This window comes from Carcharhinus amblyrhynchos, chromosome 1, assembly GCF_965287045.1.
Source record: "Carcharhinus amblyrhynchos chromosome 1, sCarAmb.v2.hapA, whole genome shotgun sequence".
NCBI lineage: Eukaryota > Metazoa > Chordata > Chondrichthyes > Carcharhiniformes > Carcharhinidae > Carcharhinus > Carcharhinus amblyrhynchos.
In genome coordinates this window covers 109,921,878-111,027,195 of record NC_137324.1, presented here as the reverse complement: position 1 = coordinate 111,027,195, position 1,105,318 = coordinate 109,921,878, and the positions used below count along the sequence as shown (strand labels likewise).

At 42.2% G+C, this 1,105,318-nt stretch overlaps 2 protein-coding genes across 12 annotated transcripts; one reads left to right on the top strand and one right to left on the bottom strand.

The window, feature by feature from the left end:
• Positions 1–178,242: 178,242 nt before the first annotated feature.
• Positions 178,243–797,740, top strand: arhgap24 (Rho GTPase activating protein 24). 5 transcript variants are annotated; one of them, XM_080191101.1, is made up of 10 exons: positions 178,243–178,290; positions 466,501–466,700; positions 570,306–570,393; positions 723,535–723,657; positions 742,916–743,123; positions 763,589–763,721; positions 765,755–765,828; positions 769,004–769,125; positions 779,134–780,226; positions 796,880–797,740. In XM_080191101.1, the coding sequence occupies exons 2-10, from the start codon at positions 466,521–466,523 to the stop codon at positions 797,121–797,123; spliced, it is 2,265 nt and encodes a 754-aa protein (XP_080047227.1). In that variant the 5' UTR covers positions 178,243–178,290; positions 466,501–466,520; the 3' UTR covers positions 797,124–797,740. The 5 variants fall into 5 exon arrangements, with proteins under 5 accessions (XP_080047227.1, XP_080047218.1, XP_080047209.1 ...); XM_080191092.1 differs by lacking the exon at positions 178,243–178,290 and adding an exon at positions 312,581–312,597; XM_080191083.1 differs by lacking the exon at positions 178,243–178,290 and adding an exon at positions 421,885–421,948.
• An 11,121-nt stretch (positions 797,741–808,861) lies between these two features.
• mapk10 (mitogen-activated protein kinase 10) lies at positions 808,862–1,067,753 on the bottom strand. Of its 7 annotated transcripts, XM_080191025.1 has the most exons (14): positions 1,067,691–1,067,753; positions 1,058,274–1,058,394; positions 948,382–948,453; positions 916,859–917,028; positions 909,284–909,413; positions 887,525–887,583; positions 882,543–882,681; positions 879,437–879,602; positions 876,481–876,552; positions 836,161–836,343; positions 834,519–834,643; positions 829,191–829,254; positions 827,049–827,126; positions 808,862–814,202 (listed from the first exon to the last, which is right to left on the bottom strand). In XM_080191025.1, exons 3-14 carry the CDS (start codon positions 948,445–948,447, stop codon positions 814,063–814,065), a joined length of 1,392 nt encoding a protein of 463 aa, XP_080047151.1. In that variant the 5' UTR covers positions 948,448–948,453; positions 1,058,274–1,058,394; positions 1,067,691–1,067,753; the 3' UTR covers positions 808,862–814,062. The 7 variants fall into 7 exon arrangements, with proteins under 7 accessions (XP_080047151.1, XP_080047158.1, XP_080047168.1 ...); XM_080191032.1 differs by lacking the exon at positions 1,067,691–1,067,753 and having other exon boundaries at positions 1,058,274–1,058,482; XM_080191042.1 differs by lacking the exons at positions 1,058,274–1,058,394; positions 1,067,691–1,067,753 and adding an exon at positions 1,028,639–1,028,711.
• Positions 1,067,754–1,105,318: the final 37,565 nt, after the last annotated feature.

Here is a 1,105,318-nt window from a genome sequence, read left to right as displayed (position 1 = left end):
CGCCACGTAAGTAATAGTCCTTCCTACCATTCTTCCTACCAAAGTGGACCACCTCACACTTGCCAACATTAAATTCCATTTGCCATTTCCTGGCCCATTCGCCCAGCCTATCTAGATCCTTCTGCAGACTCTCCACACCCTCCGCACAATTTGCCTTTCCCCCAATCTTGGTGTCATCAGCAAATTTCGACACCCTACACTCGGTTCCCTCCTCCAGATCATCTATATAAATGGTAAATAGCTGAGGCCCCAGCACCGACCCCTGGGGCACCCCACTAGTCACCAACCGCCAATCCGAATAGCACCCATTGACCCCCACTCTCTGCCTCCTATTTGACAACCAATCCTCTATCCACGCTAACACCCTACCCCCAACTCCATGTCCTCTGACCTTCTGCAGTAACCTCTTGTGAGGTACCTTATCAAACGCCTTCTGAAAATCCAGAAAGACCACATCCACCGGCTCTCCTCTATCCACCGCCCTAGACACATCCTCATAGAACTCCAGTAAATTTGTCAGACACGACTTCCCTTTAATGAAACCGTGTTGCGTCTGCCCTATCAAGCAAGGCAATTTTTTCAAGCAGAGATTGGTGAGTGTCTGGAAGGAGTTGCCAAAGGTAGTGGTAGAGGTGGGTGCAATTTTATCTTTTAAAAAGCATTTAGACAGTTATATGGATACGATTGGTATAGAGAGATATGGGCCAAACGCAGGCAATTGGGACTAGCTTAATGGTAAAAAACTGGGCGGCATGGACAAGTTGGGCTGAAGGGCCTGTTTCATGTTGTAAACCTTTATGATTCTATTATGATGGTGTGTTTGCCATCAGCATTTTGAAATTTGGCACATTGCCTTAATAAAATTCTTGACGTGCAGATAAACTTCAGCTAGTTTTTATTCTGCCAGTTGGCATACTGACCTTTAAATCAAATTAAAATTGATTTATTTCAGCATTTTTTGCTAACTTTTACAAACCTACAATACCTGTGCCCTGCTCAGTTGAAATTTTGCAGACATTCCAATTATATTGGCTCCAGATACATCCATCTCATTTCTAAGCGGTTTCCTGTACACTCTTGAAATCAGCTGCTGTACTCATGTCAGCTTATATTTTACACATTGTTATAGCTGTAAAACATTTTGATTAATATCATCAAGGAAAAGGATGAAACCTCTATTCTTTGGTGCCAGCTTTGCTGCAGAGATTGCCATTAGATTACGAACTGTGGCACTGCACTGAAGATATTCTGAGGGTGATCTTGAGCCTACACACTCTGTTTGTTGGAATGGTGGCATGTGCTCAAAATCTGGAGAGTGCAGTTTGCATCGGCGAGTTTCTGAGTTCCATTCTTGCTGGTGGAGTGGAATTAAACACTCTGCGGGATTGCAGAAAGCTCATTTTAATATATTAACATGTCATTAGTGAGCACTCTCTCCAGGACTTCGCCCTCACTGGGTATTCAGTGAGCACCAGGGTGATGTTATGTCAGAAATTGAACTGAGTAGAAGCCTGGCAAAGCTGTGTCCTCCACTAGTGACCTGTCCTTCAACCAAAATGTTGCACCTATGGACTAATGTCATCTTTGACCATGCCCTGGGCTTGCTCTAAGTAACCCTAGACCTCCATTCAGTATGCCTTGACCTTCCTTCTATCTTGCCTCAGTTACTCTCAGACCTTTCCTCAGTCATCCTTGGGAGGTACAGAGGCACAGTGGTTAGCCAGGGACCCAGGTTCAGTTCCTGGCTTGGGTCACTGTCTGTGTGGAGTCTGCATGTTCTCCCCTTCTCTGTGCAGATTTTCTCTTGGTGCTCTGGTTTCCTCCCACAATCCAAAAGACTTGCTGGTTAGATACATTGACTATGCTAAATTCTCCCTCAGTGTACCTGAACAGACGCCAGATTGTGGCGACTAGGGGATTTTCTCAGTAGTGTTAATGTAAGCCTACTTGTGACTAATAAATAAACTTTATCTCTCCTTGATCACCCTCGATCTTCCTTTAATATCCTTAACTTATCTTGCGATTCTTCGCAGCCTCCTCTCCCCCTTCCAGCAAATTCTCCTAGTAATGACAGACAGCTCCAACAAGCTCATCTTCCACCTTGAAGACTGCTTCACCTGTTCCACACCAGTTTTAAACAATTGTGAAAGTGGAAATCCATGTTTCCTATACACACCTACTTTCAGAATTAAATGTCATCCCTGCCACACTCCAGCATCAATGCACCTAACCAGCACGTCTTTCAGACTGTGGGAGGAAACCAGAGCACCCGGAGGAAACCCATGCAGACACAGGGAGAACGTGCAAACTTCTCACAGACGGTGACCCAAGCCAGGAATCAAACCCGGATCCCCAGTGCTGTGAGGCAACAGTGCTAACCACTGTGCTACCGTGCTGCCCTTCACATTGCATGCCAATGCTACAGTTGCCCCAACTTCCAACCACCATAGAGAGAATTTGATGCCTCTATCCTGACTTTGGGAACTTGAACTTTGTTTCCTGCCCTGTTCAACACCCCAGTCCACCTCTTTCCTCGTTCCCTTGGCCAGTGTTAAATTCCACCCAATGTTTCACAAAATTCCTTTTTCAAAAGCCTTTACATTCATTATCAAAAGGAATGTATTTTTATTGTGAATTTTTATTGGAAGAATGAAGAAATAGAAAACCGAAAAGATAATCTTACATCTTTCGTTTTTACCGCATATCCCTATCTTCATACCAGTATAATCAATCATGTAACATGCAGGGATTCTTTTCCAAACCTTTCTCCAAACTGAAATAACATTGCAATTCTTCCAAATTGTCATTTTTTGCACTTTCTGTTCTCTCAGCAATGAATAATAATGCAGCTGTTTCAAACCATTCCAAAAGATTGAAATGTCTGCACTGTTTAATTTTTATAGATTTTGAAAGGTACAAATTTTCCCATGCAGCATTTTTGAAAATCAAGCAACCACTTGGATATAAAAACTTCCTGTGAAAGTTAAAGAGTATGAATCAATAAATGCTGCTAATGGACTTCCTTGCAAATGTCACCAGACCTTGCAGGTATTTTCAAATTATTGCAGCAGACTATTGAAGTCAATGGAAAAATCCTAAGGGTGCCACTTCATGCATATAATCCTTTCTGCCTGACTTTTGTGATGTGCTGCATTCAGGTATTCCTTTAAGCATTAGAAGAAAACAATCTACTCCATTGTCTGTGCTTTTCAATTTCATGATATTAAAAAAAAGTGGATGGATAGCATGCCGGTAATATTCCTGAACTTAGAATCCATTGACCTGGGCTAATGCTGCAGATACATGAGTTCAAATCCCTCCATAGTAACTGGGAGAATTTAAATTGAATTAATTACTCAGGAATAAAAAAGTTAATCTCATTGATAATGATCATGAAACTAGTGAATTGTTATAATTTCAATTCTCACTTCTATTCTGTATGAAGGTATATGCATGTGTTTTACCATTTTTTTCCATGCCCTTTAATAGCTAATAAACTCACTCCACCTTTAACTCAAGAAAGCCTGGTTAAATTGGCTCCTTTTAAGACATAAATATTGGGTCTGGGAAAAGGTATCCACTAAAAGTGATCCTTTTTGCATTAAATCCTGTTGCTACCAACAGGTTGAATAATGACAGGGAGACAGTTCATCCTTCTCACCCATATTTGTAATAATTTGGGTATATCCCAGCTAGATGGGTGACAACTCAAGAGTTCTTGTCTGAATCAGTAACTTGGGGGGACCTCACCTGGGGCTAGTCATGACATTTAATTCTGAAAGTCTTCCTAAAGGATGCAGCAAACTATCAACAGCTATAGAAAATAGCACTGGAGTGCAGCTGCACCACATAGGCTGCAGCGGCTCAAGAAGAAGGCTCACCATCACCTTTTCAAGGGCAATCAGAGATGGGCAATAAATGTTGGCCTGGACAGTGATGCTCATATCCCAAGAAAGAATTTTTAAAAATCTGATGTCCATTTTACAGTGAACCCAAATGGTTCCAAATGGATTTTGCACACATTCAGATTTACAGAGGCCAGCTAGTTATCACAATTCTACATATTTTCATGTGAAGATCTAAATAGATAAAGGGAGCATTATGGAAAAGTTCCCTTAAGAGAAATTTCAAGTGTTGCAGACAATTAAATGAAGGCTATATATTGTGATACCACATGTCCTTACCAAATTGGAGATGATTGGGTAACTTCCTCTGGAGTAACTAACCTGTATTATACAACTGTCCTCCAATCCCTGCATTTCGATGAAGTAATAATTCTATAATGTGGGGAGGTACTTTGTTGTAATTTTGGTTATGAGTTCAGAAACTGTAAATTAAAACCAACAGTGCTAGCCCAACCCCAATTTATTGGTTGACACAGTTGCAATACTCACATTAGAATAAAGTGTCAAAGTAGGGTGTCTAAAACTGTGAAAACGTTTCGAAAGGTTTAAAAAACACAAGCAGTCTTTACAAAGGCTGAAGGAGATTAGGACTGGAATTCTCCGACCTTGCCTGTGGCTGGGATTCTCTGGTCCCGTTGTAGTGAATGGAGATTTGGCTGAGCATCAAATTCTCCATTCTTACTGGCACTGGTGGTGGGGAGTAAGAGTTGGAGAATTCTGGCCCAGGTCAGAATAGAATATGAACGGGAAGGAAATCCATTGGTACAGTCACAAGTCTGTCACTGTGAATTGAGCAATCCAGATTGTGAAATCTCTGGTATTTGAGGAAAGGCTGAAAAAAACAAACTTCCTGTCAGTGAAGGGAAGCTAAAAAAAAATTAATTTGAACGTTAAAAGACTGATCTCTGACTCACAATTTCATATAATATGGACAAGAGTGCCTGAAACTAGTTTCCTATCACTCAAGTCTGCAGAAGAGCAATTTATGATAAACATAGTGAAATACCAAAAGAAAAGACAAAATGTAAGCCTGCAATTCAAAAAGGGAGGTAGAAAGAAAACAGGGAACTATAGAGCAGTGAGCCTGCCATTGGTGCTGGGGAACTTGCTAGAGTCCATTATCAAGGATTTCATAACTCAGCATTTGGAAGGCAATGGTATAATCAGACAAAGTCAGCATGGATTTACAAAGGGGAAATCATGTATGATGTATCTATTGGAATTCTTTGAGGATGTAACTAGTGAAATTGACTGAGGAGGATCAATGGATGTGGTTTATTTAGACTTTCAGGAGGCTTTCAATAAGGTTCCACATAACAGACAACTATGTCAAGTTAAAGTACACGGGATTGAAGGTAATGTCTTGAGATGGATAAAAGCAGGTTCGCAGATAGGAAGCAAAGAGTTGGCATTAATGGATCTTTTCCTGACTGGCAGTCAGTGACTAGTGGGATTCCTCAGGGACCTGTGCTAGGAGCCCAGTTGTTCATGTTATATATTAATGGTTTGAAAGAGGGAGCTGAATGTATTATCTCCAGATTTTCAGATGATACAAAGTTGGGTGGGAGGCGAGCTGTGAGGAGGATGCACAGATGCTTCAGCGTGATTTGGATAGGCTGAATGTTTGGGCATATGCATGTCAAATGTGGATAACTGTGAAGTTATCCACTTTGGTGGCAATAATAGAAAGACAGTTTATTATTTGAATAGGTATAAATTGAGAAAAGTGGATACTCAGCGAGACCTTGATGCCCTTGTGCATCAGTTGCTGAAAGTAAGTATGCAGGTACAGCAAGCAGTAAAGAAGGCAAATGATATGTTGGCCTTCATAGCGAGGGGATTTGAGTATAGCGGTAAGGATGTTTTGCTGCAATTGTGTAGGGCATTGATGAGACCACTCATTTTGCCTTTTTTTTTGGCATTTCACTGTGTTTATCATAAATTGCCCTTCTGCAGCCTTGAGTGATAGGAAATTAGTTCCAGGCACTCTTGTCCATATTATATGAAATATCATATTGTGTGCTGTTTTGGTGGCCTTATCTGAGGAAGGATGTCTTCAGAGGGAGTACAGCGAAGATTTACTAGGCTGATTCCTCGATGCAGATCTGTATTATGAGGAGAGGCTAAGTCGGTTAGGATTATATTCACTGGAGTTTAGAAGAGTGAGAGGGGATCTCATGGAAACTTACAAAATTCTAATAGGATTAAGCAGGATAAATTCAGAAAGAATGTTCCTGATGGTGGGAGAGTCCAGAACTAGTGCTTATAGCTTGAGGATAAGGGGTAAACCTTTAGAACTGAAGTGAGGAGAAATTTCTTCACCCAGAGTGGTGAATACATGGAATCCACTACCACAGAAAGTGGTTGAGGCCAAAATGTTGACTGATTTCAAGAAGAAATTAGATATAGCTCTTGGGCTATAGGATCTAGGGATATTGAGGTGGAAGAGGGAATCAAGATGTTGAATTTGATGATCAGCCTTGATCAAAATGAATGATGGAGCATGTTCAAAGGGCCAAATGGTTTACTCCTACTTCTAATTTCTATGTTTCTAAGGCAAAATACTGCAGATGCTGGAATCTGAAACAAAAACAGAAGATGTTGAAGAAATGCGGCAGGTCTGACAGCATCTGTGGAGAGAGAATAGAGCCAATGTTCAGAAGCATTGGCTCTGTTCTCTCTCCATAGATGCTGTTAGACCTGCTGAATTTCTTCAACATTTTCTGTTTTTGTTATGTTAGTGAAATACCAGGCATCTGTAGTCATGGAATTCAAAATCACCAAACCTGTTCAAAAGCAAGCAAATTGCCTTTGTCAGAGCTGCTCTGATGACAGGTCATCTAGACTCGAAATGTTGACTTTATTCTCTCTCCACAGATGCTGTCAGACCTGCCGAAATTTTTCAGCATTTTTTGTTTTTGTTTCAGATTCCAGCATCCACAGAATGTTGTTTTTATCCAAATAAATTTGCCATTGTTTTGGAACAATGGAGAGGTCAATTTAAAATGAATGACAGAGAGAAAAAAATTAAATTTGTGCTTTTTACATCCAATTACACTTTAAATAGAGATCTATTTCAGATATGACCTTCCAAAAAGATGCACCTTGACAGAGATAATGGCCAAAAACCTACCACTTTGCCTGCCCCGAAATCAGGGCAGACAAAGTTCCCAGAATGGAAATCTTCATTGGCTTTGAGTGGGATTTTATGATCTTGGCTGAGTGAGGCTGTAAGACCCCACCAAATGACCACAATATTAGTTTGAAGCCTAGAACTGAGCAGGGTTAGGAGTGGGAAATAATGGTTGTAAAACTCGGAAGATTGTGGGATTTGTAGGGAAAAGTCCAGTCTTAAGCAGTTCCCTCATTATAATTTTAGTTTTGGTTTTTGCGTTTCACATAAGTGAACCCGTATGGCGTAATTTCACCACCACACAAACACAGTTTGGAGAAGTTTGCTTCATTTTCTGAAGTAGGAATTAAATCAGGGAAGCAGAAAAGCTGTACCCAAGTTTAATGAGCATCTCTTAAAATAATGTTGGTGCAGGAAAGGCTAGAAAGGAGGAACCGTACCCTTAATATTGGTAAAAAGGTGGGCAACAGAAGGAGGTGGTGTTAACATGAATCTAGTGCAGAAAGCATTTTAGTGACCAAACCAGATCAGTAAGTATGAGCAAAGTTGCAAATTCACCTATTCCCTGTAGTGCACCACCTCATCCCCTGCTCCTTACGCTGCCTTTTCTAGTGTGCTCCATAATGTCATTCTTCACACACCCGCTTAACATATTGAGAGCACCCCATGTTCCGCTTATCCCTTCAGCAACCCTTGCCACTCACCTCAATTCTAATGTAATATGACCCCAATACTCAGCACACATCCCCAAATGGCACTCTGCGACACATATTCCAAATGTAGGCCTTTGCCCCTCATGATGCATCTGCCTGATTTTCACCCTCACTGAAACACTACATCCAGATGCAGCCAAACATTGGTGTATTGTGCCTCCTTTCAGGAGAAGAGAGCTGAAGATAAGAGGAAGAGGACTGGAACTGGATCACTGAGACTGTGGAGCATCTGTCCTGGCACATTCAATACTTCCTTTGTCAGGTACAGATGGTTGTATTTGCCCTTTTCTGGGAAGTGTGAGCAACGTGCCAGAAATATTTTCACACAGGCAGGATCAAGCAGTTGAGGGCCTGTCAGGAAAAGACGATTGTAAGTGATATGCTGATATGTGATGAAAATTTGAAAAAGAAAATAGCATTCACGATGACAACAGAAAACTTTGCATAAAGATAAAGGTCAGTGACTGTCGGTCTTTAAAGGAATGGATATTAAATATACCAAATGGAATTGGTCCTCCATCCACCACCAATTGAACCAACTCCAGCAGCTGGCACCACCATAGCACAACAATGTGGTGAGAATAGTTAACTGTAGATGTTAGCACTGTAGGTCACTTGGAGACACATTGAAGAAACAACTGGACCTGACATCTAGACCTCAGAGTTTCTATCCTGATAGATCAGTGACTATCTTTGTGTCATCAGTAAATTTATCAACCATCTCTTTCTTTATTCTTTCATGGGATGTGAGCTTTGCTCCTTGGGCAGTATTTGTTGCTGATGGGCTGGCAAGGCCATTTCAGAAGGTAGTTAAAAGTCAACCACATTTTTGTGGGTCTGGTTAGCAGATTTTCTTTCCTCAACCAGGTGGGTTGTTGCAACAATCGATGATAATTTTATAGTCATTGAATTCCAGATTTTTATTAACTGAATTTAGATTTCACTAGCTGTCATGGTGAGATTTGAACCCTTCTCCCCAAAGCATTAGCCTGGGCCTCTGAATTACTAGTCAAGTGACATTACCACTATGCCACTATCTTCCCAGTTCTTTCATCCAAGTCATTTATGTAAATAGTAAATAGTTGAGGCCCCAGCACAGATTCCAGTAGCCTTCCACTAGTCACATCTTGCCAACTCAAAAATGACCTATTTATCCCTATTCTCAGCTTCCTGTTAGCTAACTAATCCTCTATCCATGCTACTATCTTATGCCCTACACCATTAGGCCTTATCTTTTGTAATAATTCTTAATGTGGCACTTTTTCAAATGCCTTTTGAAAACGCAAGTATATCACATCTATAAGTTTCCCCTTACCAAAGTCACTTGTTGCTTCCTCAAAGAACCCTAATAAATTAGTCAAGCATCATTTTTTTGACAGACAAGGGAATTAAGGGTTATGGGGAGAGAGCGGGAAAGTGGAACTGATCCACTTCAGATCAGCCATGATCTTATTGAATGGCGGGGCAGGCTCGAAGGGCTAGATGGCCTACTCCTGCTCCTATTCCTTATGTTCTTATCATTTCCGTTTCGAAAATCTCATTGATTCTGCTTGGTTGCATTAACCTCTTCAATAATAAATTCTAACACTTTCACTATCATAGATGTTAGGATCACTGGCCTGTAGTCTCCTAATGTTTGTCGTCTCATTTTTGGAATAGAGGAGTTAGATTTATTATTTTCCAATCAGATGATACCTTTTTTGAATCGAGGGAATTTTATAAAATTAAAACCATGCGTCAACCATATTAGCAGCCATTCCTTTAAAGATCTTATGATGATATCCATCAGGATCTTGGGACTTGTCAGGCTTTAGTTCTGATCATTTTCTCAGTACCACAGGACAGCCAATGTGACAAGTCTGCAGTATGTAGGAGCTCCTAGATGCCAGTGTGATCCAGGGGAAACATGTTTGCAGGAAGCGCTTGCGGCTCAGTGAATTTTAGGTCAGAGTCATTGGGTGGAATTTTACTGGCACGTTGGCCAGAGGTTCGTACAATCCCGCCCGAGGCCAACAGAGAATGCTGTTCTCCAAGCCTTGCCCGCTCCCAGAATTGGGGCAGGAATGCCAGTAAAATTCCAGCCATTGAGCCAGAGACTGAACTGCAGACACTGTGACACATCAGAAAAGAGGAAAATTACCAGGAGGCAGTTACACCACTTAGGATAGGGTCTTCTGATTTAGTCAGTGGTCAGGGATAGGAGGGTGTGATTGAGGCAGAGGGCAAGAGTGTCAGCCTCTATATGAGGAAGGGCATCTCAGGGCCAACTGGGTGAACAGGGTGGCACAGAAATATCCATGTCATCCACAATTTGCCCACAGCTTGACCCCTCCCACCTCTGAAGTGCATCTTGGGGGAGCACCTATTTGAAACAGTAGGCCGCACAAGATTAGAAAGTTGTAGGTTCACTAAGAGCGAAGAAAATCTCAAAATATCTATTTAATGTATCTGCCATTTATTCTTTCTCTTTATGAATTTTCCAATCTAACTCTCTAGAGAACCAATGTTCACTCATTATTCTTTTCCTTTTTTAAAACTGTATTCTTCCTGTCTTTTTTATATTTCTTGCTAGTTTTCTCTCAAACTCTAATTTCTCTTTTTTTTTCAGTAATTCTTTGCTGCTTTCATATTCTATCCAATTTTCTGACCTGCACCAATCTTTCTGGAATTGTGCACATTTTCTTTTCTCTCTCTCAAACTGAATGTGGCTGCATGTGTCATCATCTCTGTGCGAATGTCTGGACATGGATCTTTTTAATGTTCTTATGTGATTATATGTGCTCTTTAGCTTAACAATCATATTGCTGAGTAACATTGCCCATATGCAACACTTGCATTGATTAGAACTGTATTGTTGACGTGCCAATGGCTCTGATGATATTGAGTTGGAGAAACTTAGCTGTTGATCAGCACTTCCTATGTCGCATGGGCATTCAGACCTTCCCTTGGACTACCCGTTGTGGTTCACCCTCCTCTTCCTATGACTCCTCATCAGAGGACTGGCCTGTCCCCTTCAATTTTTTTCTCTGACAAGATTTCTCTGGACAACCATGTTGTGCACAGCAGATGGCTACCATGAGAGGGACCCTGGTTGGTGGCTACGGTCTGCCCAGTGGTGGACCTTGTTGTTGAGGGGCTTTTGTTGTAACGAGAAACTTTGCTTTTTTTTGTAGAGTGAGTTTACTACTACATGTTTTTAATTAGCAAGGCATATTGCTATTTAATACAGGCTCAATTCTTCAAATTGGAATCATCAGCCATTTCTGCAGGGTTCCAATCAGCCAACCATCCAAAACATCCAGGGTCATAATCATGGATATATGAGTCATGGCTGCTTCCTGGGTACTTTGCACAAACCTGCATGATTCTTGGGTTCTCTTTGCACACAATCTGCACGTTTATGGAGTAGTATTCTTTGCGGTTGATGACAGCCCTGCCAGTGCTTTATTGCTAAACGTGTACAATCAGTAACCTCTTCTATCTGTGGGAAAACAGCCAAATCTGCAAAGCTTTTGATCCGTTCCTCTTGACTGTTGTTTTTTTGTAGTAAAGGAAATACATTGCTGTGCAAGCTAAGATATATTTTCAGTGAAGATCTTTATGTGCTGCAGGCTGGGCGATACCACAGATCTCTGAGGTAGTCTGGTATGAACTGAAGACAAACAAGTTCAAGGTCACTGTGATTTTTAAATGTCGAGTGGCCACCCACACAATTGGAGGTGATGACAATTGCCAGCATTTTAAGAATATGGAAGGCTCCCCTGAAGGTCAAGTCACTGGAGACACTTCACTGTGTCATCTGTAGGTAAGACATTTGGATCTTGTAAACTTGATTGGCAGGATATGACCTCTGGCTATATCTTTGGGTCTGCTGCTGCCTCCCCTCTGCTCTCTATTGCTCTTCAGCAGCTTGTCGGTCTTCCTGCAATGCATGTCGCACTTGGCGCTGGCTAGCTGGCCTCTTCCTTCTCCTTCCTATCCTCCCACAAAACATATACTGCCTCTAGGGGACATAGGTTCATACCACATACGGTGCAGTGCGTTTAGATTTAGATGGCCAGAAGAAACATTTCAAAAGTACCGTGAAAGCCTACTGAGGAAGATTGGCTTTGACTTCAATAGCAGGAAAAAGAGTACACACTGGCCCACACACAATAGCAAGTCCAGTTTCTTCAAGATGTGGCTGGCTTTGAAGCAAGTCAGATAAGAAGACTGTAGATGTGAGAATGATAAGAAGACTCAAGAAGGCATGCAGCCTCTCAGCGACTATGGACTGACTAACTAATAACTGACAGCTGATAGAGAATATTTTTTTCCCTCTAAAAGCTGTTTCTATCTTAACCTTTCACCTTCCCTTTTCTATTTCTTTAACCATACATTGATCTCAGTCCAATGTCTTACAGTCTCTCTCTCTTTTTATCCCTCTTTTTCTTTTTCTATCTAGGACTCTGCAGCAAACACCCTCCTCAATTCAAGGGATAGCTTTAAGTTAGTAAGCAAATTAATTAATTTACAAGTACGATTTATTCTTTAGTGTGATTGAGAAGACCTATTTAGTTGCTCATGAAAAATGTAAGTAAAATATATTCTGATTGCTCCTTCATTTTCCTAATTTTGATCATGTTCCTTGTGTTGTGATTGGAGTTTCATGTGATTATTGATTACAAATTGATGTTGTTAAAAAATATGTTTTAGTCGTTGTGGTTCTCTGTTCTATCAGAGTTTTTATTTATTATTCACTCATGGGATGTGGGTGTCACTGGCTGGGCCAATATTTACTGCCCTTTCCATTGCCCTCGAACCAAGTCACACATTTAAGAGTCAACCAAATCGCTGTTATCTAGAGTAGTGATGGGCAACCTATGCTAGTTTGTGGGCCACACTTGTGGCCCTCCTTCATCTCAGTGGGCCACAAAATTAAAGTCGGTTTGTTCACTAACCATGACCCTAGCAATAAGGTTGAATATATTTAATACACACTGAATATTTCATAATGAAATATAGAGGATGTTTAATCATTCATATATTACTAGAACTGTCATCAATTTCAGATGGTAAAAACAAAATAAATATTTACACGTTGGACACAGAGGAAATGCACAGCTCTCAAAGTCAATGTTGTGTGCAAACAGCACGCACCTCACTTCACTGGCCCTTAATGTGTGCATCACTTCAGTCATACCTGTGGGAAAGAAACTGTGGATGGAAATCAGCAGAATGTGGCAACTCTGTGCTTGGACAACGGTCAACAAAATGTATCATGGGCTGCACTCAGATCCTTAATGGGCTACATGTGGCCCCCACTTGCCTTGATTAGAGTCACATGTAGGTTTTCTCGCCTAAAGGGCATTCGTGAACCCGGTGGATTTTTACAATTGACAATGGTTTCATGGATATCAGTAGACTTTTAATTTCAAGTTTTTATTGAGCACAGATTTCACCAACTGCCACGATGGGATTCAAACCCAAGAACCCAGAGCTGGTCCTGTGACAATACCACAATGCCTGCCATCCTGTGCCCTTGGAGACACAAAACTCTGGGGTCTACTTTTAAATCAGGATGATATGTGAGTTGAAAGGACACTTGCAGTTTGTGATGTTCCCCTTGACTTTGTCCTTCTAGGTAATAGAGATCTCAGTTATGGAAGGAGATTGGACAAGTTGCTGCAGTGCATTTTGTGGATGTTACAAACAGCTGCCAGCATATGTTGGTGGTTGATGGACTGAATGTTTAAAGGGGTGCTAATCAAGGGGGCTGCTTTGTCCTGGATAGTGTGGAGCTTCTTGAATATTGTTGGAGCTGCATTTACCTAGGGAAGAGGAGAGTATACCATCACACTCCTGATTTGTGTTTGTAAATGGTGGCTAGGATTTGAGCAGTGAGGAGGTGAATTCTGAGACTAAACATGACTGTTTGTACCCTTGACCTGAGAATTTTTGACCAAATATTCATGGAAGCACGAAGACCGTTTGAAATGCTCTTCTATACTTCTCATTGAACCAGGATTGACCCCTGGCTTAATGATAATGATACAGATAGATATCCTGAGCCTTGAGGTTACAGAGTGTGGTGGAACCCAGTTCTCTACTGCTGATGGTCCACAGAACCTTATGGATGTCCAATTTTGAGCTGCTAAGTTGTAAGTTTATTTATTGACGTTACAAGTAGGCTTTTGTTAGCATTGCAATGAAGTTACTGTGGGAGTCCCCACACTCTGGCATCTGTTCAGGTACACTCAGGGAGAATTTAGCACGGCCAATGCACCTAACCAGCATGTCTTTCAGATTGTGTGAGGAAACTGGAGCATCCGGAAGAAACCTATGGAGACATGGGGAGAATATGCAGATGAAGACTCTGCACAGAAAGTGACCCAAGCGGGAATCAAATCCAAGTTCCTGGGCTCTGAGGCAGCAGTGCTAACCACTGTGACACTCATAAGACATCTTCTGAACATATCCCATTCAATGCAGTGGTAGTGCCAAGCAATATAATAGAACGTATCCTCAGTGTGAAGATGGGACTTGGTCCCCTGAAGGACTGCATGATGATCACTCTCACCAGTAGACATAGTTACATCTATGAGAGCTAGCTTGGTGAAGATGAGGTCAAGTTGATTTTATGCCCCTGTTGGTTCTCTCACCATCTGCCACAGACCTAGTCTTGTAGATAAGATCTTAAGAACTCCACCAGCTTGGTGAGCAGTGGTGTTACCAAACCAGTCTTGATAAAGGGCATTGAAGTGCTCACCCAGAGTACATTTTGTGACCTAGTAGCTCTCAGTGCATCTTCCAAGTGATGTCCAACATGGAGAAATACTGAGTCATCAGTCAAGGGAGGGTGGTTGATGGTAATCAGCAGTTTTCCTTGCCCAGCTTTGATCAGATGCCATGAGACTTCGTGGGATCCAGAGTCAATGTGAGGACTCCCAGAGTCACTTTTTCTTGACAGTCCATAACAATACATCATCACGTCTGGTGACTCTATTTTGTTGGTGGGACAGGACAATTCTCAGGGATGGCAAGGGAGGTGTCTGGGACCATATCTGTAAGGTATGATGGAGCGACTATGATAAATCAGACTGTTACTTCACTAGTCTGTGAGACAGCTCTCCCAATTTTGGTACAATTCCCCAGATATAAAGAGAATAATTTGTGGGATTGATTGGGTGAGGTATACCTTTGGTTTGTGCAGATCCAGTGCCTAGATCGAAGCCGGTTGGTCCATCCGATTTTATTCTTACTTTAGTTTTCATAGCTATCTGGTGCAATTGAGTGGCTTGCTAAGCCATTTCAGAGAGCACTTAAGAGTCAATTACATTACGATGCATCTGGGGTCACATGTAGGCCGGGCCGGGTAAGGATAGCATATGTCTGTCCTGAAAGAACAATTGTGAACCAGATGGGTTTTAAAGTCAACCCACCGATTTTATGGACATCATTAATGAGACTGATTTTGTATTCCAGATGCATTTAATTACTGATCCAAGTTCCCTAGTTTCCATAATAATAATGGTACAATTATTTTGTTTAAAAATTATTTTAAACTTTAGGCCAAAGAGCATAAGACTGTACTTGCAAAATCTGTGCAGTAGGGGGCTTCATAGGATCACATTTTACAAGCACTGTAACATTAATGTTTAACATTAGAGGCACGTTTCCATTGCAGAATGTTCAGTATATATAATGGAAAAGATGTTGTAGACTATTGAAGTAACAACATTTCAAATGTCAGCTGACTATTAATAAAAGACCTGCCAAGATCCAACAATCAGTTTGTAATGTTGCACCTTGATTGTAAGATGTTTCTCTCCTTTTACAGTAGCAGTCATTGATCAGTGCTTGGGAATATGTGGTTTTCGCTGTTCCAGCAGAGCATGTGGTCACTTGTGTAAAATCAATGAGAGGTCTCAAATTATTATTGGCTTTTAGTGTTGGTAATGTTACACTAAACCCCATTATTGGTGGATCTTTTTAATACTGCAGCTTACTGGAATAATTGCAGAATTCCGTTAAATCCCTACAGTGCAGAGGAAGGCTATTCAGCCCATCAAGTCTGCACCTAGTGTCCGAATAAACATCTTACCCATGGCCGATCCCCTCCACACCACCCCCCCTCCATGCCCAACCCTAACCCCATCCCTGTAATCCACCTCACCTACACATTTTTGGACACTAAAGGGAATTTAGCATGGCCAATCCACCTAACCTGCACTTCTATTGACTGTGGGGTAGAAATCAGAGAATCCAGAGGAATCCCATATAGACATGGGGAAAGTGTGCAAACTCCACACAGACAGTAACCCAAACCAGGAATTGAACCCGGGTCTTTGGCACTGTGAGGCAGCAGTGCTAACCCACTGTGCCACCGTGCTGCCCAAAGTGGAAAATCTGCCGTGTAGCTGAACTAATTCGATGGGATGCAAAATTTTGCTTTCCCAACAGCAGTTTGAGATGCAGCAATAAAATTGACGATGTGTTTACGGCGTGTCTGAAATTACGCCGGCCTGTGGCAGGTTCATATTTGTAATGCCATGAATACTCATTAATGTGCAACAGTTTGCAATGATATCCTATCTTTGGGATAAAAAACAAGCATCTCATGGTTCATGACCATTTAAAGATGATGTGCACCAGTTGGCTTTGTGCAGTTGTGACTAAGGTAATCAGGTTTTCACATTGGAAACTGTGGGACAATGTGGTAGGATTTAAAAGTTTGATGTTTGGGTGCAAGGAGGTGCAGTGGAGGGAAGGGAAAGTAGAGTGAGCATGGTGTTCATGTAAAGGGTGTTTCAGTGGAGGAAAAGGTCCTGTGTTCTGTGTGTGATGGTCATGTAAGGATATAGAGATGGATGGGTCAAGCAGTGATTGAAAGATGGATGAAAAGCCTAAAGGGTGGAATTAGTGCTATAAATGGTAAGGTCCTGAGTGTCGAATTGAGAGTGCTGGGTAACAGAAGGAATAGTCACATTTAAAGTGGGAAATTGTATTCAGTATGGGCAAGTACAGAGGTAGATTCAGGTAATGGAAGGTTCCATGGAATGTCAATGAACAAGAACACAGAGAAGGAAGAAGGGTAACAAGAGGGTGCAAGGGCAGCAGAGGCATTGGATGGTCGCAGGTGTAGAGAAAGAGGGAACTGGGAACGATGGCACATGCAGAGAAGTGCTAATGGGGTCCAGAGTAATGGGAGGGGGAGATTGAGAAGGGGAGAGGAAACATATGTTGGGTCAAGGGTGACGGGGGCAAGTGTGAGGGTGACATGGAGAGGGTGGAAGGTACAGGAGGAGGTTTCAAAGTCGTGCACTATTGTCTGTGGCTTATTGATAAAGCATGATCAGTTGCAAGAATTGCAGATCGAAGTGGGAGATGGGCCTTTTTGGGTGGGTTAAATTCATGTCACAATTGGCCATTAAAAGGACTCTAATAATTAGTTAAATAGATGAGAACCATGGATGAACATGCTGTCACATGTATGTCTGCCCTTTTTACATAGTTTAATGACTGTCAGAATCATGGCTCTAATTCACCTGCGTTATGAGGATGAAAAAAGTTATTAGGGCAATTTTCCGGCCTCGCTGCGTCTGGTGCGGATCGCACTGATCCTGGAAAATAGAGCACAGGCCTAAAAATTGGTTCTGTGCCCAGCGCCAAATGGTTTGCAATTGTCCCAGTCCCTTTCTATCGCCGCAAACTAGTTCATGTCCAGAAAGGGTGTGAGGCTGATTAGCATGAAATTGACTGGACTTCAATCTCATTAGTGAGTTCAGCATGCAATCATCCCCTCTCCCGGAATGTTCCCATCTCTCTGGCAGGATGTCACACGAGCGCGAATCACTACTGGTCCCTTGAAGTGTGCTTCAGGCGCCACCATTGCAAGGGAGAGTGAGGAAAGAGTACCACTTAGCACCAGCCTCCAGGATGCAAGAGGGCAGGTCATCCGCTGCTATGGTGCAGGATGGGGTGGGGGGGCCTTCAAGGATGCAGGGACTTTGGGGGAGGAAGAGCATGGGCTGGGCTGGAGTTCCTCAGGTTGAGAGTTGCCGCTGGGTTGGGGCTCATGTGGCGAGCAATTTCCCTTCCCACTGATTATTATTTGAGATTGAGTTCAATTCCTACTATCTTGTACTGGTTACATTGCCATCCATCTGCTGAACAGGCTGTGTGGTTTATTGGTGACATTCTATCCAGGCCCCACTAACAGTCACAAACACCAGGTCTGGCAGCTGTTGCCTCACTCAGGGGAGCTTGGCAGATATCAACACAGCTCTTCACATTGCGCGCTTCCTACAATGGGCACCATTCACATGAAAGTCACGTGGGCTTTTCCCTATGTCTGCCTGAATTGCACACCATGTATTGAAGCTAGTTTACACCATACATTCAGGTGAGTGCACAAAGATTTATACTACACAGGTTCCTCAATGAGGACCTTCCCACAGCCACCCTCATGATCTCCGTGAGTTCCAGGTCGCTGAGCCCAGTCTGCCACATGCTGCCGCCAATGTGGTATTAAGGGTCCATATCCAGTGGGAGGGACTTGTCATCCAGAAAGGCAATTTTGAGCCACTCACCAGTGACCACACCATTTCACTGTCACCACAGAAGAAGAATAATGTTGGCTGCGCATGTTTCCCAGGGATTTTGTCATGATGCATACACCTTGAGAAACTCATGGTTCCCAGAGCTTTATGAAGCCCCAGTCCAAGTTAATGGATAGCTCTTCAGTGACACAGGCTATCCCCAGTGCACATGGCTGTTGATGCCAGTGAAGCATCTCCAGAGCAATGCAGAGGAGCACTATAATTAAGCTCATTCCTACACTGGAACCATAATAGATCAGGACATTGGACTTTGCTGCCTTGACCAATCTGGAGGAATTGTGAGTATCTGCAATACACACTCCAGAAGGTGTCACAAATAGCAGTGCTCTGGTGTGTGATGCACAACCTGGTGCTGCAGTGCTGACAGCTGTAATGAAGGGAAGAGTTCAAGGAAGATTGTTGTTCCCTTTGAGATTTGGTATTCTGGTGAAGAGGTTCTGACGAACGCAAGATGAAAAGCTTTGACAACACGGGTGGGATTTTCCAGCTGCACTCACCCCAAAACCGGAAAATCCCGCCTGAGGTCAATAGACCTTTGTATGGTCTGCCGCCCCCACCCACTATGATTCCCATGGCAAGTGAACAGGAAAATTCCCCCCCCCCGCCCCCCCCCACCCCCCCCCCACCACCACCACCACCACCACCACCACCACATATCTCTTGTTGCAGCAATACTCAAGTTCAGAATTACCATATAACGCTTTATTTTCCTCAGGAATTCCCTCTTTAGATTGGCAGGTGGCTGCAATCCATTGGTCCTCTTCAACATTAGGAAAGCAGGAGCAAAGCCCAACTTTTTTAATTGACCCAGAAATACACAGTGGCTCAAATTGATCTCTGCTTAAACCCAACACTGTTCAGAATTATGTATATTATGTATATAAACCTTATTAAATTAAGATAATTAATTGTTAATAAATTCCAGTGCTTTCTTATCCAACCTTTGAATATAAATGAAAACTACCTAAGACTTACAGCATTCAGCTGGTTTGTCTCTCAAGTTCTTGTAAATAGCTTTGCTGATTATGGATCAATTTAACATTTTTCCAGATTAATCCAAAATGCACTGTATCCTCAGTAATGTATTCTCCACAATGACCATCTCTGTTCATCTGTTGAGGGGCAGCACTGTGGCACAGTGGTTAGGACTGCTGTCTCACAGCATCAGGGACATGGATTCAATTCCAGCCTTGGGTGACTGTGTGGAGTTTGCATTATCGCCTCATGTCTGCATGGGTTTTCTCCAGGTAAGATGCTCTTTTGGAGAGCCCCCTTCTGCACTGTAAGGATTCTATAGATTTCCTCCCATCGTCTGTGAATTTTCTTTCTCCTATGTTGTAAACATTGGCTACATACTCACAAGCTAAATCAAATCAGTAACTACACCCTCAAAATGTGGTATGTTCAATTTGCAAACCAATAAGACTAACAGTAACTTGCATAATTTTACTTTTGCACAAATATAACTTAATAAAACATGTCATCTGACTTCATCATCAAGAAGGGTCAGGAAACTTTAGGACAGATAACCAGAAGATGGAAGAGGAAAGTTTTAAGGGGTATCTTGAGGGAGAAAAGAGAAGGAGAGTGGTTTAGACAAGGAATTTGGGGATACTCAAGAGGCTTGGAATTGGAGAAGCGCAGATATCTTGAAGGATTGTAGGTATAAGAACGTAAGAAATAGGAGCAGGAGTAGGCCATCCAGCCCTTCGAGCCTGCCCCGCCATTCAATAAGATCATGGCTGATCTATCGTATCTCAGTTCCACATTCCCGCCCTCCCCCCATAACCCTTAATCCCCTCGCTCATCAAAAACCCATCAACCTGCGTCTTAAAAATATTTAGTGAGGCAGCCTCCACCACTTCAACGGGCAGAGAATTCCAGAGATTCACCACCCTTTGAGTGAAGAAGTTCCTCCTCAACTCCGTTCTAAACCGCCCCCCCCCTTTATCTTGAGGCTGTGCCTCCTAGTCCTACTGTCCTTTCTGAGCGGGAAGAGCCTCTCCACCTCTATCCTATCCATCCCATTCATCATCTTATACGTCTCAATGAGATCTCCCCTCATTGTTCTAAACTCTAACGAGTACAAGCCTAGTTTATTCAGCCTCTCCTCATAGCTCAACCCCCTCAACTCCGGTATGAGCCTAGTAAACCTCCTCTGCACTCCCTCCAAGGCCAAAATATCCTTGCGTAAGTGCGGCGACCAAAACTGCACACAGTACTCCAGCTGCAGCCTCACCAATGCCCTATACAGCTGCAGCAAGACCTCCCTACTTTTATATTCAATCCCCCTCGCTATGAAGGCCAGCATCCCATTAGCCTTCCTGACCACCTGCTGCACCAGCAGGCTGGGTTTTTGCGACTCATGCACAAGGACTCCGAGGTCCCTCTGCACCGTCGCCTGCGGCAGTTTTTCGCCCCGTAAGTAATAGTCCTTCCTACCATTATTCCTACCAAAGTGGACCACCTCGCACTTGCCAACATTAAATTCCATTTGCCATTTCCTGGCCCATTCGCCCAGCCTATCTAGATCCTTCTGCAGACTCTCCACACCCTCCGTGCAATTTGCCGTTCCACCAATCTTGGTGTCATCAGCAAATTTCGACACCATACACTCGGTTAAGATAGGGAGGGGCAATGCCTTGGATGGATTTGAATACAAGAATGAGTTGTATGGGATTGGCAGAGAGTGTGGGTTAGTGAGCACAGTGCGGACAATGTCATGGAATTTATGATATAGACAGAAGAGATATTGCCAATGCTGCATTGGAATAGTCAATTCTTGAAGTAATAAAGTCATGGATCAGGGTTTTGGCAGTAGATGAGCTGAGGCAGGGGCAGAATTGCGTGACATTATGAGGTGGAAATAGATGCTGTTAGTTGCCCCAAATATGTGGTTGGAGGTTCAGGTTGGAATAATGTGTCAATATGGATGGAGGGTTGCCTAAATGGCAGGAAACAAAGAGTCAGGATAAGTGGGCCATTTTTGGTTGGCAAAGTATAACTGTGGAGTGCCACAGGGATCAATGCTGGGGCCTCAGCTATTTACAATCTATGGGGGTGATTCTCCCATCCCGACCCGTTTTCTGACATGTCGGATGGGAGAATCGCATGTAGGCCATTTCACGGGATTCGCACGTGTTCCTGATGCACGTGTGTCTCTCACAGCCGGGGAACAGATGCAGTCAGAACCACACTGGAAAGTGGCGGGTTTAGAGTAGCTCCTCACTTGTGGGGAATTAGCGTGAGACCCTGCTGGAGTGATGGGGGGGCAATTGGGCCCCCCAGGGGGTCGAAGGCAGGGGGATGGTGCCCCCTGGGGATGGGCACCATGCCAGTGCCACCCTGTGCGCCCGACACTATCCAAGGGACAAAGTGCCCATGCCCAGAGGACACGTTGGCAATGCCCCACTGGGCATCGGGCAGTGCCAAGAGGGCAGGACCAAAGGCGTGGGGCTTGGGGAGAGGTGGAGCCTATTCTGAATGGGGCAAAGGGGTGGAGCCTGTTGTGGGCAGACCTAAAGGGCAATCGGTGGGGGTGGGTGTCCTGCTGCCACTCTCCATTGGGCTCGGTCGGGGCTGGAGGGAGACCAACGATCAGGTCTGCCGGAGGTCTGCCTCCCATGATGGGCTGGGTTGTGGGGATCGCTGCTGCTATGGAACATAGAACATTACAGCGCAGTATAGGCCCTTCGGCCCTCGATGTTGCGCCGACCAGTGGAACGAATCTAATGACCCTCTAACCTAAACTATTCCAATGTTATCCATATGCCTATCCAATGACCATTTGAACGCCCTTAAAGTTGGCAAGTCCACAACTGCTGCAGGCAGGGCATTCCACACCCTTACTACCCTCTGAGTAAAGAACCTAACTCTGACATCCATCCTATAATTATCACCCCTCAATTTAAAGCTATATCCCCTTGTGTTAGCCATCACCATCCGAGGAAAAAGGCTGTCACTGTCCACCATATCTAATCCTCTGATCATCTTGTATGCCTCAATTAGATCACCTCTTAACCTTCTTCCCTCTAACAAAAACAACTTCAAGTCCCTCAGCCTTTCCTCTTAAGACCTTCCCACCATACCAGGCAACATCCTGGTAAACCTCCTCTGCACCCTTTCTAATGCTTCCACATCTTTCTTATAATGCAGCGACCAGAACTGCACGCAGTACTCCAAGTGTGGCCGCATCAGAGTTTTGTACATTTGCAACATGATCTCACGGCTCCGAAATTCAATCCCTCTACCAATAAAAGCTAACACACCGTACGCCTTCTTAATAACCTTATCAACCTGGGTGCCAACTTTCAGGGATCTACGCACATGTACACCAAGATCTCTCTGCTTGTCGACACTACCAAGAGTCCTTTCATTAGCCCTATATTCTGTACTCCTGTTACTCTTTCCAAAGTGAATCACCTCACACTTTTCCGCTATGGGGAGGTTGGAGGTCGGGGAGCAGCTTCAGGAATTGGGAGTCGGGGCTAGCTTGTGAATGAATAGGGGAACATGATTGAGCCATGATCGAGCTGGCCAGCAAAATGTAGGCTAACAGTTTGGGGCCACTGCGCATTCACAGCGTTCCAGAGCTATCAGACCCTGGAATGAATAACCCCACCCCCACCCCGAACTTTTAATGATATTCACCTTGTGACCTCTGCATTGCACAGAGCGTGGGAGATTTGAGTCTGACGTTGAACTGAAAAAAGTCAAGATTTATACCAGTTTTCTCGCCAATTCAGCACTTTTGGGAAAATAACCCCCTACATCAGTGATTTGGATGAAGCAATGGTGCGTATTGTAGTGAGATACATTGATGATACAAAATAGGTGGGAAAGCAAGTTGTGTGAATGATACAGAGTTACGAAGGAATCTAAATAGGCATAAATTTGGGAGATGGCGTACAATCTGGGAAAATGTGAGGTTTTCCATTTTGGTATGAAGAATAGAAAAGCAGAATACCTTTAAGTGGAGAGAAACTACGGAATGTATGAAGGGATCTGGATGTCCTTGTATGTGAATCACAAAAGGTTAATATGCAAGTAATTTGTAAAGCAAATTGAATGTGCGTCTTTATTGCAAGAGGGATGGTATACAAAAGCAGGGAAGGTTTGCTCCAAATGTATAGGGTATTGATGAGACCACACCTAAATACAAAGAACAAAGAACAATCCAGCACGGGAAACAGGCCCTTCGGCCCAACGAGCCCGCGCCGCCGCATCACCCTACACCTATTCTACCCTGCATGTCTACGAATGGAACCCTACTCAGTCAGATTCAGGGAAGAAATAGTGTCAATTTGGTAAAAACCGATTAGCCTAAGAGCACATCTTTGGGGTGTGGGAGGAAACCGGAGCGCCCGGAGGAAACCCACGCAACCACAGGGAGAATGCGCAAACTCCCACAGACACAGGCCCAAATCCATGTGTCTGCACAGCCAGCAGTGCTAGTCACTGAGCTGTTGCGGCGCCCGTCTACCGGTCCAGGATCAAGCACACACACCGACATGAAGTACTAGGCCACTCCTGGACTTCCAAGAGCAGCCCACGCACGACCCGCCGTGTGCATGCCCCTCGCTTGACACGAGGTGGACCTCCACCTGTGGAATAAAGACAAAAAATATTAATCATACAGCCTGCTTTTCCGGTGTCTCCCAAGGTTCTAACCCTATTTAGTAGCCCCTACCATATCCCTCCATTCTCGTTTCACTCATGTGCCTATCTAACTGCATCTTAAACGAGTCCAACGTTCCTGCCTCCACCACCCTACTCGGTAGCGCGTTCCAGACCCCCACAACTCTCTGTGTAAAGAACCTTCTTCTCACCTCCAAATTATACCTCCCCCCCCTCACCCTTAAATGATGACCTCTCGTGTTCGTACCCAGTCTAGGGAGCAGTCTCTCACTATTAACTCTATCTATTCCCTTCAGTATCTTATATACTTCTATCATGTCCCCTCTCAATCTCCGTCTTTCCAAGGAGAATAGCCCCAGTTTCTTCAATCTCTCCTCGTAACCCAGTCCCCCCATGCCAGGCAACATCCTGGTAAACCTCCTCTGCACCCTTTCCAGAGACTCCACGTCCTTCCGGTAGTAAGGTGACCAGAACTGGACGCAGTACTCCAAATGCGGTCTAACCAACGTTCTGTACAACTGAAGCATTAGACGGCAGCTTTTATACTCTATGCCCCTTCCTATAAAGGCTAACATCCCATAAGCCTTCCTAACAACCTTCTCCACTTGTGACGCAACCTTCATGGATTTGTGAACCTGCACTCCCAGGTCCCTCTGTATGTCTATACTCCTAATCGGCCTACCTTTTATCACATAGCTCCTCTCTGCATTATTCCGTCCAAAATGCATCGCCTCGCATTTGTCAGGATTAAATGCCATCTGCCACCTATCTGCCCACTGCACCAACCTATCTATATCCTGTTGTATCACCTGACAATCCAGTTCCGTACCCGCCAACCCTGCCATCTTGGTGTCATCAGCAAACTTGCTGATCACACCACCTACGCCCTCTTCCAAGTCATTTATGTAGACTACAAAGAGGAGAGGTCCCAGTACCGAGCCCTGCGGCACACCACTGGTCACTGGCCTCCAGCCCGACAAGGTCCCCTCCACAACTACCCTCTGTCTCCTATTTCCCAGCCAGTTCTCAATCCACCTAGCTACCTGGCCTCGTATCCCATGCGCCTTAACCTTTTCTACCAGCCTACCGTGAGGGACTTTGTCAAACGCCTTACTGAAATCCATATAGATGACATCAACGGCTCTCCCATCGTCAACCGTTTTTGTCACCTCCTCAAAGAATTCCACCAGATTCGTAAGGCAAGACCTCCCTCTAACAAAGCCATGTTGCGTATCCCTAATCAGATCGCAACGCTCCAAATGCTCATACATCCTACCCCTAAGTATTTTTTCCATTAACTTCCCTACCACCGACGTCAAACTCACCGGCCTATAATTCCCAGGGTTATCCCTACTACCTTTTTTGAACAGCGGTACCACATTTGCTACCCTCCAGTCTTCTGGGACCTCACCTGTGTCCAAAGAAGAGACAAAGATGTGCGCCAGAGGCCCAGCAATTTCATCCTTCGCCTCCCTAAGCAGCCTGGGATAAATACCATCAGGCCCCGGAGCTTTATCCGTCCTTACGCTACCTAAAAGCCCTAGCACTTCCTCTCTCGTAATAACTATATCCTGCAACTGAACCTCCGCTCCCTCCAAGAGACCGCACGATTCCGAACCCCTCTCCTTCGTGAATACCGACGCAAAGTATTCATTCAGGAGCTCCCCCATTCCCTCCGACTCAATACACAACTCTCCAATCTTGTCCCTAAGAGGACCAATTTTCCCTCTAACTACTCTCTTGCCTCTAATATAGGAATAAAATGCCTTTGGATTTTCCTTAATCCTACCAGCCAAAGCCATCTCATGCCCTCTCTTCGCCCTTCTAATTCCCCTTTTTAGCTCCCTCCTACTCTCTCTATATTCCTCCAGCGCACTCTCCGTACCCATTTGTTTTGACCTAACATACGCCTCCCTCTTCTTCCTGACCAAGTCTTCAATATCCCCCGTAATCCACGGCTCTCTAATCCTACCTTTCCCATCCTTTCGCTTAACCGGAACATACCTCCCCTGCAACCATTTCATTTTGTCCCTAAAAGCCTCCCACTTGCCAACCGTGGACTTGCCAGCTAACAGTCCCTCCCAATCAGTTTGCTGCAGCTCCCTCCTAATCCTGCCATAGCTCGCCTTTCCCCAGTTCAGCACACTCCCGTTCGGATGGCACTCGTCCCTTTCCATTTTTATCCTAAAGTAGACGGACTTGTGGTCACTGTTCGCCACATGTTCGCCTACCTCTACCTCACCCACCTGCCCCGGCTCGTTTCCCAACACTAAATCCAGTATAGCCCCTCCCCTAGTCGGGCTAGTTACATACTGTTCTAGCGACCCTTCCATAACACATTTCACAAACTCCTCTCCCTCCGTACCCCCAGCTCTAGGCCCCCTCCAATTCACTCCGGGAAAATTAAAATCACTCACTACAACCACTCTATTCTTCCTGCACCTGTCCAAAATGCCCCTGCAAATGCCTTCCTCCACTGACTTTGGGCTGTTGGGTGGCCTATAGTACACCCCTAGCAATGTGATCTCTCCCTTTTTATTCCTCAACTCCACCCACACTGACTCAATCCCTATCTCTTCCATATCGTCCTCCCTCTGCACAGCTGTGATGTTCTCCTTTACTAACAGTGCCACGCCTCCACCTCTCTTCAACCCTCCTCTGTCACACCTAAAACACTTGTACCCAGGAACATTCAGCTGCCAGTCCTGCCCTTCCCGTAACCACGTCTCCGTTACAGCCACCACATCTAACTGCCTCACAAACATCAAGGCCCTAAGCTCATCCGTTTTCCCTGCCACACTCCTAGCATTGAAACAGACACAGTTCAACCCACAAGTGTCCCTCGGAACCACTTTCTCCCTTATAATTTTCCTTTCACCCGACTCTCTCCCAGCCACCTCCCCACCCCCCCTCCCTATTAGTTTAAATCATTCCTGAACACCCCAGCTAACCTCCCCGCTAAGACACTAGTCCCCCTCCCGTTCAAATCCTCCCCATCCCTCCTGTACAATTGCCTTTCTCTCCTAAACACCTCCCAGTGATCCACAAAAGTAAACCCCTCTACCCTACACCAGTCCGTCAACCATGCATTCAACTGCATGATCTCGTCATTCTTAGCCCTGCTCGTACTGGGCAACAACCCAGACAGTGCCACCCTGGAGGTCCTGCTCTTTAGTTTGGCCCCCAACTCCCTAAATTGCCTACGGACCTCTCCCCTACTCCTCCTTCCTATGTCCCCCTCCCCTACGTGTACTATGACCTCTGCCTGTGTCCCCTCCCCTTTCAAAATTCCCTCTACCCTTTCCATTATATCCTTTACCCCTGCTCCAGGGAGGCAGACCACCATCCTGGTGTCGCGCCCCTGCCCACAGAACCTCCTATCAATCCCTCGGACCCTCCCATCCCCTACCACTATCACCTTACCAGCCCCCTTCCGTCCCTCTAAGTCAGTCTCCCCTTCCTTCCTATTTTTCTGTGCCCCTGCCGACGAACCTTGGGGGGCCTCCGGGGAGGCCGGGGGACCCTGACTACTCTCCTTCTTCCTCTTTCCCCTCCTAACAGTCGTCCATCCTCCCTTCTCTTCAGCCCTTGAGACCTCCTCCTGCTCATGGTTCCCAGCCATTATCTCCTCGTTCTCCCTGACTAGAAACGCATCTTCCAGCCGCCCCTCGAGTTGCCTGACCCGGGCCCTCAATCGCTGCAGTTCTAAACATTTACTGCAGATGTGTACCTTGGGGACACGTGACACCACCAGGAACTCCCACATGTGGCACCGGACGCAGCTTACATTCCTCCCTATATTCCCTACCATGTCCCAACCTCCTGTAAGTGCCCAAAGGTAAAAATCTGTCACTCACCTTCTCTAAGCCTACTCTCTCCTAAGCCCAGCGAGCCAAAGCCCTTCTCACTCAGTTCCCACTCACTCCGCTGCCCGCTCTATGCTGCTACCCCTTTTTTATACCCCCCGCTCCCCCTTAACGACTATCCCCTGGCCTAACTTCCGGTACGGAAGTAAACTACACTCTAACAAGCCCCGAGAACCGGAAGTAGAGGAAAAAAGCGGTTTTTAATTCAAATCAGTCACTCACCACAGCCACAGCCACCAGGTTCAATGCTCCGGAGAACAATGAGGTGGGTCCCCGGGTGAGTATAATGAGCCATTCGCCGTTTCACTGTACCAGCCCGTGTGTACTTAGACATGCATGGCTTAGTCTTTGAGTCAAGCATATGCTACTGGCAGGATCAACCAGTTGGATACAGCTTTGGTCTCCTAATACAAGTATATATACTTGCATTGGAAATAGCTCAGAGAAGATTTGAAAGATTAATTTCTGGGATGGAGGGGCTAGGTAATGAGGAAATGTTGAGCAGGTTGAGCTTATACTCATTAGAGTTTAGAAGAATGGCAGGTGATCTTTTTAAAACAAAGAAGATTCTGAGTGAGTTTGATAGGATAGGCGTTGTGAAAATGATCCCCCTCCTGGGTTAATCTAACACTTGTTAGATTATTAGAATCCCAATAATGCAGAAGGAGGCCGTTGGTCCCAAGGAGTCTGCAGTCCCACCCAGGCCCTATTCCTGGAACCTCATGTATTTACCCTGCTAGTCCCCCTGACACTGGGGTCAATTTAGCATGGCCAATCCACTTAACCCACACATCTTTGGACTGTGGGAGGAAACTGGAGTACCCAGAGGAAATCCACACTGACAGACACGGAATAATGTGCAAACTCTATGTAGACAGTGACTCAAGGCCGGAATTGAAGCCGTGCCCTGGCACGGTGAGGCAGCAGTGCTAACCACTCTGCCACCTTGTCGCCCAATAGGGGGCACCGTTTCAAACTAAAGCATTTCCCATTTGAGATGGAGATCAGGAAGAAATACTTCTCTCAGAGGGTCATTAATCTTGGAATTCTCTTTCACAGCAGTTTGGTTATTGAATATATTCAAGGCTGAGTTAGACAGATTCCAGATTTACACTATACTCAAGGATTATGTGGGGGGGTGAGGTCATGCAGGAAAGAGGAATTGAGGCCAGAACCATGACTTTAATTAAATGGCAGAGCAAGTTTTACAGTACTATTCTTGCTTCTATTTCTTATATTTTTAAGTACAATGCCAAAATTGCGAAGTGAGACTTTGCTGAGATAGTGGCCGAGGAAAGGGATGGTGATGGTATCTTGGGAAGAAGGTCTCTGGTAGAAACTGAAGACAATGGCTATGGTCTTTTTTGGGAAAATTTCTGAACTTTATTTTTAAAAATGTTTAAAAAGTTATGTTTTTTTTCTGCTACTTTTAAGTTGTGGATGATCAAGTATTAATGTCAAAGTGCCTGTCAAGTAATAAGGAAAATGGATCACTTTTGACAAACTACTTAACTTTCTGCTACTACTTAACTGGATGTCAGACAAAGAGTCTGACAATTTGGAGAGAGTGGAGGTTTCATAAGCGGTGGTCATGAGACAGAACTGAGTGTTGTTAACCTATTTACGAACCTGACGTGTTCAAGATGGTGCTGCTGCAGGGCAGTGTGTAGATGAAATTTTGGAGGAAGCCAAGGATAGATCCTTGTGGGACACCAGATGTAGTAGCGCAAGAGCAGAGAGAGAAATAATTGCAGGTGATTTTCTGGATAGATAAAAATGGAATGAGGTGAGAGCAGTCCTATCCAGCTGAAAGGCGTTGCAGGAAGATGATGTGATCACACTGAATCAAAGGGGGCAAACAGATTAAGAAGGATGAAGGCTAATTGGTTCCCATGGTTACAGTCACATAGATTGTAATTCATGTCTTTAAGAGCTGTTTTGGTATAATGGCAGAATTGAATTGGAAGAGTTCAAAGTGGAGTTCTGGGAAAGTTAGGCATGAAATTGAGAGTAAAACTATGTTCAATGGTTTTGGAGATGAAAAGGAGATTTGAGACAAGCCAGTAGTTTGCAAATATAGAAACGTTAAAGGGTGTTTTTGAGGAGTAGGATTAATACAGTTGGTTTGAAGGAGATGAAGTAGCACCTGAGGAGAGAGAACCATTAACAACATAGCTAACCTGGGGGCCAAGAAGGGACGTTAGGTGGTGTGCAGTTCAACAAGAATAGGTTTGATATAACTGGTTGTTAGTCACATAGACAAGATGAATTAGGAGAGAATCTATGGAGAGATATCTAGAATCCACTCCAAATAGGTCAAAACAGGTCTGTACTACTGTTTCTGAGAACACCAAGCCCATTCATCTTGTCAAACTTCCTTGATGCATTTCATAATATCCTCCATCAAGCCTAAATGACTACAGGGTCTTCAAATCTTATTGAAAGCTTTTGAGGTGTGACGGTGGGGGATTTTTACAGTGGATTCATTGCAGTGTTGATGTAAGCCTATTTGTGACACTAATAAATAAACTTGAAATCTTTCAGTGTGACAGTTCAATGAAAAATTGCCCATTAAATGCTTATATTAAACCATTTTCTCTCATAGGGATTTTCCTATTTTTGTATTGACAGATATATTGTCCTGCATACATGAAAACCAAAAGAATCCTGTAAGTATATTCAACCAGGAAAACATTATTGGGCTATGAATAAAGTGTAGGGGAAATGTATTAGGTGAAATATCATTGCAGAGAACTGACACATACACAATGGGCTGAATGACTTCCTTCTATGCTGTAATCCTTTTATGACTCTAGGACTGTACAATTGTCCCTAATGTCTACATAATTATTGTTAAATTATCGATTAATGAAAATAATTCTTTGCATAATGATCTGGGAAACTTCACCTGCACCTAACTAGACATGGAAAGATTTTTATAACCGAAGCTTTCTTATTATTGAGCACACTTTGCACTAACTGTGAATGAATTTTACTGGTTTAAAAAGGGAAATGAAAGGTCAATCTACAACCTACGTTGAGGTCCCAGGGGAGCTGATGTTCTGGCAGTACCAGAATGAACAAGTTCTCATGTTTAAAATATCATGATTACCATTATGAAGGCCTCATTCAGGTACACATCCCTGTTTCATTACGCTCAGAAATCAGTACGGTTCCATTCTCTCTTCTCCCAGCCTACATACCCGCTGTGGGATTAATATTATTTACTCCTTTCTTGCCCCCTCAGTCCACTCACCAAAAGCTCTAGGTCTCTGCTAGGTAAACATTCACAGTCCATCTTTGAAATCATCTCCAAGATACCAATTAATATGTGAAAAGGCATTTGTCATTCATGTTTTATGATGAATATCCCTGATTAACATCCTGGCTTTGGATGGAATATAAAATACAGGCTGTGAGTGACTAGTTGTCCCTTACTGGAGCCTTCCCATCTGGCTGTGCTTTCCATAACATCCCTTACCCAAAAAGTGATGATGATACTATAGTTCTTATCATCAGTCACATTTTGGCTTTCTCTTTGTCACCTTCTTCCCTCACCTCACCATATTCCATTCTTCTTTGTATCTGTTGCCCCTCCAGCCCCCTACCCCTACCCCTACCCCTACCTGAAGTTTCCTCCCTCGGTCTCTCTACTAACTAACTCCTCATTCTCAGTGGTTTCAACTTCATTCTCAGCCACCTTATCTCCTCTCCTCTATTCACTGCTCCTTCTTGCTTCCCCTAAACCTCTCTGTCTCCTTTCCATCTTCATAGCCACTTCGCCAGATTTGCATCTCTCTTGGCTTCTCTACTCCGTGATCTTAACAGCTGACAAGACTGTCTCCAACCACTTCCTTATAACTATCACCACCTATGCATCCTATTCCCTTTCAATCCCACTTCCTCTGTGTCTTCCCTCGGAAAAAAGCTCTCTTTCAAGTCCTTTACAGCTCTGTATTCATACATATATCCATAGCGTTCCTACAGTGCAGAAGGAGGCCATTCAGTTCATCTCATCTGCAAATCATCGTACCCAGACCCTTCCCTCCACCCTATCTCCGTAACCCCACACATTTACTTTGGCCAACCCACCTAATTTGCACAACTTTGGACTATGGGAGGAAACCAGAGCACCCAGAAGAAACCTACGCAGTCATGGAGAGAATGTGCAAATTCCACACAGACAGTGACCCAAGAATGGAGTTGAACACAGGTCCTTGGTGCTTTGAGACAAAGAATGTGAGATGTTTATAGATTTATTTTTCCTTAAGATATAGATAGTATCCATTTAATTGGCTCTGCTGCTTCCTCGCATTCCTGTTGCTTGCCAAGAGTAACCCAAGTTCAGGTTTCCCCACCCGAGTTCTCAATCCCTGTCACTCTCCAATTTGATATTTTTGATTATGCTAATTTTATTTTAAATCAGTGTTATTTATTTCAAAACAACAGTACAAAAATAATGAATACCTTGTTTACAATAGTCTGTCATCTTGCTTAATTTAAAATAGCTCCTAAATGCTCTCATGCACTTTTCTCCTGACCCCTGGATGACACAGTGACACAATGGTTAGCACTTCTGCCTCACAGCGCCCGGGACCAGGGTTCAATTCCAGCTTAGGTCATTGTTGGTGCAGAGTCTGCAAGTTCTCCCTGTGTCTATGTGGGTTTTCTCACACAGTCCAAAGATGTGCAGGTTAGGTTGGTGGCCATGCTATATTGCGCCTTAATGTCGGAGGATTAGCAGGGTAATTACATGGAATTTTGGGGATTGGGCCTGGGTGGGTTTGTTGTCGGTGCAGGCTTGATGGGACAAATGACCTCCTGCTGCCCTGTGGGAATCCTATGATTCTGATTCTATAATTCTGAACCCAGCAAAAGCTAATCTTTATGAGTTTATGATTATAGAAATCATTGCCAAGTATTAGGGTTCCCTGTCATTTTTTAATCTCCCTGTGCTCACAAGCAGAGTAGGAGACCTGTTAGACTATCCTTGGCTGCTCAGTGATCAAGGCACTGCCAACGTATTGGGTGTGAGATGACTATTAACTACTGAGATAGGCTGGAATACTTTGGAGAGAACAACTTCAGTCTGTGGGCCAGGTATCAATAACCCTTTTAATCTGAAGAGCTTTTACAAAAATATTGCCCAAAATATAAAAAACTATCGAGAGCCACAAGACAAAAATTCAACATTTTGAAATCAAATATATCTCCAATTGCCCTGAATCTCTGGTTGAATGTATAATTTCCATATAATAAATAAAATATAAGTAGTGAACTAATGTATTAATAAAAAAAGAAATCAAGATAAAAGCAAAATATTTCGGATGCTGGAATCCAAAACAAAAACAGAAAATGTTGGAAAATTTCAGCAGGTCTGACAGCATCTGTAGGAAGAGAATAGAGCCAACGCAGAGCTTTGACTAAGGGTTATCTAGACTCTAGGGCCTGATTTTACCATCAAGTTGCACCCGTTTTCAGGGGCGGAAACTTGGTAAAGTCAAGCATGAGGCGAGTAGTGCGATCAGCGACCGCTGCGTGGCTGTTCCCCCCTTTACCAATGGCTGAAAATGGTGGCGATCGGGATTGCGCCCAAAATGGACACAGCAGCAATTTAAATGCATTTAAATTGAATTAATGGAGTGGATGCCCAACTTTACTGGCATTTCCTGCTTTACCACTGCATTCGCCAATCCAGATTTAGTGTGAAACAGACATGTCCACGTAGGTCCAATTTGGGCACTCCAGCTTCTGAGGAGGTAAGTTCAGAGTTCCCTGTGGCTCTCTGACTCAGATCAGTGGCATGGGGAGGGAGGCAGGTCAGATGGCTCTCTGGTGAGGGGGAGGGAGGTGGGTCAGATTGCTCTCTGGTGAAGGGGAGGGAAGTGGGTCAGATTGTTCTTGGTGGAGGGAGGTAGGGAGAACATAAGAACATAAGAAATAGGAGCAGGAGTAGGCCATCTGGCCCTTCGAGCCTGCCCCGCCATTCAATAAGATCATGGCTGATCTGTCGCTGCTCAGTTCCACTTTCCCGCTTTCTCCCCATAACCCTTAATCCCCTCTCTTATCAAAAACCCATCAACCCGCGTCTTAAAAATATTTAGCGAGGCAGCCTCCATCACTTCAACGGGCAGAGAATTCCAGAGATTCACCACCCTTTGAGTGAAGAAGTTCCTCCTCAACTCCGTTCTAAACCGCCCCCCTTTTATCTTGAGGCTGTGCCCCCTAGTCCTACTGTCTTTTTTGAGCAGGAAGAGTCTCTCCACCTCTATCCTATCCATCCCATTCATCATCTTATACGTCTCAATGAGATCTCCCCTCATTGTTCTAAACTCCAACGAGTACAAGCCTAGTTTATTCAGCCTCTCCTCATAGCTCAACCCCCTCAACTCCGGTATCAGCCTAGTAAACCTCCTCTGCACTCCCTCCATGGCCAAAATATCTTTGCGCAGGTGCGGTGCCCAAAACTGCACACAGTACTCCAGCTGCGGCCTCACCAATGCCCTATACAGCTACAGCAAGACCTCCCTACTTTTATATTCAATCCCCCTCGCTATGAAGGCCAGCATCCCATTTGCCTTCCTGAAGGGGGGGTCCGCTGCCATTCTGCATGCGATCGGTGGGGTGGGGAAGGGGGGCACTGCCACTCTGTGTGTGATCGGTGGGAGGAAGGGAGCAGGTGGCAGCAATGGGTCTGGGTAGTAGGTGGTGAGGGGTTAAAGGGGACAGTAATGTTATAGGGTGAGGCAATGTCTTTGGGGGCTGGGAGGAGGCATTATCTTGCCTGGGAGGGATGTGGCAGAGGAATGTTTTTTTTTCCTGCACTCGCGCAGTTAAAAGCTCTGATTGGACTGCAGGATTTCAGGTGTGTTAAGCCCTGCCCACAGACTTGTGCAGCGCAATTCAGAATCCACTGATTTTTTTTTCAGACAGAGTGTTTATGGGGGCACTGGAGAACGGGTCTACAAGTTGAATCTGAAACACTCCCAGATTCAAGTCCACCCAGAACTGAGAACCAAAATGGTAAAATTGGGCCCTAAATGTTAGCTGTCTTCTCTGCCCACAGATGCTGTCAGATCCGCTGAGATTTTCCAGCATTTTCTGCTTGTGTGAGAAAGGCATCAACTAGACTTTACTCTGAATTATTGTGGCTGTTGAGTATTTTTTATATTTTCCTTTGTATTGCCACTTTATCCATGCTCAGGTGTTCAGATTAGCCTTTTAACTCACAATAAAAAAGACAGTTCTCTTGATTTAATTTTTTTTGGATGTTTTTTGATGAACAACCACACTTCATCTTCCCCCAATTGATAGATTTAGCTGATTTATTTTGGGCTTTTCACAGGCCAAGAGAAAGCCATGGGAAATGGAGAAGAAGCAAAGGATTCCTTTTAAAGCCTATCAACAATTCCCGAAAAATTTAATAAAGGAAATGCTCTCACCAAATATCTAGATATCTCAGCGCCCAGACTTTCCAGGCCTTCTGGAAAACTTAAGAATGGATGGATGAAAGGCTAACTTGGGATCAGGAGGAGAAGGTAAAGATTATGAACAAGTTTTGAGAAAAACATAATCGGATCAGTCTGTGAATTTTCTTACTTGCTCCCAAATTAATATTGGATTGAACAGCAGGAGATTTAGATAGAAATAAACACCAGCTGTCTTGGTTACAGAAGATTGAGCATCGCCTTAATGTAACTTGAATAGAATGATGGAAAATAGCTTGCAATGTGATAAAATAATTTTTAGCCCAGCACAAACATTATTCCATTATGTTCTATCTTGATAAGCAGAATAATCTGTAGACCCAGCAAGCTTTCCTTACAATGAAATGCCTGATGATTGCACAACTTTTGTTTCCACCAGAAGGTCCCTTTGTATTTTCAAAACTGATATTTTATCTACTTACGGAGCAAGTTTAATGTCTAGAGCATTGCCATTTCCACTTGTTACAATTTGTGTTGCTAATGCTATTTTGCAGCTTGCAAATTAAATTCCTCCCATTAGGAGTAATTAAGGATGTGCACTCTAGAAGTAGATGAGTTTAGGCATTATCTTATTTCTACTATTTTCAGGGAATCCGTAGTTATCAAGACAACATTTGGCAAGGAACTGCATGGTTCGTTGTTGCATAAGGTTCAATCTTATGGGATCCAGGGTGAGGTAGTCAATTGGATACAAAATTGGCTTGTTGACAAAAGACAGAGGATGATTGTGGAGAATTGTTTTTCAAACTGGTAGGCCTTATGGATCAGTGCTGGGTCCACTGTAATTTGTCATTTATATTAATGATTTGGATAAGAATTTAGGAGGCATGGTTAGTAAGTGTGCAAATCACACCAAGTTAGATGGCATAGTGAACAGTGAAGAAGGTTTTCTGGGATTGCAATGGGATCTTGATCAATTGGGCCAGTGAGCTGATGAATGACAGATGGAGTTTAATTTAAATAACTACAAAGTGGTACATTTTGCTAGATTGAACCAGGGCAGGATTTTCTCAGCTAATGGTAGGGCATTGGGGAGAGTTATAGAACAAAGAGATCTAGGGGTACAGGTTTATAACTCCATGAAAGTGGAGTCACAGGTGGACAGGGTAGTGGGGAAAACATTTGGCATGCTTGATTTCATTGGTTAGAACATTGAATAAGGAGTTGGGACATCTTGTTGAAGTTGTACAAGACATTGATAAGGCCACACTTGGAATACTGTGTACAGTAAAATACCCTTTTAATAAAGGGTATTATTAAACTAGAAAGATTGCAGAAAAGATTTATTAAGATGCTACTGGGACTTGATGCTTTCAGTTATAAGGAGAGGCTGGAGAGATTGAGACATTTTCCTCTGGAGCGTAGAAGGTTGAGGGGTGATCTTATAGAGGTCTATAAAATAATGAGGGGCATAGATAAGCTCAACATTTTTTCCCAAAGGTAGGGGAGTCTAAAACTAGAGGGCATAGGTTTAAAGTAAGAGGGGAGAGATACAAAAGTCTTCAGAGGGGCAATTTTTTCACACAGAGTGTGGTAAATGCCTGGAATGCGCTGCCAGATGCGATAGTAGAGGTGGGTATAATTTTGTCTTTTAAAATCATTTAGACGGTTACAGGGGTAAGATTAGTATAGAGAAATATAGGCCAAACACGAGCAATTGGGACGAGTTTAATGTTAAAAAATTGGGCGGCATGAACAAGTTGGGCCGTAAGACCTGTTGGCAAGACATAAACATCTGACTCAATGGTTGGAATTTTACTGCTGCTTTACACTTTTGCAGTGGAAAAATGCCATAAAATCGGGCATTAAGTAGCTAGTGTGAATGGTGCTGGTTTTCACAACCGGCATGATTTTTACAACAGCTGGATTTCTGGTGCTGGTCTGGAAATGGGTGAGAGGCTGATTAATTTATTGAAGTTTATGTAGATGTTAATTTCAATGTGTTTAACGAGCCCAATGCTCAATCGACCGGGCTCACTTGCCCTCATAGCCTCACCGGGAGATGTTTTCTCTAGCAAAGAAAACACATGCTTTCCATGAAAAGGGAACAGTCATATTGGGCTCACCAATGGAACTGGAGATCATTAAGCAGCATCCCCCCATCCCCAGTAAGGCTGACTGCAAGGCAGGGGTGTTCCTTGGGCAATACCAAACTGGCAGTGCCATGCTGGTATCTTAGCAATGCCAGCCTGGCACCTGGGCAATGCCCACCAACCACAGGTGGTGAGACCAATGGGGGTGGGCCTTTGGGGGCAAAAGATTGAGTATGTGGATCAAAAGATTGAGTATGTGGATATTAAGAGAGAGGATGTGTTGGAACTTTTAAATTCTATCAAGATAGATAAGTCGCCGGGACCACTTGGGATGTACCCCAGGTTATTGTGGGAGGTGAGGGAAGTGATTGCAGAGCCCCTGGTGATGATCTTTGCGTCGTCGATGGAGACGGGAGAGGTTCCGGAGGATTGGAGGATTGCAGATGTGGTTCCTATTTTCAAGAAAGGGAACAGGGATAGCCCGGGAAATTACCGACCCATGAGTCTGACCTCAGTGGTTGGTAAGTTGATGGAGAGGATTCTGAGGGACAAGATTTATGAGCATTTAGAGAAGTTTAGAATGATCAGGAATAGTCAGCACGGCTTTGTCAAGGGCAGGTCATGCCTTACGAGCCTAGTTGAGTTCTTTGAAAATGTGACTGAACACATTGACGAAGGAAGAGCGGTGGACGTGGTTTACATGGACTTCAGCAAGGCGTTTGATAAGGTCCCCCATGCAAGACTTCTTGAGAAGGTGAGAGGGCATGGGATCCAAGGGCCTTTGGCCTTGTGGATCCAGAACTGGCTTGCCTGCAGAAGGCAGAGAGTGGTTGTAGATGGGTCTTTTTCTGCATGGAGGTCGGTCACCAGTGGAGTGCCCCAGGGATCTGTTCTTGGACGCTTGCTGTTTGTCATTTTCATAAATGACCTAAATGAGGAAGTGGAGGGATGGGTTATTAAGTTTGCCGACAATACGAAGGTTGGTGGTGTTGTGGATAGTCTGGAGGGATGTCAGAAGTTGCAGCATGACATAGATAGGATGCAAGACTGGGCGGAGAAGTGGCAGATGGACTTCAATGCGGATAAATGTGTAGTGGTCCATTTTGGCAGGACCAACGAGATGCAGGAGTACAATACCAAGGGTAGGAGTCTTAGCTGGGTTGAAGAGCAGAAGGATCTTGGGGTCCGGGTCCATAGGACTCTTAAATCAGCCTTGCAGGTGGAGGATGTGATCAAGAAGGCGTATGGTGTACTGGCCTTCATTAATCGAGGGATTGAGTTTAGGAGTCGGGAGGTAATGCTGCAACTTGTCAGACCCCACTTGGAGTACTGTGCGCAGTACTGGTCGCCTCACTACAGGAAGGACGTGGAAGCGATTGAAAGGGTGCAGAGGAGATTTACAAGGATGTTGCCTGGATTGGGAGGCATACCTTATGAAGATAGGTTGAGGGAGCTAGGTCTCTTCTCCCTGGAGAGACGAAGGTTGAGAGGTGACCTGATAGAGGTTTATAAAATGTTGAGAGGAATAGATAGGGTGGATTCTCGGAGGCTATTTCCCAGGGCTGAAATGGTCGCTGTGAGAGGACACAGGTTTAAGGTGCTGGGAAGCAAGTACAGAGGAGATGTTAGGGGTAAGTTTTTCACTCAGAGGGTGGTGAGTGAATGGAATCAGCTGCTGTCAGTGGTGGTAGAGGCAAACTCGCTGGGGTCTTTTAAAAGACTTCTGGATGAGTATATGGGATCTAAGGGCATTGGAAGTTACAGATAGTTCTATGGCTTGGTAGGTATAGATGTGATCGGCACAACTTGTGGGCCGAAGGGCCTGTTTGTGCTGTAGTGTTCTATGTTCTATTGCTGGGGGTGGGGCAGGACCTTTGGGGGAAGGGGAGCCTGCTGCCACTCTGCATGTAAAGGGCAGCAGGGCTGCGATCGGTGGGGGAGGTAGGGAATCCACGATCAGTGGGGAAGGGAGGGAGTTCGCAATCGGTGGGGGAAAGAGAGGGTCCACGATCAGTCTGGGCAGCAGCAGGGCCAGTGGGGGCTGCATCTCAGGCCGCGGGCCCCCACAATTGTGGATGGGAGTGCTACTTGAGGTTGCCTGCAGTAGCAGGGGCCTGACAGTTCTCTGTTTGTGTGTTTGTCTCCTGCTACTGTTAATGCGCATGTGCAGTATCAGAAGTCTGCACGTATGTACTACCTCCCTCTGCAGGCTGCCCTGCTCATAGTTTCCCTGGCCAGAAACAGACTAGTCCAAAATTGCTGATACAGAGATTGCATAAGATTGGACCTGAAAACGTACCCAAAAATGGATCTGGAACTCTCCCATTTTCAGACTAGCTGGACACTGAAAAAAATCTCAAAATTCTGCCATATGACATGATAAGGGCACAGTGGGGTCAGATCTCCACAGACAGACAAGTTCTTAGATGCTTTTCTTTTCATTTCTAATTCATAAACCTTCTGACCCAAAAAAGGTGAGTTTCCAAACATAACTGTACATTTCTGGAATAAATAACAGAAGTTCCATATCCAGTCAATGCTGCTGGCTTGAGTTATCACTCAAAGGGTGGTGAATCTCTGGAATTCTCTGCCCGTTGAAGTGGTGGAGGCTACCTCTCTAAATATTTTTAAGAAGCGGGTTGATGGGTTTTTGATGAGAGAGGGGATTAAGGGTTATGGGGAGAGGGCGGGAATGTGGAACTGAGCCACGACAGATCAGCCATGATCTTATTGAATGGCGGGGCAGGCTCGAAGGGCTAGTTGGCCTACTCCTGCCCCTATTTCTTATGTTCTTATGTTCTTATGACATCTTCCCTTAAATGTTGTTGGCAAAGAGGAGGTATTTTTACAAATAAACTGTGTGAGATACAATAAATAAAAATAGGAAGCATTCTGTCCTAAAAGTGGAATCCTTCCCCTTTAACACTATGAGCCCAGTCTCATTTGCACAGAGCATCACGTGTGATGTTACCATAGCAAACTTCTTAACACAGGAGAATACAGTTCAAATTTATATTACATCTCTTCCTTTGAAATATCTTTGTCTGAAAGGTGCAACATTTTATTCTTTCTGGACTAGTTGGCCAAGCATAATCCACTATGGAATTTTCTTACAAGTGGTTACCAACAGTCTCAACAAAGTATGTCCTTTTTTTAAAAACACATATTCTTCCATAAAAGTTCAATATGTCCATTAGTAATTTGGGGCTATGACCCATTGTCATGACACAAGAATGATCAGTGATTGCTTTGTGATTGTGACCAAAGGAGCAGCAATGAGAGTTGATTGAGAGAATGGCCATAAATATGGAAAGGAGACATTTGCTGGGAATTTACAGCCCCACTCATCCTGAAACTGTAAAATCCCACCCAAAGTCAACGAACCTCCCCATTGTCCACCCCTCACCTGCCCTGATCCCTGTGGGGGTGGAGCAGTCGAATCCCAGCAATTATGTGGAGCAGATGTTTTATAGTAAAGTAGGAATGGCAAATTTTAGAAGAGACAGGGCAAGGTGAGCTGAGATGGAAAAGAAAATCACTGATGATGAGTCACTTTGTGAAATGCTTAAGGGACATTATCTCAGGTAAAACATGAGGTGTGGCTTGGGGCTTTCGACAATTATTTAGAGGTCAAACGTGAGAAACAAGGATAACACTTCAAAAGAATAGGGCGAAAAACAAGATAGGATTTTGTGATAAGGGCCACTCTACCGTGGCAGTTTGAAGGAGACAGATGGTGAATAATAAAACCAAGGAGGGAGGTTTTGGGAAAGGGACAGTGCTACCATCCACAAGCCAAGGCTTAGTCAAAATCATGGCTTCAATACAAACATCCGCAGTAAGGTATGTTGAGAGCCTTGTTTGCATGATATTCTGGGGAGAAATGCAGTGAGGGATGTTAATTCTTAATCTACAGTCAGAGTCTAGGAGAGTGATGATGAGGTAAAGATGAGTGGGGCAGGGAGTAAATTAATGCGAATAGCCCCCTAAGGCTTATTGTAATTGAATGAAAGATCAGGAAAGAATTACTTGGAATTCTGCTTGTAAGGAGATAGTGAAGGATGCCTCAGTTGGCTCATTGAAGAATGTCAAGAGAACCACAGATGCTAACTGGAGGTTTATTCAAACATAATTTAGATCAGGGATGTAGGCAGGAGAAAACCATGCCTGAGAAACATTGATTGTTGGGGTACGGCTGAGATGAGTGGTACAGTCCCAAAGAGGAGTGAAATGGCATGTGGTATAACCAAAGGAAGGAGAGGAGAACAAAAGGAGGGAGATTAAAAGTTCTTGAATAAAATAGACATGGAGAGAACTCTGGGTTACATAGGAGAGATTATATGGGGAGGCGATGGCCTAGTGGTGTTATTGCTCGACCATTAATCCAGAAAGGGAGATAATGCTTTGGGGACCTGGGTTCGAATTCCACCACAGCAGATGGTGGAATTCTTTACCCAGAGGGTGGTGAGGGAATGGAATGCCCTGCCTGCTGCAGTTGTAGATGCGCCTAGTTTGGAGGCGTTTAAGAGGTCCATGGATAGGTTTATGGATGGAAAGGGATTGGTTTAGGCTAGAGGGTCATTGCTGTTTTCTTAATTGGTCGGCGCAACATCATGGGCCGAAGGGCCTGTTCTGCGCTGTAATGTTCTATGTTCTAATTTGAATTCAATAAAAAATATCTGGAATTAGGAGTCTACTGATGAAACCATTGTCGATTGCCAGAAAAACCCACCTGGTTCACTCATGTCCTTTAAGGAAGGAAATCTACTATCCTGACCTGGTCTGGCTTACGTGTGATTGACTTTCAACTGCCCTCTAAAATGGCCTAGCAAGCCACTCAGTTGTAACAATCACTACAAAGTCTCAACAAAGAAATGAAGCCAGACGGACCACCCGGCGTTGACCTAGGCTCCGGAAAAGACAATGGCAGAACAATCAGACCTGTTGACCCTGCAAAGTCCTCCTCACTAATACCTGGGGGCTAGTGCCAAAATTGGGAGAGCTGTTTCACAGACTAGCCAAACAATTGACAGTCATCCTCACGGAATCATACCTTATAGATAACACCCCTGACACCACCATTACCATCCTTGGACAGACCTGGCAGAGATGCAGCACAATGGTGTACAGTCGAGAGGAAGTTGCCCTGGTAGTCCTTGACATTGACTCCGGACCCCATGAAGTCTCATAGTTTCAGGTTAAACATGGGCAAGGAAACCTCTTTCTGGTTACCACGTACCGTCCTCCTTTGGCTGATGAATCAGTACTCCTCCATGTTGAACAACACTTGGAAGAAGCACTGAGGGTGGCATGGGCATGAAATGTACTCTGGGTGGATGATTTCAATGACAACCACCAAGAGTGACTTGGTAGCAGCACTACTGATCGAGCTGGTGGGGTCCTAAAGGATATAACTGCTAGACTGGGTCTGCAGCAGGTGGTGAAGGAACCAACAAGAGGAAATAACATCCTTCCCCTCATCCTTACCAATCTGCCAGCTGCAGATGCATCTGTGCATGACAGTATCGATAAGAGTAATCACCGCATAGTCCTTGTGGAAGCAGAATCCCACCTTCACATTGAGAATAACCTCCACTGTGTTGTGTGGCACTATCACTGTGCTAAATGGGACAGACTTCGAACCAATCCAGCAACTTAAGACTGGGCATCCATGAGGCACTGTGGGCCATCAACAGCAGCGGGATTGTACTCCAGCACAATCTGCAATCTCATGGTCCATCATATCTCAAACTCAACCATTACCGTCAAGCAGAGCATCAACCCTGGTTCAATAGAGAGTTCAGGATGGCATGCCAGGAGCAGCACCAGGCATGCCTAAAAATGAAATGTCAACCTGGTGAAGCTACAAAACAGGACTACTTGCTTTTTGTTAAGGGGAAGTCGTGTCTGACAAATTTATTGAAGTTCTACGAGGATGTGTCTAGGGCGGTGGATAGAGGAGAGCCGGTGGATGTGGTCTTTCTTGATTTTCAGAAGGTGTTTGACAAGGTACCTCACAAGAGGTTATTGCGGAAGGTAAGGGGGCATGGAGTTGGGGGTAGGGTGTTAGCGTGGATAGAGGATTGGTTGTCAAATAGGAGGCAGAGAGTGGGGGTTAATGGGTGCTATTCGGATTGGCGGTTGGTGACTAGTGGAGTGCCCCAGGGGTCGGTGCTGGGGCCTCAGCTATTTACCATTTATATAGATGATCTGGAGGAGGGAACTATATAGATGATCTGGAGGAGGGAACCAAGTGTATGGTGTCGAAATTTGCTGATGACACCAAGATTGGTGGAACGGCAAATTGCGCGGAGGGTGTGGAGAGTCTGCAGAAGGATCTGGATAGGCTGGGCGAATGGGCCAGGAACTGGCAAATGGAATTTAATGTTGGCAAGTGCGAGGTGGTCCACTTTGGTAGGAATAATGGTAGGAAGGACTATTACTTACGTGGCGAAAAACTGCAGCAGGCGACGGTGCAGAGGGACCTCGGGGTCCTTGTGCATGAGTCGCAAAAACCCAGCCTGCAGGTGCAGCAGGTGGTCAGGAAGGCGAATGGGATGCTGGCCTTCATAGCGAGGGGGATTGAATATAAAAGTAGGGAGGTCTTGCTGCGGCTGTATAGGGCATTGGTGAGGCCGCAGCTGGAGTACTGTGTGCAGTTTTGGTCGCCGTACTTACGCCAGGATATTTTGGCCTTGGAGGGAGTGCAGAGGAGGTTTACTAGGTTGATACTGGAGTTGAGGGGGTTGAGCTATGAGGAGAGGCTGAATAAACTAGGCTTGTACTCGTTAGAGTTTAGAAGAATGAGGGGAGATCTCATTGAGACGTATAAGATGATGAATGGGATGGATAGGATAGAGGTGGAGAGACTCTTCCCGCTCAGAAAGAACAGTAGGACTAGGGGGCACAGCCTCAAGATAAAGGGGGGGCGGTTTAGAACGGAGTTGAGGAGGAACTTCTTCACTCAAAGGGTGGTGAATCTCTGTAATTCTCTGCCCGTTGAGGTGGTGGAGGCTGCCTCGCTAAATATTTTTAAGACGCGGGTTGATGGGTTTTTGATAAGAGAGGGGATTAAGGGTTATGGGGAGAGGGCGGGAATGTGGAACTGAGCCACGACAGATCAGCCATGATCTTATTGAATGGTGGGGCAGGCTCGAAGGGCTAGATGGCCTACTCCTGCTCCTATTTCTTATGTTCTTACGTTATGTAAAAGCAACAAGTGATAGACAGCTAAGTGATCCCACAACGAACAGATCAGATCTAAGGTCTGCAGTACTTCCACATCCAGTCATGAATAGTGGTGGACAATTAAACAACTGACTGGAGGAGGCAGCTCCACAAATATCCCACATCCTCAATGATGGAGGAACCCAGCACATCAGTGCAAAAGATAAGGCTGAAGTATTCCCAACAGTCCTTCGGCCAGAAGTGCCAAGTGGATGATCCATCTCGGCCTCTTACAGTCGTCCCCAGTATTTCAGATGCCAGCCTCCAGCCAATTCGATTCACTCCATGATATCAAGAAATGGTTGGAGGCACTGGATACTGCAAAGGGAATGGGCCCTGACAACATTCCAGCAATAGTACTGAAGACTTGTGCTCCAGAACTTGCCGTTCCCTTAGTCAAACTCTTCCAGTACAGTTACAACGCTGACACCTACCCAACAAAGTGGAAAATTGCCCAGATATGTCTTGCACACAAAAAACAGGATAAATCCAACCCAGCCAATTACCGCCTAATCAGTCTACTCTCGATTATTAGTAAAATGATCGAAGAGGTCATCAACAGTGCTATCAAGCAGCACCTGCTCAGCAATATCCTGCTCAGTGAGTTTGAGTTTTGCCAGGGTCACTCAGCCCCTGACCCCATTACAGCTTTGGTTCAAACATGGACGAAAGAGTTGAATTCCAGAGGTGAGGTGAGAGTGACAGCCCTTGACATCAAGGCTGCATTCGACCGTGTGTGGCATCAAGGAGCACTAGCGAAACTGGAATCAATGGGTATCGGGGGCAAACTCTCTGCTGGTTGGTGTCATACCTGGTACATAGGAAGGTGGTTGTGGTGTGGAGGGTTAGTCATCACAGCTCCAAGACATCTCTGCAGGAATCCCTCAGGATAGTGTCCTAGGCCCAACAATCTCCAGCTGCTTCATCAATGACCTTCCCTCCGTTATAAGGTCAGAAGTGGGGAAGTTCACCAATGATTGCACAATATTGAGCACCATTCACTATTCCTTGGATGCTGAAGCCGACCATGTTCAAATGCAACAAGATCTGGACAATATCCAGGCTTGGGCTGACAAGTGGCAAGTAAATTCATGCCACACAATGCCAGGCAATGATCATCACCCATAAGAGACACTCTAACCACCGCCCCTTGACATTCAATGGTATAACCATCCCTGAATCCCCCAATGTCAACATCCTTGGGGCTACCATTGACCAGAAACTCAACTGCACCCACCACATAAACACAGTGGCTACAAGAGCAGGCCAGGGACTAGGAATATTGCGTCAAGTAACTCGCCTCCTGACTCTCCAAAGCCTATCCACCATCAAAAGGCACGAGTCAGTAGTGTGATGGAATACTCCCCGCTTGCCTGGATGGGTGCAGTTCCAAAAGCACTCAAGAAGCTTGACACCATCCAGGACAAAGCAGCCTGCTTGATTGGCACCACATCTACAAATATTCAATCCCACCACCACCGGTGCTCAGTAACAGCAGTGTGTACTATGTACAGGATGCACTCAGCAATTCACCAAAGATCCTTACACAGCACCTTCCAAATCCACGACCACTTCCATCTAGAAGGACAAGGGCAGTAGATACATGGGAAGACCACTGCCTGTAAGTTCCCCTCCAAGCCACTCACCATTCTGACTTGGAAATACATCACTGTTCCTTTGCAGTTGCTGGGTCAAAATCCTGGAATTCCCTCCCTAACGGCATTGTGAGTCAACCACAATGGACTACAGCAATTCAACAAGGCAGCTCACCACCATCTTCTCAAGGGCAACTAAGAATGGGCAATAAATGCTGGCCAGCCACTAACACCCATGCCCCACAAATGAATTATAAAAATTAAGTGACAGTTTTGTGATTATAGGTGAAGTATAGGAAGAAGTTGACCTGAAACAAGGCAGTGTTAAAATCTGGTGGCCAAGAAGTTATAGTGGGTGAGCACAAGTCAGCTTGGAGTACTCGATGTTTCAGTTGGCATCACCAGTGGAAAGAGGATGATCCAGGAGACATTAATGGACCAGAGTATCAACTGAGGTGTGAGTGAAGATTGTCCAGTGCGTTTAGAGAGTAGAGGAGCAGCAGACAATTAACCACAAGTCAGCAAAGATGATCATTTGATTGTGATTCATTAGGTCCATGATTTAATAGAATGGTGGAATAGGATTGAAGGGCTGAGTGGTCTACTCCTGTTCCTATGTTTCTATTTTGGTGTCCAACAGAGGTGTCTCAGATATTGTAAGTGCAATCAATAGAAGAGCAAGAAGCAGTGAAAGTGAAACTCAGGGACCAAGATTAGTGAAGATTGGGATCCAGAACAGTGAAGTTATAAATCCAAAGTGTTAGTGTCGATGGGAAAGGTGGCCGAAAGGAATGACTAAAGGATCATGAGGAACAAGCATGACAGAAGGCTGGAGGAACTGGTCCAATTCATTAATGTTACCCTCGTGTCTTTTAAAAATGTAACTTACTTATATATTGTCATCTGATCAGTGAAGTCTTGCATAATTTCTACTACAAATCCCTATAATCATAGCAACAACAAAGTGCCATAAATGGAAAGACAAAACCATAATCCACTTCGATAATCTCAGTGACTCCAATGAATTTACAATGGATGTTAAACTTCTGATAGGCCTATTTTGGAAATAGGCAGTTTATTATGAATATATGCAAACTAATTTACTTGAAATGTAATGGAGAATCACCAGTGGAAATAGAATATTAATATTCTGAACATGCGAAGTTTCTTCAAAAGCCCAAAGGATTTTTAACTAATCAGACAAAACGCTCACAGGAGGTTCTGCCTTTTAGGAAAGACAGTGCCTGCAGTCATTTAAATGCTTTGCATTCTGATAGCATAGCAAACAATGACACAACTAAAAGATGATAAGCATAGAAAGAAGTAAAGTATCTATGGATTTGGGCCAAGCCTCAAAGGTATGATATATGAGCTATAAATATGGAAAACTGAAGTTCTTACAATCAGAAATAGATTCAAGCCTGCTTAATGTAAATCATTTTCAGTTTGAACAAATAATGCTACACATAGATTTGAGGATGAGAGAAATTGTTAAGTATATAGATTCAAAATAAGTGGGGGAAGGGAGGTGAGAGGAGATTTGATAGAGCTTCGCAAAATCATGAGAGGCTGAGACAGAGAAGATAGGAAGAAACTGGTCACGTTGGCAGAAGGGTCAAGAACCAGAAGAAACCAATTTAAGATAATTGGCAAAAGCACCAGAGGTACCGTGAAGAAAAGCTTTTGAATGTGTGAGTGGTTAGGACCTGGAATGCATTGCATGGGAGCATGACAGATGCAGATAAAATTTCAGAAGAGAATTGGATGAATAATTGCAGAGAAAAATTTGCAAGACCACAGGGAAAACATGGGGGAGTTGGTCTCTCTGAGTTGTTCTTACACAAAGCCAGCATGGACACAATGGACAGAGTGTCCTTCTTTTGTGCCATAACCATTGTATGATTCCATGATTCTACCAAGCTTCGCCCATTCAAAATATCTTCCTGACTTTTGATTGCATTTTTATTGTATAACTATTTCCTGTAAGTATTTGCATTGTTCCAGCAATTGCACCAAAAGGCAAAGAAGGAAAATCATGCTTCTTTCGCTTGTTTACTTCTAAGTTCATCTCAGCCAGCTAGCCAAGTGAAGATCCACTGCCACCACATGAATGCCACTCATCTATGCTGTTAGTCCAGACCCCTTTGGCCATTAGCACTTGGTGCTAGTGCAAATAATGAACCCATACATTGTTTTTCCTATGCCAGCCTTTGGGTAGACACATGCCACAGTTACACTGCTGGAGGGCCACCAAAAATGGATGAGCACTTTCATAAACCAAATCAGACATTTATAACATTAATCATTGCACACAACCAGAGAAGAATTGACAGTCTAATCATCTGTGAGACCCAAGTGCAACTAATATGTTTTCTTCATTCTTTTACAAATGGTCCTGCACGCTGCCAGCTGCGGTGTAAGATTAAGGTTTGTGAGTTATAGAGTATAAAAAGTAGGTCAAGCTCGTAAATAGTTTTTGAATAGTTTATTTAATAGATTATTAAGAAGGAACAGTTTAAAATGGTACATAAGCTAATTAGACAGGTGTATGATCTGTGACAGGTGAAGCCAATTTACTGGGCCTGGAGGGCAAATGGACAGAGGAAGCCGATTTATTAAGTCTTGTCTGTTCTGTTTGCAGCCTTCTCCTGTTTTGTTCTATTCCTTCCCAAGCTGTTCCCAGCATTAGGAAGCGCTGTCTCCCATCTTCCTTGGCCTGAGGAAGATTAACCAGCATGGATCACTTTGAAAAGCTTTTTCTTGTCCAAAGTGATATTTCCTGTTTTTAACCTCTTTCTCAAACGATTGGTTGGTTTGCATATGGATCATCATGTTCAACCACATCAGGAATGTGTCCTTGGCAGAGATTGTAGGCCTTTCCTATGTTTTTCAGCCTGCAGGCTGTTTTCATCATAAAATTTCTATTATATACAACAAATTTCTTAAGATATAACAAGGTTATCCCGTGGCCTGGGATAATCTAGTCTGCTGTCCTCTGGCTGCCCAAGATTTAGAGGGTCCCATCAAATAACTGTAGATGATAAGTGCCTTCTCTTCAAAGTGGTCAATTTGTGAATATGATCTCTCCTCATGGATTTTGTGATGACTTATTTGCTTTAGGGAAAGACTGCAGTTTCTTCTTGTGCAATCTCTCCCTCAAGACCAAAGTGAAGTTGGGGAGTATTCTGAGAAGGCAGTAATTGGTTTCCTGCTTATGACAGCACTTGGTCCCAAGAAATATTCATATGACCAAAGTAAACTGAAAACAAATTGCAGTGGTGACAGGTTCCAGCCTGTTTTGATGGGAGGCAGTTCAGATCACAGGGTATGAGTGAGAGGTTAGAAGAAAAGCCTTCTATTAATTGATTTTCTGTTTGGCAATTCAGAATGGATCCTGATGGTGAAGCAGGGCTTTGAGAATGGAGCAGGGATGATGTTATTAAGTGTGCCATACAGTTGCAAAGGATAGAGAGCTGATGAAAGGGAGAGCAGAGGATTGTGGATTGGAGAAGACTCACTACTGCTGTTTCTGTGTTTCCAGAGTCAATCAGACAGTTTCAAGGTATCAGAAAAGGGGATCTCTGGGAATTCTGTGCCAGCAAGACTGAGACAGGATTAGGAGATGTTTGCCTTGGGTAGAGGGTGCTGCTGGAGAAGGGCATTAAGTGGTGGGTAGGGTTCAGAGGGAAGTGGAAGGGCTTGATGAATCCTGGGGGACAAAGTGAGGGAATTGGTTTTATGATTGAGTAGTGACTGTTATAGGGGACAAAGGTATGTGGTAGAGTGGGAGAGTGAGGGCCCTGCGATGACTGGTGGTTAGAGTTGTTGGAAGAAACACAAAATGAAATGCGGATCTTTGGGGTGTGAATGACAAGGGTGGACATTTTCATGGTGGCTGGGTGGGCTCTCCACGAAGGGAGGATATATGGATCGTGATTATGATGGGCCAAAGGGTTATGCATAGGGTTGAAGGATGACAGTGGCAAGTTGAATCTGACAGTGGGTCGGGTGGCTGGTACGGTGGGAAGGTAGAAGATATTGGAGCAAGTTTCAAAGGACATTACTGTTACTAGAAAGGCGGTGCTCGACAGACTGGAGGGGGCTGATTGTGGACAAGTCCCCAGGACCGGATGGAATACATCCGAGGGTTCTGAAAGAAATGGCGGAGGTGATAGTGGATGCCTTGGTGGTTATTTTCCAGACGTCGCTGGATTCCGGGGAAGTGCCGGAAGATTGGAAAACGGCTAATGTTACGCCGTTGTTTAAGAAGGGTGCCAGGCAAAATGCGAGGAATTATAGGCCGGTTAGTTTAACGTCTGTTGTAGGTAAAATGTTAGAATCCGTCATCAAGGAGGAAATAGCGAGGCATCTTGAGGGGAATTGCTTGATAGAGCAGACGCAGCACGGTTTCATTAAGGGGAAGTCATGTCTGACAAATTTACTGGAGTTCTATGAGGATGTGTCTAGGGCGGTGGATAGAGGAGAGCCGGTGGATGTGGTCTTTCTTGATTTTCAGAAGGCGTTTGACAAGGTACCTCACAAGAGGTTATTGCAGAAGGTCAGGGGACATGGAGTTGGGGGTAGGGTGTTAGCGTGGATAGAGGACTGGTTGTCAAATAGGAGGCAGAGAGTGGGGGTCAATGGGTGCTATTCGGATTGGTGGTTGGTGACTAGTGGAGTGCCTCAGGGGTCGGTGCTGGGGCCTCAGCTATTTACCATTTATATAGATGATCTGGAGGAGGGAACCGAGTGTATGGTGTCGAAATTTGCTGATGACACCAAGATTGGTGGAACGGCAAATTGCGCGGAGGGTGTGGAGAGTCTGCAGAAGGATCTAGATAGGCTGGGCGAATGGGCCAGGAACTGGCAAATGGAATTTAATGTTGGCAAGTGCGAGGTGGTCCACTTTGGTCGGAATAATGGTAGGAAGGATTATTACTTACGTGGAGAAAAACTGCAGCAGGCGACGGTGCAGAGGGACCTCGGGGTCCTTGTGCATGAGTCGCAAAAACCCAGCCTGCAGGTGCAGCAGGTGGTCAGGAAGGCGAATGGGATGCTGGCCTTCATAGCGAGGGGGATTGAATATAAAAGTAGGGAGGTCTTGCTGTGGCTGTATAGGGCATTGGTGAGGCCGCAGCTGGAGTACTGCGTGCAGTTTTGGGCGCCGTACTTATGCAAGGATATTTTGGCCTTGGAGGGAGTGCGGAGGAGGTTTACTAGGCTGATGCCGGAATTGAGGGGGATGAGCTATGAGGAGAGGCTGAATAAACTAGGCTTGTACTCGTTAGAGTTTAGAAGAATGAGGGGAGATCTCATTGAGACGTATAAGATGATGAATGGGATGGATAGGATAGAGGTGGAGAGACTCTTCCCGCTCAGAAAGGACAGTAGGACTAGGGGGCACAGCCTCAAGATAAAGGGGGCGCAGTTTAGAACGGAGTTGAGGAAGAACTTCTTCACTCAAAGGGTGGTGAATCTCTGGAATTCTCTGCCCGTTGAAGTGGTGGAGGCTACCTCGCTAAATATTTTTAAGACGCGGGTTGATGGGTTTTTGATAAGAGAGGGGATTAAGGGTTATGGGGAGAGGGCGGGAATGTGGAACTGAGCCACGACAGATCAGCCATGATCTTATTGAATGGCGGGGCAGGCTCGAAGGGCCAGATGGCCTACTCCTGCTCCTATTTCTTATGTTCTTATGTTCTTATGACATGTGGACAGTGACTGCTGTGAACCAGATACTGAAATGCTGGAAAGGAGTTGGATCATCAGGTGGATGGAGCTGCAGGTCAGCTCAACTGAACAACTAAAGAGGAACCCCAGCATGTAGCTCTGACTATGCTGAGGCATTTGACTCAAAGAAGATGAGAAGGGCAAAGGAGCAGCATGTTTAGAAGGTTACTCGCACATGGCTCACCAGGACTCTGACAAAAATTGATAGTCTTCCTATGTATACATCATTCCAAGGGGACATAGACCCAGCCTGGGTTGATCCCTTGAATATAGGTTTGCACAGGTTTAAAACTAGGTGCAATAAAAACTTAATTCCTCCTTGTAGTGCAAGTGTACGTATATTGACAACTGTGCATCAACAATGAACAATGAGAATGTACCCACGTTACTATCATGAAATCAGAACATTTTGTTGTCTGTCACTGTGTCGGTTCTTCCCCAACATCCAGCAGTGGTGGAGGCAAACTGTTGACTACTGTGCCTTGTTATCTTTGATGACTTTGTCCGACGTCTACTAGATCTTCGAGGCTTGGAGGGCCCCGTTTACTCTGGGTCTCCTGATTTGGTGCATGTGGATGTTCTGTGATTACAAAGGCTGGAGCTAATGGGATCACAGAAAAAGGGGATTTGGAACATAAGAACATAAGAACATAAGAAATAGGAGCAGGAGTAGGCCATCTAGCCCTTCGAGCCTGCCCCGCCATTCAATAAGATCATGGCTGATCTGTCGTGGCTCAGTTCCACTTTCCCGCCCTCTTCCCATAACCCTTAATCCCCTCTCTTATCAAAAACCCATCAACCCGCGTCTTAAAAATATTTAGCGAGGCAGCCTCCACCACTTCAACGGGCAGAGAATTCCAGAGATTCACCACCCTTTGAGTGAAGAAGTTCCTCCTCAACTCCGTTCTAAACCGCCTCCCCTTTATCTTGAGGCTGTGCCCCCTAGTCCTACTGTCTTTTTTGAGCGGGAAGAGTCTCTCCACCTCTATCCTATCCATCCCATTCATCATCTTATACGTCTCAATGAGATCTCCCCTCATTCTTCTAAACTCTAACGAGTACAAGCCTAGTTTATTCAGCCTCTCCTCATAGCTCAATCCCCTTAACTCCGGTATCAGCCTAGTAAACCTCCTCTGCACTCCCTCCAAGGCCAAAATATCCTTGCGTAAGTGCGGCGCCCAAAACTGCACACAGTACTCCAGCTGCGGCCTCACCAATGCCCTATACAGCTGCAGCAAGACCTCCCTACTTTTATATTCAATCCCCTTCGCTATGAAGGCCAGCATCCCATTCGCCTTCCTGACCACCTGCTGCACCTGCAAGCTGGGTTTTTGCGACTCATGCACAAGGACCCCGAGGTCCCTCTGCACCGTCGCCTGCTGCAGTTTTTTGCCACGTAAGTAATAGTCCTTCCTACCATTATTCCTACCAAAATGGACCACCTCGCACTTGCCAACATTAAATTCCATTTGCCATTTCCTGGCCCATTCGCCCAGCCTATCTAGATCCTTCTGCAGACTCTCCACACCCTCCGCACAATTTGCCGTTCCCCCAATCTTGGTGTCATCAGCAAATTTCGACACCCTGCACTCGGTTCCCTCCTCCAGATCATCTATATAAATGGTAAATAGCTGAGGCCCCAGCACCGACCCCTGGGGCACTCCACTAGTCACCAACCACCAATCCGAATAGCACCCATTGACCCCTACTCTCTGCCTCCTATTTGACAACCAATCCTCTATCCACGCTAACACCCTACCCCCAACTCCATGTCCCCTGACCTTCTGCAATAACCTCTTGTGAGGTACCTTGTCAAACGCCTTCTGAAAATCCAGAAAGACCACATCCACCGGCTCTCCTCTATCCACTGCCCTAGACACATCCTCATAGAACTCCAGTAAATTTGTCAGACACGACTTCCCTTTCATGAAACCGTGTTGCGTCTGCCCTATCAAGCAATTCCCTGCCAGAAGAGCCAGACATTCTGAGTGGAACTGGCTCTGGAGGAGAAGGGAAGTTGAAGGGAAGTTGAGCTGCCCCATACCCCTCTTAAGTAGCCACTGCCAAAGCTTGGCTGTGGCCAAGGCAATGGAGTGCAGGCCTGCGCACATCTCCTGCAGAAACTGGGCATTCTGCTGGACCAGATTCTCCATGACGTCTACCACCCTTCCCACGGAAACCTCGATGTGCACATGTCAGCACCACTTTGTCAGCCAGTAGGTGGACCACCTCACTTTCTCATCCTATGAGGGCCTCTGCCTGATGTTCCCCCAACTCTCACTTTATCTTGAGTATCTTTTCTCGGGCTGCTTTCTGAAGCTTGTCATTTGACTCAGACGTCACAGAGGAGTCTTCCCCAACAATCCTCTGAGTACCAGTGATCTTAGCTGTCCCTGCCTCCTCCTGCTGCACACACGAGTCCATGTGGTGACCTGAATTAACTCTAGCACCCACCAAGCTGTGTGGTTCTGGGCAGGTGGAGGGTGCAGGTGACTGCTATGATGGCTCAACAGGGACAGTATTATTGTTTTCATCATCCTTCCCACTCCTCTGCAGGCTGGAGCTGGAGCTAAACAGGGGTTTGGGGCCTGGCTTAACCCTGTGCTTATTGGCATTTATAATGGAAAAAGGATAAAATTAATTCCTGCAAGGCCTGCCTCCAGCATGGCATCCAGCATGATCCTTAGGTGTCCATGTGGGACACCCTCAGTGGCCTCCCTAACTGAAGACTACATGGACTGCAGTGGGGCAATAAAGCATTGCTTTTATGCATGGGCAATGCAGATAGTGACCTTGCTACTGAGGCCTATGTCCGTTCCTATTCAGTGAGGTGAGCATGGGTAGCAGAGCGTTCTCTTACCTTGGTGGCATGGGTGAAGCTGTTCATCCTTTTCCTGCACTGAAAGGCGGTCCTCCTTTGAGTGGTGTTGGCACTCATCACCCTGCCCACTGCCTCCTATGCAGGGATGGTGAGACTATTTCTTAGAAAAAGGAAATCTTCTTTTCCTACACTGCATTCAGCGGTGTTTCCAGTGATGTGTCGCTGAATTTGGGGGCAGGTGCTCCTTGACCTCTGTGTGCCATGCCCTGGTTGTAAATAGTGAGATAACAGTGGCAGTCTGGTTGCCTCTTAAATATGGTGGCTGGATATGAAGGCAGGACACAAGACACTCTGCTTGTTCTGTGATGAGAAACATCAGGAAAACCCAAGCTGCATACTTAATGAGCCTAGTGTTGCACAATTCAACGTAATTTCCCTCAGGCCCCTGTGGCAGAAAGCACTCTCACTTCTTGCCCCCACCATAGAACTTGGGCCTGGAGCAGAAAATTCTGCCTATTAATTTTGTCACAAAGTGATGTCAGTGAGAACATCAGGGCATTAAGCAGCGCATTTACATTTCCTAAATCTGGTCAAATTATTTAATTTTTCCTTGCATCGCATTTCTGATCTGCACTTTATGCATGTGTTTCAGGTCTTCTTCCATTGTGTCCGCATTGTGACATGAAACAGTCTCTTCTGGCTATCAGATTAAGCCACTTGCTTTGTATGAAAAGTTTACTACTTTTTCCTTCTGGGAGCCATTGTTTCAAGTCTGTCCAAGGAGCAGGTTCTTCCTTTTTTAGTTAATTCTTTAGCAGCTTTAGTCTTGCAGATGTGAATGAAGCCAATCCCTAGTAGGAGTCCAGCAGCACCTGTCAGCAAATATGCATCCTACTGACCCTGGGAAAAAGTCCAGGATGAGCAGCACAGCCAAGGAGCAGGTGGAGATGCATAGCTTCTGAACTTCTGCCAATGCAACAGAACGACGGTTGGTGTAAACCTAGGCCTTTCTCAGGTTGCAATCATTAATACATTGTGTTCTATTGTACAATACAGTTCTTGTGATCAACCAGCATATTGCCTCAATTGCCACCATCAACAATCTATTAGTTGTGACCAGAATCCGGTTTTAAATAATTTAAATTGACTCAAAGCAAAAATATCCCTTAAAATTACATTTTAAAATCAAACACCTCTAAAATGATAAATGAAAACAAAAAAATGTGAAAATGCAGGCAGTATATGTGGTGAGAGAAACCAGGTTAATGGGAGCAATTCACTGGCTCCGCTAACAGACACAAATCCTGTTACAGTTGAAGACTCTCACAGGAGGGGCCAAAACATAATTTGTGCCGAGAGAACTAATTTTAAGATTCTCCCTGTCCCCGACCAGTGATGTAATCTGGTTCACTCCCAGCAAATGCATAAACCAGATTATTTAAATCTTCATTTTACTGTGCAGGATCTGTTTTAAGCCAGATTCACCTGGCTCTTGGAATTCACCCACCTGCTGGACGCATCATGAGGTCAGTGGGAATCACTACTGGTTTCTACAAATGGTGATCAAACGTGATAACCTTGCCGACGGCTTGGAGGCCATTGAAGCCAATGAGTGGTCAGGGACATGGCTGAGTAGTGCCCTGGCACTGCCAATCTGACACAGCCAAGGTGCCAGGTTGGCATTGTCAAAGGAAGGGGCCTGAAGAAGCCGGGCCCAAAGGGGGCAGGATCTGAGTCAGCCTTTGGCAACCCCATAGTGGAGTATCACTCACTAGGGTGGGCGAAGCAGGAAGTGGGGAGGAGGGGGCATGTTGATGCCATCAATTGGGGAAGGCCTGACGCGAGGATTGGGGGGGGACAGTCTGTAGCAGTGAGTGTGGGGGGAGGGGTCTATAGTGTTATTTTGAGATTGGGGTGCCAAGGAGCCGGTGTCATTAGGTCCTGCAAATCACTCCGACCTCAAAGAATTGTTTAAGTGTAGGTGGATTGCAATCGGAATTGCGTGAGCCCACGCGATGGAAATCATACTACCTTTCTCACTGGAGAGCTCATTAAGAAATTTTTTGGGGGAATTGCATCTGTTATTTTAGGTTATTGGATTGAGGAAATGTTATAAGTATAAATATAATCTGAGCAAGAAGTGGGTGCACCAAAGACTGAAGGAAGGTCTGTGATAATGTGGAATATGGGAGAGGCTGATTGACAGAAGAAATGGTCTTACAGCACCAACAGGATGGGGTAGGAGTGGGGAATAAAACAAAGAAACAAACAAAAGATGTGCCTAAAGCAAGTGCGCAACCACCTGAAAGAAAATTTAAGGGGAAAAAAACCACAACACGGAAAGAACAGGAAATACAATGGTGACGGAGTTTACAGGCTGAAATGGTTCAAATTGAGTTAGGTCCGGAAGACTTTAAAATACCCAATTAAAAAACGCAATATTTTTCCTAGAGCTTAAATTGGGCTTCACTGGAATGGTACAGCAGGCCAAGGACAGAGATGTCAATGTGAGAGGTAAATGGAGAATTAAAATGATAGGTCACCCAAGGTTGTGTATCATACTTGGACCGAAAGGAGATATTCTGCAAAGTGGTCATTCAATCTGTGTTTGGTCTCCACAGTGTAGAGAAGATCATATTGTGAGAAGCAAAATTGAAATAAAGTACTTGCTGCCACACCAGGAGGGAGTATTTAGAGCGTTAAACAATGAGGAGAGAGAAGGTAAAAGGGCGGGTGTTACTTCTCCTAAGTTTGCATGGAAATGGGTCTTGGAAGGGGCAGAGCATTTGGGGGGGGGGGGGGGGGGGGCGGTGATTGAGGACTGTACCAAGTTGTCATCAAGGGAATGATCCCTTTCCAATGCTGAAAGAGGAGGGAGGGGAAGATGTGTTTGGCGATGGCATCACGCTGGAGGTGGCGGAAACTATAGATATGGAAGCGGGAAGATGCAAGGGATAGACAGTCTGGGAAGGAGGGAAAGGGGTGAGAAATGTATGAGAAATGCGGCAGACACAGTCAAGGGTCCTGTCGACCTCCATGGCTATGGGATTGAGGATAAAAGAAGATATTTCAGAAGTGCGATTGAGGAAGCTTACATCATTGGGACAGATATGAGGAGACGGAGGATCTGAGAGAATTAATTGGAATTGTGAAAAAGTCTAATGCAGGTAGTCATGGGAGTCAGTGTGCTTTTAAGGAATATTAGTTGATAGTTGACTGTCAACAATGGAGACAGAGAAAACAAGGAAGAGATGAACCTAATCAACCAATAATCATTATGAGAGACTTGCAAAAATAACTACAGGTGGGAACACCCTTCCTTGTTTGATTGTCAGGGTGAGCATGGTACAAACATTAAAGCGAGTGAAAAGGAATAGAACTTGTGGGTATTGATTGAAAGTAAAGGAAACAGGGTACAGATAGCTATATGTTATCAGTGTTACAATAGACAGTTGAAAGAAGATTGAGTTGTGTGCTGTGACACTTCACCCCCACCTTTTCAGATTTAGGCTGGACATGAGAATTAGAGTGCATGAGGGAAGGCATCTACCTACAAATTTAGTGGCACCCACCATGGGATTGAAAAGGGGGAAGAAAGAGAGGATGGAATAATGTTGGGATAAGAAATTAGTTTTGAAAGAGAGATGAGTATGAGTGATCACGATTGCATCTGACCATCTAAAAGAAGCTAAGGAATGGGACGAAACTTGCATGACCAAGAGAAAAGCAAAATGTTGGTTTATGTGTGAAAAACACAAATTAGCTCAGGACATTGACGATTTGAAGGAAAATTGCAGAAAAAGGATGAAAGGATGTGGTAATAGCGAGATTGATGAAAGAATTGTTAAAGGCTAAACAGAAGAAAAAAGAAGAAAGGAAAGAAATGGGCACAAGGAACAGTTATTTTAAAGTACATGCAGTTGATCAACTGAAGGAAATTGATAGTCAACAGCAAGAAAATAGTATGATGTCTCAGGAGACTAATGACTTAAAAGTGATATTTTTGCTGTTGGACAAGCATATACTGTAGTAATTACGTAACTCCTGCTACTCCACATCTTCCTTCAAAGCAGTCAGACCTTTCTCTGGTGCATTTGCTCCTCCACTTCCATTTCATTAAGGAAGGCCACACACAGAATTGTGGCAATAAAGTCAGCTTCATTATGAAGTGCTTTTGAATTCAAAACTTTGAACTGACTGACAATAAATGCTCTTCTGATATAAATGTTCTTCTGACAAGAAATTAAAATCTCACCTTTCTGAAACAAAGTTTAATTTTAGCATTTTTCAACAATCTTCACTAAAATGTAAATGCTGACACCGGGGTCCACATATTCTAGACTGCCAGACCTTACCGGATAAGAAATTTCTGTCATCCCACTCTTATTTTTAAACAAGTACTGAGTTTGTGGCAAGCCTCAGCAACATAGTCAATGGATAGAGAACGTGATAGGCACGGGTGTAATTTGGGTGCAATCAGTTTGCACCCATGCTCACAGCTTGTGCACTGCTGTTTGGTAAAAATCCAGAATTTCATCTTGGGCTCCAGTTTATCTTTTGAAAATTGAAAACAAGGAAAAAGGACTTTTTTTGTTTTTAAGATGTGTAAAATTGGTCAATGGTTCTAAAATCTTAGTTTGCTGACCAAGCTGATTTACAGAGTGTTGGATGGGAGAAGAGTATAATTCTGGGTTGCACAGTGGTTAGCACTGTTGCCTCACAGTGCCAGGGATCCAGGTTTGATTCTGGCCTTGCGTGACTGCCAGTGTGGAGTTTGCATGTTCTTTTCGTGCCTGTGTGGGTTTCCTCTGGGTGCTCCGGTTTTCTTCCACAGTCCAAAAGATGTGCTGGTTAGGTGGATTGACAAATACTTCAATATGTAACGAAGTGGATTTGAATTGTCTGCAATAATTTTCAGCTAAAGTTCATTTGGATTTTGCTACCTATTTTAAGCAGAGTTGTGTACCCCAATTTTAAGATTCTTCTGATGCAGTATTAATTCTTAGAAACCTCTTAGGATATAGGTTGAAATAAGTTTTACATCTACTGTGGGAAATATGCAGTTTGGTTATTTCTAATGCTTTATGCAAGTCTCCTGGAAGCTGATGTGAGCTATCTCTCTGTAAGGTATAGCAGAATCGAGTGCAGATTGAAAATTTGGAGTCATGTTCCACCACCACTGGTACATCACACTGTTAGCTTGGCTTTTTAAAATCACTGAAGATCTTTTGAGGCTTCGATGTAGGCACAGAGACTATGAGAGAAGAGTCAGGCTACATGTAAAATGTACAATTAATATGTCCAAACCGTCCCATTCCCCATTCCCCTCCCCTCCTCTCCTGACATCCCTCCCTCCCTTCCTTCCTTATTTACAAAAAGAGACAGCAGAATTGTTGTGTTAAAGTAAAAAGATTTTTAATTGATTATTGTGTTAAAGTGAAAAAAATATATTTTATTGCAAGGAATTTGGAAAAGGTGAGGTCATTAAACAAAATGTCACACTGCAGTTGCTAAATATAATTGTTCAGTTAAATGTTAACCTGGTCACAACATTTTATAACATTATTTTTGTTCATAAATGTTTTCCATTAAGCTTTACAAAATTCTGCAACTGCTTTGTTTAAACATCAAAACACCAGATTTAAATATGAAATAACACAAATTCTTTTGTTTAAGGATCTAGGTGCACAGACCCATGGATCCCTGAAAGCGGCAAGACAGGTGGATAAGGTGTTCAGAAAAACATACAGCATGCTTGCCTTCATTGGCTGGGGCATCGAGAATTAAAGTTGGCAAGTTATATTACAGCTGTATAAAACTTCGGTTAGGCCGCATTTGGAATATTGAGTGCAGTTCTGGTTGCCACATTACCAGAAGGACGTGGATGTTTTGCAAAAGGTGCAAAGAAGGTTCACCAGGATGTTCCCTAATCTGGAGCATTTTAGGTATAAGGAGAGATTGGTTAAACTTGGATCGTTTTCACTGGTAAGACGGTGGCTGAGGGGCATGGTGGCACAGTCGTTAGCACTGCTGTCTCATAGCACCAGGGACCCAGGTTCGATTTGCAGCTTGGGTCACTGTTTGTGCAGAGTGTGCACATTCTCCCTGTGTCTGCATGGGTTTTCTCCAGGTGCTCTGGTCTCCTCCCACAGTTCAAAAGACATGCTGGTTAGGTGCATTGGCTATGCTAAATTCTCCCTCAGTGTACCTGAACGGGCGCCTGAGTATAACTTCATTGTGGAGTTAATGTAAGCCTACTTGTGACACTAAGCAATAAACTTAAAACTTAGCCTATCACAAAGTTTGGAGAAAACTGTAGAACTTTAACAATAACCCAGGAGGGCACTGGGAGTGCGTAGATACCACCTGACTGTTTTTATTCCCAGTATCAGGAGTTTCAATATTTTGTCACAAAATTTAAGCAATAAGAAAGTAACTAGACATCTCACTTCAAAGAGCTGGCACAGGCAGGGTGGATCAAAAGGCCACCTTTTGTGTTATGAGCCTTAAAGCCTGTTCTATCCAGAGAATATGATTCAAATTCATTCAGGGACTTGGTATTGCCAGGGAAATGAGCTAATCTGTCCCTCACTCTGTCATCTCATCCAGTCATAGAAGATTCATAGTATCACTACAGTGTAGAAGGAGACCCTTCGGCCCATCGAGTCTACACCAATCACAATCCCACCCTAGCCCTATTCCCATAACCACACGTTTAGCCTGTTAAGCCGCTGACACTAAGGTCAATTTAGCATGGTCAATCCACCTAATCCGCACACCTTTGGACTACGGGAGGAAACCAGAGCATCTGAAGGAAACCCACACAGACACAGGGAGAAAATGTAAACAGACCAGAATGATAGGGAGTGGGATATCTTGATCTTGGGTTTAGACATAGCTTGGCAGAACATCGAAGGTCAAAGAGCCTGTACTGTGCTGTACTGTTCTATGTTCTATGTGCTAGACAGTGACCCGAGGCCGGAATTGAACCCAAGTCCTTGGTGCTGTGAGGGAGCAGCACTAACCACTGTGCCACTGTGCTGCCCCTATATCTCTCGGAGATATGTGTTCTTCTAATTCCAGCCTCTTTCCCATACCTGTTTTTAGTTGCTCCAGCATTAGCTGCCATTCCTTTCATTCATAAGTCACTGAGCTCTGGAATTCCCATATAATCATCTCTGCCTCACCATTCCCCCTCATTGTAACATCATACAGTGTCAACAACCATTGCCTGCTTCATCAGTTCCTCTGTACCCTATGACGCCCCCATCTCTTTTACCCACTCCACCCTATCCAACTCTCTCTATATTTGTTACCAACTTGAGCCACCACAATCCTCCTCACAATCCTCAGCATCCTGCATACAACCGATATCTTTCAGCACGTACAAACCTTCCTATCTCTGTTACATCCTCCAATCAGCACAACTGTCCCTCTTTCTGCAACCTCAATCCTGAGCCCACAACACTCTCTATCTTTGTAATACTCTACAGCTCTGATAAACCCTGCAATCCTCCCAACCTCAGTAACATTCATTAGAACACCACCCAGGCTTTTCTTAGATCGTCTGATGTCCAAGAGTATTCTCTTCTATCTGTGCCCTGGGAGAAGACATCCTATCTCAGCAATCCTCTCCAGTTCCTACAAACCTACACGCCCTATAACCTGCCCAATCTCGCTAACCTCCTCCAGCCAATACGCCTCTCTATCTGCTGTAAAATCCTCCATCTCTTATAGTGCACTCAATGCTATAATCTTGCCCAGCCTCTGAGATCCCTCTGAGATTGGAGCGATCACAGAGACTGAGTCTGTGAGCAATGCCATCAGAGAGTGAGACTGAGTGGAACGGACACTGTGACTGAGATCATAAGTAAAGTGTTCCGTTCACAGAGGCTGAGGCTGTACGTGGAGTAGCATCTGTCTCCCAATTGCTCTTTCTTGTTTATTCACTCTATCTCTCTTGCTCGCTCTGTCTCTTTTTGTCACTTTCTTTCTCATCCTTCATTCTCGCTCTTGCACTCTCTCTTTCATGCTCTCTCTCTCTTCCACTTTTTCATTTCTCTGTGAGTCTGTAAATGGAGCTGGTATGAATCTTCACATCCCATCATCATTACACAAGAAGACATGTAGGGCTGCGTCTGCAGCTAAACATTTAATCGAACATAATTTAATGTACTATAAACTTCGATCAACAAATTAATTAAAATCTAACAATTAAGATAACTTGATTAAATACTTAACCATATAAAATCTTATCTTATGCATATGGTGAAAGTGAAAGTTTTAAGTTAGTTTACATTAAACTTCATCTAAATGCAGACTTTATTTTAAAACACTCTGAAAGAAGCTATGTTGAATTAGAGAGTTCAAGCTTTAGGGAGGGAGGTGAATAAAAACATTGGATGGGATTTTTTCACCTACTGCGATAATTGAGTGGTGTTGCGGGGCAGGAAAGATGAGGGAGAGATGAGAATTTGGGCTTGCACCTGATTTCTCACCTCTCCCGATATTGTTGGCCCTGTTCTGCTGGCAAAATCAGCCTCACGCCTGAGCAGGACATGAGGCTGGTTTCAATATTAATAAGAACATTTTAATATCATTATTGAGCCCAGGACACAAGAGTGCAGGCTGACATAGTCTTCTGACCTTGTTGATGGAGGTCCACACTGAAGAGGATCACAGACTGTCCCCACCAGCGAGGCCAGATCTGATGGCCTAGCCGATGGGTCTGGAGTCTATTGAAGCTCCCCAGGTGGTTGGGGGTAGGGCTGGGCAGTGCCCCTTGAGTCTGGCACTGCCAGCATGGGATCCTAGGCAGTGCCAAAGGGGCAGGTCCTGAATGGAGGTGGGGCCTGAGGAGAGCAGAGAATGATGGTGGTGATGCCTGACAAGGGCAGAGCCACACAGAAGGTGGGGGGATGGTCAGTAGGAGAGAAGCAAAGAGGGGGAATTTCAGCATTGGGATTGAGGGTTGGTTGCGGGGATTACCGAAAAGGGATTGGGGCCGGCGATCAGGGGTTGGTGCTGACATTCAGGAGACCAGCGATTGAGTTGCTGGTGGTCATGGGGAGCCAGCAACTGGGTGCAGATCTTCTGTAGGATGGAGGGGATGGGGGATCAGGTTGGTGGCGTTAGAGGATTCTGTGGGATGATTAAGTGGGTGATCTCCCAGTATACTGTATATATTTATGCACAGTACACTGGGAGATCAGGGCACTTGAGCAATAGCACCCCTAGCAGTCTGCTGCTGGCTTCCTGACCTGAATAGTCATTACCCCCCAATTGGCAAGAATCGGTTTACGGCTTCTGTATTGCACAGAGCACCATAAACTTATGATACTTACCTCGCTGGAGAAACGGGCAAGAAAATCCCCCGTTTTCTCACCCATTTGATACTGAGACCATTCTGCCACTTATGGTGACACAACCAGTATGGAAGGAGCTGATTGATGGAAGCTGGTGAACATTTTGTTTCAGCTCTTAAGATTGTTTCTATTCAGTTAGTTTAATAATGTCAGTCTGGGAAAATTTTTGTTGGCTTTCTTCGGTCTACAGGAGACGATGGACACACAACAAACAATCCATTTAGCTGCAGCTTCTTCATTCGGTGGCTGCAAAGCCAATTCTTCAGAAACCGCTTCCTCCACGAGTGCTAAAGGTGAAGCTACCGAGTGCATTCTCTGGCTTGTTACTCGCAGCACATGATGGTGGCTGCTCTTCCATCTGATGAAGAGCTGCTGTCGCCACTCTTTTATTCCTTGCTGTTACTGTCCACTTCACTTAGCGAACAATAAAAATAACATATCCAAGTTAGAACAGGAAAAGAAGAAGAAACAATTCAAAATGAAAACATTTAATGGGAACACGGCCAGTTTTGTGGGGTTGAGAACAAATCTATCCTGGATGAATTGGAACAAAGGATTGGCAGCAAAACTGTAACAGAACAGTGAATCCCCTTTAAGAATTTTGGGTAGTGTTTGTGTTCATTCACACAAGAAGGAAAAGCAGGACAACTAGTTGAACTCCCTGAATTACAAAAGGGCAAGGGCAGCACGGTGGCACAGTGGTTAGCACTGCTGCCTCACAACGCCAGACATCTGGGTTTGATTCCTGGCTTGGGTCACTATCTGTGTGCAGTTTACATGTTCTTCCTGTGTCTGTGGGGGATTTCTCCAGCTGCTCCAGTTCCCTCTCACAGTCCAAAGATGTGCGGGCTATGTGGATTGGCCATACTGAGTTGCCCCTTAATGTCAGGTGGACTAGCTAGGATAAATGCATGGGGTTATGGGGAGAGGGTCTGGGTGAGATTGTGTTCAGTGCAGCCTCAATAGGCTGAATGGTCCCTTCTGCACTGTCGGATTCTATGATTCTATGAAGGGTGCAAGATGAAGCAGGAATAGAGTCAGCTTAATAATCAGGTGTGAAGCAATCTGAATATAGAAATTTCAGAGGAGAATTGATAAAGGAAATAGGAATGAAAAAAAGAGAGTATGAGAAGAAACTGGCAGCTAAATTTCCAGGGAATCCACAGGACTTGTATTGTCATCTGAATAGAAAAAGATAGAGTGGAGTTGATTCACATCAAAAAGGAGATTTATGCATGAAGAAGGACATGACTGAGGTACTAAGTGGATGTTTTGCATTAGTCTTTAACAAGCAAGAAGATACTGTCGAAGTTGTAGTGAAAGAGGAGGCTTTTAAAACACCAGATGTGTTTAAAATTGTTGGAGGAGATATACGATTGGCTGCCTGTATGTAATATTGATAAATTACCTGCATGTATGAGTTATAATTTTTGAAAATTGCTGAGATTCAGAAACAGACTTATCAGATTGGAAGTTGGTAAATGGCAAAGTCTTACTGAAGAAAGAAGGGAGAGGAAACAGTGCACAGGACATCAGGCAGCTGAAAATCATACAAACATATGAACATGTGAATTAGGAGCAGCATGAGGCAATTCAGCTCCTCCAGCTTGCAGTTTGCGGTGCTCTCCTCAACTTGCCGCTGCAAAGGGCAGATCACCTGAACTTGGAGGTGATGGAGGAGTGCCACATCACCTCGGATGTTGAGGAGGCGGTGAGGCTGACAACGCAGAGGAGAAGGCGGAAGAGCCTTGGAAATGGACAGGGGATGGAATCATGGTGCCTCATTTCGAGATCAAGCAGAGCTAGGGAGTGAAGAGCACTCCCAACATGGGAACTAACATCTCACCGGTAATGTGGTGCCAGCAGTATGCTCCCATACTGTTGGGTGGTCTCAATGACCTCTTAGCTCTGACAGGCCCCATGCATGCCAAGCGTCCTTTTAGTTCACATCCATCTTATAGCCCAGGTGGGCAGCCTGGCAGCATACTAAATTAACTGAACACTTATGTGTTACATTCTCTGGCAGCACAATGTGTGTTTAATAGTGAAACCACTATGATAATTAGACAAACAGAATAGACAGTTAAGAATAAAGGAAAAGCATTAAAATAAAAAATTAATGTTTACTTCTCTCTGTTGGGATTTTAGCATTTCCAGTCTGGATCAGTGTCTGCTTAATCTGGTGGGGATTTTCCCAGCCGTCTATGTAGCTTGGATTGTATCCCTGACTTCCAGTTCTTGAAACGCACAGCGGAGCGCTCGAGGAAGTGAATGTGGCCGCAGGGACCTGTCTGTTCCACTGTCCCCGTTCTCTGTGCTGAGATTATCTAGTGTCCATCCAAGATTGGAGTTGCTGCATTGATTGCTTCAGAAATGGTCTCTTTGCTGATGGAGTAACGGTGAATGTCTGCTCATTCTCACTGTGACACATGTCAGGCCTCAGTGAATCACTGCTGTCTGTGTCCGAGTCAGTTTTGAGATTGATGCTGTTCCAATCTGTGTTGTCGCGGAAACGTCCATATGTACTCTTTGTGATGTCACTCTCCATTGTGAGTGCCTCCATTTCAAATCTTTGCTCATTCTCACAGTTACTCGAGTCCCTCATCCATGCAGGTCTGATGCATTGAAGCTCTCTGTGTCCAAGTTGGTTTTGAGATTGATGATGTCCGTCTCATTGTCATTGGGGAAATATTCATTATCGCTATTTGGGAACTCGCTATGCACTGAGACTGCTTCAAAGAGAGTAATCAGTGCATTGCTTTCTTCCATTACATCTGGTTTCAGTGAACGGACTGGACTTCCCCAGTGGATGTTTCTATCCCATCGGCACTACCATCCTGACTGATCTTATCCATTTCTAATCGGCCTTCAACATCAGAAGGACTCAGAATTGCAGCAGGAGACTTCAGCACTGGTTGAGCTGCCATTGTCAACCAATCCCACACCCTGTCGTGCCTCACACCTTCAGTGTTTTCCAGTCATGGTGATGTTCCAGGCTCTTCTTGGCAACACTGAACGATCTGTTCCAAGTTCTCCATCCTCCAAGGCAGTTGAGTTTTAAAGGCTGTCAACAAGTTGTGGCGACTCGGGCCTCTTTGTTTCAAGTTCAGATTCTTCGGTGGGATCTTCCATGTTCCCACTCTTTAGGGCTGGTTGAGGTGGCGCAGCGATATCTGAGGATTCTGTGTTGTTCAATTGCAGCAAATTTCCTCCTTGGTCATTTTCTTTAAACGTCAGCATTTCTGCTTCATTCACTGTTGTTGAGCTGACAATGGAAGGCATTGGTCCACTTATCCTTTCACATCCCCAACAATAACTTATCCACGTTGTGATGATCCTTGCTGACATTGGGGTGTCCAATGCTCACTGACAATATCAGTTTGGTGTATCGACAGTTGGCAGATGGAACACCAGATCAGTGGTAAACATTCTGTTAGCAGCATTTAAACTTGGTAACTATGGAAGTGGGTAAGCAGGATGATGTCACAAACATGGTGGGTACTGTGACAACACAGGACTATGTAACAATAGCTTCACACCCAAGAGTGTGATGTCACCAGCTTCCAGAATTCCCCAATTTACAGACACAAATCAGGAAGCAAAGACCAAAGTGTTAAGACAAGGGGGACTCTGTGTTAAAACAGCACAGAAGAGAAAAGACAAAGGATTTTTGTTTCTATAGGACCCATCACCATCTCATTATGTTGTAAATTGCAGCCAATGAATTACTTCTTTCGGAATCTTTTGTGATGCAGGGTTATGAGTAAAGAAGGATGGAAACAGTGAGATGAAAAATGAGATAATCTCTCAGTTCTGACATCAGGAATTATGATGATGAGGAAAGACTGAACAAGCCGATGGGAGCTCTTTTCTCAAGGAAAGAGGAAAACAAGTGAGGAGAATTCGTATCTCATTAAAGACTTTCCATCATTTGTTCCCCCACATTGGGAAATGATGTCACCTAAGTTTACAATAGGTTTGTTGGTTGGGTGTCCATATATGTAGGGATGGGGGTGGAGGGTGTTTTTTGTTTGGTATCGTAGTTTAACTAACCTTTTAAAATGCCGGCAGCATCTCCTAGGTTAGAAGTTTATTAAAGACTTCCCCACTAAGTGTTGTCTCCACATTGGGTCATCACATCATTTGGAGATACTCTCTTTGGGATCCCATCTCCAATCTCTGAGGAAGAGGATGGCCCTCCTCTCCTCCACATGGTCAAATAGCCATCCCAGCTTCCCCCTCTGTAAACTGTGGAGTAGCTTTATGAGGTGCCATCTTCCTGGTGTGACTGACTATGTGTGCATCGTTAGTGTTTAAATGGAGCTGCCGCTGTGTAACGGCGCACAGCTGTAGCCACTTCGGGCCAGTCTCGCACCTTGAGCCTCCATTCAGCATGAATTACATGGAGGCTCTTTCATTGCATTAAGTATTGGGAGATTGCAATGTGGGGTGCAACAAAAAGACCGGCGTGGTGGAAATCTGTTTTCTCACTGTGATGACACATTTTTTTGGGGAATTTTCTGTCCATAATTTTTTGTTCGTTTACAAATTTGTTTAGATATATTGTTAATTCCTTCTATAAAATACTTTGATATGTAACAAAGTGGATTTGAATTGTCTGTAAGCATTTTCAGCTAAAGTTCATTTGAATTTTGCTACCTATTTTAAGCAGTGTTTTATATCCCAATTTTAAGAGTCACTTGAAGCAGTGTTGGTCCTTAGAAACCTCTTAAGATATAGGTTGAAATGAGTTCTCCATTTAGAGTGGGAAATATGCAGCTTGGTTATGCAAGTCTTTATGCTTTATGCAAGTCTCCTGTAAGATGATGTGAACTATCTATCTGATAGGTTTTGCAGAATCCAGTGCAGATTGAAAATCTGGAGTTATGTTCCACCACCGCTGGTACATCACACTTTTAGCTTGGCTTCTTAAAATGACTGAATTTCTTTTGAGGCCATGATGTGGAGATGTCAGTGTTGGACTGGGTGGACAAGATGAGAGGTCACATGACACCAGGTTATAATCCAACAAGTTTATTTTAAATCATAAGCTTTCAGAGTGCTCAGGACTTCGCCTGATGAAGGAACAGCATTCTGAAAGTTTGTGATTTCAAATAAACCTGCTGGACTTATACCTGGTGATATGTGACCACTCATCTTATTCTTTTGAGGCTTTGAAATAGGCACAGAGATCATGACAGAAGAGTCAGGTTACATGTAAAATGTACAATTAATATGTCCAAACCCTCCCCTTCTTCTGCTCCCCTCCTGTCCTTTCTCCTCACTCCTTACATCCCTCCCTCCCTTACCTCCTTTTTACAGAAAGACAACTGAACAATTTAAGTTTTTAAGTTTTGTTAAAAGTTTATTTACTCGTGTCACAAGTAGGCTTCCATTAACATTGCAATGAAGTTACTGTGAAAATCCCCTGGTCACCACACTCCAGTGCCTGTTCGGGTACACTGAGGAGGAATTTAGCATGACCAATGCAGCTAACCAGCACATCTTTCACACTCTGGAAGAAAACCAGAGCACCCAGAGGAAACCCACATAGACATGGAGAGAATGTGTAAACTCCACACAGTCACCCAAGGCCAGAATTGAACCTGTGTCCTTGGCGCTGTGAGGCAGCAGTGCTAACCACTGTGTCATTGTGTTAAAGTAAAAAATAATTTCATTGATTGTTTGTAAAATCACCTGTCACCTGATTCCCCCCCAAGCAAACTAGACCACACACCAGGCCCCAAAGTACACACCCTTCAAATTGTTATTTTCTGGAAGTAGTCTGTGTTTTGAACAAAAATCCAAAGGTCACCATCATTTCCCAGAGAGCATCTTTTCCCTAAAGCACCCTTTCTCAAAATCTTTAGTCTATTCGGAAAGTTTGGAGGAAGCGGAAGGACCTTGGAAATAACCTGGGAAGGGAATGGGAGTATGTAAATACAACCTTACTGTTTTTATTCCCAGTAGCGGGAGTTTCAATATTTTGAAACACAACTTAAGCAATAAGAAAGTAATTGGACATCTCATTTCAAAGAGTTGGCATAGACTGGGTGGGCTGAAAGGTCACCTTTTGTGATGTGAACCTTAAACCCTGTTCTATCCACGGAATTTGATTCAGATTCATTCAGGGACTTGGGATTATCAGGGAAATGAGCTAATCTCTCCCTCATTATGTCATCGCTTGCTGTCCTGTAGCTCTTGGAAATATCTGTGTTCCTCTAATTCCATTCTGTTTCCTAGATCTGATTTCAGTTGCTCCATCATTGGCTGTCATTCCTTTAGCTCCAAAGTCTCTGAGTTCTGGAATTCCTACCTAGACATCTCTGCCTCATCCCTCCCCATCTTTATAATATCATACAGAGCCAACAACCCTCACTAACTCTGTCAGTTCCTCCGAACCCTCTTACTCTCCTTATCTCAATTACCACCTGCAGACTATCTTCCAGTTAGCATACAGAGGCTACAACCTTTATCTGCCAACTGCTACAGCCTTTCCTTTCTCTGTAACATCCTCCAGTCTCTACAATTTCTGTAACCTCATTCAGAGCCCACAATACTCTCTATCTTTGGAATATTCCTCAGCTCCTACAACACCTACAATTCTGCCAACCTCAGTAACCACGTTAGAATACCCTCAGTGAACTGTAGCTCCTCTGGCCTCATCTGAGAACCCTGTTGTCGCTCTCCCTGTGAGAGAAGACATCTAGGCCGGTATATTACCATCCCACACACCACGGGAATCAGAGCAGGTGACGGACGGACCATGGAAAGGTACGTTGACCTCGGGCAGGATTTCATGGTTTCCACACGAGTGAGCTGTAAAAGTCCACTCCCTATCTCAGTAAACTTCTCCAGATCCTTCAAACCTACAGATTCAATAACCGTCCCAATCTCTCTAACCACCTCCAGCTACTACACCCTTTCTATCTCCTGTAAAGTGCTCCATCCCCCACAATGCGCTCAATGCTGCAATCTTACCCAGCCTCTGAGTTCCCTCTGAGAGTGCAGCAATCATAGAGACTGAGTCTGTGAACGATTCCATCAAAGAAAATGAGACTGAGTAGAACAGGCACTGAGACCGAGGCCATGAGTGGAGTGTTCTGTTTACACAGGCTGAGGCCATGCATATGGAGTAGCATCTCTTTTCCTATCACTGTTTCTTGTTCATTCATTCTTCCTCTCTCTCTGGCTTTCTCTCTCTTTCTCACTTTCTTTCTCACTCTTTCATTCTCACTCTTTCATTCTCACCCTTGCACTCTCTCTTTCATGCTCTCTGTCTCGCACAGCCTTCTGACCTCGTCGATGGAAGTCCTCACTGGAGAGGATCACAGCTGGTCCCCACTAAAGAGGGCCAGATCTGAAGGCCTCACCGGTGGGACTGGAGTCCATTGAAGCCCCCCTAGGGGCTCGACGTCTGGGCCGTGCCCCTTGGGCAGTGCCAGCTTGGTACTCCAAGCCCAGGAACCTGGGTAGAGCCAAGGGAGTGTGGCCTGTTTAGGGGTGGGACCTGATCAGTGCAGGGAATGACAGGGGAGAAGCCAAAATGTTGGAGGCAGTGGGGGAGGTCTGCAGGGGGGAGCAAAGTGGGGATTTCAGCATCGGGGCTAGGGGCTGGTCAGGGGGCATCACCAATCAGGGGTTCGGGTCAGAGATCAGGGGTTGGGACTGACAATCGGGGTTGGAGCTGATGTTCAGGAGGCCAGGATTGGGAGACTGGCAATCGGATGAGGTGTCCACGTAGGGGTGGGTGGCGATCGGGACGATGACGATCAGTGGGGGTCCATGGGAGGAGTTTCGGTAGATGATATTCTTCAGGGGATTGTGACAGATTTCCCATTATACTGCGCACACTTGTACACAGTATACTGGCAGATGAAGGCACGTACGCAATAGTGCTCCTGGCATTCAGCAGCTGGCTTCCTAGCCTGAAGAGGCTCCAGCCTGCTACTGCCAGGAATCTGTTTACAGCCTCTGTATTGCACAGAGTGCCATAAGCTTATGATCCTTATTTTGCTGGAGAAAAGGGCAAGAAAACCTCCCGTTTTCTCACCCGTTTGACACTGTGGACTTTTCTGTGAAAATTCTACCCACTTACGGTGACACAGCCACTATGGAAGGAGTTGATTGGTGGACAGCTGCTAAACATTTTGTTTCAGCTCTTAAGATTGTTTCTGTTCAGTTAGTTTAATAATGTCAGTCCGGGCACATTTGTGTTGGCTTTCTTCTATCTATGGGAGACGATGGACACACAATTCATTTAGCTGCAGCTTCTTCATTCAGTGGTTGCGAAGCCAATTCTTCAGAAGCATCTTCCTCCACGAGTGCTGAAGGTGAAGCAGCCGAGTGCATTCTCTGGCTTATTACTTGCAGCAAATGATGGTGGCTCCTCTTCTATCCAATGAAGAGCTGCTGTCGCCGCTCTTTTATTTGTTGCTGCTACTCTCCGCATTACTTACGGAACACTCAAAATAAGAACATATCCGAGTTAGATAATCAATGGAAAAGAAGAAGAAACAATCCAAAATGAAAACATTTAATGGGAACAGGGCCAGTTTTGTGGGGTTGAGAACAAATCTATCCTGGATGAATTGAAACAAAGGATTGGCAGCAAAAGTGGGTGTTTTACCAAATGGTGCTTTGCATCACAAGGAAGAAGATGCTGACAAAGCCATAGTGAAAGAGGAGGCTGTTAAGAAACTAGATCAGCTTTACAATTATAAGAGGAGATATTCGATTGGCTGCCTGTATGTGATATGATAAGTTACCCGCATGTACGAGTTATAATTTTCCAAAATTGCTGAGATTCAGGAACAGTCCTATTAGATTGGAAGTTGGTAAATGGTAGACTCTTACTGAAGAAAGGAGGGAGAGGAAACAGTGCACAGGATACCAGGCAGCTGAAAATCATACAAACATATGAACACATGAATCAGGATCAGCAGGTCACCATTGGGCCCCTCCAGCCTCTTCTGCCATGCACCAAGATCATGGCTAGTCTGATTGTAACCTCAACTCCAAATTTCATTTACACTCCTTGTTCTTCCTTAAGTATATTGAATGGCTCTGCTTCCACTGCCTTCTGAAGGCAAGAGTTCCACATAGACACCACTCTCTGAAAGAAAATTATTCTCCTTATTATTCTGCCTTAAATGGACAACTCCTTATGGTTTAACAGTGACGTGTATTTCTAGATTCTCCCACAAGAGAAAACATACTTTCCACATCACCCATGCGAAGACACCTTTTTGAAACTTCAGCAGATGCAAATCTGGCCTGTTTTAACTTTCCTCATCAGACAATCCACATAAGCCAAGTATTAGTTGAATGAACTTTCTCTGAACTACTTCCAATAATACATTGACATCATAAGGGAGACAATACTGAGCCTGCACTCTCCATCTGGAGAAATGGTGGTGTGTTCAAAATCCAGACAGACTTCAAAAGTGCGATTTACGCCAGTGAGCTTCTGAGCTCCGATCTTCCAGCCACCTCACTGGTAGAGGTGCACAAAATATGGCAGCCCCACGGAAGCACATTTTAATACATGAGCATATCTATCATCATGCACCCCATCCAATGTTATGATGGGGTGCGTTGGCAAGATCCCCCTTCAGAATGCAAACTCTGGTCACATGCAGCCACTTGTCTGCCGTCTTACATGACACCAGTTTTCTTTGCGGGGGTTTATGAACTGGGGGAATGTGGGCATCTGGTGCCACTGAAAACCTGGAGGGCCCAATTGCTGCATCCTGCTGGAATTGACAGGCAGCAAACTGGAACTGTGTCTGTAGTGTCTGAGTGGAGGGCATGAGCGATCGCACTGAGGCATCTACTGAGTGTGTTGCCATTGGATGGTAGTCCCAGACTAATTGAGGGAGGAGGGTCAGGTCTCTCTCACGAAACGTTATAGCTCACTGTGGTTTTTCTCTTCTTTACTTACAGTGCACGGCCTGGACAATCATGGAGCCTGTAAAGTTGACTATCCTCCCTGTTGTCATATTGCAGAGGCAGCAACACTGCCCTGCCCCGGCACCAGGCCAGGACCAGTGCCCTACGGAGCAGGGAGAAACTGGGTATGTTGCTGGGAGGGAGAAGAGGGAGAGATTGGGTCTGACCGAGAGGATTCTGACGTCAGTCTTTGTACCTGCCGATGTCAGAGATGCCCTAGAAGGCTTGACTGTCTCAAGGGATGGTGGATCACTTCTGCCAGACACATTCAATGAGAGGACATTAACTGCCCCTAAACTGCCCTTTAACTTACAGTGGCTCTACAAGGGCAACCTGTGTGGCATCTCCCAGTTAGCCACACACAAATGCATCCAGGAGGTCAGAGGTGCCCTTCATGTTGGGGTTCACATGAATGTAAACTTGGACCAGAACCAGATGAGACAAAGCATCCGGGCAATGGACTTTGCTACCTGAGCAGACTTGCCCCAGGTGCAAAGTTGACTGACTGAACCCATGTGGCCCTGAACGATACAGAGGGACACATGGCTCCATTCAATGTGCAGCTCACCTGTAACCACACGATGTGCTTCATGTTAATGTGTGCCCATTTCCTGGAGAATATCCATGATAGCTACATCTTGGGGCACTCTCAGATCCGAACTGTCTTTGAGGGAGACCAGCGGCTGAAGGGATTGCTCCTTGGTGACAGGAGGTACCCACTCAGGAGGTGGCTGATGACACCAGTGTGGAGATCACAAACAGCAGCAGAAACTTGTTCCAGTGAAGCTTACACTCCAATGGGCATGCTGGTTGAGCAGGCGATTGGCCTGCTGGAATTGCAGGTCAGGTGCCTTGATCAGTCAGGAGATGCCTGACAATTTACCCCCAAAGTAGCTCCTGCATCATTGCAGTTTGCTGTGCTCTCCACAACTTGGTGCTGCAGAGGAGAGACCACCCGGATCTGGAGGAGATGGAGGAGCGCCACATTACCTCGCATATGGAGGATGTTGTGGAAGGTAGTGAAACTAACCATGTAGAGGAAGAGGTGAAGAAACCCCAGACAATGGACAGGGTCCAGCAGGGGCGATGTGCTAGGGATGAGCTCATAGGCCGGAATTTTTCTATCCTGCCCACCACTGGAATCAGAGTGGGCGAGGTGTGGATAAAGGGAAGGCCCATTCACCTCGGGCGTACTTTTACGGTTTTGGTCTCTTTTAGGTCAAACCAAATAAACAAACTCAAGTTAAATCAGGACAAAGTAAAAGGGGCAGCTCCCCAAAAGGAGAGGGAACAGCCCAAACAAAACCAAAGTACAAAGGAAACTTGAAAACATCAAATGATAATGTGATTATTGGGGTCGATAATGTACCCCAACCCCTGTGGTGTCCAAGGGGCATGGAAAGCATCAACTGCGCCCATGGACACCACATGCCCACTCTCCAGGGATACCTGGCTGCGAACATAGCTGCGGTAGAGGGGCAGACAGTCGGATGGACAGCCCCCTTGATCGCCCACTACCTGGACCGGTATATAGCGTGTTTCACCAGGCCCAGGAGCAGGTACGTGAGGAGGTCGCCATCCCAACCCACCCATCTCTGCACCAGATGTCCATAGATCAGGAACATGGGACTGAAGTGCAAACAAAACATTAATAAAAGGTTCTTCAGGAAAACAAAAAGGGAGTGTAACCTAAGACATGAAACATAGACATGGTCCATGGACTCCACAAGGCCCTGGTAGGGGCAATCTTTGGAGCCTGTGAACCAGTGAATCCTATGATTCTGCAGAACTGCTGCATGCATCACTCTCCACCACAGGTCCCCGATGTAATTGGGGGAGATCCCTCCATAGAAGGACCTCCACTGGGGACCTCCACCGCCTGACGGCAACAAGGCCTGCCAAGGTGTATCTGGGCGACAGGCGAGGACGCAGTAGTGGAAGCCCATACGAGAAATGCCTCTGCGCAGTGGAAAAAGGCACAGAGGACATTTCCGTGAGGCGGCACATGCTGTGGGGCACATGACCCGAGGAGAAAGGCTGAGGCTTTTGGCCAATGTGGAATTCTGTCTGAGCAAGGGAACGCTCGGGCGGGATCCCACCGCACGCCTGCGCTGCCTCAGGACTGCGTGCACTTTTGGGGCCGAGCACAACCGTCCTAAGGTTTTGAATGGCTTTAGCTGCACACCAGATGGACACCCCCGTGCGCTCAGCCAGCACACAGGGACTCATCCAGCCCGCCCCTCTGCCATCCAGCACGTCCCCGATCCTGGTCACCCCGGCATCCACAGCTCCCCTCTCCGCCAGCCACCTGAAGTCATACGGCTGGAGGAGCGGATTCTTGAGCAGCAGTTCTCACATGAGAGCCGCTACACCTGACGGTGTAGAGCTGCATTGCGAGGCAACCATGTTCCAGACAGTGGAGAGGCCCTGGTAAAAGATGGGCAACTCCTGCAAGGAGGTCGAAATGCGCCCCAGATTGATATGCAGGAGTTGCACGGTTTTGGGACAAGCAAGACCATAACATTCCACCCATAGTGTCTTACTTTGGGATCGACCAGGACTAGGGAGTGAAGAGCACTCCCAACATGGAAACTAACATCTCATCAGTAACATGGTGCCAGCAGTCTGCTCCCATGCTGTTAGATTGAAGCGTTATAGAGGTTTACTGCATGGAAATTGGTCTCTGTGGGAGAACGATAATGACTTGCATTGAGGGCAAAGCAGGACTCAGGAGTGAAGAGCTCTTCCAACAAGGAAACTAACATCTCATCAGTAACATGGTGCCAGCAGTATGCTTCCATGCTGTTAGAGTCATAGCGGTTTACTGCATGGAAATTGGTCTCTGCGAGAGAATGATAATGACTCGCATTGAGGGCAGAGCGAAGATCCTCAGTGATGTGTCTGACTCCAGCCTGAAATGATCTCGAGATGCTGGCGTTGGACTGGGGTAAACACAGTAAGAAGTCTTACAAGATCAGGTTAAAGTCCAACAGGTTTATTTGGTAGCAAAAGCCACTAGCCGCTGCCCCTTTGCCAGGTAAGTGGGAGTTCTGTTCTCAAACAGGACATATAAAGACACAAACTCAGTTTACAAAATAATGGTTGGAATGCAAGTCTTTACAAGTAATCAAGTCTTAAAGGTATAGACCATGTGAATGGAGAGAGCGTTAAGCACAGTTTAAAGAGGTGTGTATTGTCTCCAGATAGGACAGTTAGTGAGATTTTGCAAGCCCAGGCAAGAAGTAGGGGTTACAGATAGTGTGACGTGAACCCAAGATTCCAGTTGAGGCCATCCTCATGTGTGTGAAACTTTGCTATCAGTCCCTGCTCAGCGACTCTGCATTGTTATGTGTCGTGAAGACAGGCTTGGAGAATGCTTACCCGAAGATCAGAGACCAAATCCCCATGACTGCTGAAGTGTTCCCCAACAGGAAGAGAACACTCTTACCTGGTGATTGTCAAGTGGTATTTGTTCATCCGTTGTTGTAGCGTCTGCATGGTTTCCATAGTGTACCATGCCTTGGGACATCCTTTCCTGCAGCAATTCAGGTAGACAACGTTGGTTGAGTTGCAAGAATATGTACCGTGTACCTAATAGATGGTGTTCTCATGTGAGATGATGGCATCTGTGTCGATGATCCGGCACATCTTGCATAGGTTGCTGTGGCAGGGTCGTGTGGTGCTGTGGTCACTGTTCTCCTAAAGGCTGGGTAGTTTGCTGAGAACAGTGGTCTGTTTGAGGTTGTGTGGTTGTTTGAAGGCAAGAAGTGGGGGTGTGGGGTGGCCTTGGTGAGATGTTTGTCTTCATCAATGGCATGTTGAAGGCTCCGAGGAAGATGTCGTAGTTTCTCTGCTCTGGGGAAGTACTGGACGACGAAGGGCACTCTGTCCAACGTGTCCTGTGCTTGTCTTCTGGGGAGATGAGTGCAATTTTTCACTGTGGTGCGTCAGAACTGTCAATCGTTGAGTTGAGCACCATATCCTGTTCTTATGAGTTCATCTTTCAGCGTCTGGAGGTGTCTTTTATGATCCTCTTCATCTGAGCAGACTCTGTGTATACGGAAGGCTTGTCCGTAGGTGATGGCTTCTTTAATGTGTTTAGGGTGGAAGCTGAAGAAGTGGAGCATCGTGAGGATAGGCATGGGCTTGCGGTGAAGTGCTGAGGTAACTGTCTATAGCCTGAAAGACAGTATGTGACCTTTTTTTGAATGAGCTTATCAGAGGGTTCATAAATGCAGGATGCACAGCATCAGCTATAACAGACTCCGCTCAAGTCAGGGGTCCTGGTGTTCACATGCATCTTAAAGCCCAGGTGGGCAGCCTGGCAATACATAAATTAACTGGGCACTGTTCTGTGTTACATTCTATGGCAGCGCAAAGTATTTGTATATTTCACAGGGAAATCTCTATGATAATTACACAAACAGAATAGACTTCTAAGAATAAAAGAAAAACATTAAAAGAAAAGTTTAATGTTAACTTCCCTCTGTTGGGTTTTTAGCCTTTCGGGTCTGGGCCAGTATCTGCTTAATCTGGTGGAGATTTTCTCAGCAGTCTGTGTAGCTTGGCTTGTATCCCTGACTGCCAGTTCTTGAACCACACAGCAGAGTACTTGAGGTGGCTGCAAGGACCTGTCTGTTCCACTGTCCCCGTTCTCTGTGCTGAGATTATCTAGTGTCCATCCAAGATTGGAGTTGCTGCATTGATTGCTTCAGAAATGGTCTCTTTGCTGATGGAGTAACGGTGAATGTCTGCTCATTCTCACTGTGACACATGTCAGGCCTCAGTGAAATCCAGATGGAATCACTGCTGTCTGTGTCCGAGTCAGTTTTGAGATTGATGCTGTTCCAATCTGTGTCGTCGCAGAAACGTCCATATGTACTCTTTGTGATGTCACTCTCCATTGTGAGTGCCTCCATTTCAAATCTTTGCTCATTCTCACAGTTACTCGAGTCCCTCATCCATGCAGGTCTGATGCATTGAAGCTCTCTGTGTCCAAGTTGGTTTTGAGATTGATGATGTCCGTCTCATTGTCATTGGGGAAATATTCATTATTGCTATTTGGGATCTCGCTATGCACTGAGACTGCTTCAAAGAGAGTAATCAGCGAATTGCTTTCCTCCATTACATCTGATTTCTGTGAACAGACTGGACTTCCCCAGTGGATGTTTCTATCCCATCGGCACTACCATCCTGACTGATCTTATCCATTTCTAATCGGCCTTCAACATCAGAAGGACTCAGAATTGCAGCAGGAGACTTCAGCACTGGTTGAGCTGCCATTGTCAACCAATCCCACACCCTGTCGTGCCTCACACCTTCAGTGTTTTCCAGTCATGGTGATGTTCCAGGCTCTTCTTGGCCACCCTGAATGATCTGTTCCAGATTCTCCATCCTCCAAGGCAGTTGAGTTTTAAAGGCTGTCAACAAGTTGTGGCGACTCGGGCCTCTTTGTTTCAAGTTCACATTCTTCGGTGGGATCTTCCATGTTCCCACTCTTTAGGGCTGGTTGAGGTGGCGCAGCGATATCTGAGGATTCTGTGTTGTTCAATTGCAGCAAATTTCCTCCTTGGTCATTTTCTTTAAACGTCAGCATTTCTGCTTCATTCACTGTTGTTGAGCTGACAATGGAAGGCATTGGTCCATTTATCCTTTCGTACCCCCAACAATAGCTTATCCACGTTGTGATGATCCTTGCTGACATTGGGGTGTTCAATGCTCACTGACAATATCTGTTTGGTGTATCGACAGTTGGCAGATGGAACACCAGATCAGTGGTAAACATTCTGTTAGCAGCATTTAAACTTGATAACTATGGAAATGGGTAAGCAGGATGATGTTACAAACATGGTGGGTACCGTGACAATGCAGGACTATGTAACAATAGCTTCATACCCAAGAGTGTGATGTCACCAGTTTCCAGAATTCCCCAATTTACAGACACAAATCAGGAAGCAAAGAACCCATCACCATGTCAGTACGTTGCAGATTGCAGCCAATGAAATACATCATTCAGAGTCTGTTGTGATGCAGGGTTGTGAGTGAAGGAGGATGGAAACAATGAGATGGAGAGTGAGATAATCCCCCAGTTCTGACATCAGGAGTTGTGATGATGAGGAAAGACTGAACAAGCTATGATGGGAGCTCTTTTCTCAAGGAAAGAGGAAAGCAAAGAAGAATTAGAATTTCATTGAAGAGCATTCCCGTCGTATGTTCCTCCTACATTGGGACATGTTGGCACCAAAGCATGATTCGCGCCAGCGAATTACCAAATTCCGATCTTCCAGCCACCTCGCCAGTGGAGGTGTGGGAAACACAGTGGGCCCTGGGAGGCTCATTTTAATACATTAGCAGGTCTATCATCACACACAGCTGCAAAAGGCGTGCTGGTCGAGCAGGGGATTGACCTGCCGGAAATTTGGGTCAGGTGCCTTGACCAGTTAGGGGATGCCCTACAATATACCCCAGAAGGTTTCCTGCATCACTGCAGCCTGCTATGCTCTCCACAACTTAGGACAACAAGGGGTGATCACATGGTCCTGGAGGAGATGGAGGAGCAACACATCACCATGGATTTGAAGGATGTTGTGCAGGGTGGTGAGGGTGACTACACAGAGGAGGAAGCGGAAGAGCCTCAGAAATGGACAGGGGCCAGCTGAGCCAATGTGCTTAGGATGGACTCATAGTGCCTGGCTTCGGGACCGAGCGGGACTAGGGAATGAAGAACTCTCCCAGCATGGGAACTAACATCTCATCAAAAACGTGATGCCAGCAGTATGCTCCCATGCTGTTGAGTAGTCTCTGTGGGAGAATGATAATGTCTTGCATTGACTGTGGAGTGATGCTTGTCTCGTTCTCAGTAATGTGTCTTACTCCAGCATGGCAGAGAGGCTAACGTGTCCTACCTTCGAATGGGCTTATCATAGGGCTCAGAAACGCGGGATGCACAGCATCAGCTACAACTAGCCCCACCTATGCCAGGCACTGGTGTTCACATCCATCTTATAACCGAGGTGGGCAGCCTAGCAGTGCCTTAAGTTAACTGGACACTGTTCTGTGTTACATTCCCTGGCATCACAAAATATTTGTACGTTTTAAATCAAAACCTCATGACAATTACACAAAAACAAGAGACTTAAGAATAAAGGAAAAACAGTCAAAGAAAAATTTATTGTTAACTTCCTTCTGTTGCATTTTTTGTCTTTCCCATTAGGCCCATGTCTGCTTGGTCTGGTGGGGATTTTCCCAGCCATCTGTGTAGTTGGGCTTCTATCCCTGACTTCCAGTTCTTGAACCGCACAGCAGAGCACTCGAGGAAGTGACGGTGGCTGCAGGGACCTGTCTGTTCCACTGTCCTCATTCCCTCTGCTGAGATGATCTAGTATCCATCTAGTATCCATTGGAGTTGCTGCATTGATTGCTTCAGAAATGGTCTCTTTGCTGATGGAGTAACGGTGAATGTCTGCTCATTCTCACTGTGACACATGTCAGGCCTCAGTGAAATCCAGATGGAATCACTGCTGTCTGTGTCCGAGTCAGTTTTGAGATTGATGCTGTTCCAATCTGTGTCGTCGCAGAAACGTCCATATGTACTCTTTGTGATGTCACTCTCCATTGTGAGTGCCTCCATTTCAAATCTCTGCTCATTCTCACAGTTACTCGAGTCCCTCATCCATGCAGGTCTGATGGATTTGAAGCTCTCTGTGTCCAAGTTGGTTTTGAGATCGATGATGTCCGTCTCATTGTCGTTCGGGAAATAATCATTATCGCTATTTGGGATCTCGCTATGCACTGAGACTACTTCAAAGAGAGTAATCAGCGAATTGCTTTCCTCCATTACATCTGGTTTCTGTGAATGGACTGGATTTCCCCAGTGGATGTTTCTATCCCATCGGCACTGTCATCCAGATTGATCTTATCCTTTTCTAATTGGCCTTCAACATCAGAAGGACTCAGAATTGCAGCAGGAGACTCCACTACTGGATGAGCTGCCATCGTCAACCAATCCCACACCCTGTCGTGCCTCACACCTTCAGTGTTTTCCAATCGTGGTGATGTTCCAGGCTCTTCTTGGCAACCCTGAATGATCTGTTCCAGATTCTCCATCCTCCAAGGCAGTTGAGTTTTAAAGGCTGTCAACAAGTTGTGGCGACTTGGGCCTCTTTGTTTCAAGTTCACATTCTTCGGTGGGATCTTCCATGTTCCCACTCTTTAGGGCTGGTTGAGGTGGCGCAGCGATATCTGAGGATTCTGTGTTGTTCAATTGCAGCAAATTTCCTCCTTGGTCATTTTCTTTAAACGTCGGCATTTCTGCTTCATTCACTGTTGTTGAGCTGACAATGGAAGGCATTGGTCCATTTATCCTTTCGTACCCCCAACAATAGCTTATCCACGTTGTGATGATCCTTGCTGACATTGGGGTGTCCAATGCTCACTGACAATATCTGTTTGGTGTATCGACAGTTGGCAGATGGAACACCAGATCAGTGGTAAACATTCTGTTAGCAGCATTTAAACTTGGTAACTATGGAAATGGGTAAGCAGGATGATGTTACAAACATGGTGGGTACCGTGACAATGCAGGACTATGTAACAATAGCTTCATACCCAAGAGTGTGATGTCACCAGCTTCCAGAATTTCCCAATTTACAGACACAAATCAGGAAGCAAAGAACCCATTACCATGTCAGTACGTTGCAGATTGCAGCCAATGAAATACATCATTCAGAGTCTGTTGTGATGCAGGGTTGTGAGTGAAGGAGGATGGAAACAATGAGATGGAATGTGAGATAATCTCTCAGTACTGATATCAGGAGTTATGATGGTGAGGAGCTTTTTTCTCAATGAATAAGGAAAACTAAGAAGGAGATTTTGAATCTCATTGAAGGGCTTTCCCTACGTATGTTCCCCCAACATTGGAATGTGATGCCACCAAAGCACAATTTGTGCTAGCAAATTTCCAAATTCCGATTTTCCATCCACCTCACCTGTGGAGGTGTGGGAAACTCAGCAAGCCCTAGGAAGCTAATTTTATTACATTAGCATGTCTATTATCACACTTAGCTGCAATGGGCATGCTGGTCGAGCACGTGATTGTCCTGCTAGAATTTGGGTCAGGTGCCTTGAGCCCCAGTCGGGATGCCCTACAATATACCCCCAGAGGGTTTCCCATATCTTTGCAGTCTGCTGTGCTCTCCGTAACTTGGCACTGTGAAGGGAGATCACATGGACTGGAGGAGATGGAGGAGTACCACTTCACCTCGGATGTGGAAGATGTTGTGCAGGGTGGTGAGGGTAACCATGCAGCCTTGGAAATGGACAGGGATTGGCCAAGCTAATGTGCCTCGGATGGACTCATAGTGCCTTGCTTCGGGATCGAGCATGGCTGGGGAGCGAAGAGCTCTCCCAACATGGGAACTAATATCTCACCAGTAACATGGTGCCTGCAGTATGCTCCCATACCGTTGAGCGGTCTTTGAGGGAGGATGACAAAGACTTATTGATGGCAGAGTGATGCTCATCTCATTCTCAGTGATGTGTCTTATTCCAACCTGGCAGAGAGGTTAACGTGTCCAGCCTTCGAATGGGCTTATCATAGGGCTCAGAAATGCGGGATGCGCAGCATCAACTACAACTAGCCCCACCAATGTGGGATACTGGTGTTTACATCCATCTTATAACTGAGGTGGACAGCATAGCAGCGCCTTAAATTAACTGGACACTTCTATGTTACATTCTCTGGCATCACAAAATATTTGTATGTTTTACAGTGAAACCTCAATGGTAATTAGACAAAAACAACAGACTTAAGAATAAAGGAAAAACAGTCAAAGAAAAATTTATTGTTAACTTCCTTCTGTTGCATTTTTAGCCTTTCCAATCTGGGCCTGTGTCTGCTTAATCTGGTGGAGATTTTCCCAGCCGTTTGTGTGGTTTGGCATATATCCCTGACTTCCAGTTCTTGAACCGCATAGCAGAGCGCTGGAGGAAGCGCATGGTGGCTGCAGGGACCTGTCTGTTCCACTGTCCTCCTTTCCTCTGCTGAGATGATCCAGTATCCATCCAAGAATGGAGTTGCTGCATTGATTGCTTCAGAAATGGTCTCTTTGCTGATGGAGTAACGGTGAATGTCTGCTCATCCTTACTGTGACACGAATCAGGCCTCAGTGAAATCCAGATGGAATCACTGCTGCCTGTGTCCGAATCAGTTTTGAGATTGATGCTGTTCCAATCTGTGTCGTTGCGGAAACGTCCATGTGTACTCTTTGTGACGTCACTCTCCATTGTGAGTGTCTGCATTTCAAATCTCTGCTCATTCTCACAGTTACTTGAGTCCCTCATCCATGCAGGTCTGATGAATTGAAGCTCTCTATGTCCAAGTTGGTTTTAAGGTCAATGATATCCAAATCATTGTCGTTGGGGAAATATTCCTGGTCACTATTTGGGATCTTAGTGTGCACTACGACTGACTCAGAGAAAGTCATCAATGAACCATGTTCCTCCATTACATCTGATTTCAGTGAACAGACTGGACTTCCCCAGTGGATGTTTCTATCCCATCGGCACTGCCATCCAGACTGATCTCATCCATTTCTAATCAGCCTTCAACATCAGAAGGACTCCGAATTGCAGCAGGAGACTCCAGCACTGGTTGAGCTGCCATTGTCAACCAATTCTGTACCTTGTTGTGCCTCACACTTTCACTGTTTTCCACTTGTGGTGATATTCCAGGCTCTTCATGGCAACACTGAATGATCTGTTCCAGATTCTCCACCCTCCAAGACAGTTGAGTTTTAAAGGCTGTCAACAAGTTTTGGAGACTCAGCTCTTCTTTGTTTCAAGTTCAGATTCTTTGGTGAGATCTTCCATCTGCCTAGTCATTAGGGCTGGTTGAGGCGGCGCAGTGATATCTGAGGATTCTGTGTTGTTCAATTGCAGCAAATTTCCTCCTTACATTTTCTTTAAACGTCAGCATTCCTGCTTCATTCACTGTTGTTGAGATGAGAATGGAAGGCATTGGTCCATTTGTCTTTCACATCTCCAACAATAAATGAAGAATGATAATGACTTGCGTTGAGGGCAAAGCGATGCTCCTTGCATCCTCAGCGATACGCCTGACTCCAGCCTGGCAGAAAGGTTAAAATGTCCCGCCATTGAACGGGTTCAATCATAGGGCTCAGAAATGCGGGATGCATAGCATGACTGCAACCAGCCCCACCCATGTCTGAGGTTCACATGCATCCTACAGCCCTGGTGGGCAGCCTGGGAGCACCTTAAATCAACTGGACACTACTCTGTTACATTCTCTGGCAGTGCAAAGTATTTTATGTTTTATAGTGAAACCTTTACGATAATTATGCAACACAGTAAACTGTTAAGAATAAAGGAAAAACATTTAAAATGAAAATTTGCATTAACTTCCCTCTGTTGCGTTTTTAGTCTTTCCGGTGTGTGCTCTTGTCTGCTTAAGTTGGTGGAGATCTTCCCAACCATCTGTATAGCTTGGCTCGTATCCCTAACTTCCAGTTCTTGAACCACACAGCAGAGTGCTCGAGGAAGCACACGGTGGCTACAGGGACCTGTCTGTTCCACTGTCCTCTTTCTCTCTGCTGAGATTATCTAGTGTCCATCCAAGATTGGAGTTGCTGCATTGATTGCTTCAGAAATGGTCTCTTTGCTGATGGAGTAACGGTGAATGTCTGCTCATTCTCACTGTGACACATGTCAGGTCTCAGTGAAATCCAGATGGAATCACTGCTGTCTGTGTCCGAGTCAGTTTCGAGATTGATGTTGTTCCAATCTGTCTCGTGGGATGTGCACTCATTGTGATGTCACTCTCCATTGTGAGTGCCTCTATTTCAAGTCTCTGCTCATTATGTGATGTTAGTGTACCTTTAAGAAAGGATTTTTTTCTTTCTTCGAATCAGCTTCAGTGGCTTCTTAGCTCATAACTGTTCTGTCAGCTTGTCTGGAAATGTCCTTTTATTGCTATTTAAGTGGCTTAAATGGTGTTGTTTGTGTTTAGCCTGGGATAAGTTTTATGATCCTGCAAATTTAGGACAGTCATGTGTTTTTGGACAGTTTTCTTTTCATTTTCAGTTTGTAGCTGCAGGTTTGAGTTTTAGTCTTAGAAGGGACAGAAAACTAATAGTAAGTGTATTCCCTCTCTCCCTGTCATTTTGAAAATTCAGTTGGTTAGCTGAAAACAAGATCTTGTTTTCCTGAAGCAGCATGGCGGCACAGTGGTTAGCACTGTTGCTTCAAAGCGTCAGTGGCCCAGGTTCGATTCCTGGCTTGGGTCACTGTCTGTATGAAGTCTGCACATTCTCCCTGTGTCTGTGTGGGTTTCCTCGGGTGCTTAGGTCTCCTCCCACAATCCAAAGATGTGCGGGTTAGGTGGATTGGCCATGCTAAATTGCCCCTTGTCAGGGGACTACTAGGTTAAATGCATGGGGTTACAGGGATAGAGTCTGGATGAGATTGTGGTTGGTGCAGATTCAATAGGCTGAATGGCCTCCTTCTGTGTTGTAGGATTCTATGGTTCTATGATGGGTGAAAATCTGCTGTTGTTCAGGGCTGGACCAGAGTCTCTCTGGTGTTTTAGGGTAGCTGTTTTTTCTTCAAACAGTTTGGAGTGAATCCAGAGAGCTACAAACTTCATGGACTCAATTTCCATTATTACATGAGCAGTAGACTTTGCTATATTGAACCTGTCAAAGGGTTTTGTCGATGGCAGGGCTTTTATTTTGATTGGAACATATTAGATATCTTTAGTCATTATAGTCATTGTTTTGCTTTCATTTGTAATTGTTAGAAGTTATTCCTGATATTCTTGTTGTGTATAGATGTTGATTATATCCTTAAATAAACTTTATTTGATAAAAGCTCCCTAGTGTGGCCTTTGAATCAGACTTAATTTGACTTTAACCAAATTAGGTCTGACATTTGTGGGTGTCTGTTCAGCAGGAGTCGAGTAAAACACTATTCAACTTCACTTGAAACTGAAGACCTGATCTCAAATCTTTGAATGAAATCATTTATGTGGCTATCATCCTAGCATTGTGCCTTTAAGGGTGCTTCAGTTGTTATATCTGCTGGAAGATGATGGAGTAGCCTTGGGACCTTTGGGCTGCAGAAAAATCTAGCCAAAAAAATTTTCACTGCCAATGATGCCTTTGTCTTTTCAGGCCATAGTGTATCAAAAATTGTGTGGTGAATTTTGTCCACTTAAGGCCACCATAAACATACAGCAGCAGGGAGAGTCTAGAAGGGGAATAAAGGAATCCATGCTTTTACAGCATAGGTAGTGATGATTCTGAACGCTCCTTGTTGAATCTTCCTGTTTCATCTCAAGAAGTTCACAATAGTAACAAAGTGGGTGAGAGGTCATTGTCTACTTCCTACAGATAGCATTTTGAGCTGTAGGTTTAGGGAACATGTTGAGGTCGTAATCAAAAAGCTGAATACATGCTTGAAATCTGAAATAAAAACAGAAAGTGCTGGGAGAAACCTCTGCAGGTTAAGCAGCATCTATGTAGCGAGAGAAACAGAATTAACATTTCAGATCTGTGACCTTTGATCAGAAATGTGAGAAGTTAGAGATGTAATAGGTTTTGAGCAAAGGGGGCAGGTAGGACAGGACAAAAAGTAGGTCTGTGCTAGGGTGGTAGACAGGAGAGATTATATGAAAGAAGATTTTGTTTTACAGGGCCAAAGGAAATGTGATGGGGCTGACAGAAAGAAGAAAGCTGAAACATGCAAAGGAAAGAAAGCACTATCAGTATCATGTTTGCAGACAGAATGGAGGTGTTCCACATAATGGTCACCCAAACTGTGTTTGGTCTTCTCAGTATAGAGGAGACCGCATTGTGAGTAGCAAATATAGTTGACTAGATTGAAAGAAGAACACATGAATTGCTGCTTCATCAGGGCAGAGTTTTTGGGATGTTGGACAGTGAGAAGAGATAAAAAGGGATTGTTATATCTCCTGTATTTGTATGTGTAGAATAAAGGTTTAATGGCGATGTTATTTAAATAATGATGAAGCGAGCATGACATCGAGAGTCAGTTGACCAAGTGGTTCCAAGAGGGCAAGAACAGTCTGTGTCCGGAGAACAATGTACTCACTGTGAGACATTCTTAAATAGCGTAAATATATAATAAAAAAATACTGACTATCTCCCAGTTACTAACATAGGAAGTGAAACCTCATCAAAATTGTACCAAAAGATGTTGGGTGAAAGGGACAGAATGTTAGAGTGACTGAGGAGTAGATCAGGCTATCAAGGAGAGAATGCTACCTTTGGAATGCTAATAGGGTAGGGGAAGATGTGTTTGGTAGTGGAAGCACACTGCAGGTGGTGGAAATGATGGAAAATGATTTGTTGAACACTGAGGCTATTTGGGTTATTGGGGCTGTTAGGTTATTGGGGAGGACAAGGGGAACCAAATTGTGGAGGGGAAGGAGTAAGAGCAGAAGTGCAGGAAATGTGACAGACATAGTTGAGAACAAACAATCAATCAGTGTTTACCATGTGTGATGAAAATGTGCAAATGATAGATGTGTATATATTGTATGTTTTTTTATGTTTCAGGAAAATGTTTTAAAGTTCACCTTTTTTATAGGGAGTCGGTATGTCTGGAGGGAATACAGCTCAGATACTGGGAGTGAAGGATAATTACACATTTCAACCTTGCAAGTGGTTGTTAGGTAGAGTTAATTGGCTTTTGTTTACTTAAGTTTCCCTGGGATATCAGATTAGAGTGATTGACAGGATTATGTGGTGTTGTGGTTTATGCATAGTCTTAGATCTGCAGCAGAAAGAAACAACCTTTTGCAGAAAGGTGTAGGAGTTTTGTTGTTCTGGTTGAACTTAGAAAAAGATCGCAGGCTTCTGAAAGCTCTGTATCTCTCTGAAAACTTCAAGGCTGCCTATACTTATTATAGGAAGTATGTTTGTGATTGCTAACAATATTTAAAGTGGGTTTTAAGTCTGTGAGAAGAATGTTGCTTATTTGGAAATTAAACAGTCATAAGTTATAAATTAAAGTTGCTTCTTTTCTTGCATAAAGATTGTTCAACTGTTAAGAGGTAAAGTGTTTCATTTTCTTAGAGTTAAACTGTGTTTAAGAATAAAGCTTATTTTGATAAAAGATCCTTAATTTATCAATGGAATTACTCCTGGAGAGTCTGGCTTCTTAATATACCAAGGACTTCTGGTCCTGGACCCTAACACATGTCAAACCTTTGTGATCCTCTCAAGATGTTTGAACTATTTTCAGGACCATGGATTGAGGTCAGTATTTATTTTTCCGACTGACCACTAGTGAACTTGTCACTGACTACAACAGATTTCCAGTGCTAGAAATAGTTACATCTACTTCTAAATTTGATCAGAATTTCACTTTGTTAGGAATCCTTCAAATGGTAAGAAGTGACAACTGAACCCCCATTCAATAGCCATGATTGAGTACATTTGGGAACTGCTTTATTGGAACATCACATCTCGTTGGCCAAAGACTGATTTATACATAATTTTAAAGGAGTGAAATGTACTGTCTTGTCAGTCAGAGATGTTATCACCTTCTCCACAATTTCAGGGTGACTCCTCACTCAACTATTGGAAGACCTCCAGTTACATTCAGTTTTGCATATCATATGTGCACACATTTTCCTGAGCTACCCAGTAGAGTTAATGAGCAACGTACACATAAATGTAATTAAGAACAGAAGGTCTGAATGAAAGTAAGTGAATGCAGAGTGAAAGATGAAATTTAGAGCTACACCACTAAAGCCAGGAAATAATGTGTTTGTGAAATGTGATGGTTAAGCTGGAAAACAACCAATCCCCTTTTGACCTCCAACTATTTGTTGTGACCTACATAAAAGGATCAATGATTATTGCTAAGTATGGTTCACAAATCATCCCACAAAATAGGTTGCTCTTGAAAGAACTGAAATAACCATTTGTAAGCATCAAATCCAATCCAGAATGTCAAATGAAGAACTTGAGTTAAATGAGATCACATCCGATATCAAATGATAATCCACTCACGTGAGAGAATGTCTTCCAGATTTAGGTGATTAGATTACAAAGTTGTTTGACTAATCTTTTGTCTTATTGTAAATGACTGCGTGCACTGTTAAATTCATTTAAAATGTTAGAATATAATGTATGTTACTAGTTATGCTTAACTTTATTGTTCATATTTTTGGAAACAATGCGCTGAGACATGCTATGCCTGTTAAAGATGCAGAGTATTGAAATTGCATTGTGCATTTTGTCCACTTAAGGCTATCATACACTAGCAGGAGGAGTCTAGAAGGAGATTAAATAAATCCATGTTTTAACAGCATGTGCAGTTCTGAATCTGAATCTTCTTTGCTGAATCTTTCGGATTCTTCCCAAGAAATTCATACGGTCTGGCCCTATATATCTCGACCTCCCTGACAAAGCTGAAGTTGGACAATAGATTTTCAAAGAAGTGATATCTGAACAAGACAAAAAATAAACATTAGAATACTGATTTTAATGCTTTATCAGAACTAACTGAACCAAAAATTTCATTGATCCCTTCTTGCCTAACAGCTATGCCACATTAGTGCATCAGAAAGGTTATTAGTTTTTTTTGTCACAAGGTGACTGAAAAGCATATGATTAGCTTATCACAGTGAGCATGTGGAGGGCCCAGTAATCCTGGAACAGTCTCCCCCTGTACACAGCAACACTGAAAAGGTCATTTCATCTTGAAAGAAAGAGAATAATATTACACTTGTCAAAACATACGTAAGTCTCACCTATTCCAATACTTTTACAAGCATGCAAAACTTAGAATTTTCAAGAAATCTATATACAGTTGTTTTTCAGAATAAAGTAGATCATAAGGTCAAAATATTAACCAGTGACCTTTTCTATATTGTGTTTATTATTGATGTTTCAACTACACTTCCCAGGAAAGGTTAGGTTTTGAGATATGTATATATGAATTTTAAAACAATTTTATATGTGGCAGAAATTGTGATGCTATATCTTCATGATGGAAATGTTGTACCATGGAAAGCACTGATAATAATGTAAATGGATGGTATTTTTGGGATAGTCTATACGTTATTTAGTTCATCAGAGAAAATGTTTTTGGGAGGCCTTCAATGGCTTTTAAAAATATCTGGATAGAATTTAATGTTCCCCTGAGGCAGGTTTGGAGATGTTTGATCAGGCTGGCGGGTATGGGGTGGGGATCCTGCTGCCAAGACCCCCCCATAATAAAGCTCAGAGTGGGAAAGGTTGAGAGTGGCCTTCCTGTCTAGAGCCAATTGAAGCCCTTATGTACACTTTTAGGAGCCACTTAAGGATCCCATTTCATTGCCACTAGTTTTCATTTAGCCACAGCTGGGACTTTACCATGAAGGGATGGCAGTGGCTTATTGCTGTGGGTAAGGGGGGAGGGGGCGGCAGATCCCTTCTTCACATGCACTGTATGCCCAATCGATGAATCTGGAAGAGAAAGAGGAGATCTACTGAAACGGCATTCCTCTGCTTTTGCTTCCTACCCTTTTCCTGCTGCCCCTCACCTGCAACTCTCTTGCCATAACCTACATCCCTCCCATGCTCACCTCCATCTGAAGATCCAAGGCAGTTCACTCCTCCAGGCCTGAATGCAGCACCAGCAGGAGTCATTTCTCATGGTGGCACTGCCAGTACTGGAGAGGTGCTGGCCTTTAATTGGTCAGCAGCTCTCAGGGGTGAGATGTCCACTCTCCTCGGATCTTAATTCTACGGGAGGTCCAAGTGAGTGCCTGATTACCTCATAATTGCATTAGACTTCCTGGAGAGAATTCTCCAACCAATAAACAAGACATCCATCACACTCGTTAACCATATTTCATAACATTCACAAAGTATGTGTTTTATTTTTATAACATTTTTGGAATCAAAAAATATAATCTGGAACATAATTAACTTCCATTTTGGAATTAATTGTCTCCATTGAAATTTGCAGGTATTTTTGTGTATTGATTGTTGGATATAAAAAACATTTTACAAATCATTAATACTTTCTAAATTCTTCTTCTATTCTGGCTTAACTGGTCATCGTATACACCATTTATTACATTAACAAATTGGGTTGTGTGTTAGCTTAGAGACAGAAACAGGACATTAGCTGTGTTGTGGTTGGGTGGGTGAGGGGCAGTGGTTTTGTGGTGGATGAAGCAGGGGGAATCGTTTTAAAATTACCCCCATTACTCCAGCTGTTACACATACTTAAGATCAATCTAATATTCTGGAAGAAAAATAAAAGTTTGACATTTTCAGATTGGCAATTTTCTATATGTATTTTAGCTCATGAAAGCAAGCAGTAAATACTGAGATGGACTCAAACTAAAAGTTGCTTTAATAGCAAGAAGTTATGGCAGTTCTTTCAGCCATGGGACTGGTGGTGCAGATGTCAGGCCCACCCAGATTTGCCAGCCTGAGGCCAGCTCCATTTTAACACATTAATTAAATATTTCAGGCTTTATCTTGATTGAATCCAGTGAGTTGGGCAAGTGAAGCAGAAAGCCACATTTAATATGCAAATACTTGTGTGGAATGGTTCTTCAGATGTCTACTGATCAAAGAATGTCATGTTTAAGTAACAGTGTGTGAAAGAAAGCATGCCAGGGCACCATTAGCCAGCAAAGTCTGATTTGCTTCAGTCACCTTATTTGCAGGCATTGGTATTTCTCTCTTGTATAGAAGCTGTGGACATTGTCTTCATAGGGTCAGTAGAACCTCAATTTAAGGCCTACTTATTGGAGACAGGGCCTCAGGTTGTCAGGCAGCACACTTTGAGGAACTCCTTTTTGTTTTTTTTTGCTCAATAGCGAACCAGAATCAAAGCTTTACCTTCTGCTGCAAGGACATTTGCAATTAATGAGTACTGGTTTACTTGTGAACTTAAGCCCAAGCTTATCAAGAATACTCATTCTATGGCCATGCAGGTTGTGTTTTCAAGTATCTCTTCTGCCTTGAGCATGCTGGGAAACCAAATTGATAGTGAAATCATTAAGATCAGAGATGTTTTATTGTTTTCTTACCAAACAATTAGTGGGTGTGCTAAGCCTGGCCTGATGGCAGGGCAATTGTGCACTGAGTATGAAACATAACAGTACAGCTCTATCCTTACAATATCAGAACAAGCACCCTGACCTGGTGCCAGAAAACGAGCTGGACAAGGGCAGAATGTCCCCAACACCTCTGAGTTGCAGCAGTGTGTATCTGTTTCTTCTTGGGCCTGAGTTCAAGATCTTTTAGCAGACTTACAGCAACCTTCTAGATTGGAGGAATACCTTGTAGGAGCACCAGATTAGATAAGAGGGAACTTAAGACAGGCAACTTATCAGGATGATAATTGACATAAAGGTATTGGTTGATAAGTAAAATTATAAACCTTTTTGAAATATTGTGTGTAAATTGTTCCAGCAGTAGTGGTAACTTGGCAGTTACTGTTGTTGCCAGTGTCATGAATATTATAGCCAATTTATTTACAATGGAATGACATGGCTGTTAATATAGGGGAGCAGGGATAATTGTAATGAGCTGGGAGACTAGCGTTAAACTTTCTGCTTCTACAGCATAGCTTGTCATTTTTGTCGTGTCCCTTGTTATGCTGAAAGTTTTTGTCCATTGGCAGCTTCACACATTGTCCTTGTTGTCAAGCAAAGTTATGCACTGTACAGGAAATCACTATAATACCTATTGGATATTTGTTGTGGGCTGTGTTGTAAGAAGTCATCAGTCGTGTCCAGGGTTTGGAGTGTTTTATGAGGATTCCAGTAGTCTTATTAGTGGGAGCTTGGGTTGAGTCATGGATCTGATTTTAATGCAGTCTGGCTACATTAATGTGTATGGGAATGGAAAATTGGCAGAATATAGCGAGGCAGCTGCTGGGAAAGTGGATATGGACCTGCATGATGCACTGCTGGTGATCAGTTACACTGTAATGGAGATTGAAGCTCTTACAATTTATGAAGTGAGTGCGATCATCTGAGGGAGGCTGTGAAGCAATGTGGCTACAATGAATGAAGTCATGTGGACTTGGTGGAAGCCTGAAATCAAATCAAACCTCAGAGGCCCAGCCTACTGCTTCTGGATTTCCAAGGGGAAAGTGATGAAGAAGTTTGCTTGGCATCAGTCACCTGCTTAATGCTGATCTGCTGACTGACTGATGAAACTGATACCTCCTATGGCAACCTAAATGAAAGCAGAGGCAAATGTTTGAGCAGTGCAGCGATATTGACTGCAACAGGCACATTTGTGCAGGTCTTTTCCAGGAGATGACAAGTCTATGTGGCCACCTCCCCAGAGAAACGCAGTCTCCTTGTGCACTGTTCTGCAGGGTAGGGCAGATATGTTACCCTGGGCCTAAACACTCTGTTAGTGATTTCCATGGACACACTTTCTATCAGCTTCATAATGTGCCTGCCACCTTTTTACTCTTTCCCCTTGTTGTCATTCCAACTTCATGTCCAACCTGAATGGAATTGCCAGCAGATCCTCCATGAAGAATGAAGCTCCCAGAAACTCCTAAAGAAATCTGTTCCAGGTCCAGCCATCGAAGCATTTGGAAATAATTTTAACAGCAAAATCCATAAAATGTCTCCCCAACTTTTGCAGCTTTTCAGCTGATGGAAAAAGAGTATCGCAAACTGGCAATAAAAATGTGCACAAAGAAATGGCATACGGGCCTTGACATTATAGTTTTAATCTGATTTGCACAGGTGAATGAACCTCGCCTATTTCCAGTGTGAGTTGAATCATTTAAATTGAGGTCCACAGAAAGATCTAAATAACCAGAACTTTAAGAATATGTCGGTGAGTTAACGGTCCACTTAATCTTTGTCCCATGATGCCCTATTTTTAGCTGATGTGATCACCCCATGATGCCATCCATCAAATTTTGCCATGGAGACAGTATCTAAGATAAGGGAGCTGGGAAATAAGGGGGCGTCATGTCGGAATGGCTCCCTGATTCCAGGGAACTTTGTCTGCGTCAGGCAGGCAGTTGGTCCTGCTTTCTGCTCTCCAGAGGCAGGCAGTCAATTAAAGTGTTTAAGGCCCCAAGTCAGGTCAATTTGAAGCATTGCCAGAACTTTCCCACTGGCCACCATAGAACCATGGAATCCCTGCAGTGCAGAAAGCGGCCATTCGGCCTATCAAGTCTGCAACGACTCTCTGAAAGCTCTCCCCTTCTCATAACCCCATGCATTTGCTGTGGCTAATCCATCTAACCTACACATTTTGGACTGTGGGAGGAAACCAGAGCACCTGGAGGAAACGCACTCAGACACGGAGAGAATGTGCAAACTCCACAAAGACAGTCACTTAAGGCTGGAATTGAACTACGTCTCTGGTGCTGTGAGGCAGCAATGCTAACCACTGTGCCACTGTGCTGGCCTGTCAGTTCCCCTGCTGCCCACCTGCTCATTGAAACTGTGGCCCACTTTGCACCCCAGTTAAGGGGACAAAGCATAAAATGCCACAATTGAGGCCTTATCAGATCTTGTGGCGAGGTTAGTTTGGGGTTTTCAGTGGAGTCATTCTATTTTTGCCAGCAAAGATGTCTCCATGTTGAGGTACTCCTGTGGTCCTCCACCTGCCTGAAAAGTGCCCGCCTCTCTTGGCAGGACTGCCAAGGCTTCAGTGCTGCCCATCCTCTGATTTGGCCTTGAGTCTCGGGGTCCACTTGCTGTCCTTAAAAAGGTGGCAAGCGCGGAGGTGGCTAGTTAGAAGACCACCTCTTGGAAGTTTGCGCTGCCAATCTTGCTGCCAGTAAGTGCAGCCTCAGAAGCCACATTTGATCCTGATGTCAAGATCTTGAAGTCCATTAGGAAAATGCGGCTAATTATTACGGCCTCATATTGCCAAAGCTAACAATAAAAATGGTACATGAAAAAGTGGATGGTGATATGATATCCCTGATGCCCACCATGTTTCCTACTTCTGTCAACATCAGCATCATCTGAGTAGAACAGAAAATGCAAGCACAGTGGTTAGCACTGCTGTTTCACAGCACCAGAGACCTGGCTCAAAATTCCTGGCTTGGGTCACTGTCTTTGTGGAGTCTGCACATTTTCCCCGAATCTGCATGAGTTTCCTCTGGGTGCTCTGGATTCCTCTCACCAGAGGAAACTGGCTATTGGGTGGTTAGATCCTAAGGTTCAGCCAAAGAGTGAAGAGAAGATAGAGAGCAATCAGAAAGACTGGGGATGGTTAGTGGTATGGGGAATAATTGGAGGTCAGAGGATAGGTTGTGGTTAGGGTGTGGGCATTGTTTGGGAGAGGAAGGGTGCAGTTGGAGGGAAGAGGTTGGCAGCCAGAAGGAAAATCGGAAGTCAGGAGGATGATCATAAGCCAGAAGAAAGAATGGGGTCTGAAGATCAATGTATGTCAGAGGCATTGTCGGGGAAATCAGGGGCATCAGGGAAAGGTTAAAAGAGATGGCTGAGATTGGAAGGGTCAGGACGGTATCCAATTGTTGTACAGGGAAAGGGAGGTTGGTGTTGCAGGTAAACTGGATCCAGCAAGTATATGAAAAGGCACATCTCCAAGAAATAGCTCGGCTTTCCTGGAGCTCAGAGAAATTGGGAAGTCAGGATTAAGTTTAAAATAGTAGTTCAAGATGAACTCATTATAATATTTAAATTGTCAATTGCCTCCTGGGAACAAGTTGGTTGACCTCTCCCGTTCTGTCTCCGTTAACTGTGTGTGTACTTACACCACATGGGATGCAACAGACCAAGGAGGTGATTCACCGGCAGCTTCTCAAATGCAATCATGAATGGGCAATAAATGCTGACCTTGCCAGCAACACCTACATGGTATGAATGAGTACTAAGCCAAAGAAAGCAGTCATGTTTCATGAATTTGATTATTAACATTTTTAATATCCTATATGATCTAAACCCCTGTGCTTGGGGTTAAGATTCTCCCCAGAACTTCAATATTTATGTGGTACTATTTATAAGTATCAGATACTCTAAGACCTGTGTGCACAGATCCTCTTAGTGTGCTTGCCCTAGCTCTTAGCCTTTGGTTATGTCAAAATGTTCTTTGTTTTGGAAGAGCAACTGTATTTTGAATTCTATAGATCTAGTGTGGGTCAGTGAGGATGTGAATGGCCAGAGAGCCTAAAATCATACCCAACTCTCATGCCTGGCATCCAACATTGGCTGTCGGTTGCATTTAGCATGACAACTGGGGGAAGTGTGAACTTTCTGTTCCCCCCGATTGCTCATGTTTCTGTGCTCTGAACATATCCCCAGTCTTTCACATTCCCAATATTAATTTTCTTGCCCCATTCCTCACTCCAATCACAACTACCCATTTCTTCCTCTTTGAATGACCCACTTCACCCCTGTGAGAGTCCCACTATCATTCACCCCACCCTTAAATCTCTAATCACCCTCCCAGCTCATTGTGCTCTCTACAAGTGCAGTTGCTGACAGGCCGGTTTCCCTCTCTTTATCTATTTCCAATGAAGAGGGAGCATTTACTTTGAAAATTCAACCCACTTTGAAAATAAATTTCTCTGAGGAACCCGGGGCTGAGGAGAACTCCTTTCAATGTGCTGTGAGGGGAGCGGGGAGTAACCCTCCAGCGGGAGCTCCTTTAACCATTGAGCAATGTTCAATATAGAGGTGTCTGCCCCCCTCCCCCGAGGTAACTGTTCGGAGGTTGTCTCCAGCTTGCAGACACCCCATGCACCAGGGTTTGAGTCAGCTCCAGGAGAATGCAAGCGGAAGCATAGCATCGTCCTTAATAGTTCAATTAATCACTTTAATTGTTGGTTGGCACCCGCCTCTGAAAATGTGCTATGGTGGCTTCCCTTCCGATGTCTTCTGTCACCGTTTTATCTGCCCTCCCAGCTTCCTGTCCAGAGGACTGGCAAAATTCCAACCAATGGAATACATTGCCCAACGACTATGGAACCTGGCAATATCTCAACCTCTATGGATATTTACATCGCATGGTTGGGTAAATCCCCCCCATCGACATCCATTTCCATATGTTTATATGTAATTCTATATATGTATATACGTACGCATATAGAAATATCAGCATCCTCGATGGGTACCCATACTCCACAACTGAAGTGCGGTTATTGACCGCTAGTAACTCACACAATTGTTATATCGGTACTACCACCACCCGTCGGGTTTTCTCTATTCGGGGTCAAGTATATATTTTGCTGGTTGTAAAATAATTTCTAGGAATATTGCGTTTAAACATTTCTGAAGAATTAAACGATGTTCGCGGTCTATTGTACAGTTTTGCAATCCAAACGTTTCCTTTATTAAAATTTATCACGGATTTCTGCAAACCATTCCTCCAAGGAAATGAAACCAAAATGAGAAAAACGATGTTGATTTTGCTCTGTGCAATTGGTGGGAGGAGAGAAACTGGTTTTATTGATAGGACAGCACAAGGAGCGAGGGAGAAGGCACTTTAACCCGTTGATAGCTGGAGGTAGATTGGATCTCTCAGGGTGACAACTTAAAACTCTTACTCAGTTCCAGGTTTGTGGGGAAGGGGTTGTAGTGGGAGGCACCATTCGCTGTAAAGCATGATGTTCTTTTACAAATGTCCCTGATTTGGTCTGGGGAAAACGGATCAGTTAATTAAAACCTGAATACCGGGTCGCGCTGAGGGGATGTGACATAGCGGAGCTGCTGCGGTCTAAACGACAGATCAGATCAAACCTCAGCATCAGCAGCACCCAGGGGACTGCACGCTGGTCCGTCTCCGTAACCGCAGCTTATTTGCAAAGGTTATTATGGCAAAGGTTATTATCATTTCTTTTTAAGCGCGGGTTCTCAGCAATGCACACTCTCCCATCAGCACTGAGAGAAACTCTTCTGCCGGGGTTACTAGCAACAGCTGTCTCGCAAGCAAACCCCGATGTCAGTGAGTATGGAATTTTCTCTTTTGGAAGTGCAAACTCGAAGGGATTGCTTTGTTCTCCAACGAATTCCGTTGAATGTAGTTTGGACTGAAAATGAACGTCTCTAATAACTCCACATTCAATGGATAAATGTGCTTCACTTATATGTTTCAAGTCTTACCAAATCAAAAGTGACAAGTGAAACATTATTATTACTCCACAGGGCACTGAAGCAATGTCTTACTGAATAACGATGAATGTGTTGCTGCACATATTACTGCATTCAGTGTGCACATTGCTAATTACATGTTGGTCGGTAGAGTTCTTAGAAGCTTAACACACCGTTTGCTTTGGAGGACAGTGGGGTTGGTGGACAGGAAAGAGTTACACTATTATTTCTACCACTATAGTGACAGTCACTGGCAGCAGCTCCCCCAGGAACACGTGCACTTGGACACAAAAGTCAAGAATTGATGTGCTGGAATGGAAGCATTCACTCCAAAAAAAACACGCCGAAATAATCTTTGTAAACACCTCCTGCATCTTGCCCTGGATGTGTATATGGATTGATTGGATCTATATGGCGTATTGTGGTATGGAGATGGATTGCTAGCCATGCCACGCCATACTACATTCAATATGCATTAGCAAAAATGCGAGACTAACTCCAGATAATCTCTCATCGCTAAAAGTAACAGGATATGATCCTGATTTTAGTAAGGATACATTGAACTGATGCAACATATTTAGTTTTTGTGGAATGCTTTGTACAAGTTGCTGAAGTTAACATGCCATTTTGAACAGCACTATTTCAGAATAAACCAGTAACCTTTAGAAACTAATCTTAAACATGCATTAGACTTTGTTCAGACAGGTTTGATTACTTTGTTCAATATTTATGTACCTAGTCTTAATTGTTTGATTCTTTCATCTAGGTAATGTCTTTCAACATGTCCAAAGCACTAAATACTTTTGCAATTTTTATGAAAGTAAAAAGAAACAGGAGTGAGGCATTGTACCTTCTGTATGGATCTATTATTTTGATGGACTGAGATCAAGTTACAGTAAACCTTTATTGCAAATATGGAAACACAGCACCTGGCTATCAAAAAAGGAATATTCTGGAACCATTAGTAATCTGAGTTTTTGCCAGAGTAACTTGGTTTATTAGTCATACTGGGGTGTTGTGTGAAGCAGTAGAATTACATACTGCTCTTTCATTTCTGGAACATGGGTTCAAACCCTATCCAAAATGATTGAGTTTTTTGCTTCCTCTAAGAATCTAAAAAATAAATAAGGACAGGTTCAACCCTGTTTCTATTTGGCATGGCTATTTACTACAAGACTTCTTACTTGGTACAAGTTAACCCAAGCGTTCAATCTCAGGGTAGCTAATCTGGGAAGCAGAAAGTTACTGTCTATTTTTCAATTCTGACAAATTTCACGAGCCAATTCTTCAAGTATGCTACAGGAAGTCATCTGCACCTGGTGTTTTCATAGAATCATAGAACCCTACAGTGCAGAAAGAGGTCCTTTGGCCCATTGAGTCTGCACCAACCACAATCCCACCCAGGCCATACCCCCATATCCCTAAATATTTTACCCACTAATCCAAGCATCTCAGGACACTAAGAGGCAATTTTAGTATGGCCAATCAACCTAACCCACACATTTTTGGACTGTGGGAGGAAACCAGAGCACCCAGAGGAAACCCACGCAGGCATGAGGAGAATGTGCAAACTCCACACAGACAGTGACCCGAGCCAGGGATCGAACCCAAGTCCCTGGAGCTGTGAAGCAGCAGTGCTAACCACTGTGCTACCATGCCACCCCTATTTGCCTTCCTTAAACTTCAGTTTCTCGGTAGCTGATTTGATGGTAATTCCTTCTATTTCGTGAAATCCCCTATCAGAAATGCAACTTCCGTGCAACACAGCTGGTCCTTGATTTCCTCCCTGAATACAGACAAGAAAAATAAAATGATGCAATTTGCTGCCCCTTGGTCATTTGTCATCAGTCATCGATGAAGTAATTGTATGCACCGCTGACCTTGAAGAAAGGCGCTGTGACATGGATTTTCCTTTCCCAATATTTGTTTGAATCTGCTACCATCTCAAGGAGATCTGCAAACATCCAGCAACAATAATGTCATCAGGCATGGTAAGCAGCCAGTCATGTTGAACTATTCTCACAGACCGAAATCCAGGAAATAAAATGCCTAAATTATTCTTCAGTTTTAAATACATTTTATAGAGAGTGAAATACATGGTTGGGGCATACACATGGGATTGACGTAGAAGCTGAAGAAGGAAGCATAAACAAACTTTTAAAAATCTAAAAATGTGGATTTTTTCTATCAGAATAAAAAAATTTGGCATCGTACGAAAGTTTGACATTTTCTTTACTATTACCTGATTACGCTAATTCATTTTTAAATATTTAGCTCTACTGGGTTGTTGCTAATTTCCTTTACTCACATAAATACAATTATCTTGACTTCTCTGCTGCCCCTAAAATTATACTATTGACAATTTTACTTTTTGTTCTTTTGTCTCATGTTACTTCCACTGTTGTCCAAATCAGTCTTTGTCCTCTGCGTAAGTTGTTATTGTTCTGCCCGTGTATATAGTATTTCTAAACATGATTCATTGCTCTTCTATGCATTTGTCCTGCAACAGTGTTCAGTTTATTTTCTTGAGCTTACTCCTCAGTCTCTCAAAATCTGCCTTTCTGAGGTCCACCATTTCTCTTATTCTTATTCCCTTTTGCGCAGAAAATGATTTTGTGAGAATGGAATCCATTAACACCTGTGTACTTAAAAATGTATTTTTCATTATACCATAGCACCATTTGTGTTGGTGACAGAAAGTCATAAGAACATAAGAAATAGGAGCAGGAGTAGGCCATCTAGCCCTTCGAGCCTGCCCCGCCATTCAATAAGATCATGGCTGATCTGTCGTGGCTCAGTTCCACTTTCCCGCCCTCTCCCCATAACCCTTAATCCCCTCGCTTATCAAAAACCCATCAACCCGCGTCTTAAAAATATTTAGCGAGGCAGCCTCCACCACTTCAACGGGCAGAGAATTCCAGAGATTCACCACCCTTTGAGTGAAGAAGTTCCTCCTCAACTCCGTTCTGAACCGCCCCCCCTTTATCTTGAGGCTGTGCCCCCTAGTCCTACTGTCCTTTCTGAGCGGGAAGAGTCTTTCCACCTCTATCCTATCCATCCCATTCATCATCTTATATGTCTCAATGAGATCTCCCCTCATTCTTGTAAACTCTAACAAGTACAAGCCTAGTTTATTCAGCCTCTCCTCATAGCTCAACCCCCTCAACTCCGGCATCAGCCTAGTAAATCTCCTCTGCACTCCCTCCAAGGCCAAAAAATATTTTATTCCTTTTGTGACATTAGTGTACCTTTAAGAAATATATTTTTTAAAAAAGCCATGATCTCTACAGCCCTCACAGCTTCAGTATTTCTCACCTTACAGCCTTAGCTGATATCATTATGGGACTGGTTTGACTGGAAGAATCTTTTTATTGCTGCTTAAGCAGGGTTTTTAAAATTTTTACTGGGATGTTATAACTCTGCATTGTTACAAGAAAAACTGGTTGGCAGGTCAGGTGGCAGGGATTCGTTCGTTTTTAGTTTGAGTTTTAGTTTTAGAAGGGAGTGGACATTGGACTGAAAGCAGTGTCTCTCTCTCTCTCCCTCTCCATGGGTTTTTGGAAGTTCTGCTGGTTAGCTGAAAGCAAGGCATCTGGCCTTCCTACAGTAGAAAATCTGCTGTTGGTTGTTTCACTGAAGTCTCTCCCTGTTCTGGGAAGTTGTTCTGACTTCAAACTGTTCTGGGTGTGTCAAGAGGACAACAGAACTTACAAGACTGAGAGTTTTCAAAGGACTAATCAAAGGACTGAATTCCAGTATCACGTGAGCATTAGTCTTTGCTGTGTTAAACCTGTGAAAAGTATCTTTTGTCTACGGGATTGGTTTGATTGGAACATATTAGATATATTTGTTAAGGTTCATGCATTATAGTGGTTGTTTTGTTACTTGTTTGTATTGATAAGAGTTCTTGCTAATTTTCTTATTAGACATGTTAATTATATTCTTAAATAAACTATGTTTCATAAGAGCTCCCTAGTGGGTCATTTGACTCATACACGAGATGAAACATATCATGCTTATCCTAGCCAAATTAAAAATGCAAAAGTTATGACTCCATAAAACACTTTGGAATTTTTGACCTGAACCTTAACAGTTTGGCTCCCAATCTCACCTAAGTGTAATGAATTTTGTGCTTATTTGATTATTGTTTGGAGAGCTGGTACAGACACAATGGGCCAAATGATGTCCTTCTGTACTATAACAATTCTGTGTTACTTCACCAAAGTAGTCATTTTTCATGCAAACATGAGAACCTTAAGCATGTTGTTCAATGTCTCTTCACCAACACCGCTTCTTTCTCAGAAGACTAAGGAAATTTGGCATGTCAGCTATGACTCTCACCATCTTTTACAGATGCACCAGAGAAAGCATTCTTTCTGGTTGTTTCACAGCTTGGTATGCCTCCTCAATGTAGCCCAATCCATCACGCAAACCAGCCTCCCATCCATTGACTGTGTCTACACATCCCACTTCGACAAAGCAGCCAGCATAATTAAGGATCTCACGCATCCCGGACATTCTCTCTTCCAAGTTCTTCCACTGAAAAAAAGATACAAAAATCTGAGGTCATATACCAACTGACTCAAGAACAGCTTCTTCCCCGCTGCTGTCAGACTTTTGAATGGACTTATCTTGCATTAAGTTGATATTTCTCTACACTCTAGCTATGACTGTAACACTACATTCTGCACTCTCTTGTTTCCTTCTCTATGAATGGTATGTTTTGTCTGTATAGTGCGCAAGAAACAATACTTTTCATTGTATGTTAATAGATGTGATAATAATAAATCAACACAATACAAAGTACTTCACTGAGGTGTGACTATGGTGACAGTGTTTTAGTCAGATGTGCTACTTTTAGTAGAAAGCATCTTACACACACTTGCATAATACAGGTGCATAAATTTCACATGCATATTTATTAAAAAAAAGTCTTCCACCGGTCAGTAACAAAGGAAACAGCACTCACAGTAATCAAAAAAACCCCACACATTGTATTTTACCAATAAATGCATAAAAAGATTAAAATACTAAAAGATTAAAGATTGCACAAGCTGTGTGAATATGAATGTCTAGAACATATGCCCAAGGAAGTTAACTTAATTTGTGAATCAGAGCTTTACTTACCACACCTGGATTCCCAAATAGCCACACGTGACTCATGTATTAGACAACACGGATTTAGACAGTGAGTCTAAAATCAGTGTTGTATAATACATTAGGCACATAAAGTTGGAGGAGGATTATCACAATCGAGACTTTTATCCCTTCCTTACCAACATTTTATGTACAAGCGGTGTTTTCAGCCAAGGGTACTTTGCCTGTTCCCCATTCTGAGGAGATGAAGTTAATTATGGTCTAATGGTTGAGATTATCAGGACCCGGATGTCTGGCTCAATTCCATGCCAGAAATCCAGAAGTAGCAGTGACTGATTGCAATCCCCCTGAAGGTGGCCAATTAAAAAAAAACACTTCTGAGAGCTACACCTAATTGAGGATGGCAGGAAGACTTGGGAACCCTTAAGGCTTGCGGTAGTTTTTGGCCTGCAGCCCTACTAGAGGATGTGGGCACTGCTGATGTAGGTAGGTGAACATGAGGGCATCTCATGTTTGGGGTGTCCTCTGAAGAATTCTACAAGCGTAAACAAAATATGTGAGGCCATAGCTTTTGGATCTTTATCTTAGAGGGGGAGCCCTTCCACAGGATAGGCTGTAGGCCTCTTGAAACTGCAGCTTCATGTTGGGGGTAATTTAAGAAAATTATGTCGACCTCCCTGAATGCTAGCTAGGAAACTGCCTCCAGTCACTTCTGACAAGGCTGAGTGGACCTGTCCCGTTGGCATCACACGTTTGCACAGAAATAGGCTCTTAATTGGCAATTAGCTATCTGGTGCTGCCTGGTGGGTAGCTGGATGCTGGTCAGATCCTGTTTTCAGCAAGATCACTCAGAATCAATTCTGTATTTTAGTTCTTTATCTGAATACTTCTCTGTGGGACAGGGAACGCTCGGAGCACCACTTCTTATTGAAATAGCCAATTAAACTAAATCACAGTGCATCACTTCCATGACTCAGATCAATTAACCATGTACAGCCCAGTCTATGTATAGTCAAACCAACTGAATCATCAGAACATGTAATTTTCCTCAAAAAAAGCAAACTTGTCAACTCAGGATGCAAAGTAAATAATGCACATTAATGATGCAAGGCAAGAGAATTCTTGTGGAATTTTGGGGCATGAGTACAGATCTGAAACACATAAGTATAAAAATTAGCAAGCTTTAAATGAAACTTAGGATTAGCAAGGACTATTTTTCTCTTACAGATTTACGGACATATGGAATTGATGCTCAACCAAAAGTTGTGTTGAGTAAAGCCTTTAAAAATACATCTGATGAAAAATGAGAAAATCAAACTGTCTAGAATGTGAAAATTTGTAAACAACTTGGGGCATAAAACTTATGCTGAGAAAGAGCAGGTGCGAGATGTCTCACATAGAATATAAGATCAATGAGTTTTTAGAGATTTGCTTTATCTGTTTTTGGGCAGTAGGAAGAAAATGTTCAAATCCTTTCTCAGCAGGTAAAAGGGGTAGGTAATTTTTTTAGAGAACTCCTACAATACAGAAGGAGGTCATTCAGCCCATCGAGCCTGTACCAACAACAATCCCACCCTCTCCAAATAGGCCCAAATATTTACCCTGCTAATCCCTCCCCAAAACTAGGGTCAATTTAGCACGGTCAATGAACCTAATCCACACATCTTTGGACTGTGGGAGGAAACCAGAGCACCCGGAGGAAACCAATACAGACATGGGGAGAATGTGCAAACTCCACACAGGCAGTGACCCAAGCCAGGAATTGAACCTGGGTCTCTGACACTGTGAGGCAGCAGTGCTAACCACTGTGCCACGATGCTGCCAAATAAAATTTCACAATAGATTTTCATTTTAATAAAATGAGCAGCTACAGCATTTTGAATTCGAGCAATGTGGGCATTTAAACACCAAGGAATTTAAGATCTTTCACCTGCTACGAATATGTGCCTTCCTATTGAGTGATTTATTCTCGCGATAGTTTATGATACTTTGATGTCCCTTGTTTTGCTCTCAAATAAATCACATGTCAGGCATATAGAACAGACTAAGATTACAAAATCATATTTTACAATAGGAATTTCACTTCAAGTTTCATGTTTAATCCTGTAACGTGTCCTACAGTTAAACATGTTCTGTTCATGCGCCAGTTATCCTTTCATGCATTCAAACATCAAAGATAACTTGTTCCTGCCAAATGTTCATCTGCTTGTCCTCAAAATTTACTGGATTTGTTGAACTTGGGAGTTGTATCTTTATCACAACTTTCATATAAACTGAGTGCAAAGGATTGCTTTTACTTACCAGCAGTTTGTTAATACCAGCAAAATAAATCAACATCTTTCTAGCTAATTATCAATATTTAGTGAGATGGCATTCCTTAAATGATATTAATTCAAAGAAATCCACAATATAATGGGAATAGATTAATAGTAGTGTCTGGTAGGATTTCTACTGGCTGTAAAGCATTTCAAAGTCTGACACCAGTTATTTTTGCCAGTAGCAGCTTCTCCTAGTTACATAACTTGGAGTCTTAATTAAGTCTGCCAATCATACTGAAGTCAGCCAAGGATAACCAAAATGAACGTGAAAAGAGACAAAAGGGAATAGAAAGTCAAATTATGGATAACAACTTGAGGAATCAAATAATGGTTTTTCAGCTAATTAGTGATAGACATCTTTTGATGGAAGAGATATGCAGAGCCAGGAAATGAAAAATATATTTAAAAATATATATAGTTTTCAAAACTTTCTTCACCAATCAAGCTTGGGGCCGAATTCTGGATTTAGTCATATTTTGGATGAAGAATTGATGACACTGACAGACATCAGGAAAGCCTCTTTGTGAAGTGGAGTGAAGAATCAGAGGGCTGAAATTTCGCTACTGCCACATAGGGTGACATGGTGGCACAGTGGTCAGCACTGCTGTTTCACATTTACCTGTACTGAGTCTGCAGAGATTCATCTTAATTGACTGTCTGGCAGAGGCTACACGGTATATTACAACCTGTCTTAGACAGCTTTTTAATGATACAAATCTATGAGGTCAAGTGGAATATATAAAGGAGAAGAATGATGTTCGAAGTGATCTGGCCATAATTAGCAGTTGGGATACAAAATGAAAGACCTTAATTTGGACAAATCTAAATTAATGCATGGTCGAACAGAAAAGAAAACAAATGAGTAAACGTGATAAAAGATGATCATTTACATGGACAAAGGTTCGAATTTGAGAGGTGAGAATGCTTGCCTTTAATATCAAGACAGCATTTTTATTGAAGTCAATGGGAATCAAGGGAAAAGTCTCCGCTAGTTGAAGTCAGATGAAGGAGGGTGGTTAAGTTTTTTGGAAACCAATCATCAGAGTCCTTGGATGTCAATGTCGAGGCTCCTTCAGGTAACGTACTAGATCTAATCATCTTCAGCTGTTCCATCAATGACCATGCCGCCTGCATAAGCTCAGAATGTGAGAATGCACATTGCTCATTATCATTAACACCTCCTCAGATACTGAAACAGTACATGCTCAAATGCAGCTGAACTTGGACAACATTCAGGTTTGGGCTGACAAGTGGCAAGTAACATTCGTGCCACACAACTGCCAGACAATGGCAGTCTTCAAGAGAGAAGCCAGCCACCTGCCTTTGACATTCAATGCTATTACCATCACTGAATCCCCCACTATCGATATCCTGGGGATTACCATGGACCAGAAGATTACTGGATCAGCCATACACGTACTGTGGCTACAAGAATAGGTCAGAGACTATGGGTGAGATTTTCTGGCCATGCTCAGCCCAAGATTGGAAAATGCTGCCTGAGGTCAGCTGACTTTTGCATGGTCTGTGTCCTGCTCGCTACAATTATCATGGTGGACAGGAAAATTTCACCTATGGGTTCTGTAGCAAGTAACTCGAAACCTGCCCACCATCTGTAAGGTATGTCAGGTGTTTGATGGAATACTCTCCCGTTGCCTGGATGTATGTAGCACCAACAACACTCTAGAAGCTTGACATTATCCAGCCAAAGCAGCCTGTTTGACTGACACCTTAGACATTCAGTCTCTCCATCATCAGCACAAAATGACAGCCGTGTGTACCATTTACAATATGCCTTGCAGCAAATTGCCAGGATCTTCCAAATTCTACCATCCAGAAGAATAAGGACAATAGACATGTCACCACTTGTACGTTCCCCTGCAAGTCACACTATCCTGACTTGCAACTACATTGGTCGGTGCTGGGGCCTCAGCTTTTTACCATTTATATAGATGATCTGGAGGAGGGAACCGAGTGTAGGGTGTCGAAATTTGCGGATGACACCAAGATTGGGGGAACGGCAAATTGTGCGGAGGGTGTGGAGAGTCTGCAGAAGGATCTAGATAGGCTGGGCGAATGGGCCAGGAAATGGCAAATGGAATTTAATGTTGGCAAGTGTGAGGTGGTCCACTTTGGTAGGAAGAATGGTAGGAAGGACTATTACTTACGGGGCGAAAAACTGCAGCAGGCGACGGTGCAGAGGGACCTCGGGGTCCTTGTGCATGAGTCGCAAAAACCCAGCCTGCAGGTGCAGCAGGTGGTCAGGAAGGCGAATGGGATGCTGGCCTTCATAGCGAAGGGGATTGAATATAAAAGTAGGGAGGTCTTGCTGCAGCTGTATAGGGCATTGGTGAGGCCGCAGCTGGAGTACTGTGTGCAGTTTTGGGCGCCGCACCTGCGCAAAGATATTTTGGCCTTGGAGGGAGTGCAGAGGAGGTTTACTAGGCTGATACCGGAGTTGAGGGGGTTGAGCTATGAGGAAAGGCTGAATAAACTAGGCTTGTACTCGTTGGAGTTTAGAAGAATGAGGGGAGATCTCATTGAGACGTATAAGATGATGAATGGGATGGATAGGATAGAGGTGGAGAGACTCTTCCTGCTCAAAAAAGACAGTAGGACTAGGGGGCACAGCCTCAAGATAAAGGGGGGGCGTTTTAGAACGGAGTTGAGGAGGAACTTCTTCACTCAAAGGGTGGTGAATCTCTGGAATTCTCTACCCGTTGAAGTGGTGGAGGCTGCCTCGCTAAATATTTTCAAGAAGCGGGTTGATGGGTTTTTGATAAGAGAGGGGATTAAGGGTTATGGGGAGAGGGCTGGAATGTGGAACTGAGCCACGACAGATCAGCCATGATCTTATTGAATGGTGGGGCAGGCTCGAAGGGCCAGATGGCCTACTCCTGCTCCTATTTCTTATGTTCTTATGAAATCCTTCACTCTTGTTGGATCAAAATCCTGGATTCCCTCACTAATAGCATCGAGGGTGTACCTACAACACACGGACTGCTGCACCTCAAACAAGTGGCTCACCACCAACTACTTAAGTGCAATTAGTGATGGCTAATAAATCTGATCTTGCCAGTGCTGCAAACAAAATAGCAGTGTTTAAAGATAAATATATTTTGGATATGCTTAATCATCATTTACTGAATATTTAAAATCATAAGGAGCTGCCATTAACAAAACTCATTAAATATTTGGGTACAATTTAAGCAAACCTGCCAAAACCTTATATCACATTAAAACCATTCAACCTTGTTTGTGAAATATAATTGAAATATTTTGGATTCAGTTGTTGCCTTCGGTTTTAACAAACAAACTTGTTTGGTGACAAATGTGATACTAGGTTAAAGTCCCGAGACATAAGTAATGGGAATATCCATAAATTATTCAGAATCTTACCCTTTGACTCTTGGAAGCTGATACTTTTATGTGTCATTAATTCAACACTAGAATCTAGTCAGTCTAAATTAATAAATGCACAATCAGCAAGTTAACCTTATAGGGTTGATTACATTCTTATATATTTAGGACTGTTGTGTTGTTATGATGTCAATTTAAGAATCCAGTCACATGTATAATTTGTGATGTTATTGGCTGCTTTATGGGCTTCTGTCTAGCCTGGAACAAGTCTCTTTGAAGTCAACAGTTTATCAGTAAACTTGCATTGTTGTTTTCTCTCAAGCCCACATAGTATCACTTTACCTTATTGTATCCAACAAGTGCAGTATATAACAGTATAAAAAGAATTCTGGCATCGAGAATGGGATAAAATTGTTTTTGAGTAAAAGAAGAAAAAGAAAATTGGATATAAGCTAAATATTGCGGATGCTGGAATCTGAAACAGAAAATGTCAGAAAATCTCAGCTAGTCTGACAGCATCTGTTGAGAGAGAATAGAGTCATGTTTCAAGTCAGGATGGCCCTTCTTCAGAGCTGTCAGAGCAAAATATTGGAGCTGCACTTACCAACCAAAAACTTTGATACTTTTGACACTGGGGTAGAAGTGACTGATTGCACTGGGCATTGGACCAGTAAGACTGTTGGGCAGAAAAAAGAAGACCCATACCAAAAATTAAAACTGGCATCCTGAAGTATTCAGGTTTCAGAGCTTGCCATGGGCATAGTTAGATAGCGTGTGAAGGTAGAGCGAAACAGAGAGCGATTTTGTGTATTGCATTAAATCTAAGAAAAGCTGATATAGTTGGCTCATATTATGATTTGAAAAATGAGCTAGACCATTGAGATTAAGGGAAGCTGCTGAAGGAATGTTACGGACCAAGTGTTGGTACCTATGTAAAATTGCAGGAAAATATGGTACCATTGGCCATTCAAGCAAGAATCTGAGAATTGGAAGTCCCATGCAGACGATTTCTGTATTATGTTCGAGCAAACAAGATTCCTGAGGATATAGCAGTCCCTGTCTTTCTCAGCACCATCGGCTGTAAAGTTTTTAACTTACAAAAGAACAAAGAACAAAACAGCCTGGGAAACAGGCCCTTCGGCCCAACGAGCCCGCGCCGCCATTTTAACATTACGAGTCCCCCCTCCACCCATGACCCTTATCTATGCTTAAGACATTCCACATTGAGGGAGAACTAATTTAGGGACAATTTATTACACCAATCAGCCGAATAGCACATCTTTGGGGTGTGGGAGGAAACCGGAGCACCCAGAGAAAACCCACGCAAGCACAGGGAGAATGCGCAAACTCCCACAGACACCGGCCCAAATCCATGTGTCTGCACAGCAAACAGTGATAGTCACTGAGCTGTCGTGTTGCCCAACATCTGGTCCAGTTTAAGCGTTCACTAACGACATGAAGTACAAGGCTATTCTCAAAACAACCAAGAGCAGGCCTTGTACAACCCATTGCGTGTATGCCCCTCATTGGACAACAAGGCAGACTGAAGCACTTGTGAATTAAAAGAGAAAAACATTAGTATCATCCACATCCTTATACATTCCCAGGGACTTTCCAAGGCTACTGAACCTTATTTAAAACAATCTCATATATCCCTCCATCTCCAACCCACTCATGTGCCTGTCTAAGTAACTCTTAAACAACTCCAGCGTGCCTGCCTCCACCACCTTGCTTGGCAGAGCATTCCATACCCCCACTACCCTCTGTGTGAAAAACCTCCCTCTAACATCTGTGTTTTCTCCCTTGCCCCCCTTGCCCCCCTCACACTAAGCTCATGGCCCCTCGTAATGTGCGTTTCTAACATAGGAAAAAGCTTACCACTGGTTACTCTATCTATACCCTTCATAATCTTATACACCTCTATTAGATCTCCCCTCAGTCGCCTTCTTTCAAGGGAAAACAGCCCCAATTTGCTCAATCTTTCCTCATAACCCAGTCCTTCCATACCAGACAGCATCCTGGTAAACCTCCTCTGCACTCTCTCTAGGGTCTCCACATCTTTCTGGTAGTAAGGCGACCAGAACTGGATGCAGTACTCCAAATGTGGCCTAACCAACGTTCTATACAACTGCAACATTAGACTCCAGCTCTTATACTCTATACCCCTTCCTGTAAAGGCTAACATACCATAAGCTTTCTTCATAACCTTCTCCACTTGTACTGCCACCTTCAAAGACTTGTGCACTTGTACCCCCAGGTCCCGCTGCGTTTCTATACTTTTTATAGGTCTACCATTTATCATATAACTCTCCTCTACATTATTCCGGCCAAAATGCATCACCTCACATTTATCAGGGTTAAACTCCATTTGCGATGTATCTGCCCAATATACCAGCCTATCTATATCCCATTGTATTGCCAGACACTGCTCCTCACTGCCCGCCAATCCAGCCATCTTAGTGTCATCTGCAAATTTGCTGATCACACCACTTACTCCCTCTTCCAAGTCATTTATATATACTACAAAGAGAAGAGGTCCCAGTACTGAGCCCTGCGGCACACCACTAGTGACAGACCTCCAGCTAGAAAAGGACCCTTCCACTACTACTCTCTGTCTCCTCTGACCAAGCCAGTTATCAATCCATCTAGATACCTGGCCTTGTATTCCAAGAGCCTTAATCTTTTCAACCAACCTACAAGAGGGACATTGTCAAACGCCTTACTGAAATCCATATAGACGACATCAACGGTTCGTCCTTCGTCGACCGTTTTTGTCACCTCCTCAAAAAATTCTACCAGATTCGTAAGGCAAAACTTCCCCTTAACAAAGCCATGCTGCGTATCCTTAATCAGATCGCAACGCTCTAAGTGCTCATACATCCTATCCCTAAGAATCCTCTCCATCACCACTGATGTTAAATTAAATTCACTGGCCTATAGTTATCCGAGTTAACATAGAACATAGAACATTACAGCGCAGAACAGGCCCTTCGGCCCACGATGTTGCGCCGACCAGTTAAAAAACAATGACCCTCTAACCTAAACCAATCCCTTTTCATCCATAAACCTATCCACGGATCTCTTAAACGCCCCCAAACTAGGCGCATTTACAACTGCAGCAGGCAGGGCATTCCAATCCCTCACCACCCTCTGGGTAAAGTACCTACCCCTGACATCCGTCCTATAACTACCCCCCCTTAATTTAAAGCCATATCCCCTCGTGCTAGCTTTCTCCATCTGAGGAAAAAGGCTATCACTATCCACCCCATCTAAACCTCTAATCATCTTATATGTTTCAATAAGGTCCCCTCTTAGCCGCCTTCTTTCTAGCGAAAACAACCCCAAATCCCTCAGTCTCTCCTCATAGGACCTCCCCTCCATACCTGGCAACATCCTGGTAAACCTCCTCTGCACCCTCTCCAAAGCCTCCACATCCTTCCTATAATGTGGGGACCAGAACAGCACACAATACTCCAAGTGCGGCCGCACCAGAGTTGTGTTCAGTTGCAACATGACGCTGCGACTCCTAAATTCAATCCCCCTACCAATAAACGCCAAGACACCGTATGCCTTCTTAACAACCTTATCTACTTGATTCCCAACTTTCAGGGATCTATGTACACATACACCTAGATCCCTCTGTTCATCCACACTATTCAGAGTCCTCCCGTTAGCCCTATACTCGACACATCTGTTATTCCTACCAAAGTGAATTACCTCACACTTCTCCGCATTAAACTCCATCCGCCACCTCTCGGCCCAGCTCTGCAACCTGTCTAAGTCTCCCTGCAAACTATGACACCCTTCCTCACAATCTACCACACCTCCGACTTTGGTGTCATCAGCAAATTTACTAATCCACCCAACTATACCCTCATCCAGATCATTAATAAAAATTACAAACAGCAGTGGCCCCAAAACAGATCCCTGAGGCACACCACTCGTAACTGAACTCCACGATGAATATTTACCATCAACCACCACCCTCTGTCTCCTATCTGCTAGCCAATTCCTGATCCAATTTCCTAGATTACCCTCAATCCCATACATCTGCATTTTCTGCAGAAGCCTACCATGGCGAACCTTATCAAACGCCTTACTAAAATCCATATATACCACGTCAACTGCCTTACCCCCATCCACCTCTTTGGTCACTTTCTCAAAAAACTCAATAAGGTTAGTAAGGCACGACCTACCCGCTACAAAACCATGCTGACTATCTCCAATCAATTCATTACTCTCCAAATAACTATAAATCCTATCCCTAATAATTTTTTCTAAAACCTTGCCCACAACAGAAGTAAGACTCACCGGTCTATAATTCCCGGGGAAGTCTCTGTTCCCCTTCTTAAACAATAGGAGGGTTATCCCTCCTACCCTTTTTAAACAACGGTACCACGTTCGCTATCCTCCAGGCCTCTGGGACCTCACCTGTGTCCAAAGAAGAGACAAAGATTTGCGTCAGAGGCCCAGCAATTTCATCTCTTGCCTCCCTAAGCAGCCTAGGATAAATGCCATCAGGCCCCGGAGATTTATCAGTTTTAATGCTACCTAAAAGCCCTAATACGTCTTCCCTCGTAATGGATAGTTCCTTCAATTGGTCTACAGCTCCCTTGAAGACAGTACCTGACATCAAGCCCCTCTCCTTCGTGAATACCGACGCAAAGTATTCATTCAGGATCCCCCCCTTTCCCTTGGACTCTAAGCACAGTTCCCCTCCTCTGTCCCTGAGAGGACCGATTTTTCCTCTAACCACCCTTTTGTTCCTGACATAGGAGTAAAATGCCTTTGGATTTTCCTTAATCCTGTCTGCCAAAGCCATTTCATGCCCCCTTTTTGCCCTTCTAACTCCCCTTTTGAGATCCCTCCTACTCTCTCTGTATTCCTCCAATGATCTCTCTCTTCCCAGTTGCTTAGACCTAACGTACGCTTCTCGTTTCTTCCTGACCAAGTCCTCAATATCTCCAGTAATCCACGGCTCTGTAATCCTACCTTTCCCATCCTTCCTCTTAACCGGCACATGTCTTTCCTGCAACCATTTTAGTTTTACCTTGAAAGACTCCCACATGCCGAACGTGGACTTGCCCTCAAACAGCCTATCCCAGTCTGTATCCCTAAGTTCCTGCCTAATCTGGCTGTATCTAGCCTTCCCCCAGTTTAGCACCCTCCCCTTAGGACAGCACTCATCTTTTTCCATTAATATCCTAAAGTGGACAGAGTTGTGGTCACTGTTAGCCACGTGCTCACCTACTGCTACCTCAACCACCTGACCTGGCTCATTACCCAGAACTAAATCCAGTATAGCCCCCTCTCTAGTCGAGCTAGCTACATACTGCTCCAAGGACCCTTCCAGTACACATCTTACAAATTCCTCCCCGTCCGAACCCCCAGCTCGAGGCATCTTCCAATCCACCCCAGGGAGATTAAAATCTCCTACTACAACAACTCTATTCTTCCTACACATCCAAAATGTCTCTACATATACCCTCTTCCACTGCCCACGGGCTGTCGGGTGGTCTGTAGTACAGCCCTAGCATAGTAATGGCTCCCTTCCTATTCCTCAACTCCACCCACAGCAACTCAATTCCTAGCTCCTTTATATTATCCTCCCTCTGCACTGCTGTGATGTGCTCCCTAACTAACAACGCCACTCCCCCTCCTTTTTTCGACCCTCCTCTGTCATGCCTAAAACACTTATACCCAGGAATATTTAGCTGCCAGTGCTGGCCTTCCTTTAACCACGTCTCTGTCACTGCCATCACATCTAAATTCCTCGCGAACATTAAGGCCTTAAGCTCATCCGTTTTACCCGTCACACTCCTTGCATTAAAACAGATGCACTGCAGACCTACAGGCCCACTCAGATCCTCCTTCTCCCGGGGAATTTCCCTCTCATCCAGCCTTACCCTGTCACCCAACTCACTCCCAATCCCAGTGCCTACTGAGCTATCTGTCTCCTTCCCACCCCCCCTCCATATTAGTTTAAACCCTGCCGAAACACTCCAGCTAACCTCCCAGCTAAAATATTTGAGCCCTTCCCATTTAAATGTTCCCCATCCCACTTGTATAGGTGCCCTTCCCTCACAAAGACTTCCCAATGGTCTACAAAAGTAAAACCCTCTGTCCTGCACCAATCCTTCAGCCACGCATTCAGCTGTAGGATCTCATTATTCCTAGCCCCGCTATTACTGGGCACTGGCAGCAGCCCAGAGATTGCCACCCTGGAGGCCCTACTCTTCAGCCTGGCCCCCAACTCCCTGAACTGCCTACGTATATCCTCCCTGCTCTTCCTTCCTACATCCTTCTCTCCTATGTGTACAATTACATCAGCCTGGGTCCCTTCGCCCTTCAAAATTCCCTCTACCCACTTCAAAACATCCTGTACCCCTGCTCCAGGGAGGCAGACTACCATCTTGGAGTCCCGCTTTTGCCCACAGAACTGCCTATCAATTCCTTTAACCCTCCCATCCCCCCCCACTATCTCACATCCAGCCCCCTTCCTTCCCTCTGAGGCATTCTGGTCCTCCTCTCTTGCCCTTTCTACCCCAGTTGTTGGCTTACCCTTGATATTTTGGGAGACTACCTCTGGGGTGGTCTTAGTACCATGACTCCTCTTCTTTTTCCCCTTCCTAACAGTAACCCACCCATGCCCCAACCCCCCAGGCTCTGGGATCTCCACTTGACCGTGATTCCTATTCATTATTGCCTCTTTCTCCCTGACTAAAAATAAATCTTCCAGACGCAGCTCTAATTGCCTGACCCGGGCCCTCAGAAACTGCAACTCCAGACACTTGGTGCAGATGTGGACTTTCGGGAGACGCGTTGTCTCCAGGAACTCCCACATATTACACCTAACGCAGCTGACGCGTCTCCCCATAGACCCCGCCATTTACCTGAACAGCCTTAGAGTTATGGACACAGAAATGGAAAACAGGAAAAAATGGAACCAGTAATTCACCTTGTCTAAGCCTGCTCTCGCCTAAGCCCTATGAACCAATGCCCTTACAGCACTCACTCTGCACCCACCTCACTCCGCTGCCTGCTCCCAACGCTGCCCGCTGTCTACTGCGGCCTTTTTATACTCCCGCGCTTCCTTCCCAACTGCCACCACGCCTAGCTCCCGCTACGGAAAGCAAAAACAAACAAAACCCCGCGAGCTGGCAATAGACAGAAAAATCTCAGATGGACTGGAGTCTCATCCAGTCCAAGGAAACCCAGTAACAAAACATTCCAACAATTATCTATGATACTAGGGGACCATTATCCACTTCAAAGGATTAATTTATTGCAGAGCATTTTAGGTTCCATCAGAGAAATTAGCTGGAGGGAGAAACTATTGCAACATTTGTTGTGACGCAAAAGCACCTTGTGAAATATTGTGAATTTGGTGAATCTCTGGATGCTACAATCAGAGACCATCTGGTTTGTGGCTCAGGAATCAGGCCATACAGCAGAGATTGCTAACTGAATGAAATGTGGGTCTGAAAACAGCTTTGGAGATAACCATTTCAATGGATCTTGCTGCTAAAGAGGCTTCTCAGCTTGGAGCAAGCCTGAGGATTCAGACAAAGTCTACCTGCATGTCATCGCTCTGCAGAAAAGGGCCATTCACAGGTTGGTGCTGTAGTAAAGGCAACCAATGCAAAAATTAGGGCTAGATTGGTTATATAATGCAAGCTTGCTGGAGAAACCAGCTTTTCCAGAAAAGAATGCCCAAAGAAGGAAACAAGACACACTTAAAAGTAAGAATAAAAGAAATATTGGGCCTGATTTTACCAATGCATCAGGCACGAAAATTTGGTAAAGTTGGGTGTGAGGCGATTAGTGCAATCCGCACTGGCTTCCACGCAGGTGCCCATGTTATCAAGGCCTGAAAATGGCTGCGATCCGAACCGCGCCCAAAACAGGCATGATGTCAATTTAAATGCATTTGTATGCATTCGTATTGACTTAATGAGCTGGACACCCAATCTTACCTGCATTTCCCCCTTCACCATCATGTTCGCCTGCCCAGATCCGGCGTGAAACAGATACGCTCGGCAAAGGTCTGTTTCGGGTGCTCCAGCTTCTGAAGAGGTAAGTTTGAAGCTTCCATCAGCTCTCTGACTCAGATTGGTGGTGGTGGTGGTGGTGGTGGTGAGGGAGGCAGGCCAGATCATTCTCTGGTTGTGGGGAGGAGCGTGCAGAGGAGATGGGACAGATGCATCTCTGGTTGGGGGGTAGGAGGAGGAAGGCTCAATTAATCTCTGGTTGGGGGTGGGGCGGGAGGCCTGATCATTCTTTGGTCGGGAGGACTGAGACCAGATGGTTCTCTAGTGGGGTGGGGGCGTGAGGGGAGGGAAGCTTGATCATTCTCTGGTGGGGGGGGTGTGGTGGTGGGGGAAGAGGATCTCTGGTGAGTGGGAGGCGAAGGGAGGGAGGCCAGATTGCTCTTTGGCTATGGGGGGAGAGGAGGCGGGCCAGATGTAGCTCTGGTGGGGAGTGGGGAAGCCAGATGGTTCTCTGGTGGGGGAGGGGAGGGAGGACCGATCACTCTCTGGGGTTGGTGGGTGAGGGGAGAGGAGGAATGAGGCATGATCATTCTCTGGTGGGGCGGGGGGGGAGCGGTGGTGGTAGGTCCAGATCATTCTCTGCTAGAAGGGGTCGGGGAGGGGGGAAGGAGAGAGGCTAGGTGGTTCTCTGGTTGAGGGGGGGAAAGGGGGGGTCTGCTGCTACTCTGCAGACGATCAATGGGGGGAAAGGGGGCAGGGGGTCGCAATCGATCTGGGGAGCGGGGGGTGGGTGGATAAGGGGACACTTATGTATTGGGGGTGGGGCCCCGCTTTTTGCTGCCGGGCCGCTTTACCTGCTTTTTGCAGCCTGGGAGTGATGTGACAATTTTTTTCCAATTTTATTTTACTGCGCATGCGCAGTTGAAGGCTGCAATTGGAGCTGCAGCGTTTCAGATGTGATAAGCCCCCACCCACAGCATGATTTCTTTTCAGGCTGAGTGAGCATGGGGGCACCTGAGAACAGTTTTACAAGTCGGATCTGAATCACACCCAGATTCAGCACTTAGAATCAAAATGGTAAAATCAGGCCCATTACAAAGAAATTTACAATTAGAAGAAAGAAATAATAAGAACCATGATGACAAGTGCTTAAATCCGATGAGAAATTGAAATTAAATGTATTTTCAGTTCAAGATGAATCACATTGGTTCTGGGTAGTTCCAAAATTAAATGGACAATGTATCCGAATGAAAGTTGACATGAGGGCTGCTGTCTTCCCAATTCTGAGACCATTTAATAAGCAAAAATAGAATCACCCAACATTAAAACCAGCAGATGTCACCTTAAGAACCTACACTGAAGAAGTAGTGCCTCTAAGAGGACACAGCACAGTCTGCGGAGCTATCACACCATATTGTCTGAGGAGGCTTTTCCAACTCTTTTTGGCAGTCATTACAAAGAAAATAAAGTTGAACTAGAATGCTGTGAACAGGTTGGTTGATTCTAAAATAAATCTAAAGAACATCCTAGAGAAATACTATAGTGTATTTGAAGAGAGCCTAGGATCCATGAAAGGAGTATAAGATCAAACAAAACAATAAGCCTTAGTACCTCAAGGCTGGACCAGGATCCAAGCCATTCATCCAAAGGTCGAATCTGAATTAGTAAGACTTTTGATACAGGAGTCTTAGAACCTGTCCCTGTTAGTGACAGGGCAACCCCTATTGTGCCTGCAATGAAGCAGGACCATACTATACATATTTGCGGAGATTACAAAACAACAATCAATCCAGTTCTGTATGCAGATCAATACTCACTACCATTGATTGAGGATTTGTTTGCTGGCTTAGCAAGAGGTCAGAAGCTCAGCAAAATTGACTTATCGTAGGCCTACCTGCAACTGAATGTTGCAGTTGAATCTCAACACCTGCTCATCAGCATAACGCACACAGGCCTATTCTGCAATTGGAGATTACATTTTGTGGTAACTTCAGTACCTGCTTTATTTCAACCACCCATGGACCTTGAGCAGCCTACAGGGGATACAATGCTACCTTGATGACATATTAATGACTATTACCAATGAACAGTAATACTTATGTAACCGAGAAGTCACATCAAAAAGCCTTCAGTTGCATGGGTGGGATCTTGTGGCCTCGCGCAACCTGAGACCGGATAATTCTGCCTGAGGTCAATGGATATTTTCATTGTCTGCTGCGATCCTGCGGCGGGTGGGCCAGTAGAATTCCGGCAATGGTCTTAGTGTCAGGAAAGGTAAGTGTGACTAGGTTCAAACATCAACACAATTCCTGTGCTGGGGAAGGTACTGGAAGTGGTGTCAAAAGGGAGGAAAGTGGGAACGCATTCTGAATTAAAACCATGTTTCCAGTAAACTGGAGTTGACAGTAGAGGGTGGGTGCTTGCTAGGAGGATGAGGGCAATAATACCTCCAAATCTGCAATAAAGAGTATTAGAACAATTACACGAAGGACATCCAAGTGTGGTATGAATGAAAGAATTTGCAAGGAGTTACTTCTGGTGGCCTGGATTAGATGCCTAGATTGAGTAAAAAGCAGGACTGTGCCAATCATACACAGGGGTAAAGAATGTCTCCATTGCATCCATAGGAATGGCTTTAAACACCTTGGCAATGTCTATACAGGTTTTTCAAGTCCACACAAGGGACACATGTTCATCGTCGCCATTGGTGCACATTCCAAATGGTTAGAAATAGCGTGAATGAAGTCAATAACTGCAAAGCAAAACATAAAGCTCAAAGTGATTTTCACCAGATTTGGGAAACCAGAACAAATTGTGAGTGATAATCGACCACAATTTACCGCTTAAGAATATCTAACGATGAGTGTTATGCAACACATAAAATCAGCACCTTACCACCCATCAATAAGGGGATTAGCTGAAAAATTAGTCCAGTCTTGAAGCATTCAGTGAAAGCCATTAAGGACCAAGGTTCATTAAATAGCTATCTAAGCAGTTCCTTTGTGGTGTATTGCAACATCACATATAGGACCACTCAGAGTTTCTCAGCTTTGCTATGAGTGAAGAGAAAGTTGAGAACTACATTTGATCTGCTTCTACTGCAGGAGCTATTAAATAGCTTAGATGACTATTTAATGAACCTTAGTCCTTAATGGCTTTCACTGAATAGTTCAAGGACTGGAATGCTTTCTAGGACACAAATAGCAGTTGCTTTCTTAAGAAGAGAAGGCAATCCCATAAGACACATGTTTTGATAAGGAGAGCAAATTTTGGCATGAAGCATGGGTTCCTGCAAATGTGTTGGTACAAACTGACCCTATTTCCCAACAGTACAAACTGAAGATGAGCTAGTGTGGAAATGACATGCAAATCAGTTGTTACCTACGTGCATCAATGTACCTGTACCATGTATGACTTGAAGGGCCAAATGGCCTGCTCCTGTATCTAGTTTCTATGTTTCTATGCCTGAACTACCTATGGATGAACTGCCATCAGATACTAGTGCAACTTCGAATCAATCAGCAGAATCCATGATGGCTACTAATCTTCCTTCTGCAAAAGAGACTGTTATGCTTTCCAGTGTGACCATCCTCTGAAGAATTGCAGTTCAAGAACAACCAAATCTCTGAAGTGCGTGCGGAATAAACACTCACTTGATTGTCTTTCCGATTAACTGTCGTTACTGTTAATGGTGCATTGCCTGCCCTTTTGTCTATGTTTTGATGACAATGTAAAATACTATGATTCATTTATTGATATGGGACATTAGAAGTAAAGAGGGAGAGATGTTATACATTTGGAGCTGTTGTTGTGTTGTTGCGCTGTCACTTTAAGAGTCTAGTCATGTGTATAGTTTATGGCATCATGGGCTGTTTTGTGGTCTTTTTTCTAGTCTGGATTGAACCTCTGTAGAGTCAACAGTTGATCAATAAACCTATGTTGTTGTTTTCACCCAACCCCATGTGCTATTATTGCTTTACTTTATTTTCGAACATATGCAGCATGTAACACATTCTCCTGCAGTCCCAACAGGAAGCTGGATTATAAATAACATAAAATGAAGTCAGCCCTATGATTTCCATTCAGTAATTTTAGTCTTTGATAAACTATGGCTGCACCCCACAATATTACCATGCACAATCTCTGCAAGCATCATTTCCAATTGGTAAGATTGAGTTATGGAATTCCATTCTTATTCCTTTGATTTTGATAACACCTCCACCTGCACATCATAACACAGAACAGTCATGGTTTGTCTGCTAATCTGCTTTTTTTAATAATAATTTTGTATTAGACGACTTGTCTTGTGATATTGTTTTGAAGAAGTGATAGCTTGAGAGGTGATTCAAATTATCAAAGATAAAAGTAAATAAATACAAATTAGTCTTTGGCTTGTCCGTGAGGAATAGATGGTGAAGTGTTGTGGCTGTTAATTTGGATGATTCTGTAGTGCTGACTTTGGCAGTTGAACAGTTGGTTTGGAGATTCGTGGTTCTATAGAGTGACTGTAAGGAGTTGTCCTGTTTCCTTTTTGACAATGGCTTTGCTGACTTGTGACTTGTTTCCAGCAATCAGAGAGAGAGAGAGACTTTTTTTAAAACCTGTAAACTTAGATGCCTAGTGGTTATCTTTTACCTGTGACATTCATGGCACACACTAGCACAGTCAAATTAGAACACTCAACTAAAACACACTGATCAGGTTTGCAGTTGGTTTTTAACCCCTCTTGTGTGCTCCTGGAAGGCGAAAAACACAAACATGTCTTTCACCCAGAACTGCATTCTTTCAATTCACGCTGTGTCCACAGTCTGGGATTTAATTCACAGGAGATGGCTTCCGCTGAGATGGTCAATCGCCTCCATTATCTTTGCACCATTGGAGATTACAGTTCAACTTTTGCATTGCATTTTCCTATGAAGTGTTTCCATCTGATGTTCATTGACACAATGTTCCAATGGGTGGCATGGTGGTTCACACTGCTGCCTCACAGTGCCAGGGGCCTGGGTTCAATTCCTGGCTTGGGGTCACTGGCTGTGGGGAGTCTGCATATTCTCCTTGTGTCTTTGTGGGTTTCCTCTGGGTGCTCCAGTTTCCTCCCACATTCTGAAAGGCATGCTGGCTACGTGCATTAATCATGCTAAATTCTCTGCCAGTATACCCGAACAAGCACCGGAGTGTGGCAACTAGGGGATTTTCACAGTAACTTCATTCTACTTGTAACACTAATAAATAAACTTTAAATACCCTCCAGGTGCAACATTCCATGGTCTCTCTCAGGGCTGAGTGCAATCCACACAGGAACTTTCCAGACAGTCACTGAATTGCATCCTCAGAATTTACAGTTTCAACCATCTTTGGCTGGTATGTTTTTTTCATAAACACATGTCTTACGTCAAAGTTTGATATGTCGGTCAGTACCTTGGGGCTATGATCTGTCCATTGTTGGATGAGAAATTGAGTTATTGTATATGTATGTTGCTCACACTGGATAAAGATTGCTGTGCTGTCCCTGGTTGAAGGTCTGGTATTCTCCTGTATTTAAATAGATGATTAAACTTGAACATGGGGAGCATAATCTTGAAGTTTGCTGATGAGCCAAAGGTAGTGGTTTAGAAAACAATGATAGTGGTTTGGAAAACAACTGGCATGCTTAGTGAATGGGCAGATAGTTAGCAAATGCAATTTAATACATAGGAATGCATGGGCATGGATTTTTAAAGGAAAGAGTAAATAAACAGTTGAAGCAATAAAGATACATGGTTAGAGGGGGAGTGGGATTAGTTTAAAATTGCTCGAAGAAAAGCCATTGCAACCACAATGGGCTGGATAGCCTCCTTCTGTGATGTAAACATCTATCATTCTACAATTATATAGAAATAAGCTGTTCCAACCTAATACATAGAACTGGTGAGGCTATATTTGGAATATTTTATAAATATGGGCTCTTTTAAAATTTACTTATTAGTCACAAGTAAGGCTTACATTAATGCTGTAATGAAGTCACTGTGAAATTCACCTAACACTCCGGGGCCTGTTTAGGTCAATGCACCTAACCAGCACACCTTTCAGAATGTGGGAGGAAACTGGAGCACCCAGAGGAAAGCTATGCAGGCACAGGGGGAATGTGCAACCTCCACACAGACAGTGACCCAAGCAGGAATGAAACCTGGGTCCCTGGTGCTGTGAAGCAGCAGTGCAAACCACTGTGCCACCATGCCATCCCCATTATCTCTTAATATCTGAGGCTTTGTTGAAAAAGTTTCAGTGAAGGGGACAAGGATGATTCTCAACTCAAATGTAAGGGGAAACAGGTTCCCTCTGGTTCATGACTCCTCAGAGGTTCAGTGAACCACATCTAACAAAATGATCCTGACTTCATCAGGCGGGAAGGGTGGGGTGGGGGTAGGAGGAGAAAGCAGTTGAAATGCTCATACCTGCAATGGAAATGGCAAGGAGGAATGCTATACTCAGATTTGCTGCCTGTACACTTACCCTTCACTGGCAAAAGGTTCTGAAGATGAGAATGTGGATGAGAATGGTGGGATCAGGCCCTTTATGCTATTTTCAAGACCGTCCTGACTCAGTCCGTCTCCATGAAAACACAAATCAAAGTTTCGAGTATATAATCTTCCTTGGAAGTGTCTTTACCCAGGAACCTACAGCTTTATTAATTGCTGGGTTGCATTGGTTAGACGTGTTGAACATTGAGTTTACTGAAACTCTTAAGTCTTATTCGACTTCCACTATGACCATTTCAACACCGATGTGTGTTACCCATTTTTCAGCCCAGAAACAGTGTTTAAAAATGTTTGCATTAAATTTTATCTCTGCCCACTTGGATATTTTGTCCAAGCCTGAGTGCCAAAATGAGATGCAAATCTGAGCATTTTCCACTGTTTCTCAATGTATTTCAAGTTATTTATGTAAATTAGAAGCAGTGCTGGGTCCCCACTTAATGTCTTTTTCACTTTGATATAATTGTGCCAGAAATGGTCTGTTACTCCTTGTCCTTCAGATAATTCCTTTCCCATTTCCAAGATTTCCCTGAATCTCATAGTGTACTGTGTGAATCAATCACATTGATACCCATTCTTTGAAAATGGAAAATAAAATCATTGATATCTGCCCAGTGGTGAATATAATGATGCTGCAACACAGTGATAAGAATTGAAGTAGTTAAATCATTATTTCCTATTAATTATAATAATAATCTCTATTTATTTCAATTGGTTTTCAACATCAAGGAGATTGCATGCTTAATCACATCAGCTACATTTATAATTGTTAACTCGAATAAATCTGTTTAATTAAAGTGGATGCTTTTAGCCACTTTCATCTTTGTTATAAACTTTAAACCACCTTTGATTATTTCTGTATTACAGTCTGCACAAGGTCAGAAATCTTAGAGTCTCTCTTTGTCCCAAGCCTGCTTATAAAAAAAAAATTAACTCTTAAAGTCGCGACATGATGTTACCAAACAGTTTCAGTTACAGATTTCATACAGGTGTGTTGCATTGTTATATATCACCTTCATAAGTATTAAAAAGAGGATTACAATGAATTACAGGAGGTCAGCTTTAAACACTCCTGGAGCCTGGTGACCCATCAATGTGTTGACACTGACAAGAGACCATTCAGGTGTTCTCAGTGTAGGACTGGGTTCAGGCAGTCATGTCATCTTACCGTACACCAGTGAGTTCACACTGGGGAGAGGCTGTTCACCTGTTCTAAGTGTGGTAAGGGATTCACTCAGTTTTTCATCCTGCTGAGACACCAGCAGGTTAATGCTGGGGAGAAGACATTCACCTGCTCCAAGCGTGGAAAGGGAGTCACTCAGGCATCTTATCTGCTGACCCACCAGTGAGTTTATGCTCAGTGTTGGAAAGGACTAAATCACCCATCACACCTGCTAAAACACCAATGAGTTCACAAGTAACAACAGTGATTGGGATTTACTGTTAATATCATCCTTTAATTAACGATGTTCATTGGCATCTGTTTCTGCTGATGTTAATAAAATCCAGCTCAAAATAGATTTTAATGTTCTGGATGAAAGTCAAATAAATCAGCTTTGAGCTGAAAAACAACTTGATGGTTGGGCAAGTAATCAGCAAATGAAGTTAAACACAGATACACTTTTTTAGTTCATTTATGGGGTATGGGCACACTGGTTAGGCCAGCATTTATTGCCCATCCATAGCTGCCCTTCAGAAAGTGGTGGTGAGCTGCTTTCTTGAACTGTTGCAGTCCCTGAGGTGTAGGTACACCCACAGTGCAGCAGGGGGGAAATTCCAGGATCTTAATCTAGCAACAAAGAAGGAATGGTGACATATTTTCAAATCAGAATGGTGAGTGACTTGGAGGGGAACCTTCAGTTGGCAGTGTTCTCAGGTTCTCCTCCTCTTGTCATTCTAGACGTTAGCGGCTGTGGGTTTGGAAGATGATGCCGAAGGAACCTTGGTGAGTTCCTACAATGTATCTTGTAAATGGTAAACATAGCTGCCACTGTCCGTCAGTGGTGGAGGGATTGAATGTTTGTGGAAGAGGTAGCAGTCAAGTGGGCTGCTTTGTCCTGGATGGCATTGAGCTTCTTGAGTGTTGTTGGAGCTCTGGGGTATAACAGGGCTGGACAGACTGGATAAAGTGATAATGCTTCTCATGGCTGGGCTGTCTGGAACAAGTGGTCACAGTATGGAGTCAGCATTTAGAACTGAGATAAGGAGAGTTTTTTTCATTCAGAGAGTGGTGAACCTATGGAATTCTCTATCGCAGAAGGCTGTGGAAGTCAACTCACTGAATGTATTTAAGAAGGAAATGGATAAATTTCCAGATTCTAGAGGTGTCGACGGGCGTGGGTTGCAATGATCGAGGATCAGCCATGATCGCACTGAATCGTGGAACAGTTTTGATCATCAAATGGCCTATTATTGCTCTTACTTCCTATGTTCCCATATTTTAGTAGGAAGAATATAGACATTATTTATTACTTGGAAGATGCAAATCTAGGTAAGGTACAGGAACAAAGGAATTTTGGTGTACAAATATATCAATCGATAACAATTGTGCCAGAGTTTAGTAAAGCATAAAAAAAACCCAAACATGAGAAATCATTGCTAGAAGGATAGAATTGAACAATGGGGAAGTTATGCTAAACCTGTATCGAACCTTATTTGAACCATACTGAGAATATAGTGGGCTGTGCTGGTTGCCATGTTAAAATAAAGAATATAAAGGCATTGAAGAGGGTGCAGAGAAGCTTTATAAAGACAATATTAGAAATGTCTGGGTTTGGATATCAGGAAAAGATTGATAGGGTGCATTTCTTCTTCCTTGAATGAAGATGACCTTTAGAGTCGATACTGGGAGAATGTTTCCTCTTCTGGAGAAGAGCATAACTAGAGACCATCAGTCTCAGGGAAATCCAATCAGGAATTCAGAAAAACACTTCTTCACCCAAAGCATAGTAAGAATTTGGAGGAAGTGGATGGAGTGAACAGTATAAATCTATTTTAGGAGAAATTAAGCATATGGGGGAAAAGGAAATAGATGTTTATGATTAAATATTTAGATGAGAAAAGGTGGGAGAATGCCCAAGTGGTTCAAAAACACTGGCATGGATAGGTGGGTCAAAGGACCTGTTCTGTGCAATATCCCCTATGTAATCCTGTGTAAAGCTGAAAAATAGGTGGGAAAGTAAGTTGTGAAGAGGACATAAGGAATCTGCAAAGGGACATAGCTAGATTAACTGAGTGGGCAAACATTTGGCAGATGGAGTATAATGTGGAACTTGTCCACTTTGGCAGAAAGAATAGAAAACTAGCATACTATTTAAATGAGAGAGCTCTGACATAGAGGGATCTGGGTGTCCTGGTACATAATCACAAAAAGTTAGTATGCAGGTACAGCAAATGAGAAGGAAGGCAAATATCTCATATCTCATTGAGACATATAAGATGATGAATGGGATGGATAGGATAGAGGTGGAGAGACTCTTCCCACTCAGAAAGGACAGTAGGACTAGGGGGCACAGCCTCAAGATAAAGGGGGGGCGGTTTAGAATGGAGTTGAGGAGGAACTTCTTCACTCAAAGGGTGGTGAATCTCTGGAATTCTCTGCCCGTTGAAGTGGTGGAGGCTGCCTCGCTAAATATTTTTAAGACGCGGGTTGATGGGTTTTTGATAAGCGAGGGGATTAAGGGTTATGGGGAGAGGGCGGGAATGTGGAACTGAGCCACGACAGATCAGCCATGATCTTATTGAATGGCAGGGCAGTCTCGAAGGGCTAGATGGCCTACTCCTGCTCCTATTTCTTATGTTCTTATGTTCTTAAATGGAATGTTGTTGTTTGTTCAAAGGGATAGGCGTGTCTTGCTTCAGTTATACAGGGTGTTGGCGAGGCCACATCTGGAGTACTGTGTACAGTTAAATATTTCACAAGTGATTTCTTAGACTCTTTATGAATGCCTCATTTTGCTGCTCCCCTGTTGCTCGCAGCTGCTGCATTGGAGGCAGGCTGCTAACTCAGATGCCCCGTAGGCCTGGATGACCTTGGTAGTCATCCACTGGTTGCTGGAGGTTGAGAGGATGTTTACTGGACGATAGAGTCATGCAGACTGGTGAGACACTCCTCAGTCATCATGGTATCTTCGGACAATACTGTTACTGGTTAGTGGCATAGTGGTATTGTCACTAGACTAGTAATACAGAGATCCACTGTAATAATCTGGGGACCTGGGTTCAAATCGCACCATGACAGACAAAGGAATTAATTTAAAAATACAATCTGGAAATAAAAATCTAAAGATGACCGTGAAACCATTGTCAATTTTCATGAATGTTCCTTACCTGGTCTGGTCTACATGTGACTCCAGACCCACAGAAATGCGTTTGACTCTTAATTGTCCTATGAATTGGCCTAACCATTCAGTTGAAGGGCAATTAGGGATGGGCAATAAATACTGGCCTTGCCATAAAATAAAATGAGGGCAGAGGAGCTGTTGTCACCATCAGGAGTACAATGAGAAGAGCCCAGATGCAGATAGCTGCTGCTGTTCTGCCAACATGACGTTTGCTTGGATTGCCCTGCTCATGAGCAGCTAGCAGAGACACCAGGTACCTCATCCATCTCTCACAATGAGCTGCTGAAGTTTCTGCCAGTGTGTGGGTTTGCAGGTGTAAACACAACCCCAGGAATCCTTGAATAGGCTCCTGGAGTTGGCACTCCATAAGAGTCGCTAATCTCGCAATGGAGGATGTTGCCTGTTTAGAGCTTAGGGTGACCGCAGTGCTCTTGCCCCACATGGATTCTGCCATTATATTAACTGTGACACACAAACCCTCTGAAAACTCTGCCAGATCTCCTGGTACATCCCATTGGACATCCAGCATTTCCCGCCTGATGGACAATTCCAAAAGCTTGGAGCTCAGCATTTTCCTGGTCTCCAACATTCCTCTGACTGTCAGAGGCCTGGGAACTCTCAGTCTGTGACAGCCACCCAGGCGAATGTGACATGAATTCCCCGATGTGAACAGCCATCTGTACCAAAGTGCTCATCCTGATAAAGTGCCAGTCTCTGAGGTGGTGTGAAGTGAGAGGGAGGATGTGACACTGCTGTACGTGAGAGTCCCTCCTTCTCCGATGTTATTGGTGGACCTCCTGGATCCTTGTTTGGTCTGGATGATGATCCATCTGATGGATGAGAAACAGCAGTGAGTAACAGCCTTAAAGAAGCAGCATAGGTAACTGCTGCTGCATTCTGCACTGGGGCATGGCACAATTCAAACATATACTGATGCAGGATCATGGAGAAACAGTGAACATAACCTTGCATTTCTTGCCCCTAAATCCTTTATTTCTGATGCCCCCCACCCACTGCATTGAATGTGTGCCCCCTTCATTCTCCTCAAAATCCCTTGCCTCTCCTCAGCCAGAAGATTTCATCTCTGAATTGCCAATTCTGAAATGTTCTCCTCCACTGGTGTTAGTGCTGCCTAATTTGGAACTGCTCCATCTGTACAGTTGTGTTCCAGAACATCATGCTTCCTCTTCTTCTGTGAAGACAAGAGCACATTCCTGAGTCTGTGTTCTACATGACTGAAGTTAACATGCTCCTCCCCAACATCCATGTGCCCAACACATTGCAGGATTTCTCCCTCCTAGGCATGTCTGCCATCCTATCTAGTCCAAAACAGTCTTGTTGGCCATAAGGTTTAGGGATGATCCTGAATGAAACAGAGTCAAAATTGAGATCTCGTACAGGTTTTAAGACTTGGTGAAGAGACACTGATTGCATTCATTAGTATCAGAAGCAGAATCTAGTATTAAAACAATAGGGCTGATACTGGTCACTGTATTTCAGACATTACTATATTAATTGTGCCTTGCTTGAAGAAACAAATTTAACTAATTAATTTGGATCATGCAAGAGCAATGGATTGATTACACTGCCTTTCAGAGAAGCTTGGGAAGAAATGAAGCAGAATAACACTGGAAGCCACATATTGTGAGTCCTAAACGACATACATAGCCAGTTTACACTGCATTGTGAGCGCAGCAGCCACTTCAGAATATTTGGGGAGACCATTACAAGACAGAGTCACTTATTAACATGCGCTAAAATTACATCACTCTTTTGGCAGCAATTTGTGAGAGACACCTGCTCCCTCCAGATTGCCATGAACTGTTTGAACTCTCTGCAGGTTTTTATGAAATAAGAATGGGATGATATTAAGAATCCCAAGTAAGATGGATATTGCCTTTTAAGAATTGTCACTGTAAGTCATGCTCTACTGCTGCCATTCCCTTGCGCAAATGAGTAAGTCCACGAAAGGTATCAATTGCTAATGTTCCCTGTCATCAGTCTGTTCAAACATCATCCTTCAGATATAATAGATTGGGCTGTACGGATCCAGCCAGTACTGCCTCTCTTATATCTATGTTGACGTTACTTCCGAAGGGATGAGTTTCACCTTAGACCTTCTTGTATGCTTGGTTGGCTTTTGTGCAATGAGCAGGTTGAAGAGGCTCTGGCCCTTTATTAGATTCCTTTCTCATTGTTTGAATTGCTCGATGTGCAGGGACTTTTTTTTATTGCCAACTCTATCCTTTCTCAGGGCGTTCCCATTTTGGACAAGGCCAATCTTGATCAGTTCACACTCACTCCACCCCTATTTTTTAAGTTATTTCCAAACATTTGAAATTTTTATATGTACTATGGCAATCATGTCAGCAAATGTCCGACTTTTCTAAGAAAAGCAACTGCAACTACTACTGAGGACAATTAAGTCTTACTTGAAATATCAATTTCCCATTTAAGGGCCTCAATTGGCCTACTGGTAACCAGGCCAAGTAATGCCCACCCTGCCACTGATAAAATTAAGATGGGGGCAGTGGTGGGTAGTGAAGTGGCAGGCAGTTCACCCACCAGGTTTTACATTTCCCGCCCAACCCACCTTATCTGCCTTCAGGCCTGCTGGCGGGAGATCATATAGTCCAGCCCAATGATTTCAAAAGGGAAACCCATAAGATCTCGCTGTCCAAGCTAAAATTAGGAAATGCTGGAAAGACATGCTCAGTTCATCAGCTACTGAAAGAGAAAGGAAGCTTATTGTTTTGAATAGGAGCACTCATCATAACTCAGATTTTATGAGGTCCCATCCACAAATATACTTTTCTTTTTTTGATACTTATTCCCTACTCCCTTGATGAGATGTAAAGCCATTTATAGTCTTGCTGCATCATACCAAATGATAATGAACCCAGCTTATATCTCCCTATATCCTGCTACGCTGCTGTAAGGAATAGAAGGGATAACAAGAAAGGTGTTCCTTCTGCCCGAAACATTGCAGTCACCCTATTTCAGCCCTCAAATAGCATTTTCTAGGCTTAATCCTTAAAATGTTATACCTTTGAGCTGAAAACTTCCAGCCATTTGTTCAAAGTGTGCTTCATGCTATTTGAACATTTAGCTGAATGGATAATTTTACTGGCACAAGAGTTTTAATTCCTTTCATTTTCCCAGAAATCAATTCATTTCATGTTAAATTGTTTCTCTTCCAAAGGAACCAAGTCAAACTGTTACCCTGCATGATTTCTAAGTGTCAGACTCATCTTTGTTAACTGACCTCTGTATCCTCGCAACAGCAGTAATATCCTTTTACAATTCTAACATGAGATTCAAGCACATGAGCTGCAAGAAGATTATAAAATCGGGATTCTTCGTTCCGCTGGCATCAGACCTTTATAAACATTAATGGAAGAGCTTTAGCTCAGAGAAACAAACAAAAGATGTTCACACCAAAGCTCCAAATCCAAAATGACAACGTTGAGAGCTTAACCCCTGATCTTTAATCAGCCAGGCAGCAGAGTTCAGTTGTTGGAGTTTCAACTGCTCATCTCTCCCGCTACACAATGTTTTATTTTACTAGAATTGCAAACTGTACCCCTGATTGAATCTTCTACAACAACATAACCTCTTTAGACTTGTACCTGATCCACTTGTTGGTACAACCAGGTGATGTTTCACTCTTTGTTTATTGAAGTTAAGCACTGTGCTAAGTTTTGTAGTTTTATCCCCTTGTCCCATCATTTGACAAACCAGGAAATAGGAGGAAGTGATCTGGGCTCATTGTGACTTGTGCCATTATAAAAGACCGAACCAATTCAATCCAATCCATATAATATCAACTCATGGCCGAATGCATTGGGCACAGCAAAGGCTATTGGCCCAGTTAACATCCTGACTGCACAACTGAAGTAATCCTGCAGAACTAACTGCATCCCTCACCAAGCTGTTCCAGTACAACTACAACACTGGCATCAATCTGACAATGTGGAAAATTGCCCAGATACATTCTTCTACACAAAAAGCAGGACAAATCCAGTTTGATCAATTATCAGCCCATCAGCCTACCCTCAATCATCAGCAAAGTGATGACAGTGATATTTATTGCTACTTACTCAGCTCAACATTGTTCAGTTTGCATTCCACCAGGACTCCATGGCTCCAGACATCATGGGTTCATCCAACCATTATTGTGTTGCAGTTTATAGGAAATTGCTGTGCAAAACTTGGCTGCTGCGTTAGTGACATTATAACAGTAAGTACTTCATGGGCTGTTAAAGTGCTTTGGGATGTCCTGAAGTAAAGAAGATCGATAGCGACACAAGACTTTTCTTCCTTTAATTTGAAGAAAGAGGAAATGGGGCAAAGAGATATAACAGACAGGGCTGTGCCTCATGCAGGATGCTACTTTTTATACTTGTAATAATTCAGGAAGCCAAAGGAACATAGTTGATGCAAAGTAAAACCACTATCGTGGTGTACATGTACTATTCTTTGCTTGGGACTACCGTTCAACAGGTCCAATTTTGGGCCTGTCTTATAAAAGGCTTAGGTAATGAATCCCAGCTGGGCAGACCACTGCCTGTTACCAGGGGAACTCATAGACAACAAGCCCCATGGGGAGATCAATCAGTAATTCCTTTTTCACCTCGTGGCGGCTATCACAGTTCTGTAGAGCCCAGAAATACAGCGAGGGGTGCATTTAACTGGATTTGTCAGAGAAACTTCATCATCATGGACAATTATTTACTGTAGGCTGCAATGTGATCAACCAAATTCCAGCATTGGCATGGAGTTTATCAAGGTCACCACAAAATTCATCTTCTACCTTCAGGCCATGGCCCCCTTTTCCAATGTGTGGAGGGGATAGGATGTAGATGCTGGTATGTTTCTGTCATGCCAATTTCTGCCATGGCTGCTGGTGGGCACTGCACTATTACTGAGCAGACATTAATTCTCTAATCTGCCAGATGGCACACATTGAATTTGAAATTCTCATCTCATTTTAAAACATCTCTATGTGTTCTCTCTTTTCCAACTCTGCAATCTTCCTTAACTCTACAGCCCTCATATATTTATATCCATCCAGTTCTGGACCCCTGAGGATCTCATTAATAGTCATTCCTTCAGTTGCTCAGACCTTGAGTTTGGAAGTTTCTTTCCTACCTTTTCGACTCAGTTTTTGGTCAATTTGCCCTAATATGGTAAATTGCTCATTTTGCTGTAATATTGTTTACTCTTAGGGGCATTTTTTGATTTAATGTTGGCTGCGTTATGGTGCTGCTCCTCTGCTGAGCTCTGGGCTAGCTGCCTCCATGTTCTGATGCTGGATCGGCATAGTCACCAAATGCCCAGGCTGTGGGGAACCTGTGAAGTCTGAGATTCTGGGTGCAGGAGTGCAAGGCAGGGACTTGAAGCATACAGTCACTGAACCGTAAGTAACTTGTGAGGGAGCTTATAAAGGAAGCAGAAAGAGAAAGGAGAGAGACAGTCAGGGAAAGAAGAGGGAGAGAGAAAGACAGGGAAAGGAGAAAGAGAGGCAGAGTGTGAAAGGAGAGCAAGAGGCACAGACAGTTTGGGAAAGAAAAACAAGTAAAAAGTTCAGTTGAGTTTCCGAAGTATTGAAGATGAGACACAGAAGCTATGTTGATCCTAGTTTGTTTGGGTAATTTAGTGCTATTGAATTTCAATGCATATAGTATTTATGTTATATTCAATTACTTATTTTGTTTTGCAAGTTATTCCAGCTGGCAATCCATAGTGCTGCACCTGTACAGTGCACTATTTCAACTTGTATGTTGGCTTTTTGGGGCAGGAAATGTCTGAAGTACCTAATTCTGGATTTAATATTGACTCCTATGAGAACATAAAGCTGCTTCACTTAAATTTCAAAGAACAGAACTACAACTTATAGTGACGGCTTTCAGTATCTCTTTACTTGATTCTCTGTCTACTTTTGTTTGGTAATGCTCTTGTGAAGTGACTACACAAAAAGGTACCATAGAAATACAACTTTTTTTTGTGGATGCTTTAAACACGTGCTTCCATTGCTCTTCCAAATGCCTGTCAGAAATCAAGCAAAGTGAATGGAAATCACAGCAAACTATTTTCCATCTATTTCATTGCAGCTCACACATTTGATTTTCCTTCCATTTAAATTAATGGAAGGATGTCCGTCAGGTTCTGCCAGGGGTGGACAAATCTCTCTACTAAAGTTTCCTTTCTGTGTTTGACCCACCTTGATGGAAAGACATTGAAACTCAGCTTCAATATAACTGAAAGCACAAAGTTTTAGCTATGAATTATAAACCATGTCAATACATCATCGGCACATTTAGAAAGGTGTTAGTGGGCCTTTCTTTGGGAGCTCAAAAGTTATTGCAATTCAAAATTTAAATTCTAAGCACGTCAATTGGTAATTTATATTGCTATTATCTGAAGAAATAATTAGAGATTTAATTCATATTACCTCACTCGCTTCAATTTTAAATGTTAATGGCTTCCTAATGTTTTATCAAGAATGAGTCATTGTTTGTGACATCTGCCTTCTGATGATTACTGTGAGTTGATAAACTGTGACTTAGTTTGATGTGACATATCTGATCTGACATTTGTTGAATTCACAATTAAAAGTCAAGGAAATAAATTTGATTTAAGAATGCCATTTAAGACCAAGAAAACAGTAGACACCAGACAGCAAACCAGTACTTTAATTCTAGGGAACATATACGCCCACAGACACAGCTTCATCCAAGGCAGTAAATACAGCTAGATATAAATCTCTTAACTTATTATTCCTTTGCACGCTAATATTGATCAGAAGGTCCCTGGTTTTTGCAGAGCTATGAAACCTATTAAATTATTTATTTTTGTTCTTTTTTTTTCTCTGCACATTGAAATGAAGAAGTCAATCAATGAGGCAAGCATCTCAATGTGCGTGCTCATCAGTATTCTCCTGTATGCCACCCTCTGAAGTCCTTATTTGATACCCCTCAGCAGAACTTGTCTCCCTCCAGTGAACCAGCATATGAACCATCCTTTCTGGCTGCAGCAGTTGTACATGTTGTACAACTGCTGATCCCAATTCCATACTACCTTCTAAAGTATGTGTATTGCCGGTATCTGAGCTGGTGTCTACAAATGAAGTGACAGTACTTCTACGTTAGTAACATTCATTGTTCTTGCCCTTCCTCCTGAGGCTGCAGGAGCTCCCCAGGCAATAGTTCTTGGGCATCTGAAAGCAGAACATCAGGCAAAAATGATAAGGGTGAGGGAAGAGGAATTGGGATGGAAAGTATGAGGTCCATGGTCACACCATCAGTACTTCATGATGATGATATGACAAGGACATGGTGAGATTTGAATGGGGGCATAAGATATGGACATAACATCATTGGGAATGTTCTTGGTAACTCAAATTGCAACTGCTTCTGCCTCAGCAGGTCACCATCTCCTCCAGTGGGTTTAGGTGATGCAAATGTGCCTGACCCCCTCCATCAATCCTGTTTCTCTCCCTGTTGCAAGAGAATGGTCAACAGACGGACTGTTGCAGTTCAAGAAGGTCTACTAGGACTACATTCCCATGGTAATTAATGATGGGTAATTAACGTGGCCTTGTCAACATCACACAAATCCTAAGAACAAATATAAAAATAATAGCTCCAAAATTCTATTCTCTGTAGCTGGGTCAAAACTAGTGGGTATTGCATGCATGTATTTGGTTACCAACAAGCCACTTAAAAAATACACACCTGACATTATCATTGGCAATTCAGGATGAGTGGAAAAAATGTCAGATTCCAGTATTGATTTGAATAAGACTAAAAGAAATGGATGCTACGGCTTTGAAGATCTAAACTGTAAAACATAATTCAATGTGTATTGGTGCAAAACAAGGTTATTTAGTTGTTTTTTCTTCATAATCTGCACTGCAAGCACCATACAAAGTCAGGTCCCATAAAATGCTCTAGTATCGTGTGAAAAATGTTATTGTACAGTTCAGCAGCGATGTATGCGTGCAACATCATGTTACTTACTATTTATCTAAACACTCGGGATCTATAACAGGAGTGGGATAACTCAGGAGTGGGATAGTTTGTAATAATATCTATGTGTGGCTTAAAATAAAACTACTTGATTTTGGTAGGAACCTCACCAATTGTGCTAGAGAGAGCTAATTGCATTCCATTTAAGTGAACCAATGCGCCAATAAGAACAGTCTCTTGAAAATTAAAATGGAACCTGGGGTCATAATTGAAACAAGTTACTAATAATAGTAACCTCTGTTGCAACCTAAAACGATTCTAATCCACCAATTTTTCTGCTAAAGCAATATAATTGTTACTGAAGAATATTTCTTTTCTCCAGGTTAGCTAATATCAAAGGGGCTATGGGTTATTGACCTGGAATTTCCTTTGTATTTGCACCAAATGAGACAACTGGGTAGAAACCAATGACATGGCTTAAAAGATTGCAGAGTTTTTGGTATAAGTGGGTTATGCATGTAGCTTTTATGCATCCAATCCATTGGCTATCCATCAGACCCTTCATCCAAATAAATCTCCACTCACAGAGTTGGCGACACTCCCAACTCCCAAATGCAACTCCCCTCTCTTAACAATGCCATTAGGTTTCCAAGCCCACCAGGGAAGAAAGCCATTGATGTGGTGTTTTATTAATGTGTTTGACTGTGTTTATGTAATTTATTCTCACTGAAAAGTACTTTGTATTTCCATTTCTTTTGATGCATATTTATGGCATTAGTTCAAATCTCAATAAAGATTGAGATGCTTTCCTGAATGCAGTTTCCAAAACATGCTGTGCCTCGGAATGTACATGAATAATCACAGAATCCCTACAGTGCAAATAGTGGCCATTCAGCCCATTGAGCTTGCACTGACAACAATCCCATCCAGGCCTTATCTCTATAACCCCCCACATATGTACCCTACTAATCCCCCGTCGCTAAGTGGCAATTTAACATGGCCAATCCACCTAACCTGCACATCTATGGAGTGTGGGAGGAAACCAGAATACCTGGAGGAAATCTGTGCAGACTCCACACAGACAGTGATCCAAGGCTGGAATCAAACCCGGGTCCGTGGCGTTGTGAGACAACAGTGTTAACCATTGTGCCACCATGCATATGGTTAAACAACATTAAAATTTAAGAACATAAGAACATAAGAACATAAGAAATAGGAGCAGGAGTAGGCCATCTGGCCCTTCGAGCCTGCCCCGCCATTCAATAAGATCATGGCTGATCTGTCGTGGCTCAGTTCCACTTTCCCGCCCTCTCCCCATAACCCTTAATCCCCTCTCTTATCAAAAACCCATCAACCCGCTTCTTAAAAATATTTAGCGAGGCAGCCTCCACCACTTCAACGGGCAGAGAATTCCAGAGATTCACCACCCTTTGAGTGAAGAAGTTCCTCCTCAACTCCGTTCTGAACCGCCCCCCCTTTATCTTGAGGCTGTGCCCCCTAGTCCTACTGTCTTTTTTGAGCGGGAAGAGTCTTTCCACCTCTATCCTATCCATCCCATTCATCATCTTATACGTCTCAATGAGATCTCCCCTCATTCTTCTAAACTCTAACGAGTACAAGCCTAGTTTATTCAGCCTCTCCTCATAGCTCAACCCCCTCAACTCCGGTATCAGCCTAGTAAACCTCCTCTGCACTCCCTCCAGGGCCAAAATATCCTTGCGCAGGTGCGGCGCCCAAAACTGCACACAGTACTCCAGCTGCGGCCTCACCAATGCCCTATACAGCTGCAGCAAGACCTCCCTACTTTTATATTCAATCCCCCTCGCTATGAAGGCCAGCATCCCATTCGCCTTCCTGACCACCTGCTGCACCTGCAGGCTGGGTTTTTGCGACTCATGCACAAGGACCCCGAGGTCCCTCTGCACCGTCGCCTGCTGCAGTTTTTCGCCACGTAAGTAATAGTCCTTCCTACCATTCTTCCTACCAAAGTGGACCACCTCACACTTGCCAACATTAAATTCCATTTGCCATTTCCTGGCCCATTCGCCCAGCCTATCTAGATCCTTCTGCAGACTCTCCACACCCTCCGCACAATTTGCCTTTCCCCCAATCTTGGTGTCATCAGCAAATTTCGACACCCTACACTCGGTTCCCTCCTCCAGATCATCTATATAAATGGTAAATAGCTGAGGCCCCAGCACCGACCCCTGGGGCACCCCACTAGTCACCAACCGCCAATCCGAATAGCACCCATTGACCCCCACTCTCTGCCTCCTATTTGACAACCAATCCTCTATCCACGCTAACACCCTACCCCCAACTCCATGTCCTCTGACCTTCTGCAGTAACCTCTTGTGAGGTACCTTATCAAACGCCTTCTGAAAATCCAGAAAGACCACATCCACCGGCTCTCCTCTATCCACCGCCCTAGACACATCCTCATAGAACTCCAGTAAATTTGTCAGACACGACTTCCCTTTAATGAAACCGTGTTGCGTCTGCCCTATCAAGCAATTCCCTTCAAGATGCCTCGCAATTTCCTCCTTAATGACGGATTCTAACATTTTACCTACCACAGACGTTAAACTAACCGGCCTGTAATTCCCCGCCTTTTGCCTGGCACCCTTCTTAAACAACGGCGTAACATTAGCCGTTTTCCAATCCTCCGGCACTTCCCCGGAATCCAGCGACGTCTGGAAAATAACCACCAAGGCATCCACTATCACCTCCGCCATTTCTTTCAGAACCCTCGGATGCATTCCATCCGGTCCTGGGGACTTGTCCACAATCAGCCCCTCCAGTCTGTCGCGCACCACCTCTCTAGTAACAGTAATGTCATTAAGACCCTCCAGTCCTACCACCTTTCCATCGCTAACACCCGGCAAATTATTCACGTCCTCCTCCGTGAAGACAGAAACAAAAAAGTTATTCAAGACCTTAGCCATATCCCCATCCCCTACCACTAGGTCCCCTTTCTCATCCGCTAAGGGACCAACGTTCACCCTAGCCAGCCTCTTCCTTTTTATATATTTATAAAAACTCTTGCTATCCTTTTTTATATTAAGCGCTAGCCCAGCTTCATAGCTTCTCCTACCCTCCTTTATCAACTTTTTTGTCAATCTTTGTTGACATTTAAACCTTTCCCAATCCTCTTCTCGCCCACTGCTCTTAGCTACTCTAAATTCCTCCGCTTTTAATTTAACACTTTCCTTCACCTCCTTCGTTATCCACGGCTTATTACCTCTCTTCCTACTGTCCTTTTTAACCATCGGAATAAATTTCTGCTGAGCACCAAGAAAGATCTCCTTAAAGATCCTCCACTGCTCCTCAGCAGACCTACCTTCCAACGCGCTCCCCCAGTCCACATTCGCCAATTCTTCTCTCATCCTACCATACTCCCCTCTATTCAAACAAAGGACACGTGTCCGGGAACCCACTTTCTCCTCCTCCATCTGCAACAGAAACTCCACCATACAATGATCACTCTCTCCAAGAGGATCCTTCACCTCAAGGTCCCTAATTCTACCCGCCTCATTACATAGCACCAGATCCAAGATAGCTCGCTCCCTCGTCGGCTCCAACACACACTGTTCCAGGAAACTATCCCGGCAGCATTCCAAGAACTCCTCCTCGAGCCCACCTCGTCCAACATGGGTCGACCAATCAATATGCAGATTGAAATCCCCCATAACTACTGCCGTCCCATTCCTGCACGCCGCACTTATTTGCGCGTTAACAGCCCGCCCCACCTCCAGATCATTATTCGGGGGCCTATAGACGACACCCACCAGTGTCTTCCTCCCTTTGCTGTTCCTAATCTCCACCCACAACGATTCCACTTTCTGCTCTTTGGCTCCGATATCATCCCTTGCTACCACCTTGATGCTGTCCTTAATCAGCAGAGCTACGCCACCCCCTCTTTCCTCCTGCCTATCCTTCCTAAACACTTGATAGCCCTGTACATTCATCTCCCAGTCCCTGTCACCTTGCAGCCACGTCTCTGTAATGGCCACCAGATCGTATCCATTTGTGTCGATCTGCGCCACCAGCTCATCCACTTTATTCCGAATGCTTCGTGCATTCAGATAAAGCGCTTTCATCCCAGCCTTCTTCTGGACCCTAAAATTTAGCAGTTGATACATACAAAAAAGTATCATTTTGGCCTCACTACTTCCTTGGACATGACTTATGCTGATTCATTCCTCTGCCCATCCAAAAGGACAACCTTGTAACTTACCACCTTATGGTGGCACGGTGGCACAGTGGTTAGCACTGCTGCCTCACAGCTCCAGGCTCCTGAGTTTGATTCCAGGCTTGGGTCACTGTGTCTGTGTGGAGTCTGCACTTTTTCTCTGTGCCAGTGTGGGTTTCCTCTGGGTGGCCCAGTTTCCTCTCTCACTCCAAAGATGTGCAGGTTAGATTGATTGGCTATGTTAAGTTGACCCTTGGTGTCATCACGGGGATAGGGTCTGGGTGGGATTATTTTCGGTGCAGTCTCGATGGGGTGAATGGTCTCCTTTTGACTGTAGGATTTTGTGATTTCTGTGACTGAGTTGGGCTCACCCTTGTGTCAGAAGATCATAGGTTTTAAGAGCAGATTGAGGGCTTGAGTGCAAAAAAAAGGCTAACACTTCAGCACACAACTAGATGTTACATATTGGAGGTGTCATTTTCAGGTGAGATACTGAACCCAGCCTTCTCTGTGCTTTTATGTAGATGCAAAAGATTCCATGGCACTGTTTTTAAAAAAGAGTAGGACTGTTTCAAATGTTTTACTCCATTCTTAAAGTTACAGCACCAATGCTCAGAGTGGACCGGGCAAACCCAAATCCAGTCATTGCTGGCTCCAAAAACCACATTCAAATTTCAGCTGAATCCAATTCATGGTCCCGACAAGAGAGACAACTTCAATCCAAGCTGACAAGCTATGACATTACGCCCCATCTTGGGCTTGACACCAGTGTCCTCCTCAATAGTTATCCCTCAATTAGCATCATTAAAACAGATTACCTGCTCATTATTGAAGAATTAAAGGCCAGTGTAATAGAAGGGAGGCACCAAAGATGGTTAAAAGCTTTTGTTGAGATGAAAAGAGCAAGAGATTATTGAACAAATCACAGAATTAGCATCTTGAATATGAATGACAGGATCTAGTGCAGGTATTTATCTGTGAACAAATGATGGAGCAGCCCAACATCCAGTCCCGTGTGTGTGTGTGCACGCTTGCGTGCGTGTACAATAACGTGGACAAACGTTAAGCACTGTCCATATTGTAGGAGCCTTCTCTCTTCAAAAGGATTGTGTTGTTTGTCACATTAACACAGCACAACAGGGGAGAGTCCCTTGGCTTGCAGAGCCAATGAGAACTGAGAGCAAGTGATCACCACAGTTAGAATACATCTTACAGCCATGTAGTAGACATGTAAAGGCTGGAATGCTATTCCAGGCAGTCTTAGCTGCAACTTTCTCTATATAGCTTCTTATTAGTTAGCAATAAATACCTCTGAAGCCTCTTGATGATGTCTGAAGTGTGCCACACTATTACATTTTGGTGGCAAAGTGGATAAATCTTGACAACACAGCTGACTTGTGAGTATCTGGTTTGGTTGAAGTTTGGGAAACAGGGGTACTGCAGTTATTTAATTTCAGAGGCTATAAAGGGGAAAAGTGCCCCAGGGAGCTGCAATGTCTGCCTCAGAAGTGTGAGGAAGTGAACTGGCTGAGAGTTGCAGGTATGCCGATCTGAGCAGAGTGAAGGGAATGTGGACAGTGATCCCTGCACTGAGGGACTGCATGCAGTGAAGATTTTAAGTTTTTAGATGAAGAGAAGTCCTGTACCTGCCTAAAAGAAAATAAACTGCTAATACCCCATCACTAAGTGGCAATCTAACATGGCCAATCTACCTAACTCTTTTTTATAAAGAGGATAATGGTCCCAATCAGACAGTTTCAGAGCCACTACTGAATTGAACAAAAGAACAACATCAGGAAAAGGAGAGAGAAACGATCTCCAGCCAGCCAGAAGAAATAAGAAAACTATAGAAATCATTGTGAAAATCTTCTAATAAGAAAAATGATCAGTCTGAAAAAAAAACAAGGCAAATGGTATGTTGGCCTTCATACTGAGAGGATTCAAGTACAAGAACAGGACACTTTGCTGCAATTATACAAAGTTTAGGTAAGGCCACACCTGGAGTATTGGCTACAGTTTTGGCCTCCTTATCTGAGGAGGTATGTCTTTGCTATAAAGGGAGTGCAGAGAAGATTTAGCAGACTGATTCCTGGGATGGCCGGACTGATATATGAGGAGAGATTGGGTGAGTTAGGATTAAATTTGCTGGAGTTCAGAAAAATGAGAGGCAATCTCATAGAAAGTTATAAAATTCTAACAGGTCTAGACAGCATAAATGCAGGAACGTAAAGTTTACTTATTGGTCACAATAAGGCTTACATTAACACTACAATGAGCTTACTGTGAAATTTCCTGAATCACCACAGTCCGGAGCCTGTTCAGGTCAATGCACTTAACCAGCATATCTTTCAGACTGTGGGAGGAAACTGGAGCAAACCCACACAGACATGGGGAGAACATACAAACTCCACTCAGGCAGTGACCCAAGCAGGGAATTGAACCCATATCACTGGTGCTGTGAAGCAGCAGTGCTCACTGCTGTGTTACTGTGCCACCCATTGAAAGGATGTTCCAATGGTAGGGGTGTCCAGAACCAGGGGTCATAGTCTAAGGATAGGGGGTAAACCTTTTAGGACTAAGATGAGGAGAAATTTCTTCACCCAAAAAGCAGTAAACCTGTGGAATTTACTACCACAGAAAGCAGTTAGGCTAAAACATTGTGAGGGGGTATTTTCCAATCCCGCCTGCCACAGAAAACGTAGCAGGTGGGGGCAGACCATATAAAGGTCCATTCACTTTGGGTGGGATTTTCTGGTTTTGGGGTGAGCGTGGCCAGAAAATCCCACCCTGTACATTAAGGAATTAATTATAGCTCTTGGGGCAAAGGAGATCAAAGAATGGGGGGGTTGGGCAGGATCAAGTTATTGAGTTGGATGATTATCCGTGAACATAATGAATGGTGGAACAGACTCGAAGAGCTGACTGGCCTACACCTGCTCCTTTTTCCTGTGTCTCCATTTGCCAGCTCAGCCTTCAATTGACTGAGGAAAATAATATTTTGTAAGCATGTAAATGTAGATCGTCCCAGCTGCAGAGAGGATTTCCTACCACCTACTCTGGACCTAGCCAGGAGATCTAAAGGACCTGAAAATGGTCAGATGTCAGGCAGAACTAATTTCAGCTTAATATTGTTGTTCTTTACACAATGCCTGCCCCCATTTTTGGAGGTAAGTGTCATTATAACTTTACACCAAAATCAATCCCACAGTGTGAAGAATTGTGTGTGTAAACCTATGAACTACGATTCCATGATGGAGCTATTTTGTATTTCTTGCCTTTAGAGGGGAACCATTTGAAAGCAATGTGTAATTATCTCATTTTAGTTTGTTGATGTTGCAGATATTGATCATCTGGCACCGTTAACTCTCCACATATTCAGCACCAGGATTAGAAAATATCTACAGTTATGTAGGTGCCTTTATGTAAACCTGTCGCCTGAACAGGTATGTGACAAGGACAAGTTCAGTCACGGATGAATTAACATTGGGGTTACTGATAATCATCTATTTAATCCTCCTTTTATTTAGTTAATTTTCCCTTTTACTGCCACATTTTATTTTCAATCTTTCAATCACCAGTTTTCTTCCTTCAATTGATGCAGGGAGAAGGAAGTGAACTAAATGGTAGACGTTTTAATTACATGACTCAGTGCAGTCTTGTCATTGTTCAACAGCACATGTTCTTTATTTGTATGCAGAATAGAACCCCGGACTGTCTTTTTCTTTAGAGATGAGGATTTTCTAATTATGCATGTTGGTTCTTTGTAGCTCATAAAGATGATTAAAAATATGGAAATTTTATATTTTTCTGCCAATAAAGAAATTCTCAAATCCCCAGAACAGCTGACATTTCAATAAACTTGTCTTCACCACAGTTTCATATTTGCAGCTTAACTATTCATAACATGCAACTGACACAGGAGGAGAATGATAATTAAAACCAAGTGCCAATAATGTTTATTAGACCTGTAAACAACAACTTAGTTTAATGTTCAGCAGACTACACAGTTTTAATACAGTACAGTCATGGATAAAATTACAGATACCCCGAATTGTGATTCAGCCCCCCTCCCACCAGCAGTCCAAAGCTGGGCTCAGTTTTGTTTGGGATAGTCTTATCCTTCAGAAAGGTTGCAACTTCTGGAGTGAATAGTAAATAAACTGGTTCTTTCTGTGATGAAGTGAAATGATGGAAGCACTGAAGAATTCTTTGTGGCTGTAGCTTATATTTGTGTGGAGCAACGTGTTAGTTCTGATGGGAACCTGGCACAAATTGGAGACTTTATGCTATGAATAATCAGCATGTTTAGCTTCCAAATCTACCTACTTTTTGAGGAAAACTAATATTTTATAATTGTAGTTTCCTGAGGCCTGTTGAGACCATAAGGACTCTTTATGGGCGCACTTGATTGTTGCTGGGTGTTGTGGCATTCTCTGGAGGCTAGGTATCACCAAAACTTCAGCCAACACAAAGACACGAAAGCCAATGTCTTGGTTTAAAGACATATCTTTATTAACCAATGATCGAAGGGAGAGATAACATTGGCCAGTCCAATAACCTCTCTCCAGAGGAGACTCTAAGCTTTCCAATATAACTCTGATGTTACAATGCACGGATTGATCAATTATACATTTCTCAAATCAAATGCTCCAGCTTTCCGTTAGTTATGACCAAATCATCTTCAATATTAATCAATCATTAAAAACATCTATCACATACTTTAGCCAGTTGCATTCTACTCGCTAACATAAGGGAATTTCATTGGTCTATAGAATCCAGGTGCTTCCTCCCCCTATTGCTGATGCTTCTTCCTCTGTTGCCTAGTAACCCTTGACGCTTATCTACAAAGGTCAAAGTTAAGGTTTCCACCCATTCCTGCTACATCACTGGCCAAACCAGACACAAGTTCATTTTCACATCTGAGAAGGGACCTGTCTTACCCGGATTGTGTGAGAAAACCTATTCATAAGTAGCCCTGAGAACCTTACTGCTAGCAACTTTTGCTGATAAGAACTTGCATGTTCTGAGGTTTTATTGTTTCCTAAGCACGTGGTTCTGTCTGCTAAGACTTCATCCCATCATCCCTTGTAGCAGTCTGCTTTTGGCTAACATGCACATTTACTTTATAAAATACTATTAATACATTTAAAATACCAAAATACATATTTAAATCAGAAATGCTTGTTCAAGTCTCATTCTTATGTGCCTTTATGAGGCAGTTTCCCTGTTGAACCGTTACGCTGATCTGAAATCATTTCACTTGGTGTGAGTGGTTTGATTAGTGCCTTAAATCCTTAATTATTTAAAATTCCGCTAACATATTAGGATTTTCTCTCCAACACTGGGACTGTCCATTCATAAGAATGAACCATTAAACTCTTTGAGCTGAATGTTTGCCTATCTGACTTGTCAGGAATAGAATGATCACAAACTTGTGGCAAGCCAAAATTGGGGATTCTCCACGATTTTAAAATTTTGAAAAACAGGGAAGTTGTGCCAACCATTTCTGTTTCATTAGTTAGGCTCCAGATGTAGCCCAATTCTGGGCACTACACTTCAGGAAAGGATCTCAAGGCTGTGATGGCATGGAGGCACAATGGCTAGTACTGCTGCCTCACAGTGCCAAGGACCTGGGTTCGATTCCAGCCTTGGGTGACTGTCTGTCTGGAGTTTGCATATTCTCCCAGTGTCTGCGTGGGTTTCCTCCAGGTCCTCTGGTTTCCTCACACAGTCCAAAGATGTGCAGGTTAAGTGGATGGGTCATGCTAAATTACATTAGTGTCTCAAGAGGTATAGGTTAGGGTAATTACAGGGTAAATGAGTGGGGTTACGAGGAAGAGCTTGGGTATGATGCTCTCTCAGAGAGTCGGTGCAGAGCCGATGGGCCAGATGGCCTCCTCCTGTACTGTTGGGATTCTGCGGTTCTATGGGAGAGTGCCAAAGAGATTTATTCAGTAATACTAGTCATGAAAACCTTCATAGAATCATAGAATCCCTACTGTGCAGAAGGAGTCCATTTGGCCCATCAAGTCTGCGCTGACGACAATCCCACCCAGGTCATATTCCCATAATCCCATGTATTTACCCTGTTAAACCCCCTTACACCAAGGGTCAATTTAGCATGCCCAATCAATCTAACCCGCACATCTTTGGACTGTGGGATGAAACTGGACCCCCGGAGGAAACCCACACAGACACTGGGAGAATGTGCAAACTCCACACAGACAATGACCTGAGGCCGGAATTGAACCTGGGCCCCTGGTGCTGTGAGGCAGCAGTGCTAATCACCGTGCCACCATGCCGTCCAAACAAGTTACACGAGGAGACTAGAAAAATTGGCATTGCTCTCCTTAGTGCAGAGAAAGTCAAAGTGGAAGTTTGTGTTCAAAACCTTGAAAGATTTTGATAGAGCAAATAAGGTGAAACTGTTTCAGGGGATAAGAGAGCTAGGAACCAGACAGCACAGACTGAAAGTAATTGGCAAAAGAACCAGATCCAACATGAAGAAAAATAATTTCACACAGCAAGTTGTGAAGCAAGGTTCTGCCAGAAAGTGTTGTAGCAGCAGATTCAGTCATCGCTTTCTAAAGGGAATTGGATAAATACCTGAGAAATAAACATGTGCAGGGCTATGGGGAAAGAGCAGGAAAGTGGGATTAATTGGCCAGCTCGTTCAAAGAATTGGCGCAGACACAAAGAACTAAATAGCCTTCATTCTATGGTGCTATGAAAGCAGATTTACAGGCAAAAGACTGTCTCTGAGCACTGAGAGAACTGATACTGTTCTGCTGAGAGGCTTGAAAATGTTTGGCTTTTTGTTAGCCTGCTGGAGATTTTGCAAATTTGGTTACTTTTATTCAACTCAATTTTTTTTCCTGACTATTTCTTCGACTAATAAGAGAATGTAAAACAACATTTGGGGGAAAAAAAACAGTACTAAACACAGTACTGGAATACTGAAAATTGAAATGAAACAACTGGCAGTGGATTCATCTCACTATTTCGCCACTTTAAATAGTTTGTTTTGACAGTTCACAGCTGATTATGGAAACAACCATCTGAACAGCTGCCTTTAGTTTGGTACAATCCCAGTAAGAGATAAATTGGCAAGTTAACCAGTATGCTTAGTAACTGTCACAAAACATTAAACAGCACTTGGTTACCACTCAACAGCCTCATAGCAGACTAGATGATCTGATTGTGGAATTATTGTTGCAGTCAAAAACTACAGCAGCAGTAAGACATTCACCGATGCTCCTCAATATTCATTTGTATCTCCAACCTGTGCCACCAATTCCCCGTCCTTTTGTTAGTCTGTTCACGTTGTTCATTGTTGCCAGCATTGTCAGGCGATCTTCCATTTTCAGTTCTGCCTTTTTTTATTCTTTGCTTTTCCTTCTTCATCAGCACATTGTTAGTGGCTTCTTATAGAATCTAAAGTGCAGAAGGAGGCCATTTGGCCCATTGAGCCTGCACCGACAACAATCTCACCCACGTCCTGTCCTATCCCACATATTTACCCTCCTAATCGCTCTGACATTAAGGGTCAATTTAGCACGGTCAAGCAACCTAACCCGGACATCTTCGGGGTCTGGGAGAAAACAGGAGCACCTGGAGGAAACCCATGCTGACACGGGGAGAATATGCAAACTCCACACAGACAGTTACCCGAGGCCAGAATTGAACCTGAATCCCTTGCACTGAGAGGCTGCAGTTCTAACCACTGTGCTTGTGAATTTTTTGTCAATGTTCTTTGGGTAACCCTTGCAAAATTCTGTTGGGATTTAAATTGAGAGTTCTGGTTGAAATGTAAGATGATGAGAGTTGGATTTTACCCTACCCGGTTGGTGGGTTTGAAGGCCGGGGCATTCGGTGGGCTTGCCAGTGCCTGATCTCTCTCCCATTTTACTGAGGATGGTGAGGATGACAACGGTTTGGTTGCCCTTGGACCAATTGGCCACTATTTAAGTTCCCACCTCTATTTTACCTGTGGCAGAAGGTGGCTGTTGCAAAATGGGCAGCTCAGCAGCTTTTACTGGGTGAATTGGTGTTGGGATGGTTGGGTAGAAATGCCTTTGAAGATGCTTCGTGCCTATCAGAGACACCCCAGAAAGGTCATATCCCTCCTTTAATCCCCCTCCCTGGACTTTCAAATCTACTCCCGCTCCCCCCATCACCTTCCTCACTGAGATCTGCCAGCCAAGCCCCAATGATACCCCAGGTTTACCTTCAGTCTGGACTCCATAAACTCCTCATCTTTGGGGGCCTGGCTACAATTCAAGCTGTGACCACCTGATGGACTGGCAGCTAAGGCAGAATTTCCTTCCCAGATGAGGGAAGAATTTTCATCCTGAGCCAATTAATGTGCATGTAAATGTAAAGTGCCTGCAGAGTAGCTGACTTGTTGGTGTGCAAGCTCCTGGCTGACTTTTTAAGTTGAGAGGAGCAGGGAACATGATGCCCTGTAAAATCCAGCCTTGGTGTAACAACCTCAGAATATTGTGATTGTATTTGGACCATTCTGGTCTACATTAACAACTGGTGAGCCCCTGTCCTATCAAATGGTACAGTGGGAGGCCCTGACCATTTTCACAGTTGGGCCCCTTCTCTATAATTTAGATGAACTGCCAGTGATCAACGATTTCAAAGAAAATTACAGCACAGGAACAGGCCCTTTGGCCCTCCAAGCCTATACCGACCATACTGCCTGACTGAACTAAAGAGAACAAAGAAAATTACAGCACAGGAACAGGCCCTTTGGCCCTCCAAGCCTATGCTGACCATACTGCCTGACTGAACTAAAGAGAACAAAGAAAATTACAGCACAGGAACAAGCCCATAAAGTATAATCGACAGGATTCAAACCTGCGGCGGGGAGACCAAAATGGATTTCTAGTCCATCACCTTAACCATGTGACCATGACTACACTACTAACTACTATTATTTCAGCAACAGGATATCTAGCAGATCTTTTCTGACACCTAAGTTCCCTTCAAGGGGAGGAAGCAATTGCAGAGCAGGAGCCACTTGAGTGTCGGTGGGAAGATTTTCATGATATGTTCCTGCTGGCTACGTTTTTTTAACTTGCCATTTTCAGAATGAAGATGCGTAGCAGTTCCTTTAAACTTTTCTACCCTCTGTATTCCGCCTATTCCATCCACTGGAATTTGAAAATAGTGTTGGGCCTGATAATCGTAGAATCCCTACAGTGCAAGAGAAGGCCATTCGGCCCGTTGAGCCTTCACTGACAACAATCACACCCATATCCCCATGACCCAATATATTTATCGTGTTAATCCCCCTGACACTAGGGTAAATTTATCTTAGCCAATCAAACTAACCTGCACATCTTTGGACTGTGGGACGAAACTGGAGCACCTGGAGAAAACCCATACAGAATGGGGAGAATGTGCAAACTCCACAAAGACAATCATCTGAAGTCAGGATTGAACTCAGGTCCCTGGCAGTGTGAAGTAGCAGTGCTAACCACTGTGCCATCATGCTACCCCTATAGAAATGGTATAGGATCTCAAAATAATTATTTTAAGTCTCTTTGCAGTGGGCTGCTCATTGTCCAAGGTGAGGCCTGCTAGAAAAATCTAGCTTGGGAACACGGAGAGTTGTCATTCTTTAAAAAAAAATTAATCAATCTCATTTATCAGCATGAAATTCTGACAGGCAGATTAGAATCCTCCTCATTGTTCTTCACACTCGTTATTTAAATCAATCATGACTTTTTGGTTGAGAGATACATGATTGGCAGTTTGCCAATGCATTACTTTAATGTCATGATGACAGGAAATGATGATGGGCTGAGATCTATCGAAAACCACCCTGTTAGTTTCTATTATCTCAAACTGCGAGAAAAGGTTTCTGAGATGAAAGATCCAAAAATTGTTATTACTTGGTTTAGAACAGTGACTGTGAGGTTTTTTTATATCAAATTTCTCTCTGGGAATATACAAACAGGAAGTTTAAGAACTGGTTTTGCAAAACAGAGAAATAATCAAAGCCATATGGAAAAGAACTGCTGAAAAAAGCAGTGAGGAACTCCCACCCCACCTCTGAAGCAAAAAATATCTTCAACAAGGTGCAGTACCGATTTGACTCCAGGATTTTAAAGGAAATCATCTCACCTCAAACAGCAGCAATACTATGCCTCATGGGCAAGCTTAAGGATTTAAACATATACGCTTTTAACTTTCATTTGGTCTTCAAATTTCTATCCTTTGATATCAGTGTGCATATGTTGTTGCATCTTTTTTTAATTTCTTCTTGGGTTTAGTGACTAATGAAACCAACCTTTGACTCAAGAAAATCTGGTTTGATTGGCTCCTCATTACCAAATAAATACCTACTTATTGGAAAAGGCATTCATGGGAAAATTACTTTTGAAAACTTTTATTGTGACCAATTGAGGTGGCTGAAATAAAGGGGAGCCAGTTAACTGCTCCTCAACTATTCATTACATATGTCACTGACACTACCCCATCATGGTTGAATTGGAGGTCCTCTCAGTGGATAGAGGATCCCTTACCTCTTTGTCCAAGACCTCCAGTGCTGCATTTGAGAACTTATCAGGTCCCCTCTATTTTGTTGCATTATTATTGGAGTTCTACCTGCTCGGGCATGCTTCCCTGTAACATCCAGCGCTTTTGCATAGTTTTTGACAATGGACACAGGGATTACAGCCTTCTTCTGAAATAGGCAGTAGGCAAACCTCATGCTGACTGGTGTTTAGCAATGTCTCTAGCATGCAGCCAGTGCTAACCACGATACTGGGATGCTGTATGTCTCAGCAGGGGGTCTAAGCTCATATGAAGCTAACACTGCCTCTTCAAGGGAAAGTGCATCTGGCCCCAGCAGGTTCTGGATGTTTCCGGGGAAGCAGATAGAGCACCAATAATAATGCAACAGAATAGAGGGGACCTGCTAAGTTCTCGAATGCAGCACTGGAGATCTTGGACAGGAGGTGAGGGATCCTGTATCCACTGCGAGGACCTCCAGTCAAACACTGAAGGCAGTTAAAGCAGATAAGTGTTGTGGTCAATGCCAACAGTTGTAGCCCCAACTAATTGAATGCAGTGCAGGAGGAAGTTCAATGATCTCGCACACGTGACCAGTGAATGTCAGTGAATGCATCTTCAAATTCACTATCCTTACAACTGAACAATTAGCCTCATACACTGCTCTTCACTCCTTTTCCACCTTTCCTTTTCAGCACTAACTTCACATAAGGCTTCGAACAGAGGTTGGAACCCAAACCCAGCAGGCCAATAGTGGCCTGCTCCATAACCAACCTGGAAGATCCAACATTATTGTAACATTTGTGGTTGATGTTCTAGCTTCCACTGCATTACAAACAGAAGCCACCCAATGTCTGAGCGCTGCAGTGGAAGCTCAGTCCGAAATCTTGCAAACTTAACTCAGTGCCATCATAGCTGTAGATACCACTGTGCCTCTAACGCATTGTTCGGAGGCCAGGGCACATGGCAGCACAAACCCAGTGCCCTCTCTCAGGATGACAGTGTCTGCTCTCCCGTCACTCTGCCCACACCACCGCAATTACCTGCCAGCCAGCCCAAAGTTCTGTCACTCAGGCCGAGATGGAGACAGCCATGTGATTACTTCAACTACTTCTCTGTGGAATGGCAAGGGAATGAAATGTCTTCAGCTCTCTTGGTAAAAGGAGCCTCAGTGATCTGTCTCACACGGTTCTGGATGGTAAAGTTGAAAATTATCTCCTGCTCCAGCCTGCAATGGTCCAGAACAAATATTTCTTGACATTGTCACCATCACAGCCACTGACAATGCCATCCTCATCTTGTTAAGGCTGTAGTTTTGCCAACCGCAGTTAATACATTTCAGTGAACACCTTCTTATGAAAGTTGAGACATTGCACGTATTTTTCTCCACTGTCACTGAGATAAGAGAATAGCTTTCTAAACACTCTGGGTGAATATATCCTTCTCTGCCTCCTCCCTCTTCGAGCAGCTAGTCACCCTCTGTGCTGCCTCTGATTATTCTCCCTTTCATGCTGCAGGCCACGAAGGATTAAAACCTCAAGACTCTTGACTGGGAGCAAGTGTCCTGAGCAGTATCCTTGGCAGAACCAAGGTCTTTATCCCTTATAACATCACTTTCTAATGACATCGCCAAACTTAGGCAAATAGAAGCTTGAGGGACAGTCATTCCAAGGTTCATTCTCCATGGCAATGCCTTGACCAGTCAGCATCGACCTTCCTGGTTTGAAATTGGAACAATAGCAGGTTAATAGTTAGATATGTTCAGCTGCATTCTCCATAGCAACAGCTTGAGTGATCAGAGTCCACTTACCAACCATTCAGCATTCTCTTCTCATACAGTATGAATTGTTGTTCCTTTTACAGTTGGTTTACCTTGCGCAGCAGTCTTGATGTAGACAAGATTCAAAGCTTCAATAGTGTATCTCTATTTTCAGCAATAACCTGCTTGTAGTTGATGATTCCCTTAAAAATGCAAATGTGAGATTGTGGGGGGATCCTACCTTATTTGTTCATTGTGTGAGGTTAAAGGAGGGTGTTAGCTCGAACATTCAGGTCAAATCTGGCAACCTTAATCAGAGTTAGACACCGACTCAATCATGATCTTCCACTGCATACTCCCACACCCTCCCAATGTCCCTGGTAACGACCAACCCAAAATGGCATTCAGCATCAGTTGCTCTGCAGCTGAGTTTTGTGGTAGCAACAGCATGAACTAAATTACATGCACAGTTCAGACACGAAAGGGAAGACTTAACCAAAAAGTTTCATTACTATCATTTTCCACATGTAGAAATCTTTTAACCAACTCTTTAACCAGGCCTTTGGCCATCTGTCCTGATATCTCCTTATGTGACTCAGTGTCAAATATTTACTTTGCAATCCACCTGTGAAGTGCCTTGCAATGTTTTATTCTATTAACAACACTATATAAATACAAATTGTATGGAGCATTTTTCTACTGTTCTCAGCTGTGGCTCAATATGCAGGAACGTATCTGGGATATTATTACAATAGTTTCGTTTACTGTTGTAAACCAATCTCATTTGCCTTGAGAATTACTTGTAACACATCTATTTTCAGTACTAAGGGCTTGCATTTGAACTGAAGATAGATGGGGAATTTCAAAGTCAAATATTCTTTACAACATGATGTGTAACTCCCCATTGATTTATTAAGTTGTCATTTTATCTGAGTTAACTGCTCAACTGTTCCCTTCAACTCCTAACCAATAAAATTGGGGGTGTGAATGGGCTGGCTGAATTTTGACACTAAAGGATGAAAATTAGATCTTATTGTTTCCATTCTTGCCTGCACAATACAGACACACTAAGGACCAATTTCTGAGACTAAAATCACAAGGGTCAACAGAAGTAGGTTGAAAAAAAATCTCACTCAAAAATGGGTCAGGACATATTTCCAGCATTTCTGTCTGAAACAAGTGATGCATTTCTCAAAGGTGGAATGAAGAGTTGATTCCCTATCTCTGTAACACCACCTCCCCCACCCCCACCCCCTGGAAATTGGAATTGGAATGTGTTCAGCAGCGGCCGATAACTGAAAACACTGTTTAAACTCCTGAGTGCCGCTAATGGCTGCAGTCTCACCTTTCCTCTCCCCAGACGTATAACTGAAGCTGTTGAATGGGAAGAGAGCGGCCTGAAATTCATTCTTGCAACAGGATAATGTGCCTATCGATGCCCACAGGCAGCCAACCCAGATTATATGCATGGGGCCCTGAGGTCAAATCCCGGGTTAGCCAACAGCTCCCTGGTTTAGTTGTGAGTGTTGCTGCTGCATCTCTACCTTTGTACACGGGAAACACCGAATTTCCACCCCTAATAGAGTTATTGCATCACACAGTATGGGTGAGGCCCTTTGACCCATCAAGTCTACACCAACAAAATGACATTGAATCTACGCTAATCTCACTTTCCAGGTACCTCACAAAAGGTTGCTTCAGAAGGTTAGGGTGCATGGAGTTGGGGGTAAGGTGTTAGCGTGGATAGAGGATTGGTTGTCTAATAGGAAGCAGAGAGTTGGTATCAATGGGTGCTATTCTGATTGGTGGTTGGTCACTAGTGGAGTGCCCCAGTGATTGATGCTGAGGCCTCAACTGTTTACCATTTATATAGATGATCTGGAGGAGGGGGCTGAGTGTAGGGGGACGAATTTTGCTGATGACACGAAGATGAGTGGAAAAGCAAATTGCACAGAGGGTGTGGAAAGTCTGCAGAGGGATCTGGATAGGCTGAGTGAGTGGGCAAGGACCTGGCAGATGGAGTATAGTGTTAGCAAGTGTGAGGTTTTCCACTTTGGCACAAATAATAGTAGGAGGGATTACTATTTAAAGGGCGAAAAGCTGCAGCATGCTACGGTGCAAAGGGACCTGGGGGTCCTTGTGCATGAGTCGCAAAAACCCAGTCTGCAGGTGCAGCAGGTGATCAAGAAGGCAAATGGGATGCTGGCCTTTATAGCGAGGGGGATAGAATATAAAAGCAGGGAGGTCTTGCTGCGACTGTACAGGGCACTGGTGAGGCCACAACTGGAGTACTGTGTGCAGTTTTGGTCGCCGCACTTGCGCAAGGATATTTTGGCCTTGGAGGGAATGCAGAGGAGGTTCACTAGGCTGATACTGGAGATGAGGGAGTTGGACTATGAAGAGAGACTAAATAGACTGGGTCTGTACTCGTTGGAGTTCAGAAGGATGAGAGGGGATCTTATAGAGACGTATAAGATAATGAAAGGGCTGGATAGGGTAGAGGTAGAGAGATTCTTCCCGCTCAGAAAGGACAGCAGGACTAGAGGGCACAGCCTCAAGATAAGTGGGGGGGGGGGGCAGTTTAGATCGGAGTTGAGGAGGAACTTCTTCACTCAAAGGGTGGTGAATCTCTGGAATTATCTGTCCGTTGAAGTGGTGGAGGCTACCTCACTAAATATATTTAAGTCACGGGTAGATAGGTTTTTGACAGACAAGAGAATTATAGGATATGGGGAGAGAGCAGGAAAGTGGAACTGATCCACTTCAGATCAGCCATGATCTTATCGAATGGCGGGGCAGGCTCGAAGGGCTAGATGGCCCACTCCTTCTCCTATTTCTTATGTTCTTATTTCCTATGTTTGTGAATTGTCCCCCCTTTACTACCATCCCAGGCAGTGCATTCCAGACTTTCACCACCCTCTGGATGAAGAATCCTTTCCTCAAATCCCCTCTAAACCTTCTGCCTTTCACCTTAAAACTAAACCCCATAGTTAGTGACCCTTGAACCAAGGGGCACACCTGCTTCCTACCCACCATGTTCATACCCCTCATCATGTTCTACACCACAATCAGGTCCCGCTCAGCCTTTTCTGTTCTAAAGAAAACAACCCAGGCCTATCCAGTCTCTCTTCACAACTCAATTGTTCCATCCCAGGCAACATCCATGGTGAATCCCCTCTGCATTCCCTCTAATGCAATCACATCCTACCTATAGTGAGGTAACCAGACCAGCTCACAGTACTCTAGCTGCAGCCTCACCAAAGTTTTGTACAGCTCTAATCTAACCTCCCTAGGAGGCACAAAACACTGGGTGTGAGATGGACTCAGGTATGCCAATGTTGGAAAAGAGGTGTTGGCAGCCATGAGATAGCTATGTGCTGAGGTGGGCTGACTAGAGGCCGCGTTGGTTCTCTGGGGCTTTGTCCCAATTGTTTTAAACGCCACCAGGCCCCCTAGCCCTCACCCCATCCACATCCTATATCACCCCTGTGTCAATTACACCCCTCTTAAAAAACTCACTCATAACCATATCACCCACATATGGCCATCATCCTCTGTTACTGCCTTGTCATCTGTAAATTGAATCAGGTCCGTACTGTCAGGCAAATTAGTTCAGATCAGAACACCATTGGAACCAAAATCGTGAGATTGCACGGGTCAGGAAGACTCTTCAAATCCTGTTCATTTTCCTAGCTGCATAGGCACGAGGAGACACATATTAAAGGTTTCTTCAAACAAAATGATATTCAATTTTGTAAGAAACTGATGATTGTAACCAAGGAAACTATTAAATGTTTCAGTATAATTTTTCCAAAGCATCTTATATTGAGGTAGGGGATCAGGACTTTCATCAGAATTATGTCTATTAAGGTCTACAGCATGAGTTACATTGAACATAGCATAACAAAGGCAGGACTGCTGGTGTGAAGCTATGTGAAATACCTTAAATGCACCATTAATTATTTTTATATTGATAAAACTTCATGAACCACAAAACAGTCTTGCACCATCTTGCTCCAGTGACATCAATTCAGGTCCACTGACCTCATGATGTAACCAGAGAGGCAGGCATGTCCCGAGGTGGGCTTTAGGAAGGATGAACATAAGAACATAAGAAATAGGAGCAGGAGTAGGCCATCTAGCCCTTCGAGCCTGCCCCGCCATTCAATAAGATCATGGCTGATCTGTCGTGGCTCAGTTCCACATTCCCGCCCTCTCCCCATAACCCTTAATCCCCTCTCTTATCAAAAACCCATCAACCCGCTTCTTAAAAATATTTAGCGAGGCAGCCTCCACAACTTCAACGGGCAGAGAATTCCAGAGATTCACCACCCTTTGAGTGAAGAAGTTCCTCCTCAACTCCGTTCTAAACCGCCTCCCCTTTATCTTGAGGCTGTGCCTACTGTCTTTTTTGAGCGGGAAGAGTCTCTCCACCTCTATCCTATCCATCCCATTCATCATCTTATACGTCTCAATGAGATCTCCCCTCATTCTTCTAAACTCTAACGAGTACAAGCCCAGTTTATTCAGCCTCTCCTCATAGCTCAATCCCCTCAACTCCGGTATCAGCCTAGTAAACCTCCTCTGCACTCCCTCCAGGGCTAAAATATCCTTGCGCAGGTGCGGCGCCCAAAACTGCACACAGTACTCCAGCTGCGGCCTCACCAATGCCCTATACAGCTGCAGCAAGACCTCCCTACTTTTATATTCAATCCCCCTCGCTATGAAGGAGTATGGCCCCTCCTGTTAAGTTTTAAGATAATGGTTTCATGAATGTTGGACCATACACGTGGGAGAAGCTAGGGCTGTTTTCCTTAGGCTAAGAGGATATTTGATGAAGGTGTTCAAAATCATGATGGACCTGGTCAGAGTAGATGAAGAGAAACTGTTCCAATCGACAGTAGTGATGACATTAGTTTAAGATAATTGGCAAAAGAAGCAAAGGTGATATGAAGAACATGTTATGCATTGAGTGGTCAGGATCTGGAATGTAGTGTCTGAGAGTGTGGTGGATGCAGATTCAATCATGGCTTTCGAATAGGAATTGGGTGAATACCTGAAGACAATGTCAGAGTACAGGAAAAGCGGGGAGGAATAGAAACGGCAAAGTTACTCTTCCAGAGAGCTGGCATGGACATTCTGGGCCTCCTTCCGTGATGTAATCATTTTATGATTCTATGTCAAATAATGTACAAATTAATAAAAAAGAACTCACAAATATGTGTGACATCTAAATAGCACTCCATGAAGTTTACCTGTCAAAGAGAGCTCCACAATTCACTCACATCCTCACCACCTATAAGAGCATGCTGTCTTTTCCTATTGGAACAAACATTTCATAAATTAAAGCACTTAAAAACTTCCCATACTTTCTCCTCTGTGTATTGCTTTGGTGCAGTGTTGTGTTTTTTTTGAGCCCAGCAGTTCACTAGTCATTAAAATATGATTAATAGATTTATAGATTTCCTTTTCCTAATGTTTACCTAGAGGACTGTAAACTAACCCAGATGTACGTGTCCTTAAGTACTTACCGTATGACCCCTTCTGTTAAACTCACACAAAGTGCTAATTCCCAGCTGCCAGGACTGTAAAATGTATATTTTACATGACAAAAATTCTAATAGGCTTGAAATATGGTTGATTAATAATTACAAATTCTAAAAGAAGTGACAGCTAGCTTTAGTTTTTTTAAAACAAAAATATTGCTTTAAAACACTCGTGATTTGTGTTGTTTATTCAAGGTTACTTCCCTTTTCATTGACGTAGGTTCTTGCTGTGATCTGTAAAGGGAGTCACTATAATTGCCCAAAATTAGCTGAAGCCTGCATCATAGCAATGGCAGATCTGTGGTTCATGCCATCATTTTAATGTAGCGGTTCCAGGAAATTATTAAGTTAGTGACTTCTGCCATCCCTTACATTATGCCATGATTTCCTGGGATTCTTGCACTCCACTCATTATCCCTCAACAGAAATGACTAGGAGATAATTAACATAACTCGGCTCCCATTAAAGACAATGGAGGTCACCAGTTTGCTGCATTTAAACCATTCTTTATGCTACCATCACTTAGACTGAAACATAATGAGCCAGAATTTACTGTAGCAATAATGGTAAACCTATCAGTGCTTATTGTTATATGAAAATCATGTAGCAACTTTAGGTGAGCACAGCTGCCCAGTATAATGCAAAAACCTGGAATTAGATATCCCAATTGTGGATCTACTTGGTAAACTGTCTGAAATGAGGGTGTCAATGCCCTGATGCATATGATCCCTGTTGGGGAGTGGGTGGGGAAACATGAATGGCACTATGAACACTCTTCTTGTAGCCAAGAAGTTCTGACATTGGACTCAAACCCAGAGCTTCTGGTACAGCAGTAGGGGCTGTGCCACAAAGCCTCCTGGATGCTGATGAAGACTGCCATCTTAAGTTGGTATCAGAGCTAGAAATGTCATTTGTTTGTAGATAGTATCTAAATCACATTGGAACAGCTCAAACGTAATTTACTAATCTGTTGAGAGGACACTTTTGTATCTCCTGTGTTTGTCAGGAGGTTCAGTGGAGTGTGCATGGACTGCAGGATAACCTTCTGTGACCCAGTCATGTAAATAAAATGATTAGTTGCCCTAAAGGTAGCTAGGAGGTGCTGTTGGCAGGCTGAATAAGTATTCTCTGTCCCCTGAAAGAGTCAGGAGGCTTATGCAATTGGTCTGAGGGACTCTCCCATTTGCTGGCTTAAGATAGCTGTGCGACTGAACACAGTGGAGTCTACCTCAAGGTGGAATGCTTGTTCTGGGTCAGATGACATCAGTGCTGCAGTGTGATTTTCACTCTTTTCAAATTCTGTACAATTTGTCTCTGTTCCCAGTCGGGGTTGGACATTCTCTCCTCATTTGTGGGACATGGCCATCACTGGCTGGCCAGCATTTATTGACCATCCCTATTTGTTCTTGAGAAAGTGGCGGTGAGCTGCTTTCTTTAGCGAATGATACAACTATGTGGCTTGCCAACCCATTTCAGGGGGCAGTTGAGAGTCAACCATGTTGCTGTGGCTCTGGAGTCACATGCAGGCCAGACCAGGTAAGGACAGCGGATTTCCTTCCCTCGAGGACATTAATGAACCAGATGGATTTTTATTGGCAATGGTTTCATGGTCATCTGTAGAATCTTAATTCCAGGTTTTTAAAATTGAATTCAAATTCTACCAGCTGCCGTGATGGGATTTGAACTCAAGTCCCTAGATCATTAGCTGAGTTCCTGGATTAATAGTCTAGCAATAATATCATTAGGCCATCGCAGGTTTAGCCATCTCTATGAAACTTGTGATAAAATTTCTCTGGAGCTCCACCCAACCTAAAAAGGGTTGTAATGCTGTTTGAGGTGTAAGCAGGGAAAGTGTCTGTAAAGTGGTTACTTTTTGTTGGTCAGGTGTGAGTCTAGTTGCTGAAGTCTTAACAGCTGAAAAGATAACATCATCCTGATCAGCTCATGCTTTTAAATCTACGTAGCTGAGAGGCATGGAGGAGGTGAACTTGCTTCCCAGGCGAAATGGGCAGTTCTGGTTCCTCCAACCCTATCTTTGCTACCCCCTGCCCCCACAACCCAACCCAACAACCCCCCCGCGCACCCCCCCGCCCCCCACCCCCCACCAACACCTCTCTCGGGTCTACCCTGTCTTCTCCCTGTTGTGGTTAACTTAGCAAAGGCTCTCCTTTCCAATCACTATCCTCCCTCAAGGATTCGCACCCTCTCTTTGGGTGCTCTGCTTTTGTGATGGCTGCTAAAGACTCCTGCTGTTTTCCCATCTGGTCCCACAACTACTTGAGGTAGGCTTGCACTGTGGATGATCTGTCTGCCTCTCGGGGTCGCTCCTGAGCCATAACGAGTCCTCCAGCTCTGGGTCAGTTTCTGCTGTGAGAGTGACAGTGTGCCTCTCTACAAACTCTGACGGCTGCTGAGCTGCCTGGACAGTATGAAGTGTTTGTTATTGTGAAGTGACAGGGGAGGACACTAGCTGATGGTATAATATTTCCAGCTGTGTGTGTGTGCTGCTGCTGGATCTGTAACAGAGATACCATCTGTTTCTCCAGTGGCTGTGTCACTTCCTCTTCGTGCTGCACACAGTCTGATGCTCCATATGTGATGGGAGTTCAAGCCCTGACATTTACTCTTCCAATGAAGATCTGCACCTGAGTGAGCTCCACTATTTCTTTGAACGCACTTCTGTACGCCCTCTTCTAACAGGGACTGCGTACTATCCATATTACATTTAGTATTTAACTTTTTCTCAAATTGTTCCGTCCTTTAACCATTCCTTCGTCACATATTTATAATGAGCCAGTGGCTCATTATAATCTGCTATCCCTCAAAAGGGGTTACCCCACAAAAACTAGCAGCCGAAGAAAGCTCCTACATTTATGAAACTTGTTCCAACATCCTCAGTTTACATACAGCTTTGTGACACTACTTGTAAGATCTGGCTTAGGCTTTAATTTAATTGTGGGACTACGTTCAATTACAGACTAAATTGGAAGAGCTAATCAAAAAGGGATTCTAGCTCAGAATAGCCCCAGAACCATGAGGGTGCTGGAGCAAGTTTCAGAGACTTTATACGGATTTTTAAAATTTCTTACTCCGTTCTTTACAAAGTCAGTGGGAGGCATGGTGGCACAGTGGTTAGTACTGCAGTCTCACAGCACCAGGGACCCGGGTTTGATTCCTGGCTTGTGTTACTTTGTATGGAGTTTGCACATTGACCCCGTCTCCGCGTGGGTTTCCTCCAGTTGCTCCGGTTTTCTCCCACAGTCCAAAGATGTGTGGGTTAGGTGGACTGGCCATGTTAATTTGCCCTTTAGTGTCAGGGGGACGAGCTAAGATAAATGCATGGGGTTATGGGGATAGGGCTTGGGTGGGATTGTGGTCCATGCAAACTCGATGGGCCGAATGGCGTTCTTCTGCACTGTAGGATTCTATCATTCTATGATAATGCTCAGACAGGACCAGGCAGACTCAAATCCATTTCTTGCATTCTCCAAAAACCTGCTAAAGCCTGCTCTTAAAGAGACCAGGGGATTGGGAGGTTCAGTGCTTTAACTGGATGTCTGACTCTAGCCCACACCATCTGCTTGCCCCTAATGTCCTCAGTTGTCAATTATCACAACCAACACATTACAACAATTCAAGAAGAACTTCCACCATATGGATGGGCAATTGTCTGGAAATCCTGTCAGCAAAATTCAAAAACTTGTAATAATTTCTGTAGTATTCTAAGCATATTTTTAAATTGATGGAGTGTGTGAGTGGTAATTAAGGTGAAAGACAGAGTGGCTGCATGAGTTTAAACTATGAATTTGATGTGTTAATGAGCCCAGCAAGATTTCAAACAAATGTTTGCCTAAAGCAATTTAGTAGGGATGACTATAGAACAGGAATAGATCTGAATGGTTCTTGCAATTTAAAGGATAAGCTATGAAAGGTGTGAAAGGTGTCAGAGATAAGATATGACTAAAGTGAGTTTACTTACTTTACTAGAAGTAAGGAGATTAAATTAATCAATTCTGAGGGAGATTAGTTCTAATGAAATTGGATGAGACAGTGAAGAGGTAAAATGGAAAAGACGTATTTAAGCAGATACTGAAACTTATGAAGGTAGCTGTTTTAGACCTCAGTCAATGGCAGGAATAGTTGGTTAACTCCCAGCAATCATTATGAACAAAGTCAGATTGCCAACCGCGAGTTAAGCTCAGAAGCAATCCCAACACAAGTAAAGGCACTATGTGGTAAAAGGTGTTGGATTTTTTTAGATCTCAAAACCTATGCTGTGTTGCTGAACAGATAGGAAAGTTTAGCTCTGAAGATAGCTAAGATTGTTTGGAATTGTTTAAAGTATTGGTACTGTATGGAACCATTGACTTATTTTAAGTGTAATTCAATTTCATTTTATTGTTTTCCCTATTTCTTAAGAAACATTTAATTTGGTGTCAAATCGTCACAAATAGTCGGGGACATAATTTCTGAATTTCACAATCTCTCCTCATACTATACAAATTGCAACCACAAATATGAGGGCAGCTGTTTAAAGTTTCCTTTCTGGGATTTGAACAGCTTGGCATTTACAATCAGCCATGCCATTAACACAATAAAATTTGTCTCTTTAATAAAAACAGATGAAATAAATTATGAGGCTGAGATAAATACAATGGAGAAAGAGGAGTGTGAGACTACTTGAATAACACGTTCACAGAGGTGGCACAGGCACAATGTGTTCTGTAAGGCTTCCTTCTGTGCTACATGAATGAATAATTCTGTACCGTCAATCCAATCTGGTGTTATTCACCTACTCATTCACTTCCACAGAATGTTATACATAAAGCAAGAAACATATTCTGAAGTTGTTCAGACTTCTAGCCTTTTCTTCTTTACTGTCATTTATTCCAGCCAGGCAAGAAGGGTTGAATTGGGTCCCATCTATTCAACCTCTTACGTCACAACAAAGGTTTAAGTTTATTTTTCGAAAGGATATGCCTTTTCCGAATCTAAATGTATTTAACTACTTAAGCTGTGAGCAATAAGGAGCCAACCAAACAAGGTTTTCTTGAGTTAAAAAGCAAATTTATTAACCATAAAATTCCAAGAAAAATACCAAAATCACAATGTCAAACATGCAGTCATTAGAGTCCACACACATACACACACACACATACAAACACATGTACATACATGCAAACATATACAACACAATGCATGCATATACACATGAACATACATACACACATACACACACACAGATACAAGTGTCAGAAATGAGGCAAGCTAGAATCAAATAAAAAAAGTTGGAAGACTGTACAGTTAAATGTCCTTTGATTGTCCTTGAGGTGTTCATTTCTAAACATTGCAGTTGGTTCAGGTTTGCTGGTTTTGTGGATGCGGTCAGATGTAGAAGATGTTGCAATTATTATGACGTCTTGGTTCACTGGTAAGTTTCTAGTAAATTTGGCTTCTGAACCAAGTAATAAACTTGCTTCAGAAGTGAGGGTGAGATGGACTCTTTCTGCTTGTCTTTAATGCTACAAACTTTCTTGCAATCCCTTTGCGGTGGCTGGCAGTCTGGCCTGTTATATTTCACCCATTGTGTTTTCCCAACAGGTTTTGGCTGTGTATCCTTTCGTGCAGCCATTTTTGAATATCCAGTACTTTGCATTGCAATAACTCTCCCTTAGACAGAGACAAGTTTCAACAGATGTCTGGATTATAAGAAAGATCTCTCTCTCTTTGTTTTTCCACCTTCAGCTTGGAAATTGGCCTTCTGTGACTGTAGAGTTGGCCCTATGCAACTCATCCTTCTGTGGATACATGATGCGTTACCTGTTATTGTACTGTTACAAGGATGTGATTAACTTTGAAAGAAAAAGATACAACTTCTAATGAATCTTTTTCTGGCTGGATCTTTATAAATTGTAATCCCATTAAGGCAATGGAGTGACTTTCAGACGGCTACAATATCTGATCTTTCATATCACCCAACTGGGAACAAAGAACAAAGAACAACCCAGCACGGGAAACAGGCCCTTCGGCCCAACGAGCCCGCGCCGCCGCATCTTCCTACACCTACCCTGCCCTGTGTGTATGTGAGTAGAACCCCTAATTTAGCCAGATTCAGAAAAGGAACAGACTCTCAAACCCCCTGAGGAGCATGAAAGACCCCATATCCTGTTGGTTTTACACTATTATGCTTCAAATTCTTCTGGAATATTTAACCAGCAAGACTGTTAAGAACTGTTTATGAAGCCGGAGACCAGAGATCAGAAGGCTACACTGAAAGGCTACAAAGAGTTCTCTCTGGTTCTGAAGTATTAATTTGAAAATTAATCAACTGGAGAAGAAAAATCTACTATAAATCAAAATCTTTTGGAGGACAAAATATGGAAATCTGCTCCGATAACTACACCCAGGAAGGCAACTGAGAAAAATGGCTGCCAAATGGAATCATCGCTTCAAGACCAGGCAAAGGACAATTAACTGTATATTTTGTTGATTGTTTATTATCTTCACAGAATAGCAAAAATCTTGAAGTCTCACCAGTATTCTACCATCTTTCGTAATGTATGTGGGTCCCAAGAAACATGTGCGATGTATAAATGATGGCTGCGACTTGCTGAGTTTATTTTTAATGTACACAGCAGGGTTAATGAACTTACCTTGTTCTTTACTTTAGACTCAGAAAGCTGTCTGATTATTCTTTACAATCTAAAAGTGTACATTGTGGGGCTCCTGCAGTATTGGCAGATGCACATCTGTACTAATATCACAACAAAACCCTGTTCCAGACAGGCCTAAGTGGTAAAATTAAGGGAGCTGATTTCCACTGGTGCTCATTCAGCTGTCTAGGCTTAATTCCAAATAATTAGGGGGGGGGGTGTTTATTTGGTTTGACCTTAAAAGAAGCCAAATAATTGGGGGAACAAACTGCATTAAGCATTGTTATTAACAACATGCCATAATTAATTGAATAATTGGCTTCAGCTATAAGTGTATAAGTATGTCGAAGATCACTAAAAGTTTCAACCTAGCACAGTAAAAACATCTCAGCTATAACCTATAGCCAAAATTGTGTTGGAATATTGAGCTGGTGGAGATGTTTCTATAACTATATCATGGGAAAAAATTTAGCAACTGTTTATTTTTGAAAGATACAAAGCATCTGTTTTCATCATGGTTCCTCTTGATCTTCCCAGCAGCACACATATCTCTTGCAGCCAAGAAACAGAATGGTGTGTGCTTCTGTGAACTTGCACACTTCAGTGCTGGCTGCTGTGAGGCAAACACATAGATAGATAGTAGTGACCCAAGCATAACTCTTGCCTTTGATACTTGAAATCTCATCCAGAGGAACTGAAATGGCTCAGATTCAGCATGTTGAAACCTGTTTGTTCCCACAAGGAGTCAAGGATGTTCAGCAACATTGTGGGTGCTGTCTCATTTTGTGTTTTATTCATTACTTAATCGGCTATAGAATAGTAGAAATAAAATGGCATTTGGCTCTGTTTCATGTGGAATATAAATTAATTCTTTCAGCATTTCAAAATAACTTCTGGGAATTTAATTGTTGGCTTTATTATTGTGAGATTACACATCATTCACTGTGAAATGCTTTGGGAATGGAAGATAGGAAACTGCTATATTAAGTGCAAGTTTCTTGTTTTCATAAAAAAACAGCCTTGAGACTTTCTATACCTTGAATCCAAAACATCATGAATGAGTGCGGCCGGCACGGTGGCACAGTGGTTAGCACAGCTGCCTCACAGTGCCAGGGACCTGGGTTTGATTCCTGGCTTGGGTTACTATCTCCCCATGTCTCTGCAGGTTTCCTCTTGGTATTCCGGTTTCCTCCCACAGTCTAAAGATGTGTGGGTTAGGTTGATTGGCCGCGCTAAATTACCCCTTAAAGTCAGGGGGACGAGCACGGTAAATGCATGAGATTTTGGGAATAGGGCCTGGATGTGATTGTGGTCAGTACAGACTCGATGGGCCAAATGGCCTTCTTCTGCACTGTATGTGTGTAAATTGTTCAGACCTTTCACAAAATTATTTGTCAAAGAATCAAAAAGAAATTTGAAAGAGCTAAAAGGGGCTGATTTCTTGGAGTTTCTCCTGAACTTCTGTTGTAAAATCAGTGGAAGACCCTGCTGAAGAAATGGAATGATCAGGAGAAGCCCCACAGAAGTCCAACCCCTAAAGCCCACAGGCTGCAACGGGGGAAATTTTGCTCAGCCACTTTGATGGTGAATGCTGCATGTTTGCCATTTTACACTGCGCTATTTCAGGGAATGGAGTACTACCAGCTGCAGACTGGAGCAAACCTCATTCAATAGCATATTGACACAAATTGGACCCTCTGCCACAATTCGTGACATTGGGTGAAGTTGTGCTCACACCACAGATCTTGTATACATAAAATAGGTGCATTGGGAATCTTGGAACATGTTCAAGAAAATTAAAGGAAGACCATCAACTGAGTTTGTTCATTTTTTTGTTATAGGCTAGGCATTGTAAGCTATGCCATTTCTTTCAAGGTTACCTGCTATTTGTTTTTTTTCAAGACTTTCTCTCAGTTTTTCTGATTGATGCTGCCATTTTAGAAGAATGACAATGATGGAAATTGCTTTGGATGTTTCTATAGCGCAATTTGATTTAGAATCATAGAATCCCTACAGTGCAGGAGAGGCCATTCAGCCCATTGAGTCTGCACCGACTCTCCGACAAGGTATCTTATCCAGGCCCTCTCCCCGGCCCTATCGCTTTTACCACTGCTAATTCATCTAATCTACACATCTTGGACACTGAAAGACAATTTAGCATGGAGCAATCCACCTAACTTGCACATCTTTGGACTGTGGGAGGAAAACAGCATACCCAAAGGAAACCCACACATACATGGGGAGAATATGCAAACTCCACACAGACAGTGACCTGAGGCCCGAATTGAACCCGGATCTTTGGAGCTTTGAGGCAGCAGTGCAGCCCCACTGTTTTTACTTTTAGCAACACAAATTATCAAACCTACATAAGAACGTAAGAACTAGGAGCAGGAATAGGCCATCTGATCCTTGAACCTACTCTGCCACTCATAAGAACATAAGAACATAAGAAATAGGAGCAGGAGTAGGCCATCTAGCCCTTCGAGCCTGCCCCGCCATTCAATAAGATCATGGCTGATCTGTCGCTGCTCAGTTCCACTTTCCCCCCCTCTCCCCATAACCCTTAATCCCCTCTCTTATCAAAAACCCATCAACCCGCGTCTTAAAAATATTTAGCGAGGCAGCCTCCACCACTTCAACGGGCAGAGAATTCCAGAGATTCACCACCCTTTGAGTGAAGAAGTTCCTCCTCAACTCTGTTCTAAACCGCCCCCCTTTTATCTTGAGGCTGTGCCCCCTAGTCCTACTGTCTTTTTTGAACGGGAAGAGTCTCTCCACCTCTATCCTATCCATCCCATTCATCATCTTATACGTCTCAATGAGATCTCCCCTCATTCTTCTAAACTCCAACGAGTACAAGCCTAGTTTATTCAGCCTCTCCTCATAGCTCAACCCCCTCAACTCCGGTATCAACCTAGTAAACCTCCTCTGCACTCCCTCCAAGGCCAAAATATCTTTGCGCGGGTGCGGCGCCCAAAACTGCACACAGTACTCCAGCTGTGGCCTCACCAATGCCCTATACAGCCGCAGCAAGACCTCCCTACTTTTATATTCAATCCCCCTCGCTATGAAGGCCAGCATCCCATTCGCCTTCCTGACCACCTGCTGCACCTGCAAGCTGGGTTTTTGCGACTCATGCACAAGGACCCCGAGGTCCCTCTGCACCGTCGCCTGCTGCAGCTTTTCGCCCCGTAAGTAATAGTTCTTCCTACCAAAGTGGACCACCTCACACTTGCCAACATTAAATTCCATTTGCCATTTCCGGGCCCATTCGCCCAGCCTATCTAGATCCTTCTGCAGACTCTCCACATCCTCTGCACAATTTGCCGTTCCCCCAATCTTGGTATCATCAGCAAATTTCGACACCCTACACTCGGTTCCCTCCTCCAGATCATCTATATAAGTGGTAAAAAGCTGCGGCCCCAGCACCGACCCCTGGGGCACTCCACTAGTCACCATCCACCAATCCGAATAGCACCCGTTGACCCCCACTCTCTGGCTAACACCCTACCCCCAACTCCATGTCCCTCGACCTTCTGCAATAACCTCTTGTGAGGTACTTTGTCAAACGCCTTCTGAAAATCTAGAAAGACCACATCCACCGGCTCTCCTCTATCCACCGCCCTAGACACATCCTCATAGAACTCCAGTAAATTTGTCAGACACGACTTCCCTTTAATGAAACCGTGCTGCGTCTGCTCTATCAAGCAATTCCCTTCAAGATGCCTCGCAATTTCCTCCTTAATGACAGATTCTAACATTTTACCTACCACAGACGTTAAACTAACCGGCCTATAATTCCCCGCCTTTTGCCTGGCACCCTTCTTAAACAACGGCGTAACATTAGCCGTTTTCCAATCATCCGGCACTTCCCCGGAATCCAGCGACGTCTGGAAAATAACCACCAAGGCATCCACTATCACCTTCGCCATTTCTTTCAGAACCCTTGGATGCATTCCATCTGGTCCTGGGGACTTGTCCACAATCAGCCCCTCCAGTCTGTCGAGCACCGCCTCTCTAGTAACAGTAATGTCATTAAGACCCTCCAGTCCTACCACCTTTCCATCGCTAACACCCGGCAAATTATTCACGTCCTCCTCCGTGAAGACAGAAACAAAAAAGTTATTCAATACCTTAGCCATATCCCCATCCCCTACCACTAGGTCCCCTTTCTCATCCTCTAAAGGACCAACATTCACCCTAGCCAGCCTCTTCCTTTTTATATATTTATAAAAACTCTTGCTATCCTTTTTTATATTAAGCGCTAGCCCAGCTTCATAGTTTCTCCTACCCTTCTTTATCAACTTCTTTGTCAATCTTTGTTGACATTTAAACCTCTCCCAATCCTCTTCTCGCCCACTACTCTTAGCTACTCTAAATTCCTCCGCTTTTAATTTAACACTTTCCTTCACCTCCTTCGTTATCCACGGCTTATTACTCTCCTCCTACTATCCTTTTTGACCATTGGAATAAATTTCTGCTGAGCACCAAGATCTCCTTAAAGATCCTCCACTGCTCCTCAACAGACCCTCCCTCCAACGCGCTCCCGCAGTCCACATTCGCCAATTCTTCTCTCATCCTACCGTACTCCCCTCAATAAGATCATGGCTGATCTTTTCATCGAATCAAGTCCACTTACCCGCCTACTTATCATAGCCTTTAATTCCTTTACTGTTTAAAAATCATTGCCTTAAAAACATTCACCAAGGTAGCCTACACTAGGCAGGGAATTCCACAGATTCATGATCCTTTGGGTGAAGAAGTTTTTACTCAATTCAGTCCTAAGTCTGCTCCCCATTATTTTGAGACTATGGCCCTTAAGCTCCAGTTTCACCCACCAGTGGAAACAGCCTCCCTGCTTCTATCTTATCTATTCTGTTAATAATTTTATGTTTCAATAACATCCTCCCTCATTCTGCTAAATTTCAATGAGCATACTCCCAGTCTACTCAGTCTGTCTTCATAAGCCAACCCTCTCAACTCTGGAATCAATATAGTGAATTTCCTCTGCATCCCCTCCAGTGCCAGTATATCCTTTCACAAGTAAGGAGACCAAAACTGTACACAATACTCCAGGTGTGGCCTCACCAGCACCTTATATAGCTGCAGTGTAACCTCCCTGTTTTTAAACTCCATCCCTCTAGCATTGAACGACAAAATTCCATTCGCCTTCTCTAGTGGTTGGCCACTTAAGAACATAAGAACATAAGAAATAGGAGCAGGAGTAGGCCATCTAGCCCTTCGAGCCTGCCCCACCATTCAATAAGATCATGGCTGATCTGTTGTGGCTCAGTTCCACATTCCCGCCCTCTCCCCATAACCCTTAATCCCCTCTCTTATCAAAAACCCATCAACCAGCGTCTTAAAAATATTTAGCGAGGCAGCCTCCACCACTTCAACGGGCAGAGAATTCCAGAGATTCACCACCCTTTGAGTGAAGAAGTTCCTCCTCAACTCCGTTCTAAACCGCCCCCCCTTTATCTTGAGGCTGTGCCCCCTAGTCCTACCATCCTTTTTGAGTGGGAAGAGTCTCTCCACCTCTATCCTATCCATCCCGTTCATCATCTTATACGTCTCAATGAGATCTCCCCTCATTCTTCTAAACTCTAACGAGTACAAGCCTAATTTACTCAGCCTCTCCTCATAGCTCAATCCCCTCAACTCCGGTATCAGCCTAGTAAACCTCCTCTGCACTCCCTCCAAGGCCAAAATATCCTTGCGTAAGTACGGCACCCAAAACTGCACACAGTACTCCAGTTGCGGCCTCACCAATGCTCTATACAGCCGCAGCAAGACCTCCCTACTTTTATGTTCAATCCCCCTCGCTATGAAGGCCAGCATCCCATTTGCCTTCCTGACCACCTGCTGCACCTGCAAGCTGGGTTTTTGCGACTCATGCACAAGGACCCCGAGGTCCCTCTGCACCGTCGCCTGCTGCAGTTTTTTGCCCCGTAAGTAATAATCCTTCCTACCATTATTCCTACCAAAGTGGACCACCTCGCACTTGCCAACATTAAATTCCATTTGCCATTTCCTGGCCCATTTGCCCAGCCTATCTAGATCCTTCTGTAGACTCTCCACACCCTCCGCACAATTTGCCTTTCCTCCAATCTTGGTGTCATCAGCAAATTTCGACACCCTACACTCGGTTCCCTCTTCCAGATCATCTATATAAATGGTAAATAGCTGAGGCCCCAGCACCGACCCCTGAGGCACTCCACTAGTCACCATCCGCCAATCCGAATAGCACCCATTGACCCCCGCTCTCTGCCTCCTATTTGACAACCAATCCTCTATCCACGCTAACACCCTACCCCCAACTCCATGTCCCCGACCTTCTGCAATAACCTCCTGTGAGGTACCTTGTCAAATGCCTTCTGAAAATCCAGAAAGACCACATCCACCGGCTCTCCTCTATCCACCGCCCTAGACACATCCTCAATACTTCACCCATTGAGATTTTGGCTGGGTCTGTCTTAGGCAGCCATTATTTCAATATCAGTACTTTTCATTTTCCTGAGACCGTAACAAGTTTTGATGGGTATAGGATAGCTGAAGGATTATTGGTAATGTCCCTCTCTCCACATTCCCTCGTGGGTGATTTTTTGGTTCTCACTTTCACCTTGAAATGTGGCCTTGCATTTTTAAGCAGCTTGCTGTATTTCAGTTCAAATTGCAAAAGTTCCAATCAGCTGAAAGTTGAAAAATCAAATTACAACAATAAAGGAATGTTGCCTTGTAACAAAATGCAATGCATTTTTTTATATGAATATTTCTAAGAAATAAAAAGAGGAAATTGGAAATCTATTTGTAGTATATATCTGTACGCTAAGTGCAACATTTTAACCATTTGCACAGAATTTTTTAACTTGAGCTATTTGATTGAGTGGTTACAGTCACATGTGCTGCACTCATAGGGATGAGTAATGCAAGCCATTTTAAGGGAGTAGGACACAGGAGAGTAGGATCAATGCCAGTGCTTGTCTCAATGTCTGGATATGTCATGCCTACATCAAAGAAAGATTTTGGAGTCCCTTTGGCTCTTCTCCACGACAATAGTGGATAACAGGAGCTGAGTTCTCAAAACAATTCAGGAAGTCTGGCTACCAGCTGTTACTATAACCATTACAAAATCAACATAGTTTAGAACAAGTTGAATCTGTTTTTCTTTAAATTTGTTTTTTAGACAAAATATATACTTCCCGTATTTTTGTTTCTGAGCTCTAAATGAGTAACTTTATAAAATTGTGCTCAGGCTTGCAGCTTTGCTTGCTGCAAGAATATTTTTGGATGCATTCACATTAATGGATGGAATACAATGTGGCTGGTGTGCTCAAACTCCTGGGTATGTACTCCCCAAGCACGATCTTACATTTCATTTGAAAGATGGTACCTTTGACAGTACAGAGCTCACTCTGGATTTATCGTCATTAAGAATCCTTTGATCCGAAGGCAATTCCTCCTTGCAGATGGCTGCAGGGAAGTGAGATGTCAATTGTTGCTTATGAGCCTTATCTTAACCTTGAGGGTCTGCCACAGTGAGGACATTAATTGTTGATCAGTAAAGGTGGTGGTGGATTATTGGCTTGAGCAACTGCCTTCTCTTTCCATTTCTGTTCTTATTAATTGTGAGGTCTTGACACCATTTTCAATGATAGATTGATGTTTTAATCCTGGCTGGAGCAACTGCTTCCCATTTGTTGATGTTAATAGAACTTTGAGACTGTCTTTGCAAACTTTCCTTTGGTTCCTTTGTGAAAGGGCTCCCTGGTGTAGCTTTGAGTAGAGCATCTGTTTGGGAAGCAATGCATCCAATTCGGTGTTGTGGGATTATTATGGTCTTGATGTTTGGCTATTTGCCTCTTGGAGGATGCTCCCATATGTTCTTTTGCTGTGCCAATTGATTTACAAGATCTTTCTGAGAAACGTTGATGATGTTGTTCTGAGAGATTAAAATGGCATCAATAAATTGTCCAAGTTTCTGCTTCATAGAGAATAGTGGGGAATACCACTGCATTATGAGTTTAATGTCAGATCTGAAACTACAGTTGAGCATGTCATTTATCATAGGCTGAGCAGCACGTTGGATTTGGTACTGTGCCCCTTCATCAATGTCAGTTTTTTGGGATAGCTCGCTTCCAAGATATCGGAAGTGATGGGCATTTTCTACCATTTTACCATGAATCTCAATTCAAGGTGTTGGATTTGATTAATCTGATGTGTTTGAGTAGAGCATGTTGTTTTTGTGCAATGGCAACATACAATGCTGGAAATAATCAACGGTTCTGGCAGCATCTGAGTAGAGTGAAACAGTTAACATTTCACTGATGTTGTGAAATCTGCTGAATATTCCAGTGTTTTCTGTTTTCATTTCATTGTAACATTGACAGCACAGATGAGAGAGTCAGAACTGTCAATCAAGTAATGTGTTATCTGGAGCTCAGGTGTTTTAGTCTTCTAATGGACATTTGGACTCTCAGCCAAGAATACATAATGAGACTTGACTGAAAGCCCAAAATTTCCATGCTTGCAGTTTTACATAGTAACATAGAAACTAGAAACAGAAGTATGCCATTCAGCCATGCGAGTCTGCTCTGCCATTCATTTTGATCATGGCTGATCATCAAATTCAATATCTTGATTCCCCCCCTTCTTCCCATATCCCTTGATTCCTTTAGCCCAAGAGCTACATCTAATTTCTTTATGAAATCAGACAATGTTTTGGCCTCAACTACTTTCTGTGGTAATGAAGTCCACACATTCACCACCCTCTGGGTGAAGAAATTTCTCCTCGCCTCAAACTATGATCCCTGGTTCTGGACTTCCTTACCATTGGGAATATTCTTTCTGAATCTACCCTGTCTAACGCTGTTAAAATTTTATAAGTTTCTATATTCTCAGTGAATATAATTCTGACTCAGTCTCTCCTCAGATGACAGACCTGCCATCCCAGGAATCAGCCTAGTAAAACTTCACTGACATCCTTTCTCAGATGAGGGCACCAAAAAGGCACACAATACTCCAGGTGTGGCCTCACCAGCATCCGATCCAAATGCAGCAAAACATCCCTATACCTATACTCAAATCCTCTTGCTATGAAGGCCAACATACCATTTGCCTTCTTTATAGCCTGCTGTACCTGTGTGCTTGCTTTCAGTGACTGGTGCACGAGGACACCAAGATCTTGCTGAGTATCCACCTCTCTCAATTTACACCCAAACAAGTAATAATCTGTCTTCCTATTATTGCTATCAAAGTTTTAGTTAATGAAACTTTAAAGAGTTTGAATAATTGACACATTTATTGGCCTGTAATAAGAAAGAGATATTTTAAAAAAAGGTTGGAAATTTATGAATGACTTTCAATGGTTTGGTTTCTGAAGCTTTGTACACATCCTGTTGTAAAAAGAGTGCCCATTGGTTCTGTGCAGTGCATAGGGGTGAATGTTCATGGAAGTGGCAGAGCTTAGCATGGCCACTGTGAGGGGCCATAGCGTAAAGGAGGGGATGGGATACCATGGCAGTGGGGCACGAGGAGCCATGGCGTGGATGGGGGGGCATATCCTGGCATGGGGAGGAGCTTTTGAATGTATATTTTAAAAGATTCCCTCATGCAGAATATCATTCATGATACCTCTGAGAGTCATTAACCATGACTTTTTAAAAACCCGTCCCAGCTCCAAAAAAAGAACTAGGACACACCTATCTGCAATGGAACCAGCCAGGTTGGGAGTACAGGGTGCAGGTTCTTGACCAGAACCAGCCTACACCCTTAAAAGGAGTGATAATTAGACTGCCTGGAAGTAGAGTCTGGAATCCTGGAATTGTGTCATTTCTAAAGGGCTCCTGAGTAACCCTGACTTAGTGAAAATCCAGGCAATTCCAATAAGGAGCCAGGCATTGACCTGAATGCTGCACTGCCAGTGGTCCATTCACACCTGTGCACTGGGGGAGCGAAATCCCTTTTGATTGATAAAGATGCTAGGCTAATGATGGGGAGCATGCAAGATAATGTTGGTACAGTCAACGACACCTTTTTCATTGGGAAAGCCTGCATTGCAATGACTGCTTTCTTGTTCTGTTCTGTCAGGGTGAAGGAAATGTCAATGTTCTTCCTGGCATAATGAAACTCAGTGACTTCGCTGATACAGTTTGGTATGCAAACTGGGAGATGTCACTGATGTCACCTGCTGCAGTCTGGAAGGAGCCCATTGCAAAAAATGAAGGACAAAGTTGACCTTCACTCCCATGAGAAATGTGGCCCTTGCCTCGGTTTAAGACACATGTTATATATGCAACTCAGTAATGGCCTCCTTTAAGCATCTGTGATATTGCTCCTCAGAATGTTCAGGAAGGAGGAGTGCTCCTTGTAGATCCCACTATGGGATAGGTTTGTATGAAGCAAACATAAAGTGTAAAGACACCTTCACTGTGTGAAGCCTCTTTTTCTTTCAAGGGGGAAGGTCTTATGGACCCCAGAAGAAATAAAAGAAAACTTATATTTTTAATGATAATTGGGTCCTGAAGACTGAGAACTACAAGTTCCAGTATGCCACAACAGCCTATGCATATGCATCGGCCATCGAATGTCTGTAAGTGCGCAAATGTTTTCCCTTTATTCATGGTTTTGTGAATGTGCCGGCTGGAGCTGTTTGTTGGGACCCACACAAAGCTTGTAAATGGGCCTACACACATGTGCAGTTCATTATTTTTTTCTAATTTAAAGGGAGTCCTGTACCTGCAAAACACAAAAAAAATTAAAATGAAATGTTACACAAAAGAGTGTTAAGTAATCCAGAAGAAAGTGCCATTGCACAGAGGGGCACAGAATTAGCAGGATGGAATCTCCAGGGAACACTCTTCCCAAAAGATAAAAAGAAACTCCAAAACCTGCAATTGGGACTGGAAAATCCCAAGATCCCAAGTCGAGGAACAAGGACAGGGATCAAAAATAGGTCCTGTTCAATAAAGTTAAAGTAGGAAGCAGAGCAGAAGGCTCCAAATTAAAGACTGAAAGCTGCAGGGAGCACTCTTGAAACAAAAGTTAGCTGGATTGGCCATGGTAAATTGGGTGGTTAGCTGGATTGGCAATGGTAAATTGCTGTCCAGTGTCCCAAGATGTTTAGTTTAGGGGAATTATAGGGGTAAATATTTGGGGTTACAGAGAACAGGTCTGGGTGAGATTTCCCCTTAATCTCAGGGGGATTATGTGGGGTTACAAGGATAGGGCTTGGATGGGATTGTTGTCTGTTCAGACACGATGGGCCAGATGGCCTCCTTCTGCACTGTAAGGATTCTATGAAAATAAGGTGGTGAGAAGCCAGAGGATCTGAGGAGGCAGCCAAAGGTTGGTTACTGCTTATTACAGGCCTGGGAAGCAATGCTGTTCTGATGACATGGCTGAGTATGTGAGGGTGTGGAAGGCGAAACTTGAATGCAGCTGGTGATCCAGGGAGAGGAAAATTGGAAGGTGAGAAAAAAACAGTGGAAATGGATCCTTGTTGAAGATATCCAAGAAAAAGTGTCTTATGGGAGCAGATCCCAAGATATGTTGTTTAAGAGTGGAAATTGGAAACCTTCATGTATAATACAGGGTTCAGTGAGACCGGTTAACTCATGATGTGACAATCGTTGGGGGGGAGTTGATAAGAGATCCAAAGAAGTTGCTTTGGGTGGCATCTGTGACTTGGTTTCAAAGTATAGTGCATCCAGCCACAGATTGCCCATTGGTTGGCATGGATTGTGTACTTACTGTGAACATTGAAGTATACAATAGATTCGGAAAGTTATGTAATCCTAACAAAACTGTGTATATGTGCACGGCACGGTGGCACAGTGGTTAGCATTACTGCCTCACAGTACCAGGAATCCAGGTTGGATTCACTTGGAGGTTGCACATTCTCTCTGTGTCTCGGTGGGTTTCCTCTAGGTGCTCCAGTTTCCTCCCACAGTTTGAAAGACATACTGATTAAGTGCATCGGCCATGCTAAATTCTCCTTCAGCGTACACGAACAGGTGCTGGAGTGTGGAGACTGGGGGATTTTCACAGTAACTTCATCACAGTGTTAATGAAAGCCTAATAATGGCAATAATAATAATGAATTAAACTTTAAGATGTCTGTAATGGTATAGGTGGGATGAAGGAATAGTGTAATATAGTTAATCTTTTATGGTTTAATAAATGTTTTATTCTTTTGTTAGAAATTTATCAGCAGACTTGTGACTGTTCAGGAACCGCCCTCCACGTTTCTAACCAATAAATGAAAGTTAGGATCTATCAAACTAGGTTCCATTTTAAGATCTTACTTGTCCAGTAGTAACATCAGCTGGGGTCACAACAATGCGATTGAGTCCAGTATAGTGCTTGCGAAGAAGAAACATGAAACAACTACAAAGATTCTAGATTAAGGCAATGCTGACACCATGTGATGAGACAGAGACTGTTCACAGTAAACTGGGCAAATTTGTCAATGGGTAAAATGACAGATGATCAATGGGAGGTGTTTAAAAAATAATTTAATGTGATACAGTAACCATCATTCATAGAAAAGAACATGACTTGTGTCGATGTTTTCTTTTACAAAAGCTGTAAGGCTCCAAAGCAGAAAATTGTCGACTGAGTCCTATTTTTGCAGGAAAAGACCTCCCTTCTCCCGGCGAGAGAAAAGCTACAACAGCTGTTTCAGGAAGGCCGTGGTTTAGGGTTTCAGTCCTGCTGAAGTTTGCAATGTTCAGTACGGTTGAAAAGTATACTGTATGAAATTGTGACAAAGCAGAAGAACGCATGCCGCTTAGAACAACTATCATCAAGATCTGTCTGAGACTGGAGTTACTTCTTCAGAATTAAGGTCACAACATAATTAGAGGTAGGTTGGGACTGCTTTTCCATTTTGAGCTGTTTCTGTTGCTGGCCACTCCTTTGTCCTCAGTCTGATATCCAGTGAACTAAGATAAATCCTGGGACGTATGGGAGATTATGAATGTTGAAAGATCATCGTATTTCTGGTTTAAGGAGCATGCTAATAGGTGGCCAAGATATGGAAAATATACAATCTAAACATTTAATAATGGAATGCAAATTAATTTAGATTTTTAGTTTGGAAGTGTTTTTCTTCATTTCTATGCTGCATCAAATTCCTTTATGTTATTACCAATTGCTGCATTTCCTAATTGGGTTAATGATGCAATATGAGAAGGTTCTTGTGTGTAAAATTTTTGTTATAGACTGTGGTGCAAAATGTTGATTCAGATGAGCAAAATCTGCATAGACATAAAATATAGAGTGATGTTTGTCAGTGCTATTACAGCAAGTGATTGATTGGCTGAAGGCTTCTGTATTTGTGCACTTACATATGTAAGTTAACCATGCCCTGAGTGTGATGAATCCAAAATGACAAATTGTTGCAGGTTTTTGGCTTCCAGTGGTTATCAATGCATGATGGGGCAGACTTGGTCTTAATTTGCTTTCTTGTGTTTTCCTTGTTCGTCAAATTAAGACAAAGCAAGCTGGAGGAGTTGTATTACTGCAGTCACTTTGGTTTCAGTCAGCAGAGCTTGTTCGATTCCCTTAGGCGATCTCATTTCAGACGGGCTGGCTTGATGGAGAGATTTGTGGAATGGTGTTGAATTCATACCAGTCCTGTTCAGGTACTGTGTGAAAATCAATCCCTTCCGCAACCAACATGAATGCCTGTGACGGAAAAATACATTCTGTAGATTGCCCAGCACAAAGATTATTATCTTTTGAGTCAACACATTGTAAAGCAAATTAAATCAGACCTGGGGGGAGGGAGTTCCTTTGAAATACTGCACTTTGGGTTTTAAAATCCATCTCGTATGATGGGTCTTTGGAAACAAATTGAAGGGGGAGCAAGCAACCTTTAGGCTAAGATCAAGCATCTGATCAAGCCCAAGATGGGGTGCAACGCTCATCTTGCTGGCTTGGATCTTGTATGTCTTTTTTGTGGGGATCTTGAATTGGATTCAAGTGGATTTTCATTTTGGTTTTTGGAGCAAGCAGGGCATGGGCCTGGGTCCATTCTGAGCATTGGCTTTGTAACTTTAAGAATGGAGTAAACATTTAAAGGGTTATATTGAAGTCAAGGTCAAAGGGGATAGGAGTGCTGGGGTGAAGGACAACACATAAAGCCTAAGATTCAGGAAGTCAAAAAGCAAAGTAATCAAGTTTTAGGTGATAACAAACAAGGGGAATCAGAAGAGGAAGTTCAGAAATTACTTAAGAAGTTAGACATCAGCAACAACTTTCTGTAGCCATGTGTGTGGTCTACGGACCGGAAGGAAAAGTAGATGTCATATTTACTCCATGAGCTGTGCTGAAATAGTTAGTGAAAGAAAGCTAAAAGATTTTGGAGTCTTAGTGCACTCCTTATTAAATGCATCAAACTGATGGAAAGCAGCAGTCAACGGAACAAATAGGATGTTGCATTACTGCAACGATGTACTTTCAGAGACTTCATTTAAATGACCCTTACTTATTCTGCTGTGTTGCCCTTAAAGGAACAATCACCACAATTAACAAACCAAAAATTTGGAGATCATGGGCTGGAGTTTCAGGCTCACTCGTCCCGAGACTGGAAAGTCCTGCCCGAGGTCAATGGACCTTTCCATGGACTACACCTCGCTGCTCTGATTCCTGTGGTGGGTGGGATGGTAAAATTTGCACACATAAGTCGGAAGAGAGAATGATTAACCTGCACAGTACTGTGACCAGAATCCACCTAGAATACTGTGCCCATTTCTGGGCACCATGAAACAAGAGAGATATTCAGGTACTGGAGGGAATGTGGAGCAAAGCCATGTGGCTCATCCCTGGTGGCAAAGGCTCAAGAAATGAGGGACAATTGGAAAACATAGGGCTTTTTACAACAGTACAAACAGTAATGTAGCAAAATATCCCAGGGCACTTCACAGGAGCATTATTGGACAGGATTTCTCACCAAGTTGAATAAAGAGATATTGGAACAGGCATGATCAAATAGGGAAGGTTTGAAGGAGCGTCTTAAAGGAGGAGAGAGAAGTTGAGAAGTGATAGTGTTCAGGAGAGAATGCCAGAGCTTATAGCAGGAGCAGCTTTAAGTTAAAAGGAGGTTTCTGAGATGTGCATTAGACTGTCAGACATAAAACAAAGTGGCTAAATTAAATTGTGGGATAGAACTAGCAGGCACAAGTTCAGGATAGTAAGAGATCTTTTTAGAACGGATATCCATAAACTCCTTTCACAGAAAGAGTGACAAATGCATGAATAAAACTTCCAGGTGAAATAGTTGAAGAAAGAAACCGCTTAAAATTGTTGAAAGAACAAATGGACACTATAGTGGTGATGGTGGGATCTCCCTGGCCAGAAGAGTTAAGATGACATGATTAAGAATTAAAATGGCCTCCAGTGGCTTTAATTATCTTGCTTGGTAGAAAAATATTCCTGTTACTGAACAGACTGTCAATTAGACAGCTTCACGTAATAACATACTCCTCCTGCTGGCATTGCAGGGAAATGGGGGGAACAGAGTGAGAAGGGATAATGTTACATAAACTGAGAGTTTACACCAGTCAGTCTGGTCAGACAAACGTTCAGTTTCCATGGGTAGATTCCTTTGTGGTTGGTTTGATGTTAACGAGAATCTTTCAATGGGATGGATAGCACAGAGAAAGTGAATTTTGTCCTTTCATAACTGAAAGCTGGATTCAAATTGAGTCTGACAGATAGAATGACGGCTTGGCCACTCAGATGCACATCAAAGCGAGTTCACAGCACACGACTGTCTGCAATTTCGCAATGACTGCTGAAATTCAGCAATCAGGCTCACACAGACAGTAAGACAAAGAAAATGCTAAATGGAAATGTCAGACTGCTAAAATAGAAACTGTTGTTTTATCCCACAGAGAGACACGGCGACATGATGCCCTCCTTGAATCTGACCTACAAAGTACAAAGTTTCTGGGAGAATTGTGAAAATGCACTTGTTAGTCTTCTTCAATCTTAAGCAGCCTACCCAGGGTTTACTGTGTTCACCTTCAAAAAAGCTTTAATAATTGTGGCTTGCATTAAATGATAAGATGAATAGAGAGGAGGTGAATCACAGCATATTGCCTTGGAGGGATGTTGTGCCTTTTACTTTTACAATTTGTACAATCCCCAAAATCAATATCAGTGAGAAATTATTTCTTGATGGCAGATAATTATAGACTGTTTGAAGTGTATGCAACACCAACCTGATAAGTGGCTTCCTTTGACTTTTGCTAATTGGATGTGGAGTCAAATCTGGACTCCACCCTGGCACTAGGTTGAATAGCTGAGAATGAGATTCAGTAGAATATAATGAGGAGTGGATTATATGCCACAAAGCACTGACTAGGCCATCAATTCATTGCACCAACCCAAGACTCAGAATATCAGTTACATGGGTGCAACAGTACAGTCTTTGATTGCATTGTGTGCCGTGGTGTTGAGTCACCCAGAATAATCCTAAATTTGACCTTTGCTCTATAATCAGTTCAAGTTAATCCTTGGTTTATGGTCAATTCATTAATCTCAGCTGAAGTGTACAAATGATATTAATACCTTCAGGCTAGGGTGAGAAAAATTGGCTTAAGTTGCTCTTGAAAGATACGTAGTCCAGGAGAACGGAAGTGCGCAATTCCCGGTTGAGGATGGCATTACACTTGGCCGTGATGTGTCTCATGTAGAGCTAACCTTTCCATGCATCTAAGCTGATTTATCAGTGTCGGTGGAACTGTATACAAATATAAATTGCTGCCTTCAGGAGTGACCTCTATCATCATAAAAACATGCATATTTTAACTCTGTTATTCCAGTGAAAGATATCCTACTATTTTCTTTGAGCTGGTTGTTCAGTAGCATTTTAATACTTCTTGCTGTCATTGCAGCAACGATTTGATGGATGTAGCAAACTAGGTACAGACTAGTTGTGTATTGTGCTAGTCATGCATGCCGCTAGGCCCTCTGTCAAGCGTGCAGCCAGTCAGTCCTCATGTTGATGGACAGACTGAACAAAGTTTGCTTGCTGCTTGCCTTAATGGGACTGGGCACAGGGTAATCCTGGTGCAGTGGCACAGTGGTTAGCACTGCTGCCTCACAGCGCCAGGGACCTGGCTTCGATTCCCGCTTGGGTCACTATCTGTGTGGAGTTTACACGTTCTCCCCGCGTCTGCATGGGTTGCCTTTGGGTGTTTCATTTTCCTCCCACAATCTGAAAGACGTGCTGGTTAGGTGCATTGGCCATGCTAAATTTTCCCTCTGTTTACCTGTACAAGCGCCGGAGTGTGGCGACTAGGGGATTTTCACAGTATCTTCATTGCAGTGTTAATGTAAGCCTAGATATGACTAATAAAGAAACTTTATCCTTACATTGCCCATCAAAATCCCTGATTTAAATCCAGGGATCATTGGTGATGGGAGTGTATGGGATTGGCTGTGGATCTTTTGTCCCATTTTTTTGACATGTTGAGGATTGCTTTGGGTACTGTATTATCATCAGGATCCCAAATGTTTGATCCAAGTTTGTTATTAAAAAATCATTCTCCAACTTTTACTGCTAAATACTTCAGCAAATCTTACAAAGGAGATCTAAAAGAAAGAAATACTTCATTGGCCTGTTACTGAAATCCCAGGACAAAGTCATTATTGAGTCCCATTGAACACACTGTTGATCAGACTTACAATATAAAATGTTCCGATGCAGAAGTATACAGCAAACCTCTCTTTTGTTTGCTGGATGAATAATACTGGAATGTTAATCACATTGAAGTATGACATTGGATGGGCAACATCCCATTATATTGTCTTTATCTGATATTATCACAAGCAAGATTCATGCATCAGCAGTAAAAGAAACCTTCTTTGATGGAGCACATCCACGTGATTTTAAGATTCAGTAATTAATGTATCTCCCTTCATTCCACCTCCTGAACACCTGTGTTTGTGAAAAATAAGTAACATCTTGATCAGATAGTGCCAGCAGGGACTGAAGCCATTTGGAAGTATTGCCAAAGGCCCTACACAGGTGCCTTTGGTATTTTCACTTCAAAGGCTTTCCCAAAGTATAGCCCTGACCAGTTTATTAAACTGTCGAGACAATTACAATGATAAACGTGATAAAAAATGGGTCAAGTGGCGACAGTGTAATATGAACCATATAGTTTTGTCTCATTGTTTTACTGCGAAGCAAAAATGAGACAGAACACATGAAGGATATACTGTGGAATATGTGATGATTTTGCATAAACCACAAGATTCCACAGTGTATTTATTATACAATGCATTTGACTATTCAAGATTCGCCTTTAAGTTTGAGTTACAGTGATTTGTATTGTGTTTTTCTAGTAAAACAGAGTAACGTATAATAAATACCTCCCAATTTCTCTTTCTAATGTAAATATCATAAACAGGTTCAATGTCAAGGGCAAGAACCTATCAAGCCCTATGGCTGGATGGTGCAGCTATAAACCACTGAGCAACAACTGTTGGGGTTGAGTTTTACATAGTGTGTGGAAGTCGTAAAATACAAATGCAAACCTGCCTCCTGGTGACTGGCCCCCTCAGCAACCTTTAAACAGCTGTTGGGCTGTAATTAGCTTGAGGAGAGACTTCTGCCACAATCTGAGAGGAAGTTCTGCCTCAGAAAGCTGCTGGTCAGACATAGCTCAGTTGGCTGCATGCCTCCCCCGAATCACAATGTTCTGGGTTCACTGCACGATCTGAGAACAAAGATCAAGACTGGTGTTCTGCTGCAGTAATGAGGATACGTTGTAGTGTTGCAAGTGCTATCTTTCAGATTAGATCTTAAATGAGACCCTTTCTTCCTACTTGGGTAGATGTCAAAGATCCCATAGCACTATTTTGAGCAGGAACAGGGGAGTGGTGTTCTGGCAAATTTTTATCCCTCAATCGACATCCTAACAAAGTTCTGATCATTAGTACATCATTGTTGGTGGGAGCTCACTTTGTGCAAATTAGCTGCTGCGTTTCCTACATTACAACAGTACTTAAAAATACTTCCTGGGTTTAAAACATTTTGAGAGATCCAGTGGTTATGAAAAGTGCTACATAAGTGCAAGTCTGTTTTCTTTCTCTATTTTGCCAGCAACAACATCCAGGTAAATCCTGGGAAGCATTTACTCAATGGGTAAACAATTGGGAGAGAAGGAATGGGGGAATAGGATAGTAATGGTCTTTGACATTGTGGTGAAACCAATGCAATAGTTCAAGAATTTTTGACTGCAAAAACAGAAATGAAAGTATTGCTAATCATAATGAGGAATAAGTAACTCCAGCTTAATAATGATGAATACAAATGCATTTTTAAAACTACACATTAGAACGGTGCATGCGTAGCATTTACTATCAGTCTCCTTTGTGTGAACATTGGGTCCAAATAAGGATCAGGTGACAACTTGAAACAGGGAAAGGACATGATAGGGAGAAATACAATGTGGATGGAGAGCATAGCTAGGCACTCAGGAGAGGGATAGCAGGGAGAAAGGCAGCAAGGGAGAGGAGTGGCGTAGAGAGAGAGAGTGTGATGGGTACTGAGTGGATCGAGAACTACAGATCATCTAAAAGGAGATGGAGGCCAAGGGAAAATGGCCATGTGAAGGGGAAAGAAAAATCTAAATGATGGTGTGAAGTAGGAGAAGGTGGTAAACAGGAGGAGATAGGGAGTGCCTAAGAGAAAGTAGTGATTGAGGCTTAATGAATAAAATATTACTATTTTGCTTTTTTTATCAAAATAATAACTTTACTTTCAAGTTGGGGTGTAGTACAGATAATATAAAGTGTTAAGAATATAATTCACTTCCAGTAAATGGCCAATCTAAATTACTGATATAAGTACTTCAGATCAGTCCTATCATTAATCAATTATTATCATTTTAATTGAATGTTTATCTATGATTTTACTGCAAATTTATATTCTGCTTCTCTGCAGATTGTTGCATCAATCATATTACAGCTTGAATTTCAGCCATATTACCTGCATTAAAGAATGAATCTATTAGTGTACCATCAAACTGAACAATCAAACAAAAACATGGAGACTAACACAGCATTGAGGATGAATGAAAATATTCAAGTTTTGGTTTTTGAAGAATTGGATTGGTCCAACATTTAAATGAAACTATCTTAGAATTTTAAAAGTGTATTGCAAAGTGGAGGTTTTTTGAAAAATGCGCTTGAGTTTCTACCAGGACCTTAAACAAATGGAAGAGATCACCAACAGTGCACAGTTCCTGGAATCTTTCACTTGCATTGAAGACTTATAACACATTCATGGCACTGGTGTTTGTGAGTTATGATTCTTTTATGTTTGTGCCAAAACTCTCATAAATTACCAGCTTCTGGTGAGAATTCCTTTGTTTTATTACACTTCTGTGTGTAGGAGCCGTGCTGAATCTGCAGACAATGCAGCAAGTTGCAAGTATAGCGGATCTAGATTGGTATCTTGCCAAGTATTTACATAACTGCAATGAAGTAACTTAGTGAAGTGAATGTCCATGGGGTAAAGGCCAAGGACTCGAGTGGTAATGATGACACTTGGTTCCAGTACAAAATGGCTGATATCTGTTCAACTACTTGTTCAACATCTTGCCTGAACAATTGTGATACCAATGAATATGAGGAGAAGTGTTTACTGGATGGCTGAGTTGATCTTGTCAAGAACAAAGAAAAATTACAGCACAGGAACAGGCCCTTTGGCCCTCCAAGCCTGCACTGACCATGCTGCCCATGTGAACTAGAATGCCCTACCCTACCAGAGACCATATCCCTCTATTCCCATCCCATTCATGTATTTGTCAAGATGCTCCTTAAAAGTCAGTATCGTATCTCTTTCCACTACCTTTCCCAGCAGGAAGTTCCAGGCATAGGAGGGGACTGTTCTGCTGCACTACTGTTGAGGTGAAGAACGCTTGTGAGTGGGAAACCTCACTGTCTCATGTAAATCAGCTTCCATCATTTCAGGAAGGAAAACTACCAAGGAATAAAAGGAAGAATTTATTAACTGGGAAAATCTTAATGAAAGATACACCAGCTGAAGAAAGATGGCATATTGGCAAACTTATCAACTGAGAAATCGGTTTATAGATTCAAACTGGGCCTAAGGCTATATTCCATGTGGTAGCTGTGTTACTGGATTAAGAATTCAAAAGCTAGACTGACAGCTGAGAGATCGTAAACAGATTATTCCCTCTGGGAGAAGGAAGTCTCTGGGTCTTGATCCCACCCTCAGGGATAACAGTTTCTCATTGTAATTAAGGGGCTGTCCCTTAATTCACTTGGAGATGGGTTTGTCAGCCAATAAAGGGCAGCAGACTGGAAGGCCAATGAGAAGCCTAGTTTAGAAAAGACTGCAGTCTGCAATGGGGGATAAGTAAGGGGCAGGATGCTTCAACGTGAAGGTTCCCTCTCTTCAACCTTTAAACTCAATTTCAAAGATGCATTTTGCAACCAATCCTATGTAAACCACTTTGGGGGAGAAACTCCTTTATAGTTGGGCCTATAGTGGCTCCTGCATCCAAACAGGTGGGGAGAGTCTCAAAACTTTACTGGATTGCCAGCCTTGTAGCTGGGAGTTCACCCCTAGGCTGCTAAATGGGCTTCTGTTGGCCTCTTTTAATTAGTTTCAGTAAGCTCTCAATGAGTTCTGTTGGCTACTTGCCAACATGCAGGCAGGTAATTGATGTGCTCACACAATATGAACTGACAGATTTATTCAAAATGAACATTTTACGTTACTTAAAAGTGGACACTTCACTTTCGAAACTAAATGAAGTTGAGAAGTCAAGTGTTCTCTTCTACCAATATACTTGGATCCACACAAGGACCTAGAAGCTAGGCCTGCACGTCTGGAGAAGTCATTAAAATGTCTTTATGGGGACTAATGACTGCCATTGTCCAAATAATTGCAGAAACTGGTTCACAATGGACCTGCAGTCCTCTCAGTTTCAGAGTGGAATTCCAAAGAACGAGTGTGGAAAAACCCCCATTCTATCATAAGGATATGTGAATAGGTGAAACTCCAATACTGTTGTGTGGCAATGGGCAGGCTGTCAGAGGCCATTTGTAAGAACAATCAAAAGTTTATACTTTTGGCAGAATCTTGTGCAGCAAGGCTTGGAGGTAAGAAGGGCATTTCATTCGGTGGGATGTTAGTCTGCTTGAATCCTATCACTTCCCTGCCTCTGCCAGAATTAGGTTCTGGGCAGGAAGACCCACATTCAAACTTCCTGCCCCAACTCTAATTCAGGCCCTTAAGTGGCCAACTAATGACCACTTAAGGGCCCCATGTAGCCACTGCTGGTATTAACTCAGCTGCAGACAGGTCTGTCATCCTGCAGAATGCGTGACAGCTAAAACTGCATGGTCAATTTGACACCTCCAGGAGTGGCAGAAGGGATGTCCTTCAATCAATGGCTGATCAAGTGCCTGATCAGACAGCTTAACACAATGAAAGAGATGACCTGCTAGGCACCACCCTATTGCTCTTACTGCTGACCCTTCACCCTGTGACCCCAACCCTCCCGAGGCCTGCTTTGCAAGGTGATCCTGGGATCCAGTGCCTGTCCCTCTGGCAACAGCAGCCACCCCCTCCACAATGGTGCTGCTTAGCACAAGAGCTACTGCCCTCTGATTGGCTGGCAGCTTACAACATGTGATTTTTCCACTCCAGGGGCCTTGATTCTAGGGAGGTATTGCTGTTGGCCTTGCTACTGCCTGAGTGGCACGTGGCACAGCAGGCCTTCCTGAAAAGTGGTAACATGGATCTCTCATTAGCTCTGGCTTTGAATGAGGGGTATTTAATAAGACACATTTTTGGAGAAGCAATAAGGGAAAGATTGAGAACAGCAAAGGAAGAGGACCTGCCTGAATGCTATCAGAAGGCAGGGAATTGGAGTGGCCTGTACCTAGTGAATTGAGGAATCAAACCAGGTTTTTCCCAGTGGGAGTTGGACTGCACCTTGACTGGAGTGAAGTCAGGGCAACATGCCTCTGAAAGCAGTAAGCCTTGAGCCTCCTTCCTTCAGTGGACCAAAAATAAATCACAGGCCTGCAACGTATCACCTTGAGAGAGTGCAATTGGACTTTTAAGATGTAAGATTCCTTTGTGGTCACCTTTTCTTGTGTGTGTATCTGTGTGTAGATACTGTTGCGAATGCATTTCAGGGGTTGAGTTATCCATCTTTTTGAAAACTTATTAAAAAGTCCTTGTTATTGTTTGTTCTTAGCAGTCACAGCACTCAGGACATTAAAACATGTCTTTTAAAACTCATCTGTCATCAGTGGGTCCAGACGTGGGAAAGAAGGGGAACCATTCTACTATCTCTTCCCCTATCTGTAACAGATTGAAGGGCTCATATCTATGATTTGAAATCTTGGAAATGAATGAATTCAAAATGGGACGTGAATTGATCACCAGAATAGTTTTAAAAAATCAATCAATGTTTTTTTCTTGTAGAATAAATAATTGTAGCCACGTTTCTGCCAAAATGTTTGTAGAACAGGTTGAAGGACACTGGGCTGCATACTTATTGAGGAACTAGTAACTGTAGATAAGCAAGTAGGGTAACTATAAGGCCAAAAGCAAAGAAGTCCAAATCATTCAAATTCCAGCCAGTCATGTTGATACTGACTCAAAAACGGAAGAAACAGGCATGGAGTAGTGTTAGCTAAAATTCAAATGGACAAGGAAGTTGTCAGGTGAAAAACGGAAATGTGAATGCAAAAGTAAAAAGAGATCAGTGGTGGGATCCTTCTGCATTCCTCTTTCTTTTTATCTTTGCATTCATTCTTCTCTTTTTCTCTTTCTCCTCTTTGGAACCCTATTTCCCTTTTTCAAGAGAGATCGGGCAGTTCGTGTTTGAAAGGAAAACATTGAAATTGGATGATGTGAGTGGCAGTATTAATTCAAATACTGACTCTAATTTGGAGCAAAGCTTCGATCACCTGAAACACTCACCATCAGTGTCGAAATTCAATTTGGATGAATTTTTATTTCTTTTGGGAAAATTACTAATACGTTAAAATGGTCAAAAAAGATGAACTACTGAGGAGAGCTTATCAAGTTTATTCTCCATGTTATTGGATTAGAGCTTTTTAGATTATGAACAGACTAAAAATGTTATTTTAAATATTGTGTTCATATCCGATGTATACCACCAAAAATTCAGGAATGCATGAGGAAGTCCTGCCCAAACCAGCATTGGATGGGAATTTTATGGCCCCTTCCACCAGCGGGACTGTTCAGTCCCACCAATGTCAATGGACCTTTGGCTCACAGCATTTTTCCATCTTCGTCGCTGCAGTGATGGAACTGTAAAATTCTACCCATTGGATTTGAGCAAGCTAAATGCATGGCCTTTGATTGCTGGATGGGACCTATGAAGATCCCTCTTACAGAACTTACAAATGGTTATTCTGATAGAGGGATTTTAAAATAGCATCCTAATTATGATCAGATATCATACTGAGGAACAAAGGGTCTCAAGGGCGAAGGACACTGCTGTTGTGGCAGGCGATTATGAACGTTGGCCAGGATTTTCCGACCATTCACTCTCTGCTGCAAGTGAGAATGGAGAATTTGGCACTCAGCCACCGCATTCAGTCACTGCCGCGGGACCGGAAAATTCCACCCAAGGACACAAGCCCATTAATCAAGGAAAATCCTTCTCCAATACGTTGAATAAGCATTTGGCAGTTTCCACTTTCAGAAACACATTGAAAATGAGGGGATTGTGAAAAATCCCAATTTCTTGAGTCATGCCATTAATAGTGGCATTAAACATTCTGTCTAATGAGGCATTCCATTTTTGCAATTATAAATATAAGCACCAATTTGTCGAGAGATCAGTTTGCATTTTGATAATGCCTAACTCTCTCAGTAAGGCCTTGAATGATTAAATATTACATTGCCCTTGCACATCATCAACTGACTACAGGAAAATGTAGCCAAGCGTCATGTCACCATTGATTTTCAAATCACTTTGATCTCAGTGTAGAAGGCAATTAGATTCCTTGAATTTGATGCTATTATGGAAATATGTACCTGATTGTAAAATTCCATAGCAAAACTGAAACACCAACTGAAAGCAAGGAAAAATGGGAGATTGTAATGGAGACAAACCTCCACTTGTTGCCTGAATTTAAGCTATGCTGTCATCTTACAAGGGGAGTTAATTTGCCTTTATCCTTGTGCTGTCACTTAAGATGTATTCCAGTCTCCCCATTAAACAGATTCTTTACTCTCAAGTCATCAGGAACAAAACAAATTACCACTGAAATAATTAGTTTTGGATTATGCTATCATAAAGGAAGTATCAACAAGCAAGCAATAGGAAAGAGATAGTGATTGCTTTTACTGTACATCTTCTTTTGGCTTGCTAACAAACATTCTTCAAACATGCCTTTGTCTCCCCTCTCCAATTCATCCAAAACTCTGAAATACTCTCACTGACCTACGTTCACTCTTGGTCTGACAATACCTCAATTTTAAAATTCTCATCCACCCATTGCCTTGCCCTTGTCTATCTATGTAACCTGCTCCAGTCCTATGATCCTCTGAAATAGTTACATTCTTCCAGTTCTGGTTTCTAGAGCATTCCCAATTTTATTTGCTCCTCCATTTACAGCCATGCCTTCTGCAGCATGGACCCTAAGCTCTGGATTCCCTCCCTACCTTTCTATTCTCCTTTAAATACATTCCCTGTCTTCTGTCCATGTACTCCTAAATGTAACCCCCTGTCAAATTCAGTTTGATAATGCTGCTGTGAAGTGCTTTGGGGTGTTTATGCTGTGTAAAGACGCTATGTAAATGCAAGTTGTTGTTGTTGTTGCCTTTTACAATTAATGCACTAGTACTTTCCTGCTCCATAAAATGTTTATTTTATATCTGATATTGTGGCTAATTTGGAAGGTTATGGTGTTTCTAATTTCTAACAGGAAGGCAGAAATGTTATGCAGCAGTGCAATGCCTGATTGATATTACTGTACAATCCAGTTCCTTTGTCCTTGAGTGCAAACTGCAATGCAGAATCTTCATTCAGCAGGGCAGTTTCTTTCTGTAGTGTGTTTATCACAACTCTGAGTACATGATATAAATTCTGGACAGCATGCTGACATCAGAAATACTTAGAAAACCTGGAAACCAGTAACTGATAATTGATTTATTGCATGGTCTTCACTTAGTGAGATCAGATAATGTTTAGTAGTTTGTTGTGCTTTTTAATATATTAATATAATTGGGGATTATAAGACAACAATAAGTAACTCCTGGGATATTCTGTATGGAGGTTCCTGTGATGCAGCTGTCGTCTCTGTCTCACTGTTGCAGCTTGTCCAAAGCAAAAAGAGTTTTTCCAAGATGGCACTGGAGCAAAGTGACTTCTTGCAAGTTGTGCGCAGCATACCTTCAAATTCTATGTTTCTCAAACTTCATTCTAACTCTTTTAAACTCTCTAACAATGCTTTAATTCAATAACGGACCTACCTTGCATTAAGTTGATCTTTCCCTACACCCTAGCTATGATGGTAACACTACACTCCGCACTTCAATTTCCTCTCTATGCTCTGTCTGTATAGTGCACAAAAAACAATACTTTTTGCTGTATACTAATATATGTGACAATAATAAATCAAATCAAATATTTGTTCCTTCAAGCCATTGCAGAGCAGATAGTGCACCTGAGGTACAGCCATTCTGCTTCCTTATGGACAGCTGCTCTGTCAGTATTTACAATGATATTTTCACTGATTTGGGCTGGTTTGCTGAGTAGTTTGATTTGAGTTGTCTCTATAGCAACAAAATAGTGGGTAATGTTTCCTGTATCCATGTTGTGGAGGTGAAAAATGCCAGGCCCGTTGTTCATTTCTGTTCACTTTTAACTTTAGAAATTTCTGAATCTACTTAAGAGGGGTGATTTTTCTATGGAAGGCTGTGGGCTCACAGGGGAGGCAACGGCCTAGTGGTATTATTGCTAGACTATTGATCCAGAAACTCAGCAAATGTTATTCGGATGCTGTTTGAATCCAATCACGGCAGATGGTGGTATTTGAATTCAATAAAAGAAATCTAGAATTAAGAATCTACTGATGACCATGAAACCATTGTCAATTGTCAGAAAAACCCATCTGGTTCACTAATGTCCTTTTAGGGAATGAAATCCGCCATCCTTACCCGATTTAGCCTACATGCTAGATGGACTTAAAGCCAGACTCACTTTCCAAAGAGAACTGAGGGACTGCTGTGTACTCTGTTTCATGGAGACGTGGCTCACTCCTGCTTCACCAGATAGTGCCTTATAACCTTCTCAATCCATCAAATGGACCGCACAGCGGCCTTAGGGAAGGTGGGGTCTGCTTCCTAATCAACACTTTGTGGTGCCTAGACATAACAACACTGGCAAATTTCTGCTCCCCAGACTTAGAATACCTGATGCCAAAATGCCGCCCCTACTACCTTCCGCAGGAGTTCACCTCTGTTATCCTTGTGGCAGGTTACATCCCAATCCATGCAGACGTGATGATCGTGCTGGACGAAATATACACTACTACGAGTAGCCTTGAGACAAAACATCCTGAGACCTTGTTCATCGTGGCCAGGGACTTCAATCAGGCCAAACTCAAGAGTGTATACCATGTTACTATCAATACGTCTCCTGTTCCACCAGAGGCCAAGCATTGTAGACCGCTGCTACACAAACATCAAACACACCTACTGCTCTATCGCCTGTCCACACTTCAGTAAATCAGACCACAAGGTTGTGCTCCTGCTCCCAGCTTACAAGCAAAAACTGAAGCGGGAGAATCCATTAAAGAAGGTTGTGCAATGTTGGTTTGAAGAATCGGATGATCTCCTTTGGGGCTGATGGAAGTCGGTGGACTGGTCAGTAGTTAAAAACTCTGTAACCAACCTGAATGAGTACGCCACTACAGTAACTGACTTCATTAGTAAGTGTGTAGAAGACTGTGTGCCAAAGAAGCAAATCTGTGTGTTCCCCAACCCGAAACCATGAATGAACAGGGATATCCACGGCCTGCTGAAGTCCTGGTCTGAGACGTTCAAGTCAGGTAACCCTGACCTATATAAGAAAGCCAGATACAATCTAAGAAGATCCATCAAAGATGCCAAAAGACAGTACCGGACAAAGCTAGAATTCCAGGCTAGCCACACCTACTCCCACTGATTATGGCAAAGTCTACAAGACATACATGACTACAAGATGAAGACATGCAAAATTGCGGGCTCCAACACACCCCTTCCTGATGAGTTAAAAGCATTCTACGTCCGTTTTGAGCAAGAGGTCAGTGAGAGTATGCCCTCCATCCTGGAAGCCCTGGGTGAACCTGTACCTGGGGTCACCATTGCAAATGCCAGAGCAGCTTTCTCGAAGGTCAACCCACGGAAAGCGACTGGCCCAGATGGGGTACCCGGACAAGCACTCAGATCCTGTGCGGATCAGCTGGTGGGAGTATTCACAGACATCTTCAACCTCTCTTTACAACAACCTGAAGTCTCTTTCTGCTTCAAGAAGATGATCATCATTCTGGTACCTAAAAAGAAAACCATGCAGTGTGCCTAATGATTATCGACTGGTGGCTCTGACATCCATCATTTTGAAGTGCTTCAAAAGGCTAGTCATAGCACAAATCAATTCCAGCCTCCTGGACTACCTGGATCCACTACAGTTTGCCTACTGCAGACGGCATCTCCCTGACTCTACATTCAACATTGGAACACCTGGATAACAAGGTTATGTCAGATTCCTGTTTATTGACTGCAGCTTCATTATTCCCATGAAACTCATCTCCAAAGTGTGTGGCCTGGGCCTCGGCACCTCCCTCTGCAACTGGATCCTGAACTTCCTAACTCACAGACCACAATCATAAGGATAGGCTACAATACCTCCTCCACGATCATCCTCAACATCAATGCCCCACAAGGTTGTGTTGTCAGTCCCTTACAATACTCCTTATATATCTAATGACTATGTGGCCAAATTCCCCTCCAATTCAATTTTCAAGTTTGCTGACGATACCACCGCAGTGAGTTGGATCTCAAACAATGATAAGACAGAGTACAGGAATGAGATAAAGAATCTGATAAACTGGTGTGGCAACAATAATCTCTCCCTCAATGTCAACTAAACGAAGGAGGTAGTCATTGACTTCGGGAAACGTAAAGGAGAACATGCCCCTGTCTACATCAATGGGGATGAAATAGAAAGGGTCGGGAGCTTCCAGTTTTTAGGTGTCCAGATCATCAACAACCTATTCTGGTCCCCCCATGCTGACACTGTAGTTAAGAAAGCCCATCAATGCCTCTACTTTGTCAGAAGACTAAGGAAATTTGGCATGTCAGCTATGACTCTCACCATCTTTTACAGATGCACCATAGAAAGCATTCTTTCTAGTTGTATCACAGCTTGGTAAGGTTCCTGTTCTGCCCAAGACCGTATGGAACTACAAATGGTCGTAAATGTATCCCAATCCATCACGCTAACTGGCCTCCCATCCATTGACTCTGTCTGCATTTCCAGCTGCCTTGGAAAGCAGCCAGCATAACTAAGGACACTACACACTCTGGACATTCTTTCTCTTCCACCTTCTTCCATTGGAAAAAGATATAAAAGTCTGAGGTTGCATACCAACTGACTCAAGAACAGCTTCTTCTCTGCTGCTGTCAGACTTTTGAATGGACTTACCTTGCATTAAGTTGGTCTTTCTCTGCACCCTAACTATGACTGGAGCACTACATTCTGCACTCTCTTGTTTCCTTCTCTATGAATGGTGTGCTTTGTCTGTATAGCGCGCAAGAAACAATACTTTTCACTGTATGTTAATAGATGTGACAATAATAAATCAAATCAAGTCAAATGTGACTCCAGGGCCAGAGCAATACGGTTGACTCTCAACTGTCCTCTGAACAAGGGCAATAGGAGTAGACAATAAATGCTGGCCAGCCAGCGACACCCATGTCCCAGGAGTGAATAAAACAAAAAGTTTTGCAAGAAAATTGCTGTTTACTGTTTGCTGGTGCAGGTGTGCACCACATGTGATTTTGCAGCAATTAGTTTAAGTGCTGAAATTTATGATACATTCGTTGGGTGAATGATGCTGCTTGTCAGGAGAACAAATTCACAAAATGTTTCTCTCTTAAGCACTTTATATCAATATACTTACAGAATCACAGAATTGTTATAGGGCACAAGGAGGCCATTTGCCACATTGTGTCTGCACCGGCTGTCCAAATGAGAGTTGTGACTGAGTAGCATTCCCCTGCCTTTTCCTCTGGAATGTCTTGATTGAACCTCCCTCCACCACTTGTACAGACACTGAATTCTAGACCCCAACTACTTGTCTGAATAAGCTTCGTCTCGCATCACATTTGCTTCTTTTGCACTCACTTTAAATCTGTGCCCTCTTGTTCTTCTTCCTTCTATGAGCAGGAATAGTTTCTTATCTGCTCTGTTCAGTCCCCTCATGATTTTGAACATCTCTATCAAATCTCCTCAGCCGCCTTCTCTCCAGGGAGTATAGTTCCAACCTCTCCAATCTATCCTCCTAACTGAGGTTTCTCATTCCAGTTGATATTTAAGTAGTAGCTTATATAAGTTCAGCATAAGACTATAAGATACAGGTGCATTCAGCCTATCGAGTCTGCTCCACCATTCAATCATGGCGGATATGATTCTCCTCCCCATTGTCCTGCCTTCTCCCTGATAATTTCCTTGCTCTTGCGTTCTGTTCCCCTATTAATAAAGCATATAGTATTCTAAACTTTATTAAGTTACTGTGAAAATCCCCTAGTCGTCACACTCTGACCCCTGTTTGAGCATACTGAGGGGGAATTTAGCATGGCCAATGCTCTCTCCATGTGTCTGCCATATTCAATGATCTATGCATATATACACCCAGGTCCCTTTGCACCTGCACCCCTTAAAAACTGTACCCATTATTTTACATTGTCTCTCCATGTTCTTCCTACCACCACACACTTCTTCTGTACATTGAACTTCATCTGCCATCTATCTGCTGCCTCCACCAACTTGTTTGTGTCCTTTTGAAGTTCTACACTGTACTCTTCACAGTTTACTATACTTCCAAGTTTTGTGTCATCTGCAAACTTTGTTCCCAGCACATGAGGATCTAGATCACTAATTGTCTTACAATCCTCTTAGATATCTATACTTTTCCAATTTATCACTCTGCTCTTTAAATCACTCCTTAAAACCCACCTCTTTGTTAAAGTAAGTTTTTTTTATTAGTCATAAGTAGGCTTACGTTAACACTGCAATGAAGTTACTGTGAAAATCCCCTAGTCGTCACACTCTGTAGCCTGTTTGAGTACACTGAGGGAGAATTTAGCATGGCCAATGCATCTAACCAGAATGTCTTTCGGACTGTGGGAGGAAACTGGAGGATACCTACACATGATGTGGAGATGCTGGCGTTGGACTGGGGTAAACACAGTAGGAAGCCTCACAACACCAGAGTAAAGTCCAACCAATTTATTTGATAGTAATATCACAAGCTTTCGGTGTTTGCCCCTTCATCAGGAGAGTGGAGAGTCCTGTTGGAGTGAATGGAGAACTCTCCATTCACCTGACGAAGACACGAACCCCAAAAGCTTGTGAGTTTACTATCAAATAAATTGGTTGGACATTAACCTGGTGTTATCAGACTTCTTACTGTGGATACCCACACAGACACTGGGAAAATGTGCAAACTCCACACAGATAGTAACTCAAGCCTGGAATTGAACCTGGGTCTTTGGTGCTGTGAGACAACAGTGCTAACCACTGTACCACCATGCCACCCTATGATCCAAATTTTGATCATCTGTACTAATATATGTCCTAATATCAGTATAACATTTTGGCTGAAAGCCCCATAAAGTGATCCAGTTTGCTTTTACCATGTTAAAGCCACTGTGTAAATGCTGTTAAATTGTTGGAAAGTTAGAGCTGGCCGTATGAAGAAGTGGAGGGAATCTGAGGATAGATCCTTGTGGGACTTCAGATTGATGCTGAGAGGGGACGAAGGAGGAAGAGAAAGAAGCAGAGAATTTGAAAATATTCCTTCTGCTGCAGTACTGAGTGCAGAACATAACAAAAGGAGCATGGAAAAATTGGAGCGACATTAAGATAAAAAGTTCATGTACCAGTCCTGGTATAACACAATGGGTAAGAATTGTTTTCAGGTTGAATGATCCCAGTGAATGAAGCTGGGGTGATCAGCAGTGTCAGGTTGATGTCTGCAAGCCTATTGAGACCATGCTGGAAAATGCTATCATCCTGTAGCAGTTCCATGTTTTATAAAGTGATGAGTGAGAGGAAATACTGCAGTGATCTGGTGCAGCATGTCTGTGTAGCACAGCCGGTAGATAGGCCAATTGTTGAGGGTGGGGGTGGTGGTGGGGGAGGGTGGATGTGATGGGCAGAGAAGATGAGAACGGGGTGGGGGAAAGAACTGCATTAAAATGTGACCTGATTTTATTAAGTGATTATGTTCTGTATGTTGGTGTTGTGGAGTGAGTGCAGTTGATAATTCCGTGTTGTGAGTTAACCCTTTGTGAACTACAGCCATATTTCACACTGAAATCAAAACCACCAACAATCTGATCAGTTTCAATGTTGTGAAAGAACTGTGACTCCATTTATGTGACTTTTGTTTCTAAAATAGACAGTTACAACGCCAAATTGCAGGCTGGCTTCATTTCATTGGTGAGTAATAGCTTTCTAACGGTAAATTCATGCTGTATCTATCCATGTACTGTTAATGGATTGTTTAAATTTCTGTATAATATTTAAATCTGAATGTTAACATTTGCGATTAAATTAGCATTACAGTACTGTAAACAAATTGGATTGACTATTGAGAAGTGACCGTTGTAAGTGAGGCTGATGCTATTAGCATTGAATGTGGAATTACTGACAATTAAAATGTAGACCACAATTAAATTAACTACACGTTAATTGTCTTCAACTTCTCCATGTTTCGGAGAAGCTGAAATAGATTTTTTGTGGAAGAGTTTACAATGTCGTTGGCCGGGATTTTAGGATCCTGCCACAGTGTGTCTCCTCCTACCAGCGGATGTGGCAGCCTACTTAAATTGTCATTTACTTTGCGACTGTAACATCCCACATAGGGAGATTGGCTTAGAAACCATTCAATCATGCTAACTACTGAGATGGGGGAATAGGAGATTATAAGGGCTGAAATGTGACTTTGATAAGGGTGTGGTAGGTTTGGGGAGAAGGGGTCTGGGTTTACTGGTGTTGGTGGATCCGCATTATTAATATTAGTCAAATGCAAAGGGCAGGTGGTGTGTGTAAGAGCTGCTGATCCATTACTTTTCAGTGAAACCTCACATCCCAAATTTCACCTCCACAACTGGCGGCACGGTGATTAGCACTGCTGCCTCACAGCGCTAGGGACCCGGGTTTGATTCCGGCCTGTGCAGAGTTGTCACGTTTTCCCCATGTCTGTGTGGGTTTCTTCCAGGTTTTCAGGTTTCCTCCCACAGTCCAGAGATGTGAGTCAGGTGCATTGGGCATGCTAAATTGTCCCTTAGTGTCCCGGGAGATTAACGGGGTTAATATGTGGGCTTACAGGGATAGGGCGTGGGTAGGATGCTCTGTTGGTGAGTCAGTGGAACACTTGATGGGCTGAATGGTCTCCTTCTGCACTATTGGGATTCTGAACTCTGGAAAATATTGGCTGAGATCTTCCATTCCCTGGGATGTTGTACCCAGAAGATTCATCAGGGGATGTCTTGGAAATCCTCATGCATGGACTGCATGAGAATTACCCAGGAACACAATTGGTGTTAATGGGCTTGCAATGTGGTCAGTGAACTTACCATCCAGTTAATATTGACACTTTAACCACTGTCATCGTTACAGGGTCTTAACCTTAGCCCTGTGCAGATGTGACTGCCTACAATTTGTTTAGGAACCGCGTGTTGTCATTTTATGACAGAAATGTGGCACTATGCACTCTTAAAGCAATTTTAATGATTGAGCTGAAGCAACTCCTGTTAGGTATATGTTAAAGTATGTTGGAGGCTAGGAGAAACAGGAGTGGCCTCAGGCTCACCCCTCCTTCCCCCAACACACAACTCCAGGCTTACCAATTTCTACCTGTTGGATGGTTTTGGGCTGCCAGACATCACACTGAGCTGAATACAGCCAGCTGAACCAGGACATCTGTTTGGGGAAGGCTCCTGCAGGTTCAGTGTAAATAAAAACTGAGTCTCAAAATGCCTCTGGTCTTTTCACTGCCAGAGCAGGCAGCCAACAAAGCCAAAAGTATGTTCATGTTGAATAATATGACTTTTTTTGCAGTATCTGCAATCAACGTTTCAGTGTAAAACAATCTATCTTACTAAAATGGGCATTCATGTGGGGGGGAGCTGGTGATAGTCGACTTAACTGATGTTTAGGTTGCTGCCATTTTGAAGGGGCCTACTGGGCTTGTTTGCTTCAGTCAGAGAGTCCATTTTCATATAAAAATTGGGCTCTGATCACATACACAGGGCCTGAATTGCCACTTTAGGACTGGTCGAAGCAGGCACCATGCAATCTTTGACTAATTTTGTTGGCAAAACAGCCATAGATGCCTCAGAAAGGTGAGTTGCAAACTATTTTTCCCCCGGGGCCAGGAAAAGCAGAGTGTTCCTTAACGGTGAAGAGCAAATATTTCCAAGTACATGTTATGGGGGAGAGAGCATGGGCTAATAATCTCAGTGCGTCAGTTTGAGAGTTCAAATTCAGTTGGTGGAAGATCTGGTGTCAGTTGTCAATTTGTAGTAACTGGTTCACTATCGTCCCCTTTAGGGAAGGAAATCAGTCGTCCTTACCTTGTTTGGCCTCTAGGTGACTCCAGCTCCACACCAATGTGGTTGACACTTAACCTACTCTTTGAAGCGGCCTTGCAAACCATTCAATTCCCCAAATCAATTTATCAGGGTATTTGGGGATGAACAGTAAATGCCAGCAAAGTCCATATCAATTTTTTGAAATGTTCATTTTTTTCATTTTATAGTTGTAGCTACCACCATTGGAGCGTGTTTTTTTAATGACAAAATTGAGTAACACATCACTATTGAATTCATGGCACTGTAGTTGTAATAAAACAGCCAAGGCTCTCCACTGAAATAGATAATTTGCAATATTTTACAAAACTCCCCTTCACTAAAGTAGGGTTATTTTCGTAAGTCAAATTTCCCTAGTTTCAGTACAATGACTAAAGGGGAAGTTATTTTCTCCTCTCCTTTTGCATGAGAATTATTACACCTTTCAATTTTAGGCACCACTGGAATTGAAGTAAGAGGACAGACAGTCATGGTTTAAATGGAGTTGCAACAGTTCCTGAATGGTGAGGCCAGATCTGAGGCAAGGCGATTGGGTTTAACATTGCGTCTAGTGGAAGCCGGGTGGGTGGGAACTTAAGTGGAGCAGGGAACATACTGAGTACCTCAGTGCCATGATTGAAGTGACTCAATTTCACAGCCCGATCTGCCATTCTAGTCTTAGGCATTTGAATGGGCAGGCTAGAATGGTCTCCTCGTTGAACCAAATCCCCAGGGTCAGCAGCCAGGGCAAGACTGTCTAGGAAGGTAAATCTCCGTTAATTTTAATTTGTTCCTTTGGGCTTCAAGAGGCCTGGGCCAGCCTGGTTCCCAGCTCATTACGCCGCTTCCTTGACAGGATTCCTCTCCTTGTACTTACCTTGGGAGAGAACAATTCCCTGGATTCTCACCAATGACCCCTTGCTACCTGACTTTACTGGCCAGGCAGCAGCTCCCTAACATGTTTTTGGGGTGGAAAGTTATTAGGCAGCATGTTGATGAGACATGGTCATTAAAATTCCCTGAGCCTCCCTGGAGGAGTCGACCACTCGCTTTGCTGTGTTCCTGCTCCAGGGTTAAAATGGAGCCTGAAGTTTGAAAACGTGCTGTACTCAATTTCGGAGGGTTTAAACATTGCAAATGCCACCATGCCAACAGTCTTGCTGTTCCTCAGGAAGATTGATTGTTAAATAAATCTTAACAAAACGCACTTGCACAGTTTTTATTTTCCAATTTTGCTTATGAAATGTTCGCCATCTTTTTAAAAGAAGATGATGCGGAATGCTGTGTGCGCACTCACTGCTGTTGCTTGGCATGGTCACCGATCTCAAGTGGTACACTGACTACTTTCTACATTACTGTTACCATGGGACATGCTTAATGGTTCCATCTGACATTTCCTGTTGGAAAATAAATTCCGACTGAATTGCAAGTCATAACAGCTGCTAAAGAGTATTGAATTTAACTTCAAACAAAGCAACGCGCAAGGCCTTTTACTAACTCATACTAAAGTGTAATTTAAGCTGAACCATGTGAAGTTGAGTTTAATGAAAACAGCCATTTTGATACTTGATTGAAAACAGTATTGTTTATTGAGAGAATAATTCCAGATAGGAAAATATGTTGGCCGGAGCCACATTACACAGGACAGCGATTTTATTTTAAGAACTTTTTGATTTTATTTATTGTTGCCATGTGCATTGGGATGCAGTGAAAAGTATTGCTTCTTGCGCACTCGGCAGACAAATCTTACTTTCATAGAGTACATAGGGGAGAAGGAAAGAAGGTGCAAAATGTACTGTTATAGTCATAGCTAGGGTGTAGAGAAAGATTTGCTTAATATAAGGTAGGTCCATTCAGAAGGGTGGCACACTGGTTTGCATTGCTGCCTCAGCACCAGGGACCTGGTTCGATTCCCAGCTTGGGTCACTGTCTGTGTGGAGTTTGCACATTCTCCCTGTGTCTGCATGGGTTTCCTCCTAGTGCTCTGGTTTCCTCCACAGTCCAAAGATGTGCAGACTAGATTGATTGGCCATACTAAATTCCCCCTTAGTGTCAGCGGGACGAGCTAGGGTATATGTTTGGGGTTATGGGGATCGGGCCTGGGTGGGATTGTGGTTGGTGCAGATTCGATAGACCAAATGGCCTCTTTCACTGTAGGGATTCTATGATTTTATGAAAAGTCTGATTGCAGCAGGGAAGAAGCTGTTCTTGATTTTTTTTTATTTTAAGCAAATCCTTATTGGAAAATGGTAGATGGACTCCCTGAGGCCTTTTTTTAACAAATCTCCCACTTAGCACGAAACCCTGCACTCAATGCAGCCATTTTTATTTGCCTCCAACATGTTTCAGAAACAATTATTTGCATTCATTTACGGACAATGAAAATACGTTTACTTTAAATATTGTTGAGCAGTTTATGGTACAAGAAGTTGTTAAGGATAACCAGGATTATTACTAATTTTGAGCGTGTTTGAAAAACACAATTAGATGCAGAATTTTCTGAGATCCTGCATCACGTGGGGGTATCACATGCATTGGATGGCCTTGTGCCAAATGATGGTTTTTGCTGTTTGCGGAACTGACATGATTGCCTGCTGCATGTGAGGCTCTACTACTGGTTCAGGATCTTGTTGCCCTTGTCATCACATTCTAGAATTAGATTAAAACAGAATTCAAACAATTGCAACCTGTTTCTGACTATGTAAGCCTCTTTTGGAGTGATGCGAGGGGGAGTCTAGCTGTGACTTTTATTGCATTAATTTTGCTTTTATTTGTGCTGTTTTTAATTAACCAGATTTTCCAAATTGGTACTTTGTTTTTACATGCCTTTTTTGTGTTCTGACAAAACTTGTCCACCCACATGTATCTGATTCCCTGCAGTGCAGTCATTGTGCCTCAGTCAACCATTCGACTCCACACGTTGCTTCATCAGATAAACCATTTAGTCTGTGTCATCCCTGCAGTCATTCTTTTCCCTCAGAATGCCCTAAGCCACATTCATTTCTACCCATCAAAAGCCTAATTGTTACAGCAGGAGGGGCTTCATTATTTAAACTAACGGGCTTTGGAATGGTTTGGTTTACTGCTGGCACTAGGCACAGAAAAGGGCATCTGCATATTTTATTCACACCTCGGAGCTTAATTCTTTTCATCAGATGTCCTGAAGTTAAACACAATCTGAGCAATCTCAGCCAGTTTGTGCAGAATCGTGCAAATTTACTGCACAGTTGAAGGCCCATGTGTCTGCGCTGGATGAAAAGGATACAGACAAGGGGGAGAGGATAGAATTCTAATCCTCCCACCCCAAAGCCCCCCCACAAAAAGCTGGGTTTGATTTGGATTAGGTGGGATGTTTAAAAACTTAAAAATCTGAAACAGAAATCTGATCCAGTCCGGTTCAGAGGTGGAACATGGAACAAAACCCCTCTCAGGAGTCAGATTGGTTGTTCAAGTGAGACTGCGACTTTCATGTTAACAGATTTTCCCTGGCTTCAGTGAAAAAGAGCTGAGAATTCACGAGGTACGTGCCTTTGAAGCATTGCTTGTTGGCCAGGAGGAGCAAGAGTGATCCCTTCAGCCCAACAACTGAATCTCCTTCCCATCATCTGCCTGTTCCCCTTCCTTTTGGAAGGTACCCTGTCCACCATCCGCGCTGCCTGTCCTCAATTTATCCCCCTTGTGATTGAAACCCTGTGCCTTCAGCCCCATGATCTCTCCCACTCCCCTACACACCTTCCAGTCCAGTTAAGTTGCTGAATTGTGCAGCAGGATTTCCCATTGGACAAGCAGTCATCCTGTCAATCAGTCTGGAAATCTGGATTTCCTGAACTTCTGACTTTAATAACTGTCCCCACACCCCAACCTTCTCTTTCTCCTCACTTTTGAGTAAATTCCCAGCCCAATGGCCTTAATGCAAACCCAGGCCCAAGATTTTATCTTTTCTGTGGATTCAGAGTGCTTCTGGAAAGCAGGATCTTGCTAGCTTTGGGAGAGTTTGCTTACCTGTTTCTCCAGAGAACAGCCTATGGGAGCTTGACTGCTCCAGGATGGGTAAGTAATTCAGCGCATTTTAGCTGACCGCTTAAATCAAAACTGAGGATGCTGGAAACCTCAAATGGGAGCATTGGATAAACTCAGCAGATCACCAGCATCTGTGGAGAAAGAAACAGTGTTAATGTTTTGAATCCATAGAAAACTTCAGAACTGGAGAGGGCTGAAATGTAATATAGTTGTAGAAGGGGGTAAAGAAGGTGAAAGATCAGGATAGGGTGGGAGCGCAGGAGAGATTGTCAAAGATATCATGGACACAAGACAGAGGGAGTGTTAATGGCAGCATTGATGACACAGTGGTTAGCACTGCTGCCTTGTGCCAGGGACTTGGGTTTCATTCTGGCCTTGGGTGTCTGTTTGTGTGGAGTTTGTACATTCTCTGTTTAGGTTTCCTCTGGACCCTCCAGTTTCTTCCCATGGTCCAGAGATGTGCAAGTTAGATGGATTGGTCATGCTAAATTGCCCCTTGGTGTCCAAAAATGTTTGTTATGGGGATTAACCATGGTAAATATTTGGGAATAAAGCAGGTGGGTGGGCCTAAGTAAAATGCTCTTTTGGAAAGTCAGTGCAGACTCGATGGGCTGAATAGCTCCTTCTGTGGTTCTATAAAAGGTGCCGATAGTGGCATAAAGGCAAGATAACAGGACGCATTAATAGCGGAACAAAGATCAGTGCTCTGTGAAAGCAAATCTTAAGAACAATTGACAGATGGTCCAGTGGGGGAGGGGAAGGTTGCATTGGGACAAAAAGAAAAAAAATGGTGGCCAAGATGGAGGGGAAAGTTCACAGTCTAAAGTTGTTGAACTCAATGTTGAGTCTGGAAGTCTATAACATGCCTAATCATGAGGTGCTGTTCCTCCAGTGTGCATTGGGTTTCAATAGAGCAACAAGCCAAGGGTGGACATGTGGACATGAGAGTAAGGTGTTGAGTTAAAATGACAAGCAACAGGAAGGTTGGGGGTCATACTTGTTGACTGAGCAAAGATGTTCTGCAAAGTGGTCACCCAGTCTACCTTTAGTCTCTGCAGTGTCAAGGAGACTGAATTAGGAGCATAGACCAAATTGAACGAGATGCAAGTGAAATATTGCTTCACCTGGAAGGAGTGTTTGAGGTGTTGGACTGTGAGGAGGGATGAGATAAAGGGGCAGGTGCTGCACCTTCTTCAATCCTGTCAGAAGAAGATGAAGGGTTGGGGTGATGGAGTTGAGGACCAGGAGTCACGGAGGGAGCAGTCCCTGTGGATTGCTGACAGGGTGGGTTAGGGGAAGTCGTGTTGGATAATGGCATCATGCTGGAGTTGGCAAAAATGGCATAGGATGATCCTTTGAATATCAAGGCTGGTGGGGTGGAAAGTGAGGACAGGATGGACCCCATTATCGTTCTGGGAGGGAGAAGAAAGGGTGAGTGCAGAGGCGAGTGAAATGGGTTGATCATGTCTGGCCGGGGTGGGGGTTGATCTGTTTGAGGAGAAAAAACAGACATGCTAGAAGAACTGTTTTCAAAATTGGCATCATCAAAGAAGATGTGACAGAGATGGAGAAACTGGGAGAATGGGATGGGGTCCTTACAGAGAGTGGGTGAGAGGAGCTGTGGCTGAGGTAGCAGTGGAAGTCAATGGGTTTGGAATGAATATTGCTGTTCAGACTACTGCCAGAAATGGAGACAGAGGCCAAGGGAAGTGTCAGTGATGGACCATGTAAAGATGAGAGAGGGATTGGGTGGAAATTCCAAGGAAAATTGATCATTTTTTCCAGGTCCAGGTGAGAGCTGACTACCTGCCCGCTTTCTGTCGGACAGGAAGAGTTAAAATCACATTGGCTTTTTTTACCCTCAGTAAGGTGCTCTCTTTTATAAAGACTGTAACAATCTGAAGCAAGTTTTCATTTCATCAAAAAACGTGTAGAACAGAAATTTAGCTTCCATTACATGATAGGCTGATAATGTGATGATTTTATTTGATGAATGAATTGGAACTGATTATCAACTTTACCAGCTGGATATGTTGCATTGAAAGAGAACAGTCAAGCAGGAGGCTCACACACACTGAGCAGGGTCTGCCTAACAATGCTATCATTTTGATTCATGGAAGGAAAGTGGAAGGAATCTCTTGCATGTTTGCAATCCTCCCTAACAACATTTCCTCCGCAGCCACAATTCCTTTCTGCACTTCATTCAGGTGACAAAGGTGAAAATTTACTCCCCTGATCCCCGGTGGATGCTGGTTCAATTGTTCAGCTCTTTTGTCCATTTTTGGATGAAGGCTGTAATGAGGTCTGGAGCTGATTGACTGACTCTGCTGGAACTGTGCAACAGTGAGCAGGTCATTGCTGAATAAACACTGATGACTTTCAATCATCTTACCGATGATATGGAAGAGTCTGGCTGATGGGGGCAGTGATTGGCTGAGTTGGATTTGTCCTGCTTTTGTGGTCAGGACATACCTAGGTACCTTTCCACATTGTTAGGATGACACCAGTGTTGTAGCTACTGGAACAGCTTGGTTGGAGATGTGGCTAGTTCTGGAGCAGTCTTCAACTCCCCACAGCTAGGATGTTGTGGAGGGCCAGTGCGTTTGCATTATCCATTGCCTTCAGCATCTCTTCATATTCCATGTAGTTCGAATAGTCTGAAGACTGCCATCTGTGATGCTGGGGACTTCTGGAGGAGACTGAGATGGATCATTAACTTGGCACTTCTGATTGAACATGGTTGCAAATAGAATAGAATCATTGAATTGCTACAGTACAGAAGGACGCCATTTGACCCATCAAACCTGTAATGACCACAATCCCACCCAGGGCCTACTCCCATAACCTTATGCATTTACCCTACTGGCCCTCTGACACTAAGAGGCAATTGAACATGGCCAATCAACCTAACCCGCACATCTTTGGACTGTGGGAGGAAATCGGAGTACCTGAAGGAAACCCACATAGACATGGGGAAAATGTGCAAACTCCACACAGACAGTGACCCAAGGCCACAATTAATTCTGGGACCCTGGAGCTGTGAGGCAGCAGTGCTAACCACTGTGCCACCGATACATCAGCCTTATCTTTTGCACTGATGTGTTGATTCCCCCATCATTGAAGATGAGAATGTTTGTGATGCTTCCACTTCCGGTTAGCTGTTTAATTGTCAATTGTTAATTGATGTGGCAGAACTGCAGAACTTAGATCTGATTTTGGAATTGCTTCACTATGTCACATCCTGCTTTCACTGTTTAGCATGAAAATAGTCCTGCAGTGTCTTCACCAGGTCGATACCTCATTCATATCTAAACAGAACCAGACAATCACTTGGAACATCTTCTCTTCCTGCTCTTGCAGCTTTTCTTCCTACTCTCGTGCCATTAGCTCTGGAGTTCCTACATATCTCTCTTTGGCCCACTCCTATTTCTCACTTACATACTGCCCCTTGGATGACAACACAAAAAGCACAGTGTTAATTTTCACATCTACGCTGATGACACCAAGTTCTACCTCACTGACATGTTTCTCTCGAGGAGCACAGATATCTCAGCCGGTTGTGTGGCTGGAGATTACAAGAATACTGAGGGGTTTGGAAATAAGAATGATAATTTTACAATCAGGAAGTTGTAGAATCCCTACGGTGCAGAAAGAAGCCATTTGATTCATTGAGTCTGCAACAACCCACCTTTTTTTTTCATCTTGCCCAGGCCCTATCTCTGGACCCTTACATATTAACTCCACTAATCCCCCTAATTACACGATAGATCAGCCATGATCTAATTGAATGGCGGGGCAGGCTCAAAGGGCTAGATGGCCTACTCCTGCTCCTATTTCTTATGTTCTTATGTAACCTCCACATCATGCTGCCCCTTGTGGTTGTCTGAAAGAGTGTAATTGAGGATGTTGAAGAACCCCACCGTCCTTTCTGGGTCAGTGGTGCGGCAAATGTTAATCAAAGTTTGACCTTTCCTATTGGGGTGGTATAGTTTCCTTGGATGAAGCATACACCCCAAGGGAGTGTTATAGACAGCACTGTGATAGCTACAAATGATGAGGACGCTATTGATCAGAGTACATTTGGTGATGATGATGATACCTAATTGGTTCCAATGGCATTAACTGGGATGTCTCCAGGATAACTGTAAGAAGTCTCACAACACCAGGTTAAAGTCCAACAAGTTTATTTGATAGTAAACTCACAAGCTTTCGGAACGCTGTTCCTCTGTCCTAGGTGTGTGGAAAGTTCTGGTCAGAAACAGGGCATATAAAGGCACTCAGTTTACAGAATACAGATTAGAATGCGAGTCTTTACAGCTAATCTGCTATTCAAGTCTTCAAGGTGCAGACAATGTGAGTGGAGATAGCATTAAGCATAGGTTAAAGTGATGTGCATTGTCTCCAGACAGGACAGTAAGTGAGATGTTGCAAGTTCTGGCAAGTCATTGGGGTTACAGATAGTGTGACGTGAACCCAAGATCCAGGTTGAGGCCGTCCTCATGTGTGCGGAACTTGGCTATCAGTCTCTGTTCAGCGACTGTGCGCTGTTATGTGTAGTGAAGGCTGCCTTGGAGAAAGCTTACCCGAAGATCAGATGCTGAATGCCCATGACCAATGAAGTGTTCGCCAACAGGATGGGAACAGTCTTGCCTGGTGATTGTCGAGCAGTGTTCTTTCATTCATTGTCGTAGCGTCTGCATGTCCCCCCCCCCCCCCCCCCCCCCCACCAATGTATCATGCTTCGGGACATCCTTTACTTGCAACATCTCACTTACTGTCCTGTCTGGAGACAATACGCAACTCGTTATCCTATGCTTAATGCTGTCTCCACTCACATTGTCTGCACCTTTAAGACTTGAATAGCAGATTAGCTGTAAAGATTTGCATTCTAATCAGTATTCTGTAAACTGCGTGCCTTTATATGCCTTGTTTCTGATCAGAACTTTCCACTCACCTGACGAAGGGACAGTGTTCCAAAAGCTTGTGGGTTTACTATCAAATAAACCTGTTGGACTTTAACCTGGTGTTGTGAGACTTCTTACTGTGTTTACCCCAGTCCAACGCTGGCATCTCCACATCATGACTACCATCTACATTGGCCAAGCCAGTGAGGAGGCATTGAAGGAGCTTGCTGTGGTCCCTTGTATGACTGCAGACAGATCAAGAGGATTATGATTGAAAGTTTCCCTTTGTTGCAGCCACATGGGATGGTGTTTGTGTTTAAAAGCCACTGTAGCAGAACCTGATAGATTTTGAAGGGATTCAAACATGGTGTTCCAGGCAAGGTGGACACAGATTTGGAATGTAACAACGTACTCAAGGATTTTGGAGAGTAAAAGAGTGTTAGAGATGGGATGGTGGTTTGCAGGGATTGTGGGATCAGCATGTAGAAGAAGAAGGGGGTGCATGGATGGATTCTTGAAGGACTATGGAAGATGATGGTTCTGGATTGCGAAGAGAAACAGTTGCCCATGAGGCTCTGATCATAGTTTGTTTAAAAAACAAAACATTTAGAACACCTACAGTGCAGAAGGAGGCCATTTGGCCCATCAAGCCTGCATTGACAACACTCCCACCCAGGCCCTATCTCCCTAACCCCCTGATGCTAAGGGGAAATTTAACATGTCCAAGCTACCTAACCTGCACATCTTTGGACTGTGGGAGGAAACCAGAACACCCGGAGGAAATCCAAGCAAATATGAGGAGAATGTGTAAACGCCACATATATAGTTACCTGAGACCAAAATTGAACCTGAGTCCCTGGCGCTGTGAGGCAGCAGTGCTACCATTTAGAGATCTCTTTGAATGTTATGTTCTGACTGTCTTAGCATATTGCCAGAATTAACTTGTACCAAACGTGTGTGCTGTGAAATGGGCAGTGACTGGTGGAACTAGGTATATGAAAAATCTTCCAAATAATGGCATTGCTTCTTCATTGATACTTGGGGCTAATTCAATGGGTATTTTACTGGTAACATATGAATCATTATTAGCATTTGTATCAGCAGAAACTGTATGAAGTGAATGTGCCTTTTCTGTGAAACCTGACAGTAATCTAATCACAGATATTGTGGCATTGAATTCCTCTTTCAGATTTTGCAATGAGTCAGTAATTCTGTAAACATGTGGGTCCATGGGGACTGCAAGCTGGCAGATGCTAGACAAGTTACTATATACCTGTAAATAACTGCACTCTGTGGTTGGCTGTTTTATGATGAAATAACCCTCCAACTCAGAATATTCTGTGCACTGATTGGTCATCTAATAATAAAGTAATCCTGCCCTGGGCTATTGCTGCAACCATCTTGTATTTTCAGTGACTGGAAATGGGACATTTGTGTTTTAGATTTCAATTCTATTGCATCAAGGGAAGAGATGTTGAATCTTGAATGTTTTTTGTTACTCAGAACTGGTAATGTAGATTTTTATCAGATTGTTTCCAGTACTTTTTCTGGAATTATAACACCTTGTGAATTTGGCATCTGTATGAGCTCTTTAATATAAAACAGACATGTACAATTTTGACATAGCCACAGAATGGCATTCATTTCACCAGAATATTCAGGGATTCAAAACCACTGATCACCAATTGAAAATTTTTTTAAGCACATGCAGTAATTACGAAACTACGAGCTTCTGCAATGGGTAAATGGGGCTCTCTGAGCACTGTGTAAAATTTTATCAGGGGACAGTCTTCAACAGCATGAGTCATTGATTGGGGTACACCTCAGCTGCATCCAGGTTCCCTGAAAGACCCCACTTAGAATCATAGATATATACAGAATGGAAACAGGCCCTTCGGCCCAACTTATCCACGCCGAACACATTCCCTAAACTGAACTAATCCATTTGCCTGCATTTGGCCCATATCGCTCTAAATCTTTGCTATCCATGCACCTTTTCAAATGTATTTTAAAAGTTGTAACTGTATCTGCCAGTACCACTTCCTCCTGTGTTGATTTGTGGCACAAAGCCCTTGGCTAGTGCACAAAAAGCCTTACATGTACTAAGTTAAACTTTGCCCTGCTGACAGACTAAAATTGGTATTCTGGGGTGTTTCTGGAATCTACAGTTCTATAACTGGAGGGGAAGACTGTTTGTTTCTAACTGAACCAAATGTGAAAACTTGCTATTTTGTTCTTGGAAAGGAAATGACTCACATCAGCTTCCTTCTGTCTTACAAAACATTACAACCTATAAATGCTAGCCTTGAATTCACCAGATAGTTTTAGTTTATGAATGCGCATCACTGTTCAACACTGTGCAGGTGTTTCAACATGAATGAACTTTGTACTTGATCCTTAATTAAAATCAATATGAGAAATTATATTTGTGAAGAAAGAACAAACTGCTCCTCAATTAGATATCTATTTCACAGATTTTCACAACTCCTTTTAAAGTCAGTGTGGTAAATGTGGCAAACTGCATGGAAATCCGAATCATACCATTGTTAAAACCAATGTAACTCTGGCTGCATCAATGCTGCTAAGACGTAGTTAAACTAGTTGTCTGACAATGTACAGTACATTGTCTTCAGTCTCACAATTACCATTACATTCCTGTGCAACCTCTTTTCAATTGAACAGATTAATGACTTTTTAATAGTACCAAAAGGTTTGCTGCAAAAGTTAGGGTGCACGGAGTTGGGGGTAAGGTGTTAGCGTGGATAGAGGATTGGCTGTCTAATAGGAAGCAGAGAGTTGGAATCAATGGGTGCTATTCTGGTTGGCAGTTGGTGACTAGTGGAGTGCCGCAGGGATCGGTGCTGGGACCTCAACTGTTTACCAACTACATAGACGATCTGGAGGAAGGGACAGAGGGTAGGGTAACGAAATTTGCTAATGACACGAAGATGAGTGGAAAAGCAAATTGTGTGGAAAGTCTGCAGAGAGATCTGGATAGGCTGAGTGAGTGGGCAAGGACCTGGCAGATGATGTATAATGTTAACAAATGTGAGGTTATCCACTTTGGTAGAAATAATAGTAGGAGGGATTATTATTCAAAGGGTGAAAAGCTGCAGCATGCTACGGTGCAGAGGGACCTGAGGGTCTTTGTGCATGAGTCGCAAAAACCCAGTCTGCAGGTGATCAAGAAGGTGAATGGAATGTTGGCCTTTATAGCAAGGGGGATAGAATATAAAAGCAGGGAGGTTTTGCTGCAACTGTACAGGGTACTGGTGAGGCTGCAGCTGGAGTACTGTGTGCAGTTTTGGTTGCCGCATTTGCGAAAGGATATATTGGCCTTGGAGGGAGTGCAGAGAAGGTTCACTAGTCTGATACCAGAGATGGGGGGATTAGCGTATGAGGAAAGATAGAATAGATTGGGTCTGTACTCGTTGGAGTTTAGAAGGCTGACGGGGGATCTTATAGAGGCATATAAGATAATGAAGGGGCTAGATAGGGTAGAGGTAGAGAGATTCTTCCTGCTTAGAAAGGATAGCAGAACTAGAGGGCACAGCCTCAAAATAAGGGGGGGGGGTGCAGTTTAGATCAGTGTTGAGGAGGAACTTCTTCACTCAAAGGGTGGTGAGTCTCTGGAATTCTCTGCCCATTGAAGTGGTGGAGGCTACCTCGCTGAATATATTTAAGTCATGGGTAGATAGGTTTCTGATAGACAAGGGAATTAAGGGTTATGGGGAGAAAGTGGGAAAGTGGAACTGATCCACTTCAGATCAGCCATGATCTTGTTGAATGGCAGGGCAGGCTTGAAGGGCTAGATGGCCTACTCCTGCTCCTATTTCTTATGTTCTTAAAAATAACACGTGTGAAAAGATGAACCAATTTACACAAATAATATACAGAGGAATTGAAAGTAACACTGTGGCCCACAGTGCAGTCCAACGCTCACATATCAGAATGACATCTGATCCCTTGAGCATTGAATAATTAAATTTAAGCAGATTATACTGAATGTTTTGGCTTTGTACAATTCTCAATATTAATGCATAACATGAAGTCATGTGGATTGAGTAAAGTCTACCTGATATCTCAAGCCAGTCCTAGCTTTGCCATGGTTTTGAAAGGTTGGAAGGCTCCAAAGCAGTGTTCGGACTGATTTGAATTTGTGCCCTAATGATCACTCTGGGGCTATTCACTCTGCAGGCGATAAACTGTCAAGTTTTGTCTTTTGCTGTCAACAGAGTGTGAACAAGCCACACTATTATGGATACTACTCCAACCAATTACCTCCTTGAGGAAATGTCCTACAGCCTATTTCCCAAAGTCAAATGCAATGAATTTCAAAATATCTGTCTAACCTTGCATCCTACATTATTCAACTTTGATATCCTTCAATGCAGTGTTGCATGGTATAAGGGTACAATTAAAATACAGGATATTGCAGAGTTAAAAATGGAAATCCAATTTTTATATCATGATGCTCTACTCCAGCTATGTACAGTTACTTTTAATACACAAAATATTCTATATAAATAGGTATTTCTGTTGTTTTATTCAGGAGTTTTTGAGTACCCATTTTCAGACTGACATTGACCACACATTTTTGCTTTAGTGAAAATGCGGCTTTTAGCTTCTGTTGTCTTGAGTGCTACGCATGTAACATAAGGCTATCAGGGAAGATATATGACACCCATCCTCTTATCTGTGTTGAAGAACTTTTTTCATGAGTGAAAACACGGCACAAATTGATACTTTTGGAGTACAACTTTGTTTACTCTACAGGCAAACAGTTACAATGATTGTTCATTAAACAAGCCGGGCTATGTGTCCTATGTCCAGGAAATAAAAGAATGAAAGCTAAAAATAAGACAAGAAAAAGATTTTTATGAAGAAGAAAGCTGAGATATTCACCCTATGGGCACAGGGACTGAATGAGATGGATATTAAAGCTGAAAAATCAGATCACCAAAATGTTCCAACTCAGTAAGTTATTTGAAGCATTTCTTATATCCAACAGATTTCATTCAATAATTCATTTAATTACTTTCTTTCAAACCATTATTCCAATTAACAATCCTAATCCCCTAAATATGAGACACATATGCCTAAATTCTCACTTTTATTATAATGCAAACATTACTTGACAAAATATATTTCTGTTCACAATGAATTTATTTTCATGTGCTTTACTTGGCTTAATTGCTTTCCTTTGGAGAAAAAAAATCTGTCATCCTGGCCTACATGTCACTCCAGAGCCACAGCAATGTGGCTGACTCTTAGATGCCCTCTGAAATGACCTAGCAAACCACTCCATTGTATCAAATTGTTAGACAGTCTCAAAGGAGTGAATCAAGACAGGCCAAACAACATCGATCCAGGCCCTGAAATGACACAAGCAAACTTAATCTTGTTGATCCAGCAAGGTCCTTCTTACTAACAACTGGGGGTTTGTTCCAAAATTGGGAGAGCTGTTTCACTGACTAGTCAAGCCACAGCCTGAAATAATCATACTCAGGAATCATACATTACAGATGATGTCCCAGCACCACCATCACTATTCCTGGTTACGTCCTGTCCCACCATCAGGCCAGGGTGGTGCCACAGTCATATACAGTTGGAAGGGAGTAGCCTGTGAATTCTCAATATCAACCCCACTCTATGAAGTCTCATGGCACCAGGTCAAACATGGGCAAGTAAACCTCCTGCTGATAAATCATCATTCCTCCATGTGAACATCGCTTGGAGGAAGCACAGTGAGTGGTCAGGCCACTGAATGTACTGGAGGACTTCAATGTCCATCACCAAGAGTGGCCTCGTAGCTTCACTACAGGCTGAATTGGGCAAGTTGTAAAGGACGTAGCTGCTCGACTGGGCCTGCAGCTGGTAATGAGGGATCCAACAAGAAGGAAAAACATACTTAACCTCATCCTCACCAATCTGCAAATTGTAGATCCATCTGTCCGTGAGTGTATTGTTTGAAGTGACCACTGCACAATGCGTGTAGAAATGATGTCCCATCTTCATATTGACAATACCCTCCACTGTGTTATGTGACACTATCACTTTGCTAAATGGGATAGATTTTGAACAAATCTAGCAACCTAAGGCTGGTCAACCATGAGACAGCAGCAGAATTGCACTCAACTGCAACCTATAATCTCATGGCTCATCAAATCCCTTACTTTACTATTACCACCATGCCTTGGTTCACTAAAGAAGACATGCCAGGGACAACATCAGATATACCTAAAAATGCAGTGTCAACTTGGTGAAGCTACTGGACTTCTTGCATACCAAATGGCATAGTAACCAATGATAGACAGAGCTTAGTGATTCCACAATCAATGGATCAGATCTAGGTTCTGCAGTCCTGCCATATCTAATTGTGAATGGTGGTGGACCATGAAACAACTTGTTTAGAGAAGGAGGGCCCACAAATATCCCCATCCTCAATGATGAGGGAATCCAACACATCAGTTCAGAAGACGAGGATGAAGTATGTACAACAATCTTCAGTAAGAAGTGTAGAGTAAATGATCCATCTTGGCCTCCCCTGGAGGTCTCCAGCATCACTGAGGTCAGTTTTCAGCCAATTTGATTTGATGTGATGTCAAGCTGAAGGCATTGGATATTGCAAACGCTATGGGCCCTGACAAAACTCAAGCCTCCAGCACTTCCACACCCCTAGCCAAGCTGTTCCAGTACAGCTACAACAGTGGCAACCACCTGACAATGTTTAAAATTGCCCAAGTATGCCCTGTACAGAAAAAGCAAGACAAATCTAACTCGGTCAATTACCATTCCATTAATCTACTCTTGATCATCAGGAAAGTGATGCAAGGAGTCATCATCAGCAGTGCTATCAAGTGGCACTTGCTCAGCAATAACCTGCTCACTGATAATCAGCTTTGGTTCCACCAGGGTCAGTCAACTCCTGACCTCATTACAGCCTTGGTTCAAACACTAGCAAAAGAATTGACACCCAGAGGTGAGGTGACAATGACTGCCCTTGATATCAAGGTTACATTTGTCCAACAGTGCCATTAAGGAGCCCCAGCAAAACTCGAGTCAATTTGAATTGGGGGGGAAAACTCCCTGCTGGTTAGTCAAATCTAGCACAAAGGAGGATGGTTGTGGAGGTTTGAGGTCAATCATCTCAGCTTCAGGCTATCACTGCAGGAGTTTCTCAGGGTAGTTTCCTAAGTTCAACCATCTTTAACTGCTTCATCAATGACCTTCCTTTCATCATTTGCGTCAGAAGTGGAGATTGTGCAGTCTTCTGCAAACATGTTCAGCACCATTCAAGTCACTTCAGATTCTGCAGCAGTTCATGTCCAAATGCAGAAGAGCTGGACAATATCTAGGCTTGGGCTGACAAGTAGCAAGTAACACTCACGCCACAAGTGCTAAGCAACGACCATCTCCAACAAAAGAGGATCTAACTGTTGCCCAATGACGTTCAATGACATTACCATTGCTGAATCCTCCACTATCAACATCTGGTCAGAAATATTGGACTAGACTAGCCATATAAACACTGTGGCTACAACAGCAGGTCAGAGGCTGGGAATCCTGTGGCAAGAATGTCACCTGCTAACCCCTCCCCAAAGCTTGTCCACCATCTGTAAGACACAAGGCCCAGAGTATGACAGAACACACTTACCTGAATAGGTACAGCTCAAGAAGCTTGGCACCATCCAAGACAAAGCAGCCTGCTTGATTGGTACCCCACCCATAAACATTTACTTTCTCTACCACCATCAATGCACAGGGGCAGCAGTGTGTACCATCTACACAATGCACTGGAGAAACTCACCAAGGCTTCTTAGAAAGCACCTTCCAAACCCACAACTGCTACAATCCCATTGAACCATGGCAACAGACACATGGGAACATCATAACCTGAAAATTCTCCATCAAGCGACTCACCATCCTGACCTAGAAATATATCGCAGTTCCTTCACTGTCGTTGAGTCAAAATCTTGGAATTCTCTCCCTAGCAGCACTGTGGGTGCACTTGCACCACATGGACTGGTTCATGAAGGCAGCTCAACACCACCGTCTCAAGAGCAATTAGGGATGGGGAATAATGTTGGCCAAGCCAGCAATGGCCACATCCCATAAATGAATTAATAAAAAGATTTACAATGTTATTACATGTTTTCTACCAATCATTTGTTACATCCTCAATGCCAATCTCAGTCTCATGATCTAAATCTATATCTATACCTATTTCCTCAATGTCTGTTGACACTCTGGATATTTCATCATCAGTGTGAAAGGCAACATCTAGCATATCATTTCTATGCTTTCAGTGTCACTGTCTGCATTTTCAGTGCTTGTTGAAACATTAAATATTTCATGTTAGACCGCATTAGAAACTTTTTCTTCTTGGGTCAAAATGAAGAGATGATTTTTTTTTGGTGGTTCAACTTGGTTGTTATCGTTTCTATGTTTTTCAAGAAGTGTTTTGATTTTGTGGCTGTTCCCATGAGAACATTTAGTGTGTCAGGTGATTCACCAGGTGATTGGGCAGTGTACTTTAGCCAATCCCTTCATCTTCCCATTCTCTAATTGCTACCTGTTACTTTCTGTTAACATTTTGCTCCAGCCTCATCAACTTCCCTTATTGAGTAATGATGTGTGGTGCCTCCAAACGTAACCTGTGTGAAACAAATAAAATATGAAAGAAAGGAAACAATAATTAATGTTGGGCCATCTTTGAGAACAGCCCTAATGGAAAAACAATTACTCCAGTACCAACAAAACTTTTAAATCACTGCTTCTATAGGATTATTCCAAGAATACTTTTACTTTGCCTACCAGCAAAGTTTGATAAATATAATGTCACATTTAACTAGAGAAACATCCAATTTCTAAAGACATTGGCTGAATATTGGACAGATTTATTGTAACAAGTTGTATGCAAGTGTGTTTTTAAAATGTTTATCCTTTGTGACAGTCTTGAAGATACCACATTTGGGTCTATTGACAATGTGGTGGGACTATTCCTTTTAAACCACTTGCAGTCCTTATAGGCATAATATTTCCAAAACAATGTTAGGTCACAAATTCCAAAATTTTGATCCAGTGATAAAGAAACAATTATGGTGCTCCTACAGCAACCCCGTTTGTCTATGTCTTACTGGAAAATTTCATGGAGCTGGAGGTGTCACCCAGATTAGCCTGGTGAGTTGTTGCAGCCTGTGGCCTGGTGCAGGTTTGGATATTGAATCCAAGGGCAGCGGGGCTAATCCAGAAGCTTTGCATGGGATGGTATTGAGCATCTTGAGTGCTGAAGTGGCTGAATTCATCCAAGTCATGTATTGAGTATTCCGAAATACTCCTGATTTGCCTCTTGTAAATATGAAGAGGGTAGGTTGTGGGAAGGTAGTGACAGAGAGGGGTAGTGAGTGGGGATTTTTGGGATCATTGCCAGGAGTTGAGGTACTAAGTACAGAGTGTTGTCTTTTGTTCTGGCATTTTGACAGTGGCAGTAGGACGGGCCAGATGAGATTCTGGTTCATGGTGACCCCCATGATGTTTAATTATCTGTCTACATCTCATATCATTGATAGCAGAGACATTGACTTTAACACAAATTTCCAGCTGCAAATGGCTAATGATGTAGCTGTTTTTTCTAAACTTGAAGATGGAAAGTCATACGATTTTAAAAAATGACTGGGATGTATTTTTAACAGGCATGAATGAAAAGTGACTGAATGAAAATGTTTGTTTCGAAGCAATTAGCACTGAACTGGTCTGATTACAAAATCTCCATGTTCAAGCTGTTAAATATCTATTTATAGGTTTGCAGTAAATTTTGGGGTAAAAGTAGAATTCTAATTATCTGCTTTAAGAGTTTTAAAACCTAGAGCTAAACGCAGACATAAGATGTATGTACGTACTCAAAACCAGAAGAACAATCTGTTTGCTTTGAAGATCATTTTAAAATTGTTAGGGGAGGGGATTAAGGTACTTGCATTTGACTGATGCATAGAATTTATTGAATCGTTGATTCTGCTGGAATAGCTGATGTGCTTAATACATGGTAATCGGCTGCTTTGTAATTACCTCCTATAGTGAAAGAAATGTTTATCGTCAGTTGGCCATTATAGATGGCTGCCCATAGTGAGAGTTGTCAGCTGAAGGAGTGGGGACTGTATTTAGAATTGCAATAATAACTTTCTTTTGAATATTCTTCTTGTTGCTTAATTAAATGGTTTAATTATTTCCTTGACCTTTTCTCCACTATTGTTTTTCCATTTTGCATACCGAGTAGAAATCCAAATCACATACTTCTCTGTATTTAAAGTACACTTGTTAAGGGATATTCTGTTACATTTGGTGCTCATTAATCTTCTTACTCCTTTGGGTCATGTTTTCATGAATATATTTTGGCAGAATGAATTTTGTATCACTTGAAGAAAGTAATTTAATTTTATGCAATAATGTTGCAGCTAAAAACTTTGCCTCATTGATCATTCATAATAGTGTGATCAAAGTATGTTGCTTATACATAAAGGGGGGCATTTTTTCTCATAGAACATTTTGGAGAACAGTCAGTTCAGATGTTGAAGAGGAAAAGGATTTAAAACTTGCTATGCTAAACTTCCATGTTACAGTTCTACCTTAGGACTGTCAGGATTTCTCTTGGTTGGAATATGTGCAAGTACAGATGGTACAAATTCAGCATTCCTTTGGGAATTCAGTGAACTGGTGTTCCCAATCACACACACCCACACTCCTCCACTTTTCCCGCTCTCTCTTTGCAACCCCTCCCCCGCTGCCTTCCACTTCCATGTCTGTCGGTGGTCAGGAAACTCCAGAAAAGCTTGGCACTGAGGATTGCTCCAGGAACATCCTCAGAGTGGATGGATGGCATGGTGGAGGCCTGATAGCAAGTAGACAGAAGCAAAATAAGTAAGCATTTTTCTTTTCCCCCCTAGCCTGGCCTTTGAGCCTTGGAAGAGGTTTGCTGTCATCCAGCAGCAGCCCGAATACCTCAAGGCTGGAATCCAGATGTAGAATTTGAACCCGCTCAGACTAAGAGCTTCAATCTTGCTTCCACCCATTAACCCCAGCTCTGTTAGGGGACAGGCCTGTGACAAGAGTGCAGTTATGAATGGGGGAGGAAATTTTGAGACTTCTGCAGATAGGTACAACAAATCTGTTTGACACCCAAGGAGGAAATTCATCCTCAGATTATTATAAACCATTGATGACTCTTCAACACTGAGATTTAATTAGAAGAATCATTTTCCAGTGTTAAACAAGTATTCAACATGTAGCCTAGATTTTTTAATTGCCTTTAATTTAACAACAACAATTCATTTAAGACAAATTGTACCGCAGGCATTCCTTTACACCAGTTGTAAAATCTAGGCTGTTCATTTATGTCCCTTGGTACTCATCAAAGTTTATTAAAGAACCACTCAGGACATTATTAATTACTGTTACTGTTCTTCACTTTTAGCTTCTCCAATTTTACTTGTGACCACCACAATGCTTGTTGAACTCACTCACTCTCTCTCTCTCTCTCTGTCAGTCACCCATCCCTCTTTCAATCCCATTGTCTTTAAGTCTCTTACTACATTTTTTCATTTGGTGTTAGGTTTTTCTCTTCTTCTTCATCTTGGTTGTCCCACCTCCATCACTCACCTCACCACTTGCCCTCTCTCATTCTGCAACAAATGACTACAATTTAATCATCTGAGCTACTTTCTTCACTGCTTCCACAACCTTCACCTGACTCCCTGATATACCTTGCTGACCTTGTCCTTTCTTGACACTCCACACATCCATCTCAGTATCTGTGTCCAGTCATTGTTCCTCTCTGCTTGACATTGTCCAGGTTTCTGTTCTAATTAACAAGGCTAAGCTTGCAATTGTCTTGTGGATTTTTCCTTTCAATTTTAACAGCACTATTGTATCATACAACAATCCATTACATTTCTTCCACTTTTTCCAATCAGAGCTAATCCATTGCTTACTATTTCCTTTCCCAAACTTTCATCCTCTGCCACCATTGGTTCCAGAAATTTGAAGCTATTCACTTCCTCCATGTCTTGATCCATCATCTTTACAACTTCACTCTGACCCTTACCCTAGGCTCAAGCTGACAATCCATATATTTTGGGTCTTTGGTCCATTGGTCTTCATACCTGTGCCTTCTAGTATCTATCTCCACATAATCAAGTCATGCTCTACCCACAGCTCAATGTCAGCTGCAAACATTATTGACCATGGTGCTTCCTGTCTGTCTCACTTGCTCAGCTGGAATATCCATGTCAGTCAAGAAGAGAAGGGGGTTCAGTGGCGATCCTTGGTGTAATCCAATTTTGACTTTGGAATTTTTGCTCTCCTCCCCTTACTTAATTCTGGTACTCCTTGTACATATCCTGAAATAGGTGTGCATATACAAATTCTAGCACCACCAGCCTCCTCCGGAAACTGGTCATAAACCTTCTCTAGATTGATCCATACAACCTTTATGTTGCATTGGCCTTCCTGCTATTTCTCCATCATTTGTCTCAAAACAAAAATGACAACAGTGATGCTTCTGTCAGGTGTGAATCCAAACTGACTCTTCGCTACTTCTGTCAGAGTACACTGACATTTAGACTTGCTCTTTTGAACTTGGTCATCTTTTCACCTCTACTTTAGCCACTCTCATTCATTGGATGGTAATATTTGCATACCCCTTAGAGGGTTTGGGCAGGGATGCTGCACACTGCTTGCAGGGTATACCCTAGCATGGGTGCCATTTCCATTCATATCAACCATCATTTGGATTTGGTGGGTGGTTTTACAGCTGGATGCCTTTTCTGCGACCACGCCTCCCCATTTACCTGGCTTTGGGACTTGCATCAATACACATCGGCATGTCTTAACCAGGGCCTGTGTTTACTACTTGATAAATTATTACTAAGTTATTACAATTGTTTAATATATTCCAAAATTTACTTTTACAACAGAAACTTTCCTCAATTGTTTTAGCCCATTTGGCTTTCACAAATGATGTAAATCCATTTTGAAAAAGGCTGTCAGAAGTAAACAAAGGGATGAATCTTATGTGACTTTTGTCAGAGTAGATAAGGAGACACTGTTTCCAGTGACAGAAAGGTTGATAACCTGACTGAAAGGACGGTTGAAGCAATCTCATTAATAAATTCTAAGGGAAATTGGATAAAAACATGAAATGGAAATATTTGCACTACTATAGGGAAAGAGATACTAAGAGAGAGTAATTGGACTGCACCTTTAAAGAGATGTCACAGGCTTGAAGGGTAGAATGGCTTCTTTTTGCGCTGTACCATTTTATGATTCTAGGAGACCTTACCATAAAGAAGTGATTAATATTGCTTTAACTAGTATGGAAGCTGAAAGGAAATGATGGAAATTTTAAAAGAGAGGTTTTGTCCTTTTTTTTAAAGAATATTCAACTTTTGTTATTAGCAATGGCAAATTTGATCCAGTAATTTAATATTTATCTGCTTGACTTGCACTGAAAATTCATTCATGTTTCTTTCTCATCATTGAAGGTTTCAAACATGAGGCGAGCCTTGTCACTTTTGCATGAGTTTTTGTTTTGTTTCTAGTGCTTAGTTTCCCCATATCAGTGTCTGGAGATTTGATGTGTCTCACAATGGGATGGTGTTTGATTTCAGCCCTGTTTTTGAAAAGACATCTGGAGTTCGGTGTCCAGTTGCCATATGTTTGGTCTGAAGGTTTTGCCTCTTCTTTAGTTTTGACTATTTCAAGTTGCACAATTGCTTTGCCAACCTGGAGAACCTTATTTTTGAAGGAGAAAAATGAAGCATAAATATATAATATATCAGGAGGGACTTTAACCAGCAACATGTTTCCACTGGTTTCAGTTAGTTTCCGGCTGCCTGGCCCACAGTAGCTTGAAGTCACAGCAGTTTTACCCATGCAGTTGGCAAGTGGTCTCTGGAAAATCAGGTGGTCAAAAACTTTCAGGTAAACATGGGAAAGGAAGGCTCCATGGAAAGAAGGATAGGAGGGATGGTGCTTGTGATGGGATTCTAGCAAAAGACATTCTGCAGCTTTCCTTGTGGAGCCAAGAGGGACATTTTTGCTTCTTCAGTTCCCCTAAAGGAAAGTGAAAAACATGCTGCCAGCACCTGGAGCTTGTCGATCTTCACCCACTGAGAATATTACGCTCGTTTCCTTGCTCAAGCCAAAGTTAAAATTGCTGCCAAAGTGATCTTGTTGGTGTGCAGAACGTATTAGCTATTGCTTAGTTGGTAGCTCTCTTGCTTCTAAGTTGGAAGGTTCTGGGTTCAAGTCCTAATTCAGGGACATGAACTAAAATATCATGGCTAACACTTAAATGCAGTACTGAGGGCAGTGCCGTCTTTCAGATGACACGAACTTAGGCTCTATCTGCTTCCTCAAGTGGATGTCAAAGATACTGTGACAATCAGTAGATTTTTCCACTCTCACCAGTAGTCAGAATCATGGGGAGTGGGGAAAATAAAGATTTGGCAGGAGGTCAAAAATTAGTTTCCGAACATTGAGTCTGGAATCGTATTCTCCCAACTTTCATGGCAGGTTGAAGGCATGTCCAGTGTCCCACTAATGTATGTCAGGAATCTCATTTGCATCTCATAAATACTCATTAAAAGTCCAGCACACCAGAATCTTGCCCCTTCCAGCCTCCCCCCTCTCCCTCACCTCCACCCTTCACATTTAGTGCACTACCAGTGGGAATTTGCAACATTCTGTTTCACGACTCCACATAAGTGGCGTGCACCTGGCAAGATCGACATCTTATAGGAACATAAGAACATAAGAAATAGGAGCAGGAGTAGGCCATCTAGCCCTTCGAGCCTGCCCCGCCATTCAATAAGATCATGGCTGATCTGTCGTGGCTCAGTTCCACATTCCCGCCCTCTCCCCATAACCCTTAATCCCCTCTCTTATCAAGAACCCATCAACCCGCTTCTTAAAAATATTTAGCGAGGCAGCCTCCACCACTTCAACGGGCAGAGAATTCCAGAGATTCACCACCCTTTGAGTGAAGAAGTTCCTCCTCAACTCCATTCTAAACCGCCTCCCCTTTATCTTGAGGCTGTGCCCCCTAGTCCTACTGTCTTTTTTGAGCGGGAAGAGTCTCTCCACCTCTAACCTATCCATCCCATTCATCATCTTATACATCTCAATGAGATCTCCCCTCATTCTTCTAAACTCTAATGAGTACAAGCCTAGTTTATTCAGCCTCTCCTCATAGCTCAATCCCCTCAACTCCGGTATCAGCCTAGTAAACCTCCTCTGCACTCCCTCCAGGGCCAAAATATCCTTGCGCAGGTGCGGCGCCCAAAACTGCACACAGTACTCCAGCTGCGGCCTCACCAATGCCCTATACAGCTGCAGCAAGACCTCCCTACTTTTATATTCAATCCCCCTCGCTATGAAGGCCAGCATCCCATTCGCCTTCCTGACCACCTGCTGCACCTGCAAGCTGGGTTTTTGCGACTCATGCACAAGGACCCCGAGGTCCCTCTGCACCGTCGCCTGCTGCAGTTTTTCGCCACGTAAGTAATAGTCCTTCCTACCATTCTTCCTACCAAAGTGGACCACCTCACACTTGCCAACATTAAATTCCATTTGCCATTTCCTGGCCCATTCGCCCAGCCTATCTAGATCCTTCTGCAGACTCTCCACACCCTCCGCACAATTTGCCTTTCCCCCAATCTTGGTGTCATCAGCAAATTTCGACACCCTGCACTCGGTTCCCTTTCAGATCAGTGACCACTATTTTTCCTTCCTTTCACACTGACACGGAGAAATATCAGCTGTCTATCACACACGCTGTGTCTAGGCTGGGCACGGAGTGGGAAAACTGGCTAGGGGGTGGTCAAGTACAGAGTGAGAGAGTGAATGGTTGTCTGGATGCCATTCAAATATGGCACCCAGACGTTGGAGCCATGTCCTGCCCAGCCCACCAGGAATTTCAATGCACGACTCAGGGCTGCATAATTAATGAGCTGAATAGCACAAGATCTCCATGTCCAGGTAAATTTTGGGCAGGTAGGTAGTAACAATGGTTTAACACAGTTACTGCATCTCAAGTGAGTTATGTTACACACATAGGCTTCATCTGGCTCTGATCCTCTACTACCTTTACCTGACTGGAAAACCAGTGTGATTCTCCACATAGGAAAATTGCACTTGAGTTGAATGTTGTTCACTTTGAGAAAGTTCTCATGTCTTTCTATGATGCTCAGCAGAGCAGGCTAAGGTTAGGAATGGGCTGCTCCCATGTGGTTGCAGAGCATGAGGTAATTTGGGCAATTTAATTCCCCACTCGCCTGGTTTCACTCCAAATGAAGTGTTAGTCATCCCCGACTTGCACCACCAACTGGGTGAATCATGACATTCCTAAATCTGGATTTGAACTCCTGTCAGGAGTGGTATGGCTAGGCAGCCAAGATGTGAGGTAGATTGTTGGGCCTGGCCACGATCAGAGGAAATTTTAACTCCCGGACCTCATTCGGAAGATAACCGTCAGTCTCCTGCCTGAACTCCCTGGATGACAGGAGCAGGCTTTCTGCTGCCTGAGGATTTGAGAAAAGGGGTAGGTGTTTGGGAAGGTGAGCTAAGAATGGAGGGAGAATCGGGCATGACTGGCCACACCCACTGCTTCAGTGTGAGGCCAAAAAGGTCATTGCTACTCCTGACACAAGGAAACAATAAAACAAGATAAAATAGCTATTGAAAATGCTGACCTGTTCCTATGTTGTTCCTGCAGTAGATTTCACTGGCAATGCTGACCCTGTATGTGACCTGCTTGGCTGTGAGTCAAAATGGCTTTAGAGTCATAATTACATCTTAACTAGGACCCTGATGTTTGCATATTAGTGAACCAGATATCTTTTCTTAAACAAAACCTTGTGGTTAAAATAGCGATTGGCAGGTGCCCATTATGAAGGCAGTGGTAAAGATACAATCACCATTTTAACTATCCATTGTGTAGCAAGAGTTAAATTGGCCTCAATGTTTCCAGAAAGACGAAAAGATTGAAAGAACTGCAGCAATCATGCTTGAATAAATCCTGCTAATTTATCAAAGTCAACCTCAGCAGAAGCTGAAGCAACATGTGAGCAGCTCGGTTACATGAGAGCAAAGGTGACCTATGCCCAAACATGCAATTGCCCACTAAAAGCCTGACATGTGATTCTTCTTTCTGCAAGTGATTCTCAGCTATTGGTTATATTATATGATGTGTTTTGGTATCATTAAGATTGTTGGTCGTACTGTTTTAATTTGCTGGGTTTCTCCTCAGTTAATCTTCTTCTTTAAATATCTTCAAACCACAAATATGGGAGAAGCTGAGAACAGATGTGCGAGTTCAGCCAAATTAAAGCAAACAAATACAACAGTAAAAGTATAATGGGTCCCAGCTCTTAACCTCTGCCATAGTGGGCAAGCTGCATGTTGCATGCTGGGAAGCCACCTGCTAGCAATGAGGCATATCTAAGTTTGAAATAAGTCATTTCAGGCATTTAGTGCTGCTATGCACTAGACTGTGTTACAGACAGGAGGGGGTTTAATTTAAACAGCATTAATTTCTCCTCTCACCATACACAGGTGTTTTTGATTTGCTTCCCCTTTCAGAAATGGCGTTGTATTTCCCAACCCCTCGGCTTTTGTATGATCCAATTTATTTTAATAACCCCACAGCAAACTAGAGATAGGTTTGATTCCAGAAGTTAAGTTTATTTGCACACACTAAAAATGTGGGAAGGGGATCACATGTTGCTCCTTTTTCATCCATATAGTAAATGAGGGGTGGAGAAGAAAAGATTTACAGTGCGGAGATCACAAAGAAAAGAAATATTGTTTCATGTGGGTTCCAGAATCAAAGTCCAATGTGATATTGCTTCAAGGAGGTTGGTAGGCTAAAAACCTGATGCTGCATAATTCACTTTTCCGCTAGAATTGACCTCACACAATGAAAGATAAATCAGTCTTGTAGATGATGGTACAGAAGTTTCAGCAGAAAATAGTTTAGTGGGGCCAGGTATTCAATATGGGCAGAACCTCTATGCTGTGAGGGAGCTGAGAGGATGGTAAGCAGCAGATTGAGATTTTGCAGTACAGCAAGGCAATATTATTGGTTCCATGTCTCCATGTTGTCTTTGACAAGTGATGTGTATATGTAGTCTGGGTCCTCAAGAAGGTTAAATGCCTTACCCATTAAGAATTGAAAGGAAGGTTGTAGGGCTCTTTGTCCTAGCAGACAAGTTGACTCTGGTTGTCCAATCTGGGCTATGAAATGCAGATGACCTTTGTATAGCTCTCTTTGAATTTGACCTCTGCAGCCCACAGCATCTAGAGCTGGCAGGGGAGGGGAGGGTCATTAGTGTCTCCTCAGAGATAATTAGGAGCAAGTTTCTTTGATATTGCCAAGTAGCTCCTTTTTGTTTGAGGATCACAGACAGACATGGATTCAGCCACTTTAAAAGGTCTTTCTCCTTTAAATTTTTATTTGAAACAGCCATGAGGATAGCTATATAAATTTTATAAAACCATACAGGGTGATGTCTTTATCCAGTCACAAATGACTTTCCTTTGATAGTTATATTGAGTCCCAATGCTGTGGATGTAATTTAGTTGATCCATAGTGTTGTAGCCAGCTTTGTGAGATAGCAACCCTAAAAATTAATCCAAATAAAAACATTCAGTTTGTGCCCAGTTTTATTAATGATACCCATACCCAGCCACAAAACAAGAGCACGTCAGTAAAATGAGGGCATGAAACCAAAAGAGAACTTGTGATACTGCAGTGGATGTGGACAAAAGAGTACAAGATTCAGGATTGTGAAGAAGGATTTCAGGGAGAATGTTTGAGGCCAGGGCACTTGACACATTTGGAATCATAGAATTCATACAGTGCAGAAAGAGGCCATTCGGCCTATTGAATCTACACTGACTCTCTGACAGAGTGGTTTACCCAGGCCCTATCCTCGTAACCTTGCACAATTACTATGGCTAAACGACTTTACTTCCAGATCTTGGGACACTAAGGGACAGTTTTGCATTGCCAATCCATCTAACCTGCACATATTTGGACTGTGGGAGGAAACTGGAGCACCCAGAAGAAACCCATGCAAACACTGGGAGAACGTGAAAACTCCTCGTTGACAGTCACCTGAGGCTGGAATCAAACCCAGATCCTTGGCGCTATGAGGCAACAATGATAACCACCGTGCTATTGTTTTAAAGAGCAGCCAGATGCTGGAATGGGAGGAAAATGAAATTGGTGTTCAGATAGGTTGACAAGGCTAAAACATTTGCAACCATTGTCAGCCAGAGATGTCGAATGATGGCTCATCTTGGTCTCCTCCTGAGGCCCCATCATCACAGATGCTAGTCTTTAGCCAATTCAATTAATTTCACATGATATTAAGAAACAGATGAAGGCGCTGGATACTGCAAAGACTGTGGACCTTTAAGTCATCCCAGCATTTCTGAGCCAGAACCAGCTGCACCCTAGCCAAATTGTTGCAGTACAGTTTCAGCACTGGCATCTGCCTGCCAACATAAAATATTTCCCTGGTATATTCTATCCACATGTGACAGGACAAGTGCAATCCAGCCAATTACCACCCCATCAGCCTTCTCATCAGCAAAGTGATGGAAGGTATTGTCAGCTGTTATCCAGCAGCAGAATAAGGTCAGAAGTGGAATCATCACTAATAATTGCACTATTCAGTTCCATTTGCAATTTCTCAGATATTAAAGCTTGCATGTAGCAAGATCTGCACAACATTTGGTTGAGCAGATAAGTAGCAAGTGATATTTGCACCATGCAAGTGTGAGCCAATGACCATTTCTAACAAAAGAGAATCTAATTGTCTCCTCTTGACATCAATGGCATTACCATTGATGCATCCCCATCCTGGATCAACATTGTGGGATACCATTGACAAGCGACTTATTTGAGAAAGCCACATAAATATTATGGCTATAAGAGCAGGTCAAGGGCTGTGAATTCTATAGTGAGTAACGGACCTCCTGACTCTCCAAAGTCTGTTCACCATCTACAGTGCACAAGTCAGAGGTGTGATGAAGTACTGTCTGCATGCCTGGATGAAGGAAGATCCAACAACACTCAAGAATCTCAACACTATCCAGGATAAAACAGCCCACTTGACTGACACCCCATCCATCAACTTGAACACTCCAGACAATGGCAGGAATCTGTACCCAATACAAAATGCACTGCAGCATTTCACCAAGGTTCTTTTGACATCACTCTCCAAACCTGGAACTTTTACCACCTAGCACAGTGGTGGACAACTTGCAGCCAAGGGGTCACATGGAGCACATCATGGTTCTGAGTGCAACCTAAGAGACTTTATTGACAGGTGGAATTTAGCATGGATCACTGTATGATTATCCATTTTAGTTGGAAAAATAGAAAGGCAACTTATTATCATAATGGAGAGAAACTTCAGAGCTCTTCGGTACAGAGGAACTAGGTGTCCAAGTGCATGAATCACAGAAAACTAGCTTGCAGGAAATAAGGAAGGCAAATGGAATCTTGGCATTTATAGCTAAAGAAATAGATTGTAAAAGTAGAAAAGTTTTGATGCAACTATGAAACTGCACTTGGAGTATTGTGCACTTGGAGTATTGGTCCCCTTACTTGAGGAAGGAGGCAGTTCAGAGGAGGTTGACTAGATTGGGGGTTTGGTTAATGAAGGGGTATTGTAAGTTTAGGCTTATACTCTCTGGAATTCAGACAAATGAGGAGAGATCTAATTGGGGTACATAAAATGCAAAAGGAGATTGACAAAGTAGATGGAGAGGGTTATGGCGAAGAGGCAGGAAAATGGAGTTGAGGCTGAGATAGGATCAGCCATGATCGTATTGAATGGGGGTGCAAACTCAAGGGGCTGAATTGCCTACTCATGCTCCTCGTTCTTAAGTTCTTGTGTTACCCACATGCAGACTTACCACTTCCTTTTGGTTTCCATCTGCTTGATTTTCTTCCCATTGGTATAACTGAAATGATACACATATAAAGCAAGGGCTAGGGGAGTGAGATGTGTGCTGATTGAACACTACATTGCTTGTGAGAGCTGTATACTCCCTCTGTGTTTGATCAAACAGGAATACTTACTTTATTTTCCCAATTGAAGTTGATAGTTCTATTAATACATGAATGCTTAAGCATTTTCTATAATGTGTTATGAAATATTTGATGTGTATTAAATCTTATTAAAGGATCATATAGTGAAAACAACTGATTTCAATCTCATGCTCCATTGAGATGGAAGAGAGCCACCATGTGGCCCACTTACTAGCCGAGATTGCCTATCACTAATTTAGAAAGATGAGGGCAGCAGATGGGAACACCACAACCTGCAAGTTACCCTGCAAGCTGTTCACCATCCTGACTTCGAAATATATCGCCATCCCTTCAGCATCAATGGATCAAAATCTGGAGCTCCCTCCTGAACGGTACCATGGGTGTATCTACACTACCTGGATTACAGTGGATTAAATCACCTCCTCAAGGGAAATCAGGGATGGACAGTAACTGCTGGTCTTGCCAGTAGTGCCACTTCCTGGGAATGAATAAAAATCTGCAAAAGAATCTTCATCACCTTGTAATTTAAAGGGCTAGAAAGATGCCTCCCACTGGCAATGTTACTGGCTTCCAATTCCCCCTTTATCTCTCAATCATTGTCCCTCGCCAAGTGAATGGATGTATGCGTGCAGTTATGTAGTTTTTGACAGCTCCCTAATGCTTCATCAAAGTCCATTTTTGCTGTGAGAGTGCAGCCAATGAATGAAACCAGATACATGCTTATGGGGACTTCAGATCAAACCCAACCCTACCCTCATCCAATATTCATGCATTTTCAATCAGGGCTAACCTGAAAAAGATGAGGAATGAAAATCTGAACATTTTTCTTTTCCCTAGCTCTGGAACACAGACGCCAAGCTTGTTTGGACTCAGACTCAGATCAGTAGGGTTTTGTTCTCCTGCAATAAGTCAGCATTGAACAGCAATGCAATGAAAATTATTCATCATTTTCAATCTTGTTTCTTATTACATTAATTCTATATGATTTTTCTCTCACTGCCTTAGCTTCAGTCACTAAGATCAGGAGAATCAGAATCATACACCGTAGAAGAGGCCCTTCGGCCCATCAAGTCTGCACCAACACTTTAGAAACATCTGAACTCCTATCTAATCTCGTCTACCAGCGTGTGTCCCAGAGCCCGGATTGTTATAATGTGCCAAGTGCTCAACCAGACACCTTTTAAAGGATGTGAGACAGCCCACCACTACCATCCTCCCAGGTAGCACATTCTAGACCATTACCACCCTCTGGGTAAAAATGTTTTTCCTCACATTCCCCCCACTAACCTTCTGCCCCTTATCTTGAACCTATGTCCCTCTCGTGACTGACCCTTCAACTAAGCTGAATAGCTGCTCCTATCCACTCTGCGGATGTCCCTCAATTTTGTACAATTTTGATCAGGTTCCCCCTCTCCTCACCCCCTGCCCTCCAAGCCTTCTCTGCTTCAACAAAAGCAACCCAAGCTTATCCAACCTCTCTTCATAACTTACATGTTCCATCCCAGGCAGCATCCTGGTGAATCTCCTCTGCACCTCCTCCAGTGCAATCATATCCTTTCTGTAATGTGGCAACCATAACTGCACATACTACTTTAACTGTAGTCTCACCAAAGTTCTATGCAACTCCATCATGATTTCTTGGCTGTTGTAATCTGTGCCTCAGTTGTTAAAGGCAAGTGTCCCATGTGTCTTTGTCACCAACCTACTAACATGCCCTTCCACTTTCAGAGATCTGTGGAGAAACATGCCAAGGTCCCTTTGTTCCACAGAACTTCCTAGTGTCCTGCCATTAATTGAAAATAAAGCATTGATCAGGATATTGACGATTAAGTGCTGTAGTTGAAAATTCTGACTTCCAGAGGAAGAATACGTAAAAGAAAATGTGAATGATGATTTATAAAAGCTTTAAATGCATCAAAACGTTCTTTTGAAGAGATGTGTTGAAAGGAGTTGTATTTTTGTGACTTTTTTATTCCAAAGTTCTTTTTGATGCACGTAATTCTAATGGGTGTCAAGTGTTGAATGAGGCAAAGCTTCTGATTGCCGTTGTGAAGGGTACAATCAGAGAAAAATCAATGCATTGCTACATTTTTTGCGGTCTGTTGCTTTATGGTATTGCCTGCTTCCCGTCTACTGTTAGATGGCTTCACAGACCCATTTTCTTCTTGGATTATTGTCCAAAGTGTAGGTGCAGTCAGGAGGTATAAATCAGATCTCATTTATCAGGAGTAACAGTTAATCATTGTGCTCTAAAAATCAGACCGATTTTGATTGATGGCACTCTTTAAAAAAAGCATAACTTAAATGAGTTTTCAATCTGTCTCCCTAATACTGATCATAAACTTCACATTTCAGCAATTTCCTGATGTTGACAATGCGGTATAAGTCCGGTGTGACCTTAGTACCCAAAAAGAAATGGGCAACAACGATTCTTAGCAATGCGACTGATTTATATCGCAATCACACTTCACCTACTGGTGCAGCAGTTCACAATATTTCAGCAGCTGTCTGAGCAGTGAGCTGTGGTTATATTGCCCTCTCACATAGGTGCAGCATGGAGAAGTTCAAACACATGCAAAAGCTGAAGTTTCCCAGCATCTGCTCAGGTAACTTTCTATTGATTTGAGAGCCAAGGATACAGTCCTTGTCAGTCAATGGAAGATGAAATAATAGCAAAATGCTTGAGATCTGAAATAAGAACAGAATGTTGGGAAGACTCAGGTCTGATCACCAGTTGAGACCAAAACAGAGTTAAAGTTTGAAGCTTGATTATGATTATTCTCTGGGTTGACTGAAAAGTGCTTGCTCTAGCAAGACATTTTTAAAACACTTTTTAACAAAGGGAAGTTAAAAGTTGTACTTAGCAATAATTACAATTATTTCACTACATTTGGGAAAACAAAATGAAGTGATTTAGGCTAGCATGCCACTTGAGCACCTCATTCCAACCGTTTGCCCAGCACCCCTCTCTAACTGCTCTGTTCCAGTAGCCCACTTCAGCACTTCAATCCAGTACTCTGTTCCAAAGCCCTACGCCAGTTTCCCAGTCCAGTACCCCAAGCGAGTGAACTGGCCCGGCAACTTTCTTATGACGTGTTGACATTGGATCTGCACCAAATGCTAGGAGTAATTGCAATCTAACTGAATAAATAAGATGCTGCTCTGTAGCTGGAGGGGCAATGCCCCAATCACATTGTGGGCATTCCTGAACAAATTAATTCTGAAACTTGGCAAAGACAGAAAGAAAAATAAGATGCATCAAGGCATTTAATTATTTGACCGTTATGTATTTGACTTCCTACATGTTTTGATGGCATCACTGTTTCTGGCCATCAGGAGATCCCCTTTAATTGGTGCCAAAATGACAGTTGGAACAGGGAAATCCATGCTACAGAGGTGAAGGCTGTCCTTGTGCCACTGACTGCCACAAGGACGATGGCGGGTTTTGTAAATTTGGTGCAAGTTTTAAAATTGTACTTGTGGTAGTGTGGCTACGTTAAGTGGGTGATCCATGATGGCCAGGTGATCGGGTCAGACACCATCAAGTGTTGAGGTGGGGAGCTGAGCCAATCAGCTGTAAGGACACATATCCTGGGTCGTTGATTATTGAACGATATCAAACAATTCATTAACAATGAGAAAACTGTCCACATAAAGAAAAAAATAAAGTCACTTCCTGTATGATTTTTTTTGAATGGTGAAATTCAGATTCATTATTTTTAGATCACATAGGAGAAACAGGAGTGCTTGCAGAACATCGCTTTGTATCATAATAGCTGGAAATTCATGAATTACTGACTGAATTCTTTTCTCATTTTCTTTGATCTCCATGAAACAAGGTGTGCATTTTCTCATAGTATTTCTTCACAGCATGCACCAGTTGTGTTTTTATGAGACAGAAACAGGGAGATTTGTTTGTTCTGCTTGAATGTATTTATTGTATTTATTAAATCAGACTGTTCTCAAAGGACATTGGTCTGCCTCTGTTCAGACTAGTTTGACAGCTGTATTATCAAAGGGTTGCAGTCCCATGAGCCCTCGCCCACCCCCACCCCCATATGTGCACACATGCGTGCATATACTTGTGCTATATACAGTTCCTTCACTTAAGATATTTTAAATTAGGGCTCAAGATTATAGAAATGAATGGTTGTGATATATGACATTAATCTCATGTATTAAAACAGAATTTCTGCACAATGAAAATGAGAATATTCAATAGTGCTGCTATAAACTGAGGGCAACTCTGTGGCAAACAGTAATAAATTGTTCTGTCAGACCCTTGTTCCTAAATAACTAAATATGTGACTGTTCACCACTCCTCCCTAACTCCAACTGACCTGGGATATGTGTCCTTACAGCTGATTGGCTCAGCTTCCCACCTCAACACTTGATGGTGTCTGACCCGATCACCTGGCCATCACGGATCACCCACTTAACGTAGCCACACTACCACAAGTACAATTTTAAAACTTGCACCAAATTTACAAAACCCGCCATCGTCCTTGTGGCAGTCAGTGGCACAAGGACAGCCTTCACCGCTGTGGCATGGATTTCCCTGTTCCAACTGTCATTTTGGCACCAATTAAAGGGGATCTCCTGATGGCCAGAAACAGTGATGCCATCAAAACATGTAGGAAGTCAAATACATTCAAATCTTCTTACAGACAGCAAATCAGGGAGTAAAAAGCACTGGACTTAATTATTATATAGAAAGCAAATAATTGGTCAGGATGGGCTCTTGGGATTAAGATAGAAGATGAGATTATTAATTTAAAAATAAGATTTCTATAATAAGGAGAAATTTGACATTCTACAAATATAAAATTAATTTTTCATTGCCAGCGAGGCAGTTAAACAATAGTTATGAACTTAATACACTACGAAAAATGCAGCTACTCCCTATTCAACAGGATGCAATGTTTTCAAGACTTTTTAGAGCAAATAGTTCACTGATTTCCACTTGATTGCAATCTGGCAGATTTGAACACTACAACCTATGGAGAAGTGTGAACTGTGCATCCCATGGAGAAATGTAGAACCACTGACAGCAACCTCCAGATTTCCGTCTTTAACAATGCATGTGTGAACTCATGAAGTTGCTGTCAGTTTCAGAGAAGTGATGATGCTATTGCGTATGATCTCACCATTATCACTAAAGCAAAATCTGGGCCATTGTATATGATATAATTCATGGATTTCTCAGTAACTTTATGTATTCACACATTGTTATTAGAGACTTGAGTTTTACATAATGCATAAATTAAGATGCTTCATTAAAAACACCACTTAACTGAGAATCAGGATTGCTGCATGGGTGTTAGAAAATCATCAATCCAAATTCTGTGCAGTTGTTACAGACACTTTAAGGTTTAAGTCAAATGTGCTACATTTTAGCACTTTGCTAAACCATCAGTGGATTTGAAAAACAGCTGTAAACATTAAGGATAAATGGGAAAAACTAGCAGATGATCAACTTCCATAAAAACCAAAATAAAAAGAAAAGGAGGATGAGGACAGATAGAGGATGGGCAATCTACTTGCTCCCAGGAGGTGAGTTGGTCATGTAAGTATTCTAGTGACGGTGCATGTCTCGGATTTAATGTCCATTTTAAATTCCCCCGGGCCTCAAGAAAGACAACGGTTAAAGACACAGCTAACAATTAATGGAGCATTCAGATCCTGCAGGGAATCAACTTGCAGGGGTATTTGCAAACATTAACAACCTCTCTTTACAATTATCTGAGATACCTATCTGCTTCTAGAAGATGACCATCATCTGAGTACCAAAGAAAAGCCAGGCAGTGTGCCTTAATGACTAACTTCCAGTGGCTCTGACATCCATCATTATGAAGTGCTTCAAAAGGCCAGTCATGGCTCAATTCAATTCCAGCCTTCTGGACTGCCTGGATCTGCTACAGCTTGCCTACCACAGTAACAGTTCCAAAGCAGACATCATCTCCTGGCCCTGCACGCAACCCTGGAACACCTAGATAACAAAGACACCCATGTCAGATTTCTATTTATCAACTATAGCTCAGTCATCAACACCATTATTCCTATGAAACTCATCTCCAAATTCTGTGCCCTGAGCCTTGGCTCCCCCCCCACTGTGACTGAATCATGAACTTCCTAACCCACAGACCACAATCAGTTAGGATAGGCAACAACACCTCCTCCACAATCATCCTCAACACTGGTGCCCCACAAGGCTGTGTCCTCAGCCCCCTACTATACTCCTTATACACCTATGACTGTGTGGCCAAATTCCCCTCCAAATCAATTTTCAAGTTTGCTTATGACACCGCCATAGTGGGTCGGATCTCAAACAATGACAAGATAGAGTACAGGAATGAGATAGAGAATCTGGTGAACTGGTGTGGCAACAATAATCTCTCCCTTATTGTCAACAAAATAAAGAAGATTGTCATGGACTTCAGGAAGGTAGAAGAGAACATGCCACTGTCTACATCTGCAGAGATGAAATAGAAAGGGTCGAGAGCTTCAAGTTTTTAGGTATCCAGATCACCAACAACCAGTTCTGGATCCCCCATGCTGACCAATGCCTCTATTTTCTCAGAAGACTAAGGAAATTTGGCATGTCTGCTATAACTGTCACCAACTTTTACAGATGCACCATAGAAAGCATTCTTTCTGGTTGTATCACAACTTGATATGGCTCCTGCTCTGCCCAAGACTGCAAGAAACTACAACAGGTCATGAATGTAGCCCAATCCAGCACGCAAACCAACCTCCCATCTATTGATTTTGTCTACACTTACACTCGTCAAAATAGCCAGCTTAATTAAGGACCCCAAGCACTCTGGACACACTCTCTTCCACCTTCTTCCGTTGGAAAAAAGATCAAAAGTCTGAGGTCATGTACCAACCGACACAAGAACAGCTTGTCAGACTTGCTGCTGTCAGACTTTTGAATGAATCTACCTCACATTAAGTTGATCTTTCTCTACACCCTAGCTATGACTGTAACACTACATTCTGCATTCTCGCCTTTCCTTCACTATGAACAGTATGTTTTGTCTGTATAGCGCACAAGAAACAATACCTTTCACTGTATGTTAATACATGTGACAATAATAAATCAAATCAAGGGGCAAGGACTGCTGATTTCAGTAAAATGTTAAGTGTCTTTCCACTCCCTGAATCCTGCTTCCAACTGATATCAGCCACTGACCTTCTTGCATCTCTGAATCCTCCAACCTCCCTTCTGCACTCTCTGATGTGCCTCCAGTTCTTCTGATGTGTTTGACACCCCAATCCTGACCTCTCTGATCTTTCCCAATCCAAGATTTCTCTATGGACATCCACCCATGATTGTTCTTTCTATTGTTTGGCTGCAGTTGTAAGTCCCTCTGCTCGACAGCCAGTTAGCCTCTGAATTTGGATGACTGTGACCAGGTCTTTTTCTTAAATTCAGCTGGGCCTGAAGAAAAAATGCTTTCCCTGACCACAAAACAATTACTACTGGTCTTTAAAAATGTGGACCAGGTACCATGGACTCCAAGAGGGAAGAAAGTGATGGGTCCTGCTCTCTACTGAAGTCTACGAGGGTGTACAAGGGGAAGTAAACCACTGGCTGGATGCCATGGGGTGTGTGGTCCTACAAGAGAGTACAGGGTTGGGGGTGAGGGTTGGCTGTCTTTCTTAGGATAGGGAACATTTTGGTTCTGTGTAGCCTTGAAGCATGCTGTTTTTCAGGTTTAAAACCCCTCAACAGTGCACAGCACATCTGCAGACATCTGTCCAAAAATCTCATAGGAAAATGTTATCCTGTAGCTTGTAACTTGGAGAAGCATTTCACACCCCATGAAGTTTAAGTATGCTCTGTGTTTGCACAGAAGTAGTCTTCCTGTATTGATCCTATTGCAGTATTTATGGTGGATTTCAAGCTCCATTAACTTTGGCCAGCTGGGATGTTTGCCTTCATTGATCCAATTGAGGTTGTTTGTTTATACAGCATTTCACACCCCATTAACTCTGAAGAGGTTTTGCGGTCGTATACCTGCGCCTAGCTGAACTTAGTTTTTTTTTAATGGATTTTGTTTGAAGCGGAATGATATCAGAACACTGAGGCTTTTGTGATGGGGATATTTTCATCCAGGCAACAGGCTGCACTCCAAGATTAGAGTCCAAGGGTTCTTGAATGAAGACCTTCACGTAGCCATTGTTAAATGTTCAAGCTGTGCGCCAGAGAGTTGAGGTGATGTTCCCAGATTTTGGCTGCCAATGATCTGAGAATCTGGTGGAGCAGAGCTCATGATTTGGGGAACAGGAGGGAGTAAAAAGACTGAAGATTGCCAGTCTAAGTGCTGTCAGCTAAAGAATGAAGGCAGAACAATACTGTTCAGGGTAGGGTGTGTGAAGGGCAGGGTTAGAGGCAGTAATGTGGAATATCTGCTTTTGGGGAAGGAATATCTGCATGGGGGGGGGAGGCGGGAGAGTGTCACATGCATTGTGAAAGGGGAGAAGAGGGCTTTGAAGGCCCAATACCAGTGATGATGGAGAAGGGGGGTTCTTAACTTGAATGTGAGATTAAAAAGGGTACCCTGATCTCTGTGGAGCAGGCCTTGCCCACATCTTTATGTCCTCAAGATTGACACCGCAAAACACAACCCCTGCTTTTTTTTCCTGAAGTGTCAGAAGATGTGGAGAGAAAATCTATCTGTTTCTCTGGGGAGAAACACACCAGTTTTCAGCCAGAACCTTGTTTGGGAAAATTCCACCCTTAATGTTCAACCATACACGACTCAAACTCTTCATGAAACATACTAAACATACAACATCCTACATTCAGAAGAGTATTAATGTAGTTTTCCCAATTAAAAACCTTCAAACCTTTAGGAAAATGCCCAATGCTACCATTCTGTTCTGCTGTCTGAACATTGTTATTTTGTTCACTGTTTCCTGTTCACTATCACAAGTCTTAGTTTGAAACAATAGGTAATAAATTTAAGTCTGTTCATCTCTCAATCTCTCTCTCTCTTTCTCTTTCTTTCTGTCTCCCTCTCTGTCTCTCTCTGTCTCTCTGTATCTATCTCTGGAATGAATGTACAGTAGGTACAAACAATTTGATACAAGGCTATTGCAGTGTGGAGAACTAAATTATACAGATTGTCAGACAGAAGAATGAATAATAGTTGGAAACATATCCTGTATTAGTGGGAGGAAAATATTCTCTGACGTATTGCTGCACAGAGGTTCAGGAACAGAATGCAAGGATAGAAACACAGTTTGGATGCATCATTAGAAGTTACATTTATTGACACATATCTGCACTCCAGTATTTGATGGTATGATGTATTTCGACAGCAGATAAAACTGACCAAATATGTGAAAGACTAAAATGCCCAGGTGCAACTGTGAAGCGAAACGGAGTTAGATTGATTTTCTTGAAAAACTAAGAAGCAAATTTTTTCAATTTTGAGAAAGAAAGGGGACAAATTGAAAAATACTTCTCTTAAAGGGTGACTGCACTAAATTGGAGGAAGCTGCTTCCGACAGTCTTTAATGGAAGAGGCTTAGATACTGAGGAAATAGTGAACCAGGGAAGAAAGAGGGCATCTAAGTTAATGGATACAATGCTGGAAGCCTGAATGGTGAAGTTTGACAGGAGGACAGATACCATATGTTAGTAGAATCTGTGGGGTTGCTCAAGATCACCACCTGTAAGCAATGGGAACAAGTGGCCTGTGAGGTCAACTCCCAGAATCTAGTTTCAAGAATCTGAATGCAGTGTTGCAAGGAGGTCAATGACTTTGAGATATTCATTGTAAGAGACATTCACATACTGTCCCAGATAGTGCAGATCCACCCATCAGAAATTTAAACTTTCCACAAATGACAGTGCAAGTGTGCACATCAGGACTTTCTCAAAATTCCAATATGCACCAACAAGGTAAGTTCAGTCCATTGCTGCGATCAATACTGGAAGATCTGGCCCTTATTATTCTGACCTCCTTTTTCAGGAACACAAGAATTAGGAGTAGGCTATTTGGTTCCTCAAGCTTCTTAGCCATTTGATAAGATCATAGCGATCTGATTGTTGCCTTAACTCCGCTTTCCTGCATGCCCCCAAGACCCTTCACTTCCTGTTGATTAAAAATCTATCTAACTGAGGGGATCAGGGCTGGCCTGGAGACATCCTGGAGGCCAGTGATCGAGATGTGGAGGTTTGGAAAGGCAGCAATGGAGGGTTGCTATGCTGGTCAGTGATTGGGAGGCTGACAGTGCGAGGCTGCTGCACTTGCCCTGATCTCTGTTGTGTCGGGTTGGCGCATGCGCAGTAGCCGACTCAGCAATATGCTGTTGACCTCTTCAATAGGAATAGGCCCCTTCTCTGGATTTTCAGCATGATCTTCCCTGAGGCACTCTGCAGTGCAGAGAGTCTGGGGAATTCATTTTAAAAATCCCCCTAAAATTTGACACTGCAAATTTTTTTGGGAAAATCCCAGCCAGGGTATCTATGGAGTTGAAATCATCAAATAGACTAAGTATAAAGGAAGACACTTTAAAAAAAAATGGCCAAACGTGACATTCTACAAGTAACGCCATATGGATTGAAATTTGCATTAGGTAATAGGTGAGTTTGGATTTAAGTTGTTAACTTTCAAAGAAAGCGAAAAGGTTTTGTAACTTGCAAAGGTTATAAGTACAAATGAATATAAGAATAAGGAACGGGAATAGACCATTCAGTCCCTAAAGCCTGCTCTGCCATTTAATAAGATTATAGCAGTTCTGATAGTAACTTCAGATTTGCACTGTGCTATTCCCGTTATACTATCAGCCCTTTACTTACCAAGAATCTACCCAATTCTGCCCCATGACACACTGAGTGGAAAAAATTTCACCACATCTCTGTTTTAAATAGGTGACCCTTATTTTTAAACAGTAACTTCGAGTTTAAGATTCTCCCACAAGAGGAAACAACCTCTGTACTTCCACCCTGTCAAGACCCTTAGGATCTGATATGTTTCAATCAAGTTGCCTCTTCCTCTTTTAAATTCGAATAGATCCATGACTAGCCTGTCCAATCTTTCCTTATTAGACAACCCCCCCATTCCAGTTATCAGTCTAGCAAATCTTCTCTACGCTGTTTCCAATGCATTTACATCTTTCTTTAAATAAAGTGACTATTGCTCTTACAGATCACTCCAAATGTGGTCTCACTAATGCTCTGTATAACTAAAGCATAACATCCCCACTTTTGTATTCAATTCCCCTCACAATAAATTATAACATTCCATTAGCTTTCAAAATTACTAGCTGTACCTGTACACTAGCACTTTGCTCTAGGACGCCCCAGATCCTTCCGCTTTTGAGGGCTCTGCAATCTCTCACCCTTTAGATAATATGCATTTTTTTATTCTTCCTGCCAAAAATGGACAATTTCCTATTTTCTCATATTATACCATTATACTGCCAGATTTTTCCCACTCACTTAACTGATCTAAATCTTTTTGTAGCTTCCTTATGCCTTCTTCACAGCTTCCTCCCTATGTTTGTGTCATCAGTAAACTTGGCAATCATTCCTTCAATCACTTCATCCAAGTCAAATTTGGGAAAGGTCGTAAGTCAACTTGGGAAAGGTTATTAAGTTTTATTTGACCCAAGATTTGTGGGGTGGTGGTGGGGGATTGGTGGTGATGATAGAGAACATGAAAGATTTATATATTTTGAGGACAGTTGAGTTCAGGGAGATGGTGTGAACAACAGTTTTAAAGATGAAAAGAAAAAATCATATTTAGAAAGAGGCTGTGTTGGGAGATTCTGGAATATGCTATTTACTAGGTCAGAGCTATGAGAAAAAATGGAGTGAGCAGTCTTCAGCCGTCCAGAAGCTTGTCTATTGTCTTCAGAAAGCAGGATTTTATTCTAAAGCTTTTGGAATTCTCTACATTGCAGTGTTAGAGAGAGTGAGGAACTCTATGACATATCTTCCCGAGAGCAACAGTGAGCGCCTTGTGATATTGCTAGAATTCTTATAGATTAAATATCACTAGGTTATTTGTGAGTCTAACCAAGTAGAAATATTTTTGGAGGAAATGTTCTGTGAAACTCATTTTCAATGTAAACGTAATTTTATGTGTTTAGGTTTGCTTTTATTTTGTTAATTTTTTTAATTCACGATTTAAAATTTGCAGAAATATTATGGGAATTTGTAACTCCTGATTTCAGCACATGTACTTTCTCATAGAAAAATACAAGTTGAAAATTGTGTTAGCCTAGCAATTACCTTCTGCCAGATAAAAAAATACCAATTTACTATTGCCCGTTTTGAACTACAGCCCAAGACAGATTTCACCATCAGTATGTTGTGGGCCATCAGCTTTAATTATCAAGTGGCCACACGGTGAAGCCTTCCATTGTTTGCTGGAGCAGACGAGTGAAGGAGCAGAGAGAGAGCTAAGATTTTACCTGTTAAAAACCTGTTTAAAATAAGTTTAAAGCACTTTGTTCTTTGTAGAACTGTTTAAAGCATTTATTTATTGTATTTACTGCTTTAAGAATTCTGAGGGAGTGGTTAGCAGGCAGTTGTGGGCCATCAGCTTTAAATCAGCGCCAGGTTTAAAAGGAGGCCTGGTGTAGACAGCGGGCAGCGTCGGAGCGGGCAGCGGAGTGAGAGGGAAGCAGCGTGAGCTATTAGGGCTTAATATCAAAAAGGGCTTGAAGGAAAAAAGGCCAGGTGAGTTCGTTTGAAAAACAAGGAAAAAAAAAATTTTTTTTCAAAACTACTACAGTGAATAATGGAGGGGCATGTGATGTGTGGTTTCTGTATGATGTGGGAACTGGTGGACTCCAGGGTCCATCCCAGTGACCATGTCTGCAGTAAGTGCAGGTTGCTGGAGGAGCTCCAGCTCAAGGTGGATGAGCTGGCCTCTGAGCTACAGACACTGAGGCTCATCAGGGGGAGAGAGGGTGCCATTGTCAATGGGGTGCAAGAGACATCCACCCCCCCTAGACTGGCTAACTCTAAGGGTCAGGAACAAGAGGGGGCTGCTGGGAGGAGGAAGGGGGGTGAGGAGCGGAGGAAGGAGAGTGGGGAGAGGAGGAAGGAGGGTGGGGAGCGGAGGCCTCAGCCTCTTAATCTGCATAACAGGTTTGAGGTTCTTGCTTCCAGTCTGGAAGAGGACGAGGCAGGTGAGGTTGGTGAGCAAACTGCACACGGTACAGTGATGCAGCAGGACATAGGCAAAGAGAAGGGGAAAAGGAACGTAGTAGTGATTGGGGATAGTGGGGTGAAGGGTATTGACACTGTCCTTTGTCGCAATGACAAAGTGCACAGAAGGGTGTGTTGTCTGCCTGGTGCTCGGGTACAGGATGTCCCAGCTGGGCTGCAGAGGAACCTGGAGTGGGAGGGTGAGAATCCGGTCGTTGTGGTACATGTGGGTGCCGGCGACGTAAGCAAAATGCGGACTGAGGATCTGGGGAGGGAGTATGAAAAGCTGGGAATGGAATTAAAAAGTAGAACCGAAAAGGTGGTCATCTCTGGGCTACTGCCTGAACCGAGTGCAGATGGGCATAAGGTTGACAGGATTAAGGAAGTGAATGGGTGGCTCAGGGATTGGTGTGGGAGGAATGGGTTTGAATTTATGGGGCATTGGCACCAGTATTGGGGTAGGTGGGACCTGTTCGGGCGGGATGGGGTTGATCTGAACCGTGCTGGGACCAGAGTGCTGGCGAATCGAGTAAAGAGGACTGTAGACAGGGCTTTAAACTAATTGTGGGGGGGGGAGGGTGCGAGGGTAGGTGATGTTACGAGGTCTAAAGTTAAGGATAGGGTACAGGTAAGGGAAGAGGCTGAGGATGTCCCAATAATAGAGAGTAGGGGGCGTGAGTATGGTTGGTGGCGTTACGGCAAATAGGGTCCAGGTGAAGGCTGGGATGAAAGCGCTTTATCTGAATGCACGAAGCATTCGGAATAAAGTGGATGAGCTGGTGGCGCAGATCGACACAAATGGATACGATCTGGTGGCCATTACAGAGACGTGGCTGCAAGGTGACAGGGACTGGGAGCTGAATGTACAGGGCTATCAAGTGTTTAGGAAGGATAGGCAGGAGGGAAAAGGGGGGGGCGTAGCTCTGCTGATTAAGGATAGCATCACGGTGGTAGCAAGGGATGATATTGGAGCCAAGGAGCAGAAAGTGGAATCGTTGTGGGTGGAGATTAGGAACAGCAAAGGGAGGAAGATGCTGGTGGGTGTCATCTATAGGCCCCCGAATAATGATCTGGAGATGGGGCGGGCTGTTAACTCACAAATAAGTGCGGCGTGCAGGAATGGGACGGCCATAGGGGGAACGGCAAATTGTGCGGAGGGTGTGGAGAGTCTGCAGAAGGATCTAGATAGGCTGGGCGAATGGGCCAGGAAATGGCAAATGGAATTTAATGTTGGCAAGTGTGAGGTGGTCCACTTTAGTAGGAATAATGGTAGGAAGGACTATTACTTACGTGGCGAAAAACTGCAGCAGGCGACGGTGCAGAGGGACCTCGGGGTCCTTGTGCATGAGTCGCAAAAACCCAGCTTGCAGGTGCAGCAGGTGGTCAGGAAGGCGAATGGGATGCTGGCCTTCATAGCGAGGGGGATTGAATATAAAAGTAGGGAGGTCTTGCTGCAGCTGTATAGGGCATTGGTGAGGCCGCAGCTGGAGTACTGTGTGCAGTTTTGGGCGCCGCACCTGCGCAAAGATATTTTGGCCTTGGAGGGAGTGCAGAGGAGGTTTACTAGGCTGATGCCGGAGTTGAGGGGGTTGAGCTATGAGGAGAGGCTGAATAAACTAGGCTTGTGCTCGTTGGAGTTTAGAAGAATGAGGGAAGATCTCATTGAGACGTATAAGATGATGAATGGGATGGATAGGATAGAGGTGGAGAGACTCTTCCCGCTCAAAAAAGACAGTAGGACTAGAGGGCACAGCCTCAAGATAAAGGGGAAGCGGTTTAGAACAGAGTTGAGGAGGAACTTCTTCACTCAAAGGGTGGTGAATCTCTGGAATTCTCTGCCCGTTGAAGTGGTGGAGGCTGCCTCGCTAAATATTTTTAAGACGCGGGTTGATGGGTTTTTGATAAGAGAAGGGATTAAGGGTTATGGGGAGAGGGCGGGAAGGTGGAACTGAGCCACGACAGATCAGCCATGATCTTATTGAATGGCGGGGCAGGCTCGAAGGGCTAGATGGCCTACTCCTGCTCCTATTTCTTTATGTTCTTATGTGGTTTTATTTCCAAGTTTAATTATGGGTTTGTTTTTAAATAATAAGTTTGTTGAAAGATAGATTCCTAAAATGACAAAGGGACATCTGGACTTGAAATGTTAGCTCTTTTCTCTCCTTACAGATGCTGCCAGATCTGTTGAGATTTTCCAGCATTTTCTCTTTTGGTTTCAGATTCTAGCATCTGCAGTAATGTACCATTATTAGTGTATGCTTCTCAGTTGTCTCTTTTTTTTCATCGTAAATGGATAATTCTGTAATAGGTAGTTTGTTGGTTATTTGTTCCACATCTAAATGTATAGAATATTCATACATGCATTGAGGTCAAAATTGTCCTGCACAGTGAAGTTTTCCATCATATTAACAAGACTTTGTTTGCAGCTAGAAGCAATAAATAAAAAGCTGCTTGAAGTAATAACATGCAGACATGTAAGGAGAATTCCTTAAACAATGAAATATGAATTTTGGTGAATTATTTATGTGCAGTGTTTTATTTTGCTTTATTAGTTTAACACTTTATTGGCACAGAGTCCAAATAAAAATGTTTCACATGAATTGTGTTTTATGTTGCTTTTTCATACATGCCATGTTTAATTGTTTTTTTAAATAAACCGATGAAAGAAAATTAATAGGCAAGACAAGTTATCTGCGTTGTTTAATTAACTGCAAATTTGATCAGAAATTGTTGCATATTTACAATATGTGTTATATCACATAAACTGCAGGAAGCTCTGTCTTCCTTGGGGTTTTGTAAAATAGCCTTATTTTCCTTATAGTGTATTGTTTGGGGTCATAAAATTTGACCCTATAGCACTGTTAGTTATAGTTTTACCTGTGTCATTTTCGTAGCAAAATAGCATCCATGCCACTTCACTTCTGGTGCAGCCCACACCACACATCATCATGATGAAAATGTTAACCGTAACATAGCAAGCATCCACCAGAAGAATGGAAAGTCAGCAGCTTGTAACATCAGCCAACAGCTTGTGCTGCCATTTTGGACTTCTTTGCTCTAGTTAGTGCCGTCTCTTAAAGATGCACATGTGATCATGTATTAGGTCCCACCCCATCCCCCAAGGAGGAGATGGATGCCTCATGATCAACCAAGGGCAGCTTCCACAGCATCACCACCCCCTTCCTTTGAACATTAAAATTTAAAAATCAGGCTTCTTGCTTCCACTTGGCTGCCCATGCCAAATGTTTTATTGCATGAGCAACCTATTATCAGGTTCAATTAGCTTGGTAAGCCTAATTCATCCTTAATTAGTCATTTAAATATGGCTGGTGATTTTGGCACCTGTCTGCCCCCTACGTTCTGGGAAGAGCTCAGTGGTAGGTGGGAAGATGTGGGATGGGAATCCACCGCATTTTACATGCCCTTCCCGGACAGGAAACACCTGTCTCAGGGTACGTAGAAGTCAGCCCAGGGTCTTCCAGGAGAACTTTTCATAGCTGCACCTAAGCCAATTTGTTCCCTGTCTCAATTCAGGAAAGAGTTGCTCATAGAGCTCTGCCACCTCTTGAAACCAGACTTGCAACCTCAGAGCTGTGTGCGGACTGCACTGGTAGCGGCTGTGAATGTGTCCTTGGCGCTGAATTTTTTCATGTTGGAATTCTTTGCGGCTGGATACATATCTAATATCCCTGTATTTGCGTCCATTGTTGCAAAAGAAAATTGACTGAGGCTTCTTATATTAGATCAGCAGTCTTCCCCACAGTGCAGGATGTCATCGAGAGCACAAGAGTTGTCTAATGGGCATTATGAGTAACAATGGAATGTACTTCGAACCCAGAGGTTACCACTCATTCAATATGCAGTCAATGCACAGCCATGCTCAGCATATCATATTACTGTTCCAACCCTGTCACATTTAAGTGTGTGCTCTTTTTGTGAGTGGGTTCAGCTGTTAGTAACTGGGAAACGATTAAGGTATTATTTTGATATATAGGAGCCATTTCCACCTGTAGAGAGGTGAGGAAAAGGAAGTCTGCACTTCTGTTTTCTGGGTTCCATTAAAAAACTAATGTGAAAGCAAGATGGGCTCCAGTTTTCTCCTTTATAACAGTGAATGAGCATTGAATTATAACAGATCAGGCTGTTGAATGTCCATTATCCTGGCAACAGTCATGATGCATTCATTTTTGGCTAGTCTTCTGTTGTGTGTTCAGTAGGTCTCGCAATGAAGTTTTGAGTCTTGTATGTTTGAACATCACCTGTTTATTGGTAACACAGGGAAGTACCTCTGGTGGGAGAGGAGGAAGTGGATGTGGAGGAAGCAGGATGAGGGGCAGGGGGAATGGAGGAGGTAGTTGGAACATCCACATTTAAGACAGGCTGTCTGTGAGCGCCTAATCAGATTCCTGCAAATACAACCCTGGACCCACATTGTACAGTAATGTCACACCTTGCCATTCCTCAGTTACAGACTATCAGAGCATCATCCACAAAAGCCAACACAAAACAAGCATTCCAAACCAATTTTATCAAACAAACCATGCTATATTTCATACACAACTCAACCACCTTCCTGTGTGCATTCTGTCCCTCCTATGCAGTGTTACTCTTGTGGCTGCACCATTGCTTTTGCAAAGTTGCTGATGTTCAGCTGTGGAACCTGCAGATGGATTTTCAGGATGTCCTTGAGAAGCTCTGGGTCTACAAGGCCTGACTTCAGAGTTCACATGGGTGGCAGTCTGAGCTGAGTGATGACTACAACAACAAAGGCACTGGCAAAGTTGCAATGGTGGGAGTACAAATGCTGCCCTCCCGAGAGAGCACAGCAGCTTCATGCTCGACAGAGCCATTGCTGCCCCACCCCAGAGCAGTGCCTCAGCAATCCTAGTGATCTACTGGAGAACAGATTGCTGAACTGTTCTGAAACTCATCACAATCCCAGTGCCTAGGAATGACATAGTGGCACAGTGGTTAGCACTGCTGCCTCACAGCACCAGGGACCTGGATTCAATTCCAGCTTGGGTCACTGTCTGTGTGGAGTTTACATGTTCTCCCTGTATCTTGCGTGGATTTCCTCTGGGTGCTCCAGTTTCCTCCCACAATCTGAAAGACGTGCTGGTTAGGTGCATTGGCCATGCTAAATTCTCCCTCAGTGTACGCAAACAGGTGCCAGACTGTGGCAAATTGGGGACTTTCCCAGTAATTTCATTGCAGTGTTAATGCAAACCTACTTGTGACATTCATAAATATTTGCCCAAAATCATCTCTGTGTGATAGTATTCACAGCCTTGATGGTCAGACTCAGCCTGCGTGGCAACAAGCTGAGATCTAATGACCCCAGTCTGAGCTTCCATTACACATGGATGGCTTCTGCTTGTGTTGAACATCTGACGTTGTTTCATGGCTAGGTCTGGAATTCAAATAGAATTGGCTCACTTCCATGCTGGACTGGATTGGCTCCAGGGTTTATGGAAAGCACTGTGCCAAGTTGGAACCAAACTTCTCCATGCTCTTTGACAGTGACAGCAAATTTTCTGCTACACCAGCCAATGCATTTCTAGCAGACGTTTTTTTATGCTACCCAATGGAAGTGCCCATCTGAACCTCCTGCAGCAGAGCTTCTGTGCTGAGGGATGCAGCCATTCAACACCACTGGGCTGCAGACTGTCAACATTAGAATGAACAGGCAGCTTGGGTGCTGCCTTAATCGTTTGCAGTAGGTCTGGATTAATCACACAACACAATCCCGGTGCCTAATTGCAGGAACTTTCCAATTTGGCCCTAGTAATGTTGTATGAACAATTGTTGTGATCTCATTATTTACACATTCTTGTAGTACATTCATATTCTTGAAATTCCGTGAGAAAATGTATGTCTGTGTGTTCAGCGAGGTATGCAAAAAGCTTTACACTTCTAATATGCTGTGACATTTGATGGGTGGTAAATTAGTTTATGGAGAACAGCATATAGGGAAACTGCAGCTTGAACCTCTGATAATTCACTTAAATGTCTCTTAAGCACAGCAGTGCCTGAGGGTGATTGATTTGTTTTTTCTGGCTAAAAGAGAGTTAGCTCTTAGATAATCAGTTGCACTTCTACTTCATTTAATTTGTTACAGGCGATTCTGCAAACTGTATTCATTTGTGTCAGTCAGTACAGGCTGTATGTCAGCATTGTTAAAAACAAAAACATGTGCAATATTACCCAAGAGGATAAGCTGCATATCAAACCTGGAACCAATTACAAAAACCTAACCTTATACCTTTATTTATTTGCTTATTTCCTTATGCACGACCTAGAGTACAACTGATACGTTTGTGCTTAAGGCAGATTCTCCACTGTTGAACTTGGTCATTAGTAGTTGCCTTGATAGGATGTGTCTTTGATTTAGTTTATGGTCATTTGTCCTAATGTTTCCTTATTTGACTCAGTGTCTGATTACACTCCTCGAGATGTCTTCAGGATTCTGTAGGTTTTTGTGTGGAAGGAAATTGGTGGAGAGTGGGGCCCATCTGGGCAGGCGCTGACCCAATTGTTTTCAAGTTAAATTGGAGGACATATAATCAGAGTGGTTCATTTTATTGATGTGCAGTTTCTCTCTCCAGTGCTTGGCATAAGTATTTATTTAGCCTCAAGCGCAACGAGAAATAATCTGCCCAATATTCCAATGTGTGAGGAATCCATCTTAGCCAATTATGGTTATTTTAACAACTTTGACATAGCTAAGTGTCCAAAGGCATGTCACACAGCCTTAGAAAAATCTGACATAATTGAAGAAAGATATTATGAATGGAGAATGGAAGCTTGATTAAAGACATGATTTCAAGCTGGGCCTTAATGAAAGATCGACAACTGTAAAACCAAATGGTTTCAGGATTTTGGTGTGTAGGGCCAAGGTAGCTACAAACACAGCCATCAATGGTGTGGTGATGGCAAGGGAGGAATGCACAAGAGGCCGGAGTTAGATGAATGCAGAGCTCGCGGGTTAACAGATAGGGGTGGAGCTTCGTCCCATTGAATTGACAATGGATAAGTATTTGAGGAAGGCATAGCTGTCAATTGTGTCAAGAGGTTTGGAGCTAAAGAAGCAATGATCAGAATTGACCATTCTGAGTCATGCAAGATGCTATGGAAACATCATTACAGAAATTCAAAAATATTCCAGAAGAGTTGGCCATACATTTTGGAAGCAACGACAAGCCCAAGGGATTAGAAAGGGAAAGTAAGATTGGAAATAAGACAGTCGTTTGCAAGAATGGAGGGATTGATTGTACATCCCTAGAGGAGGATTTGATGATGGCTGTTTTAAAAAGGAAGGTACTGAGAGAAAGGGAATCACTTGCAAAGTCAGCTAGAATGGTGGGAGGGGGAGGCAGGGAAGGAGGCTTTGTGATCAGTAGTTTGGTGGGAATGGGGTTAAAGGAGTACAAGATGGGAGTCAGACGAAATGAGGCCTGAGGGAATATGGCAGCAGATAAAGAAACTGGAGAGACAAAAGAGTTCAGAACTAGAGTAGACAGGAATTTTCCACTTTTTGTGATTGTGATAGTCAAGAGTGTCAGTGCTGGTGAAATTAAACATACTTCAGTTTTTTGCCTCAATTTTAACATTACACGTCCCCAGTCGAGAAATACAGAGATGAAGTGAAATTAGTTTAGATGCAATTAAAGCCTATTTACTCTGTCTCAACAACATTTTTCAATCTTAATCTCTGAAGAACACCACGTTGGCAGGATATTTCCAATTCTTCCTTTTGATGCCTATCACAAGGATTGTAAAAATCTTTTACATTTAGAATATTGATTTTAGAAATTGGTTAGTGTTATCCTGATAGCTTTACAGAAATAATTCACTCACTGAAGATGTACCTGCTACTATAAACATAAATTACATCTGCTGCCTTAGAAATACTATTTTTGGCATATCTTAAAGACCTCGACTTGGGTATATAGGGTGTAAGATGTAAAATTTGTGTTATTTCTAAACATTGAGGTGGATAGTAATAGACTTCAGGAGGTCAGAGCCTATTGAAATGGGCAGTTACGTGCAGATGCAATTTAACACTGAGCAAAATAACTTAATATATTTTAGTATGAAGAATGCAGAGGTCATATACAGTGTCGCTGGGCGGCCAAGTGGCACAGTGGTTAGCATTGCCATCTCACAGCCACCAGGGACCTGAGTTTGATTTGCAACTTGGTTCATTTCTGTGTGGAGCCTGCACTTTCTCCCCATATCTGTGTGGGTTTTCTCAGGGTCCTCTAGTTTCCTCCCAAGTCCAAAAGATGTGCTGGCTAGGTGTATTGGCTTTGTTCAATTCTCCCTCAGTGTACTTGAACAGGCACCGGAGTGTGACGACTAGGGGATTTTTGCAGTAACTTCATTGCAGTATTAATATAAGCCTACTAATAAATAAACTTCAAATTAAATGTATTTAAAGGGGTACAAGAACAGAGAGACTGGAGGGGTTGGGTCTTTGAAGCTGGCAGGTTAAATTGAGAAGGGAGTTTGAAAAACATATGTGACCTTTTAAAAAACATTGATTTAGGCTTTAACTACTTAGATCTTCTGTGCCATATCTGCTGAGACTAGGACAGACTGAATTTAATTCAATCTTTTAATGAGTCAATTGACTTTTAATCAGTGGATTGTCTGGTGAATTAGATTTTGCCTGGGTTGGAATTTTTAAACTTACATTGGACAGATGCTGCCTCGCAGTGCCAAGGACCTGGGTTTGATTCCGGCCTTGAGTGACTGTGTGGAGTTTGTATGTTTTCCCCATGTCTGCATTGGTTTCCTCTGGGTGCTCCGGTTTCCTCCCACAGTCCAATAATGTGTAGATTTGATGGGTTAGCCATGGTGAATGTGTGGGGATATGGCAACGGGACAGGGAGAGCTGTTGCAGACTTGATGGGCCAAATGGCACCATAGGGATCCTGTGATTCTACTCAAGTGCAAAGAAGAATGCAGCTGTTCCTCACAGATGTGCTGGCATGAGTTGTGTTTTATAATGATGCGCATGAGTTTCACTCTAGTGACTCTGAGAACTAAATTAGGATTTGTACTGGTTCAGCAAGAACAATTTTAACTTTGCCAATGAAAGCTGGTCAGAATGAGAGCTAAAGCCACACGATGCTTATTGCTGTAGAGATTCTGCCCATGGTGGTTTTAACACCAGACTATCGAGGCTGCTGCCCAAGTCAAGTGAACCCCTCATAATGCATGTAAATTAGATCTTATCATCCAGGTAGGACTCCAAAGAATTGAACAGTTTACTGGTCGCAGCATCTGTGGAGCAGTAGGTGCAGCCAGAACTGAAGGAAAGCTCAGCAAGAAAGCTGGTTAGTGATATAATAATCAGGCCTGTCTTTTAACATTATAATGAAAACTAATGTGCTAGTGTTATTTGGGTTTTTTAAAATTCATTTCTGGGATGTGGGCATCATTAGCTAGACCAGCATTTATTGCCCATCCCTACTTGATCTTGAGAAGGTGGTGGTGAGCTGCTGCTTTGAACTGCTGCTGTCCATGTGGTGTAAGTGCACTCACAGTGCTGTTAAGGAGGGAGTTCCAGGATTTTGACTCAGTGTCACTGAAAGAACAGTGATATATTTTCAAATCAAGATGGTAAGTGGTTTGGAGGGGAACTTCCAGGTGGTGATGTTCCCATGTGTCTGCTCCTATTGTCCTTCTAGTGGCGGTTTTGAGTTTTGACAGCGCTGACTAAGGAGTCTTGGTGAGTTCTTGCAATTTATCTTGCATCAGTGCATAGTGGTACTCAAAACTTGCAGTGCATTTTGGGTTTAGCTCATTGATGCTGACGGATGTAGCAGACAAAGCTGGGATCTGCGTTGCCACATTGTGTTAATGATTTGGCAAACATCTAGGGAAGAATTTTAGTCTAACAAACCTGCATGCAGTGGGGAGGTTGGCACTGGGTCAGGTTCTGTCAGTGGGCTTTGCTATGACTCTTGAACTCAGCCAGGACATCAGCATCTGAGTCAACAAGAGAGGGTGGGTGAGATGACGCATTGATTCTGTCAAAAGAAGGATTCCTGGTTAAAGGCTGGTGTCAGAATGGTTAAACTGATTTCAGAGAAGAGTAGGGAGGTGATCAAATGCTTTGTGTGTTGCTTGTGGTGCTCCTTTGAGTCCTTGTTGGAGACCCAAGGAAAGACTTCATTCAATGTTTTCATGTTGCAGTAATGGCTCAGAGCTGGGAATGTGAGTGAAGTCCAGGTGAACTACCTTTCAAGCAGTTGAACATCATCTGTCAAGCAGTGAGAGCACGCAGAGTGCTGTCTGTATGGGCCTCTCACCTAGGCAAGGATGTAGTTATTCATTCACACTGTTTGCTGGTTTTCCAGCCTCTCAGTCTCACTGACAAACTCCTCTCACCAAGGTAGTTTCACACAGCCCAAGAAACCTCAGCGTTGTACATTAAAGCTAGAATTCTGGGATGAATACACAGTGAATTGTGGTTTTAAATATTAAAATTACTTACCTGACAGTTCTACTGTGATTTCCCACTCGCCTGCAAACACCACCAACTGAGTCAAACTTTAGAAGTGGGCAGGGTTAGGTCAAGCTCCTAATCCAAGGTTGCTTTCACCCCATGCCTGCAGTTGAATCCATCCAACTTTAAAATTGTGTCCCTCATCCTATCCAGTCCTGTTGTTTCATCATGCCACTGGGTCCAGATTGTTCAACCTCGCTTTGTATGGGGCCTGAAAATTCACACTACTGGTGGAATTTAATACTTTCACACATGGTGTGTTTGGCAAGAGACATTTTATTGGGCAGTAATGCTATCATCTTCCCACTTCAATCTTGATTCAAGCCCATGATGAGATGCCCCATGAACAGCCTTCCTGTTCTGCTCCAATTAATGCCCACTGAAGGGCCTCATTCCATTGCCACTTGCAATGTTAACTGAGCAGCAGGGAGAGGCACATTATGTAAGGAACATAACATGCAAACCCGTGAAGTGTTGACTGGGGCTCCTGACAGGGGTGGGGAGTAGCAGAGGGTGGTTGTTCATTGTCAGGAACTCCGTATCTGATTGAACTGCATGGCATTGGGAATTGGCATTGGTGGTGGTGTGCTTACTGATAACCGTCCCCTGCCCTTGCTGCCAACACTCTTTCCCCACTATCTCCACCCGATGACATACCCCTCTCCCTTCTGCTGTTACTCACCTGTAGCCTCAGATCACCATAGTGTGGGCGCTGTAGCAAGAACAGCTACTGACTCACCAGTGCCACTGTTGTTCAATGGAGCTGCTGGCCTCTGGCTGGCAACTCCTGTGACTTCTGTCCACAGGTCCTTTATCCCGGGAAGGTCCACAGCTGCCCAGTGCTACCCAGCAATACCTGAGGAGCACTCACCTTGTCGGTGAGTGTGACACAGGTGTTATAATTCAGGTCAGAAACTGCAAAGTGTTTTATGAAGTCCACTTTGACCCTAAGTTTTGCAATTTGAATTTGGTTAGGGTAAGCATGAGATATTTCACTTATAGTATGATTCAACTGACCCACCAGGGAGCTTTTATCAAACAAAGTTTATTTAAGAATACAATTCCAAAAAGCAATAACTTTTACCAATTACAAACAAGAAAGAAAAACAACCATGATATTGTACAACCCATGAGAAATATATAAAATGTTCCAATCAAACAAACTTCCCTAGACAAAACCCTTATCACAGGTTTAGCACAGAAAGTACAAATGCTCCCGTGATGCTGGAACTTAGTCCTTTTGTTGAATACTTCAGCTCTCTTGATGCACACACACACACACACACACACACACACACACACAAGCCTGGAGTCAGAACAGTTTTCCCAAAACACCAGGGTGAGAGAGAGAGAGAGAGACAGAGAAACAGAGAGAGAGAGAGACACTTAGTTTACTAGCTAGCATATCACCAACAGCAGTATTTTCACTCCAGGAAGGCAAGAAGCCTTGCTTCCAGCTAGTCTGCAGAATTTCCAATACCTGAGAGAAAGAGAAAAATTGCCCGCCATTTGACAACCAGGGCAACTTCTGACTCTAAAATCAAAACTGAAAGTGAGTCGTTGAATTCTTCTGGAGAGGAACCATCTGACTGACTTGTCAATCAATTTCTCCCTCACAATACAGGCTCATAAAAGATCCCAGAAAGTACCTGAGGCCCAGAGTAAAAATAAGCAAAGCCCCATTTAAACCATTGAAGCAGCAATGAAAGGATTTCTCGCAGACAGTCTGGCAACAATAAAATAAAACAAAGCTGTTATAGCTGCAGAGAACATGATTTTTAAAAAAATTCTTAAGGGTACACTAGCGTGACACAGGATCTTGCTGGCTCTGCAGCTCCTTGAATCTGTCCATTTTAATGTGGCACAATGAAGCAGACTATCCAGGTCTCTTCCAAACCAATTCTCCATCACCCAGTGCAACCTGGTCCAATCATCCAAAATAAACTGATTCCTAAAAAGTCATTCCTATTTGGTTTTTGTGCTATCTGTTGGTATTTTAAACTGACTTGGAATTATGTAGTAAAGTCATACCCATGAAGAAAACACATTTATTCAAAATTATGGACAAAATCCATCAATGATTGATAAATATGTTCAACTTGTGTTGAGCAGATCAAAATGTAGAACTATACTGGTAGAAAACATGCTGAAGTATTCATTAATATCACAATTAATATGGTCAGTTTAGACCATCAAAATCATTTATGTGGTCAAACTTTGAATGTGTGTTTTACTGTGTGCTCTATGTAATGAAATCATTCTGCAGTATTTCACCCTCTCATGAATAGGTTTGCAAATGGATGTAATAGAGAGTAGAAGGAACTGCCATTGGATTCCTGACTGTGGGCATTGGGCACCATTAGCTCTGAGTCCATTGTAATTTAGTGTTGACCTAGGCACAAAATGGTCTTGGCATGGCTCTTCCCTGCCCTTGGGAGGCAGCACAGCCAACTGTGTTGGTTTTGCAGTAGCCTTCTGGGGTGAGGGTGGTCCCTAACTCTCAGGGACTCTGTGTCTGATCAAAGGGCCCAGCATTGCCTCTAGCTTGGCCTCTGACCCCACCCCCCCAATCACCTCCTCACTTCCTGTGACTCCCACCCAGTGAGCCCATCTCACCTTCATCCACTGGTCCCACTGTGAACTAGGCCTTGGGTGGTGCACATTACCAGCAACCTTTGCTCCCACTGCTGTTGGCAGCACGAGGGCTGCTGCCCTTTGGCTAGCTGCTCTAGGCAAGCAACACTTCTGTCACAAGGGTTCTCAATCATGGGGAAGGCCCAGTGGTGGCTAAGGGAGTACCCACAGGGCATTTGATGCTGTCAGGCCTCCATTACAGAACTGGTGGGGATTACTGACCGGTCCTCTGATAAATGGACAGGATTCCCATCAACGCAACAGAATTCAGACCTTCCTTTTTTTTATTCATTTGTGGGACATGGCTGGCCAGCATTTATTGCCCAACCTTAGTTACCCTTGAGAAGGTGGTGGTGAGCTGCCTTCTTGAATCACTGCAGTCCATGTTCTGTGGGTTGACCCACAATGCCATTGGGGAGGGAATTCTAGGATTTTGACCCAGCCACTGCGAAGGAACAGCGATAGATTTCTAAGACAGGGTGGTGAATGGCTTGGAGGGAAAATTGCAGGTGGTGGTGTTCCCATTTATCTGCTGCTCTTATCCTTCCAGATGGAAGCAGTCGTGGGATGGAAGATGCTGTGCAAGAACCTTTGGTGAATTGCTACAGTGCATCTTGTAGATAGTACACACTGTTGTTACTGCGTATTGGTGGTGGAGAGATTGAATGTTTGTAGATGTGGTGCCAATCAAGCAGGCTGCTTTGTCCTGAATGGTGTTAAGCTTTGTTGTTGAAGCTGCACCCATCCAGGTAAGTGGGGAGTATTCCATCGTACTCCTGATTTGTGCCTTGTTGATGTTGGACGGGATTTGGGGAGTCAGGAAGTGAGTTACTTGATGCAGTATTCCTAGCCTCTGACCTGCTCTTGTAGCTACTATGTTTATGTGGTGGGTCCAGTTGAATTTCTGGTCAATAGTAACCCCAAGGATGTTGACAGTGGGGGATTCAGTGATGGTTACAACATTGAATGTCAAGGGATTGTGGTTAGAGAGTCTCTTATTGGTGATGGTCATTGCCTGGCACTTGTGTGGCACGAATGTTACTGGCCACTTGTCAGCCCAAGCTTGGATATTGTCCAGATCTTGTTGCATTTGAACATGGACTGCTTCAGTGTCTGAGGAGTTGCAAATGGTGCTGACCATTGTGCAATCATTGGCAAACGTATCCACTTCTGACCTTATGATAGAGGTAAGGTCATTGATGAAGATTGTTGGGCCTAGGGCACTACCTTGAGGGACTCCTGCAGAGAGATTGTGGAGCTAGGATGACTGACCCTCCACAACCACAACGATCTTCCTAGGTACCAGGTATGACTCTAACCAGTGGAGTGTTTCCCCCCGATACCCATTGATTCCAGTTTGGCTAGGGCTCCTTGATGCCACACTCTGTTGAATTGCTGCCAAGGGCTGTCACTCTCACCTCACCTCTGGAATTCAGCTCTTTCGTCCATGTGTGAACCAAGGCTGTAATGAGGTTAGGAGCTTAGTGACCCTGGCAAAACCCAAACTGGGCAAAACTGAGCAGGTCATTGCTGAGCAGGTGCTGCTTGATAGCATTGTCGATGATCCCTTCCATCACTTTACTGATAATCGAGAGTAGACTGCGTGATAATTTGCTGGGTAGGATTTGTTCTGCTTTTTGTGTACAGGACATGCCTGGGCAATTTTCCACATTGTTGCACAGATGCCAGTGTTCTAACTGTACTGAAAGAGCTTGTACTTTTCCATAAGTGTCCTCTTTAAAGAACACTTATGGAAAAGTAATGATTTTTGTCAGTCACTGTCCAGGAAAAACTTAGGATATTGGAAGACAAAACATTTCTTTTCCAGGCTGTTACCACAGACCACTGAGAATTAGCAGATCATTCGTTCTCAGAACAAGGGAAGTATGAACCACATTTTACTGGAAATAGATTGAGGGGCTAAAATACTAAAATCATCCTGCAGTCAACTGTGAAGTTTCAACTTTCTACTTTGAGACCTTGGGACAAGAATCACTTCTGCTCAATGAATTTTCTGTTCAATTTTTTTTCTTCAATTCATTTCCACCAGCACCTGTGTCCTTTTATTCGATCATGAGAAGCATTGGTGGGAAGCAAGGCCAGCATTTGTAACCCATCCCTATCTGCCCTTGAGAAGTTGGTGGTGAACCACCAATGGAACCAATTCCGTTCCTGTGCTGTGAATACACCCACAGTGCTGTTTGGGAGGGAGCTCCAGGATTTTGACACAGTGACAATGAAGGAATAGTGATACATTTCCATGTCAGGGGTGGCTCAGAGGGGAACTTCCAGGTGGTGGTGTTCTCGGGTATCTGCTGCTTTTATCTTTCCAGATGGTAGTTGTTGTGGGTTGGGAAGGCGCTGTCTAAGGATCTTTGGTGAGTTTTTGCAATGCATCTTGTAGATGGTACACACCGATTCCCCTGCCCCTGTGTGTTGGTGGTGGAGTGAATTGTTGCTTGCGGTTGGGCTGCCAATCAAATGGGCTGCCTTGTCCTGGATGGTGCCCAGCTTCTTGAGTGTGGGTGCTGTACCCATCCAGACAAGTGAAGAGCATTACATCACTTTCCTGACTTGTGCTTTGTAGGCGGTGGATAGGCTTTGGGGAGTCAGGAGTGGAGTCACTCACTGCAGAATTCCCAGCCTCTAACCTGGTGTGGTAATCTCAGTATTTACAAGGCTAGTTGAGTTCAGTTTTGGGATGCTGGTTATGGGGGATTAATGATGATAATACCATTGAATGTCAAGGGGTGATGGTTAGACACTCTCTTGTTGGATATGGTCATTGCCTGATATTTGTGGCATGAATATTACTTGCCACTCGTTAGCCCAAGTAGAAGAGTGAACTCTAGGGAGAGGCAAAGAACCGGTGAGCGAGGAGGTGGGGAGGGGGGAGGGGAGAGAAGGCTGGCCCTCCAGTCCTCGCTATTTTGACCTTTGTTGAGGATCTAGGCAGAGCTTTGACATGTCTGACCTTGGCTGATGGACGGATAGTGGGTCTCCCAGCTACGTGGTGATAGAATTAGATATCACACAGCCTCATGGTATACAACACCCACTCATATTAACCTGATATGTTTGTGCACAGTGACAAATGAAAATCTGCACAATGAGAACTGAGAACCCTTTCAGCTTGTCTATTCTCATTCACGTCTCTCGTCACAGGTCATGCATGCATCATGCAAGGGGAGGATTAAAACTCCTCAGACCTCACTCACTGAGAAAGCACCTTCACGTGGTCCATAGGCCCCTGTCAGTAACTCAGACACATGTACCCCAACTGGGTCTCCAGGCCAGGTAAGTAGGTATCACATGATGAAGCAGACATTACGAGTGGGCTGGGCAGATGTTGAAAACAGGAACTGCCTGCAGAGTACAAGGTTTGCATTTCAGGGCACAGGAACTTAAAGCACTGTCCAGTTGGACTTGCATGCTGAACCTGGAGTATCAGTTATCAAGAGGATTATTCTAGAGAAGCAGCAGGAAATGTGTGAAGTACTGTCAACATTTCCAGAGGCATTGCACATCATTCGAATAAGATTGGAGGAGTCCACCTCTAGCATGAATGCCACCATCACGTAGGCCTTTGCATTGATGTCCGCCTCCAAGTAAAATGTGGCCACCCCTGTGTGGAGCATCAGATATGACAGAGTCCTCATCAATGACCGGCACACTCAGCCTGCAAGTTGATGGAGGAAAATCTCAACTGGCCAGTCGGCGCCTCACTTTTGTGCGGCAAAGTACTCTCCAGCTCTTGGCTAGCATCAAAGTGCAGGTGGGCCATGAGAGAGAAGCTGCAGATAGATGTGGGGTATCTGCTCAAAGTGCTCCCATTCCTCTCCCTTTGCCTCTCCTTCCCCTCAGTCAAAGGCTCACAAGCTGTTGTGTGCCCCGACGACTGATTCTACACCTGCACAGGTGGAAGTGGGGTCTTTACTTGGGGCCCTCATGGGCTGCAAAACCCAGATGACACCAGCATGAGTACCTGAGCTGTTCGAGCAGGAGAGCAAGCAGACTGCCTCTGGGCCTGCTGAAGACACTAGAGTTGCATCACTTAGCAGGCATAGTAAGGATTTGTACGTCATTGAGAGTAATCGTTTGGGTGTTTAACAATGTATGATATTGCTCATTTTATGTTCAATATTTATGCACCATAAACTTTATTTTATATCTCCATTATCCAGTTATCTCACACCAGCCAAATGGCCTTCAGCACTGATCCCTGAGGAATGCCACTCGTCACAGGCCTCCATTCAGAAATGCACCCTTCCACTGCTACCTTCTGTCTTCTTTGACAAAGCCAGTTCTGCATCCATGTTGCCAGCTCACCTCTGATCCTGTGCGACTTCACCTTCTGCACCAGTCTGACATGAGGGACCTTGTCAAAGGCCTTACTGAAGTCCACGTGGACAACATCCACTGCCCCTACCCTCATCAATCATCTTCATCACTTCCTTGCAAACTTGATCAAGTTAGTGAGACATGACCTCCCCTTCACAAAACCATGCCTCTCATTAATAGATCCACTTTATTTCCAAGTGGGAATAAATCCTATCTCAAAGAATCTTCTTCAATAATTTCCCTACCACTGACATAAGGCTCACTGGCCTGTAATTACCTGGGTTAACTACCCTTCCCTGGCATCTGTGTTTTGCTGTTGCAAGTAACTTCTTTCTCCTCCAAGGATATAAAGCAGTCCTTCCACCTCCTGTAACTTAAGGCCTCTCTCAAATCTAACAAGACAACTGAATTATATCTTCAGCAAACTAACAGCTGGTTCAGTGATTACGTGTGCTCACGTGGTTTCTGTTGTACCTTTTCCAGGTATGAGTGGTAGGTCTCCTACAGGTGTTATCAATTTGACCCTAAAGGTAGACTTTCTCTCCAAGGAGATACCTATTCACTCTGTCCAGACGTGTAAAAGTCTGTGGGGGACTTAACTGATGCAGAATGAAGGCATCATTGCAACTATGTAGTTATTTTTAGCAGACATGCATCTTAATCTTTCAATGCATACACAGCAGCTGATCATTTGATTGAATCCTGATTAATGATCAGAGAGCAGCTTGATCAGTATATTTGCAGTCTTTGGCATCCAGTCAGAGGAGCATATTCGAGGGCCCTCTCCTTCTGACAGGCCTCATCGGTAGCAAAGTGGGCGTAAATGGGTGGCCTTTGCAAATGTGGCATTTGGCGCCTGGGAGATGCACACACGTGTGTAGCAGGTTGTAAGATTCCACCAATCTGGCAAATCCCTGGAAAGAGCTGATAGTGAAGAATTCCAGGATTGTGGTGACCTTGATGCTATGCCTGCCTACCTGGTTGTGGGCTTCACTGACTCAGTGAGCATTCATTGTCTATTTCTAATTGTCCTTGAGAAGATTGACTTTAGTTTTCTATCAGGAAGCTGTTCCATACAGGGCTCCCGTGCTGCTGTGAAGACTGATGTGGAGATGCCGGCGTTGGACTGGGGTGAACACACTAAGGAGTTTTTCAACACCAGATTAAAGTCCAACAGGCTTATTTGGAATCACAAGTTTTTGAAGCGCTGCATTTCACTCACGTGATGAAGGAGCTGTGCTCCGAGGCTTGTGATTCCAAATAAACCTGTTGGACTTCAACTTGCTGTTGTGAGAATTCTTACTATGAAGACTGACAGCTGAGAAGAGCAGATCAAAGACAAGAAACTCCGCAGTAGTAAAAATGACCTGCAAAGTATTGGAAGTCATCCCCAAAGCAGTGAAAGCACATTCCCAGGACAAATCCAGTGAATAAATAAAGCCTTTGACCCAGACAAGGAAACGGCTGCCATAGCTCTGTCTCTAAAGGCTTCTTAGTCTGCCAGTTATTCCGTCCACTCAATCTGGCTTTCCTTTTGTCCTGTTCAGTGTAATGAATTCCAGGAAAACCCAACAGTTCAAGTCAGATTTCATGGTCAAAGTTGGAGTCATGTGGCTTTTATTTGGCTCGGCCTGTCTCACGAGTGTTTCCCCACATGTTTACAAATGTTGACAAGGGAGTTCAGGCTTATGGGGAGCAGGCACGACAGTGGAGTTAAGACCACAATACAATCAACTACAATCTTAAGGAAAGGTGGAACAGGCTTAAGGGGCTGAATGGCCACCCCCGCTCCCCTTTCTAATGCTCATAAGTCCCCTAGTTAAATGCAGAATGGCTTCCTGTCAATTTCCCATGGCACATTTTTTTGTGTTTTAACTTCCTACACTCACCAACATCCATGCCTCAGCAGCTTATAAAATCCCACCCCCCCACCCCCATTGAAACATGTAATCTATTATCCTGAAAAAGTAGGTCAGTTGCTATTTATTCACAGGAAAAGCTCACAGGTCTCGGAGTTGGAGTGAAACACATGAAGATATTTTCGGCAGTAACTTGCCATTGACCGCGTGTTCGGTTCGCCGAAACATCTCATGCTGAATATTCTGCACAACCGCCTCTTAAGTGACAACCAGGGCTAAGTTCAGCTATGATGTGGAGATGCCGGCGTTGGACTGGGGTAAACACAGTAAGAAGTCTCACAACACCAGGTTAAAGGCCAACAGGTTTATTTGATAGTAAACGCCACAAGCTTTTGGAACACTGTTCCTTCGTCAGGTGAGTGGAGAATTCTGATCAGAAATAGGGTATATAAAGGCACACAGCTTGCAGAATACTGATTAGAATGCGAGTCTTTACAGCTAATCTGCTAATCTAAGATGCAGACAACGTGAGTGGAGATAGCATTAAGTATAGGTTAAAGAGATGTGTATTGTCTCCAGACAGGACAGTAAGTGAGATGTTGCAAGTTCAGGAAAGTCATGGGGGTTACAGATAGTGTGACATGAACCCAAGATCCATGTTGAAGCTGTCCTCATGTGCGGAACTTGGCTATCAGTTTCTGCTCAGCAACTCTGCGCTGTCGTATGTCATGAAAGCCGTTTATCTGAAGATCAGAACGTTTACCTGAAGGTCAGAGGCTGAATGCCAGTGACCGCCTTCATGACCACCCTTACCTGACGAAGGAGCAGCATTCTGAAAGCTTGTGGCGTTTACTATCAAATAAACCTGTTGGACTTTAACCTGGCGTTGTGAGACTTCTTACTGTGCCTTTATATGCCCTATTTCTGATCAGAACTCTCCACTCACCTTACGAAGGAACAACGTTCCAAAAGCTTGTGGTATTTACTATCAAATAAACCTGCTGGACTTTAACCTGGTGTTGTGAGACTTCTTACTAAGTTCAGCCATCCAGATACAAAGAATTTTGCCATTCTAATCTACACAAACCACAACAGTGAAATGAGAGGGAAGAGAACAAACGCTAATCAAGGCCAAAATGTTATACCCACTGACATGCTTTGAGAAGGGGGAAATCTGTGCAAAAAAGGGCTGCAATGGTGAGAGTTCTATATTTTCCAGTGGTGGGGTACAATCTGGATGACCTTGGGCTAATTCAGGCACTTAGATGGTTTATTAATGTCCAAAGATGTGCAGGTTAGGTGGGTTGGCCATCTTAAACTCTTCTTAAGTTTAAAGTTTATTTATTTATTAGTGTCACAAATAGGCTTACGTTAACACTGCAATGAAGCTACTGTGAAAATCCCCTTGGCGCCACACTCCGGCACCTGTTCAGGTACACTGAGGGAGAATTTAACATGGCCAATGCACTTAGTCAGCACATCTTTCAGACAGTGGGAGGAAACCAGAGCATCTGGAGGAAATCTACGCAGACGTGGGGTAATGTGCAAACTCCCCACAGACAATGCCCTAAGCTGGGAATTGAAGCTGGGTCCTTGGTGATGTGAGGCAGTATGCTAACCACTGTGCCACCGGGCCTTCCCTTAGTGTCCCAAGATGTGTAGATTAGGGGGATTAGCAGTGTAAATATGTGCGGTTACCAGGATAGGGTGAGCCTGGGTAAGTTGCTCTCAGTGCAGGTGATCATTAGTCACTGTGTGCAGACTCAGTGGGCCAAATGGCCTTTCTCTGCACTGTAGAGATTTTTTGATTAATAACCAGTGTGTCTTTCTCCCTTTCCCACTGTTATCTTTGTAGTGGAGGTCCTCATGCCATTAGCTGAGGTTGCCAGATAAATCCTGCCAACCTGGCTATGGGCTCAAATGGGTGGAGGGGAGGGACCCTCCAGTTTTGGCACCGTATGCCCCACTAAATGATCGCAGTGCAAAGATTCACCATTATTTAAATCCTCCTCCATTCCCCGGCCTCCTGATCATTGCTGTCCCCCTTGACAGTATGGTTTGTCTGATTGACTCCAATTAACTGAACTCCAGCCTCCAGTGATGCACCCATTTGGTCTCTCATGGCAAGGTGAGCAGTGACCATCCCTCCTGGCTTGATTGACCAGTAACTCTTGAGGATAGTCCATGTTCTCTCGTGGAGGGTGGGAGCCACCACCTCTGGCTATTCACTGCACCATCCATGTATAATTGTAGCCGGGCTTCCCAGACTGGAGGAAGTGGGCTTGTCCCTGCCCTTTCAGCTAGCAACTGGGGTCATCATCTCTGGGTAAAGTTCAGCCCCAAGTCTCACTTCGATTAAATTGTTTTTGTGCAGTGATTCGGAATGGAAGGAAGCATTCCTTGGGAGACAACTTAGAAAGTCAAAACTACAGGGCTGTTGAAAACCACAGTCAGTATCATTGAGGAACGTTAACACATTTTCCAAAGCTGCTTTTTCATCCAATACCAGTTGCTCCATTGCCATTTCACCTCCAAATGGTAAACTTGCAGAGTTACCAGATGCCAAGACTTTTCACTGCTTCACTGCACCTTAACAGCGTGTTCTCTGCATTGTTCAGACATGCTGTGAGGGCCCTTTTTCTCAGTATGAGGCTGGCAGCAAACCTTAAATAATAAATAAGTTTTAAAATATTGTAGCGACATGAATTACTCTTAAATGAGGTGTGAAATGTGTCATGCCTGCACTTTCTGAACATGCATAACTGGCAGCTTCAGGTTCACTCCGATGCTATGTATTGGCAAAGTCAGCACTGCAAACTCTAATAAAGCAGATGTAGCATCACATCAGATATACTAGGTAGCTGCTAACCCTTCATCACCCTGGCCACATATCTAGAACGTGAGGGAGAAGGAAATCAGCAAATCCTTCTAAATAAAATGCAGTCTGGAGATTTACTCTTTCTGCTGCATATGACCATGATAATGTATTTAGCAGGACACTGCTAAATTGGGTAAGACAGACAGTGAACTCAGTGCAATGGTCACAACTCAACAAGCTCAGAGCTGTCATGAGTCCTCTGAAGTTGCTCTGCTCAGATTATGGGCATGGTATCTTTCTGGCTGAAGCATCACATCATTCACATGTGGACCGCACTTGGACTCTTGAGTTCACTAGAAGTTAATCAGATGTGTCTCTTTAGTGCGTGTTAATAGATGCTGGAATTAGCATAGTTGAAAATGGTGTCCAAAAATTTCCATTTTATATGTTTCCATTTTCTTTAGTACCTGTTAATTTTCTTTGCATAATTTTGTTTTAATTCAAAATATTTTGATTTGTTTAATGTTAAGACACGGCACTGGCTTTGACAACACTTGTATGATGAGCGGGCGGATAAATGGAGCTGAGTCCACAAAAAGATTAGTCAAGATCTTATTGAAGATCTTATAGTAGAGCAGGCATGAGGGGCCAGATGGCCTGCTCCTGCCCCTAGTTCTTATGTTTGTACTTCAAACAGTTTGTGAAATGCAGGAATAATTTATTTACCTGTGCAATCTGATATTGTTTGGTATTATATCACAGTTATATTCAGTGTCTTTGTCTTCATCATGTCAGTAGTCATTCAGTCTTACACAGGGTAAAACATGCTGCAGAATCTTGCTATTTAACCCACTGTGTGCGGCTCACAGTGGTAACTATTGTCCTTCACAAATGATGGCCTTTCTCTCCTCTGAGGTCTGCTTTCATATAGAAGGAGCTATGGTATTTGAGATAAAATATTGTTCCATTCAACGTGGCATCCATTCAGAATTTTCTGTCATCTGATTGTGTTAATAGGAATATAAGCCAATTCATAAAATAGATTTTCTCATTAATTATCAATAGAGAACAGCACAACAAAACCTTGTAAAATTAGTTTATCAGGAACCATTATTCATGAATTGTGAATGTAGAAAGACCTGGAGCATGAAATGAAAAACTTTAAGCTCTCATGCCTCAAATTTTAATTAACCTTCTCAGATACTGTATTCAACATAGACGCTACAAGATTAATCACTGCAGCCTCCCTCGCATTTATAGTTTGAATAAGTACCGGTTTAGACGGAGAATTACTGTCAACATTCTATTATCACCACTATTATTGTATTGTAAGTAGCAACACTTTGGCATTATATGATGAAGAGGAATTTAAAAGTCCAGTATTTTATTCATGCCCAGTGTGTTCATTTGGGTGGGAGGGTGAGCTGTGAGGAGAATGCAGAGATGCTTCACTGTGATTTGGACAGGCTGAGTGTGTGGGCGTCTGCATGACAGATGAAATATAATGTGAATAAGTGTGAGGTTATCCACTTTGGTAGCAACAATAGAAAGACAGATTATTACTTGAATGAGTGTAAATTGCAAGAGTGTCATAGGTAATGCATGGCTGCCAGATCCAGCAGACAGAAGGTATTCTTCTGCAAATGTCTGTCATCATCTGGTGCAGTGATCTGAACCTCCTGAAGTATCACTGTCAAGGAAACTGAGCCTCTGCCTGCACTCCAGATAATGGATAATACCTTTCGGAAGTTGCACCCTCTTTGCTTTTGCCTCCTTGCTGTTTCCCTCACTATTATCCAGCTGCAGCCTGGCAGGTGTTGTTAGTCAGACTTATCCGAGATCCAATCTGAAGTGCCACCCGCCCTATTTTGCTTCAGCAACTCTCCAAAATGTAGAAAGTAAAAGATCAGCAAAACTACGGTCAACAAACTCTTTCCCACTAATAAGTAATAAAGCTGAGTATTTACAGTAGTATTTCCACAAGTTTTAATCAATTTCTCAGTTGCTGTTGTGTTTTTGCCATTGTTTCACTGCTGGGTTTAGGAGCCAATGGCAGTGGGTGAGCAATTAAACTTAAAACTTGTTTGCAAGTTTGAAATTGGTAAGATTGGGGAGTTCATAACAATGGGCAGTTAATAACAGATAATAAGGAAATGGTGGATGAAATGAACAAATATTTTGCTTCTGCCTTCACCATAGAAGATACAAAAAAGATTCCAGTAAAAATCAGGAAGTTTCAGAAGGAGGGAAACTTGGTGAAAGTCAATCACTAATGAAGCTGTACTGAGCAAACTGATGGAGCTGTGGGCTGGCAAGTTTCTGGATCCCGATGGACTTTATCCCCACCTCCTTTATCTGAAATAAGATGCTTTTCATAAAATTAGGCTGCCCTATTTGCAACTGCATTAAGGAAAATGTGGGCTGGCTGCATTAAGGAAAATGTAGTCTACATGTGACCTAACCAGTACCTTTGTGAAGCTGGTAGGTGCAACATTCCTCCTTCCAGCTCCACTTTAAATCAAAGTTTCTGTGGGCCACCACTTGTTCATTTCCTCAATTCCCTCTCTTGTTCTTGATTGCTGGATTCCTCTCTATACCAGTACTTATCCCTTCTTATACTTTCACCCCTCTCTCCCACTCCCTTTTATCCCAGGATTTACCTGAGTGCCAGTGTCGGTGACCCACATTTGAAGCCTTCTTTCCTGGTGAGGTGCCTGAAGGCACCTAGTGGGATTCTGTGGTTTACCAACACTCGACAGGTAAGGCTGGTTCATTAGACTCAGTTCATGCCAGTCCACTGCCACAAACAAATTTCTAAACCAAAACTTCCAACATTGCAGCAGTCATTTGATACTACAATAAAATGTTGGCCTGGATTGTGGGCTTAAGCCCTGAATAGGGTCTTCGCCCAAAAAAAGTCTTCTGACTCAGAGAACTTCTGATGAAATGTCATCAGTCGAAACATTGGGCAGAATCTTTTCTCCTGGAGGTGGTGAACTTGGAGATGGGAACCTATCTGTCTCCTGGACACTAGGAATGGGGGTATATGGTTACTGTTCCAACAGCAGCCAGGTTGCTGCCAGAGTCCTGAGCTCTAAACTACTCAGGATGGTAGCTTCAGTATTCAACTGCTGACAATTAGCCTTGTCTGCCATTAAGGTGTGGGATAACTGGTGCTACATCACTGAGCAATGTTCCAATGACATTCTTCCAATGACAGCTTTCTCAGTGGCACTGTCAGTCACAGGCGTTGCTGGTCTCTGGCCCTTGGCAGGCCAGAGTTTCTATCAAATAAACCTGTTGGACTTTAACCTGGTGTTGTGAGACTTCTTATGGAGTTCCACATCCAAGGCTTTGATTCTGGAAAAAGGCCACTAGGATCTGCCTGAATGACATTGGATGGAACTAAATGGCTGGGCAGGTTTCTTGCAATTCATCAGCAGATAGGCAAGACCCTCGTCACCAATGGAGGATGTTGCCCATTCAATCTGTTTCTCTCCACAGATGCTGCCTGGCATTCTTGGTACTTATAGTATTTGCCATTTTTATTTCAAATTGCCACTATCTGCATTTTGCTTTTATCTTATCAACTGTACGCCAATCCCTCACACTGGAACATGAACTTCAAATATTAATAATTGCCTCTTGGAACAGATGCTCATGATCTCATTCAATATGGACCACTGACTAATATTTAAGACCCTGGGTGAATCAGACTTTTTTTTGATGGAGGATCAAAATGTTAGCACTACAAATCCACATTTTAATAACATGTTGCTAATTATTTATTATCTGCAAAGAGCATCAGTGAATTTGGAGTGATGTATATTAGTGTTCGGTAGTGAAGGTTTGTTTTGCAGGAGCCTGTGGCATTCCAGGTTAAGGCTTGTCCCAGAATGTCCCAAAAGTTGTTTGCGTGCAGGGAAAAATAGTCATGGTGGGACAACCCCCTCCAAGTAGCGACTCCTATGTATTTTGGTTTAGCACTACAATGCACAAATTTAGTGCAAACTGTGTTTTGAGAAGGGATGACTGTAATCTGAATAGACTGAATAACATTTTTGTTATAGCCCGTTAGAAAGCTATGGGAATTGGAATAATATTCCCTGTGCTTTCCACACCCGGGCTGGGACAAGGCTAGGATTTGCATCACAAAGAAAGGATGTTGGGAATGACTAGGTTCCTATCAGTGTTCCCCTTTGACTAGCTATTGCATTATATTACCAACTGGGTACATTTTTCAGTGATGTAGCACTGGTTATCCTGTACATGACTGGTTATCCTATACCTGACTGAACTTGAATTGACCTTGTTAGAGATAAAAGCAGATGTGTAATATTTTGTATCTCTATATAATGAACCAGCTGAGCACAAAATTGAATTGCCACGTGGTGGTAATACAGAATAATTCATTCCAAATGATCTAGCTGTTAGATGCAGCAGCACAATTTATAAAAATCTAGTTTGTGATTTTTCTGTACACATTAGCTATGACTGTAAGACTACATAATGTACTCTCTCATTTCCTTCTCTATGAATGGCATACTTTGTATAGCATGCGAAAAACAATACTTTTCACTGTATACTAATACATGTGACAATAATAAATCAAAGCAAAATAACATTTTGAGACTAAATATATTTACTAAATTCCAACGATAGATAATAGACTTGAAATGGTGCATAATAAACAAATATTTTAACAACAAAACCTTGCCCCCATCAATCTACCTGACACAGATGCAATTGCCCGTAACAATATTGGTAGGAGTGACCATCACACAGACCTTGTGGAGATGATTGTCTTCATACGGATTGTTGGGCACTATCACTGTGTTAAATAGAATAGATTTGACCTATAGAAACTCAAAACTGGTCATCTTTGAAGGACTGTGGGCCATCAGCAGCAACAGATTTATATTTAACCACAATCTGTATCTTGACCAGGCAAATCTCTCACTTGACCGTTACCATCAAGCCAAGGGATTGTTGGCTGCTACCCATTGATTTAAGTATGACACCTAATCAAGATTGCAAATTTCTCCCATGGGTCTTCATCTTATTGAACTAACTGATTCTTGACCTGCAGATCTTTGGGTATGCAGGGCAGGATGTTCAATGAGGTAGAGGGATCTGGAGAGCAGGATTTGTTTCCTTTTCTTTCCTTCTCTGCTGCCGCTCTGCCTCATCGTGAAAACCTTTGAAATCTGAGAGTGACACAGTTTGATAGATGAATTGTTGCCTGTTTGAAAAATTGATAGTGGGCTCCTTTCAATCATTAATGTCAATGCTGCTGCACTTCAAGGACAGCTTCAGTGAGTTTGTAGCACTTCTTTGTCCTTCTGGGATCTCTGGCCATTTGAGAGTTGAGAAAACAGAGCCAGGCAGAGAGACACTGTTGGGTCATCTGGGCACAGTGCCCACTGCATCGTAGTTGATTTTGCAAGAATTTTTCTTGTGGAGTTGGCATGAAAGACATAATACTTGTTCCATTGAATCTGGAAGATGTCGCAGGAACATGGTTGGTGGAATTTCTCTAGCTGTAGCGTTGCTAATATCCAGTCCAGAGATTGCAGCACTACAGGTGATGATGCCTATTTTGTGTATTAGGACTTCTGTTGGCTTGCAGAGTTCTTTGCTATCACTATGCATAGTTTGTAGAAGGGAGCTGGAATGGCTGATCTGATATTGGTTCTCCTCATCAGTAATGGCCTTTGAGAGAGATGGCTGCCAAGGTAATGGAAAGTGCTCAACATATTTCAGAGTGTCTCCTTCACCAAATGTGGGAGGTGCAATATTTGACCGAACAGGTATGCACTGATAAATGAATTCTGTTTTGGCAACCTTCAAAGATTGGCCGAACCTCTTGAATGTACAATTGAAGAGAAAGAGGGTGGGGTTTTACAGTCTGACTCGTCTCAAAACCTTGAAATCTCACCCGAGGTCAACAGGCCTTTCCATGGTCTGCCCTTCGCCCGCTCCAATTCCTGTGACGAGCAAGTCAGTAAAATTCTGGCCAGAGAATTTGCAAATCTGTTACAGAGTGAACATATATGTCAATGGTGGTCTGTTTAGTTATGGTATGGAGGTGACTGAAAAAGAGTTTTCTATCTAGCCAGTATTTATTACTCAAACCAGAGGGCAATTAATCTCTAAGACGAATTGTCACTGTTAGATAGATTGTGAATAGGAGGAGGAATATCATACAATCCCCACAGTGCCAAAAGAGACCATTCGGCCCATTGTTTCTGCACCGACAACAATCCCTCCCATGTCCTATTTCCGTAACCTCACATATTTACCTTAACACTAAGGGGCGATTTAGTATGGCAAATTAACCCAACCTGCATATCTTTGGACTGTGGGAGGAAACTGGAGCACCTGGAGAAACCCATGCAGACATGGAGAGAATGTGCAAACTCCACACAGATAGTGACCCAAGGCCGGAATCGAACCCAGGTCCCCGGTGCTGTGAGGTAGCAATGCTAACTGGTGTACTAATGTGCCATCCAAAGAATATCTCAGCATTGCTTGATACTGGTCCAGATTTTGAAGGTGACTCTTTCAGATTTCTGCTCAAGAAAGTAGCAATCATAATATCATCATGATGGTGCATTTGCAAATGGCACTGAGAGTCATCAGGTTATGTTCAGCCATATCTAAAACCTCATGATTTAGCAAATACCTCACTCTGGCATTACCATCAAGCCAGAGGGTTAAGACTAGTGCAATGAACAGTGCTAGAGCGCCTGACAGGACCATAACTAAAACATAAGGTGTCAAGCTGGTGAAGCTACAACACAGGACTATATGTTTGTTAAACAACAGAAGCAGAATGCTGTAGTCAAAGATAAACAATTTTATAAACATTAGATCAGCCACTCATCTTGATCATGACTGATCATCGAATTCAATATCCTGATTCCCTCTTCCCTCAGCATATCCCTTGGTTCCTTTAGCCCCTAGAGCTACATTTAATTTCTTCTTGAAATCGCACATTTTGGCCTCAACTACATTCTGTGGTACTGAATTCCACACATTCACCATTCTCTGGGTGAAGAAATTTCTCCTCACCTCAGTTCTAAAATGTTTACACCTTATCCTCAAACTATGACCCCTTGTTCTGGGCTCCCCCACCATCTGGAGCATTGTTTCTACCCTGTCTAACCCTGTTAGAATTTTGTAAGTTTCTATGAAATCCCCTCTCACTTTTCCAAACTCCAGTGAATATAATCCAAACCAATTTAAGTCTCTCCTCATATGACAGACCTGCCATCCCAGGAATCAGCCTGGTAAACCTTTACTGTTTTCCCTCTATAGCAAGGACATTCTTCTTCAGATAAGTACACTAAAACTGCACACAACACTCCAGATGTGACCTCACCAACACCCTATATAATTGCAGTAAAACATTCTATTCCTGTATTCACATCCTCTTGCTATAAAAGCCAATTTACCATTTGTCTTTTTTTCTGCCTGCTGTACCTGCACGCTTACTTTCAGTTACTGATGCACAAGGATACCAAGATCTCACTGAGTATCCACCTTTTTCAATATACACCTATTCAAATAGTAATTTGTCTTCCTATTATTGCTGCTAAGTCATAATCTCACATTTATCCACATTATACTGTATCTGTCATGCATATGCCCACATACTCAGCCTGTCCAGATCACACTGAATCATCATCACATCCCCCTCACAGGCCATCCTCTCACCCAACTTTGTACCATCTGAAAATTTGGAGATAACACATTTACTTCCCTCTTCCAAATCATTAGTATATAATGTGAACAGTTGGGGTCCTAGCACAGATCCCTGCGGAACCCCACTAGTCACTCACGACCAATCAGAAAAAGACCCATTTATTCCAGTTTTTGATTCCTATCTGCAAATCAGCTTTCTCTGCATCTCAAGATATTATCTGTAGTCCCTGCGCCTCAACTTTACTAATAATCTGCTGCATGAGACCTTGTTGAAAGCCTCCCAAAAGTCTAAATAAACCACATCCACTGTTTCTCCTTGGTCAGCTCAACTGGTTTTATCCTCAAAGAATACCAGCAGATTTGCCAAGACAGTAGCATGATTTCCCCTTTTGTAAATCCATACTGACTCTATCTGTTTATATCACTGCTTTCCAAATGCTGAGCTATGAAATCCTTGATAATGGACTCCAGCAACTTCCCTAGTACTGACATTAGGCTCACTGGCCTATAATTCTCTGTTTTCCCTCTACCTTCCTTTCGAATGGTGAGCTTACAATAGCTACCCTCCAATCTGTAGAAACCAGTCCATAGTCCAAAGAATTTTGCAAAATAACCACCAATGGACCTACTATTTCCAGGACTGCTTCCTTAAACACTCTGGCATGAAGATTATTGGGCCCTGGAGATTTATCCACCTTCAATCCCACCAATTACCCCAATTTAACTACTAATGCTGATTTCCTTCAGCTCCTCATGAAAACTTGTTTCCCTCAGAACTCCTGATACATTATTCATGTCTTCCTTTGTGAAGACGGAAGCAAAGTACGAATTGAGCTCCTCAGCCATTTCTTTGTTTCCCCCTAATGAATTCTCCCGTTTCTAACTTTAATGGGCCTACATTCGTTTTTGTCAATCTTTTTCGCTTTACATACTGATAGGAATTTTTACAGTCAGTTTTTATATTCACACAGAGGGTTGTGAATCTTTAGAATTCACTATCCCAGAGGGTTGTGGAAGCTCAGTCATTAAGCTTGTTTAAGGTAGAAATGGATAGACTTCTGATTAACAATAGTATGAAGCGTTATGAGGATAATGCAAGTAAACGGCATTGAAGCATTGAAGTGTCTCATCAGCCATGAGCGTATTGAATGGTGGAGCAAGCTCAATGGGCTGAATGGCCTGCTCCTGTTCCTATGTTTCTACCTTCCTAATGCTAGTGAGTGGGGTTAGGGCTGTTTATGACTGACTCTTCCTTCAATCATGCACAAAAAGAGGATTGAATACACGTTAACACCTCATCACTTTCCTAGGACAATCAGCAACAAACAATAAAGATGCCAAACCCACTAACATCCTAAGGACAATATTTTAAAAGAGCAAAGTTAGATGTTGGGGGATTAGAAGGCTGGAGGAGGTAGTAGGGTTCGGGTGAGACAAGGCTGTGAGCGGGTCTGAAGTCAAGTTGAATGACCTCCTCATTCCCGGTCTATCTTGTGAACTTGTGAGTTTCATGTGAATGCATTAAACATTCATGAACTTGTATTTCAGGCCAGAATTGCAACAAATCCCAGCATTTTTTCATTTACCAAAGTTCAACGTAACTGTGCACAAAGGAGCTCATTTTCAAACTTGACATTCATACTTGCTGTGTCTTTTTATGCATCAGAAAACTTATATTTTCAGGCCTCTCATCCTGATCTGTGAGTGCTTTCCTCATTAATATTTAAACCGGGGGAACGTAATAAACAGCATATTTGCTTTCATGTTTTTCTCATAGCATTTTGAAATAGCTTGGCACTCATCATGGAAGGAGGTGAATTTGTCTGACAGATCACTCCACCATCCCCCCCTCCCCCCACATACACCCCTCACTCCTTCCCCCCATCTGTCTCCAGGCAGCCAATGTACGAGTAAGTGCAGCAAATTGGCAGAGGTCACTTGTTCTCCACCAGGAAATAGCATCTGCTACAGAGACTTGAAGAGAGCGGACCAATTGGAATGTATGTGTAAATTGCAGGCAGAGCTCGGGGAAAGGTATGATGAAAGGATTGCATCTGGAGAAAAAAATAATCAAAGACAGGAGGAGCTGAGAATGTGACCCTCACCATTCACAGTACCCAGTGCTATGCAGCACTGCAAATTGTTAAGTACCCAATTCACAAAACACCGGATAAAGTTTTCAGCAAGCAACTGTAACACTGAGCCTACACATTTATGACCATTTAGTTTCTTCAGATGAGGAGACTGCCCTATGATAAATGCACTGGCTTCCCATTCATTGTCAATGTCTATACTTCCCGCTGCCTCAGAAACACAGCCAGCATAATTAAGGACATCACACATCCCAGGCATTCTCTCTTCTACCTTCTCCCATTAGGAAAATGATTCAAAAGTCTGAAGTCAGGTACCAAACGACTCAAGAACAGCTTCTTCCCTACCGTCATCAGACTTTTGAATGGACCTACCTTGCATGAAGTTGATCTTTTTCTACACCCTAGCTTTTACTACAACACTGTATTCTGCACTTTCTGCTTTCCTTCTGTCTGTATAGCACACAAGAAACAATATTTTGCGCTGCATACCAATACATGTGACAATAATAAATCAAATCAAGATATTTCTGAAGAACAGATTTCTGCACTGGAGAGGTTACAATGTATCATTACTTATCATTGTAGCCCTGCTTGAAAACCAAAGACATTTGAAAATAGGTTCTGCAGGAATAAACAGTTCTCAGAGTAGCCAGTATCCTAACTCTTGTCAATTGTGCCTCTGGGTGACAGAAAAAGGGCTTTTTCATTTATAAATGTCGCACAGCACAGCTTGCTTTGTCTGCTCACAAAACTGGGTGAAAATATTCTCTAGGTTTAGTGACTACCTGAAGGGCAAAATAAAACAAACTTTCAATCCAATTCTCAAGGTACTTCTGAAGGTGTGATATTCCTTCTCGAGTTACCCAAGTGCCTCCAGCTTTTGTTTGGAGATTTATTATGTAGTTTAGAAGTTTGAAATAGCCAATTATGAGGTTTGGGCAATGTTATAAATGGCTCATTAATGTTACCTGAACCTCAGAATGGGTTACTGCCATAAGACACATGTTAAAGTGCATTCACCTTACAAAGTTATTATCTCTGTTTCAGCAACAGTGCTGCAAATGTACTCGTGATATCACAAGTGCCTTCAGCAGCACAGATGTGTTTTTCCAGAGGCCCAGAATCTACAGTGGCAAACAGGAAACTGCTGGTTGGCTCACTGTGCTGCCTTATCTTTTGGTTGTGCAGACACAAGAATCAGCTAATGGTCAATGTCACCAGTGCATTTTCTATATTTCAGGCCTGTACAGACCTTCCTCAAGCACTATGTGTGGTGTATGGGTGATGTGGACTCTGCTCCCCAGTGTAAACCAGTGTGTTTCAGAGTACCAGAAGCCAAGATAAATCAAATCACTTCTGTCTGAAGCAGCTTTGTGAGATATAATGTAGTAGCTCTTATAATATATACTCAAAAATACAGTTTCACGTAATGGGGTAGACTTTGCAATCAGCTATGAAATAAACTCTGACCTCAAAGAAAGCTATAAATAAAGATTTAGGGCAAGATTCTCCGGCCATGCTCCCCTTAAAACCGAAAATCCTGCCCGAGGCCAGTGGACCTTTGCATGGCCTACCCGCACCCCACCCCCCCACCCCCCCCACCACCCTGCCCACTACAATTCCCCTGGTGGGTGGGAGGGGAAAATTCTGGCCTTGGTGTTTGCTGTGATATGGATTTTCCCTTTCCCAGCGGCAGTTTAAATTTGGCACCAAGTCAAGGAAATCTCCAGGTGTCCAGTAGCCATGATGTCAGCAAGCATGGCATGCAACCAATCACATTGAAGTATTCTCACTGATAGCAAAACAGGGAAGGTAAAGCACAGAGCCTCCTTCACCTTATTTAGATGTTCAGATAGCAAAACAAATTATACTGATTGGATTTAGATAGAAACCAAAATATCATAAAAAACTTTAATTGTTTTTATAGGGATATAGAATTGTTTTTAATCATGATTGAGAAATTTAACATTCCACTGAAATAAAATTAGCTTTACAGGGTCATTCACAACGTTAACGGTACTTGTGAGGTTAGTGCACCACTTAAAAGGCAATTTACACCTCATTCAACAACTATGAAGTCAATATAGCTTTTAACAGTTTATTTTAAATCCTGTTCACAGCCTTAGGTGAATTGTTGGGAGCAGAAAAAACCATGGGCAGCTCAGGTGACAGAGATTGCATTTTCAGTTTCAGCTTGGAGCTGCAAGTTTGAGTTTTAGTTTTAGAAGGAACAGCAAGCTAAAAACAGGTGTTTTCCCTTTCTCTCTGTTGTTTTGAAAATTCTGTTGGTTAGATGAAAGCAAGAACTTGTTTTCCTGAAGAGTGAAAACCTGCTGTTGGAGGCTGGACCAGAATCTCTTTGGTTTTTGGAGAAGATGTCTTGTCTTCAAACTGAATCTCAAGAGCTTTTGATTTCAACTAATGGCCTCAATCCCAGTGTCACGTGAGCATTAGTCTATGCTGTGTTAAACCTCGAAAAGAGTTTTTTGTCTTTGAGATGTTTTGGTTTTGATTGGGGTGGCTTATATATACTCATTAAAGATTATATATTATGGTACTTGATAAAAAATTTTGCTAATTTTCTTACTATGCATGTTAACTATATTCTTAAATAAACTTTGTATGATAAGAGCTCCTGAGCGGGTCACTTGAATCATACTTGAAGTAAAAAATCTCATACTCATCCTAGCCAAATTCAAAATGCAAAACTTATGATTCAAGTGGACTTCATAAAACACTTTGGAGTTTCTAATTTGAGCCATTACATAACTTTTCCAAAGGCCTTTAGAGTGAGACTAACTGCATGAATATAGGAGTTTCCATCAACTCACGAATTGCTTCAGGATTGCAGTCTGTGGAGGACCTCAATACCACAGTTTCTGCAGAAGTTCTGACTGCAACTTCTGGATTTGCTTGTGCACAGACTTGTGAAGCTGCTGACAGAGTAATAACGGTGAGCATTGACAGCTTCATTGCCATTACAGATGCCCAGTCTGATCAATAGTCAGTGCCCAAGTAGAGGCCTGAAATAGATAGGGTCAGCACAAAGGGCTTCTGATCCAGAAGATGAAGCTGGTCAAATTCATTCACAGCCTTTAAAAGGTTCATATCTTTGTATTCAGGCACATCCAGTGATTTGACGATATATATCACGCCATGCACATTTCAGATTAAAATTCACCAGCATCTCACCTAGTTGCTTTCACAAACACTGAGAAGGTACTTCTGCTCTGATTATTTAAATTGACAGAGTGTTAAGCAGACAGACTGGGTGTTCTGATGTCTGAAGTTGCTGTCGCTAAGCTGACTGCTTTTCTTTAATTTGTAATAAAGCAGCAAACACTTTTTAATATTTCTTCCAATTTTTAAGGATTAAAGTTTGAAAATAAAAGTGGAATAGGGTATATATAATGATTTCCTTGGAACGTGGATGTGACTGGCTAGGCCAGCATTTATTGCCCATCCCTAATTGCCCTTGAGAAGACGATGGAGAACTGCCTTCTTGAACCACTGCAGTCCATGTGGTGTAGGTGCACCCACAGAGTTGTTCGGAAGGGAGTTCCAGGATTTTGACCCAGCAACAGTGAAGGAATGGCTATATAGTTCGAAGTTTGGATGATGTGTGATTTGGAAGGGAACTGACTATGCAGTTGTTCTCCTTTCCCTTCTATCAAAGGTTGCGTGTTTGGAAGAAGTTGTTGAAGCTTTAAAGTTTTGCTGCAATGCATCATGTAGAAGGTGCACACTGCAGCCACTGTATATCAGTGTTGGAGGAAGTGAACGTTTAAAATGATGGACAAGATGCTGATCAAGGGGACTGCTTTGTCTTGGATGGTGTCAAGCTTTCTAAGTCTTCTTAGAGCTGCACTCAACCAAGCAAGTGGAAAATATTCCATCACACTGTGGAGTAATTTTCATTCAATCATAGGATGTCAGCATTAGTAGTCAGGCCAGCATTTATTGACCATCATTCATTGTCTTTGAGAAAGTGACAGTGATGCCTTCTTGAACTGCTGTAGTTTGTTTCTGTAGGTACGCCTACAGTATAGTGAAATAGAATTTTGACCGGAAGAAGTGAAGAATTAGAGCATCTGTCTCCCTTGTTCTTTTAAGTGTTAGAAGTTGCAGTTTTGGAAGATGCTGTTGAAGGACTTTTGATGAGATGTTGCAGTACATTTTGTAGATGGTATACAATGCTACCATTTTATACTGGTGTTGGAGGGAGTGAATGTTTAAGAGGATCGGTTGGGTTCCAGTTAGCTGATTTGTCCAGGATGATGCTGAGCTTCATGAATGTTCATGGAGCTGCCCTCGTCCAGATAAAATTGGGCATTCTGCACTGACTTGTATATTTTAGATGGTAATGAGATGTTTAGTCAAGATGTGAGTCTCACACCACAGGGTTTCCAGCCTCTATGGTAACCCCCAGGTTGTTGATGGTGGGGGAAATACAGCAATGGTTATGCTGTGGAATATCAAAGAGAGTTGGTTAGACTCCCTGTTTTTTGGAGATGGTCATTGCCTAACACTTGTGTGGCCTGAATGTTATTTGTCAGCCCAAGCCTGAATTGTGTCCAGTTTCTGCTGCAAAGAGGCACAGATTGCTTCATTATCTGAGAAGTTTGAATGGCACTGGACAGTGAAACATAAATGAACATCTTTACCTTACCTTGCAGAGAATATCATTGATGAAGCAATAGAAGTTGGTTGGGCCTACATTGTCTTTTTGAGGCAACTGGACCGTTTCCACTGATGTTTAGAAGAATGAGAGGTGACTTGATTGAAGTATATAAAATCCTGAATGGTCTTGACAAGGTGAATGTGGAAAGGATGTTTCCTCTTGTGGGTGAGTGCTGCACTAGGGGAAATTGTTTTAAAATTAGGAGTTGTGATTCTTGCACAGAAATGAGGGGGCATTTTTTCTCAGATTTGTGTGCCTTTAGAATATCCTACCTAAGAAGGCAGTGGAAACAGGATCATTGAATATTTTTAATGTGGAGATAAATGGATTCTTGTTAGGCAAGGAAATCAAAGATTATCGAGGGTAGATGGGAATGTGGAACTTGAAACACAGACAGATCAACTATGATCTGATTGAATAGCAGAGCAGTCTCAAGGGGCTGAGTGGCCTTCTTGTGCTCCTGTTACATATGTTTGTATGTTCTATTTTATGTACCCCCTATCTGTAAATCTGGCAGAGGTTGGCTGTAAAATTGCCCCTGTTAACTCTATTCCTCACTCTGCAGATGTTCCCAGGTTTATGAATATTTCCAGCTTTTTCTGTTTTTATTTTAGGTGTCCCTCATGCGTCATTGGCAGCTGTTCTCTTCAGACCACATGAACCCTATGAACTGCCCTCCTGCTCATACGCAGTTTCCCAGATGGATATTTCTTGTACTTGGGAGGAGTAGAGTGATAGCAAGTACTCTGCAGTTCCGGCAGGGTTGGATCTTTTGGGTCTTGTGAATCCATTTGTCAGCAACATCTGAACGAAGCAAGAGAAAGAATGAGGTCCTGATGAGCAGAGCTCACATGTCCTGACAGCAGGAATGGCCTGAAAATTTCATGAAGTAATTTGATGACAGCTAATGCACACTAGAATACAAAGAGAAGCAATGTGTTTCACCAATTCACAACTGACACATGGCTTTCCTCCTTCCCCTATCTGACTCTCTGACTGATCTCCTTTCCCTGGATTTACTGTGCCTGTTATTCAAAGTGAAGGACAGATCAAGATTTGCAGTTATCACCTATCACAACTTTCTCTCTCTCTTTGTCTCTCATCATATGGGTGACATTCACTTTGAAAACTAATAGAAGAGAAGTATTTCATTTTGATTCTGTGTGACATATTACAGAATGCTGATGTCAGAATGTAGGCTACAAAGGGAGTGCCACAAGCAATTAAAGTCCAAGAAAAGTTTGCCTAAGATGAACGCATGTCAGAATTTTATTGACAGATCACCTTTCAGATGAAGGATAGAGGTGTGGAGGACATGATGCGACCTGACTGGCACAGATGGGAAGTCACAAAAGCACTTTTACGTTGTGAGACGAAAGTCGTCGTAATTGCCAATGGAGTCTACGACAGTGCTTTCTTAAAAGGTGTGGATGACTTCTCCTAACTTGACTGACTTACTAACTACTTTTGGTACTTCCTGCATGGTTGAGCAGAGAGTGATAGAGTTAATATTCGCAGCCTTGATGACCTCCTTCAATTGCCCCTGGACAGTTCTCCTCCAAGCTCTGGACAATGATCAGCACTCCTCTAGTTCACCTCCTTCAGCAATATCTTTACAGCCCCAGTAGAGAGCATGGCCACTTTCTGCTTTCCTGCAATCCTGACAGCCATATTGAAACTACAGAATCTGTTTCCCTGCACAGAAACAGTAATAATGGTGCCTGTTTCTGACAGTTGTTGGTGGTCTTTTACTCCACTAAAAATGTGACCATTTCCTGCAATGTCCCATTTGGAGCTGTTGCTGATGCCTGAATATCACTGAGAATATTGAGGATTACATTATTTTGATGGCAAGGTTAATACTTACTGAGATAGAAAGTTGTCTTAGTACGTAGCACAAAAACAGCATTATCGTCTCTACTGCCAATTGTACGTAATGTCCAATATTGAAGTATGAGTCAATGGAACTGAATATTAGGCGGTGAGGGTAACAGTCATACTGCTTGCTTGGCAATATAATTCAAGTCAGATTTCCACTCCTTTCTATGTTTGGAGCAGGAATCGAGGTCATTTCCAGTCAGCTTCCTCACGGTAAAATTCAGATCACAACTTTGTCATCATTGTGAATGAAACAACAGGTGGATGTTGGTGCCATCATGGCTTTTTAAAGTTATTTCAGAAGAAAATTTAAAAAAAAATTGTGATAATTGGCATTGTCTACACGCACTGTTTGACAAAGAAAAAAATGACCACGTTCTCTTACCCAAGTGCTTCCCAAATAACTGGGATATTTTACAAGTACTTCCATGTGAATCTGAATGCTATTTATAGTTTGTAACTTACTTTAGCATCGATGCTCGCTGTTCAGAGCGTTTGTCAGTAGCAACATGGGTATTTAAATCTATCAAATGAATTCTACATCAATCTACTTCGTATTCTGTCGAATTCATTGCATGATTACTCACCAAGAGCTATATCAGTCTGTAGTAGCTTGCCCCTTTGCGAGGCATGCATCAGAAAGGTCATGTAACCCAATTGTCCAAAGGGGAACAAGCGCAGAGATCTCAGGGCAGAGCATGGACTTTTGCAGCCAGAGTGGTCCTTCAGCCGAATAAACAGCCAGCAATTAGTTGTAAATAGTAATAAACCCATTGTTGGTGGTCACCAATCATTACATTTACTACATTGGCAATGAGGAAAACAACAGCAACTCAGATTGCAATGAAAAATTTGAAGGGGACTTCAATTGTAAAAGTTGGAGAAATTTCAATTGAATCTAGCCTACAAAATAGAAAAAAGTAGCCATGTCTCCCTTCAGAAAATTAGAAGCTTTTAATGCCACTACAGAAGACTGGATATATCATGTGGAGCAATTGGAATATCTTTTTCCATAACAATGAAATAGAAGGGTAGGATAAGAAGAAAGTTAGGTTACTGATTGCATGTAGGAACCAGATGTCTAACTTGATCCAAAGCTGAACATCCCCAGATGCTCCTGACATGAAAACGTTTACAAAGCTCGTTGAGCTAGGAAGGGGCCATTACTACCCAAAACCCTCAGTAATATTACAAAGATATGAATATAACTCCACAGGGAGAACCCCAAGGGAGACCATTATAGCCTTTACAATAAGGCTAAGAGAAATCATGAAGTGTTGTGATTTTGGGTCAGTATTGAATGACATGTTAAGGGGCCAATTGGTACGTGATGGAAACAATGCAGCTATGCAGAGGAAGTTATTAGCTGAATCAGAATACACTTTAAATAGGTGCTGGAAATGGCATCAGTGTGGGGAGCACAGAGAAAGGTGCCCAGAAGCTACAAAGTGCACAGAGCAAAGCGGTCCACCAGTTAGGGCAGGAAGCTGTGAGCAGCAACGGTACCAGGAGTGAAGCTATTGATTTAGGGCACAAAGCTACAAGCTATGAGGAGTAGAGGCATTGGTTTAAATAGAGAGTTACCCGCAGAAACTGGAAGCGTCACAAAATATAGAAGATTTAAACAACAGCCTAGGAATAATGCGGAATGTTATCAATGCAGGAGAAGTCACTCCTAAAACACATAGATTTAGAGAAGCAGAGTGCTTCATGCATGGAAGAAAAGGACATTGGAGACACAAGTACAAAAACAAGCAGGGCCTGCCCAGTACTAGCAGAATAAATAATCCAGCCCCAGTGCATGGTATGGAGGATTGCCCAGCTGATTAATGTGAAAGTGGACAGGGCAGCCCCCAACACCATGGTATTGTTTGTGAACAACCAGCCACTGGTGATGGAAGTAGACCTGGGTGCGTCAGCTACTTATTGTGACTGAGCAGATTTACCAGTATCTCCAAGAAGGGGTTAATCCCTGATGTTGAAGAACACTGCAGCTAGTTTGGCTACATGTAACAGACAGGCCATCAAAATAGTTGGGACAACCATGACTCCATTGAGCTATAGATAGCAGTCCACACAAAATTTTATTTATTAGTCACAAGTAAGGCTTACATTACTACTGTAATGAAGTTAAATTCTCCTAGTTGCACACTCCGGCTCCTATTCAGGTTAATGCACCTAACCAGCACATCTTTCAGACTATAGGAGGAAACTGGAGCACCTGGAGGAAACCCCATGCAGACACAAAGAGAATGTGCAAACTCCACACAGACAGTGACCCAAGCCAGGAATCGAACCCAGGGTCCCAGCACTGTGAGGCAGCAGTGCTAACCACTGTGCCACCTGTGTCACCCCACACAGCTACCATAGATAGTGGTGTTGGGCAAAGGACTGAGCTTAATGGGGCATGACTGGCTGTAAGAGATTAAGTTGAACTGGCTGGAAATTTTACAAACAAGAAAGGGGGACCTGCATGAAATCGTCAGAAAATACCAGCAGGTATTCCAGGAGGAACTGGGAAAGATCAAAGGATTGCAAACAAAATTCAGATGGATCCGAAAGCAACCCTGAGGTATTTTAAGGTGAGACTTGTGCCCTCCTTATTAAAGAGAAGGTAGAGACAGAGTACAAATGATTGGAAGACTTGGGCATCATCAGGCTTATACAATTTGCAGGGTAGGCAGCACCCATTGTGCCAGTAATTAAACCAGAAAAATTGTGTATTTGTGGGGACTACCAGCTGACAGTAAACCAGGCTGTGAAAACCAGATAGTGACCCCATCCCCAAAATAAGAGGTCTGTATGCAAAGTTGGCTGGGGGTCTGATATATACCAAATTGGACATGAGCACATTTACCAGCAGTTAAAACTCGACGACACATCAAGGGATAAATCACCATAAGAAGTTATACACGAAGAGCATTTGAGGTCTTGTCAGCTTGCACTATCTTCCAGTGATCTTTGAAGAGTTTGCTGCAGGGTTTGTCCAGAGTTATCATTTACTTGGATGACATTTTAATAACAGGATCCAGTGAAGAGGATCATTCGGCTAATGTGGACAAAGTTTTGAAAGTGAATGAGGTGGCTTATGTTCTACTGGTGAACGCTCAGGTTACACCGCATGGAGAATTCAGTAAGAGCAATTAAGGAGGCACTGGCCTCGAGGAATAATTTAGATTCTTCCTTTAGGATGGTCAACTATTACAGGCAGGTCCTCCCAAATCTCTCAACATTGCTAGCACTGTTGCATGTGCTGTTAAAGAAGCACCACAAAAAGAGGCTTTTACCCAAGTTAAGCAGACACTTTTGTCAACATGCTTATTACTGCATTTTGACATCCCTAAGAAGATAGTATTTGCATGTGATGCATCACCATGTGGGGCTGAGTCTACGTTATCCCATACAATGGATGATGGGTCCAAGAGACACATCAAATATGTGTCAAGAACTCTATCAGACATGAAAATAAGTTACTCCCAGACAGGAAAAGAAGGCTTAGTTGTTAACGGTGTCAAGAAGTTTTATCCTTGTGGATCCAGAACTGGCTTGCCTGCAGAAGGCAGAGAGTGGTTGTGGATGGGGCTTTTTCTGAATGGAGGTCAGTCACCAGCGGAGTGCCTCAAGGATCTGTTCTGGGACCCTTGTTGTTTGTCATTTTCATAAATGACCTGGATGAGGAAGTGGAGGGATGGGCAAGTAAGTTCGCTGATGACACGAAGGTCGGTGGTGTTGTGGATGATCTGGAAGGATGGCAAAAGTTGCAGCAGGACATAGATAGGATGCAGGACTGGGCGGAGAAGTGGCAGATGGACTTCAACACGGATAAATGTGTAGTCGTCCATTTTGGCAGAACCAACGGGATGAACGAGTACACTATCAAGGGCAGAAGTCTGAGTAGTGTTGAGGAGCAGAGGGATCTTGGGGTCCGGGTCCACAGGACTCTTAAATCGGCCTCGCAGGTGGAGGAGGTGGTCAAGAAGGCGTATGGTGTACTGGCCTTCGTTAATCGAGGGATTGAGTTTAGGAGTCGGGAGGTAATGCTGGAACTTTATAAGACCCTTGTCAGGCCTCATTTGGAGTATTGTGCGCAGTTCTGGTCGCCTCACTATAGGAAAGATGTAGAAGCTATTGAGAGGGTGCAGAGGAGATTTACAAGGATGTTGCCTGGACTGGGAGGCATGCCTTATGAAGTTAGGTTGAGGGAGCTGGGACTCTTTTCCCTGGAGAGACGAAGGTTGAGAGGCGACCTGATAGAAGTTTACAAAATGTTGAGAGGAATAGATAGGGTGGACTCTCAGAGGCTATTTCCCCGGTTTGAAATGGTCGCTACGAGAGGACACAGATTTAAGGTGCGGGGAGGGAGGTTCAGAAGTGATGTTAGGGGTAAGTTTTTCACTCAGAGGGTGGTGAGTGAATGGAATCGGCTGCCGTCAGTGGTGGTGGAGGCGAACTCGCTGGGGTCTTTTAAAAGACTTCTGGATGAGTATATGGGGTTTAATGAGATTGAGGGTTATAGATAGGTCTGTAGGTAGGTAGGTGATGTGATCGGCGCAACTTGTGGGCCGAAGGGCCTGTTTGTGCTGTAGTGTTCTATGTTCTATGTTCTATGTTCTATCAATACATATACTATATTTTACTATCATTACGGACCACAAGTCACTTATAGCTCTTTTTCAAGAATGACAAAGCAATTCCAGCAATTTCTTCTGCTAGAATACAATGATGAGCACTATTTTCGCCAGCCTATGAATATACATTTGGACATTAGCCAGGGATTCACATAGACAATGTCTTCCATTACCAGAAAGCTTGCCACTTCCTCTCGTACCGTAGAATCAGAAAATCGTAGAACCTCTACGGTGCAGATTTTAATGACCTTAAACTTTTTAGTCTCATTACCTGTAACAGCACAAAAAATTAAGTAGTGGACTAATAGACACCCACTGTTATCAAAGATTGAACACATGATATTGCATGGATGGCAGAATGACAGAACTTCAGAGGAAATGAAACCTGATCAGTTCAGAAAAGATGAGCTTAGTTGTGAAGATGGTGTTATCCTTTGGGGAGCAAGTATGGTTGTGCATGTACTAGCAGAGAGTTACATAGAAACATAGAAACTGGAAGAAGGGTAGGCCTTTTGGCTCTTTGAGCCTGCTCCACTGTTCATTATAACCATGGCCGATAATCAAATCCAATATCCTGATTCCCCCTATATCCCTTGATCCCTTTAGCATATAGAGCAATATCTAATTTCTTCTTGAAATCACACAGCGTTTTGGCCTCAACTACTTTCTATGGTGGTGAATTCCATACATTCACCACTGTCTGGGTGAAGAACTTTCTCCTCGCCTCAGTTCTAAGAGGTTTACCCTTTACCCTCAAACTAAGACCCCTAGTCCTGGATTATCCCTTCTGAATCTATCCTGTCTATCCCTGTTGGAATTTTATAAGTTTCTATGAGATCCCCGCTCGGTCTTTTTTAAATTCCAGTGAATATAATCTTAACTGACTTAGTCTCTCATATATCAGACCTGTCATCCCAGAAATCAGCCTGACAAATCTTCACCTCACTCCCTCTATAGCAGTACACCAAAACTGCACACACTACTCCAGATGTGGGCTCACCAGTGTCCTATATAATTCAGTGAAGCATCTCTATCCCTATACTCCAATCCTCTCGCTTTGAAGGCCAGAATATCATTTGCCACCTTTACTGCCTGCTGTATCTGCACGCTTACTTTCAGCGACTGATGCATGAGGACACCAAGGTCTCACTGAGTATCCACCTCTCTCAATTTACGCCTATTTAAGTAATAATCTATCTTCCTATTATTGCCACCAAAGTGGATAACCTCACATTTATCCATGTTATATTGCACCTGCCATGCAGATGTCCACACACTTACATAAGAACATAAGAACATAAGAACATAAGAAATAGGAGCAGGAGTAGGCCATCTGGCCCTTCGAGCCTGCCCCGCCATTCAATAAGATCATGGCTGATCTGTTGCTGCTCAGTTCCACTTTCCGGCCCTCTCCCCATAACCCTTAATCCCCTCTCTTATCAAAAACCCATCAACCCGCTTCTTGAAAATATTTAGCGAGGCAGCCTCCACCACTTCAACGGGTAGAGAATTCCAGAGATTCACCACCCTTTGAGTAAAGAAGTTCCTCCTCAACTCCGTTCTAAAACACCCCCCCTTTATCTTGAGGCTGTGCCCCCTAGTCCTACTGTCTTTTTTGAGCGGGAAGAGTCTCTCCACCTCTATCCTATCCATCCCATTCATCATCTTATACGTCTCAATGAGATCTCCCCTCATTCTTCTAAACTCCAACGAGTACAAGCCTAGTTTATTCAGCCTCTCCTCATAGCTCAACCCCCTCAACTCCGGTATCAGCCTAGTAAACCTCCTCTGCACTCCCTCCAAGGCCAAAATATCTTTGCGCGGGTGCGGCGCCCAAAACTGCACACAGTACTCCAGCTGCGGCCTCATCAATGCCCTATACAGCTGCAGCAAGACCTCCCTACTTTTATATTCAATCCCCCTCGCGATGAAGGCCAGCATCCCATTCGCCTTCCTGACCACCTGCTGCACCTGCAAGCTGGGTTTTTGCGACTCATGCACAAGGACCCCAAGGTCCCTCTGCACCATCGCCTGCTGCAGTTTTTCGCCACGTAAGTAATAGTCCTTCCTACCATTTTTCCTACCAAAGTGGACCACCTCACACTTGCCAACATTAAATTCCATTTGCCATTTCCTGGCCCATTCGCCCAGCCTATCTAGATCCTTCTGCAGACTCTCCACACCCTCCGCACAATTTGCCGTTCCCCCAATCTTGGTGTCATCCGCAAATTTCGACACCCTACACTCGGTTCCCTCCTCCAGATCATCTATATAAATGGTAAAAAGCTGAGGCCCCAGCACCGACCCCTGGGGCACTCCACTAGTCACCATCCGCCAATCCGAATAGCACCCGTTGACCCCCACTCTCTGCCTCCTATTTGACAACCAATCCTCTATCCACGCTAACACCCTACCCCCAACTCCAAGTCCCCTGACCTTCTGCAATAACCTCTTATGAGGTACTTTGTCAAACGCCTTCTGAAAATCCAGAAAGACCACATCCACCGGCTCTCCTCTATCCACCGCCCTAGACACATCCTCATAGAACTCCAGTAAATTTGTCAGACACGACTTCCCTTTAATGAAACCGTGCTGCGTCTGCTCTATCAAGCAATTCCCTTCAAGATGCCTCGCAATTTCCTCCTTAATGACAGATTCTAACATTTTACCTACCACAGACGTTAAACTAACCGGCCTATAATTCCCTGCCTTTTGCCTGGCACCCTTCTTAAACAACGGCGTAACATTAGCCATTTTCCAATCTTCCGGCACTTCCCCGGAATCCAGCGATGTCTGGAAAATAACCACCAATGCATCCACTATAACCTCCGCCATTTCTTTCAGAACCCTTGGATGCATTCCATCCGGTCCTGGGGACTTGTCCACAATCAGCCCCTCCAGTCTGTCGAGCACCGCCTCTCTAGTAACAGTAATGTCATTAAGACCCTTCAGTCCTACTACCTTTCCATCGCTAACACCCGGCAAATTATTCACGTCCTCCTCCGTGAAGACAGAAACAAAAAAGTTATTCAATACCTCAGCCATATCCCCATCCCTTACCACTAGGTCCCCTTTCTCATCCTCTAAAGGACCAACGTTCACCCTAGCCAGCCTCTTCCTTTTTATATATTTATAAAAACTTAGTCTGTCCAAGTCATGCTGAAGCATCTCTGCATCCTCCTGACAGCCCACCCTCCATCCAACTTTTGTATTGCTGGAAAAAGTGCATAGTACCCATCCACATGTGTTGAAGATGAAAATGCTAGCAAGAAATGTTTGGTTTCCTGGCATTGATGTGGATATGGAAAGGATTGTAAAACAATGTAACCAGCGCCAGCGACAGCAGAAGTTAGCTGCTACTGCCCCCCTTGCACCTTTAGGAATGATTAGGTCGGTCATGGGTGAGAGTAGATTATATTGGCCCATTTATGGATGCAGTGTGCCTTTTGCCAGTGGACACCCATTTGAAAGGGATTAAGGTATTCAAACTGAAGTGCACTACTTCATATGCCACAGTTAAGAAACTGTACCAATGCTTCACTATTCAAGGCATACCAGAAGTACTTGTGTTGGACAATGAAATAGCATTAACAAGTGCCGAATTCCAGAAGTTCATGACATTAATGGAATAAAGCATATCCAAACTGCACCAGATCAACCCTCATCAAATAGATTGGTGGAGCATGCAGTTCAGACTATTAAGGCAGATGTGAAGAACAAATCACCTGCATCACTAGAAACCCAAACAGCACAGTCCCTGTTAGTCTATAGAACCACCCCACATACCAGCACTGAGATGGCTCCATCTGAGTGGCTAAGGAGTTGATACTTGAGAACCAGGATGAGCCTGGTAGTTCCAAATTTGATGGAGAGGACGGAGACATGGCAAAGTTACCAGAAGTAGAATGTGATTCATCAAAAATAGAAAGAGCATTTGAGATAGACAGTCCAGTTTTGTAAAGAATTTTGAAAGCAGACTGAGTGGGGGCCCAAGAGTTGTTGTAGCCAGGAGGGGGCCGCTGTCCTATGAAGTGAAAGTGCAGGACATGTTTTGGAAGAAATACATACAACATTTGCGGAGATGGGAGCTGTTCCAAGAGTCAGTATTACTGCCTGATCTAATTGTGCCATCAATTATTTGCCCAAGGAGTAAAGTGGCTGATCAGCAACAGTTCTGCTCCCAATGAAACTAAGGAAATGGTGCAATATGATGTGCTGATACTTGGAAAGATTCCTAATGAAGCAAATCAAACAGAAACCACCTGTACAACCAGTTAAGCAAGTCACTTCCAGAGAAAGAGGAAGTCCCATAACAGACTGAGTTTCTGATAGACTGTGTTCAAAATGTTCATTATTGCTATTGTTTTGAAAATTGTATAAATCATCAATGTACTGTGTAATAAGGGACTTAAAGGGGAAGGGATGTAGTAGCTAGCTCCTTTAAGGGGCATGCTTCATGAGGGTCATGTGACCCAATCATCAAATGGAAAATGAGCATGGGGATCTCGAAGCAGGGAGCAGGCTTTTGCAGTGAGATTGACCTTAGAGCTGAGAGTAAACACATCAGTTGTAGCTCTCTGTGTTTGTTGTAAGTTGTAATAAACCCATTGTTGGCTGTTAGTTAACTGCTGGTCGCCAATCATTGCATTCACTACACAATCTTTCCAGTATTAGGGCACAAGGTAAAAATGCAATAGGTGATAACAAACAAGAGTCTTTTGGGAACTACTTTAGACACCATCAATCACCTTTGATGTGCTGTTTTCTGCTAAGGCAGAATGGAAAGGTAGCAAGTAATCACCACTGTAAAATGGTGGACAGCTTTGGAATGATCCGAGACTGTATTCTCCAGCTTTTTCCAAATGAATTCACCGTGCAGTCATGTTTAATAGAATAAAATGCATCTGGGCAGCTCCCACATTAATTTAAAGTTGACAGCTGGGGATTGTTTAACAAAAACCAGATCGCCACTGGCGCCAGAGTTGTACCTGATCTAAGCAGGCCAGTCATACCACTGACTCACAGCGACAAAGCCCTGTGTGTATTTAGCAATGTACCAATGTACCTATTGATTTTTATTTGGATTGTGGAGTGCGGGAAGATTCCATGCTGGATGAAGAATGGCCCTATTATGGTTGGCTAAACAATATAATTTTTCTAGCTCCCGTAGGCCATTCTCTTGATAACAAGCTGCAGAACCTAGTTGAGTGAGAATGATGTCATTTCAGCACACTTTAGTGGCAGCTTTTGTATGCTATTTGTGATATTAGAGCAAATGGACAAGGTAGTCTGATGTTGGGGGGATAATTCCATACTGACCAATGTGGGGCTAAGACGTCAGAAATGTGCACGATGATTTCTTTTGTGTGCTATTTCTGGGGAAATTTTAAAAGCAAAATGATAAAAATAAACCTGGATGTTTTCAGAATTTGAAACTGTTGCAATAACTTTTTATTCATTGATGGTATGTGGGCATTGCTGGCTGGGCCAGCATTTATTGCCCATCCATGAGGGCAGTTAAGAGTCAACCTCATTGCTGCAGAATGAAGTCACATGTAGGCCTGACCAGTAAGGATGACAGATTTCTTGCCCTAAAGGATGTTAGTGAACCAGATAGGTTTTTATAACAATTGACAATGGTCATCATTAGACTTTTAATTCCAGATTTTTATTGAATTCACATTTCACCATCTGACCATCATGGGATTGGAATCTGGGTCCCCCGCAGTCCAGCAACAATGCCACTATGCCACTGCCTCCCCCATCTAAATGAAATTAGGGGAAATTTCTTCGCACAAGAGATCATTGAAGCATCAAATGCTTATAAGTGAGTGGCTAAAGCAGAGACCATTGAGATTTAAAGGCAATAATTGAAAGAATATTTGAAAGAGGGGAAGACACAAAGATTTGGGAGAGACAGAAAGAGCAGAATGGTGAGATTTATTTTGGATTGTCCAAGTAAAGAGCTATCAAAGGCATAAAGAACTGAATGGCCTTCTATTGTTCTGTAATACTCTATGATGCTGAAAATAGTGAACAGAAGGAAAATCTTCACAGATGTGTTTGCAATTTGCTGCATGTAGTTACCAGATAAATTCATATCCATGGTTAACAGGTTGGCAGTCTCCTGGCATCAACTGTGCTGCTGTAGCAGAAGTTGCTTAAGTTTGGTTGTGGCTCCAGGTTTAGCAGATTTGAATAATTTAAATTGTAAAGAATAAGCAAATTATTCACGTGACCCATAAAACTTTCTAAGCTTTAACCCTTTAACTATAAAGACAAGAAAGGCTTGTCCTCTTTTAAGGTCAACAAGAAAGACTTGTATTTATATATCATCTTCCATAACCTCAAAGACCCGAAGCATTTATAGCCAATGCATTACTTTTACAATGTAGTCACTGTTGTAAATTACGAAACATAGCAGCTAATTTGCACATCATCTGCCCTCAGAAACAGCAATGTAATAACGACTTGATCATTTTTTTTGGTGATGTTGATTGAAGGATAAATGCTGGCCAGGACGACTGGGCTTGTGTTTGCTGGAATTTAGAAGAGTGGATCTCATAGAAACAAATAAAACGCTGATTGGACTGAACAGGCTAGATACGGAAAGATTATTCCCAATGTCGGGAAAGTCCAGACTTGAGGTCACAATCTAAGAATAAGGGGTAAGCCATTCAGGACTGAGATGAGGAAGAACTTCTTCACTCAGAGTGCTGTGAACCTGCGGAATTCTGTACCACAGAAATCTGTTGGGGCCAGTTTGTTAAATATGTTCAAAAGGAAGCTGGATGTGGCTCTTGTGGCTAAAGGGATCAAGGGGTATGGAAAGAAAATGGGAGTGGGATACTGAAAGTACATGATCAGCCATGATCATACTGAATGATGGTGCAGGTTCGAAGGGCAGAATGGCCTATTCCTGAACATATTTTCTACATTTTTATGGACCTGGGTAGAATGCTACTGTTTTTCTTCAAAATTTTTGTTTTTTCATTTTCACCTGAGAGAACAGACATGTTCTCTGCTTGATGACTTATCTGAAAAAACAGCACATCCAAAAATTGAATGATGATTAAATTATCATATAATGACAGGCATACATTTAAAAGCTAGAAAAAAGTGACCTTCAGATGACTGTAATTCTGAAATTTGCTCAGAATTTCGTTATTTTTATTTGTAGCAGTTGATGATTCTTGGAAGCTTTAGGAAACTGCATCAGGATTTTCACCTAACGTGGTTTCCCCATGATCTAACAGTAGTCTTCAATCCTGATGGCAGAATCTTCATCTAATCTATCAATAGATACAGGCATTATTTTATGTATGTTTTGCTTCCACTCCGAGAACCTAAGAAATAGGAGTAGGAATATACCATTTGGAATGCATTTAAGAATACATAATGAGGCTAAGATGAGCGCAGACATAAATTAGAGTATTAAATCCCCTGAGCCCTAGAAATAAAATTGCTTGATTGATAGCTCTGGCTCTCCAATCTCATCTGTCAATTGTACAATATATATTTATACTAATTAAAGAGTTTTCAGGTGCTTGTAGTTTCAGTTTTGGAACCCTGAATTGATGCTTTATTTGGCGTCTTTGGGTGGTGGGCTTGTAATATGAATGCCAGCCACTTCTGAGTGTGCTACCCACATGCTGCGCCAGTTCATATTATTCAGCTCCATATAATTTAACAGTTTGTTACATCCTGTGGCCAAATAGTTGTGTTTGGCCCTTTAAGTATTGGTTCTATTGAGTAACTCCTCATATTTCACTGAGTCTGGAAGGCTGTGCCAAACTTAATCCACAATGCTTTACCAGGACGTTGAATCTGTATCTAATTTTTAAAAAACTTTAACTCAATTCAACCAACATTCCTCATTCAGAGCAATGACAACTTGCATAGAGCATCTCAAAGCCAGAATTTATGTTCTGTCAACACATGAGGATGAGAGGTACTCCCTCTAACTACCTCCAGTAAAACAGCCTAACTTGGGAAAATATTTTTGTTGCTAGTAGTTCTTTGAACTATGTGATTTTGCCTTAGGAGTCTAAACATGAAGGAGAGACAGAAGACAAAAGCGTATCAGTTAATATTGATGGCCCATTACCACATTAATCCTGTCAGTAAGATTTTTCCCACACTGGCTTATTTTTCAAAATACCTGCATGATAAAACACAGCTTTAAATCGAACATGAAAGATCAAGACTAGACAGTACCTAAGTTACTGTGAAATACTTATCTTCTTCTCTAGTGAAAGAGCTTTTAAGGATTTCTGGCACCAAGGAGAAGCTGGAATTCTGAATCCTCTTTGTAAATTGAGGTCTCTGAGAGATAAGGTGCTCGAATATGTGCTTTTTCACATGGAGATTGTTGAGGAAATAGTCAAACTGTGATCTTTAGAAGGTTTGCTCATACTGAATTCTTTACAGAAGTGGCTTTCAATGTTTGAAACATTGGGGAATCATAGAATCCCTACAGTGCAGAAGGAGTCCATTCAGCCCATTGAGTCTGCACCGACCACAATCCCACCCAGGCCCTGTTCCCATAACCTCACATATTTACCCTACTAATCCCCCGACACTAGGATCAATTTAGAATGGCTAATTAACCTAACCCACACATCTTTGAACTGTGGGAGGAAACCTACACAGACATGGGGAGAATGTGCAAATTCCACACAGACTGTGACCCAAGGCCGGAATTGAACTTGGTTCCAGGATGCTGTGTTGAGCCTATTTGTATTTGCTTCTGATCATTAATCAGCAGCAATCAAGCAGGCAAAGCCTGTTATTTTTCACAACAAACAAATACTCAAGACATTAATTTATATCAGAAAGCACGCTTCTTACAAAAAAAACTGGACTAATACTTGAAGCAGAGGAAAACACAGAATTCTGAGGGGAGAGCAGGGCAGTGGAGTTTGTTTTGAATTTCTCCAGCAGAGTAGACCGCTGAACAACCTCCCAGAAAGTTGTAAAGTTTTCTCTTCTGCCCAGTAGAATTTTCTTTAAATTCTTTCATGGGATATGAGCGTCAATAACAAGGCCAGCATTCATCACCCATCCCTAATTATTTTTGAGAAGGTTGTGGTAAGCTGCCTTCTTGAACCTCTGCAGGGACAGTCACGATGCTGTTAGGAAGAGAGTTCCAGGATTTTGACACCATGACAATAGAGTAACTGTGATATATCTCCAAGCCAGGGTGGTGTGTGGCTTGCAGGTGAAGGTGTTCCCAGGTATCTGCTGCCCTTGTTCTTTTAAGTGGTAGAGGTTGTGTGTTTGGAAAGGATTGGATAGAGCACCAGTGAAGTGGGCTGCTTTATCCTGGATGGTGTTGAGCTTCTTGAATGGTGTTGGAGCTGCACTCACCCAGGGAGTATCCCATCACACTGCTGACCTGTGCCTTGTAGATGGTGGACAGGCTTTGAAGAATCAGAAGGTGAGTTATTCACTGCAGGATTCCCAGCCTCTGACCTGCTCTCTGTAGCCACAGTTTTTAAGCAGTTAATCCAGTTAAGTTTCCAGTCAATGGTAACCTCCAACTATGTTGAGGTTGAAGGATTTGGCAATGGTAATGCCGTTGAATATGAGAGGGAGATACTTAAATTCTCTTCTGTTGGAGATGAACATTGCTTGGCACTTGTGTGGCATGAATGTTACTTCCACATAGCCCAATCCTGAATGCTATCCAGGCCTTGCTGCATATGGACACAGATTGATTTGCTATCTGAGAAATATTGAACATGGTGCAATCATCCCCACTTTTGACCACATTATGATGACGGGAAAGTCTTTGATGAAGAAGATGAAGATGGTTGGCCTGAGGACCCAACCCTGAGGAATGGCTGCAAGGTGACCTGGGGCAGAGGTGGTTGGCCTCTAACAACCACAACATTTTCCTGTGTACCCGGCATGACTCCAACCAGTGGCAAGCTTCCTCCCCAACTTCCATTGAGTTCAATTTTGCGGCGGCTCCTTGAGGCCATACTCAATTGAAGACAGCCACTCTTGCCTCACCTCTTGATTTCATCTTATGTTTGGACCAAGGTTATAATAAGGTCAGGAGCTGACTGGCACTGGCAGATCCCAAACAGCATTGATAAGCAGATTATTTCTGAGTAGGTGCCACTTGATAGCCGAATCAATGACACCTTCCCTCGCTTTGTGGCTGATTGAGAGCAGAAGGATGGGTTGGTAATTGGTCAGATTAAATTTGTCCTTTTTGTGGACAGGAGGTACCTGGGCAATTTTCCACATAGAGAGATAATGGACTGCAAACAGCAATGCTCTGTGAATGATAGTCCAGTTTTGGTCTGCTTTCTGATTATTCTGACCTTTGGAGCATTTGCAATTTTGTTTCTCTCGCCTTTGGCAATTGTACTTACATCTGTCTGGGCCTCAGACTCTGAAGCCAGAATTTTCTGTCCAGTTTGGGAGTGCAAGTTGAGATAATTTCCATATCTGCAGAAGTGACCTGGAAAAAGTGCTCTAGACGGTTGGATTTATGTTCCAGGGGTGTGAGGTGAAAGCGAAGTTGGACCCTGGAAGAGCAGTTACAAGGCTGGAGGCAGGCTGGGCAAAATGACCTGCCTCAGTGCTCTAGCACTGTGAAAAAATAAATAAAACAAAGAACAGCTTTCCAGCAATCACTCTTCACATCTGGTCACCCTCTGCATATGTCCCATATATGCCAACCTATACCACCAACTGACCACTCCCAAAGGTGCCCTGGAACTGTATCCAAAGTGTAAATTACTTTGCAAAAGGTTTAATCCTTTTTCTGCTAGGTCTAAAGTGCACAAGTTGTGTTCTGAACATCCAGCTAATGAAAATCAGGGCCTGTATTTTTAGCATGGTGTGGGACTTGCCTCCGAAGAGTAGATGGGGAACGCATCCCGCTGACTCCACAGGTCCGAGGCCATATTATGCTCTAATGAGCATCAGTTGGCATAAGGGCCCTCACTCAGGAGGAAGTCCCATGTTGGAGAGTTGCTGGACAATCAGATTGGGTGGGGGAGTGGGGGAGAGGTGTCGCTCTGAGAGAGATCAGGCTCCACCAACTCCCCTCTACCTGAGGTCCAGCTTTGTTCATTTGTGTGTTTCCTCCCTAAGCTGTCATTTGTCCACTCATCAAAAATTGAGGCTGGGCAGGAAAAGCCTCTTAAGTTGCCACTTGTGGGCCTGAATTAGATCATAGGTGGGCTTCTTGTTCATGGCCCTGTCCCCCACAATATACAATTGTGACCAGGTTAGGGTGGGTGGAAACCTGGGGAGTCCCTCCCCTCCATGAAATTTCATTCTCCCTCCCTGCTTGAGTACATCCTGCGGCGGGGGAGGGTAAACTTCTGGCCCTGATCTGTTTCTGGAAAGTGCCTTGCGATAAAGGTGCTACGTTAATGTACATTTTTTTTGTTGCTAGAGATTCAATGCGAGGAAGACATGTTGAATTATTTCCATGGTGTTTTGCTAAAATCCCTGGAGATAAGGTTCTGACAGAAATGATGCAGTGAGAATTTCGGCCTGCCTTAAGCTTGTATTACTGACCTTGGTGTAAATTGCAAGGTTGGATAAATAAAGCTAAGCACCACTGCCTGTGAATACCTCACCCTGTTAGCAGAAGCTCTATCTGTGGGAACTTTTCAGTGGCTTTAGTTTGAGATCTTTAAGATTAGTAATCAATTTTTTCATAGGCCCTACACTTGCTGACCAGAAAAAATGTTTAACCCATGTTAAAAAGTAAATCAAAATTCCAATCGGCTGTTATTTCTGAGTAATGTGGGATTGTTATGGTTCGTAGTAATCCTTATTATCTGTAAAGGATCCTGTGTTCCATACTGTGGTGATCCCTGGAGCACTTCTAATGTTTATTTGATTAGAGTTTATTTTTATTTTCACCCTATCCCAGATTATTGCTTTCAATTCCCATGGTTGAGGTGATAGCACTTGACCGAGTAAATGTAGTTTGTGTGGGACAGGGCACAGGGTTCAACACAATGTTTTTCTTACTCAGTTTCCACAAAGGCAAACACCTGATCACTGTTTGGTGGTCAGGTGAAGGATCCTGGTTCAATTTTGCACTTCCTCAGTGACACTGGGTTCTGTTATGGCACCCTATAAGTACTCCAGTGACACTGGGGTCAGCTGTAGCACCCTGACTCCAATGATACTGAGGTGAATTAAAACGTCCTGTGAGCATCCAACTCACCATAGCAATTTTAATAGAGCAGAAACTGTACCTTCTTGATCTACCTGCCTCCTGTTCACATGAGGGTGTGAGTAAAGCTGGCATAATAGCCTTTAAAATGGTGGCATCAACTCCTCAGAACACCATTAATAGACGTGCACCGTGACTGAACTTTTCATTGCCAAGCTCTCGTAGACATTCATTTTTCTATTAATCATCACATTTGAACAGTAAATAAACTGAATGGTTTCTCAGTCTGATTTGGTTTTGTTGAAGGTGATGGAACATGCCAAAATGGCAATGAAGAGCCTGTGTGTAAAGCGGGTCAGCTGCAGTCTCGCATGAATGGCTTGTGTCAAGATGCACTTGTTCTAGATGTGAAACTAGCATAGAGCTCCCTGAGAGACCTCCCTAGAGAGAAGCTCTTTAACAGCTGAGAATGGAACAGCAGTGACACCAGCATTTATGAATGGCCCCGTTGCTCTCTCAGCTTGAGGGGGAATATGGATCAGTGAATTGCTTTGAAGAATGACATGAGAATGAGAAGCTATTTGCGCAAGTGCTTTGATTCTTAATGTACATTGCTGTTGGAATTCTGAGCTTGCTGGCAGAATCAGGACAAAGAGCATTTGCTTTTGATCTTAGCAAGGCAGTGCAAATGATTGTTAATACACTGCTGTCCTGGCTCACTATGCATTAGTTTAACTACAACAATATTAAACAGCTGATAAAAGCAAAATACTGTGGATGCTGGAATCTGAAACAAAAACAGAAAATGCAGGAAAATCTCAGCAGGTCTGACAGCATCTGTGACGAAGGGTCATCCAGACTTGAAATGTTGGCTCTATTGTCTCTCCACAAATGCAGTCAGATCTGCTGAATATTAAACAACTGCTGGGTGGGATAAAATGTATTCTTTTTATTTTACTCATGGCATTCTCCCCATGTCTGCGTGGTGCTCCAGTTTCCTCCCACAGCCCAAAGATGTGTGAGTTAGGTGGTTTGTCAATTAGTATCAGGGAGATTAGCAGGGTAAATACGTGAGGTTACATGGAAAGAGCCTGGGTGGGATTGTAGTTGGGGCAGTCTTGATGGCCAAATAGTCTCCTTCTGCACTGTAGGGATTCGATGATTCTATCAGCAGGCTACCTGATACACATAGAAAATCACAACTGTGCATTTGTTGCCTGAACTGAGGTTACAAGCCCTCATTTTGTTAGGCTAGGGTTGGAATAGGCAGCAAATCATCACAATATCAGTAATGTTAGGCCCAGCTGCATTTAACTCTCAGGCCTCATCTCCATTGGGCCAGTCGGGTGCCTGTCCAAAATTGTCAGGAAGCTGCTGTTGTTGAAGAGGGGCTGGGGGGAGTGGGTGTGGTTGCTGGGGGAGAGAGGCTGGAGTGGGAGTGGATGTGAGGGTGTGGTTGCTGAGAGGAGGCAGGAGTGTGGCTTTGGTTGCTGGGGGAGAGGTTGCTGGAGAATGTTGTTGCTGGGGTGTGTGGTTGTTAGTGGGGAGAGACATGAGTGGGGATGTGGTTGTTAGTGGGAAGAGGCAGGTGTGGGGGTGTGGTTTCTGGGGGGAGAGGCACGAGTGGGGGTGTGGTTGTTGGGGGGGAGTCAGTAGTGGGGGTGTGGTTGCTGGGGACGGGGAGGCAGGAGTGCGGATATGGTGAGTTGGGGTGTGATTGCTGGGGGGGAGGCAGGAGTGAGCATGTGGGGAGGTGTTGTTTTTGGGAGGGGGAATGATGGCAGGAGTGAAAAGACAAAATCACCTTGCAAAGTCACAAATGGATCAGGTGTGTATTTTGTGAGTTGTCAAAGTGTGGTGGTTGATTCTTCCCGATCCTAGGTGAAAATCTGGCCTCAAGATGACAACAGTCAGCCCAACTGGCAACCTTAGCTTCCTACCCTTCAGTCTGATAGCGGGTGGGCAAGTTAAAATCACCGCTTCTATGTTGACTGGTTCAGGGGAAAGAATTTGGGAACAATCTTTATTTTTAATGACAACTGAAAATGCTGGATAATCTCAGCAGCTCTGGCAGCATCTATGGAGAGAAAAGCAGAGTGAATGTTTTGAGCCCGTATGACCAACAGAACTGGAGAGGGAGAAATATACTGAATTATATAAATGGAGAGTGGGTGGAAGAAATGAAGCTGAATAGAAGGTCAGAGATGGATGTGAGTTCAGGAGTGATTGACAAGGATGTCAAGGACACAAGACAAAAGGGGGTGTTAATGGTGTGGCATTTAGGACTGAACAAGTGTTAATAGCGGCATAAAGGTAAAATAGCAAAATGTATTCGGCAACCAAAGGTCAGCACTCAATGAAAGCAAAACTGAAAAACAATTGACAGATGGCCCAGTGGGGGAGGAGAGGGATGCTATTGAAGTAAGCTAAGAAAACAAAAAAATCAAAAAGGGAGTCACGATGGAGTGGAAAGGTCACAGTCTAAAGTTGTTGAACTCAGCGTTGGGTCCAGACGCTGTAACATGCCTAATCAGAAGATGAAGTACTGTTCCTCATGTTCACATTGGGCACCACTGGAACATTGCAGCAGGCCAACAACTGACATGTGGTCATGACAGCAAGACACTGAGTTGAAATGACATGCAACCAGAAGGTTGGGGTCATGTTTGTGGACAGAGTGAAGGTGTTCCACAAAGTGATCACCCAGTCTGTGTTTGGTCTCCCCAGTATAGAGACCACCACATTGGAAGCTGAGAATACAGTCAACCAAATTGAGATGCACGTGAATCACTGCTTCACCTGAAAGAAGTGTTCGAGGCCTTGAACAGTGAGGAGGTAAAAGGGACAGATGTTGTACCTTCTGCGATTATGTGGGAAGGGGATAAAGGGTTGGGGGCAATGGAGGAGTGGATCAGGGTGTCATAGAGGGAGCAGTCCCTGCAAAATGTTGCCTGAAAAGTAATATTTTTTAATCTTGAAATAGAAGTAGGTAGGATTGCAATGTTGGGCAAATAATTTACACCAGTTTATTGGATCATAAAGATATAGGGAGCTGAAGTCATTTTGAGGGGAAAGGAAGAACTATTCCATTGTGGAAAAGCTCAGCATCATTCTCAATCAACACCAACAATGCAGTAATGTGAAATGAGGATGTTTTTCACATCATTTGAAATGGTGTTTGTGCTGTTCACTGCTAAACAAGTAAATGTTCTCTCCATGAACCAAGTTCAGTGATGATGCCATTCCTTTAAGATTTTAATGAAATTAGATTTCAGATAATGACATTGCATTGTTGAATAGAAGCCAGAAATGTCCCAATGTTTCTTTGCTTGTTGTCTCTATTATGCAATAGCTTTAAGCACCAAAATATTTTTGATTCCAGTTGGTATGGTAGAACATATTTGCATATTGATAATGGTCCAGATTTTGTGGTAGTCAGACACCACAGACACTGTCAGCTTTTGCAGTCTTTCTGAAATGGGCACCAACTTTTGGGGCTGGATTTTCCTAACTGTGGTTTTGCACAGCTGGAAACCCTCCTCCCCCAATTTTCCTATGAGCAGGGAGAAGCATGGGCCTGGGAATAGGCACACACCTAGTATGAGGTCGGTTAAACTCATTGTGTGTTCACTGAAAGCCCATCTCTCCTTATAAATATTCATAGCGAAGGCCAGCATTCAGTAACTGTGACTGTGTCAAACCAGCTGCACGGAGGTGAGCATTAAATTTGGGACAAGTCAAAGAATTTTAAGGAAGTATGTAAAATTGTTTTTCAATCTTTAAAGGGCTTAACCATTTGAAGGTAATGTTACTGCAGCCCATCACAGCTCAGGGGCGCAGCCTTAATTAAGAACTTTTTCTGGTTCAGGGTGTTATCACTCTCCTGTCATCACCCGGCATGATGTGGGCATCAGAGCTTTGGACAAGGCTGTTTGGACTGCACCTGAGCACTTGGGAAAGCTACAGTTGGTGATGGGTGCTGCACTGTCAGACATTGAGGCCATTAGTGGCAAAGAGCAATAGCCTGCACAGCAAGGGCAGAGATGCTGGCATCAGGACCCAGAGGTGAGGAACAAAGGACATGAAGGAGGAGACACGGCCCTAAGTACAAAGCTAGAAGCAAAGGCAAAAAGACCAGATGGCTGAGAGTGATTCTTGAGACAGATGGTCATAGACATGTGTGAGCCTATCACTGCGGACCTCTGTGGTAACTCACAGACAGCTGATGCATCACCCAGGTGACAAAGGCCCTCTTTACCAATGCTAGAAAACACATCAGACCAACAACTGATGGGGCATCACACGTGAAAGGCACTGGCTCTGGTGCTTGGCACAGTCAGGTGGTGTCCTATGATACCCACCTATATTGGCCTTGGTCATCGCAGTGACCTGCTGCACTCTGCATAACATGGCCCTCCAGAGAGAATTAGACTGTAAGGACAGTGAGGCCCTCAGAGAAGACAGCTTATCAAGAGAGGAGCAGGATGTAAGGGAGGATGAGGAATGGGAGGCAGAGGGAGATGATGCTGACCAGATTTGTGCCCCTCCTGCATGATGAGATGACCTCCTCTTGCCATCTTCCTGTTCTTCTTCATGGGTGACAGGCCTCCATCTCCCCGTGCCATCTTGCATCACTGTGTTACAGCGGAAAGCTTTAGCACCAACTCTCTTTCTCAGGGTAACCAGCAGTCTCAGTGATGGCCCTTTTGGGTGTCTGAAGCCCATCTCCATTCTTGCTTCTGTTAGAACAGGAAATATTCCTGCATGTCAATTAGAGCCCCACCCCAATGACAATCTGAAATGCAGTTTTCCACCAGAAACCAGTTTCTAACACAAAAACGGACCTGCATCCTGATTCCCATCTCCAACGGGTAAAAACAGCTCCTGGAATCTGTACATGTGCAGAATAACTTGGAAATCTGGATGTTGTTGGCATTATTCCAATCTGGGAATATCCTGTGCTGTCCTCACACTGTCCCTAGGTGGGTCCTGAATTTTACTACTTGGACACTTGCCACTGCCAGGCGGTTAGCCAACACCATGGTGACCTATCTCCAGTGTCCCACTGAACAGAGGTGGACCCCCTAATCTTCAGGTCCCAGTAACGTCCCGCCCCCAGTATCCTCCTGCCCCCAGTATCCTCCCGCTCCTGTACCCATCTTGGAATTGTCTCCGGATGTGGTGGTCCGGATTCAGTCCAACCCTGCCTGTCTGGCAGGGGAGATAGTGTGTGTGGGTTTATCTAAGAGAGAGGAATGTGGTCGGGAAATGGCCCCCTTCATGATTCCAGGCTGTTATGATGTGGAGTTGCCGGCATTGGACTTGGGTAAGCACAGTAAGTAGTCTCACACCACCGTGTTAAAATCCAACAGGTTTATTTGGTATCATGAGCTTTTGGAGCATTTCCCCTTCCTTAGGACTCACCTGATGAAGGGGCAACACTCCGAAAGCTTGTGCTACCAAATAAACCTGTTGGACTTCAACCTGATGTTGTGAGACTACTTACGATTCCTGGCTCTAACATGAATATAACTAGAAACTATTTATGCCCAGTGCAACAAAATATACCTTTCTTCAGAAGAAACTTCATAAAATTGAGGGAAGTTTTTCTAATCAATATAATCAATAAAGTAATGAACAATATTATCAAAAAAACTAATGGATTGCTAGCCTTTATATTGAGAGGACTAAAATAAAATGGATAGAAGTCATGCTTCAGCTGTACAAACCCCTGGGTAGACCATACCTGGAATATAGTAAGCTGTTCTGGGCACCACATTTGGAAGGATATATTGGTCTTGGAGTGAAAGCAAGAAAGATTGACTAGACTTCAAGGATTATATTACAAGGACAGATTAAACAACCTATGGTTTAATTTCCTGGCATTTTAGAAATTTAAGTAGCACTTTGTTCAAGGTTTTCAAGAGATTAAAGGGAACTGGTAGATTGAGATTGAGAAGGGATCGAGAAAAGTTTTTCCACTGATTGGGGAGACATGAAAGCCAGCCATTTCAGGAGTGAAGTGCTTCTGCATGCAAAAGACAGTAGAAGATTAAGAACTCTCTTCAGTAAATTGAAGCTAGATAAATTCTTATGATTTTGAATCTGAAATCAATACATTTTGTTGACCACATTTCTTAACAACATTAACGATATTGAGATAGGTTGCAGATCAGCTGTAATGTCATTCAATAGTGGAGGTGAGGGGCTGAATGGCCTATGGCAATTCCGATGTTCCTACATTAAGAAGCTTCATTTTCAGGATTGGGTCAGGGTTGGCTGATGATCCGGGAATGGCAGCATCTGTGGAGAGAGAAGCAGAGTTAATGTTTTGATCTGTGTGACTCTAGTACTAATCCCACTAGAGTACATGATGTTAGTGGAATGACATTTCATTTGCATGGGGCTAGTGGACACCCAGACCACAAGAATTATATCACGGACATTTAATAGAGTTTCCAGCAGCATATGGCTATTAAATGCCCCTGATATAATTCTGGTGTTCTAGGTGCCCACTAGCCCCACGTGAATGAAGTGTCATTCCACTACCACCATGTACTCCAGTGGAATTAGGACTGCAGCGATGATCATGACGCCCAGTTTAATCGACAGATTCATGAGCTGTGGATTCTCAGCCTCCTGCCATTTACAGTCTCCTATTGCATTGATCAAAATAAGAAAATAAATGGTAACATTTTCAAGCAGAGTATAAATGGTAGGCTTGTAACGGAAGAATAGTTTCTTATAATGGGAGGCAGTAAACCCTATTTTATGTTGCACAAATAAAATTGAACAAAGTTGCAGGCAGCTGGAGTACTGTGTGCAGTTTTGGGCACTGTACTTACACAAGGATATTTTGGCCTTGGAGGGAGTGCAGAGGAGGTTTACTAGGCTGATGCCAGAGTTGAGGGGGTTGAGCTATGAGGAGAGGCTGAATTATCTAGCCTTGTACTCGTTAGAGTTTAGAAGAATGAGGGGAGATCTCATTGAGACGTATAAGATGATGAATGGGATGGATAGGATAGAGGTGGAGAGACTCTTCCTGCTCAGAAAGGATAGTAGGACTAGGGGGCACAGCCTCAAGGTAAAGGGGGGGCGTTTTAGAACGGAGTTGAGGAGGAACTTCTTCACTCAAAGGGTGGTGAATCTCTGGAATTCTCTGCCCGTTGAAGTGGTGGAGGCTACCTCGCTAAATATTTTTAAGAACGCGGGTTGATGGGTTTTTGATAAGAGAGGGGATTAAGGGCTATGGGGAGAGGGCGGGAATGTGGAACTGAGCCACGACAGATCAGCCATGATCTTATTGAATGGCGGGGCAGGCTTGAAGGGCTAGATGGCCTACTCCTGCTCCTATTTCTTATGTTCTTGTGTTCTTATGTTTTCATAGCTGTGGACAAAATAACACTGCAGAGTCATACGGAATCAAAATGTTAACTCTTGTTTCTTCCTCCACAGATGTTGCCAGGTCTGCTGAGTTTTTCCAGCATTTTTTATTTTTAATGTCAAAATCATTTGAAGGTTATATTGGAATTCTTGTGAATGTGCAACTAAATTTTATTGAATGCAATGTGGAAATGGGGTGCTTGCAATTATGATAAAATAATTACCATGAAAATGACTGCTATAAGTGATTCGCTGGTACTGCTCTTAGCACAGACAGAATGCTTCCAAAGAGGAACATTCAATATAAATATTAATATGAGACTGGTTAAATCAATATTGAAAAGTGAATCAAAGTTACAAAGTTGTCAAATTTTCCTTCAGTGCAATATTCAGTTTTGACCTTTGAGAGCTAAATTTGAGTTTCTTTGCCATGATTGGAAATTATGAATGCTTGTTTTTTCTGCTTTTTATTCTACACCCAAATTGCAATATTCCTTTTCCAATTACCGACTTGTCAGTTTTGATAACATTTCATTAACTCGAACTCCACCAGGCTTTCGTTTATGTACTCAGGGTTAATTTGAAAGGAATTTCTTTGAAGAAAAACACAAATTCTCATGTGGTCACATTGCTAACTGCTGGCACCAAGAACATACTTCTTGCTTCAGTTATTTTCAAGGCTGCTGATTTCACAACATGTATTTACATTTACAATGCTAATCTTGCACAGAGATGGCATTTGGACCAGTCATGTTATGAAAATGCAGTTTTTGGACCATTAGCTAGAGACTAAGTGAAGTAGGAAATTAGTTCCACCTCCTGCACCTGAATAAATCTTCACATGTGAAAGGGGATGTTGAGAAGCTAAAGATGATACAATTAACGGTACTCCTGTGTGAGTGTTACTAATCCGAAGCACGGGGAACATTGTAGGTATATTGTTAAACATTTGAAAACTGTTTGGAAACACAATTGGAATTAGCCCATATCAAGGTGAGGATTAATTTGGAGGTGTTGGGAAGAGCAGACAATGGATTATAATGTGAGAGAATATAAAATGGGCAAGAGGTAATTTAGCCTAACAGATATGCTCCTTTCACATTCCAGTTCAAACTTGTTCTATGATGGAAAATAGAGCAGTCTCAAGAGGTCAGGTGACTTACTGCTGTTCCTATTGCTTATGTTCTTTCCTTCTTGTGGACCGTATCCCACTTATTTAATCTGTTGGGAGACGTGATTAACTTCATGTAAAAGTTCTAAGAAAGCAAAATCTGCCAAGTTTCTTGTCTACTTGCTAAAATAAGTAACAGACCTCCAAAATATGCTTCTAATCCTACAACCAAATCTTCCAATTTTGACAAGTTTAATTCGACAAATGACATTTCCATGGTCCTAGCAACATTAGATTCATTGTGTTCTATAAAATATTTGATCATCTATGCAGGTATTTTTTAATTTTCAATCCAATTCTTGGCCATCTATTAATCTAACGTTTCCTTAAAGAAATTTTTTTTATTCATTGTGGGACATGAACATTGTTGGCTGGCCTGCATTTATTGTAAAAAGTCTGACAACACCAGGTTTTAGTCCAACCTATTTATTTGATAATATACTCACAAGCTTTCGAGGGGACTGCCTCTTCATCAGGTGATTCACCTGATGAAGAGGCAGTCCCCTCGAAAGCTTGTGAGTATATTATCAAATAAATAGGTTGGACTAAAACCTGGTGTTGTCAGACTTTTTACTGTGTTTACGCCAGTCCAACGCTGGCATACCCACATCATGACTGCATTTATTGCCCATTCCAACACAGTATTGTCCCTTTTTGCTAGAAATCTATAAGGAGATCATCTTTGAAAGTTAAGTCTTGCTTGAGGGTTGCACACAAATTCTTTAATTCTGTGAGCGTAGCCTCACTAATTAACCTCTTTATACAAGAGCATAACTTACGCCTTCCAGCACTTCAAAAACCTGGATTATGTCTTGTCTCAATATTTTTTTCTCCAGCATGAACAACTTCAATTTCGAATCCTTCTCTGTACTTTAATAGCTTCAAGTTTCACCATCATCTTTGTCACTTTGCTTGAAGTGTCTGATTCACAATTTTTTTTTGAAGCAAAGGTATCAAAGCTGTATTATCAACATGTCCTCGTCAATTTATCCAAGAGCTATAAATTCTTGTTTCGGTTTATCTATGTTCATGGTACTTATATGTGGTTGTGAATTGGCTAAGCTGATCAAACAGTATTCCTCTGCCGAGAGAGGACACATTGCAAATGTGGGCCTTCATAGCGAGCGGATTTGGGTATAGGGATAGGATGTTTTGCTGCAATTGTGTAGGGAGCTGGTGAGGCCACACCTGAAGTATTGTGCACAGTTTTGGAGTCCTTAACTGAGAAAGGATGTTCTTGCTGTAGAGGCAGTACAGTGAAGGTTTACCATGCTGATTTCTGGGATGGCAGGTCTGTCATGTGAGGAGAGATTAAGTCGGTTAGGATTATATTCACTGGTGTTTAGAAAGGTGAGAGAGGATCTGATAGAAACTTGTAAAATTCTAACAGGTTTAGACAGGGTAAATTTAGAAAGAATGCTCCCAATGATGGGGAAATCCAAAACAAGGGCTCATGGCTTGAAGATAAGGGGCAAACCTTTTAGAACTTAGGTGAGGAGGAATTTCATCACTTAGAGGGTGGTGAATATGTGGAATTCACTGAGGCCAAAATGTTATCTGATTTCAAGAAGAAATTATATCAACCTCTAAAGGTTAAAGAGGTCAAGGGATATGGGGGAAGGGGGGATCATGGTATTGGATTTGATGATCAGCCATGATCAAAATGAATGGCAGAGCAGGCTAGAAGGGCTGAATAGCCTACTCTATGTTTCTATGTAAAGTAGGCCAGGGTTGAATCATAGAGATATGAGGATGGAGGAACATTCTCAAGTTCTGCTTGACAATCTTTGAAAATTGAAATTGGTAAACTTGGAGTGTGGATTGGTACTTGAGACTATGATGTTGTGGCCATTACGGAGACTTGGTTAGAACAGGGACAGGAATGGTTGTTGGCAGTTCCGGGGTATAGATGCTTCAGTAAGAGTAGGGAAGGCAATAAAACAGGTGGAGGAGTAGCATTGTTAATCAAGGATAGTTTAACGGCTGCTGGAAGGCATTTCGAGGGTGATCTGCCTACTGAGGTAATATGGGCTGAAGTCAGAAATAGCAAAGGATCGATCACGTTGTTAGGAGTTTTCCATAGGCCCCCAAATAGTAATAGAGATGTGGAGGAGGGAATGGCAAAGCAGATTATGGATAGTGTGGAGGTCGCAAGGTAGTTATCATGGGTGACTTTAACTTTCCAAATATTGATTGGAACCTTTATAGGTCGGATAGTTTGGATGGGACACTTTTTGTACAGTGTGGATAAGCGACAAGAGTGGGGCCACATTGGTACTGGTATAATGAACTGGGCCAAGTGTTAGATTTGTTTGCAGGAGAGCACTTTGGAGATAGTGATCACAATTTGGTATCCTTCATTATTGCACTAGAGAGGGATAAGGTCACACGGCAGGTCAAGGTTTATAATTGGGGTAGGGGTAATTATGATGCAATTAGGCAAGAATTAGGGAGCATAAGATGGGAACAGAAACTGTCAGGTGTGGACACAAATGAAAATTGAAACTTTTTCAAGGAACAAATACTGCGTGTCCTTAATAGGTATGTCCCTGGCAAGTAGGAAGGAAATAGCCGAGTGAGGGAACCATGGTTCACAAAGGAGGTTGAATGTCTTGTTAAGAGGAAAAAGGAAGCGTATGTAAGGATGAAAAGACAAGGTTCAGTTGGGTTACTTGAGGGTTATAAGGTGACTAGTAATGAGTTAAAGAAAGGGCTTAGGAGAGCTAGGAGGGGACATGAGAAGTCCTTGGCGGGTCAGTTAAAAGAAAACCCCAAGGCTTTTTACTCTTGATGTGAGAAATAAAAGAATGGCCAGGGTGAGGTTAGGCCAGTCAAGGATAGTAGTGGGAACTTGTGCATGGAGTCAGGAGAGATAGGTGAGGTGTTGAATGAATACTTTTCTTCAATGTTCACTAAGGAGAGAGGGGCCATGTATTTGAGGATGAGTGTGTGATACAGGCTGATAGGATGGAGGAAGTAGATGTTCTGAGGGAAGATGTATTAGCAATTTTGAAAAACCTGAGGGTCGATAAGCCCCCTGGACCAGATAGGATACATCCTAGGATACTTTGGAAGGCAAGGGATGAGATTGCGGAGCCTTTAGCTTTGATGTTTGGGTCCTCACTGTCCACGGGGATTGTGCCAGAGGACTGGAGAGTGGCAAATGTTGTTCCTCTCTTCAAGAAAGGAAATAGAAATGACCCTGGTAATTATAGGCCAGTTAGTTTTACCTCGGTGGTCGGTAAGTTAATGGAAAGGGTCCTGAGAGATAGGATTTATGACCATTTGGAAGGAAGCAGTTTAATCTGGGATGGTCAGCATGGTTTTGTGAGGGGTAAATCCTGCCTCACAAATTTGATTGAATTCTCTGAGGAGGTAACTAAGCGTGTGGACAGAGGTAGAGCAGTTGATGTCGAATACATAGATTTTAGTAAGGCATTTGATAAGGTTCCCCATGGTAGGCTCATGAAGAAGATAAGGATGTGTGGGATAGAAGGAAATTTGGCCGATTGGATAAACAACTGCCTCTCTCATAGAAGACGGAGAGTGGTGGTGGAAGGAAAATTTTCAGACTGGAGGCCAGATACCAGCGGTGTACCAGAGAGGTCAGTGCTGGGTCCTCTGCTATTTGTGATTTTTATCAATGACTTGGAAGACGGGGCTGAAGGGTGGGTTAGTAAATTTGCTGATGACACCCAGATTGGTGGAGTAGTGGATGTGGTGGAGGGCTGTTGTAGGCTGCAAAGAGACATTGATAGGGTGCAGAGCTGGGCAGAAAAGAGGCAGGTGGAGTTTAACCCTGATAAGTGCGAGGTGATTCATTTTGGTAGGACAAACTTGAATGCAGATTACAGGGTCAACGGCAGGGTTCTGAGGAATGTGGGAGAACAGAGAGATCTTGGGGTTCATATCCACAGATCTCTGAAGGTTGCCACTCAAGTGGATAGAGCCGTGAAGAAGGCTTATAGTGTGTTAGCGTTTATTAACAGGGGGTTTGAGTTTAAGAGCCATGGGGTTATGCTGAAGCTATATTGGACGTTGGTGAGACCACATTTGGAATATTGTGTTCAGTCCTGTTTAGCTCACTATAAGAAGGATGTGGAAGCATTGGAGAGAGTGCAGAAGAGATTTACCCGAATGCTGCCTGTTTTGAAGGGTAGATCTTATGAGGAAAGGTTGGGGGAGCTGGGGCTTTTTTCTTTAGAGCGGAGGAGGATGAGAGGCGACTTAATAAAGGTTTATAAGATGATGAGGGGGATAGGTAGAATGGACATGCAGAGACTATTTCCTCAGGTGGATGTAGCTGTTACTAGGGGGCATGACTATAAGGTTCATGGTGGGAGATATAGGCGGGATGTCCGAGGTAGATTCTTCACTCAGAGACTGGTTGGGGTGTGGAATGCACTGCCTGCTGTGATAGTGGAGTCGGACACTTTAGGAACTTTCAAGTGGTTATTGGATAGGCACATGGAGCACTCCAGAATGATAGGGAGTGGGATAGCTTGATCTTGGGTTTGGACATAGCTCGGCACAACGTTGAGGGTTGATGGGCCTGTACTGTGCTGTACTGTTCAATGTTCTATGAAACATATTTATGAAGAACTTTACCTCAGGCAATGAGATGAGTTAGGTGCATAGCATGACACAATTGATTATGCACAGTTATGGAAGATTTACTCTGTTTCTAATTAATTTGTTGATGACAGAATTACATTGATTGGAAACTTGCAGTGAATATTAGCTCCTAAGTCCTTTGGTATGGATACACTTGAATTGTGTGCCCTCATTTCAATGATGGATTTTCTGGCCTTTCCCGCTGAATGTGATCTCACAATATGGGTTCCCCAATGGGGCAGCTGGTGAGCAGTGCAGATGGCCATTGAGTTTGGTGGGACCAGAAGACCCCCCAATGCCCCAGTAGCAAACCACCTTTGCTATCAGAAAACTCAATGCAGGGGGCAAGCGGTGGGTGGGGAAATCCAGTCAATCTTTCTCATAGAATTTATGTTGATTAGTCTGTTTTTGTGGATAACAGAATATGGTTTAGACGAGAAGCTTTGTAAATTTATGGAAAAAAAACAGGGTTAATTATTCTGCTAATTTTACAGGGGTGAAGAAAGATGGAAGGGAGATTATGTGAGAAAGTGTTGCAGAATGCTAGGAAATACATGATGTTGGACTCATTTTTAACACTGGTGCAAGTAGGTGGGTTTAAATCTCATTTTTGTTCTTAAGGTACACTCTATTTTCTCTTTTCTAAGAACTGTCATTGGAAATGTACTATCTCTGATCAAGAGGGTTGGTAGGTTTCCAGACCAATTCAAATCCCATTTGAATCAAGTGTCTGGTAGCTGTGGAAAAGACACCCAGTTTCCATCTGCTTGCCCTGTGTATGGTACTTCTTCATGCAGCATGCCTGTGATGGGTAATTCAGTATTTAGAGAAATAATGGCACAGATCACATTCATATTGTTCATGGAGCTCCCCTTTTAGAATTCAATATGTTGCACCATCAAACATCTTTAAGTAGATGTATCTTAATATAAAGAATAAAATAAACATTGGAAGAGAGTACATGTTGTGCGAACTAACTTTGAACTTCTGGACAAAGTTTAATGTCATGTCCCAAAGGCGGGCTGGAAGGTGGGGTGGCCCATATAATTGGGAAAAAGATGCATGGTGGAGACCACATTGCTTTCCCGACTCTTGTCCGCTAAGTCCAGGGTGGGAAGGATCGAGGACAGACTTTCCACCTGGAGACTAATTGATGTTCTTAAGCTGCCCACAGCCACTAGCATTCATGTGGGCAACCTGCAAGGTAGACTGGTAGGTATGTCTACGGCCTCATGGGGTTTGGGAGGTCCCTCCTACTTGAGAAACCCATGCTCAATGGAGAAATGAATTGGGTAGCAAAGTCACCTAACTAGGAAGAGCTTTGCCTGCTCCTAAATTAAGCCCCCACATCCTCCTGCCCTCCAGCCTGCCCCCCCCTCCCCCCCCCCAACCCCACCCCCCACCTCCCTGCAGCACCACACTCTTGCTGAGGTCTCCCTGACTCCTCAGTGAGCCCAATTCAAGTGCCTTTCCTCCAGGGCTTCAGTGGTATGCTTCAGCCTGGGCCTTCTGCTGTATTAGCAATGACCATTTCAGCAGTGTCAGTGCTGCCAGCCTGTGATTGATCAGCAGCCCACAGAGCCAGGATAGTCTCCCTGAAGGCGTTGAGGACCTTGATGTCAATTAGCTTAGTGTGTGATTGGCATGAAATTGGGTTGGGGTATTGGAATGGGCAGCCAGTGAATGGGTGTACTGAGATGAATGTTAAATTTTGTGCTACATCTGAAGCTTTTCCTGAGTATGGCTGATAAATATTGAATGTGCACTTAAGCATACAAGATGTCACAAGTTGGCTATGATGGATTAGGAAACATTACTTAAAGGGATGATGGTGAATAGGCAATGGCAAACATTCAAAGAGTGCATGGGTGAACTACAACAATTGTTTATTCCTGTCTGGCGCAGAAGTAAAATGGAAAAGGTGGCCAAACCACATCTGCAATGTTGTGTGCGGTTTTGGTTTCCTTATCTGAGGACTATCAGTGCTGCGCCATTCCTCATTGGTCCACCTAGTTTACTCTCCCATTCTATTGCTTCACAAGGAAACTAGGAATCACTGTAATTATAATGTCATGGGAAAGATTTTGATAAATGAAACACTGATAAATAAATATTCATGTATATGGCAAGTTTCCATTAGTTTATCCATTTTGATTAAACAGGGAAATAAAATTTATAATTCAAGCCATCTTTCTTAAACAATTTACTTGTCTCTTTGCCCCAAATGACATAAGTGCATTAAAAGCAGAAAATGCTGAAAAAATTCAGCAGATCTTGCAGCATCCGTGGAGAAAGAAACAGTGTTAATATTTCAAGTTTAAAATGACTCATCTTCAGATCTGATTCAGGTGCATTAATGCTTATGGTTAAATATGGACTGGTACTGATTAAAATATGGAGCAGGAAGATGCAGTAAAGAAAAAAAAATCAATTTGTTTGCCTTGCACTGTGCAAAATGAATTGCATTTTCGATCATAGATTTGCACTAATTTGAACCTGAGGTTTAATGCAGACAAGTAATCAAAAGTGTTGGTGATTTAGTAAATGTGTGTTTTGAGAACTAGAGTAAAAGCTTCATTGATTTTAGTAGGGCCAACTATTTATCACATTTATTTGATAATCCTGAATGTTAATAGTTGATTGTCCTAATAGATGGAAGAAATGCAATCGTGACAGATGATAAATTGCCATGTTTCTCACTCTGTTGCGTATTGTGAGTTTGTTGTATCTTTACTGATGGTTTTTAATTCCCTGGATTGAATTTATTTAATTAAATTACAATTGAATTCCCCATGTGCAGTTCTATTTATTAAAGAAAGATTCAGTTTGAAACACAAGAATGAAGAAGACAGCTGGAATATGTGAAGTCCGTCACATCTAGTTGAGTCACTTGATGATACATTTGAATAAAATTTGCTTCCTCTTGACAAACATTTGTAAACAATGGTGCTTGATTTTATGTATTTTTTTGCTATTAAGGAGTTGGATCAGCTGCACAATCATTCATTTGCTATTGTAAAAACATCACAAACAAGCGACACGGTGAATGTATTCCAATATACTGATATATTTGAATATCAAATATTTTAGTGATACTATCATTGACAATTGTCTATAACTGACCTCACTAATTCACAGCTACATTGTAACAATGAAGACGCTAATGTTGGAACAGGGACTATATTTTGGTGTCAGACTTTGCTTGATCACTGAGGAATAATATATTATATAAGTAAATAGCTAGTTTTTAGCTAATGGAAGTAGATCATAAGGCAGCTTGTAAATTGTCTGTGGAAGAGAATGAGTTTGATGGGCCAATTAAGTTCCTTTCCAGGGGTGTACTTGACTGATCGATGCGATGTAGCAATTACCAAAGATATAAAAACCAGAAAGATGTTAGAAAAACTCAGCAGGTCAGCCAGCGTGTGTGGAAAGTGAAACAAAAGTTAATGTTTCGAGTCCATATGACTCTTCAGAGCACAATAGACAATATGATGTTGATTTATAGCAGTAAATAATGGAATGTAAATCATGGGAAGTTATGATTAAACTTCATGGAATTTTGGACAAATCATACCTTGAATACTTGAAAAACCACCAGGTAGATTCCCCCTTTGCAGCATTATCATACAATCCCTACAGTGTAGAAGGAGGCTATTCAGCTCATCAAGTCTGCAGCAACCACAATCCCACTGAGGCCGTATCCGCATCACCACATATATTTACCCTGCTAGTCCCCCTGACGTTAGGGGGCAATTTAGCATGGCCAATCCACCTAACGTGCACGTCTTTGAACTGTGGGAGGAAATAGGAGGACCCAGAGGAAACTCAAGCAGACATGGGGAAAATGTGCGAACTCCACAGAAACAATGACTGAAGCTGGGAATTGAATCTGGGTCCTTGGTGCTATGAGTCAGCAGTGCTAACCATTGTGCCACCATTCCGCTCAACTATGAAGTGAAGACTAGTGAGACTGGGACTTTTAGAAATATATAAACGAGTTAAGAGTATTTTTAAAAATCTGGAATTTTAAAAAAAATTGCATTATGAGCACAGAATTAGGGCTCGAGCCAATAATATGCAAGTTGGACATTGATATCAGGAACTTTCTATCTAAACAAAGTTAGACCAATCTGACCATTATTTGAAGACTCCTCCTAACTCAAGTCTCACACAGGAGATTTTTAAGTCATTCATTCAGTGTCGAAAATAATTTTCCAATATCTTCTTTGTTGTTTTAATTTGCTGAGACCTTCTCCGAGGTAGGCTTCAATCAAGGTTAAAGAATCCAAGGCACCTTTTGAATCAATTTTGACTTGCTTAACAGATGCTCCTCAAGTTTATTCATAATAATCAATTCCATTCCATTAGATTAGATGGGATAGTGGTACAACTCTTGGCGCTAACGTTCTCTGTGATCAGCCGATTACCATTTTTGAACAAGGGCAACAGAATAGTCGGTTTTCAGTTTACTGGGACTTCCATATTGATGTCTATTGATCGTAATGATTGTTAGTGTCCCACAGACCACCTCCCAAGTGTTTCTCAGCACATAAGATAATACTTTCTGTCAAAGAGAATTCATTTGTTTTAAAGTGACTTGGATTTCCGTCTTATTAATGATGGAATTAGTCATTTCACTGGGGTATCTTTGTTCAGGGAGGGCATGTCACTTATTATTTCCCTTGTAAATAGAGGAGGAAGCAGTCATTCAGAATCATCATTCTTTTTTGATCCTGTGTGGTCTGGCAGCTGTTTTCATCTTCTAGTGGCTTTTTCCTTTTCCTCAGCTGCCCCCATGTTATTCAGCAGTTCATCGTTTATCAGTTTGCACAAAAATCTAAAATTCTTCTTCAAATAAAATGCCTTGCGGCCCTAAATGAAGATTATTTAACTGTCTTTAACTTAGAATAATGACATTGACAAGTTTAGTGAATTTTCATAGAATCCTACAGTGCAGAAGGAGGCATTCGGCCCACTGAGTCTGTACCGACCACAATCCCATCCAGGCCTTATCCCAATAATCTCATGCATTTACCCTAGCTAGTTCCCCGACACTAAGGGGCAATTTAGCATGGCCAATCCAGCTAACGTGCACATCTTTTACCTATTTTCATTGATATGAGGGTATTATGATAGCTTGCTTGCTGAGCTCAGTGCACTCTGTCACTGTGTATGTGCATTTACTAACACTGGGTAAGCAGCATAAAGCATTAGGCCGGTAAGGATTGAAGACCTGGTAGATCAGTCAACTGCTGAGTTGATATGTTGTAACATATAACACCTGAAACATCCAGATAATACATATACTGCCTTTTTATAGAGACTGAGTGGGATCTTGCCAAACAGCAAGGTGATTAGGCAGCAATAAAGAACGTTTACATTTATCTCTTGTGTATTTTGGATGTGAGAGAACAACTGCGGGTCAGCTCCTTGTGTTTACATTGCTAAAGCTGCCTCCTTTCATTCACTATCAAAATTATAAACCTGCATTTTTGAAGTCTATAATTTTGCTGTGAAGAGTTTCTGCCATCTGCATTAGAGAACCTCTAAGGATAGAAGAATTTGGGGATTAGTACAATATTGCTCTGATCAACCGAGTGAAAGCCAAGTGCAACAATGGCAAAATTTAACAGAGCAACAGGCCGTATCCAAGTTGGAGAGGTCAGTATTTAAAACTCTGTGACCAGCCTGAACGACTACACCACTACAGTAACTGACTTCATTAGTAAGTGTGTAGAAGACCGTGTGCCAAAGAAACAAACCCATGTGTTTCCCAACCGGAAACTATGGATAAACAAGGATATTCACTGCCTGCTGAAATCCAGGTCTGAAGCATTCAAGTCAGGCAACCCTGACTTATATGAGAAAACCAGATATGATCTCCAGAAATACATACAAGATGCCAAAAGACAGTACTGGACCAAGCTAGAATCCCAGACTAGCCAGACAGGCTCCCGTCGGCTATGGCAAGGTCTGCAAGACATTACGGGCTACAAGATGAAGGCAGGTAAAATTGCTGGTGCCAATGCATTCTTCCCTGATGAGCTCAATGTCTTTTATGTCCGTTTTGAGCAAGAGGTCAGTGAGAACATGTCCCCATCCTGGAGGCCTCTGATGAACCTGTATCCGAGGTCACCAATTGCTGACGTCAGAGCAGCCTTCTCAAACGTCAACCCACAGAAATCAACTGTCCTGGATGGAATACCCAGACAAGCACTCAGATCCTGCACGAACCAGCTGGCGGGAGTATTCGCAGACATCATCAACCTCTCTTTACACCAATCTGAGATCCTGAACTGCTTCAAGAAGATGTCCATCATCCCAGTACCAACGAAAAACCAGGCACCATGCCTGAATGATTATTGTCATTCCCCTCCAACTCGATTTTCAAGTTTGCTGATGACACCACCATTGTGGGTCAGACCTCCCTCAATGTCAACAAAAGGAAAGAGATAGTCATCAACTTAAGGAAGCGTAGTCGAGAATGTGCTCCTGTCTATGTCAATGGGGAAGAAGTAGAAATGGTCGAGAGCTTCAGGTTTTTAGATGTTCAGATCACCAACAACCTGTCCTGGTCCCTCCACGCAGACACTATGGGTAAGAAGGCACACCAACTCCTCTACTTTCTCGGAAGAATAAGGTAATTTGGCATGTCTGCTACAACTCTCACCAATTTCTACAGATGCACCACAGAAAGCATTCTTTCTGGTTATATCACAGCTTGGCATGGCTCCTGCTCTGTCCAAGACTGCAATAAATTACAAAGGGTCGTGAACGAAACCCAGTTCATCGCTCAAACCAGCCTCCCACCCATTGACATTTCCCACTACCTCAGAAAAGCAGCCAGCATAATCAAGGACCTCACACACCCAGACATATCTCTCCCATCTTCTTCCAGTGGGGAAAGGGATACAAAAACCTGAGGACACATGCCAACTGACTCAAGAGCAGCTTCTTCCATGCTGGCATCAGACTTTTGAATGGACCTACCTTGCATTAAGTTGATCTTCTCTATCCCTTAACTATCACTATATCACAACATTCTGCACTCTCTTCTTTCCTTCTCAATGATTAGTATGCTTTATCTGTATAGTGTACAAGGAACAATACTTTTCACTGTATACTAATAAATGTGACAATAATAAATCAAATTAAAGTTATGTTCAATTTGTTTGTTTAATTTACCCAGTTTGTTTTCTTTCGCTAAAATAGTTACAATGCTTCAAGCGTACTTCATTGGCTGTAAATTGCTTTGGGATGCCCAGTGGTTGTGTAAGGCATTATTAATGCAAGGCTTCTTTCTCATTACCTGAGCAGCAATCTTGTAATTTTTCAAGGCCTTTTATAGGCACTTCTTTCGTGTTTAAATAAGAAAAAAACAGAGGTTTTCAAAGGCACCGCTGGCAGTTTTTTTCCCTCTACGTTCTTTAAGGTATCAGAAAGCAGTTGCTTTTGAGTGGCTGCATACCTGAGCTGGAGACACAAACTATGAGAGGTTAGAATGAGTTCAAGTTTGCTTTATTCAAACATCAGAACAGTTAAATATGAGAATTATAAATGAAGTAAGGCAGAAGAATACTAATGATAAACACATTTCAGTTTTCCACGATCCAAAATGTGAACTCTCCTTTGTTCAATTTTGTGCAGTAATCCAAATCATGGTCTGGGAAGTTCTGACCTCTCATCTTCCCAATTAAATTTTCAGTTTCCATATTCTAAATTAAAACATATGAACACTTATAAACATGCCACACACAAAGTTATATAATTAAATAATGCAGATTTAAATAGTAGTTTCACAGATTCAGAACAAATTACAAAACCTATATTCATTTATACATTAAATAATACTCATCTTCAGTCATAAAAAATAAAAATTACATTTTAAATCAACCAGTAACAGTAGGATCAACTACTTAAAAGTCCACAAGGGAATGGAGGGAGAGCCTGAAGATTAGTTGGAGGATGGAGGCCAGGCAGGGGTGAGGGTTTGCTTGGGCAGGAGGACCAGGGATGCCCTCATTGCTTCCCGGTTTTGCACACTAAGACTGTCCGGCAGCTCAACAATCACCCAATCACTTGCCCTCCGCACCCCGCACCCCCCATCCCCCGCCAAAGACATTCATGATCCAGGGCAGCACGGTGGCACAGTGGTTAGCACTGCCGCCTCACAGTGCCAGGGACCCGGGTTCAATTCCACCTTCCGGGCCACTGTCTGTATGGAGTTTACAGGTTCCCCCTGAGTCTGCGTGGGTTTCCTCCAGATGCTCCTATTTCCTCCCACACTCCAAAGATGTTCAGGTTAGGTGGATTGGCCATGTTAAAATTGCCCTTTAGTGTCAGGAGGACTAGCTAGGGTAAATGCATAGGACTATGGGGATCAGGCTTGCAATTGTGGTTGGTGTAGATTCAATGGGCTGAATGGCCTCCTTCTCTTCTGTAGAATTCTATGATTCTACAACCTCCTTCATTACCACGGGAGGTTGCCTGCTGCATGTCGATGCAGGAGGCTGATGATGACATGCTGTGAGGAAAACCCTGATGCTTATGTCTGTCTGCTGCCAGTATGCTGACTCTTGGGCTCACATGCGAGTGGGGGTTGGATCCACATCCCTTTGTCCCTAGCTAGGATCCTGTGTTCACTGATTAATGATAGAGTCCTGCCTGGGTGTATGTCACTATTGTCTGAGTGGGCCTTACTGTTTGCCTTGCCTGTGGGAAAAATTGTCTCCAGATGGGGTGGGAACCTATCCCAGTGGGAGGAGGGTCAAAGAGGCTTTAATGTTGTAACCAAGAGGTTTCAATAAGGTGACTTATACTTTTGTGATCATTTATTTTGACCCAAAACTATCAGTGCCTAACTTCACTCCTGCCCACTCTGTGTCCCCAAAACTCTTTCACCTTCTGAGCCTTCCCACCGCATCTAGGTGTACTCCCAGGACACACATCAGAAGTGGAGATGGCCTGCTGCCTTCCACACCCGATTGCCTGAGATGCCCTTGGCCAGCATCCTCTGGGGCATGGACCTGGAGGGACCTAGTCAACTTTTGGGTGGCACTGATGTTGCCATGTCACCCTGTCCTGCCTGCTGCTCCTGAAAAGCATCAGTTTCAGGAATGGGGGGAGTTAAAAGGACTGCTTGGGTCTCCTGGGCAGAAGACCTCAGGATAAGCTCCAGTACTTCCTCCTCCCTCTGGGTACCCCTGGTACCTGGGTTGCTCCATGGGACAGAGAGGCAGTTGGAGTGAGTTCCAGAAGCCACCACATCATCTGCTGCTGCCACTTCTGTAGGCCTTCCTGTGTCAGCACAATGGTGTTGCATCCCTCCAGCGATGGTTCTTGGTGTCTACACCATCTCTCAACAATATCCTTAGAAATTGAACCATGGTTTGGAGTTTACCAGTCATGAATCTGACATTTTACCTCAGGCTTTCCACTGTGGGTACCATCCTTGCAATGTTGGCCTGCATGCCACCTAATGTCAGCAACATCTCCTGCAACAGAAAGTCTCTGGGACTTCTCCATTCGGCCTTGCAGTTGTACGAACGTTGCTGACAATCTCTTCTGGATTTCTCAGCTCTGTGGGAGAAATCCACAGATTTCTGCTTTTGCATCTCTAGCAGCTAAGAGACGAATGTGTCCAGAGGCACAGTACCTGGCTGGGATACAGCTGTGTCTAAAAGTGCCTAAAGATTGCATAACCAATGGGAATCACTCCAATTTCCACAGAGGAAATTATACTTTGTCATTTTTTTGGGAAAATTTCACCCGTGATCTTTGTGCCAATTACGAACCAGTCCAGTTCTGCTTTGAAGGGGCATAGAGTCTGTAATCACAGGCCAGTATTGTATTTCTGAGGTTTATTACTTCCTGGGCAATTAAGAACTGCCTAACAACCATCCTAGCCCTACTGCTGATAGTTCATATATAAAAATTATTTCCAAACCAGAATTTTATAAACAATTATCTCTGCGTTTCCAAAGTTTTAATGGGCTTGCATGGCTTTATTGCTCATTTATACCTGAATCGATATATTTCCCACACGCATAATACTGACATAGAACATAGAACATAGAACACTACAGCACAAACAGGCCCTTCGGCCCACGAGTTGCGCCGATCACATCAACACCTGTCTATAACCCTCAATCCCATAAAACCCCATATACTCATCCAGAAGTCTTTTAAAAGACCCCAGCGAGTTTGCCTCCACCACCACTGACGGCAGCCGATTCCATTCACTCACCACCCTCTGAGTGAAAAACTTACCCCTAACATCACTTCTGTACTTTCCTCCCCGCACCTTAAACCTGTGTCCTCTCGTAGCGACCATTTCAACCCGGGGAAATAGCCTCTGAGAATCCACCCCATCTATTCCTCTCAACATTTTATAAACCTCTATCAGGTCGCCTCTCAACCTACGTCTCTCCAGGGAAAAGAGACCCAGCTCCCTCAACCTAACTTCATAAGGAATGCCTCCCAGTCCAGGCAACATCCTTGTAAATCTCCTCTGTACCCTTTCAATAGCTTCTACGTCTTTCCTATAGTGAGGCGACCAGAACTGCGCACAGTACTCCAAATGAGGCCTGACAAGGGTCTTATAAAATGCAATGGGAAATTTTAAAAGATTAAAAGCAATATTTTAACACTAAGCTGAAGATAATTTCTGTTATCATTGTGGGTCTTAGCTTATGTTGTCATGATCAGATTTGGTAGAGACTGCTGGAGGCAAGGCTTTTGGTGAATTTTACCTTTTATTAAACACTTTTCTAATTATAAATGTTACAAGGCTTCACATAGAACAATCTCTGTGTGGTCTGCTATCATGTGATCTTAAATCATTGATAATGTAGACTGTCTATTTACATTTTATTCACATGGTGGTGTCTATTTACACGGGCAGCAAGGTGGTGCAGTGGTTAACACTGCTTCTCGCTGCGCCACAGACTCCCCATGTCTGTGTGGGTTTCCTCCGGTGCTCTGGCTTTCTCCCACAGTCCAAGGGTGTGCAGGTTAGGTGGATTGGCTACAATAAATTGTGTCTCCAAATGTATCAGTTAGGGAGATTATTGGAGTAAGTATCTGGCATAAGTGGGATAGGATGGGGATGGGCCTGTGTAAGATGCTTTATCAGCGAGACGGTACAGAGTTGATGTGCCAAATGGCCTCCTTCTGCACTGTGGGGATTCTATTCTATTTTAACATTGACCTTTTACACCGCCTGATCAAAATAAAAAATTATGTTGTGCTGGCCACGTGTAATTGTAGAAAAAATCCCACCAGATAACTCCTATTAGAGTTTTAAATTTGTGTTTATTAGTCTCATCAGTAGGCTTACATCAACACTGCAATGAAGTTACTTGACTTACATTAACATCGTAATGGAGTTACTGTGAGAATTCCCTAGTCACCACACTCTGGCACCTGTTCGGGGACACTGAGGGAGAATTTATCATGGTCAATGCACCTAACCTGCACAGCTTTCAGACTGCAGGAGGAAACCGGAGCAACTGGAGGAAACCCACACAGACACAAGAAGAACATGCAGACTCCACACAGACAGTGATGCGAGGCTGGAACTGAACCCAGGTCCCTGGTGCTGAGAGGTAGCATTGCTAATCACTGTGACGCCCAATAAAGTTAGGAAGCCTTCTAAATGAAATTAAAAACAGAAAATGCTGGAAACACTCAGTAGGTCAGGCAGTATCTTTGGGGAGAGAAACAGGATATTTTTTGGGCTAATGGTACTTTGCCAGAGCTCAGAAGAGAAACAGACAGCAATGAAAAATTCCAATTATCCCATATCACATAGGAATGTCATCACCAAATTAATTTTCTATGCATCACAAAGTCATCAAAACATCAAACAACCTTAATCAAAGTTTCCAAATATAGTTTTCTGACACATACCAAATCCAATCTTCATATTATGAATGTAAATTAAACGGGGAGAGTTGCGAAACAACTAATATATATGTTATTCGCAACCTATAATGCAGCAATTATAAAATGGCAACAAGATTCAGGTATGAATGCGGAAGTTAATTGTTTTGAAAGAACATTCTTTCATGTAAAAGTGTTTGATCAGTCCCTTTATTTGCAAAGGAGAAAAATCAAAAGATTCATCATGTTCATTATGCCGACGCTCAAGTTTTTTTCTTGACATTCTAATGCAGCTATTTCTGGAACTCGATGCTTACTACTTGCAGAAAGTTAAATGCTTCAAACCATATGTATCTGATCATGGGGCACCATATCTTCACCAACCAGTCACATCATTGCAGTCCGCTGACTGATTCAGTTATTTGTAGGTCAGAATATTGGATTGTTGGGTGTATCCTTTACTATAGAATCTGTTGACCTGGTCACTATCTGTACTCTACCACATTCGTAATTTGTGAATTTTGATTTCTGGAAGTGTGCTATATTATACAGGCAATGCAAACGCGTACTTTCATGATACAGGCTGACTCTATCAGTTTGGCCAATTGAAATGAATTATTCAGCTGCTGCAACACCATCTGTTCCACACTGTGTTCCTAGAAGTGGCCTTGATATATTGAGAAGCATTGCGGTTGACAATTCCAGTATTTATGATTCTTTTGTGTAGAAAACTGACTGTACTGAAAGGTTGTGATTTGATGCAGCTGCAGTATAACATTTGTTCTCAGAGTAGTTGCAGTTCTTAGTCACCCGAATGCCATTTGTGCAGTTGAGAGTAGCTCCTCTCACAGTTAAATAAATAGGCCACCGAAGCTAGTGAGAAGAAGTAAACAGCAACAGTGGAAAATGGTAAAGACGCATGAGGCTGAGATAATAGCTATTTGATGGACTGAGATAGTCATAGAATCCCTACAGTGCCGAAGGAGGCCATTCGGTCCACTGAGTCTCCATTGACAACTATTCTACCCAGTTCCTATCCCTGTAACCACATGTATTTACCCTGCTAGTCCCCCTGACACTAAGGGGCAATTTATCTTGGCCAATCCACCTAAGCCATACATCTTTGGACTGTGGGACGAAACCAGAGCGCCCGGAGGAAACCCATACAGACATGGGGAGAATGTGCAAATTCCACACAGACAGTGACCCGAGGCCGGAAATGAACCCAGGTCCCTGGTACTGTGAGACAGCAGTGCTAACCACTGTGCCACCATGCTGCCCCCAAAGTGAGAAGATGTTAGTGGATCAATGCATATATCAGGGCTACAATCCATTCTCATGTATATATTGGCTACAGACTTCATCTGTATGCGCCCCACTGAACCAGATCCACCCCTGAGGCTGCGAGTGATATGCCAGCTTGTGAAAAGTGCCCACACAGGCATTTCTGCATGCAGTGGAAGCAACTGAACCATGCTGTCCTAACATCTAATGGCCGTTTCAGCTGATTTGATACCTATTGCCCAAATTTGGAGCTCACCGGTTCAATTTTGCAAATTAGGAAGATAGGAACAGAAGTAGGCCAATCAGCCCATTGAGCCTGTTCTGCCATTTAATGAAATCATGTCTGATCTGTGGCCTAACTCCATATGCCTGCTTTTAGCCCACATCCCTTAAAACCTTTGCTTAACAAAAATATATCTATCTCAGATTTAAAGATAGCAAATGATCGAGCATTAATTGCTGTTTGTGGAAGAGAATTCCAAACTCTCGCACCCTTAGTGTGTAGGAGTGCTTCCTAACGTCTCTTCTGAATTGTCAGTCTCCAACCCAATGGAAATAGTTTATCTTTATCTGCCCTGTCGTTTCCTATTAGTATTTGAAGACTTCAGTCAGATCACCCCTTAATTTCTAAATTCTCAAGAATACAAGTATAATTTGTATAATCTTTCTTCATAATTAAACCCCTAAGTCCAGGAATCATTTTATAAACCTAGGCTGCAGTCCCTCCAAAGCCAATATATTCTTCCTAAGTTGTGGTGCCCAGATCTGCTCACAGTATACTGTGGGGTATAACCAGAATTCATAAATTACTTCACAAGGTCAGACATTCAGGTGTAATAGGGACCCAGAACTATGAACTACCTGACACTTGTGTTGCGCAAATGTTACTTGCCACTTATCAGCCCAAGCCTAAACGTTGTCCAGGCCTTGCTGCAAATGGGCACAGACTGCTCCAGTGTCTGAGTTGCAGCAAATGGTGCTGAACATTGTATAATTATCGGATACGACTTAATCTTCAGAAGGCCTATGTGGTGGTTACTCCTACCCATCCTGTCATGGGCAGATGTACCTGTGACAAGATCTTCTAGTTGGCTTATCCCTCCTGATGTAATAAAAACAAAATACTGCGGATGCTGGAAATCTGAAATAAAAACATGAACTTATGGAAAACTTTAGCAGGTCTGGCAGCATCTGTGGACAGAGAAATAAGAGTTAACGTTTTGAGTCCAATATGACTCTTGAACACTTCCAAAGACTTGAAACATTAATTCCATTTCTCTCTCCACAGATGCTGCCAGAGCTGCTGTGTCTTTCCAGTATTTTCTGCTTTTATCCCGCTCTAGTTGATTCCCTCATCACCTACCACAGACTCAGTCCAGCAGAACTGTCTTTTATTGCTTGGTCAGTAATGAAGTTGCCAAGACACTTTGTGATGGACATTGAAGTCAGTGTACACATTGTTGTGCCCTTGCCACCTTCAGCACTTTTTCCAAGTGGTGTTCAACATGAAGGAGTGCTGATTCATCCATTGAGGGATTTGGGGGAACATCGATGGTAATCAGAACAAGATTTCCTTACCCATGTTTGACCTGATGCCATGAGACTTCATGGAGCTGAGGATCAATGTTGAAGTCTCCCATGGCAGTTACCGTTGTCTCACTACCCCTGCTAGATCTGCCCTGCCAGTGGGGCCAGGCATAGTGATGGTAGTCATCTGGGACATTATCTGTAATGTATGATTCAACTTGAATGACTATGTCAGGCTGACTAATCTGTGAGACAGCTCTCCCAGTTTTGGTGCAAGCCCCCTGATGTTAATAAGGAGGACTTTGCAGTATCAGCAGGGCTTCTGCATCTGCTTCTGCTTTAGTTGTACTGATATCACAGGCTAATATCCACATTCAGCTAACATTCATATGAATGGTGCTAGCTAAACCAGGCATAACCTGTTGAAATGGTAGTCCTGATTGTGAAGAACTTGTCGATGGAAATAATCTAAAGATGGGGTTGGAAGATTTCAAATGATAGCACGGTGACTGTTTCCTTTATTAATTTGTTCCACTTTCCTTGGGAAGAAAGGTTGTTGATACACTGTCTTGGAAACAAATGTTCTTTGTAGTTTGTGTGGAAAGCTGCCTTGTGTCTATGCATTGCCGGAAGGCACCAGGTACTTGTTTCTGTCAATTCCCACTCGCCTATTCCATATTTTATAGAAGATGGTCAGTCTATTTTTCTTCCTCCTTTGTTGTAGTGATTCCCATTACAAATCATTGATCAAGGTTACAACACTAAGGTGTTTCCCTTTTCTGATTCTTGTAGGGTTCTGCAGCCTGTATTTGGATTGCTTCGATCTTATTTCTGTCCTTTGTCATATACAGATCCTACACACAACTCACATACTCGAGGACTAGACAGGCAAACGTTTGGGAAACTAGAGATCTGATATTTCTGTTTCAATACCAAAGATTGTGCCTTAGAAATCCAAGAAATTTGTAATCCTGTTTGCTTTGGGTGTTAGTTGCTAAACCTGGAATCCTGATGGAAGGTTGTTTGGAAGATGAACCCCTAGGTATGGATGTGCATCCATCTGTTGGAAAATTTGATTATGGAACTTAAAGCTATCTGTTGGTGGAAAATTTGATTATGGAACTTAAAGCTATCTGTTGGTGGACGTTTTTTGTCGATAATAATATGAGACTATATTTGTTGACATTCTCAGTGTGCTATGTCGTTTCTGGTGTCGAAGTGGCCCATCTGGTTTTATTTCTTTCTGTAGCGGTTTGGTCAAGAGTCTGGAGTCATATAGGGCAGATTAGGTAAGGATGACAGATTACCTTCCTTAAAAGGGCGTTAGTGAGCTGAGTGGTCATTTGTGGTAATCAATGATAGTTTCAGAGCTGTTGTTTAAGTGCAGATTTGTTTTACGAATTAAATTTCAATTCCACCTGCTATTTTGGTGGTGGCAGGATTTGAATCCATGTCCATAGGGCATTGGGCTGGGCCCCTGTATTGCCTATCCAGCAATATTACTATGAAGCCATCATCTCCCCCTCCCACTGGGTCTGCAACACCACAGAGTAATTGAGCAAGAGGCTGAGAAGACTCTGAATGTTACCTTTTGTCAATGTGGATCTGGATTCCTCCATACACCTTAGCTGTGACAGGAGGCTGCTTGACAGGTCAACCAATATATCCAGAACCTCAAAATGAATGCTCCCCAGTGTTGCCACAAATTGACCTCCTGGCCCTCCTGTTCATAGTTCTTCCTGAGGTTGCCCTGAGGGCCTCCTGGTTCCCCTGATCTTCAGTTTACTTATTTATAATAGCAAAAAAAAACTCAGCAGCAGAATTCACTGCAACTTCCCTTTAAGAAGACAGACTGCCTTTAAGAACAGAAGGCTGGCTGCTCCTTCTGCTACCAGTACAACTCTACTGGGCCCCTTGCTACTCACTTAGACCACTGGATGTATGGGAGCTGCTTAGTCTGAATGACAATCTTGGAAATTAGATGGGCAGCAGTCATGTTATGTGGTTCCCATACGATTTGGTGTGAGCAGCTCATAATTAGCAACTCCTTTATCTGATTAACACTGTTATCCAATTTTGAGACTAGGATCTCTTCAACAACGCTCCTTAGCTGGATACATTTGAGCAGTTAATGGCATTGTTTGAGTGAGCTAGCAATGAGGTTAGTACTGAGTTAATCAGGACTCAGCAATCTAATCCAGACTGAGGGGATGTGCTTCATTTAAATAATTGCCTCTCAGCCACAGTAAAATAATACATGTGCATATCTCTTGAATGTGGTTCTGATGCTCAGACCACCAGATCTGTAATATTTCCCCTACTTTGCTGATTTATTGTGAATGGCAAAGTGCTGATGTTGTGGGTGTCACATTGCCAATGTTGCAGTAAATTTGGCAGATTGATTCCGGCAAGATCTCTACCCCAAAAGTCTTATGTTACGTGAAAATGTTGGAATTGCCATTCCTTGGATGTCAGACCTGCTCTAACCTTCTCCATCTGGGTGGCAATTGGATAATGTCTTCAGTCTGGATTAATGCATTATATCTAATGCATTATCTCTATATCTAGTACTTAGATATAGAAATGGAGTTAGGCTGACTTAGTGTTTCTTAATAATGTTATGAAAATAAACAGTTTTAATATCTATGACAACATAATGTAAACTTTTGATGACAGGTTCAGTAATTGGACATCCCTGGCAGGAAGGAAACATTCTGCTTGTTAGGTTAAATGGATGGATAATTGAGCAGTGTGGGCTGATTCTTTGGGAATCTCTGGAGGTGGGAATGGAGGCAGAATGCCCTAAAAGTTCTGGTGCTGGCCAACAAGCGAGTTGCAGGAAGCCAGTCTTGGCATTGGCCAATTCAAGGCCCAGAAGCCTGATAACCCCTATCAGGCAAGCAAGTGATTAGGTTCATAAAATTCCTTTTAAAGCTAAATTTAGGAGACCAAATGGTGCAATAGAGTGCAGATCATCTGCCTGAAAGTGAGCACCCATTGGCAGGGTGGGGTGCTGGCCTTAAAGCCCCTTCCTGCCTGTCTGGGAGTGGCATGAGTACAGTCAAAGGCCATTCTGTAGAAGAACCCATCTGCCTGGGCTGCTGCTTTGCCTTTTCATTAAAGCTTTTAAAAATGATGTTGTTGAGAGGGCACCATCTTGTTGAAGTATCTGTTTTGTGATTTACCCTTTACTGCAGCCGGCTGCCATCCTGAAGCTGGAAGTTCCTCCAGACTCAGGAACCTACCCACTATCCTTAACTGGACAGGAAACCGTTTTCTATGCCAAGTACCAATTTGAAAATCTTTAGTTTTGTTCCCGTGGTGATATGTTTCTGACCCAAAAACAAACCAACCTCCTGTTTCCTGTCTCTGTGATGAAGCTTCAGTTCTGTGTGGAGGCAGATTCTCCCATGAGAGTGTAGCGTCTGCTTTTCTGTATCATCTTACAAATAAATTACAGTTGAAATAATTTACCGTTAATTAAAATGCATAATCTTACAATTATAAATGGGATAGCATCATGCCAAGGTTTTGTACCTATTGAGGCAAATATGAACCCAACTTGGGTTTCAGACAGCCAAAGGTGAGGTGAGAATGGGACACATTCACTGGCCTAATTTCAGCATGTTAACTACTGAGCCTGCGCACCTCCCAGCTGGGAAAGGGTACCAAATGACATCTGGCAAAACCTGGCCACACATTTGTTTCTAGGTGAAAGTTTGGGGCAGGGGAGTCCATAATTTTCCTCACAGGGGCCCAGAGAACTCCTGCTTCTGTTATCATTAACCAGGGAGGCATTTTCGTCCATCTCATCATCTGTCAGCCTGCTTCAGCTAGGCAGGAAAGCCACAGTGACTTACACAGTCTGAACCCAGTTAACATGTTATTAGGACAGTAAAGGACCCTGATTAGTATAGTGGCATGAGGTCCAGCCTGATGCAGGTGGGCGTGTTATCCAGCAACATTGGAGATGAGTGAGTAATGGGGCTGTTTCTTTAGGTTTAATAAGTGATAACATTTCCATCTCTAAATCAGAAAGTTGTGGGTAGAAATCCAGTTTAAGCTGACACATTGGTATTCAGAACTTTACCTGAGGATTGCATCGCCGCAGGGGGGGGGAGGTTGAGGCGGTGGGGGGGAGGGGGGGGGGGGTTAGGGGGGAGGGGCGGGGAGGGGGGTGTTGGGGGGTGGGGGGGATAGGGGAGGGGGGGAGGGGGGGGTTGGGGGGTGGGGGGGATAGGGGAGGGGGGGAGGGGGGGGGTTAGGGGGGAGGGGAGGGTTAGGGGGGAGGGGAGGGGGTTGGGGGGGCATCACCCATAGGGGGCGCAGCATTTTTTTGAGGAAGGGTTACTTGTCAAACACGTTGCCATTTCGGTGAGTTATTAAGCTGAAGCTCCACCGTCGTGTTCAGATGTTTGTTAAGGATATCATACAGTTACCATAGCAGCAGTTCTCCCGGTGTCTTGACTAATCTCCTGAACTCAATCGTGCTTACCAAAAAAAATGAACTGATTATTTGTTTTTTGTGAGATCTCACTATGTGCTAAATGAAAAACGTTGTGCCTTGATACAACCACAGAGCCTCCACTTCAAAAAATAATTCATTGCTTAGGTTTTTTGAGGTGGCTCTCAGAGAGGTAGAGATGCTGAAAGAGTGTCATGATTTTTTTGAAGAGGGGCCATTGAATTTTACTCTTTTATCACAGCAGGACTGAGGATAAGGTGTATCAGTGCTCTGAAATGTCCAAGCAAGTATTGTGCAGCAGAATGAAAATCATATTCCCCTTATTTACTAGGATGAGAGAGATTTATCGTCATACTGAGTGAAAGGCTGAGAGACTGTCTACTTCTTCTGCCACTGTCCTCTGTAAAGAAACGAGGGCAGTACTCTATTATTAACGTTAACTGTGTCAGCTCTTAGCAGAAGTAGATTTTCTGCTTTCAACTCTTCGACATACTAGATCACTGAACTAGAACTAGTCATTGAACTAGATTAAGGTTCAAACTATTCCCACTTAAAAAGATGAGGCTATGGGAAGGATTACCATTGCATTGATTTTAGCTAAAAATTGGGTATGAAATGGAGTTGAAATCTGGTTCCTTGCTCACTTCCATTAGGTGACACCTCTGCATTGTGCAGTATAGTTCAGCTGATGCCACATTAGCAGCTGCTCTGCATTAGTTGGGATCATGTAATTGGTACAGAACTTTAATGTGCACTCCCACCTCAAGGGTAAGGAATTGATTCTCAATTACAGCAAAGTAACTCAACTTCTGATCAAATAAACATCCTGGAGCCATTAAAGCACTCACCACATCCTCATCACATTGTGTTTGATTGTGGTTTTGAATTTTCTGTTGCTTCATTCCCTTTACCAAGCAAGTTTTAACATTTAGTTGTTTATTGCTCATTAAAACCATCTGACCTCCTTCCTTTTGTGGGGAAAGTGGTGCATCTATAGTGCTGACTAACTGAGCAGCAACAGGATAAAATGAAATGTCTCCAATTTTCAGGAAAATGGCTCCAGCTTTGTACTTGCCACTTATATCAACTGAATTCTTCTAATTTATCATAGTTTTTCATTTGCTTCACCGTTGTTTTGTATATAATGTATTCAAATGTGTTATAAATGTATTGGAAATAGGATTATTCTGAATATCAAGGTCTGATCCAATTTTGCAGGACCAAGGTTTTGTTCGATGGACACTTTACAAATCCTGTTTTCTTCCTCCCTTTCAGAACCTTGAACCTTGAATTGAGTTGATTTAGATGCAGTAATACTGTTAGGAATAAAATTAATTATTGCTACTGCACAAAATAATGCCCTTTGGCCTATGTCAGTTAAAAGAAAACCTTGCAATGTTCTGTTATTTTATCCTGTTGTGGACAGAAGGTATGAGCTCTCTTCCTGTCTGTAATTGGTATGTTCTGTAAGGAAAGATGTGCGTCTTACCCTTGGAGTGTGAATTCCAATTAAGTAACTCAGCAGCATGTTTTCATGAGTTTTTTTAAAAAGAAGAGGGTATTTATTCTCATACTTCACCCAAATTAATGCAATGTTACATGCACACAGATTGGATATAAATGAAGATAGTGTACTTTTTCAGATTGCACTTAATTCTCTCTCTGATCATAATTTCCGGTCTTCTACGTGACAGGCCTGTGGTTTTTTGAACTCTTTGAATGGATTTGTTGATTTAAAGTTGAAGTGAGTGTCCTGTAAAGCAAAAGGCTCACTGAAGGTTGTGAAGTTTCTTGTAGTTGAATATCTGGGAGTTTGTTTCTCAGGTAAACTTTGAAACTGGAACAGATTAAGTACTTCAGCTGCTTAATGACTTGCAGCTAGTTTCAGAATCTGGTTCCCAAACTGGCTCGTGATAATGGTTCTGCCAGACCTGCTGGGTCCCAGGGTAAGAAATGTGCAGTCCCTGAAGCCAGCTTCAATCACATGACCATTGGATTAACACTTCTGAGTTGCATTCAGTCTAGCTTGGGAAGACCATTGTGATACAATGGGAAATTGATTGTGGCCATTGAATTTCAATCTTCCTTTTGTTCCCATGAAACATGGAAACACCATAATATTTAGATGTTCACCCATCCTTAAACAATGAAGTATGTGAACTCCACAAACCACTATAAGGTATCCTCATCAATGTCTATGTTTAATTAGATATTTATCAGAGACATGAAACTCTTTGTGTTCCAATTATCAAAAGTTACATAACTTATGGCAACCATCTTAACAGGCAGTTTGCATCCAATGTTTAGAAATATTAACTGATAGTTCATAATATGACATGCCTATGCTGGGCACGATGATTCCTTCTCACACAAAAGTCTTGAAAGATCTTGAAAGAGCGACCTCTTAGTCCACCGCCCCTGCTCTTTTCCCCATAGCCCCGCATTTTATTTCCTTTTCAGATATACGTCCAATTCCTTCTTGTATGTTACTGTTGAATTTGCTTTCAACACACTTTCGGGCAATATGTTCCAAATGTACTGTAGAGTACAATCAATTCTCCTTACTTGCCTCTGACATTCTTTTTACTAATTAGCTTAAATTTATATACTCCAGCTACTAGTCCTCTTACCAATAGAAACAGTTTCTCGCTACCTACTCTATCAAAAACTCCTTAATGGTTGGATGGATGATTAGTGCATGAAAAGGGATCAATATCATATGAATAAAATTACTATTAGCATTGTTTGGATTGAATTTTAAGAATCTGATGACAGTTATTTTCTCATGCGAGGGACACCAGTAAGTTATCTAGTGGAAACAGTAAAAGAAAAATTGCTTTTATATAATTAAATTCTTCCAGAATTTAACATTTTTAAGGTATTGTGGATGAGTTTGATTATTTGACATCAGTGAAAAGTAAAATGAGTTTTTGAGTCACTATCACTTATTTTACACTGTAGCCAATAATAATTCCACCCCAATTTCCTTTATTTCTCTTTTCCTGGGTTACCTCTACAGCTACTAAACCTGAAACTGAGATTATTACCTTGCTTCTGCCAGGGCAGTTCTCAAGTTGGATAGGAGGTTAGCATGAGAGAACCTGGAGCATTATCCTTCTAGATTTCCCATACTCCACCATATTCCACCTTCCCCCCCACCCCCTCATTCCACCATATTTCCCCTCCTTCCACTGTAGAGTAACTTTAGATTTCTGCTTAGTACCTTCTGCTAATGCTGAGGTTGCTAGATTATACACATAAACAACAACACAGCAACTTGTATTCATATAACACTTTTTAATATAGTAAAATATCACAATGTTCATAGGAATGGTAGCAATGAAAATAGCACATCACAAAAGCATATTGAGTGGTTTAAGATTTAAGGAACATTTTGAAAGGTGGGCAAAAACATAGAGGAGAGAGTTTTAGGGAGGTAATTTGAGGGCTTAGGAACAGGACAACTGAATAAATGGTGGCCAATGGTGGGGCAAAGAAAATCATGACAAGGGGCACAGAATTTCAGAAGCACAAAGATTCTGGAGGGTTGTGGGGCCAGAGGAATTTAGAGCGATAGGAAGGCCGATAAGGCACTTCAATAGAAGGATGAAAATTTTTAAATCGAGCAGTAGAGTCTTGGAGAGATTTTGCAGAACAGTTTTGCATAGGATTTCAAAAAATGGCTGAGATGTTGTCTGGTTATTTGAATCTGCTTTTAGCACTGAAAATATTCTGGTGGTGTCAGTGGGTAAAAACGGGGGCACTACTTAAATTGAATCCCTGGAAATTAATATTGAAATAGTCCTGGCTGTGACCAAGGCTCCTAGCAGATAAATGATCTGGCCCTGAAGGTAATGAGCCTACAAGACTAAATATTGTCAATCAAGCCACTATCTCAGTCTTCAACAATTGTTGGGTTTGGGAATGCTGCCATGCATTAGAGAGAAGCTAAAATAATATCTCTATTCAAGACATTTACTGAGCCTGTATCTGGAAATTCTTGTACACAAATAAAATATTGCAAATGTTGGAAATCTGAAATGAAAACAGAAAATGCAGGAAAATCTCAGTAGGTCAGACATTATTTGTGGCGAAAGGAAGAGAGTAAGGTCAGTGACCTTGCTGATTAAAGCTTATTGACCTGGAATGTTAACTGCAAAAGCTGCCCGATGCTGAGTACTTCAATATTTTCTGCTTCTATTTCTGAAAATTCTTGGTCAGTTATTTTAACTTCAAACGTGCATAATTTGCTAAAAAGAATTGTTTGAGGCATCTAGAGTCATATAATACAGAATTATCAGCAAGGAAGTTGGCCATTTGGCCCATCATACCCATACCAGCTCTATGTTAGAGAAATTCAAAACCATTTCCACTGCTCCATATTTCCCCATTGTTTTGTATCAATATTTCAGGCCCCGACCTTTCACCATATCAATGGTTCTCATTGACTAAATACATTACTTCTGTTCTTCCTGTCAGAGACACTACCTGACTTGCTTAATATTTGCACCATTTTTTGTTTTTATTAAATGAAATACAAAACTGGAAGTCTGATACATGCCTTATTTAAGGTTTTCACACCGATGATCTAGAATACTGTGAGTAGCTGGGTTCTTCACACAGTTGAAATATCAAAGTCATGGAAAAGACACTGAGAAAGCCCATCAGAATATTACCCAGTCTGAGGGCTCTTAGTTATCTGGCTCTATAAAAAATCAAAGGAAATAGATTCTGTTTGTGTTTTACCTAGATGGAGAGGAGAGGACGAGGGAGCAATCAGAAGAAAATACATAAAAATAGGCCTGACTCTTGTTTTGTTGGGTGCATGTGATCAGCAGGCCAAGAAGTAGACATGATATGTGCTCTGGCCATTATCACAGACTGCAATTTGGCACCTGGTGTGAAATGCATGCTGAGAAAGGCTTAGTCTGCTGGGGAGGAGAGGGTGCATGCCAGGCAGAGCAAGGGTGAGGTTTCCAGTGAGCTCCTGAAGGCAGACAGCTTCTGTAGAGCAGTCTCAGGGAGCTGGAGTACTGTAAAATTGAAGTGAGCTGAAAGGAATGCTTCAACCTGTCTGTGCACTGCAAATATGAAGACATTAGTCTTCAAACATTTTCTCTAATTTTCTTTCATCCTGGACATTTTATCCTGGCCCTGGAACCTATTTGTAGTGAAAAAGTCGATTGGCCTGTCTGCCAATGGTAATGTGGACAGTAAAATCACCACTAATTGTCTCTTTAATGGACTTGGTTGCCTGCTTAATGGTTGGCAAGTGCACATGGGAATCTGAAATGTGATGATGTCAGGATTTCATGTGCTTCTGAGTCAGGTGTGTACTTACTTGATGAACATAAAATTCTGGCATAAAAGCAAAACACTGCGGATGCTGGAGTCTGAAACAAAAACAGAAAATGCTGGAAAATCTTAGCAGGTCTGACAGCACCTGTGGGGGAAGATTACAGCCTTGAATCAGGACTCTGACTCAAAACATTGGCTCTATTCTCTCTCCACAGGTGCTGTCAGAATTGCTGAGATTTTTTAGCATTTTCTGTTTTTGTGTAACATTCTGGCCATAGAGTTAAATTGTTTAATAGAGGACCACTGACCTCTGGATTAGATAGCATAAATTCACCATGTCTTCTCAACGGAGCTAGATCAGATCTTGAGTGGAAGGATCCACAAGACAGAGGATATAGCTAAGGGATAGCTGTAGTTATTGACAGCTGTAGCTACATTGTCCTGAAAGTTGCTCAGCCACCTCTGGGGATCAAAGTAGAATTTTGTGAAGTGCTTTACCCTAAAAATTTGGTGCAAGATTTTTTTTTGCCTGTCCATGGTGGTGGAATCATGGAAGCGGGGGCAGGGGTATGTCATTGATAGCAGATCTAAGCTGTGCCGTGTTTGATGGGACAGACTAGATTAACCAGTTGGTCTTTTATTTTTTTCACATGTTTACATGTGCCGTGGCATTGCTCAAGTATTTCATCTGTCTACCTTATATTTTAGAGTGGAACCAGCAAATGAGGTTTGCAGCCTGACTAAAGAGAATATTTGGGAGAAGCAGCTGTCAGTGCAGTGAGGGAATGTTTGACATTTTGGAATGCAACTTGTTGTGAGTGGAGAACTATTTCCAAACTGTGGGGAGCAGCTGCTCAAAGAAGCTGAGTTAAACTCAGCCAGAAAATGAGGATGCTTCTGGTCAATATTTCTAAAAGCCCAACCATCATCAGTTAGAGATTTTCTTTGTTCATTTTGGGGAACATTTGAATGACAGTGGCCCCTGGCTGACACACTGTGGTCACCAGTGAAACCCATATCATTATCGTTTGTCCCTTCAAAAGTTTGGACTGTTTGTCTTTGGAGGCTTATTGTATAGCACTTAATGACAGCACTCTAAAGTTCATGTGTGTGTCATGGTCAGGTTTTATATTTGTGATTCAGTGGCTGTGGTAGAGCAGTCTGAATCTAGCAGCTGTGCAGTGTGAAATACAGCCAGCAACACTTGAATTATACTGAGACTCGCACTCTGGCCACCAGAGCACAGGCAACAGTGATTACTTTCGCAAGCATATTTAGTATCTCCAAACTTTAAAAACTTAGTGCTAAGTTTATAAATTGCCTTGGAATTCTAATTATTAAACACAACTTGGTACAATGCACAGTAAGTCCTCATTTAACCTTGCCCTGTTTTATGTTGTTTCATTTTAACACCAGGAAATTAATGGGGCTCTGTATTCTTGTTTAGCATCAAAACCCGTTTTAAAGTGGGTTCATACAGTTCTGATGTGAGCCAATTGACATTGTTTTGGAATGGCTGCGGCAGTTCCCTGATCCCGCCTCTCCAATTTGCAGCCTCATCCACTTCCTATTCACCCTCTTGCTGTTGACTTTTTCTTGTGGCCTCTTCCCAGCTCTCTCACCATTTCTCTTTCCTGAACCCTCATTGTGAGTAAGTGCTCTGGAGCTGAGTGGCAAGAGGCAGGAGGAACAGCTTTGGAGGGTGGGTTAGGGAGCAGGAGAAGCCACAAATCAGAGTTTAAGTGAGAGGAAAAGTTTGCAGTGACCTGGACTGTCAGAGAGCAGGATGTGTCATGAGCAGATGATTCAAGAAGTAGCATTAGCAGCGAGCAGAAGGTATTGTAAGAAGAAAATTACCTTATTTGTTTTTTATTTCTACATCTTTTATTTTAGAAGTAACTTAATTTACTGATATCAAAATTTAGCAATATTTCAACTTACAGAATAGAATGTTTTAATGTTTGATTCCTGATGACAGTGGTCCTCCCTTTTCTACCAGATCCTAAGTACAGCTTTTACATTGGTTTTAATGCAATTTGCTTAAAGTTGTTTCACACAAAGTTGTGATTTTCAGGAATGCAGCCACAACTTTAAGTGAGGATTTCCAAACGGTATAGATGTCCATTCTCAACCCACTCATGCCACTTGATTTCAATGCCTTCTGAAGTCAGGTTGGTGTTTGCTGCTGCTTTTCATAGACTGCTGTGCATCACAGTACTGAGTGGCAGTATGTAACTGTCCAGTGGCTGTGATGTGCATTGAAATCTGATGTTTGACTAACTTGGAGCTCAATTTTCAGATTTCTTTCATATTGTGGAATGCAAGAATGGTAGAGTAAAAACTTACACCAAGGCTTTTGAGTTGATTGGTCACATCATACAGAGAATCCTGTAGCCACCACACCTAGTGCTGATTAGAGGGGCAAAGTTGTGTGTCTGGCCTCATTGATCGGATCTTGTTGGTTGGTGAAGATGATTAGCAACTAAAGCAATCCCAATTTCACTCCAACACCCTAACAGGATCTACAGAATGATAAAGACAGCAGGGCAACAATGACATTCTTATTACACTGTAGAATTTTGCTTGTTCACAATCCAAATACATCCTTTTGATAAGAGAAACCTGTCAATATTTGTTTAATTTGTTCTCAGGATGTGGACAATAAGGTTGCACTATCTCCAAGTTGCAGCTGAGAAGATCACATTGTGTATGTTTGAAGCTGTATATTGATTAGACCAGATAGCAGATTTCATTCCCTGAAGGATATTGGTTTATGGCCATTTCATCCTGAGATTTATTCATTTTGCTTCCATGACTTGCCATGAGGGTTTTGAGTTGCCAATTTCTGAGATGCTATTCTAGTATCATAACTGGTACATTACTTATCTCTTGATATTTAATTTAGACTTTAATAATCTGGGTAAATTGCTTATTCAGACTGTGTTTCACGCAGACTGATTCAGATTATTCATGTTCTACAATATACCAAATACATTTCTACATTCCTGTCAGCTTCCCACCCCCATTCCTGATGTCAGCTATTTTGGCCAATGGGGGTTTGGGGTCCAGGAAAGTTTCCCCCCACCCCCATTCGAACGAGGCAGATAGGCAATTATTGATTCAGAACCTTGGTAAAGGGAATAGACTGGACAAAAGGAGAAAATATTAGGGTCAAGATATGAAGGAATAAATTCCGTTGGGCAGGAATGGGCTAAAACAATGGATATAGCAGGGCTTTGTGAAGGAGGTAGAAGCAGTCTGTATAAAATTGAGGGATTATGAGGTTAGAGGCTATGGAGAGAAGATCTCCAGAGGGAGGACATAGTCCAGTTGGAGGAAGAATATTGGAGACTGGTGAAATGATTCATTGAACGGGAAGAGAACTCCTGCCCAAAGAAGTGAGCATGGAGACGAAGACAACCTCTGGCCTGTGAAATGATCCTTAGCCAGATGCTAGATTATTAGTGAAAATCTGTTCAGACCAACAACATTTTATTTAAAGTACATGAAGTTTGAGATTCAAGGCACTTACTAAGTGAAGAATGCCAGGGTTTTGAACAAACAAAAACAAACTTTACTGTACAAAGTTAGCAAGATAAATCAATTTACAATATCTATCTTATACTCTAACATTCATGAGTACGCATGAAGTATAAGTGGATTAACAAATCAACTGTGGTCAAACACACCACATTACGCGACTAATGCAGGTGTGACCAAAATAGATTCCATGGATTTCTCAATAATTCATCCAGATGCTGGTGACACTATGAGTCAACAAATCTCACTGAAAGGCCATCTTTCCCATTATGGTTTCCAATCTTTAAATTTGAAGATCTTGCCTTGGAATTCTATCCTAGTCCCTCCCTCTTGGACAGCTTCAACAATGGCCATCTTGCAGGGCTTCAATTTCACATTCTGAGATTACATTTCCTGAACTTCGGAGTATACTCCAAAGTTGTACAAGCACAACTTTACCCCTCTTTAAAAAACAAAATACTGCAGATGCTAGAAGTATGAAATAAAAGCAGAAAATGTTGGATAAACTCATCAGGTCTAGCAGCATCTCAGGAGTGAGAAATATTGTGAATGTTTTGAGTCCATATAACTCTTCTGTTGTGCCAAGAGGAAGACCACACTTCCAAAAGGGATGCCTTTGCACACATCCCTCTCTGCCTCCCCTGCCCCTCCTCTGCAGCATGTGGTCACCAATTGGCAGCTTCCTTCTTCAATCATCCACACTTTCTGAGCCACCTTCACATATCAGGGCCTTTCCACAGCCCACTTCACTTAGCCTGCTCCCTGCAGCTCTCTCTGTAATTGGACACTATTTCTCCTTTTTTCTTAACTCAACTGGGACATGTTCCTGTCCTCTATCTCTTGTTCTTGCTTCTAGGACACTTCTCCCTGTTCCCTTTCCTGGTTTGGGATCTTTCCCTTCCCCTTCTCTTGTCCCTTGACAATGGCACTTGGCATTTGGTTACCTGACCTCGGGTTCTGCACCCTTCTTTTTTTCAATGCCGAAGTCCACAGAGCCTGAAGAATGTGAAATTGCTGGTCTACGTCGTGCAGCTTGCTCCCAGCTTGTGCATGTGTGGGAGTTCCAAGAACTGGAGTTCCTGACCACACTGTTATGTTTGAGGTTCTTAATGCCTTTTACCCATTCTTGATTTTTTTTGTGCATGTGTAGGCATGACAATAACCATAACAGTAACTGCCCTCATCTACCTTCTTGGTAGATGAGGGTAATGCAATTGATGTTGTCTACATGGACTTTAGCAAGGCCTTTGACAAGGTACCACATGGTACGTTGTTGCATAAGGTTAAATCTCACAGGATTCAGGGAAAGGTATCTAAATGTATACAAAATTGGCTTCTTGACAGAAGCCAGAGGGTGTTTTTCAAACTGGAGGCCTGTAACCAGCGATGTGCCTCAGGGATCAGTGCTGGGTCCATTTGTTACTTGTCATTTATATTAATGATTTGGATGAGAGTATAGGAGGCAAGTTTACTAAGTTTGTAGATGACACCAATACTGGTGGCATAGTGGACAGTGAAGCAAGTTATCTGCAATTGCGACAGGAACTTGATCAATTGGGCCAGTGGGCTGATGAATGGCAGATGGAGTTTAATTTAGACAAATGCGAGGTGATGCATTTTAGTAGATTGAACCAGGGTAGGACTTACTCAGTTAATGGTCGGGCATTGGAGAGACTTACAGAACAAAGAGATCTAGAAGTATATGTTCATGGCTCCTTGAAAGTAGAGTCACTGGTGGACAGAATGGTGAAGAAGGTATTTGGCGTGCTTGGTTTCATCAGTCAGAACATTGAACATAGGAGTTGGAATATCTTGTTGAAGTTGTAAGGCCACACTTGGAATACTGTGTGCAATTCTGGTCACCCTATTATAGAAAGGATATTATTAAACTAGGAAGAGTGCAGAAAAGATTTACTAGGATGCTACTGGGACTTAATGGATTGAGTTATAAGGTGAGGCTAGATAGACTGGGACTTTTATCCCTGGAGCGTAGGAGGCTGAGGGGTGATCTGATAGAGATCTATAAAATAATGAGGGGCAGAGATCAGCTAGATAGTCAATATCTTTTCCCAAAGGTAGGGGGTTCTAAAACTAGAGGGCATAAGTTTAGGGTGAGAGGGGAGAGATACAAAAGTGTCCAGAAGGGCAATATTTTCACACAAAGTTTGGTGAGTGTCAGGAATAGACTGCCAGAGGTAGTAGTAGAGGTGGGTACAATTTTGTTTTCTAAGAAGCATTTAGATAGTTACATGGATAAGATGGGTATAGAGGAATATAGGCTAAATGATGGCAATTGGGATTGGCTTATGGGTTTTAAAAACAAAGGGTGGCATGGACAAGTTGGGCCAAAGAGCCTGTTTCCATGCTGTAAACCTCTATGACTCTATGACATTGGCTATCTTAATTTCTCTGCTGTCTGTCTGTCTGCCTGTGTTCCTGAAGCTCATCACTGCCTGCCTCGTTGTTTGTTACAGTTTGGTGTCACCTGAAAACTTTGAAAATGTGTCCTGTTCACTGAAGCCCAGGCTATTAATGGATATGAAATCACACTCATCTGTTTCTCTTTGAACTTACTTTGGTATCAAATCTGCTGACAGGAACAATGCTGCCGTACTGACTTCTACTTTGCAGAGGCTGTACGCCAACTCTGATGCATTTCTTCCTACTTCCCCCAGACTATGACACCACCACTGAACATCAAGTGATCATCCCACAATCTCTCCGGATTTACAAGCTGAAGATGATGTAGCTTTTCCTGCACCCCATCACTCTCACAAAAACCTACCATTATCCTTTTCTCTTTTCAGATATCCTAGAACTACAACCAGGCCAGGCAGTGGCTGAGAGCAACAGGTGGAAGAGCAGGAGGACAGTGTGAAGAAGAAACACTAACATTCACTCTGAAACTTGTAGCTATCAGCTAATATTGATAACATCTTAGATGATAGGATAGAGCTGAAATCTGCACATGGTGAGACATTAGGCAGAAGTGGTTTGCAGTCAAGGTAGAGGACAAGATTAACTTAGATAAAAACTCACCAGAGGGCGGGGCGCACAGGAGCTCTGCTGTAAAGAATTCACACAAAGACTTTGATGAGGAAGTCTACAGAAGATGAGTACGCACACATGCTTTGACAAGCCTGCCAGAAAGCAATGTGCAGGTCAAGAAAGTTGGAGGATTCCAGCGCCTTGTTGGCACAGGGTTCTGCATGGAGGTTGGAGCCCATATTTTCAGCATGTAGATGGTGGTCAACTTCTTTAGCAGAATTGCTGACTCAACCATGGTGCAATATCTGATGGCCTCAGCATCCAATGCAGCCCAGGAAGAAGCTACCTGATATCAGTGTTCTATAGTGGAAGCTGTTCTGTGGTGAAACCATTGGTGGTTTTGGACATCTCTATCAAATCTCCTCTTAATCTTTATTGTATAAGGAGAACAGGCCCAGCTTCTCCAGTCTCTCCACACTGAAGGTCCCTTATCCCTGATACTATTCTAGAAAATCTGCTGCCTTACTAAAGTCTGAATATCCTTCTGGTGCCCAAGAATGAGTAAAATGCTCCAATTGAGACCTAACCACTTAATATATATATATTTTAGCATTATTTCCTTGTTTTTGTACTCCATGCCCCTATTAATAAATTAAGGATCTCATCAAGTATGTTTTAAGTCTTCTAAGCATCTCCTGCCACCTTTCAAGATGGGTGTATGTACAGCTTAATGGGTCTTTGTTCTTGCATCCCTTTCAAAATTGCAGCAGTTAGTTCATATAGCTTCTCCTTATTCTTCATGCCAAAATGTATAATTTCACAAGCCCCTGCAGTTAAAATGTGTTTGCCCATTTCACCAGTCTGCCTGTGTTCCTGAAGCTCATCACTGCCTGCCTCATTATTTGCTATAGTTTGGTGTCACCTGAAAATGTGTCCTGTTTACTGAAGCCCAGGCTATTAATAGATATCAAAAAGAGCAGAGTTCCTAATAAGGACCAATACTGTAAGAAGTAATACTATATACTTCTGGTTGGTGTGACAAACAACCATTCACTGTTATACACTACTTTGTATCCCTTAGCTTATTTCATTTCCACACCGCTATGTCCTTTAATCCCTTGGACTTTAACTTTGCTATCAAGTCCATTATGATATTTTTTAAAATGCCTTTTGCAAGTTCATTAAGACAAGAGGAATTGCAGTATCCACATGAACTTTCCCCATCACTTCATCAAAGAACTCAATCAAGTTTAGTCAAACACAATCTGCCTTTAACAAATCCAAGATGACTTTCATTTATGAGCTCTTACTTTTTCAAATAGCAATTAATTTTACCTCATTATTATCGCCAAAAGTTCCCTTCCATTGCTGCTGTCAAGCCAATTGGCCTGTAGTTCCTGGGTTTATCCCTGTCCCCTTTTTTAAACAATGGTCTAGCATTTGAAATCATCTAGTCCTCTGCCACCATGCCACTATCTAAGGAGTGCTGAAAGATTGTGGCTAGGCCCTTCACACTATACCACCCTTAATTTCCTCAATAACCTAAGATATATCCCTCCAGTTGGAGTGACCTTTCTACTTAGAGGACTGCCCATGTTTTAAATACCTCCACTTATCCTATCTTTATCTTATTGCATTATATTCTCCTTTTACTGTCACTTTTGTGATATTCTTTTGAAGACCAGAGCAAAATATTGATTTAGTACATCAAACATGTCCTCTGCCTCCACAAGTAGATCTCCCTTTTGGTTTGCAATCAGCACTATCTTTTCTAGACAACTCTTTTGAAAGTTATATGTTAATAAAAAGAGTTCCCTTTTTTATTAACTTCTCATCTACTTTCATACTCTGTCATTGCCCTGACTGTTACCTTTTCAGCTTCTGTTTGTGCTTTCTACATCCAACTTGCTTTCTACTCTATTATGAAACTTGCAATTGTCAGAAGCCTCCTTTTGGTGTCTCATCCTAATCTTTGTATCTTTTGTCATCCAGGGAGCTCAAACTCTGGATGTCATTCTGTTCTTTTTCATGCGACTGTATCTATTCTGTACTGAACTGCCTCTATGTTTCCCAAATCTCTCCACTGGAACATGTTGTTGTGATAATGTCAGTGGACTGTAATCTTGAGGATTGGGCTAATGCTCTGGGAACTTGAGTTTAAGTCACACCACAACACCTGGTAGAATTTAAATTCAATTAATGAATAAATCTGGAACTAAAGGCCAGTCTCAGTAATAATGCTCATGCAGAAATTATCGTAAAAACTCACCTGCTTAACCAATGTCTTTGGGGAGGGGAAATCTGTTATCCTTACCTGGTCTGGCCTACATTGTGGTTCTCAAGCCACAGCAGTGTGACTTTTACCTGCCTTCTGAAATGGCCAAGTGAGTCAGTCCATTTTCCCAAACCACTACAGAGAAGTCAGATCAAATGGGCCACAGTTGTTCAAGAAAGCTGCTCACCACCACCTTTACAAGGGCAAATGGAGATGGCCAACAAATGCTGGCCTTGTCTGTGGGTGCCCATGTCACATGAAAGAATAAAAAAGATGCTCCGATTACCTCATTTCATTTGCATAATGAGAACCCAAGCTTTTTCCTTGTCGGGTTGGAAACATACAAGTCAAGAATGTTCTCCTCCATACGTTTAGGTAATTCCATCCCTCCTTTGTGCTGTACATATTCTGTTAGTATCCCAGTCTTTATTAGGATAAGCCCCTCACTGTCACTATACAGCATTTTGTCCACCTATCTGTAATTTTCCTGCAAATATTCTCCTCTGTCACCTTCCTACCTATACCATGCACCCTAAACTTTATTCCTTAGTTCGAATCCAATAAATTCTGTTATTAAAAATTCTGCATGGAAATATCCCTCTTCAGTATTCTAATTGTTGTTTTAATCAGTGCTGACACCCATCCACTTCACTCTAATTTCTTCAATCAAGTTCTATTTGCTTCTCCAGTTCACCTTGTTCAATGTTTAATTCCACTGTCCATCCCTCTCCTAAATTATTTCAAACACTCCCACTATCCTTGTTAATGTTCTCTTTAGGACACTGGCCTCAGCTGCCTGAACTAATCTTTTTTAGCATACCATTCCTGCGCTCATCTTTAAGACACTGTTAGCTTCCTTCCAAACTGTGAAAACCCTCAACTACAATTGTTTTCCTCCCCATTGCCTACCACATGAGCCGTATGCCAGAATTCTACTGCCCTGCCCACCACAGAATCAGAGCAGGTGAGGGTGGATAACAGAAATGTCTGCTGGCCTCGGGCAGGAACTTCTGGTCTTGATCAAGCAAGGCCATAACATCCTGCCCATGATCTCTGACTGTTCCCCCTCTCCCTTCAAAATGTTTGGCATCCTCTCGGTGATATCCTTTTGCCCTGGCACAGGGAAGTAACACACCATGCAAGACTCAGGTCAATAATACAGAAATACATGCCTATCCTCCAGAATCCCCTATGGCCGCTGCATTTCCACACTTTTCTATGCTTCCCTCGTGTAGTTATTTGTCCCACGATGCCATCACTCTGGCTGTTATTCAGGAGGGAAAACCAAATTGAGAATGCCATTCCCTGGAGGACTCCTGACTATCTGCCTCTTCCCACCCTGCCAGATAGACCCCCCCCCAGTCCTCCCAAACACATTGTAGCTGCAGGATGTCCAACTCCTGGAACGCTCAATCCAGAAAATTCTCAACCTCCTGTTGCCACGCGATTCCCCTGGCTCAGAAATCTTGAACTTGATTTCAAGCGACTGAAGCCTTGCTTATTCATGTCCTGGAGTTCCCACATGATACAAGAATTGCAAACAACACCTTCAGCCGACCCATCCTTTTATTTAAAATTCTACCTATCTAAGCTTGATGTAAAAGGTGTCAGTCTAGTATCTCCTTAATCCTATATAAGTTGGAATGATTTCTGTATACCAGATTTTTATTTAATGCAATTCAGATTGCTTTAATGCAGGTATCCTCTGTTTAATTAATCTTATGTTTTAAAAAAACGTGTATTTATAGGAAACCTTTCACAACCACTGTCTCCAAATGCTTTATAGCCAATGAAGTATATTTGAAGTGTAGCATTCTTGTAATGTAGGAAACACAGCAGTCAATTTGTGCACAGCAAGCTCCCACAAATGACAATTTGATAATGGCCACTTAATCTATTTCTGAAATATTGATTGAGGGATAAATATTGGATAAGACAGCAGGAGGCTTTCTAACAGTAGGAGGATCAAGGGTTATGGGGAAAGGGTGGGAAAGTGGACATGAGGAATGTCAGATCAGCTATGATTCTATTGAATGATGGAGCAAGCTTGAGGGGCTGAATGGCCTACTGCTGTTCTTGTTTCTAAAGGTCTGTGGTCTTATGGAGAACTCCCTGGCTCTTCTTGGAAATGGTGTCATGTGATCTTTTGTAACAACCTGAGAGGACAGATAGGGTCTTGAAGGAACATCTCATCCAAAAGACAGCACTCCCAAGACTACAGTTGGAGTGTCAGCTTTGAAATTTTTGCTCAAATCTTGAGCTGGGATTTAAACACAGTTTTCTGACTCAAAGGCACGAGTGCTCCAACTGAGCCACAATGACCTCACGTCTAAATAATTACTCTAATGATTTATATGGCCAGAATTTTCCTTTCAAAGCACAGGCACCTGTCTGACCCAAATGTGCACAAGAAGATACCCAGCGCTCATCGCACACTAGTGTGATATTTCAATCAGTGGATGCAAGTGTGAGTCAGATATGCACCCACCAACAATTAAGAAGTTAGCTTAAAGGATTTAAAAGCCAATTAACTTGAATATTAGATTACCAGTGTGATTTTTTTTGATCAATACTTGGGCAACATAGGGCAGGTGGCCAATTTGTTTTTGTCGATTTGTCATCCAAGTGCCAGATAAAAGGAGCCAGGAGCAAAGGCAGGCTGAGTTGGTAGGAGTTAGTAAGATTTTGGTGTGGGGTTAAATTTAGAGTTTTGTGAACATTTACAGTGTTTTCTTGTGAGGTTTGTGCATTTTTTTTTGACTTTTCAGGACAATTTTAGTGTCATAAGACCTCTCTGAGAATTTCAACCCATTGGCGATACAGCGCGTAGGTTAGCCCCATTTACATCTCAGCAGATGGGTATTTACTTTGCTGGGGACACCTCCTCTGAGGAGAAAGCAAGGGGCCAAAGAGAAACAGAGGCCAGGTGATCACAAATATTACCTCAGAGCAAAGGCACAGGCATGGGATCTTCAGGTCTAGCAGGGAGGTTTTGCCACTATCCAGCTACCAGGGCATCCAGGCAATGATCCAACTACCTCAATGTGCCTGAGGTCCTATGCCACAGGAGGGGTATCCTTTGAAAAGATGGCTGAGGACGTTACTCAGGCATCCGAGGACAGAGGCAGAGGAAAGATACAATTGCTGTGGTGCCTCCACAAGGGCAATGCAGAGAGGGCAATTGCAGATTTAGTTCCCCAAAGTACATTAGTGAACCAGATGGGTTTTTACGACAAGAATGATTATAATTCCAGGTTTTTATTGAATTCAAATTTCAACATCTGATACGGTGGGATTCAAACCCGGATCCCCAGAGTAATACCCTTGGTTTCTAGATTATTGGTCCAGTGAAAATATCACAATGTCATTGGCTCCCCAATTTCTTTAACAGATGTTTTAACTCCGTGTGCAAGGTGCTCCCATCCATACTTTCCCATTAGATGGGCAAATTTGCATGTAGCTGAGAACACCACATCACCAGGATAAGGGACAATTGGTTATTAAACATATCGGGTGCAAATTTAGTCAAATATTACCCATATCCTCAACAATGTAGCTGTGAGCAAAATGCTTTAAAGTAACGTGGGGCATCAAAGATTTTGTTTCATTGATATTAATGGCAGAGGAAGTCGTGAAGTTTATGAAGCAATAAATAACAGCAGTGCATTGAATAGAGTGGCTTTATGTGAATCATTTTGACTGAGTAGAATCCCAAAGTACCTAACTGTTATATTGCAAGAATATTTTGAATGTTTTAACCAATTCTGTCATCCAATAAAAATAGTTTTTTTTGTATGTACCTATTATACCAATAATTAAATCCTGATGTCAAATAATGGTTTTAGTAGACTAAAAACTGAAGCACAATAAGTAAACATGTTGAAACTTCAACAAACACAACATAACAATTTTCCACACCCAAGAGGGTATTTTGTCCACCTCAGCAGGACTGACAGGGATAAAACACTTTTTAGCGTCTAAGCAGTAAAGCCCACCCCTCCTAATGCCGAAACACATCAGGTGCCCAGTGTTGGAAAATGGTTAAGGATTATGTTCCACTATGTGGTAACCTCCACGAAGTCCATGGGGAACCACTGTTTGACCTCCTTGTGAGGTTTGGTGAGCAAGGGTTCCCCTGGTAACAGGCAGTGGCCGGCCCAACTGGAACTCGTTACCTTTTATAAGGTAGGCCCAGGACTGGGCCTGCTAGATGGCAGTCCCAGTGTACACCATGGTAGTGGTTTTACTTTGCATTCTGTAATAAGCCATGTTTCTTTCCAGCCAGGCTTCCTGAGTCATTTACACTGGTAACTCTGTTGATCAGGGCTAGTGGCAGGATAAGACCTCATGTCAAACGGACAGATCTTTAATTTAAATATTAACAGGGCAGCGTGGTGGCACAGTGGTTAGCATTGCTGCCTCACAGTGCCAGGGATCTGTGTTCAACTTCGGCCTCAGGTGACATATGTTCTCCTCATGTTTGTATGGGTTTCCTCCGGGTGCTGTGGCTCCCCCCCCCCCCCCCCCCCCCACAATCCAATGATGTACAGATTAGGTGGATTGGCCATGCTAAATTACCCCTTAGTGTCAGGGGATTAGCTGGATTAATATGTGGAGTTACAGGAATTGGGCCTGGGTGGATTATTGCCAGTGCAGGCTCAATGGGCCTAGTAGCCTCCTTCTGCACTGTAGGGATTCTATGTTTCAATGTCCATTACATAAGGCACATTGTGCTGTCCTGAGATACAGAACACTCAGCAAAAATCAGGCCTAATAAAATTGGCATCTCAAGATGTCTAGTTGGGTCATCGAAAGTTCTGTCAATTTTAGCCATTTCTCAACAGCTCCACATGTCTTTGTGCCAGTTGGTACAAGTTATTCATTTTCTTTTATATCTTCAGCAGCATTTTTGTCATCAATGAGATCCCAAATTCTCCTGGCCAACCTATTTGGAAGAAGAGAAGGATCTAGACAGGGCTGTCCATTATGTTGGACTATGAGCTGAGTGGAATTTGCTAAATGGCTCCTGACAGTGGGACAGAGAGTGGGTGTCACTGGCACTCATATTGTGAGCTGCAATGCATGCAAGTATGAAGCAACTCACAACTGCTTACAGGAGACACATGTGCAGTGGGAGCAAGCCGGAAGGGTCCCTGCTATCAGATAACTCAATACCGGGCTGTGATGGACTAATGAAGGCCTGCCACCACCAGCATACAATCTCTGCAAACAGGCAAGAAGAAGTTTGCCAAGTTTGTCCCTCAGTATCTTTACCACTACTGACATGAGGTTCACCAGCCTATAATTTCCTGGATCATCTCTGCCAAGTTTGCAAGGGCCTGTAAACATTATTTTTGAGATTCAAAGGAGCCGCCATCTTCTTTGAGAGCTTTCAAACAACAAAAAAGTACAGCATAGGAACAGGCTCTTCGACCCTCCAAACCTGTGCCAATCATGATGCCGTAACTAAACTTAAAAAAACCTTCTGCCCTTATTTGGTCTGTATCCCTCTATTCCCTCCCTGTTCATGTACCCATCCAGATGTGCCTGCTTCCACCATTTTCTCTGGCAGTGCGTTCCAGGCACCCATTACTTTCCTGCGTGAAAAACTTCCTCTGCATATCCCCCTTAAACTTTCCCCTTCTCACCTTGAACCTGTGCACCTTGTAATTGGCACTTCCAGCCTTGGAAAAAGCCTCTATCCATCCTGTCAATGCCTCTCATCATTTTGTAGATCTCTATCAGGTCCCCCCTTATCCTCCATCTTTCCAGTGAAAACAATCCTAGTTTATTCAACGTGTCCTCATAGCCAACACCCTCAAGACCAGGCAACATCCTGGTGAACCTTCTTTGCACACTCTCCAAAGTTTCCACATCTCCCTGGTAGTGTGGTGACCATAACTGCACGCAATACTCCAAATGCAACCTAACCAAGGTTTTTTATAGTTGCAACATGATGTCCCACCTAAAAGTTCTGCCATTTACAGTATAATTAACACCTAAGTTTGATCCTCCAAAATGCATCACCTCTCATTTGTTTAGATTATACTCCATCTGCCATTTCTTTGCCCAAGTCTCCAATCTATCTATATCCTGTTGTGTGCTTTGACAATACCCAGCACTATCAGCAACTCCACCAATCTTCATGTCATCCACAATCTTACCAATCAGTCCACCCAATTTTCTTCCAGGTCATTTATATATACTACAAACTACAGAGGTCTCAGCACTGATCCCTGCGGAACACTAGAAACTATAGATATCCATTCTGAAAAGCATCCTTCCACCACTACTCTCTGTCTTCTATGCCCAAGCCAGTTCTATCTCCATCTAGCCAGCCTACCCCAATTCCCATCTGATTTTAGTTTTTGTAGCAGTCTGCCATGTGCTACCTTGTCAAATGCTTTATTAAAATCCATATAAACTGCATTCACAGCCCTTCCCTCATTTTATCTTGGTCACCTCTTCAAAAAACTCAATCAAGTTGGTGAAACATGACTTCGCTATACAAAACCATGTTGTCTGACACCAATTAGTCTTATTTTCTTCCAAATGTGCATATATCTTGTCCCTCAGTATCTTTTCCAAAAGCTTCCCCACCACTGAAATCAGGCTCAACAGCCTATAATTTCCTGGATTATCCCTGCTTCCTTTCTTAAACAAGGAAACAACATTGGCTATTCAATAAAAGTATCTGGGATGAAGAATCTAATTGACAACCATGAAGCCATTGTTGATTGTTGGAAAAACCTATTTCACTAATGTCCTTTAGGGAAGGAAACCTGCCATCCTTATCTGGTTTTGCCTACATGTCATTCCAGAGCCACAGCAATGTGGTTGACTCTCAACTGCCCTCTGAAATAACCTGGCAAGCTATTCAATTCAAGGGCAACTTGGGATGGGCAATAAATGCTGGCCAGATAGCAACACCCATATCCCACAGACAAAATAAGATAAAATACATGTGTTGTGAATCGAATCAATCAGTTGTCATTTCTGAACAGGGCATTGGTCACCTCCTATTTGCACCTAAGTGTTGCAGCCTGGAAATATGTGTTCCCATTGAAGCCCTGGACTGGTGTAGAACACAGTGAAAAGTCTGACAACACCAGGTTTTAGTCCAACCTATTTATTTGATAATATACTCACAAGCTTTCGGGGTTAGCCTCACCTGATGAAGGGGCTAACCCCGAAAGCTTGTGAGTATATTATCAAATAAATAGGTTGGACTAAAACCTGGTGTTGTCAGACTTTTCACTGTGTTTACGCCAGTCCAACGCCGGCATACCCACATCCTGGTGTAGAACTACAGAACCACTGTCACCTTGAGGGTGACTGGCATAGGATTCCCTTCAAAGCAGCAGGAACTGCATTTCTTGTTGAAGATCTGCTCACTGGATAGTGGCCAACTCCTGGGGAAAGCCTTCGCCATCTCTGGCATTGCCTCTCAGACAACTGATGCTGTTGTGTTATTTGAGGACCAGGCCGCCACTACCATGTCCCTTCTCATCCTTGTCCTCTTGATCCTTCCAGCTTCCCCTGCTCCCCTCTCCTGTGCCACTGAGTTAGACAAGAACAAAACCTCACCTAAGGTCCAAAGAATGAACACCCATGCCTGGCGCACATTTTAGCTGACGGAAAACAGGAGGCACGAGTTTCCTGTAAGCCACTAACTTAGCCTTGAAGGTCGGGCTTAACTTGGTGAAGTTCTTATTTAATAATCATTTGTGGAATGCAAATGCATGGTAAATAGGTTCTTGCAAAGTGGTGCCTGTTCCACCACTGGCACACCACCCACTGACTTTCTTGAACTCAGCCGACGTCAAGATTTTGGCTCCCACCTAATAATCCCTTCTCGGTTCTGCTCTTTCAGACCCCACTGAACTTGTTCACACTGTGCATGTTTACTTCTACTTGGATTCACATCTACATCCAGATGAACATGCATCATTTTGTAAGCTCCTGTTTCTGAAGGAAACTTGGAATGAGAACACTAAATGGCCCCACGAGAATATTGTTATAAATAGCACACATCTCTGCACTAAAAAGAATCCTCATTTTAATGCTTTTTTGAGATCTTGCTATGTAAATTGACTGCTGCAATTATTCAGTAAACAACAAAGTTTCCAAACTACTTAATTGGCTACCAGGCACTTTGTGACACCTTTGATGCACTACAAGCACACGATATATTGTTGTACTGAAGATTAATGACAATCAAGAAACAGGGTTGGCTCAGTGATCAAACCTAGACCATTCCTGTGAGCAATGTACACACCTCTCTGAGAATGACGCTGGAGGACAGGCTTTTCAGAGTCTGAAACAACAGTGAAGCATCAGTGGTGCCATGTCAACTGCTGCAAGGACAGGATTGACATTCTGCCTCCAGTGATGGAGCCCAAAAACCTGGCTTTGCAATCAAACCTATGGACAAGATACCACAAGGCGACAGAAGTTAAAATGTGCAGCACCAACTCTACTTCAGAAACCACCAACAAGAACCAAATGTTGTTGCCTGAGGACTCATGCCTGTACCTTGGAGTTCCTTTCCTTTCACTGTTTCTTCCTAGATGCTCCCTCTTCAACTGCAGCAAATGCTGACACTGGACATTTTGAGACCCTCTTAAGTCTTTGAAGTTTTATACCTTTATTGTTCCCATTACTTTACAATTTACAGTGTTTTCATCACCAATGCTTCTTTCACCTGTCTGAATCTGCTGCCAAAGTTGCGCTGATCTGGGGAAATTGGGCACAAAAAGAAAATTCCACTTGAAACTGTCTAAAACCTGCCAGTAGCCAATTCAGCACAAATGATGCCAATACCAGCAAATCTATGCTAATGCCACTAATCAAAAGGAAAGTGGGTAAGGTAAATCATTAAATTTGTATCAGATCATTGTAACTCTAATTCTTGCCATTAAGTGGCATGGTGGCACAGTGGTTAGCATTGCTGCCTCACAGTGCCAGGGACCCGGGTTTGATTCCTGGCTTTGGTCACTGTCTGTGTGGAGTTTGCACATTCTCCCTGTGTCTGCTCCCAGGTGCTCCGGTTTCCTCCCACAGTCCAAAGATGTTTGGGTCAGGTAGATTGTCCCTTATTGTCAGGGGACTATCTAGGGTAAATGCATGGCGTTGTAAGAATAGGGTCTGGGTGGGATTGCAGTTGGTGCAGACTCAATGGGCCAAATGACCTCCTTCTACACTGTAAGGATTCTATGAAATTAATCTAATTATCTGTTTAAATAGAAGATCAAGTCTATGTAGTACATAAACTCTCACCTGTTTCGTTCTCCCATAAAACAAACTTAATTTTTATTCAAAACTATTTTCCTCAGTTTGAAAAATTGTTCTTTTTTGACTCACTGGAAATGGTATTGCATGCAAAACCATCACACCATCAGTCATCGTACTTACCCAGCAGTAAAATCCTCCCATCAGTTTCTCAGCACAGAACACACACAGCAACAAACTGCTTATTTCCGGTGGTTTTGTTTAATGAATAATATTTTCCCTCAGCCCTTGTTTTTTTTATCTTCAAAAAGAAACTGCAAAGTTGCTGAATATCAAGAGTCACTAGTAATTGGTCATTTATTCTGAGGAAGAGGCATAGTATGATAGCTTTTACAGTGATTTAATTAATGAATTTAATAACTGGTTACCTTCTACCTATTTCATCGAGTAAGCACAATATTAAATTCCAGTGATATTTTTCCTTTTTCAGAGCTTGTATCTAGTCAGACTATAAGGGGGGAGATTAACTTGATTAGGTGACTCTCTGCAGAATCTTCAGACTTGTGTTTCTCAGAATAATAATTAGATCGTGAGCAATACTTTGAGAATGTGTAGCTATTTAATTATTAAATGAATGCAGTACTATTGTACTAAAGCATGCATTAAAAAATTGTACCGATTGTGACATGTTATTCTGTGAATTCTAGATGCCTTATAATGACACACACTGTAAAATAGAAACATCAGTAGATACTTATGGGATAATAACATAGGGTTAACAGTAGATAGTTATCAAGGCAAATAGAATCATTGAATTGTTACAGCACAGAAGGAGGCCACAAAAACAGAAAATGCTGGAAATTCTCAGCAGGTCTGACACAGTCTGTGGAGTGAGAATAGAGCCAACATTTCAAGTCTGGATGACCCTTCGTCAGAAGGAGGTCATTTAGTCCATTGTGTCTGTGCTGATCCTCTGACGGAGCATTTCACCCAGTCCCATTCTCCTTCCTTTTCTACGTAGCCTTCCAATTTTTCCTTCATTCTTACAATCAAGCATGTTTTGTACATAACAGGCAGATTATAATCACCCAGGAGTTACAGATGTTGAAATCCATCACAAAGATGATGAAATGCATAATGACCACTCTCCAGTCTTCAAGCAGACAACATTCTATTGATAAATCACCAACCTCACCAGGAAAATTACTAAGATGGGACTTAAGCAACGTAAAGCAAATGACTGACCTGTTTACAATTTAGCATGAAATCATCATCTTAAACTTACAAAAACAGTAACAAGTTGTACTAAGACCAATCCGTAATGAGGCATGTATGTGAATATCCAATTCCTCCTTTTATTTGTCTTAGTTCTAATGCAACACAGCAACTAAAACATTTATTTTACTTTCATTTGACTTGTCCCTGGTTCTGTCCTTTGTAATGACCTTGCTTTATTTTATGGATCTAGCAATTTATAGATCGTGAGCTTCCTTTCTGACAAAGTCCCCGTTCCAATATTCCAACACTGCAGTGACTGTCCGTGTCACTTTCCCCAGTTTTAACTATAGTGGCTGAGGATCAATATTATTAGATTGGACAACCTTCACTCAGATAAGGCTTTAAGCTCCCTCATCAATGTCATCCTTGGTGAATTGAACAGCTGAAAAGAATTGTAATGCCCCCTTGTGTTTTCCTTTCCACTTCAAGTGGCTTTTCAGGTATAATTGCTTAAGTGCTGATGATAGTTTAATAGTGGAACAGACATGGAGATGCGACAGCATGTGATGAGTAAGGGAGCTGAATTGAACCAACAATTGCCTTAATTACTCTCTTGGTGATAACTAAAGCAGAGTTACTGTGAATAAAATTGAAACAGCAAAGGATGGCAATAAAAAATAGAGGAAGAAATTAGAATATGAGAGAAGACTAGCAAGAAATATAAAATGGACAGTACAAGCTTGGATCAGTCTATAAAAAGGAAGAGAATAATTAAAGTAAGCCAAAGATGTGCGGGTTGATTAGCCATGCTAAATTGTTCCTTTGTCAGGGGGGAGCAGTGGGATGAGTATAGGGTTACAGGAATAGGGCCTGAATGGGATTGTGGTCAGTGCAGACTTAATGGGCCGAATGGCCTTGCTTCTACACTCTAGGGATTCTATGATTTAGTTACTTAAAGGATGCAATTCAGAAATTAATCATGGGGAAACAGGGAAATGACAGAACTTTTATTTTAGTTTTCACAGTAGAAAGCACAAAATGCATCCCAAAAATAGTATAAAATCAGAAAGCAAAAGGCAGGGAGGAACTCAAAACAATCACAATCATGAGAGAAAAAGTATTGGGAAAACTAATTGGATTAAAGGCTGATAAGTCTCCTGGATCTGATGGCATGCATCCTATAATTTTCAAAGAAGTGACTGCAGGAATAATGGTTGTAATCGTTGAAACTTTCCTGAATCCAGCAAAGCTGCTAGGAGGAAGCACAAATGTAACACTTCTATTCAACAATGGAGGAACAAGAGCAAGAAACTATTGAACATCTGTCATTGTTTAACATCTGTCATTGGGAAAATGCTAGAATCCATGATAAAGGAGGTGGTAGCAGGTTTAGAAAATTGTAATACAACCAGGCAGAGTCAATACGGTTTTGTAAAAGGAGAACTGACAAACATACTTGAATTCAGTAAGGGTGTAATAAATAGGGTAGAAACAGGGAATCAGTGGATGTAATGTATTTAGATTGTGAAAAAGCATTCAATGAGGTGGCATATTAAAAGTTCTGATACGAGAAAAGTGTTGGTGTTAACGTAGAGGATTGGCTAACAAACAGAAAATTGCTAGGATAAATGTGTCATTTTCAACTTGGCTAAATGTAACCAATGGAGTGCCACAGGGATAGGGGCAGGGCCTTATGATCTGCATAAGTAACTTGGATGAAGTGATTGACTTTATTGTAGCCAAATATGCTGATGATGCAAACATAGAAAAGAATGCAGATTGAGAGGAGTCACAAAGCATCTGCATAGGGATAAATATAGATTGTGTGTGTTCCTTGGTGGCAAGGTGGGCAAACCACGCAAAGGCCCACAGATTTTAGCGAGACCAGAAGATTGCGCCAGCAGCCAATGGTTGGCCACACCTGCTGCAGGAAAATCCGTCATGTGGGGGGGGTGGAAATTCTCAGCCTGTATTGCGCCTCTCGGGGGAACCTAGAATTAAGGGCACTGTTTAAAAGCAAAGGTAACATTTGATTGAGACAAGGAGAAACTTCTTCTCTCAGAGGTTTGTTTGTCTTTGATATTCTCTTTTCCTGGGAGCAGTGGACAGTTAGATAGGTTTTTGATAGGCCAGGGACTCTAAGATTACAGCAGGCAAGCAGGAAAGTGGCATTAAGACCACAATCAGATCAGCCACAATTTCAATGGCTCAGCAAGCTCAGGCTGAAAGGCCTTTCCCGATCCTATTTCTTACAATCTTATGATTTTGTAACAAGCAAATTGGTAAAGTGGAACCAGTAGATTTCCAGAAGGCATTCAAAAGCATTACCACATAAAATATTATCACACAAGATGAGGGCTGACAGTATTGGGTATAATAGATAAAAACAGACAGAGAATTGGCTAATAGAAAACAGAGAGCCAGAATAGAAAGGTCATTTTCAGGTTGGGAGACTGTGTCCAATGGGATGCCAAAGGGATCAGTACTGGAGCATCAAATATTTACAGTCCATATTAATGACTTGGATGAAGGGATAGAGTGTAATGTGGTTAGATTTGCTGGCAATACAGCTAGTTGGGAAAGAAAGTTGTGAGGACACAAAAGGTTTCCAAGGGAGGGCTATAAGAATATAAGAACATAAGAAATAGTAGCAGGAGTAGGCCATCTAGCCCCTCGAGCCTGCTCCGCCATTCAATAGGATCATGGCTGATCTGATAGTGGATTCAGTTCCACTTACCCGTCTGCTCCCCATAACCCTTAATTCCCTCATTGGTTAAAAATCTTTATCTGTGACTTAAACACATTTAACGAGGAAGCCTCTACTGCTTCATTGGGCAGAGAATTCCAAAGATTCACTACCCTCTGGGAGAAGAAGTTCCTCCTCAACTCTGTTCTAAATTAACTACCCTGTACTATGCCCCTTAGTTCTTGTTTCCATTCTAAGTGGAAATAACCTCGCTGCTTCTATCCTGTCTAGCCCCTTCATTGTCTTATATGTCTCTATAAGATCTCCCCTCAACCTTCTAAACTCCAATGAGTACAGGCCTAGTCTACTCAATCTCTTCTCATAAGCTAACCCCCTCATCTCTGGAATCAACTTGGTGAATCTTCTCTGTACCCCCTCCAAAGGCAATATATCTTTTCTTAAATAAGGGGACCAAAATTGTACACAGTACTTGAGATGCAGCCTCACCAGTACCTTGTATAATTGCAGCACGACCTCCCTGTTTTATACTCAATTCCCCTCACGATAAAGGCCAACATTTCATTTGCCTTCTTTGATTACCTGCTGCACCTGCAAATTGAGTTTTTGTGATTCATGCACAAGGACACCCAGGTCCCTCTGCACAGTAGCATTTTGTAATTTTTCACTGTTTAAATAATATTCCATTTTACTATTATTTCTTCCAAAATGGACAACTGAATTCCATTGGTCAGTCTTTAAAATGGCTGATGGGACCTGAGGGTAGGATTTCCTGTTTTGTTCATTGTTGAAATCTGGACTTTAATGTGTGAAAGTTCTCCTTTGCTTTATTTACCATCTGTTTAGGAGTTTCAAAGCTCTAACAGATGATTGAAGCTCTAACAGATGACTAAATCTTTGAAGTTAAGTTCATCCATCTGTTTTGTTGTTTCAAAGCTTCGTCAGATGGCCAAGATTCTGGCTGTGTTTGAATTCTTGAATGGATTCAGGTAAACAATGATTTTGTGTACCCATGTTCAGCGGGAAGTCTCTATAAGTGCTTGGCTATCTTCCAGTCCACTAACGGATTCTGCTCAACAGTGTATATTAACACAGATATCAAGAGTAATGTGAGCAAATTAATTTTGACAGATTTATGATGTCTTGAGAGGATAATAGATCTTTAAGTGGCTTTTCAAGTAATGTTAATTTATTTCAACAAATTAATGAGCTTTTCAAAGACTTCTAGAAGAACCTCATGAATTCTGTTTATAGTCGCTACTGAAGTGAGGGAAGTTATGGGAGTGAAGGATGTGATGGATGTAAGGACAATGTGGGAGGAGGGGGTAAAAAGGATGAGGGGCTATGGAGGATGAGTTAAGTTTCAGGGTGTCTCACATTCATCTCCAGAGACTGCATCAATGTTTCAGCAAACATTGACGGGTCCTTTAATCTAATCACTTTGTCACCAGACGGCCTCCATCTCCACCTTACTGCAGGCCTGATTCCAGATTATTGCCACCTCTGCCAGATGAAAACAGCACTAGGGACACTGCCAGCTGGAGACTGGATTATAATATCAGGAAATTTCCCAACTCCTGATTCCTGTCTTGAAGATGAAAATTTAGCCAAAGAGTCTGTAAAGTGAGATAGGTCAAGTGAGTGGACAAAGATTTGGCAGATGGAGTATAGTGTGGGAAAGCAAGAGTTTACGTAATTAGGTTGGAAGAATAAGTAAGAACAATATTATTAAAATGTAGAGACACTGCAGAATACTGCAGTACAGGTGGATTTGGGTGTCCTCACAAAAGATAACATGCAGATATAGCAAGCAATTAGGAAGGCAAATGCAATATTGGCTTTTATTGTAAAGGAATGGAATGAAAAAGGAAGTCTTACTACAACTGTACAGGGCATAAGACCATAAGATGTAGGAGTAGAAGTAGTCCATTTGTCCATCGAGTCTGCTCTGCCATTCGGTGAGAGCTTGACTGATCTGATACAATATGATAATTCTCAATTCCACTGCCCTATCCCTATAACCCATGATTCTCTATGATAGTGAGATCATACCTGGATGACTAAATACATTTTTCTCCTTATTTAAAGGTAGGATACATTTATTTTGGAGGCAGTTCAAATTAGATTTACCTGGCTGATTCTGGGAATGAAGGGTTTTCTTATGAGGGAGATTTGAGTAGGTTGGACTGATACTTGTTGGAGTTTGGAAGAATGAGATGTGATCTTAATGAAACATGAAATTTTGATGGAGCTTAACAGAATAGATGCTGAGCGGATATTTCCCCTCATGGGAGAATCTAGAATAGTAGGACCCTGGAAAGTATTGAAGATCACAGGGACCTTAGGTGCGTATCCAGAGATCCCTGAAGATAGGGACGGCAGGTAGATAAGGCAATTAAGAAGGCATATCACATACTTGCCTTTATTAGCTTTGGCACAGAATACAAGAGCAGGGAGGTCATGCTGGAATTGTATAAAACACTGGTTAGGCCAGTGCAGTTCTGGTCACCATGTTATAGGAAGGATGTGATTGCATTGAAGAGGATGCAGAAGACATTTACCAGGGTGCTGCCTGTTTGGAGAGTCTGAGCTATGAGTGAATAGACTGGGGATATTCTTCTTGGAGCAGCAAAGGTTGAGGAAGGATTTGATAGAGGTGTATAAGATTATGAGAGGCATAGATAGGGTGGCTAGGAAGGCACTTTTTCCATTAGTAGAGGGGTCAATAACCAGGGATGATAGATTGAAGGTAGAGGTAGAAAGCTAAAAGAGGAATTGAGGGGAAACATTTTCGCTTGAAAGGTGGTGGGGAGTCTGGAACCCAATGCCTGAAAAGGTGGTTGAGTCATAAACTCTCAAAACATTTATTCACTTGCACTGCCATAACTTCCAGGTGTGTGGGCTGAAAAATGGGATTAGTGTCATAAGATCTTTGTTGACTGATGTGGACACGATAGGCTGAATGGCCTCCTTCTCTGCTGTAAATGCCTATGAATCTAGAACTATGTGCCATAGTTTCTGAAGACATGGATTCCCATTTAAGATAGAGATGAAGAGGAATTTTTTTTCTCTCAGAGAGCTTTTAATCATTGGAATTCTCTACCACAGAGAAGTTGATTCAGTGAATATGTTCAAGGTGAGTTGGACAGATGTTTGATCCATGAAGGAGTTGAGGGTTATGGCGAACTGACAGGAAAGTAGAATTGAGGCTATATCAGATCAACCAGATTTTACTGAATGCCACAGCAGGCTCAAGGGGTGGAATGGCCTTCATCTGCTCCTATTTCTAATGTTCTTTTTTCTTTTTAAGTAAGTGTAAAAAGCAATATAAGACAAAAATACTGGAAGCTTCAAAAGGGGGTCATGAAAATAAATTTGTGAGGGATATCATGAACAACTGTTATAATTGTATTAGAAGGACAAGGGTAGTCACGAACCCTTTTAAAGCAGTTACAAGTAATATTGTAAATAAAAATAAGGAAATGATAAGTTGTGCTAAATAATTATTTTTGTCTCAGTCATCACAGTATGGAAAGAAGGTAAATTTTTTTTACAGGGAATCTCATAACAAATCAAGGACTAGCACTCATTAAAGTGCATTATGATAAGCAAGAAAGTTTTAAACAATAATGGTACAACAGACTGACAAATCCTCAGGTGCTGGTAGTTTTCTCTCTAGTATTTTGAAGGAAATAAGTGAAAATTTACAATAGTTTAATCATTATAGTTCGAAGCAATTCTCTCCATTCTAGAATTTTCCATTTATGCTGGAAAATTATAAGTATAATTTTGTTATTTAAGAAAGATGAGAAAGAAGAACCAACTATTTATAGAGCTCTCTTTTAGTCTGACATTCACTGTGTGGGAGTTATTGAAACATATAAGCATCTTGAAAAATTTAATCTGATTGGAAAATCAGCATGGATTTGTAAAAGTGAGACCATGTCTGACAAACAAACGGAAATTTTAGTAGACTTAACTTTAACTTTTTAGTAGAAGAAAGAGGGATGTTTACAGATGTAGTTTATGTGGATTTTCAGAAGGCATTCATTAAAAAATCCACATGAGCAACTGTTGGGCTAATTTTAAATCTGATAATGAAGACAAATTAGTGATCTGAGTAGGAGATTAATTCGATGGAACATAGAAAAGGCTACATAATGCCACATAACGCTACATAAGGGCAGCATGGTGGCACAGTGATTAGCACTGCTGCCTCACAGTCCCAGGGACCTGGGTTCATTTCTGGCCTCGAGTCACTGTCTGTGTGGAGTCTGCATATTCTCTCCGCATCTGCGTGGGTTTCCTACGGGTGCTCCAGTTTCCTCCCACAATCCCAAAATGGGTGGGTTAGATGGATTGGCCATGCCAAATTGCCCCTTAGTGTCGGGGGAATTAGTGAGGTCAGTATGTGGGGTTATGGGGATATGGCCTGGGTGGGATTGGTGTCAATGCAGGCTGGATGGACTGAATGGCCTTCTCCTGCACTGTAGGGATTCTAAAGCCTAATCTGCTGTTCAATCCTCTTCTGCCTCAATTCTACAGTTCACTGGGCTAGACAAGTCCAAAGATCTGCAATGAGAATTGCACTGAATTGGAACTCTCCCACGTCCTCCCCCCTGCCCCTATTTCCCTTCCCCCCCACCAATGCCAGCATTCCCCGTCACTGCCTGCTCTCCACTGCCCCACCTCCCACCATACATAACTGGCAATCTCTCCCCCCGTGGGGCTCCCACAAGGGCATGCTCCGGCACTGGCAATGCCAGATTGGCAGTACCAACCAATGCCAGGAGCAGTGTCAGGGGGCATGTTCCTCACCCCCGCCCTGGTGCTAGACTTAACGTTGTGCCCACTGGGGGGTGGAATTCTCTCAACTAAATCTTATCCTTCAAAAGCTGTTTACAACATGATGTCATGATGTTTTGAAACATGATGTCACCTCAGTGAGGTCTGAATATTCTGCGAGGGAGGCTGGGTATTTATATTAAAATGCATGCAAAAGCATTAAAATGAGGTTCCCACTCATTGTGGGCATGAACTTTGTGACATCACTGGCGAATGGAATAGAAAATCAGGGGATGCGATCTTGAGAATCATGTTTCCTGATTCTCTCCAAATTTTCTGCCCACATCAGCAATCCCGCAGACTAAAAGAGGGCACAACATTGGTTTACAAGACTGATTTCTTAGCTGAGGAGATTGTGCTATCAAGAGAGATTCGGTAGACTTGGTTTATATTGTTAGGGTAGTACTAGGAGAATGTGGGCTCAAAATCTCCTTCCTTGTCAATCCCACTGAGTATTTTCTGTGTTTAAATAAAATCACCTCATGCTTTTCTAAACCACAAAAAATGCATGTAAATTATACTTAATCTCTTCTCGTAGGACAATTATCTCATCACACTAGTCAATCTAGTGAATTTGTGTTGCATCATTTCCAAAGCAAGTATATTTTCTTTGGTAAGGAGACCAGAACTGTAAGTATAATTGCAGCACAAAGTCCTCACTCTTGTGTTCAAGCTCCCTTGTAATAAATGTTAATTATTACTTCCCTAATTGCTTGTTGATTTGGTGATCGAAGATGCAAAATAGAATAAGTGTTTGGATTGGAGGTGTTGCATAAAGACATCTGCTGGGCCCTCAATTATTCCATATACTTACTAAAGACTTGTATAAAACAATAGAGAACTATTTATCCAAATTTGTCAATGATACCATGACTAGTGGTAGAGCAGGCAATGGTGGCAGCAACCATACATTTAAAGAGGCATTAAGTGAATGGTACGTGAAATATGTGGTTGTTAGATTTCATCTATTTTGGACCACAAAGGGATTTTACACGAACATTATTTAAGTAACAACAATCTCAGACCAGTGAGGTCCAAAAAGATTTAGGGGCCCACGTACATAGATCATGAAAATGTGCTAGTTAAGTTTAAAACTAAAAGGCTAAACAAATGTAAGCCATTATAACAGAGGACTAGAATATAACAGGGAAGAAGATCACATCTGGAATGCTGCTTACTGTTCTGAGTTTAAAAAGGATTTATTGGCCTCGAAAAACATGCGGCACCGATTCAACAGAATGATAGGGGAACAGCAATGTTGTGAGCAGACATTACAAAGAAATATAAGAAATAGAAGCAGGAGTAGGTCATATGGCCCCTGAAGCCTATTCAATAAAATCATGGCCGATATTTTACTCTAACTCCACTTTCCTGCACTTTCACCATAATCTTGATTCCCTTAGTACCTGTGAGAGAACATTACTCTCTGGTGTAAAGAATTCAAAAGATCCACAATTCTTTGAATAAAATATTGCTCCTTATCTCAGTTGTAAATAGTTGACGCCTTATTATGAGGCTGACAGACTTAGATTTAGCCCCTCAGCTATCAGAAACATTCTCCCAGTACTACCCTAACAAACCTCTTCAATACTTTATGTCATGAGACCACCTCTTATTCTTATGAACCCCAGTGAATATAAACCAAGTCTACTCAATCTTCTTTAATAGCACAATCTCCTCAGCTAAGAAATCAGTCTTGTAAACCAACTTTGTGCTCTCTTTAAGGCTAGTATTGTTCTTTCAAAATGTGTACAGTCCTCCACATGTGATCTTTTCTATATAATTATAGTAAGAGCTAACGTATGATTTTCTTGCCTAATTGCTGGCTGTAGCTGCATATTAACTTTCTGTGATTCACTTAAAAGTGCACCCAGGTCCCTCTGAATGTCAAAGTTTCTCAGTCTCTTACCATTCAAAAGTATTTTGCTTTCTATTTTCCTACCGAAGTGGCTCACTTCACACTTTTCTACTTTATATTCAATCTGTCACATTCTTGCCCATTTACTTAACCTGTTTACTTTTTTTACAGCCTCCTTGAGTCCTCCTAACAATTCACTTTCTTCCCTAACTTTGTATTCCCAGTAAACTTGGATAGATGACACTCAGTCTCCTCAGCAACGCTACTGATAAAGATTGTAAGTAGCTGAGGTCCATTCTTGTGGCACCTCGCAAGTGGTGGGTAGCCACTTTATCTAATTATCTAGTTAAGATCAGTTGTTTCCCTTTGACCTCCAGATCACCTCAGAAATTGAGAAATAGGCAGACTCCTCGTGGCAGACTGGAGGGTCCGAGCTCCAACCAGGCTTTGGAGCCTCCTATTGGAGTGGCTCCTGCTGCTCAGTGATAGTCCAGCAATAAGACCTTTTTGTTTTAGATTTTAAAATGCTGGAATGAGACCATCTTCAGCACTCATGTTGGATCTCAATTACTCTGCATACTCCCAATGCCAGCTTGTCATTCCTTCCTGACATCTATTCCTCACTTCCTGTCTTACCCATACATGCTCAAGCTACACCTCAATATTTTTTCCACCTGGCTAATCCCAGTGCTCAGCCTCAGCGTGGTAGATGGCAGCTTTCATCTCAAATTCCAAACTGAACAGTGAAAAAGGCAGAAGGTAAGACATCAGTGTCTCTTTAAAGGATTGGGTGTGATCTATCCAGAGAAACTGGGGGATCACAGAGGACATGGAGATAACATGAGGCATACCGGGGAAGTGAGGGATAGAGGGGTGCAGACACCGCAAAAAGAAATTCAGTGATATGGAAATAAGATACACAGAGTGGAAAAAATGTTAAAGTGGAAGCAGTTTGGCCAGCACTTGTGGAAGGAGAATGTTAACTCAGCTTTTCTCCCCACAGGCATTGCCCCATTTGTTTTCCAACATTTTCTGCTTTTTTTTAGTTTATGGAATGATTCTTTTGATTAAATAGTAGTGAAGTGGCGATTATACATGTACAGGCTGATTGAAGGTTATAGTGATGATCCAGTAATTTGAACTGCTGACATTGAAAATGTCTTGCAGTGAAAAAGAAATGGTCAAAGAAAATAATGTATGTTATAAGCTTAAAGGGATATTTTGGAGCTTAGTTTGATTGCTTTTGGGGAACAGAGTGAAACTTAATAGTTCCTTCCCTCGGGAGATGAAATACATTGGTCAAAATCACAATACGACGTACTGCACTTACTTATCCTGCTGGGATAGTGGAGTCGGACACTTTAGTGACCAATGGATAGGCATAGGGAGCACACCAGAATGATTGGGAGTGGAATAGCTTGATCTTGGGTTCAGACATAGCTCGACACAATATCGAGGGCCAAAGGGCCTGTACTGTTAAAAAAAGAAACAGAGTTTCTGATGGAGTCAATTCATTTCATTCACATTCATTTATAGTCTTAAGAAAATAATATTTAAAGGACTAGGAAGACAAGGTGAGGTGTCTTGTGAGAAAGTGAACCTATTTTCAACATTGTGGTGATTTAATGTTAAAAATAGAAATTTGAGAGGATGTGGGCAGCTCATCATTTCCAAGGCTATCTCATAACATGGAGTCATGGCAGTAAAATTTCCAGGGCAGGCAAATGCTATCTGCTTCAGTAACTGAACAAGCTTGAAATCTTCCGGCTGTGATGTTCATAGAATCCCTACAATGCAGAAGGAGGCTATTTGGCCCATTGAGGCTGCACCGACCACAATACAAACCAGGCCCTATTCCTGTTATCCCACATAGTTACCCTGCTAACCCCTCTGACAATAGGGTCAATTTAGCATGGCCAATCAACCTAGCCCACACATCTTTGAACTGTGAGAGGAAATCAGAGCACTCAAAGAAAACTTACATAGACGCAAGGAGAACATGCTAACTCCACACAGGCAGTGACCCGAGGTCGGAATTGAACCTGGGTTCCTGAGGCTATGAAGCAGCAGTGCTAACCACAGTGCCAACTTGCCACCCTATTAGGGGGTGACTTTTGTTTGGCGTATGGTTCAAGTGGGCTTTGGGTGAGCTGTACAGTACCCATAACACAGGATTTGGGTTGGGGGGGATTGATCATGTTTTAGGCACAGCATCTTCATTCTAACGTGCTGCCATTGAGGAACGTACTCTGGCAGAAGCAGTTCACCAAACTGGTGACGGGACAGCATTTTCCATTCTGTGTGCTGGCTGAGGTGAGGAAACGTGTGTCCAGCTCACAGGCTGCACAGCTGGCATTTCTCACCAGATAACTCCACACTTTGTACAGAAAAATCTAGAAGTGTGTCTCATGCTGTCACGCAAGTGGAACGCATGGAGCGTGGTGATGGAAGAATTCAACAGCCCATGATCAGGGCATCCTCCTTAAGTCATAGGGCTTTACAGCACAGAAAAGGCCCTTTGGCCCATCCCATCTTTGCTAGTCAAAAACATCCATTTATATATTCTAATCCCATTTTCCAGCACGTGGTCCACAGTCTTGTCTGCCTTGGCATCACAAATGCACATCTAACTACTTCTGAACTGTTACGAGAGTCTCTGCCTCCATTGCCCTTTCGTGCAGTGAGTTCCAGATTCCAGCAGTCTCTGGGTGAAAATGCTTTTCCTCAAATTCCTTCAAAATCTTCTGATGCTTACCTTCAATCTATTCCCCCCGTCCTCGATCACCCCACCAAGGGGAAAAGGATAGGCTACATCGAAACCCCCCAAATACACACATGGACATTGTGGACCTACGCCCCAGTGCCCCACACAGTCATGGGAACCAGCTGCCCGACATGCACAAGGGGAATTCTGCCCCCCCGGAGCTCCCAGAGGGTCCACCAGGCACTGCCAGGGGGTACTGCTGGACAGTTCCGGGGGCAATGTCAGGGTACTGCTTAAGCATGTCTCTCTCCCGCCGAGAATTATACTTATCTGTGCAGCCCCCGCGAGCTCCCTTCACCTGGTTCACATTTTTAAAAAGCAGTTATAAATCTTGTCGAAGTGTTGTCATGTCAGCAAGAGGGTAATTCCAAATGTGGGGGACAGCCCACTAATTGTATTTAAATTTATTGACCTTCCTGGGCAGGAACCTCATTGCCTGAGAGACAGAGAGAATCATGAAATGCAATCTCACCAGCAAGATTTTTTTTTCTGAGTGTCATGATATTTTGCCCCCACGTCACTGGCAAATGCAGGTGCAAAATCACAGCAAGGATGTTAAATGAAGCAGCTAAATTTGAAAGCCCTGAAGTGCACCTTAATGGAGAGGGAGTAGAATTGTTTGACGTGAAAAGAAGCAGCACTTCAATGCAGGAGTTAAATTCCATGACAGTAACAATGCCAGCAGAGACAAAATAACTTAAGGGCCACCCTAATTATACCAGTTGGCCTGTCATGTGTCACCAGCAGGAGCACACGTCATTTGAATTGAGGAAGCCCACAAACTTGGGGAGGTCATAAACTCAATAGTAAGATTGTCACACCTCTGGTCCATGTGGTACCTCAGCCCTGACTTGGATATTTTTCCAATGAAAATGTACTGATGTAAAAATTGACCCCTGAGAGTTTTATAGAGCAAAGGATCATGAAATTATTACCATTCTGAAACTTGTCCCAATCAATTAAAGCTTTATTAATGAAAAATTGGCCATGCCAAATTGCTCCTTAGTGTCAGGGAGATGAGTGGGGTAAATGCATGGTGTTATGGGGATAGGGTGGGATTGTTTTCGGTGCAGGCTTGATGGACTGATTGGCCTCCTTCTGCATTGTAAGGATCCTAAAACTGAAAATGCTAGGAATACTCACCAAATCTTGCACCATCTGTGAGAGAAATTTCAACAAACAAGTAGACATAAGCTGACTGGGCCATCAGGATGGAGGGGAAACCCAAAAGTAGTGACGGATGACATTGTGGTCTTTATCCCCGCAGCCTTTTCATGAGATTATGGAATCTTTAGCTCACACAGCCACCAGGCCTGCCCTAGAGGGGTTCTCCAATGGCAGGGCAATAATGGAGCCATATGTGACCCATAAATAGAACCTCAACTTCCCTAATTGGGTGCCCATCGCCATGGATGAGCAGCCAAGTCTGGTAGCCATCCAAGCCAGGGAAAGGCCTTGGAGGGCAGAGTTCATCAGGGAGTCATTCCGAAGTAACCTCCCACCATTCTCCCAGCTACTACCTCCAATCTGTCTCCATGGGGCTGTGAAAGTTCTGCCCAATGTTTCAGAACAATGACTTTTCATTGGAATGGAGAAAATTTAGAAATGTAGTAGTTTTCTTTAAAATTTTCTTTGTTCTCTTTGTTCTTTATGCGTGAAATGGTGGAGAAAGGATCAGAAAGAAAGGGCAGGAGAGATTAAATGAACAAAGCTAATGGGAGTAGTAGAGATTCAAGTAAAGAAACAAAGAGGAGCTGTAAATGGCAGAATCATGAACAGCTGCCACCTGAAGTTTTATTCACATTTACTTCTCTCATTCTTTCAGATGTTATTATTTTAATAATCACAAGCTTTTTGGTCAGTATAAGGTTTGCTGCCTTAAATATTTCTCATAATCATTGTCAAACCTCTTCACACAATCAGACTTCACAACATTCAAACCACTTGACATAAGCTGATTGGGCCATCAAGATGGAGAGGAAACCCAAAAGTAATAATAGATGACGTTGTGCCCTTTATCCCCACAGCCTTTTCATTAGGTTATGGAGTCTTTGGCTCTCATGGCCACCAGGTCTGCCCTAGAGCATTTCACCAATAACAGGACAATAATAGTGCCATAAATGGCCAATAAATAGGACTTCAACTTTCCTAATTGGCTGCCTGCCTCCATGGATGAGCAGCCAAGTCTGATACCCTTCCACTTGAGTCACCAATGTGATTGAATGTTCTCTGCTTGCCTGGATGAGCTGCAACAACACTGGGGAAGTTAGACAGTGTTCAGGACAAAGCAGTCTCCTTGACTGGCAGCCCATCCATTGCCTTAAATAGTCATTTCTATTACCTGTGGCTGCAGTGTATATCCTACCTACAGGATACATTGCAGTAACTCACCAAAGCTGCTTTGACAAGCCCTCCCATACCTGTGACTTCCATCGCCTAGAAGGACAAAGGCAGCAGATATCTCTTTAAAGTCACATTACCAAAGCAATCTGGGCACATTCCACTGTTTCTTCATTGCCACTTGATCAAAATCTCAGAATTCCCTATCTAGCAACACAAAGAGAGCATCTTCACCACACTAAGATGACAGCTCATCATAACCTTTTCAAAGGCAGCGGGGATGGGCAACAAATGCTGACATTGCCAGTGATGTCTGCATCCCAAAATTATATTTTTTTTAATAATCACTTTAAACAATAACAAGTTATATTTGTACAATACTTATACCGATAACATTCCAAGGTGCTTCACAGGAACTACATAAGGAAACTGTTACTGCAGATGACCAAAAACTTGGTCAAAGAGATAGATTTTAAGAAATGTTTCAAATGAAGAAAGTGGGTTAGAGAGCTGGAGGGATACAAGGAGGGAATTCTGAACTTAGGACCAAGGCAGCTGAAGACATCATTAGTGTTGGAGCAATTACAATCGGGGGGAGGGGGGGGTGCTGTTTTAAGAGGCCGGATATAGAGAAGCACATATATCTTGGAGGGTTGTGGGGCTGGAGGAGATTACAGAAATAGTGAGTGACGTGACCATAGCATGATAAGAAAACTAAGATAAGAATTTAAAATTAAGATGCTGTTTAACCAGGGATCAACTTAGGTCAGCAAGCACAGAAAAAAATATAGAATCATAGAAACCCTACAGTGCAGAAAGAGGCCATCTGGCCCATCAAGTCTTCACCGACCACAATCCCACCCAGGCCCTACCCCCATATCCCTACACATTTACCTGCTAATCTCTCTAACCTTACACATCTCAGGACACAAAGGGGCAATTTTAACATGGCCAATCAACCTAACCAGCACATCTTTGGACAGTGGGAAGAAACCAGAGCGCCCAGAGGAAACCCACGCAGACACGAGGAGAATGTACAAACTCCACACAGACAGCGACCCAAGCCAGGAATCGAACCCACATCCCTGGAGCTATGAAGCAGCAGTGCTAACCACTGTGCTACTGTGCCGTCCTAGATGTAAATGAAAATATGTAAATGAAATCAGAAGTCAAAGCAAAGGAACAGATGTTTCACAGAACAAATATGATTTAACTGTTTCTTATTTAAAACAGCCTTTGATGGTAAGATATCTTTTCACAAGTTAGGAACAGCACTTTGAAGATACATGGATGGTTCACAAAAATTAGTTGTTCATAATTTTAAAACCTTTATTAAATCCCCTAAGTTCACAGACATTGTCCTATTGAATCTAAACTATATGGACTCAATGACTTTAGCGTACTCTATCTAACAGTGATCTTAAAAGTGTCCACAGTTCTCTAAATGTGTCCTAACCATTACTCAGCACAAATACCTCCATTCTACTTGCCCTCATTTTTTAAAACCAGTACACACCAGCTGATCTTTATCTGAAATGAAAAAGTAGGTCATCGCTTTGGGTCTGAGTATTCCTTAGAACTAAGCAAAATTAAGCTATTTTTCTCTTTTGTAGGCTGTCGGACTTGCTGTGTCTGTTATGATGTGTTTGCCATGTGATTCAGTGGCTTCTTATTCCGGAGAAGCCCTCATTGGCCACAATGGTCTTTGTTCTAAAAATATTGCTTAGCATGTTAACTATTTACACATCTGCTCCTATTTTGTGTGTTCATACATGTTAAATACAGCTAACATATAGCTAGACCCGCCCCCTCTCAGTGAGTGACATCACTGTGACATAGCTCTTTTTGCACATCCTCAGTGGCAGCTTGATGGCACAGTGGTGAGCACTGCTGCCTCACAGGACCAGGGCCTGGATTCAACTCTGGCCTCTAGTTACGGTTAGTGTGGAGTTTGCACATCCTCTCTGTGTCTGTATGGGTTTCCTCCTGGATGCTCCATTTCCTCCTACGCTCCAGAGATATGAAGTTTAGGTTGATTGTCCATACTAAATTGCCCCTTCATGTCGGGGGATGAGCAGGGTAAATACATGGAGTCGCGGGCATACAGCCTGGATGGGAGTGTTGTAAGTGTGGGCTGGATGGGCTAAATGGCCTCCTTCTGGGCCGTAGGGATACTATGATTCTAGTGTTAACTATTTAATTTACATCCCCCCCAGTTCACTCTTCCCACAAATGTTTAACCTTTGTACTATTTGCAATTTCTATCCAATTCCTAATACCACCCAAGAAATCAATCCACACCTGTGTTCCCTTCTCTTTGGAAAGTAAAGATATTGGTGGAATGGGATAGCAGCTTTTCACAACAGCTGGCTCTTCGGCTGTGACTCTTACAATGAGCTGAATGTAAAGGCAGTGAATCAAGGAAGAACTAATTCAAGAAAGAACCGTTCAGGATCCGGGACATCATACATCCTCAAAAATAAAACCAGCAAACTGAAATTCCCTGTCATCTTCTTTTGTGTTGCGCACTGGGGAAAGCTCTGGCTTGACAAAATGAAGCTCCTTCAGCTCCCATCAACAGCTGTATCATTCACTGCTGCTGTGATGTCAACAGAAGTATTCAGTACTTGTACCATTAATGAATCAGGTGGACAAAAAGATCAAAGAACCTTCTGATGACACGGCTGGATAGAAGGAAAGGTGGGCTTTCATACTTCTTTTGGGGTAGAATTTCACTTTCTGTATTGTGGTATCATTTCTATATGAGCTTCAATATGAGGCTGCTCCACTGCACATGTTGGGATTCCTAAGTCAGCAGAGAATGTTGGATTGGGCCATCAGCAACAATAGAATGAACTTCAGGACATGGGTCTAGAGGAAGTTCCCATGTCGGACTCTGAACTGCAGACTGGTTAAATGCTCAACATCAGCCTTAGGTTTTGTTACTACAAGTATCTCAGTAATAATAGTAAGGACAACTAGTGTCACTACTTCTTCAGATATCATATGATGCTGTGTAATTTCCTAAATTGAGGTGTAGCATTTATACACTCCTGTACTGCAGTGTGTTCACTTTCTGTTGTTGCACCATTTCTAAAGTGTAAATCTCGCTCTGTGGGTTGATAGTGCGGTGTGACTGTTAATAGTTAGCTTTTTAGTTCAGTGTTCAATTTAAGTGGTTAGACTTCTCCAACTCTTGCTTAATCTTAATATTTTCAAGCTCCACTTGATGCTTGAAGTCTTTCACAGGTATTCTTCAGCAGAAGCTCTGCAATTTGGGCTTCTGCTTCTCTATTGAAAGAAAGTGAAAGCGCTTCTATGGCTGGTTGATGAGATCCAAATGTCGACTCCAGCTTTCATTTGTATAGATCAATAACCACTGAATTTTCAGTATTAGCTTGATCCAATTTGAAGTTAAGCAGCTAATTCTCCCTGGCTGCTTGCAATTGTTGATGCATGTTATCAATTGGCTCAGTAGAATAAATACACAAATTCACTTCTTTGGTACTTTCTTCAACAAAAGGATGATTCTCTTTAAAAGGGACAGCAAAGACTTCCTGACCATTGGTAGTGGAGTCAAAAAATGAACTGAGCTCCAGGACCTCTTCTTCCAACAGAATATCTACATCTGCAGCAGCTTCATTCTCTGGCAGTCTCCTCGAAGAGCAAATTAAGATCTGGAATCTCATTTAATGGATGGTCACCACCATTCTTGGCACATCCTGTTTCTGCCTCATCTAGTCCATCTCCAAAAAGAAATCTAAGTTCTATAATGTCCTCATTGTTTTTTTTTAAGTTTATTTGTGTCACAAGTAAGGCTTACATTAACACTGAAGTTACTGTGAAATTCCTCAAGTCGCCACACTCCTGTGGGTCAATTCACCTAACCAGCATGTCTTTGGGACTGTGGGAGGAAACTGGCGCACCCAGAGGAAACCCACACAAGACACAGGGAGAAGTGGAAATGCCACACAGTGACCCAAGCCAGGAATTGAATCCGGGTCCCTGGTGCTCTGAAGCAGCAGTGCAAACCATTGTGCCATCGTGCCGCTTGTGGTTGATTATTCTCCAGTAAGACTGCTCACAGCATAATGAATCAACTTCAATATCTGCTGCAGTTGGAGAGTAGAGAAAACTCCAAGCTAAACAAGCCTTTCTGTTTAATAAAGACTGCAGATTTGGAAGGTCATATAATGTATTAATGATCTCTTTCCCAATATAGCAAAGGATATCCTTCATCAGACTGCATGTTCTTATTGTGATACCTCTTGCACTTTGAAGTTGCTAGACGGTTATTGCGATACTACATTATTAAACCATGGAACTTTGCTCAATAGCACTGAGACAGCTGCTGCTCTGTCTAGTTTAAATTTGGTCTGATGCCCATTTACCAGTGCTTCAGAATTACTTTTCATTCTCTGTGATTTCTTTAACTTCTCCTAGAAAAGTGTTTTCCTGGTCATCAAGGCCTTGAATATTTTGGATGCAGGTGCTTCTTGACAGAGTTCTTCTGTCTTGTAAACACCGATTTCCTGGAACATCAGACCATTATAAAATGGTCTAATGTGCCACACCCATGGCAGTGCACATTTTGGGAAAGGCATTATTCACCATTCTGAACCTTCTTCCCATCACAGCAAGGACATTGGAAAATAGGCATTTTGTTCAGGGCATTTTCCTGATTGATGCCTTGCTACACTTTTGATTTTAGAATCCATAAATTTGACAACTACAACAAGTTGTTCTTAGGAAATCTCCCTCACAACTCAAACAAAAGCCTTATTCTGTCCCCTACTCATCGGACTGTCTGGTGAGCTATAGAGCTTTGCTTAAAGTTACATTGAAAAATTGTAAGCAGTCAGAGAGATCCTCATCTAAAATGCCAAAGACTATTCTATCTCTAATGAGGTTAATGCTTCATACTCACAAGATGCAGCTAGGCAATATAAGTCCATTTTTGACTGTGTTGATTAAACTTTGCCCTCTCAATACTATTTTCATGAAGACTGAAGTATGAATCAGAGACTCTCCAATTTTGCCATTTGCTCAGCCTGGGACCCTCAATATTTTTAAAAGATTCTGGTATGGGCAAAGAGTAGCCCTAGACTGGAGATTCTTTTCCACATGCTGCTTATCCTGACCAGTTGCTGGCTGCTATCTTTCTTCAGTGGTCTCTGGTGTGGCTGCTGGGCTGTCCTTGATGTCCTTCGCCCTGAGCTGCACTGTTGCTGGACCATACTAGAGACTTTTCCAGCTCTTTACTGCTGCTGTGCTGATGGTGTAGTTGCCAGTGCAACCATCTGTTGTGTTGGGTTTGTTAGCTTCTTATTCTAGAAGAGATCTTGTTGGGGGCAATAGTCATTGTTCCAAAAAAATCTTCTTACTCTCAGTGACATCACACACTGTGGCACAGCTTCTTTTGCAATGCTTAGTATGCTGTTATAAGAGTTACCCCTTTCCATTGTGTATTGCTTGCAATTACTGTTTCACTTCAGATTTCTAGTATTTGTGCTTACTCTCTTTTTCTCCCCATAACATTATGAAATCAGTGACATTTTGAGATGTGAAACATCAATCTATTGCCCTTCACTATGCTACAGGGAAATGATCAATTTGGAAATGTATCCATTCTCCGATAGAGACAGACTATATCTCTTTTCTTCAAAGATTTAAAAATCCCCAATTTTAACTCCTGATACAGATGAGACTGGGGAATAGGGAAGCACTGGTGAAAAGCTTGCACTGGAGCCTGGGCCATTTCATGGAATCATAGAATCCCTATAGTGCAGAAGGAGGCCATTCGGTCCGTCGAGTCTGTACTGACCACAATCCCACCCAAGTCCTATTCCCATAACCCCGCATATTCACCCTGTCAATCTCCCTGTCACTACAGTCAATTTAGCATGACCAACCCACCTAATCTGCACATCTTTGGAATGTGGGAGGAAACCAGAGCACCCGGAGCAAACCCACGCAGACACATGGGAGAACGTGCAAACTCCATGCAGATAGTGTCCTTGGTGCTGTGAGGCAGCAGTGCTAATCACGATGCCCTGTGCCCTTAACTTCCGGGGCTCATTTTTAAATTCATTCAAGGGATGTGTGTATCACTGGCTAGCCCAGCATTCATTGTCCATCCATAATTGACCTTCAGAAGGTGATGCTGAGCTGCCTCCTTGAACCATTGCAGTCCCTATAGTGTAGGTACATCCACAGTGCTTTTAGGGAGGGAGTTCCAGGATTGCGTCTCAGTGGCAGTGAAGGAACAGCAATATATTTCCAAGTCAGGATGGTGAGTGGCTTGGAGGATAACTTCCTGTTGATGGTGTCCCCATGTGTCTTCTGCCCTTGTCCTTATTGGTTAGACTACCCTTTGCAAGGGCATGGATTAGCAATTCCGAAAGATGCAGGCTGTTGCTTCACAGAGCAACCAGACCCAATGTTGGATCTGTACTCCCTGCCACCCTCGCCTCATCAGACATGCACTTTTGGGTCCATGGATAACATAGTGATCCTTATCCATCATGTGCCTATTTGGAGGTGATAGCCCACCCCTGGTGGGACTGGCAGTGGTTTACCTTTTGCCAAAATTGGTACCTAACCCTTATTTGCAATGGTGCATTCTGGCTTTGTGGGGGCGGAATACACAAAATCCTCCCCATCGACTGGACTGACACCTGCACCATAGGCCACATTGTCCCTGAGGCCTTTGAGGTCAAGCATTTATCCATCCACTCCCTCTACAGCCACCTAGGATTTATGAGGTGTCAGAAATGATCAGTTCAAAACCCATTAGTCACCCATAACACCAGCTTCCACTAGTTAGCCTGAGTCTTCCTCCCGGGTTTTGGGGTCTCAAAATTAGAGAAGGCCATTATTAATATTTCTGCTAACCTAGAACTAATTGACAATAATACTGTTGATGCCACTTAGGGCCTGCAATCAGAAATTCAGTCCCTTTCCAAGGTGGTGCTTCAGAACCACATGGCCCTTGATCTTTTGCTAGCGGGGCAGGCGGAGTTTGTGTGGCTATCAATGAGACATGCTGTTTCTACGTAAATGAGGATCATAGGATTGAGATTGATATGCATATCATCCAGGAGCAGGTGCATCTTCTGCACTCAGTTGCTCAGGTAAAGCCCTTTGACTGGTGGGGGTTGGCTCCCTGAAATTGGTGATGGTTTGGAGGCTTTTTCAAGACTCTTCTCAAATACCTTGTTGTGGGCCTGACCTTACTCAGTGAGTTATCCAACTTGTCTCTTGCTGCATCCTTTTTAAGAACATAAGAAATAGGAGCAGGAGTAGGCCAACTAGCCCTTCGAGCCTGCCCCGCCATTCAATAAGATCATGGCTGATCTGTCGTGGCTCAGTTCCACATTCCCGCCCTCTCCCCATAACCCTTAATCCCCTCTCTTATCAAAAACCCATCAACCCGCGTCTTAAAAATATTTAGCGAGGCAGCCTCCACCACTTCAACGGGCAGAGAATTCCAGAGATTCACCACCCTTTGAGTGAAAAAGTTCCTCCTCAACTCCGTTCTAAACCGCCCCCCCTTTATCTTGAGGCTGTGCCCCCTAGTCCTACTATCCTTTCTGAGCGGGAAGAGTCTCTCCACCTCTATCCTATCCATCCCATTCATCATCTTATACGTCTCAATGAGATCTCCCCTCATTCTTCTAAACTCTAATGAGTACAAGCCTAATTTATTCAGCCTCTCCTCATAGCTCAACCCCCTCAACTCCAGCATCATCCTAGTAAACCTCCTCTGCACTCTCTCCACGGCCAAAATATCCTTGCGTAAGTACGACGCCCAAAACTGCACACAGTACTCCAGCTGCGGCCTCACCAATGCCCTATACAGCCGCAGCAAGACCTCCCTACTTTTATATTCAATCCCCCTCGCGACGAAGGCCAGCATCCCATTCGCCTTCCTGACCACCTGCTGCACCTGCAAGCTGGGTTTTTGCGACTCATGCACAAGGACCCCGAGGTCCCTCTGCACCGTCGCCTGCTGCAGTTTTTCTCCACGTAAGTAATAATCCTTCCTACCATTATTCCTACCAAAGTGGACCACCTCGCACTTGCCAACATTAAATTCCATTTGCCATTTCCTGGCCCATTCGCCCAGCCTACCTAGATCCTTCTGTAGACTCTCCCCACCCTCCGCACAATTTGCCTTTCCACCAATCTTGGTGTCATCAGCCAATTTCGACACCCTATACTCGGTTCCCTCCTCCAGATCATCTATATAAATGGTAAATAGCTGAGGCCCCAGCACCGACCCCAGGGGCACTCCACTAGTCACCATCCGCCAATCCGAATAGCACCCATTGACCCCCACTCTCTGCCTCCTATTTGACAACCAGTCCTCTATCCATGCTAACACCCTACCCCCAACTCCATGCCCCCTGACCTTCTGCAATAACCTCTTGTGAGGTACCTTGTCAAACGCCTTCTGAAAATCAAGAAAGACCACATCCACTGGCTCTCCTCTATCCACCGCCCTAAACACATCCTCATAGAACTCCAGTAAATTTGTCAGACACAACTTCCCTTTAACGAAACCGTGCTGCGTCTGCTCTATCAAGCAATTCCCCTCAAGATGCCTCGCTATTTCCTCCTTGATGACAGATTCTAAATTTTACCTATAACAGACGTTAAACTAACCGGCCTATAATTCCCTGCCTTTTGCCTGGCACCCTTCTTAAACAACGGCGTAACATTAGTCATTTTCCAATCTTCCGGCACTTCCCCGGAATCCAGCGACGTCTGGAAAATAAGCACCAAGGCATCCACTATCACCTCCGCCATTTCTTTCAGGACCCTCGGATGCATTCCATCCGGTCCTGGGGACTTGTCCACAATCAGCCCCTCCAGTCTGTCGAGCACCACCTCTCTAGTAACAGTAATGTCATCGAGACCCTCCAATCCTACCACCTTTCCATCTCTAACATCCAGCAAATTATTCACGTCCTCCTCTGTGAAGACCGAAACAAAAAAGTTATTCAAGTTATTTTTATTTGCCATCCTCGTGAAACAATCCACAGCCCAGCCTTCCCATCTTCTGCCTCTCCTCCCAGCCTACAAATCAACATAGGAAACTAATGTGCATAGAGCTCATTGAGGGCCCATCAGATTGTCCTTAAAGGACAAAAAGGGGGGAAGTGTGGAAGTTAGGTTACAAATAATTGTTCACACTGCATAAATATACTGATCCGGAAAAGCATGGGAACCAGCAGGAAGTGTGGTTTTTCTTAGTTCTGTATTTAAGAAACTATAAAGTACCCACTCCTTTTAAAATAAATCAAAATGCTTTCTTTTTTTTGAAAAAACATGATTTTAAAAAAGAGCAAAATACTGCAAATGTTGGGGATCCTAAACATGGACTGGCAATGCTGGAAATGTATAACCAGCCAGTAAAAAGAACATTGCCAATGTTATGTTTCAGGTGTAGACATTTAGTCAAATCTGCAAAATAAGTGTAGATTTTCGTTCTAGTTTCTTCCATTTAGTTCTGACAGGAGAAACCTATTGGCTGGTGGAATTGGAGGCTTTTAAAATTGTCAGTTATTGTTTATATTGCAAAGCAGGCTGCTTGCTCCCGAATTTTAGGTTGCAAAAGTTTCCGATCCGTTTTCCGAGGAAGAACATGTCATCGGTGTTGGATCGCAGCTGGTCTGAGGAAGGTTTGGTCTAACCCTTGTTCAGGATGTCACTGCTTATCACATATCCCTGCGCTTGTTACGTTAGCCATTCCTCCACGCACACAAAAAAAGCTACAGACCCCTCTTCCAGCTCCCAAATCCTGAACGGGAGAGCTTACTGCAGCTGCTGCGTGCCTTTGGGGAGAGGAGGGTTGAAACAGTTAACACTGGGAAATGGGGGGGGGGGGGGACAACCCCAAAGTGGCTTACGGCGCGATGATCTTGAAGAATGTTTGAGCAGTGAGTTATTCTAACAGGAGCGGTGATCCCCGGCTGGTAACCTCGATTGGTGCTGCCAGTTGCCTGTGAAACCTGAAACCTAAAGCAGAGAGGTTAAAGACTGTCAGTACAGCACTGACTATTGCAGCCCCGTCTGGTACACACACACACACAGACACGCAGATCACTAGACAGACAAACAAACACACTTTGTCTCTCTCTCTCCCCCTGTACAAACTCCTGCATCTCACTCTCCGCAAATGCTGGCACTTTTCAATTGGATGTGACTATACTCAGCTGTAATAAGGTGGCTGCCAGCAGATTCCACCCCCCCCCCCCACCCCCTCCACAACCCCCTGGGAGTTTGTCGATACAGATGGTCTGAACAGTCAAAAGAGGAGAGAGTGGTGTGGGGGGTTGGTGGGGGGGGGGGGGGAGAAAACTTTTCATTGAAGTGATAGCTTATTTAAAATCTACTTCCTCTCTGGGCTGGTGGTTCTGCTGCAGGGTTTATGGCTGTTTGTTCTACTGGTGTGCGAGCAGTTTTCTCCGTTTGATTCCCGCTCTCAAATTCTCATCCAGGTCCATCCACACTTCCTCGTCTGGCCCCCCCCTCCCACGGTAGGTGCCTTTTTAAAGTGCTATTTGTGCGCGATGAGCTGCAAAGGTCGGACTGGTTAGACAAGAGCCTTCGCTGCAGACCAGGAAGCAGCTGGTTGTGTGTTTGTGTGCGACGGTGCTGTATTGTGCTCGATGGCATTGGACAATGTTGCTGTTACTTGTATTTCAATTATTGATTTGGGTTAGATTAGTTTGAACAGCTTCTGCCACGTTTCGGCTGGGCATGTGATGGTTAATGTTGACAGATCATTCAATACAATGTATTCTGAGAAATTCAAAAAAAACCTGCAGCCTTCTGTAAACTAATTTCGTATCACTTCTATCTGTGGAGTTAGTATCCACTAATCAAGCGTTAACAGATTAGTAAGTATCCACTTCGGAATATAGTGCATTAACTTCTTTGTTGTACTGGAGATGTCACCAGGGTCGTCAACTTTGCTGTCAAAATCTGATGCATGAAACTTCAGATTACACAAGACTCTTGATCCAGGGTCAGTGGAACTGCTCGGACATCGGGGGAGGGGGTGGGGTATAATTATGAATAATCTCTGAAGCATATGAGTTGACTATTCCCCTGAGAAATATTAAACCGATTTTATTCCAAAGTCAGTGTGAGCATGGTTTGCCCCGAACTGACACAATTTAAGAAATCACCGGTGCTGGAGTGCCTCAGTCACTTGCATTGTTTTTATCTGTGACTGGAAAATGAGTGTGGCCAAGTCTGTGCTGTCAATGAGCAGATGTATTGCGGTCTGGTTAAAATATTTACCATGGTCTTAACTGCTGGTAGATTAATTTACATTTGACATCCACAATATATTGGAAAAGAAATAGTTGAAAGCTGAGACGTGGTACAGTACAAGTAGCTTTATTAAAATAAAATTGGATCAGACTTGCATCATGGAAGGTCTATGTTTATTGCAGACATTTTATTGGTGTTCTCCACTTGTTTGGTACATATTTTGAGAAAGGGTTTTAAAATCACGCAATTCAATGTACACAATATTAAAATTAATTTACCGTGATAGTCCTTAATGAGGGTTTCACATCACAAAGGATCTTTTTTTTTACAAAAAAGGTTCATATTTCCACTGTAGAAGAAGTATTGTTGACCTATATGTGGTTGTAAACTGAGTGTGTTCAGTGACTTTTCCACAGTAAAACAAGGTTTTTCCCCTCTCTCCCCAGAAGGGTAATCATTTTAACTGCTGACAAGGGGGCAAGATCGAGGCAGGAATTTCTGCGACTTCTGCTTTCCACAGTAGTTTTGCTTGCAGCTGCAGTGTCTCATTTATGTTTGTCGCTGCTCGGCTGAGTCTCTTACATTGCAGCATACATTTCTTTCATTAGTGTGCGTGTTCCTTTTGCCACCCTGTTTATTCTGTCACCCCCACTGGCATGGGTTCACATCTACCCCCTCTACATATTTGTCACGCAGAGACCTGACACTGCTGGTGCTTGGAGGAAAGGAATGTTCTATGTCTCCTGAAGTTCAGGATGGAACTGCTGTTTACATGCTCAGCAATGGACAGGCTCCTTTAAAAGGAATGCTTTTTTTAATGTTTCCCCACAATATTCCCTACAAGCAGCAGTGTGCCAGGTCCAGGTGTTGCTCTCCACCTGACAGCCGCACTCTTGCACTTGCCAACAGAGTCATCAAATAACAAACACAGGAGAAAGTCTTGGTGATCTTAAGCAGGGAAATGTTGCAGTACTTTTGCCACTCACAGATAAACCAGATTCAAAGGTAACTTTCAATAGAGAATTGAATATGCACTTGAGAAAGTAATGCAGAAGGCTGTGGGGAACTAGATAGAGGGGGTATCAAACAAATTGGATAGTTCTTTCACAGTCACAATGGACAGAGTGGCTTCCTGCACTGCAAGATTCTATGCGGTCTGTTGAATCAATACGGATCAGAGACCAAGCCTGGACTGCCGGTCCTTAAAACTCACTATCTAATGGATTCACATGGAAATTCCAGTTAATTTTGAGAATGACAAGAGGAGTGCCCCCGCCCCCGACAAATAGCATGAATAGGTAAAAATGCCATGTATGTCATTTTCCTGGAGCTTCCAAATGATGGTGCATTACTGGGATAACCTTTTGGAATGTGAGTACCGTGGTCTGTTTGTCCAGTAAGTCATCGAAAAGTTCAAGAGTGATATACCTCAATTGATAGTACAGTGCTGCCCATATACTCAAGAGTATACTTCTGTTGGCCACACAATATATTACCTCAATCCTGCCACCCTTGCAGGGATACCATGTAAAACATTGAGGTTGAGGGGAAGGCAGCTGCAGCACTGAGTTTCTTATGTTCTCATGTTTCCTTCCCCAAATACAACTGCAGTGTCTCACTTAGTGTAATTCGGAAGCAGGCAAGACCAACTGGTAAGAAGTGTCTCAGAGTAACAATAAAAAAACATAATTTCTGAAAAAAAGTGACAAGTCCTACTTTTTGTTGTATCAAATGAAGTTAAACAGTTACTGCAAGACATAGCAAACTAGATTAATTTTGTGACTATTTAATCTCAGTTCAAAATTTATATGGGATACCCACTTAGCGTCAAGAGTGTAGTTTGTGATAAGGATGTAACAGTGTGGTCTTCCTGCTTCATTTGAGCATGAGCCATTCTGTACATTGGCACAGAGTTAAAACCATGGAAATTGTCCATGTGTTGGCCATATTAGGCACCATCAGTTCAATTGGACACAGTGACTACTGCAGTTTAAAACAGTCTGTGCACTGTGCAACTGATCAAAAATGAACTAAAATGAAATTTTTATGGAAGTTAGAGAATTCTGAAAATGCTAAAGGAGTTGAATCAAAAGGCTAAGAGGAATTTATTACACACCCACGTTTCATTCTCTATTGTGGCACTTTGGGTAAATTTAGAAAGAATTTCAGTGTAATTACAACAAAAAAATGACCATTGCAGTGAGCTTTGCAAAAAAAGAAAACAATTGCTAAACACCCACATAGCAACATAATGTCTGTACAAGTGTGCATTGTTTAGATTTCTACCCAATCAGCCTGTTCGGAGCTCTAACTCTCTTTATTGGCCCTGTTTGCCTGTGATCATTCCCCCAATTTCTTTTTCAATGTGGGCCCCTCGCTCAAAATACCAGCATTGCATACAGGCATGTCTGTCCTCCTGAACCTTGTAAATATTGCTGTGGAACTTGCCACTAGCAGGAGTAAAAGAGTGACCCAGGGTGTATGTACGTCCTTTAGAGTGTGACGTTCTTCAGTGTGTGCAAGAACTGAAGATTTTGAAATTTTGTAGATTTATTTTGAGTTAATGTATTTAAAATAGTGCAATCCAAAATTTTACAGAAGTATGTGTAAAGCTAAGCCACAGCAAAATTTTAACCCCCAATCTCAAATCTGATTTATGGCTTAGGTGAGAAAGGGATCTCACTGTGTAGCAAATCACAGGCATGACATGGTGTTGTACCACTGTAGTACAGTGCATTGACATGACAAGACATAATAGATAAGAGGCTTGTCTTTATAAGCATTGCTGAAACTTAAAGATCATGCTATGGCATGTCCTTTCAAATGCAATATATAAATCTTTCTTTTAAAAGCAGATAGAAAGCCCACTTCGACAATGGATTTCAGTGTGACTGGAATTACTAGAAAACTTTCAAGATTTTTGATGGATTTGGAACAAAATTATTTTTCATCCATTTTCCCTTTTGACTTCTGCATATCTACCTTTGCTCCATTCATAACAAGCACATTACCATCACATTAATGTTTTTTGCTTAATCTGAAATCTTCCAATTGGAATAATAGTCACTTGACAGATATTGCTGTGTGCGATGAAGGAGAGTGACATGCCCCTTTCAAAATAAAAAAGGAATCATAAAAAAAAACTTCTGGTCTCCTTTCTCATTTCATAAAACCTAAATACATATACTTGAGAAACAATCCAGCTTCCGGACCAAAAAAAACCTGCTTGGTTTTGGCAGCATTTTAGTTGAAATTAAGTGGTACACACCAGAAAGTTCTGATTTACTTTGACCATTGCCAGAGCAGCAGTTGACTTGCTAGAGTTGGGCAATGAAATGGGAAATCAGCCAGAATTGCCACATCTCTGCCTAATGACCATTGTTGTACATGTTGCAGCTGTTGAATGCAGGCAGAACACAGCTAAAATACAAAAGCAAAATATTGCAGAGACCGAAAATCTGAAATAAAACCCGAAAATACTCAGCAGGCCAGACAGCATGTCTGAAGAGTGAAACAGTGTTAACTTTTCAGCTTGCTTACTTTTCGTCAGTCATCAATCTCAAATGATAACACAGAATCTGATATCAGATGTAAAGTGAGTTATGATTATCACTGATTCTGAAAGAACCCTCTTCTCTATTTTTTGGCATGTTCCTTCCTGTCAGCCTTATCTCCAGTTTTCTCCCCTTTATTATTGATCTACTGAAAATAGGTTGGGGGGGGGGTGTGCGGTTACAGCCCCAAAACCATTGGCTCTCCATAAGCTCATTCAGATAGTTGTTTTCCTGAACATCTTCCTCTGTGACAGATGGGATTTTTATATTTGTCGGATTGACACTGCTGCTCCTGGTATGCTCAGTCTAAATCAAATATTCAGCAAGAGTTCACGGTGTTGCCAATACTTTTCATGGCAATTCAACTCGGAGTGTGAGATGTTTTGTGCAGGAATTACATATCTACAACAACTTAAAGGACAGGCGTCAGCAGCAATCAACACTTTTGGGGAATGCTTTAGTGGTCAGTTGGAGTTTGCAGAGCCCCCAAGTTGTCTGAGACACCACTGGCACAAATGAAGCTGAGACTGAAGCCCTCATGGTTGAGAGAGAAGGTAATGCCAATAGATTAGGGAAAGGAAATCGTGCAGACCAGTCAGTGGCACATGAACTTTAATAACTTTACTAGATCCAACAAGAGGAGTCAGCCTCAGCTTCCAAAATGTACTGTCCAATGTAGGTCACATGAAACCATCTCTTCATTGTGTTGAAATGTTTCAAGTGCTCTGTGTCAATTCACGAAAGCCCTTTAAATCTCAGTTTTCACCTGCAAATTGTCTATCACTCAAAGCCTTCCATACATGAGGGCTATTCCATGGGATGACAGCCAGACACACTGAATCACCTGGGCGCAGCAAAGATTTTGTGTGTCAGATGGTACATCTACAAAAGAATCTTCCTAATTTTCCTGGGTTTCACAATCTCAACACAGTGTGTGCTGCACTCCCCTCTCCCCCACTTCCCCCACCCGCCCCCCCACCCCCACGCCCCCAACTGCAAGCTTGTTACATCTCCATTTAGCTTAGTGGGACTATAGTATGCTACAAGGGAAGAGCGGCCATAAAATCCTGGCCCTGGAGATTCAATGTACTGTAGCACAGACCCAGAAAAATCTCATCCATGGTGACTGCCAAAAGATTCAACATATTATGTAGTTTTCTCATGTACCTGTTTTATCTTGTAGCAACAAATTGACATCCTCATATTTTGCATTATTTTCCATTGAATCCAAAAACATGAGAGAGGAATTGACCAAAATTGGAAGACCTCTTCTCTCAAGCCCTAGAATGAGGAACCATTGGAGCTCATGAGGACAGGGAAGGTGGTAGGCAAATGCCAACTGCCAGTTCATCATGGCTCTTCGCTTGTGATCTTTCTCATGATTTTAGACTATTTAACATTAAAATCAGTAAAGTCTTAGATCCTTGTGCCTCTCCTACAAAATTCAGCTTCCCCGCTACTCCAATCTCCTTCTTCACAGCAATGCCGGTTCAATTCCCAGCTTGGGTCACTGTGTGGAGTCTGCATATTCTCCCTGTATTTGCATGGGTTTCCTCCCAATGCTCTGGCTTCCTCCCACAGTCCAAAAGATGTGCTAATTAGGTGCATTGGCCATGCTAAATTCTCCCTCAGTGTGCCTAAACAGGCACCGGAGCGTAGCGACTAGGGGATTATTGCAGTAACTTCATTGCGGTGTTAATGTAAGCCTGCTTGTGACACTAATAAATAAACTTTAAATATAGAAAGTTTAGTGGGGTCTTGATGCAAATTTGTTATTATTAGAGGGACTGCAATGGAATACGAAAGCAGGCTAATTAGTAATATAAAAAGGTAATAATAAAGACTTTTATTGGCATATTAACAGTAAAAAATTAACAGAAGTATCACTCAAGAACGAGGGGGAAATGAATGAATGATGGACAAAGATAAATAGATGTGATTACAAATATTTTTTTCAAATGATGGTGTGCATGAGATTGTATGAACTCATAGGAATATTATTATAGAAGCATGTGTAGGACATCAAGCCTGCTCTGTAACTCATAGCTGAATATCTCTATCACCTTGGACTTTCCTACACTGTCTCCACATCTCTTGATCCCCTTAATACTAAAGAAGAATATGAAACAACCATTGGAGGAAATATAGAAAAGGAGTGGTTTCAGGCAAGAATTAAAATTTAATATGGATAAATGGCTGATCCGGATGGCATCCACCTTTGGATCGTGAACAAGGTCAGCAACTAGCACAGCTTCTGACTACACCTTTTCAATCCTCCTCAAATATCCGAATTGTGCATTGGGACTGGAGGGTAGGAAATGTAACATCCCTATTTAAGAAGGATAAGAGTGATAAACCTGGATAGCTATAAGCCAATTAGACTGAATTCAGTTGTGGGCAGACTCATTAATACATAATTCAGCATCAAATTACTGATCACTTGGAGGCACCTGATATTCAAGGATAGCCAACATGTATTTGTTAAGGACAAGTCGAATTTAACAGGATTATTTGAAAAGGTGACTGCCAGCAGTTCCAGCCTGAGTTTCAGGAGACAGAGAACGCTTCTTTCTTCCAACCATCAGCATGATACGCCTCTGCTTGACAAATTTACTGATGGTATTGCTAGTGGGGTCAAAGGTCAAGCAGGGTGGCAGAAAGAGCAAACATTAATGAACAAGAAGTATGCTGCGGAATATAAGAAATTCAACCCAGCAGAGGGAAACACAAGTGAGGCACTGCAGTAGCGAGCAAAATTTCTATCAAACGCAGATGTTGCAGAAATTTCTGCCTCTACCATCCTTGTTCGCAGTTAGAAGGAATGATTCAGTTAGTTTATATGAATTTGCAGAATATGTTTGATAACATATCACATAGGAGGCTCGTTATAAAAATTCATACCCATGATAAAAATAAACATAACAGCATGGGAAGAAAGTTGGCTGACAAACAGGGAACAGTTGCTAAATGGGCACTGCTTGGATTGGATTTTAAGGTGTTGGAAATGGGCCTAGTTTTGTCTTCAATACATTTGTATAATTAGTGTGAGGTACAGTAAGCACAATATTGCAATGTACTGATGGCACTAAAACAGGATGTTTGGTAAACTGTAAAGGGGGCTGTAAAAAAAATCAGGAGGTTTCAGACAGGTTAATAAAATGAGAGGATAGATGGCAGATAAAATGTAATGAGAAGATTGTGAGGTAATACATTTAATTGGGGAAGAGAAGAAATGGAAATATAAGATCAATGGAAAGATTTAGAAGGATAAGGAGGAATAAAGAGGTATAAGGAATTATATTTATAACTCCCATCAGGGTGCAAGTAAGTAAAATGACTGTTGGACACTGATACATTGTAGATTTTGATTAACGATGCACTAAAGTTGACTTACATGGAGTCTGTTCTTGACAAGATTTAGGAGTGTTTGTAATGGAATGAACCATAGCCATTGAGCTGGTATACACAGGGAAGAGGTTGCATATAAAGGCACATTTGTGATCAGAAGAAGAAAGGATAGCTGAAGAAGTGAGTGGATAAGAAAAGAAGGTCTTCCCCATCAAGATGGCTCTTACGTCCAGCAGTGGGCTGAGCTCTGCATCCTTGTTATGTTCTTGCTGGTTGTCTACCTGCTTCCATTGCTGCCACAGGATGCCTTCCTTCTCTAGGAATTCCATCAGAGCCCTTTGGAGCGGGGCAAAGTTGTGCACTGAGCCATCAGAATCCTCACCATTCCAGCTAGACTATACTACAGAATGCTGTTAGCCTGATCCAAGGAGCTGGTGCAGCATTCACAGTACATGGTGTCAGTAAATAAGTTTAATCACAATCACAGAATTGTTACCATGCAGAAGGAGACCATTTGGCCCATCATGTCTGTACCAACACTCCAAGCAAGCATTATGACTTTGTACCAATCCCCTGCCTTTTCCCCATACCTTTACACAATGTTTCTGTTCAAATAACCATCTGATGCCTTCGATTGAACCTACTTGCATCACTCTTCCAAGCAGAGCATTCCAGACCTGACCCATTCACTTCCTTACATCACATCTGCTTCTTTTGTAAATCGCTTTACATCTGCCCTCTTATTCTTGATCCTTTTACGACCAGGAGCACTTTCTCCCTATCTACCCTGTCCACCCCCTCATGCTTTTGAACATCTCTATCAAATGTCCTCTTAGCCTTCTTTTCTCCAAGGTGAACAGCCCCAACCTCGCCAATCTATCCTCATAACTGAAGCTTCTCATTCCTGGAACCCCTTCTGCACCCTCTCCTATGTGTTCACGCCCTTCCTATCATATGGTGCCCAGAACTGTACACAATATTCTAGTGCCTTTTATAAGTTCAGCATAACCTTCTTGCTCTTGTACTCTATGCTCCTTCTAATAAAGTCCAGGATACTATATGCTATATAAAGTGAAGTTTACTTCTTATTCACAAGGCTTACATTAACATTGCAATGAGTTTACTATGAAATTCCCCTAGTTGCCACACTTTGGCACCTGTTAGACTCAATGCACCTAACCAGCACGTCTTTCAGACGATGGGAGGAAGCTGGAGCACCAGGAGGAAACCCACGCAGACATGGGCAGAATGTGCAAACTCCACTCATACAATGACCCCAAGCCGGGAATAATTGAACCCGGGACCCTGACAATGTGAGGCAGCAATGCAAACTACTGTGCCACCGTGTTACTCTCTCCACCTGTCCTGCTGCTTCAATAATCTAAGGACCTTACTCCATATTTTATATTGTCTCTCCATGTTTTTCTCACCAAAATGCTTCACCTCACACTTCTCTGCATTGAATTTCATCTGCCACCTATCTGCCTCCTCTATCATCTCGTCAAAATCTCACAAATAGCTCCTAACTAAGATTTAAAAAAGGTCACTCCTCTCTATTTTTATAGCAACAACAGCAAGGGAGAATCAGTGAGGAACTGCTCTTCCAGTCACAGATTCGGTCTCTTCCAGGTTGTTGCTTCAGCTTCTCCAATCACTCGTCTTCCCTATCTTGCTCTTCTTGTCTGATGATGTTCTGTTAACTTGCTGGGTTGTCCAGTTTGCTTGGGCATCAGCACAGCCTGTATGTTGGGCTGGACCCCACACTGATAAGCTTCTTGCGATTGCAGATGGTGAGCTGCAATATAAGCATAATGATCCTTAGCAGCGACAGGTGAATGCCCCCAGCGGGCAACTAGAGACCAGCTCTGGGTTGTGGCTTTGACCTAAACAGATACCAGTCACTGGGGCCATAGCCTGTCAGGGAAGTGTTATCATAGATTCCACGCTCACTCTGTCCTGGATTTGTTATCTTGCTGGTGGAGAGTCACGAAGCCTCGACTCTGAGAGATACGCCCACAGCGGTGTTGAGCCCAGCTTCAACCAGCAGGTTTGCACCTTGGGAGTGGCTGGCACTGGTGGGCAGCAGTCCAGACTGTGTGTTTGTGTGTGTCTCCCTTCCACGCTGTGAGGCGTGGAGAGAAGCAGTGAAGCTTTGTCTTGTGGTTCTGTTTTATTATAATTGGTTCAATCATTTGGTATTTTGGACTGATTTTTCCAACAATGCATTATAAACTGGAATTGAATTGCAAGGACATTATTTAGGGGTGGGCTGGTTTAGACGCCTGGGCCAGACAATTTGGAAACACTGAGGATGATGCCAGGTATAGAGGCATGCTGGGTGTAAAGCCTGTTTCAGGATTCTGACACTATTTCCAAAGTTTAAAAATAAAGATTAAAATATGAAATATCCCTCACCCTCACCCCTAACACACTCCCCATTCCCTATCATTGGTAACCAACACCAATTCATGCCCCCACCCCACCCAACCCTCCATGTCAACCCATTCCCCTCACCCACCTCAGGCCAATCACTGCTCCTCCACCCTCTCCCTGTAGCCCTTTAAAGCCTCTATGTGAACTTGTGCCCCATCCACCCCCCCACCTATTACCCTTTGCCCTTACATCCATCGTGCCAACTCATCTAATATCTACTAGTGGTAGACATCAGGATCCCTAAGAAATGAAATAAAATAACAACTTTTTTTACCTCCATCATGACAAAAACCTGAGCCATTCATCCAAGTGAAGATCAGTGAAACTCAATTGGCTTACAATTAATGATCTTGATTGGTTTACAGTATTGAATCTCATACCTTATGTTAAACTTTATCTGTAGTTTTGTATCCATTACTCTTTCTGACTAACCCTTCAATTTCTGTTTCATTGCTTCAAATAGTTAGAATTTGAGCCAGCTCTGATCTTGGTTTCTTATTATAAACCAGGGATTGAATTTACAATACAAATTTGAGGGGAAATACCAAGGAACTAAAGAAGAACGTCTCAGGTGATTGTCTGTGTGGAGTTTGCACATTTTCCCTGTGTCTGTGTGAGTTTCCTTCGGGTGCTCTGGATTCCTCCCAGGTTAGGTGGACTGACCATACTTAAATTGTCCCTTAGTGTCAGGGGGATCAGCAGGGTTAATATGTGGAGTTATGGGGATAGGGCCTGGGTGGGATTGTTGTTGTTGATGCAGACTCAATGGGCCTTCTTCTGCATTGTAGGGATTCTATGAAAATACAAGAATTAGCCCCAGAAAACTCAAAAAAGCCCCCCCAAAAAATTCCCCAAAAAAGCCCTTGAAACAACATTGTTTTAACCTGACTTGGTGTACTTTCAGAATGGCATTTTATGTGGAAATTTCTGTACGCTAGCACTGCAGAGGCTTGGAGGCAAGTGCCCTGGTCTCTATGCAGGTAAAGTCCAACCTGTATATTTGTGCTCATGTAATTGCTACTTTCCACATCGGGAGAGTTCCTCTTCCACAATGAAAACTGGGAGAATTCCATAAAGAACGGCTGATTGGCCCTTTTCCCCCATCATTCAAAGTCCTCAGACAGTTAGATCCGTGGCGCTGTGTGGTATAAAGGACTCTCAAACACATTACAACCACTAATAGCTTCAATTAACTATTTTTATTGTGTTATAAATGTCAATGCTAAGCCACCTATTAACACAATAAAGCAGAAAGCATGGAAGCTCAGCTGCATTATAAATCATTTGTAGATGCCAAACCAATATTTCAAATGACTAGAAATATCATTCCAGACAGGGAATGCAATTTCAGGACAGATTTTTGGATGTTTCCTATCATTTCTGTTGCCAAACTGGTCTTGTATAATTAAATCCAAAATCTGAAGTATCTTTTGCCTAATCTCTGCTTGTTTTTTAGTAAAGTTAACATGCAGGCTGAGCAAGCAATCAGGCATGTCCAGCTTTATTGCAAAGGATTTGGAGTACAACAATATGGAAGTCTTACTACAATTATACAGGGCTTTGCTGAGGCCACACCTGAGGTACTTTGTGTGTTTTTATCTTCATATTTAAGGAAGGATAAATGTGCACTGGAGGTGAAGTGGTGAAGGCTCATTAGATTAGTTCCTGGGATAAGCGGTTGTCCTATGATGAGAGCTTGAGTAAATGTGGTCTCTACTCTGCTTTAGAGAATGGAAGATGATCTCCCCAAAACAATGGGGATCATCTTATGACGAGGGATTGAGGAAAGCATGTCTTTATTACCTGAGGAAAAGAAAAGGCAGCACAGTGGTTAGCATTGCTGCCTCACAGTGCCAGGGATGTGGGTTCAATTCTGGCCTCAGGTCACTATCTGTGTGGAGTTTGCACATTCTTCCCGAGTCTGCATGGTTTCCTCTGGGTGTTTCCTCTCACTGTCCAAAGGTGTATGGGTTAGGTGGATAGGCCATGCTAAATTTCTCCCTAGTATCAGGGAAATTATCAGGATAAATGTGAGGTTATGGGATAGGGCCGGGATGAGATTGTTGTCAGTGCAAGCTCGATGGGCTGAATGGCCTCCTCTTGCACTAGGAATTCTGTGATTTTATCCTATTCTAAATAAGATCTACAGAGGTAGATGACTGAGAATTTCTGTCCCTTGGCTTGGGAATGAAGACCACCGGGCACATCCCTTGGATAAGAGATCAATCATTGAAGGCTGATAGGAGGAGAAATGTAAACACAGAGAATGCTGGAAAATTTCAGCAGGTCTAATAGCATCTGTGGAGATAGAATAGAGCCAATGTTTCGAATCTGCATGACCCTTCCTTAGAGCTCCGCCTGATACTAAAATTCTCATCCTTGTTTTCAAATCCCTCTACAGCCTCTCCTCGCCTACCCTACCAACTGCCTCTCCAACCCAGCCCATTTCTACCCTCTCTCAAGCTCCTCAGTCCTCTGAGGTATCTTTGCTCCTCTAATTCTGCTCTCCTGTGCATCACTGATTTTCATTGCTCCAACATTGGCAGCCATTCTTTCAGTTGCTTTGGCCCCAAAACCTGGAATACCCTTTTTACACGATTCTGCCTCTACCCACTTTAAGATTTCCTTAAACCTACCTCTTTGATCATTATACTTTTGGTTACCTGTTTTAATATCTCTTTATGCAATTTCATATCAGACTTTGTTTTACAATGTTCCTGGAATCTCTACAGTGCAGTGGAAGGCCATTCAATCCATTGAGTCTACACCGGCTTCCCGATAGAGCATCTTATCAGGCACCCCCCCTGCCCCCAGCTCTATCCTGTAACCCCACATGTTTAGCCCACTAATCCCCCAACCTACACATCTTGGGACACTAAGGGACAATTTACCAATCCACTTAATCCATGTATCTTTGGAGTATGGGAGGAAACCAGAGCACCTGGAGGAACTACAGACACTGGGAGAATGTGCAAACTCCACAGTCACCCAAGGCTGGAATTGAACCTGGGTCCCTGGTGCTGTGAAGCAGCAGTGCTCACCACTGTGCCACCGTGCCACCTCCTGTGGAGCACCTTGGGATATTTTAAGTTGTTATTGAAAAGAAAGCACAGAAATTGCAGCTGCAGAAAGGGTGGACAGACTGTGTTTCAGATTATCAATAACGTAAATTCTCTCTGTGGTAAACAAGCTCTGGGAGACAGGGTCAAGAGCCTCATTGAGAATAGGAAAGGTGCAAAATTGACTTTGCTCCAGGCCCCAAAAAATATTAAGGTCAATTCTGAGTATGCATAACTGCACCAGGGTTAGATGTAATATTGTGTGCAGGGATTGGTAATGTGAGCATTAAGCCCATGAACTGGGTCATAACCGTAACAACATTAGAACCAAAGCAGTTTGTGACCCATTTTATCAGATTTGTCTGGTTATTGAAACATAAATCTGTAGGTTAATCTCCAGCCTACATTTCATGAGACATCATTGAGCATTCTGTGAGTTTAAGCAGTCGAATTCATACAGGCCAGGGAATGTTTGCTCTGAAAATCTGTTCTCAAGCCACCTCATTGTTCCTTTAGCAAGAGCACAAATGATTTCGGGAAGACTCTCTACCTGGATGTTTAAACATTTCTGATGGATGGAAATTTCCAGAACCCCCCCCTACCCACCATCACCCCTTGCTGTGGGTTTCATGGTTGGATGTAAGGGGGAGTAATTTACAGGAACCAAAACATCAGTTCCTGGTATAAAATGACAGCAGAAATGTGCACTCTTGCCCACCACGGTGGTTCAGCATTCTGGCAGAGGCTGGTGTGCAATCATTTTGTGTCCTGTTGATGGGTATAAATAATGGCCCAACTGAAGTGCACCCTCCAGGATTTCAACTGAGTAACCAGGAAGAAACTGTTGAAGTCAGTGGTATTCCTATTGAGGAATAGATAGGGTGGACTCTCAGAGGCTATTTCCCCGGGTTGAAATGGTTGCTACGAGAGGACACAGATTTAAGGTGCAAGGAGGGAAGTTCAGAAGTGATGTTAGGGGTAAGTTTTTCACTCAGAGGGTGGTGAGTGAATGGAATCGGCTGCCGTCAGTGGTGGTGGAGGCGAACTCGCTGGGGTCTTTTAAAAGACTTCTGGATGAGTATATGGGGTTTAATGAGATTGAGGGTTATAGATAGGTCTGTAGGTTGGTAGGTGTTGATGTGATCGGCGCAACTCGTGGGCCGAAGGGCCTGTATGTGCTGTAGTGTTCTATGTTCTATGTTCAACATGGCATTTGACTGGGAGGGAATCTTGGGGGTGATGATCTCACTCTTTTTTAAATTCATTTACGGAATGTGGATATCATTAACTAGGCCAGCATTTATTGCCCATCCCCTGATGGTGGTCCTTGATGGTGAGCTGTTTTCATGAGCCACTGAAGTCTCTGAGGTGTAGGTACACCCACAGTGTTGTTAAACATAACATAAGAACATAAGAACATAAGAAATAGGAGCAGGAGTAGGCCATCTGGCCCTTCGAGCCTGCCCCGCCATTCAATAAGATCATAGCTAATCTGTCATGGCTCAGTTCCACATTCCCGCCCTCTCCCCATAACCCTTAATCCCCTCTCTTATCAAAAACCCATCAACCCGCGTCTTAAAAATATTTAGCGAGGCAGCCTCCACCACCTCAACGGGCAGAGAATTCCAGAGATTCACCACCCTTTGAGTGAAAAAGTTCCTCCTCAACTCCGTTCTAAACCGCCCCCCCTTTACCTTGAGGCTGTGCCCCCTAGTCCTACTGTCCTTCCTGAGCGGGAAGAGTCTCTCCCCCTCTATCCTATCCATCCCATTCATCATCTTATATGTCTCAATGAGATCTCCCCTCATTCTTCTAAACTCTAACGAGTACAAGCCTAGTTTATTCAGCCTCTCCTCATAGCTCAACCCCCTCAACTCCGGCATCAGTCTAGTAAACCTCCTCTGCACTCCCTCCAAGGCCAAAATATCCTTGCGTAAGTAAGGCGCCCAAAACTGCACACAATACTCCAGCTGCGGTCTCACCAATGCCCTATACAGCCGCAGCAAGACCTCCCTACTTTTATGTTCAATTCCCCTAGCTATGAAGGCCAGCATCCCATTTGCCTTCCTGACCATCTGCTGTACCTGCAAGCTGGGTTTTTGCGACTCATGCACAAGGACCCCGAGGTCCCTCTGCACTGTTGCCTGCTGCAGTTTTTCTCCACGTAAGTAATAATCCTTCCTACCATTATTCCTACCAAAGTGACCACCTTGCACTTGCCAACATTAAATTCCATTTGCCAGTTCCTGGCCCATTCGCCCAGCCTATCTAGATCCTTCTGCAGACTCTCCACACCCTCCGCGCAATTTGCTGTTCCACCAATCTTGGTGTCATCAGCAAATTTCGACACCGTACACTCGGTTCCCGCCTCCAGATCATCTATATAAATGGTAAATAGCTGAGGCCCCAGCACCAACCCCTGGGGCACTCCACTAGTCACCAACCGCCAATCCGAATAGCACCCATTGACCCCCACTCTCTGCCTCCTATTTGACAACCAGTCCTCTATCCACGCTAACACCCTACCCCCAACTCCATGTCCCCTGACCTTCTGCAATAACCTCTTGTGAGGTACCTTGTCAAATGCCTTCTGAAAATCAAGAAAGACCACATCCACCGGCTCTCCTCTATCCACCGCCCTAGACACATCCTCATAGAACTCCAGTAAATTTGTCAGACACGACTTCCCCTTAACGAAACCGTGCTGCGTCTGCTCTATCAAGCAATTCCCCTCAAGATGCCTCGTTATTTCCTCCTTGATGACGGATTCTAACATTTTACCTACAACAGACATTAAACTAACCATCGTTTTCAGAGTGACAAGTAAGTACATTGCCTGGTGGTGTGTGGTTTCCCTAAAGAGGGAATTCAAGGACAGTGAAGGATATATATTTTTGAATCAGGATGGTGAGTGACTTGGAGGGGATCCTCCAGATGGTCTTGTTGACCTGGTCCTTTTTGGAAATGGAATTCATGAATTTGGGACGCATTGTTGATGAAGCATTGGTGAGTTGCTGCAGTGCATCCTGTAGTAAGGTGTGCATGGTTGCAGCATGTGGAATCTACAGGCTGTGGGGGACATATAATCTACTGAAACTTTTCTAATACGCTGCACACATGTTGGAAGTGAAGCATTTACCAGTCACAGTCTATAATAATAGAATATAAATTGTTGCCTTTTTCACAGATCTGTCAAACTTCTGTTTTCTCTCAAAAAAGGGGATCCAAGTACAAAAATGAAAATTACTTTGTTTTATTACATAAGACTTTTTTTGGGATACCTCTCAGATTTAGAATTCTGCTAACTTACTTCCTTTCATTTGACCTCCTCGTTTTTCAGTTCCTTTCTGTTGTCCTATCCCATTAAGAAATCTCTACTTAGCAGCAATGTTTCCCTCTTAAACTTGAGATCACATACCAACTGAGTCAAGAACGGCTTCTTTCCTGCTGCCATAAGACTTTTGAAGGGACCTACCGTATATTAGGCTGATCTTTCTGTTCACCCCATCAGTAACTGCAACATTATATTCTGCACTCCCTCCCTTCCTTCTCCCTTATGTACTCTATGAATAGTATGTTTTGGCTGTACAGCACGCAAGAGATAATACTTTTCATTCTATCCCAATATATGCGACAATAATAAATCAAATCAAATCTTTCAGCCAACAGGAACACAAAGCATTGTAATCAGATATCTTTTGCAATTGAGAAATAAAGAACTGCCGGATTAATTATTTGTCTCAACTTTTGGAAACTATTTTCATTTGTTTAGAAATGCAGATCTCAATCACATCAAAATCATACAACGGCATTAAGAAAATAGTGCAAAGTTCCGCTGATTCCTGTCTCTGTTCAAATAAAAAATAAGGGTCAAGTTATTTTACATGGCGAGTATCCCTTTAAACATTAGCATCAACAAGCTCAGAAATGTTCAATGAAGTGGCAGCAACTTCATCACTGGATCTGTTCCTCTAGCCACCTATCACATTATCCAGCTGTGATGAAGGACTGCAAAGTGACAAATGTTGCACCTCTGTTCAGAAGGCAGAAAGAGATAGGCTGAGAACTATTGATTAACTAGCATTGCATTAGTCATCAGAAAATTGTTGGACACTATAATTAGAAATAAAATAAATGAGTCTGGGAAGGGCAGGACTCATGAAAGATAGTCAATATGGATTTGTGACTACGCTAATCGAATTTCTTGCAGAAAATAATGAAAAGTATAGAAGGGGATGTGGTCTAAGACATTTATGTGGACTTCCTGAAAGTTAAACAAATGTTAAAAATTTCAGAAAAGTAGTTGCCTGGCATAACAGGAACAGTACCATTCTGTGAGTAACTCATTTCCTAACCACCCAAAACCTGGTCACTGTGACAAGGCACAAGCCAGGAGTGCAATTGAATATTCTCCACTTGCCTGGATGAGTGCAACTCTGAGAATACTCAAGAAGCTTAGTAGCATACAGGACAAAGCAGCCCACTTAATTGGCACTCCATCCCCAGTCTATCACCCCAAAGATTCATTCCTTCCACTACCAATGAATGTTGGCTGCATTGCTACATGCAAGATGCACTGCAGCAACTCACCAAGGCTCCTTTGACAGCACCTTCCAAACCTGCAACCTTTATCACCTAAAAGGGTAAGGGCAGGGAACACCAACACCTACAAGTTCCCTTCCAAGTCATTCACCATTCTGACTTAGAATTATAATGATCATTCCTCACTGTTGCTGGATCAAAATCTTGGAATTTCCCCTTGCTAAGAGCATTGTGGACGTACCAACAACTCATGGACTGCAGAGGCTCAAGAAAGCAGCTTACCACTACTTTTGCAAGGTCAGTTAGAGCTGGGCAATAAATGCTGGTGCTGCCAGCAACATTCATATCTGATGAAAAAATATTTATTTCTATGTTCAGGGAACAGTAAATTGACATGACATAGGTGTGGCAACCACATTTTAAAAAATTTGTATGTGTAAGTGATTTCAACTGAGCCACACAATGGTGGATATCAAAATTTGATGTTGATATAAAAGTTGCGAGTTAACAGGAAGAAAGCAGGAGACAGTGTTATGACCTGAGTTAAGGCAATGGATAGATGAATGGTAAATGCAGCTTGAGATTGTAAGAGATGGCACATTGACAGCAAATATATAGGCTGGGATCTTCTGACCCTGCCAAAAGTCAGTGAAATATTGGCTGGACCACTGCATCTCTCCCTCTGGTGGATCTTGCCTTAGCAGGGCCGGAAAATCCTGTCCTTGGAATTGAAACTATATCTAAAGTCATACGTTTTTCGTCATAGTAGGAGAGATTATATACTCAGATTGCAGGAACATAAATCATTAAAATGTAGTTGGACAAGTTAAAAACTTGTGGAGTTTAAAACATCAGACATAGTTGCGGCGTTTAAAAGGGAGATTCACTACAAAAGCAAAGAGGTTGCACTAACTCGACAAGAAATGATTAGGCCACATCTGGAATGCTGTATGCATTTTTGAACTGCTCACTGTAGGAGGATATGTTGAGGCTGATTATCCTGTCTCCTCACACCTGGATATCATAAAGGTGAAGCACACACAAAGTGCTTTTCACATCAGATTCGCTCATCTGGAGTCAGTCCAGCATCCTAACTCTGATGTGCTCTGTGCAGGCCTAACCCCTTGCACAGCTTGGCACTGGAAACTGGAGAAGAAAATGATATGTGAGAAAGAGAACATGAGGTTAGATTGTGATGAAGATATATAAATTGAGCCAGGTAAGGGACCTGCATTCAGTGTGCCTCCTGTGCTAAACCGATTCTCTGTTTTTATGTTTCTGTATCAATTGTGTCATGTTGGCAATACTCACAACTTCTGAGCCCACTGGAAAAACAGCTGAAATTATTATTTCCAATTTAAGAAAAAGGCAATAATATTTTTTAAAGAAGGAACCAGTTTTGGTGGTGACGTTGCAAAATATTTTGCTTCAAAGAATAGGTTTCAGTGCAGAGGTAGAGTGGTTTTTGTAAATGAAGTGGTTTCAGTGCAGAGGTTGAGTTGCTAGAGTAAATCTTGCTGAGTGAAGCCAATGGCATGGAGCCTTCTTTGATGGGAATGTGGATTGGAGAATCAAGTACGGAGGTCAAGTTGTCCAAGGTCACTAAAATGAATCAGTTATAAATCAGGAGCAGTGTGGATTGCATGTTTACCCTCTGGGCCCAGTTGAAATTCAGACTCTCATCAGACAATGCTCCAAGACAGGAGCACAGCTTCAGAGAATTTACCTTCTGGTATTTTTTTCTGTGAAGTTTCACAGAGTAAGTTTGAAAGAATGATTTGGTTCTAGTTGGGTCAAATGAGGGTTTCTTGTTTCTTTGAGATGATTTAGCAACTACATTAGAGATAGCACACAGGAAAATGTTACAACAGTGCAAAACATCTTATCAGCAGTATCAACCCATATCAATTGAAGAATTGCCAGATGCAGATACAATCTATCAGTATTTTTAAGTTAAGCTGTAAGTATAGCATAGCGTTCCTTCATTTGGTATTGAAGGGAATCTGAACGGAGAATCAAGTGTTGACATCTGGTGGTCTGAAGACATTGGGCAGAACTATCTCAATTTTCCACTGGCAGGTTTGAAGATAAGCGTGAGCGGTAGAATATGATGGGAGGCCCAGAAATCAGTTTCACGCCAGTGATGATGAAGGCCCATGACATGCAGGGTGCCTGGCAGCTTTAGCTGGTGTTGGGCAATGTTGAGGGCAGCTTCTTATGTGGGCACCAAACCGATCAGACACATCTGCCACACAAGTCATCTTCCCCCTTTAATCCTCCACCCACCTATTGAAACTAGCCCCCCAAACCCCTCCCCAGTCACCCCACTCACTGTGACCCCAGACCCCAGACTTACTTGGGCTCCTCGGCATGGTGAGGACTGCCTGTGGTCACAGCAGTTGACACCACTGCCACTGGCACAGCTGATCCAAAAGATTTGCCAATGAATCCGATTTTCCAGCAGCACTCGACTGCATGACTTCTCTCTAACATAGGGGTGGAAGTCTCACCTTAACTAATTAATGTTGCTCCCAGCATTAAACTTCTGTCAGGAATTGGGATCATGGGTGGGCATCACCCACCCAATTAACAGCTGAGGGCACGGGGAACGCAGTGTCTTATAAAATCCAGCCCTATGACTCTTGGCACCATCTCTTGTGCTAATCCTTGTTGTTGTGGTCAATATAAACCATAGGTAGTCATATCACATGAGAGTTCCCTCCCAAATATATGGAGGCCACATACGCTAGAATTATTGCTGGGAATGGTTCTGAAAGGCCAGGCTCTCATTTCAATGCATTAGCCAGTTGAGTGGGACAGTGGGAAAAGGGGATTGGGCCGCAGTGATCATAGGGTGGCATGGTAGCACAGTGGTTAGCACTGCTTTTGCACAGTGCCAGGGACCTAGGTTCAATTCTCGGCTTGGGTCACTGTCTGTGTGGAGATTGCATATTCTCCCATGTCTGCGTGGATTTGCTCCGGTTTCTTCCCACAGTCTGAAAGACTTGCTGGTTAGATGCATTGATCTGAACAGCAGCTGGAGTGTGGCAACTAGGGGAATGTCACAGTAACTTCATCGCAGTGCTAATGTAAGCATTACTTGTGACTGATCAAAAAACTTTACTTTTACTTTTACTTTATAGCCAGAAAACCTTGATATATTAGTTGAACCTTGAAAATACTACCTGGCATCAATAAAGCACCCAAGCTAGGCGTAGATACTTCATCCATGCTGACTATAAGGTTATATTCATTTGGGCAATCTCAATCCAGCTCTTAATTGGCCAAGGTCTAAAGTACAAAACTGCCTCAGTTTTGCACTGCTTAGTATCTCACCCAGAGACAATGTCTGACTGATATTATGGGATGTTCTCCAAAACAAATAGAGCTGAGGAAATTTGGTAGGGCAAGTAGTGAAAACTACTTTTGGCTATGTTTTATTTAACATTTCAACATCTGATATTAGCACTGGGTTCCTGAAATGGATGTGGTGGTTTCCATTCCAAAGCATTAACATCTTGATTAACAGGATAGTTGAAGTTTTTTAAAAAAGTCTTTCATGAGATGTGGATATCACTGGCAAGACCAGCATTTATTGCCCAATGCTAATTGCCATTGAACTGAGCAACTTGCTAGGCCATTAACCACATTACCATGTACCTGGAGTCATATATCAGTCAGACCAGGCTAAGAATGACTCATTTTGGCCTTTAAAGGATGTTAGTGAGTCCAGGTGGTTTTTAACAATAATTAATGCTTTGTCATGGTCACCATTTTTGAGACAAGATTTCAAATTCCAATTTATTGATTGAATTGGATTCCATCAGATGCCATGGTAGGATCTGAACCCATGTCCATGGAGCATTAGCTTGGGCCTCTGGATTATGAGTCCAGTCACATTACCAATTTAACACCAACTCCTACTAAAGTACAAAAAAATCCATCTGTGAAGTTACAGGTATCTTAAAATCCCTCCAAAATCTTGCCTCCGCCTCCCTCTGTAATCTCTCCAGCACCACAACCCTCCGAGATATCTGCGCTCCTCTAATCTGGGCCTCTGTGCATCTCTGATTTTAATTGTTCCACCATTAACAGTCATTCCTTCATCTGCAATGATCCTAAGCTGCACGGTGGCAGTGGTTAGCACTGCTGCCTCACAGCGCCAGGGATCCAAGTTTGAGTCCTGGCTTGGGTCACCGTCTGTGTGGAGTTTACACATTCTCCCTGTATCCCTTGCCAGTGATATCCGCATCTCATCAAAGACTTTTTTAAAAAACTTCAACTATCCTGTTAATTAAGATGAGGGATGTTAATGCTTTGGAATGGAAGCCACCACATCAATTTCAGGAACGCAGTGCTAATATCAAATGTTGAAATGTTATATAAAACATAGCCAAAAGTAGTTTTCACTACTTGCCCTACCAAATTTCCTCAGCTCTTTTTTTTTGCAGAACATCCCATAATATCAGTCAGACGTTGTCTTTTTCCTGTTGCCGCTGGGTGAGATACTAAGCAGTGCAAAACTGAGGCAGTTTTGTACCTTTAGACCTTGGCCAATTAAGAGCTGGATTGAGATTGCCCAAATGAATATAACCTTATAGTCAGCATGGATGAAGTATCTACACCTAGCTTGGGTGCTTTAATGATGCCAGGTAGTATTTTCCTCCAGGTGCTCCGGTTTCCTCCCACAGTCTCAAAGACGTGCTGGTTAGGTGCATTGACCCAAAAAGGTGCCAGAGTGTGGCAATTAGAGGAATTTCACAGTAGCTTCATTCCAGTAAGCCTTAATGTAAGCCTTATTTGTGACTAATAAATTTAAAACTTTTAAGCTCTGTAATTCTCTTCCTAAATTTCTATGTTTCTCTATTTCTCTTTCCTCCTTTGAGATTTTAATGATTTCACTTCCAGAAACATCATTAGTGGACAACAAAGGATTTATTTATAAGGATCTACAACATGTCTGCTGCTCATTCTGGAATACCCCTGCCTTAGAGAACTCTTCCCTCCTGAATGATTTCCCATTCGATTGGTCACCCAGGCCAAGGTGACCCTTGATGAAGAAGAAGGTGCTTTTTAAAATCTACCCTATGTTTTGTCATCTGCCTTAAAAACGTTTTATGTGGCTGGGTGCTAAACTTTGCTGGATGAGGCTCCTGTGAATGTTTTATTCAGCTGAAGGTGCTTCATCATTGCATGTTGTTTTTGTTGTTGTTGGATAAAACTGTGTCCTGCCACTCATATCAATGCAGCAACCATGAGCGATCAATAATTTTGCACTAAAGCATTACCACAGACACTTTAATTCCACCTCAGATTGCTGATCTCTGCTGCATTTGCACTACATGACAGAGATCAGACAAAATGAGAGAAAATTGGCAATCAGCCTACAGTTAGCCGTCAAATTGACACTGATAGTGATTGACAGATTGTACTGTAAACTGCCCAGCAGTTAATAATATCATAAACAACAAAGATTAGTATTTTACCACCTTTAAACCAAACATAATCAAAAAAAAAGGTGTAATGTGTTCTTTCTTCACATCCACTCTCATTTGCTGCTTTTTAAAAATCCTATTAATTCCTAAATTTTGGGGGTGGGAAAAGTAAGGCTGTCCAGGCAGGTGGGGGAGTGTGCGTAAGGTGGGGGAATGTGTGTAAGGCGGGTGAGTGTGCATAACTGCCTATTTGGGGCAGTACCTGATAGCTCCTACATTCTGACAGTAGTCGAGGGCAGATATTTTGACGCTAGGTCACCCAAGTAATCCTGCTCACCTATTTCTTTCAGAGCTATCTCAAAGAAAGGAACCGACTTGAAGGTAAATGGTCAAACCCAGGGAGGTCAATTACGTTCTGGACTCAGGTTCTGGGATCCCATGGGAACATAGGATTATTTTCTTCTTGTTTTTCTAGCTGCACTGATTCAAGCCAGCTGACGTTCAAGAGAAAGGGAGCTGATTGTATCTATTGCACTTCTGGGCATTGGTTGGGAATGGAGTTGATGTAAGTTTAAATGGTGGTCCTGCAGGACAGTAGGTGTGTTGCTGTGCTGCATGTAAGATATACATGAGGTGGCATGATGGTACAATGGTTAGCATTGCTGCCTCACAATTCCGCCTTGGGTCACTGTCTGTGTGGAGTTTGCACATTCTCCCCGTGAATCCATAGGTTTCCTCCGGGTGCTCCAGTTTCCTCTCACTGTCCAAAGATGTGCGGGCTAGGTTGATTGGCCATGCTGAATTGACCCTAGTTCAGGAGGATTAGCAGGGATTCTTTGTTTATGTATGCATCCAGGCCCACATTTTGTTTCTCCAAGCATTCAGTAGTAAATCCATACATGCAGGAATTTCTAGTTTGTGCTCCCAGTAGGTGGAATCTTCCCAGTTCTTCAGAGGTGGGCCTGCAGATAGAAGTAGAAGCAACATTATATATTAGGATATTGCTTTGGAGCATGTTCCCATCTGTCGCACCTTTTTACTCAGTCTGCAAGCATGACCCTAACCTTCCTGTTGTGTGCCATTTTAACTCATCACCTTGTTCTCATGTTCTCACGTCTGTCTTTGGCCTGCTGCAATGTTCCAATGAAGCCCAATGGAGGAGCAGCATCTCATTTTCTGGTTGGGCATGTTGCAGCCCTTGGGATTCAACATGGAGTTTGGTAACTGGATTTTCTCTTCTAAATTAAACCCGTTTTTTAATATTCCATACATGAATTGCCTCAGTGCAATCCTCCCTCCTCCTCTTACACCAGGCCATCTGTCTTATATTCTTAAAGTTGCTATTTTTGTTGCAGTTTCTACAGTTCTAATTCATTCTCACTCCCTTCAGTCTGAGGAAGAGTCTAAGAACTCATAGACCCCCTACAATGCAGAAGGAGGCTTTTCAATCCATTGAGTCTGCACTGACCACAATCTCACCCAGTCCCTATTCCCGTAACCCCTCATATTTACCCTGCTAATCCCCCTGACACTAGGTCAAATTAGCATGGCCAGTCAACCTAACCCGCACATCTTCGGATTGTGGGAGGAAACCGAACCATCCGGAGGAAGCCCACGCAGACACGAGGAGAATGTGCAAACTCCACACAGACAGTGAGCTGAGGCCAGAATTGAACCCTGGTGCCCGACACTGAGAGACAGTAATGCTAACAACTGTGTCACCGTGCCGCCATGATTGAAATGTTAATGCTGATAGATGCTGGCAGACCTGCTGAGTTTTCCCAGCATCCTCTGCTCCTATTTCAGATTCCAGCCTCCACAGTCTTTTGTTTACTTTGGTGTGCCCATTTTTAATTGAATCTGCTGGAGGAAAGGATAAACATTTGAAGCAACTACTCCCCAGCAGCACCCAGTTGCTACAAATTAAATACGTAATGAGGGGTGCGGTGAGGGCTGGGTAGAGAGGGGAATAATGGTAACAGCATTGGAGCAGCTCCATGGAGACAACTTCTTGGCAGCAGGCTCAGGAAGTGGATGATAACATAAGAACATAAGAATATCAGAAATAGGAGCAGGAGTAGGCCATCTAGCCCTTCGAGCCTGCCCCGCCATTCAATAAGATCATGGCTGATCTGTCGTGGCTCAGTTCCACATTCCCGCCCTCTCCCCATAACCCTTAATCCCCTCTCTTATCAAAAACCCATCAACCCGCGTCTTAAAAATATTTAGCGAGGCAGCCTCCACCACTTCAACGGGCAGAGAATTCCAGAGATTCACCACCCTTTGAGTGAAGAAGTTCCTCCTCAACTCCGTTCTAAACCGGCCCCCCTTTATCTTGAGGCTGTGCCCCCTAGTCCTACTGTCCTTTCTGAGCGGGAAGAGTCTCTCCACCTCTATCCTATCCATCCCATTCATCATCTTATATGTCTCAGTGAAATCTCCCCTCATTCTTCTAAACTCTAACGAGTACAAGCCTAGTTTATTCAGCCTCTCCTCATAGCTCAACCCCTTCAACTCCGGCATCAGCCTAGTAAACCTCCTCTGCACTCCCTCCAAGGCCAAAATATCCTTGCATAAGTACGGCGCCCAAAACTGCACACAGTACTCCATCTGCGGCCTCACCAATGCCCTATATAGCCACAGCAAGACCTCCCTACTTTTATATTCAATCCCCCTTGCGATGAAGGCCAGCATCCCATTCGCCTTCCTGACCACCTGCTGCACCTGCAAGCTGGGTTTTTGCGACTCATGCACAAGGACCCCGAGGTCCCTCTGCACCGTCGCCTGCTGCAGTCTTTCACCACGTAAGTAATAATCCTTCCTACCATTATTCCTACCAAAGTGGACCACCTCGCACTTGCCTACATTAAATTCCATTTGCCAGTTCCTGGCCCATTCGCCCAGCCTATCTAGACATCCACAGCTCCATGATGGGTCTCTGGGAATGAAAGGCTGTAGCTGAATCCTTTGGAAAGTTTTCCCTTCCACTTCAATGGTACTACCAACTTTGGGCCTCTTTATTTTCAGAATTTTAATCATTCTTCAAAAGGTACAACCATGGTGAGTGCTCCTTGCATTCAATTGCCTAACTCATTAATGTCCACTCTCCAGGTGGAATTGCTAGCTTGACATTGCTGTGAGACTCCTGATTGAGTCTCTAGCCTCGGGAAGCTGCTGACATGCTCAATGAGATGGCAAATGTAGAGGTAACCACAGTAAAAAGTCCGACAACACCAGGTTTAAGTCCAACCAATTTATTTGATAGTAAACTCACTAGCTTTCAAGGTTACCCCCATTTGAGGTTACCTCAAATATAGAGGTAGCCAGTTAAGAAGTGGTCTCCTTGAGGATTGCACTGCATACCCACACAGGGTCTGAATTCTGAAATGGTGCCAGCTGCTGAATATATTCAATAAATAGGCAAATCCAACTCGTGGACACCAGCAACACAAAACCAAAAAATATTAACCAAATGTTTCTCTTCATCTGAGCTTTACTTTTGCTATCATGGGTTTGCTTTTATGCTCTCCTGCTGGTGGACTTAAAGTTGAGGCGGGGCTCATAAATTCCAGCAGGTGGCCTTCTTGCTGCCACCCCACCCACCTCTGAACTGTCTGAACTTCTGTAGAGGACAGGGGAGACATCAAACAGCATGCCTGGCCTTGGGATTACTGAGACCCTCAATTGACAAATCACTGACTGCAAATCCACCTGATCTTGATGCCACAAATATTTACCCATTGTGGAGGGAGGCCCAAACCATGCGAGAAGCCCGGAAAAGTGGGGAGTGTTGCTGTAGGTGTGAACCTCCTTTGGGAGCCCATTATTGCAACCTGCCTCCTCTAAGGTCATAACCCTCTTTAACTCTCCCACCTAGCCTCTAAAACCTGGCTACATTTATACACTCCCGTTCACCTACCACTGCCCACACCCACCTGTCCATTGAGATTCCGACCCTGAACTTAAGTTGTCAGGCCTCCTCAGCATGGGAGACAACTTGTAGCAGTGGCTAACATCCCCAGTGGCACTGTGACTACAATCTAATTAGTTGTCTAAGGTAGGACTTCTTCTGAGAAAGGGGCAGAAATCTCACCTTTAAACTGTCAATGTTGCTCCCAGTGTTATGCCAGCCTGTAACTTGACTCTACTTTGAAATGTCAGTGCTGTTACCTATAACACAGATTGCCTCAACTCAGAAGCATTTGAACATGAATGCTGGAGTTATAAGTTCATTAAAGTTTTTCTGTAGGAAAATGTATTAAGATATTTTGATATTTTGCCTATTTGCTAATGTAAACTTGATGAATTGCATCTACGTGTAATATACGTTCCATGATTTTGGAGCCAGTGGGATGGACCTTTGGTTACACAGCTAGAATGATAAAGCAGTGACACACAACTTTCTGGTCCCTTATGAATGAAATCCTGCACAAGGAGTATTAGATTCCCAGAAATAGGCTTTTGGTTAACAGTTCTTTTAAGCATAGCACCAGCGGCAGCGCATTAATCAGCAGAGTGGCTTACCAAAGAAAATCCGCTCTCAACAGTGCCTGCATAGTTTATTCATGACTATGTCACCTGTGGGTTGTACAACTGAGTGAGTCATACTGTTAATTATCTGCATAAGTGCTGTCTGTGAAAAATGGTGCCAATTTGGGGTAAATTCAAAGGCAGCATTTCTTCTGTTGGATCGCATTCAATGAGTTCCCGTGTCCGTGTTACTGTCTATTCTGCCAGGTAAGATTTGAGATTAGAGCACTTTATTATCTTGGGCCATTAGACATAGGTTCTCAGCAGAGGCAGCTATTGCCATACCATTTGATTTTTACATAACAACAGGATTACTATCTGATTAAGAACAGAATTAGGCGCTATATGAGAATAAATACAAGTGAAAAGCATTAGTTGAAAGGGTGATAGAACCAGGTTCAATAGTAAAATTCGAAAAGGAACTGGATATATGTTTAAAAGAAAAGAAACATGTTGGACTATGGGGAATGAGTTGGACATAGGATAGTTTATCAAAGAACGAGTATAGGCACAATGGGCCAAATGGACACTCTCAGCACCATATAGATTTTTTGAACTTAAATGAAGATGCTGGTTAAACATGGCATCATAAAAGGTGGCAAAGCAGTCAAGTTTGAATCATTTAAGATGAAAGTTTAGATAAGTTTCCTAGAGATTTGTTCAAAGTACTTTTAGCAGTGTGAGGAAAGGAGGAAGGAAATATTTTGTCATGAGTAAGTTGTTTTATTTATTAATTATGCAAATAAGAACAAAAGATTCCAGGAGCTGATTAAACTTAGGGCCCGATTTTACCAAAAATTCACGCCCGAAATCGCAGTAAATTCGGGCGTCGGGCCTGCAACACGATCTGCACCCGAAGCCGAGCAGATTGTGCCTTTACCGACACCTGATTTGGGCGTGGATCCAATCCGCGCCCCAATCGGGCGGCCCGACAATTTAACTGCATTAGCATGCATTTAAATCAACTTACTGAACCAGGTGCCCAACTCTACCGCCAAATCCCACTTTACTGCCTTTGGATCTGCTTCGGATCTGTGCTGTTACCAACCTGCAGAATAAAAATCCAAAGCAGATTCCTATTCTGCAAGGGAACCTCCGAAGCCCATCCTACTCGAACACCCTTCGCAGAATCCCCGCTAATCACCCCACCAGACCCGCCCCCCCGCGATCTGAACCCCCTGGGAGGCGGACCCTCCCCGGCAGACCCCCCCTCCCTGCAATCGGGTGCACCCCGGGGAGGCAGGTCCCCCTCATAGACCACACTCCGCCGCAATCCACCCCCCCCCCCCCCCCCCCAACTGGGGGGCAGGCCCCCCCCCGGCAGACCCCTCCCCCCCTCCATGGTCAGACCCCACCCAGGTGGCAGATTCCACCCCCACCCCTCTGGGAGGCAGGCCCCCCCTCGGCAGAGCACACCCCCAACCTACCTCGATTGCTGCTGTCCCTCCACCATTCTTCTGACCTGTACTCATTGGTGTGGCGATGTCGGCGTTGGACTGGGGTGAATACAGTAAGAAGTCTCACAACACCAGGTTAAAGTCCTATTGGAGTTTAACCTGGTGTTGTGAGACTTCTTACTGTCTTCATCCCAGTCCAACGTCGACATCTCCACATCAACAAGTACAGGTCAGAAGGTGGTGGAGGGATAGCAGCAATCGAGGTAGGTTGGGGGTGTGCTCTGCCAAGGGGGGCCTGCCTCACTGGGGGGTGGATCGCGGGGGGGGTCCTGCCTCCTGGGGAGGTCTGATCCCCCGGCTCTGTCTCTGTTTTTGTCTTTTGCGTCCGGGCGTGCTGTTTCAGATTTTTTTCGAACTGCGCATGTGCAGTTCAGATCTCCGATCGTTCCGGCAGCACTAAGCCCTGCCCGCAGTGTGGACCGGACCAGAGCCGGCAAAAAGCATATGGGCGCGCTGGAGCGGGGATTCCGGGCTCGGATCCGTGTTACGTCCAGATCCAGCCCTTAGCCTCCGATTGGTAAAATCTGGCCCTTAGTGTTAACATATCAAAGGAGAATACTGGAATTCAGCTTGGTGAAGTAGGGCAGTAGCATCCAGGAAATGACATTAAAATAACTTTCTGCCCGTTCCCATCATCTATGTGGCTGCTGCAGTCCCTGAACTTTCTGCTAGGTACCTGGCTGAAATCAAAGTTTCATGATCCACATTAGGAAAGATCTTAGCGTGCATTCTTCACGCAAGTCCTCCCAGGATTAACTGGTGACTTGGGCAAGGAGAAGCCGATCAGTAAGTTTGTGATGCTGTGATTATGTTTGCTGGCTGAGGCAGAAATGATGCACAAGCCTGTGCCGTGAACCATTTGAACTTTAGTGGCCCTGAGCTGGCCACCAGCTCTTGCCGCTGAACTACCAGAGGTAAGTTTCTGCTTTAATCAAAATTGGTGACATCGGCACAAAATGTGCCTAAAAATGAAGCAGCTTTGAACATTGTTTTTGCTCCTCAAATATAACTTAAACTTACTTACTTATTGCTATGTTACTAAATATGTCATGCATCATCATCACAATTGGGGACCCATTATAAAAAAAATTGCCTTAAAGATATTTAACTTGGTAAAGTTTGATTAATACAGCTGAAGATGCAGGTCTGTCACAAATATAAACATATTAAATTGTTGCATCAATTATTGGTAAAGAACCCATTTCAAATGATTGAAAGTAATTTTCCAAAAATGTACAAAACTTTGGAGAGAAGTGATCAGTTCTTAGTACATTAAAAATTGTTCAGTCCCTTTCAAAATGTCCATGCTCTTTCACCCATAAGTACCAGCTTAATTTTTGGAGCCTCCTCAAATGACTGCAATGAGTTGAAACTCCTATGGCAACTAATTCATTCTGGGAGCATGGCTGGTTTTGTGGATGGAGAAAATAAATACTAAGGATCACAGAAAGTCAAGTTGTGCTGCAAGGAATCTGATCTTAAAATTCTGTGGTCTTCTCTGTGTTTATGCCAATATCGGGCAAATTGTGTTGAAACAAACAGTTTGATCAAAAATAGACTCCAAGCCAAGACAATGATGCAAATACAAATATGTCTAATTTCTGATTGGAATTACTTTTCATGAATAATATCCTTCTAGTCTGGTATTTCATATAAATGTTTATGAAAGAATGGCATTATTGAATAAAAAGTCTTAGACGACAAGAGGTGAATAAAATGTGATCTTAGACTTAGAAATGTTAACAAAGGACAAATTGGTGGAGATACCACACAATGGTCTAGGGTTAATGTAGCATTGGATGCTATACATAGGCTGTTGTGTATTGGATGTCAGATAAAGGCTGTGGCTGAAATGCCAAGCTGTGTTCAAAATGAGACTGGGTTTATTTGAACTATAAAAGGCAGTTTGAAAGTAGCAATACTTGAACTGTTCAAACCTAGCCTCGCTTCCTGTGCAACTAAAGTAGCCATGGAGGAACAATTACAGAAAATAGGATTGCCTTGAATCATATCCCTGGTAGACCACAGTGACTGAGCAGTCTCTATTGTATGTGTGGCTAAATCAGATGCAACTGTGAGGATTTTTGACAATGAGAGAGGTTTGAAGATTTATCCGCAGTGTTTTCCATTGAGATACATCTGAATCTGTCCAGTGCATTATTTTTACATTTTTGTAAAGAGCATATGGCAGAGACAAAGTCAAATAAAGAACAGACCAAACACCCAGCAAACAATAACTTCATAAACACTGAACCAGGCAGTTAGTCCAAGAGGACAGGGCAAATATAAGGCAGTTGAGGTAGGTAAAAATGCATTGTTTGAAAACAGCGATGAAGCAATTGCTCTACATGACCATGAAATATAATTTGATTGCCGCAAATTGAAAAGTAGATTGAATAATTAATAGGTGCTTCAGTGGAAAAGGAGATTGGCCTAAACATCAATTTATCTTGTATCCTCCAGTGCCAATGGAGGAGTTCAATCCAATATTAAATATTGGGCACTTCCATCCTATTGTGATATGAGGTGCAAGCACTTTAGGGAGACCATCTTAAACTGGAGGCCATGTGAGTACTGCATTGTAGGAAGATGAAAGATGCCCAGGACTGGCAAGCATGTAACAAAATATCCAACCTGAACATCAGATCATAAGTTTGATGACAACACCCAACCGATGGAATTGTTGGATCCAGCAGAAACAGCCAACTTATGCTCAGACCCAAGATTGTATCAAGTATGAACATCAATGACATAACAGTGAAAGAAAACAGATGCTAAATCAGAAACACTAAGTAGCTCTATTACGACTAGAACATGGTCTAAGAAATAAGACAAAAAAGCATCCCTAACCAGTATTCTGAAAACATACAGAAGCCTTCAGCAAAGATCCAACTAACAGGAAACAAAGAGTTTGGATAATAGATCATTTTCAGGATGGAAACCTACCTAGCGGGGTGTTACAGGGATCAGCGCTGTGGGCTTAATTATTTATGATCTATATTATTGACTTGGATGAAGGGGCCAGCTGTATTGCAGCCACATTTGCTGATGATTTGGGGCAGTATGATGGCACAATGGTTGGCACTGCTGCCTCACAGTGCCAGGGACCCGGGTTTGATTCCCAGCTTGGGTCACTGTCTCTGTGGAGTTTACACGTTCTCCCCTTGTCTGCGTGGGTTTCCTCCGGGTGCTCCAGTTTCCTCCCACATTAGGATTAGGTGAATTGGCCATTCCAAAATGTCCCATACTGTTAGGGAGACGAGCTAGGGTAAATGCATTGGGTTATGGGGATAGGGCCTGGGTGGGATTGTTGTCAGTGTAGACACGATGGGCTGAATAGCCCCCTTCTGCGCTGTAGGATTCTATGATTCTATGATTCTATCACCATAACTAAGGTTGGATGGATAAACTAACTTCAGAGACTTGTAAATTTATGATTCTGCATTAGAGTAGTGTTCTGATGCTATATCATCTTCTTTTGTTGCCATGTAAATAGTTGATTCTTTAAGTTAAACCTTTAGTTAGAAAAAAAGGAGGATATTGTGATAGGGTATATATGCACCTTTTAAGGGATGTGTATTATACTACTGTCAATTATTACTAACTCAACAGGATGTGATGTAGAAACCCTCTGACTTATAGTCAGTAAGCAAGCAGCAGTGTAGCAATCAACTGTACTATACATAGCCTCTGAGTTAATCTATCTGTGTATAATCTTACCTAGAAATAAAGAACCTAGATTATAATTTCACTAATCCTTGTGTATGATTGGTACACTTACTTTGAGCAAGAAGAAGAATGTAACACATTCCATATTAATGTACTGGTTGCCATATGGATCTCCTCCATAGACAACAAGACACATGTCAAAAGTTTTCAAAATGTTAATTAAAATATTTAAATAAATGTCTGACTCCTGTTGTAGGACCATTTTGTGAAATTTGTTTTCTCTAACACTGCTTGGCCTGCTTCCTCACCCTGACCTAGAGCAAGGTTACAATAAAAGCTGCAGTTTGGCAACCCTCAAACAATCCAGGATGCCACCTAGACAAGAAATATCAAGCTGCTAACGCTTGTCTTCATGTACTTTTTCCTATCCTAGTGCTAATCCTATGAGGTTTATTTTGACTAACCGCAGCTCGCAAGATGGAAGGCTGCTGAACTTCTGTTGAGTACATTTCAGAGGACTTGGATCTTGAACAGCTCAGGCCTGGAGGGCTGGGCTGCAGATTCCTGCATCACAGTGATGTGTGCTGTAGAAGTCTGGTCGCTTGACTGAGTGGCATTAGCAAAGGAAGAAGCTAGTGGAGAAGCAGCAGATATTCTTCAGAAGGGCTTTTGGTGCTTCTCCCATGGAGTCGTAGTCACTGTCCTGTGGTAGTGCTTTAATATTCTTAGACCTCTGTTGGAGTCTTCTGGAGTAATGGGCAGCGCGGTAGCATAGTGGTTAGCACTGCTGCTTCGCAGCTCCAGGATCTCGGGTTCGATTCCTGGCTCGGGTCACTGTCTGTGTGGAGTTTGCACATTCTCCTTGTGTCTGCGTGGGTTTCCTCTGGGTGCTCTGGTTTCCTCCCACAGTCCAAAGATGTGCAGGTTAGGTTGATTGGCTATGCTAAGAAATTGCCCCTTAGTGTCCAGAGATGCGTAGAGGGAGTAGTGGGTATAATATATGGGGGTACGGCCTGGGTGGGATTGTGTTCAGTGCAGACTCGATGGGCCGAAGGGCCTCTCTCTGCACTGTAGGGTTCTATGGTTAATGTGGATTTTGGTGAATTGTGATACAGTGATTGCAGGACAGTGTTGGTAGTGGAGGAGGACAGTGCTGTGAATATTGTAGTCAATAAAGCTGGTAATTGTTGCTCGATAGTACAGAACTTGAGCATTGCTGAAAAACGATTTGTTTTGTCTACGCTTTTTGCTTTGCAGTGCAAGGTGAATAAAAGATGAAAAACGTTGGCAAAAATTTTTTTTTTAGCAATACTAGAGCTGTTACTAAAGCTGTTGTTGTTGCTGTTGTGATGAGTGTACTGGAAGGGACTGGTACATATAGGGTTAATGTGGGACTGAATATGGTACCGTCCAGACAGTGATGTAAGGGGGCACATAACCCAGAGCCAGGTACACATCAGAGATGGATAGAAATGTGTAGAGACCTAGGATGGTGTTTGCTCCATACCTGTAACATCCACTGTATATATGTCTATTGTTTGGACTTCTTAATAAAGGCTTGCTGTTAATATACACAAGAACACAAAGATTGTTTCATGGTGCCTAAAACAGCATTCTTCAATGAGGAATTATTTTAGCAGTCTTTTATACCTTGACAACGCTAGTCAGAGCATTGGATTTTTTCCAGCATTGCAGCCACGTTCCTGTGGCAATGTTCCTGTCATTGACACCATCTGCTATCCCCTCCCACTGCCCCCTCAGTGGATGTCCAGAAAGCTTCCAGCCAGCTGAGGAAATGGATATCTCTGCTTTTCAATGCCTGCACCGTCGTCCCCAGTATGACATCAGGAAACCTTCTATTTGCTTCCTCCCTTCTTCAGCCATTCCTCCCGAGCTTACAGAAAAGGTTTTGCAGCCAGAAAGCACCTCCCTTTAGAAAGCTGCCAGCTACTTTGCAGTAGCATCCTGGACTCCTGTTCTGGGCGTGCACTCAATGAGAAGTGCAGGTAGCACTGTCTGCATATATAAATCATTATAATAAGCAGGTGCCATAGAATTTGTGTGTTCCCGCATTGGCACTAACTGCTGTGGGTAGTTCAAGGATATTCCATGAAGTGTGGTGCAGTGATTACAGGATAATGGAGAAAGGCAGTGCGTTGAGAGTGCTGCTGTAAGGATTGTAATTAATGAGGCTGCGAATGCTGCAGGTATTATGAGGACATATTTTTGCGAGCTTCTTCAGCAGTCTTCACCTCCCACGGGCACAATCCAGTAGGTCCAGCTATCTATCGTTTGTCTACTTATGTCTCCTTGAAGTGCCTTGGGACATTTTTCGACTTTAAAAGGTGCCATATAAATGCAAGTTGTTGTCAATGTTATAATTGTCTCAGTTAAAAGAGTAAATTGTTTTCTTCTTTTCAGCCCAAGGGTAAAGGTGCACTCTATTACAGCTGGAACAGAATGAACAATTCATCCTATTGTTTCAGAGTTGACACCATTTAAAAACTAAAGGTTTTTTGGAATACTAATTTGTGTGTTGACATTATTTACTGATAGAAATGTTTACTTCAGTTATCAAAGCAGAGTGTTTTGTGTATAGAATTGTCTGAGCAGACTGCGCAGATTAACATTTTGATTAGGACAGGAAAATATATTCTAGCATGAGATTCTTTTATTGTTTATGGAACAAATACAAAAGAGCTTATTTATTTTGTCAGTTTACTTGTGTTTTTCAACAAAGCATTATTTGACAACTTTGTTCAAACACAGCACCACACCTGATAACATGGAGGTGGCCTTTTGCATTCACATTGTCGATCTGTCCAGGTTTGAAGTGTAGTTTATCAATAAGGTCTCTGTTGCTCAATCACAGGTAGACTATAGGGTGATTTTCGTTGGATACCCTAGATGGTAATGAGCCTGTGAGGAAGCCAGGATGGAGCCTTGAGCTGAAATGTTGGTTTAGCCTGTGTTTCGTGCAAGCTGCCAGCTCAGTAAAGGAGTTGAAGCTTTTGTGCCTGGCAGATCATTAAGGGCTGATTGCCACCTAGATTGCCTATTGGCAATCATTAATGAAGCTGGTTGGTATTATTGTGGTTGGCACTTGAACTAACCCCTTCTTATATGACTGAGTTGGGAGCAAACAAGTCAGGCTCGGGATATTGCCTGCTATTTGAAGGTACATTGCCTTTTACTGTTCATTTGCTGCTGGAGGTTTGAAGAGAACTTTGAGCCACAACAAGAGATATACTGTGGCTTCACCAACACTCGATCAACATTTATTCCATAATCTGAGGGCTTCATTCTATCTCACAGGAGTTACCAGAAGAAAAGACATCTTCATTGGCATCGTGCCAAGGCTCCCCCAGGGTCTGCAGGAGGAATGCCTGTGCCTTACTTCCAGTGACCTTGTTCCCTTTCTTTTGTTGAATATGCAGTCAAATATCCTATATTTTGCCATGGAGAAAAAGAACAAATCGAATCAAATCTGCCCAGCAATTAATAAAGATGAAAATTGAGTGGAACTGAACATGCACCTCACCATTCCTTCATATTCATTTTCAGGACAGAGCATCAAAAATCTTTCTGCCCAAGGACAAACCTTGGAACAGTCTGCCAAGGGAAATAGATACAGCTCCATCTCCTGAAATCTTCCAGCCCCAACTTTGGATTATTTCCATTTCAAAGTTTTCATTATCAGGACCAGGATTTCAGCAGGTCAGGCCTGTTCTGACTAGCACTCCCCTCATAAATCTTGATGGAATATGGATATTAGTCTGACCTGTGGATATGACTAAAGCAGAAACTTGTTTGTTTTAAAAGATGAATGTTCATGAATAAGGGGCCATTATTTATGGGTACATTTCAGCCGGATACTTCAGGGAGGTTTATTACCACATTCTCTCAATGTTAACTCACAGTCAGCTATTTAGCCAATTGCAAAATTATGATGGATTCACCATGATAGAAATATTTTAAGAAAAGGACAAAAGAAAATAAATTGTAAGATTTAAATAATTAAGGAGCTTTTGATTTGCTTTGATTTATTATTGTCACATGTATTAGTATACATGAAAAGTATTGTTTCTTGCATGGGATACAGACAAAGCATACCATACATAGAAAAGGAAAGGAGAGAGTGCAGAATGTAATGTTACAGTCACAGCAAGGGCATAGAGAAAGATCAACTTAGTGCAAAGTAAGTCCATTCAAAAGTCTGATGGCAGCAGGGAAGAAGCTGTTCTTGAGTGGGTTGGCACATGACCTCAGATTTTTGTATGTTTTTCACCAAGGATGAAGGTGGAAGAGGGTATGACTGCAGTGTGTGGGTTCATTAATTATGCTAGCTGCTTTTCCAAAGCAGTAGGAAGTGTAGACAGAGTCAATGGATGGGAGGCTGGATTGATTGGTGGATTGGGCTTCCCTCACAACCCTTTATAGTTTCTTGCGGTCTTGGCAGAGCAGTAACCATACCAAGCTAGAATCCCTTCAGTGTAAAAGGAGGCCTTTCGGCCCACCGAGTCTGCACCGAACACAATCCCATCCAGGCCCTATTCCCATAACCCCACATATTTATCCTTCTAATCCCCCTGACACTAGGATCAATTTACTATGGTCAATCCGCCTAACCTGAACAAGTTTGGTCTATGGGAGGAAACCGGAGCACCCAGAGGATACCCACGCAGACATGGGGAGATTGTACAAATTCCACACAGACAGTGACCTGAGGCTGGAATTGAACCCAGGTCCCTGGCGCTGTGAGGCAGCACTGCTAACAGCTGTGCCACTGTGCTGCCTGTGATACAACCAGAAAGAATGCTTTCTATGGTGCTTTCTGTGGTGAAAGCATAGCTGATGTGCCAAATTGTGAAGAATTGGATCCATGGCTACAATTAGATAAAATTAAGTTAGTGGATACTTCTGTACTCTAAGGGTGGAATGTTCGTGTGTCAGGAACAAATGCAGATCCAGACCCTGGTGAAGTCTGCTGGCTGCTTGATGTCATGCTCTTATAGGAGTTGGTTAATGAAGAGGGATTCTTCACAGTCGTTGTCCAATTTGGGAAAGTGGGCAGGTTCCTGAAACAGGAGGTTCAATCAGGCACATTCAGAATGATCAGCAACCCCAGTAGCTGGGTCTTAGCGATGCCATTTATGGGATAATGAGGGTGTCTAGAATTGGATGTATTCTCTGCAGCAATCTGAACATTTAACATTCATTCAGGATCACACCGGAGTTTAGGTGTGGAGGGAATTCCCTCCACAGAATGGCAGAACCACAGCTGTCACATCCCTGTAGTCTATACCGAGAAGGTCAGTTAACTGGAGCATAGATTTGAGGTGATTGGGGCAGAGATCAGAGGGGACATGAGGTGATACCTTTTCACCCAGAGGGCGGTGGGCTTCTGGAATTCACTGCCTGAATTGGTGGTTGAGGTGGAAACGCACAACTCATTTAAAAGGTACTTGGATCTGCACCTGAAGTGCAGGAACCTGTAAAGCTGTAGACCAAGTGCTGGAAATTGGGGTTAAAAGGAATGCCTGGTTTCTTTTCTTCCTTCTTTTTTAATCAGCAGTGACCCAATGGGCTGAATGGTCTCTTTCTGTACCATAACTTTTCTAAGGTTTGATGGGTGATTGAGAAGAGGTACCAGTGCTTCCCCCACTCCAGCCTGTCTCTGGGAGATCACCTCACTTACCTGCTGGGCTCCACCTTTATCATTGGGGTGAGGGGGGCAGGGGGCAGGTGGGAATGATGGCAGGCCTGTCCACTGTTGGGAAAATGCTGACAATGTTGTGAACATGCCCCTAGTTTCTCCATTAAGGGGCGAATTGTCTGCTACTACTTTCTCATTGAACATAAGAACATAAGAAATAGGAGCAGGAGTAGGCCATCTAGCTCTTCGAGCCTGCCCCGCCATTCAATAAGATCATGGCTGATCTGTCGTGGCTCAGTTCCACATTCCCGCCCTCTCCCCATAACCCTTAATCCCCTCTCTTATCAAAAACCCATCAGCCCGCGTCTTAAAAATATTTAGCGAGGCAGCATCCACCACCTCAACGGGCAGAGAATTCCAGAGATTCACCACCCTTTGAGTGAAGAAGTTCCTCCTCAACTCCGTTCTAAACCGCCCCCCCTTTATCTTGAGGCTGTGCCCCCCAGTCCTACTGTCCTTTCTGAGTGGGAAGAGTCTCTCCACCTCTATCCTATCCATCCCATTCATCATCTTATACGTCTCAATGAGATCTCCCCTCATTCTTCTAAACTCTAACGAGTACAAGCCTAGTTTATTCAGCCTCTCCTCTTAGCTCAACCCCCTCAACTCTGGTATCAGCCTAGTAAACCTCCTCTGCACTCCCTCCAAGGCCAAAATATCCTTGCGTAAGTACGGCGCCCAAAACTGCACACAGTACTCCAGCTGCGGCCTCACCAATGCCCTATACAGCTGCAGCAAGACCTCCCTACTTTTATATTCAATCCCCCTCGCTATGAAGGCCAGCATCCCATTCGCCTTCCTGACCACCTGCTGCACCTGCAAGCTGGGTTTTTGCGACTCATGCACAAGGACCCCGCCCCCTGGCAAGATTGCTTAGGTGGAGGAACATAACAGGTAGCTGGTGCACTCATTTCCAAGTTTCCTCCCAGTTCCAGCTCCTAACCCACCTCCCTGCTGCCCAGAAGATTCTGCCTCTAATATCTGGGCTAGAAGTCTCCCAAAAAATTCTAAGTGCCAAATTCGCACAAAAACTGAAGTAAACCTTGCTGCTTTTTTAAGCAGGATTTTCAAAATAAGCCTCCCACACTCTGTGTGTCTCTAAGTGCACTAGCGTGAATCTCGATAAAAATCTGTGGATGGGGCCTATTCCCACTGCAGAGGCCAGCAGCATAGCGTTTTGCAGGCTACTGCTCATGCACCGATCTATCAGCACCGAGATCAGCACATGCACGGTAGCCCGCACTGCCAGCCTCCTGATCGCTGTCCCAATTCTTTTAAAAACTGTGACACCCTCTAGCCCTCATCCCTCATAACTGCTGCATTGGTCAACCCCGCGATCCTGCATTGCTGGCTTGCAGAATCCCCCCACTCTTGATCGCTGACCTCCCGGATGCATCTGCACCAACAGACCTGATGCCCCCCCCCCACCAACCAATCTTCCCCCAGAGGCCCCACCTCCAAATAGGCCCCCCAGTGGGCAATGTCAAGATGCCCTCTAGGCATTGTCACTTTGCCCCATGGGAAGTGCCAGGAGGTCAGGTTGCCACTACCAGGCTGCCAATGCCCAGAGGGCACCGACCAGCATGAGAGAGAATAGTGGGCCCAGAGACTTCAGTCAGAAATCTGGCAGCCAGGGACATGTGGAGGCAGTGGCTACATGGCCACCACTTATGTCTCCCGGCCTGCTGTGCCACTAGAACAACGCTGCAGGCTGAGAGCATTGCCCTCTGCCACCACCACCCCAAAGCCACCTTCCTCCCCCCCAAACCCCCACCCGCTGCTGAAGTTTGCAAAGAAGTGAATGTAAATTATTTCTAAATGCAACCATCCTTTTGTGGTGCATTGAATTATTTATATAGCTGCTTTAAATTGCCCCCTATTTTGGTACGTTTGATAGTTGATAAGTTGATGGCACAGTGGTTAGCACTGCTGCCTCACAATGCTAGGGACCTGGGTTCAATTCTAGCCTTAGGTGACTGTCCATGTGAAATTTGCATGCTCTCCTGGTGTCTGCATGGGTTTCCTCTGGGTGCTCCGGTTTCCTCCCACACTCCAAAGGTATGGCGGTCTGGTGGATTGGCCATGCTAAATTGCTAAACCCTTCGTGTCACAGGGATTGGTTGGGTAAATGTGTGGAGTTGCGTGGATAGTGCCTGGGTAAAATACTGTGTCAGAGAATTGATGGGCTGAATGGGGACCTTCTGTATTGTCGGGATTCTATGAAGTCTGGCATATTCTTATTTTTTAAACTTTGATACAAGCGGTGGGGTTATTCAGTTCCAATGGTTTCATAATCAAGAAAGCAGGACTGTAACGTTAGGAAGCCAGTAGGCATGAGGGAGTTAAAATCTGAACGTTGTTGATACTGCTCCCTGAATGTTCCACCTGCCTATCGAATTCAAAGACAGTAGAATCAAATTAAAACACTACACTGAGACGACAGTGTCTTTTTCTACTCAATTTACCCTAAAGTTCGCTCTGGACATGTCCGAATATAATAAATAATACATATAGTTTTTTCAGCAGAATGCCTGATATTTTATTCATCAGTCCAGCAGTAGAAGAGGCTGACAGTACACCTTTATAAATGCTCTTTGGCTTCCTGCTTATAACGTTGGAACAGGCATTGAGCTTTAGGGTCTGAGAAACAAAGATGCTGTTAAGTCCACGGTTGAGAATCACCAGACAAGGTAAGATGTGTGATGTGTCTGTGCAGCTGTTGCTTGCTTGTTAAGTGATGTTATATCAGATGAACTCCTTGCCTGCTGCGATAGATAAAAGGGAAGTTGAAGGGTACAGTGGAGATTGTATGGAAGATTCTGCAGTGCTATTGATTGCTGATTTGTTAATAGTCAATTTACATTAAGAATGTTGTCTGTTCCACGCAATTCAGAGATAGATATCTTTGGAATTCCAGTCTGCTTTGCAAATAATTGCATGACCAGATAAAATTACAAGATGTCTCTGAACTGTCAGCAGGAACATAGGTAGCATAGTTCTACATCTGATAGGTGTGCACTGCAGATCACACCAATATTCATCTGTTAATTCACAATGAGAAGAATTTATACACTGCTCGGTGCTCCAGTTGCAAATGGGCAACATACAAATTGCACAGATTATCCATTGCCGTAAGCACCTAAGAGTCAGATTTTGGATTAATTGAAGATGGGTGAAAGCTGGGAATTAAATAAGCCTTGAATTTTTTAAGTTGGTTCAGCCCTCCAAAAACAGAAGTTCAGATCCTTAGAAGCCCAGTTTTCATTGAATTTTTGGGCATTTGAAATATATTCCAAATTAAAGTACAAGCCCAAAATGAATCACTTTTTTTTGACAGCAATTAAATCGCAATTTTATCATTAACTAACAGAATGATTTTCATTCATCACTTTTGAATCGGAAGTACATCACTCTGCCTTGGTTCATTGGCTCATATGTACAAAGATGCAATGATTCGAAAATGATCAGGTTAAAATAAAAGTTCCAGAAATACAATTTCAACTGAGTGCATTTCAATAACATGGACAGGTGATTAAAAAATGTTTGGTTGTGCAATGTTTTGACAAGAGAAACAGCTCCAGAAATTTCTAGAAAATCAGGCTTGCAGGTTTGATGAAAGATAAGAAATGTAAATTTTAAAACCTGAAAAAGACAACACTTAGGAGGTTAATGGTGCCTTACTGGAATGTTGCAATCAGACTGACTGGAATATCTTTTCAGTTAAGGGTCATTTGCTTACACTTGCTGTGTTGTTAATGACTGAATGGTGTAATGCCGACCATATAAACATTTCAGCAGCGCTGTTCAGTTGGGTACAAGAGCCTGGTAGGTTCATGTAATTAACTCCTGAAAGGGACCATAATGTTCATGTTGTTTTGTGCACACTCCATGGACAGCAGATTTAAATGCTAAACTGGAAATTTGCTTTTTTTGCTTTTCATGGCCCCGCCCATTTGTGTAATAAGTTGGCCTCATTGAAGCCGTAAACAAGTTGGTCTATAAACGTACTTTCCTTCAACTGCACTGTTCCACTTGGATTCTCTAGCCCTCTCCTGTCTGGCTGACAGCAAAGCATTAATAAAATTATACATTAATGAAAGATTTGTGCACAAGGGTAATACACATTGTAAAATGAAAATTTTGCTTTGAAACTACTTGTACAGCACTATACACAATCAAGATACAGTTAAGGTAATGGCAACACTGCTTTGAATGGAAATTTTCATCCCCTGTGTAACTGGTGAGTTCATACTATGTGCTTGTGTGAGGAATGGTTATCTGGCTGTGGTTAATCCTCATTACCAGATGACCTCGAGTTAGTAAAAACTTAACTTTACCACCATTTACACCCACTGGTTGGTTGTTACTCTTCACTGACATCTTGCTACATATAGGGCCAGGACTTTGCTATGAAGATGAGTAGCTCGAGGTGGGAAACTTCCCGACCCTGTCGTTCTGAATTGATAAAGGGCCCCATTAAATACAATTTTTACCCCAGGAAAATGGGAGTGATTTCAAGTTTGGGGGTGGACACTGGAATGGGTGAGTGCCAAGTCGGGATGTTAGAAGACCTATTTCAGTTTTCGAGGACTTTGTCCCAATTGTTTTAAAAGCTTTGAGACTCTTTCACTCTCATCCCTCATAACCTCTCACCCACCCATTCCACTGCCCACGCCCCCTCATTTGGCGATTTCCCCTCCCCCATACCACCTCATAACCCCATGCCACATCATATCCCCATGCTCCCTTCACACCACCACATAACACCCATACTACCTCCATCGGCACTCACCTTCTATGGGCAGGAACTGTGTGAAGATGAATTTAATAGAGCTCTCACTCATACACATTTGATAGTGGGGAAAAAACTTTCATTCATCAATCCCGTGAAGTGGTCATTTGGTTACAAAACCAAATAAACTTGTATTCAGCAACTACAGCAAAGATAAGTTATCCTTTGATAGCCTTATAAAACTGTCAATCAAAATGTGAACTCATTCTCCTTGCTAGGATAGATGTCTTTGGACCTTTTGAAACTCAGCCAGTCATGTATATTGGGTTTAGATGTAATAACAGCTTTTGGGAAATGCCAACAAAGAAGTCCATGGAAACTGCAAGAAAAAAATGGTAATGTCTTTTTCTAAACTCCACCACATGTATCTGCATGTGCCTTCTTTTTATCTCTGGCAGCTGCTGCCTAGTTGTCTCATTTTTAAAGGGTCAGGGATGTAAGTAATCTCAGATCTTGTCACTTAAATAGACCTTGTCCACAGGTCTAGAGTCTTTACATCTCCTTCATAACCTTCTGCCTCACATGTTGTGGGTTAAGGGTTTTGGAGTTATGAAAATGGGGGCTGTTTAAACTTAGCACTGTTTTCACATGGGCCTCCTGAGTTTGCGTTTCCACCTTTTTTTTGCATCACACCTGCTTTGCTCCACGGGCTAAAATGGCATTAGCCAGAAATGGGAATGGGACCTCAATATCCAGGCCGCATTCGCCATTTTTGAAGGTTTTCTGAGTTATCCTAACTCAAAGAAAATTCAGCCCACAATATCAGTTACTGATTCCCATGTGAACTATACCTACCTGAGACCTATTCATCTATATGATTGATGTGCTCTGCTGATTACAATTTTCTCATTATACTTACAGTGACTGCATACAGGCAGTTCTGCTCATTAATTCAGTCTTCAACACTCTGTTTGTCCAGCTGATGTTCAGCTCCTGCTGTTTTTGGAAGGCATCCAGGCCCCTAATTTCATTAGGGCCCGAAATTGGGTGATTATCCTGTGGTGATAGTCGTTGATGGTGTACAGAAACAGAGGCCAGAAGACTGGCCGAAATTTGACCTCTGACCTTATGATGGCACTATGGGCCACATCTTACTTGTTGTAAGTCTTGTCAGCTTTACCCATCATAGACACACACTGGCATGGTGGCGCAGTGGTTAGCACTGCTGCCTCACAGCTCCAGGGACCTATATTTGATTCCTGGCTTGGGTCACTGTCTGTGTGGAGTCTGCACGTTCTTCCCGTGTCTGCGTGGGCTTCCTCTTGGTGCTCTAGTTTCCTTTCACAGCCTGAAGACATGCTGGTTAGGTGCATTGGCTATGCTAAGTTCTCCCTCAGAGTACCCAAAAAGGTGTCAGAATGTGGCGATTAGGGGATTTTCACTGTAACTTAATTGCAGTGTTAATGTAAGCTTATTCGTGATTAATAAACAAATAAACTTCCTAGGCAAGTTCATGGCATGTGAGATGGGGCAGGGGGCAGGGGGTGATGGCATATTAGCTGCCACCTGCTGTTGTATTATGCAGCCAAGGAAAAGACTTTTGACATTTAAGTTTCCACACAAAAGCAGCCATTTCAAAGGTTTTGGACCTTTCTTTAAGCAGCATCTAGGGGTCCCTTTAAGAAATGTTGGTCAGGATATCCATGACCTGGAAATAATTGCCTGAGCTAGAATAGCACAGATTCCAATTAGGACAAATTAATTTAGCAAACCTCATCTAAAATGAATGTCGGAATCTCATTTCAATATTTAAATGAGGTTCGGTCACTCATTTTAGACGAATATTACTTTGAGCAGTGGCCCAAACATCAATGCAGATGAGCAGGCCTCTGTCCTGCTAAATTGGTTTATTGTTGTGTCTGTTCCAGGCCTACAAGAAAGTTGCATTGGTGCTGAACACAGGTTGGAATTGTCCAACATTGTGACAATCCATTTTGGTAACCCAATGAGCAGCACTCTTTCATATATCAGTTTATAAAATGTTTGCTTTGTGTTTACTGGACAAAAATAGCAAATGAGCATTTTGGCTTAAGACTAGGAACAGGAGAACCATCAGTAACCAAATAATTCTATTTATTACTGGTATTTGAAAATCATGTCCTTTGATACTCTAACCCTGCCACTAAACCATTTACCAGAAAAAAAAGCTGACATTGTGGTTATCAATACTTCATTTAAAGTTTGAGATCAGCACATAAGAAAAACCTGGTTACGCAGCAATTAGATAAAAATAGATTGGTATTGCAGGAAATTTGATTTTAAGTGACCTCTTACATTGATCTCAGTACTCCTATGTCACATAAAAGACTGCAGTGATAGTGTCTTCTGTCTCTCAGTCATGTGTCAAAGACTTGGCACAGAATAAATCACTCAAACTGCAAGAGCTGTTGGAAAGTTGACTTTAATGGCAGCTGATTTGTGTGCGAGAAAGTCCCATACATAACAAAAGAGATCAATGATGCTGTTGGCCATGCTGATTTCCCATATTTTTCCTAGTGTCCTTGATGATGTTTATTTTATGCAAACTGTAATGGACATGGAGGATGAATGCATACCAAAGATTGCATATCAAACTGAACTGGCACCTGCTTGACAATGTGGAAAATTACCCAGAGACACACTGCCAACAAAAGTAGGATACAGCCACCTATTATTCCATCAGTCTCCTCTCAATCATTAGCAAAGTAATGGAAGATGGTGTCAGCGGGGCTATCAAGATGCACTTACTCATCAATAAACTCATTACAGCCTTGGCCCACAGCTGAATTCCAGAGGTGAGTTGAGCATGACTGCCCTGGCTTTATAGAAGCATTTTAACGATTGGGGCAGGGAGAAACTGTAGCAAGATTGAGTGGGAATCAGGTGGAAAACTGTCCACTGGCTGGAGTTATATTTAACACATGGGGAGATATGGGCGCTTTTGGAAGCCATTCATCTCAGTTCAAACATATTGCTCCCAGAGTTCCTCAGCGCAATATCCTCTGGGCCCAGCCATCTCTAGCTGTTTCATCGATTACCTACCCTGCATCATAGTGTCAGAAGTGGGAATGTTTGCTGGTTTTCAGTTACACTTGCAACTCCTCAGATACTGAGGCAGTTCGTGCCAACTTGTGGCAAGATAATATTCATGTTTGAGCAGCTAATTAGCAAGTAACAGTTATGCTACACAAGTGCCAGCTAATGATCATTGCCAAAAAGAGTGAATCTAACCGTCTCCCCATGACATTCAGTGGAATTATTGTCACTGAATTCCCCCATCACCAACATCCTGTGGGCTACCATTGACCAGAAAGAATGATACAAATAATGCGGCTACAAAATGAGGTAAGATATTGGAATCTCTGCGGTAAATGACTCACTTCCTGACTACCCAAAGCTGTCAACCATCTATAAGACAAAAGTCAGGACTGTGACGGAATATCTTCATTTGCCTGGATGAGTACAGCTCCAACACTCAAGAAGCACAGCAAGATTTAAGACAAAGTAGCCCTCTTATTTGCACCACTCCCACCATCTCAAATATTCACTCCTCCACCCAAGATGTTTTAGGGCACACCAACCACAAGGAACTCACCAAGGTTTCTTGATCAATGCCTCGAAACCCATGGCTTTGACCACCTGGAAGGACAAGAGCAATAGGGAGAAGGGACACACTGTAAATTCCTCTCTGAGTCACGTACCACCCTGCTTTGGATATATCAACATTCTTCCATTGTCACTGAGTCGCAGTCCTGAAATTCCCTCCTTAACAGCACTGTGGGTGTATCTACATCACATGCATGGCAGTGGTTCAGGAAGGCAGCTCACCACCACCTTCTCATGAGGGATTACAAATGGACAATAAATGCTAATCTTAATAGCAGCACTCACATTCCATGAACCAACAATAATTTTAAAATAGAATTCCCTTCGATTAAGAATCAAACAAAGAGCAAAAATGGCTTCTACATATCCTGTCAGTAAAAAGAAGCCATGGTATACCAGAAATTAATACGGGATTACCCAGATAAAAGGCTAAAAAGTTTAACAAAAGGGGCATTAATGCAGAAATTGTACGAGTTAAACAATATTTGTAAGAGAAGTGTGAACAATGACACGTTAGAAGGAAACATGGCAACCATGTCTCAGTTGGCAGCAATGTTGTGGGTTTAAGTTTTGAGTACAAAGGTCTAGGTTGATGCTCTGATGCAGTACTGACAGAGTGCTGCACTGCCTGAGGTGCCAGCTTTAGAATGAGATATTAAACCCTAATAAAATAGGGTAAAGAAAATATTTTGTGACACTGTTTAAGTAAAACAAGGACATTATTCCTGGCCTATACTTATCCTTTAATAAACAATGGCAAAACCAAATTTCCTGGCCTTTGTCAGAACAATATAAAAAGCAGTTGTTTTTTGAACCTGCCGAAGAGCAAATTGGATGTTGCATTTCTTATGTTACAGTAGTGTTAAGGATGAAATTGAAAAGGACCTCAGAATCTTCTCAAGGTCCCTGGGCTGGGTTTTTCAGTTGGTGGGACTCCACAATTGAAATGGTCGGTGGGCAGCCCCGCAGCCATTTAATACTCTATGGAGTGAAGGCCACTGTTGGTGCTACAGGCAACCCCCAGATTGTAAGTGCTGGTGTCAGGAGCTCAGAACCAGGGACATACAGGGTTAGGGGTGTGGGGTAAATGGTCTCATGTTAGATATTGGAGGGGTGGCCATGGTGGGGAGTGGGCACAATGTTTGTGGAAGGTCAGGTTGGAAAGACCAGGTGTGACAGAGCACCGGGAGGGTGCAGGCCAGACTTGGTGGGGCAGGGGAGGAGTAGCCTGAAAAGCAAAGGGGATCTATGAGGGAGATACCCTGTCCCATTCCCATCCAAGGCTCAAAGAGGTTAATCACACTTTTTGCTCTCCCTAATCTTTTACTGTTGGCTAGGTGGGAAATAACTCTAATGTGGCCATTAACTGACCATTTAAGGGCTTCAAATGGGACAAGAATATGAGGACCACTATAGGTCTTGCAATGGTTGAGGCGGCAGGAAGGCCACACAGGGAATTTAACAAACCCCCTGCCTGCACACTGTCAGGGGCCCATAGAATTCAGCGTCATGTTAAACAGGTGGAGACAATGCGGAGCAGCAAACAACAAAGCCAAAGGAATGCTACATTAGACAACCAAAAGAAGTGTCTAAGTCAAAAGAGTAACATTTGTGCCTCACAAATGCCAAGCAATGACCATCTCCAACAAGAGAGAATCTAACCATTGCCCCTTCAATGATATTACCATCACTGAATCCCCCACTGTCAACATCCTGGGGGTTACTATTGACCGGAATCTAAACTGAACTACAGACAGAATAGTGGATGCAACTCTCCCTAAATCAGTGAAGAAAGAATCAGAGGCAGTAGTAGGGGCAGTATGAAATATTTCTGGGTGGACCAGAAAGTTTGGCTCACTGCATCATATGAATGGATTTTATCTTTCCTGCCAGCTGGTTTGAAGCCAGGATGATTCAGAAAATCTAGCAGGTGGCTTCCCCGCTGCCTACTCACCCATCCCTGGTGGGGAAGGTCCACAACATGCAGGAAGCCAGGCAATTTTAGCTGCATGGGCTCCTGTCAATTCAGTCTGGGTAGGACATTCTTTAGAGGATTCCTGGGACTAATGGAGGCACATCCCCAAGTCACATCCTGAAAACTGGTTCCTCCCCATTTTGACCCTGCCCCAGCATCCTGAACCTGACCCTGCACCACCTAGATTACCCCCGCCCGAAGCCCAGACTTAACCTGGGTTCCTTAGTGTGGCAGGATTGTCTGTAGTCCCAGCAATGGCCACTGCTGCCATGATGCAATGATGGCACAACAGAGCTACTGAACATCCTATTCGGCAACAGGTCTCTAGGGCAGAGTTCTGATATAGGGGCAAAGTCTCACTTTAAGACAAAATTAATGCTGCTCCTCATGTTGAATTGCTGTGGGGCAGCCATCAGGATCGTACCCCTGCCTGCCCCTCCTACGTTTTAGTCCAGATTTAAAAACCAAACACCGTGTAAAATTTAGCTTTTGTGACATTATTGTGTGAGCTGCACCAGCATAATGGAAACCACAAATTTGTTTTGCGAAATGATAAATAATTTATCGAACAAGTCTTGGATGCTTTATCATCCACTGGTGCTTTTTGCAATAAATAATACTTCTCGTGTCCAACTTGGACATGTTTTTTCCTGTAAAATATAAGAATCTTTGTAAATATGGTAACAATTTGACCTGGAGCAGGATTTTTATCTTTGCAATATTGATTTTGCTCAACATTCATTGCAGTGGCTGGAATCGGCTCCCTAAAAGTATGTGCACATTTGAGTTGAAGAGACGTCTATTATGCCATTTTTTCGAAGTGAAATAAAAATCACTGACAGCTTAACTGGGTTATGATGATCAGCTTGACATTCACTACCTTATTAAAGTGGCAGGACTGACGGGTGAAACCAAAGAATGAACTTGACCTTTGCTCTTGTCCTTCAATCTTTCAACCAGTCCCCAGTTTGCGATCAGTGCATGTGGACATCCCATATTACTTAATTCATATCAGGAAACATTGGCTCCAATATGAGGCTTCAAATGTCACTTTGTTTGCAATGTACATGATACACTGTGTGATACTAGTTCTGGTATGAACCATTTTGGAGAGAATCATCCCTCAGCACATTTTGAAAATACAATCCATTCCAAATTGCTGCTCTTTTTTTTAAGAGCATGGTGCTGAATTTATAGTTTAAAAGCAGTGAACTGCTGGCAGATTTTGTGGTTTATTATCAGGTAGCTTTCAGCAAAATGCTCAATGATGTGTTTAGAAACACTTAAATGCCCAACGAACATATGTCAGCCGACTGCTATAAAAGTTCACTGTGATTCGCTATACTTACTTCTCTTTTCCTACCTGAACCATAATGAAATCAGACCTGGTTGGTGCAGCGCACAGCTGAGAAAATGTCCAAGTGATGGTTATAGCCACTGGCTAGAATTTGCAGCATTATGTAAGAAATTAAGTGCCAGAGCAGAACGGGTAGTTGATTTAGATTCAATTTAAATTAACAGTCTTAATGTAATGAAGACTACAGTAGTCCTAATCATACATTCTTCTCAGAAAACCTCCAACACCATGTATTGCTTTTGTATAGATGTCCTTGTTCCTGATGTTGGCTTGAGATAGGGCTGAAAGCCTTGAGGACAATTCATTACTTCAATCTCATTGACTGGTAGCTGCAGATTAATTTTCAGATTTATATAGAGTTGATGGTACAAAGGGAACATTACGTGTCAGGAATAACTATTGTACACAGAGAAATTTCTCTTCAAGAATGATCTCCAGGGAAACTTTCCAATCTCTCTGCTTTGTCGGCAGGATATTTTTAGCGGAGCATTGCCTAGTGAAATTGTGCATTGTTGTAGCAGTGAACTGCATCATGATTTGTTGAATCTGGTTTGCCTCACTCATCTTGACATGGAGGGTTCCTGGTCTCGGTTACATTTTCTTTTGGGATGTGCAAGATGGAGGTAGATCGCATCCTCAGAGAAAAGGAGGGACAGTTAAAAGCAAGTTACGCTTAAAGCTCTAATGCCTCGAGTGACAACCAGTTAAACATTCTGACAGGCAAACAGCTGAACTGAGGATTTCTGCTTGCCCTCATGTGGCATTAACAAATGGGAAAAGGTGACAAAATATCAGAATTTAGTCTCCATCAGTGCTGGTTGACAATTGGGCAGCATTCTTCCATGCCCCTGCTCAGTTGCGGGCAAGGGAGGAATTCGGCAGAGGCCCCAAAAATCTGATTCATTCCAGTGCAAATTTTCAGTGGATTACCTGCTGGTACCCGCCATGGCAGATTGGGAATCTCACTGGAGGCTGGCGTGAAACTGCTTTGCATCCTGGCAGTGGGAAAACACACCGGTCCAAAACACCTCTAGGTGATGTGCAAAAGTTGGGACTTGCCTCAGAAAGACCGAGGCTGCCTTTGTAGCTTGGGATGGAGGCTACTAGTAACCATGGAACTTGGAACACTTGAGCAGCAGTTAGGGGGAGCATCTAATAGTTGGATCTTCCAGCATCAGTGGGATGAATTTTCCCTTGCCCCAGCCTGTGGGTTCAGTCATAGGCACGGGCGGGGGAAAAATTGGGCAAAAGGCCGAAAAATCAGTTTATGCTGGCATATATCTCAGGTGGAACCTTCTGCTGTTGCTTGGCATAACTGATCAGGAAATCTGCTGGGGGCCAGCGTAACCTGATTTACAGCCTGCTAATGGGATGCAGATGAAGGTCTGACTGGAATTTTCTGCCCATGCCTGATCCTCCTTGATGCCACTGGGAAAACATGCCAGTCCAGAACATATCTGGAATGGCATGACGTGCAGAGGTTGGGACTTACCTGAAGAATGCCTGGAGCTATCCCTGGAATTTGGGATGGAGACCACCAGCGACCCTGGGAGACCACATCAGTGTCTGGTGTGGCTGGAGAAGCATTTATCAGGTGACTCTTTCAGCTTCAGTCTGTTCCTGCCTCAAAGTGTTACTGGAGCTCCACCTTCTTTTGGAGGCCCATACTCTTTCTTTAGTGGTTGGTCAGTGATGTTGGGTGCTTTTTAAATATGGCACCCAGATATTATGGTGGGACACATACCCTCATGCCGCCTGGCATGGAATATGGCGCTAAACACCCCCAATGCATAATTAATGAGATTGGGACAAGATTGTGGTGTGGATTCCTGTCAGCCTCTGCTGTGGGAAACACTCCCAAGTACCACCACCACCATCACGGGATTTAGTCCCAAATGGAAGAATTTTGCCCCGAGTCCTTGAGATGGTTCACCTTCTTTTATCAGGCAGCTCCATCATCTTTGTACAGGAGGTCTATCTTCTTTCTTCAATGGTGGGTTAGCGTTGTTGGGCACATTTTTAATATGGGACTCATCTATGATGGTGGGCCACACACTATCAAATTCACCCCCCCACGGAGGGAGGTGTAAAACCTCCGAATGAATAAATAATTAAACCGTGGACAAAAGTTGCCACCAACGGACTTAGTCCCGGATGGGAGAATTCATCCCACAAAAATCTGTCCGCTGCTGAATGTGAGTTAGCACGGACTAAGGTATACAGGGGAAACAGTGTGGGCTTAGTTAATTGCTATAAAGCTCTGCAGGAAACTGCAGTGCAAATGGCACTTATGTTCAAAAGAGATTTGCAGTGGAGTACCATGGAATAATTTCATTATTCAAAGTACATTATTAACAATACTACTGTAATCTCAGTGAGCTACAATTAAAATATGGATTAGTGAAGCTCTTTCGCTTGGAAATAATGAAATAAATATGGATGAGACTTGCTTCTGGCAGAAACATTTTACACGCTACTGTGTCTCAGTGGAGCAATCCAGCAAAACACAAATTTGAACCAGTGAAATTAAATGCTGAACCAGCAAATCTTCCAGCTACTGCATTTACAGGGGCTGCCTTATATGCCAGGATATATCACCATTGCTTACAATTTCTTTTCAGCTATCATTTTGACGGTCTGATTTTGTTCTCATTTCAGCCCCTGCCATGTGCATTTAGTTTGAATTACTGTACGCTAATACCAAAAGACCAAAGGCGCTTGAGCATCCTTCAGGTATGCCTCCATGTGGGATTTCCATGATCAAGTGGAAGAAATGCTTAACTACCTGAGGCTACCTGGGGAGATTCAGGAACCAAATTCGAAGCAATCAACAGGCTTCATTCCAAAGTCAGAGATTGTGGGCCACATTTTATGATTTCTATAAGCACTCTTGCTAAAGTACTCCCTCTTTTAGACAGGAATGCAATCTATCCTCACTTCCCCCTCGTGTATACAGTGCCATTTAATTATTTTAACTGTTATTGGCTTCCTTCAGAGATTAAACTAGCCTTTAAAATACTAATAACATGGAGGCACAGCCAATGGTGCAGCAAACTTTGTTTCATTTTTCATTTAGTGCGAAACAGTAGTTCCAAATGTTGGCCACATAGTCTGCCTTGACAACTGGCATGGTTAATTTATAGTAAAATATAAGACAAAGATCATAAATGGATTAATTATAAAAAATATAAATACTACAATTATAAATTAATTATGAAATACATTTTGTAAGATCATTAAAATATATACATATGTGCATTGCCCAGATATGATTCCTTTACTTCATAAGTTATTTTTAGGCAATTTGTTTTTGTTGTGTTAAAAAACCTGACTTAACTGAATTTTGGAGAGGAGTCTGGGAAGTACAAGTCCCAGCATGTCCTGGGTGTTTTTGTGCATGCAAGGAATGTGCTTGTGCTGGACTCCACATGTGCAGTCCAATGTTTTTGAGTTCTTTGGCTGGGAACCCTGGGTGGGTAGGAAAACAGTATGGAAACTGGATCATTGAACCCAAGAATGGGACACCATAAGCCAGGAGTCGCAAGATCACAGACAAGTGGAGGGGACAGAGAGAGGCCTGAATGACCAAACCCAGAGAGGGAATCTAAAGAGATGGGACAGGGAGATAAAGAGAGAGAGAAAGACAGAATTGGGGAAGGAGCCACTGGGAGTAGGACACCATGGGTGGGAGCCATTGGAGTGGAGCAGATAATCATAGAATCCCTACAGTGCAGAAGGAGGCCAATCAGCTCATCGAACCTGCACCAACAAAACTCCGTGTAGGCCCTATCCCCACAAGCCCACACATTCACCTCACCAATCCCTCTAACCTATGCATTCTGGGACACTCAGAGGCAATTTAGCATGGCCAATGCACTTAACCTGTACATCTTTGGACAGCAGGAGGAAACTGGAGCACCCAGAGGAAACCCACACAGATGCAGGGAGAACGTGCAGGCTCTGCACGGTCAGTGACTCAAGCCTGGAATCAAACCCAATTCCTTGGAGCTATGAGGCAGAAGTACTAACCATTGTGCTACCATGCTGACCCACAGTGTAACTGTGCTGCCCCAACCGTACCACCGTGCCACCCATCCAAGTGCTCTGTTTGCCAAACTTCAAGTAGTGAGGGTTTTGGTGAAGCCCTGGAGATCTGAGAAGGCAGCAGGAAGTTGGTGATTCTATGCTGTGGGGAACCTTTTGGTACAATAGTGTTCTGCTCGGTGTGGTTGCTCTCTGGGGGTGGTAAGGTGTTGGAAGAAAGGGAAAGGGGTTGGTTTTCAGTAGACCTGTCCTTCATGCAGATGAGCAACCCACTGAGAGCCCATAGTGACACTGAGGCTTTTAACATCTGATGTCATGTCATGTGTGCTCTGCCCAAAGGCAGTTCTTTGATTCATTACCTGCTGATGCATCTTCTTTAGCTGTACTGTTGGTATTTTTATAAGTGGTGGTTTACCACCCTGTTCTGATCCCTGTCAGAAACTCCAGGGTGTTTTATGCAGTCAGCTTTGACCATAAGTTTTGCACTTTGAATTTGGCACGGGTGAGCATAATGTATTTCAGTTCAGGTATTGTCCAAGTGACTCATCAGGGAGCTTTTATCAGATAAAATTTATTTAAGAATGCACTTAAACTAGGATAAGAAAAATCAGCACAATCATGATATTGTATAAACCTTAACAGCTAACTAACTATAATGTTCCAAGCCAAACAACATCCTATAAATGTAAACCCCTTCCTAGGCATGGCACAAAAATACTTGTATGCTGCCGTGATGCTGGATTTTGCAGCTTTTAACACCTGCTGTGAATTTGTCCTTTGAAATGTTGGATTACAACTGAGACTTCCCAGTTCTGAACTATTATCATACTCCAAGCAAGACAGAGACACTGTTTGCCTCTAGCTGGCAACCCACACACAGCATGGTTCCCAACACTAGGGAGAGAAACAAGAAATAATACGTTCTGGCTCAAGTCCAAACCACTTCTAACAAAAACGAAACTCAAACCTTGGACTTTACTGTGCAAAAAACTATCCATGCAGGCATCACCTGACTTCTCAATCATTCACCACCAGCAATTCAACAAGGCCATAACAATCCTAGAACACTGCATTAATCCAGATGAAAATAAACATGTCCATTATATTGCTTCAGTAACAATGAGAGGTCACCGCTCACAGATATTTTGCTGCCAAAATAAACTACCAGGGCCTGTTTGAAAAAAACTGCAGCTGATTAAAATACATTTCTTAAAGGCACAGTATCGTCACAATCCTGTCTCAGGTCAGAACAAGGAGGCAGATCCAAAGCCTACCTCAGCTGGAAAAAGAATCAAATCCATGCTATTGGTGTTATCCTGAACCAAATGTTAGCCATCCAACTAACTGGCCTCAATTGGCCACTGAAGGCCTTAATTAACATTCAGGTGGGAAGGCCATTCACAAGCCTTTCTGTCCTGGATTTAATTAACGTAGGGGTGGTAAGTTGGCAGATTCCCCATCTTACACCCTCTAGTCCAATTAAATACCCATGTCCCCCCAACTTGCCAAGGTGGAGGACATTAAATCCGCACTTTGACTGTTGTGTTTGCTGTGGGGACAACTAAAAGGAAACTTGGCTTCATGTTAAATTTTCTGTTGATCTTAAAAGTAAAATTAATCTATCATGACAGGAGAAGTTATGTCATTTGTTTTCCAAATTCACTAACAAGGGAGGACAGGCTCTTGTTATAAGTCTTCATGCTAAACAACATAGGAAAAAAATGGCGTTAACCAGTGCAACACTTGAATTGTCCAGATTTCAGTCTTTCTGAAATGTGTAATCCTCGGTTGTCTACTTCTTAATTTTTCTTAATAAAATGTATCACAATGAGCTGAATAATGTACAAATATTCCAAAATTCTCAGTGAAACAGACACCCTTAGGTCAATTTGATTGTTGTAAAATATAGTCAGTGTAATCTATAGGTCATCACCTAGAGAGAAGAATATAGAGGAACAAATTTGCAAGGAAATTACTGAAAGGTACAAAATTATGGAGTACTTATAATGTGGAAGATTTAAATACTCCAAATATAGATGAGGATAATATTAGTGTAAAAGGCAGAGAGGGTCAAGAGTGCCTAGAGCTTGTTCAAGAAAATTTTCTTCCAATTGTTTCCAGTCCAATGAGAAAGGAAATACTACTAGACTTAGTTCTTAGGAATGAAATGGGCCAAGTAGAGATCAAAGGAGGGATTTTACAGGCTTGTTCACCCCAAAATCCTGCCCGAGGTCAACAGACTTCCCATTGTCCACCCCTCACCTGCTCCAATTCCCATAGTGGCGGACTGGTTAAATTCCGACTAAGTTTCAATAGAAAATATTTAGGTAACAGTAATCATTGTATCATACTTGTTAGGCTGATTATGGAAAAAGACAAAAAACTGTCTAGTGCAAGAAAAGTTAACTGGAGGAAAGCCAAATTCTATGAAATGAGAACATATTTGAGCCAAGTTGAAGTCTAAGGTTGGTAAGAAAAACAGTAGCTGGACCATGGGCTACCTTCAAAAAAGAGACCATTTGGGCAAAGTCAAAATATATTTCCTCGAAAGGGAACAAACCCAGAGTTCCCTGGATGACAAAGGCATTAGAATTAAGATAAAGAAGAAAACATATGCAGGTGTCAGGTAGAAAATACAAGTGAAAACCAAGCTGAATATAGAAGGTTCAAGAGAATGAAGAAGCAAATAAAAGAAGGTAAAGAGAGAGCATGAGAAGAGATTGATGGCAAAACGTAACCTCAAATCCCAAAGTTTTCTATATAATTAGTAAAAGGGTGGTAAAAGAAAGAGTAGAGAAGGTGAGGAACCAAAAAGGGAACTTACACATGGTGGCAGAGGGCATTACTGAGGTATTAAATAAATTCCAAGGAAGAAGATGTGGCCGAGGCCATGGTAAAGGAGGAGGTATTGGATAGGTTGTCTGTATTTAAAGTTGACAAGGCACCTGGAGACTAGATGAGACACAATCAAGGAAACTGATGAAAGTGAATGGAAATTGCTGAGGTATTGTCTACAACTTTTCACTCTTCCTCTGACTCGGGGATGATGCCAGAGGATCGGAGAATAGCAATTGGTACACTGTTGTTCAAAAAAGTGTGCAAAGATAAACCTAGCAACTACAGACCAATATTATGGTGAGGAAATTTCTAGAGACAATAATTTGGGACAAAATTAATAGTCACATGTGGGTTAATCAACAAAAGCTAATCTGGATTTCTTACTGGAAAACCATGTATAATTAATTTATTGGAGAATTTTGAAGAGATAACAGAGAGGATTGTTGAAGGAAATGCTTTTGATGTGATGAACATGGACTTGCGAAAGGTGTTTTGCTGCACGAGAGACTTGTAAGCAAAGTTAAAGTTTATGGAATATAATGGACAGTAGCAAGATGGATATGGAATTAGCTGAGCAACAGGAAACAAAGAGTAGTGGCAAATGAATGTTTTTCATGCTGGAGTATGGCTTGTAGTGGAGTTTCCCAGGAGTCAGTGTCAGGATCCTTGCTTTTGCTGATATATATTATTTACCTAGACCTTGGTGCACAGGGAACAATTTTTACAGATAATGCAAAACTCAGAAGTATTTTTAGCTGTGAGGAGGGAAGTGTAGAACATCGAAAGGACATAGGCAAATTGGTGGACTAGGCGGACAGGTGACAGATGAAGTTCAATGCAGAGAAATGTGAAGTTATTTATTTTAGTAGAAAGAACATGGAGAGATGGTATAAAATAGAGAGTACAAATTTAAAGGGGTGCAAGAGCAGAATGACATGGGTGTTTATGTGCATAAGTCATTGAAAACAGGACAGGTTGAAAGTGCAGTTAATAAAGCATATGGTGCCCTACATTTTATTAATAAGGAAATAGAGGCCGTTGATAGCCATTCCCTAACCTTGTTTCCAAAACCCGTATTTTCCCTGTCCCCATGGTTCCCACCTGGCGAGATCCCGCTGTAACAGCATTTACCTTTTTCCCGGGTTGCTCCATGATTTTGGGACTCCAGGGGATACTGTTCCAATGGTAACCACAGCCTCTGTAGTGCTACTGAGTACAAGGGCTGTTGGCCTCTAATTGGCTGGCAGCTCTTGGCTGGTGGGAAGTCATCTTCTGGGGTTCTCAGTTTTTAGGAGAGTCCACCTTAACTGATTGATGGGCAGAAGATACTGCTGGCCCTTCTCCTCAGAATCATCGCAAGTGTCCCATGTGTTTTCAAGCTGAGAAGCTGAGAATGGAAGACTCCACACATAATGTAGCTGATGGGTACAGATTGTTTTGCTTGGAGTAATAAAACCCTATTGATAATGTTACAGTGCAACAAAGGATTGACTATCAGTTGTGTTTTGAAGATGGTAACTTGTACTAATGACATTAGTAAAATGTCATTAATTAAATTTCAGAGTTTATAGAAAGATAATAGATTTTCAGAAGCTGTTTTATTTTCATTTTATTTGTTTTTGGGATATGAGCATTGTTAGCCAGAATTTATTCCTCATCCCGAATTGCCTATGAAAATGTGGTGATGAGCTGTTCTCTTGGCCACTGCAGTCCATCAGGTGTAGGTGCCCCACAATACTATTAGGAAAGGAGTTCCAGAATTTTACCCAGCGACAGTTAAAGAATGTCAATGTATTCAGGAAGGGGTGTGAATTAAAGGGAAACTTGCAGGTGGTGGTGTTCCCATGCATCCGCTGCCCTTGACCTTGATGTAGATAATGTAGAGATGCCGGCGTTGGACTTGGGTGGACACAGTAAGAAGTCTCCTTGATGTAGATGGTAGAGGTTGCAGGTTCGGAAAACACTGTCGATAGAACCTTGGTGAGTTGCTACAGTGCGCTTTGTAGAAGGTGAAGGAGTGAATGTTTATGGTAGTGGATGGGGTGGGGTGCTAACAGGTGGGCTGTTTTGTCCTGGATGAGGCCAGGCTTATTGAAGGTTGTTGGTGCTGCACTCATCCATGTAAGTGGAGAGTATTTCATCGCACTCTTGAATTTTGTCTTCTAAATGGTGGACAGACTTTATGGAGACAGGATGTGAATTCCCAGTCTCTGACCTGCTCTTGCAGCCACACTATTTATATGGCTGTGTTCGGTCAATAGTAATCCCCAGGACAACACATTGGTTAACACTGCTGCCTCACAGAACCAGGGATCCGGGTTCAATTCTGGCCTCTGGTGGCTGTGTGTAGTTTGGATGTTCTCCCTGTGTTTGTGTGGGTTTCCTCTGGTGCACTGGTTTCCTCCCACAGTCCAAAGATGTGTGGGTTAGGATTGATTGGCCTTGCTAAATTTCCCCTGCTTGACTTAGGTTCGAGCAGAGTAAGTATGAGGGGTTATGGGGATAGGATCTGGGTGGGATTGTTGGCAGTGTAGGCTTGATGGGCTAAATGACCTCCTTCTCCATTATAGGGATTCTATGATTCTATGTTAATGTAGTTGAATGTCAGTTGAGATGGCTGAGTGCAGGGATTGCGCACTACGTTCAGTTTTCACTAGCAATACCAATCTCTATACACCCTGCAACTTTTAACTCCGTAATTGTAATTGTTAAGAGTTGAATTATTTCATTTTCATTTTGGGGCTGCCAATACTCCAGGATTGGTGCAGAGCTCCATAATTTATTTAAATTAGAATTTAAATACAATTTTAATATGATTAGCAGGCCCAGGACTGAAGTCTCCGGGCACCTTAGCCTCTTCCCACCTCACCTCCAACCCCGCCAGATTTAGTGTAGCTCCCCACTTGCGGGGAGCTGGTGGCCTGACCCTGTTGGAATGAAGGGGGCAATGAATGCCCCCCAGAGCTTGGGTGCTGGGGGAGTGTCCCCTGGGCATTGCCACCTTGGTAGTGTGAGTCTGGGCCCCCTGGTACTGCCCAAGAGGCAAAGTGCCAGTGTCCAGGGGCCATCTTGGCACTGGCCACTGGATATATGGCAGTGCCAAGAGGGCAGGGCCTCTGGGAGGCGATCGGTGGGCGTGGGGAGTCCCGGTGCCTCTCTGCATTTTGGGCTGAGTGACAGAGGGAGGGAGGCCAGCAATCGGGGCTGGACATCTGGATGAGTCGAATCTGTGATGGGGGTGTGGTGAGGTTTGGGAGTTCAGAGCTGCAGGGATGGAGGATGGGATATTGAGGCAGGCTGGAGGCAGCAGAAGGTTAAATCACACGGGATCAAGGATGAACTAGTTCAATGGATTCAGAACTGACTTGGCCTTAGAATAGAGAAGTAGCAGTGGAAGGGTGTTTTTCTGAATCAAAGTCTGTAACTAGTGGTGTTCATGATGTGGGTATGCTGGCGTTGGACTGGCGTAAACACAGTAAAAAGTCTGACAACACCAGGTTTTAGTCCAACCTATTTATTTGATAATATACTCACAAGCTTTCGAGGGGACAGCCTCTTCGTCAGGTGAATGGAGAGTTCTGGCCAGAAAGCTTGTGAGTATATTATCAAATAAATAGGTTGGACTAAAACCTGGTGTTGTCAGACTTTTTACTAGTGGTGTTCCACAGAGAGCAGTGCTGGGGCCTCTGTTGTTTATACTATATATAAATGACTTGGAAGAAAACATGGCTGGTCTGATTAGCAAGTTTGTGGATGATACTAAGATTGGTAGAGTTGCAGATAGTGATGAAGATTGTCAGAGAATACAGCAGGTAATAGATAAGCTGAAAAATTGTGTGGGGAAATGGGAGGTGGAATTTAGTCCAGATAAATGTGAGGTGATGTATTTTGATAGATCTAATTCAAGAAGGAACTACAAAATAAATGGCAGAACCATCAGGAGCATAGACCCACAGAGAGATCTGGGAGTACAAATCCACAGATCCTTAAAAATGGCAGCACAAGTGGAAAAGGGGATGAAGAAGGCATACTTGCCTTCATTGAACAGGGTATTGAGTTTAAAAGTTGGCAAATTATTTTACAGTTATATAAAACATTGGTTAGGTCACATTTGGAATACTGTGTCCAATTCTGGTTGCCACACTACCAGAAGGATGTGGGGGCTTTGGGGAGAGTACAGAAAAGGTTTACCAGGATGTTGCCCGGTATGGAGGGTATTAGCTATGAGAAGGGATTGAATAAACTGGGATTGTTCTCCCTGGAAATTTGAAGGCTATGGGGGCAACCCGATAGAAGTTTATAAAATTATGAAGGGCACAGATAAGGTGAACAGTTGGAAGCTTTTTCCCAGGGCAGAAATGACAATTACAGGGGAGCACAAGTTCAAGGTAGGGGGGGAAAGGTAGAATAGAGATGTGCAGTGGAAGTTTTTTACACAGAGGGTAGCAGGGGCCTGGAATGCACTGCCAAGTGAGGTGGTTGAGGCAGATGTGTTAGTGACATTTAAGACTTATCTGGATAGACTTATGAACATGCAGCATATAAAGGGATACTGGTGTTTGGTCTAGATAGGACAATGTGACCAGTACAGGCTTGGCGGGACAAAGGGCCTGTTCCTGTGCTGTACTATTCCTTGTTTTGTACATGTATTAAAAATGATGGAAATCAAGTTCATGCGATCATGTCACTGACAGGAGGCAGCAGGGAAGTTCTCAAACTGAGGCCTCACTGGCGTAAATCCTGTTATGGACCTCTTGTAAGATTTAATGGCTATAACGGGATTTGCGCCCTTGGTGAATGAGCCCTTTAAATTCCGCCCACATCTGCCAGCCTTGTGGTACTATACTTTTGCTGATGGATTATTAAACAAAGTGAAAAGCCATTGAAACTGTTTCATCAGGTTAATACGAAAACTGTGACACGTTAACTTGAGGTGCATTTGTTTTGATTTATTTATAGTAACTCCATTCACCAAAAGTCTTAAGACTCTATTTCCCATGTCTTAACAGCCAAGGGGCTAGGTCAGCTTGCAAAGTATCACTAACTTTTCATTTTATATCCGTCTATACTTTTACTGCTCTCCTTTAATTTACCAATGTGCCTGGCTTATATCAGATCCTGATTGTGGGTTTCAGTATGATTTGGTTAATCAGAAATGGGCTAACTGCATTCCATAGAATCCCACAGTGCAAAAGGAGACCATTGAGTCTATACTGATCACAATCCCATCCAGTCCCTATCCCCATAACCCCATGCATTTACCAATAGCTAGTCCACAAGACACTAAGGGTAATTTAGCATGGCCAATCCACCTAACCTGCACATATTTGGAGTGTGGGAAGAAACTGGAGCACCCAGACATGGGAAGAATGTGCAAGTGCCACACAGACAGTGACCCAAGCTGGGAATTGAACCCAGGTCCCTGGCGCTGTGAGGCAGCAGTGCTACCCATTTCTAGGAGCTAGTTACACATCAGGTGAAGTGTTAACTCTCTAGGGAAGAGAAGCAGTTAAATTGGAACAGGTGACTTCCCTGCTGTTGCAATTTTAAATTGCCCAACTATGCTGTTTTAAAATGCCCAACTATTCACGCTTGTATGTGCCACAGACAATCAGATAGGAACCTCATACATTTATACCAATTAGAGTTCTCATAGGTTAATGGGACTTCAATGCCATCTTATCCAGAATGTTAGTGCGGGCATTTGCATTGTCCACTGAGCACCAAAAAACAGGCAGACCACAAAGGTGGTGGTACAGGACAAATTTGGAACTCTTCTTGAAGACATCAGAGTGAGAGGACTTTCCTGGGTCCCATGAATGAGGTGTATGCCTCGCTGGGAACTACTGAGCATCCAATAAGCCCTGTCCCTGCATTTACTCTGGGTCCAGTCTAACTGTTTGTCATCTCTCGTGAACTTCATGGCTGTTAGTTTGAGAAAGGGCCCACATGATATTAGTGTGGCCCAGCTTTTTAAAAGCGACTAGACCTCCCATTTATGGATGGACCAGCTCTTACTTGGCAGCTTTCCTACTGGGATTTAAAACTCCCACCACTGTTTTAGTCTGTACTGATTGTAATATTAGCTTTCCTGCAAATGTTAAAATGAAAGCTTAAAAATTTTCCAGGCAATTCAGTGGAAATCTGCTTTAAGTTCTTAATTTTAATGCAGAGCTTGTGGCAGATTAGTACTTTACTGAGATCAAAAATTTCATTGGCATCCTTATATTTTACTTGCACTGAACCCCACTTCTGGCTGAGTGGAGAGAGCAGTGGGGTTGACAGTATAATGCAGTGTTGCAACCTGATACTGTTCAGTGTACACTAGAATGAGAAGCCATTAAACAGAGGTATAATGCTTTTCCAATAAGCTGCAGAGCTCAAGACAATATTGTTTTCATTAGGAAGGGCCTCCCACTGGGTTACAAATGGTCTACCACAGTTTGAGTAAATCTGGAGGTGTTACCTCCTGCATTTTCCATTAAAATACTCGAACATGCAGGGTGGTTTTTAAAAGTCCCATTGGAGGCACGAATGAGATTAATGGCAGAAGATTTGCATTGTGAAAGCAACAATAAATTCACACTCCTCTCAGTCACCCAAGAATCAGTAATGCCAAGTTGTTGGAATGTTGGGTGGTCACAGTAAATGGCCTTATCGTGTTACCATTTTTTATGTATCCTGCTTAACATTTATTTCTATTGCGCTGAATCTCAAGCAGAGAGAATAGTGAACCATGGTACCATGCATTTTGCCTTACTTCCCCATGTAGTTTGCTATGTCAAATCATTTTAAAATAACTTTTCCAGTTTCGACTGGTTATTCGCCTCAAATTATAATCCTAGTTAAAGAGGCTAAGCATTACTGCCTTGAATGCAATAATTTCACCAATGCCCATTTCGTCAATGTTGCTTGATGTTAACACTGTAGTGTCTGCTCAGAGATTTACTCTCTCAGCCAGTGGGGTTGCTTGAATTCAGTAATCTCACAAATACAACAAGATTACCTTCATACCACCAACAACTGTGTATAGGTGCAAGTAACTCCCACTTAAACTCTTCAGATATGGAGTGGGGGGGATGGTTCTAGGTGGGCATAATTGCATGCAGGCTTGGAATGAGATACTTGGCAATACATGGAAGTTACAACATAGCAATAGGCCATTTGGCCTCAGTCAATCCCCCCTGAGAGGAAATAGAAGTCATCAGATTTACCCACCTTGTTCCCATATCCATTAGACCCCCTTTCCTTCAACCCCCTTTCCTTCACCCACCTAGTCAATCCGACCTTTAAGGTTGAAATGACTAATCTCTTATCCACCAACCTGGAAGTCAAGTTTGCTCACTCACAGCCCTTTGTTATTTATAGCCTGGTGTGTTTGGTACTAATTGAAGAAGCTGTGAGTTTCAAAAATGGGAAAAGTAAACAGAGTAAAGTTGGAAGTAAATCACCTCTTGGCCCACTTCCTGCCAATGTTACTAAAGATTAGATCACATCAGCGCCATCAGTATCCCAGTGCATTTCTCAGTTAGCTGCTGAAAATCATAGCGTGAATGTACAGTGTATGAAGCAATGAGCTGCCAGCGTTAACGGTTCACTTTGTCAGATGTGTCAGAGTAACACCCTATTTTTCGTAAATTAGGAGATGTTCATTTTTTCTGCTGGAGACTGGACATTATTCTCTGATCAAGTTGAATGTTGCTGACTCTGACACATTGGATAAGGTTAATCAAGGCATATGTTTGAGAGTTAAGGGTCTTTCATGTGGCTTCTGAAACAAATGGTTTCTCAGATATTACTCCCACACAAACTCCTAAATGGTTTCTTTTGTTCATGCGTTAAATTCTTCCTTCAGTCAGGCTCTTCAAATTCTCCCTATCAGCCCTGGCAGGTTTAGAATGTAAAGGGGAAATGGCAGAGAGGATTAAATTGAAAAGAATTTCCTGCTTGGTTTTTTTCATTGGTTTGCACAGACAATGCCAAGGTGCTGCTCAGCTCCTTTTATCAGAGTTGGTGAGTGGACAACTCAAGTCAGACAACTAGGGTTTATATTTATATGCACTAAGGTCAACTGCTTACATAATAAGCCAGTGAATGAATGCAACTGTACATCATTTGTCCCTTTTAATATTGTTAACAAAACATTTTTCAATGAACAAATTCTCTGTGATACAAATTTATATAATTGTTAACATGCAGAAATGGAATAAAATATTGGTCAAAGTCTAAAGCAATTGGTGCTAGTTTCTCCAGCCCTTGAGGCTTATGTTTAGAGTAGGGTAATGTATTTAATGAAAAGTGGATGGACAAGGTAGGAACATGCTGTTTTGCATCAGCTTTGGATTACCAATTCCAAGTATAAGTTGGCTCAACAGGCAACTCACAAGAAATTGGATCGTGAAAATTATGAGTAGAATATTAATCCCTTGTCATATCCATCTATAGAACTTGTACTGTTTCTATTATTTTAATATATAATATTTCAGTATCCCCTCTCCTGGCCTCTGCATCAGATTCCCATATTGCACGCTGTCATTCCATAAACTTTTCTTAAATCTTTACTTGTACATTTATACCATATGTTTAAAATTAAAATATATTATTTCAGTGCTGTTTTGATTTGGATTACTCTTAACTGAGATTACCCTGCTTCAGGGGGAGCCGGAAAACTTGTAATAATTTTGAGCAGACCGTCTCCCACAGGGCTCTCTCACACTCCCCCCGACCCCTGTCCCCTCCAAATGTCATTAGTTAACTGCAAAGCTAGAATGAATGTGTAGCTGTGAACACATTTTAAAATGTGAGAATGTCTACTTGAATTTATGATTTGAGTGTAGCAAATTATTCAACACATTCCTTGCAGGGAAGAATTTATTTCCTGTACTGTGATCACATATACTTCAAATGTTCTGATCCCCAAAAATCGCTAATAGAGTTATGATGGCTAAAGAAGTAGTATTACAGAAAGGGGTAGCAATGACGGGGGAAAGTTGTTATGCCTTCTGATTCCTACACATTTAAAATAATGCTTCAAATGCTGGTATTTCATCGAATGCATTTGTCAGATCAGACTATATGTGCTGTGGTTAAATATATTGGTCCAGATCTTCTGGATAGTTCCAACTAGCCACTTGGGTATTCAGCATCTTCAACTGTCTACTTTACCTTCCAGGATATGGATGTTTTGCCGACTTTTCTTTTGCACTTGTCCTGTTGCTCTGCCTCTGGTAGCTCATTTACCATCTTCTTTCTTCACTCAGTACATCTTTTCCCAGTGATTTGGTTTTCACAAGCTTTGCTGTTTAATCAATGTGCTGGGCATTTTCTTCTGACTGTGAACTCAAGTGGTCATCCATAACTCTTGCACGTCTTTCTTTCTGTCTGATGTGCATCTTTCTGTGCTGTTTCGTTGCATCAACCCTGCTACCTCTGTCATGATTTAACTGAAAGCGAGCCATTTGGGTGGTCAACATCTTTGACTTTCTACTCAATGCTCCGACAGCATCTGTAGTCTGCAATACGGTGAGCTTGTCTTTTCCAATCAGAGATTTTTGTACAATAGGCGCAGAACCTGAAATCAACAGATCTATCAGCCTCTAATATGTTTCATTGAAATGACACTTGCTGCATTCCTTAATGTCATTAAGAAATTATCAACAGGCTCACCTGGTTCCTGCCTCAAGTTTTGCAATTTTTACTGATGGATTTAATGATTCAACTTTGGCTGGAGATATGTGTGAAAATCATGTCTGGATTTTTACTGCTTTTTACTGCTTTCTTCATTCATCTAATGTTTTCTCTCTTGTCCACAAAAGGATGTCGCTGATCTTTTACTGTTCAGTAGTGCCTTTTAGAAAACTGCCAAATGTTAATTTATACTTTTTAACTTTCTCAAATGTGTCTATGATAACTTCATTTTCCCAGATCATCCCGAGCTGGAGCTGTGCTTCAGTGCTGCAGCAACGGAGGCCATTTCATCCCTGCATGATTTATTTGTTCTTACACCCTCTCTCTGATGTTAATTCGGATTTTTAAATTATTCATTTATTGCCCATCCCTAGTTGCCCTTGAGAAGGTGGTGGTGAGCTGCCTTCTTGAATTGCTGCAGTCCATGTGCTATGAGTTGATCCACAATGCCATTACAGCTCCAGGATTTTGACCCAGTGACTATGAAGGAATGACAATATATTTTTTCCAAGTCAGGATGGTAAGGGGTTTGGAGGGAACTTGCAGGTGGTGATGTTCTCATTTATTTGTTTCCCATGTTCTTCTAGATGGAAGTGTTGTGGGTTTGGAAGGTGCTGTAGGTGGATCTTTGGCGAATTTCTGCAATGCATCTTGTCGATAATACCCACTCTTGCTACTGAGCAACGGTGGTGAGGGAGTGAATGTTTGTGGAATTGATTTGATTTTTCTTGACCTAATTCAGCATTTAGTTTGTTTGTAATGCTTGGCTTTTACTCACAAGCACCCACTGCCATCATGTTGTGCCTTTTGTTTCTCAGAATTCCAAAATAATCACACTTTTAGATTCAAATGCTGGAGCTTCATCAAATCTATTTCTCAGATAACACCCATGTGCTGCTGCAGACTGATATATTGTTAATTCGATACATAGACTGTAGTGGGTGATGTGGCAACCTGGATATTTATATATACATCTGCCTGAATATGCAATTCTTAATTCATATCAGAAATATGTAGTAATATGCAGTAACACCAACCTGAGGATGAGTTTAACTGACAAGCAAACCGTCGGAAAGGGAAAAAAACAAGAGAATTGGAAAGCCACCCTTGGAGGAAAGTAAAGGATCAAAGGCACTGATGGGTGTGATTTATAGACCCCCTGACAGTACCAAACAATAGGACAGAATATAAGTCAAGAAAGCAATGGGGGCATGTAAGCAGGGTATTTTAATTGTGGAAGATTTTAATCTTCACAGACTGAATGAATCCAACTCACAAAATTATCCTGGAAGTTGAGTTCATAGAGTGTATTTGGGATAGTTTCTAAGAACAATATGTTCTGGAATTAACCAATAAGTAGGCTATTTTAAACTTGGTAATTTGTAATGCGGAAGGATTAGTTAAGGACCTCATAGCTGAGAAATGTATAGGTAAGAGAGATCATAACATGACAGAATTTCATAGTCAGTTCAAGGCAGCTAAATTTGGGTATGAAGCTGGTATTTAAAACTTAAATAAAAGCAATTACAAGTTCTGAAGAAAAGATTAGCTGAAATGGAATGGGATACTATATTAAAAAGTATGATGGTAGAAAAGCAGTGGCAGATATTTTAGGGGATATTTCATAACTCTCAACCAAGATATATTTTACTGAGAAAGAGACACACTGGTCAAAATCTTTTGGCTGTTCACACCGGTGGCGCACCTCCACCACAGATTTCCCAGTGGTGTCGAGTGTAATTAATGGGAAATCCATCAGGACCAGAAGATCCTACTGCCAGCAAATGATATGCTGCCTCCCACCATGCTGGTGGGAGAAACATGCTGCTGGGAAGTCAGAAAATCACCCCCACTAAGAGAAGGATGCATCTTCTGTGACTAACTCAAGAAACTAAGGAAGCTACGAAGCCTGGGTCATTGAATATATTTAAAGCTATGTTAGACAGATTTTTGATTGATGAGGATGTTGAAGGTCATGGGGCATAGGCAAAAACTGAAGGTAAGGTCCCAACCAGATCAGCCATGATCTTAACAAATGGCAGAGCAAGCTCAATGGGCTGAATGGCCTATTCCAGCTCTTATTTCATATGTTCTTATGATCGTCTTAGTGAAACATACTGGGCAACAAAATCTAAAGGCAATATGACAAATTTGCATACAGTTAAGGGAACACAGAAAAAGGACCGAAAGGTTTTATTAAGGTCAGGTAAGTACAGCAATGAAGATACAAGAAAGAGTTGAAGAATTTAACGTCTGCCCACCCCCGGATATATAAGATTGTCTGATCTGCTTAATAAAGACTGCGGCACAAAGTTGGAAATACTCTGAGTGCTCACAGCTGATGAGCAAACACATGTGGAAAAATAATCTATGCTTCCACAGTTCTGGAATTGGGACACAAACACACACCATGAGAGATCTCAGTGATTGGTCAGGTAGAAGTTTTGTTTGTTTATGTACATGCTATTATTAACAAAAGAAATCCAAAATATTTGTTAGAGGGTAGACTTGTGTTTGCTATTTGTCTGTTATATGGTGTGACACAGTGGCATAGAGAAAAAGTTCTGCTTACTCATATGGTTTTCAATTACAAGCCATGAGTTATTTGTGCGGGGGTGTAGAGGTGAGGGTTGGGAATCCATTGTTAAATGGATAATGTCTCTCCAGCCCACTGAGCATGTGACCATTTCCATTTTTACTGCATTGACTCACGAGGCTTGCCAATGTCCCATTCGGAGTAGGAGGATATTTCAATAACATGTTTAAATTATATTCGCAAAACGCACTTGGATTTAACTGTGGTCAATCGGCTGTCTCAAGATGCAAAAAACCTGGCAGCCTAAATAGGGGCACAGATTACTGGCTCCAAGAGGTAAGTGCTTTTACAGCACTCATTGAGGGACAAGAAGAGCAACAATGGTTTGCTTCCCCTCAAGCTAACCTTTGGACTTCTCTCTGCTGGTTACAACTTGTCCCCACTGCTGTGACTGGCAGTCTTCTATTCCCCTTGTCAAATCCTGAACTCTAGCCTGCTCTGTGATCTGATTGTCAGGGATTATCTTCTGCTCCTCATTTTCTAACCTGGCAGTGAGCCAATCTGTCAATTCAACCAGCTGCTGGGTGGTGCCAAACACTCCCCCTCACCCTCCCTACACTGATGATCTAGCGTTCCAAATTTTACCTTTGTAAAACAAGTATGTAATTTTATAACCGATTTTGTAATCAATTTTATAATAAAAATGGGCCAATCACCCGTTCAGGTTCATTTCCCAGAATCAGGTCTAAGATAGTCCAACTCGGGAAGGGGCTATGTGCATACTGCCTCAAGAAGCACTCTTGGACACACTGAACAAACTCTGCCCTGTCCAAGCCTTGGCACTAAATGAACCCAGTCTATGTTGGGGAAGTTAACATTGCCCATCACAACAACTTCCCATAATCTGCTCCTCCTCTTCATGCTGGCTGTTGGGAGGTCTGTAGTACAACCTCAACAGTGTGATTGTACCACTCCTGTCCTGAGTTCTACCCATATGGCCTCAATGCATAATCCTACTAAGGCGTCCTCCCTCTGTTTATCTGTGACATGCTCCCTAATCAGTAAAGCAACACATGCACCTCTTTTGTCACCCTCTCTATTTCGCCTGAAGCATCTAAATCCTGGAATGCTAAGATGCCAGTCCTGCCATTCTTTCGTCCAATCTCTATAATTGCTACAACATCATAGTTCCATGTAGTAATCTGAGCTTTAAGTTCATTTGCCTTACCTGCCATGGTCCTTGCGTTAAAGCCAACACACCTCAGACCATCTGTCCTGTCATGTTTTGTGCACTCTCCCCGTGTTTCTCTGTGCTGCGGCCCTTTTTGGTTTTTGCCTTTTGTTTCTCTACCTCAGCCTCATTATAATTCTCTCAGCTTCAACTGAATCTTTGTTATTTGGTTGGTATCTATAATTCTTGCTCTTTCTGTGTTAATTTTGTGCTATGTTATCAGACACTGAGTATTCAATGCTTCACGAAGCTGTGTTGTGATGAGGATGTCTGTACAAAATTTGGATTTTATTTCAACCTGATTTCAGTGATATAACAGGTTGATAAGGTTGTTAAGAAGGCGTGTGGTGTGTTAACTTTTATTGGTCGAGGGATTGAATTTCAGAGCCGTGATGTCATGTTACAACTGTACAAAACTCTGGTGCGGCCGCATTTGGAGTATTGCGTACAGTTCTGGTCGCCGCATTATAAAAAAAGATGTGGAGGCATTGGAAAGAGTGCAGAGGAGGTTTACCAGGATGTTGCCTGGTATGGTGGGAAGGTCTTATGAGGAAAGGCTGAGGGACTTGAGGTTATTTTCATTGGAGAGAAGAAGGTTACGAGGTGACCTGATTGAGGCATACAAGATGATCAAAGGATTGGATAGGGTGGACAGTGAGAGCCTTTCACCTCGGATGGTGATGGCTAACACAAGGGGACATAGCTTTAAATTAAGGGGTGGTAATTATAGGACAGATGTCAGAGGTAGGTTCTTTACTCAGAGGGTAGTAAGGTCGTGGAATGCCCTGCCTGCAGCAGTTGTGGACTTGCCAACTTTAAGGGCGTTCAAATGGTCAGTAGATAGGCATATGGATAACATTGGAATAGTTTAGGTTAGAGGGTCATTAGATTGGTTCCACTGGTCGGCGCAACATTGAGGGCCGAAGGCCCTGTACTGCGCTGTAATGTTCTATGTTCTATAACATTTAAACCAGATTCAAACAGGAAGCTATTATGGCAATTTTGGCTTTACAGCAGGGGATAATTAGAGATTTATATTTTACAGTAAAAATTGAATTATTGTATTACTTGGAATTACATTATTACTGGGGAAAAGCACTGTTGTTTTGGTCAGGCTATTTACAAGGTAGCAGAGCCACAGAATAGATGCATGGTGTTTAAACATCCTCACTCACAGTGATTTCCTGGCCTCAGGTGACTTGTTAGAGGAGGCACTGACTGGAGGCCCAGTTGTATTTTGCTGTGAATCTGTGCACTGCTGTACCAATGTGCAAATGCAAAGAAAACAACCTCCTTTTTACCAACAATTGCTGATCAAAAAAACCCATGATCTGAGTGATTGAGTGCTGTTCCTGTGTATCTTAACAAATACATTATTTAAAGTAAAGCTTATTTTTTTAGTCACAAGTAGGCTTACATTAACACTACGATGAAATTATTGTGAAAAGCACCTAGTCGCATTATTTTAAATACTTGCTACATTACTCCATCATGCTTTGATCTTTGACATCCATAACCATGGCCACAGATCCCATTCAGATTAACATGCATATGTTTTAGTAATCTAATAACAGCCACAAAACTCTTTACTGTGCACAATTTATTACTAATCTCTTTCTCAAAGCAAAGACCATCTATTCAGCCTTTTATCTTTTGCTATAAGCATTTTGAAATATTTCACATTAAAGGATTCCGTGTGCAGTCTGCTTGTGTTATAAGAGTGTTGCAAATAAACAGCAGAAAAAATAAGTGACATTTGCAGAATCAAACAAACGTCCTTTTCGGTTGCTGAGAGTGGCCAGGAACTTGGTATCCTTCATGTCTCTAAGGTATTAAAATAAAGCTGAATGTGATAGTGTGACAGCACCTCATGTGCCTCCATCATAGAAACATAGAATTTAGGAGCAGGAGGAGGCCATCTGGCCCCTCGAGCCCGCTTTGCTATTCATTAAGATCATGGCTGATGATCCAGCAATAGCCTAATCCTGCTTTTTCCCCATAATCTTTGATCCCATTTGCCCCAAGTGCTATATACAACCACCTCTTGAATGCATTCAATGTTTTTGGCATCAACTACTTCCTGTGGTAATGAATTCCACAGACTCACCACTCTTTGGGTGAAGAAATGTCTCCTCAATACCGTGAGGTCTATCCTGTATCCTCAGATTGTGACCCCTGGTTCTGGACTTCCCCACCATTGGGAACATCCTCCCTGCAACTATCCTGCCTGGGTCTGTTAGAATTTTATAAGTCTCTGTGAGATATCCCCCTCATTTGTCTGAACTCCAGTGAAAACAATCTTAACCTAGACAATCTCTCCTCATACATCAGTTCCACCATCCCTGGAATCAGCCTGGTAACCTTTGCTGCACTCCCTCAAGACCAAGAACATCCTTCCTCAGAAAAGGAGACCAAAACTGCACACAATAGGTGTTCATTGAAGATAGACTTTTTTAAAAAGGCGAGAGTAGAATACAAAGCAAAAACATCATCTCCAACTGACTTGTGACATTGTGGTTTACGATCTGGGGCCGAGAGGTAGTGTAAAGTTGATATCACAAGGCCTAAATTTACCCAGTTGCTCATTATTTATATGCCTATTATTTCAACCAAATGACTCCAACTGCAACTTTAAATTTGACCCTATTTTAAAATAATAAATTTCAATATTTACTCATTCATCTTTTGTTCAATATTGTAATATTCTTCTGTATTGTGAAGAAATCTGACTAGTAACACTACAGTTTGATACTGCTAGTAGGCACTGGGTGGATGAGACTGTGATGTTTTTACAAGTATATAAAGAGGAAGAGAATAACTAAACTAAATGTTGGCCCTTTAGAGGATGATACTGGTAAGGTATTCATGGGGAACACAAATGGCGGAGGCACTGAACCAATATTTTGATTCTGTCTTCATGGTACAGAATAATGAAGATTTTCCAAAAACTGCAGTTAATGCAGAGCAACTTGGTGCAATAACTATCACTAGGGAGAGGGTATTGAATAAACTAATGGGATTCAAGGCAGTTAAGTCTCTGCGACCCGATGGCCTGCACACGGGTGTATTAAAGGAGGTGGCAGCAGAGATAGTGGATGCATTTGTTGTGATATTTCAAAATTCCTTGGATTCTGGTAAGGTCCCGGTGGATTGGAAACATGCTAATGTGATGCCCCTATTCAAAAAGGAGAAAGGTTAAAAGTAGGAAATTATAGGCCAGTTAGCTTGATCTCTGGTGGGGAAATTGCTGGAATCAAACATTAAGGAGGAGATGACTGAGCATTTGGAAAGAGAAAGTTCAATCCACCTGATTTTATGAAGGGTAATGCTTGACAAACTTGCTTGAGTTCTTTGAGGACATGACCAGTAAGGTGGAAAATGGGAACCTGTAGATGTGGTACATCTAGATTTCCAGAAAGCGTTTGACAAAATGCCGCATAAAGGACTGATCCAAAAGGTGAGACTGCAGGGGACTAGGTGTAGAGTACTAAATTCGATTGAGGATTGGCTGACTGACAGAAAACAGAGGGTCAGGATAAATAGATCCTTCTCTGGCTGGTGAACAGTAATTAGCGGGATGCCACAGGGGTCAGTCCTTGGACCTCAACTATTTACAATCTATGTAAATGATCTGCAAGCAGAGACAGAGTGTAACAATGCAAAAATTGCAGGTGACACAAATAGGTGGCAAAGCAAGAAGTGAAGAGGATATAATAATACTATAGATGGATATAAATAGGCTAGAAGAATGGACCAAAATTTGACAGATGGGGTTTAACGTGGATACGTGTGAAGTTATCCATTTTGGCAGAAAGAATAGAAAGACAAATTATTATTTAAATGGAAAGCAGATTCAAAATGCATCCAAGCAGAAGGATCTGGATTACAGAAAGTCGATATACAGGTACAGCATGAAACAAAAAGGACAAATGAAATGTTGGCATTTATGGCAAAAGGACTAGAGTATAAAAGTAGAGAAGTGTTGTTGCAATTGTAAAGGGTGTTGGTGAGACCACATCTGGAATATTATGTCCGGTTTTGGGCTCCTTATTTGAGGAAGGATGTGTGGCATTGGCGGCAATTCAGAGGAGGTTCACTAGATTGATTCCAGAGATGAAGGGGTTGACGTATAAAGAGAGATTGAACAGTTTGGGCTTACGTTTGCTGAAGTTTAGAAGGATGAAAGATGATCTGATCGAGGTGTATAAAATTTTAAAAGGGATTGATTAAGTAAATGTAGACCAAATGTTTCCTTTTATGGGGCAATTTAGAACAAGTGGTCACAAGTACAGGTTGTGAGGCAATAGATTTAAAATTGACATGAGGAACTACTTCTCACAGAGGGTGGTGAATTTGTGGAACTCGCTGTCCCATAGCGCAGTGGAGTCTGAATCATTGAATGGTTTCAAGAAGGCGATAGACATGTTTCTAATAAAAAAAAGGAACGAGGGATATAGGTAACAGATGGGGAGTTGGACTTGAGACCACGGGGAGATTAGCCACGATCTGATTGAATGTCGGAGCAGACCCGAAGGGTTCAATTTGCCTACTTCTGCTCCTAATTCCTATGTTCTTATGTTCTAATGTATTATAGTGGGGACTGTTGTTATATTTAAACTTCCCTTCTATATCTCTCATCAAATTTCTTATTATGATTTTACAACTAATTACCCTTTACAACTGGAAATTTCTTTAATTTTTTTAAACCTTGCAATGGTTCTCTAGTTTATCACTGTCTGTCATCTCCCTGCCTGGCTTGTACAGGTCCATAGTTGTTGCATGTATTGTGGAGCTGAGTGGTGTAACTTTCCTGAATTAAATCATACTTTGTTAAAGGAAGCTATTTTGAATGCCCTTTCAATAAAATAGTGTCATAAATATTTTATCTATCGATCCTCTCTGCTCATAGTAATCTCAGTGCTCAAATTTAAATACAGGTACAGTCTACATCCTAATTCAAGGTGGCATGGTGGCACTGCGATTAGCATTGCTGTCTCACAGGTTTGATTCTGGCCTTGGGTGCCTGTTTGTGTGGAGTTTACACATTCCCCACTGTCGATATGGATTTTCTCTGGGTGCTCCGGTTTCCTCCCACAGTGCAGTTTAGTGGATTGGCCATGATAAATTGCCCCTTAGTGACCAAAGCTGTACGGAGTTACAGGGAAAGGGCCATTGGGTTGGGGCGGAGCCAGGTGGGGGGTGCTGGTGGAGGGGGTGGGGGAGGTGGGTGGTGGTGTGGTGTGGTTGCACCTCTCTCTCTTCGGAGAGTTGGTTCGGACTTGAAAGGCTTTGTTCTGTACTACAGGGATTCTATAGTAAAACACAGATGACTGGAGATGGACACACCAGTTACATCACTGAATGGTGCGTACTTTCTGATTGGGAGGACTGTGCAATAGACTTCAGCTAAGGATACCTGCAGATCTGCATTTGTATAAATCAGTACAAAATAATTGTAATTTAACTCATGTTGAGAGAATTATATTAGACTTAGTATTTCCTCTTTACAAACTTTGCTTCCTGGATTTGATTTGAATTTACACTACAGTTCAAGGAATTTACTGATGGTTAAGTGCAGGTTAGATGCCATTTTTCTATCCGGAGGAGGTTGTGGACATGTGGGTGGTCAAAATTCTTCAATATTAGTAAACGTTATTTTTTTGTTACAGTTTGAATCAATATGGTTTCAGGCTACACTTGTGGTAATCAACTGTTCCTGTTAAGAACTCAGTGGAAACAACAGTAGAGATTGCACATAACAAATATATCAGATGATGCTTCATGATACTTTTTCTGATAATGCAGCAACCAAAAGCCTCAAGTGATTCAGAAGAAGCTTATGTGTGGAAAATTAGTTAGCAATCATTTAATAAGAAGCACTTTTTAAGCAATTTTACATTTGCTGTGCCTCTTAATACATCAAATTTAAATACGATTTATTCACATTTTATTGTTTGTGATTCCTTACACTCTTCCAAGGTGCTAGAGCAGGAAAATAAGATATTCCTTTAGTTTCACTGTCAGCAGGCAGCAAGAAGTACTCCAAGATTCTGCAAAATAATGATTGGATGCAAAATAAAACATCTTTAAGACTCATTCATTCCTACCCAGAGTTATCAAATCTGGTTGTACTTAGCTGTGGGAGCTTTCATCACATGACCTGTGACGGAGAATAACGCTACCCCTACTCTCCCATTCATTGGTTGTCCAACATACCTATCATTAGAGAATACCTCCACCCCACACCATTGGAAGGTGAACAGAATATATGGGCTGAATTATGTGGGACGCCTTGATCCCTACTTCGGTGCGTGGGGCGGGGAGGTGAGAAGCCCACATAGGGGTACTAAAAGAGAAAATACTGAAAAAGCTCAGCAAGTCTGGCAGCATCCGTAAGAAGAGAAAAGAGCTGACGTTTCAAGTCTAGATCACCCTTTGTCAAAACTAAAAGGCACAGAAAGTGGGAGATATTTATACTGCAAGATGAGAGAATGAAAGATGAGTCATAGCCATAGAAACCAAAGAGAAAGGCTAAGAAGAGCTAAAGCTGAAATCAGAGGGTAACCTAACCTATGATCACATTTTCATCTGTCGCAGATGTGATCACAGTTTACCCTCTGATTTCAGCTTCTCTGCAGTTTGGCCATTCATTACCATCTATTCTCGCTACGGACTGCCATTAGCACCTCTTAGTCTTTCTCCTTGTTTTTGTGGCTATGAGTCATCTTTCACTCCCTCACCCGTTAGTATAATATTTCCTACTTTCTATGCCTTTTAGCTTTGACAAAGGGTCATCTGAACTCAAAACGTCAGCTCTTTTGTCTCCTTACAGATGCTGCCAAACCTGCTGAGATTTCCCAGCATTTTCTCTTTTGGTTTCAGATTCCAGCATCTGCAGTAATTTGCTTTCCCCACACAGGAGCAAACTGGCTGTTAACAGGTTGGAGACAGGAGAGGTTGGTAGTACCTGGGGCCAGGGAGATTAGTGGCCAATCCTCTACTACACCACCCCACCTTCAAACCTATCAGCGGGCAAGGATGAAATACAGCCCTGTGCTATTCAATTGATTATTTCTGTGAAACAAACAGCCCTGAGCCCCACATCCAGAAAGCAGAAATATTCAAAGAAAGTTGGGGAAATAAAAACCAATCCACCGTGATTTTTCTTCCGTAAGCTGCTCAGGCCAGGTGCTAGTGATTAATCTTTATGGAGACTCAAGGACAATCCAATCCAACCTTAGAAACACACTCATGAATATATCAGTATTGCATTTCTGCTTTCTACAGCTTTATGTTTTATACCTTGCCTGGAGTGCTTTGCATTTAATTATTGTCAGTTTTTACTTGTGTGTGCAAAGATTTGGGTTGAAGCTGTCCAAACTGATTTCAGCAGCGGGAGAGAATTTTAGCCTATCAGTATAGGCCACATTCAAAACCAGGTCACATGAATGAAAGGATAAGGGCCTCGCCCTAGATGCAAATTGAAGCTACAGTTTAAAAAGAAAGTCAGTCACTACATCTTAGATTCTTCTGACCTAGAGTGAGAACTCTAAAAGCCATTGAAAGGGTAATTCAACTAATTGAAACCATGAGTTCTCAGCTACCTGCTTTTGTCTGTTGTGCCAGTTACCGCATGAAATACTTAGACAGTGCTATTAAAGAGACAAATTAAAACACACTTCCACTTTAGCAGCCAATACCACAACTATGTTCCAAATGATCTGAAGACACAAGGTCCACTGTTGTGTTTTAAAAAGCCAAATAAGAATTGGATCAATTACAGAAACAATGGAACATTTGTCTTGTTTACTTATTCAGAGTAGAAAGGTTTTTGCTGATGAAGTCTGAATGCCTTTTGTCATGATCACAAGTTGTACAACAGGATACTGGCACCATTAATTAAGCCTCATTAAATATCTGTGCCTCAGTTGTGTGCATAGCTTTAAATTCACCCGTCTGTTTCTTTCTGAAGCTGTAGTTGAAGTGGGTGTACAATGACTTGGTGAAAAAGAGAACCCCAGTGCTTCATTTCACCTGGTTTCCGGTGTTTAACACTGTTTGCCATCACTACTTTACCAATGCCACAGAAAATTAAAGTTGACCAGAAAGACCAGTTTCTATCCACGATGCTGTTTGTTAGTGTCTGTGATATTCTGCTGAAATGATAGTGCATTGTTTTGTACTGCTGGCCTATGACCATTATAACTCGATTGGAACTGGAATCATTGGAAGGAAAGATGTAGATTAACTCATTCACCAAAGAAAAGGTAGATAATCCTAAATTGCTTCTTTGAGTTTGTGCTCAGGGATGAAATCACGGAGAAATTTTCCAGTAAATGGTAGGATTTCGTTGGGCAGGGATTAATAAAAATATTAAGAATAAAAAGCTAGGATTTACACATAGTAACAAGCTGAAGTTCTCCAAAAGAGGACCAGGCATCTGAACTAGCCCAGGTGGATGGCACATTAAGGAACTTAAGGAAGTGCATTATGAATTTAGTCAGATCCTGATGCGCATGTGTTGGAAACCAATTCTGAAACCAGACAGTGAAACAAAGGCCATTGAGCTGTTCTTTCACCTGCAACACCATTCATGCAACAGTTGAGTTGTAGCATTATTGCTGTATAATGGACCTTAGTGCCCTTAATGGTGTAATTTGCTTTTATATAATGCTGTAACATTGATGCTTAAGGCCATTACTGCTGTGGCATTGACACTTAAGGCCATTAATGCTTTAGCATTGACCCTTGGATCATTAATGCAGTGTCATGGACTCTTAAGGCCATTAATGCTTTAGCATGGATCCTTAAGGCCATTAATGTTGTAGCGTGGACCCTTATAGCCATTAATGTTGTAGCATGGACCCTTATGGCCATTAATACTGTAGTATTGATCCCCTAAGCCATTACTGCTGCAGCATGGAATCTTAAGGCAGGTGTCTTCAGCAGTGTCTGAATTTCCACTGTTAAATTTTGTGCACAGGTTCTGACTGAAGGGCAGTATCTTCCCTGGGGTATGTTTGGTTTTTGATAGGGTCCTGAACCCATAAATAAGTACATGACAGTCTGAGCACAATGTGCCAGGGCAGCATTTGATATGCACCCAGTTTCTGGACACATAATAATGAAAAGCAATGAGTCTAAAACTCTGCGGGAGATGATGATAGCAGCACCTGCTAATGTCCTCCAGAGTTGGTAAGACCAATAGAAAGGCACATTGTTCACTTGGGGGCAATAGGTGTAATTGCAGCAACAAACATATCTCAGGCTCTTGACTGCGCATGTTGCCAAAGGTTCTGGCCTTATCTACTGGATGCACGAGGCTGGAGATTGTCCTGATATTCTATAGGCAAACACTGGGGACTTATTCTGTCGGTCCTAATGCTGGCTTGGTAAAGGCCGTATGGAGAATGGCACTATGTACAAAGTCAAGACCAAAATCCAAAATCAATCAATGGAAATGAAAATTGGGGGAGATTTATAATGGGTGACCGATCCATTATTGCCTAATGAATAAGAAAGTAATAGGAAACTCAAGGTCATTAAAGGAGGATCCGATCTCTAGCAGTTGGGTTTGGAACAATAACAAGGAACAGGATGAACTATTAGTAGAAAAATGCTAAACGATGTGGAGGAAGACAAAGATTTGGATTCAAATATATTATTCATTAAAAATGATGACATTAAAAAAGGCCAAGAGCATTTTTGGTTTTATTGAAGGAGTAAGTCGATAAATCGTGGATTCAACACAATGATATCAGAGATGATGAATTATTATTATGAGAAGAGATTTGATCTTCCTCAGGGTAAAATTTCATCTTCAACACCCGGGCAGTAATCCTGTGGAGCAGATTGCCTGCCTTTTGTGGAACCAAACTGATTTTATTTCCATTGATTTGAAAGAAATTAAATCAAATGTGTTCTGTAAAAACTGAGTGTTTCGCTCTGCCAGATCGCCACACAATAGTTCAGTTAGGAGTAAATCCAAGATGTTATGGTGGAGAATGATTACTTAAAATTCAACAGTGCATAAGGAGGCTATTCGGCTCATCAAATCTGCAGCGACCACATTCCCACCCAGGCCCTATCCCCATAACCCCAACTATTTACCCTACTAATCCCCCTGGCACTAAGGGGCAATTTAGCATTGCCAATCCACCTAACCCGCACATCTTTGGACTGTGAGAGGAAAGTAGAGCAGCCAGGGGAAACCCATAGAGACATGGGAAGAATGTGCAGACTACGCATAGACAATAACCCTAGCCAGGAATTGAACCTGGGTCCCTGGCGCTGTGAGGCAGCAGTGCTTGCCACTGTGCTGCCCCACTTCCTCCAGTGATGAGGGAATCTTTATGGGGAATTGTATGAACTGGTAATGCTTTGCTATAGGGACTATTAGAGGAAACAACCATCACTCCTTTAGAGGGAAAACAGATAAACATTCAAAACAGAACAATGGGGTTCATTTTGAATGTTTACCCAAACGAATCAGTGCAGATATAATGGACTAAACGGCAAACTAAGATTCCATGGTTCCATAAAACTATAGACACAGGAGCAGAATTAGGCCACTCGGCCCATCAAGTCTGCTCCACTATTCTATCATGGCTGATATATTTCTCATTCCCATTCTCCTGCCTTTTACCCATAACCCCTGATCCCCTTATTAAGCAAGAATCTATCTATCTCTGTCTTAAAGACACTCAAAGACCTGGCCTCCACAGCCTTCTGCAGCAAAGAGTTCCACAGATTCACCACTCCCTGGCTGAAGAATACCTCCTCATCTCTGTTTTAAAGGATCGTTCCTTTAGCCTGAGGTTGTGCCCTCTGGTTTTTGTTTTTCCTACTAATGGAAACACCTTCTCCACGTTCACTCAATCCAGGCCTTGCAGTACCCTGTAAGTTTCAATAAGATCCCTCCTCATCCTTCTAAACTCCAATGAGTACAGACCCAGAGTCCTCAAATGTTCCTCATATGACAAGATCCGAAAAGCAAAAAAGAGCCATATGTCATTTTTGACGTGATGAGTGGAATTTAGCCGTCTCATTCGTCACGGAAATTGTAGGGAGCGGAGCCAGACCATGCAAAGGTTCATTGACCTTGGGCAGGATTTTTCGGTCTTGGATGAGGCCAGCCAGAAAATCCCGTTGATATTTTCTGAATCTGGGAGGGCAATGATATGTGTTGAACTAATTTATATCTAATTTGACATCTGATAATCTCCAAATGCTTTATAATAAAGAGACAGAAGGCTGAACTTTCAATAAGTTATGGTCCCTCCAGGTACAGCAAGTACATGCTGATTTGTGGTCCATTATGCTGACACTTAAGTATGCACTGTCAGTGGGGCCAGATGATATCTATTGGAATGGGACTGGCTGACACCAACACTACAATGATACCTGCCTGGCCAGTAGCACAGAGAGGACCACCACTTATGTCTAGTCAGGGAAAAGGGAGACCCAGAACCAAGAAAACTAACCTCTGCTTGTAAACTCCAAAAAAAAATGTACTTACTATCTGGTACCTTAGATAATGGCTGATGCAGTTTATAATATCCATTTGAATACCAGATAACATTTTTAATTATAGAAAGCATTAGTGAAGGGAACATTTAGATTCTGTCTCAAAGGAGCAAAATGAGGTAATTGTAAATCTGAAATAATCTAGTCTCAGAAAACAGAAGTGCTGCATCTTTATCTATGTGAAGTTATTTGGGTATTCCCTCGACACATGATAAGGTGTAATATAAATCTAATTCCATTTTTTAAAACATGTTTGCTGACTGCTGAGCCAAGTAAATTATGAGAATCAGCAGAATAGAAAGAATAAGGGGATGTGACAGACCATGTCTTAATGTCACATGTACTGAGATACATTGATTAAAAAAAATTATTTTCAACCGAGTGCACATCTGTAGTTCTAGATAAAATGGAGACAAGCCTATTGGTGCCTGATTTTTAATCAGAAAATCACAGATTATGATCAGAAAAACACAGTGGTATTGATGAGTCTGTCACATTATGGTATAAATTAGTTTTAGTTCAAAGTCAATGGAAAAGAAAATGAATTGGAGTGTAAAACAGGCTATGATGTGTGATCACCCATTTTGTGTGACCATTGAAGATAAAGACATGCCAGAAGCAATTACCTTCTGCATGATTTATTTCAGAAATGGCAGTTGTCTTGAGGTGCTTGTTTTGTGAGGTTTTAAAGATGTTTCACCATGCTAAAAGTTATATAATATGTGCTTACATAAATTGGGAGAAAAGTTTGTTTGCACTTGTCTTTGGATTCAGGCTCGGCATTGCCAAACCAATGTGAGCTCATGGATCATTAGTCATTGGCCTTCCCTCCTCACCAACATACCCAGAATGCAGTAAGCCTTCAAAGGCTGCTCACCTAATGGCAAATGTCAATCTGTGCACCTTGCCTTGACTTGCCAGCAGTGACACTCTGGCAAATCTGAGAGTGAGAGGATGGAGCAAGTTCTGAATGGGGTTGGGACAGTTGCAATGTTTGTGAAATCGGGGAGCTCTCCTACTCACATAGCTTCATGAGAAATGTACTTTAAACAGCTTTTATGTACGAAAGAACTCTGGGCATGGCAGGCATCACATGCATCTCTGTCATGACTGAATAGTTTTGAAGAGTGATCCGTCAACAGGAATTAAACCCTCATTAACATATTCATGCTGTCCAATACTGATTTGGGTGAGAACTGTCTGGCTGTTCATTTGACATACTTTGTGTCCAGTTTATGTCTGAAAAATAGGTGCAAATTTGATCCATGTTAAGTTAAACAGATCATTGTCCTTGGAAATGTGATGTTCCATGTTCCAAAAGTTTGCTGATAAGAGTAACACAGTTTGACAATATTTCAAATTCTTAGTGGGGTACTGCAACATATATTTTGACAGATGGAAAATGTCAGCTGGGTTAATGTGGTATTGGTGATGAAACCTCAAGGAGCTGTATTCTGGTCTATAACAATGTCAGTCATCAATTATTTTGGAAACTTTGACAGGCTCGGCACTACAACAAAATAGTGGAAGGAAGTTTCTGTTCATCAATTTCAATGATAACATTAACCTAAATATAAAGTACCATTTGACTGGCAAATTTACAGAAAAAAACAAATGAAACTGAAATATTTAAATTATTTGAAACAACGTTTATACATTGGTAAAACAGAAATAGAGAAGGGTGGGAGCAGTACGAAAGTGTTAAAGTGCAGGGCAGTGTTAAAGTCCTAGGAGCTCAAGTGCAACTTCAATTCAAGGATGAAATTTCTAACATTGTCTCCTTTGGTTGCTGGGTTTTACTAGTTATTTATCCAGATGGACTGGTGCACAGTGTACAGCATGGCATTACCGCTTTGGAGGCTAAGTTTCAACTCATAACTTTTGACCAGTTGTGAGTCACGAAGGATTGTCCCGACCTTTCAGATGAAGGAGTGAAGCAGACAGCCTTTTCTATAAATTGAGGCATTACAATGGATGAAGGGGAGGGGAGATTGGGTGAAAAGCATTTATAGAGAAAACTGCAAGGCTTTTGTGAATACCTGCTTTGCTATTCTGAGCATTAATTAGATGTTAATTGTGGAATCTGATATGAAAAAAATTAAAAGAATGCTCATTTGAACATAAAGAAGACTAAATAATTGCCATGCTTATTTCTAATAACTTATGTGGTAAATATTGTACGTGGTAAAAATCTCTCGTATTAAACAGCTTTGAATTTCTCTTACGTTTCTTCATATCCACATGCCGGAATTCTACCGCCCCACCCACCATGGGAATCGGAGCGGGTGAGGAGCGGATAATGGGAAGGTCCATTGACCTCCAGTGGGATTTTCCGGTCTTGAATTGAACAAGGCTGTAAAATCCCACCCACAATGCTTTGTTCCCCACTGGGGTATGATGGGGAAAAGTGATGGAAGGATTTCCGCGCTGATTATAGCCCATTGAAGCACACTGAATGCTCCTTCCGTGGCCAGCAGGTACTGGTGTTAAACCCAAAAGGGAGCTTTTGGTCCAGAGTTAGGGACACTACCACTTTACCACAAGGCCTCATAGCTTTGAATTAAGGGGACAATAGCCTAATGATAACGTTCATGGCCTAGAAACATAGGGGGTAGTTTTCCAGCCCTATATGTCTGTGGGACCTTCCAGTCCTGCCCTTGAAGTCAGCCCTTTGTGATGGGTTGCCCAGTGGCAGGGTGGACAAGCCACCATAAGCCCATTAACTTTGGTGGGGCTGGAAGATCCCACTCACGGCCAATGGTTTGCATCCAACATGGGTAAATCAGCCACAGGGGAGGGGAGACATTGGCGTGGAGTGAGGGGACAGAATCCGGGCCACAAATTCAAATCTCACCAGAGCAATTATGGGAATTCTAAAATTTAAATTTATTAATTAAGAGTTTACCTACCCCAGATGACTACTGTGACCTTCTCAAGAGCAATTAGGGAAGTACAAAATTGCCAGCAATGCTCACATCCCATAACAATTTCTAAAAATATTTCATTTGAACGGGTAAGCCCAGAAATATCATCTGAGTCAAACAGTTCCCTCATTTTCTTTATATAAGAACCAAGTTGCTGTTCACTTTCCAGAAACAGAAATAGTAAGTGTGGTTAACAAGATATAGATCTGTAATAAATATGCACAATTTTAGACTGGTTTGACCATGTGATCCTCAGCTGTTGATGAACAGCTTTAGAACCTGGCAGAGTATGTTCAGCTTTCTCTAGTCTGTAAATGGTTGTTATATACTTAAATGTTCATAGATATGAAGATACGATTTGCATCATTTGAAGTATCTGACAGTTCCAGTTGTGGAGAAGCTGGTAAGTGAGTGTTTACATTGAGTGGGAATAACAGATTACTTGGGTACAAAAGAGGGCAAAATCATTCTGTATTGATTTTGTAGCATTGACATTCATCATGTAGCATGGAATAGATTATTTTCCTGCAGTTGAAGAGACCTTTGATCATTTGTTTCCCTTGGCAGGAGCTACCTCTGTTATCCTTCAAGTGTGGGTTAGCTCAGGTCCAGGTATCTGTGAGGAAGTAGGTTAGTGTGCAGCAGGATAAATGGATGTGTAGCTATAAGATAAAGTTTGATATTTACATCAAACTGATGTATGTTTACTTATATTCTGCTAATCGGTTGCTGTTTTTCCTTCACCAGGGAAATCTATTAGTCTCATAATGGATGACCAAAGTGGCTCCTTGGAAAGCCCCCAGTCTGTCCGAGCCAGGCAAAATGTCATTAAATGTGGATGGCTGAGAAAGCAAGGTGGCTTTGTCAAGACTTGGCACACACGATGGTTTGTGCTGAAGGGGGACCAGCTTCACTACTATAAGGATGAAGATGAAAACAGGCCACTGGTAAGTAGGCCAATGCCAAAAGTTAATATGTTATACCAGGCATCTTTCAAAGACTTCATGCCAATTTAACGTGCAAGTCGTAGTGGCCTACTTTGAGCTGATGAAGATGTTATTTGAGCTGTTATTGCACAGGATTGCAAAGTATTGTGGTGGACATTTGCTTTACATTTATTGTTCTTTTACTGGTACTTTGAGATTTCATACTCTGTTTTCTTGTACATTTTTGTTGGAAGTTTGGAATGATTTTGACAGAGAATTGTTGTGGGGTCATTGCCAATGATTTCTAGTTTCCAGAGACTCTGCACAAGTCAAATGATACATTTACTGGACTGAATACAATAATTCCAATTTGTTAAGAGTGCCATTTCTGAGGTTTTGGGGCATATAAGTTACAAATTGATTTATCCGAAGAATCATGGGTGACAATAAAGGAAAACCATTGGAAAAACAATTAAAAACTGGCTGAAAGTACCTGAAATAATTATAAAGAAATTGGAATATTTTTTATTGAATCATTATTGTATTAATTGGTGTGTCTCTCTTACAGCTGAACACATCCTATTTTGTGAGTTGATAGAATACATGATAGCATACATGATATTTTGTGAGTTGACAGCATTCAGGTGCCTGAAAATTGGAAGGTGGCAAATGTTGTGTCTTTGTTTAAAAAAGGCTGCAGGGAAAAGCCAGGGAGTTACAGGCCGGTGAGTCTCACATCTGTAGTGGGTAATAAAAGGTATTCTGAGAGATAGGATCTACAGTTAGAGACGTAAGGACTAATTAGGGACAATCAGCATGGCTCTGTGAGTGGAAAATCATGTCTCACAAATTTGATTGAGTTTTTGAAGGGGTAACCAAGAAGGTAGATGAGGGCTGTGCAGTTGATGTTGTCTACATGGACCATAGCAAGGCCTTTGACAAGGTACCGCATGGTAAGTTGTTGCATAAGGTTAAGTCTCACAGGATCCAAGGTGAGGTAGCCAAATGACTTGATGACAGAAGACAGAGGGTGATTGTAGAGGGCTGTTGTTCAAACTGGAGGCCTGTGACTAGCGGTGTGCCTCAGGGATAGGTGTTGGGTCCACTGTTATTTGTCATTTATATTAATGATATGGATGAGAAGATAGGAGGCATGGTTAGTAAGTTTGCAGATGACATCAAGATAGGTTGCACAATGGACAGCGAAGAAGGTTATCTCTGATTGCAATGGGATCTTGATCAATTGGCCAGTGGGCTAACGAATGGCAGATGGAATTTAATTTAGATAACTGCATTTTGGTAGATTGAACCAGGGCAGGACTTACTCAGTTCATGGTATGGCGTTGAGGAGGGTTATAGAACAAAAAGATCTAGGGGTGCAGGTTCATAGCATCTTGAAAGTGGAATCACAGAGGCACAGAGTGGTGAAGAAGGCATTTGGCATACTTGGTTTCATTGGTCAGAACATTGAATGTAGGTATTGGGATGTCTTCTGAAGTTGTACAAGACATTGATAAGGCAACACTTGGAATATTGTGTACAGTTCTGGGTCATCCTATTATGGAAAGAATATTATTAAAGAGTGCAGAAAAGACTTAATAGGATGCTACCAGGACTTGGTGGTTTGAGTTATAAGGAGAGGCTGGATAGAATGGGACTTTTTTCTCTGGAGCGTAGGAGGCTCAGGGATGATCTTATAGAGGTATATAAAATAATGAGGGGCACAGATCAGCTAGATAGTCAATATCTTTTCCCAAAGGTAGGGGTGTCTAAAACTACAGGGCATAGGTTTAAGGTGGGAGGAGAGGGATACAAAAGGGTCCAGAGAGGCAATTTTTTCTAACAGAGGGTGGCGAGTGTCTGGAACAAGCTGCCAGAGATAGTAGTAGAGGCAGGTACAATTTTGTCTTTTAAAAAGTGTTTAGACAATCACATGATTAAGATGGCTATTGAGAGATATGGGCCAAATGTAGGCAATTGGGACTAGCTCAGTCATTAAAAAAAAGGTTGACATGGACAAGTTGGGCCAAAGGGCCTGCTTCCATGCTGTAAACCTCTATGACTCTATGACAAGTTCAGTGGACTTTTTTTAATTCATGGGATGTAGGCCAGCATTTATTGCCCATCCCTGATTGCCCTTGAACTGAATGGCTTACTAGGTCATTTCAAATGGACATTTAAGAGTGAACCACATTGCTATGGATCTGGAGTCACATGTAGGCCATCCAGGTAAGGATGGTAGATTTTCTTCCCCACAGGACACGAATGAACAAGATGGGTTTTTACGACAATTGACAATGGTTTCATGGTCACCATTAGACTTTTAATTTCAGATTATTATTGGATTCAAATTTCACAAGATTCAAACCCATGTCCGCAGAGTATTGTCATGGATGTCTGGATTGCTAGTCCAGTGAAAATACCACTGTGCCACCACCTCTTTTCAAAGCTGAAAAACCATCAACAAAAATCAGAAATGAAACATTAAAACAGTATCGTTTGAGCAGAAGGCTATAAATAAGAGAAGAATGCCTGAAAAATAGTAAGACTGGCAAAGATGACTGTCAGTCAGTTGCCAAATAAATGCAGGAGCAAGTTTCCAATGATTAAAAAGAAAGCACTATTGCTACAGTTAATATTTTTACAGTTAATATTTTGCAGATAATATACATGCTTCAAAAAAACATTTTTAGAAGCCAGCTCATTCGAGACAATCCACAAGTAGTGAATTCCTGAGTTCAGTCCAACCATTGGAATAGAGTGTTGTTGGAAGGTGGGAAATTTAAGTTTAAAGTTTATTTATTAGTATCACAAGTAGGCTTATATGAACACTGCATGGAGTTACTGTGCAAATCTCCTAGTTGCCACACTCTGGCGCCTGTTCGGGTACATTGAGGGAAAATTTATCGTGGCCAATGCACCTAACCAGCATGTTTTTCATACTGTGGGATGAAACCGAGGCACCTGGAGGAAACCCATGCAGACATAGGGAGAACATGCAGACTCCACACAGACACTGACCCAAGCTGGGAATCAAATCTGGGGCCCTGATACTGTGAGGCAGCAGTGCTAACTACTGCGCCGCCAAATTTGGTTCAGGACCGGAAAGAAAAGATGGATATTTGTTTACGTGAGGCACCTTGGACTCGTTATTCTGCCCCATAACATGCCTGAAGCCAAGCCCACAGAGCTGAAAGCTTTTAGAATGACAATGTGACTCACATGGTACTCCATGTTGGAAGGGTACGAGGGAGCGTGTGCCACATTTGCACCAGAACAGCCTCAACTGGCCAGATCAGAATGTTAAACAACTATTCAAATGTTCCAACTGATTGGAGACATGTTTTTGAAAGACTGCACAGATCCACTGGACATGCACGTAATGCACTCTAGTGTGCTCCATGGCATCCCCCACCCTTCTCCCCATTAATGCTATTAAAACGACAATCATGTCACTTTCAGGTAGGTTGATTCTGACCAATTTTAACAATTGCAAATCTTATGAAGGGATTGTGGAGTGTGTTCAGAGGTGTTGTGCTGAGTTACTGGATTTGGCAGGGAGTTGCTGCCAGGGAGAGCTGAGAATTTGGTGACTTTCAACACAAAGACTGCAATGGGTATGGGGGCTGAATTTGGGTTTGCAGAGAGGGGAATGAGAGTGAATGAGTCAAATTAAAGACACAAAATGAATTACAAATAATAAAAGCAGTATATCCTGGCTTATGCAAATTGCAATAATTAACATCTTTTTTTAAATTTTTAAATTAAATAATGCCTATTTTTAAAAAATAGCCACCCTCTGGGAGAGATGATGGTGTAATGGTAATGTCACTGGACTAGTAATCCAGGAGACCAGGATAATGTTCTGGGGACGTGCATTCAAATCTAACTATTACAGCTGGTGGAATTTGAAAATCATAGAACCTTACAGTGCAGAAGGAGGCAATTTGCCTCATTGAGTCTGCACTGACCACAATCCCACCCAGGCCCTATTCCCGTAACCCCATATATATTTCCCTTGCTAGTCCCTCTGACAATAAAGGGCAATTTAGTATGGTCAATCAACCTAACCTGCACATCTTTGGACATCTTTGGGAGGAAACTGGAGGAAACCCATGCAGGCACAGGGAGAATGTGCAAACTCCACACAGACAGTCACCCAAGGCCAGAATTGAACCCACGTCCCTGAAACTGTGAGACAGCAGTGTAACCACTGTGCCACCATGCTCTTAATAAACTTTGGAGTTGAAAGCTGTCTCAGTAATAGTGACTATCATCATTAAGAACCCATCCTATGGGAAAGAAATCTGCCTTCCTTACCCAGTCAGTTCTACCTATGACCCCTGATCCACTCAGTTCAAGGGTAATTAGGGATGGGCAATAACTGTTGGCCATGCCAATAACACCCAAATCCCATGAAAAGAATAAAGAAAAGAAATTGTTAGGTGTATTTCCATCATTGAGTTTCAGCTGTAGCCAGGGTGATCAACTATCCCTTCTTTTATGGGATCATTCCTTATTTCAGAATTCCATCCTGAATTGCATGCTGCTGTGATGATATTTTGCCCACAGTTGGAGCTTTAAACTTCATTTGTGAAGTATCCATTTGCCACGGTTTGCACGCAGCTCCTACAGCTCCAGAAATACCCTCCCCCATCCCCCTCCAGGCTGCCATCACTCTCTCTCAGCCCCGGCAGCACCATCCCTGCACCTCATGCTTGCGCTGTGAGTACTGTGCCCATTTTAAAGTTTACTAACATCAGACCTTATCTAATTGCCTATTCCCACTTGCCATTATTTTTACTTTTTGAGTCAATCGCGACGGGCGGGAATTGTTTTTTATTCGTTCACGAGACGTGGGCATCGTTGGCTGGCCAGCATTTATTGCCCATCCCCACTTGCCCTTAAAGGGCAGTTGAGAGTCAACCACTTTTGCTGTGGTTCTGGAGTGACATGCAGGCCAGACCAGGTACGGACAGCAGATTTACCTTCACTGAAGGATATTAGTGAACTAGATGTGTTTTTCTGACAATCGACAATAGTTTCATGGTCACCAATAGATTCTTAATTCCAGGTGTTTTTTTTTTAATTCAAATTCCACCATCTTCCGTGGCAGGATTTGAACCCTGGTCCCCAGAACATTAACTGAGTTTCTGGATTAATAGTCTAGCGATAATGCCACTAGCCCATCACCTAGTGAGCATTTGCTTAGAGACCGTAAAGTGACTTTGTGATGTTGCATAAGGTGCTGCTGTTATTATTAAGCTGCTGCCAATTTGAAGGTGCACCTTGATGAACCAAGTTGTACCCAATCCTATGAGTATCATTTTTATGTGCTTTTCAGGGGTCAAATATTTAAATTATTTCCATAGTTATTAAAAATTATAAAGACTTTAAGGTAAGGAACTTGCTAAACATATGATAGATACCTGGGAGATCTTAACTGTTGAAAAGTAAGCACAATTCTTCCAACATCGCAGCAGGAGCATAAATAACACAGAAAACTCTTTGTAGTTTATATATTTTCCGACCAAGTCTTATTCATCGACAGCTTCCACATTAATTCACCCACAGATGCAGATGTTAACTAACATTAGTTAACCTTGCTTCTAACCTTGGGCGCAACCACATAAAAGGTGCTTCTTCCTTACAATTGCATTCCTGAGATGAAGTAGTTTAATTAAAAATCACTAATATTGAACTTTCTTGCAACCTTAATATCAAGATCAAGGCATATTTTTAAAGCAATTAATTTTATCCTGCAGTAGGTAATTGTTCAGTTTTACTCAGTTTTATACAATGTGACAGCTCACGTATTTTGAGGTGCTCTTGAAAAAGCCAAAAAGGCTAATCTAAAATTTAAAAAAAACACACGATACTGGAAATACTCAGCAAGGGTTACAGCAGGCATTTATTCTACACAGTCCTCCCCCTCAACCCACCCATTTTCCTTGGCTATCATGGGCTCCCAGGTTCCTGCTTCATGCAAGACTTTTACCATTTTTGCTTGCATTTTCTTTCTGAGCCATTAGTATCTATACAGTGTCATTCCTTCATTGTCACTGGTGAAAATCATGGTATTCCCAACCTAAAACCTTTCAAATAATACATTCTGTTTTGCCAGGATTGCCTACAAAATGGGAGCAAAAATTCTTCAGTACTGTCAATGACTTAGTGAAATGAAAGGGTTGGGAATTACCATTGACCAGAAACTGAACTGGCCATATTTGTACTATGGCTACAAGAACAGGTCAGATGGTGAGAATTCTGCAGCAAGTAACTCACCTCCTGACTCCCCAGTATCTTTCCACTATGTAAAGTCACAAGTCAGGAGTGTGATGGAATACCCTCCACTTGCCTGGATGGGTGCAGTTCCAACAACATTCAAGAAACTTGACATCATCCTGGACAGAGCACCCCATTCACTACCTTAAACATTTACTCTTTAAATCACCAAGGAACAATGACATTCATGTGAACCATCCAAAAAATGTACTCACCAAGTCTCCATAGACTGTACCTTCCAAACCTGCGATCTCTGCCATCTAGGACAAGGGCTGTCAATGCATGGGAAGACCACCATCACCTGCAAGTTCTTTTCCAAGCCACATACCATCCTGACTTGGAAATATATCGCTGTTCCCTCTCTGTTGCTGGGTCAAAGTTGCTGAACTCCCTCCCTGACAGCATGGTGCGTATGCCTACACCACATGGATTGCAGTAGTTCATGAAGACAGCTTACCAGCACCTTCTCAAGGGCAATTAGGATTAGGCAATAAATGCTGGCCCAGCCAGCAACACCCATATCCCATAAACAAATAAAACCAGTCAGTTTTATGCTGTTAGAGAGGGAGTTCAGGAATTTTGACCCAGCAACAATGAGGGAACTGTGATATATTTCCAAATCAGGATGGTGTGTGGCTTGGAAGGGAACTTGCAAGTGATGGTTCTAATTAGGTTTAATTAGGACCGCAATATTTTGAGTGAAAAGGTAGGCGTAATCATGAAGTGTCACAAAGGAAATATTTTGAAGGATCAGAGTAGGTCCAGACAGAGCTGCATGGAATTTGTAGATCCATCTGTTGGTCAGAATTGGGATAAGAGCCGATACAGAAACAAAAGCAAAATGCTGATTGAACTTGATATAAAGTGTATTTTTGTTCACTTTTCTAGATAGCCTTCAAATGTTACTGGTCAGTAGTAGAAGATGTAGATATTTCTGTAAGACCTGTCAGTGCTGCAGATCAAAGATTTACTTCCTCAATCAGTTGTGGTGGTAGATCAAAGCCTTATCATCCATTCAGGTCCTCAGTGCATCCAAGCCTGAAAGATTTTAACTTTTAAAGGATTAATCCAGTACTTGATTGAAAAATACTTTACAGCAAATAAAAACAAAAATGCTGAAAATATTTGTCAGGCCAAGCAGCATCTGTGTAGAGAAAGAAATAGAGTCAACAGGGGTAATTTTAAAATAAATTACCTGATAAGAAATGTATGGGCTGGAATTATCTCAAGAAAAATTCTAAACGCCGAACTTGTGTGAAAACAGGAGTAATTCATGCTGTTTTTTTTGGTGGAAGTTCAGAGAAGAATCTCCCGTACTCTGTGCAATGCAGAGGCCACCAACATGAATATCATTAAATTTCCCACTGGAGAGGCCAAAATCAGCCTGCTGAGTGGGCCACTGCACATGCACCGATCTGTGGATGCAAAGTGTCCCTACACTGATGGCCTCCAGATTGCTGGCCAGCCTCACGACTCCCGCAACACCGGCACTCCACCTTCCCACGGCCCAATCGCTGACCACCCCCCTTTCCCGGACCATTCCCGGGCCAGCCCTGAACAACCCCCAGCCCCTCCCCCTCTCCCATAGTTCAGACTCCTCCATTTGCAGATATATAGAATGAACAGAATCCTAGTTTGACCCACTTTCATCTGTCCCAGCACACATATAGCTGTGGCAATTGTTGCTGCTGATCTATTGCTTTTGTTGGAGAATAGTTGATCTCTGGCTGTTCAGTTCCTTGTGCGGTTGGTAAACTCACATTTCCTCATTAGTTGTCTGCTGCGAAGGAGCTGCTTCTCCAGTTGTACATCTGTGATTAAGACAATATATCTGGTCATTCATTTTCATTATCTACAATTTAGATGACAACTTCCCCACAAAGCTTTCGAGTTACCAAGTGAGCTGAATTTTGTTGATGTTAAATATTCACACTGTGACCGACTCTCCAACTGTCAGCCCTTGCAATGATTTGACAGCTTCCTCAAAATGAAATTTGGCTTTATGTCATTTTACTTAGATTTTGTTATTCACTCCTATTACTACTTCCAACTTCAAACGTCAATCATATTTTAGCTATTGGAAGAGTAGTTTGGGTGCAGCCTGACGTTAGTCGCTGAACTGGGCTATGTTCCATGTTCTCAGTGGGTTTGTTTCTCCACTCTAAGATTGCCTTGTACATATCTGTGCTGGGTCCATTCCATTTTTTGATGATCCTTTGGCAGTTTTCACAGCTACCATGCTGCTAATCCAGTCTGTACAAGTAGTCACTTTCTTGATTACTTCATTTTTTCAAGCTCCTCAATCTTGTCTCTCCGGCTGGATTTGAAGGCAGCTGGAACTCTCCTTGAAAGATGATGAGTTGGTCTCACATTTCATCTGCTTCAGGATGATATTTACCAGGAAGACATCCAAGACTTGTGAAGACATCTTTGTAATTTGTCAGGACCTGTTCAATAGTCAGTATCTTGTTATCATGTGAAACACTACAAATCTCTTCTGGTATACGTGGGTTACTGGTCTTAGCTTTTGACTTGTCTCAGCTGAGAGTGAGGGGATTTTGCTCAGTTTCTACTATCTGGAACTGTAGATATTCTCTCTGCCCATTGCATTGGGCTGTCAGTTTAGTTTGCCTTCTAGGGACATGCATCATTCCATCATATAGCCTCAACATTAATTCAACAGTGTCATTTTTGAGTCACCACTTTAAGCAGTGTCACCCAGGCCTGCATGGTTTTGCATGTGGCACCTTCTGCAGTTATTCCAATAATCAGAACCTGTGCTTTTCCTTGAGACTTAACATGACAATATGTTTAGGATGTAGAGTGATTAATCAGAATCATCGTCCGACCTCTCTGCAGGAACCATCTTTACAGGCTTACTTTTCTTCTTCCCAGCAAAATACTTGTGTGCAAGGTGATTCAGCTTCTTGCAGTTGAACACTGCTTTCCCTATACTGGCTGTGCTTCCTTTCTCTTTGCTTGGTGTCGTCCACAATATTTACATCCAGCATTCTGGCCTAGGTCTTTCTGCTGACTTTTCTGAACATAGTTCTTCCTTTTCTCCAATGCCTTGTGCTTGGAGGGCCTGAACTGCCTGTCTGCAAAGTACAGAATCTCAGAGGTTCTTCTTCTGCAGCTATTGATTGATTACTTCAGAGTCTCTGTTCATGTCAATAGCTTTCCTGCGGGTAGGTTTCTTTTCTCTTTATGCTCTCAGGGTGAGTCGCATACTTACCAATATTCTCCCATTTTTCTCAGCTCTGATGTTGAACATTAGCATTCATAAATAACATCAGTAGAAGGTTCAGATTGGATCCATAAGGCCTCCAAGATTTTACAAAACTAATTTTTCTACTCCTCAGTGAGGTCTAGGGTTCAATAAAGTTTGTAGCACTCGTTCCCCACCACTGATAACAGAGTTGCTCTGTTCCTTGTTCAGTTTCCTTGTGGCAATGTCATAATTTTGCTACTGAATTTGGAAGAATTTCCCATTCATTTTCAAATCTGCCTTCATCTCCATAGGAGCAGGTATTAGAATATTCAAAGCCATACTAACTTAACCAGTGGTCACTATCCTATATAAAGTTGCAAATGGAAGCTTTAATTACTTTCTGCTGTTTCTCACAACTGTTGGCTCTCTGGCAAAATCCATTTAATTTTAGCTGCACACTGCTGACACTATATTCCAAGTGGTGGATGAACTGGCTTCTACATCAAGCCTTTACACATCAGAGGTCTATGGCAAGCCTCTGGCCGCATTGTACAAAAGCATTTCTCCAAACACTCCTCCCACTGAAGTTCATAGAATGATAGTTCAAACTTTTTATTGAGACTTGTTTTCCTTTGCTTGGTTAGAAATTATAAATCTTGGCCATATTTTCCTCAGTCAATGGAAAATAAGAACTGGCATGGTGAAATATTGACTTGTTTTGTGTGTGTGTGTGTTGTGTGTGTGCCCCTGCTTTCATATTGTCGAATGAACCAAAACACCTGGTTACAAAATGAATAGGCCTCAGCCTCAAATAAATTAAGTCTGTAAAATCCAATCAGTTTTTTTTAGTTTAGCTGAAATGATCATTGATCAATAGATAGAGGGGCGCACTAATAACAGTGCAAAATATATTTATCTGCTGCTGAAAGATACATTGTTAAAGTCAGTAGAGGCTTGTGATTGAAATACCGAAGCTGGAGGCTTCAATTCTTGTGCAGATTGCGGTTGATAGTTAAAGGCAAAAGCTGAGCTTCATGCTACTTCAAGTTTAATACAATTTCCTTGCACAGTAAATAAAATCAGTGCAGATGATGCATGTCCCAGACATTCATCAAATGATATGGCGGAAGCAGCTACATTCCTGACACTGGTTACTTGGATATGAAAACTGCCTACAGGAACAGTCTTGAGCAGGCATTGCCTCTGTGCACTTATTGTAGATGTAAATGTGTTGTAAGGAATGCATTTACAATTTGACTAGAATTAGTGAAGTAGAGCTTCCCCCACCCTGGAACCTTGCCTGACCAACACTCCCACGGAAATTCCTCCAGTCACAAAAACCTTGTAGCTGGCCAGAGCTGCGAATTCTGATCTTCACATTATACTGTCATGCAGTTGTGAGTTTACCACAGATGGGAGTAAAAAGGACATATCCTCTGGATAAGTGGAATATCGGAAAATAAGATTTTTTTTGTGGAGCATGATATCAAGCATAAGAGTTTTGAAATATATTTTCCTTCTGCCTTATTCCTCTAAAATAATTGCCTCAGAAAATCTGTGGTCTCACTAATTTATTCCTGCCATAACTTTGACAGGTGTATAGTGGATCAGTTGGACCCTTGGCTTGGACCTAGATATGGTGGGATTCTGGTCTAGTGTTTTATGTAAAAGCAAATTACTGCAACTGCTGGAATCTGAAACCAAAAGAGAAAAAGCTTTGACAAAGGGTCAAAACGTCAGCTCTTTTCTCTCCTTACAGATGCTGCCAGACCTGCTGAGATTTTCCAGCATTTTCTCTTTTAGTGTATTATATGATGGCCTACTGTGGTGGAGCTTCCACCCATCCTAATCATGGGAACCTGCAGACAAAGGGGTTCAGGCTGAAGTGACCAATCCGACATCAGAGGTTCTCGCATCCTGGCCTTCAGTGGGATATTGTCAAAGGTGTAGGACCTTTGGACAAACAGTGAAGGGGCACCAGCTATTTATAGAATCTCCATCTGATCCTGGACAGTCCATCACATTCAACAATGCCAAGCTTGATAGAATTGTCGGGATTGCCGGCCCATAGCTTTGGGTTAATGCCCGTAAGCTGCCTTAACTGATTAGAAAAATGTACCTGGGAATTTAATATTACAGGCTTATTTTTACTGGAAATTAAATAGTGCAACTTGAAAAAATTCAAAATATAGAAAACAAAATTAGTTGATCCCATTGCTGTGTTGCTGGTACCAGCAACAGAAATCTTCTCTGCTGCACTTCAAACCAAGAAATTCAGAAATGTCACTACAGGCCTCTGAAACTTTGCAAGTAAATTCAAGGATACTTTGTGAACATTCAGCCATTTATAAAACAGCTTCACATGCCACGGCCCTTTAATATTTCCATTGGCTAATTAGCTTTTTAGCTGCTTGAGGGTTATTAAAGGATCATTGCAATAGCTCTTCTGATTAGCCGAGACTTTTCATCATTGTTATTTCCTCCAGCACTTGACTCAACCTTGTTCCTTAGTGAGCAGAATTAGATACAGTGTACAAAGTGTAGTCTGACCATAGCATTATGCAGTTTGAGCATCACTTTCTGCTGTGGGTCTTTCTTTCAATTTTCTGTTAGCTTTAGTGTTTACTGCTGTGCATTAACTGAAAACTTTGACCAATTATGTCTTCAGAAGTGTCTTAAATCTCTTTCAAATTCACTTCTTGAAGCAGACTGTGGAACAAATGAGGTGAAATTGGTTTAGAGCCTAAAACACAAGTTGTGGTTTTACCCAAGTTTGGGTGTGATATCCTGCATCTGATCTGCACAGAAGGCAAGGCTGTCACCTCTGATTTTTGTTCAGCTTTTGCAGTCACCTCAATGAAGTCAAAAGGCAAATATTCTGCAAGGCCTTACTAAAAGAGGCAACTAAATTCTACTGTTAAACTGCCTACTTCCCTTTCTTTTGGGCAATGCTTACCTCCATTAAATGCTGGCTTTGTACATGGAGGCAGTGGTGAGTGAACAGGGCAGGGGTGAGGTGCTGGAGGATCACCTTGCCAAGTTCAACAGCAAGGCCTGATTACCTTAGTTTCATCTCCAATTCCTGTCTGCAGCCAACTTGAGAAGTTGGCCCTGTCTACTGAATGGGCAAGTTTTGGCACCAGGCTACAGTGTGATTATAGTATTTGGGAGGTAAGTACTGAGGCTGTGTGGGAAAGATGGAATAGGAGGGTAGGCTGGGGAGTAGGTGTCATGTTATGGGGAGGATGAGTTTGTGTGGCCGGAATGCTGGATCATACAGCTAAGTGAAGAGACATTTACCTCCGGCAGACCTCACCTCTCTTTTACTGCCAGATTTCCCAAGACCTGAAAAACTTGGCCATCCAGATCAATGTCAAACTGCCAGCCTCAATATAATATTCAAATTGTCAACCAAGATTGCCTCAGTTAAAACTTGAAATGCATGGGCAGGTAAATCATAGTTGGGATTCAGATTTTTAGTTCTTCAACCTCTCATCTGACACCTATCCACCTGCTATTGGAGTTGAAACTCTCCCACCCCTCCCCCCCCCCCCGAATTTCACTTGCCATTTCAGCTCACCAAGTAACCTGTAAATTTGTATCAAATGCCTTTTGGCAGTCCAAGTACTGAATACCATTGGTTTTATTATGGTCAAGTTGGCCATTCTCAAAGAAATTAAGGAGATTGGTCAGGGAGAATGAAAGCTGCATAAAATTATATTGTCCGGAATTTATTAAATATTGTTGCATGGCCAACCCATAAAATGGCATCTGATGAGAAATAATATACATCTGTTTTGCCACCCTGTTAAAATAATCACACTCTGGCCTGGATTTTACATGCGGTAAAAGTCAGTCCTCTTTTGTCTAGCTTGCCCCACAGCCATTTAATGGCCATCATTAGCTTGAGGCATTCTGTCCCTATCACAAAAGAATGTCCCACCTTTGAGAATTGCCATCCAGTCTAATAGCGGGCAGCACTCTGGTCCCAGCAGTGCCATCAGTCCCGAAGAAGGTGTTTAATAATAGAGCACAGACTTCAAATTAAGCCCAGGGTCTCACTGGTCCTGGTTGACACGGCCCTAGCCAGAGGAATAATGTCCATTGTATGGCTCCCAATTTTCTTGCATTCCTCTTTCCCCAGACCCCCTGTCCCCCTCAGCCTGTCAATCTGATCCAGGCCGTATGTCCTATTTCAAATTTGTAAAAGTCGATATATTTATGGTCATCTGTACTCCCCTTCTCATGTCCTAACTCGCACCAAGCCCAATTTATCATCTCTGAGACTGCAGAACCTATAGTGGCTCGTGTTGGGCAATGCTTTGATTTTAAAATTCTCATCTTTGTTTTTAAATCCTTCCATGTTCTTTCCCTGTAATCTCATCTCACGCTACGATGTTCACTCTAATGCCTCTTCAAGCTCAGTCCCAGTAAGTGAGCAGCACAGGGTCACAGTTAACACAGTTGCCTCACAGTGCCAGGCACCTGGGTTCAATTCTGGCCTCGGGTCACTATCTGTGTGGAGTTTGCACATTCTCCCGATGTCTGCGTAGGTTTCCTTCGGGTGCACCAGTTTCCTCCCACATTCCAAAGATGTGTGAGTTGGCCATACTAAATTGACCATTAGTGTCAGGGCAATTAGCAGGGAAAATACATGGGGTTATGGGGATAGGGCCTGTGTGGGATTGTTGTTGGTGCAGACCCGAATGGCCTCCTTCAACACTGTAGGGATTTTATGATTTTATTCAATGATTCTAAGTTTGCCATGTGGCCATGTATATACACAACTTAAAGGGAATGCTGTTTGTGCGCAACCTCTTAGTCCTCTGCACATCCAATTGCACCCGGGCAGTTTCGAGGAAATATTGTTTGCACTCTCCTCACCTGGTCTGCTGAGAATCTGCAATCTTGATTGTTCCACTAATAACTATCAAGGCTTCTGGAATTCCTTCCCTCTTTCTGCCTTCTTTTCCTTATTTAAGATACTCCTTAAAACCTCTTTAAGGTTTTGGTCGTCTGTCCTAATATCTTCTTAAATGGCTCTGCATCAAATATTGTTCAGTAATATTCTTGTGGTAAGCTTTATTGGATGTTTTGCTACATTAAAACACTATATAAAGACATAATGTTGTTATTGATATCTTCCCCATGTCCATTGCAATCATTTTCAGTGCCTAGCACATCTTCTTATAGCTATCATCATCATCATGTGAACCTTGCTGAAGAGAAATCTTTGGCTCATAGCAGTCTTTCCATATTCTCTCTAACCTGTACCAGTCTTTATGCTTGGCAGCAACTTCCTTCAATTTTCAAGCCATCCAACATTCTCATAGAGTCATTGAGGTATACAGCACAGATAAAGGTCCTTCAGCCCATCACACCTGTGTTAGTCAAAGACAAATCATCTAATTATTCTAATCCCATTTTTTAGCATTTGGTTCATAAGCTTTGTATGCCTTGGCTTTGCAAGTACACATCTATATTTACTGATATTCCCTTCTTCCACTGTTTCCTTGAAATCTTCCTTCCATTATGGGTGAGATTTTACACCATTGCTCATTCCAAATCTCACCTGAGGTCAACAGATCTTTCCATGGTCTACCCCTTGCCCACTCTAATTCCCATGGTGGGTAGGACAGTAAAATTTCAGCCAATGTCTTTTATAAGTCCATTTTCTCTTAAGATGAGCCTTGCCCAGTCTGCCTTTTCCACTCTTGATACTCTGCGATGAATATCACCTAACCCTAGGATCTGTTCTGTTGCAAGTTCTTTCAGCCTCTGTGGTAGTATCTCTGAATTTATATTAAATATCTGAACTTTGCCTTTCTACTTTTTTGGAGGGGTGGATGAGTGTGGTGATGGTAATGGGCACATTTCCCCTCCCTTTCCATGGGATATAATGAGAAACTAACCTTTCAGACTATTTACACATGTTCACAAATTCAGGTTCAAATCGTTTGCATGTTCTTGCCTCTTCATTGAGTCTTTTTGCGACATTTCTTCTGCTCCTGTGCCAGTTTTTCTAGATCTCATTTTGAACTTTTTGTGATGCTTTAGTCATCATTTGGTAATTAATCTGAACAAGCAGCCTAATAACTGTATGACCTTTCATTGGATCTCCAGCCTCTGAGAAGCCAACAAAGCACAGTGTGCCGTCTTTATAGAAAAAAAAATCCATTATATTTCCTTCTTGTGAAGGAGAATTGGGATGCCCTTTAGAAGTGGAAGGTCATGGTTTTGAAAATAGGCAACGCCCCAAAACTAAACCTACCACTTGAGATACAATCAGCAAAATAACATGAATCAGGTTGTCAACATTTGGGGGATTTTAATATCCAGCGGGATAGGTTTGTTCAGCCAATGATTAGGACAGTAAAAGTAGGCAATAATAATACATCAGTGTCAGCTAGGAGCAGTAAAAGCCTGCTACTGTTTGTCTGCTTAGACTTGTGATTTCACAGTTGGTAGAGGAAGGTAGGCAGGGAACTATTTGCCTGGATATTTTGCTGTTGAACAGGAATGCTCTGCAGGTCAGTGTATTCTGGAATACCAGATGCAATATATGAAGTGGAGATGATTTATAGCATTTTTGGAGGTGTACTGATTCCCACTTTGAATTGCTTGCCTGTCCGTTAATGACTCTTGTGTTCTTTTCCTATGTTTTTACGTTGTATTTCTAGCAATGTCTTTTCTTTATTTTTGCTTTTCTTTGTTTCTCTTGGGAACACTCGGCTGCCTGGCATAACAACTGGCTGCTGGCTATCCCTTTCCATATGGATGCCCTTTGTCGGGGAGGCAGGATGGCACGGTGGTTAGCACTGCTGCCTCACGGCATCGGGGACCTGGGTTCGATTCCGGCTTGGGTCACTGTCCATGCGGAGTCTGCACTTTCTCCCTTTGTCTGCATGGATTTCCTCCGGGTGTTCCTGTTTCCTCTCATAGTCTAAAAGACGTGCTGGTTAGGTGCATTGACCATGCTGAATTCTCCCTCTATGTACTTGAACAGGCGCCGGAGAGTGGCAACTCGGGGATTTTCACAGTAACTTCATTGCAGTGTTAATGTAAGCCTACTTATGATACTAATAAATAAACTTCAAATTTGAAACCATAAGCAGAAAGAAGGAAAGACTTGCATTTATATCAACCTGTACACAGCCCTGGGATGCTCCAAAGCACCTTTGCAGCCAATTATTGAAGTATATTCACTGTTAATGTAGCTGGATGTTAACTGGAAGTCTTGAAATGCGGATTTACATCCCAATGATGGAATGCAAAAGAAGGCCCAACTGGACTAATGCCATGCCCACCCGCCTGATCGCTTATACCATTAGAGAGAGATTCAGCAGGGATCATGGAATGGGTGAGGTAGCCTGGAGAGGGATAATAGAGTGCGGGTGCTGCTTATGCAGGTGTGAACAGACATGAGGTACAGTGGTTATGCAGGTGTGAATGAACATTGTGAGCAGGTGTGGACAGATATGTGTGGGTATGTACAGGTGTGAACAGACATGATGTGTGGGGGTGGTTGCGCAAGTGTGAAGGAGAAGAAGGGAATGGAGTTCAGAGGCAGGAGTCAGTAGATTCAATGGAGGATTCCTGGGGGCATACTGAGGATACTGATAGTAGAACAGAATGTTGACAGTAAAAGAGAGCAGTGGGAGGCAGTCGGATAGGTGAAGGTCAGGTAATACGGGTTTACGGGGCACTGAGGATTGTTGCAGTGGATGCGGAAGGTGATGGGGATTCTGGGGCTGGACAGGAAGTGGGGGGAATATCACTCTTTTTGGCATTTTTTTTGAAGAACTCATTTGCAACTGGAAATCTCATGATTTGAAAGAGTCATTAGGGGAATTTTAACCCTTAAGGGTGGGATTTGGCAGGTGGAAGAAGAAACCTGACTCCTGCCTACCCACTTCCATCTTTAAAAGAGGTGAGTTGGGGGAGAGGTGGCCAGTCAGTTCTCAGTCAGTAAAATATTTGAAGCAGACTGCACACTTCACTTTGACTGGATTTTAATTTTGACCCAGGGAGGCTGGGTCCCCCATGATTTGGGAATCCTGGGAAGTTGAAAGAGGTGAAGAGGGCTGGATCCATGAGGAAAGTGCATCTACAGCACTGCTTGTGGACCGGGAAGAGTAGGAGGATTTACCCCAAATACAATAAGCTAGCCTCATCTGCTCCCTGACACTGCTTCCTGACACTGCCCCATAGCAACTGCCTGGGCATGGGACCCGCTCCTTACTTTCTTCTTGTCTTTCAGTTTAAAAATATAGGGGGAAATATCGCCAATGCCATTGGCAGGCTACCCTTGCTTTTCCCACCCAAGATGACACTTAGCCAAAAGATGACAAAATTCCATCCAATGTTTCAGGTCAATGGCCTTTCATCAAACTGGACAAAGTAACAAGTAATAGGGTTTGAGCATCGAGTGGGTGGAACAAGATAAGGAAGGAGGTTTGTGATATGATGAAAAGCAGGCAAAGGCAAAGTCATCATAGTCCCAGATGACCATAGGTGTACTTCCCATTGAGGAAGAGGGTTGACTCGTGGTGATTTACCTGAGAATCAGCACATCTCAGGTGAGGGGCAAGGTTGAGAAGACAGGGTCTTCATGAATAGGAGAAATTGAGAGAATGCTGGGCATTTATCAGCACCAAAATGCATGACTGTAATATTCCACAGAGGCAAGCATGATTATGAGTGAACTTGGGCAGCTGGACACATGGGATGTCCCAACTACTTCCCAAAATATTTTTCTAAATGCTTGTTGCTCGTGTGATGAACTTTCTCTTTCAAATGGAATATGGCACTGACCTTTAGACATCTCTGGTAAAGTAACCTTGTTTGTGCTGTAGCCCAAGACTTGTTTTTCTGGTGTTATTGCTAACCTGAAAGCTACATAAACAGGACTTTCCTTATGTACCAAGCATTACATTCCTCCACTGAACCTGGAATGAGTTTGAAAATAATAAAGTTTGTGTTGAAAGATGTGAACTTCCATTGGTGTTAGTAATATCTGCACAAAGCATTGGTCTGTTGTGTTCGGCAGCTGTTTCATTCCTTATACTCCCATCAAAGATAAATGAAAGAACCAAAAAGCAATGCACCACAGATGCTGGAAATCTGAACTAAAACTCTGGAAGGATAAGAATAAAATTGTTGTCAAAAGAACAGGTCAACAATTAAAATGGGAATCTGTACAAAAATGTGATAAATTGCATCTATTTCTTGTATAAAGATTTGGTGCATCTTCAGTACACACTGACCGGCAGGCCTTTCCTACCTCGCAGTAAACTGTGCAGGAAAATACTTCCCTGCCTACCTTCCTCTACAGAGTATGGATGGAATTTTACATTGCCCCACCCCCCCACCACCACCACCACAACCCCAAAGGGTGGGTTCAATGGCAGGCAAGAGGGAAATGCGATGGGAGCTGAAAAATCGGTTTCCTACTGGCACCAAATGATGGCAGGAACTTGCAGTCCCACCCACCATAACAGGTTCCCATCAGAGGCTGGCAGGAAACCGATTTACATCCCAATGATGGAGTGCAGAAGAAGGCCCAACTGGAGTAATACCATGTCCACCCACCTGATCGCTCATACTGTCAGAGAGAGATTCTGCACTGGTCATGGATTGCATGAGGTAGCGTGGAGAGTGAGAATAGAGTGTGGGTGCTGGTTATGCAGGTGTAAACAGACATGAGGTGCAGTGGTTACGCAGGTGTGAATGAACATTGTGAGCAGGTGTGGACAGACTTGTGGGGGAATGTACAGGTGTGAACAGACGTGATGTGCGGGTGGTTGCGCAAGTGTGAATGGACGTGAGGGGGAAGAAGGGAATGGAGTTCAAAGGCAGGGGTCAGTAGATTCAATGGAGGAGTCCAGGGGGGCATACTGAGGGTACTGATAATAGGACGGGCTGTTGACAGTAAAAGGGAGCAGTGGGAGGCAGTGGGATAGGATGGTGAAGGTCGAGTGGGGCACTGAGGATTGTTGCAGTTGGTGCAGAAGGTGATGGGGATCCTGGGGCTGGACAGGATATGGGGAGAATATCAATTGTAATGGGGTGGACTCTTTTGGAAATTTAGGGGACTTCTGACATTCCCCTACATGGGATGGTAGGTGATAGAGGATGTTAAATGTAATATCTAGGCTGGGTCAATGGCTATTGGGTGGGGTAAGGGGTAGTAACATGAGAAGAATAAAGGTATTGGACTCGACTTTGAACATTACTAGCACTATGGCTGCTCGCAACTATATACAGCTTCACAGTGAAGATCTTGAGATGCTGCATCGGAGTTGGGTCATTGGGGGTGAGCGGAGATAAGCTCAGCTGGGCAACTGAAGGACCCCAGCATGTAGCACTGACAATACTAAGGAGAGATGAGAGTGTGAAGGACAAGGCTTCAGCCTGCACAGGACACATCTTGCACATGGCAAGGGCCTTGGCAAAAGACGTTTGCTTCCCTGCACATGTCTGATTCTGGGAGATATGGGATGTGACTCATGTCATGTCCCTCATAAGATGTTGGGGGGTGGTGGTGTGGGAACAGGCTTAAGGGCAATCACAAATAAACCACAGCAGATATGATTAGCAGATACACTTGTGAGTTCAGAATTCCGTTTTTTGTTTCTCTACCACTTCCTCTAAATACTTCCTCTACATTCACAGCAGGGACAGGGGCAGCTTGCTGACTAGTTGGCCCAGTTGCCTTGGATGACCTTCAGAAACTGACACCCTTCCAAGACTACACCTAATAACCATTTGAAGTATGTGTCTCTGGGCTCGTGGAGGGTGCTCTTGTCTGCTGTGAAGCCTTTACAGGTGCACGTTCTTCCTCTGCAATGACTTTGGTCCTCTCCTTTTTTTTTATTGGAAGGATGTGATTGCACTGTACATAAGAACATAAGAAATATGAGCAGGAGTAGGCCAACTAGCCCTTCGAGCCTGCCCCGCCATTCAATAAGATCATGGCTGATCTGTCGTGGCTCAGTTCCACATTCCCGCCCTCTCCCCATAACCCTTAATCCCCTCTCTTATCAAAAACCCATCAACCCGCGTCTTAAAAATATTTAGCGAGGTAGCCTCCACCACTTCAACGGGCAGAGAATTCCAGAGATTCACCACCCTTTGAGTGAAGAAGTTCCTCCTCAACTCTGTTCTCAACTGTCCCCCCTTTATCTTGAGGCTGTGCCCCCTAGTCCTACTATCCTTTCTGAGCAGGAAGAGTCTCTCCACCTCTATCCTATCCATCCCATTCATCATCTTATATGTCTCAATGAGATCTCCCCTCATTCTTCTAAACTCTAACGAGTACAAGCCTAATTTATTCAGCCTCTCCTCATAGCTCAACCACCTCAACTCCGGCATCAGCCTAGTAAACCTCCTCTGCACTCCCCCCAAGGCCAAAATATCCTTGCGTTAGTACGGCGCCCAAAACTGCACACAGTACTCCAGCTGCGGCCTCACCAATGCCCTATACAGCCGCAGCAAGACCTCCCTACTTTTATATTCAATCCCCCTCGCGATGAAGGCCAGCATCCCATTCGCCTTCCTGACCACCTGCTGCACCTGCAAGCTGGGTTTTTGCGACTCATGCACAAGGACCCCGAGGTCCCTCTGCACTGTCGCCTGCTGCAGTTTTTCTCCACGTAAGTAATAATCCTTCCTACCATTATTCCTACCAAAGTGGACCACCTTGCGCTTGCCAACATTAAATTCCATTTGCCATTTCCTGGCCCATTCGCCCAGCCTATCTAGATCCTTCTGTAGACTCTCCCCACCCTCCGCACAATTTGCCTTTCCACCAATCTTGGTGTCATCAGCAAATTTCGACACCCTACACTCGGTTCCCTCCTCCAGATCATCTATATAAATGGTAAATAGCTGAGGCCCCAGCACCGACCCCTGGGGCATTCCACTAGTCACCATCCGCCAATCCGAATAGCACCCATTGACCCCCACTCTCTGCCTCCTATTTGACAACCAGTCCTCTATCCACGCTAACATCCTACCCCCAACTCCATGCCCCCTGACCTTCTGCAATAACCTCTTGTGAGGTACCTTGTCAAACGCCTTCTGAAAATCAAGAAAGACCACATCCACCGGCTCTCCTCTATCCACCGCCCTAGACACATCCTCATAGAACTCCAGTAAATTTGTCAGACACGACTTCCCTTTAACGAAACCGTGCTGCGTCTGCTCTATCAAGCAGTTCCCCTCAAGATGCCTCGCTATTTCCTCCTTGATGACGGATTCTAACATTTTACCTACAACAGACATTAAACTAACAGGCCTATAATTCCCCGCCTTTTGCCTGGCACCCTTCTTAAACAATGGCGTAACATTAGCCGTTTTCCAATCTTCCGGCACTTCCCCGGAATCCAGCGATGTCTGGAAAATAACCACCAAGGCATCCACTATCACCGCCGCCATTTCTTTCAGGATCCTTGGATGCATTCCATCCGGTCCTGGGGACTTGTCCACAATCAGCCCCTCCAGTCTGTCGAGCACCACCTCTCTTGTAACAGTAATGTCATCGAGACCCTCCAGTCCTACCACCTTTCCATCTCTAACATCCGGCAAATTATTCATGTCCTCCTCCGTGAAGACTGAAACAAAAAAGTTATTCAAGACCTCAGCCATATCCCCATCCCCTACCACTAAGTCCCCCTTCTCATCCTCTAAGGGACCAACGTTCACCCTAGCCAGCCTCTTCCTTTTTATATATTTATAAAAACTCTTGCTATCCTTTTTTATATTAAGCGCTAGCCCAGCTTCATAGTTTCTCCTACCCTTCTTTATCAACTTCTTTGTCAATCTTTGTTGACATTTAAACCTCTCCCAATCCTCTTCTCGCCCACTACTCTTAGCTACTCTAAACGCCTCCGCTTTTAATTTAACACTTTCCTTCACCTCCTTCGTTATCCACGGCTTATTACCTCTCCTCCTACGGTCCTTTTTGACCATCGGAATAAATTTCTGCTGAGCACCAAGAAAGATCTCCTTAAAGATCCTCCACTGTTCCTCAGCAGACCTACCTTCCAACGCGCTCCCCCAGTCCACATTCGCCAATTCTTCTCTCATCCTACCGTACTCCCCTCTGTTCAAACAAAGGACGCGTGTCCGGGAACACACTTTCTCCTCCTCCATCTGCACCAGAAACTCCACCATACAATGATCACTCTCCCCAAGAGGATCCTTCACCACAAGTTCCCTAATTCTACCCGCCTCATTACACAACACCAGATCCAAGATAGCTCGCTCCCTCGTCGGCTCCAACACACACTATTCCAGGAAACTAAACCGGCAGCATTCCAAGAACTCCTCCTCAAGCCCACCGCGTCTAACTGTAGGGGGTGCAGAGGAGATTCATCAGGATGCTGCCTGGGATGGAACATTTAAGTTCTGAAGAGAGGTTGTGTAGGCCTGGTTTGTTTTTGTTGGAGCAGAGAAGACTGAGGCGGCAGCCTGATTGACGTGTACAAGATTATGAGGGACATGGTCAGAGTAGACAAGGAGCACCTGTTCTGCTAAATTGAAGGGTTAATCACAAAGGGACATAGGTTCACGCTGAGGGGCAGGAGGGTTAGAAGGATGTGAGGAAAAATGTTTTTACCCAGACAGTGGTGATGGTCGGGAATGCACTGCCTGGGAGGATGGTGGAGGGGTATTGCCTCACATCCTTTAAAAAGTACTTGAATGAGCACTTGACACATCTAACATTCAGGACTATGGGCTAAATGCTGGTAAGTGGGATTAGGTGGGAGTTCAGGTGTTTATAATATGTCTTGATGATTAAAGGGCCTCTTCTTGATGGCCTGAAGGGCCCCTTCTGCACTACATGATTCTATGGTTTTATGAGAAGCATCGTTCATTTTTGGTGCCAAAGGTCCCTGTCTTGTTTGGGCCATCTCCTTTTTCAGCATTGGGTAGGTGAGTGCCATCCAACCTGCCCTGCCATGCAATACGTGGGGAAACTCTAGACTGCATCCTTAATGAGGCTGCATCATCAATGAGGTATGATAGGTTTTGAATTCCCAGTGGCCCCCCCCCCCCGTCATGGGATTTAGCCCCGCATGAGAAATTTCTGCCCTGTGTATTCACAGCTCTAAGGAGTCAAATGGGAAAATTGGTTCGATTGTGGGACAAGCTATATTAAAATGTTTGGGACAACAACAAAGTCTTGATTTATATGGTGTATTTAATCTGAAAGAAATTCCCCAGACACTTTAGAGCTGTCTTTTGGCCATGATCAGGCGTATATTTGGTTGTGCACATGGTCGAAGCCAATGAGATTACGTTGAGGCTTCAATTGATGCAATTTTTTTAAAAGCCATCTTGACCTTTTGGCTAAGATGAAGCTCAGATCAAACTTGGGAATGGATGTAATACCTCACCCTATCAGCTTGGACCTGGTTTGATCAAGCCCAAGACAGGAGTATGGACTGTCTTGTCAGCTTAGATCTGTAATGTCTCTCATGTAGGGACAATGTTTGGGCCAAATTGGATTTTTGATCAGAAGTAAGGTACCAAAAGGAACAAAGGAAAAAAAAATGAATAAAAAATCAATTGTAGAGTTGAAGAACAAGCTATTTAGATGGGTGTCTAAAAACTCTATCCAGTGACACACTTTATTTACAGGAAGAAGGAGTGAAAGATGAAGGGCTTTTTGGAGGGAAGTCAGAGCTTGGTTCCAGCACACTGAATGTATGACCATTAATGGATGAGTGAAGGAAGTGGAGGAACTCAGATTGTGTTGGAGGGCTGGAGATTGGAGGGGTAAAACGTTCAGGTACTGTAAATTTTAAGAAATTTTAGTTTGGAGACATTGGAGAAAGAGGGGCCACTGTAGGTTAATGAGCGCAGGAGTGATGGGTAAGTGGGGCTTATTGCAGGGTAGATACAGGCAACAAGTTTCAGAGGGGCTGAATATTGAGTTGAATATCATACGTAACACCAGTGATGATACGTTAAAAGTAATTAGTTCGCTTAAAGATGCTTTGGGGCATTCTGAGGTTGTGAAAGCGCTATGTAATTGAATGTTCCTTCTTTACGGAGGATGGGAAGTCATTCTGGAGAGCATGGAAATGGTTGAGTTTGGAAATGACAGTCATGAGGGAGGGTTTCAGCAGCAGAGCAGCTCAGGGCAGAGGGAGTCAATGGGCAGGATTTTTGGCTGTGGTTGCCCCAAGACCAGAAATTACCATCTGAAGTCTTTGGACCTTTTCATAATTCATCCCCACCCATTCACTACGATTCCTGTGATGGGTAGGTTGGGAACTTTTCACCCAATGTTACAAAGATGGATGCAGATGATCTTTGTGCTGGTGAAAATATCTGGGCAGAAATCCAGCTCTGGATCACATAGGATTCTGTGGTTGCACAGAGCCTGATTCAATGTGAGGCAGTGGCTAGGAAGAGGGATAAAATCAATGGTGAGGATACAGAGCCTTTGGTATGTGCTGAGCATAATGGCGCTGGTCTTCTCAGTGTTTAATCGATTGAAACTGCAGCTGAATGTCTGACCACAGCCTGACAGCACAGAAGCAGTGGGGGATCTGAGTGCAGTGCAAGGGAGGTAGAGCTGCTTGTTGTCAGTGTTAATGTGAGATCTAAAACAAGCCTTCAGATTATGTGGATAAGTATTCTAGGGAAACTGCTTGCACGAAGAGCTATTTGAGTCCTTGCTTTTTTTTAAAGTATAGGGAAGAAATGCAATCTCTGTCAAGGTGATGAATGCCTCTGCTTGGAAGTGGAACACTTTCCATTTTGTGTATTGAAAGGATAATTCTCCAATTTCACACTCCAGGCTGGGAGCTTTGCCTGCTGAGAGCACAGACTGAAAATTCAGGAACAGGTAGCAGATGGTTTTATGACCTTTAATTCAAATATTTGAGGTGCGATCCTACCATGCAGACTCCATACTGCCTCTCAGGTGCCATTGAGGACTGCTGGCATAGTAGTCTTAGATGCAGAGTAAAGTTTCTTCCAATCTATTCTAAAACAGTTCCAGCTGAAGCTCAGTTGGTAACCCTGTTACCTCTGAGTCAAAAATTTTTACACTCAAAACACATTCCAGGATTTGAGCAAAGAACAATCAAGGCTGGATATTCCAATATAGTATTAAGGGAGTGCTCACTGTTGAAGGCACCATCCTTGGATGAGATGTTCAACCAAGGTCCCAACTACCCTCTCAGGTGGGGATGAAGGATCCCATAGCACTATTTTGAAGACAAGCGAGGCAGCTATTCCTGATGTCCTGACCAATATTTATTCTATATCAACATCACACAGGGATCATAAGGTGGCATAGTGGTACAGTGGTTAACACTGTTGTCTCACAGTGCCAGGGACCCGGGATCGATTCCGGCTTTGGGTCACTGTCTGTGCAGAGTCTGCGCATTCTCCTCGAGTTTGCATGGATTTCCTCTAGGTGATATGGTTTCCTCACACAGTCCAAAGACAGGTGCAAGTTAGATGAATTGGCCATGCTAAGTTGCCTTTAGTGTCCTAAGATGTGTTGATTAGGGGAATTAGCCATGGTAAATGTATGGGATTATGGGGTTGGAGTAGGGGAATGGATATGGGTAAAATGCTCTTCGGAGAGTTGGTGCAGACCTGATGGGCTAAATGGCCCCCTCCAGTAGGGATTCTGTGATCACAAAAGCAGGTTACCTGGTCCTTAGCATGTTGCTCTTTGTGGAAGCTTGCTGCATGTGTTTCCAGCATTACAATAGGAACTATTCTGAGTCACAGAACCTCTACAGTGCAGAAGGAGGCATTCAGCCTATCAAGTCTGCACTGGTTCTCTGAAAAAGCATTCTACCTAATCCCGCTCCCCTACCTTATCTCTGTAATCTTCTCTCTCCCTTTCAAACACTCCAGATGAACCTGCCTCCACCATCCTCCCAGGAATTTCTTTCCAAACTCCAACCAGCCTCTGGGTCAAAAAAAATCCTCACATCACTTTTACTCCCTTTGACAATTATTTTGAATCTCTGCCTTCTAATTTTTGATGCTCTCTTGAGTGGGAACAGTTTAGAAATTCATTAGCTGTAAAGTATTTAAGACATTTTGTGGCTATGGAAGGTGCTATATAAATGCATGTTGTTCTTTCAGTCCCAACCTTGGAAAAACATCAGCGGTGTGTTTCAATCCCCAGGTTTATGTGTGGTCTGTCTGAATGAGATTACCAGTGAATGCTGAGTTGGAGCTGATGGTGTGCTTTGGGGCCATACCCATTAGGAACAGGATTTAACTAATTGCATTGCCCTTTACAGATAAAGGATAAAAGGAGGCTATCATGTGTGAGTTGAGCCCAGAGATGAAAGTCGAGTGTTTGAACAAATGCATGTCCCCAATCTTCTTTTCCATGAGGGGTACGAAAGAACATTGCTGTCTTTGGGAAAATAAGGCGGAATCTTCCGGCCATTCATGTCCCATTGCCGCTGCATGTGAGGATGGAAAATTTGGCACTCAATCAAATCTCCATTCACAGCAGCAGGACCAGAGAATCCCGCTGGTGTGAGTGGCCACAAGATTCCACCCATAGCGTTTTGTTAACAGACAACATTATAATAGGCAATAAACTATTAAATTGCATTCATATCTCTCATATCTGTGGTACTTGTAAATATTTTCTAATTGGGCAGATCTGAAATCCCTTTGAAATCCTCTTGGAAGTTATTAAACCAGTCTGTTAATTCCTCATTTACAATTTTAATTGAACCTGGCTTCAAAATCTTCCAAGTCAAATAATAAATAAATTATTAAAATGTGGCACCTAATTAAACATCACATTCTCCAGAATAATATTTGCTGGAACTTGGTCCTTATTTCAGCTTTTCTGGTCTGTTAATTTGAAAGATCAGTTGAAGTGACAGCTCTTTTTGTCCCTCTTCAATTTCATTTGAACGGCAATAATTGTATAACAGTCATTTCATTAAGTTGAGGAAAGGTTGATAGTATTATTGCTGTAGTTTCCTTTGCCACTCTGATCATTGCTGTACATATATAAACCCATGCAAGTGGGCCAATTACACCGCACATACATGTCTGGCCATGCACGGTAATATTTTGAGCAGAAAACAGATCACTGGCTCAAGATGATGTGCGCTGGCTGGCCTGAGTGAATTGGCATTGTCTGATGGTGTGCTTCACTGGACCCAATCACGTACAGGGAACATGAGAATCTAATCAAAGTTGATCAGATAGCATGAATTGGAAGTCAACACAACTTGGCTAAATTTGCTTTACTAATGAATACACATCAAATTCAACCATTTGCTCTTCAAATAATTCCATTTAGTATACGATATTCGACTGAAATTTTAAAAATGCATATTACATGGAATGCAAACAGTTCCTAACATTATTCTGTTTGTGTCTAACATGGTTCTGAGTCCATTCACAATAATATCCTATTATTGCTATGCATAGTTCTTCCATTTTGGGGCAGTATGATTAATTTGTTGTTTCTTTGGAACGGAAGCTGTTTCTCTTTACCTTTAAGCCTACATATTTAAGTTTTGCTTGTGGGCTCTTTTCTCCCTAGTTTGTCTGTACAGTGTGCAAGAAACAATATTTTTCACTGTATATTAACATATGTGGCAATAAATAAATCAAGTCAAATTAAAAGGTGTAACTAGTGCCGAATGAGAACATATCGAAAGTATTCCTGGTCAAGTAGACAAATGACAGGCATGGAAACCCATCAGCATTTTCAAATCAAGCTAATGTTTCTCCTGAGGAACACAACACAAAACAGGTTAACTTCTCATCAATCCTATTCACTGTTTGCAAGGATTTGTCATCTAGGCAACCTCAATGAACGCGGTGAGCTGACTTTTACCCAGTTTCCAGAGAGTGCAGAGGAGGCTGTGAAAATGGCAAAGAAAGATAGCTGGATGGAGGGGTTGGGGGAGTACCCATTATCTTCCCGCCACTGTAACATTTTACCAGTGGCAGGGAAGGTGGAGAATGACTCCCTGACTCAAAGGCCAATTGAGTCACTTAGAGGCCATTTAATGGCTTTTTTCTGCTATTTTACTACTGATGGGCAGACCCTCTGCCTTGTAGGGAGGCCTCCTGGAGAATCCTGTAGCTTCCCTGTAGGTTCTTTGGCTTTGGTTGCCAACCCTCCTAATTGATCTGGAACCTCCAGGAATTGAAGATCAATCTCCAGGACACTACTGTAAGCAATCCTGGAGAAAAGTCATTGGGAGATAAAAAAGGATTTTTAAAATGTTCAAACATTTGTTTAGCAAATATAAAGAATATTGAAAATTGGGAGAAAAGACTATTTGGCTGACAGTCAATCATCATCCAATTAGCTAACGGGTCTGTTTGATTTCCAATTGGTGTAGGTAGAAGGGAACGTGTCAAAGGAAGGATACTCTGGCCAAATGATAGCTGGAACATGGGGGCACCCATTCATACATGTAATGAAACCTCCAGGAATGCATTTAATTACAGTTGGAACCCCTAGCCGTGGCCCATAGAGGGGGCTCCCAGCAGTGGTGGCTTCCCCAGGGACAAACCACCTCATCCTAACCAACTCCACCCTCCCTCCACACTGTTAGGTGTTACCAGACCCCACTTACCTTGTTATGTGGACACCCTGCTCCTATGGTATCGCATGTCCTATGCGCTATTCCAGCAGTGACCGCTGTTTCCAGTGTGCTGCTAAGCTGCTAGCCGTCCAATTAGCCAGCAGCTCATGGAGCAGGATCTTGTAACTTAAATGTCCAGGTTCCCCAATAGCAACTAATCAGTTGCTGGACGGCTGAAAAATGCAGATAAGGGGGCTGAGCTGAATTATCCCAGTTTCCAGGTTGCTGTTGAAGTTTCTGTCATCCTGATAAAGTTCCAGCTAGCAACTGTGATTATGTTACAGTTCATGTCCTGAGGGCATGTCCTTATATATGCATTGGCCAGTTAATTTGATTTTGTTTGAGGGAACATGGGGAACGGTCAACTCCCCCGATCTTAAGTTAGGTAGTGTAATAAGATCTTTTAAGTCCATCTGAGCAGATAAATAGGGCCTTGGTTTAAAGTTTCAACTAAAAGACAAAATCTGTAATCAGGCAGTGCTCCCACAGAGCTCCACTGAGGTGTCAGAGCATTACCACTAAACTGAAACTCATGTGACTGATGATTCAAATAAAATCTCTGCCTTTCACAGTTTCTTTGAACTCATGGTAGTACATTTTCAGGTTGGAATTAAGTACATTTTCAGGTTGGAATTAGGATCAAGTTTCCAATGTATATTCCTGTTCACGTTCTGTTATAAGCTTGTTATTCATACTGGGTTTTACTGGTGTCTTTTACGTGTGTGCATGCGCGTGCATGTATTGTTTGACTTTGGTAGTTATCATTCCATTGCATCTGCTGCAAATCAAGAACACATTATTTTCTTTGTTTCCTTGATGCATCTGTAAGCCATTCCACTTACATCCTCTATCTACTATTCTATTGTACATGAATATTATCCAGCCAGTAATGGATATTTAGGAGTGGTTATGAGACAGTAATCTAATTACAGTTCAGATGATATCATAAGCCACAAGAACAAAGCTTTAAGTCATTTATAATTGTCTGTCTTCTGAATCAAAATGAAATTATCTCCATGAATATACACATTCCATGGATATAGTGGGTGGAATTTCCTCCCAAAAACTGTGCCATAACAGTGAGAATACTGGAACGCTCTGAGCTGGTCTCTCAGGCACGCACTGGGCCACAATTGTCCCGCACTTAGTCACTTTTTTGGAGAGTGGTGAGTTGTGAACTGGTTGCCATTTTGAAAGGATGCCTTGATTTCACAGTGCACTGGGAGATCTCCTTCCCCACCCCCATAGACATTGGGTACCACCCCCCATTCCGCCTTATTGGCAGCATGTTCCTCCACCCTCTCCCCAACATGAGTCACCAGGCTGGGACATCTGGGCCCTCCCAATGGGTCCCCCATCACAACTTCCGACATGCCCCCACCGTCATGACCCCTGTTAAGACCCCAACATGCTCCCCATCACGACCCCTGACATGACCCCCATCATGCCCCTCTTCATGATCCATCCCAGCATGATTTCCCCCATATAGAGTCCACATCACTCAGATTCCATTCCCACTCAAGCCCCACCCCCACTTAGGCCCCACCCCATTGGCACTGCACCTAGCACACTGGAATGCCCAACTGACACTGCCGGGGTGTCTGATGGGCACTCCCTGGCTATGCCCCCAATGAGTCAGGGATTTCAGTGGCTTCTAATCCCCCTGGCATAGCCATCCTGCCGCGGACACCAGTACTGATTCATGCCGGTGTGACTTCCCACCAGAGACATGGGAACATTCCTGGAGGGGGGATGATTACGTGCCCAACTCACTAATGAGACTGAAATCAAGTCAATGTCATACTACTTTGGAAGGAATAATAGTGAAATGGACTATTATTTAAATGGTGAAAAATTACAACATGCTACTGTGCAGAGGGACCTGGGGGTCCTTGTGCATGAATCGCAAAAACCCAGTCTGCAGGTGCAGCAGGTGATCAAGAAGGCGAATGGAATGTTGGCCTTTATCGCGAGGGGGATAGAATATAAAAGCAGGGAGGTTTTGCTGCAACTGTACAGGGCACTGGTGAGGCCGCAACTGGAGTACTGTGTGCAGTTTTGGTCGCCTTATTTGCGAAAGGATATATTGGCCTTGGAGGGAGTACTGAGGAGGTTCACCAGGTTGATTCCAGAGATGAGGGGGTTAGCTTATGAGGAGAGATTGAGTAGACTGGGCCTGTACTCGTTGGAGCTCAGAAGGCTGAGGGGAGATCTTATAGAGACATATGAGATAATGAAGGGGCTAGAGAGGGTAGAGACAGAGAGATTATTTCCACTTAGAAAGGAAACAAAAACTAGAGGGCACAGTCTCAAAATAAGGGGGAGTCAATTTAGAACAGAGTTGAGGAGGAACTTCTTCTCCCAGAGGGCAGTGAATCTCTGGAATTCTCTGCCCATTGAAGCAGTGGAGGCTACCTCGTTAAATGTGTTTAAGTCACAGGTAGAGAGATTTTTGACTAATAAGGGAATTAAGGGTTATGGGGAGCAGGCAGGTAAGTGGAACTGAACCACTATCAGATCATCCATGATCTTATTGAACGCCGGGGCAGGCTTGAGGGGCTAGATGGCCTACTCCTGCTCCTATTTCTTATGTTCTTATATTCTTACTAATCTGCTCACACCCAGACCTGGTTGTGCCAGTAGAAAGGAGCCGGGACGATTGCAAACCGTTTGGTGCCAGGCATAGAACTACTTTTTAGGTTGGTATACCGTTTTCCAGAATTGATGTAATCTGCACCAGGCGTGGCGGGATCAGAAAATCACCCAATTGTGTTTTATAAAATTCACTGTACATTGTACAGGCTAGTTTTTTAATTCAGATTTCAATCCATTTTTATTAATTTAGATCCAACACTGACCCCTGGTTTTGTACAATACGTGGTCTCTGTGCATTTTGCATGCAGTGTAAGTGCAGTTTAGGTCCTCCATATTGTCATTGTGCAATGAGATTCACCCTTGGCATAGTTACAACTTTTATTGAGAAATAATTTGCTGCAGATGACTTGGCCAGTCTAATGATATGCACAGGAGTTAAATATCCTGTTGCAACTCAATACCATCTCTCTCCATTATTCATGCTGACAAACATAATGGTGGCAACTGTTGGCAATAAGAGAAAATAAGTTGCAGTGGCAAGAAACTTGAATGGTGAGATATTAGCAAGAATAGAAAAAGAAACTACACAATTATGTATTAGAGAGAAGAGAAAGCTCTTGAAGAGTCTGAACATAATTTGAGGAGTTCAGCTGGACAGTTCAATTTAATTTTTCTCTTTGATTTGATGCCAACATAATGCTCAATTGCATTGCATTGTGTTGAGCACATTTCAAGTTATATTCCATATAATTATACTAATGATGAATGATCAGCCTTGGCTAGTTGCTATTGTATTTGCTTTATAATTTCCAGCTAGTAGTTCCTAATGTCTCACCCCATAGGGGAAATACGGCTGGGAAAACCCTTGAATAAAATAACATACCGGCTACACATGTGCAGTCCTTAATTCATCAAATCCTGGACCAGCTACAAATTCCACCTTATCTTTAATAAGCTCTGGTAACTCCGTGTATAACAATCTGGCAAGGCTTCAACATCGTGAGATTTGAGAGTGAAATCTCCAGTCTAGCTGCAAGTTGCAATGGGACTGTGGATGTTAATGACCACTTCCAGCCCACCCTGCAGTGGAAATCTATGTTAGCTGCCAACAGCGGCAATCGAGAACTTAAAGTGGAAGTGGGCGGAAGAAAGAACAAAAACGAAAAAAGAAACATCTCGTTCAGTGAGGCTGCTGTTGTTTAGATAGACATTTGCCAATAAATCCCTCATTTTCTTGCCTTGCATTCCGGCTTACTCAGCGGAATGTTCCGAGGCTGAAGCAACAGGATCACAGTTTAGGGTGTTTGCTGCAGGGATGTGTAGGAAGATTTATAATCGGCTGCTGATTGCTCTGACAGGCGAGGATTCATTGCCTTGGTACAGATGGCATTGAGAAATGAGAGACTGTACATGCAGGTGAAAGATCATTTCTGTGGCAAATGTGCACTCTGGGAGAAGGCAATGTTCTGATTTCAAGCTTCAGGAGTTCCAGTCTAATAGTTCTTTTATCATCTGACTTTGTTGACAATGTCTTTCTGTTCAGAATGGTCACATCCATTTGAAAGCATACCACCTTTTCCTCTTTCTCTTACTTGCCACTTCTGAGATTCATACTCCTCTTAATATGAGGAAATTCCCGGTGAAAACTCTTGTATCGCTATTGCCAGTGTTGCTTCACATTTGACTGGGGGAAGGTGGATGCACAGGGTGGGATGGGCAATGTCCTTTATCCTTTCCTAATCTCTCACTCTGGCCCATTTTAAGGGCTGAGGATTCTAACATAATTCAAACCGTTTGAAGTGTCAGCCTCATGGATTAACAATGAATTGTCCTGTGTTATTCAACCAATTTGATTTTTTACACAAATTATATTTGTTAATTGTATTAACTGATAAACAATGGGCAGAATCTTACAAGAATTTGGTAGTGTTCTGGTATGAAAACTAACATGGAATTCTCCGGCTCCACAAGCTGATTTTCTATCCAGATCTTGTCAACTGCCAAAAGAAGAGTGGACTTGGCTCGTGCTGACAGTCTGACAAGGCAGGCAGTCTTAGAGTCAGAACTGAGCTTCGCTGAAATCGCCATTGGAAAAAAAACACTCTCCCCCCACTACCTCACAACGATCATACTCAACATTGACCCCTTGCCCCCATCCTGATCATCGTTGACATCAGCCCCCTTCCACCCCATCATCACTGGCACCTCCCCCCACCCCCCACTCCCAATCAACAGTAGCCTCACTCCCCCTGGCCTCCCCTCCCCCCACCGTCGCCGGCATAGGCCCCCTTCCCCCCACCTCATCCCGATCATCACTGGTTTGGCCCCCACCCCCAGATTGACAGTGATCTTTGTGTCCCTTGGGGGTGGGGAGGCAGGGGAGGGTCTGGGGGAATATGTTGTAAGCCTCACTGACATAGGCATAGAAGTTAGGAACAGGAGGAGGCCATTCGGCCCTTCAAACCTGCTCTGCCATTCATCATGATCCTGGCTGATCATCTAACTCAATAGCCTAATCCTGTAGAAAAATAGACATAGAAGATAGGAGCAGGAAGAGGGAAATGACATCACATTAGCAAGGTATGAAAATCTAGTGAGGAGGGGAGATCTGGAGAGGGGTGTTTAAATAGATTGAAAGTTATTTAAATGCATGCAAATCAGATTGTCACCCATTGTGAAATGGACCCGATTACATTGCTGACGAGGGGTGACGAAAATCAGAGAAGGTGATCTCGGCATTGCTAGGTTTGACTGGATCTCAAGCCCCTGCTGGCGATCTTGTAGATGGAGAGTGTGGGCTCAAGATCTCACATTATGAGCATACTATATATTTTGTGAGAGTTTGGAGGTGGAGGAAGGGAATTCACAAACATGCAATGTAGACTTTCATGCTTTGGAAAGGGAAGACAATCAACAAAAGCATAGTCTAGTTAAAAAAGAGCATTATGGATCAGCCCTGACAGACCACTTCCTCAATAAACATTATCAAGCGTCTCACTCATAAATAGAGAGATATGATTAGACTTCCTGTTTCCTGTTTTAGCATGTTTCAATAGTGTTGACTACTGCTGAGCTGTTTTTGAATATTCAAAGCACTCAATTTTAAAACGGTCTAGACAGTTGGCAATATATTTTTCCGTGGTACTATAAATTCTTACTTTCAGACTTGACCACTTAACCTCATGGACAGATTTGTTGATTATATTTTGTTTTTGTTTAATTTAAAGAGTATTTTTCCATTCATACGGTCCTCATCCACTTATTTAAAGAAAATCTTTTTGGCCTGAATCATGTAGACAGAGGGTGCTTTTTAATCTGTTGGACTTGGACCCAAGCTGTTGTCTGAACAAAGCGTATAGACAAACCTCTGGTGGAGAGGATCAAACAGCTGCTTGAAGCTTACCCAATTTTCCATCTATTTAAATCAAGTGGGTGCTGTTCTGGGCACATGAGCTTCCCCATCCAGTTTCAGTCTTGTTGTCATCTGCTAACAGTTAGGCCCCTGTAAACAGCTGGTTGTTCAACCTTGACATCTGCATTCGGAGAGGAATTGTGCTAGACATATCATCACGGTTGATATAGGAGAGGTTTAAAGGTTTTGGATAGTTTTCCAACACTAGCAAGGATTTCATCACTACCTCACAAAAGGAATTAAATGTTCTTCATAGAATACCAAAACTGCAGAAATTTGAGTAGGAACCTGCTTTTCCGGGAGACAGGCAGCACGTTTCTACACTATGCATTTAAAAAGATTCCCACTTCATGTTTATCTGGGATACTGAAACTTTGCTATTCTCAATGTCTTTAATTATATTTGTAGAAGAAACAGAATGTTTTAATCCACCAGAGTGACACCTGAATTCTGTTATGTTTATAAATGTTACAAGCACCATTTATTTTGAAAACACAGTTGAATGAGTCTGAAAGATAAATACTGGCTGAACAGGGAGTGCTTTAGGACTTGCAGAAGAACTGAAGGGTTGATGATTATCTTAGGCCCTTTTTCAGGCACAGAATGATCAGTACACTACCTGTGTGCACTGGAAGATGGAAGGCCATTGGCAGACACAACTCAGGAGAGGTGAAGATTTCTGCTCTGCTTCTGGAGAGAGCTATCTGCTTTGGGCAACTCCAGTTTAGGTGGGTTGCCTCATCAACAGTGGTCCTCTGTAAAGAGGAGAAAACAGGATGGGGCTACTGCAGATTGGAACAGTTTGAAGCACTTTTATCTCAGAAAAAAGGAAGGGGGAGGTAGTGGAGCCAGGTTTGATTGAACCATTTAGAAAGGAATTAGCTGTGTTATTTGAAAAGGAAGAATGCAAGGTTATGAGGATAAAACAGAGGAATGGGAGTAAGCGAATTGCTCATTCAGAGAGTCAGTGCAGATATGATGAGCCAAATGGCCTCCTTCTGCACTGTAACATTTCTGCGATTCTGTGACCATTAGTTCAGTTGCCCAATTTCATTTTTGTCCCTTTAATGTTGTGTATTATGTTTCAGGAAAGCATACTTGCATTTTGAGAAAGTATCAACGTATTGTACAAAATATCTTTGCTGTCTTTTGTTAATGATTCAAGTGAATGAATATTTTATGAGCCATCTCATACTACATGTTGTGGGCTGTATATAATTCAAAGAATTTCTGGAGAAGATGCAAAATGTCAAAGGTTTACTTTGAGGAGTTTCATGTGTAGGCCTGTCATGTATTTGTAATGCTTAGACCAGTACTAAATGTTTAAAGCGACAGTAGCTTATTATTTTAACTATGGAGCATCTTAGACTTTATTTAATATTCAGATTTCCTGTCAGTTTACAGTTTCCACTGAAAAATGAAATTGACATCGTAAGTTGATGATTCAAATGAACCATGTGAAACTATCCATTGGTGCACACCAAACACTCAGAAGGGCAGAAATTGGATTTGGAGTTTAAGAATAAGGAAGTATTATTGCAATTATATATATATGGTGTGATCATACCTGGAGTATTATGTACAGCTTTTGTCTCTTTACATATGAAAAAGGATATACTTGCCCCAGAGGGAGAGCAGCAGAGGCTGAGTAGTTTAATTTCTTGGATGAGATGGCTGTTCTCTGAGGTGAGGTTGAGTAGAATATGCCTATATTTCTTACTGTTTAGAAGAATGAGAGGTGTTCTTATTCAAATAAAATTCTTAAGGGGCTTGACAGATGAGATATTGGGAGAATGTTTCCCCTGGCTGGAAAGTCTGGAACTAGGGTTCATAATCTCAAGATAAGGGCTGGCCATTTAAGACTGAGCCAAGGAGATACATTTTCACTCAAACATCCTCCTCCTGTAGTTCATTTCTGAGACATTAAACTTTTCTGGTTCTTTGAAGTGGCTAGCTTACATATCCCAGATAGACCAGGAACTCCCATATTTTCCAACTTCTTTCTTGAGCACTGTATAATTAAGAAACAATATTGAAAATTTCTTGAAAATTTCCTCTGGACTTTACATTTGTCATCTTACTCATTCTGCCCCCGGGCAGGATCCAGCTAGTTTTTTGTGACAATTCAAAAAATTGCTCATGTCAGTAGAATTCTTTTAAAAACTCATTAGCACCCCCTTCTTGTAAACAGCACAATTTGCTCAACAATGCCAAACTGGTGCATGCCACAAATTGAATCTTATTCACTAGCCTCAAGAGTACAGCTCCAAGGCAAGACTTTGATTCTTAGCGTGATCTCCAAGACTCCAAAATTATCATTGTTCTTTCTTATCTGCTTTGCTGTCTCTTTGTCTACATAGTGTAGCTTTGTGAAACTCAGCATGAATCTTATCCATATGATCGTTTCATGAACTAGTCAAATGGCATCCACTTCATCCAATCAAGTGAACAGATTAAAACTCTGGCAAAGAGTCATCCTGACTTGAAACATTGGCACTATTCTCTCTCCACAGACGCTGTCTGACCTGCTGAGATTTTCCAGCATTTTCTGTTTTGCTGCATGAAAACCCTCTGTCTGTGCAGATTCCATGAAGGAGGTGCGTTCTCTCTACAGCATGTTTAATCCAGGACCATTGTTACTTTACAGTCTGATGATACGTTCCTGGGCTTGTTGGAGAGCGCTTGACTGGTCAATTATTGACAGTAATTCAGAAAAATTGTTCTAGGAACAATTTACACAGATTAATGTAAATAATGTTTATAATCCAGTGGTTATGATGGTCAGTACTGAAAAATCTGAACAATTAAAGTTAAGAAATGAATACTGAATTAAACATGTATTGCTGTAGTGCAGTGGAGCACTAATGTGCTAAAGAGTTTTGGGCCGAAATTATGAAGCATTTGCACCTCTTACCCTCACACACTCATTTACTTATTGAATTTGTGTCATGCTGAAGTGGGGCCCCAATCATCGGAAGGCATCAAGTCAAATGGTGCATTGACCCTGGGCTATATCCTAAACCTGCAAGCTATTGGCTCCGAAGCAGCATTGGGGGCTGGGTACTGAAGGATTCCCAGAAGCGCCTTAAGAAGACACAATTCTTCTTCAATCTGCTGACTACTGAACTGCAATCAATCTTACTGCAAATCCCAGCTGGTAATTTTTGAATGAATCCTACCAATAACAGTACATGTGGAGATAATGTTCCTCCACCTCATCGCCTGCAAGATAGCAGCAAGCTACTGCCCCTCACTAACTCACCTACATACAAATAGTTTTACAGCACAGAAAGAGGCCCTTTGGCCCAATGTGTCCACACCAGCCATCAAGTGCCTATCCACTCTCATCCCATTTTCCAGCACTTGGTCTGTAGTCTTGTCTGCTGTGGCATTTCAAGTGCTCATCTAAATGCTTTGTAAATGTCATGAAAGTTCCTGCCTCTATCACTCTGTCAGACAATGAGTTCCAGATTTGCACCATCCTCTGGGTGAAAAAGCTTTTCCTCAAATTCCTTCTGAGTTCCCTGTCCCTTATCTTAAATCTATGCCTCCTGGTTATTGATCCCTCTACTAAGGGATCTATCCTATTTATGTCCCTCATCATCCTATGTACCTCAAACCTCAGCTTTCCCTACTCTAAGGAAAACAACCCCAGCCTACCCAGTCTGTCTTCATAGCTGAAACGCTTCAGTCCACGCAATATTCGAGTGAATCTCCTCCGCACCCTTTCTAGTGCAATTACAGCCTTCTTATAGTGTAGCAGCCAAAACTACACACAGTATGATCTAATGAGCATTTTATATATCTCCATCATAACTTCCCTGTTCTTATATTCTGTGCCTTGGCTAATAGAGGCAAATACCCCATATGCCTTTTTAACCACCTTATCTACCTGTTCTGCTGCCTTCAGAGATCTTTGGACATGTGCCCCAGGGTCCTTTTGGTTCTTTGTACTTCTTAGAGTCCGTCCAGCCATTGTGTATTACGTGCTTTATTAGTCCTCCCAAAATGCATCACCTCAAGCTTGAATTCCAGAAATTTCACTACATGCAACACATGGGTGAGTTGGAAAGTGGTGTAAATTTGCGCGTTTACTTGACAACTCACCACTACTGCAACAAGCTTTCTTTTCATTCATATCTAATCATTCATTTCATTCATTTCTTTTCATTTCATATCTAAGGCTTAATGACTGATTCTGGTGGTGTTACTGCAGGACAGCTTTGTAATTTAGGTAACAGTTCATCAAACCAAAATGTTTTTTTCTTTTTGAAGTCAGCTATCACAGAGGTTAAGAATTAATAAATAAGTTGGTTCTTTGAAGTTTGAGAACTTTATATTTCGCTATAATTTTTGAGATGAGCATAACTATGATGTAGAAATTCCAGTAATAAGCTGCCAAATTGAACTCCAGCTTGGCAACAACACAACACACATTGAAATCATTTATCTCTCTCTCAGTGTGAGCCTAGCAATACAGTCCAATAAATTCAAGCAGCCAAGTGTTTGTACTTGTTGAAAACACTGCATTCTTCAGTTATCTCCCAATGGGAGGAATGCACTTGTTGCCGAGCCCCTTTGCACATATGCAGGTATCATACTCATCATGGAATACATACATTATTGCATGTTCCATACTTAATCATAGAACCATACAGTGCAGAAGAGGCCCTTTGGCCTTTCAGGTCTGCATTGATACGTGAAAAACACCTGACCTTGGCCCCTAGTCTTAAATGTTATGATGTGCCAATTTCTCATCCAGATACTTTTTGATTGTCGTTAAGTGATGCACCAATCATAAAACATTGCAGGGAAACTCCAGCTCCAAATGTTTCATTTTCAATTTGCACCCATAGCATTACTACATCACAATATTCCCCAGTTGGGAATGCCACTGACCACAAACGGGGACTTCAGCTAAGGTTTGCTCTCAGTTCGCAATATCAGTGGAAGCATTCAACTAACTTACTATTCCTTAGCTAAGTTTTATCCAGGCAGCACATTCCAGACTGCCACCACCTCCTGGGTGAAAAGGCTTTTCCTCACATCCCCCCTAAACCTCCTGCCCCTCGCCCTGAACCCTACTTCCCCTCATGACTGATCCTTAAACTAAGGGGAACTGCTTCTTCCCATCTACTCTGTCCATGCCTCTCAACTAGGGGAAAAACAGATTAGATGAGGTGTATGCTGAGTATAACATGACAAGCTTAAGTGAGAGAGTGTTGTTTTGTGCGCTTTGCTTATTATTCCAGTCAGGTGAACAAAATAATCAATGATTATATGCGTCTATCTTCCACTGTCAGCCACAAGAGTGAGAATGTGAAGCGCATTTATTTCTTCCTTGTTTTAGCTTACCTCCTCTCTCAACTACACCATACACCAACTGAGAGGCAGCTCAATTAAAAGCGAACCCTGATTCATGTGGAGATGGGGTAATCCTATTACAAACGCTAATGCAATCTTTCCACTGGCTCTGGGCAGATGTATGAGAAGATAGGCACTGGCATTCCATCTAGCTTTCTTTTCTTTCTACAGATCCCCCTGATCTTGAGAATTGTGTAGTCTTCATCCTGCACCATCAGGACAGCCCTGATTTTGAACTACATTTTGATTCGCAGGAATACTGTGCCAGATCCAACTAAAATGATATTGCTTCTTTGTCATTAAGTGATGCACCAATTATAAATCATTGCAGGGAAACTCCAGCTCTGAATGTTTCATTTTCAATTTGCACCCATAGCATTATGACATCACAATTTTCCCAGTTGTGAATAACACTGACCACAAACAGGGACTCAGCTTAGTTTGCGATATCAGCATTCAGCCAACTTACTATTCCTTGGCTAAGCTTTATCCACTTGTTCGCCAGTAACAGTGCTTTCGGAATGGGCCAAGAATTTGCTGGATAGAGCACAATATCTCAAAGCATGCCACGTTTGTTAAACTTTTCCCCCACTCTTCAACTTAAAAGCTCTTCTTTTGCTGCAAATTTCTGAAAGTGCAAACTGACAAGGGAAAATCTAAGATTTGGTGAGTGACAGAACCGACAGTCTTCCTTCTTAAAGAATGAGATTTGAGGAGGGAAAGAAACAGGCCCTTACAGCCTCACAGTATAACATTGGAAGGCTCATCTGAAAAGCACAACGCTGCCTTTGCACATTAACACTCCAACTCCCAAGTTGCTAGCTATGATTTGCCACATTGACAATGCTTCCATTTTCATTATTGCAGAATTCCTTTGAATAATGGAACTGAAGCATAGCTTGTCATCACACCATCCTGCTCTACTTGGCTCAGAATCCTGGAAATCAAATGCAGATGGTGTGACTGAGTTAGAAAGCCAGTGACAAATGTGCCGTTGAAACTTCTGGGTTAGCAATGTGCTCCCTATCACCCCTGCCCCAGAAGAATGGAAAGTTCAAATCCAGCCAAAGAAAAGGAAAATAGATTAGATTAAGAGAGAAAGAAAGAGGGTACATTAAAGTGAAACAAGAAAAAATACACAAATTTAACATTCAAAAATTTAAAAACTTGTAAGAACAATTTGCTACATATTGGAATGAAACTCCAGAGTGTCAATTGCCCCATTGGAAGAACATAAATCTAATCGTTATCAGGATCCTTACACCATTCAGTACCAGTTCTAACTTGCTGTGACATGTTCAAATTCTTTTAAGTGGTAAATACACATGAAAGTCAGGGGAAAGTTGGTGCAAGTTCTCAGTTTTGTGAAGCTGACAACAGAATAGTTAAATCATCAAACAATGGGCCCGATTTTATCATCAAGTTGTAGTCAGGTGTGAGGTGAATAGTGCAATCCACGCCTGCCTCTGCACCAGTTCCCCCTTTACCAAGGCCCAAAAATGGCCATGATCAGGACTGCACCCAAAACAGGCGCCACGGCCATTTAAATAAATTTGAAATTTAAATTGACTTAACGGGCTGCATGCCCAACTTTACCGGCACTTCCCCCTTTACCACCGTGTTTGCCCATCCAGAATTGGCGTGAAACAGACATGCTCTACAAAAGTCCAATTCAGGCGCCCCAGTTAGTGAGGAGGTAAGTGCCGAGCATCCGATGCCTCTCTGTTTGAGATTGGTGGGGGTGGGGTGGGTGGGGTGGGTGGGGGGAGTGAAGGGGTGGAGGTGGTGGTGGTAGGAAGAAGGTGGGTCTGATGGCTGTCTGCTTGAGATCATTGTTGGGGAGTGGGAGGAAGATGAGGTCCGCTGCCACTCTGCCTGAGATCAGTCAGGGAGAGCGGGGAGGTACACGCTATCAGTCTGGGTGGTGGAGAGCTTGGGAGGATAAGGGGGTCATTAATGTTGTAGGGGTGGAGCAATGTCTGTGGGGGCTAGGGGAGGCATTATGCGGACCGGGCGTGATGTGGCAGGGGTATGGCATTCTATCTTTTTTTGCGCATGTGCAGTTGGAGGCGCTGATCGGAGCTGCAGGGTTTTGGGCATGGTAAGCCCCAGCCACAGGCTTTTGCAGCATGATTTGGAATTGCTATATTTGTTTCAGCAGAGTGCATAGGGGGGCACCTAACAATGGGTCTAAAAGTTGGATCTGAAACACTCCCAGTTTCAAGTCCGCCCAGCACTTAGAATCAAAATGTAAAATAGAGCCCAATGTATGGTGATTTGCAATGCATGCCATATTTATTCCTGAGCGTAAATTGTTGCATTTGTTGCATGCATATAACTGTGGGTGCATATTATACACTTGTTATTATCCCAGCAAATTCACGTAACTGTGGAGTTACTAAATGTGAGGACCATGCTTATTTTGTAAGTTATAAATTGAGGTCTTTAGCACAAGGGATCTGTTAGCAAGATTGGAGGTAACTCAGCTGCAAAGTGGCATCACTTCTTTCATATTATCAAAGTCCTGTCTTCTTCAAACTTTTAATTGTTTGTTAGGAAACACTAATACTTTGACATTACTCTGACTCCAAAATGGAAATCTTCACTACACTCCAACATCGATGAAGCTGCTAAAAAACTCAGTGTATTTCGGCGGCAGTTGCTGATTATTTTATGGTGAAAATGGGCTGAATTTTCCCCAGCTTCCTTGAGACAGAGCCAGAGGAAGGGTCCAGGAAAATAAAGGGAAACCACAATAGTGTGTCTGCTACACTGAGACCTCTGCAATGCTGTGCCTTCTCTTCAGCTGAAAGAGATCTTCATTAGTATCCACAGTTTGAGGCATCCCCTAGGTTCCCTTCTTTTCCAGCAGCAGTCGGCAACAATGGGCCCGATTTTACCATTTTCATTCTAAATGCTGAATCTGGGCGTAATGCAGATCTGTCTTAGAAATCTGCTTTCAAGCGCCCCATACGCACTCAGCCTGAAAAAAACATCTCCAGTCCCATTTGTGCTGTAGGCCGGCCTTAGCACAGCCGAAACAATTGGAGCTCTGAACTGCACATGTGCAGTTGGGAAAAAAATTTGAAAAAGCACGCCTGTGTCAGATCACCCTTGGGCCACAGAGAGCAGAGAAAGCGGCTCGGGAACGAAAAGCAGGAGCGATGGTGCACACACACATCACTGCCCCCCTTATCCACCCCCCACTACCCAGACACATCACTATCCGCTAATCCATCCCCCCATTACCCACACACATCGCTGTCCCCCTTATCCACCCCTCCTGCCACCCACACACATCACTGTCCCCCTTTCCAGCTCCCCCCCCCACTACCCACACACATCACTGTCCCCTTTATCCACCCCCCACTACCCAGATTGATCACCACCCCTGCCCCCCAACCCCCCAGCAGTGAGTGATCGGACCTCCATCCTCACTCACCTCCCGCCCCTGAGAAACATTCAACACACTCCTTCCTCCCCACCAGACAACTGATCAGCGTCCCCCCCCCGCCAACCACCAGACAACGATCAGCCCTCTTTCCCGCCCCATCAGATATACATCTAACTCGCCTCCTCCTCCTCTCTCCCCCCAATCAGACAACAGACTGACCTCACACCCCTTCCCCTCCAACCAGAGAATGATCTGACCTGCCTCCTACCTCCCCCCCACTCCCCAATCCCCCCTCCCCCGACCTGAATCAGGGAGCCATTGGAAGCACTGAACTCGCCTCTTCAGCAGCTGGAGCACCCAAAACAGACTTTTATTTAGCAGAATCATTTTGGCGCAGTTCCAGATGGGCGAATGCAGTGGTAAAGGGGGAAATGCTGATAAAGTTGGGCAGGCAGTTCATTAATTCAATTTGAATGTATGCAAATGCATTTAAATCGCCATTGCGCCCATTTTGGGCTAGAAGCGGATTGCCGCCATTCCCAGGTCTCAGTAAAGTGACAATCTGCGCGGACGCAGGTGCGGATCACGATAATGGCCTCATACCCGACTTTACCATGTTTTTGCACCCAAAAACAGGCATGACACATTGGTAAAATCGGGCCCAATGGGTGTCACTGCCGGTTGGATATGAATGTGGGTCCTCTTATTGAGCATCCTGTTTGTCTGGTTCACCAATAGTCCCTAATTAGGCAAAGCTTCGGAGGGCAATTTCTTTCTTGGCCACCTCCAGGAAGATCACAGTCAACATCCTGCCACAGCCACATCTAGGTTCCCAACCCAAAATTGAGGCCAACGTTGAGAATGTGATTCACTGGGCAAAATTCAGCCCAAAAGTAAAAATAGAAGTTCATGTTTGTGGCAACTGCTTATCATAATATTGCAAAACTGACACTTACCACTTCTCCCTTTATGCACAACATAAATTTTTCCAAACAGATTTTCACTGAGTATAGTATTCCCTTAAACTGAAACAGTTAAAAAGTGAAGATGAGTACTGTGGAGTCCACTTGGAGTACTGTTTTCAGTTCTGGTCGCCTCATTACAGGAAGGATGTGGAAACCATTGAAAGGGTGCAGAGGAGATTTACAAGGATGTTACCTGGATTGGGTGACATGCCTTATGAGGATAGGTTGAGAGAGCTCAATCTTTTCTCCTTATGGAGATGAAGGATGAGAGGGGACCTGATAGAGGTGTATTAGATGATGAGGGGTATTGTTCAGGCGGACTCTCAGAGGCTTTTCCTCAGGGCTGAAAAGGCTGCCACAGGAAGACACAGGTTTAAGCTGCTGGGGAGTTGGTATAGAGGAGATGTCAGGGGTAAGTTTTTCACTCAGAGAGTGGTGGGTGAGTGGAATCAGGTGCCGTCGGTGGTGGTGGAGGCAAATTCGATAGGGTCTTTTAAGAGACCTCTGGATGAGTACATGGGACTTAATAGGATTGAGGGTTATAGGTAAGCCTAGTAGGTAGAGATAAGATCGGTGCAACTTGTGGGCTGAAGGGCCTGTTTGTGCTGTAGTTTTTCTATGATTCTATGAGTAATAAGTCAATTGTTCTGCAGCAAAATGGACTACACCACATTCCAACATTGATAATGGTGTAAGGAATCTCAATCCATGCCATATAGTTCTGTTGAAGTTGCATGTTTTGTGATGACTTTATGCCCAGCAACAAATTATCCAGCCCATATTATTTTTTTGTGGTAACATCCAATGTAATGACAATTAGGGAAACCAGACAAAAATTCCAATATGTTCCGGGCACAATCTCTTCTCTATCTATAATTCCAGCTTTCCTGGTTATACATGGGCTGAGGTGGCATTGGAGTGTAAAATACCAAAAAGTGAACATTTTTCATAATCTGCCACATGTTATTTAAATCCTTCTACACCCTTATGAGGCCATGTCTGATCCATTTGAACATATATATTTCACTGCCCGTTTTTACTTGGATGGTAGAGTTATGAAAATTCTTGCCTGGTTTCAAAACTAACCCTCCCCTCAAAAAAAATGATCAGAGTGTCGGACTACAGAGGGAAATGGTCTGACGTGAATTCACCAGACAAATAATGTTCAGCCCTTAGAACACAGCACCAAAAAGATTAATGAACCTCCTCATTTTCCAATGTCTTTGCAATTAACAGAATCACAAAAAAATTAATCCATCTTCTTTTTCTCCTCAACGTAAGGTCTAAAGGAAAAGATATTTAGGGTGGTACAAGAACTTAAATAAATTACTCAATGTCACCTAATGAAGGCAAACACAGCTGTGCAATATGAACAGCTGCTGCATTTTTTTGTTCACAGTGAGAATTGCTGAGCTTGTCCAGGTCCACAGACTTACTTGTTCCTTTGTGCTGAACAGTTAGACACTGTCCTTTGCCAGCCTTGTGCAGTGATTCTCAAGTGGTCGTGTATTGTTTCCATTTTGTCTTCCTTGTGATGTTTAAACAGATGAATGCATCTTGGAAGTGGCTTATGTTTACTCTTGTTTGAACTGTATAGTGTTGTGCCAGGGTTCATTGCCGGCTTCAGCCTTGTAAGAAGCCTGGGATCGATAGCCTGACAATAATATTTATCAAGAGCATCAGATGAACATTTTAACTCTTTCATCTTATTTCCATGTCAAAGAACAGTCAGGCTTTTATCACCCAGTCCATGCGCGAAGTGAAGGGTGCCTGTATTTGGCTCACGGAACTGTCTTACATCAATTAATTTGGATTATATGAGCTTTTACTCTGCCAACCTCCCATTGGGATCTGCACTGAATGAATGAATTAACCCTTTCTTGCCAATTATCAAAGACATCAGACAACAAAGTCAGGAATTAGCAATTGTTTATTAATCTTAAGATCATAGGGAACAGCACTTAAATGTTGAATATGTAAATAATTCATTGATTGAGTTTACAAAATAAGTAACAAATAACAAAAAGTTCATTTATAACACAATTTACCTTAAATATTTGCAGATAAATTTACAGGTTGAGCATTAGTTGGGAGTAGACTCCTTATCTGATGGTTTAACAGAAATGGAAAGCAATCAATTGAATAAGAGTTCAATACGGTTATATTACTGTATGTTTCGAGGACTTGTACCTCCTATGTCCCAGTGACTTCACAGCTTGGCGTCAATGAATTGGTTACCTTCACTTCTGTAGGAAGGATTGTGTTAGCTTCGAAGATGTCAGAGTGATGAACTAGTATAGTTGCTGTCTCCTGGGTCCTCTGCTCCTAGGCAAATTCCTCCTCTGCTGATAACTGTATCAGGTGTCACAGGCTTAAATTTCCCATTCCTTGATCTCAGGACATCCAAGTTAGACCGATAACTTATATTTATATAACACCTTTAGTGTCATAAAATGTCCCAAGGCACTTCACAGGAGCATAATAAAACAAAAAACATGACACACAGCCACATAAGGAAATATAGGTCAGATGATGAAAAGCTTGTTCAAAGCAGTAGGTTTTAAACTGTGTCTCATAGGAGAAAAGTGAGACACAGAGGCAGAGAGATATATGAAGGGAATTTTACACTTTAGGGCCGAGGAAGCTGAAGGCGTGGCTATTGATGGTGGAGCAATTAAGGTCTGGGACATTCAAGTGGTCAGAGTTAAATGAGTGTAGGTATCTCAGACAGTTGTGCTGTTAGAGGAGATTACAGGGATAGGGTGGGGCAAGGCTATGGAGGGATTTGAGAACAAGGCTGAGTATTCTAAACTCAGGACTTTGCTTGATCAAGAGCCAATGTAGGGGTGATAGGGCAACGGGACTTGCTATGAGTAAAAAGAATACAGGCAGCAGAGTTAAAACCCTCAAGTTTATATAAAATAGAATGTGGGAGGCCACTCAGAGTATGTTGAAATAGTTAAGTCAGAAGGTAACAAAGGCACGGATGAAGGTTTCAGAAGCCGATCAGCTGAGGCAGGGACAGTTAGGTAATATTACAGGCTCAAAATAGACGGTCTTAGTGATGGTATGGATATGTAATAGGAAGTTCATCTCAAGGTCAAATATGGCACCAAAATTACAACAGAGTAGTTTAGTCTCAGGCAGTTGCCAGGGAGAGGGATAGAGTAAGTAGCTAGGTAACGGAATTTGGTTTGGAGACAGAAGACAATGGCTTCAGTCTTTCCAATATTTAAGTGGAGGAAATTTCTGTTTATCCAGTACTGGACATTGCATAACCAGCCTGATAATTTAATGACAATGGAGGAGTCGAAAGAGAGTGCAGTTCCTTCCAGTTCCTTATGGCAATGCCAATAGTGTATTACTTCATCAGTGCATCACTAAATTGTTAGCATTGGTTATATGCACAAACTGCTGAAATTAGGTTTGAACCAAAGCCTTGTGACTAAAGACATGAATGCTACGACTGAGCCAAGATTAACATGTAACACAGTAACCTGAAACTAGCAATAACTCACATTTTCCAACTACACATGTCATCAATGGCCTTGACTGGAGATGAAGAGTGTAAAAGAAATGGTTCCTCAGAAGGCTATGTAGTGTGGTAACAATATTTTATTTTCAATCATCTTGATCAGCATTGAAGTTGATGAACTCACAGGCATCATAATAAGAATAATAAGAACAACGAAAGGATTTCAAGGTAATAATCTCATCTTGAAATAGTCCATTTTCACTTGAATATTACATCATGTGATATTAATGAATTCATGTGAAATTCATTTTGTCCTTTATTGTAATAGATATTTTAACCACTCTAAAATACTAGATAAAGGCATTTCATCAAACTGCATTAAATATTTATATATCAGTATCAGTTCAAGTAAATGCAAGGTCGCTTGAAGATTGTGTTCTATCAGTCTGTCAGCAGCAAGAAGGCTTGGGCATGAATGCAGTCTGCTATATTGTTGCAAGTTGTTTCTACCATAACAAACTGCAGCGATGGTCATCAGGTGATGGATTCCATATATATTATCAAACATTAGACAGTCTCCATTTTCTCTCTAAAATTACCACTACAGCAAAGTACCCAAACTTCCTCCTGAGCTTTGAAATATTAGCTGACAAGGACATTAAGAAAAAAAATGAGCTATTTTAGGACCTGAAAACCACCCCATGCAGACGGCATCAGTGAGATTTCGATTTCTGACCTGATATCCATTTGAAGCGGGCTGATGTCACTTTGAGATTGTTGAGACTAATAGAGTACTGAGATAATATAAATGCAATTTATTTTGCTCTAAATTATTAAAGACAAACCTAATTGTTCACATATGTTGAGTAAACTGAGTTGAAATTAAATTACCTTTTCGAAAAGACATTCAGTCATTGTTAAACTATAATTAGCGGTTCCAAGCAGGCTAATAAGTGCAGGAGCCTCAGAATATGGTGTATCTTCCACAGAATAATTTCATCAGTGTATGAGTTTTGATTCAAATTGCATTAATATTGCAGCATTAAATATGCAAGCAAGTATATTAATATGTCCACAGTTTTTGAAGCATGTTCTGTGCTGGTAACAAAATGTCTCACTCTCAGTTGCTTGTGAATATAATGCCGTAATTTTGGTGTTAATGTTGCACAGTTCACTGAGGTTACAGTTTATTTTCTTGTACTTATTATTATTGATTTGCTGGTGTTGCACCAGTAAATGGCAGAGTCTTATTTGAAGATCAAGTCTCCTCACCGTTTTGCAGTATGGTTAAATGTATAGAATATATACTGGCCACATTAGTATTTTCTGATCACCAGTTATAAGAATCAACATCCACCCTAAGCATTGCTTTAAGAAAATTGTTTCTAAAGCTATAGAAAATCACAGAAATCCACAGTTATATTAAAAAATTTTGTCTTGCAGTAATTGCATGATAGTGACCCCACCCTGAGTGTCAAACAACAATTCGGAGCATTATGCTTCACTCTTTGCAGCTTGTTGTGCCCTCTGAATCAGTGAAGGGCATCCTAGGCTGGTGTATGGGCCACATGAATGGCCCTCCTTCACCTCAGTGGGCCACAAGTTGGAAATCAGGTTGTTGACTGACCAGGACCCCATGCATAAGACTGAATACACTTTATACATGCTGGATATTTCATAACAACTTATAGAAATCATTCATGTATTAATAGAAATGTCTTCAACTTCAAATTGCTAAAAACAAAATAAATATTTCCACTTTGGATATGCTCACAGTCAATGTTGTGAGCAATCAGCACGCACCTATTTCACTTGTCCTTGCTTTATGTGCGTATCACTTCAGTCATACCAGTGGGAAAAATATTACGTGGATGGAAATCAGTGAGTGGAATATGGCAACTCTCCATGTGGGCAATAGTCAACAAAATGTCTCATGGAACATGGTCAGAACCCAGGTGGACCGTATGTGGCCCCTGGGCTGCAGGATGCCCACTACCACTCTGAGTCCCTTGATTAATTGTTTCTTTGTCATTAAATTGTCCATCATTCCATAGGAAACTTTTGAATAACGTTGAATCCTCTGATTTGGAAATCACCTTGTTGCAATCCTCTCCATTAAGTCTATGTAGAGTGGATTCCTGGCTCCTTCTCCATTCAAAGGCATAGCAAGTGACAATACTACTACTTTACTCCCAAATGAAATTGTTTCTTTTAATGATTTAGCATTTGATATCTACATTTTTTTGTTTTCTAGTGAGTGCAACAGCAGTTTTATATGGTTTTTAACTACTTCAAAGCTTTGAAGTTTATTTATTAGTCACAAGTGAGGTTTATATTAACACAGCAGTTACTGTGAAATTCCCCAAATTGCCACATTCTGGCCCCTGTTCGAGTCAATACACCCAATCAGCACATCTTTCAGACTGTGGGAGGAAATCAGAGCACATGGAGGAAACCCATGCAGACACGGGGAGAGTGTGCAAACTCGACACAGACAGTAACCCAAGCTGGGAATTGAACACTGGTCCCTGGCGCTGTGAGGCAGCAGTGCTAACTAATCAGTGTGCCACTTTATTCATCTGGAAGTAATGAAATGATAGGGCTCTTCTTTCTGTGCGGAGGATTGAAATAATGATGTATTGTCGCTTGCATTCTGAGGTTTAGTGAAATTTGTCACTTCATTGCGCTTAACAGATAGAAACCAGCAGCCTCAGGGCTCTGTCTACAGGATCTCGGATCTTGCCAGTTTTTGGAAAAGGTTCCTGAGGCAATCCTCAGTTCCTGTAGGGTAATAAGATAAAGATTGACAGCAATCAAGTCTAATGCTGAGACAACCATACTGAAAATTGGATAGTTCTTTGTAAGACCAAAGCTTAAAAACAGAGGGTAGAATTTTCCAGCCCCTCCCACCAACAGGATCTTCTGGCCCTGCCAATGTCAGCAGGGACTTAATGGCTTGCTGCATCCGCGACAGGAAACCCACTATGTCAGGGCCGGAAAGTCCCATCCTGTGTTCACTTTGGGTCAGTGGAGCACTAGAGATATACTTGAAATGGAAATTGTGTGGAGAAGTGCAACTTCCTGAACTTCTCTGAGCAAAAAAGTGGGGTCAAGGGTACTTGGAGCATGGGAAATGTAGGCACATGGAGCAGATAGTGACTTGGCATTAGGATTTAAATGTGGCCTAAAAATTCAAATAACCCTGGCCTTAGCAGTGAGTGAGTCCCCAACATGCCCCCCACCACCTGTCCCAAACCTGTCTCACTTTCAACCATTTGAGGAAGGTGATCTAACACACAGGGCTCGAATTCCGGTGGAGGTTCTCCCAACATAACTGGAGGCAGAGCTGCAGAAATCCCAGAGGAATCAATGTAAACACGCCAATTTTCCCCAGTTTTCCCGGGGTTACTCTTCTGCTAAAATTACAGTGAGGTTCTGGAGAAACCTCTCCCCTGTTGACATTAAGCACTCCTCAAATTAATGATTTCACTTCCTGTGTCAGCTCAGACACACATGTCAAGCTCAGAAATTCCCTCTAGACAGTTTTCTAACAGTCTTATTCATACTTATTCATACATTAAGTGACAGAAACAAAAGCTTGTTCATTCCTGAAATATGTTAACCAGGTGATCAAATGGTCAAACAGCAATGAGAAGGAAGCTTAGTAACTTTCAGTTCCTCAATATCGAATGCACTCAAGTTCAAGGTGAAATCCATAGAAGATTCCAATGAGACTGAAACTGATAATGAGCACAAAATAGTAAAGATCCTGCATATAATCTTTCCCCAAAGGAAGAGATATAGGCAAAGTGTCCTTTTCAAACAAAGGTGTCCAAAGTAAATGTGTCATAAATGACATGCAAGTCCCAGGCACCTGAATTAGGCTCGAAGCAATTAGATCTTCAGGGACCGATGATATTTGGACAAAAGCCAAAGACAGCAGATGCTGGAAATCTAAAATGAATATAGAAAATGCTGGAAATAATCAGCTGAATGATCACAGACCTGAAACATTAACTCCACAGGATATTTCTCCCAGGTTGAGGGTGAGGGGAGTGTGAAACTGCATGGGCGAATTCCCTTTGGGTTCCTGCCTACCCCAACTTTGCAGCAACTTCACACTGTGGCAGGCAGGCCTCAGACAAGAAACTCATCCTTGCGCCAATCGGGGCCCTGAAGTGACCAATTAACAACTACAAACATGGAAATAAAGGTAGTTGGATCTCAGGCAGGAGTGGGCCCCTTCTGACAGGGGGCATTCTTCCCATTCACCCGGTGATCGGGCCTCTTTTGCCATTTTTTAGAAAAAGTTCGTGAGGCAATCCTCAGTTCCTATAGTGTCAATCTTTATCTTATTACAATACAGGAACTGATCCTGTCGTGTCAATCTTTATCTTATAACACTACAGGAACTGAGGATTGCCTCAGGAACCCTATCCAAAAACTGGCAAAAGAGGTCCAGTCACCAGACTGGGTAATCTCTCTGGACCTCCCTCCCCCGCCAGCCTATTCTCCAAGACCTCGATCTTCCCCCTTTCCACTCTCGAGGCGTTCCCTCTCCTTCTCACCCTGGAATCCCTGCCATTTATCTTCTGGTTCGCAGGACTTAATAAAAGCAAAATACTGTGGATGCTGGAAATCTGAAATGAAAACAAGAAGTGCTGGAAAAGTTCAAACAGATTCAAAAGTTCAAACAGGTTCAAAAGTTCAACAAGTCCAGCAGCATCTGTGGAGAGACAATAAACTCCATATGATTCTTTTCCACTTGGGCTGTTAATTCAGATTCTCTCTCCCACAGTGCTTGATGCCAGGCAGTCACCATAGAATTAGCCCTAGTTCAATGAAGAATGCAGGAGGACATTTCAGGAGCAGCACCAGGCATACCTAAGAATAAGGTGTCAACCTAGTGAAGCTACAACACAGAACAATACGCACACTAAGATGCAAAAGCATCAAGTAAGTGATCCCACAACCAACAGATCAAATCTAAGCTCTGCAGTCTTGCCACATCCAGTCATGAATGGTGGTGGACAATTAAACAACTCACTGGAGGAGGAGGCTCCATATCCTCATTTTCAATAATGGCAGGGCCCAGCATATCAGTGCGAAAGACAAGGCTGAAGCATCCACAGAATCTTCAGCAAGAAGTGCTGTATGGATGATTAATATAAATTGGTCACTTCCAGAGATGCCCAGCATCACAGTTGCCAGTGTTTTGATAGTTCGATTCACTCCGTGTGATATCAAGAAATGGTTGGAGGCACTAGATACTGCAAAAGCAATGGGCCATGATAGCATTCTGGCAATAGCACTGAAGACTTGTGCTCCAAAACTTCCCGTTTCCCTAACCAAGTTTTTCCAGTACAGTTACAATATTGGCATCTACCCGGCAATGTGAAAAATTGTCTACAGATGTCCTCTGCAAAAAATCAGGACAAGTGCAACCTGCCCAATTACCTTGCAATCAGTCTACTCTCGACCATCGGTTAAATGATGGAAAGGGTCATTGACAGTGCTATAAAGCGCCTCTTACTCAGTGATAACCTGTCGCTGATGTTTGGGTTCTATCAGGACAACTCAGCTCGTGACCTGGTTACAAACTTGGTTCAACCATGGACAAAATAGCTGAACTCCAGAGGTGAGCTGACTGTGACTGCCCTTGACATCAAGGTAGCATTTGACAGGGTTTGGTATCAGGGACCCTAGCAAAATCTCACTCTGAACACACCTCCCATTATGTTGTGTGCCACAACCACCATGCTAACTGGGACAGATTCAGATCTAGCAGTTCATGGGCATCCATGAGGCATGAGTGCTATCAGCAGCAGCAGAATTATAATTCAACCGTAATCTGTAACTTCATAGACTGGTGTATTCCTCAGTCTGCATTACCAACAAGCAGGAAGTTAACCCTGGTTAAGCGAAGAAAGTAGAAGAGCACGTCAGGAGCAGAAAGAGGCATTCTTGAAAAACGTGGTCCCAACCTGATTGAGCCAACTCTTTACTTTGCCAGTCCTGTGCCACTTGTAGTGATTACTTTCTATTTTCTAAACAACTTTGACAATGTCATTTTCATTGAAAGAAATGAATTCCTGTTAAAAATGAGCTGGACTAACATGGAAAAAAATTTCATTTTTGTTTTTATCCATCTAAGTGGCTATTAATTCTGTCTCAAGTTGTCCGCTGCCAGCATATCCAGCAATCAGAGGCACATATTGGCCATGATGTTTTCCTCACAGCAGTTAGAATTTACTAGCCCTTTGGTGGTGGGGGTGGTGGGAGGAGTGGGGGCTGTACAGAATGGTGAAGAAATTTGAGCAGGTGAGATGTCTGTCATCTCCCCGCTACCATGCCATGTTACCAGGGGCGGGGAAGATTTAAGGACACTGCTCTTAGCCGTATGTTAATTAAGCCAGTTAAGTAGCCCGTGGAGAGGCCCCTGATAGTCATGGCTGTCCTTTGGCAAATCGCCCTACTGCTCTTACCAAGACCCCACCACCTTGCAGACCCCCAGGCTGCCAGACCTCACTTAGCTGTTTGGGAGGATAGGCCTGCTCTGTCATAGTCGCTTCTCGGCACAGTTCCAGCAGTGGCCAGAACTCTTGGTGGCACTGCTTAACTGCCAGTCCTCCAATTGGCTGGCAGTTCTTGGAGGCAGCGGCCCATCTTTTAAAGTAAACAAATATGTTGCTTGATGGTCAGGATTCTCCAAACAGCTAAAGAAGGGCTGCCCCCAACCTCCTTCAGGCCCATTGCTAGGACCCTGTGCACTAGTAAGGTTCTGGCCAAAGTATCATCCAAAAGCAGCCCAGACTCATAAAACTAACATGGGAACATATGAATTAGCAGGTGTAGGCCATTTGGCCCCTCTAGTTTATGCCGCCGCTATTCAATAATATCAAGACTGATCTGATTTTAATGTCAAACCTATACTCCTGCCTACCCCAATAACCTTTTACCTCCCCTTGCTTATTGAGAATCCATCTACCCATGTCTTAAAAATATTTAAAGACTTTAGCTTCCACCATCTTTTTGTGGAAGAGAATTTGAAAGATCATGACCAGAAGCTCTGAGAGAACAAAATTCTTCACGTCTCCCACAAGAAGAAACAACCTTTCCATATCAGGAAATCTCCTAACTCTGTGTACTAGGCACAGCATTTGGCTAAGACAACTGTTAAAGAAAAAAACAGGTGACACGAGGGAAAATATTTCATGCAGCAAGTTGTTGTACTTTGGAATGGTCAAATACCTGAAATGGTCAAAGCAGATTCAATAGTAAGTTTTAAAACAGAATTGGATAGTTAATTAAATGGAAGCAATTATAGTACCATGGAGAAAGGTCATGAACAGGGTGACTAATTGGCTGCCCTTTTTAAGAACCATCATAGGCACAGTGGGCCAATGGTGTCCTTCTGTGTTATATTATTCTATGATTGAAAGACAGCGTATGAAGTTATAAAATGGCAAGATAGAGACTGAGGAAATCTGACAGTTGTTGAGGTGAAGTGAGGGCCAATGTGGAGCTCCCAATTCACACTCTGCAATAACAACATACTCTCCAGATTATTGCTGCAAACTCATCTAAAAGCATCATCGTTGGCCAGACTTTATCCTACCAGTCAAAGTTTACAATATCTGTCAGCTGTATACTCTCCAACCTCATTTTGCCATAGCAGGAGAAAATTGGAACTTGTGAGGTTTCTACTCTGTTCATCGAGTTCATTGGTTTTCACAATGAATATAAAGGTGAATGGATAGAAATGATGAATTATGTTAGTGTATTCTTTAAAAAAAAGATTGTTTTGGGCTCTGATTTTAACCAGAGTGGGAACTCTGTGGTCGAGTGGGGAGGGGTTAAGTGGTGGGGTGGAAGGATGCTGATAAACTACCCCGATTCTTTTACCTTCTGTGCCCCTCCTTCATTTTCCTTATTCAGTTGTCCACCCAGAACTGCTGGGAAGCGGTAGGTAAAGGCAGAATTTTGGCTAGCAGGTCAACTCAGATAAGGAATGGCATCTAGCATTCCAGTAAGATACTGGGATGGGCCTCACCATGCTGGTCCTCAGGGGCCAACAAGGAAATTAAAAAAATATTCAAAGTAATCCTGTTTAGGCCACCTTTCCATCCTTTGCCCTTGAACTTGGCGCGATGGCAAATGCACACAGGCTCACTCATTCAGACCACTGGTTAAACGAGCAGATGGCCCCAACTGCATCATCGGAGCCTCATTTGCATATTTAAAAATAGGCCCTGATGATTTCCACCTGCTGGTAAGAGCAGGTTCAAACGGAAGTCTGCGAGAGGCGAGTAGGATGCCAGTCAGTCTCTGAGGTGATTTTAATTACGAGGATTTAAATTGCTTTGCAGACATGTTTAAAATCACCTGCTTTGAGTTCCAATTAATGTTGCTTAATGAAAGGATGCTAGATAACATGCCTTTAAGCTGAGTTTGTCATGCTTTTTAATATAGAAGAAAAAGTTATGATTGTATTTATTAAATAACCCTTTGTTGGAATTGTACACCTAACATGCAAAATGGTTTCTGTAAATTCATTTATTTATTTCCATTTTATGCCTGGAAAATTGAAGATTTTATGATGTTTTGTTATAAGACACTGCACTTTTATTATGTTAATAAGGAAAATATAGAAATCCTGACTTCTCTTGGAGTGAGCTAAGCCATGTTTGTGTTATATTGAGCAACATGGGGCAACCTGAAATTTAATTCTAAAGCACATGCTGATGAAAAAAATGTACACTTTTAACATGCCAAAAAACATCCTATTTTAATTGTCGCTTTTGAGTTTTACTTTTTAGAGTACTGTAATTAATCATTCATGGGATGTGGGTATTGCTGGCAAGGTCAGCATTTGATGCCCATCCCTAGTTGCCCTTGAACTGATTGATTTGCAAGGCCATTTCAGAGGGCATTTAAGAGTTAGAGACATTACTGAGCATTTGGTGTCACATGTAGGCCGGACCAAGTTAGAATGGCAGATTTCCTTCCCTAAAGGCACATTAACAAACCAGCTGGGTTTTTATAATAATTGTTGATAGTTGTCCCAGTCACCATTACTTATATCAGCTTTATATTTCAGACTTACTAATTGAATTTAACTTCCATCAGCTTCCATTTGAATCCATGTTCCCAGAGTTCTGCCCCGGATTGCACTGCCATCTCCCTCGTTTGCCAGATTTGACAGATCCTTCATTTGACAGATTTTTATTGGTTAAGGGTAGGAAAGGAAGGTAAATGGAGTTAAGGTATGAATAAGCCATCATCCAGTTGAATGTGTGAATGGACTGCAGGGGTGGAATGGCCTATTACCATTCCAGTATTCTACGTACTTGCACCTCATAGATGCAGAAAGTTCTGCTCTGCCTTTACTGGCCAGTTTGCTCAGACTATGGAAATGACCTCATCCCTATCATTTGGATATTGTGAACATTGTCAAGAAGAGCAGTCAAATTGGGACCCAGCAATTTCCACCTTCAGTAGTTTAGCATCAGTGCAAAGCAGATTGGACTTAGCATAATTATTACAGTTGTGTAATGTAAATGCAGTTTTCAGACCAGACATGGCTCTGAAAAGTAGAGCGAGAGTCACTCTTCTTAGCTATGGTGTTCCACTTTGCTTCAGAGTCCAGTCACATCTTGACTCCAAGAGCAAAATGCAATGACCCCCGGTGATGAGCTTAAATGGCACTTAAGCTGCCCAAGTAAGCAATGGATTGCATCAAAAGCTTTGGGGCTCCCAAAAATGTTTGACATGGTGTTCCCATCTGTTATGCAGCTGGTGGATGTGAAACCGGCTTTGAAAATTCAATCCCATCCCAGGTTTGGGCTGTAGTTATGTTGCAGCTGATGTTGTCATAGCAAACCACTTCTCATTGATGTTCCACTTGTGTGAAGGAACCATTGATCAATGCAGGGGAGCCCTGGATTAGACCAACATTCTCTCCTGGATAATTGATGATACCACCAAGTAGGAAAAGAGTCAATTTTCCATTTTTATCAATGTTCATAGGAAGAAAAATATATGCAATTGTTTTGTAACAGGAATACGGCATTCAAGGTGGCTTTTATTCTGGAGATGTATTACTTAAGGTGCTCAAATGGACTATGGAGGCATTTCTTAATTATTCCTACACGAACTGCTCATATTTTCAAACACCTGTTCTGCCTTATAGCATGTAATCCCCTGCTTTATTCTGTGCCCTGTTCTGTGAGCACTCCACAGACTATACTGAGCACTGCCTGGAAGAGTAAATAATAATTGGCATCTTCATTACTTGAGCTTGGTGGCAATATCATAGGAACAAGACAAGTGCAAATAATTATTGACAACGAGTAGATGTGAACTGTATAGTCCATGAATGCAGGATTTCAGGCACAAAATTTCCAAAGAAAATTATGGAGACAGCAGACCAAAATATCAAATGTGCTCTCCCTGTCGGAAAACTGTAGCAGGAGCACAAAGTCGAGAAATTACCCCTCAAGTTTCAACTCTGAATAAGTCCTATTTCTTTACCGCCCCTGTTTATAAGAAGCTTGGCAGTTCTTTTCTTTATTATATTAAGGGCACTCTATGCTGGGAACAATAACAAATTGAAGTTTTCAGTTCACTACACTTTCAATTAGTGGCTCGAATGTTGAGTCTCAACCATTTCTTTTGACATAACCATCTGTTACTACTGAATGAAGACAGAAGTGGACCATTCATTTATCAGCTCCATTTCTCTTCTGAAAAGTTCTTGCCAGGAATTTCCTCAGGGCTTCCTGCCACAGCTTCAGCAAAAGATTGGCGTTAACCCCAGAAACACTGCAAAAACAGGGGTTTCTGCTGTTGTCTGGCAATGTTCAGATGGCCAAGCAGCAGAATTCCTGGGAAGATTCACCACCATCTTAGTGACAGGTTTGCCTCTTTTGGCAATGGAGTCCTCAACTTCAATAGTGTGAGGAATTTGCTACTTGTCTTGTGGAGAAATTTATTTTGATAAGGAACTATATTATAAAGCTCACGTTCATTAATCCTTCTTGCATACTGGTTGTCATTTTATCAGTGGGTGTCAGGATTACTGCAACTGGGAGCTACTGTACAGAAATATTCCAACAATTTTCCCACCACATAACTAAGTAAAAAGGTCAGAGGGCTATGTTTTCACTTGTTATTTTTTGTGCATTTTCATTAATCACAATAACCATGGCTATGGTTGGATGGCAGATTCAAATGAGATTATTTTAATGCATTTTCTTTACTACCCTTCATTTTGCATTATTATATGCTACCCACTGAGTAAGTGGACGAGAGACACGTTATTCGATCTCTTTGGATTCAGATTGCTGTTGGTGTTCAGGTGCAGCTCACGTTGACTTTAACTGTTGGGGCAACATGAACGGTGAGATTGTCCATGCAACACACCACATCTTTCGCCATGGTGGAGCGGGTCCACCATTGGCCAGATGTAGGATCTTATGAACCCACCATTGTCAATGGGGTTTCTGGTTGAATGCACCCCTTGCTGCCATAGAACACGTAGTGGGGGTGTACCATCAGCAGCACTGGAAGATTCCACTGACATGAACAGCTGGAATGCTCTGGCGAGAGTGTTTTGAGGAACAACATAAGGGAATTAGATTTTTGTTAAAATCTGTACGAGTATTGCTTGCCTGTTCTGGTATTTCCTTATGTGACTTTGTCACATTCTGTAAGATAACAATCCTGAGTTGTACCTTAGAACCACTCCAACCACAAACCCTCCCCTCACCTCAATCACTGCATACCCTGCCACAAAAGGACTCTGGCCTTCTCCAATCATAAACCGCCTCTAATCACAAACCACCTACCCCTTGGCCCCCCCCAGTCCCCATCATCAATGCCTTCTCTAAGCCCCATTATCCCACCCCTCCACACCTTCCACACTTTACTGCTCCCAATTGTCAGGATGGTCCCCAACTCTCCCTGGTTACAGCCTCCAGGCATTGGTTTTCCACCCAGAATCTGACCATCCTACATTGTTATAGTCCATGGGCATGGAACAGAAGAAAACAATTCCAGTGAGGCTAATTTAGGTGGGTCTTCCACACCACTAGCTTTGCTAGTTTTTCTCTGCCTTTCTGTCAAATATCAGGCACTTTGCTCTGCTTGTTGCTTCCTCACAGCACCATACATGCTACCAACAATTCAATACTTGAGGATCATTGTGAGTGAGAATGGCTTCTTGTAGCAAGGCAGCCCTCAAAGTGCAGATACATAAAATGTACCAAGATTTCTAAATGTAATTTCTCACTTAATGGTACAAGTTAAAAGTATGCCATCTAGAACAACAATGAAGCGTAAGTTAACTTAGATAATTGTTATCCAAGTATTTAATCATACTACTCCAGTCTAGAGTAATATTTGTCAAAATCTCCTGTTGAACCCCCAGAATAATTATTTGAACACTTCGTAGTGGATTTCAGATCTTGCCACAGAGCTATAGCATTAATTATATTCAATTAAATATGTCCTACTGTAATTCGGTGCCTCAACTTATTGCATATGATTTAAACAACAATTGTAGCTTTCAGGTTCTTATGTCTCCCACTTACCTGCATGCCTCCTCTGTTTGATCTTTCCCATTTCCATGCTGTTCTTAGATTGGTTTGTACTGAACACAGCACCGATACTAATAGAATCATGAGAGTACTGTGCTCCACAGAAAATAAGAAAACCATGACATGTTTCAATTGGATTTATTATTGTCACATGTATTACTATACAGTGAAAAGTGTTGTTTCTTGCATGCTATATAGACAAAGGGGAGGAAAGGAGGGGGTGCAGAAGGTAGTGTTACAATCATAGCTTGGATGTAGTGAAAGATCAGCTTAATATGAGGCATGTCCTTTCAAAAGTCTGATGGCAGCAGGGAAGAAGTTGTTTTTGAGTCGGTTAGTATGTGACTCAGACTTTTGTATCTTTTTCCCGACGGAAGAAGGTGGAAGAGAGTATGTCCAAGTGGCGCGGGGTCCTTGATTATGCTGGTTGCTTTTCCAAAGCAGTGGGAAGTGTATCAATGAATGGGAGGCTGTTTGCGTGATGGACTGGGCTTCGTTCATGACCCTTTGTGGTTTCTTGTGGTCTTGGGCAGAGCAGGAGCCATACCTAGCTGTGATACAATCAAAAGGAATGTTTTCTATGTTGCATCTGTAGAAGTTGGTGAGAGTCATAGCGGAAATGCCAAATTTCCTTAGCCTCCTGAGAAAGCAGAGGCGTCGGTGGGCTTTCTTAATTATAGTGTTGGTGTGGAGAGACCAGGACAGATTGTTGGTGATCTGAACATCTAGAAACCTGAAGCTCTTGACTATTTTCACTTCATCTCTGTTGAGATTGACATGGGCATGTCCTCCACTACACTTTTTAAAGCTGATGACAATCTACATTGAGGGATAGGTTATTGTCATCACACCAGTTCACCAGATTCTCTATCTCTTTCCTGTACTCCATCTCATCATTGTTTGAGATCACACCGCTATGATGGTGTCATCAGCAAACTTGAAAATTGAGTTGGTGGGGAATTTGGCCATACAATCATAGTGGTATAAGGAGTATAGCATGGGGCTGAAGACACAGCCTTGTGGGGCACTGGTGTTGAGGATGATCATGAGGAGGTATTGTTGCCTATCCTTACTGATTGCAGTCTCTGGGTTAGGAAGTCTATGATCCAGTCACAGTGGGAGAAGCCGAGCCCTAGCCCACGGAATTTGGAGATAAGTTTCATAGGAATAATGGTGTTGAAGGCCGAGCTGTAGTCAATAAATAGCAGTCAGACACTGATGTCTTTGTTATGTGATTTTTAGAGTAGTTGAATTCCAATTTTATTTTTCTGATCTTGCTAAGGCAGGCACTGAGGCCTGGAATTTCTCCAGATGTTCTCCCTTCCTACCGATGTTCCTTCATTAGAAGAAATTGAAGAAATCTCATTTAAACATGTGAGCAAATTGTCCACTGCAGTTCATCCTTTGGAGCTGGAGCTGTTTCAAAGGAATTCATGGTCCAGATAATTCCTTTTTAGTAACTCTTTTTCAAATTTTACTGTTTGCATTGACGCGCTACAAATAATGGAATTACAAAACAAAAAATAACACGTTCTGGTGATATTTTAAAAATTTTTTTGATTAATGGGGTCAAATTGTATCCACCTAGGAGAGCATTTTACAGCTCTGTCACTGTGGGAAGAGGGCAGCAAGTGCGGGGAGATGTTCGAAAGTCCGTTGATTTTGGCAGAACCAGAAAATCTCACCGGTGGGATTGGAAAATCTTGCGGATGGTGGGCATAAAATTATCCCCCCAACCCCAGCCAAAATTCCTGTTCGTAATCATAATAGACCAAATGTTTACTGTCATCTTTAACCATTGTTGTAACAGTCAGTAACTTATTTGAAAAAGCTTTCAACCTATAGTCACCAATTATTAATATTTTGGCTGTTTTACCTCAGTAGCAGTACTTTAGTCTCCAAAGTAGAAGACTGAGAGTTAGAAGTTGAACCTGATGTAGCTGTTTGATGCCACCAGTGTACCATTGCCGGCCTGTGATCCCCCTCCCTCCCTCCCTCCCACCCCATCCTTATGTCCTGCTATCTTCTCCTTCCCAGGATATCACAACAACCAATTCTCATTCCTTAAACTGATAATCCGGGCTATCGCTTCATTGCAGGTCGAAGGGAGATGTTAAACCAAGATCCCATCTGCCCTTTCATGGTGGATTACATCCGAGTAAGAGCAGGGAAGTCCTCTCACTGTCTTGCAAACGTTTCATCCCTGACGAACACCATTAAAAAAAAGTGAATCTGGGCATTTATTTCATTGTTCTTGATGGGAGCTTGCTATGCACACAATTGTCGCCATGTAATTTGCCTACATTAGGACAGTAACTGCACTTCAGCATTATTTCAATGCCTGGCAAGTGCTTTGCAATAACTCGAAGATCTGAAAAGTCTTACGAATAGGCAAATCCTTCTTTGACAATTCATTCAATTTTAATATCACCACTGAACATTCTGCTGTTAGTAAATTAAATCACAAACATTAGTTCTTCCTGGCAAGTGGTTTTTACATTAGGAAAATGAACGTCAGAACAAAATTAGAGGATTGATTTTGTTTTTGAACATCTTGTCCTTGTACTGTGTAAGTTTAATTGTTTGTTAGCACGTGTTTGTTTTTTCTGTATATTATTTTGCCTATAAATTACTTTAGCCAGGTCATTTTAGATTATATACATTGATCTGCCTGCTCCACACCACATAATTCTATCTACCAATTCCTTAAAAGCTCCCCAGCTCTCTGCATAAAGCTGATACACATTCAGGCATCCCTAATCCATGGCTCTTGAGAGTCTGCACTGGTGATTTCTGGTCTTAAGCAGAGATCTGCACTCCAAACCAAGCAAACAGAAATTATATTTTGGAGGTTTTGAAGCGCAGTGATGTAATCGCGTATCAGACATCATTCCGAGAAGAAAAAAGAACATTTTTTTGTCGTGCATAATTCTTAGTTGACATTTGGGAAGACTGCCTAGGCTGTGAGCATAGAATAATGTGGAACATGTACATCTGAAAACACTTGGATGTTCCTGTGTGATTGTTATTGGCGATTAACTTGATTCTCACTTCCACAAGGTACTTTAGACATAGACCTGAACCAAAGCTGAGAGAGAATTCCACTGAAGCCAAATGATCTGTCTGTTCAGCAGCTGTGCAACTTGACCCTATCACCTTCTGATTTTGGACTCAAGTATCTGAGCTACCAAGCTTTCCTGTTGTAGGTCTCTGTAAGGGAATATCCTATATGCTACATGCAACTTGGCGGCTGTGTTTCCTATGTTACAACAGTATGATTATGACCTGGATTTTCACTCCCAAAGCAGGTATGCAAAGTTGGAAAATTTTCTAGTTGGTTGTACTCACCTCCAAAAAATGGTGCCCCGAGTAATGGGGTCTTGGTTCTGGGGTGGGGTGGTGGATGCATGCTAGAGTCAGGATCACTGCTTCCTGAAACAATTTGGCGAGTGCTGAGACAGATTGATTAAAAGGAATTGGTAGATAGAATTATGTGGTGTGGAGCAGACAGATCAATCTAAAACGACCTGGCTAAAGTAATTTATAGGCAAAATAGTATACAGAAAAAACAAACACATACTAACAAACAATTAAACTTACACGGTACAAGGACAAGATGTTTAAAAACAAAATCACTACTCTGGGGCTGTCTCTTCCACTCATGAGGTTGAAAGTTAGGCCCTTGAGTCTCAGACCACCTCCCCCCAGTCCCACCATGCACTCCTCATGTCATATCCATGCCAACTCATGACAACCCATCCCCCTGTCCACCCCAATAGCCCCTCATATCCTTGATGCTGAGGTAGGCTCCTCCAGCCATCTGTGTGGTCACTCATACCCAGAAGAAATATAAGTAAGGGGGGGGTGCAGGAGGGGGGGAATTTGTCAGGATGGGAGGGTAGGGGCTCATGGGGACAGCAGAGTCAGAAGTAATGGCAGAGTGATTGTTCTCACCTAGTACCCCACTGCCTGATATCCCTGTTCTCAATCAGGTAATGTGTGCCTTTGATTGCAAGACCCTGCCCCCCAGGTAACAGGTGGCTGCCCTCTTTTAACCACTCATTCAGGCACAATTGCAGCTGAGCTAATCCCAGCAGGATCAATAGGAGGTTCTTCAGTGGTCATTAACTGGCTATTAAAGATCTTAATGGATTCTGCTCATTGATTCCAGTGCTGGGAAGGGAAATGGATTTCCACATGTGACTTTGCCTTGGCCCCAGCTCTGCAATCCCTGAAAAGTAAAGGTGTCAATGGTAAGTGAGAATGTTCATCCACTCATGCCTTGTAGGCAAGATAAGACAGTATTTTTGAGCTACTAAATGTCTGGTACACTAGCAGCATGTTTCACTATGGAACATAGTGCCATTTTCTATGTAGCAAAATAATAAAAAGAAGCAGATTTCTTATTTAGCACATACGTTTTGTATGTGTGCAGAATAACAATATTAGGCTGTAGGTAAGGAAGAAGCTCTCTTTGAAGGGGACACAATGCAGAAACACAGATAAGCTGCAGAAGACATCCTGTTTTATAAGATAACAGGTAATAACAACACCTTCCAATGACAGCTTAAAGGAATATTGGCATTGATAAAATGACTGGCAAGCAATCTTCATGTAGCCTGTAAACAGAGGTCTCAGCAAATATATGATCAACAACATGATTGCGCCAAGATTCCAGTGTAATTGAAAGGAAATGAAGTGCATTGAGAAAGCTACTGCAGCAGCAGATTCAATGTCTGCTGCAGTCAGGCAACTTGGTGCAGACCCTGCTGCATTTTAGATATAAATGTTTATGTAAGTTAACCATTGTGGTGAGAATCAAGCTTCAGATCTGGCTTTTCCTTCTAAAGATTCAAATGAAATTTCTGTCACCTACTATCTCAAATACTTACCTGTCTGTTGCCCAAAGATCTTCATTAGTGGAACACCATTTGATATCCAATACATGTCATGATAAATGAGAGAGATACAATACAAATGCCAATGAGATTTGACACTACCTGAGTTCAATTTGACATAAAAAAATCCCAAGATGATCAGTTAGGTGTGAGAATTAGTTTATTTCCATCTGAAAGTAGTTGCAACAGCCTCTGAGTGGGACTTATGATAATGATATCTTTCCTTTCTTAGAAAGGGACATGAATCAGGTATTCATGAAATGCCAGTTGTGATGTGAGATAGGTCATATGTTTCTGGTTATTTCTGATGCAGTAACATTGTGTTTAATGCAAATATAGGATAATGGGTGGCTGGGTTGAGTTACAAGCGACTAATTCAATCAAGAGGTCCATACGATGTCATAAACCATGAGAGCAGAACTCAATTGCTTTAAACCTGTCATCCTAAAATTGTTCACTTTTAAAATAAGTGACACTGAACAATGTTTTAAAAAACGGCATTCGTTTCTGAGTTTATTTTGTCTTTATTGGTCAAAATTACTCGCTGTCACAAGGCTGAAAATGTCATACAGTTGAGAATAACTTAACACCTGGAAGCATAAAGCATTATGGGAAAGATTTTTTTTGTTACTCATGTGAAAGGAATCGGAGAAAAGACAGGCTAAATAGAAAAAAAGTAAATAGCTGATGCCAAGCCCTGGTTTGAAAGGTGTAATTGTAAGAGGGCAAAACTGAATTAGGTTAAGAGTCCCATGTCTTTGAGGTATACAAAAAGGTAATCTGTGTTATGGACCAGAAAGACATGGGTACAGTCCTCAGTGAGTACTTTGCATCAGTCTTCACAATGGAAAAGGATGACACGGGGTTGAGGACTGTCAAGTATTAGAAGAAATTAACATGGAGAGAGAGGAGTTACTCTCAGGTTTAGCAGCCTTAAAAGTGGATAAATCCACAGGCCCAGATAAGATGTGTTGAGGGAGGCAAGGGGAGAGATATCAGGGGTACTGGCAAAAATTTTCAAATCTTCTCTGGCCACAGGTGAAGTACCAGAGGATTAGAGGATTGCTAACATTGTCCCATTATTAAAAAGTGGGAATAGCGATAGACCAGGAAATTATAAACTAGTCAATCTAACCTCAATGGGAGAAAGTTACTAGAAATAATTCTGAGTAAAATAATATATGTGCACTTGGAGAGATACAGATTAATCAGAGATAGTATGGAGTTATTAAGGGAAGATCATGTTTGACACATTTAATCAAGTTTTTTGAGACTGTAACCAGGAGTTTTGATGAAGGTAATGCATGATGTGGTTTCTACACACTTTTCCAAGGCTCCTGATAAGGTCCCTCATGGCAGATTGCTTTGGACTCAATAGGCTTCACTTTCTTGACCAAAATGGCAAACTGGATCCAAAATTGGCTCAGAGGCAGGAAGCAGAAGATAATGATAGAGGGATATTTCTGTGACTGTGGGGTTCTGTGAGGCTTGGTGCTGGGACACTTGCCATTTGTACTGTACATTAATGATTTGGACATGAATGTAGAGGGTATGATCAAGAAGTTTGAAGATGATACAAAAACGGGTAAGGTGATAAATAGTGAAGAGGATAGCCGTACATTGCTGGCAGATATCAATGGACTGGTCAGATGAACAGAGCAGTGGCAAATGGAATTCAACCCCAAAAATTCCATTTTTGGGGTTGAAAAGACAACCCCAAGGTACATGCTTGGGGAGGGCAAGGATTACGCTATAAATGGTAGGACTCTGGAAAGTTCTGAAGATTAGAGAGACCATAAATGTTTTAGTCGGAGTAGAGAAGGAGGTAGGAGGGGGGGAGGGGTAGCTTTATTGGTCAGGGATAGTATCACAGTGTCAGAGAGGAAGTTTGATGAGGACTTGTCTGTTGAGGTAGTATGGGCGGAGATTAGAAATAGGAGAGGAGAGGTCACCCTGTTGGGAGTCTTTTATAGACCTCCTAAAAGTTCTAGAGAGGTTGAGGAAAGGATTGCGGAGACGATCCTGGTTAGGAGTGAAAGTAATAGGGTAATTGTTATGGGGGATTTTAACTTTACTAATATTGATTGGAATTGTTATAGCTCTAGCTCGTTAGAGGGGTCAGTTTTTGTACAAAGCGTGCAGGAAGGTTTTTTGACTCAGTATGTAGATAGGCCAACTAGAGGTGAGGCTATATTGGATTTGGTGCTGGGAAATGAGCCAGACCAGGTGCTAGACTTGGAAGTTGGTGTGCATTTTGGTGATAGTGACCACAATTCGGTTACGTTCACCTTAGTGATGGAAAGGGATAGGAATGAACCTCGGGCTAGTGGTTTTAGCTGGGGGAAGGGTAATTATGAGGCTATTAGGAGAGAATTAGGAAGCATAGGTTGGACTAGGAGATTACAGGGACTGGGAACGTCTGAAATGTGGAGTTTTTTCAAGGATCAGCTACTGCGAGTCCGTGATATGTATGTCCCTGTCAGGCAAGGAGGAATTGGAAGGGCTAGGGAACCGTGGTGCACCAAAAAAGTTTTTTCGTTGGTTAAGAGGAAAAAGGAGGCTTATGTTCGGATGAGACGTGAGGGCTCGGGTAGTGCACTAGAAAACTTTAGATTGGCTAGGAGGGAGTTGAAGAGTGAGCTAAGAAGGGCTAAAAGAGGACATGAGAAGACTTTGGCTGATAGGATTAAGGAGAATCCTAAGGCGTTCTATAGGTATGTTAAGAACAGAAGGTTGGTTAGGGCAAGATTAGGGCCAGTTATAGACAGCAGAGGGAAGTTATGTGTGGAACCGGAGGAGATTGGAGAGGCATTGAACCAATATTTCTCTTCGGTGTTCACACAAGGGGACATGGATATAGCTGAGGAGGACACTGGATTGCAGGGGAGTAGAATTGACAGTGTTGCAGTTGATAAGGAGGATGTGCTAGATATTCTGGAGGGTCTGAAAATAGATAAGTCCCCTGGTCCGGATGGGATTTACCCCAGGATTCTCTGGGAGGCAAGAGAAGTGATTGCAGAGCCTCTGGCTCTGATCTTCAGGTCGTCGTTGGCCTCTGGTATAGTACCGGAAGATTGGAGGTTAGCGAATGTTGTCCCATTGTTTAAGAAGGGGAACAGAGACTTCCCCGGGAATTATAGACCGGTGAGTCTCACTTCTGTTGTGGGCAAGGTTTTAGAAAAAATTATTCGGGATAGGATTTATAGCTATTTGGAGAGTAAAGAATTGATTGGAGATAGTCAGCATGGTTTTGTGGCGGGTAGGTCGTGCCTTACTAACCTTATTGAGTTTTTTGAGAAAGTGACCAAAGAGGTGGATGGGGGTAAGGCAGTGGACGTGGTGTATATGGATTTTAGTAAGGCGTTTGATAAGGTTCACCATGGTAGGCTTCTGCAGAAAATGCAGATGTATGGGATTGGGGGTGATCTAGGGAATTGGATCAGGAATTGGCTAGCGGATAGGAGACAGAGGGTGGTGGTTGATGGTAAATATTCATCATGGAGTTCGGTTTCGAGTGGTGTGCCTCAGGGATCTGTTTTGGGGCCACTGCTGTTTGTAATTTTTATTAATGATCTGGATGAGGGTATAGTTGGGTGGATTAGTAAGTTTGCTGATGACACCAAAGTCGGAGGTGTGGTAGATAGTGATGAAGGGTGTCATAGTTTGCAGGAAGACTTAGACAGGTTGCAGAGCTGGGCCGAGAGGTGGCGGATGGAGTTTAATGCGGAGAAGTGTGAGGTAATTCACTTTGGTAGGAATAACAGATGTGTTGAGTATAGGGCGAACGGGAGGACTTTGAATAGTGTGGATGAGCAGAGGGATCTAGGTGTATGTGTACATAGATCCCTGAAAGTTGGGAGTCAAGTAGATAAGGTTGTTAAGAAGGCATATGGTGTCTTGGCGTTTATTGGTAGGGGGATTGAATTTAGGAGTCGCAGCGTCATGTTGCAACTGTACACAACTCTGGTGCGACCGCACTTGGAGTACTGTGTGCAGTTCTGGTCCCCACATTACAGGAAGGATGTGGAGGCTTTGGAGAGGATGCAGAGGAGGTTTACCAGGATGTTGCCTGGTATGGAGGGGAGGTCCTATGAGGAGAGGCTGAGGGATTTGGGGTTGTTTTCGCTGGAAAGAAGGCGGCTAAGAGGGGATCTTATTGAAACATATAAGATGATTAGAGGTTTAGATAGGGTGGATAGTAATAGCCTTTTTCCTCTGATGGAGAAATCTAGCATGAGGGGGCATGGCTTTAAATTAAGGGGTGGTAGTTATAGGACGGATGTCAGGGGTAGGTTCTTTACCCAGAGGGTGGTGAGGGATTGGAATGCCCTGCCTGCTGCAGTTGTAAATGCGCCTAGTTTGGGGGCGTTTAAGAGATCCGTGGATAGGTTTATGGACGAAAAGGGATTGGTTTAGGTTAGTGGGTCATTGTTTTGTAACTGGTCGGCGCAACATCGTGGGCCGAAGGGCCTGTTCTGCGCTGTAATGTTCTATGTTCTATAATGTGCATATCGACAGATCTCTGAAAATGGCAGGGCAGGTAGATAAGGTGGTAAAGAAGGCATGGGGATGCTTGCATTTATTAGTCAAAGCATAGAATATAAGAGCAGAGAGGTAACTCTAGAACTGTATAAACTCTGGTTAGACCACAACTGGAGTACTGTATGCAGTTCTGACCACCACATTATAGGGAAGACATGATTGCACTGGAGAGGGAGTAGAAGAATTTCCAAGGATGCTGCCTGGTTGGAGGGTCTGAGCTATGAGGAAAGGCTGAATAGACTGCAGCTGTTTTCCTTGGAGCAACAAAGGTTGAGAGGGGAGCTGATAGTGGTGGAAAAGGTTGAGAAGCATTGATACGGTGGCTAGGAAGGCACTTTTTCCATTAGTACGGCGGTCAATAACCAGGAGCCATAGATTTAAAATAAGCGATAGAAGGCTAAAAGGGGAGTTGAGGAGAAGCTTTTTCACTCAGAGGGTGCTTGGAGTCTGGAACTCACTGCCTGAACGTGTGATTGAGTCAGAAACTCTGGTAATAGTTTCAGAAGTATTTAGATCTTCACTTGTGCTGCTGTTACCTCCAGGGCTATGGGTCAAGCTTTGAAAAATGGAATTAGTGCAGCTAGATCTTTGTTGACTGGCGTGGGCATGATGGGCTGAATGGCCTCCTTCTGTGCTGCAAATGTCTATGATTCCACTTACAAAAATATTCCAGAACATACCATAAGAAGTCACAACACCTTTGCCAATTTGTTGGCAATTTTACATGAGCAATCTCTCAAAGTGTAACTATGTTCTGTTATCACACTATCAAATGATTGCCCTGTCCTTCTGATGGAATCACACTGACCGTAATACTCAACAGTGGAAAGCAAAAGCAGCAGCATCTGAGATTGGAATGGCTACATACAACTTAAGCTAAGCACCAATATTAGTCAGTCCTTTAACATCCCTCTCTGTTTACAGTCAGCTTCATGGCTCATTTTCTTCGATTTGACCAGGAAGCTACTATTCCAGCAATCTTTTAATTTTACAGGGCCTCAGCTGACAGGCAGTTACCACAGAAGAGACTGATAATGAGTCATAATATCGGAATGGGAAATTGCCATTGTTTGTGAATACCAAAGTGTAATTATGTTTTCTGGTTCCACCCCTATAACAGTATTAGTTATGAATAGCTCTTGTTGAGACATTGGATCTTGAGATGCACTTAAAAGAGATGGGAGAACAAACAACACTCCATTCTTAATAAAATTGTACTGCATGTCACACTGCTGATAGATCTTCCATTTCCAGTAATATCACTCACTGAGGAACATGCAATGTCTACTTCACCCCCCCCTAGGACGTATTAACATCAATTGAAGAAAGTGTTTTCATGATCTGCTTCAGGGTATCTAGACAAATTGAACAATGCCCATCGAAAGTATTAGGGTTGAAACTCTGAGTGTTACACAGAGTTTTAGTTGTTGTGAGAGTTGTAATCTACTTTATATGGGGAAGATCCTTCATCCACCCCTTACAAGGCTAATTATGCAAGGGAATGGAATTAGGTGCAGGGACTCCTAAACTGGAGCTCCTACTCACTTGGCTCAGTTGGAACTAAGAAAATCCCAGCAAGGCCTTTGGGAAAGAACCCGCAATGGGCAGTCGGATACAAGTTACACTTGCATGCCAGTGTGAGGGAGGAGGAACGCTCAGGCTTTACCCACTTTGCAGTTTTGTTTGCCTTGGCTCTGAACAAGTGAGTTGATCTGGGAAAGAAAAATAGCGAAAGACAATTCATCTGAGGTTTCTGTGCTGGTGTAGACTGCTTCCTTTGCCCAACTCCTACTAGTGGGACCCACATCAGCCCATGTAAAGGCCTCACTGTGCAGGCCTCTCACAAATAACACTTGGTTCTGACTGAGCCAGAGTCATTGCCCCTGGATCTGCCACCTTGGCATCATTTGCTTTGTAAGAGGTGGGGGAGCTTTTGCCATTTACAAGGCAAATTAAAATCACCAGGAAATGAAATATATCCAGCACGGCAAGGTCTCAGTCATTTTAAGGAAGGTTCCAGTGCTCAGCTATTTGGAGTTACAATTGATGACTGATAGAATTCCTGAGGAAGTCCACCACATTGATGTGTTCTGTATGATAAGGGAATCTGTATCCATGTTTTCCGATCATTATAATGCATGCAGAATGACTCTGAATTCCTTGCTGGTTTATTGTCAAGAACAGATTTTTTTTTAGGTAGTTCGGCATATGCTTGAGGGTGGAGAAAGGCAGCAGAGGTCTTAGTTCCCTGCTGGTTAACTGGTGGGAGGTATTCAAATCCTTCCCATAAATATCCCAATCATGTTTGAATGTGTTCTGTGTTAATCTCAGTCAATCCTTCTCAACTTTCTTTCTTGACATAGGATGGGGAATTGAGAAGGATCTGAGTTTAGGAATTTATTGTTTGCCTATATACTTTTTCTGTGATACCGTGCAACCTTCACGTTCCAATTGTGGCCAATTGAAGTGCAGTAGCTCTGTGAGTATTTATTAACGCTGTTGCATTTTAGCTGAATCTGAAGCCTGAATCATTTACAGAAGGATGATTGGTCCCTTTTCTGAAGCCAGCAGTGTCTTTTAGAATAGTTTTTGCATGTGTTGAAACTCAGCTGCCCTCTGCCCAATTGCTTCTCTTTAACTTTCATCTCCGATCTGGATAAACAATCAGTATGAAAATATTCTCTGCTCTCTCCCAGTATAATCCCACCTCAAAGGGTTAATCAGCTGCAAGGTGAAAAAAAAGAGGGCTGTGGGCTGTAGAGGTCCTTGTCAGTCTTATAAAGGAATTTCTATTTTAGCCCATTACCATCCAGAATGGACTACTGTAAATCCTTCCATTTAGGAATAAAAGCAGCTTTTTCAGCCCAATAAAGGGTTTGGAGAAAGACATAACTTGTTGCTATGGTAATCTTTATTATCTTTGCACTGGTGCTTGTAGCTTTGTAGAATAAGATGAAGTGAAGTCAAGTTGTAGTTTGAAAGCTTTCCAGCTCTATCTCAAGTGGTTTTAAAGTGGTGATTTTACTTTTTTACTTTTCAGAGAGGACAATTACAGCTTTATGTTCTGTTTTAAAAATAATAGGCTATCTGGAAGCCCTCTGACATAATTTATCGAAGTCCCTAGTACAAATTGATTAAATGTTGGCAAATGCAACCAGTCTATTTCTGCCTGTTGTTACAGGTAGCTTGCAATAAGACTATTTTTACTGAGTTCTTTACACTCTTGCAAATCTTTTCACATTTGGCATAGCTATTTCTCATTCAAATCTACAATGAATGTTAAAGATATACTAACTTAGTTAAGGCAACACAAAATCTAAAAAGCACTTGTTTAGGAATATCTATAGAAAACTGAATGATGAGCATTGTAAAACATCACAAAACACTTTCTAAAGCACTGAATGGAAACACTGAACGTTAAACTCAATTTCTTTCTCCACCCCTCTAGTACCACCTTCTCCTTCAAACAGCTCAACCTACGTCAGTTTTCTAGCCTCAGTATTCCTCCCCCAAGCTCACCCTAATTTCTTCCGAATATATCTTCTCTCCTTTGTTTCCTCTGCCCTGAGCAATTCTTCGTCCTTAGTCATCTCCATCTCAATTCCCGATGTCCTCACTTCTCAGAATTCACTTCTCTCCTCTCCTCATTAAACTCTCGCTCCGTATAATTCACCTACCTTTATTCATGCAACCCGTTCTACACAGCCTCCTCAGTCTCTCTCTGCTCTTGATGACTGACAAGACCATTTCTGATCACTTCCCTGTATCCCTAAACATTCATAGCCCTAAGATCTTCCAACCTCCTTCTGCTACCATCCTCTGAAAAAAACTCTACCCTCTAATTAAGGGATACTATGCAGATCAGCAGAGTAATAAGGACAGGGACTGAAACAATTAATTGAGGACAGGCTATGTAGACTAGGCTTATGTTCCCTTAAGTATAGGAGACTATTGAAATGTTTAAAATGATCGTTTTAATGGGATTAATGACATAGATCGAAATAGTTTCCTCTGGTGGTCGACCCCAGATCAAGGGGGCATAGCCTTAAAATTAGAGCTGGTTCCTTCAGCGGTGAGATGAGGGAGCATTTCTTCATGTAAAAGCTAGTGGAAATCTGGAACCCCTTCCTCTGAGGAACTGTTTGTTGAGAGGTCTGGACAATTGAAATTGATACATTTTTGTTAGGCAAGGACATTGAAGGTGATGAAACCCAGGCAGGCAGATTGAGTTAACATAGAGATCAACTTTAATTGAATGGCTCGAGGGCTGAATGGCTTATCCTTCTTATATGTGTCCAATACATTAGTCACATTCAGCTAATAGAAAATCCAGATGTAGCACTTTTGATTAGTAACTGAGGAATAGACATCATAGTTAAATATGTGATCTTAATGCTCACTCGCACGACATATGCATACATAGTTTAAACTGTTGGTGCATTTATTAATAAATGGTAAGATGCAAAGCAGACTGTGTAAGGGATTATTGATAATATTGAGTATTTTGGACTGATGTTGTCCAATGGGCCTCCTGAGCCACCCCCACCAGACAACGTTTAGCAGTGTTGCCCACCCAGCACAGCACAAACTTTTGTTTTAAGAAAGGAAAGGCTGTCATTGAATGGTGGGAGACGTTTAAGTCAATGTATTCATAATAAATATTTTTAACCTATATTGTCTGGAAAACTTTGTCCTTATAAAACTATGTAAATGTATATAAAATTAAAATTAATTTGTGTGACTAAAACGCATCATGGCCAAACCTTTTGGCAGCGAATGATTTATCCTGGATAACATCAGATTAGCATGTTACTAATTGTGGTCTGGCCTTGATTTCATTTTCCTATATTAGTTTATTTTATGTACTGCATAAAATCCACAGCTTAGTAACAGACAATTTGACCTGACTTGCACGTGCCACTCTTATACTCCACTCAAGCCTCTGCAGTCTCTTAATACCTATTTACACCCTGCCCCATATCATTCTATTTTCTTTCTCATGTTTGCATCAATGATATCTGCTTTAACGAGTGAGTTCCATCTGCTCACTTTGTTGAAGAAATTACTCCTAAATTTTTCATTAGTTGCTATCTCATAAGTATGTTTCAGACTCCCCTACAACATGAAACAGTTTTCCTCATCTGCCCTATCACACCCCTTCATAATATTAAAGATGTCTGTCAGAATTTCTGAGCCACTTTCAGAGGAAGGACCTCCAGCCTGCTCAATCTGTGCCAATAGATGCTTCCTCTCATTTTGATAACATTTCTGTAATTTCTTTCTGGATTTCCTCCTTCTCATAGTATGCAGAATAGAGCTGGAGACAGTATTCCAAGTATGATTTTACCAAAGCACCATATAGATTTAACATTACCCTGATGCTTTTGTACTCCTCCAGAATTTAACTCAGGACTTTGCATAGTCTTTATGACTTTATTAACTTGCATTGCTACATTTAATGAGTCAATATCTGTATTCTCCTCTGTCCCGTTAGGTTTCTTACCTTACAAGTAACAATTGGCAATTTTATTTTTCCAAAGCACCAAATGGATTTAATAAGACCCCAATGCTTTTGTATTCTACTTCTTTGGGATTGAACTCCAGGACTTTGCATAGTCTTTATGACATTATCAATTTGCATTGCTATATTTAATGATTTCTTTATCTGGATTCTCCTCTGTCTTGTTAAGTTTCTTACCTTCAAAGGAACAGTTGGCCATTTTATTTTTCCTATCAAAATGAACCATCTCCTCCTTCGCTACATTTGTTCATTATCCTCCTACTCTGCAAAACTGTTTGTCTTTCTGTTATCCTGGTGCAGTCTTCCACTGCATTTTCCGTTGCGCACAATTTGGTATCATATGAAAATTTCAACACTCCATCATGCCTAGTACTGGCATGTCATATTCTGAATTTCAAACCCATTTTATATTCCAAAACTGGACACAAACAAGATACAAATGATGTGACCTTTACATCTGAGCTACACTTAGTAGCAAGTCACAGTTAAATACTTACTTCCACAGCCATTCGAGGAACTCACATATCTCTTTGCTTAAGGATGGTCCAACACCAAAAGACTATGGGCAGAATTTTGCAGCTCCAGCATTGGGGGCGTTCCCCACAGCAAGCCAGCCAAAATCCATTAATTTCAGCAGGACCAGAAGATACGGCCAGAAAATTCTGGTCAATTACCTCCCCATCAACCTTTCAAATATTAGCGAAGTGATGAAAGGTGTCATCAGAAATGCAATAATGTGACACTTAGACAGCAATAACTTGCTCAGTGACGCTCAGTTTAGGTTTTGCCAGGGCCACTGGGTTCCTGAATTCATTATAGCCTTGGTCCAAACATGGACAAAATAGTTGAGGTGAGGTGAAAGTCCTCAGTACTACTGCTGGAATACTATTGGGGCCCGGTGTCTTTGTAGTATCCAGTGCCTTCAGCTGTTCTTTGATATCGTGTGGAGTGGAATGCTGAAGACCGGCATCTGTGATGCCAGATGAGATGGATCATTCACTCAGCACTTCTAACTGAAGGTGATTGCAAATGATTCAGCCTCACCTTTTGCACTGATGTGCTAGGCTTCCCCATATTTGAGGATGAGGATATTTGTGGAGCCTCCTTCTTCAGTGAGTTGTTTAATTGTCCATCACCATCCAGGGCTTGATGTGGCAGGACTGCAGAGCTTAGATCTGAACTGTTGGTTGATGGATTGCTTACCTTTGTCTATCGCATGCTGCCTCTGTTGTTGGCATGCAATTCGTCCTGTGTTGTAGCTGCATGAGGTTGACACCTCATTTTTAGGTATGCCTGATACTGCTCCTCACCTGCCCTCCTTGCACTTTGCATTGAACCAGGGTTAAATTGCCATGTTTGATCAGTGGCAATTTTTTAATTGCCACTGGCAATTAAAAAACAGTTTTTTAATGTTGTAGCTGGGACATAACTTTAATAGAAGTTAGTTCAAACACCTTCCTATTATAAGATACAGAATTTTGAGTAATGAAATAAAAATCATCCCTTAACGACTATGTCATAATTGTATCTTGACCAATAGAATGAGCATTATTTGTGTTAAGGATAAGAAGCACTCTTGGATGATTGCCATAGCAACCCCATAGCACAGTGCCCCCCTGTGCTGGGAGTAGTGCCAGGGCATTGTCTGGCCATGTCCCCCTCCCCTGTAGGTACTCACCTTTATGCCCTAGTTCATGTCTGGGTGAACCTGTTGTAAACCATACCAACATGACAGCACGGTTTGAAAATATGGTGGAGAGGGAATATAGGATGGAGTGGGAAGCCTGATAATTGTATTGATATTTATTAAAATATATTTAAATGATGTTCTTGCCCTTTGTGGGAGTGAATCTCTCTACGTCATCGGCAAGGGGTGGGGAAAATCGTAGAATGTGATCTCTCTGAGGAGGACACTAATTCATAGACAGTTGCCTGGAAATGGAATAAACCCACCTGAATCATCTTCCTTCCAAGACACAGTGCAAAACATTGAAGTTGTAGCATTTATGCAGGCAAACAAAACAATATCATAATACAACGAAATAGAAACATAAACATGCTAACACAGCCTGAGGCTATGCAGACTTCTTGCCCATGTGGAATTCAGGCATCTGTTGAAAGCTGGTTTGACACAATTCCAATTTCTGACTTCTTCTTCACTCAATTTCATGGTGTTCTTTAAGCAATTATCTAATATCTCTTTGAATGCTTTTACAGGGTTGGCATTAATCACCAATTGTGGCAAGGCACTGCACATTGAAGTAACTGATGCGAAAAAAGATTTTTGTCATCTTGCCTTTTAATGCAACTGAAATCTTGAGATCATGGGTAGCATTCCAAATGAGAGTCCCTGCTGAAATGGTGGGACCATGAGAAGCTTGAGAACCTGTTGACAGCTGGAGCAGACTTTGCTGAGGCTCTTTAATTGAGGCACAGCCTTTGGGTTTCCCAGTTAGGGAGGGCAGGCATGGTGATATACCAAATCTGTCAAAGGAAGGATTTCTAATTGAAAGGAACCCTGTATGGGGTTGGCATGAATCAATGGAACATTCATTTTCCTAGTTGCAGTATCCATAGGAATGCAGAGGAGACCTGGGAAGGCTGTTTCCTGTGTCCCCTGCTCATCACTGGAGGTCCTGTTACAAAATGAAATGCTGCAGTGAGCTCATTTTTCCCAGTTATGGGAAGAAGAGGACAAGCTCTCCAGCCAAATAGGCTAAAATGGAAATGACCAAAGAAGTCAGCAACAGCTGAGCCACTTCTGGAAATAGTGGCTCAAGAAGATCCAGGACCTCAGGAGCACAGGAAAGGTGAGTGACAGAAACCTTTCCAATGTCAAGTCCTGCACTCAGCCTTTACCAGCATTCTCCTGTACAGCACTCCTCAGAACAGCACACCTTGTTCCTGCTGGAAACTCTTCCCTATATCAATTACTGGCTTCCCAACAAGAAAAACTTTAATCAGTTTCCCCGGAGCTGGGCTTCTGACTCAGAAACAAACGACAAACCATGCTCCTGTTTCCTGCCCCTATACTGAAATTTGAGCTTGTGATTCTATAGAACAATGTCTAGGAAAATCTGAGGTTGTGGATGAAGGAGTCATGCCAGCTACCAGGAAATTGAGGAAATATGGAGGCAGTGTTTATTGTGATTGTAGACCAGTTGGACACTGAGGAAGTGGAAGCCCTTCCTATCAATGGATCCCACTCATAGGCACTGGATGTCTTGGTAACCACATGGGGTGCATCAATGGTGCCTTACACCTGAGAGAATTGCTGCTCTCTGTCTCTGTGAAATTAATGTACTGTTCAGCTCTGACAAAGAGGGCATTAGTGATCTGTAAGATGTAGAGATGTGCAGCTGTTTGCGAGATGCTGCCAAGGTGGACAGCTGGTCCTTGCAAGGAGCCTGAAGTAAAGAAGTTCAAGCTCATAATGACTTTCACAGCTACTGGCAAGGTATGATGAGAGGTGTTGCAATGTGTGAGGTCTTTGGTGTTGAGAGCATGGAAGTCATGATCATCTGCCTGGGCAGTCACAGTCTACTAAAGAGTCACAGTCATCTTTAGGTGTTTGGTAATCAATCCTGTATTGAGGGCATGACCCCCATTGTCTTCCTTTCCTTCTGTCATCTCCTGTGCTCTCTTGATGCCTGGTCCTCTTTCCTTCCTGCTGAAGGTGTTTCCACACACACACACACACACACACACACACACACACACACACACCCTGCCCTTGGCACTGATTCTAAAATCTGGCAGTCATGCCCTTATTGCCAGCTCGAGGCTTCATTTTGTAACCTTCCAATTGCCCTTGGCAGCCTTGGCTCTGCTTTTTTGCAACCACAATGGCAGGAAATGACTACCCTATTCAAACAGTGCTCACTCTCCCTACCATTTGTGCAGCATCCAAGACCCTCTTTACCAAGTGCTGATTAGCCTTTTCCCTGCCTGCCCTCTTCTGAAGCTGAGGTGATGCCCTAGAATAGTCCTGACTGACTCCCCACTGTGTATTGACTCCCTCCAGCTAATCTGAAACTCAGTCACCCCTTTACCTATTAACGAGTACTTAACATCAATTGGGAGGAGTGCTGGATTCCTGACACATCATTCCCTCTCCCAGCTTATTTTTGTTGGCACTGGGAATGGCATCCTGTGTCAGATGCACTGACTGCTGCTGGCAATGAGGGTATCTCGATCCTTTTACTTCTCCACTATGTTGAAATATTTACTGCTTAAATCATTGCTGCATTCCCTCATTATGCTGCATTCTCTCGATACATCTCCAATGTATCAAGTCACATTTTGTATGCTGCCACTTACCTACTCAATCTCTGAGCCTGTTTAAGTTTCCCTGGCAGTGTGCCTGTCCTCCAGGTTTGGGTAGCATCAGCAAATTTTAAAATCTATCTTTTGTTTCAAAGTTAAGGTGTCATTTTTATAACTCAGTTGTGATCAAAATGGTTCAAGCTCCAATTTGTACTATTTTTAATACTGAGAATCATTTGTTTACTGACACATTTTACTCTCTGTCATTCACTCATCTCTTTATCTATCATGTCATATTTGCACTTACGGTACTTCTCCAGGTTCTTAAGGTGGCACTTCTACGTAGTCCAAGTTTCTGAGCCATATAGAAGAGTTAGGAGATAAATGCCTTGTACACAAGGATCTTGATATCAGAACAAATGTCATGGTCGCTGAAGTCTCTCATCCTTAGGCGTTTGAAGGTGGCATTCACTGATTGTATGCAATGTTGGATCAGGGTATCATTGTGAGTCTTCAATGAGTGATGACTCCTCAGGGAGGGGAAATCTTCCATGTTTAGGAAGATTTCTCTGACCTTGATGGTTTTCTGCATCAGCTGGGAGGACAGCCTTGAAGGAGCCAAGAGCTCCAGCCTCGAGGCCAAAACAAACTCTGCTGGGCCAGCCACGTGCTTAAGATGTCAGAGTCCTGACTGCCAAAGCAAATCTTCTTTGTCCAGCTCACATAAGGCTCCTCAATGAGAGGAAGATAAAGTAAGTGCATCAAAGGCAGCTTCAAGGTTTACCTCCAGAAATACAACATAGATATTAACACCTGGGAGAACCTTGGTCAGAAGAGATCGGCTCGGAGGAATCCCCTGATTGAAGAGACACAATTCTTTGAGGACACCTGACAGCAAGAAGAGGCCTGGAAAAAGAACTTGAGAAAGGAATTCCAACAACCTAGAGTCCAAGGACTGAAGCCCCCCCTCCCCGAAAACATCTGCCAAGTGTGTGGTTGAAGATGCGACTCTAGGATTGGGCTAATCAGCCAGTCAAGGATCCACAGAAGCCAGGACCAGTAACACAGTGTTTCTTAAGTGGACAATCATATTCATTAGCGAGTGATTGTTGAAAAAGGAGATTTTCATTTATAATAATGAGGGGAGGTCATTCTTTTGAGCAATTTCTTATACAGTAATTCATCAATACTTTCTGCAAAACCTATTGCATTCCTCTGTGTAAGGCCATGATTTTCCTGCCACATGGCACCTGGTGCAGAGTATGCTTGAGCAGAGCAGGGCCGGAAAATTACAGATGAATAGTTCAGAGCTGGAGCCAAACCTCTTTTCATATATTCCCAGCTACAGCTCCCAGGCATAATAATGAGCATCTAAAAATGCAAAGTTCATTCAAGGCTGGATCTTCCCTGCTCCCCGGAATTTTCCAACCCTTGGACGCAGAGAGAACCCAGTGAGAAATGCTACTGTTCTCCACAAATAGAGACCAGGTGTGATAGCCTTACTAGGGATGGAATGGGGGTAAGGGATCAGAGGCATTGAAGCCCACAGTGTTCATGGATATGGCTGCGCAGTGTCCATCTGACAATTTGGCCGTGCCTATAGGCACACTGGCACTGCCAGACAGCACCCTGGCACTGCCAGACAGGTACTGTCAGGGTGGCACTGCCCAGGTGCTGGGGGCATAGCCAAAGTAGGTGGGCACAAAGGAGTGGAGCCTGAGGGCACTGGGGTATGAGGAAGGCCTCATGAAGGGTGACATGAGTGGGAGGGCTCATGAAGGGGAAGATCATGAAGGAGCAGGTCATAAAGTGGGTAATCATAAATGAGGGTTAATGAAAAGGATCATCATACGAGACCTATTGGGCAGGCACCAATGCTGGTAATCTTTGTTAGGGAGGGGAGTGGGTATACAGCCCATCATTGAAGGGAAGGTGGGGGAGGGGTAGGACTGAGGTGGGGGGAATATCAGTTTGAAATTGGGTCACCCTTTGAAAGCTTATTGGCTTGTTTAGGTCCCACTCCTCTGAGAACCGGAGCAAAACTCACCACTCTCCCAAGAATGACCAAGTGTGGGAAAATTGTGATCTGATTTGTGCTGGCATATGTGACATGAATCGCATAATTTTTCTCACCCAAAATGACCCTTAAGTCATTTTTGGGGAATATTCCACCCCTATATCTTCTTATCACAAAAATTCCTTCAGGTAAATCAAACATGACCAATCCATCACAATCACCATTTATTTCTGGTCAGTCTATTCCTTTTAAGAATACATCTGTGTATCTCTAATTATGGTTTGTAGCGATGGTTAGAGTGCAGTTGAAGCAATCATTCGCTTGGATTGGCTTGTCCTTTGTGAACAGGATTGTTACATTTGTCACTCTCCAGTTTTAGAACACAGTTCCTAGTATATAAATTTATGATGCGCTGGTGGGTCATTACAAATGAGCTGTAATAAGAATCAATTAATAGTTGGAAGCGCTGATCATTTTACTGCTCTGTCTTTGAAATTTACATTTTTATCTGCCTGGGACATCTTCTTTATCCCGATGGAGATTACTAGGATGGACAATGTTTTCCTATTTGAAAAGAAAGGCAACATGTTGAAAAAATTGCTTCCTGAATTGATTCGAGTTTGTATGGAGTTTGTATGAAAATGGAGAAAGTTTTTTTTATTTCATCCTTCTGTTAAGAATGTTAGCTCCTGCAGATGCACCATAGGAAGCATTCTTTCTGGTTGTATCACAGCTTGGTATGGCTCCTGCTCTGCCCAATACCGCAAGGAACTACAAAAGATTGTGAATGTAGCCCAATCCATCATGCAAACCAGCCTTCCATCCATTGACTCTGTCTACACTTCCTGCTGCTTCGGCAAAGCAACCAGCATAATTAAGGACCCCCACACTCCAGACATTCTTTCTTCCACACTCTTCCTTCGGGAAAAAGATACAAAAATCTGAGGTCACGTACCAACCGACTCAAGAACAGCTTCTTCCCTGCTGCCATCAGAGTTTTGAATGGACTTACCTTGTATTAAGTTGATCTTTCTCTACACCCTAGCTCTGGCTGTAACACTATTCTTCACTCTCTTGTTTCAAAATGTACCAAAATGGTACATTTTGTCTGTATAGCGCAAGAAACAATACTTTTCACTGTATGTTAATACGTGTGACAATAATAAATCAAACCAAATCAAATCAGATGTTCACCTCTTCTGCAGATAAACGAAGAGAGCAATGTGGCAGTAAAAAGGAAAATGTGATTGATTCATTCATTTAATTGAATTGGTTGTGATAGCTTGGAAAGCTGGCATAAATGATGCACAGATATATCATTTAAAATAATTTTTTTCATGAATGGACACTTAGCACTAAAGTTCTTAAATCATGCCATCCTGAAGCATGAACTCTATCAAATTATTTTTAAAAGTACTACCTTAGATAGGGATAGGAGATATTAATAGATGTAGACATGCTCATTGATGTATTGTTGCAATCATGTTCTACTGCATTCTCACCAGCATTTTGCAAGATGCTTTACAAAACAATCCTTTAACTACAAAAGGTGTAATAAACAATGCACTTCTAGAGGAGCATCCCTTTAAAAGCAGTTCAGTGTAGTCAGTGGTCTGATTCTCTTAACAGTCTGATTGTACTATATTGTGTTACTAGGCAAGTCTCTAGAGCTTTTCTAATTACTTTATTAGAACACAACATAGGAAATTCTGTCTGTGGGAAACAAGGTCACTGCGTATAGACTAAGGATACACTTTTTTTCGTTTGCATGTTAATTGGGATACTGGAGGTCAGAAAGGTTCACAAACTGTTTCTGTTGCTGCACAGCACAGAATTCAAATACATGCTGTAATATTACTCTAGCTCCACTGAACCTATTTTAAATAAACATATTATGTGAGTGTAATAGTTGGCACCACTCAGGCGATGTCAGGACATGCTTTATTAAGAATAAAGGTATTTATTGATAAAGAGAGATCAGGTATGGAGGATTGCAGCCCATTGCTGCCTTGGGGCAGAGCCCCAGTTTTTACAAATTTACTACATGGCTGGTTGATGATTCTACATGAGAGAGGATTCCACTCTCCAGGTGATCACTCACTCCCCGTTCGCATTAGTCCCTCAAGCCAGATATGCTGTCTTAAAGAGAGAGACATTACAATCACTACATTCCTCCCCCTCTAATTTATTATACAAACATCAAAATCATTTTACTCAAACCCACATTCTTAATGCACGTTGTGCATACAAATTAAACATTTGTAAATCGATGTAGTGACTGTTCAGTGATGAGCCCTTGAAGCTTGCATTTAGCATAACTCTTCATCTGGTTGGGTTCAGACAAGCACAGTTCCAAATATAATCTTGCATGGGCTTCTTTCATACAGTCTTGCTGCTTTCTGAGTTCTGTCCTAGACAGTGCGCTGACCATAGACTACATATTTTACTCTGTGGATAGTGTCACTCTCCAATCCTTTATTGATCCCTTTTCTCTGTCAAGTACCTTGCTCTGCAATTCATGCAGGTGTCATCATCACAATACAGCACAGTCTAATGTCACAACCTCGGTGTGTCACTTGTGAAGAAAATGGTTGTGCTCATGTGGAAAAAGTTCCTTCTCTTTCTAGCATTTCTATTTACATCTTTTCATTGACCATTTTATCATACTTGTTCTTGTGCTGTTCTATTAGTATTACCATTTTAACAATCTTGTTCTGGCATATAATCTCAGTTTCCCTCTTGGCCTGAATTGCTGCTTTGTCTACTTCTCTCCAGCTCAACTGAGTGGCTTCATTTTCCAATCTCTTCCCTTTATCTTCTGCATTCTCTTCTGCCTGTAATTTTGCACTCAGCCTCTCCCAGTTTGTAGTTCAGTCTGATCCAGTTCTGGCTTCATCTCCTTCAGATGAATATCAAGGTAAAGGAAGATGAAGTCCCTTTAGATAGACTGACAATTCTAAGTGGTTTCTCTTTGTTAAAAGAGCTCTCTGTTGTTATTGCAGTCTTCAACCTGTTTCCAAATTTGTTCCAAACTCAGCTTTATTTACCAACTTATTTCTTCCCTGTTCTTGCCAGAAAAAAGGCCTCTTCAGTTCCACAACTTCAAGTCTTGACTACCTGCAGTCCCTCAGTGCAGGGATCGCTATCCTTCATCAGATCTGTGTTGATACCTAATACTGTTGCTAGCTTTATTATTCTTCTAATATTGACTGGAGTTAATCAAGTTATGTGCATTTAAGGAAGGAATTAATGGCTGCTGAAATGTGTGCCAGGCACCATTTTACTTTTGGGTTAGGTCGTTGACAGTTTGTACAATAATACAGCATGCATTATTTGCTTTATGGTACTTAGTGTAATTACCATGCAACCTCCATTATTTTCACTCCAATTATTTTCCACCACAACTAATCAGCAACATTTTCACGTAACTAATCCTGACATGAAATGTCACTTCACTGCCAATACTTATCCCTCAACCAGCATCACTAAAACAGATTTTCTGGTCATTATCACATTACTGTTTGTGGGAATTTACTATGCGTAAATTGGCTGCTGCATTTCCCTCTTTACAACAATGATAACACTTTCAAAAAGAAAGAACTTTATTGGTTGTAAAGCATTATGGGACATTGTGAAGTCATAGAAACAAAGAATGATTTTGTTCAGAAGGTGGCCATTTGGTCTATCGAGCCTATTCTAGCTCTATGGCAGAGCTATGGTATTAGTCCCACCTCCTTGTTCTTTCTCATAAATCTGCAATTGTTTTCTCTTCAAATATTTCATCAATTTCTTTCTGAAAGTTATAATGGATGCTGCATAAATGCAAAACTTTCTTTTTAACATTTGCATTTCATTTCCTTTTCTTGGTGAATATTACAAATGTTTATTTTGTTCTTTTATTGTAGTCATTTTTATTCCTTGCTGAAGGTCCTGCTGTTGTATACATATAAGTTCAAAATTTGAGAATTTTTGTTGACAAGCCATTTTATTTCTATTGACTCCAGTATGTTACATATTGGAGATTATACCCTGTATCAGAAGTGCCAGTGGCTTTACATTGCTGAACAGAGTTATACATTTATAATGGAGCATGCCATGGTTTGAGATATAGAATTATGTACAGTATTTTAATTGTTTTGGGTCATAACCACAAAACATTTGTTTAAATGTTATTTAGTATTTCTTCAAAATGTTTTTTTTGTTCCTTTCTGTTCAATATCAGTTGATTCTATTTTCAACCAATGAGAATCTCAGAAGTTGCATGATAGCTAGAATGGACTACTCTGTACAGTCTATAATTTCTGATTCTATACAATAATTGCAAAAGATATATTGATCAAACACTTTTTCAGTAATCAGTTATGGTTTATGTCTCACAAGATGTTCAATAATCCCTAAAATTAAATTTAGCACTTACAGGTGAGCAGTAATATTGAGACCAGATGCAAAAAAAAGCATATTTCAAAATAATATATAGATATAAGTCATGATTCTCCCAAATGAATTCAAAGTGCTGCTGCCAGTGGCAAAATCAGTGTGTTTCCCACAGGCACTCATTAATGCTAGATCTTGCTAATGCTAGATCTTTCATGAGACCAATCTTTTGGAGTTATAACTGGATTTGCCTCAGACACTCTCTACTGCATCAAGAACCCCCAGAAAAAAATGAAGCTTGTAACTGAACTTCTGCCCAAAAATTTAGTTCATTGAAAGACTAATTAGATATTCCATGCAATGTCCATTTAAAATATGTGATATATCTGAGGCAGACCCGTAGTTTTCCCCATGACAAACTGCTTCTCAGTGCTTCTATCTTTTTACATATACCAATGGTAACAGAACTATAGAATCTCTACAGTGCATGAAGGAGGCCATTCAGCCAATCGGGTCTGCACCGATTCTCTGAAAGACCATCTAGGCCCTCCCCGCTGCCCTAACCTCTCATATTTGCTATAGTTAATCCATCCAACTTACACATTTTTAGACACCAAAGGGCAAATCAGCATGTTCAATCAACATTAATTGCATATCTTTGGACTGTGGAGGGAAACTGGAGTATCCAGAGCAAACCCATATAGACTCAGGGAGAACATGCAATCTCCGCACAGTCACCTAAGGCTGGAATCGAACCCAGGTCCCTGGTGTTATGAGGCAGCAGTGCTAACTACTGTGACACCATGCTGCCCCAAATAAGTTGCTTTGCATTGACCAGGAATCAAACCCAGGCCTCGCACGTTGCATGTGAGAATTCTACCGCTGAACTACCAATGAATATGAGGTGTAGTTCTGAAACTGTACCTAATGTAAAAGCATTGGGGTGACACAGTAAACTAGGATTTTGAGCTTGTATACAATAAAGCAGATAAGATATAGATTAGCACATTGATTTGTTGGGAGGCGAATACTCCCCACGCAGGAAGGAAGAGTAACCCCAGTACCAACACTTGCATGTCTCCAGCAGCCCACCACCGCACTCACAGATGCTCAAAAATCAAATCAAAGCCATCATAAAAGACTTGCATTCTTACATAGCACCTTATCATATTCTCATGGAGTCCCAGAATGAAAGTGAATTACATCGAAATATTATTAACAGTTCTTAAGAAGGCAATCATTGAAGAAAAAGCAAAACTATGCTGAAAGAGTCTGGTCCTTTAATTAACAGGTTTCACATGTAGGATCTGACATGCTTAAGTGTGGTACTGTCATAACTCTTAAGGTCAATTTCAAATCCAAGGCAGACACAACAAAAGTCAAGACTTTTAAAACTTCTAAGAGCCAATGTTCAAAAAGGCAAAATTCTGCATCTTCTTCTTATATGTCAGTGGCAAAATTATATTGATGTCTTATTTAACAAATACTAATGGTTTTTCTGAGGGTCTTTTTGGATTAAGTGAGGAGATTGGCTATAGATTTATAGAAAATAATAATAGAGAAGGTGGCTATTCAGCCCATCAGATGTCTGCCAACTAAAAGAGATTCATTTTGCAGCTCTTGGTAATAGTCCTTTAGATCATGATACTTCTAAATGCCAAATGTTAGAAACGTTGTGCCTCTATACCCCCAATCCCACTCTCTAATTAAAGTAATTTCCCCTCAACTCCCTTTTAATTCTTCAATGATCATTTTTAATCCTACTTCATAAAAGGCCCTTCCATATCCACTCCCTCACTTTTTTATGTACTTCAATTAAGTCTTCCTTCAATATCCTCTGTTTCAAATATAAAACCTCAATCTATCCAATCTTGAAGCCTGGTACAGTTTTAAAAAAATACAGTAAGAGAAAAAAATGGTAATATGAAGCTTGTGAGTTCAGTGAGAAGCTCTGCAGGCAAGAAAAATAAATGAACAAAATAGCAGTATTAGAAAGTGTAACTGATTCCTAAGAAGAATCAGAGACTTGAAAAGAAAAAGCACTTTTTTTAAAAAAAGGGGCCAGGCAAAACAGACGTGGTGAAAAAAGGCAGTGCTTCAGTCTTAATGAAGCATAACTGATTGCATCAACAATGAATTCTTTGATCTGCCCTGGATCTCTGTTCGTCAAAAAAGCTAATGAACCACAAGTTCTTTGCGTAAACAAACTTTAGCTAATCCCCTCTGATCGACTTTGGAGCTGTCAATCAAAGCAGTTCAAGGAGGTCAGAGAGCAGCTGCAGTTCATTCAAACTAGAAAGGGGGCTCTCCCTAGTGTAGCTACAGCTCCTATTAATCAAAACACTTGAAAGAGGTCCGGCAACACTTAAAGCTTCTGAAATCGACCAAGGGCAATGCCTATTGTAGAATGGAGTACTGCTGTGATTTTGAAGGCTTCCAGCTGTTCAGGGGTCTTGGATTTTAATCAGATCAAGCCACTTAAAAGTTGTTACAGAACACAGATAATAATAAAGAACTTTACCAGAAAGGTATCTGAAGTCACCATCCTAAGAGTGATTTTCACATTTTCCAGGACAACAGGGAGAAGTCCATCCATGAGAGCTCCATCCCAGGGGAGATCTCTAAGGTTGACCCTTTCCACCCCCACCCCACCCCAAGCAGTACCGCCTCACCTCCCTCAGAGTCTATAGTGCCTGGTCCCCATTTGTCAGGATCATGAGGGATTGGCAAATGTGGTACTTCCAGCACTGGGGGTGTGGCTGAAAAGGGTGGACATTGGCGGGAGCATACCAGGAGGCCGGAGCATCCGATCTCTTATTTAACAAATACAAATGGTCTTTCTGAGGGTCTCTTTGGATTAAGTGAGCAGATTGGCTATGGATTTATAGAAAATAGTAGCAGAGGAGGTGGCTATTCAGCCCATCAAATGTCTGCCAGCTAAAAAAGATTCATTTTTCAGCCCTTGGAAGTAGCCCTGTAGATCATGATATTCTAATGGTTAACCATTACTTATATTTAAATGCATTTAAATTAGTTCTGATCAGGTTCTGTCTAGGTAAGAAACTAATCTCGCCAAGTGTCAAGCCCATTGCGAGTCTCCTGCTCCAACTTGGCCCTCTTGCCTGATTCAACATGCCATTGGGATTCGCAGCTGGGCCTCGTGGCCTGGGAGAATTGCCCCAATGTGTCCTGAATTGACTAGTTGTCTTGTCGTTGTTACCAAATACATTTTATTCTGTGTTCGGAAAGTGTACTTTTCACAAGGTTGAAATGGGCTGGAAAAGCTGGTATATCAAATAAAACTGAATCAGAAACCTAATTCATCTTAAGCTATTTGACTCGGTGGTTAAAAAAAAGTACCTTTAGGCCAAGAAGTGAAGTGAATTGGAGAAGAAAAGTCAGCAATCTGATTGCTTGTTTAAACTGAGTAAATATAGTCAGTATCGCAGGTTAAAATGCCTGTGCCTGTTCGGAGCCAGATTTTGTGAGATTTAAGTGGCAGGAGAAGCATAATCATTATGTTTAATGAATGCAAAGAAATTAGTCAAAATTTAATTTATATAGCACCTTTCATGGCTGCAGGATATCCCAAAGAACTTTACACCCAATGAAGTGCTTTTTAAAAAAAATCATAGTTACTGTTATAATGTAGGGACGTGATAGTGAAACTATACACAACCAGTTCCCACAAATGGCAATGACAGGATAAACTGTTTTTGTCAACCTGATCGAGAATTAAACATTGGCTGTAACTCCACTGCCCTTCTTCAAAATTATGCTATAGCATCCTTTGTATCCACTTGAGGACCTTAGTTTAACGTCTCATGCAACAGACAGCACCATCTGCAGTGGAGCACTCCCCCAGTGCTGTGCTGGAGTGTCAGTTATGTTTTCTATACTCCACCCCTGGAGTGGAATGAGAACTTGAAAACACAGAAGCAAGATTGCTGAGACTGAGCCATGGTTGACACTAATGCTATCTGATTTAAATACTCAGAACTGAATAGGTTCGTAAGCAGCTGTTTTTAATGACTGCTGTGAGAGCTACTTTGTGCCAGTGATGGTTTTTGTTCAGGGTCATAAATATGAAGGTTCACTTACAAGTTAGTGGCGAAGCAAATATAAATTGGTAAGGTTAGCAACTGGTCTTTGGATGGCAATGGAGCCCAATAAATGAAATATTAATGTACTGAAATAGTCAAAAAAGGTTTATCCAAATTGGCCGGGTTAATCCTTTTATTTGCTACTATGCTAACCTTAGCAGTTCATCAAAAAAATGAAAAATATTTTGACTAAAAGCTGGTCAGTTAGTACAGTACTGTTCCCCACAGCCATGGTTTTGAAAAAATAATCCTTGCAATTCCTATGTTATTAATTATTTGTAATAGAATATGGCAATTCATCCGCAAAACAGAATAATTCAGTGATTGAAATTCTACAGCAGATTATTGTTCTTTCATCTCTGCGATCTGGTTTAATTCCAGCCAGTTAAAAATCTTTCCTTTTGGCTGTCTTTTGTCTGAGTTTCTAATGCTGCCATTGTACTTAGAATTATATTTAAAATGGTGATTTCATACTTGCTGCAGGCTCCAGTTCCCTTCTATTTTCAATTCAATTTTTTTCTTAGTTTTCATCGAGCCAGGGATTCACATTTTAAATGGCTATTTTTCATGTGGGATGCCACTAAGTGCTAACATATTATTCAACTTTCAGAGGCATCACATGATTCTATCCTAACCCCAAGTCTATGCAGATGTATTTTGAATAGTCAGTGACTGGGCTACATGTTAATCTAGAAAACTAATAAGGACTTACCTCCAGTTTCCAAACAAAAAGGCTGACAGCCTCACAAATACAAATTGTAAAAGGAGGTGAGTATTACATATTCAGTCATGATACTCCAAGCATCATGAGTGCAGGGCAGGCTTGGTAGACCCACAAGTCACCTCTTGTCAGCCAGTGTTTGTAAAAGAAAATTGCCAACTCGACAAGCAGTTCTGAGTGTAGGCCAATGTATTTGCACTGAGTGCAATGGGCTGGTTATACCTTAAATTGCAGACATCCCCAAGCTTTTGTCCATTGTACCACAGCAGACTGCTGCAGAGATTGCAGGATTTTTCTTTGTTCTTTGAGAATTTACCAGGCATCAGTTGTATATTCTTACTCTCTCTTACCAAATCTGACCTTTAAAATTTGCCATGAATCTCCTTGGGAAGATTTTCCACTCCTGCTCCGTAACTTCATTGAAAGTGCATTGAATACCCCAAATGGCTGTGCGGTGGTGAAGGAGGTACAATTACCCACTGAGTTACCAGGGGAACTATCCACTTATTCTGTGTAAGCGCAACTTTGTGGGCCAAAATTCTAAGGTTTCTGATGATAGTGGTGTACCACGAGGTACCAATAAAGTACCATGATGTTCTGTGCCCTCTCATGGTTTAATGTATTGTGAATATTATTTTCTATTCAAGCACCTTTCATTACTTTTAACACTTCATTTCTGTGGAACAGAATCACAAAGTTAGAAAGTAAAACTTAAGGCTGGAGTTTCTCAGCCTTCCAGGATGGTGGGGAGGCAAGAGATGCAAGCAAAGGGGTGGGGATTGGAGTTTTTGTACCCTTCCTGCTGTCATGGAGGCAGGTGACGATGGAGGATGACCCTCTTGCCCACAGGCCAATGCTACATGTTAAATAACCAATTAATAGCCTCTTCCCACTGCCACTGGCATTTTAGTTTTGCCAAATGGAAAGGTGACCTGTGAACCCTGATGACTTTGAGGAACACTTCTAATTGAGCACTCAGTGGTGCACAGAGGGGTCCCCAGTGGCAATGGCTGCACCTGCAGGCCTCACCAAGCACATCCCCCCCCCCCCCAATCTCTTCACTGGGGCCTACCTCACTGGCCTTGGCAACCCCGACCGATTTATCTCCTTGTGAGGGCGACATCCTTCAATGTGTTCTCTCAGCTGAGTTCAATCCCTGTAGTGGCCACAGCTGCCAGTGGTGCTGCTAAGACTGAAGAACTGTTGGCTCTCTGGTCAGTGGCTTTTTGGGTGGGGTGGGGGGGTGGTGCGTGGACGGGCTCCCAACTTAAAAAGGGATGAGTGGTCCAGCAGTCTAAAATGGATACCCCAAATAGCTGAGGTGGGGTAGCCATTGACTTTCCGACCCTTCAAGGGGTTCATGCTGTCCAAACAAAATGCAGCCCTCAGAAAGGACTCATTTAACTTCTTTCACAATATACTGCCAAAACATCTTTAAGATAGGTTCAGAACATATAAAGAGTCAAATGAAAAATAGCAGAAATCATTTTCACCCTGAGATAGATTTTGACTGTGCCAATGAGTCAGCTGATTGTTTTACACCTCGCCTGATATTATTTTTAATAGAAATAAATATCTAGAGCATTATCCCATCATTTATATTAAATTTACCACCTTCTGTGCTAAATGGAGTGTCAGTCGATTCATTCTGCCTTTGAATGAAACAAACAAATCTGATCTTTGGCTGTGAGTGTTGATGAAAATTGGGAAGTTTGCCGTTAAAAATATAGAGCATGTGAGGATATAGGATGGAAAAAGCTCAGAAGAATGAGAACTGCGATTAGAGGAAAAAATGCTTAGCTGACAAGCAGACAAAGCGCATGGAGAGAAAGGAAATGGATTAAAAGCGATGTAGCCTAAGGGGAGAAAGGCAAGAATGAATGAGAATAGGTAGTAGACAAAACATACAACAGAAGATAAGATAATTATCCCGGAGTCAACATCTCCAATGTCGAGTGTTTGACTAAAAATCTTACATCTGAGTTTTGTGTTGTGTTGATTGCCCTTCTTAAAGCAGTGATTGGTAGCCTTACTCAGTGAAGCTACCAGGACACTAGCTAACAGGAGAAAATGAAATGCCATGCTGATCCTGTAATAAGTATTGTTGGCAGCATGCAGTTTAAGCACAAGTAAGGAGCCATATAAAGGCAGTTAGTCTAATTGGTGCTGTGCCCATACATTCACACTTGAGCACTATTTAAGCACCAGAGACCATTCTACCATCATCCCTCCCTTAATGTATGCATGAAAAGTTACCCTAAGTTATTGGCCATGAAGATTGCTACAAGCAAGCCCAAATGCTGAGTCAATTTATCAAGCTTCAAAAATAGATAGATGAGAATTTGAAACTTTTGCTGTAGGAATTTTGTAGACTTTTATTGCTGTTAAAATTCTGATAACGTTTTTGAGGTGGTGAGTGTTAAATATGCTGCTCGAGCAACCTGTTGTATTTTAGTAATTTGTGACATACCTGACGGTGATACTCTCAATAAAAGTAACAAATTAAAACCATGCAGCTGAAGTAGCAGGCTCAGTAGACAAATGGAATCAGAACTAAACTTCCATGGGTTTGGAAATTCTGCTCAGACTGCCCCAGCAGCAGAGATAAGTCTGCTATTGAAAATGCAGCTCTCAGCCCACATTTATTAGATGCAATTGTTAAAATTATGGGGATAGGCTGCCAGTGCTCATGAGAACACTTCAGCAGTGTTCAAGCCAATCTGTCCCTGTAAAACATCTGAAGGGTGGTGGGGGGTGAGGGGTGGGGGGCGGGGGGGGGGGCGGCAGCGGGTAAAGAATAAGTTAAGACATCTTCAGTGTTTAAAAGAACTAATTGGTGGCAAAGCCTAGATAGTTTATTATGTCTGGTAGCAATTTTTTTTTGTCCCAGAGATTTTTGAGGCTTTTCCTTGGGCCTCCGTGGAATTCTGACCAACCCTTAGCTGGCTGGGTTTTTTTGTTGGATCCTGCTGAGAGTATAATGGGCAGAATTTGTGAGAGCGTTAGGGAGCCTGCACATTGCCCTGCCAACTTGGCTCCCATGGCTATGTCTCTCAAAAGTGATTTCTGATAAGGTCAGAATCCCAGTGGGAACACGTCCCATCCCATTCCAGGCAACTGCTCCGTTTGTGTTTTTGGCTAATTAGGCTGTAATTTTGGGTCCGTTGTTCTTGGAAATAATTGGTTGGTGGGCCCAAGGAGCTCAAATTTCATTCCAATAAAACTATCATTTCCAATCCTACCCTGGGTTCTGGCTCTCCATACTCCCTAGGATGGTCCCTAGGATCCTTGAAACAAGGATGCTTATGTTTTGATGCTGGGAAGACTCCAAGAAACCATAAATGTAACACCTCTATTCAAGAAAGGAGTGAGATGGAAGTAGGAAATCATAGGCCAGTGAGACTAATGTATGCCATTGACATAGAGAGACTGCAGAATGCTGTAGTACACGGGGATCTGTGTATCCTCTTACGTGAATCACAAATGGTTAACATGCAGGTACAGTAGTAATTAGGAAGGCAAATTGAATGTTCGTATTTATTGAAAAGAGATGGAGTATTAAAGTAGGAAAGCTTTGCTGCAATCATACAACGTATTGGTTAGATTGCACCTTCAATTCAGTGAACAGTTTTGGTTCCGTCTGAATTTTTGGCTGTGATTCTCCCATCATGAACTGCAGCTTTTCTGGTGGGTGGAAGTGAGAGATACGCATCGCCAGCCTTGTACCGGGATTTGTGCATGCGTCAGGAATGCATGCGCGTCTCCCAAAGACCACACTGGAAGCTGACAGGAAGGCAGGTAAGTAATTTGAATCTTTTTAAAATTGTATTTTAAATATGTTTAGCTGGTCATTATCGGGAACTTTCAGATCCCGATCTAATCTCCCATCCCACCAGGAGTACTTCATTCTGGCAGGGTTCAGACTAGCTCCCCACATTTGGGAAACCACTGGGAGACCCTGCTGGAATGAAGGGGGGTAATTGGAGCCCCTCCAAGGTGGTGCCCCCTGGGCACGAGCACCCTGGCAGTGTAAGTCTGTGCCCCTGGGGACACCTTGGCACTGCCCATCAGGCATCAGGGAATGCCAAAGAGACAGATTCTATTGTGGGCAGGGTCTAGGGTCAATCAAAGGGGGTGAGGGCCCAGCTGCCACTCAGCAGACAGGATCTGTCTGGGCTGGAGGGAGGGCGGCGATTGGGACGAGCTGGGGGGGATGGTCTGCTGGGGAGGAGGGGGTGGGGGGATTGCCACTGCTGGGGGGGGCATGGGCTGTGCATCAGGGCGCTCCGGGACGGGGGAAAGGTCAGGGCTGGCCCAGGAGTTGCTGTGGGGGCTGCGATTGGGCCGTGGGGGTTTGGAGAGGCTGGAGGGGCAATACTGTGGCTGTCCTGGGCTGGCCAGCAAACGGGGAGTCTGACAGATTGGGGCTGCTGCACATGTGCAGAGCTCCAGAACTTTCCAACTCTAGCATGAATAGGCCCCGCCCCCCCCAGCATTTTAATGATATTCACAACTGGGACCTCTGCAGTCCACAGAGTGCGGGGATTCAAATGAGACGCCGATAACGCACAAAATAGTTGGGATTTAGAACAGTTCTCCCACCAATTCAGCACTTTTGGGAGAATCGTGGCTGAAGATTTCCCAATGGCAGTGAGAACAAGGTCACAAAATGTTGAATTTTGTTTTTTTCTGTTTGAGAAATGATTTTCATTTGTCTTTGAGTCCACCCTTGTTTGCCGCTGGGATTCTCTGGTGCTGTTGAAAGTGAATGGAGTTTAGGCTGGAATGTCAAATTCCCCATTCTGACTTGAAGGAGGGCAGCCACGGACGAGATTGGAGAATCATGTCCGTGGTCTTTTTGTTGGTCAGGAACGCCTTGAGTGCAAAACATACATGTTCCTCTTCTGAGGTTGGAGTCCCCATTGTGAGGAAACACAGAAAATTATGTTTCCTTGAAGCATAACATGATTAAATTTCGGTTATAATGGATCCTTGCACAATATGTGAACTTTCAGCCTGATTTAATAACAATGGACACAAATATATGAAAGAAAGCTGGAGTACAGGAGGGCACCATCAGACACAATGCTAGGCTGACCGATGGATTGTGAACCAGAGAATTTTAGTGCTAAGAGCCATTTCTTAAGGAAATTACGGGCACAATCGTCCAGCTCTTCATGCCTGCGGGATCTTCTGGTCCCACTGATGGCACCCTTCTGCCATGTAATATGAGGTGGAATCAATGGGAAATCTCATGGACAGCAGCGGAACCAGAAAATCCTGCCACCAGCCAACAGTGTGCTGACTCCCACTGTGAGAAAAATGCCATGTAGAAGTTAGAGAATCCCAGCACATATGTCCTGATCTAGTAACAGTGGATTTTATAATCTCTTTCCATGGCATGGATCTTTTCAAGTAATTATGCCGCTTCTGTGGTATTTTTAAAGATGTTTATTTTTGTTGGTATTATCATTGGTTTTATTACTTTTATGGTTAGCCTACTGCTGTGGAAGGAAAATAAGTTATAACTTTGATTCATTTCTTGTTGAATTACTGGAGAGAAGAGCTTTAATGTTGCATTGCAATGTTAATATTGCAGAACTGGATGGCAGGCTGTCCCTAGAAGTTGTGGGTCATATTTGATGGAGACAGCATGCGTTCTTCTTTTTCCCCCCCCCACCCCCGAACTGTTTTTCATCATTTTTAAGGAAGTCCCACCAAATTAAGTGCCACACAGGCAGGGTGGCTGACATCTTTCGGGATCAAGGACAAGTATCGGGGGCACTCTTTCTCTTCACAGCAATGACCCCACCTCTCGCATGCATTGTGGCTCTCCCCTCTCCCCACCATTCATAAGGGGCACCACCCCAAAGAAAAAGGGTTACTCCCCCTTCGTGTGCCCCCAACAGTACCTCCTTCATGTGCATCCTTGCTATGCCCCTTGGCAGTGCTGCTGCAAGGGTGCCAGGGTGCAATGTACGACCTTGTCTCTCAATCCCTGGAGCCTCCAAGCACCTCTATGCCCCCACTGTTGTCAACATGGACATCACAACTAGTCTTCACTTTCAGGAAATCAGGTTCAATCTGATCATGTCACTGGCCAGGACTGGTGGTGCGGGGGTTCGAAGTGATCTTAAACTGAGACCTTGCCAGTGCAAATCCCATTTTTGGTAGCTCATGAGATTTAGCAGCTATAACAAGATTTGTGCGTGTGGTGAACGGGCGCACTAAATTGCACCCTTCATCATATTCAAAGGTTTGTTGCCTATATTCTAATTGACACCAAGACCTATGTGCTTGCTGACTTATATGACCACCATCATCTTGATTTTAAAATTCTTGCCCTTATGTCAAAATCCTTCTATATCAGGCTCTCCCTGATTTCAGTAACAACATCCAACCAGCCTATGCCTCTATGAACTCTTCAATTCATTCTTTGTGAATGCTGCACTCCGTTCCCCAGAATTGCCAGCGGTACCTTCAGCATCTAAGACTCAAGCTCTCTAATACCATCTCACATCCTTGTAAAGCTTTCCTTTGACAAAGCTTTTAGTCACCACTTCCTGGGCTCAACCTTGGCATCATGGTGGCACAGTGATTAATGCTGCTGCCTCACAGCTCCAGGGACCTGGGTTCAATTTCCATCTTGGGTCACTGTGTGGAGTTTGCATGTTCTCACCATGTCTGCATGGGTTTCCTTCAGGTGCTCGGGTTTCCTCCTACTGTCCAAAGATGTGCGGGTTAGGTTGTTTGGCCATGCTAAGTTGCCATTAGTGTCAGGGGGACTAGCTAGAGTAAATGCATGGGGTTATGGGGATAGGGTCTGGGCAGGGTTGTGGTTGGTGCAGACTCGATGGACCTCATGGCCTCCTTCTGCACTGTATAATTTTCTGATTCTACGAATGAACCTTGATTGTTGTCAAGTAATGTTCCTCCAAAGAGCTTTGAGATGTTTTCTGCATCACAGGTGCGATGTAAATGTAAGTTGTTGTTGTAAGCCTTTGTAGTTGAAAGAAGAATCCATAAACCCATCATCAGTCAAGTCTGGATTTGAATTTCTTCTGATTTGGATGAAATTTGTTCTGGTTGGCATGTGATATTTAACTTGATGTGCATTCTTATTTGTTGAGTCATTGATGACTCAATTCCTCTCAGCACATTGGAAACAGGACTGTGATCTCGTTTCCAAATGAATTTTACAGTTGTTCACCTCAGAGAAAAAAATTGAATCCACAGTACAAATTGTCTAAACAGGTGGCTGAGCCCATTGTTATTCATTATAAAGCTTCTTTTCCCTTCATTTATTGCCAATTTCAGTCTGCATTCAGATGCTAATTCTGTTTTACCTAATAGAAAAGGAAGATGTGAAGAGTGTCCATGTAATTACCACTTTCAAAAGTTCCTGTGAATCTGATAATTAAATTTTCATACATTTCATGACATACGTAACCACAGATTCTGTTTCTCATAAACATATATTAGTAGTGAGCATTAAAAGCCAAACTCAATTACAAATGGTAAAGTTCAAAAACTGAGAGGGCACTGGCTGAGCTAATCAATTGAAGCATTTTACTAATGACAGCCTAATCTTCAAAGTTGCTTCTCAGAACTACCTCCAATTTTCTCATTTTCCCTGAAGGGCAAGACTCATGATTAGATACTGCTGCAAAAGTCCTGCCAGCTCTCTGATACTTTGCACAACTAATTACTTTCCAGACACAGAATGTTGATAGGCTATGAGACAATGGGGGATATCACTGCTCAGTTCTGTCCTCGCCCAATATCTACATACACCACGTCCATGCAGTCCAGCAGAGGTCGCTGAAGTTTACTTTTCCTCTCCTGAGCCTGCGTTGAAGTCAACCATGCATCCAACATCACTTCCACTGGAATCAAACTCTGATGTCTTTGCCTGCTACTTTTAAAAATGCACTTATGGGATGTGGGCATTGCTGGCTAAGCCAGCATTTGTTGCCCAGCCCTAATTACCCTTGAGAAGGTGGTGATAAGCTGCCTTCTTGAACCACTGCAGTCCCTGTGGTGTAGATACATCCACAGTGCTGTTAGCAAGGAAGGTCCAGGACTTTGACTCAGCCAAAGTGATGGAATGATCATATAATTCAGCCTGGATACTGCTTGGCTTGGAGGGAAACTCATAGGTGATGGTGTTCCCTTGCATCCAGTGCCTTAGTTTGTCCTTCTTGGTGGTGAAAGCTGAGTTTGCAAATTGGTGCGCATAGTGGACAGACTTTAAGCAGTTGGTAGATGAGTTACTCGCTGCAGTATTCCCCATCTCTGACATGCTGTTACAACTACTGTATACATAGTTCAGTTAAGTTTTTGGCCAATGGCAACCCACCTCATTTCCCCCTCCCAGATGCAAATGATGGATGATTCATCAATGGTAAGACAGTTGATTGTCAATTTCAGGTGTTTAGATTGGAAATGGTTATTGCTTGACAATTGATTAGCACTTCTTCTACTACCTATCATTTACCAGCCCAAGGCTGGTAAATGTCTAGTTCATGTTGCATGTGGTTACAGACTGCTTCATTTTCTGAGGAGTTATGATTGGAGCTGAACACTGAAGAATCATCAGTGAACATTCCACTTTCAGCCTTATATTGGGAGGGGCAGGTCATTGATGAAATTGTTTCTTTGAGCAATAAATATCTTTCTGCAGTTTAAGACTGTATATCCACATACATCATTGAAAATCTTGCATCTAGTTGGTGTACGGCGCTTTTGCTAAGTGTTAAATCGCAAAAGGGATCTGAAGCAACATTTTAAAAAACATACATTTTAATCAGTTCTGAAAATTCTGAGGCTAAGCACATTATTGCTTAGACATTGTAGCTGCAGTCATTCTGCTAAAAAATTCCAAAGCACCATTTTTCTGTGATTAGTGGCAAAGATGTGAAAGAATTAGAGCATGTAAAAATATGACCCATTATATGTGTCTAAAATTGCACTCAGCACACACTTTTGTTTTGCAAAAGCACAGGTGAGAAATTTGGACAGGGCATCTGCTTGCTAAATTGTTGATTGCTCTTTGATTAAAATTAATGGTGAGGAAGTCAGGAATATAGCAAATCCTGTCCATCATCTCCATTTCTTTAGTTCATATCTCCACATATATCTGAGTGGATTGTTAGTTGTAGTGTATAATACTTTTTAACTTTTGTCAGTGATGCAATATGTCTCCTCAATAAATTTTCTATAATAGTGATGGATGAACTCATGTTTACATCTCTCTGACTCTGGTAAATATAAACTCTTGGACTAACCATGAGCAGCATTACAGAAGTTCTAATAGCAAATGTTATAAATAAAGAGAATGTCATATGTAGTGGGGAGATTGATGTATCTGCACTCACTTGCTAGTCTGCCATAAAGTAATCCAATCACCTTGATCTCTGGAAGCATTTATGGTGTCAACTGTGACGCAGAGCCAAATGTTCACTCCTGGAGTTAGAAAAATTCCTGGATCTGCAAACCCAGCTCGGAGCAGGGCAAGTGAGCCAGTTATTTAGATTTTACAACGGGAGGGGGGACAGAATCGGTCCACTTCCGTGGAAACAGTGCAGAGGCAGCTACAGGGACTGCCAGTTGTAGAATCAGGTTCTTTTAAAGGCTCACCTCAGTGCTCCGCAACTTTGTACCAACTGTAAAAAAGCAGCCCTCTAGCCCTCAACCCTCATACCACCCTCACCCTCCACATACTCCCACGTCCCATCATTGTAAATGCACGTCATCCCACCCAACCTCCATGGCCCCTCATAGCTTCCATGTTAACCTACACCTCTCTATCCATACCCATTGCCCTTTTATAGCCTGTATGCCAACTCATGCCAATTCATGCCCTCACTAACTTATAGACCTTCTATGCCAACTCACCCAACATCGTACATGTGCGCACCTCAGGGTCCATGGTGATGTGAAGTAAAATAAAATTGTAAGTATCTATTGACGACTTTACTTTTTAAAACAAAACAGTCATTCGTAAGAACTCATTCAATGGATGTAAATTCCTTTAAGTGCTCAAACTCAAATTAAAACAAACATTTGAGTTCATAGCCCACATCAAAGACTTTATAACCATTTGGAGATTCCTAACAAACTGTGAACTCAGTGGCTTGCACTGTGATAATGATAGGCTGTGAAAATATCATGCAGTATTAATCATAATGATAATCCTCAGGCTTATGTCAACATTCAGCCAGTGAAACTACAAACCCTTTTTCAATGGTAGGATTTTTTCCACAAGTTTGAAGAGCTTGGATGTTTAAATGCCTTGACAGGTTGACAGTTCCAATGAGTTTATCCACTTTTTATGCACATTCATGTCTAATTTTATGAATCACAAAGGGCAGCAGACCTCTCCAAACGGGTACATGGACCTCTCCTAAAGGGAATTTTGTTTCTGCAAGTAACTCCAGCAGCTTTAGACCTTTTGCTCAAATGTTTAGGCCCACAAGCTGTGTTTTGGACATTCCACTGATGATTGCACATTTGAAGGTAGCTGCCCTTTTACATGTACAGCTGCCTTCTTGAATCACAGTTGTGCAAACTACAATCCACACTCATTCCGGCTCCCAGTGAAACTGTGAGTGTCAGGTTCAGGCTCGGCACTTCTAGGTTCAGGACCCAAGCTCCACTTTGGCCAAGGTGTGGAGCTCTTCCATCATTCTGAACATTCAGGCCTCAATGTTCACGTTTTCACCTCCTGAGTCAAATGGTTGTGGGTTACTCAAGACCCTTCCAAAGTCTTCATCTCAAAAGTGTATCCTAACATTCCCATGCAGTTCTGAGAATGTGCTGTAGTGTTGGAGCTGCCATCTTTTAAACAAATCATTAAATCAAGCCTTCCATTTCTGGATGAATATAAACAATCCCATAGCACTTTTCAAAGAAGAGTAGGAAGGTTTTCCCTGGTGTCCGCAGGTGGAGGTCCACCTCGTTGTCAAACGAGGGGCATGTACACGGTGGATCATGCGTGGGTTGCTCTTGGAGGTTCTGGGAGTGGCCTAGTACTTCGTGTTGGTGTGTGTGCTTGATCGTGGACCGGTAGACGGGCGCCGCAACAGCTCGGTGACTAGCACTGCTGGCTGTGCAGATACATGGAATTGGGCCTGTGTCTGTGGGAGTTTGTGCATTCTCCCTGTGGTTGCGTGGGTTTCCTCCGGGCGCTCCGGTTTCCTCCCACACCCCAAAGATGTGCTCTTAGGCTGATTGGTTTACCAAATTGACACTATTCTCCCCTGAATCTGGCTAAGTTAGGGGTTCCATTCGTAGACACGCAGGGTAGAATGGGTGTAGGGTGATGTGGCGGCGCGGGCTCATTGGGCCGAAGGGCCTGTTTCCCGTGCTGGGTTGTTCTTTGTTCTTTAAAGCTGGTTGCCAAAGAGTTGGCATAAATGGATCTCTTTCTGATTGGCAGTCAGTAACCAGTGGTGTTCCGCAGGGATATATGCTCGAAACCCAACTGCTCACATTATATATCAATGATTTGGAAGAAGGAACTGAATGTATTGTCTCCAAATTTGTGGATGATAAAAAGTTGGGTGGGAGGGTGAGCTGTGAGGAGGATGCAGAGAAGCCACAGCATGATTTGGACAGGTTGAGCAAGTGGGCATATGCATGGCAGATGCAGTATAATGTGGATAAATATGAGGTTATTCACTTTGGTAGCAATAATAGGAAAACAGATTATACTTGAATGGGTGTAATTTAAGAAAAGTGGACTTAAGAAAGGAAGGTAGGGGTCATGGGTAGAGAGGTGGACTGGTGGTGTTGAGATGGCAGCGCAGGCTCGTTGGGCCGAAGGCCTGTTTCCCGGGCTGATTTTGTTCTTTGTTCTTTGTTCTTCTTTGTTCTTTGTCCTTCACCTAATATCATTAAAGAATAGATACCTGGACATTATCACATTATTGGTTGTTGACCTTGCTGTGTACAAATTGACTGCTGTGTTTTCTTAATGACAACAATGAACATATTTCAGCAATAATTAATTTGCTTAAAAACTTTTGGAAATCCGAAGATCATGTAAGATTCTATGTAAAAACAAGTCTTGTCTTTTTATTTCTCAATTAACACTAACAACCATAACATTGCATTCAGCCCCGATTGTCGATAGAGTGAAATAGTAATCCTGCTGAGAATTTTAATTGCTTGTGTTTTATGATTGTGTAATGTGCTTTTGCTTTATTTTCTCAGTTGGTTCTGTGCAAAACCTTTTTTTCTCAATCTCATCTGATCTGTTTTACAGGGGACAATTTTCTTGCCTGGAAATAATGTCACTGAGCATTCCTATAATGGAGATGAATCGAGGAAGTTCCTGTTTGAAATTGTGCCTGGTAAGAAACTTTTAGATTCTCCTTCTGGCGTTCATTTTGTAAGGTCACCAAAAGCCACAGCAGAAAAGACAAAGTTCAATCTGTCCAAAGTAAAACACGACTAAGATAACTCGGACTATCCTTGTGGGTCCATGACTGTAGCCTGGTGCTGCTTTCATCCAACTCCCACTCATTGGTCTGTTGAACCGTTCGTTCAAGGCCTGGTTTTGTAAATGACAGAAACATACATAAGTCCAATTAGTTAGCTGTGGTGCGCAAGCTGGTCGTTTCACAGGCCCCAAGCTTGCTGCTCACTTCTTCAAGTTAATATCTGACCTATGCTTTCTGACAATTAGATGCATATGCACTCAACATGTCAAATACAACTGGTGAAGCCAGCACCTTCTAAATACTGAATTTATTTTCTTTGACAACATAGTAGCAGCTTGAGAATTCTGCACAGTTTGCTATTACAGAATGGTAAATGAATAAAAGCATTTAGTAGAAATTCTATCCATAAATTTGACCTCTTCAGTGAATGATGCACATAGTTATGAAACAGCACTTTATAGGACCTATTTATGTGAGAACAAGTATCGAAAACTGGGCAACGTAAGCGAGATCTTAGAACATGAGAGAGATTTTTCAGAGTATTTAATTGTCTTCTCCTGCTTTGGCACTACATCCCTCTTCCCATGCCTCTCAAGGTGCTTCAGAATTCTTCAGGCATGATAAGGATTGATGACAAACACTACCAGCCATCAGATAGTTTGCAAGGAATAGTGTTGTGTGTTCACTATTTTGAAGCATGCCCTGGATTTGATTTCTGTTTTGTTTACATTGTGGGAAAATCATATCTGCAACTTTATTGAAGGCGAATCTCCCATGATCATAAAACATTGCCAATTCCCCCACATTTGAACACATTTTCAAGCAAAGTCAGCAATACCAATTTTCCAATGGCTGCTGCCCACTCTGCATAAAATCTGCTCAAAACATTTCTGTTTAAAAGTAAATTATGTTATTGGCACTCTGTGAATTGTACTCCACTGAAAGATGAGAGAAGAAAGAATATTGGACTTCTGTGTGTTTTTGTAGAAGTACTGGTGATTCTTCTCTAGACCGACATCGGTTTGATTTGCAGACATCGAGATTCAAAATGTAAACTTGACCAAAGTAATCTGAAGTTGAGATGTCCAAGTAATGTATGCACATTGATACCAGTTACTCAGCTGCCATTCCAGGAGCAAGAAAATAACACTTATCTATCTAAGGGCAGTCACTTAGCCTCTTCAGTTAAGGAGTCAGGTACAGGAGAGAATCTGGGAATGAGCCAGAAAATATGAAGGGGGATGAAGAAACAATCAGATGAAACTCTTATTTCCTAGCCGCCTTCTATTGGCAGAAGCCCATCACTGATGCAGAATAGAGGGAAATTTGCTCTGCTTTAACTGTGCTATACCTATCTGGGGGCACCTTGTGTGCTTGAAATGGGGAGTGTTCTTCCCACTGCACCAACATCTCAATCTCATGAGCATCTTTTTAAAATTGAGAATGACCTTTGGTGACCATGGCATTCAATTGCCTAGGATTCAACATACAGACCATAATGGATGTGATGAGCATTAAGCAATTACATTCTGTTTTCTTAGCCTTATTTATATGGAACACACTGTGGGTGAAGGAAAATTGCTGATGTAAAATGTCCTGTGTTTCCTCCTGCATATCAACAGTGAGAAATTCAGACACTTGTACAAAGGAAACCATGGTACATGAAAGGTACATTTGCTGTGCTTGCAAGGAAGATGTAGCTAGTTCTGGTTCTGGCTCACTGTGCATGGGCTGTTGGAGTTAGTACTTGCTGCCCTGGCTCGTTCCAAATGTTGGCATTATGTTACTTTTTTTTTGGAGTTTTTCAGCCCCCTCCATCAAACAGGGTTTCTGTGCTCTCCATTACTTAATCCAGCAGAAACCTCCATCTGAGAACTTAGGGTTGGCCTCTGTTCCTGGCATTAACACTGCTGATGGGTTTCAAAGACAGTTAAATGGCCATCTATTTGAGCTGTTCCTGTAGCAAACATTTGTTCCCTCTCCATTTTCACATACCTGATCCTTAAAGTTATCCATGACACTATAATTAAGCTAACCTCTATAATTATGGCCAAATTTGTGCTCTGGACATTGGATGGACGTAAATTGTACTTGGGATTTTGGCTGAATGGAAAACTTAGACCTGTGAATCTCATTAAACCTGTTTAAAAATGAATGAATCTAGCCAGTCCCAAGAAACTGCAGAACAATCACTGACCATATCTTCAGGCTTTTGGGTGAAAACCTCTACCAAAAAAAATGACAACGTCAAGATTACAGATTAAAGGAGCATAATGCTATAATTAGCATTGCTGCAATTGAATCTGCAATGTTGAGATTCTGCCACCAATGAACTAACAATTAAAATGTTTAATAAAAGATAAGTATAAAGCACAAGGCTCCTTTTGACAGATAAGTAATGCACTAAATGTATTTACTGGTTGGAGGTATTGGCGGTAAACCAGTGATTTGACAACACTATATTTTTAACAAGGAATCTGTCTGCTCTGCAAACTTCTTTCTGCCATCATTCTGTGGTTATTTCATTAAGAATTGGGAAATGATGGAGAAAAGTATGTTTGGACATTTTATTTTATTTCTCTCCTTTTCAAGGCACTGCGTACCTCTTCAGTCAAGCCTTTGGTGACCTGCTGTAATATCTCTTTATATGGCTTGCTGTCAAATATTGCTTTGATGCAGGTGGGATTGCAGGTAATATCTCGAGTTGAATAGAAAGCTGGTCAGCAGATAGGAAGCAAAGAGTTGTCATAAGTGGGTCTTTTTCTGGTTGGAAGTCAGTGACTAGTGGGTTACTGCAGGGATTTGTACTCAGACTCCAGTTGTTCACATTATATATAAATGATTTGGAAGAAGGGACTAATTGTATCATCTCCAAATTTGTAGATGATTCAAAGTTGGGTGGGAAGGTGAGTTATGAAACGGGTGCAGAGATACTTCAGTGTGAGTTGGACAGGCTGAGTGTATGGGCATATGCCTGGCAGATGCAGTATAGTGTAGATAAATGTGGTTATCCACATTGGTAGCAATAATAGAAAGACAGATTATTATATTAATGGATGTAAGTTGAGAGAGGTGGATACCCAGTGAGACCTTGGGGTTCTCATGCATCAGTCACTGAAGCGAAGTGTGCAGGTACAGCAGGCATTAAAGGAGGCAAATGGTATGTTAGCCTCCATAGTGAGAGGATTTGAATACAGGATAGGATGTTTTGCTGCAATTGTATAGGGTGTTGGTGAGGCCACACCTGGAGTATTTTGTGCATTCTTGGTGTCCTTTATCTGAGGAAGTATGTCCTTGCTATAGAGGGAGCACAGTGAAGTTTACCTGGCTGATTCCTGGGATGGCAGGTCTGTCATATGAGCAGAGACTGAGTCAGTTAGGATTATTATCACTGGAGTTTAGAAGAGTGAGAGCAGACCTCATAGAAACTTATAAAATTCCAACAGGGTTAGACAGGGTAAATTCAGAAAGAATGTTCCCAATGACGGGGGAGTCCAGAACTAGGGGTCATGGTTTGAGGACAAGGAGTAAACCTTTTAGAACTGAGGTGAGGAGAAATTTCTTCACCCAAAGAGTGGTGAATGTGTGGAATTCACTACCACAGAAAGTAATTGAGGCTGAACTGCCTGATTTCAAGAAGAAGTTAGATAAAGCTCTTGAGGCTAAAAGAGGGGGGAGTAGAGGCAGTGGAGGGGAGATCTCGATATTGAATTCGATGATCAGCCATGATCAAAATGAATGGCAGAGCAGTCTTAAAGGGCCAAATGGCCTACTTCTGCTTCTGGTTTCTATGTCTCTATGATGCAGGTGTGAAGCAACTTAGGACATTTCTTTTAATCTCAAAGTACAAGTCATTGTTCGCTTTATTGTATTTCCCGCTGCCTACCATAGCCCTCAGATCAGATTATTTATTAAGGATTTAGAATTTGATTTTGATTTGACTTGATTTATTATTGTCACATGTATTAAGTGAAAAGTATTGAATCTTGCACACTATACAGACAAAACACACTGTTCATAGAGAAGTTTACTCCTGGGTGTCCCAACAGGTGGTGTCTGCTGGCATGATCGAGGCCTTTCGTCCATGCCCGTGGGGACTGGAGTACCTTATCAATCCCCTCAACCACATTTTGTTTGAAGTTTTAAGTTTCCTTTGCGATTCTCTTTAATTTGGTGCAGAATCCCTTTAAGGGCTGTTTTTTGATTTATTCCTCAATTTGTTGATTTAGCTTATTTGATTCCCCAAAAAAAGCACTGCGGTACGCCTTGCACCCAGCCCCCTCCATACCCGGCAGCCTGCACATTTGCTCCAGGATCACCTAACATAACTCCTGTTTCAGACCTCCACCGCTCCCCTGCCCGTTTCCACCTCCCACACCACCCCCCCGCCCCCCCCTGCAGGTTTGTGAGCTTGACCTTGGGATGAAAATCTGGGCCTCTGGAGATTTTACATGTCAACCTTGAAGACACAAAGCAAAGTAACTCTGACATCAAGATGCTTGTGTAGACAGTACTTTTCAAAAGGAAGCATACTTGATATGAGTGCAGTGAAGTAACCCCGACCTATTTGTTCGAAAGGGTGTTCTAAATTCTGTCTCTGTCAGTGGTTGGCAATCTCATTTATACTCAGAAAAGATTCAAGTGCACAATAAAAATATTATCACACATTGAACTCTGTACAACCTTTTCAAGAATTGTGGTGGCTTGGAGTGAGGTTAGGTAATGACCTTCCATGATAGTTATTCAGGTTAATCTGGACAAATGTGAATGTCAGAGATTTTTTGTGTTTTGCGGTTATTGATAGTGGTTGACACAGCATTGTGTACAAAATGAAAGAGGATTCTGTCTTCAAATTCTTTGAACTGACCAATTCTAGATAAATTGATGAAACAAATTATAGCTAAGTGAGCCAAGAGGCTTTTATTGTTGCTAACCTGTCAGTTGCAGCTGTCTCTCAGTTGCCATTTTTGGGTTGCTGTTCCCAGGTTTCATTGCAGTTTAACAGTTTTTATCATAAAACTTCATATAACTCATGATCTTTGTTTACAAAATAATATTTAGCAGATGCAATTAATTTGGAACAACTGAAGCTGCAACTAGTGGCAAAACTGAATCACACACTGTGTGAAGTTTAGGTTTTATTACAATGACTTATATATTGGATTACTTTTATTCCTGGGAACTCAGACATTGGTCATCCATTTGAAAGATAATCTAGTAATAGGTATTGTATTTCCCTGTGGTCTATTTTTGGACATTTTTCCAATCTCTCCTGCAATCTGGTGGTAGCAAAACAAGTTGTCAGGCATTCCTATTGCTTCGGAGTGTTGCCAGCATGTTCCATTTATCTGATCTCACCAATCTCAAGCAGAGAGCCTTCGGACGCTAGGCACTTAACTCCTTCACAGATTTGAAAGAGGTCTTTGAATATATACCCCAAAGCTACGCATATGCAGTTCTTGCTGCAGGTATCAGCCAGTTCCAAATATTCCTGTTTTCCTTTTGTATAAGTTCAGCCTCCCCGTGCACAGGCAATGTTCTTTGTCCGCTGGCCAAATGAACTTCTCGGCTGAGTTTGAGCAAATTTGTTAATGATGAATTTTGCATGATTGATAATGTCTGCTTTGGCTCAGTGTTAACACTGTAGTTCCAAGTCAGGTCATAGGTTCAAGCTCTGCTTCAGAGAGTTGTGGATATTAGTTAGTTTGACATTTTATGTGCGCTACTGAAAGAATAGCATCACTTGGATGTGATGTTGAACTGAGACCTCCTCCACCTTCTTGGGTGGAATTAAAAGACCCATGGCACTACCTTGAAGTAGATTAGGTGATTCCCTATGGTATTCCTGCCAATATTTTTCCCTTAGCGATATCACAAAAATACACTATCTAGTCAATATCGCCTTGGCATTTGTAGGAACTTGTTAAAGTTAGAAGTTAAAGTTTGTTTATTCATATATCATAAGTAAGGCTTACATTAATATTGCAACAAAGTTACTGTGAAATTCCCCTAGTCACCACACTCTGGTGCCTATTCGGGTCAATGCACCTAAGCAGCATGAGTTTCAGACTGGGAGGAAACTGGAGCATCCAAAGGAAATCCATGCAGACATGGGGAGAACGTGCAAACTCTACACAGACAGTGACCCAAACTGGGAATCAAACCCGGGTCCCTGGTGCTGTGAGGTAGCAGTGCTAACCACTGTGCCACAGTACCAACCAACAGTGTGCTAATTGGCTTCTCTGTTTCCTACTTTACAACAAAAACTATGGGCCAGTTTTTCCAGCCCTTCCCATTGGCGGGATCTATCCAGTCCTGCCAAAGTCGATGCTTGCCACCGGTTCCCAACTGTGAGATGGGTAAGCCATGCAAATTGCCAGTGACTTTTCCCATGGCAGAGGTGGCTCGCCATCAGCCGCTAGATGGACCTGAAGATCCAGCTCGTGGCCGATAGTGAGCCGTCGCCTCCGCACAGGAAAACATAAGAACATAAGAAATAGGAGCAGGAGTAGGCCATCTAGCCCTTTTGAGCCTGCCCTGCCATTCAATAAGATCATGGCTGATCTGTCGTGTCTCAGTTCCACTTTCCCGCCTTCTCCCCATAACCCTTAATCCCCTCGCTTATCAAAAACCTATCTACCCGCGTCTTAAAAATATTGAGCGAGGCAGCCTCCACCACTTCAACGGGCAGAGAATTCCAGAGATTCACCACCCTTTAAGTGAAGAAGTTCCTCCTCAACTCCATTCTAAACCGTCCCCCCCTTGTGGCGGTGGGGTGGGGTCTGGAAAATTCTGGCCTACATTTCAGAAGAATTTAAATAGTTGTGAAGCGCTTAGAGGTGTTCTGGGGTCATAAAAGATATTATGTAAGTGCAAGTTCTTTCTGGTAGTGAAATCAATAATAGATTAAACATATATGAACCGCTCTATTATCTCTGATACTGTATGCACAGATCAGTGAGTTTTCCATTTATTCATATTCCATTTATAATGAAACTCAATCTCTCCACATATAAGCAAAGATCTTTTTCAGTTGGATTAACAACACTCAAGAGTAATATAACTATTCAAAGCTGAGTTGAAGTGAATATGTCCGTAATGAATTTTGCATGATGAGCAGTGCCTCAGTGTTAACATTCTTGCTGCTGAATCTCCAGATTTATGGCCTACTTCAGGGCTTGAGCATAAGCATTGAGGCTGATGCTCCAGTACCTCCATTGGTGAGGGGGCTTTAAACTGTTGGAGGTGCCAGCTTTCACCTGAGGTACTAAACTGAGGCCCCTGTCTCTGTCTGTGTTTGGGCAAAGACCCTATGGCTTATAATAAAGAAAACCAATGGAAGCATACCTTAATATCACCCCAAAATAATCTGACATCATTAAAACAGTATCATGAGATTTGTCATTATCACATTGTGGCTGTGTCCAAATTGGATGCCATTAACAACTACATTTCAACAGTACTTCATTGGTTGTAAAACATTTTTAGATGTCCAGTGTTTGTGTAAAGAGCTTTATAAATACATATCTTTCCTTTTTGAATATGAAAATATATCTCTTATATCGCAATGTCACCCAGCTCAGAAATTCCTTCTAACGTCAGAAGTTCCAGGTTGAGAAGTTTGCAGAGGTTTCTGGAGCAACCATTTTGTGAAAGCTTTGTTGCAAAGATGCAATATTATCCATTAGTGAAACCACAGCCTGGAAGTTCCAAAGGTGCAAGGCAGAGAATGGGTGAATTAGCCCACCCAATATCAGAACTGTGAGGCAACCCCATTTGTCCCCTAGCTGGGACGGATGTGATCATGTGCACACTTTTACCTACATCCCTGTAAATATAAAAGAGCTTTCCTGGGTTACCTTAGGAATTTCACGTACAACCTTGTAAGGTCTCATTGGAGCTGTCACCAACTGGAAGCCACCGTGACTCCCATTCACGGCCTCGTGAAAGTCTCAAATCTTCACTCAGCAAATAAGATTGAGGGATAATAGGACAAATGTTGAGATCTGATGCAGAGAAGCAAATCGTCATGGTATACAATAGTCTTGGAGCTTCATCATTTACTTGGAAAATGTCCATGCTGCTTTTCGAGCTAAAAGTGATAAGAAACAATAAAAGAGTCCAATGGGAAGGAGAAAGTTTTAAAGTTTATTTATTAGTGTCACAAGCAAGCTTACATTAACACCGCAATGAAATTACTGGTCGTCACACTGTGGCGCCTGTTCAGGTACACCGAGGCAGAATTTAGCATAGCCAATGCACGTCTTTTGGACTGTGGGAGGAACCGCAGCACCTGGAAGAAACCCACACAGACATGGGGAGAATGTGCAGTCTCCACCACAGACAATGACCCAAGCTGGGAATCAAAACTGGGTCTCTGGTGCTGTGAGGCAGCAGTGCTAACCATGTGCCACTGTCCCGCTCTTAGGCAAGAATTTACCAATGCTGCAATAGGGGTAAGAAAGCGGACAGGAGGAAGGAAGATAATATCATGCACAAATTATTTATAATAATGGATATATACTATAATAACAGCAATTCAGATTCATACTTCACCTTTTCAAAGTTTAAAAAAAATCCAACAGGCTTCATAGAAGACTAAGGTGAAATGGCTGTTGAGCTGAAAGAAAGGAAGTACGAGGGCGCGTGAGCAGAAGACTGGTCAGAGAGTCTGAAAGAGGTGGCAGGACAGATAGAGAGTATTTCAGGATGTGGGGAAGAGGCAGATGACACAGCATTGCTGCTGAAAGTGGGGCGAAGGCAAATAGAACATAGAACGTAGAACACTACAGCACAAACAGGCTCTTCGGCCCACAAGTTGCGCCGATCACATCTATACCTACCAAGCCATAGCACTATCTGTAATTCCCAATGCCATTAGATCCCATATACTCATCCAGAAGTCTTTTAAAAGACCCCAGCAAGTTCGCTTCTACCACCACCAACGGCAGCCGATTCCACTCACTCACCACCCTCTGAGTGAAAAACTTACCCCTAACATCAAGTAAGGTGCCAAGTAAGGTGGTGGAGGCAAACACACTAGATCCTTTAAGAGTAACTTAGACAGGCACATGACTGAGTTGGAGACGGGTGGATATAGGAGAACCTTTTAAATAAGGGTCATTAGCATTGGGGCGTCCCTGGTAACGTAAATGGGTATAGTATGATAATAATATTTTTTCTCTTTTCATTCACAGGTTTTAAGTCGGTCCACCTTGTGTCCAACGAGGGGCATACACACGATGGGTCATACTAGGGCTGCTCTTGGTTGTTCGAGATTGGCCTAGTGCTTCATGTCGTTAGTGTGTGCCTAAACTGGACAAGATACTGGGCAAGACGACAGCTCAGTGACTATCGCTGATTGCTGTGCAGGCACATGGATTTGGGCCAGTGTCTGTGGGAGTTTGCGCATTCTCCCCGTGCTTGCGTGGGTTTTCTCCGGGTGCTCCGGTTTCCTCCCGTACCCCAAAGATGTGCTGTTAGACTGATTGGCAGGAATAAATTGTCCCTAAATCAGTTTCCCTCAATCTGGATGGCCATAAAACATTAGATAGGGGTCATGGGTAGAGAGGTGGACTGGTGGTGTTGAGATGGCGGCACGGGCTCATTGGGCCGAAGGGCCTGTTTCCCGGGCTGATTTTGTTCTTTGTTATCTCCTCTGTACTTGCTTCCCATTACCTTAAACCTGTGTCGTCTCGTAGCAACCATTTCAGCCCTGGGAAATAGCCTCTGAGAATCCACCCTACCTATTCCTCTCAATGTGCTGAATAATAAATGGACAGCATGGATTTTGTATGAGCTTAAGTTTAGGAAGGGTGAGGAGTCACTGACCAGGAAAAAGTTTGCATGGTTGAATCTAGAGATGACAAAAGCTTTTTGCAGGTTTTAACAGCAGATGGGCTGGAACAAGAGCAGGGCCAAACTGGGGCAGGGCCTGGACAGGGATTTGGGACAGAGGAAGGGATAGTGGCTGGGGCTGGAATTGGTGCCGAGGCTGGAACGAGGAGGAGCAGGCAATATTTTAAAGGTGGAAGTAGATGGTCTTTCTGATGAGGGGAATATGGTGTTTAGGGTTGACTAGGTTGTAGAGGCTGTGAGTCATCTGGTTCAATCTGACACTGCAGCAGTGAAGGTGCCTCCCTTCCACCTCATTGGCCCCAGAGAATGAACTTCTGTGTCTGCCAATACCTGTAAGACCTTCTGCGATTACAGGCACTGAAGAGCATGGTGGAGACATCACTCTTCTTTAATTTAAAAAGTTCCTTTTGTTATGATTCCACAGTTTAATGTTTGTCCCTCTTGGATTAGAGTGAGTGAAGGCTGGGGCCACACCAGGGACAACCACCAAGGGAGAGAGTAAAAGTTCAACTGAGAGCAAAGATGAAGGCGTGAGAGTAATTTTGCAAATTGACAGCTGCAGACATAGTGTGGTAAATGGAAGTCTTTAATTGGAGGTTTCAGAGGACATGTGTTGCTGCATGGCATTTCTATTATTTTTGTAGCATTGTATCCTTTGTTGAATTTCTGTGGGCTGCAGCTGTTTGATCTTGTTTTATATTTGTCGTCACATATTCAGTTTGACCATTTTGAATTTTCGCTTTCTCTTTTTAATTCAGCTGTAGAATATTCTGAGGGGTTTTGTTTGAGTAAATAAGGAGAAACCGTTAGCCTTGGTGGGTATGTGGATAATCAAGAGGCACAGGAACAAAGAACTGAAACTTCTGGACTTTGAAAGTTCACAGCACTTTGCTTCCTGGGGGCAAGTGGCTTCTGCCTCTGCCCTGTGGGTCAATGTACTGAAGCCACCAACAGGAAAAGTACAAGGAGGCAGGAACACCTCAGAAGTGACATGAAACAATACACCTCACCCTTGGGAAAATTCTCCCCAAGGTAATTGCCAAAACAACCAGCAGTAGATGAGGAGAATTTCTTTTACACTGTAATTTTTTAATGATATGGAATCATGAGAGGGTAGTAAAAGCAGATTCATTAATAACTTGCAAAGGGGAATCAAATCTATGTGAATAGGAAAGACTTGCAGATCCACAGAGGAATGGAACCAATTGGATGGTTCCTTCAAAGAGGTCAAGTGGTCTTTTTAAATTGTATTCATTCATGGGATGTGGACATCATTGACAAAGCAAACAGTTATTGGCAATTCTTAATTGCTACTGTGGCTTTCTAGGCCATTTCAGAGGGCAGTTAAGAGTCAACCACATGACTGTGGATCCGGGCTCACATATAGACCTTCCCAAAAGGGCAGATGGTTTCTTTTATAACAATCAATGATACTTTAATGATCACAATTAGAGATTAGCTTTCAATTCCAGATGTTGTTAATTGAATTTTAAATCTAGCGATTGCCAGAGTGGAATTTGATCCAGTGACATTACTGCAATGTTACCATCCCTCCAAAAGGGCATCACCCCAGATGGGAATCAAACCCACTTCCTTAGGAGGCCAGTGCCTTATCCACTTGACCACTCGAGCTATAACCTTTTTGTTGTTTATGTTGTAATTAATTCCTTTGTCTTTTCTTCACCCCGCACCCCCCCCGCCCCCCACCGCCATTTAATGATTACTATCATTTTACTTGCCATCTTCATGTGCACAAATATAACAACTCCCTTGGCCAAACCACAATACACAATGGGGATAGCTTGCTACAGCATAGTCATACTCTACGTGACGTTGTTGATTAGCAGTTTTTTGCATCACATTACAAAGTTTTAGCACACATTTGTTTGATCCTGCAGTCGCTGAAGCTGTCAGCCAAATACAGGTGTTGATATCTCCATTGGATTTGAAAAGCCCAAGTAGAATTTATGCCTTCTCCTGAATGATACTGGGTATGTTTGTAAAATGCAAGATAATCCTGTAAAAATAAACAGGTTAGCATTGATAGACTCTCAGGCATGATTTGTGGGATATTTTTGAATTAACAGGCTCTGGCGTTGCTGGCAAGGCCAGCATTTAATGCCAATCCCTAACTGTCCTTAATTGGATGGCTTGCTAAGTTGTTTATGAAGGTAGTTAAAGGCCAACACATTTCTGGAATTAGATGCAGGTCAGACTGAGTAGAGATAGTAGATTCCCTTCCCAAAAGGGACATCAGAGATGGGCTTTTTAACAATATTGAAAGTTTCATAGACATCATTAGTGATACTAGCTTTTTTTCCCAGATTTATTTACTTACCAACTTTATATTCTCCAGCTGCTATGGTCTAATTTGAACTCATCACTTCCAGATCATTAGTCTGGTAATACCACTGTACTACTGTCCCCCAAAGTTAGAGAAAAGGCGACCTAGAAAGAGAGGAAGGCAGAATCCAGTTGAAAATCCAGTGGGAATGCCTCTGATTTATAAATATGTTCTTGCTGCTAAATTCACCTGCTTATTAAGAATGTACATTGTGTACATTCACTTTTTGCTGTTTGGGTGAACTGGCTGGAAAGTGATGACTGATACAACTCTATTTTGGTTTGATTTATTATCGTCACATGTATTGGGATACAATGAAAAGATTGTTTCTTGCGCACTATACCAGACAAAATATACTGTTCATAGAGTATACAGGGCAGAAGGAAAGAAGGGGTGCAGAATATAGTGTTACAATCACAGATGGGATGTAGATAAAGATCAGCTTAATAAATAATAGATTCATTCTAAAGCCTGATGGCAGTAAGGAAGAGGCTGTTCTTGAGTTGGTTGGTACGTGTTCTCAGACTTTTGTCTCTTGATCTCAATGGAAGAGGGTGAAGGAAAGTACGTCCGGGTGCGTGGGGTACTTGATTATGCTGGCTACTTTCCCAAGGTGTGGAGTTGCCAGCGCTGGACTGGGGTAGGTACATTAAGTAGTCTCACAACGCCAGGTTGAAGTCCAACAGGTTTATTTGGTAGCACGAGCTTTTGGAACAGCACTCCGAAAGCTCGTGCTACCAAATAAGCCTGTTGGACTTTAAGAACATAAGAACATAAGAACATAAGAAATAGGAGCAGGAGTAGGCCATCTGGCCCTTCGAGCCTGCCCCGCCATTCAATAAGATCATGGCTGATCTGTCGTGGCTCAGTTCCACTTTCCCGCCCTCTCCCCATAACCCTTAATCCCCTCTCTTATCAAATGACACTACTTACTGTGCTTTTCCAAGGCAGTGGGAAGTGTAGACAAAGTCAATTGATGGGAGGCTGGTTTGCATGATGGAGTGGGCTACGTTCACAATCCTTTGTAGTTTCTTGATTAGAGCAGGCACCGTACCGAGCTGTCATACACCCAGAAAGATCTATGGTGTATCTGTAAAAATTGGTAAGAGTTGTAACAAGCATGCCAAATTTCCTTGGCCTCTTGAGAAAGTAGAGGCGTTGGTTGGCTTTCTTAACAATAGCGTCAGTGTGGAGGAAGCAGGACAGGTTTTTGGTGATCTGGACACCGAGAAACATGAAGCTCTCGACTACTTCCCTTTCATCACTGTTGATGTAGACAGGGACATGTCCTCCACTATGCCTCCTGAAGTCGACAACTATCTCCTTCATTTTGTTGACATTAATGGAGAGATTATTGTCGTTGCACCATTTCACCAGATCCTTTATCTTTTTCCTGTGCTCCATCTCGTCATTGTTTGAGATCCGACCCACTACATTGATGTCATCAGCAATCTGGAAAAAGGAGTTGGAGCGGACTTTGGTCACACAACTCAGATGGATTGATGTATAATGCATTAGTTGTTCCCCTTATCATCAAAAAAAAGCTCTATGATTATTTTACGGCATGAATTGCAGGATGTAACAAGAGATGGTGATGTATTTGCAGCAATGTTGAAGAAAAACAGAGATGCAAATGTACATGCTGTCTACACAGTGCTGATGAGTGAATTGTTATGCAGCTGCTGTTGTTGACTGAGACTGCACTCTAATATGAAGTTGATCACTCAAATGCTGTTGATCTGCCTTGGCTGTTTGTCTAACAAAACAGAAACCGTTTATGTTGAATATTATCTCAAGTGAGCTGACTGTTAAGAGCTGTTCTCCATCTACTCTCCATGTAATCTATAGTATTAACTAGCTGTCTCATGAGAGGTCTCTCAGGGCACTGTGACTAACATTTGTAACACTTGCTGTTAAACTAATTCATTATCTTGAATATCAATGACATTTGGAGGACCACTGCAGCATTTTGAATTTAAAATACTTCATTTATTCAAAAATAATCTCTTTAGATAATGTTTGATTGTTCCATAAATGTTTGTGTAAACTTTAGGGAGAAAACTGTGGGAAGAATTTTCCCAAAATAGACAGCGTGCCATAGTGGGCAGGAAAACAGTGAGAAACCAGCAGCCTCTCACACAGCTTTCCCCGCCATATCATAAGAAATAAGAACATAAGAAATAGGAGCAGGAGTAGGCCATCCAGCCTTTCGAGCCTGCCCCGCCATTCAATAAGATCATGGCTGATCTGTCGCTGCTCAGTTCCACTTTCCCGCTTTCTCCCCATAACCCTTAATCCCCTCTCTTATCAAAAACCCATCAACCCGCGTCTTAAAAATATTTAGCGAGGCAGCCTCCACCACTTCAACGGGCAGAGAATTCCAGAGATTCACCACCCTTTGAGTGAAGAAGTTCCTCCTCAACTCCGTTCTAAACCGCCCCCCTTTTATCTTGAGGCTGTGCCCCCTAGTCCTACTGTCTTTTTTGAGCGGGAAGAGTCTCTCCACCTCTATCCTATCCATCCCATTCATCATCTTATAAGTCTCAATGAGATCTCCCCTCATTCTTCTAAACTCTAACGAGTACAAGCCCAGTTTATTCAGCCTCTCCTCATAGCTCAACCCCCTCAACTCCGGTATCAGCCTAGTAAACCTCCTCTGCACTCCCTCCAAGGCCAAAATATCTTTGCGCAGGTGCGGTGCCCAAAACTGCACACAGTACTCCAGCTGTGGCCTCACCAATGCCCTATACAGCCGCAGCAAGACCTCCCTACTTTTATATTCAATCCCCCTCGCTATGAAGGCCAGCATCCCATTCGCCTTCCTGACCACCTGCTGCACCTGCAAGCTGGGTTTTTGCGACTCATGCACAAGGACCCCGAGGTCCCTCTGCACCGTCGCCTGCTGTATCGTTCAGCTCATAATCAAAATATGAAGGAGCAGATCCCACGACATCATGTTGGTGTGGTGGCCTCTGGTTAAGTCTGTCCTGCCAGCAAATTTTACTTTTAAAAGATTGGGGGCTATTTTTAAGTGGTGCCCCAATACAAGAAATTAAAAATAGAAACTCCCATCCCCCCAAGACCTCATCCTATGGATCTCTCCCCTCATGATCATCCCCCATAGAACTCCTACTCCCTCCACCACTTTCCATGGAATGCCCCTGTACTTCCAGGGGGCATACTTCAGCATGGTCCTTTTCTCTGCCTAAGCAATGCACTCACCTGAACCCCTCTGGTGCATTCTGCTTGCCAGGTGCGTGCCCTTGGGAATCTGTCGTGATTCACATTGGCATACCCTCATGTTGACATCGCGAATGGATATTCTAATGGCGGTAAAGGCCTGATGATAACATTTAAATGTATTCAAACAAGGATCCCAACGGATTGTCTTTACTTCATTGGCAGGAGACAGAGGCCGTTGCAATGGGAAATCCCGCCAACGTGACACAAATTTTGGGAATTGCATGTGATTCCCCTCTCCCACTGCTGATTCCAACCTATCGAAAACAGGAGTTGGAAAATCCCCCCATGGCAAATTTTCTGACTTCACAGGTATTTCCATAATCATTTCTATTACTCTTTCCTGTGACCTTGGTGTTGCTGACAAGGCCAGCGTTTGTTGCCCTTCACGAATTGTATTTTACAAGGTGGCAGTGAGTCATTGTCTTGAAATATTGCAGTCCATCTGGTATGGGTACACCCAGAGTACGGTTAGGAAGTGAGTTTCAGGCTTTTGACTCAGTGCTGGTGAAGGAACGGTGGATATATATGCAAATCAGAATGGTATGTGGCTTGGCGGGGAGCTGAAGGTGATGGTGTTCCCATGTATCTGCTACACTTGCTTTCCTATGTTGTAGAGGTCATAGGTTTGGAAGGAACTATCAAAGAAGGCTTGGTAAGTCAGTGCAGTCTAATTCATAGACTGTATACAGCTGCCATTGTTTGGTGGTGATGGTGGAGGGACTGAATGATAAAAGTGACAGAGGAGTTGTCCATCAAGTAGGCTGCTTAAGAGTCACACTCACATAAATGATGTGTATTTCATCATACTCCTAACTTGTGCCTTGTAGTCGATGAACAGGCTTTGGGAAGTTGGTGCTGAGTCACTTGACAGAATATTCCCAGCCTTTGACCTACTCTTGTATCCATAGTATTTATATGACTGTTCCAGGTAAGTTTCTGGCCAATAGTAACAGGGTGTTGGTGGTGGGGTTTCAGTGATGGTATTGCCATGAGATGGTTGAATTCTTTCTTTTTCAGGATGGTCAAATGTTATTTAAGACTTAACCGTTCAAACCTAAATATTGACTGGGTCTTGCTTCGAGCAGGCACAGCCTGCTTTGGTATTTGCAAATAGTGTTGAACATTGAGCAATCATCATCATCATCTCCATTTCTGACCTTATGAAGGAAGAAAGGCCATTGCCGCAGCTGAAGATGGTTGGGTCTGGGCCACCACTCTGAGGCACTCTGCAGTAACGTCCTGCAGCTGAGGCGAATAGCCTCCAACAACCACAACTACTTTATTTTGTGCCAGATATGAGTCCAATAGTGGAGTGTTTTTCCCCATGATTCTCACTGATTTCAGTTTTGCTAGGATTCCTTGATGCTACACTTGATTAAATAGTATTCTGATGTCAAGGACAGTCACTTTCACCACACAACTAGGATAACGATTTTTAATTTTTATTATAATGTACTTTTCATTTTTCTGTCAATTTATTTGTAGATTATTAAAATAAATAATTAATGAAAAATGTGGCCAATTTGAGATCAGCACTAATTGGCTATAAAACACTTGGGGATAATCTCAGTTTGGGAAAGGCTACATATGAAAGTGCATTTTCTTTCTTTAAAAGCCATTACAACGTGAACTATAGCACCTTACAACTGCAGGGCTCATTTTTCAAAAATAAATGGTTTTCTTTTATATAGATGTAAAGGTTACTGCCAGGCTCTACTGACTATATAAATGCTGAATTCAAAATTAATGTCTTGGCAAGTGACCAGATCAATAAAATAGATTTAGTTTTAATGACTATCATATATTTAATTAAAGGCCCATATTGTTTTACCTTGGTCTGAACATCAAATTGAAGATGCTTCAGTGACTTTCATGATGAAATGGATTCGGTGTTCGACCACATTAAAACATCACACAATGCTCTCTCACATTTTCCCTGATGTTCACCTAACCTGCTTACCAGGAATGATGGGTGGTGGGGTGGGAGAGGTAAAGGGGTGTGGCATGAGAGTGAGGAGTAGGCAGAGGAACACATCACACAAGGAAGGAGGCTTTGAAGCAATCCAGTGATTTAGATTGGATTTGGAGGAAAATGTGGGTGACCCAATGGAGGGCAGAAAAAATATGTTTTTTTCTGGCCACTCCAAAACACCTAAAACAAAACTAAAATGTATCTTTTCTCTAATGGTCTGCAGCCATCCCAATAAAGGCTGTTGGTTAGATTGTTCGACACACAATATGCTCAAAATATACTGCACTCCGTCAACTGGCTGTGGACCCTGATTTGTATATTTAATTAGCCTTCTGCCTGTTTTGGACAGGAGCAAAGTCATCGTTTTAAAAGTCAGTCCAAATATATTGGGCAATAAAATGGGTTTCTGAGCATTTGTTACTAACTGTTACCCATTTCTCAGGTAGTAAAAACAACCATTGAAAATCCCTTCCCCGTCTATCCACAGCCCATATACCTTTTGGAAAACTTTAAAGTATGTCACATTCAAAGGACAGATTATTCATCTGATGGGATCACAGGACATTTTGTACTGTGGGTAACTGACATTTTAGAAAGTAGAACCCTTTTGAAGCAGTTTCCCAATGCTCACTCACAATACAAGCTTCAGAGCCATGAGCCTTATTGGAACCCCACAAGGCCAAGTGAAGTGAAAATTTTAAGATTAATCAGATCACTTGAAAACAGCCTATTCTAATTCCTGGTCCTGCTTAATTAACAATTATTTATCTATAATGGTATAGTAATTTCAACAGGTGCATAGCAGTAATTAATCTTTGAATCTTTGAATTCAGTTTGTATCTCTACATTGGATTGGTAGCAGATTATTTTTGCTACAATACTTTCTCTACAGAGCCTCAAGAAGCCAATTGTATTACGTTGTAAGCTTCCAACCTGCTTTAATCCACTCTCACTATTACGATTGAGAGGAGTAGATGACTCAGACGTCTTAGGTCTTTAAGAAGCATTGCTAATGTTGCAGGTACAAGAGGATTATAAACCGGGATTGAATCATTACTTCCAACCAGTACACTGTGTAACTTTTGAATTCTATTAGTGAACCAGTGCCACATATAGTTGATCAGCTATGAACGTATTTTCCTCTTTTTGAGATGGCAGACAATTTTCAGGGCAAAGTAGACATGTGCCAGTGTCACCCACCCAAGAGCAAAAGTTAGAAGGCGCAGAGTACTTCCGGACTTGGGATTTATCTGAATTTTTCAGGCAAGCCTCAGGCATCACTGAGGTATGATGGTTTGAAGAGTGGAACACTATTCCATTTCAGCAGGGAGTCAGCCAATAGGTAAAACATATTGGAATGGGGAGGGTGGGGATTGCAATTTGGACAGGCTGAGTATGTGGGCATGTGCATAGCCGTTGCAGCATAATGTGGATAAATATGAGGTTATCTACTTTGGTAACAACAATAGGAGAAAAACAGATTGTTACTTGAATGGGTGTAAATTGAGAGAGGTGGATACTCAGCGAGACCTTGGAGTCCTCCTACAGTAGTCGCTGAAAGTAAGCATACAGGTACAGCAGTCAGTAAAGACGGTAAATGGTATGTTGGCCTTTAGTAAGAGGATTGAATATAATGATAGGGATGCTTTGCTGCAATTGTATAGGGCATTGGTGAGGCCACATCTGGAGTATAGTGTACAGCTTTGGTGTCCTTATCTGAGGAAGGATGTCCTTCCTGCAGAGGAAGTACAGAGAGGATTTACCAGACTGATTCCAAGACTGATTCAGACTGATCACGTGAGGAGAGACTAAGTCAGTCAGGATTATATTCAGTGGAGTTTACAAGAGTGAGAGGGGACATCGAAGAAACTTATAAAATTCTCACAGAGTTAGACAGAGTAGATTCAGAAAGAATGTTCCCAATGGTGGGGGAGTCCAGAACCAGGGTCATAAGGGGTAAACCTTTTAGAACTGAGGTGAGGAGAAATTTCTTCACCCAGAGGGTGGTGAATGTATGGAATTCATTGCCACAAAAAGTAGTTGAGGCCAAAGTGTTGTCCAATTTCAAGAAGAAATTAGATCTAGCTCTAGGGGCTAGAGGAATCAAGGGATGGGGGGAGGGGGGGATCAGGATATTGAATTGGATGATCAAGCATGATCAAAATGAATGGCAGAGCAGGCTCAAAGGGCTGAATAACCTACTCATGTTTCTAGTTTTTATCTTTCTGGAGTGAAGTGAGAGGAGGAGAGGTGAGTGCTGGAGAACAGGCTGGCTGTGACTTGTTGATTTTGTCTGATGCTCAGAGAAGCATCTCTTCCTGCTGGCTGCACTCAAATCTCAAAAAACCTACAAAACAGGCAGCTGACAGTGGAAGAAACCACCACCCCACCCACTGCCTTTAATATATGTGACCTGTCAGGAGTTGCATCTTCACAGACAATTTTATTGTAAACAAGATCCATTTCATTAAGATTACACATCATCATTTGATTAAATTTCTCTAGATTCTAAATTTGTTCCTTTTTTCATCCAACAACACAAAGGGCTTTGTCCTTTATTTTGTAAAAAATGATCTAGAAGATCCAAAGAAGATATACTTATCTATTTTATTATGAATGAGAACAGCTTGTTATTCCTACAACCCAGTCACACTTCAGAGTGAGGAAAATCCATTTGGACTGAGATTCTAACCATGCCTGCCTTCTGTGTGTGTTCCACTTCATTAAAGAATTGGACTTGTGATCAACTCTTCCCCCCCACCATTGAAGATAAACAGGCCATTTGACAGGAGAGAGCAGCTTGTGTACAAAGCATTGGAAAGTCTAGGCTTGGAAATCACACAATGTGAATTCTGATTGTCAGCTGAGGAGTGGAATAAACCTATAAATGTCTGTCTGTGTGAAGTGATGGAGTATTTGGCTTCATGTAAGATGAAAGCTAAGTTAAAAATAACTATATGCCATAATCTATCATTAGAAATAACATGCAGCTGGCAGATTTACCAACCCTCCTCCGTTTAGAGAGTCTCAGATGGAAGATCACAAGCTCCTTCCCTCTTGCATCTGGGTTACAATCTCCCATACCTCTGGACTGTGTAGGTGGGTCTTGGCATTTCCCCAGTTTCGAACTGTGACACCTGAGCCATTCGCTGTGGTCAATGTGAAAGCAGTGCCTCATCATTTTTGACGAGGTTAATGTTATTAATATGACTGGTGCTTTTTGAATGCATCATATTATATTAATTCCCAAAATTGCAGAGTATTGGATCATAGAATCTCTACTGTGCAGAAGGAGGCCATTCAGTCCATCGAGTCTGCATCTTACTGATGCCCTATCCCTGTAACCCTATATATTTACCCTGCTAATCCCTCTAACCTACACATCTTTGGACACTAAGGAGCAAATTAGCATGTCCAATTCACCTAATTTGCACATCTTTGGATTGTGCAAGGAAACCGGAGTACCTGGAGAAAACCCACACAGACACAGTGAGAATGTGCAAACTCCACACAGTCACCCAAGGCTGGAATCGTAGCTGGGTCTGGGCACTGTCAGTCAGCAGTGCTAACCACTGGTTAGGTGAGAAAAGCTGTCTGAAATGCATTGGCTTCACTTCTGTCTTTTCTAGCCTGATTTTTAACAGCACTCTGTGCTCTGGCACGGATCACACAGCTAACTGGGATGGGGGCATTGGATTTCACCCACCCCCACAAAGCCCTCCCACCCCCACTCTGTGCGAGCATTGGGGGTCTCCTCTTGCTTTCCCCACCTCCAAAGGAGGAGGATAACAATCGGTCCCTTGGCACTGCCCCCTTAAAACTACTTCTTCATGTGCCTCCTTGACACTATTCCCTTGGGTTAGGGTGAGATTGTGAGATTGAGTGTGGTCCAAAGTGTTTAAATGGCTAGGATTTTTATAATAAAGAAACCAACCTTTCCCTGACATTTTTTGCAGTATGAAGCAGGCCTTGAAAATCAGTCCATTTAGCCACACCAACCATTAGAGAAAGCACAAAGCTTTAAAGGGGCCTTGCCAATGTTAGCACTCAGTCCAAGCTCCATGGCAGCCATCTCAGTGGAGTCCCGACCTACAGTTTGAGACGTTCTGTACTCGACAGCTACCAACCTTGAAGAAAGTGATAATGTAAAAATGAGTCTCTGGGACATTTGGAGGGGGGGATGCATCCAGTGGAGGGAAAAGAAAGTACTAGAACATCTGAAGGTGACAAATGGGACTGAATTTTCTCAGTTCCATGATCTTACCAAGACAGCTTCAATGTGCCAACAGCTACCTTCCTGACAATGGCAGGCAGCCAATTAGGATCATTAATGTGACATGTGCTGGGATCTTCCTGACGGTGGGCAGGCACTTGCTGAGGCAGGAGCCTGGAATTGAATTGTTGGTGGCCTCCCAACAGCAAGCCAAGGGAACACATTGATGGTCCTTTCAAACATCCCAGCAAAGACCTGCTAGGACGTGATGGTTTATCCACAACCACAAGTCTCATTGGAGAGGTGCTCACTTCATAATGGTGGCCTTACAGTTTTGGCCATCCATGAATTTTAATTTTCCATAATGCTGCAGAGAGTGTCTACCTTTTGAAGTGTCCTCACAGTTTTCCTGTCTTAACAGTATCCCATTTCTCCCTGTGGGCTGTCGACTGGGCATTGCTTTGCCCTCCCAATGGCTCTCTTGTTTCCCTAAGAGACCAAAAGTCTGTCCATATCTCAGCCTTAAGTATATTCAGCAAAAGAGCATTACAACCCTCTGGGGTAGAGAATCCAAAAGCATTCATAACCCCTTGGGTGAAGAAATGTTGCTCCATCTCTGCCCTAAATGATCAGTCCATTTATTCTGAGACTGTGCCCCTGTATTTTAGAAATCCCAACCAGTGGAAACAACCTCTCAAGTGTCTATCTGTAAAGCCCCTTCAAAATTCGACATGTTTCAATGCGATCACCTACCACTCTTCTAAATTCCAGAGAATATAGACCCAATTTACTCAGCCTTCCATTGGCTAACTCTCCCTACCCAGGGACCAATCTAGTGACTCTTTACGACCTCCCTGCAAATATACCCTACCAGTGAATCAGTGGTTAGCATTGCTGCCTCTCAGATTCAGGGACCTAGGTTTGATTCCCGACATGGGTTATTCTCTGTGTGGAGTTTGCACATTCTCCCCACGTCTGTGTGGGTTTCCTCCAGGTGTTCCAGTTTCCTCCCACAGTCCAAAGATGTACGAGTTAGGTTGATTGGTCATGCTAAATTGTCCCTTAATGTCCTGGGATGTGCAGGATTAGCGGGGTTACGGGGATATGGCCTAGATGGGATTGTTGTCGGTGCAGACTGGAAGGGTTGAATGGCCTCCTTCTGCACTCTTGGGATTCTATGAAATATTCTATAGTTGTATGAAATGTTCTTTGAAATATACATGGAGACCAAATTTCACACAAAATTTTAGCTTTGGTCTCACAAAAACATTATATAATTTAGCAGAGTTCTTTATTCCTATACTCCAATCCTCTCACAATAAAGGCCAACATTCCATTTGCTTTCCTAACTTTAAATGCTAACTGTCTGTGTTCCTTGTATCAGCACAGCCAAGTGTCCCTGATCATCAACATTTACAAGTTCCATGCCTTGCAATTTAACATGAGTTCAAAAATCTGGAACAATATAATTGTCCCATTACTGAGTTCCACAATACACTAGCCGATTTTCTGGCAGTTCAGACTACTAATGCTTCAAAATGATGGGAAAGAGGATGGTGCCCACGTCCAACTGAAAGTGTGCCAACTGTTCAATTACTTAAGGAGAAACAAAACTTCCTTTACCCATGCCTGAAGCAGGCATTAGGCCCTTTGCATCGATGAAGTTTCCTCATACCATGGCCCAGAGATGACATTGGCTTTCATGACTGGTTCATCATTATGCCTGACAAAGTATGACACTGGTTTGCTGCTGCCTTCTGCAGTATGGCTGACCAGGAACCTCTCCCACTTTTTAACAACCTGCCATCAGCTGTTTTGGAAGGATTTATCTCTTGCAAAGACCTGTTCAATCAGTCCCACTTTGCTCTTTCCCCATTCATAACTCTGAAAATGGTGATATATACATGGTAAAGGATGAACTGCCTTGTCTGAGGTCAACTAATTCAGCAGGGAAGTGGTGATGTAGGACTTCAGCCTGCCATTACAGCCCCAACATGATCGCAGCAGTTTCCCTTAGGAATCATTTGCCTTTGCAGGACAAGCCCTGAACAGGCCCTCCCTATCACTGAGAGGTAGTCTGCTGCTGCTGCAATAGAGCAGAATCCAGTCAATGCTGTTCTGGCACTGTCAATGTCATACCTACACTGCTAGTGTAACACTGAAGGAGGTTGCCAGTGACCTAAAGGAAGGAACTTTTTTTTTAGACCTAAATTCATCTGTTAGTCATAACAACATTGCCATCAGTGTGGCCTGCCACTGCATTGTGACACTGCATGCAAGGACATGGCTTTGAACACAAAGGGGGCGATTTCACCATTTTTTCTAAGTGCTGGGCGTACATGAAACTGGGAGAGTTTCAAATCCATCTTTTCGATGTGTTTTCAGGTCTCCCCCCATATGCTGCCTGCAAAAATATCAGCAAACCTGTTGCTTGCTGCAGAAGCCTATGGATGGGGCTTAATGCACCTGAAACCCTGCAGAGGGAGGGAGTGCACATGTGCAGGCCTCTCATGCTGCACATGCACATTCGCAGTTGCAGGGGTCTGATAGAAAAGAGAGAGCTGTCAGACACCTCCTCGCGCAGGCTGCCTGAAACAATTCCCCCCGCAATTGTGGGGGTCCATGGCCTGCAATTCAGGCCCACCAACACCCCCACTGCCCCTCTCCCCATTAGCCCCACGCCTACTGGTATTGCCCACCATTGAACCCACTCACAATTCGCCCTGCCCTATAGCACTGCCCAGTGGACATTGCCCTGGTGCCTGGTGAGAATTGCCCAGATGCCAGACTGGCATTGCTCAGGTGCTAGGGTGATACTGCCAGTCTGGTACTGCCCAAGGTGCACCCCCCTTTCCCTCAGCCTCACAGGGAGTCCCATCAGTGAGGCCAAGTGGAAAGGGGAGCATATCTATTCCTCACCAGTGCAAACCTTTCCCAGCGAAGTCATAAAGGGGGCAGGCCTGCACAACTGAGCGCCAGGCTCACTAAGCAAAAGTAAAACAGCATTATAATAAATTCCCATATATTAACCTGTGTCCCGCCTATTTCTGGCGAGAGGCTGACCACCCTGGAAATCGGGTGCTCGTAAAATGGTGCCGTTGTGAAAACAGGTGCTAATCGCTCTTAAGAGCTTTAAGCCTGACTTTACCACCACGTTGGACCTGAAAACAGGCACAATGTGATGGTAAAATCACCCCCATAGTTGTCTGATTTCAAGAAAAAGTTAGATACAGCTCTAGGGACGAAAGAGATCAAGGGATATGGGTGGGGAAGGAGGAATCAGGATATTGAATTCTATGGTAAGCCATGATCAAAATGAATGGTGGAGCAGGCTAGGAGGGCCTATTCCTGCTTCTAGTTTCTATGTTTCCATAGTTTGCCTTCCATTGTTTGCTGGAGCAGGCGAGTGAAGGAGCAGAGAGTCAGGTAGGAAATTACCTGTTTAAAACCTGTTTAAATAAGTTTAAAGCATTTTCGCAGGCTTTTTAGCGTGTAGTTAGAACTTACCTTGTAGAACTGTTTAAATTATTTAAAAGCATTTTCGCGGGCTTTTTGTATTTGCCGCTTTAAGAATTCAAAGGGAGTGGAGAGCAGGGATTTGTGGGAAAGCAGGCTTTTAAACAGCGCCAGGTTTAAAAGGAGGCCTGGTGTAGACAGCGGGAAGCAGAGTGAGCTGCTAGGGCTTAGGTTCAAAGGGCTTTGGAGAAAAGGGCCAGGTAAGTTTGCGTTACATTCGTTCAATATTACTACAGGGAATAATGGAGGGGCATGTGATGTGCTGTTTCTGTATGATGTGGGAGCTGGTGAACCCCAGGGTCCTTCCCAGTGACCATGTCTGCAGTAAGTGCTGGTTGCTGGAGAAACTCCGGCTCAAAGTAGATGAGCTGGCCTCTGAGCTACAGACACTGAGGCTCATCAGGGGGAGGGAGGGTGCCATTGATAATGGGGTGCAAGAGACATCCACCCCCCCAGACTGGCTAACTCTAAGGGTCAGGAACAGGAGGGGGCTGCAGAGAGGAAGGAGAGTGGGGACCGGAGGAAGGAGGGTGGGGACCAAATGCCTCAGCCTCTCAATCTGCATAACAGGTTTGAGGTTCTTGCTTCCAGTGTGGACGAGAATGAGGGCGGTGAGCTTGGTGAGCAAACTGCACACAGTACAGTGATGCAGACACAGGTCATAGGCAAAGAGAAGGTGAAAAGGAACGTAGTAGTAATTGGGGATAGTGTGGTTAAGGGTATTGACACTGTCCTTTGTCACAATGACAAAGTGCACAGAAGGGTGTGTTGTCTACCTGGTGCTCGGGTCCAGGATGTCGCATCTGGGCTGCAGAGGAACCTGGAGTGGGAGGGTGAGAACCCGGTCGTTGTAGTACATGTGGGTGCCAACGACGTAGGCAAAATGCGAACTGAGGATCTGGGGAGGGAGTTTGAAAAGCTGGGAATGGAATTAAAAAGTGGAACCGACAAGGTGGTTATCTCCGGACTACTGCCTGAACCGAGTGCAGACGGGCGTAGGGTTGATAAGATTAAGGAAGTGAATGGGTGGCTCAGGAATTGGTGTGGGAGGAATGGGTTTGAATTTATGGGGCATTGGCATCAGTATTGGGGTAGGCGGGACCTGTTCAGGTGGGATGGGGTTGGTCTGAACCGTGCTGGGACCAGAGTCCTGGCTAATCGTGTAAATAGACTGTAGTTAGGGCTTTAAGCTAATTGGGGGGGGGGGAGGGTGCGAGGGTAGGTGACATTATGGGGTCTAAAGTAAAGGAGAGGGTGCAGGTAAGGGGGGAGGCTAAGAATGTCCCAATAATAAAAGGAATAGGGGGCGTGAGTATGATTGGTGGCGTTCTGGCAAATAGGGTACAGGTGAAGGCTGGGATGAAGGCACTTTATCTGAATGCACGAAGCATTCGGAATAAAGTGGATGAGCTGGTGGCGCAGATCAGCACAAATGGATACGATCTGGTGGCCATTGCAGAGACGTGGCTGCAAGGTGACAGGGACTGGGAGCTGAATGTTCAGGGGTATCAAGTGTTTAGGAAGGATAGGAAGGAGGAAAAAGGAAGGGGGGGGAGCGTAGCTATTCTGATTAAGGATAGCATCAGGGTGGTAGTAAGGGATGATATAGGAACCAAAGAGCCGAACGTGGAATCATTGTGGGTGGAGATTAGGAACAGCAAAGGGAGGAAGACGCTGGTGGGTGTCGTTTATAGGCCCCCGAATAATGATCTGGAGGTAGGGCGGGCTGTTAACGCGCCAATAAATGCTGCGTGCAGGAATGGAACGGCGGTAATTATGGGGGATTTCAATCTACATATTGATTGGTCGACCCATGTTGGACGCGGTGGGCTTGAGGAGGAGTTCTTGGAATGCTGCCGGGATAGTTTCCTCAAACAGTGTGTGTTGGAGCCGACGAGGGAGCGAGCTATCTTGGATCTGGTGTTATGTAATGAGGCAGGTAGAATTAGGGACCTTGTGGTGAAGGATCCCCTTGGGAACAGTGATCATTGTATGGTGGAGTTTCTGATGCAGATGGAGGAGGAGAAAGTGGGCTCCCAGACATGTGTCCTTTGTTTGAACAGAGGGGAGTATGGTAGGATGAGAGAGGAATTGGCGAACGTTGATTGGGGGAGTGCGTTGGAAGGTAGGTCTGCTGAGGAACAGTGGAGGATCTTTAAGGAGATCGTTCTTGGTGCGCAGCAGAAATTTATTCCGATGGTTAAAAAGGATCGGAGGAGGAGAGGTGATCAGCCGTGGATAATGAAGGAGGTGAAGGAAAGTGTTAAATTAAAAGCGGATGCGTTTAGAGTAGCTAAGAGTAGTGGGCGAGAAGAGGATTGGGAGAGGTTTAAATGTCAACAAAGAATGACGAAGAAGTTGATAAAGAAGGGTAGGATAAACTATGAAGCTGGGCTAGCGCTTAATATAAAAAAGGATAGCAAGAGTTTTTATAAATATATAAAAAGGAAGAGGCTGGCTAGGGTGAACGTTGGACCCTTAGAGGATGAGAGGGGGGACTTAGTGGTAGGGGATGGGGAAATGGCTGAGGCCTTGAATAACTTTTTTGTTTCAGTCTTCACGGAGGAGGACGTGAGTAATTTGCCGGGTGTTAGCAATGGAAAGATGGTAGGAGTGGAAGGCCTGAATGACATTACTGTTACTAGAGAGGCAGTGCTCGACAGACTGGAGGGACTGATTGTGGACAAGTCCCCAGGACCGGATGGAATGCATTCAAGGGTTCTGAAGGAAATGGCGGAGGTGATAGTGGATGCCTTGGTGATTATTTTCCAAACGTCACTGGATTCCGGGGAAGTGCCGGAAGATTGGAAAACGGCTAATGTTACGCCGTTGTTTAAGAAGGGTGGCAGGCAAAAGGCGGGGAATTATAGGCCGGTTAGTTTAACGTCTGTTGTAGGAAAAATGTTAGAATCCGTGATCAAGGAGAAAATAGCGAGGCATCTTGAGGAGAATTGTTTGGTAGAGCAGACGCAGCACAGTTTCGTTAAGGGGAAGTCGTGTCTGACAAACTTATTGGAGTTCTATGAGGATGTGTCTAGGGCGGTGGATAGAGGAGAGCTGGTGGGTGTGGTCTTTCTTGATTTTCAGAAGGCACTTGACAAGGTGCCTCACAAGAGGTTATTGCAGAAGGTCTGGGGGCATGGAGCTGGGGGTAGGGTGTTAGCGTGGATAGAGGATTGGCTGTCAAATAGGAGGCAGAGAGTGGGGGTCAATGGGTGCTATTCGGATTGGCGGATGGTGACTAGTGGAGTGCCCCGGGGGTCGGTGCTGGGGTCTCAGCTATTCACCATTTATATAGATGATCTGGAGAAGGGAACCGAATGTATGGTGTCGAAATTTGCTGATGACACCAAGATTGGTGGAACAGCAAATTGTGCGGAGGGTGTGGAGAGTCTGCAGAAGGATCTAGATAGGCTGGGCGAATGGGCCAGGAACTGGCAAATGGAATTTAATGTTGGCAAATGTGAGGTTGTCCACTTTGGTAGGAATAATGGTAGGAAGGACTATTACTTGGCGAAAAACTGCAGCAGGCGACGGTGCAGAGGGACCTCGGGGTCCTTGTGCATGAATCGCAAAAACCCAGCCTGCAGGTGCAGCAGGTGGTCAGGAAGGCGAATGGGATGCTGGCCTTCATAGCGAGGGGGATTGAATATAAAAGTAGGGAGGTCTTGCTGCAGCTGTATAGGGCACTGGTGAGGCCGCAGCTGGAGTACTGTGTGCAGTTTTGGTCGCCGCACTTACGCAAGGATATTTTGGCCTTGGAGGGAGTGCAGAGGAGGTTTACTAGGCTGATTCCAGAGTTGAGGGGGTTGAACTATGAGGAGAGGCTGAATAAACTAGGCTTGTACTCGTTAGAGTTTAGAAGAATGAGGGGAGATCTCATTGAGACATATAAGATGATGAATGGGATGGATAGGATAGAGGTGGAGAGGCTCTTCCCGCTCAGAAAGGGCAGTAGGACTAGAGGGCACAGCCTCAAGATAAAGGGGGGGGGCGGTTTAGAATGGAGTTGAGGAGGAACTTCTTCACTCAAAGGGTGGTGAATCTCTGGAATTCTCTGCCCGTTGAAGTGGTGGAGGCTGCCTCGCTAAATATTTTTAAGACGCAGGTTGATAGGTTTTTGATAGGCAAGGGGATTACGGGTTATGGGAAGAGGGCGGGAATGTGGAACTGAGCCACGACAGATCAGCCATGATCTTATTGAATGGCGGGGCAGGCTCAAGGGGCTGGATGGCCTACTCCTGCTCCTATTTCTTATGTTCTTATGTTATGTTCTTATATGTTGTCCACAAGCTAATAGTTATAGCTGGAGCCAGATTCTCCCATACAGTGAGGTACAGAATGGTGCTTCAGGAGGGGAGACAGTCATAAAATGGGTGGAAATGCAAAAAATAAATTCCACAACAGAAAGCCCACATGATTAATGGTGCCAAGAAATTGAGCTGCTTTTTGTTTCAGTGGCCAAGATGGAAAGTGTGACGTCTGCCTCCTTTATGCTTTGCACGGATATTCAATCCAGATATGGTTGACCATTCTGCCAACCAACTGGATAGCAATTAGTGCTGGGTCTGTGAAGGAAAGACCATCTGCTACTATTTGGCATGTCTTGGCCAGTGGTGCATAGAGTGTGTTATTGTCTCCTCTCCTAGCAAGCTGAATTGGCAGTTAGCCACGAGGTCTGATGTCTGTACAAAAAAAAAGAGGACACGGGATGAATTAATTTGAAGCATTTGCACAGATTGCTGAAACTGATCTTTCGTCACCTTAAAGACTCCACAGGCTGCAGTATTAGTAGTTTCCCACTGCAACAGATTTCAACCAAGTAAACAAGAAGGGATGCAGTGTTGGCAAACACAACCAGGAAAATGATATCAGGATAAAGCAATGTTAAATGGCCAAATTAACTTACTTAATAATTAGATTACCCCAGTGTGGTTCAGCAGGCTGCAGTCATATGTGTTTGCTGCCTGCTGCGAGTTACTGTTTAGTAGCATTCTTCATCTCTGCTTTACATAGTGATTAGGCAATTGGATAGCTTCTTGACTAAGCATTGAACAGCATGACACAATAGAGGCTTACCAGTTAATATTGGCGTAGAGCATTAATTGCCAGTTTTGCTACCATAATTCAGAACACATACTCCACCTTCTAAAATACCAAAGAGCATGGCAGATCAGAAAACCAGCCCCTCGATCAGACTGGGACAGTGAATTGCACACATCACCCAGACTGTTCCTGTCTCCTCAGGCCTGACTAATTTAAACACTGACTTCTTAAATCAGCTTCCTATTCACATAATGTCCTTCTCCTTGCAACTCACCTGTACCTCTTTTTCTGTGTCCTTTTTTCATTTTGTCATCTGTTGTCAGGAAAAGTGATTCCATGATCCTCACACACTTAAGAGTGTGGAGCCAATGTTAACGCAGACTGCCAGGCAAAAATGGATAGAATTCGTCTTGAAACTAAATGTTGCACTTACTATCCTGAACCTGTTCCAATTCTGGCCACCTGCCACTTTACTTGGTGTTGCTCTTTTTACTAAAAATACAATTGATTCATAAAATTTATAAATGTACTTTACATGACCATTCAAAGTTGACTTTACATAAATTTAAAAACAAATTAGTTTCTTTCAATATAGTATGTGGCATCTTAACGTGCCTCACCAAATTTACAATTACAGCTTATATATACAACTTTCATTTCATGTCAGACATACAGCCAGAGGGATTTTTCAGTTTCCAGTTCCTCATGGCGGAAAAGCCTTAGTGGCATTTCCCCACTGCATCTCTGCACCAGCTGTCTCAAACTTTAGTGTATCCCTCAGCATACTCCTGAACCCTGAAGTATGCCAGAGAGCAACTTGGTCATCAGTAGCTCTTTGTACTGGAAGACAAGAAAGTTTCAGGCAGGCCAAGGATCACATTTCATTGTATTGATGGTTCTGCAGCAGCAGTTGGTGTTTTGCTCAGCGTACATCTCTGAAAATAGCCTTTGGAGCCCAGAGTTCAGACCTGTAGAGTGTTAAAGGGTGAACCTCAACAAAAAACACTGCATCATTTTTCAGACCTGCCTTTGCAAAGAGACTTTCCTGAAGGAGGTAGATGAAGGTCCTTTCCCCACCACAGCTACCTCAAGAGTAGAGGGTAAGATCCAAGGCTGTGGGAAGGATCTGATGGAGGGCCCTTCTTGCCACTGGCCAAGCTATGTCTTGGTGCCTGGTTCAAAGTTCTGACCATTAAGCATTCTGCCAAATGACTTTAACAGCCTGCTCAGGGAACCATCCCACAGGATCCACCATCTCCTCCTTTCACCTCAAGGATTCTTTATGTGAAGCACTGCCTGATATACTTGTAATCAAAGATATTTTTCTGCACAAACGTTTACACGAGGGACAGGTGGTATCGCACTGTCCAACTGAGTAGTGACCCACAGCAATGTGACCAGATTCATCGCTCGCAACTCTGGGAACAGGTCCATACCCTGCAGAATGCCTGGTGATGAAGGATAAACCCGGAACAAATCTTCATGTCATTTTATATACATTTATTGACAGAGATGCACATTACAAACATGCAGTTGATAAACTCAACTCCAGCTCCAGTTTGTTCTTGGTTATTGGAGTCCAAGTGAATCCCTAGTTAATGCCCATCACCTTCACATTGGTGATTCAAACTCTTACTTGGGAGCCTCATGAAATGATACAGGTCTGGGACCGCTATGTACTTTGGATCTTGTTTGCAAGGTACAAATTGGAAGATTGGGGTACAAGGTGGATCTGTGCTGCACGTGCTCCACCCAGGTTTTCAGAGTGTTCAGCTACCTAAGCTGTGATTGTTAAGGGGTCTTTGAAAATCACTTACAAAATAACCCAGGAAATATCAAAGGAATAGTCCTGCTCTTCTTGGCTTGATCTTTGCAACCATGCCACCCTCTATCCAGCACTGTTTGTTCTGTGTTGTTGGCCATGTGTGTCACATTAGAGTAAGTCAAAAGTCAGAAAGCCTGAAAGCTATATGGTATGGTGACTGGGGGGAGTGTCCATTCTGTTTGAGCACTGTGTGTTCAATGGAAACTCCCAACCCTGGTGTTAACTAACCCCACCCACACTGCCCACCCAAACTGGGATCCCCATCTCCCTTGTCAGGCCCTGTCAGACCATGAATCATCTTCACTTTGTGTCCAGCTCCAGTAAGGATGGCTGTCATGGACTGGATTCCAGTACCAGCAGTGGCCACCATGGCTGGTGGCACTGCTAATTCCGGAGATCTAGCCAGCTGATTGGCTGGCACCTCATGGAAACTGACTTCTTCAGGGAAGTTTCACCCTGAGCCAATTAATGGCGTGCGTATTGTGAACTTGGTCTTGGCCTTGCTGCCCAAGCAGATATGACCTTGCCCCTGATTTTTAAGCCGGGGATAGGATTACAACCTCCCCATAAAATTCCACACAGGAATAGACCATCAACCACTCTTGTCTTTTTCCTCCCTCAGTGAGTGAACTGGTCATCTTCATATCTGTTTGATGACAGTAGAACGCGATTTAACTATAACATTCGTGCATGATTTATTGGAATATGTACTTTATGATATGTGAACAATACAATGACACAAACTAACACAGTCCCCTGCTGGAAATTCAAGCTCATAGCATCTTCATAACAATAATTTTTGTCACATTTGATAGCCACATCCATTGCCCTGACTGAAGTTCTTCAAAAGCAGATTAGCCCAGCAATTGATTATTTTATCATCAGCAAGGCCTTTAGTTTGCAATTTGGAGGAATGGGTAAGTAGTTCAATATAATCTCCTAAAGACTAGTAAAGTTCCTGAAATCACATGCAATATAAATAACATTTGAATGATTCATTTCTTATAAAACGTCCTCCATAAATTTACTACTTTTATTTTGGAATTGTTAGCATCACTTAAGTCTGAAAATGCTATTTAAAAATAAGCTGTCAGCTCAATTTTGGGCAAACCATTCTGAGTGACACTTAAAAATTTGTAAACAACGTTAAAAATTTGTAAAACATTCTTTGTATTTTGTTATTTAAAATGCAATGCATTTAGTTCAATTATTGATCAAATTGATTATATTGTTACATTTGTATAATTAATAGTATAGAATATAAGATTATTGAGGAAAATGTAAATTGATGTAATGAATTAGTTGGATTCCTAAAGACAAACTTTTATATCACAGATTACTTCTAAGTGTCCTTCTTTCTCATCACATGATTATAATGCGATTTGTCCACATTGCAATGCGCTTGCAAAGTTAGAAGGCAAGGTGCATCAACAATCTTATAAAAAGGACACTACTTTGTGCAGAAAACCTTTGTTCACAAATGCATACTGTACACAGTTGATGTACCATTAAAATAAAACAGATTTAATGAGCCCAATGGCCTATTTCTGTTCTTAAGTCTATTAGTTTAATAGACTTAAGAACAAAATAGGTCATTGGGCTTATCAAATCTGATCAGCCATCCAAATCCACCATTCAATGAGATTATGACTGACCTGATAATCCTCAACTCCATTTTCCCACCATATCTCCAAAAACCTTTATTCCCCGTCTATCTCAGCCATGAACATACTGAATGACCCAGCCTCTCCAGTCCTCTGCCGTAAAGAATTCCACAAATTCACTATCCTCAGAGAAGAAATTTCTGTTCAGCTCTGTCTTCAGTGGGCGACCCCTTTGAGGCTATGCCCCCTGGTTCTTGGCCCTTCCACACGGGGAGACAACCTCTCTCCATTGGATCATGTCTGCCTGCAATGTATCTAGAAATACAAGTTTGTGTCTTCTTCATTTCTTCCTTTCAAAGAGAGAAAAATAATTTAATAAATACACCATACTCTTGGAATCCAAAGATTTAATTTGAAATGAAAAGCGTAATATTTCCAACAAAAAGCCAGAAGATAGCAATGGTGGTAATTATCCTGGTTCCGGCACTCTTGAATTCCAATTTTCCACATTTGAAATTTTTTAGCATCATTAGATGGTTACAAGTTTCCTTTGTGCAGATTAAATATTTTGTGATTACTTATGTTTACAGGGGCTCTTGGCACCATGGAGAGTAATAGTGCTTGAACTACTATCCTGTTGATTTTCATTAGAGTGCTCAGTGCAATCATTTCAATATGGATGAGTGAATTGGCTAATATTAGAGCACTAGACTCTAATAGCCAACTTAAAAATAAACAGATGCCTTCACCATTTAATGTCTAAAACTTGCCCACAATTGGCTCCTGCAGTGATGGATTCCTCCAAGATCAATATTTACCCTCAAAGAGGCTTTAGTACAAATGCAGGATTTATTCTGTCAGACTGTTTAACTCATGTATCAATGATTCAGCTGCAAAACTGTCTCTGCTCCTGAACAGTGTGTAATAGACACATCTGATCCCTGATGACAGAGATTTTTAACCTGTCATTTGCTCCAATTACAAGTAAATTCAGGTATAAATGTGGAATGTTCCACTCCCCCAATGCCTTACCTTGATAGCGGTATCATCTTTCTTTTAGCAGAGTTACTTCAAGTGAAGAATAAAATCACAAGTTATTGTTTGTGTTTCTGCCTGGATTCCAAAACCAGGGGAGGGGGGAAGGAATCTCCAGGCTGTTAGCTCCAATCATGACCTGAAGAATTGGGTTTTGTGCCAGGTGTCAAACCCATCACAATGCTCTCGGCTCCCCCCCACCGCCCAGCAAGGCCCCAATCCGGTTCCTGCTGTTAGCCAGTGGGAACATGATGTATACTCAAATTCAGTACTTTAAATATTATTAGCAGGCTTGACGTCCAATTCAAAAAGCTCTCACTATTCACCCACCTCACCAGTGGGATCTGAACTGGGCAGGCTTTGGTACAGGTCCTTAGAAGTGAGGACCTGGCGTGTTAAACCCCAAGGGTCGAGGAAGGACCACCAACCCCTCAGCAATGAGAGGCATCCTCTCCCCCACACCACACAGGCATGAGGTTTATCTGACCTGACCTGACCTCCCGCTCAGGAACCCTTCCTCCTCAGACTCACCACTCAGCCCCCCACTTCCGCCTCAGACTTTCCACTAAGCTACCCTTCAGGCCACATGCCTAGGCAGTGCCCAGAGTGCACTGCCCTCTGGCACTGACACTTTGGCCTTGTGCCTTGGACCCCATGAGCACTCAAGGAGGTAGGTCTGGTGGCCATTTTTCCCTCTGCTGATGCCAGGCTGCAGAGGAAGTAGCCCTCAAGTGTCTGGGGATTGGGCATCAACGACATTAAAGAACGGGAGACTTTGCCATTTTTGGCATTTAATGGTGACATCTTAAGACCATAAAACCACAAGACATCAGGCCACTTGGCCCATCGAGTCTGCTCCACCATTCAATCACAGCTGATATTTTCCAACATAACCCCTAAGCACACCTAATGAAGGCAAACCTAAAGATCATCCCTACCATGGTGATTTCAGATAATCCTGCGATCAATATCTGCATTCTGCATATCTGCGGAGCATACAGGAGGCAGAGAGTGTGAAGACACCAGTCACTGGGAGGTTGTCACATCACAAATTCTGTGACAGATGGGTGACCACTAGGAGAGGCAGGCAGGTAGTGTAGAAGTCTCCTGTGGCTATTCCCCTTTCAAATAGGTATATTGATTTGGATACTGTTGAGGGGGATAGCCTGTCAGTGAGAGATACCAGCAGCAACCAGGCCTGTGGCACCACAGCTGGTTCTGCTGTGTGACAGAGTCAGGCAAACAGCAAGTGAGCAGTAGCAGTAAGGGACTCGCTAGTTAGAGGCATAGACAGGTGTTTCTGTGGCCGCAATCGAGACTCCAGGATGGTGTGTTGCCTCCCTGGGTCAGGGACGACCCTAAGCGATTGCAGGACTTTCTTAAGGGGAGGATGAGCAGCCAGAAGTTGTTGTACCTATTTGTACCAATGACACAGGTAGGAAAAGAGATGAGGTCCTGAAGTGTGAATATAGAGAGTAGGCAGAAGGCTAAGGGACCTTGAAGGTAGTAATTTCAGGACTACTACCGATACCACGTGCTACTGAGAGTAGGAATAGAAGGATTAGGCAGATGAATGCGTGGCTTGAGAGCTGGTGCAGGGGCAGAGATTAACATTTTTGGATCATTGGGATCTTTTCTGGGATAGGGCTGACCTGTCAAGAGGGACGGTTTACACCTGAACTGGAGGGAGACTAACATCCTTCAGGAGAGATTCACGAGAGATACTCAGAAGTATTTCAACTAGTTTGGCGGGGGGTGGCATCCAAAGCAGTAGGGAGACAGAAGAGAAGGTTGAGGACAGCACAGGACTTAAAGAGAGCACATTAAGTAGTAAAGGCAGTGTCAATAATCCTAGTACCAGATAGATCAGGCAAAAGGAAGACAGAGAGCAAGGGAAATCCAGATTAAACTGCATTTATTTCAATGCAAGAGACCCGACAGGCAAGGCAGATGAACTCAGGGCATGGATGAGTATGTGAGACTGGGATATTATAACATTTACTGACACATGGCTAAGGAAGGGACAGGACTGGCAGCTCAATGTTCCAGAGTACAGATGCTATTGGAAAGATAGAACAGGAGGTTAAGAGAGGAGGGTCAGTTGCACTTTTGATTAGGGAAAACATCACGGCCATACTGAGAGGGGATATATCCGAGGGTTCGGCCACTGAGTCTACAAGGGTAGAACTGAGAAATAAGAAGGGGGAATTCACTTTGATAGGTTGTACTATAGGCCTCCAAATAGTCAGCAGGAAATTGAGAAGCAAATGTGTAAGAAGATTACAGATAGCTCTAAGAAAAACAGGGCGGTAATAGTCGGAGATTTTAACTTTCCCAACATTGACTGGGACAGCCATAGTATTAAAGGGTTGGATGGAGAGAAATTTGTTGAGTATATTCAGGAGGAATTTCTCATTCAGTATGTGGATGGCCCAACTAGAGAGGGGGCAAAACTTGACCCTCTCTTCAGAAATAAGGAAGGGCACATGACAGAAGTGTTCATGAGATCATTTTGGGACCAGTGACCATAATTCTATTAGATTTAAGATAGCTGTGGAGAATGATTTGTCTGGCCCAAAAGTTAAAATTCTAAACTGGGGCAAGGCCAATTTTGATGGTATCAGGCAGGAAATTTCAAAAGTTAATTTGGGGAGTGTGCGGGAACGAAAAGGGGTGTCTGGTAAGTGTCAAGCTTTCAAAAGTGTGTTAACCAGGGTTCAGGGTAAACACATTTCTCTTAGAGTGAAGGGCAAGGCTGGCAAAAATAGGGAACCCTGGATGACTCACAATATTGAGGCTCTTGTCAAGAAGAAGAAAGAGGCACATGACATGCAGAGGGAGCTGGGATCAAGTGAATCCTTTGAAGAGTATAGGGGATGTAGGAGTAGAGGTGAGAGAGAAATCAGGAGGGCGAAAAGGGGACATGAGATTTTTTTGGCAAAGAAGGCAAAAGAGAATCCAAAGAGCTTCTACAAATACATAAAGGACAAAACAGTAACAAGGGAGAGAGTAGACCCTGTTAAGGATCAACAACATCATCTATACGTGGATCCACAAGAGATGGGTGAGATCCTAAATGAATATTTCTCATCAGTATTTACTACCGAGAAAAGCATGGATGTTAGGGAATTTGGGGAAATAAAGTGATGTCTTGAGGAGTGTACGTATTACAGAGAAAGAGGTGCTGAAAGTCTTAAAGCGCATCAAGATAGATAAATCCCCGAGATGAAGCGTATCCCAGCACATTGTGGGAGGCTAGGGAGAAAACTGTGGGTCCCCTAGCTGAGATATTTGAATCATCGATAGTCACGGGTGAGGTGTCTGAAGATTGAAACAAAGGCAAATGTTGTGCCTTTGTTTAAAAAGAACTGCAGTCAATATCTTTCCCAAAGGTAGGGGAGTCTAAAACTAGAGGGCATAGGTTCAAGGTGAGAGGGGAAAGATACAGAAGTGTCCAGAGGGGCAATTTTTTCACATAGAGAGTGGTTAGTGTCTGGAACAAGGTGCCAGAAGTAATAGTAGAGGCAGGTACAATTTTGTCTTTTAAAAAGCATTGAGATAGTTACATGGATAAGATGGGTGTAGAGGGATATGGGCCAAATGTGGGCAATTGTGATTAGCGTAGGGATTAAAAAAAGGTGGTATGGACAAGTTAGGCCAAAGGGCCTGTTTCCATGCTGTAAACCTCTGTGACTCTATGATTCATGTTAGTCAGCTGTGCGAATTCTGAAATGGCCAGGTGACTTTAATCTCCATGTCCCATCCCTACCCTCCCCACCTGGTCTCTGATTGTGGAGACCAGTAGTGTTTCTTGCCATGTTCTTGCTGAGCCTGAGGATCAGAAAATCCTGGGACCATAAGGAAACCAGTTTCAAATGGACTCTGTATATTTAAATACTTTGTCTACCGGTTCACATATCAGATTATTGAGTCCACCTCAAAAGGCTCAATTGATTCCTGTCTTCCTTCACAAGCAAGACAACTTGAAGCCACGACCTCTAGACACATTGGATAGTTAATAGATTATCATTAGTTGATTGATAAGCATGGATTTCCACCCTCACGGGCAATGATGTTTGCAGCCCAACATGATATAGAATAATGATAGCAACATAAAATATTTTGACTTCAGCAAGGACCTGCACCAACCCTAATAGAATCATAGAGTCAGAGGTTTACAACATGGAAACAGGCCCTTCGGTCCAACTTGTCCATGCCGCCCTTTTTTTTAAAAAACCTAAGCTAATCCCACTTGCCCACATTTGGCCCACATCCCTCTATACCCATCGTACCCATGTAACTATCTCAATGGCAGTTCACCTCTGGCAGTTGGTTCCAGACACTGACCACCCTCTGTGTAAAAAAAATTGCCCTTCTGGACACCTTTGTATCTCTCCCCTCTCACCTTAAACCTCTGACCTCTAGATTTAAACTCCCCTACCTTTGGGAAAAAGTATTGACTATCTAGCTGATCTGTGCCCCTCATTATTTTGTAGACTTCTAAGATCACCTGTCAGCCTCCTACGCTCCAGAGAAAAATGTCCCAGTCTATTCAGCCTGTCTTTATAACTCAATCCATCAAGTCCCAATAGCATCCTAGTAAATCTTTTCTGCAATCTATCGAGTTTAATAATATCCTTTCTATAATAGGGTAACCAGAATTACACACAGTATTCCAAGTTTGGCCTTACCAATGTCTTGTACAACTTCAGCAATACATTCCAACTCCTGTATTGAATGTTCTGACCGATGAAACCAAGCATGCCAAATGTCTTCTTCACAACTCTGTCCACCTGTGACTCCACTTTCAAGGAGCTATGAACATGTACTCCTAAATCCCTTTGTTCTATAACTCTCCCCAACGCCCTACCATTAACTGAGTAAGTCCTGCCCTGGTTCAATCTATCAAGATGCATCACCTTGCATTTGTCTAAATTAAACTCCATCTGCCATTTGTCAGCACACTGGGCCAATTGATCAAGATGCTGTTGCAATTGGAGACAACTTTCTTCACTTCCACTACGCCACCAATTTTAGTGTCATCTGCAAACTTACTAACCATGCCTCCTATATTCTCATCCAAATCATTAATATAAATGACAAATAACTTTGGGCCCAGCGCTGATCCCTGAGGCACACCACTGGAAAAAAGTCTCACAACACCAGGTTAAAGTCCAACCAGTTTATTTGATAGTAAACCCACAAGCTTTCAGAAACGCTGTGCCTTCATCAGGTGTGAGGAACCTTCCACACACCTGACGAAGGAACAGTGTTTCCGAAAGCTTGTGGGTTTACTATCAAATAAACTGGTTGGACTTTAACCTGGTGTTTTGAGACTTTTTACTGTATTTACCCCAGTCCAACGTCGGCATCTCCACATCATGCACACCACTGGTCACTGGCCTCCAGTTTGAAAAACAATTCTCTATAACTACCCTTTTGTATCCATTTAGATACCTCACTTTGGATCCTGTGAGATTTAACTTTATGCAACAACCTATCATGCGGTACCTTGTCAAAGGCCTTGCTAAAGTCCATGTAGGCAACATCAACTGCACTACCCTCATCTACCTTCTTGGTTACCCCTTCAAAAAACTCAATCTAATTTGTGAGGCATGATTTTCACTCACAAAGCCATGCTGACTGTCCTTCAGTACTTGCGTCTCTAAATGCCTGTAAATCCTGTCCCTCAAAATACCTTCCAACAATTTATCACCACAGATGTGAGTCTCACTGGCTTGTAGTTCCCAGGCTTTACCTTGCAGCTGTTTTTAAGTAATGGCACAACATTTGCCACTCTCCAGTCTTTAGGAGACTGGAGAGTGGCACCCATGAATGAGTGGTGACTCCACCAGTTAGACACAGCTTCTGCGGCAATTGCTCATCTTTCTGGATCCTAATGTGGGGGGCAACAAATGTTGTGTCACCTGTTATTCTCTTGATTATGCTGTCCAGCACCAGATTTTCCTCCTCAATTAAGGAACTAAAATTTGTTTTAAGTGCTGCACTGCTGAGCAGCTTGTAGGGAGCACCTTGCTGAGCACCTTGGAGGGAGTGCAGAGGAGGTTCACTAGGCTGATATCGGAGATGAGAGGGTTGGACTATGAAGAGAGACTAAATAGACTGGGTCTGTACTCGTTGGAATTTAGAAGGATGAGGGGGGATCTTATTGAGACGTATAAGATAATGAAGGGGATGGATAGGGTAGAGGTGGAGAGATTCTTCCCGCTTAGAAAGGATAGCAGGACTAGAGGGCACGGCCGCAAGATAAGGGGGGGCAATTTAGATCAGAGTTGAGGAGGAACTTCTTCACTCGAAGGGTGGTGAATCTCTGGAATTCTCTGCCCGTTGAAGTGGTGGAGGCTACCTCGCTAAATATATTTAAGTCACTGGTAGATATGTTTTTGATGGACAGGGGAATTAAGGGTTATGGGGAGAAAAGGGGAAAGTGGAGCTGATCCACTTCAGATCAGCCATGATCTTATTGAATGGCAGGGCAGGCTTGAAGGGCTAGATGGCCTACTCCTGCTCCTACTTCTTATGTTCTTAATGTGGGCTTCGGTCAAGTTTGTGTCAGATTCCTCCTTTAGAATGCCAAGTGCAGGCTACAGTTCTCCACAGTTCCTGCAAACATTTCCTTTTGCACTTTCTGGTGATTTACTCCACGCCAAGTGCATCTTGTACCTGACTGTGAAGCACTTAATGCCAACGTCAAATGGTAAAGTTTCCTATTGTCCAATCTCCTTGATGACGCAACACGTTAATGATTTGTAAAGCACAGTCTGCAGAAATGTATACAAACATAACAGGAAACTAAACAATTTGTAATGTGAAGATCTGACAGTGCTCAGCGTCAGATTGGTGGATCAAGATGTATAGCTGTACACTCACTTTGGTCTTAAAATTGGGTCTTGGTGCTGGCTGGCACTTTGCACACCTGACTCGGTACATGTGAGAGGAAGTTGCCTCCTTTTTCTCTTCAGCTCACTCTTGGTGGACAATGCATTGTCCAATCCAGAACATTTCAGTGAAAAAAATACAATACTTTGTTCATGCTGAGTGCCAGCTGCACGTGTGTCTCTTGTGCACAGACAAGCAATGGAATCTAAAATCTCAGTAGCCGGTGACCCATTTACAGCCTTTCTTCACAGAGAAGCGAGTGCTTGGGGATAAGGAAAGCCCCAGTTTATAATCACACTGGAAATAAAAAGAAACCTTTTAACAATGAGCTTATAGATCTCAGAACAGTAAGATCGATAGGATACTTCTTTGGAGAATTGGCAAGCTTTGTGCCTTTTTCTAATGTTTTGCAGACTCGGTGCTCTTTTACTGTTTTGCTGTAGCTTTGTTTGCTTGACCTTTCATTTTCTTTGTCATTTTGACTTCCATTTGGTGTCAGGAGCAATTGCTTTTCACTGTGCACCATTGCTTATCACATGATCCAGTCAATTTTTATAGCACAAATGATTAGGGGGCCATTGTGAGTGACACATCATATTTTGTTTGTTGAAATGGGTTTTAAAGTATCTATTTGGTGGCTATAAAACTTTGGATTGTTTCAAATATTAGGTTTCCAAACAGTTTATTTAGGAAAAAAAAATCCAATTATGTATTAACATCTCAGTGTCCCTCCCTGGAATAGAATTAATTGGATGATGGGAGGTTTATGGTCACTCAATTAAGTGGCTGTTCCTTGTGTGTCAGCCAAGCCAGTGAGTAGCAATAGACTTGTCAACTGTAGGACCATCACTGCTTAAGTTTCCATTCTGAGCTATCCACACATCATTTCCAGGGGGCAGTTACTGGATAGCAATCAGAAGCACAAGCCCTGATTACCTCCTTTCCAACAATTGCTGAGCTTAACTGCAACATAAACAACTGCTGTCCTAGCCTTTATGTGCCCCTTGGGTAGTCTCAGACAATGATTGTACATTCTGGTGCCAAATCAGTGAACCTAATTCATGGCACTCCTGACGATTGAGTCATCAAAATTAATGAAAATCAGGAGTGCCACAAATCAGGCTGAATGATTCCCTACACCAAGTGTTCCGATCCATTCCCATAATGAGTGGAGTTTCTGTATATTTACCATTGGAGGGTAAGAGAGATATGGGGGGCAGGCATCCACACAGGTTTTGGAGCTACTGTTCACCCACTTGAGTAATCAGATGGCCTGCTGCTAAATGTTAATGGTTTTGAGAATGTTGAATAGCGTGTTTAATTCAAAGCTACAAACACTTGGCAAGTTTGACAGCATACTTTGTGGTTGCATATTCTGCTTCCATTATTGTAAAGACCAGAACAAAATATTTATTTGACTATTCCATGGGGTGATTTTCCAGCCTCATCTGTCTGGTGCAGATCACGCTGATCCTGGAAAATTGTATACAGGCCTGAAAGTTGTACACGGGCATGAAAACGGGTTTTGCGTCTGGCAATTGTCTTTGCAAAACACTTTGCAATTGTCCTGCTCCCTTTCAACTGGCACAAACCAGATTACGCACAGAAAGAGCATGAGGCTGATTAGCATATTTAAAGTATCATTTTAAACACGCTAGGCCCGATTGATGCTGGATTCTCCCAGCTTGTGGAATCTTCCGACCCTTAGGCATGGCACAAGCCCAGTGAGAATCACAACTGGTCTCCACTAGCAGAGACCAGGTGTAATGGCCATGCTGGGGAAGAAGTCTGACAACACCAGGTTTAAGTCCAACCAATTTATTTGATAGTAAACTCACAAGCTTTTGAGGTTCCCCTCTTCATCAGGTGAATGGAGCGTTCTGGCCTCATGCTGGGGAGCTCAGAGGCCTTTGAAGCCCCCAGGTGGTTGGTGGTGTAATTGGGCAGTACCGATCTGGCAGTGTCCATCTGGCAAGTGCCAGTCGGGCCCTGCAAGGGGCAGTGTCAAGGACGTTGGGCCTGAGTATGTTGGGGCCTGAGAGGGATTCATAATGGGAGCCATGAAGGTGAGGCATGTTGGGGAACATGAAGGGGGACCCATTGTGGGGGCCACAATGCCCCAATATTGGCGATCTGTGTGGGGAGGGGTTAAGGAAACATACTGCCAATGAGGAGGGGCAGGATCCCAATGCCCACAAGGAAGGGAGGGAATCCCACAGTGCACTGGGAGATCCGGTCACCTGTTGAAAATTGCTTTGCAGCTGGGTTCACTGGTGTGTTTAGATCCCACTTCTTCCAGAATTGTGCGCAGCACACCACTCTCCCAAAAAATCACTAAGTATGGGAAAATTACAATCGGTCTGGGCCTAACAGACCAGTTTTGGTTTTCTCACCATTACGACACTTAGGGCGAAATTCTCCAGCCTCTCAGCAGTGTGTTTCCTGGTGGTGGAAGACACCATGCCTGCTGATCCTGCCCCGTCAATGGAATTTCCCATTGATGTCACCCCACACTACTGCAAGCCGGGTCCACTACTGGTGGGACTGGAGAATCCCATCAGCATGAACAGCCAGAGAATTCTAGCCTTAGCTATTTTTTGGGAAAATCACGGCATTTGTCTTTGCTTTCTACCATGTACCTAATTTTGTATTTCAAGCTTACTTTTCTTTAACCTTTCTCATTTTCTTGAACTGCTTCTAAAAACTCTTCTTACAAATGTACTGAGTCCACAAAGGAGGTCTGACCCACCAACTGTTTTCGATGTCAAGAAACTTAAATATACTTGTACCAGTTGGAACTTGGCAGCAGATGACATCAACCAATTGTGACCAGTGTTATAGTGCAATAACTTAGCCTGGAATTTCAGGGACACTGTTAATTGAGCACAAATGTGCGAGGATGATTGAGCCTGTCATTGACCCAATCCCAAAATCCTGGAGGTAGGTGTATTTATATTTTAAAGTGGGCACAAGAAGTGCATATGGAAAATTTGGATGCAGACTGGTCATGATTTTTCAAATATTTGCAAGGTGCATTATAGCAACTTGTCAAGCCTTCTTCGACAGACCTTTCCCAACTCTCAATCTCAACCACCTATTATAAGAACATAAGAAAAACACCAGGTTAAAGTCCAACAGGTTTATTTGGTAGCACAAGTTTTTGGACCACTGCCCCTTCATCAGGTTTTCTACTCACCTGGATGAAATAGCTCAGCACAACATCGAGGACCGAAGAGCCTGTACTGTGCTGTACTGTCCTACATTCTATGTTCTATAAAAATCAGGCAATCATCAGAATGCACCTGACCTGTGCTTACAGTACGCATTCCAACAGAAGTGACAAGTTAGACTATGACTCCTTTACTGTTCAATCATATTTTACATTGGCATTGAGGTGTTTCGTGATTAATCTGGGCTGTGCAAGAAGAAAAGAAAAACAAGCCATTATTTAACTTCATTTACTACTTAAATGACAAATGGTGTAATGCATTAAAGTCAGAGGTCACTTTCTCTCTGTTAGTCACTTGAAGTGAGGACACTGCTTACCACAGAGTTCAATGCATGGCAAGAACCTATTCATGGAGTGTTTTAACGAGAGATCACTGTTGTATTACATGCTAACCAGGAGACTCTAGTGCTCTTACTGCCTTCTATAGGGCTATTGGGAAAATGTGTGCGGTCAAAAATAAGCTGAGAAGGATGAGGAAAAATTAACCAAGGAGTGTACTAGGAGAATTGCTTACCAGGATGAAGGGTAAGGCCACTGGGGTTACTGCTCCAGAAGATCCAGGGAAGGTTGCTGGAATGAGTATGACTGAGAATAGCAAGAACAGTACAGGGTACTGTGATGGACTAATTGAAAATGAACTGATGTCCGTGAAGGCAGCAGATGAGAATGGGGAAGAGGCATTGATGAGTGTTTGAATGTGATGAACAGATTGAGAGAAATGAGAACAGAAGTAAAAGTGGTAGTTGGGAGCTTGGATCTACAGTGACAAACAATATACACACTAGAGAGGACACAGAGGGAGACTTTAAATTACGAAAATCAATTGCAGGACTGTTTGTCTCAAAATGATTTTACTGTGGGATAACCTGGGACTGAAAGGATCAAAGGATCCGTTTACTATTTTGACATTACCCATGGTTGCTTTTTCTACAATCAATCTTCTGACAATTAGTAGAAAGTAGGAGGACAGGTTCCAATGTGATCATGAAATCTGCATCCAGAGATTGTATTTCTCTGAGTTCCAGCCAAACCAGGGGTCACATCTGTGGATTGTGAAAGCAGTGCACAGTTAATTTGGTGCTGGGATTGGATGCTTGGCACCATATTCCTGCATCAACAGATTGCAATGAATAATTCTCAGAAATCATCTTTATCTATCATTCCCAAACACAATCTACAACAAGCCAAGACATGAGAATTCATTCTGTGATTGTGATTATGTTTCAGTGATAGTTACCCCTGCATTCTAGATTAGAAAACAACACTTATTGCTATGGAAACAAGAGTTCATTTTTTCCTGTGTGCATATTGATGAAAACTGAGATTTCAGACATGCCCAAACTTGAATTTGAATTTGTCTATTGGAAATGGAAGACTATGGCTATTACTTACTATATTGATATGAAACCATGCTTTTTCAAAAAAAAACCTTGTGGATTTACTGGCTGGAAACCACTAAAGCCACATTCCAAAGACATAAAATCACAGTTAAAGACGGCTGAACATTTGCTTCACTGTACCTTCTATATTCTAAATCCATTTGTCTGCAAAACCTGACCAAAAACGATTGCCGTGATGGGGGTTGCAGTGGGGTGGGGGGGCAAGTGGATGGTGGAATGGTGGAATCACTGGGTACTGAACAGGATGGAGCTAAACCATTAAATTTAATGACTTGGACAATGAGACTCTGGCTATGAAAGAAATCAACATAATCTAAGCATGTAAGACAGGCCACTGGAATCCACTAGCTGTGACCATATTTGGGAAATTAGAGGAAGAAGGACTTGTGACCAGCAAACTAATCCTATGTGCTGCTAAGCAGCTGCTTCTGCAGAACAATAGCTAATGAGAAAATGAAGAAGCAAATACCTAAGTGGATTCCCTCTCTCTCACACATCCAACTTGCAAGTTTTGAACTCTGTCTGCTGATTTTGACCATGTGCCACAGGCAGAGATCTTTTTTAATGAACTTAGCTCCCTGGCTGCAGCCTCCAGAAGACCAGATAAATTGCCTGTCTACATCATTAAACAGTCTTGACTCCAAACCCTTAAGGCCACTGAGTTCAACTTGAAGTCAGCCAAGTTACTGACTTTCAAGAGTCATCGATTCTTCAAATTTACTGGACTTTAAATTGCTTAGCCAATCATTCCATTGTGTAATTGTGAGTGAACTCTGAGGGAATGTATGTCCGTGTGTGTGTTAATCACAATAAGTAGTATTCTCTTAAACTTGACAAAATGCGTCTGTGTCTTTTATGTCAGATCATGTAAGCAATTAAACACTCAATGAATTGATAAGCGTATCCTTTAGAAGAAAACCTATTGCAACCAAATAAGTAGATGGGAAAGAGGGAAGCCATTCCAACTCTTTTCACCTGATTGTAACAATAGCGTTTTGCTTACCCTACCCACCCGATACGCCAACACCTCACCCATCCAAGACAGTGCTTTCTTAGAATTTACTTAATGATACAAGCAGTAAATTAATATATTCTAATCTGCTCCATTCCAAAGGCAACCAGTATTCAGCAGCAGTAATTATCATCTATAATCAGTGGAGTAAGTTCTTAGAATAAGTCTGTCATTTCAAAACTGGCATTCAGCATTCTTCTGAAATAAACAATCCAAGTAGCTGAAGACAAAAAGCTTAGGAGACACTTTGCAACATAAAGCATTCCTCCATCTAAAGCTGCTTTCTGTTAAGGGAGGGAGAAGATAGCCCTCTTAGCTGTCACTCAGAATCACTCTAAAATAGCCATTCTAAAGCAATGTCCTTCTCGCCTTGTGATCTGCCCTGCTGTGAACAACAAGCTAGGCTCAGTCAACTAACTTCCAATCCCTGAACCTGAACAGTCCTAAATGTGGGAAGTCATTGCTCATGGAACATCTATCAATCCTTCCATTGTCCTGTCATGAGCTTACCCCTGACCAGGATTTCCTGCACTGCAATGGTTTGGATGGTTTGCTACATTGACTGGTTTACTGCTGGGCATTTTGATAAAAACCATAGGAAGTAATATTCACAACCATTTATCCTCAATAGCCAAATTCAAATTCTGGCTTCTGCATGTCTGCTATCTTAGTTTTTGCTGATAAACAGAGGAGGGAGGCTAACTTTTGTTTCCATGGCAATAGTTGATATTCTCCAATCTGGAACAGATGGACACACTCATAGACTTGAATAATCACAAGTTTCATTGTGCACACTGTTTGGGATTATAGGTAAGGATAATTTATGAGACATCCTTGTTGTAATTTACTGTACTGGGAAGACTGATCCAATACACCCAAGTGAACATGCACCAAATGAAATGTGCATTATGGATATAAGCCACCAGAAAATATTAGTAAACAGCAAAGAATAACTAAAAAATAATGAGGGAGAAATTGGGGTATGGGAGAGAACTAGCAAGATAAATAAAAGCAGTCAGTAAAAGCTTCATTTTTAATTCTTTCATGGTGTGTGGGTGCCATTAGCTAAGGCAGTTTTTTTAAATTAATGATGCTTAACTGCCTATGATAAAGTAGTGGTGAGATGTCTTCTTGAACCACTACAGCCTATGTGGTGTAGGTACATCCACATTGCTGTTAGGGAGGGAGCTTCAGGACTTCGATAGTGAATGAACAATGATATATTTCCAAGTCAGGACAGTGTGTGGAGAATTTGTAACTGATGGTGTTCCCATGTATCTGCTGCTCTTGTACTTCAAGGTGGTTAGAACTCGTGGGTTTGGAAGGTGCTGTCAGAGGAGCCTTGGTGAGTTGTTGCAATGCACCTTGTAGATGTTACACACTGCTGCCACTACAGGTTAGTGATGGAGAGAATAGATACTGACGATAGTGGATGGGGTGCCGATCAAGTCAGCTGCTTTGTTCTGGATGGTACCAAACTTCTTGCGTGTTGTTAGAGGTTCACTCATCAAGGCAAGTGGAGAATCTTAACTTGTGCCCTGTAGATGTTAGACAGGTTTTGGGGACACAGGAGATGAGTTAATCTCCACAGGATTCCCAGCCTCTGGTCTGCTCTGGCAGCCACAGTATTTATATGGCTGGTCCAGTTTATTTTATAGTCAATCATAACTTGCAGGATTTTGATAGTGGGGGATTCAACGATGGTAATATCATTGAATGTCAAAGGGAGATGGTTAGAGATCTTGTTAGAGGTCATCATTGCTTGGCAATTGTGTGGTGCAAATATAACTTGCCATTTATCAGCTCAAGCCTGAATATTGGCCTGATCCTACAGTATCCTACTGTACATTTTCCTTAAGTATCTGAGAGTTATGAATGGTGCTGAAAATAATCATCAGCAAACATCCCCACTTCTGATGGAGAAAAGATCATTGATGAAGCAGCTGAAGATAGTTTGGTTGAGGACACCACTCTGAGGAACTCTTACAATGACGTCTGGGACTGAGATGATTGACTTTCAAAAACTGCAAACATCTTTCTTTTTGCTGGTATGATTCCAACCAGCAGAGAACTTTCCTCTTATTCAGTTTGACTTCAGTTTAGATAGGGGTCCATTATACCACACTCAGTTAAATGCTCAAAGGCAATCATTCTCATTTCACCTCTTGAGTTTGACTTTTGTCCATGCATTGACTAAGGCTGAAATGAGGCCAGGAACTAGCAGAACCCAAACTGAGTGTCAATGAGCAGGTAAGTGCTGCTTGATAGCATTGTCGATGAGTCCTTCCATCACTTACTGATGATCAAGAATAGATTAAGGGGCAATAATTGGCAAGATTGGATTTGTCCTGCATTTTGTGTAGAGAACATACATGGGCAATTTTTTGCATTGTCAGATAGATGCCAGTATTCTAGTAGGACTGGAAGAGCTTGGCTGAAGGTGCAGCTAATTCTGGAGCACAAGTTTTCAGGACTATAGTCAAAATATTATCAGAGCTCTTTTTCTTTGCAGCATCCTGTGCTGTCAGCCATTTCTTGATAATAAATGAACAATGAATAAATCAAATTAACAAGACTGCCATCTATGATGCTGGGAACCTCTAAAGGAGGTCAAGTTGTATCTTCCACTCGGCACTTTTGGTTGAAGATTGTTGCAGATGTTTAGGCTTGGCCATTTGCACTGATGTGCTGAGCTCCTCAATTGCTGATGATAGGAATATTGTGCAACCTCCTCCTTTAATTCATGACTGGCTATGGCAGGACTGCAAAGCTTAGGTCTGATCCATTGGTTGTGGGATCGCTCAGCTCTGAATATCACTTGCTGCTTTCACTGCTTGGCATGCATGTTGTCCTGTGTGATAGCTTCACCAGGTTAATATGTCAGTTTTAGGTATGCCTGGTATCACCCCTGGCATGCCCTCCTGCATTCAACTTGGGTTGATCCCATGGTAGAGTAGAGGAATGAAGTTACAGATTGTGGTTGAGTACAATTCTGCTGCTGCTGATGGTCCACAGCACCTCAGATGTCCTGTTTTGAACTGCTAGATCTAATTGAAATCCATCCCATTTAGTACTATGGTAGTGCCACACAATACAATGGAGAGCATCCTCAATATGAAGATGGGATTTCGTCCACACAAAGACTATGTATGGTCGCTCCTACTGATATTGTCATGGACAGATGCATCTGCGATAAGTGCATTGGTGAGAATGATATCAAGTAGGCTTTTCCATCTTGTTGGTTCCCTCACCATTCATCACAGATCCAGTCTACAAATACATAAAAAGAAAAAGATTAGTGAAAGTAGTGTTGATCCCCTGGAGAGTGGGACTGGGGAATTAATAATGACAAATTAGGAAATAGCAGATATTTTAAACTAGTGTTTTGTATTTGACTTCCAGTAAAAGACATAAAAGGACCCCAAGAACAGTAGAAAAGCAGACGGTTAAAAGGAAGGGTCAACCTGAAACCATCAGAATCACTAGAGGAAAAAAAATTGGAAAACCAATGGGACTGCTAAGTTACTGGATGCATTGGCTGTGATCTTTCAAGATTCCCTGGATCTTGAAAAGGATTAGAAAACTGCAGAAGTAAAGAACATAAGAACATAAGAACATAAGAAATAGGAGCAGGAGTAGGCCATCCAGCCCTTCGAGCCTGCCCCGCCATTCAATAAGATCATGGCTGATCTTATTATCACCATTATTAAAGAAAGGAGGGAGACAGAAAGCAGGAAACTATAGACCAATTAGACTAACATCTGTAACTGGAAAACACAGAAGCAGGGCATCTGGAAAAATCATAATACTATCAGGCAGAGTCAACATAATTCTGTGAAAGGGCATCATTTTGGACTAATTTATTGGATTTCTTTAAGGCTATAATAAGCAGGGTGGATAAAGGGAAGCAGTAATGTGCATTTGGATTTCCAATCAGGAATTGATAAGATGCCAGCTAACAGCTCATGATATTGGGGGGTGATATATTAGCATGAATAGAGAACTGGCTAAGTACAGAGAATTGGTAAAAAGGAATAACTTCCAGGTTGGCAAAACCTGACTAATGAGTACATTAGGGGTCAAAATTGGGGGTCTAGCTATGTATGATCTATATCAATAACATGGATGAAAGAACTGGCTACTGTAGCTAAATTTGCTGATGATACAAAGGTTGGTTTAAAAAAAACAAGTTGTGGGCTGGATAGAAAGTCTGGGATTTTCTGACCTGCTCATGATGGGTTTTCTGGCAGTGGAGGTGCCTCATCATTAGCTGCCAGCAAGATATTCTGATCATGCTGAAGTCGATGGCCGGAAAAGTGGAGTTAAGGCCAATTGGATCAGCAGGTTTGATGGGCTGGGTGGCGTACTCCTGCTCCATTTCTTATGATCTTACATGATGTACTTTGCAAAGGTGACTTTTTGATAGAAAGAATAAGCTGTGAAAATGGCAGATTTGGGGGACTATTTATTCTTAGTACTACTCTGTTTGATATGATCTAACAATCTGAAGTATTTCTTCATTTACTTGGAAAACGGTCCAAATATTGATTTGTGCTTCCACTGCTGAAGGAGTCCCAGTACAAATGAAGTAAATTAGCAAGGTTTCTTTCATGTTTATATTTTTATCACTTTTCCTTTATTAGTGTATTATAATTAAACTGCAGGTTATAATTGAATTCCAGAACGGCATGCTTGTTAGCTTAGCTATTTATATACACACACACACACACACACACACACACACACACACACACACACACACACACACACACACACACACACACACACACCCCTAGGATCTTTCCAGTGTAACTCTTTGAGGATTACAGCTGAATGTCTGCTAATTACGTCAGATTCTGGATATGCTAGATTCTGGCCTTCTCAGATTTTCCATGTGACCTTGAAGGATCAAGACTTCCACCTTCATCAAAAAGGATGAGTGGGAGCAGGAAATCCTAGGTCTGGGATTGGGGAGGGGGAGGGGATGATAATTGACAGCTAATGTGCCAAATGGAAACACGTTCTTTAGCGACAGTCATGGGGCTCACTTTTGAGTATAAGCTAAGGAGGTATTTTTTATCATCTCTAATTCAGTTTGAATGGGCTACTTATATTAAAGGGCCTCCCCTGACCTTATACACATTCTTGGGGATCTGTCCCTGTTGAAGTCAATGACTGGCTCATTGCATTTCACAGCCCTGCCGTGACTGGGCCACGAGATTCCTGGGATTCTCACAGGTTTTTGATCTGCCTGTGACCTTGACTGATAACTACACATTCAGGTTGGCAGCTAAGATACATACATGTGCAATATCTGAGTTTTATACTTAATGATTGACTTGGATTAGAATAATCGTTTGTACTTAACTAGGTAAGGGAAGAGATTAAATTGGCCATTCGTCAAAATACACAAAATAGACTGCCAAATTGGAGGACCTTGCTCGTACAGTAAATTATTTGAGTTCTATTCCATTTGATGAAAGTTGAGTAGCCTCAAAAATACAGGGCTAAAATTTTCTTCTGATGGTTGTGGAAGGGGACCACAGAAAATATTTTTGAAATATTATTTTATAAAGAACATACATCTCAGTAAGGTTTTATCTTTTCTGTCTGCATTGTCTGTCAGGTTCAATGATATACATATTAATGTTAGGAATTGCAACACCTGCCACCACCAAAAGCAAATCTGTGACTATCATCAAAACAAAAGTCTAATGAACTGTTGCAATGTGTTAACACATCTGATGACTTGCCCCCTTTAAACCTGTGCTGCCTAGCAATGGCCTGTATGACTCCTTCCCAGTCTGCCTTTTAATGGCTATTCTTTGACATTTGTCATTTACTGGAAGATTTTTCAAGTCCTAAAGTGTCTTACAGAAACTTTGTGGATGCTTTATAGACTTTGTCAACTAATGATTGATGATCATTGATAGTTGCAAATTGAATGTCCTCTCTGAGTAGCAAGCCGTAACATTCATTTTGGTTTCTTGCGGCTTTTGATGAGCTGATCAGCATTCAAGTTACAAAATGCATATAAAAAGGGCAAGTGTATTCAAGGTGACTTAACTGGCAGTCAGTTCGTAACTGGCAACGAGCCAAACCACAGATAATAAACAACATAGGTTTTAAAACTCTGAAATCAGATGTATTAATACGCAAGAATAATTACAAATTTGTATATATTGCTATTAGTAATTTTCTTTCTTTTTTAACTTCAAAGTTCTTGCAGGTGGAAATGTTTAAACATATGGTGCTTCACAGGTCAGCCCAATTGCAATTGACTGGTCAGCTCTGTCTTACTTATCCATGTCTGTAAAATAATTAGCGCTGATCTCCTAGGTAAAGGAGGCAGAAGTTTGTATTTAGTGAGGAAGCGACAAAGATTGAAGGCTGGGGGTTGTTCCACAGGCGTGTCTGTATCTAGTGGAGTATCCAAATATGCAATGGAGGAGGACTGGGGAGGAGGCCAGTCTATTAAGCTAAGTTGCTCTGGCAGACGGGCTGTCTCGGGAGATTCTTTCCTGGCTTAGGAGATAGTGCTGGTGGAGAAGACGATGGAGAGAATACATTGCAATTAACATGGTGCCATGGGACTTAGTTGCTTCAAACCCACCAAGACTAACCCTCAAAAGTGTCAAGGTAAAATCTGTTTTACTGACAGTCCAACACTAAAGTAATATAGTACAGTATTATTAACTTCAGAAAAATTTCATTCACAGACTACCGCAGCTGATTGGAGCATCAACACAATATTAATGTAAATATTAAACTGTACTAGTCAAAGACATTAAAATTATGCTTATCAACGAGCTTTTAACAAAGATATTTCAGTAGAACTTGCAGCAAAGTAGAACATTATTGAAGGCTTCACAATTTAACCTGGCACCATTATTTGCGGTAAATTGTATTTGTGCTTGTAGTAAGAAAACAAAAATATCTCCCATGATGATTTGCGAAACATTCCATCACTCATTTTCTTTCATAAAAAGAGTAATAAACATATTGAAGATTTATGTAATGTTTTACGACCACACATTAAATTTTTACAATCACTGTGTCTTTATTTAATAGGCTGCTGTAATGATATCTTGTTACTGTAATGTGGGAGCAATCATTTTTCACCCAAATCATGATCATGCTGGAAATTATGGCACTCATGGGTGACATCACCAGAGTGAAGACATTATTTGTAAACAACTCCAGCTGTTCTCTTTCCTAAGCCCAGCAAAAAATATTTATGAACCGCTTTTTTTTTCACAGAAAAGTAGCAGCCTCTCTTCTCATATAAAATGGTGGTTTGTGCCATGTTGGTCAGCTCTGTGTTAATCACTGCCTGGTGTGACTCAGGGGCTCCACTCTGGTAGTGGTAATCTCTGCCACATACGCTGCGGAGGAAGACATTGGGCTGAGAAGGCGCACAATTCCCTGCCTTCATTTTTCTCTGGACCCTCTTCTTGGTCAGCCAAACTTCATTTGACCTTGTCTGTTCCACCTTGTCTCTTCCAATGCCCTGCCAAACAGCCAACTTGCAGAGGCCAGAGGTCTCAGCAAATGTCTCCTCGTTGTCAGTATTGTGTTTGCCACCTTTATATTCATGTATGGTACAATAAGAAGTCTCACAACGCCAGGTTAAAGTCCAACAGATTTATTTGGTAGCACAAGCTTTTGTAGTGCTGCTCCTTCATCAGGTAGTCCAGGAACTCGTGACCCAGTGGCCAGTTCACCATACAGAAACTCTTTGGCTATGTAGCTATCATTCATCCAATGAACATAGAAGGGCTGATGCAGAGGTCACTGGCTTAGCAATGCGTGTGTGCCAATGGAATTAGCATATTCCTAGACCTAGTCCTGCAAGAAATGTCTGAAATGATAAAGATGGCAACTATACAACTTTTGTCTAGCAGCTGCTGTCCAGTTCTCACCATTGTAGAGGAGTGCACTGAAGATACGGGTTTGGTAGGCTTGCATCTGGTGTTCTCAGTCAAGTTGCTGTTGTTCCACATACACTTATTCAGCTTGGACATAACAGCTGCAGCTTTTGCGATGCATGTGTTGGTTTCAGGATTAAATGCCAGATTTCTGTTTACTGTGGACCCTAGATATATGGAAGTATCAATCTCCACTGTCACGTTGTCAAAGTTGCTAGACAGCAGTATGGCAACATCCTGGACCATCTCATGACATTTGTATTCCTGATGCAGGCGGTCAAACCATACTCCTTATAGGCATGAGAGAATCTGTCCCTTTGCCATTGAAAGTGTTCTTCAGCTTTGAATGCTAAGTGCAGTGTTGTCAGCATTGTCGCTGATGAGGACTTAGTTCTCATCGTCTCTCTGATGATGTCTTGGTTCTCAGGTGAGCAAGGGTAACCAGCTTCATGTCACTTCTAGTTTGTATCACCCTCTCTTTCCATCACAACATGAGGAGTAAGGTCAGCGATATGAAGGAAGAAACTGAAGCTTTTGGGGAAATGCACTGGGAAAACAGAGTTGAGTTCTGGCACCGATACTCTTTGGCACATTCTTCCCTTCCTCTTTGCTGCTCTCAGGTCATCTACAAAGAGGAAGGGAAGAATGTGCCAAAGAGTATTGGTGCCAGAACTCAACTCTGTTTTCCCACAGTGGTTCCCCCAAAAAATCAGTTTCTTCCTTGATATAGCTGACCTTACTCCTCATGTTGTGATGGAAAGAGAACTGCTAGGATGGGCAGCCAATTTTCCACATCAGCTTAAGTAGACAGCCTCTGCTCACACGTTTGAGTGCCTTGTGAGATAATGGTCTCCTTTACTCACAGCATTTCTCTCACAGCTACCAGACTGAGAAGATCATGTCAATTGTAGATTTTCTAGTTGTAAAACACACTGGGATTCAGGATGGATACATTCAGCTGAGATCTGCAGTTTGACAAGCATGACACAGGCTAAAACTTTACCCATGATTCTTAATCAGGAGAAGTCTCGATAGTTGATGCAATTGCTGCAGTCGCCCTTGTTTTCTATAGGGTCACAGTCTTTGCAGTATGTATATCCTGGGACACTGCCCCTCCTTCCTCCAGCAGAGACAGCGAGGTTCATGCAGATGCTGCAGGAGTGCCCATTTCCTGTGCTTGATTTGTTCAGATGGCATCAGAATCTGGAGCATTGCCCATGGCAAGTGAATCAATAACTTTGCCAAGCTCCTCTGCTGTGGGTTCGATGATCAGCTCTGCATGACAGGCAGGCTTTCCATGGTGTCTGGAGCTTACACAGTAAGAAGTCTCACAACACCAGGTTAAAGAGTTACCTGGTGTTGTGAGACTTCTTATTGTGTTTACCCCAGTCCAATGCCAGCATCTCCACATCACATCTGGAGCTTCCTCAGTAACAGTATTTTTACTTGAGTACAACTTTTATCCCACCCAACTCTGCAATTGTTTATTGCAGTCAGCGATGATCTCTTCTTTTCTTTGCTGATGGACTTGTTGACATTTTGATCCCTTCATACATGCCCCTGGCATTTCCTGCTCACATGTTTTGAAGGACATCTGGATATTCTGGCAAAGTTGTAACCAGTAGTCATTGGTGTGCAGCCTAGCATTTTGAGTAGTTCTTAGTGCATTTGGAGTCATTGCACTCAGATCTCTCTTGTGATTAGGAAGTGGACTGCTTGATTTCACTAACCAGCTGTATCATAGAGTTGTTAGACTTGAACCAGCTCTCATTTTTCCATTCTTGCTTCCCATATTTTAGGAGTGTGATATTGTAGACAATGTCAAGACAGTATTAGCATCTGTGTGGAAATGTCCATGAGTGACTTTGTTTGCTTTGTTATATCTGGATACAACCCTTGACATTTTTAATTCAAATCGGAACTGCCACTCTTTTGTCAGTGTAGCCATACTGCCTAGCAGATTTCTTTAAAAAAAACACTTGGTTGTGATATATTGAATGAAATGTTAAATTTTAATATTTTCAATGTACTTTGATGGAATGGATCTAGAGTAAAGAATTCAGGAAAAGTCATTCTACATTGTCTTGCTATGTTTTTGTAAATGGTAGTTGATAAAGGAAAAGATGTGTGAGAAGTTGATTTGTAATGTAAGAAATGCATAAGATCCCTACTGTGTAGAAGAAAGCCATCCAGCCCATTGAGTCTGCACCAACTCTCAAAAATAGGATCTCATCCAGGCCAATGCCCTGCCCTATTCTCATAACTCCACACATCCGCTAAACCTACACATCTTGGGACACTAAAGGGAAATATAGCATGACCAATCCACCTAACCTGCGCACCTTTGGACTGTGAGAGGAAACCCACACAGACATAGGGAGAATGTGCAATCTCCCCACAGACACCTGAGGCAGGAATCAAACCCTGGTTCCTGGTACTGTGAGGCAGCGGTGCTAACCTACTGTGCCACTGGGATGCCCTATTCATATTAATGACAAAGTAGGACCATATCCTTTGGTGGGCAAATTCCATCATGTATAAAGTGCTATAAGCAGAATTCATCAATTCTCCACAAGCAATTTTTCTAGGTCTGGAGGAATGGAAGAATGCTGTATTTCTTCATGACCCAATTGATAAATTTAATGGTGAATATTGTGTATTCTTAATTCCTTCTCAAACCAAGTCCTGAATCTCACATAGCATGTCTTACTGGATAATTCATTTTGCTGTCTTAAATTCTTGCACATTTTCTCTCTTTTTCATGTTTTTGTATTAAGTTTCCTTATCTGCTTTAGCAGTGAAGATAAAGAAACAGTAAGATATTGTAATGCTCCTTGTATCGGTTGACTCCATGGTCACCACAAGCCTATTGACTGCTGCCTTGAAAATACTCAACACATAAGCATCCATTGAACAGAGAATTCCAAAGATTCACAATCATTTGGAGTTAGGAAACCCTGATATCAGTTCCAAATGACCAACTTTTATTCTGAGATTCTGACCCAAATAGAGGAAACATTTGCCCAGCACCTCCCCTGTCAAGCCCTGAAGAAATTAATATTTTAATATCTTTTGTCTTTCTGCAAGGATACACATTGGGTGGAATTTTACAGCCCCTCCCACCAATGGGATTTTCCAGTCTCACCAAAGTCAATGGTGTTTTGAATGGCTTGCTGCACTTTCCAGCCCTGCCCCATGCACAGTGGGGTCATACAATTCCACCCATCATTTAGAAAGTCGGAAGGTACATCTATGATGGAAAACTTGAATCACAAACCACAATTCAAACCATCTATAGGCGACCAAATAGCCTTGACATTTCAAATTATTCAGATGATGTGGAGCTAAAGACATCATGCACATTTGACAATCGTACTTTTGTTATGAACGTAACAGCAATGGGTGGTCTGGTATATCTCAAAGTTTAATAATTAAAATTGCAAAAGGACTAACATGTTTGCTACGGCATAGGTATCATTTTCATGTCCTTTTGTACCAATCAGTATCATTTTCTTTGTTGCATGCTGGCATGGCTGACCACCTCATAGAACCCCTCCGGTGCAGAAGGAGGCCATCCGGCCTATCTAGTCTGCACAGACAACAATCCCACCCATGCCCCATCTTTGCAACCCATGCATTTACCCTGCTAATTCCCCTGACACTAAGGGGCAATTTACCATGGCCAATCAACCTAACCCCCACAGCTTTGGACTTTGGGAGGAAACTCATGCAGACCTGGGGAGAATACGCAAACTCCACACAGACATTCGCCAGGACTGGAGTTGAAACCGGGTCCCTGGTGCTGTGAGGCAGCAGTGCTAATCACTGTGCCACTGGGACATATCTGGGGAAGCTTTAAAAAAATGTAAAGTAAAGATTGGAGCAACTTATAAAGTGACATCATCACAGGCCCTAAATATTACAATATGCTGCAAATGTCATGACCCTGTCATATTAAGTCTTCGGTGTAGAAAAAACATTGGCATTCAAGCCATTGTAATACATATGTTTGATTGTATCGTAATGGAACTGAGTATTTAACTGCATTCCAAACTGTCTGTGAAATTAATGACCTCTAACTTATCAGGTGGGATTTCAAACAGAAGGATGTGCTTTTAGTTTGATTGTGCTATCTTCAAACTTTACAGCAACAGCACGCAAATTCTTCAGATACTTTTGTCTCTGCTCATTCGTATCTATTACCACAATTTGATATGGTACACACATTCCAAATACCTCAATTAGATTTGCAGGTTTAATGTTTTATTTCAGTGTTTTGAAAATTTATTTGCACTCTTTAGTTTTATTGAGAATCCTTAGGGGCATTTTTCAATATTCAAAAGTTTCTTTGGTATCGTACCTGTATTAAAAGCTTTTCAACACACACATGTCATAAGATTTGTTATTAATATGCTGGATCTGCAGGGACTGTAATTTCAGAAGGAAACAAAAACTTGCTTGAAAGTTGGGTAGAAGGATGACAACTGGTTTCAAAACTGTAATGCTGATCTTATCAACTGTCAGTGAAATTGTTTTAAATACCTTGGATCTTGCAAACCTGGATAGCCCAGGAAATGGATGGGGCCTGAATGTGCCTGGTCTTGTCTTCTACCTTCAATTTTTTCCACAGCTTTCTTTCAGCAGAGCCAAGTTCACCTGCCATCAGAGTGGGTGTGCCAGGAGGGCATTTCCTGGGACCTGCTGGTGTGTCGAGTAAGACGAGGCGAAGTAGACAACAAAATTAGGTTGGCTCCTCATCCAGGCCTGGGGTGTGGCCTGAAACATTGAGGAATTCTGAGGGAGAGTTGTTTTTTATTTTGCCCTGTACCATCAATACACACACACTCTACAAATTGGAGTCACCTCTGCCTTATTCTGAACTGATGCAGCTAACAGGACAACTACTGCCAACCAATGACATATTTCCCACCCTTCACCTGCCCTGTGATACACCAAACATGGCATGAACATTCACCATTGATATTTCAAATCAGGAATCTTCACCCTGATTCTCAAAGATCTGGCAAGGCTAATTATGGTGATTTCCATCGAACACATCCCAGGATTTCTGTGAGGATATCGACATCAAGAATTTGTGATCTCCACTGCACTTTCTAAAAAGTAAATAATTTGTTTTTGAACTGACATTTGATAAAGGTTTCTTATTGCGATGCTACAAGCTTGCTGTATCATTCAGCAGGGTCATGGCTGATTCTCTGCCTCACATCCATATCGCTGTGCTGTCCAAAGTATCTCTTGTTTCACTTAATTTAGTGGAGATGTAAAATACGTGAAATTGTGAATCAGACTTCTTTCTGTATAAACCCAATTTTGATTACGTTTTCCTTTTTAGATGTTCTGCTGCTGAAACTCTCATTCATGCCTCACACCTTTAGACAAAGTATTCATGGCCAGCCTGCCATGATCTATTCTCCTCAAAAGTGAGGTCATCTGAAACTCAGCAGCCCGTGTTCTGACTTGCACCAAGTCCTATTCATTATCACCAATGTGGTTGCTAACCTACACTGCCTCCTACCAGTAACACTGCGACTTTAAAATTCTAATCCTTGAATCCTAATCGCTCCATGTTCTCGCCCCTTCTTAAATCTATGATCTCCACCAGTCCCAAATTCCTCAACAGTATCTGTGCCCATCTCATTCTGGCTTCTTGAACATTCCAGTTTTAATTAGAACCAGAGAACCTACAGAGCAGAAGGAGGTCCATCAAGTCTGCAATAAACTCTCTGAAAGAGCATCTTACCCAGGCCTTATGTAACGACCCAAAAAAAACGCAACTGACCTGATACTGTATTCCATGTAGTGTTCCAGTCTATTGCTTGATAACAGCTCTAAATTACATCTACCATTGGTTCCAATTTCTTGTGCTTATCAAAGTTTGCTTTCTGTGGGTTAATCTGATACACGCAGAGGTCAGCTTGTGTTCCACTATGATTTGGTTGTGGATTGCTACAAAGCTGAAGCTTCTTTCACATGGTACCATAAAAAGACCATTTGAAAGGCCTCATTTCTCCACTTCTCTCCAGACAGCATGGATTTTATTAGTGACAGGCAAAATTGGATGGTAAGTAAGTCAATTTTTAAAGCAGTGCTTTTAGGGCATTTGAGGAAAGTAGCTGGCAGGAGGCACATGTAGATTGATGCACAACTGGAGCATTTTTCTTCAATATGTGCATCACATGTATGAGCAGTGTGCCGCCGCCATCTGTTCTTTATGCGATTAGTTACAGAAATCTTACTCCTGGCTTCTTCTAATGAAGTTGAAGCATTAATTATATTTTAAAGAGATGAAAGATGACTTGTGTTTCCTCATTTTAATGTGTAGATTCTAGTATGTGTACTTTGTTTCTTGGATGAGATAATTTATTACCACAGTACATCAAATGGACCTCATTTATTCTGGTAAATACAAACAGCTTGGAGCAAATCCTGTGAAAGCAAGATGTGAATTACATTGTGAGCCATTTTGTTTTCTGTTTTTGAATTACAGAAGATTATTACAGCTTCATCCATAGCAACCAGTTTACCCTAACTTCACACCAGTAAAGTACATACACAGCAAGAATTCCTTCCCAAAACGAGCACCAAGCACCATTTTTCCCTTGTTCTTTTATTGTATTTAATCAGAGTTCAAGTGCAGCTCCAACCTCTAAAACAATAAGGGTGGGAAATTCAGCTGCGCTGCTTCAACCACCTGGGTTTCCGGGGGAAAGATTATCCCATTGGTCATGGCCTGTACAGTGTTCCCAAACATTATGGGCACATCTGCCTGCTCCTGTACACACTGCCTAACCCCTATCCAGATTTCACACTGTCCAGTCAACTAATTTGATGCCACAATTCTGAGTTTGAACAATGTATGTCCTTGGATGCCTGTATTGTGCATTCCTGAAAAGGGAGCTTGAAGAAACCAAGGTGGATCCTGTGTTAGTGCTATTTAAAGAGCAGGCACCCAGATGTTTTTTAGAACTTTTTCTGTTGGAGTGTGTCTGGAAGTACTCAGACATGTTTTTGGAGGTGTGACAATACCTTTGCCACAGAGCAATGCCACATCCTCATAACAATGCTAGGGAGGCAGCTTAGCTGTGTGCATAAATTCGGCAACAGGTGTGGGAACAATAGTGTCAGCCCCCTGGGTCTGTAACATGACAGAGAGCAGGGATAGAGGCTGTCGAAAGGACAACATGTTCCCTGCCAAGTTGAAGTTGGAATTCCCCCATGTTCCTTGACCGCAACAGGAAGCTGTCTGGCAGGTCAACCAACATATCCAGCATCTCTGTGGGCAAGCCAATCATCGTTTTCTTTTATGCCACCCCAACAACATCCTCATTTCAGTCCTGTGCCACATGGCTTATCTGTTACCTCAGTCCTCTGGTGAGCTGGCAAATGAATCACCCTTTCACCCAGCCTGTTTGAAGCCAATTTGTATCTGAATGACTCAACATGTGTTGAACTCAAATCTAAACCTGCTTCCAAGTGACATGCAGGGCCTATATCTCAGCTGGTGGTTGTGAGTATCTGATCAAATGACAGGACCTGTTTCAATGCTGTACTGTCGCTCGCTTCCCTTCGCCTGGTGCCTGACAACCCATGTAAGCCACATGACTGAAGAAAATGGGTGGCCAGGGACTCTCACACATTACAAGGACTTTATGTTCGTCATGCAGTCAACTGATTTTACAATTGGCCAGAAAATGACGAATCTTTATATTGATTGGCATCAAAAGAATATGTAAATTCTTGAGTGTTTGAAAGAAGGGACTCAGAGATATCAAATGAAGGTTCATTTCCTGACCTTCACCACCTGCATAAAGTTATTGGACTTCTTATGACACTGCTGCTGTGAAGGATTCCTCATAAAAAAAATTCAGCCATAAAGAGGAGCTATGGGGTTAAAAAGGTTCATTTTTTTAAAATGGTAAAATACAGTACATCTTGCATGAAAGGATTTGCCTCTTATAGCAGAAAGAGTCCCCCAAGATCCACACCCAAAGTCACTGAGTGAAATATTTTGTGAATTGTGAACTGTCAACAAGGCTATCACAGTAGAGTATTTGATGAGATGACTTTTTGATGATGACTCTAACTCACAACCAACTGGAATTTGTACAAGCCAACCCACCCTAAAAACTATATTATAATCTTAACACGCAGACTCATGACCAATGAAAAATTGACCATCACCATTTGTCCCAGTTTGTCTTCCCTAGAATCACTGAGACACAGATCTTAATTAGAAGTTAACTGTTACACCACTGGATCAACTAATAGTCATTCAAACTGTATTGGTAATAAGTAAGATAGTACTCCTATACATAAGAAATATACAGCCCCAAGAAACAATATAAATATTGAAAGCACGAGGGAATTTTAGATTTCTTTAACTTGTTCCAGCGTCATTCACAGTAAAGATCCGACTATTAAAGGTTATTAATATCTCTACTTGAGACAGAGTCATTTCACTGTCTTCACTCAGCGATTAGGAATGATGTTTCTTTAATAATTGTTGGATATTCCATTGAAAATATTTTGCAGTAACGCTGCCAGGACTCTGACTGGTGATGCTGGTGGGTCTCTCAGACTGATGACGCTGATGGGACTCTCAACTGGTGACGCTGGCGGGTTTCTCTGGTGATGCTGGCTGGACTTTCTGACTGTAGATGCGGGTGGGACTCTGGCTGGTGACGCTGGTGAGACTCTGACTGGTGACACTGGCAGGTCTCTCTGATTGGTGATGCTGGCTGGACTCTCTGACTGTAGATGTGGGTGGGATTCTCTGGCTGGTGACGCTGGTGAGACTCTCTGGTCCTGTTGCAGTGAACAAAGATTTAGCTGAGCACCAAATTCTTCATTCTCGCTGGCTGCCGCGCTGGGGGGGTGAATGGCCAGAGAATTCCAGCCTTGGTGTTTGACAAACTTATTAGAGTTTTTTGAGGATGCTACTAGCAAGGTAGATAAAGGGGAACTAATTGCTTTAGTAAACTTGGATTTCCAAAAGACATTTGATAAGGTGCCACACAAAAGCTTAATACACAACGTAATGGTAATGTATTAGCACGGATAGAGATTTGGATAACAGAGAGGAAGCAGAGAGTATGGGATATTTACAACTTGACAAAACTGTAACTAGTGCCATAAGGCTGCTGGGGCCCCAGCTATTTACAATTCAAAATAATGACTTAGATGAACAGACTAAGAGTAATATGTATCAGTTTGCTGATCGTATAATGCTATGTGGGAATAAAAGCTGTGAGGAAGATGCAGAGAGGCTGGAAAGAGATATAGACAGGGTAAGAAAGTGGACAGCAAGGTGGAAGTAGAAGTATAATGTGGAGAAGTGTAGGGTTATTCACTTTGGTAGTAAGAATAGAAAAACAGAATTTTGTTAGGAAAGCCCTAAAACTTGTAAATATTGATGTTCAGAGGGACTTGTATACTCATGCAAGAAACACAAACTAAGAACGCAGAAACAGCAAATGGGAAAGCAAATAACATGTTGGCCTTTTATTGGAAGAGGATTGAACTACTATGCCGTGCTTTAGGCTGGGATTTTACAATTCTGCCCGCTGCTGGGATCTTCTGACCCTGCCAAATATATATATTTGTATATATATAGGTATGTCAAGAACAGAAGGTTGGTTAGGGCAAGATTAGGGCCAGTTACAGACAGTAGGGGGAAGTTGTGTGTGGAACCGGAAGAGATTGGAGAGGCATTGAACCATAATTTCTCTTCGGTGTTCACGCAGGACGATATGAATGTAGCTGAGGAGGTCAATGGGGTGAAGGGGTGTAAAATAGAAAGTATTGCAGTTGATACAGAGGATGTGTTGGATATTCTAGAAGGGTTGAAAATAGATAAGTCCCCTGGTCCAGATGGGATTTACCCTAGGATTCTATGGGAGGCAAGAGAGGTGATTGCAGAGCCACTGGCTCTGATCTTCAGGTCGTCGTTGGTCTCTGGTATAGTACCGGAAGATTGGAGGACAGCGAATGTTGTCCCATTGTTTAAGAAGGGGAACAGAGACTTCCCTGGGAATTATAGACCAGTGAGTCTTACTTCTGTAGTGGGCAAGGTTTTAGAAAGAATTATTAGGGATAGGATTTATAGTTATTTGGAGAGTAATGAATTGATTAGAGATAGTCAGCATGGTTTTGTAGCGGGAAGGTCGTGCCTTACTAACCTTATTGAGTTCTTTGAGAAGGTGACCAAAGAGGTGGATAGGGGTAAGGCAGTAGACGTGGTATATATGGATTTTAGTAAGGCGTTTGATAAGGTTCACCATGGTATGCTTCTGCAGAAAATGCAGATGTATGGGATTGGTGGTAATTTAGGTACTTGGATCAGGAATTGGTTAGCAGATAGGAGACAGAGGGTGGTGGTTGATGGTAATTATTCATCATGGAGTTCGGTTACGAGTGGTGTGCCTCAGGGATCTGTTTTGGGGCCACTGCTGTTTGTAATCTTTATTAATGATCTGGATGAGGGTATAGTTGGGTGGATTAGTAAGTTTGCTGATGACACCAAAGTCGGAGGTGTGGTAGATTGTGAGGAAGGGTGTCGAAGTTTGCAGGGTGACTTGGACAGGTTGCAGAGCTGGGCCGCGAGGTGGCAGATGGAGTTTAATGCGGAGAAGTGTGAGGTAATCCATTTCGGTAGGAATAACAGATGTGTTGAGTATAGGGCTAACGGGAGGACTTTGAATAGAGTGGAGGAGCAGAGGGATCTAGGTGTATGTGTACATAGATCCCTGAAAGTTGGGAATCAAGTAGATAAGGTTGTTAAGAAGGCGTACGGTGTCTTGGCGTTTATTGGTAGGGGGATTGAATTTAGGAGTCGCAGCGTCATGTTGCAACTGTACACAACTCTGGTGCGGCCGCACTTGGAGTACTGTGTGCAGTTCTGGTCCCCACATTACAGGAAGGAGGTGGAGGCTTTGGAGAGGGTGCAGAGGAGGTTTACCAGGATGTTGCCTGGTATGGAGGGGAGGTCCTATGAGGAGAGACTGAGGGATTTGGGGTTGTTTTCACTGGAAAGAAGGCGGCTAAGAGGGGATCTTATAGAAACATATAAGATGATTAGAGGTTTAGATAGGGTGGATGGTGATAGCCTGTTTCCTCGGATGGAGAAAGCTAGCACGAGGGGGCATGGCTTTAAATTAAGGGGGGGTAGTTATAGGACGGATGTCAGGGGCAGGTTCTTTACCCAGAGGGTGGTGAGGGACTGGAATGCCCTGCCTGCTGCAGTTGTAAATGCGCCTAGTTTGGGGGCGTTTAAGAGATTGGTGGATAGGTTTATGGACGAAAAGGGATTGGTTTAGATTAGTGGGTCAATGTTTTTTTTAAAAAATAAGACTGGTCGGCGCAACATTGTGGGCCGAAGGGCCTGTTCCGCGCTGTAATGTTCTACGTTCTATGTTCTATGTTGTAAAAGTTAATGGACTTTTGGCCAGCTTGTCACATCTCCTGTGGTTGTCAGCACCACTGTGGGTTCAGAAAATCCCGGCCTTAAGGAACGAAATATTACAGTGGCACAATGATTAACACTGTTGCCTCACAGCGCCATGGACCCAGGTTTGATTCCTGGCTTGGGTCACTGTATGGAGCTTGCACCTTCTCCCCTTGTCTGTATGGGTTTCCTCTGGGTTCTCTGGTTTCCTCCCACAGTCTAAAAGACATGCTGGTTAAGTGCATTATTCTGAACAAATGTGGGAGTGTGGCAACTAGGGAAATTTCACAGTAACTTCATTGCAATGTTAATGTAAGCCTTATTTGTGACTAATAAATAAACTTTACTGTTATTTTACTTCAAATATTTGCTTTGGAAGGCAGTACAACAAAGATTTAGTAGATTGGTTCCTGGGATGAGAGGGTTGTTCTATTAAGGAGTGAGTAAATTGGGCCTGTTCTCCCTCAAGTTGGGAAGAATGAGAGGTGATCTCACTGAAACATGTAGGATTCTGTAGAGACTTAATAGGATAGATATCGTGTTGTAACTTCCCTGGCTTGAGAAGTTACAACATGGGGCCACAGTCTCAGAATAAGGGAATGATCATTTGGAACTAAGGTGAGAAAAGATTCCCTCATTCAAAGGGTTATAAGACTTTGGGGTTCTCTACCCCCAGAGAATTGTGGATATATTTAAAATTGAGGTAGACAGCTAGAAAGTGAAATTGCGGCAGAAGATTAGGCCTGGTTGTATTGAATGTTGGAACAGGCATGAGTGGCCCTATGTGTACTCTTGCTCTTATTTCATATGTTCTTGTATAACTTAAAGACAAGGGCAGCAGACTCATAGGAATAACAACACCTGTCAGTTCCCCCTCCAAGCCATACACCATCCTGACTTAGAAATGTTACCACCATTCCTTCACTATCGCTGGGTCGAAATCCTGCAACTCCCTCCTGAACAACACTGTGGGCATATCTAAACCACATGAACGTCAGCAGTTCAAGAAGGCAGCTTCTCAAGGACAATAAGAGATAGGCAATGAATGCCAGTGACGCTCACATCCCATGAAAAAAAATTTAAAAAGTTGGCAATCTCTGCCTCATTGTTCATATGAAAATGGCACAATCACATATATCATATTGATTATGAGTTGTTGAAATGGCTTGACCAAACAAAGAGGAAAAGTGCTTGCCAAATGTCTTTCATTAAAGCGGTGCCCCATTTAACACATTTAATATTATGCCTTTTTATCATATTGGCAATTGCAACAAGAACAATAGTATTTTTACAGTTTCATTTGAGATTGAGAGTTTAAAACAATACCCAGTTACTGCAAATGCAAGCAATCTTATGTAAAGTAGTTCAGCTTTAAATAAAATAATATCTGCTAAATTTGGCTGCAACCTATTCTTCTGGTAAGGAAGATAACACCACACCATTAATTTCCCACTTAACAGAGCTGAAATTAAAAGCCATGTGTGCAGTGAGACATGAAACACTGAGTGATCAGACCACTTCTGCACTAATTTGTTTCCTGGTTTGGAGTAACAAGCTGCCTGTCTGTGGAGGTTTAGATAAAGGAATTCAATGAAGGAGACACTGATTCACTTTTGGAATTCAATCAAGTTGTGACCGAAAACAATGAATGAGAATAAAAGTAGATATGGTGGGATGAGGGAAGAAGCAGCATTTCATGTCAGAGATTGATTTGGCATGCGATGAACCCAAATATGAAACTAAACTTACAACTGTATCTGTTACAAAGCTTTGGTGAAACTCTTGGGATTTTGTATTTGCCCAAAGGATGCACTGAGTCCTGATTTCTGTTAGACAACTGTGCTGATTTGATTCAGAGCTTTGTCTTGGTACACTGGTACACTAGGGCACTTACTTTTCAAGTATGTGTAATAATGGAATATTCCTGGTGAAAATCTTGCTTTCCCTCACCTTCTTCCATCATTGAATACATTTAAGGCTGGAATAGATGGATTTTTGGTCTCTAAGGGAATTAATGGAAATTGGGAGTAGTGGGAGAATAGAATTGAAACCCAAATTCAGCCATGATTGACAGGCATATGGAACAGAATTCTCCCAAAAAATTTCTAAGTGTTGTAATGGCGAGAGTACCAGCATGTGAACTATGCTGGTCTCTCAGACTGCTCCACACAATAATCCTCACGCACTCTTGTCAATGTTTTGGAGAGTTGGGCATTTCACCAGGCCTAAACACGCCAGTGAGCCCAGCTTCAAGCACTGTTTCACAAGCACGCCCCAGTCTCATAGAAAACCCTCTCCCTCCCCCCATAGACATTGGGACCTCCTCACCCTCACTGACATGGGTCGCCAGCATCAGGGATCTCCTGCCTGGCCCCTGACATGACCGTCATCATGATCCCTAACATGATCCAGCCTTGCATGATTCACCCATGCATAGCCCCCATTCATACCCCACCCCCTTGATACTGCCTCTGAACACTGACACTGCCAGGGTGCCTGGTGGATGCTGCCTAGGTGTTCGGTGGCTCCTGCTCAGGTGCCAGGTATATTTTGCCCAGATGTCTGGTGGCCACTGCAAGGTGGCACTGCCCGATGTGCACCACTCAACTACGTCTCCAACCACCTAAAGGATTCAATAGTCTGAGCCTCCCGGCGTGACCATTGCGCTAGGTCTCTGCTGGTGGAGACCAGTAGCGATTCTTATCCTTCTGGCAAAGACTGGAGAATTCCATGCACTGGGCTTCGAATGGGCCATGCATGTTTAAATGCTACTTTAAATATGCTAACTGGCCTCGCAGCCTTTCTAAGCGCAATCCTGTTTGTGCCATTAGAAAGGAGTTGGGAGAATCGCCAACTGTTTTGTGCTGGGTGCTAAACTGATTTTTAGGCATACAGAGTATTCTCCAGAAGCAGCATGATCTGCTCCAGGTCTGACGAGATTGGAGACTTCCATCCCCCATCCCCAGCTACACAAGGTGCTCAGTGTTGGATCTTTAGGAGGTTGCACTGTTGGAATTTTACTGTGAGTAGAGATAAATCATGTCTGTTCATCCAATCCCCATGTATGTGCGTGTCTTCAAATTCCCAATGAATAGAAGTTTGTAATCCAGGTCGAAATGGATGGATGTTTGAAATCCCTCCAGCACCTTTGCTTAATTGAAAGGGAGTGAGCTGCTGGTTACTGTCAAACTCAACCAGCAGTCACCCTCCCAACTGTACACTATTCTCCTGGTACAAATCCTAATGCAATAAATATTCAAAAGCTTCTGAATCTTCACTTTTCTTCTTCCTTTCATTTTATTACATGTGGGCAGAGTACCTACTGATAACATTCATTTACCTCGTATTTCAAATGAACACCCCTTCAGATTGTGCACCTCCTCCATCTGTTACATGATGACATGTTATTTCAAGGATCAAAGGTAGATAATAGGAGTGGGGTGGACAAACTGCAACAGCAGAATGAAATATAATTAGCAATCCTGCCAGTCCGCCAAGCTGATTTTTTAATGAAAAAGTACTGAAATGAAAGCTCAGGAATTTATATTAATTGTAATTGACTGTTCAAATGATTAAGAGCAATCACTAAACCATTCATAAATTTGTGCTGCCTCTGCAGATAAGCCTATTTATCTTCAGCTTTATTAATTTCCAAGTTCAATTTCAAGCAGACACCTGCTTTGTGTAATAATCTTGCATTCTGTTTTAACGTCAAACCGGTCAATCTCGCAATGTTGGGGGAGGGGAGAGCTGGGGTGCGGGTTGAGGAGACAAATTCCTCTAAGCTTTAAGACTTGAGATGTGCATGTTTCATAGGGTGTGCTTCATACAGTGGTTAGCACTGCTGCCTCATAGCTCCAGGGACCTGGGTTCAATTCCCGGTTTGAGTCACTGTCTGCGTGGAGTTTGCACATTTTCCCTGTGTCTGCGTCAGTTTTCTCCGGGTGCTCCAGTTTCTGCCCACAGTCCAAAGATGTGCAGGTTGTGTGCATTGGCCGTGCTAAATTGGCCCTTAGTGTCCTGGGATACATAGGTTAGCAGGGTTAGTATGAGGGACTATGGGGATAGGGCCTAGGTTGGATTGTTGTCGGTGCAGACTCGATGGGCCGAATGGCCTCCTTCTGCACCATAGCATTTCTATGATTTCTATGGTCTCTATTTCCTTCATGATGATACAATGAGCCATGTTGCAATGGCAGCTCCGTTGTGGAACTGTCACTGATGAAATGATGTGATTTGCAGTATTGTTTTGTGTGTTGTCCAACAAATGAAAGTAATTTTCAGGAAATTGGTGACTCTTTAACATCCTTTTTTCCTGTAAGAAAGAGCATAGTCCTCAAGTTCATACCACTGTTAATAACTCAAACTGCAGCAGTCATTCCAACTGGAATATTGTGATGTTAAAAACCCATTAACTAGTCTAGAAACGCACAAGCAATAGATTGCGCATAAACTTAATTTATTTACTCATAGCCTTATGAAGATATATTTTCTGTGTTTATGTTTCGTCTGAGGTCATGTCAGCCAGAGTGCCTCAATGGGGCCACCACTTCAGCAGAAGGTTGTGTGTGAGCCTATATTCTCCTGGGTTAGTGAACACTGATAACAAAACCAGAAAACTGTGGAAATGCTCAGCGGAGCAGTTAGTATCTCTGGGAGAGAACAAAACATTTAAAAGTATTTTCACCCAGAACACTAAGTTAACTGCTCAATCCACATATGCTAGCTGATCTGTTGAGTGTTTCGAGCATTTTCTGTTTCAGATTTCCAACATCGGCAGCATTTCTCTTTACCACTGATGACATCTTGCGTTGGAAGTTGTGGTAATGTAGGAATTGGATTCCTGCTTTACTAGAGAACATTGGAAACATACATCTGCAGCTCATATTGACTGGTCTCTTTGATGGATCAATTGATTTACAAAGCCTCAGGGAAAAGAATTGAGCCTATCCTGTTGAAATTTAGCCATGTTTAGTTCAAGTACTTCTCATGAAGTTAATGCTTACAAGTTCACTCCTGAGCATCTGAATAGGAATTGTAGATAACTGGGCAGCATGATAGCACAGTGGTTAGCACTGCTGCTTTATAGCTCCAGGGGCCTAGGTTCAATTCCCGGCTGGGTTCACTGTCTGTGAGGAGTTTGCACATTCTCCTGGTGTCTGTGTGGGTTTCCTCCCACACAGTCCAAAGATGTGCGGGTTAGGTTGATTGGCCATGCTAAAGTTGCCCCTTAGTGCCCTGAGATGCACAGGTTAGAGGGATTAGTGGGTAAATATGTAAGGATGTGAGGGTAGGGCCTGGGTGGGATTGTGGTCAGTGCAGACTCGATGGGCCGAATGACCTCTTTCTATGCTGTGGACTTTCTATGATAACCAACTTTGCTTCAAATGCTGTTTACATTGAATACAATACCAAACTGCAGATTATCTGCTGTACTGCATTTATTATGAATGTACTTAATTGTTGTACCTTATCTCAAAAAGCTTACTAAGTGCTATAGCTCACAGCACTGCAGTGATTACTATTCAGAGTTACTCATGTGTGCAATGGTATTGAAAGGGATAGAGAGGAATGTTGGACAGTGGCCTGGAAATGTTGTTAAAACATCCCCTTCAGAATTGTTGTGTTTATGTACATCAAAAGAGACTTGAATGAGGTTGATTTTGTTTGTAAGTGGGTGAGGAGGGAAGGGGAGGGGGAGCATAATTGTTTACAAAACAATGAACAGCAGACAGCAACACTGGTTCCAATGCTTAGGTCAGGAAGTTTGGACAGCATCATGAAAACTGATTAACTTTGTAAATCCATACTCAGCAAATCTCCAGATTATCAGCTACATGCCCACAAACACACAGCCAATCAAATCAACCCGATCTAAGATGGCTAAACTCAGCTGATAGTTCAGTGATTATGTGATAGCTGTTCCAAAAGGTAGGATCAGTGCTTGACTTTAGGCTGGTGGAAACAAAGATGATTGATGATTTTAAAAGGAAATTGGATGTGGTAAATAACTTGCAGTGTTATGGGGATAGGGACTGAGTTGCTCGACAGAGAGCCGACGTGGACTCAATGGGCCAAGCAGCCTCCTTCATAGCTCATTGGAAAACTTTATTTGATGTTCCATTCTCATAGCCCTGATAGGTAGCCATTGTCCGTTAATTATTTTTATTCATTTATAGGATGTGGGCATTACTGGCCAGCATTTATTGCCATCCCATAATTGCCATTCAGAAGGTGATGGCGAACTGCTACCTTGAACCACTGCAGTTCTGAGGTGTTGATGCACCCACAGTGCTGTAATGGAGGGAGGTCCAGGATTTTGACCCAGCGACGGTAAAGGAACAGCGATATATTTCCAAGTCAGGGTGGTGAGTGACTTGGAGGGGAACCCCCAGGTGGTGGTGTTCCTGTGTACCTGCTGCTTTTGACCTTCTAGATAATAGTGATCATGGGTTTAGAAGGTCTTTCATTTGGTGAGTTCCTGCAGTGATGAAATGGCACCACAGTTCCACAGGATCATAGGCTGCTCTCCCTAGAGAGCTGACTGCTGATGATTTAACCTGAGGGTCACCACACCTCAAGAGAGGGGCAATGTTAAAAAGACCAGGCCTTTATGGATATCCTCAGCTGGAACGGGAATTGTTTGGGATCGGTTAGCTCAGTTGGCTGGATGGCTGATTCATGATGTGGGGTGACATCAACAGAGTGGGTTCAATTCCTGTGTCAGCTGAGGTTATCCATGAAGGCCTGTTTTGTCAACTTTCCCCCGATTCCCGTTGACTCCAATTTTGCTATGGTGCCCTACTCAATCAAAGTTGCCTTGATGTCCAGGGCAATCACTCTCACCTCACCTCTGACATTCAGCTTTTTTTTAATGTTTGAACCAAAGCTGTAATGTGGTCAGGAGCTGAGTGATCCTGACTGAACCCAAACTGAGAGTCCACAAGCAGGTTACTACTGAATAAGTGCTGCTTGATAGCACTGTTGATGATCCCTTCCATTACTTTACTGATGATCAAGGGTAGACTGATGGGATAGTAATTGGCCAGGTTGGACTTGTCCTGCTTCTTCTGTACAGGACATACTTGGGCAGTTTTCCACGTTGTGGGGTAGATGCCAGTGTTGTAGCTGTATTGGAACAGCTTGGTTAGGAGCTTGAGCTGTAAGGGAGGTCAGTTGTACTTGGAAGCCCCAATTGTATTTGAGAACTTTCCAAAGCAGATTCATATTGAGTTAATTGTTTGTCTGAGCAGAAATTACAAACAGTAATCACCTGCCTCTCTGCAGCGACTACGAGCAGGATTTTGACCATTTTTCAAAATCAGTTTTCAATAGTCAGTAATCTGAAAGTTAGGAATACGGACCAGAATTTCCCAACTGTTCACCCCAGCAGGATCTTCTGATTGCGTCAATGGCATACCCCCACCGTGAGTTTCCCCATGCGTAAGGTGGAGTCAATGGGAAATCCTATTCTGCCTTCTGCCACAAGAAACATACTGTGAGGAGGCGGGAAAATCCCCCCCATATTATCCTTACTGCGCTTGACAGCTATTAATGCTTATCCCTTCATAAACATTATTATTGCTGCCTATTGTTCAGAAATCCTGAACCCCTCATTAAAAGTGTGTGTTCCATAAATTGATTTATCCCCATCACTTAAATTTGGGACATGATTGAAGTATCTCTTTTTGAACTTTTGGTAGATGAAACTAAATAACATTGCACAATAAGTACATTAATCTATTGGTAATTTGATGAGTATTATATTTCTAAAGGACCAGAAGAATTATGATATGATGGATGATAAATGAAAGTAGACCAACTCTTGACATCTTACATTCTCCAGCATCTATGTAATCTGTTTTGCATTCATATGAGTGGAAGAATGGGCCAAAAATGCATAGAGTTGACGAGGCAAGGAACCCAGCGTGAAGCTCAATTTTCTTGGTATATCGAATCGCACTATGCGATCTCCAAGGGGAAGTGAGATTCACAGAAATCAGCTGGAGGAGTGGGGCCTAAGAACACCAGCAACGCTGGGCAACCTGAGATTGGGGCACTATTTTTAAATATATATATTTTAAATAAAAGGCATCTAACACCACACCCCTAAACCCACCCCCCACAGTCACAGGGAAACTCCTTCCCCAAAGACATTCAAGACCCTCCACACAATAGGACAACCCCACTCCCCATGGATAAAGGGAAAAGAGGAACCACTCATGGATAAGGAAACACCTGCAACGGAATTCCTGAGGGCATTCCAAGAGGGCTGGGGATAGTGCCTGGGCACCAGCTGGGAGCTATATTTAGCTGCGCACACCTGACGTGATAATCGCAACTAGCTTCCATTTTTGAAAACCAGTTCATGCGTGCCTGCTGGTGGATAGAGACAACAAGGCTGTATGTTGCATTGTGGAAGTAATGAGATGTTAGTACATGCGAATCAGATTCAGACTCTCCCTGGGCATGAACCAGTTTTGAACTTATAAACCTGATCGTGTCACTGGAGAAGGTCAAGGAAAATTACAAGCCTAATTTCTGCCAGCACAAATCCTGTTTTTAGTCTCTCTCGAGATTTCATGGCCATTACCCGATTTGTGCCCATGGTCAACAGGGCCACCACACATGTCATGGTGATTTCAGCTAGTTTGATAACGTTATCTCATTAGCAAAAGCCCAGAAATAGATTTAGAACATAAGAAATAGGAGCAGGAATGGCCATCTAGCCCCTCGAGCCTGCTCCGCCAAGCAAATAAAGTTAAATACTGCAGATGCTGGAAATCTGAAATAAAAAATGCTCTGAAAATATTCATCAGCTGTGGCAGCATTTGTAGAAAGAAAACCAGAGTTAACTTTTTGAGTCAAACATGAAGCTTCTTCAGAATTGAAGGAATATAGAAATATGCAGCACGGTAGCACAGTGGTTAGCACTGCTGCTTCACAGCTCCAGGGTCTTGGGTTCGATTCTGGCTCAGGTGACTGTCTATGTGGAGTTTGCACATTCTCCTCATGTCTGCCTGGGTTTCCTCCGGGTGCTCCGGTTTCCTCCCACAGTCCAAAAATGTGCGGGTTAGGTTGATTGGCCATGCTAAGAAATTGCCCCTTAGTGTCCAGGGATGCGTCAGTTAGAGGGATTAGTGGATATAGTATAGGGATATTGGGGGTAGGGCCTGGGTGGGATTGTGTTCGGTGCAGACTCAGTGGGCTGAAGAGCCTCTTTCTGCACTGTAGGGTTCTATGATTCTATGCCAAATGGGTGGGTGAGGAAGGACAAGAGCGAGATAGGGTAGAGATCGGCAGAGAATAAATAACTAAGACGTCATGGAACAAAAGGCAAAGGGGATAGTATTGGCTGTAGTAAATAAAGCGTTTATCCAGGATGACTATAAACGGCAGAATAATGAATAAGTCTCCCTGAAAGCAAAAGTACATAAAACAAAATTCAGACCAACAACAAAATATAAACAAAATGGGGGGGGCAAAGTTCAGGATTTGAAATTGCTTAAGTCAGTGAGTCCAGAAGTCTAATTGGATGATGAAATGCTGTTCCTTCAATATGCGCTGAGATATAGTGGAACACTGCAGCAGGCTGAGGACAGAGATTTGAGTGTGAGGGCAAGTTGGTGAATTAAAATAGCAACCAGCCAATAGCATAAGGTCATGCTTGTGGACTGAGCGGAGGTGTTCCGCAAAGTGGTCACCCAATCTGTGTTTGCTCCTCACAAGGTATAGGAGAGCACATTGTGATCGGTAAATACAGCATATTAAATTGAAAGAGGTACAAGAAAGTCACTCCTTCGGATATTGGAGTCCTAATAGTAGAAGCAGAACATTTAATGTAAATTCAAATTCAAATAGATGGGCATAATTAAACAAGAGTATCAGAACAAAAGAACATTTCTGAAAGCCCATAATGTATCCCAGTTCATTAGGAGCTATTGCTATGGCAGAAGGGAAAGGGTTGAAAAAATGACAAGCCAAAATGAAGAGAAGCTCCAAGCATGAGCCTGCAGGTAAATGACGCAGCCACTCTGCACTTGACCCCTGTTTGTTGGAGACTGAAGCGGTGCAGGTGCTATATTAGCTGGTTGCTAGGAGACTTGGCACACTGTGCCACTGCTTGAACACTTTCATATACTGCAGCCAAGTTTCAGACTACAGCTTACCCTTTACAGTTACTGGAGGTGCCAGCGAAAGTTACATGTTAGTTCCCAAGTAGATGTGTATGTGTGAGGGGCTGCGGCTATTCTGTTGATATCTTAGAATCTGTGTCGAGCCAAGATATATGCCAGAATTCTACCGCCTCACCTGCCACAGAATCGATGTGGGCAAAGGGCAGACAATGGAATTTTCAGTTGTCCTTGCGTGGGATTTTCTGGTCTTGCTTAAGGAAGGCTGTACCGTATTCATCACTCTAACACGCCTAGTTTTATATTGCAACAGATGGTCCTGAGGAACATTGTTTCTTCAGGGTTCTCCATTTAAGTAATAGTGATTAATGAGGAAAGACTGCTTAGATATTGATACAAAGGTTTCTATTTATTGCAACCTCAGTCTGATTATTTCCCTTTCTCTTTCACTTTCTATTTATTGCAGCTAAGCCAACTGCTTCTAGGCCAATAGCTGTATTAATTCTACTCTCTCTCTCTTTTATCTTAAACTTGGGCTATCCCTATTCCCGTATTTGTTAAAAGCTCCCTCACTTAAATTCATCTAAAAAGATGAAGCTGCTTCTGAGGTAGGCTTCCTTTGTTACAGATTTGCCCCACTTTCAACTCATTCCGCCTGTATCAGTCTTACAGCAAAATGTAAACTTCCCTAATCATCATCTGTTCAGCATGTCCATTATTTAACTCATTTAAAATAAATGGACTAATGTTTAGATCTAAATGGTGAAAATGGAATGTGGTAAAAAGTAATAAGCTTTCATCCACAAAATCTCACTACCAGTACATGGAACCAGGTTTGTTTAGGCCATAGAAGGAGAGCATTCATCCCATTGTGCTTGGACTGTTTCCCTGTTGCAGTAAACCAAAATTAATGCTATTGTTCTTCTCTCCCTCCAAAAGTAATTATTTTGAGCCTGATCATCTTTGTTATTGACTAATCAGCCAAACGAAATTGAGGGGAGAAAATTCATTTAACACAGACTCATGTTGATTCCCTGTTTCATGTAGTCAGCAATCCCTGGAACTGTACTCCCTGGTGAACTGATGTGTGTCTGCATAACAGCTCAATGCAGATGAATTATTCCCCCACAGTCTTTGCTGATGTGTTTTGTAAATACTTTTAATTTTAGAAGGATGAACTAAATTGACTGGCAATGGTTTGAATATCTTAAGTTTTATAAATGTGCCCTCTGTTAAATTTCTTCAAATGTGGAAAACTTACAGCTTCTGTCATATTGAGTAGCAAAGTAAAAGATGGCCATAAGTTCATGGTAATTGTGTGACGTAGGCCATATCTATTTTAGCCTCTTCATCAAGATATACTCTGCAGTCAGCCTGTTGCACTACCAGTTTGGTTCATCAATGATTGACTCATCTGGAAATTACAAAATTTATTTTCAGATAACTTCCTACATTTACTCTTTCCTCACTGTGAAGTATCTTATATGGAGGCTTAGATCTTTAGACCAAAAGGCCCAGTTCAAAAAAAAATTTTAAACTGGTCTAAAAGTTCAGTTTTTTCACAACTTTTAATAACTTGAGCCTCTAATGCTATGGGCTGGATTTTCAGTTGCCATAAAGGAGGGAACGACTGTGTATGATTTGAAAAACACGTTTCAGGAGTCAATTTGAATTCATTATCAAACTTGAACAGTTTGGTGCATATTAGATTACAGCTGATGGGTTCAATATGTACAGATATTAAAAATCTTTTTTATAGTTAGAAGTTTTGGAACCTGAAGGGTCGCTGCACTGGCTAATGTGCATTACATTCCATTTGGCTCTCTGCCACTTCTGTGCTCACTGAGGCTGCTGGTTCTCCAAGATGTTGCTCCTCTCCAAGATGGTAGCAGCTCCATCATGGCTGCTGTTTGCTTTTGCCGCTCATGCTCCTGGAATTGACTGGTGCCTCTAATGCAGAATTGGCCTTGTTTCTGGCCTAATTAGGACATTTAGATATGCCACAGGATCAGGACCCAGAAATTATCCACCCAAATTGTAGTCTGATTTGTATCTGCCCTGCCTGAATATTACTCTTGTATCTTGGTGACTAGAACAGGACACAGTATCAAAATATGATCTAGCAAGAGCATTTTTCAGTTTGATCATAATGTTCTTTGACATGTATCCCACTCTTCTGACTATATGGTTCAACATCCTACTGACTTTTTGACCAGACCTTTGGCTACTTCTAATTGTACTTCCTGTGAAACAACTTGTTGCTTGACCTAAAAACCTTCAAAATGTATGACAATTCTTGCAAGGTTACACCCTAATTTTCAGTTAGCATTATAATTGGATTGTTTATGATTCCAATTTTAGTGAACTGATTTTCTGATATGGATCTTGCATCAATTAAATGATAGAAAATTGAGGTAAAAGATGTTGCTCCTTATATAGGATAATTTGTCAGCCCTCGAGGAATCAATTAGCTACAAATAATGGATGTTCTTTATTGCAAAATTTCACAGCTGCCTTTTTTTGTTTATGGCCCAGTAGAAGTTGTCATATCTATCATCCGAACCTATTAAACTCAAAGATTTAATGCAATAAGATTACATCCTTTGTCTCAGGGAGTGCAATGCCATTGGTGATATCACTGATGTCAGCTTTAAAGATACTTCTTGTTTTTCATCTTTAGCGATCAAAGAAGATTAGGCACTTTACAGCCTTCTTTACTCAACAGCGAGTTCAACAATTTCAGACCATGAACTCTGTCCTTCATTTTGATATTTTCCTGCCACATACTGGTCTGAGTCTTGTTTTTCATATTTTTGCTTTCTGTCAGAGCTTTTTGTTGTTCTGTCATTCACACTCACTCTCGACAAATGCATTATTTCTTTACTACAGCCATTATCACTTGCTTTACCTCTTCTATGACATCTTTATTATTTAATCTTTCCTGCACTCTATCATATCCCAGATATTTCCTTCCATTCTTCCTCTCTTCCCACTTTCAACAAGGAACATTTCTACCTTCCCTCAGTTCTGAAGAAGCCATCTTTGACTCAAAACATTAACTCTATTCTTCTCTCCACAGATGCTGCCAGACATGCTGAGTATTTCCAGCATATTGATTTTACTTCTGATTTTCATCATCCATAGTTTATTTTTGTTTTGACGATTAAACTCCTTTTGATCCTCAGTATGTGAGATTTCTGAATAATGTGGCCTAACGTTTAGGCAATACATAGCCAGGGTCAGTTGAGGGGGAAATTGAACCGAGATCATAATCTATCATTGATCATTATGTCGGTACTTTTAATACTTAAGAGCAAAAACTCTTAAATGCAGCCAACGTCTTTTTCCATTGATAGCATGATGTCACCTGCTGGAATAAGCCAGTTGGTCAGACTCTTGTCAGAGGCTGTAATGAAGTTGTAGAGATGAATTTTGATTTTGGGACCTGCTCATAGCAGTTTGTTTGTAATATATACAAATGATTTGGAGGAAAATGTAACTGAATTGATTAGTAAGTTTGCGGACGACACAACTGTTGGTGGATTTGCGGATAGCGATGAGGATCATCAATGGATACAACAGGATATAGATCAGTTGGAGACTTGGGTGGAGGGATGGCAGATGGAGTTTAATCCGGACAAAGGTGAGGTAATGCATTTTGGAAGGTCTAATACAGATAGGAGATACACAGTAAGTTGCAGAACCCTCAAGAGTATTGATAGGGAAAGGGTGTACAGGTACACAGATCACTGAAAGTGGCAATGCAGGTGGAGAAGGTAGTCAAGAAGGCATATGGCATGCTTGCCTTTATCAGCCAGGCTATTGAGTTTAAAAATTAGCAAGTCATGTTGCAGTTTTATAGAACTTTAGTTAGGCTGCACTTGGAATATAGTGTGCAATTCTGGTCGTCACACTGCCAGAAGGATGTGGAGGCTTTGGGGAGGGTACAAAAAAGATTTACCAGAATATTGCCTGGTATGGAAGGCATTAGCTATGAGGAGAGGTTGGAGAAACTTGATTTGTTCTCATTGGAGTGATGGAAGTTGAGGGGAGACCTGATAGAAGTCTACAAGGTTATGAGAGGTATGAACAGAGTGCATAGTCAGAAGCTTTTTCCCAAGGTGGAAGAGTCGATTACTAGGGGGCATAGGTTTAAGGTATGAGGGGCAAGATTTAAAGGAGATGTACAAGGCAGATTTTTAGAGTGGTAGGTGCCTAGAACTCGTTGCCAGGGGAGTTAGTGGAAGCAGATATGGTAGAGACTTTTAACGGACGTCTTGACAAGTACATGAATGAGATGGGAATAGAGGGATATGGTCCACGGAAGGGTTGGGGGTTTTAGTTAATTTGCACAGCATGGTTGGTGCAGGTTTGGAGGGCCGAAGGGCCTGTTCCTGTGCTGTAATTTTCTTGGTTCTTTGTTCTTTGTTCTTTGTAAATGATATGTTAGCATAAAATTTGCTGAACTCCAAACTTGGCTGCTCCTTTTCTGAATTAAACTCTTCCTGGTTTCTTCAGGCAATGGATCCTTGCATATCTGATTGACAATATGACATTAACTTTATCTTCTTCATTCTCTTCTTGTGCCTAGAGACACATGAGGCAGATGAAGCTTATGCGTACATCTGTTTTCACTAGTTTCTCCTTAAAATAAATGACATTCAAGGGCACATCTGGAGATTTCCATGCTGAAGAGGCGGCAAGTTGTGTTGGAAGAGTGGTTGGCTACCTTTTGAAGAGTTATACGGCTCACTAATTTAAGTGGAAAGTAATTATATCTTTTGTGAAATGTGACAATTGTTGCTTTGTGTCAGACTTCATTTCCTCTCCAGATTAATCATTTACCACCATTTCTTTCAAAATTCCTGGTTCCATGCATTGCAGCTGCTCTCTGAAGCAAGAAAGGGCCACATTCTTCATTCTCTGACAGACACCCTTATTACAGGACTGCTTCAATGTTAATTAATCATATTTCCCACGTTGAATATAGTAATCATAATTTGGACCCTGTCTTCTTTTTTTGGTCAATCCAGCACCATTCCAAAGAGCATCTAGACCAAATGATTGCAATAGAATATGTGCTTGTTGAATATTAAGTCCATATTCATTCCATTTATCTTAAGCCCAGAGAAATTAGGTAGAGGTTGCAGAGCCAAAAAACCACGTGGGTGTGGATGAAGGGAGAGTTTAACTAACCAGAAACCTGCACTGGAAACTTTTCTAGCACTTGACTAATTAAAACCATGTGACTCACTGGAGGGTTGACCTTGGACTAAACATCTGGGTTAACATTGACTCATTTACTTTGTGGAGTGCCACCAATAACGCACTGTGGCTGGTCCATTGTTGCTTAGTACTACAGATCTGTCAAATGCAATGTGCATTACCATGTCAGCTGCAGAACATTGACATGAATATCATTTTTTATTGCTATTTTTGTTATCTGGAGTACAATTCCAAAAGGACCCACTTATCTTCCCTAAATGAAGATAGACACTAGCTGATCATTAGATCACTGATAGGAATGGTTTTGAAATGGACAGACAATGCGTACTTCTTCTGAGTGCTCCCTAACAAATTTAGTTTACATGTGCATGCCTTCTCTGACCCATTCTCCTGACCACATCATGGGCATACATTGCCAGGTCAGAAATGAAAGATTTTAGAAAGAACTGTTTGCTTTTGTTCAGCCTAATATGTTTGCATCGCTGGTTACCAGGTAATATTTCATTGCAGTATTAACTGCACAAAGGACATTTTCCTTCAACGTAATGAAAAGATAGTCAACAACGTACCCATCTCATAATGATAAGTATTTGTGAGGGGACTGGGAGTTTGAAAGATGCAAAGCTAGTTTCGGCTATGTGATTGATCACTATTTGTATGAAAACTAGTTTTACTTTATACATTATATACAATTTTGGATTTCTGCTTAAAATTGTGTTGTATTCAACTGTTTCTCTTTAGCCTTCAGAATTAGTAATTCAAAACACACTGTTGAGGTAAGTATGTAACATCTGATGTCAAAGCCAAAGACATTGCTGTCCAGAGCAAATCTGCGATTGTCAGAAAGCTGGCAACTGGTTATTTGTGAATAATTTTAGAGCAACAAGAAGGCCTATTTGTAAAAAGGAAAAGTTGCAGCTCACAGTGGCAATCAGCCTGACAGAATTCACACTGGTGACAGCCATAGTAGACCTTCGGCACAAAAAACAAGTTTCAAAAGATTAATTCTTTTGAAACAAATTCTCAGCATCTGAATATTAAATAATTCTTCTACCACTTGGTCTCAGAGGCTTTGTGGGTCACTAAGTTGGCTGTGCGCCTGTTATCAGATTTACAGTCCTGCAACTTTTCCCATCTCACATTATCTCAGCTGCTGCTTTGCACAGCTGACGCACTCTGCACAGCTGCTATCTCCCCCTCCCCACTCACTCACTCACTCACTCAGTGCAGTCTTAGTCAGTTGAGAGTTGGTGTGCATACACCCTGTAGTGACCTTGTGGCCTTGGCTGGCAATGGGTACCTGCTTCCTGTAGAGCAGCATGCAGGTGATTTTCCAATCCTAGCAGATGGAGTTTTGGGAAAATCGGCAGTGAGTAAATATTCTTCAACAGATGTGGATCTGTGTGCAACAAATTCAAAGCAGCAGCTGCTGCTGGATATCATGGTGAACACTCTTCCACTCGAGTGGAATACATTTGTGTTCAAGGTGAGTGGAAGCTTTACTTCTTTGTCTGAAAGATGTGCATCCTGTGACAACTTCATTTAACTCTGTTCAATACAGTGCTTCAGTTATCTGTAAAAGCCCAATAATGCCATTTCAATTAATGATCTTAAATCAAATCTGTTAAGTGGATAATCCGTGGAATAAAGTAATTAATGCTTTGGTCCAATAGATAATTTTAGGACATTATCTATTTGGTTGCCTGGTTGTAGCCATTTGTGTTAATGCTGATGGAATAGGTCCCTTTCTAGTGATGAGAAACATGAGGTGACAATGAAATCATTCACTATTAAAGAGTGTGGTAACCCTCATCACATCTACCTTCCATGGAACATTATCAGGCTACTTTTCAGTTTATGTTTGATGTTCTCAGTAAATGGAATGGACACTTTTCCTTGTTCACAGTTTAATTTTTGCCAAGTGAACGGAACTTTTGTGGGAGTGTTCAGGTGAGAGGAAAAGAGTGTGGAGCAAGTGTTTTATATGATGGTGAAAAAGTACAATTAATAGAAATGAAAAAAAGGCTTAACAAAGTTATTAAAAATATATTGTTCTACGGTGAAGGCAGAATGTCATCTGGTTAGGGAAGCATGTTTTTTTTTAATTAATGCATAACATGACATAAAATAAAAACCGAGGCTTTAGTTTTCGCAGTTTCTTCCTTTAAATAACTTCTCCCAAAAAGCACACTTTGTTGATACATGCCCCTATTGACTTTGATTTCCTTTCTTTAATAGATTATGTATTCAATTTATAGTTTCTTAAATCTCACTATGTCTTGCACTCTAGGGTAATCAGAATTGATTTGGACATTGCATCAGGGTAATACTGAACAATATACAGTGCATCAATAATAAGATTAAGGAGGAATTAATTACAATGAAATTGAAAAATTGACCCGTGCCTCTAACACAGATCGCTGACGTGACAATTTGACATTAAATACAGTTGATGTCTTCTGATCCTATTGCACAGATTGCAATGTCAGACTGAAACATAGTTGTGTTAATAGAGTATGAGAAAGCAGACCAAATGAAGTCTGGTAAAATGAACAAAGATCAAAGAGAACCCCAAGGCAGATAAATACAGTGAATTGTCAAACTGTCGTGACCACTTTACCTTGTTTATTTGACTGAGTTGCTGTCAATATCTTGTGGGAAATATAGTTTTTGTTTGTTTCTTCAATTAAATATGTCTCTCAGTGAGTATTCTGTTGGTAGAGTAAGCATTTGTTACTGCATCAGATGCAAATTGTGCGTATCATGTTAAAGTGTGGTCAACCTTTTCAACTCTGGGATGGGACATAAACCTAGGGATAATGGATTGGCTGCCTGTTCTACAAACTGCTTGATTTTACTTTCCATTGATCTCAATCGAAAGAAAATTCAAATGGGATCTATAAACAGCCCAGTTCATGTCCTTGCCCAACTGGTAATTCTTCCCGTGGGGCTACATTTCCCCTGGTGTGAACTGCAAGTAGCAAAGTGCATTGACCAGCCAGCCAGCTGATGGCCTCAGTGGAAGAGCTGGTATATTTTGTGGATGGGCCTCATTGCAAATAGATTGGCAGTGTGTGGGCAGAAATGAGTGCCCCAGGACAGCCTGCAGGATCCATTCACTGTAGTGCCAGGAGTTGAAAAACAGGATTATATTTATATCATAGAATCCTGGTTTGCAAATGAAGAGAACTTAATGTTGTGTGCCTCCTGCTGGATGCCATGTGGAAAGATTGCAGTGGTTACATTGTTATTCCCCAAAAAGTCTAATGATGACCATGAAACCATTGTCAGTTGTCGTAAAAACCTATCTGGTTCATTAATGTCCTTTAGGAAAGGAAACCTGCCATCCTTACCTGATCTGGCCTACATGTGACTCCAGACCCACAGCAATGTACTTGATTCTCAATTGCATCCGGGATGGGCGATCAGCGACGCCCACATCCCATGCATTGGTAAAAGAAAATTTTCGGAACACTGACCACTCCTTTTCTGCTGGGCAAATGGCCTCAAAATCAATCCAAATCCTTTACCTAAGTTCAGTAAGATATTGGTGGAACTTTAAGCCCACCCCCACTCCAGAGACAGGTTCAGAGGTGGAGTGGCTGTTTGTTCAGGGGGAGGATGCAGGGTCGGTACCCCACATCCTCCTTACTCCCAAATTCACTTCTGGGAAGGACAAAAGAAGGGTAACCTCCCTGCCTCGTATCCAGTAGGGGCCTCACCCCATCACTGCTGGAATTCTACCAGTGATATCCAAGGAGCATAGGGAGCTAACTGGATGTTCCGGTAGGGGGTGGTTGCAGTGGACAGAGGCAAGGGGTCCATATATTCAGCCTCTCTGTGCCCAATTGAGGGACTCCACATCAGCATTGTGGGCCCTGTGGGAAGGTAGCTGCTGCCCTTACTGTTGACGTTTTTCCTTTGCTGATGTTCCTCTCCCTGGTACCTCCATCCTGCCCCACTTAACTTTCTTCAGGGATCTGTCTGCAATTCCTTTCGAGACACCATCCACCTTGTACTGGGCTTAATTCAACAAGATACCCAATGCTGCCATAGAAGTTCTGTTTTCCCCTGAAAAGGATCAGTGAAGGGACAGGTTCTCATAGCCAATGGATGCCTTGAACATGAGAAATCTGATGTGTCATGCAAGATTTCCAGAAACTTGAGGCCACTTCCAGTCATGCATTCAGAACTGAGCTGTGAGCATACAGGCAAACTGTTCACCCTACACCTGCCTTGAGTTTTCTGTCGATGCTCTGAAGGAGCAGACAGCTGGCCAAGCCAGATTCCAGCCTGTACTGAACTGGCAGTGGAGTGAGACTGGTATGAAAAAAAACACAGGAAAGGATAATGCTAAACTTAGGCAATCATATCCCTTGAAGTGTTTCTTAAAGGATTTGTGCTGCTATGCAGGCAATTCTTGTTCCTGGTGTTCTCTTCTGCCCTGCTGCTTTTTTCCCCTCACCTCCACATACAGCTCTTATCAGTGGTGACTACTTTTCTAGAGTTGAAAATAGCTTAGGGCCTTCTTGAGTTTGTGATAGGTCTTAAATTAGTATAAAAACTCTTTCCTTTTTCTTCTTACTTACGGATAGTACAGAGAGGTTTATCCATAGAGAATGACATACCCTCTGCAGAGTGATTCTGAGTATGTGGACAGGTGAGGATTGGGGAAAAGAGTATGGGAATAAGGATAGACTTTGACATTATGAGGGTGAGTCAAGTGAAAACCACAGTGAAATTAGATGAAAAATGCATACCTTTGCTTCACCGTGTTAACTCAATGTTATTACAATTATGCAGCCCTTCTTTGAGACATTTCCCTGCCTGGTTAATGCTCTGTAACCACAAAACTGAAAAAGATAAATATTTATTAAAAACTTCCATCTCATTGAGGAAGCTTCAGGCCATTCCACATAATCTGCTCTGAAAACTCTGCTGCCATTTTGACAGCTATGACAAGTTCCAATACCTTAGCTAAGACAATCCAGAACATTCTAAAACAAGTAACATTCTAAATGAAAATAATCAATTTCCCCTGAATCCCAATGTTGACGGTTCTTTAAAACATTCCTACGCCTGGATATGGATATGCAAATTTGCCAAAAATGAAACTTCTTTCTTGGACAACTTGTCTGTGTACCAAATTTCATTGAAATCTGTACCACAGTTTTTGAGATATTGGGCAAATTTTACAAGAATTATTATAAGTGTCTAGCTTGCATTAAAATAGGAGAGTTGCACATCCATTTTTTGGATGAGTTTTCACACCCAATTTTGTACATATAGTGCATGGTAAAATGGTCTAGACCATTTCTAGCTGCTGCATGCAGTGGGCTGAGCTTAGTTTGCCAGCCAGCTTGTTACACATATGCAGACCTCTGGAAAGCACAGACAGAATAGCAACTGCAGTGGGAACTATTCAAAACATGTGCAATAGCAGCAGCAGATGTCTGAGAGACAGAGAGTTAGCTGTCAGGCCCCTGCTACTGCAGCCTCAACAAAGCTCATGAACCCAAAATTCAACCCCATTGCCCCCCCCCACCCCCCCCCATGCCCTCCCCATACCAATCGTCTGCAGAGAGGCAGTGGGGCCCCTCATGATCTGATCACCTGCAGAGTGGCAGCAGGCCCCCCTCCCTCCCCAGTTGGACAGCCCCTTTAATCCTTCCCCTACAGACCTATCCCCTATAAGCCCTGCCCCCATAGGCTGCACACCATAGGCCCCACCCCAGGCACTGCCCAATGGGCATTGCTGAGATGCTAGGCTGAAATTGCCAGGATGGCACTTCTTGCCCTCGGCCTCCCCAGGGGGTTTTGATGTCCTTCAGTTCTACCAGCGAGGCCAACACAATTGTTCCCTGTTCATGGGGATTAGGTGCTTTCCCCGCTGGAGGGAATCTCTCCCGGCTTGGCCATAAAAGCAAGAGAGGCCGGACGATAGAGTGCTGAGCTCATTAATGCCATGTAAATTAACACTGGAATATATTTAAATAATTTATTCAGCCACTCAGCTAGTTCTGTCGAGAAGCTGATCTCGCTGGAAATTTGGCTCTCGTAAGATCGCAAGGGCCAAGAAATCGGGAGTGATCCTGATTTCTCGACTCTCTCATGATTTTACTGGCTTGCTCCGCCCATCGATGGGTGGGGCTAGCTGGTAAAATTCGACCCATTTTGTTTCCAGAAAATTAGACTAACAGGCAGAAACATCAGCCTACCTTCAGTAATAGAGGTAAATAAATCTGTGAAGCCAGAAGTTGACAAACAATGTCTGGAGACTTTTCAAAGGTCTCAGATTCCTCACTTCTGCCCAAATGAGTGACAGCGGAGAGCAGCTACCATTGTCTTATTAACATTAGCAAAATGGTAAGATCTCCCTAGCCACAGTGATATCAAGTCAATGGTGACCTGAATGTGGGTTTTAGCATAATAACAGTGTAACACCTGCGTGATGATGAAGGTAGCAGGGGAACGTAAAGCCACAATGTAATACTCTACTGAAAGCCAATCAGATTCTCCCTGTTGAAATTGTTTTGTTTTGTTCTGTATTGATTGTTGGCTTACTGGCAGGAAATGTAACAGCAATGTGACCTCAGCTCTAATAGTTTAAAAAGAGTTCAATCAAATAGCAATGACAGCCCTGAACCAGCATAAAATTCTGGTTGAAGTAGTCTTAAACCGTAGTGGGACAATTGTCTGAAGCAATTGTCTAAAATATAAGTAAATATTTCCTCAGCCAGTGCAATTTTTCATCTTATTCCTTTGTATTTTTATTGTGAGGCACACACACACACACACACACACACACGTACTGTCTCTCACACTCAGGCAGTGACCTCTGTGTACAAGTTAGAATGCCCACAAAGGGTATGAGACCCCCATCCATCATTGGGGTTAATACCAGCAGCATTAATTGCCCACTTAAGAGTATCAGTTTGCAGTGCTGTGCAAAGTTTGTCCATGAGCTTTGCCACAGACTTAGCCAGGGTGAAAGCAGGAAGGCAGCCTGATCTCCCCTCGCCTGCACTACCACCCGCCCCCCCCCCCCCCCCCCCCCCCACCCACTCCATTCCACCTGATTAAATGCCCCCATGTCATCAAACTCACCATGGGTTGGACATTAAATCTGACCAAAGTGTTCTCCCCACCTCTGATTTCCCCAAAATGTTTGTAAATCACTTGTGATCCATTGGGTTCAAACAAAAACAATCAAAAGCAGCATACTGGGAATGGCACTGGACAGTAAGAACACAGAAATAGTGGAGAAATCAATTTCTAGAATAGCTGGGTTCAACGAGTCATTCACAAACAAATTGTTCATTTTAAGGATGCTCTTGAGCAATCTGATACCAAATTTAACTATCACAAAAATATCAGGAAATACAAAACATAAATACTCAAGGTAATGAAATAATAGTGTGTGAACACTCACGTTGACAGTGATGTACAATGATGTCGAACATTTCATTTCCTCTGTAGAATTTTCATTGCCTAACCTATTTGTGTCAGTCTTACATGCACTTTTCATAGTTGATAAACTATCACCAATTTATGTATACATTTGAAAAAAAAAGTGATCTTATAATAGGAATTTGCTGCAAACATACAACCAGTATTCAAAAATAACAGAGGAATTATACTCACTAAATGTTAACCCAATAATACAAATTAACATTGATATAATTCCATGCATTGGCACTTGCTGATTTACTGACATGTAATTATGCTATGATCCAAATCCAAACATTCTATCTGCTTAATTAACAGCTCTGTAATTGATTCTTCTAATTAAAGGGGAAAGTGGCTCTGGGGTAAGTTGCATTATTATTAAATACTTATCCCGAATGTTTTATTTCATTGATGAAACAACACAGTGGATGAACTCCAGTAATGTTAACCAGAAGGATTATCTTGGAATGTGGCCATGTCCCAGTCTTGGTGTCTCTTGGTATAGTTTGTTTGGAGGCCAGCTTTTATTAACTGAGTCAATAAGTCTCCAAAGTGCTTTATTCAGACAGATGAAAAAATATCAGGACACTTTCAATCAGTTGGTGTCAGTTGTGTGAATGCAACAATAACATATGACTCTTTGCCGAATCTCTTGATGATATGAAAACGGGACCAAATATCTGTGACATTGCTTACATTTTAAGTTTGATTCAATTACTGGAGAATATTCTGACTGTTTATCTTCTATCTTGAACTTAGAAAATCCAATCCACAAGAAAATACTGCCTCCTGCCTCCAATAATCTTTGGGAAATCAGTAGTTTAGTAGTCTTCATCTATCAAGTGGGCCTGGAAGCATCAATTTTCCATCCACCCAGTGTGACAGACTGACAATCAGCCAGATTCATTAGATTGAAAATCAAATAGTTATCACGAACTGCTTCACTAATGGCTATGCAATTAAAAAGTATAAGTAAAAAAAGTAATAATCATGCCAATTAGTCTTGTGGTGGATGCTCTGATGCCCCTAGCCATGCTTTTCCCCATTATGCAATTTCTAACCATACATGTTGAATATAGGTGCTATCTCATCCAGATGCGCTAAGCCTGCAGTAAAACCAATCTTCAAGTGATCAGTCACATGTCATAGATGGTTGTTAAAAATATATGAACTTATATATTGTGACAGGATGCCTATTCATCAGGGGAGGATTTAATTAATGTTTGCAGTTATTATCCCTGGAGGCTCTTCCTCCTTAAACACATTAAAGAAGTACCTCCCCTTTCTGTTTCCATTGTACTTCCAATGCAACAATGTAATTGAATTGGTTTTAGTGAGAAAGTTTAGCTTTTCACCCATTCTCAACCCATAAAAGACTTCTCCCCACTAAACATCCTTGTGCTTTTGGAACATTCTGTCTTACTGATAACACATTAGCCTCCTTTACCCTTCCATTCTCTTTATGCAGACATGAATATCATATAAGTGATCCCTTTCCTTTTGTCTCTAACTTCTATTAGTAACTTAGCACCAAGTTTGTGTGCATTCTGTTTTATTATACCTACTCTTTCCTCACATCTTGTTCCCCAGCACCTCAGTGCCTTTTGTTTATTTAATCTTGTGCTTCTTAGTAGTACCTGCAGGAGAAGATTGCAGCAGGTGGCTGTAACTCATGTGGTATGCAAGAGTCACGAATCTGAGATAGTCCTTGTCCCATGCTAGCTTTGTCTCTGGCATATTATTGTTTCCTCTCATATTCCTCTAATGGAGATGTGTTGGATTGGATATGGGGCTATGAGGCAGTTCATAGGGAGGATAATTAATTGTTGTGAACAAGCTGGGTAGCCATAGTGCGAGAAGGTGAATTGGAGACACTCTGGAGGTTGTGTTGCTTTAAGAAGGTGCAGTTTATGCCAGGACATTTTATTAGACAACTGATTTTCTTTTTCACTGATAAATCGTTGCTAATTTGCGATCACTCGTTGCTCAGTATCAACCAAGGCCAATTTCACCCCAGTAGCTTATTTAAAGGTGCTCTGACTTTATTTCCAGCTTTGGCACTATGAAAAAGAGCAACTTCTTTTTCATTTATTGATGCACACCATGCAAATTGCTTTGGGGAGGTATCAATGGATTATGCGCAAATGATAATATATTAAAGAAAACTAACTGCATTTTGGCATTTGTTGTGATTGCTCTCCTTCCCTCAAACGAAAAGTTGTGTTAAAAGCAAAATACTGCAGATGCTGGAATCTGAAACAAAAAAAGAAAAAGCAGGAAAATCTGAGCAGGTCTGACAGCATCTATGGAAAGAGAATAGAGCCAATGTTTTGATTCTGGATGATAATCCTGTTCTGTTTCAGAAATGCATCGGAAACGATGTTTCAGAACAGTGTTTCCGAAAGCTTGTGGGTTTACCAGCAAATAAACTTGTTGAACTTTAACCTGGTGTTGTGAGACTTCTTACTGTGTTTACCTCAGTCCAATGCCGGCATCTCCACATCATGACAACCTGATGTTAAAGCAGATTAATCACTGCACGGTAACAACAGAGACCTGGGAGTAGCCTCCAAGTCTCAAGTGTTGAAGATTTCTGAAGAGGTGAAAACTAAATAAAAACCATTTGTCAAAAAAATCTGTACCACAAAGCAAATGTGTGAACATGAAGAGCCCATTATGGTTGTGTTTTAGGGATTGCCTTGCCATTATAATGTCTCTCTGTCAGTATTTTGTTTTAGCTGTTTGGTTATTTTGACAAAAACAAAGCAATGATATTGTCTGCAGATGTGAAAGAATTGCAGAAATCACAGTAGTGGCTTTTTCTCATTGTTAACACTCTTGCAATGTGTACTTTTCATCCACATTTTTGCTGTGATTGTGCATTGGGGCAGTGCATTTACACATGACTGCACAGCGAGGATTAGAGTATCAGTCATGTTTTGGATGTTCAGTTTGATGTGAGCTGTCCTGAATCTATTAAATTCAGAGCCAAATCCTGACTGCCAAAGTAAATTATACATAAATAAAAGCTAAACCACATTTTTCTACTGGACAATGAATTTCATGCTCATCAACATTGAAGGATAAATAGTCTTGTAGAGTAAAACATATTTTTTTCACCAGATCTATTAATGCTCCTGCACATGACAGGAGAGTTACACATGAAACCAAGGTCTGTGTCTTGAGGATGGCTCCCATTCTTTTCAATATGCGAATACTTGATTTCTAATAGGTGATCAAATGAAAGTACTTCTTTTTATAGATGCCGGAAAGTATGTTAAGTTACTTGAATTCTTCAGCATTTTGTGAAATTCTGGGCCTGCTATATCAAAAAATTACTTAAATGATAAATCTGTATTGGGAGCTAATTGACTTCAGTGTATTATCAAGTGAACAATTCTAGAATTTGTATAATTTTGTTTGCCTAAACTGCAGTTTAACAAAATTATTTGCATTTATCCAATACCTTAGATACAGAGGTGGTGCCAGAGGACTGGAGAATTACAAATTTTACATCCTTGTTCAAAAAGGGTGTAAGGTTAAGCCACTAACCCATAGGTTAGTCAGTTTAACTTCAATTGAGGGTATTGTTTAGAAATAATAACATGGAACAAAGTTAAAATGTGGATTAATTAAATAAGGTCCGCATCGATTTGTTAAAGACAAATCTAGCTAACTTGATGTTTTTCATGTGCCAACTGGGAGGATTGATGAAAATAATGATGTTGATGTACTATATATGGATTTCCAAAAGGAATTTGATAAAGTGTCACATTATAGGCTTGTCAGCTATAATAGTGTAATAGCATCCTCTTCTGGCCATATGTGTATACATTGTCAAACTGGAAGTAACTAGTTTGTGAGGTATTTGCCTTTCCTTTTGGCACACTGTCTCTTTCTATTCTGAAAATGAGAATAGGATTTGAATTCTCTAGCTGAACAAAGTTGGTTAAAGGGGCTTCCAGCAAACTAGTAGAAGAACTGTGATTTTCTTTTTGCTGAAAAATAGTTTTTAAAATCCAATCTTGGGGACGAAAAATGTTTGTACATGTGGATGGACTGACTTTAGAAGATGACTATATCAACAGATATTATTGGGTAACTGGGAGAGTATAGACATGGTCGAGAATATGTTGAGTGACTAGATGCGTATTTTATAATAGCCTCAGCGATCATGATAGTTGTTTATCAAGCAGTGGGGGGAAGAAAAAGAGTAATTTTTTGATATAGCAGGCCCAGAATTTCACAAAATGCTGAAGAATTTCCTTACCCCAGTAGAGCCAAAAGGTATACTGCTGCCAGATATGTTGTGTCAGCTTGAATAACATTACGGTCCCAAACCATTGGAGATTGAAGAAAACTATTGATTTGGACAAGGAATCAGTGACCCAAGGGAGGACATTAGAGATGGCTTTGATAAGTTGCTGACATTGCAAAAGTTAACTTCCGATATAATTTGTCAAATAGCATTGTCCATGGACATGGAGGAACATGAGTTGAAAGAAGTCAGAATCAACAGCTGTCAGTTGTCTGCTGAAGTAACTGGACTGCAGCTGAATGAGCAGAAGGTCTGTCTGACAGCATTTAGTCATAACAGAGGTGCTAAAAAGTCCTGTTATCTGCACTTCTGCCAACACCTGGCACAAAGTTGTCCATTTGTGAAGACAGAGTGCTACAGCCAAAGAGTTGCCAAGGCGTGTCAAAAGAATGTATATGGAAAAAAGGCTGGCTGGCAGAAATAGCAGTCACTGCATGTGGTTATTGGACATCATAATTCAGTGAGGGATTGTTGAGTCGCATACAATCTGAAGCACAAGAATATCCAGTGGAAATTTGCAAGGCACTGTAGTCCATGTAACATTGGATGGAGCTCCAGTAAACATGGTGGTTGACTTGGGTGAATGAGTCAGCATGAAGCCTCAATTATTAAATTGTCAAAAGTTGACCTAGCATCTGTTGGAGAGGTCAAGCATAGAATTATGAAGTTATGGAGGAGAGAAAATCCCCTAATGGGAAGTGTCTCTGTTCCAGTCACCTGATGAAGGAACAGCATTCCGAAAGCTTGTGGGTTTACTATCAAATAAACTTGTTGGACTTTAACCTGGTGTTGTGAGACTTCTTACCCAGTCATAAACGAGCAGCAATGTGCAAAATTATTGTTGACATGTAGGATGAAAAAGTAGTCTTACAAAGAAGAAACTGGTGAACAGCACTTAAATTAACCTGTAACAAGCTTCTTTTGCATGGAAGCGCTATTCACAATAAAGGATCCTCAGATGTTTAACGAAGATGTCAAACTGATTCAAGGATATAAGGGCAACGTACAGATTCACAGGAATACCAAACCAGTTCATTGCAGGCTTCATTTAGAGTCCTCTGCTCAAAGGAAGAAAGTAGAGTAAGAGCAGAAAGAACTTGTCAGTGAGAACAGAGTAATTAAGCTACTCCCTTAGTGATAACACCAAAGTCAGATGGCAGTGTAAGAATATATGGGCTTGCAAGGTAAGTGTAAATCAAGTACTGGAATGTAATCCACCTCATACTTTGCCAAAAAATTGGAGCATCTATTTTCAATGTTATCAGGGCCAGTTTTTTTCAAAGTTAGTCCTGACAACCACCTATCCGCATCTTGAGTTAGATGATAAGTTTGAGTCATATTTGACAATTAACTCACACATAGGTCTTATCAGTTTCATTGGCTGCCTGTGATGTTTCTTCAGCTCGAGAATTTCCCAAGGTGTGATGAACCATATTTTGTAAGAATTCAGGTAGTATGCTAGTTTGATGTAATGCATATTTAAGTTACAAATATGATGTGGAGATGCTGGCGTTGGACTGGGGTGAACACGGTAAGAAGTTTCACAGCACCAGGTTAAAGTCCAACAGGTTTATTTGTCAAAAATTCCATTAGCTTTTGGAACTGGTTGTTGCTTTGTCAGGAACCTAACGAAGGAACAGCCAGTTCCGAAAGCTAGTGGCGTTTGTTACAAATAAACCTGTTGAACTTCCAAATAGGCAGGGTTATGAAGACAGGCTGAAATGAGTGCTCCATTGCTTGGGAAAGCATGGAGTTCAGACAAAGGTATATATGTATGACATACTCTGTAGAATATTTGGAACACAGGGTAGACAAAAATGAGTAACATCTACCAACACTAAAGTTCAAGCATTAAGAAATGTAACAGACCCTCAGAATATCTCTGTGCTCAAATCTTTTTTGGGTTGAGTGAATTACTATGGTAAATTCATGCCAAATTTGGCAACCTTTTCACACCTGTTGAATGAATGCTTGAGAAAGGATTTTTCATGGAAATGGAGAAGTGTGAAAAAACATTTCAATTGTGTAAATTGGTAGATGGAACAATGTTTGTATATTACAATGGATCAAAATAGCTCACGTGTTCCCACATCATATGAATGAGATGTTATGATCTTTCATGTTGGAAATTGGTGAGGAGAGACTGTTTGCATCTGCCTCACACACCCTCAGTGCCAGTCAGCAGAATTATGCTCTGACAGAATGTGAAGCGTTATCTTTGATAATTGAAATAAGAAGTTTTCATTAAACATGTGTACAGCTGTAATTTCACAATTGTAACTGACCATAAGCCACGGATGGCTATTTTGAAATTAAAATCTCCAGTACTTACTGTAGCTACAGCCTCAATGTAAAGATGGACTTTTGATTTTGCAATTGCTATGTGATCTTCAAGACTAACACATGAAGATGATATTGATAAAAAGTTTAGCATGAAGGTATCTTTGGTGACCAGAATTAACTAAGGACATAGTGGACACAGTAAAGCAATGTAGAGTATTTTGCTGATGGCAGCAAAACAGAAGCTGCCATCAGTACTTTATAACCATAGAAATGGCCAGCTTAGAGTGTGGCAGAGGCTGCACATTGAATTTGAAGAGCAACAACTATTCACTGTGATAGATAGAAATGGATTTAAGGGTTACTGAAGAATCAAACAACAACCAGCAAAACGCTAGATATTACGCAATAGTTTTTGCTGCTTGTAGAATCCCAAAGGAAATTGTGTCTGACAACGGACCTCAGTTGGGTTTTGTTTAGAAGAGTATTCAAATTTCGTGAGAACGAATGGGGTTCCAGTGCATCATCCTGGTTGAAATGAAACAGCAATGCACACAGTATAAATGTCAGTTACTTGAATCACAAACTAGCAAATTTTCGGTTTGTTTATCGTAAGACATCTCAGACTACTACTGTCAGCTGCATTTTTCTTAGAACTCAGCCATAGTTTATTTTCTAAAGACAGATTTAGCACAGTCAGTAGAAGAGAAACAATCCAGGCACAAAAAAACTAATTGTAAGGGTAAAGTGAGAGAAATAAGTCTGAAGAACATCATCATATGTGGTGAAGTGGTCACCAGGAAGAGTCAGGAAAATATGTGGTCCTCACACAAATTTGCTCAAAATGTTTAGTAGTGGGAAACTTCATCAACATCATCCTCACTTGTTAATTTTGAAGATCACATAGCAATATGTGTACATATAGATCATATTTTAGCTTCAGATGTTCATGAAAAGTTAGGACGAATCAAATGAATTGGATAGTTATGCTTGAAATGAGTTCAGATCCTAGTAAGTGTCAGACAGACATGTCTGATGAAGTGAAAATGTCAAATGAAAGTTAAGGTCAAAATCTGTCTTTGTTGGGGAAAACTTCTCCTTAAACTTTGGCCCGGTTAGATCCAGGTCTGTCCCCAGGATCTGAAAATTTTGATCAAGAAAGGTGGCATCATCTTAAGAATAGGAAACCAGTTGTTAAGTTTGATTTGCAAATAAGTGAAAAACAAGAAATGTATGGACATGGTATAGAATTTGAACATTATGTACCTTGGTGGGGAGCAGGGGAAGAGTATAACTAGTACTAATAATGCCCTCCTCCGGCTATTTGTGTATGGTTAAACTGGAATAAACTAGTTTGTTGGGTACTTGACTTTCCACGTGATATGCTGTGTCATTTCTGTCCTGCAAAGTTACTAGAGAATGGCAGAATAGATATGATGTTGGTTGAGTGACAGGAAACAGAGTAGTGGTAAACAGTTGTTTTTTTTCAGACTGGAGGAAGATATGTAGTGGGGTTCCACAAGGATCTATTTTAGGACCACTGCCTGTCTTGATCAATATTAATGATGTGACTAGGTTGTGAAGGGCAGCATAATTTCAATATTTGTAGAAAACACAAAGCTTGGAAATATTGTGAACTGTGATACACTTTAGGAGAACATTTGCTGGTGGAATGGGTGGATGCATGGCAGATGAAGTGGAATATGGGTAAGCATGAAATGATGCATTTTTAATAGGAAGAATGAGGAGAGGCAATGTAAGATAAAGGGTGTAATTGTAAGAAATAGTGCAGGAACAGAGACCTACATACATGCACAAATCATTCAAATGGCAGAAACTGGTTATTGAAGCATACAAAATTCTGAGCTATATGAACAGTGGCATAGAGTGCAAAAGCAAAGAAGTTATGGTGAACTTTTATATAACACTTGTTGGCCTCAACTAAATTGCGTCCTGTTCTGGACAAAACATTTTGGAAGGATGTGAAGACATTAGAGAGGGTGCAGAAAAGATTTCTAAGAATGGTTCCACGGCTGAGGAATTTCAGTGAGATGATAGATTGGAGAAACTAGGGGCTTTAGAAAAGAGTAGATTGGGAGGACATTTGATAGAGGCATTCAAGATCATGAGAGGTCTGGACAGAGTTGATGGGTGAGGCTGGGGGGTAGCGTGGAAGGAAGTTGAACTGCTCCATTGACAGAATTGTCAAGAACCAGAGGGCATAGATTTAACGTGAATGGTAACAGAACTAAAGACAACATGGGGAAAATTTTGCACAGTGGTTAGAATCTAGAGTGCTGAGAGTGTGGTAGAGGCAGATTTCAATCGTGGATAATTATCTGTCTACACTTCCTGCTGCCTTGGCAAAGCAGCCAGCATAATTAAGGACCCCACACACCCAGACATTCTCTGTTCCATCTTTTTCCTTCAGGAAAAAGGATACAAAAGTCTGAGGCATGTACTAACCGACTCAAGAACAACTTCTTCCCTGCTGCTGTTAGACTTTTGAATGGACTTACCTTGCATTAAGTTGATCTTTCTCTACACCCTAGCTATGTTTGTAGCACTATATTCTGCGCTTTCTCCTTTCCTTTTCTATGAGCCTTATGTTTTGTCTGTATAGTGTGCAAGAAACAATACTTTTCACTGTATGTTAACACATATGACAATAATAAATCAAATCAAATTATCTGTGTAGAAAGAAAATGCAGGGGAAAGGGTGAAGGAGTGGGACCAGCTGAGTTGCTTTTGCAGGGAGTTGACACAGACTGATGGGCCGAACGTTTTGTAACTATTCTATAATCACAGCCCAACATGTTATTATATTCAATTAATAACTTTAAGGCAACTTATGTGCTAACAAGATGGCCATTTGTGTGTAGCAAAGTCCCAGAAACAGTAACTGGAGTGAATAATGTGTCAATCAGTTTCTGCCTGCATGAGAATGTTGGAGAAACACTTTGCCCTCTGCCCTTTGAGGCTTGAGGGCTACATGGCTTACTCCTGTTCGCATGTATGGTGACACCCCTGAGTAGACAGGCAGGGCTTTGCTTTAACACCTTGTCTGAAAGATGACACCTCGAACAACTCAACACTCCCTCAGTGCAGCAATTTATTTCAGTCTATATTCTGTTGCAAAATCCATCGAATCTACTGCCTGTCTGACCCTGTGAAACAAAGGCGCTAACAACTGAATACATTTGACCCACTAATTTAGTCTAAATGTATGCATATTGTCCCCATTACATCAACACAGAGTCAACTCCTACAGTAAAATAAATGTCAGCTTTAAAAATAATGCAATATATTTCACAAAACCACTGATACTGGATGGACGATAATGTGCTTTGCTGATTACCATTGCAAACAGTTTTCCAGAGCGCTCACAGCAGCCTGCCACTTTGCTGCATTATATTGTACATGCATTCTAATCAGGGATAGTGTGTCAGTGTCCTTCCCTAGGTCAGAGTTGTTTACACAGTAGCTGGACAGAATTTCAGATTTGATGAATGATGTGATAAGCCTGCAAAGCATTCAGCACTCAGGGGCATGTGCGAGAACTGGGCTATGGAGATGACTGAGGCTCGAGATAGAAAAACAACAGTAGCTGTTGCGCATCACACACGATTAGAATACTCGGTATCACTTCTATGTCTGTACTCAATGCCAGCATGCCCGCAAATACAAATTGCACCTGCAGCAGAGAAGAGATTTTATTTCAGTTGAGCAGCTGGTATGATTTTGGTGTTGGGGAGGAATGTGGGGAGGCTCCCATAAAGGAGGGCAGTTGATCAGCAGCTCCTGTTAATGAACCTTTTTGCTCGGAGATCTGTCTTGCTACTCTGCAGCAAACGCTGAAGTCTTGGCTCTAATGTTGAGGAACTGGAGATGTCAGTTTAAAAGATGACTACTGAAGGGAAACAGTGTAATATTTTCTCAGGAGAGTTGGCAGAAGCATAGTTAATCTGAAAACAGATGTGCGACACTGGAGGAGGAAGCCAACTGCATTGAAATTCAAAGTCATTCATAAGTCTACTGGGCTCACATTGTTTTCATTCAGATTTATCCAGTTTAATTAACTATGAAACCAACCTGAGAGGCTGTATCTCTCCTGTTTTTAGACGATTAAAAAGCCTGCAGCATTACTGCAGTATAATGTAAGTAATGTGTTAGCTCTTCAGTCTACTCAGGAGGCTGAGAGCTCCCTCCTCTGGTAATAGAAGTTCAGACACCACAAGCAAGCAAATTCCCTGAATTTTATACTGCTGGTGAAGTCAATAATAAATGTTGTTGTTCTACATAGTTAAATGTGACTGTTGCTTTTAGGTCACTGCATTCATCAAAGGTATTTGACAAATGTTCTTGTTGAGGAAAAGGGGTGCCACGTGCTGGTGCTGTCACACTGGCTTTACGCACAGTGATGCCATAGTAGAATAGATGATAATCTCGGCTGCAGATCAGTTGGATGGTGAGCAGGGTGCCACACTGATGACTTTGACATACTTTTTAAGATCACAGGACAGACAACTTGATGCCAAATGCCAATGCACACCTTAAAAATGTTTTTGGATTCTATTGATTTAGGGCCTGATATACAGAGCTAATGGAGTATTTGCCTGTCTTTGTCAGCTCCCTGGCCCACCCAAATTAAAGGCATGCTGGAATACCTGTGGAAAAATCTAGGCTGAATTTTAAAACCCTCTGTGGGAGTGTTTCCTACAAGCTCTCATACCACCATCCTTCTACACATTCCCGAGGTCACTCCCATATTAGAGGGGGAGGGGACAGGTGGGCTGCCATCATACATAAATGAACAATTAAGTGCTAATTAGACTTGTTATTAAGCCAATTGACCTCGGAATACACCATCCAAACCATAAAACCGCATTTGGTGTTGACAGCAGGGCAGGATTAGTAAGCCCAATGTTTTATTTCAAGTTCATAAAGAATGGGGAGGAAGGAGGTCATTCTTTAGGGATTGTCCTTTGCCAATTGTGAAGTGCTCCCCACCCTCCCCTTGAGTTGAACTCTCCACTTCCTTCCAATCTGTTTCCCTCCTTTAAACCCAACCTCTTCGCTATACTGCCCCTCTCCCTAACCTACTCAAACCCTCCCAAACCTTGGACTTTCCTACTGTGAGAATTCAAGGTCTTGGGGTCCTTCCTTTTCCTGTTGACCCACAGCAGCCACTGATGCCTTCCCAGTTCTGCTGGTACTGATAGGGTGGGACTTCTGCACCAGAGAGGGCTGGTAGAAACACTTGAACCTCAATAATCCACCCCACAGCACTTTATGGCTGCCCACACTGATCAATGTGATATTTGGCAAGAGGGTGGGGAGGGACCAGTGTCTGGGTCCCCCCTGTATTATTCAGCCTCGAGTATTGGAGCTAATTTGCTTCTGTATTATTGTATTTACCATCAGTAGAGACTTTCGTCAGTTTAGCATGTTGAAGCATGTTGATGCTTCTTTAATAAAACCAGATCTGAAAACAAAGCCATGCTTTCAGGTTGATGATAAATAAACAGGTTCTAGCTTCTTGTTTCACTCTGATTTTATGGAAATCAAATTTTTAACTTGTCAATGAAATCATTTAATTTTTATTAATAAAAGTGAACATTCTGTGGCAATCTCCACCTGAAGGACACAGGCAGCAGGTGCATGGAAATTCCATCGGCTCCAAGATACACACCATCCTCACCCAGCTGGACACACATCACCGTTCCTTCATTTTCCCTGAGTCAAAAGCCCCGAACCCTCTACCTTCATCAAATGGAACACCAACTTCTGAAGGCAATCAGGAATGGTTGCAGACTTTCTCTGTCTCCCTTTTTCTCCAGAGTTACTATAACTGCTCGCAAGTCACCACAGCATAAATCTCTCTGCAAAGGTTGCTGTAGTGGGCCTTTAAACCCTGCAGTCAATCACAACCCTGACTCATCATCTCCAATTAACCAGTGATCCCAGACTCAGGTCCAAGATTTGATATATTACTTGGAAGTTTGACTGGAAGACCCTCCACTCTCACATTCTGGTTCCCCCTCTAGAGATCACCTTTCTGTCTATGCAAAAACTAATATTTCACTCATTTTGCTTGTCTGCTACATGCAGCAAAACAAATGCCATCATTACCAACCAGGGGACTTCAGGCAGTGGTTTAGTCACCTTTATCGGTTTTTGCCTATTCTCTTACTTTGTTCTAACAAGTCTACTGAAAACTGTTAAATTAAAAAAAAATTCTGAAAACATTTTTTGTTTAACTGTAAAATCTCAGTCATGAGCTGTTTTCCCCCCTATGGATTTTGGACAACTCTCTGCATCAATGTGTTCCCAGATGTCACTGTCTGCATAAGCAGATGGTTAAAGCAGTACCAGTCTCTCCACCTGTTTCTAAGATGGAATGATTGTTAAGTACAAGGACATACAAAGACGCTGCCTGACAGTTTGCTGTATATCTTGAACTTCACTTTTGAAGCTTACAAAAGCATCACTGGGAAAATGCTTGGACCTCTGTGTAGTGAAAGGTCTCTTTCAGTCCTGGTGAGATTACCCAGAGCATGTTCCTAACTGCAATTGGAATTGACTAGTCTTTTTTTGAAGTGCGCAGAAATTTGGGTGCGTGAGAGCTCCACACATGGCTGAAATTGGCAAGTGTTTTGTATTTGCATGGATGATTTGAAATACTGTAGCAGTTTCCTTCTGGCCGTCACAGGCTTTATTTCGAAATGATCAAATGATGCCTGTCAGCTGTTTAATCTCTCAGTGACTGCAACAGGCTGTCACCAAGATCTGCTAGCCGGTGCTCGTCATTAACACCAAACTTTGAAATAGATACTTCTGTACATACTGTTTTCCCTGGGCATTTTTTTCATTCCCAGAATATGAGATACCAGTTCTTAAATTATTTTATTGGCAACTGTTCTTCGTACTTCAGTGTTGTTAGGTTACTTTTTTATTAGCATATCTTCACACCCACAGTTTTTTCACACTTTGCGGCATAGTGGGGGGAGGTGATAGAATGATTCCTGAGGTGTTTGTCAGCCTGTTGAACTGTGATATAAACATTCCTTCTGTAGGCAGCACGTCCTGGTGTTGGATTGAAACCCAGAGCTTCTGGTCCAGTAGCAGTTGTGCTACCCACTGTGCCACAAGGCTTCTTATGTCAAGTTACTTGAGTTACAGGATAGCGAACAAAACTTAAGGGTGGGATCTTCCATCGCCCTGCAGTGTGATTTCCGGCAGTAGAGGCAATCCGCTGGTGGCAGGATCTTCTGAACCCATTGATGTCTGCGGGGTTTGCATGCCCCGTACCCTCCACCACTGGGGAACTTGCCATGTAGGGTCGCCACCAACAGAACCACATGCTCCCATCGGTGGGAAGGGCCAGAAACTTTTGGTCTAAGTCTTTCCTTAGTTGGCATGCACTTTTTGCCTATCAGGAGTCCGGTGCTTTGGTTTTCTTGCAGGGTCCCCCAATCATCTGCCATGACTCAATTGGAAAATTCACTGGTGCACTGGAAAACTACCCCACATTTTCATGTTTTATTGCAAACTTTTTAAGTTTTTAAAATTATGTTAACTGAGATGTACATTGTTTTTTCTGTTTTTATGCATTTCATGGAATGTAGCCTATATCACATTAAAAATTGAAAACCCTAACTTGATTGCAGATTCCTAAAGGCCTGATGTGCCTGAATAATGATTAATCTAATTGAAACTTCAACTTTAAAAGACTCAGCGAAGAAATATATGCTGCAGGACCAGCAAGTTGCTTGTATCTTAATGTGATTGAGAGGACACTTCGGTGTAAATTGACCTGGGCAAAATTGACACCATAAATTGGGCAGTTTTCTCAGGTCTAACATCTGAAAGGTGCTCAAAAAGGAAACTCCAAACTTTTGACTGTTTAAGATGGCTTGTTGAAATCATGAGGGAAAATGTCTGATGTTCACACTATTTAAAATATTGCTCTTTCAAAAAAAAACTATCAGAAAGGTTGGGGAACCAGGACAGAGCCTGTGATAGCTCTAAATTATGAAAGGCATATTTCCTTTGAAAAATATCTTATTTTAGCTCAGTGGGTTCTTGACAAATGGAGTCAAAATACTGTGCTAGAAATACACAAAGGATAGATGTTTATTCCCACAGATGTCTACGGAGATACTGAAAGGCTGCTAGTGTGAGCTGATAGCCTGCTGCCAAAGAGAAAATAAATTGGGCAACTGTTGACTAAAAGAATACAGAAAGTGAAAGCACCCCCCCCCCACCCCTCAGCCTTCCAGCACACAGATGGTACACATAAGGTATTCCACAAGATTGGATAAAGGCCAGAACCTCTAGTTGACCATTACAAACACTTGGGGTGGGATTTCCATTCTGGGAACCTGGACCACCTCAAAGCTGGGGCAAGCAAGGTAGGAGGTTTTCGACTGTGGTGTCAGAGAGAGTGAAGCAGATGATGGCAAGCACTCCCCAAGATTGGAAATTCCTGAGTTCCTGGCTTTTCATTGATGGAATTAACAGCTGGTATGCCCACTAGAAAGGGATGCATTGACCCAGCAAATTATGGGAAGGAAGGATGTTGCCTTGAGTTGAACTCTCAATTTGGGGTCTGTCTCATATTTTGGTCTGGAACTCTAAAGATGAACCCTAATCATTTTGTAAACTTGCTCTTTTAAAAAATACTATGGATGTGGGGCAATTCTGTAGGACCACTAGCCCCAGCCAGGAATCCCAACGACCCAGAGTGGGTGAGAACCTGATTACTACTGATTTAAATATATTTAAATGTGATTGCCAGATACTTTGGCCTCCCAGTATGTCTCCTCCACCTTCCCCACCCCTCTTCCGCCACCCGCCCCCCCCCCCCCCCCCAACAAAAACAGGACATTGAGGGGTGGGGGGTAAGGAGATAAGTACTGCTGCCAACTGTGTCCTTTGACCCCTCTGTTGCTGCCAGGTAAGGGAACTATGGGCTGGGGGGTGGACGGGTGAAGACCTTGGGGCTTGCCCTTGGCATAGAAGTTTTGTGGCTGGACTTCTCTTCCCTATCCTGGGAAACATGGTAATCACTCTTAGGATGGTGATTTCAGACAACTTTCTGTTTAAAATATTTATAATTTTCTGTATTCTGTAAAACCATTGATGTGGCTGGTCACTTTAAAATCCATGTCCCTGAACACTTGGAATCATTCAAAATCACAGCAGTTCTTCATCCTACAGAAGGGATTGTCCCTTGGTTGATTTTCAGAAGCTCCAAGTATTACCAAACCGCCTTGAGATACTTTGACAGGAGATGTCAGTTTCATTAGGCAGATCCCCTTGCTTTCTTTCATAAGCCCCATGTGCTCTGGACACATTTGAACCATTCTGAGTGACAGGAACTTTAAATTTCATGATGAAGATCCCCCTTTTAGCTCGAGTGAGCCTCAGCTGCTCTGAAAACTCTTAACACCACTTTGACAGCTCCAGAGCAGATCAAAGAGGGAATTAGCTGAGGTTTGTTTATACAAGGAACAGATGGTCCATTAGCTGCTAAAAGCTTTTCTGAGTGACAACTCCAAGGCAGATCAAACAGTTCATTGTTGATACAATTAGTTTGCATTCCATCAAGCCTGAAATGCTGCCTCTTTTGAGCTGCTGTTACTTCTAACTGCAGTTATTTTTTAAATAGGCTTTCTTTTTTATCTGAAGTGCCGACTTGTGTGCAACTGCTGGTTCTAACTAAAGTTTTTAAATGGGCTTTTTCTTTGATCCAAAGACCTTTCCAGGTGCACAATCTGACTGCCATTTTTTTTCTATGGCGGGTCTTTTTTAGCCTCTTATGCCAGAGTAGCATGCTTGTACCATCCAAGGGCTCAAAGCCTCCAGGCCTCTGGTGTGATCATAACATTCCTCCTGAAAAATAAACGGTGGCTGCTAGAATGTCCTATGGCTGAAAACAACCTCTAATTTATAGCTGGACAGTGCCCTGGTTCTACCCCCTACCAATGCCACCCTGGCAGTGAGAATGATTCAAGGTGAGATGAAAATATCTGACTTTACATCCATGCTACAGCAGCAGCATCGGGCAGAATTCTGCCAACAAGCCTATAGCAGGTTTAATGGGACGGTGGGCACAGAGAACCTGGAGAGTGCCAAAAAGTTGGAAACCTACTGACATAAAATCATGTCCCAATTCTCCCAAAGGCATGTTAATGACAGTTGCTCTCCCTGCTGGCTGGTGGTGCAAATGCAATTTGCACCTAATGAATAATTAAAACATCTGTCCATTGGCATCTCATCAGACCTTCCAATCTTGCACCACGCCAGCAGGAAATCATATTGGCATCAAACTCAATTGCTAATAAGTGGCATGTACAGTGTAGTCTTCTATTCGCCAGAGACTTCAGAGTGAGTGCAACAACTTTCTCACATAGTGCTGCACTGCTCCGGATACACTCTTCACAACTCTGCCAATGTATAGCCTCCAATAAAAACATCTCTATTACCAAACTGGTCTTCATGGATGGCACTGTGCTACTGGACAATAATTGCAAGCAGAGTGGACAGATGTGAATGGAGAAGTTGACCATTGGAAGGCGGAAAGAAGACAAGAGGGAAGGAAAGCTGGCTCTGACATTTAAAGCTCACAAGCGAGTGGGGGATTGGGGGATTGTCAAAGGGATACCACATCAATCAATGGAAGGGGATGGATGAAAATCTCCAAGGTGGTGGGTATAGGCCCAAGTGGGGCATGAATACCTTGGAGCTGATGACTTAGGGGAGGGAGGTTGAATCAGGGAATGGACGACTTTTGAGGCTTTTCGCTCTGGGTTTCTGACCTCCTGCGTGGTGTGGTGAAGACAGGTGGGTTGGAGAGAATGATAGGAGTGTGCTGGACTGGTGTTTAAAAATGGCACCAGGATCTTTGAGCCTCTCTGCTGAGGGCAGGTGGACAAATCAACTGCCTGCCTGCCAAGAGAGTCAGAGGGGAACTCGCCTGTGCACAATTAATGAGGTTCCAAATGCTGAATCTGGCACGGGATCCCAGTATTCTGGCGGCAGGATAGGCCCCACCAGAACTTAATCTCAGAATGGGAGAATTCTGCCCAGTATTTTTGAAAAACTGAATATCAGCTAGCTCCTGTGTATCTGTATGGTTTGCCATCTGTAAGGTCACCATTTATAATTACTGGATTTGCCTTTGTGTAGAAAAAGCAGCAACTGCACAATATTTTAATTTACATTTCCTTTAAATATATACTGCAATTGGGCTGAATGGTGGTCTATAATTATGACCGTAAGACATAGGAGCAGAGTTAGGCCACTCAGCCCATCAAGTCTGCTCCGCTATTCAATCATGGCTGATATTTCTCTCATCCCCATTCTCCTTCCTTTCTCCATAACCCCTGACCCCCGTATTAATCAAGAACCTATCTGTCTCTGTCTTAATGACCTGGCACCCTCAGCCTTCTGCAGCAAAGAGTTCCACAGATTGACCACTCTCTGGCTGAAGAAATACCTCCGCAACTCTGTTTTATAGGATTATTCCTTTAGCCTGAGGTTGTGCCGTCTGATTCTTATTTTTCCTACATCCTCTCCACATCCACTTTATCCAGGCCTCGCAGTATCCTGTAAGTTTCAAAAAGATCCCCCCTCATCCTTCTAAACTCCAACGAGTATAGACCCAGAGTCCTCAACTGTTCCTCATACAACAAGCTCTTCTTTCCAGGGATCATTCCTGTGAACCTCCTCCTGACCCTTTTTAAGGCCAGCACATTCTTCCTTAGATATGGGGTCCAAAACTGCTCATAATACTCCAAATAGGGTCTGACCAGAGCCTTATACAGCCTCAGAAGTACAGCCCTGCTCTTGTATTCTAGCCCTCTTAACATGAATGCTAACATTGCTTTTGCCTTCTTAACTGCTGACTCAACCTGCATGTTAACTTTAAGAGAATCTTGAACCATAACTCTCAAGTTCTTTTGTGTTTCTGATTTCCTAAGCATTTTTCCAGTTAGGAAATAGACCATGTCTCCATTCCTCCATCCAAAGTGCATAACCTCACACTTTTCCACATTATATTCCATCTGCCACTTTCTATCCTGTCCAAGTCCTTCTGCAGCCCCCGTGATTCCTCAAAACCACCTGTCCTTCTACATATCTTTGTATCATTTGCAAATTCAGCAACAGTGCCTTCAGTTCCTTCCTCCAAATCGTTAATGTACATTGGGAAAAGTTGTGATCCCAGCACTGACCCTTGAGGCACACCACTAGTCACCGGCTGCCATCCTGAAAAGACCTCTTTATCCCCAGTCTCTGCTTTCTGCCAGTCGGCCAATCCTCTATCCATGCCAGGATCTTACCTTTAACATCATGGGTGCTTAACTTATATAACAGTCTCCTGTACGACACCTTGTCAAAGGACTTCTGAAAATCTAAATAGATCACGTCCACTGCTTCTCCTTTATCTAACTTCCTTGTTACCTCCTTAAGGAACTCTAACAGATTTGTCAGACATGACCTCCCCCAACAAAGCCATGATGACTCAGTCCTACTTTATCATACACTTCCAAATACATGATAAAGTGCTGTGCTGTACGTTTGTTTAGATTAAAATTATTCTATATATATGATTTCCTCTTGCAAAAACCTAGGGGATGATTCTGTCAGCTGGGATTCTGCCATGTAGCAGGCTTCCCACTGGCGCCATGGCCTCAGCATGTCCATAGCCGCTGGATTCCCGGCATCATCAGCTTCATGCCAGAAATTGGCCTGTAGCTGATTAAAACAATTAAATAAGTATTTAACCTCATTTGTCAGCCTGGGACTGAAGTCTCCAGACCCCCCAGCTAGCATCCCATCTCGCCCACCCTGCCAAGAGTGTTTTACTCCAGGGAGGTTTACAACAGCTCCCCATTAACTGGGAGCTGGCGGCCTGACCCTGCTAGTATGAAGAGGGCCAAGGAGGCCCCTGGAGGTTGGGTGTAAGGCAGGTACCCTCTGGGCATTGCCAGCCTGACCCCTTGGCACTGCCCAAGGGATGAAGTGGCAAAGCCTAGAGAGCACCTTGTATTGCCCACCAGGTATCGGGCAGTGCCAAGGGGACAGGATATTTAGGGGCAGGGTGATCGGTGGGAGTGGGGGGGGGGGGGTCCCGCTGCCACTCTGCATTTGGAATCAGTGACAGAGGATGGGAACGGCTTAATTGGGCTGGCCATCGAAGTGTGAGGGGGTCAGCCTGTCAGAAGCAGTCAGGACTGTAGGGTGGGGGGATCAGGACTGTAGGGGGATGGTCAGGACTGGACTGCACGGGGAGTGTCAGGACTGCAAGGGGGTCGTGACTGCGTGGAGGGGGCGGTTGGTAAATCGGGAAGGGCAGGTGGGGGTTGGGACTGGCCTGATATGTCCAGAAGGCCAGCGATTGGGAGACGGAGGGGGATGGTGGGCATGTGGGATGCTCTGCAAGCCAGCATTGCAGCTTTGCAGGGCTGGCCAGCAGACAGGGGCTACTGTGCATGTGCCAATCTTTGCAATGACAGATTGGTGCACGCGCAGTGGCTTACTCAGTGCTGTGTTGCAGACCTCTCCAGCGAGAATAGACCCTGCCCCCGACTCTCATCATTATTCATGCTAGGGCTCGCTGCAGTGCTCAGAGTGTGGGAGTGGGAGATTCATGTTGAAAATCCAGATGAAAATAAAAGCAGGATTTACTCCAGTTTTACACAAATTCGGCACTGGGAACATTTTTGAGAGAATCCCAGTCTTGATCTGTACTCCAAACCATAAGTGTGATTCTCAGTGGCTTGGCATTCTTAACCAGGTCTAAACAGACAAGCCCTTTTAATTTGTTGTAAGCTTTTTCCTTCCCTGACCCCTACCTGATGCCTATCCCAATTGCAGCTTCATGTAACAGAGCACAAATGCTACCATTGTGGGTTACATATTATAAATGTCTTCATCCCTGAGATAAGCAAGAGGGAAGACTGTGTCAGAAGACAAAGCAGCAGCCGCCAAACTTCAACATGGAACAATAACCTTCCACAAACCATCCAGCTCCTGTTAAGAAAGTGAACACAGGTGATTCCTCTGCAGTGTAACATTTCCTGATCACCAGAAGTGTTAAAATTGCTACACTACTGTACACCTGCCAAGGAAAATCAGTAAACCATGGCATGGGAGCAATTCTGCCAATTTTCAAAGATTACTTTGGCACAAAATCTAGAATTGGGATTTTGTCAAATGAGGTGTCTCTGTAACTGAGCAGACTTTTCTCTTAATGAATAACATCTGTTAGATAACCAACTCAAATAGTTGAAGAATTGGAATCAATGGTATGTTCTTCTCCATGTTTCATAGCATATGAAAACTACTATAGCTTGCCTCATGCATGGAATTATTAGAAAGGCAAAAATGGCTCTATAACTATTTTACATACTGTTGTTATTTGAGATTTAAGCAATGTTTTCTGGTGAATTTAATAGAATAGGTTAGAAGCAACCACATCAGTGATTGTCGCTTGGTAATGTTGTTGTTGATGATGACTGTATTACTCATTGGACAATAGAGAAACATTGCATAATTATTGCTGGAGTGGGTTTGCTTTATTGAAGTTGGTTTTCCCAACCTCACTCCTCTGCATGGGAAACACAGTTGCTGGCCTGGGAATAATTGCTCACCCTGTACTAGTCACTGATTCCAGGCTCCTGCCTTGTTTAGTTTATTAGCAGTCTAGCAAGTTGGCATTTTCTCTAGATGGCTATTGGACTGTCTGGCACTTGATTGCTAGAGTAATGATGTGTCTTTGATTTGATTTATTATTGTCGCATGTATTAGCATACATGTGAAAAGTATTGTTTCTTGTGCTCTGTACAGACAAAACATATCGTTCATAGAGAAAGGAAGGAGAGACTGCAGAATATTGTGTTACAGTCATAGCTAGGACGTAAAGAAAGATCAAATTAACACCAAGTAGGTTCATTCAAAAGTCTGATGGCAGCAAGGAAGAAGCTGTTTTTCAGGCGGTTGGTACGTGACTTCAGACTTTTATATCTTTTTCTTGACAGAAGAAGGTGGAAGAGAGTATGTCCGGGGTGTGTTGGATCCTTAATTATGCTGGCTGTCTTTCCGAGGCAGCAGGAAGTGTAAATAGACATTGTCAGTGGATGGGAGGCTGGTTTACATGATGGATTTGGCTTTATTCATGACCCTTTCTAGTTTCTTGCAGTCTTGGACAGAGCAGGAGCCATATCAAGTTGTGATACAACTAGGAAGAATGCTTTCTATGGTGCATCTGTAAAAGTTGGTGACATAGCTCAAACGCCCAATTTTCTTAGTCTTCTGAGAAAGTAGAGGTGTTGGTGGGCTTTCATAACTATAGTGTCGGCATGGGAGGACCAGGATAGATTATTGGTAATCTGGACACCTAAAATCTTGAAGCTCTTGATCATTTCTACATTGTCCCCATTAATGTAGATAGGAGCATGTTCTCCACTACGCTTCCTGAGGTAGACTACTGATTGGGCTATTCCATGCCCTGGGATTACTTAGATGATTGACCTATAGCTGCCTGAGGCCTGGAGAAACCCGGAGAGAGAGGGGGATCCCTCTCTCTCATTGCAACTATTGGAGGTGGTCACTATCAGAGGGGCTAAGGAGTCTCTGTCCACACTCTGAGCATGTTAAAAGGCAGTGTGAAAGGCAGCCATCCCTCGTACTTTGCAATGCATACTTGCAGTGCCCTCCATTGTGAACATGGGATAATACCTGGTGGCGAATCCAGGTGCCTCACCCCGTCTCAGCTTGCCACTGCATAGAGCTCATGGTCAAGGCAATGGTATGCAGGTCTATGCCTATCCACTGACCTGCTAGTTCTGGCTCTCCATGAGTGTCACTGACCCCTCAGTGGAGGAAACCATGCATGCCTGAAACATGGCATCAGTCATGGCCTGGACTCCTGCGTACCTCCTGGCAGTCTGCGAAGTGTTTCCTTACCTGTTACTGCAGCTCCAACGTGTAACGTATTTCTGACTCCAAAGGCCTGTCATTAGCTTGGGGCTCACCATGGCCTCTAACTGTCAGTGTCCTTGGCTGCCACGGTCTCCATTAACTGTGCTACACTCAGCAGTTTGTGATCTTGAATTTAATCACTAGCACATTCCCATCAATATGAGAAGCGTGTTGGGGTGGAGGATGCAAAGGAATGATATGATACTGCGATTTAGGAGGAATCTGCCTCCTCCTCCTCCTCATCCTAGGATGTGGATGCTGTTGGCAGGGCAGCACACTGCTGCTGCTGTGCAGTGATGGTCATGTTTAAATTGGTAAATGGGTTGTTGATCAAGTGGCCTGCTTTTCCTGGATGGTGCCAGGTTTCTTGACTGAGGGCCCCTGGTACCTGCAGCTGACCATCCTTCCAGAGTTCAGAAACCTGCATGAGAGAACACAAATAGTTAATGTTAAGGTCTTAATTTCTCCTCCTCCCATCCAAGCCCACAGTGAATTCCCATTCGTCCAATGTTGATGACATGATCTTCCTAAATCTCTGCCAACAACTGATTACCCAGCCAGTCCAACTGGCAGCTCTTCCCAGTTTGAGGGCTGACTTCTCTGCAGGTATCAGTGCGTGAATGTTGTGCATTCTACTCACCAAGAGTCTGGGCCCTTTGCTTGAAGTTGTGCACCTATTTCTCTTGCAGACAGAAGAAAGAGCACTGAGAATCCCCACATGAAGTGCAGAATAACATGCAACCAAAAGGGACAATGAGTTGTTCATGCAGCTGAAGAAAGTGAGCTGTTTCCAGTGAATCCAGAGGGGTCTTCACCCTGTTGTGCAAATTAGAGGGCATGTATGCAAGTCTGGCAGCCCTTTACCAATGGTGCCAGCACTTACCTCTTGTTTGATGCCTTGTTGCCCACTCCCATGACAGGACAGCCATGCGCCACCATGACCTTCATTAGTCGCTACTGCTCAATTGCAGTTGTCTGTTTGCATCCTGTCTGCTCAGCAATGGCACCACTTCCAGTTCCACTGCTCATACCCAGACCGCAGGAATTAAATTCAGCCCAAAGTGCTTTGCTACTTTAAGAAGAGAGAGAGAAACCAAGCAAGAATTAAAGTTTTATCTTTGAGTAGTGATGCATTGCAAACTTTCCTTCCATGAGAATGTGCGGGCTCTGATATTTATCAACATTCTGTGCAGTTTTATCTCCAACCCCAGCTTCTTTAATTAATGACTCCATCTAAGTGCTCCATAATACAAACGGGCATTCAGTTACAAACCACAGGCTACAGAATAAATGTAAAACTGTATTGGTGATTTAAATGTTTTACTCTGCTTAATTTATTATATCTCAAAACTTGGAACTTCATTCCTGAGAATGTTGTTGTTATTCAAGATTTTGTTAATGTTTTGTTTTTAAACCAAAAAATCTTTAAAACTATACACAAATATGTGGATTGTATTCCTTCCTCTATCCTTGATTTGACACTATCCAGAATAAGAAGGTCATTGATCAGCAACTCAATTACTGACTTAAACATTTCCTCTCTACTTGCTTTGAATGTATTTCCTATAGATCTCAGGTCACCTGTTTCAGATGACAAGTATGGTACAGGGTAGAGGAATAGGTTGTGCTTTCAATGGGATTCAGTAGGATTGTAGGATATTTTTGAATATCTCTGTTTAGATAAAATGCAACTGTCTTGAAGATTTCTGTGGAATCACCTATCACCCCTGTGCTCGCTGATCTATATCAGCTCCAGTCAAACAACACAACTTTAAAATTTTCACCCTTGTCATCAAAATCCTCTGTGCCCTACACCACCCCCCCACACCACTCCCCAACTTCTGTATTCTCCTCCAGCACCACAATTCTCCATAATATATGCTCTCCTCCAATCTGGCCTCTTGAGAAAACCTGATTTTAATGTCTTCATCATTTCTGGTTCTGCCAAGATCCTAAGCTCTACAATTTCCTATCTAGTCCTTTTCTTCACGACCTCTCTCTCCTCTTAAACGTTCCCTATAATGAAGCTTTGTCCAAATGTTTGGTCAGTTGTCCCAAAATCTTCTTTTGTGACTCAGAATTCAATTTTGTTTTGCAACGTTCCTGTGGAGTGACCATACAACCTGAGAAAGGTTAAGGTGCAGAAAGAAACCATTCAGCCTATCATGCCTGTGCATGTCAAAAATGAGAGAAAGAAAATGAAGTGCTCATTTTAATCCAACTTTCCAGCACCTGATCCATAGCTTTGCAGGTACAGCACTTCAGATGCAGATCCAGGTATCTTTTTAAATGAGCTCAATCATCCCACAGGCAGTGAATTCCAAATGCCCACCACCTCTGGATAAAAATCTTTCGTCTTATGTTCTCTCTGATCCTTCCGCCAATCACCTCAAATCCATTACCCTGGGAATTGATCCCATCTTTCCTGTCTACCCTACCTAGCAGTCTCATAATTTTGAACACCTCAGTTAGCGCATCCTTTAACCTGCTCTGTTCTGAGGGAAAAAACCTAGCCTATTCACCTCTCCTCAGAGATGCAATTTTCAACACCTGCCAACACTCTTGTAAATCTCTCCAGCTCTCTCTCCCAGAGCAATTATCTCCTTCCTGTAACATGACCAGAACTGGACATACAACTTCAACTGTGGCCTAATCAACATTTTTATACAGTTGTATCATTACACCTTTGCTTTTATATTCTATACTTCGCCCAATAAAGGACAGCATTCCCTATGCTTTTTTGACCATCTTGTCCACCTGTCCTACCACCTTTGAGGATCTCTGGACATCTCAGTTTGGTAAAGATGCTGTATAAATGCAAGTTGTTATCTGTTTGATTAATTATCATACTGCAGTTGATTAAGTCAGTAGCATCACTTAAACAAAAATAACATTTTCAGTTATACATGTTAAATATTTTCTCCAAGCAAATTACATCCAAATTATTGGAATAAACCTGCACAAACCTTACTCTTAATGTTTAAAGTAAAGTGAAATTAAAAAACGAAAGTCCTCAAGTAGCTCCAGGCAGTCTCACTGTTGGTTAATTCATAGTTAAAACAATGTGTTCAGTTTGGACACTGTATGTAATATGAAGCTGGTGCCAAAAGGGTTACTTTGCAAGATGACACCAGGGATGAGAGACTTTAAATAAGATGAGAAACCAGAAAAATTCAGGCTCTTTTAATTAAAACAGGAAAGGTTACAAAGGGACCCAATATAGATCCAGTGTCACAAATCTGTCTATCCAAAAACCAAAGTTGTACAAAAACTGGGCATTTTTATAAGTTAGCAAGGATCAATTTAAGTGGGTATTAAATAAGTAAAATAACTTACCAGGACAATTTGGCTGGGTGCTGCATTGGCACAGCAGCATGCCAGGCTTGTTATTGACTTTGCTTAGAGATCTTTTCTCACATTCCAAATGGGACCTGTGACCCCATGTAACCCAGCTTGGCGTATAGGAAGCTGCAGTTCTCTGGTAGCTTCAGGAGCACATCCATTTTTTGAATCCAGTACAGCCTGAGAGTCCCAGTCTGTCTTACCTTATTTTTCTTCAAATGTCATTTCTTCACTATTATATATTCTTTTTTCAAACTTTAATAAAAAGTAAACCTATTCACTTGATTTCATATGTCTCCTATTTGTTGAATTAAGGTTCTGATTTTCTTTCCTTCTTAAACCAGCAAGATCTGAAATCTGGCATGGATTCAGTCCTGAGATTTCTGCTTTGACACATTTAACCTGTAGAGGTGTTTAAAATTTTGGAAGGTTTATGTGGGAAGATTATTTCCACTGGTCAATGAGTTGGCAACCAGAGAGCAGAAATTCAATATTATCACCAAAAAACAAAGAGACCAGGAGATTTTTTTAAATGTATTTGTTAGAATACACAATTCTCTACAAGTAGTGGAAACAGAATCCTGAACAGCTTTTGAAAGGGACACAGATAAATATTTGAAAGGGAAAATTTACAAGCATACAAATCTCTCTCCTGTGACATTGCACTCAGGGAGCCGAGAATAAACGTAGCCTTCAGGTATAATAGACTTAGAGAGTCGGGGATAATTGGCTCTTGGCACATGGCTGTAATTCAGTCCCCATTATAAAGCTGTACATTTATCTCTATTTTTATGTTTCCATTTTTATGGTTAAAATAACCTATGTAAAATTGTCAAACTGTAATCACACTCCCGTGCCAGTGATTGTTCTACTTCCCCATCTGCCACTTAAAAATCAATAGTTTCCAATGAGTTTTCTATACATATATATTACTAACTTCACTAAGCCAAGTAATTAGCAAGTTATGTTAAAATTGGACTTGCATTCTGAGAAAGAAGTTTGTAATCCAAACTGATTTGACTGATGTTTTTTAAATAGTGTTAATTGCCATATATCAGTTTTGGCAATTGGTTACACTGCATTTGCAGAAATAGTTTTTTGGGGTTTTTTTTAGTTTTTTTCTGAGCTGTTCAATTCAAAAAGTGTAGCATGACTAGAATAGAAATCCAGCGTTCTGCATTACCAGTTATACTCTATTGGATTTAATGATACTGCAAACGCTGTTTCTGAATTAATAGAACGTAAGAAATCGGAGCAAGAGTAGGCCATCTGGCCCCTCAAACCTGCTCCGCCATTCAATAAGATCATGGCTGATCTTTTTGTGGACTCAGCTCCATTAACCCACGCACCCACAATAGCCCTTAATTCCTTTACTGTTCAAAAATTTATCTATCCTTGCTTTAAAAACATTCAATGAAGTAGCCTCAACAGATTCACAACCCTTTGTGTAAAGAAGTTCCTCCTCAACTCAGTCCTTAATCTGCTCCCCCTTATTTTGAGGCCATGCCCTCTAGTTCTAGTTTCATCTGCCAGTGGAAACAATTTCCCTGCTTTTATCTTATCCGTTCCCTTCATAATCTCATATGTTTCTATAAGATCTCCCCTCATTCTTCTGAATTCCAATACGGATAGCCCCCAGTTTACTCAGTCTCACCTCATAAGCCAACCCTCTCAACTTCAGAATCAACCTAGTGAATCTCCTTTGCACCCTCTCCAGTGCCAGTATATCCTTTCTTAAGTACGAAGACCAAATCTACACAGTATTCTAAGTGTGGCCTTACCAGCACCTTTATACAGTTGTGACATAACCTCACTGTTTTTAAATTCCATTCTCTAGTAATGAAAGACAAAATTCCATTTGCCTTTTTAATTACCCGCTGCACCTGCAAACCAACTTTTGTGATCCAGGCACAAGGACACCCAGGTTCCTCTGCACAGCAGCATGCTGTAATTTTTAACCATTTACATAATAGTCCATTTTGTTGTTATTCCTACCAAAATGCATGACCTCACATTTACCAACATTGTACTCCATCTACAAGATCCTCGCCCATTCACTTAAACTATCTATATCTCTTTGCAGGCTTTTGCCCATTAGCCTCGATTTACAAAAAAAATTGAAGATGCTGGAAACTTGAAATAACCTCAAAGTGCTAGAAAAACTCAGCAAGTCTGGCAGCATCTGTGGAGAAAGAAACACAGCCTTGAGTTCACATGACTCTTCTGACATATGGTCCATTATAATTCCTATGCTAATTTTGTGACTACTCATACCAACCCATCCCCCAACCCACCAGTTGTCCAACAACTATCATGCCAACTCCTACGGTATTCACTATGAGCAAACCTTAGGACCCATGCAGAGATGAGATTAAAATAAAGTTCAAAGAGTCTATTACAGAATTCACTATATTGAAAAAGCACTATAATTCATTAAAAAATCTATATATTATGTTTACATTCCTTTAACTAAATAAAGCCTTATAATAACAACATTCCATTCAAGTGCATAATTATCTTATAATAAACATTGGAGTTCAGAATCTTACATCAAAGAGTCTGGAATAACTTATAGTAGCCAATCAAACAGGCACTGTGATAATCAATAGTTGTGTAATCAGTCATGCAGCACTAATCCAGTGATTGAAGCACTCTAGCTTTTATCAACAGATAGTGAAATAGCAAGCATTTTTTTGAGCACACCCAACATTTTTATCAAAGATTTAAACGACAACTTGCTTTCACAGGTGCATTTGACAGTTCGTCTTGAAAATGGGAATTGCCATTTTCAGGGTGAGACTTACAATTTTCAGCCACTTCTGTAATTTTTACCACAATGAGGGGGCTCTCAGTCATGGTGAGAATATGGACCAATGTCTGCGTTCACAGGGAGGAGACTCCTTAGATATGAAAAATAGTCTGCAATATCCAGGATCTCACCATTGATTTAATCAATGGAGGGAGTTGGAAGTTAGAGAAATACTGCTGCTAGCTTTATGCTGCATTGACCTTTCAGATGTTTGATTGTTAAAATTATGGTACCTTTTTTTCCATGAAACCCCCTTTAAATGGGAATATGTTCCCATCTTCAAATGTTATAGATAACACTTGAAGGGATGGAATGGCGGAAGGGTGTTGGTGATGGGGTTTGGGCAGCTGATCTGATCACATGGTGCTTCAGTTCAGCTGTGGCCTTGTTCAGGAAGATTATGTTGATGCGTAAACCTAGGATCAAACTCCACTGCTGGGTAATCCATTGCATCTATATATAAAGTGACACCTTGCATTTATGTTGCTATGAATAAGTTAATCAGGCAGACTGTGGCAACTTTTTAAATCGCAGCTCATTGTCATTTATATAATCACTTCATTACCTGAAGACAGGGTCCTGGAGGCTTCAGAAACTTATTTGTGGGAGGAAAGAAAGCAATATTAATTCAGCTGAAATTGATAGCACCGTGCTGCATATTTATAGTTAATACATCAGTGACTTCTGTTCAGACCTTTATGCTTTCAGGAAACAGCTTACTGCCTAAGCCATTATTGAACTTTTATCATTTTTTTGCTCCAAGACAATAAAGCAGATTGGAACTGTATTAAGTAATATTTCAATTCTGTGATGAAAACAAGCCTTACAGGAAGTGATTTTATTCATATTAAATTAAACTGTCATATCATTTTCTACATGAACAGAATTCTCAACTTATTGCTCAAACTAGAGTGCAGAAACTGATCTTACTGTAGCTTCTCTTTGTAGCTAAATTGTGAGTGTTTTGCAAATTGTTGTAAAACAGAAACATTTATGAAGCAATGATTAGCTCAAGGTAATACTGAAAGATGCAGAACTTGTAGGTATAATTTTTGCTGAATTGTTCACCCATCACCAGCTACTCAATCTCTGGTCCCTTTGCCAGCATTCGAAAGCCGCAATGCTTACTGGAGTAAGGAAATGTGTTCACAGTTGGCGTTGACTATCTCCTGTCATTAGAGTGGCACCTGTGATAACCAAAGATAATCTGAAGAAAACTCTTCAACCCGCTTGAGCCTCTGGATTACCTGAGCCCACCTTAGCTGTTCTTAGGAGGTTGGGTTAGAGAGGAAAAAATTAGTCATAGAGTCATAGAAATTTACAGCATAGAACAGGCCCTTCAGCCCAACTTGTCCACACCACCCTTTTTTTTTTAAAAACACCCCTATGCTAATCCCAATTGCCCACATTTGGCCCATTTCCCTCTATACCCATCTTACCCATGTAACTATCTAAATGCTTTTTAAAAGTTAAAATTGTACCAGCCTCTACTACTACCTTTGGCAGCTTGTTCCAGACACTCACCACCCTCTGTGTGAAAACAATTGCCCCTCTGGAAACTTTTGTATGTCTCCCTGCTCACCTTAAACCTATGCCCTCTAGTTTTAGACTTCCCTATCTTTGGGAAAAGATGTTGGCTATCTACCTTGTCTATACCCATCATTATTTTATAGCCCTCTATAAGGTCACCCCTCAGCCTCTGATACGCTAGAGAAAAAAGTCCCAGTCTATTCAGCCTCTCCTTATAACTCAATCCATCAATTCCTGGTAGCATCTAGTAAATCTTTTCTACACTCCTTCTAGTTTAATAATATCCTTTCTATAATAGGGTGACCAGAATTGCACACAGAATTCCAAGTGTGGCCTTAACAATGTTCTGTACAACTTCAACAAGACGTTCCATCTCCTGTATTCAGTGTTCTGACCGATGAAACCAAGCATGCTGAATGCCTTCTTCACCACTCTGTCCACCTGTGACCCCACTTTCAAGAAGCTATGAAAATGTATCCCTAGATCTCTTTGTTCTGTAACTCTAGTCAACGCCCTACCATTAACTAAGTCCTGCCCTGGTTCAATCTACCAAAATGCATCACCTTGCATTTGTGTAAATTAAACTCCATCTGCCATTCATCAGCCCATTGGCCCAATTGATCAAGATCCCATTGCAATTGGAGATAACTTTCTTCACTGTCTACTATGCCACCAATTTTGGTGTCATCTGCAAACTTACCCCCTATATTCTCATCCAAATCATTAATATAAATGACAAATAACAGTGGGCCCAACACTGATCCCTAAGGCACACTGCTGGTCACAGGCCTCAAGTTTGAAAAACAACTCTACAACCACTCTTTGGCTTCTGTCAAGAAGCCAATTTTGTATCCATTTAGATACCTCACCCTGGATCCTGTGAGAATTAACTTTATCCAACAACTTATTATGCGGTACCTTGTCAAAGGTCTTGCTAAAGTCCATGTAGACAACATCAACTGCACTGCCCTCATCTACCTTCTTGGTTACCCCTTCAAAAAACTCAATTAAATTTGTGAGACATGATTTTCCACTCACAAAGCCATGCTGATTGTCCCTAATCAGTCCTTGCATCTCTAAATGTCTGTAGATCCTGTTTCTCAAAATACCTTCCAACAATTTACCCACCACAGATGTGAGGCCCACTGGCCAGTAGTTCCCAGGCTTTTCTCTGCAACCCTTTTTAAACAAATTGGTGAAAATTCCTCCTGAATCATCATAAATCACCCCTGCTGGAAAACGCCATGTGCAGAAATTACAGGAAAAGATGATGAGGCTTAGTTGTGAATGCCTCACATAGTTCATAGTGCCCTGCTGGCACCTGCTGCCCAAAAATGAAAAATAGCCATTTGAGCAAGCAGCAAAATGGTGTTTCAGGAATTGTACTGGGCAAGACTGGGGCTTTTAGGAAATGAGTGAAACAAATTTGGGGGGAATATTCAAATACTGTGATTTGATTACTTTGCACTTGGCACGCTGAGAGCTGAAACACTAACCTTGTCTTCACTGCCAAGTATTTTACTTTCAATTGCATTAGTGGCTTATATATTTCTACACCAGTCACTCTCGGCCAGAAATAGAAGTTGCCATATAGACAATATGGTAGAATCTGTCCTGCAGTATAATCAAGGTGAATTCTACAGCACCAGCAGCCAAGACTATTTATGGAATCACTACATGTTGAAGTGGCTCTGTAACAGGAACTCAGAGGAAGTGTGAAAAGCATGATACACACCCCATGTTAAGTCATACATTCCCTCTACACCTGAGAGATTTATAACAGCACAATCATTCTCATCACTTTTCTCCATGTTATGAAAAGTTCCAGAGCAGGAAGATGGAGTAGATTTTGTAGCAAAGATAAAATAGACAAAAAGTGAGTCAGCAGTCTGTTATACATCTTTTCCTGATTTCTATTTTGATTGCTTCAATGGAATTAAAAGCTGGGGAAGTTTAAACTGGGCTGCTGACTAGCTGGTGTCCATTTTCCCCCATCATACAAAGCCAAAATGATCTATTTCTGTGCACTTCATGCATTAGACTATTGAGAAACTGGCTGCCAGTAACCTGCAGGAAGACCAAAGGTTGACCAGGGAACATGAAAGCTCAACATGAAACTGATGACCCCAGAACCTTTGAGGAACTCAAATGTGACGACATAGATTGGAGAAACATGAAACCTCTTTTTCAGGCCCTGATGTAACCATGCAAAGTGATCAAAGCGAACTTCAAAAGGTTCTTCATCATCAAACAGCTCAGAAGGTTAGAGAGAGACAGAGCCCAGAAGAACATGCAGAATCTACTCCTATTGCAATTGATGGGGGTCCATGTCAAGGAAGATCCCTGAGAGCTGAAGAGCCAGCATATCTCACTTGATGCCTCAGAGGTTTCTAAGACCATCTTGTGATCCCAAGTGCCTTTCGTGGAGCAGGGTGAGATGTGCTTGAATTCCTTCCAAATAGTTCACAGAAAGAGTTCTGTAATCTTAACTTGAAGGAAAAGATGACCCAGTAACGGTATTGCTGCCCAACATACCAAACTTTTTATTCCATGTAAAACAACAGTTTCTCCCGCTCCAGCAACCCCACCCCACCCCCCACCCCCACACCACCAGCACCACTACTGCATACCCTTAAGTGTTTTTCTATTTATCAAGGGTCCAGAACATTGGTCTCACCAGTCCCTCCTGATGTGACCCCTTGAAGAGCAATTGATCTTTTAAAATGCCTGGGGTGTCTTTGTTCCTTACAAAGGCAATTAAGGTATCCTGGAATTGGAGGGAATCCCAGTTTTTTTGTGATAGTTACTGCCAGACTTCTGTTAGGGTTGCATTGAGTAGCTAGTGAATCCCCCGAGTAAATTCATGGCTCATAATTTCACCCAGTGTGACCTCATACTGTCACTGGGCTACGAAACTACATATTGAAAACTAGGTATTAGTCAGTGCATTGGTAACACTAACTTGATTGTTGGTGCTGATACTAGCTGTTGCGTGATGAGATTTTTGCCAGCCTGGTTGAATACTAGAGAAAGCTGTCTGTCAGAGGAAGACCATAAGCATACCTGCAGCCCTCAGCTCACAACTCAGATATCTCTCCACTGCTCCTGCACCATATTCTTCAAAAATCATAATTATAATGGTATGCTCAATATGAAGTCCATTGTCCCAATGTTCCAAAAGTCCCCTTTGTTTGAAAATGATTCCAGAAGGGTGGCAGGCAAAAGGCCGGGAATTATAAGCCGGTTAGTTTAACGTCTGTTGTGGGTAAAACGTTAGAATCCATCATCAAGGAGGAAATAGCAAAGCACCTAGAGGGGAATTGCTTGATAGAGCAGACACAGCATGGTTTCGTTAAGGGGAAGTCATGTCTGACAAATTTATTGGAGTTCTATGAGGAGGTGTCTAGGGCAGTGGATAGAGGAGAGCTGGTGGATGTGGTCGGTCTTGATTTTCAGAAGGCGTTTGACAAGTTGCCTCACAAGAGGTTATTACAGAAGGTCGGGGGCATGGAGTTGGGGGTAGGGTGTTAGCGTGGATGGAGGATTGGCTGTCAAATAGGAGGCAGAGAGTGGGGGTCAATGGGTGCTACTCGGATTGGCGGTTGGTGACTAGTGGAGTGCCTCAGGGGTCGGTGCTGGGACCTCAGCTATTTACCATTTATATAGATGATCTGGAGGAGGGAACTGAGTGTATGGTGTCGAAATTTGCTGATGACACCAAGATTGGTGGAACGGCAAATTGTGCGGAGGGTGTGGAGAGTCTGCAGAAGGATCTAGATAGGCTAGGCGAATGGGCCAGGAACTGGCAAATGGAATTTAATGTTGGCAAGTGTGAGGTAGTCCACTTTGGTAGGAATAATGGTAGGAAGGACTATTACTTGCAGGGCGAAAAACTGCAGCAGGCGACGGTGCAGAGGGACCTCGGGGTCCTTGTGCATGAGTCGCAAAAACCCAGCTTGCAGGTGCAGCAGGTGGTCAGGAAGGCGAATGGGATGCTGGCCTTCATAGCGAGGGGGATTGAATATAAAAGTAGGGAGGTCTTGCTACAGCTGTATAGGGCATTGGTGAGGCCGCAGCTGGAGTACTGTGTGCAGTTTTGGGCGCCGCACCTGCGCAAAGATATTTTGGCCTTGGAGGGAGTGCAGAGGAGGTTTACTAGGCTGATACCGGAGTTGAGGGGGTTGAACTATGAGGAGAGGCTGAATAAACTGAGCTTGTACTCGTTAGAGTTTAGAAGAATGAGGGGAGATCTCATTGAGACGTATAAGATGATGAATGGGATGGATAGGATAGAGGTGGAGAGACTCTTCCCGCTCAAAAAAGACAGTAGGACTAGGGGGCACAGCCTCAAGATAAAAGGGGGGCGGTTTAGAACGGAGTTGAGGAGGAACTTCTTCACTCAAAGGGTGGTGAATCTCTGGAATTCTCTGCCCGTTGAAGTGGTGGAGGCTGCCTCACTAAATATTTTTAAGACGCCGGTTGATGGGTTTTTGATAAGAGAGGGGATTAAGGGTTATGGGGAGAAAGCGGGAAAGTGGAACTGAGCCACGACAGATCAGCCATGATCTTATTGAATGGCGGGGCAGGCTCGAAGGGCTAGATGGCCTACTCCTGCTCCTATTCCTTATGTTCTTATGTTCTTATGTGACGGTGCAGAGGGACCTTGGGGTCCTTGTGCATGAGTCGCAAAAACCCAGCCTGCAGGTGCAGCAGGTGGTCAGGAAGGCTAATGGGATGCTGGCCTTCATAGCGAGGGGGGTTGAATAGGGAGGTCTTGCTGCAGCTGTATAGGCACTGGTGAGGCCGCAGCTGGAGTAGTGTGTGCAGTTTTGGTCACCGCACTTACGCAAGGATATTTTGGCCTTGGAGGGAGTGCAGAGGAGGTTTACTAGGCTGATACCGGAGTTGAGGGGGTTGAGCTATGAGGAGAGGCTGAATAAACTAGGCTTGTACTCGTTAGAGTTTAGAAGAATGAGGGGAGATCTCATTGAGACATATAAGATGATGAATGGGATGGATAGGATAGAGGTGGAGAGACTCTTCCCACTCAGAAAGGACAGTAGGACTAGGGGGCACAGCCTCAAGATGAAGGGGGGACAGTTTAGAACAGAGTTGAGAAGGAACTTCTTCACTCAAAGGGTGGTGAATCTCTGGAATTCTCTGCCCGTTGAAGTGGTGGAGGCTGCCTCGCTAAATATTTTTAAGACGCGGGTTGATGGGTTTTTGATAGGCAAGGGGATTAAGGGTTATGGGGAGAGGGCAGGAATGTGGAACTGAGCCACGACAGATCAGCCATGATCTTATTGAATGGCGGGGCAGGCTCGAAGGGCTAGATGGCCCACTCCTGCTCCTATTTCTTATGTTCTTATGTTCTTATAATTAACAAACACTCAACAGACTAAATAATGGGACTAGAGCCAGCCATGCTTTGATTTCTCCACACACCATTAGTTTTGAAAAGATCTGAGGCAGGTTCCCCTCTTTACCATCAATTTGCCGTGTCTGCTCTGGTTTGAACTGCTTGCAACAGACATTTCCAAGTGTCGCACTCTCAGCTCCAGCTCCCACTACACAGCACAAGAAATCCAGATGTATTAGGATTTTTTTTTGAAGCTGAAATCAGAAACGTTAAGTATTGGTGATATTTATTCCAACTCTCTTCCCGCAACTAGTGATGCACTAAGGCAGACTTTTGTTTATTTCCATAGTTAGTAATTCCCGGAACAGATCACCAGTTGTCACTAGAGGTTTATAGCTTGAGGGATGCCACTCCACGTCAAATGTGGCTGACCAGGAGTCTCGCCCGTTCTTACCGCCAGTCATTACTATGTATGGAAGGATTTACAGGTTGACACACTCAACCTGTTTGAACGCATTATGAACAAAGCTTCATTGGCCATCAAGTCTTGCTGTAGAACTTGAACCCAGAGCGCCTGGCCCAGAGGCAGCAATGCTATCCACTGAACCACAAGACCTCCCGTGATATTTATCCCTGGAGTTAATAATCATTTAAGATCAGTTTCCAGCATCTGAGAAAGGGACACCGTCTAAACGGCAGTGCTTGGTAACTTGCTTGGTACTTTTATCTTTGTGTGGGGAAGAAGGCCTGCCAGAAAAAGTATGTAAAAGGTGGCATAGAGGTTTTATCTCTTTCTCTTGAAGATGGTTCATTTTTCAGAGTTCACAGCAAGAAATCATGTTTGGAAAGTCTCTATTGTCAATTAGCAAAACACTAGTGTTTGCAGGGACCAGAAGTATGAGAGAACAATATTGACCATATTTGGTGTTAAATCAGATTACTTTTTCAGAAGTACCTTGCAGAAGTATTGTCCTTCTTTCCAATGGGATTTCCGCAGTCACTCTTCCAGCTGCTCCACCACACTCATGGCTCTGTTTTCTCTCCCTATGGATTTTGCAGAGCGGCTGAGTTCTTCAAGCTTTTCTGTTTTTTTTCAGATTCCAGCATCCACAGTATTTTGTTTTCACTTTTGCAGTAGGTTTGTCTAAGTTGCTACCATTTTAAAGAACTACAGGAATATGCAGAGATGAAAGGTGTGCGATTGAGATGCCTCCTGAGTAAACACCCTCGTCACTGATCTCTGCCTTTGCTATGTTCGTGCACATTAAAAATTAAGCAGCGATTGGCATTTCTGTTCCTTGAAGGACATGCTCAAGGAAAACTCAGCAGCTTGTCTGATCACTGTGTCTTGCACAGACAAGATACAAACATATTTTTATCCCTCCACTGCCTGCCCTCTCAATTAAAAATCATTCTACCCTTAATATGAGAGTTTTAATTGGGATAAAATTCACCAGGGTATGGCACCATGAGAAAATATTTCTGACACTGGGGATCTTTCCACATTGACCTGAAAGGTGCACAGCTTCCACCAGGAGACTAGAACCATTTTCAATCCCTGAATGTAGCCACTGAGTTACAGATGCTCAATGGGTGAGGCTGCTGTAACTTTTTGATTCTGAGCAGGTGGGAGATCGCCCTGACAGGTCACACCTGCAGGGATGGTTGGAGTTGTTGGAGGATGAGATGGGGGTGGTAGTTGGAGAGTTGGGGGGTGAGGCGGAGGTGGTAAGCATAGGCCAGCAGTGGCATGCTGTATTTTTGTGAAGTCAGGGGAACACATTACTTGTATTTATTAAAATCAGCCATAAAAGCTGCTTGGTCAATATCTGACCTACACTGGATTCTGTGAAAGGGAGCATTTATTCTGGCGCACTTTCTGGCTACAGAACCAACTGATGGTTTACAGGCCATTACATTTTGACCATTATATCAGAATCCTGCCGATTATATAGAGTATGATGTTCTTGAAAGTCCCATGATTGAGAAACCTCGCTCCTGACAGTGCAGTAACTTTTGAAAATAATTTTCTTTGTTAACTCAGGCCAGAACTCAAGCCTGGGCCTCTGACAGGCTGTTTGTCCCCTGTCACTGGCCACCTGGATCCAGGCCTTGAGCAGACCCAGGTAGGTAATGTTTGAAATGATTTGAAGGTTTTCCTGAGGGCCAGGAGGAGTTATTGTGACCTTCCTGCCCCGTACCTTCCCTTCCATCTCATCACCCAGACTCCTTCTTAACACTCGGACCACCCCCCATCTTGTCAGGGACCTTTACTGAGAAAATTTAAAATGACATCCAGGAGATAATGTGGCCTCTGCCTCAGAATGGCATGGCCATCTGAGTTGTCTGAGGAGAGATTAGGTCTGACGAAGGGTCATCCAGACTCGAAACGTTGGCTCTATTCTGTCTCCACAGATGCAATCAGACCTGCTGAGATGTTCCAGCATTTAATGTTTTTGCTGGGTCAACTGGGCTTTTATTCACTGGGATTCAGGAGGGAGCATCTAATTGATAAAATTCTGACAGGACTGGCTTAGGGATGTTGTTTCCTCTGGCTGGAGAGGGTCTCGAACAAGGGGTCACAGCTCAGGATATGGGGTAGGCCATTTAGGACTGAGCAGGTCCTCTTCACTCAGCAGGTGGTAAACCTGTGGAATTTTCTACCACAGAAGGCTGTGAATGCCAAATCACTGAATATATTTAAGAAGGAAATAGCTGGATTTCTGGATTCTAAATGTGTCAAGGGATGTGAGAAAAGTGCTTGAGTATGGTGTTGGGATAGAGGATCAGCCAGATCATGTTGAATGGGGGAGCAGGCTTGAAGAGCTAAATGGCCTGCTCCTGCTCTAGTTTCTCTATGACTTAGATGAACAATGTTGCATTCATACAGCAGCTTTCATAACCTCAGGATGTCCCAAAGTGATTTAACAGTATGGTAATTTTTAACATAGGATTGCATTAGATCAGGCTTGTCCAAACATTTCCCTTGGAAGGCCACATTTCCATCTTTTTCTCTCTCAAGGGGCTGATGAGTAAATTTTGGTAAGGTAAGGTTTGGCACAACATTAAACTGAAGTTCAAAAAAAAAGATTGTGGTGTTAAGAACAGAAACAACCTGCTGAGCAGAAATAAAGCAATTGAAAAAAGATTAATTAAAAATGACCAGCATTCAAGAGGGTCAGTGTGTGTGTGTGCTAGGCTCACTCCCAAGCTGAGGATGTTCACTTACTCTCCCTCAGTCACTGTGTGAATGGGTGTGAGTATGTTTTAGTGTGTGATGGTGACAGCAAAGTCTGAGAGCAAGATCCTCTCTCTCTTTCACTCGCTCCCTTCCCAGAGCCCTAGTAGCCTCTCCTTCCAGGAGTCCCAGCACTCTTACAGCATCCTGCTGCTTGCATCATTCTCTGTCTCTCAGCCCACATTCCAATCAGCCTGAAAGAAAACCTCTTCTCATCAAACTCATTGTTGCTCCTGCAATCATGGAATGTTGTTGTCTCTCGGGTTTAAGTGAGCCTACTGGCAGCAAAGCTGGGAGAGGAGCAGTGTGTCATTGGAGCAGAAATTCTTTGCAGAATCTTCCACTCCAACTTAAGTGTTTGACAAGCATTTTGAAAACTGGTGCTTGGGGGTTGCAGAGAAGGGGGCAGACATTGTCCCATGAGCTGTGGGATGTACAAGCCTGCATTGAGTCGTTGACACACAACTACTTTCATGTCATTTCTGTTCCCAGCATTAATGTGCTCCCTACCTGCGTCCAGACCTACAGATGCCCAAAACTATCTGTGCCTGTGCTTGCATGATTTTAGATGACTTGAGATGGGTATTAAGATTAGTCGATAAACTTGTACTATCTGGGTGAGGTTTTCTGGAGTTGCTCTGACTTCTGGATAGAGTGTGTGCAGACACTCACTCATTCCACACTCTGACCTTTGTGTGCAGAAGGATTGGTTTGAAGATCAGTGAGAATAAGCAGTGTTTATTCAGGCCACCAGTCCAATCACACACAATGTGACATTTCAAAGGCAAACATCTGTTTCTGATCTTTTTATAGTTTTTTTTTACATTTTAAGAGCATAAAGATAACCTCAACCCACTGTCAGTTGCTGTGAGGAGCTTTCCACACAATTGTCTGATAGGAGCTTAAATCTGTAATTAAGTAAGTGGTCATCACAGACAGTTGCTTACCTGCATGTGGGGAAGGGAGAAAGAGGGCAAAGAGCTTTAGGAATCTTATGTAAGAGTTACGTCACCTTGACATCTGTGTACTATAGGGTAGAGGAAAATGTGTCTGGAGTTGAGAAATATTTGAGTTTCAAATCATAGCTGGGGAAGACAGAATAGACCGTGAACCTTGTGTGCATTGACCACTTATGCTCATTCTTTACATAAGAAGGTTCAACGCTTTTTCTGAATTTGTCAGTTTATTTTTCTTTTTGTTTTGACTGCAACGTGTGTACAAGAGCTTTGCATGCTTCTTTCATCTAAAAGTGTGGTTTATAGTGAGATTCCCTACTGATTGATTTGGGATGCCATAAATGTTAGAACAAGAGGAGAATATAGAGTCTAGCTTTTCAGCATGAGGAGACGCTTGTTGCATTTTCATGGGGACTGGGACAGGAGTCAGGCCAGGCTTCATGTATGCTCGGTGTGCAATGGCTGCTAGTTATTTGAATCAGGAGATCAATGTCTATAATTATCTTGAGCCCTTGTTCACATTGTATTAACATTCATCGTGATGGGTGGGTTGATACTGCTGAAAAGGGCAGGGTTATGCCAGGAGATGAATGCACTAATAGAAACATAGAAACAGAAACTAGAAGCAGGAGTAGACCATTTGGCCCTTCGAGCCCACTCTGCCATTAATTTTGATTATGACTGATCATCAAATTCAATATCCTGATTCTGTCCCCCTCTTCCTCCCATATCCCTTGATCCCTTTACCCCCAAGAGCTACATCTAATTTCTTCTTGAAATAAGGCAACGTTTTGGCTTCAACTACATTCTGTGGTAGTGAATTCCACATGTTCACCATCCCCTGGGTGAAGAAATTTCTCCTCACCTCAGTTCTAAAAGGTTTACCCTTTATCCTCAAATTATGACCCCTAGTTCTGGTCTCCCCCACCATTGGGAACATTCTTTCTGAATCTACCCTGTCTAACCCTGTTAGAATTTTATAAGTTTCTACGTATTCCAGAGAATATAATCCTAATGGATTTAGCCTCTCCTCATAATACAGAGCTGCCATTCCAAGAATCAGCCTGTTAAACCATCACTACACTCCCTCTATAGCAAGAACATCCTTCCTCAGATAAAGACACCAAAACTGCACACAATACTCCAGGTGTGGCCTCACCAACACCCTATACAGTAGCAGCAAAACATCCCTATACCTATACTCAAATCCTCTTGCAATGAAGGCCAACATACCAATTGCCTTTTTTACTGCCTGCTATACCTGCACACTTACTTTCAGCGACTGATGCATGAGGATCCAAGATCTCGATGAGTATCCACCCCTCTCAATTTACACCCATTCAAGTAATAAGCTGTCTTCCTATTATTGCTACCAAAGTGGATAATCTCACATTTATCCACATTATACTGCATCTGCCATACATATACCCACACACTCAGCCTATCCAAATCACGCTGAAGCATCTCTGCATCCTGCTCACAGCTCCCCTCCCACCCAACTTTGTATCATCTGCAAATTTGGAGATAATACATTCAGTTCCCTCTTCCAAATCATTAATATTTAATGCGGACATTTGGGATCCTAGCACAAATCCTTGCAGAACCCCACTAGTCATTGACTGCCAATCAGAAAAAGACCTATTTATGACAACTCTTTGTTTCCTAACTGCCAACCAGCTTTCTATCCATCTCAAGACATTACCTGCAGTCTCATGTGTTTTAACTTTACGTTGCAGTTTGTTGCGTGAGAGATTGTCAAAAGCCTTCTGAAAGTCTAAATAAACCATATCCACTGGTTCTCCTCAGTCAATTCTACTAGTTACATCCTCAAAGAATTCCAATAGATTCATCAAGCTTGATTTCCTTTTGTAAATTCATGCTGACTTTGTCTGATTATACCATTGACTTCCAAATGCTGTATTATGAAATCCTTGAGAATGGACTCTAGCAACCTCCCCAGTATCAATATTAAGTTCATTGGTCTATAGTTCCCTATTTTATCTATGCCTCCCTTTTTGAATAGTGGGCTTACAATAATTATCCTCTAATCTGTAGGAACCACTCCAGAGTCCAAAGAATTTTGGAAAATAACCACCAATGGATTTGCTATTTCCAGGGCCACTTCCTTAAGTACTCTGGAGTAAGATTATCAGGACTTGGAGATTTATTCACCTTCAATCCCATCAATTCGTCCAAAACCATTTCTCTGCATTTGCTGATTTACTTCAGCTCCTTGCTAAAACTTGCTTCCCTCTGAATTTCTGGTATATTATTCATGCTTTCCTTTGTGAAGACTGAAGCAAAGTACGAATTTAATTCCTCAGCTTTTTTTTTAATTCCCACATGTCCACATCCATGACTATTGTCCACATCCAGCTCTTTATTGCTCCACTGCTCTTTCTCCATAGTCTGCACTTATTTTCCTTTTCAACATCAAACCTAATTCCCATTGGAAAGTAACTATTAAATTTGTTGCACCGCTCGTTCAAGATATGTATTCCAGATCACAACAACTTACTGCACACAACCTTTCTCACTTTTTCTCTGGCTCTCTTGCTTTGGAGAGCTTTCCTGTGCATGACATTTCCTAGAAGGTGCAATAAAAACGTCATTAGTAAAATTTTGGAAGCAGGACTCCAGGAGAGAAGAATCTGATACAAGGAAACTCAATAATTGATACCACCTGTTTTTAGCAAATTGGTTAATCTGTTGATTTTGATATTAAAAAGCACTTCATGACCAATTTAAAAAAAAAGCATGTAAATTTTAAAGCAACCATTACCTAAACCATCAACGTTCTGAACAGCCATATCTGAGTGTTTAACAAATAGCAAATTGTTTAATTTTCTAAATTATAAAGTTGTAATAATTTTAACATGTTAACACCTACACAAATAATTAAAGTAGGTATTTAATTCGGAGTGTTTTGTTTACAAAATATTTATCGTAACAATGTTGGTGAATGAACCATTACAACAGGAGTTATTACGAACTTCCGCATGCACATAAAAATTGAGTATCAATAACACTTTGAATCTTAGAAAGTGATGACTGCCACACAGACTTTGTATTAATTAAATGCCCAAATTGGTTTCCAAAGATTCAGCCTCTCTGGCTCATACTGCAAGTGTTACATTTGGGGATCAGTATCTATAATTAGCTCAAGCCCTGGTTCAGGTAGTATTAATGAGTGAGTTGTTCGTGCTGAGAGGCAGGGGCTGGGCAGGGGTGGGGGGGAACCGCAGTGGGAGCGGGAGCAGTTATGCCAAAAGCTGATGGTGCAAGTTCTTTCATTGCTCCATGGTTTTGTTCCATCCACTATGACTACAGAAGGAATCTGAATTTAAATCTGCATGGTCCCACAATTCTAAAGACTGTATTATTTGGGATTTCATGTCATAAAACAAACATGCGATTTGTATTGCTTTCAAGTGTGCCAGGGTGTAGATGTTTACAGAGTAAAGTGGGTGCTGAGTTTGAAGACAGCACTCTTGTGCCAATGTTTAACAAAAATATCTCGTTATGGTGCAGTTCATAGTGACAAACTTAGGCAAAGTGACTTGGGCTGGCATGGTGGCACAGTGGTTAGCAGAGCTGCCTCATAGCAACTGGGACCTATTTCGATTCTGGCCTTGGGCGACTATATATATGAGAATTACCAAATTTAGTGGCATAAAGGGGTGTGACAAAGGTCTATATAACTTTATCCCAAAATGCTGTCATAAGTTCCTTTATTTTATCCCATATGCTCCCTTGCATTTCATAATTCCAAGTTTGTATAATTTGACAACATTGTTTGTCTAATACAAAATTAAAGAAATTAACAGAAATTTGGTGATTAAAGAAAATTACAGCTTCAGGAGAAAACAAGTACAGTGTAAGCACATTTCCTGTCCTAAGAGTAACTCGCTTCTCCTCCACACCAAGATTTCTTCAGGAACATTCCAAATGGGAAGGCATTGCATCTCAGGATGAGTCTTTATTTTTAATAGGGGTTGCAAGCCTTGACTGCTCTGGAAGCCAATCCAGAACCTGCTTAAAAAAAAACCATGAATATGGTGCATACTTCAGCAATAATGTGAAGTATGCACCATATTGGGTGGCTTCAATGCTGACAGTCCATAATTGCAATTTCTGTCCCATTGGAAGGTATTGATCCTCAAATGTCCTTCCCCTTTTATGACAATTCTTCTTAGATGTTTAAAAATCTCCATAAAAGTGTTTGCAAACTTCTTTTCATCACAACATGTTAAAATAAATGATAGAAGGGGCTAGACAAGTGCCCTCAGCATCTGTTAAGTTTAAAAAAAACCCTCAGTTTGGATTCTAACATTTTGGGAATTATGAGGCATTTGCTGGAAAGTGAGTACAATTCCTGTGAATTTGCGTATCACTTCCCTCCAGGACACTTCTCCTATTGACATCACCCTTAGTTTCTGTATTGCAACTTCTGACTTGACAGTTTAATGCCAACATTCATAACATCAAAATCATGTAAATAGTTGGTAAACAGGACAAATCTTCAATGCGACTGACTTCCACTTGCCATGAAGATGTGTCTATAATCTTGCCAATATTGCAGATATGTTCAGCAGGAAATAAGAGCAGGTAAATTGGAGTATGCAGCAGAAGATGGTTTAAGTGATAGGATTTGTGAAATGAGACCTGTAAACTGCATTTTCTTCTCTTCTGCCTCTGTAAAATGAGACTTGTAGCATTTAGTAGCTAGTTTTTCCCCTACAACACCCACCAGTACTCACTCAAAAGCAAAAAAAGGAAAGCAGCAGAGAACAGAAGTAGAAGCAAATTAGAAGAGAACTATCCGTATGAGCAGAAGAAAAATAATTGAGACATGGAAATAAGAGGATAAACTCAGAAATGAAATGCTGCAGATTTGAAAATAATAAGTAATATCTGACAAGTGTAGTGAAAATTCTGGATTTATTGAAAAAACTGGTTATATTGATAAAGGAAATGCAGTTTATGATATGTACAAGGATTTCCAAATGCATTTGATAAGGTGGCACAAAGGAGGCTTGTTGATAAAGCAAATGATGTTAAAGCAAATATGTCCATTAAAGATAATATAGCCATAATGGTAGAAAGCAGAGACATGTAGTTGAAATATTACTTTCAGATTAGAAGGATATAAACAGTGAACAGTTTCAGGACTGTGGCTCTTGGCAATATATATATCATGAACTTTACTATAAGGTCATACTATCAGAACTTGTAAGCAACACAAAACTATGGAGTGTGGAGCACATAGACAGATTAATAAGTGGGCAAAATTCTAATGGGAGTTCAGATGTTTCTCATGTGTCGGTGCAGACTCGATGGACCGAAACGCCTCTTCTGCATTGTATGACTCTATGATTCAAATGGATATTGGATGAAATTTAAATCTGAGAAATATGAGGTGATGCATTTTAAGTGCAGGATAAAGAAGAGGAAATATACACTAAATGGTAAATATTTAAAGGGAATAAAGGAACAGAGACCTAACGGTCCAGGTTTTTTAAAATTCTTAGGATGTAGCATTACAGGCAAAGCCAACATTTGCCACCACTTAATGCACGAGTGAAGGTGAGTTTCCTTTTTAGTCTTTCTGATGATGATTTTGATCTGGCTATGTTGAAGGAACTGTGATTATAGTCCCAAATCAGGATAGAGTTTGATTGGAAAGTGGTAGTGATTCCATTTACTTGCCACTCTTATCCTTCTGAGTGCCAGAGTTCTCAAGTTTGGGAGATACTTTTGAAGTAGCCTTGGAAATTTGCCAGAACGTATATGGAGAAGGTGTACACTGCCATCATATTGTGGTAGAGGATATGAATGTTTAAGTTGGTAAATAGGGTGCTGATCAAGAAGGCTGCTTTGCTTTGGTATAGGTCATTTCTTGAGCATATTTGAAGCGGCACTCATCCAGGCAAGTAGAGAGTCTCGCTTCTATTGAGCGACAGTATTCCATCTGTTATGATTCAAGTCAGAAACTTGTATGGAGCCCACCTGAGTCATAAATTTTGCATCTTGAATTTGGCTAGGATAGGCATGATGGGTTTCACTTCAGGTATGATTCAAATGACCGACTAGGGAGTTTTTATCAAACAAAGTTTAGTCAAGAATATGGTTAACATGTATGGAAAAAAAATTAGCAATAACATTTATCAATTACAAACAAATAACTGACCACAATAATGTATAATCTTAACAGATATATCTAAAATGTTCTAATCAAAACCAAGCTTCCTTTAGACAAAACCCTAAAAACAGGTTTAATACAGCATAGACTAATGCTCACGTGATACTGGAATTGAGTCCTTTGGATTAATTCTGCAGTCTTCTAGATAGACTCAGAACAGTTTGAAGTCAGAACAACTTCCCAAAACACTGAGACTCTAGGCAAGCTATCAACCGCAGGTTCCCCCCTTCAAAAAGGCAAGACCTTGCTTTCAGACAACCAGCAGAATTTCCAAAACCATGGAGAGACTTCTTTTCAGCTTGATGTCCCTCCTCAAATCAAAAACTCAAAACCTGCAGCTCAAAACTAAAAATTGAAAAACTCCTATCACCTGACCTGCCAACCAGTTTTTTTTATTCCTAACAATGCAGCATCATAAATATCTCAGTAAAAGTAAATGAACTCCCACTTACGCAGCAATAAAAGGACATCTCCAGTCAAATCGGTTCCATAATGACATCAGCTAAGGTTGCAGACACCATTTTTTAAAAAAAAAATCTTAAGGGTAACTAACATCACACATCAGATTCCTGATTTATACCGTACAGACTGTGGAAAGGATTTAGGGAGTCAGGAGGTAACACACCCATTGCAGAACTCTCAACTGTACACCCCTGGGTAATTTTCCATTTTGTTGAATGGATGCCAGTGTTGTAGATAGACAGGAATAGATTGCTAGAAGCTGTAGTCTTCTGGAATGCAAGCCTTTAGCATTACTATCAGGATGTTCTCCATGATCATTGTCCTGTATCCAACAAACTCAGCTTTTTCTTGATATCACATGGAATGAGACTGGTTCCTATGATGGTGGTAACCTCAGGAGGAGACTCACGTGAATTATCCAGTTGGTCTTTTGGCTGAAGATGGTCACAGATGCTTCAACCTTGCCTTTTGTGTTCATACCCTGGGCTTCAATGAGGATGGACATGTTCATTGAGCTTCCTCCTTCTCCTATTAGTTATTTAATTGCCCATCACCACTCAACTGGATGTGGCAGGATTTCAGAGCCTTAATTTGATCTACTGGAGATAATGGCAATTAAAATGTTACCTCTGCTGTTTGACATACATCTGTCCTGTGTTGTAACTTCACCAAAGTGACATCTCCTTTTTAATATGCCTGGTGCAGCTATTGACATGCTCTTTTATATTGCCCATTTGAAGCAGGTTTGCATCCATGGTTGATGGTAATGGTAGAGTGAGGGATATGCCAGGCCATAAGGTTACAGATTCTGCTGAAATATAATTATGCTATTTCTTATGGCTCACAGTGCCCCATTTATCCCCAATTTTGAGTTGCTACATCTGCTTTCCAGTAATTCCTACTCTCACTAACAGCTGAATTAAATGCCCTCCCCAGGCAAGTTTGGGGCTGGACAAATTTAATCAGGTGGTGAGGGGGGAGGGCATGCTGGGTGAATCCCTGCTGATTGCCTACTTCTGTCCCAATTAAATCCTGGGCTTGAAGGCTCATGGATGGCTTAACCACCTCCAATGCCAATTCGAAGCCTGAAGTGGTCAATTAATACCATATAAGGGGAGATTCTTTCTGTTGGTATTCAAACACCAGGTGGTTACCACCTGGGGAACCCAAAAAGCAAGGTGGAAGATCCCACATTGTCAAGTCCTCAGAGCTGAGAGCAATCCCTGCCCTTTCTTCTCTCCCTGCTCCCCCAATACAGTGATTTTCTTCCCACAACACCCATCCTGCCACCTCTCACCAGTGCCCTGGTTCCTCACTGATCCTGGGTGTCAGTGGGTACATGCCCGCATGCTACCAGTGCTTCCATTGTGGTTTTGATTGCAATGAGAAGCTGTCAGCCTTCACTTGGCTGGTTGGTCTTGAGGGATGAGGGGTTGGTGTTTCCCCAAAGTGTGGGGTTCTCACTGGCTCTCCAGTTAACGGGCAAGATCCCCGCCACCTGGATAAAAGTCATTTGGCTTCATTTGGGAATCAGTGTCAGGACATATGTGTTTGGTCTGTGTGTTGTATTCTGTTGGGCCTCATGCTTTAGCCCAGTGAGATTAAAGGGTTTACTGCTTACCTACACTGAGTACAGCCACTCTTCCAATGCCTATTTAGATGCACTAAATCAGAGTTGATAGCTTGTGTTTTAATTTCTCATCTATAATTGAGAGAATGCTTTTTGAATCTTTTATACTAGAGCTTAAATATATTTTGAATGGATTGATTTGTGGAAGGACACTTTGCATTTACAACCAGTTAGAAGTTACTGTGGAAGAGGGATGATGGTGAAAAGCTGTAGAAAACAGTTCTTTCTGCAACTGTATAATTCTACAATTGTAAATTCCCCTCAGATTTCAACAAGAAACACAACCTCACAATTTTATTTTAGTTTTACTCACATTTCACATCCAATGAATATTTGCTCAGAGAAATGACATTAGCATTTAACAGCATTGCCAGCATCTGATGAATTATGGACACATAGAACCCTATTTGATCACAAATGGGCACAAAAACGTGGTAAAGTTGGGTGTGAGGCCATTAACGTGATCTGCGCCTGCGTCCATACAGATGGCCACTTGACTGAGATCCAGGAATGGCTGCGATCCAATTCGTGCCTGAAACATGCCCAATGGCAACTTAAATGTATTTGCATGTATTTAAATTGAATTAATGAACTGCCAGCCCAACTTTATCAGCAGTTCCCCCTTTATCACAGCATTTGCCGATCCGGAATCGCGCTGAAATGAACTTGCTGAATAAAAGTCTGAATCGGGCGCTCCAGCTGCTGAAAAGAGGCAAATTCAGAGTTTCCTACCACCCTCTTACTCAGATCAGCAGCGGTAGGATGGAGGGAGGGCAGATCATTGTCTGGTGGGGGGGGGGGGGAGGCAGGCCAGATCATTTCCTGGTGAGGGGATGGGGACGGAGGAGGAGACAGGGCAGATGTTCCTCTGTGGGGGGAGAGTGAGGGGGGTAGCGAGGCCAGATTATTCTCTGGAGGAGGGGGGAGTGAGGCTAAATCATTCTTTGGGCAGGGAAATGGGGTAGTGGGCTGGGGGGGGTGGGGGTTGGTGAATGCAGGAAGTGAGGCCAGATCATTCTGGGGGGGGGGGGGGGTGGGGGGTGCAGGCCAGATCATTCACTGGAGGCGGAGAGGGGCGTGTAAGTGGGGCCATGTTGTTCTCTGTGGGGGAGGTGGGTAAGATATATCTCTGGTGGGGGCCGGGAGTTCCGCTGCTGCTCTGCGGACGATCGGTGGGAGGAAGTGGGCAGGGAATTGTAATCGGTCTGGACAGCGGAGGTGTGGGTGCATTAGGGGGACAGTGATGTCTGTGGGGGCCATCACTCCTGCTTTTTGCTCCCGAACCACTTTCTGCGGCCCAGGAGCAATCTGACACGTACACGCTTTTTCAATTCTTTCCTCACTGCGCATGCGCAGTTTAGAGCTCTGATCGTTTCAGGTGTGCTAAACCCCACCCACAGCGCAATTCAGACCCGCAATTTTTTTTTCAAGCTGAGTGCATATGGGGGCACCTGAAAGCAGATTTCCAAGTCGAATCTGAATTGCGCCCAAATTCAGCACTTAGAATAAAAATGGTAAAATCAGGCCTGTAGTATTTGATTTTCATCAAAATGCATTAAATGTAATCATCCTTCATTTACATCTTTTTATTCTGTTATGTCTGCAAGGTGGTATATTTGCCTAGCAGCACAACTTAAAAGAAAACCCTCTCCTCTCAAAGAGGAACAGCATTACAATTACAAATTCCTCCTGATGCTTGATCAACTCTGCAGTAATGGCATTTCCGAGAACGACTGGCTGTCGATCTCATGCCTTTCTTACACAACTGGCTTCACACAGAAGACAGAAATAATGTCGATACAGGAAATTAATTTGATATTTGAGGGCAGATGGAGAGAGAGAAAAGCAGAATCCATCTCATCTTCTCATTCTGTAACAAAGCCATTATAAATTCTGTCAGATAACGGGCTGAGATATTGGCTGTATCATTTCCAACATGCCATAACACATAATATGGGGCACCTCAATGGATTTCTGATAGGACTACGGTCAATAAAATGATTCCTGATAACATCAAATGATGTATTATCATGGCATAGCAAAATCAATGATGGAATGAAGGGCAGGTTGACATTTCAGGTTGAATCCTTGAGCAACTGTGCAGACTCAGCAAAATCACTGATTTTCAAAACCCTTGCTTTCAACTTCCACCCCTCCTCCCCTGCCTGACCCCCACTGTCACCCATACAATAGGCAGCATAAAGAGGATGGAGAGAGACACAATTGTTGCCTGAGCATTCATGTTTAAATCCAATGAAGCATAGTCAAATTTTGAGATATATAGGGTCAATTCCCTCAGTTTGTGCTGGCAGCAGGAAACCTCCCCGTTAATTTGAATGAGCAGAGAAGCAATGGTAGCTTGTTACTACTTTTAGCTCTGCAGTTAGTGGGCAAGACCTTCTGCTGTCAGCGTGAACTCAATCACATGCCCTACTATAACGGTAGGATCCCTACAGTGCCGAAAGAGACCTTTTGGCCTACTGAACCTGTACTAGCCCTCTGAAGCAGCATCCTACCCAGGCCCTCTCTTCCATTCTATCTCGTATACTCCACGCATTTACCACGACTAATCCACCAAACCTGCACATCTTTGGACTGTGGTATGAAACTGGAACACACAGAGGAAAGATACACACGTGTGGGGAAAATGTGCAAACTCCACACAGTCACCCAAGGCCAGAATTGAACGTAGGTCCTTGGCACTGTGAGGTAGCAGTGCTAACTAGTACAGAAGAGCTTTTTGTATAGGGTTTCCATTGGCCAAGGCATACTTTAAAGCCCAAAACTGCTGCAGCTTTATAAGACCCTAGACAGACCCCACTTGGAGTATTGAGCTCAGTTCTGGTCGTCTCATAAGAACATAAGAACATAAGAAATAGGAGCAGGAGTAGGCCATCTAGCCCTTCGAGCCTGCCCCGCCATTCAATAAGATCATGGCTGATCTGTCGTGGCTCAGTTCCACTTTCCCGCCCTCTCCCCATAACCCTTAATCCCCTCTCTTATCAAGAACCCATCAACCCGCTTCTTAAAAATATTTAGCGAGGCAGCCTCCACCACTTCAACGGGCAGAGAATTCCAGAGATTCACCACCCTTTGAGTGAAGAAGTTCCTCCTCAACTCCGTTCTAAACCGCCTCCCCTTTATCTTGAGGCTGTGCCCCCTAGTCCTACTGTCTTTTTTGAGCGGGAAGAGTCTCTCCACCTCTATCCTATCCATCCCATTCATCATCTTATACGTCTCAATGAGATCTCCTCTCATTCTTCTAAACTCTAACGAGTACAAGCCTAGTTTATTCAGCCTCTCCTCATAGCTCAATCCCCTCAACTCCGGTATCAGCCTAGTAAACCTCCTCTGCACTCCCTCCAGGGCCAAAATATCCTTGCGCAGGTGCGGCGCCCAAAACTGCACACAGTACTCCAGCTGCGGCCTCACCAATGCCCTATACAGCTGCAGCAAGACCTCCCTACTTTTATATTCAATCCCCCTCGTTACAGGAGGGATGTGGAAGCTATTGAAAGGGTGCTGAGGAGATTTACAAGGATGTTGCCTGGATTGGGTGGCATGCCTTATGAGGATAGGTTGAGGGAGCTCGGTCTTTTCTCCTTGGAGAGACTAAAGACGAGAGGTGACCTGATAGATGTGCATAAGATGTTGAGAGGTATAGATCAGGTGGATTCTCAGAGGCTATTTCCCAGGGCTGAAATGGTCGCTACAAGAGGACAGAGGTTTAAGGTTCTGGGGAGTACAGAGGAGATGTCAGGGGTAAGTTTTTCACTCAGAGGGTGGTGGGTGAGTGGAACCGGCTACCGTCGGTGGTGGCGGAGGCGAACTCGCTGAGGTCTTTTAAGAGACTTCTGGATGAGTACATGGGACTTAATAGGATTGAAGGTTATAGGTAGGCCTAGTAGGGAGGGATATGATCAGCGCAACTTGTGGGCAGAAGGGCCTGTTTGTGCTGTAGTTTTTCTATGTTCTAAATGATGGATGATAATATGTTTTGAATTGGGTTTTTCTCCCAATTTTTTTGCCAGCCTCTCCCCCTCCCACCTTGATGTAGATGGTCCCTTGCTGTGATACAATGCCACAGGTTCCAGGCATCTTTCAACACATTGTCTAAATGTTTATGGAAGGGAGCAGAGGCCTAACACAATCGTCATCTGACATCTATATCTTCAACATGACTTCCCTCAGACTGATTACAATTGGGAAAACTAAGCCCATTTCCTACATCCCCTCCCCCACCTTACTCAGGTTAAAAGGGAATTAGATAAATCTATCTGCACCCTAATTGAAGCAGACTAATTCAGCACAAGCCAAGAATCCAACCTAGGACTATATCTTAACTTATGGACAGGGTTCTCCTCTTTGAATAGAAGTGGGGGGAGTGGGATAGGACTTCTGCCTTCCACGACATTCGGCATAACCCCAATATAATTTCCAGAGTCAGGGTTGGTTTGGCTCCTGGCAGGGTTCCTGCTGCCAAGTGGGGCGATGCTGCTGGGAAATGAGATAATATTGCAGGGACCATCCTCCAAAGAGATGGCAAGGGAGGTTAAAAAAACTGAAGAAGCAGAGAAAGAACTTTCTCCAGCTACGTCAGCCATGGCCGTCAACTCTGATGAAATTTGATCTGACGTCACTTGATCACCAAATCTCCTCTAGGATGGTCCAGTTTCTATATTATTAAAGTTTCATCTACAAGACACATGCTGTTCATCCTCTAATATTTGCTCACTTTCCTGTCAGCACTCATACTTTAGTGAATGTTTGCACTGATGGTCTTTATTAACATTCCTGCAACATTGCTCTGATTGCAGAAGATGTTTTCATTAACTTATTTCAGGCTTTGCCACACTTAATGATCACAGGAATTCTCTCCCACAAGGTGGTTTTCCTTGTGGCTCAGTGCTGGTGAAGTAAACATTCCTTCTGCAAATAGGTAGTTTGGACACGAAACAAAAATGGGTTTTTTGAAACTGCATTACATTGTTACGTGGTGTGCCATAAAGTTACAGTACCAAACTAAATGTCACAACTGATCGATCCTCACAAGCATAAATGCAATGGAATTGCACGACAAAAGTACCATTAATTTCCAATTCAAACTGGCAATGTTTCACAACAGGGCGAGGCCAGACCATCCTGCATCAGACTACAAGGCTATTCATGCAAGAACAAGTAAGGTCATTTCTCCACAAAATTAAATCAGCATGTATTTTGACAGATCAGATGAGGGCAAGACTCAAGGTAGCAGAAGATGTGATTTTAAAAAAAAACTCCTCTCTCCTTCCATAATAGCTGAAGCTTGATGCTGATGGAAGATTCTGATGCACAAAAACAGCTATTACTTCTTGCAGACATTACCTGCTCAAATTAGATTTGGCAGAGATTTTCTTTGAATAGCTATTAATGAATTTTAAATTGATCTACCAACAGCTATGCAGGGCTTAGTTCTGACTATAGAGGCATGTCAAGTATAGAGTCAATTTTTTTTTGCAGGATGCTCACAGCAATGTGGGCAGACTCCTGTGCCCAATCTGTGATGTAGGCTGTGATTAATGTCAACAAGATAAGTGTATGGGAGTCAAACTAAAGTGAGAGGATGTCTCTGCTCAGTCTCCTTCCTCTGTTTACAATGTTCAACGCTGCCCTGGGGCTACTATCAGTTTTCATCAGCTGGCTCCATTTAGAGAAGCAGCAAATGAGACAGAAAGCTGGGAACCACCTCCTTCAGCTGGCATTCACTCAGGAAGGAGGTGACAAACACTGGTTACTATTTGGACAGTGCAGGGGCAGGGGGGGTGTGGGGGGGAGTGGAGATCACAGTGAGAAATGTAATGGAGGACCTCAGTGCCTGGATTTGCCCTCTTTATCTCACCCAATTACAGACAGGACCACAAAAGGATGTCATAGCAATTGATTGCTTTAACCAGTTTATCCATCTGGGCATCCTGAGAACTCCCTGTTTACAAGGGAGAAAGATCTAGGAGACAGTCCAATGGGCAAGGTTTGAAGCCTCACGACCACATCATGGTGGACTGTTGGCATTGAGACACAGCTGCAGAGTATGCACAGATTGATCAACTACTATATGGAATCTGGTGCTGAAATTGCAGGGTTGATCAGAACATCACGGATATTGTAAAGGATGGATAATGCAGCAAATTCAATCAAACAAGTTTTCAGGAATTGAGATTGATTTAAATTTGTGAGGCAGGGAAAATATTGCTATTTTTGTCCTCTCCTGGAACTTGATGCAGTTGGTTTCACTGAACATAAGAAGTAGGAACAGGAAGAGCCATTTGGTCTATCCTTCAATAACAATCTAATTGTGGCCTTAACTCCACTTTCCTGCCTCTCTCTTGATTCCCTTGTCAATCAAAAATCTGCCTGAGCCATGAATATCTTCAACAATCCAGCCTCCACCGTCCTCTGAAGAAGAAAATTTCAAACACTAACCGCTCACTGAGAAAATAAGTCTCTTCTCAGCTGTCTTAAAATGGGAGACCCATTGTTTTGAAACTATGCCTCCTAAGTTTTAGATTGATGAGAAGAACACACAATTTCTGAAAAGCCTGATAGGCAGTTGTGTGCGGTGAGAATTATTTCTCCCCTGCTTTTTCCGTTTGCAGTTTATTGAGTTGGAGATTAAAGTGCTAACCATTGATGTATCTCTCCATTTGCTTTGCTTGCATTTAACCATCAATAGGTCAATGGATGGGAATGTTGCAATTAAAATCCAATGATAACTAGTTTAATCCACGTTGTAATTGCAGGCTAACTTGTAAAGGAACAGCGGTACTCTGCGAACACCTATGTTTTAGTTTTGTCAGAAGGTGGATGTTGTGCCTGATTCTATAATTGTATTTAATTCCATTTGATGGTTTAGCTCCAACTGTCTTTAATTGGGGGTTTCTCTGGAAGTAAACTCCTCGCAGGTTCATCTGCAATTTGTCGGCCAGAGTCTGTGTGCCAGGATATTTTAATAATCTGCCTGTTGTGCCAACTTTATTTCATTTCCAAATGTGCAAGAGCTGCTCGCCAGCCCCTGATTTGTCAAAGGTTTCTACCAGTCTCTTGCCATAATTCCAGTGGGAGATGGTCGAGGTCTAAACAAAAAGCAGGGTTCCGTTTACAACTGGGCATGGGGTACATTCGCCAAAAGATTTCATGGTTAAAATAATATGAGCTGCTAAACTTTAACTCCTGGAAGGCGTGCCTTGGGGCTGGAGAGAAGGAAGGGTGGTGGGGTTGGGCACTGAGTCTGATAGTAAGCTGTCTGTCAGCAGAGCCGAGGTTGAGTATCTCATGTGTAACCCTGAGTGAACCCTGCAATGGTGCACTGCATCAAAATACTGCCCGGATTAAGCTAGATTTGGGTTTTGAAGGCTCTCAAATCCAGATCCTCCAAAGGAAAATCCATGGCTGGATTTTAAGACTGCTCGAGTTGTACAGACACATATTGCTGCCAGCTTATTATGAACTCTGCAGAGGTTGAAATGGGAGCAGTGTTCCAAAGTAAACAATCATTTGGTTCAGAAGGATGTGCCACATTGCATTGATGGAGTGACTGTAGCGGTTGCTGCATGCTTATTCTTTCACCTGCCCTGTTTAAAATGCAGAGCTGGACCAGCCATTGGTCCTCCAGTGATAGTTCCCCACCAGCTCAGCTGCTAAGATGTGAGCAGATGAATCATAAAGACATCTTTCTTTTGGGGCTCAAATTCAATGTACTGGAGGGATAGGAAGTGGGCTGAAAGTTCCATGTTTTCATCCCTCATTTACTCATAAAAGAAATTTTGCTGGGGAGGAGTGACAGGAACATGCGCCCAAGCCCTTATTGTTCTAATGTCACTTTTGGGTCAGTGCTCAAGGGGACCTCAGGTTCTTGAGAAATCCGTTCTGCTACATTTCCTGTATGACCAGGGACATATATGAGCCCCACAATGCAATATTCAAATATCAATAGAGTAACTATCAATCAAATACTGTGCTGTCTAGCACAGGAGTATCAGGGAATGTAAAATCTCTAGACCTGCTCTCTCATTCCTGCTCCTGATCATTTAGAACATGTATGAAAAAGATTAGGCATAACTGTGATACCCACAGCAGTTGAATAGCGTTCTAAGACTCGGAATGAATTTTGACAGGGATTTCCCCATGGAAACCTGCTCCTTGATTGCCTGGGCTTCTGCATGTAATGTATGGCCACTGAAGTGAGGCACTTGAAAGTTGATCTTCATTACCATGATCACAGAGGTGGCACTTGACTGTAAGAGGCAGTGGAGGGTTAGAAAAAGCCTCCAGAATTCAATTCACTGTAGAGGCAGGATTTTGAGAGCTCTAAGTAAAATTGGTGGCATAGCAGGGCCTTCATAATTGTCTGCTGCTTTCTGCTGGTGAAATGTCTCTCTAGGGACTGGAGCTGATGCTTGCAGTGGCCAGTGCACCTCAGGCACACCTCATTAATCTGAATCTTAAATCAAATTCAAGACATGCTAATTAGATTCTTCAAAGTTCAACTGAAAGAACTATCTCTTGGTTTGTTCGGGCGATTCATTAATCATTTCTAAATGCTTTGAACTTGATTCTAAGAAGTTACATTCTTTGAATGCATTCTAAAACAATGGTGTCATGATTATGTAAAAAGCAAAATAAGATTTTGTAAAAAAAAATTCTTCAAAATGAAACATATATTATGTAGCAAGAAAGATAGTAAGGCCAATAAGATTGATATATAATGCTGTTTGTCAAACAGGAAGCTGCAATATGAGATGTAACTCCAGTAACAATTTGTAGATACAGACATTAAATCTTTTCCCTCTTGATGTACTCAGCAGATTTATTCAGGAGGGTCATGAGACTATGGGTCTTCTAAAAATATCCCCCTGTAAAATTCTATCAATACATAGGAAAACAAAAAGAGAGTAAAAATCAGTCATCAAACTCAGCCCTTCCACAGAGCATGAATAATTTACTCCTAAAAACTGATTGCTGTAAACATACTTCCAGGTCACTCGACATCTGTAAAGCGTTAAAATCATTGAATTTTACAGTGTAGATGGAGGCCATTTGACCTGTCAATGCCTGTGCCAGCTCTTTGTAAGAGATAGCCCATAATCCTGCAGTTAGCCCTCTTAAGTCCCATGTCCAGTTTCCTTTTGAAAACTCCTTTAGAATTTGGTTCCATCCCCCTTTCAGGCAGAACTTTAATAACCCTCTATGTGAATATATTATCATTTATCTTAATTACACAGCCTTTGGTTACTGATCCATTTGGCAGAAGAAACAGTTTGTCCCTACTTGCTCTATCAAACTCCCTCCCACATCCCTCTATTATTCTGAATCTCTTGCTTGGCCCTTCCCTTAACCATCTCTGTTCTCAAGAGAACAATTCTCAGGCTCTCTAATTTTTCCATGGAAGTGAAGTCCCTCCCATATGTAACATCTTGCTAAACTTCTCCTTTACTCTGTCCAGGCCTTTGACAATCCTCTGAAATGTATACAATACTCCAGCTGATACCTAAGACAGTGATTTGTAAAGCTTTAGCATGATTTCCTTTTGATATTCTGTGCCATATTTACAATGCCAAGTATCCCATACCTTCTCAATTTTTGCTGCTACTTTCAAGGATTGGCGAATAAGCATCACCTCTGCCCTTGCACCCTGCTCAGGATCATATCATTTAGGTTATGTAGCCTCTCCACTTGGCTGCTACATGTTTGTCCATTTCATAAGTTTATTGATGTCTTCCTGAAGTAAGTTATGGCACATCAGGCCCAAAGTTGTGAGGGTCTGCTCCACTTGCAATGGATTGGAGGCCCTGCCTTACCCTCGGACTGGAGACCCAGTCTCAATTTCAGGGGATGGGGCAATCTGTACACCTGGGCAGGCTGCTCTTGCCTGCCAGTGACTAATAGCATTTTTGTCTAGAATATCCAGAGGAAATATTGGAACCATGTCATATCGCTCCAGTGGCACAGTGGATGGCTCAAAGAAACAGAACCAAAATACAATGGATGCTGGAAATCTGAATTAAATGTTATTTCTTCAGTTCTTGATGATTGATCTCTTCTAACTTTCAGCTAGCAGGAGTTCCACTCAGGCTACAGAAAGCCTGGGATTTCAGGGGTCGTATGAAAATTCCATACGCCCTGAATCATGGGGCACAGGACCATCTAGGAGGCTCTCCAAATCAGTAAATTGCAGAACAGAAAATTTGGACCAGAATTCCAGCAAATCAAGGATTTGTCTACTTTCAATTCCACCTAGGGTTTGCCGAAGACCCGTATCCCAACAATAGGGTGTACTTGAAATCTTGCCTAGAAATTGAACTGCTTGACATGGACAATCTGTCTCTGAGGTGCAGTAGGTACCAGAAAGATGAAGCCTGATTTCAGACCATTCTTGGGCCTCTTGGGATCCTCCTGTGCCATTATTAACCTGAAAATGCACCATAAAAAATGACATTTAGTTTTAATTGGTTTGTCCTAATGTAGGATAACCATTTTTCAGCTCCACCCCAGCCCATCCCATTCCTCTCTGTTGTTGTTCGCAGTCTACATGAAATATCTTGTCGACACTCACATTAGCAATGTCTCTTGGAATTTAAGACTAGATCATGTTTGTTCCTCTCTCTGTTTTCTTTCCTGTAAATAAACAGGTTTAATTTTGTAACTCTCTCCTCATGACTTAGTGCCCTTTGCTTCCTGAGCTACGTGCTATCAGCCCAATGAGTCAATATGCATTTTGATAGATGTGATCCTTGCTGCTGTAGCAATTCTGTTACTAATCAAACCAAATACAAACTACAATTTCTATTTATTTACATTTTTCACACAATACTTAAAAGTTTAAACCTACTATTCAATGTCAGTTCATTCAAGGCAGGGACTAGAAGGGAAAGTTCTGAGGCAGCATTCAATTAAATTGAGGTGAGCGGACATTGTTTAGTTTGTACAGTGAGAATTTTTATTCTGTGGGATAGATGGGGTTATTTCATTTTTTACGGCATTTGTGAAATTTCACTGAAAAAAAGAATAAGATAGTATGAGTTATGCATCAAATGAAAAAACACTTCTTGACCTTCAAGAGGCCAGCCAGCTTGGATCTCTCCAAGGTGGGATGTTTCCCATCCCGAATCAACATGACACAGAGGTGTGATGAAAACAACATGGCCACCAAGTGGAGCAATGGGCAATTGTCTTCCTGTTTCCATCCTCCGTCACTTTGCACAGTTCACGAAAGGGCATGGGTTGTAAACCAAGCGTGTACTTATTGAGGCAGCAATCAATCTTGTTGAAGTCACATTGAAAGGCACAACTTCAGACACAATTTTGTGTTAGGTGGGCAGGAATCAGAGCAGTCATGCCCAGTGAATGGAAGCATGAAGAATAATGGAGTCAAATCAGTTGGGAAGGAAAATCTTTGAACAGATATTTGAATTATTTGATAGCTGAAAAGTCTTAATGCATGCATTGAAAAGTTGCAGGATGCTATCGAGGGAGAATGGATTGCCAAGGGGATGGCTTCTCATTCCTGGGTATACCGGGGCAGAGCACAAAGGATGTTATAATGGCAGCAATATGGTGACAGGAACTGCATTGACCTGCTCAAAATATGCTTTTGTTGTCTGGAATGTCAGGTGACCCTGCAATACTCACCTGCCATGGTTTTTTGTATAATTGTGGCATGCTTCATAATACGACCCAACAAAGGGGAGTTATCCTTGATAAGGTGGAGAGAGAGGAAGGTCTTATGCCCTCAGAGGAAGAGAAGGAGCAGAATGATTTTTAAAAATTCATTCATGGGATGTGAGCGTAACTGGTTAGGCCAGCAGTGTTGTCCATCCCTAATTGCCGGTGAAAAGGAGATGGTGAGCTGTCTTTGTAACACTGCAGTCATTGACGTGCAAGTACACCCACAGTGCTGTTAAAGAGGGACAGGGAACTGCTGCACAAGGTGATCTGGGTAACCATGGAGGTAGACAGGCTAATGTGTCAAAATTACTTCTCAATTTTCTGATTAGATAGCAAGCAGAGTGGGCCTTTCATTGGACCTGCTCTGGAATTGGCCCATCTCCATTTCTGGGTTGGTCCTGCCAAAGTGGACAGCAGCTCCACCTCCAGGACAATGAAGAACCTGCCTGGTACCACAAAACCTTGCTTCACAGCTGACTGGAGTTGGAACTGGGAATGTGATATGGGATTGGTCCTGACTCCTATTTGTTGCTTCTGGGGAGATATTCTAGCCCCAAGAATCCAGAACATTGGCATTGACATTTCCATTCTTGCAAAATTATGGCTATGGTTGTCTTTATCTTCTAATTTAAAAAATCAAATGTGATCAGTACTGCACTGTTCAAGGGTTCAGATCATAAGTGAAACACCAGAGCTGGGCTGAAAAGGGGCAGATGGAATTTAAACCTGATAAGTGCAAGGTGATTCATTTTGGTAGGACAAATCTGAATGTGCATTTATAGAATCAACAGCAGGGTTCTGAGGAATGTGGAGGAGCAGAGAGATCTTGGGGTTCATATCCACAGATCTCTGAAGGTTGCCACTCAAGTGGATAGAGCCATGAAGAAGACCTATTGTGTGTTAGCATTTATTAACAGAGAGTTTGAGTTTAAGAGCCATGGGGCTATGCTGAAACTGTACAGAACCTTGGTGAGACCACATTTGGAATATTGTGTGCAGTTCTGGTTACCTCACTGTAAGAAGGATATTGAAGCATTGGAGAGAGTGCAAAGGAGATTAACCAGGATGCTGACTGGTTCGGAGGATAGGTCTTATGAGGAAAGGTTAAGGGAGCTGGGGCTTTTCTCTTTAGAGTGGAGGAGGATGAGAGGAAACTTAATAGAAATTTATAAGATGATGAGGGGGATAGATAGTATGGATGTTCAGAGACTATTTCCTCGGGTGGGTGCAGCTGTTACTAGGGGGCATAACTTTAAGGGTCATGGTGGGAGATATAGACGGGATGTCCAAGGTAGGCTCTTTACTCAGAGAGTGGCTGGGTGTGGAATGAACTGCCTGCTGTGATAATGGCGTCGGACACTTTAGGAACTTTCAAGCAGTTATTGGATAGGTACATGGAGCACACCAAAATGATAGGGCGTAGGATAGCTTGCCCTTGGTTTTGGACAAAGCTCAGCACAACATTGAGGGCTGAAGGGCCTATACTGTGCTGTACTGTTCTATGTTCCATAGCATAGAACATGAGAACTCACATCAGATCCAAAAGCTGACAGTCAGTTTTTCCGATTACCAGTGATCTGCATTTACTGTCTGCGGGTTTGGTTAGGATTTCACCAGTGACTTATCTCCTGTTTTTTGGGGCTCAATGTGGAGGATGATCCACATGAATGTTTAGCAGCAAGGATATTAACTATCTTGTTTACCTGCATTAGGAAATCTTCCTTGCTTGGGAAATTTCAAGGTATTGTTTTGGACAAGTGTAGGAAGAAGTTATCAGATAAGCTAATCACCTGTCCAAACAAGCCTGAGTGTTTGCTGCATTCTTCTGCTTTCACAACAGTGTCTGGACTGGTATTGTTATTGTTAATGTAAAAAGCCGTATGTTTCTGTTACACAAACTACACATAGATACACACTCACTGCGTGCACGCACATACACCCACCCACACAAACGCACCCCACATCTCCTCAAAAATATACACACACACAAACCACTTGTATATGGAAACATATACACAGTGCATTGGAACTGATGATTGGCTGTCACCAGCTGAAATATGATACTTGTTTCATTGCTGCCAAGAATGGTTAGATACAGTACCTTTATAGCAACTGTCAAGTGAGTGTACTCACAAATCCCAAGTGGGCTTTGACAAGAGATGAGCCAAAATGCACAAGAGGAAAAAAGTAAGAAGTAAACAGTGACATTTGGCCATCTGCTGAGATTGCCATATTTAACAACCGTGCTGTGTTCAGTGCAAGTTGCTATATCAGACTATATAGCAAGTTGCTATATCCTGTGACTGATAAGCACATGCATATAATTTGTCCAATCTTTTACACTTGTGTTATCTGAGTGTAGAAGTGAGTTCAACTATATTAAGATACATTTTCCATTTAGTCCTGAAGGTAATTTTTGTAGATGAAGAAATTGGGTGTCATTTGCTCCTGTCAAGTGGCTGCTGGAAAATCCCTTATTAATATATTCCATTGGGACAGTGCCCCTGCCTCTGATTGCTCTTCAGTCTGAACAGGAACTTAGCTTGTGTGGATGCTGCAAGCTTATAATGGGAGTGAGCAGACCTATCAAATCCATTGATGTTTGGGTGAAAGTATTGCTCAGAATAAAAGCAAGTTGCATGGGACATTTCATCATAGTTAAATTGTAAGAAATGTTTTTCTCAATACAATACTTGAGCTTATTTTGGATGCGTTTGTCCTCTTTTTCTAAATCAGACTGTGGGCTAGGGTTTCTGTTAGACAAGAAGCCCAATTGTTGATTTTCAATATTAAAAGCAAATACTCTGTAAATAAACTGTTTCCAGGATTTTGTGGACCAACAGGACAATGAAATTTGGGAAGCAAAGCAAAGGGGGATGTGGGCTCGGTGAGAATGCAAACTGCAACATCAAATTGAAACTGCAAAGAAAGGTAGGGGTAAAGATACTGAATACTTAGTATGTTAATGTCAAATTTGCAGCTAACCTAAGCACAGGCCCCACCCACATCATGCATCTTCCTCAGTTAGGTCTGTAATTGGGAGAGACACTGCTGCTGTCGATTCTCCATTATTATGAAGAGGAACAATTCAACCAACTGTTTCTGGTCGCTCCTCAGTGAGCGCTGCTGGACAGGGCAAATGTGTGAACTTTCAATGTGAGCAGGATAGTATTGTACTCTGTGCTGCCCCCACGTAGATGAACAGTTAATTAGTTCATCAGGAAAATCAGGACTTCGACTGCAGCTAAGATCGAGAATATATTGATGCTGGTGAAGCATCTCTGTTCCTAACTACCTCCCCGACCAACATGCTATGTCACCATGACGTCTTGTCAAATAGTTCACCAACCAGGCTCACAATAGAAGAATAGTCATTGGTTATGGGATTGGAGGGCTTTGGGTGGAATACCCCAGTGAATAACAATATTTTGAAAAGAGGAGGAAAGGAAATTGTGGTCAAAGTGTGCCGTCCTAACTTTTAACTCAGACTTAGACATATTGATGTGGTTCACCACTATTGACAGGATGTCATGGTGACACAGCATCTTAGTCAGGGAGCAGCCAGTGGCAAAAGTGCTTCTGCCAGCTGTTCTCGATGTATTTTGGATCTTAGCTGCAGTCGCAATCCCGGTTTCTCCTGTGAGCTGATTAACAGGCTGTATACCAGAAGTAGTGACAGGTTTCAGGTAAAAGGTTAATTCACCCTGCTGGCCAGGTGTTAACGTACGGCAGAGAGAAATCTTAAAGAAATAAGAAAACAAAACTAGGATCAAGAATTACTAGAAAGGTCATTCGGATGGTTTGCTGTGGAATATCATCGCTGTATTGTGCCTTCTAGGTGGAGATCGCGATCGGATGACTGCCAATCATGAAACATATCTCCTCATGGCCAGTGCACAGAATGATATGGAAGATTGGGTGAAGACTATTCGCCGAGTGATATGGGCTCCTTTTGGTGGAGGTAAGCTTTGTATTTTCAGCTGCTTGACTAAGTATTTTAGGGCAAATTGTTATAATCTCAATTGATCAGTTTTCCTAGTGCTTCATGTTAAACGGGAAGTGGAATTCCTATTCCAAGCCATTGGATCCGGAAGATTCCATTCACTAAACCACATGACATGTAATAGTTCATCACTAGAGTTGTGTTATTCCAAATCACACTGGCATGGTGATACACATTAGTGTTACAGTACAGCATTCCTGATAGCATCTATGGAGAGAGAGTAGAGCCAACATTTTGAGTCTAGATGATGCTTCATCAGAGCAGTAGAGCCAAAGTTTCAAGTCTAGGTGAGCCTTCGTCAGATCTGCTGAGATTTTCCAGCATTTTTCTGTTTTAGTTTCATATTCCAGTTTCCACAGTATTAAGAGTTTATCTTAGTACAGTATTCCTACTTTGTTCTGCAGTTAATGTGCCAGTAGTTAGGAGTATATATTTATGGCAAATATGTGTAGATACCCTTAGCTTCCTTCATAGGGCTGGGTGCCGCTACGTTTGTGTAGAGAGTGGAAGTGGAGCCTCCATAGAGAGCGGAGCTTGGTCAAAGTAAAGGGTGTCTTAAAGAAGGAAAGAGAAACAGAAGTGGAGAGGTGTAGACAGGGCATGCCAGAGCTTGGGGCCTGGGCAACTGAAGGTACAACAATCAGTGGTGGGGTGATTAAAACCAGGAATGCTCAAAAGGCCAGAATTAGAGGAGCTGATATCTCAGGAGCTGGGGGGATGGAGGAGATTACAGAGAGAGTGAAACATCAGGTATGGAGGGATTTGAAAATCTAGAGGAAATGTTAAAAACCAGACATTGCTTCACTGGGAGCCTTTGTGGGCCAGCGAGGACAGCGGTGATAGGGGAACCAGACTTGCTGCAAGTTACAGCATGGAGTACCAGAAATCTGAATAACCTCACGTTATGTAAGGTAGAATTTAGGAGACCAGCCATAGTGTTAGAATAGTCAAGTCTAGAAGAAACAAAGACACTAATGAAACTTTCAGAAGCAGAGGTGAATTTGAGCAATGTTACGAGGATGAAAATAAACAATATTTCTGAGGGGATGAACATGTGCTGAGGAGGTCACCTTGGGGCAAAAAATGACACCAAGGTTGAGGAATGTCTGTTTCAATCTCAGACTGTTGCCAAGGAGAGAGATGGTGCCAATAGCGAAGGGGTAGAATTCTGCTCATTAAGTCAGATGAATCGTCTAATAATTGAACAAAGGTGGAGGAGTCAAGAGAGGTGTTGGTGAGGTAGAGCTGAGTGTCAACAGCATCATATGAAAACTAAAGCTGTGCCTTTGGATGATGTTGTCAGGAGCAGCATGTAGTTGAGAAATAGGAGGGGACCAAGGATTGATCCATCGGAGACACCAAAGGTAATGGTGCAGGATGCAGAAGAGAAGCCATTGCATAGTGAAATTCTGACTGTGGTTAGAAACATAAGAATGGAAACAAGCGAGAGCATTACCGTCCAACTAGTTGAAAGTGGAAAAGTGGGTGGCACGGTGGCACAGTGATTAGTACTGCTGCCTCACAGCGCCAAGGACCCAGGCTCGATTCCCAGCTTGGGTAACTATCTGTGCAGAGTCCGCACATTCTCCATGTGTCTGAGTGGATTTCCTCCGGGTGCTCTGGTTTCTTCCTACAGTCTGAAAGACATGCTTGGTAGGTGCATTGGCCATGCTAAATTCTCCCTCAGTGGACATGAACAAGCGACGGAGTATGGCGACTAGGGGTTTTTCACATTAACTTCACTGCAGTGTTAATGTAAGCCTGTTTGTGACAGTAGCAAAATAAACTGTAACTGCACGATGTGCTGAGAAAGCAATCACTGTACCCCCAAGGGATAAGTTACTGTGAGGCTTCAGTGTTAATATGAGTGAAACAACCATGCGTGGAAACAGAAGTCCAGACTAATTTTTTAAACCGTTCCACTGAGTTTCTTTTTCATAATTTATGATGATATTATAACTCATCTTAGGATCTTGTAACTTATAACTAGACACTTCTGACATCCTTGGTTACATGAATATTGCTCCTATTACTGCCAGTACAAGCCAACTGAAACACAGTCAAAACGAGCGTAGAGTGTAGATTGTGCTTAAGATCAAGGGTAGACTGGGGAATATTTACAACCCAAAAATACCATAGAATGCAGAGTATAAGTTGACCTTAAAATCCTCAAAAATTCCTTCCAAAATGGGGGTCAACTTATACATCAAGTATAAACTGTGAATCAGTGGTTAGCATTGCTGCCTCACAGTGCCAGTGACTCGGGCTCGATCCCCAGCTTGGGTCATTCACTGTCTGTATGGAGTTTGCATGTTTTCTGTGTCTGCGTGGGTTTCCTCCAGGTGCTCCGGTTTCCACCCACAGTCCGAAAGACACGCTGGTTAGATGTATTGGCCATGCTAAATTCTTCCTCAGTGTATCCAAACAGGCACTGGAGTGTGGCACCTAGGGGATTTTCACAGTAACTTCAATGCAGTGTTAATGTAAGCCTACTTGCAGCACTAATAAATAAACTTTTAAAAGTTTAAATACTAGTGTTGGTGCAGAAAGACTCCTATGAATCTTTTTAGAACATAGAACATTACAGCGCAGTACAGGCCCTTTGGCCCTTGATGTTGCGCCGACCAGTGGAACCAATCCAATGACCCTCTAACCTAAACTATTCCAATGTTAAACACATGCCTATCCACAGACCATTTGAACGCCCTTAAAGTTGGCGAGTCCACAACTGCTGCAGGCAGGGCATTCCACAACCTTACTACCCTCTGAGTAAAGAACCTACCTCTGACATCCGTCCTATAATTACCACCCCTTAATTTAATGCTATGTCCCCTTGTGTTAGCCATCACCATCCGAGGTAAAAGGCTTTCACTGTCCACCCTATCCAATCCTTTGATCATCTTCAATCAGGTCACCTCATAACCTTGTTCTCTCCAATGAAAATAACCTCAAGTCCCTCAGCCTTTCCTCATAAGACCTTTTGGCACCTTTATTGCCTGCTTGATTTTAGCACGAAATGGTAACACAAGTTTGATCCTAAACACAAGTTGAAAAATTGAGGCCAACTCATCACATAAGTATAGCTCTAAACATGAAATTATTTGCTGAAAAATAGGGGGTTGACTTATCTGCCAGGTATTGGCCTAAACATGCATTCTGACAGCAAAAAACTGGGTTTGATTTGCACACTGGGTTGATTTATACGCTACAATCTATAGTATTATCTGTTTTATCCTCACACTATCTGGGTTGAATGCTCTTCCACAAACACAAATTGGTGATGGATAAATTATTAATTCTAAATTAGAGATTGATAGAATTTTGGTAAGCCAATGTATTAAAGAATATGGGAAAGGGTATGTATATGGAGTTAGATTGCAAATCAGCCATGATTTTGTTGCATGGCAGAACAAGCTCATAGGGCCAAATGGCCTGATCCTATATTGATTGGGAGTTACAGATTTCTTTTCTGTCATCTAGGTAGAAAACCTGTGTTTTTCTCACTTCCCACAGTTTCACCCACTAAATTTAAATATACAAGTGCCTGTACATTGCAACAATTACTAACTTTTGTTTTGTAGAGAAGATGATGTCTCCCTGCAGCATCTGTCTTTTTAATTCTAAAGTTGTCTTTTCACATTGGAATGTTCTAGGGCAGCTGTGTCTCACTGCAAATGAAGTATCATCAGTGGAAAGTAACCTGAGAGCTAAGAAAATTAAGAAACGATCTAGACAGTGACTCACCTTCAGTATTCTTACCACGATTACTAAAAGCACACGGGTTGATATTGTTCACCCTCTCCCCACACCCACTCAGGCTGCTCCACCCCCTTCAAGTTATTGCAGCAAGGCTCTTACCAATGTGCTGGGAAGAAACTGGAAAACTGCAGTATTGGCCTGCTCGGAGCAACCCCGAAACAGTGTTTGACAAAACGCTCCTGGTCACTGACAATAATAAAATCCAATGTGAAACAAATGCAACCACTGTAGATCCTCTCATCCCTAGCTCTAGTTTTTATTCATTTATTGGAATATGCATTTCACTAGCAAGGTCAGCATTTAATTGCCCTTGATAAGGTGGTGGTGAGCCACTTTCTTCCACTGCTGCAATCCATGTATGAAAGTACTTCCACAGTGCAGTTAGGTAAAATGTTCCAGGATTTTGACTCATTGACAATGAAGTAACAGAAAGTATTTCAAAGTTAAGATAGTGTATGACTTGAAGGTAATGTGAGAGTGAGTGACATGCCAAGCAGTGATGTTACAGATTGTGGTGCTAGATAATTCTGTTGCTGCTGATGGCCTATAGCACCTCATGATGTAAACTTTGAGCAGTCAATTTTTTCCTGCATTCGAGTCAGCATGGTGGTATAATGCCTCACAGCCAAATGGAGTATGTCCTCAGTGAAGACAAGACTTGGTCTCCACAAGGAAAATGTGGTGATCTCTCCTACCACTACTGTCCTGGACAGACAATATGGGACAGATTGATTAGTGTGAACCATTGATTGAGCTAAAGGTTCATGGCTGTATTCCTCCTGTGTTCAATGCTCAGATTCCCAAAGGAATTTAAGAATTACTTTGCCCTCATGAGCTAAGCTTCAAAATGTGATTGCTTTTGGTGCAGAATACCATCCCTGTCTAGGATGTCATAAATTTTCCACGAATGATACTGAGATGAAAAACATGAGCATTGTTTTTTTGGCACTGTAACCATGGTCATAATGGATTTATCAATCTCATTTCTAGGTCACGTGCAAATTGTGAGTCTATTGGTTTCCATCAATCTCTTTGCTTTTGACATAAAAAGGGCAGAAAGCTGTTCATTAAATTGGTCAAATGAAAATTACTTCTTCTAGTTGTGCATTCTGTGAAGATAGAACTTTTCTGTGAAAGATAACCAATTAGCCTTTCAAAATTCTGGAATGGAAAGATTTTAACAAAGGTAGACACGAGAGTCCAGACATGAATCATTGTGTTTGATTTAACCAAGTAAGATCTTTGCAGTACGTGCAATGCTGACCTGAGTTGCCACTTATTTTGATGTGTTTTCAGATAATTTCTCCCACATGCAAAACCAAAAATTGGTGTAAAGGTGGCAAAAGGGCAATCAGTGCATTCGAAGTGATTACATATATGGGTCGCTTTCTTCACGAGATGGCAGAAGTAATGCATTAACATATGCATAGACCCTGCAAATGTCATCCATTAGGATTGCAATCACTCATTTCGGTTTAAAAATACTTAGTGTCTGGGTTTGACATGATAGGATTTAAATATCTATTTTTCAGCAGATCTTACTTTTAATGTGTTCGGTTGGCATTGAACATGTGCTTCCCAATTTTAATGCTGCAGAATTTGTGTAGCTCCAACTTCGCCCACCCCCCCGCCAATCGAATGAAAATTTTGAGTGTTGGGGGTGTGGTTGGCCTTAAGATGAGACGGGATGGGTGGTCTTTAACAGCTGAGCTGGGGTGGGGTGGGAAGGTGGTAGCCATGTGCTGAGTGTGGAGTGGGATGTGTTTCAGCTGGATGTAGTGGGGAAGATGGAACGGGGGAAAGAATGCAGTTGAGTGAGGTGGGAGGTGTTTAAGCTGCAGGGATTTATGTGCAAAAAGATCACCCACCTTTTCACAGTCATTTTTTGCAACAGGAATCAGGCCTCAAGAGATCTGTCCATTAGGCCACACCCACCATTAAAAAAATACAGTGAGAATCTAAAAGACCCTCACAGTTGTTAGCGCTCAGTCCAAGTTCCATGGTCACCATTGCTGCATCGGAGCTCACAACTCCAAAATGTTATCACAAGTCCCAAAGAAACCCTGCATTAAGCAGTGTGTAGCTTGAATTAACTGACCCCATTCAGGTGGCTGTTCCCTTTCCATCAAGGTGGCAGTACCATCATCGAGGCAAGACAGACACCAATGCCCATTCTTCATATACAAGAAGTCATTCAAGTTATGATGAATGGCATTTGCAACATTTATAAATTAACACCGTGCTTCAACTTTACAAAGCCAGTTTTGACTTTATGATGCCACGCTCATGTACACTTGGCCTTTACTATCTGCATCATCCATTAATATTCTACTGTTCAAACCTTCAGGAAGGATAAAGTGCTTCTCAGACACAGTATAGAAATGCCTTTGGAAGCGGAGGCATTATTATACCATAGAAAATAAGACAATTTTACCGAAGCAAGATCTCACAAACGTTAACATGACAAAAACCCCAGTTTAAAACTAACTGATTCAGCAGAAACTACTGGGTCGGATCTATTTTTTGTAAGTTTGAGTTTACTTTCAGCTCGAGCCTTTGGGTTATCTAATGGTTGGGCGATCCAATCTCCCTGATTAATATGTAGGAAGTGAGAAAAATATGTGCACCAATCATTTAACCACAAACCTCACCTTTCACTGATTAAATACATAGTTCATTTGAGGGATTTCAGAGAGTGAAGGAAATTTGCAAAACAACAAATAAGGGGTGATTCTATGCCTCTGTTCATGATGCCATAACCACAGTGACGGAAAGGGAACAGCCAATTGAATGAGTTAATTCAGTCATTGACAAGTACATTATTCAGTGAAAATAGGGTATCGTGCCTTGGTTCAGGAACCAAACCCCCATTTATAATATTATTCCTTTGGGAAAATTGGTTTCAACTTAGAACATTTGAACTTCTAATTTACAGCACAATTGGTTGATGAAAACTAAGGACTGCCTGTACAAGCTTATACATTAAGTGCTGGTAGACAACTCAATTGAAGAGACCATCACAACTGAACCCAATCTAGTCCTTAACTGCCTCTCACATCTTTTGATTTTGATTTGATTTGATTTATTATTGTCACATGTATTAACATACAATGAAAAATATTGCTTCTTGCGCGCTATACAGACAAAGCATACCATTCATTGAGAAGGAAACGAGAGAGTGCAGAATGTAATGTCACAGTCATAGCTAAGGTGTAGAGAAAGATCAGCTTAAGGTAAGTCCATTCAAAAGTCTGACAGCAGCAGGGAAGAAGCTGTTCTCGAGTCAGTTGGTACATGACCTCAGACTTTTGTATCTTTTTCCCGAAGGAAGAAGGTGGAAGAGAGAATGTCCAGGGTGCGTGGGGCCCTTAATTATGCTGCCTGCTTTGCTGAGGCATTGGGAAGTATAGACAGAGTCAATGGATGGGAGGCTGGTTTGCATGGTGAATTGGGCTACATTCACGACCTTTTGTAGTTCCTTGCACTCTTGAGCAGAGCAGGAGCCATACCAGGCTTTGATACAACCAGAAAGAATGCTTTCTATGTGCATCTGTAAAAGTTGGTGAGAGTCGTAACTGACACGCCAAATTTGCTTGGTCTTCTGAGAAAGTAGAGATGTTAGTGGGCTTTCTTAACTATAGTGTCGGCACGGGGGGACCAGGACAGGTTGTTTGTGATCTGGATACCTAAAAACTTGAAGCTCTCGACCCTTTCTACTTCATCCCCATTGATGTAAACAGGGGCATGTTCTCCTTTATGCTTCCTGAAATTGATGACAATCTCCTTCATTTAGTTGACATTGAGGGAGAGATTATTGTTGCTGCACCAGTTCATCGGATTCTCTATCTCACTTCTATACTCTTGTCACATCATTGTTTGAGATCCGACCCATTACGATGGTGTTATTAGCAAACCTGAAAATTGAATTGGAGGGGAATTAGGCCGCACAGTCATTGGTATATAAGGAGTATAGTAGGGCACTGAGAGCACAGCCTTGTGGGGCACCGGCATTGAGGATTGGTTGTCTAACAGGAAGCAGAGAGTTGGAATCAATGTGTGCTATTCTGGTTGGCAGTTGGTGACTAGTGGAGTGCCACAGGGATCGGTGCTGGGGCCTCAACTGTTTACCATTTACATAGACGATCTGGACGAGGGGGCTGAGTGTAGGGTAACAAAATTTGCTGATGACACGAAGGTGAGTGGAAAAGCAAACCACGTGGAAGGCGCGGAAAGTCTGCAGAGAGCTCTGGATAGGCTGAGTGAGTGGGCGAGGACCTGGCAGATGGAGTATAACTTTAGCAAATGTGAGGTTATTCACTTTGGTAGAAATAATAGTAGGAGGGATTATTATTTAAAGGGCGAAAAGCTGCAGCATGCTACGGTGCAGAGGGACCTGGGGGTCCTTGTGCACGAATCGCAAAAACCCAGTCTGCAGGTGCAGCAGGTGATCAAGAAGGCAAATGGAATGTTGGCCTTTATCGCGAGGGGGATAGAATATAAAAGCAGGGAGGTTTTGTTACAACTGTACAGGACACTGGTGAGGCCGCAACTGGAGTACTGTGTGCAGTTTTGGTCACCGCATTTGCGAAAGGATATATTGGCCTTGAAGGGAGTACAGAGAAGGTTCACCAGGCTGATACCGGAGATGAGAGGATTAGCCTATGAGGAGAGATTGAATAGACTGGTTCCGTACTCGTTAGAGTTTAGAAGGCTGAGGGGGGATCTTATAGAGACATATAAGATAATGAAGGGGCTAGATAGGGTAGAGGTAGAGAGATTCTTCCCGCTTAGAAAGGATAGCAGAACTAGAGGGCACAGCCTCAAAGCAAAGGGGGAGGGGGGTGCAGTTTAGATCAGTGTTGGGGAGGAACTTCTTCACTCAAAGGATAGTGAATCTCTGGAATTCTCTGCCCATTGAAGTGGTGAAGGCTACCTCGCTGAATATATTTAAGTCACGGGTAGATAGATTTCTGATAGGCAAGGGAATTAAGGGTTATAGGGAGAAAGTGGGAAAGTGGAACTGATCCACTTCAGATCAGCCATGATCTTATTGAATGGCGGGGCAGGCTCGAGGGGATAGATGGCCTACTCCTGCTCCTATTTCTTATGTTCTTATGGATGATCATGGAGGAGGTGTTGTTGCCTGTCCTTACTGAGTGTGGTCTGTGAATTAGGAAGTTCAGGATCCAGTCACAGAGGGAGATGCCGAGGCCCAGCCTACGAAGTTTGGAGATGAGTTCCATGAGAATAATAGCGTTGAAGGCTGAGCTGTAGTCAATAAATAGGAGTCTAACATAGATGTCCTTGTTATCTAGGTGTTCCAGGTTTGAGTGCAAGGCTAGGAAAATGGCAACTGCATTGGACCTGTTGTGGTGGTAGGCAAATTGTAGTGGATCCAGGCAGTCTGGGAGGCTGGAATTGATTTGTGCCATGACTGACATTTGAAGCACTTCATAAGTTTGCATATCAGAGCCACCAGCTGATAGTCATTAAGGCACGTTGCTTTATTTTTCCTAGGTTTTCTTAGGTACCGGGATGATGCAGGTAAGAACCTCAGATTGTAATAAAGAGAGGTTGAAGGTGTCTGTGAATACTTCCATCAGTTGATCCGTGCAGAATCTGAGTGCACATCCGGGTACCCCATCCAGGCCAGTTGTCCTTCAAGAAAGCTGCCCTGACATCTGCAATGATGACCCCAGATATAGGTTCATCCAGGGCTTCCACAGTGGGAGGCATGCTCTCACTGATCTCTTGCTCCAAACGGGCATAGAATGCATCAAGCTCATCAGAGAGGGATGTGTTGGAGCTGGCGATTTTACATGCCTTCATCTTGTAGCCTGTTTGTCTAGCAGACATTGCCATAGTCAGCAGGTGTTAGTGTGGCTAGCCTGGAACTCTAGCTTGGTCTGGAATTGTCTTTTGGCATCTTAATGTTCAGTTGGATCATCATCAGGAGCTTGTGTTGATTTCTCTTCCTACCTTTTGAAGGAATACTGGGAAAGGTGCTGTCTTACCAACCTGGTTGAATTCTTCAGGGAAATGTATAGTTACAGCTTAGGTATTAGCTCACTCTCAATATTGTTGGGTACAAGCTCCATTCCAGAGACCCGAGTACCTACTTTTGCCTAACAAGTTAATATAGAGCTGATGGAATGCTGCAATGCTGGAGACGCTTTCAAACATGTTAAGTTGAGAGCCAGGTTGTCTCGCTGATGGCGTAAAGATTCCATGGCAATATTTGAAAAGGACTGTTGCTCTGGTGCCCTCCTCATCAACATTTATTCCTGAAACAATATCATCAAAGTTAATTTCCTGAAGCTACTGTCTTGAGAAAAGGAAGAAAGTTGTATAAAGGATACAGTGGAAGTGTTTGGCAGGTCTATTTTCATTTGATAACAACTATGCTATCAAAGATGTAAATCACATCATAATATTTCATTCTAATTGTACTCATAATGTTTCATTCTACTTGTACTCTACTTGCAATATAAATACTGGATGATCTTCCTAGTTCTACTATTTTCTCAAATGGAAAGTCTAACAAAAGCGTTTTAAATAAGATAGCATCCATTGTGAACACACGGACAAAGGTGACGATATATCTCCACCAAACAACAGATGGAAAGTGGCACACATGGGGCTGCAGAAACAGCACAAATGCGAAAAGAAAATGAAGATGGATTTCAATTTAATTGAGTCAAAGGAGAAAATTTATTTTAAAAATTTACATTCAATTTGTATATTTTCATTATTCACTGAAAAGCATTCAGAGCAGAATGTAAGTGGGTCATTCAGCAATGAACAAAGACCCGCTGAAGATCGTGGGAGATATTTTGAGAAGTTCCATCAACACTCCTTTTATTGCACTGTAACATGCTGCGATACTATAGAGTGGCATTGACTGCATAATTTAAAGTATTTGTTTTTTGTAGCCTTTAGGCATCAGCTTTGCAGACTGGCCCCTTTCCGGTTACTGCAGTCTTTATTACCTTCTAATCTATGCTGAACAAATCCCTTCTGGGTAATTATGTCAGTGGTCACTGAATATTAATTTCCGCTGTATATTAGGTTTTGTACACATTGTACAGTTGTGGCCCATAAATGAATAGTAATAGGACACTAATGCCAACAGAGTGTAAGGCATCAGGCATTTGATAGCTCAGACCTGATCAGTCCACATTTTTCTTATTAGTAATGTTTCCATTTTTGGCAATGTTCCCACCAGGGCAGCACAGTGGTTAGCAATGCTGCCTCACAGCACCAGGGACCTAGGTTTGACTCCAGCATTAAGTCATTGTCTGTGTGGAGTTTATACGTTCTTCCCATATCAATGTGGGTTTTCTCCAGGTGCTCTGGTTTCCTCTCACAATCCAGAGATTAGCAGGTTAGGTGGATTGCTAAATTGCCCATTAATGTACCAAGATGTGTAGGTTAGGAGGATTAGAGAGGCAAGTATGGGGATAGGGCCTAGGAAGATGCTCTGTTGGAGAGTTGGTGCAGACTTGATGGGCTGAATGGCCTCCTTCTGCACTGTAGGAATTCTATAATAAACAGAATTCAATATTCATTAAAGAACATTATTCTTATAGAATGGTTGATGACTATCCTTTTCTTTATTGTTTGGTTGCAAATAGATAGGAGCTAACTTACCTTTTGATCCTGGTGCAAGTGCCAGAAACTGCATCCTTACGATCTTTAGACTACCAAAAATTGCAGGGTAAAAGGAAGCTCATCTCATTATAATGATAGGTGCATCTCACATGCTTGCCAAGTTGAGAGGCTGGTCAAATGTCCTAACCAGGGATACTTGCCTACCCTCCTGCTCCCCCTCCCCCCCGGAATGAAAGCACAAGTGTACCCACTAACCACTTTAAAAGGGAACCAAAATTCTCACCCAATCACCGCTGCAGTGCCTCTTGTAGATGGTTCACACTTCTGCCATTGTGTGTCAGTGCTGGAGGAAGTGATTGTTTAAGGTGCTGGGGTGCCAATCATGAGGCTGTTCTGGGCAGCAGCTTCTTGAGTGTCGTTGGAGCTGCACTCATCCAGGCAAGTGGAGAGTATCCCATCACATTGCTGACTTTTGCCTTGTAGATGGTACTTGGGCTTTGGAGATTTAGGCAAGTAACTGCTTCACAAAGAAGTATTTCAAGTAAGAGATCTAATAAATACTGTTTTGCTCTTGGTTACAGGGCTGATAAATAATTCCTTTAAGCAATTACACACTCGAACAGGCCAATTAATTTCTTGGGTTGGTTGGTTGGCACTAATGTTGCAGTAAACCACCAAGGCTTTTCTGGCAGACCATCAAGTGATGATCTGGAGCAAGATTCCTATTCAACTTCTTACTTTTGGCCAGTGGGTGGATTGTCCTACTCCCCCATTCAGTGATTCATCAGTGGGCTTCTGAATAAAAACAACTGGCTTCACCTTACAAGAATGAGTTTCTGAAGTCTTCCAAGACTTGGAACAGATAAAAACATCAATTCAAGGACAATGTGTACAGGTGATAGGCAAATACTTGTGATGAGAGAATGTGGTCAAACCACTGTGAGATATTCAGAAATGTCTCTCCATCTCTTACCCACGTGAATGGTTAGAATTATAGATTATTATAGCTTGGAAGGAAACTGTTCGCCCAAGCATACCTGTACAGACCAATTTAGTCCAACAACCCTGCAAATTAGTGTTCTTCAAATACATGTCCAAATACCTTTTGAATCTTCCTATGGAATTGAATTCTGCTACACTTCCAGGTACACAGTATGTTCCGTGTTATAAAACAGTGTGTGACACAATTACACAATTCTTTTCCTTATTTATATTGTTCATTGGAATTGAAAATGGGAGGCTCCTGTAAGCAACTGAAGAGGAAGTGCAAGATTGAGAAATGTGAAGACAGGATCCAATTACTTGCTCTTGGATAGCTCTCTTCAATCCCTCCTGATATGTGGCAGTTAGGATTGCTCAATTCCCATTCCTGCCCATATTCAAGCCAGGTTTTTATTACAGGCATTGTTTCATCAATGTGTTTGGGAACATGCCCCTGGAACTTGTCAATCTTGCAAGTTATCTCAGATGCACATACCTCCATTCTCACACCATGAGAATAGGCTTTGCTTCTTTCTTCCATCTGTCTCCTGCTCTGTCTATTCTACTCTTCGTCTTGTTGCGATGTCTCTCCTCACTTTCTGTGCAGCTTGTTTCTCCTTGCTACCTTTCCATCCTAGTATCCAATCCCTGTTGAATTAACTTAAACCGGATCTTGTTGGTCCCAGGACCCATTCTGGTGCAACCTGATAGAACTGACAAAAGATCATTGGCCTGAAATGTTAGCTTGTTCTTCTTTCTCTATTTACACTGCCAGATCAGCTGAACTTTTCCCACATTTTCAGTTTTTATTTCAGATTCTAGCATTCACTGTATTTGTATCAGTGATTTGCTTTTCAAGTATAGAGAAAGCAGCATACTATTTCCATCTCATGTCTGTTGCTGCAAAAACAACTGTCTATTCCTCCTAACTATCAAATCCCCTAAAAGAACCACACTATTTCTTGTCTCTCCCTTTGCAGCAGTATTTTGTTTATGGATGAGCCAACACCTAAAGAATATTGAGCTTCCAGACTGTTTGTCTCCATGTTTCATACTAGACAAAAGAGAAGATCAAAATTTAATGCCCATTATCAACTTTCCATTCTATCATGATCACCTTCCCTATCCAAACTAGACTATGTGGGCTTTAGCAGAACCAGACTCTAAAACTAGCTGCAAGTCATCAAGCAGCCAAAGTACTTAACCTGTTCCAATTTCAAAGTTTGCCTGGATATCAACCTCTTAGATATTTGACTACAAGAAGTCTCACACCTGCTGTGAACCCTTTCACATCCATTCAAGAAACCACAGGCCTGCCACATTGGAAACCAGAAATCATAAATCAGAGACTGAGTTTACTGTAATCTATAAAAAGGCACATCTTTAAATATATCCAATCTTTGCCTGTGTGTGCATGAGACCAAGTGTGCGATGTTGCATTAATTCAGGGTGTATAAGAATAAATAACCTTTTTATTTTAAACTTAAAAAAGCTTGGTGCTGAATTATTTAATTGATGTACACGGTCCGAGTTTCAAAAAGTCACATCTCCTTCCATATAAATCATAATGATTGCATGTAGTACAACATACATTCCATCCATGACACATGATACACAAAATGTGAGCCACACTGTTCTGTTTTGTTAGTTATCAACGATTTCATATTCCTTAGGCAGCTTTAAGACTATTTAACTAGCTGACATGAAAATGCAACTCCAACCACTAAAACTATACCTTAATTACTAAACAAATAAACCAATAAAAATACTGGCCAATAAATAAAATACTTACCCAAACTCAACATTAACAATTGAATGCTTCCCCTAAATACTTAGCTATAATTGCTTGGGAACCCTGTGAAGCTGATTAGCTGACAACAGGTTAGGTGTAAGGATTCGCATTCTAATCAGTAATCTCTAAACTGTCTGTGCTTTATATGCTCTGTCTGAGACCAGAACTCTCCATTCACCTAACGAAGGGACTAACCCGAAAGCTTGTGAGTATATTATCAAATAAATAGGTTGGACTAAAACCTGGTGTTGTCAGACTTTTCACTGTGTTTATGCCAGTCCAACGCCGGCATACCCACAAGCTGATGGTGACCAGAACACTCAACCTTAGTGACAGTGGCACATTTCAGTTAATCTCGGGTGATCTCTGCCATATACATCAGGCTGCCTGTGGTCATAGATTCCTCAACACATTTTAAAGAGGGGCTAAAGAATTTATTGTTTTTGGTATTACAGTAAGGCAACAGGAGATTGGATCATATAAAGGACAACAAATCTCCTTTGGGCCACCTGGAAGAAAGATACTTTAAGATTCATTCTGCAGAATAAGGATCGTGGGAGTGATTCTCTCAAAAGATTCTAAGTTTCGAATTCACATAAAAGCTGGAGTAAATCACATTGATTTTTCAGTGGGAGTTTCAAAATAAATCTCCACACTCTGTGCAGTGCACATGCACTAGCACAATTCATACTAAAAATCAGGGGAGGTTGGCAGCCTAGCACTGAGTGTGCCAGTGCTCATGCGAGATCGACACACACACAGTAGGCCCACACTGCCAACCTCCTGATTGCTGCCACCCTTCCCTATACCCCCGCCCCGCCTCACCCCCCTGACATGTCTAGGCCACCAGCCTCGAGCCCACTCTCTCCACCTGTACCCCCTGCAGCCCTGTACACCCTGCCTGGAGTCCCAACCCCTCAACACCCCCCCCCTCCCCCCACCAGTAGGCTGACACTCCTCCACCTTGATGGCCAGTCCCGATTGCTGGCCCTCTCCCTCTGCACAGTGACAGCAGGGGTCTCCCACCCACACCGATTGCCCCACCCCTTGCCACTGCCCAATGCCTGGTGAGTAGTGCCAAGATGCCCCTGGCATTGCCAAGAGGCCAGAATGGCACTGCCAAGATGGCAATGCCCAGAGGGCACCCCCGCCCTTTACTGCCGACCTCCTGGGGGCCTCTATGGCATCCCCTTCACTCCAGCAAGGTCAAGGTGCCAGTTCCCGCTACTAGGGAGGTATTGTAAACCCCGCTGGAGTAAAGCGGGGAGACACTCGTGGGCCCGGAGACTTCAGTCCCAGGCCTGCTAATCACCGCTAGCATAAATTATACAGCTCCACGCTGATTTCTGGTGCGGAGCTGATGGCACTGGAAATCTGACAGCCAGAGACTCACAGAGGCTATAATGCCCAGTGGGAAGCCTGAGAAATGGCCACTGATTGATTTTCCCAGCCCGCTGCGCTCATGGGATAAACACACCCTACTTTTGTTGTATACTGGTTAGAACATAGAACATTACAGCGCAGTACAGGCCCTTCAGCCCTCGATGTTGCGCCAACCAGTGGAACCAATCTAATGACCCTCCAACCTAAACTATTCCAATGTTATCCATATGCCTATCCACTAACCATTTGAACGCCCTTAAAGTTGGCGAGTCCACAACTGCTGCAGGCAGGGCATTCCACGCCCTTACTACCCTCTGAGTAAAGAACCTACCTCTGACATCCATCCTATAATTACCACCCCTTAATTTAAAGCTATGTCCCCTCATGTTAGCCATCACCATCTGAGGAAAAGGGCTCTCACTATCCATTCTATCTAACCCTCTGATCATCTTGTATGCCTCAATTAGGTCACCTCTTAACCTTCTTCTTTCTAACGAAAATAACCTCAAGTCCCTCAGCCTTTCCTCAAGACCTTCCCACCATACCAGGCAACATCCTGGTAAACCTCCTCTGCACCCTTTCCAATGCCTCCACATCTTTTTTATAATGCGGCGACCAGAACTGTACGCAATACTCCAAGTCGGCCACACCAGAGTTTTGTACAGTTGCAACATGACCTCATGGCTCGAAAATTCAATCCCTCTACCAATAAAAGCTAAGATTTACGCCAATCACCATTCCAATGAGTAAGCCATTGAATTGACCTTGGAAACCCTCAGGCAAATTTCTCAGCTGAGAGGGCACCTGCAGCTGCAATATTTGTGCGAATCACTGCAAGCAAATTAACTCACCTGTTTCTTTCACAAAGGTTTTGCAGTCCCTGGTCCTTTAAGGTTCCTGTTGACTTAGACTGAGCACGTTCCCACAGATTCCCTCTTCCATCCATTGCCGCTCCATTAGTTCACTAGGTGTGTAAGATTTGTCTACCCACTGTCTCCAAATCAGGGCTCACTGGAAGATTATGTGCTCAGGTCAGGAGCCTGGTTCTCCTCTGATGCACTTTGTTGAATTGGTCATCAAAATTGATCCTTACAAGAAAATCTAAATTGCTTAAGCAAATTATCCTCGGCATCCCTTGTGACTTGAATATTATAATACACTTTATACTGTTGATGTCAGTATTTCTCTGCTATGAAATTAATTAAATATTGTTATATTGTTATAGTGATGTAAAACTAGTGTGGAGATTAAAAATTTAAATTCTAATTTCTAAGATGGCTCCCAGATTTCCTGCCATTACTTCATTCCTCTGGGAGTTTCTGCTAATCTTCTGCTGAAGTAGGCGATGGGGAAGCCTCTCTGGAAATCCTACCCCTGCAGTTTACTGGAAGCTCTCAACAGCACAAACTCAAGAGAAGTTAAAGGGGCACAAAACAGCAGGTCCAGAGGAGTCTCCTGTGCTCGTTCCACTCTCATAAAGCAGCCAGGGAGGAATTTTTCTGATTGGTTTCCACTCAATATTGGGCCTGCGCTTTTAATCTTTTTTTGCCCTTCTCACCTGGATTACATACTGTTTGAAAATTGTGATGCACAGGGCATTGTGCTGAATTGCGTCTCCAGTTCTTTTTCATATAAAGTTCTTCAACATAAGAATTGGCTGTGTGCCCAATGAACCAAAAACTGTTTTGTTTCTGTAATTTGTACTGTTATCAAATATTTTCAGCCGAAAGTGAGTAAAGGTGTTTTAGGCACAAATTCAAGGTGACAGCAGAAAACACAACAAGCTGGTGTCTCAAGTGTGTAAGTGATGTTTGAGAGAATCAAGTGACATTTTGATCAGTCATCTAGCATCAGACCATTGTGTCTAGCCTGTGAGTACTAGGCAATGCCCCTCACCTTCATAAAGGAGCTGAAAAAATACTGCCTCTACTCTAAGGAACTGCTGCCAACACTGCTCCACTTAACATATACAGAATGCTAGCTCCGATTACAGACCATACCTCTCTATCAATCATTTACCTACACGTGATTACATTATTGTTTGCTGGCTGGGAGCTCAGAGAGAGGGAGAGGCCTTACACTAGCCAGTTAATGTCAGTCCAAAGAAATAAGCTAATGAGGGAGAAAGAAAGAATTGTTTTCATGCATGTTTGCTTACAAGATTCACTCCCTGATTAGATTCTATTGATATAAAAAGTCTGTGCTTTTAACTAATGACAGCAGATCAGGCAGACTACAGGACCAACATAAAAGAAAAGGAGGCAGTCGGGGGATGCGAATTGAATGCTCTCTGAAGGGTTAGTGGATTGGCACCACCTATGCATGCCAAAGAGATCATTAATTGCCTGCTGGAAAGCTACCGCATGTGACTGCAGCTGCAAGTCAAGTGAAAGTCAGTTCTCCTTTTGACCGAATATTTTCTGCCTCAGTTTCACTGCTGGAGGCAGCGAGTGACACAGACTGCAGAGCTGGAGTTATTTCTCACAGAGGGCTTTTAAGTCGTCCCTCTCGAAGAAGTCTGGCATTACAGTGAGCACACTGGTGGGATTTTCAAGCTTTTCTTTGATGGCGAATTGCTTGTGAAATATCTCATTTTTTAAAAAATAATTCTTTGTGCCTTTAGAGCCTGTTAATAATCACTGTGACTGGTCCAGTTTGAAGAATAGCTCATGTGGACAACGTATACAGCGCAGACAAAGTTCAACACTTTGCAATGCCTGAGAATAAGAATATTATATTCTGCACAGCAAATGCTTTGACATACCCTACTTTCTTCCCCAAAACTACCTACAGGAAAATAAAGCGATGTTTTAGCTTCAGAAAAGGTAAGTTTTGTTGGAGCGTGTGTCAGTAGCTATTTAAAAATCTGTGATGGTTGCCAGTCTGTACATAAACCATCGGCTGCGACTGAATGTTTTAACCCGTGCAACTTTCTTCAGTGTATGAAAAGGTATCTCCTCGCTTATGAGTGTTTTCTTCTGTATCATAACAAATGTGCATTGAGCTTGACAAGAAAATTAGATGGAGCAATGAATTGCTGATTAGTTTGTTGTGACGAAGAATAAACTTTCCACCGTAGATTGTCAGTAAATGCCCCATGTCAGAGTACATACGTTTTTGCACATTACAGTGAATGTACAAATTGGATGACTAAGGTGCTGTAAATCAGAAAGGGATGTCTTTGAGCAGAGGTTGGATCTGGTGACCTAGTGTGCGATCATTTAATAGTGATTTAATTATTGTAATTTTATTTTTTTTATTTGTTCGTGGGATGTGGCTGTCATTGGCTTGGCCATTTATTGCTCTTCCCTGAGGACATTTAAAAGTCAACCATATTGCTGTGTGTCTAGAGTCACATGTAGGCCAGACCAGGTATGGATGATAGCTTTTCTTCCTGAAAGTTAGTAGTGAACCGGATGGATTTTTACAACAATGGTTTCAAGGTCATCATTGGATTTCTAATTCCAGATTTTTAGTGAATTCAAATTACCCCAGCTGCCAGGGTGAGATTCAAACTTGGGTCTCTGGATTATTAGTCCAGCCACAATACTGCTACACCATTGCCTCCTCTTGTGGTATCTTCTATCATGAGCATTTCTGTGCTCTGTTGTCTGTTTGGTCAGCTGTTAGCTTCACCTGGGATCATTTGCTGTGGGCTAAGTTGTCATCTTTGTGTCTGTGATTGAACAGGTATCTTTGGTCAACGTCTTGAAGACACTGTACGGTATGAACGCAGATATGGCACACACATGGCACCAACACTTGTGGAACAGTGTGCAGACTTCATTCGCCAGAGAGGACTAAAGGAAGAGGGTCTTTTCCGCCTACCTGGTCAGGCAAATCTAGTTAAGGAGTTACAAGAGGCCTTCGACTGTGGTGAGAAGCCCTTGTTTGATAGGTAAGGATTGTGTTTGTAGACATATTGCTAAGTGTTTTTTTTAAATTATTCTTTAAGAGATATATGGATTACTTAACGTCTGGTCAAATACATTTTCTAAATTATTCCTTATATTACAATGCATACTTTTGTTTAAGTTTGAGGGAGAAAAAAACTTGCACTTGTATAGCACCTTTTATGACAACTAGACATCTCAAAATACTTTATAGCCGATGAAGTACTTTCAAAGTGTAGTCATCGTTATAATGTAGGAAACCCAGCAGCCAATTTGTGCACAGCAATCTCTGACAAACAGTAATCTCACAATGACCGATGATCTGTTTTTGTGATTCCGATTGAGGGCTATATTTTTACCAAGGCACTGGGCATAACTCCCCTGTCCTTCTTTCAGGTAGTGTCATGGAATCTTTTATGACCACCTGAAAGGACAGGCGGGGCCTCAGTTTAAAATTTTAATTGAAGAAAAGAATCTCAAAAAGTGTAGGAATCCTCTGGCAGCACTGCACTAGTCTGCCATTTTTGTATTCAAGTTCTGAATTGTGACTTAAACCCAGGACCATCTGACATGGGCAACAGCACTATCAATTAAGCCACAGTTAATACTTTTGCTGGCTATACTTTTTTCAATGGAAACCACGATTTTAGCTGTAACTATTTTACACACTTCAGGGCAAAGTCCTGAACCAAGATTTGTATTGTTATTTAGCAGCATTATTATTGATCTTAAATTAAACATTTGACTTTTTGCTACATTGTTTTGAATATTATAAAACTGGTAAAGCTCTTAAAATATCATGGATCAGCATAAGTTAGGAGTAGCAGTCTCCTTACAAGCTGGATAGTTTTTTGGTAAACAAAGTGATTGAGGGATATAAGAAATTAGGCAGGATTCTCCAGTTTCATCCATGGTGGGACCCATTGGAACATGAACAGAAAATTGAGCATTCCGGCCAAAACTCCATTAACTTTCAGTGGCATCGGAAAATCCCAGCCATGATCAGAGATGAATGATTTAGGCCACTGATGGTGCTTTTTGTACTCTGATCTTGTTGAATTCTGATCATCTTACACCCTAGCTATGACTGTAACACTACATTCTGCGCTTTTTTCCTTCTCCGTGAATGATATGCTTTGTCTGAATAGCACACAAGAAGCAATACTTTTCATTGCGTACTAATACATGTGACAATATTAAATCAAATTCTAATCCATTCATTATCTTATTGTTAATCATTCACATACCATCTTCTCCAACAGCAGATTACTTTTTAATGGACATTTAAATGCTGCAAAGCATCAGTCCACAGTTTCCAAATGAAAATCATCTGAAGTTACAATATTCCAGTTCTCAAAGCCAGAGTCAAGATTATTGTTTCTGGCCCTGGCTTAACCAAATGAAAGTTACCACAGGTTTGGAAATGTCAGGAAAGCTGTGTTGTCCAATAAGTTTGGCAAAGTTGGAACAAAAGCTCTAAGGCACAAAAGCAGATTGTGGATATATGAACCAGTCTAATCAAGCATGAAAGGCAGTTAAGAGAAAAGAAATGAGGGAGGATCTGAAGAAGCAATCAATACAAATACACATGGGAGCTTGGCAGGAGATGAGAACATTGCTGGAGCTCACAACAAGATGGCTGACCAAATCAGATGAATAAGTCGATAAAGATGAAAATAAATCACACAACACGAAGTAACTTCTAATTTAGTAAGTGAATTAGTACTATGCTCAGCTGGAAGAAATAGTGGGGGAAAAAATCTTGAATGTGATTAATTGAACAAAAATAAATTGTCTCATGTATTGTGATAAAATATATAAACAAAAAACAATTGAAATATGAATTTTAAAAAAACAGAACACTTAATGCTCAAAATGAAAAATCAGCTGCCATGGTTTTCCAAAATGATGATGCATCAGGTAGTGACCATTAATTGGTTATTGAATTATTAATAATTGTACATTATGAATAATATTTACTAGCATTTATTATAATTTAAGGGCAAGATTGTTATACAATGCTTTTTAAAGCTGATATGTATCAGTATTCTGGATTTACTTGGTCCAGTTTGGTTTTATTGTGCTTATTACTGAAGGAGATCACGTCAACCCATTTCAATTTACTTCCATAAGTATATTCAACTGAAATGTGTTACTAAGAGAGACAAATGGTCTACATTGGTTAGAGGACCTGATTTGATTAGATTTGATTTATTATTGTCACATGATTGTCATATGTGTACAGTGAAAAGCATTTTTCTTGTATGCTAAGCAGACAAAACATACCATTCACAGAGAAGGACAGGAAAGAGTGCAAAAAGTAGTGTTACAGTCATAGCTAGGATATAGAGAAAGATCAACTTAGTGCGAGGTGGGTCCATTCAAAAATATGATGGAAGTAGGGAAGAAGCTGCTCTTGAGTCAGTTGGTACGTGACTTCAGATTTTTGATCTTTTTCCCGATGGAAGAAGATGGAAGAGAGAATGTCCAAGGTGTGTGGGGTCCTTAATTATGCTGGCTGCTTTGCCAAAGCAGCAGGAAGTGTAGGCAGAGTCAATGGATGGGAGGCTGGTTTGCATGGTGGAATGGGCTTCATTCACGACCCTTTGTAGTTCTTGGCGAGCAGAACAGGAGGCATACCAAACTGTGATACAACCAGAAAGATCCTTTCTATGGTCTTTCTGTAAAAGTTGGTGAGAGTCGTAATGGACATGCCAAATTTCCTTAGTCTTCTGAGGAAATAGAGGCATTGGTGGGCTTTCTTAACTATGGTGTCAGCATAAGGGGACCAGGACAGGTTGTTGGTGATTTCACACCTAAAAGCTTGAAGCTCTTGACCATTTCTACTTTGTTCCCATTGATGTAGACAGGGACATGTTCTCCACTATGCTTCCTGAATTTGATGATTATCTCCTTCATTTTGTTGACATTGAGGGAGATTATTGTCATTGCACCAGTTCACCAAATTCTCTATCTCATTCCTGTACTCTATCTCATTATTATTTTAGATCCAATCCATTGCGCTGGTGTCATCCGCAAACTTGAAAATCGAGTTGGAGGGGAGTTTGACTACACAGTCATAGGTATATAAGGAGTATAGTAGAGGGCTGAGAACACAGCCTTATGGGGTACCTCTGGTGAGGATGATCATGGAGGAGGTGTTGTTGCTTTTCTTTATTGATTGCGGTCCATGGGTTGTGATACTAGTGTTGTGAGGCAGAACAGAGAGCAACAAACTAGATTTGTCTTTGGGTCTCATTACCATAACTCACCTGAGCTATGGGCACCACTCGGGTCCCTCATATAGTTTGTCTATCTGGGCCCAAGGATCATGGATCAGTATACAAGGAGCAGATGGAGATCAGCATTTATTTTGTAGATCCAAGTGGAGCAATCCTACGACTGCCAATTCCACAAAATACATCAAAACTACCGAGGCCCCTTTTTTTAGGATTCTGGGGACTTGACTACCAGCACTATTAATTGGCCATTTAAGGGGACTAGGGTGGGCTTCCAATCTGTAGTCCTGCCCTGCCTCACTGTAAAATCGCATCTGAGTTGGGGCAGGAGAAATCTCAGACAGACATCTCCAAAATCAGGAATACGAATCAGATCAAGCTAACTGTCTCAACAAATGTGAGAGTCCAGTCTGCATCGGGCACAGGATATCTTTTCAGTGTTGAAATGAAGCCTTTGCTTGTTCCAGGCAGCCAACAGAAGTGCCTAAAAATAGGCCCCTATCAATATAGCAGCTGCCCAAATGCCCTTGCCAATAGAGCACATGCCCCTTCTCTGCTAAATTGATCATTGTGTTTGTTTTATGATTTGAAACCATATTGAATTTAGTTGTCAATACCACGTTGATACTTGCATGCCTGGTGACAGGACTCAAATACATAAATATGCTGTTCTATCATTATTTGTAAAGACTATTTACATATTAATCTATCAAAGCAATATTATCAACTTCTTCCTGTGATTTGACTCTTAGTGAGTGTGTGAAGCACATGGTCCTAAACATGGAGTCTGATCCAATTTCAATCCAAATTGGTTCAAAATGGCTGTCAACACACAGCAAGAGAGACTTTTATTCAATCATTAATCCAACCAGAAAGTTGGCTACAATTGTAGTATCATGTAACACATTGCATGTAGACTTGTGATGCAAATAAATTAACTATTGCTTCTAATATCTATAATACTTCCATGATTTCATGTTTCCAACTGCCTCTTGAAACATTCTATTGTCTCCTCAGTTAAGATTATACGGTGTTTTGTTGCCAATTAAAAAGAGCATTTGGCATAATTGGTATTATCAAGCGTGATCATAGAGAGAGATGCAAGCACAGCAGTAGAAAAGAGCTCATGAATTCTCATGTTTACCAGCATTTTTAGTATGACCCTTGTCAAGGGTAAGCATTAGCTCAGTGGATAGTAGGATATCCTTACCTCTGTGAAAGTCATGGGTCCAAATGCTGTTCAGGCAGCTTGAGATTATAATATCCTGAGGGAGTGCTAAACTGTGAGAGGTGTTGGATGGGATGTTTTGGTCATTCCTGCCAGTGGGATCATCCGGTCCAACTGACGGTGACCCCCTGCTGCAGATTCCCCACGGCGGAGGGTGCGGACAATAGAAACCCCCATTGAAATTGCAGGACCAGAAGATCTCACTGGGGGTCAAAGGCGGGCTGCCTCCACTGCCGCCAAACATGGCTGGGGGACATGAGAGAGTGGGGGTGGGCTGCCTCTTTTCTTTCAGACATGACCTTAAACTGAAACTCCATCTGACTTGTCAAGTAGATGAAAGGAATTCTATGACACTATTGAAGGAAGAGCAGGGGGATTTCCCAGTGGTTGCTGTGGTTTACAAACATTTGGTTTTTATTTATTTATAGGATGTGGACATCTCTGGCTAGGCCAGTGTTTATTCTCCACCCCTAATTGCCTTTGAGAAGGTGGTGAGCAGCCTTCTTGAACCACTGTAGTCACTGTAGTGACTGTAGAGACAGCCATAGAACTGTTAAGGAGGCAGTTTCAGGATTTTGACCCAGTGTTTCACTATGGAGTGAGGTGCCCAGTGGAGCCTGGTCTCCAGTCATTTTGGGACCTCCTTGCCACTGGACCAAGGCCTTATTACGTTGGACCCACGTGGGATCTGGTGTGCAACGGGACCCATGTTAAAGGAACTCACGCATAGGCAGCTTCAACTCCTTAAAATGAAGTTTGGGACCTGGAACATCAGGAGCGTCCTGGGTAACCCCAGCAATGACAGAGCAGAACAGCATACCACTACCTGGGAGCTCAGGTGTTGCCACATTGACATCACTGCTCTAAGCAAGATCCGGCAGGCAGGGGAAGGACAGCTCAAGCAGCAAGGCAGCAGTCACACCACTTTCTGGAAAGGTAAACCAATAGATTACCACCTCTACAGGTTTGGTTTCACCATTAAAAACAAACTAGTTGGCCATCTGTTGTGAGATAGATGAAAATTTTATGATGCTCCAGCTCATCCCAGCCCAGATCCAATGCGCTACAGTCTGCAGCTCATACACCCCAACACTGGGAGCTGCAGACAAGTCCAAAGAGGAATTTTACTTGAGACTTGAACAATCCCAAAGGGTGACAAGTTGTTCCTCCTTTGTGACTTCAACGCCAGAGTTGGAAAGGACGCTGACTTTTGGGGAGGAATAATCAGCAGAGAGCAGGGCAGGAAAATCCATCACCAGCAGCACCATGTTCCTGACTAAATGCCTAGAACATAGCCTCATCATAACCAACACCTTGTTCTGTCAGAGAGACAAGGGCAAGGCCTCATGGCAATACCCTCACTTAAAGCACTGGCATCTACTCAATGAGCAAGGGACAACAAGGACATGCGTATCACTTGCATCATGACAGGAGCTGCTGACTGCTGGACAGGTTATAGTCTCATCCACTCTGTGATCAACACCAATGTAGCCCCAGAACAGCAATGGAAATAGAAACAATGCTTCATGAAAATCAGTGTGGAGGTACTCAAAGGTGCAGATAATAGAACCCTATCCAGCCAGCACCTCACTGCCAAACTGATGCCTCACTGAGACCCAGAGATGTAGTATCCACAGTCTGTGGTCTGTCCTTAAAGCCTCCAAAATCAACAGCTGCGAAGAGATGTTTGGTCACTCGACCAGGAAAGACCAAGACTGGTTCAATGAGAATAACCAGATGATCGAGGAGCTGATGAGCGCAAGCATAAGGCTTTTCTGAATCTGAAGCAGCAACCCTACGTGACAGCAAGAAAGCAGCTCTCCAGACGGCTGAAGGCTGAGGTCCAGCAAAAAATCCATTACCTAAAGAACAGATAGTGGGTGGAGAAAACACCAGAGATCCAGCAGTTGGCCAAGAATCATGGCACAGGAGGGCAGAGGAAACAATTTAAGGACACCCTCAAAGCATCCTTGAAGAATTGCAACATCCCCATCGACGTCTGGGAATCCCTGGCCCAAGGCTGCCTTAAGTGGAGGAAAAGCACTCAGGAAGGAACTGAATGCCTCTGCCTCTGAGTTTCATCAGCGAGGGCAAACTTAAGCCAAGTGTTGCAGTGAAAGGAATGTGTAGTGACCCAGGGACTCCACACCCCCCCCTCCCCCGAGCCCCTGCAATCCCCACCTGCCCATCTGGTCTCCAACCTCATCTGCCCCACCTGTGATAAGAGACTGTAAGTCACATCTTTGACTCCTGAGTTACCTGAGAACTCCTTTTTGGTCCTTCAACTGTGAGGACTGATTAAGAAGGAGAATAAGCTCTGGATGTCCGAAGACATTACTTTATTTCCAGTTATATATTTAACATAACTTTACTGAAAGACTCTCTTAATTTCCAAATGACACCTATAAAGTTGTTCTAATTTTTCTACTATCAGCACTACTGTTAAGTATTCATCCAGCAGACATTGTTAAAACATAGCAGCATAGTGGTTAGCACTGCTGCCTCACTATGCCAAGGACCCAGCTTTGATTCCCAACTTGGGTCACTGTCAGTGCAGAGTCTGTATGTTCTCCCCATGTCTGCGTAGGTTTCCTCAGGGTGCTCCAGTTTCCTCCCGCAGTCTGAAAGATGTGCTGGTTAGGTGCATTGACCATGCTAAATTTTCCCTCAGTGTACCTGAACAGGTGCCAGTGTATGGCGACTAGGGGATTTTCACAGTAAATTTATTACAGTGTTAATGTAAGCCTGCTTGTGACACAAACAAAATAAATTCATTAAACTTTTTTTTTAATTATTATGCTTGACAACACTCAGTTCACAATGGACAGAGGACCAGCCATTTTTGGGGAGGTGAATTAGGTGCCTGACACCTCTATGACGTTGGCAGCCAATTAGCCACATTCTTAGACAAGGAGGATTAGACAAGGCTCGTCCAACTCTTGATAGTTAGCTAGTAATCCTTGAAAGCAAGTGTCTGACTATGAGCGGCATTGGCAAGCTGAGGGTCAGCTTCAGGGAAATTACACTCCCTCTTGAATGGTCAGATACCCTGCTGTCACATTCATGCATGAAGAACAGTCACTGGAACAAAGTACCAGCAGCTTCAGCTGCCTGTGAAGCTAAATGAGATGAAGAGAAAAAATGAAAGGGAAAAAAGAAATGAAGATAACAGAATATTTTATGTTGAGATTGTGTGAAGCTTAACTCTAGAAAAATCACAATGAAGGGATTTGGAGAGTATTTAATTTAAGCCTGACTGGAATAATAATGCCTATACATTATTCTGGCACTGTTAGTCCAGTCCAAGTTTTAGTGACTCGCACAATGTGATATTTGTTTGGCATGTTAGGCAGTGAGTGGTGAACCAGAACATCATAGTTGTATCTACAAAGGGCATTATTAGATCAGAAATTGGGTGCTGACAGTGTCCAAACTGTAATTTTTGCAAATAGTATTCAGTTTTAAAAATTCACAACTAGTGTGGCTCCCTGCTAATAAAACCACAGGTATGCAATTCCTTAAAGTTTATCATTATATTTGAAGCACAGAATAAGCATGGTAGTTTCTGGCATAAAGTTAAATCTCATGGGATCCAGAGTGAGGTATCTAAATGGATACAAAATTGACTTCTTGACAGAATCTAGAGGGTGGTTGTAGAGGGTTGTTTTTCAAACTGAAGGCCTGTGACCAGTGATATGCCTCAGGGATCAGTGCATAGCCCACTGTTATTTGTCATTTATATTAATGATTTGGATGAGAATATAGGGGGCATGGATAGTAAATTTGCAGATGACACCAAGATTGGTGGCATAGTGGACAGTGAAGAAGGTTATCTCCAATCGCAACAGAATCTTGATCAATTGGGCCAATGGGCCAACGAATGGCAGATGGAGTTTAATTTAGACAAATGTGAGGTGATGCATTTTGGTAGATTGAACAAGGGCAGGACTTACTCAGTTAATGGTAGGGCGTTACCGAGAGATACAAAGAGATCTAGGGGTACATGTTCATAGCTTCTTGAAAGTGGGGTCACAGATGGATAGAGTGGTGAAGAAGGCATTTGGCATACTTGATTTCATCAGTCAGGACATTGAATATAGGAGTTGGGATGTTTTGTTGAAGTTGTACAAGACATTGGTAAGACCACACTTGAAATACTGTGTACAGTTCCGGTCACCCTATTATAGAAAGGATATTATTAAACAAGAAGAAGTGCAGAAAAGATTTACTAGGATGCTACTGGGACTTAATGGATTGAGTTATAAGGAGAGGCTGGATAGACTGGGACTTTTTTCTCTGGATCATGGGAGACTGAGAGGTGACCTTATAGAGGTCTATAAAATAATGAGGGGCATAGACAAGGTAGATCATCGATATCTTTTCCCAAAGGTAGGGGAGTTTAAAACTAGAGGGCATAGGTTTAAAGTGAGAGGAGAGAGATATAAAAGTGTCCAGAGGGGCAATTTTTTCACACAAAGAGTGGTGAGTATCTGGAACAAGCTGTCAGAGGTAGTAGTAGAGACGGGTACAATTTTATCTTTTAATATGCATTTAGATAGTCATGTGGGTTGATAGGTATAGAGGGATATGGGCTAAACGCAAGCAATTAGGATTAGCTTAGGAGTTTTCAAAAAAAGGGCGGCATGGACAGGTTGGGCCAAAGGGCCTGTTTCCATGCTGTAAACCTCAATGACTCTATGACAGAATATCATTGCCTAATTTGTTGAGGCAATTTTGAAACCAATCAGGCCTTTGAAGAGAAAATCATCCAGGCTGTAAAACCAGTCTTCCACCCAATCCCAACTGCTTCTCATTGAGTGAGTTGGGTTAATATTGTGACTTTTCTCTTTAGTCAGGATTTTGTGTTTAATTAATTAATTGTTATTTCTGATTGACATCCATATTTTTGGTTATGTCAGTCTTTTGTAGAACTGATAAATCAAGACCATAAACATAGAGGCAATAAGCATTGTCTATTCCATGTTCTACCTAAAACTGAAGAAATGTATCCACATATCAGAATTTATTCTCTTCACTAGTGTACCAAAATCACAAACGTTCACCCAAACTTCCTCGATGACCAAGTTGAAAGTAGTGATGCAGGCGACCACCTGAAACCAACATTAGGCACCTTGAATATGCAAATCAGGGTTCGAACACTGTTTTAGGAACCCTCTCCAAACTTACCATTAAATGGATAGAAAGCAACATATGCACCAGGGATCCACAGTGTCCAATCAAGAAATTAAATAACTTTCTCATCATCATTGAATCCTTACAGTGCAGAACGAGGCCATTCAGCCTAGCAGGCCTGCACTGATAACAATCCCACCTGGGCCCTACCCCTGAAACGCCACACACTTACCCTGCTAGTCCCCCTGGCATTAAGGGACAACTTCACATGGCCAATCAACCTAGCCACTTTGTGTGGAGTTCCAGTCCCTCTGAAACACTGTTGGCTGCTACAGGGTCATTTCCAGGAAGGCAGGCTTGACATTGCAGAAGAGTCCATATATACGCTGACAACTCATAGCTCCACCCCTCCACATCCATCTTGAACCTCCACCACCTCCTGTGCTGTGAGACAGTTTGAGGGATATCCAGTTGTGAATGGGGTACAATTTCCTCCAGGTAAACATTGGGAAAACAGAAACTATTGCGCAGAGTTGTCTGAAAAATTGTCTCTACTTGCGCTCAGGCTGTCAGCATCTTAGTTTCTAAAAGATCAGAAAATATAGAACATAGAACCCTACAGTGCAGAAACAGGCCCTTCGGCCCATCAAGTCTGCACCGACCACAATCCCACCCAGGCTCTACCCCCATATCCCTACACATTTACCCGCGAATCCCTCGAACCTACACATCCCAGGACACTAAGGGGCAGTTTTAGCATGGCCAATCAACCTAACCCACATATCTTTGGACTGTGGGAGGAAACCGGAGCACCCGGAGGAAACCCACGCAGACACAAGGAGAATGTGCAAACTCCACACAGACAGTGACCCAAGCCAGGAATTGAACCCCGGTCGCTGGAGCTGTGAAGCAGCAGTGCTAACCACTGTGCTACCGTGCCGCCCAGAAGGCCAGAAAATTACAAATAGAACACCCACCTTGTCACAGATCTTTATTGGAATTTGTCACACTGATCAGCTGATGAGTAGCCATTGAAACCATTGACATTAAAAATTGCAACTGGGGATTGTACCCATGAAAATTGAAGATTCAATTAAATTTAGAATTTTTAATATTGCACGGGGGTTGCTGTGAATAATTAAACTTTGTCCCAGGAGTGTCCTGACACCACTACAGTTTCATCTGGCGAGCAAAGCCTCTGCTAAGTTATCCAGCAAGCTTCCAATGGCAGGTACCCTACAAGTTCTCAGTATGCACACTCACCAGTGACAAGCCTTACAGCTTTTGGTAAGATTACTTACAACGACATAACTGCTTCATAGATTTACAGGTCAGTTACCTGTGGTAAAGATGTGGAAGTAGCAATAATTTGGGAAGTAACTTCATATATCCCTTCATTAAGATAAAAGGCCAACAAATGAAGTGCTGTTTTAAGGAAATGAGTAAAGTATAGGCCCATGATCACAAAAGGATATAATGTCTTTAGTTTTGATTTAGATTTATGGAATTTTTAAATTAGTTGAGGGGTTGAGTCTCAGAAATTTACCCATATTTTGCATTACTTCAGTCTTTTCATAATTTATGTCAACAAACACACATTATTAGGATGTATCGCAGAAATGTAGACATTGATTAAAAAATAACACCTGCAAGGCTATTTTGTTGAGCTATATGGCATCATCCTCTTTCTATTAAATGGTACTGCATGTATGTTAAATGGCTGTAACCCTGCTTATATGGAACTTAATTAGGAAATTACTTTTAGCTATTGGATGTTGAAGTGGCATGCAAGTTAAAAAGAACTATGTTCAACATCGAAATCCATAAACTAAAGAGATTGAAATCTCCAGCCCAATGCAAGGAAAACTCATTGTTTAAATTGCGTAGATTGTCTCTAAAGGCATGTGAACAACTTTTCTCCAATATAAAAAGAAGTTCAATTGTGATTGGAATTGTAAGTGGAATGGCCATTGCTTCTCCATCATCGTTACTCTTACTGTCTCGTGATATAATGCTTTGGGACAGACATCGCACACAGTCTGCTAAGTCAGGTGCCTAGAGCACTGTATAAAGAAATGTTCAGAAGACTAAAGGCAAGTTTTATATCCTCATTTCTCTGCGGTGGGAGGGGAACCAAGCATTCTTTTGATGTGGTGATATAATTATAGAAAGCTACATCCTGTTGCAGCCAAACAGTGAGAGCATGAACCTAGCAGAATACTTCTGAGAAATGTATCACAATTTTAAAAGGTCAGCCTTTCTAAATTTTTAAATATTTTGTTACGACAGGGTGAGGAGGAACGGGCTCTTTATTATGTCCCCTTGGTTGGTCGCAACAAAAGGTTTGTTTTTGGGCTTCGGTCAGTTCTAACCCATTTTCCCTGTGTATTCCCGGGACGGGGAAGTAGGAATGTCTTGCATCCACAGTCCATTTTGCTTTCATCTCAGAATCATGTCGACACATTCTGAGATATAAATCAACAGGAGACAATTTTGTTTGATGTCTGGAGAGGGCCAACTATCAAAGGGCTGCAGCTCACCATTATTAGGGAAGTAATAACAGTGACAGAGAGGGGAACGATTTGTTCACAATAACAAAACAGGAGATAGTTTGAGACCATATATCATTTTGCTTCTGAAGACTAGGCAGTCCTGCTGTTGGTGGTGAAGTATAAGGTGAGGCACCTTCATTATGTTATTATATCTAAATGAATAACAATTGCCAATGGCATTGCCTCATTTTCTGCCTCCAAATTGCATCGTGGAAAATGGAGCCTTGCATGATTCAGGTGACCAATTTTTTAATCCATATCAGCTACTAGTGAGCCTCCAGGCTACTAATAGAAAGTGGAGGCTCTTGTATAAAATTGTTGATGAAGTTGGTACTCTGATTACAGCCACCAAGTTTCCAGAGTTGTAAAATAAGGAGTTCACATTTTCATCTTTTGTTTTGAATTGAGAGTTCACTTGCTATAATTAACATTTTTTCAATTACAGGCATTTTTAATCTTACAGTGAGATTTTTTGCTGCTGATTCCAATGTTATAACTTCATAGTCTACATGTATATCCTAGAGTTCTCAGATAATTGTTTAAATGGTAGAGATTGATTGAACTTAAACCATGCAATTACTTTTGACAGCCCTGTCACACAACTACTGAAGGAAAATCATTTTCCAGCTACTCTGATCAAAAGGTACAATAAAATGATTACTGTGTGTGGGAAAAAAAATTACAGATTTGTCAGCCTCTTATTTCAGAGGGAGGTTTGGCCTACATTGTTTGAGTTAAACCAAAGGTACAGAACGTTGCCATTACACAGATGGTGTAAGACTAAGAAAATCTTTTAGGCTAAGCTAGGAACTGGCCCTCTAGAATCCCTATAGTGTAGAAAGAGGTCATTTGGCCCATCAAACCTGCAATGACAACAATCCCACCCAGGCCCTATTCCCATAATCCTGTATATTTACCCTGCTAATCACCCTGATGCTAAGGAGCAGTTTATCATGGTCAATTAACATAACGCGCACATCTTCAGACTGTGGGAGGAAACCTATGCATACAAAGGGAGAATGTGCAAACTCCACATAGACAGTGACCCGAGGCCGGAATTAAACTTGGGTCTCTGGAGCTGTGAGGCAGTAGTGCTAATCACTGTGCCACCATGCTGCTCATTTTGAATGGGAGAGATAAGAATACTTTTTGCATTATTTAAGTTGGTTGAACCTCAATTTGGGGCTAAAAGTGTTGGGTAATCTGAAGGACTTGCTTACGAGTCTGTTTCCAGCCAAGTGGCAAAGAGAGGTGGAATGGATCACACTGGCGTCATGTCCATGCTTGGCTAGCCCTGGAGCAGGAGCAGCAGCAGCAGTGTCTGTGTTCGCAGTTGTGCTTGAAGCTTTCCACATGCACTGGGCGCCATGGGACTGGATTATTTTGGGAACACTGGGAATACAAGCTTAGAGTTCTCGTGCTCAAAGTTATTAAATAAATAAATTAACCTCCCCTCATTTTATGCAGGCCACATGCATTCATTTGGAGTCTCCTTTGTCAATTTTATGACCTGTTTTTTATTGCTAAATCCTGTCATTTCTATAGCTGTCTTACTCAGTCCGGCTTGTTCTAACTGAGAGCTTGCATTACTGCTATAATTCTTTGAATGGTTCATCCTCAATCGCTGCCTCTTGCCTTGTTCTTACTCTGTATTGACAGAAAACACAAATCCCACAGTGAGATGAGCTTTGCAAAAAGAGAGAGAAACAGAAAAGGCAGCCCAAACAAGAAGTATGCTTTCTGCAGCAAGTATTGTACAAATCTTTAGGCCGTATGTATTATTTGTAAAGTTGGTTGTCCATTAGTAGAATTGACCTTTTTTGTATCTGCATGCATAGTTGGAAAGTCTGTCAAAAAGAATTGAAAGTCCTTTGGCTCTACAATACTGTGGGAGATCCAAAAGTTAGTATTTTAAATCAGATAATGGAGATGAGATGAGCTGACAACTCAGCTGATTGATTAGCTTTGCTTGTATAAATTAATCTTGCTCATGCTTGCCACTTATGTTTTCCCCTAATTACATAAGCTACATAGTAAATAGAAGTGATATGTCCAGAGAAGCAGTTCATTTTTCTTTCCACATTTTCCATGCTATCTTGCCCCATGATTCTTTTAGGTACATGGAAGGGAAAGGATTAGAGGGATATAGGCCAAACACGGGCAATTGGGACTAGCTGGGAGGGCACAATAGTCAGCATGGACCTGTTGGGCAAAAGGCCATTTCCATGCTGTGTTGCTCTATGATTTTCTATGATTCTATCTTGCGACATTCTGCTGACAAAAATCAAGGGAGCATGTTTCACGCTGTCATACGGAATTGGGTGGAGGGAGGCGGCGACGCCTCAACTCACCAGCAGGGCCCGGCTACACTAAGGCTGATCAGAACAGCAATAAACCTTTTCCCCCAGCTCACCTCAGAGGTGTCAGCCCCCTCCCTCCCATTCAAGATCATTAGCCCTTTTCCCTACCAATCATCAGCACCTTCCTCCCCAAGCAACCCTTGTTCAGTCATCAGCCCCTTTCCCTCCCCATGTCAGAGCCTGCCACGGTGACATTACCAAAATAGCATGAGCATGATACCAACCTGGTAGTGCCAACCTGTATCAGGGGGCGTTGCTAGGATACTGCTTGGACATGACCCTTTCCCATGGAGGCTACACTCACCTGGTGAACTTGTAAACTGCATCAACAAGGCATGTAGTAATATTAAAATAAATTGAAATGTTTAAAAAACAGATTCATGCCTGTAACATCACCGGCGAGTTCTGCGCCTTCTGAATCTTGAGTCCCTGCTGGCGTTCCTGCATTCTGGTGTGGGGTCTGTAGCTTATTCATTATTTTGTATTGATGCACAAAGATAAATTGCATTTATTGAATTAAGTGAAGTTGATCATAACTGATGCTCCCAAGTATCACTTTCTCTGAATTAAAGCAGCTTAGTGACTCAAATCAAGACTTCTTTCTCCAAGTGTTTGATGAGATTGGAGAAAAACTCACTTGTGAAAGGCCTAAATATCAAGTCAAGATCAGAACAGAATACTATTACGTTCCTGGATTACACTTTGTGACAACTAATGCAGGACAATGTGAGTCAGCTACTGTCAAGTTAGATGTTCATACTGTGTATAGACTGGGTGACTGACGCCTCTGAAGTCAGGAAAATATCCATAGCAGGCTTGATAAATAATTCCCAATCGCTATATGTAACCAAGCACAAACAGTCATACCCTGGCATGTCTCACCACCTTCTGGAAAGGAGGAAAGAACATTGAAAAAACAAATCTGCTGATTGACTGGTGTTTCTGATAGGATCACACTAACTGGACAAGGTTACATTTCCAAGACTAACATTTATAAAATGTGATCATTTAAATGTATGGGATTAAGTTGCTATTTACAACAGCACAATATAATAGATGAAGAAGATAGAAAGGTTCTCTTTTGAAATGCAATGTGCTAAATCATGAAGCAGTACATTTTGGTAGGAAGATTGAGGAAAGGCAATATAAGACAAAAAACACAATTCCAAAAGGGGTGTAGAAGGACCTGGGATATTATGTGCAAAAATCACTGAAGAATAGACTGAGAAAGTGCTTGATAAAACATGGGAAATTCTGGGCTTTATAAATACAGGCCAAGAAGTTATCATGAAGCTTTTTAAACAGTGCTTAGCCTCAGGTGGAGTGTTGTGTCCAATTCTGTACACTGCACTTTAGGGATAATATGAAGAATGTAGTAAAGATGCATGAGATTGGTCCCAGGGATGAGAGACATCAGTTACATGGGTAGATTGGCAAAGCTGGGAGTGTTCTGTTGGGCCAAGAGAAGGTTGAGAGGAGATTTGTTGGAGGTGTTTCATATCAAGGGGAATCTGGACTGAGTAGATAGGAAGAAGTTATTCCCCATTGATGAAAGAGTGGAGAAGCAAGGGACACTAATTTAAGGTAATTGGCAAAAGAACCAGAGGCAGTATGAGGGGAAACAATTTTACACAGCAAGGAGTTAGGATCTGGAGTACACTGTCTGAGAATGTGGTGAAGGCAAATTGAATCAGAACTTTCCAAAGGGAATTGGATAAGCAGTTGAAGAGAAAAGACAAAAGGACTGAGCTAGCCTGAGTAGCTTTTACAGAGAACCAAAACAGGCTTGACAGACTGAATGGCCTCCTGTGTTGTAACTATTCCATGATTCTATGATCCTAAAATTTGTAAGCATAAAAAATGAAATTGAGGTACTTTTGGCTAATAAAGATTTGATGGCACTGTCATTGTGCTGTGTGAAATATTTTGTAAACACAGTAAAAAGTCTGACAACACCAGGTTTTAGTCCAACCTATTTATTTGATAATATACTCGCAAGCTTTCGAGGGGTTACCCTCTTCGTCAGGTGAATTCACCTGACGAAGAGGGTAACCCCTCGAAAGCTTGCGAGTATATTATCAAATAAATAGGTTGGACTAAAACCTGGTGTTGTCAGACTTTTTACTGTGTTTACGCCAGTCCAACGCCGGCATACCCACATCATGAAATATTTTGACCATGGATTCTCTGGTCCTATCCGCGATGTACCCCCTGCTACCAGTGTCCCAGTGGTGTGAGGTGGCTTCTGCAGGAATTCCCATTGACAGGGAATGTGCAGTGCCTCCTGCAGCCAAGAAGAAGGTTGAGAGGAGGCTAGAGAAACATATCCTTTGTATTTTCTAATAGGACTTTATGTAAAGAGCTTGAGCCTGATTTTCATCCCCCAGTGGAGAGGTAAAGCATGCCGTGAAACACTGAATTTGTCCAGTTAGGAAAAGTAACTCCTCTACATTCCCAACTCCATGCCTTTTTCATGTTGCCTTCTTGTGAATAGAAGGCCTTGGCTGCAAAATGTGCATGCACTTCTTCCAAGATTGGATGTCCCCATTGTGAGGAAACACAGGAAAATTGCATTTCCCTCTGCACATATTTTCATGTGCTGGTATGGGTTTTGAAAGCCAGGAAAAGATGCACCTCCATCAAAAGATTGTGACCACTGGCATAAGCCTGCTGAAGAATCAGACACTTCCTGAAAGATATACATAAAATGTTTTGCTAGCAAATGTCGCTATTAAGCACGCTGTTGTAACATAGATGGATATTAATGCAGTGATTCATCACAGGGATCATCCAGCGAAGGTAAGTTGATTCTTATATTGACCACTTTTGTGTAAGTGTTGACATACATTCCAGTACATTTTCCACTGAAGATTGTGACATACCACATTAAAAACTTAAAATCTTGTCAGCCTCTGCTGTCATGTTTTGTGCTCTGGTAGTAAAAATATGACATTCTTTTGAAAGTTGGAAACATAACTGTTCTTCTCCATTTGTTGATAGTTACAATGCTTTGAAATTGAAATGGGACACCATTCTCTTTGGACAGTTTTAGTCTATGTAGGTCAAAAGTGTTGTCATGATTGTTGTAGCCATTATGAATGCTTGGCTAAGTTTCAATAGCTCAGCAGGTAGTCTATTTATCCAAGAATGATGGAGTCTGTGAAGAAGCTGTAATAGAAGAATATGCTGTTGATGTGTTTCTTGTTTGTTTACAAATGTAATGTGCACTTTTTTTGTATTCAACCGTGGGACATGGGCATTGCTGACTGGCCAGCATTTATTGCCCATCCCGAGTTTCACATGGAGGACAGTTGAGAGCCAACCACACTGCTGTGGTTCTGGAGTCACATGTAGGCCAGACCAGGGAAGGACTGCAGATTTCCTTCCCTAAAGGACATTAGTGAACAAGATGGGTTTTTACAAGAATCAATAATGGGTTTCATAGTCATCAGTAAATTCTTAATTCCAGATATTTTTTATTGAATTCAAATTCCACCAAGTGCCATGGCAGGATTCGAATCTGGGTCCCCAGAACTTTAGCTGAGTTTCTCATTTAATAATATAGTGATAATACCTCTAGGCCATTGCCTCCCCATAACAGATTATGTATTTTTGCAGTAAGTGGTTTTATTTCTTTCCCTTGTCAATGACACTGTATTTGAATTCAGCACTTCAATAACTGGTTAGAGGTTTTTCTCCCAATGATTTTAAAAGAATTCCTATTGCTATTGCAAAGCTCCACAGGACTTCACTTATTGCATATTGGGTTAGTGGCTATGAAGAATTCAAGGGGAGCTGGAAGTAACATGAGGGAGCATGATGTGGCATGGGGTAGCAAGGGAAACCTGAGAGGGAATGGGGTGGCTTGGGTGGCCTGATGGAGAATGGCGCGGCATGTCAGATGGGTTAGTGGGTGAGAGGATGAACATTGAGGTTTAGGGGACCTTTAAATTATGGTGGGAGCCATGTTGCTGTTTTGGAAAGCCAAGGTTTCTAACCAGGCTGCCTCCATACTCAGTCCTCACACAGTCCATCATTGTTACAAAATGCACTGCAAGCCTACCCCCATGTGAAAAGCCAAAATCCCAGCAAAGTCATGTAAGTTAGGTCTGCATTTCTGAAGGTGGAAAAGTACACAGATTGGGTTTTCCCAAACCATCAGGAAAATTGGCTTCTTGTCAGGTAACCTAAAATTATTTCTCCATGAATAGAGATTGATTAGTGGGTACAAACTCTGAACTGCAATTACACCTCGGAATCAGCGCAAAGGTTTTGTCTATTTGGTTATCAGCTTTATATTATGGCTCAATGAATGCATTCAACATTGAACCAGTATGAATAACCCTGGAACAGGACAATCTAACCCTATCCCGTTTAATTATACCTCTGATAGGAGCCTTTGGCACTTTGATATCAGTTTTACTATTTCTTTGTAGCCACTCAATTATTTGCCTTTTCATTTGTTTTCAGTGTGAGAAAGAAGAACAAAATAACTTGTTTAAAATGTCTCAATCCAGTAAATTAAGTAGTCAGTGACCCTGTGTGAATTATTGAGTAGCATCACCTATTTTGTTGATTGTTTATCTTGTTAATAATCCAATTAGCTGATGCAGTGGCAGAGTGTTGCTTAAATGCAATTTAATCATCTGCATTGGGTAATCAGCTATAAAAAAAATCCAAATTATTGGATTAATGGACATGCTACAAGTGCTAGATGATTAGATTCATGTATACACCAAATGCCTGGAAATTGTAAAATAATAACTGTTTATTTTTAGCAATAAACTAATCAAAAATTATCAGTTGTGTTTAAATAGGTTGAATTATTTTATGTTGGTACTCATTCAATAGGTTTAAATGACTCAATGCAGGAAGTTACATTTATGTAAATGAGAGCACTGTGGCTAGTCACGGGACTTGGTTCAAAATAGAAACAAAAGCCGGGGATCATTTTCTGCGTGCATCTTGGAGGTGGGGAAGTACAGCAATTCCAGCACATACTGGACAATTGCACACAATGTGCTGATAGCTATTTTGCCATATATTGTGTGTCAGTCATGACTCATGGTATTACTCTCACCTGTGAGTTTCTAGATTCAAGTTCCACTTCAGAGCTTGACTACAGAAGTCAAGACTGATACTCCAGTGCCATACTGAGGGGATGCTGCATTGCTGGAGGTGTCGTCTTTCAGATGAGATTTTAACCGAAGCCCCATCTGCCTGTTTGGGTGGATGTGAAACACCGAAGACACTATTTTGACGAATATCAGCGGAGTTATCCCCAGTGTTCTGCCCAATATTTAACCCTCGATCAACATCACACAAACAGATTATCTGGTCATTATCACATTCTCTCTTTCACCTTCTTCCATCAGGAAAAAGATACAAAAGTCTGAGGTCACATACCAACTGACTCAAGAAAAGTTTCTTCCCTGCCGCTGTCAGACATTTGAATGGACTTACCTTGCATTAAGTTGATCTTTCTCTACACCCTAGCTATGATTGTAACATTACATTTTGCACACTCTCATATCCTTCTCTATGAACGGTATGCTTTGTCTATATAGTGTGCAAGAAACAAAACTTTTCACTGTATGTTAATACATGTGACAATAATAAATCAAATCAAATCAAATCAAATTGATTGTGTTTCCTGTGTTACAACACTGACTACACTTCAGAAAGTGTTTCATTGGCTGTAAATTGCTTTGAGATCTTTGGTGTTGTGAGAAGTGTTACATGAATGCAAGTCCTTCTCTATGTTATTGCTGGCAGTTTCCTGTCAACAACACATGCTTGCATTTATCGAGTTTACCCAAAGCATGCAACCATTGGAAATAAAGTTGTGGATTCTGATCTGTAATCTCGGTTCTTTACATTTAAAATTCACAACTTCCACAAATGGTGCAAAATGGTATTATGGATTGCTTTGCAATGACCACTAGTTTGCTCTTTTAGCAATACAGATGTGCACACCGTGGCCTCATTACTCAAGCTGTATCTGCGGGAGCTGCCGGAGCCCGTCATCCCCTACGCCAAATATGATGAGTTCCTCTCGTGTGCCAAACTCTTCACCAAAGAACAGGAAAGTGTAAGAATTTTATCCCAACCTAGTCTCAAATGCAATAAATTGGAACCTATGTTTACATTAAGTAATTTAAATAGCTGGTTAGGTACAATCCTCTCTCTCCCTCTTATATAACTGTATATCTTCTATAGCCGTGTTGTCAAATAAATTATTTATTGGCACATGTAGCTAATTGGGAATCCAGATGAAGCTAATTTTACTTTTGATTCAGAAATTAAAAAATGATATTAGACATCAGAATTGAGCAAGTAATCTTAATGTTCACATTCATTTGGTGTATGAATGTGCACTTTTTAATGCTTTTGTCTATTTTCTGCTAAAGTGGTAAAACAAAATACAAAATGTGTTTTGTTTGTTGTGGTGAATGTTTATTTCCTTCGTTCCTGCTTCTAAAATAACACAGTCACAAATGCTGAATTTTTGCACCTTGGAAGCAAATCATTGGCTGGAGAGGGGAGCTGATGTTGTGTTCCGTTCAACTAGTCCAGGCCAGCAAGAGAAAGTAAAATCAGTCAATAACAAGCACCTCCAACAGAACACGTGATGGGAAATGACAAGCTACATCCGAATGCATTTTGGATGGAAAGCAGGAGCAGGCATTTTAAAATTACTCCCAGGAAGTATTGCCAGGAGAACTTGACAAAAAGCTAGAAGTTGCAGTAAGTTCTACTGCATCAAATATATGGCAGAATCCCAGACATTCCTTAAAGAGAAAGACTGCAAGGTTTTGAATTGAATTACAGTAAATACTAGCTAAGTGGATATAAACATGTTAGGTACATGTTCCTGCATTATGTCAATGAAAATTTCCATGAATATTAGTGCAGGTGGCTAAAACACTGGCTGTAGCCAGAGTCTAGTTGGTCAGTAATCCCTATGGACAACACTGAGATATAGCAATGCTGTACATGCTATAAATTTTCAATATCACAGAAAATGCGTTAGGTCAATCATTTGAAAGCCAAAGTGTAAAACTTCAGAGATGGCCTGTCCTCACCAAAAAGTTCTGATCAATATGGTTGATTGTCAAACTGTGGACTTCCTTAATTTTCCATTTGTTAATTATTATTACAATATTTTCCACATGTATGAGCATATATAAATCTATAGATAGTTTCATCCATAAAACCAAATAAAGATAACATTTACCCTACTATTTCCAGCACCAAACGTATCTCAGTAGTGGCGTTGAGAAATAGTGCTGGCCAGATATTGCTGGGTTTCAGGCCTGGATCATAAAAGTAAGCCAATAAAGCCAACTGGCATGCATAAGTGTTTTGTTTATTCTCTAAAAGGCCCAATATAACAGAAATACTTGAAAATCTTCACACTCATCCAAGATCACATAATGCCTATCATGCCTTTAATGCCCACATCCCATGAACAAATTAAAAAATAGATTTAAAATGTATTTAATTTCAAGTACTTCCATGACAGAAGTGAATTACCAAACTTCAGAAAGTGATCAATTAAACTTCATCAATAAGTTTTATATCGTGAATATAGCTACATGTCCCCAGCCCCTTGGATCCTGCCACCATTATAACAATATGAGAAACTACAGAATGAGAAACTACAGAATAAGAAACTACTACTTGGTTCATGGAGACTATTCCTTCCGCACACTATTTACAAACTAATCTGTAAGAGACTCTAATCCACTTATTTAATATCCTGAGGATAAGTTCTCCAGTAAACGCTTCCAAAGGTGCTGGAGCTCTGCTCCTTGGATCTGTATCTTGCTTCTCAATCTGTGTTTGACTCTGTAATTTGTAAACTATCATTGACTTTCAAATATACAAAAATAAGGCGAGCTTTGATATACCAAACAGAAGGAACATGGCATCACTGACAGGAATTTAACTGGAATCCACAAAAAGAAGGTACAGACCTCACTGTTGCCTTGCTTGTAAAATTGGTCTACATTAGGTGCTGTTATCCAAGTTTTGAAAGCACAAGGTTAATGCTGGGTACCAACAATTTCTAGCTTGAGAGCACTCTAAACGTTTTTTCACAGCCTGCTTTATCTCTTCCAGGGGATGAAAGAACTAGTGAAACAAGTGAAGACCCTCCCTCCAGTCAACTTCAACTTGTTAAAGTACATCTGCAGGTAAACTCTGATGGAAGGATTGCAGCCCTGCTGTCTGAACATCTTTTTTGACACAACACCGAATCCATACTATTGCATCACTGAATCCAAAATTGTCTGTTTGTGCAATTTGATGCCAGGATCAGCTGCAATCCACTCAGCATCCTAGAAGCAGTCACGTCAGGTAGCAAAGCCAGTTTGTCTTTTTAACACATAGGTCCAGGCCTACATGAGGTAGCAAATTCACATGATTAAGTAGATTTAGGTAACCTGCATGGTCTGCCAGCCCAAGGAATCACGGCTACCACCAACACAATATCCATATCATGGCACCCAAGGAGCAGGGCACAACGTGCTACACAGACTGAGTGCAAAAGGGTGGTTCTGAAATTCAAGACATTACAACACATAATAGAAAGTAATAGGGTGTTGCCATGAAAAGTAAGTGCAGCTCTATTAGCGCAGGAGAATTTTCTTAATACTTGCAGGATCTGGTCTATTTGCAGAATCTGGTCAATGTTGCCAAACCATATTTCACTTAAGAAGGAGCTGGTGGTGGTGATAAATATTTTTGCTTTCACCGCTATGCCATCGTAATTGTCTTTATAGCTGAATAATTTATTGGACCACTTAATAAGATTAAGAGTCAACCACAGTGGTGCAGGCTGGAGTCATCTGTACACAATAGGTCTTCCATGCACGTTGTGCACTACAAGGACTGTGATGTGTTTATTAACCCTTCTAATCACATTTTGATTTAATGTTTTAAGTTTCATTCATGATTTGTTTTTGTTTTGGGAAGTGCCCTTGAAGAGGTTGCCCTTCTTTCTTTGTCCCTCAGTTTATTTAATCTAGTTCAATTACTTAAATTCAAAAGAGTTGGCATCATCTGAAGGCCAGAATAAATACAAGAAATGGGTTCCTTTCCCTGAAGGGCATCAGTAAATAGGCTGGGTTCATATGATGGTCTGCCAACTTGCGCAATTATTTTTAGTCTTGGTTTCAGGCCACAAATGATCATATTTATTAAGTTAAGTTTTATAATTTTCATAATTGTATTTATATTATGAACAGAGGAGTAGGCTATTTAACCGATCAAACTCCATCATCCAATATCATCATGGTTGACCATCCACTTCAACACTTTTTTCCCCACAATATCCCCTTATTCTGTTAGTCATTGGCATTTAGAAATCAATTAATCTTTACTTTAAACATACTCAATAACTGAGCTTCCACAATCCTCTGGGATAGAGAATTCCAAAGATTCACAACCCTCTGTGTAAAGACATTTCTACTCATCTCGTTTCTAAGTGGCTTCTCCCTTATTTTGAAATTGTGTCTCCTGGTTCTAGACTTCCTAACCAAGATAAACATCTTACTTGTACCCACTCTGTCTGTCCCTTTAGCATTTTGTAGGTTTCAGTGAGATCAACTCATGTTCTTCAAAATTCTAGAGAATATCTGTCCAGTTTTGGCAGCTTCTATTTCAAGGACAATCCTGCCATTCTGGAACAAGTCTGGTGAATCTTCATTGCACTCCCCCTAAATTTCTTCCTAAGGTGAGGGGACCAAAACTGCACACAGTACTCCAGATGTGCTGTAACCAAAGTTCTATACAATTGATGCGAAATGTCACTACTCTTTTACTCCAGTGATAAAGGCTAACATATCATTAGCCTTCCTTATTGCTGGCTGTACCCGCATCTTAGCCCTCAGTTGCCTATTGACAAGAACATCAAGATCCTTTTGTACATCTACACTTTCTAATCCTTAAAATTTAAGAAATATTCTATGCATCTGTTCCTCCTACAAAAGTGGATGACTTTACATTTTTCCACACTATATTCCACCTGCCATATTGTTGACCACTCACTAAGTCTCTCCAAATCCTCTTGAAGGTGCTTTACATCTTCCTCACAACATTCATTACCAACTAACCGCCCCCCCGCCCCCCCAACTTTTGGGTCATCCATGAACTTGGAAATATTACATTTGGTCTACATATCCAAATCATTGATATATATTGTGAACAGCCCAAGTACTCATCGCTGTGATGCCCACTATCACAGTCCACCAAAATGATAATGACCTGTTTATTCCTCCTCTCTGTTCTTTACCTGTTAACCAATCCTAAATGCATGCCACAATATTACCTCCTATTCCATGTGTTTTAATTTTGCTAACCAAATGCCCATGGAGGACTTTATTAAAAACATTCTGAAAATCCAGGTTTATCATGTCTACCAACTCCCTTTCATCAATTAGGTTAGTAATGTCCTCAAAAAAATTGAACAGGTTCATCAATGTCCCATTCACATATGCATGTCGACTATGCCTAAATCAGATCATTATCATCCAAGTGTCCACTAATTGCATCATTTACAATAGATTCTAGCATTTCACAACTACTGATGTAAGGCTAACAGATTGAAGTTCTCTGTTTTCTCTTTCCCTTCCTTCTCAAATAGTGGAGTTACATTTTCTACCTTCCAATCTGCAGGAACCATTCCAGAAACTATAAAATTTTGGAAGATGATCATCAATGCATGCACTACCCCCATACCTATCTCCTTCAAGGTTGTAGATCACCTTTACCTCTAGTTTAGTTGTTTGATACCATAAACATTATACATTCATACCTACCAAGTGACATTTAATGTGTCGTATCCATCTTTTGCATAAGATTAGTTTAGTTCAGCATGAGAAATGTCGCAGAAAGTTATTTATAATTAATGTTGTTTAAGAAAACAGCATGCTGGGAAAATAACAAGGAGTTGATTGTCTCTGGAAGTTCTCCTGCTGTGGCAGAATATCGAGAGAAACCCAGAGAAATGTATCAGTGTTTAGGCCATTTCACTGAGGTTTCTGCTGACATTCTGCTGTAACAACCAGGAGGATCTCAGCAGAAAGTTAGCCCCAAAATGAGAGTCAGTGCTGAAAGATTAGAATCCCTAACAATGGGCACTGTGTCTTCAGTTTAGGCCAAGGGCAATGCTTAGATCTGAGGCTGAAATTTATCCCACACATTTGACAGTGTAGAGTGTACATTTTGTGTAAATCAAGAATGCAAAGCAGTATTACATCATTCGTACATATGGCACTTTTAATATGTCTAGGAAACGACACATGACAGGCAGCAGGAAGTAGTTAACACTGATTCAAAAACTCTGATGGATTAATTAATCTTTCACAGGTTCCTGGACGAAGTCCAGTCTTATTCAGATGTAAACAAAATGAGCGTTCAGAATCTGGGAACAGTGTTTGGTCCAAACATACTGCGTCCAAAGGTCGAAAATCCTGTTACAATAATGGAAGGTAACTTCTAAACCTATGCTTGAAATTTATTTTTGCTTTATGATTAATAATACAGTATTTTCAATTTGTCCTTATTTATCACCTTTGGGTGATTGTTAGTTGTAGTGTAATATGGCTGAACATAATTCTGACTTTGGTTATTCAGTATTGTATGCTGTTCTGGAGGAGAATTTGGGGAGGAACAAGGGTGAAAGACATTTATGTTTAGAAAATTATGCTGCATCCCTCCTTGCCCAAGTAGTTGTATGTACAGACAAAGGTACACCTACTTTAACAGACCACAGAAAATCTGCTTTAGTGGGTTATAAACAAGGGAGTAAAAGAATTATGTAGTGTCCTGGACTCAGACATTCAGACTTGTACTTTACTTTAAGACCAGTTTTTTTCCCCCAAGCCTTCCCAGTAATGGGATCTTCTGGTCCTTCCACTGAATGTCACACCCACCCCCTGCCCAAAACGCATGCAGTGGACTTTCCAGTGATGGGATGAGTGAGCCATGGAAAACATCATCAATATCAGTGGGATGGGAAGATCCCACTGGTGGTCAATAGCGAGCCGTCATCACCGCTAGAAAACTCGCCGTGGGATGATGAGACATTTTTCTTGAAAATGTTGAGGAAATAAAGGAAGGAAAAGTGGAACATGTTGATTAAGGAGAATAATGCAGTGCTGGAGAGAGAAAATGCTCCAGAGGGGTCAAGGACAGAATCTATTTGTTGACAGCTAAGGAACAAAAAATCTGCAATTGCATTGCTTAGTGTGGCCTATAATGAGGCACAGATTTGCAAGGAATTTTCAGAGATGCAAAAATTATAGAGTAGTTGTAATGGGGACTTTAATTAACTAAATATACACTGTGATAGAAGTTACATAAAGGGCAGAGAGGAGCAAGAGTTCCAAGACTGTGTTCAGGAAAATGTTCTACAGCAGAACATTCTAGGTCCAATGAGAAAGGAGGCAATGTTGGACCTGGTTTTTGGGAATGAGGTGAGCTAAGTGTCAGCAGGAGAACATTTATGGGACAGTAATCACTGTAACATAAGGTTTAGGTTGATTATAAAAATCTGAAGTAAAATACAGAGTAAGGATAATTAACTAGGGTAAAGCCAACTTCAGTGGAGTAAGAATGGATCTGTTCCAGATAAATGGAATCACTGATTAGCAGGCAAAACTATATCTGAAGAATGGGCTGTCTTTAAGGAAGAGATAGTTTAAATACAGTCAAGGTATTGTCATGTGAAGGAGAGAGGTGGGGCTAACAAATCCAGAGATCCCTAGATGATGAAAGAAATAGAGATTAAAATGAAATAGAAAAAGCATGCTTATGAAAGATATTTAGTAGATAATACAATTGCGAACCAGGCCAAATATAGAAGGATGAGAACGGAATTGAAAAAGCAAATTAAAGAGTCAAAGAGAGAGTATAAGCAGAGACTTGGAATGGAATCCAAAAATCTTCTATAGGCATATAAATAGTAAAAGATTGGTAACAGGAGAAGTGGGATTGAATAGGAACCAAAAAGGGGATTGACACATGAGGGCAGGGTGCCTGACTGAGGTATTAAATTAATATTTTGCATCTCATTTTACAAAGGAAGAAGATGCTACCTAGGGTTTGAAATTGAAAGGGAGGAGGTATTAGATAGGCTACCTATGCTTAAAAGTTTATAAGGCATCAGGATATGTGACATATCCAAGGATAATGAAGGGAGAGTGGAGATTGCTGAGACACCAATCATAATTTTCTCATCTATTTTAGACTCGGGGTGGTGCCAGAGGACTGGAGAATTTCAAATGTTACTCCTTTGTTTCAGAGTGTAAAGATAAGTCCAACAAATGCAGACCAGTCAGTTTAATCTTTGCTTTGAAATGATAACTCAGAACAAAACTGAAAGTCACTTGGGCAAATACAGGTTAATTAATGAAAGCCAGTATGGCTTTGTTAAGAACAAATCATGTTTACCTTGCTGGAGTTCTTTGATGAGGTAACAGAGAGGGTTGATGAGGATACTGATGTTGATGTGGTGCACATGGCCTTCCAAAAGGCATTTAGTAAAGTGATGCACATTAGATTTAAGTTAGAGCTCATAAAATAAAAGGACAGTTGAAACATAGCTATGGAATTGGCTGAGTGACAAGAAAGAGTAGTGATGAATGATTGTTTTCCAAACTAAAGGAAGGTTTATAGTGGAGTTCCTCAGAAATTGGTGTTAGGATCCTTACTCTTCCTGTTATATGTATTAATGACTAGACCTTTGTGTACAGGGCACAATTGTAAAATCGTAGATGATATCAAGCTTGAAAGTAATGTGAACCATGAGAAGGATAGAGTAGAACTTGAAAAAAGTGGACAGTTTGGTGGAATGGGTGAACAAATGGCAAATGGAATTTAATGCAGAGCAGTGTGAAGTGATACATTTTGATATGAAGAACACAGAAAGACATTCTGAAGTATATCATACTAATCTAAAGGTGCTGCAGGAGCAGCGGGACCCGGGTGTATATGTGCATGTAATCATTAAAGATGGTAAGACAGGTTGAGAAAGAGGTTAATAAAGCATACAACACCCTAGCTGTTATAAACAGAGGCACAGAGTACAAAACCAAGGAAGTACTATTAAACCTGTATAAAACACTGATTTGACCTCAATTGGAGTTTTTCATCCAAATTTGGGCACAACACTTTTAGAAAGGATGTGAAGCCATTAAGGAGGGTGCAGAAAAGATTGGTTCCAGAGATGAAGAACTTCACTTATGTAGAAATATTGGAGGAGCTGCGACTGTTCTCTTTGGAAAAGAGAAGGTTGAGGAGATTTGATGGAGATGTTCAAAATTGTGATGGTTCTGGACAGACTAGATATGGAGAAGTGGTTTCTATTGGTGGAAAGATTGAGGACCAGTGGGCACAGATGTAAGGTAGTTGTCAAAAGAAGCAATGGCAATATGAGGAAAGGCTTTTATGTGCAGTGAGTGGTTAGGATTTGAAATGCACTGTCTGGGAATGTGGTGGAGGCAGGTTCAATCTTTTGATAAAAGAATAGGATCATTATCTGAAAAAGGAAAAAAAAATTGCAGGGCTACATGCAAATGACAGGGGGTTGGCCTGTGGTGAGTTACTCCTTCAGAGTAAGAGCAAAGACATAATGGGCCAAAGAGTTGCTTTCTGTGCTGGAACCGTTCTATGCTTCTGTATTGTCTTGCATTCTAGCTACAACCTGTGATCAATGCTTATCTCTTTGATTTACATTACAATCTCTGCATTGCTGCTGAAGAATTTATCCAGCTTAGATAAGGTGGAAAAATGAAAACCCTTATAGATTGGAGCTTGCTGCGTGCAAATTAGCTGCTGTGTTTCCTACACTGCAACAATGATTACACTTCAAGAAGTATTTCATTGGCTGTGAAGTTGTCAGTGGTTGTAAAACTCTCCATCAGTTCTAAAATAGTGTGCAGTAGAGTAGCAGCCAACAATATTATTTCCTGTAAATTGAGCAAGTTTTCATCTTTTTGGTGCACACCCCACCTTTATAGACATCATGCAGTATTAGCTTGTGTGCAATAAGGTCAGTATATTGAAACCACTGATAAACTGTTAATAAGATGGGTTATGTTAAAGTCTAAACCTTGTTACTGGGTCAGTGGCCCACATGCAGCCTAGAAATAGCTGGAATAGAGCTGGACAGAAACTGCTAGTGTGTAGATAATTAGATGGCCCATCACCCTCTGATAGGTGAGTTCAGGCTGGGGAGAACTAAATAATCCTGCTTTGGCTAATCACACAAACAAAAGTTATAATTGCTTAGTTGTTTTCCTGCTCCTGGCAGATACTTACCCTCTTCAGCCTCAAGACAAAAGCCACAACCTATTCCCAGCTTAGGCCTTGTTCAGAACAGTAGTCAGGGCCTGACGACAGCACCAAACCCCTAAACCTCAATCTACATATTTCAGTTTGGAATGGTCACCTTAGCTGCCTATCCAAAAGCTTGAGTAAAAATCACAGAAGATGTGAATGGATCAAGGGCAGTTAAGTAACCTGGGTGATCAAAGGATATGGAGGAAAGCAGGATCAGGCTATTGAGTTGGACCATCAGCCATGATCATAATGAATGGCAGAGCAGATTCGAATGGCCAAGTGGCCCCCTCTTGTTCCTATTTTCTATGTGATTTTAACTGCTCACTCAACCGTTTCTGCTGGGTGGATTGGGTTAAAATCATCCCCATGGAGCGAGAGTTTGTTATAGTTTAATATTTGCAATTATGGTCTTCCTGCTGTGCATGCATCAATTTAATATTAAAATCTACTTTATTCAAATGCACAAGAAACAGAAGGAACAGATTTACAAATGTGTTATGTGATAGATGGGGCCTTTGCAGCATTCTTGGTTTAAATTACTCCCTTAACAGATAAGATTTATAAAATAAATCTCTTGGAATATAAAGTTTACAAGCTGACATTGGTGCTGTAAGGTAACCTGCTTTGACAGAAAGCCACTGTTGACCATTTAAATTAAATTAACTTTAATTTTAAATAGATTTATGTGGCATCTAGGTTGCCTGGGGAGTTATAAGAAATCCTGTATTTTGGAATATTTTGTTGTTACTGCCATCTGGATATGAGTTTGAAGGAAATTTAGCAAAGTACTTTTACATCAAGCTTCAGCCAACATGCTTGAGGAAGAAACTATAGATGCTGTCAACACAGGAATTTAATCAGGCGTACTGCTGCCTAGTATCACTACTTGGCAAAAATCACATATCCCCTTTATTTTATACACTTCATAATAAATATAACTAAACAATGAAATGTGATATTAAAATAAAGTTCCTTCTTAAATGAGTGGGAAAAGTCTATAGTCAGAGATTGGTCCTTAAACTATCAGAGAGTAATGTTGTGCAATGATTTTCTGGACATCTAAATAAGTGGTTGACAATTCATGCAGAATGATTGCTGAATTTCTGATTGAAGAACATAAGAATATGACAATGGAGCAGAACTAGGTCACTCAGCCCCTCAGACTTGTTCAACTATTCAATAAGATTGTAGATAAAATTGAACTGGAGGAGGTGCTCAATAAATATACCCATCTTCAATGATGCAGGACATCAGTGCAAAACACAAAAGGCTGAAACATTTGAAGCCATCTTCAACCTAACGTGCTGAGTGGGCGATCCATCTCCGCCTCCCCCAGAGGTCCCCAGCTGCACAGATGTCAGTTTTCAGCCAATTTGATTCACTCTACATGATAACAAGAAATAGCTACTGAAAACTTTCGCTGTAAAACTAGTTGTGTTCCTAGCCAAGCTGTTACTGTGCAGCTAAAATTTTGGCATCCATCCGGCAATATAGAAAATTACTCAGGTATGTCCTGCCTACAGGAAACAGGAGAAATCCAACCGGGCCAATTACTGCCCTATCAGTCTACTCTTGATCATCAGCGAAGTGATGGGAAATTTTGTTGACAGCGCTATCAAGCAATAGATTCACAACAATAATCTGCTCACTGACACTCAGTTTGACTTCCACCAGGACTACTGAGCTCCTGACCTTGTTACAGCCTTGGTCCAAACATGAACACAAGAGCTGAAGTCCAAAAATGAGGTGAGAGTAACTGACCTTGATAACAAGGTGGCATTTAACCAAGTTTGGTATCAAGGAGCCCCAGCAAAACTGAAGTCAATAGGAATTCCTCCCATTAGTTGGAGTCATTCCCATCACAAAGAACAATGGTTTTGGTTGTTGTGCATCAATCATCTCAGTCCTATGGCATTGCTGCAGCAATTGCTCATAGTAGTTTTCTAAGCCCAATCTTTTGTTGTTCCTCCAATAATGTCCGTCCCTCCATCATAAGGTCAGAAGTGGGGATGTTTGCTGATGATTATATATGTTCAGTATCATTCAGGATTCTCCAGACATTGATGCAGCCTATGTTTATGCAGAACAAGCCTTGGACAACATTCAAACTTGGGCTGATGAGTGGCAGGAAATATTTGCATTTCACAAGTGCCAGGCAATGACCATCTCATTATTAACATTCAATGACATTAACACTGCTGAATCCCCCACTATCAACATTCTCTGGGTTACCATTGACCAGAAACTGACCATATAATTACTGTAGCCACAAGAGCAGGTCAGAGGTGAATAACTCAACGCCTGACTCCCCAAAGTCTGCCCATCATCGACAAGGCACTAGTTAAGAGTATGATGGGATATACTGCACTTGCCTGGATGAGTGCAGCTCCAACAACAATCTCAATACCATCCAAGACAAAACATGCAACTTGATTGGCACCCCATCCACCACTTTAAACATTCACTACCTTCATCAATGCACGTAGTGCCTGCAGTGTATGCAACCTAGAAAATGCATTGCAGCAATTCACCAAGAGTCCTTCAACAGCATCTTCCAAAAACTTGCAGACTTTACCACCTGGAAGGAGAAGGGCAGCAGATATCTGGGAACACCACCACCTACAAGTTCTCCTCCAAGTTATGCACCTTCTTGGAACTATATTGCTCTTTCTTCACTGTCGCTGGTTCAAAGTCCTGGAACTTTGAGTGAAATGGTTAGCACTGCTGCTTCACAGCTCCAGGGACCTGGGTTCAATTCCCAGCTTGGGTAACTGTCTGTGTGGAGTTTGCACATTCTCCTCGTGTCTGCGTGGATTTCCTCCGGGTGCTCTGGTTTCCTCCCACAAAGATGTGCAGGTTAGGTTAATTGGCCATGCTAAATTGCCCCTTAGTGTCCTGAGGTTAGATGGATTAGTGGGTAAATATGTAGGATACGGGGGTAGGGTCTGGGTGGGATTGTGGTCGGTGCAGACGCGATGGGCCAAATGGCCTCTTTCTGTACTGTAGGGATTCTATTCTATGAACTCCCTCCCTTACAGCACTGTGGGTGTATCTCCACCAAATGGACTGTTGCAGTTTAAGAAGGTAGCACACCATTACCTTCTTGAAGGCAATTACGGATGGACAATAAATGCCAGTTATGCCAATATCCCATGAAAGGCTAAGTGTTAAAAAAACACCTCATCAATCTTTTCTAATAAGACAGTCCCTTCATCTCAGGGATCAACCTAGTGAACCTTTTCTAAACTATCCCTACTGCAAGTCTATCCCTTTGTAAGTAAGCGGATCAAATCCTGTGGCGGGAACTCTATCACCTCACCCACTACGCAATTGGCGTTGGCTAGGATCCGACAATGACCTCAGATGGGAATTTCCGGTCTCGCCCGAGCGAGACCATAAAATCCCACCCTGTATGTAGTACCCTAAATGTGGTCTCAGCAAAAGACATCCTATTCTTACGTACCATCTCCTTGCAATAAAGGCCAACTTTCTATTTGCCTTCCTAATTACTTGTGCCTACATCCTAATATTTTGTGACTCATGTACAAGGACATCCAAACTCCCCTGTCCTGCAGTCTTTATTAAATCATATCTGTTTTTCTATCTTTGCTACTGAAGTGCATAACCTCACATTATACCCCCCCCGCCAAATGTTTTCCCTTCACTTAACCTATCTGTACCCTTTTGTAGACACGTTGGGCAAAATTTAATGCCCTCCCGATTTTGGGAGTGAAGGGGTAGTTAATTGGGCCATGGACAGCCTTTCCACTTGTCACCAATGGAGAACATTAAGTGGTGGCCACTTAAGGGCTTCATCCCACTACTGCTGGTATTCCTTCAGTAGCAGATGGAGGACTCACCATGTAGGAAGCCTGAAAAGCAAACCCTATCAGGGTTGCTTGTAGGCTTCCGGAGCAGATTGCTCATTCAAGATAGCTGGTTCAGGGACCTGGCATCAGGAAGGAGGAGCCAACTGAGAACCACAATCTGCCGTTGCTATTCAATAACCCACCCATTCTGCGGTGACTTTCAATCCGTGACCCCCATCTTGCCATCATTCAGCCATGGCCAGGGTCCCTCAGTGATCCTGGGTATCGAGTGTGTGCATGACTGACAGCTGCCACTGCTCCCACAGCACTGCCGAGCAATGCACAGCTGCCACACCTTGGGGTAAGGAGGGAGAGTTGTTTTTGCCACTATTAGATTCTGGTCATTGATTTCTTCCCACCTTCTTGAAAGGGCATAATGTTCTTGCAGATTCTCCATAGTGGGCAGAAACTCCATCACCTCCATCAAGTACCACCCTTTATATCCTTCTGATAACTGGCTATTCCACCCATTTTTGTATCATCAGCAAATTTGGTTATAATACACATGATGCCTCCTTCCATGTCATTACTATAGATAATCAATAATTGAGGCTCTGTCAGTGATCATTATAGAACCCCAATAGTTACAGTTTGCCAACTTGAAAATGACCCATTTATATCAGCTCTCTGTTTCCTGTAGCCAATTCAATGTCCATGCAAATGTATTATGCCCAATACCATGAGCTCATCTTGTGTTTTCTTTTCTGTGGCATCTTATCAAATGTCTTTTGGAAATCCAAATACACTGCGTTTACTGGTTCCCTCTTATCCATCCTCATTGTTGTATTCTCAAAGATCATTCATACATTTGTGAAACATGAGGTGGAACCTTCTTGTAGCGACGTGGTTCTTGGCAGTGAAACTGGAAGTGTGTGGCACTTTAACTTTTAGGAGGGACAGTTGGCCACATGGGCAACATTACCCTTAAATTTCCATGCATCATCCTTGGCTCTCCCTCTATTACCCTCAAATCTCAGGACATCACTATTGAACTTCATTGAATAATCCTTGATTGACCCACAATCATGTTTGCCCTGCCAAATTTCTATATAGTTCAGCTTTTTCCTCCTTGACCCCATGCGATTTTATAGAATTGCTACCACCCTCCCCTAGTCAACCTTCCCCGTTTCCCCCCTTGACTGCCTTCTCCCTCCCCTAGTCAGACCTGCCCTGTGCCCCCTTGACTATCTCCACCCATTCTCAATCAGTAGTACGTCCTCTCCAGTCATTGAACAAGGCTGCCCATACAGGCAGCTCCTATTCATGTCAAACCTACCTCACCTGCTTCACACCAGGGTCTGAGCAATTGTGAATCTAAAGACATGTGTTTCTCATCTATTGATTGCTTATTTGGAAAGGAACACATAATTCTGTTGAGGTTGTCTTTAAATAAGCAAACACGACATGTAAATGCATTAAGAAGTAGTTCCCAATGCTGGTCATCTAGAAGTTCATCCGCTTTCAACACACTCCCAACTTAATTCCATAGTTTCATGTCGCCATTGGAAAGCTGACCTTTGACATAATGAAGTGCCCTCACCCATCTTGTTTCCTACTCTCAGGAGCTTCATAAGATTCCACTTGTAATTTCTGTTCATAAAACCGTGTTGACTGCTTTATTGCATTAAGATTTTGAGTCAGTTAACTAGAGTTCAGCACCTTGACTAAAACAAAGACAATCCATAACAACAGAAGCCACATTGAATCACGTGACCCTAAAATGATAGGCCATTTTTCCCTTTTGGGAAATTTATTTTTCTTTTGCCGTTTTCTGGAGGCCACAATCAAAGCAACAGGCACTGTTCCAATGTTAAGACTCTTTCTTGGTTCCATTATAATGGGAGGTGGTGAAGTGGAGATAGGCAGAGACTTTTCCAAAGGGGCCCCAGGCAGCTTCCTGAAATTGGCCAGAACGCACAGCAGCAGAGGTCACAGCGGATCACAACATTTCTGATTGGATGCGAGGGCTGTGAAGATGAGGTACCATTATGTTCATGAGCTTAATCTATGGAATCAGCTGAGCACTTGCTTCAAAAGGAGCAGAGTTTAAAACAGGAGATTTTTTATGGTTTACCTGAGTAAATAGAAGATGTGTAAATTAATATGGGCTGTTTCTTGCTTTGAAACTATAGTTTTATTTGTCAATATTATTGACCTGTAATTGTTTGCCTGCTTGGTATAAATGCTATTAAGTTTACACTGTTTCAATCTAGAGACAGTACATGGTACAGAGTTTGTAATTCACTTTTTGTTATTGATTTCCTTATCCACACCCCCCTTTTGCAGGTACAGTCTTGGTTCAGCAGTTAATGTCTGTATTTATAAGTGAACACAGCAGCTTATTTCCCAAAGAAGGAGAAGAGATTCAGAGCAGACAGGACGGGTGCAATAACAACAATGAAATACCAAAGAAACCCTTTGTGCCCTTTTCTCCCCCGCCTCTCAATAAAGAGAACAAGAAGCCAGCTGTCGAACCTGTACGCCAGTGCTCCTGGGATAACTCTGAGTCACCCAAAAGGGGAAGTGGTGAGAATGGAGGCTCTCCTACTACACTGAATGGGGGCAACAAGCTGAATACGAGCCCCAGGAGCAGCCTCAGCAAAGTAGATGTCAACAGAAGCCCGCCCATCATGGTGAAAAAGAATCCAGCTTATTCTAAAGGCAGTGGAATAGTCACTAATGGGTCCTTCAGCAGCCCCACAGAAAACCAGGAGAAAGTACAAACACTGCCAAATGGTAGTTTGCAAGCAAGGAGAAACTCCTCACTGAAAGGAACAGGGACCAAGATGGGCACTGGTAGCATGCAGAATGGGGGAGTGAGAATGGGGATCTCCAGCACAGACATGATGAGTTCCTCTTTAAACAATCGAATTGCAGGGTGGATGCCCAATGGGTACGTCACACTGAGGGACAATAAGCCCAAGGACACAGCAAACAGCGAATCCACACAGCACAACAGACTATCCATCTATGACAACGTTCAGCAGCAGTTTTCTCTTTCAAACTCTGATGACAAGCAGAGTGTGGACAGTGCCACCTGGTCTACCTCTTCCTGTGAAATCTCCTTGATGGAGCATTCAAACTCCTGTCGTTCCTCCACAACTACCTGCCCAGACCAGGATATTTACGCAGCAAGTTACGAAGACCCGATTTTGGAGGGACAAGCACACGAGAGGTCCGTTCGGACTGATTCCGAGAATAAATATGAGCGAAGTAGTGGAGGTGGCTGCAGTAGTCGTGCTACAAACAGCAGCGATAACAGTGACACATTTGTCTCCAACACTTCCACTGGTAATCACAGTGCCTTGCACAGTCTTGTAACAAGCCTGAAGCAAGAAGTAACAAAACAAAAGATTGAGTATGAAGCAAGAGTAAAAAGGTATGTGTTAGTTAAGTAGACTGCAGATGTACTGTTTTAAAGCTGATACTGCAATCTCTGTTTTCAAATTTGAAGGTAAAAAGGCAATTAACAGATAGAATTTACCTTATCTTCCCTCTGCTTTTATCTTCCTGTTGTAAAATCAAAGTTGTTTCCTAATGTCCACCATAACCTTCTTTCAGCTGGACATGTGTGTGAGGAGTAGGATTGAACCAGCCCCTGAATAATTGAACATTATTTATTGTCCAGCCTCATACATGAAGAATAATCGCTTGGGCAAATTACCAAAAGGCAACTGATGTTGTAATAGGGATAGGAGAGGTAGAAAAGGCAGAAGATTAAAAGGAAAAAGTGATTTATCTGAAAACGACCATCTGCCAAACATGAAAAGCCATCTGTTGCACATCATCCACAAATATCTTTGAAAATCAGGTCTGGGAGTATTGTTGAAGTGAATTCATGACCAGGTTGTTGATCGAGCCTTTAATAGACAGTGTGATCCATTTACAGAAAAGAACATCACATCCTAGAGCTGGCCTTTTGGCAACAAGAAAATGTCCAATAGGTCTAAGGATAGTAAACAGGACTGGGACTCTAACTTCAAAAAAGGCATCCCAGAGAAACTAAGAACTTAACTGGTCAGTTAATGTTACATGTTGGTAAGCCACTAAAGCCTATAGCAGTGGAATTAATTGTAAGGTATTTGGGGGATACGAATTTATCAGGGCAAGTCCAAATGGATTTCCAAAAAATTGTGATAAAGGTAACAGGAGGACAGAGCAAGGTCTGCGGGAGGGCGGAGCGAGGTTGGTGGGAAGGCAGAGTGAGGTCGGCGGGTGGATGGAGTGAGGTTGGCGGGAGGGCAGAGCGAGGTCGCGGGAGGGCGGAGTGAGGTCAGCGGCAGGGCAGAGCGAGGTCAGCGGGAAGGCAGAGCGAGATTAGAAGAATGGGCAGATTTAGGCAGATGTGGCTCGACATGGAGTAATGAGAAACCCCTGCATTACAATTTGGAAGTAAGAAAAGGAAGTAGATTTTAAATGTTTAATATCTAAATGAGGTAGTGAAGCAGTTGATAATTGTTTGCAGATAGTCTAATGGGAGCAGCAGAAGTCAATAAGCCCATCACACAGGGAATCAAATTCATTGTTTAGTATCTCCAGGAATGAAGGGATCATGATACATTATAGAAGACAGAATGAGGAGAGCCAATATAAAGCAGTATAGTTTTAAATGTGCTGCAGGAAGAGAGCGTCTGTAGATGTATATTCACAAATCTTTGAAGGTGTCAGGTCAAATCAATAAGGCTGTTAGAAAAGCAAATCAATCCTTGGTTCAAGACATAAAGCACAAAAGCAGGAAAAGTTATTCTATTCCTATACAAACAACTGGTTAGGTCTCTACTGGAGTAACTTGGCCAATTCTGGGCAGTACATTTGAGGAAGGAGTTGAGGGACTGGAGAGGGTCCAGAGGTGATTTACTGGAACCCAGGATTCAGAGAATTCAGTTATTTGGAGAGACTGTACTTGTTATCCTAGGAGCAAAGAAGGTGAAAGAGAAATTTAATTAATGTGTTCAAAATTAAGATGGAATTTGATGGAATAAATGAAGAGAAAATAAAGAAATAAAGGGCGGCACGGTGGCACAGTGGTTAGCACTGCTGCTTCACAGCTCCAGGGTCCTGGGTTCGATTCCTGGTTCGGGTCACTGTCTGTGTGGAGTTTGCACATTCTCCTCATGTCTGCGTGGGTTTCCTCCGGGTACTCCGGTTTCCTCCCACAGTCCAAAGGTGTGCGGGTTAGGTCGATTGGCCACGCTAAGAAATTGCCCCTTAGTGTCCAGGGATGCGTAGGTGAGAGGGATTAGTGGGTATAATATGTAGGGATATGGGGGTGGGGCCTGGGTAGGATTGTGTTTGGTGCAGACTCGATGGGCCGAAGGCCCTCTTTCTGCACTGTAGGGTTCTATGATTACAAAGCACGGGAAACAGGCCCTTCAGCCCTACAAGCCTGCGCTGCCCATTTTAACACTCAGTGAGTGCCTCATTCCAATCCTTCTTCTACTTATGACTGTTATCTACACCTCTTGGACGCCACAACAAAGGGGTGCAAATTTAGAGAATTATATGTATGCCAGATTAAGGGAGGTCTAATTTAGGGACAATTTGTTAACACCAATCAGCCTAAAAGCACGTTTTTGGGGTGTGGGAGGAAACCGGAGCACCTGGAGAAAACCCATGCAAGCACAGGGAAAATGTGCAAACTCCCACAGACACCGACCTAAGTCGGAGATCGGACTCGGGTCCCTGTAACTGCACAGCAAACAGTGATAGTCACTGAGCTGTTGTGTTGCCCGTCAGTTGGTCCAGTTTAAGCGTACACTAATGACGTGAAGCACTAGACAACACTCGAAGCAATATCCAAGAGCAGCCCTCGCACGACCCACCGCGTGTATGCCCCTTGTTGGCCAACAAGGCGGACTGAATCACCTGTGGATGTAAAAAAAGAGACATGAATAAACATACACAGCCTATACAGACATTCACGGAAGATCCCCAGAAGCTCAAACGTAAGAGACAGGTGAGCCATAAAATATGTTGGATGGCCCACAGGAATCTATTGATTCCCAGGAATGTCCCGAGGCTCTTGATCCTTAACTGGAACATTCTTTTGTATCCCTCTATCTCTACTCTGCTCATGTGCCTATCTAGGTAAGCCTTAAACAACTCTAGCGTGCCTGCCTCCACCACCCTACTTGGCAGTGCATTCCAGGCCCCCACAAACCTCTGTGTGAAAAGCCTCCCTCTAACATCTGAATTATACCTCACCCCTCTAACCCTAAGCCCGTGGCCCCTCGTGGTTTTTGTATCCAACCTGGGAAAAAACTTCCCACTGTTCACTCTATCTATACCCTTCGTAATCTTATACACCTCTATTAGGTCTCCCTCATTCTCCGTCTTTCCAGGGAGAACAGCCCCAATTTGCCCAACTCTCCTCTTAGCTAAGACCTTCCATACTAGGCAGCATCCTGGTAAACCTCCTCTGCACTCTCTCCAGGGTCTCCACGTCCTCTGGTAGTGCGGCGACCAGAACTGGACGCAGTGCTCCAAATGTGGTCTAACCAACGTTCTATACAACTGCAACATTAGACGCCAGCTTTTATACTCTATCCCCCTTCCTATAAAGGCAAGCATACCATATGCCTTCTTCACCACCTTCTCCACCTGTACTTCCACCTTCAAGGACTTGTGAACTTGCACACTTAGGTCCCTCTGTGTTTCTATACTCTTAATAGTCCTACCATTTATTGTATAACTCCCCTGCTACATTATTTCTTCCAAAATGCATCACCTCGCATTTATCTGAATTAAATTTCATCTGTCATTTCTCCGTCCAATTTACCAGCCTATCTATATCCTGCTGTATTGTCCAACACTGTTAGACAACTATCAGCAAGTCCAGCTATCTTCATGTCATCTGCAAACTTGCTGATCACACCAGTTAGTCCCTCTTCCAAATCATTTATACACATTAGAAATATCAGAGGTCCCAGTACGGAGCCCTGCGGCATACCACTAGTCACAGACCTCCAGCTACCCTCTGTCTCCTGATGCCAAGCCAGTTCTCAATCCATCTAGCCACCTGTCCTTGTATCCCATGAGCCTTAACCTTTTTCACCAACCTGCCATGAGGGACTTTGTCAAACGCCTCACTGAAATCCATATAGACAACATCCACGGCTCGTCCTTCATCAACCGTTTTTGTCACCTCCTCAATTCTACCAGATTCGTAAGGCACAACCTCCCCTTTACAAAGCCATGTTGCCTGTCACTAATCAGATTGCTATGTTCTAAATGCGTATACATCTTATCTCTAAGAATCCTCTCTAACAACTTCCCTACCACTGACGCCAAGCTCACCGGCCTATAATTACCCGGGTTATCCCTACTACCCTTTTTAAACAACTACACCACGTTTGCTATCCTCCAGTCCTCTAGGACCTCACCTGTGTCCAAAGAAGAGACAAAGATTTGCATCAGAGGCCCAGCAATTTCATCTCTCGTCTCCCTGAGCAGCCTAGGATAAATGCCATCAGGCCCCGGAGATTTATCAGTTTTAATATTACCTAAAAACCCTAACACTTCCTCCCTTGTAATGGAGATTTTCCCCATCAGGTCGACAATTCCCTCCAAGACACTTCCAGACAACAAGTCCCTCTCCTTTGTGAATACTGACGCAATGTATTCATTCAGGATCTCCCCCATTCCCTCGGGCTCTAAACATAGTTGCCCTCCTTTGTCCCTAAGAGGACCGATTTTTTTCTCTAACCACCCTTTTGTTCCTAACATATGAATAAAATGCCTTTGGATTTTCCTTAACCTTGTCTGCCAAGACCATTTCGTGCCCCCTTTTTGCCCTTCTAACTCCCCATTTGAGTTCCCTCCTACTCTCTCTGTATTCCTCCAAAGATCTCTCTGTTCCCAGTTGCCTGGAGTGAACATACGCCTCTGTTTTCTTCCTGATGAAGTCCTCAATATCCTTAGTTATCCACGGCTCTCTAATCCTACCTTTCCTATCCTTCCTCTTAACAGGCACATGTCTGTCCTGCAACCTTATCCTTAAGTCCCTTAAAAGACTCCCACATAGCAGACGTGGACTTACCCTCAAACAACCCCTCCCAATCAGTGGCTAACAGTTCCTGCCTAATCCAGGTGTAGCTAGCCTTCCCCCAGCTTAGCACCCTACCCTTCGGACAACACTCATCCTTTTCCATTAGTATCCTGAAGTAGACAGAATTGTGATCAGTATTTGCCACATGTTCCCCTACTGAAATCTCAACCACCTGACCAGGCTCATTTCCCAGAACTAGATCCAGTATAGCCTCCTCTCTAGTCGGGCTGACTACATACTGCTCCAAAGAACCTTCCAGTACACATTTTACAAATTCCGCCCCCCGGTCCAGACCCCCAGCCCTAGGCACCTTCCAATCCACACCAGGGAAATTAAAGTCTCCCACTACAACAACCCTATTTTTTCTGCACCTATCCAGAATTTCCTTACATATACTTTCTTCCACTTCTTGCGGGCTATTGGGTGGCCTATAGTATACCCCCAGCATAATGATTGCTCCCTTCCTGTTTCTGAACTCCACTCACAGCGACTCATTGCCCAACTCCTCTAAATTGTCCTCCCTCTGCACCGCTGTAATATGCTCCCTAACTAACAACGCTACTCCCCCACCTCTTTTTGACCCTCCTCTGTCACGCCTGAAACACTTATACCCTGGAATATTTAGCTGCCAGTCCTGCCCTTCTTTTAACCACATCTCTGTCACCGCAACCACATCCAAATTCTCTGTCAGCATTAAGGCCCTAAGAGGATTCTATGATTCAACTTCAGAAACTATTTCCAATGGCAGGAAGATGAATAACAAGGGGCTCAGATTTAAACTAATGGGCAGATTTGTTCAAACCTCAAATGAAAGCAGAAAAGTAAGCCTAAAAGCAGTTGAATAATAGACACTTGAAAAACACCAAAAATACATAACTGTTTGGAAAGGTGGTTTGGGGAAGGTGTGGGGCTGATTGAATAACTTGTTCAAAAAGCTGCCACAGGCATGACATGCTGAATGGTCACCTATGCTGTAGGTTTTTTATGATTCTGTGATGCTGTACTTCCAATGGGTATGAGCTGCTTATCATTTATTTAGTCCAGTACTATAGCTTCACCAGGTTGGCACCATCTGGTACTGATCCTTACATGCTCCTCTCATTGAAGCAGGGTCACTTAAGATAATGGTAAAGTAAGGGATACGAGCTTATAAGTTGGGGTTTAATACAATTCTGCTGCTGCTGACAGTCCACAGAGTCTGATGGATGCCCAAATGGGAGCTGCTGGATCTGGTCTGAATCTATCACAGTTAGCATGTTGCCACACAACATTATAAAGTGTATCCTCATTGTGAAGATGGGACTTAACTCCACAAGTGTGGTGGTCACTCCTCATTATACTGTCATGGACAAATGCATCTGTGACAGGTAGGTTGTTGAGGACAAGCAGGTTTTTCTCTTGCCACCTGCCACAAGCCCAATTTGACACCTACGTTCTTCAGCACTCAGCTAGTTGGTGGCATTACATAGGCACTGCTGGTAATAGACATTGAAGTCCTTCAGTCAAAGTACATTCTTTGTCCTTACAAGTGGTACTTGTGATTTTTTTCAGTTGAGGGAGAAAGATAGGTGGTAATCTACTGATGGTTTTCTTAAATTAACATTTGTACTGAGGCAATGAGATTTCGTGGGGTGCAGGGTCAATGTTGTGGATGACAAGGTCCACTGTGGAGCCATCTCTAAGAGGGGCTGAGGTGGGGGGGAGGGATGAGGTTGATGGTGGGGGATTTGGGGGTGTGGAGCAGGGTGCAGGGGTGGTAGGTGCAATGTGAGCTGCCCTGCAGATAGGACATATCCAGAGATGGTGATGGTGGTGTCTGGGTTAATTTAGCATGTCCAATCAATCTAACCCGCACATCTTTGGATTGTGGGAGGGAATCAGAGCATCCGGAGGAAACCCACACAGACGTGGAGAGAATGTGCAAACTCCACACAGACAGTGACCCAAGTCTGGAATTAAACTCAGGTTCTTGGAGCTGTGAGGCAGCAGCGCTAACCACTGTGCTGCCTTATTCTCAGTATTAAAAAATCAGATGGAAAGTCAAAGTTAGCAGGTCTTTGCTCTTCATGTTTCAATTTTGAAATGGCTACCATAGAAGCATGTTTGTCCATCTTCACTTCACAAAATGGTGAAACAAAGGTTTACAAAGAAACTTAGACTGAATGTTGATAAGGAACTCCAGTGTCTGGTGCTTTAGTTACATCAGTGATTGTTTCAGCTGTGCCTCATGTCAGAACAATATCTGACATAGAACATTGTCTCACCTCCTCTCCCACATCCCCAATAACCATGCCTGTTGTTGCTTATTATTATTTATGAAGAATGATACACTAGGATAGAGGTTGAAACCTAGGTTAGTGGTAGGGCTGACGTGGGGAGGGGTGGGTTGACAGGGTGTGGAGATTTTAACTCACAGCTGTCCCATTGTCACTGAAAAATGAATATCCAGCAATTGGAAATTTTGCCAGCCCTGAGATGCCCGCGGCTACAGGTGAATCTGTAAATGGATGAGCTCCACTATCCAAAGAACAAAGAACAAAAACAGCCCGGGAAACAGGCCCTTCGGCCCAACGAGCCTGCACTGCCATCTTAACACCACCAGTACCCCCCTCCACCCATGACCCTTATCTAATGTTTTATGGCCATCCACATTGAGGGAAACTAATTTAGGGACAATTTATTACTGCCAATCAGCCTAATAGCACATCTTTGGGGTGTGGGAGGAAACCGGAGCACCCAGAGAAAACCCACGCAAGCACGGGGAGAATGCGCAAACTCCCACAGACACCGGCCCAAATCCATGTGTCTGCACAGCAATCAGTGATAGTCACTGATCTGTCGTCTTGCCCAGTATCTGGTTCAGTTTAAGTACACACTAACGACATGAAGCACTAGGCCAATCTCGAACAACCAAGAGCAGCCCAAGTACGACCCATCACGTGTATGCCCCTCGTTGGACACAAGGCGGACCGACTTAAAACCTGTGAATGAGAAAGAGAAAAAAAACATTATTATTGTACCATATCCATTTACCTTACCAGGGATGTCCCAGTGCTTATTTAAACAATCTCCTATATCCACCCATCTCCAACCCACTCATGTGCCTGTCTAAGTTACTCTTAAACAACTCTAGCGTGTTTGCCTCCACCACCTTACTTGGCAGAGCATTCCATACCCCCACTACCTTCTGTGTGAAAAACCTCCCTCTAATACCTGTGTTATACCTCTCCCCCCTCACCTTAAGCCCATGGCCCCTTGCCCTGTGTGTCTCTATCATAGGAAATAGCTTACCTCTGTTTACTCTATCTATACCCTTCATAATCTTATATACCTCTATTAGATCCCCCCACAGTCGCTGTCTTTCAAGGGAAAAGAGCCCCAATTTATTCAATCTCTCCTCATACCCCAGTCCTTCCATACCAGGCAACATCCTGGTAAACCTCCGCTGCACTCACTCCAGAGTCTCCATGTCCTTCCGGTAGTAAGGCGACCAGAACTGGACGCAGTACTCTAAATGCGGCATAACTAACGTTTTGTACAACTGCAACATTAGACTCCAGCTCTTATATTCTATACCCCTTCCTTTGAAGGCTAACATACCATAGGCTTTCTTCACCACACTCTCCACTTGCACTGCCACCTTCAAAGACTTGTGCACTTTCACCCCCAGGTCTCGCTGCGATTCTATACACCTTCTGGGCTTACCCTTGATCATATAACTCCCCCCTACATTATTCCAGCCAAAATGCATCACCTCACATTTATCCGGATTAAACGCCATTTGCCATGTATCTGCCCAATATACCAGCCTATCAATATCCTGTTGTATTGCCAGACACTGCTCCTCACTGCCCGCCAATCCAGCCATCTTGGTGTCATCAGAAAATTTGCTGATCACACCACTGACTCCCTCTTCCAAATCATTTATATACACTACAAAGAGAAGAGGTCCCAGTACTGAGCCCTGCGGCTCACTAGTGACACCACTAGTGACAGATCTCCAGCTAGAAAAGGACCCCTCCACTACTACTCTCTGACTCCTCTTTGCAAGCCAGTTCTTTATCCATCTAGATACCCGACCACATATCCCATGAGCTTTAATCTTCTCTACCAACCTACCATGAGGGACTTTGTCAAACGCCTTACTGAAATCCATATAGACGACATCAACGGCTCATCCTTCGTCGACCGTTTTTGTCACCTCTTCAAAAAATTCTACCAGATTCATAAGGCAAGACTTCCCCTTTACAAAGCCATGCTGCGTATCCTTAATCAGATCGCAACGCTCTAAGTGCTCATACATCCTATCCCTAAGAATCCTCTCCATCAACTTGCCTACCACTGATGTTAAACTCACCGGCCTATAGTTACCCGGGTTATCCCTCCTACCCTTTTTAAACAACGGTACCACGTTCGCTATCCTCCAGGCCTCTGGGACCTCACCTGTGTCCAAAGAAGAGACAAAGATTTGCATCAGAGGCCCAGAAATCTCATCTCTCGCCTCCCTAAGCAGCCTAGGATAAATGCCATCGGGCCCCGGAGATTTATCAGTTTTAATGCTACCTAAAAGCCCTAACACTTCTTCCCTCGTAATCGATAGATCTTTCAATTGGTCTACCGCTTCCTCTATGACCGTACCAAACATCAAGCCCCCCTCCTTCGTGAATACAGACGTAAAGTATTCATTCAGGATCTCCCCCATTCCCTCAGCCTCTAAGCACAATTCCCCACGTCTGTCCCTGAGAGGACCGATTTTGCCCCTAGCCACCCTTTTGCTCCTAAGATAGGAGTAAAACGCCTTTGGATTCTCCTTAATCCTACCTGCCAAAGCCAGCTCATACCCCCTTTTTGCTCTCCTAACTCCCCTTTTGAGATCCCTCCTACTCTCTCTGTATTCCTCCAACACTCTGTCCGTTCCCAGCTGCAATGGGCACAGTAAGAAGGCTCACAACACCAGGTTAAAGACTAATACGCTTATTTGGAATCACAAGCTTTCGGAGTGCTGCTCCTTCATCAGGTGAGTCTCATCTGATGAAGAGCAGTGCTCCGAAAGCTCATCATTCCAAATAAACCTGTTGGACTTTTACATGGTGTTGTGAGATTTCTTATTGTGCCCACCCCAGTCCAACGCCAGCATCTCCACACCTGAAATGCAGGGATGGCTCTTTAATATTACAAATCAGAGTCATATCTTGGTTGCAGGTCTCCAGTGACAACATGTAAGTAGAAGTGTGTGCTGCACGTTGTCCATTTAGTTGTACCAAGTGTTAAGAGGCTGAACCAGCAGATCTTATAGGGATCACAAAACAGTCGAGAAAATGTTGATTTTTTTTAACTTGTTTGCTCAGGAGAAGTAAATGGTATTTCCCACAAAAAAAAACTCCAAGCACAGTGAGTCCACTCATGGCATCCCTGCAAGTCCAATCATGTGAGATCCAATGTAGGCCGCCTCAGCAAAGAAGTCTTCCAATTTGCATTGTCCAATAACTGGTGAGTTATAGTCAGCAAACAGTTCGGTGCTCACAGTTCCCAAGTATGACTGAGCAAATGGAGCACCTCTCTGTCAACGTCACACCCATTTTGGGCGGAAATCAAATTTCCTGATCAGCAAACAGAACTTTCCTGGATTGTTTCTTGACATGGAACTCACAAGTGTCTTAAATCACTGCATCAGCCAGTTGAAGTGGTATTGGACTAAATGGCTGCATTAAGAGACACCATTTTAATTTTGTACCTTCAAGCCTTTATTTTCTTTCCTAACTATTTCCACATGCCTAGAAAGTTAGCCTTGTGTGAGTTAAGTAACCAGGTACCACACAACTGGAAACTGAAAACCAAATCCTATTTCAAAGCTTTGCAGTAAATAGCCTTTGGAGATGCGTCAATTCAAAATCCCCTACATGTGCTGCTCTTGTTTTGTTGCTGTTTTCAATTGTACAAAACATAACAAACAAGTGATGAACTGAAAGGAGCAGCTTTTGTCCTGTAACAGACTTTCTCATTACCATTTCCCAGCTGTACTGGTGCCAGAGGGTAGCTTCTGGGGAAATGAATACATCCAGATGTCCCTCACTTGAAATTCTCATTCATTCCAAGATCGTAATGAGAAATTCAATAACCTTTGGTATTGCTCTTGTGTGGAAGAATGTGAATTTATATTATGCACAGGCCAGTTGGCAGCAAATTACAGCTTCTTGAGACTCTGAATCATTGCAGCATCTGAAATATCTCTGAACACCTCAGCATTGCTCTTTCATTAAAAGAAATCAACAACTATGATTTCCATGGATGGCAGATGGGCATAACCGACTCATTGTTGTGTCGACTATCAATGTAAAGTCACTGCGGCAGCTGGGAAATGCAATAGTGCCCGTACAGACAGAATTACATTTTATATATGGCATGAAGCCTTGTAGGAAAGGTAGAGAGTACAGTGTGTCTCGTATATTCCTCCTTCACAAGAACAGTGTTGTAAAAATCAGTCTGTTTTAACCCTTATATGGTGGACAAATAACTTTGAGTAGACGTCTTATTAGTACAAACAATATTTATTTAAACCCACACAATCAATAATCACCCACCCTACAGAAAATACTAGAATTCAAGTACAATACAAGACCTTGACTTAACTTTGCGTGACTGACAAGTACCCAAACAGATATTGGCCTTTATCTCTGCACTGGTCTTGGTAGTTGTCTGTGTAGTCTGGTCCTTTGGTCTGGTGTGGCACTCTGGCTCTGATCTTCTTTCTTTCCTTCCTTCTCAGGTGTGGTGGCTCTCTGTCGTTGTAGCTTGTTCATGGGGTCAGAGAGAGAGAGATTCCTGGTTGTGCAGCATCCTTTATACCCCGTTTGGTTTCACGCCCTTTTTTTTGGCCATTGCCAATCAATCGATCAGGACTTGATCACCCTGATCAATAAGAGTCCAATCAGGTGCTACCACACCGATCTCTGGGTGTGTCCCCGGCGGCCATGCCTGTAGGTGTTGAAGGCACATAGGTCACATACCTCCCTCCTAAATAAGGATTCACGGTGTCCCTATGTCTGGCACACAACTCAGTGTGACCAGAAAGTCTCTCTCATCCTGGAGATGGCCCATATCCTGTGTATTCACTCATCAGGGTTGCAGCCTGTTTGTCTGTCTTTAAACTGCAGCCTGTCAGTTTAGTTTCTTGCCCAGTTGTCCCAGAGTGCTTTACAAAACGCCATTTTAGATGGCCTGTTTGGCTACAAGTCCCATTCTTGTTTCTTCAATACTGATCTTCAATATGATTTGAAATTCTCTGGGGTTCTGCCATACTTGGATATGATGTAAAATTCTTTGGGGTTCTTACTGTTATTTGGAAAGTGTTCTTGTTCACCAGTTTAGGGGAAAATAACACATTGATTTACAAGTAAAGGCTACACAGAAGCTTGCAACCTGTAAGGGCAGGAAAACTTCAGATAAGTTCAAATCACAAATATCATCAATACATTAGTCAAAAGCACCTGCAAGTTTCAGCAATCAAATTTCAACATTAATAACTTCAGAGGCAACTCAGGGTGGCTTAAAGTTATAAAGGGTTTATTAACGATAAATATAAAGAGTCAGATGGAACTGAACATACGACTTCTTCACTCCTCCCTTGGTTCCAGCTGAGGATCCTCCCGGACTCAGGATACATGCCCTTGCACCTGATTGGCTTGGCATCCAGTGCTGCAACTCCAAAGGTATTATCATGTGGCCCTCAGAATTGACTCCTTAAAGGGGTCACACTACCACACTCTCTCCTCCTCCCTAACTCCTGAGTTCAACTGTGGATGAAACAAAAGGAACATCATTAAACACAGGCATGCACAGTTCAACAAGACATCAGAAATACTCAAGGAAATCTCATCACATGCTCAGTTGGTCTGGGGACTTCTGGACCTGATAGAACATTTCAATTCTGTTTTATACTCTTGGGGAAATGATGTATCTTGTCAGATAGTTGGGAAAGGTAAATTCATCAATCTGGAGTTGAGATCCTCCTCTGTAGCTGTTGTCTCCTCAGTGACAGAAACTACTGGTTGCTTCAGTTCCACATTTACAAGTGGGATCTCTATATCCACCACTGAATCTAAATCTCCTGCAGGGATCATCTTGATCGCTTCTGTCAGGCCTAGCTCTCTCCCTCAAATGCTCTGTGTTTTTTGACTGGACAACATTATATTTCTACAACATAGAAAACAGGTCCTGTTCTTTCCACAATTATTCCAGCCACCCATATCAGCCCTGCTGCAAAGTTTCTGACCAGAATTAAATCATAAACTTTAAAAGCTCTCTTTTCTTTTGTAAGTTATGATTTTCTTCCTGGGAGACTTCTCTAGCTTTCACCCTCCCCACCAAATCTGAGAATATCATATCCAGCTGTGTCCATAAATGGCATCCCATTAGTAGTTCAGCTGGTATTGACCCCTGTGATTGCATTTGGCATGGTGTTACATGACAACAAGAAACTGGCTATACGTAGAGCTAGAGGCCTATTAATGTGTTTCTTCATCAATGATTTGAACATTTGTACAACATTCTGCTAATGCTTAGGAGGCTGTGTTTAGCTGAGATCGGCAAAGTCTCTATCAGGTGCAGCGCCAACACTATTTCCTGTGGGACCGGTGATGATGACTCTGTGGCAAAGAATGCTTCCACATTTGATATTTGTGTCCTTGGGTGGTACGGGAATGTGTAACTGTACGTAGTTGAGCCCACTTCTGTAACCTTGCAGTAGTAATTGGCAACCTAACTTGTTTTGGTATTATTGTGAAATACCATCCATATGCACCATACGTATAAATGACCTTTCCAATTACAACTGTAACATACATAAATTTGGCATCAGCAAGCTTCTCCCCTCTATCAAAATCAGGCTTCCAGCTTCAGTCCTGCACCCCCTTACTCAGGCTCTGCTGTGCCTGCATTTGAGCTATTCCTCACACCAGCAGTATTCCAGCACAAATGGTTCACCCCATTGGGCATGCCTTGTACTTCTTTACACCCTACTCAGTGCGTTCAGTCATCTGGGCCAAATCCACAGCTTTTTCTAAAGAGATTTTGGTGTCAGCCAGTAACAACTTCTGCATGATGAGGCCATTTATACCACAGACCAAAAACTCTTTTAACACTTCTCCTAAAACTGGACCGAATTTGCAGTGCTTTGCTAACCTTCCAATATGACCACAAAGTCTGAAACTGCCTCCCCTGGCTTCCGGACAGCTGAACGAAACTTTTTTGCAACATAATGATCAGCAGTCGGAGGTTAAAATGATTTTTGACCAATTTGACTATCTTGTCAAAAGACTAGTGTCTGGGGTATCAGAAGACATTAGACTCCTCGCTAAACTGTAAGTTTGTGGGACACAGACTGTGGGCAGTATAACCTTTCGCTTTTCCTCTGCTGTGATTTTATTTGCTACAAAAAAAAACACAACCTTTCAATATACTGTCCCCAGGTTTCCACTTCTGGGTCAAATAATTCAATTTTTCCAATTATAGGCATCTTTATGCGCCTTACTTCGTGACAGTTTCAACATTCAACTCTCCTCCCCCTCTAGCTGCACACTCCGTTCCCTAATGGCTAACGAAAGTTGTCCCTCGCCGCTGCTATAATAACTTCGAAGGCCACATGTTGTGGCTTAAAGTTATAAAGGGCTTACTACCAATGATAAATGACTACATACAAACAAGGATCTGACAGAACTGAACACACAACTACTCTCCACTCCTCCCTGGCTTCAACTGGCTTCCATCTCGACCCAGGACACACGTTCTTGTGTCAGATTAGCTTGACTTCCTCTGCTGCCTCTTCATAGTGTCCAGCCCAATCATGTGGCTCTTAAGAATTGCCCCTTTAAAGGGGCCATGCTAGCACAATTATCATCATCAGCCTCCTCACTGCTGATCTTAATGCTCCACATTCTCCAGTGATTATTCCAGGCTTCTGCTAATGCGAAATCCAGATGTACCATTACTGTTCTGAGATTGTTTGATTTCAGTAATAGCATCAGGCCATTTGTTACCTTCACCTAGGCTTCTGTCCAATTTAAGAATGAGTTCTCAACATCATGTATGTGTTCGTCAGCAAAGCAATTGCTATTTTGTTTTTCTTTGCTATCAGGTTAGAGAGCACGGACCATGAAACTTTTAATTGTTTTGCTGAAATCTCCTTTTTGCCTTGCAAATGTTAATCTTAAATCTCATTGATAGCTCAGAATGGAATTCCCCCAAGCATTTCCAATCAGCATAGTCTGATACTCGGGGAGAATAAAACAAAATCTGCTTCTATACTGAAACCCATTCTCATTACCTTTTATAGATATTACCATGAGCTTAAAATTCCTACCAAGCTGTGAAGCATCAAATGAAATCATTCCAAAATTGATCTTTTTTATTACGTGTCCAGTGACACCAGAACCGAGTGAAACCAGTCATGTTAATAACCAAAAATCCTTCAAAGTAAATTCTACCATCAAGCTTGTTTTGAGAATGTCCTATATAATTGAGATGTTATCTTTCAAAGTAGTAAAATGAGAGAAAAAAGGCTTATAGAGACAGAAATTTACAAGCAACGTGAAAACCTCCTGCACCCAAGGGATATCGAAATATGATTCACATCAGGATCTATTCAGCTTACTTCCATAGGCAATACCTGAGGAGTGATCTGAAAGAACACTAGCTAATCTTTGAGAAATGCTATATAAGATTAGCTCTTCCTGTCTCTCTCTTTCTCCCTGTCTGTCTTTAAGTGTACATATATTACAGAAACAACCCCATTTTAGTTCTTTAACCATTTAAATCAAATTGGATTGGATATCAGTTGGCTGTGACAATCAGGTGAGTAGAGGTGGAATGGCTCCTCTCATTTCCGACCACTCGTGATAAAAGGAGTTTAGAAAGGATATGCATTCAGTTATTTTTTAATTGTTTACATGCTGCAACTGCAAGAGACATGCATACAAAAAGAAAGTAGTATTTATTGTTCTTAACTCTGTCTAAGAAAAATAATGTAAGTGCTGCAACTTTTGCATGTATATTCACTCCAATACAATAGGTACAGAGTGGGAGGTTACATTAAGTGGCATTTTAAAATCTATATTATATGCTTTGTGTAAGTTGATGGCTTGGGTAGACCCAGGCTGAGCTTGGTGTTTTTTCTGAGGACGTTAAAGTTACAGGTGGACCCTGCTGTGTTGAGTTCTTTAAAATCTCTTGGCACTTGGATAGTCAAACAGTAGACAGGTTCAAGCTTGAAAGGTAGAGAGTGAGAGGAAGTGAGGCCCACACAGGGGTCTTTTCTGCTTCTGCCTCTGGTCTGCAGCAAACAGTTTCTTAAAAATGAAAAGAGTTAGCTGACCTGTGACCCAAATATAGTCATGAATGGTGTATTCCAGGCAGGTGGTTTCAGTTTGATTAGATTAGGGGTAGATCAGATCAAGTTCATTGTCTGAGGTGATTACTTATAATGCCAAGTCAGGTGATGTCTGGGGTGTTCTGTGAAAGAATTAGGATGATCTCATTGACACTTCTTCAAGGTTATTGTCTCTGCTTGTGTTTTCTACACAGGTTGGCTCCACCTTAATAGATAGTATTGTGTACAATGATGCAAACTTTTAGCCATCTCAGGAATTGCAGTTTGAAGTCACTGAAATGTGGCATTAGCCTTTTCTTAGAAAACAATTCCATGGTTTCTAGTTAATCATTTCATAATGTCATTTTTATAAAGCGTGGCTTTATAACAAGATTCACACCCAGGCAGAAAGATGAATTCTAACTCCTTCTCGTATAGTTTGCTGCCATTATCCTATCTATCCATCATGTATGTCATTTTGGTGTAAACAGAAATATCTTGTTTAAATAACATTGATAAACTTGAGTCTTTGCAAGAGGAATGTGGTCAACTTTCAATCTAATAGTTGCATCTATCAAAATGAGCATGAGTATTTGATCATTTCCCTGTCATTCTTGTTGCAGTTTGGAACAGAGAAACATTGAGCTAGAGTCTGAGGTAATGACACTTCATGAGGAACTTGACCAGGAAAGGAAGAAATATACCATGGTGGAGATAAAGATGAGGAACACAGAGCGTGCACGGGAGGATGCTGAGAAACGCAATGAAATGTTGCAAAAAGAGATGGAGCAATTTTTCTCGACGTTTGGTGATCTGACTGTGGAGACACGAAGACCAGATAGAAGTAATACCATCTGGATACAGTGAAGATCGAGAGATCAGGACAATGGATGGGGGTGGGGGGAGAAAAGCCAGGTGACTGGTCACCTGACTGGCGATAGCACTCATTGAAATTCAAAACTTAGAAGGAAAACGTACATTTCAACTGTACTTGCCAGTATTTTAATTGTATACTTACCATCTTATTCTAACCTATAAGCTCCATGTAATTATATTACTGTTAAGTGTTACAGCTGGTTGTGTATATAGCTTAAATGAAAACAAAATCAATGGCACCCATCAACAAATGTATGTCAAACTGAAAAAAGGAAACGTTTAATGAAAGCCTCGTATTTAAACTGCTAAAGTTAATATTATTGTGTTGCAATCTAGCTTTTTATCAAGGCTTTTTAACTTGCACTTAACAAGCTATTTTTTAGCATTGTGGTACAGTTGGCCTGTTTTGTAATTCTTTATTGTCACTCCCCCTTTCTCGCTGGGGACAAGAGAATACTGAAGAATTTAAAAGTTATGAAATGGGCGACGGGATATATAAAGTTAAAATATTGACTAGCGTGCCGATGCTTCATGTGCCATTTTACTTGTTCATGACCAAAAAAGTGTACATATTTTATAAAAAAAGTATAACAAATGAATTACCTAAACCTTTTTGTAAGTGTCTTGCTTTTTTCCAGTATGTAATTTAACGTGTCAGAGCCAAACAAGATTTCAAGCCCCACATCCAATCTTTCTGTATACACAGGTTGTATTTATTGTTAATGCCAATACATGGAAATGGGGAAATTTTGCAGGAAAGCCATTTTCTCAAGCACTGATTTTACCAACAATTTAGCTTGAGTGCAGAATGTTTCGATAAATAGTATTTTATTTCTGGCAAAACATTCATTTTAAAGGGTTCCTCCTGCCTCGATTCAACATAAGCCCCAATTTGTAATGCATGAGGGTTGTATATCCATCACATCAAAATCAAGACGCAAGGTTCAAGAGGCTGGACTACAAATTAAAGTCAAATAAAATCATAGAAATCTCTGCACAGGAGGACATTGGCTGATCAATCTGTGCAAGCTCCAGGTTGGATTTTATGATCAAAATCCCATTTTTTTTTTCTATATCCTTTAATATTTTTCTTCTTCAAGTATTTATTGCTGCACGTTCCCAGGCAGCTCACTGGAGATAAAAACAAGTTGTTGTGGATACTGAAACAAAAACAGAAAATTGCAGGTCTGACAGTATCTGTGGAGAGAGAGCCAATGTTTCGAGTCAGGATGATTCTTTATCGGTGCTCAGTAGACAGGTAGATATAAGATGCCCATGGAAGTGGCCAGCAGGTATGCTCAGGGAGAGATGTGGGGAAGGAATTGGAAAGCAGCTGTTGACCAGGAGTTGGAAATGGACTTTGGGACTAATGTGGAACCAGAAGAAACACTCTAACTCCTCATGTCTCTGCATTCAGCTAATTTTCTTTCAACTTGTTTGGGAGAAGCCTTCAGGGAATGACTTGGTCATTTTGAACAAAGCAGTTCTTGTGCAGGCTGCATTCAAGGACCCCATTTTAGGAAGGGGCCCTGAAATCCTTGTTCATGTGCTAAAGGCCTAATATTCATTACAGTCATGAACCCTGAATGTCTACAACCTTTTCAAGATTTAGTCAGTACACTTGTTGAATGGCGGGGCAGGCTCGAAGGGCTAGATGGCCTACTCCTGCTCCTATTTCTTATGTTCACTTCTGATGCAGAATGTGCTGCCTGCCACAATGGATCATTTCAGTGTCTATATAATGCTTCTATAAGCATGGCATCAACTCCTCTGTTTATGCACCAATTGATTTACTTTTCTTTGCTCTTTACCAGTTCAAGGTGAGAGGGAGAAAGTTTAAGGGAGATGTGCAGAGGAAGTTTTTCATGCAGAGAGTGGTGTGTGCCTAGAATGCACTGCCAGAGGAGGTGACAGAAGCAGGCACATTAGCAACATTTAAGAGGCATCTGGATGCGTACATGAATAGGGAGGGAATAGTGGGATACAGCCCGAGTAAGGGCAGAAGGTTTGTTTTAGTTTAATCAGGGGATCATGATTGGCACAGGCTTGACAGCTGGAGGGCCTGTTCCTGTGCTGTACTTTTCTTTGTTCTTTCGCTCTTTTACCTGATAGCCTAACAAAGTTTTACTCTTTTCTGCTGTGCCTTGACATTCTTTAATTCCTTTGAAAAGCAGATTTCACATTTATGGTGTTACTAAGTAACACTAGCAATCCAAAACTGTAAGATTAATTTTCAACAAATCCTTCACTAAGTTTTGAACCCGTGGTAGATTATGCAAGTGGATATTATGCATGCTTTTATGAATCCTAGAGTGGATTGATGTTAATTAAATATAACTTTGATCAAAGCTCATAAGAAACTATCAAAGGAGATGTGAATTAAGCTGCTTCACCCTTCCAAAGGACATGGGCTGAATTTATTGGTAAGGTCATGGCACCCAATAGAAGGTCCAGAAGATGTCGGGATTCTAGCATGGGAAGGAAGCAGCCATCCGAACCCAGTCACACAGTGGAGGTGGCTCTGATGTTGGGAGCTTTGCATCACCTGAACTGCGTGCAGGAGATGCGAGATTTAGGAAGGGCAGAAAGTCTTGTTTAACAGCTGAAATTCTACATGCAGTCTTTAGAGTGACAGGTAGAGTTTTACAGCACAGAAATTGGCCCTCCAGTTTATCATGTCTGTGCCGACCACCAAACTCCTATCTATTTTAATCCCATTTTCCAGCACTTGGTACATGGTTTTGTGTGCTTTGGTGTTTCATCTAAATACATCTCAAATGCTCTGAGAATTCCCGTTTCCACCACGTTTCAGGCGGAACTCCAGGTTCCCACTACTCTCTGGGTGAAAAAGGTTTCGGTCAAATCCATTCTAATTCTCCTGCTTCTTACAAAGCCCCCTGGTTATTGACCACTCTATTAAGGGGAAAGGTCTCTACCTGTGGTAGCGCGGTCCTGCTAAGTGAGATGGGAATCGATCCCTGACGGCCACGTGATCGGACCTTATGGCGAGGCAGCGCAGAACATCAAGCCAATTGGGTACAATTAAAATATTGGCACAATCTGGATCGGGGAGGATATCCAGGTGGAACCAGGGAGGAGTGGACAGTACTTACGTGTTCAGTTCTGTACTGGCAATAAGGAAAACCTTTCGTTAGATTTCAGGAATTGCTGTGTGCGTGAGAGAGGGAGGAGAGTTCAGCATTGAAACTATCAAAAAGCAAGGTACATGTGCCACTTAAAGATGTCTTTAATTGAAAAGTTTGAATTGTTTGACTTAGAAGTGGAAACCTGGGGGCAGTATATCAAAAGGTTATGTTTTTTCTCTGTAGCAAATGAAAGCAAGCAGAGGAAAAGTGAAAGATTTTCTGCTCAGTCTGTGGCCTACAAACTTACAGCTTAGTGAGGAGCCTAACATCCCCTGATGCTCCAGACACACGGCGAAATTTTCCCCCAACATTTCTAAGCGTCCTAACTCCGAGAAAACCAGAGTGATCCGCGTCAGCCTCTCTGGTGTGTTTAGCATCATAATCTTCCAACAGTTAGTACGCTGAAAAAGCCTTCATGTGGGAGACGCTGTTATGGAGGCTCTCGGTGCAGGACTCAGCCCGAGTGGCCACAGCTGTGTGCCATTAACAAGAGGAAGCTTCATTTAAACACTAATGATGATCACACGTTCAGTTATGCCAGGAGGATGGCAGCCGAGTGAGTGTAGGGAGAGTAAGGATAGCTGCTGGATACTGTGGCGGAGAGGAAGGCCATCTCACTCCCCCAAAATCCAGATGACCCAGGGGCCAGGACAGCAGCCTAGGATGTAGTGGCTGCAGCACCTATACACTGACACAAAGGAGCGGCGTCCAGTGCTGCAAGAAAATGAACGCCCTCGTTTGGGCAGCAAGGGTGAGTATCCATCTCGTCCTGTCCTCTCCCGCTGGACCAGACCCTGTGAACGCCCAGCTCCCGATCCCCAGCACCATCCTCAATCCTTCTGAAACGATCCCACTCCCCACCTCTGACTCCCGCATGATAACCCAAGCTTGCCAAAGCACGGTGTCAATATATACCACCTGCCCATCACACCATTCCCCCACCAACAACATGCAGCCTTCGGCCATCAGGCTGTGATGTTCCTGAGCTGCATCTCCTGATTTTGAGTACTCCCATTATATGTTGAGTTTTCACACTGAAATAGAAAGGGTGGTGCTGTTTACAGCTGAACCGGGCAGTAGCAACTACTGTACTCATTAAAACGTGATGTGAGTAAAAACTTCTTCAGATGCGTGATTCAGGTCCGGAATACTCTGCCTGGAAGTGCGGTGGGGAGGCAGGTATAATTGTGGCATTCAAGACGGCATTAGATGATTACTTGAGTAGAAAGATTATGCAGGGCTATGGGGAAAAGGCAGGGGAATGGTACTAAGCCGTGATGCTTATTTGGAGAGCCAGTGCAGATACAATTGACCAAATGGGCTCTTTCTTTGCCATAACTAATTCTGTGATTCAGTCTTCTATAAAAAAATCGAGGCCTGATTTTAAGTCTCTGCTCTTGATGAGAATAGTGTGTGTGTGGGTGAGGACAGGGGTGCTGGGGGGCATGGTGTACAATAGAGGCAGCATTTTTAGTGCCCTCTCACCTGTTGTCACTTGTACTTTCAGGTTTTAGGAAGTGTCAGGCCTTTGCCATAACACAGCCTTAGGAATATTCAAACGGTGGTGTTAGATGACATAATTTCCATCCTGAGCCCACATCTCACGAGACACACGCAGTGTTAGCTTTGATTTGCATTTCAGGGTTAAAATGGCCTCAAGCAATGCAGCCATCAAACATCTCTCAAAGCCCCACGAGTGTAGTTTTCCAGCAGTTGGGACTGTGCTGAATAGGGAATAAATTGATCTCACACGTGCAATGTTCCCTTTTAGATATACATATGTTTGTGATTTGATTTTTTTTTTAATTGTCACATGCCTTTTCATACAGTGAAAAGTATTGTTTCTTGCACGCTATATAGACAAAGCATCCTCTATGAAAAGAGGGAAAGGAGAGGGTACAGAATATAGTGTTACAGACATACCTAGGATACAGTGAAAGATCAATTTAATGAGGTAGATCCATTCAAAACTCTGGCAACAGAGAAGAAGCTGTTACAGATGCAACGCAGAAAGCATTCTCTCTGGTTGCATCAAAGCTTGGTCTGGCTCCTGCTCTGCTCAAGACTGCAAAAAAGTTACAAAGGGTCATGAACAAAGCCTAGTCCATCACACAAACCAGCCTCCCATCCATTGACTCTGTCTACCCTTCCCACTGCCTCAGAAAAGCAGCCAGCATAATCAAGGACCCCACGCAGCTCGGCCATTCTCTCTTCCACCTTCTTCCATCAGGAAAAAGATAGAAAAGTCCAAGGTCATGTATCAAAATGTGGGTCTACCTTAAAGGGACTATACAATGCAACAAGCCAACTGTACACAGGAAACAAAAGTTAAGGGGAACATTGATGTCCAACATACTCTGGGGCCTGAGTTAAAATTGAGGCTTTTGTATCTGGTTTCAAGTCAGGGTTTAACACAAGATTCTAAACAATTTGCGGCTGATAATCATGGCTCCTTCCAGTGAACACTGTCTGACTGAGGTGATGGCGCAGATAAGTTAGACCTCAGCCTTGCAATAAAATTCTGCCAGGAACTTTAATGGAGTAAAGTCACCATTTCTTATAATACCAGCATCATAGCAACAATGGCTCCAAGGCTGTAGGCTCCAAGCCTCTTGGTAGTAGGTGGATAATTGGTGGTCATAAGGCATATTCACTGGACAAATAATGCAAATGGATCATTTGAGGGCCCACGTTCAGATCCTGGCTTGCTGCAACACATTATTGGAAAATTTTGCTCACCTTACAAAGAGAACTGGTGCACATTCTGGAGACCCTAATGCCCCCTCCCGCTTCAAGTCTTGTATTCTTCGCTTTCAATTTGTTGGGATAGGTTCAGTCTTGGATCTTCCTGGTACACAACACAAGAAATAGAAGCAGGAGCAGGCTACCAGGTTCTTCAAGTCTGCTCCACCATTCAATATGATCAAGGCTGATCTATGTCAGCCTCAATTCCTTTTCTGTGCCATTTCCCCATTGCTCTTTATTCCACGATCTATCAAATATTTATCACCTCCACTTTAAATACTTCTAATGATCCAACCTCCACCACCCTTTGGGGGCAGAGAATTCACCACTCTCTGCGAGATGAAATTTCTACGCACCTCAGTATTAAGTGACCAGTTCTTTACCTTGTAGCTATGTTTCCTTCTTTGAGACTGTCCCACTAGAGAGAACATCTCATTGTCTACCCTGTCAAGCCCCCCTTGAGGTCTTATATGTTTTAATAGGGTCACCCTGCACTCGAATCCAAGGTGCATAGACCCAGACTATTTAGTCTCTCTAGATGGAACAAGCCTCTCAACCCAGGAATTAGCAAATTGGTGAATTTCCTTTGGACTGCCCCCATATTATATCCTTTTTTTTTGGTAAGGGGACCAGAACTGTGTGCTGTATTCCAGGTAAGGGCTCACCAACACCCTGTACAATTGTAACAAACCTACCTATTTTTAACCTCCAACCCCTTTGCAATAAAGGCCAAAATGTAATTTGCCTTCTCACCTACTTGTTGGAACTGCCTGCTAGCTTCTGGTGATTCGTGCACTAGAACCCTTCGATCCCTCTGTGCTTCACTTACCTGCGGTCTCTTTTTATTTAGATCATAATCTAATCTGACTTTTGATTCCTCCTACCAAAGTTCTTCACCTCACAATTCCCCACATTAAATTCCATTTGCTAGGGCCTTATGCCCAGACCAAGTTCACTAAACCAACAAACGTTTATGCAACAAAGGAACATGATTTCCCATTTTAAAGGCGTATTTTATTTTTCTTTAATCACATACATATATTTTCTACATACACAGTAGCTTTAAAAGTTTGAGTGCTTTATTTCCCTTCCAGTTTTGATTTGAAAATTCGAGTTCGATCCTGGAGCCAGACCTTGAGGAACAATCTTCCTCAGCACTGCTGTAGAGTTCGGACACAAATCTCATTCTTACATCCTAACAAAATTGATCACAAACAGTACAAAATAAAAGCAACCACCAGAGTTTGTTTAAAATCAAACTTGACACAAAGTTGTCACATCAGATTCCAGTTGTGATCGCAGCTGACCTCATAATGGTGCGGTCTCAGAAAGAAATCTTATTGCACCGCCATTAAGTGAAAATACCTGGATGTTATGAACACATTCTCAGTTAGACTGACAAATGGTATTGAGTTCATTAAAATATTGTTTTTAAACTTTGTTTCATACAAAATCCTCTTCCCCGAACAAAACATGTTTTTGAAAACCCCTCAACAAGCTGTCCCAACAGACCTGTTACACCCAGTTATTACTCTTCACACACACTGCAATCTGGAGCCATCAAAATGCTAATTGTTCACTGCCAAAATTGGACCACTAACTGACTCCTTTTCTCACTGTCCGTTAATTGAGTAATCCTACCATTCTCAGAAAGGCAATATCTGGTGTTGAAGGGTATTTTATTTAAATTTCAGTTCTTGATAGTTTTTTTCCCTGTCCCCATCAGATTATGGACATCTCAGTTCAACCAGGGGGATGTTTTGTCCAGGGCAAAACGACATTGCCACTCCCTCTTTCCCAACTCCCCAAAACACCCTTTGTCCGTTTGAGGTGAGACTCAGTAACACTCTGAATAAACCCGAAAGCAGTTTGACGTTAATATTGCGTGATTCGACTATTCAAAATGCAGGAGTGCTCCCTTTCAATTGATCGCACACGCATCCCACCACCCCCTCCCCTTTCCAAAAAGAAAAAAAATACAAATCCAGGAGGGGAAGAGAAGGATATTCTGTTGAAGATGACCATTATAAAAATGATTGATGATCGACTGACAGCTCCAGGAAACTTTATAGCAGCCCCTCCCACTGTTAGTACAAGCAGATAGTGCTTCACACACACTTTCAGTAAGAGAAGCAATCTGTATACTCTTGGATAGACTTCATGCTATCAGCTTTATAGGAGGCATCTTTGTTAGAAGTCTGAAGGACAAAAGCCTCAGGGAGAACACGTGCACTGATGCCGTGTTTTTGTTAATTCTGAACTTTTAACTTTGTAACCATAAAGTTTGAAAATAGCCTTCCATAAATGGAATCGTGTCACCCAGACAGTCTGGGAGAAACTTCCTGCTGTGAACCATTTGCAAACATCTCTGCAGGAAATCAGAAAGGAATCATTAATTTATATCCTGTCATGCCATTGATTTTAGAAGATAAGCCATTAGTAAGAACATGCAGACTTAGAGTGGATTCAGCTTAGTGGTTAGCTATGTTCTGCTACAAAATATAGCAATAAAGCCTCTTAGCCTTTTACTACCTTGTGCTTTGCAAGCATGTTTTTGTATAGGGACACTGGGCTGACTAATTCAGCCACCTTTGCTGCTGAAATTGCTTGGACGTAGAATTCTGAAATTCAGATTCACTTTGGGATAGAATTGGGTATCAACCATCTTTTCAAATAATGCAATAATCGTTAATTGTATCCCTCATTTTACCTATTAACTTTGCACATCTATTTTTGCAGCCAAATTCAGAGTGTTAAGAAGGTAAACCAGACGGAAATCTTTTAGTATAATTGCTAAAAATATCTTTCCATTCTAGTTTTCAGTCTACTATTCAGATATTTCAGACAAATTGAACTGTCCCGAATACCACTAATGCACCTAGTGCAGCTAGGTATTGCATGAAGTTTGCTCCATTTAGGAAACAGGTCAATGTTTTAAAATGCTGTTTGGCTGCTGGGTCTTTCTCAGTCCAGATGCAGTCAATATTGGAACAGGACAGGGGCTCCTTATCTATATAGATGTTATACCTGATTATGTGTGGCAATGTGTATTCACCATCCCAAAGAGATGATTATAGGGCTAGGAATGTTGTAAAAGTACACCAACTATTTTATAATAGTTTGTATGTCTGGCCTGCTCTGTGCTTTATTGATACTCCATGTATGGCACATTGTCAATGTGCCACGTACAAACATGACCAATAATGATAACAATATGAATTAAAATTCCTCAGCCATCAACTAAAATAAATGATCTGGTCATTTATTCCACTCCTCTTTGTGGGAACTTACTGTGAGCAAATTGGCTTCCATGTTTTTAGCCCTCAAATTTTCAATTGCTTTTCAAGCAGAGTGCTAGTGAATTCCTAGATCAGAGGTCAGAAAACTGGATGGAACATGTTCTCGTCTGGATTCTGTTCCATGTTTTAGCTGCAGCCTTATTTGGCCATGTGTTTGTCAGCCTGACATGAGCCTGAGGGCGCCTCTCGTGGTGGTTGTCAGCTATTCTACCTTACATGGGAAATCTGGATGAACACCTCTAAAATGAATGCTTGGTAATAACTTGCAGCCCACTTCAATGATATGAATGGCCTCAATTTAGAACAGGGTTTCCATGTTAGGCCATGAGCAGGCTTATTCTGCTACACTGCCACTAGTAGAGCAGTCAGTTAGAAGACTGTTCCCAAACACATCTCATTTCCAATACCGTAAACAGACTGGTTGAAGGGGACAGCTACACTTCGTTGGATTCTGGGTTGCCTTGATATAACTGCAGCAATGATCAAACTAATTGGCCCAATTTTGGCTCCAGTAATCGTAGTGTTCAGCTTTTACCAATACTGGATGTAGAAGAGACTGTGCAGCTTGGAATAATAACATTTAATGTATCAGGAGCTGGGTAGTGTTGAGTGCTGAATGGTGGAAGCTCTCCATGGGGAGAATTAAGGGTGTTTCCCAGTCTGGTAAACAGTTAAAGGGTTGATAACAGGCATCAGATTGCTAACAGCAAAAAAGTTAGACCAAACATAGTGAAAAATTGAATAACTTACATGATTTGAACATTCGATAACTACAATTCACACTTATATGGTGTGTTTACTGTTGTAAAATGTCTCACAAGAATGTAATCAGACAAACTAAAAATTGGTGCTGAGCCCAAGAAAGAGACATTGGAGCGGGAGACCAAATGCTTGGTCAAGGAGATATCATTTAAGATACTCCATAAATGCTGAGAGGTTTAAGAAAGCAATTCCAGAACTTTGGGGTTAAACACTGAAAGCATTATGGAGCTAATTAAACCTAGCGTATGAAAGTGACCAGAATTCGAGGAATGCAGAGTACTCAGAGGGCCGTGGGACTGAGGAAGTTATTTAATAAAGTATTTAATGACAAAAACCTCTGCTGCTGTAAAATATAGGACACTTCATGATCTTGTCAATACAATTACAACAACTTGCATTTTAAATTCTTGAACAATGCAAGTTTTGTGGAACGGGTTGAGGAATGTTGATGGCTTAAGATGTATGTCTTCTGGACCTTAAACTATATTTCCTAATTTCTACCATGCCAGCAAATCCTGTTTTTTTAAAAAAATTAAAAACTAAGCCTGCCTGTAACTCTTTACTCTAACTATGCAATTTATACTATAACCCAAAAGTGAACAATTGATTCCAAATGGACCAGAAGACACAGACTCTTTGACACAGACAATGATACTTGAAGCTGGTAGGAAGGAGAAACATTTAATCTTCACCATAATTTTGAAAAATATCAGCAAAAATGTCTAGATGCTTGAATAACATTTCAAGACACAGATGTTGTAAAGCAGATTTAACTAATGTTTTACTTTTAAAAATTCTGAAATCTAAATGGTCTTACTTGCTCTGAGTAGAAGATCTGTCTTTGTGTGTCAGAAAATAATGATTGCTATTTGGAGCTAACCACATCCCTTATATTAATTATAAGAAAGGAGGGATTAGTGTCAGGGCCAAGTCAAATGTGAGTCACTTGCACATATTTCTTGTGGGGCTCATCATCCTTAATACAAAGCAGCATTTCTGAGATACAATTTCAACCAGTGTATATACCATTACTATTCACGTATGTGGCTCATTGTGCCAAAACCACACAGACTGCATGTTAGAATGTGAAAAACAGAGATGGGGGTCCCAGTTTTCAGTACTCCTTGGCTGATGAGTGGATGGGGATTTCTCACTGCCATCAGGGCAGAAGAAGAATAGTTCTCCTCTCCTAAGAGTCAGCCATTCAGTATTACTTCTCTTTCCATAATGTGGGCACTGAGGGGATTCTACATAGAAAAAGCTACTTCCAGGTAAATGTTTGCAAACCTGCCATGCCCAATTTAGTTGTGCACTGCTGACTGCCTGACATATTAGGGAATCCTTGGTAGATTGACAGGAATAAAAGTCTTAATCTGTGATCAGCTTCCCTATTCTGGGAAAACATGCTCCTGTTGCACATGTTGATTATTTGGATACGTCAGTTCTGTTGTAACTCCTCTCTATGTCACAGGCAGTGAATTTTAGGAAATGTCCAGCTAAGCTGAAACAAATTTTCTAAACACACGGTGGTAAAGGATTTAGAAAACCCCTATGGTGCTCTTGTCTCCAATTTGTTGAACCCTGTGAATATATGTGAGGAACATAGGAACAGGACTAAGCCATTTTAGAGCCTCAAAACTCTTCCATCATTGAATGAGATCATGGTGATCCACAAGCTAACTTGATTGGCTGAATTTTTACATGGTTCCAGAGTCTTCCACATCACCTTCTTAAAAAGTCAGGAGGGACCCTGCCAAGGGAATGCTGACTGCTGCCCCCCCCCCCCCCCCAGCCATTTAACAGCCAATTGTTCATTAATAGGCTGGAGGGGAATTTTAATCTCTTAGGAACAGGAAGCCATGCCTCTGAGAGCTGCCGGCCAATTAGAAACTGGTAGCTCTCTATCATTGGATCAGGATTTAGTAAATGTATGGGGGTCTTGCTGAATGCCCAGTTGGCAAACCCCAGAAAAGGGGACAAGGAGAGTGGGGAGGCAGGGGTTAGTTTGAGACGTCAAAAGGAAATGACAACCTGTGGATATGAGTGGAGGTTGGGGGTGGCATCTGATGGTTCCAGGAAGTGCATTAAGAAGAGACCCCAAATCTCTGTCCAACCAGTGGAAGTAGTTTCTCTCTATCCACTCTGTTTTTTTACAATATCTTAAAAACTGATAAAATCAGCCCTTAATCTTGGAAATTCCAGGGAATGTAATTGTGTAATTGCCCAAAGTTTAACCCTTGGAGTCCAAGTATCATACAAGGAAATATATACTGTGTTCTAACCTGGGCTTTGTGTATATTTTTTAATTTATTTGTTAATGGGATGTCTGTGTCACTAGCAAGGCCAGCATTTATTGGGCAATCCCTAGTTGCCCTTGAAGCAAGTGGCTTGCTAGGCCATTTCAGAGGGCAGTTAAGAGTCAGTCGCATTGCTGTAGTTCTGGAGTCACATGTAGGCCCAACCAGGTAAGGATGGCAGATTTCCTTCACTAAAATATATTAGTGAACTAGATGGATTTTTAAAACAATCAATGCTGGTTCCATGGCCACCCCCCTTACTGAGAGGAGCCTTCAATTCCACATTTTATTCATAGAATTTAAATTCCACCACTTGCATACAGGGATTTGAATTTGTGGCCACAAAGCATCAGCCTGGACCTCTGGATTGTTGGTGTTAAGACATTTTCACTATGTCATCATCTCCCCTGAAGCATGGCTTCTACTCCATCTTCAAAGAGTCCAGCCAGGTATGTGAGCATGGCCTACCCTCTACAAATCTGTGCTGACTCTCTGTGATCAGCTGAAAATATTCAAGGTGTTCAATTAATCTTTCCTTTTTTACAGACACTTGTAATTTCTCAATAACCGATGTTAGGCTAACTCTAACTGTCTTTATTTCTCTCTCATACCTTTCTAAAATTGCAGCAACTGCATCATATTCTAATCTAACGGAACACTTCCCAAGTTAAGAGAATGTTGGAAGATTATAACTAGGCCATTTACAATGTTCTCACCCACTTCCTTTAAAACTCTGATGTATATTATCTGGGTCTTGATGATTTTTCATTCTTTAGTGCCCTTATTTTCTTCATTACTTTTATTTTGCTTATGTTAATTTAATTGACTCCCTGATCTAGATTCATTTCCTTGGGATATCTAGCATTCTAACCTCTTGCTCTGCTGTAAACATTAGTGCAATGTAATTATTCAGCATATCTGCCATCTCCTTCATTTCGTTGAAAATAGCACCATTATCAGTTTACAAAAAACTCACATTACTTCTGACTACACTTTTTTTCCAAATGAAATTATTTAAAATAAGTTTTTGGCCTTGATTTTTACATTGTTTGCATGTTTCTTTTAGTACTCTATTTTTGCAGCTTTTATCTTTAACACCCTTTGCTGTTTTGTAACTTTTCCAGCTGCTAAGATTTCTGATTTTTTTTCCATTTTTGTATGATTTTTCTTTTCGTTTTATGCTGTACTTTACCTCTTCAGTTGCCCATGATTATTTATTTTGACAAGTAGAGCTTTTACTCCTTAGGGGTATAAACTGGTTCTGTGTCACTTTTTTTTGTTATATCCAATCAAAATCCAATCAAAGTCCAATTAAAGTCCCTACAAGAGAGACATTACAGATCCAAGCTGACAAGACAGGCTGTGCATTTCCCGTCTTGAACTCAATCAACCAAATCCAAGCTGATAGGAGCAGGCATCACACCCCCTCCAGTGCCTGATGTGAGCTCCATCTTAGCCAAAAGGCTGAGATGGCATTTTAAAAAGTTGCTTCAAATGAAGCCTCAGTACAAGCTCATTGACTTCCATCAAGTGCAGGACCTTAGCCAAGACACCTTTTTAAGACACATCCTACTGATCTTGTCATTTTACCAATTGACAGAATTGCCCAGTTAACTGTCAACAGTCTTTGTCCCATCCCATTGAAGTCAGCCTTACCGAATTTGTAATCTTTGTAGTTGCTTTGCATTTCTCCTTTGCAAACACGGCTTTGAATATTATGATAGTTGTTCGATAAACATTCACATGCCATTAGGTTGTTGATTAAATCTGACACATTATCTGTTACAAAATCTAACTTGGCATGCCCACCCCTTCTTTTTGGCTCTAGGGCAAATTGCTGCACAAAATTATCTAGGGCACACTCAAGAAGTTCACTGCCTTTCTGACATGAGTTAGTTTGCTTATTCAAGTTCATATAGATAAAATCTTCCATTAAAACCACTTAGCATGTATACAATCTACCACCCCACAGCTGTTACTTTGGGAAAATAACTAAATCTCATTCCAGTCATAAGTTCTTTTCAATTTCTTAATTCTATCCATTTCAATTGCCTCTCATTATATCCTCCCTTATTATCAAAGTGGTCACATTCTTAATCACAAAGGCTACTTCCCTGCTATCATTTTCCCTATCTTTCCTGTGGAGTTTATAATCCTGGTATATTACATTCCTAGTCCTAATCATCTCCCTTACCTGAATAATGAAATCCAATAACATTTCCAATAAATTCCCAGTTTGACCACTTGGTTATTGTTACTTAAATGGCTGCAGAAATGTGAAATAATAGGATGGAAAGGATTAGCAGAGTAAACAATTCAAAGTGTGGACTGGCAACCTCGTAAAATCAACTAAAGCATGGAACAAAATTTACCTAAAAACACAGAAGAAAACAAATATTATTCCTGACAACTGTATGACATTATCTTCCCTGTAAACCTACTTCATAGGCCAAGCTTGAAATCTATGGGAATACTTGAGCATTGTGCATGTGCATTGCAGGTGACGGAGTCTCATTCAAGTTGGGAAATTTGAGATGAAATTTGACAAAATAAGGATATTTCAATGAGGCTCAGCAGCTTAATTTTTCTGACATGTCCTCACCGCCAACAGGGATTCGTGCCACTAACAGCTTCAGATCATTTAGTAATCGGTTTCACTGCGACAAGCCAGAGAACAGGAATGCTTACCATGTTTCATATCAGAATATTTGTTTCGCTGAATTCATGTTATTCCCTCAAGTACATTCATTTCTGTCCTGTTGTGTGCTTACTTTTCAGTTTCAGTTATCCATAACTTTTATCTCAAAGCGAATAGAGTTTTGCTACATCCTAACTGCTATTTTGAAAGCACTCTTTCACTGTGATAAATTATTGAAATGTTCCAAGGACTTTAGATACCGAGTCATGCAACCAATCTTTCTGATTTTCTTTTGAGAATCAATCATTTTTCCCAAAAATTACTTCTTCACAAATATGCAACTCAACCAAATCTTGCACAATTTCATATTGTCATTTCAGTCCTGATCTGAACCTAAATTTGAACCTTCTGATTTAAGATGAATTCATTGTGGTTTTAAACCCCAATGCTCTTTTTTAGTAGAGTTCGCATTAGTCATGTCTTGAATGTTAGTCTCTCATGTTTTGCATCCCACCAGTTAAGATTTTTGTTGTAATTTCAAGTGGGCAGTTAATAAATTTGATTCTGGTTAATGCAATTCAAAATAACTCTGTGGTGGGAGTTTTTCTGATCCCACTGAAGTCAATGGACTTTCAAACTACTCGCTGTCTTTTCTGGCTCTGCCCCTGCTGCAATGAGTCCATAAAATTCCACCCCATGTTTGCTGGGGAGCAGAGTAGGCATATTGTGAGTCCATGCAGGTTCAGCATTAAAGGAGTTTAAGAATACAGCAAACTTTTCAGGTCCTTGGCTGCATACATTATGTACCATATAATAGCCTACAGTATATCTAAGTATATTTTTCCTTCCATTTTAAAGTAATATATTTGGAAGTTTGATCATGCACAACTACAGGCAAGTGCAACTAAAGACTGTGCAGCCAATTATGTCAAGATGTGCGATTGCTTTATATGTGCATGTCTTTTAATTCACTGGCCAGATGTTCCTGCCACCTTAAAACATAGCATACAAATGCATGTATGAGCAGAAATTTCAGAATCTCTCAAGTCAGATTGCAAATCTAACTGAGTTTGCTCGCCTTACTCAATTTTAATTCTTTTTAAGTGATAATATCACATTGTCACATCCAAAAGCTAATGAACAGAATCATGCCATACTGTATGGCATGTGTTGCCTTGTCATAATTTATTAAAAGGATGTTCAATTTAGGTTTGTATAAATGACAAAGTATAACAGAACATAGCCACCACCTTACCATTTATAACGTAACATCAGCCCACAGACATTGATACGTTTTATGAAAATTGGTCAACTACGATAAGATTTTTGTAAATTATATGTATTTGGCAAACTTAAACTGCAGCCCAATTGGGCCAGAGAAAAAAGGTATAAACCCTTTAACAGTTCATGGAAGCCATAATGTTTCTAAACAAAAAAAAGGAACATTACAGTTTATAGTCTATGCATGGTCAGAAATGGTTTGTGTTTTTGGATGTCCCTTTAATTAGACTTACAAATTAATTTTTATTATGTGTCTTAAACTACAATGAAATTCAACGCTCAAAGGATTAATAGAATTGCATTGTTTGTCGTTTTCATAGTTACTGTCATGAACATGGGTTCCATGAGTTTTTTGGTAGGTAATATGTATATGGCCATTTATAGGATTATATTTCTACAAGGTGTTTATAGTCAGCAAATACATAAGTGGAAGAAGGGACACATATTGCAACTTTGAGACAAAAGTGCATTTAGTTTTAACTATAATGCTGCATCTTTCCCGCTCGCCTTGCGTTGCCAGAGCAAGTGCCAAAGGGAGCTTATTTATAGTCACATATTTACATGTGAAATGATGCTGCCTAATACTCTTAATGAGCGTTAGTTTCATTGGAATGAGGTATAAGCAAAGCATTTTGACATAATATTTTAGCATCAGTACTTCCACGTTCTTTTTTAAATAGTTCTTTTCCAGAGAGGTGCGCTGAGTATTTAGTCCTTGCATCATTTTCTAAAGAAGAAGGGGCTCCGCAGGCAGACGGTTAGTCACCTGCAACAAAGCGGTCCTGCTGAAGTTTCCAGGCTGCTGTCAGTGTCGGACGCGAGGGTCTGATCGGTTGACATAGATGAGATGTCGTTTACTGATGAGGATGGAGGAAGGCTTTCGCTGCTATTCACTGCTGCACCTGTGCTGAGAAATTAACAGTAGAGCCATAAAATCCGGGAACACAGTTTCATAAGGACTACATTCTTTCCTCTTTATTAAAGGATGTGCACACTACAGAGCCCACTTTTTAAAAAAATTGAGCTCCTGTTGCATTTCCTGCCAAAAGCATGTTTTCATACTAGTGATGATGCTAAATGGTTTTAGCTTTATATTGACACCAAATATTGGCCAATCATATTCCATAGGGTAGCAGTGTGAGAATTCCTTCTTCAGCTGGTCTAGGCCACTATCCAGAAGAGAAAGATACAGATAAAGGTGTTCAATTCTTTCAAAACTTGTATTTTTCTGAGTGGCTGTTTCTGATTTAAGGGACAAAACCGCATCAAAGAATATTTTGCGTCACTTGTGCATAGGCACACTCAGTTACCCTGGCAAGCTAATCAACCCCATCAATCCTCTGGTGTGGTGACCTTCTGCTGACACATTTGAAAATTCACTTTTCAGTGACTGGTGACATTCCAGCCAACAAACATGATGCAAATGCAAGAGTTGTTGATTTTCTGTACAATATATGATGGTAATGTACTTTTAAGAAATGTATTTTAATCATGTTTCTTTGCGGGATGTTTTGTCAGCACTATGTTGTCTGTAGCCCATGTCCTTTATTGTTACTAAAGCTGTATAATTGATATCATGTTGATTTTAATCTGAACTAATGCAGCGTTCTGTGGTTTTAATGCTCCCCAGGATTACTAAGTGGACCTTGGGGGTGATTGACAGGTTATCATGTGGTTGATCACAGCCACTTTTCACAAAGCATTCCAGTTTTTAGTTGCATTTTCAGAAGCAGCCTGAAGCTGAGAGAAACAACAGTGTCTTTTCCTGTTTAGGCACTGCTGTATTGGAATTTGCCTGATATTAAGTTTACTTCTCTGCAGTTGTACTGTTTGAAGGATATATCCTTTTCTGAAAATGGCTGTCGTGTTCACTGTCCAGAAGTGTTAGAAAGCTGAACATCACGTGAGCGTACTTGTTTTTGTGCTAATTCCAAAGAAAGGTACATGTCTATGGTATATTTCTTTACATTGGAATAACAGAGATAACTAGCTGTTAGGAGTTATACTATGTCATGTTTAAATCTAGTAATTTGTAAAAGTTATGCTTTTTCTTTGTTAGATTCTAACTGTTCTTAAATAAACTTTGTTTGATAAAACCTTCTTAGTGGGTCACTTGAATCATACCTGGAGTGAAATACCTTATGCTCACCAATGCCAAGTTCAAATGTAAAACTTAAGGTCTAGGCTAACGTTACATGATATCTGAAAGTTTCAGGTTGTCCTCTGTGAGCTGTTCTAACAGGTAATGGGAATGTCCCTTCTGCACAGTGGAGGCTATGCTCTAATCTTTCAAGAGAGCTATTAAAGCATTTAGAAATGTCAAGGAAGCAATTTTATTTTTAATCCACGGAATGTGGGAAATTCAGGCTCAAAGAATTTATTTCCCTAATTGCCCTTAAAGTGCCATTGTGCCAGCTTCTTGAACTGTTGCAGTCTTTGTGGTAGAGGGGAGGTGTGATGTTAGGTAGGGAGCTCCAAGATTTTGACACAATGACAGCAAAAGAATAGCAATATCGATTCCCATTCTTTGTCCATTACACCGCAAGAGGAAGCCTGGTTACTTGGAGATGAGGGCTATTGGCTGCACAGCTAGTTGATGACATCTCTTAGGAAACCACTCTCTGCAACAGAACTTTACATGTCAGATCTATGGGTCAACTAGAAAAGATTACTGGGATCACCACACAGAAATTTAGGTGGAGGAGAAAAGCGACGAGAGAAGAGTATAACAGAATGATCTGGAACATAAAGGGTTAACAAGATTGCATACAATGCCACCTACATGATGATGGCACATGATCTAAAGCTAAGGTCAATCTAGAGATAAGTAACAGTGTGTACCTAATGTAAATATGTACATAGATCAGCATTGTTAATAAGGACTTCTTTGTAACGTAATACAAGACTGCTTCATGGTGTCCAAGCAATGTCCTTCAAGCATAGCAACAACAGAATATATTGTGGTATTTGTGTAGGATCAATCAGAGGAAAGAGGGCAGAGTGAGGAGAGAGGAAAGAGAAGAGGCTTCCTCCAATGTGGTCCATAAGGGGAGTCCCTTCTGTTCAGTATGTGCTGCATGTGTCTCTGCAATGAGGGCAACAGCATGGAGCTACCATTGGAGGGTGACTTGCTGCATGATGAATGAGAATGTTGTAGGACTTAGGAAATTATAAAGAAGCAGAATGTGTCTCAATAGTTATCCCCAGCCAGATCTGTCTGACAGCAGCTCATTGAAGATCCCTGCTTCCCAATCATTCCCAACAGCTGTTTTACTCTTTCCAACCTACAAGCCAAATACCATATTCAAAGTTGCTATTTATGTCACCAAACATTGCAAAGTCACCTGCCCCTAAAGGAATAGTCTCAAATACCATTCTGGGTTGAATGGTTTGCACCAAGGCCTGCACAATTTTGGGCTGTGCAAAGTTCTTTTACACATTTTAAGATGATCCTTAGTGCCAACATCATTGGAGGATTAAGTTTTCATGGTCATTCCAGGGCTCCAAAAATGTTAGTGACCTCCAATCTGTAGGAGTTCAGCCCTGAAAGGGGAAGCTTCAGACTGCAATAACTGGATCCCTGATCGGGCAATCTGGCCCAGTTTGCTGACATCAGAATGGGAAATTTATTCAGGGAGGGGGGGCTGCAAAGGTATACAGGTGCTGTCATCGAAAAAGACTGCTTCCTTTACCACTCCCACTATACAATTGACCTTAATTTACAGCACAGCATTCCTACTGAGGTACAGGGGAGCAGACTCTAGGAAATCATTGATCTGCACAAAGCCTCAATTCATTTGATCTAGCCAGCCTCAGGCAGAGTTGAAGGAACAGCCAGATTCTGTATTGCTCTAATATAAGTATCCCTGACAGATGGTCCTAATTATAATTGTAGCAGGGGATAGGGACTGTGGGCTCTCATGCAACAGGTACTGAGATAAATATGTATTCTGTAGTTCACTGCAGAGTGTTGAGGTGACAGATGAGAACACAAGTGGGTACAGGACTGAACCATAATTTGCAACATGTGTTTGAATCTCTCTGTGTGCCACTGTCTTCAGCAACTGCTAGTCCATAGAAATGATTTCTATATCACTGCCCTCTTCAGTAAATCTAAGACATGAGGGCAGCATGGTGGTACAGTAGGTAGCACTGCTGTCTCACAGCTCCAAGGATTCAAGCTTAATTCCAGGCTTGGAGTTTGCACATTCTACCTCGTGTCTGCATGGGTTTCCTCTGGGTGCTCTGGTTTCCTCCCACAGTACAAAATTGTACAAGTTAGATAGATTGGCCATGTTAAATTGCTCCTTAGTATCCCAAGGTTAGGGGCATTAGTAAGGTAAATACATGGTGTTATGGGGATACAGCTTGGGTAAGATGCACTGTCAGAGAGTTGATGCAGACTCACTGAGCGGAATGGCCTCCTTCTGCACTGTAGGAATTCTGTGATTCTATGAGCTGCCTAACAGTCGACATACCCTTGCTATTTGGTTGCTTCTGCTCCTTTGTACTTGCTCAGTGAATCCATAATGCAAGTCAATTCTGTTTAAGGGTTTACACCTGAAATATTAACTTGTCAGTGCTCCCTCCACAGATGCTGGCTGATTTGTTAGCACTTTCTGTTTTTGTTTCAGATTTCTGGCATCCATAATATCCTGATTTACTATCGAATTCACAAAGGATGATATTTCTGGTGAAAAGTAAGAAGTCTCACAAAACTAGGTTAAAGTCCAAATGGTTTAATTTGGTAGTACGAGCTTTCGGAGCACTGCTCCTTCATCAGGTGAGTGACCATGTGGACTCACCTAATGAAAGGGCAGTGCTCTGAAAGCTCATGTTACGAAATAAACCTGTTGAACTTTAACCTGATGTTGTGAGGCTTCTTACTGTGCTCACCCCAGTCCAAAGCCAGCATCTCCACATCACAGTTTCTAGTGGAGTTCATGGGCAAATTAACAGCAAGGTGCACTGTGAGCTAGGTATTCATTTGCATCCTGTTTGGCACTAGCATCCAAGTCCTTTGATTTGATTAACATTGTAGTTGCATTTTATTAGTTGAACATAAAAAGTAATAAGCTATTACGCTCCAGATCTGTGCATATTGCTGATTATTAAGTACCTCTTTGCAAAGATGCTCCTAGAATCTGAAATAAAAGCAACCATTATAATTCTGCACAAGCTTGAATATTAATTTGGACATAACATGATTGGCTCAGAAATAAAGGGAGAGGAACAATGGTTAGATTGTAGTTTCAATGGAAAGCACCATGCCACAGCAAGTTATGAGCTTCAGGAGTTTGGCAAGAGTGTGACTGAAAACATAGAAACACAAGAGGGAAGAAAGATGCCAATAGTTTGATTATGTTAGTCAGTTGTCTGAGCTATGTGATTGTACTTGATTGCTTAAGTGTAAGAGTGAAGCAAGAGAGTTAAGTACTGACACCAGACAAAGTTCCAGTAAGACCTGAGCTGAGTCCATCTGTGCACAAATAACAATGTGAGTACTGAGATATTTTAAAAGTACTATAAATAAATGTTATTGATTAAGATCTGGTATCATCTACACATTGTTCTGAGATAAATAAGACATCTCAGATATGAAGCAAACCAGCTAATATATAAAAGCAATAAGTCTTGCTGTGACAGGCCTTTAGCCCTGCTATCTCTAATGTTGATGGATGGACAACTTCTTATGTGAATGGCACCCACTTCCATGAGGGGAGAGGGGTTGAAGAATGTTTGCCAATCTGTCCCTATTGTGAGCAAGAAGACTGGAAGAAGGTAAATATGTGCTTTGGGCATGGGTTTTCAACCCTTGTGTGTATTAGTCAGTTCAGAGTGAATAATGATAGAAAGAAGCAATATGCGTGGCCAAGAGGGCAAAGCAGTTCTGGGAGCCACAGAATATTTTGAGGGTAAAAGCAAGAAGGAAGTACAACAAGTCTTCCCTATTGACCCACGGACAATCATGGGAAAAACGTTAGAGAAGACCAAAGTAGGATCTGACAGAGAGAACAAGAGATGTAATGGGAGTCTTACCTGGCAGTCTTGATAAGATCATAACATTTCACTCTGCACTGCGTCAGGGACTGAGATGAAACAGGCCACATTCATATGTGCCAGATGTCTTGTTCACCAACTCATCATCCAAGGGGAGTAGTATTTCCCTTTACCAGCATCTCTCAGCTGTGTCTAAAAACTTTGCCTTGTAGCATCAAAATGTTATTCCCCTTTTTTTTGGCCACACAAAAAAAAACTTGCCTTTTAAGCTGTTGAAGGCCCTTAAAAATCTACAATTGTGTCTAATTTCCTAAATGAGGGGAACCAGAAAATAATAAAGATACTCTGCCAAACCCTGTGGGAAGACATTGCTCTCAATCAACTTACCTCCATTTAGCCTCACTCTGGAAGACCAAAATCGAACCCATCATATTCTATGATAATCCTCTACATAAAATTATACTAGGAAAATTATATTGTGGGCCAGATTTTTTGTGGAGCTCAGGCAATTCCAGCACATTTTAAAAATGGCAGGTAGGACCCACTTCCCAGATTTCTGCTCATATTTCTAGCACTGGCAATTTTTGCCGGTGTGGTTAGCGAGCCTACACTCTGGACTCTGACCTGGTTACCTCCATTGTAACATGGGCATCTCCTAAACTCTGTAACCTTCATGGAGTCAAGCTAATTTCTTCATGACACATGGATCATGGATCCTCAGAGGAGTCAGAATCAGTCTAGATTCAGAAACCTTTTGAAAGGCAAGTTCAAAAAGTTTCATCTGTGCCCCCCACTCTCCCCAGCCAATCTCTGAGGTCTCCTCATACACTCCATACCAAATCAATGATCATCAACCTTTAGTTTCACAAAACTGTGTCCAATTCAGACTGAAAAATATCCCAAAATCATGTATTGATGCAACATCTGGAAAGTACCAAGATAGAACGGTACATGATTATTTCCTGCCATTAACACAGGGACGGCTCAAAAAAATCTGCTATTACCCATTTTATAGACTGAGTACCAAACTGATCAAAATAGTTGTTTTCTTAACTTAAACTGCTTTTCCAACCTTTTCATCATTTTCTGTAACTGTTGGTACATTTATTTGAAGCACGATCCTAAGCTTTCAATATCGTTTATATTAATGTTTGCTAAGTTTTCTATTTGGCTGTATGGATTAAATAGATGCTAGCTGAGGCTCAGTGATAACACTCCCATCTCCGGCGTTAGAAAGTCACGCATTCGAGTTCCATTTCAGACACTTGGGTGCATAATCCAGCCTACGCTTCAGTGCCGTACTGAGGGAGTGCTGCACTCTGAGGTGCAGTCTTTCAGATGAGGAATGAAACTGAAACTCCATCTGCCTTCGCAGGTGGACCTAAAATTCCTACGGCTCTATTTGAAGAAGAAGAATAGGGAAGTTTTCCATGCTCACCTGGCCAATATTTAATCCTCAACAAACATCAGTAAAACAGATTCTCTGGTTGCTGTTTGTGATCTTGACTGGCACCACATCTATAAACCTCCACTCCCTCCACCAGCGGCAGCAGCAGTGTGTACTATCTACAAAATGCACTGCAGCAATTCTTCAAAGATCCTTAGACGGCACCTTCCAAACCCATGACCACGTCCTTCTGGAAGGACAAGGGCAGTGGATACATTGAAACACCGATACCTGCAAGTTCCCGTCCAGTCTCTAACCATCCTGATTTGGAAATATATATTTAGTCAGCGACCCCCATGTCCCATGAATGAATAAAAAACACTTGCTGTGTTGGTATAGCAGGCTCAAAGGGCTCAGTGACCTACTTTCGCTCCTAATTCATATATTTGTCTGTGTACACATTGGTGGCTATGTTTCCCTACGTTACAAAAGTAACTAAACTTCAAAGGTATTTATTGGGCTGAAAAATGTTTTGAGTTGCTCGGAGGTCAAAAAAGGCGCTAAAAAAAACAATGTTGTATGTTACCTATATTGTAACATGTCATGCGTGACCTGTTCAGATATGCTCAGAATTGTAACACAAAAAAGACCACTAATTCATCAACTGGTTCTCAGATGCAGTACAGAAATGATGAAATTTCCCTGAACCATGGACACAAAAATAATTCATAAAAATTCATCAGTAACAAGATATTTAAATAGGAACAAACAGTGAGTGAAATTCTTCAGTGTTTGACACTGCAAATTCTAAACTTCTTGATGGGAAGAAGAAAAAAGAGGAAGGGATGAAGGGAATGTAGCCCCTTTCACGACTTCAGCACATTCCAAAGCATTTTGTAGCTGATATTTGGAAGTAATATTGGAAATGCAACAGCCAGTTTATACACAGCAAGATCCCACAAACAGCATTGTGATAATGACCAGATCAGCAATTTTTTTTATAAAAGAGATGTTGGTCGAGGAATAAAAATTGGCTACGGACGCTGGGATAACTGCCCAGCTGTATTTTTTACATCCACCTGCACACAAATGGGGCCTCATTCTAAAATCTGCAACTTCCGCCAGTGCAGTATTCCCTCAATACTGGAGTGGTCAACCAAGAATTTTATGCTCAAGATTCTGGAGTAGGAACTGAATCCATACCCTTCTGACTCAGAGGCAAGACCACCTGAGCCACAGGTCAATACTAGAAAATTGGGCTAAACTGAACAGTACGATACATAGAGTTGTTCTGTTCAAATTAAATAGCCACCATAAGAAATATCATTGAATTGTTAGCTGTATAGGTACTAACACTTTTATTTATTTCTGCTGGAGACCCAATGTCATTTATTATAAACAAACTGGATCAAAAGCTAATTAATTTATTTTTTGAGAACATCATAATTCTACTCTAGAGATCCAGTTGAAATCTGTTTTAGTGATGTTGGTTGACCCTAGGTTAACTTGTTACAGTGGAACTAAAAGCAACTCTCAGAAAAATTCCATTACTGCACTTATTAGAGTTCCACTAACTTTAGGGGAAATCAAAGCAAATGTTAAAAAGATCAACAGAAAGTAAAAGTCACTGATTGAGGAGTTACCTCCACACACAGTAAGTGACGTCTTCAGGATTTCAGAAAGGCCCTTTTTAAAAAATATATTTTACTCTAAAATCTTGAGGCTTATGTTGATTTTGTGTTAGTATAAAGCAGGCAATAATAAATGTTTCTTCTGATTTACATTCGCAATGTAATGGTTTTTAACGGGTAAGAGGATCTTCTAGTTTCTAGAGTAAACTGGACCCTGCAGTGATCAAGAACAAACTGCTTCAGTCCTTAATCTCATATTGTTCCCAGCACAAGCTCAATCATCCTAAAAAAAATCTCACTATACCAATTGACTGCTTCTGCAAGCACCATGGGCTAAAAATGTACAATAGCTTCATGTACATATCTGTATATAAATCCTTGTAGATACAATTTTAGAATACTTAGAATTATGGAATCACACAGCAATGACAGAGGCCATTTGATCCATCAAGCTGTTTGAAAAACTTTTCATTTAGTCTTACTTCCGTACTCCTCCCCTATAGTTCTCCTGCTCATGCTATGCAGTCCATATAATAATAACTCCCTTAGTAAAAAATATTTTCCTCATTTTCAATGTTTTTTTGTCAATTATTTAAAATCTGTGTGCCTGTCGCTGTCAGTTTAGGTCACTGTTCCTCCTGTTAGTGGAAACAGTTTCCCCCTATCTAGATCAAGCTGCCAAATAACAGCTGTACTAACTCACTCCTTAACCATTGCTGCTCCAAGTAAGACAACTTCTTTAGTGACTCCTCATAACATCCTCCCTGATGGAGGGTGGCACAATGGTAGTGGTTAAACACTGCTGCCTCATAGTGCCAGGGACCTGGGTTCAATTCCAGCCTTGGGTGACTATCTTTGTGCAGTTTGCATATTCTCCCCCTGTCTGCGTGGGTTTCCCCCCACACTCCAAAGATGTACAGATTAGGTGGGTTGGCCATACTAAATTGCCCCTTCATGTCAGAGGAATTAGCAGGATAAATACATGCTGTCTAAGGATCTTTGATGAATTGCTGCAGTGCATTTTGTAGATAGGGCCTGATGGGATTGTTGTCAGTGCAGGCTAGATGGGCCAAATGGCTTCCTTTTGCACCATAGGGATTCTAGGATTCTATGATAACTGAAGTCCTCCATCTCTGGAGGTTTCTGGTTTCAGTGGTAGCATCCCTACCTCTGGATCAGATGCTCAGAGTTCAAGTCCCATGCCAAAACTTGTTGATCATGGAAGGAACGTTCATGATGTGGCTGATAATTAGTGCAATAATTTTACCACCACCATCCCACTATTACCTAAACAGAAGGAAATTGTGCATGAAGGTACACTTTAAAAAGAGCCTATACCTTTTCTAGTAAATCTTTTCCACAACCTCTCCAAGACCTTGCTATCCTTTCTAAAGAGAATTGAATGCAATAATTCAGTTGACAACTTCAATGATTTATAAATTTTTAGCACAGCTTTCTTGTTTTTGTGCTATATTACTTCATTTATAAAGCTCAGCACCTTGTATAATTTTAGTGGTTTTTGCCCTGCCATCAAGGATTTATCCAGCATTCCCTTAAAAATTGGATCATTTAGCTTACATTGCCTCTCTTCTTCTCACAACATCACACTTCCCTTTATTAAATTTCACCTGCCATTTGTCAGTCCATTTCCCCTGAGTGACATTCTTCTAGACATGTGGCACTTCAGCAGAACGGGGGTATCATTATGCAGTCTCCTGGCAATAGAAGAAAAATTCTTCATCTTCCACTCTGAGCATTCCTGAACTCAACAACACCCCACTGTGAAATATAGCAAGCTGAGTTCAGGAAAGATCTGTCAGCGACTTTTTCAAAAAGCAATGAAGTTGATGGTGACTGGATTAACTCAGGACTGTTCAAAGAGGAGAGATGGAGTGGAATGAGCCTAGTTTCTCCGGTGTTGAGAAGAGTGAGTGGATATCTCATTGAAATGTATAAAATTATGAATGGGCTCGGCAGCATTGATGCCAAGAAGCTATTTCCCCTGGTAGGATAGTCGAGAGTTAGGGCTCACAGTCTCAGGATAAGTAGTTGGTCATTTAGGATTGAGATGAGGTGAAATTGCTTCCCTCTTTGAGCATGGATCCCTGCTCAGAGAACGTAATGAGTAAGATTACATTTGGTTCTCTTGGTTTAAACCAGGATGCTGCTTGGCATGGTTTTTTTTTGGATTAGAGAAGTCTGAAAGGTGACTTGAGTGAGGTGCTCAAGATTATGAGGGGCATGGACAGAATAGATAAGGAGCGGCTGTTCCTCTTAGTTGAAAAGTCAATCATGAAGGGACATAAATAAAAAGTGAGGGGTGGGAAGTTTAGGGGAGATTTGAAGAAAAACCTTTTTACCCAGAGGCTGATGATGGTCTGGAATGCACTGCCTGGGATGGTGGTGGAGGCGGGATGCCTCACATCCTTTAAAAAGTACATGGATGACTATTTGGCACACCATAACATTCAAGACTATAGGCCAAGTGCTGGCAAAAAGGATTAGGTAGGCAAGCCAGGACCTTCCATGCATCGGTACGGACTCGATGGGCCAAAGCGTCTCTTCTGCGCTTCTGTGATTCTGTTAACAATGTCCTCTTAAAGATGCACCCCTGAAGTGAAAGGTGAATATTGTTATGATGTTTACTCGGGGTGGTATCTCTTGTGGTACTACATCTTCTTGTTTCTCCCCCCAAATATGAAAATGCCAACTGCTCATCAATTTGCTTTTCCTTTTTATATGTTTATTGTATAGAAACAGAATACTGCTGTACTCCAATCACATTCAATGATAATTTGTGAATGAAATATGAAAGTACTGTATATATTTGTAATTGTTTCACCATTGGTGCACTCTAACTTGTGTAGTGATGTAGGTCACTGATCTTGCAGTCTGGTCTTTCAAATCCTGTTGCAAACATGTACTTGTAAGCACTCTTTATTCTCCCCCCAGCCTGAACTGTTGGTAACAAGGACGTTACATTTTAGATAAATCTTGCACTTTATAGCAGCTTATATTTGAGCCTAGAAGGGTGGCTGAGCATTAGATAGCTTTTGAAAACTAAATGTTCACAAAAACTATCATAACATTCTGGTATTTCTTGAATTATTTTCGGAATGCCATTCTTTAAACAGCAAGTGCCGATGTATTATGCTGCTAATGAGTTAGCAGCTGTAACATCACGAGGAGACCCAAGTTAAATCAGGAACTTCAGGAAAACCCTTTGATTTTGAGCGGTTGCCTGGGAAGTTTAAGCCATTCCAGGAGACATGCCACCATCTCATCTCTCAACCGACCTTTTTCTTTAATGCAAAAAATATTTTGCAGGTGGCATAGTGAATGTGTCGGCTCAAAGACGAAGGAGAGGCATCCATTCAGCACCAAGCTACACAACTCACCTGGTTTGGATTTCCATCGACTTCGATGTAAATAAAGATCAGATGAGATATAAAACGGCTGCCGATTCACCAACACCTGTTTTGCCTTATCACACTAAGTCTGGAATTCTCAGATGTCACCGCCGCTGCCAGCGAGAATGGAGAATGTGGCACTCAGCCAAATGTTCATTCACAGCAGCGGGACCAGAGAATCCCAGCCGCGGGCGAGGTCAGAGAATCCCAGCCAAGGTCTACCCCAATTCATCTGTTTCTGTTCCTTGCTATAATGCAGGCAAGACTGGAGACTCTCAGCTGAGGGTGGGCATGCGAGTGGGCAGAATCAACTAGGTGAATACTGGAAATATTAATAAGCTTTCCACCTCAAAATGTTAATTACATTTAACCAACCCATCCTATCAAGTGAGGGGGGAAAAGAAATAATCAAGATAACAGAGGGGTCTGATAGCCTAACAAAAATGATTGAAAAAGGAGAAAAATAGCTTAAAAATTAATCTTCATGAAAACCATAATCAAGTTTAAAATGAATTTCTAAAGAAAGCAAAAATTTATTTAACTTCAAACCAGATTGCTTAAGTTATATTTATAGAAAGCTTTTAAAGGCAAAGGGACAGGAAAATGAAAATGTTCCTTATATGTCAGAGCCCTAAATCAGTAATGCACTTGGGAGGATGATATTTTCCTCGTTTAACTAATTTTAGACTAAAAGGAGATATGAGAGTATCAACTTTTCCACTGGAATTAACAATGAACTCCACCCCATCAGTTAACCTGCACATTTCATTTATTAATTAGTTGGAGCTTACTTATGGACAGAAATTTCCAACATTTGCAGCAATGCCCCATCCTGAAAAAGGTGAAAAAGTTGATGAGGTAGTCATCACACAAGCGAAAAATGTTAAAAATCTGAAAATGTTTCAAACACATTGGTAAAGACATATTTTACGGCATCAGTTATGTGAATTCTTCGTTTGTGCCTGTTTGCGAGAAGGAAATCACTGCATTGCAAACTATTTACTGCCCTCTAGTGTCCAGAAATGGAAGAATCACCAACCATGGAGCAGAAGATTCAGCCCCATGTTAGAAATATGAGCAATGCGCCAATCTTCTTCTTTGTTGTGCTGTTACCTTGCTTACTGAAGTGTCATTTTTGTTCTTTTCTGGTGGTTTATGATAAAACAAATAACCTTTCAGTTGCTGAAAACTATAAATTGATGATTAAATGCAATTCTGGAATATACTAATGGAAACAATGGAAAATGGCTGAATAGGCTGTATATAAAACAACATCTGAGAATAAACCTTACTATTTGTGTACAGGGTTATTGGATTTACCTGAGGGAGACGGCTGCCCCTTCACAACACCATTTTTAGTTTTCTCCTCAAAATCCATCACCTCCTTGTAGATTAATTCTGTCAAAAACAGAAATCAGGTCAATTTAGCATATCTATTTCTTGTGACTCTTGGTGGTTTTTACTACAGAAACGATATTACCATAACAGTATCTACATAGGCTACCCCTAGAGTGAACACGAACATTGACCAATTTAATCATCTATACCGTGAGCAGGCACTCAGTACTTACACAAGTCACATTAAACAATACCCTGGCGTTTCAATCACTTTGACATGATGTTTCTCCTGGGAGGCAAAATCACATTATCTTTGGAGCTTGGCCTGCCTATTTAGGTATCAGTTCATTTGACGCTAGCAAGGTATTACATTGACCCAAAAGTGTACCCATCATCAATGGCAGATAATGGTTGTGAATCCTATTTGCTTAGTAACTGTAGGCTATTTTGTAGCAAGGAAGATTAGAGGAATAATTTCAAAAATGGAGAATGTGTGTGTCTGTGGGGTGGGGCAGTTGGGGGGGGAGGGGGATCTGAAATTGTGCCCCCACCTTCCTTCAATTCAGGAAAGGGATCTGTTGTTTCGGGTGGAAGGATTGGCTGAGTGTTCACCACATTGAACTTAAGTTTAAAAATTACACTCTATCATTCAAAGGGTGGCACAGTGACAGTGGTTATCACTGCTGCCTCATAGTGCCAGCGACCCAGGTTCAATTCCGATCTTGAGGGACTGTGTGGAGATTGCACGTTCTCCCTGTGTTTGCATGGAGTTCCTTTGGTTTCCTCCCACAGTCCAAAGATGTGTGGGTTAGTTGGATTGGCCATCCAAAATTGCCTTTTAGTGTCAGGGCAACTAGCAGGGGTTATGGGTTACTGGTATAGGGTGTGGGTGGGATTGTTGTCAATGCAGGCTCGATGGACCAAGTGGCCTCCTTCTGCACTGTAGAGATTCTATGATGATCATGCTACACAGCAAATCTGGCGTCATGGCTGGGAACCTTCCAAGTTCACCTCAGGAATTCCAGCCAGCACGTTCTAATACACTGAGCAGGGCATATACTCTTGCAAGAGTCATCATACGCTCTGATCTGGACCTACTGAAGGCCCTATCAAAGGAGAAAGCAAGTGCTTACCCTTTAAGGAAATTTCTTGATTCTTACTTGGGGCGAGGATGTGTGTAGGGGAGATCTATCCGATCTACTGTGCAAAGTCTGGCTCTTGGCCATTCCTGCTCAGGCAGGCCTGTTATGTACCACCTCCATGAGATGGCTGGTCCAATTCTGCCACTAAAGGAATGGGCACTTGCCTCTAATATTTAAAGTATCCTATTCCCCATTCACTGGATTTGGTATTGGGTTTTCAGGGGACAGCTTGGAATGATAGGCTGAGCCACATGGCCCACTATCAATTCTGTGGAAATTCAACGCCATCTTTTTCCTCAATGCTCTGCTCCCCATCTCTAATGTGATTGACTTGAGGTAGGGCTTCAGCTGTCACAGGGAGTGCAGGAGTCCTTTTGTTTTAAAAATCTGTAGTGTAATGCCCACGAATTATTCTGACATTGAAATCAAGGGTCTCTTTAGTAATCTCAATAACACGTTCCTATTTCCTATATTCTGCTCCTTTGGGATAAATTCTATGTGTACATTGTTTCACTTAATCGAGGCCAGTATCAGCAAGTAACTTAAACATGTATTGCTTGTATCTTTGTAAACATGTATCTTTTGTTTCTTACTGTATGTTTACAGACAGTGGCTGAAATCTTCCATCCTCATTTTCGGCTGGGATTTTCCATCGCTGCTGAGAGTGAATGGAGTTTTGGCTGGAACGCCAAATTTTCTGTTCTCGCTCGCAACGGGTCCCGCCACGGACAAGACCAGGGAATCCCGCCCAGTAAATATGACGCAGTAGGTTTTTCAGATTGTGCTCAAGCACAGCACTGGTGCTGCAGATTGAGTCTGGTTGTTATAGAAAGCACTTATTTTCAATTCAATTGATTTACACCTATCTATCCATCATTTTTCATAATTTAGTGAAGATGGTAATATTCATCTTGCTTGGAAATTTTTATTTAAGATTATCAACTTGCATATGATCATGATTATATCCAATGTTTCACATTACCTTTCCATTCATCTATACTGTGCTCTCTTTCATCAAGCTGTTTATCATAGATCTGAGGAGGAGGCTACAAAATAAAGGACACATATATTACACAGCATGGTATAGAAGTGTGCATTTTAGTCCATCTCGCTATTGCTCATTAGGAGAGACAGAACTATCTACTTTTTAAAATCATCCCCAAGCTGCATTATTAATTTTTATATCTTAGAAATTCCTGTTCCTGTATAATCAATGGGTTAACAGTGAGTTAATACATGCCAACCTACAGAACCCAGAAACAATGACAAACAGTTGCATAACAGCTGATGCAGCCCCAAAAAGAGCTAGCTGACAGCTCAAAAAGCATTATACTGATGAAAATGTTACACTTTGTCTCTGGATTTTGTTTCTTCCCATCAGCTGTGTTATCTGTCACCATACTATGTGTATAGAGTTCAGATTGGCTTTCTCTGGCTTATTTTGTTTATGGGTTCATTGGTTTCCTATGCTGGGTTAGCTGATCTAAAGATGTTACTGTTCTCACAAGCCAGTAGGAGCGACATATTGGGCTTTGGGTGCACAGCAGTCAGCCATTAGTGACAGCTTTCTGTTTCATAAGATGCTGATTTACGCTGTGATCGTCAGCTTTGTGCTGTGTGTTGTCTGCTGTTGTTTAGGAGCCTCACTCCGGAGCTGTGTTTGCTGCAGTAGAGGACAGGTGTTAGAAAATGCACAAGTTACTGTGCCCAGTCTGATAGTAACTTCAAATCTGCACCATGCCTATCCCTGATAACCTTTCACCCCCCGCCCCTTGTTTACCAAGAATCTATTCACCTCTGCCTTAAAAATGTTCAAAGGCTCTGCTTCAGCCTCCTTTTCAAGAACACAGTTCTGAAGATCCACAACCTTCTGAGAGAAAACAATTCACCCCCTTTCCATTTTAAATAGGTGACAACTTATTTTTAAACAATGACCCCTAATTTTAGATACTCCCACAAGAGGAAACATCCTCTCCACATTCATCCTGTCAAGACTCCTCAGGATCTTACATGTTTCAATGAAGTCACTTCTTGCTCTTCTAAACTCCAGCAGATGCAAATGTCGTCTGTTCAACATTTCTTCATAAGACAACCTGCCCATTCCAGGTATTAGCCTGGTACACCTTCTCTGAGCTGGTTCAAACGCATTTACATCCTTCCTTAAATAAGGTGACTGATGTGTACACAATACTTCAAATATGATCTGACTAGTGCTGTATATAACTGAAGCATGACCTCCTTACTTGATAATAGCATATATAAATGATAATATTCTATTAGTTTTCCTAATTACTTGCTGTACCTGCATACTAGCCTTATGCAATTCATGGAGTAAGACATCCAGATTCCTCTGCACCTCGGAGCTCTGTAATCTTTCATTATTTAGATAATAAACCTCTCTTTCATTCTTTGGGCCAAAATGGACATTTTCCAACATTATACTACATTTGACGGTTCTTTGCCCACTCACCTAACCCCTTATATCTCCGCATGTCCTCATCACAACTTAATTTCCTACTTATCTTTGTGTCAGCAGCAAATTTGGTAACCATCCCATCCATCCCCTCATCCAAGTCATTTATTTAAATTGTGAGCAGTTGAGTTGAGATCTCAGCACTGATCCCCATGTTAAACCATTGTTGCCAACCTGAAAAAGGCCCATTTATGCCTACTCTGTGCTTCCTGTTAGCTAACCAATATCCATGCCGATATGTTATTTCCTATACAACGAGATTTATTTTCCACAATGACCACTGATGCAGCGCTTCGTCAAATGCCTTTTGGAAATCTAAGTGCAGTACATCCACCTGTTCTCCTTTATAAGAACATAATCCACAGCACAAGTTACTTCCTTAAAAAGACTCCAGTCGGTTGGTTAAATATGACTTTCTTTTCACAAAACCATGTTGGCTCTGCCTGATTGCTTTGAACTTATCTACGTTCTCTGCTACAGCTGCAATAATAATAGTTTCTAACATTTTCTCTATGATGTTACACCCAACCAGTATTCGAGTAGAAATCAAATAATGCATGAAAATCAAGGCCACACTAACTTTAATTGTTAATAGCGTTTTACTCATTATATAGTGATCTTTCAGAAGGCAATGGCATATCTCGGTCATGCCTCCTTGATAAATGTCAGCCTCCTTACCTGCACTATCTTTACCAGGCTGCTGTGCCCTCATGTAATGGAGCAGCAGAGTTTAAGACCATGTATATGTCACCTGACACCACTGACAGCGCTTTCCTGCTTTTGGTGATCTTCTTATGCCATGCTCTGTGCTAGAGTCACACTGAATGTAGTTCCTGTTGTGCCAAAAAATGTGGAAGAGAAAAGGAAACGACTGGCCTGTGAATGAAAACTCTAGCTTAGTTACTGCAATCCCTCCAGGAACACTTGCTCCCTTTGGGCCAGATGAACCCATCACTTTAGTAACAGCAGCAAGTGTGGCAGTTTAATTGCACAAGCACACAAATTCACAATGTTAGTGCTTCCTTCCAAATTGTGCTTACAACAATTTTGGTAGTGTTGGGAAATGCAGCAATTATTGGATATTGGAAAGTCATGACATGTTTGTTCAGTGGGAAAGATGATAAAGTAAATGATGCTGCAATCACTAGCTTGATACAATAAGGAGAGCAAATTGATTGAAGCTACATGTAATCCTCAATCTAGTTCTGCACAGGCATAATAGATGGGGGAGGAGATGGCTTACTGCCACCAGCAGCATGCTGTATCTATAGCATACATTGGCAGGTATGTTTAGATGTGATAGCTCTGCAGAGGAATCTCCTCTCATTTATTCTGGGATAAAAGGTGCCCTGACTTCTAGACTGCTGATATGCTTGATGCTAAAATGAGGGGGTAACCAGCTGATCTCCCTGGCATTGCTTGGTTGATGTTCTTCAACATCCCCCATCCTCACCTCTGAGAGAATAATGGCAGTTCAAAATAACACAAAGTAAGTTTTAAGTTTATTTATTAGTGTCACAAATAAGCTTACATTAACACTGCAATGAAGTTATTGTGAAAATCCCCTAGTTGCCACACTCTAGCACCTGCCTGGGCACACTGAGGGAGTTTATCATAGAATCCACAGTGCAGAAGAAGGCTATTTGGCCCATCCAACTCTCCAACAGAGCATCGTTCCCAGGCCCTATCCCCATAACCCCGCGTACTTACCCCTAACGTACACATCTTGATACACTAAGAGGTAACTTAGAATGACTAATCCATCTGACCTGCACATCTTTGTACGGTGGGAGGACACCGGAGTACTCGGAGGAAACCCATGAGACACGGGGAGAATGTGCAAACACCACACAGACAGTGACCCAAGCTGGAAATCAAACCCAGGTCCCTGGTGCTGTGAGGCAGCAGCACTAAGCACTGTGCCATTGTGTTGCCCAAAGTAAATGCATGCCTTTAAGATTCCTCTTGCTGCTGCATAGTTACATTGCTTTTATCATCCATCTTAAATGGGCAGATTGAACCTAGGGCTGAACAACCAGTGGATCCTAAAAAATCTATCTGATATGAAGCAAATCCCGCTGTTTCTCCTCCTGTGAAGACTTTTAATAATAGTTTCTAACTTTAATAATAGTTTCTAACATTTTCCCTATGATGTTATACTTGGATATGACTCCCAAGCAACAAACAATTTGTCTAAGTGGCTTATTTTTCTGCATGAGTTTAGACAATACTTGGAAGCATTCCAGATGGGACATCAAACCCAGGCCAAATCCCATCTTCACATGACATATGGGACTACAGTATGGAAATGGGACTAACTACATTATTCTGCAGAGAGCCAGTATGGGTTTGATGGGCCAAATGGCCATCTTCCATGCCACATGATCTTTAACTATCAGGGAAATAAACCATGAAAGAGTCCAAGGGTACGATGATCAATTGTGGTATCCCAACTGCAACTCAGATTGGCTAATTTAGGCAGAAATTGACGGATCTACATTCTAACCTGGAGTTCTGTTTGATTTTCAAAATTGAAGTTGCCTTTGAAACTTTTGATATTTACTTGAAAGACTCGTGTCCTTCCTAACAAATTATCTTCACTTTCTTAAAACCTCTGTAATTGCTCCAAAGCCTCTACAGAAATAAAAGAGAGCAGTTGACAGTTGGTGAATACTGACATATAGTGAATGGAGAGATTGATTCATCTGACAGTTCCTTGAACATTATAGTTCATCTTCAGACAATATCTAAGCTAATCAAAGAGAATTGAGCAATCAAAACTTGGCCCCTAGAGGAAAAAAAAACATTACTTGGATTTGGGTATAAGAGCCCAAGATTATGTTAGAAAGCCAAAGAATGAAGCTCAAGAAGTTTATAAAGCAAGATAATTTGTTATGTTATTACACTTCTGTAGTATGTTCCCTCATCCAGCTATTTACAATATAGCCAATCATTCTGTATTGTAATTCCATGCTTCCTGACCATCATGCTGTTTTGTTACCAAGTCAAATTTCTTCTCACACTGATAACATCATATTATCATTGAGGTTTATATTTCCTATTGTCGCCACATTTTATCGGGATTTAGTTCCAGTTCAAGGTCCAGATTTCATCTTTCAATTAGGCACTTCACAGCCTTCTAAACTCAAGATTGAGTTCAACGATTTCAGACCATAATCTCTGACCAGAAATTTTATTTCTACATCTTGTTAAACACATGCTTGTCTTAACCTTGTTTTTCTTTTCTTTGCTTTTGGACACGGCTGTTCATTATTCTGCTATTCTCTTCATTATTCTCACTCTGACAAATTGATCGCCAATAGGGAAAGAAAAATCCATTTAGTCAAAATTTATTTTTTAAAAATGTTCCAAAATGTCAACACACCTTCTTCACTCCATGGAGGAGAGAAAATGTTTGTCTGACATTTCCTGAATCTGTATGAGAGGGATGATCAAAGTGGTACGTGTGTCCAACCCCAACCTGTTACCCCTTTGCAAGTCTTACCTGAGGTTGGCTATACTGGGCCAGGAAAGTTGTTTTCTCTGACCCGCTCTGTCCCAGTATCATGCAAATAAGGTATGATGGACAAGCGGAGTGGTGGACCGGGTACACTGTGGATGTGAAGGAACAGTGTTGGAAAATCTCCCCATCCCATTTTCTCTATCACTCAGCCCACGCTGTCACTGAGGAGTCAATTGGATGCAGTGGTAAGCATATAGGTTTTTCTTTCTGAAGGACTCAGATAAGGTGAGTCAAATACCTTGGCTGTATTTATGCCATGATCCTAAATACCTCTGACTGTGAAACGTACAGGAGTAATAAGCATCAGGACTTACCGCCTCAACTTCAGCTGGATCATACCAGACATTAATGTATGGATGCTGTAAGGCTTCATCCACAGATATCCGTTTGGAAGGATCAATTACCAACATTTTGGACAGAAGGTCTCTGGCTTGGCTGGCTGCAAAACATATTTCCAAACTCTTAATCAATTTCCTAACAATATTTTTCCAGTACTATCTGCCTTCATTTTTGACTTGTAGTGTAACTTCTAGTGAGAAACCCATTCAAATGCCTAATGAAAACCCTTTTATATTTTATGCATTGATCATCTTCTATGCAATGGCCCTAACTCTTCATTCAAAACCTCTACTAGTTTCAATACATTAGACAGCAGAAAATCCTTGGTGCTGCATTGTTGAAGTTAGTGTCGGGAGTGGGTGCAAATCAATTCTGCCCAGACCTTGCTGAGGTCAGGATGAGGTCACCCAATTACCACAGCAGTGTTGGGCACCCACAACATTATGGGGGCATCTTAGGAACCTGTCAGAAAAAGTGTGGTGCGTAGACAAATATGGTAAAAGCAGCACTGACCATTTGGAAATGCTGCAATTGGCTCCAAATGGTTATTCCTTATAAGCTGCTATTAAGAAATCATGAGGACAGGATTTTGACTGGGGACCAGCTCATGATTCAGGCCACAAACCACTGGTGGGCTGCATTTTTACTACTCAAACAACCTATGGAGGGTGAACTCTGGAATGGTTTACTCAGCTGTTCAACAACCAGAAGTCTCAACCCAAACTGCTTTCATCATCACGAGACTGGCGTTCTCTTCTCTTACCCATGGCCACTTCAGCTTCAGTGACCATCTTTGGGGTTAACAGACAAGATCCTTTCTAACCAGATTCCAATAGAAACTTGCAGTTTGGGTTGGACGTGTCATATCCTGGACCTGGCTGATTGCCATGGGGCTGGGCCACACTGCTGGTTGACTTAGAACAAGGTTATCCTCATGGAAATTGAAAAGCTTTCATAAAAACATTCTCAATCTCTTGCATTTTTGATATAACTACAAGCTGTTGGTGTCCCTGCAGTAAATTTTTAGCCTTTCCCATGTTGTTTTCATTTTACTGCACAGTTATAAATCAAACATGCATCGATTGTATGATTGTGGGGATTTACCACACAAGTTTGACAAAATATAAAAAGTGGTGTTTGATAAGAGGTGTCAGGAATAGTTCTTTAAAATTAGTTTAGGTAGCACGGTGGTTTAGTGGTTAACACTGCTGCCACACAGCGTCAGGGACCCGGGTTCGATTCCCGGCTTGGGTCTGTGTGCAGTTTACATGTTCTCTGTGTCTCCTCCAGGTGCTGTAGTGCCCTCCCACAGTCCAAAAGACATGCTGGTTAGGTGCATTGGGCATGCTAAATTCTCCCTCAATTACCCAAACAGGCACCAGAGTGTGGCGACCAGGGGATTTTCGCAGTAACTTCATTGCAGTGTTAATGTAAGCCTACATGTGACATTAATAAATAAACTGACTTTCATGAGAACAAATTCTAAAACATGTAGGTTTGGGGGTTTTGAGTTTCAATTCAGATGTTTAGAGATTCCATTCAAGCATTTCTTTGGTTCATTTCCACCAAATTGTTCTGATAAACAACTGAAGACTAGTACTTACTCCTGTGCCTTACCTTTTAATTTATTGTGTTCTGAGTCTGCTGGAAAGAGACAGTTTGGGAAGAGCTTGAGGAAAGAGTGTCCTGTATACTTGGGCCTATTCTCCACGTAGTTACGAACAGTGGGTTGCAATTTCTTCATGAACTCTGGGGAAGGTGTCCCCAAATGCTCAATAACCTTATTCCATTGATCAATATCTGAATTGAAGAAGTTTAGGAAAATCTGCCACTGTTACTGGAAGATGAGCTACATTTAAAGATGAAGGAGATGAACAAAGATAAATCAAGCTTAAGCTTTTAATGTATTAAAGTACACTGTAATAACAACATTCTTGTCATATTTAGTTCTAGAGGTATCTCTACAGTCAATTCCTTTTTAGATATATGTATACACCCTTAAAGTCATGCAGATTGGCCAAAGAATTATTCCCTCTGGTTTCATGAAGGTTTACTAGCTATTGTAATTTAAAAAAATACACAAAAATTAATAGGAAAAGGAAATATCTTGTAATAATTTGCAACACATTTTGTAATATGTTATATATTTTGTAATATATTATATTGTATATTATATGTAATATATATTACATTTTTGTAAAGTATTATATATTAACCCTGATGATTTTGCAATGTCTTCTCCTTTTTGGGATATGCGTCTAGTCAGCGTCCACAGGTTACATTGTAGACCCCTGAGCATTATACTCTCAACTTGCCCCACACTCCAAAAGATGAGCTTTGAACACTGAATCCTCTTATCCTTTGCTGCAATTAGAATAGTGGGGCAAACATTCTCACAGTTAAGAATTAGAACATCCAGTGTTTTAAATTTTTTTGTGTGTGTTTTATGGGACTTTTTTCTGGAAAAGATTTTTCTTGCTGTTAAAATGGATTTACAATGCGTTTTGTCATCACTTGTGATGAATATTAGGACAGAGGTCAATACATGAGCAAAACCTGGGCCTGCCTGCACCTCAGATGTTTGCACTTTTGAATCCATTATACTGCAAATGTCTTCTTTCAAAGAAAAGATTAAATATCTTCAGTATCCCTGGCAGCTACATCGTGGGAAACAAACCCAGTTATGAGATGTCTCCCAATTCAATTATGTGTCAACATGAGAGCTATTTTCATGTACTCTCGTCAATTCATCTTTACAATCAAGGTACACACACCTTGGTCTTCTCAGGTATATTACAACAAAAGCAACATGTATCTATGTAACAACTTTAAAGCAGAAAAACATCTCAAGGAGGTGCATTCGTAAATAAATCAAAGCAGAAACAAAAGGAGATATGAGCAGGCCTGATCAAAAGCTTGGTTAAAGGTGAAGAACCAGGGGATGAGGGATTGAGGGAGGGCTTTCCCAGAGGATGAGAACTGATTAGATGGCCAATGATAAGTGAAAGGAAGGTAAGGTGAGGATAAACATGGGCCAGATTAGAGCAGAGAGATCGGGGATGGGATAGCAGAGCTGAAGGAGGTTGCACCAACAGGGAGGGGTGAGACCAAGAAGGGATATAAACATAAAAATAGAATTTAGTCCTTGCGACGGCCACCTAATATTTAATGCATAACATATAAGGAAGCTTGTTCTCCTGTGATAGTTTTCAATGCCAAAAAATTCTATGAAGGAGGTGCAATTCAACTTTCAATGTAATGTGGGGAGAGGACATGAAACTGACATTAGCGGATCAGCTGCCCTTCATACACTTCCAATTTTGATTTTCTTTAGCTTCAATGGAAAGAAAATTGAGCAGGATGTGCATGTTGGTGGCCAAGCCAGAATCATCCATTTCTCACACCTGCTGAGAATTGAACTCAGCCCCTAGGTTTATACATTAAGCCATTTGATAGAGTGAGCTGGTATGTATATCGCAAGAAAATCAACCTTTGCATGAAGTTAATTTTTGAAGTGAAGGTCTAAAACAATCTACTAAAATCTCCCACAATACTTGACAACATTATTGAAATACACAAATCTGATCCTCGAATAGAAGAAAGCAATCCAATTTCACAAGGTCTAAATTGATGACTGAAACTGCCATTGGAATTGAACAGAATATCATTCGCTTTGTGAAAAATGCGTTTGACAAACTCCTTTGTATACTTGGATATATTTTTATATGACTGTTTTTTCAGCAAGCAGTAACTTAAATCATATTAAAATGTAGAAACGTACCTCCTTTGTATAACATTGGACATATTACAAAGACAGGAATAAAGGTTTGCAGAACAAAAATCATGAATATAGTGCCCTTTCAACAATGATGTTGTACATCATGAGGGTGTTCATTATTTCAATTATACTTATTAAAGTCATTATTGAATGTGAGCTTTTGTCTCTTTGGTTCAAGGTGCTGACTGCATCATTTCAGCAGGCATAGAATTTGTAACCAATCAGATCAAAAGGATTGCCCTTAAAAATGATGGATGCAGGTATCAAAATGGAGGTTCTGGGTGCTTTTATTTGGAATTCATGTAACAGATATGCTTAATGCTGGTTGTATATGCACTGTGTCATATCTTTCTGCCTATTGTAATATTACAAAGGCGTATTAATAGATGTTTGTGGTCGGGCGAACTGACACGCATTGATGTACAGTAAGGAAGTGATTGTAACAATAGCTGGGCACTTAATATGTGGAGAATGGATAATAGATGCAGCAATGGCATTGACTGATGTTTGTCCATCAGCGTAATTGTAGTCTTGATTGATCTTTGAGGAGGCTTCAACAGCTGTTTAATGTACTCGGTAAGATCAGAACAGTTCACCCAGCCCCTCGTTCCTGTGAGGATGCTTCAATCTGATTTGCTGATCAGTCTTTCAGTTGCTCATCTTGTCAGGAAAACTGCATGTCGAGGTCACAGAATTCAAATTGACTTCAGAAGAATTCTGCGCCTTGCAGCTTGTTAGTGTGCAATTTCTCTCGAGATGAATAGTGAGTACTGCACTCAGCAAAATCTGAACCAACAATTAAGTCAGCATCTACTGCTTTCTGTGGCAGAGAGTTCCACGGTCTTATTCCTTGTGTGAAGAAGTGTTGCCTAACTTTTTCTCCTGAATGACCTGGTTCTGATTTGGATGCTCTATCATTTCCTTTCAAACTCCTGAAAATTTCCATCAAATTACCCAGCTCTTAGCCTCCCAAATGTCAGGGTGTACAGACCTAATTCATGTCATCTCACCTTAGAATTTAATTAGCTTTTTCTGTTATTATTTGTTCCTCACATTTTAGTGATCTGTGTACATGGATCCCCATATAAAATGCTCACGGTGCTTAACATGACCAAGAACAGATTGGTGGCCTAAGTACCACTGTCCTACTATATATTCTTCGCCGAAGAAGAGTTACATGGACTCGAAACATTAACTCTGTTCCTCTCTCCACAGTTGCTGCCAGACCTGCTGAGTTGATCAACCATTTCCTATTTTTATTTCAGATTTCCAGCATCTGAATTGTAGACTGAGATGTAGTGTAGATCTTGGCAATAAAGTTACCTATCTCAATAGAGGTGTTTCTCACATTTAGGTAAATCTCAAAATGGCACTTTGGATGAAAACAGTCAGAAGGTGTTTCACCTGTTTGATGACATTTCATATTTCTGCCACATTCCAATATAAATTCATCCCTCAAAGGCCAATTTTTATTTGCATCTTTTCAGAAAATCATGGCTTTGCTTGTTGACTGCCAGGTTCTTTTAAGTGCAGACGTCACATTTTAATATCATGTTAGAACCTCCCATGATTTCCCATTAGAATTGAACGAGTATGCATGGATTCCTTTTACTTTCAGCAACTTCCTCAGCCAAAAGTACTAACTCTCTCTCAATTCAAATTGGTTTCCACAAGATGTAGACATTTTTAGCACAAGTTTGAGGGGTGGGGAGGGGATTGGTTTTGGGAAGTCGGGGGCATCCTGGTGGGTCGAGAGCAGGGGTGAAAAATAGCATCAGGGTAGGCCATGCAAGGAGGGGCACCTGGAATGCCAATATCCCGGGGAGGGATATGGCATTCAAACTCTGAGGGATGGGGGGACACGGGTGGAAATTCAGTGTGAGACGCCCTCCTCCCCTTTCCACCCGACATGGGGACAGGTGGACATATCCATTTCCCACCCTCCCCACACATACTCTGCCAGCCTAAAAATTGGGATTGGATAGGATAACAGCCTTATGTAGCCACTTAAGAACAAAACAGGTGAAAAGGTGAGATTCCCCATCGCACCCCCGCTCCCTACCCTCCCCACAAGGCCCTGGAACATGAAGTTGCATCTGGATTGGGACAGGCAGGCTCCCCTACTCTCAGCCTCAGAACACCCCCTCCCCCTGCCCCCACCCATTGGAAGCAGTATACAATTTTGCCCCCTCTGCTCTACATTTTCATTACATTCTGAGTAAAGAAGTTTTCCTCAATTCTCTTTTTAAATTTGAGTGTCAGTTTTACACTAATAGCCTTTAGTTTGCTCTTTCCTGGAAGTGGAAATATTCCCATTGTGTTAAGTCTGCTAAAACCTTGCAAAATCTGAAAGCCTCCATGAAGTCATTCCTCAGATTCCTCTTTTCAAATGATAAAAGATTTCACCTGTTCATTCTTTCCCAATGAGTGTAGACTTGCAGTTCTGATATCACCTTAGGAAGTCTTATTTTCCCTTTCCTCAGTGTCTCGACATCCATTTTATAACATGGTGACCACACTGCACACACTGACATGGCTTGACTGATATTTGGCATAACTTCTCTAGATGCAGTTTTATTCCTTTGGAAAGAAAGCCCAATGGTTTTGTTATGACCTGATTGACTTGCAATGAACTTTTTACTGATTTATACTCCAAGATCTGCTTTGAACCAAAGATGAGAACATTATAAAATGTAAGCTGTAAATGGCAGTACCCTTAGAAATATTAACATACAGAGGGATTTGGATTTGCAGGTCCACAGTTCTCTAAAAGTAGCAACACAGTGGGCCAAGGTGATAAATAAGGCATAAGGCATGTTCGTCTTCATTAGATGTAGCATTGAGTACAAGTGTGTGCGTGATTCCACATCCGTCGATGAGCTCGGTGTGAGTGATTCCACATTTGTCGATGAGTTTGGTGCGAGTGAGTCCAAATCCTTCGATGAGTTTGGTGCGGGTGAATCCACGTCCTTCGATGAGTTTGGTGCGGGTGAATCCACGTCCTTCGATGAGTTTGGTGCGGGTGAATCCACATCTGTTGATGAGTTTGGTGTGAGTGTGTGATTCCACGTCTGTCGATGAGTTTGGTGTGGGTGATTCCACATCCGTTGATGAGTTTGGTGTGGGTGATTCCACATCCTTCAATGAGTTTGGTGTGAGTGATTCCACACCTGTCGATGAGTTTGGTGTGTGTGATTCCATGTTTGTTAATGGGCTCGGTTGTGTGTGAGATTCTATTACATGATAGCAACTGACATCCACCTTCTGATCCTAATTGTAATGCAGCCTAGAAACTCTTTACTATGCAGTCGTGAGTATAACAAGCAAGGTGCAAAATTCCTAGGCTCATTTATATCCAACTAGTTTTGTAGAATCTCCAAATCCAATTTACTAGATAAAGTGCAAAATGGAGGATCAATTAAAACTAAATTAATGGCGATTAGTGTTTTCCCTGTCAGTTGAGATTCATGCAGTATACCAAGTATTGCTACATCAGATATATTTTTAATAGGCTGTGTAAATTGCTTCATTCGGCCATTGAGTTTCAAATGCAGCATTTAACTGTTGCACTGTTCATTGTATGTCTAGCTATTTTGTTCATTTACTTCTGCCTAGATTAAATAACCAGTGTTAATTGGCAGCTAATTCTGTACAACTGTGTAATACTGCATTTTGAAACCAAGGAGGGCTAAACCCAGCATTTTACACAGTGTAAACTGCACAACCTTTTGTAACTGCAGCCCCAAATTCAAACCATTTCAATCCAGCATTGAAATAAAGTACACCGTGATTGCAATGACATCAAATGACATTTGCTTGCTGCAGAGATTTTTCTTGAAGTGCCACAAAATTCTAGGGTTTATGGAAACTTCAAAGCGTGATGAGGTTATGCAAGTCTACAAAATGACATAAATAAATCTTGTCAGGTGCCAAATGATTGGTCATGCAATTCCAGTATTTTTCGCAATGATGTGAAAGCAAAATACCACAACCATGACCCCAACCTTCTTCTCGCTTGCCATTTCAACTCACCATCTTACTCTCTACCCACATGTCCATACTTGGCCTACTGCAATTTTCCAACGAAACCCAACACAAACTGAAGGAGTAGCACCTCATCTTCCAATTAGGCACTTTACAGAATTCTGGACTTAACATCGAGCTCAAGATTTTCAGACCATGAATTCCCTGCTGCATATAGAACCCCCACTTTTAATACAATTTCTTTTGTCCAATCATCCCCCTCCTCCACTGAGCCATCTGTCACTTATTCTTAATTTTTGCTTTCACAAAGTGCTCACCCTTGTTATGCTATTAACACATTCTGCGATCTTATCTTTGTGCCACTATTAGCCCCTACTTTAGTCATTAACATCATCATTTATGCACCCTCTGTTGTGTGCCCACGACATCTTTGTCCACCAATTTTTATTTTTCCACTCATCCTTGACCTTCCATTTTTCTCTACACCTCTTTAAAGAGCATAACATCCATCACATTTTGCTGTCTCTAACTCTGAAGAAGTCATAAAGACACAAAACACAGATGCTGCCAGATCAGCTGAGATTTTCCAGCATTTTCTCTTTATGTTTTCTGCAATGACTTCTGTGAAATTTGCATTGAATGCAACAAGAATAACTTTCATTAAGGCAATAAAACATCCCAAAATGCTTCAGAGAAGTGTTAATGCTCACCAGGAGATCGAAGCAGGTGACCAAGAACTTGGTAAGTTCTAATGGGTGGCTTGATGGAGGAACGAGGTCATGAGTGGAGAGAATCAGGGGAAAAAATATTGAAGTTTTGGGCATAAACAGCTGAAGGCACAGCTGTGAATTAGGGGTGAGGAAATGGGATGCACAAGTGTTCAGAATTGGAAAACCTTGAGTACTCATAGGCATATAGAGATATGAGGACATGGAAGGACTTGAACATATTTTAAATTTGAGGTGTTGCTGATTTAAAAACCAATGTAGACAAGAGATCACAGGGTGATGGGTGAGTAGGACCTGATGTGAGACAAAACAGAGACATCAGAATCTTGGATGAAATTAAGTTCACAGAGGATGTAAGATAAAGCTGACCAAAATGGTAGTCGAATAATCACACATGGAGATAACAAAATGCCAGACGAAGATTTTAGTAGCAGATGGGCTAAGGCAGAGGCACAGACAGGCAATACGTGGAGGTGAAAATTCATAGTCTTGGTGATGAAAACGATATGAGGTCAAAAGCATATCCTGGTAACGATATGTAAACAGTGTGCTTTGGCACAGTGGCTAGCACTGCTGCCTTATAGCGCCAGGGACCCGGGTTCGATTGTCAGCTTGAATCACTGACTGTATGGAGTTTGCATATTCTCCACATGTCTGCGTGGGTTTCTTCCAGATGCTTCGATTTCCTCTCACAATCCAAAAGACATGCAGGTTATGTGGACTGACCATGCTAAACTGTCCCTTAGTGTCAGGGGGACTAGCTGGGTAAATGCATGGAGTTACTGGATAGGGCATGGATGGGATTGTGGTCCTTGCAGATTTAACGGGCCGAATGACCTCCTCCTGCACTGTAGGTTTCTATAATTTTACCTCAGATGGCTATGGAATCAATGGCTAGGGAACAGAGTTGACTGCAGGATCCGCTGATAATTGTTTCAGTGTTCCCAATATTTGATTAAAAGATTATTTCTGCTCAGACTAGGTATCAAACAGTGACTGTAGGAATTGAGAAAGGTGGTGGTAGTAAAGTAGATTGAGCTGGGTGTCACCAATATATCTATGGAATCTGATATTGTGTTTTCAGATGATATTGTCAATGGGCAGCATATAGATGAGAAACAAGAAGGGGCCCAAGGGTAGATTCTTGGGCGACACCAGAGTTATTGGTGTGATAGTGATGAGAGAAGCCATTGACGGTGGTTCTCTGGCTATGACTGGATCGATGAGAAAACACCCAAAATAAATGATAGTGAAAACCTGCAAATATCGATGACTTGCTTCATTCAAATGAAAACGAACACTTGCATGTCTAAGAACAATAAAAAAACCCTGTCAGGTTTTGTCTGTGGCATTTGTTTGAATTATGATCAGAGCCAAGAATAAGTTAGATGAAGCTCAAAAATGTAACATAACGACGGAGCAAAGAAACAGTCCATGTCAATCTGAATAGATAGGCAGCAAATACTTGATAACTGAATTCCAAAGCCTCAAATCAGACACACTATTGTATTTTGATACATATCATCACAAGTGCATTGAAAAATGAGTACAGATAGCTGACAGAATGCTGACACAGGAGGAATCAGTAAATTGGATTGAGAAAACAATTACCTTGCATTGTATTTATTCCAGCATCTAAGTTTTGATAAATCATTCCGTTATGTGAACAGAATTCAAAGCACTGAAATCCACCTCCATCTGTATCCTGATAAGAATGAACATGAGCTTTTTCTGAGCTGCATCTGTAGTAGAAGTTCTGGAATCTGCATGTTCTCTGATATCTAGTGTTTAAAAAGAAAATCTCAAGAGCTATCTATTTGTTCAGAAAATAGCAACTGGAGTAAGGCCATTCACTTTTCCAGACTCTCCATTCCATCAAATTATAGCCGATCTGTATGTTTGTTCTACCTGCTTTGGTTTGTTCTATCACCTTAGTTCTCAAACCCTCAATAATCAGTGGATAACAAAAATCAATTCATTTCCATTTTGAAAATTTCAGTTTAGACTTAACAGTTTGTTGGGGAAAGTGTTTGAAATTCCCTCTAATCTTTGTGTAAGGAAGAGCTTCTAGATATCACCTCTGAACAGTGTGCCTCTAATTGTAATCTTTGACCCTCACACCAATAAAATTGTTTCCCTATATCCACTCCATCAGATGCTTTCACCATCTTAAACAGCTATCTTAGATCACCCATAAACCTCCTAAACTCAAAGGCATACAAGCTTAGTCTCTGCAATGTGGGGGTGGCACGGTGATTAGCGCTGCTACCTCACACCGTAGGAGCCCCAGATTCAATTCTGGCCTCAGATCACTATCTGTGTGGAGTTTGCATATTTTCCCTGTGTCTGTGTGGGTTTCCTCCGGGTGCTCTAATTTCCTCCCACAGTCCAAAGATGTGCAGGTTAGATATGCTAAACTGCCACTTAGTGTCGGGGGACTAGCAGGGTAAATGTATGGGGTTATGTGGATAGCACCTGGGTGGGATTGTTGTCAGTGCAGGCTCGATGGGCCGAATGGACTCCTTCTGCACAGTAGTGATTTTATGATAATTTAACCCTTTTAGACATGTTCAGGATATTTTTGTGACAGTTTTGTTTCTGCTGATGAAAAGTTGTGGATGACTCTTTGAAAGAGGACAATAATTATACAAATCAGAGTAAGTTTAAATTATTTGTTATGGTGGTGTATTAGATTTAGTATAAATGCTTTGATAGTCTAAAATGGATAGGTCTCTTTGTATAATAATGTAACCCATTTAAATCACAATTTTTTTGACCCGGTAAGTTACAGCCACACAGCAGAAGATAAACAAAATAGAATTCTCAACTATTGTGGCTAAAACAACAGAGTCCAAATCAAAGGTAATCAGGGTCAAACTGTTTGGCATTCTGATCAGACCACACTTCTAATTACAAAGTCTGGTTGTGCTCAGATGTTCAAACATCAAGGCGATGCAGCAAGGATGTATAAAGCTGATCTTTAATAACAGAGGTCAAAACTTAGAGACACTGATAAAAATTGGGCATATCGTTTCATATGAATATTCTGATATCAGTTCTAAATTTGCCTTTAAGTAGTTTAAACTTGTGACTCTTGTCCTGCTCTCGCTATTAGTTTGACAATTATTTTAATATACATTTTCTGTAGCATTTACTGTCTGATATGTCTCTATAAGACCACCATTTAGTTATTGCATTTCAAGCTAGAAATGCCAAATTTTTATCAGTGTCTCTTTAAGTTTTGACCTCTGTTACTAAAGATCAGCTTTATACATCCTTGCTGCATCGCCTTAATGTTTGAACATCTGAGCACATCCGGACTTTGTACCTAGAAGTGTGGTCTGATCAGAATGCCAAACAGTTTGACCCTGATTACCTTTGATTTGGACTCTGTTGTTTTAGCCATAATAGTTGAGAATTCTATTTTTGCAGTGTTGATTACTGTTGAATGCCATATCTACTAACTTGATTAAGTCTTTAACTATTAATAATAACTATAAATAGTTATTATTTAATTATGAAGTCTTTTAAGAGACTTTTAGATAAGTCCATGGAACTTAGTAAGATAGAGGGTTATAGGTAAGCCTAGTAATCTCCAAGGTGGGGACATGTTCGGCACAACTTTGTGGGCCGAAGGACCTGTATTGTGCTGTAGTTTTTCTATGTTTCTATTTCAATACCCTTCCTGATGTGCTTTATTTTATACTTGCTTGCATTAAAGCTCACTGACTATTGTTCTGCTCATTTAAATATTTTGTCCAACTCCTTTTGTAATGTCTGAGCAGTATTTCCACTGTCCTATGGCAGTTTGAAATAAGTAACAAAGCTTTGCAATGAGCTTCTGTTTTTTCCCTACTCTAATACAACTCTTGTGACAATGGACTGAATTTTACATTCCTGGGCTGGCAGGTTGGAAAGCAGGGAGGTGGGAGTTAAAAAAAAAAATCCATGGGCAGCTTGCCCGCTGCCTATTGGCCCTAGTCAGTCTGAAATTTTATATGGGGACGGTGTTGGATAGGTTTCGGGTGGCTTGCTTGCACTGGGCCTATTGAGGTCACCAGGATTTTATCCTTAGTGGGGAAGGCCCACACATTATGGAAAACACAGCAGCTTTCGCTGCATGGGCTGTTATTGGACAAAGGCACCTATACAGGTCTCTTGGGTCCTCAGAGGCTCTCCCCCACCAGGTTATCCCCATTCATAATCCTCCAGCCTGGCCTCTTGAACAAAGCCCCTACCCATTACTGGGATCCCATGCTAGACTTACCTGAGCTCCTCAATATGGAGGTACTTTCTGTTGTCCCAGCAGTGGGCACCATGTCTGTCTGTTGTTACTGGGACTACATAGTTGCTGACAGCTCTCTAGGGTGGTGCTTCCACCTGAGTTAGGGGCAGAAGACTCACTTTAAAGCAATTAACACTACTCCCAGAATTAAATCACTGCGAGGCAGTGGTCAGGATCATCAGCAGGCTGTCCCCACTACTCCTAAACTGGGGGGAGGAACTAAAGGGCCTTACAAAATTAAGATCAATGACATGTTATTTTCCACCGTTCAGCTAATTAAAAAATAATAATTTGCATGATTTACTTTAAATCCTCACTTCTTTAAATTCTTTCCAGGGACTTTGTCAAAAGCATTTTTTAGGCATCGAAGGGTTGAAATTTGCCTTCGGCAAAGCGTGCAAAAGTCCAACCAGCAGCCTGTTTTACGCCAAGCAGTTTTGTAATCAATACAAATGAAAATCAAACAGGGTGTAAAGTGGTGGCCAATTAGTAACACTTATTTTGTATTGCTGTCTAATATGACCCCAACTTCAATATGTTACCATAGACTTAAAGCTTTCCATGGTCCATTTTGGTATAATTTCCTGAAAAAAGTTAAATCTATATTAGCTGCTGTTTGTTAAATTACCTTACTGATAATCCTCAAGTTTCCTGCTCATAATTAGTTTTATTATTTGGAACAATACTGAAGTAAGGTGAGTGAGTCTGTACAATGGCGCTCTCTATTTTGTTGTTCTTTATGCCAATAGGCACCATGTTAGATCCCGACTAACGGTCACAAGAATGACAGCGTATTATGATGCCTGAGTGAAAAGTTCTCAAATAATCAAAGAATTAACATTTTATAAATACTCATTTGAGCTATAAATATTATTGTGATTTTTCATTTACCAAAGTAAATGCATTATTAAGGTAATATGAAACAAGAGCACAGATTCTCCCAAAATACAACAGAGGCAAGCATAGTTGCATTTTAAAGTACCCATTTTTGTGGAAAGTTCAGCTGATACTGTCAGAAATCTATGGAAAGAGGTCAAAGGTTGCTAGGAAGGATACGATCAGTGCCAGGGAACAACACAGCGCCTCTGATCATTTCTCCCATGATGCACCCCACTGACCAGTTATCAACTGAAAACAAAATGGAATGAAGGATAATTAACGTGCAATGCAGGATAACTAACAAACAAGGTAACTACAGCTGCCACAATACAGAAAACTAATGAAAATTATTAAAGACAATCAGCGCTTTTTTATAAGCAACATTTTCTTAAGAATTGGCAGTGAAAACAGAAGCAAATTGACAATTCCCCCATAAATAAAACCATTCTGCACTTCCAACGTGAGCTGAAATGTTTAGAGCCCCAAATTTCTCTGAAATGGGCGTTCTTGCCACTTCTTCCATTAATGGTTCAGCGGCAGGGAGGCAATGAAGATTCAGGGCCCCCTTTTTGATTTTTTTAACCCTTGAGCGAATTGCTTGTGCAGTATTCTGTAAATTTTCTGTGAAACAAACATCCACTGGTCTTCACAAGCAATCAATCATTTTCTTTGCTGACCAGATACAAGCTGCATGCCGTTCTCTCTGGACAGTGCATGCCTGGATTAACATAGACGTCTTGGTGCAATCAGCTAGAAAATCTCTGCTTTCAGCACATTTAATCCATCAATTATTACAGGTTTACACACCAAGTATAAAAATAATGCATGTATTCCATTTATATATAGCTATTGTTGTCAGAAATGTGTAGCTTTCAAGTCCAGATATTTTAGCTTATAATTATTTCTGTTCAAGAAACTGATTGTCAAATGTGATGCCATGAGATTTTTGCAAGTACAGTACATTGAATAATACGTTTAAGTGGCTAGACTTTAGACAGGAGTTTTTATTTTACTGCTATCCTGCTTTTGATTTTTTTTTCATAAACAGCATTATTGGTAACAATTATGATTATAAGAAGCCAAGAAAATAGGAAAATCAGCAGATCATTAAGCCCACAAATCGGATCTGCCATTTAGTTAAATCATGGCAAATCTTCAACCAACTTTTTTTTATTTATTCATGGGACATGGGTGTCCATCCCTATTGCCCATCCCTAGTTGCCCTTGAACTGAGTAGCTAGGCCATTTCAGAGGGCATTTAAGAGTCAACCACATTGCTGTGGACCTGGACTCATATGTAGATCAGACCAGATAAGGACGGCAGATTTCCTTCTTTAAAAGACATTAGTGAACCAGATGAGTTTTTACAACAATCAACAATGGTTTCATGGTCATCAGTAAATTCTTAATTCCAGAATTTTTTTATTGAATTCAAGTTCTACCATCTGCTGTGGTGAGATTCAAACCTGGATCCCCAAAACATTAGCTGAGTTTCTGGAATAATAGTCCAGTGATAATACCACTAGGCCATTGCCTCCCCAGTCAACTGCTTTGGTTCTGTAACCCTTACCTAACAAAAATCTATCAATCAAGCTCAGTCTTGAACCTTGCAATTGACCAGCTGAATAATTTTGTGAGGATGAGAAATCCAAATTTCCACTACCCTTTGTGTGAAGAAATACATTTTATCTTCACCCCTGAGCAAGTCAAATTATAAACTATGCCCCCCGCAAACCTCCCCCCCCCCCCTTGCTTTGGACTCTCTCAGCAGACTGAATAGTTTTTCCGCATTTACCCTATCAAATACTTTAATCTAGTTAAACAGTTGATTAGATTGACCCTTAATCTTCTAAATCTAAGTGAATGTAATTTAACCCTTCTAGCTCAGTCCCATTCTGGTGCATTTGCACTTCCACTCCTTTCAAGGCTAAGATTTCACACCTTAGCTGAGGTGTGACAAACAGAACTGAACACCATTCACTAAGTGGAGGTTTAACCAGAGCTCTGTGTGGAGGTAACAATTTCCACCCCATTATATTCCACTCCTCTTGAGATAAAGGCCAACAGCTCATTAACCCTTTCAATTATTTTTTGTGCTTGTTCACTAGTTTTGAATGCTTTCTGTATTTGGACCGCTGAATGTTTCTGCTTTTCCAGTTTCTTCGCAATTTAGAAAATACTCGGATCTATCCTTTAGGTCCAAAACAAATTAACTCTCACAGTCCCGTATTGAACTCCACCTGCCATAGTTTTGGCCACTCATGGAATGACTGAACTTTTCAAATTTCGTTTCAACAATTTCTCTATCTGTTTTTTGTTGGGGTGAAAATCAGCAGGTCCCAGATATTTGTCTATCATGAATGAATTAGTTCCTCCGTCACCATTTTACAAACGAATTGTCTTACCTCTGGTTGTCACTCCAGGTAGTTCCTAAATTAATCCCATTGTTAGGGGAAAGCTAGAAACAAAGCCATCATTGCCTCTCATTTGATTACTCTGCCCATAAATTGCGTTCTCCCCACAAGTAGTCGGTTCTTCAAGGAAAATTGCTTAAGGCATTATCGATCAAGTCTGCCCCTTGTCACCTTTGCTGAGCTGTGGTCCCTCCCTGTAACACTCGCAACCTTTTACCTCTCAATGCGAGTGACTACTCTTGCACCAAAACTCCCCTCCCTGTCTCTCTGATGTGTTAAATTGTAATCAATTCTGTCCAAAACCTGAAATTGAGCTTAATTAGCCTCAGTTGGAGACACTTTCCAGAGATGTGTTTTTCAGGGTGAACATCTGCTATTCAAATCTTCATGTCCGTGCTTCATTGCCCTCTCCTATTGCTGCTCGCATGAGAAATGCTTGTGAAGTTATAGTTCTGTCTATATTCGTATCTACTTAGATTTTAACAAAACTGCTCTTCTGCCCTCTCTCAGGCTCCTATCTCCCATACTAGCCAACTATTTAACATGGACATATCTTTTTAACTGTGTTCTCCTCACTGTTACCAACTTATTCCGTGCTGTGCTCCCAACATCGAGAACTGATTTCCCCATTTTACTGATATTGCAGGCTAGTCTTGACTCATCTATTCATAAGAATTGGCCAGCACTTATTGTTTATTACACTTGAGAAAGTACCTTCCTGAACTACTGCATTTTGTATTGCGAAGGGTGTAGTAATTTTGGTTAATGGATTCAGTTTGATGCAAATTAGACAATTATCATCTTAAATCTTTCTAAATTATTAAAGTTGTTGGAAGGTTCATCCACATATTATTCTCAACCAAATTTCTTTATTCTAGATGAAAATCCAAATTTGCTTACCACTTTTCTCTTACAAATTTTAAATCTGATTTTACATTTGGACCAAATTCTTTAAAATCTTTGCCACTTGAAACTTGTCCAAAACAGCCAACTACATGGAATGAAAAATGACTCTTAATTCATGTTTAGCGAGGTTAAGGCATTAAAGTATCTCATAAGAAATAAGAAACATAAGAAATAGGAGCAGGAGTAGGCCATCTAGCCCTTCGAGCCTGCCCCGCCATTCAGTAAGATCATGGCTGATCTGTTGTGGCTCAGTTCCACTTTCCCGCCCTCTCCCCATAACCCTTAATCCCCTCTCTTATCAAAAACCCATCAACCCGCTTCTTAAAAATATTTAGCGAGGCAGCCTCCACCACTTCAACGGGCAGAGAATTCCAGAGATTCACCACCCTTTGAGTGAAGAAGTTCCTCCTCAACTCCGTTCTAAACCACCTCCCCTTTATCTTGAGGCTGTGCCCCCTAGTCCTACGTCTTTTTTGAGCGGGAAGAGTCTCTCCACCTCTATCCTATCCATCCCATTCATCATCTTATACGTCTCAATGAGATCTCCCCTCATTCTTCTAAACTCTAGCGAGTACAAGCCTAGTTTATTCAGCCTCTCCTCATAGCTCAACCCCCTCAACTCCGTTATCAGCCTAGTAAACCTCCTCTGCACTCCCTCCAGGGCCAAAATATCCTTGCACAGGTGCGGCGCCCAAAACTGCACACAGTACTCCAGCTGCGGCCTCACCAATGCCCTATACAGCTGCAGCAAGACCTCCCTACTTTTATATTCAATCCCCCTCGCTATGAAGGCCAGCATCCCATTCGCCTTCCTGACCACCTGCTGCACCTGCAAGCTGGGTTTTTGCGACTCATGCACAAGGACCCCGAGGTCCCTCTGCACCGTCGCCTGCTGCAGTTTTTCGCCACGTAAGTAATAGTCCTTCCTACCATTCTTCCTACCAAAGTGGACCACCTCACACTTGCCAACATTAAATTCCATTTGCCATTTCCTGGCCCATTCGCCCAGCCTATCTAGATCCTTCTGCAGACTCTCCACACCCTCCGCACAATTTGCCTTTCCCCCAATCTTGGTGTCATCAGCAAATTTCGACACCCTGCACTTGGCTCCCTCCTCCAGATCATCTATATAAATGGTAAATAGCTGAGGCCCCAGCACCGACCCCTGGGGCACTCCACTAGTCACCAACCGCCAATCCGAATAGCACCCATTGACCCCCACTCTCTGCCTCCTATTTGACAACTAATCGTCTATCCACGCTAACACCCTACCCCCAACTCCATGTCCCCTGACCTTCTGCAATAACCTCTTGTGAGGTACCTTGTCAAACGCCTTCTGAAAATCCAGAAAGACCACATCCACCGGCTCTCCTCTATCCACTGCCCTAGACACATCCTCATAGAACTCCAGTAAATTTGTCAGACACGACTTCCCTTTAATGAAACCGTGTTGCGTCCGCCCTATCAAGCAATTCCCTTCAAGATGCCTCGCAATTTCCTGCTTAATGACGGATTCTAACATTTTACCTACCACAGACGTTAAACTCGGGCACAGAAAAATGATAAAATTATACTCTCAGCTCTTGTATGCTTTGAGCAGAGAACAAAATTTCAGTAGTGCGCATGCCAAGATTTTAGAAATATAAAAACATAGGAATTAGGAGCAGAAGTAGGCAAATTCAGCCCTTCGAGCCTGCTCTGCCATTAGATTATGGCTGATCTCTGTCTGGTCTCAAATCCACCTCCCATATCCCTTATCCCTCTTTTTCATTAGAAATATCTCTCTCACCTTCTTGAAACTATTCAAGAATGCAAACTCCACCACACTAAAGGATAGCGAGTTCAACAATTCCATCCATTAGCACAGGGGTGTTCTAGTTTCTCATCTAGTTAGGCTGCATATGTTTTTACCATGGATCCTCAGGGTCCACATTGTCAATTTTCCAAATGTTGATACATCAGGGCTATTTTGATTTACAATTTATCTACCAACAGCATTAAATCAGACTTCTCCAAACTTGTGGGCCCATACAGCAAACCTACAACCAGAAATTTAAGCTTTGAGATCTAGGTTTCTGGGCCTTCTGGCTTGTTGCCCATAAGCTGAGGTTTGGACTGCCATATACTAATGGAGACAAAATCATTGGCATGCTTCTCTCTCCCACATGTGCTGCTTGACATGAGAGGTGGTTTCATTGAAAAATAAGGAATTTTCCTATTTTGAGACTGAGTGCCATGGTGGGGTGGGAGTGGAGGGTGTTTCCTGCTGTGGATGCTGCTGGGAAAATATGCCAAATCTTCCAGCCCTGGGTGTTTCATGTTGTATTCAGTGACGGGGAAGGCCTGAATGGCATGTGTTTTGCCATTGTGTCGGATGCCATCTTGAAAAGACTCCCAACATCACTGACCCACTAATGAAGTAAGAAGATGGACCTCCTGAAAATGAAGATGGAGGTTCAAGAACACTCAGGCTGGAAGATTGACCCATCCGGGATATCGAATTTGGAAGGTCCATATGCAAATGCCCCCTGCTGTGATACTAATGAGCATTTTAAGGTGGCATGGTGGCACAATGGCTAGCACTGCTGCCTTACAGCACCAGGGAGCTGGGTTCAATTTCCACCTAGGGTAACTGACTGTGCAGAGCTTGTGCATTCTCCTCATGTCTGCATGGGTTTCCTCCAGATGCTCTGGTTTCCTCCCCAGTCCAAAGATGTGCAGGTCAAGTGCTTTGGCCATGCTAAATTGTCTCTTAGTGTCCTGGGATGTGTAGGTCAGAGGGATTAGTTGGGTAAATATGTAGATTTATGGAGATAAGGCTTGGTGGGCTTGCTGTCAGTGCACACTTGATGGACTGAATGGCCTCCTTCTGCACTGTAGGGTTTTTATGATTCTAGTGTTTAAATTGGATTTTAAAAGTTACAGAATACTTGCTACATGCCCTTGTAGTTGTTAAAGCTCTTAGCCAATCGCAATCCTAATTCTTCCATGTTAACTATTTCAAGTTCAGTGTTGGTCATATATGAAGTTAAACCCTCCAAATATCTCATGTTTGAAGTTGCTGTAAATGAATTAACTGATAAAATCATGATTAACAACAAGAATAATTCTAATGTACAGTTTAGCTTCAAGGACTAGTGATTTTTAAATTGTTTTCATTTCAGTTAATGAGTAAATTTTTGTCTATAAAACCCTATAGCAACCTTAAGAGGAGCATCAAGACTTTACCTTTAAAGTCTGAGCAACAATGGAAATGTTACATTATATAGTTTTAACACCTAAAAGGACAGAAGATTCTGCTGATGAAGATGAGGAGTATGACAATAACTAATAACAGAATATATAACTGACCATACATCTGGTGCAGTCTTTTCTGAATCACCATTTTTGGGTAGTTTAAATTAGTTTTATTGCGAGGGCATATGTTTGCAAATTGGTGGAAGGAGGGAGTCACTTTGAGGGTCAGTTTGATTAGGTTCAGCTGTATTGCCTTTTAAGCGAAACAATCATATAAAAATAGAAAATAGGAGGAGGCCATTTGGCCCTTTGAGCCTGCTCTATTAGGATCATGGCTGATCATTCAATTCAATAGCCTAATTCTGCCTTCTGCCTGCCTCCCACCCCCCCCAACCCCCACCACCAATATTCCTTGATCCCATTCGCCTCAAGTGCTTTATCTAACCACCTCTTCAATGTTTTGGCCTCAACTACTTTTTATGATAGTGAATTATAGGCTGACTACTCTCTGGGTGAAGAAATTTCTCCTTCTCTTTGTCCTAAACTGTCTCAGACTGTGATCCCCGGTTCTGGACACCCCCACCATCGGGAACATCCTTCTTGCATCTACCTTGTCTCATACTTTAGAATTTTATAGGTTTCAATGAGGTCCCCCCTCATTCTTTTGAACTCCAGCAAATACAATCCTAACTGTTTTAATCTTTCTTCAGTCCCACCATCCCAGGAATCGGCCTGCTAAACTGTCTCCATACTCCCTTTAGATCAAGAGCATCCTTCCTCAGATAAGAAGACCAAAATTGCACACACTATTCCAATATTTCATTCCACTGAAACCAGTGCAATCAAAGACAAATGGGTTCTGTAATTGGTGGATAATTCACTCTGCCAGGTTAATGTTCAGGTGCTAGAAACATGAGAAAAGATCTTACTTACATCAAATTAAATTACTTAGCACTAGTTTTTATGAAGAAGCTTGTTCTAATCTGAATAGATGCCTCCCAACAACATCAGTTGATTTCAAACACGTATAAATCACAGAAATATTTCCTGAATTGAAACTGATTCTATTCTTTTGGTTGGTATGCATTCTACTCACATTGATCCAAATTATACTGCATCTACCAATCATTTGCCCATTCACTCAACTTGTCCAAATCATATTGAAGGATCTCTGCAAACAGCCGACAACTCATCCTCCCACTCAACTTTATATCATCTGCAAATTTGGATATATTGCATATAGTTCCCTCATCTAAATCACATACATATATGTAGTGAATATCTGGAGTCTGATAGCTGATGTTTCCTTTGTACAAAGGAAAGTACAGCACAGGCACTGATCCTTTGAAACTACAAGCCTGTGCTGATTATGATGCCCTAACTAAACTAAAAAATATCTTCTGCCCTTACTTGGACCATATCCCTCTAATCTCTCCCTACTCATGCCTTTTATAAGTTGCTAATATGCCTGCTTCCACGACCTCCTCTGGCAGCATGTTCCAGGCACCTACCACTTGCTGTGTGAAAAACCCCACACATCTCCGTTAAACTTTCCCCCTCTCGCCTTGAACCTGTGCTCCCTTGTAGTTGACACCTCCACCTGGGAAACAGCCTTTGACTATTCACCCTGTCTATGCCTCACATAACTTTGTAGACCTCTATCAGGGCTCCCTCAGCCTCGTCTTTCCAGTGAAAACAATCCTAGTTTATTCAATCTCGCCTTATAATCAACACCCTTGGGACTGAGCAACATCCTGGTGAACCTTCTTTGCACTCTCTCCAAAGCTTCCATGTCCTTCTGGTAGTGAGGTGACCAGAACTGCATTCAATAGTCCAAATGTGGCCTAACCAAGGTTTTATACAACTGCAACATGATTTGCCAACTCTTGTACTCAATGCCACAGTCGATGAAAGCAAGCATGCCATTTGCCTTCTTAATCACCTTGCCCACCTGTGTTGCCAATTTAAGGGAATTGTGGACCTATGTGCCCAGATTCCTCTGTATGTTAATGTCCCTAAGAACTTTGCCATTTACAGTATAATTCTCACTTAAATTTGATCCTCCAAAATGCATTGACTCGCATTTGTCTGGATTCACCAAGTGACGTGGTTAGCGCTGCTGCCTCACAGCTCCAGGGACTGGGGTTCAATTCCGGCCTTGGGTGATTGTGTGGAGTTTGTACATTCTCCCAGTATCTGCATGGGTTTCCTCTGATGCTCCAGTTTCCTCTCTGTCCAAAAATATGCAGGTTGGGTTGATTGGCCATGCTAAATTGCCCCTTAGTGTCGGGGGATTAGCAGGGTACATACATGGGATTACAGGGGTAAAACCTGGTAGGATTGTTGTCAGTGCTGACTCAGTGGGCCAAATGGCCTCCTTCTGCGCTGTAGGATTCTATGAAGCTTCATCTGCCATTTCTGTGCCCAAGTTTCCAACTCTATCTATATCTTGTTGCATCCTTTGACAATCTCTGGAACTGTCAGTTACTCCACCAATTTTCGTGTCATCTACAAACTTACTAATCAGACCACCCACATTTCCTCCAAATCATTTATGTATTATAAACAAGAGGTCCCAGCACTGATCTCTGCATAACACTACTAGCTACAAGTCTCCATTCTGAAAAACTTCCTTTCACCGCTACTCTGTCTTTTATGACCAAGTCAGTTGTGTATCCATCCAGCCAGCCCACCCCAAATCCCACGTGATTTTAGTTTTTGTACCAGTCTGCCATGCAGTACCTTGTCAAATGTGTTATTAGAGTCCATATAAATTAAATCGCCAGCCCTTCCCTCATTTTATCTTTGTCGCCTCTTCAAAAAAAACTCAATTGAATTGATGAGACATGACCTTCCCTGCACAGAATCATGCTGCCTGACACTAACTAGTCCATTTTCTTCCAAATGTGCATATATCCTGTTCCTCAACATCTTCTCCAAAAGCTTCCCCACCACTGATGTCAGGCTTACCGGCCTATAATTTCCTGGATTGTCTCTGCTTCCTTTCTTAAACAAGTGAACAGCATTGGCTATTCTCCAGTCCTCTGATACCTCGCCTGTGGTCAAAGAGGATTTGACAATATCTGTTAAGGCCCCAGTTATTTCTTCCCTTGCCTCTGCAGTAACCTGGGATAGACCCCATCCGGCTCCAGAGACTTGCCTACCTTAATGAAAATTAGAATACCTAACACTTGCTCCTTCAAAGTATTGATATTCTCTAGGGTGTTTGCACACCTATCCTTGACCTCAACATTTGTCATGTCCTTCTCCTTGGTGAATACCTACACGAAGTGCTCATTAAGGGTTTCATCAACATCCTGTGGTTCCATGCATAACTTCCATCCATTGTCCTGGAGTGTGCTTACTCTTTCTCTTGCTGCCCTCTTGTTCCTAAAAATGCATAAAAAGTCTTTGGATTTTCCTTGACTCTGTTTGCTAAAGACATTTCCTGGCCCCCTCTAGCCCTCCTAATTCTCCATTTAAGTTCCTTCCTGCTTTCTCTATATTCCTCAAGGGCTTTGTCAGTTGTTAGTTGCCTAAACCTTCATTTTTCCTTTTAACTATGCTTACAACTTCCTTTGTCACTCATAGTTCCTGAATCCTGCCATTTCTATCCTTCGTTTCTGTGGGGACATGCCTGTCTTGCACTTCAATCAACTGGCCTTTAAAAGCCTCCCACATGCCAGACATGGATTTGTCCTGAAGTAGCCGATCCCAATCTACGTTCCCCAGTTCCTGTCTAATTTGGATGTGATTGGCCCTCGCCCAATTAAGCGCCCTCACCCGAGGTCCACTCTTGTTCTTATCCATGACTACCCGAAATCTTATGGAATTATGGTCACAAAGTCCAAAATACACCCCCACTGAAACATCGATCACCCAGCCTGGCTCTTTTCCCAATACCAAGTCAAGTATGGCCCCATCCCCAATTGCATTGTCAACATACTATATCAAAAGCCCTCCTGGATACATCTAATAAATTGCTCTCCATCCGCACCCCTGGCTCTAAGGGGGTCCTGGTCAATATGGGGGAAGTTAAAGTCAGCCACCACAACAACCCTGCTTTTTTCCTTTTCAGTATCTGACCACACAACTGCTCCTCTGTCTCCTGTGGGCTGTTGGGAGGTCTACAGTACGCTCCCAAAATAGTGATTGCACCCTTCCTATTCCTGAGCTTCACCCATAATGCCTCACTGCAAGATCCCTCCAATGTCTCCTCCCTCAACACAGCTGTGTTCTCTAATCAGCAATGCAACTCCCCCATCCCTTTTGTTTCCCTTCTTTCCTGTCTAAAACAACAATATCCTGGAATGTTAAGCTGCTAGTCCTATCCCTCCTTTAACCATGTCATCGTAATTGCAATAACATAATTCCATGTTCCATGAGCAAGTTCCAGAATCATTCCTGTGCGTAAAGATCTATGTTATACAGACGCAGAGTACCAGTCACTACCCTCTTCAGAGGATTAACTAGACGTATTAGCAATCAAAATTAATTTGCTAATAAGTCCCCACTTTCACTGTTGTAAAGCACTGTGCTGACTGAAGGTTTCAAATACCATAGGTGAGAAGTTAAAAATGCAAGATGGGGTGGACCAGAATTATTCATCTTAAAAATAAGCATCTTTCATGTCTTGTGCTTTAAAATCACTTTTTAAGGTTACCCAGGTTATAAAGATTTCCGTAAACAATTGAAGATAGATCAATTGATAGACAGACAAACACTATTCCATCCCAGCCAATTCTACAAACATCTTATTAATGAGGAAAAGTTGTTAGTATTAACTTGTAATCATATTTTTAAAGCAGTCTTTCCCCCTTCTGAAATATTGATAGAATTTATTGATCGAGAACATTGACCTTCTGTATGTAAACAGAATGCCAGCAGAGACAGAGACAGAGACTGTATTTTCCTTGACTGGCTGCAGCTGCCCTCTGCTGTTCAAAAGGCAAGTTGAAAGATTGGCTTGCGCAGTTGCACAAAAAATAGTTTGGAATTTTTTTTCATTTTATATTAGACCAACGCAAGATTTTTTAAACGTGCCAAGATATTGTTTTAAAGGCATATGCAATAATGGAATTATGTTACTACTGGTGATACATCAAAACATTACAAGAAAAAAAATTTGTAATTATGAAAGAAATATGGCAATAAATATACATTTTGTGATAACACATTTATGTTTTTGACTATGTAGATTCATGGAGAAATCTTGATTTGTTTGTAAACTATTTTGACTGATTGATGAAAATTGAATGGCCATATCTGCTATTCAAATCTCAATCTATCTTATTTAATACACAGATTATATTTAAATATGTATGCAACGGCTCTGTTATTAGTGTGAGCAATGATTTTAGAGTGAAGAAGTGGAGATGTCAGTTCTGTTCTTTGTACTAGGTCCGCTACACTACTGATGATAAATAGAAAGGCAGCAACATTTTAAATCCAGTGTGAAACACTGGCTGGAGGGCTCAAGTTTGAACATTTGGATGTCATAATTTCTGAGTGACAGTACAGAATGGAGCAGAGGGGTGTACATCCAATGTGATATGTATCAGGTATTACTCAAAATTAGAAGCAGTCATCACAGCAGAAGATAAAATCTAGACCCATCTGTGATAAATTTTGCTTTTCACTGTCTGGTTAGTAATCTGACAGAGCAGACCAGAACCCATCAGTTTTTCATTCCCTCAAAATCAGTGAGATCAAAGACAGATGGATTTTAGAACTGGTGGATAATTCACTCTGCCAGATTATTGCTTGGGTGCTAAGAATGAAAGAAGATCCTCAAAAGGTTAGTCATGGCACAGATCAACTCCGGCATCCCAGACTGCCTGGATCCACTACAGCTCACCTATTATCGCAACAGGTCCATAGCAGACACCATCTCTCTAGCCCTACACTCAACCCTGGAACACCTGGATACCAAAGACACCTATGTCAGACTCCTATGTATCGACTACACCTCAGCCTTCAACACCATTCTTCCTACAAAATTCATCTCCAAACTCTGTGGCCTTAGGCTCGGCTCTTCCCACTATGGCTGGATCCTAGACTTCCTAACTTTCAGACTGCAGTCAGTAAGAATAAACAATGATACCACCTCCACAATTATCTTCAACCCTGGTGCCCCGCAAGACTGTGTCTTCAGCCCCTTACTAAACTCCTTATGACCGTGTGGCCAAATTCTGCTCCAACTCCATTTTCAAGTTTGCTGACGACACCACCATAGTGGGTCAGATCTCAACCAAAGATGAGGTGAAGTACAGGAATGAGATAGAGAATCTGGTGAAATGGTGTGATGACAATTAATCTCTCCCTCAATGTCAGTACAATGAAGGAGATAGTCATTGACTTGAGAAAGCATAGTGGAGGACATGCTCCTGTCTATATCAAAGGTGATGAATTGGAAATGGTCAAGAGCTTCAAGTTTCTAGGTGTCCATATAACCATCAATCTGTCCTGGTTATCATGAAGAAAGCCCACCAGCATCTCTACTTTCTCAGGAGGCTAAGTAAATGCAGCATGTCTGCCAATTTTTACAGATGCACTATAGAAAGTATTCTTTCTGGATGTATTACAGCTTGGTATGGATCCTGCTCTAATCAAGGCCACAAGAAACTACAAAGGGTTGTGACAGTATGCCAGTTCATCACCCAAACCAGCCTCCCATCCATTGACTCTGTCTATACTTCCCGCTGCCTCAGAAAAGCAGCCAGCATAATTAAGGACCCCCCACATACCCAGACATACTCTTCCAACTTCTTCCATCAGGAAAAAGATACAAAAGTCTGAGATCACTTAACAATGGGCTCAAGAATAGCTTTTTCCTTGCTGCCCATCAGACATTTAATTGGACCCACCTTGTATTAAGTTGACTTTTCTCTTCACCCTAGCTATGGTTGGAACACTATGGGGGCTATTTTAGCATTTTTTGTCTAAGTGTTGGATGGACTTGAAACTTGGAGTGTTTCAGATCCGTCTTTTGGGTGAGTTTTCAGCCCCCCTCCCCCACATATGCACTCTGCCTGCAAAATTCTGAGCAAGCCTGTTGCTTGTTGCAGAAGCCAGTGGGCAGAGCTTAACTTGCCTGAAAGCCTGCAGAGGGAGGTGGTGCACATGTGCAGGTCTCTGATGCTACACATGCACATTAGCAGTAGCAGGGGTCTGACAGAAAAGAGAGAACTGTCAGGCCCCTGCTACCGCAGACAGCCTGAAGCAGCTCCCCCTCCTTCAATCATGGGGGCACACAGCCTGAGATAAAAGCCCTGCTGACCCCCTCTCTCCCGAATCGATCGCGGCCCCACTGCCTCCCCACCAATCGCCTCCCTCTCCCTCCGTCCCCCCACTGATCGCTACGGAGTGACAGCAGGCCCCCTCCCCCATTAGCCTCACCCCCGGCATTGCCCAGTGGACATTGTCCAGATGCCAGAGTGGCACTGCCCAAGGGGCACCTACCCCCATGCCCTCAGCCTCCCTGGGGGACCTCCATGGCCTCCAGTTGCACCGGTGAGGCCAAGTCAACTGCTCCCTATTCGCGGGGAGCACGTCTATTCCCTTCTGGCGCAAACCTTTCCCAGCGAGGTGATAAAAGGGGACAAGCCCGGACGATTGAGACTGGGCTCACTAAACAAATGTTAATCTGCCTTTAAATCAATTTAAATACATTAACCAGCTTCTCGCCCATTTTTGGTGAGAGGCTAATTGGAAATTCGGCACGAAAATCGCCGTCAATCACGCTAATCACTTTATGCCCCACTTTACGACCACGTTGCACCCGAAAGTGGGTGCAACATGATGGTAAAATTGCCCCCTAAAGTTTGCACCCTCTCCTTTCCTTCTTCCCTCTAAGTATTCTATGAACTGTATGCCTAGTCGGTATAATGCACTAGAAACAATACTTTTCACTGCATGCCAATTCGTGTGACAATAATAATTCAAATAAAATCAAAAACTTGCATCAAATCAAATTACTTGGCACTGGTCTCTATGAAGAAGCTTCTTCTAATCTGAACAAACTCCTCCCAACAACATCAGGCAATTTCAAACAAGTATAAATCACTGAAATATTTCCTGAACTGAAACTAATTTTATTCTTTTGGTTGGTATGCAGTCTAAAAATAGACATGCATTTGTACAGTACTTTTCAGAATCACCCAGATGTCCAAAAGCACAGTCAATGCAGAACTGTGGCTATTGTCGTGGCTATTGTCACCATGAGGAAACACAACAGTTAATTCCCATAAACGCAACATGAAAATGACCAATCCGTTTTCAGTGATATTGATTGAGGGATAAATATTACAGAGAACTCATCTTAAACATAGTTCTTCAGTTCTGTATTGGAGCATCAATCTAGATTGATATGCTTCAGAGTGAGGTTAGGACTTGAACCTACAAGCTTTTGGCTCTGAGTCCCAAGTGCTACAACTATGCCACATGTCCCAGGAAGGAAATATAAATTTCTATGTCGTCTGGGACACTCTGTACAATTCTCAGAAGGCTTCATGCTGACTAGCCGCTACTCAAACCAGAAGAATTTTTAAATTTCAGACAAACCAGTAGCGCCCTGTTATCATTTTCTAAAAGATGCCAATGGGGAGGGAAGGTGAGACAAGAGTCTCCCATCCCACTGCACTGCTTTAATAGCACAGCAGGCCCAAAGACTTAAGTGGAGGCCATTTAGCGGGATACTCGCTGGGCACCATGGCTTCCACATGTCATTATGTACTGAATTTCCAGCATTGTCAGTTCCATGCCAGAAATCAGTGCAGAGCTGAAAAAATTATCATTACCATATCATTAGTGGGCCCGGGATTAAAATCTTTGGGCCCACTAGTATCTCACCGCTAACCCCCCCCCCCTCCCCGCCAGAAGTGCTTCACTCCAGCGGGGTTTACAACAGCTTTTCCCTCGTGGCTGGTGGCCCTATCCCGTTAGAGTGAAAGAAGCCCATGGAGGCTCCCACAGAGTAGTTGTGGAAAAGGGGAGTGCCCTGTGGGCATTGCTAGCTTGGCAGTGCCAGCCTGGCCCTGGCACTGCCCCAGGGCAAAGTAGCAATGGCAGTGCCGGAGCCTGTAAAGGAGGTAAAATTGGTGGGGGTGTGATGTCCGCTGCTACTCTGCACTAGGATCAATCACAGAAGGAGGGAGGCCAGCAATCACGGCTGGCCATTGGGTGCTGGGCCACCATAGGTGCTGCGTTGCCAAGGACCAAGGCAGCTGTTGTGATTCTTAATGCATATATTGTGTTAATGGCCTGACCATTACCTGTTCCCAAACGCAACGAGTTTCAACCAGAGGGTTGATTATTCAACATAAAAAACACTATCACATGACCTGAGACATGAGCTGTCTGAATTCCTTTAATTAATAACCTGTTGGATTTTAGTTTCAGATTTCTGTTTGACCTTGGAAGAGAACTCCAGTCAAACAGCCTATCACTGTCTACCACCATTGAACAGGTAGCAGCAGAAAGAGCTCCATCCAGGTACAATTGCCTGACCTCACCTACACTGAACTACTGGACGATTGGAACTGGTGCTTTCCAGCCTAATTCAATTTGTTGTGTTTTCTCGGCTCTTAGAAACAAACAAAATGGAGCAGGAAGAGACCATTCAGTCCTTTAAGCCTGCTCTGCCATTCACTATGATCACAGCGGATCATCCAATTCAACAGCCTGATCCCGCCTTCCCCCCATATCCTTTGATCCCCTTCACTTCAATTGCTAAATCTAACTGCTTCTTGTTGCTTTGGCCTCAACTACTTTCTGTGGTAATGAATTCCATAGGCTCACCATTCTCTGGTTAAAGAAATTTCTCCTTATCTCTGTCCAAAATAGGCTACCCTATATCCTCAGACTGTAACTCCTGGTCTGCACAACCGCCCTATTGGAAACATCCTTCTTTCATTTATCCTGTCTAGTCCTGTTAGAATTTTATAGGTTTCTATGAGATCCCCCCTCATTCTTCTGATCTCCAGCAAATAAAATCTTAACCAATTCAAACTCTCGTCATACTTCTATACTGCCATCCCAGCAATCAGACTGGTAAACCTTCTCTGCACTCCTCTAAAACAAGAGCAACCTTCCTCAGATGAGACAATATTCCAGGTGTGGCGTCTCCAAAGCTCTGTATAATTGCATCAGGACTCGCTGCTCCTGCAGCTGCAGAAGTCTCACTTCTGGAAGAATGGACCATTCTGTACATGATTTTCACCCAGTCATTTTGAGAGACAGGATTCACAGACAGTCTGAATGGCCTATTCTGATGCACTCAATTGGTGGACAATGGTTGATTCTAAAAAAACGCACAAGTTTACTGCACCCAAAAACCAGTTACCTCTACAAAATATTGACTTCGATCTCGTGACCAGTGGTGCTGTGGCTGTGCTCAACACTGACCAGCTCAACTCATCACTCCCAGCAGGGGATAATTTCAGCTACCCTGAGGGAGGATTTTGTTCTGGCACAGATTGCAGTGAGGCATAGCAGCCACCAGACACTGAGGGGGAAAATAGAGAGCAATCCTACACTGCAAAAATCATAAAACAAAAAGAACATTAGAATACACATGAAAAAAGGGATTGGAAAATCACTGTAACCGTATAGCTAATATTAAAACATTAAAATATAAGTACATATTTAAAAAGCACAATAATTTTGATAAATCATTTTAAAAAGTTTAAAAAGACTGATAAATAATGCTTATAGGCCATAGATTTTTCTTGTTAACAAGATTTATCAGATTTTTAAATGGATTTGTGTGAAAGCAAATTTTAAATTTGCGGACTTGCGGAAGGATATATTGGCCTTGGAGGGAGTGCAGAGGAGGTTCACCAGGCTGATACCAGAGATGAGGGGGTTGGCCTATGAAGAGAGATTAAATAGACTGGGTCTGTACTTGTTGGAGTTTCAAAGGATGAGGGGGGATCTTATAGAGACGTATAAGATAATGAAGGGGATGGATAGGGAAGAGGTAGAGAGATTCTTCCCGCTTAGAAAGGATAGCAGGACTAGAGGGCACAGCCTCAAGATAAGGGGGGGGGGTGCGCAGTTTAGATCAGAGTTGAGGAGGAACTTCTTCACTCAAAGGGTGGTGAATCTCTGGAATTCTCTGCCCCTTGAAGTGGTGGAGGCTACCTCGCTAAATATATTTAAGTCACGGGTAGATAGGTTTTTGATAGACAAGGGAATTAAGGGTTATGGGGAGAAAGCAGGAAAGTGGAACTGATCCACTTCAGATCAGCCATGATCTTATTGAATGGTAGGGCAGGCTCGAAGGGCTAGACGGCCTACTCCTGTCCTATTTCTTATGTTCTTAGTCACCAACATATCCTCCAAAGCAACCCAAAACAGACGTTTGATTCTGGCCTGTCATAAAACCAGAACTTGCAGTTTTATTTTGTGTAACCTTTCTTTTCCCTTGTCTCTCTTTTATCATACAAGTGCAAAAACGGACATTCTGAAACCGTTTTGTATGTGTGAAATAAACCAATGCTTTTATTTTATCTTATCCCAAGTTTGCTGGATGAGTTATTAGTAGAGGATTGGAACACCCCCATATTCAAGAGTTGGAAAAAATACACCATTACTTCTAAAGGGGGAAATTAAAAATCAAAAACACCTTTCAGTTTAAGGACGGGCTGTTTAAATTAATCCCCCTCCTGTCCACATAGTTAACGTGTTCTCCTAGTACCAAAGCAAAATCATTTTAAAAAATTCCACCCTACTGTCTGGCACATCCTAGCATTAAAACAGGTCAGACCGTGAATGAGCTGATGGGTTAAGGTATCAATTTTGCTCCCATTGTAGCATTTTCACCACTTAAGGTTATGGGTTCAAGTTTCACCCAGAGGTGTGACCACATAATCTAGCTGAGATTTCTCTGCAGCACTGAAGGAGTTCTGCACTGTCAAATGTTTTCCATTGGACAAATTGCTAAACATGCTAAGTTCCTCCAACTAAGAAGAACAATGAAGTTCTCCTCCCTATCCTGACCAATATTCACCCAACAACTAGCATAATTAAATTAGATTATCTGGTCTTCATGATATGCTATTCATGATCATGCTTTGTGCAAATTGGCTGCTGCTCCTCCTACATTACAACAGTAACTACACTTCAAAAGTACTTCATTGAGTGGAAACCAATTTTTTTAGACGTTCTAATTTTGTGAATGATCACACACGAATGCAAGTTCTATGTTTATATAAAGATTTGTGTGCTCACCCATACTTATCTATTATATGGACGACAGTTTTCCTCATTGCTGCATTACTGAAATGTCACTGCAGTTAGGAGATATGGCCCATTATAATTTAGTGAAAACTGCATTACTTCATCTAGGTTTCTGATAATGAAGTATCAATTTTGAAACTGGGACCAGAATTTTACACTCCCCAATGAGTGTATTTTTAAATGGGGTGGAAGAGTGTGCATGGAGAGAGGAGTGTGACATTGAAAGGATTGCCTCTAGGTTCCTGCCTGCTCCGACCTCAATGATTTTACACTGGAAGAGGCAGAATCTCAGCCATCAAGTCTGCCCTTTCCTGAATTAAGGTTCATAAGTGGCCGCTTAAGGGCTGTTTTTTTGTCCAACCTCAATTTTTAGGCTAGCAAGAGAATTGACTTCTTGGGGGCAGCAGTTTGAGGGGGGGGGGGGGGGGGATGGTGGCATCCCTCCATCAGGAGCTTTTTTCTGAAGTTGGGTGCACCTACTTGATTTGTCACAATCAAAAGAATTGTTTCATGTGCGCTATATAGGCAAAGCATACCATACATAGAGAAGGAAAAGGGAGGGTGCAGAATGTAGTGTTACAGTCATAGTTCGGTTGTAGAGAAAGATCAACTTAATTTAAGTTAGGTCAATTCAAAGTCTAATTACAGCGGGGAAGAAGCTGTTCTCGAGTCGGTTGGTATGTGACCTCGGACTTTTGTAAGATCAGATGTTTTCCAGACCTCCCTACTCCCTAACTCACAGTCTCTGCCATGAGACCTCAATCACCCTCTTCACACTCCCCCAATACCTTCCCTACCCTCCTTGCTCTGGGACTCCTTGAACTTGCCTTGGCCTGCAGGTGCCCAAACTTAGTCTCAGGCATTCTCATGCACTTGTTCTTCTGTCCACTTCAGCTCCTGCACTCAGGAAATGGAGAGCTGCTGGCCAGATTGGTTGACAACTCTGCTTGGAGTTGACAGGGTAAGTAGCGAGACCTCGGCGTCCAAAAAATTTGGGCACGGTTTTCATTGTTGTTCCTATCGTGGTTTCCAACATAATGGAGAAGTCCTTACTGGACCACAGGAATGTAAAGCTGTGAAGGTGAAGCATTTCCCAGTCCACCTGATAGGCATTTCCTGCCTCTGGGCAAAACAGCCATAAAACATTTGACAATGTTGCAAACACAAGGCTTCTGCTGAAGCTTAAAGCACTGCTAACTAAAATAAAACCTAGGAATGAAGAAAAAACTGGTGGAAGTGTAGGAAGCAATGTAGTGGTATGAGAATTATTCCACACTGAGGGACAGGAGAGCTCCTGGGATCTATGTCAATATACATTATTATCTTGATTTTAAAGGTTCTGTCAAATTCATAACTACTACCAAACTGTGGTATGGGGAAAGAACTTTGTCATATCTGAACCGGCAATTTGAGGGTCTCCAGAATAAAATACATGTTTGTGGAAAACAAATTCTGAATAAATTTAATATAAAGAATAAAAATATTGCAGGCAAATAAATAAGTGACATTTTACTCTTTAAAAAAGTTACAGATGTTTCTGAAAGAAATCCTGGGATATTACTGGGTTCACTTCTCAAAACATCCAGTCAATGCAGAACAGCAATTAACAAAACAAATCAAACACATATATTTATATATCCAAACTGTAGTGCACAAGTCAGAGGAATGAAGATAAAAATTGTGCAGTGGTCCCATTGGACCACAGTTTAGTTTGGAGTTCATTTTTCAACATTGACAAAATAAATATTCAGATAGTGGTGTGGAACAATACTGACCCCTTCCCCCCTTTTGTTTAAATTCAAACCAGGCTAGTCAACTATAATTAGTCAAGGCATCGTAATGGGAAATGAACCAGGGAGTATTGAGGGCAGATAAGGGATATTTGGACACTTGTATCTACAAAGAAGGGAACTGATAGGGAACACATAATTATCTAAAATGGTAACCAGTATGGATTAGCTAAATGCAAAACATTATTTGAAAACAGATCATGAAAACCGAATAAAACAGCATACCAGCAATGAATGAGTTTCCACGCAAAAGACAAACCAATGACTGCTGTTAAGCATTTCCTTGCATAATGAGGGTTAGATAAATATGAAGCATTTTTCTCTAGGATATGGTATGAATTAATTTCTTTAGTTTTGCCATGCTATACAAGTTATTAAAAATAACAAATCAAATGTGTTTTGTTGCAATCATTGCAATGAGATATTTGTCAAAGCCAGGAGCATTTAGGGAGGGGAAGAAGAGGAGTGCAAACCATTCAATTCCAATACAAATGTATTTTATCATTAGTTTAGATATACCTATATTTTGAATTACCTATTGTGTTGGAATTAGTTGTTTGGTAGGACAGAACTTGAGTAAAAAGAGACACATGTTCATCTTGCACTCATCAGGACAAGAGGACCAAATCTCAAAGGAAACAACAATTTATGCTACACAAGAAGGTGGTGCTGATTGGTTAGCAAAGAGACTCTAATTGGGAGAGGCACCGCATGGAGAATGTATTAGGGAACAGTAAACTGCCTAGCTTTTGTTTAAATTCAAACCACGCTAGTCAACTATAATTAGTCAAGGCATCGTAATGGGAAATGAACCAGGGAATGGCTGCCCTTCCCCCTCCCAAGCTTTGTTTAGCACTTCTCTTCAGAGTCCGAGTATCTGTAGTATTTCATTCTTATACTTGTGAATATTTGTTATTTTCTATTACTCAATGAGGTAGTTATTAGTGTTCGTTTACTTTTTACCTATTTTTCAGTTGGATCCCGAGGCATGCTGCAAGTTGGCATAAGTAGCTTAGTAAATGAATGCGTTCTAAGGAGATGTAGGCAGGGAGAGTGGAGATCATATTGATTCTTAGCAAAGGTTAAGTTTGCAGTTGATACATAAAATTGGCTGTATAGTTGATGATGGAAAGAAATCTGCAGGAAGATATTAATGAATTAGTCAGATGGGTGGAAAGGTAGCAAATGTAGATAAATTTGGATTAATCAAGGATTTAAGGAAGGCTAAAAAGGCAAAAGAATGCACAATAAATGGTAGGATATTGAGAACTATAAAGGAACCGGACAACTTGGAATGCATATCCACAGATCCCTGAAGGTGAATGGACAGGTGGGTATAAAGTTGTGAAGAAGGCATATGGGACACTTTCCTTTACTGACTGAGGCCTAGACTATGATAGCAATGAGATTAGGCTATGACTGTATAAAACTCTAGTTAGACTGCAGTTGGAGTGCTGTACACTGTTCTGGTCACTGCATTATAGAGAGGATATTATCACACTAGAGAGAGGATGGAGCAGATTATGAAAATGATACTAGGAATGGAGAATCTTAGCTATGAGGGAAGCTTGGATAAATTCCAGTATGTTTTCCTTGGGAACAGAGGATGCTAAGGGGAGATGTAATTGAAATGTATAAAATGATGAGGGATTAGGCTGGATGGCTCCCTGATAGTTGGAATGGATACAATTGGCTAAATAGCCTCCTTCCATGTTGTAAGTTTCTATGAATCTAGGATACCCAAGGACAGAAGGTTAAAATAAAGAAGAAACTGTAAAAACTGAACAGAATAATTGAGAACAGAATGAACTGTCAAATGGGTGATAGAGGTCATTTCGCATGAATCGATTAGAAAGCAATAGATGACATGATGAAGTGGAGTTGAACTAATTAACCTGTCCCCATCCCTCGCTGTCTTGTGGATAGTTTTAAAATCTTCTCTGGCATGTGCACATTCATATTTTCTTTGCACCTGTTGATCCACTTACCATCATCTCCTGCTGTTTTGTGACATTTCTAAGCAACCCCCACAATTATATAAAGTGGTATTAATAGCACTTATTGATTTGCACCATTTTAATGTCACTTATGTAAAAACAATCATGAATATTAAGGATACGTATTTGGCTAAATTCATCTTGTGTCTCCTTCAAATATGTTTTCACGCTGGGTAATTCGCTCATCTCCATAATATCTGTCACTTTCTTGTTTTTCTCATCACTCATCTGTCTCTACCCTTCACCCCCTGGATTAATATGACTGGTGTGGGTATGCCGGCGTTGGACTGGCGTAAACACAGTAAAAAGTCTGACAACACCAGGTTGGACTAAAACCTGGTGTTGTCAGACTTTTTACTGTTAATATGACTGGACCAGGTACTGAAAGTTTCAGTTATCTTAATATAACAACATTCTCAAATAAAGTGTAGATCTTTTATATTGAATTTTAAAGCATTGAATCATTGATGTGAATATTTCACTAATGAGTTCAGTACCTGCTTGAGTTCTAGCAATAACCTGAATATCCTGAGTGAACCTCAGCCAGGGCAAGAGTCTGCACATGGTGAGACATCAGGCTTGAGTGGACTGTAACCTTGGATGGGGGCAAAGCTAACATAGATGTCACCTCACTGAAGGATGGGATCCCACACAGACTGCACTTCAGAGGACTCAGTTTGGGAACTTAATGGGCCAGTCTACAGAAGAACACTGATGTGAAGGCACAACAAAATGCTTGGTGCATTGACAAATTTCTAGAAAACCTGCAGTCAATTTAAAAGGGACATTTTAGTGTCCAGCATTAATTAGGCACAGGACTTTGTGCAGAACGTAGAATCCACCTTTTCCAGGGAAGAAGTGTTGTCCACTTCTATTCACACACTTATGAGCTGAACAATGATGCAGCATCTGATTGCTGATATCTCAGCTTTCATTGAAACACAGGCAATAGACACCCAGCATCTGGCTACCGCAGTGGAAGCTGAGACTGTGGTAATACAAGGTCAGCTTGCTGCCATGTTATTCCAGGTGACAGTGTATAATGGGGATTTCAGAATGTAACCAACCCCAGCAAGAATACCAGGTCATCCAAGAGAGTGTTAAGGCTGTCAGAGGAATGATAGTGGCTCCATGGAACATGCACCTGCTGTTCTCATTTAGGAGGACAGCATTTATCCTCACAGCCTGCCAGTGGCCTTGCTATTGCCTGTCATCCTGCCCAGATAGCTGTAGCCCAGGCTGAGATGAAGCCATCTAAAGGCAGGCCTTCAAAATTTCTATCTAACAATTCATCATCCAACTGTATTCTCCTCCTGTGACAGTCCATAACTTTCCAATGGCCATGTGCAGCCATTAGTGTAGTAAGGGACAGGCAAAGGCACGGGGAAGGCAGGCGTGAAGAGAACGAACAAGGGTGATTTGTTGTTTTATATGCAGCATGAGATGGTTTGATTCACCAAACCTGGTTTGGAATATTTATTTTATATTGGCTTTTGCTTTTGCATTATGGGCAATGGATGCTATGATGATCAGTGACAGAGGGAGGATAAGGCATGGAACTATGGGTGAATTAGAGTTGTGTTATCACATTTCAGGCAGGATTTTTCAGATGGTGAATTTCATGCCTTGCCGCAACAAGTTGGTAAGGAACACCAATCATGGCTGCCAGCAGCCATTTAATGCTCCGTGGAAGGTTAGTTGGCTGGAGATGGAACTTGTGCACCTCACTGGGAATGGTGGCCACTGCTAGGACTAAAAGCAATTCCACCAGTTTAAGTGCTGGAGCTCACAGGATCAGGTAAGTCTCCTGGTGGCAACTGTTAGGAAAACAGAATTAGTTTTAAGGAATTTATATTTGTAGGAGTAAACATTAGAAATCAGGTATTGTTGTAATGGTTTAATGTTTGTGTGCTTGCACAGAAGCTATGATAATCAGAGAATCCTTACAGTGCAGAAGGAGACCATTTGCTCTATCGCGCCTGCACTTAGAACAATCCCACCCAGGTCCTATCCCTGTAACCCCATGTATTTACCCCGCGAATCCCCCTGACACTAAGCGGCAATTTAGCACGGCCAATCAACCTAACCTGCACATCTTTGGAACATGGGAGGGAATCAGAGCATTCGGAGGAAACCCACACAGACATGGGGAGAACATACAAACTTCACACAGACACTCAGACAAAGCTAAAAGAGATTGGTTGATGATAAATGCTAGAAAAAGATTTTCTATCTGTAATTAAAATGTTTGAAATGCTTTATTACTGTGTGAACAATTTGTAAAGTAATGACTGGGATCTCAAAAGTGGTTAACAGTATAATCTTGAAAAGGCAGTGGAAGTCACAAAGGGCTGGTCCAAAATCCTGGCATGAGCTCACTGCTAAACATGGGGCAGAAGGTCTGGTCAACCGAGTCAGAGAGTATCGTGGAAGGATACTTCTCAGAATGGAGATCAGTAACTAGTAATATTTCATTAGGATCAATGCAGGAACCTTTGTTGTTTGTAATATGTATATGTAAATGATCTTGAGGAAAATGTAGGTGGTCTGATTAGTATGTTTGCAAATGACACAAAAATTGGTGGAGTTGCAGATAGTGACTAAAATCGTCAAAGGATACAGCAGGATATAGATAGATTGCAGACTTGGGCAGAGAAATGGCAGATGGAGTTTGATTCAGACAAATGCGAGGTGATGCATTTTGGACGATCAAATTCAGATGCGAACTATACAGTAAATGGCAGAATCCTTAGGAGCATTGACATACACAAGGATCTGGGCATACAGGTTCATGGGTCCCTGAAACTGGCAACACAGGTGGATAAGATGGTCAAGAAGGCATACAGTAAGCTTGCCTTCATCCGCCAAGGCATTGAGTATAAAAATTGGCAAGTTATATTACAGCTGTATTAAACTTCAGTTAGACTGTGTTTGGAACATTACATGCAGTTCTGATCGCCACACTACCAGAAGCACGTGGATACTTTGAAGAGGGTGCAAAGGTTTACCAAGATATTGCCTGGTCTGGAGGGTCTTAGGTAAGAGAAGTTGGATAAACTTGGATTGTTTTCATTGGAAAATCAGAGGCTAAGACGTGACATGATAGATGTCTACAAAATTATGAGAGGCATATATAGGGTGGATAGTCAGAGGCTTTTTCTCAGGGTGGAAGGGTTGACTACAACAGGCCACAGGTTTAAGATGAGATGGTAAGTTTATGGGAGGCATGTGGGGAAAACTTTTCACACAGAAGGTGATGGGTGCCTGGAACGCATTGTCAGTGGAGATGGTGGAAGCAAGCACATAGCAACGTTCAAAGTGTATCTTGATGGGCACATGAATGGGAGACAAACAGAGGGATAGAAACTGTATCAGCTTGGTGGGCTGAAGGGCCGGTTCTGTGCTGTATTGTCTTTGCTCTTTTGGAAAATGCTAACCGGATTTTGGAATGCAGATTATCAAGTGAAAGTATTACGACAAGAGAAAATTTTCAGAAGTATTTTGGGAGTAGTGTTTGCAAACTCTCATATGATAATCATCTGGGTGGGAGTGGGGGGTTTCTGAGAAAAAAAATCCACAAATATTGACTTTGTGTACTGATGATGATAGTAGATTTAAATGTATTTTGTCATGTACGATAGTTAAACCTACATGTGAATGTTACTCTAAAGGAGGAATATAATCCATTTTTAAAAATGTTTAATAAATGTTTTCTTTTGTTGCTAAAAATTAATTGCAGTCTCGTGACTCCATTTCCTCATGTTTGATAAAACAAAAAATAAAAATAACCGTACAATCTTTTGAGCTTCCATTCTTGGATCACCCTGTCCAAATATAACACCAATTGGCATTGTAACCGTAGCAGGAGGGTGGGGTCATGAGGACAAGATCAAGTGAGGATGGAGCACACATCGGGGATGTGTGGGGGCACCTGATCTGGGAAGGGGGCCAACCCCTACCACTTCTCTAGCCTGCAGCCCATGCAGAGTAACCTACCAGGCTCCCTCACTATATCTGAACTCCTCTCAACTGCCTCAAAATTGAGGCCAGGCAATAAGTGCATCAGCCACTTAAGCACTTTGATGGGGGTGCGGGCAGAATGGGCAGCAAACAGCCAGGTGAATAAAAATGGGCAGCAAACAGCCAGGTGAATGGGCAGCCAGGTGAATGGGCAGCAAACAGCCAGGTGAATAAAAATTAAGCTCCACCATCACATTCAAACTCACCAACAATGCTACTGTGGCTGCAGAGGGTGGAAAATGTCAGTGAGGATTTCTATAAAGCATAGACATCTCATATTGTTCCTCACAGGTAAAATTGTCCCCTTATCACCTTGGGCAGATATGACTTCCTGCTCAGATCCCTTCTCAAACTCCTTCTCCACCCCTCCCACTTTCCCCCCTCTACAGCAGCTTCTCCTGCTCAATATGACCTCTGTTCATTCACAAGATCCTGATGGGACTTGACAGAGTGGATGTGGAAAGGATGTCTCCTCCTGTGGGAGAATCCAGAATAGGCTACTATTACAAAATAAGAGGGGCACATTTAAAACAAAGATTGGGATTTATTTTTCTCTCAGGGGGTTGAGAGACTTTGAAATTCCCTTCCTCAAAAGCTGGTTGAGACAAAATTTTTGAATATCTTTTAAGGCTGAAGTAGATAGATTCTTGATAAGCAATGGGGTGAAGAGTTATCAGGTTGGTCAGGAATGTAATGTTGAGGTCACAGTCAAATCAGCAATGATCTGACTGAATGGCGGAGCAGGCTCAAGGAGCCGAGTGGCCTACTCCTGCTTCTAATGCAAATGTTCATCTTCTCCAAGTCATGTTGCACTCTGATGGATGTCATAATCTGCTTGCTCTACTTGCTTCCAGCAGCCATTCACGTTGTGCATGCAAATGCCTGCACCAATATGGCATCCAGTGTGAGTCACCCCACAAGAGTGCTCATGTGCCATGCATGTCACTTTGGCATGCCAAGGGCACTCTCATTCGCCAGAAAATGAGCACCAAAGAGCATGATTGCTCACCTGTACATTGTTGGAAGCCTGATCTTCTGAAAGTTTAATTCTTAGCTTTAAGAACATCTTCAGTTCCTTTATGGGGTGCCCCAGCTTTAAAAGCAGTCTGAGAAAAAGCAATTCTATCGAAGTAAACTGCCTTTTTTAAAAGATACAAATTTTTTAGTTACAAATTCTAAAAACGCATTGCAACTAAAATGGCGTGGAAGACCAGTAATTGTACGGAGTGTCCTAACTGGGAACATTTGGTGATCAGGAATAATGCACAGTAAAAGACAAAAGAATGAATGTGCAGAACTATCAATATCTTGTGAAAATTCTAGGTAATGTCTCCTCTGAAAGCCGTTCTATCGGGGCACTGGGTCATAGTTCAAAGGTTAAAGGGTAGCACTTGTTCACATTTTTAGAATTTGAACAGTTCTGAAGGTAGAATAATTAATCAACCCTTATTCAAACGTATGTTAAAAACAAGCATGTAATATATCTTGCCACATTTCTGCATCAAATGCTAAATGTTTTCATGAAAGAAACATTTCTAATATCAAATTGTCACGAGGTGGCTGTGCAATTAAAAAAGAACATGGTTTGTTACAATTTATTTTGCACTCATCTGATCTTAAAAAGTTAAAGATATGCATCAAAAAGCAACGATTAGCTACTGCAAGCAGCGCAAGGATACAGTCCCTTCCTGGAAAGAGGATTCTGTGGCGGACCATTTCTCCCATAATGCACCCAACAGACCAAATATCCACTATGAATTCAGAGAATGGTGATAACATGAAAAAAATTACAATTAGAATCATTAACAGCACATAAAAGGGAAAATTAGTTAGGGGTATGAAAATGAGCAACAATTAATTGAAGGCCCCAGGCAGTGTCAACCCCAAATCCTGAAAATTAAACAAACTTAAAGAACATTAATGAAGATCATGCACCAGTACTATATTTTATTTGCTATGTCTTAAAATAAATGTAAGCAAACTTACCGTATAGATTTCAAATCACTAGCTGGCCATTCTAAGCTGAGTGCCAATAAGGTCTACCAGGAAATTATAGTCTCAACTTTGTGCATTAATTAATAATTGACGATATGTATGATAATGGGCAGCCAGCATACTAAATGAGTTAATAAGGTATAATCCCAGCAAACATTTCAGTAGAACATAAAGCAGAGAGACACATAAACTGTGTTAGGAATTTAAAATAGGGGCTGGTGACACCATTGGTGAGACCTTGGAACAATGACACCTTGTTCATTGTCATGTCAATACAACTCATATCTTAAATAATAGGTTTCACTTAGACAACAGGTTGCAAAAAACAATGAATTGTCATCTCTTTCCTCTTTACCATCTCAGTATATCTGTCAAATATTATCCCTATTCATTATTATTTGTTAATATATTCCATTCACCGTTAAACATTCAGTTGCATTTAAATGTTGAGTCAGTTTTCCATAATATTAGAGAATTGATTCATATTTTAAAAATAAAATCCAAAAATAGTTCGGCCCATTAAAAAGACTACAGTAAGTATTTGTAGCTATAGTCACTAAGGTTTTAGATATTCCAGACTTAGTTGAGATCATGCTAATCTTGAAATTAATTTTCATTGAGATGATCCAGAGACAAATAAGAATTTCAATTAGGGAAATTGTCTCTGTGCAGAAATATTACATTATTCCCTGCTCTTTTAAGGTTGCTATCATCCAAAATATAAAATTGTCGTTTATACAGTATTTAACTATGTAAAATTAACATTTCCTTCCCACAAAAAGCTTCTCTCTGAATTCAGAATTTTCTACTTGGGTTCACATTAAGAAATGTAAAATATGTAGAAAACAATTAGCCTCTTAAATAATGGTAGAGTATGTGAATGCAGAGATTTTGTCATCATATTGTTAGAATTACTGAAGATGACATTGCAGTAACTCCAGTTCTTATTTTTTCCCTATAAAATCAGGATGCTTCACATTTTTACTTACAATGGAACACTGTTCAATGCTCAGTGCAAATCAGTTTCATAGGATTAGGGATATTATTTGTTTGATAGTTAAACTGTTAATACCTAGGCAGCTCAGTAGTCCAATGCTATTCTACCAAAAAACTACATCATGGATTAGCATAATGTGCACCTGTACACACAATGGGGTACAACTTTATTTGTCCCACCTGCAGAAGGGAGAGTAGTGGCTCCATTGTGACCTCTTTACATGGTCACTGTCCTTAAAGAGGTCTTCTTCTGGGAAGCCAGGACATCTACCATCAGGAGGCAAGCCCTTTTGATTTGAAAATCATATCACTCTATGACTTAGATAGCAGTCTGAGTTAAATGTTGATGGACATTTTGATGGAGCTTAGACAATGCGTATGCCACCCAGTTTTACCAGTGAGGCAGTAAAAAGCTACATTGAAAATTATTTCTGTGGGGTAGATGTGAGTTATTGTGTTCCTTCAAATGAATGGTATGTGCTGTTACGGCTTTGCACTCCTCATTCACAGTTACCACCCCAATTTCCCTCTCCCTTGTCTCAGATAAGTCTCCGGGCTGCTCAATGTCATGTTGATCTAGGGCTAGCACATTGTGAAAGGCAACTATTTGGTGCCCACAGCCTACCATCAGCCAGGTAAAGGGGCTCTGGTCTCAAAATCCTCCTATGGGCAGAGTGAGATATCTGCTGGTGTACACCACTAATTAGCCAAATGCTAGCTAAAATCCATTGCAATAAGTTCTAAATTTTAGCAAGGGCATCGGGAACGTGCTACAATGGAGGCAAAGTACTAATCACAAGAAAAGAGGAAATAAATTGGCAGTAAATCTTCTTACATGTATCTTAATATTTTAGATTTTAAAGCAAATCTTCTGTCTGCTCTGTGGAATTAACAACTTAAAGCTGAGAGAAAAATGAATAACAAGTGGGAGGAAAACTATAGCATATTTACATAATGTTACATAATTATATTATGCAACATTAGACCCATCCATAAAGCATTCAATAAATATATCTATACTTCTTAGCAAGACCTCTCCCTGATACTTTACCTTGGAATAAGTTTTTTAAAATTTTGTTCTTCAGTTGGGAGCATCACCAGAAAAGCTGTATTGATCTTTGCTAGTTACCCTAAGACACTGGTGGTGGGCTTTCTACCTGAATCACTGTTGTATTTACTGTGATGATGTTACTCATATCCATGCAACATCCTTCAACTAAGATGGTATATGGGCTTGGTTCTAGACTGTAGCTATCATCAATGTCTATTCTTTGACCAGGTAATTTCCTCCATCCCTCAATATTCTGCAACACTATCCAGTCACTTGGCTGACAGTTGACAAGCTCATCGAACCAGCTGAAGAGTTCATGTGGCAATATCATTGGGATGACCAATCTTTTGAATTACATGATCAATTGCCACATGAACTCTTGTCAGCTCACAGTCAGATGGCTGGGTGGTGTTGCAAAATATTAACTTGAATTACTGGACTGCCTTTGGATAAAACAATTCATTCCTGTTATATCATTTGGTAAGCGGAAACTTGTTATAAAAGTTAACAGGGTGTTTCAAAGTATGCATATGTTCTGTATAGTACATGATGAAACAATAATACAAAATGTGATTGTTTAGTAAATAGCTCACCATTTTCTTTGTATCCCATCCCCAGAATGACTTCAGGTGCTCTATAATAACGGGTTACTACGTAGGGAGTCATCATGAAGCTTGTTCCAGCAGTCCTTGCCAATCCAAAATCAAGGATTTTCAATGTACAGTCTGACTTTACCACTATGTTGCTGGGTTTTAGATCCTGCGAATATAAAAGAATAAGTCAAAGTACAGAATAATTTGTCAGCTTTGCGGCCATTTTATTGCTACCCACTTTTGTTTTATTTCCAGAATACTAAAACTGAATTCAAATTTTCCAATTATCATGGTGAGATTTGACCTCACCTTCCCAAGATTTTAATTCCAGCCTCTGGATTCTTAGTCCAGTTGCATAACCATGACCAGAGCTGCATTAGTTCTAAAAGGTAGCTCACCATTCGATGGGGCTGGGGAGAGGCGTATGCAGGAAATCTGACTGTTCCTCCATGATGTCAAGCCAGATTGGCATCTTAGAGGAGGAACATAAGGCAATCCTGATGTGTGAGTTATGGGAGGAATGAGCAGAAAATGGGAAGAATTTTGTCAGGCAAAGCAGAGCATTAAAAGCCCACATTTATCATTCCTGACTACTTAAGAATCATTGGTTAGACTATTCCACACCATGTATGCTCCAGCCATTTTCAACTTGAAAATTACACTGGGGTCCTTTATATTTCACAGGACCTTAGTCAGGCCCTTATGAAACAGTTCGGTGGCTGACAGTTAATTACCAAATCTGGATAGTAATGAAGGCCCAGTAGGGATAGGATTAAGTTGTACACTCATATTTTCCCTGCATCATCAATGCGTTTCTGTCTAAAAATGGAAATAAAAAATGATTCTGTATTTTTCAACCTATTCCATTGCAATTAGTCCAACAGAATTCCAATTTCTCTCAGGGCTTTCGGAATGACGTTTGGTTGGAACATGTGAGGTAGGCAACTAAGAAAATTAAGTGGCTAGGAAAGGGTCAATAAAATCAAGACAGCAAGATATGGTTGGATATGAGGCACACACGGGCAGGAGCAGAGAAGTGTTGAATGCACTTGCTGAATTTTATGATGGAGGCTGAAGTAAGGCAGCTGGGGTTCAAAAGTGGGACATGAACCCACTTTGGCCAGGGACAGGGCCCAGGGAGGCAAATGCCTTGTGGTGCCTAGCCATTGCCAGAGCTGCCATCCCTATTAAGAATTGAGGCTCATTACCAATAGCTGCCAATCCAATCAGAGGTCTTGTTGTTCAGTAGCATTACTGGAACAGTGACCATTGCTGCTACAGAACAAATATGCAGTGATGACTACACGTATTCAAAGACAGGAACTTGAGTTCGGGAGACATCCACAGGATCAGGCAGGCTGGCCCTGGCAAGGAAGTTGGGGTGGCTCAGTGCACAGGTGGCACTGTTGTCGCAGGAGGGCCAATGACACCAGACGTTCCTCCCTGGGCTGTGGGGTGCTCAAAAAAAAAGGTCTCCAATTTCAAGCCTACTCGGAGATCATCAGGTTTCATTGGATGGTCTTTCCGTGAGGCAATGAGCAAATTATCTCTCGAACTGAAAAGAGAGCCTTCATTGGACAATTGGCTCTCAGTGGCTGCCAGTATTCCTGCCACTGGTAAAATGGTATAGCGGCATGAAGACGACCTTCCTGTGCCATCTTGCCAGCCTTCTCTTTTCCCAGCTGTTGCCAAGAGGTCGGCAAAATCCTCTCCAATGAGAGATCACGTTCAGGGCCCTTTTGATTAGAGATAGAGATAGAGATTATAATTCAGTGAATACATTAGTGAGTTTGATGAGTTGTTTGACCCACAAAAAATGCATGAAAAGGTATGTGGCATATTTCTTCTAGCCTTTGTGTACATTTGGAGCAAGCTATGTGGACACTATATTGTGTAGAAGTAAAGACTATTGCATGAAAAGGAAACAACTATTTCCACAGGTTCATCTCAACATCCAAGGGGGTTATCTACAGCCATCAACATTCATTTGGAATTTATTATGGAGACTATTGAGCGGTTGATTTGTAAAATTTATGTTTATGAACGAGAAATGAAGACAGCTTGAATGCCTCACTCATTGCCCTACTCCAATTATCAATTTGTGTGTCCTTATTTCTATCTGATCCAGGAAGGAGTGACCAGGTTACTTATCTGTTTGAATAGGGTGTCATTCTGGTCTGCAAAGCATGGTGCTATGCCAAAAGCAATATATACTCCAACCACTGATACTGGGCACGGAGCGACTTAACCAGCAGTCTTAAAGGTTGCTAGATGTTGTTCTAAAAACAGTAAATAAAAGTTTTTGTATATTTTCTTGGTTCCATAATAGATCTTCTTGTCGCTTTGCTCTGCTCTCACCAATCAATTGCCACCCCTCCACACCTTTAGGGCTTTACTATCAGCTTTACACTGACAAGTAGCTGCTAGATTTTAAGCACCCGTTTCCCCCCACCAACACCACTTACTGTGATTACACAAATTATGCCTAGCAATGAGATTGGTTGTGGGTTTACATCAGTTGGGTAGAAGGCACACTCACCTGTTGGAATGGGACACATGCAAATCTACTGGATTTAGGTGCAAATCATCAAGATATCCAGGTGGGATAAAGTCAGGATCTATAGCAGATTAAATTTACACTGGGTAATCATGCTGAAATTACAGATATAACTTCATGGACTCAACAGTTTTAATGAGTATTCTTCAGAGATAAAGGTAAAGTCGACATAGTCCCAGATGGCCATAGGCTGCTCTCCTCTTTGAGAGGGAGTGCTGACTGGTGGTGATTTAACCTGAGGATCATCATACATTGGGTGAGAGGCAAGGTTAAGAAGGCAGGCCTTCATGAATAACCTCAGCCAGTACTTTCAGAACAATCATCCTTTATACATGAAATCTGAAATGTGTAATTGTAGCAACAAAATTGTGGAAAATCTATGAAAATGTAGCATCATTCATGTTCCTAAAAACCCTCCATTAACCGGATACTGTATAAAAATTATGCAAATTGCAGCAGTTGAAGTATAGCATTGCAGATTATCTTTGATGTGAAGCTCTACCCATCAACCAATGCTTGAGAGCATCTTCTTTTACTGAACTAACTTACCCTGTGAATAATGCCAGCCGAATGGAGATGCTTGATGCCACACAGCATCTGGTACAGTAGGTAAGACATCCGCTCATGATCTAGTTCCATTTGGATTACTTGGCATAGGTTGGCATCCATCAGTTCCATAACCAAATACCTATCACAAGAGGAAAGAAAGGAAGCTCCTGAATGGATAATATCACAGACAATAGTGTTCCATCACCTTGTCAGTTATTGATTAAAAGAGGACTCAACATTTATTTCAACTGTGGGCAAGGCAACCAAGAAAACCAAGATTTTTATCATTGTTTTCTCCCTTCAGCGACTGTTTGCAATTCTACACCCATCTGTGGGCAGGAGAACAAAATGGTATGGCCCATAAAACAACTAAAATCAGTGTGCAATATGATCACCTATCAAGGGAATTCAATCCAGTTGGAGCAAGAGCAGCTAGCTCAATATCCCACTTCTGTGCCTCCAACTAAAAAAGAATGTCACCTTCAACCACATCATTCCACTTCACTGCAGGAAATAGTTTTATGTAACTTAAGAAAATGGGCGTTTAGTTTTTACATTCAAAATTATAACACTCTCTCAGTTTTACACAGAGCAACATGAATGTCCAGAAGCAGGATTTGACCCGAGTCCGAGGACATGTGATGAGAAACTCTCCGGAGGTGTGCGATAATAGAACAATGTGAAACTGGACTTCAAACATGCTCAAGGATCCTTAGGCAGTACCATGGTTAGCACTACTGCCTCTAGCGCCAGGGACCCAGTTTCGATTCCCAGCTTGGATCATTGTCTGTGTTGGGTTTGCACATTCTCCTTGTGTCTGTGTAGGTTTCCTCCAGGTACTCAGTTTCCTCCTATAGCTCAAAGATGTGCTGGTTAGATGCACTGGCCATGCTAAATTCTCCCTCAGTGTACCCAAACAGGTGCTGGAGTGTGGCAACTAGGGGATTTTTCACAATAACTTCATTGCAATGTGAATGAAGCCTATTTGTGACTAATAAACTTTAAAAGGGATATCTGGGACACTTTACAACGCCATCTTCAGTTAATATAAATGCTGCACAGTCTTGGTGCTTCTATCCAGATGTGCACACAACTCTCTCTTGGAGAATTGGAGTTTCAGCCACACAGTCTAAATGCAAAATACTGCGGATGTGGAATCTAAAACAGAAAAATGCTGGAAAATCTATGCAGGTCTGACAGCATCTTTAGGGAGTGAATAGAGCCAACATTTCGCATCTAAATGATGAAAAGTCATCTAGACTCAAAACATTGGCTCTCCTCTTTCTTCACAGATGCTTTCAGACCTGTTGAGATTTTCCTGGGTTTTGCTTGGTTAGAAGGCCATACTGCAACTGATAGTCTGAGACTGGTAGCTGCAGTGGAAATGCAGTATCTGTGTCACTTTGTCAATGTTCAAGTGAGCAATGAAGTAGTCATCAAATAACGCATGCACATTGTGTGTTAATGAAAACTAATGTGGCAGTGCAGATAGTACCTTATTTCTAGACTAGCAATTATTTCTAGATTGTAGGGGAAATTGCAGTGACATTATTATAGCATGTTGAACCATCATTCAGATGCAGCTGCTAGTGGAAATAGTGTTAAAAATATTACACACAGCAAATTGAATAGATACTGTTATCTATATTGGGGCATAACCAATTTAAGGGAATGGGTCAGGTGACACTGGGTGTGGGGTGATCTGACTGGGGACCACCCGAGAGGTGGAGTATGAAGCAAGAAAGACTGCAATAAATACCTGAGTTCCCTGACACCTGACACCTTCAACCGAGTGAGTTCTTGAGGACGCTCATCAGTAGTAAAGATTTTAACAGATACTGATAGGCCACTGCCTCCTCGGCTATCCCATAACTGTATTTGTGACTACTGCTCCACACATTTATAGGATTACCTTTGTGGAGCTGCTTTGCATGATCAAGTGACTCACGAACAATCACTGATCAGGTCTCATTGGCCAAACAGCAAGTTTTGCTCATTTCTTTTCGTTATATTTAGTTCTTTATAGCGCTTTGATATCTCTGCCTAATCATTAATGTGGTTCCTCAACCACTGCTCCCCGGTCATTTCAACTGGGTACACTTCCCATAGGGATGCTTGTCCACGTTAACATATACTCTTCAAAATTCCCATATTCTCCAAAAATCACACATTCCTGACCCTTACTATACTACCAAGCTGTCAACCTTTATCTGATTTGTGTTCCCTCCAAGTGCAGTTTTCCAATGGGAGAGGGATTAATGAATTTACCCAATCATTACATAAAAGTTGGCTGTGTGTACTAAATACTATCATTGATGCCATTGCTATTAATAAGCAATCTACCGCACTTGCAGTTAAATTGCCTGATCATCTCACTTTCATTTGGGACATCTTAAAACTTAAACTGGTGCACCCATCCATAATATTCCCAAGGTGAAGGAAAAGTGTCACTTGCTACAGTTGGTTGAGTTGTGTTTCTGCAGAATAAAGCTGATTCTGCTGGGGTCAAAGGTTCTTGTTTGTAGGTAAATGATTTTTAAGTTGTCATTTTATAAGATTGATATGAATGAAGGATGTTTAGAATTGCCTTACACTTGTCCCATCATGGCATCCAACTCATTCTCAAAAGATGCCAGGGTTTTTGCCCCTACTACTCTACCCAGGAATCTGTTCCAAATGTTGATTGTTCTTTATGTGAAGAAAAACTTGCTCCAACAGTCCTAAACTTGACTTTTAAGAGTTTGGATCTGTGTTATGTTGCTCTACTGTTGCAATTTAGTAAAGTGATCTTCTAAAGTGATTTTTCAAAAAAAACTGATTGTAATCCTATATATGCCAATAAGATCATGCAAAAGTCATCTGCTTCAGAAGTTGAAAGGAATATTGGCAGACTTTTCTCATTTCAAATGGTGGTCTCAAGCCTGCACTTGCCAGGAGGGAGCAATGTACCTGAAGGTGACTTCCTATTTGGCTGTCTCTGCACTTGCCATCCCACTACGTTGGTAGACAGACTCCCAAAGCTGCCAGCCCAGACAGTTGACAGCTCTCAAACCTTGGCAGCCCTCAGGAGAGATGGGAACTGCTGAGGCAGATCAGAGAAAATGAAGGCCCCTCAACATGAGTCAACCTCTGAGATGTAAATCTAAATTAAGCTTCAGAGGACACAAGCCAATGTGCTTGTAAAATGCCCATGGTGACATGAAGAGACCCTTGCTTGGCCTTTGTCACCAGTTATGGGCCTCAGTTAGCCTGAGGGCAGGCAGGTAGGTCATTCGCAACCTCCTCACGACTGATATAATATCCCCTACCGTCCCACATGACATTGTACACCCCTGATCACCAAGCCCACTCTCTGGGGGCCAATAAAACCCCAAAGAACTGAGGCAAGAGCATTGTATTTTTATATATTAGAGCTTGGGAATGATAAAAGACTGTGCAGAAGGTATAGGTACAGTGGGATTAGTACTGGATTACTCAAATAGCCTGCATGTATACAATCTGCTGACAGGCCTCCTAGTTTGCTGTAAGCCTCCGTATCATTTTAATTCTGTTTCTTTTCATCATTTAGTCACATTTCTATTCAATCCAGATTGAATTCCTACTGCTTGAGAGTTAAAAAAAAATCAGCATTGGTTTAAGACTTTGCCAAGTGTTTTTTCCAGAAATCAAGCTACATTCCATCGCTCCAAACTGAACTTGGGATGTCACTTCCTCAAAACAAGAATTCAAAAATGTAAGTGAGGTAGGATCTTCTCTGCTAACCCTGAATTCTAGCTTGTTTAATGTTGCAATCTACATTTCAGGAACGGGTTCAATTCTTCCCCACCCCCTTGAGAAAACAATAGTGAGCTTACTGAGACTTGGGGAACAGCTATAAGAAAAGAAAGTCAGTGATATTAACAACTTGTCAATAAATTTTCCATAGGTCTGTCTGATCTCATTATTGTACAATTAAACAAAAATCCAAATATTCATTTTAATTAACTTATGAATATAGAACAAGAGAACATTAAAACAAAGATAAACTTAGCAGTTTTAATATATCTATGATAAAGAAATGGAATTCTGTTATTTGCAGTACTCTGCTGTGTATTATTGCATTTGTCCATTCACAACAGAGAAGCTTTGAGATTTGAAAACGGCTACTTATCACACAGGGAAGATGGGCACAGGTGGGGTGGGGCGGGTGGTAGTTGGGGGTGATAAGAAAAGCAGAGAGAGGCTTCCATGGTGGACAAACAAACTGGCTGCAGTAGCACCAAGTCCACCAGTTGGCATTCCCATATTTTAAAACCACTGTGGCAAATGGAAGCCAGTACAAGTGAGATTCTACAGGATCTTTAACAGACATTGAGCTAGATCCCAGAAACCTGACTGAGGCAAGAATGAAGGTGGGTAGATCTGGAATTTCCTGGCAACTTCCTACCTCCAGAGTATTTTTAAGAAGGCAGGTCAGATGGCGTGGTGGCTACCCATCCCAACTGGTAAGTGGTTTCTTTACATAATTAAGAAACCAAACAAGACACAGATGGATTTTTTTCTGGCAAATGCCTCTTGGCAGCAGACTGGGGAACCAGTACTCCAGGATCAATTTGAGGACCGGTCTCCTGAAGCAGTCACACCTTTGTGGCCACTCAGGCCTCCTTCTGAAGTAGTTTCTCTCTCCATAATGATGGTCTGGCAGTTTTGGCCATTTCTTTTTTTTTAATAAAGATGGAGATATCCTCTCTCTTCAGCAGCTCCTTCAGTGCTGGAGGGCCTCCTATTGGTCCAGCAGTTTATTTGGACAGCGAGGGTACTTACTTAGCCATTAATTGGCCATTCCAGTGAAAATCATATCTGCTGACTGCTTTTGTGTTGGGGAGCTTAATTTGATCCTAATGTCAGGGTCCTGTCTCCAAAGTGAATGTTCAGCCAATACTATGTGATTTTAGGAAAAGAGTTCCCAGTAAAATGAGTGCATAAAATATTAGATTACTTACACATCCTGGAACTCATCTAGCGATTTTTGAGGTGTAAACACATTTAATAAACTGATGATCTGTGAAACAAAAGTATGTTACTGTTATAACTTGCTTTGTAACTACATTTAATCACACATCACATCACTGTCATAAATATTAGCACTCACGCAAAGCTTGGGGTTATCAGTTAGCCCCATGAACATGTATCTCTTATATATTTATGATTTATGTATATTACATTTAAATAATCATCAAATCTTCCTGAGCCTAATTAGTTTTTATCATTATTATATAATATATTGACAATTGGTTTGAATGTATAAATATATGTATGTTAGAAATAATTTCCATTGTATGTTTATGGTCATAAAAAGAAAATACAAAGCTATTAAATTTGTCGAGTTCTTGCATGTTTGTTCAATTTCCCTCTACTTGTGGCTGAGTATAATGTAATTCATCTATTAATAATGCATTTGGAGTTTAGTTACACCATAGGAACCAGAAACAGAAAAAAATGGATTATTATTCATGCACAATTTCATTTTTATTATTAGTTCACAAGTTTTGCAAAATGGTCAATATAAAATCACAATAGCTCAGATAGAAGCTGACTACGTGCTGGAAGATATAAACTTGCACATCAAACAACTCAGAGTTACTCATCCATTTATTGTCTCAGCTAGCAGAATGAATAACAAAGAATAAGTTTGCCCTGAACATTTACACAAACACAGGGATCTTGACAGAATATATGGATAAAAAGTGCCAATATCTGTAGTTATGACTACATAACCTCAAATCGTGCCATGAATCAAGGTTACAAAAGAAAATCCATCAATATTATAAATATAAGCTAGTATTAATCATTTACAAGGTGGTGTAAGAAATTAATGTGTGAAGGGTTATGATGCTGAATTCATGTGAAATGACAGTTCTGAATCGAGTAGACTTATCTCAATCAGTGACCTTCTCTGATGCGAGTGAACAGAGTACTCACAGGGCTTGATGGAATTCTCTATGTGATCAGGATTATTCTGTACAAGATTATAAAATGATGAAGGCCTCACAACTCATCTAATCTAACCTTACGGTATGTCAACTCTATAATCTTCCCTTTTCAGTGTCTAACTGTGTTTCAAATGAGTCCAGCAAGCTGGTAAGATTCTGGTAGCTGCAGTCTACAGACTTCCTGAAATTAGTCAATGCAGCATAGGGAAATGTTAATACGGAGATAAGGAAAGAAGGTAACACAAACAATATAGCTACATTGCCGGGATTTTAGTTGTTGCATAGACTGGAAAAGGTAGGATAGCTTAAATAGGAAAGGCAATTCATTTATAGACTGCATTCAGGGATTCTTTCTTTCTTTCGGGAATGTTTTAGAATTATTTAACAAGGCCATTTAATATGTGAGCTATCCAAGGTTCATTCTTATTTAATTTTGAGTGTTTATTGTGCTTGGCCATTCAAACTGTTACTTGCTTACAAAACTAAACACATGAATAAACATATTCTAAATTCAGTTATAATTTTCAAACATTGGAAAGACTGAAACCATTGTCTTTGGTCCCTTCCATTAACTCCATTCCTCTCTCTGGCCACTGAGGAGGCTGAACCTGACAGGTCCCATTTGACTGCAGCTAAGCTTCTGACCCCAAGTCCACTCCCTCACTAAGAATGTCTAGTATCACCTCTGTAACATCATTTATCTCTGCCCCAATCCATCTACTGTTGAAAGCCTCACTGTCTATTCCAATGTTATCCTAGGCAGACCCTATTGGTCATAGGGTCAGGCTTTCAAAGGTCCTTGGGTTTGAGACCTATGCAGGTGCAATTTCAAATTCATGCTGCTGGAGGTTGTCTCGGGATTCCAACACTTGCGGGGCAGTTTGTAATTTTCAAAGGGAACTTGTTAAGGGACTTGTCTGGTGCAGAATGGAATTTTTCAGCTTTGTTTTGAAAAATCTGGTGCATATTAACTCACAGCTGTCAGGTTTGCCACAGAGCTAAGAAAAGTTTATTTGTCATGGTGTTAAAACTCCTTCATAGTCAAAATTGAGCTAGTTATGTGAGTGTTGTGCTTTCACTTTACCTGCATGGCCCCTTCCTGTTCCATTTACCGCGCAAGGAGCAGCCTGCTTTATGCAGTAATGGAGCAGCAGGACTCATTATGGCTGCCATCTGCATTTGCCACTGACACCAGACAGGCAGTTCCCCCTTCCTAAAGTTGCTTGATGCCACCAATTAGATGTCAAGCTTGTCTCTAGCCAAATTAGCACATTTACATTTAAAAATAGCACCAAGAGAGTGACGCAGCAGAGGCAGTGTTAAAATCCAAAGGTTATCCAGGTATTGTGCCCCAACCCCTCTTTGGAAATCTAGTCACTCGAGCCATTGAGTGATTACAGCACAGAAGGAAGCTATTGGCTCTCGAGTCCAAACTGGCTCTCTGTACAGCAATCTAATCAGAACCATTCCCCCATTCTAACCCCATAGCCAAGCATGTTTATTCCCCTCAAGTGCCCATCCAATTTCATTTTGAAATTAATGATCACTTCAGCTTCCACCATGCTCATAGGCAATGGGTTCTAGGTCATTAGCACTCATCGAATAAAACATTTCTTCCTCACATCACCACCCACATTTCTTGCCCAGAACCTTAAATCTGTGACCCTGACTACTATCAGCGAAAGAGAACACTAGCCTCTCCAGCTTAATCTTTAGTTAAAACTAATTAAAACTGTGGAACCATTCTGGTAAATCTCCTCTGTTCCCTTTTATAGGACCCTCACATATTCCCATAGTGTGGTGCCAGAACTAGATGCAATGCTTTAGTTGTGGCCTAACATGAGGGTTTATAAAGGTTCAGTATAACCTTCCTCTACTTATGAAGCCCAATATCTTATATGCTTTGTTAACTATTCTTTCAAAATGCCCTGCAACCTTCAAAGATCTACATGAACCCCAGATCCTTCTGTTTTTTCACATTCTTTAGAACTGTGCCTTTTGGTCTATATTTGCCAAAGACCTCTGACCTTGTCCATGGCTGGGATTCTCCGGTACTACTGCAGTGCCAAACTCTCCATTCTCGTTAGCAGTGGGCTGGGTATGGACAGATCGAAGAATCCTGCCCATTATCTTTCTCTATCCCTTTTACCAAAATGCGTCATCTTACCTCCTCAGTATTAAGTTCCATGTCACTTGTCTGCCACTCTGCTAGCATAACTAGATCTTGTTCCAGTCAATGATTATCATCCTTATTGTTCACCATACCCCCAAGTTTGAGATCATTTTGAAATTTTCTTCTATATTCCAATATCCAATTATACATACAAAAAGCACCACTGGCTATCATCCTCCAGTCTGAAAACAACCATTTACCATGACTCGCTGGCCTGACTTTCACGCTTATTGGGCGTGCGTGATCAGCAGGACCAGAAGTGGCCGTGTTGACCACTTTCGCCCTTGGAAGTCCAAAAGATGCAATTTCAATCTGGCTGGCTGATTAAGCGTTGGACAACATGAAACACACCCCCACATTGAAGAGGGGCTATCAGCAAGGGTGAGAGCCTGGTGGGTGACAGGTCCAATGGGGATTTGGTAAGATGTTTAAAAGCGGTTATGGCAGATCACAGAAGATAGCCTGTAGTTACGCAGGAGGCACAAGAAGCTAATCGAAAAGAAGAGCGTGTTGGCAGCATTATCTGGTAAATACAACACGTAGAGAGGCAATGTAGGGGGGCAGTCTAGTGCCTGTCTCTTGGACGTGTTTGGATACTCTCGTGAAGATACTAAGTACCACAAGATGACCTGAGGAGGCCACCACACCAAATGAAGGTGGCTTGGGCAGAGACAACAACTGAGGGCATGATGATGTGAGCCACACCTGGATACAGTATTGAAAAAGATTCCGTGATCTTCTGTGCTTGGAAGGATGAGGATGAGTTGGCATAGTCCAATGTGAAGAAGCCTAGAAGAATGGCTGTCCTCAGTAATGCTCAGGGATGTTTAAATCAGAGTAACAGAAGGCAGATATATCTGTGCGTGTTAAGGCTGGAAGATAAGATTGGAAGCCCTGGGTTCATTTAAGGATCAAATGTCCAAAGCTGATGGGAACTTCAACATGGTTCACAGGTGTGGAGGTGTATTTGGGATGAGCATTATATGGTGTTGTAGGTGGAGGGTGGAGTAAAGAATGGACCTTTAAAAAGAGAAGCCATTATGTCGCTGAGTGCACAACAGCTGGTGGTGGGGTGACCAATTGGCTCCTCCTCAGCAAAGGTGAGATGGACACTCTTGAGCTGAAATGCAAATGTGCATCAAGATCATTAGGTCATGGAAAAGCAGACATCAGCGAGGAAGGTAAGAGTCCAGTGGACAGAAGCAGGACAGGCAGAGACCAAGAACAATGTAGTGTCGTCTCACCTTAAGTAACTTCTAAATAAGGGTCCCCAGCTATGACTATCAGAGAAAGTGCCCCCACCGGAGTACACAATCTTCACAGCTGAAATGCAGATGGCACTGCCCCATGTACTGATGGCTGCAGTGAGCTGGAATGCTCCAATAGTGTTAACAATACAAATGAGTCCTCAGAATAGGGCTGGCAAAGCAAATACTTCAAGAAAAGAGGTCTGAAATCTCAAAACAAATGCAACACCAAGCTCTCACCTGAACTCCTAACAATTCACACAACAATATTCCTGTCCCCTTTCATCCCATCCTTGGATGAGAAAAGTGAAGAAAAGTCCACCAAAGCCTGAACTTTCTCAGGACACTCAGGAAATTCAGCATGTCCGCTATGACTCTCAACAATTTTTACTGATGCACCCAGAAAGCATCCTCTCTTCTTGTATCACAGTTTGGTATGGCTCCTACTCTAACCAACACCAAGGAACCTACAAGGGGCTGTGAATGTAGCCCAGTCCATCATGCAAACCAGCCTCCTATCCGTTGATTCTGTCTACACTTCCCGCTGCCTTGGAAAAGCAGCCAGCATAATTAAAGATTCCACACACACTGGACATACTCTCTTCCACCTTCTTCCGCCAAGCAAAATATACAAAAGTCTGATGTCACGTACTGACTGACTCAAGAACAGCTCCTTCCCTGCTGACTTTTGAATGGACCTACCACATATTAAATTGATCTTTCTCTGCACCCTAGCTATGACTGTAATGCTACATTCTGCACTCTCTCCTTTCCTTCTCTATGTAAGGTGTGCTTTGATTGTACAGTGCTCAAGAAACAATATTTTCACTGTATCTCAGTACATGTGACAATAACAAATTAAATCGAAGAAGAAATGGGATGGCCACTGCCCATGCTGCTATGCATTGATCTAAAACTCTCACAGCAATGTAAAATTCCAGTCAATTGCCCTTTTAATTGCCTTATCAGGCTGATTAAATATTGTGCGAGTGTGTGATGACATCGGGTCCCACGCCCAATGTCTTCTTGTGTGATTTCACATTCTTCCGGGTCAGCCACAAGCCTGAAAATAACATGGAAAATTCTGGCCGCTGTTTTCTATCCTTAGGCTAATTTTTTAAATTAAGTTTGACATTGACCCTCCTATTCCGTGAGCTTCAACTTTATTAACCTGCCTTTTGTGTGACACTATCTGAAATGCTTTTTTAAAAATGATCGCATATCATGCATTGCTTTGCCTTCATTAATCTTTCCTGTTACTTCAAAAAATGAAATGAAATTAGTCAAGTACAATCTGTCTTTATACACCGGTTATCCATAATTAATTCAAATGTCAGCAAGTGCCCTTTCATTTTTTTTTAACCCTGATTATTTTTTCTAAGACCTTAGAAAACCAACAAGCCTGTATTTTCTGGGAATGAATTGCACCCTTTCCTGAACTGCCATTCTCTGATCCTTTGGCACCTCCTCAGTAAATGGGAAAGATTGGAAGATTGTAGCATACCCTTCTGCTATCTCCACTCCCAATATCTTAGAAGCCTGGCTTGCAAGCCATTTGGAACAGGTTATTTAACAACTCACAGCTTATCCAGCCTTTCCAGTACAACCTTCCTATCAATTTTCATCCCATCAATTACTCTACCATCTTTGATTGTACTGATATTTTGTCAATGTTGTCTTCCTTAGTGAACACTGATACCAAGTACTCATTAAATATTCTAGCCTTGCTCTATGTCTTGGATCATCTATCAACCACTTGGTCCCTAATAGGCTCCACTCTCATTAGCTAAAAGAAGATTTTATTTGAATTCACTTTTCTGTTGACTACCATTCTATCCTGGTATTTTCTCTCTGCCATTTTTTTCTGCTTCATTTCTGTTCTCAACTTGTTATATTTGGCCTGGTTCTATGTTGAAAATTCACCTGACATGTAATATTGTGATTCATTGTATTCTCTAACTCCCTTACCATCCAAGGAGCTCTGGTTTTGGATCACCTATCTTCCACTCTTGTGGGAATGTACCTAGCTTGTACCTAAAACATCTGTTTTATAAAATTCACCCACTGTTCGGTTACAGCTTTTCCTGTCCATTTGACCCTGGCTAGAGCTCCCTCTCATCCCCTTTCCAATTTAGATTTAAAATGTCTACTTTTGTTTGCTAATCACTCCAGTGAAACATGTGAAAGCATGTATTACATTATTATATTAAAGGCACTATATAAATGCAAAGTGTTATTGTTTCTGTATGCTAATCACATCCAGTTCCTTCTTACTGCATAAAAATTATAGATGAATGGATATACCAGCATTTGAGATGTTTCCAATAAAAATCACTGAGCATAGAATCATGGAAATTCACAGCACAGAATGAGGCCATTCAACCCACCATGTCGATACTGGCTAAAAACAACAATCCTTTGCAGTTCTTATCTATAGTTTTGAAGGTTATGGCACTTTAAGTAAATTTTCAAATAAAATCACTTGAGCAAGAGATACTTTCTATCTTGGGATTATTGGAATTTGCTGAAAAGCTAAAACCATTAAGTTGAAAGATTTGTAAAACATATTTTGAACAAAAAGCTTTAATATTTACACACAAGGGTAATCTTCAGATAGTTGCTGGAGAAGGTCAGGAACTTTCAATTCCCCCTTAAATTTTTAATGTTACTCATCCCAGGAAATTGACGCTATATTAGTCAATTGTAATTCTTCCTTGTGTATTAAAACTGATTCAGGAATAAATAAATATAATGCTGCATTAAAAATATCAATCTCCTGAACTAGAGAAAGAAAGGATTTCTTTGTACAAAGCATCATCTAAATCCCATATAAATCAAATTAGTCTAAAGTAAAAATATGATTTTACAAGCAAGTTTTGTTGTGCAGTCTTGCTTCAGTTCCTTGTACAGAATTAAGCAATCCCACAACCAATGAGTCAAATCTGGGCTCTGCAGTCCAGCAACATCCAGTTGTGAATGGTGATGAACAATGGAGAAGGCTGTACGAATATTCTCACCCTCAATGATGGAGCCTAGCACAATGTAAATACAAGGCTGAAGAATTTGCAACCATTTTCATCCAGAAGCACCGAGTGGATGATCCATTTCGGCCTCCTCCTGAGATCCTCAGTGTCACAGATGCCTGTCTTCAGCCAAACAATTCGCTCGACGTGATATCATTGAAGGCACCAGATACTGCAAAAACTATGTGCCCTGACAACATTCCAGCAAAAGAGCTGGAGAAATTGTGCTCCAAAACTAACTACACCCCTAGTCAAGCTGTTCTAGTATAACTACAACACTGGCATTTAACCAGCAATGTGAACAATTGCCCAGATATATCCTGTGCACAAAAAGCAGAACAAATCCTACCCAGCCAATTTTCAGTTTGCTCTCGATCATTAATAAAGTGATGGAAGGAGTCATCGACAGTGATGTCTAGCAATACCTGCTCAGCAATAATCTGCTTATCTGTAGTCAGTTTGGGTTCTGCCAGGGCCACTCGGCTCCTGACCTTGATCCAGATTTGAACAAAAAAGCTCAAGAGGTGAGGAGAGTGACTGCCTTTGACTTCAAGGCAACATTTGACAGAGTTTGGCATCAAGGAGCCCTGGCAAAGCTGTAGTCAACAGGAACTGGGGAGAATTCTTCACTGGTTGAAGCATACCTGGCTCAAAAAGATTGATATGGTTGTTGGAGGTCAATCATCTCAGTCATAAGAACATAAGAAATAGGAGCAGGAGTAGGCCATCTAGCCCTTCGAGCCTGCCCTGCCATTCAATAAGATCATGGCTGATCTGTCGTGGCTCAGTTCCACTTTCCCGCCCTCTCCCCATAACCCTTAATCCCCTCTCTTATCAAGAACCCATCAACCCGCTTCTTAAAAATATTTAGCGAGGCAGCCTCCACCACTTCAACGGGCAGAGAATTCCAGAGATTCACCACCCTTTGAGTGAAGAAGTTCCTCCTCAACTCCGTTCTAAACCGCCTCCCCTTTATCTTGAGGCTGTGCCCCCTAGTCCTACTGTCTTTTTTGAGCAGGAAGAGTCTCTCCACCTCTATCCTATCCATCCCATTCATCATCTTATACGTCTCAATGAGATCTCCCCTCATTCTTCTAAACTCTAACGAGTACAAGCCTAGTTTATTCAGCCTCTCCTCATAGCTCAATCCCCTCAACTCCGGTATCAGCCTAGTAAACCTCCTCTGCACTCCCTCCAGGGCCAAAATATCCTTGCGCAGGTGCGGCGCCCAAAACTGCACACAGTACTCCAGCTGCGGCCTCACCAATGCCCTATACAGCTGCAGCAAGACCTCCCTACTTTTATATTCAATCCCCCTCGCTATGAAGGCCAGCATCCCATTCGCCTTCCTGACCACCTGCTGCACCTGCAAGTTGGGTTTTTGCGACTCATGCACAAGGACCCCGAGGTCCCTCTGCACCGTCGCCTGCTGCAGTTTTTCGCCACGTAAGTAATAGTCCTTCCTACCATTCTTCCTACCAAAGTGGACCACCTCACACTTGCCAACATTAAATTCCATTTGCCATTTCCTGGCCCATTCGCCCAGCCTATCTAGATCCTTCTGCAGACTCTCCACACCCTCCACACAATTTGCCGTTCCCCCAATCTTGGTGTCATCAGCAAATTTCGACACCCTGCACTCGGTTCCCTCCTCCAGATCATCTATATAAATGGTAAATAGCTGAGGCCCCAGCACCAATCCCTGGGGCACCCCACTAGTCACCAACCGCCAATCCGAATAGCACCCATTGACCCCCACTCTCTGCCTCCTATTTGACAACCAATCCTCTATCCACGCTAACACCCTACCCCCAACTCCATGTCCCCTGACCTTCTGCAAAAACCTCTTGTGAGGTACCTTGTCAAACGCCTTCTGAAAATCCAGAAAGACCACATCCACCGGCTCTCCTCTATCCACTGCCCTAGACACATCCTCATAGAACTCCAGTAAATTTGTCAGACACGACTTCCCTTTAATGAAACCGTGTTGCGTCTGCCCTATCAAGCAATTCCCTTCAAGATGCCTCGCAATTTCCTCCTTAATGACGGATTCTAACATTTTACCTACCACAGACGTTAAACTAACCGGCCTATAATTCCCCGCCTTTTGCCTGGCACCCTTCTTAAACAACGGCGTAACATTAGCCGTTTTCCAATCTTCCGGCACTTCCCCGGAATCCAGCGACGTCTGGAAAATAGCCACCAAGGCATCCACTATAACCTCCGCCATTTCTTTCAGAACCCTCGGATGCATTCCATCCAGTCCTGGGGACTTGTCCACAATCAGCCCCTCCAGTCTGTCGAGCACCACCTCTCTAGTAACAGTAATGTCATTAAGACCCTCCAGTCCTACCACCTTTCCATCGCTAACACCCGGCAAATTATTCACGTCCTCCTCCGTGAAGACAGAAACAAAAAAGTTATTCAAGACCTTAGCCATTTCCCCATCCCCTACCACTAGGTCCCCTTTCTCATCCTCTAAAGGACCAACGTTCACCCTGGCCAGTCAGGGGACATCAATGCAGGAGATCCTCAGGGCAGTGTCCTAGGCCCAACCATTTTCAGCAGCTTCATCAGTGTCCTTCCCTCCATCATAAAGTCACATGTGGGGATGTTTGCTGATGATTGCACAATGTTCAGCACCATTGTCAACTCCTCAGGTGCTGAAGCAGTTTGTGGCTAAAAGAAGCAAGGCCCGGACAACATTCAATCTTGGGCAGATATGTAGTATGATGCCAGGGAGGATTTCATAATAGAAATTATAGAACCTGGTGCTTCTATATCATAGAACCCTTACAGCGCTGAAGGAGCCATTCGGCCCACAGGGTCTGCACGGACTTTCCAAAAGAGCAACTTACCCAGACTCACCTCTCTGCCCTATCCCTGTAACCCTGTGCATTTGCCATGACTAAACCAATTAACCTGCACATCTTTGTAGTGCAGGAGGAAAGCAGAGCACCCAGAGGAAATCCACGCAGGCACGGACAGAACGTGTATATTCCACACAGTCACCCAAGGCTGGAATCGAACCCAGGTCCCTATGAGGCAGCAGTGCTAACCACTATGTCACCGTGCCGGGAAACATCTTGACTTTTGTATTCTATGCTTCTATTTATAAAGTCATCAAAAGCTCAGGTTTCAGTAATGATACACTTTACAAACAGGGTTTTCACACAACTTGGTTATTCATATTACCCAACAACTCCACTTCTTTGAACATGGCTCTACATACTATCCAGATAGAAACCTACAAAATACTTGAACCTCACACGCACCGCAAAAAGCAATCTTATGAACATCTGAAAATATCTTCAACTTACAGTGACATATTCTATTGGCACATGACTCCTGGTTTCACTTTCACTTTTAAAAACGGTAAAACCTTCCAGTAAATTAGCACCAACCACATCGTCTGCAATAATGTGCTATTTCTATCTACACAAGTGGCCTCTTTTAACAGAAGAAATATACTTCTTATTGGGTGATAAGTATTTTCTCATTTTAAATCGAAACTCACCACACTTACAAATGGTCATCACTGAGCATTTCAGAGGAGAGAAAAGAGCTAAAGATGCTGGAAATCTGAAATATATACAGAAAATACTGGAAAGAGGAATTCTAAACATAAGAAAAACGTTCCCTGTCTAAACATTGAAGTCAAAGGGTCATAAAGGCAAAAACTAGGGCATAGCATACTGCAAAAACCAGTGGTAAGCTGGAGGCTTGGGAGAATTTTAAGGTTCAGCAAAAGGCTACTAAAAATAAAATCAAAAGAGCCAAGATAAACTATGAAAGGAAACTAGCAGAAAACATACCACTGATATCAAAAGCTTCTGTAAGTAAATAAGGAGGAAGAGAGTAACTAAAGTAAATGTTAGATCTTTAGAGGACGATACTGGTGAGCTAATAATGGGGAACACAGAGATGACAGAAGCACTGAACCAATATTTTATCTGTCTTCAAAATAGAGAATAATGAAGATTTTCCAAAAACTGCAGTTAATGCAGAGGAATTTGATGCAATAACCATCACTAGGGAATGGGTATTGAATAAACTAATGGGATTAAAGGCAGATAAGTCTCCAGTCTGATGGTCTGCACCCAGGGGTATTAAAGGAGGTGATTGACAGTGGAGATAGTGGATACATTGGTTGTGATATTTCAAAATTTCTTGAATTCGGGTAAGGTCCCAGTGGATTGGACACCCCTATTCAAAAAGGGAGAGGTGCAAAAAATAGGAAACTATGGGCTGGTTATCTTGCTCTCTGTGGTGGAGAAGCTGCTGGAATCAATCATTTAGGAGGTAATGGAACATTCATTATTGCTGCTTCTCCTTTCAATTCTTGCTGCTCTATGAGATCTCATGTACAGCCCTCAGTGGGCTCCAAGTACTGAACTAAACAATGCCTGATCAGTTCCTTAGCCTTGCGACTGTATATCATTCACATGGGTGCTGGGCAATAGAATGAAAAATGGAGAAGGTGACAGCAGGGCTGATTAATGTGAGGCTTTATTCAGATGTTTCTTAAAAGGCACATGGGTCACTGGAAAGAGCTAACATGGCATCCTAAGTCAGCCTCGCACCTCATTGCACCCTGCCTGTGGTCCACGGAATCCCTCATCTTGCATTGCTTCATCAACAGGTTCCTCCACATCTTCATTGATTGCTGTGTCTCCTTTGACAATGATGTTCTCATTGTATAATGCCTCCCACTGCTGCAATGCTAAGTTGTGCAGTGCACAATAACCAACCATAATACACATAACATTCACTGGTCATATTGAAGGGCTCCATCAGGTTGATCTAGGTATTGGAATCTCATTTTCAGCAGTCCAAAAGCTGACTGAATGGTTGCTCAGGTGACCTGTGACAGGTGATGTAACTCTCCTCTGCACCCATGTATGGGATCCTCACAGGTTTGAGCAGCCACGTCTTTAATGGCTAGCCCTGATCTCCTAATATCTATCCTTTAAGGTGTGCAGGGGGGCCGGAAAAACTGTAACATCTGGGACTGCTTTGAATTTGGGCAGACACATGAAGCATCCACTTTCAATGGTCACAGACCAGTCGTACGTTGATGAAATGTAAGTCCTTTCTGTTGATGAAAGCCACTGGTTGGCCTGGGAGAGTCTTGATGGCTAAATAGACACAGCTAATGATGCCTTGGGGAATCCAGCAATAACTCCATATCCGATGGGCGTCTCTGTCTGACTGTCTGGTTTGGTTTGTCACATAGTCATCAACCTGTTTAAACACCTCCATGATGCACCAATGGGCCACTGACACCTGCAAAGGATCCCTGGAAAGAGTTAAAGGTGTAGAAATTGAGAGCCAAGGTGATCTTCAGCTGAACTAATTGGGCGTCCACCAACTCATGGATCTCAACTCATTTTGCAGGGATCAGTGATGGTCTTCCTGAAGAGCCACAGGCGTTGCTGACATTGCTGCTCAGGTATCCAGGTGTGGTGAAATATAGGAGACTGTATGCATTCTCCTGAAGATGGCCTCCTGCAGGTAGGAGGCTGTTGGTGTGCCCATCTGTGTGGCCATCCCAAGACTAGTCCTCTTGCTGATCCTGAGGTTGCTGATGTGCTTGGTGCATTGAACCATTGAACTGTTCCTCTTCCTCAAATGGGAGCCCTAAAGTCTAAGTGGATAAGGCCCATGACTTTTCTCCCATTCCTAGGCCTTCTGTCCAGACAGCCTCGCTGCCTAACACCTTTCCCTGATTTGTTTCTTTGATGCAAGTGTCAATGTCACCTTGGCAGCACATCCTTTCTGTGCTGAAATATTTTCCTAACTCGAATGACATTATATGTCAACACCTTCTCCCTGGCACAGTACAGACTGTCATGATGGCTGATTGCGAGAGCCAGCACTGAGTTCCTGTTTATTCTCAGCTTCTTTAGCTAGGTGAGATGCTGAAGCCCGTGGTTTCCATGTGCTGTCTGCAAAATCTGAAATCCGTCATAAAATTACTGTTAATTAGCCTCTTAAATATCTTAATTGCTCCCCTGCTGTGTCGATGTATGAAGTTTGCCCTCCATGGTTGCCAAAGTTGGAAAGATAAGGACATCAAACTTCCAGCCAATCTCATTCTGCTCCCATTTTACCCACTGTTTGTCTCCGAATCCATTTGAAGTGACCTGATAAAATTCCAGCCTCTGTCTCTTCCTGGTACAAGATACTTGCTTTTTTACCTAAACCACAGAACATATTTTTCATCAGCGTTAAGGATTTACCCTTATCTGCACCCTTCCTTCCGATATTCAAAGTGTTGTCTACCATCCTAGTTACTCGATTGGCCAGAGCATGGGTCCCATGTCGGTTTAGGTGGAGGCTTTCCCAGCTGAACAGTCCCCTCTTTCCTCAGTACAGGTGTCAGTGCTCTATGGCTCAAAATCCTGCCACTCACACTACTACAACCACACTTTTAAACCTCTAATCTGCTTCTTCCTATGTCAATGTCAGGTAGTAATCAAGAGGTTAATACCTTGAGGTTTTGCTTTTAATTGGGGCCCAAGCTCCTGAACACCTCATCAGAAACTCATTCCTAGTTCTAATGTCATTACTTTCTATATGGGCCATGGAAACAAGATCCTTTCCCTTATTCTCCAAGTTCTTCTCCAGCCATGAGGAGATGGCTTTGATCTTGGGACTAACTTATTGTGGTGGCTCCGAGGAACAGTATCAATTCGCCTGACTTTACTATGCTGTAACATCCCTCTTTAGTCTCTGTACTTTGCCTCCCGTGTCATGGCCCTGTGGCCAGTTTATCCATCCTCCCTGTGTCTATGTTCTCGTTCATATAAGTGTATCATACCTGTTTACACTGGCAAAAGTTGAGGCTCTTCCATCAGTGCATCTGCAATCCTGCCTGAGTCATGTCACATCTCCTGTCTCTGATCACGAATCAAATCTAAGCCACTTTCTAACCAAAAGAGTGTGACCACCTCTTGGGTCAAAGTATCAGTGAAGTCTAATTCTCTTTGAAACTTCACAATGCTTGCTCCTCAGTCTCCAGCTCAACAACTCTGGGCCAAGATTCCTGCTGATCCAGGGTCAGACTGCAATCCACAGAATAGGTCAAAAGTAGGTCAAAACTGAAGTTTAATCTTAACATTTAGAATTCAACTCAGAACATTATAAACCACAAGGTGGTTAACAGTGAAGCACTGTGCCTGAATTGGGAATAATTATTGGGAGTTGTGAATTTGGAGTGGTTCAATAGAGGTGTAAGTGTAGAAGGTGTTTGTTAATGCATAGAACACAATGTAAACAGAATGCACCAGAGGTGGGACGGTGGGAAGGGTTGTCAATTTGTTGAGAGTGCCAGTTTGGTGCAGAGAGTGAAGGAGGTTTTTCTTTTGGTTTAAATTAGTTATTGTAAGATAAAGCTTGTGAAAAAAATTACATGTATTTTTAATTAAGCATAAAAAAGGGTTGGTTGAAAACGGCAACATTGATTTAAATATGAGCAGCAAGTGACAAACTATAGTGGGAAGGTGGAGTAAAAACAGCAGCATACTTGTCGACAAACACATTCTGTAAGATCAAATTAATTATAAGATTGGTGCTACCAATGGAAATGACATTTTTAAAGGAGAGCTTACTTGTTGACAAACACAACCAGTTTTGATCTACTTTTGACCTATTGGATCCTGAACTTCCTAACCCACAGAACACAATCAGTAAGGATAGGCAACAACACCTCCTCCACAATCATCCTCAAAACTGGTGCTCCACAAGCCTGGGTCCTGAGCCCCTTACTATACTCCTTATATACCTATGACTGTAGACAAATTCTCCTCCAATTCGATTTTCAAGTTTGCTGATGACAGGACCGTCGTGGGTAGGAGTTCAAACAATGGTGAGACAGAGTACAGGAAAGAGATAGAGAATCTGGTGAACTGGTGCAACAACAATAATCTCTCACTCAATTCAACAAAACAAAGGAGATATTCATTGACTTCAGGAAGCATAGTGGAGGATATGCCCCTGTCTATATAAATGGGGACCAAATGAAATGGTCAAGAGCTTCAAGTTTTTAGGTGTCCATCTAACAACCTGTCCTGGTCCCTCCATGTGGATCATTATCGTTAAGAAACCCACCAAGCCTCTGCTTTCTCAGAAAACTAAAGAAATTTGGCATGTTCGCTACAACTCTTACCAACGTTTACAGATGCACCATGGAAAGCATTCTTTCTGGTTGTATCACAGTTTGGTATGGCTCCTGCTCTGCCCATGATCACAAGAAACCATGAACAAAGGCCAGTCCATCATGCAAACCAGCCTCTCATCCATTGACTCTGTCTATACTTTCCACTGCCTTGGAAAAGCAGCCAGCAATATAAAGACCCCATGCACCCCAGACATATTCTCTTCCACCTTCTTCTGTTGGGAAAAAGATACAAAAGTCTGAGGACACGTACCAACTGATTCAAGTACAGCTTCTTCCTTGCTGCTATCAGACTTCTGAATGGACCTACTTACATTAAGTTGATCTTTCTCTATACCATAGATATGACTGTAACATGACATTCTGTACTCTCTCCTTTTCTGTGTATGGTATGCTTTGTCTGTATAGTGTGCAAGAAACAATACTTTTCATTGTATACTAATGCATGTAACAATAATAAATCAAATCAAACTTACAAATTAACAAAACAGTCCCACACTCACCAAATTCTGTCTCTGGCACTTTACGTTTGCATTGCTTATAGATTGGCCCAATGATGCAAGTGGTTCCAGCCGATGTCTGGGCTGGATGCCAGATTGCATGTCCTTTAAAAATGTCATTTCCATTGGTAGCACCAATCTTATAAATAATTTGATCTTACAGAAAGTGTTTTTCGACAAGTAAACTGCTGTTTTTACTTCACTTTCCCATTGTAGTTTGCCACTTGCTGCTCATATTTAAAATACAGAACCCCATCCTGACAAGGTACTTTGGCAGCTTTATGTGGCAGAGATCACCAATGGGTTGAAGGCTTTTCAATCCCATTACTGAGGAAGGACAAAGGAATGTTTTTCTACCTTTTAAAAATTCATTTTACAGCACAAGGGCGTTAATAGCCTGAGCCAACATTCATTGCCCATGACCAACTGTCCTTCATTTCAGAGGGCATTGGAGAGTCAACCATGTTGTGATGGATCTGGAGTCATTTGTAGGTAAGGATGGTGGATTTCCTTCCATAAATGAGCAACTATGTTTAACTTGAGAGTTCTTAATGTTGGCACTGTGTATAAAAAGTGCAACGTTCCATTTCTAAGAACTTCAGCCAGATGACTGCAAGTGAGGCAGGTAGACGGATCCTAAGTTCAGGAATGGAGGAGCCTCACTCTTGACCTTGTCCAACAGGTATGAGGTAATCGCTCCTTGTGTGGATAAAGAAAAGGGCTATAGGGAAGATGAGTTAGCCAAACACTGCACTTTGGTACATGAGGCCATTCAAGAGGGGGGAGCAAAAAGACATGTGGTAGTTGTAGGGGATTCTATAATTAGGGGAATTGATAGCATTATTTGTAAGCTGGATTGTGAGTCTTGCGTGGTATGTTGGCTGCTCAGTGCCTGGGTGAAACACATCTCTGATCATATTGAAAGGAGACTGGAGTGGGAGGGGGAGGATCCAGTTTGTCGTGGGGCAAACAACATAGGCAAGACGAAGAAAGAGGACCTGTTTGAGGATTATCAGAAACTAGAAACTAAATTAAAGAACAAGTTCTCAAGGGTTATAATCTCTGGATTATTACCCAAGCCATGTGCAAATTGGCATAGGGATGAGAAAATTAGGGAAGTGAACACAAAGCCAAAGAAGTGGTGTGGGAAAGAGGGGTTCCATTGGAACAGGAGGGATCTGTACCATTGGGACAGTCGCCACCTGAACCGATCTGGGACCAGTGTTATAGCAGAAAGGATAAATAGGGTGGTCACAAGGACTTTAAGCTAGCAGGCAGTGGGGAAGGGAAAGGTAAAAACTACAAGCATCATCATGGTTAATTGGAACCATAGCATCAGGTACTATGCGAGAAGATGATAGAGGTTAATAGGATGAACAGGCAGGGCCAGTCTAATTACCAGCAGAGATTAATAAAGGAGTTCAAAATGTGTGAAAAACATAGTGCACAAGAAAATCCTGCAAAGGAAAGACAAATCAGTAGAACGTTTAAAAACCCTGTATCTAAATGCATTAAGAATTAAGTCAAAGAGTTGATGGCACAAATAGAAAGAAATGGATATGATTTGATGTAGATTACTGAGGCATGGTTAGATGAGGACCTGGACTGGGAGTTGAATGTCATGAATACTCAGTATTCAGAAAGGACAAACAGGATGAAACAGGAGGTGGAGTTGCTTTATTGGCTGCATTAAGAAATGACATTGACACTAAGGACCAACATGTTGAATCGATCTGATTGGAAATAAAAGAAAGGAAAGAACATCTTGGTAGGAGTTATTTACAGGTCCCTGAGCAATACTTCAGAAGTGGGGTATAGTATAAACCAAGAAATAATGAAGGCTTGTAAGAATGGCACATCAGTAATCACGAGTGATTTTAACATACATATTGACTGGATTAATCAAATTGGCAAGGGTAGCCTTGAGAGAGATTTCATACAGTGTATGAGATTTTTTTTAGAGCAATATGTTATAGAACCAACCAGGGAGCAGGCTGTTTCAGTTTTAATATTATGTAATGGAGAAGGGTTGATAAATAGTCTTGTTGTTAAGAATCCCCTTGGAAAGAGTGACCACAGCAGGCTAGAATTTCAGATTCCGATTGAGAAGAGTAGACCAAGTGCCAGACCAAAATTTTATCTTTGGGCAGAGGTAATTATATGGGTCTGAGGAAACAGTTTGCTCAAGTAGCCTGGGCACAAATAATTGAGGGTAGGACAGTTCAAGAAAAATGGCAGATGTTCAGAAAGATATTGAATATCTCTCAATTAAGTATATTCCTAAGGGGAAGAGGGATTGTAAAAGGAAGAAAAATGTTCCATGGCGAAACAAGGAAGTCAAGGAGGGCATAAAGACAAAAACTAAGGCATACCAAGTTGCAAAAGCCAGTAGTAAGCTGGAGCATTGGGAGAACTTTAAGGTTCGGCAAAAGGTTACCAAAAGCAGAAGCAAAAGAGCCAAGATGAACTACGGAAGGAAACTAGCAGAAAACATAAACACTGGTACCAAAAGCTTCTCTACGTATATAAAAAGAGGAAGAAAAACAGAGTAAATGTTGGCCTTTTAGAGGACGATACTGGTGAATTATTAATGGGGAACACAGGGATGACTGAGGCATTAAACCAATATTTTGCCTCCATCTTCACAGTATAGAATAATGGGGCAACATGATGGCACAGTGGTTGGCACTGCTGCCTCACAGCACCAGGGAGCTTGTTTGGGTCACTGTTTGTGCGGAATCTGCACGTTCTCCTCATTTCTGTGTGTGTTTCCTCCAGGTGCTCCAGTTTCTTCCCACAGTCCAAAGGATGGGCTGATTAGGTGCATTGGCTAAATTCTCCCTCAGGTGTACCCAAACAGGTGCCAGAGCATGGCAACTAGGGGATTTTCACAGTAACTTCATTGCAGAGTTAACATAAGCCTACTTGTGACACTAATAAATAAACTTCAAAATTTAAAATTTTTAATGAAGATTTTCCAAAAATTGCAGTTAATGCAGAGCAACTTGGTGCAATAATCATCACTAAGGAGAGGTTATTGAATAAATTAATGTGATTAAAGGGAGACAAGTCTCTGGGACCTAATGGCCTACACTTTAGGGTATTAAAGGAGGTGGCTGCAGAGAGAGTGGATGCATTGATAATGATATTTCAAAATTTATTGGATTCTGGTAAGGTCCTGGTGGATTGGAAACATGCTAATGTGACGCCCCCATTCAGAAAGGGAGAGAGGCAAAAAGTAAGAAACTATAGGCCAGTTAGCTTGATCTCTGGTGGGAAAGTTGCTGGAATCGATCATTGAAGAGGACATGACTGAACATTTGGAAAGACGAAGCTCAGCCCACCTTGTCAGCATGGTTTTATGAAGGGAAGAAGGTCATGGTTGAAAAACTTGCTTGGGTTCTTTAAAGACATAACCAGCAAGGTGGATAGTGGGGATCCTATGGATGTGGTGTATCAAGACGCTTGACAAGGTGCCACATAAAAGACTGATCCAGAAGGTGAAATCACAGGAGATTGGAGTGGAGTACTAGATTGGATTGAGGATTGGCTGACTGACAGAAAGCAGAGGATTGGGATAAATAGGTTCTTTTCTGACTGGCAAAATGTAGCTAGTGTGGTGCTGAAGGGGTCAGTACTCAGACCTCAAATATTTACAATCTATATAAATTATCTGCAAGCACGGACAGAGTATAACATTGCAAACTTTGTGGATGACACTAAAATAGGTGGGAAAGCAGCCAGTGAAGAGGGTATAAAGATTCTACAGATGGATATAGACAGGGTAGGAGAATAGGTCAAAATTTGGAGATAGAGTTTAATGCAGATTATTATGAGGTTATCCATTTTGGCAGAAAAAATAGAAAGGCAAATTATTACCTAAGTGGAAAGCAGATTCAAAATGCATCCGGGCTGAAGGATCTGGGTGTGTACGTTCGTGAATCACAGAAAGTCGGTATGCAGGTGCAGCATGTAATAAAAAAGGCAAATGGGATATTGGCATTTATTGCAAAAGAACTGGAATATAGAAGTAGAGTAGTGTTATTGCAATTGTACAGGGGGTTGGTGAGATCACATCTGTACTATTATTTCCAGTTTTGGTCTCCTTATTTGAGGAAGGATATTGTGGCATTGGAGGCAGTTCAGAGAAGGTTCACTAAATTGATTCCAGGGATGAAAGAGTTGACATATGAGAAGAGATTAAACAATTTGGGCTTATACTTGATGGAATTTGGAAGAGTGAGAGGGGATCTGATCGAGGTATACAAAATTTTAAAAGGGATTGATAAAGTAAATGTAGACCAAATGTTTCCTCTTATGGAGCAATCTAGAACAAGAGGTCACAGATATAGATTGTGAGGCAGTAAACTTAAAACTGAGATGAGGAGGAACCACTTCTCGCAGAGGGTGGTGAATTTGTGGAACTTGCTGCCCCACAGCATAGTGGAGTCTGAATCGTTGAATGGTTTCAAGAGGCAGATAGACATGTTTCTAATTTTTAAAAAAGGAAAGAGGGGTATGGGGAACAGGTGGGGAGGTTGATTTGAGACCAGGAAGAGATCATGATCTGATTAAATGGCCAAGAAGGTTCAAAGGGCTGAATTTGTCTACTCCAGCTCTTAATTCCAATGTTCCTAACAACAAAATCATCCAAAAGTATTTAAACACAGATAGGAGATCAATCAGAATAGGAATTAATGGGAAATAATACTTTGACTTTTAAGAATCCATAGGTGTAAGTGGCTTTTTGCAAGGCTGTGCCCTAAGTTGGATTCTTACTCAACTGGAAAATTGGGCACATATAGGTCACCAAGGCCAATTCATGACTCTGAATTTGCAAGTGAACACAGTTGGTTACTATAAAATGAATGCACAGACCGCCAGGCCCAATTCTCCAATCTATGTTCCTTTCGAACAAGGTTCACTCTGGGTCTGGCGTCTCAGTCTGAGATGCACATTTAAGCAAAGCACACACTCGAATAGACTAATAGCAATGGAACTGTTTTAGTCCTAATCAATCCTTGCAATCTGGGGAGAACACCATTCAATACAGAAAACAAGTACAAAGAGGGTGTAAAATTTTCATTGTCACCATCTGAGAAGTAATCTGTCACACGTTTGCCTTTTACTGAACCAGCCTGAATTTTATGCCAACAAATCAATAACATGAAAATTGTCCAGGATCCTCAACAGGCAGGAATATGAGCCATCCAGGTAGTTAAGACAAAGATTTACCCAAAGGAGTTATTGATTTGCTAAGAACCTTCCTGCAGGATCAAATCTGACTGTTCCCAATGCATGATTATACTGATACATGTAAATTGATTGATAAAGTTAGCCTGAAAGGCAGCAATCATGTTATTCACTGTGATCTATATCTGATATTATTATGGATTTCTTAGGCCATGCCTTTAATAAAAGTCTGGGGAGAAAAAACATAGTAATGGGATTTGATGGTGCTAATCAGTAATGATGTTCTTTGCAACAGAAAGCAAAAGCAGCTCAATAAAATAGGCAAGCATTTTGGTAAATGTCAAGTACATTGACAGCTCCTTGCGGTTCTAGGTAATAAATGCCACCTCCATGTTTTTAGTGCCAATGCAACTTCTAGGATTAATCAGGATGCATTAAAAATGTTAGAACTTACATTTTTGTGGTTGACACATTTCATGAGTACAAGCTCTCGATAAGCCCGTTTGGCATGCGTCTGGTTCTGAAATGGTCTGCTGAGTTTCTTAATGGCCACATTTCTATCAAGTACAGCATCATATGAAGCACTACATCAAGGAATACAATCATAAGCAGTGTTAGTCAAACTACTTGTTATCACAATGTTAGTACAGTTATTCAACACTTGCTCCAAAATCATGCCATGTGATAGAGGGTGAAAATGCTAAGTGTGTCCTCCTGAAATCCCTCCCTCCAGTATTTTTGTCGAAGAATTCATCCATTTAATCTAACAGGGTTACTGCCTCTGCTTCAATAGTGGGGATAACAATAACACAGTGCACATTTGTGTTAGTGCTCAGCAATGCAATTTCAGAGTTATTGTGATATGTTAACACAATGAGGATTAGAGGCAAAGGGTTAGACAATATGATGATATAGCAAAGTGCAGAATGCGATGTTTAAGGCTACATGGATCTTGTAGGCACTGTTTTCCATCTCTGAACCTACAGGTAAAGGTTACAAACTATGGCAGATATTCCATGAGCAAACCAAGAGATCTGAATAAAATACAGCTTTGCAAATACTAAAATGTTTCCAAAGAACCTCAAAATGGACATCAAGTTATCCAGTCTACATCTGGGTAACTTGATAAATATGCTCAATGATTACATTATGATAATTAATATTGACACTAATAATATTCCCCTAACCTTTGCCCTTTCTTTGCGTTCTTCATTTCCTTTTGTACATTTCTCTTCATTATTTCTCAGCTAAGCAGCATAGCAAGCAAATAGCCATGAAACTTTTCCCAATGCTATTGTACAACGACTGCTTCTGCTTTAGTTGTGTCAGCATTACAACTAATATTTGTATTCTGCCATTGATATGGTCATGCTAAACTTGGCATGACCTGTTGAAATTGGAGTCCTTTAGAAAGAAAATTTATAAATGGAAATAATTTGAAGATGGGTCCTGAAGTTGTGTGAATTTGTGTTACAATATTATAACTTCTAATTCCCACACCTCAATGCTCCATGTGCAGAAATGCTTGGCTTTGATGTGATGGCTTTGTTTAATGGTCCAAAGAGATCAGGAACAGTGTAGTGAATAATGAATGTTATCCAATGCAATGTGTTATTTTAGAAGGTAAAACAGTTGCTATGAAGTATTCATCCTAATTTCTAATCAGTCTATGAATTCTAAATTTTTAGTAACAGTACAAGCTGTTTTCACTCACAGGTACTTTCCTTTAATAGGAAGTAAGAGACCTGATTTAGAAGACAATTTGCATTGATGAACAATTATCTATCCTAAGTAGTATATTTGTAAACCTATGGACATGTTAGGTTACCTTTGTAAAATAGCAGTGTCTTCTATCAGTACTGTAATTGGTATAATGACTGAAATTCACCAACAACTTCCGATGCATCAGAATTTTACATTGGTGTTGAATAGACTGAAAATGTTCACCATGGAGTTTGCCACTTGCTGTGTCCCATGCTTATAATCCTTGCTCGCATTATTATGGCAAAGAACAAGGAAGAGCTTCAGACCTGTGCGCTGAGGCAAAATGTGGTCAATTTTTCCCAACTGAGGTAAATATAATACAATCAATCAACTCTTTTCACTTTGATTGATACTTAAAAGCAAATTGCTAGATTTTAAATAGATTGTTTGAGGCAGTGAATAGATAAGTCACTCAGACCAGAAGGTGTTTGGTTAATTCGTCAAGCTGTACTGAAATAGCTGATGTCAATCAGGGTAAGGTGCTACAACCAGTCTTGGAGTCCCTGGTTTAGGAAAGAAAAAGTTCAGCCTTTAACAAGACCGCATGTTCCCTCATAGTTTACGGAGAGATGGTTGAGAAAAAGCTTGAGTCTTCCTGCAGTTGTGGATTTTGGCCACTGAGTGTCACTACTGAGCAGATTAATTATTTCAACACGTGTTGATTTTAGCCTGCCAGCCATGTTGTTTCTAGAGGAGGTAATTAATCAGCTTCATATATCTTAATTTATTCATCATTAATAGGTTTCTCCAACTTCCTTCCCTTTCACTCTACTGGTTGACTTTTTCTCTCCATTTATTTCCAGTGTAGCAGCAAACCTTCACTGCACATAATATAAAATCAGAAAATGATGGAAAAACTCAGCAGGTCTGGCAGCATCCATGGAGTGAGAAAGAGTTAACACTGAGTCTGTATGACTTCTTCAGAACTTGACTACACCTCACTTTTCTGGCCACCTGGCTTCCTGCAGCTTTCGCTGACCATACACCCACCTATTTTTACCTACCCGCACCTCCCTCCCCTCTCCCACCACACACACAAACATTCCACTAACTCGACCAAACCCCTGGAGCTACAGAGCCAATCACCCTTAACCATCTAATCTGCCAGTTTTATCTGCAATCCCCCTTGATTGCTGCCTCAGTCTAAATGCCAGCTCGATTAATGCCACTCACCAGAAGAGAACGATGGAAATTGGAACACAGCAAAGGAGAGGAAATTGTGGAAACAGGGAGTTTGGGGAAAAAATAAAGATAAATTTAAGGAACAAAAAGACAAATAGAGTAAGTGTAAAATGAGGAGAGGTGACTTTAAACATACACAACTATGGCAAGTTGGTGGTCTGTCAATGGCTACCCCTCTGAAAGTTTCAGTGGGAGATGTAAAAGTTGCATTTTCAAGACTTATTAGAATACAGTTACTTAATGTCCACCAGCAGGCGCCTTGTTGAACTGGAATGTGAGAAATCCAACAACTTAATCTTAAAAGTTGGCAGTTTGTGGAGGGGAGGGGCTGGGGTGTGGCTCCAAACTAGCAGTTGGCTACAATATGTTTATGTGACTAGTTGATTGTAGACAGATACAATCCTTCGAATCAGATCTCAATGTTATACCGAGTGTCCTATGGGGCAGATGAATTCCAAACATTGGGAGACCCACCTTAGCCCATCTGTTCTGACGTATGTGTCCAAATACTTGGAAGCTGGACGTTCTGCCTTTCAGCAGGCCTCACAGAAACTCATGGAAATAACAAAGATCCAGTGCAATCAAGTCTCTGCTGTATTTCACCACATATTGGTGGTCTGCCAGTCACCCAGCAGAATCATTATACAATCATACAGCACTAAAAGTGGTTTTCCAGCCCATTGTGTCTGTGTCATTTCTTGAAAAGAGCTGTCCAATTAATCCCATTCCCTTGTTCTTCCCCCAAAAATCCTTTTCAGATATACATATAAAAATTACTGTTAAATTCTGCCAGTTCTTAATAACTCACATTGTTAAATGTATTTGCATTTCCCTTTTGCTTCTTTTGCCAGTTATTTAAATCTGGTTACTGACCCCTCCATCAGTAGCAAGAATTCCTCCTTGTTTACACTATCAAAAACTTTCATAATCTTAAACATTTCTATTAAATCTCTCTTTAACCATCTCTGCTCCAATGAAAACCATTTCAGCTTCTCCTGACTCTTCCCGTAACTGAAGCTTTTCATAGCTGTTGCCAATTTAGTTAATCTCCTCAGTACCCCTCTTCAATACTTTGACAATGTTTGGTTCGCAGAATTGGACACATTAGTCCATCTGAGACCTAATCAGTGATTTATAACTGTAATATTTATAATATAAATATTTAGCCTAATGATGGCATTGAACCAGCAAGAGCTCTGAGGAGTTATATTTACAAAACTGCCGTTACCATAAACTCACCTTTCTGAACGTTACAGATATACTAAATTATCATTAATCTTTACAATGCCAGTAGATTTGAAAAAAGTGTTGTGTGCTCCATTCTGCAGCATTGAGACATGCTAGTAGCATAACTAGCTACAGGAATAACTTTATTACTATAATATTAAGTTGTGCTACTAAATGAAACACTTCAAGAACAATTTTGCATAAAATTATAAATTGATCCTGCTTGTTGCCATCTGTTCACTTACCTTTCCTAATCTCCAATTATTTTAACTTCAATTTTCTTTTTAACTTTCAATCTCTTCTACTTATTTATTTCACTACCTCCCCACATCCACTGTCTGTTCAAAAGGTGGAGTTCTTCTTTAAAACATTGCCATTGATTGGGAAAAACCTTTCTGATCTTTTTAAAGGTCAGTTTTCAAGCCAAAGAAGACTCTAGCCTCTGATGGCTGGTATATTAATGTCATTAACTTACTTACATCAACTGATACCAAGCTCTGACTATTTAATTCAGGTTTCTTAATGTCAAGTTCAACTGCAGTTGTAATTAACCTCTGAGAATTCAAGAGGCTACTTGTTGTGGAGGAGTGGAATTAATAGAATTTACTTTCTGATCCTCACAGAACAGCCCTCAGAGTCCAGCTTTATAAAGGCTTTCATGAAGCCAGTGATACATGGTGAGCCCTACACTGACTCACACAGCAATTTACAGATGCCCGAGACAGATTCACACAGCTGGCAGCAGAGTCCTTGTGGAAACCCACGCAACAAAGTAATGACTGAACCCAGCACAGACATGACACTGCATGTTCAGTTCCAGTACCAGACCCTACAAAACAAAAACCGTATTGTTTTTAATCATTCTTTAGTATAAATGTCCTAAAGTGCTTCACTTAGGACACAGACAAACTGAACAGCAAAGCATTTAGAGGGATGACTAAAGATAAAGTCAAAAAGAGGCAAATTTTAATGGTGTGGAGGGTGTGGTGAGGTGAATTGGCTTCGGAAAAGTTCGGCCCAACCAACTGAAAGCCCTGTCATAAAGGCAGAGTAGCAAGAAAGGCAGGGCCATGAAGCATTGGAAAAATAATCTCATAAAGACAGTTTCCAAATTCGCTGACATCATCTGAAGGCATAGTATTAGTTTTCACTGACAACACCCACGTCTATCTCACCACCATCTCTCTCGACTCCTTGACTGTAGTCAAACTACAGGACATGGGAATTTCCAGCCCCTCATTCATATCTTTGTTTCCTTCAGAGTTAACTATTCCAACACAGCCCTGGCTGGTTGACCACATTCTATCCCCAAACCTCTGTTGATTGTTTCTTAATTCACAACAATTCCGGTCCCCCTATCACCCCCTGGTTTGCTGACCTACATTTACAAACAACATCTTGATTTTTAAATTCTCACCCTTGTTTTCAAATCCCTCCATGACCTCGCCCCTCACTATCTGGAATCTCCTTCACCTCCACAACCCTCCAAGATATATGTGCTCCTCTAATTCTAGCTTCTTGTGCATCCTAAATGTTAATTAATCCACCATTGGTAGCTTTGTCTTCAGGCTCTAATATCTGGAATGCCCTCCCTAGATTTCTTAATTTGCTTTCTTCCTTTAAAACTCAAAATCACCTAACCTAATGAGGGCAATTCTCCGCAATGTGCAGGATTAGCACATGCATTCCTACCACTATTGTGTCTCCCAGCACCAGATTTCTGATGGCATCTGCTCCATGGGGAATGGTGGCAAGTATGTTAAAACTAATTTTAATTTAATTTAAATACAATTAGCGGGCCAGGAACTGAATCTGCGGGCCCGCTAGCCTCTCTGCCCAGTATTTAACTCCAACAGAGTTTACCTGTGGCTCTCTACTTTCAGGAAGCTATCGGCCTGATCCCACTGGAGTGGGGGGGGGGTGCAATTGGGACCCCACTCAGAGGGTCAATGCTGGGGTGTGCCCCCTGGGCACTGGCACCGCTAACCTGGGCCCCCTGGCATTGACCAGTCGGGATCGGTGGGGGAAGGAGGGAGACCAGCAATCAGGGTGGGTGGTCAGCCTGCTGGAGAGTTGTCTCTATGGGAGGGGGAGGGCAGCTAGAGATAAAGGTGGGCCAGAATGGTCGGGGGGCCAGCGATTGGGCTATGGGGGTGTTGGAAGGCCAGCATTGCGGGAGTCACAGGGCTGGTCAGCAATCGAGCTGGCCAGTTATCTGGAGGTTATCAGTGCGGGGCCACTGACATTTGCCAATGTCAGCACTGACAGATCAGCGCATGCGCAGTAGCCCACTCAGCGAGCTGATTTCAGCCTCTCCAGCAGGGATAGGTCCCACCCCCTGAAATTTAATGATATTTACGTTGGTGTCCTCTGCAGTGCACAGAGTGTGGGAGATTCCTCTCTGAACTCCCATTGAAATAACCATTGTGAATTATTCCATTTTCATGCAAATTTGACACTTAGAATTTTTTGGGAACAATTCTGCCCAATATCTCCTTATTTGGCTCAGTGTCAAACTTTGTCTTTTTATATATACCTGCAAAGCACCTTTGGACATTTTATTATGTTAAAGGAAATTTATAAGTGTGATTGCTATTGTTGAATTCCAAATTCAAAATTAGCACTCTGTTGCTACTAACTAATTTATGTATTTCACAGCCTTTCATCAGGTACCTTTTTGGACTGCAAAATGTTTTTGAAAAAAAATTTATATATTGCATGTTTCAGAAACTTCAGAATATGATTTTTTTCATTTAGATACTGGCTCAAAAAGTCTTGAAATACAAATATAACAATTCTGAAACATCACTAACATTCTCCCTTATATTGTAAGCTTTTCATAAACATTGCAAATTTAAAATGTGTTGCTGGTTTGGATTTGCTGAACTGAATAACTGAGGTGTATTAAAGGGTTTCTGATCAAATGGATTAATTATAATCCATACTTTTCACTTATAAATGGCATCAGACAAACCTGTCAAAAAAATAACTTGCATTGACATATCCATGATGATACTTCTGAAGTGTAGTTGCTGTCGTAATGTAGGAAAATGCTGCAACCAATTTGTGTACAGCAATCAGATGAATGACTACACAGTCTGCTTTTTTAGTGATCCTGGTTGAGGGATGAATAATGGATGGGACACTGGGGAGACTTCCATTGATTTTATTTTTGATTAGTGGGATTGTTTCCTTCCACTTGAGTAGATAGGTGGTCATCAGTTTAATGTCTCATGTTGGAGTACAACTTTCTGACTTAGAGGAAAGAATGCTGCTTTTGAGCCAAGCCTGATGCCTGGCATGCGAAGTAAATGTCATAACAATTATGTATACCATACGCCAACTTTGGTGTTTCTACTGTGTTTTTTTTGCACTACAGGTATTAGTTTAATTATATGCTTCGTATATGCAGCAGCAAGCTCATCACTCAAACACTTGTAACACACTGAGAAGTGTATACACCCTTTATTATATGAATACCTGATGACCATGGGATTAATTTACCATGTTAGAACTCCTGGTGTACAGCTGCATATGATAAAAGTACCAACCTGGAATTCTATCCTCATGTCCTTCTCTCTCTGTCTCTACTGAGTGAGGAAACAACATGCTGACAGTTTTGACCCAAATGGTAGCTGGGAGCACAGAAAAAGTTGCCAAAATTATCCAAGGAGATCACTAGCTTCCCTTAGGTTAATGCTTGCTCTAGCAGTTCTGATGCACAAATAACTCTCTGCTACCTGGAGAACAGGTCCACTCAACAATATCACCTGGGAAAGAGTTCCATCGTGTGGATCTTGGCTGCTCATGTTCTGTGCTAATGTCTTAGTTTGAAATTGTGACACCACATACTCACCATACAATCCCCTGAGCCCCAGAGCCAATGGGCTTTAGATTCTGGTAGCGTTTGAGAACTGTGAAGGTAGAATCGCCTACTTCTACGCTGTAGAACTGGTTGTCCACTTTGCTTTTACTCATATTGTAGTGTTTGGCAATATATGAAACATCCACTTGTTTGCCAAATCCCTGAAATGAAACAGAAGTCATTAAGTTATGGTGCTTCTGGATTAGAACAGCACAATACCATTAATATTACAATTAGCAGCACAAACCTGAAATAACTTCTCATCCATTCCTTAGTGCCCCCTTAGGATTGTGAAAAAATTATTTTCTTTTCAAATAATTTACAACACAGAACAATTGAATAAATTGATTCCTTAAGCCTGCATTCTCCAAGTCAGTGACATTTTTACCATGACAGTTTTGAATGGCCTAAATATATAAAAATAGGCCCATTTTTTGCCAATTAACAGCCAGTAAACAATACATTTACAAGATCACAACTAATATTGTGAAAGACAAAGCTGGACTGATGGCAAGACAAAAGTTGCACTTAATTTTTGGGAGGTTATGCAAGTGGATATAATGCCAATTAGTTTGTTAAACTGTGAGGCAAAAAGTGGTTGTGCAGTCAAACCCTCTTTAAAAATAAAATGCTTTATCTAATTATTTGTATTTCCATGTTTCTTCTCAGAGAAAATAATAATGTATCTGTATTTCTATTCATATCATTGTTCATAAGAATTCATTTTAAAAGGAGTTATCAATTATCATAGCACAAATATATAAAGAATTGGTTAATTTGTAACAGTTACCTTATGCTTTTACTGATAAGTAGTCAGCCGTGAATTACAGTTATATTTAAAGTTGAACAAAATCATCCAGCTGATTAAGTTTAAAAAATCACAAATGTCTTAAATAACTACAATATAGAACCAATATATCTAATGTTTGGATCCCAGTGCAATTGGGTTGGGACTATATAAAGCTAACTTTCGAAGGTCTAAACTACTTGAAACCAACTAATACTTTATGATGCCTTTGAAGAGAGTGGAAATAAGCAAACACCGTTTTCATGAGCTTTTTTGTCCCATGAGCTGTATTTCTACATGTACCTCTAAATTTTGTCATTTTGTTCATGAGTCATAAAAAATTAAAATTGCAACCAAATCTTCTTGTTTCATAAGGGGTCACCAATCCCTCCCATTTAAAAAATGTCCACCAAACTATTTGCTATCCTTTAACCAGCATTAGTTATAATATTGGGTGTCTTAATTTCATCAACATATCTCCTATATGGCCTTAGAAAATCTATACAAACAATATCAGCTTCCTTTCCTTTATCAGTAGATCTGACTACTTCCTCACTGAATCTTTTCAGAAACAACTTGCCTTTTATAAATATGTGCTTAATTAATAAACTAGCCCATGCATTTCTAAATATTCCATACCACAGTGAAGAGAAACTTACCCGTTACCAGTTTTAGACTGACTGGTCTACAGTTAGCTGATTAACACTTTCCTTTCTTTTTCAAACAGATTGACAACCCTCTAGTCTTCTGGCACTGCACATACCCACAAATATTTGAAAGATTGTGGTCAGAGCCTGGTGACATCGTTGGTACACAGTTACCTTGATCAGAGCTCCATCAGGTTGGAAAGGTATCCTGGCAGCCTTCAACTTGAAGCACATACGAGATGGAAAGGTTGTGGATAAATTTCCTGCTCCATTGTAACTACTCTACACCTGATTTATACTGGATGTAAGAGGGTTAGTGTTCCCCCAGCTGAGTCTAGTGTCGGTGTGCTCAGTTCTCTAAGTGTTTAAAGAAAATCACTCACTAGGTCCCTGTAATTTTGCAGAACAAGTAAAATTGTTCCAAAATGAGCAATTGTTTGAGGTCTAAGACATTTTGGAGCTGAAGATCTATAGCCCTTCTAGCACTGTCCCACCATACATTTGTGAGAAGTATAGTGGAAAGTTTGGAATAAGTGAGCCCCAATTTTACCACTGGTTCCTGAGCTGCTTTGTTTCCCTAATGATGTGGCGATGCCAGCGTTGACTGGGGTAAACATAGTAAGAAGTCTCACAACACCTGTCCAACAGATTTATTTGGTAATAAACGCCACTAGCTTTCAGAGTGCTGCTCCTTCGTCAGGTAAGTGGGAGTTCTGATCACAAACAGAGCATATGAACACACAAAGTCAATTTATATGAATAATGATTGTAATGAGAGTCTTTTCAGCTAATCAAGTCTTAAAGGTACAGACTACATGAGTGGAGAGAGCTTTAAGCACAGGTTAAAGGAATTCAAATTAGGGGAGGCAGATTTTATGCCTGAACACTTGTGCTAGTGATCCAGGTGTGTGAAATGCAAACTCAATTTTGCCACTTCAGGGCAACAGGATATATGTTCCAATATGGCTGGGACCTTCCTGAAGAATTAATCTTTGTTTGGTCACTAGTCTTGATGAAACTAAGGCAGCTGCAGGCTCTGAATCTTTCTCATCCTCCAGTATCAACGAGTTGCTGAAATAAGGATTCGTCTCACAGCAAGCCTCACTAAATTGATTGAGAGCGTGGTGATGATGGACATGGGAAATGAAAAATAGCAATATCGTAATAAAATGCAAACTTTTCCCCACAGACTCCCAGTGTCACATAACCACACAAAATGAATGATGAGCTCCTTCTCATTCTGCTTTTCATGAGGTATGTTATTAGCATTCACTCTTGGACTGAAATGTCTGGAAAATTACCAGCACACAAAAACATTTAGAAGACAGAACTATTTTCCTCCGAGGAATACAAGAGTAAAAATGAGGATATTCGAACAGATATTCTTGCAAAGATTTTCAAAGGGCAACAGAGTTGGGACTGATTCAGGTGGGTTTTGATAACCTGGATGTTGTCTCTGGAACATTTTTAAGTTTTGAAAGGTTTGTGGGGATTGAAGGAGGGGGGGAACATGCTTGCTGCCAATTCATGATCCAAAAGCTACTTAAGGAGCTTATTGAGTTGGCCAGAACAGAATACAAAGAGTAAAGAACAAAGAAAATTATAGCACAGGAACAGGCCCTCCGGCCCTCTAAGCCTGCACCGACCATGCTTCCCAACTTATCTAAAACCCCCTACCCTTCCCGGGACAATATCCCTCTATTCCCATCCTATTCATGTATTTGTCAAAACGCCCCTTAAAAGTCACAACTGTATCCACTTCTTTTATCTCCTCAGCAACGAATTCCATTCTCTCTGTGTAATACATCTCCTTCAAGCCTTACCCCTCACACCTTAAACCTGTGACCCAAGTAATTGACTCTCAAATGGAGAATCTTGTAGACTTCTATCAGGTCAGCCCTTAACTTCCATGGTTCCAGTGAGAACAAATCAAGTTTCTCCAACCTCTCCTCATAGCTAATGCCCTCCATATCAGGCAACGTCCTGGTAAATCTTGTCTGTACCCTCTCCAAAGCCTCCACATTCTTCTGGTAGTGTGGCGACCAGAATTGAACACTATATTCCAAATGCGGCCTAACTAAAGTAGAATAAACCTGCAACGTGACTTGCCAATTTTTAAACTCAATGTCCTGGTCGATGAAGGCAAACAAGCTGTATGCCTTCTTGACTACCTTCTCCACCTGCATTGCCACTTTCAGTGACCTGTGTACCTGTACACTCAGATCCCTTTACTTATCAATACTCTTAAGGATTCTGCCATTTACAGTATATTTTCTATCTGTATTAGGCCTTCCAAAATGCATTACCTCACATTTATCTGGATTTTCATTTTTTTTCCTAGTGAGCCCAAGAAACTTTGTTGGGTTCACCATAGGATCCAAATAAATTTTTTGGAGATGCTTTTGAGAGGAATCTGCTGGGTCAACAAACTCCACATGAATGTCTGCCGTTATCTTGTCATACAAGGCCACTGTGTGCCTCGATTGACTTCCCAACCTTCCGAGGAGCTTTTCAAATCAGCAAGATTACAGCAGCCCACTGCATGGCTGCTATCTGAGTTTGCCAATGGTGCCAGCCAGGTAGCTCCCATCTCCTGGAAGCACTCAGTACGTTCTCCATCCACATTCTCTCATGGTTCAAGGGGACATTCTACTCATGGGAATCTATTCTATTTTCTAACATTCTGATTTTATTTACTGAAATTACTACTACAACACAAAAAGAGGTCATTCAGCCTATTAAGCTATGTCACAATTCATTGGCTGTTCAGAAACTTATATCATCATTAGAAGAGAGTGTACACTTCGTACTTTTGTATAGGCCACGGTTTTCAAACTTCACTTTCAGACTGTGTGGAATCTCAAGATTACAAATTCAAATCCAAGATCCTAATTTGTTTAAAAGTTCATTGCTAATCTCCAGACTGTATCATCTTGAGTAGAGCTTTCTCCTAATAAATGCATTACTGCTTTCTGACTCGATAGAATAGACCTTGAATCTACAGTAGACAGGTCAATGGAAATAAAATTGGGAGAGATGTATTACAGACAGATGGCTCATTATCACAGATTTTACACAAGTACACAAAGTCAAGATCTGCCTGGTATGTTATGGATAACTCAAAAGATAATTCACATTTTGACTCAGTACTGAAGTGTCCCAAGATAACAGACTGAGAAAAGAAATAATAGCACTTTAGGAAAACGGTGACATTCATCCAGATTTGACAGAACCAAAGAAATGGTGAAAGAATTGCCCTAGTGATCTCTGTGCATGGATTTCCCCTTTCCCAATGTGAAGCTGATTCTGGAGCCAAGCCAAGGGGATCTCCAGGTGTCCAGCAACAGTCATGTGATCAAGCCAGGTATGTAATATTTCTGCATACAGCAAACCAGCAAATAAAACACATTGAATATCCTTCACTCTTTACAGACTGAAACAAATAATTGGGCAAAACATAAAAGGGATTAAACTAGAAGCTGAAGTATAACAAAATTCAGAAGACTATTTAAAAATGTGCCTTTTTTATAAAAATTAACAATTTTGACATTCCACCGGTGTAAAATTAGTTGAAAAGGGTATATTTTCTACTGGCACATCCTTTATTTCCTTCATGCATTTTTCTATCACTTTACTGAGATGATTTATCATGTAGCACTGATTTGCTTTGTTGTCTGTTTTATTTTTATATATCTTCCTCCCCTCTTCATCTGATTTTAATATTACACTTTGCCAAATCTTATTTCTCCGTTTTAAATAAGGCTATGAACTGGAAATATTGATTTCCTGCTCTATCCATAGATTTGTTTTTTACTTATTCACTCATTGGATGTGGGTGTCACTAGCAAGGGCAGCATTTGTTGCCCATCCCTGGTGCCTCTGAGAAAGCGAACTGCCTTCTTGTACACCCACAGTGTTGTTAGGGTGGGAGTTCCAAGATTTTGACCTTATAAAGATGAAGAAATAGCAATATACTTCCAAGTCAGCATTGTGTGTGGTTTCTTTTTTAACTCATTCATGGGATGTGGGTGTCACTGGCTGGGTCAGCATTTATTGTCCATGTAGGCCAGACCAGGTAAGAATGACAGATTTCCTTCCCTAAAGGACATTAGTAAACCAGATGGGTATCTACAACAATCAACAATGCTTTTTTGATTTGATTTGATTTATTATTGTCACATGTATTAGCATACAGTGAAAAGTATTGTTTCTTGCACGCTATACAGACAAAGCATATCGTCCATTGAGAAGGAAATGAGAGAGTGCAGAATGTAGCGTCACAGATTACAGTTATAATTAGGGTGTAGAGAAAGCTCAATTTAATGCAAGGCAAGTCCATTCAAAAGTCTGCCATATCAGCAGGGAAGAAACTGTTTTTGAGTCAGCTGGTACGTGACCTCAGACTTTTGTATCTTTTGCCTGAGGGAAGAAGGTGGAAGAGAGAATGTCCAGGGTCCGTGGGATCCTTAATTATGTTGGCTGCTTTGCTGAGGCAGCAGGAAGTGTAGACAAAGTCAATGGATGGGAGGCTGGTTTGCGTGATGGTTTGGTTTTGAGGTCATCATTGAACTTTTAATTCCAGATTTGAATTGCTGTGGTGGGATTCAAACCTGGTCTCCAGGGCATTATCCAGGAATTCTGGATTACAAGTCCAGTGACAATACCACAAATCATTGCATCCCCCTGCTTGGAGGGCAACTTGCATGTGTTTACTGCCTTTGTATATCTAGGTCATAGAGGCCACAAGTTTAGAAGGTACTTCAATGCATCTTATAACTGATACACACTACTGCTAATACGTGCCACTGGTGGAGGGGATTTAAGGTGCTATTTCAAGTGGGCTGCTTTTTCCTGGATCATGTTGAGATTCCTGTGTATCGCACTAATCCAGACAAGTGGAGAGTATTCCTTTACACTCCTGACTTATTCATTGTAGATAGTGGACAGGCTTAGGGGAATCAAGTGGTGAATTAATTGCCATAGAATTCCCAGTCTCTGATCTGTTTGTGTAGTATATCTAAGGCTGGTTCAATTAAGCTTCTGGTCAATGGTAACCTCCAGGATGTTGATGCTGGGAGATTTAGTAATGGCAATGCTGACGAATGTCAAGACAGATGGTTAGGTTGCCATGCTCAATAGACATGTCACATTCATCATTTTACACAAGGACTGAACTTGTGTAGAAAATTTGCAAACTTTCCTTTATTTGTTTAAAATGGACACTGATGAACTGTTAGGTGGCTGTCGAGGGGTCAGGTTATCTTTGCGTATTCAACATGGATGAATATGCTTTCATAAAGTTCAAATTGAATAAATATTATTGTGAACCTCCCTCTGGCATCAATATATCAAGATTAATGTTGTTTGTGGAATTCACACCTGCATTGTTTGAAGCTTATTTGAAACGTAAAGTCAATTGACTTTATGGTGGAGTTCTCCCATTTTGAGACTAAATGGGCAACTCCACTGACCAGAATGGTGGGATTTCACACCAGGTTCAGCACTTGGGAGGTCATTTATTATGCACAGGGGAGTTCTTCTCTGGTTCTCCGCAGATTTGCCTGCATACCCTCAGCTAATGAGTTTGAAGACCTTAATGCTATATTTAAACACCAGTCCAGCACATCCATATCACTCTGTCCAGCTCACCTTCAGCAGGCCATGAAAGAGGTCAGCAACCCGAGGGGTAAGGATAGCAGCCTCAAGAAGTTGTCTGTTCCTCAATTCAACCACCCTCCCCCCAAAACTATCACCCTTGAAGTATCCAAGCCTCACTTGCAACTCAACTCACCACCTCTGGAATTTTCATTCAGCCCCTTCCAGTAAATGATGTGGCATCCCTTTGACACCTTGTTTGAGAGCTTTTCCTTCCCTCTGCCTTCCATTGTTCATCTCCTTCAACATCTTCTTGCCCCTTTGCATGTCCATGCCCCTCATCCACCATCTCTACCCCCTGTCCTTACAAAGCCCTCCATCCACATTATCTTCGCCAGGTCATTCACTTCCTCACCAGAGTGGTGAACAGCCCATCAGGAGCAGTGCAGCACCATGGCAGAAAGGCTTTGTTCCAGTCACTTCAAAGTCCCTTCTTAATTGAGGACTGTTTTGTACATGCCACATTTTAGCAATTGGGTTTGACACTGATGTGGTTTCCGCTGGCGTGGCAAGATTAGAAGGTTTGACAAAACACCAGTGGACAGCTGTTGTAATTAGCATTCATGAGATGCAAATGAAATTCATGCCACAAGCCAGTAGGAAAATGACCCAACATTAACCTGCCACTGGGAGAACTACAACATGATTTACACTGGTATGTTTCTGACTTTGTCTCTCACCAAATTCTCTGCTCCTGCCTATCACCAAAGATGTGTGGGTTAGGTGGATTAGCCATGCTAAGTTGTCCCCTGTTGTTTTGGGATTAGCAGGGTAAATACGTGGGGTTATGGGGCTAGGGCCTGGATGGGATTGTTGTTGTTGCAGGCTCAATGGGACAAATTGCCTCCTTCTGCACTGTAGGGATTTATTATTTATAAACCTTCTGCAGGCGAGTTGCAAATGGAACAGAACATTGTGCAATCATTAGCGAACATCCCTATCATTAACCAAGGGCTTAGAATAAGACCGTACTCCAAAATCTATCTTCCTAACCTTGATAATGGTTCTAATACAGCACAGGGATTTTAGGCATATAGCAACATTTTATTATGTCAATAAGACATGAAGAAAATAAGTGTTTTTTAAAACTATTTTTTAATTTGGACTTTCTGCTCAATGCAACAAGATGGCTGCTCCAAGTCACATGAACACAGGATTGGCCCTTTATTCTGGAAGCTACCAATAGGAGTTACAAGAACAAGAGAATCGTCCTTTCATCATTGTGAAATCTTAGACACAATTGTAAGGAAATGCTATATCATGAAACTAGGGACACACTGATCAAAACTCTATGCCTACAGAGTGGTTAACAGATCTACCCCACATGTGGGACAGTCCATAATCATTTCAAAGAATGATCACTTATACAACAGTGGATGTCATTTTCAACTTGATCAGCTTACCCCTCTAGTGGAGTCAGAGGATCTGCCCAGATAATAACTTCCTGACACAAAACCTTTAATGTGGCCGCTAACTCTTTCAAAAGTTACTTGCTGGGACATTATCAGCCCTGAAGCCAAAGCCAGTCCAATTCAATAGATAAACATCCCTTTTGAAATCATAATAAAGAAAGTAGGTCGACCATTTTGAAATCTCTATATTCCTTTGAGAAATGATGAACCCTTAGTCTGCTGAATTACAACTAATGGGAAGAATTCCAACAGACCGTCCAACTGACCAAGGAGCCAGCCATTACCTCTCAAATCCTCACAGCCAATTTGATTTTAAAAGTTTCCGATCATCACCTGCCAAGCAGTCCAAGCACAGAAATCCCATTAGGCTGCAATGTTCATTTCAAGGAATTTCATGTTGCTGTTTCCAGCCAGGAAAACATCTGGACTGAACTCCTTCAGGAAGGAAAAGAACCCTGGACTTTCCAGACTTTGGAAATTTCATAAAAAACAATCATTGCTGTGGTTCTTTTAATCATTCACCATCGTTGTAAAAAAAACTCTTTTCTATTCTCCTTACATCTGTATGTGCAGTGTCAATCTATTCCCCCCACTTCCAATGTTTGAATGTGAATAAACTAATCTAAGTTAATCATAATGCATGTTTTCCACAATATATCTATAAAATTGGACCACACAAACTGAGAGTTTGAAAAAATCATAGCACAGTCTACTTTAAAAATAATTCAAAAACACCCCCGCTTACTGACTGATGGAGAGATGATAAAGAAGCCTCTCTCATTTCCATAACAATATCAACACTTGTACTACAATAAATATAAATAATATTATATATATATATAAAGTATCCTTACCTATAATTCAAAATAGACAGAATTAAACAGGTCAACTCTCAACAACTTCCATCACTTGTAACGTGCATCCATCCTTGTGATAGCTTTCTGTTCTGTAACAACCTGTACCACAACAGAGTTATTTGTACTTCATTCGGCAGGTCTTCCTGATGAGAGGTGGCAATGGGCTCTCTTGCTGAAGGATGAGATTCCCATTATATATTCATATTTTAAATAGATTCTGAATTTGGTTTTCGTAGAATTTACATTTTCTAATGTCATGGTTGTTCTGCCTCATAAATGAACAATGTGGAAGTTGTAAAAATTAATCTGTGTGGCAGCAGTTTAATAGATGGAGAATATTCTCTCAATGTAGTCAGATTGTGTTAATTAATAATAATGGTGGAAATTATATATTGGTTTTGAACATAGAGAGGTAGCAGTGTTAACTTCTTTCATTTATATTGTTAATAAATGTTGAATGACCACAAGACCATTGCTTGTAGTCATATTGATTGAAAAACTTAAAATATTATTAGACACTAACATGTTACCATAAAGAACTAGTCCAACTATGTCACTCTACGACACATCAAGCAATTTGGCCAACTTGCAGGATATTTGATTTGATTTATTATTGTCACATGTATTAGCATACAGTGAAAAGTATTGTTTCTTGCATGCTATACAGACAAAGCATACTGTTCATAGAGAAGGAAACTAGAGAGTGCAGAATGTAGTGTTACAGTCATAGCTAGGCTGTAGAGAAAGATTAATTTAATGTGAGGTAGGCCCATTCAAAACTCTGACAGCAGCAGGGAAGACACTGTTCTTGAATCAGTTGGTACGTGACCTCAGACTTTTGTATCTTCTTCCTAATGAAAGAAGGTGGAAAAGTGTATGGTCGGGGTGCGTGGTGTCCTTAATTATGCTGGCTGCGTTGCCAAGGCAGTGGAAGGTGTAAACGGAGTCAATGGATGGAAGGCTGGTTAGCATGATGGATTGGGCTACATTCATGACCTTTTGTAGTTTCTTGCAGTCCAGGGCAGAGCAGGAGTCATATCAAGCTGTGATACAACCAGAAAGAATGCTCTCTATGGTGCATCTGTAAAAGTTGGTGAAAGTCGTAGCTGACTTGCCAAACTTCGTTAGTCTTCTGAGAAAGATGGGTTGGTGGGCTTTCTTAACTATAGTGTCAGCATGGGGGGATCAGGGCAGGATGTTGATAATCTGGACACCTAAAATCTTGAAGCTTTTGACCATTTCTACTTTGTCCCCATTGATGTAAACAGGGGTATGTTCTCCTTTACGCTTACTAAAGCCGATGATAGTTACCTTCATTTAGTTGACATTGAGGGAGAGATTATTGTTGTTGCACCAGTTCACCAGATTCTCTATCTCATTCCTGTGCTCTGTCTCATCATTCTTTGAGATCTAAACCACTACAGTGATGTCATCAGCAAACTTGAAAATAATGTTGGAGGGGAATTTGGCCACACAGTCATTGGTGTATCGGAATATACTAGGGTGCTGAGAACACAGCCTTGTGGAGCACCAGTTTAGAGGATGATCATGGAGGAGGTGTTGTTGCCTATCCTTACTGATTGTGGTCTGTGAGTTAGGAAGTTCAGGATCCAGTCGCAGAGGGAGGAGCCAAGGCCCAGGCCACGGAGATGAGTTTCATAGGAATAACAGTGTTGAAGGCTGAGTTGTAGTTAATAAATAGGAGTCTGACATAAGTGTCTTTGTTATCTAAGTATTCCAGGGTTGAGTGCAGGGCCAGCGATATGGTGTCTGCAGTGGACCTGTTATGGCGGTAGGTGAACTTTAGTGGATTCAGGCAATCCAGGATAGTCATTAAGGCACACTGTTTAACTTTTCTTTGATATTAGGAAGATGGTCATCTTCTTGAAGCAGATAGGGACCTCAGATTGCTGTAAAGAGATGTTGAAGATGTCTGCTAGCTGATCCAAGCAGGAACTGAGTGCTCATCTGGGTACCCTATCCAAGCCAATTGCTTTCCGTGGGTTGATCTTCGAGAAGGCTGCTCTGACATCTGCAAAAGTGACCTCAGATATAAGTTCATCAGAAGCTTCCAGGGTAGAAGTTTATCTTAAGCGCAATCCCCACACAAATACACAAGCCATCAGAAACTTTCCTCATACTTGGGCATAAATTAATACTTTATTCAAACTGAACCTGGTGTTCTCTACCAACTAACTTATTGCTGACCTGGACAAATGAAATAATCGATCAATACAACCCCTTGAAAAGGCACAGGGGACATTCATATTATAAGATCAGCCTCCACCATGAGGTTGGAGAAGTACCAGGTCCTCTAAGACTCATGCCTATTTTTTCCAAGCACCCAAACCTGCCATGAAGAGGGTGGAAATGTTGGCCTTACTTAGCCTTATACAGCATGCAGCAAATGATCACAAACCAAGTTACCTGCTCAGGAAATAACTGCAAAGCGCCTCCAGAGTGGTGCAAGCAGCAGAAGGGTTGCTTAAGCATGCCAACTGTGTTTCTAGTGGACACATGTCTCTTGCTGCCAGCCAACTCAGCACCTATGCACAGGCTCCAGACTAGAGTTGTGAATCATGTCCAAAGGGAATATCCCTTGTAGCCCAGTATGCAGCCTGTAACCCAATGGCCTGGCTGGAATAAAGCTAGAACAGGATGAATGAATCTTGACTGCTCCCAGGAAAACAGACACAGTGATGCTTGATTTCCTGCTTTTGGCCACAAACCAGTTGTACATTGAGAGAGTGGAATCCCTTTTGGTTGATAAAGATGCCAGGCTGGTAGGGGTGAGCATGATAAGCAACATTGCACCATGGAGGAGCCTACAATGTAGCTGAAGCAGTCTTTTCTCAAACTGCATAAAGGGGAAGGATATTTCTTAGTATTCATCCATATTCACCCCAACATGGCCAGTACTTATTGCCCAACCTAACTGCCCTCAAGAGGTTGGTAATTAGTCACCATCCTGATTGGCTCACCATGCCCTTCATATTGCTATGAATCTGGAGTCACAGGCCACACCAGGTAAGTAGGGCAGAAATAGACAGACATGTAATGATAATGAAGTACTTTTCATTCTAAATGTATTTAATTAACTGAATTTAAATGCCCCATGCTCTGGAAAAACTTGAACTTTTTTTCCTAAGTCATGAGTTTAGGTTTTTAGTCCAGCTACAGAGCCTCTTTGCATTTCCACATCCCTAGCTGTTCCTCATTGTATAGACAACCTTGGTTATTTCTCTGAGAGAGATGATCATGCTGTTGATGATGTTACCAGGCCTGGAAGGAGCCTGTTGCATAAAAGTTAGATGTCACAATGATCTCACCAGCCACGGTCCATGGTCTGATGCGAGGCTTGAATTGCAGTGGCAGGAGGTGACATAGCTTAGTCACAACCTCTTTTGTGAAGTGAAAGCACCTGTACATTTCTCCGAAGAGAAGTTCAGAATACTAGTCCCCCCTTTCTCCTTCCTCTGGTCACAGATGCTCCTGCTCTTTGCAGTCACTCCTCTTGTCCCAAAAACTGCCCTGCCAGATGGCCTAGGACTGCAGTCAAAGAGTTTATGAGCAAACAGTAATAGCTCAATACCAGCAAAATCATCCCCTCAGCATTTAACTTCAATTTCCAGAATCAGAAGACAGTAAAGTAGTCTAAAAAGTTAACCAGCAGCTTGAAATGGAAAACCAACTATGAACATACAAGTATTGTGTGATCCCTTTAAATATTTATTTTTTTAAGCACTTTTCTATCTACTCTATTGAAGTCTCCAAATTGAGGCAGCATCTGAATTTAAAGCTGTGATTGGATGCATTATAATAATTTTTTTTAAGTATCACAGTAAGATATGAGAAACAAGAATGACCTTAATTCCTCTGCAAATTTGCCACTAGTGGGTTGTCTAACTACTTTTCCTGCAGCCATATTTATCACATTCTTCATTTATAATATGAACCTGATCCCTGGTTATTGAAACAAACATGGAATTAATTGCACAGCAGTCATTCATTTGAGCAGTTTTAATAACTTCCTCTATAAGATTGAACATTAAAAAAATGAAAGCCTTAAATTCATTGTTACGTACTTCTGTTATTCATAGAATTATAGAATCCCTATTGTACAGAAGAAGCCATTCGACCCACTGAGTCTGCAGTGATGCTAGCTGGCTGAGGGCAACCAGATTTATCAATACTGAAACGGCAACTCAACTCAACCTAGGACCAATTCCCTGCTCTAATCCCATAATCCCGCAGATCGATTATGGCCAATCCAACTAACCTGCACATCTTTGGACTGTGGAAGGAAACCGGAGAAACCCATGCAGACACAAGTAGAACGTGCAAACTCCACACAGTCACTCAAGGCTGGAATCGAACGCAGGTTCCTGGAGCTGAGGCAGCAGTGCTAACTGCTGTACCACACTGATGTAAATAAATAAGTTTATCTTTCTCTACACCCTAGCTATGACTACAAAATTACATTCTGAACTCCCTCCTTTCCTTCTCTATGAACGGGATGTTTTGTCTGTGTAACGCGCAAGAAACAATACTTTTCACTGTATGTTAATACATGTGACAATAAAACAAATCAAATCAAAGGAGCTGGAAATGCATGCCTTCAATTGAAATGAAAATTTAGAAGATATGTAAAATGGGCAACCAATTCAATATCACTATATAACATTCTGTCACAAAATCAAAATTACCCACTAAGGGGAAGACTTTAAAATTCTGAGAGGATGGCCCTAGTTTTTCACCATAACTCAAGCAAAAAAAAAGACACACACACACACACACACACTCCCATAAATGACAGACTCTGATATTAAGCTGTTTTTTGACCATTCGATCAGTGTCCTGCTAAGCTTATTATGAAATGAACTTGGCATATCTCAATTCCTAATGCCATAGACTCACAATGCAAAATGGTACATTCAAGACTAATACTCTAGTGCAATACTGAAGGGGTGCTGCGCTGTTGGAGGAACTGTCTTTCAGATGAGACATCACACCAAAGCCCATCTGCTTGCTTGCGTAAAAGATCGCATGTTGCTACTTTGAAGAAAAGTAGGGGAGTTGTCCTTGCCAATAATTAAACCTTCAATCAACATCACAAAAATCAGTTTGTCTGATCATTATCAAATGGCTTTTGTGGAAGTTTGCTGTGTACAATTTGGCTGCTACTTTTCCCACATTACACCAGCAACTACACTTCATAAAGCGCTTCATTGGCTGCAGATCATTTTGTGTCACCCAGTGGTCATGAAAAGCACGATAAAAATGTGAGCTTTTCTTTTTATATTTGTTGACAATAATACTTATTTATATAGTATTATATTCTAAGAAAGTGTTTGGCAGGAAACCTACAACCTTATCAAGATAGCTGGGCTTGGAGGGGAAATACTTTGTGCAGGTACAGTGGTTGTGAATTAAAGTTGGAGAGTAAGTCACATTGGGCAGAATATTATGGGAGTTGTGAAGGATTGGATGGCTCGCTTTCCCAGAAGCAAAGTTGGTATGGAGGTGGCCCACCTTACAGCCATTACAAGCTCCACCCTCAAGAATTGCCAGACTATCCGACTGGCCCACAGTTCCATCAGGCTCAGCAACATCAAGAGTGCAGTAGTGGGCACTGCCAGGACTGCAACCAGGAAAGAGAAGATAGCCTGAAGGATTCCAGGGCCAGGAAGGTCTGGATCTTGGGCGGTGAGGGATGTGCGGTGTGAGTGGCGGAGCAGGGCTGGGTGGGTTAAATTCAGCAGGCGGCAGAAAGAAAGAGGGGGTTCTATTTCAGGGGACCAACCCCTGATCTGCAAAGGGTAGTTCCTGAAGGTAGTCCCACCCTCCTCCCACTTTCTTCCCTCACTTTGAAAGTTGCTTTTTAAAAATTCAGGCTGCCAGTTCCTACCTGCCTGCCCCCACTACTTGTTTTATTGGCAGTGTATAATCAAGGTCAATTAACTTAGTAACAAATTCAGTTGACCCTTGATTTGAATACAAATGTGTGACTGCTGATTTTGGATATTATGGGCTGATCTTGTGGGTGGGCATGTCTGTCCTCCCCCACCCTCATTGAAAACATGTCAGTAAAATGCTGTCCATTGGTGGAATTAGATAGAACCCTATTGACTCTTGAAAATATTCTATAGTCATGCTGAAAAGAACTAGTTGGCAGAGGTTGAGTTAATATGTTGTGGTGTCAGTTCCCTGGCATACACTCCATGTAAGGGCTGCTCTGAGCTAAGAGTACAGGATCACTAAATCCACCCCATTGATCCACTGATAACAACGACCTAACTTGGAACATCAGCATCAGCATGTAAGGAAAGAGCTAATGGGTTGGCTATGGGCTCAGAGCAATGTTTATGACCCCAGATGGGTACCATGCAGCGCAATTTGTTAATTATATCTCCACTTGTTAATTACAGAGATATTGCTGGATTGAATACAACAATTTTAAGCAACTGGAACTGTTAATTGCAGCAGACCAGTTGAAGTCGGTGGAGTTGATTGAAACCAGACAGGTAATCACAGGATGGGAAGAAGACTTTATATATATTGAAGCCAATAGAAGATAACTTGGGAATACGCTGACCAATCAACAGTTGCTCACTCCCCTGGGAACAGATCAAGTAGCTAAGGAGGACAGTCCAAGAGGATAGTTGCAGCCAGCCACAGTAAAAGGTGAAACCGAAGAATCTCCTGAGGCTGATGTCATTGGAGGTGAAACCACTGAGAAGAGGAACCTACTGCAAGCAGATTGATCCCAGTCAGGTAGAATCACATTGGCATGCAGTCAATAATCTGATTAACCAGGAGATAACTGTCCGTTTTTATTGGAATGGGCATGAATTGTTTTTGTGCTTGTTTAAAGTTTCTTTTGACCCTTTTTCTTTGTTAAAAGTTGTTTGATTCACAGTGAATTGTGTCAGAAATAATTCTTTATTTCAGCCAGCTGAGGGCAACCAGAATTATCAATGCTGAAAATAGCAACAAAAATCAACAAATATGGAAAGTATAGAAACTTCAGCTCTGATTCTCCCATTGCGACCCACAATTTTTCTGTCAGGTTTGAGTGGGAGACGCGCATCTGCGGCCTTGAACAGGGTTTGCACATGCACCAGGAACACGTGCACATCTCCCAGAGCCGGCAAACAGCTGGTCAGATCACACAAGAAACTGGCAGGAAGGCAGGTAAGTCATTTAAATCTGTTTTTAATCTATTTTAAATATGCATATTAGGTAATTATCAGGACCTTTCAGGTCCTGATTGAATCTCCCACCCCGCCAGGAGTACTTCATTTCATTGGGGTTTAGAGTAGCTCCCCATATTTGGGGAACTAGCAGGAGACCCCACCAGAATGAAGGAGGGCAACGTGGGCCCCCAGGGGGTCAGGCAGCAGGGGATGGTGTCCCCTGGGCATGGGCACCTTGGCAGTGCCAGCCTGTGCCCACTGGCACTGCCCAAGGTGTAAAGTGCCCGTATCCAGGGGCACCTTGGCACTGCCATTCTGCAGACAGGATCAGTCTGGGCTGGAGGGAGGGCAGTGATTGGGGCAGGCTGGGGGTGGTGGTCTGCTGGGGGAGGGGGAATCTGCCGGTGGGGGGATTGCCTTTGGAGGGGTCTGACCTTGGGGGGAGGGCCAGAACAGCGGGGTGTTTCTGCTGGAGTCAGGGGTGTTGGAGGAATCGCCACTGGTGGGGTTAGGGCCTGGACATTGGGACGCTCTGGGACGGGGAGAGTCAGGGCTGGCCCGGGAATTGTTGTGAGGACCGCGATTGGGCCGTTGTGGGGGGTGGGGGGGTGTAGATTCCCGAGCTAGCCAGCAATCTGGTTGGCCAGCAAATGGGGAGACTGACAGATCGGGACCACTGTACATATGCAGAGTTCCATAACCGTCAGACTCCAGCATGAATAGGCCCCACCTCCCTGAGTTTTTAATGAGATTTACGACTGGGACCTGCGCAGTGCACCGAGTGCAGAGATTCAGGTCAGAAACTGAACTGACAGAACAGCCAGGATTTAGAACTGTTTTCCCACCAATTCAGCACTTTTGGGAGAATCACAGCCCTTGTGGGAGGTAGAAGATTGATGGCCTCTGAATTTTATTTGGGTCTACAGCAAATTTGAATTCAGAATTGCTCCTTTCATAAAACGTGGCGAAGCTAACCTGACCAATGAGTGCTTCACACTGACCTTTGGTGGAAAATTAAGCAAACAAAAATGTAATTATGCCAGCATTAACTTTGTCAACCTTGAAATGCAAGAAGAATTGGAAGCGATGGGTTAAAAGTTTAACAGTTTGAATGGTTGGGATTTTCTAGTCCCATCCTCACCAGTAGGACGGAAACATTGGACAGCATGCAAAAGTGGTCTCCAAATTTTCCCATCCTGCCCTCAGTGATGCCTGCTGCAAGTGGGACTGGACAGTCCCATCCACAGACTCTATCAGTTTTAATTTTTCTCCGTTTAGGTTTCGTGGTCATGCGAAGGCACATTGGGTCAGATTTTTAGCCCACCTTCTCCATGTGTGGAATTAATGATGGGGGCACAAGATCTGGTGAAAATTGCAAATCTCGCCAGTGAGATTGCAATCTCCAATTTTTGGCAACATGATCAGGTTTTAATACATTTTAATGAATAAAAATATAAAGCCTCCTCTCACCATATATTTCCCCTCAGCTGTATTTTCAAACCACGCCAACATGTCAAAACCCGGACACTTTGTAAAATCCTAATAAGGTCGCCCCCCCCTGTGATTGTGGGCAACAGACTTAAGGTGATGATATTAATTCAGTTGCCTGTTAAAAAGCTCTCATGCGTTTTCATTTCCATTGACTTGAACTGATGGGAGAGACATGTAACATGCAGGCCAAGCTGCATATCCATAAGTAGCAACAGCCTTCTGCGACCTTCAATCTGGAGCCTGAGTGGTTCAGTAGTAAATGCTTTTTCAGCTGACTGCAATCCTATCTTCACTTAGGATTCATACGTTTGACTGGGAAGGGAATCTTTTTAATTTTCTAATCATCAGGTTCAGTTTTAATGCTATCACATTATCCCAACTGAGAAGGGTTGGTTCAGTATCGACTATGCACAAACCAGGAAACTGCACAGGTCAGATCATTTCATCTGATGAACTAACCCACTAAGCCATTTGTGAAAGGTTCATTTATATGGATTTTAAGGTCTGCAGTGAATGGACAGCGCCATCCTTCATTACACTTACACTAACCCACACATTTTCTGCTGGATATTACACTGCAACGTGCAGTGATGAGAAATCCATTTTGGTACAGCACCTTCTGTAGGGAATCTGGAACCTGTCTGAACAGGGCAAGTAATTGCACCTCCTTACCCAATCAGACTGAAAAATGATTACTGCATCCTGCAGCATTTGAACCAGAAAATAAAGTTAGAATATTTAATTCAGTATCAAAGCTGATACAAAAACTGAAAAAAAGAATGAAAGAATCAGTAGTGGGAGATAAAAGATATAGAAACATGTCAAAAGTCTTCTTAAAATCTCCAATAATGATTAAAGTCTGAAGGAATAATACTGTACACTTGTGAAAGTTCTTTTTCAGGGCTGAACTGGCAATAATTAAGCCTCATCACTCTGTTAAAAACATACTTATACTGCAGGTGAGTAACTCTAAGTATAGAAATTAAGTATTGCTGAAAAAAAGAGACAGTTTGAGCTTTTCATCTTGCTCATATCAAAACAGATCACAAGATTGCCAACTGTAGAGGGAACAAAAATTTATATTGCATGAGAAGAGACTGCTGGCTGGTTGGCAAGAGGACTTGAATAGATGCATTCCCATGGAGACATGCAGACAGAAAGAGCACATTCACACATTGCATATTTCAATTAAACGTAACTTAGGGGCAACCATTTCCTGGTTCATTCATTCTTGATCAGAGTCAGCCTGCCTGGTTTGAATTTGAAGATAAGTTTGACAGTTAACTGCTGAATGCTGTGTGGCAAAGCCACTACCAATCAGACTTCTAAAATTTCTCTATGATCTTGCCTTTCCCTCACTCAATAACTTCCTCCAGCCCAACTATCATCTCACAAACTCTGAATTTCTAACTCTAACTTTTGTACATTCCACCCGCTTCTTCTCATCATTGACACAGGCTATACTATACTGTTAAGGATGGCATGGTGGCACAGTGGTTAGCATTGCTGCCTTACAGCACCAGGGAACCCAGATTTGATTCCCAGCTTGGGTCACTGTCCACGTGGGTTTTCTCTGGGTGCTCCAGTTTCCTTCCACAGTCAGAAAGATGTGCTGGTTAGGTGCATTGGCCATGTTAAATTCTTCCTCAGCGTACCCGAACAGGCATTAGAGTGTGGCAACTAGGGGATTTTCACAATGACTTCATTGCAGTGTTAATGTAAGCCTACCAGTGACTCTAATAAATAAACTTAAAACTTTACTCTTTTTGGAATTCCCTCCCAAAATTCTTACACCTTCCTGTTGTCACTTCTAGAAAATCATTCTTGAACCAACCTCTTCAGCGAAATCACCCCTCTGAATGGCTCCTTGTTTGAATTGGCATCAGTTTTTTATCCAAGGCCCTGGGAGGAGCATTGGAATATTTTATCATGTTAAGAATGTGATATCAATGCAAGTTGTACTGGTGATCAGTATCAAATAATGTAGTCGAACTACAGAATCACAGAAATTTATGACACAGAAGGAGATGATTCAGCCAATAGTGCTAGCACTGGCCATAAAAGAGCTATTCAGTTTAATCTCACCTTTCAGCTACTGGTCCATAGCTGTGCAGGTTATGGACCTTCAAGTGCATATCCAAGTAATTTTTTAAATGCATTGTGAGTTTCTGCCTCTCCACCCTTTCAAGCAATAGGATCCAGATCCCACCACCTCTGGGTGAATAAACACACTTCCCAGCTTGCCTCCAACCCTTCTATTAATTATAAACCTATATCCGTTGGTGATCGACCCTGTCTGCTCAAGAAAACAACTCCTACTCTTTCTTGGTCTCTCGCAATTTTATTTTCCTCAATTAAATCTCCCCTCAGCCTGCTCTATTCCACAGAAAATAATCCCAGCCTATCCAATCTTGCTGCTTTGCTAAAATTCTCAATTCCTGCAACATCCTCATAAATCTCCTCTTGACCCTTTGCTGATGCAACCATATCCTCCCTGTCATGCAGTGATCAGAATTGTACTTTGAATGTGGCCTAATTTGTGTTTTATACAAACCAAGTGCAACTTTCCTGCTTCTTTCTATGCCATAGTTAATAAAGCATAGTATCCCATATGTCTTCACAACCACCTTATCTAACTGTCCTGCTAACTTCAGGGATCTATAGACATGCATTCCAAGCTTGCTCTGATCCTCTCCATTTCTGATTATCTAACCATTCATTGTGTATTCCCTTGTCTGTTTTGCCTCCCTAAATGAATTACCTTGAAAGTCCTGCTCCAGTGATGCAACATTATACGTCAATGTGATTTAGATCAGTCGGTTGCATTTCTGAGTGAACAAAAAAAAGGCTTGCCAAACATCTTGGCTGTGATTGTCCCATCCTGCTAGATTAAAAATTAGAGCAGCAGGCTGGGGATTTTCATGTCAGCCGATTTGTGGTGTTCATGCCCCAACAGCGTCTCCCAGTGCCAGATTTCCAGCAGCGTCAGATCTGTGCGGAATATCAGCAGGAAGGCGCAAAGTGTATTTAAAGTCATTTGCATATGATTTAAATGTAATTAGCAGGACCTGGACTGAAGTCTCTGGGCCCACTAGTGTCACCCCCCCCCTCCCCCCACTGTCACCCCTGCTCTCCCCCCGCCATACCAGAGTGGTTCATGTCAATGGACTTTACATTAGTTCCCCACTAATGGGAAACTAATGGCCCAACACCGCTGGAGTGAAGGGCAAGCCATCGGGGTCCCCCAAAGAGTGGGGCGGTGGGGGCATGCCCCCTGGGCATTGGCACCCTGGCAATGCCAGCCTATGTCCCTGGTACTACCCAAGAAAAGTGCCAATGCCCAGAGGGCACTTTGGCACTGGCCATTGGGCATGGGACTGTGCCAAGGGGCTGTGGCATATAGGGATGGGACCTAGGCAGCAATCGGTGGGGGTGAGGATCCAGCTGCCGCTCTGTATAGGGATCAGTGGGAGAAGGAGGGAGGGCAACGATTAGGGCAGGCTGGGTGAGGGGGTGTTCAGGACTGTGGGGTGGGGCTGAGTGTCAGGGCGTGCCTGGAGGAGGACGGAGAGCTGGCACTGTGGGAGTTGCAGGGCTGGCCAGCTATTGAGCTGGCCAGCAATTGGGAAGCCATCACTGTTTGGCCACCGTGCATGCGCCAGTCTCAACACTGACAGATCGGTGCATGCATAGCAGACTGCTCAGCGAGCTGATTTCAGTGCCTCCAGTGGAGACAGGCCCCACTCTCTAGTTTTTAATGATATTCATGCTGGTGGCCTCTACAGTGCACAGAGAGTGGAAGATTCTTCTTTGAACTCCCACTGAGAAAACCAGTGTGATTTACTCCAGTTTTCACTCAAATTCGACACTTAATGTTTCTGGGAAAATTCTGCCCCTTGTTTCCCTCATGGCATTGTCTCTTTAAATGTGAAAAACCAGAATTTCATTTTGTGCTGTTTTATATATGTGTGCTGATAGAAAAATGAGGCAATATAGTTGAATTGAGCCATATTCCTCCCAGAAAAACCATACAGGGCCTCTGAGGCAAGTTGAATAATGTTCAAGTATGTCTGAGAGCACAGAGGTGGTTGAATGATGTGTATCATAAGTCCTACATGGGGCCACTGAGACAAGCCAAATGGTGTGCATGCTGGATTTGTAAGTGCAATAAAATCACATTACTGCAGAATGCAGTGTGCTGATCAGCTGACACTGGGAGAATTCATATCGGTTCAAGGAAAATAGCAGAGAGAGATTACCACTGTAATTTGCACATGTATCTTGATTGTGTAAAATGGTTTACTGACCTCCGAACACTTGAAATTTTAAACTGTTGAATATAATCCAATAAAGGATTTTAGTAAATGTGATAGAGGTAGAGGTGTAAATGTTAGTGGAACAAATGATTGATGTCCATTGCAGTTAATTTTCGAGCTGAAGCTTGCAGCTTTTAGCGATGGTATTTTTTTTCCTGGCACAAATGGATCTCAATTACATGGAAAATAAATGAAAATCTCACATCTTGTATCTGTGTGAAATTGACAGCTGGGAACATTTGTTCAATAAATGTAATCAAGCTCAAATGATAGATAACAGGATTCTAATATTAAGTTGGGGGAAGGGGGGTGCAGAATGAGTAAGAATTTACCTTCGGCAGATAAGGGAAGAGATTTCAAGTTAGTTGTTGTATGTCCAAAGTAACATATGTAAATCAGTTGTGGTCAACCTTACAGAAATGTATTTTTGTGTGCAAGTGCTTTGAGATGTGTTGTAGATTCTCAGTATTGAATGAGAGAGAAGCAAAAGTCTGTGCAAGATTCCCCTATAGCAGCAGGGCATTTTGTGGCAATGTTGCTGGAATTTTCTTTTAGATTAAAATCTGTGAGGACTTTGCTATCAAAAGGGGGTTTAGCTCTGAGTTTATTTATAGCCAATATCTTTTGGGAGATGTTTATAAAACTACTATTAATGGAGTAAAGGTTTTCTTGCGTCATTAAGTATTATTTTCTTTATTCCTTTCTTTTAATAAATGTTTATATTTCATGTTTAAAATCATCACAAGTGGTCTGAAATTTACTTCTCCTGACTTCAGATATCTCCTCATAACATACAAATTGCAAATCTGGTGGCAGCTTGTTTGCGTTTTTCTCTGAGTTTGGGCAGCCCAACACTTGCCATATCGTACACTGTTGCTGTACATTTCCACCAATAGACACAAGCTATGAACTCCAGGGTAAAGATTTTAAGGCTCATCCATGCAGCAAGATATTATGGTCCACTGAAGTAAAGAGCAAATCAAATGGGCCACCGCATCCACCCGGGGGAGACATTATTTTGCGCGCTCCCTGCCTTTAAATACACTGGTAAGGGAAGGAAGTACTACAAATTTCACCCTGTTTCAGTTGTTTTTGCATTAGTAAGATAAATTCTGACCCAAAACACCACCATGATCCATGTTTTCTTCCATGCTGTAAATCTTTGTGTTTCAATATTTCCTATACTCATTGTGCCCCAGCTTTCCAGCAACAAAGATTTATTGGTCACTCATAATAAATGCTCATGAACAGTAGCAACTGGCCTGAATTTTATACAACTAAAAATTAGGAAAGATAGCAAATTGGCAGGCCAATTTGCTATCATCCAGATTACATTATCATATATAAGGGTCTGGCAAAGAGGGTTAATGTGGGACTGAGCACAGGGCTGCTCACACAGTAATGTAAAATAGCACAGAACCCACACCCAGGGTCAATCTAGATGTTGGAAAGAACCAAGTGTATCAGCAAACATGGAGGCAGCTCCTAGCTTGTAGTCTTCACTATGTATTTGTACATAGTTTTAAAAATCAATTAAGAATTACCTGCATCCTACGTACGACTATGAAGATTTTTTCAAACCTACTGAACAGTACCCAACACCCGACAATACTGCAGAGTCATAACTTTTCTAACCACCACCTCTTCACATAAGGACACGGTAACTTGTCACTGCAGCACTTGCATACTGTCATTAGAAAGCTGTTTGCACGTCCTGTGCATTGTGGTATTAACAAGAAATACCATTAGTGTCTATAGGTTTGCTCAGTGTTCCATAATGTTCTATTGCCTTTTCAATTGGCACAAAGTTCATATTACACTGTCCAAGTCTAGAATTTGCCTTTTTTAAATGTTCAATAAATCTGAATTAACTGTGCTAAATGACACCTTAATCCATAAGCTAACTACTTTATATGTGAAGTACTTTTAATCAGATCATCAACAATACTATTAGGCAGATTGATTATTTTCCAGTTAAGTTAGAATGGACTTCTAGTCTAATAAAGTTAAATTCAAAATATCTCAGTTAAAGTTAATAGACATCAACTAGTAATGGAATAAAGAGCACACCTTAAATTTCCTTAGAAATTCTTCCATTCACAACCTATAACTGTGGTGGAACCAGATCAGTTATGTAAGTGTCTCCACTTTTGCAAGAGTTTCCTTTCTAAATACTCCTTTAGAAAGAGATTGATTTTTAAAAGGCAGAAACTCCGTCCATGAAGAACTTGCACTTATACAGTGTCTTTGCTGTAGTTAAAGATCTTAAGATGTCTCCTAAGAGTGTCATCAAAGAATATTTGACAGCACTGCTGCCTCACAATGCCAAGGACCTGGGTTCAATTATGGCCTCAGGTGACTGTCTGTATGGAGTTTGCACTTTCTCCCTGCGCGAGTTTCCTCCAGATGCTCTGAAGATGTGCAGATTACATAAGAACATAAGAAATAGGAGCAGGAGTAGGCCAACTAGCCCTTCGAGCCTGCCCCGCCATTCAATAAGATCATGGCTGATCTGTCTTGGCACAGTTCCACATTCCCGCCCTCTCCCCATAACCCTTAATCCCCTCTCTTATCAAAAACCCATCAACCCGCATCTTAAAAATATTTAGTGAGGTAGCCTCCACCACTTCAACGGGCAGAGAATTCCAGAGATTCACCACCCTTTGAGTGAAGAAGTTCCTCCTCAACTCCGTTCTAAACCGCCCCCCCTTTATCTTGAGGCTGTGCCCCCTAGTCCTACTATCCTTTCTGAGCAGGAAGAGTCTCTCCACCTCTATCCTATCCATCCCATTCATCATCTTATACGTCTCAATGAGATCTCCCCTCATTCTTCTAAACTCTAACGAGTACAAGCCTAATTTATTCAGCCTCTCCTCATAGCTCAACCCCCTCAACTCTGGCATCAGCCTAGTAAACCTCCTCTGCACTCCCTCCAAGGCCAAAATATCCTTGTGTAAGTACGGCGCCCAAAACTGCACACAGTACTCCAGCTGCGGCCTCACCAATGCCCTATACAGCCGCAGCAAGACCTCCCTACTTTTATATTCAATCCCCCTCGCGATGAAGGCCAGCATCCCATTCGCCTTCCTGACCACCTGCTGCACCTGCAAGCTGGGTTTTTGCGACTCATGCACAAGGACCCCGAAGTCCCTCAGCACCGTCGCCTGCTGCAGTTTTTCTCCACGTAAGTAATAATCCTTCCTACCAAAGTGGACCACCTTGCACTTGCCAACATTAAATTCCATTTGCCATTTCCTGGCCCATTCGCCCAGCCTATCTAGATCCTTCTGTAGACTCTCCCCACCCTCCGCACAATTTGCCTTCCCACCAATTTTGGTGTCATCAGCAAATTTCGACACCCTACACTCGGTTCCCTCCTCCAGATCATCTATATAAATGGTAAATAGCTGAGGCCCCAGCACCGACCCCTGGGGCACTCCACTAGTCACCATCCGCCAGTCCGAATAGCACCCATTGACCCCCACTCTCTGCCTCCTATTTGACAACCAGTCCTCTGTCCACGCTAACACCCTACCCCCAACTCCATGCCCCCTTACCTTCTGCAATAACCTCTTGTGAGGTACCTTGTCAAACGCCTTCTGAAAATCCAGAAAGACCACATCCACCGGCTCTCCTCTATCCACCGCCCTAGACACATCCTCATAGAACTCCAGTAAATTTGTCAGACACGACTTCCCTTTAACGAAACGGTGCTGCGTCTGCTCTATCAAGCAGTTCCCCTCAAGATGCCTCGCTATTTCCTCCTTGATGACGGATTCTAACATTTTACCTACAACAGACGTTAAACTAACCGGCCTATAATTCCCTGCCTTTTGCCTGGCACCCTTCTTAAACAACGGCGTAACATTAGCCGTTTTCCAATCTTCCGGCACTTTCCCGGAATCCAGCGACGTCTGGAAAATAACCACCAAGGCATCCACTATCACCTCCGCCATTTCTTTCAGGACCCTCGGATGCATTCCATCCGGTCCCGGGGACTTGTCCACAATCAGCCCCTCCAGTCTGTCGAGCACCACCTCTCTAGTAACAGTAATGTCATCGAGACCCTCCAGTCCTACCACCTTTCCATCTCTAACATCCGGCAAATTATTCACGTCCTCAACTGCCCCTTACTGTTAGGGGGATCAGCAGAATAAATATGTGGAGTTATGCGGATAGGTCATGGGTGGGATTGTTGTTGGTAATGGGCCAAAAGGCCTGCTTTTGCACTGTAGGGATTCTATGATTCAATGAACTATAGGCAGAGATATTAGGATAAATTATCAAACTCATTCAAAGAGATTGGCTTCAAGAAGTGTCTTAAAGGAGAATAGTGAGGTAGCATGGAAGAGAGATTTAGAGAGGAAATTTCAACATTTGGGTCCTCAGCAGCCAAAAGCACAGCTATCAATGATGGAGTAATCAAAATGGGGGTGCACAAGAAACCAGAACTGGAGGAGCACAAAGATCTTAAAGGATTGCAATGCTGCAGGAGGTTACACAGATAGGAAGGGTCAGGCCATGGAGAGAGTTTAAAATTGAGACATTACTGTTGTGGGAGACAATGAGGGCCAGCAAATATATCTGCCCTCAAAAGGCAAAAAATGGTGAGGGTTAAAGGCAGATGTGAGGATCTCCAATGCTGGGAATTGCTAATCATTTTGGCTCACTCACTCATCTCTGGACAATGCAATGACCAGCGAGGTCAGATGCATCAGCCTCCACCTGATAGATTTGGATTGCACCAAGGGAGATCAGACCAGTAAAATGGATAGAAACTTCAAAAACTCATAAGGCAATTTAGAGGAAAACACTCTTACTCAAAGAGCTGAGAAAACAATTGCCAGTGTTATTGTGGAAGATTTTTGAACCATACCAAAAACCTTTCTAGGACACCTTGACAAGTTTTCACCAATGCTTTGTCAACACTTATTCCAGAAATATCCCGAGGACTTCACCTTAAAAACAGTATATGCTTTGCTATTCTTCCTTGTTAGACACTTTATAGGTGTCACAATGAGAAAGGGAGAATTTAGTCATCAGCACCTTTCCAGAAATTTCTCTTTGTCAGCATGAAGAATGGAAAGAAAGTACAAGTCCAACCAGAGCAGGAGAGAGGGACAGGAGGGCAAAATGGACACTTTGCTCTCAGTGAGTACAAGGACATCCTTCTGCCTCTGAACCCTCTCCACCAGGAGCTTTAATGTTGTGTCTGAAAACCTGTGCACCTTCTTGACTCAGAGTCTGAGCCATTTTGCAGCGTGTCAGCAAGCACACTCCACACCTTCAGTGGAATTGGAAGCATAAAGGCTCGAGTCATAGAGTCCATGGAAACAGGCCTTTTGGCCCAAATTGTCCAAATTGTCTTTTCTTTTAAACCACTAAGCTTGTCCCAATTGCCTGTGCTTGGCCCATATCCCTCTATACCAATCTTATCCATATAAGTGTCAAAATGCTTTTTAAAAAACAAAATTGTACCCATCTCCACCTCTGGCAGCTTGTTCCAGACAACCACCACCCTCCGTGAAACAATTGCCCCCCTGGATCCTTTTATATCTCTCCCCTCTCACCTTAATGCTACGCTCTCTAGTTTTAGACTCCCCTACCTTTGGGAAAAGATGTTGACTATCTACCTTATCTATGGTCCTCATGATTTTATACACCTCTATAAGATCATCCCTAAGTCTCCTACACTCCATGGAAAAAAGCCCCAGTCTATCCAGTCTCCCCTTTTACCTCAAACCATCAAGTCCTGCTAGCATCCTAGTAAATCTTTTCTACATTCTTTCTAGTTTAATAATATCCTTTCTATAATAGGATGACCAGGACTGTACACAATATTCTAAGTGTCGCCTTACCAATGTCCTGTACAACTTCAACAAGACATCCCAACTCCTGTATTCAATGTTCCTAGCCCAAGGGTTTTGAGAACAATTGTAATATCCAATTGCTACCCAGTTTTGATCAATTATAAACTCAGATCCAGCATAAAAAGATGTGCATATGGCCTAGTATTACACTGGGCCATCAGCTCTCTCCAGTGCCACTTTTGAGGCAAAATGACTGATTGAAGAATATTGTAAATCTAATTTAACCACCTCTGGCTACATAGATTCAGTCTTCCAATGTCCCATAGGTAGTCTAGGAAATTAAGGCAAACTGTAAACAGATACTACAATCCAATTAACTCACCCATACTGAAAATAGCAGCACTGGAGAGATTTAAAATTAGATTTTTTTTAATTCACTGTGGCAAGATACGCAGATTTATCTACCTGTCGGATTGCTTCTATCAGAATCTCAGTGTAAATGTTAGTGATATACTGCCCAGCAAATACCACGTTGAAAATACAGCTCCAAATTAGTTTGGTCATGGCAGAAACTCCATGTAAGAACACAAGAAATAGGAGCTGGAATCAACCATGTTCTAGGTTATCTAGCCAATGGAAGCAGCCTCTCACTGTCTATCCTCTCAAATCCCTTCAGAATCTTCTTTGTTTCAATGCAATCACCCTTCCACCTTCTAAACTCCAGAAAGTATAGGCCCAATTTCCTCTCATTATCGGGCAATCCTCTTATCACATGGACCAAGCTAGTTAACCTTACAATTGGTTTCTTTACTAAGCCATTAATATTGATTGTAAATAGCTGAGGCCTTAGCATTGATCCTTATGGCACTCCACTAGATACAGCCTGCCAACTTGAAAATCCTCCATTTAACCCAACTCTGCTCCCTGTCAGTTAATCAATCTTCTATGCATGTTAATATATGGCCCACAACTCAATGGGATCTTACTTTACCTCTTAACGTTTTGTGGCAAAATGCCTTTTGCAAATCCAGGTACACTATATATATTGGTTCTGCTTTATCTACCTTGCTAGTTACTTCCTAAGTGCATTGTTAAGAATTTCATAATAATAGATTCCAGCATTTCCCTGATAACTGATGTCAGGCTAAGTGGTCTGCATTCAGTTATCTCTCTCCCAATTTTCTTGAGTACCATTGTTACATTCTGTAAATGCTAATTTAGTGGGACTGTCCCATAATCCAGGAAGTTTTGGAATATCAAAACCAGTGAATCTACTATCTCTATAGCTATCTCTTTTAAAACCTCAGGATGGAAGCCATCAGGTCCTGGGAACTTGTCGGCGCTTAGTCTCTGAAATTTCTCCAATACATTTTCTCTGCTGTTACAATTATCTTGGGGTTCCTCGCTGTTTTTAACCTCTAGATTATCTTTTATTTTTGGCATCTAATTTGATGTCTTCTTCTTTGTGGACAGACATAAAGGGCTAGATTTTTAATCCAGGTCTATCCCAACACCCAAAGCATTTGCAAGTCAGGACTCAGCTTTGCATCAGTGCCAGTGTCAAGATACAACTTTTAAATGCAAAAGACCTAGTTGGCAAAGGAATGAATTTGGCATTGAATCGTGGAGCAGTTAAGAGATGGGCATGGAAACCGAGGGATCTTTTTGATTTGATTTATTATTGTCATGTCTTAGTAGACAGTAAAAAGTATTGTTTCTTGCGCGCCAGACAGACAAAGCATACCGTTCATAGAGAAGGAAAGGAGAGACTGCAGGATGTAGTGTTACAATTATAGCTAGGGTGTAGAGAAAGATCAATTTTATATGAAGTAGGTCCATTCAAAAGTCTGATGGCAGCAGGGAAGAAGCTGTTCTTGTGTTGGTTGGTACATGACCTCAGAATTTTGTATCTTTTTCACAACAGAAGAAGATGGAAGAGAGAATGTCCAGGGCACACAGCGTTTTTAATTATGCCAACTGCTTTGCCAAGGCAATGGGAAGTACCATGCCGAGGCAGCAGCACAGTAGCACAGTGGTTAGTACTGCTGCTTCACAGCCATGATGGCATGGGACTGGGGTAAACTTCACATCACCAGGCCCCTGGTTCAATTCCCAGCATGGGTCACTGTCTGTGTGGAGTTTGCACGTTCTCCACTGTCTGTGTGGGTTTCTTCTGGATGGTCCGGTTTCCTCCCACATTCTGAAAGACGTGCTGGTTAGGTGAATTGACCCGAACTGGCACCGGATTGTGGTGACTAGGGGAATTTCACAGTAACTTCATTGCAGTGTTAATGTAAGCCTTACTTATGACTAACAAATAAAGTGTAAAACTTTAACTTTAAAGTGTATTCAGATTCTTTGCAAAGGCAATTGGTAGCTATGCTTGGGCTTGCCAATTGTTGAAGAGATGGCACAAGAAGGTTCTCAAAGGGTCAGTGTTGGCATGGGCAGATGGCCCCTAGGTTTTCTGATGCCACTTTTGAAAACTCTGGGGTATTGGGATTGAGGAGCTTCCTTTGGGAATGCATTTTCAATGTGTGCCCAGACCTATTACTGCTTCCCACTCTCCCCCCCGCCCCCACTCCCCCTGCCGCTATATTTGAAAATCCAGCCCAAAATATTTGATCAACGTCTCTGCTGTTCGCTCATTCTCCATGATAACTTCCCCTGTGTTTATTTGAGACACCAATTGTTTATTTTAGTTACTCTCATTTTATTATATACAATGACAATGTCCCAAAATTGGCAACCTTGGGATCAAGGCATTGACGATTTCAGATCTTGCTGCATTTCAGGTTAAGCGGTTTGAGCTGTGGATGGTTTGGGACAAGCCTGGTTGGATGGAGTCAAGGATCATTTGGTGGTGGAATTAGACCAAAAATCAAAGCTGACAATAAATCAGGTGCCACACCGTGCCAATGCAGCTTCTAGCCAAACTGTTCAGGTAAGTCTCTTTTGCTTTAATTCAATTAAAATTGATGAATGGCACATTCTTAAAAAATGTATGGTTTTCAGATAATTCTGTTTTTTTTTGACAACCAGATTTGAGGTACAGTACTGTACATATAAAATCTTTTAAAATCTGTCTAGTTTACTCTCATTTGTTTTTTTTTCAAAGTGGTTTCTAAGTCACTCCCAATTCTCAGTCTTATTATTATTCTTTGCAACATTACAAACCTCTTATTTTCTTTAAATGGACGGTAAAACAGAACAAGGTTACGCTTGATTTTTAAGAGATGATAGCAGACAGCAGTTTGAATCATGCATCACAAAAAAGACATAAATGAAATGGAAATATGATTCAACAAATACTGTACCTTGTTTACCTGTAAGGAACACACACCTGACAAAACGCAATCTTCACATCCAGGATAGGTTCACTGCAGTAGTACAAGAAATGTCGGCTCATAAATACCTGCAGGGAAATAAAAATGCAAATACAGTTTCAAGTTCAATTTTCACACTTAATTTATCCTCTCTGAATTAAATAAGGTAATTTTAAGTTTGAAGTGCATAATAAATTTGATGTTGGTTTATACCAGTCTGACATTTTCTATATTTGTGGTGGATTCACAAATTACTCATATGTTTGATTCTTTTCGGTTCATTAGAACTGCAGTCAGTTCCACTCAAGTCAAAACCCAACAAGGGAGCAGTGCTCCTAATTGGAATGATATTGAAAAAGCCCAAACAATTAATTTTACACATAAAACAACCATTCTGTTAAAATGAGCAGTATGTACATTCTTATACTTGTCCATCAGTTTTGGGTTAGCTTTCCAATCAAAGCCAGTCAGCAGTTCCTGTTTATTCAGACCAATTTAGAAGAAATTGCTTCATCACATTGAAATGTTTAGGGCATTGCTAAACATGTCAAAGGACACACTAAGAGTGCTCACAACACCAGGTTAAAGTCCAACGTGTCTGTTTGGAATCACAACTTTCGGAGCGCTGCTCCTTCATCAGGTGAGTCAATTCATCAGGTCCACTCACCTGATGAAGGAGCAGCACTCCAAAACTTGTGATTCCAAATAAACCCATTTGGTCTTTAACCTGGTGTTGTGAGCCTTCTTACTGTGCCCACCCCAGTCCAACGATGGCATCTCCACATCATATCAGGTGGAGACCTGAGTAATGTTGCAAGATGCTTTAAAAAAACTGTGCCTGTGTTTGATCCATAAAATAATCCTTATTTGTTCATTTGAATGTTGAGAATGTGCTATACTTTTGATAGCATTAGAAATTATTAAGCAAACATACTTTTTGAATATATATATTCAAAAGCATTTGATACAATGAAAGCAATTGCCTGTCTCTGGGAAGGAAGTAGACTGAGTGCTAAAATTGATCTTTGCCCCATTAGATGTTTTCTCGACCTTGTACTCTTGACGGCAAGCAAGTTGCTTACCATCTCTCAGGATTCTGCATAGTCTTTATGATAGAAAGTAATATGTCCATCAGGATTTTCACAAGATGCAAGTAATTATCTGCAGGGGAAGGAAGTTGTCTTTCAAAATCCCAGTGATCTGAAAATCTTGTTAAAGCTGGCTCCATTGTCTCACAGAAGTATACCTGAAGTTTCTGAAGTGGTGTTCCACAGTATTTGATCTGTACAAGGTGGAGGAGGGAGACACAGCTAACAGGATACCTAAAAGCCTCCTAATCAAAGAACAGACTTAATCCTGGGCAATGACTCTGACAGCAATTTGGGTCCTTTTGAGGAAAGGGGCAAGTCTCAATTGACTAGAACTTTCTGTATTTGGTAGCTTATTGAACAGCTTCTTCACCATATCAATTTAAAGTGGCACTCCTGTGAGAGGGGCACAGAGAGCAAAAAAAAAAATCAGACTACATAAAGCATATTTCTGTGGGGAGGTGGGGTGGGGCATTGTAGTGGATGATCAGCAATAATCGTAATGAATAACGAAGCAGGCTCGATGGGCTGACGGTCTATTGCCACTCCTAAGTTTCTACAGTTGTAGGGTACTCTGATAAATGGAATCAGACAGGTCTGAGGGAATAGCAAGCTTGGGCCCACACACACTGTCAATGTGAATGCTGGAAGGGGCTCTAGACTTGGGGTTGCAGTTCTCGTTGGCAGGGTCATGATCGTGGAAATGCTCCTCCCTCGTTGGCAACTCCATTAGGTTCACACCCATACAGGCATGAAGCAGATCTACGTGCAATTCAATAAACTTTAACGATAAACCCATTCCCTCGCCAAGTATTGAATCCATCCGCCCGCACCAACATGATATCATGCCAGCACAATTTACACAGGTTCACACAGACTTGCGCGGGGGTGGATTGATAGTGAAATGCTGACTCCGATCTGGGGTGGAGAGGGGGAGAACTGAGACCTCCATGATAGACTGGGGGGGGGGGAGGTTTACTCAGATTATAATCGGGGCACGCTTCATCTTGATGAACTCATGGTAAAATCAAAGAAGCAAGGTAATAAAATATTACCTATTCTGCAGAAACCCTGCTCCTTCCACATTTCAATTCACATTTTGTAGTTTACATATTTGTATCAGATCCTCATTCAATGTGACATGCCAATAGAGGGTATATCAAACTGTTCTGTTTTATTTCTCCCCAAGGCCCAAATGAATATTTTAGGAGTGAATTAGATTGCAGTGAAATATGTTGTTCTTGTGTGAGATGTTTTCTACACATAAATAAATTTAAAATCTATGGAAAAGGCTAAACAAGGCAATAATATTAAAAGACAGTGATGTAGAGGAGACAGTGCATAGATTTTGTTTACTTTCATCCTGTAATCTCAATTATAGCAATCCCACATTGTGCCACATGTGATCTAGCAGATAACCTTTGCCTCTGGCCATTTAACTGGTGCTATGGAGCACATTCTCAGCATTATTTAATTAACACTTATTGCTGAGTTAGGCTCAAAAAATGCATTTTCAAACCTAATTCACAAGTGATTAAATTCATCACAGCATGGCTTTTTTTTCTAAATCTCACACATAATTCAACTTTTATGTTTGATACTGGAAATATCATTGATTTTTTTGACAATACTGCCACCTGAAACAAATCTCATAAAATGAATACAGAAAGTGCCAAAGTTTTGTCAATTTTAGAACCAAAATTCTTTGTTATCATGGGCATGTGTGAAAGATGGAACCATTGAGTTGCAGTCGTCATGCGCAACAGCTGATCCTGATTTGGGAACCTCACACACTTGATGCATTGGGCCCGGCTTGATTCATGTGAGGGCATTTTTTTTCCTCTTAAAGTGGTTGAATCCCATCTCAGCAGCACTGCCATGTCAGTAGGAAATGCTCCAATTTTCCCGCTGCCAGTAGCACTTAAATTTTTAATTGGGAGAATCATGGCCTATGCCGCTAAAACTAAAGGTGGTTAAGAAATCTTCATCAACCAAGATTGCAAAAAAAATGTCTTTGTAATTTTAATTTTAAAGAAATATATACTGCATTGGCTCATGGAAAACTCATTGCATTGAATGTTCTGTAAAGCTTTATTTAAAAACGCACAAACTTTCTTATAGAAAGTTTTTTGGAAAAACTCCTGTTAGGCTTTTTTGAAATAAATGATTTGCTTCTCTTCCAGGTAATCTGCCATACTTATCATTTGTCTGCTGACAGTAATCTCCAAACTCCATGTTATTTAACAGGAATGGAAATTAATGATGAGAAACAAGGAAATAGAAGACATTGAACAAGTATTTTTAGAGTCATAGATAGGTTTACAGCATGGAAGTAGGCTCTTCAGCCCAACTTGTCCATGCTACCCCTTTTTAAACCACTAAGCTATTACCAATTGCCCACATTTGGCCCATATCCCTCAATACCCATCTTACTCATGTAACTGTCTAAACGCTTTTTAAGAGACAAAATTGTACTTGCCTCTACCACTATCTCTGGCAGCTTGTTCCAAACACTCACCACCCTCTGTGTGAAACAATTGCCCCCCTGAACTCTTTTGTATCTTTCCCCTCTCATTTAACCCTTTGCCCTCTAGTTTTAGATTCCCCTATCTTTGGGAAAAGATGTAGACTATCTAGCTGATCTGTGCCCCTCATTATTTTATAGACCTCAATAAGCTCACCCCTTAGCCTCCTATGCTTCAGAGAAAAAAGTCGTAGGCTTTCCAGCCTCTCCTTATAACTCAAACCATCAAGTCTCAGTAGCATCCTAGTAAATTTTTTCTGCACTCTTTCTTGTTTAATAATATCTTCTCTATAATAGGGTGACCCAGAACTGTATACTGTATTCCAAGTGTGGCCTTACCAATATCTTGTACAACTTCAACAAGATGTCCCAACTCCGATATTCAATGTTCTGACCAATGAAACCAAGCACACTAAATGCTTTCTTCACTATTCTGTCCACCTGTGACTCCACTTTCGAGGAGCCTGTACCCCTAGATATCTTTGTTCTCTAACTCTCCCCAACACTGTGCCATTAACTGAGCAAGTCCTGCCTTGGTTTGATCTACCAAAATGCATCACCTTGCATTTATCTAAATTAAAGTCCATCTGCCATTCGTCAGCCCTCTGCCCCAATTGATTAAGATCCCGCTGCAATCCTCAATAACCTTCTTCACTGTCCACTGTGCTACCAATCTTGATGTCATCTGCAAACTTACTAACCATGCCTCCTAAATTCTCATCCAAATCATTAATATAAATGACAAATAACAGTGGACCCAGCATCAATCCCTGAGGTGCACTGCTTGTCACAAGCCTCCAGTTTGAAAGACCACCCTCTACAACTACCCTCTGTCTTCTGTCATCCAGCCAATTTTGTATCCATTTGGTTAGCTCATCCTGGAACTCGTGAGATTTAACCTTATGCAACAACCTACCATGCAGTACTTTATCTAAAGTCTATGTAGACAACATCAACTGCACTGTCTTCATTGACCTTCTTGGTTACCTCTTCAAAAAACTTTTGCATATGTCACCACAGTTGAAGACACAAAAAGCATCCCAAGAAATGTAGACAGTTAAGAAGCGAAAGGGACAGAGGAGCTTAAAACAATTATGATCACTAGAGAAAAAAAATTCAGAAAACTAATGAAACTAAAAGACTGTAGAGGCAATGGAGGCATTGATTGTAATCTTTCAAAACTCACCAAGTTTGGAAAGGTCCCAGTGAACTGGAGAACAGTAAATATAATATCAATAGCCAAGAAACAAGGGAGAGAGAAAACAGAAAACTATAGGCCCAATTTGTCTTTGGGAAAATGCTGGAATTGATTATGTAGGAGGTAGCCGGGTCGCGGGGAGATCAGCAAATGGCTGTGAGATCTTCAAAGTTGGCTTCAATCTCTGAGAGAACCAACAAAGCATTCTGTCAATGAAGGCTAAGACCTTCTGCCACCCAATCACAGCCCAGGCTCAGTGACTGACCTTCCCTCTATCTGGGACCAGCTGTCAGCCACATCCAGGTACCAGCTGGCCTTCCTTATGCCAGGAACCTACTTCCCCCACCCAAGGAAATGTTCAACTTGTTTTCAGCAGAAGTCGCCAGATAGAAATGATCGAATAGCTGGTTTCCCTGCAATGCCACGAGAGAGCCCACGCCTTCCGCTAAGGTGGCTTTGCAGCAGGGGGAACCAAACTGCTGCATCAGCGGTTCTCCCCACACCAGTTAAAGGATCAAACAACAACAACGTGATAGTTTTTGTCAGCCTTGGCTCTGATAGGATGCTAAAAAGGTACATTCTGAGGAATGGAAGGGACATCTCTGCGGCCTCTCTCCATTAAGAGACATTGGGATAATTTCCGCCACTACCAACTTTCACAGCATGGTGCCAGGAATCAGGACTAAATCAGGCAGTTAAGTGGTAAATCCACTGGCATTTGCTTCATGGAAAGCCTGCAGGCAAAGATGGGAATTAAAGTTGGAAACAGGAGATTCCAGGGTCCTGTTTTTTCACCATTTCCATTGAGAATGTAGTCTGATTTGTGATGGGATTGTGGAGTGAAATCCAGCCACTAAATTGGCTATGTGTTATGCATCCTGAATTCTAGTTTATAACTCAACTAAACAGGGGAATGCCACTGGATGTTTATATGAACTCAATTCAACTTGCTTGCTCTGTGACATCAGATAACTCTCAGGTGAAATGGTGAAAAATGTCAAACAAAATATTTCTTCCCTTGTTTTAGCTGGCAAACTGTTTCATTCTTTTCAGGAAGTTGATATTTCCTCCAATTAACCATCAGCGAGTTGGAACCTGTTGGTGAGATATTTACAGGGCAATGGGGTCAGAGGCAGTATATGGTGTGCGAAGGGCAATGGGGTGAAATTCCTGGAAATCCTGAGAATGTCATATCAAACTTAATGTTCAGAACACATTTTTTTTTCCATCCCCAAATTCCCTTTCCAGCCTGATTCCAGCAAGGTTGATAGGCTGGCAGGCAGGAAGACTACTGGGGATCAGTGGGAGTAATTCCCGGCAATCAGGAAAGATTGTAGGGCAGTGGGGGTGGGGTTTGGGTCAGCAACCTAAGAGGAGAGAATATTAGGCATAATTGGAGGGGGGGGTGTGATCAGCAGATTGCAGAGAGGAGAAGCTCAAATTGGCAGCGGGGTTGCTCGTGGGGCCAGATCTTCCCATTGGAGATGAGGTTCTGACACCAAAACAGACTTGACTCCTGTATCCTATCTCCCCAAACAGAAACTCCAGGCCCAATTTCCATTCCCCTTTCACTGGCAGAGACGAGTTCAGCAATCTTAAAAGTCCTTCTAAAATCTCACTGCCTGTGAAATCTCTCCCAACAACTACCTCACTGACCAAGTTTTTAATCAGCTGTCCTGGCATCTCCTAATGTACCTTGGTGTCGCATTGTGTCTGATATCGCCTTGTGATGAACCCGGGAATGCTTGGTCTGTTATTGACTTAGCATAAATTAGAGATCTTGGTGCTGTAGATGCGAAGGGAACATGCTTACTCTGTGCTTTTCAATGTTATGCTAATGAATGAAGCAGTTAAAAATAAACAAGGAGCCAGAAGGAAAGAGAACTGGTCTGAGTTAAAATAAGCCAGTGCGAGGAGATCAATGACAACCAGCAGGTGGCCCAGCTTCTTTAAATAAAATGTTTTCACTTTGTTTTGCTGTATTCTACCATTCCTCTGAAGGCCTGGCATTCACAATTTCTGCAAATTTGGTGAAAACATTACTGTAATTGCCTTTTCACTGTTCTGTGCTTCTTAAAATACCTTGAGGTAGATTTTCAATTTGCCACTTGGACATAAAGCTGGTGTTGCTTCTCGATTACCCCACCCATGATACTGACTGCTTCACTCTCATTTCCATCAAAATGAATAGAAACTAAAAGTGATCATGTTTCACAATAGGTGACTGTTTGGCAACAGCACTTTTATGGTTGGGTAACAAACTGAAAATTTACACCCTGGGCTGAATTTTCCAAAACGCCATTTTATGAAAAAAAAATTGAAGTGCTGAACGAGCGAGAAAATGGGAGAACAATGCTGGCTTTTTCCAGCAATCTTAAGGCACTCCATGCACAGAATGAGCCTTGATGTGATTCTCACCACTAAAGGAAGGAAGAGCCTTGGGTCACAGATGAAGCCAGCTGCAGGGTGCCATTGCGCAGGCACGCCAATCTCCCAGTGAGTTGGTAGACCACCCCCTCCCCAAACAGACATCACCCCCCCCACCCTCACCAATCACTCTCTGTGCTAGTCCCTACCCCACCCCCTCCCCGCTGCCAGTTGCTCCCTCTGCCATTACCCCTCACCCCACCTACAGAGCTCTCTTCCTCTGCTGATCACCACTTTTGCTGCCCCTCCCTCCAATCACATGGGGAAACTAAGTAACCAGTTTTGTTATGAGTATATACTGTTGCTTAGTGGTTTAATACAGGGGTATCACCTTGTTCAAACTTCGTCCAAGTTGTTGTGTCAGTTTTATCAGAGTAGAGACAAAGAAACGTTTTGATCAGGTAAAGGGTCTTACAAGGTCTGTAGTACATGTTTCACTTCAACTATTAGTCGCAGGATTTCTTCTGAATTTATTATGGAAGTTTTCATCCAGCAACCAGTCTGATTGACAGGGTGCCAGCCTGGCACACAAGCATGTAATGAGCAGGGAGCAGGGAGCAGGTAGAGAGACGGCAACAAAGTTGGAATGGGGAGGGAAGATTCTGCTCAATGGGGTAAAGATGGTGGTGAGGGGCAGGACAATCATGTTAAGGTGGCCTGTTTATGGCTGGGGAGAAAAGGATTGGTATGGGGGGAGATTCTGTTAGACAAAGGGAAATCATAGAAGAGATTGGGAAGAGTCACTGGAGTCGGGGGGGGTGGTGGTGCGGTGGTTGGGGGGGGGAGGAGGTGGGGGTGCAGGAGTGCAATACTCTAGCTCCTCCTGGCCCACAAGTCAGAATCATAGAAAGTTAGAAACTTACTCCATCATGTCTCTAATTGCCCTGCAGGTATCTTAACAATCCAACCCCTTCTCACCTCCTTTCCCCCCCAACCCCACCTCTCAAGGCCCAAGAAATCCAGCTGAAATGGATTAAAACATTTTACAAAACCTATAAAAATGGAAGCATGCAGCTTCCTTGAAAGTTGGTACCAAAAGACATACCTCCTAGAAGAGGAATGGTTGTCCATCTCCCCGCCTTTAAAACCCCAATGGGCAGCTCTGCTTCCAGTGTAATCCATACAAAAGGAGTTGCACAGAGATCCATGTGTTGGGTCGAATGCAAAAAAAAATGCTCGGTATCCAAATTGCATAGCATCTCCAATTCCTTTCTTCCTTTCGTTAAAGCCTGCCTTACTGATTGGTTCAGTAGAAGTACTCTTGCCCTTAACCTGGAAGGCTGTGAATCACATTCTGGGACTTGCACACATAATCTAAGCTTAATGCCGTTCTGTGGGACTCTGCAGAATTGCAGATGTGATGGCGCAGGGGAGGACAGAAGTCAGCCTGTACCTATATTTGAAAACCGACTTGGGATGATGAAAGGATTGAGCATGCGGCCAAACAGAGGCTCGAGGTCAGCCTGGGGTTGGGCCTCACACCTCACGTACATATTTAAGGTGAGATCCCAGTGTGATCTGTGCCTCCAGATGCAGCTTAACCAACAGAAATGAAATTCTAACCACTTGCAGCAGTCTTCCGGTACATTTTGAGAGAGAAGACGGAACCAAGTTACGGAAGGTGATAGCCAATTTGTGGAGTCAGGGATAGCATTCCTGATCCTCTTGGATCCACAGAAAATATTTTTCAAGAAACTCCTAACGACCGCTAGTTGGTGGCTGCAGAGACTGCTGAAGAATCCTGAGTGCAGCTGGCCCCACAGCTGACACATTAATTGTCAACTAATTTCTGAACAGCTGTGTCCAACAGCTGTTCAGCCCCGAATCCACGAAGGGCTGAACATCTATTCAGGAGACTGTGCTCAGTAATGCTATAAAATGGGTTCCATGAGTTTGGTGATTGGGTCTGCTCCTGTGTAGATTGGATACAGCTAAACTGTTACACTTCACACGTGAAATTTTATACCAATTTGTTAGTTCAAGACCTTATGGGAACATACCAAAAAACAAACCAAAAACATATTGATGTAATTGACTTATTACTGTTTCTATTAGCGGGGCCTCACCATGTGCAAAATTACTACTGAATTTGCTTGCCTAATAAGATCAAAGTGGTTTGGTCAATGCTGGAGGCATGGTGGCATAATTGTTGGCATTGCTGCCTCACAGCACCAGGCATCCAGGTTCAATTCCAGCCATGGATCACCGTCTGTGTGGATTTGCACATTCTCCTCATATCTGTGTGGGTACTCTGATTTCCTCCCACAGTCCAAAGATGTGCAGGTTATTTGGATTGGCCATGGCAAGAGTGTGGGGTTACAGGGATAGGGTGGAGAAAAGGCATGGGTAACATACTCTGACAGAGAGCTGGTGCAGATACAATGGGTTGAATAGCTTCCGTCTGCAGTGTTGGGATTCAATGAACAAAGTAATTCATAAATGAGTTTGCTTTGAGAGGTTTTTGAGGGACGTGATAAGATGTTATATAAATGCAAAATGTCTCTAAATGGAGCCTTGGTTTTCATGATTTTCAATTGTAACTGTAATGAGCCATATAAACTGTCATTAAGTATAGCTTTGTACATGCTAATTTGTGCACATTTGTGTTAAACATTGAGTAATTTTGATCATTTTCAGATTAGTATCGTCAGCACTGATTAATCTACCTTAAATAGTAATTAAAGTATTTTCTAGTAGCACAAAGGGCCTTTTCCTGTATAAACAATTAACTTGAAGCACAGAGTACTGACATAAGCCGTGGGTTGCTGGCAGGACCCTACAACAGCTAATACTTGGGTAGTACCTCCTGCATGATAGGTGATAATTACAAACACAAAAGCTGTTTTCCCCTCAAACCTGCTCATTAGGAGTGCAGCTACATTCACCAGTTTTTGAATTTTCTTTTCCTCTGTTCACAACTCCTTATCCATTTCTGTGCTTTTTAACCATGAGGCATTACTGTCGAGTGTGCCACAATGTCTCTGCTGGGACTGACTGAGCAGTTAGGCAGGTTTACTACGTCACATGGACTGTGTGAAAATTTGAAAGATTTTGATTTTAGGTAGCTGGGGTAAATCTTAATTTGAAAATATTCTTACTCAGCTCTACCCCCGGGGATCTGTATTCTGTTGTGTGGTGTTCTACAGGTGTCAAGTATATGCTTACCTCGCCTAGACTGGAGTCTTGGTCTTTATTTTCAGGAAGATCAAGGTTACAAAAATACTTACTTGTTTCCTCATCCAACAGAAGTGATGAAGTGTAAAGGGGCCAGACTGAGAGGCAACGCAGAGAGATAGAGAATGGGGGAGGGCAGGAGTCCTGGGAGAGAGCAGTGCAGGAGTCTCCCAAGGGGGAGCAGTGCAGAGGTCTGGGAGAGAATCAGGTAAATGATTCACTGTTGATTTTTTTTCTCTTTATACTAAGTATACCTTAGCATAAAGAGAATAACTCTTTGAAGTGTGGAAGAAAACTGAAAGAAACCCACACAGACACAAAGAAAATTTGCAAATTCACACAGACAGTTATCCATGGCTAGAATTGAACCCGAGTCTCTGGTGCTGTGAGACAGTGTTAACCATTGTGCCATCATGTCTCCAGTGTGGATCAACCACTTTGATCGTATTAGGCACGCAAATTCAGTAGTAATTTTGCACATGACAAGGCCCCACTAATAAAAACAGTAATAAGTGAATTATGTTAATCGATTTTTGGTTGAGGGGCATATGTTCCCATACTTCATGTAAGGTCTTGAACTAACATATTGGTGTAGAAGTTGGTATAGAATTTCAATTTATTTGTAAATTAGAAGTAAAAAATTATAACAAATAAAACAGGATTATGAGAGCGCAATATAAGAACACATGGGCGGCACAGTAGCACAGTGGTTAGCACTGCTGCTTCACAGCCCCAGAGTCCTGGGTTCAATTCCCAGCTCGGGTCACTGTCTGTGTGGAGTTTGCACATTCTCCTCGTGTCTGTGTGGGTTTCCTCCGAGTACTCTGGTTTCCTCCCACAGTCCAAAGATGTGCGGGTTGGGTTGATTGGCCGTGCTAAGAAATTGCCCCTTAGTGTCCAGGGATGCATAGGTTAGAGGGATTAGTGGGTATAATATATGGGGGTAGGGCCTGGGTGGGATTGTGTTCAGTGCAGACTCGATGGGCCGAAGGGCCTCTTTCTGCACTGTAGGGTTCTATGGTTCTATGGAAAGAACAGGGCAGATAAAGGCTCATTAATTCAAGTTAATGAAGGCCTTTGACAAGGTCCCTCATGGCAGACTGGCACAGAAGGTGAGGTCGCATGGGATCAGAGGTGAGCTGGCAAGGTGGATGCAAAACTGGTTCAATCAAAGAAGACAGAGGGTAGCAGTGGAAGAGTATGTTTCTGAATGGAGGGCTGTGACAAGTAGTGTTCCTCAGGGATCAGTGCTGGGGCCTCTGCTGTTTGTAATATATATATAAATGATTTGGAGGAAAATGTAACTGGATTGATTACTAAATTTGCGGATGACACAAAGGTTGGTGGATTTGCGGATAGTGATGAGGACCATCAGAGGTTATAGATCAGTTGGAGACTTGGGCAGAGAGATGGCAGATGGAGTTTAATCTGAACAAATATGAGGTAATGCATTTTGGAAGGCCTAATACAGATAGGAAATATACAGTAAATGGCAGAACCCTTAAGAGTATTGATAGGCAAAAGGATCTGGGTGTACAGGTACACAGGTCATTGAAAGTGGCAATGCAGGTAGAGAAAGTAGTCAAGAAGGCATACAGCATGCTTGCCTTCATCAGCCAGGGAATTGAGTTCAAAAATTGGCAAAACATGTTGCAGCTTTATAGAATGTTAGTTCGGCTGCACTTGGAACATAGTTTTCAATTCTGGTTGCCACACTACCAGAAGGATGTGGAGGCTTTGGAGAGGGTACAGAAAAGATTTACCAGAATATTGCCTGGTATGGAGGGCATTAGCTACAAGAGGTTGGAGAAACTTCCTTTGTTTTCACTGGAATGACAGAAATTGAGGGGAGACCTGATAGAAGTCTACAAGATTATGAGAGGCATGGACAGAGTGGATAGTCAGAAGCTTTTTCCCAGGGTGGAAGATTCAATTATTAAGAGGCATAGGTTTAAGATGCGAGGGGCAATGTTTAAAGGCGATGTACGACACAGAGTTTTTACTCAGAGAGTGGTGGGTGCCTGGAACTCGTTGCCGGGGAAGTAGTGGAAGCAGATACAGTAGTGACTTTTAAGGGGCATCTTGACAAGCAGATGAATGGAATGGGAGTAGAGGGATATGGTCCCCGGAAGGGTAGGGGGTTTTAGTTAAGTAGGGCAGCATGGTTGGTCCAGGTTTGGAGGGCCAAAGGGCCTGTTCCCGTGCTGTAATTTTCTTTGTTCTTAATCAAGCACTAACTAGGTTGCTAAGGAGGAAATTTGAGGATTATTTGGTGGTTAAATGTGATGGATGGTCATCAGAGACCTGTTGCTTGGAATTCTATTGTCTTGAGGGAAATCTTGTGTCTAGGAATTGTCTCCAGCTGGGCATCTGAATTTCAAAGATTGAGGGAAAGTTAGAATTACTGCAGATCAATAGGGCAGATGAGTTTCCTGGATTCTATGAATACAAGAATACAAAAAATAGAATCAGGAGGAGGCCACCAAGCCCTTTAAGCTTGCCCCGCCATTCAACATGATCTATGCCGGCCTCAACTCCTTTGCTGTGCCATTTCCCCATAGCCCTCTACTCCGCAATCTATCAAATATTTATCCATCTCCACTTTAAATACTTCTAATGATCCAGCCTCCACCACCTTTGGGTGTTCCCAGAAGTGACCACCCCAGGGACAGTAGGAATTCAGGATAATAGGTGGGTGAGGTGAGTGTCACTCTCAAACAGTTACTCAGTGTAAAAGAACGCTGGGGACTGACATTAGCCTGAATGAATGAAGCCCAGACCATGGCAGCAATGAGCAAGGACTGTACAGGCAGAACAGCAAAGCACAAAAATACAGTTGTTGTGGCAGATTCATTGTCAGGAGGACAGATGAAAATTTCTGTAGCAGCTATTGTGAGTTCCAGATGATGTGTTACCTCGCTAGTGCAAGTGTAAAGGGCATTATGGGGAGGGTGACGAATAATCTGCAGAGGGAACAGAGAAAAGGAGAAGTCATGGCACTAATGACATGGAGAGGGCAGGTATTGAGGTTCTACTATCAGGCATTCAGGAGCTGGGAGTGTGGGCTGCAAAGTTATAATGTAGAACCTCAACAGTAGTAATTTCTGAATTAACCCCAGTGTTATACCACCTTGAGAGCAGAAAGTGGAAGATTGGGAGGATCAATGTATAGCTCGAAGAAAAGTGCAGGAGGAAGGGCTTCAGAATCTTGGGACATTGGAACCAGGGCTGGGGCAGCAGACCCCCATTCAAAAGGCAGAGGTTGCACCTCAACAGGACTGGCACCAATATCCTGACAATGAAAGCATTAGACAGTATGAGAGAAGGGAACAGTATCATTTAGATAGCATGAGACTGAGAAGGGCTAAGAAAGAATGCAAGGGCTGGGTTCAAATGCATGTATGTCAATGCACAAGGTATGGTGGATAAAGCTGGTGATTACAATCACAATAACAGTTTGGCAATATGTAGTGGTAATAATGGAAACTTGGCTTAAAATGGTCAAAACTGTGTGTTTAATACTCAAGGATATCAAGATCCAAACGCCTCTCTGGGCACTTTTGTGGCTTACAAAGTACACACCTAACCTCTGTAATATCAGATGCCCCTTTTGTCTTTTCACTCTGGGGTTGGGTTTACCGTGCCTTTTATGAGCCAAACTAGACTGAGTGAGGAATATGGGTGCAGCTTTGAACTCCCCTTCAGTATTTAGGTTTTCAGATACTGTTATGTGGGCTAGCCAGTACAGCTTCTTCATAACACGCAAGAATGAGAGGGGATGTCTAATGAAGGAGCATCATCTTCAGATACACAGGTACTATGTGTACTTTTGAAGGTAGTATAGAGACAGGGTCCAAACATGGTGAGCTACAAGTGGGCTACAGAAAGACTAGTGGAAAGGATAGCATGTCCTCTCAGAAACTTGTAACAGGGTAAATTCAAAATGAATGTTCATGATGGTGCCTTTGATAGCTGAGATATCAGCTTCCATTGCAGCACAGGCAGAAGCTACCCAACATTGGAGCCAAACAGTGAAAGCTCAGACTAATGTAAGTAGATCGATGTTCATTGTCTTGGGGCTGCCATCATGGCTGCTGGCCTTGGTGCTCAAAGGAGCTTGCAGTCTCTCACAGCAGTCCAGTATTCTGTGCTCCAGCTAGGATTACTAGGATCACCAAGCTGCTGTCTCAGAAGAGTGGCCAGTGGCTCCTTGGTGCACAAACAGGAGGACAGCATTCATGCTCCCACTACTGTTTGTGGGCAAGTAGCCTTGTCACCACCAGCCATCCTTCCTGCCTCCAGGAAAATGACCTGGGGGTTGATGGAGTCAGAGAGCTGGCACATCAGCCAGAAGAGTTATTTTTAGTCCCCACCTCTGATCATGACCCCAGCATGTCAGAGTTACATTTCATGTAGATCTGTTTAATAAAAAGTTCAAACTGAAGCCAATGAAAAGGGAAGCAGTCAGTTAAATCTAAGTTATAACTTTAACAACATGTATTAATTGTGACAGCTTTCTGTATAAATCATCATTTGAGATCTAAAGTAGTCTAATCCTCTGAACTTTTTTCTATATTTGTTATGTTTATATATCCCTTACTCACTTCACAGAGTATTCCAAAAAAAGTCACATTTTCCTATGAATTTTCTTACCTTTTTTCTACTCATGCAGAGCAGGAAGCTTTGGATGTATAATCTGTGCCTTTGCCCGAGCCACCCAGAAAGGAGGCAATAACCAATTCTTCAAGGGATTTTGTGTATCCATTAGGATCAATCCGTGCACTCTGGGGGTTGGAGTGAAGAGTTGAGGCTGGGTAGACTGGTGAAGATGAAGCAGCCACAGTAATTACCAGGAAAGCCAGCACACATGTGAAGGATGCTCTTGTGCTGATGACAGACCAGTTGGATGGTGAGGGAATAGAAAGCATTCCTGTAGGTAGATCTCACCAGACAGTCACTGGATCTCTTAATGGCCACATGGGGGCATTGATGATGCCCTGTAGCTCAGACAATCCAGCGATGGTGGTGAAAGTCATTTCTCTCTATCCCTGTGTCTGTCTGCCACTAAATGAATGTACTGTCCAGCTCTGGCAAAGGGGCTGTCAGTGCCTTGCAAGATGCACTTGTGTGTGACTGTTTGTGAGATGACAATAAGATCCAGAGCTCGGAAGGAACCAAAAATCCACTTCATGGTCAAAGTGATTGATCGCTACTGACAGTGCACAGCAACCAGTGTGTGAGACAAGAGATCTTTAGTGATGAGGGCATAGATATCAATGACCATCTGCCTGAAGAGTCAGTCTCCTGCGGCGCTGGTTCTCGGTCATCTCCAGGTAGCTCTGTCGGCAATGGTAGATGCTGTATTAAGAATTTGTTGCTGTTGCCTTCCTGATGCCCACAAAGGGGGAGAACTTCATTTTAATATTTTTCAATATATATTTTAATGTCACAACGTGGCCCCACTCACTGAATACCTTACCAACATGATGTCACAGCAATGAGGTTTACAACAGCCATTCCAAAATGTGGACCAGTGAAGAGGATTCCTCACTCCCATGGGAAACAAAGGTTAATACAGTCCCAAAGGTAAATATTGCCCCTGGGGAAAAGGGACATCCCTGGGCAATGCCCAGCACTGGCCTCATCACGGTGGGATCAGCTGCGGGAGATTTGGCAGCTGAAAAGCCCACTGACTCTCATTGGGACCAGATTATCCTGGCAGCAGACAGGAACAGAAGATCCCACCCTCTTTCTTTATGACCAGAATGCTATTTTCCTGGCACTGGCCCTAAGACCATAACATATTGGAGCAGAATTAGGCTATTTGGCCCATCAAGTCTGCTCTGCCTTTCAATCATGGCTGATGTGTTTCTCAATCCCTTCTCCTGCCCTTTCCCCATGACCTTTGATCTCCTTACCAAAGGACATATCTGTGTCTTAAATGCACTCAATGACCTGGCCTCCACTGCCTTCTGTGCCAAAGAATTCCACAGATTCACCACCGTCTGGCTGAAGAAATTCCTCCTCATTTCAGTTTTAAAGGGTTACCCCTTTACTCTGAGGGTGTGCCCTCGGATCCAAGTCTCTCCCACTAGTGAAAACATCTTCCCTATGTCCATTCTATCCAGGCCTTTCAGTATTCTGTAGGTATCAATGATACGCCCTATCATGCTCCACCACCAACAGCGACCCCCTCCCCTCCTCCTAAACTCCATTGAGTACAGACCCAGGGTCCACAAATAGTCCTCATATATCAAGCCTTTCATTCCCAGGTCATTCTCATGAGCATTCTCTGGATCCTGTCCAAGGCCAGCGCATCTTTCCTTTGTAAGAAGTCTCAGAACACCAGGTTAAAGTCCAACAAGTTTATTTGGTATCATGAGCTTTCAGAGCTCTGCTCCTTCATCCTTCCTTAGATAGTAGGCCCAAAATTGAATATTCCAAATATAGTCTAATCAGAGCCTTATAAAGTCACAGCAGTACATCCTTAGACATAAGTTGGCACCACCAAATTGGCATTGTGCTAATGGCAGGCCTTCTGGGGTGCAATATGGAGAGGGGGTTCCCTGTCATGTGTGGTTGGGGGCAGTGCGCCAAGGCCCTTGAAGGGGGATTTTGCAGGCTGGGGACAGTGAGGCAGTGAGGAGGGTTGGCAATACTGGGGGTGGGGGGGGGCGAGTTGGGAGAGCCTGATGATTGTTGAGGAGGAGGGGGCATGTGGGAGCTCCCAATGATTGCGTGGGGCAGAGATGCAGAGCCCTCGATGCCTCCATGCTGCGTTGATTTGATGTTCAGTTCTGAGCAGACCAACCTTTAAAGATGGTGGAGCTGTGGAATAGGTCAAGCTGACCTTATCAGGCCCCGATACCAGACTGATGGCAAAAATCCCGCCTATTTGTGTATTTTCTTTAGAGAGGCTTAAGGTCTGCACTAAAAACACAGCTGTGCGGCTAGAGAGTTACATAGTGGTTGTCCGGTAGCGGACAGGACCAGAAAATCCCACTCTCCTTTATCACTGGAAAGCTATTTCCAATGGGATTGCATAAAGCTCAGTACTGGGTCCCTTGCTGTTCATGCTATAGATAAATAATTTGGACTTAGGTGTAGGGACATGATTAAGAAGTTTGTGAATGATATAAAACTGGGCCATGTGATTGGTAGTGAACCAGAAAGCTATAGACTGCTGGAAGATATCAATGAACTGGTCTGGAGTCTAGAAAAGTAATGACTGGAATATACAATAAACACTAGGGCACTGAGATGTGCAGATGAGACCTTAGGGCACATTCTCAGATCCCTCAAAGTAACAGGATAGGTAGATAAGGTGGTTAAAAAGGGAAACTGAATACTTGTCTTTATTGGCTGAGACATAGAATAAAAGAGCAAGGAGTTTATACTAGAACTGTATAAAACACCCGTTAGACCACAGCTAGAGTGCTGCATACAATGCCTGTCACAGCATTATAGGAAGTGTGTGATTGAGGTAATTTGCAAGCAAGTTGATAAGAATGAAGAACTTTAGCTATAAAGGAAGATTATAAAGGCTGGATGGCCTCTTCTGCACTGGTTTTGGCCAAAGACAAAGTGGATGACAACTTTGTAGAACACCTCCATTCAAGTCCATGAAGATGACTCTGACCTTCTATCATCTGCTATTTCAATTCACTACCTTGCTCTCTTTTCACATTTCTATCCGGAGCCAACTGTAATGTTTCATTGAAGCCCAATGCTAGATGAAGATGATCTCTCTTGTTTTCAGACAGAGCTGACCTTTTTCAATATGGACCTATGCTCTTTCTTCATTGCCACCATTACCATTCCCTTTGCTTTATGTACCATCTTTGTCATTTAATTACCCCCACCTCTAACCCAGCCTTGACCTTACCTTTTTTCCACCTCCACCCACCCACTGCCTTTAACAACAGCATAAAATCCATCACATTTTTACTTCTCCCATTCCAAAGATAAATCATATTGAAATATTGGCTGTAATTCTCATGCCACGGAAATTGTAGCAGGTGCGAGGGAGGGGGCAGGGTGGATCGTGCAAATGTCCATTGACCTTGGGTGGGATTCTCCGGTTTTGAGATGAGTGCGGCCAGAGAATCCCGCCCGACAAGTCTGTTTCTCTCCCACAGACTCTGGCAGACAACCTGAGATCTTCTAGTACTTTGTTTATATTTTGCATCAGCTGGGGTTGTTTCTTTTAGAAAGAGGAGAGGTTTAACTGAGGTGTATAAAATTATGATGAGCCTAGATAAAATGGAAAAAACATTACCAGCGAGGCCAATAATCAGGGGTCATGGATTTAAAGTAATTGGTAGAAGGATTAGAGGAATGTTGTGGAGAATTTTTTTCAGTCAGAGGGTGATTGTGGCCTGGGGGAAGTCACTGCCTGAAAAGACAGTAAAGCAGCTTCAAAAGATGCTTGGATATATGCTTAAACTGTCACAACTTACAGGGCTACAAACGAAGAGATAGAAAGTGGGTTTAGACAGGACAGCTTTTATCTGGCAAGCACAAACACAATGGGCCAAATGGCCTCCTTCCATGTTTCTACTGAGATACATGTCAAATGCAAAGCTGATTAGATTTGAGACAACTGCTATTGTAAGGTGTTACTTGAAGGCCAGCTTTGAGACATATGTTTATTTATACTGAGTTACATGGCTATAACAGCAACATAGCACCTTTAATTCAGTAATACTCCTTAGGACGGTGGCTGAACAAAATTTGACAGAGTCACATAAGGAGATGTTTGGGTAGATGAGCAAAAGTTTGGTCACAAAGGTAAAATTAAAGGAGTGAGGAAGGTAAGGAGGTGGAGAGATTTATGGAGGGAATTCCAGAGTTTGGGATCTTGGCAGGTAAAGGTACTGGCTGGATATCAGAAATGCTGGCAGCTGATTTTGACTATTCACAACTCTATCTGCGTATGATATGTATCCATGCTGTAGTCAAGACAATGGTTGCAAGGCATATATATATATATTCCATACTATATTGCTTGTAAGGACCTCCTGATATCTTCAGTCCAACACCCAGAACTCAAAACATTGGCAATCAATTTTCCTCATTAAGAGACAGCTGAGGTGAGTACAGTTTTTTTGGAGTTAAGCTGATTCCAAGATGATATTCCTGCTGATAAAGGCTTGGAAACAGACCAACTCTCCATGGAAAATCTGATAAGTCAGTAGCTGAGTCCACAGTTCTCTACCCATCCTCCCTTTACCAACATACTCAAAAGCTAAAGCCTTTTTTTGAAAAAGCAGTGGGCAGGATTGCTCTCCACTATCCTGACCAAAATCTGTTGCCAAGCCTGGTGCAATTGTCATTTTATTCCTTGGCTTAAAAAAAATGGGCTGGATTTTCTATTCCAGTCAAAGCTGGGGTAAAATAGTGAAGGGAATGGTAGAAAATGGATGATAAGGCCGACCCATCTCCATCTCTCAACCTTGAATTCCTCTCCCCTTGCCCTTACTGGGGACTTCATTTGAATAATGCAAACTGAAGTATAGCTCTGTCACTAGATAACCCTGCTGACTATAGCAGAAATAAGTAAAGGAAGCCTACCAATGATCAGCAATGTCAAACATGCAGAATACAAGTCTTGCTTTAACTGTTTAGTGCTGTACAGACAGCTCTATGATTACGGTTATGACAAATAAATTCAGGTGCTGGAAGTAATTCAGAGCTAAGACACAAGATCTTTAAAGATAGTTCAAACAAATCGTGATCCAGTTAAATGTTTATTTAGCTGGATCTTCATTTGTTTGAGCATCACGTGAGGATGCCGAAGTGTCAGAGATCAGAGATAAGTGGAAAGACTGGAATAACTTGAGGTGCTGTTATAGAAATACACAAAACAGTGAATCATACACAATGGGTAAATACAGAATCGATACTTCAAACTAAATTGCAAGGGTAGGGCAAGTTCTAACTAGTAGAAAAAGTGAAAAACTCATATCAGAAAGCTCTTTATGAGACAAAGAATGATCAACATTTGGAATAAACTTTGGCAAAAGTAGCAGAGGGAAAAACACATGAAGAAATGATTAGATGTTATAAAGGAGACAATATTAACCCTTTCTGGAAAGATAAACTAAGATTGACTGAATCAAATACATTCTTAAGTTGCTTGAGATTTTATCATATGCTGTGAACAATGTATCATTTTAAGTTGAATTTGCATTTATATGTATATATGTTAAGAAAGGTCAAAACGCTTTCAATTAGGTTTTATTTATGAATTTTGGTGCCCAATGTCTGGATAGACCTATCACTGAATGTTTAGGTCTTCTGGGTTTGTTTGTAAAATATACATTTTTACAACCCCTGAATTTAAAAAGATCACTTAAGAGGTTAAAAAATTATGAGAAGTAAAGCACAAGGTGGGAAAAAACTTTACTGTTGCCTAGTAGCAGTGGTAAACTGACACAGACACAGAGGAAAAAAGAAGTCAGTGTGCGGAGAGAGGGTACAGAAGTTTTAAGCTTTCAGATAAGAAAGACCACAAGGCTATTGGGGACGGTAGTTGACTGACCATTTATGGGACTCAGTAAAGTGATCAGCTTAGCAGCGGCGCTGCTGGAAGACTCAATTTTGGGAAACTTATTTGTTTGCTCTGCAACTGAAAAATAAAAGTAAATTTGGAGTATGGTCTTTGCATGCCTCAGGCAGAGATACAAATTGGGTGAAAAATATCAAGTGAATGCTCAAAAATTAATTGAAAGAAAACTATTTGCAACTGTGTTAGGCTCAAGTGGAAAGCCTTTGTGCCAAACTGATGGTAACTCTTGTTTATGTGTCTGTACAAATATTGCTGTGGTGAAAGAAAAGATGATTTAATTCATATTTACGTTTGTTTAAGATCGTTCCAGCTTTGGTGCAACATTGCTCACTTTTCCTGTTTTAATAAATATTTTATTCTTTGTATTAGAAGTTTATCGGTGAATCCTCTGAATTTGTTTAGTAACTTTCCTCCATGGTTTATAAAAGAAAAAAACTGGATTTCTATCCACCATTCTAACCTTGTCAAAATTCTGATTCAATTTCCTAGCTTAGAATGTACTGGACATGTAGGAAATAATCAAGGAAGGAAACCTAGTGGTCCTGCACTACTGCAGAACCACAAGAGATAGCAAGGAATTTTGTGAATGAATGAGAGCGACGAAAGTAAAAGAAGCTGCAGCTTTGAAGGCCTTATTAGAGAGGGACACAGATTATGGGGAGCCAGTCTGATAGGAGATGAAACTTCAGCCAGACTTTCTTCCTCCATCTCTGATATCATAACTATCACTATCCCAGGCCTCTAACTACTTAACCACCAGATGGCCCAGATAGGGAATAGCAGAGGGACAGGAGCGAAATAGATCCCATGCTCACCAAAGAGTTTACTGATCATGAAGAAGGAATGCATGACCAGGAGCAATCTTAGCAGGAGCAAGGGGAGGAGAAATGCTTTCATGTTGCACAAAAATCGAATGAAAATAACTGCTCCTTTAATAAATATCTAAGTCAAAATTGCATCCTGCTAACTTTATCTTTAGCTTCATCATTGAACTTCTAGTTGGCAATTTTTGTTTATTTTATTTATCTGTGTCACATGTAGGCTTAACACTGCAGTGAAGTTACTGTGAAAATCCACTAGCCACCATACTCCAGCACCTGTTTAGGTACACTGAGGGAGAATTTAGCATGGCCAATGCACCTAACCAGCATGTCTTTTGGACTGTGGGAGAAAACCAGAGCACCTGGAGGAAACCCACGCAGACATGGGGAGAAGGTGTAGAGTCTGCATAGTAACTCAAGCCGGGAATCAATCTCACATCTCTGGCACTGTGAGGTAGCAGTTCTAACCATCATGCCACCCCAATCTACAAGCTCAAGGTGTTTTTTGCATCCAATTAATAGGAAGAGATTAAATGTGAACACTGCAATTGTGAAAACCATTCATTGCATGAGATTCTGTAAATCAGATAATTTTTCATTTGACTTATTTTTCTTTGAGTAGCAAAGGGTTGGACAGATTGCTGCCACTTAAAGATGGATATAACCAGGTTGACTGGGAACATATCCAGAAAGTACATCTATTTTCTCGAGCACTATTTCAGTCGGGTCATTGTTTGTTCAAGCTCCCTGTGAAGATGCTATTTAACTCAGTGGGTGATCTGCTGAGTTTTATTGCGCTTGTATTATTTATTTGGATCCAAATGTAGTTCAGTTTATGAAATAACTCCAAAAATGTTGCTCCCCTTTTTTGCTTCATGATAATAAAGCTGCAATTTGACAATCAACATCAGATAGGAAACGTCTTCAGTTTTAAGCTCCAAGTGATTTTTGACCGGATTCTGATTACAAGCTTTGTAATGTAACCATTAACCATTTAGCTGAATTACATAAGTAATTGGGTTGAAAATTATGAATTTATATCCCATTGTTTGAAGCAGTTCGTTTAAAACTGCAAAAAGGTTTTCACATCTTTGCTCTTTTTAATGAATGTTAATTTGAAGCTGTTGAACTTTTATCTGTTCTATTGTAACAGTAATTAACAGATCGGGTTCTTGATTATCTGTTTTACTCCCATTCTCCTCTATTTTGCCAAGTCATTTGAAAGACCTCTCCTACTTTCTTGCATCAATCCTATAAAGGGTTCCCACTGTAGCAATACCCTGTCATTTAGCATTTCAGATGCCAAAGACCCTGCTCTACACTTTTCATATTTTGTCTTTCACTTTCATCAAATAGGAATGGGTTGCCACAACAAGTTAGCACAGAGTCACATTGCGTCAAGGACCAGAATCTAAAACCGGTCAAAGCAAGTCGATAAAAGTCAACACAACAGCAAAGTACTGCAGATTCTGAAAATCTGAAATAAAAACAGAAAATGCAGGAAATACTCAGCAGATCAAGCAGCATCATTGAAGAGAAACATAGTTCAGGTTTCAGGTTGATGACCAGACAAAAATGAGGGAGGAGACCTGAGTATGATTCGAATAAGGAATGTGCTACACATCCCACAAAAATGCAGACGTATCAAAGACCCATGTGTTTCCAAGGTCAACATTGTTAATTTGAAAAAAGTGAGTGGAGTCAAAGGAGAGGTTGCTCAGAGTTAGGTCATATTTAGCCAGCTGGATGAGCGTGAAATTGAATGAGGACTAGCTGGGCCTCCGTTCAAACTAGAAGCAGAGAGGTCTGAGGCCATCCAGATGGGGATTGGAGGTGCTGACAGATTAAGTGTCCATGGTTAATAGGATACAGTTATCATCAGGAAACTGGAAACTGTTGAAGTGACATACAGCATCAGAAGAGTCACTGACGTATGCAGAAAAAGGAAAATAGAGTTGAGATAGGAAGAAAAAAGTTCAGTGGGGCAGTAACATTTTGAAACAAAGTCCTGTTTGTGGATTTTGGGAAAGAGAAAGAAGTGAGCTGTTTGGGGCTGGGGTCAATAAGGCTGGAAGATCTCCAGCAGAGATGAGGTCGGTGATGGTCTTGAATAAAATGACTTGATGTTCAGGGATATGCCGTAGTGTCTGAAGCTCAGACTCCAACTTATCAATTCTGAGTTGAAGTTCCTTGAGCCACAGCGATAATAAAAGAACAAGACTTGATGTAAGTTAGGACAAGAGTAGGAGAGGCATGGAGGAGTTTAGGTTTACAGAGTGTGGTGGAAGATAGAGTCTGGTACAGAAAAGACATGAAGAATGATGTCACAGGGAATATATGACTCTGCGTTTTCCCTTTCTATTCAAAGTGGGATGGAGCAGATATACAATAAAGATCAACAATATTTTGCAGGGAATACTTAAGCAGCACAATCATCTTTGTTTAAAAATGCCAAAAATAGAGAGCTTTGTTAATTGTCTGTCCCTCAAGGGAAATCAATCCACCAAGTTTTTCAGAGCCCAACACTATTAGAAAAAAGCTATCCACAAATCTCTTGTGATATTTGCTTGCATTTAATATACATTGCTGAGATCGCTTCAAGTGCAGTCAGGGAGAAACACCAGAAAAACCCTGGAGCACTTTTTTCTGCAGTGCTGCTGTGAACAGAGCAGGAGCAAAGGACTGGTGCCCATTTTTCTCTGCATTGCACCCATTTTTATCAGACACTTTTGGTAACAGCACAGAAAATGTATTCTATATTTTATGTTATATTAAATGATACCTAGTTCAAAAACATTATTTCATCAGAGACATGTTTATTTTCCATTGGGACTAACAGAAATAACTGCTACATCTCTTAAATGTGTTCAAAGCTGCATTATGCATATATGAATGTTTACATTGTATTGTTCATGACTACATCTAATGTAATATAGAACACTAATTTTCTCTCTTTGTTCTGCTGCTCAATGAAATAAAGCCCAAGAGTCCAAAATTTCATAGCTCCCAAAAGCACACACAGGGATTACAATGCAAGATTAATCCACACTCATTCAATCCGATGCAAGAAGCAGGCAACTTTTTTTTAAATTTATTTATTGTTGTCACAAGTAGGCTTACATTAACACTGCAATGATGTTACTGTGAAGATCCCCTAGTTGCCACATTCCGGTGCCTGTTTGGGTACACTGAGGGAGAATTTAGCATGGCCAATGCACCTAACTAGCATGTCTTTCAGACTGTTGGGGGAAACTGGAGCACCCAGAGGAACCGCACGCAGTCACAGGGAGAATGTGCAGTGACCCAAGCCTGGAATCAAACCTGGGTCCCTGCCGCTGTGAGGCAGCAGTGCTAATCACTGGGATGCTTTTCTTCATACTATCTGAATTATTGCTGCATGCATCCAGTGTTAGCCACACCCTTTATTGGCTGCATCCATCAATAAGGAACTAAAACTAAAACTTGCCAACACAAACTAAGGCTAGCCGGCACTGTTTAAAAAGCACTGCTAGCTATTCAGCCATGAATGGACATCATCCAAACAACTTCATAACATCCAGTGACGAGATGGTAACAGGAAGCATATGGGCATACCGATATGTCCAAACTCCCATGGAGAGATGGTTCTGACCATTATTGGAAATGATAGCACTGAGGCCATGACTGGCAACAGTCATGAAACATATACTGAAGGAGGAATAATTATGATATAATCATTGCATGTTTCTTGCCTGATAATCCATTTAGTTAGTACTCTCATTAATCAAACTTGGACCTTTCCAATGTACTAGCTGGTGTTGTTACATCTTCACACTTTGTTCCTTTCCCCCAGTTGGCTTCTTTTCATATATTTAAATATCAGCACGTTGTGAAGATATATCTGAGAAAAATTTACAATATTTTTAATCTGAGGTCGTACCATACTAAACATTCCTGTTTCTTGTTCAATTAGTACCTCTGTTCTTTCAGTTCTGTTGCTTTGCTTCCCTCTCTCTCACTGATTCTTTATCCCTGTTTATTTCTCTTTCTTGATTTAATCACTCTCGTTTGCATATTTTCTTACACATTCAAGTATATGTTCTGAGTTTACTACTGTTACAGATTGTGTGATTACCTGTAAGTTGAATGAGTGCTTCTCTGCTTTTAAGCACTTTTGGGCTTAGACTGTGGGCTTTAGGCACAGCCTGAGCACAAAGTGCACTCAAAAGTATCCTTGTTTTTAAAGAATTTGTTTTTTTATTTCTGCTTCAAGTCAATTCCATGAACCAGGGAAATTGGTCAGAATTTTAGAATGTAAGTTGTTGAAAAAAAATGACATTCAAAAATATTCCTTGAAAAACTTAAAATTGATAACTTGAAGTAGTTTGATTAATACAACAATAATATATGAATACAATACATATATATAAATATACTCATTTTCAATCATGCCAATTACCTGAACTACTACCCTGTAACTAACCCAATTTTAATTAACTGAAAATGACTTAGAAAGAAATTGTTCAAAATTATTAACTAGTTTCATTAGTGTACAGCAGTAGGTAATATTCCTGATTCTATGTTGGATCCCTATGACATCCAGGAACATGGGATCTGAAAGTATTAGAAACTTCAATCCTTAGCCCTGCCCTTTTGTACATCATGGCCCAGCTTGAGGCAGTAGAAGCTCCAACCCAATAAAACCCATGGAAACATCAACATTAGGCCAGGACCCAGATAATGCGACTCCTGACCTAATTTGTGGCCCTTCTGGGATTACCCCATCGGTCTAATGGCAGGAGTATGCTGAAAGAACCTAGGACATTTTAGCCCCATAAGTTATTTTATAGAAATTGCCTTAGAGTTTCACTTTGTGATTTTCAAATTACCAATTCAGAAAATTGATTTCTGCCGAGCTCAGACTTAATTGAGTTGTCAGTTTAACAACTACATCAAGAATGGTTAAAATCCCATAGCAACATACAAGCAATGAATCTAACTTCTACAGAGATTCAAACCTAGGATTATCGGGCATAAAAGAAAGCTAATTTTGAGCATTATTGCATGATTAATCACAAGAACAAATGCCTGCTCTCTTGCCTGTGGATGGGTATGCAGCCTCCTTCAGTTTAAACACATTAATATCAACCTTTTTATATTAATGGCTGAAAATCACTAGAGGAACATTAATTTCAATAAATGTCATTTAAATGTTTGATGTCCCACATTGATATTAAACAGAAACAACTATGGAGAACAGTTTAGTTTACTCCCTATGATTACTGCTCAGTATTGTTTCATTTAGCTGATATTCCTTTAACATTGATAAATAATATTTTTTGAAATTTTGTGGCAAAATATTCTAATCTTATGCCAAGTGAAGATTATGCAACATTTCTCAACTGAAAGGCTTGCGAGCTGTGAGTTGCAAACCTGATGTGCCAGATTGAAACAGTCTTTCCCATGACCTTGCTTTTGAGAAACACTAGACATAAATATTCTGTTTTATATTCCCCTAATTAATATACTCTTCACTCACAGAATGTTACAGAAACTGAATATTGTTTTATTGAACTTTGAGATATTCTGGTCGATGTCATCCAACATATCAAAGCTGTTTCATATGATGATTTTTTATACTTTTCAAAACTAAATTATAAAATTCTACATTAAATGTTGCATTGATTCTTGAAATGTTTTCCAATTGATTTAGAACTATTTCTCCAGCGATTTCCTTATGACATTACAATGTATTTCAAAACTTTGACGCCAAAATTTCACAGAAAATTTTGAAAATGTACTGATAGTAAACGCAGAACAAGAAAATGCCAATCAAATCATCAACTCAGTTCATTCTACATACCATGCAAAATGTATCTTACTCCCACTTCTAGTTCCTCCATTTAAACTCCTGAGAAAATGTTTTGCACAATCACAAAAATAATGACACAAAATTCCAGACTATTTATCATTCCAATGACTTCACCATAAATTTCAAGTATAAAATTCACCCTCCAAAATAATAATTTCCCTAGTTCACCCTGAAGCCAACTGAGTCACCAATGCTCAAGAGTTGAATACCCCTTTAATTTTACTGGACTGTAAATTACTTAACTATCCTCGCCAACCTGTAATCTTTTTCTAAGTGTGTGTGTGTGCACGTGCACTTTTTTCATAATTTTCCTTAGACAAAGTTAAGTACAACATCTTATTTAAAACTCAAGAAAACCTGTCTGATCATGTCTAATGTCCATGTCACCGAAACAGTAAACCACTTATGGAATTGGCAAGTATATCCATTTAAAAAATAACTATTGCAGTCAAACGAGGGGGAAAAGAGGGGAGCCATTTGACTCTTCCTCACCTCATCTTTAACAAAAATCATTTTCAGCTGCTACTTTTGCTTGTTGCAGACATATTTTATGTATAGGTAAATTCTGGTAAGTGCCAGGATGTGTACAGTAGCAAAACATTGTACTTTTTTTGTAATGTAACGAAATGCATCAATAAACCAATAAAGGTTCAAGCTGAAACAGAAGTCTTCTATTAACAATATAGGAGTTCCCAAAAAATTGTACAGGAAATATGAGCACTTACATGATTAGAGAACTTGTAAAATTGAACCAACGAATGGCTGGTGATCACAATTTTAACCTGATCGGCCCAGCAGGGTTTGGGTGGACATTGATTTTACAATGTGATTTTATGCCTTTATAAAGATTAAAATTAGACATGATCAGATGGCATGATTCCCCACCACCTGTACATACTCAGGAAACACTCCAATTTATTATTGCTGTTCCCTTCCCCCCCCCTCATTAAACAGCATTAATATAAACCTATTCACCAATTCATTACCATTTATAACATAGCTTTACTAATATATTTTCACAAACAAAATGCTGCGTTATTATTTTTGCTAAGAATCCTTTAAAGTGAATCTAAATGATTCATAGTGCTGAGAAATGTCTGTAATAAATCACTGTATGGGATTTATTAAAACTCCAACCTCATGTTTAGTATGATTGTCAGGTTGGCCTACATAGCTAAATATATTTAAACATTCCTCACTAAATTGTTGGAAGGTATTTTGAGAAACAGGATCTACAGGCATTTACAGATGCAAGTACTGATTAGGGACAGTCAGCGTGGCTTTGTGAATGGGAAATCATGTCTCGCAAATTTGATTGAGTTTTTTGAAGGGGTAACCAAGGCGATAGATGAGGGCAGTGCAATTGATGTTGACTACATGGACTTTAGCAAGGCCTTTGACAAGGTACCGCACAGTAGGTTGTTGTTTTTATTCCAATTCAATCAAATCAAGTCCAATTCAGAGTCTCAACAAGTTGAGGCATTCCCGATCCAAGCTGACAAGACAGGACTCTCACCTCCTGTCTTAGGCTTGATCTTCATAGAAATCATAAAATTGTAGAAACCCTACAGTACAGAAAGAGACCATTCAGCCCATCGAGTCTGCACCAATTACAATCCCACCCAGGCCCTACCCTAATATCCCTACATATTTTATCTACTAATCCCTCTAACCTACACAACTCAGGACACTAAGGGGCAATTTAAGCATGGCCAATCAATCTAACCCGCACATCTTCGGACTGTGGGAGGAAACCGGAGCACCCGGAGGAAACTCACGCAGACACAAAGAGAATGTGCAAACTCCACACAGACAGTGACCCAAGCCGGGAATCGAACCCAGGTCCATCGAGCTGTAAAGCAGCAGTGCTAACCACTGTGCTACTGTGCCACCCATTGATCCAAGCTGATTAGAATAGGCATACCTCCTCCTCCTCCAAGGCTTGATCTCATTTTATCTTAGCCAAAAGGCCAAGATGCCGCTTTTAAAAATTGCTTCAAATGAAGCCAAAATGTAACCTAATGACTTCAACCAAGCACAGCATGTCAATGCTACACTTGATCTTAGCCAAAAGGCTGAGAAGCGATGGTAGGTTATTGCATAAGGTTAAATCTCACAGGATCCAGGGTGAGGTATCTAAATGCGTACAAAATTGGCTTCTTGACAGGACCCAGAGGGCGGTTGTAGAGGGTTGTTTTTCAAACTGGAGGCCTGTGGCCAGCGGTGTGCATTAGGGATCAGTGCTGGGCCCACTGTTATTTGTCATTTATATTAATGATTTGGATGAGACTATAGGAGGCACAGTTAGTAAGTTTACAGATGACACCAAGATTGGTGGCATAATAGGCAGTGAAGAAAGTTATCTCCAATTACAACAGGATTTTGATCAATTGGACCAGTGGGCTGACGAATGGCAGATGGAGTTTAATTTAGACAAATGCGAGGTGATGCATTTTGATAGATTGAACTAGGGCAGGATTTACTCAGTTAAAGGTAGGGTGTTGGGGAGAGTTACAGAACAAAGAGATCTAGGGGTACATGCTCACAGCTCCTTGAAAGTGGAGTCACAGGTGGACAGAGTGGTGAAGAAGGCATTCCGCATGCTTGGTTTCATCGGTCAGAGCTGAAATGTCTTGTTGAAGTTGTACAAGACATTGGTAAAGCCACACTTGGAATACTGTGTGCAATTTTGGTCACCGTATTATAGAAAGAATATTATTAAACTAGAAAGAGTGCAGAAAAGATTTACCAGGATGCTACTGGGACTTAATGGATTGCGTTATAAGGAGAGGCTGGATAGACTGGGACTTTTTTCTCTGGAGGGTTGAGGGCTGATCTTGTAGATATCTATAAAATAATGAAGAGCACAGATCAGCTAGATAGTCAATATCTTTTCCCAAAGATAGAGGAGTCTAAAACTAGAGGGCATAGGTTTAAGGTGAGAGGGGAGAGATAGAAGAGTGTCCAGAGGGGCATTTTTTTCACACAGAGGGTGATGAGTGAGTGTCTGGAACAAGCTGCCAGAGGTAGTAGTAGGGGCAGGTACAATTTTGTCTTTTAAAAAGTATTTAGAAGTTACTTAGGTACAATGGGGTAGAGTGGGAAATGGGCCAAATGTGGGCAATTGGGAGTAATTTAGGGGTTTTAAAAAAGAAAGGGCAGCGAGGACGAGTTGGGCCAAAGGGCCTGTTTCCATGCTGTAAACCTCTATGACTCTATGATTATGAGTAACTATCCAGGTGGGGATTGAGATCTTCTTGCAAGGCTGAAAATGCACTTAGTACCCTTGGAGGATGGAGGGGGATGAAAATCAACCCAAAGATCAAACTGTGAACTAAGGAGAAAATATTCTGCAGATAGAACATGGAAGATCGTTCTAAAGTTAATCTCAAAACACTACATGATAACACTAGCAGCAGCAAATACCTGCACAGCAACGCAGCTCTGATGAAGGGTCATCCTGATGTTATTCTCTCTCTGCAGATGCTGTCAGACCTGTTGAGATTTTCCAGCATTTTCTGTTTTTGTTCCAGACTCCAGCATCTGCAGTATTTTGCCTTTGTTTTATAGGGTTCATTATTTTTGTTCATTAACATTGGGGGTGGCATGGTAGCACAGTGGTTAGCACTGCTGCTTCGCAGCTCAGGGGCCTGTGTTAGATTCCCAGCTTGGGTCACTATTTGTGTGCAGTTTGCACATTCTCCTCATGTCTGCGTGCTCCGGGTTTCCTCTGGGTGCTCCGGTTTTTTCCCACAGTCCAAAGATGTGCAGGTTAGGTTGATTGGCCATGCTAAAATTGCCCTTAGTATCCTGAGATGCATAGGTTAGAGGGATATGGGGTAGGGCCTGGGTGGGATTGTGGTCAGTGCAGACTTGATGGGCCAAATGGCCTCTTTCTGTCCTGTAGGTACTCTATTCTATTCTAACATACAAGTTATGTAAAATACATGTAAGTTTTGCTGTAATATTGAATTCAATTTAATCACTGCAGTCTCCCACCCCATTTATCTGGCATACTAATGTCAGTTGCTATTGCTGCCATGCTCAGATTATCAGAATAATTTATTCCAAAAATGAAAATGACAGCTTTTGACCATATTTTATAATTGTTCATTTTATGCCAATGGTTGTTAACTTCTCTTGTCAGCCTCCAAAACTCAACTGAAACAGTGAGAACCAGAATTATTAGCAGCATAGAAAAGGTAAAATACTGCTCGAAAAAGTGAGGGAGAAAGTCAGCTTCTTCAGAAAACATGACAAATGGCATCTTCAAAATTGGAATCTCTGCCTCATTTCATTATTAATGGTAAGATGCCCCACGCTGTTTATTGGCAACATGGCAATTTACAGGGCATCACTGCTGCCAATTAACAGCAGGCAGCACCTCTTAGAGGAGGTGGATTTAGTTGCTATCCTTGCAATTATAATTCAACACTGGAAGTAATTGCAGACCTAACCCTCTTCCCCTAATTTACAGACTTCCTTTGGAGGTGTTAGTTCAGGAAGTAGTCAGGAACAGGAGTAGGCCATTCAACCCATCAAACCTGCTGTGCCATTCAATACAATCATGGCTGATCAGACACTTCAATGCCCTTTACCCACTATCCCCATTACCCTTTACGTTATGTTAATCAGAAATCTATCAATCTCTACCTTAAACATGCTCAGTGACTGAGCTTCCACAGCATTCTCGGGTAGCAAATTTCAAAGATTTAAAACCATCCGTATGGTGAAGTATCTCCTCATCTCTGTCCTAAGTGGCTTCCCCTTTATTTTGAAATTGTGTCCCCTGATTCTAGACTCCCCAACCAAGGGAAACATCTTCCCTGCATCTACCATAACTATTCCTTTAAGTATTTGTAAGTTTCAATAGGATCACCTCTCATTCTTCGAGACTCTAGAGAATGCAGGTCTGGTTTGTCCAATCTCTCTTCATAAGACAGCCCTGCCATCCCCAGAACAAGTCTGGTGAATCTTCAGTTCATCCCTTCTATGACAATAATATCCTTTGAGATAAGAGGACCAGCACTGCACAGTACTCCAGGTACGGTCCAGCAAAGTTTCTATACAATTGAACAAAGACTTCACTACTCCTATACTCAAATTGTCTTCTGATTAAGGCTAATATTCCATGAGTCTTTCTAATAGTTTGTTACACATGAATGTTAGCCTTCAGTGACTGATGGACAAGGACACCCAGGTCCCTTTGTACATTCACACTTTTATAATTTTTTACCATTTAAGAAATAGTCTGCACATCTGTTCCTTCTACTAAAGTGGATTAATTCACATTTTTCCACATTATATTCTATCTGCCTTGTTCTTGCCCTCTCACTAAGTCTGTCCAAATCCTTAGCCACTTTACATCTTCCTCACAAAACACATTTCTACCTAACTTTGTAAAACCTGAAAAGTTGGCAATATTACATTAACTCCCAAATACAAATCATTGATGTATATTGTGAATAGCCAGAGCCCAAGTATTGATCCTTGCAGTTTCCCATTAGCCACAGCCTGCCAACGTACAAATGACCGATTTTTTTTCTTCTGTTTTCTGCCTGATCGTCAATACTCAATCCATGCATTATATTGCCTCCTATCTCATGTACTCTTATTTTACTAATCAAATTCCTGTGGGGGATGTTGTTAAAAGTATTCTGAAAATCCAAATATACAACATCCATCAGGGCGGCACGGTAGCGCAGTGGTTAGCACTGCTGCTTCACAGTTCGGCGGACCTGGGTTCGATTCCCGACTCGGGTCACTGTCTGTGTGGAGTTTGCACATTCTCCTCGTGTCTGCGTGGGTTTTCTCCGGGTGTTCCGGTTTCCTCCCACAGTCCAAAGATGTGCAGGTTAGGTTGATTGGCCGTGCTAAAAATTGCCCTTAGCGTTCTGAAACGCGTAGGTTAGAGGGATTAGTGGGTAAATATGTAGGGATATGGGGGTAGTCCCTGGGTGGGATTGTAGTCAGTGCAGACTTGATGGGCCAAATGGCCTCTCTCTTTAATGTAGGGATTCTATGGTTCTTTGTCAATTTTGTTGGTGATATCCTCAAAAAATTCCAAATATATTAATCGAACATGATTTTCCTATCAGTAAATCCATGCTCACTATTCCCAATTAGATCATGATTGCCCAAGTGTCCATTTATCACATCCTTTATAATAGATGCCAGTATTGTCCCAACTACTGATGTAAGGCTAACAGATCTGTAGTTCCATGTTTTCTCTCTTCCTCCCTTCTTAACTAGTGGAGTGACATTTGCTACCTTCCAATCTTCAGAAACCATTCCAGAATTCAGAAAGTTTTGGAAGATGATCACCAATGTATTCACTATCTCTATAGCAACTAATTTCAACACCCTGGGATGCGCAACCAATATTTCCAGCCAATAGAAGGGTTCCAATGCAAATTGCTCAGCAATAGTGGGCAGAGGTGGTAGAGGAGACGGCTATGAGGAGCAAAAAAATCAGATAACTAAGATAGGAAAAATCTGTTATATGTTCTCTTAACCATATACACTGCACTCTCAGGCATTCTTTCCTCCATTTACCATCATTCCGACCGACTCATGGCAACACACTTCCCTGAAGTTTCACCAACTGCACCTGTCACACTCAGAACCTGTGCCATTCCTCACACCGTTACTAAACCTGTGCCTGTCCTCACACCATTACAGAACCTGTGTGCATCCTCACATCATTACAGAACCTGTGCGCATCCTCACATCATTACAGAACCTGTGCGCATCCTCACATCATTACAGAACCTGTGGACATCCTCACATCATTACAGAACCTGTGCCTGTCCTCACATCATTACAGAACCTGTGCCTGTCCTCACACCATTACAGAACCCGTGCCTGTCCTCATATTGTTACTGAACCTTACTTCACTAATGAGGCAGTTACAATTTTCATGTTCTAGTTTTTAATGAACTCTGAGTCAATAGTTCCAATTCTATGATACCACAGAGGGATACAAAAAGGTGGTCACCTGAGGATTACCTGACTTCTCTTGTGGATTGAAATATTCCCCTGTCTCAAGATGAAACATAAGGAACTATCCAGATGTCTGTTTACTCACTGCCTTTTCCTGAAACTATTTCAAAGTGGTATTTTTAAAATAAATGCGTCCTTCTGATACAAAGACACTAGGATCTGAATTTTCGCTCCAGGATCAAGGGCGCAGAGTTTGAGCATTTCCTGGCTCAGCAAACGCCACCCAGGAGATAGGTTCTGGAAGTTGGTGTTTTGATTTTAGTGACAGAATTCGCTGGAAATTGGTCCACATGACTTTGGTCAGGTGCAGAGGCAGGCTGGGATGAAAGCCTGACTTGTCACACTGGCACTTTGTTGAAGGTTTTTAAAAAAGCATTCTATTGAAAAGCAGCCCTTGTCACCCTCTCACCCCTTCTATGCGAACCTATCGCCCTAATGCTCCAGCTGTCACAGAACTGCCCTACTCTCCTTTACTCCTCTATATTCTTGTCAACCTTTTACCCAATGAACAACGCAATTCCCATCATAAAAGACGCTTAAGTGCTGAGAAACTGCGGCTTCACGGTAGTGGAAATGACTCCTGGCCAGATTGCTTGTAGAATTGAATTCCTATTACATTTTCCTTCCTGTCTATGAATCACCAACAAGCTCAGCACTGCCATCATTAAGAGGAGAAATCTCAGGAGACACAAAGTTGCCCAATAATTTATTAAAACATGGTGAGACACACTTTCAATCAGCAATCAGGATTTTGAATGGGCAATCTGGTGACTGTTTTGTAGGAGTGAAATTTCAGAGGGAGGCATCTGCACCCCAATTCAAGGCCAGACAGGGCAGTTTTCTTCAAGAAAATCCAGGTCAATATCTCCACTGAAGAGTTAAAATAAATTTGATAGGAATGCATTAATTTGATAATATTCTGGATTCCTACAGGTCCTTGCACATCATGCTACAGCTGAGGGTGCACACTACTTGGCTTGTGACAATAGAAAGGTTGAAAAGGGTTGAGATGGTGTTAATACTCCTTTTTTCCCCACTAATTGCCATGTTGTAAAGAGCAATGGTGCAGACTCTCTCTGTACCTGGGCCAGAAGAATGCAGAGTGGGCAGATCTTGACATCATCGTTAAACATTGTTGATACCCAGATTGACATTTTGGATCTTGCTGCTCTTTCTTAACACCCTCTCTTAAAGTCAGCCAGCTAAACATGTGTCCAGCAGCACAAGGCTCCCCTTCCCCTTCCCACCAATTATTTAACAGCACTGCCACCCACTTTTGACTAACTACTTGAAGTTGTAAGAATTAGTGGTAAGTACTGTGATGTTGGATGATTTGAGAGACATTGAGGAAGTCAACTGGGAAGGGTGCTGGAGCTGTTTTAGAAAGATCCCCAAGCGTATCACTTGCCGAAAGTCATGAGAGCTATAATTGCATTTCCTTGTGTATTGCTGAAAAATGAGACATGCCATTGTAGCTTTTCATCTTATATTCATCAGGAAAGAATCTGAGGAATACCAAAGGAACAACAAGAGAAAAAGATGCTGATTGGTTGGAAATTGGACTCTGATTGATAGAGGCAATGCCATAGAGGGCACCAGAGAACAGCCTCTTATGCCAACCTCTACCGCTATTCATTTCCATTGTCCCTCATACCCCATGTGCCAGCCCATGACCACCCACTCATACCCATAGTCCCTTATAGTTCTTATGCCAATTTAGTGCCAATGCTTGCTAACCAATGCCTTACCACCCTTTGCCCTTACACCCTCCATGTCAACTTATCCAGTACCCACCTTGGGCAGACTTCAGGAGTCGTGCTGAGATAAAATAAAATAAAGTTCCAAGTAACAATTACAGACCACTTTATATTTAAAAAAAACATTGATGAAAGATATTTAAATCACTTCAAATCCTTAATCCATTATAAAATCAAACATTTGTATTTATATCCCACATCAAAAATAGCTAATCCCTTAATAACGAATTGAAGCTGACAATCAAATTGTGAATTTTCAACCTATTCCCCTCCACTGTAACAATGACAAATTACAAAAGCAATAAACCAGTAATAGTACTACAAAACAGTCTTTCAGGCTTATGTCAACAACTAGCTACTGGAAGTAAGCATCATTTTTTCAGACACAGCATTGTCTGAAGGCTGTTTTCAAAATTTAATGAGCAGGAAATATAAATAACTTGACTGTTCCATAGACCTTATCCATCCTTAACGCACAATCACGTCTACTCTTAAAAATCATAAGTTATATGATACAGCAAACAGCTCCAGCAAAAATGGGGTCTGGTTGAATTCAGTACTGAGTTCAAATGATCCTGCTGGGTTTCAGTGTCCCCCATGTGTGAATGACATACTGCCCCTTTCCCTGCACCAACCCACCCACCCCCACCTCCAAACTTAGAAAAAAATAGTCAGAAATAAGGGTGGGTTTTCTGGATCGAAGCTCATTACCCAACTAATTATTTTTAAAACAATTATTTTTTAAACACCCCTATGATTTTTCTCCAAGATTTCTAGAGGTCAATCTTTAATTCTTCAAGTATGCATGGCAATTGAGGGTTAGCAACTACAATGTATATACACAAAAAGGGGAAGTTACAATGAGTGGATACATTTTGAGTGTGTTTTGCAAAATGCAAGTGTGTGCATGATTATGAATATATTTGTGGCTTGTAGATATGTGCTTGAGTTTATGAATTTGTAGGTGGCCCAAAGACTGATTTTTTAATTCCTACTCTGGAATCCACTTCTGCAAATTCTAAAGGCTGGGCCTCATTGACCTCCCAATTGCCTAACCAAAATGATCAGGAGTCAGCGGGGTGGCTGTCTGGCTGTTTGTGACAGCCAACCTTGAAAATCTCATTTACTTTCTCCCACCAACCGCAACAGCCTGAATTTCTCTGTAACGAGAAGCCATTCTCTTTCTATTTCATTCTGAATGTATAATATTAAATTCGCCCTTCACCTAATCCTAAAATACATTAACACTCCTTCAGCAGAGCTTACTAAGTTATAAATTTCTGGTCAATTCTTATATTACTTGCCTAATATAACTTTTGCCCCAAAACGGTTGTGAATGATTAGCACTTATAATAATATTCATCTTACAGCACTAATAATTTCAGTCTAATATTACCAGCTCAATTGAATCCAGCTGCAATGAATTAGCGTATAAGGATAACTAGTCCAATTGGAGCACATCAACCAAACTGAACCAAACTCTCACTCTATACGTTTAAACCATAAGATGTAAGAGCAGAATTAATTCCATCAAGTTTACTCCAATATTCAATCATGGCTGAAATGATTCTCATTCCCATTCTCTTGCCTTCTCCCCATAACCCTTGATCCCCTATTGATCAAGAACCTATCTCTGTCTTAAAGACACTCAATGACCTGACCTCCATAGCCCTCTGTGCAATGAGTTCCACAGATTGAGCGCACTCTGGCTGAAGAAATTACTCCTCATCTCAGTTTAAAGGAGCGTCTCTTCACTCTGAGGTTGTGCCCTCAAGTTCTAGTCTCTCCAACTAGTGGAAACATTCTCTCCATGTCCAATCTATCTGGGCTTCTCAGTATTCTACAAGTTTCAATTAGATCCCCCCTCATCCTTCTAAACTCCATCGAGTATAGACCCAGGCTCTTCAATTGTTCCTACAACAAAACAAACCCTTAATTCCTCGGATCACTCCTGTGAACCTCTTCTGGACCCCCTCCAAGGCCAGCACATCCTTCCTTAGGTATGGGGCCCAAAACTGGGACATCAAAACTAAAGAGATGCTTTTTCAAGTACATGCATCTGGGTGACAGCAGCAGGTGCACTGCCCATTGTCAAAAAAAACTAGGAGAAGTGTGCCTGTGACTTCTCAAAAATGCAGAGTTCTGGAATACTCTGCTTATATTTTACTGACTTGCGTATTTAATTTATGAAGTCAAAACTGTGCAGTCTGGCACATCCAATTGTGAATGATGGTGGACAATTCAACAACATTTAGAATAAGGCAGCTGCACAAACAATCCAATTTTCAATGATGGAGGAGTCCAGAACATCAGTGCAAAAGATAAGTCTGAAGTCATAAGAACATAAGAACATAAGAAATAGGAGCAGGAGTAGGCCATCTGGCCCTTCGAGCCTGCCCCGCCATTCAATAAGATCATGGCTGATCTGTCGTGGCTCAGTTCCACTTTCCCGCCCTCTCCCCATAACCCTTAATCCCCTCTCTTATCAAAAACCCATCAACCCGCTTCTTAAAAATATTTAGCGAGGCAGCCTCCACCACTTCAACGGGCAGAGAATTCCAGATATTCACCACCCTTTGAGTGAAGAAGTTCCTCCTCAACTCCGTTCTAAACCGCCCCCCCTTTATCTTGAGGCTGTGCCCCCTAGTCCTACTGTCTTTTTTGAGCGGGAAGAGTCTCTCCACCTCTATCCTATCCATCCCATTCATCATCTTATACGTCTCAATGAGATCTCCCCTCATTCTTCTAAACTCTAACGAGTACAAGCCTAGTTTATTCGGCCTCTCCTCATAGCTCAATCCCCTCAACTCCGGTATCAGCCTAGTAAACCTCCTCTGCACTCCCTCCAAGGCCAAAATATCCTTGCGCAGGTGCGGTGCCCAAAACTGCACACAGTACTCCAGCTGCGGCCTCACCAATGCCCTATACAGCTGCAGCAAGACCTCCCTACTTTTATATTCAATCCCCCTCGCTATGAAGGCCAGCTTCCCATTCGCCTTCCTGACCACCTGCTGCACCTGCAGGCTGGGTTTTTGCGACTCATGCACAAGGACCCCGAGGTCCCTCTGCACCGTCGCCTGCTGCAGTTTTTCTCCACGTAAGTAATAGTCCTTCCTACCATTCTTCCTACCAAAGTGGACCACCTCACACTTGCCAACATTAAATTCCATTTGCCATTTCCTGGCCCATTCGCCCAGCCTATCCAGATCCTTCTGCAGACTCTCCACACCCTCCGCACAATTTGCCTTTCCCCCAATCTTGGTGTCATCAGCAAATTTCGACACCCTACACTCGGTTCCCTCCTCCAGATCATCTATATAAATGGTAAATAGCTGAGGCCCCAGCACCGACCCCTGGGGCACCCCACTAGTCACCAACCGCCAATCCGAATAGCACCCATTGACCCCCACTCTCTGCCTCCTATTTGACAACCAATCCTCTATCCACGCTAACACCCTACCTTTGAAAGCATCTTCAGCTAGAAGTGCCAAGTGAATGATCCATTACAGGCTCCTCCTGAGTCCCTAGTATCACAGATGCCAGTCTTCAGCCAATTTGATTTGCTCCATGTGATAAAAAGAAACAGCAGAAGGCACAAAATACTGCAAAGACTATGGGCTTTGACAACTCCCTTGCGATAGTACTGAAGAGTTGTGCTCATGAACATTCCACACCCCGAGCCAGGCTGTTACAATACAACTACTACATTGGATCTACCCAACAATGTGGAAAATTGCTGAGATATGTCCTATCCCTACAAAAACAGAACAAATCCAACTGGCCAATTACTGCTCTACCAATGTACTCTTGATCATAAGAGGAGTGATGAAAGGTATTGACAACAGTACTATCAAGTAGCACTTATACAGCATTAACCTGCTCCCTGTTTAGTTTGGGTTCCACCAGCCTAATCAGCACATGGCTTCATCATGGGCTTGGTCCAGATATGGATGGAAGAGCTACACTCAAGAGGGGAGATGAGAATAACCGCCCTTCACAACAAGGTAGAATTTGACCAATTATTGCAAGCCAATGGGAATCAGAGGAAATTCACCATTGTTTGGTGTCAAGCCAAGCACAAAGAATGACGGTTTTGGTTGTTGGAAGCCAATCATCTCAATTCCAGGGCATGATTGCAGGAGTTCCTAGGTTCAACCATCTTCTGCTCCTTCCTTAATGACTTTCCCTCCATCATAAAGTTAGAAGTGAGGATGTTCAGTATCATTCACAGCTCCTCCAATACTGAAGCAGTTCATGTCAAAATGTAGCAAGATCTGGACAATATCCAAGTGCCAAGTAGCAATCACAACACACAAGTGCCAGGCAATGATCATCTCCAACAAAAGGGAATTTAATTATCCTCCTTGACATTCAATGGCATTACCATCATTGAATCCCTTGCTAGCAATATCCTGGGGGTTACCATTGACCAGGAGATGAACTGGACCAGCCATATAAATACCGTAGCTACAGGAGTAGGTCAGAGACTAGAAATTCTGTGGAGAGAAGCTGAACTGCTGCCTCCCTAAAACCTGTCCATCATCTATAAGGCACAAGTCAGGAGTGTGATGGAACACACTCCATTTGTCTAGATAAGTGCAGCTCCACCAACACTCAAGAAGCTCAACCTCATCCAAGCCAAAGAAGTCTGCTTGATCAGTACTCCTTCCATTGATGTAAACATTTGCTCTCTCTACCACCAATGAACAGTGGCAGCAGTGTGTACTATATACAAGAATCACTGCAGAAATTCACCAATGGTCCGTCAATATCAACTTCCAAACCCATGACCTCTATCACCTAGAAGGACAAAGGCATCAGATACCTGGGAACACCACCACTTGCAAGTTACTCTCCCAGAAACACACCCTCCTGACTTGGAACTATATTGCCATTCCTTCACTGTTTCTGGATCAAAACTTTTTTCCTCCCTAACAGCACTTTGGCTGTACCTACACCATTCAAACTACAGCAGTTTAAGAAGAAAGCTCACCATCACCTTCTCAAGGACAATAAGAGATGAACAACAAATGTTGGCCTTGTCAACGATATCCAAATTCCATGAAAGGAAAGAAAGGTAGACCGGCAAATGAGGAAAACAATGTGACCTTAGTTCTTAGGCACGATTCTCTCCTCCTGATAGCTGGAGCGGGATTATCACTGGCCTGTTGAATCAGGAGTTGAGGGGGTTGAGCTATGAGGAGAGGCTGAATAAATTAGGCTTGTACTCGTTAGAGTTTAGAAGAATGAAGGGAGATCTCATTGAGACATATAAGATGATGAATGGGATGGATAGGATAGAGGTGGAGAGACTCTTCCCACTCAGGAAGGATAGCAGGACTAGGGGGCACAGCCTCAAGATAAAGGGGGGGTGGTTTAGAACAGAGTTGAGGAGGAACTTCTTCACTCAAAGGGTGGTGAATCTCTGGAATTCTCTGCCTGTTGAAGTGGTGGAGGCTACCTCGCTAAATATTTTTAAGACGCGGGTTGATGGGTTTTTGATAAGAGAGGGGATTAAGGGTTATGGGGAGAGGGCGGGAATGTGGAACTGAGCCACAACAGATCAGCCATGATCTTATTGAATGGCGGGGCAGGCTCGAAGGGCTAGTTGGCCTACTCCTGCTCCTATTTCTTATGTTCTTATGAGGCATATCTCTTGTCCCAGATAGTCTATCACTCTTCCATTCTGTCCCTTGATCATCCACTAGTCCTTTCTCTGCCCATCCCCTCCCCTCTCTTGTTCCTCCCTCTCCCCATCATGTCTTCCCTGCCATCTTGCTTTTATCTCCTTCCTCCCCTCATGTTTCTCTCCTAATCCTGCCTCTGTTGCTGCCCTGCACCCTCATGCCCTCCAGTCCTGCCTCCATCGCCTCCTCCTCTCTTGTGTTCCTCCAAGTCCTACCTCTGTTACTCCCTTCCATCTTGTGTTGTTCCCCAATCCTGCATCCATATAATCAATCCCTCTCATGTCTCCCCGCCCACCCCTCCCAAACCCGTCTCACCCCTCTACACTGGGATTGCCTCCCATGCCCAGCCTTGGTCAGCTTGTGCTATAGGCACCGGATAGTTACAGTGTTAAGGAAGGCAAAAGCTGTGTTCACTGACCTCAAGCCATGAATGAGCTGAAGCTCGCCAAGTGAGAACTGTTTATATGCAGCTGGAAAACACGTCATTCCAATTACCTATTGGGACACATAATTTGGAGGGGGAATGTAATTGCGGCGAGTTGGCCTTTTATTGGGCCTTCATGAGATTCAAGTGTGATTATCAACATAGATCCAGGAAACTTGACCTGCCTTTAATCTGCTATCAGAGTTGGAAGATCACATTTCCAATCTAATCTTCCACCATCATGAAACTGACATTATCAATCATGCCAAACTTAATACCCCATTCCACCCCTCCTCCACGATTCCCATCATGATTCCTGACACTGGTGTTTAATTGCTGGGCAGTTTTTAATGATTTTTGTCCTTCTTTGTTATGGTGCTAATTTAAATATCATTGTTGAATTAAATGATAATGTCATATAATTTTGAAAATTAGTACCTTTATTAAAAGAATGAATGCAATATTGAGCATTCATTCTTTTCACAAATAATTTCAAACCTTTGGGCTTTGAGTGGAATTTAAAATAGGGAAACACTTATCACCAGATTCTAGTACATAAATACTTTCAGCTGCAAGCACTCTTTAATAAAGTGGTGACTAAGAGGCTGAGCCTGCAGTTAGTATTGAGAAAACAATATATTTCTGTTGAAAAATACTCAGGTATATAGTCTATATTGTTCATTGGAGTATCTTTTCCATTAAACTACTACTAGCTCACCAAGCACTTTCCTCACTAAGCACTTTGTGTCAATTAACGAGGGACATTGGAACCCATTCAGACATGGCTGATCTGTGACGTATCTCCATATCCTTTGCCCATACCCTTTAATACTGTTGGTTATTAAAAAGAAAATCTCAAGTTTAAAATCAATTGATTGCACATCATTTGCTATTTGTAGCTTGATAACATAACACATTACCAGACAACATTGATGTATATAATTCAAGAGACAAAATATGAAATAAATGCAAAACATAAATGACAAAAAAATGACATGAATCCTGGATTGTTGCAATGGGGATGACCACTAGGAATGCAAAATCAAGACAAATATTATTAGGCAATTTTCAATATGTGTGTATGAGACTACAAGGCTCAAGAGTTGTTAAGAAAATCTAATTAATAATTCAATTCAAATAGCAGGCGAAGAGATTCATTCAAATCTATTTGACACACAACACTCTACAAAGCAAGAACATTTTTTACGTAACAATATGAGGAATTAGAATCAGAACCTGTACAAATAGAGACAGAAAGGAGCGTATATATTTGATGTAAATCAGATATGGCAGAAACCTGAAACTGGTGAGTCTCTAAAATAACTATAAAACAGTGGCACGTGGTAACACAATAGCTAGCAATGCTGCCTCACAGCCCCAAGGACCCAGGTTCAATTCTGGCCTCAGGTTAGTGTCTGTGTGAAGTTTTCATGTTCTCCCCATATCTTCATGGATTTTCCCTGAGTGCTTAGGTTTCCTCCCACAGTCCAAAGATGTCCAGGTTAGGCTGGTTGACCCTGCTAAATTGACCCTTAGTGTCAGGGGGATTAGCAGGGTAAATATGTGGGGTTAGGACCTCAGTGGGACTGTTGTAGGTGCAGGCTCGATGGGCCAAATGGCCTCTTTTTGCACTGTGTGGATTCAATGATAAGTGACATTATTGGTGGGAAAGATCATCGTTAAAAACATACCTCCTTGAAAAATCTATATTTTCGTCAGCAGTATTTTAGTAGCAGCATCAATTAATTTACTTTAGACAGTTCTTTATTTATTCATTAGTGTCACAAGTAAGCATTCATTAAAGCTGCAATGAAGTTACTGTGAAAATCCCCTAGTCGCCATACTCCATCACCTGTTTGGGTACACTGAGGGAAAATTTAGCATGGCCAATCCACATATTTTTGGAGTGTGGGAAGAGACACGGAGGAAGCCCACACAGACGTAGGGAGAATGTGCAGACTCCACAGAGACAGTGACCCAAACCCAAAATTGAACCTGGATCCCTCATGCTGTGAGGCAGCAATGCTAACCACTGTGCCACCATGCCACCCTGTTGATATCACTGTTAAAATAATACCAAACAGAATTTCTAGGCAACAGTTAAATCATGTGGATCAAATATGTACAATAGCAGGAAAACCCTTATTAGGGATGTTTGACTCTTATAATATGAAGTGAACACGGTGCATTTGCATTGTTCAGACAAATATGGGAAACTACTCAAGAAAAGACAATATATTCATGATAAGTTTCAAACTGATAATAACTTGAGCAGAACTTCAGCAACTGTCAAAGAAAGTGTATTCACCTAGAAATTCAAAGATTACTTTCTAACGCTCTGTCTGCATTAGCAGACTCGGACAAATTCACTATTAGATTTAAACTAGAATGAACCGGAAATGATGAGCAATTTGAGGTAGATATTAATAACAAGAAACATTATCAATTTTGACACAGTAATAAAGACGTACATCAAAGTTTGTGTCATAACTTCAGTCTGGGTAGAACATAAGAACATAAGAAATAGGAGCAGGAGTAGGCCATCTAGCCCTTCGAGCCTGCCCCGCCATTCAATAAGATCATGGCTGATCTGAAGTGGCTCAGTTCCACTTTCCCGCTTTCTCCCCATAACCCTTAATTCCCTTGTCTGTCAAAAACCTATCTACCCGTGTCTTAAATATATTTAGCGAGGTAGCCTCCAGCACATCAACAGGCAGAGATTTCCAGAGATTCACCACCCTTTGAGTGAAGAAGTTCTTCCTCAACTCCGTTCTAAACTGCCCCCCCTTATCTTGAGGCTGTGCCCCCTAGTCCTGCTGTCCTTTCAGAGCGGGAAGAATCTCTCTACCTCTACCCTACCCATCCCTTTCATTATCTTATACGTAGGCTGGAACAACATAAAGAATAGATAATGAAGAATAAAGGATGGATTAATTGGAAGATGGGAATCATAGAATCCCTTCAGTGCGGAAGGAAGCCATTCAAGTCTGCACCAATCACAATCCCACCCAGGCCCTATCCTCATTACTTCATGCATTTACTATAGCCAGTCCCCCTGACACTGAAGGAAAATTTAGCATAGCCAATCCACCTAACTCATACATTTTGGACTGTTGGAGGAAACTGGAGCACCTGGAGGAAACTCACACAGACACAGGGAGAACATGCAGACTCCACACAAACAGTCATCCAAGCTGGGAATCAAACTCGGGTCCCTGGCGCTATGAGGCAGCAGTACTAAGCCACCGCGCCACCCTGTGGTAATAATTAATTGAATAATCAGATATAGAAAACTGGCTTTTGGGACATAAATGTTATTATTTTCTGTTCTGTTGTATGAACAGAAAAGTATAAAAAATTATGAATATGCTACTTATTACATCAGTTCCTGTCTCAAAGCTAATCCAAATTTATATAAATAACATCAAGTGAAGTTTGTTACGTAAACAATTAGATATTTGGCAATACCATCTTCAGCACTAAGACCTAATTAATAACTGTTTCACGGAAAGTTTCAAAGGTAAGAAATCTGTAACCATTCAATGAGATTTGATACAGCCTTTTGTTTGATAGATAAAGATTATTAAATTGCAGCTTCCAAGAACTGTCCGGGGTCTTGATAGCTTTATTGCTATCTGTCTTAAGCGTTCATTTTAAAGCATTACATAGTCACAATCTTTGAGATCGTTGACAGATAACGTTCTCCACACGTACAGTAAAGTGAAATAGTTAAGTAAAACCTAGTGTGGAGAAAGTGTAGAAGTATTCATTACAAACAGGTATCAAAGTTTGTCTAAGGAGCATTGAGACTACATGGTGCAATTAGCATGACTTTAAAAGCATATGCTCACATTTAATTAATCTACTGAAATTCTTTGGAGAGATAATTTAGGTATTTGAAAAGGGATATGCAACATGAACAAGTTTCAGGAATTGAATAGTTTCACGTGCACAAATGTGAGATAATGCAAACTGTTGTGAAAAATACAAATGCTTTGCCAAGGTAGCTTATTGGCTAATCCCTGAAAATATGGATGAAAGTGGTTAACAAAGATAACGGGGATGCAGCATAAAGACATTTGGGTAATTAAAATGAAATGGTGAATCATGTCATTGGGAATAAGGAGTTTGGTTTATCTCACATGTCCTCATATAACTAGCTAGGGATTGGAGCTAGCCCAAAAACCTGAGATGATTCATTAACAGCCAACATATTGTTTAAATTAGGGGTCCATGAGTGATTGAAGAAACTGAACAATATTTCAGTCATACTGTATTTGTCTGGAATTGACACTGAATGGAGACCCTATTGAAAAAGTAAAAGAATTCTGCTTGATGGCAGTCTCAGGTGAGGGTTGGCTCAGTTGTGCGCATGCAGTACCTAAGGCTTATTATTTAAGCCCCATCCAACTCAAGTGAAGAGATCATATTTGAAAAATTGCAATAGGCAACCTGCCTTCAAAAAAACTTTGATTTATTGGAGGAAGTCAAAAGAGGCATGATAAAGATGACCTAGAAATATAAACACATAGAAAATAAGAGCAAGTGTAGGCCTTTCAACCCTTTGAACCTGCTCTGACATTCATTATGAGCATGGCTGGTCATCCACCTCAGTAGCCTGTTCCCGCTTTCCCCCCTCCATATCCTTAATCCACTCTAACTCCTTTTTGAAAATGGACAATATTTTGACCTCAACTGCTTTCAGTGGGAGAGAATTCCACTGCTGTCTAGGTAAAGGAATTTTTCCCCATTCAGTCCTTGATCATCCAGCAGTAAGGATACACCAGCAGCAAGCAATAAAGGAACTAACTTCGTGAAGTAAATGTTTAATAAAGAAACTTCACCACACCATAAGACCATAAGACCAGTTCCTAGGAAGACCATAAGACATAGGAGCAGAATTAGGCCACTCAGCCCATTGACTCTGCTCTGCCATTCAATCATGGCTGATATTTTTCTCATTCTCATTCTCCTGCCTTCTCCCCATAATCCCTGATCCCCTTATTAATCAATAACCTATCTATCTTTGTCTTAAAGACACTCAGTGACCTGGTCCCCACAGCCTACTGCAACAAAGAGTTCCACAGATTCACCACTCTCTGTCTGAAGAAATTCTTCCTCAGCTCTATTTTAAAGGATTGTCCCTTCAGCCCGAGATTATGCCCTCTAGTTCTAGTTTTTCCCTCCTAGTGGAAACATTCCCTCCACATCCACTCTATCCAGGCCTCGCAATATCTGTAAGTTTCAATAAGATCCCCCTTCATCCTTCTAAACTCCCAACGAGTACAGACCCAGAGCCATCAGCTGTTCCTCATACAAGAAGCTCTTCATTCCAGGGATCATTTTTGTGAACCTCCTCTGGACCCTTTCTAAGGCCAGCACATCCTTCCCCAGATATGGAGCCCAAAACTGTTCACAATACTCCAAATGGGGTCTGACTAGAGCCTTATACAGCCTCCGAGGTACATAAGAACATAAGAAATAGGAGCAGGAGTAGGCCACTTACCCCTCGAGCCTGCCTGCCATTCAATAAGATCATGGCTGATCTTGTAGTGGATCAGTTCCACTTACCCACCTGCTCCCCATAACCCTTAATTCCCTTATTGATCAGAAATCTATCTCCCTGTGACTTAAGCATATTCAACGAGGTAGTCTCCACCACTTCAATGGGCTTAGAATTCCAGAGATTCACTACCCTCTGAGAGAAGAAGTTCCTCCTCAACTCTGTTTTAAACTGACTCCCCCTTATTTTGAGGTTGTGTCCTCTAGTTCTTGTTTCCTTTCTAATTGGAAAGAATCTCTCTGCCTCCACCCTATCTAGTCCCTTCATTAGCTTATATGTCTCTATAAGATCACCACTCAGCCTTCTAAACTCTAACAAGTACAGGCCCAATCTACTCAATCTCTCTTCATAAGCTCACCCCCTCATCTCCGGTATCAACTTGGTGAACCTTCTCTCAGGCCAATATATCCTTTCGCAAATAAGGGGACCAAAAGTACACACAGTACTCAAGTTGTGACCTTACCAGTGTCCTGTACAATTGCAGCAAGACCTCCCTGTTTTTATACTCCATCCCCCTCATGATAAAGGCCAACATTCCATTTGCCTTCTTGATCACCTGCTGCACCTGCAAACTGAGTTTTTACATCTCTGTTCTTGTATTCCAGCCCTCTCAACAGGAATGCTACTTAGCCCTCCACCATTTAAACCTCACCCTACAAATGGACTACAAATGCTCCCATAATTCCCATCTGCTTTCTATTTATACTGGGTCAGCTGGTCAGGTGACCACCATGTCATTTTTGCCATTCGTTACATTGTCTGCTGGCCCTCACAGCATCTTACCATTGGTTATACTGCGAAGTCCTAAATAGTTTACCATGTATCCTCAGATTGCGACCCCTGGTTCTGGACTTCCCCCACCATCGGGAACAACCTTCCTGCATTTACCTAGTTCTGTTAAAATTTTATAGGTTTTTTATGAGATCACCCACATTCTTCTAAACTCCAGTGAATATTATCCTAACCGACTCAATATCTCCTCATACATCAGTCCTACCATCCCAGGACTCAGCCTGGTAGCCTTCACTGGACTCCTCCATAGCAAGAACATCCTTGTTCAGATAAGGAGACCAAAACTGTGCACAATTTTCAAGGTGAGGTCTCACCAAGGTCCTGTATAATTGCAGCAATACATCTCTGTTCCTCTACTGGAATGCTCTCGCTATGAAGGCCAACATATTATTTGCCTTCCTTATTGCTGCACCTGTATGCTTACTTTCAGTGTTTGGTAAACAAGGACACCCAGGTCTCATTACACATTCCCCTTTCTCAATCTATAGCTATTCAGTTAATAATCTGCCTGCCTGTTTTTGCTAATAAAGGTCAGTTGTCTAAGTTCCGAGGACAGGCTAACAGAATTCAACTTGTTTTGAATAATGAAGCAAGACTCAGAGATTACATGATTTATGTGTTTTCAAATACTGAAAGGCAGATAATATGGGTAGAATCAGGACATTTAGATTATAGAGGTACAAGTCACAAATATACAATTGCTGGCCTCAGACAAGACCAGAGAAAGAAGAAAAGAACAAAGGTACTTGATTAATAAGCAAAAGTGACCAATTCCATGTCACCAAATTGCTTTAAAAAAGAGCAGGTTTAAAAATGAATACAAGGATAAATGTAGATGAATGATAAAATGCTTCATTGAACGTGGAGTTTCCTGTGCTGCGAGGACCTTTGGAATGCAATTTGTCTGATTTGAATTATGTAGCTTATATTAGACTGATATCCCAGATTTTCCAAGGTAACTGTGAGGATAAAAGGGAAGGGTTTACATTTTTCACAGTTCCATCTGATAGAAATCTTTCTTAAACACTGAATAGGCTTGGTTGAGACTGTTGCACAGTGAGGTGTAATGAGGGAATAGTTCTAAGAGCTGATTGACACTGATCTTAATTTTCTTCTAATAACATGGGTATGAAATTCCTTGCCATTGTGCTGCTGAAGGCCCAGTGCCACATTGCTGGGATAAGACATGCCCACTTCCTCTGGGGCCCATGTGGCGTTCTAACATGAAAGGTGCACACACTGGGTGGTCACAGCATGCACCTGTGATGGTGCACCAAGCTGCTGTTATACAGCCCAACAACTGCTGCAATGCCAGGATACTTGATATGGGCCACACAGGCCTAGGCAATGAATTCACTTTTCATTCACCAACTAACAGGCAGAAAGTTACACGAAAAGCTCATTAGCATTTTATAAAAAGCCAGCACTCAAATTGTAGGTAAGAACTTCAGCTATCAAAAATGTATGGAAGTATTCTTGAGTGTTATTGGAGATGCAAGGATTAAATCCTGGATCTGCAGAAGAGTGTTGCTGCATTTTCACAAGGAGGATAGTAGAGAATAGGTAATCTGTCCGCACAAAGGCTACAACAGGTGAGGGAGTAGCATTGACACTTCCTTTGGGTTGGCAGCACTACAATCAGATGGAGTAGAGGCTGCGGAGAAGGCAAGCTTCACGTAATATCCTCTGCCAAGTTGGAGCTAGACTCCATCATGCTCCTTGACAGTGATAGGAGGCTGTCTGGTAGGCCAGTCAATGAACCCAACATCTTGATGTATATAGCCACCAGCATGCTGTGGGAACTTCACCCCATCAATGTCTGCATTTGAATTCCCTGGATTGCGACCTTGCTGTCCAGTGAGTTCCATACATATCATCCATTAATTTTTGCTGCCTACTCACACCTGGCTGCGTCAGCTCTATAACTAACCTCTAAGGTACATGCAGTGCCAGTGTATGAGTTGGAGGCTGTGAGAGTCAGATTGAATAGAAGGGCTTCTTAAACAGTACTGCGCAGTGCTCCCCCCCTCCTCCTCCTAAAGCTGCTATGGCTGAGCAAGAGGCAGTTCTTAGATGTCTGAAACCAAGAACCCAGAAAAGGGAATTTGGGGAAGGAAAGGGAGGCTAGGGCAGAATGGGATAAAGAGGATCATGGTCACATCATCAGCAGCTTGTTCATTATGCCAGATAGCAGGATGAGGAAGTGCTGGGAATTGAGAATCCACACAAAGCAGGAGCATAACTTTTATCCTCAATGTTCTCAGCAACACCAGATACCATGGACTCTGTCATATTGTGGAGAACCATCTCCTCTGTAGACCTGAGGAAATACAAGCATCCTTGTTTACCATCAGCTCTGCTCCCTTTTAGAGAGAGAGTAAAATGTTAATGACTGAGGGATGGTCTTATAGAGGTGTATATGGGGAGGTGATGGCCTTGTGATATTATCTCTAGACTATTAATCCAGAGCTAATGTTCTGGGGATCCAATTTCTGCCATGGCAGGTGGTGGAATTTGAATTCGATAAAAAATATCTGGAATTAAGAATGTACTGATGATCGTGAAACCATTGTCGATTGTCAGAAAAACTCATCTGGTTCACTAATGTCCTTTCGGGAAGGAAATCTGCCATCCTTACCCAATCTGGCCTACATGTGACTCAGATCCACAGCAATGTGGTTGACTCTCAACTACCCTCTGAAATGGCCTAGCAAGCCAGTCAGTTCAAGGGCAACTAGGGATGGGCAATAAATACTGGCCAGCCTTCGATGGCCAAGTCTCACAAATGAGAGGCATGAATAGGGTAAATGCACTAACTTTTTTCCCCAGAGTGGGGAATCAAGAACTAGAGGGCATAGGTTTAAGTTAAAGGGGGGGCAGGCAAGTGGTATTATTAGATAGACTATTAATCCAGAAACTCAGCTAATGTGCTGTGGACCCGGGTTCGAATCCCACCACGGCAAATGTGAAATTTGAATTCAATATATAAAAAACGGGTGGTACCAGAGTGGTGCCTTTGTGGAATGAGCTGCTGGAGGAAGTGGCTGAGGCAGGGACATTGACAACATTTGAAAGTCATTTGGACAGCTACATGGATAGGAAAAGTTTAGAGGATTACGGACCAAATACAAACAAATGGGGTTAACTTAGATGTGGATTTTGGTCGGCATGGGTCAGTTTGAGCTGAAGGCCTGTCTTTGTGGCATAGATTCTATCCAGCACTGTGACTGGGTGATGTGCTGCCATAGATAAATAGTTGGAGGTATGCAGAGACAGTAAGTGGTTTTGAGGCTGGAATATTTGGTAGGCGTGTGAGAGGGAGATGGAGTATCTGGATCTTAGCTGCAAGTCCAGATGCCAGTGACTGCTGCTGAGTGAATAATGGAGGTGAGAAGCATCAAGCAATGTTTGTGATCGACACTGAATTGAAGTTCACTCACCCAGATAAAGACATTGGACTTCTTGTGGTATTGCTGCCAGGGGCCATCAGGACCAAACATAAGGAATTGGTCTCCATTCCCCCATTTGGAGTTGCCCTTGAAGAACTCCTGGACCCCTCAGAGTCATTGCATCTCTCCTCCTCCCAGGAAGACCACTAACATCTCCAACACTGCATTTATCACCCTGGAACTCTCTTTCTGCCCAGGTTTTCCATTTTCCAGCATTTAAATTATTCATTGCAGCTTTTTTTAAAGAGGGACAATCTACCTTTTACAAAGAGTAGTTTGTAAATGTTAATCAGCCACCTGTAAGACGCACAGGCAACGTGTAGGAGTAGCATGAGTGGGAGCGTTAAATTTACAAGCAATCCACTTAAATACAAAGTGGAGTAGGCAAGTCGTGATTCGCTACTTTGAGACCTGCACAAAATTTACTGTACAAAATTCCAACCTTATAAATTTCCCCAAAGTATAGATTGGTAGAGGCCTAGGAGTGGGTCACCTGTCCACCTATACTCTCAATTAAGGAACAAGACTCAGAAGAAACTGAAGAGTAAAAAATATGAGTTTTGAATTTTTGGGAAGGTGGGGGCTCAGTTCAAACACATCACTGGCGACTCCAACAGGCCTGCTGCTATTTCAAGCTCTAATGAGCATTAATTGGCAGAAGGTTAATGTCCCGCCTTGGAGAGCTATCAGTCTATCTGATTGGCCAGCAGCTCTCCAAGTCAATGTTACAGTGGACGAAACTGCAGGGAACCAGAGTAAAGGGGGCTTCTGATGGAAATCCAGCTATATTTACATTTTCCCCCAAACTGTCATCTGCCTGCCAACCTAATATTGAGGCTCGGCAGGAAAAGGCCCTTAAGTGGCTATTATTTGGCCAGTTAAGGACCTTATTGGGACAAGGATGGACTTTCACCCGAGGCCCTGCAGTTTGAACTGGGTGAGATCCTAAAGAGAATCCTAAATCCTGTCCGTGCAATTTCACACCCCCCACCCTCTAAACCTGCCAAGAGAAGAGGGGATTGTGGTGCCTAAAGTTCTGGCTATTGTTTTAAAATAGCATTTTGAGGGATGCTGAAAATAAAAGCGCATCCCCGGTGGAAAAAGAAACTGGTGAATTTTATCCCACAAACAAAGCGATATAATACTGGTTGTTTTCCAGCTGTTATGGGTGAAAAAGATAACCACTGTACAAATGTCTTGCGTTTATTGGTAGGGGGATTGAATTTAGGAGTCGCAGCGTCATGTTGCAACTGTACACAACTCTGGTGCGGCCGCACTTGGAGTACTGTGTGCAGTTCTGGTCCCCACATTACAGGAAGGATGTGGAGGCTTTGGAGAGGGTGCAGAGGAGGTTTACCAGGATGTTGCCTGGTATGCAGGGGAGGTCCTATGAGGAGAGACTGAGGGATTTGGGGTTGTTTTCACTGGAAAGAAGGCGGCTAAGAGGGGATCTTATAGAAACATATAAGATGATTAGAGGTTTAGATAGGGTGGATGGTGATAGCCTGTTTCCTCGGATGGAGAAATCTAGCACGAGGGGGCATGGCTTTAAATTAAGGGGGGGGTAGTTATAGGACGGATGTCAGGGGCAGGTTCTTTACCCAGAGGGTGGTGAGGGACTGGAATGCCCTGCCTGCTGCAGTTGTAAATGCGCCTAGTTTGGGGGCGTTTAAGAGATTGGTGGATAGGTTTATGGACGAAAAGGGATTGGTTTAGATTAGTGGGTCAATGTTTTTTTTTAAAAAATAAGACTGGTCGGCGCAACATTGTGGGCCGAAGGGCCTGTTCCGCGCTGTAATGTTCTATGTTCTATGTGATGAAAGCTACATTCTTGCATAAGTGAATAGAAGCGTTAAAAATGAGATGACAAGGCATTATATAAAGCAAAGTATTCAGCAGCAAAACTGAAACAAAATGAATTTCAGCAACAGCCTCTATTTAATCTCAATCCTTTTACTCTCTCCTTATTTCACAATTTCAGCCAAATCGTACAGCAGGGTTTTGGCAACGCAAGATGACATTATCACCATAATCTTTCAAGCTCCTGAAATATATCTAATGTAATTCATGCATTACAGACAGATTACATTGCTTATTCGACCACACATGGAAGGCAATGACAGCAGTGGGATAAGGGTAAAGATATGTTTGATTTTACAGAGATCTTTGTTTCACAGATGCTCAAACCAGACAATTGCTCACATAGTCATATTATTAGCAACGGTTGCTATAGTTCAGGCCATGCTAAAAAGACAAATATATACATGCCTGTTCTAAATGTACTTCTAATTTTCTTTTTACTGTAATTATGACTGGATCATTGCAGTATCTGGGACATTGTTAGTAAGGTCTGATTTCATGAATACGACTATGTCAGGCAGTTGCTTGTGACTCAGGAGAAAGTAGAACGCTTCAGGCTTTAATTTCCTTGCTATAAAATGCATTGAGTTTGATTTTTATGATCTTTCCTCTCCCTCCTCCATTCTTGCGACATGGTGAACCACAAAATTACTGTTGATTTTATTTTCACCTACACATGTCTGTAATATTTAAGGTTCTCTTCATGAGGGGTCGTATGCAATTTTGAGATTTCAGGAACTGGGGTAGGAATCTCAGAGTCAAGTACACATACCATAATGTTCAACTTTTGTTTTCATCAATGTTGAGGGTCCTAAAATACTTGCCAGAGATCGGATGCTATCCCTCACAAACCAGTTCAGAAACAAAAAAAGGCAAAAGAGTCTAAAGAGGAGATGTTGTCTATAACACAAACTCTCATGCCCTTGGGCACTGCCTAGCATTGGGAGAAGGCAACAGTATTTCAGGAAGGTTGCAAGAATGAGGAGAGAGAGATAAGATCAGAAAAATCAAACTCAATGCATTTTATAGCAAGGAAATTAAAGCCTGAAGCGTTCTACTTTCTCCTGAGTCACAAGCAACAGCCTGACATAGTCATATTCACGGAATCAGACCTTACTGACAATGTCACCATTCCTAACTATGTCCAGCAGGACTGACTCAGAAGAGGTGACAACAACAAGGTAAACAGTGGGGAGAGAGCTGCCCTGTGAATTTTCAACATTGAGTCTGGACCCCATGAAGTCTTGTGGCGCCAAGCAAAATATGAGATAGGAAACCCCCTGCTGACTACCACATACCACCCTCGGCTAATGAATCAGTTTTCAACACGGAAGAATAGTGTGGAGAAAGCACTGAGTGTGGTAAGGGTGCAGAATGTACTCTGGGTGGAAGACTTCAATGTCCATCCTCAAGAGTAGTTTGCTGGCACCACCACAGACCGAACTGGCTGAGTCCTAAAGGCCACAGCTGCTGGAGTGGGTCTGCAGCAGGTAATCAAGGAACAAACAAGAAGGAAAAACATACTCGACCTCTTGCTTATGCGTGTGCCATGCCACAGATGCACTTGTCCATGACAGTATCGGTAGAATTGACCACCACACAGTCCTTGTGCAGACAAAGTCCCATCTTCAGACTGAGGATACTCCCCATCGTGTTCTGTATTACTACCATGGTGCGAAATGGGATAGACTTTGAACAGATCTAGTAACTCAGGACTAGGTGTCCATGAGGTGCTCTGAGCTATCAGCAGCAGCAGAATTGTATTCAACTACAATTTGGACCCTTATGGCCTGGCATATTCCCCCACTCTATAATTACCACCAGGCTGGCAATCAACCCTGATTCAGTAAAGAGTTCAGAAGGACATGCCTGGAGCTGTACCAGACATACCTTAAAAATGAGGTGCCAAATGAAGCTACAACAAAGGACAAGGTATGTGCCAAACAGCATCAACAGCAAGTGATGGACAGAGCTAAATCGATTCCACAACCAACATCTGCCACTTGGTTCATTCTTAGGGTCGATTGTCCTGCTTTATACTTTGGCTCATTACTTGACTAATATTATACAGGGCATAATTTTCCCTTCTGAAGACTAAGGGCATGATTATTCGGCTGCAGTCACCCCAAGACCAGAAAGTCCCGCCTGAGGTCAATGGACCAACCGCTACAATTCCCATGGTGGACAGGACAGGAAAATTCTGCCCTAAGTGTGGTGGTGGATGGTAAAGTTGATGTGATTTGCAATGGGCAATGAGTGGATTTTTGTGTCCAATTTTCTGCTTTCCAGCTAATTAATGTTGCATCATCGAGGAGCTCTTTGAATCTCGTGGCTGGATGGGCAGTAATTCATCCCCTTATCCCCCTTACTTCACGGGATCGAAGGTCCTAGCGGCATACTAAGCGGCACCCACAGACATTCACAGCAGGCCACGTCCGTTGTGAACTGTATTACCACGGTGAACAAACAAACCAAACTTTCAGCCCCACAGTTCAGTGAGATCTCCCTGGTCATTCTCTTCCAAGCCGTCCAGAAAAGGCAGATGGTTCTCTTTCCTCAGGATGGGAGCAGGAGGTCCTCTCACCTGAACATGCTGGCCTGGGACAAATTTTTGAAGAGGTCAAGATAACCTTTGAACCACAATACTTTGCTCTGTTAAGGACTTTGTGACTAAATGTGCAGCATTGTATCTCTCCTCTGTGGCACTGTGTGGCCAAAGAACAGGCATCATTAGTCATGTTTCTAGAGGTCACCCTAATCACCAAGGAACCAACACTCTAAATGATGAATATTCTCTATTATCTCTGGGGAGAGATTCAAAATGTATGAGTTGTGTAATCTCCCTGGGTACTTAGCACAAACATGCTGGATCTGCTTTCTGTGGTCACAGATTAACTTTACATTCAGAGAGTGAAATCTTTTCCTATTAATGAATCTCACAGGCTGCTGCCAGGGAACATGTGTACAGTTGATGGCACCTTGCACTTGTGGAAAGCCTGAGATCACAGCAAATCCCAAAGTTCCAGTAGCCTGACCTGCATCATCCATGCGGAACTGCAGGTAATAGTGAGCTTCATTGAAAAAGGCATCTGCCACCTCCCTTATACATTTGTATGTCACTGATTGTGAGGTTCTGCAAAGATTCCCAGTGAGGCCCCAAAAGATGATGGATTCTTGACTGAATGCACTCCATTAGTGAAGGAGCCAATCTCAATCATTGTGCATTAGACCCTTGAGTCCAGCACATAGCTGAGCCATGGTCTCCGTGGTCTGAGCAGAACATTTATACTTTGCCCTTCAATAGGCCAAGAATTGCTGTGCTGAACTCCTGCCACACATCCAGAGACCCCTCCCCAATTGATTTTCCTAACGTGTTTACAAACTCTGTCACTGTAAGGTAAGCTTGAAAACCCAGGGCTGCAGACCTCGGTCTGGGAGAACAGCTTCCAAGCTCTCTAATACACACCAAGCTCCCCCTATCCTCCTACATCCTTATTGCCTCATAATCCTAGTCTTCCTATCACTATACAGCCTCGCCATAACCCTTGAACTTATCATTGATTTGATTTGATTTATTATTGTCACATGTATTGACATTCAGTGAAAAGTATTGTTTCTTGCACGCTATACAGGAAAAACACACTGTTCCTAGAGAAGGAAACAAGAGAGTGTAGAATGTAGCATTACAGTCATAGCTAGGGTATAGAGAAAGATCAACTTAATGCAAGGTAAGTCCATTCAAAAGTCTGACAGCAGCAGGGAAAAAGCTGTTCTTGAGTCGGTTTGGAAGTGACCTCAGGCTTTTATATCATTTTCCCGAAGGAAGAAGATAGAAGGGAGAATGTCCAGGGTGTGTGGGATCTTTAATTACCCTAGCTGCTTTGGCAAGGCAGCAGGAAGTGTAGACAGAGTCAATGGATGGGAGGCTGGTTTGCATGATGGATTGGGCTATATTCACAACCTTTTCTAGTTCCTTGCGATTTTGGGCAGAGCAGGAGCCATACCAAACTGTGATACAACCAGAAAGAATACTTTCTATGGTGCATCTGTAAACATTGATGAGAGACTTAGGTGACATGCCAAATTTTCTTAGTCTTCTGAGAAAGTAGAGGCGTTGGTGGGCTTTCTTAACTATAGTTTTGGCATGGGGGTACCAGGACAGGTTGTTGATGATCTGAACACCTAAAAACTTGTCACTCTTGACTCTTTCTACTTCATCCCTGTGGATGTAGACAGGGGCATATTCTCCTTCACACTTCCTGAAATCGATGACAATCTCCTTCATTTTGTTGACTTTGAAGGAGAGATTATTGCTGCCACACCGGTTCACAGATTCTCTATCTCATTCCTGTACTCTGTCTTGTCATTGTTTGAGATCTGAACCACTATGGTGATATCATCAGCAAACTTGAAAATCGAATTGGAGGAGAATTTGACTGCACAGTCAGAGGTGTATGAGATGTATAGTAGGGGGCTGAGAACATAGCCTTATGGGCAACCGGTATTGAGGATGACCGTGGAGGAGGTGCTGTTGCCTATCCTTACTGATTGTGGTCTATGGAAGTTCAGGGACTAGTCACAGAGGGAGGTGCTGAGTCTATTGTCATTGTCTACATGGATATTCCTATTCTCTCCCTGAACCTTTTAATGTTGATCTGCCAATGAATTTTGTCAACCTATCCTTTCCACTTCTCGATGGCGCATGTGTCCTGACTTTTCAGGACACCTCCCATAAGACCATCCAAAACCCACCCCTTGCCATTTTAGCTAACGACTGTTGGAAACACATGCTTCCCCTGAACATTACTGTGCCATCTGCCTCACAGTAGCGTGCCTCTAACCCCCAGGACCAAATACCTTAAGCCATAGAGTCATAATGTCATAGAGGTTTACAGCATGGAAACAGGCCCTTTGGCCCAAATTGTCCATGCCGCCCCTTTTCTTAACCCCTAAGCTAGTCCCAGTTGCCTGCATTTGGCTCATAACCCTCTATACCATCTTACCTATGTAACTGTCTAAATAAGAACATAAGAAATAGGAGCAGGAGTAGGCCAACTAGCCCTTCGAGCCTGCCCCGCCATTCAATAAGATCATGGCTGATCTGTCGTGGCTCAGTTCCACATTCCCGCCCTCTCCCCATAACCCTTAATCCCCTCTCTTATCAAAAACCCATCAACCCGCGTCTTAAAAATATTTAGTGAGGTAGCCTCCACCACTTCAACGGGCAGAGAATTCCAGAGATTCACCACCCTTTGAGTGAAGAAGTTCCTCCTCAACTCCGTTCTAAACCGCCCCCCCTTTATCTTGAGGCTGTGCCCCCTAGTCCTACTATCCTTTCTGAGTGGGAAGAGTCTCTCCACCTCTATCCTATCCATCCCATTCATCATCTTATACGTCTCAATGAGATCTCCCCTCATTCTTCTAAATTCTAACGAGTACAAGCCTAGTTTATTCAGCCTCTCCTCATAGCTCAATCCCCTCAACTCCGGTATCAGCCTAGTAAACCTCCTCTGCACTCCCTCCAAGGCCAAAATATCCTTGCGTAAGTACGGCGACCAAAACTGCACACAGTACTCCAGCTGCGGCCTCACCAATGCCCTATACAGTCGCAGCAAGACCTCCCTACTTTTATATTCCCCTCGCTATGAAGGCCAGCATCCCATTCGCCTTCCTGACCACCTGCTGCACCTGCAAGCTGGGTTTTTGCGACTCATGCACAAGGACCCCGAGGTCCCTCTGCACCGTTGCCTGCTGCAGTTTTTCTCCACGTAAGTAATAATCCTTCCTACCATTATTCCTACCAAAGTGGACCACCTCGCACTTGCCAACATTAAATTCCATTTGCCATTTCCTGGCCCATTCGCCCAGCCTATCTAAATCCTTCTGCAGACTCTCCACACCCTCCGCACAATTTGCCGTTCCACCAATCTTGGTGTCATCAGCAAATTTCGACACCCTACACTAGGTTCCCTCCTCCAGATCATCTATATAAATGGTAAATAGCTGACGCCCCAGCACCGACCCCTGGGGCACTCCACTAGTCACCATCCGCCAATCCGAATAGCACCCATTGACCCCCACTCTCTGCCTCCTATTTGACAACCAACCCTCTATCCACGCTAACACCCTACCCCCAACTCCATGTCCCCTGACCTTCTGCAATAACCTCTTGTGAGGTACCTTGTCAAACGCCTTCTGAAAATCAAGAAAGACCACATCCACCGGCTCTCCTCTATCCACCGCCCTAGACACATCCTCATAGAACTCCAGTAAATTTGTCAGACATGACTTCCCTTTAACGAAACCGTGCTGCGTCTGCTCTATCAAGCAGTTCCCCTCAAGATGCCTCGCTATTTCCTCCTTGATGACGGATTCTAACATTTTACCTACAACAGACGTTAAACTAACCGTCCTATAATTCCCTGCCTTTTGCCTGGCACCCTTCTTAAACAACAGCATAATATTAGCCGCTTTCCAATCTTCCGGCACTTCCCCGGAATCCAGCGACGTCTGGAAAATAACCACCAAGGCATCCACTATCACCTCCGCCATTTCTTTCAGAACCCTCGGATGCATTCCATCCGGTCCTGGCGACTTGTCCACAATCAGCCCCTCCAAATGCTTTTTAAAAGACAAAATTGTACCTACCTCTACTATTACCTCTGGCAGCTTGTTCCAGATACTCACCACACTCTGTGTGAAAAAATTGCCTTTCTGGACCCTTTTGTATCTCTTCCCTCTCACCGTAAACCATGCTCTTTAGTTTTAGATCCCCTACCTTTGGGAAAAAATATTGACTATCTAGCTGCCCCTCATCATTTTATAGACCTCTATAAGATCACCCCTCAGCCTCCTACTCCAGAGAAAAATTCCTAGTCTATCTAACCTCACCTTATAACTCAAGCCATCAAGTCTCAGTAGCATCCTAGTAAATCTTTTCTGCACTCTTTCTAGTTTAATAATATCCTTTCTATAATAGGGTGACCAGAACTGTACACAGTATTCCAAGTGTGGTCTTACCAATGTCTTGTCCAACTTCAACAAGATGCCCCAACCCCTGTATTCAATGTTCTGACTGATGAAACCAAGCATGCCGAATGCCTTCTTCACCACACTGTCTACCTGTCTACTCCACTTTCAAGGAGCTATGAACCTGTACCTCTTGGTCTGTTTGTTGTATAACTCTCCCCAACGCCCTACCATTAGCTGAGTAAGTCCTGCACTGGTCTGATCGACCAAAATGCATCACCTTGCATTTATCTAAACTATCTAAATTAAATAGATGACTAACCATGTCCTGCACACCATACTATGCATGACTGCCACTGTGTGGACTTTCTCCACCCAACAGCAGGACCACTCTTTCCTAAGGGCAGTCTTGCACCGCTCCATTCTGTTCCTTGATCAAACCCTTGCCCTGCCTCTGTCTTCCCACTCCCACGTTTGAACCACAGCTCCCCCCTACCCCCCCACCTCAAGCCCTGCCTTTGTATTTCCCACACCTCAAGTGTTTCAAATCCCCTTGCCTACCCCTGCCTTCCCCCACCCCCGGCCCCTGTCCTGCTTCTGTCTTCCCACTCCCCGCTGGTGTTGCCTCCCGTGCCAAGCCTTGGTACAGCTTATGCTACAGGCACCTGAACTTATGCAGGAGTGCTCTTAAAGATAGGTGAAAGCAGCATCAACTGACTTTGAAGGAAACATACCAGGTGCATGCCACTTATCAAAGAAAGGAAACAGATTGTGCTAATTATCTGCTGGCGGGGCACTTATTTTGGAAGAAGAACGTGATTCTGGTGAGATGGCCTTTTAGTGAATATTCATGAGATGCAAATGTGGTTCATGACATCAATCAGTGGGAAACTCGAGTCACCTTTAACCCACCATCAAAGTTGGGAGAACAAAACGCTGAATTAATTTTCCACTGGTGGGAAACTGACATTTTCCATCACATCAAATTTAGTTATTAAAAAATACGCAGACTTCTGCCCAATCATTGAAATTAATTTACAGATTAATCTGCTAGAAATGAGTTCCTCCTCATCGTGTGACCAACTAACCTGCTTTATCTTTAGTTTCAATGCTCTCTCTTCCCCCTACCCCTCTGATGGCTGGCTTTATTGCTGCCTATTCCCTCTGACATCTGACCTTAATGTGGTCACCTCCTCTGGCTGCTGATCTGGAAGCTGTCTTCTTCCTTGTTTTGGAACCTGTAATCATCCTGGAAGCCCAATTGGAAAGGAACATAGTTTATTACAGAATGCAAAGTAAAATCATTACCTTGGTGTACACACACTAGCCCCTGTTTGGGATTACTGTTCAGCAAGCCCAATCCTGGGTCTACCTTATAAAAGGCGCTGGTAATGAGTTCCAACTGGGCAGACCACTGCCTGTTAACAGGGAAACTCATATGCAACGAGTCCCATAAGGTCCAGAGATTCCCTTTGGAAAAAACAGGGGTTATCGCGGAACCATTGCTCTCTCTGGTCTCCAGCCTCATTACTGACACCGCTTTTAACCTCAGTCAGCACACTGTACGAGGTTTGATTTCCCCTAACTCAGGTTACAAGCTTTGGTTGGGAATATTTTTGGAGGTTTTATCGTATGATCTATTTTCTTTAATTGCTCTGCAAAGTCAAACAGCTTTTTTCTACCCATCTCCAATGTCTTCATAGCAAGCAAATAAAAGCATTCAGAATACACAAAAAATACGCAATTTTTTGATGCCACATGGGTCTCCTGGTTCTTTGACATCAATGTCCAAGAGATTAATTCTTACTAGGAGATTTTCACAGTATCTTCATTGCAGTATGAAAATAAGCTTGCAGGGAACATTAAGACTGACACTAAGAGTTTCTATAGATACGTGAAGAGAAAGAGGTTGGTGAAGACAAATGTAAGTCCGCTACAGACAGAAATGGGGGAATGTATAATAGGGGACAAAGAAATGGCTGAGCAACTGAATACATACTTTGGTTCTGTCTTCACAACAGAGGACAGAAATCAAATGCCAGAAATGTTGGAGAGTGCATGTTTTAATGAGAGGGAAGAACTAAGGGAGATCAATATTAGTAGAGAAATGGTCCTGGGAAAATTGATGGGATTGAAGGTTGATAAATCTTTGCAACCTGATAATTTATATCCCAGAGTACTTAAGGGAGTAATTCTAGAAATAGTGAATGCATTGGTGGTCATCTTCCAGGATGCTATGGACTCCGGAACAGTCCATGTAGAATGGGAGGTAGTTAATGCCACTCCAATATTCAAAAAGCGCGGTAGAGAAGGAACAGGGAATTATAGACCAGTAAGCTTAACATCAGTAGTGGGGAACTTCTCAAATCCATTATCAAGGACTTCATAGCAGAGCATTCAGAAAGCAGTGGCAGGATCAGGTAGAGTCAACATGGATTTATACAGGGGAAATTATGCTTGACAATTCTGTTGGAATTCTTTGAAGATGTAACTAGTAGAGTTGACAAGGGGGGGCTGATGTGATATATTTGGACTTTTAGAAAGCATTTGACAAAATCCCACATAAGAGATTATCGTGCTGGATTAAAGCACATGGGATTGTGGGAAGTGTATTGAAATGGATAGAAAACCGGTTGGCAGAGAGGCAACAAAGAGTAGGAATTAATGGGTACTTTTCAAATTGGCAGGCAGTAAATAATGGGGTCCCACAGGGATCGGTGCTGGGACCCAGCTATTCACAATATATATTAACAATTTGGATGAAGGAACAAAAAATCTCAAAGTTTGCAGATGATACCCAGTTGGGTGGGAGGGTGAACTGTGATGTGGATGCAGAGATTCTTCAGAATGAGCTGGATAGGTTGGGTGAGTGTGCAGTATAACTTGGATAAACATGAGGTTATTCACTTTGAAAGCAAAAACAAGAAGGTAGGTTACCACCTGAATGGTTGTAAATTGGGAGAGGGGAATGTGCAGTGGGACCTGGGCCTCCTTGTACACTAGTCACCGAAGGTAAGCATGCAGGTGCAACAAGCGGTAAAGAAGGCAAATGTTATGTTGGCCTTCATTGCAAGAGGTTTCAAGTACAAGAACAGGGATGTGTTGTTGCAACTATACAGGGCCTTGGTGAGGCCACACCTAGAGTACTGTCTGCAGTTTTGGTCTCCTTTTCTGATGAAGGATGTTCTTGCTCTCAAAGGAGTACAGCGAAGGTTTACCAGGCTGATTCCAGGGATGGCGGGACTGATGTATGAGGGAATGTATGAGAAGAGATTGACTAGGTTAGAAATGTTTTTGCTGGAATTCAGATGAATGAGGGGGAGATCTCATAGACACTTATAAAATTCTAACAGGACTAGACAGGGTAGATGCAGGGAGGATATTCCTGATGGTGGGAGAGTCCAGAACCAGGGGTCACAGTCTGAGGATTCAGAGTAGATTATTTAGGATGGAGATGAGAAGACATTCCTTCACCCAAAGAGAGGTGAGCTTGTGGAATTCATTACCACAAGAAGTAATTGATGCCAAAACATTGAATGTATTCAAGAAGCGGCTGGCACTTCAGGTGAATGGGATCAAAGGTTATGGGGAAGAAGCATGATTAGGCTATTGAGTTGGATGATCATCCCTGATTGTAATGAATGGCGGAGCAGGCTCAAAGGGCCAAATAGCCTCCTCCTGCTCCTATCTTCTTTGTTTCTGTGTGTTAATGTAAGCCTGCTTATGTCGCCCTGCTAAAAAAATCAAGGTGGCATATTTCATGCCATCATGCAGGGAGGGAGGTGGGAGTGGCTCCAACACGTCAGCAAAGCTCGGATGCACTGAGATTGTATTGCCATCTTTAAAGGTCACCCCAATCATAACAGGAATACACCTCCCCATTCGCCCATTGTGGAGGTCTCAAGGGATGCCGCCCTCATCCCCGATCAGAGTCGGTACTTTTCTCCACCCACCCCTTTCCCTTGTTCATCAGCCCCTTCCCCCCCTTCCTCCCTGATCACCGGCCCCTCCCTCCCTTTCCCACCAATCATTGTCACCTTCCCCCTCAATCATCGACCCCTTGCCCCCGCGCCCCTTACAGTCAGAGCCATATACCACGTTCCGTATAAAAACGTCTGTGTTTGAACAAATACCGTGCAGCATCAAAGCATGAACTCTTTCCCTGCCACCTCCTCCAGGTCACTCCACCCACCCACACCGCACCACCACCAACCTCCGCCCCCCCCACCCACCGCCAACTGGGTTTTCATATATAGGCTGAAATTTAGAAATTGCAGGAGTCTTTAACAATATAGCTGGTGAAGCACATCTGGTCTACTATCTGGTCTACTACAGTGAGTTTACTATCAAATAAATCGGTTGGACTTAAACCTATTGTCAGACTTTTTACTGTGTTTACCCCAGTCCAACACCGGCATATCCACATCGAGGCACATCTGGCACAGAATGAAGACCTGCCATATTGGACCTCCTTGGATCTGTTTTTACCCCTTTATCAGGCATGGCACCAACAGATTCCCAGGTCTTTATTTCTGTATCTGGCTTGTGTAGAACATTGGGGCAACAGACCTGCAATAATGAAGTGGTTTTCTGTTTCATTTTGTTGCTGTGAACATTTATATCTCACAAAATGGCATATCCTGCTATTCTGTCAAATCAATAAGGGTTTTGATTGCCACTGCTGAGTCAGGAGACCAAACTGTGATAAAAGAGCTGCTGGAAATAAATTCCAATGCCAGAACTTCTGAAAGTAAGTATTTTCTATATGTACGTATAATCCATTAAATAAGCTTTTTAGACATTAATGGGAGCAAGGAGATTAGTTCTGATTGCTCCTTATGAGGAAACATACTGCAATTTAGTGGGAGGAACTGTGCAACCAGTTAAAGATTTCTAAAATTAATTTTCCATTCCAAACTCTAAGGGCCCTATTTCACCATTTTGATTCTAAGTGCTGGGCGGACTTGAAACTGGGAATGTTTCAGATCCAACTTTTAGACCCGTTCTCAGGCGCCCCCATACACACTCTGCCTGCAAAAATATCAGCAATTCCAAATCATGCTGCAGAAGCCTTTGGGTGGGGCTTAACACACCCAAAACCCTGCAGTACCACATCTCCAACTGGATCTGCCTCCAGCAGGATACGCTGCTGGTGCCCACCATGGCGAGTGGAAAAATGGCCAGACATTGGTGTCAACCTCATTTGCAACTCATTAATAGGACAGATTAGAAGGCTCAGTCCCCCCACCCCCCTCCCAATCTCCCTCCTCCTCTCCATGCTACATTCTCCATGATGCCAGCGGAAAAACATAACCGCCTGGACCATGTTTGGAACAATGTGAGGTGCAGATTTCGGGTCTCACCTGACTAATGCCTGGGCCTGCCTCTGGAGTTCAGGATGGAGGCTGTCTGCAGCCCTGGACAACCACCTCAATGGGTCCAGGGTGAAACTGCAGATGGAACATCCAGATTTGGTGTCCTGGAGCGGGGATCAATCTTCCAGCCTCAGAATGTTCCTGGAGATTTATCATAATTTTCAGGAGGTCCATCTTCCAGCCTCAGAATGCTCCCGGAGATCTATCATCATTCCCAGGCAGTCCACTTTCTTTCTTCAATGGTAAGTCAGAGATGTTGGACATCTTTTCAATATGGCATCCAGATACGATGGTGGACAATGGTCTGTCCCACACCGAATACCCAATCATCGATTAATTACCCAATTAGTTATGCACCTGTGTAAAACACCCAGGTGCATAATTAATGAGGTTGGGGCTGGAAGATCTGGTGTGTTTCCCTGCTGGCCTCTACAACAGGGAATACTACATGTTCTTGCCCCCACCATGGTATTCAAGCTCAGAACTGGAGAATTCCACCCTATAGAGCAGGATTTACCAGCCTTTCCCACCAGTGGGATCTTCCAGCCCTGCTGAATCCAACACCCTGCGCAGGTTTCCTGGCAGACAGTTGGGCAAACCATGCAAAAGCCCATAGACTTTGATGGTTCCAGAAGATCATGCTGGCAGCCAAAAGCTCATCACATCCTCCATGGGAAGCCCACTGTGGGAATCCGAAAAATCCTGGCCCGTTTTCTCTCTAACCCTTTGATACTATTGAGCTCTCTTCTTTCCAATCTACTCCATATTTGTCCATGAAACAAGCAATATTCTTCTTCTGTCCCAGCCACTTGCCCACACTGTGCTCCGCCTTATACAGCTTTGTGCACTCATTTGTTCATTCAAGCCTCCTTTGTAACTCCTTGGCCCTATCTATATAATTTACGATGGCTCTGAACACTTGCATAAAGAGCTCTCTATGCTTTCATCATGTATCACTAATTTAATATAATGTAAGATGAGGCCCCAGTGTAGATCCCTGGGAAACACCCAGGGGAACACTTCCCATGTCCCACCATTGACAGCAGATTCCCTTTCTCCCGACTCCCTGTATCATTTTTTCCCAATTAGTTAACAGTTCCTGCCCATATCACAATATTATTTTCAATTCAGTGTGCAAATTCACAAATCCTAACCCAATTCAGTTTTGGCTAATAATCTCTTGAGTGAAACCTTATTTTAGAAGTCCATATAGACAATGTCCCTGGCCCACTTGTAAGTAACCTCCTCAAAAAATGCAAGTAAATTAGTCAGACACAGCCGGTCCTTCACAAATCTATGTTGGCTCTCCCTGGGACCAACTCATACTTGTTCACATGCTCAGTCATTCTGTCCTTGATAGGTTTCCATAACTTTCTCACAACGTACGACTCATATCACAACCTGAAAACCATTGAATTCCTGACCTAATTTAGCTAGGTATTTTCTCAGAACTGCTTCAACCCTGCTACTGCACCAAATGTGAAGATTTTTCATAAAACTGATGGCAGGAGAGAAGGAACAGACCAAAGGAGTTTCCTAGGTTTAGTGCTCTCTTTTTCCTATGCTCTGTAGATATTCAAAGAACAAATTATGTACATCACCCACTGTCACTACTTATTGTTTTATCTTGTCCTTTTCTGCTTCAACATTTGTGATGTCCTTGAAATTTGGATATTCACCCAAATTTTATTATTTCAGCCATTTAAAGAATAATGCTGGCAAAATAGCATAGACGCTCTTTCCACTGTGCTAGCAATGGGAGCCAAAGTGTTATGGTTTGACCCATGTTATAGAGGTTTCAGTTTCAACACATGACTCAGGAACAGTGCCACAATTGACCATGATTTTGCTGTGCCACAGAGCCAGAAATAGCACAAGATATTGTTTTAATGCCAACATTACAAATATTTTACTAGACTGGCAGCATAATTGTTCACAAGCAATGGCAGAGATTAAAAAGAAAATTAAATTTTGTGCAATCTGAAGAAGCACCTTGAAAATAATTGAAGAAAAGCACACAGAAACCTTTCAGAATCCCTGGCCAATCAGTGCCTCTACTTTTTTAATCAATAGAAGATAACATCATCGCCTCCATCCCTCTGTTAAAGTGTTGCCGAGGTGGTTTTATTGTAACATTAATCTAAAGCAGCAGCAATCTAACATGGGTTTGGTACCAATTCCCACACCACAGTGAAAATTTTCCTTTGGCTCACCCCTGACTAGCAGTGCAGCACAAAATGGCATCGTTCATCATCAGGGAAATAAATCACTAAATTACAGAGCACTGAAAGAGGTTCTTCGACCAATTGCATCTGTGCTGACTTTGTGCTGGAGCTTTCTATTCCCCTGCTCTTTCCCCACAGCTCTGTGACTCTATCCTTTCCAAGTATATATCAAATTCCCTTTTGAACATTACTAGTGAATCTACATCCCCTGCCTTTCAGACAGCGCATTCCAGATCATAATTAGTCAATGGGTGAATAAATTTTCCCTCATTTCCAGCTGGATTTTTTTGCAGGTTATATTAAATCTCTATCTGTCAGCAAGTACAATTTCAACTTATTTACTCGAGCAAAGCCCGTCAGAATTTTGAACAGCTCTATTAAACCTTCCCTTAACTGCCTCTGCTTCTAGGAGGAAAACCTTTTCATATGTCTGAAGTCATCATCAAAGAATCATCATAGAAGCCTACAGTGCTGAAAGAGGCCCTTCAGCCCATTGAGTCTGCACCAACCACAATCCAACCCAGGCCCTACTCCCATATCCCTACATATTTTACCCGCTAATCCCTCTAACCTACGTATCTCAGAACATTAAGAGGTAATTTTTTAGCACGGCCAATCAACCTAACCCACATATCTTTGGACTGTGGGAGGAAAGTGAAGCATCCGGAGGAAACCCACGCAGACATGAGGAGAACATGCAAACTCCACACAGGCAGAGACCCGAGCCCGGAATCAAACCCAGGTCCCTGGAGCTGTGAAGCAGCAGTGCTAACCACTGTGCTACTGTACTGCCCATCCCCCAACACTATTCTGGTAAATCTCCCTTTGCGTCCTGTCCAAGGCTGGGATATCCTGGTGCTCAGAACTGAACATCGTACTCAAACTGAGGCTTAACCAGCTATGTATAACTAAATGAAGCACTATATTTTTGTATGAACTTACATCGAAATGTTATATTTTAACTGGCAGCATTCTTACCTTTAAGTGGGAAAGTTGAGCATTTGGGCTGTCTATTCAAATTTGCGCTCATAATCTGGTACTTCAATACAGCACTAAATAAGCTGACTCCCATTGATGTTTGAAAAGCTTTCACCAAATATCAGTCCATATGTTCCAGAGATTATTAAAAGACCAACTGACACTACTTGAAGATGTTCATAATATTCCACCAAAATGTTGGCTAACATCCTGCCCTCCAGCAATTAAATCACATAACATATCAGTACGTTACTCTTCCCTTTCCTCATTTTTGAATTGTTGCTAGTTTAGAATGGATATATTTGCTACATAATGATAGCTCCCTGTTGAAGTATGGGTCAGAAACCCGAAGATATGTTATGAAGTTAGACTTGACCCCAACTATTTGCTTTTTTGACATTAATGTGATGATATGAGTTTTATTCCAGATGCGATTTTATTGACAAACTGGGGAAGCTTTAATCAAAATAAATGTTATTTAACAACACAGTTTAACTATAACAAATAAGTTAGCTTAACAATTAACATTTGAACAATGCTTAAACATGACAAGATACAATTCTTAACTGCTAACCTTTCACTAAGAGTTCCAATTTGAACAATGTTCCTCTTAGACTTAAAACCCCTCTTCAAAATCAATATGCAAACATTGCTAGTCCTCGAATTCTCAGAACACCTCTAGAAAGAGAAACGCTTCTTGCTTCTTTCAGAACCAGGCAGCAAATTAACCGTTTTTAAATAAAAGAGAATCTATGTATCTTCTCTGCAAGTTTAGCTCCTCCCATTGGCACATGACTCTTGTGTCTGTTAATCAAGCTAATCAAAACCCTATTCTGACCCCAAGGGAAATCTAAGTAAACACAAATGCATTAACTCTGTTTGGGTAAACATACCATTAACTAAAATGAGTTATTACCCTGTATTCTCATCATGGAGCTACATGTTTATTTTCCAGACAAATCGTCCCCTTGGAAAACAGAGCTAAAATTTAAACATACACGTTACAAGAAACATGATAGATATACATTTCTTAAAGGCACAGTATAATCACACATTGCACTCCAGAAATGATGGATTGGGGCTAATTTTGGTCTCATTACCATCCCATTTATTGGGACCAGTTCAGCAGTGAGACAAGTTACCAAACAATATCTTCTACCTCAGTACAGCCAGCTTCAGCCAACTACAATTGTGAAGCAAGCCAAGAAATAAAGGCATTATGTTTTCACTCAAAACAGATATGCACATTGAAGACCTGTCCTGTCAAGTGGATCACAATGTCAAACCAACTAAGCTAATAAATGCCATTATTTATAGCAGTAGATGCTATTGTATGAACAACATATGGGGTGGAAATTTCCCCCCAAAATTCTCATAACAGCAAGAATACCAGAGTGGTCCGTACCAGCGTGTCAGTTGTGGTCTGACAGCAATCGTCCCACATTCACATTTTTGGAGAACGGTGAGATATTGCTAGTACTGATGGGGGTGGGGCTGATGAGCCTGGCTGTAGAGAATTTGGGCACTGTTTCACAGGATGTCCCAAAACCCCAACACCAACACCCCCCCCCGACAAAAGACATCAGGATACACCCCCCCCACCCCCCCTACCCCCACTCATCGGCAGCAATTTCCCTCTCCCCCAACACAAGTCACCAGCAATGGGGCTTTCGCCATGGATCTCCCTGCGCGACCCCTGACATGGCCCCCTTCATGATCCTGACATGCCCCCATATCATGATCCCCAATACGCCATCCCATCATGACCCCTGACATGCCCCTTGTCATTCCATCATGACCCCTGACGTGCTGCCCATCATGCCCCTCTTCATAATCCACACCTGCATAAACCCCTCCCCCCCAGCACATGCCCCCACCACCCCACATACCCTCCATCATAGTCCCCAGTCAGGCCCCATCCCTTTGACACTGCCCTGGCACACTGAGTGCTCAAATGGCATTGTCAGGATGTCCAGTGGGCACAGTCAGGATGTCCAGTAGGCACAGTCAGGGTGTCTGATGGGCATTGCCTGACCATGCCCCTGACTACTGGGACTTCCTTGGCCTCCAATCCCCCCAGCATTGCCATCACCTCTGATCTCCGCTCGTGGAGACGAATATTGATTGGCGTCCCTATGATGTCCTGCCAGAGAGGTGGGAACATTTCCACCTCTCCGGCAGGGGGGCGATTGCGTGCTGAACTTGTTAATGAGACTGAAATCATGTCAATCTCATGCTAATCTGCCTCACACTTTTTCTGGGAGCAATCTGGTTTGCATCAGTAGAAAGGGGTTAGGATGATTGCAAATCATTTGGCCTTGAGTGCAGAACCAATTTTTAGGCCCACACACTGATTTCTAGGATCAGCACAATCTGCGCCAGGCACGGCGAGGTTGGAAAAGTACCCCCATGGCATTACTAAAAAATTATCCAGTGATTTGCCTGGAGAAAATTCTTCAGTTTTTGCAGGAGTGTAGAACAATATCATTCGTGTCAGAGCTCAGGGAGGTCACACAGCATTACAGCAAAAAAGCCACTGAATAAACATCACCGAAAAAACTATATCCATGAAGTGCATCCTTTTAAAGTTTTACTAATGTCACTGATCTTGACATATTGTACCTCTTCAGATGTAGATGCATCAATAGCTAAATGATCATTAAGTGGTATTTAGTTGCAATTAGCAGATTCAAAGAGTCTCGCAAGGAAGCAGAAGCTGTTTTCTTTTTGCTTTCTCTGTTGCCTCAGCAATTCCATACGTCTCCGTTGACGTACATCATTTGAGTGCACAGTTCACTGAGCCCATTGTCATCGAGAATGCTGCGGAGGTAGATTTACTCTCAGGAGCTGTATCCTGCACTACATCCTTTATAGTTCCAACCAGAACCAATGTATTTTGTTCAGTAAAGTAACACTTTTATTATTGTGTATCATTATTCTAGAAGTGTGATCATTTGTCTGTTTTTAACTTTGAAGGTGGAATTGTACGATGATGGATTTCTTTAGGAGTTGAGTCTGTTTATGAGCCCCGAACTCTTACCAGCCTGCTGGGCACATTCCAGTTTAATCATCTGGGAGACCAACTCTTAACAGGTCACCTCCATATCCATAGCCCAATTAAGGATGGCGGAATAGTTCCTCAGATTGGTCGGCCAATCAGAGGGCCTGCAGCTCAGGATAACCAGCTGCTCACTGGCCAAGGTTGACTCTTCTCAGGCAGAAAGGGAAGTGCAAGGACATCCTCAGAAGTACCCATACAATCCCAAAATGAAGAAGCTCAAAGCTGTTCAGACCATCGGAACAGAAGGAAAGCCCTCCAGAAGATTAATTTCAGTGGAAGCTGAGGCCCATCACCTCCATGGCTCCATCATTGGGTTGTGGAACCTCCATCTCTGATGACTCCCTTGCCTGTGCTGGGAGACTAGACCTCCACAGAGCATCTGGAATCCACACTCAGCCAGAGTCTGTTCACACTGGGAAGATCCCGGTGTGTCCTCCCTGTCCCTCTCATTTTTCCCGTAAGTGCTCAGTATTGGCTACCCGCCTTGGCTGGGCAGATTGCCGCTGCCAGTGTCCACCCACTTCCAGCAAGATATGTTGGGGCAAGTCACCCAAGGCCTTATCTCTATCTTGTTCCGAGTCTCACCATCAAACCTACCTCCACAGGAAGATTCTGCTCTGAATGAATTTCTATTTGTTTTGTCATCATTGCTAAACAGATCTAACTTCAATTAAATAATAGTTGCTTTTTCATTCAGTTCCAGCTTTCAAACTTAAAAGTTTCTCACCACTTGCTGCAGTTCAACGAAAGGAACAGGAAAGGAGGCAGAGTCCATGAACACGAGGCTTTTGGTTTCAACAAAATAAATGTGAGAACTGATCTGTGTGTTTTCAGTTTCTTCAATGTAGTCTACCGGTGTTTGTTTGAATGCTCCTACTATGGCAGGAAGGGACTGCAGCATCTCAATTCTTACAACAGTTCCACTATTCCAGAAAGAAAAGCAATTAAACCACCTCTCCATACTTGTGCTGTAAGAATTCCCCAGAATAATGAATACTGCAATGTTTGCAAGGGACATAACAATCTGAAAAGAAATGTACTCCTGGGTCTCCCCCAACATCACTCCCCACCCATTCGCCACTTCCCCAAATAAGTGTGAAGCTTTTTTATGGTTGTCAAGCTTGTAGAACCATCCAGCAAGATCAATGCAATTTGAGTTCTTCTCAGTAATATAAATACTCACATACATATCAAGCCTGTCAGGGCAGTTGGAAATTTGTAGAAGCTGTGTCCTCAAAAACGCACAGGCCTTCTAATGAATTCCCACCATCACATCCACTGTTGCTCAGCAGAAGTTCTGGGAAATAGGTCAGGATACACCAGCTCCAGCCTTTGCTGGGAATTCCCTATTCAGGTTAAGCAAATGCACTGGAGCCCCAGAAGAAAAATGATTTTTTAAACATGTATTTTATTTGTAAGAGGTGGAAGTGATCAATAAATTGTTATGATAGGCAGAGGAACTCCCTCACATTAGACAGCAGCAGGGCATAATGGACTGTCAAGTGCCAGAGATGCAGCTGGCATATGGTATGGATATGGTGAGGCCCATGTAAGTGACAAGCATGCCAACTAACCACGCTGGCATCAGGTTTCCACACAGATTCAATGTCTCATGCCATCTCCAAATTTGTCATTCTCGCTTCTCTATTCCCCCGTCAACATTTCTGATCTTCCGTATATCCTTTTCCTTTTACCTTCACCTCCCTTTATTTCTCTAAACTAAAATGTATTTAGTCTCTTGTTCTCTTTGCTTGTGCAATCTTCCATCCTCTCCATTATGGTTCATTTCAATGTAGTTTCTTTCTGAAAATCTTCCTTAAATTTAAGCTTTTGTATTCTTTAACTTTGCTGCCATATATTTCCTTTCTTCTTGACCAATATTTTCAGCGTAAGCAATCAGAAGACCAAAAATTCATACCCATTTCAGAAGGACTGGAAATTAAGTCAGTGTACATCAGGTCCCAGCAGTATGTAAGAAGTTATGTTATTTTTGCCAAGTGTAAGCCTTCTAACTTCTGACAGGGCCAGCAGTGCAAAAGAAGTCACCCTTGAAACTGCCACCACTTGCTACAATTTGTATCTAACGGGCTCCTGGTTGAGTCAAGGGACCACCCTCCAACCCTGGTGAGGTCACAATAGCCAATTGTCTCAGGTAAACACATCCCAGTACTTATGCCTGGATACTCCTCACCCCTGCTGCTGCTAAGTGGGCACAACAGTGGAAAGACAGTCTGAGGAACGTTGGCTCCATTCTCTGACACGTTCTCACCTCCAAGAGATTTTGTTGGAGGCAAGGTCACCTGTTCACAGTGAGTAGACAATCAAAGATCTGTAAAAGGGGAATTAACAATCAATTATGTGCAGCAATCCAATCTTACAAGAGGAATGGCCCATGCTATGTAAGGAAGTGGCCTTGTAACAGAAGGTTAGAGGGAGCTTGGAGGTTGCTATCCATTCCACTCTTACAGAGTAACAAGGCTAAAATGGTCACAGCTATAGCCAAAAGCATTTCAGTAGAGGGCTCTTCCTCGGTACTGAGCCCAAACAACTCCGGGCCTTTACTTTTAATAAACCATGAGAAGCTTTTTGACATCATCTCCATTCTGAAGCTCTCTCTCACTTTCTCTCTCCATCAGCAACTCTCATCTCTCCCAGTGGATTTGGCTGCCAGCTAGCCAGTCCTTTTGGGTCCTCTCAGTGGACCCTCTCATTGGGCCTCCATGCTTTGCCCATTGTCCTAAGCTGGACAGCGGACACAGGGGCAGCCGCTTCCCATGAGATCAAATTCCAGGTCCCAACCCCTGCATTACTCCTGAAACTTTTCAAAATGGGGACTAGTCTTGCCCGGTGATTAAGAATACAATACGAGGCGTTCTCGGTATGGAGAATATTTTGAACTGACTGCTGAAAAAAACTATGGGTGATATGATAACTCTCCATGCTCTCCCAAAACATTTTATGAGATTCAACTTTTGCCAAACATCAATAGTTTCTTACCTGTCAGCGATCCAGCTAGAGGGCACTATACCTGAACATCATCACTAGGCAGTAGCAACACTCTTTCTCAGTAGGAGCTGAAGACATTTAGAAGTAGGGTATGCTGACACCTAACCAGAATGAGTTTCTTCAGAGTACAGCGTTCCTTATTTCAAGGTCTAAACCAGGCAAGTTTCAAGGAAGAAATAGCGCTTTAGCTACCTCTCTATTTCTTATACTAGTTTATGAGTTTTACAAGTTTAGTAGAATTGCATTCCCTGGCATCTGAAATTTATTTTTCTTTGAAGTTATTGGCATTTTTTCCATTAGATCCAATAGGAATCTTTAATTCACAGTGCACTGGACTGATACTATGTCATGCAATGTTAGTAACGTAACAATATTGAAAATAAATGGCTTAACACCTTCAATAAAACAGTGGGTAAAGGAACATCATTAAAATATTATAAATATCACATTGTACAGTTCCAATCCACCTTAGATACAAATAGCATCTAAACTTTTCCGCATCAATCAGGAAAAGTCAGACATCCTTGAAAACAACAAGAATGCGTATGAGCTAATGAGCTTCAGATCCAGGAGAGCCATTCTTTGGCTATGCATTAGGATGCTTGATGTGACACATGTGCCAGGTTGGTGGGGTCTGAAGAACTCATTATTGGGTCTCAGTCCTCATTAACATCATGTCATTAGGAAAAGGAAGCCCTCTGCTGAAGATTTAAGCATCACAGCAGCTCTCAGGTAAGGGCCAGGAGTAAGAGATCAAGTCTTGAGAAGTTGGGTTTTCCAACCTTCCAGAATTGTTCTGGGGTCTCCAGGACACAAAGATTTTTAGGTCACTGCTGACAGAAACTCGTGAGAAAAAAAATCATATGGGTATTAAGAATGTTTTTTTTTCCATTAGTTTTAAAATTGTTATTTACTGATTATTAAAATATTGGAGATGGGAGAAATAAGACTGACTGACAGTCAAGAGTCATTCATTAAAATGGGAAGCCAGTCTCCAGTGTGGATGGGCTTGTTGAGGAGAGACTGAGTTGGTTAGGATTATATTCATTGGGGTTTAGGAGAGTGAGAGGGAATCTCAGAGAAACTTATAAAATTCTATTAGGGCTAAACAGGATACATTCAGAAAGAATGCTCTCAATGGTGGGTAGTCCAGAACTGGGGTCATAGTTTGAGGGTAAGGGACTGAGGTGAGGAGAAAATTCTTCACTCAGAGAGTGGTGAATCTGTGGAATTCACTATTACAGAAAATAGTTGAGGCCAAAACGTGTGATTTCAAGAAGAAATTAGATATAGCTCTTGAGGCTAAAGGGATCAAGGGATATTGGAGGACGGGAAGATCAGGATATTGAATTTTATGATCAGCCATGACCAAAATGAATGGCGGAGGAGGCTCAAAGGGCTGAATGGCTTGCTCCTCCTTCTAGTTTCTATGTTTTTATGTTTCAGACAACCATTGATGGGAATGTTAGGAATATAGGAATATGGGAATGAGATCACTGGAGGTGGGGAGATCATGAGGTTAAACATACAAGAATAAATCCAACCAGCATTGGTAACCCTGATTGCACATTCAGCTAAATATAGGAATTAAGCTGTCTGTTAGCACCATATGATGTTGTGCAGGTTCAGGAATTCACAAGCAGGATGTTGCAGAGAATTGAAAGTCTGAATTAGATCCAGCAAGCAGTGCAAGCCCTTCATATATAAAGATTATTTTGTAGTTAAACTGCTCTCAATGTGCACTTTGACCGTGAGCACCTTTACCTTTTCCAGGATGGTGAGAGGCACCCCTCTGAATGAAAATGTGAGTAGTCTTCCTGCCTTTATTTGAAGACTTGGGGGTGGGATTACATTTAGCACCTAAGAATGGTCTCTGCATAGCTAAATCTCTTGGCCATTGTATGTTGCTTAATTAGAAGGACAATTTGTCAATGGCATCCAGAGCTACCAGCAAAAATGTGTCCCCTGCAGAAAAGCAAACTATGTTCCTTATTACAAATAGTGTTGCAAATTCGTAATTTCATATTACTTAACATCTGCCTATTCAAACCTGTAAAGAAAGGATTTGTAAAAAGGCAATGTACCCAGCTTTCTCCAGAACTGAGTTTCTAACAGAACACTTTGTAAGAAATTAGTGTCAGATTTTATTAAAATGTAACAATGACTTTGAAGAGTATGGGACATCTGTTTCAGCACTGGTAAAGGCACGCAATTAGTGCAGTCACGCTTCACTTTAAAGCATCACATCGCAATGTAGAAATTTGATTCTAAAAAATTAATTGCTTTTTTGCAACTTTTGCTTCCTATGTTATTCATCAATTTTGTACATGCAATCCTTTATCTGAAAGAATGCTATTCCACCCTCTGAGTGAGAAGGATAGGGTTTGAATCCTACTCCAGACAATCCAGATGCCAGTGGCATTCAGCGGTATACTTCTCTCTAGAATACCTGGATGACCGCCACCCATCACCAACCACACAGCCCCCGCACACCCCTGCCCCCCCCCCCAACCACCTCCCCAACCACCACCACCCGACACATACACACATCCACATTCCACTTCATCATTTGGGTTGTGGGAGTCAGGAAAATCATCCCGTCAGCTGCTAAGAAGATAGTTATGGCATGAAAGGAGCCATGTACTGTTAATCAGCCAGCAAATCATTTCCTCAACTTCACACAAATCCCCACAGGGCAAGTGTGAAAATATGACTTAAAAATATTAATTTGTTGCAAACCAAAGACAATGAATTTGGCTGCAGTAAAATACATTGCACTATTACACTCCTATCAAATTACACCATTATCTCTACAGCAGTTTGATTATCAGTTACAGAGAATCAAAAAGGAAAATGTATTCAACATCCAGACAAAATAAATATGATTCTCTTTTCCATTTTAAAAGTTTTATTTTGCCTGATTCTGTGTTATTCCTTCTTCATACTGGTACCTAATGAGAAACTGTATTCTCCTGCCATTAATTCCCAAAATCTATACGGAATACTGATACATCTTCCAATGTAAATGCAGAAATTAAATCACATTGAAGTGGTCTGAAATAGCGTTTCTAGCTTTATGTTACAGCACAGACTAAGACCCTCATACATTCAGTGAGCATTGTAAATTATTTGATTATCCCAGAACATGACCCCACACCCCACCCCACCACCACGTCCACATTTTTAATCAAGGAAATAAATGATTAGACTCCAATACTCCAAGGTGCCTATCCTTGGAGTCATAGAGTCATGTCTAATTCAGCTCTCATTCAGCTCCGAATAATCATAACTGAATAAATTACATTTCAAAACTGAGTACAAAGAGTTCTGCTGTATCCGTATGAAAAGACGCCATCACAGTCTCTAAACAAGCTAGGTGTATACCCATATTTGGTCACGATCATATGCAATATTTGCATATAGCTCTCTCTCTCTAGAGATTCTCACAGAGCAAAATCACAACACCCTCACTGAACAAAACGGCTTCCTCTGCAATAATCAAGCATGCACCCCAGATAGTTTCTGCCTCTCCATCAATCTATTCTTAACGACAGCCTCAAAGGAGAATTGGTAAGTAACAACAGTGTTCCCAAATGATATGACGAAGAAAATGGTCTGGATAGTCATTTTGTCATATAGATTCAACGCAAAATGTTCATTGACACCATGCAGATCCTTGTAATTTCTTAACAAGCAGAGCACACTGGGAACAAATGCTTCTATCTCCGCTCGCGGCCTATGCTGACTGGCCTATTCAGAGGATTGATTGAAAATGTTAACCAACACAGTTATCAGGACCGAAAATTGCCATTAATTCAAAGAAGCTGAAAGACACGATAATCAATTAACCCCAAAGATTCTAAACTCATTCACTGATATCAAAACTTGCTGATTCATCACTAAATGTCTTTAAAACAATCAGTTAATTATACGTACGCATCATGATGTAAAGCTGGAAAGATGTAAAATGTTTCTTTCCTACAATTTATAACATACTAATTTCACTTTTATTAAACCCCACAAGTTTTCTCTTTCAAATGTCAGCCAAGCAATAATTTGAAGGCACTATTCAAAGCTTCTACATTATTTTACACTTATATATTTGTACATTTTTTTAATGACAGTACCAGATGGATGCATATCAATGAGAGGAAAAAGACTACATCCAGCTGCCACTTGCTGGGATGCTTTCCTCTTGCAATTCTAGCAGTCTACTTCATTAACCTTTGTTGCAATCAATATTCATCACCCCACCCTTAACAGGTTAGCACACTGCATCAGCATCAGCCACCTACCATTCCGTGCCAACTAAGAGAATCCTGGTACGGCAACAGTCCTCTACCGAAATCTTGATTCAAAGCATTTTGCTTTTCACAAGAGAGAAACAAAACAAAAAAAGATGTACAGTAGGATGGAGAGAATGCACCGAAAGAAAGAGAGAGAAAGAAGAAAGCTGCTGGAGAGGAGAGAGACCTTGCTGAATCACCGCCATCACCCGTGTTAAACCATTGTGCAGTCCAATGCTGGCTGTACCACTGTGGAACCTACCAGATGAGACAGACAGAGGGCCTGGGGAATAAGTTGCTATAGCAACTGAAAGGAGCACACATGACGTCAAAGCTCACAGAAGCCTTGGGGTTGTGGGGGGGGGGCTGGAGAGAGAGAGAGACTTTCATATTTGAGACTATCTCCTGTATGCTACCAGTGAGACTTATTTAGAAACCGGCGCAAAACAGTTTATCTGATACACCTTCACTTACAAGTCAAATGATATAGATGTAGCAGGTAATTAATAGACAGAGTGCACAGATGCTGCTCAGCCCAAATGCTGTTTACTGCACTCGTCTTTTAAACATGCAGAATAATAATTTTGTTGCTGAAGTATCGTTGGAGAAGAAAATAGAATGCATGTTAGTTCACAATAATTATTCAATATATAACGCATAATGATACAATTCACATTTACCTATACAAAGTATCTGAATGTAGTATCATAACCTTAATAAAATGCTGTTACTTTGAATTATTCTTTAAAATATTTATTCAGTTCTCTTGTACAAGAATGACAGGACCTGCCACCTCCCCACACATGCATGCACATACAACCTCACAAACACTTTCACACTCTCATTCTCACACATCAGTCTTTAGCTCTGAGGGCTTTAGTGCTGTCTTATCATTGCATTGATGTTGTGCTTATCTCCAATGATTTTATTCATTAGCCCTGATTTTTAGGGACTATTCATAACAGGCGCAAATCCCATGATGGCTACTAAATCTCGCACAAAGGCCATAACGGAATTTGCACCAAAGAGATTTCCAAGCGCGATAGTCCCAGGTCCATCCCGATAACACAAGTAGGTTCACAATTTGAATGAATTCAAACGGCTTTATGCCATTGCTTCAAGCCACCGACAGCATAATAGCATTCTGACAGGAATCACTACTGGTTTCCAAAAAAGGAAACCAATTTTGATTACCATGCTGGGGGTGCAGAGGTGAATATAGTTTCCAGGTGGTGAGGGGCATGGCTGGCCAGCCCCTGGCAATGCCACAACGGGTCATCTGGACTCAAAACGTCAGCTCTTTCCTTCCAGATGCAGCCAGACCTGTTGAGATTTTCCAGCATTTTCTCTTTTGGTGGCGGAAGATCCCACTGATGGGAGCAGCCAGGAAATTCCAGCCTGTGTCTTTAATGTGGAATGAAATGAAAGGGATCATGTGACCTGTGCTAAAGTCTACCTAATAACAAGCCTAGGTGGTATGATTGTTAGAGATAGCAGGGGCCTGCCTTGTTTTATTGGGGGAAACATGATAAGTATTTAAGAACAATGGTTTGCTAACAGTGGATGGATTGTGAGTCCAGAAAGATATTGATAATGTCAGATTGTAAACTGTGATGCATTTTGATAGATTGAACTAGGGCAGGACATACTCAGTTAATGGTAGGGCGTTGGAGAGAGTTACAGAACAAAGAGATCTAGGGGTACATGTTCATAACTTCTTGAAAGTGGAGTCACAGGTGGACAGAGTGGTGAAGAAGGCATTCCGTATGCTTGGTTTCATCGGTCAGAACATTGAATACAGGGGTTGGAATGTCTTGTTGAAGTTGTACAAGATGTTGGTGAGGTCACACTTGGAATACTGTGTGTAATTCTGGTCACCCTATTACAGAAAGGATATTATTAAACTAGAAAGATTTACTAGGATGCTACCGGGACTTGATGGATTCAGTTATAAGGAGAGGTTGGGTAGACTGACTTTTTTCTCTGGAGCATAGGAGGTTGAGGGGGTGACCTTATAGAGGTCTATAAAATAATGAGGGGCACAAATCAGCTAGATAGTCAACATCTTTTCCCAAAGGTAGGGGAGTTTAAAACTAGAGGGCATAGGTTTAAGATGAGAGGGTAGAGATACAAAAGTGTCCAGGGGAGCAATTTTTTCACTCAGGGTGATGAGTGTCAGGAACAAGCTGCCAGAGGTAGTTGTAGAGGCGGGTACAATTTATCTTTTAAAAAGCATTTAGACAGTTACATGGTACGATGGGTATAGAGGGATATGGGCAAAATGTGGGCAGTTGGGATTAGTTTAGGGGTTTTAAAAAAAAGGGCAGCAGAGTCAAGTTGGGCTGAAGGGCCTGTTTCTATGCTGTAAACTTCTATGACTCTATGATTGTATCCTGGCATGCTGGGACTCCAGTCTGGCTCCAGAGGTCTGCCTGAGGCCATAAAACTGCCCCTGCCACTTCTGGAAACCTAGAGGCCAACAGGAAAATCCTTAAGTGGCCTTTAATGAGCCTGATTGGCAACCTGTAGGTAAGTACCTTGTGAGCCCCCCACATTCATCCCACCTCAATGAAAATGGTCTGGGTAGTGGGATGGAGCCTGAAAACTGGCACGCACGTGCTTGCCCTCTGTTCCCGTCCCCAGCGAGATCTCAAAATCCTCCCCACTGTGAGGAACAGTATTGAAACATAAATTCCTATTGACCACATAAAAATATTACTATATTAGAGCCAAACATAGTGCTTTCTCCCTTCATTTTAGATTTAGACCTAAACACTGCAGTTAGGTTTTGATACAAAGTGGTTTTTTTACTCGCTTTTTAAAAAAGATGCATTTAATTTTATTGCAGATATGTTTGGAAAATGAAAATCAGAACAGATTACTGTTGAAGTTAACAGTTTAAATCTTCTTGCTACTAGCCTACATGTTTGAGACATATCACATCTACACAGGGGGTGGGGGGTGAGATGCTTGTTGGGATACATAAGTTGGCAGCACATATTCCTACGTATGCCTGTGCCACTGACATGCGCAAAGAAATAAATATAATTTGGCTTCACTCTTGCTGGAAAGTCTCCTTTGCACAAGTGATGTTGTTAACTAAACATTTACGTCGACAATGAGCAATGTTTGGGGTCTTCTGTTAAAATCTAAACCTAGCTTCATGTTTAATTATAAAAGTACAAAGTTCAAACTTATGATATTTAAAATCCAATGTAAGATCACACTCACTACACACATATTTTATATTAAAGAATGAGTAGGTCACTGCATAAACATAACAGGACAGATATCTGAGGTGTGTTTGCTTTAACACAAGAAGTATGAAAGGTAAGGCGGATGAACTTAACGCTTGGATTACTACGTGGAACTATGGTGTTGTGGCAATTATGGAGAGTTGGATGGAAGAAGGGCAGGACTGGCAGTTTAGCATTCCAGGATTCAGACGAGATAGAGAAGATGACAAAAGAGATGGGGGTGTTGCTTTACTGATTAGGAAGAATATCACAGCTATACAGAGGAAGGACACCTGGTGGGATCATGCAGTGAGACCATTTGGGGAGAATTCAAGAACAGGATTGGTGCAATCACACTGTTGGGATTGTACTACAGATCTCCCAGCATGAAGTGGAGGAACTAAAATGTCAGCAGATTATGGGAAAATGTAAAAACAACAGGGTTGTTGTGATGGGCGATTTTAACTTCCCTAACATAGGCTGGAATTCCTCTAGTGCCCAGGACTTGAGTGGGCAGAGTTTGTTCAGTGTGTCCAAGAGTTCTTCTTGAGGCAATATGTAGGTAGCGGGAAGGGGCTATCTTAGATCTGATTCTGGGAAACAGGCATGGACAGGTGATTGATGTCTCAATGGGGGACTATTTTGGAAACAAACGAACATAGAAACATAGAAGATAGGAGCAGAAGGAGGCCATTTGGCCTTTCGAGCCTGCTCTGCCATTCATTGAGATCATGGCTGATTATCCAACTCAACAGTCTACCCTGCTTTTCCCTCATAACCTTTGATCCCATTTGCCCCAAGCGCTATACCCAGCAGCCTCTTGAATGCATTCAATATTTTGACACCAACTACTTCCTCTGGTAATGAATTCCACAGGCTCACCACTCTTTGGGTGAAGGAATGTCTCCTCACCTCCATCCTAAATGGTCTACTCTGAATCCTCAGACTGTGACCTCTGGTTCTGGACTCCCCCACCATTGGGAACATCCTCCCTGCATCTATTAGAATTTTATAAGTCTCAATGAGATCCCCCCTCATTTGTCTGAACTCCAGCGAAACAATGCTAACCTATTCAATGTCTCCTCAGATATCAGTCCTACCATCCCCGTAATCAGCCTGGTAAACCTTCACTCGGCTCCCTCGAGAGCAAGAACATCCTTCCTCAGAAAAGGAAACCAAAACTGCACACAATGCTCTAGGTGTAGCTTCACAAAGGCCCTGTATAGTTGCAACAACACATCCCTGCTCCTGTACTTGAAACTTCTTGCATTGAAAGCCAACATGCTATTTGTCTTCTTTACTGTTTGCTACACCTGAATGCTTATCTTCAGTGACTGGTGCACAAAGACACCCAGGTCCTACTGCACAGTCCCCTCTCTCAATTTACAGCCATTCAGGTAATAATCTGCCTTCTTGTTTTTGCTTCCAAAATGAATAGCCTCACACAATGATCACAGTGATCACAATTCTATAAGTTTCAAGGTATTCGTAGAAGAGGATAGAAGTAGACCCAGAGTGAAAATACTAATCTGGGGAAGGACTAGCTATGACAGTATTAGGCAGGAGCTAGGGAACGTAGACAGGGGCAGCTGCTTGAGGGTGAATCCACATCCGATATCTTTTAAAAGTCAGTTGTTAACAATTCAGGACAAGTATGTCACAGTGAAAATGAAGGATAAAGATGGCAAGATTTGGTACCCCTGGATGACAAGAGAGATTGTGAACTTAGTGAAAAAGAGGAAGGAGGCATACATAAATTTCAGGAAATTGAAAATGGATAAGGCTCTTGAGGAATACAAAGATAGCAGGAAAGAGCTTAAACAGGGACCTAGGAAGGCAAAAAAAGACCAGGAAATCTCCTTGGCAGATAGGATTAAGGAGGATCCCAAGGCTTTTTATGAGTATATAAGGAGAAAGAAGACAGTGGAGGGAATTTGTGTGTGGAGCCAGATAAGGTGGGTAAGGTCCTTAACGAGTATTTTGCATCAGTATTTACAAAGAAGAAGGATGTGGCAGATGGTGAGTGGAGAAAGGAGGATGTTGACATTCTAGGACATATTGAGATAAAAAGTGGGGAGGTATTGGAGGTTTTGAAAAACACTAATGTGGACAAATCTCTAGGACCAGATAGGGTCTATCCCAGAACACTAAGACAGGTGAAGAAGTTGCTGAGGCCTTGGCCAAAATCTTTGCATCTTCTTCAGCCATGGGCGAGCAGTAAGAGGATAGGAGAGAAACTAACATTTTTCCTCTGTTTACGAAGGGCAGAAAAGACAATCAGTGCTAGGACCCCTGTTGTTTGTAACATATGTAAATGATTCAGAGGAAAATGTAGGTGGTCTGATTAGTAAATTTGCAGATAATACAAAAATTGAAGGAGGAGCTGATAGTGAGGAGGATTGTCAGAGGATACAGCAGAATATAAATTGGCTGGAGACCTGGGCCAAAAGGTAGCAAATGGAATTTAACTTGGACAAATGTGAGGTGATATGATTTGAAAGGTCTACTACATAAGGAAAGTATACAGTAAATGGTAGAGCCCTTGGAAATATTAGCATACAGAGGGATCTAGGTGTGCAGATCCACAGTTCCCTGAAGGTGGCAACTCAGGTGGACAGGGTGGTCAAGAAGGCATATGGCATGCTGGCCTTCATCGGTCAGGACATTGAATATAGGAATTGGAAAATCATGTTGTAGCTGTATAAGACTTCTTTTAGTCCGCATTTGGAGTATTGTGCACAATTCTTGTTGCTATACTACCAGAAGGATGTTGATGCATTGGAAAATGTGCAGAAGAGATTTACCAGGATGTTGCCTGGTTTAGAGGATACGGACTATGAAGAAAGGTTGAATAAACATTTCATTGTTGCGTCGGAGGATGAGGGAGAACCTGATAGACGTTTACAAGATTATGACAGGCCTGGATAGAATGGATAGTAGGGGTCTTTTTCCCAGGGTCGAAAGGCCAAATACTCAGGGGCATAGGTTGAAAGTTAGAGGGGGAAAGTTTAAAAGAGATGTAAGAGGCAAGTTTTTCACACAGAGGGAGGTGAATACCTGGAATGTGCTGCTGGAAGAAGTGGTGGAATCAGATTCTACAACAACTTCCAAAAGGCATCTGGATAGATACATGAATAGGCAGGGAATAGAGGGATACGGACCACATGGAGGCAAGAAAATATTAGATTGGAGAGGCATCTGTGTTGGCACAGATTTGGTGAGCTGAAGAACCTGTTCCTGTGCTGTGTTGTTATTTGTCCTTGTTGGAACTTTCAAAAATACCACCAAATATATGAACTAAATTTCTGAGTTTTTAACTGATTGATTGCAGTCTGCCAGTCTAAAACTTGGTTGTTTCAGACTTCCATGCTGTGAATCTCCAGTGTGTCATTCAAAGAGCTTGCATTTATAAAGCGTCATTCATAATCTCAGGATGACCCAATCCATTTCACAGAAAATGAAGTAATTCTTGATGTATAGATCTAATATAGAATGAGGTAGCTGTTTCTGCACAATATCACAAATATCAACAAGATCAGCAACTGACTAACTCGATTTGGTTTACTCTGTTAATCCCCCTGACGCTAGGGTCAATTTAGTATGGCCTATCAACCTAACACACACATCTTTGGGTTTTGGGAGGAAACCGGAACACTCAGAAGAAGCCCGTACAGACTCCACACAAACAGCGACCTGAGGCCGGAATTGAACCCAGGTCCCTGATGCTGTGAGGCAGCAGTGCTAACCACTGTGTCACCGTGCCACCTTTTTGTAATAGGAAATTTTGTTCTGCATAAAGAGAAATGTATTGACTGTGAGCATTATGGGTGAAAGAGCATTTCAGAAGAATGCATGAATGTTGTGTGCACTGAGCCCTCCCCGGTAAGGGATCAAGATACCATTTTTGCAGGACCTTACATGAGATGGTGACCTGAAAGTTGTTGGCAGACAATCAGCGCTGATGTTCCATCTGTCGGTCATATGTGACATCCCCATAGACTCTAACCCTTAGACTGCCTGATGCTCTTATGTAAGCGTAAGTTTGGAATGAGTAAAAGTTTTATTTAGCTTGGTGGAGAAGTGTTGTCGCACAGAAGGATTTTCCTTTATTGTTTGCCACCAGTGACCTCCTCCCAGGCCAACATAGTTAAGTGGAATGACTTCCTGTTCCTATCCCAAAGAAAGGGGACATTTTGCCTCTCCTGGATGAATTGGAGGAGAATCCCCAGGGGGGCTTCACTATAACAAGATGCAGATGGTTTTGTTCTCTTCATTGCCATGGATCCCCGGTGCAACAGGACATCTGGCCTACTGTGAATGAATGTCTTACTGGGCGCCGCATTAATATGGTGCCAGGACTTCTGAACCCATGAGTTAATGGCAGGGTGGGTGAAGCTTTGCCCACTCCGCCACAAAATTTGTCAAGTTCCTCATTCCTGCATAATTAATGAGCTGAAAAGTGGAAGATCCTTTGGGTTCAGCCATCCCCGCCGCCCAGCAGAAATCACATCAACTTTCCCGCCTGCCTCCCAAATAAGTATGCAGAATGAAAAATTACACCCACATTTTGGTCAGGACACCAGTGAAAATTTCTCTTTGCAATGGGATCTTTTGCAGATGGAGCCTCATTTTAATATCTCATTGGAAAAGCTGTAGCTGTAATGGGGAGCCAGCTGTATAACTGATTATGTACTCAATTCACTGTCATGGGGCTTGAACCCTCAAGCTGCTAACTTGGAAACAAGCACAGTGTGACTGAGCCACAGATGCCACCTAAGGTTAGCATTAATCCTGACTCATTTTACCCTGCTTTTGTAAATGACTTCCTTTACGTTTATTGTTAATATGAATTAAATACTTTGTTTAATAAATGTGTTCAAAATAGCAATGAAATCTGGCACATTCATAGTGTAAAAAAAATTTTAAATTAAATAAACAACGTGGTAGTTTTCAGACCCGTGTACAATGACTGCATTCCCTCTTACTTTCCTCATGTTGCAAGTCATGTCGGATTGATGCAGTGTAACTGAACCACTCACTGACTGGATATCTAGTGAGACAAGATATCTAGTGCCCGAGTGGCACCAAAGGAATGTTCACAGACAAGCAGGTAAGTCAAGGGAAGAGGGTTGTGTGCACTTCTCACAAGATGACTTAGGAAACTACTGTTCCATCTGGCCCACACTGGGTTTTGTATTTACCATGGAGAGCCTCTTCATCCTTCCCAATTGCTGTTGTCCTGCCTTTTCCTGGTTAGAAAGTTATGACACCTTCCCCCGACAAGTCAGGATTTAAAATGTAGTTGGAATCCTTCTGAGGTGGGTGAGAAATCTTATGTGGCCAGCTGAAGCAGGAGTCCCATGAGATATGCTATAAGAAATGCCATGGGGGTGGAGTGGGGGAGCAGTCAGAACCACTGGGAGGGCTCCTTCATGGGTGAACAAATGTCAAAACAGGAGTACTCCCTGAAACTAGTGCCCACTAGAAGGTTTCCAGTACTTACCTGCAGTCTACCATGTGGCAGAAAGCCCCACCCCCTGACCCTCCACCACCACTGGTAAAATGCCACAAAAAAGCCCTTAATTGGCTACCTAAGTGACTCAATCAATTCCTAGAGCTATCTGCCATATTTCCTGGCACTGGTGTCTTCCCATATCCTTTCGCTGGCTTCTTGCCTCCCAACTTGTCCTCGAATGCTCTATAAAATTCCAGTCTTTGTTCTTGATTCCCTCACCTGAGGAATATACTTCTGCTGTACCATACCAACAAATCGTTTTAATCGTTTAAACACAGCAATCAGATCATCTCTCAGTCTTCTATATTGGAGCGAATATAAACTAAGCTTATGCGATGGGAGATCAAAGCTTAACTCTTTAAATCCAAGTTTCAATTTGGGCATTGGTCATGAGATGAACACAAAGTTCATCATGAAGTACACAATGGAAACAACAGGGACATTTCCAGGCACTCTGACTGTGGACAAGTAAGGCTCTGACAGACCATATATCTCAGATCATGAAAGGCGAGGGAAATTTCTTACCCAAAATTGAAATGATTTGCTGGCATGGTACAACAGAAGTATATTTCCCTGGTGAGGGAATCAAGAACAAGGACTGGAATTTTACCGTCCCCCTGACCTCAGCAACCCTCCCTCCCTTAACCAAGCCTACTTAACTGCCCTGGGGCCCCAGTCCCTGCTTACCATTTTTGAGGGCACAAGTCCATCAATGCTCCCTCTTCTTCCAAGTGTAGCCTCAGCAGTGACCACTGCACCTGGTGGTGCTGCTAAACTGCTGACCAACTGATTGTACCACTGACTTTTGGGGATGGGCTCCCACCTCAATGAGGACAGCAGCCCTGGCAGCAGCCGTTTATTGGCTGAAGTACTCTCTTGTTCATTTAAAAAGGGTGTGCTGAAACATGTTGCATCTGGAGGTCAGCAGCCAGGATAAGCTTTCTATTGGATTTATGCATGACTGGGGAAGTCATACAGAGCAGTGTAATATGGACTGAATCAAATTGCTGAGGACTGACATCTGTAATGCTGGAGACCCCAGGAGGAGGCTGAGATGGATCACCCACACAGTGCTTATGGCTGAAGACTGTAGCAAATGCTTCAGCCTTATCTTTTGCATTGATTTACTGGGCTCCTCCATCAATGAGGATGGGGATAGTCATCAATCCTCCTCCTCCTTGCCTAATTTTCCATCACCATTCACAGCTGGATTTGGCAGTGCTGCAGAACTTAGATCTGATCCATTGTTTGTGGAATTGCTTAACTCTGTCTGGGAGGCAGTGTTGTAGTGGTATTGTCACTGGATTATTAACCTACAGACACAGTATAAAGTTCTGGTGACCTAGGTTTGAATTTGAATGCAATAAAAATCTGGAAATAAAATATCTAATGATGATCATGAAACCATTGTTGATTGTCATAAAAACTCCATCTGGTTCACTAAACATTTAGGAAAGGAAGTCTGCTGTCCTCATCTGGTTTAGCCTAGGTGTGACTCCAGACCCACAGCAATGTGGCTGACTCTTAAATGCCATCTGAAATGGCCTAACAAGCCACCTCAGTTTAAGGGCAATGAGAGGTGAACATTAAGTGTTGGCCTTGCCAGCATTTCTGATCAAAGAAATTTTAAAAAGCATTTACTATTATGCTGTTTAGCACACAAGTTGTTCTGTGTTGTAGCTTCACCAGATTGATGACTCCATTTTAAGTATGCCTGGTGCGCTCTTCATTGAACTATTACCATTTCAAAGACTGGGATTTTCACCCAGCTCCTTTACACAAACTCTTGGTCAGACACCACAGCTGATCTGCCCGAGTGTGAGTTAGACCCAGCACAACTGAGGAGAATTACACCTTCTCTGAATGAGATCTGTGAATTAGGAAAATGAAACAGAAGAGTTTAGGAATGGGCCCTCTTGTTTCATTTCGTGTAGTGTGGCCCAGCTTTTCTGCTGGTTGCCCATCCAGCACAATGCAAATTAAATCAGCCAAACCAGCACAACACCCACAGAACTGCATGCACAGATCACAATCAGCAAATCACAAATCTACTTTCCATGATCTTTTGCACTGTTTAGAAAACATCATTCACAATCAGGCTCCCGCTCCAATCAAACTATTTACATTTAGAAGTCTCACAACAACAGGTTAAAGTCCAATAGGTTTATTTGGAATCACGAGCTTTCGGAGTGCTGCTTCTTCTTCAGGTGAGTCAGTGTCAATATGCATGATCTTCTTGGAGATCCTCTCCATTTTGAGCTGGCAATTTGCAGTGCCAATGGTAGCCATGATGTGGCGGTGTTGGATTGGGATGGGCACAGTAAGAAGTCTCACAACACCAGGTTAAAGTCCAACAGGCTTATTTGGAACACAAGCTTTCAGAGTGCCATTCCTTTATCAGGTGAGTCACCTGATGAAGGAATCTGATGAAGGAGAAGTGCTCCAAAAATTTGTACTGCAGTTGTGACACTTCCTACTGAGTCCACCCCAGTCCAATGCTGTCATTTCCATTTTTGCATTTAGACTTTCTGCTATTTGCACTCTTTTCAGATCTTCAAGGGGGAGTTTTAAGATTAAATTGTTTTTGAGATACATGTCACAAATTTGCACCTTTTAAAAGCTTTTAAATATTTCATAACTTTACTGCAAAACTGACTGATCTACACTGATGTAACTAGCAAATGGCTCTTTACTGCATTTCTTTTTTAGGCATCCTCAGTTATTTAAAAACAGGCTACCCAATGATGATGAAGTAAATAGTCTGATTAGAAATGTTTATCTTTTAATCTATACCCGTTTCTAGCCGTATTAATCAAACTGCACCAAAAAGGAAGGAATATTTTCTGATGCCAAAAAAAATTACATTCTATAACATTGTCCAATTATGCTGGGTCAAGATAAATTTTACATCCTGCGATATGAAATGATTTTGAGCGGGAAACTTCAAACTCAAAAATAGCATATTGCAAAATTTGTCCCAGTTTGCCAATTGCCCCTAAACTGGAAATTCTTGGCCAAGTGTCTTTAGCTTGGAATTTGTAGAACAATGTACGAAGAGGCAGACTACACTTCCTGTGTTTCCACCCTGTTTCCTATGTTTTGCAGTTGTTAAATCCTTGGACACAAGACACAGGAAAATTAGTTCCACAGTCTACACTGGTAAGCTCACAAATTGGGCTTATAAATTTCCACAAATCTCCAAATGATAGCACAAGAAACTGCTGACTACTGAAAACTTTCTGGCAAGCTAAAGATATTTTTCTCTTAGGAATTACCAGCAATTCTACCTTATTATTACTTTGGTAAACAATAGGATGATGACAGGGGACTTGTGACCTTCCCCAGGAGGGCTCCCACATTGCCACCTAGTACATGACAACCAATGGGAATTTCATGTTGGTTTGTCCTGTCAAATGGAGGCAAATTCACAAAATAGTTTCCAGCTGTAGATTTCACAGCATGTTAACTGTCTTATTGTCAAACATCGGCACAGTTATTAGCACTGCTGCCTCACAGTGCCAGGGACTGTGATAATTCCCGGCTTGGGTCACTGTCTGTGCGGAGTTTGCACATTCTCCCCATGTCTGCATGGGTTCCCCCGGGTGCCTTGGTTTTCTCCTACAGTCCAAAGATGTGCAGGTTAGGTGAATTGGCCATACAAAATTGCCCCTTAGTGTCAAGGGGACGAGCTATGGTAAATGCATGGGGTTATGGGGGTATGTTTTATTGTTTGAAAAATACTCAGATTTATAGTCTTTTGGTTCAAAATGAATGGTCTCACAATTAATCGCATTGAAATCTATCTGCTACAGTTTTGCCCACTTGCTTAAACCATCAATGTCCCTTGGTAATTTCATGCTCTCAGCTACATTTTTTGTATTTGCATCATTGGTAAACTTGGATATATGGCTCTTTATTGTATTATCTAATCATTAATAAATATGGTGATTGCTGAGGCTATGGAAAGGATCATTATGGAATCAATGGGCTAAATTCTTGTTCCAGTGTTAGAACACTGACATTGGGCACAATTCTGGCTCCCGACCCCATGTTGCATCAGCACTTGACATTCAACATGTTCGTTTTAACCAAGTAGGTCAATTAGTGGCCAGGATGCAAAAATCCTGTTCAATTAAGGACAGCGATTTAAGTTCATGAAACTGGAAGACCAAGACCAATAGGGGGTTCCCCAGCATTGACAAATTGGCAATCCAACCATCTTAGTTGGGAGCTGCTGATGTAGGTAATGGAAAAAGGAGGCATCATGTGTGGACTTTTTTCAAAAATGTAAAAGTAAAAAGAGGCCACAGCTATCAGGGCGGCCTGCAGCCATAGTCGTGACAATCTTGTAATCAACATGCAGTTGGGAGAAGGCAGGGGAAGGGGATTGTTGGGGAGTTTTGGTAATGGTAAAAGGTAGTCAATGGAACAGCTGCCATCAGGAGGCCACCTCCATTTATCAGATGAGGCATGGTGTCAATGGGCATTGGAGTGGGCATGGGTGGCAGTGTATCCAACTGGAGAATTCCAGCTGTCAGCTGTTCAGTGGCCTTAATAAGCTCCCTACTGTTTGGGATCAAATGGCTATCATTATTATGGACAGAGAAAGGATGGCTACAACAATGACTTAACAACAACAACGGCAATAGTGGCTTTAAAATGCTATTCTGGCCGAGAGCTAAGCATGCTGGGAATTTTGGTCAACTTGTAGATTTAAATCAGATGTAGGTCATAAAGAGGTTCTAGTCTGAGAGCTGTGATCTAAAACTTCCCATGTTGGCTCAGATAAGGGAAGTCATTTACATTAACCGAGATACTGTGACTGATTTTTATGGCTGCAATGTATGGAGTATGCAAACTGAATCAAGTGTAATAGTGTCCTTCAGAAGAAATTTCACTGGATGTTTAAACCATGTGATCAATTTCTGGTTACACAATTGGCTGGATGACAGAGAATCTTCTGGAAGAAAGTGGAGAATTGTGGATAAAGAGACATGCAGCCCTTTATTTGGCACTGATAATGTCAAGTGACCAACCATTGCAAGACTTGTACCCTGAAGGATGCTTCAGAAAATAAGAAGATAGATATTTATTGGTCAATGTTTTCCTAAACTCGGTAATATCTATTTTCAGTTAAATAGTTGAAGTCGATATTTAGTTAAAGCTGATGTTCAGTTAAAGTTAAAGTGCAGTTTAAGAGTTAAAGTTCAGTACAAAGTTGATGTTCAGTTAGACTTAAAGTTCAGTAAAGAGTTAATGAGTTGCAACTCATATTTGGGTTGGTCCTAGAAGTTTTAAATAAATAAATAATTGAACTACTTTGCTTATTTGTCTCATTAAACTGGAATGCTTGGAAGGTGTTTAAATTAAAGTTGTATAACACTATCCTGCAACCAACCTCCTCAGAAATGGCCCTGAGGTAGGAACATGCTGAAAAACAGTTCCATTAAACTGTATTTGAGCCATTAATTTCCTCAACTTAATTTACTCAATCGATCACCCTCTCACATGAAGCCCTCTCAATTTAACAAAAGCATGAACTCCCAACTTAGGGAGGCCCCTACCTCTGACCATGACACCCTACTGGCCATACATCCTCCAGAGTTGCGATGGGAGACCCCTGGAACATCTTAGAGCAACTTTTATGGCCTAGGCTTTTCAGTCTGTCAGTAGTTATTTGCAAATCGTGAGAACTTTTCCAGAATGATTTATCTTGTGATTTATTGTAAGATATCTCCAAAAATATAACGCTGAAGAGAGAGGCTGGACAGATTTTGAAAATAGGAAGAAGGCAAATATTGTTGGGGCATTAAAGGCAGGAATTGTTATACAACGATCTCCATTTGCTTCTGTTTGAAAAAGGAGAGAACAATTTCCTGAGGATGCTTCTAATTCAAACTTGCATAGTTGCTTGCATCAATACAGGTCACTTTATCTGGATCAAGAAAAATACACTGAATTCGGGATAAGGAACAGAACAATGTGATTTGCCAAATGATAAAGTGCCAATAGCTTTGGACTGTACATGTTAACATGGAAAATCCATGAAATTGATACACAACAGTGGAGACTCAGGCTGGAATTCTCCATTCTCGGATGTCCCGTCACTGCTACCAGCAAGAGCAGAAAATCAGGCACTGCATTCACTGCAGTGGGACCAGAGAATCCGAGATGCAGGCAAAATCAGTAAATTCTGATCTCTATTCATCCCCAGAACATTTGATTGTGTATAATTTGCATTTGACTATTGTTACCTAATATATAACAGTAGTGATGTACCCAAAGTCCATTGTATTCAAACTGTAGAAATTATTGTCCTGCTTGAGATTGATTACCAAAATGAGCTAAAATAATGTGCAAAAAGATTCTAGCTCCAAAACATGGAAAGAGTGAAGGAGTTAAATTCTTTTGTTGCTTGCAATCACAATTACAAAGTTGCTTTTCAGCCAGACAGGTACAACAACACTTTTGCACAAATCTTTTTCCAACACTACACAGACCCATAGGTGTGGCCACATGTTCTCTTACATCATTGTATGGACAGTACTTACTCAATCCCATGTTAACCATTTATGGCTATAGTAAACATCTCCCAAGTTTCTAGCCAAAGTATTTGCAAGTTATCCCAATTTACCGCACATATTTAGATAATTACTACTACTGCATCATTCCCCTTAAGTCTCTGAATTCATAGATTCAGCCGTCTTGAGGCCTTATAACCCTTCTATATCTTGTTCTCACCACCAGGTTCAGTTGGGCTAGTAAACCTTGCTGAACTGGAAGTTATTCTGGCATCTGGGTGTCTTTTTATCATCTTTTTCTCTTCCATAGCATTGAATCACTGTTTATTGATTCCTCATTTTTTGTTGTGAATGGTTGTTGGTTTATCCCATTCTTTATGGGGAGAACAAACTCTCAGCTTGCTTATACAGTGTGTTTCTTTTCTTCCTTTATGTGGCTTGGTGTGATGCATATTGAGATTGATGTTTCAAAAATAGAACATTTATTCCGACTTGTTTCACAGTTGTACCCAAATCTTTGATTACTCTCTTATTTTCCAGTTGTTTTTCAAGCTTACAAATCTTTTCAGTCTGCTTCACAAAGACTCTGGTAAGTTCAAATGTTTTTGTTTCAGGGTTATCTGTGGCTCTCTTATATAAAATTAACAACTTCACCTGAGCATTCTGTTCCTTTCAGAATCTTTCTTCCCTGGTCACTGACTGCTCCTTAGACTTTTTCAATTCATTTGTCTGATCTTAGTTTGATCTGTACTTTAGAATTTTCCTCATATGTTTTAAATGTTGAGTTGTTCTTCCATACTATACATCCCATCCTGCGTGTTGTTCTGAATGGATCGAAGTTTAATGATTTCATCAAGTTTTGATGTTTGTTCTGCTTACAAGCAACTGCTGCAGCAGCGATTCTTTCTCAACCTTCAAACTTTTTGCTTTTTTTCAAAGCTTCCTTGTGCATTTTCAGACATCTCATGTGTTTGTCCAAATCTTGAATAGTTTGGTTAATTGAAGACATTAGTTTGTTCTGAGTTTCCAAAGATACATGGTCAGCTTGAATTTTAAGTTTCAAATCTCCCTTTGATAAGAATATATTCTAATCTCACATGTTTTCTTTCTCCACTTGCTGCAGAGCTTTGTCCTTGTTGTTCACTTCAGTTTCAGGATGAGAAGGTCTGTCTCCACTGAAGTCTTAACTCATTCCAGTTCTGTAATGGTGTTGCATATGACTTCATTACCTGCTTAAAATGTGAAACTTGCCCTCAAACATAATCAGTTAGCTCAGCACTTTCACCTACTGCTGCAGTTTGAGAAATATGTCAGAATTTTTAAGCTCTGTGCATTCCACATCTGGAATTTGCATTTGTCAAAGGTACTTAATATATCAGTGAAGCTGGCTGAGGCTTCATCAATGTATTGCATTCAGACTAACTGATCAGCAAGTTCACCAAACAAGAATAAACATTTTATTAACTTAGACTTCTTCTGATTTTCTGCTTCTACTTGATGTACTCTGGGAATTTAAACATTTTCTTCCTCAAGAGACCCAAATTTGTGTCAGATTTAGCCCTTGCGTGACCCAAACTAGTCTGGAAGATTAAATTTCTGATCAACTCCAGAGAGGGGCACAAAATCTGGGCTGGCACTTTGCTTCAAAAATAGCACTCCCATCTGATGTGTTAGTCTCTCAGCACTTTCAACACATGCTATTTTCAAAGTGAGTGCATGATAGAATGCAGCTGGGAACACACTGACTTCCAATTAACCGCTCAATAAGCTGCTTGTGGAGACTGATAATGGCTGAAGAGGGCCAGAAAATGATTTTCACATCATAGATTGGCATACACAAAGAGTCTGGTGTACACTTGTGCAAAGCTTTTGGGTGCAATGTGGGGTGCCATCAAGCCATGTTTACTCTGAAGGAACATTTTTGACAAAAAGGACTGTTACGTCAGAATTGCTGTAAATGCCTTTTGTTGACAATTTGGTCACTTCTCTGGACCATGAGGTTTCTTGCCCTCTGATCTCCTGCCTGCTCTATTCTGCAAGGCAATGTCAAGCAATTTCAAGCTCAAAACTTTGAGAATTCTCGTCAGCACTCAATTCCTTCCTCCTAAGCAGCACCTCATGCCACTATTTGGGTGCCAAGTTCACCTCCAACACAGTTAGGGGATCTACATTTGAAGGGAGCACCATGTCAGCAACACAGACTTGGCAGTGGATCAGAACCCAGAGAAGACCTGGACATTGGGTTTCTAAGCCGGATTGAAAAACAGACCCCATAAAACTTAAAGATTGGATCAAACCATGATCAGTGCAACTCAACTTTAAACTAGACAGAAGACTGAATCAGCAAGGAAAATGAGGGTTGCTTTTATATACTTATCAGTTTACTTATGGATCTGAGTTTGTCCTCAGAAATTACAACATTTCTTGTTAACTAAAATTGTAAGTTATCAGTAATTGATTTGAAAGGTGATCACACATCATCAGGTCTTTTGGAGATATTATCATGTTCCACAGAAAAGCTGCAGTTTCATGTATCATAGATAGATATTTCATCCCTCCAACCAGACCTTAAGGACGTCATTATTCAAGATACTGCAGCAGTATCGAATTTTCTTGTACTCCATTTTTCTGGCTGTATTGATGTCAATGTCTCAAGTTTCAATGTTTGTGCTGTAAAGCAGTGAAATTAGTACATACGCTTGCTGATTGTAATTGTTCTGTTTTGTTCTGGGAAAACTAACACTTATAGTGGGATGTAAAACTCTTCATTCATTTATTCATTCATTCATTTATAATTTAGATATTAGTTTCTTCTTATTCATTTGTGGGATGTGGGCAATGCTGGGTAGACTCGCATTTATTGGCCATCCCTAATTGCCCTTGAGAAGGTGGTGGTGAGCTGCCTTCTTGGACTGCTAGATACACCCACGGTGCTAGTTTGTGTCTAATAACTGCAGAATCGATTTCTCATTTGTTGAGCATTTTGAAATACTTGAATTACTGTTTCTACACATTTCTTGGGTGTTTTTGTGTTTATGAACCTTAAGTAAGGTATACTAACTGGTATCATTGTGAACAATTGCCATCCTATCTACTAGCCAGTAAGAGTGACCTTGTAACTGTCATGTTAAGGACATAGCTTTGGTTTTGCAAGAAAATAATCATATGGATTACAAACCAACTGAAATCAATAGCACTGGAATTTTTTTCCCCATGATCAGGCTTATTTTAAGGACAGGAGTTTTTTTAAGAAAAGAAAAAACAATGAATGTAATTGAAGTAAATGTAACTGTGTTGAATTTGCATAAGAAAATAATTATGAAAGGAAGAGCAGAAGAACATTAGTGTCAAGGCAGCCCTTTATTATAGATCAATCCACATAAACACCTTCTCATTATATCCTTAAATCTTTTCTATCCTAAACAAAAGCAGCTAGTTTTCTTTAGAACACGTATTACTATCTGTTTTAAATATTTCCTCAGGTAGCACATTCCACAATTCTATTATCCTTTGGATGACAATTCTGAAGGGAATGATACCAGTGTCATTGGGAAAGAGCAGAAAAATTGGGCAAGAACATGAAGCCATGTCAAGTCCAAAGGAACAGTGTCTATCATAAGATTAGTGCTGGGAGTGGGGATTTCCTCTAAGAGATGCTGGTGGTGAGAATCAGAGAGACCCTCCTCCTACTGGCCCACATGGCAACTGCATATTTAGCTTGGTTTCTCCTGACAACTCTGTTTCATTGTCAAGGCTATCACCATGCAGACCTAATGAGGTTTCATGGTGCTGATGACATTATCAAACCACCTGCCTGCAGCTATGGTTAAAATGGTGATCAGTGGGAACATGTTGAGAACTTGATGTGAAGGCTCCAATTGGCATTTTAGCTACCCATCCAATGCATTTACACTAGATGGACTGGGTTAAAGTCAGAGCTTTGGAGGATTTCATGCACAGCATCATTTTATACAATGATTAAAGGGCGTAGTCATATCACATTTTTAAATCGAAGAATCTGGTGGTACAGTGGGTAAAGCCCTGTCTCTGAGCCAGAAGCCCCAAGTTCAAGTTACATTCCAGGATTTGATGGCCAAGGTTGAGAACACAATGACCAGCCCAAAATCCTAAGGCAACCCCCGCTTTAGTCCCTCATCCCAGGTACCATTTTAGTAAATGCATGCAGGTGCAGGCTGGAAAAAGCTCATTTCTAGGCACCCACTGGTGCTCACTCCTTTCTGACTAAATAAAGTAGACATCTTCTTTCAAAAAAAGAAAACTTGCAGCTACTCACCATCCTGAGTTGGAACTATATCACTATTCCTTTGCTGGCTTTGGGTCAAAATTTTGGAACTAGCTCCCTACAAAACATGGACTGCTGTTGTTGAAGAAGGCCTCTTACCACCACCTTCTCAAGGGCAATTACAGCCATAATTAGTGGCTTAACCACTGATGTCCCCACCTGTCAAAGAACTAAAAAAAATGATCACTTCATAGATAATAAATTACTTCAAACTGCATTGACTTCAGTTGTAAATGTTCTCTTTTTATTGTATCAAAACAGATGGCTTTTTGATTTCATTAATGTTTAATTTAATAATGCAATTATGGAAAGATACTTTAATTTGTGGAAGCTGAAAATACCCTGAATTGTATTATGGCTTAATTTTTAGTTGAATTGTTTCAATGCACTAACTATAGAAGGCATTAATGTTTCTGGTGCTGAATTACATTATCAATTCGGCCTTGATTACTCCAATATGATTTCTGGTCACTTAACTCCCATGCATCTTCAGCAGATATTCTGAATGTCAGTGGAAAATATACAATGTTGCATCAAGGAGCCACTAGAAGATCAGACAAAGCAGAGCTCCAAATTTATTAAATAATTTATTGTACTTAATTAGAGCCTTTGAAAGTAAAACGGAGGATATCTCCCTTAAGCAGATCTACTTTTGAATGCAGCACATCAATCTCACATCCATAATTGCTACTCTGCTAAATGATTACAATGGCCCAGAGCATGCTCAGACTTGTAGTTTGCAATTATAAAAGCATTAAAAATAGTTAATGTTTGATAGTTACTTAAACTTCAAAAAAATGATGTAATTTCCATTTAGGTCTACTCCCACAAAAGCCACCAAAATCTCAATACTGCAGTGTCAAGCAGGGCTCGGGTTTAAGTTTCATAATTGAATGATTGGTAGCATCTCAGAAAGTGAGGCTAAACTAGAAATATCTATCAGAATCATGCTGTCAGAAGCACATTAATTATGGCTGTCACCAGTTTCAAATATACTGTTTAGATTATTTTATGATGTTATAAAGTATAACATGCTATCTGTATAGCCATACCATTAGTAGAATTAAGAAATGAACTTAATATTCAACTGATTTGATTGATTTATTATTGTCACATGTATTGGGTGGTATTGCTTCTTGCAAGCTATGCAAACAAAACATACCATTCATAGAATACATAGGGGAGAAGGAAAGGGTAGGGTGCAGAATACAGCGTTGCAGTTACTGATAGGGTAAAGAGAAAGGTCACCTTAATATGTGATAGGACCATTCAAAAGTCTGATAGCAGCAGGGAAGAAGCTGTTCTTGAGTCAGTTGGTACATGACCTCAGACTTTAGTATCTTCTTCCTGATGGAAGAAGATGGAATAGAGTAAGTCAGGGTGCATGGAGTCCTTAATTTTGCTGGCTGCTTTCCTGAGGCAGGGGGAAGTGTAGATGGAGTCAATGGATGGGAGGCTGGTTTGCGTGATGGACTATGTCAACTATCTCTGGAAATTTTGTTGTAAACATGCAATTCGTCACTGAACCTTTTTGGCAGGATTAGTTCTTCTTTGCAGTAGCAAAGATCTTGACCTAAAATATTGGTTGTTCAATGCCCATTTTCACAGGCAAGCAATAGATGCAGTTAATCCTAATATGAAGTCCAGCATGTACAAGCTTGATCTGTACCAGAAGTGCATCAAATGGCATGTAAGATACTCTTTAATCACTCAAGATGCCTGCCTTTAACTAATGGTATGGTCCATGTTTATGTAAATTAGGGACCTAGCGCTTGTTATGATCTCTTTGTGAAATTCACTCCAGCTATTCTCCTCTGCTGGATTCAATTTAGGCTGTTGTTCAACCCACCCACACAACTGCCTCTGAGAATGGTCCTAGTGCCCACAGATTGCCACTAACGCAGGTGGTATTAATTGGCAGTGCATTTTACACTCTTGGGAACAGAAGATTGGTTGGTGTGTAAAATGGACTATCAAAAAACCATTGCCTGTTTAGCACAAGTTCACCCCCATTTGATTTAATTCTTACAATTTTGTCCACAGACTCTGATTTATCCCAAGCAGAGGGAGATGACAGTCCTTCCACAAATTTCTCCCACTCTAACAAACGGGTGGTTTGAACTACTGGTATTTTCATTTCTCAGGAGGAAAACTGACCAGAATTTTATCAGCACGTCTGCCCCAGAGTCGGGGCGGGCAAGGCTCACAGAATGGCATTCTCCATTGGCCTTGTGCAGGATCTTGTGCTCTACGGGCTGTTTCCGGGGACGCACACCAAGACAAATTTCAGCTGCTGCTGGAAGGTTATCAACTCATTGAAGGACACACTTTGGTCCGCCCGAAACTTGCTGATCTTCCAGTTGAAAGAACTGTCCTCGACCAAGCGTTGCAGACTGGCACATTCCAAGGTCCAGGACTATGTACTGAGGGACGTGCTGAAGCTTGGAGCAGCTGCCGCAAAGGCACAACGGGGAAAGGCCACACTTTAAGGCCTTTTAACAGAGGCAGACCGAGGGCCCGGGAACTACAGAATGCCCTCGGCCTGCGTAACTGTGTGCCAATCTGAGAAATAACAGAACACAGTAATTTTTGAGGCATGTATATAGGTTTAAGTTTTGAAATGTTATGACTGTAATTTGTGTAGAACTGTAAAAAGTTTTAATTCTGCACTGTTTGCAATTCAAAGACATGTAGATTTGCAATGGTTTATTTGAGATTTTAATAAATAAAGTATATTTTTGGAAAAAAAATAGCTATTGAATTATTAAACGGCTAAACTTTATGCATTAGATTTTGCCCTGAGCTGACATTAGTGGCTTTCTGGTAGTAATTCTTCTGAATATCCACACAATCCCATCCAAAACACAAATGTGATATTTGAAATAAAAACAGAAAATGCTGGAGATACTCAGCATGCCTGGGAGCATTGGTGGAGAGAGGAACTAAGTTAATGATTCAGGAACCTGTAAGTTTATCTCTGTTTATCTCTCCACAGGTTTGTAATTAAAATAGGATTGGCCTTAATGAAATAACCCCACCAACAGATGCAACAGAGCAAATCAACTGCAACCCATGTAAGGTTGGTTTCACGCTTAAAATGCTTCCTCTTGTAAGAGAATTTAAACCTCTTTTTTAAAAGTAAGGGATTGCCCATTTAAGACAGATCTGAGGAAAAACATGTTCTCTCAGAGGATTGTGAAACATTGGAATCCTCTTCCTCAAAAAAAAAGGCAGAATCTTTAATATCTTTAAGGCAGAAGATGATATATGCTTGATAAGCAAAGTGATGAAAGATTATCACTGGTAGGCAGGAACGTGAAGTTGAGGTTAAAATTAGATCAGCCCAGGTCTTATTGAATGGTGAAGCAGACTCGAGGGTCCTGCTATTGCTCCTAATTCGTCTGTTTGTCTGTAACTGAATCTACCTCTGAACTTCCCATACTCAGCTCAAACAGCACCTTAGAAAGCTCTTTACTGATCCGTCCCAATTGGTTTGTAAGGGGGGAAAATCTTAAGAACGATGAAATATTCCAGGCATCGACCATTTTCTGGTCACAATCTGGCAAGAGTCAGAGGTACATCAAGTCTTCAAATGGCCACCTATATATTTAATATCAGATTAAGAGCTGTGGGTGGGTTCCCATGACAGGATGCCTAATCAGAGGGACCACAGCATTTGACATATGGCAGCTCCACCAGGAGAAACGGGCCCTCTCAAGAAGCTAAGGGAGAATGAGGGTGCCTCAAAATAGATGTGCCTTCAGAAGCCTGCCCACCATTTGAAAATGCAGCAAGCCCACAACTTCACAGGAATAGTCATAGTCCAGGCTCCATCTTGTGGCATGATAATAGGGCCGATTAGACGAGAAACCAATGTACAGAAGGGCCAATCTGACATTAGGAGAATCTTGCTGGCGTTTCATCCGCAGCCTGAAGTAATTTCAGAGTAGATAGCAGCCTATAAGAATACTCTTGAAATTCTCTTGTAGTGAAGACTCATAAAAGGTTACCTATCTTTTCAAGTCAACAAATAATACAACACAACATAATTAGAATGTTGTGTTATCACAACCAATGCTAACCTAGACTAATCATCATCATAAAGCAGCTAGTTGAAAATAGTACAGGATAATTATTTCTATTTCTTGCAATTCTAAATGCAATTGGTTAATAGCTTGGACATAAAACAGAGTTAAACTCTGAACCAAATTTAAACATCTTCCACAGCACTCACAGTTCTACCATTTTAAGAGAAATCTTACTCGTTAACAGTTATCCTTGAAATTCAAAAAGGGCTTAGAAGCTTGTTCATGGGCCAAAAGTCACTATCAGAGACAAATTGAGATTCAGACTATTTTAATTCTGAACTGAACTAAACATTTAGATAAGTTGAGCCATAAACAGATATTTGCTCTGTCATTTTGTTTTGCTGGGTACTCAATGTGTCAAATGAACACACCATCTACATTCAAAAAAAAAAATTGTACTAGAATCCTACAAAGGCATCAGATGTTTGACAATCCAGCTTGTACTTGAAGTTGCTGTGGTGACAACAGGACAAAATCATTGCTTGAAGATAAATCAATTTACATAAATCAGTGTCTTAAAAGCATTGCCAATGATAAATTGACTCCTATCTGAATTTGGCTGTCATTATTCAAATCTACAACCCCAACAGGACTCTTCGCATGTCGTAATATATGTTAATTGCTATAAAAAGATGTAATGGAAGCACCTTGGAAGTTCAGTGAAGTCCCTTTAAACAAAAGTATGAATGAAAGAAATAAATGGAAAGGTCAGATCAGACACAGCACAGAGGGACAAGCAGTGGAGCCTAAAGATTAGAGACGTATTTTTTTTCACATGCTCTATCTAGGAGTTAATCAAATGCCAAACTATAATTACATATATACACAAAATAAGAGCCAAACTAATCTCCAGATAAATGAACATTTGAGACACAAGCCTGCAATTTCTGTGTCATGTGGAAACTTGAGCGTCAGTGTGTCTTGGGCGTGTGTGCAGTAGGTCATATGGGAGTCTGAAGGTTTCCTGTATCATGAGTTCCAGAAGGTGATCACTCGATAACTACAGGGGCTGCAGAAGGACAGTAAGTGTCTGGCTTTCCAGAACTGTAGGAAGTGGCAGGCTGTGCAGGAATCCTCCAGGAGAGTGGTGCCAGGGTAAAGGTCATTATGAAATGGCGCACAATATTCTGGGTGAGAAAAGGAGAAATCATGAATTATGTTCTGTTTTGGAACGAACAATATAGGAAGGAAAAGGACTGAGATCCTGTGGCCAGAGTTTCAAAAGCTAGGGAACAACAAAGAACAAAGAAAATTACAGCACAGGAACAGGACCTTCAGCCCTCTAAGCATGCACCGACCTAAAACGGGTGCGACACAAAGGTAAAATTGGGCCCAATGTGTCAAATGAACACACCATCTACATTCAAAAAAATTGTATTAGAATCCTACAAAGGCCTCCTGGATCTCCTTACAAACTCTGCCAGATTACTCCCAGTGCTATGCATGAATGAGTTATAGATCTGTATGGTAAGGCTGGTTAAGACATTGACAGTGAAATGGTGCAAGAGAAGGAGCTTCAGATTCCTCAAAGAAGGTGACCAGTTCTAGGGAAGGGAGGAACTGTGCAAGATAGACAGGTATGACCTCAACAATGTCTTCGCAGGAAAATTAACTAGTGCTATTCAGGAAGATTTCAACTAATTTGGTACGACAAGTGGCCTAACAATGAAGTATTAGAGAGAAGAAACAAGATGCGCAGAGGGAAAAACAAACAGCATTAGAATAATTAATATTTCAAAGAATACAGATCAGACAAGAAGGAAATGAAAGTCAAACTAGGATGAATTGGAGTACAGATGTTTAAATGCACTGAGTATGGCAAATAAAGTTGGAAAGCTGAAGGCACAAATTGTCATATAGGATTATGATATAATGGCAATAATGGAAACCTAGCTCAAGCAAGAGGAAGATTGTGAACTTAATGGGCGAGAAAATCATTTTTGGTGCTATACAGCCCTACATTGATTCTCTGGGGGGCAGGTGGCACTTAGGCTCTCAGAATCCTACATTGCAGAAGGCGGCCATTTGGCCCATTGAGTCTGCACCAACCACCCAGGCCCCATTCTCATAACCCCATGCATTTATCCTAGCTAGTTCCCCTGACAGTAAGAGGCAATTTAGCAATCTACCTAACCCGCACATCTTTGGACTGTGGAGGAAACCGGAGCACTCGGAGGAAACCCACACAGGCATAGGGAGGACATGCAAACTTCATACAAACAATTGTCCTTGGCACTGTGAGGGAGCAGTGCCACCATGTTTGTGAGTGTTCTTTAATACCGCCAATGGAGAAAGCCACCACAGGCTATTACCTACATATCCCCTGAAGTTGTCTCTCCTGGGAATCAATTCCTGGCTATAAAATATTCAGGAAACAGAGGGAAAGCAAGAGAAAGAAGAGGTGCAGTATTAATTAAAGATAGCGAAATCTAATAATGTACTTGAGGGTTCAAAGGCAGAATCTGATTAAAATTTAGGAATAATGAATTTTTACACACAAAGTGCACTTTATGCCAAATAGTGGAAATGAAATGCAGGAGTAAATTTGCAAGCAAGTTACAGAAAAATGTCAGTCATACAAAATAGTGACAATGAAGGACTCAAAAAGGGCAAAGAGAGCAGGAATTCCCGAAATGCATACAAAGAGAACTTTCTCAATCACTGTGGTTCCAGCCCAATGAGGAAGGAGGCTGTGCTGAATCGGTTTCTGACCAATGAAATGGATCATGTTTCAGCACAATACCATTTGGGAAACAGTGAACATACCATCATTAGTTTCAGAGTGGTCACACAAAAGGATCAGGACTAAGAACATTCAAACATGAAAATATCCAACTGGAGTAGGGATTATTCCATTAAGTTGAAAAGAAGCCCATCTCAATTATACTGAAATCAAATATTCTCATGTAAAATAATTAATGATCAATGATGGCCTTCAGAGACCCACTCCATGGACGTAAGCTCAAAAACCTAGGATGTAATACCAATACAGAATAGAGAGTGATGCACTACCAGAGGTGTCATCTTTCAAATGAAACATCCGAGACCATGTCTGTTTGTTCACATGTACATTAAAGATCCCATACCACTAGTTTGAAGAAGTGCAGACACTGGGGTTTTCTCCTTAATGTGGAGATGCCAGCAGTGGACTGGGGTAAACACAGTAAGATGTCTCATAACACCAGGTTAAAGTTCAACAGGCTTATTTGGTGGAGTACAAGCCTCAAGCTTTCGGAGCACTATTCCTTCATCAGATGAGTGGGATATTAGTTCACAAACAGGGCAAAAAAGACAAATACAAAATTTTTACAAAATATTTACAAAATAATGGTTAGAATGCAAGTCTTTAAAGGTAATCAGGTCTTAAAGGTACAGACAATGTGAGTGGAGAGAGGGTTAAGCACACGTTAAAGAGACGTGTAACGTCTCCAGCCAGGACAGTTAGTGAGATATTGCAAGCCCAGGCAAGTCATGAGGGTTACAGATAGTGTGACATGAACCCAAGATCCCAGTTGAGGCCATTCTCATGTGTCTGGAACTTGATTTCTGCTCAGCGACTCTGCGTTGTCTTGTGTCGTGAAGGCCGCCTTGGAGAACGCTTACCCAAAGATCAGAGGCCGAATGCCTGTGACTGCTGAAGTGTTCCCCAACAGGAAATGAACACTCCTGCCTGGTGATTGTCGAGCGGTGTTCATTCATCCGTTGTCATAGCATTTGCATGGTCTCCCCAATGTACCATGCCTTGGGACATTCTTTCCTGCAGCACATCATGTAGACAATGTTGGCCGAGTTGCAAGTGTATGTACCGTGTACCTAGTGGATGATGTTCTCTTTTGAGTTGATGAATCCATGTCGGTGATCCAGCATGTCCTATAGACGTTGCTGTGGCAGGGTTGTGTGGTGAGGTGGTCACTGTTCTCCTGAAGGCTGGTAATTTGCTGCAGACAATGGTCTGTTACATGACATGGATGCCATCATCTCACGTGAGAACACCATCCACCAGGTACTTGGTACAGACTCTTGCAACTCGGCCAACGTTGTCTACCTGATTCACTACAGGAAAGGATGTCCTAAGGCATGGTACACTGGGGAGACCATGCAGACGCTACGACAACGGATGAATGAACACCGCTAGACAATCACCAGGCAGGAGTGTTCCCTTCCTGCTGGTGTATGCTTCAGTGGTCACAGGCATTCGGCCTCTGATCTTTGGGTAAGCATTCGCCAAGGTGGCCTTCACAACACATGACAACGCAGAGTCGCTGAGCAGAAACTGCGAACAAAGTTTCGCACACATGAGGACGGCCTCAACTGAGATCTTGGGTTCATGTCACACTACCTGTAACCCCCATGACTTGCTTGGGCTTGCAATATCTCACTAACTGTCCTGGCTGGAGACAATATACATCTCTTTAACCTGTGCTTAACCCTCTCTCCATTCACATTGTCTGTACCTTTAAGATTTGATTACCTGTAAAGATTCTCATCCTAACCATTATTCTATAAATTGAGTTTGTATCTTTATATGCCCTCTGTGAACTGAACTCCCACTCACCTGATTAAGGAGTAGCGCTCCGAAAGCTTGTGGCTTGTGCTACCAAATAAACCTGTTGGACTTTAACCTGATGTTGTGAGACTTCTTACATTGAAGGTCATGCAGAGCTCAGCAGACACACCTTTATGTTCAGTGCAAAGAATTGTATCTCCTGATGTGTTGAAATGAGATTTAAATTCCCAGGGACCAACTTAAAAAAGGTTTTAAGTTTTATCACTTTTACTATAACATACTAAAAGTAACACTGAGTAAACATTATTTCATAGACAACGTATATTCTAAACTACAGAAATGTTTATCCTTGTTAATGTTAAAACAGGACTACTAACCTTACCTCGGTTGTACATTTACTGGGCTCTAGGGAATTAGTCCTTATAGGGAACAATCCACAGTCCTTCCCAGCTTCCATTGGGTTCACTTTTCCCCATTTTGTTAATTGGTAAATTTGAGTGACCAACTAAAGGTGCTTCCCTTCAGCTTTTGGACTGTTTCCAAATCCATTGCCAGCAGTAAAGCCAATGATATTTCTTCTCACCCAGCCCCAACTATCGGTCACTCCAGGATTAATCTCCCAGATTCCTTAGATGGCTGTAGATGCATTTCTTTGACCAAAGATTCACTTCCTTCCTGTATGCTGCTTCCATAGTTCAGAGAACCTTCATCTCTTTGCTGATCACACAGCAGCCCTTTTCCTCTGTTTTTCTTTTATCTTTTATTCATAAGTCTAGTTGTTCTGAGTATCTGTGGACTCTAGACATAGTACTTGTTTCTTAGGCAGATTGTAAACATGTTCTGGTCACTTAACACTTATTTATTAGTGTTATATTTGAACAGATTACAGAGCAGGCACATTGCTCTTTAGGCATGATTCCAACCTTCTTCAAGACGGTGTAACACATGACTGACTGATGTCAATGATACACTATCATCTACACCATACATTAGCAGAGACCATTTGTTAACCCTTAATACTACTCAAGTCTATTCACTACCAGCACAGCTGCCCATGCCTTTGTTTCCAGGTGTGAGAATTGGCACAATAGGTTTCCTGACATAGGCCAGGTTTGTTGGAATTTGGAACAGGTCAGAAGAACATTATATCATTTTATCTTAAACGACAAATTAAAACAGTAATATTATAAAACATTGCCTTCATGACAAAAGGTAGGAAGCATTTGCTTTGCCTATGCTTTATAAGTTATCAACACAAACCATTCCTTGTGTCAATGAGAAGGTGTTTCCAAAGCCCAGCAGCCAGACTTCTGTCAATAGAAAAATAAGAAAAGTACATAGAAGTGTTTTCTTCTCAATGCATGTATTGTATACACAGTGATGTGGGGTTATTGCTGTTTAAGTAGTGCCACTTACCTTTTACAATATTTTTCCACATGACATTTTCATTGAAATACAAGTTGGTGTAATAAATTGCAGAGGGATAGATCACCTCTTAAAGTAAAGATGACTTTCAGCCTTCTGTTGGCATAGCTGCAATTACATGTATATATGACTCTCGTGCAATATTCCCCCACAGTGTTGCAATGCAATATATTTAGCTGTATTTTTTTTAGTTGTCTCAGTGAAATATATTCATTCTTCTCACTCACATCTCCAGTGGCTTCTTTCTTTATCTTCCAATCCACTCCACCAAATTCAGTTCACATACTGGTTGTACTCTTCAGGGTGGTGGATGGTACTGGAACATTCAGGTTGACCTGCCATTCTTTCCTGCAAGGAGATGCAGTGACATCAGGCCCAATTTTATGGTTGGTAGTGCAGCCAGTCTACACACGTGATCCGCCCCATGGCAACAATTTCAGAATGAAGGAGAGTAGATTCCCTCCTAGACATGGACTGTGGTGAGGCCTGCAGTAGGGAATGGGTTAATGAACTTTGTAATACTTGGAGATTGGTAAAAAAGATGCAAGATTTGTTTTCGTGTGTCCCAGACAGAGAGACTGCAGCTGTCCCTGCTGTACACAAGTTTATGATAGTCCTTCAGAAATGTAGCTGACCCAGCTCATATCTATGTTTGTGTCTTTAATTTCGTGGACTTTTGCCTAACATAGTGAAGCTTGCATGTCTTAAATATATATTCATATATATTTGTTATGTACTACATGTGTCATGTACCAACATATTATACGCTATACAACTTATGAACATGAATTGTTACACCGGCCCCGTTAATTTTAACTTGTCTTGTCGGCCTGTATGTTAGCTAAGGGCTAATCACACATGACAATTGCGGCCTTGAAATAACCATGAAGAAAGACAGACACAGCCATGTTCCCACGATGAAGGACAAGCCACAGCCTGGGAGCCTCTGAGAATGAGAAGATGCATACATGACTGGGGGGGGTATAAATATGTGCTGTTAATTTGTGTTCGAAGAGAAGCCTGGGGAACCGTTGTTAGGTACCAGGTGTATCTCCCAAAAGCTTTTGAATAAACTTGCTGCACTTTGACTCACAACTGGTGTCAGAGTATCTTTACCTACAACAAGGCCCAAGAGTGATGTTGCAACACAGGCGGAAACAGCAGGCAATTTTGATCATGGCTTCCAGTCACTGCAAGAACAGCACAAACTAGGCTGCCTTGATGAAAAGACATTGGAAAATTTGATTTATTTACATGATTCATTTTAACAAAATTAAAAATGCATAAGTATTTTTGAAAAGTGCATTTTTTATCTGAACTATTTTCGTTTATTTTGAGAAAATCAAATAAATCATTTTAAAAAGTGATAAATATTTAAACATTTAAAAAGTCTGATAAACTAGGCTAACAAGTTTCAGGACTTGATTTATTGCCCCACCAAGGCTGCAACTGGAGGCAGATAAGTGCTAAAAATAGCCCGTCGGCCACATGTGGTACTCTGAGTCTATCCCACACCCAAACCCTTTTGCGGAAATGGGATGGGAAAGTAGATGATTCATTTTGCTAACAGTCACTTAAGGACAATTAGAGAAAGCTAACTGGGATTTTCCAAAGAGCCTCCAGGTTCCTGCAGGTTGCAGGTACCAATTCAGCTGCCTGGAACATAGAACATAACAGCGCAGAACAGGCCCTTCGGCCCACGATGTTGCGCCGACCAGTTAAAAAACAATGACCCTCTAACCTAAACCAAACCCTTTCCATCCATAAACCTATCCACGGATCTCTTAAACGCCCCCAAACTAGGCGCATCCACAACTGCAGCAGGCAGGGCATTCCAATCCCTCACCACCCTCTGGGTAAAGAACCTACCCCTGACATCCATCCTATAACTACCACCCCTTAATTTAAAGCTATGCCCCCTCGTGCTAGCTTTCTCCATCCGAGGAAAAAGGCTATCACTGTCCACCCTATCCAAACCTCTGATCATCTTATATGTTTCAATAAGATCCCCTCTTAGCTGCCTTCTTTCTAACGAAAACAACCCCAAATCCCTCAGTCTCTCCTCATAGGACCTCCCCTCCATACCAGGCAACATCCTGGTAAACCTCCTCTGCACCCTCTCCAAAGCCTCCACATCCTTCCTATAATGTGGGGACCAGAACTGCACACAATACTCCAAGTGCGGATGCACCAGAGTCTTGTACAGTTGCAACATGACGCTGTGGCTCTTAAATTCAATCCCCCTACCAATAAACGCCAAGACACCGTATGCCTTCCTAACAACCCTATCTACTTGATTCCCAACTTTCAGGGATCTATGTACACATACACCTAGATCCCTCTGTTCATCCACACTATTCAGAGTCCTACTGTTAGCCCTATACTCTACACGTCTGTTATTCCTGCCAAAGTGAATTACCTCACACTTTTCCGCATTAAACTCCATCCTCCACCTCTCAGCCCAGCTCTGCAACTTGACCAAGTCTCCCTGTAGACTAAGACACCCTTCCTCACTATCTACCACACCTCCGACTTTGGTGTCATCAGCAAATTTACTAATCCACCCAGCTATACCTTCATCCAGATCATTTATAAAAATTACAAACAGCAGTGGCCCCAAAACAGAACCCTGAGGCACACCACTCGTAACTGAACTCCATGTCGAATACTTACCATCAACCACTACCCTCTGTCTCCTATCCGCCAGCCAATTCCTAATCCAATTTCCTAAATCACCCTCAATCCCATACATCTGCAATTTCTGCAGAAGGCTTCCATGGTGAACCTTATCAAATGCCTTACTAAAGTCCAAATACACCACGTCAACTGCCTTACCCCCATCCACCTCTTTGGTCACTTTCTCAAAAAAAAATTTGATCATACTTTGCATTATTTTAACATTAATCCTTTTATGAGTTTTTATGAGTTTTTTAACTTTGAATTAATCTCTGTTTTAACAACTCAGATGAATCTTGTTAAAAAAATCAACATTGAAACCTCACAAAAGCCTGGTTAATCTTATTAAAAAGTAAATTCTAAGGATGATTTTCCGTGAGCTTCTAAACTCCACTGTCAAGGTGAAATGTGGGTTAGCCTCCTGATGGCAGAGAGGTGACCAGTGCTCCAGGCAGGTCTAGACAGTATACAGCACTCATGGACTGCCATGTAGAAAGATCTCCCTGCTCTGCACAGTCATGACCTGGCTGAAAAACCCAATTTTTAATTTAAACTTTATAAAGTTAGTGGGAGTGCATCTGCATTTTCCATTATTGTTTGCTGCTTCTTTCAAGACCTCAGATTGGTGAAGATACAATGAAGGTTGTATTCCTTGGATGACAGGTCTGTCATATGAGGAGAAACCAAGTCAATGATGATTACATTCACTGGAATTTAGAAGAGTGAGAGGGGGTGTCATAGAAACTTATAAAATTCTAATAGGGTTAGACTGGGTAGAATTAGAAAGAATGTTCCAAAGGTGGGGGAGCCCAGAACTAGGGGGTCATAGTTTGAGGATAAGAGGTAAATCTTTTAGAACTGAGGTGAGGAGAAATTTCTTCACCCAGAGAGTGGTGAATGTGTGGAATTCACTACCACAGAATGTAGTTGAAGCCAAAACGTTGTGTGATTTCAAGAAATTAGATATAGCTCTTGGGGCTAAAGGGATCAAAGGATATGGGAGGAAGGGAGGATCAGTCCATGAATTCGATGATCAGCCATGATCAAGATGAATGGCGGAACAGGCTCAAAGGGCCGAATGGCCTACTCTTGCTTCTAGTTACTATGTTATGTAATTGGATACCATCTGGTCATTAATTGGCCACTCTGGGGAAAATCACAATGAGTTACTTTCTCCACACAGTGCAGACTTCTAACCCACATTTCACCTTGACAGTGGAGTTTAGAAGCTTACAGGGAAAATCATCCCTAGAATTTACTTTTTAACAAGATTAACCAGGCTTTTGTGAGGTTTCAATGTTGATTTTTTTAACAAGATTCATCTGAGTTGTTAAAACAGAGATTAATTCAAAGTTAAAAAACTCATAAAAACTCATAAAAGGATTAATGTTAAAATAATGCAAAGTATGATCAAATTTCTTCAAACATTTTAAAAGTCAGATTAATGTTCTTAAAACAATCAACCCATTTAACACTTAAACAAAACTTTTTTGGCATGATTCTCTCAAAGTATCTGCAAAATGAGAGGACACCGTTTGATGCCTGGAATGGCCCACTGTAACTTCTGGATTTATGTGCTACATTCCCAAGTATGCCAAGCTTCTCCGATGTCTAAAAATGGTGAATGCAGACTGTCATTGGCACTGCAAAATGTTGTATTCAGTGTGTGGATTGTGCAACTTGGTTCTGATTGAGAAACTACTACACCTGTACAGGCATGCTTTTGGTTCTGCCTGCCATGGCTCAATCATAACACTCTTGCCTGAGTCAGAAGATCGTGGATTCAAGTTCCATCCAGAAACATGAGCACCAAATCTTCCATTTGGTATTGAGTGAATTCTGCACAGCGAGAAATAGTGTTTTTAGGAAGAGACATTAAGCTAAGAAACCACCTGCACTCTCTGGTGGGCGTAAAGGTTTCCAACATTTGATCTAGAGAAGGGCTGGTCCTCTGGTCAATATCTACCCGCAATCCACATCACTAGATCAGATTACTTGGCCGTTATCATTTGTTTTTGAGAACTTGGCTACAAAGTAACTACACTTCATTGTAAGTATTTCATTGGCTGTAAAGCTTTTTTGGCCATTCTGAGATTGTGAAATGCATTCTATAAATGTAAGTTTTTTTTATTTTTGAAGAAAGAAATATAATGGTGTCTTAAATCCAGCTATGCAAAAACTGGAGTTTGCTGAAAACTGGACATTTTTAGAATGGGTTAAGTATCAATTTTAATTGAACAAAATAAAAAAAAACTTACCTGGACAATTCAGCTAGGCATTGCATTAATACAGTGTGGCTCCTGACAGTTTATCCTCTTCACTACCTGCTTCTCCCCTTGAGGCCATCTGAGCTGTCTTAACCAAAGCATCCATGAGCAAAACCACCCAACCCAAAATTCAGCAACATCAGAAATCTGGAACAACGTCAATTCTGAGGTTGCCAGTTTTGAGACACTGTACTTGCATGACTATTTGCACAATCTAATTTAAGCAGGCAACCTTATAGTCAGCATCGAGAAAGATCGTTGTAGCTCAACAGAAAATCCAAGGAATGTCCAAAGCAGCTAAATTAACACTGAAGTGAGACTTAAATATTTAATAACCCACATTAGCAAGGTTACAGCAAATATCCTGCAGCCTGTGTAAATCCACGATCGCTCTTTGCATGTCTAGAATTAGATCTCACAGATTAAATACAAATGCTGTTTGTAGAAGCTGTTATATTTGTTATATCTGCATATATCATCTGACAGTTGAAATTAATCTATCGTTAAAATAAATAAGACGCAAGTTTAAAATTTATATTACTCCCTCCCCACCTCAGTGTTGAACAGCTTGATGTGTTTGAATATTCAATTTGAACCCTGTTTTTAACAGCTATGCTAGCAACTCCAACAAAACCACCAACACAGACTCAGGAATGTGCTCTTTTCTTCACAGAAGAAGAGGAAGCATAATGTTCTGGAACACAACTGTACAGATGGAGCAGTTCCAAATTAGGCAGCACTAACACCAGTGGAGGAGAACATTTCAGAACTGGCAATTCAGAGATGAAATCTTCTGGCTGAGGAGAGGCAAGGGATTTTGAGGAGAGTGAAGGGGGCACACATTCAATGCAGTGGGTGGGGGGCATCAGAAATAAAGGATTTAGGGGCAAGAAATGCAAGGTTATGTTCACTGTTTCTCCATGATCCTGCATCAGTATATGTTTGAATTGTGCCATGCCCCAGTGCAGAATGCAGCAGCAGTTATCTATGCTGTTTCTTTAAGGCTGTTACTCACTGCTGTTTCTCATCCATCAGATGGATCATCATCCAGACCAAACAAGGATCCAGGAGGTCCACCAATAACATCGGAGAAGGAGGGACTCTCACGTACAGCAGTGTCACATCCTCACTCTCACTTCACACCACCTCAGAGACTGGCACTTTATCAGGATGAGCACTTTGGTACAGATGGCTGTTCGCATCAGGGAATTCATGTCACATTCGCCTGAGCGGCTGTCAGAGGCTGAGAGTTCCCAGGCCTCTGACAGTTGGACAAATGTTGGAGACCAGGAAGGTGCTGAGCCCTAGGCAGATGATGAGCCTCTGGCAGCAAATGCTGGATGTTCTCCCACTGCAACTAAGATGAAGACTGCCGACAGCCTCCCTACCTCAAACTTGTCCCAATTGGCCTCCCACCTCCTCAGCCTGCCATCCCTAATTGGACAGTGATCACAGATGTGGGTTCTTAATCAGCTGCCACCAATTAGATCCCACCTGAATTCCCCTTGCGGATTGAAAATAGCCCCAACACCCAGAAACTTTCAGAATCTGGAAAATTTAGCCCACTAAGCTAATAGCGTTTAGTAATCAATCTTAGGATGATTCTGATAATTGTAGCGCAGTGTCACATCTACATATTAATTTGCTACTTCATATTGGAGAAGCCATATTTCTTGATTTTATTAGAAAGAAAATTAACCAAATAATTTATTTGCAATAAATTGGGCATAATATTAGCAGGTATTCAGAGCAGTTTTGTAAGTTCAATACTTTAATGCTAATAAAGTTTCTTAATTATATCATAATACAACAAGACACAGGTTCGACATCTCCAGTGTAACTGTAACATTACTGTGTGCTGCATGTTTACAATTCCTATTGACAATCCCAATGGTGCCATCTAGTGGCCTTAAAATTCTAATCAAATTAGCATCTGTCCTCAAGGCCAAAAGCACCATTATGGCCCATAACCTCTGATGTCTGAGGTATTGTACCTGCTGTGGAACCCCAAAAACACACTGGGTAACCTGGAGAACCTGTGGGTACCCCCTGGCCCCAGTCGTTCCCATGAAAGGATTGCATGACGATTGGCAGGGAAGCTTCAACTTCCACTGGAATATTGCTCTGCAACGGGGACCATTCAATACTCTGACTTAAATCGCAGATTTCAGATGATTCTGAATGTCTTACAGGGATAGTTACCCAGGAAAAGTTAGAAGAATTAAAACCACTTCAAACTCCAGGGTGACTATAGGACTGACCACTGCTGACATTACCACACCCAATCCCACCCCCTCACTGATTTTGATTTGATTTATTATTGTTACATGCAGTAGTATACAGTGAAAATTATTGTTTCTTGCATGCTATACAGACAAAGCATACCATTCATAGAGAAGGAAACGAGAGTGCAGAATGTAGTGTTACAGTCATAGCTAGGGTGTGAAGAAAGATCAACTTAATGTGAGGTAGAATCCATTCAAAAGTCAGGTGGCAGCAGCTGTTCTTGAGTCAGTTGGTACACATGTCCTCAGACTTTTGCATCTTTTTCCTAACAGAATAAGGAGAGAGAGGAAATATCCAGGGTGTGTGGGATCCTTGATTATGCTGGCTGCTTTTCCGAGGCAGTGGGAAGTGTAGACAGAGTCAATGAATGGGAGGCTGGTTGCGTGATGGATTGGGCTTACATTCACAACCTCTTGTAGTCTTGGGCAAAGCAGGAGCCATACCAAGCTGTGATACAACCAGAAAGAATGCTTTCTATGGATCTGTAAAAGTTCGTGAGAGTTGTAGCTGACATGCCAAATTCCCTTAGTCTCCTGAGAAAGTAGGGCATTGGTGGGCTTTCTTAACTATACATCGGCATAGGGGGGAAAAAACCAGGACAAGTTGTTGCTGATCTGGACACCTAAAATCTTGAAGCTCTTTTTGTCCCCGTTGATGTAAACAGGGGCATGTTCTCCAATATACTTAACCCCTCCCCCCCCCCTTCCACCTTACTGATCACCCAACCACCACAACTTGGCCCCCTTTCCTCCCCTTTTACCCAGATTTCTCCAAGTGGCTGAACCATTAAACTTACCTGCTTTATGGCAGCTAGTGCAGTAGAAAAGAGGCATATCTGCCTTATGCTCAACTCTTCTGTGCTTAACTGAATGCCATGGGAAGCCATTACACTGCACAATTCTCACCCAGCCCAAGTTGGAATATCAGGTAAGAAATGTGCAGCTGCATTTCAGGATAAGTGATTAAAAGCAGAGTGGTAATCTGCCTAGAAATTGCCACACCATTAACATTATAGCCCTATTTGTTTGGATCTATTTAGATTATCCTATTTTGTTTCTGTTCTGTCTACTTTTGGGCTCTTTGGTTCCATGATTCTGAAATTCATCCATATAACGAGGTTACAAGGTGCAAGGGGAAAGCTCAGTAACACATGCCTGTTAATTGATATGCTGTTGTAAAGAAACACCTCCATTAGTTTCACTCAACATGAACAGTGTATTTGAAAAGATGCTTTATCAAATAATGATTTTTAATCTGGGGCTGGAAACCTGTGTCATTCTTTTGAAAAGTACAGAACCTTTAAAAACACAGAACAAGGTAATTTGAGCTCATAGCCAAAGATGGCTACTCCAAATTTGCATTCTTGCACACTCCACATTTCAATCCATTGGAATGGAGACAGCACACCTGCAAAACCCATCAATGATCTGCGGGGAATGTGAAGAACCCATTGTCAAGACATTTAGGCAATCAGTTTGGTTGGAGATAAACCATTAAGCCAATTCACTTGGAAATTGATTCCTGGCTAGGAGAACCTAGGATTTAACCACAGACTTGGCTAATGAACTTCAAAACACTTGTCTAAATCAAAGCTATATACCAGTGGAACCTATATACTGCATGTTCTGTTACGTGCAAACTTCCATCCCCATCCTCCCCACCTTTGGGCAAAAATCAAGCTTTCTCTTCATCTTTGATATTTGAGCATCTTGAATTGAGCTCATACATGGAGCATGACCACTTAGTTCAAGTACCAGGGGGACAAGAAAAAAATATTCCAGCAAGGAATCAGCACTCATAGGGGAGGAAAAAGTAGAATATTGGTAGGAAAATGTGTAGATTTTGAGTTGTCCCACAATGCTTGTATTCTTACATAGAAAAAGATTTATCTAACTTCAAGTTAAAATGGATTCTTCAGTTATTGCAACAATCCATTACATACATTTACATCAGGGATTTTTTTTCAAAGCTTTGTGCCATAGCCAACAAGAATAATTGTCTGGAATGATGCAATAAGGCCTGAAGAATTGCAGTTGGGTTAAATTTGGCTTTGACCCAGATTCTTTTGCCTCCACCACTTATGAGTATTTGCAGCTTCTTGTCTTTGCTAATGAAGCATGAAGTTAATTCTGGTCAGTACACAGAAATACCAAAATAAATGGAAATGTTGAGCAAAAACATATTGTTAATATTCCATAAACCCTTTCAACCTATCAGGAAAATCAACAACATCTTCTCAATGTTTTAAATGCACATTATATAGCCTTATGTTGGGCCTCCAATCTGAGTTTAAGGGGATCAAAGCATTAAGTCATAAACACTTATTGAGATTATATTCCTTTAAAGTTATCTGCATTTCTGCAGAAGGAACCCTTCAAAATGCATCTAATGAAAATGCAACAAAATTTACTCCACCTTATAAATCAAAGAAAGGGTTGAAGAAAGAAACATCAATACAGCAAACTTGGGGCCTTGCCCTGGGCCACTCCAAACTTCCCACAATTTGGCATAGTTCCTTATTTATAGTGAATCAGCTGGTCAGCTGACTATTATATCACTCTGTAATTGGTTCTATGGTTTGTTGGGTCAGCTGACCCTTATATCTTGTTCCCATTGGTCATACTACATCCAATACAAAGTTGCCACCGGTTACGTTCGAACAATCAGGGTGATTCTCCCAAAAGGGTTGAATTGGCGAGAAAACTGATCCAAATCATGACTGTTTTTCAGTGCAGCTTCAGACCTAAATCTTCCCATTCTGTACACTGCAGAGGTCACAATCATAAATATCATTAAAAACCTGGCGGGGGGTGGGGTGGGGTGGGGGGGAACTTCTTGCGTCAAAGGCTGACAGCTCCAGAACTCTATAAGAACATAAGAAATAGGAGCAGGAGTAGGCCATCTAGCCCTTCGAGCCTGCCCCGCCATTCAATAAGATCATGGCTGATCTGAAGTGGTTCAGTTCCACTTTCCCGCTTTCTCCCCATAACTCTTAATTCTCTTGCCTACCAAAAACCTATCTACCCGCGCCTTAAATATATTTAGCGAGGCAGCCTCCACCACTTCAACGGGCAGAGAATTCCAGAGATTCACCACCCTTTGAGTGAAGAAGTTCCTCCTCAACTCTGTTCTAAACTGCCCCCTCCCCCCTTATCTTGAGGCTGTGCCCTCTAGTCCTGCTGTCCTTTCTGAGCGGGAAGAACCTCTCCACCTCTACCCTATCCATCCCCTTCATCATCTTATACATCTCAATAAGATCCCCCCTCATTCTTCTAAACTCTAACGAGTACAAGCCCAGTCTATTCAGCCTCTCTTCATAGCTCAACCCCCTCAACTCCGATATCAGCCTAGTAAACCTCCTCTGCACTCCCTCCAAGGCCAAAATATCCTTGCGCAAGTGCGGCGACCAAAACTGCACACAGTACTCCAGCTGCGGCCTCACCAGTGCCCTATACAGCTGCAGCAAGACCTCCCTACTTTTATATTCAATCCCCCTCGCTATGAAGACCAGCATTCCATTTGCCTTCCTGACCACCTGCTGCACCTGTAGGCTGGGTTTTTGCAACTCATGCACAAGGACCTCCAGGTCCCTCTGCACCGTAGCCTGCTGCAGCTTTTCACCCTTTAAGTAGTAGTCCTTCCTACTATTATTTCTGCCAAAGTGGATAACCTCACACTTGCCAACATTGTATTCCATCTGTCAGGTCCTCGCCCACTCGCTCAACCTATCTAGATCCCTTTGCAGACTTTCTACACCCTCCGCACAATTTGCTTTTCCACTCATCTTTGTGTCATCAGCAAATTTCGACACCTTACACTCGGCTCCCTCCTCCAGATCATCTATATAAATGGTAAATAGCTGAGGCCCCAGCACCGATCCCTGGGGCACTCCACTAGTTACCAACCGCCAATCCGAATAGCACCCATTGACACCTACTCTCTGCCTCCTATTAGACAGCCAATCCTCTATCCACGCTAACACCTTACCCCCAACTCCATGCCCCCTAACCTTCTGAAGCAACCTTTTGTGCGGCACCTTATCAAACGCCTTCTGAAAATCGAGAAACACCACATCCACCGGTTCCCCTCCGTCCACTGCACTAGACACATCCTCATAGAATTCCAATAAATTCATCAGACACGACTTCCCCTTAACGAATCCGTGCTGCATCTGCTCTATCAAACAATTCTTCTCAAGATACCTCGTTATTTCTTCTTTGATGACGGATTCAAGCATTTTTCCTATAACAGACGTTGCACAATGCATGCACAATGGCCCTAATCTGTCAGTCTCCCCATTTGCTGGCTAGCTCGATTGCTGACCAGCCCAGGACCCCCGCAACGTTGCCCCTCCAGCATCACCCCCCCCCCCCCAAAGGCCCTGTCCACAATAGACCCTGCCCCTTTTGCATGGAACTTGCCAGGCCCGATAATCACTTATAAAGTAGATTTTAAAAACATTTTTATAAGATTTATATCATTTACCTCCCTTCCCACCTGTTTCCAGTGAGGTCCCAACTGCAACTGTTCTCCAGCTTTGGGAGATGTGCATGCATCGGGAACATGTGTGTGAAACCGATGAAATGGTCAACACGCATATGTCCCAACCCGCCAGAAAATTTGCTGGTCGCGATGGGAGAATCACCCCCATCATTTCCATTGACTATTCTGATCACAAGCGTGATCTAGTGACAAGAAAATATTCAAGCTAACGTAATTACCATATACTGCCCCTGCACCACCCCTCCCGCCCCATGTTTCTTGATACTTTGGCTGCTCCTGATACTCTTAACAGAATTAAAATACAGCAGTTGTGAAAATCTGAAACAAAATAAAATTAACACTCCAGGCTGACGATCTATCATTAGAAGCATTAACTATGTTTCTCTCTTTGCATAAGTTGCTTGACCTGCCAACTGTTTCCAGTATTTTTATTCTTGTGAGATTTAAACTGCTCAAAATTAAAACTGTCTCAAGGTTTTGATAAAAAGTACTTAAAGCTGTATTGAAGTGTGTCTCATACATAAGTACCCTCTGCTGATTCTGAAGTGTCATTTCTTTATTGCGGTTTTTCTGCTCAACAACAAATGGAGGAAAGCAAACACTGAATTATTTCTGCAGGCTATGGAGAAACGGAAGGCAGTGTTGCACCCCTGCACCAAACAAATTAGTACACATAAAAGCTGGAACTCCAAAAAAATTCAAAGTGTCAAATTCACGTGAAAATTGGTGTAACTCACATTGGTTTTTTCAGTGAGAGTTCAGAGAAGAATCTCGCACACTCTGTACAGAGGCCACCAGCGTGAATATAATTAAATTCCAGGGGCAGGGCCAATTCCCGTTGGAGAGACTGAAAGCAGCGTGCTGAGCGGGCCACTGCGTATGCACCGATCTGTCAGTGCCAAGGTTGGCACATGTGCAATGGCCCTGCACTGATGGTCCCCCGATTGCTGGCCAGCTCTGCGATCCTCGCAATGTTGGTCTTCTGACCCCCTCACAGCCTGGTCAGTGGCCCCCTATCATTCCCGGGCCTAGCCCCAACACTCCCCCCAGTCCTGGTCTGCTGCAATCTCCTCCAGCTTCGTCCCCCACCAAGAACGCATGCATGCACGAATCCTGCACATCGTCCGCTGCAAGATTCTCCCAGCTTGCTGCACTAATAAATTAGCACAGCAGGATGGGAGAATTGCCCCCATTATGTGGCAGCGGATAGTAGAAACATAGAGCTTTGCTACACTCCTCCAATCAGAGCGCTAGGATGCATGTCTGGAGGTGTTCACTGACCACATCAAAAGGATTAAGGGAGGGAACTATGGGCAGAACTGTCCCAGAAATCAACAAAGCAAAATTTTGGGTGGGTAAAGTGGCTTTTGACTTGCTAACAGCAGTGGCAGCTTCTTACATTTATTGTACTGCACTTCATCTAAACAATGCAGAAACAGCAGTTTCCTGTCGGTTCGTTGCCGAGCCTTTCATTTCCACACTCCATCATTACTTCACTGATCCAGGCACTATATCTGCAGGCCACCTCCGTACACAACAAGTCATGCCTTCAAATCGAGTTATGGCGGTGGAGGAGGAGGGGGCGCATGTGCAATGCATGTTTAAGAGAAGGTGCTGATAGCAGCTGCAAAACCTAAACTACAAGACTGAACTTAAAATGCACATTACATTCTTACTGATAACATTTTCCGTCTATTCTCCATGCTATCAACACAAACACAGCAGACCAATGCTTTCATCCTTCTGTCTATTTTATTCGTCTGTGGACATGGGTGTCGCTGGCTGGCCAGAATTTGTTACCTATCCCTAGTTGCCCTTGAGAAGGTGATGGTGAGCCACCATCTTGAATTGCTGCAGTCCAGGTGCTGTGGGTTGACCCACAATGCCGTCAAGGAGGGAATTCCAGGATTTTGACCCAGCAACTGCAAAGCAATGGCGATATATTTCCAAGTCAGGATGGTAAGTGGCTTGGAGGGGTCCTTGCAGGTAATGGTGTTCCCATGTATCTACTGCTCTTGTCCTTCTAGATAGAAGTAGTCATGAGTTTGGAAGGTGCTCTCTAAGAATCTTTGGCGAATTGCTGTAGAGCATCTTGTAGATAGTACACACTGCTGCTACTGAGCGTCGGCAGTGGAGGGAGTGGATGTTTATAGATGTGGTGTCAATCAAGCGGGCAGTTTTGCCCTGGACGATGTCAATCATCCTGAGTGTTGTTGAAGCTGCACCCATCCAGGTACTGTGACCAGGATGGGAGGAGTGCACAGTTGATTGAACCCCATTACTCCACAGGTTGCCATTTTTTAAGTTGAATTTGTTCATCAAAATGGCCAACTATTTGCCTTTGCTGCTGTTAGACCCAGAATAAAACAGACTTTAACCAGGCGTCTTTCAATAAACTCAGAATGATTGATTTATTATAAAACAAAACGTTTTTAAAACAACTTGCAAGAGCTGGCTAACATGCAATTGTAATCTGGAAATATAACTATCTATCTCTTTTAAGATTCCCCAGCACACACACGCAAACACAAACAAGAAACAGATAGAGATCTCTGCAGCAATGGGCAGCTAAAGAGTAGACTTCATTAAAGATAGGATAATATTCGCAGGGTTTCTACATTGACAATCTGGAACTCCCGCTATGAAGACATCATTAGTCCCAGTAGAGGCCTGTACTTTCTCATCAATGGACCTTCAGCATGGAGAAAAATAGAGCCAGATCAATCCTTCTTGTTTCAGGCTCTTGGGTTTCCACAGACAAACGTTCCACTGAAACGAGGATTCATAGTTGGATTTGAGTAATGACTCTACTTCAGGCAAGGCAAGGAGAATGCAAGCTGGGCAGCTTTTTATTTTTTCAGTTCAGTCCCAATTAAATTCAAAAACAAGTTCTCACTTATTTCCAATAAATCACGAGGCCTTTGCCTTTAAACAGATTTTCTTCCCATCAATTAATGTAATTATGCAATGCAAACAAGCACACAGCACTTCCCCCTCAAGTACCAAGTGTAAAGGTGATTTCCTGGAAAAGGTATGATTGCTCCCAGTCCAATGGTGAACTTTTCACCTTTTTTCTTTAAAATCCAGGTCAGGTTCCAAGCATCCAGATAATTAAACGTCTTTCCATATTTAATTGTTCTTAACACTTCCTAACTTGATGATTAACAGGGGTCACATTACTAGTAGTTGGAAGTCACACTTGCATTTTTATCACCCCTGGGTTCTCTCGCACCAAAACCTGTTGTGGAGATGAAATTTTTGGGCGAACTATTTTCACAATTCTGCAATGCCTCATCAAAAAGAGACTTTCCCAGACTGTTTGCAGAGAGCTAAAAAAATACCATTGTGAGGTTTGCAGAGGGAGCTGCTGTCCATTTGTTTCTGTTGTGGAAAGCTGTCTCAGTGAATTTACATCATGGGATTCAGTAATTCAGTGCTATTCTACTGTATAGTACTTTGGATTGGACAGATCAACACAAGCTTTAATATGAACAAAAGAAATATCTTAAACATTTAAATATGAACCTGTTGAAAAGCAAATTAACTAACATTCACAGTTCAGTAAGAAGTCTCACAACAACTAGGTTAAAGTCCAACAGCGTCACTCACTTGATGAAGGGGCAGCGCTCCAAAAGCTCATGCTACCAAATAAACCTATTGGACTTTAACCTGGTATTGTGAGAGTTCTTACTGTGCTTACCCCAACTCCGACATCTCCACATCATTCACAGTTCGATTAGAGGATTAAAGATCCAACATGGGGAATTCTTCCCTGAGAAGAGAGAAGACTTTAAAAATTTGAAGGGGTTTAGCAGGGTCGGCAAAAGAAAGCTGTTTCCACTTATGGTGGAATCCAAAGTACAGCACCATAAGTATAAGATAATCACTAAGAAATCCAACACAGGATTCAGAAGAACCTCACTCAAAGAACACTCATAGAATGGTTGGTATAACGGTTACCAACATAGAGATTAAAACAGAAATAGACAAGTACATGAGAGCGAAAGGAACAGAAGTAAATGGTGATTAAGTGAGATGAAAAAGGTATAGGAGACTTGAATAGAAAATAGTCAACAGCCAAGGGCCATATGGGCTGTTTCTGTGCTGTAAATTCAAGGTAAGTTGCACTCTTCTTAAGAAAGGCAATATTTTACTCCCCTTATTGTTTAAAGCATTAGATCAGAAAATTAATGACTTGGTGTTTACTTCACACATGACTCATCAGAATTGTGTTAAGGCCAATAGTAAACTGGGCCTGAAATTTATCAGGCCTCGAGAGATGGGAGGCCTTAAAATTGCAGCCCACGGCATCAGGAGGAGACCCAAAGGATTTACTGTTGCCATGGGATATTCTCAATGGTGGGAATGACAATGGCACAGCCACATCCTAACTGGAATCAGGTGTACATGTTGGTCAATTAGTGACCACTTCCTGGCCAGCATTTTACCAGCATTGGGTCAGGTCCCTGCAATATGGGAGGTTTGAAGTTTTCTGGAAAGGGTATTCATTAATGGCTAATCCATGGTCACAGAAGGTCCATTGGTGCAAATAGATATCCTAACGGCTTTGACACTGCTACTGGGAGATGTGTGCCCCTGATTGCAAGGATCTGCCTGCCTTGCTCTAACACAGTAAAAGAATCTTACCTAGCTTTCAAGTTCATCTCAAACTGGAGGTAGTCTCTTTCTCTCCCTGCAGCCTCAGCGCAGTCACCTCTATCTGTGGCATTGTCAAAACAGCCAAGTTAATTTCAAGCTCCCTGATTGGGCTGGTAGGTTTGAGAAGCAGGCTGCTATCCTCAAATAGACAGCATCCCAATGGCAGACTTTTAATTACCTACTGCCAGTAACAGTCCACCATGGATTCCAGTCCTGATGGCATGACAGACTTGGATTTGATGAAGTTCTGGACCATGTGTTAGTTCGTCCTTCATAATAACTGAATAAAACACACATTTCTGATTTTCAAGGTGCATCTTTCTGAAACATATTAAGTGAAACCTAAATCGCACAACATCAACTTATGAAATCACACCTGTGGAGTGTTGTGCTTGCCTTTAGTGTGAAGACTATGGGGTCAATCCAAGTTTAATGCTTTTGGATCAACATTGCGTAGGAATCAGATTACATCTGTTACAGTTTAAAACTATATTGTATGTATCATTTAAACAAAAAGTCACAAAGCTAAAACTAGATTTCTATCATTAGTTAATAATATTTTCAACTTAACTTTCTTCTTTCTCTCATGACAATAATGATTCATAAAAAAGGGAAGGCTTTGTCTTGACTGGAAAATAGCTGTTATTTGTTCATAGCTGTTGCCTGTTGTGACATCTAATTTGTAAGCTAACCAGGTCACTTTCAAGGCAAACATTTGGAAAAATGTTACTTTTTTTCACCTGGCAATAAAAGTTAAATTAACCTCATACAATTGTAAAGTACTCAATGGTAATTACTAAACTGCAATTGCTTTTTGGAGATGGCATTGCCAAGAAGGCCATGGAGCACCCACCAATTAGGGACCCACCCCCTAGAACCTGTTGAGGTATTGCCAATGTTTGCTTGACAGTTCATGCTCCATTGCACTTACATCAACTTAAATTCAAGGATTCCTTTGAGTTACCTGCTTTTTGAGATTGCCAGTGTATTTGACTGTTCAGTTTTTGCTGTTGTTCCAGGTTGATATGTATACTTTCTGACTCCCTCAAGAATTGACACTATTCTTGTGATAACCCCCATAAGGTCCATGGAAAGCACTGATTGATCTCTCCAGAAGGCTTGTTAAGTATGAGTAACAGTCAGTGGCTTGTCCAGCTGGAACTCATTACCTGGGCTTTTTATAAGGCAAGCCTAGGACTGCGCCCGCTGAATGGCAGTCCCATGCAGGAACTAGTTATGTGTACACCATGGTAGTGGTTTTTACTTTGCATTCTGTAGTAAACCACATTCACTTCCAGTCAAGCTTCCTGAATCATTACAATTCTATAACAAAATCCTAACTAAACAACTATCTTATGATATTGTCAAAGTTTCCATGACTGATAAGCATTCTTTACAAGTAGTGATGTTGATATCTGATCCCATTACTTTTCAGAATAAAGCCTAAATGAAGGTGCAGCAGCACATACCTTATTGCAGGAGCTGAAACCAACAGCATTGCAGATTAGTCAGTGTGCTTCATAATCCTGTGTTTATGGAATGCTCAATTAACTTCAGAATAGTGCAAGTGGGAAATTTCTAAGTTAATAAAAGTTTCCTAGTGTTAGTTTGCATTCTGACATTGACATGTAAAGTACAAACTCATTTTGTCTAACACATTGGAAACTAGATTGAGACTGGCCCATTTTATTTCAGTGAACTTTTAGCAACAGACTGCAATCTTCCAATTTATCTTGACTATATTAGAACCAGATATTGCACGGGCAGTATCAATCCCATCCCATTGTGTCATGCTCCAAAATCTACAATGATGAATGTTATATTGAATATAATGAAAAGCTCTTCAGTGATCCAATATACCAATGAGTTTGACACCGCTCCCCCACCCCCGCCCTCAGAGAGTCCAAGATTTGATTCCTAAGATCAGTTTTTCATGGTCCCATTTGAGGCTAAATGGGTAGGAAAGCAACATAGGGGTTCCAGTGCAGAACCAAAGTCACACCCCATAATCAGTGCTGGCCATTTTCACTGGTACACTACAACATAGAAGTTGTTGACACCATTCTAGAAGTAGGCATTTCAGAACTTCTGTACTTTCTACTGAGGTAGCCATGCTTTGAAAGTCTTCTTCAATCACACCTGCAGGGTAGTGGCATGAACCATGGACTGAAGGCAGGAAAAGAATAAAAGGTGAATAAAAATGGTGTTGCCTTTGTTACAATTTATCCTGAAATGCTATGACCCAAATCATACCTGTTTACTAAAGTGAGTGATGATAGTGCTGTGATTTGAAAATGTAAATGACTATTAAATAATGTACTTGCATTTTTTAAAACTCTGACAACTGAAAGCTGTTGAATGAGGGAACAACATTCTAAAAGCAAAAAAGAATTCAGATACATTATAATAGATTATCCACTGAGTGAAGTGCTATTCTGCATCATCTCAATATTGGAAGGCTAGCCCAGTGTGAGATCCAGAGCTAATGGTTTAAACTTTTATTATTACTTTTATCCATTATTTGCACAGTAGTTCAGCCATTTGTTCGGCTGTTTGTTACCTTAAATACATGTATGCACTTTTGGCTGTCTTTGAAAGCAGTTTAGTCAGGATTCTGTACTGCAGAGTTTGTTAGCTGTTCCAGGGAATGTGAGTTTGATGGTTTTGACAGATTTATGAGCTTTTGACAAAGAACAAATTTTAAACAGCCAATAGAAGTAATGTTTATTTCAATGACTTCCATATATTATTATAGGGCTTTCGTGTTCTGTTTATAAAGTAGCTGTCAAGTAATTTAAGAAAGATGAGCAGTGATAGGTAATTAGCTTTAGTGCATGAGGAACCATAGGCATTTATTTCCATTAGAAGGATATTTGGCTATCTGGTCTCCATCAAGCATGGGGCCATGAAAGATGGCAGGCCTCCATGAACTACCATAGCTGGCAGACGGATTGATCCTGCACTGTTGGTATTATTTTACACCACACACTAGCCATCTAGCCAACTGAGCTATTAAAGGGGTGAGGTTGAGAGATGCTTTACACTCAACTGAAAAACTACGCTGATGTCTGGGAATAGATTTAGGCCTTTTATCCTGCTTCCTTCTCTGTCTCAGACCCACCTTCTGAGCATTGTCAGGATGGAGGCGAGATTGAGATGTCGGGATTAATATCAATTCCTACTACCTGCCTCCAAAGGGAAAATTCCAGTCCCAGTCAATCAAGGCAGCATTTGAGATATAGCCGTTGGCCATAGCACCACAGGGCAGGGTGGAACAATAACCAAAATTTCTACTATTAATTAGTATCCAGTGCTGCCTGCCAGAAGAATGCTTGTGTCAGAATCAGGTGAGGACAGAATCAGACTTGACTATGATGCTTCCTTTGTGAAGTTGTGTGTTGACACCCATTGTTGAGTTTCACACACGAATGATAGCTGTGCAGGTGATATCCACACGGTTTACTGGTACCCATTGAACTGTCAATAGGGAAAGAAATTAACAGAAGTTGTAACAGAAAAATGTACAAAAGGATAAAAATTATTTTGGACATGCCATTTTTAAAAATTTGCTAGTTCTAATTTTAGAAGTGTTACTGAGTCCTCAAATTATACAAATAAAATCTCCAACCCAAATGCATATTATTATAAAGTTACAGACAGCTTTTAATTTGTGCTGAAATGTGACTAATGCAATGATATGAAATTCAAAGCAATGATTGATTAGGTTTTACTATTGAGTATATGCCGAAGGGAAGTTTAACCTTCTCCCTTAGTCACCACCTGACTAATCAATTCCATGTTGTAAAAACAAGTTATGTCATGTTTGTTGCTGTCATACAATTATTAAAGCAGTTTGGTTAACCACTCACTGAATGGTTCAACTGTAAAACTGTGACACAGAATGAAACTGAAATCATGAAAGTCACAAATTTGATTTACAGTCTATGGGTGGAATTTTCTAGTTTTTCCCATCCCAGGACTGGAAATTTCCAACCAAAAAATCAACCAACCTTTCTCTGGTTTACCAAATTATCTTTCCCACTTGCTATGATTCCTGTGGCAGGAGATTTAGATCTATATGAAGATGATTAAATTTAGTTGGAACACCAGTAAGGGACTACAATTGACCCATGTGGGGAATAACTAGTCAGGGGTCCAGTATCCAATGACCAATCAAACATATGGTTGTGGAATGAAAGTGAAACCAACTTTGGATCTGCCCTGAATATCCTGTTGATACTCAGGATAAATTTTGACTTTGTGTGATGGGGCGGCTTATTTTACATCTCTCCTGATATGTAAAAGAAACATAATATGGGCCGCTGATAACTATTGCCCATTTAACACTATTATACAGGCCTGAGCTTTGTGCATGTTACACTCGCATGATTGGCAGGCCCAGAAGAGGATGTGATATCTGCTCCCACCCAACTTCATGCTGGCTGACCAATTAAGGGTCTACCAACATGAATCATCGCTGGACACAGGTCCCTGTGGGTGAAAGCTTTGTGGGCGCCAGATCAATAGGTCACCTGGGAGTAGGGTGGCGGGGGGTGGGAAATAAAAGGAGACCAGGCAGCTGCAACAAGGTTGCAAGGGGTGGGAGGAAGGACCTTGGAGCTGGAACAGGCACATCAGAAAGTGATCCTTCAGGTGTCCTCTGCACCAGGTGGATATGTCAGATGGGCTATCAATGCGTGGTAGGCACATAGTCACATGATTTATGGATGGCAGCCTGCAGACATACAGTGAGACATACAGATGCTGGGGAAAAGCAGGAGGAGGCCACCCCACCAGACCAACAGAGTATGAACAAAGGTGCTGGTGAAAAGACATGGCATGGTGTGCTGCGCCTGGTGAGTGCCCGATGTGCTTCAGTGGTCTGGGGTGAGTACCAACCTGGCAGGATGGCACTTACTGTGGAAGGTGTGGAGGGTGAGTGTCAGTAGGTGTGTGCAGCTGTCATAGATGCATAGTGCCAAAGGGTGAGAAATTATGCCATACACCAGTGGAAGGTTCCTGAGTCTGGAATAGTGTTACTGGAGAAAGCTTCACTAATTGGAACACTTGTTCACATTCAGGAGAAGAAAAAAGTGTAAGGCACAGGAATGCATGTGTATGGATGGTGGAGTGCCCAACCTCACCATCCTATCCAAATTCATGATGGCTGCCTTGGATCTCAAGGGCAAGTGAGAAGCACAGTCCTCAGGAGTTGGTGAGGAAGGGGTAACAGAGGATGGTAAGGTTTCAGATGGCAGGGGGAAGTGTGAGGAAATGTGCAAGCAGGGTTGTTCCATCACAACTGCAAAGGCCAGATCCAGAGATCCCTCTGATTAGCTGCTCTGAAAGCTTAATTGAGGCATGTGGTTGTTGAGGAAAGATAGTGACATGCTTGCACAGACACTGAGGATGTTTTTAATCACATTTTCTTTGTATCGCACAAAAGCACCATCCTTTGGATGCACTGCTAAGCCCGATGACCCCCTCTACCACACTCAAACACAAAGCACCAAGGGATGTATCAGCATCACATTCACTCTCAGTGTCAAGCAACAGCGCAGATACCAGCACTTTGTTGGGCCATAGCATGTCACCTCAGTTGGGATTGCACTGTGGTGAGGGTACATCACACCAGAAGAACCAAAGAAAGCAGAGAGTGCCCAGGCAGTCAGAGGACCAATTAATGCTGAATCTGAGGTAATTGATGCAACTATCAGATGGCAGATGCTGGCTGTTCAGTAGGATGCAAGGGAAGATCTGGCTGAGATCCTGAGGATCTGCATGTCATGGTCTCTGTCATGGAAGAGTTCCTGCAGATCCTCAACACTGCATTGACCCTGAGCACTCAGCCCCTTCCATTGAGAGTGGTGAGTCTTATGGAGAGGCTATTCCAGAAACAAAGGCAACGGTTCCTGGGATTATACTCAGACCTACAAGCCCTCATACAGACAAAAGCTTCAGTAGGTAATTCCCAGTATGAGAGATGAATGAAGCACCTTGTCTCTGTTCTAAGCGCCAGTCATCTCTGCTGGCTCCTTTCAGGGTGCTCCAGACAAGGATGGCAGCTCCTCTGCCGTTCTGCGACTGACTAGGACATCTTCCAAGGCCACACCCACTGAGGAGTGCCCAGCCATTTCACTGTGTGCATCTGTGCGGGTGGAGATACCTCAGGCACCGTGGGCCACAGGATGACCGCCGGTGGGATTGCAAGGTCAGCAATCTGCCTACGTGCTCAGCCAGTGAGGGGGGAGCACCAAGATGTAGCACGCGCAACCTTGAGCACAGGATGGGTTTTCATAGGTGGGTTTTGTTTCTTTCATCAAAGTATAGTGTCTGTGTTATTTTGCCTAATATTTTAATACTCTATTTGTTGTCTGGTACACTGCAGAGCAGGTAAAAAGTTTTGTGTTACTATGACTTGAGTGGCCCTCATGTTTCTTGGTGCTGGCCTCACCAGTCCATGACATTTCAATGGAAGAACAACAAGCTTTATTGGAGTGGTTCGGAGGTGACATTGTGCTCAGGGCATTAACCTCTCTAATATGTGTGTAAAAAAGACAGTGCCCTTGGTTAGTGATAAAAATGATGCCTTGGCAACCTAGCTGAATGAGTTCTTCCCTGGCGTCCCAGACTTGTATCCGCGAATCGTATAACTAGGACTGTAGATAGGGCTTTAAACTAATTGGGGGGTGGGGGGGGAATGCAGGGGTGGGAGAAATTACAATATCTAAAGTGAAAGAGAGGGTACGGGTGCAGGAAAATGTTGAGGATGTCCCAATAATAAAGAGAGTAGGGGGCATGAGAAAGGTTAGTAGCGTTCCTTCAAATAAGATCCAGATAAAGGCTGGTATAAAGACACCTTACCTGAATGCACGAAGCATTTGGAACAAAGTGAATGAGCTGGTGGCGCAGATTAGCACAAATGGATATGATCTGGTGGCCATTACGGAAACGTGGTTGCAGGGTGACAGGGACTGGGAGCTGAATGTCCAGGGGTATCAAGTGTTTAGGAAGGATAGACAGGAGGAAAAAGGGGGTGGGGTAGTTCTGTTGATTAAGAATAATATCAGAGCAGTAGTAAGGGAAGAGATAGGCTCCAAAGAGCAAAACGTGAAATCGTTGTGGGTGGAGATAAGAAACAGTAAGGGGAGGAAGACGCTGGTGGGTGTGGTCTATAGGCCCCCAAATAATAACTTAGAGGTGGGGCGGGCTATGAACAAGCAAATAAATGATGCATGCAGAAATGGAACGGCGATAATCATGGGGGATTTTAATCTGCATATTGATTAGTTGACCCAAGTCGGACGCAATGGGCTTGAGGAAGAGTTTTTGGAATGCTGTCGGGATAGTTTCCTTGAACAGTGTGTGATGGAACAAACGAGGGAGTGAGCTATCTTAGATCTGGTGTTGTGTAACGAGGCAGGAAGAATTAGGGATCTTATTATGAGGGATCCTCTTGGGACGAGCAATCATTGTATGGTTCAGTTTTTGATGCAGATGGAGGATGAGCAAATAGGGTCCCGAACCTGTGTCCTCTGTTTGAACAGAGGGGAGTACGATAGGATGAGAGAGAAATTGGCAAATGTAGATTGGGCGCGCAGGTTGGTTGGTAGGACGGCTGAAGAACAGTGGAGGATCTGTAAGGAGATCTTTTTCGGTGCTCAGCAGAAATATATTCCAATGGTAAAGAAGGAATGTAGGAGAAGGGATAACCAGCCTTGGTTATCGAAGGAAATAAAGGAGAGTATTAAATTAAAAGCTGATGCGTTCAGAGTGGCTAAAAGTAGTGGGCGATTAGAAGATTGGGAAAGGTTTAAAAATCAACAAAGAATGGCTAAGAAGTTGATAAAGGAAGGATAGACTATGAAGCTAAACTAGCACTAAATATAAAAAAGGACAGTAAGAGTTTTTACAAATATATAAAGAAGAGGAGGCTGACTAGAGTGAATGTTGGACCCTTAGAGGATGAGTGGGGGGATTTAGTGGTGGGAGATGAGGAAATGGCTGAGGCCTGAAATAAGTTTTTTGCCTCGGTCTTCACGGAGGAGAACGCGAATAGTTTGCTGGATATTAAAGATAGAAGGATAGTAGGAGTTGAGGGCCTGAATGCGATCACTGTCACTAGAGAGGTAGTGCTTGATCGACTAGCAGGACTGAAGGTGGACAAGTCCCCAGGACCGGATGGAATGCATCCCAGGGTTCTGAAGGAAAAGGCAGAGGTGATAGTGGATGCCTTAGTGATTATTTACCAAACTTTGCTGGATTCCGGGTAAGTGCGGGAGATTGGAAAACAGCTAATGTTACGCTGCTGTTTAAAAAAGGTAGCAGGCAAAAGGCAGGGAATTATAGGCCAGTTAGTTTAACGTCTGTAGTTGGAAAAATGCTTGAATCCGTCATCAAAGAAGAAATAGCGAGGCACCTAGAAAAGAATGGTTTGATAGAGCAGACACAGCACAGATTCATTAAGGGAAGTCGTGTTTAACAAATTTATTGGATTTCTATGAGGATGTGACTAGTGTGGTAGACAGAGGGGAACCAGTGGATGTGGTGTTTCTAGATTTTCAAAAGGCGTTTGATAAGGTGCCTCACAAAAGGTTGCTTCAGAAGGTTAGGGGGCATGGAGTTGGGGGTAAGGTGTTAGCGTGGATAGAGGATTGGTTGTCTAATAGGAGGCAGAGAGTTGGTATCAATGGGTGCTATTCTGATTGGCAGTTGGGGACTAGTGGAGTGCCGCAGGAATCGGTGCTGGGGCCTCAGCTATTTATCATTTATATAGATGATCTGGAGGAGGGGGCTGAGTGTAGGGTGACGAGATTTGCTGATGACACGAAGATGAGTGGAAAAGCAAATTGCGTGGAGGGTGTGGAAAGTCTGCAGAGGGACCTGGATAGGCTGAGCGAGTGGGCAAGGACCTGGCAGATGGAGTATAATGTTAGCAAGTATGAGGTTATTCACTTTGGCACAAATAATAGTAGGAGGGATTATTATTTAAAGGGTGAAAAGCTGCAGCATGCTACGGTGCAGAGGGACCTGGGGGTCCTTGTGCATGAGTCGCAAAAACCCAGTCTGCAGGTGTAGCAGGTGATCAAGAAGGCGAATGGGATGTTGGCCTTTATAGCGAGGGGGATAGAATATAAAAGTAGGGAGGTCTTGCTGCAACTGTACAGGGTACTGGTGAGGCTGCAGCTGGAGTACTGTGTGCAGTTTTGGTTGCTGCACTTGCGCAAGGATATTTTGGCCTTGGAGGGAGTGCAGAGGAGGTTCACTAGGCTGATACCAGAGTTGAGGGGGTTGATTATGAAGAGAGACTAAATAGACTGGGTCTGTACTCGTTGGAGTTTAGAAGGATGAGGAGGGATCTTATAGAGACATATAAGATAATGAAAGGGATGGATAGGGTAGAGGTAGAGAGATTCTTCCCACTTAGAAAGGATAGCAGGACTAGGGGGCACAGCCTCAAGACAAGGGGGGGGGGTTGCAGTTTAGATCAGAGTTGAGAAGAAACCTCTTCACTCAAAGGGTGGTGAATCTCTGGAATTCTCTGCCCATTGAAGTGGTGGAGGCTACCTCGCTAAATATATTTAAGTCACGAGTAGATAGGTTTTTGACAGACAAGGGAATTAAGGGTTATGGGGAGAGAGCGGGAAAGTGGAACTGATCCACTTCAGATCAGCCATGATCTTATTGAATGGTGGGGCAGGCTCGAAGGGCTAGATGGCCTACTTCTGCTCCTATTTCTTATGTTCTTACTCCCTGTCAGTTCAGCAATGCTGTTTCCTCGTTCTCACCCTCTGACCGTATTGCCTACTCATCAGAGTAATAGTTGAATTCCTCCTCTGAGGTATATGTATCTGTCTCAGCGCCCTCCTGGTCCAGTGGCTCCCTCCTTCAGGAGCTAGATTATGCAGAACATAACACATGACAACGAGCAACTTGCACTCTGACAGGTATTGCTATGCACACACCCCCCCACCCCCCCACCCCCTAGGAGCAGTCCAGGATCTAGAACCTCATCTTAGGCAGACCTATTGTCCTCTCCACCACTACCCATGTGGAGCCATGATAGCAATTGTATCTTTCCTCCGCCTCTATCTTTGGGTGTCTGAGTGGTGGCATCAACCATCTTTTCATACTCCTGTCACCCAGCAAACATTGCTGGAGCTGCAAACACTTGAGTGGCATGGTACGTAGGCATCACGGGAGCTGCCAGGGAACATTACACAATCTTGCAGATTCTGTGGTCACATGTTATCCGAATATTCATGGAGTGAAACCCTTTCCTACTGACAAAGGTGCCCAGCTGGTACCTTGATGACCACATCAATGCAATTGAGGGTATCCTGGATGCAGCAGAAACTTGCAAAGCCTCTGGTTCACTCAGCCTGACTGACCTGGTCTGTCCTGAAATGGGTGAAAGTTGTCACCCCGTGAACATTGGGGGCGGAATTCTCCCAAAAAAAATTCTAAGTGCCGCATTCACGTGAAAACTACACTGTTCTTTTCAGTGGGAGTTCAGAGAAGAATCTCCCACACTCTGTGCACTGCAGAGGCCACCAGCATTAATATCATAAATTTCAGGGGGTGGGTCGTATTCCCGCTGGAGATGCTGAAATCAGTACGTTGACAGGCTACCACGTATGCATCCATCTGTCAGCACCAAGATTGGCGCATGTGAAATGGCCCCGCACTGATGGCCTTCTGATTGCTGCCAGCCCCACAACCCTAGCAACGCCATCCTCTGCCACCCCACAGCCCGATCACTGGACCCCGGCCATTCCTGGGCCCAGCTCTGACCTCCGCCTGCAATTTCCAGGCCCCCCTTCACCGATTTCCCCCACTTGACAGTAACCCTGCGCCCCCACTGCAGTGCCGATCCTCCTCCCCGCAGTGCTGATCCCCACAACAGGCTGACTATCCCCCACACCATGCCCCGATCATTGCCCTCCTTCCTCCTCTCACAGATCTCAATCTCAATACAGAGTGGCAGGAGAACCCCCCCATTCGCACCAACCACCCCCATCAGGCCCCATCCCCTTCATACTGTCCCATGCCCGATGGTAGTGTCACATTGTAAGGGCACATTGCCCCTTGAGCAAGGCCAAGGACACAGGCTGGTACTGCCAGGATGCCAAGGGTACACCCCTCCACCACCCGACCCTCTGGGGAGCCATGATTGCTCCCCTTAACTGTGTTGGGCCACTAGCTCCCTGAAAGTGGGAAGCCAGTCCAAATCCCATTGGAGTGAAATACTCTGGCAGGACGGGAGATGCTAACAGATCTGGAGACTTCAGTCCCGGACCCAATAATTGTATCTAAACTACATCACAAAGACCATGCCCTGCACTCAGGGCAGCTGTTGGGTAGTGAGGGGCAGGGGCAACTCAACCTCCAAAGTTGAGTAGGGCAGGCCAGCCAGGCAGCTAGCAACAGTGAGGCATGAGGTGCCAACAGGGCTGGTGAAAATAGCCATGAGGCGGTGAACCAGCCAATCGGGACTCAAGGCAAGCAGTGAAAAGGGACAACTTGACCCCCAAGACAGAGGAGAGCAAATGCCTGCTCTTTCAGAAAATTCATTAAAATCAAGATCAGTTAATATGAAGCGACACTATCAGTCTGACAGTCAACGATAGAGAAAATTGAAGGCAAGGGAAGAGGATGAAATGAGACAAAAGCCCAATCTTTCCAAATGCAGAAACCATTCTGAAAATAGTTCTAACAGTACCGGTCACAAATGCTTCTGGTGAATGTTCTTTTTCTGTACTGAAAAGAGTTAAAAGCTATTTGTGAAGTACAATGTATCAGGAACATTTGACAAGTTCAGCAATATTAACAATTCAAAGTGTGTTTTCACAAGATTTTACCCATGATGAAATTAAAGATTTTGTGAAGAAAAAGTGTAAAACGAAAGCTATCCACATTGCCATGCCAACACGTGGTGAAACAAGAAAATCTTAAATGTCAGTCCATCTTCCGTATTCCCTAATTTATATTCTTCATTATATATTATATATTTTTCAAAATGAACCATTGCTAGTCTGACAGAATGGCTGCAGCTGGTCACATGTTGATCGTTCTAACCACCATCACTCTCAAGACTGGACTTCAGAAAGTATCTTCAGGAAAAAGAAGGGCATGGTGGCAGTGATTAGCACTGTTGCCTCACAGCGCCAGGGACCCGGATTCGATTCCCAGCTTGGGTCACTGTTTGTGCGGATCTACATGTTCTCTCCGTGTCTGTGTGGGTTTCCTCCGGGTGCTCCAGTGTTCTCCCACAGTCCGAAAGATATGCTGGTTAGGTGCACTGGCCATGTTAAATTCTCCCTTGGTGAACCCGAACAGGTGCCAAAGTGTGGCAACTTGAGGATTTCCATGGTAACTTCAATGCATACATTGTGTTAACGTAAGCCTAGTTGTAACTAATAAAAAAAGTTAAAGAACAGAATCCTGCAGATAGAGCCATTAATATTGGACTTGGCCTCACTGAACACTCTGTTCACATGAACTTACAGCAATAAGTGCTTTGATTTTATGAGAGGAAGTAAGGCAGTTAACTTTTGAAACTGAATGAGACAGAAATACACTACATGGCAGTATATGCATCTTGTTGAGAAAATGCTGGAAAATCTTCGCAAGCCGGGCAGCATCTGTGAGAGAAAAGAACTGACCCTTCGTCATCAGGTCTTTTCTTTCCTTACAGATGCTTCCAGACCTGCTGAGATTTTCCAGCATTTTCTCCTTTGGTTTCAGATTCCAGCATCTGCAGTAAATTTGCATTTACACAGCTCGTTGATTGGAATACTTGTTCCTGCACCAGGCTGGCTCAATCTGTCCTGCACTGGCCTGTGCTGCAGTGATGTCACCAGCTGATTTTTTTTCCCATCTTGTTGCTCATTAGCAAGTCCTTTGTTTGCACATCTCAATATTGCATCGCAATATTGACCATTGTTACCATCATTCTGATAAGCTTCAATTAAATTCAGTAATTATTCATACCAGTGTGCCTTTACAAGTTAAAAAGCATGAAAACAGTTAAGTAGTGATTAATTTATGTATTTTTGTGGCTTATGCCTTTGCATTCCATGGGGCGAGGGTGGGCAGAATCATGAGGGGTATGGCGTCACTGGGGTAGGCACAGAAATGAAGGTGAGTGTGGAGCTCCACAGAGTGTAAATTTGTCACCTTTGCTTTAAACCCACACCAAATTCTCACAAACTCCTACCAACTCAGCTTGTCTTTGCTCCTGCCTCTTTTATCCCATCCTTGGATGACAAATTGGCAAAAACAAATTGGGCACCGCATTGTGTTACCCATGCATCAACTTGAAAAATTGTGCAGGCAACGTAAAATTCAAGTCAATTGTACTTTTAATCCCTTTAATTAGCTGCTTAATTGTTGGCAGTTGCACATCCAACACCCACTCGCACCTACCAACTGAAATATCGCACCAATATGTGATGATACCAGGATGCAGGCCCAAAATTTTCTTCTACAATTTCACGCACTCCTGGGTTGGGCATACATTCCATCCACAACATACATTCCATCCACAACCCTTAAAGTTCTGACCATCAAATCAAAACCTATCCCTCACTCAAGTTTAAGGGTTTTTAAACTGGAGTCTGCAGATTTTTGGAAAATCCCAGGCAGACCTGGCAATAAGATTGCTCCTAACCCACATCCCCTTGCCCAACAAATGCTTTGTCTGTTTTTAAACACTGGATTTATGACAATTTGGTATGACAATATCTGTTCCAACATTATGCAAAGTACTGGAGAGAAAACAATTGAGAAGAAAAGCCAGTGCATGCTATAACTTTTCAGTCAGTAAATAAACTCTGCAGAAATATTTGTTATCTCAATGGCACAGTGCCTGAAGAGAATAAACTGGAATATTTTTTCTCCAAGGGTAGTATTCGAAAAGTCCAAAAAGAAGAATACATACATGCATTTTGTAAAGTCATGCTACAGTTTAGTATAAAGCTAAGCTGATGCTATTTTGGGATCAGAATAATTTGGTGGCATCATCTACTCCAAGATTTTCTATCCCGTTGAACGGTTAATCATGTCCTGAAAATGATTTGTTGATTGATATACATGTTGCAATATAAGGGTCACTAAAATAATAAAGACAATAGAGCTAACAAGAATTTATTCCAACTATTGAACAAAATTTACATTTTGTATTCATTCTTAACTAAATGTTTCACATTAGTGTTGCAACCTTGCTAGGTATTCTTGTAGTTAAATCATGATCTATTTAAACACATGCTCAGTTTATCTAATTTTTGCCTGAAATTAACATTTATTATTTATTGCCTCCTGTGAAATAAACAACAACCAACAAGTGTAGGGGTTTTGAATCATTATTTACTAATATTTTGCAGTGCAAAAATAAACAAAGGGCTTTGACACTTATTTTACTTGTTTTCCAAATAAATGAAATGCATCACACAGAAAAAATAAATTCTTCCACGCTAGTGGAAAGGAAGTGGTACAACATCCGAACATGGGAAAACAACAAACAAAAAGCAGCTGGTCTCCTGAATCTGTCCCTCACAGCATTGACATAATTAACCATTCTGACCTGAATATTCCCAGAAGCCTTGTACTCGCCTGAGAACAGCAAAAAGTAGATGTTGGTATAAAAAAAACTTGGTCAATTCAGAGAAAAAAGAATTCTAGGAAATTCCTCTCCAACTCTTAAAGGGGTTCAAATTGAGTTCCAAGAGAGGATGTGGACCATGAGTTACATCAATTTATACCCTACCTACCTTCTGTTCACAGTGATATCAGATATAATCAGGAAATCATCCTTTTGAATACTAACATTGAATCTACACTTCATATCAACCTTTTTCAGTGCAAGGGCAATGATTGAAACATGGATAACGTGATGTAGAAATTTCAACCTAATGCCACTAATTTAATGACCTCTGAACAGGTTTTTAAAATGCAGATCGCCCATTTCTGCATTTTAAAAACCTATTCAGAAGGAAAATCAGTTCAGGCCTGTATTCTTATTTCCCTGGATTACTGTTCTTTCCTTCTGGGTAAAACTGCTTTTAATTGCGATTAGCCGGCAGGGGGCTGGAGTGGGGGATGATGATGATGATGAGAGGAAGGGATTCAGAATCAACTTCTCAAAATTTGACAAGAGTAATTTACTCTCAGCAATTCTACCTCTTACATCCATCAACATAATCCTTCTCTTCTGTAAAATTGCTGGGAAAGCATATACAACCAAATGACGTATTGATACAGAGAAACCTTATCAAACATAGCCAACGAGGACATAGAAGTCTAATTAACTGGATTGTGAAAGTTACATTATCTATTGCCTCTGCATTGTCAGACTGCTTAACCAATATCCTGTCCTGGAAGAGCTAACATTTCCTCTAATTAACCATGGGAAAGACTACTGGCTGTAAAATTCAGTTGTGTAGTCTCTATATTTTTTTATGAGTGCTCTGAAATGGTGCCTGTGGTGTATGTGCACACATTCATACAGACATGTGAACAAGGAGCAACCAGTTGGCCTCTTGAGCCTGCTTTGCTATTTAACAAGATTATAATAAAGATCTAACAGTGACCTAAAATCTGCTTCCTGCCTAGCCCAATAACTTATCACTCGCTTGCTTACCAAGAATGTATTCACCTTTACCTTAAAAATATTCAAAAACTTTGTTTCAAATGCCTTTTCAGGAAGAGTTCCAAAGACCCACAACACTCAGAGAAAAGAAAAAGTCACCTCATCTGTGGGTGACCCATTATTTTTAAACAATGACTTCTAGTTCTAGATTTTCCCACAAGAAAAAACATCCTCTCCTCATTCAACCTGTCAAGGCTTCTCAGGGTCTTATCTGTTTCAATCAATTTGCCTCTTACTCTTCTAAACTCCAGTGGATACAAGTCCAGCCTGTCCAACTGTTCCTCATAAGATAACCCACCCATTCCAGGTATTAGATTGGTAAATCTCTCTATACTGCTTCTAATGCTTTTATATTTTTCCTTAAATAAGGTGATCAACACTGTACACATATCCAGATGTGGTCTCACTAGTGTTCTGTATAACTGAAGCATAACCTTTCTTCTTTTGTATTCTATTTCCTTCACAATAAAAGATAGTATTCCATTAACTTTCCTAATTACTTGTTGTACCTGCATATTAGACTTTTACAATTCATACACAAAGACATCTAGATCCCTCTACATTTCAGAGCTTTGCAATCTTTAACCATTTGAATAATATGCTTCTCTTTTTCTCTTCCTGCCAAAATGGACGATTTCACATTTTCCCACATTATATTCCATTTGCCAGATCTTTGCCCACTTGCGTAACCTATACTTTTGGAGCCTTCTTATGTCCTCTTCACAACTCACTTTCCTACCGATCTTTTTGTCATCTCTGACAGTCAAATGTTGATGGTAGAACAGACTGTGCAGCCGTATGCTCGCCTCACCTGCTTCCCTCTGGAAAGAGAGAATGCAATATCCTCCCCTCTTTGAATACAGAGCATCAGTGGCCTGCCTATACAAGAGTGAATGGTGGACTGGGAGATGTTGCAACTCTGATGCCTGTTCTGGACTGGAAGATGCCATACTGGTCATGGTCATAGTCTGACCCAGCCTTTCTCACCCTGCAACAGGTGGCAGATTTCAATCAGCACCTCCTTGGTGAAGCAAAGACATTGACACACTGTTCCTTGCTTGAGATAGGAGAAATGATCCCTGAGCATTCTGGATGTATATGGCCTCTTGCCAAATTCCCTTTGCCTCCTTCTCTCCTAGTCCCTCTTTGATCAGCTTGTGTCTGCTCAGTTCATTTCCTGTGTTATTCTGCAAGCTAAGAGGGATAGAATCACGTTCCCGATGGGCAGGAGTAAGTGTTATGAGTGGAATTCTCAAAGTGAGAACCAATGCTTCACTACACACCCATTCCCTATTATCTTCCCCACCTTTTAAGCAGCAGTACACACACCCAAATACTTCTGTTAACTTAGCAACAACTGGGAGAAATCAAGCAGCAGTTAACCTGAAAATAGTTGATGATCTGTTCAAATTCCCATGGAAAGTGGGTGGTGTTGAAGGTGGCACGTTTTGCAGGGCCTGGGAGAGGGGCATGCAGATGGTACTAATCACTAGGGCCCTTGCCTTCAGGGGGCCTGGACTCAGGCAGCGCCACCCCTCTCTCAAGTGGCCACTTCTTACCTCAATGTGCTCACAAACAAACATGCGGTGGGCACTCCATTCTGGGACAATGTTTTACAGTGTAAGTGGTTATTGCAGTGAGAGCCCAAGTTTGTACATTTTTTTGACAGCCTGGGTGCATTCAGGGTGACATAGTCTAGCCCTGGCCATGCTGTAGTCTTCCTATAAGAAGTCTCACAACACTAGGGTGCTTACCCTAGTCCAGCATCTCGACATCATGGCTAGTCCTCCTGCAAAGGCACCAGCCCACTAAAGGACAACGAGATGGTGGACTCAACTAGGGAGACCAGGAGAAGTAATGGTTGCAGCAACAGTGAGATTCAGGGTAGCTGGAGTTTTTGACGGGGTGGGGAGGAAGTGTGCCCTGCCACCTTCAAAGCTACTCTGAACTGCATCACAGCAATAAACATCCAGGGCTCAAGGGAAATGACTAAGTGAGTGAATATGAGAGTGGGTGAATGTAGAAGTGTGTGAGAGCAAGTGAATGAAAGTGTCTGTGTAAATCTATGAGAGTGATTGGGAGTGAATGTTTCTCCTGGGTCCAGCTGTCAGGTATCATAAGCTTTGGGAACTGACTGACTATCAGTAGTTAAATTTCAAAAGTACAACAACAACGTGGCTTGTGGCTTTGTTATGTTATTTAAGGTATCAATTTGCCTTTTTGGAATGGACTGACCACATGCTGACCATTCCACCTCCTTTAAAGCCAGAGTTTGGCTTAGGGATTGGGATTCTGATTTTTTAAGACTTTAGCACCTTCTACTTCTCCCAAATCTGAACCAAACCTATTTTTTCATGATTAAATGTTTTCCCTCAATTCCCACTGCACTTAATGTTTAAAACTGGCACATAATAAAACAAAGCAGTGAGCAACAGATGGTGGAGCCCTAGGAGTGACTTCATAAGAGGAATACGATTGCTTTGTTTACACTGGAAGGCTGGACCCAAACATGGGCAAAATGATTGTTGTGGAAAACCTCTTTCGCTATTTGAAACACTTCTACTTACAGTCATAGAGCAACACAGCATGGAAACAGGCCCTTCAGCCCAACTGGTCTATGCCGGCCATTATGCCCTCCCAGTTAGTCCTAATTGTCTCCCGTTTGACCCATATTCCTCTGGTATTTGGAAACCTTATCACCAGGCAATGTACCAGAGAACTAAAATGTCTTGTCAGAAACAGCCAGGTTGTCACCATGTCCAAAATGAACTGTGGAATATGTAGGGTACTGCAGCTCTGCATTTACTGCTTGCACCATTCTAAAAGCAGATGGCAAACCGTTCTTGATGCTTTTCGACTTTTGGTTAAGATCAAATGTAGTATCTGTTCTTGTCTGGCAGGAATGAATCCATGGTCACCTGGGAGGGCTTTTTGGCAAAGATCAAGTGTCAGATCAAGCCCAAGATGGAATGCAGTGCCTTCTCTTGTCAGCTTGGATCTTATATGTCTCTCATATGGGAATCATTATCTGGATTCAACTTGAATTAGTTTTGGAGCAAGCCAGGAGATGGATTTGGCTTTGTCTAGTCAGCTCTGTGTATTGGCTTTTAACTTTAAGAATGGAATTGTAAAAAAAAATTAATTTAAAAAAGGTCTTGATGTAGAACTGCAGCATAGGTTTCCTTCGGTGAACCAACCTTTGCTTTGCATGATTAAACTAAATATATAGGGCGGAATTCTGTCTAAAAAACAGAAATTCCCACCCGACTGTCAATGGGCCTTCACATTGTCCACAACCCGCCCAGTACAATTGCAGTGGCGGGTGGGGTGAGACAATTCCAGCCATACTTTTTAATTCTCTGAGCTCATCGCTGCTCAGTTGCAATGTTGCGATGTGGTGAAATAAAACTCAGTCAACATTCTGTTTAAAGATTTCATACGTATTAACAGAAAAGCCAATTTTTCCTCTACCCATATTTTAGTCAATCAGGGAATAAAAGAGGTATTTTTGGCTAAAATAGTTACAATTCAGGCTCCCTATTCTGCCCCTGCACTGATTTCATTGGCTGTGACATAGCTGTGAAATTATAATTCATAATATTCAGAAATTTACCAAATAGGGCCATACTCCAGCACTTCATCCTGACTTCAACCTGGGGAGTACATTTTGTAATATGTGCAAAAATAAAATACAAGTAGCAGAAAAATACTGTAGATATGCTGTTAGAACACAGCAATACTCACTTGTACGCCAAGTACCTGTTTAGCAGTACCACGTGGGTCAAGAGATCTACAAGAGGACGACATTATGTTACAATCTAAATTGTCAGTCTGTATCCACAATACAGTATGTTGCCCATCACTGTATGTGTTAGAAGTTCACAGGCAATAAGCCAGCAATTCAATAATATATACCACTGTTGTCATGAGCTTGGAAAACTTACCCCACAATAACAATTTTCAGGGAGTGAGTCCAATTAACTTAAGTATCTCTGCAAATTCTAACATTTTTAAACTCTTAAACTGTTTGTTTAGTAGAATAATTGTAAATAAGGAAGGAAAACCGGGAAATCAAAATCCTTGGGTATGAAAACTGCTCAGAATTTGGAGAGATACCCAAGTTAACATCCTTGTTCAAAATGGGAAAAGGGGATAAACCATACAACTGTAGACCAGTCAACCCAACACTGTTTCTGTGTAAGCTTCTAAAAGACTCAATATGGGATAAAATTAATATTTGTAGAAAGTCACAGATATTTGAGGAGCATTAATATAGATTTATAGCAAGCAACTCATGTCAAGAGTTCTGTTCAGAAATAATAATTGATATAGATCAACAATCGATGTCCTATGTATAGATTTATGAATGGCACTGCATAACATTTCACTTTGGAAGACTGTTGATGACATTAAGGCGCATGGTATTAAAAGGCTTGTGCCAATATGGATAAAAAGTTGGTTATAGGACAGAAAACAGAATTCAGTGGTTTATCAATAAGTGGTGGAACATTAAAAGGAATAGTGGAAAAAAACTTAAGTATGCATTCATTCAAAATTGGAGAAAGCAGTAAAGCTCTAAATAAACAAAATATGAAATGACAGGTTTAAGAAATAGGAGTATAAACAACAAAGGAAAAGATAATTTTACTCTTCACAAATTACAATTTACAAATTAGACCAAGAGAGAATCAAATAAGGAATTCCCGTTTTAAGAGTAGAAAAGATTAAATTACATTTTACAAAGCTGTTCAAACTTTTGAAGAGGTTTGATTAGATAAATAAGGGAAATACTTCTATTGATGGATGATCTAATAAATAAACAACATAAAGAATTAGCAGATAGGCTAGATTATTATTTTCTTACACAAAGACTTGCTAAAACACTGAGCATCCTGCCAGAAAAACTCCTCGAAGCTAGGAGAATTGGTCAAACACTTGAAAAATAAGAAAATAAATAAAGGCTATAGGATGAGAGCAAGCAAGGAGATGTGCAAAAGTGTTTCAGGGAACTCACCTGGACACACCTGGCTGAATGAGTTTCTTCTGCATTGTAAAATTCTCTGATAGTATATAAAGTACATCATCAGTGATAGATTTAAACCAACATTTTCACTATCCGATAAAGTTTAAATGGTACATTAAGATTATGCATTATCCTATAATTTTTTTTAATTGCCGTTAGTCCAAAATGTATTATGAATCTACAGCACTACCATCCAAAATTGTAGCTTCTGAATGCACACTTGGGAAACATTTGTATTTTATCTTGATGTTAATCCAATTGAGATAAGTGAGATCCCTTTCTATACACATAGATTAATCAAGCAAGATATAATGGAGGAAAGGACCATGCAATTTTATCGCTTCATCAAGGAGGATGAGTGAGCAACAAGTTTGTTCATGAAATAGGACTGGCATGGCAAGGAAAGAAATGGGGATGTGATATATAAAGACGCATAGTTAAACAACTTCATAAAATTTTACAGATAAATTAAACTCTCCTTGTTATTTTAAAGCGTTCATATGAACAAATGTATTACTCTGAACATAACGGGCATTTACAATGTTTTAACATATGGAGTAGCTCTGCTTCCTACTTCGAAAAAATGTTCCTCAAGAATTTAAAAATAAATAAATGGTGTCTGTAAATGATATAATTAAGTTGTAACTTTTGTGTTCTCAATTCATGAGATCATTTACAAAAGGCTTCGCTCAATATTTTTAAGACGCGGGTTGATAGGTTTTTGATAGGCAAGGGGATTAGGGGTTATGGGGAGAGGGCGGGAATGTGGAACTGAGCCATGACAGATCAGCCATGATCTTATTGAATGGCGGGGCAGGCTCGAGGGGCTAGATGGCCTACTCCTGCTCCTATTTCTTATGTTCTTATTTTTCTTATGTTCTTATTGCAAAGGGTTGGAAGAGCATTTCGCAACAAGATTTCATCACAAGGTCATAGTCTGGATTTGAGGACACAGCAGCTTTACAACTTTCACATAAAGGGTGTCAGAGACCTCCAAAAAACTTTAAGTTGATACATCATTGAGTATGTGGACAGAAATTACTGGGGTTTTTTGTTGTACAGAGCAGAACATGTAAAGAATGTATTTGTCCAAAAACATTTTGTTATGTTACTGTGGTTTTTCCAAGTACATGATCATGAACGTCACAAGGCAGAGACCCTAAACTCTTTTAAAAAGTAACTGGATCTGCACGTTAAGTGCTGTAAATTATAGGGTTTTGGGCCAGTGCAGGAAAGTGGGATTAGAAAGGGTACCCGAGTGTCCTTGGGCTGGCATGGACATGATGGTTTGAATGGTCTCCTTCTGTGTTGTTATATTTCGATGATTTTATGGTTCTATGAAGGTGACAAAGGTGTGCAACATTTGCCCTCCTCTAGCATGCTATGGGATGTGCAGCCAAGATACTGGAATGCCAGAGCCTGTTGTTTGTGACTGAGGTGTGCCTCTTTTCTTTGTGACAGACAGAGGCTTGCCAATTGTGTAAAGTATGCTCTGGCTTCTTGGCACATATTCAATATTCTGAATCCTTTGCCTGAACCTGTATCCTTGCTTCATTTTTCTTCACATATAGTTTCAATGTCTGCTCATCTCAACAACTTCTGAAGCATAATTTTATATTCTTATCTGTGTGTTGGACTTGGGGTATATGTACAATGTTATTTGGACAATGAGGTGAGAAAAGTGGCAGGTGCGAAGTATAATTTTGTGCTATATTTTAGACTTTCAAGAACAAAAGTTCTAGTGACCCTGGTACCAAACCCACTTCCAGCTTTTCAAATGCAGCAAGGAAATGGTTACAATGCCATGCAATGGCAGCAGCATTGGGACAGCTTGGTAGTACAAAAATTAGTAAACTGGCATTTTGTTAAAATTTGTATTTGCTTACATAGTGAGAAGTGGTTGCATTGTGGTATTACCACTAGACTTCAAAGACTCATGGTAAAGCTCTGGAAATACAGGTTTGAATCCCGCTATGGAAGATGGTGAAATAAGAATTTGATAAACATTTGGAATTAAAAGTCTACTAATGACCATTTAAAAAATCATTGTTGATTGTCATTGGTTCACTGGTTATCATTTAAGAGAGGAAATTTTGCATTCTTGCGTGGTCTGGTCTATGTGTGACTCCATATCAATGTGACTCAAAATGCTCTCTGAAATGATCTAGCAAGCCATTCAGTTGGAGGGTAATTAGAGGTGGGCAATAAATACTGACCCAGCCAGCAACACCCACTTTGCATGAATTAATTAAAAGCATACCTTGGATTGCCTATTAATTGGGCCGAGTCTGTACTGCTGATGCTTCGCCACCATCTAGTATCTCCTCAGGTAGCTAAATGAAATCTGGTACTCAATGCACAAAAAAAGTCAAGGTGATATCCCAAAACCTAAAATTATGTATTTTCAAGTTAGTGCATCATCCCGTTTTGCCACTGAGCTACTGATGCAAGCAACTTAATAACAATATTTGAATCTGACAGTAGAATTACATTTACATTTCTGAGGAGGTGTTAATTATTGTTACTATACTTGGTAGCATGTAAGTTTAATTCATCTGTCACAATGACAAATTCTGGGATTTTACTATACATATACCCGATATCCAGAACATGTTGGAGAAGGGTGACTGATCTGTTTGATATTTTGCAGTCTGATAAATTTCAGATATATGTCTTGGATAGAGAAAAGATGGTAAAATGGTCCTCCCTTTTTCTGCTTGTAATTGACCACAACAAAATATGTTTGAAAGAAAAATATTTTAACCTCCTTGAGTGCTGTGACTCTTAAAAACAGACACAAGACAGGTACTCTCACAACTTTAAAAAAATGGATTATTTCTCAACACTTGAATATATTACAACAGCTTCACTCAAACATGCACACAAGACATACAATAAAAAAGGTGATTAAAAAAGAAGCAGCATGCACTCAGGTTTTTAAAAAGTTCAACTATCACAATGACTCTTGAGTCTTTTGACAAGTAGGCAAATTTCCAGCCTTGGGCAATTTTGTATATATTTTGCAGACATAAAAAGAGAAAAGGTCAACTGATCTTCTGTCTCCATCTTGTTTCAATGTCAATTCCCCTTTTTAAATCTCTTTTTAAAAACTATGAGTCCATTTTTCGATAAAGCCATGGGAATAACTGCAGAGATGTGACATTGGCACATTTTCAGGTGTGTCTGTAATAAGTGTACTCTCCAGTCTGTCAAATAATGACACATTTATGTTGTGGCTCCTCTACCCCTCCTCCCCATATCAGGAACAAGATAGCTAGCAGAAAAAGAGGTTTTCTTTCTATTAGTTTGTGCTTTGTTCAGCCCAAACTCCTAAAATGAAAGGATACTGTTCAAATTTAGCTATCAATCCATTCCCTGTTCTTTAAAAAGGCGCCTAACTAACTTTACTCGCACTCAATTATTGCAAGACTAAGATTTTTAAAAATAATTTATTAACGACTTCAGTCAGTTTGATTCCAGAATTGAAGCGAGAGAAATGGACAATTTCTGTCTTTCCTTTTGTCAATCTGTGTTTTGAAATAATATAAAAGTAATAGACTTTAATGTTTTTCTTCATGTTGTAACTATCATGTCTCACAAAAAGGGTATCCAGAAACTGCTGTATTATTAGTTCCCATTAGACTTTCAAACATATTTTAATACCATCTATAAATGATGCAAATAGCTATGCAATTTTCAGCAAACCATCTACTAATATTTGCTACAATTACAGTAAAAATGCATTAATTTGTGGGGGAAGATATTGGTTTTCCACAGTCCAGTGCTCTTCCTAGGGAGTAGGTTGCACAGAAATATGCACCTGAAGTTGCTACTGTCATAGTTGAATTTGAAGTAGCAACCCAGCCTTTCCTTTCCTATTGCATTTACTCTTATAAACCTTCATAATATCATTCCTCTGCGGATGCAGGAAAGTCAGAGCTTTTTCATGGAAATTCCAACACAAGGGTGGTGTAGAAGGTCAGACATCAATCTTGTGCACCTGGCATTTCGATTTAAATTCAGTTTAATCTTAAGGTGTGAAAGCAATGACACAATGATTCTTCTCACCTTCTCTAGAATTGCTCCTTTCTTCAAAATGTATCTAATCAGTTCTTCAACTGAGTTATACTAACCTTTTCAAAGGCTTTTCCTGATAACTTAGCTTATGCTCTATTACTCTATGGGTGAAAATATTCATTTGAATATTGTACGCCCCCGGTACATCATTTTTTTAACCAGTGAATAATTTTCTTTGGTCAACTTTCTCAATTCTGTAAATTTTACTTAGATCACACCACACCAAATCCACCACCCCCCCCCCCCAACCTCCGCAAAGATAAAAGCATAACTTTCTCTTTGTTTAAATTCACAATCCCTAGAATTATATACCAAACTTCCTTGACTTACTTCAGGAAGTTGCATCATCATGCATGGATAGCTAAATTTCCAAAAGGTATTTGACAAAGTTCCACATGAAGTTGTGGGATTTGGGGTCAAATTTCTACTCTTCAGGTATGTTCGTTAGTTCTGCAGTCTGGTTGTGGTCACCAAGACATAAGAAAGAAACCAATACCAGAAAACTAAAAGGTAATATTAGAGATCTGAGTTATTAGGAAAGATTGGACAACCTTGGGTCTTTGAGCCATTTAGAGGTGCCTAATGGGTGATTGTAAAGGAAATATAAACGAGTAAATAGTATGGAAAAATAATTCCATCCAATTACATTTGGAAAATAGGACATTGGAATGTAAATTCAAAGTGGAAGAAGCCAAATTTAGAATTGGTGAAAAGCTCTTTACACAAAAAGTGAGCAGAATGAGCAATTTAACCACCTTATATCTTTCACCTAACCACTTTTTTAGTCATTCTATTTATTTAGCAGTGCCTGTGCATTTTGTTCTCTTGTCCCTTTCTTTTCATCTCTAATACCCCTGTTCACTCCAGTTTCTTGTCAGCATATATAAATCTTTTGCTTTTTTACACAGCTTTTGATATTTTTAATGAAAGACCACACTGTAACTGAAACAGTAACCGAAACAGTAACCAAATGAGCCCTGAATATTCACACGTTTAAGGGTGGAATGGACTCTTGAGTGGCATGGTGGAAATAAATAAAACCTCAGAAACAAATTGGATTCTGCTGGGGGTGGGAGAGAGGGATGTATGTTCTTTTCAGATTGATGAACCAAGACGGCAAAATTATGTTTCTCATTCTCAAATATCTTATGAATATATCTTTGGTTAAAGGCTGTGCAGAATTTTCTTCACCAATTGTTTGTTTTACAAATCACAACACCAACTGTTTGGATCTGATTTGTTTTCAAGAACAATAAAAAACAAAAACTCAGACACTGAGCAAGTCTGGCAGCATCTGTGGGGAGAGAAACAAGAGTCTCAAGTTCAATATTCTTCTGAATAGGACATGGCGAATTTTTACCAGCCCGAGTATTAACTCTATTTTGTTTTGCAGGAAGTGAAATGGGTGGGTTCAAACAATCAGATCTGGCTGAAATAGATATATGAACATATATATAATCTTGCATGCATATATACAAGATACATAATGCAACTGCATCTGCGCAGACCAGCTGGCAGAGGTATTCATAGACATCCTTAACCTCTTCTTACACCAATCTGAAGTCCCTATCTGCTACAAGAAGACAGCCATCATCCTGGCACCAAAGAAAAGCCAGACAGAGTGCCTTAATGACTATCATCTGGTGGCTCTAACATCCATCATTTTGAAGTGCTTCGAAAAGTTAGTCATGGCATAAATCAATTCCAACCACCCAGATTGCCTGGATCCCCTACAGTTCACCTACCACTTCAACAGGCTCACAGCAGGCGCCTTCTCCTTGGTCCTGCACTCAACCCTGAAATACCTACATAACGAAGGTTAAATCTCATGAGATCCAGGATAAGGTTTCTAAATGGATACAAAATTGACTTCTTGACAGAAGCCAAAGAGTGGTTGTAGAGGGTTGTTTCTCAAACTGGAGGCCTGTGACCAGCGGTGTGCCTCAGGGATCAGTACTGGGTCCACTGTTATTTGTCATTTACATTAATGATTTGGATGAGAATATTGGAGGCATGGTTAGTAAGTTTGAGATGACACCAAGATTGGTGGCACGGTGAACAGTGAAGAAAGTTATCTCTGATTGCAACGGGATCTTGATCAATTGGGCCAGTGGGCTGATGAATGATAGTTGGAGTCTAATTTAGATAAATGTGAGGTGGTGCATTTTGGTAGATTGAACCAGGGCAGGACTTAATGGTTGGGTGTTGGGGAGAGTTATAAAACAGAGATCTTGGGGTACATATTCATAGCTCCTTTAAAGTGGATTCATAGGCGGACAAAGTGAAAGCATTCAGCATAATTGGTTTCACGGGTCAGAACATTGGATACAGGAGTTGGGGTGTCTTGTTGAAGTTCTACAAGACATTGGTAAGGCCACACTTGGAATACCGTGTATAGTTCTGGTCACCCTATTATAGAAAGGATATTATTAATCTAGAAAGAGTGCAGAAAGGATTTACCAGGATGCTACCGGGACTTGATGATTTGAGTAATAAGGAGAGGCTGGGTAGACTGGGACTTTTTTCTCTGGAGCGTAGAAGGCTGAGGGATGATCTTATAGAGGTCTATAAAATAATGAAGGGCACAGATCAGCTAGAATCAATAACTTTTCCCAAAGGTAAGGGAGTCTAAAACTAAAAGGCATAGGTTTAAGGTGAGAGGGCAGAGAAACAGAAGTGTCCAGAGGGGCATTTTTTTCACACAGAGGGTGGTGAGTGTCTGGAACAAACTGCCAGAGGTAGTGGTTGAGGCAGGTACAATTTTGTCTTTTAAAAAGCGTTTAGAAAGTTACATGGGTAAAATGGGTATAGAGGGATATGAGCCAAAGCAATTGGGATTAGCTTAGGAGTTTAAAAAAAAAGGCAGCATAGGCAAGTTGGGCCTAAGGGCTTGTTTCCATTCTGTAAACCTCTATGACCTATGTTAGACTCCTATTTATTAACTACAGCTCTGCCTTCAACACCATTATTCTTATGAAACTTATCTCCAAACTCTGTGGCCTGGGCCTCGACTCCTCCTTCAGTGACTAGATCCTGAACTTCCAAACCCACAAACCTCAATCAGTAAGGATAGGCAACAGTATCCCCTCCACAATCATCCTCAACACCGGTGCCCCACAAGGCTGTGTTGTCAGCCCTCTACTATTTTCCTTATACACCTATGACTGTGCGGCCAAATTCCCCTCCAACTTGATTTTCAAGTTTGTTGATGACGCCACCATAGTGGGTCGAACCTCAAACAATGGTGAGAAAGAGTGCAGGAGTGAGATAGAGAATCTGGTGAACTGGTGCGATGACAATGACCTCTCCCTCAATGTCAATAAAATGAAGGAGATTGTCATTGACCTCAGGAAGCTTGGTGGAGGAGTTGACAAAGGGGACAAAGTGGAAATGGTCGAGAGCTTCAAGTTTTTACGTGTCTGGATCACCAACAACCTGTCCTGGTCCTTCATGCCGATGCTATAGTTAAGAAAGCCCATCAATGCCTCTACTTTCTCAGAAGACTAAGGAAATTTGGCATGTCTGCTATGATGTTAATCAACTTTTAAAGTTGCACTTTACAGATGCACCATAGAAACCATCACAGCTTAGTATGGCTCCTGCTCTGTCCAAGACAGCAAAAAACTACAAAGTGTCGTAATCGAAGCCCAGTTCATCACGCAAACCAGCCTCCCATCCATTGACTCTGTCTATACTTCCCACTGCCTTGTAAAAGCAGCCAGCATAACCAAGGACTCCATGCATTGTGGACATACTCTCTTCCACCTTCTTCTATCTGGAAAAAGAAACAAAAGTCTGAGGTCATGTACCAACCGACTCAAATACAGCTTGTATTCTGTTGATATTAGGCTTTTTGAATGGACTTACCTCATGGATAGAGCAGGGTCAGGAATGGTTGTTGCAGGTTCCGGGGTTCAAATGCTTCAGTCGGAGCAGAGAAGGAGGTAGAAGGGGGGGAGGGGTAGCATTATTAGTCAAGGATTGTATCACTGTGTCAGAGAGGAAGTTTGATGAGGACTTGTCTGTTGAGGTAGTATGGGCTGAGATTAGAAATAGGAGAGGGGAGGGCACCCTGTTGGGAGTCTTTTATAGACCTCCTAAAAGTTCTAGAGAGGTTGAGGAAAGGATTGCGGAGACGATACTGGATAGGAGTGAAACTAATAGGGTAATTGCTATGGGGGACTTTAACTTTACTAATATTGATTGGAATAGGTATAGCTTTAGCTCATTAGAGGGGTCAGTTTTTGTGCAAAGCGTGCAGGAAGGTTTTTTGACTCAGTATGTTGATAGGCCAACTAGAGATGAGGCTATATTGGATTTGGTGCTGGGTAATGAGCCAGACCAGGTGCTAGACTTGGAAGTTGGTGTGCATTTTGGTGATAGTGACCACAATTCAGTTACGTTCACCTTAGTGATGGAAAGGGATAGGCATGAACCTCGGGTCAGTAGTTTTAGCTGGGGGGAAGGGTAATTATGAGGCTATTAGGAGAGAATTAGGAAGCATAGGTTGGACTAGGAGACTACAGGGTCTCGGAACGTCCGAAATGTGGAGTTTTTTCAAGGAGCAGCTACTGCGAGTCCTTGATATGTATGTCCCTGTCAGGCAAGGAGGAATTGGTCGAGCTAGGGAACCATGGTGCACTAAGAAAGTTGGTTCGCTGGTTAAAAAGAAAAAGGAGGCTTATGTCCGGATGAGACTTGAGGGCTCAGGTAGTGCACTAGAAAGCTTTAGATTGGCTAGGAGGGAGTTAAAGAGTGAGTTAAGAAGGGCTAAAAGAGGACATGAGAAGACTTTGGCTGATAGGATTAAGGAGAATCCTAAGGCGTTCTATAGATATGTTAAGAATAGAAGGTTGGTTAGGGCCAGATTGGGGCCAGTTAGAGACAGCAGTGGGAATTTGTGTGTGGAGCCGGAAGAGATTGGAGAGGCATTGAACCAATATTTCTCTTCGGTGTTCACGCAGGGGGACATAAATGTAGCTGTGGAGAACACTGGGTTACAGGGTTGTAAACTGGACAGTATTGCAGTTGATAAGGAGGATGTGCTAGATATTCTTGAGGGTTTGAAAATAGATAAGTCCCCTGGGCCGGACGGGATTTACCCTAGGATTCTCTGGGAGGCAAGAGAGGTGATTGCAGAGCCTCTGGCTCTGATCTTCAGGTCGTCGTTGGTCACAGGTATAGTGCCGGAGGATTGGAGGATGGCGAATGTTGTCCCATTGTTTAATAAGGGGAACAGAGACTTCCCCGGGAATTATAGACCAGTGAGTCTTACTTCTGTTGTGGTTAGAAAAAATTATTAGGGATAGGATTTATAGTTATTTGGAGAGTAATGAATTGATTGGAGATAGTCAGCATGGTTTTGTGGAGGGTAGGTCGTGCCTTACTAACCTTATTGAGTTTTTTGAGAAAGCGACCAAAGAGGTGGATGGGGGTAAGGCAGTTGACGTGGTATATATGGACTTTAGTAAGGCGTTTGATAAGGTTCACTATGGAAGGCTTCTGCAGAAAATGCAGATGTATGGGATTGGGGGTGACTTAGGTAATTGGATCAGGAATTGGCTGGCGGATAGGAGACAGAGGGTGGTGGTTGATGGTAAGTATTCGTCATGGAGTTCAGTTACGAGTGGTGTGCCTCAGGGATCTGTTTTGGGGCCACTGCTGTTTGTAATTTTTATAAATGATCTGGATGAGGGTATAGTTGGGTGGATTAGTAAATTTGCTGATGACACCAAAGTCGGAGGTGTGGTAGATAGTGAGGAAGGGTGTCATAGTTTACAGGGAGACTTGGACAAGTTGCAGAGCTGGGCCGAGAGGTGGCGGATGGAGTTTAATGTGGAAAAGTGTGAGGTAATTCACTTTGGCAGGAATAACAGATGTGTGGAGTATAGGGCTAACGGTAGGACTCTGAATAGTGTGGATGAACAGAGGGATCTAGGTGTGTGTGTACATAGATCCCTGAAAGTCGGGAATCAAGTAGATAGGGTTGTTAGGAAGGCATACGGTGTCTTGGCGTTTATTGGTAGGGGGATTGAATTTAGGAGCCGCAGCGTCATGTTGCAACTGTACAAGGCTCTGGTGCAGCCGCACTTGGAGTATTGTGTGCAGTTCTGGTCCCCACATTATAGGAAG

Excerpts from the sequence above, each read along its gene's own strand:
- mapk10 (XM_080191015.1), bottom strand. Across the intron at positions 887,584-909,283 it reads AATGTGTCAACCACAAAAAT|ATCATCAGTTTATTAAATGT; the intron begins GTAAGTTCTAAC and ends TTTGTTTCACAG. Across the intron at positions 879,603-882,542 it reads CGGCTGGCATTATTCACAGG|GATCTAAAACCCAGCAACAT; the intron begins GTAAGTTAGTTC and ends TTATATTCGCAG.
- arhgap24 (XM_080191083.1), top strand. The coding sequence starts at position 421,912 with ATGCTGTTAAGTCCACGGTTGAGAATCACCAGACAAG. Across the intron at positions 570,394-723,534 it reads CCTGTTTGAAATTGTGCCTG|GTGGAGATCGCGATCGGATG; the intron begins GTAAGAAACTTT and ends TGTGCCTTCTAG. Across the intron at positions 763,722-765,754 it reads TCACCAAAGAACAGGAAAGT|GGGATGAAAGAACTAGTGAA; the intron begins GTAAGAATTTTA and ends TATCTCTTCCAG.